Genomic DNA, 1,153,433 nt, shown 5'->3' with positions numbered 1-1,153,433 from the left:
TTCTCGGAGATACGGTGCCATCTTGATACACAAAATCAACAACAAGTCTCATGTCATTAAACAATTTAGAAAGGCTGCTTCTCCGGCTGAATCACGGTATCATTCTTATGAACTAGAAACTCTTGCTGTTGTTTTGTCTATAAAATATTTTCACCATCATCTATGGGGTAGAAATTTTATTGTCTTCACTGATTGAAACTCACTTAAAGCATCAAGAACTAAAAAAAATATATGTCCCAGGGTGCAAAGATGGTGGGCGTATTCACAGTCCTTTACATTTGAGTTACAATATATAGAAGGCAAACGAATGTCTCATGTTAACTTCTTTTCGAGAAATCCGCCTTCAGCAGAATTGACTTGCAAAACTCCAGAAAAACGAGTAAATTTGGCGGAAATATCTGACAATTGGCTTTTGGCCGAACAGCGTCAAGATTCTGAAATAGTTAATATTGTAAATAAATTGAAAGAAATTTCTCTTGCTGTGGACATTGCTAAAACTTACGAATTGAGAGCAGAAATACTGTATCGAAAAATTCAGCAAAATGGTAGAACTCGAACCTTATAAATTGTTCCTCGACCATTTAGATGGTCCGTAATAAATCAAATTCATGAGTCCATCCATGCATTTGGGATGGGAGAAGACTATGGATAAGGCCTATGACTAATACTGTATATTCGGAAGTTTGTTGATAACTGCATTACATGTAAAATGTCAAAGTCTTCTTAAAGTTCAAGTAAGTCTTCATCCAATACCAAAAGAAAATACACCTTGGCACACCATTCACATCGACATAACTAGGAAGTTGATTGGCATTCATTGTGCAGGTGGACGCTTTCACTGAATTTGTTTATTTAACCCACACGCTTAAAATTGATGCTAAAAATTGCATAAATGCTGTCACGTCGGCTATTTGTCTGTTTGGAGTACCAAATCGCATAATAGCGGTCAGGGCAGATGTTTCGCCACCACTGGATTAAGTGAGTTTTGTTCACAACAACAATATAAATTTGGATTTGATTGCGAAAGGGGTTAGTATGGCCAATGGTCAAGTTGATCGCATTATTAGCACCTTAAAGAACTTATTAACGACTAGCAATCGATCTTGGCAAGATGCATTAGGAGAAGTTCAATTAACCTTGAACTGTACGGTTAGTTGAGTGACAACTGCAAGTCCCTTGGAATTGTTTATCGACAAAGTTGCTCGCCCGTTGGGCTTGCTTCCACCCTGCGATATGGTAGAAGAGGTCGACTTGGCAGAAGTAAGAACACGCGCAGGTCAAAATATTTCAGCTGCAGCAACATATAACAAGGAGCAATGTGATAAAAACAAGGCTAAAATTGTTGAATGCAAGGTTGGAGATTTCGTATTGTTAATAAAGGAAGAGAGGCTTCAAACAAAGTTAAGTCCAAATTTTAGGGGGCGGTTTTAAATAACTGAATTGTTTGAGGGGTTTAGATATATGCCCAGGTCTTTGACAAATAATAGAACATATAAATATGCTCATGAAAAAATGCCAAGTGCTCAAATACCAGTTAAATTTGAAAGTTGTAATAAGGATTTAAATAATGTAATTGAAACAGAAACTGTTGAAAGAGACAGTAATAAAATAGTTGAAAGACACTGTTGAAAGAGACAGTAATGAAATAGTTGAAAAGGACACTGTTGAAAGAGACAGTACTGAAATCATGTAAAAATAAACTGTTGAAAGAGACAGTACTGAAATCATGCAAATTAACTCTTGAAAGAGACAGTACAGTTGTTTTTAAGAGTTAATAATAAAATCTGTAAAAATAATGTAAGCACAAGTGCAAAACAATTGTTTAGATCATGGCGTGTTACGCATTGGATAATATTATGAGAAACCTGAATGGTAAATGATAATGTAAAAATGAGCAGTATCAATTGGAAGATGTTATTTGTAATGGAAGTAATAGATTTTGTGACGACCCACCGTCACAAATATGTAAAATTCAACTTTTGCATTAAAGCTTAAAAGAACATTCCAATTACTGGACTTTTATTATTCAAACGAGCGCCCAAAGCCAACAGCACCCGGTCACACTTATTCGACGAAGTTATCGATTGCCGAAAATCATCATTAATAAACCCGATTACTCAAAGCGGGATTATCGTCATCGTCCGATCTGGTCACACTAAGCAGCGCCTATATAACCGGAGACACAGCCCCAGACCAGTCACTTGCGTTCCGTCGATTCTCGAGGAAACATCAACTATGAGGAATACCCGGGTAAGTGTTCTGGTAGATAGTCTTGGTTGTGGTGGTGGATCCGTAAAAGTTCGATTTAAAGTCGGCTCTACAACCTGGTGAAGATCACCGACGCCCGGTGTGGTTTTGGAATCGTGATCGCTGAGCCCGGCAGAAGTCACGTTTCCAACGCCAAGCAGTGCAACATAGGCCCTTCCGTAGCGCCGATCCCGCACACAAAGCAGTGCGATACTCAATGAGCTGCGATATACTCGGCCCTTCCGCAGCGTCGATATCAAGGAGCAGTACCACACTCGGCCCCTCAGCAGCGCCGACGCCAGTCATCAAGCAGTATCACGCTCGATATAATTATAGTTAGAAACGTAGTCTTAATCAATCGTACTATTAAAAACCATTCTCTGTAGCGTTCGATTTGTGCTATTCTTCGGGGAAAGGGAGGTAAACCGATCAAAAGACGAAATACATTTCTGTCTCGAACCCTGGTCACGGCGAGCTATACCGCCTCCCGAAACAGGATCGTTACAATTTAGATGGAAAATTAAAAGTTATATTTGAATAAACTTTGATAAGGCGATAGAAAGGTAACAAAGCATTTTTGGTAAAATTGCACGAAGTCGTGTAATGGTCTGGATGGCCGTGTCGGCGCACTCTAAGAGTGTGTGGATGTTGGTATCTCGGACGAAATCTCGGACGTAAATTTCGACAAAAACTCTTCGCAATTAAATTATTGGCTTATTATGGCCAATAAAAACTCCTATGGGTAAAACGGGGCGGCCATTGATATTTTTTAGTCTAAGTAGAATGAGCCACAACTGTACCCTAAAACTTTTAAAAATTGGAAGTCCGTCAATGTTTAAATCGATGCTCAGTACTTCCGGCAATTGGCGAAACTCTAATTGGTTATTTAACTGTTTCGATAATCCGATATGAAAATAGGAGCCGTCCTCTACTTTACTAATATCGGGTGCTTCGAAACAATTAAATTTATAAAAGGGCTTTATTTTCAAACCGTGAGCGTTTAAAAAAATAAGAGTCCTTCGCGTTGGCTTATGTTTTAAATACAAATTTTTATACCCTTGCAGAGGGTATTATAAATCAGTCAGAAGTTTGCAACGCATTGAAGGAGACATTTCCGACCAAATTAAGTATATGTCGGTGCACACTAAGAGTGTGTGGATGTTGGTATGAGTGTATGGGTATACAGTCTCTTTAAAATTCCAGAAGACTAATTTCATCATTATAGTAATATGGCATCGGCCTCTAAGGGTGCTGTGTTTGGTTGTCTGCGTGTTGTCGCTTAAAAAGTACCGTTTTAGTGGGGAGACAGCGTTGTGTCGCTGTCGCCGAGTGTGGTTCGGTGGTAAGCACAGAAAGATGAAGGGATGACGCTGGTAGTTGCGTTTAAGATTTCGTGCGTGTGAAACCGAAACTCGCTGCGCTATTACAATGTCGGAAAATAATAACAATGCTGCAACATCAGAAGTGGGATCTGGCTCGCTGCCTAATAAATCAGAGGGACCATGGCGAATTTTAATGGAAAAAATAAAAATTTGATCGAGCTTATCAAAGCTGTACAATCATCGACACGACGCATCGGCGTGGTGTTCTACAGTAAATATCATTTTGGCAGAAAATACCGTAAAAGCAAAACAAGCTACTATTTCGCGAGAGTAGGATCCTGGCTTGGCCTCGCCCGAAGGTCCAGCCCGGTGGATTTTTGGCCTACGGCACGCGGAAAGCGACTTACGTGTCCCAATCGCGGAAGTGACCAGTGGGATCACCCGGCGTTCCCACACTCGTGAAACCGTTCGTCTGGCTTGGCCTCGCCCCAAGGTCCAGCCCGTGGAATTTTTAACCCAGGAGCAAGATACGGCGCGACAAACTCCGACATTACTCTCTCTCTCCCGGCGTCCATGAGAACCTTCGGCGTGACCCCCCCCCAAACGACTCATTCACTCGTTGAATGAAACTCTCTAGTCCGGTGTTTCGGTGATTTACAAATTGCTTGTAAAGGACTCCTGGATCTGACTGAGATCTGTACCCCGGCCAGAGAGCATCCTTACAAGGTCATTCGGTGTAAAGTTAAGTGCTTCAAGTGATTTCTTATGTGCCATTGTGCAATTCATTGAGTTGGTGTGAGTGATTGGTGTGTTGTATCTTTTACCTTGCAAGTCGGCATGAAGCAGCCTTCTCGAATGATATAAGCTTCAAAGTAAGTCATGCGAAAGAAGTTATTGTATTCAAGGAGGTGTTGAACAAAATGGCTGGAATCGGGATCACTTTAATCGAATAATGGTTTCAGTGGCTCTGGTCGTGTAAGTAGGGATTCAGTAAGTATGGGATCTAGTTTGACTTTTCCGCTTGCGCAGCACAAGCCGTTTCTCTTTTGAACTTTATAGTCGTTTTATAGTCGTCATTGGTCCAATATCTAAATTTTCATCATGTCTGTAGTTCACAGTGGGATCATATTGGAATGCCAATGATCTTCGTGTCCTCACGCGTTGTCCCAATCGGGCCTTTTGTGTTATTATAATTTATCGTTCTTTGCTTATGTTCTGTGAATACAGTTGTTGCTGGCTTATAAATCTTGTGCAGCTGCCGATGTTTGTACGTCGTCCTCTGGCATTTTGGACTATAGACAGAGTGGTAAATTTGAACCTCAAATGCACGAACAACACTATTTACACAGTTCAATTTACCAAAAGACAAATGCCCACTGTTGAAATTGAATAAAAATTTTCACAATACAAGTGATTGATTTGATGGTTTCCAATTGAAATGTTAGAAAACGAATAACTTATTTTTTTATATTTTTTTCTCACAATTTCACAGTGATCACAAACCGGTTTGTAGTACATGCTATGTATCAGAGATGGCTCTGTATGTAAAAAAAAAATGTTCCCGCTGTTCTGTTGTAATTTGTCCTTAATTTTCTTTGCTATAAATTGCACGGAGACCCTCCAACAAATGGTAAACCGAGGAAAAAGATTCGTGAGTTCTGGAGATATAGCGTCAGAAAAGAAAACCCGACTTATTTTTATATTATAGATTTTTCTTGTTTTTGCCCCTTTTCAAAAAAACAATACTTGATGCTCGTGCTTATGAGCTCTCCCATGCAGAGCTCTTAGAAGTAGTTATATGATAAGATTGATAGGAGAAAGCTGAGTAACTGATCCAAATAATGGAAATATCAAAAAACAAGAAAGGAAGCAAATTTCGGCAAGCCAAAGGTTAGCTATTGCAAAAATTAAAAATACTCTTTAAAACTTTTAAGATTCGACATTTATGCGTAAATGTTTAAAATATTTAAGCTATGATGATTTTCAGCTTTATTACTCCATCTTTCCTACGGCAGCTATCGTTTCCAGATTTGAATAAAATTAGAAGCGTGATTCTGAACTATCAAATTGTTCCTTAGTCAAAAATAATTCTTTTTTATTTATTTTATATTTTGATTGTTTTTATGAGAGACGGACATGGCTAAATCGGCTCTTATTTAGAATATATATTCACTGCGTTGTAATACCCTCTGCAAGGGTATAAAAAGTTAAAGTTGTTTAGTAAAACAAGAACGGAAGCAAGCTTCGGCAAGCCGAAGGTTATATACCCTTGCAGCTAATGCAAAAATTAAATATTCTTGAAGACATTAATATTATGATTTAATAAGCTATGATGATTTGCAGCTCAATTATTTGAGTTTCTATGGCAGCTATATGATATCGTTTTCCGATTTTAATAAAATTAAAAGCGCAATTCTGAACTATTTAAAAACATTGAAGCTATGATGATCAATTATTAGATAGTTATTTTATATATTTTTATTATTTTAATGAGAGCTATATGATATAGTCGTCCGATTTTGATAAAATTTAAACCATAATTCTGCTATATGTCGAAGAACTAAAAAAAAATTAAAAAACAGCAAAGTTATAACCTTCTTTATACCCTTGCAGAGGGTATTATAATTTCAGTCAGAAGTTTACAACGCAGTGAAGGAGACATTTCCGACCCCATAAAGTATATATATTCTTGATCAGCATCACTAGGCGAGTCGATCTAGCCGTTAGAGTTAGAGTTTTTTTAAGCATTGGAATTTCATTCATTAATCTTAATTTCTTTTTATGACGAAATTTTGAAGGAGAATTTACTGTTAGGGCATTGCGTTTTTTCTAATAAGTTGTCATCATCATCGTCATCATCATCGTCATCGTCATTATCATCATCATCATCGTCATCATCATCATCATCATCATCATCATCATCATCATCATCATCATCATCATCATCATCATCATCATCATCATCTTCATCATCATCATCATCATCATCATCATCATCATCATCATCATCATCATCATCATCATCATCATCATCATCATCATCATCATCATCATCATCATCATCATCATCATCATCATCATCATTATCATTATCATCATTATCATTATCATTATCATCATCATCATCATTATCATCATCATCATCATCATCATCATCATCATCATCATCATCATCATCATCATCATCATCATCATCATCATCATCATCATCATCATCATCATCATCATCGTCATCATCATCATCATCATCATCATCATCATTATCACCATCATCATCATCATTAACGACCTTATTATTGTTTGCGTACCACTTCAGTCGACGCATACAGGCAGCGCTAGCTCTCTCTGCTTTACCTTCAAATCCCGGATTCAATTTTTACTAACTAAAAACCCCATTTCATTTCTTTGCAATGGTGGCCCCCTTGACTCTGAAATCATGCATATAAACCCGACCTCTGCCCTAATTAAATCAGTACTCAAGTTATCCTTGTGTATTCAATTACTCTGCATTCTACAAGTGAGCATCGCCGTATCTTTGGCCCTCATATGCATGATTTTCTCCGAGTTAAACCAATTCAAGTGTTGGTTTAGCGTCCTACTGTTCTAGGGGCAACCACAATTATAAATAATAAAAACTCAATAAACCTTCAAACATTTTGGTGACCCCGACCGTTGCATGAATTTCTAGTAAACTTGGCGACTTATTTCTGCACATACTTTTCTAGACAGATTCCCGATCAACTTAGTGATCGGTTCATCTAGATTTCAAGGTGTGAAAATCTTGCTTAATAATTGTGTTATTGTCATTCATTTCGAAGGGTAATTCTCCTCGAATAATTTTCCGAGCATATTCCCGAACAACTTGAAATTATTTCAAGGAGTAACTGATCAACTTGCCGATTTCAGCAAAAGAAAGGAAAATACGTCTCATTTCGAAAACAGAAAACGCCAAATTGAGGAGTATTGGAAAAATTCGACAAAAGAAAATAGTATTATCCTGGAAATGTTCAATGCTACTCCAGTGTCGCATAAATATTTTGAAAACGATTTTTTATCAAGCTATCGAAGAATTCAATACTCAAATTCTTCAATCAATGGAAACTGAAACATCGTCAGAAGTGGTGGAACACATCCAAAAATTGATAAGACACCAAGCGGCGGCTCTGGAATCTATGTCAAAAACTATGTCCAAAAAACAAATTTACCTATAAATCAGTAATTAATTAATTATGGAAACAAATTCAAAGTCACCATTTTGAAATCCACAAGTTTTGCATCGAACCTGAAGAATTATGTTATAGTATCGAGCGATATATCTCCGCTGAAGAAGCAATGTTACAATTTTGTCAACCATCAACTGAAACAGTTTCAGAAACTACCAATTCATCGGTGGCTGCAATCTCTTCAATACAGTTGCCAAAAGTTTCCATTCCAAAATTTGATGGAAGCTATCTAAAATGTCAACAATTTCATGACATAAAAAAGTTCATAGAATCCCAAAGATACAAAATAATGTGGTATTTTAAAACTAATCTCTGTGGGGAAGCAGAAAGGTTAGTTAGGCATTTAGAATTAACAGAAGTAAATTATGACACTGCCTGGACCATGCTTAAAGAACGTTTCAATAATAAGCGAGTCCTTTCCACCGCGATATTTGAAAAATTATTTGATCGCCCTAATGTGACAAATGATTCTCAATCAATAAAAAATTTGCATGACAAGATCAATGAATCATGGCAAGACTTAAGAAATATATCAGCGACAGCGAATTCATTGGCGTGCCTGTTTTGTTAAAAAGGACATAGCATTTACAAATGCGATAGATTCAAGGAAATTTCTCTTGCTGAAAGGCTGGCCTGGGTCCACCGAAGGAAATTGTGCGTCAATTACTTAAAGGCAGACCACATTTCCAAACAATTGCTACAAACACATTGCTACATTAAGGTAACGGAAAGTCCATTACCGAACCAAATACAGCCGCGTCTGCGGCTACAAAAACCAGTTGTGGGAAAAATACACACTGTTAGCAACGGCTAGAGTCATAGTGCAAAGACTAAACAATCAAGAAGGAGATTTTCGCGCATTTTTCGATTCCGGATCACAAATAAATTTAATATCTGAAAGACTCATTAAGCGGTTATTGTTGCAACTACAACCAACAAACCTTCGCATTGAGGGAGTTGGAGGCCAGACGCGAATAAGTAAAGGACGTGTTAGTGTACTAATTAAATCAAAACATAGTGATTCTGAAGTAAGAGTCAATGCGTTAGTTCTTCCTTATATTGTGGCAGATCAGCCTACTGAATAAGTAAAAATAAGTGATTTAAAAATCTCAAAAAATATTCCGCTTGCTGATCCTCATTTCGCAAAACCAGGAAAAATTGATTTACTGCTTGGCGCGGAACATCAGTTCTCTATCATAAGGCCAGAGCAAATTTAGTCGTATCCAGGTCTTCCTCCACAGAACCGAATTTGGTTGGATCATTGCTGGACAAATCAACATGTGCTCAAAAATGCCACAAAAACGCCAAATCGTCGTTGGAAAAATTCTGGAAACTGGACAACCAATAAGGAAATACAGGATACCAGAGGAAAGACATTGCGAGAAACATTTTTTGGAAAATCTTCTACATGCACAAGACGGAAGGTTAATAGTCAGATTACCTTTTTCGGAAGATCCCTCAGCCCTGGATAAGTTTTGCGATATTGCGACAAGGCGTTTAATTTCGTTGAAACGAAGAACCAGCCAAAATATTACAATTTTGTATAACGAATTTATGGCTGAATACGAAAAACTAGGTCATACGAAAAAACAAGTATTGCCTTATCATATACCAAAAGAACATTACTTTATTCCTCACCACTGTGACCTGAAACCGGAAAGTACTACTACACAATTAAGAGTAGTTTTTGATGCTTCCTGTGCAACATCTACACCTTATTCAGGACCAGTTGTTCAAAGTGGTCTGTTTTCTATTCTATTGAGATTCAGAATTCACAAAAATGATTTTACGACTGATATAGAAAAAATGTATCGGCAGGCTTGGATGAATCCAAAGGACCAATTCAATCAAATGATTGTTTGCCGCTACAATCCGTTTGAAGAAATATAATATTGTCGGCTGAAAACTGTGACTTATGGCACAACGTCAGCTCCATTTCTTGCCACAAAATGCTTCGAGCATTTGACCAACAAACATTTGGAAAAATGGCCATTGGGTTCAAATGCAATGAAGAACAACTTATATGTTGATGACTGCCTAACCAGAGCAGACACAATTATAGATACTACAAGCATTCAAGGAGAATTGAACAAAATCTTACTGCCCTGTGGATTTTAGCTAAGAAAATGGTGCTCTAGTTCACACAATCTACTAAAGAATTTTTCACCTGAAGATATTGGTAGCAACATAAATCTTTGCACTGCACTGGAACATACCAGTGTTAAGACGTTGGGAATTATTTGGAGCCCTAAGAATGACAATTTGTGTGGCAAGGCTCAAGAACATAACACTCAAACAATTACCAAAAGAGCTGTAGCCTCAGAGTTGGGTCAAATTTTGAAGCCAATTGGTCGTTTTGCTCCAGTCATAATCAGAGCAAAAATCTTTCTACAAAATCTGTCAGTCCTAAAACTAGATTGGGACACAGAGATTTCTGTTTCCCTAAAGGAAAGGTGGGAGGTCAGACATGACTTGCTATGCTTAAACAAAATGACTATTGCACGACACATTTACGATGGAAAAATACCTCATAAGCAAGAACTACATATATATGTGGATGCCTCTTAAAAAAGCGTTTGGAGCTGTTGCTTATATATAGGAACAGACAAACGACTGTGCACCTATTATTTTTTATTTATTTATTTGTATTTATTATAAAATTTCATCCTAACGCTACAAGTTTGGAACTTATAAGTTAATGCGCTAGTCACTACGAGTTTGCAAATATTTAATTGTTACATTATACTTAAAACGAATTTTCATAAAAACTGACCTAAGTCGCCTTCTATTTTTGCTTTAATTTACGTAATAGTGTTTTCAAGGTGTGTGAATAATTTTATCTTGAATTGCGTGGTACTGCTAATATTTTTAAGATGGTTTGGGAGCTGATTCCATGATCGAATAGCATTAATTAAAAATTGTCTTTCGGATGTCAATGATCTAGGACTTATGCAAGTAAGATTGTTTGCTCTTCTAGAGAATGTAAATTGAAGTTTTTCGAAAAGATACAAATTCTTTTTGGAAAATAATTTTTTGCAGAAAATTTAAGTTCCGCATCTTTATCCATTCATTTAGCGAGATATCGAATACTTTCAGCGAAAATTCGGATACGTGATCTGTATGTGGTTGGTTGAAAATATACCTGGCTATGCAATTTAATAGAACTTTAATTTTGTTCTTACTGGTAGTGTTACAGTTTGAAAAAACTTCTACTCCATAAAATAGCGCTGGAACAATGCAGGTTTTAGCTATTAGTAAACGTATATGGGGGGGCAGGCAATTTGTAGTTACGGATAATGTCCTTATTATGCCAAATGATTTCCCTACAGACTTTGTTATATGATCATTCCAGGTATGTGTTCTGTTGAATGTACAACAGAACTGACGACGATTTTGTACAGTATTAAAGGTATAGGTTATATATGGCAGGATTTTTGGCAGCAGAATTTTTATGAATTTAGGGTTTATGTTGTCAGACCCATTGGCGTCACTCTTAATTCTTAGTATACTTTGTAGGACATCACACTGATTAACACACAAAAACCTAAATCTAATATCACAAACAGTTTCAGATACAAAACGTGGGTTCAGATATTTATTTTCAGTGATTTCAGGTACTGTGCAGCTTAAGAACTTTTTATTAAGTTCATTTACATTTATGTCTTGTTCAAGTCTTGGTTTAACTTTGCATATTCCCAGGTTTTTAATTATTTTCCATGTCTAAGCAGTGGAAGATGCGTTGTTGAATTTATGGGAATAGAAATTTGCCTTGGCGGTGTCAGTAAGTTTGGTCACTTTTTTTCTCAATGACTTGAACACTGCGTAAGCTTGAGGTGTCCTGTACCATCTCCACTTATTGTACGCCCCGTCACCCTGTAATATTGCGTCTTTGATGTTTCTTTGGAACCATGGTTTTTCAGAAAAACGAATAACTTTGCTACGAACAGGTACGACACAGTTATATAAATAACAAATATTGTTTTGTAAAAGGTTAACTTGTTCGTCTACTTCGGAAAGGGAATATATGTCATTTCAATTGCAAAAATTAAAGGTGGGGTCCAAAAGGTCATAGTTGATATTTCTAAAGTCCCTGAAAACTATTGGATGGTCAAGGTATTGTAGGTCAAGTGCGTAAGTCAAGTATATGAGGTCATGTTTTGAGAACGACGGGACAATAAGTTAGTCATATGTAGCTACTTTGTCTGTATTAGACACAAAAAATAAGTCTAAAAGCGAGTTGCAGGTTTTGGTAAAATGCATAGGGGACACAAAGTTAACCAACTTCATCCCCAGCGATTTCATGTCATCTGCAAGGTGGGAATCCCTTAAAATATCGCTTTTAAAATCGCCTGTTATAATGACGTCTGAATAATTAATTGACACGTCAGGAATGATGTTTAAAAATTGTTCATAGTCAATCCGGCAGTTATGTCGGTATATACACCCAATTAGTAGCTTATCAGCATATCTTTGGCATCTAATTTCTATAAATAAGTATTCAATTGCACTACTGGTTGAGTGTTTACATATAAACGTGGAACATAACTTTTTACTAACATATATTGCAACCCCACCCCCATGACTATCACGATCAGAGCGTTGCAAATTATAACCATCACATTCAACTTAAACATCACATAAATTAGGAACAAATTAAGTTTCAGAAACACATATAACATCTACACTCGAATTGATAAAGAGGTATCTAAATTTTTCATTCAATTTTTCATTCAATTTTTCGTGTGAGACTTTGAGCATTTATATGACTCACATTAAGACCAGCTCTCTTCTCTCCGAAAACCCTTAACTTCGCATGGCTATTTGATCGATTTAGATTTATGTTATTGTTGTTGCTGTCACCCATTTTAAATTATTTAATTGTAATATTAGCTGCGCTCGCAGTCTATAAATATTTATGACATAAAGACACACCACATCAAGAAACAAGATAAAATTAATGCGACTGATACTAATCCTAAATAAATATATTAAAACTACTGATAATTTCACAACAATGGTATATAAATATAAGCGCCTCTTAGGTGCGAAATGAATTATCATTTAATGTCCCAGAACTAGCAGCTTCCAGCGCAGCTAATTCATCGGGGGTGCAAATCTCCATTTGAGCCAGTTCGCCCAGGCTTTGCACGCAAATGGCCTCCCCTCCCTCTCTCTCCTTTACGAAGATATCTCCACGGCGAGAGAAAACAGCTGTTAGGCGCTTCAGCCTCTTGAGATGCATCGCCCGCTCGAAAATTTCATATTTTGTTTTGGTCAGCTGTTCGTTTATATATATAAACGCTGGCGAGTCTATGCCGATGAGCTTTAAGCTCAGTTGCGTTTTGTTTTCTTTTCGGTATGCCCCGATCGCACGCAGCAGTGTCGCCTTATCGTGCACGTGTTCCATTTTAATAATTATAATTGGATCCAATACTGTACGGGTCGATTTTCGCGGTCGCATTCGAAAAATCGCACGTACTTTAGGCGGCGGGGTCAGTTTGAGAGAGAAGCACAGTGCGTGAAAAAGTGCTTTCCCCCCCTGGACTTGTGGGACCCCATGCCAACGCAAGTCACAGGCGACTTCAGACGTCGCCTGTGCGTTGCAGGAGGCCACCCACTTTGCCTCCAACTCGTCAACGCGCTGATCCCGGCAGTTTTTAGACAGTTTCGCCTCCAGCTCCTGGACCCGCTGCCTCAGCATCCCCATCTCTGTCACCTCGTTCTCCAATTGAGTGACTCTCAGTGTGAGTTTGTTGCAGTCAGCTGCTATTAACTTAAATTTTTCTTCCAGAGTGCCGGTTATACGTGCCTCGCCATCACGGATCTCCCCTGCAAGACTTTCCTTTAGCTCGGAAAATCTGAGGTCGACCCTTCAGATCGGAGTGAGTTTGCTTTGCTGCGGAAGACATTATTGTGTTGGTGCCGAGAGGGTTGAGTGTTTTGATGTGTTGAGTGTTTTGATGTGCTGAGTGTTTTGTCTCTGTACTCTTGTGTTTTGCTATGCACTGTTTCTTTATTGGATTGTTGTTGCACTTAATTGTGGATTTATTAAGAAGCGATTTACTGCTTAAAACCGATTTATTCCGGGCAACAAGAACTTTAACGTGTTGTACTCTTATTAATGATGCTGCCGTAAGCAGTTTAAGGTGTTTTTCGGTGTTTAGAGCGGAGCTTCACAAAAGTGCGTCTATTTCTCTTTCTATTTCTTCTTCTTTATCGCTAAATAAAAAGCGAACCCTACCTTGACTGGAGCTATGCCCAGCTGCGTTAGGAGCAGAGCTTGGTGAAAAGGTGAAAAAGGATCTAAATTAACAATAAGAATCCATAAAATGTTATTACTGGACAGATTGGACAATCGTGTTATGTTGGATAAAGGCGAAAGCATCGAATTTCCATACATTCTGTGCAAATAGGTTGTCGGAAATCTCAACGCCGCAGATGTATTATCTTGAAGGATACACGCATCTCAATTAAGCGCTCATACATTGTGGTTAAACGGACCACTGTTTCTTCACGGATCTAAAGAGAAATGGCCAGCTCTATTTAAAGCTCCAAAGAATAACACTATTTCTTTGGAACGGAAAATTAACAATTGTAACATTGGCAACATGTTCACTAGGAGAAGAAATATATCGAATTAAACATGGAAACTCGTTTAATCGCGTATAATTGCATACATGTTACGATTTCGTTATCGTAGATAAAAATAGAAAACAATCTGAACTACTGGAGTTTGACGAACTGGAACAAACTAGGCGGATAATTATACGCTGAATACAACAGGCTGGCCGCACAAATGAATTTAATCAACTTCGACGTCATCCCAAACGACCATCACCCAAGGTCGCTTCTCTTCATCTTTATTTTGACGAAAATTCTATCATAAGAGTGGGATCAAGGTTGGGAAATGCCCAAATTTCTCGGGATGCAATGAATCCCTACTTACTACCATATAATGACGAGATCGTCAATGCTGCTTCATAAACTTCACGAAGAAAGTATGCACTGTGGTCAAAATAATTTAAAGGGTATTTCGCGACAACAGTATCACATTATCAAAATCACTCCCATTGTTAGAAACGTTATCATGAAATGCGTTTTGTCCGAAATTTCTTTCTGAAATAATTCAAGAGTAAACTCGAATAAAGAATACATTTTAGAATTAGTTAAGAATTAAACTTCAATAATTGATTTTACAATAAACATTATGAAACGAGATGAAGCTGCTATCGATAAAAGGATTAAAATAGTGACTCATCAAATGGAGGATATAGCTAATGCTCGTCAAGATTCTCTTAAAGCCTTTCAATGGTATATCCATATTGGCCGCAAGTCTTCAAAGAGTTCAGTCAGAAATTACACATATTCTGACAAATGTACATAAAAATGAAATTAGTCCACTGCTCGTTTCTCCCAAGCAGCTTTGACAACATTTGAATAAAATGAAAATTCACAAGGAAAAATGCTTCCTCTCGTCAACGACGATGAACTTTAACTTTATAAGTTGATGAGGGCAGAAGCAAAGGTGGTAAAGGATTATGTAATCTTTAAATTAACACTGCCGTCGGTATCAAAATAGTTATTAGAAATATATAACTTGATTCCAATACCGGTAGTCATCAACAATAAAATGATTTCCCTTGATATTGAATATCCAATTATGGCTGTGAATCAACATCGAGATCAATTCATTACTATGCCGTCAAGTGAATTTGAATTTTGTAACATACTTCATGGCAAAGAGTATATTTCCTCAGATAAGCAATCCATGTTCTCCGTCGACAATCATTGTGAGTTTCAATTGTTTACTAACAAATCCTCGTCATTGTGCCAAACAAAAAGTTCAACGAAATCATTCTCATTGCAAAGATTGAGAACAAAAAATCAATTGATATTTTCAATTAAATGACCGGTGTAGTTATCAGCAGTATGTGATGATCAATTATCAACCATTACAATTGATTATATCGGACTTTTATCCTTGGATCCGCAGTGCATTTTAAGAAATCCTTTTCTGAGTGTTATTGGCCATCAGAAAACCGCTACTGGAACATTGAAATTATCATATGCTCGATTTGGTAGTCTAAATGAATCTTTAACACCGCTTGCTTAAGTTTCACAAACAAATAATTCATTAAAGCTAAGGTATAATGAAATAAATGAGCTCAGCAAAGAATTGATTCCAAGAATAAAAATAAAAATGCCAAACGAGATCGTCGAACTACAACACTCTGCATTCTACGAGTGAGCATCGCTGTGTTTTGGCTCTCATATGCATGATTTTCTCCGAGTTAAACCAATTCAAGTGTTGGTTTAGCGTCCTACTGTTCCAGAGGCAACCACAATTATAAATAATAAAACTCAATAAACCTACAAACAATTATTATTTGGCACATTTTCGATTTCATCTGAGCTTGTTAATACATCGCGAAATTAAGCTTTTTGAGCTTCTAAAAAATTATCATAGTTCCTAAAGACGTTATCAAAATTATCTGATAAGTCGGAAAGAGCTGAAGATTTTTTTGTATTGGTATACTATCAAAATCAATTCCTTATCGTCCCCTCATAGCCTATTTAATTTTTTCCTCAAACGCTATTACATTAAAGTTTTTTGTTTTTCTCAGTCCACTATGGTCCAAAAATTAAATTTTTTTTATAAATAATTTTTTTTGTTAAATAATTTAATGCTGTTTTTTCCCCCCTAATTCCTAATTCCCTAATAGTTAGATAGTATAAAAAAAAATGTTGTAACATTTTCTTCGGAATACCCTTGATGTTTTGTGGGCTTTAAAAGTCAGCTGTTAGAGTGTTATTTTGATTCACCAAAAAAGTGCGGAAAAGATTGACTAACTAAACGCCTTCAAGGTATTAATAAAATGTATTTAACAAATTACTAAAGAATCAATTTCTATTAATGCACTAGCAAGGCCGGCGAACTCCGTTTCGCCACCAGATCTCTGAAAAGGAAAATTTTATTTCACTTCATTTATTACAAAAATGATGTGTTGTTTAGTTGAACTGCTGTAAGTAAATGAAAGTGAATCCGAAGTAAATACTGAATCGAAGCGTAATACGTGTCCACAAAATATCCGATTCATTGAAGTGCTCTTGTTTTGTTTGTTGGTCTGACGTTAACGCAAACAAAGAAGATTGTATCCCAACTCGTTAACACGCAACGTATAACTGCCCTAGTAAAAAACAATGATTTTATAAATTTATCCCGCAAATACTAAGCGACTTGCCTTGCGACTTGTTAATTGTCATTGCGAACGCAAGACGAACTGGAAATTGCAAATCGTTTAAAGTCAAACGGAAGATCAGTCGGAATCATTGGTATTCGAGGAAGACATACATTTTCACCTGCGTACTTTCCATTAATAATGGTTGCCTCAGACAAATTTCGCATCAGTCTGTTTACCGAAAGTCGAGTACCTTTGCAAAGTCGCAGTGGATTTAAATTGCACAATATCATAATAACTGTACCAATTTTGAGTTGCAAGTTATTTTTGGAAATCCTGGCAACTCCAGAGAGTTCAAAAACTCCGTTGGATAATTTACTACATCATCGGGATTTGTTATGAAATCAACGGATTTGTATGTCACTAAATCGCCACCAGTTTTTGATTGATTTGTGAAATTCAGTGCGTGTACATCATTATTCTTTGCACCAAGAACTGCTCTTTGACTTAACCAAGCATAATTCTGATAATTCCCACTAAAGTTTGGGAAAACATTTTTGGTAAGAGCTAATTAAGAGTCCACAAATCGGCGAAAGTCATTGGTATGAGTAATTAATCCAGATGTCGCATCAACTGGGACATTTCCATTTCCAACAGCTAACAATTGTTTGGAAAAAAGTGCAGCACTTATATTTGTAGTTAGCGATAAGTTGTTTACGTTATTTCATAAAGTGATTCCTTCAAGCATTCAAGCAAGCATTCAAATATCTGCAGGAGTTCCACGGGGAATCACTGAAAACTCTGACTGAAATCACTTGCCAATAATATCATCAAGCCGCCAAAGATGTTCTTATTTCGCAGAAGGTTGTAAGGATGCTCTCTGGCCGGGATACAGATCTCAGTCAGATCCAGGAGTCCTTTACAAGAAATTTGTAAATCACCGAAACACCGGACTAGAGAGTTTCATTCATCGAGTGAATGAGTCGTTTGGGAGGGTCACGCCGAAGGTTCTCATAGACGCCGGGAGAGAGAGAGTAATGTCGGAGTTGGTCGCGCCGTATCTTGCTCCTGGGTTAAAAATTCCACGGGCTGGACCTTGGGGCGAGGCCAAGCCAGACGAACGGTTTCACGAGTGTCCTACTCTCGCGAAATAGTATCCTGGCTTGGCCTCGCCCGAAGGTCCAGCCCGGTGGATTTTTGGCCTACGGCACGCGGAAAGCGACTTACGTGTCCCAATCGCGGAAGTGACCAGTGGGATCACCCGGCGTTCCCACAAAATTTACGGTTCGATGGGAGTTCGGATCCGTTGACTCTCATCGCCGCGCTCGAGGAAAAGATGACGACTTACAGGATAAATCCAGAGGAGGTACCCCGCGTTATGTCCGAGATCTTGGAGGGCCCGGCGGCACGGTGGTTTCGCACGAGCCACCTACAGTCGGCCTCATGGGGAACTTTCAGTAGGGAATTCCTCGACTTCTTCCTACCACCTCGATATTTCGAGCGGTTGGAAGATGAGATACGGACCCACGTGCAGCGGAGGGGAGAGCCTTTCAAGACCTACTTGATCGAGCTCAGAACCAAGATGCAGCAAGCCGGTTATCGAGAAGAGGAAAAATTGTACCGGGCATATGAAAACATGGCTCCAGAATACCGACTGTATATTAAACGCAGTGAATTCGCGACTTTGACACAGTTGACCCATATGGCCACAGAATATGAGAGTGTCAAACAACTCGAGACGACTCGACTTGCCAAAAGCAACCATGGACAGGAACCAAGAAGAACCTCAACTTCGCCGATCGCCGAACCCATTCCGGAATCCGGTGAATTCAACGTGGACAGGACACGTGACCCACCAGATGATCGGTCAAGGAACCTCTCGAGTGGACATACGGCGGGCTTGTAATCGCTGTGGAGAGAACGGACATCTCCAAAGGAACTGCCCCAACCCACGTCGGGATTTCTGTTGGGACTGTGGGCGACCAGGAGTTTTAACTATAGAATGTTGCCGTCGAAATGTGTCGGGAAACGGAGAACGCCTCCGCCGGAACCCGGGTGCGGCGGAGACGAACGGAGCAGCAACCCGACCCCAGTAAAACCCCCGTTGAGATTACACGGCAGGCTCATCACAGCAGCGATAGAAGTCGGAGGACAACGTGTGGACGCCACCATTGATACAGGGGCATCGAGGAGTTTCGTCAGTGAAAGTTTTACTCGACTGGCCGCGAGTGCAGACGAGTTACAGGATGTTGTCACTAGAATAGCGTTGCCCAACCGGTCATGTCTGGATGTGACGAAGCTCTTGCGAACCTCGGTTACGTTGGCCGGCACTACGGTGCTCTTACCTATGTTAGTAATGCCCACCATGTTAGATCGTGTAATACTTGGAATGGACTTCCTCAAAGTAGCGGGAACTCAGGTGCGATGTGGTCGAGCTACCCTCGACTTGCAAAATGAAGCCCAAGCGGCAGGAGACCCTCTCTTACAGCCAGTTCTTATAAAGGCGCGGGGCAACCAGGAGAAAACGGTACACCCTGTTGCGGTTGGTGCTCATTTGGGAACTGCCAGGCCAGAAGAAGCAGAGACACCCAGTCCTATTTTACGCGAGCTATGACCCCGAACATCAATGCCGGCGCGCTCATTAGGATGGAGACGGTAGAAAACGACGAACAGCGACAGAGCACACTATTGACTCCGGCGCAACAAAGCTTCATCGATCGGGAACTGGTCTTATTCGAGAAGCTGCATGGGGTGTCTCACGTCGCCGAGCACACTATCGTCATGCGCGACAACAAGCCCGTAAAACAAAGGTATTATCCCCGGAACCCCGCGATGCAACATGTCATCGATGCCCAAGAAGACGAACTGCTCCGTGACGGGGCCATCGAACCCTCCAGAAGCCCGCACAGCGCTCCCATCCTATTGGTCAAGAAGAAAACTGGCGATTGGAGCATGTGTGTAGATTACCATCAGTTAAACGCACACTCAGTGTCCGACGCCTACCCAGTCCCGAGAATCAATCACATTCTGGAGAAATTACGCCACGCCCGATATATCTCCACGTTGGACTTGAAGCACGGCTATTGGCAAATTCCCATGGCTAGGGGTAGTCGCCAATATACAGCGTTCACGGTCCCTGGGAGAGGATTGTATCAATGGAAGGTCATGCCCTTCGGGTTGCATTCTGCCAGTGCCACGTTTCAACGCGCCCTGGATAGTGTAATCGGCGTGGAAATGGAACCGGTCGCCTTCGCTTACCTAGACGATATTATTGTCATAAGCGCGACAGAAGAACAGCACTTTACTCATCTCTCGGAAGTCTTCCGCAGATTGCGGGCGGCGAATTTAAGGATAAATCCAAAGAAGTGTTGCTCCTTCAAACAGAAACTCGTTTACCTCGGCCACGTCATCAGCAGTGACGGAATTCAGACTGATCCCGAGAAGGTGTCTGCGATCAACGGTTTAAAGGCCCCCTCTAACTTAAAGGAACTCCGTCAATGGATCGGGATGGCCTCGTGGTATCGGCGATTTGTCCCTAGCTGACCGCGCTACTAAAGAAAGGACGGAAGTGGACCTGGGGACCAGAACAGCAAGCCGCCTTGGAAGAAATTAAAAGATGCCTGACTACTGCTCCCGTATTAGGCTGTCCGGATTTCGACCTGAAGTTCATTTTGCAAACAGACGCGAGTGACGTCGGCTTGGGCGTAGTTGTATGACAGAGCTCCGAAAGTCAAGAGAAGGTCATCGCATACGCTAGCCGCCGATTAACCCCCGCGGAACAGAACTACACTACCACGGAGAAAGAGTGTCTGGCCATAATCTGGGCAATCAGGAAGATGCGTTGCTACCTGGAAGGGTACCGATTCGAGGTCGTTACTGACCATCTAGCTCTCAAGCGGCTAAATTCTATTGAGAGCCCTTCTGGCCGAATAGCGCGTTGGGCGCTAGAATTGCAGCAATTCCAATTCGACGTACGCTATCGACGAGGTAAATTGAACGTCGTGGCTGACGCACTTTCTCGACAGCCTTGTGAGGTACTGCAAGGTGCTGTCGAACTCGAGGACCACTGCGACTGGATCAAAAAGATGAAAGACCAAATACATGAGGAACCCGAGAAACACGCTCGATATAATTATAGTTAGAAACGTAGTCTTAATCAATCGTACTATTAAAAACCAATCTCTGTAGCGTTCGATTTGTGTTATTCTTCGGGGAAAGGGAGGTAAACCGATCAAAAGACGAAATACATTTCTGTCTCGAACCCTGGTCACGGCGAGCTATACCGCCTCGCGAAACAGGATCGTTACAATTTAGATGAAAAATTAAAAGTTATATTTGAATAAACTTTTATAAGGCGATTGAATGGTAACAAATCATTTTTGGTGAAATTGCACGAAGTCGTGTATTGGTCTGGATGGCCGTGTCGGCGCACTCTAAGAGTGTGTGGATGTTGGTATCTCGGACGAAATCTCGGACGTAAATTTCGACAAAAACTCTTCGCAATTAAATTATTGGCTTATTATGGCCAATAAAAACTCCTATGGGTAAAACGGGGCGGCCATTGATATTATTTAGTTAAGGTAAAATGAGCCATAACTGTACCCTAAAACTTTTAAAAATTGGAAGTCCGTCAATGTTTAAATCGATGCTCAGTACTTCCGGCAATTGGGGAAACTCTAATTGGTTATTTAACTGTTTCGATAATCCGATATGAAAATAGGAGCCGTCCTCTACTTTACTAATATCGGGTGCTTCGAAACAATTAAATTTATAAAAGGGCTTTATTTTCAAACCGTGAGCGTTTAAAAAAATAAGAGTCCTTCGCGTTGGCCTATGTTTTAAATACCAATTTTTATACCCTTGCAGAGGGTATTATAAATCAGTCAGAAGTTTGCAACGCATTGAAGGAGACATTTCCGACCAAATTAAGTATATGTCGGTGCACACTAAGAGTGTGTGGATGTTGGTATGAGTGTATGGGTATACAGTCTCTTTAAATTTCCAGAAGACTAATTTCATCATTATAGTAATATGGCATCAGCCTCTAACGGTGCTGTGTTTGGTTGTCTGCGTGTTGTCGCTTAAAAAGTACCGTTTTAGTGGGGAGACAGCGTTGTGTCGTTGTCGCCGAGTGTGGTTCGGTGGTAAGCACAGAAAGATGAAGGGATGACGCTGGTAGTTGCGTTTAAGATTTCGTGCGTGTGAAACCGAAACTCGCTGCGCTATTACAATGTCGGGAAATAATAACAATGCTGCAACATCAGAAGTGGGATCTGGCTCGCTGCCTAATAAATCAGATGGACCATGGCGAATTTTAATGGAAATGCAAAATAAAAATTTGATCGAGCTTATCAAAGCTGTACAATCATCGACACGACGCATCGGCGTGGTGTTCTACAGTAAATATCATTATGGCAGAAAATACCGTAAAAGGCAGAGCGTTGGTGATGACCTTGAGTGCATCGTTGGAAGGTCGTGCGTCGCAGTGGCTTGCACAAACATGTTATCCTGACATAACTTGGGACGAATTTAAAGAACTTTTCATGCAGCGTTTTGGCAGCGTAGAAACGCCAGCGGCTATGATTCTGTCAATGTTAGCTTATTGTCCGACCGATGAGCGAATGTCTTTCCAATTATGCTAGTCGAATGATGACGTCACTTCTAACGAAATGGCGTGACATGAATTTGGAGGAAATGGCCGTTTCGGTGACGCTTGCCAAGATGGCTCACGTTGATAACAGATTGCATCGCATAAACTTGACTTCAAATATGCGCACCAGTGAATTGCAAGCCGAGCTTAAATCAATTGTACTTACGAATATTGTGAATACAATTTGTATTGTATTGTATTTTGGTGTGTACACATATATATATATATACATATATCGTATATATATATACATATATCGTATATATATATAGATATATCGTATAATTTACCTTGTCTAACTGTTACTTTATTATGTAATAAATTTTAAAGTATTTTGTTATTGCTTTTCTTTCTTAACGCTACTATTAAAAAAGTAAAAAAAAATTTTTTTTATTCCTCATGTATATTGTAATTTTTGCCCAGGTCAATTAAAGAACAACTATAAATTTGGTTTTTATTTTTAGTTTTTTGTTGCAATACCTAATATTTTTGTTTGTTTTAATTTCCAAGTTAATAGTAACACAGTTACCCCCCAACCACAAACTACACAAGGGAATGTCACACTATCGGCGATATATCTACCTCCATGAGAAAGATGGGTTCAATCAGAATTTGAATCCTTGCTGGACAGTTTTGGAAGCAAATTTTGCTGGCGGAGACTATAATGCCAAACATGCATGGTGGGGAAACTCACGAGCATGTAACAGGGGTAAGCAGTTGCAAGAAATCATTGCAAATGGGCATTACCAAGTACTTGCCACAGGTGAACCCACTTTTTATTCGTATAACCCCTCATAACACCGACAAAACTTGGGTTCAAGATGGATAAACACATGGATACACACCAGATGAAAAGAGTGGAGCTATACGAAGTGGTTGAGCCCAAAGGAGAGATGGTTCATCAAGGCGAGACGTTCAACAACTTTCGATACTGAATCGGAATGCTCACTGATAAGACAGAAGATAAGTGTCAAATTAGTTGGTTAAAGAATTAACAATGTAGTTATGTTGAAGGGTATTGGTAGTGGCGGCATAGAGTATGTAGCACATTACAAATACTTAGCAACGTAAAAATTAACCAACACCGTATTGCAGTTTTTTTCATGTTTTGGACAATGAGCATTTGAAGAATTATATTATATCACCAAGAAAATTCGAAATTGTAAGATCAAAAACTGTAAACTATTGTTCAATTGATGAGAAATTTTGTGAATTAAATACCGACCTTGTTGGAGGAGATAGAGATAAATTACAAGATATATTGGAAAAATATTCAAAAGCTTTTATAAATGGAATTCCTTCGACTAGAGTAAGTTCGTGTGAAATGAATATTAAATTAGTAGAGCCAAGAAAACTTGTTCAAAGAAGACCATATCGGCTCAGCCCAAATGAAAGAGAATCGGTACGAGACAAGATTAAGGAATTATTACAACTTAAAATCATAAAGCCAAGTGCTACCCTCACGCCAGACCCATAATGTTGGTTAACAAAAAAGAAGCACTCATCGTTTGTGTGTTGATTACCGTGAATTAAATTCTAACACAGTCGCAGATAGATATCCCTTGCCACTTATATCAGATCAGGTAGCCAGACTTTATGAAGCAAAATATTTTACATGTTTAGACATGGCAAGTGGGTATTATCAAATTCCCATGCACAAAGAATCGGTAGAGTGTACACCATTTTTCACACCGGACGGGCAATATGGATTTTTGGCAATGCCTTTTGTGCTCAGAAACGCACCTTCAGTATTTCAACACAGAGTCATGCAAGCACTTAGAGACCTTGCAAATACGTTTGTTGTCGTTTATATGGATGACGTAATGGTGGGGCTGCAAGAAAAAATGAGGCTTTGGAAAGGTTGCAACTTACTCTTAATTGTCTCCCGGAGTCTGGATTCTCATTCAAAAGAACGTTCTTTTCTCAAGTCAACAGTTCAATATCTGGGATATGAAGTGTGTGCAGGTGAAATCCGCCCGAATTCGCTTAAAGTTACAGCGTTTACTACCTTGCCACCTCCTAAGATAGTCTCTGCTTTACGCCAATTTATTGGATTAGCGTCTTACTTAAGGCAATTTATGCAAGGATTTTCCTGTTTTATGAAACTGTTATATTTTTTGACTTCGGAGAAGAATGATTTTGTTTGGAGAACGGAACATGAAGAAATTAGACAAAAATTTATTTCTATCCTTGCTCAAAAGCCAGTTTTAGTAATTTTTGATCCGAACCATCCGATTGAGTTGCATACTGATGCAAGTTCTCGGGGATACGGTGCCATCTTGATACACAAAATCAACAACAAGTCTCATGTCATTAAACAATTTAGAAAGGCTGCTTCTCCGGCTGAATCACGGTATCATTCTTATGAACTAGAAACTCTTGCTGTTGTTTTGTCTATAAAATATTTTCACCATCATCTATGGGGTAGAAATTTTATTGTCTTCACTGATTGAAACTCACTTAAAGCATCAAGAACTAAAAAAAATATATGTCCCAGGGTGCAAAGATGGTGGGCGTATTCACAGTCCCTTACATTTGAGTTACAATAAAGAAGGCAAACGAATGTCTCATGTTGACTTCTTTTCGAGAAATCCGTCTTCAGCAGAATTGACTTGCAAAACTCTAGAAAAACGAGTAAATTTGGCGGAAATATCTGACAATTGGCTTTTGGCCGAACAGCGTCAAGATTCTGAAATAGTTAATACTGTAAATAAATTGAAAGAAATTTCTCTTGCTGTCGACATTGCTAAAACTTACGAATTGAGTGCAGAAATACTGTATCGAAAAATTCAGCAAAATTGTAGAACTCGAACCTTATAAATTGTCCCTCGACCATTTAGATATTCCGTAATAAATCAAATTCATGTGTCCATCATGCATTTGGGATGGGAGAAGACTATGGATAAGGCCTATGACTATTACTGGTTCGATAATATGTCCAAGTATTTTTGGAAGTTTGTTGATAACTGCATTACATGTAAAATGTCAAAGTCTTCTTAAAGTTCAAGTAAGTCTTCATCCAATACCAAAAGTAAATACACATTGGCACACCATTCACATCGACATAACTAGGAAGTTGATTGGCATTCATTGTGCAGGTGGACGCTTTCACTGAATTTGTTTATTTAACCCACACGCTTAAAATTGATGCTGAAAATTGCATAAATGCTGTCACGTCGGCTATTTGTCTGTTTGGAGTACCAAATCGCATAATAGCGGATCAGGGCAGATGTTTCGCCACCACTGGATGTAGTGAGTTTTGTTCACAACAAAAATATAAATTTGCATTTGGATGCGAAAGGGGTAAGTAGGGCCAATGGTCAAGTTGATCGCATTATTAGCACCTTAAAGAACTTATTAACGACTAGCAATCGATCTTGGCAAGATGCATTAGGAGAAGTTCAATTAACCTTGAACTGTACGGTTAGTTGAGTGACAACTGCAAGTCCCTTGGAATTGTTTATCGACAAAGTTGCTCGCCCGTTGGGCTTGCTTCCACCCTGCGATTGGCAGAAGTCAGAACACGCGCAGGTCAAAATATTTCAGCTGCAGCAACATATAACAAGGAGCAATTTGATAAAAACAAGGCTAAAATTGTTGAATGCAAGGTTGGAGATTTCGTATGGTTAAAAAATGAAGAGAGGCTTCAAACAAAGTTAAGTCCAAATTTTAGGGGGCGGTTTTAAATAACTGAATTGTTAGAGGGGTATAGATATATGCCCAGGTCTTTGACAAATAATAGAACATATAAATATGCTCATGAAAAAATGCCAAATGCTCAAATACCAGTTGAATTTGAAAGTTGGAATAAGGATTTAAATAATGTAATTGAAACAGAAACTGCTGAAAGAGACAGTAATGATATTATGTAAAAATAAACTGATGTGTCTAATTCAACAGTTTACAGTTGTTTTTAAAAGTTAATAATGAAATCATGTAAAAATAAAAAAATAAACTGTTGAAAGATACAGTAATGAAAAAGTTGAATCAGAAACTGTTGAAAGAGACAGTAATGAAATAGTTGAAAGACACTGTTGAAAGAGACAGTAATGAAATAGTTGAAAAGGACACTGTTGAAAGAGACAGTACTGAAATCATTTAAAAATAAACTGTTGAAAGAGACAGTACTGAAATCATGCAAAATTAACTCTTGAAAGAGACAGTACAGTTGTTTTTAAGAGTTAATAATAAAATCTGTGAAAATAATGTAAGCACAAGTGCAAAACAATTGTTTTGATCATGGCGTGTTACGCATTAGATAATATTATGAGAAACCTGAATGGTTAATGATAATGTAAAAATGAGCAGTATCAATTGGAAGATGTTATTTGTAATGGAAGTAATAGATTTTGTGACGACCCACCGTCGCAAATATGTAAAATTCAACTTTTGCATTAAAGCTTAAAAGAACATTCCAATTACTGGACTTTTATTATTCAAACGCGCGCCCAAATCCAACAGCACCCGGTCACACTTATTCGACGAAGTTATCGATTGCCGAAAATCATCGCCCAATAAGCCCGATTACTCAAAGCGGGATTATCATCATCGTCCGATCTGGTCACACTAAGCAGCGCCTATATAAGCGGAGACACAGCCCCAGACCAGTCACTTGCGTTCCGTCGATTCTCGAGGAAACGTCAACTAGGAGGAATACCCGGGTAAGTGTTCTGGCAGATAGTCTTGGTTGTGTTGGTGGATCCGTAAGAGTTCGATTTAAAGTCGGCTCTACGACCTGGTGAGGATAACCGACGCCCGGTGTGGTTTTGGAATCGTGATCGCTGAGCCCGGCAGAAGTCACGTTTCCAACGCCAGGCAGTGCAACATAGGCCCTTCCGTAGCGCCGATCCCGCACACAAAGCAGTGCGATACTCAATGAGCTGCGATATACCCGGCCCTTCCGCAGCGTCGATATCAAGGAGCAGTACCACACTCGGCCCTTCAGCAGCGCCGACGCCACTCATCAAGCAGTATCACGCTCGATATAATTATAGTTAGAAACGTAGTCTTAATCAATCGTACTATTAAAAACCATTCTCTGTAGCTTTCGATTTGTATTATTCTTCGGGGAAAGGGAGGTAAACCGATCAAAAGAGGAAATACATTTCTGTCTCGAACCCTGGTCACGGCGAGCTACACCGCCTCCCGAAGCAGGATCGTTACAATTTAGATGAAAAATTAAAAGTTATATTTGAATAAACTTTTATAAGGCGATTGAATGGTAACAAAGCATTTTTGGTGAAATTGCACGAAGTCGTGTATTGGTCTGGATGGCCGTGTCGGCGCACTCTAAGAGTGTGTGGATGTTGGTATCTCGGACGAAATCTCGGACGTAAATTTCGACAAAAACTCTTCGCAATTAAATTATTGGCTTATTAGACCAATAAAAACTGCTATGGGTAAATCGGGGCGGCTATCGGCTCAGTTTCTACTTGACGGTTCAGGCGCCGGAAGCCGCCAACGCAGTCCCTGGGTCAAACGCCAGGTTCTAGACGAACGCTTCCACCCTACCCTCTCTGCCGCAGGCTTAAGAATCCGAAGTATAGGCTGCTCGCTCGACGCTCGTTTTTCGTCGTCCTGGGGTCCTCATTGTCCTTGTTCTGCCTCCAGGTATCTCGACCAGCTCCGCTCCTTGTTGGCGACTCGGTAAGCTGCCGTTCTGGGACTCTAGCTGTGGACCGCTGTGCTCTCAACGCATACGCCTTTCGAGACACCAGCTGAACAACTGCGCGTCCTTCCGGACTATTCGCAGCAGGACCTTGCACAGTTCCTGCAGGACGATCAGGCATACGCCGGAGTTCGCCAATGCAGTCCTTGTAGGCAGGCTCCCCTCCTTGTTGGCGACTCGGTAAGCTGCCGTTCTGGGACTCTAGCGGTGGAACGCTGTGCTCTCAACGCATACGCCTTTCGAGACACCAGCTGAACAAACGCGCGTCCTTCCGGGCTAGTCGCAGGACCTTGTACAGTTCCTGCAGGACGATCAGGCATACGCCGGAGTTCGTCAATGCAGTCCTTGTAGGCAGGCAGCTAGTTCTAGACAACTTTCCTTCTGAGCCCTCGGTTCCTCGTCGAAGGACTCTATTTGTTCACTTTGTCGGACACGCCGGGTGGGATGGCAAGCTCAAATCGCGACAGAAGTTGTAACAAAGCGCCTGGACTTAGCCGTGTGATGTCGTAGCGGCCCTTCGCCGCTCTCTTGTATTGTTGTCCCTCTCGGACTCTCCTTGTTCTTGTCTGGTGCTCAGTGCACCACTCTCTCTCGCCGCACTACCGTTACTACGGGCGAATTCGCCGCGTAACTGGTAACTGGTCGGCCACTGCTTGCATGCGCTTACTCTGCTTGCTTCTTAACTTGTGGGGAGTTATTCAACTCCGCACAACCTAAAACAACAAATAAAAAAACAATTGTGCTACCAAAATTCAACGCGGATCTTGATGGCGCTGACGCATCGGCGTGGTGTTCTACAGTAAATATCATTTTGGCAGAAAATACCGTAAAAGGCAGAGCTTTGGTGATGGCCTTGAGTGCATCGTTGGAAGGTAGTGCGTCGCAGTGGCTTGCACAGACATGTTATCCTGACATAACTTGGGACGAATTTAAAGAACTTTTCATGTAGCGTTTTGGCAGCGTAGAAACGCCAGCGGCTATGTTTCTGTCAATGTTAGCTAATTGTCCGACCGATGGGCGAATGTCTTTCCAATTATGCTAGTCAAATGATGACGTCACTTCTAACGAAATGGCGTGACATGAATGTGGAGGAAATTGCCGTTTCGGTGACGCTTGCCAAGATGGCTCACGTTGATAACAGATTGCATCGCCCAGAAGTGAATTGCAAGCCGAGCTTAAATCAATTATAATTACGAATATTGTGAATACAATTTGTATTGTATTGTATTTTTGTGTGTACACATATCTTATATATTATATATATATATCGTATAATTTACCTTGTATAACTGTTATTTTATTATGTAATACATTTTAAAGTATTTTGTTGTTGCTTTTCTTTCTTAACGCTACTATTAAAAAAGTAAAAAAAAAAATGTTTATTCCTCATGTATATTGTTATTTTTCCCCAGGTCAATTATAGTAAAACTATAAATTTGGTTTTTATTTTTAGTTTGTTGTTGCAATACCTAATATTTTTGTTTGTTTTAATTTCCAAGTTAATAGTAACATAGTTCCCCACCCCCCCAGCATTCGTGCAGTAAAGACGTGTGTTCGATAATTACTTCTAGTAATCTAGCTCAGGCCTCTTTACCGCTGGAGAGTACATCTTGCACACGAAGTCTATTTTTGGGCACTGCAAAGCGGTGGCTGTTACTGTCGCGAAATCCAACAGCGAGACTTAATACGTGTTATTATCACCCCTCGCTCTGCGCGTTGCGTAAGCGAGAGGTTGTTTACAACTTATCTTACAGACTTTTTGATCGTGAACTGTGAATATCAATTGCTTTATTCGTCAAAATTATAAAGATAAGTGATATAATGGAGAAGTCATCTGCTCACTCGCAGCCTAGCAATAAGAGCGATAAATTTGAAAAGATGAGAGGTATAACTGGTACGCCCGGTCGAACAACGATAATCAGCCCCATGGTGACAATTAGCAGTAACTCCACTACTAGTGTTACTTTCACCATTTCTGACGCTATTCGGGTGGCTGTCAAAACACCGACGTCGCTTAACTGCCAGGCACCTTCAGCTTAAAGAAGACAAGGGTAGTGCTTGAAGGAATTCACTCAAACGTAAATCACATATAGAACAGGGGTTAACTGACAACGGCTTCGAGGTTCTTAACATACTCTATACTGCTCTGCAATAATTTTTAAGGATTCCATAAGTCACAATCCCCTGCCCCACCTCTAGCAACGACAGACAGGTAGCGAGCGTCCAACCACAAACTACACAAGGAAATGTCACACTATCGGCGATATATCTACCTCCACGAGAAAGATGGGTTCAATCAGAATTTGAATCCTTGCTGGCTAGTTTTGGAAGCAAATTTTGCTGGCGGAGACTATAATGCCAAACATGCATGGTGGGGAAACTCTCGAGCATGTAACAGGGGTAAGCAGTTGCAAGAAATCATTGCAAATGGGCATTACCAAGTACTTTCCACGGGTGAACCCACTTTTTACTCGTATAACCCCCTGATAACACCGACAGCGCTTGACTTTTTCATAACCGATACAGTAAACCATAATGTCCTCTGTAAAAAACTACGTAATTTGTTTATGCTTTCTAAAACTTCTGGCAAACTTGTTTCTTCGTACCTACGAAGTCGTCGCCAATCTGTTGCATTGTATAGTGTTTCGTCAATCATGGTGTACCCCCAGGGTCTGTTAATGACCTTCCCAATGCTTTATCTGAATGTAGTGTACACTTGTATGCTGATTATGTCCAAATGTATCTGAGTCGTCCCTTAAACAGAATAAATGAGTATATATATGTTGGTAACAGGGAACTTGCATTAGTGGGCCGAAACAAAACAGTAGGCTTGGGATCAACTTATCAATATCAAAATGTCTTCCCATAAGTAAAAGAAAAATAGTTTTTAATAATTTGCAGCCACTGAGCATAAAAAACTTGAGTACGTTGAAACAGCTGTAAACTTAGGTTTCACATTCAACAGAACTCTTACGTGGAGTGATCATATTACAAAGTCTGTAGGGAAAACATATGGTATAATAAGGACAATATCCGTAACTGTCCACCCATATACGTTTACTAAGTTCTAAAACCTGCATTATTCCAGCGCTATTTTATGAAATAGAAGTTTTTTTCTAACTGTGACACGATCAGTAAAAACTAAATTAAAGTATTATTTAATTGCACAGGTAGGTATATATTCAACCTACCACTTGAAAATCACGTATCCGAATTTTCACAGAAAATATTCGATGTCTCACTAAATTAAGATGCGAATCTTAATTTTTCTGCAAAAATTTCGTTTCCCAAAAGAACTTTCTTATCTTTTCGAAAAACTGCAGCTTACAGCTCTTGAAGAGCAAACAATCTAACTTGCATAAGCCCTAGATCATTGACATCCGAAAGACCATTTAATGCTATTCGATCATGGAATCAACTCCCCAACCATCTTAAAAATATTAGCTGTGCCACGCAATTCAAGATAAAATTATTCACACACCTTAAAAATACTATTACGTAAATTAAAGTAAAAATAGAAGGCGAATTAGGTTAGTTTTTATGAAAAATAGTTTTAAGTATAATGTAACAATTAAATATTTGCAACTCTTAGTGACTAGCGCATTAACTTATAAGTTCCAAACTTGTATCGTTAGAATGAAATTATATAATAAAATACAAATACAAATACAAAATACAAAAAGCTGGAAGAGATACCTGGTCAGCAAAGTAAAATTTTACTATGGTCACTAATAAGAAATAAGTCAATAAGTTTCACTAAAGCAGACCAAAATCACGATTACAACCGACTCCCCCTAAATCACTAAAAAAAATATAAATGTTTTGGTGTTATTGCAAATTTTTTAAGTCTATTCTAATGATATATTTTCATAATTCTAAAATAAAATGTTCTGTTTTTCATTAAACTCTTAAAAATAAAATTACTTCAAATCCACGCACAAGCAGTCATGAGACAACCGGTTTGGGGAAGTGGTAGATTACAGTTCCTGGCGATGCACACACACACTTGTCGAAAAGTTACCAGACTGATAGGATTCCTTAGGATACCACATACACTGACTATGGCATTTATAAACGTACTGTAAAGCCATTCATCTGCAAATACGGCGGATTGCCGAAAAAGAACCTCCATTACCGCATGTAATAGCTACTTACTCCGCTCTGAAAGAAACTGACAGTGCGACACTGTGAAAAATTAGTTTTTTTAGTAAACTATGCCTGGAATAATTCTTATCAGATCTTAAAACCTAATGTACGATCTAAAACAACTAATAATTAACTAAATAATTATACACAAAGGTACAACCCCTTTAATAATCGGTACCGAAGGAACCGCGTTGTCAATAATAATAATAAGCTATAACCCACCATCCTCTAATTTGAGGATATAGATATTGAGGATATAGATCACACTATTAAATTTCCCCTCTAACAGTTTCAGGGTTATTTAACAAAACAGAATTAATAAACACTTAAGCCAGTTAAGTTTGACTCTGACCACTCCAATGGGATCTCTTTCAATTCTTACTTAAAGAGATAACAACGTCTCAGTCAACATCATCGAAGGGTTATCAAGCAAAATAATAACAATACCGGCAGACCTGGAAAATAAAAATTTTTTTGGGACTTAATAAAAATATCAGAAAACCTACAAATTTCCGGAATTTTTTTAAAGGTTCCCATTCAACTAATTTAAAAAAAAAAACCCTTTTGTGCAACCCTATTCAGAAGATAACTTTATCGAATTTTTTAATTAAATGGATTTCAACACAATGAAAATCAATCCAGTCCGAAGAATGTCGTCTCTAATAAAATTAGTACTCAAAATCTGTCCATTAAGGAGAATAGAGCTTTACTAAAGATTTGTAAAAAATATAACTCTACTTTTTATCAGAAGGACCAAAAATTGTCATTTACCAATAGGGTAATAAATAATGTTAAAATCACAGACGACTCTCCAATATACACGAAATCATAAAGAGTACCCGTATATTCACAAGGAAGAAGTCCGAAAACAAGTAGATGATCCCTTAAAGCAGCGTGTTATCCTCTCTGATATTGCTGAGATCCTTGACAAGTTGGGCAAATGCCTATACTTCTCAACTCTCGACCTTGCTAGTGGATTCCATCAAATTCAATATTCCCAAAACAGCCTTCACCGTCGAGGGAGGTCATCACGGGTATGTAACGACGCCGTTTGGACTATAGAATGCCCGGCAAACTTTCAAAGGAACACATTATTGGAAAAACTTATCTAGTTCACCTAGGCGACACAGTTGTAATCTCAACTATAAAACAGTCCAATCTTAAAATCCAATTGAATAAATTCCACTTTCAACAAATAGAAATAGCATTCCTTGGTGACATAGTAACACCAGAAGGAAAAAAAATAAGCCCTGATAGTTCTCAAAACATATTCATAGCTCTCGCTAATTACAATAAAACATTTATAAAAGATCTCGCTAAAAAAAAATATGTGACACCCTTTTTAAAAATGGGTGCCAAAGTTTCACATACAGACAAATTTACTAAATCTTTTGAATATTGCAAACAATTACTTTGCAATGACCCCATTTTGATCCACGGATGCTAGTTACTTGGCTCTTGGTGTGGAATTATCACAAGGTAATATCGGAAGCGATAAACCAATCTGTTTTGCTAGCTAACTATTCAACTATCGAGAAACAACTCTAAGATAGCCAATTCACAATAAGCTAATGAGTTTAAAAGAACCTAATTCTAAACTCGTAGGGTGGAGTCATACGCTCGAGAAATTCTCCAACGCGGGCGAACTATGTCATATTAATCTAGAAACATACGCTTTGTCAACATCTTCCGTTGGAGCCACAGAAGGTAGCTCCTTACATTCGGCAGAGAAGGACTCAAATGCCGACCCATTTATGAAAAGTTTTTATAAAAAAATAACTTACAAACTATTTCTGAAGTAAAGCATTTCATTTAATAGACATTGTACCGCGAAGAAATAAATTACGAAGAGTAATTGCCAGCAATTAACTCATCAGATGTTATTTTCAGTAAAATACAATCAGTCTACAAAAATTCTTATTCAATACCCATCTATATAGAATTACGCGGCACACACGGGTAGTGGAGGATATTTCAGACAAACAAAAAAAAAATAAAAAGCAGGGATTCAAAACATAGAAAAATTAGAGAAACATAAGAACAACTTTCTTTCCTCAACTACTTTGGGCCCCCTGGGACCCCTGGCAGAACCCATGATCATGAATCCTCCCCTGGTTAGCTCCATTTCGTACTCCGTCGATCAGCAACGCCAGCACAACAAGCTGATACCGCTATACGAGCATTGACCAGCAGTGACATACTATTAGCTGATACCGCTACACATGCATTGGATGGATAACCGTGGCGGAAGCAAGCGAAAGTCGTGAAACAAAAGCATTCGGTCTTTTTTTCGATCGCCTTTTCCAAAATGAAAGCGTTCTAATGATTAAAAATAAAACCGCTCCTCAGGAGGAGACCAGGCGCAGCGCTCATAACTCTACTACCGGATGTCATTTTGGAATCAATAAGTCGACCGCCAAGCTAAAGAAACGTTTTTTTTGAATCGGGAAAGCGCCGACGTTGCGGTTTGATGCGCGTGCAGTCCCGAATGAAGGTGCCCCCTTCGAACGACTGGCTATCGACAACCTTGGCCCCCTACATACTACAAAGATCGACAACCGATACATAGCTGTTGTGATGTGCTACTTCAGCAAGTAGCAATAATGCATAGCTCTGCCTAACCAAACCGCGGAAACCGCAGAAACCGTATCCCGAACGCTCGTCCAAGATGTGTTTTGCAGATACGGTGCACCCTCAATCGGACGGATGGGTCAAAAGATTCAGCTACTTGACGAAATTTGAACTATGGGCCTATCGCTCTTATCTAATCTGGAAACTTACCCGGCTAACGCGGAAATCTTGCTCGACAAAGTCTAATCGCGGCCGCCAACATAAACAAGTCTCAAAACGACCTTTTATTGAACCCAGTCGAATTGATGAAGTTTGGCTCTACTCTTTCACACGGCGAATGGGACAAATGCCCAAAGTTGCAGTCCGATTCCACCGTAATCCGGACGGTTCATGTCAACCGCCTGGCCCCGTATAGAAACCAAGAACCAGGAGACTCGAGACTGAGAGGGGGTAAAGTATTGAAAGTCACCAGATCTACGGAAACTCTATCAGTGAGCTTTCGATATTCGGACAAAATGGCAACCTTGTAAAGTAAGCGATAGTTACTATGAGCTAACAGACCCGCTGACAGATCACTTCCCTCCCTCTTAATTCTCTTTCCTCGGTGGGCACACGTCGTAATTCCGACCGCGTGCTGACCCTAGGAAATAAAGGCATAAATAAGTGTTTGCTTGTTGGAGTTGAGGCGGGAAGATTGGCAGTAGTGAGGGCCACCACACCAAACCAAAAAAAATATCCACTCGGCTTTCCATTGCCGGACCGCGCGGCAGATTTTCGTACAATATTATAAGTCATTGGAAAGAGATTGGAGGCTAGATATATATCATACAGTTTATTTTATTGTTCTATTCCCCCGGCAGGACCTAGTTTCGCAGGTATATAGAAGGCTGTGTTAAAACTAATAGAAACCCAACTTTAAAATTGTGTTTAAGAATCATCAACAAAAAATTGGGTGTCATTCGACGAGTATGTTCAATAAAATTTAAACTGTGCTAAAAAAGAATATTTAACAAACCCGGGCTCCAGAACTCCACTTAAAAAATTTTTAGTATGTCACTTTCACCGCCCTTTCTCATTAACTAATAATTTTTCCAAGTCTTTGTATGCAATTCCTATTCTTCTAGCAATACTTTTCGATTGGTTACGATCGAACCATCACAGCAGATTTTCAATTCTGCGGCTATATATAGTAGTCTCCTATGTACAAGCTCTTGGAACGCATCGTCATATATTTTTTAAGAAAAATAAAAGCCATAGCTAGCAGTATGCTTAATATCTTAACTAAAGAACCCAATTGTAAATCATAATTTAATCTGAAATTGTAATAAAAGTAAAATTCACATAACTTGGGCCGTTACAAAAAAGTTAGCTGCAAAATAAAATTTATCGAAAAATAAAGATACTGTAAATACTTTACAATAAACATGTATATTACTTATGTATTTAATATTCCACACATTTAATTTGTTGGCCATTGGCAAAATGTTCAGAAAAACACAAATAATCATAGTGTTTAAGATTTTATGAGCTCTGTGCATGTCATGTTCATCGATTGAGAGCCATCATTTATGATCTGCTACTAAAACCGGACAAAAATTCAGTTGATTCTGTAAAAACGGGGCTACTCAGACAAGCAGGTGCGGACACTGTCATAGATAAGACTAGAATACGAATCTTGGAAAAATAATTGGAAAACCAATAATTCAGAACTCAATTGAAGCGATTGGTGTATAAATTTGACACCACCTAACAGACTTTGACACTCTTCTCTGACATGTTACATACCTTTCATTATATGCAAAATACCTTGTTCACTCTACGAGTTAAAAAAAAAATTAATTTGCAAAAAATACCTTCCTATTAATAACGACAAAAGATGACTTTTTCATGTAAAAATATAAGTAAAGATGCTTTGTTTTCAAAGACTCAAAATTGCCAAGGCGAAATTGCCAATAGTAGCTTTTGAGAAATGTTCGTTAGCTTATACATATTATTTCAACAAGTGATATTTTCATTTAAATGTTTTATAAATATTTGCAATATTATTTTTTTTACTTTTAGAGTAAAGAAGGTGAACATAACTTTATGATGCTGCCTATTGAAGCAACGGAATCAACTGATCCAATTGATGGAACAGAGGAAATTAGGCGACTAAAGCGTGCTTTTAAGCCAAATCAAATATTTAAAGAGGTTTGTATAAAATAGAAAATTCGATTTTAGGATTTTTTTTTTGATTTTTTAACTTAAAAAACGTGAGATCTGGTAAATAATAAATTGTAGTTTTTGTAAAACCTAGTGTCATGGTAATTCACGTGAAAAGGCGAAGAGAATTCTTTGACGCTAAAAAAGGAATGTTAAAAGAGCAGGAGGCTGCAAAAAACAAATTTCAGATTTCTTGTTTTTTATTTCTGAGTTAATATAATTTATCAAGTTTTGTACACAGTAAAAGGCAATATTTAAAGAGTAGAGAGTTTTTTTTGTCAAAACAAATTATTATTTATCCCGTGGCAGCGTTTAATCGGATTCTTTTCACTTGCACTGCGTAAAACCAGGAATCACAGGATTAGCTTAAACAAAAAAATTTACGAATGAACGAAATTAAAGTGCATAATATGCAATTTTTAGTTTTTGTTGCGATTTTAATTTTGTAGGTGCCATTTTCACATACAAAATAAGCCTATTATTGCCTGTAAAAATATTTAAAAATTTATAAAAGCGGTCGTTTACTCGCAAGTATGTATTGTATAAAGGATGTGTGCAAATTTCATTTAGATTTAAGCCTTACCTTTTGATTTACGTGACGCACCGTCTTGAAAAAGTAGTTTTGAGAAAAACGCGATTAAAGTTTTGAAAACAATTGAAAGTATAGTTAGGATTTTTTTTAACGTACAAAGAATCATCTATTTCAGGGCCATAGTCAGCATTTTAGAAGCAGCTTTAGAGTCCAAACAACTTATTTTTTGTTGTCTACGGGCTGTTCGTTTCTCTTAGAGAATTGCTTCGATTTTTGTTCAGCGTGTTATAAACCTGTTCATGCCGCATACTTGTCTTGAGCACGATTTCGAGATAAAAAAAATGGAATATTGATTGACCTATAATGGTTCCCGCATGTCGTGTCGCCGTTGACATCGAAATTGGCGTAGGAGATCCTGACCGCAATTTTAATCGGAAATCATAAAATCAAACGTTATTCCACTGAAGGGGGTTTTTGATACTCGGTACTCTACGATTTTCAAAATATTTCCACATTTCGCATATAAATTAAATTTTTCATTATTTTATAATTTTTGCGTTAGCAATTTTAAAAAATTTTTTTTTTCCTGTCCGTTGAATACCGACAGAAGTTTTTTATGCTCTTTATAAAAAAGCTACGTGAAGAAAATCGGTTAACTACTTTTTTTGCAATCCTCTACGCCAATCTGAAAAACATGGTTATGAGAATACGCAGTTTAAATTTAGCGGTCAAAAAAAAGGAACTAAGGCGCCAACAACTGTCAAGTGCCATATCTTTCATTATTTTTAAGGTCGGCTTTAAAATTTTAACTCAATTGATTTTGATTTGATTTCTTTTGAATTGTCACAAATCAAAACAAAATGAAATAAAAATTATGAATATAAGCAAGTTTTTCGGATATCTTCAATGCTCAGCAGGACATCGAAGCATTTGCCGACTTGGACGACAAGGACGGGGACCTGATGGTGTTCTTTGATGGGTTTGCAAAGACTGACCCAGTTTTTAACAAGAAAGGAAGCAAACTTCGGCAAGCCGAAGTTCATATAATCTTGCAGCTAATTTATAAATTAAATATTCTTGAAAACTTAAAATTTATGATATACTATATGTTTAAAACCATTGAAGCGATGATGAATTGCAGCTCAATTATTTGATAGTTCCTGTGACAGCTATACGATAACGTTTTCCGATTTATAGAATTAAAAGCGTAATTTTAAACTGTCAAAAAGAATTTTTAAAAAAATTACAAAATAGAACAGGTACATTTTTAAACAATTGTAGTTTTTAATATTTTTATTGATATATGATATAGTCGTCCAATTTTGATGAATTTAAACCGTAATTCTGAAATATTTGACCTATAATATATGTCGAAGATCTAAAAAAAATTAAGAAACAGCAATATTATATTTTTTTAAATTTATTTTTTCGATTGTTTCTATGGGAGCTACATGCTATAGTCGTGCGATCCGGCTCGTTCCGACTTATGTACTACCTGCAATAGAAAGACAACTTTGGGAAAGTTTAATGCTGATAGCCTTAAAACTGAGAGACTAGTTTGCGTAGAAACGGACGGACAGACTGACGGACAGACGGACATGGCTAGATCGACTCGCCTAGTGATGCTGATCAAGAATATATATACTTTATAGGGTCGGAAACGTCTCCTTCACTGCGTTGCAAACTTCTGACTGAAATCATAATACCCTCTGCAAGGGTATAAAAACAGCAAAGGTATAATTTTTTTCCTTCATTTTTCCGATTGTTCCTATGGGAGCTATATGTTATTGTTGTCCGATCCGGCTCGTTCCGACTTATATACTACCAGCGATAGAAAGACAACTTTTGGGACATTTTCATGCAGATAGCTTTAAAACTGAGAGACTAGTTTGCGTAGAAACGGACGGACAGACGGACAGACGGACGGACAGACGGACAAGGCTAGATCGACTCTCCTAGTGATGCTGATCAAGAATATAGTCAGTTTATACGTTGGGAAATGTCTCCTTCACTGCTTGGTAAACTTTTGACTAAAATTTAAATTCCCTCTGCAAGGGTATAAAAACAAAATTAACCAGCCAAATCATGTATCTTTCAATGTTTCCTTAAATGTTAGCTTATACGGTAACTGATTGCGCATAGGTCATCAGAACTTTTAGGAATGGTCGATTTGAATTGATCTATAAGCTACTTATTATTATCATTACAAAATAAGATCTATAGAGCAGATTAAAACTCCATTGAATTAGTTTCGGCTGGCGCAAAGAGTAAGGGTGTCCCAATCAAAAAGTGGGCTGGCGATCATGCTGCTCTGCCGTTAGGATCGTCTGAGACTCGTGCCATCGGGCGGGAATTCACAATTGCATTAACTTCTGTGAGGGCGGTCCGGGGCGCTTCCTAAGTATGATCTGCTTCACCGGCGGTTTTAAGCAGCAGCGTTTTGCCGATTTGACTTACTCCAACAAAAGACGCCAAAATCGGACGAAATCAAGTAGAACGGTATAGGAAAGCATTATTTGTTAGATCGAAAACTAATTCTAAGGCGAAGCAAACGAAGATTTACGCATAAGTATTATACTGTATGAGCTCATGACCGCCCCGCAAAAATCCACTCCTGTTAAAAATAATGGGCGTTCACCATGGAGACGATCTGGTTGGAGAATTCCTATGAGTTGGGACACGAAGAGAAGCTTGTAGTAGAAGCTGCAGAAGCATAAACTCTCGTCCGTTGATGAACCACAATTCGTCCCGTTGTAAAGATGACTTCCACTCCTGCGAGCAAATTGAACTGATGTATAAACTCAGCATAGAATTTTGTAAAATGGAAGAACGGAATTACTTACTTTTTCCCCTACTCTGATCACGATCAGGATTGCATTGCCTAGTCGGATTTTGTTATAAAAGGTGTGATGTTTTTTAAAGGTTTTCCTTTCGGAATAATTTGATCTCCTTGCTATTAACCATTTGCTGAATTTTTGCTATGATTGGCCAAAAGGTCTGATTTAGCTTGCTTGCGAGCACGTGTACTATATATTAAACAATTATATTTCTGGCTAAAGCGGTCCGTTAAATTCTCAATAACGTGTTCTAAAATGCTGGGTTCCATGAAAGAGCTAGTTGTCTTGACTAACATTGCATTTTCGCTTGTGTAGGAGTTTTGTCGACACTCATTAACTATGACAGATACATTTTAATGTAAATATTTGATGTGAAAATAAAAATGAATTGTTCCTCGGTAGTACATAATCTTGGGCGTAGTGCACTGAGGTGTAGGCAAATCGAATAATAAATTTTTCCTGATGTGCGAAATAATACATCCGATTCCATGTGAGGCGGAAGTTTGTAAACGGAACTTGTATTCATCAATAGTCGGTTTTCTGCCAAGGTAGAAATTTTCTGAGCAAAATCGACTCTGATAAGCCTTAAAAAAGAAGAACCCCTTGAAAAGTCAAGTACATTTTAACTTCCTGGCAGTAAAGAATGCTCTTTATTTAAATTTTGTCTTGAAAAGGTTCGACGGGTTTTGTTATAATCATATTTTTTTTGGACGTTGATGCACTATGGTCAGTGGCCCTTACGACACCAAGCTATGCTTGTCACTCGCAGTGGGTTAACTCATTAAAACTAATTTCGTTCTAAGAAAGATAAGATTATTGCTTTCGAAATTGGTAAAAAGAAACGTGATATAGTTTGTTTTAAGTTGGAAATAATCATTTTTGTGCTTCAATAGGTGCCAAGTGTCTTATAATTATAATTTTGTCCGTCTAGCTTTAGCATGTTTAGTCCAACTGGCGTACCGTTTATCGTCTCTCTTACTAAACTGCGAAGTTCAAAACCTCCGTGTTAATGCATTTTTACAATGTCACTGCAAACGGCTATGTCTTGTTCTTCTACGTTTTTATTATACCAGTTACTCGTAAAGTCGGGTTTTCCAAAAAGTGGTAGAACAAAACATTTTCAGCTCAAGCTGCTTAAAACAGTTTCAGGATCCTAAAACTTTGATACGTACAAACAAACCAACAAAAGGACAAATGTTTTAATTTCAAAGATGATGTATGAATCTGGTTTATTGAATATCTATTAAATGGTGTATCGGATTGAGATGATTGGGGTGACGTTGGGCGCGTATTTAACGCTAGAATATAGTAATGTCATAAAAGTCCACCGGCTCTAACAGCTCCAATATAAGAAATAAATGTTATCCGAAACCAAATGACTTTCGAAAACTGTTAGTAATTTAAATTATGATTTCCTTTATATTTTTTTTTAATAATGAAAAACAATTTAAAATTAATAATAATAAGTGCAAGAAGTACAAAAAGAAGAAGAAACGCAATGTCTAGTTTTTTGCGACTGCGACTGCTGTTGACTTCCATATGTCGCACTTGCTGCTGCCAGCATCTTATGCTTACGATCGAAAGCAACTGCGACAAAAATCAAAAGCAACCATAAATCGAGCTCATCGATTTTCGCGACTGCGACTGCCGACGACTTCTGGAAGTCGACAATTGCTGCCGCTTCGACTTACGCTCACGATGGAAAGCAACAGCAAAACGGAAAGCAAAAAAACGAAAATCAGCGACTGTTGCTGCTGTTTGATTTTGGTCGCTTTTTCATTTTTGCTTTTGCTTCGACAGCGACTTCTGTTTATTCCGGAAGCAGAAGCAAAAGCAAAATCACACGAAATGAAACTTACTGCAGTTTTTTAAACACTGATTTTCATTACGTTCGCTTACAGTTGTTTATATTAGCTCAATTAAAACTACTGAAGGCAGTAAGGAGCCGTGTGAAAACAAGCCTCACGCGCTTGCTAACAACATCAATCTGGGAACTAGACGAAATACCCGTGTTATTGAACAGACTCAATTCAGTTTGGTAGGGATTTGAGACCGTCAGCGACAAATTTGCCCTTTACGACGAGGAGGAGGGGTATGTTGATCCAGATATCGACAACGAGAGGTACGAGGTTAAGTACTTGGAAGCAATCACATTACTTCTCACGCTAAAGCGCGCTCGTGAAACATCAATGGAGAGCGAGGGTGATAGCAAACAACAGAAGACAATCTGACAATCTGACGTAGTCGCATCTATTGCATCATGGTTGGGAACCGATCTGGATCGTTTTCCACAACAACAACAACAAAAACTCAATACACGTTAGGCTGAGCAAAAAACTCGACAGCAAAAATAGTGCAAAACGAGATGGCAAAAACCCATGTCAAGGCTTTTACTGGTAACTACAAGGAGAGGCCAGCATTCAAGAACATGTTCGATAGCACGAGTTTTTGATTGAACAATGGTCATAGTACCCTAATATTATTACATTGATTTTTCAAGAAAAAAAAAAGTTCAGTACTTATTATACCCTCGCAGAAGGTAGTATAATTACAGTCAGAAGTTTGCATTGAAATGAAGGAGACACCCTAAAAAGTATAAATACTTAATCAGCATCACTAGGAGTGTCGATCCGCCCGTATGTCTGTCCGTCTCTCTGTCAGTACGTCCATCCGTCTGTCCGTCTGTCCGCCCGTTTTGACGCAAACTAGTCTCTTAGTTTTAAAGCTATCTGCATGAAACTTTTCCAAATGTTGTCTTTCTATTGCAGGTAGTATACAAGTCGGAACGAGCCGGATCGGACGACTATAGCATATAGTTCCAATTGGAACAATCGGAAAAATAAATTTTAAAAAATTATAAGTCTATAGATTTCTTAATTTTTTTCTTAGTTCTTTGACATTAGAATTACGGTTTAAATTAACAAATCAGACGACTATAATATAAAGCCCCAACGAGAACAAAAAAAAAAAAAATTGTATGTGCCTTTTATTTTGTATTTTTTTTTAAATTCTTTTTGACTTAATAATTTGACAGTTAAGAACGCTTTTAATTTTATTTAAATCGGAAAACGATCTTATATAGCTGCCTTAGGAACTATCGAATAATTGAGTTTCATAACATCATAGCTTCAAGGTTTTTATACATTTACACAGAGGAAATTCTGACGTTCAGAAATTGAGTATTTGAATTCTCAAATTGAGAATACACTCATATTGAGTACAGATTTTGCCCAAGAACTCACAATAAGGATATTTTTACTAATTTTGAGAAAAAATACTTAAACGTTAAGTAGGCGTTGTATTTTCTGTCAGTGTAGAGCGTCAGGTCTCCATCTGCTGTCCCTACGCTCTCCTGCTCCAACACTCATCCCAAGTCTAAGTTCCGCTCTGGAGCGCTCAAGATAAGCTTATGTTAGTTGCAATTTATAATTGTAAGTAAACACCCGTACGTCGCGCAAAAAACCCAAAATATTCTTAATATTATTATTTTTTATCGGGAATCGGTTCAATCTACTGATTCAGTCAAAAGAAGCCACCATCACCCCAATAACCGTAATTGGGCAATTCCTAGAGACTGAAATAAATAAAGTTATTAATTGATACATATATAATGTATAAGGAAATATTCGCAAGTATTTTCAAGGGGAAACAAATAATCTAAAATTAATTAGCTTAGTTAATCAATGAAGGGAAGGAAGATATATAAAAATGTCTTATATAAAAAACAAATCTTGTAACGTGTCAGAATGATGTGCTAAGTGCTTGTCTGTGAGGAGAGGACAACAACAACATGAACCTGGGGTAGGCTGACGGAAGCTAACATCCTACAACCTCAGGTAGGTTTGGTTCGTCGGAGTGTTCTATTTAAATTGCAATAGATAGAGTAATATAGATAGAGTAAAATCATAGTCGTCCGCTTATTCGTTTATCTTTCATTTGATTTGATTTTGTTAAGCCGTGATGGCTGATCAGCTGGGATGGACTGGCTAGCTAACCTTGCCCCATTAAAAAACCAGGTACGTAACATATATTTTTTAAATAGTCAGCAGAACTAACTCCTGAATTATTTTTACCCTGCTTTGGTACAAAACGATAGAAAAGTTGCCCGAATTGCATAAGGTGAGTCCTAAATGTTATAAATTGCATATTCTTAGCTTAAGAGGGCATGGAGCAGTGAACCACATAAGGTATTTGTTTTGAATATATTTTCGAAACTTTTTAGGTTTTAATTCCATAGTGGCCAAGTTTTTGTGCCCTTAAGCTGCATCAACAAAGTCTTTATTTGTGTTTAATACAGCAATCATTAATTCGTTTATTAATTGCAGCATCTTTTATTTTTTTATAAATCGTTTTAGATAACCGACCAGTCAAAATTTCTTCTCATCTCCGTAGAATCTTTAAATGGGCATTCAAAAGATACTTTAAATGAAAAAAACATACTCTGCAATCTATTTTCTGATGAAATAAACTTACCTGTGAAACAAAAGGCTTGGATATCACTCATTAGGTTAGTAAATAAACAAATTTTGTTTAAGTTTTATATAAATTTAACAAAAAGCTCAACAGCAGCGGCAAAATGTGAGGTCCATTGCTTCATGACTGGATTAATTAATAACCTTGAGGTTATTTAATATATTTTATATATAATATGCGTCAATAAACTGCGATTAAAGCGGCGGAACTAAGCAAAGCATTCCCTCACCAACATAACGAGAATAAATGTCTAGTAAATGAAAAATTAAATAAGAAAAACAAAAATAAAAAAATGCCTTAACGGCTGACATTTTCAAGATGTATCGGCAAGTGAACCTTGCCGAAAGACATCTGAATTTCAACACATCTTGTGCAGGGAGATATCGACCCAATTTCTCAAAACATACCGTCTTAACACTATCACGTATGGGACAGCCCCAGCTCCGTTTTTGACCATCCGTTTAATTTATTTGTTTTGGTATCCCGACGATATCAGACTAAGTCTTTTTAGATTCATCGGGCACTTTGTGATTGTTACATTAAAACTAAAATACTTTGTGACTCGTACAATAAAACTTAAATACTAGAAGTACAATTACATTACATTACGTTACAATAACAATACACATTTTAACATTCACAGATTCATACATTTAATAGGTTTTGGTAACATAAAGAAATGAATTGAATTTGAAACAAAATGAGATTAACATTAAAATAATAAATTAAAATTAAAATAAGAATAAGAATAAATTAATAGTTTATAGGTTCGATTTTAAAATGCGTTTCGTTTCATATACTTTTATATTGTTTGGGAGGTTATTCTAACAGCGAACAGCCTGTATGAAAAGTTGTTTTTCCGTCATCGCCAAATTTAATCTTTTGCAGACAATGTTGTTTGTTCAAGCTGACGAAGCCAGTTGCACATGTTCAATTAAGTACTGCGGCTCTTTTTTAGTCAGGAGTTTATGCAGAAATAAGAGAGTTTTTAACTTAATTCATAACTCAAAGCTTAGTTCAAAAATCTTATTTGAGTAGCATTTTATGTGCTCCCTGCGGTTTAAATTAAAAACATATCGCGCAATTGAGTTGAAGGCAACTTATGCAGGTTTTCGCTACAAGCATCAGGATATTCTGTGGAATACGGTTTCTGGATAAGGATAGCTGCCTGAGCACGCCATATGCTTTTCCTGTGACTTTGTTCACATGGTCATCCCACGTTAAGGTGGAAACAAATTCTATTCCCAGATTTGTGGCTGGCATCAGCCCTATCATTTATTTGTTTAATTTCATTGTTGCTAATTCTAATACACTCACTAATTTGACTTAGGGGACGGCTAACATATAACTGGACATCATCTGCATATAGGTGCACATCACATACAGAAATACATTAAGGGAGATCATTTACATATAACGAGAAAAGCAGTGGACCTAAAAATTAGCCTTGTGGGACTCCTTGTGAGAGAGGCAGAAATGAAGGTTTTGGCGACCCGGAGACTACGGCCTGCACCCTGTTTGTGAGATATGTTCGGATAAGGTTTATTGCACTTGAAGAGAAATTGTACAGTGTGCGATTCTTTGTGCAGAGTATTTCGTGGTTTATCGAGTCAAATGGTTTGCTACAGTCAAGAAGTGTCATCGATTTTTTTAAGGAATGTCTTCGGATATCTTTAAAATGGCAGTTGTACAACTTCTGTGCTTTTTAAAACTTGATTGCTTACAACTTGGAAGATTATTGTTCTCCAGGTTCCTCCAGGTATTAAAAATATTGGTAATATAACAAATTAGTTTTGGGAGCAAAATTTTTATAAATTTGGGGCTAACAATATCTAGACCTTCTGCATTTGATTTTAATTTAAGTATACATTGAAGGACATCACATGGACGTACACACATAAAGCTGAAAATAATATCATTGGATGTTGTTGAGGTTAGGTAAAAATTATGTGTAGGAATGACGGAAGGAACCTCTGAAAATTGAGGGCGTCTACATCAAGGTCCGACTTAGCCATTTTGTTTTCCTATGCCTAGGCTTCTCAAATCCTTCCAAACTTGACCAGGAGTCTCTGCGTTGGCAAATTTATTATTATAAAATCTGCGTTTGTAAGAAGAGATCGAAATTGTGACTAAGTCTCTAAGTTGGTTAAAAAATGCTGTACAGGCTTTCATTTTTATACCTTTTTCAGTGTTTGTAGGCATTATCCCGCAGACGAATTTGTTTTTTAATTTCAAAATTAAACCATGGCTGTACAGCAGGTTTTTGTTCTTAATGGAACACAGTGTTCAAATAATCGTCAAATGTTGGAGTTAAATATTAGAAGTTGTTCCTGTGGCGAAGTCAAGTCATAAATGATTTTTAACGGTTCACTAAGAAAGAAAACATCTAACAAAGAGCTACGGGTACTTGTGAAATGCGTAGGTAGTTGGCAGTTTACCAAGTTTAGGCCAAGAGAGTTAAATTCATTTTGCACACTTTATTCTCTGATCATGTCGCTGTTAGTATCTCCAGCCAGGATTACGTTTTTGTACGCCACAAATATGTCTGATACGGACTCTAAGAGATCAGTATATTCGGTCATTCGATGGGGTCTATAAATACATCAGATTAACATTTTTGACATAAAATTAGGATCTACGACTTCTACAAACAAATATTTCACTGGACCTTCGATCGGGTTTGATTTAATAAGCATCGAAATGTATTTGTTGCTTACAAAAATCGCTACACTACCTGCGTGTTTTAATCTATCGGACCTATGCAACATCACATTAAAAGGGACGTCACTGTAGCCACTTACAAACCAGGTTTCTGAAACAAATACTACATCAACATTTTATCCTACAAATAGTTCCTCAAACTTATCCATTTCTCAGACCAAGCTTTGAGCATTTATGTGGACCATCGTCATACCAACTTTCTGTTTACACAGAATTCTCAGCAGACTGCTCGCTGTTGCATTATTTGTATTGACCTGCATTAATAGTGGGGTATAATGTAAATTTGGAAACGCACATATGAATTGAGAAGGCACAAGCTAGATTTGAACGAAAAGAGATTACCAATAGAAAACCTAAATTACTCTTAAAAACTATAGAAATAAAGAGGTCAGCTGCATAGGAGATGTTATTGACGAAAGCTATTTTGGGCAGCACGAGGGATACAATACCACGGTGCGTAAAAACAGCAGCAAGAGATTTCTGCTTCTTAAAAGCATGGCTTCTTTAAATATAAGGAAATTATCTCTCGTGAGCTGCTCATTAACGTGGAGAGCGGCCAGCGAGTCAAAGCCCAACAAATGTATGGTCAGTGGCTGTTTTGTTGTTCGTCGGAAATCAGCCAGTGCGCGAAGACTTTTTCCCTCCTAGTTTTCAATTTTATCAGAATTTGCTGGTCAACCAGAGAATTTTGCGATTTTCGGACCCTCGGCGCCGGAACGAGGTTTGTCGCAGAGCTTTTAAACAGCGGCCTTAGTTTCCCTCTTTCCACAAAAGGAACGCCATGCATACGCACTGCGCACGCCTCGCTTTCGGCACGCTGTGCGTCAAGCGTTCCTTGCACCGTGCCAATTTGGGATTTTAGGGAGCGCAGTTCCTCAACCTCCTGCTCCAGCTGCAACATGCGAGCGGCCATCTGCTTCATCTCCGTGGTGATAGCCGTTCCAGCAACACCTCAAGCATCCTCTTCTCGACCTCACGGATGGTAGACTGATCAGCTGGGCTTGTTCATCGAAACGGCTATTCATTGCCGCGATAAGCTTTGGTGAGGCAGTGTGATTGGCAGCGTCAGAGGGGCGCCCGCGCTTGGTTCTCTGAGCTACTAAAAATCTATGCTGAATAACACCCTATTGCATCGCAGATGATTTCATGTGCAGCGTATATCGCGTGTCTTGGGGGCAGCTAAAACCGCTCAGTACAAAAGCAACTTATACCGCTAACCGCCGAATCCCTGACTAAAACACAACAGTATTTCGTTAGGAACTGATCTTTATTTGGCGCTCATCGCGTCTTTTATACCCTTTTCCACTTACGTACTAGTTACAGTGTTCTTATGTATATCCAATTCTAGGGGTTAATTCTAGGATTTTATATGTTTACTCTATTTTGGGGACAAGTGTATGTCATAAATGTCAATTCTTTGGGTTATCCCATCCAATTTATGTGGGAAGGGGAAACATACTTCTTAGGTCACCAGTGTTATCTGAAGTGGTGTTGCAACCAGCAACCTAATTATCCATGTTCAAACGTGAACATTCTGCGGGGGCCTTATGCCTTTATTTATGTGAATTTAATGTATTCATTGGTAGCCCGAATTCCATATAAATTTATTTCTTATCATTCTTACAAGTAAGTCTAACATAAATTAAACTTATTACGATTATTGTTATAATTATAACTACTAGACCCCAATGCCCACTAGCAGTATGGATATTAATCATATGTATCATATGTATTATTTATAAGCCTTGATGCCATTGGTTTTTTTTCTTTCTTAATATTAAACGCTACTGTAATCAGTGGTGCTACCGACTCCGTTATATTGTCTTCTGTGATTATTTCGTGCGCAGCTGTTAAAAGGTGTTGTCCATTGCGGGCTAAACATCCGTTGCGCAGTCTCAGTACTTCTTGGGTTTGAATTTGCGCAACCAGACTTCGATGGTTTCCACATGTCCATTCCAACACCGGGTCGTTGAAAACTTTATACAGCTAAGAATTTAAAGTTGACAATTCTACCCTTATGTTCTCGGCACGACTCTCCTGGAATTCACATATTGGGTTCCGACTTTGGCTGATTTCCTGACCCAGTTTCCTCGACAAAGAAAATTCTGATTACTTTGACGAGAGCAGGCGTTTAATTGGGTATTTGTTTTCAAAGCGTAAGAGTCTATGTTAAAGTTGTATATTAACAAGTCAGCCTTTAACTGAGGAACGATTGTTTTGCCATAACTTCCGAATGGTATTGATGCTTCCTTCACGAACAACGGTATTTCTCATCCATAACTATCGGTTGGGCTGTCATTAAATTGTATATTTCTCTTATTTCTGTTCCAGTTCCTGATCCAGGTAGGTGTAGGTCTTTAATTAGTGCAATTTCCTTTTTTATTTGCGATGGTTTTAACAATTAAGGGTTAACCCGACCGTGATTGAGATCAATTAATAAATTTGTAATTGATCCTTGCGTTTTCTCACAGCATTCCAGCAATAGTGTAATTTGAAACAGCATCGTTTGATATGCTAGTGCCATCCGATTGACATATTGATTTTCGTGTACTTCCTTGTTCAACTTCATTATTTCGTCTTCCATCGCTTTAAACTGTTCGTTCATTTCCTCTGATGTTTTTGTTATGATATTTATTGTCGATTCTATTAAGAATGTTTGTTTTATATACATATGTTTTGTATATTTGCTTCAATTTTATTTCTGTCTGTAGCATCCATGGTTCCAAATAATATATGGGTGCTCTTTTCTGCCTTTTTGCTTTAAATTTCAACTAGTTATTTTCTTTAAATTGATTAATTATATTATTAAAATTGCGTACCATTATTTGACAAGCTCTTTTATATATAATTAAAGCCTTGCAATTAACTGCTTTATCTATATGTCTTAACTCGGTATTGTATGGCTCAAAGCTATAATATATAATTAAATTCCATTCCGACGCTGCGATGTCCATAAGTCCAAGATTGTCCAGGTATATCATCGTATTATTTTCCAATGGTTGCATATTTGTTATTACACTATCCGATTTTGCTAATGCTTTTATCCCGGTTAAATATTAACATTAAAAGACAATTTTTTAAAGCTGATGATTTGTTGTCAGGCCTCCTCCTATCTACCTTTTGATCCGTTTCCAATGGACATAGTTTTACATTGGGTCTTTTAATAACTCCACTTTGAGTTTTAACAGAAACGACTCTGACCTTACCATCGACTCCAGGATGAGTTTCAACTATCCTTCCAAGCGGCCATTTATTTGGACTTGTATTTTCATTTTTCAAAATTAATTTTTTCAATTTACCATTTTGGTCGTTTCTGAAGCGTAACAAGATATTCGTCATTCCATTTCTGCCAGAAATGAGTCTCCATTTTTGTTAACAGCTTCCATTTATCAAGAGGTGATACAAATTTTTCCGTTGTATCTTCCGGTATATCAAATGTTTGTCTGCCAATTAAAAAGTGCTTTGGGAATAAAATGCCATTGTATGTATTCATTCGCTAGGGTCGGACTTATACTGTTTCGTTTAATAGCTTCTATGAGGTCCATATTTAATTTTCTTTCTGCACCAAAAAAGTAAGTACCATGATCAGAATATTTATGTCTGCATCGTCCTTTTATTGCTACAAATCGTTTGAGGGCTGCCATAAAATCTTTAGTAGTAAGATCACTTACTGCTTCTAAGTGAATGGTCTTGGTACTCATACATACAAAAACGGCGATGTATCCTCTGCACGATTTTTGTCTTCTTCCTTTGGAAACTCTCATATTAATAGGTCCGGCGCAGTCTACTCCAGAAAGCGTAAACGGTTCTGATGTAGTAACTCTTTGTTCCGGAATCTGCCCCATTAATTGCTGTGCACATTGCTGTCGAAATCTAGTGCACCGTACACATTGATGTACGACAGTTTTAATTGTATTTTTTAAACCCATTATCAATATTTTTTTTAGTGCATCGTGCTTAAATGTGTTTTTTTAATTAAAAGCTTAGCCAAATGTGACTCGCTCATTATAATTGGATGTTTTCGATTAAAATTTAGCTCCGAAAATTGTACTCTGCCTCCGACTCTTAAAATTCCATTGCTATCCATAAATGGGTGTAAGGGTGCTAATTTACACTATAAGTATTTTTCGACTTCTTCGGGAAATTCTTCAAGATGATGTAGCATGAAAATTTTAATTTCTGCTCGTGCCAAATCTTCTACTGATAAATTGTTCGATCCTGACACGATTTATTTTTTACATCGATTTATGAATCTCAGTACATAAGCCATTACTTTAATCAATTTTCCCATATTGCTGAATTTATTTTCCATATCATGCAGAACATTTTCCTGTTTTACCGTGCTCAAATTTTGTAGTACTCTATCCTCTTCTTCCAAGGGCCAGTCTTTCTTTTCTTTACTAAGCGATTTCGGTCCTTTCGACCTAAGTTCTTAGTTTCCAAGCTTGTCCAATTGATTGCCTCTCGTTTGTAAATCAGCAGGATTTTCCTGTGAACCTATGTGTCTCCATGCAGTCATTGGTGCCAGTTGCTTGATTTGTTCTACTTTTGATTTTTATTTCTAAAATTCTTTATACAACTTAACGCAATTGTTGAATCACTCCAAGCATAGACATCAGTTTTCGTCGCTATGGTCGCAGTAACTGAATTCAACAATTTTGCTAGCAGGTGTGCGGTACACAGTTCCAATTTTGGCAGAGTTTTTCGATTTTTTATTGGATTAACTTTTGTTTTGCTTGCAATTATGGTAATTCCACTTGATGTCTTCCCATATACTACTGATGCAAATGCTAGTCCGATGCGTCTGCAAACCGATGTATTTCTTTAGGTTCATTTTCCGATCCTCCAGTCCATCGCGGAATCTTTATGTTTTCTACTGCTATTAATTTTGCATTAAAATTTATCCATTCACCAGCAATTTTTTCATTCAGCACTTCATCCCATCCAACTTCAGATATCCACAGCCTTTGGATAATTAATTTTGCTATGGTTGTCGATGGTGCCAACCATCCCATTGGATCAAAAATTCTTGCTATGTCGATAGAGCTTTATTTTTTGTTAGAATCCTTTCCTCTGTCATATTGGTTTTAAACCCGAAATCCAAATCAATCCCAGTGTCTTCACTGTCTCTTCATTGTTTACGTCAAACATCTTATCCATTGAAGTTTTTAGTAACGATGCTAGAATTTCACGGTGGTTTGCCGCCCATTTTCGTAAATGTAAACCATATCTTCCCAGCTCCTTTGATATTTTATTCTGAATTTTCATACAGCTTTCGATGTCCTTGTAATGGAAAAATCATTCTGAATTATTTCTTTTGTTCTTTCGTCGTTACAATTTTTTCCAATTTCTAATAGAGTTCTCGTTGCTAAAAATGGATTTCATTTGATTTCCTCCTCCACAATATTCGCAAATAGTCTTTATCGTCTTTATGTACCCTTATTTGTCTGTACATTTTTTCAACATCCACTGTTATAACATAGTTCCAATTTCTCCATTTCCAATATAGTCTTCTGAATGTGAATAGCATATCATATCATACCATTGTTGTTTTGACGATGCGTCAAACACCACCTGAAGTTTAGTAGTAAGACTATCCTCTCTTATAACCGGTTGATGGAGAATATAATATTTTCCTACATCATCGACGTCTGCTTCCTCCATGTGTCCTTTCCGTATATAATCATCCATGAATACCGAATATTGTTTTCTTAATTTTGTATCTTTTCCAAACTTCTTTTCTAAATTTATTAATCGTGCCATTGCTTTTTTCCGGGATTCTCCCAACTCTTTGTTTTCCTTCAAGGGCATTTGGACCACAAACGCCCGTCGACATCAATCATCGTCGTTTTTACGTATAATTCCATACATTTCTCATTATCTGTTATGGTTATTGTTTCTGAAACTTCTTCCAATTCCCAAAATTTCTCCAAATTGACTGCCGAGTGATAAAATCCATCCTAGTTTAGTACGTTGATTAATCATAGTTTCTTCAATAATTTGAGATCCTTGGTCCACTAATGCTCGAAGGGTTATCCATGCTATACCCCCATCCTGGACCTCAATCTGCGCTGTGGCCAACAATATTGTTTTTCCCGTTTTTGATATATGAGTTGCTTTAGTTTCTTCTTGCCCATGTCGTGATGGGGCTTACCCCACTTGTTCCACTTGACAGACCTTGTAAAGGGTATGTTTGTGGACCAAGCACTTGAAGCAAACCCGTTCTCGACGACAAAATTCCACTTCTCCGTAATAGCCAGTTGACAAAATTTAATGCAATCTTGTAATTTATGCAATGGATTTTTACAGAATGGGCAGTTGCAACTCATAACCGCAGCCAATACTCTCGGAGTTTCTTGAGTAATGTGTCTGGGCTGGTTTTATGGCTTGCAGATATCAGACTAAGTCTTTTTAGATTCATCGGGCACTTTGTGATTGTTACATTAAAACTTAAATACTTTGTGACTCGTACAATAAAACTTAAATACTAGAAGTACAATTACATTACATTACGTTACAATAACAATACACATTTTAACATTCACAGATTCATACATTTAATAGGTTTTGGTAACATAAAGAAATGAATTGAATTTGAAACAAAATGAGATTAACATTAAAATAATAAATTAAAATTAAAATAAGAATAAGAATAAATTAATAGTTTATAAGTTCGATTTTAAAGTGCGTTTCGTTTCATATACTTTTATATTGTTTGGGAGGTTATTCTAACAGCGAAAAAGTTGTTCTTCCGTCATCGCCAAATTTAATCTTTTGCAGACAATGTTGTTTGTTCAAGCTGACGAAGCCAGTTGCACATGTTCAATTAAGTACTGCGGCTCTTTTTTAGTCAGGAGTTTATGCAGAAATAAGAGAGTTTTTAACTTAATTCATAACTCAAAGCTTAGTTCAAAAATCTTATTTGAGTAGCATTTTATGTGCTCCCTGCGGTTTAAATTAAAAACATATCGCGCAATTGAGTTGAAGGCAACTTATGCAGGTTTTCGCTACAAGCATCAGGATATTCTGTGGAATACGGTTTCTGGATAAGGATAGCTGCCTGAGCACGCCATAAGCTTTTCCTGTGGCTTTGTTCACATGGTCATCCCACGTTAAGGTGGAAACAAATTCTATTCCCAGAATTGTGGCTCGCATCAGCCCTATCATTTATTTGTTTAATTTCATTGTTGCTAATTCTAATACACTCACTAATTTGACTTAGGGGACGGCTAACATATAACTGGACATCATCTGCATATAGGTGCACATCACATACAGAAATACATTAAGGGAGATCATTTACATATAACGAGAAAAGCAGTGGACCTAAAAATTAGCCTTGTGGGACTCCTTGTGAGAGAGGCAGAAATGAAGGTTTTGGCGACCCGGAGACTACGGCCTGCACCCTGTTTGTGAGATATGTTCGGATGAGGTTTATTGCACTTGAAGAGAAATTGTACAGTGTGCGATTCTTTGTGCAGAGTATTTCGTGGTTTATCGAGTCAAATGGTTTGCTACAGTCAAGAAGTGTCATCGATTTTTTTAAGGAATGTCTTCGGATATCTTTAAAATGGCAGTTGTACAACTTCTGTGCTTTTTAAAACTTGATTGCTTACAACTTAGAAGATTATTGTTCTCCAGGTTCCTCCAGGTATTAAAAATATTGGTAATATAACAAATTAGTTTTGGGAGCAAAATTTTTATAAATTTGGGGCTAACAATATCTAGACCTTCTGCATTTGATTTTAATTTAAGTATACATTGAAGGACATCACATGGACGTACACACATAAAGCTGAAAATAATATCATTGGATGTTGTTGAGGTTAGGTAAAAATTATGTGTAGGAATGACGGAAGGAACCTCTGAAAATTGAGGGCGTCTACATCAAGGTCCGACTTAGCCATTTTGTTTTCCTATGCCTAGGCTTCTCAAATCCTTCCAAACTTGACCAGGAGTCTCTGCGTTGGCAAATTTATTATTATAAAATCTGCGTTTGTAAGAAGAGATCGAAATTGTGACTAAGTCTCTAAGTTGGTTAAAAAATGCTGTACAGGCTTTCATTTTTATACCTTTTTCAGTGTTTGTAGGCATTATCCCGCAGACGAATTTGTTTTTTAATTTCAAAATTAAACCATGGCTGTACAGCAGGTTTTTGTTCTTAATGGAACACAGTGTTCAAATAATCGTCAAATGTTGGAGTTAAATATTAGAAGTTGTTCCTGTGGCGAAGTCAAGTCATAAATGATTTTTGACGGTTCACTAAGAAAGAAAACATCTAACAAAGAGCTACGGGTACTTGTGAAATGCGTAGGTAGTTGGCAGTTTACCAAGTTTAGGCCAAGAGAGTTAAATTCATTTTGCACACTTTATTCTCTGATCATGTCGCTGTTAGTATCTCCAGCCAGGATTACGTTTTTGTACGCCACAAATATGTCTGATACGGACTCTAAGAGATCAGTATATTCGGTCATTCGATGGGGTCTATAAATACATCAGATTAACATTTTTGACATAAAATTAGGATCTACGACTTCTACAAACAAATATTTCACTGGACCTTCGATCGGGTTTGATTTAATAAGCATCGAAATGTATTTGTTGCTTACAAAAATCGCTACACTACCTACGTGTTTTAATCTATCGGACCTATGCAACATCACATTAAAAGGGACGTCACTGTAGCCACTTACAAACCAGGTTTCTGAAACAAATACTACATCAACATTTTATCCTACAAATAGTTCCTCAAACTTATCCATTTTTCAGACCAAGCTTTGAGCATTTATGTGGACCATCGTCATACCAACTTTCTGTTTACACAGAATTCTCAGCAGACTGCTCGCTGTTGCATTATTTGTATTGACCTGCATTAATAGTGGGATATAATGTAAATTTGGAAACGCACATATGAATTGAGAAGGCACAAGCTAGATTTGAACGAAAAGAGATTACCAATAGAAAACCTAAATTACTCTTAAAAACTATAGAAATAAAGAGGTCAGCTGCATAGGAGATGTTATTGACGAAAGCTATTTTGGGCAGCACGAGGGATACAATACCACGGTGCGTAAAAACAGCAGCAAGAGATTTCTGCTTCTTAAAAGCATGGCTTCTTTAAATATAAGGAAATTATCTCTCGTGAGCTGCTCATTAACGTAGAGAGCGGCCAGCGAGTCAAAGCCCAACAAATGTATGGTCAGTGGCTGTTTTGTTGTTCGTCGGAAATCAGCCAGTGCGCGAAGACTTTTTCCCTCCTAGTTTTCAATTTTATCAGAATTTGCTGGTCAACCAGAGAATTTTGCGATTTTCGGACCCTAAAAATGTCACGGACTCTCGGCGCCGGAACGAGGTTTGTCGCAGAGCTTTTAAACAGCGGCCTTAGTTTCTCTCTTTCCACAAAAGGAACGCCATGCATACGCACTGCGCACGCCTCGCTTTCGGCACGCTGTGCGTCAAGCGTTCCTTGCACCGTGCCAATTTGGGATTTTAGGGAGCGCAGTTCCTCAACCTCCTGCTCCAGCTGCAACATGCGAGCGGCCATCTGCTTCATCTCCGTGGTGATAGCCGTTCCAGCAACACCTCAAGCATCCTCTTCTCGACCTCACGGATGGTAGACTGATCAGCTGGGCTTGTTCATCGAAACGGCTATTCATTGCCGCGATAAGCATTGGTGAGGCAGTGTGATTGGCTGCGTCAGAGGGGCGCCCGCGCTTGGTTCTCTGAGCTACTAAAAATCACACCCTATTGCATCACAGATGATTTCATGTGCAGCGTATATCGCGTGTCTTGGGGGCAGCTAAAACCGCTCAGTACAAAAGCAACTTATACCGCTAACCGCCGAGTCCCTGACTAAAACACAACAGTATTTCGTTAGGAACTGATCTTTATTTGGCGCTCATCGCGTCTTTTATACCCTTTTCCACTTACGTACTAGTTACAGTATTCTTATGTATATCCAATTCTAGGGGTTAATTCTAGGATTTTATATGTTTACTCTATTTTGGGGACAAGTGTATGTCATAAATGTCAATTCTTTGGGTTATCCCATCCAATTTATGTGGGAAGGGGAAACATACTTCTTAGGTCACCAGTGTTATCTGAAGTGGTGTTGCAACCAGCAACCTAATTATCCATGTTCAAACGTGAACATTCTGCGGGGGCCTTATGCCTTTATTTATGTGAATTTAATGTATTCATTGGTAGCCCGAATTCCATATAAATTTATTTCTTATCATTCTTACAAGTACGTCTAACATAAATTAAACTTATTACGATTATTGTTATAATTATAACTACTAGAGCCCAATGCCCACTAGCAGTATGGATATTAATCATATGTATCATATGTATTATTTATAAGCCTTGATGCCATTGGTTTTTTTTCTTTCTTAATATTAAACGCTACTGTAATCAGTGGTGCTACCGACTCCGTTATATTGTCTTCTGTGATTATTTCGTGCGCAGCTGTTAAAAGGTGTTGTCCATTGCGGGCTAAACATCCGTTGCGCAGTCTCAGTACTTCTTGGGTTTGAATTTGCGCAACCAGACTTCGATGGTTTCCACATGTCCATTCCAACACCGGGTCGTTGAAAACTTTATACAGCTAAGAATTTAAAGTTGACAATTCTACCCTTATGTTTTCGGCACGACTCTCCTGGAATTCACATATTGGGTTCCGACTTTGGCTGATTTCCTGACCCAGTTTCCTCGACAAAGAAAATTCTGATTACTTTGACGAGAGCAGGCGTTTAATTGGGTATTTGTTTTCAAAGCGTAAGAGTCTATGTTAAAGTTGTATATTAACAAGTCAGCCTTTAACTGAGGAACGATTGTTTTGCCATAACTTCCGAATGGTATTGATGCTTCCTTCACGAACAACGGTATTTCTCATCCATAACTATCGGTTGGGCTGTCATTAAATTGTATATTTCTCTTATTTCTGTTCCAGTTCCTGATCCAGGTAGCTGTAGGTCTTTAATTAGTGCAATTTCCTTTTTTATTTGCGATGGTTTTAACAATTAAGGGTTAACCCGACCGTGATTGAGATCAATTAATAAATTTGTAATTGATCCTTGCGTTTTCTCACAGCATTCCAGCAATAGTGTAATTTGAAACAGCATCGTTTGATATGCTAGTGCCATCCGATTGACATATTGATTTTCGTGTACTTCCTTGTTCAACTTCATTATTTCGTCTTCCATCGCTTTAAACTGTTCGTTCATTTCCTCTGATGTTTTTGTTATGGTATTTATTGTCGATTCTATTAAGAATGTTTGTTTTATATACATATGTTGCATATCTTGTTGATTATCGAAAATGTTTTGTATATTTGCTTCAATTAAATTTCTGTCTGTAGCATCCATGGTTCCAAATAATATATGGGTGCTCTTTTCTGCCTTTTTGCTTTAAATTTCAACTAGTTATTTTCTTTAAGTTGATTAATTATATTATTAAAATTGCGTACCATTATTTGACAAGCTCTTTTATATATAATTAAAGCCTTGCAATTAACTGCTTTATCTATCTGTCTTAACTCGGTATTGTATGGCTCAAAGCTATAATATATAATTAAATTCCATTCCGACGCTGCGATGTCCATAAGTCCAAGATTGTCCAGGTATATCATCGTATTATTTTCCAATGGTTGCATATTTGTTATTCCACTATCCGATTTTGCTAATGCTTTTATCCCGGTTAAATATTAACATTAAAAGACTATTTTTTAAAGCTGATGATTTGTTGTCAGGCCTCCTCCTATCTACCTTTTGATTCGTTTCCAATGGACATAGTTTTACATTGAGTCTTTTAATAACTCCACTTTGAGTTTTAACAGAAACGACTCTGACCTTACCATCAACTCCAGGATGAGTTTCAACTATCCTTCCAAGCGGCCATTTAGTTGGACTTGTATTTTCATTTTTCAAAATTAATTTTTTCAATTTACCATTTTGGTCGTTTCTGAAGCGTAACAAGATATTCGTTATTCCGTTTCTGCAAGAAATGAGTCTCCATTTTTGTTAACAGCTTCCATTTAGCAAGAGGTGATACAAATTTTTCCGTTGTATCTTCCGGTATATCAAATGTTGGTCTGCCAATTAAAAAGTGCTTTGGGAATAAAATGCCATTGTATGTATTCATTCGTTAGGGTCGGACTTATACTGTTTCGTTTAATAGCTTCTATGAGGTCCATATTTAATTTTCTTTCTGCACCAAAAAAGTAAGTACCATGATCAGAATATTTATGTCTGCATCGTCCTTTTATTGCTACAAATCGTTTGAGGGCTGCCATAAAATCTTTAGTAGTAAGATCACTTACTGCTTCTAAGTGAATGGTCTTGGTACTCATACATACAAAAACGGCGATGTATCCTCTGCACGATTTTTTGTCTTCTTCCTTTGGAAACTCTCATATTAATAGGTCCGGCGCAGTCTACTCCAGAAAGCGTAAACGGTTCTGATGTAGTAACTCTTTGTTCCGGAATCTGCCCCATTAATTGCTGTGCACATTGCTGTCGAAATCTAGTGCACCGTACACATTGATGTACGACAGTTTTAATTGTATTTTTTAAACCCATTATCAATATTTTTTTAGTGCATCGTGCTTAAATGTGTTTTTTTAATTAAAAGCTTAGCCAAATGTGACTCGCTTATTATAATTGGATGTTTTCGATTAAAATTTAGCTCCGAAAATTGTACTCTGCCTCCGACTCTTAAAATTCCATTGCTATCCATAAATGGGTGTAAGGGTGCTAATTTACACTATAAGTATTTTTCGACTTCTTCGGGAAATTCTTCAAGATGATGTAGCATGAAAATTTTAATTTCTGCTCGTGCCAAATCTTTTACTGATAAATTGTTCGATCCTGACACGATTTATTTTTTACATCGATTTATGAATCTCAGTACATAAGCCATTACTTTAATCAATTTTCCCATATTGCTGAATTTATTTTCCATATCATGCAGAACATTTTCCTGTTTTACCGTGCTCAAATTTTGTAGTACTCTATCCTCTTCTTCCAAGGGCCAGTCTTTCTTTTCTTTACTAAGCGATTTCGGTCCTTTCGACCTAAGTTCTTAGTTTCCAAGCTTGTCCAATTGATTGCCTCTTGTTTGTAAATCAGCAGGATTCTCCTGTGAACCTATGTGTCTCCATGCAGTCATTGGAGCCAGTTGCTTGATTTGTTCTACTTTTGATTTTTATTTCTAAAATTCTTTATACAACTTAACGCAATTGTTGAATCACTCCAAGCATAGACATCAGTTTTCGTCGCTATGGTCGCAGTAACTGAATTCAACAATTTTGCTAGCAGGTGTGCGGTACACAGTTCCAATTTTGGCAGAGTTTTTCGATTTTTTATTGGATTAACTTTTGTTTTGCTTGCAATTATGGTAATTCCACTTGATGTCTTCCCATATACTACTGATGCATATGCTAGTCCGATGCGTCTGCAAACCGATGTATTTCTATAGGTTCATTTTCCGATCCTCCAGTCCATCGCGGAATCTTTATGTTTTCTACTGCTATTAATTTTGCATTAAAATTTATCCATTCACCAGCAATTTTTTCATTCAGCACTTCATCCCATCCAACTTCAGATATCCACAGCATTTGGATAATTAATTTTGCTATGGTTGTCGATGGTGCCAACCATCCCATTGGATCAAAAATTCTTGCTATGTCGATAGAGCTCTATTTTTTGTTATAATCCTTTCCCCTGTCATATTGGTTTTAAACCCGAAAACCAAATCAATCCCAGTGTCTTCACTGTCTCTTCATTGTTTACGTCAAACATCTTATCCATTGAAGTTTTTAGTAACGATGCTAGAATTTCACGGTGGTTTGCCGCCCATTTTCGTAAATGTAAACCATATCTTCCCAGCTCCTTTGATATTTTATTCTGAATTTTCATACAGCTTTCGATGTCCTTGTAATGGAAAAATCATTCTGAATTATTTTTTTTGTTCTTTCGTCGTTACAATTTTTTCCAATTTCTAATAGAGTTCTCGTTGCTAAAAATGGATTTCATTTGATTTCCTCCTCCACAATATTCGCAAATAGTCTTAATCGTCTTTATGTACCCTTATTTGTCTGTACATTTTTTCAACATCCACTGTTATAACATAGTTCCAATTTCTCCATTTCCAATATAGTCTTCTGAATGTGAATATCATATCATATCATACCATTGTTGTTTTGACGATGCGTCAAACACCACCTGAAGTTTAGTAGTAAGACTATCCTCTCTTATAACCGGTTGATGGAGAATATAATATTTTCCTACATCATCGACCTCTGCTTCCTCCATGTGTCCTTTCCGTATACAATCATCCATGAATACCGAATATTGTTTTCTTAATTTTGTATCTTTTCCAAACTTCTTTTCTAAATTTATTAATCGTGCCATTGCTTTTTTCCGGGATTCTCCCAACTCTTTGTTTTCCTTCAAGGGCATTTTGACCACAAAACGCCCGTCGACATCAATCATCGTCGTTTTTACGTATAATTCCATACATTTCTCATTAACTGTTATGGTTATTGTTTCTCAAAAACTTCTTCCAATTCCCAAAATTTCTCCAAATTGACTGCCGAGTGATAAAATCCATCCTAGTTTAGTACGTTGATTAATCATAGTTTCTTCAATAATTTGAGATCCTTGGTCCACTAATGCTCGAAGGGTTATCCATGCTATACCCCCATCCTGGACCTCAATCTGCGCTGTGGCCAACAATATTGTTTTTCCCGTTTTTGATATATGAGTTGCTTTAGTTTCTTCTTGCCCATGTCGTGATGGGGCTTACCCCACTTGTTCCACTTGACAGACCTTGTAAAGGGTATGTTTGTGGACCAAGCTTTTGAAGCAAACCCATTCTCGACGACAAAATTCCACTTCTCCGTAATAGCCAGTTGACAAAATTTAATGCAATCTTGTAATTTATGCAATGGATTTTTACAGAATGGGCAGTTGCAACTCATAACCGCAGCCAATACTCTCGGAGTTTCTTGAGTCATGTGTCTGGGCTGCTTTTATGGCTTGCAGATGTTTCTCCAAAAATTCCAACACATCTTTTAGCGACTGAACCTCTTTTGTTGTTTTCGAAGAATGTTCGAATTGTTCTTGTCCTTGTCGATCAAATTTCCTCAGTAATATTCCAGCGATGAAAACATCGGCGTCATCTAACGCGATACCCATGTCCTTGATGGCATAGGTGCATTTTTGCGCTGTGTTCAGCTTGTTTAAAACACTTCTTTCTGATTCGCTGTTCATCATTGGTAAATCTAGAATTTGATGAAAATTTTTCATAAAGAACTGACTCTGTTCTCGTATTTATTTTTTAAAATAACCAAAGCTATTTTATAATTTTCATCACATATCAGCAGATGCTTTATCAAATATAATGCTTCACTATCCTTCAGTCGCATTAGTTTCATCCTAGGTTTCATCATTTTATCGCTGTCAAACATTTCATTAAACATGTCAAAAAATCCCGACTAAAAAATGCGGGAATCTCCATCTCCCGTTCTTCGAATATATTCTGGTGCATCCAAATTTCTTTATTTCCTTTTCCAACTTTTATTTCTCATACCCCTCTAGAATCGTTGCGGTAATTTGTCCATTTTTTTTTCTTTTAGATTTTCAGAAAGCCGCTCACAATCTTCCTCAATATATATCATATATCATAGTTGTAGTTTCGGGTCTTGGCCCGCAGTTTCCAAAGTTCCATGAAGCGCTTGTCTGGCTTGGTTGTACTCGTGTAAGCGCATTTCCTGATACCCGACCAATTGTTGCATCGAGTATTTCATTGTTTCTTATTAAATTCCGCCAAAATGTTGTTTTTTAGGACTTGTTTTTTTTTAGCATACCCATATTTTGAGAAGAAATCTCCTGTGAACGCTGATGCGTGTGCCAACAGCTCCTGATGCTGACTTTTGAATAGTTTCCATTTACTCTATACTTCAGATAGGAATTTCAAATCGAAAATTTGACTGACATCGTCTTCCCATTTCTTCATCTGGCTACATATGGCTGATTGACTGGGCTCCGGAGCATTAAGCGTTTCTCTTATGTGTACCATTTTACTATTTATTTATAAGTGGATTTATTTCTTAACAATTCTAATTCTTGAACAATTGTTTCTTATATTCCCCTGTTGAGAGGTTGAAAAGCCTATATAATTCTCTAATTTTTCGCCTTTTTTGCTTCTTCTTTCCAGATCTTTTGGATTTTTTCTTCTTCTACTGAGTTGGTCGGGACTTTTTTTGTCGGGCCTTGTACTCCTCGATCGTCAATGGTTGTGGTCCTGCTCCCTTTCTCGCCGCTGCTTCCCAGAAATCCTGTGCCTTTTCCAATACTCGATTAAATTTCTGATGAAACTCTTCCATCTAATGGTGACTCTGCGTGGATTACGCTTCTTACGTGTCCGCTGTCGCCTTGCCGATATGATGATTTTTTTCTTTGCACCAAGTCTCCACTGACGCTATCCTAATAGCCGTGGTCCGACGCTTGATTCGTATTATTTCGTGAACCTTCCACGCCGTTATAGATTTATTTTCAAACCTCCGCTGTCGCTTGCCGATGTGTAAGCCGCGGTCCGTTACTTGATTTCGGTATATTTGTGGACCTCCCACGCCGTTGTAGCTGCGCTGCAGTCACAAGGATCCGCTGTCGCTACAATTTTAGCTGCGGTTCTGCACTTGTTCCTCGTTGAGTGGATTTCCCACGCCGTTGCAGCTCTGTATTCAAGCGTGCGCAGTTGCCTCCTTAAAAGGCCGCTCTCTGTCGCTTGATCCTGATCTTTCTCAGGCCACCGCGTTTTCGTCCAACGCAGCAGTCTTAGGTTGCAATCGTCGATTTATTTATCTTTGTTCCCTAATCTGGCCGTCGTGCACCGTTAAGTGCGCCTTGCGGACTTTTCTACCGTGGATACGGTCAAGTATACCGATCGGCTTGGCAGTCTACATGAGCAAAGAAATCTTATGCTTGAAGGACCATATGCTAGCAGCGTATAGCGCGTGTCTTGGGGGTAGCTAAGACCGCTCCGTTCAACTAGTAACTTATACCGCTAACCTCCGAATCCCTGACTAAAACACAACAGCATTTCATTAGGAACTGATCTTTATTTGGCGCTCATCGTGTCTTTTATTCCGTTTTCTACTTATGTACTAGTTACAGTGTTCTTATGTATAACCAATCCTAGGGGTTAATTCTAGGAGTTTATATGTATACTCTTTTTTGGGGACAAGTGTATGTCATAAATGTCAAATGTCAATTTATTGGGTTATCCCATCCTATTTATGTGGGAAGGGAAACACGCTTCTTAGGTCGCAAGTGTAATCTGAAGAGTTGTTGCACCAGCAACCTAATTATCCATGTTCAAACGTAAACATCAAGCGACTTCTATGTTGACGATATGCTCACAAGAGCCAATAGCTTAGAAAAGTTTAAAATTATTCGGAGACAAGTAATTGAGGTCTAAACATTTGTCCCCACTTATTCAAATCCCAAGGCTTGAGTTGTGTGCAGCGTATCTTGTTGCCAAACTATGGGCTCAAGTTGCACTCCAACTTTGAATTGAAAGCATCAATTTTTGGTCGGATTCTCAAGTCCGGTTATGTGGATTGAAAAGGGATCCATCCACCCTAGCAACGTTCATTGCAAATAGAGTTTCTGACATTCAAGAGATCTTAGAGTTAAAGTTAACACACAAGCGAGCTAGAAGGTATGACTTGTCGATTAATTCGTGTTGGATGCAGGTTGCTTAATGCGCATATTCCTTATGATGCCAAATTCCCAATTTTTCTGACTCAAAATTCACAATTTATTACCCTGTTTCTTCGCAATTTACATCAGACTCATTATCATGGCGGCGCCAAAGTAATGGTGTCACTTTGGACGCAGCAGATTTGACTTATCAATGCTCGTGGCTGCGTCCACTGTTTTCGGTAAAAGCCCAAGCCATTGGGTAAGATAATCGGCAATTTGCCCCTGTTGCTCTCACCATCTCCTAAAAACCAGTGCCACTTACTACCGATTTGGAACATCAGTTAACGCCACCCAGAAGTTCGATCAAGAAAGGGAGCAAACTTTGTCAAGCCCAAGTTAATATACCCTTGCAGCTACTTCAAAAATTAAACATCTTTAAGACAACTTAATTTCAGACCATATGAGTACACATTAAAACCCTTTGAGGCTATGATATTTTCACCCCAATAATTTGATCGTTCCTATGGCAGCTATATGATATCGTTTTCCGATTCTTAAATATTAAACCATTTATCAGGTCTGTTTTCACTCGGAAGTGAATTTGATAACATTTTCGGATTTCCTTTTAACATAGGAAAATTTACCTTCTTTTAGTTTCATTGGTTCCTAAATCAAATCAGGTGTCCGGTTGATGTCCCTTGTTGACAACGGCGTTTGATTTGTCCCAGTTACTGCTTCAGGGCTGATTAAATTAATTATTATCCCTCGTCTAATGGCACTAATGTTATACTAGTTTAACGCATTAAATCGTAATTAACGCACTTTTTAGCCAGCACTGGTGTCAGTGCTTTGAAATTTTCGTAAGTAGTGTTGAAAACCAGAGGTGCCAAAGGCGATCAATAACATCCCAACGAAACACATTTCGCACAACTGAACTTTAAATTAAAAATAATAAGAACAAAAACACTTTGTTTTAATACATATCTTACCATATTGAAACAAACACAAAAAAGCGTGCCAGAGAGATACTAGTTTTTTTTTGCATTATAACAACCCTTGCTGCCACCCCTTAAATTCGTTCGGAAAATAGAAGAGGAGCTGCGGAATTGCTAAAAATGCTGAGGGCTAGAATCAACCCGATTCTGTAAAGCCATAGTTTTCTTAAATTATCAACGAATAAAGAAAATATATCATCCTTCCGACTTATATACTACCTGCAAGAGGAAGTGTTATGGACCTTGGTGGTCCTGCGTGCCCCAGCTGGCTCGATTTTCCAGGGCCGTGGTTCCCCTAACCCTGCCCTCTCACACAACAACATAAAACGTTGGACTCTAATGTCCTTCGTTTCCCAACACTCTATGCTGCACCGTCATTTTTGAATATAAAAATCAATTAACAAACAAACAAAAAAAAAATTACACAAATATTAGTCTTGTACGTACACACCTAGCTGTACGATACAATTTTTTAGTAGTATGTAAAGTTATGGGTGTAACATGAATAATAAATAAGTTAATAGTATGTAAGGTTACAGGTGTAAGCGACGCATGATGGATAATAAATATTAAGTTGAAACCGCATATAAAGCCGTAGTTAAGTTAAGTTCCAAACCCGAGTGGCAACGCCAGCCGATATTTAGTGAGTAATAGAAAATACTAGAAATTAAGAAATATACTAGAAATCCCGAAAACGGGAAAAAGGGAGCGTGGGAAGGATGTCACACACCGATCGAGCGAGCGCTCTCTTGTGCCGGAATGGTAAGACGTGTCTCCCGCAGTAATTAAAAATAATAAAGAGAAGTAAAAGGTTAAATTCCCCGTTCGTGATTCTTTTTATTCGTAGTATCCTAGCTTCCTTCCTCGTAATGCATGTGGCCTGTACGCGGACATCCGTCCCGTCTGGTCTAGTATCCTAACCTCCCTCCCCGTAGTATTTGAGACCTGTAGGCGGACACCCGGCCTGTCTGGTCTAGTATCTTGGTTCCCCACATCGTAGCATTTGAAACCCGACGTGGACACCCGTCCCGTCCGGTCTAGTATCTTAGATTCCCCTCCTCGTAGTGCATGTGGCCTGTACGCGGACATCCGTCCCGTCTGGTCTAGTACCCTAACTCTCCTCCTCGTAGCGCATGCGAACGGCACGTGGACACCCGGCCCGTCTGGTCTAGTACCCTAGCTTTCCTCCTCGTAGCGCATGCGACCGGCACGTGGACACCCGGCCCGTCTGGTCTAGTACCCTAGCTCCCCTCCTCGTAGCGTATGCGACCGGCACGCGGACACCCGGCCCGTCTGGTCTAGTACCCTAGCTTTCCTCCACGTAGTGCATGCGGCCGGCACGCGGACACCCGGCCCGTCCGGTCTAGTACAATAGCTTTTCTCTTCGTAGTGCATGTGATCTGCGAGTGGACATCATTCCCGACGGGTCAATCATACGGCCATCCTTTTCCCTCCAATCCCCCCGCGTCTGACAAATCTAACCCGGCTTGGCCTCGTCCGAAGGTCCAGCCCGGTGGATTTTTGGCATCCGATACGTCGAAAACGACTTGCGCGCGACGTCACCCCCCCGATCCTACACTCGCGAAATACTATCCTGGCTTGGCCTCGCCCGAAGGTCCAGCCCGGTGGATTTTTGGCCTACGGCACGCGGAAAGCGACTTACGTGTCCCAATCGCGGAAGTGACCAGTGGGATCACCCGGCGTTCCCACACTCGTGAAACCGTTCGTCTGACTTGGCTTCGCCCCAAGGTCCAGCCCGTGGAATTTTTAACCCAGGAGCAAGATACGGCGCGACCAACTCCGACATTACTCTCTCTCTCCCGGCGTCCATGAGAACCTTCGGCGTGACCCCCCCAAACGACTCATTCACTCGTTGAATGAAACTCTCTAGTCCGGTGTTTCGGTGATTTACAAATTTCTTGTAAAGGACTCCTGGATCTGACTGAGATCTGTACCCCGGCCAGAGAGCATCCTTATAAGTGACGTCCGAGCAAGGACACCGAGACTAGCTAGAGAATCACCCAAGTGGCTTAAAGACCCACTGAAGAAAAGGAAGGGTAGAGTCACCCGAACCGTTCACATCCGATCTCCGGAAGGATCTAGATGACTTGATAAGGAAGTTAACACGAAACTAAATCGAAGAGGATAACCAACGATGAGTAACCCTAAGGAATCTGACGGTGAGTACGAAGAAGCCGATTTTGTTAAGAATCCAGGTATAGGAGTCCGCTGGATATACGCTCGCCGAAAAGACGAACTCAGCTCTCTCGCCCTGGAGTTTGGTTTTAAAGCCAACGGAACCGTCGAGGAGACCATTCGCCAACCTCGTCAACACAGGGTCGTTCCCACAGAGCGTGTGGGACCGACTGGCTCAGTTGCAGGAGCAATATAGTAGCCGGGCCCCAAGTCCGAACCCTCCAGGCAGGAACGGTGAGACGGGACAGTTCGCAGAATCCCTCACCATTCCCATGACTTCCGGAGCTACATCGATCGGGACTCCAGCCCGCCATCGAGGGATCCACCCAGGATCGACGCACGGCACCTGGATGCCACCGGTAGACGCCCGCTTATCGGCCGATCTACGAGGACAAGACAGACGGAGTAGCACGGCTCCAACTCAACATCTGCTCCCCGAGAAGATGCACAAATGGAATTTACGGTTCGATGGGAGTTCGGATCCGTTGACTCTCATCGCCGCACTCGAGGAAAAGATGACAACTTACAGGATAAATCCAGAGGAGGTACCCCGCGTTATGTCCGAGATCTTGGAGGGCCCGGCGGCACGGTGGTTTCGCACGAGCCACCTACAGTCGGCCTCATGGGGAACTTTCAGTAGGGAATTCCTCGACTTCTTCCTACCACCTCGATATTTCGAGCGGTTGGAAGATGAGATACGGACCCACGTGCAGCGGAGAGGAGGGTCTTTCAAGACCTACTTGATCGAGCTCAAAACCAAGATGCAGCAAGCCGGTTATCGAGAAGAGGAAGAATTGTACCGGGCATATGAAAACATGGCTCCAGAATACCGACTGTATATTAAACGCAGTGAATTCGCGACTTTGACACAGTTGACCCATATGGCCACAGAATATGAGATTGTCAAACAACTCGAGACGACTCGACGCGAGCCAACCATGGACAGGAACCAAGAAGAACCTCAACTTCGCCGATCTCCGAACCCATTCCGGAATCCAGTGAATTCAACGCAAACAGGACACGTGACCCACCAGATGATCGGTCAAGGAACCTCTCGAGTGGACATACGGCGGGCTTGTAATCGCTGTGGAGAGAACGGACATCTCCAAAGGAACTGCCCCAACCCACGTCGGGATTTCTGTTGGGACTTTGGGCGACCAGGAGTTTTAACTATAGAATGTTGCCGTCGAAATGTGTCGGGAAACGGAGAACGCCTCCGCCGGAACCCGGGTGCGGCGGAGACGAACGGAGCAGCAACCCGACCCCAGTAAAACCCCCGTTGAGATTACCCGGCGGGCTCATCACAGCAGCGATAGAAGTCGGAGGACAACGTGTGGACGCCACCATTGATACAGGGGCATCGAGGAGTTCCGTCAGTGAAAGTTTTACTCGACTGGCCGCGAGTGCAGGCGAGTTACAGGATGTTGTCACTAGAATAGCGTTGGCCGACCGGTCATGTCTGGATGTGACGAAGCTCTGGCGAACCTCGGTTACGTTGGCCGGCACTACGGTGCTCTTACATATGTTAGTAATGCTCACCATGTTAGATCGTGTAATACTTGGAATGGACTTCCTCAAAGTAGCGGGAACTCAGGTGCGACGTGGTCGAGCTACCCTCGACTTGCAAAATGAAGCCCAAGCGGCAGGAGACCCTCTCTTACAGCCAGTACTTATAAAGGCGCGGGGCAGCCAGGAGGAAACGGTACACCCTGTTGCGGTTGGTGCCCATTTGGGAACTGCCAGGCCAGAAGAAGCAGAGACACCCAGTCCTATTCCTACGCGAGCTATGACCCCGAACATCAATGCCGGTGCGCCTATTAGGATGGAGACGGTAGAAAACGACGAGCAGCGACAGAGCACACTATTGAGTCCGGCGCAACAAAGCTTCATCGATCGGGAATTGGTCTTATTCGAGAAGCTGCATGGGGTGTCTCACGTCGCCGAGCACACTATAGTCATGCGCGACGACATGCCCGTAAAACAAAGGTATTATCCCCGGAACCCCGCGATGCAACATGTCATCGGTGCCCAAATAGACGAACTGCTCCGTGAGGGGGCCATCGAACCCTCCAGAAGCCCGCACAGCGCTCCCATCGTAGTGGTCAATAAGAAAACTGGCGATTGGCGCATGTGTGTAGATTACCATCAGTTAAACGCACACTCAGTGCCCGACGCCTACCCATTCCCGAGAATCAATCACATTCTGGAGAAATTACGCCACGCCCGATATATCTCCACGTTGGACTTGAAGCACGGCTATTGGCAAATTCCCATGGCTAGGGATAGTCGCCAATATACTGCGTTCACGGTCCCTGGGAGAGGATTGTATCAATGGAAGGTCATGCCCTTCGGGTTGCATTCTGCCAGTGCCACGTTTCAACGCGCCCTGGATAGTGTAATCGGCGTGGAAATGGAACCGGTCGCCTTCGCTTACCTAGACGATATTATTGTCATAAGCGCGACAGAAGAACAGCACTTTACTCATCTCTCGGAAGTCTTCCGCAGATTGCGGGCGGCGAATTTAAGGATAATCCAAAGAAGTGTTGCTCCTTCAAACAGAAACTCGTTTACCTCGGCCACGTCATCAGCAGTGACGGAATTCAGACTGATCCCGAGAAGGTGTCTGCGATCAACGGGTTAAAGGCCCCCTCTAACTTAAAGGAACTCCGTCAATGGATCGGGATGGCCTCGTGGTATCGGCGATTTGTCCCTAGCTTCGCGACTATCGTTCAACCGATGATCGCGCTACTAAAGAAAGGACGGAAGTGGACCTGGGGACCAGAACAGCAAGCCGCCTTGGAAGAAATTAAAAGATGCCTGACTACTGCTCCCGTATTAGGCTGTCCGGATTTCGACCAGAAGTTCATTTTGCAAACAGACGCGAGTGACGTCGGCTTGGGCATAGTTTTATCACAAGGCTCCGAAAGTCAAGAGAAGGTCATCGCATACGCTAGCTGCCGATTAACCCCCGCGGAACAGAATTACACTACCACGGAGAAAGAGTGTCTGGCCATAATCTGGGCAATCAGGAAGATGCGGTGCTACCTGGAAGGGTACCGATTCGAGGTCGTTACTGACCATCTAGCTCTCAAGTGGCTAAATTGCAGCAATTCCAATTCGACGTAAGCTATCGACGAGGTAAATAGAACGTCGTGGCTGACGCACTTTCTCGACAGCCTTGTGAGGTACTGCAAGGTACTGTCGAACTCGAGGACCACTGCGACTGGATCAAAAAGATGAAAGACCAAATACAGGAGGAACCCGAGAAATTCGCTGACTACACGATCGAAAACGACCAGCTCTACAGGAACATGGGCTACCGAGCTGACGATGAGGACTACTTCCCGTGGAAGCTCTGTGTGCCCACTTCCCGTAGAGGCCGCGTCTTACGTGAGTGTCACGATTCCCCGACCGCAGGACACTTGGGAGTCCGAAAAACGATCACGCGTCTGACCCAGAGGTATTTCTGGCCCGGTATGTATCGCGACACGAAACGCCATGTTCGCCATTGTGAATCTTGTCAAAAGTTTAAGACGGAACAAACCAAAGCGGCAGGTAAGATGATAACCCGGGTCGTCAGTGAACCTTTCGACATTCTCTGTGCGGACTTTGTGGGCCCACTGCCCCGGTCGAAACAAGGAAATACTATGCTTCTGGTGTTTCACGACGTATTCTCGAAATGGGTAGAACTGATACCACTCCGGAAAGCCACCGCAGCTCAAGTGCAGAAAGCGTTTCGGGAACGCATACTTGCACGAGTGGGCATTCCCCGGAAGTTCGTATGCGACAATGGAACCCAATTCACAAGCCGGATCCTAAAAGACTATTTCACCAAGCTCGGCGTAGAAATCCAGTACACGGCTCCATATTGTCCACAGGAGAATCCCACAGAAAGGACCAACCGCATTGTGAAGACGCTGATAATAATATGTTGCCAGAGATATCCCTCGCGATCAATAGCAGTATATCGGATTCGACGGGGTATAGCCCCGCGTTCCTAACTACTAGTATCCTAGCTTCCTTCCTCTTAGTGCATGTGGCCTGTACGCAGACATCCGTCCCGTCTGGTCTAGTATCCTAACCTCCATCCCCGTAGTATTTGAGACCTGTACGCGGACACCCGGCCCGTCTGGTCTAGTATCTTGGTTCCTCACATCGTAGCATTTGAGACCCGACGTGGACACCCGTCCCGTCCGGTCTAGTATCTTAGATTCCCCTCCTCGTAGTGCATGTGGCCTGTACGCGGACATCCGTCCCGTCTGGTCTAGTACCCTAACTCTCCTCCTCGTAGCGCATGCGAACGGCACGTGGACACCCGGCCCGTCTGGTCTAGTACCCTAGCTTTCCTCCTCGTATCGCATGCGACCGGCACGTGGATGCCCGGCCCGTCTGGTCTAGTACACTAGCTTTCCTCCTCGTAGCGCATGTGACCGGCACGTGGACACCCGGCCCGTCTGGTCTAGTACCCTAGCTCCCCTCCTCGTAGCGTATGCGACCGGCACTCGGACACCCGGCCCGTCTGGTCTAGTACCCTAGCTTTCCTCCACGTAGTGCATGCGGCCGGCACGCGCACACCCGGCCCGTCCGGTCTAGTACAATAGCTTTTCTCTTCGTAGTGCATGTGATCTGCGCGTGGACATCATTCCCGACGGGTCAATCATACCGCCATCCTTTTCCTCCAATCCCCCCGCGTCTGACAAATCTTCCCCGGCTTGGCCTCGCCCGAAGGTCCAGCCCGGTGGATTTTTGGCATCCGATACGTCGAAAACGACTTGCGCGCGACGTCACCCCCCGATCCTACTCTCGCGAAATAGTATCCTGGCTTGGCCTCGCCCGAAGGTCCAGCCCGGTGGATTTTTGGCCTACGGCACGCGGAAAGCGACTTACGTGTCCCAATCGCGGAAGTGACCAGTGGGATCACCCGGCGTTCCCACACTCGTGAAACCGTTCGTCTGACTTGGCTTCGCCCCAAGGTCTAGCCCGTGGAATTTTTAACCCAGGAGCAAGATACGGCGCGACCAACTCCGATATTACTCTCTCTCTCCCGGCGTCCATGAGAACCTTCGGCGTGACCCCCCCAAACGACTCATTCACTCGTTGAATGAAACTCTCTAGTCCGGTGTTTCGGTGATTTACAAATTTCTTGTAAAGGACTCCTGGATCTGACTGAGATCTGTACCCCGGCCAGAGAGCATCCTTATAAGTGACGTCCGAGCAGGGACACCGAGACTAGCTAGAGAATCACCCAAGTGGCTTAAAGACCCACTGAAGAAAAGGAAGGGTAGAGTCACCCGAACCGTTCACATCCGATCCGAAGGATCTAGAAGACTTGATAAGGAAGTTAACACGAAACTAAATCGAAGAGGATAACCAACGATGAGTAACCCTAAGGAATCTGACGGTGAGTACGAAGAAGCCGATTTTGTTAAGAATCCAGGTATAGGAGTCCGCTGGATATACGCTCGCCGAAAAGACAAACTCAGCTCTCTCGCCCTGGAGTTTGGTTTTAAAGCCAACGGAACCGTCGAGGAGACCAGGAAGGCATTCGCCAACCTCGTCAACACAGGGTCGTTCCCACAGAGCGTGTGGGACCGACTGGCTCAGTTGCAGGAGCAATATAGTAGCCGGGCCTCAAGTCCGAACCCTCCAGGCAGGAACGGTGAGACGGGACAGTTCGCAGAATCCCTCACCATTCCCATGACTTCCGGAGCTACATCGATCGGGACTCCAGCCCGCCATCGAGGGATCCACCCAGGATCGACGCACGGCACCTGGATGCCACCGGTAGACGCCCGCTTATCGGCCGATCTACAAGGACAAGACACACGGAGCAGCACGGCTCCAACTCAACATCTGCTCCCCGAGAAGATGCACAAATGGTTCGATGGGAGTTCGGATCCGTTGACTCTCATCGCCGCACTCGAGGAAAAGATGACGACTTACAGGATAAATCCAGAGGAGGTACCCCGCGTTATGTCCGAGATCTTGGAGGGCCCGGCGGCACGGTGGTTTCGCACGAGCCACCTACAGTCGGCCTCATGGGGAACTTTCAGTAGGGAATTCCTCGACTTCTTCCTATCACCTCGATATTTCGAGCGGTTGGAAGATGAGATACGGACCCACGTGCAGCGGAGAGGAGGGTCTTTCAAGACCTACTTGATCGAGCTCAGAACCAAGATGCAGCAAGCCGGTTATCGAGAAGAGGAAGAATTGTACCGGGCATATGAAAACATGGCTCCAGAATACCGACTGTATATTAAACGCAGTGAATTCGCGACTTTGACACAGTTGACCCATATGGCCACAGAATATGAGATTGTCAAACAACTCGAGACGACTCGACGCGAGCCAACCATGGACAGGAACCAAGAAGAACCTCAACTTCGCCGATCGCCGAACCCATTCCGGAATCCAGTGAATTCAACGCAGACAGGACACGTGACCCACCAGATGATCGGTCAAGGAACCTCTCGAGTGGACATACGGCGGGCTTGTAATCGCTGTGGAGAGAACGGACATCTCCAAAGGAACTGCCCCAACCCACGTCGGGATTTATGTTGGGACTGTCGGCGACCAGGAGTTTTAACTATAGAATGTTGCCGTCGAAATGTGTCGGGAAACGGAGAACGCCTCCGCCGGAACCCGGGTGCGGCGGAGACGAACGGAGCAGCAACCCGACCCCAGTAAAACCCCCGTTGAGATTACACGGCGGGCTCATCACAGCAGCGATAGAAGTCGGAGGACAACGTGTGGCCGCCACCATTGATACAGGGGCATCGAGGAGTTTCGTCAGTGAAAGTTTTACTTGACTGGCCGCGAGTGCAGACGAGTTACAGGATGTTGTCACTAGAATAGCGTTGGCCGACCGGTCATTTCTGGATGTGACGAAGCTCTGGCGAACCTCGGTTACGTTGGCCGGCACTACGGTGCTCTTACCTATGTTAGTAATGCCCACCATGTTAGATCGTGTAATACTTGGAATGGACTTCCTCAAAGTAGCGGGAACTCAGGTGCGATGTGGTCGAGCTACCCTCGACTTGCAAAATGAAGCCCAAGCGGCAGGAGACCCTCTCTTACAGCCAGTACTTATAAAGGCGCGGGGCAGCCAGGAGGAAACGGTACACCCTGTTGCGGTTGGTGCCCATTTGGGAACTGCCAGGCCAGAAGAAGCAGAGACACCCAGTCCTATTCCTACGCGAGCTATGACCCCGAACATCAATGCCGGTGCGCCTATTAGGATGGAGACGGTAGAAAACGACGAGCAGCGACAGAGCACACTATTGAGACCGGCGCAACAAAGCTTCATCGATCGGGAATGGGTCTTATTCGAGAAGCTGCATGGGGTGTCTCACGTCGCCGAGCACACTATAGTCATGCGCGACGACATGCCCGTAAAACAAAGGTATTATCCCCGGAACCCCGCGATGCAACATGTCATCGGTGCCCAAATAGACGAACTGCTCCGTGAGGGGGCCATCGAACCCTCCAGAAGCCCGCACAGCGCTCCCATCGTATTGGTCAAGAAGAAAACTGGCGATTGGCGCATGTGTGTAGATTACCGTCAGTTTAACGCACACTCAGTGCCCGACGCCTACCCAGTCCCGAGAATCAATCACATTCTGGAGAAATTACGCCACACCCGATATATCTCCACGTTGGACTTGAAGCACGGCTATTGGCAAATTCCCATGGCTAGGGATAGTCGCCAATATACTGCGTTCACGGTCCCTGGGAGAGGATTGTATCAATGGAAGGTCATGCCCTTCGGGTTGCATTCTGCCAGTGCCACGTTTCAACGCGCCCTGGATAGTGTAATCGGCGTGGAAATGGAACCCGTCGCCTTCGCTTACCTAGACGATATTATTGTCATAAGCGCGACAGAAGAACAGCACTTTACTCATCTCTCGGAAGTCTTCCGCAGATTGCGGGCGGCGAATTTAAGGATAATCCAAAGAAGTGTTGCTCCTTCAAACAGAAACTCGTTTTCCTCGGCCACGTCATCAGCAGTGACGGAATTCAGACTGATCCCCAGAAGGTGTCTGCGATCAACGGGTTAAAGGCCCCCTCTAACTTAAAGGAACTCCGTCAATGGATCGGGATGGCCTCGTGGTATCGGCGATTTGTCCCTAGCTTCGCGACTATCGTTCAACCGATGATCGCGCTACTAAAGAAAGGACGGAAGTGGACCTGGGGACCAGAACAGCAAGCCGCCTTGGAAGAAATTAAAAGATGCCTGACTACTGCTCCCGTATTAGGCTGTCCGGATTTCGACCAGAAGTTCATTTTGCAAACATACGCGAGTGACGTCGGCTTGGGCGTAGTTTAGCATTTGAGACCCGACGTGGACACCCGTCCCGTCCGGTCTAGTATCTTAGATTCCCCTCCTCGTAGTGCATGTGGCCTGTACGCGGACATCCGTCCCGTCTGGTCTAGTACCCTAACTCTCCTCCTCGTAGCGCATGCGACCGGCACGTGGAGACCCGGCCCGTCTGGTCTAGTACCCTAGCTTTCCTCCTCGTATCGCATGCGACCGGCACGTGGATGCCCGGCCCGTCTGGTCTAGTACACTAGCTTTCCTCCTCGTAGCGCATGTGACCGGCACGTGGACACCCGGCCCGTCTGGTCTAGTACCCTAGCTCCCCTCCTCGTAGCGTATGCGACCGGCACTCGGACACCCGGCCCGTCTGGTCTAGTACCCTAGCTTTCCTCCACGTAGTGCATGCGACCGGCACGCGGACACCCGGCCCGTCTGGTCTAGTACCCTAGCTTTCCTCCACGTAGTGCATGCGGCCGGCACGCGGACACCCGGCCCGTCCGGTCTAGTACAATAGCTTTTCTCTTCGTAGTGCATGTGATCTGCGCGTGGACATCATTCCCGACGGGTCAATCATACCGCCATCCTTTTCCCTCCAATCCCCCCCGCGTCTGACAAATCTTACCCGGCTTGGCCTCGCCCGAAGGTCCAGTCCGGTGGATTTTTGGCATCCGATACGTCGAAAACGACTTGCGCGCGACGTCACCCCCCGATCCTACTCTCGCGAAATAGTATCCTGGCTTGGCCTCGCCCGAAGGTCCAGCCCGGTGGATTTTTGGCCTACGGCACGCGGAAAGCGACTTACGTGTCCCAATCGCGGAAGTGACCAGTGGGATCACCCGGCGTTCCCACACTCGTGAAACCGTTCGTCTGACTTGGCTTCGCCCCAAGGTCCAGCCCATGGAATTTTTAACCCAGGAGCAAGATACGGCGCGACCAACTCCGATATTACTCTCTCTCTCCCGGCGTCCATGAGAACCTTCGGCGTGACCCCCCCAAACGACTCATTCACTCGTTGAATGAAACTCTCTAGTCCGGTGTTTCGGTGATTTACAAATTTCTTGTAAAGGACTCCTGGATCTGACTGAGATCTGTACCCCGGCCAGAGAGCATCCTTATAGTCTTTTTAAACCTACATACATTTGGAAATTCTTTGGGTTCCTCCTGCTGAAGTGGAGGTCACCTGCTCATCCCTCCCGACCATGCAGACTGCCTTGAGCAACATACTTGCAGCTGCCCCATATACATTTGTTTACCTTTATTTATTCCTTTTTACTTTTTTTTGTTGCCCCAATTTGTACCCCTTTAACTATTATTACCCCTTTTAATTATTATTATATTTGTATACGCAAAGAAAAACTGAATTTATATTACTCCGGGCTCAAATCCCCACGCTCACTTGGGCCACTCATGGATTTATCAAAATAAAAAAAAACATACAAATAAACCAAACAATTTGACAATATTTAAATATAAATAATATGGCTATAAGACGTTATTATACGCTTATGTGTAGATGTAAGTATAATGCATATAGATAGTATGTATTCAAATAATAATTGAAGAAGATGTAGATATTAAGGCCTATGTGTAAATAAAAAAAAATAACCAAAAAAAAAATTTACACGTGCACCACAAAAAGAAACTTTACTTTGGCGAGGGGAGCGCGGCAGCCTTAACGCCTTGACCGTGACTTTCGTTATGGGCTCTCCTCTTCTCCTATCGTCTCCCCGAACTTCGGCTCTTGTGTTTCAAATTTGCGGGCACCATAGAAACAACTCAGTATTTTTCAGTATAAAATTACCCCTGCGCCGACATTAGATATGGCTATCGATAGCCCGGCCACAACAGAAGATAATTTTAAGAAAAGCTACATGCACATAGCCTTAAAACTGAGAGATTAGTTTGCGTATAAACGGACGGACAGACAGATAGACGGACGGACAGATGGGCATGGCTAGATCGGTTCTCCTAGTAATGCTGGTCAAGAATGTATTTACTTCCTTCCTTCCTTTACTTCCTTCACTGCGTTTCAAACTTCTGACTGAAATTTTAACACTCTCTGCAAGGGTGAGTATGTTGATATGATTTTCGCACACATAATTATCCGAAAATTCAATATTAAACGCATTTAAAAAAAAAAGAAAGGAAATTCAATTACTAAACTATGTTATATAACTTTACTTCCTGTCACTGGTTGTAACATACATTAAGAACCATCCCAAGCTCGGGTCACAAGCTAGCCCCCACAACGCGTCGGTCTATAGATGAGTAGTTGGGTAGAATCTCATGTAACATTTATAGGCTAGAACTTAAAGACGAAGCTTAAAAAGAACTGCATTGCCTGAACCTAAAGTGTTTAAAATAAAAAATCAACAACAACGTCGAAGCAAAACCAAATCACGCAGACGACAACGAAGCAGTTACAGCAAAATAACATCGAAGCAGCAACAACCGAATCTCACAGACAAAATCGAGTAGTAACATCACAAAAACAACAAAGATATCGAAGAAGCAAATGCCAAATGGGGCAGACGACATCAAAGTATTTCATCTGTAATACGGAAGCTGCAGATAAGTTAACTTAAAATTTTTTTTTTCACAATACATATATTTGTACCTGTACCTATAAATACCATAGGTCAATAGCATATAAATGTTGTACGCAAAAATTATTTAGCTTCTTGAAGCACAGGCAAGTCAATTAACTATAAAATAATAACTTAATAAGATAGCCTCAAAGCTAGATTTGTGGCAAATTATGCATCATTGTTAACATGTGGAGTAGTCGATCATGACTACTTTAACAAAAAGTTTTTTGAAGAGCCTTAAAATTATTTCTGAAACCAAATTAGTAAACAAAACAGAAAGTGACCCAAACAAGTTGGCAGAAGTGTTCGACAAATCCATATAGAAGCTCCATTAAGCCAGCCTTAAAGCATGTTCCTTAGAGCTAATTAAATAGATTTTTTATGGAGTAGAACAAACGCTAAAATAAAGGAGTTCTACAAAAGATATGAAATTAAGATGTCTTTCGACGAAACAATCGAATAATCAGAATTTGACGTCAAAATCATTTTAAACATTCTGGACAACACTTTGAAGTCTTCCTATGTAAACATAGAATATAAAAATGAGGTATTGGTAAAGAAAAGAGTTGATGAATTACAAAAAATACCAGTTCTCACCTTAACTGAAGAAGGAAAAAAGTGGGACTTATTTTCTGAATTATTATTTGAAATCCGCTCTTAATGGCAAGGCAAGGAATATGGTAGCTCACTTGCTGAAAGATTCTGCCAAAAATGTTAATGCCGGGAATTGAAAGATTGGGAGCCAAGCGGTTGGAAATAAGAGTAAAACATTCTCTGATCAGCTGAATCGTTTGATCGCTTTGCCCATTCTAGACAATGATTCATTTAATTAGGACAAAAGTGAAATTAAATGAGGATGTTGATATGATTTTCGCATACATTATTATCCGAAAATTCAACATTAAACGCATTTAAAAAAAAAAACTAAGGAACTAAACGATGTTATAGAGTTTTTAGACCAACCTGTTGGTTCTGGCTCATCACTAAATGATGAAGAGAAAACTTTTAAAAAAGTGGTAAATACCACTGTTAAGGAAAGTTGTCTACTTTGTAAATTAATTCGACACTTTATAACAAATTGATATAAGTTTAGAGGAATGAGTCCGATAGAACGAGGGGAATTTATCCAAAAACAGGGCTTATACAATAGCATTTAAGCATTCTAATTCTGAATATTTATGTTCGATTTACAAAAAAAACACAGTCTATTTCTCGACTGAAAAAAGGGAAAAAGTAAGCATCTGCGTTACTTAAGAACAAGCATTTCCAGCTTTGGCATTGATTGAAATAAAATCTAATAAAGGTGGAAAACCTAAGGGCATTAAGTGATAGTAGATCGCAATGCACCATTATACAGAAGAAGCTGCACAAATATTAAATTTATTTCGTAAACAAATTATCACCGAGGTTAGTGGAGTGTCCTGTTCAGACACTTGTTCTTCAAAGCACAAAGTTAGTTTAAGTATGAAAATGTGCGACAATACCAAAAATCCACAAAATGTTACAGTTATACTTCTTCCAAAACTAATGAAAGCTTTAACGATCAAATAATTAGACGTTGACAAGTCAAAGTGGATGAAATATACGTTGGCGGACCCTCACTTTAATAAACCAAGTAGGGTAAATGTTATTATTATATATTTATAGATTTATATCCCTATATCGTAAAGGATGGAGTAGTTAAAATAGGCGGACTACTAGAACACTGGATTCGGAAGGATTGTATCCAGATGTACAACATCAAAAGGTCAAAATTATATGAGGCTACTACTATGGGAGTAGGGGACATAAAGAGGTTTTGGGAAATGGAAAATGATAATAATGATATTGAGGAAGAAATTAGTGAAAGGCATATTTTAGAGACGACTAAAAAAATTATAAATGGGACATATGTGCTCAAAAAATGAAAAAGAACTGGGAGACTCCAAGGCGTAAGCAATTGCGTGATTTTATAACTAAAAAATAAACATAAAATTTAAAGAAAATTATATAAAATTCATGCACTAATATATTGACATAAGACTTATGATAGAGACCAAAAAAGGAGCAAAATGCTATTTACCCTATCAAGGTGTTGTAAGATATCTAAAAACAACAAAAGACTAAATGACATAATGTGGGTTGGACCAAGAGTCCAAAAAGATGTCTTTAATATCATCGTCAAATGGCGTAAATGGTATTATCGGCGGACATTAAGAAAATGTACCGGCAAATAAATTTGGACGAAGAAGATCAACACTATTTGCAAATTATTTGGAAAGACTCACCAAAAAAAAAACTAAAAGATTTTAGACTAACAACGGTTACTCACGGTACAGCATCGGCATCTTATATAGCCCCAAGACTGGGTGCTGAAATTTTATATCAATTCGAAAATTTGTCAATAAAAGAAATAACTAAATATAATTTTTTAGTGATCCATACAGGAAGCCAAAAAACACATTTAAGATATAACCTTTGAATTAGAGAAGGTAGTCCTAAACCTTAGAATACGGATTTCCAATGTCCCAGAAATAGTTAGATCAATGAAAAGCAAAGAAAAAAATAAAATATTATAGATTTTCAATGGGATCCAATTATAGTAAAACTTAATTTAAATTTTAGTAGTGAACCCTGTACTAAAATTTATATGCGAATAATATTATCGACCCCTTGCTGGAACAATAATTGGAAACTTATTTATGCAAAAGAATAAGGATCATAACATGTTAGATTCAGATGCCAATAAATGTGAATGCTTCAAAGAAAAGTTAACATCTCTTGAAAATATAAAAATGCCAATCCCTTTAACCCTGATCTAAGCTATGGCAGAATGGGTTGGAACAATGTTGCAATACTAATTGGAATTTTGTTGTGAAATTTAGCTGTCCTTAACTCTCTCCTTAAAATTCTATTTGTCGTTAGGTGTATTAAGAAGTAAGGAATAATATTGAATTCTGGTAATATTGATTTAAGTATTGTTTTGGTATTAGTCGGAATTTTTTCTTGAATTTGAATATTTATAATATTTATAATATTTTTGCGTTTATATTGATTATCTCATTCCAAAAGTTTATTACGAACGTGTCCTTTAAATGTTGAAAACTATCTTTTAAAACCTCGTAGCCATTGAAGTCGATGAGCAATAGAATTCCTTCATTTTTTTTTTTTATTGTTCTTTTATGACTGCTGAATTCACATAGCGCTTCCTTGCCCTGAACATTTCGCTTATCTTAAGTCTATTGTTTTGTGTTTGTTACAAATTGTTATGTGATTAAATCTTTTAAAATTATCTGGTAAATCTAGTATTATTTCATTCTGCATAAAAGCTTCATTTGTATCCAAATGAAATATTGATTGATTTTTAATAACAGGTTTTATAATTAAATTCTCATATTTGGTTGGTTCGAATTTAAGAATTTTAACAATATAAATTATAGTTGACACTCACATCGAAAAGTTCAAACATTTCTTTTATTGATAATGAAATATTATTATTTTTTAAATTATTTTTTTTACTTCTGTTAAGGGGCCTTACCAAAGTAACCACCGAAAATAGATGCAATCTTTAGAAAGTTTTTCTAAAGAAATTACTAGATAGAATTTTGTGAAACTTTTTGCACATAATAATGAAACTTTTCATTTTATTTTTATTTTAATTTTTTTTAATAATAAAAAAAAAGTAGCCTCTGCCGAGGCTCCAAAAAAAAGTACTCCAACTGCTGACATTATTCTGGGCGAATGAGTGGCTAAAATCGAAAAATTCAAAAAGATTATGAAAGCTAAATATGTTATGGTTCCCCTACAATCCCTACGATCTTTAAAAATATCAATTGGATTGAAAAATGTATTTTTTAAATTCTGTCAAATGGACAATTTTTAACCAATCCAAAAGTTTGTATGTTATTGTAAGAGAAGGTTTTAATAAGTTGATTAAGTGTTAATTTGAAACCGATCGGTCATCTTGTAGAAGAGTTATGATGTCAGCAGTTTTTAAATATATCGTTTCGAGGTAAACGCGTTTAAAGTTTCAGGTGCAGCGGTACATGCCTGCGAGCGGTCGGTCTTTGGAACGCTGCCATTCCAAAACTATTTTCGGCACGACCTTGCCGACATCACAGGATGTTTTTAAAAATGTAACCTATCAATTAGATAAAAATAAAATAAATTAAAAAAAAGTTAAAATCATAAGACCCCTTCATTCAGATTCGTTTAATAAAATAGTGTTGATAACAATAATTATTGCTCATTGTATGGCGTTTTTTATATTAACTATTTCTTCTTTCGTAAGCCTGACTTGATTTCGCAAACTTGTCGCAATTCATTATTAAAGTGGCCGTCTTTCCGAATTATATTTTCTAACATGTTTGAAATTGTAGGGAAATTAATTATTCTCCCCAGAAGCTGGTAATTATAACAATTTGGTCGTTGCTATTTGTAAAAAGATTACTAAGATTTTGTTCAACCGTTACTAGATTATCGTGATCCGAGCTACCTGCAATGTACTTCCAAGCTGAACCGATATTACATATTTATTGAAAGAAAGTGATTGTTCTTCATAAGTTAGGATATGATAGAGGTAACTATTTCTTAGTTCATTTAAAGTGTGTTTTCTTTTATTGGAGTAGTTTCTATTTGGTCGAGGTAAATTAAATAGATCAGTTTTACGGAAGACGTCTTTAATTTTCCTTTAATCTTGTAAATCGTAATGCTATGGGCGTCGGTATATTTCATAATATCGGTAGTTGCAATGTCAAACGACAACAGTGTTATAAGTAACAACATCCTGTAATGACAAAGGTAAGATATTAAACAAAGCTATTTTTTCAGGGTTTTGGCAGATCTCTCACGAACGTCTTGATAACACCAATCGGAAAACATTTTTTAATGTTGAGAAGGTTACATATTATTTTTTTTATTGTAAATTTCGAACCTATAATTTTTGTATATATTTTCGGAATTAATCACCTTAAATATTACTTTTGTGGACGATTCTTCCTACTTTTGTAATAATGGTCGTATTTCGGTTTTCTTTAACAATTTTTTTTTTGATTAGTGGGGATTGTTTCCTTATCTAGTGTTTTTTTTAACAATCATTTCTTGACCTGGAAAGAATGTTCTAATGGTTTTTCTTTCTTTATTGTGATTTTCTAAGTCGATCATTTGTTTTTGTTTAAGGGCTTCTATATTGTCTTGTCTACTTTTTTCATACTGTTCTGGCCCAGTGGTCACGTTTTTTCCAAAAGATATTTCTAGTGGTGGTTTTTTTTAACTGAATGTATTGTGTATTTATATATTTATAAAGAGCTCTGTTTAGCAATTCCTCAAATAATAATTTTATGCCTAATTATAAATTTGTATGCCTAATTGGTCTTTCATCAAAAAATTTATTTTTGCTAAATTAAAAGATTTTTCGTTACCCATTACAACGAACTTTGGTACTCCACATGAAAATAATATGTCATGTAACGGTTTTTTTAATATCTTTTATTGATTTCGATTTAATTGTTTAGCTTGTGCTAGTTTTATAGTCAGGAGTTCTTACGCCTGTGCACTGCGACCACAATTTTTTTGTAAATGCACATGCTTATGGAGACGTGAGTGCCGCCACATAGCTAAGCTGGCTGGGCACATTTTCCCATACATTAACAATTTTTCGCTTTTTCTTTGCTGTCCAATTAGTTACTAATAAGACCGGGGCATGGCAACAACAATTACGTTTTATTTTTTGTTTTGGATGTCAAGTCAAATGAAATTTGGTTTTGTCTTCTACCCGGCTCTACACTGAATTCTTTACTTGTGTTCGTGATCTTTTTTAAATCTGTTAGTAAATGCACTTCCATAAGGCAGTTTTAAGCACCCTTGTTTTAAAATGTATTTATTGCTGTCATTACGATTTTTTTTTCGGTCGAGAATATGTCAATATGAATTGTGAGTCCAGGGTATTTGGGAATTGGTGTTTCTGTAACTTTTGTGTTAGGTGGGTGCCTATCGCATTTTCCTTCCTTTTTTTCTTTTGCGTTTTTATGTGCTCTGATATGGGCTTCTGAACCTGGTCGTAAAACTGTTTGTCTATGGAAGGTGGGAAACGGTATGGTACGTTTATAATCGGGTGGATTTTCTTTATGGATGATGTTTTTAAATGCATTTATTGGAATTTCGACCCTGGGGAGAGGTTGAAATGCAAATTTGGTTCATGCTGGACAAAATATGAGGTAAATCTTGACTAGTTAAGAGGATGGATGATAATGAATTTACTTTGTTTATTTTAGGAATTCTATTCGTTTCCATCTTTTGAACTCCATACCTCCCTTCCATTTACAGTCATGTGTAAGTGATTCATGATCGATGTTCAAGCATGAACATGTATAAATGTAAGTATATGAGCTGAACATAGCAGCCACTTGGGTCAAACAAAATATATGTAAAATTTCCTCCTGCGAGCGGTCATAGAATGTCTTTGACTTATAGTGATATCAGGGTAATTCTGATCTCCCTTATCGCACTCAAAATTTTTTTTCCAAGAAAGGGATTAACAAGCCTCTCCGTGGGCTATTAGAAATAAGATATCAATTCCATTTACAAGATTTTATGAGCTGTGTGATCGTCACTTTGTCAATCGATATAGAGCCATAATTTCCGATCTGTAACTCAAACCATGCAAGGGAATACTTGTTAGCACTTGTAATCTGTAATCTCTTGAGCCTCCAAATATTATCACTTAAAATGCTGCACAAGGTACTTGTGCGGTGGTCGAAATATAGCTTTCTCGCTCAGGGAAAACAGATACGGTCTCTGCGTAGTCCATAGATATGAATAGAATACGAATCACAACAATGTAACTTGCTAAGAATCTTATAAAACAAAGCAGTTTGACCACCAGTGGTAAGAGAAAAGTTCTCCCCTCCGTGGTAAGGAACAAAAACAACATTTCACAACGTTAAACCAAACTCAAAGTTCAATAGTTACTTCATTAGTTACTTCCAGCATTTGCTGCAAGGATTGGGGAAATCCAGATAAAACCTAACCAGATCATTATACGTACTTAATATAATAACATCAGATATACAAAATTTTAAATTCAAAAGGAACTTCAATTACTAAACATAGTTAGATTATTTTTGTTGGTTTTTCAATGTTTCCTCATCGATTACCATAAATCAAATTAAAACTTAGAAAGGTACTTCAGTTTAACGAAATTAAATTAAATCGTGTCTTCTTTTGTTGAGGTTATTCTTCTTGGTGTAGTCCCAATTGCCTTCTATCAGGAGGTAAAGGTTTCGTGTCTGCCAGCTGGTTCTCTGTAGGAATATACTCAATAGAAATATTATTATTCTCTATTTGCTCTCTGGAAAAATGATACTTGTTATCAATATGTTTTGACCTCTTATGACAAGACGGATTGTTGGCTATGCCTGTTATCCCTGGTTATCTTCAAACAACTTTATTGGCTTATCAAATTTAATATAAATGCTTTCTAAGAGGGACTTAAGCCATAATGCTTCTCTTACAGCTTTAAACAATGCCATGTATTCTGCTTCAGTGGATGAAGCTGCCACAGAATTCTGTCTCTTTGTATTCCAACAAATTAAATTTGAATTAAACATTTTAAAAAGGTAACCAGATGTACTTTTTCTGCCATTTTCATTTCCACCCCAATCTGAGTCGACACAGCCAACAAATATGTGTTCGTAATTTATATTTTTCTTCAAAATTAATTTCAAATCAATGTTTCCTTTAAGATACCTTAAGACCCTTTTTAAACATTGCCATAGCTCTATATTATTTTTATTAGTATACCTACTTAGGATATTCACAGCAGTAGCTATATCAGTACGTGTACAAGGCGTTATTTACATTATGCTACCAATTAAATTTGGACAAGCAGCATCGTATTTGTCGTCTGCATTTAACATTTCATAATCTAGTTTAGACGGAAGCCGAGTATTTACAGACTTGCAGTCTTCCATATTAAACTTATTTAAAACCTTTTTAATATACGCAGATTGGCTTAAAGATATCTGATCTTGGCCAATTTCTATTTTCATTCCAATAAAGTAACGTATTTCACCAAAATCAGTCATTCTAAATTTTGTCATTTGGTATTGCTTAAAATTGTTTAATACTTTTATATCTGATGTTGCTATTACTAAGTCATCCACATATAGTAAGACATAAATATTTTTCTTCATATCGCCTATATCTTGAACATATATGCAACGATCAACGGGTGAATTTTTAAATCTACATTCTTTAAATGCCTGCTCAAAAACTTCAAACCAGCGTCTAGCTGCTTATTTGAGCCTATAAATGGCTTTGTTCAATTTGCATACGTTTTCACGACTAAAAATAATTCCTTGAGGAACTTTCATATATATTCTCCTTCAGCGTACCATTGAGAAAAGCAGTTTTAGCATCAATGTGATGCACTTTAAGATAATTGATTTGCAATCGATAAAATAAAACGGAAACTAGAAATTCTCGCAACAGGATCGAACGTTTCGTCTTAGTCTGTTTGATATTTTTGTGTAAAACCGCGTGCAACTAGTCTTGCTTTATATCTAATTGGATTCCCGTTTCATCATGCTTCAAAGTAAATACCCACTTACAATCTACAATGTTCTTATTTTCAGGCCATTCAACAACAGTCCATGTCTTATTTAATTCATGAGCAGAGACTTCGACCTTAATAGCTTCGACCCATAAAGACTTATTTTCATCAAATGAATAAGGAACCTCATTAAAAATAGTGTGAGCATTCATTATGGTCTATTTTTCAATCTTTCGCTTCTTCTAGGTATATCGTTAGCTTTATTACCAATTTCATTTGTTGAAATTTTTCTAGCCTGCTTTCCTTCCTTACTCTCATTCATTATCGCTATCCTTACTTTCGTTCTGGATCTCTTGTTCAAAACTCTCATTTTGTACATTTTTATTTACGTAATCCTTACTCTCATTCAGGATTTTTAGTTTAAAATGTTCCATACTCTCATTCTGGAAATTTTCATTTACATTGTCCTTACTCTCATTCAGGAAATCTTGTTCAAAATATTCCATACTCTCATTCTGGAAATTTTTATTTACTTTATCCGTACTCTTATTCAGGAAACCTTGTTCAAAATATTCCATGCTCTCATTCTGGAAATTACATTCAACACCTTCCTTACTTTCATTCAGGGGCATACTTTCCCTACTCTCATTCAGGAATTTAATTTTCTTATTATTATCCTCACTATCATTCAGGATTTCACTTTTAGTAGCTCTAAAGTTAACCATATTTTTCTCATCTACAACTACGTCTCTGGCAACCATAAATTTCTCATATTCAATATACCATACCTTTAAGCCATTTAATATAGTTTTAAACGATTTATCGTCAAATTTCCATTTCCTAATCTTGTTATGCACATAAACAGTCGAACCAAATATTTTTAAATATTTCAAAATCGGTTTTGTATTATGCCACATTTCATACGGCGTTGTTTCGTGATCTCCAAGTGCTCTGCTTGGAATCCTATTTATTAAATACGTTGCCGTCAACACCGCTTCACCCCAAAAAGATTTATCTAGTCTGGCACCATTTACCATGGCACGAGCCTTTTCAGTAATTGTTCTGATCATTCGTTCTGAAACTTCATTTAATTGTGGAGTATATGGTACAGTCAAGTGGTAACTTAGTACTACTGTTACTCCAGCCTCTTGTAGCCTTTTGACCGATATCAGGTTTTCTGCAACTTCTCCGCAGTACAGTACGTCCTCCAGCGTTATCTGATATTCATTTTTCAGACGGACGACTCCTCGCTTTGTCGCGAAGATATACTCCCCATGCTTAGCAACGGCAATTTTTTCCAGATCAGCATGGTCCATAAGTAAAGCCTCGTTTATGAGGTGGTCGGTTGCACACGAGTCAAGAATAAAATTCACGTTCACTTTTTAAATATTAACATTTTTATTTACACTTTTCAACATGAACGCGAAGCCTGGCGTGCGCTCGTTTGTTATTCTCTTTCTTATTTTCAGTATTTATTTGTTTATTATAGCCGAAACAATATTTTTTCATGTGTCCTAACTTTCCACAATGATGACATTTTATGTTATTTACTTTTTGATTCATATTATACGGTTTGCGTGTATTATAATTTGTATTATAATTTTTTGTTTCAATTTAGAGCTATTATTGTTTTTATAATTGTTTTTATAGTTATTGTTAAATTTAGTTTTAGCCTCAGCCGGCATAACCTCTCTACTAGTTTCGTTATTAGTGTTTTTAGGTTTTACTTCGTGGTCTAGTAACCGGTTCTTTACAAACGCGAGCGTTATATTTTCCTCTGAAAGTGTCTCTATTGCTGTAGTTACCCCGTCATATGATCTTGGCAATGTGAGCAGCAAATGCGAGATTCTATCCATTACGTCCATTATAGCCCCCGACGCTAAAAGTTCGCCAACTAGTTCATCAAAAATAATAAAGTGGTTCACTAGTGCCATCTCACTCTTGAGTTTAAGCGCCAACAACCGTTTACGCACAGATAACTGCGACGCAATACTTTTTCGTTCATACACGGAATCCAGACTTCTGAGAATTTCGCGTGCTGTGTTGTCGCTCGTTGCGAAATTACCAGATGTATTAAAATAGCATTAGTAATGCGTCTATCATCCCCAATAGACAGCAAGGAGTCATACAAGGCTGTGACCGTGTCGATGAGGGTTCTCAAGACTGTAGCTGAAGGCTGGGGAATTTTTTGCAAATTAAAAAGTGTCGATATGTTGTCAAAAAAAATTAAACAATCATTATCGTACACCCGCTTCAGGCTAGCAAGGGCTTTGGGATAATTTTCCGCAGTGACTTGAAAGGCCCTAACTGTTCCTAAAGCGTCTCCAGCCCAACACGAAATTAAATGATTGAATTTTTCAATATCGTGTAAAGTGTCATCTTTGTCAACGAAAGTTTCGAAAAGGCTTATAAAATTTTTAAATTCGGAGTGTTTTCCGCTAAAAGTTGGGAGAGCAACGCTCGGTAGACGGCATTGAGGCGGGCGATCTGCTGGCGGAGCGGATTTCTCGATATTATTTTGTTTGCACTTATTTAAAATTGAAATCAGCAATGACTTTGTCATTACGGCCCTCTCTTTCAACTCTTCGCGGTATACGTCTCTTGTATCTTTCACTTCTATTTGGTTTTGCAAAAGGGAAGCATTTTCAATGTGCGTCTTTAGAATCTCTAATCGACACTCAGCTCGACCGGATTTACTGATAATTTAGCTTCTTTTAAGTGGCGATACGTTCGGTTAATACTTTTCATGCAAACATCTCGTTGGTGTTTAAGCTCTTCGATATCCTTAGTTGCCATTGCGTTTATTTGTATTTATTTTGTTGGTATCGAAGAGGTGTTAAATATTTATTTTTATTAAATTATTTATTTGTTAAAAAATATAATAAAAAATCAACGAGTAATATACCGATCGCACACGGTGTAAGGGAGCAAAGTGTCGAGAGAATTACAGCGAAAAATCTTTAAATAGGGTTTTTATACTTTTTATGTAAACCCTGCGACAGTATATGCCGCACGCACGCACTGTAGGGGAGCTAACGCTCAAGCTCAAGCGTACCGAAAAAACGAACAAACGTTCAGCCAGACCGAAAATTGACCTGCTGCAGCGATCGAGAACGAAAACGACAAAAGATAACTCGAAATAGCGGCAACGAATATATAAGCCTGACGCCGAAATGCGCGCAAAATTATGAAAAGCGCGGAAAATTGGAAAAGCGCGGGAAAATTCTGAAAAGCGCGGGAAAATGTTCGGACAAACTGCGGCGAAAGTTATTGCCACTAATTTTTGAGAGCTACACTTTTCACAAGTTGCACTTTTTTCCAGCTGTTTTATTTATACCCTAAATTGGTGCTCACTACGACGAAAGTTGGGGGAATTAAGTTCGCACTAATTGGGTCGACGACGAGTATTTTATTTGCTTGTTTATAGGCCAAAGCGATTCACATATAATTCGAAATATATTATGTTTATTGTAGAATTTTGGTTGTTAGTACATGCAAATTTGTATTTCTTGGTTAGAATGCTCACTATCTACCGATTTTTACACGAATGCAAACACAATTGACAAAACGCCACAGACTAACTTTCAACTTTATACCTGAATGACCGACTTGATAATTGCAACTTCCTTCTTAACTTCCATTTGGCGGCAGCAGCAAATTAAGCAATTAAATTTGCCGAAACGTCAGGCGCAACTTCAGGAACGGCAGAAAAATTCCAGCGACGAAATATTGTTCAATTTAGTTTATTGTCCGAACCGACACGAATTAATTGGTTTTGGTTGGTAATGTTTATAGTTTTTCACCGAAAAAAAATTAAAACTCGCAAACTTTACTGCTAATCACGTCGGGGTCACCATGAAAATTTAATACTATTTTGCATTAACGACGCGAAAACTTGTGACTGCAGTACTTCGACGATGTTAAATTGGGAATTTGTGAAAACTATTTCGAAAGCGCGACGAAAAGAAGTGGCTACGAAGACTTTCGATTGATCACTGACTTTTATATTTCACTAATTTCTCTTAGAACCTAACTTATGCTACGGTGGCGAGAGACGGAGCGAATTCGCAAGAGCGAACGGACGAAATCTTTATTGGCTCCCGCTCTCGCCCTACAACTAGTGATTTAAATACAAGCGCTGAGTGCGCAAACAAGTACTGTAAACATGCAGTTTAAAGACGGCGTGCCCAAAAACATATATAGGGTAGTGCCTGTTGGCTGGCAACCAAATATATGAGTATTTCTCAGAACATATAATATTAATATTATATTGTGAATACCTATAATAAATAACATTCATATATATGAAAATATATAATATCAATATTATTGATATATTATATATGAAATGTATGGGAAATATAAAATATTCCTTAAATTTTCTCAAGTATATGGAAAAAAATTCATATGAAGGGAAAGTTTTAGTACTGTAAACATGCAATTTAAGGACGGCGTGCCCAAAAACATATTTAGGGTAGTGCCTGTTGGCTGGCAGCCAAACATATGGGTATTTTTCAGAACATATAATTCTAATATTATATTGTGAATACCTATGATAAATAAAATTCATTTATATGAAAATGTTATAATATATCAATATTATTGATATATTATATATGAAATGTATGGAAAATATAAAATATTCCTTAAATTTCCTCAAGTATATGGAGAAAATTCATATGAAGGGAAAGTTTTAGTACTGTAAACATGCAGTTTAAAGACGGCGTGCCCAAAAACATATATAGGGTAGTGCCTGTTGGCTGGCAACCAAATATATGAGTATTTCTCAGAACATATAATATTAATATTATATTGTGAATACCTATAAAAAATATCATTCATATATATGAAAATGATATAATATATCAATATTATTGATATATTATATATGAAATGTATGGAAAATATAAAATATTCCTTCAATTTCCTCAAGTATATGGAGGAAATTCATATGAAGGTAGAGTTTTAGTACTGTAAACATGCAGTTTAAAGACGGCGTGCCCAAAAAAATATATAGGGTAGTGCCTGTTGGCTGGCAACCAAATATATGGGTATTTCTCAGAACTTGAACATATAATATTAATATTAAATTGTGAATACCTATAATAAATAAAATGCATATATATGAAAATGTTACAATATATCAATATTATTGATATAATATATATCAAATGTATGGAAAATATAAAATAGTCCTTAAATTTCCTCAAGTATATGGAGGAAATTCATATGAAGGAAGAGTTTTAGTACTGTAAACATACAGTTTAAAGACGGCGTGCCCAAAAACATATATAGGGTAGTGCCTGTTGGCTGGCAACCAAATATATGAGTATTTCTCAGAACATATAATATTAATATTATATTGTGAATACCTATAATAAATAACATTCATATATATGAAAATGTTATAATATATCAATAATATTGATATATTATATATGAAATGTATGGAAAATATGAAATATTCCTTAAATATCCTCAAGTATATGGAGAAAATTCATATGAAGGGAAAGTTTTAGTACTGTAAACATGCAGTTTAAAGACGACATGCCCAAAAACATTTATAGGGTAGTGCCTGTTGGCTGGCAACCAAATATATGGGTATTTTTCAGAACATATAATTCTAATATTATATTGTGAACACCTATGATAAATAAAATTCATATATATGAAAATGTTATAATATATCAATATTATTGATGTATTATATATGAAATGTATGGAAAATATAAAATATTCCTTAAATTTCCTCAAGTATATGGAGAAAATTTATATGAAGGGAAAGTTTTAGTACTGTAAACATGCAGTTTAAAGACGGCGTGCCCAAAAACATATATAGGGTAGTGCCTGTTGACTGGCAACCAAATATATGGGTATTTCTCAGAACATATAATATTAATATTATATTGTGAATACCTATAAAAAATATCATTCATATATATGAAAATGATATAATATATCAATATTATTGATATATTATATATGAAATGTATGGAAAATATAAAATATTCCTTCAATTTCCTCAAGTATATGGAGGAAATTCTTATGAAGGTACAGTTTTAGTACTGTAAACATGCAGTTTAAAGACGGCGTGCCTGTTGGCTGGCAACCAAATATATGGGTATTTCTCAGAACATATAATATTAATATTATATTGTGAGTACCTATAATAAATAAAATTCATATATATGAAAATATTATTATTTATCAATATTATTGATATATTATATATGAAATGTATGGAAAATATAAAATATTCCTTCAATTTCCTCAAGTATATGGAGAAAATTCATATGAAGGTAGAGTTTTAGTACTGTAAACATGCAGTTTAAAGACGGCGTGCCCAAAAAAATATATAGGGTAGTGCCTGTTGGCTGGCAACCAAATATATGAGTATGAATACCTATAATAAATAAAATTCATATATTTGAAAATGTTATAATATATCAATATTATTGATATATTATATATCAAATGTATGGAAAATATAAAATATTCCTTCAATTTCCTCAAGTATATGGAGGAAATTTATATGAAGGAAGAGTTTTAGTACTGTAAACATGCAGTTTAAAGACGGCGTGCCCAAAAACATATATAGGGTAGTGCCTGTTGGCTGGCAACCAAATATATGAGTATTTCTCAGAACATATAATATTAATATTATATTGTGAATACCTATAATAAATAACATTCATATATATGAAAATGTTATAATATATCAATATTATTGATATATTATATATGAAATGTATGGAAAATATAAAATATTCCTTAATTTTCCTCAAGTATATGGAGAAAATTCATATCAAGGGAAAGTTTTAGTACTGTAAACATGCAGTTTAAAGACGGCGTGCCCAAAAACATATATAGGGTAGTGCCTGTTGACTGGCAACCAAATATATGAGTATTTCTCAGAACATATAATATTAATATTATATTGTGAATACCTATAAAAAATAACATTCATATATATCAAAATGATATAATATATCAATATTATTGATATATTATATATGAAATGTATGGAAAATATAAAATATTCCTTCAATTTCCTCAAGTATATGGAGGAAATTTATTTGAAGGAAGAGTTTTAGTACTGTAAACATACAGTTTAAAGACGGCGTGCCCAAAAACATATATAGGGTAGTGCCTGTTGGCTGGCAACCAAATATATGAGTATTTCTCAGAACATATAATATTAATATTATATTGTGAATACCTATAATAAATAACATTCATATATATGAAAATGTTATAATATATCAATATTATTGATATATTATATATGAAATGTATGGAAAATATAAAATATTCCTTAATTTTCCTCAAGTATATGGAGAAAATTCATATCAAGGGAAAGTTTTAGTACAGTAAACATTTTTTTTTTTTTTTTTATCAGGATCATGTGATTTATTTAAAATCTGCCCAAGTTGGACAATAATTAAATTTTAGGGATGTTACATTCGCATTTCACAATATATAAATTTTATGTATTAGCAATTAAGCAGGAGGGACCAGATTGCAGATCCTAGTCCAGTACGAGGTCCAGCGGGTGGGTTCTTCGGAGTCTTCTTATAGTTTGGCTGTTGTCCAGGATGTCAATGGCAAGGACATTGGGATGATTGTACAGCCTATTGACGTATTTTTGGCTGAACTTTTTGATTTCCTCAGTGACCCGGGGGACGCCAAGCACCTCGTGAATGGTCTGGTTGTCGTGATACATGTGGGCACGCGAGACCATCCGCAGAGCCTTGTTCTGCAGTCTTTGGATTGACCGGCGGCTTGACATACTGGCAGTACCCCATAGCTGGATGCCGAAAGCCCAGATTGGCTTGATGATTGCTTTGTATACTAGCAGCTTAACATTTACTCTCAGCGTAGATCGCCTCCCAATCAGCCACTGGTACTGTCGCAATCTTTCCTCCGCCTGTTTTCTTTTGCGCAGTATATGGGTGCGCCATGTCAGCCGCCTGTCGAGTGTCATATTTTGGTGTAGGGTCATCGGGGATGGCCTCCCCATTGAGGCTAACAGGTGGGCAGTTCCCGGGTCGTAGCACGAACGTGGTTTGTGTGGATTTCTCGGCGTTCACATTGATGTTCCACCTACTAAGCCAGGGCTCGAGGGCATTTAACTGCCTCTGCAGTATGTTCGAGGCTTCCTGAGGGAGGTCTGCAGTGGCGAGGAAGGCAGTATCGTCCGCGTAGGTGGCGACAATGAGATGATCTTCGACTATGATGAGTAGGTCCGCCGTGAATATCGTGTAAAGCACAGGTCCCAACACGCTACCTTGAGGTACCCCGGCTTGAATGTCTTTAGTTGTCGACCTAGTCTCGCCGCATCTTACGTGAAAAGTCCTGCCCTCAAGGTACGAGCGGACGAAGGCGTAGTGAGAGTGTGGTAGTTTTCTCTTAATTTTCTGCAGCAGCCCAGGGTGCCAGACACGGTCAAAAGCCTGCTTAACATCCAGTAAAACAGCACAGCAGTATTTCTTTTCCTCGAACGCTTCAAGGATGGCTCGAACCAGGCGATGGCACTGTTCCGGTGTTGAGTGGGAACGCCTGAAGCCAAACTGATGATCCGGGATCAGTTCAGCCTCATCCAGAACTGACAACACTCTACGCAAAAATACTCTTTCGAGTATTTTGGAGAGTATCGCCAGCAAACTGATCGGACGAAACGATGCAATGTTTGCTTCAGGCTTACCGGGTTTGTGAATCATGATCACCTCTGCTGTTTTCCATGGGGTTGGAAAATGACCCAATTGGAAGCACCTGTTGAACGTGTTGGCCAGCATTTGGAAGCAAGGAGCTGGAAGGAGCTTGATAGCAAGCGCTTCGATGCCATCAGCGCCAGGCGATTTGTTTGTATTTAGGCCTTTCACCTCCAGTTCAATCTCTTCTGCAGTTACATGGTCCAACGTGGTTCGACTGCTGTCATCATTGATGCTGCCAAGGACACGATCAGTTTCAGCAATGTCAAGCTCACTGCACCTTATAATTGGCGTGAAAGTCGAACGCAGGTGCTCAGCAAATGCCTCGGCTTGATCCAGTTCGGTGCGACACCAATCTCCATTGGCATGTTTAACAGGAGCAGCCCGTCTTGTCGGCCGCTTTATGTGTCGAGTGACTCGCCAGAGATTATGTTGCGGATCGCCAGGTTCAACATTGGCCAGGAATTCCTCAAACGCGCTCTGCTTGAGCCTGAGTAGTTCTTCCTTTAGCTGCTTAGCAGCTCTATTAAAGGCGCTCTTATCCCTCGGGTTTCTGGAAAGAAACCAGACTCTTCTGAGCCGCCTCTTTTCTGCAACCAGTGCAGCAACGTCAGGAGACCAGAGATGCAGGTCCCTAGTGGGTGGTCTGGGTGAGGTGGGAATTCTCGGCGATGCATGTGTAGCAGCGTTGCACATCTGCTGCGTCAGGTCTATAATGGCAGCGTCAATCTGTTCGGTGGTAGTGAGCTCTTGGAGAGGGTCGAGCGAGTAAGCTGCCTGTCAGGCAAGCTTAAACTGTTTGTGCTTGGTTGTGTTGTTGTTGTTGGCTGAATAGTAGTACGAAAAGATAACACGCACAAGCGCTTGCGTGTGTGTGTGTGTATGTATGCCGCTGCTTTTGCACACGGCACACAAAAAGTTCTCGCTGTAGCTTGGTCACGCGATAGCAGTGGCCAATCACAGCGCAGTTTGCTGACAACGTAACGGTAGTTGTAGCGGTTGTTTTAATGTTGTTGACGATTTGTTTTGTTTGCTTTGTTCGCGTTCGCGGCGGTCCGTAGGCACGTCTGTTCTCGACGAGAGTTCGATCGCGACTACTGTACTGTAAACAAGCAGTTTAAAGACGACATGCCCAAAAACATTTATAGGGTAGTGCCTGTTGGTTGGCAACCAAATATATGGGTATTTTTCAGAACATATAATTCTAATATTATATTGTGAATACCTATGATAAATAAAATTCATATATATGAAAATGTTATAATATATCAATATTATTGATATATTATATATGAAATGTATGGAAAATATAAAATATTCCTTAAATTTCCTCAAGTATATGGAGAAAATTCATATGAAGGGAAAGTTTTAGTACTGTAAACATGCAGTTTAAAGACGGCGTGCCCAAAAACATATATAGGGTAGTGCCTGTTGACTGGCAACCAAATATATGGGTATTTCTCAGAACATATAATATTAATATTATATTGTGAATACCTATAATAAATAACATTCATATATATAAAAATGTTATAATGTATCAATATTATTGATATATTATATATGAAATGTATGGAAAATATAAAATATTCCTTAAATTTCCTCAAGTATATGGAGAAAATTCATATGAAGGGAAGTTTTAGTACTGTAAACATGCAGTTTAAAGACGGCGTGCCCAAAAACATATATAGGGTAGTGCCTGTTGACTGGCAACCAAATATATGAGTATTTCTCAGAACATATAATATTAATATTATATTGTGAATACCTATAAAAAATAACATTCATATATATCAAAATGATATAATATATCAATATTATTGATATATTATATATGAAATGTATGGAAAATATAAAATATTCCTTCAATTTCCTCAAGTATATGGAGGAAATTTATTTGAAGGAAGAGTTTTAGTACTGTAAACATACAGTTTAAAGACGGCGTGCCCAAAAACATATATAGGGTAGTGCCTGTTGGCTGGCAACCAAATATATGAGTATTTCTCAGAACATATAATATTAATATTATATTGTGAATACCTATAATAAATAACATTCATATATATGAAAATGTTATAATATATCAATATTATTGATATATTATATATGAAATGTATGGAAAATATAAAATATTCCTTAATTTTCCTCAAGTATATGGAGAAAATTCATATCAAGGGAAAGTTTTAGTACAGTAAACATTTTTTTTTTTTTTTTTTATCAGGATCATGTGATTTATTTAAAATCTGCCCAAGTTGGACAATAATTAAATTTTAGGGATGTTACATTCGCTTTTCACAATTTATAAATTTTATGTATTAGCAATTAAGCAGGAGGGACCAGATTGCAGATCCTAGTCCAGTACGAGGTCCAGCGGGTGGGTTCTTCGGAGTCTTCTTATAGTTTGGCTGTTGTCCAGGATGTCAATGGCAAGGACATTGGGATGATTGTACAGCCTATTGACGTATTTTTGGCTGAACTTTTTGATTTCCTCAGTGACCCGGGGGACGCCAAGCACCTCGTGAATGGTCTGGTTGTCGTGATACATGTGGGCACGCGAGACCATCCGCAGAGCCTTGTTCTGCAGTCTTTGGATTGACCGGCGGCTTGACATACTGGCAGTACCCCATAGCTGGATGCCGTAAGCCCAGATTGGCTTGATGATTGCTTTGTATACTAGCAGCTTAACATTTACTCTCAGCGTAGATCGCCTCCCAATCAGCCACTGGTACTGTCGCAATCTTTCCTCCGCCTGTTTTCTTTTGCGCAGTATATGGGTGCGCCATGTCAGCCGCCTGTCGAGTGTCATATTTTGGTGTAGGGTCATCGGGGATGGCCTCCCCATTGAGGCTAACAGGTGGGCAGTTCCCGGGTCGTAGCACGAACGTGGTTTGTGTGGATTTCTCGGCGTTCACATTGATGTTCCACCTACTAAGCCAGGGCTCGAGGGCATTTAACTGCCTCTGCAGTATGTTCGAGGCTTCCTGAGGGAGGTCTGCAGTGGCGAGGAAGGCAGTATCGTCCGCGTAGGTGGCGACAATGAGATGATCTTCGACTATGATGAGTAGGTCCGCCGTGAATATCGTGTAAAGCACAGGTCCCAACACGCTACCTTGAGGTACCCCGGCTTGAATGTCTTTAGTTGTCGACCTAGTCTCGCCGCATCTTACGTGAAAAGTCCTGCCCTCAAGGTACGAGCGGACGAAGGCGTAGTGAGAGTGTGGTAGTTTTCTCTTAATTTTCTGCAGCAGCCCAGGGTGCCAGACACGGTCAAAAGCCTGCTTAACATCCAGTAAAACAGCACAGCAGTATTTCTTTTCCTCGAACGCTTCAAGGATGGCTCGAACCAGGCGATGGCACTGTTCCGGTGTTGAGTGGGAACGCCTGAAGCCAAACTGATGATCCGGGATCAGTTCAGCCTCATCCAGAACTGACAACACTCTACGCAAAAATACTCTTTCGAGTATTTTGGAGAGTATCGCCAGCAAACTGATCGGACGAAACGATGCAATGTTTGCTTCAGGCTTACCGGGTTTGTGAATCATGATCACCTCTGCTGTTTTCCATGGGGTTGGAAAATGACCCAATTGGAAGCACCTGTTGAACGTGTTGGCCAGCATTTGGAAGCAAGGAGCTGGAAGGAGCTTGATAGCAAGCGCTTCGATGCCATCAGCGCCAGGCGATTTGTTTGTATTTAGGCCTTTCACCTCCAGTTCAATCTCTTCTGCAGTTACATGGTCCAACGTGGTTCGACTGCTGTCATCATTGATGCTGCCAAGGACACGATCAGTTTCAGCAATGTCAAGCTCACTGCACCTTATAATTGGCGTGAAAGTCGAACGCAGGTGCTCAGCAAATGCCTCGGCTTGATCCAGTTCGTTGCGACACCAATCTCCATTGGCATGTTTAACAGGAGCAGCCCGTCTTGTCGGCCGCTTTATGTGTCGAGTGACTCGCCAGAGATTATGTTGCGGATCGCCAGGTTCAACATTGGCCAGGAATTCCTCAAACGCGCTCTGCTTGAGCCTGAGTAGTTCTTCCTTTAGCTGCTTAGCAGCTCTATTAAAGGCGCTCTTATCCCTCGGGTTTCTGGAAAGAAACCAGACTCTTCTGAGCCGCCTCTTTTCTGCAACCAGTGCAGCAACGTCAGGAGACCAGAGATGCAGGTCCCTAGTGGGTGGTCTGGGTGAGGTGGGAATTCTCGGCGATGCATGTGTAGCAGCGTTGCACATCTGCTGCGTCAGGTCTATAATGGCAGCGTCAATCTGTTCGGTGGTAGTGAGCTCTTGGAGAGGGTCGAGCGAGTAAGCTGCCTGTCAGGCAAGCTTAAACTGTTTGTGCTTGGCTGTGTTGTTGTTGTTGGCTGAATAGTAGTACGAAAAGATAACACGCACAAGCGCTTGCGTGTGTGTGTGTGTATGTATGCCGCTGCTTTTGCACACGGCACACAAAAAGTTCTCACTGTAGCTTGGTCACGCGATAGCAGTGGCCAATCACAGCGCAGTTTGCTGACAACGTAACGGTAGTTGTAGCGGTTGTTTTAATGTTGTTGACGATTTGTTTTGTTTGCTTTGTTCGCGTTCGCGGCGGTCCGTAGGCACGTCTGTTCTCGACGAGAGTTCGATCGCGACTACTGTACTGTAAACAAGCAGTTTAAAGACGACATGCCCAAAAACATTTATAGGGTAGTGCCTGTTGGTTGGCAACCAAATATATGGGTATTTTTCAGAACATATAATTCTAATATTATATTGTGAATACCTATGATAAATAAAATTCATATATATGAAAATGTTATAATATATCAATATTATTGATATATTATATATGAAATGTATGGAAAATATAAAATATTCCTTAAATTTCCTCAAGTATATGGAGAAAATTCATATGAAGGGAAAGTTTTAGTACTGTAAACATGCAGTTTAAAGGCGGCGTGCCCAAAAACATATATAGGGTAGTGCCTGTTGACTGGCAACCAAATATATGGGTATTTCTCAGAACATATAATATTAATATTATATTGTGAATACCTATAATAAATAACATTCATATATATAAAAATGTTATAATGTATCAATATTATTGATATATTATATATGAAATGTATGGAAAATATAAAATATTCCTTAAATTTCCTCAAGTATATGGAGAAAATTCATATGAAGGGAAAGTTTTAGTACTGTAAACATGCAGTTTAAAGGCGGCGTGCCCAAAAACATATATAGGGTAGTGCCTGTTGACTGGCAACCAAATATATGGGTATTTCTCAGAACATATAATATTAATATTATATTGTGAATACCTATAATAAATAACATTCATATATATAAAAATGTTATAATGTATCAATATTATTGATATATTATATATGAAATGTATGGAAAATATAAAATATTCCTTCGATTTCCTCAAGTATATGGAGGAAATTCATATGAAGGTAGAGTTTTAGTACTGTAAACATGCAGTTTAAAGACGGCGTGCCCAAAAAAATATATAGGGTAGTGCCTGTTGGTTGGCAACCAAATATATGGGTATTTCTCAGAACTTGAACATATAATATTAATATTATATTGTGAATACCTATAATAAATAAAATTCATATATATGAAAATGTTATAATATATCAATATTATTGATATATTATATATCAAATGTATGGAAAATATAAAATAATCCTTCAATTTCCTCAAGTATATGGAGGAAATTCATATGAAGGAAGAGTTTTAGTACTGTAAACATGCAGCTTAAAGACGGCGTGCCCAAAAACATATATAGGGTAGTGCCTGTTGGCTGGCAACCAAATATATGAGTATTTCTCAGAACATATAATATTAATATTATATTGTGAATACCTATAATAAATAACATTCATATATATGAAAATGTTTCAATATATCAATATTATTGATATATTATATATGAAATGTATGGAAAATATGAAATATTCCTTAAATTTCCTCAAGTATAAGGAGAAAATTCATATGAAGGGAAAGTTTTAGTACTGTAAACATGCAGTTTAAAGACGACATGCCCAAAAACATTTATAGGGTAGTGCCTGTTGGCTGGCAACCAAATATATGGGTATTTTTCAGAACATATAATTCTAGTATTATGTTGTGAATACCTATGATAAATAAAATTCATATATATGAAAATATTATAATATATCAATATTATTGATATATTATATATGAAATGTATGGAAAATATAAAATATTCCTTAAATTTCCTCAAGTATATAAAGAAAATTCATATGAAGGGAAAGTTTTAGTACTGTAAACATGCAGTTTAAAGACGACATGCCCAAAAACATTAATAGGGTAGTTCCTGTTGGTTGGCAACCAAATATATGGGTATTTTTCAGAACATATAATTCTAATATTATATTGTGAATACCTATGATAAATAAAATTCATATATATGAAAATGTTATAATATATCAATATTATTGATATATTTTATATCAAATGTATGAAAAATATAAAATATTCCTTAAATTTCCTCAAGTATATGGAGAAAATTCATATGAAGGGAAAGTTTTAGTACTGTAAACATGCAGTTTAAAGACGGCGTGCCCAAAAACATATATAGGGTAGTGCCTGTTGGCTGGCAACCAAATATATGGGTATTTTTCAGAACATATAATTCTAGTATTATGTTGTGAATACCTATGATAAATAAAATTCATATATATGAAAATGTTATAATATATCAATATTATTGATATATTATATATGAAATGTATGAAAAATATAAAATATTCCTTAAATTTCCTCAAGTATATGGAGAAAATTCATATGAAGGGAAAGTTTTAGTACTGTAAACATGCAGTTTAAAGACGACATGCCCAAAAACATTTATAGGGTAGTTCCTGTTGGCTGGCAACCAAATATATGGGTATTTTTCAGAACATATAATTCTAATATTATATTGTGAATACCTATGATAAATAAAATTCTTATATATGAAAATGTTATAATATATCAATATTATTGATATATTATATATGAAATGTATGGAAAATATAAAATATTCCTTAAATTTCCTCAAGTATATGGAGAAAATTTATATGAAGGGAAAGTTTTAGTACTGTAAACATGCAGTTTAAAGACGGCGTGCCCAAAAACATATATAGGGTAGTGCCTGTTGACTGGCAACCAAATATATGGGTATTTCTCAGAACATATAATATTAATATTATATTGTGAATACCTATAAAAAATATCATTCATATATATGAAAATGTTATAATATATCAATATTATTGATATATTATATATCAAATGTATGAAAAATATAAAATATTCCTTCAATTTCCTCAAGTATATGGAGGAAATTCATATGAAGGAAGAGTTTTAGTACTGTAAACATACAGTTTAAAGACGGCGTGCCCAAAAACATAAATAGGGTAGTGCCTGTTGGCTGGCAACCAAATATATGAGTATTTCTCAGAACATATAATATTAATATTATATTGTGAATACCTATAATAAATAACATTCATATATATGAAAATGTTATAATATATCAATATTATTGATATATTATATATGAAATGTATGGAAAACGTAAAATATTCCTTAAATTTCCTCAAGTATATGGAGAAAATTCATATGAAGGGAAAGTTTTAGAACTGTAAACATGCAGTTTAAAGACGGCGTGCCCAAAAACATATATAGGGTAGTGCCTGTTGGCTGGCAACCAAATATATGGGTATTTCTCAGAACATGAACATATAATATTAATATTATATTGTGAATACCTATAATAAATAAAATTCATATATATGAAAATGTTATAATATATTAATATTATTGATATATTATATATGAAATGTATGGAAAATATAAAATATTCCTTCAATTTCCTCAAGTATATGGAGGAAATTCATATGAAGGGAGAGTTTTAGTGCTGTAAATATGCAGTTTAAAGACGACGTGCCCAAAAACATTTATAGGGTAGTGCCTGTTGGCTGGCAACCAAATATATGGGTATTTCTCATAACATATAATATTAATATTATATTGTGAATACCTATAAAAAATATCATTCATATATATGAAAATGATATAATATATCAATATTATTGATATATTATATATGAAATGTATGGAAAATATAAAATATTCCTTAAATTTCCTCAAGTATATGGAGAAAATTAATATGAAGGGAAAGTTTTAGTACTGTAAACATGCAGTTTAAAGACGACATGCCCAAAAACATTTATAGGGTAGTGCCTGTTGGCTGGCAACCAAATATATGGGTATTTTTCAGAAGAACTCTTCAGCAGACGACTCGGACTCCTCTGGATCACTCGAATCTGGGGAAATTAAGCGCAAACCCGTACGTAAAACTACGCAGCTCGCAGCATCGGTCTTGCTTGAGGGACCAAGCACCAGCAAAGCAGCTAGGGCGGCCCTGGACAGTAACAGGTTTGCAGCACTCTCTTCTGATGATGAGGATGAAGAGGTAGAGGACAACGAGGAGATTACGTCCACAGACGAGGAGTTGAAGATGGTACTGGGCAAGACAAAGAAATCCACCCTCAAAAAGCGAGTCGAAGAGCCCAAGGTCATCAGACCACCCCCGATATTTATACCTGATGTGACTAATTTCAAAGCCCTGACCAAATCAATAGCTACCGTCCTTGGCAATAACGTTGAGGTCACATACAAGGCGACCAGGAACACAATGTCAGAGTCATGACACAAGACAAGGCAAGTTTCTCCGCTCTGAAGGCATTCCTCAACGTGAACAACAAGCGATACCACACATTTCAACCCCGTGATGAACGCGCCTACCGCATCGTTATTAAAGGCCTCCACTACTCCACCGAGCTGGATGATATCAAAGCAGAACTTCACAGCCAAGGGCACAAGGTTAGAGATCTGTACAACCTCACCCAAAAAGTCACTAAGAAACCACTGAACATTTTCTTTGTGAACCTCGAGCCGGCTAAAAACAACAAAGAGGCCTACCAGGTTAAGCGTCTCTGCAGCTCAGTGGTGACCATAGAGCCCCCAATCAAATTCAATGATGTGCCCCAGTGCTATCGCCTCCTACAAAGGCTGCCCTGCATACAAGAAGGCCAAAAGTCTACTAGCTCCTAGGCAGCCAGCCCCTAGGTCCCAACAACCCGCCAAATCTCGTATGGTAGACGCCTCCATCAGCTTTGCCAACGCGGCAAGAAATTGTGTAGCCCCTGAGAAGCCCCAGCAGCAAGCTCCACCCGAAGCCACCCAAGACTCCATGATGGCAGCTATGATGTCACGAATGGAAGGTCTTTTGGAGAAGATGATGGACCGGGTATTCAAGCAAATGACGGAGATGTTTACCTCCATCCTTGCCAAGGTCTGCAAATAGGCCTGCGCATAGCACTTTGGAACGCGAACGGCCTGATAAGTAGCAGGCCAGAGGTGGAACATTTTGTCCACACCAACAATATACTCCTCATATCCGAAACCCACTTTACCAGCAGATCCTACATCCGTCTTCACGGTTACGACGTTGTTCATGCTGACCATCCCAACGGTAGTGCACGCGGCGGAGCGGCTATAATAATAAAATCAGGGATTAAATTCAATGAGCTGGCAACCCTACAAGAAGACTGGGTTCAGTGCGCCAAAATAAACCTCCCCAGCCCTCTTGGAGATCTAACCATTGCTGCAGCATACCTCCCTCCCAGACACAGGGTGTCTGAAGAACACTTCGAACTACTGCTGAGTAGTTTGGGAAATAGATTTTTAATTGGAGGTGACTTTAACGCCAAACACCAATGGTGGGGATGTCGGGTTAATAACCCTAAAGGTAGTGCTCTGCTTCGATGCATTCAACGAAACGGCATAAATTGCCACAGCACTGGTGAGCCCACTTATTGGCCAACTGACACATTGAAGCTTCCGGACATTCTGGATATTGCCCTCTCCAAAGGCTTTGATCGCTCCAAAGTCTCGTGCTCTTTAAACGCGGACCTCTTTTCTGATCACAGTGCAGTCGAACTGCGCCTAAAACTTCCGGCACTTAGGAAAGGTGCGCGGATCAGAATGATCAGAAAGAGTACGTGTCCGGCTGCCTATAAAGCATGGATGACAGAGAACATCGACCCTTTCCAAGAGCTCACTACCACCGAGCAGATTGACGCTGCCATTATAGACCTGAAGCAACAGATGTGCAACGCTGCTACACATGCATCGCCGAGAATTCCCACCACACCCAGACCACCCACTAGGGACCTGCATCTCTGGTCTCCTGACGTTGCTGCACTGGTTGCAGAAAAGAGGCGGCTCAGAAGAGTCTGGTTTCTTTCCAGAAACCCGAGGGATAAGAGCGCCTTTAATAGAGCTGCTAAGCAGCTAAAGGAAGAACTACTCAGGCTCAAGCAGAGCGCGTTTGAGGAATTCCTGGCCAATGTTGAACCTGGCGATCCGCAACATAATCTCTGGCGAGTCACTCGACACATAAAGCGGCCGACAAGACGGGCTGCTCCTGTTAAACGTGCCAATGGAGATTGGTGTCGCACCGAACTGGATCAAGCCGAGGCATTTGCTGAGCACCTGCGTTCGACTTTCACGCCAATTATAAGGTGCAGTGAGCTTGACATTGCTGAAACTGATCGTGTCCTTGGCAGCATCAATGATGACAGCAGTCGAACCACGTTGAACCATGTAACTGCAGAAGAGATTGAACTGGAGGTGAAAGGCCTAAATACAAACAAATCGCCTGGCGCTGATGGCATCGAAGCGCTTGCTATCAAGCTCCTTCCAGCTCCTTGCTTCCAAATGCTGGCCAACACGTTCAACAGGTGCTTCCAATTGGGTCATTTTCCAACCCCATGGAAAACAGCAGAGGTGATCATGATTCACAAACCCGGTAAGCCTGAAGCAAACATTGCATCGTTTCGTCCGATCAGTTTGCTGGCGATACTCTCCAAAATACTCGAAAGAGTATTTTTGCGTAGAGTGTTGTCAGTTCTGGATGAGGCTGAACTGATCCCGGATCATCAGTTTGGCTTCAGGCGTTCCCACTCAACACCGGAACAGTGCCATCGCCTGGTTCGAGCCATCCTTGAAGCGTTCGAGGAAAAGAAAAACTGCTGTGCTGTTTTACTGGATGTTAAGCAGGCTTTTGACCGTGTCTGGCACCCTGGGCTGCTGCAGAAAATTAAGAGAAAACTACCACACTCTCACTACGCCTTCGTCCGCTCGTACCTTGAGGGCAGGACTTTTCACGTAAGATGCGGCGAGACTAGGTCGACAACTAAAGACATTCAAGCCGGGGTACCTCAAGGTAGCGTGTTGGGACCTGTGCTTTACACGATATTCACGGCGGACCTACTCATCATAGTCGAAGATCATCTCATTGTCGCCACCTACGCGGACGATACTGCCTTCCTCGCCACTGCAGACCTCCCTCAGGAAGCCTCGAACATACTGCAGAGGCAGTTAAATGCCCTCGAGCCCTGGCTTAGTAGGTGGAACATCACTGTGAACGCCGAGAAATCCACACAAACCACGTTCGTGCTACGACCCGGGAACTGCCCACCTGTTAGCCTCAATGGGGTGGCCATCCCCGATGACCCTACACCAAAATATGACACTCGACAGGCGGCTGACATGGCGCACCCATATACTGCGCAAAAGAAAACAGGCGGAGGAAAGATTGCGACAGTACCAGTGGCTGATTGGGAGGCGATCTACGCTGAGAGTAAATGTTAAGCTGCTAGTATACAAAGCAATCATCAAGCCAATCTGGACTTACGGCATCCAGCTATGGGGTACTGCCAGTATGTCAAACCGCAGGTCAATCCAAAGACTACAGAACAAGGCTCTGCGGATGGTCTCGCGTGCCCACATGTATCACGACAACCAGACCATTCACGAGGTGCTTGGCGTCCCCCGGGTCACTGAGGAAATCAAAAAGTTCAGCCAAAAATACGTCAATAGGCTGTACAATCATCCCAATGTCCTTGCCATTGACATCCTGGACAACAGCCAAACTATAAGAAGACTCCGAAGAACCCACCCGTTGGACCTCGTACTGGACTAGGATCTGCAATCTAGTTCCTCCCGCTTAATTGCTAATACATAAAATTTATATATTGTGAAAAGCGAATGTAACATCCCTAAAATTTAATTATTGTCCAACTTGGGCAGATTTTAAATAAATCACATGATCCTGATAAAAAAAAAAAAAAAAAAAAACCAAATATATGGGTATTTATCAGAACATCTAAAAGCAATATGTTTTTAGCGCCTCTGCCTTAACTTAACAACTTTCATCTATTTCATCAGGAGTCTCACTATCAATGACTTTTAATATGTATTGTTCAGCAAGAAGTGCTCTTATTCTAAATTTCCAAACTGAATATTTCTCACCGTCAAACGGTTTTATGTTTCGCTTTGATTTGTCCATCATGTACATATATGTATTCACTCGCGTGTTTTAACTGAAAAATTGTTTTTTTTTCTCTTAATTCTCTAAACGAACGTGGACTGGGCCCATAACCTGTTGTAATCCAAGACAAATTACACACTGGTTTTATATTTTAGTTATTAGTTTATGAGCTTTTAATAACACAAACCACATGCACAAGAATCGTGAGAAAAAGGAAAGAGGAAAATTCAAATGTGACCAGATTATAGGTCTTTTTTGTTTTTAATTTAAAACACCATATTTAGTCTTTAAATAAAGCTAAAGGTTGCTATATTACCGAATTTTTTTTTTTAGGTCGTGGTAAGGCGTGCTTTAGGCCGTACACATAATCATAAAAATAAAACTCAGGTGACAGATAAGTCATAACTAAGTTTTTAAGTCCCTATAAACTCTGGAAAGAAATTGTATGTTAGAAATATGAGGTCATGTTTTAAAAATACCGGAACTGAAATTTGGTCATATAAAAGATTCTTGGAGTTGTCTGATAATTCTAAGTTGGGTTCATCGGCCATCTTAAAACTGGTATTGCATACTCAAACTGAAGCGCTCCACATAAAATAAAGCGTAACCTACACACCACACCTAGAATTTCTTGAAATTATCTACTAGTTAAAAAAAAATTAAAGAACATTAGTATAGTTGATATTCGATTATATGTCAAGAAAGGAGTTTTTTTTTTAGCGGCATCAGAGTGGTTGAAGATAGAACTCTGTTGTGGAGCAATATGTTTAAGTTTTTGAAAACTTTCGACGGGTATGGCTTCCCCTACGGTTTGATGTTTAATGTGCACCAGACCTCTAGGGGAAAAGACTGGTGCTAGCCGCCGAAGATTTTTGAGACGCATTGCTTCTTTGAAAATAAAGTAGTTTTGAGGAGTAAGCTGCTCATTGACATAGAACGGCGTAGCAACTTCAAAGCCCAAAAGCTAGAGATTTAGGGGTTGCTCATAAACACGACAATATGCACCAATTCCGAAGATTCTCATTACCTACAAATGGAATACCATGCATTCGTGGATCGCCTGCAACATCGTTATTGGCTTGGATCTGAAGACTGTTTGCCACCTCTCTGGATAAGTTTTCGAACTTGAAGGTCAGCCCTTTTACAACTATCATCTCACATACAAAGTCCAGAACTCGCTGTTTTTGTTCAGCTATAGATGCGGCTAATTCTTCTTGGAGAAACGAATTGATTCGTCTCTCGAATTAAATCATCTGAAAAGCCTGCTCAGCTGCTGATTGATGAGAACTATGAGAGTTGATGATGAAGGGGTGGGTACATCCGATTTGTGGATCTTCCTTTTCAGTTCAGAAATGTTTTTTTTTTTTACATGTCCAACCATATTTATGTTAAGTAGTTAAACGGTTAAAAGTAGCACTGCTTGAACTGTGTTGAACTGAAGTCGAAGGGGTACACCTGCTTGACAACGATTGGTTGCAATCAGGCGCGCTAAGCTCTCATTAACTCCGAAAATGCAACTAGATATTTTCTCTCACCAAACAGTTGCAAAAACAACCACCCAAGCGTTTCCAGGAAATTGGTTTGTTTATTTTATATGGACCTCTATATTTAGGTGAACATTTTTTACAAGTGCCGGTGTAACGTCTACATTTCTTATTGCTACAAATTTTCTGATGCTTGATATTCGGATGTAGCACTGCTTGGTGCGTGGTGCAGGAGCTTCGGAAGGACCAAGTGTTGCACTGCTTGGTGTTTGGTGCCGGCGCTGTTGAAGGGCCGAGTGTTGCTTGGTGCGGGGTGTCTCGTCGTTTGAATACGTCGGGTACGTAGTGTTCTGGGTCGTTGGAGGGAACGACCTACTTGGTTTTTCCGGATATTCCTCCCTGGTGATGTTTAATCGAAGCTCGTCGGAAAGCAAGTGACTAGTCTGGGGCTTTGTCTCCGCTTATATAGGCACCAGTACATGGGACCAGATCGGACGATGACCATAATCCCGATTTAGGTAATCGCGTCATTGGGCGATGAAAATCGGCGATCGATAACTCCGTCGCATAAGTTTGACCGGGTGTGGTTGGCCTTGGGCGAGCGTTTGAATAATTTTTCAAAATAAAATACTAGCATTTGGAATGCTCTTATGTTTAATTTTAATGTCAATGTTTGAATATGGGTTGTATTTAGTTTTATGAGTTGTGACGGTAGGTCGTCACACTCCCCAACCGTTTAGGAGGTCAATGCCTTCGTGGTTGTAACGTTTATGTGGCCGTCTCGCCCGATTCGGACTCGGGTTGCTATGACCCCCGACGTTACTCTTCGCGTCGCTCGGCTACCTGGACACCAAGTGACAAGGCCACAAGGATACGACTTCCGCCAAATTCTCCTCGTGCTGGGCCTACACCGAGTTCCTGTAGAGGTCCGATAGTCTTCTCGGGTTCACCCATGCTGTCTGGGGTCGTTGGTTGTCGGTTAGTTGGTGGCGCTTTGTACCTGTACCTGGTATTTGTCGTGTGAATAGTGTCCCAATGTTTGGGATATTGTTCCGTTGCGAATCTTCAATGTTGTTTTAGGTTCATTCCTCATGTCTTTGGGTTGTCATGGTCGTCGTTGGTTGGATTTGGGGCTGCCTTGGTCGCCTTGGAGCTTGTCATGTGACCGGTGCCGCTCTGTTTGGTACAGGGTTACCAGCTGGACCTGCCACGTTTACGGCTGCGAGAAAAAATTGTTCGCCTCTGCTGCTGGTTCAACATCTGGGCTTAAGTTCGCCGTTCACCGTGTGTTTCATCTTCGCTATCACTAAAGACACGAAGCCTTTCACTTTAAAAGGACCCTGCTAGCTTGGCTGCGAACCCAATAGCTGTTTTTACGAGATCTCTTATCTTGGGCATCCAGTCTTCCTTCCGTAGGTTATATGCCCTTGTTTGGTCTTGTGCTGCCTTTCCCATGTTCCGATGTGCCAACTTGCGTGTTTCTACTACTCGTTGAAGTCGCGCTTCTTTCGTCTTCACCACCATTCCGGATCCGGGTGTGGTTCCGTTGAACAAACTTCCTGGTAGACGTATCTCACGTCCTTATAACAGATACGCGGGGCTATATCCTGTTGACTCCGACATGCTGCTGTTAATCGCCATTGAGAGCTCGGGTAGCACTTCATCCCACCGTGTGTGTTCCGTTCCAGAGAATGGGGCTAATATTGTTTTAATTGTCCTGTTTGCCCTTTCTGCCTGTTTTCCTGGGGAGTATATGGGGCCGTCAGTTGGTGCGCAATTCCCCATTTCTGGAGTTATGCCTTAAATTTATTGCTCGTGAACTTTGCTCCGATGCCCGAGATAAGTTTTTTCGGAGCTCCATACCGTATTAGGAGTTACTCCCGTAGTACCTTTATCACTATTTCTGACGTTGCTTTCCTGACGGCTGCTAGTTCTACCCATTTCGAGAACTTGGCGAACATCACCAATAGCATATTGTTGCCGTAGCTTGATCTGGGTAGAATGCCAACGAAGTCTGTGCAGTGGGTTTCCCAGGGTGCCTTTGTTATTTGTTTCAGCATTTTTCCCGCCGCTTGTTGTGAAGTTTTGTGACGTTGGCATGTTTCGCATCGTCTCACATAACGCTATTAATCCCTGTGCATTCCTTGCCAGTAGTATGACGCCATTATCCGGTGCTTAGTTTTCCTGATCCCTAGATGGCCTGCCGCTGCTTCGCTGTGATTTTCTCTTAGAACTCGATCCCGTTGGTTCTTTGCCAAGCATAATTTCCACGGTTGAATGTCTGCGGCCCATCTCGGTTGTTTATATAGATTTTCTTCCATTATTGAGTAATCTAGCCAAGCTTCCGGATCTCTTTCTATTGTCAGGAGTTTTTGCTTTATCCATTCGTCTTCCTCGATTTCGGATCCGTGATTTCTGTCTTCGTAAGTTTCCAACTGGCGTATGAAATAACGTGTTTGCCGTTTTCATACTAACGGGTTTTTACTGCTCTTAATCCGCAGCTACTGGCGTCCGTCTAAAGTACAAAGATTCTTCCAGAGTCAGGGCAAGTCAGGACCGTTACTTCCGTTAGGACTTTCTTCAAGTTTTCGGTTGCCTCTTCTGTCTCCTCGGTCCATTTAAACATTGTACCCTTCTTAACCGTACCAGGAGGCCACCCCTAGAAAGCCCTACATCGTTGTCTACTTGGCATGTTGATCGGTGTGTATGCCTCTTGCGCTGACTATGTGGCCTAGATATTTTAGCTCTTTCTGGCATTTCTCTGTGTTGATCTTCAGGTTTGCCTTGCGGAGTTGTGTTATCAATTCTTTTAGTTTCTCCAGGTGTTTCGTGCGTACGACGACCATATATCTCTGGTCCGATGACTGAGTCTAGAGCTTTTTGGAAAGTAGCTGATGCTGTGTGTAATCCGCAAGGCATTGCTTTCCACTGAAAACGTCCCGTCCTGGTACGGTAAATGCAGTGTACTGTTTACAACCTTCGTCCATCGGTATCTGCCAGTAGTCACTTTTCAGGTCTAGTGTGCTTATATATTTTGCCTCGCGGAGTTGGTTGTGTATGTGATCCATTAGGGATACCGGGTTCGCGTCTCGCTCAGAGTGCTCGTGCCTAAAGTTTATGCACAGTCTCCATTCTTTTTTTTTTTCACGATTACCACTGGCGAGCTGTACGCGGGGTGCGAGGGTTCTATGAGGTTTTGTGCTATGAGTTCGTCAACTTGTTCATTTATTATTGATTGCATTGCTGGTTTTCGAGGGTGGTATCTCTGTTTCATTGGGCGGTCGTGCTTTATGAAGATTTGCAATGTGACTAACTCCTTTGATTTGGCTCATCATCTGCAACAATTATATTTTTATATATCTAATTTTAACGTTTAATGGTTATCAGTTGTTACCTTTGATTGGTAAAAAAATGTTGTATACATTTAAGTTTCATTTTCTTATTCCGTTTTGTCGTCAACTTCAATGAATGAAACAAAATTTACTTTTTAAATACATTTTTGCACATTGATGTATCGACCCCGTTGGTATTTTATCGAATGTTATTTTTTTCACCTAATTCCGTCTAGTATTTTACTATCGGGTATCGGGTTCTGTCAATTTTCTTTATTCATTACTCATTGGAAATGACATACGTTTGTCTTGCTCGCAATTATGTAGAATCGTATAGTTAAAAAATAAATGAGCAATGAATGAGTTTAACAATGTAGTGTCATAAGCCCATAACGGAAACCAATATTTCTATTTCATATAGTTGTAACATTTATCAACAGCCAAATGACCCAGTTTTTCGTTTTCTATTTAAATTATCTTGCATGCTAATCTGCTAATCCTGAATATACGGACACTTCTGATGGATTTTGCCGTTTTAATCTTTCTAATATTTCTGACTGCTCTGACGGTTCTACAATAATATTTTTGACGGCTCGGACGAATTTTTTTTAGACGGCGCTCTAATATTTCTGACTGTTCTGACGATTCTAATATTTCTGACTGCTCCGACGGTTCTCGAACTACGCTTGGTTTTTCCATTATCCTTTTTACCCTTTTGGTTAAGAGTTCTGTTTGCCTACTCAAAGCATCAACTTGTGGCATGCTTTCAACTGCACGGTGTTCTGTTTTATAATTGTATTTTTCTTGACTTTTTGCCTATTGTTTGTACCAGTAAATGACAGTCCGTAACAATCTTAAAAGGTATATGTTATAAATACACTCTAAGCTATAGCAATTGTCTTCAGTTCAAAACTGAGGTACCTTGATTCAGCAGATGATTCTTTAAATGAATAATAAAAAAAAATAGTGTGCATTTTACCGTCTTTCTGTCTTTACATTAAAATTGCTCCAAAACCGCGAGAGCTAGCATCAGTATGTAACTCGGTTTCACAGCTTGGGCTAAATATAGACAGAACAGGTGGAGTGGATAAAAGACGCCTTAATAAATTTTATCTGGTTTTCATTAATCGGAAATGGTCCTCTTTTTTTAAATAGATCAATATATAAATAAATCGGCGAAAGTATGAAAACATGCACAAAAAGAGTATCCATTACCAATCCATTACCTTTCTCAAAAATAAACCTTTTTAAAATTTATTTCTAATTAACATTTTGCTTATACGGGTATGACACTACATTGTTCGCTTCATTCATTGACGGATTCATTGAAGCCAGACGGATTCATTGAAGAGACAACTATATGGATACTACTTGAGATTTTTTTGGTAATAAGTTCACGGTCACACTGCCTTTTTAACGTTAAATTCAAACTTTATTGTTTTGTTTATTATATAGTTATCCCGCTAATTTCAACGTTTAATGGTTTTCAGTTGTTACCTTCAAATGGTAAAAATTAATTCTTACACATTTAAGCCTCGCTTTTTCATTCCGTTTTGTTTCAGTTGTTACCTAAAAATGGTGAAAATTAATTCGCTTTTACATTTCGTCTTTACTTTTTAGATACAATTTTGCTCATTGAAGTATCGGCCCCGGTGGTATTTCATCGAATGGTATTTATATACCAAAGGCCGGTTCATATTTTTTACTATAGGGTATCGGTCCTGTCAATTTTGTTCATTCATTGCTCATTGAAATTTTCATATGGTGTATTGCTCGCACTTTCGTTAAAAAAGTTAAAACAAAAAATGAGCAATATATGTGGTCAACAATGTAATGTCAAAAGCCCATAACCGTTTTATAAGTTCTTTTAAAATTTTGAAGTGCTCCCCTAGCGTTCTTGTAGCTACTATTAAATCATAAGGAACAATTTTCCAATTTCTAACTAAATCAATTAAACTATTAGATATATATCGTTTAAATTGTGACGGGAAATTTTTTAATTTAAACGGCATGTGTAAAAACTCAAATTACTCTTGAGGCGTTACGAATGATGTATACTTTATATACTGTTCTTCAACACCATCTTGGTGATATCCACTTTTTAAATCAATAACTGAAAAAAAATTTTTCCCACCCTCGTGAAGTCGTTCGCCTGGCCTGGCCTCGCCCCAAGGTTCAGGCCGTGGGATTTTTAACTCCGGAGCGAGATACGGCGCAATCAACTCCTACATTACTCTCTCTCTCCTGGCGTCCATGAGAACTTTCGGCGTGACTCCCCAAACGACTCATTCACTCTTTGAATGAAACTCTCTAGTCCGGTGTTTCGGTGATTTACAAATTTCTTGTAAAGGACTCCTGGATCTAACTGAGATCTGTACCCCGGCCAGAGAGCATTCTTACAACATTCACCAACATATATGAAAATTGATCGAGAAGTCATCGTTGAAAACTCAATTGGATATGCCAACATACATACGATCAAAAAGTTCACCAAAATGGTTCCGCCCAACCTAGAAGTCTTAGAAGCTGAACGTAGGCTCCCAGCCGATCGACGTAACGCATATTTCTCGTTTTTCTCTCCGAAAAGCACCGATGAGTACGACAAATGGGTATCTCCTGCGTCCTTCAGCTTGCAGAACAAGAAATCGACAAAACAAGCACGTCAGCTGGGTCATCATCAACCGTTTTACAAACGGGGAGTTTCGCATTCACAACAACAACTACAACAACAAGCTCGGTTTCACATTGTAGTCCACCTACAATTGCTAGCTTAAGCATATTGGTACCATCATTACAAACTGAAAATAAATCAAACCGCCCTCTGCTGCAAACGGGTATGAATAGGTATGTAAATGTAAAGTGTAAGCTTAGCTTGCAACCAAAAACAAACTAAAACGTTTTTAAACGTGCTTAAAAGTATCAAAGGGCTTCAAGTGTTAGTAAAAAGAATTGAACATAACGTTTTTACTGACGATATCGTTCGTGCTTTGGATTCTGAGAGCTTTTCGGTTAAGGGACCATAAAAATAATAAACAGAAATAAAGTTCCACAGCGTATTGTGCGTTGCACGTGGAGACCTACATGCCACAGCATCCTACATACGAAAAACCCTACCTGCAGACAAAACAATAAGCATAAATACAAACTATGGTATTACCTCATACCTCTTTAATTCACTAGAAGACCGGTTCTTAGCAGCAGGTGACTATAATGCGAAGCACACTCACTGGGGATCTCGCCTTCTAAAACCGAAAGGCATACATCTTCACAGTTCGATTATTCAATAAAGCAATAATCTGGATTTTGTCTCGCCAGGAACACCTACCTTCTAGTCAAGTGACCCAAATAAAAAGCCAGATTTAATTGAATTCACGGTAATTTTATAGATGCCAAAAGTCTATCTAATTTATTCACCTCTTTGGGCGACCTCAGCTATCCAAAAACCCACAGTTCTTAACAACCAATAGAACGAACTGGCTTAAACACAAAAAGTACATCAGCTTACACGTCAACCTAGATCCAATCATCAACAGCACTAAGGACATTGTCATCTATGACAATTAATTAAGAACCTGAAAGCACTGTTTGTAACTGCTGCAAGTAACGCAACACCAAAAAGTTTAACATAAGGTCAAGTAAAAATTAATCCATTATATGTACATGAAATTCAAAGCTTTTTTTATGGTTAGAATTAACCGATTTATTTCAAATAGGAACCATTTTTTTCTTCAATCGATTGCCATTTTGATAATTTCATTTTTGGTAATTTTATGATAACCCTATCATAAAATCCTTCGTCCTTATTTGCAAAAAACTTAGCCAATCGGTTTTCACAATCCTCTCTTGTAGCTAATTTTACACTATCCAAATCGGTAGACATTGATAGGAAAAGGTGGTAGTCACTTGGTGCGAATTTCGGGCTATAAGGTGTATGCAAAATAACCCATCCAAGCTCATGGAACTTCTGGCGAGTCGCTATTGATGTGTGTGGTCAAGCGTTGTCCTGATGGAAAGTAATTCCTTTCCTATAGGCCAGAACGGGGCGCCTCTGGGCAATTGCTTCCTTCAGACGGTCCCATTTTTGACAGTGCAAAACTGAATTAACCATAAGGGAGCAGCTAATAGTGGATAATTCCTTGCCAATCCCACCAAATACACAGCAAAACCTTTCTGGCCGTTAATCCTGGTTTAGCCACCGCCCGGGGCCGGCTCATCCTTCTTCGTCCTCGGCCGTTTTCGTCGCACATTGTCGTAAGTGACCCCTATTTATCACCAGTCACCATCCGCTTCAAAAACGAGTCGGTTTTTTTGCGATTCAGGAGTGCTTCGCATATTGAAAATCGGTCCAAAAGGTTTTTTTATAGCTCATGTGGCACCCATACATCGAGCTTTTTTGTGTATTCATTTCTTGTTAAATGGTTTCAAGCTGTTTTCTGAGCAATGTTTAGCTCCTGGGCAATTGATTTACTGCTTGAATGACGATCAGACTTAACGATTTCCAATATTTTGTCAACATATTTGACGATTGGCCTTCCGCAGCGCGACTCATCTTTAACATAAAAATTCCCAGAACGAAATCGACGAAACCAGAATTGTGCATTGTTGGCAGTAACAGTATTAGGAACATATACTCCATTTACATTTTCAGCTGCCTGGCATGCGTTTTCGCCTTAGTCAAAGAACAATTTTATAATATAGGGAAGCTTAACTTTCTAACGCCACCTACTAAAATTAAATCGGACTCATACAAATAATCAGGACCCAAAGTTTTATTGAGCAAACAGGGAAAAGTGCCGTCCTCGTCGAGACTGGCAAGACAGCAGGTCACCATCTGCACACGAGAAACTAGTAGCTGCCATACGCAAGCTTTCTAAAACACTCAGGCAAGAAGAGATGCAGGCCCATGAAACTTATATTCAAAAATTATCACCTACGAAAACAAAATTCTTGCTCTGGAAAGACCACCGTTTCAGCAGAAAAAGCCAACGCTTTCGCAAAACACGTTTACACGTTTTTAACCCTCTGAAATTATAGAGGCTTTAAAAGAAAACGGGTTTTGCGCCAAAAATGTTATAAACATTATGAACAAAAACAAGAAGCCGCAACCACTTTTCAAGGTCGAGCTGGAGCCAGACAGCAGAACTTTGAAAAAAACGCAGTGCACCCGATCTACAAGTTGCAGTACCTTCTGCACCGTAGGATCACAGTAGAAGAGCGGCACAAACGGAACGGGCCAGTGCAATGCACAAGCTGCCAGCAATACGGACACACTAGGGCTAACTGCACCCTCAGGTCAGTTTGTGTAGCTTGTGGAAACTGCCACGGCTCCGAACCCTGCCCTGCCAACAAGGGAAACTCTCTCACTAAAAAGCGTGTAAGCTGCCAAGGAAACCACACAGCAAACTACAGAGGCTGTCCAGTCTACAAGGAGATGAAAAGTCGGATGCAAAGAGCGACAACGGCACGCCAGAACATTTACATGAAATCACAAACGACACCCGAAGTTTTCTTCGCAAAAGCAGCCAGGTCATCCTTTGGCCCTTCAATTACCATCAACGGCATTTCCTACGCAAGTGCTCTAAGATCACCCACAGCTCACATAGTGCCGAAAACTGATAACATACAGCAGGCCATGGGACACCCACAAAGTAACATGGAAACTATGATGATAACTTTGCAACAAAATATGATGGAATTTATGTCCTTCATAAAAACCACCATGCAAACTGTAACGCAAAACCAAAATATCTTGTTACAAATGCTTGCAGCTCAGCAGTCCAAATAAATAATGCCTAGCTTCCGAATAACTCTGTGGAACGCCAACGGTGTTTCACGGCATATACCTGAAAAACCTCAATTTCTGAACGAAAATCACATCGACGTTATGTTGCTGGCAGAAACGCATCTCACCAGCAAATATAACTTTCAAATACGAGGATACACGTTCTACGGCACCGATCATCCAGATGGTAAAGCACATGGCGGAGCCGGCATATTAATAAGAGACCGTATCAAACACCACTTTTACCAACGGTTTGCAAAAAATTATCTGCAAGCTACATCGCTAAAATTACAGTTGGGCACCAGCAACCTTGCCATTGCCGCTGTCTACTGCCCACCCCGCTTTAGAGTCTCCGAAGACCAATTCATGGACTTCTACAATTCACTTGGAGAACGATTCATAGCAGCAGGTGATTACAACGCCAAGCACACACACTGGGGATCCCGCCTTGTGACCTCCAAAGGAAGGCAACTATATAATGCACTCATCACCAGGCAGTCCTACATACTGGACAACAGATCCTAGAAAACTACCTGATTTAATTGATCTTGCTGTGACAAAAAATATTTCTCGCAATCTAATATCTGCAAAATCGCTTTTGGAGCTATTATCGGACCACTCAACATTGCTAATAACTCTTCTTCAAAGCCCGGACTTAATCGAGCACCCTTGCAGGCTGACGTCGCATCGAACCAACTGGCTGAAGTTCAAAAAGTACGTAAGTTCCTACATCGAACTAACTCCACAGCTTAACTTCAAGGAGGACATCGACTGCTATGTCAATGCACTGGAGTCTGTACTCGTCGCAGCAGCCAAAGTCTCTACACCGCAAGGGAGGGATGGGCACACATACCAACACAAAACTAACCTTGAAGTCGAACAGCTTGTTTTGGAGAAAAGACGTTTGAGGCGTGCTTGGCAAACCAGCAGATCGCCATCCTCAAAACATAGTCTTAGGAAGCTGGTCGCAGACTTACCAGGGCTCTAAGGCACGAAGAAGAAAAAGCACAACGTCAGCACATTGAGAAACTTTCACCCACCAGCACCAAGCATCTCTTGTGGAGGGCCCACCCAAATCTAAGTGCGCCGGCCGAAACAGTAATTTACATAAGAGACTCTTCAGGAAGATGGGCCAGAAGCGAGAATGCCTGTACAAAGCTTGTACATTTGCTTTACACCTTCGAAATGTTTTTCAGTCAAACCCTGCAAATAATAAATTCACACCACCGTCGCCGTCAATTCGAATTGGAACTTAGAAGGCGCCAATTCTGTTTCAACCAAACGAAGTTGCAAAAGTTATCAGCGAGCAATTAAAAGCAAAAAAGGCCCCAGGCGGTGATCTAATAACTCCTAAGATGCTAATTAAACTCCCAAACTGTGCAGTTGAGGTAATTTGTAAACTCTTTAACGGGATTACACGACTTGGCTACTTCCCAAAAAAAAATGGAAAAAGTCGGTAATCATAATGATCCCAAAGCCAGGAAAAGATCACACAATACCAGTCTCATATAGACCGATAAGTTTACTCTCGTGTCTGTCAAAACTCCCATATCTGAAAGAGCACAACATTATTCCGGCGCATTAATTTGGCTTTCGAAAAAGCCATGGAACAATAGAGCAAGTTAACAGATTAACAACAGAAATACGAACTACATTCGAGTTTCGGGAATACTGCAGTGCGGTATTCCTTGACGTTGCGCAGGCTTTCGACCGAGTCTGGCTCGATGGCCTTATGCATAAAACCAGAACGTTACTACCGGAAAACACTCACAGGATACTTGAATCGTACCTTTACAACAGAGCCTTAGCCGTGAGATGCAACACTACAATATCCGACGATTACACGACAGAGGCTGGAGTTCCTCAAGGTAGCGCCCTTGGTCCAACTCTATTTCTCCTTTACACCGCAGATATTCCCAAGAACGAGCGGCTAACTACTTCTACATTCGCAGACGATACCGCGATCTTAAGTCGCTCCAAATGCCCAATTCAGGCAACAGCACAACTAGCTGATCATCTCGTGGTAGTGGAGAGGTGGTTATCAGACTGGTGTATAAAAATAAGTGCTCAAAAGTGTAAACACATAACGTTTACTTTAATAGACATACGTGTCCCCCGCTAACTCGGAATAACACGCCACTTCCACAAGCTGACGATGTAACGTACCTTGGCGTCCACCTTGACAGAAGACTTACATGGCGGAGACATATCGAAGCTAAGAAAATTCATCTAAAACTAAAATCCAATAACCTCCATTGGCTCATAAACGCTCGCTCCTCCCTTTGCCTGGACTTCAAGGTTCTGCTCTACAATTCAACGCTTAAGCCAGTCTGGACTTACGGCTCCCAATTGTGGGAAAACGCGAGCAGCAGTAACATCGACATTATCCAGCGAGCACAATCAAAAACATTCACAAGCTGCTCAAATCGTAAACATATTGATACCACCTACAAATGAAGTCACATATCTTGGAGTTCACCTAGATAGGCGTCTCACTACCGCTCTCCTCTGCGGTTAGAGAACAAAGTTATGCCTTTCAACACTGTTATAAAGCCTGTTTGGAAACATAGCTGTGAGCTATGGGGCAATGCCAGTAACAGCAATATAGAACTGATTCAAAGAGCGCCCTGGTGCATCCGCATCGCAGACATCCACAGAGATACAAACATCCGGTAAGTAAAAGCAGAAATTGCTCAACTACAGGCCAAATACATGTCCAAATTATCAACGCACTCAAACGCGCTCCCTGCGAAACTAGAAATGACTTACCAGCCCGGTAGCTAACGGGGCCACACATCAGTCAAATGGCCCTGGTAATGGGCATCAAGTAAATTTAAAGACTTACGATTTTATAACTTGTTGGTTGTTTCCTATGCGAAAATATTTAACAAATAAATAGAATATAACAAAAAAATTATTTTCAGATTTCAAGCGGCAATTTTTCATCCAGAGAGTTATGAAGACGACCCGAAGCAATCAATATCTTGCACCGTGTTCACTACACCTTCACCGAAAAAGATTGCCTTGCGGCTCTCGTGGCTATACGGATGTTTCGACCGTACGTTGACGTTACTGTGTTGACGGTAGCACTTCTAGCTGCGGTTTCTTCTGGTGGTTCCAACTACGAAAAGAAACTTTCGTCTTTTGCTTGCATTTAATTGTTTGTTTATTATTGATGGGTGTCGTTGATTGTTTTGCCGAAATTGAAATAGTAATAATGAAGTAATTGTCATTTTTGCACGGGTTGATTTAATAGCGCTGGCTCCTTTCTGGCCAATTGGCGGTGGCAGCTTTGACGACTCTGCCCGACGACTCTGCACAGCTCGCTTGTACATTCGTTGGAAGTTCAGAATCAACATAAGGATCAAGAGTCCAGTAATGAGGCACAAAACATTGTAGACTTTGGTTATGTCCTCCTTGTGGTCTACAATTTCGACGTTGTTCACCACGTTTGCCGTGTTGTCGGATGCTTTCGAGGTTGTAGATCCCATGATATATAAGTTATATTTCTATCGGGTTCTAAGTTCAATCACTCGGATAGGTCCTCCGCGATTACTGTTTTTGCCAGTAGAGGACTTAACGCGGTTCCGCGGTCGTTTCTGTCTCGACTCCCTATTCGCAATCATCTTGGACTGTGACTACCCGATTGGCAATCATCTTGGACTCTCTTCTTCGAACCTAAGGTGGGGCTCTTTTATACCGGTGGTATTGCTTCCGGGTCATCTAAGTGTTCCCACTTAGGTACAGCATTTCCCCTTTTTCTGGCTTAATGGCCCACTTCTGGATTCTGCTAGGTTTCATATTAATTGCTGCGTACACCTATTGCCTGCTGTATGTTCTCATGAATTGCTTACTCTGAACAATTCGTTGCTTGTTACTGTATTGGCCAATTTCGGTGTTTCGACACCTGCACTTCACAGTGTCTTTTTTCTCTGGTTATTGTATCTATTTCTTTCTTGATTTATTTCTTACCCCGCTCCCGTAACACGCTCGAGGGTCGTCAATGCTCATTCAGCATGGAATGCATTCGCAAAAAAAACCTACGAGGAGCGATTGTATTTAGGTTGTTATTTCCCTAACGTGTGGCCTCGACCCACACCCTGGGATTTAGGAGTCTCACGCTCTATTGTCTGAGATATCCAGACTATTGTGATCATTAATTCGACTCAGGTGTGTGTCCCAATGCCGCTGGTTTTTGTCCGTAGCTGACCTGAGCATTTGTAACACGGATCAGTTTACTTGTTCTGCTGCATTCGCTTAGTGCGAATAAAAACCCGTTCGAACGTGTCGGATTCCATATTGGGTGATTAATTCGGTAAATGTTGACGACACAAACTTCTCTCGAGGAAGGTTACTACGGCTGTTGCGGTTGCTTTTCCCATTGCCTCTAGCCAGATGAATTTTGTGAAATGGTCCAGACACACAAAAATCACGGTGTTTCCGGGTTTGGTCCGGGGATATGGTCCCATGAAATCAATGTAAAGTCTTTGCCCTGGCCGTTCAGTTATTTGTTGTTTTCCCATTGGCGGTCTGCTGGATTTGTTCGTCGTTTTGCTGACCCTGCAGATTTCACAATTCTTAACAGTTGTTTGTACATCAACTGTCATTGCGGGCCAGTAATATAACTGCCTCAGTCGAGCCAAAGTTTTATGTATTCCGCCGTGACCTGCCACTCGAGAATGGTGTGCCTCATGAACTAGGTCTTGCGGAAGTTCCTCTGGAACCCACAGCTTCCAAGCACGGTCCTCGTTAATTATTTCGCCTGTTCGGAACCCTAACCTCTTATACACGAATCCTTCGGGCGTTTGGGTATCAGGAGTCTTTTCTGCGTGTTTTTCAACAGCTTGAACTAATTCTTTGTATTCTTTTGACTGAAAGCTGCTGATTGTAAGGATGTGGTTCCTTGAAAGCGCATCTGGAACCACATTTTGTGACCCCTTTCGATGTTTGATTTCAAAATCAAAAGCTTGTTATTTCAAACTCCACCTTGCTAGCCTGCCAGATAAATCTTTTTGGCCCATGAGCCACTTTAAACTAGCATAATCTGTTATGACCTTGAATGGCATCCCTTCAACGTATGGGCGGAACTTTCTGATGCTCAATATTGCCGAGAAACATTCAAGTTCAGTGATGCTGTAGTTCCTTTGGGCTTTGTCCAGCTTCAAGGACATGTATGCGATAGGATGCTCGCCACCCTCTTCATCTGTCTGGAACAGCACCCCTACGACTCCGGTCGTCGATGCATCACACTGAATCGTGAAAGGTTTTGAAAAATCTGGTGTTGTTAATACAGGTGCTGATAGGTGCTTTAATGCCTTCTTCATCGAGTTCATATTTCCTGACTCGATCCTTTTTGAGACTTTCATGAAGCGGTGCTGAAGTTTGGGCGTAGTTTTATATAAAACGCCGCTATCACCCTGTCATTCCCAAAAATCTCTGCATCCGCTTATCGGATACTGGCTGTGGGGATTCTTGAATAGCTTTTATTTTTATGGAGCAGTTTTTATGTAACCCCCACCTACTAAATATACCAGGTATTTAGATGGCTGTAGCACAACTTACTTTTCACCACATTCCTCAAGCAAACACTGACCTGCCGCAACATTTCCAAATGTTTTTCAAAAGTTGGAGAACACACCAGTAAAACATCCAGATACACGAAGAAACATTTTCTTAATGCTGCTGGGATAACTTTGCCCATCAGTCTGCACATTCGCTGGGCCGCATTACATGGGTCGAACGGCGTGACGGTAAATGGGTATAAAGGTCATCCTGGCACTGAGAAAGATGTTTTTTCTCTACTTTTAGCTTCCAGAGGTACTTGCCAAAATGCATCTTTCAAGACGGGATGGAAAGGTGTTGACTACCTTTTTAAGGGTGTTTTCCTGTTGCTCGGTGAGTTTATGTGGGGTGTATGCAGTTTCGTGGCGTGCGGGATTCTCCTCTTCTGGAGCTACGGTATCTAATTCCCCCATCTCTTATAGGCATTTCCTCCCAGAATTCTATTCCAAAATAAAAGTGTTGCTGTAGAGCGGCCACTATTAAAAACTCCAATTCTCTTGATTCGCCTTCCCATTCCACTGGCAGAGTGTTCATACCTGTAACTTGAGTTTTTGAGTCTAGTTAACTTCTGCACCTAGTTAACGGAGGCAGCTCCGTTCTTAAAACAGCTCCGATCCTTTGCCAATGCTGCTGGCACTTGCCATGTATCCAATAAGGCTATAATCTCTTCGCCCTCTACTTTTGTCTTGGCAAAAAGGCGGTTGTCATTTTTCAGGCTGTTGATAGACGCAACTAAGTTCCATTTAACTTCCCGTGCAGTCTCCAGGATCTGGTGTAGATGTCGAAGTTTCTTGTTCTTCCGGTTACCCCTGTCTTCTTCCTCTTGTTCCGTATTAAAGATTCGGGCGCGAGCCTCCTCATACTCTGCCTTACACTGATACCATGTCTTATGAGACGATATCTGTGCGGGGGCTCGCGGTCGCCTCTTTTATGGTCTCGGGGTGTCGTTTTTCTCACAGAGTGCGAAGAAGAGTGCGTAGAGTCATATGAGTCGTTTTTACTACAATAGTGACACTGCGTTGCTTGGAACCGGGCTTGGCACCCTGTTCCGTCTACACTTTTACGGTGGCGTTAAAAGTCCCCCGGTTTATTGCACGTGTAGCACCTCCGGGTTCTGTTCCCATTGACTCCGGGAAGGTTTTCTTGTCCAAGCTTTGGCGGAATGGGTTTGCCCTTCACTATTCCAGCACCCTTTGGTGATCGGTTGTTCTGAAAAGCCTCTACTTGGTAGTCATCGGCCTCATATCCTTCTTCCAATTCATTTATGATCGCGTTAATGTGCCGCGGGCGTGACCTCTTGTCCTTCAACCATTATTCGACACGTATTCCTTCCCTCTTAAACTCTGCTAATGTAGATATGCTTGACGCCAATAAAAAGGCTCCCATTTGAGATTTTAGGTTCTCTTTCAATATCTCCACAAGGTTGGATTCTGGAATCTTATTTCTTAGTTTAAACTGCAAATTGTGCATTGTAGAAATATAATCCTCCAAACACTCGTTATATCCCTGTCGTCGTTCCATTAACTCTTTTATGGTGAAAATGACTATTTTCAGATGTCGAAAAGGCTTTGGTCATTTCTCGGGTTAAAGAGTGGCTTCCAAAATAATGGTCGTCGGCTTTGTCTTCGAGCATTTGACAATTTCACTTGCTGGCGGATCCAGTGAGTAGACAGTGAAATTCTTGAAATACCTGTTCATCGGTATACCCATACAGTGCTTTCATGCGATCTACTCGGAAGAAAAAACTTTCTATTGATATCCCTCGGCTGGTCCCATCAAATTTAAGATTCCACTTGTCCAATCTAACGTCACGGTTCTCTGTTGGTCAATGCTCAGGGCCTGACATTTCCCATCCATTGTCACTGTTTCGTCTGCCAGAGCCATTTTGATTATGCTGGTCCAAAGAACTAAGTCCTGGCGGCGATGCTGACCCCGAAATTCCTGTTTCGGTGTTAAGTTGATTTTCATAGCTGCTTGAAGGTGCCGGCCGAGTAGTGCTGTTTTGTGCGGGCGAGTCTCCGGTTGTTTGTGAATAACCTGCTTGTGATTCACTTATTTCTCCTATTTTTGTTTGTAGATTAATTATTTGGGTATTTAATTCCGTAATTTGGGTTGCGACTGTAGCCCTTAACTCGTTGCCTTGCATGATCAGCGCCGACATCATTCGCTTCAGCCTGCTTTTTGACTCCGAATGCCGCGATCGTGCCCTTGTATTAGGTAACACGCTGGATCTTCCTTGTGGCGGCCCTAAGTTGTATTTTTCACCCCCTGCAGCTTCCGACGATTCCTCCATGGTGGAACTGTGGTAATCTGCCAGGCTTCCTAATTTATCTGGCTTGCTGCCAAAGCTGACCGACTGTTGTCTTTCCTGTACCTGTTGATCGCTGGCTGTCACGGTTTGCCTTACTCTCCAGGCCTGTCTTGCGGCTAAAGTTGAAGCCCTTGCAGTCCTAGTAGACGGTATTGTCAACGCTACCTTCTTCCTCTTCCCTGCAATTTACTGACCTATCCTCTTATTTCAAGGTTTTTGGCCGTGCCGAAATAATTAAATATCAATCAATCTTGATAGTGGCACACGTCTGCCACACTTTTCTTGTTAACTCTGAAAAATATACAATTAAAGATATTTGAGGTAAATCTTCAAATTACCAATTTGAATGACGACGATAAAAACACTTTAGCTAACACGCTGCTCAAAAAGATTTGACAACTAAATTTGTGTATTCGTTTACTTTTTATGCTGCTTGATTCTTTTTGCATACAACAGCAGTTTTATCTGACAATTATATTATGAACAATATACAGAAATTTTTAAACGGGGTTCGCTGGCACTGGAAGTTACTTATGGGTCAAGAAACCGTTCGAAATTAAGCCCCCAACAAATTATAAAAAAGGTCCCTAAATAAGTGAATTCTATGATAGGATTAAACTGGTCTCCACCCGAGACACCAGTTCCATTCATGCCCTTCTGACCTCTTCCCAGGACTACAGCCTCCACCAGAGTGCTGATTCCCCGTAGAAGGAACTGTCCGAAACCCCCTCCCTCCCAGTCGTCGGAAAGAGGTAGGCTTGCTCACAGACAGACGAATTGAGCTTTATTCCAGACAGACGAAAGAAATTGCCTCCCTGCTTCCTCTCTCTCTGGACTCGAACCTCTCGAGCGACCTGGTTCATGCCTAGTACAAGCGGATAGCGTCGACCAGAGAGATAGATTCAGTCCTCCCGCCCTTGTATTGGTGGAATCCGTGCGGACTCGAACCTCTCGAGCGACTTGGTTCTTGCCTGGTTCAAATGGATAGCGTCGGCTTGTACGGATCTGGTCTGTTCGCCCCCTCCCCCTCTTGGTCAATCGGTTTCCTCGGGACTCGAACCTCTCGAGCGACCTGGTCCTTGCCTGACTCAAGCGGATAGCGTCGGTCAGAGAAAACCAAAAAAAAAATAAAGTTCGTTTCCTACAAAAGCTAAGTCGGTCTAGCACGTGATTTAATATTATATAAGGACAATAAAACTTAAAAAAAAACGAATTCGATTTTTCTATTAACAAATATTAAAATTAAAACGCATTAAATTTTTCTATTAATAAAACAAAGACAAATGATTTTACAAGATATTTAAAAGAGTAATAAAGTCGCACGGTTATTCTGAGACAAAGTTCTTATTGAGCGGCCTTCTCAATTCTGACTGTCGCTGAAGTTGGGGACTTTATATGTACAAAAAAAATTAAATATGCCACCTAAGAGGAATTTTAAGTGTCGACACAAATTATTTCTGATCTTTGTTCAGCAAAATTGAAAATTATGTCTGGCATGTAATTTTTCAGATATGCCCTACATCCGGTATTCCGATTTTGAAATTGTATCCTTTAATACGTAAAACAAACAAAAAATCTTCAGATGTTAAAAGTCCAAGTTCTAAGGATGCGAAGAGTTCTTCATTGGGCGCCAATTCTGCTACGACGGTGAACTAGTGCCCAGTCCAAAGGACTTGGGCCGAGGGAGTTGCGTCCTGGGTAGGCACACTGGGTGCCGGCTCAGCTCGCCGGACGGGGTGGGTTCTTTGGAAACCACTCCCTCCCCTACATAACAAGAATAATTTTATCGTGCCTTAGGAAAAGGATAGGATGAAAGCTCAGTTCAGTTCAGTTCGTTTTGTCATTTATCGTCGCTGCCCACAAGCTTCTCAAGTAGCTATCTCAAGCGCTTGACCGAATTTTGATCGGCAGCGTGTGGCTGTTTTACCCTGCCCCTTCATACGTTCCGTATGCCGATGGATCGCTGTCGGCCACTGCAATGCGATACCATATTGTCTATGTCGTCAGTAAAAAGTTACGTCATTGTTCTTGACGCGAGTTTTTGTATATGAGCCAGCTCCCCCTGTTATAGACGTTTACCAAGACATTATTGACTTCTGCTTCACATTATAATATATTCAAATGATTTTTATTTAAAAAGGTGCACATTTATTAGACAAATGAAAATGTAAATTTAGGTCCCAAATTAATCAAATTAATTGTGAAATATTCTACGCGGTGTATATAATATTTTATTAAGAATGAAAATAAATGTATGAATAATATTTGGATTTAATTATAAAAATAATAATATGGTATGAGGATTATATATATATATATATAAATGTTTTGAAATTGCACATAGATCTAGGTATATACGCATATGTATATGTCGGAACATCGAGTTCCTCAATGAACTCTGCGGCGTTGCGGGCTTTGCGCTTTCTCGGCTGTGACATTAACCATATCCGCACCTCGATCGAGACTGCCTAATCTATCCATCAGAGCTCCCTTTTATACAGCCCAAATTGGTCAACATCCTCTTGTTCACATACTTTACCAAATACCATATGATCGTCTCTTTTACTCGCACCATGTCACAGCGAGACTGCACATAACGGACCTCCGTTAGGCTCAACGCAACACTAACACACAGAAACTCATATAAAGAAAGGAATGCGAAGGGAGGAATAAAAAGCAACGAGTGGCATTCATAACATAAGCTTTAATTCTAAGTAAAAATGTAATTCCAAGGAAGTCAGCATTTCATGTTAATTCTTATTTAAATAGCGTAATACCACGAAAACAAAACTAAAGATCCGACACGGCCATCCTGATATCCACACGTCCTCGTGTGTTACAAATTTTAAAGAAAATACTAAGAGTAATAAGAAGGTACCGTTCAATCTGAAACGATCATAAAAATAACAAAACGTATTAATACGTCGCTCGTTGTTACTTTTTCAATAGTTACTAGTTAATTAGATTATTCGTTTGCGAAGAGCCTTTACTAGAAATCGATTCCCAAAGATTTTAATTTCATCTACAACAAACACACCACTCAGGTTTCCACCACTAATCAGGCGCCTCACTATAGCCAGGTGAATACATGACCATGTACCTACGGCAACCTAGTGGCTAGAGTTGATCTAAGTGTATGATTGTATAGAATTTTGCATTGAAGTCCATCAATGCCACATCTTAGTTAGAACTGACTCTCGACGTCGCATTCCACGTCGCTTGCTTCATTGGAAGCCACCAATAAGCTATCATCATTTACTATTCTCTCACTGCATACATCTTACTCTCTGTGAATCTCTTCAATAGGCATTTTTCTTAAAGATTCGTGCGCGTATTTATACGTTCGTTTATTAGTTAGTGATTTTAGAACATAGCGGTCGCCTTCAAGTAACTCTGACATTAAGAATGGGCTTTTAAACTTATTATCTAATTTGGTCTGATGCCTCTCTTCGTTTTTAAGCAAAACATAATCTCCAATTTTAAAACTTTTAACTTTACATTAGTTTTTATCAAATCTTTTCTATTCATATTTACCATTATTTTCCATATTTACTCTGGACTTTTTTTTTCTAATAATGCTTAAATCTACCTTATTATTTTCTTCACAGAGGGGCAACATATTAAAAAGTCTCGCTTCTTTTCCAATTAATAGTTCTAGAGGGCTTGCTTTCATAATTTGATTTACAGTACAGTTTATGGCCAAATCTTCTCCCAGTTCTTCATTTTGAATTCTTAAAATAATGGATAAAGTTTCTTCATCATGTTGCTGCTCAGCAAGCAACCGATTTTCCGATATTTCGGCCATTGAAACGCATTTGTTTTCAGGAATGGGATACGATATAGTAGTTACCTTCGGTGGCAACGGATTAAAGAAATCTACCTTGTTTTACGGTGTTGAGATTTTTGGGCATTGCGACACTCAAGCTACGGAAAAATGAACTGTTGCTTGTAATTCAATCGTCCGTTACGTGTTTAATCTCCGTCGTACTGACCACACTTCCCACCTAGTCAACAATATTACTGACAAAGGCTTTAGACCTTGACCTTAAGACCATAATTTATTTTTAAACAAGAAAAGAAGCAAACTTTGCAAGCCGATATTTAAATACCCTTAGGTTAGGTTAGTTTTGAGCAGCTTTCAAATTATTGACACGCTTAGACCTAGATAGTCCATTGTGATACCGTGTGGATTTGTGTCCTCTTTCCTATATTATTGTCTGCTGCTCTTACCGCAGCTGACCTAGCATAGCTCCCATCCCTCACAAAGGCATTCCCTAAGTGGTACAGTCTAGATCTGCAAAGGGCCGGGCAGGAACATAACAGGTGTTCCACCGTTTCCTCCTCCTCCTCGACCCTGCAGCTTTTGCAGAAATCGTTTTGGGGCGCGCCCAGTCTGCTTGCTTGTGTGCCGACCAACCAATGGCCTGTAAGCACTCTTATTAGCATTCCGCACTCGGAAGTTTTCAGAAGTTTTCTTCGCATTAATAATTAGCAATGTCTGGTGAGAGATGCGACAATGCATTACATGTGTCCATGCTAGGCTCGCAAGTTCTTTATATTTGTTTTTAATGTTCAGCTTGCAGGTAGAGATCGGCATACCAATGTTCTCTTTGTCCGGTAGGAGAGGAACGGCTGGCCTGGCCAGCTCATCTGCAATACAATTGCCTGCAATATTTCGGTGACCTGGGACCCAAATTAGGTATATTTTAATCTGCAAAGCCATCTCATGTAGAGATTTGCGGCAGCTTGATATGGTTTGAGAGTTTGTATTGGTCGAGATAATCGACCTGATAGACGCTTGACTATCACTTTTCCATTTACCCATTTCTTTTGACAGTTTGTATCGTTTAAGAGCAACAAAGCCTAATTTATAGCATATACTTCCGTTTGGAAGACACTGCAGTGATCCGGAAGTCTGAAGGATTTCCTGATGTTAAGTTGGTCGGAGTAAATTTCTCCTCCGACTTCATTATTTAATTTGCAGCCGTCAGTGCAGAAGTTGACTGCCACTTTTAGGCCCGGTAGACCTTGCTCCCAGTCTTCTCTGGTTGGGAGTAATGCTTCAAAGGGGGTGTTGCAGTATTCAATTGGTTCGCATAGATCCGTTTTAGATGGGATCGTTGTGTCTTGCTATCCTGGCATGACCATTGCCCTAAGTCCCTCACTTGAACCGCAGCTATCTTGGCCCGCTCTATGTCGGCTAAGTCCAGGCTGGGAAGGTTCAGAATAGCGCCTGGTTGGAGGTGGTGCGAAGGACTCCGCTTTTGCATAAGGATGCCATTCGTTGAACCTTGTTAAGGTTTGCTGTGATTGTCTGTTTCATTAGCGAAGGCCACCATATTGACGCTCCGTAGAGTAGAATAGGCTTGACTATCGCTGTGTGTATCCAGTTCATGATTTGGGGACATGACCCATTTTGTCCCGATGGCTTTTTTGAAGGAATAGAGGGCCATTGTTGCCTTTCTCGTTCTTGGCTATTCAGTCTCCATGTTAGACGCTTATCTAGTACTAACCCCAAGTATCTAGCGTTATCATTAAAAGAGAGAGAGAACAGTTATTTAATGTTGGTGGGTTGAGTTGAGGAACCTTGTATCTGTTTGTGAACGGCACCAGTTCCGTTCTTTAAGGGGTTTACCCCTAGACCTCTTTCTGATGTCCAGTCAAAGAGTATTTTACGTTTGGCGGTCATTAGATCGCATAGTGTCTGAGGGAATTTCCCTGAGAAAATAATGGCCACGTCGTCTGCATACGTACGCCACAACCTTACATCCACCCCCTTCCATGTTACATAGCAGCTTATTCACTGCGATGTTCCATAATAGAGGGGAGAATACACCACCCTGAGGGGTTCCCCTCTTCACGAACCTTGTTTGTGTTGAGGTTCCAAGGGTGGAGGTTACCATTCTGCTCATCAGCGAATTATGGATTAGCTCCACGACTTGAAACTCAACACCCAGGTCAGTGAAGTGTTCGGTTAAGGCTGCAGGGAGAACATTGTTGAAAGCGCCCTTTATGTCCAGGAATGCAACTAGTGCGCATTCCTTGTGGTTGAGTGACTTTTCGATTTGGCTGATTCGGTGGATTCGGTGTTGTGCTGCTGATAATTGTTTTGAGTCCATGACTGACCTGATGTGCAGTCCAATCAGTCGTTCAAAACTCTTAAGTAGAAAGGATGTCAGACTTATAGGCCTGAAATCTTTCGTCGTGCGAGGCTTTGCCCGCTTTGGGTATAAAGACTACCTCTGTCTCCCTCCATGTTGATGGCAGTTGATTGTTTATGTTGTTTCCATTTTAGATCTTCATTTCCGGCTTTCGCCCTGTTGAAAAGAGTTCTACAGCTTTTTGTATCCTCTCGGTTTGCATTTAGGGTAGGTTGATTCGAAGGCCATATTGCAGGCTTCTGTGAAGGTCCCTACTTAGTTATCTAGACTGGGTAGATCACTACTGTCTTTTGGGGGTTCTATTGGAAGAATACCTATCAAGGCTTCTCTATAAGCGCGCCAGTTTATTCGTCAAAGGTTCACGAATTCAGCTGGAGTGGGAGGGTTTAATGATAATGTAGTTTCTATGAATATGTGGTGTAAAAAGGAGTGCTCGCTTGAGACTTCCCAGTTTCTGAATTTTTGAGCCAAAGATCAAACTTGCTTGATGGGCTTCCCCCCTGAGTGTGGTGAGCATTTGCGTCGCAGCCAATTACCAGGCCGATGTTGAGCGCCTCGCTCTCTTCGATCATTTGTCGGACTAGCTCGTCTGGGGGGTCCTCCTTTTCGAAGACCATGTACGTTGAAGTCACCCTTATGGTATCCGCTGGAAGGTCCAGGCTTGCTACGGTGCTGTAATTATGAAGCAGAAATATGCTAAGGTGCCTTTTGGCTAAATTGCAGGTTCGAATTTTACCTCCTCTAGGGTCAAGTAGCAACTTGAATTCCTTAGTGTCTAGTCCAGAGACCTTGCCTCCAACGACCCAAGGTTCCTGTACCAGCACTAGATCTGCCCCACCGTCAGCCAGGCGAGGCAGCAGAGCAGCAGACGCTGCCTTACTGTGGTGGAGGTTCACGTGCAGTAGTCTTAATGACATCTGCAACGTTTCCCTTCACTACCGTGACGTCGGCTTCCTCATCGTCACTGTGGTCGTCGTCTCCAACAGCCGGCTTCGTCTCCTGCATCACTTTGCTGAACGATGCGTCGGTGGAATAGCCGTCCTCCGGCTCTTCGTCCCCGGGACTTAAAAGATAACGACAAGACAATTTGCTGACATAAGCGATGACATGCTGTGATAGTGCTTACATATGTAAAATTTGATCAGCTTATCTGGGTTTCTTTAATTCTGAATTGTCGCAAATCAAATCAAAATGAATTAAAAATCATAGATATTTGCGAGTTTACGGAAACCTTTAATTCTCAGCTAGACATTCATAATATAATCGAGGCATGTCCTTATTTGGACGACTAGGAAGGGAAGTTGATGACGTTGTTTGAAGAATTTGCTAAGAAGACCAACACAATCTTTTCCTGCCAGAGATCCAGCAGTAATAATTTGTGGACCTCTGACAGGGATTTGCTGCGCTTGTTCTTGTTTTCAGTAATTTTTGCGCAAAATTGGTTTTAAATGTAAAAGAAATAAAATATTGCGCCATCCTTGCATACAGAAACCAGCTGTTGTATCGTTTAATATTGGTATTATTTTAACGCTTGGGGCGCATGGATTGTAGTCGCATTTAATTTTCACATTTAATTTAAATGCAGCATTTAGCTTTATGGGATTTCCTGTGTAAATAAATGCGCATTACCTTAAATGCTCATCCCGTCAGACAATCAGATTGGGACAATCTCCCATACCAAGTGGAGAATACCATCAATGTCTATCTGGACGGGTTCAAGCTAAACAACCAAACGGGAGCTTTTTTATAGAATCCAAATATACATGTATAAAAACCAAATTTTCACTCTTGGAAGTTTTTACTGCAAATTGAGTTTAACAAATTTAATTTTCTTTCAGTCTCGGGACAAGTTGGATGTCATCTATATTTGCTGGAGATTACCAATACCTGCTGAAAAATTTGTCGGAATATGTTAAGAAATGCTCCTGAAATTAAAAGAATGTAATCTACTACATTTATGAAAACCACGTAATTAAATTATATTTTTCTGTAAAAATGTTAATTTCTCCAAATTAAAGTGCATAATTATCTATGTTTTGATTAGGAGCAGTGGGTCCGATGTTATTATTGTTTGATTTTTTCTATTTTTTTATTTATATATTTTTAAATTATCAAATATTTTGCAATATAAAACTAGTTAGTTCCCACATCAGTCCGAATTAGTACTGTTTTTATGAATGTGCTCCGTCTCAATCAACGATAGTGCGATCATATATTTGTTAAAATGTGACGAACAATCACAAAAACACAGTACATAGTGCATATAAATACTAGTTAATGAGTTCAAGATCTGTCGTCCCAATATTTAGCGAGAAATAGCTTCTTTCGATAAAAAAAATGAAGCTACATTAAGACTTAACAGCAAATTCTGGATGCACCATAATTGCAGATTGTTTAAGACCGTTCGCAGGAGTACGTGGGAATCAGGAATTGTTAATGCCAAATAGAGTATTACTTCATCGTCGTACATCATGGCGTGGGAAGAGAGAATAACTTGAGGCAAGTTATTCATTAAAATCCCAGCAAAAGGGGTCCCAGATAACTCATTGAGGAACACCAGAAGTCACATGGACAAGGTTTGAGATTGAATTTTTAAATGCTACTTTCTGGATCCGGATCGATAAATATGTTGAAATCCATTTAGTGATCGAAAATCCCAAAAACATACTTTTTTAAAAAGCTATGTATGGTTCACGGAATCAACAGCTTTACTGAAACCTGTGAAAATTACATCAGTTTGAGTGTTTTTTTTTTAAAGCATTCCTGATGTGAGGAGTCTTAAAACACCCCACAAATCCCAATGCAGTTGAGCTGCATAGCAACAGCGAAGGAATGAAAATGTCAGAGAAGGTCAAACTATGAACAACGGACACTGGACCCGGGCAGAGCGGAGACACCGTGAATCAACGGTACCATACTGGACATTGGACCCTCACACGGCAAGAGCAACAAGTTCGAACGATAAATTGGCGGACCTCGGACCTGCACAAAGAGGACGCACCGTGAACTTACGGTGCGGCAGTGGACTTTGGACCGATCACGCTAGCTGGAGAAGGGAAATAACGGGACCATCACAGGCTATAAAAGGGCGGCGCAAGCGCAGCTCAGCTCAGCCCGAAGTAACAGTGCGAGAATCAGCGCAAGTGCCTGTACGCCAAGCAAGTAGCAAGTTAATCAAGTGCCGAATACGAGGATTAAGATCGCAAAGTCGAGAAGCCGAACGACTGTGAGTCTACAAGGCTGAGACTACAACGCTGAGATTCAAGGGGTGGTAGGTCGTGTTTAAATCGTGCTACGGGAGTCCTTGCGTAGAGTCTGCGATAAAGGTGGCTGGGCGAAGAGGTCGAACCTAGATCTACCTGCTAGGCGAAACACCTTGCCGGTCCCGACAGTGAGGTTCGCATAACATCAAGAGTCTCGAAGGAGCCGTCACGAGTCAGATACCGTAACCAGTCGACGAAGAGGAGCGACGCCGCAGAGGACGACGACGAGGAGCAGCAGTAGCGGAAGAGCCGCGAGGCTATATACAAGGAGACGAATAAAAACCTTTACGACCCCAACACAACCTTTGCGTAATCTTTTCGTCAAAGGCAATCACTTAATATAAATTTGGTGGCACGATCTCACAACCTCTCTGAGCTAGTAGAGCTCAGTAGAGGCGATAAAGAAGACCCTGGCAGACGCTTTTGACCGTAAGGCAGAAGAGCCGGACATGGCGGAGATGGTGTCAGATCTGGAGACTACATTTCGGAAGTTGCCGGTCCTAAAATTCAAAAACCCACCGCAAGTGCCGGTGGATTGATATCATGTCAGGATATTCAGAGCATGGCAAGCGACGGGACGCAGCGAGAAGATAGCCGAGAAAGGAGAGAAAGCGTACGACCACATCCGCAGGACTACGCCAAGGTTGTCAAGCAAGTCCGAGAGTGTAACTTTCGATCTGACGGCAACGATAAGAGTTCCTGGAGTTCCTGGAGCAGGTGGAGTGGTCAGCCGTGACCTATGGTCTGGATAAAAGTCCACGAGCAATGCCGGAGCTGCCTCGGACCAGGTCAGGCAGAGGAGGCAGAGATACGAAGAAAAATTTAAAGAATACATGGTGAACATGCAGACGCTAATGCGGCCCCTGGGTATGTCTGCCAAGGAAGTCCTGAACAGGATCAAAACACCGGCTCCACAGCGAGAATAGTCTGCAAGGCACATCAAGCATGACAGTACACGGAAACACCATGAAGGACGACCAGCCGGTAAAACAGCGATACTAAATGCAGGGCGAGATCAACGCCAAAGTAGCTAATTGAAAAGGGCTGCATCGAGCCGTCAAGGAGTCCGTACAGCTCACCAATAGTCATGGTGAGGAAGAAATGGGAAATGGAGGCTGTGCGTGGATTTCAGGCAGATTAACGCCAAGTCCGTGAAGGATGCATACCCAATGCCGATGATCAACTATATACTGGACCAACTGCGGGAAGCTAAATACATAAGCAGCCTCGGCTTTAATGACCGGTACCGGCAGATAAATTTGGAGACAGCCAGCAGGCAGTAAACCGCATTTACAGTGCCAGGGAAAGGCCTGTTCCAATGGAAAGTTATGCTTTTCGGTTTGCTCTCGCCATCAGCAACACTCCTGCGGGCGTTGAAAAAGGTTATAGAACCCGAACTGACGTCGCTCGCCTTTGCGTATCAGTATGATATCATCGTCATCGAACGGACGCTAGAAGAGCACATGCGTAACTTAAAAGAAGTATTTAGAAGACTGCGACCGGCGAACCTGAAAGTAAACGCTGATAAGTGTAAATTCTTTAGGAAGGAACTTTAATACTTTAGGCATCTCATTACAGATCAGGGCATCGGGACGGATCCAGAGAAGATATTAGCGTTGCTAAGACCACTGAAAACTGTCAAATAGCTGCGGCAGTTTGGTCGCCAACCCAATTTTGGCGTGCCCGGATTTTACAAAGCCGTTTGTGCTGCAGTACGACGACAGCGATAAAGGGGCTGGGTGCCATTCTCACTCAAAATTCCGACCTGGGCGAGCTGTTGATCTCCTATTCCAGCCGGACCTTGAACGGGTCGGAGAAAAATGAATGTTTAGGAATTGTGTGGACCATAAGAAAATTAAAGCCGAAAGCCGAAGCCCACTTTTGCCCACCGATTAGTTTTTTTTGCCCACTTCCAGTTTTGAAAATATAAAAAGTTCAAAAATTTTCGAAAACCTTAGAGTTGACTTTTAAAATTTTTTTTATCATAAAAGAATTGTTTGCTCACGTTTAGAATTTTAAAACAAGTAAAAACTTTTAAGTTTTCATCATTTTTTACACAATAAAAAATTATTCGCCGAAGCCATTGCAATTTTTTAAAAAAATAAAAACTGCGCATATTTGCCCATTAGTTTTTTAACAAAAATATTTGCCGACGGCAAAAAAATCATGTTTTAAAGAGGTGGGCAAACGATTGTTTTTTAAATTTTTACATTTTTATTTTTTTCGAAAAACTATTTCGAAAAAACTATTTTTAATGGGTGGTCAAACGACTTTTGTCGGAAAAAGTAAGTTTTAGGAGGTGGGCAAAAGTATTTTGAAGATTTTTTTGAAATTTTGAAATTTTAAGAGGTAGGCAAACATGGGTAGTTTTTATTTTTTCGAAAAAAACCTTTTTTATGCCTTCGCAAATGATTTTTTTTTTGGCTAAAAAATAATGAAAACTTAAAAGTACTATGTTTTCTAAAGTTTTTACTTTTTCAAAATTCTTAAAAGTGGGCAAACGTGGACAAACGACTCTCTTGCGATTTGAAAAGTCAACATATAGGTTTTCGAAAATGTTTGAAAATTTTCGAACTTTCCATATTTTCAAAACTAGTGGTGGGCAAAAGTGGGCAAAAAATAGGCAAATTCCGCTTTTTAAATTTAAAAAATTCGATTTTAGTCGACCCAACTTCTTTGAGCTTAAATTTTTGCATAACTGATAATTGGACTTGATGGTTTTAGCTAAACGTCGAATAGATGGTAACCAAAATTTTTGTCTTATGGAACAGATCATGCTATCTACATTTTGGTGCTTACACTGTTCATGATATTGCACGGTCGTTTCATCGTGGGCACAGCTCAACTTGCATTGTCAATACCTGACCTGACAGACGAAGAACATGGTCAGCAGCCAACTCAGGCGTTAGTTTGAAGATTGCACTGGAATTGGATATCGTTTGACCGGTTTTTAACCGAATTACGTCCTGGTGGAAACAAGCGAATTAAACCGTTTTACATAATATTTATCAGAGCTGCAAGTTTCCTCAGCCGTTAGTACTTTAGTCCTTTTGTAGTCTTCATTTTTAAACAGTCCGATGGCACGGCGAGCCCAACAAATAACTCTTAAACGTTAGTCATTCGAGTAACGGGTGCTGAGTAGTAACAAATATACATATTGGACGTGTTTCATTGTCTTGGTCGTGATCTTGTATATCTTCAGGTTGTATTGGCCACTCTGAGCTGTCTAAATACAAAAAAGACGGTCCTTCAATCCAGACATTTGGTTTCGTTTTAGAGGACATACGTGTGGCAGCATCTGCGGGATTTCAGGTTCCGGGAACCCATTTCCACTGATCAATTTCAGATATTCTATGATCTAAAAATTGCTTATAGCGACGACTATCCGAACGCATCAAGCTTATCACGGTTTTGGAATCCTACCACAAATAAACCTTTTTAGGGTCGACATCACAGTTGTTATGATGGCGTTTTTAAGTCGTAGTCCTAGTTCTGCAGCTTGAAGCTCAAGCCGTGGAATTGATAGCATTTTAATTGGACTAAAATTTGCATTACAATAGAAACAGTCTCCTGGTATTTAATTCTCCAGTACGCAACGGCGACAAAGGCTTCTTTGCTTGCATCTACGAAAACGTGAAGTTGTAGGTGAAGATCGGGATTTGTAAAATAAACGTGAATCTGTGAATTCTTACGTCCTTTGCATTTCGCAGTTGGTCATACCATGCAATCCAAACGTTTTGAAGATTCCCGGGAATTATCTCATCCCACAAGGTATTTATAAAGGTTCAGTTTTTATAACAAAGGGTGTTTCCAAATGGATCAAAGATGGACATCATAATTGAAAGGACTTGTCTCTTTGTTTGAAGTGATTTTGCCTCTGCTTCGTTATTTGGTCCCTTTTTAAATTTAAGGATGTAACTGGTCTGACTTGTGATCCCAATGAAGCCCAAGTATTTATTGCGTATTCGGCTCAAATTTACTTAGTATTTTTGTTGATTTTTCAATATCCGTAGAGTTGTGTATCCTTTTTAACAGGTCCTTTGAATTCGACACTAATCCGCGAAGCTCAAAATTTCCATTTTTATGAATTGTAATAACTTTGTCAATTACGGTGTGTGCTTCACCGTCTGTGTTATAACTGTCTACATAATCGTCGACGTAATGATGTTCTTTTATAGCTTTAACCGCTTTTGGATGTTACTTAAAGGATTCGGCGTTGATATTTTTAACGTATTGTGGTGAACACGGCTGAAGCCAAAATCCTGTCTTTCATAACAGAAACATCTGGTCCAAATAATGTATCACAGATTGATTGTTCTGATCCTCCTTCCTGATGAATACACGGTGAAACATTTCTTTTATCCCTATACTTCTTTTTTACGTTGACCAAGCTTAAACAACGAACAGATGGAAGAGGCATCTGGTCCTTTTGTATGACATGAGTTTAAAGACACTCCATGTTTTGGGCTGCGACGCCAAATACTAGTCTTAGTTTGTTTTTGTTTAAATTGCATACTGCAAAGTGTTGCAGATACCAAGTTTGGCCGTTTGGAATCCGTTTCGACTTCCACTTTTCCTAATTGGCGCGCATATCATTTTTGTTCATATTCTATTATTTTTTCTTTATACCATTTTGGAAGCGATTTATCAGTAATCATTTTATGTTCAATACTTTTTAGTCGGCAAAATGCCATGTCATAACTATCTGGCATGTCAATGTCAGATTTCCATAAAAGTCCAGTTTCATAGCCATCTTTTATTTTTTTGTTGTTGCCTTTATTATATTTTGAGATCTTAGATCAATATCCGATTTGAGCGGTGGTTTTAATTTAACTCCAAACTGGTCAATGTTTATAAAGCTATGTATTATAATTTGTATTTCATTTTCTGTATTTATACATTTTTCAACATGGCATACTACGCCGTTCTGAACGTTTTCGTTTGACCCAAACAATATCCATCCTAGTTTAGTTTTTAAGGCCATAAGCCTTTACTAGATTAATATGTGGCATTCATATAAGCATTTTAGGCATAGCGTTATTACATTTTTCAATCGGCAGATCATTTAATCTTGAAAAATATTTGCTGAATTGCGGCAAACAATATCCATCCTAGTTTAGTTTTATGTGCTAAAAAGTTTTCACTTAAGTTTGTTATTTCCATAGGCCTTACTAGATTAATATGAGTTTTAGGCATAGCTTTATTATTATTTTCAATCGGAAGATCATTTTAGCTTGGAAAATATTTGCGGAATTGCGGCAGGTTTAAATCTTGGTATGGGAGCATTAGTTTTTTAACTGTTCTTACATTTTTTATTTGGTAAGCGCCGTTTTGGGATACAATGGGAAATCCCTACAACTCCAAGTTTATTTGTTGAGACATTTCTGTAGTCGATTTGTTGCCTATCCATTTTAATGTCATATTTCTTCTCGATCCTTTTAGACCCAGCAGGTCGGCTGTATCCTCTTCGATGAGAGATTTAGTCGAACACTCGTCGATTAACGCAATTATTTTGCTTTGTGAGCTTGGACCTGTTACAGTTATGGGAACAAATTTAAACAAGGTTGTTTCTGGCGGTTCTTCTTTCATAATTGTGGTTGTAACTATATTGTCTTACATTTCTGGTGGTCTATTTTCAATGTTTGCGGAGTGTTTCTTAGAATCGTGAAGTAGTCGATTTTGGTACCTCTAAAATGAATCTGTTTTACATTTCCGGCAAAATGAGCAATTTTGCATGGAATGTCCTTGGCAAATACATCCGAAACACAGTCGTTGTTTCTTCACGATATCCTATCTTTCGGGCAAGGTCTTCTCCTTAAAGACACCACATTGACATAGTTTGTGTCCACTATTCCAAATAAAACATTAATGGTGTCGTTTGTTGTTTGTACTGATTTCTTTTTTCCTGTAGACCGTCGGATGCCGTCAATGCTTTTGTGTTGCCTAATTCTATAGAGATATAGCTGGCAATGTTTTGAAGCCATTCCGAAATTGTTTTACTGACGAGTAAACAATACAATTTTCCATGATGTATTTAGCCCTCTCTTCTTTTTTGTTTATCGGTAACTTAGCGAGTAACTCGTCTATTAATGTGGAGTTGTGAGGATGTGGTTCAGCGTTACAATTTTAGAGAAATGCTGTTAAATTGGCTGTCATGACGCTGAAATCAATAATATCAGATATTTTGTTGTATTTAATTGTCGGAAAGGCTCTGACTTTGTCAAGCTGTCTACGAATAAGCACTTCAAGGCGTCCCTAATGGTTACATAATGTTTGCATTATTGTTTCGACGTTATTTGGATAGAAGTGATGCAACAAAATTTTTAGATGGTCCCGAAAATGACGAGAAAGGTTTTCCAAATTGGTATAACCGTGAGCTGCTGAAGTTTCTCTGTAGGCTACTTGAAACATAGGCCTTTGCTCGGCGGTTTCATCAAACGAAGGCAGATCCTGAAGCTTGCGTGGGTAAGGCTGATAATAATGTGGCGATGTTGCGAACGACTGTGCCTGCGATGTAGTTGGAGGCCCTATAAAGTTTGGGACCAAATGAGCAGACCCCAAATGCGATGTAACTGTGGAATACGCGGCTGAATGCATGGAAGGTGGTATATTCGGTCGAGTGGCCTGTGAACAATTAACTGGCAAATGCTGCTGGCTTGGCAAAAACATCTCTGGAAAGGTATATGTAGGAGTGAAGTTTGGCATTAACTTACCTATACATGACATTGGTTGTGTAACCTGAATTTGTTCCTGCTCCCCGTGCTTAAGCTTGGTAGTTGGGCGGCTTAATGATGACTGAAGTTCGCTGTTTTGATTTTGCGATTCTTTGAACTTTAACTCCAATTGTCTCAGCTTGACTTGAAGTTCTTCCTTCATGTTTAAGTTGATAATGGTCTCCACCCGTTGACGACATCTAGTTCTCAAATCATAGACCAGCTGGTGATTTTCTTTCGCTGCAAAAACTGTACTCGTTCTAAGAATGGCGTCGTCTGTATCTCATGCTTGCACTCCTTATAATTTGGCAATATGAAAATTATTGTCCGGCAGGCTTGCACTATGATTGATAATAATTAATGTTGATTTCTGCTGAATTCCGTGGTCGATTGGCCTTTTGACTGCGAAGACCCTGTGTTTGAATGGGTTTTCTTATTTGCTTCAAGTAGCTTAAATTAAAATACCAATTATTTTTTCTTAAGAGAAACTAAGTACCAATCGTGTCGACCAAAAGTGCCAAAGGTACCATACACTGCTCCAATAGTATCCAATAGTATCGATATCAAAGTAATATCGAGCGAAACTTAAGAGATTACATATATCGTTCAAACTTAATAATAATAACAAACATATTTAATATCACAGGCTCTTTCGATTGAAATGTACTTTGGAGTTTTAACCCGTACTCCCTTGCAGACGCAGTTTTCAATTAATGCCAACTCAGGCGTACTGATCCACAATAAAATGTCCGCTAGTGCGTTTTCGTCTTTTATACACCATATAGTCTTTTCCTTTTCATCTTTAGTGAAGACTTTCACACCATTTACGTATTGCAACAAGATACAAACACAGAAGCAAAGAAAATTGCAACTTTTCTTTGGCTTGCTGGACCAAGGGTGACGGAAATTTGCAGCACGCTGTTCCCGAACGACGGTACTGCAAATGGCATGGTGGGCGCCAACGTGACGTCATCAGAGTCATCAACGTCAGCGGCAGTTACAATCCGTTCATTGGATCAAGTAATTTAAGCTTTTGATGACTATAGCATACCATTTAAGAACATCATAATGGAATCATTCAAGTTCAACAACATCATGCAGAGCGACGGACAGCCATTCTTGGAATTTGAGACGAAGGTACGTAAGCAAGTGCAGTTATGCGACTTCAAATGTGAGTGCGGTAAATCATACGAAAAACAAATGCTGTTCGAACGATAAAAAAACTACAGCTTAAAATGCTGGACGCAAAGAATAAGCAGTTGGAGGATATCATCAATGAATGTAAGGCGTTAGAAGCAGCAACTAAAAAAAAACGAGCTACTAAAAGGCAGAAAACAAAACCAAGTCTGTGGAAAACAACTCGTTCAACGCATTGACTCGCCGATGCTACAACTGTGGGGCCCTTTTCAACTATAACCATCCATCGGAATGGCTAAAGGGATACTGTGCCATGTGTCTGGACAAGCTGGACACTTTGCAAAATATTGCAAACAATAGAAGCGCATGGAAACCAACAACAACAAGCAAGTGGAAAATCCAGCGACCAACAGCAACGCTAAGTCATTAGTGGATCACAAGCTAGCCAAGGGAACTACAATAAACTGGTCGGAATCAGGTACAGACAAATCTATCAAAGATAATAAATAAGTAAATCATAATGATTTAAATTTAAGAATAAGTGGGTGTTAAGTTAAGCGAGTTAAATGGACAATAACCTTAGAAATTAATGGAATAAAAATTACCTTTAAAGTAGATCCTGGCGCAAATGTCAATTGTATTCCAATAAATAGAATGAAAGATCTCAAACTTGAAGTTAAACAAGAGAATCTTAAAATTTTTGATTACAACAATGTTAAAGTTAATAATTACGGAATAGCAACACGGATTTAAACTCAAAAACATGTAAGAATATTAAATTTTTAGTGGTAGCAAATAAATGCGAACCTATATTAGGTCTTGAATCTTCAGTTGAATTAAAGCTAATCAAACATTTTGTAAGAGCGATCTAATGAAAGACGTCTACATTTGTTGAGTTATCATTTCAAACTGTCTTTATTTCAATACGTTTCCTAGCAAGTAACATTGGTGTGTTTCGTATTCTATTCTTATCTATGGCCTACGCAGAGACCGCATCTGTTTTGCCCTGAGCGGGAGAGCTATATTTTGACCCCCGCCCAAGTCCTTTGTGTAGTGTGGGAAACATTTCAAGTGATAATATTTAGAGGCTCAAGTGGCCTGCACGTACAGATTACAAATGCAAACAAATGTTCCCTTGGATTTAAAGTAACAGATCGTAATTTATGGCTCTGGCTCCATTGACAAGTGACAGGCACAGAACTCATAAAATCTTATATTTGAAGTCATTATCTTATTTCTAATAACCCACGGAGTAACTTGTTTATCCCTAAACTGTGAAAACATTCTAAAGGAGATCACCACTACCCTGATAGCACTTGTAACTAAAATATTCTGTGACCGCTCACAGGAGGTCAAGTGGCTGCTTCGTTCAGGTTATATGTTCATACTTATATTTAGACGTGTTCATGTTTGACATTCTGCCAAGGGTCAGGAAGAACTTTTGCTTGCATGCGCCTTGATACATTAATTCTTCTTATAATATATAGGATTAAAACTGCCATAATTATTAGTCCTATGATTAAGGCAGCGTGGCCTGACATATGATGAAAATTCAGTCCTTTATTTTCGTAATGATTTTCTTTTATTTCTTTTAATTCGTCCTTTAATTTGTTAATGTCCTCATTATAATTGATGGCCGGTAATGTTAACGGATTCCAAACAATACTTGGAATCTTACTTATGTTATTTACATAAGAAATTGCTATAGGCTCATAATTTTCTGACTTAATACTATGATGAGCTATTAAAATTTTGTCATCAGTTCTTATAGTGCAGCCAGATACTATAGTTAGAATTCCTTCCTCCGGCAGATCAATTAACGCTTGTGGAAAATTATTACATTGTATCCTAGCCTTTGTTGGTTCTGAAACCTTGAATATCCATCTACCTTTCTTTTGTAACACAACCCAGTACTTGGTCCTCAAGAACTAGTGGAATGGTTCGAAGGGAGGCTTAGCTGAGGCCACCAGGCGGGTCGCAGGTTGCGGATAGCGAACGACCTTCTGGGAAGGTTAGTTGCGAATAAGCGTAAGCAAATAAGCAACCCGGACAAACAGCGGGTATACCGATGGAGGTATACCGACAAGACGCTTGTTTGGCCGTCTTAACACCGTAGCCTTACACACCCCCTCCCTCACAACAACCTACCTCTATCCTATCCCCCACATCTCACCTCGGTGCCGGACTAAGGTGTCATTCGACCCGTGCCGATAGTCAGCCTGGCTGGGGGCCCGAGCTAACAAATAGCCCAGTCGCAAACGGAGGGTTCAGGCAAATGGCGACCGTCTGTCCTAAGTACGCCTTACCCGGGTACGGCGGATCTCTGCCCGGGCGGACCACATACTTCTCCGCAACTCGTGGGACCCCATGAAGAAAAATAAAACAATAAAAATCCCGCAGGATATCCCTGCAACCGGTGTCGCAAGACACTTTGAGGAAAGATCCCTCGAAAGCGACAGACCCCAGGCGGCAGCGCACCCGCCTAGGACTACACCAGCAGCCCAGACATTCCCAGCCAGGGAGCGTGGGGTGCCAGCAGGAGCTACCCTGCCAGCACGCCCACCTCTCGCATCTGATAGGCCAACCTCTATCAGACAGCTGAAGAAGCAGGACGCCCTTCCAGCCCTGGGACAGCCCGGAGGACTGGACGACCCCAACAGGCGTGGCCTGCCAGGGTCAAAGGTAAAGTGGTACCTGAGGTACCTCATGCAGGGCATGACACCGGAGGAGGCCTTGAAGAAGGCAAAGGAGCCGAGGGAGCAGCCGGCATTGGGAACAGCACCGGCTTGCAAACGGCTGAACACCAGCCGCACACCACCAACGGACACCCCCAAAAGGTCTAGGCACGGCCCAGGGGCTAGTGAGACGTCCTCACGGGTCCCTAGCACATCAGCAGCAGCGGCAGAAAAGGCAAAGGTGCAGGCCAGGAAGATACCTTCCCAGCCCCACCAAAACCAGAAGCCGACAACCGCTGGAGGAAGACCCTCTAGCTCGGTACCACCGGTCATCGGACCCCGTCCGACTTACGCGGAGGCTGCCAAGAAAGCCACCCTCATCAGGGTGGCTATACTCCCGGAGGTTTTCCCGGCGGCCAGCCTGACCGGGAACTATCCGGGCTCCAGGAGTCGGTCATGGACGAGATGCTCACGTCAGCGTGGAGCGGTCCCGTCGTGTTCAGGGGAATCCACTTCAGGGTGGGTTACCTGATTATCGACTGCCTAGATGAAAGCTCAGCTGATTGGCTCAAGATTGCCGTACCTCAGCTGCGGACGTGGAAGGGAGTACCCCTAGAAACCCGCACGGGAGCAGACATCCCGGCAGCGTACAACGCCACGTTGTTCTGCCCGAGGAGCTCCGACCGGACCAATGAGGAAATATTGGCCTTCATTGGTTTCCAAAACCGGGTCGAGACGGACGCCTGGAAGGTCATCTCCATGAAGAACGACGGAGCTGGTGCACTCCTGGTCGTAGGGATGGACCAGACCGGAAGGGATGAGATAGTGGAGCGTGACCACAAGCTCAACTTCCGGTTTGGCCACGTCACCGTGAGCGGTCTGAAAAAGACCAAGAGAGCTCCGGAAGAGACGCCCAATGACGGCACATGCAAGGCTGTCGAGGATACCCTCGGACCACTGAATGTGGGGCCGAAGTTACAGAGTGGTGAGCAGGATGAACAATCCATCACCAGCATGGACATTGGGGACGACCAAGGGGATGGACACCCTATGTCATCCCAAGAGCTGGCCCAGGAGCTCCTCCTGGACGAAAGCTGCGAAGAAGCCGAGGTTACCGTGATAGACGGTGGTGGAGAGACTTGCTCTCTCTCTTCACCAGACCTCACGGAGCATCAAACCTCGGAGTGATGGCTGCAACAAGCAGCACTCGGCTAGCCCAGGTAAACATCCATCGGGCCAAAGCAGCATCTGCTGTCTTGGCGAGGATGTTCACCTCCCAACACCTCGGGCTAGCCCTTGTACAGGAGCCATGGTGGCACCATGGCATAAAAGGCCTGTACACGAAGGACACTAAGGTAATATGCGATCCAGGAGGATCACCTCCCAGATCATGCATCGTTATAAGGAAAGATATCAATTATAGTATCTTTTCAGAGTTCATGAGCAGAGACTGCGTCGCCGTAACCATCAACGGCACAGAAGCTGCACCGAAGCTAGCAGTGGCCTCCGCCTACTTTGCCGGGGAGGAGGCCTGTCCACCGCCAGGAATACCCGGGCTAGTGGACCACTGCCGGACGAACAAGATCCCCCTCATCATAGGATGTGATGCCAACGCACATCACGTGATCTGGGGTAGCACGGATGTCAACAACAGAGGTGAGCAATTACTAGAATTTATTTTAAACAATAACCTAGAGATCTGTAATGTCGGCACCAGGCCGACATTTGTTACTAGGGTACGAGAAGAGGTGCTAGACATAACTCTAGTAACCAATTCCTTTAAACCCCACATTAAGAACTGGCATGTGTCACCAGAAGAATCAATGTCCGACCACAGGACAATTTTGTTTGAAGTAGCCTTCAAAACAAAAAGATGTAACCCTAAAAGAAACCGCAGAAAAACAAACTGGGACAAATTCAGGTCAACTCTAGAGCACAATCTTTCCAACGAACCGTCAGGATACCCTAGACATCCCTTGGAATTAGACAGAGCGGTAGACAACCTGGGCCACAAGATAGTAAATGCCTTTGAAGACAGTTGTCCTCTAGGCAGACAGAGGCGGGAAACAGACGCACCATGGTGGAATGCTAGTCTTGAACGACTACGAGTAACCACTCGGAAGCTCTTCAACAAAACAAAAACTGATAGAAACTGGGAACTATACAGGCAAAGCCTGACGCTCTACAACAAAGAGATCAGGAAGGCCAAACGGAAAAACTATAGGAACTTCTGTGAGGCAATAAGTAACGTCAACGAGGGCGCGAGACTGCAAAAAGCAATGGCTAAAAGTGCAGCGGATAGTAATTTAGCCCTGAGGAAAGGGAATAACACCTTCACCTCCACGGATCGGGAGAAATTAGAATTGCTATTTGACACGCATTTCCCGGGGAATACTTCCACTATGGGAAACGCAAGGCGTGATCAACATAGAACCCCTAGGACAGTAGCCAGTGACTGGGCAGCAGCCAAATCTATAGTTACGCCCGAGAAACTCAAATGGGCTATTGGAACCTTCCAACCATTTAAATCACCGGGATTAGCATGATCTCTCCAGCTTTCTTACAGCAGGGGCAGGAACTACTCCTAACCCGCCTAAGAAGACTAATGGTGAGCAGCCTAGCCCTTGGGTATATCCCAAGTGCATGGTGCAGCGCTAGGGTGGTCTTCATCCCCAAGATCGGGAAGAAAGACATCACCAGCCCAAAGTCCTTCAGACCTATCAGCTTAACTTCGTTTTGTCTTAAAACGCTGGAAAAACTGGTAGACTACAACATCAGAAGAACAGCTCTCAGAGACTGTCCGCTGCAAAACACACAGCATGCATATAGAGCAGGCCGTTCAACAGACACTGCACTTTATCAACTATGTCGCACCCTAGAAGGGGCAATTGACAGCAAAGAAATAGCTATCTGTGCCTTTCTAGACATAGAAGGAGCCTTCGACAACACATCACATGATGCAGTTCGAGCTGCCCTGTCCAGAAGGAACATAGACACTACTACGAGCAAATGGATTGGCAACCTACTTGAATCCAGGCAAGCAACATGTACACTGGGTTCGGAAAGAGTGACAATTGCTACCAGCAAAGGCTGCCCGCAAGGAGGAGTACTGTCCCCTCTGCTATGGAGTCTGCTAGTAGATGACCTTCTCAGCAAACTTGCTGGAAAAGGAATTCAATGTCAGGGATACGCCGATGACATCGTGATAATCGCCAGAGGCAAATTTGAAGCGACACTCTGCGACATCGTCCAATTCGGACTAAGGACAACGCTGAACTGGTGCAGGGAGGTTGGACTCAACTTAATTCCTGCTAAGACAGTCATCGTTCCTTTCACAAGGAAGTACAAACTACAGAGAATGGGACAAATCTCACTGCTAGGAACTCCTATAGAAACTAGCCGAGAGGTTATATATCTAGGAATCACTTTAGATAGTAAACTGACTTTCGCTTCCCATGTCCAAAAGACATTGGAAAAGTCTTACAGAGCACTCTATACCTGTCGGAAAATTGCTGGGAAATCCTGGGAACCAGGCCTCAGATAATACGATGGCTATACTTAATGATCTGAGACCAATCCTCACTTACGGAGCACTTGCATGGGGCAAACGAGCTAAGCTCATCAGCATGCAAAACCAGCTAGGAAAACTACAAAGACTTGCCTGCGTATGCATGACAGGGGCAATGAGGACCTGTCCTACAACTGCCTTAGAAGTTTTGATGGAGCTAACACCACTCCACTATGTGATTGATATCCAACGCAAAGCTACACTCCTGAGAATAAGCACTGAGGGCACAGGTAAGTGGTTGCATTCTAAATAACAGGGATGCGACTAATCTGTTAGGTGAGGTGCCCCTAATACTCCACCCTAGGGATGAAATGACAACCGAACTAATCTTCGAGCAGAACTTCACAGCACACCTAGGCAATAAGAAAGATTGGACCACACTGTCTGAAGTGCATCCGATGGCTAAACACACCATTGCATGGTACACAGATGGATCCCTGACACAACAAGGCACGGGCCTTGGAGTGGTAGGGCCTCGCATAAAATACCACGAATCCCTTGGCCAATACACCAGCATATTCCAGGCTGAGGTATGTGCCATTGGACGTTGTGCAGAGCTCAACATACAGCGTGGATACAAGGAAAAGGACATATCGATCCTTTCGGACAGCCGAGCAGCAATTACTGCCTTACATAGCAACAAAATCACCTCGAAGCTAGTCCTAGAGGTGCAGAGTAAGCTAAATATACTGGGCAACCGAAACAGGCTGGCCCTCAGATGGATTCCGGGACATAAGGATATATCCGGAAATGAACTTGCCGATAAAATGGCAAAACTAGGAGCCGAACAGCCATGGTAGGCCCAGAGCCCTACTGCGGCATAGGGAGGCACACTATAAAAGAATACCTTAGGAAAGTGGAAGGCGCCATGAGAAAAGAACACTGGAGAAATACCCCAGGCCTAAGGCAAGCCAAAACTCAAATAAATAACTATAACAAGAAGAGGTTCAAGGAACTTATTCAACTGGGGAAAAATTCACTTAGGATCGTTACCGGATTACTAACCGGGCACTGTAGACTGAAAAGTCACCTAGGTAAGATGGGAATAACCAGCAATAGAACTTGCAGATTCTGCGACATAGAGGACGAAACCTCTAGACACATCATTGCAGACTGTCCGGCGTTAGCAAGTATAAGATGTAAAATCTTAGGAACCAGAACTCTTACAGCTGAGCTCCTAGGAACGATCAACCCACTAAAACTCCTCGACTTTATTCGAGGAAGTGGGTTGATATCTGAGCTGTAGGCTCTGAATGGGGGTACAATAGATCTTACAGGTCGCGGTTCACTGGACACCCCGATATTAATAATAATAACACAACCCAGCAAGAACTTTCCTGAGTCATTTTTTTATAAACACATTTAGAATGACTTTTTGGTTTAAAGGGAGTTATCTTACACGTATTGTCACTTACGCTACTCCAAGGCCAGTTACCTTCACATATAACATTATTAGTTTTCCATTTTTGACACTTATTTAAAATAGCTTCTGTCATAAAGTGATAGGAATCAATTTCAAAATTGTAAACTAAATATTTTGAATTTAAATCTGCAATAATTAGATCATTCTCGGTTTTTACTGGCATTGGAATTACCCTAAACAAATGGGAAGGGTGTCGACCAAATAAAGAGATTTTTACATTTAAAATTAATTTATTATCTACAAAAATTCCTTAAGCCGTTAATAACGTGTAAATTTCCTTTATTTCCGTTCCAGTTCTTTTACCTGGTAGTACTAATTTTTCTTTTCGCATTCCTCAATTAAAGAACCTAACTGCTTAGTTACCATAAAGAAATTAATTGACTCTTTATAAACATAATAACTTTCCTTCAAAACCTGTGTTATATTTTCTATTCTCGTATTCATGCTTCTAAAATTGGTGGTGAGTGGTGAGCAGGATGAACAATCCATCACCAGCATGGACATTGGGGACGACCAAGGGGATGGACACCCTATGTCATCCCAAGAGCTGGCCCAGGAGCTCCTCCTGGACGAAAGCTGCGAAGAAAGGTTACCGTGATAGACGGTGGTGGAGAGACTTGCTCTCTCTCTTCACCAGACCTCACGGAGCATCAAACCTCGGAGTGATGGCTGCAACAAGCAGCACTCGGCTAGCCCAGGTAAACATCCATCGGGCCAAAGCAGCATCTGCTGTCTTGGCGAGGATGTTCACCTCCCAACACCTCGGGCTAGCCCTTGTACGGGAGCCATGGTGGCACCATGGCATAAAAGGCCTGTACACGAAGGACACTAAGGTAATATGCGATCCAGGAGGATCACCTCCCAGATCATGCATCGTTATAAGGAAAGATATCAATTATAGTATCTTTTCAGAGTTCATGAGCAGAGACTGCGTCGCCGTAACCATCAACGGCACAGAAGCTGCACCGAAGCTAGCAGTGGCCTCCGCCTACTTTGCCGGGGAGGAGGCCTGTCCACCGCCAGGAATACCCGGGCTAGTGGACCACTGCCGGACGAACAAGATCCCCCTCATCATAGGATGTGATGCCAACGCACATCACGTGATCTGGGGTAGCACGGATGTCAACAACAGAGGTGAGCAATTACTAGAATTTATTTTAAACAATAACCTAGAGATCTGTAATGTCGGCACCAGGCCGACATTTGTTACTAGGGTACGAGAAGAGGTGCTAGACATAACTCTAGTAACCAATTCCTTTAAACACCACATTAAGAACTGGCATGTGTCACCAGAAGAATCAATGTCCGACCACAGGACAATTTTGTTTGAAGTAGCATTCTAAACAAAAAGATGTAACCCTAAAAGAAACCCCAGAAAAACAAACTGGGACAAATTCAGGTCAACTCTAGAGCTCAATCTTTCCAACGAACCGTCAGGATACCCTAGACATCCCTTGGAATTAGACAGAGCGGTAGACAACCTGGGCCACAAGATAGTTAATGAAGACAGTTGTCCTCTAGGCAGACAGAGGCGGGAAACAGACGCACCATGGTGGAATGCTAGTCTTGAACGACTACGAGTAACCACTCGGAAGCTCTTCAACAAAACAAAAACTGATAGAAACTGGGAACTATACAGGCAAAGCCTGACGCTCTACAACAAAGAGATCAGGAAGGCCAAACGGAAAAACTATAGGAACTTCTGTGAGGCAATAAGTAACGTCAACGAGGGCGCGAGACTGCAAAAAGCAATGGCTAAAAGTGCAGCGGATAGTAATTTAGCCCTGAGGAAAGGGAATAACACCTTCACCTCCACGGATCGGGAGAAATTAGAATTGCTATTTGACACGCATTTCCCGGGGAATACTTCCACTATGGGAAACGCAAGGCGTGATCAACATAGAACCCCTAGGACAGTAGCCAGTGACTGGGCAGCAGCCAAATCTATAGTTACGCCCGAGAAACTCAAATGGGCTATTGGAACCTTCCAACCATTTAAATCACCGGGATTAGACATGATCTCTCCAGCTTTCTTACAGCAGGGGCAGGAACTACTCCTAACCCGCCTAAGAAGACTAATGGTGAGCAGCCTAGCCCTTGGGTATATCCCAAGTGCATTGTGCAGCGCTAGGGTGGTCTTCATCCCCAAGATCGGGAAGAAAGACATCACCAGCCCAAAGTCCTTCAGACCTATCAGCTTAACTTCGTTTTGTCTTAAAACGCTGGAAAAACTGGTAGACTACAACATCAGAAGAACAGCTCTCAGAGACTGTCCGCTGCAAAACACACAGCATGCATATAGAGCAGGCCGTTCAACAGACACTGCACTTTATCAACTATGTCGCACCCTAGAAGGGGCAATTGACAGCAAAGAAATAGCTATCTGTGCCTTTCTAGACATAGAAGAAGCCTTCGACAACACATCACATGATGCAGTTCGAGCAGCCCTGTCCAGAAGGAACATAGACACTACTACGAGCAAATGGATTGGCAACCTACTTGAATCCAGGCAAGCAACATGTACACTGGGTTCGGAAAGAGTGACAATTGCTACCAGCAAAGGCTGCCCGCAAGGAGGAGTACTGTCCCCTCTGCTATGGAGTCTGCTAGTGGATGACCTTCTCAGCAAACTTGCTGGAAAAGGAATTCAATGTCAGGGATACGCCGATGACATCGTGATAATCGCCAGAGGCAAATTTGAAGCGACACTCTGCGACATCGTCCAATTCGGACTAAGGACAACGCTGAACTGGTGCAGGGAGGTTGGACTCAACTTAATTCCTGCTAAGACAGTCATCGTTCCTTTCACAAGGAAGTACAAACTACAGAGAATGGGACAAATCTCACTGCTAGGAACTCCTATAGAAACTAGCCGAGAGGTTATATATCTAGGAATCACTTTAAACTGACTTTCGCTTCCCATGTCCAAAAGACATTGGAAAAGTCTTACAGAGCACTCTATACCTGTCGGAAAATTGCTGGGAAATCCTGGGGAACCAGGCCTCAGATAATACGATGGCTATACTTAATGATCTGAGACCAATCCTCACTTACGGAGCACTTGCATGGGGCAAACGAGCTAAGCTCATCAGCATGCAAAACCAGCTAGGAAAACTACAAAGACTTGCCTGCGTATGCATGACAGGGGCAATGAGGACCTGTCCTACAACTGCCTTAGAAGTTTTGATGGAGCTAACACCACTCCACTATGTGATTGATATCCAACGCAAAGCTACACTCCTGAGAATAAGCACTGAGGGCACAGGTAGTGGTTGCATTCTAAATAACAGGGCTGCGACTAATCTGTTAGGTGAGGTGCCCCTAATACTCCACCCTAGGGATGAAATGACAGCCGAACTAATCTTCGAGCAGAACATCACAGCACACCTAGGCAATAAGAAAGATTGGACCACATTGTCTGAAGTGCATCCGATGGCTAAACACACCATTGCATGGTACACAGATGGATCCCTGACACAACAAGGCACGGGCCTTGGAGTGGTAGGGCCTCGCATAAAATACCACGAATCCCTTGGCCAATACACCAGCATATTCCAGGCTGAGGTATGTGCCATTGGACGTTGTGCAGAGCTCAACATACAGCGTGGATACAAGGAAAAGGACATATCGATCCTTTCGGACAGCCGAGCAGCAATTACTGCCTTACATAGCAACAAAATCACCTCGAAGCTAGTCCTAGAGGTGCAGAGTAAGCTAAATATACTGGGCAACCGAAACAGGCTGGCCCTCAGATGGATTCCGGGACATAAGGATATATCCGGAAATGAACTTGCCGATAAAATGGCAAAACTTGGAGCCGAACAGCCATGGTAGGCCCAGAGCCCTACTGCGGCATAGGGAGGCACACTATAAAAGAATACCTTAGGAAAGTGGAAGGCGCCATGAGAAAAGAACACTGGAGAAATACCCCAGGCCTAAGGCAAGCCAAAACTCAAATAAATAACTATAACAAGAAGAGGTTCAAGGAACTTATTCAACTGGGGAAAAATTCACTTAGGATCGTTACCGGATTACTAACCGGGCACTGTAGACTGAAAAGTCACCTAGGTAAGATGGGAATAACCAGCAATAGAACTTGCAGATTCTGCGACATAGAGGACGAAACCTCTAGACACATCATTGCAGACTGTCAGGCGTTAGCAAGTATAAGATGTAAAATCTTAGGAACCAGAACTCTTACAGCTGAGCTCCTAGGAACGATCAACCCACTAAAACTCCTCGACTTTATTCGAGGAAGTGGGTTGATATCTGAGCTGTAGGCTCTGAATGGGGGTACAATAGATCTTACAGGTCGCGGTTCACTGGACACCCCGATATTAATAATAATAACACAACCCAGCAAGAACTTTCCTGAGTCATTTTTTTATAAACACATTTAGAATGACTTTTTGGTTTAAAGGGAGTTATCTTGCACGTATTGTCACTTACGCTACTCCAAGGCCAGTTACCTTCACATATAACATTATTAGTTTTCCATTTTTGACACTTATTTAAAATAGCTTCTGTCATAAAGTGATAGGAATCAATTTCAAAATTGTAAACTAAATATTTTGAATTTAAATCTGCAATAATTAGATCATTCTCGGTTTTTACTGGCATTGGAATTACCCTAAACAAATGGGAAGGGTGTCGACCAAATAAAGGGATTTTTACATTTAAAATTAATTTATTATCTACAAAAATTCCTTAAGCCGTTAATAACGTGTAAATTTCCTTTATTTCCGTTCCAGTTCTTTTACCTGGTAGTACTAATTTTTTTTTTCGCATTCCTCAATTAAAGAACCTAACTGCTTAGTTACCATAAAGAAATTAATTGACTCTTTATAAACATAATAACTTTCCTTCAAAACCTGTGTTATATTTTCTATTCTCGTATTCATGCTTCTAAAATTTGAGTTGACTTAATCCGTTGTTCTTTTAAGGATATTTAATGTCGACTCAACAACAGAAGTTTGCTTTTTTACTAAATCTGACGTATTTTCTTGATTCAATAAGAGGTTTTTCATGTTGCTCTCTAGGTTTTTTCTATCTTCAGCATCCATTACACCAAACAGTATGTGATACAGAGAGCCCATAAACTCAAATGGAGCTCGCTTTAATCTCTTCCTATCTTGGGTCATAAAAAGTTTATTATTTTCTTCCAAATCTGTTATCAAGGACAGTATAGCATTGATCTTCAAATCCATGAAGTTAACCACACACCACTCTCATTTTTTCATTTAAAATCTTTCCCCTTTTTATCATATCAAAATACGGATCCATGTTATAATACACATTTAGATTTCAAGATGATGCTATGACTTCGACGTTCCCCATCGGATCTAAATAAATTGACGTAGTGTTTTTGAATTTTTCAATTGACCACTTTTGTTGCCCTTGTGCAGGTAAACTTGCATTAGACACTTAGCAAACTAACAATAGGAATAACATTATTGCCATTACTCCAAGTTTATGGATTTAAGGGATATTTCGAGTCCCCCTTGTCTGTTTCAAAAGACTAGGTGATTCACTTTATTCGGCCTGAATTCCAGTTAAAGGGCAAACTTTTGTAATCGGTCTTAAAATTGAACCGTCTTGAAGTTTTACTTTCACTATTCTGACTCGATCGTCTTTTCCTTTATGTACCTCTTCTACTCTTCCCAAGGGCCATCTAGCTGGGTGACAATTTTCATCTTTAAATAATACAATTTAACCTTTGTTAATATTTTGCAATCCTATTTTCCATATATTTCTTTGTTGAAGTGTGTTTAAATAGTCATTCTTCCATTTATTCCAAAATTCCCGTTTCATTTTTTGGATCAACTTCCATCTATCCAAATTTCCAAGTTTTTCTACAGAAATGGTTTCAATAGGTCCTATAGTGGGCCTTCCTGTCAGAAAATGACCTGGTGTTAAAACTTCTAAATCGTCAATGTCAGTATTGGCTGTATAAAGGGGTCAAGAATTTAATACAGCTTCAATTTGGCATAAGAGAGTTATCTCTTCATAAGTTAGATTATTATCCCCTATTATTCTTTTAAGGTGATATTTTACCGATTTCACTCCGGCCTCCCATATACCTCCAAAATGAGGTCCTGACGGGGGTATAAAATGCCATTCAATTTGTTCGTTCTCTAACACGGGAATAATTTTAGTATTTTCATTAAGTACTTTCTGTAAATCTTCATTTTTGCACATTTTCCTCTTCTGGAAAAGAATCTCCTCAGCGCAGCTAAAAAGGCATCTGAAGTCAAATCACTAACAACTTCTAAATGGATGGCCTTCGTTGCCATGCAAACAAACACAGCAATATAACCTTTATAGGATTTTTGGCCTCGATTCTTTGAGCATCTTATCTGATATGGGCCAGCATAGTCTACCCCAGTATTTAAAAACGGGTGGGCCATAGTAACTCTATGCTTTGGTAAATTTACCATAATTTGTTCTGCCGTAATTTGTCTCTATCTTGCACATTTGACACACTGCCCTAAGTATTGCTTTAAGCTGTTCCTTAATCCGAATATCCAAAATTTTCTTTGAATATAATTTCGCATCAAATTAATTCCGCCGTGTAATGTTTCTCTATGTGAATCTTTGATAATTAATGAAGTTAAATGACACTTATCTAGCATTATCGTGTGTTTGTTATGAAATTCGGCGCTGGAGTTCTGTAATCTACCTCCTACTCTTAATAGTCCGTCTTTATCCAAAAATGGATTCAATCCTAATATTTTGCTTTTAATTTCAATATCTTTTCTAAGTTTTAAGCAAATTATCTCCGAACTAAACTGAATTTCTTGTTGTGTTTTTATTATAAATACCCTTGCTAACTTTATTTCATTTACTGTCAGATATGCTGGAAATGATTTACTTTTATACCCTTGCAGAGGGTATTATAATTTCAGTCAGAAGTTTGCAACGCAGTGAAGGAGACATTTCCGACCCTATAAAGTATATATATTCTTGATCAGCATCACTAGTAGAGTCGATCTAGCCATGTCCGTCTGTCCGTCCGTCTGTCCGTCTGTCCGTCCGTTTATATGCAAACTAGTCTCTCAGTTTTAAAGCTATCTGCATGAAACTTTCCCAAAAGCTGTCTTTCTATTGCAGGTAGTATATAAGTCGGAACGAGCCGGATCGGACGACTATAGCATATAGCTCCCATAGGAACAATCGGAAAAATAATTGAAAAAAATTATAACTTTGCTGTTTTTTAATTTTTTGTTTAGTTCTTCGACATATAGCAATGGTTAAATATTTCAGAATTATGGTTTAAATTTCATCAAAATCGGACGACTATAGCATATAGCTCCCATAGGAACAATCGGAAAAATAATTGAAAAAAATTATAACTTTGCTGTTTTTTAATTTTTTTGTTTTGTTCTTCGACATAAAGCAATGGTTAAATATTTCAGAATTATGGTTAAAATTTCATCAAAATCGGACGACTATAGCATATAGCTCCCATAGGAACAATCGGAAAAATAATTGAAAAAAATTATAACTTTGCTGTTTTTTAATTTTTTGTTTAGTTCTTCGACATATAGCAATGGTTAAATATTTCAGAATTATGGTTAAAATTTCATCAAAATCGGACGACTATAGCATATAGCTGCCATAGGAACAATCGGAAAAATACTTGAAAAAAAATTATAACTTTGCTGTTTTTTAATTTTTTTTTTAGTTCTTCGACATATAGCAATGGTTAAATATTTCAAAATTATGTTTTAAATTTCATCAAAATCGGACGACTATATCATATAGCTCATATACAAATAATAAAAATATATAAAAGAACAATCAAATAATTAAGCTGCAAATCGTCATAGCTGCAATGTTTTTAAACATATACGCAAGTAAATCATAATTTTAATGTTTTCAAAAATATTTAATTCTTGCGATAGCTGCAAGGGTATATGAACTTCGGCTTGCCGAAGTTTGCTTTCTTTCTTGTTATAGTTAAATTAACTTTGTGCTTTGAAGTACAAGTGTCTGAACAGGACACTCCACTAACCTCGGTGATAGTTTGTTTACGAGATAAATTTAATATTTGTGCAGCTTCTTCTGAAATTATGGTGCATTGCGATCCACTATCAATTAATGCCCTTAGGTTTTCATAGCCCCCTTTATTTGATTTTACTTTAATCAATGCGGTAGCTAGAAATGCTTGTTCCTTAGTAACACAGGTGTTAACTTTATCCCTTTTTTCAGTTGAAACATGGAGCATGGTGTGATGTGGTTTTTTTGCAAATTGAGCATAAGTATTACGAGTTACACTTCTTGAAAACAGAATGCTTAAAACGTCTGTTGCACAAGCGCTGTTTTCTAATAAACTCCCCTCTTTCTATCGGACTCATTCCCCTAAACTTATAACAATTTGTTACAAAGTGTCCAACCATTTTACAAAGTAGACAACTTTCCTTAACAAAGGTATATACCACTTTTTTAAAAACTTTCTTTTCATCATTTAGTGCTGAGCTAAGAGAACTCACGCGTTGCTCTAAAAATCCCATTACATCGCTTAGTAATTGAATTTCCTTGGTTTTTTTTTATATGATATAATTGAAGGGCCTCTCTGTTGAATTTTCGGATGATAATATGTGCGAAAATAACATCAACATCCTCATTTAAATTCGCTTTTGTTCTGCTTAAATGAATTGATTCATTTATTGAATCAATAAACCATTTAATCTGTTTTGCTGAATCGTTGTCTAGAATGGGCAACTCGATCAAACGATTCAGCTGATCTGAGAATATTTTTCTCTTATTTTCATACCGCTTGGTTAATAGTTCTCAATTGGCAGTATAATTTTCAGCAGAACCTGTTAGCAAGTGAGCAACCATACTCCTTGCTTCGCCTTTAAGAGCGGTTTTCAAATAAATAAATTTTAGAGATGAGCTCAGATTATCTCTATTATGAATTATTTCTTTAAATAATTCAGAAAATAGGTCCCACTCTTTTCCTTCTCCAGAAAAGGTGGGAACTTGTATTTTTGGTAATAGGGGAAGGTCATCAACTCTATCCCTTACCGACACCCCATTATTACTTCCTATTGTCACATCGGAAGATTTTATCCTTTCGTCTAGGATTTCTAACACGTTTTTAACGTCAAATTCTAGTTCTTTGACTGTTTCGTCGAAAGATATATTGTTTTCATATCTTTTTAAGAACTCCTTTATTTTATTGCTTGTTCTATTCCATAAAAATTGTATTTTATTAGCTCTTAGTAGGCAGTCTTCACGGCTAGCCCTATTGAGCTCCGTAATGGATTCCTTTAAATACTTGTTTAGTTGTTCGACATTTTGGTCGAAAACCTCTGCCAACTTGTTTGGGTCACTCCCTGCTGCATTTACTGTTTTGGTTTCAGAACCAACTTTTAAATTTGAAAATAATAAAAATAATTTCAATAACTTTACAAATCTCTCCAAACCATTTTTTGTTGAAATAGTCATGATCGACTACTCCACATTTTAATAAGGATCCATGATTCGCAACAAATCTAGCTTTGAGGCTATCTAATTTTGAAATACTTTCGCTTGTTAATTGACCTGCTTCAATTACTCTAATTTCTTTAGTTAAGCTTGCCTGTGCTTCAAGCAGCTTTCTAATGGTTTCGGACAACACTTTTTTTTTGGTATTTAGGACTTTAAATACTTATAATCTACTTCTTATTTGTTCTGTTACAAAAAATATTTTAAAAGTTAACTTATCTGCTGCTTCGATGACTGTTGCTTCGATGTCGTTGTTTTGACTGGGTTGTTGGCGCTTCGATGTCCTTGTTGCTGCTTCGATGTCCTTTTTTGTTGTTACTTGTCGTTGTTTGGCGAAATTTGGCTGTTGCTTCGATGTCTTGGTTGCTGAGACTGGGTTGTTGGTGCGATGTGGTTTATTTGGTTGTTACTTGATGTTGGTTGGCGAAATTTGGCTGTTGCTTCGATGTCTGGGTTGTTGTTGGTTGTTTAATTTATTTATTTTTATTCTAACCACTTAAGGTTCGAGCTATTGAGTTCGTCCTTTTATGTTCCCGAATAACCGAACACCTTTTTATTTTTTTTTTTAACAATTTACCAATGTTCTGGCCTTGGTAACGCCCACGTCGCGTAACACACCCGTGTAATTTTTCAGAATTTTGTGCCTTTTAGTTTTTTAACAAGATTTAAACTTGTGAGTTTTTATGTTTTTATTTTATTTATTTTTATTTTTATTTTTGCAACCTTTAGCTGATCGTGCGCTCGCAACAAATCAAACTTTAAGGTGCTGGTTTAAAAACTCTGAGTCTCTTACCACTGGTGGGGGAAAACTACAGAGTGCCTCGAAGGACCAAAATGTAAGAGCGATCTAATGAAAGACGTCTACATTTGTTGAGTTATCATTTCAAACTGTCTTTATTTCAATACGTTTCTTAGCAAGTAACATTGGTGTGTTTCGTATTCTATTCTTATCTATGGCCTACGCAGAGACCGCATCTGTTTTGCCCTGAGCGGGAGAGCTATATTTTGACCCCCGCCCAAGTCCTTTGTGTAGTGTGGGAAACATTTCAAGTGATAATATTTAGAGGCTCAAGAGGCCTGCACGTACAGATTACAAATGCAAACAAATGTTCCCTTGGATTTAAAGTAACAGATCGTAATTTATGGCTCTGGCTCCATTGACAAGTGACAGGCACAGAACTCATAAAATCTTATATTTGAAGTCATTATCTTATTTCTAATAACCCACGGAGTGACTTGTTTATCCCTAAACTGTGAAAACATTCTAAAGTGCGATAAGTGAGATCACCACTACCCTGATAGCACTTGTAACTAAAATATTCTGTGACCGCTCACAGGAGGTCAAGTGGCTGCTCCGTTCAGCTTATATGTTCATACTTATATTTAGACGTGTTCATGTTTGAACACATTTCAATATTGGCTCATTGTGTAACTTGCCGGCTACTAAAGAAACGTTTGTGGAAAGATTTAAGCAATTGTTTGAGGGACAGGAAAACTGCCGAACAAGCAAACGATCGTTTTGAAAGAAGATGCAAAACCTGTTTTGCACTACAAAAAGAGGTTTCCCCAAAGTCTGACCGCAGCACTAGAGCAAGAACTAATAAATATGATAGAAAACAAAGATATTTCACCAGTAGCACATCCCACTAGCTGGGTAAATAATTTACAAATCGTAGAAAAACTTAATGGAAAGATTAGACTTTGTTTGGGGCCCAAACCACTTATTAACGCGATCAAACGAGAACACTATCTTATTCCTACCATAGATGACTTTATGGTACAACTTTCTGGAAAGGAAGTTTATACCATTCTGGATTTGTCCCAAGGGTTCTGGCAAATGGAGCTAGAAGAAGCAAGTTCTGAATTGACGACCTTTATAACACCTTTTGGGCGATACAAGTTTAATTGAAATTGGAATATTGGGAGAGAATATTTGAAGAGCACAATAAAACATTGTTGAAGATATTAGATCGCGCAAAGTCCAATGGAGTACGTTTTAACCCTGACAAGGTTCAGTACAGAAAACATCAAGTTGAGATTATGGGTCTTATTCTTTCGGAAGGTCAAATCAAGCCGCAACAAAAACATCTAGATGCAATTCGCGGCATAAGAACCCCTGATGACAAAAAAGGAGTTTTAAGAATTGTTGGTCTGTTTAAATATTTAGCTAAACTTATTCCGGTTTTGCCCTCAAGAACAGCAAAGCTTAGAAACCTTACTAGAATAGATACCCCCGAGTGAAATAAAGAAATTCAAAACGAGCTTGACGACTTGCTTAAAATAATATCAAGTGAACCAGTTTAAGCAGTATACGATAGTTCAAAGCCAGTTGTAATTAGAACCGATTCCTCCGAAGATGGACTAGAATGCGTAATTTAAAAGAATGGGCATCCAATTAGTTTTGCATCACGCACGCTTACGAAAAGTGAGCAACAATGGGCCCAAATTGAAAATGAACTGTTCGTTTTTGACTGTGAAAGCTTCCACTACAATGTGTATGGACGAAAATTACAGTCGAATCTCGGCATTAGTCGAAAAGGAATGGCCAACATTTCACAAGCTAGATACATTTTGCCAAGATTTTAGCAGATTCAAGGCAGAATTCCACTATGGAGAGGGACATCCCTTTAGTTCATTCATTTTGATAATACCTACAAAACTGCAGTCACAAATCCTCAAGCTAATTCTTGAACCTCACTTAGGCATTGAAAAAACGCTTTCTCGTGCGCGTAGATAGTATATGCTTGTGAAATATGCGAGAAATTCCGCAGAAATAACCAAAAAGAACCGTTAATAGAAGACGAAATGCCTGAATACCCTTTTCACAAGGCTGGAATAGACATATTTGAATTCGGAGGAAAAAATTTTATTTCTGTTTTTTACGCATATTCTAACTTTCTGCCCGTGAAACAGCTAAAGGGGAAGCCTTAAGAGTATGTAACAGAAGAACTTAAGTGGTGATCGATAGTTATGGTTATCAGTCAAAACTAAAGTGTCATAATAACCCCTTCAACTGATTGATGTTTAATAACTTTGCAAACGAGTCTAATATAATTCTGCAGTTTTTCAGCCCAAGATACCCTAAAAGCAATGGGTTGGCGAAAAAAGGAGTGGCAATTGCAAAGAATATTTTAAAACTCTGCTAGAAATTATCAACATAGAATCCTCGAATATAATGCTAAGCCATTAGCAGGTTTAAGTTGTGCCCAATGTGAGTTGTTCTTTGGTAGAATTTGTAAAACTAAAATACCGATTTAAAAATCTGAACTGTATTGTAATACAATTGATGAGCAATCTATAACCAAGAAAATCCCAGACAAGAAACACACACAAAAACACTATTACAACATGCACTCAAAAATTTTGTGTCCATTTAACAGAGATGATTGAGTCCAATTTAAAAAAACCGCCAATGAGTGGGAACATGGAGTGATATAAAATAGAGTAAATAAACGTTCTTACATAATAAACGATGATTTTAATTACTTCTTTAGAAGACACAGAAAACTAATGAGTAAGAATCAAGGATTATTAAGTAACAATAAAAACTGTGATTATGAAAATGTTCCTGTAAATGATAATAATAATGGAATATATATGTCTAGACCATCACTGTATGAAAGCGAGATTAATGTAAGCTTAACAAAAAATGTTAATGATAATCCTAGTGTTAGTCAAACTGAAATTGAAAATGTAAATCCACCTGAAAATATAGATATAAGTGAATTTGAAAATAGCAATATAAATGAAACTGAATTTGAAAATAGCATTGTAAACTTATCATAGTATGTCTAAAGAGTATGAAACTATAAATATATTTAAGAAAGCAAAAAACATCTCGATCAGGTAGAGTAATTAAATCTCCAAATAAATACGGATGGGACAAAAATTAAAATAAGTTAATTAAAATACCATTTTATTATTATTATTTTTATTATATAATTATGAATATGCTGCCACACTTGAAAAATCAGACGCGCCACGATAAACTAAATAATTAAATCTTTTAATTAAAAGCCAATCAGGCTTATTTCAAGCTATCATAGTTGTCCAATTCTGATGAAATCGCTTGCCCTTCTTACAGCTTATAAACTAAAATTTGAATTCAACTTTGATCGATAGCGCTTGAGCACGTAACCTGCTGGGATTTGACCAACCAAACAGATGCAAACGTAGTTGCCAGATGTTCTTAATGATAGAGTTGCCAGATTCTTACTTTTAACAGATCTGATGTGAACATCAAGTTTTAACAGCATTAATGAATCACTTTTTATAGAATGCCTTTAGATTCAAGGAGTCCAATCAGCTTTACTAAAAGATCTGTTGTTCCGGCCACGAAGGAATTCACGAAGGATTCATATGTTCATTACAATTTATATTAAAAGAATAAAACTTGAAATGCTAGTTGTTCAAGATGATTCCATGTGTGGAAAGGATATATAGGGTAAAGATTTTTTAAATACTAGTGATGCTTGCATTGTCTGGGAGGAAGTTAAGCCTAATAAACGAAACCATTATTATAAGTAAAAATATAAATAATTCAAATGATATGGACAAGTTCGATAGTATTAACAAAACTATTAAAGCTAGAGTTTTGGGACTTGGCATGCAGATTCTAGTAGTTCCTAATATTTCAAACTGGTGCCACGTCCAGTCTAATGCCAAAAAATCGTGAAAGTATGTAATGACACTCTGAGACATGCTAGAAAGTAGATATTGGTTTCTGTGTGTGTGTTTTGGTCATTTCTATCTGTAGACAAAAATCAAGGTATTATTTTAGATGTTATGAAGTCCTCTGCCACCGATTGGCGGCGCCTCTGCTGTCCCTCTACCGGTGTTCTGCGGGTAATCGCTGCAGTAGAGAGACCGAACGAATAAATAGGAGGAATACTTAGTTTGAGGTTTTTTGGCTGAGTATCGGGTATCTAATAGGGAAACTCGACTATACTGTTCTCCCTTGTTTTTTTTTTAATGTTTTGATTGTTTTTATGGGAGCTATGGGAGCATCGCTCAATTAGTTCGCGGCCTGACATATAAGGAGCAGTAGTAAGCAAATAGAGATATTTTTTATCGAAAGTGTCGACTATCATAAGCTCTGTATAAAAATTATACAACTCTGTGACCACGTGCTTTTAAGTTACAAATTTTTAAGTAATACAACCTTTGGGTTTTTCTACAATATGGAAAAAAAGGAGTTTCGTGTCCTGATTAAGCACTGTTTTTTGATAGGAAAAAATACAGTAAAAGCAAAAGCTTGGCTTGATAAACATTACCCAGATTCTTCTCCGGGAAAATCAACCATTAATGATTGGTACAATGAATTTAAACGTGGTCTTGTGGACACCAAAGACGCTGAACGCAGTGGTCGCCCAAAAACAGCAGTTACGCCAGAAAATGTGGCAAAAATCCGAAAAATGGTGTTGGCCGATCGCAAATTGAAATTAAAGGAGATAGCTGATGCCTCAAAGATATCGGAAGGCAGTGTGTTTACGATATTACATGAACATTTGGACATGAGAAAGCTCTGCTCGAAGTGGGTGCCGCGATTGCTAGCACCGGACCAAAAGCAACAACGCATCGATGCTTCCGAGACGTGTTTAAGCATGTTGAAGCGCAATAGGAGTTCATCTTTCTACAAAAATGGCATAGAAAGGTTGGAGAAGCGCTGGACTGAGTGTATAGTCGTAGATGGAAACTATATTGATGAATAAAACAAAATTTACAACAAAAAAATTTTTTTTCATTTTTAGGCCGGGAACTTATTGAGCGGTGCGTCAAATTCGGTTCGTTCCGACTTATGTACTACCTGCAATAGAAAGACAACTTCTGGTAAAGTTTCATGCAGATAGCTTTAAAACTGAGAGACTAGTTTACGTAGAATCGGACGGACAAACGGACGGACAGACGGATATAGCTAGATCCACTTTCCTAGTGATGTTGATTAAGAATACATATACTTTATAGGGTCGGAAATGTCTTTTTCACTGACTTTAACTTCTGACTGAAATTATTCTACCCTCAAGGCTATACAATTCTTTTTATAATCAGTGTTTTCTTTATGGAAGTCTTTGACAAATTACCACTAACACAACGCACTTAAAAGATTATCTTAAAATTTAACTTCCGATCGCGTGCAGGCTCCAAAACGAACTGACTGATTGAATATTATTTTTTTGGGACTTTAAGTACCTCCTTTTTGTATTTAAATTAAAAGCTTAAGGTGAAGCTGTCCTATCCTATTTTGAAATTCCATTATGCTGACCAATGCAATTTGTTTGGGACTTGGAACGCAATAAGGGCAATTAGTTGAGAGATGATGTTTACTTTGAATTTCATTTGTTTATTTTGACTAAGAGCAGACCTCCAAACCTAAGACAAGTCAAAGCCAAAGGCAAAGGCAAAGATTGCTCTGATTGAATTTTGAAAATTGTTTATAAATTCCATAAGTGGACTGGTTTCATGGGTTGGATAACTCTCCCCCTTCTAAAATGGATCGCCCCGATTCATTATGAATTTCGTTTAAACGATCTCTTAGTTAAAAAGGAAAACAATGGTCTTGGTGTGTAATCTTATCTTTTAAAATTTTCTTCTTGATTTGTATTTTCTTTTATTGAAATTTCTTGGCTTGTATTTTCATCATTTAAAATCTCTTCTTGTTTTGTTTGTTTCTTCTAGAACATATTGGGTAATTATGAAAGTTTTAAGAAGGTATGCGTAAAAACATATCGAAAATGAAAAATAAGGGACACGCTAATATATACATAAACCATATTATTATTATTTTTATAATTTAACTCCAAATATTATTCCTGAATTTATGTTCATTCTTAACAGTTTTATTGCACGTTAATTCAAAAGTTATATACACAGCTTAAAATCTATCTCAGTTTAATTAATTTGGCACCTAAATTTACACTTTAATTTGTCAATTTAATGGGCACCTTTTATTAAAAAGAACTTCCAACTTTTTTCATAACATTTAATTGTCAAATAAAACTGCTGCTGTATACACAGACCAGGGCTGAAAGGGCTTCAACATTACCCGCAAGACAGGCCTGGAGAGCAAGGCAAACCGTGACAGATAGATACAGGGACACGGTCGCGGCATTCGAAGTCATAAAAAAGGCTGGAGCGAATGATGTTCATGCAAGGCAACGAGTTAAGAGCTACGGTCGCAACCCAGATCACAGAATTAAATACCCAAATAATTTATCTACAAACAAGAATAGCAGAAATAAGTGAATTACAATTAGGCAATTTCCAACCGCAATGAGAGTCAGCTTAATACCAAAACAGGAGTTCCGGGGTCAGCACCGACGCCGGTACTTAATTCTCTGGACCAGCATAGTCTGAATGACTATGGATACGATTGGATAAGTTGAATCTTAAATTAAATGGGACCAGCAGATGGATGTTAACAGACAGTTTTCTCTTCCGAGTAGATCGCATGAAAACACTGTATGGGTGTACCGATGAACAAGTAATTCGAGAATTTCACTGTCTTCTCACTGGATCCGCCATTAAGTGGAATTGGCAAATGCTCGAAGACAAAGCCGACGACCATTATTTTGGAAGCCACTTTTTAACCCGAGAAATGACCAAAGCCTCTTCGGCATCTAAATACGACTATGTCATCATAAAAGAATTAATGGAACGACGCCAGGGATATAACGAGAGTTTGGAGGATTACATTTCTGCAATGCACAATTTGCAGCTTAAACTAAGAAACAAGAACCCAGAATCCAACCTTGTAGAGATATTGAAGAAAATCTAAATTCTAAATGGGAGCCTTTTTTGTTGGCGTCAAGCATATCTACACTAGCCGAGCTTAAGAGAGAAGGAATACTTGTCGAAAAATGGTTTAAGGACAAGAGGTCGCGCCCACGGCACGTTAAAGCGATCATAAATGATCTACCAAGCAGAGGCTTTTCAAAACAACCGATCAGCGAAGAGTGTTGGAATGGTGAAGCCGGCAAGGGGAAATCCATTCCGTCAAAACTTGGACAAAAAAACCTTCCCGGAGTAAATGGGAGCAGAACCCGGAAGAGAATGCACGTCCCCATTTCACACATACCTTTGCTATACGGGCAATAAACCGACGGAACAGGGTGCCAAGCCCGGTTTCATGAAACACAGTGGTACTATTGTGGTAAAAACGACTCTTATCTCTCCACTCACTCTTCTATTTTACGGAAAGGTATGATAGGAGAGTCGGGGACGACCTGTGAGAAAAACGACCCCCCGAGACAATAAAACAGGCGACCGCGAGTCCCGCACAGATATCGTTTCATAAGACATGGCATCAGCGTAAGACAGAGTACGAGGAGGCTCGCGCCCGTGTCTTTAATACGGAGCAAGACAAAGAAGACGAAAGGGGTAAATGGGAGACCAAAAAACATTAGACCATGGAGTCTGCACGGGAACTTAAAGAAAATTAGTTGCCTGAAAAATGACAACCGCCTTTTTGCCAAGACAAAAGTAGACGACGAAGAGATAATAGCCTTATTGGATACAGGGGCAAGTGCCAACTGCATTGGCAAAGGAGCGGGACTGTATTTACAAAGGAGGCAGAATAAGGTGCAGAACTTAATCAGACAGACCGTACAAACCGCCAGTGGGGAAAAAACTCAAGTTACAGGCATGATCACTCTGCCAGTGTAATGGGAAGCCGAAACAAGAGAATTGGAATTTTTAGAATAGAATTTTGGAAAAGAGTTCTGGGAGTAATTTAAGTTGCTTTTACCGGGGAAACGAATATTAGAGTTTGCGGAATCGGATATGGTAGCGCCAGAAGAAGAGAATCCAGCACGCCACGAAACTGCATACATCCCACACAAGCTTACCAAACGGAAGGCACCCTAAAAAAAAAGTAGTCAACTTGAAAGATGCATTTTGGCAAATAACTCTTGAAGCTAAAAGAAAAGAAAAATACGCTTCCACAGTGCCAGGACTACCTTTATACAAATTTACCTATGTAATGCTGCCAAGCGAATGTGCAGACTGATGGACAATGTTATTCCAGCAATTTGTCTTCGTGTATCTTGATGATTTACTAGTCTATTCTCTAAATTTTGAAGATCATTTTAAATTGTTGCGGCAGGTTAGTGGAAATGCTACAGCCAAAATAAATACCTGGGATATGTAGTAGGTGGTGGTTGAATAAAAACCGATCCATCAAAAATAAAGGCGATTAAAGAATTTCCACGGCCAGTATCCGCTAAGCAGATGCGGAGAATTTTGGGATGGTAGCGGAGTTTAATGTAAAACTACGCACAAACTGCAGCACCGCTTCATGAAAGTCTCAAAAAGGATCAAGTCAGCAAATAAGAGCTCGATGAAGAGGGCAATAAAGCCTTTGAGGCACTGAAGACCAGCCTGATATCAGCACCTGTATTAACAAAACCGGAAAAAAACCTTTCACTATTTAGTGCGATGCATCGACGACCGGAGTCGGAGGGGTGTTGTTCCAGACAGATGAAGAGGGTGGCGAGCATCCTATCGCATACGTGTCCTCAAAGCTGGACAAAGCCCAAAGGAACTACAGCATCACTTAACTTAAATGTTACTCTGCCATATTGGGCATCAGAAAGTTCCGCACATACGTTGAAGGTATGCCATTCATAACAGATCATGCTAATTTAAAGGTGCTAATGGAGCACAAAGATTTATCTGGCAGGCTAGCAAGGAGGAGTTTAAAATTACAGGCCTTTGATTTTGAAATCGAACACCGAAAAGGGTCACAAAATTTGGTTCCAGATGCGCTTTCAAGGGTACATATGGATGAGGTAACATCGGGACTTAGGGATGTGGCAGGAGTGAACATCGACTTGTAATCAGCAGATTTCAGGTCAAAAGAAGACTTTAAATTGATTTCATGGGACCTTATTCCCGGACCAAATCCGGAAACACCGTGATCTTTGTGTGCTTGGACCATTTCACCAAAATCGTCTGGCTAGAGGCAATGCGAAAAGCAACCGTAACAGCCGTGGTAAAGAAAGAAACATATTTCATCAATTTGGAGTGCCAGAATGCATTCAATCTGATAACGGTAAGCACTATGTGTCGTCAATATTTGCCGAATTAATTACCCAATATGGAATCCGACACGTTCGAGCCGGCTTTAATTCGACACAAGCGAATACAGCAAAACGGGTAAACCGATCCGTGCTAAAAATGCTCAGGGAAGCTACTGAAAAAGACCAGTCGAATCGCGTGTACAATACAAGACTGGAACCATGTTATGCAATGTTTGAGACCAACATGGTCACACACGCAAGTGAGGATCCGATCATGAGATGTCTCGGCGGCCTATCAACAACAGATCAAGCTCTATGCTTGGCGGATAAGATGAAACTAGTACGCAGTGTAGTTAAACAAGGATTAGCTCGGACACACGAAAAAACAGAAAGGACGTATAATACACGCAGTAAGAAAACTGAAATTGCAGAGTATCCGAATTGAAGGGTATAATACAATGCTAGGTCCCAATTGGGTACGATGTCTCATACTTGGTTCTATAAGCGCTACCGTCAAACATCGAGGGTGCCTTCATCCGCAACTCGTATCGCAATAAAGCTCATACTTTTTTTCTGTTTGTGAAAAATTACCAACATGGACCAATGCCAAGAAATGTCATATAACATAGTTTTCTATATAAATTAATTGAACAATTTATCAACAGATTAAGAGATTTTGCACTGATATATATATTTATACATATGTACCAAAATTTGAGCTCTCGTCGACGGAAATAAAAAGGAGTGCGTTTCGTTCGACTTACTGTCAAGCGCCCTATTATAATATATAATTATAAGTTCGCAACTTGGATTAAATAAAAAAAATATAATTTTATTTTTATTCAACAGATTGTTACAAGACTTTACTCATTTGTGAAGAACACCGACCTATTAGGTTGAGGTCTCAAACTGAACTTAACTTGCTGATCTGATTCTGTTGACGATCACGCTACGTTCTCGAGCTTTTCTGGATTTGAGTGAGTTGTGAGATTGTTCTGACAAAACTTGCGGTTTCTTTTGAGTGAAACTTTAATTACATTTGGATTCAAGTGTCTTGACTCTTGGATACAAGTGCGCTCTTAAATTTTACGACTTTGGAATGTCTTTGGATTGAAATAGGAGTTTATGTGTTTGCGAGCCGAACTTTGATTCTCTTTGAACGTGTGAACGTGGCAATTGGGGGGAGTTGTTTAGTCTGCAGTTTTGGGTGATAAGCTGGGGATTTTCCGTTGGCCTTCGATTGTGGGCTTTTGTTACAAGGGCGTATAATTCTAGAGTAGTATAGGGTATATTGTGGGTACAGAAAGTAATGGGTATATTCAGAGTGTTATGGGACTGTGTATGTGTTGCTTAAATATATGCAGTTTGATAGGAATATGGACATGTCACTCCCCCAACCTTTGAATTTGGCCTGTCCTCAGAGCGATAACGTAGGGTATAACATAATAATATCTGCTGCAATATTTTCCTCAGTAATATTTACATTTTTATTTGTTGCAATTTGTTCACGTTTAGAATGTTTTACAATAAGTTTCTTAGGAATATTTTTAATTTTGTAAATTGAATAGAATGTTAAATTTATTATAGTGATTACAAATGTGGTTAAACATATTATCTGAAATGTATTGTAATATTTTAGATGTGATTCGACTATTTCTTTTGTATGGATATATGACAATGGTTCGAGTTTTGTGATATTGTTGTTAACATAAATTGATTGTAAATAATCTGCTGTATTGTTGGATATTATAAACTCATCTAACTGTATAGTAAAATTTTTTATTTTAACAATATTATTACCAACGAGCGAAACTTCTGTGCTTATACAATTTTGATTTATAATTGATTTTTGTATATTCCATGTTAACAAAATATTTGGTTCGATGTAATTTATTTGGAAATTTCTATGGGTTCTTAGATATTTGCATTTTGTAGGTTCTTGTTTTAGGATTCCAATTATGCATTTGTCAAAAATAATTTGACCTGTATCTTTACTGAATACTTTATCTTCATAAATGTAATACTTATCGAATGTGTTTTCTGTTAAGATGTTATCAAATTCATCTGGATATGGAACTATTTCATATACAGGAGTTTTCGTTATTCATTAGGAATTTGGGAAATTATCAAGATTTCGTTTTTGTCTGTTTTAAGCCAAGTTGATATTTTTATTTTTAACAACTTTTCAAAATTAACTTGTTTTAAATAATCATGTATTAATAACTTTGGATTTTATATACCTTGCCTAGTAATCTGCATACCTAATTCTATGTCCTCTATGTATTCAGGGAATTGCTGGAGGTTAAAAATCAGAAATGCAGGTTGTTCTTCCTTAGATTCTTCACGTTTATTTATTATGTCAAGTCCGTTCATATTTTAATCATGATTTTGGATGGAATTATCTGATAGATTATTAATTTTTGTTTCGAGTTCCTCTTTATCGTCATGATCTAATGTGCAAACAAATATTTATAAACTGAACCTTCCACGTTTAAAAGACCGCATTTGCTTCGTCTGACTATTCTTAACCCATTTATTTCCCTTGTTTATTTTTCAACTAAATATTGAATTTGGACAATGTGTTGGAATTCTTTGGCTTCGTTCAGTAGGTTGTCGAATCTCGTTTCGGTCTTTGTTAAATTTATACTTAAATGGTGGTATTCAAAATTCGTTGGAATTTCCATTGATCCGGTTTTGAATATCAGATATCCGTTTCTTGCGCTGATCGGACATATTTCAATACTTTGTCCTTGGTTGTTCTTATAAGCGAGATTAATATCAGGGATAATATGGGGATGACTTGGTTATGTTTCGTTTTCTTCGGCTTGTCTGGATTTATCATATTTGCTCTTATTAGTCTTCTTTTCTTTTTAAATTTTGACTTATAATGTGTGATTTTCCTGCCTATATTTGCTTCTTCGAAGTGTTTGTTGTCAAAATGTCTTGTTAAACCTGTTTTCTTGAAGGGCTTGGTAATCTTGGCTTTAACTAATGGGGCTTGTCTATATTTCGTATTAACTTCAAAATCGTGCCTATTTTCATTCAGCCTGTCTATTGTATTGATTTAAATTTGTTCAGTGTTAATATCTGGTGTTCCTGCATATAGTAAAATGTCTGCGGTAGTTCTATTAGTCGTGTTGTGTTTTGTTTTATGATTGTACACATATAGGATTACTTCGAATTACCGTTACCGATATATCTACTCCTTCAGATTTTAACCAGTTTTGCAAGGCTATACACAGAAAAGCTTAATCTTTGTCTGCTTTGGTCGTTAAATACTTTCATTATGGCTCTTTTTGTTTCCTGCCAAACTCTACTTTTCACTTCTATTAATTTAGCTCAATCTATGGTTGTGAAATACTGGCATTTTCCTAATTTGTCCTTTCTAGGTATTTCGTTTAAATTCCGAAATTCTATTACCAACCTTAACTTTTTCTTGCCAGACGCGTCGGTCTGCTTTGGAATGACCCAAATAGGTGAACAGTAAGGAGATTTCGACATACGAATTATACGCTGCTATATCATTTCTTTGATTTGCTTATTTACTTCTTCTACAACGCTCTGGGGGTATTATATGGCTTACGATAAACTGGGTCTTCATGCCGAGTTTGGATTGTGTGTTTAATAGTACTTGTGAAAGTTAAATTCTCAACTTCTCTGTATTCAATGTAACCATATTCAAATAGAACCTTCTTTAAACTTTCAATCTTCTCGCTATTCAGATGTTTGAGCCTTAATTCATTGTTTTCGCGTAAATCATTATTAAACGCTAAGTTTACCGATTGATCTCCTGTAGAAGGTAGATTTAGCCAATCTTGTGTGGTCTTATCCTCTTCCACATCTTCGTCGTTGTATCGGAATTTGTTTGTTTTGGGGCCTAATTTAATTATTTTGTTCTCTTAGTCAATTTTAGCCTTAGCAGCTTCTAGGTAATTTTGACCTAACAGGATATCGTAATTATCGGAAAATTTCTCCCAGGCAGTTTGATGAAAATTTACGTCCATCCTATTTTGGCCACTTTGACTTTCCCTTTGTCTTTTTATTGGGGCACCACTAAACCTATTTGCATTAGCCTGATCGTTCGAATTTTTATGATTATGTGGGTTTTGTAGTCTAGCTTTAACCCGTTCCTAAATGTTTGGTAATTATCGTGGAAGTGTGGGGAATGGGACGTTGTTGACATTGGTTTTGATTATTCTGAGAAATTGTTGCATTAGGTATAGAATTAGAATTAGAATTAGAATTATAGTACGAACTTACATTTTTTTGATTATCATAATATCTTTGATTGTTACCCGGATATCTTCCCCCATTCCTCTGATTTTTATGGTTATTTCTATTTTGTGCGTGTTCTTCTTCGGGGTTTGCAACATAGAATCCTAACTCCATTGCTGCTTGTTTTAATTTAGGAATATTGGTTATGTCTTTTCTTGTTAGTGACATATACATGCGATCGGGAAGTTTTCGATCAATGGTAAAATTAACTGTTCTGTCCTACATTCTTGAATAATTTATTTTGTCTGATGGATCAGATTCTAATTCTAATTTCGAGCACATTCCTGTATTGTTTTTCTAATTCTATTATAAGCTTACTAAGACTTCCTATGAATTGTAGTTCAGCCAGCTTCTTGATGATTGTTTCAAACGGCCTGTGATCTTTAAAGGCGACGGCGAAAGCTGTTTTCATTGTTACTGAGTTATTAGCTCCAGATTGTGTGACGGCTTCTGCCGCTGTATCAACAACCACTCTTCTGATTGCTCCGAAAATAACGTGTTCCTGTCTTGGTTCTTGGGTTGGATAGAGCTATAGTAAATATTCAACCTCATTGATGAGCCCTGAGAGTTTTCCTGGTGTTCCATCGAAGTACTTTAGTTCTTTGATCTGACCCAGTAACTGGTTCAGATGGATTTCTGATAACTGTTGAACTGCCATTTTGTCCTGGATTTGTATTTGGGTTTCTTAGAATGTTTTGTTTCTAACCAAATTGAATTTTTAGATGTCTTATAACCACTTGTAGGTTTTACGACTATTTTCAGAATGCTTTTGTTTCTGACCGAATTGGGATTTTGGATGTCTTAAGACCACTCGTAGGTTTAACGTCACGTAGATTCTTTTGCGGATCTTTTATTTTTTATTCTTTATACTTTATTCAATTCGCTGATCAGGATTACTAGTTGTTTAGTATATCCTTTGTTGATCAGTACCGTATTATAATAGGACTTTTATTTTAAGATCCTACCGACTGCGCCAATTATAAGTTCTCAACTCCGATTAAATAAAAAAAAAAAATAATTTTATTTTTATTCAACTGCTGATCTGATTCTGTTGGCGATCAAGCTACGTTCTCGAGCTTTTCTGGATTTGAGTGACTTAAGAGATTATTCTGACAAAATTTTCGGTTTCTTTTGAGTGAAACTTAATTACCCTATGATTCAAGTGTCTTGACTCTTGGATACAAGTGCGCTCTTAGATTTTACGACTTTGAAATGTATATATATGTCGGGTTATTGTTAGGATTTTCCATATTTAACTGCGCAGATTGTATACGGCGATTACACTTGATCTCTCCACTTCCAATTTGAGACTACCTCAGCTTCTTAGCATACCGAAAATGCTCTCCAGAAAATGCTGCAACGAACATACTTGTATCTCTGTCTCTCGCAGTGGCTCAAGCATACACGTACAACAATCGTAGTGCGCATCTCTCTCTCAAGCCTCTAACCTCACGCAACAGCTCTCTCTCATGTTCGCATGGAACTATCCTGACCATCTGGCGAATAACGGAACAAAGTGTACTAACAAACAACCGTTAGACCTGACCATCTGACGAATAACGGAACAAAGTGTACTAATAAAACAACCGCTAGACCTGAGCATCTAACGAATAACGCAACAAAGCGTACTAACAATCAACCGTTAGAGTGCAGAGACGAGAATTGTTACTTGGTACACGCATTTGATTTAATCTCCTTACACTGACTACCATAATTTAAGAACCGACACGGCCATTCTGACAACTACAGGTCATCGTGTACCGTAATATTAATATTTCAAATATGACTTTTAAATCCGTGATTATAGCTTGTGTTTTCTTTAACTCATTAATTTCAAATATTTTAATTTTAATTCTTAATCTCATTGCAAAATCAAATTCATTTTAATATTTAATTCATTCCATTTGCTTCTCAGCAATTCAAAATTCGACTCTAGTTATCGTCACTATGATTTCCTTTTGATTAAGAGCATAATCCCGTCAAGAGCGCCACACGCCATATCCCATATATCTCAAAAAAACCATATCTATCTCATACATTTCAATTAAATATTGTCATATATCAACCATACATAAACTTTGCACCCGCCAGGTTATTTCCATTCGAATTCTCAAACACATCCGCCATTCACATTCTGATCGAAGTCTATTGCAACTTCATTGCAACCATTCCATAGTCTATATGGACATTTTTTTATAAGTTCTCTTGACCGGCTTCCTCCTGTAGCTATAAGATGAAGCTTAATTCAAAATTCAGAAAATTTCCCACCAGTAAAACATCTTCCCTGATCAGCTATTATACGCTGCGGTATTCCGAACAAAGAAATATATGATTTCATTGCCTGAATACGACTGACAGAATCTAATTTGAAAGTATGAAACAAATAAACAAATTTTGTTAAGGTATCAATTTGTACTATCCTTAATTTGTACTATTCCTTAAGATCATTCTTTCCACTTAATTTTCCAGTAATGTCGATATGCACCGTGTGCCATGTGAATGCGCTTTTGGAATTGGATGTAACTCGGCTGGTATCTTCCCAGATGAATCCCTAACAGTTTTACACGTAATGCAGCTATATACAAACTTCCTTACATATTTATTCATCTTAGCAAACCAATAATATTGGTAATTTTGTCAAGAGTCTTTTTCCATCCCAAATGCCTAATGGACTCGTGCACTTCATTTATTACTGACCATCGAAAGGCATGGGGCACTTCTGGCAAAAAACGGGTTCTTCCATTTCTCTGAACTTTACGAAACAAGACACCTTTTCTCAACTCATAAGTCTGTGCAACATCATCTGTCAACTCTTAAGGGTTAAGTTTGGTAATGATATCAGTAATTTCAGAATCCTGGCGCTGTTCAGCAGAAAGCCAGTCACTTAAGATTTCTGCCAAGCTTACACGCTTTTCAAGGACTAAAGGCTTTTCAACTTCTCTTTATTCAATTTTGAAATCAAACGACTGCAAATACGCCCATTAACGATTAATCTTTGTCCGCAATGATTTAAGAGAATTAAAATCAGTATACACTACAAACGTACGACCAACTAAGTAATGACGGAATTTAAGGGATTCTACCACTGCCAAGGTTTCTTATTCGTCTGAATGGTATCTCTGCAGGGAAAGTAGCATTACTAAAATACTCTATTGCATGAGGACTACCATTGATTCGATGCATTAACATTGCACCATAACCGTAAGAGCTTGCACCTGTGTTACACAGGCCAATCATTGGCGTCCTATAGGATTGGCCAATAGGACGCCAATCCTATAAACTGTCTTACGCTACGAACTGTTTGCGGTGGTGGCAGGTAATCTAACGCAATAATTTTTCGCGAATTAGGCCTTAGCTCTCCAGCTCGTAACTCTTACCCCAAGTATTGAACAGTAGTTATTAAGAATCCACATTTTGCTATGTTAAAAGAGAATCCCACTGCAGTCAATACATCCAATACAATCCTCAATCTTTCCTTACCTAATTCTATGGTAGATGACACAACCATTATATCATCCATATAGACTATTACATAAGAATATGCAAGATTTCCCAATGTGTTTATAATAGCTCGCTGGAAAACAGATGGGCCTTCTTGAGGCCAAATGGCATTGTCAGATACTCATAGTGCCCATCAGGTATAACAAACGCGATATATTCAACAGAATCGGGATGAATGGGTATCTGATGGTATCCACTAGTCATATCCATACAAGTAAAATATTTTGCACCCGCAAGTCTAGCGATCTGGTCGTTGATAAGTGCTATGGGATATCTGTCAGAAACAGTATTGCTGTTCAGTTCACGATAGTCAACGCAAAGTCGATCGGAATAGCTCTTCTTTTTAAGAGTATAGGGCTAGCATAGGGAGAACAACTAGGTCGAATAATGTTACAGTTTAACAATTCTGTTATCCTTTCACGTACAATTTCTTTTTCATTTGGACTCAAGCGATATGGATGCCGCTGCACAGTTTTGTTTGGATTAATTAATCTAATAGTCATTTGGTGCAAGGGATCCCATCAATAAATGCAGCTGAATAGTCTTTAAGTAATTTAATTAAGTTTTCCTTGTCATTAACAATCATTTCAGTATCAACATTAAGTAACAAGGCAGATGGCTCAGATACTTTACAGACGTTCACAGATTTAGACTTAACAAATTCAAATTTATCAGGGGTCAAGATGATTTCGTATCCTTGACTAAGGATTTCCCTACCAATTAAAATATCATTTTTGAGATGCTTATCTGCTTTGACATGAAACAGTATTTCTACAATATTTCCATTAATAATGCATTTAGATAGTTTTTGTGGCTTACTGGAAATGCCAGCGTTGCCAATACCTCGTATCATGATAACATTATTAATAAGTTTACCATATAATTTGTCGGCAGCACTACTTCGAATAAGCGAACATTCTGCTCCAGAGTCAAAACAAATCGGAAAGATCTTACCCTGGTGTGTCAAAACTCCTTTTGGCTCAATCACAAAACATTGATTACATTTCTTCTCAGTAACTGCTCCAGATTTAGTTGCATTGTTTGTGCACCGATTCGCAAGACGCCAAGTTGTCCACACCGGTAACAGGTCACTATTGTCATGAAGATTTGAGAGAGATGCCAGATGGTTATGTTCCGAGTGAATTGGAGTGCCCGCCTGAGACTTGTTGAAATGGGTTATAGTATATCCGTGTGAAAGGATATGTTATGTGAAAACAAAATGTCCATATAGACTATGGAATGGTTGCAATGAAGTTGCAATAGACTTCGATCAGAAAATGTTTGTGAATGGCGGATGTGTTTGAGAATTCGAATGGAAATAACCTGGCGGGTGCAAAGTTTATGTATGGTTGATATATGACAATATATAATTGAAATGTATGAGTTAAAGATATGGTTTTGAGATTAACGCTGGCGTGTGGCGCTCTTGACGGGATTATGCTCTTAATCAAAAGGAAATCATAGTGACGATCACTAGAGTCGAATTTTGAATTGCTGAGAAGCAAATGGAATGAATTAAATATTAAAATGAATTTGATTATGCAATGAGAATAAGAATTGACATTTGTTTATAATGTTGTGTAGAATGTAAAATAATTAAATATTATGAAATAAGTGAAAAATGTTTAGCGTAAGATAATATATAGAATAAATAAATTGTATTTGAAATTGATGAGTTAAAGAAAACACATGCTATAATCACGGATTTAAAATTCATACTTGAAATATTAAGATTACAGTATGACCGTGTCGGTTCTTAAATTTTGGTAGTCAGTGTAAAGAGATTAAATCAAATGCGTGTACCAAGTAACAATTCTCGTGTCTGCACTCTAACGGTTGATTGTTAGTACGCTTTGTTGCGTTATTCGTTAGATGGTCAGGTCTAGCGGTTGTTTTATGAGTACACTTTGTTCCGTTATTCGCCAGATGGTCAGGTCTAACGGTTGTTTGTAAGTACACTTTGTTCCGTTATTCGCCAGATGGTCAGGATAGTTCGATGCGAACATGAGAGAGAAATGTTGCGTGAGGTTAGAGGCTTGAGAGAGAGAGAGCATTTTCGGTATGCTAAGAAGCTGAGGTAGTCTCAAATTGGAAGTGGAGAGATCAAGTGTAATCGCTGTGTACAATCTGCGCAGTTAAATATGGAAAATCCCTACCAATAACCCGACATATATATATGTCGGCGCACACTAAGAGTGTGTGGATGTTGGTATGAGTGTATGGGTATACAGTCTCTAGAAAATTCCAGAAGACTAATTTCATCAGTAAAGTAATATTGTTGTCGCTTAAGAAGTACCGTTTTAGCGTTGTGTCGCTGTCGCCGAGTGTGGTTCGGAGGAAAGCACAGAAAGAAGAAGGGATGACGCCAGTAGTTGCGTTCAGGATTTCGTGCGTGTAAAACCGAAACTCGCTGCGCTATTACAATGTCGGAAAATAATATCAATGCTGCAACATCAGAAGTGGGATCTGGCTCGCTGCCTAATGAATCAGATGGACCATGGCGAATTTTAATGGAAATGCAAAATAAAAAATTTGATCCAGCTTATTAAAGCTGTACAATCATCGACACCTGAAACAACAAATAAAAAAAACAATTGTGCTACCAAAATTTAACGCGGACCTTGATGGCGCTGACGCATCGGCGTGGTGTTCTACAGTGAATATAATTTTGACAGAAAATACCATAAAAGGCAGCGCGTTGGTGATGGCCTTGAGTGCATCGTTGGAAGGTAGTGCGTCGCAGTGGCTTGCACAAACATGTTATCCTGACATAACATGGGACGAATTTGAAGAACTCTTCATGCAGCGTTTTGGCAGTGTAGAAACGCCAGCGGCTATGTTTCTGTCAATGTTAGCTAATTCTCCGGCCGATTGCGAATGTCTCTCTAATTATGCTAGCCGTATGATGACGACACTTCTCACAAAATGGCGAGACATGAATGTGGAGGAAATTGCATTTTCGGTAACGCTTGCCAAGATGGCTCATGTTGATAACAGATTGCAGCGCCTAACCTTTACTTCAAATATGCGCACCAGAAGTGAGTTGCAAACCGAGCTTAAAGCATTCACGTTCAACAAAAGAAAGAAAACTTTGCAAGAGGAAACTTTCAACAATCAAGTGCCATTTTTGTGGAAAATTAGGCCACAAAATGATGGAATGTCGAGCTAAACAGCAGCAAAATCATCCTTAGTCTCACGGAACATTCTGGAACAATAGCGACAGGAGCGCACTTGCTCACCATAAAAAAGTGAACGTAACCTGCTTTAAGTGTGGTGAACTCGGCCATATTTCAACACATTGCAATAAGTTCAAGATGGATAAACACAAGGATACACACCAGATGAAAAGAGTGGAGCTATGCGAAGTGGTTGGGCCCAAAGGAGAGATGGTTCATCAAGGCGAGACGTTCATAACAACTTTCGATTCTGGATCGGAATGCTCATTGATAAAGCAGAAGATAAGTGTCAAATTAGTTGGTAAAAGAATTAACAATGTAGTGATGTTGAAGGGTATTGGTAGTGGTGGCATATGTAGCACATTACAAATACTTAGCAACGTAAAAATTAACCAACACTGTATTGAAGTTTTGTTTCATGTTTTGGACAATGAGTATTTGAAGAATGATATTGTTATTGGTCGAGAAGTACTGTATCCTGGATTTAATGTTATAATATCACCAGGAAAATTTGAAATTGTTAGATCAAAAACTGTAAATTATTGTTCAAATGATGAGAAATTTTGCGATAAATACCGATCTTGTGGGAGAAGATATATTGGAAAAATATTCAAAAGCTTTTATTAATGGAATTCCGTCGTCTAGAGTTAGTTCGGGTGAAATGAATATTAAATTAGTAGACCCAAGAAAAATTATTCAAAGAAGACCATATAGGCTTACCCCAAATGAAAGAGAATTGGTACGAGACAAGATTAAGGAATTATTACAACATAAAATCATAAAACCAAGTTGCTCACCTTACGCCAGTCCCATAATGTTGGTTAACAAAAAAGACGGCACTCATCGTTTGTGTGTTGATTACCGCGAATTAAATTCTAATACAGTCGCAGATAGATATCCCTTGCCACTTATATCAGATCAGATAGCCAGACTTTATGGAGCAAAATATTTTACTTGTTTAGACATGGCAAGTGGGTATTATCAAATTCCCATGCACAAATAATCGGTAGAGTGTACAGCATTTGTCACACCAGACGGGCAATATGAATTTTTGGCAATGCCTTTTGGGCTCAGAAACGCACCTTCAGTATTTCAACGCACAGTCATGCAAGCTCTTGGAGACCTTGCAAATACGTTTGTTGTCGTTTATATGGATGACGAAATGGTGGCTGCTGCAACAAAAAGTGAGGCTTTGGAAAGGTTGCAACTTACTCTTAATTGTCTCACGGAGGCTGGATTCTCATTCAATGTAAAAAAATGTTCTTTTCTCAAGTCAACAGTTCAATATCTGGGGTATGAAGTGGGTACAGGTGAAATCCGCCCGAATTCGCTTAAAGTTAAAGCGTTAACTACCTTGCCACCTCCTAAGACAGTCTCTGCTTTACGCCAATTTATTGGATTAGCGTCTTACTTCAGGCAATTTATGCAAGGATTTTCCTGTTTTATGAAACCGTTATATTTTTTAATTCGGAGAGGAATGATTTTGTTTGGAGATCGGAACATGAGGAAATTAGACAAAAAGTTATTTCTATCCTTACACAAAAGCCAGATTTAGTAATTTTGAATCCGAACCATCCGATCGTGTTGCATACTGATGCAAGTTCTCGGGGATACGGTGCCATCTTGTTACACAAAATCAATAACAAGTCTCATGTCATTGAATATTTTAGTAAGGCTGCTTCTCCGGCTGAATCACGGTATCATTCTTATGAGTTAGAAACTCTTTCTGTTGTTTTGTCTATAAAATATTTTCGCCATTATCTATTAGGTAGAAATTTTGTTGTCTTCACTGATTGTAACTCACTTAAAGCATCAACTAAAAAGGATCTATGTCCCAGGGTACAAAGATGGTGGGCGTATTTACAGTCCTTTACATTTGAGTTACAATATAAAGAAGGCAAACGAATGTCTCATGTTGACTTCTTTTCAAGAAATCCGCCTTCAGCAGAATTGACTTGCAAAACTCTAGAAAAACGAGTAAATTTGGCGGAAATATCTGACAATTGGCTTTTGGCCGAACAGCGTCAAGATTCTGAAATAGTTAATATTGTAAATAAATTGAAAGAAAATTCTCTTGCTGAGGACATTGCAAAAATTTACGAATTGAGAGCAGGAATACTTTCTCGAAAAATTCAGCGAAATGGTAGAACTCGAACCTTATCAATTGTTCCTCGACCATTTAGATGGTCCGTAATAAATCAAATTCATGAGTCCATCATGCATTTGGGATGGGAGAAGACTTTAGATAAGGCCTATGACTATTACTGGTTCGATAATATGTCCAAGTATATTCGGAAGTTTGTTGATAACTGCATTACATGTAAAATGTCAAAGTCTTCTTCGGGTAAAGTTCAAGTAAGTCTTCATCCAATACCAAAAGTAAATACACCTTGGCACACAATTCACATTGACATAACTGGAAAGTTGTGTGGCATGTCTGATCAGAAGGAATATATCATTGTTCAGGTGGACGCTTTCACTAAATTTGTTTATTTAACCCATACGCTTAAAATTGATGCTGAAAATTGCATAAATGCTGTCACGTCCGCTATTTCTCTATTTGGAGTACCAAATCGCATAATAGCGGATCAGGGCAGATGTTTCGCCAGTACTAGATTTAGTGAGTTTTGTTCACAACAAAAAATTTATTTACATTTGATTGCTAATGGTCAAGTTGAATGCATTATGAGCACCTTAAAGAATTTATTAACGGCCGTTGAAACTAGCAATCGATCTTGGCAAGATGCATTAGGAGAAGTTCAATTAGCCTTAAACTGTACGGTTAGTCGAGTGACAAAAGCAAGCCCCTTGGAATTGTTTATCGGCAAAGTTGCTCGCCCGTTGGGGTTGCTTCCACCCTGTGATATGGTAGAAGAGGTCGACTTGGCAGAAGTAAGAACACGCGCAGGTCAAAATATTTTAGCTGCAGCAACATATAACAAGGAGCAATTTGATAAAAACAAGGCTAAAATTGTTGGATGCAAGGATGGAGATTTCGTATTGTTAAAAAATGACAAAAAAAAGGCATCAGACAAGGTTAAGTCCAAAGTTTAGGGGGCCGTTTCAAATAACTGAACTATTAGAGGGGGATAGGTATATTCTCAGATCTTTGACAAATAATAGAAAATATAAATATGCTCATGATGACATAAGAAAAATGCCAAATGCTCAAATACCAGTTGAATTTGAAAGTTGTAATAAGGATTTAAATGTAATTGAAACTGAAACTGTTGAAAGAGACAGTAATAAAAAAGTTGAATCAGAAACTGTTGAAAGAGACAGTAATGTAATAGTTGAAAAAGACACTGTTGAAAGAGACAGTAATGTAGTAGTTGAAAAAGACACTGTTGAAAGAGACAGTACTGAAATAATGTAAAAATAAACTGTTGAAAGAGACAGTACTGAAATAATGTAAAGATAAACTGTTGAAAGAGACAGTACATTTGTTTTTAAGAGTTAATAATAAAATCTGTTATAATAATGTAAGCACAAGTGCAAAACAATTGTTTTGATCATGGCGTGTGGCGCATTAGATAATATTTTGAGAAACCTGACTGGTTAATGATAATGTAAAAATGAGCTGTATCAATAGGAAGATGTTATTTGTAATGAAAATAATAGATTTAGATGAAAAATTAAAAATTATATTTGAATAAACTTTTATAAGGTGTTGAATGGTAACAAAGCATTTTTGGTAAAATTGCACGAGGTCGTGTAATGGTCAGGATGGCCGTGTCGGCGCACACTAAGAGTGTGTGGATGTTGGTATGAGTGTATGGGTATACAGTCTCTAGAAAATTCCAGAAGACTAATTTCATCAGTAAAGTAATATTGCATCGGCCTCTAACGGTGCTTTGTTTGGTTGTATGCGTGTTGTCGCTTAAGAAGTACCGTTTTAGCGTTGTGTCGCTGTCGCCGAGTGTGGTTCGGTGGAAAGCACAGAAAGAAGAAGGGATGACGCCAGTAGTTGCGTTCAGGATTTCGTGCGTGTATAACCGAAACTCGCTGCGCTATTACAATGTCGGAAAATAGTATCAATGCTGCAACATATATATAAATATATTTATATATATATATGTCGGAACATCGAGTTCCTCGATGATTTCTGGGGCGTTGCGAGCCGTGCGCTTTCTCGGCTGTGACATTTCGTGACCTTTCAGTACCGCACCTCGATCGAGACTGCCTAATCTATCCATCAGAGCTCCCTTTTATACAGCCCAAATTGGTCAACATCCTCTTGTTCACATACTTTACCAAATACCATATGGTCGTCTCTTTTACTCGCACCATGTCACAGCGAGACTGCACATAACGGACCTCCGTTAGGCTCAACGCAACACTAACACACAGAAACTCATATAAAGAAAGGAATGCGAAGGGAGGAATAAAAAGCAACGAGTGGCATTCATAACATAAGTTTTAATTCTAAGTAAAAATGTAATTCCAAGGAGGTCAGCATTTCATGTTAATTCTTATTTAAATAGCGTAATACCACGAAAACAAAACTAAAGATCCGACACGGCCATCCTGATATCCACACGTCCTCGTGTGTTACAAATTTTAAAGAAAATACTAAGAGTAATTAGAAGGTACCGTTCAATCTGAAACGATCATAAAAATAACAAAACGTATTAATACGTCGCTCGTTGTTACTTTTTCAATAGTTACTAGTTAATTAGATTATTCGTTTGCGAAGAGCCTTTACTAGAAATCGATTTCCAAAGATTTGAATACCATCTACAACAAACACACCACTGAGGTTTCCACCACTAATTAGGCGCCTCACCATAGCCAGGTGAATACATGACCATGTATGCACCTACGGCAACCTAGTCGCTAGAGTTGATCTAGATGTATGATTGTACAGAATCTCGCATTGAAGTCCATCAATGACACATCTTAGTTAGAATCCTCTAACTGACTCGCGACGTCGCCTTCCACGTCGCTTGCTTCATTGGAATCCACCAATAAGCTATCATCATTTTCTATTCTCTCATTACATACAGATGTATGGGAATCTCTTCAATAGGCATTTTTTCTTTTCTTCGTGCGCGTATTTATACGTTCGTTTATTAGTTAGTGATTTTAGAACATAGCGGTCGCCTTCAAGTAACTCTGACACTAAGAATGGGCCTTTTCACTTATTATCTAATTTGGTCTGATGCCTCTCTTCGTTTTTAAGCAAAACATAATCACCAATTTTAAAACTTTTAAACTTTAAAACTTTTTTTACATTTCTTTTTATCAAATCTTTTCTTTTCATATTTAGCATTATTTTCCATATTTTCTTTGGCTTTATTTCTTACAGTGCTTAAATCTACTTTGTTATTTTCTTCACAGAGGGCTAACATATTAAAAGGTCTCGCTTCTTTTCCAATTAATAGTTCTAGAGGACTTGCTTTCGTAATTCGATTTACAGTACAGTTTATGGCCAATTGTATCTCGCCTAAAGCGTCCTGCCAAGTACGCTGACTACTTTCTACGGCAGTCAGCATACCTTTCAGGGTGCTCATTACTCGTTCTACTTGGCCGTTTGCACGGCTGGCTCCCGTTGCAATTAAATGTAATTGTATTTTTTGCATGTTACAAAAGTCTCCGAAGACTGCTCCGGTAAAACTCCTGCCCTGATCTGCTATGATTCTTGCGGGTATGCCAAACAGAGATATGGACGATTTCACTGCTTCAACACAACTTTCACTGGTAATATTTATGGTATGGTGCAAATAAACAAATTTAGTAAAGGCGTCAATCTGAACTATAATATACTCCTTTTGATCCCTTTTGCCACTTAATTTTCCTGTTATATCTATGTGAATAGTGTGCCATGGAATATCTACTTTCGGTATGGGGTGAAGTTCAATTGGTAAACCACCTGAGGGTGGTTTTGTTAATTTACAGGTGATAAAATTACTTACAAATTTTCGGACATATTTAGACATATTGTCGAACCAGTAGAACTCATACATCTTGTCCCATGTCTTTTCCCACCCTAGATGAACTATTGCCTCATGGACGTGGTTTACTACCGACCACCTAAATGATCTGGGCACTACTGGAAGGCTGTGCGTCCTACCATTTCTTTGAATTATACGGAAAAGTATTTTAGAACGCAATTCATATGTTTTGGCCAAATCTTCTCCCAGTTCTTCATTTTGAATTCTTGAAATAATGGATAAAGTTTCTTCATCTCGTTGCTGCTCAGCCAGCAACCAATTGTCCGATATTTCGGCCAACGAAACACATTTGTTTTCAGGACTGGGATACAATTTAGTAATTACCTTCGATGGCAACGGGTTGCGTGATAAAAAATCTACGTGGGCCATTTTTGCACCAGGTACATATTTTATATCGAAATCAAACATTTGCATATAAGCCCACCACCGTTGTACTCTTGGTGTAAGGCTTATTTTATTTCGCGTAGCTTGCAATCCGTAAATACAACAAAATGCCGGCCGTGTAAATAGTGTCGGAAATGTTTCATAGCGTTAAACACGGCTAGTGTTTCTAACTCGTAAGAGTGGTAACGTGATTCAGTTGCAGATGTTTGTTTACTGAAATATTCAATGACTAGGTTTATTGTCGATTTTATGAAGTAGTATTGCACCGTAACCATCCATGCTCGCGTCAGTGTGCAATTCGAGGGGATATTGGGTGTCAAAAATGAAAAGTACCGGCTTATCAGTTAAAATTTTAATAATTTTTTTTCGCAGTTCCTCATGGTCGCTTTTCCACTCGAATACTTTATTTTTACAGGTAACGGCGTACAATGGATTCATTATTTCAGAAAATTTTGGTACGAACTGTCGAAAGTAGGGCGCCAAACCGTTAAACTGCCTTACTTGTGTAACTGACTGTGGAGGGGGTAGATTGAAAGCATGTACCTTTCGTGGATTGGGTCTAACTTTACCATCTTTGATTTGAAAACCTAAATAATCCACGCTTGTTTTTAAAAAGGAACATTTCGCGATATTAAATGAAAAACCAGCTTGAGATAATAGGCTTAGAATTGTTCTTAATCTTTCAAATGCTTCTTCTTCTGTACTAGAGGTTATTAAGATATCATCCATATAAACTACGACATATGAATATGCCAGCTCACCTAACGCCTTAATTACCGCCCTTTGAAACACAGGTGCCGCATTCTTAAGTCCGAAAGGCATTGTTAAGAACTCAAATTGACCCTCTGGTGTAACGAATGCTGTACGTTCAACTGAGTTTGAATGAATCGGGATCTGGTGATAACCGCTTGCCATATCCAAACACGTAAAATACTTTACCCCCACTAATCTAGCGATCTGATCATTAATAAGAGGCAAGGGAAACTTCTCTGCTACCGTGTTCGAATTTAACTCGCGGTAGTCTACACAGAGTCGGTCAGATCCGTCTTTTTTTTTACCAGAAGCATCGGACTAGCAAATGGAGAAGAGCTAGGACGGATGATATTAGCTTGTAGTAATTCATTTATTCTTTTTCTCACTACTTCTTTTTCCTCGATACTGAGTCTGTATGGCCGCCTTTGGACGGTCTTATTTGGATTAATTAACCGAATATGAAACTCTGTGGTTGTCACTCGACTTTTTGGGAATCCATCTATAAATGCGTCCGAGAATTCATTCTAAATGCGCAACAAGCTTGACTTATTTACACCATCCAAACCAGTATCGATATTTGAAAAATTAAAACTATTAATCAAAGCAGAAAAGGTATTTATAGATACAGTTTTAAACACTTTAAATTTATCGATCGTTATTGATACGCCAAAGCCCTGACTTAGAATTGCGCGGCCAATTATTATACTATAATTAATATAACTATCTTGAACAACATACAGAGTAACTTCAAGCGTGTACTCGCTAATCATGACATTAGATAATATTTGTAACGTACTAGTTACCGTATTATTTCCTATCCCTCTTAAGCTAACAACTGTGCCGAACAGCTGTTGGGATACCGATTCTTTTACGACGGAGCACTTTGCTCCAGAATCAAAAATGGATACGACTCACCGGATGATGTCAAAGTGCTTATTGGTCCTGATACGTTACACAAGTTAATACGCTTTTCTTCTGATTTGCCCTGGATTTGTGATGAAAGACGTCCTGGGCAAGCCGATGCAATATGTCCTGGATTGCCACACCGGTAGCACGTAATGGTTCCCCTGTTAGCGTAGATCGGTCGGCTGGAAATTTTATGGGCTCCGTGTTGGTTTTTTGAGCAGTCGACGATCTTATGACCGATTTTCCCGCAGAAGTGACATTTAAGTGGTGTTGTCAGGCGCGGCTTTTTGGCCACAGGATTCTCCGAAGCAATATAGTTTCCCTTATTGACGATTGCTAATGCCTTCAACTCGTTCTGCAACTCTGCTCGTGTTTTAATGTCGGTCGTAAAGACTGTACGTTGCAATCTAGAGTCTATTTGGGCGGTATGCGCTAGAACAACTGACAAGGCTATTTGTTCTGTCGTCATTGATTTCCACTTGGCAATCAGAGTGGTTAATTGACGGCTTCCATAAAGGGATAAACATTCGCCGGCTTTTGGGCGACCGTTAAAAACGTTGAACACTGTAGCCGCTGTAGTTTCGTTGCCTTCGAATTGTTGCAGAAAGAGTTCTTTGAACTGGTTCCAGGTCATTCCAGAATAACTAATTTGGGATAGCCAATTGGAAGCGCTACCCTCCAGGGATTTACTCAGTGCTATGATCAGTGCGCTTCCATACATAGGTTTTTCTGACACTATCAGATCCACTGTAGAGCACCAAGACGCTGCACTTGCCCCTGCGGTATCGGGGTTGAATTTTGGTAATGTCACTGGATTGTTTTCACTTCTTTGTGGCTCTGCACTTTTTACTGCTCTTATCACTTCCATCACGCTTCGGTGCTGCATTTCTAGAAGTGCACAAACGCGATCATCGGACTCACTTGGGGTGTAGGCGATCCCACTTCTGATGTCGGAACATCGAGTGCCTCGATGATTTCTGGGGCGTTGCGAGCCGTGCTCTTTCTCGGCTGTGACATTTCGTGACCTTTCAGTACCGCACCTCGATCGAGACTGCCTGATCTATCCATCAGAGCTCCCTTTTATACAGCCCAAATTGGTCAACATCCTCTTGTACTTTACCAAATACCATATGGTCGTCTCTTTTACTCGCACCATGTCACAGCGAGACTGCACATAACGGACCTCCATTAGGCTCAACGCAACACTAACACACAGAAACTCATATAAAGAAAGGAATGCGAAGGGAGGAATAAAAAGCAACGAGTGGCATTCATAACATAAGCTTTAATTCTAAGTAAAAATGTAATTCCAAGTAAGTCAGCATTTCATGTTAATTCTTATTTAAATAGCGTAATACCACGAAAACAAAACTAAAGATCCGACATATATATAGTGACATGTCCATATTCCTATAAGACTCTGCATAAGCAACACATACACAGACCCATAACACTCTGAATATACCCATTACTTTACTGCAGACTTAACAACTCCCCCCAATTGTCACGTTCACACGTTCAAAGACAATCAAAGTTCGGCTCGCACACACATAAACTCCTAATTCAATCCAAAGACATTCCAAAGTGGAAGAATCTAAGAGCGCACTTGTATCCAAGAGTCAAGACACTTGAATCATAGGGTAATTAAAGTTTCACTCAAAAGAAACCGAAAATTTTGTCAGAATAATCTCTCAACTCACTCAAATCCAGAAAAGCTCGAGAACGTAGCTTGATCGTCAACAGAATCAGATCAGCAAGTTAAGTTCAGTTTGAGACCTCAACCTAATAGGTCGGTATTCTTCACAAATGAGTAAAGTCTTGTAACAATCAGTTGAATAAAAATAAAATTATTTTTTTTTTTATTTAATCGGAGTTGAGAACTTATAATTGGCGCAGTCGGTAGGATCTTAAAATAAAAGTCCTATTATAATACGGTACTGATCAACAAAGGATATACTAAACAACTAGTAATCCTGATCAGCGAATTGAATAAAGTATAAAGAATAAAAAATAAAAGATCCGCAAAAGAATCTACGTGACGTTAAACCTACGAGTGGTCTTAAGACATCCAAAATCCCAATTCGGTCAGAAACATAAACATTCTGAAAATAGACGTAAAACCTACAAGTGGTTATAAGACATCTAAAAATCCAATTTGGTTAGAAACAAAACATTCTAAGAAACCCAAATACAAATCCAGGACAAAATGGCAGTTCAACAGTTATCATAAATCCATCTGAACCAGTTACTGGGTCAGATCAAAGAACTAAAGTACTTCGATGGAACACCAGGAAAACTCTCAGGGTTCATCAATGAGGTTGCATATTTACTACAACTTTATCCAATCCAAGAACCAAGACAGGCCCACGTTATTTTCGGAGCAATCAGGAGAGTGTTTGTTGATACAGCAGCAGAAGCCGTCACACAATCTGGAGCTAATAACTCAGTAACAATGAAGACAGCTTTCGCCGTCGCCTTTAAAGATCACAGGCCGTTTGAAACAATCATCAAGAAGCTGGCTGAACTAAAATTCATAGGAAGTCTTAGTAAGCTTATAATAGAATTAGAAAAACAATACAGGAATGTGCTCGAAATTAGAATTAGAATCTGATCCATCAGACAAAATAAATTATTCAAGAATGTAGGACAGAACAGTTAATTTTACCATTGATCGAAAACTTCCCGATCGCATGTAAGTGACGTATTACCAAATACTCCAGACATCAAGCCTAACACCCAACCTGTATATCCCGAGATACCCATTACTTCATTTGTCAAACATAACACTCAGCCTGTATATCCCGAGATACCCATTAATTCATTTGTCAAACATAACATTTCAGAGCCTACTATAGGAGTTATTCAAATTAATCAGACATAAACATTTCCCGTTAGACATAAACATTTCCCACGCCTGTTATCAACAGTCCCCTTATTATAAACATTTCACACGCCTTTACCGACGACAGCAGACATAAACAAGAGGTAAACTTTTAAACAAAGGGTCCAGCATGAGAACCCATTCATCAGCATAAAAGCTTTGACCAATCCAAATTTAATAAACAAAAGATGCAGCCTGACAACCCACCCATCAGGCCACTAATTCGACCAATCCAAATCTTCTGATCGAAGTCCACTTTCGCTGCTAGCGTCGCTGTCACCGATAAAAGCTATAGTTATAAGAATAATGCAATTGTAAAGACAGTTCAATTTTGGGAATCTAACTATTAAGACATTACCAATAAAACTCGCGAGTGACTACCTAAAAAGGACTTCAAAAATCACTTCGTGAAAATAAATTTATTTGTATCCGCAAAACGAACTTACTTAAATATTGTGAAAATAGAACAACAACATTAGTCAAATCACGAATGAGGATTTCTAATGTCTAAACTCAGCGATAATAAATCTAATAATCGTGTAAACAAAATTTAAAAAAAAAAAAGAGAGAATTTTAATAAACTGTAAAAATGGAAATGCCATCAACATCAACAGCAGCCGCAGCCACAGCCGCAAAAGCAACACAAATTCTTACAGACGTGGCCATGAACCATTTTCTTCTGCAACTTAAGCAGATAAACAAATTTAATGGAGACCCACTCTACTTGGCTCTCTTCATAAAGGAAGTTGACGAACTAGTGTACCATTATCCGACAACATCAGAAGCCCAACATCAAATTATACAAGCAGCCATCCGAAACCTTCTAATAGGACGAGCTCGAACATTGTTGATGAGAAATATACCACAGGACTGGAAGGAATTAAGGACTTTACTTATCAGCGAATACAACAGCGCAACACCTCCACATCGGATGATTATGGAATTACGTGAGACTAAATATAAAAATAATTTACGTAGATTTGTCGAAGAATTAGAAGAACAAACAAGTAGAATATGTTGTAAACTCAGCTTAGATAACAATCCATCAAACACGGTTTTAGTTTCAAGAACTTTGAATGATACATTAGCTGAAGTGATTCGTGAAAAATTGCCAGTTCAAACATACATTACGTTGAGCAAATTTGACATATCAACTCCTCTCAAATTAAAACAAGCTGCCCAAGCTGTAGGATTGTTTGTAGATAAACCTTTAAATACCCGCTCGTATACATCCCAAAACTCTAATGATGACGACGAATATCAATACTTTAGATCAGCAAGAAACTTTAACCCAAATAATCAGTCAGATAATAGTCAAAGAGAAAAAATCCAAAATAATAACTACCAAAATCGATATAACAACAATCAACAGAGACAGAACAAGTTCGACTCAAATAGGAACTGGGGTAATAATAGCAGTTATAATAATAATTCTTCTGGCAATCAATATTATCCTAGATCTTTTCAAAATAATCAAGTACAAAATGCCCAGACTACTCAAAGTACTAATATTCCCCAAAAACGTGCCCGAACCTCAGACTCAGGTCAACAACGTAGAACTGAGCCAATGGACACAAGTGAAAATTTTCAGACAATAGCCTCGGAAGAAACACCACCGCAATAAAAATTAAAATTGATAACAAACTATGCCTCTGTCTTATTGATACAGGCTCAAGCATAAATTTGATAAACGAAAACTTTTTGAAATATCCAACTAAAAATATTTCGACAAAAGTCCAAACGATAGGAGAATCTGTAACTTTAGAAAAATATATCGAATTTAGCATCCCAAAATTATTTTCATCCAAGCAAACATTTTTTTTAAAAAAACTTTTCAAATCATTATGATATTCTCATAGGAAGAAAAATTCTAAAAGAAACCTCAGCCAAAATTGATTTCATGAGAAATACTATTATTCTAAATAATTACGAATTCCCAATGATAAATATAACAGAGGAACGGAATCAAACTTTTTCAAGTATAACAAACGATGACGAATATATTTATGCCATGCAAACAGACTTAACAAATAATTATTTAAGAGACGATCACTTAAATAATGAAGAAAAAACTGAACTTCATTATTTAATGTCCAAGTATTTTGATATTCAGTATCGCGAAGGTGACAATTTGACTTTCACGAACGAAATCAAACACATAATAAAAACAAAACATGAAGAACCGATTTATAGGAAACCATATAGTTATCCGTATATTTATGACACAGAAGTAGAAAAACAAATTGAGGAAATGATAAATCAAGGTATTATCAGAAAATCAAAATCTCCTTATTGTAGTCCTATTGTAATGGTACCAAAGAAAAAGGATGCATCGGGCATTCCCAAATTTCGTATGGCCATTGATTACAGAGGACTCAATGAAATAACCATAAATGACAAATTTCCTATTCCAAACATGGATGAAATTTTAGATAAATTAGGTAAATGTCAATACTTTACAACATTAGACCTAGCTAAAGGACTCCATCAAATTGAAATGGACCCAGGATCTATACAAAAAACTGCATTTTCCACCAAGAAAGGTCACTATGAGTATACTAGGATGCCATTTGGTCTAAAAAATGCCCCAGCGACATTTCAGCGTTGCATGAATAATATTTTATACGACATAATAGGTACCCATTGTCTTGTCTATTTGGACGATATTGTCATATTTTCAACCTCGTTGCAAGAGCATATCCAATCTCTTAAAAAAGTATTCGAACGTCTTCGCAGATCAAATCTTAAACTGCAATTAGATAAATGTGAGTTTATGAAACGAGAAACTGAATTTTTAGGACATATAATTACAACTGAAGGAATCAAAGCAAATCCAAATAAGATTCAAGCTATTCAAGATTTTAAAATTCCAAACTCTCCGAAACAAATAAAATCATTTTTAGGCCTTTGCGGATTTTATCGCAAATTCATAAAAGATTTCGCAAAAATCGCAAAACCAATGACTCTTTGTTTAAAGAAAGGAGCCAAAATAAATATTAAAGATCCAACTTATAACGAAGCATTTGAAAAATTAAAAACTCTAATAAGTAACGACCCAATTCTCACATATCCAGATTTCGAAAAAAAAGTTTGATTTAACTACAGATGCAAGCAATTATGCATTAGGTGCTGTTTTATCACAAGAAGGTAAGCCTATTTGTTTCGCCAGTAGAACTTTAAATGAACATGAGTTAAATTACGCAGCTATTGAACAAGAATTACTAGCTATAGTATGGGCAACCAAATATTTCCGCCCTTATTTTTTGGAAGAAGTTTTAAAATATGCTCAGACCATAAACCGCTTGTTTGGTTACATAATATAAAAGAACCTAATATGAAGTTACAACGTTGGAAAATTAAACTTAGAGAGTTTGATTATGAAATAAAATACATTAAAGGAAAAGAGAATCACGTAGCAGATGCTTTATCAAGAATTACAAAAAAGGAAACTAAAGATAAAAAATTTGAAGAAGTTTTTCAAAATGATGATGAATTAGAAACTACTGCAGCAACAGTGCATAGTGCACAAGAAGATAATGGCAATTGCATACAGATCACAGAACGACCTATTAACGTTTTTAATCACCAACTAATATTTGAAAAAGGAAATAAAGACACTAACGAACTTACTCACTACTTTAACAAAACTATAAATAAAATAATTTACAGTGACATGACTGACCGTTTAGCAAAAGATATAATTATAAAATTCATATGTGGACACAATTTTGTTATGTTCATTAATAATGACGAAGACTTTGCTATCTTTCAACGAGCCTATATGGATTTAATTAAACCAAACACTGGTACAAAATTAATGAAAACTTCAGTAATACTTCCAAACTTGTCCACATATGCAGACTTCCACGAAAAAATATTAGAAATACACGAAAAGACGATACACCAAGGCATTAAAAAGACGTATGACGATTTTAAAACTAAATACTATTTCCCAGACGCACAAAAACTTATTCAAAACATAATAAATAAATGCGAGGCCTGTAATTTATGCAAAGCAGAGCACAGAAAAGTTGCACTCCCTTTTGAAAAGACTCCTGAAACTCAAAATATTCGTGACAAATATGTTATTGACTATTATTTTATTGACCAACGTAAATTTTTGACATGTATTGACATTCATTCAAAATTCATTTCTATCATAGAAACAAAAACCACAGACTGGATTGAAAGTAAAAAAGCATTACTCAAAATTTTTAATATGATAGGTAAACCGAAAACTATTAAAATGGATCAAGATCCCGGTCTAGTATCCAAATCTTTACAAAACTGGCTACAGAAAGAAAATATCAATATTGAAATCACTAGTAGTAAAAACGGTATAGCTGACATAGAAAGGGTTCATAAAACAATTAACGAAAAACTTAGAATCATAAATACACTCTCAGATGCTGAAGACAAATTAATGAATATAGAAAAGGCAACTTATGTCTATAATCACGAAATAACCCATGATGCCACTGGTAAAACCCCTGCTCAAATCTTTCTTTATGGTATGGAACCGAGTAAAAATATGCAAAAACAAAAAGAACATAAAATAGATAAAATTAATAAAAATCGTGAGGAACATGAAGTAGATCTTAGATATACTAAAGTTGAAAAAGATATGAAACGCAAAGCGAAATTAGTAAACCCATTCAAAAAGACAGGAGCATTAGAACAGAAAGACGAAAAGCATTGGCAAGAAACTAATAGGGGTCATAAAGTAATAAAGCACATAAGTAAATTTAAAAAAGCTAAAGCGCAAAATCTCTCTAATCATTCCAGGGAATCTGACAGTACTGACTCTGATCTTGAAAATGATCTTGATAATGACGTGGACGAATGTAACATTGACAACAGCTCAACAAATTAGTATTACACCTATCACTTCAAATAACGGTTATTTACTTCTGAACACAGGGATTGTAAAAATACCTTTAAGTTACGAACATCATATGATACAGATTAATCAAACAAAAATATTAGAAACATACCAGGACTTTATGAAATACGAAAACAAGTTTAATTACGTACCAGATATTGCCTTAGCACTAAAACAACTAAAACATGAAATCAAGGGAATTATTTCTACACAAAGACAAAAACGAGGATTATTTAATATTGTAGGAACTGCTTATAAATACTTATTTGGAACATTAACAGAAGACGATAAAAAGAGCTAGAAGATAAATTAGAAAATTTACAAGATCAAGTAATTGAAAATAAAGATTTTAATGAAATAGTTACAGTAATAAATAAACAATCCGAAGACATAAAAAGACTTGTGAAAGATGAAGAAGAAATGGATGCATTACACATTTTTAGATATTCATTAAACATTTTCCTTGAGTATATTGAAGATTTACAAATGGGATTACAATTAACAAGAATAGGAATATTCAATCCTAAAATATTGAAACATGAAGAGTTGGATGATATAGACGAAGAAAAACTTTTAGCAATCAAAACTTCAGCTTGGATAAGTAGCCAGACTAAAGACACTTTTATTTTAGTTCATATACCAACTTCATTTAAGGAAACCCAAAAATATAGAATTATAAAATACCCAGATAATATAGGCCGACAAATTGACATAAATGATAATTTTGAATATTTTGTAACTGATAAAAACATTGTTTTTTATTTAGAAAACACACCAAGTTTAGACCAAAAATTTATAATCACTGATCAATGTATCTCTCAAATTCTTACTAATCAACTAGCGAATTGTCAACACACGTTTGTATCAGAAAATGAATCTATAAAATATATTGAACCGAACATCATTATAACTTATAATTTAAGCAAAACACAAATTAAACAAGATTGTGAAATATTCAACAAAACGATACAGGGAAACAACATAATACAATTAAGTCAATGCACTTTAGAAATAAGAAACATAAAATTTACTACTTCAAAGATTATAAACGAATATAAAATTATATTATCTAGCACCAATGTAACATTATATGAACCAATTCCATTGTTAAAAATTAAGAAATCAATTAGCTATCAAGAAAAGCAAGAAACAGTTTACAAGTGTATTGTATTCACAATTTTAATAATTATAGTTTTAACTATCACTACTTACATCATATTTACCTACAGGCGCCTAGCCAACAAAAAAGAAATTTTTGTTAGATTCAACAAGGATGTTGAATGTTCTAAAGGAGGGGCGAGTGACGTATTACCAAATACTCCAGACATCAAGCCTAACACCCAACCTGTATATCCCGAGATACCCATTACTTCATTTGTCAAACATAACACTCAGCCTGTATATCCCGAGATACCCATTAATTCATTTGTCAAACATAACATTTCAGAGCCTACTATAGGAGTTATTCAAATTAATCAGACATAAACATTTCCCGTTAGACATAAACATTTCCCACGCCTGTTATCAACAGTCCCCTTATTATAAACATTTCACACGCCTTTACCGACGACAGCAGACATAAACAAGAGGTAAACTTTTAAACAAAGGGTCCAGCATGAGAACCCATTCATCAGCATAAAAGCTTTGACCAATCCAAATTTAATAAACAAAAGATGCAGCCTGACAACCCACCCATCAGGCCACTAATTCGACCAATCCAAATCTTCTGATCGAAGTCCACTTTCGCTGCTAGCGTCGCTGTCACCGATAAAAGCTATAGTTATAAGAATAATGCAATTGTAAAGACAGTTCAGTTTTGGGAATCTAACTATTAAGACATTACCAATAAAACTCCACTGTATATTAAAATAAAAATCGCTTTTTTTTTAATATATCGCAAAGTGAAAAATCTAATTTGTATATGTCACTAACAAGAAAAGACATAACCAATATTCCTAAATTAAAACAAGCAGCAATGGAGTTAGGATTCTATGTTGCAAACCCCGAAGAAGAACACGCACAAAATAGAAATAACCATAAAAATCAGAGGAATGGGGGAAGATATCCGGGTAACAATCAAAGATATTATGATAATCAAAAAAATGTAAGTTCGTACTATAATTCTAATTCTAATTCTATACCTAATGCAACAATTTCTCAGAATAATCAAAACCAATGTCAACAACGTCCCATTCCCCACACTTCCACGATAATTACCAAACATTTAGGAACGGGTTAAATCAAGCTAGACTACAAAACCCAAATAATCATAAAAATTCGAACGATCAGGCTAATGCAAATAGGTTTAGTGGTGCCCCCAGAGCGTTGATGAAGAAGTAAATAAGCAAATCAAAGAAATGATAGAGCAGCGAATAATGCGAATAATCTTCTTACTGTTCACCTATTTGGGTCGTTCCAAAGAAGACCGACGCGTCTGGCAAAAAAAAGTTTAGGTTGGTTGTAGAGTTTAGGAATTTAAACGAATTCACTATCAATGATAAATTTCCAATTCCTAGAATGGACAAATAAGGAAAATGCCAGTTTTTCACAACCATATTCAACCAATAAAATCCAAATGAACAGCAGATCAATTGCAAAAACCGCATTTTCTACGAACCATAGCCATTACGAGTACACTCGATTGCCATTTAGCCTTAAAAATGCCCTCGCAACTTTTCAAAGATGTATGAACAACCTTTTGGAACATTTAATTGACAAAGATTGTTTAGTTTATTTAGACGGTATAATTAAAAAAATTTTTCACTTCATTGGAGGAACACATCTTATCTCTAAAGAAAGTTTTTGGACAACTTAGGGACGCAAACTTAAAACTACAATTTGATAAATATGAGTTCATGAAAAAAGAAACAGAATTCCTAGGTCAAGTTGTAACTACTAACGGTATCAAGCCCAATCCAAATAAAACCAACGCTATTACAAATTTCCCACTACCAAAGACTCAAAAAGAAATAAAATAATTTTTGGGATTATGTTCATTCTATCGCAAATTCATTACAAACATCGCTACCATAGTTAAACCCATGGCCATTAAATTGAAAAAAGGAGCAACGATAGACACGAAAAAGAAAGATTACAAAGCAGCATTTGAAAGGTTAAAAGTACTTATTACATCAGATCCGATTTTAATCTACCCTGATTTAAGTGAACCTTTTTCCCTAACTACTAACGCTAGTAATATTGCCATCGGTACAGTTTTGTTTCAAAATCATAAGCCCGTTTGTTATGCCAGTAGAACTTTGAACGAACATGAAATAAACTATGCCACTATAGAGAAAGAACTTCTAGCCATAGTTTGGGCAACAAGGCTCAGGTCATACCTATTTGGAAGATCTTTTAAAACACTGAGTGACTATAAACCCCTTGTCTGGCTTAATAATATCAAAGAACCAAACATGAAACTACAAAGATAAATTAAACGAATTTGATTATAAAACTAAGTATCTTCCGGGAAAAGAAAATTATGTAGCAGACGCTCTATCACGTTCCCAAATAGAAGAATTAAAGCTTGGTGAAGTTGCCAACAGTGTATATGCAACTATACATAGCGCTTCTGAAGATAATCTTAATTATAATAATTTCTATAGACAAATAAAATTAGAGAAGGGAGACATCGATGAAACTGAGGTGAGGCAGTATTTTCACAAATTGAAAATCAAAATAACTTACAAGGAAATGACAGATGATTTTGCTAAAAACATCATTAAAGAATATGTATGCACTTAGAAAATCGCAATTTATTTCCATAATGATGAGGATTTCTTAACATTCCAAAGGTCATATGTACAAATAATAAGTCCCAACAATTTAACGAAATTGGTAAAATGCGCACTTATATTAAACGATATTCTAACTTATGCGGAATTCAAAAATATGATATTAATCGAAAAAACTATCAACTGGTAGCCAAAAATTAAAACAAAATATCAAAATATCAAAGTAGTCAAAAACTGCAATCGATGCTTTCATTTCAAACCTCGTCTTATGACGCAATTGATGGGGAGTCTACCAGCAGATCGCTTGCGTGCTAAAAGACCTTTTTTGGTCACAGGAGTCTACTTCTGTGAACCCTTTCTTACGTCATACAAACTGCATGGCAAGCAGCCGTATAAGACATACGCAGTTTTGTATGTTTATGTGTCCGAATTATAGACAAACGCTTTCCTGCTTTGCATTCGCAGATTCAACGCGCGACGTGGTGTACCTCTGCGAATGGTTTGCGATAACGCCACAAACTTTGTCGACACCGCCAAGAAATTGACGAATTGAAAACAAAAGTGCTTAGTTCAGACATTATTAACATAGTTAAGAATTAATACAATTTTATACCCAATTTTTATACACAAGCTCGCGCCTCTTCCTGAATAATTATTTGAAACTTACACATTTCAACGCGGAAAGAATGTTGGAGGAGAACGCCTCTCTCTTATCCCTTGTTATTATTTCTACCACATCGTAAATTGTTTAGTATATGATATCGAGAAATCGGCCAACAATAATATTTATTTTGGCACTGGGCAACTTGATTTTTAAATAATAGTTTTCCATCGGATTGAGCAATAGCTCTTGTTTTGTAGAGGTCACATTTTCAATTAATAATGGGATGTTTGATGTAAAATACTAGTAAATCATTATTGAATACAATTTTAAAAGTTGATATATTCATTATGTCATTATTGGCTCAATTTCTTTCATCTCGAATGCGTGGCCGATGTGCTCTCTTGCTTGAGTAAGCCAAGTTTGATGAATTTAAGCCTTTAATAGATCATCTAGAGAGATCTACATAGATCGTGATTAAAAGCATTGAGTTTACGATACCAGCGCAAACCTGACTTGCGTAGTCCATATAGCGTCTTCTTTATCAAGCAGGAGGGATTTTGGAACATCTTTTCGGTCCTGCTCAATTTATTTTCCATATTCTTATCTGCTGCTAGGGCTGCCAGTAGCCTTATCGACGTCGATCGTACCACGGGAGAAAACAGTTCATGAAAGACCTCTCAGAGGCGTTGTGCGCAGGTCTTAGCTACAAGACGAACCTTCTTCTTTCCAGAAGCTGAACCATCGTCCTTGGCTCGAAATACCATCTTGTTTCCGATTACCTTTCTATCGTTTCAGGATTGTGGGAACCATGATCAGAATTGTAGCCTAAAACGGAGTACATAAACTCAACAAAGAACGAGGTGGATATCGGGATATAAGGAGTTAAAGGGGAGTCGAAGAGATACAGTGAATGCGTGCTAACCTAACAAATCGTGTTGAATTACTGGAGTGTTACAGACGTTAAGAACAGTTCGGTCTAAAGAATACGTTATGCGCTGCTTTAAGCCTACCGGCTTAGTACCCTATAATGAGGATTTCTGACGGCAAGACGAGGAACTGCAAGTCATATTTGACATCCTTGCTGAGAAATCTAGCCACAACTTTTTTAACTGAAGGCCGGTATTTCTTACAAAATGGTCGACGACAATAAGCCACCAGCAATTAAACGCGAAATTTTTGGACAGGCGCATAAAGATGGACATTTTTCTTTAAAGAAGACGAAAACGAATATGGCAAAAGAGTACTACATACCAAATCTCGAAGAGAAGTTACAACGCCAGATAAGGTACTGTTTCTATTTAATCAACTTTATCAAAAGACGTCGTAGCCAGGCTGGAGGCTAAAGGCGCAATTTTCACATCTGACAAGTTTAAACAGTACTGCGAAAGTGAAAATACTACTACTGGACTTCCTAGACCAAACGGGCAAATGAAACGCCATGCTGCTACAATTGGATCCGTCGTGTCCGAGCTATCCCTAGAAAATGTTACAAGTTTGTAAGCAAGGTTCAGCAATCGATCAACTCGACGTACTGCAGAAGTACACATAAAACATCATTTGAGCTGGTTGTAAATGTCAAGAGCATAAGGAAATGATTAAGCAGAAGTTTATCCAAATGTTCCAGGATCAGCAAAACGAGACGCAAAACTGCCAAGCAACAGATAATAGGAATGCAGAAAGAAAATGAGCACACGTATACCCTGAGGGTATGCAGCCAACGGTCACATCAGGGGAACAACATAAGATTCGTTTCCTGCCGGAACTGTGTTCACCGCTGGTAGTCCGAATATTATCTTCACGCGTGGGCGGCTGGAAGCAGGTCCATAGTCTTGTAGTGAATGTGGATGCTGACAAATGGTAGTTGGGCGGACCTGGGTAGGTCCTTAAAGTGCCTCCAGCCAAGTCAGGTGTGTTATGTCAACCGTGCCCATTGACTTTAAGGTTTTAAGGTCGTAAGTAGCCTTAAGTGGCTTTAGTGCAAAGTCACGGTCGACCTATGTGAATCTTCAAGAACTCTCAATCCAGCCGCGCTTGCCTTGTCGAGCAAAGCGGGCAATTATGAAATCAAAAATTATCAAAAAAGCCAAGCTCGAAACTCGCGGGAGGGGTAAAACACAAAAAAAATGCTGATAGCGTCGAGGAAGAGCCTCGGACACCCGGCCAGGGCGCTACGGTTCCAAAGAGATCGGACGGAGTTGCTAGGATCCGCACTCCACACAACAACCATAACAAAGGCGGAACTCAGCCAAGTACCAGCAAGGCTATAAGAAATACCAGCAAGGAAAAGGCCGTAACCCATCAACAGCGGAAGGCGAAGGTCAGTCAAGCGCACTTTATCCAGGGAAAGATAGCTAAGAATGAAGCGGAGGGCAAGACCGGCCAGAAAGGCGCGGAGGACAAGTCACGGTGCCTTGGGAAGATCGCGGCGAACGAGGAGAACTTGAAGACGCGACCGGAGGCCTATCAAACAGAGAACACGAAGAGGGACTGCTCCCACGAAGTCTGTGAGAGCGCGTCAAAGCGAGCGAAGGAGGCCCAAGGAAGAGTGAGGCCTACTTCTTTCGTAAAGAAGGCTCAGTTTTCACGAGTTAAAAAAACAAGCATAGCATTCTACTCGAGTAGGAAAATGTTTGGAAAACATTGGGGTATACACCCATGGATACTAATATGGCTCTACACAGCAGTTGTAAGACCAAATCTGAGATATAAGGCCCTAGTATGGAGACCAGATCTGACTAGGTCTTACAGCGTTACAAAACTGACAAGGATACAAAGATCAGCCTGCGCAGGAGCTACAGGGGCGTTATGTTCAATACTGGACATAATGCCAATAGAACTATTCATAAGGGACTCGGCAGCACAAAGGTTGTCAGACTGAAGGCGAGTAATAGCTGGAAGGACAACCACACATGACACTGCCGAATCTAAGAGGACAATATCTCTCTGGCAAAATGGACTATACGACAACGACGTTAAGATTTGGAAAAGAGTTCACAACGACATTCCCAACAAGAGAAGATTGAAAGAGAGAAAGGTTCACCGTACGAAATGTGGTGTCACTCTACACTCGTTGAAAGCTGGGGGACAGAATAGAATTGCACATCCCGGAATCAGCGACAATTTTTCTGGCACTGTCTGGTACTCTCTTTATTGTAAGCAGCTAAGCGTTCGATACAGCAGTGCCTTAGGAATACTAAAGTAAACCTGAACTGTTTAATTTAAAAACCCAAAATCTGATACTCTAACGAATTTTCCCTTTTTTCAATTTAAATAAAACTAACTAAACTTAATATTATAATTAAACTTAAACAGATTTTATGCTTACGGTAACCCTAAAATGTAGTTAAACAATAGCAACATCTCTCGTTGACTCAAGCTACTTGCAATCCATCCACAATCCATAGTGCTGCAGTTCACTATCTGCCATACTATTTAATTTTTAATCACTTCACACGAACATAATCATTTATATGCCCACGTAACATAATCGACATTGCTATAAGTGCATTCTAGCCCTACTGCCAGGTTTGCCTTACTTACGAAAAATATCTGCTGACCGATTTTTAGCAGATACGGCTGGATCGCCGACCGCTATGGTGGACGCGGTGTGGATTTTTGGCTAAAACAGCCGGAGTGCGTCGCTATTGACCGACCGAAAGTTCTTGTGCGGGCCGCCGACCGCTGAGGGACAGACGCGACCCGCGTAACCGCGCACTGGGTGGAAAGTTTGCGCATGGCCTCCCTTTGTGCCCCCCCTCTGGCTCTTCCGGTTTATCGCTCATACTCGATCGGCAGAAGCCGTTATACTCTCCCATACGGACCTTCACTGTATTTGTCTTCCTCTGCCAGATCAAAGAGGTTAACCCGTTTACCAACACTGGCGCACCGCTAATCATTGTGCGGGCAGGCACATTTCCAAAGAGAATATAATAATCCCATAATCCATAATCCCATATATTTCTTATGCACATGTCCACACGCCTATACACACATACACCCTTAGTACCCCAATCAGCCAATATCTAATTGCAAATGTACCCAAGCCTTAGACTAAACATCCAGAAGGAATCAGCCGATATCTAATTGCAAATGTACCCAAGTCTTAGACTAAACATCCAGAACGAATCAAATTACGTTATCAGCTCGTTCCCACACTTTCGGATCCCAATGGAAAATTACCATACGAGCAAAACCCCAAGATTCTAGACTAAACAATCGGATTGAGTGGCTGGTGCATTATCAATCAACAATCCAAAGGGCAATTAGAAAACTCACTCAATTAACGCCAACTCCACTCATAGAAAGCTCTAAATCTCAAAACCGAGGTATGATCGTCAAAGAAGTTTAAGTTAAGAAGCGAGTTCAGTTTGAGACCTAAAACAATTAGGACGTGTTCTTCCCAAAAATAATATTTGTACCAGTTGATAAATAAAATTAAATAAAGTTTTTTTTATGTAAAACTTATAGTACGAATATTTAATAGGCGCAGCCGGTAGGATTTCAAGTGAAAAAGTTATACGTCGGTTTAAACTGGTCTTAGGGATTATACTACACAGCTAGTATATCCTGACCAGTACGAATAAATCAGAAATCGTTTAAAAACACAAGTGAAATCCGCAAAAGACTCTACGTGCAAATCGTCGCGTAAACCAGCGAAAAATCCAATTCGGTCAATACCACTAAATTTAAAGAGAAATGTTCAAAAATCTCATAAGAACATAAAAATCCAATTCGGTCAATACCACTTAAATAAATAATTTAAAGTGAAATATTGAAACTTTAACAAAACCAGAATGGCAAACCCAATCCAATTATCGGAGATCCATTTTAACCAACTAATTGGTCAAATTAACGAGTTACCCTACTTTGATGGCAGTCCCGCCGACCTAGGTGGCTACATTGGGCATGTCGAATACCTACTACAGCTATATCCAACTCAGGATGCCCGACTAGTTCACATAATTTATGGAGCCATCGAACGGACCATCGTGGACACCGCCAAAGCCGTCATTTCCGAAGAAAAAACTGTGAATTGGTTGTCCACAAAAGCAGCCCTAATCCGAGCATTCAAGGATCACAGACCTTATGAAGACCTCGTAGCTATCATCCATCAGACGACCTACAATGGAAGCATCTGTAAGTTCGTAGACGAACTAAGAAAAAAATCTGCAAATATAATTAATAAGTTAGAATTAGCAGCAGACCCCACAGATAAATCAATTTACGCTGCAGCTTTGAATAAAACTATTAGAAATTGCATAGAAAGGAAACTTCCCGACAGATTATATAATGCTCTATTAAAAAGGGATATTTCCACCATTAATAATTTGAAAGAAACGGCAATGGTGTTAGAACATTGGGATGCGAAGCCTTTTGAAAGCTATAGACCTGTGCGTCATGATAATCGTAGGAATTCCGGAAATTCTCACCAAAATTACTACTATCAAAAATACAACTCCAATTTCTACCCAAGACACAGTAACAATTATACTCATTTTAATTCAAATTCAAATACAAATTCAAATTCAACAAATGCCCAATCTTCGTCAAACCAAAATCGCATTCAACAAGAATTTAAAAATTCTCTAGCCCAAGGTAGAGCCCAAAATTTATTAAAATACCAAGCTTCAACATTAAACCATTCTCCAAATGCTCCGATAAAAAGACAAAGAGAAAGGCAGAGCACACAAAATAGAATGGATGTAAATTTTCAGCAAAGAGCCTCGGAGCCTACCCTTATGTTAGAGTACTCATAAAGGGCAAAATTCTTAAAGCCATGGTTGACACGGGTTCATCCATTAATATAATGAGGGAAAATTTTGAGAACCTCGAAGTCAACGATGAAAATTTAAAAGTTTATACTATAAACGGATCGATGGAATTAAATAAAAGCGTTATGATAAAACCAAGTAAAGTTTGTCCAGTAGAACAGAAATTCTATTTACATAAATTTTCAGACAATTACGATGTTCTAATGGGAAGGGATTATCTTAAAGGTTGTAAAGCTAAGAATAATTTTGAAGATGGAACAGTAACTTTAGGTGAAGATAAATTAACAGTCATGTATGGTGACGATGATAAAAAGGATAAGACCGCAATAAAATGCCTTAATCCTATATCATCAGAAAAGAAAGGGGAAAAGGATAAGACCGCAATAAAATGCATTAATCCTACATCATCAGAAATAAATGATGAAAAAGATATGACCGCCGTAAAACGCCTTAATCTCAAATCACCAAAGAAAGAAAAGATTGAAGAGGATGAGACCGCAGTAAAATGCCTCTATCCACTCTCATCTGAGGATCAACCTTTTACTTTCGCCATTGAAAACGAACTTCGGGAATGCAATAAATTTAGATTAGAGCATTTAAACGAAGAGGAAAAAGAATGATTGAAAAAAGTCTTATTTGAATATAATGACATTCAGTACAAAGAAGGTGAAAATCTGACTTTCACAAGTACGATCAAACATTCTATCCAAACCAAATATGAAGACCCTATTTATAAGAAACCTTATAAGTATCCTCAATCATTCGATGATGAAGTCAATAAACAAATGAACGAAATGATAGAACAGGGAATAATTCGTAAATCGAAATCTCCTTACTGTTCACCCATATGGATGGTTCCTAAGAAAGCTGACGCTTTAGGAAAACCAAAGTTTAAATGAAATAACAATTTATGACAAATTCCCAATAGCCAGAATGGTTGAAATATTATATAAATTGGGAAGATGTCAATATTTCACTACAATTGAATTAGCTAAAGGATTCCATCAAATTCAAATGGACCCTGAATCAATTGCCAAAACAGCATTCTCCACAAAGAATGGTCATTACACGTATGTCATTCAGACTTAAAAACGCGCCCGCCACCTTCCAAAGATGTATGAACAATTTACTAGAAGACTTAATTTATAGAGATTGTTTAGTTTACTTAGATGATATAATAATTTTGTCTACTTCATTGGAAGAACATATTTTATCATAGAGAAAAGTATTTGGAAGACTTCGAGACGCAAATTTAAAATTACAACTTGATAAATGCGAATTTTTGAGAAAAGAAACAGAATTTCTAGGTTATGTATGTTAGTGAGCAAGACAAACGTCGTCTCTCTTTGGCCCGAAACAATGCTTATTTCTCGTTCACGAGTAATACTCTAGAACCGAAAGTGCAAGAAAGTGCAAGTTTACTGACCGCCGAAAACCAGAGAGCTAGTTTTTGCTCTCCCGCCCTGCTTTTCACCGCACAAACAACATGGTGTGAGCAATGCAAAACTCCAACCGAGCTTCTGCCACCTAGTGCAACAACAACAGCAACTACTACGTCAACTACAACGGTCTCTGTCGCCAACAATGCAATAACGACTCCACTCTCTTCTTCTGCAGCGGTTAAAGCAACAACACAACCAAGTGCAAAAATCGGGTCAAACGGCAAAAACAAAGATACGGTAGGAAAAATTACAATTCCGCAAGCGGGTTCGGCCATGCAGACAGGCATGGATCGCTATATTAATATTTCCAAGCGCAAGCTAACCCCCCCGGCAATGACGGCAATATGCCCAAAATAAACCGTACCAACAAAGGCACTGAAAATCTCGGGCCATTAAATGAAAATAGATTTTCCATTCTGGCGGAGCCTGAAACAGAGTACGAAGAATTAGCCCCAAAGAAACTAAAGCCCCCACCTATCTTTATTCGGGAGAAGATCTCTAACGTCCCAGTAAATAAAATAGTTGAGCTTGTCGGGAAGGATAACTTTCATGTTATTCCGCTTATGAAAGGGAACATAAGCGAAACCAAACTTCAAACCAAAACCGAAGATGATTTCCGAGTAGTGTCGAGGTACCTAAACAATGCCAAAATGAATTACTACACGTACCAGCTGAAAAGTTGCAAGGGCTTACAAGTTGTCCTCAAGGGAATAGAACCCGATGTGACCCCCTCTGAAATTATAGAGGCTTTAAAAGAAAACGGTTTTTGCGCCAAAAATGTTATAAACATTATGAACAAAAACAAGAAGCCGCAACCCCTTTTCAAGGTCGAGCTGGAGCCAGACAGCAGAACTTTGAAAAAAAACGCAGTGCACCCGATCTACAAGTTGCAGTACCTTCTGCACCGTAGGATTACAGTAGAAGAGCCGCACAAACGGAACGGGCCAGTGCAATGTACAAACTGCCAGGAATACGGACACACCAGGGTTTACTGCACCATTAGGTCAGTTTGTGTAGCTTGTGGTAACTGCCACGGCTCCGAACCCTGCCCTGCCAACAAGGGAGACTCTCTCACTAGAAAGTGTGCAAACTGCCAAGGAAACCACACAGCAAACTCCAGTCTACAAGGAGATGAAAAGTCGGATGCAAAGAGCGACAACGGCACGCCAGAACATTTACATGAAATCACAAACGACACCCGAAGTTTTCTTCGCAAAAGCAGCCAGGTCATCATTTGGCCCTTCAATTACCACCAACAGCATTTCCTACGCCAGTGCTCTAAGATCAGGCACAGCTCACATAGAGCCGAAAACTGATAACATACAGCAGGCCATGGGACAGCCACAAAGTAACATGGAAACTATGATGATAACTTTGCAACAAAATATGATGGAATTTATGTCCTTCATGAAAACCACCATGCAAACTCTAATGCAAAACCAAAATATCTTGTTACAAATGCTTGCAGCTCAGCAGTCCAAATAAATTATGCCTAGCCTCCGAATAACTCTGTGGAACGCCAATGGTGTTTCACGGCATATACCTGAAATAACTAAATTTCTGAACGAAAATCACATCGACGTTATGTTGCTGGCAGAAACGCATCTCACCAGCAAATATAACTTTCAAATACGAGGATACACGTTCTACGGCACCGATCATCCAGATGGTAAAGCACATGGCGGAGCCGGCATCTTAATAAGAGACCGTATCAAACACCACTTTTACCAACGGTTTGCAAAAAATTATCTGCAAGCTACATCGATAAAATTACAGTTGGGCACCAGCAACCTTGCCATTGCCGCTGTCTACTGCCCACCCCGCTTTACAGTCTCAGAAGACCAATTCATGGACTTCTACAATTCACTTGGAGAGCGATTCATAGCAGCAGGTGATTACAACGCCAAGCACACACACTGGGGATCCCGCCTTGTTACCCCCAAAGGAAGGCAACTATATAATGCACTCATCAAAACATGCAACAAACTGGACTACGTTTCACCAGGCAGTCCTACATACTGGCCAACAGATCCTAGAAAACTACCTGATTTAATTGATTTTGCTGTGACAAAAAATATTTCCCGCAATCTAATATCTGCAAAATCGCTTTTGGATCTATCATCGGACCACTCACCAGTGCTAATAACTCTTCTTCAAAGCCCGGAATTAATCGAGCACCCTTGCAGGCTGACGTCGCATCGAACCAACTGGCTGAAGTTCAAAAAGTACGTAAGTTCCCACATCGAACTAACTCCACAGCTCAACTTCAAGGAGGACATCGACTGCTATGCCAATGCACTGGAGTCTGTACTCGTCGCAGCAGCCAAAGTCTCTACACCGCAAGGGAGGGATGGGCACTCACACCAACACAAAACTAACCTTGAAATCGAACAGCTTGTTTTGGAGAAAAGACGTTTGAGGCGTGCTTGGCAAACCAGCAGATCGCCATCCTCAAAGCATAGTCTTAAGGAAGCTGGTCGCAGACTTACCAGGGCTCTAAGGCACGAAGAAGAAAAAGCACAACGCCAGTACATTGAGAAACTTTCACCCACCAGCACCAAGCATCCCCTGTGGAGGGCCCACCCAAATCTAAATGCGCCGGCCGAAAGAGTAATTCCCGTAAGAGACTCTTCAGGCAGCTGGGCCAGAAGCGACAAAGACAGAGCCTGTACATTTGCTTTACACCTTCGAAATGTTTTTCAGCCAAACCCTGCAAATAATTCATTCACACTACCGTCGCCGCCAATTCGAGGTGGAACTGAGACGGCGCCAATTCTGTTCCAAACAAACGAAGTTGCAAAAGTCATCAGCGAGCGATTAAAAACAAAAAAGGCCCCAGGTAGTGATCTTATAACTCCTAAGATGCTAATTGAACTCCCAAACTGTGCAGTTGAGGTAATTTGACGGGATTACACGACTTGGCTACTTCCCAAAAAAATGGAAAAAGTCGGTAATCATAATGATCCCAAAGCCAGGAAAAGATCACACAATACCTGCCTCATATAGACCGATAAGTTTACTCTCGTGTCTGTCAAAACTGTTCGAAAAATGCCTTTTGACACGCATAATCCCATATCTGGAAGAGCACAACATTATTCCGTCGCATCAATTTGGCTTTCGAGAAAGCCATGGAACAATAGAGCAAGTTAACAGATTAACAACAGAAATACGAACAGCATTCGAGTCTCGGGAATACTGCAGTACGGTATTCCTTGACGTTGCGCAGGCTTTCGACCGAGTCTGGCTCGATGGCCTTATGCATAAAAACACTCACAGGATACTTGAATCGTACCTTTACAACAGAGCCTTCGCCGTGAGATGCAACACTACAATATCCGACGATTACACGATAGAGGCTGGAGTTCCTCAAGGTAGCGCCCTTGGTCCAACTCTATTTCTCCTTTACACCGCAGATATTTCCACGAACGAGCGGCTAACTACTTCTACATTCGCAGACGATACCGCGATCCAAATGCCCAATTCAGGCAACAGCACAACTAGCTGATCATCTCGTTGTAGTGGAGAGGTGGTTATCAGACTGGCGTATAAAAATCAATGCGCAAAAGTGTAAACACATAACGTTTACTCTTAACAGACAAACGTGTCCCCCGCTAACTCTGAATAACACGCCAGTTCCACAAGCTGACGATGTAACGTACCTTGGCGTCCACCTAGACTGGAGACTTACATGGCGGAGACTTATCGAAGCTAAGGAAATTCATCTAAAACTAAAATTCAATAGCCTTCATAGGCTCATAAACGGTCGCTCCCCCCTCTGCCTAGACTTCAAGGTCCTGCTCTACAACTTAACACTTAAGCCAGTCTGGACTTACGGCTCCCAATTGTGGGGAAACGCGAGCCGCAGTAAGATCGATATTATCCAGCGAGCACAATCAAAAATCCTGAGAACTATCACTGGGGCACCTTGGTATGTTCGGAACGACAACATCCACAGAGATCTGGGCATTCTACCCGTAAAAGATGAAATTTCAAAACAAAAGGCGTCCTACCACACCAAGCTAACTTCTCAGCCAAACCAGCTCGGCAGGGGCCTAGCCAGGGTTTCCAACCGGACCCGATTGCAACGAAATGACCTTCCAGCTCAGCAATAGTTATTAGAGCCCTTACATCCCGCGTCAGTCAACTTGACTGTCAGATATAGCTTTTTAATTTAAGATTTTATATACTTATTGTTAGTCTCAATTCAGAGAAGATTCAATAAATAAAATGCATAAGTAAAAAAAAAAAAAAAATGTATGTTAGTCACCACAACAGGCATAAAACCAAATCCCAAAAAGATTAGTGCAATTATAAAATTTCCTATACCAAAAACGCCAAAAGAAATAAAATCATTTTTAGGACTATGTGGATTCTATAGGAAATTTATACCAAACTTTGCAAACGTAGTTAAACCCATGACCATGAAATTGAAAAAAGGTGCCACAATAAACATTAAAGAAAAATCATACATTGATGCATTGAAAAAATAAAAGTTTTAATCACCTCTGACCCCATATTAATTTATCCCAACTTTGATAAAACATTTTTTTTAACTACAGATGCTAGCAACATAGGTATAGGAGCAGTTCTATCACAAAACCATAAACCAATATGTGATGCTAGCCGAACATTAAATGAACATGAAATTAATTATTCAACAATAGAAAAGGAACTTTTAGCAATTGTATGGGCCTTTTGAGATCTTAAGTGATCATAAACCTTTAGTTTGGTTAAACTATATCAAGGAACCAAATATGAAATTGCAAAGATGGAAGATTAAATTAAATGATTTCGATTAGCAGATAAAACATTTCCCAGGACAAGAAAATTATGTTGCCGACGCACTATCAAGGGTTAAAATAGAAGAAAATAAAAGACGTCCCCGAATAAAATTTATTGGGAGAAACTGCAAATAGCATAGATGCAACGGTGCATAGCGCAAATGAAGATAATCAGAATTACATTGCAATCACAGAAAGACCGATCAACTAATATTCTCGACAGATCGAATTTATTACGGGAAATGAAGAAATTAGAGATGTACAACATTATTTTCATAAACTAAAAATCAAAATATCTTACATAAAAATGTCAAACACCTTCGCAAAAGATATCATCAAGGAATATTTGTGCACAAAAAAGAGTGCATTATACTTTCATGATGATTCAGATTTTCTCACATTCCAACAAGCATGTCTAGAAATAATCAATCCAAATCAATCAATGCAAACAAAAGTAGTAAGATGCACCAAAAAATTAGAAGATATCCTTACTTATGCAGAATTCAAAGAAAAAATATTAAAAAGACATAAAGACTTATTACATCCGGGAATTTAGAAAATTGGTTTAGAGACGAATATTATTTCCCTGACTATCACAAATTAATACAAAACATAATTAACGAATGTGAAATCTGTAATATCGCAAAAATAGAACATAGGAACACGAATTTATCTTTCGAACCTACACCAGATATACAAAATATAAGAGAAAAATTTGTCATAGATGTCTATATAGTACGAAATCAACAATTCTTGACCTGTATCCTGTGTTTACTCCAAGTTCGCCACTCTCATAGAAGTCACAAGTAAGAACTGGGTAGAAGCTAAAAGAGCTATAATAAGGGTATTTAATGAAATGGGAAAACCACAAGAAATTAAGGCAGATAAAGATTCAGCATTTATGTGTGTAGCCTTACACAATTGGCCAAATTCAGAAGGAATACAAATTCAAGTAAGTACGAGCAAAAACGGTATATCTGATATAGAAAGGTTCCATAAAACAGTAAACGAAAAATTAAGAATAATAGGAAACCAAACAGACATAGAAAACAGGTATACTAAGTTCGAATTAATTCTTTACATTTACAATCACAAAACTAAACAAAATGCGACGAATAGAATACCAGCTGACATATTCATGTATGCAGGAAGTCCCGAATATAATACACAAGAAAGAAAAACGAAAAAGATTGACGGGCTAAATAAGAAACGACATGATTTTGAAATAGAAACAAGATTTAGACAATCACCATTAGTAAAATCGAAAACTACAAACCCATTAAAAAAAACAGGAAATTTGAGGAAAATAGACGATAAACATTTTGAAGAAACTAATAGAGGTAGAAAGATAACTCATTATAAATCAAAGTTTAAAAAGAAAAAGAAAATTAATAAAAGTAAATACGATAATTCCAGGGAAGCAGAAGGAAACCAAAGAGCACAACTATCTGTTTAAGATCATCACTCTGTCGATAATTTTATTAACTATAACTAAAATGGTAATGGGACAAAACATTGAAATAAATCCGATTAAAGCACAAAATAGATACCTTGTATTCAAAACCGGGTCAATAGATATTCCAACCAATTATGAATATCATTATTTAAGCATAAACATAACCAAAACTGAGCAAATATTTGAAAGTCTTTTAAAATAAGCCAATGAATTTAATGACATTTTACAAATACGTTATTTAGCAGCAAAACTCAAAAACTCAAAACTTTATTTAATTTTATTTATCAACTAGTACAAATTTTATTCTTTATATTATATTAGTATATATATATATAACATAAGGGTAGTATTTTCTGGCTCCGAGGCTGTTTGCTGGAAATTTACATCCATTCTATTTTGTGTGCTCTCTCTTTCTCTTTGTCTTTTTATCGGAGCATTTGGAGAATGGTTTGATGTTGAAGCTTGGTAATTTAATAAATTTTGGGCTCTACCTTGGGCTAGAGAATTTCTAAATTCTTGTTGAATGCGATTTTGGTTTGACGAAGACTGGGCATTTGTTGAATTTGAATTTGTATTTGAATTTGAATTTGAATTGAAATGATTATAATTGTTACTGTGTCTTGGGTAGAAATTGGAGTTGTGTTTTTGATAGTAGTAATTTTGGTGAGAATTTCCGGAATTCCTACGATTATCATGACGCACAGGTCTATAGCTTTCAAAAGGCTTCGCATCGGAATTGACCGAATTGGATTTTTATGTTCTCATGAGATTTTTCAACATTTCACTTTAAATTTAGTGGTATTGACCGAATTGGATTTTTCACTGGTTTAGGCGACGATTTGCACGTAGAGGTTTTTGCGGATTTCACTTGTGTTTTTAAACGATTTCTGATTTATTCGTACTGGTTAGGATATACTAGCTGTGTAGTATAATCCCTAAGACTAGTTTAAACCGACGTATAACTTTTTCACTTGAAATCCTACCGGCTGCGCCAATTAAATATTCGTACTATAAGTTTTACATAAAAAAAAAACTTTTTTTAATTTTATTTATCAACTGGTACAAATATTATTTTTGGGAAGAACACGTCCTAATCGCTTCTTAACTTAAACTTCTTTGACTATCATACCTCGGTTTTGAGATTTAGAGCTTTCTATGAGTGGAGTTGGCGTTAATTGAGTGAGTTTTCTAATTGCCCTTTGGATTGTTGATTGATAATGCACCAGCCACTCAATCCGGTTGTTTAGTCTAGAATCTCGGGGTTTTGCTCGCATGGTAATTTTCCATTGGGATCCGAAAGTGTGGGAACGAACTGATAACGTAATTTGATTCGTTCTGGATGTTTAGTCTAAGGCTTGGGTACATTTGCAATTAGATATCGGCTGATTCGCTCTGGATGTTTAGTCTTAGGCTTGGGTACATTTGCAATTAGATATTGGCTGATTGGGGTACTAAGGGTGTATGTGTGTGTAGGCGTGTGGACATGTGCATAAGAGTTATATGGGATTATGGATATGTCACTCCCCCATTCTTTGAATTTGGCCTGTCCTCAGGTGGAAAGGGTTGGATATAACAATATATTTTCTTCTATCTTAACTGAGTTTGGTAGATCGTTTACAAATTCTGTACTTTTTGGTGTTTCTTCCTTTGGTTTTACTTATTTTACAATTAATTTTCTTGGTATGTTCTTAAACTTGTAGAATAGATACAATAATATGCTTATGATTGTAATTACAAAAGTAGTTGCTGTTATTATTTGAAATACATAATTATATTTTGTATGTGCTTTTATAATTTCTTTTGTTTGGATATACGACAGCGGTTCTAATTTTGTTACATTATTTTTTATATAAATGCTTTGTGTATATCCTAAATTGGTATTCAAAAGTATGAATTCATCGAGCTGTACTGAACAATAAAGAATTTTAATAAAATTATTACCAAATATAGATATTGCTTTATTAATGCGATTTTGATTTAAAAATGTTTTAGGGATATTCGATGTCAATAAAATATTTGGTTCAACATAATTAATTTGGAAATTTTAATGTGTTTTGGTGTATTTACAGCTTGTGGACTCTTGTTTGATTATTCCATTTATACATTCATCGAATACTACTTTTCCTGTTTCTTTATTAAATACTTTTTCTTCATGAAGGTAATAATTATCAAATATATTTTCTGTTAGAATGGTATTATTATCATCTGGATACGGAATTATTTCAAAAATTGGTGCTTTTATGATTTCTGTAGGAAAATTCAAAATTTCATTTGTGTCTGTTTTTAGCCAAGTGGAAGTTTTAATTTTCAACAATTTCTCAGAACACATTCTTGTTAGTCATCATGTTTTAATATTTTTGGATTGGATTAGTCATCATGTTTTAATAATTTTGGATTAAATATACCAAGTCTCGTCAACTGCATTCCCAACTCAATATCCTCTATGTATTCCGTAAAATGTTGTAAACTAAATATTAAAACACTAGCTTGTTGCTCCCTTTCATCATCTTCTTTTAATTTATTTATAAAAACTTCAATGCCATTATTTATTACATCAATAATCATATTTAAATCTGTGATGTATGCTATTTTCTGATAGGTTATTTATTTTCTGCTCTAACTCTTCCTTATCGTCTTGATCTATTGTTCCGAATAAATATTTGTAAGTTGTGCCAATAATATTAAATAATCCTCGTTTGTTACTTTTGACTAGTTTAATTCCATTTATTTCTCTTTATTAAATAACGAATTTGTAAAATGTCATTAAATTCATTTGCTTCTTTTAAAAAACTTTCAAATATTTGCTCAGTTTTGGTTATGTTTATGCTAAAATAATGATATTCAAAATTGGCTGGAAGATCTATTGACCCGGTTTTGCATACAATGTATCTATTTTGTGCTTTAATCGGATTTATTTCAATGTTTTGTCCCATTGCCATTTTAGTTATAGTCAATAAAATTATCGACAGAGTGATAATCTTAAACAGATAGTTGTGCTCTTTGGTTTCCTTCTGCTTCCCTGGAATTATCGTATTTACTTTTATTAATTTTCTTTTTCTTTTTAAACTTTGATTTATAATGAGTTATCTTTCTACCTCTATTAGTTTCTTCAAAATGTTTATCGTGTATTTTCCTCAAATTTCCTGTTTTTTTAAATGGGTTTGTAGTTTTCGATTTTACTAATGGTGATTGTCTAAATCTTGTGTCTATTTCAAAATCATGTCTTTTCTTATTTAGCCTGTCAATCTTTTTCGTTTTTCTTTCTTGTGTACTATATTCGGGACTTCCTGCATACATGAATATGTCAGCTGGTATTCTATTCGTCGCATTTTGTTTAGTTTTGTGATTGTAAATGTAAAGAATTAATTCGAACTTAGTATACCTGTTTTCTATGTCTGTTTGGTTTCCTATTATTCTTAATTTTTCGTTTACTGTTTTATGGAACCTTTCTATATCAGATATACCGTTTTTGCTCGTACTTACTTGAATTTGTATTCCTTCTGAATTTGGCCAATTGTGTAAGGCTACACACATAAATGCTGAATCTTTATCTGCCTTAATTTCTTGTGGTTTTCCCATTTCATTAAATACCCTTATTATAGCTCTTTTAGCTTCTACCCAGTTCTTACTTGTGACTTCTATGAGAGTGGCGAACTTGGAGTAAACACAGGATACAGGACAAGAATTGTTGATTTCGTACTATATAGACATCTATGACAAATTTTTCTCTTATATTTTGTATATCTGGTGTAGGTGCGAAAGATAAATTCGAAAAGATTTCACATTCGTTAATTATGTTTTGTATTAATTTGTGATAGTCAGGGAAATAATATTCGTCTCTAAACCAATTTTCTAAATTCCCGGATGTAATAAGTCTTTATGTCTTTTTAATATTTTTTCTTTGAATTCTGCATAAGTAAGGATATCTTCTAATTTTTTGGTGCATCTTACTACTTTTGTTTGCATTGATTGATTTGGATTGATTATTTCTAGACATGCTTGTTGGAATGTGAGAAAATCTGAATCATCATGAAAGTATAATGCACTCTTTTTTGTGCACAAATATTCCTTGATGATATCTTTTGCGAAGGTGTTTGACATTTTTATGTAAGATATTTTGATTTTTAGTTTATGAAAATAATGTTGTACATCTCTAATTTCTTCATTTCCCTTAATAAATTCGATCTGTCGAGAATATTAGTTGATCGGTCTTTCTGTGATTGCAATGTAATTCTGATTATCTTCATTTGCGCTATGCACCGTTGCATCTATGCTATTTGCAGTTTCTCCCAATAAATTTTATTCGGGGACGTCTTTTATTTTCTTCTATTTTAACCCTTGATAGTGCGTCGGCAACATAATTTTCTTGTCCTGGGAAATGTTTTATCTGCTAATCGAAATCATTTAATTTAATCTTCCATCTTTGCAATTTCATATTTGGTTCCTTGATATAGTTTAACCAAACTAAAGGTTTATGATCACTTAAGATCTCAAAAGGCCCATACAATTGCTAAAAGTTCCTTTTCTATTGTTGAATAATTAATTTCATGTTCATTTAATGTTCGGCTAGCATCACATATTGGTTTATGGTTTTGTGATAGAACTGCTCCTATACCTATGTTGCTAGCATCTGTAGTTAAAAAAAATGTTTTATCAAAGTTGGGATAAATTAATATGGGGTCAGAGGTGATTAAAACTTTTATTTTTTCAATGCATCAATGTATGATTTTTCTTTAATGTTTATTGTGGCACCTTTTTTCAATTTCATGGTCATGGGTTTAACTACGTTTGCAAAGTTTGGTATAAATTTCCTATAGAATCCACATAGTCCTAAAAATGATTTTATTTCTTTTGGCGTTTTTGGTATAGGAAATTTTATAATTGCACTAATCTTTTTGGGATTTGGTTTTATGCCTGTTGTGGAGACTAACATACATTACCTAGAAATTCTGTTTCTTTTCTCAAAAATTCGCATTTATCTAGTTGTAATTTTAAATTTGCGTCTCGAAGTCTTCCAAATACTTTTCTCAATGATAAAATATGTTCTTCCAATGAAGTGGAAAAAATTATTATATCATACTTAGATGACTAAACAATCTCTATAAATTAGGTCTTCTAGTAAATTGTTCATACATCTTTGGAAGGTGGCGGGCGCGTTTTTAAGTCTGAATGGCATACGTGTATATTCGTAATGACAATTCTTTTTGGAGAATGCTGTTTTGGCAATTGATTCAGGGTCCATTTGAATTTGATGGAATCCTTTAGCTAATTCAATTGTAGTGAAATATTGACATCTTCCCAATTTATCTAATATTTCAACCATTCTTGGTATTGGTAATTTGTCTTTAATTGTTATTTCATTTAAACTTCGTCTATTACTACTCTGAACTTTGGTTTCCCTAAAGCGTCAGCTTTCTTAGGAACCACCCATATGGGTGAACAGTAAGGAGATTTCGATTTACGAATTATTCCCTGTTCTATCATTTCGTTTATTTGTTTATTGACTTCATAATCGAATGATTGAGGATACTTATAAGGTTTCTTATAAATAGGGTCTTCATGTTTGGTTTGGATAGAATGTTTGATCGTACTTGTGAAAGTCAGATTTTCACCTTCTTTGTACTGAATGTCATTATATTCAAATAAGACTTTTTTCAAACATTCTTTTCCCTCTTCGTTTAAATGCTCTAATCTAAATTTATTGCATTCCCGAAGTTCGTTTTCAATGGTGAAAGTAAAAGATTGATCCTCAGATGAGGGTGGATTGAGGCATTTTACTGCGGTCTCATCCTCTTCAATCTTTTCTTTCTTTGGTGATTTGAGATTAAGGCGTTTTACGGCGGTCATATCTTTTTCATCATTTATTTCTGATGATGTAGGATTAAGGCATTTTATTGCGGTCTTATCCTTTTCCCCTTTCTTTTCTGATGATATCGTCACCATACATGACTGTTAATTTATCTTCACCTAAAGTTACTGTTCCATCTTCAAAATTATTCTTAGCTTTACAACCTTTAAGATAATCCCTTCCCATTAGAACATCATAATTGTCTGAAAATTTATGTAAATAGAATTTCTGTTCTACTGGACAAACTTTACTTGGTTTTATCATAACGCTTTTATTTAATTCCATCGATCCGTTTATACTATAAACTTTTAAATTTTCATCGTTGACTTCGAGGTTCTCAAAATTTTCCCTCATTATATTAATGGATGAACCCGTGGCTTTAAGAATTTTGCTCTTTATGAGTACTCTAACATAAGGCTAGTATTTTCTGGCTCCGAGGCTTTTTGCTGAAAATTTACATCCATTCTATTTTGTGTGCTCTCTCTTTCTCTTTGTCTTTTTATCGGAACATTTGGAGAATGGTTTGATGTTGAAGCTTGGTAATTTAATAAATTTTGGGCTCTACCTTGGGCTAAAGAATTTTTTTTAATTCTTGTTGAATGCGATTTTGGTTTGACGAAGACTGGGCATTTGTTGAATTTTAATTTGTATTTGAATTTGAATTAAAATGAGTATAATTGTTACTGTGTCTTGGGTAGAAATTGGAGTTGTGTTTCCGGAATTCCTACGATTATCATGACGCACAGGTCTATAGCTTTCAAAAGGCTTCGCATCCCAATGTTCTAACACCATTGCTGTTTCTTTCAAATTATTAATGGTGGAAATATCACTTTTTGATAGAGCATTATATAATCTGTCGGGAAGTTTCCTTTCTATGCAATTTCTAATAGTTTTATTCAAAGCTGCAGCGTAAATTGATTTATCTGTGGGGTCTGCTGCTAATTCTAACTTATTAATTATATTTGCAGATTTTTTTCTTAGTTCGTCTACGAACTTACAGATGCTTCCATTGTAGGTCGTCTGATGGATGATAGCTACGAGGTCTTCATAAGGTCTGTGATCCTTGAATGCTCGGATTAGGGCTGCTTTTATGGACGACCAATTAACAGTTTTTTCTTCGGAAATGACAGCTTTGGCGGTGTCCACGATGGTCCGTTCGATGGCTCCATAAATTATGTAAACTTGTCGGGCATCCTGAGTTGGATATAGCTGTAGTAGGTATTCGACATGCCCAATGTAGCCACCTAGGTCGGCGGGATTGCCATCAAAGTAGGGTAACTCGTTAATTTGACCAATTAGTTGGTTCAAATGGATCTCCGATAATTGGATTGGGTTTGCCATTCTGGTTTTGTTAAAGTTTCAATATTTCACTTTAAATTATTTATTTAAGTGGTATTGACCGAATTGGATTTTTATGTTCTTATGAGATTTTTGAACATTTTTCTTTAAATTTAGTGGTATTGACCGAATTGGATTTTTCGCTGGTTTACGCGACGATTTGCACGTAGAGTCTTTTGCGGATTTCAAATATTATTTTTGGGAAGAACACGTCCTAATTGGTTTAGGTCTCAAACTGAACTCGCTTCTTAACTTAAACTTCTTTGACGATCATACCTCGGTTTTGAGATTTAGAGCTTTCTATGAGTGGAGTTGGCGTTAATTGAGTGAGTTTTCTAATTGCCCTTTGGATTGTTGATTGATAATGCACCAGCCACTCAATCCGATTGTTTAGTCTAGAATCTTGGGGTTTTGCTCGCATGGTAATTTTCCATTGGGATCCGAAAGTGTGGGAACGAGCTGATAACGTAATTTGATTCGTTCTAGATGTTTAGTCTAAGACTTGGGTACATTTGCAATTAGATATCGGCTGATTCGTTCTGGATGTTTAGTCTAAGGCTTGGGTACATTTAATTAGATATTATCAATTATCAATTAGATATTGGCTGATTGGGGTACTAAGGGTGTATGTGTGTGTAGACGTGTGGACATGTGCATAAGAGTTATATGGGATTATGAATATATCACTATATATATACATATATATATATATATATATATATATATATTTATATATATATATTTATATATATATCGCCAGGTGTTAGTCCAGAACTCCGCTGATTCCAAGATTCCAATACAAAAGTTTATAAACTCATTAGTACTGTAAAACGTTATTAGCGATTGATTTTTATCATAGAAAGATCTGCCACCACTTCAATGTGTACTGCTTTTGTGCCAAAACAAACGAATATGGCGAGGTATGTTTTGTATGGGCCCACAAAAATCAATTCCACATCGAGAGAACGATCGCGAAGGGGTAATGCTTTCGATAGGCAAGTTTCCCATGACCTGCTGAAGCAGTTTTGGACTACAGCGCACGCAATGTATGCAGCTTTTACGATCCAGAATTGTAGACGAGTAATAGCTACTAACGCCTTGGGTCCAGCGTGATAATCTTGTATGTGAACACTTCGAACTTAGTTCAGAACAAATATTTCATCTTTTGGTAGTAGGATTGGAAGACGTTCCTCTTGGGACATCTGTGACAACTCGCCAAAATTGTTGACAAGCATCGTTTGTGAGAACTTATCTAGCGAATTTATTAAAAATAGTAGTTGGGGACTCGCCCTTGATTTTTTTTTCCAATATAGTTTTATATTATCCAAGTGTTCGGTGACCATTTGTTTTTCGGTTCTAGTAGATATGAAGGGGCTCGAAACCATGTCGATTTTTGCAGCTCCTGTAATGAACATCCTCTCGACGCTAGGTCAGCCGGTTTGTGGCGAGTTGGAACGAATCTCCAAGTACAGTCCGTGTTGAAAGAGTGGCTGAATTCTGTTTGATCCCGTGTAGCACAACTTGGAAGTCACACCATAGGAATATTTTACGTAAACCTATGAAAATGGTCTTCATCACTGTGACCAGCGTAGCGAGCAGATGTGCTGCGCAAAGCTCACATTTTGGAAGCGACAATTTTTTTGTCGGGGCTACCTTTGACTTGGCTGCCACCTGTCTGCTCCTTGTATAAAGACAACATCCATACGCGCGAATTGACGCGTCGCAAAAACCGTGGAATTGAAATTCTCGATGTTTGGATTGAAGACAGAAGCGGGGAACTGTCATGGACTACGGAGGCGATAACGAAGATACAAATGAATTACATACCTGATGAAGCGCTTGTGGAATAGATTCGTCCCATTGTAATTTTAGTAGCCAAAGTTCATGAACTAATATTTTAGCTGTTAATCTTATTGGTGCCAGTAATCCAAGTGGGTCAAATAACAATGACGCCGTTGATGAAATCGAACGTTTAGTAATAGGTCCAGCGACGTGCTAGAAGCTAGAACGTCTCGATGATGATCCCAGTTGAGCCCCAAAGTGCTTCTTGATGATTCTATGTCCAGGTTCAGTTACCTTATTGCTGGGTGCGATCCAAGCTCTCGATGGTTTGAGTGCCATTTTGCCCGTTTCATTTTCCCAGTTTCTAGAATTTCTGTGACGTCTTCTTGAATTTTCCGGAGTTCAGCAATAGAGTCTGCGCCACAGATGAGATCGCCCACGTAGAGAGATTTTGTAATGCGAGTTGGTCTGCCAGGTGGACCATGCTGCGGATGGCAAAATGAGGCGCTGCGGCGGATATATATATATCGCCAGATGTTAGTCCAGAACTCCGCTGATTCCAATACATTCTTTCGAGGGACGACTCATCCAGCCCGCTTTATACTTACGAGTTGAAGACCGTAACGTATGGAACCGCCGGGGTTCGGTATTGTTTAATTCGCTGCAATCGCTAGGTACCGAATCCCAGATTGCTCAGGCAATGTTAATTTGGATCATTATGGAAAAGGTGGATGGGAGAACTCGACAAAAATACTATGAATCTTGCATGCAAATGGTAGAACGCCATTGCCAATATATGGAGTCGATGACAACGCCCCAAATCGAATGCAACATCGCACCCAAGGTCGCGATTAGGAATCGTCATCAACAGTCGTCACGTCTGGATCATAGCTTCAATTGTTCGACAACTTCTTGCCCAATTTGTGGTAGTACTGAGCACAGGAGCTTCAAGTGTGCGCAATTTCGCTGCATGATGTGTATCCAAAGACATGAAACTGCAAAATGACTATCTTTGGGTTTGAATTGTCTTGATGTTGGCCAAGGCGCACCACACCATGCTGCATTGGGATAACCCCTTCAGCACCACTCATCAACCAACCCTTTCCAGGACACTGACTGACTGCCCCCACTCATGCTCACATAAATCAAGTTACAGATCAAATCTTCCTGGCCAATGCCAACGTACTGGTAAAAGACAGCTGTGGAAACTACACTATTGCTCGCGCACTTCTCGACTCGTGCTCACAAGTAAATTTTATGTCAGAAAACTTTGTCCAAAGCTTCGTTTACCTAGGGAAAATCGCTACATGGACATTCGCAGAACAGAAGAATCTCATACACCGGTCAAGCATCTTGTTCAAACAACAGTGAAGTCTCGCCTTGGAAGCGAAGAAACGGCCATCGATTGTTGCGTTACCCTCACATCGCATACCATCTGGATGCTGATGACGAAACTTTCTGTTAATCGAACGACGCCTCAACCGAGATACAAATCTCACAGCTCAATATACGAATTTTATGGATGAATCATGAATGAATAAACCACATGGAAAACGTCGACGAACCAAACCTGGATCAACCTCACTTGTACATTCGCATCACACCACAAAGTTGATAGTGGTGTTTGATGCCTCAAGTCAAAGCACTTCATTAAAATCCTTGAATGATCTTCTATTAGTAGGGAATTTCAGATTTCATCAGTTCGCGTTAAAAGCAGACGTGGTTAAGATGTAACGCCAGGTGTAAGTCAAGCCAGAACACCGCAAAATCCAATACATCCTTTGGAGTTGAAGACCGCAACGTATGGAACCGCCGCAGCGCCCTATCTTGTCATCCGCAGCATGGTCCACCTGGCTGACCAACTCGCAGATTCGTATCCTACTGGGGCCGGCATTATTAAATCATCATTCAACGTGGACGATCTCATTTGTGGCGCAGACACTATTGCTGAACTGCGGCAAATCCAAGAAGACGTCACAAAAATTTTAAGAAAACAGGGTAAGTGTTACTGGCAAAATGACCATCGTGAGTTTGGATCGGACCCAGCAATAAGTGAACTAAACCTGGACATAAAATCATCAAGTAGCACTTTGGGAGTCAACTGGAATCATCATCGAGACGTTCTAGCTTCTGCATTCAGACCAAAGCACGTGGCTTGACCTATTTCTAGACGTTCGATTTTATCAACGGCTTCACTTGGAGTACTGGTACAGATTATCGTATCAGCTAAAATATTACTTCAGGAAATTTGGCTACTAAAATTACAATGGGACGAGCTTCTAAAAGCGCTTTATCAGGTATGGAATTCATTTTTATTTTCTTTGTCGTCTCTGGAGTCTTGAAAGTTCCCTGATTCTGTCTTCAACCCAATCATTGCGAATTTCCTTTCCACGGTTTTTGCGAAGCGTCAATTATGTTGCCCTTATGCAAGAAGCAGAGATGAGAATGGCAAGATGGCTATACATTTGGTGACAGCCAAGTCAAGGGTAGCCCCGACAAAAATTGTCGGAAATCGGATGGCAGAAATTCAAAATTTCACATTGGACTGTACATGGAGATTCATTCCAACTCGCTGCAATCTGGAAGACCTAGCGGCACGAGGATGCTTATGGGAGGAGCTGCGTTTTTAGTTATTTTTGGAAGCAATTCTCCGGATTAATTTTTACAAACGATGCTTGGCAGTTGCAGCGTGGATGAGAAGATTTGGAAAAGCTCGTAAGAAAACAATTTTATTCGACACGGCATCGCCATCAGCTCAAATAATCCGCGTCCGACTATATGTGTGTGTTTATTAACATACGTGGTTTCGAGCTGGTATAAACTATATGTATATGTATTACAGCATTATCGATTTTAAGTGCTTATATGTGCTACGCACGCAGTGTTGGGACAGGTACCATTTCATTTTAAACTGGTTAAACAGTTTCAAAAACATGAACATAGGTAAGGTAAAATGTATGCAATATTTGCCGTGCAAGCTAAAAAAAAAAAGCAATTTCAACAATTTCAAATATTTCTATTTATTGTTTGATTGTACAAACATTTTACTTAAGACAAATCACGTTGGTTTTTTTCTGAGATACTGAGATCTATTAATCATATTATCATTTTATTATTATTTATTAATCATGAATGTTTCACAAAGCAAACCAAAACATGAAACCTGATAAGTGGTAGTGATTGGCGAAAGAGTCATCAATATATAAAGATTAAGTAAAACTTTAAAAAAACGTGTCAAAAATTATGTTTTTGTAATCTCGTTACCTTCGTATGACTTCTTTTTTTTTATAGGAAAAAACGAAAGTTTGTTTTTGGGTTGTGTGCTGCGTGTAACTTAATTCGCTTTTCAAAAAGAAAGGTGAAAAGTGTGACAGTGTATGCGTCTTGTATGAGTTTCCCAATTTCCGTTCGTCCAACTATCCAACTGTCAGTTGGATGTAGTTAATTAAGTCAGCGCAAGTATAATTTTTGTTATCTCGTAAAACGATATAGTTACTTACCCAGCTACAAGTTTTACCGTATAGAACAATTAAAACCTTATAAAATAATACTAAAATATTTGCTATTTATAAATCAACTTTATTTTTCAACAAATTCATACATTACATATATTTAAATATTTATATTCCTATTTGCTAAAATGTTAACTTTCTATTTCACATTTTTTCACGCTAATGTTTAGTAATAAAGTAAAATATTTTAAAACCTTGTAAGAACTTATAATATCATTTAATTTTTATTATTATGATTTTAAAGATTTTATTGCTTAGGAAAGACATGTCAATTAATAGTTTAAGGAAGAACTCTGATAATACAAATAATCAAAATGTAGTATTTTACAGTCAAAAATAATTTGTATTGATTTGTATTGTATTGTTGTATTGATTTTTCGATTCGACTTTAGAAAAAATATCATAACAGAATGGGGCACATACAAAATTTAACCAAGCTCTTTATTTTGTTATTAGAGCTTAATTTTATTGACCAAAACGTATACATTTAAATTACAATTGAACTTAGCACTACCGTACAATCAGTGGAAATCGTATGTAAACTTGTCATATGGTAGCCTATTTAACAATAGGTCGCCGAAGCTTTTCAAATGCAGAGATTTTATGCTCTCGCTAATTGTGGCAGAGGTATCTAAAACGGTAGAAATTATTGTGTTAACTTTCAATATCATAGTATCATAAACATTTAAATCTTCAAAACACATTTATAAGATAAAAATTTTAAATTGTGTTTAAATTTTAAACTAAACACAGCTGCTCCGTTATTTTAAGTACAAAATTTTGCACTTTTGCTTCTTAACGTTGAAAAAACCGTTTAGGAAACCATCAAACAAACTAAAACAAGATTTATGTTATACAAGCCCCTACCTTACATTATTTAAGCCATTTTATTTTGTTGTTTTGTGCTGTAAGCTTTTACAATGAAATTTGATTAGCAAGCCTAGTGGTTGCACACATTATTTTAAAAACAAATCGAGTTATTTTCTAAAGATTTAGTACTGTTCCTTGTGGACTTAAAATATACAAGGGCAAATCCATGAAAACGTCAACCAAACCCGTTACGATAAAATCCAATTTTTGTTTTTCTTGTAATATCATTTATCCAGCGTGGCCGGCGAAAAAGTTTCGTTTCGGCTATAAACAAAAACGTGATATATTATTTCTATTGAATAGCCCAAACATTGCAGTTTAGCTGCGGAAAATCAATTCATTCGAACTCGCATCTTCTCGAGCAAATCATGTTTAGATCATTTTTTTCCAGTTGCAATCAAAAAATTATTTTAAAAGATGCAATATTATACATGCAACTTTTGGCCCAAGCTAAGCCTTACGTATGGAGAACTTAACACAAACGAACACAATTATTTCTTCAGAAACAATCGTGTATGACAAATTATGCACTCGCGAACAATGACGCCTGAAATTGAGAACTATTATTTTCACGATCACACAAAGCGATTACAGCATACCAGAATTAATTATCGATCGTTGCAGAGCTGTTTGTTTTCGGTAAATAAGAGTTTATTTGCACTTATTGATCAAACCTTGATATATATTATGATCTCAGGTCATTCAACGGAATTCGTGCACTAAGAACATGTACTTGATTTGTGTGAGTAAACCAGTGTTTCAAAGTGTCCACCTCCCTCGTAAGCGGAATAAAACAAGAGAGAATGCTATAACCGGGTCCCCTGACCCCGACCGATATCCGTTTTTCAGCTAACAAATTTAAGAAAAAACCATCGGGTTATAGCTGGCACCATCTGTCGAACTGCAACAACACTACAAGCTAAGAGCGAGCAGGACCCCAGCTGCAGAGCACACACGAACAGTTTCCGTGGAAATTATTTACACAATTCCGCTGCTCTCCGCTGCTTGCGGATGCTCTTCGCTGCCACCGCTGCTTTTCATGTTCGAACTCCGTTTTTAAAATATGCAGTGAAGTCATAGCAAAACAAGGTGAAAATATTTTCTAAAGTAATAGGTCGATTTTCAAAATTTTTTTCTGTCGTCCGAAAGATATTACCAAACCCAAAACCTACATGGTCAGAGTGACAGTAAATACTTTTACCCCGTTCTCTTGCTTTTATAGTTTCGGAGAACTCGACGTTCATACAGACGGACAAGTCTAGATCGACTCGACTTTGATCCTGATCAAGAATATATATACTTTATATGGCCGGAAACGCATTCTTCTACCTTTAATATACTTCTTACACTACGAGTAACTGGTATAAATAGGTTTAATTTAAAAATATATATACTTTTTTTATATTTAGTTTTTGTTTATTGGATCTTCTCTAGTTGCTGAAGCGGCTAACAAAAAGTATTAAATTTTTAACTCAGCAATGTTCCTCCAAGGGATGAAAGTCGTTTGACTGTAATTTGGTATGGCAGCTGAGCCATGGTATGACAGCTCTGTGGATGTTGGCGTTGCGAATACACCAGGAAGTGAGTGATTGGTCTGAACATTTTAGATAGCTCTCGTTGGATGATTTTATGATTGTTTAGATCCGTAAGTTTGGCTTTAAGCAGGAGTTATAAAGTAATATTTCGTATTCAAGTTGAAAAGAAGAGCGGCAGCTTATAAGTCAATGGAAACTTATGGCCCTCTTTTTTAGGCAGGTTTTGTTGGTCGTTTTGCTCGTTGACTTGTATACGCCAGTTAGCTGGCCACTTTTCTTGATGTGGTTTTTTATATGTTCTGTTGCTGTTTCTTAAAATTTTGAGCGGCAGATAATTGCAGTGTCATCACCGTTTGGAGGCATGTAGGAATGTCCGATGTTAAAAAAATGTACAAAATAGATCAAAGTACGCTTCCTTGGGGTACTCGTCAGTGGTAAAGGTTTGGCACATTTTGCGGTGAAGAGTCTGTTTGTAAGACGCGGCTCGAGCTAATTGTGAGTGTTTTGTGGCAGATGGATGTTAATTTAATAAACCAAACCGACAATACAACTAGAAATACGGCGCTGCGATACTCTCTGTGATAAAAGCTGCTCGTATTTCAGAAGTTATGCGGTTTATCTGCTCGTCCGTTCCATGATCTGTCTGTACGAGAAGTGTTTTTTCCATTGGTGGTAAAAGTAATACATTAAGTGTAGAGTCGAAAATTGTAGTAATCCATATATCTGCACAAATATGTAACTCGACTATTATCTTGGGCGGAATTAAGTGATGACCAGGAGCTTTTTTCGGGTTCAGCTGTTATTTAATTTGGAAGGAAGGATCTACGTTTGGAACATTCGAAATAGTGAATAGGCTCGTATGCGGATGAGGCTTAAAGACATTTTGTAAGTGTGGCGCACAGACTATAGCCTTTTTCTTGTTGACAGTTTACGATAAGCTGCCTTTAGTTTGTCTTTAGTGGCTGGAATCCGGTGGGCTTTTCCAATAGGAGCGATAATGAGATATGTATATTTGGGCGTGTGCTTCTTGTGGCCACGACATAGAGTGTTTGGCACAATATTTCTGTGAGTGGTTTTTGTGATTTTTTAATATCAGTTTTACAGGATATTTTTTGTTGGAGCTCAATATGTAAATACTCTATTTTCTTTACTTCAGACAGTTTGTTCTGCTCGAAAATGAACATTGGTACAAACGAATAAATGAATGACTTTACTTATGATTCCAATATTATGAACATTTCATTTACATCGTTGTTCAAATATTTCCCCAAGGCCAGGTAATACTAATTTTGAAGGCCCGGGAAGGTTTTTTCACACCGACTATTATCTTTCGCAAAAGTAAATGATATTTAAAATAAACTTGATTAATACATAAAATTATATATATACGTATATATGAGGATCTGAAGACACAGCGACAGCTCCTTGATCGTTTAAGTTTAATACTGACTTAATTGAATAAACTCATTGGTATTTATAGAAAATTGACTTGAACAAAAGTGTTTAGGCTTACAAAGTAGATGGAAAGAGAAACTGCAATTATAGATATTGTTCGTATTTTAATATAGACACAACGCAATGGTAGAACAGGCTATTGCCCGATATATGAAATCGTGGTGTCAGCTAACCGTATTGCTTCGGCGAACTGCTGATGGTTGACCTACTGCCTGGTTCAAGTTTTAAAATTGTGTTTTGAATGGGTCGTTTAGATTACCTTAAAGGCGTGTTCTAATTTAAAAGCCTGAATTCTGGGCATTTTTCAAGTAAGTTTTTTTTTCGAGAAAATAAAAACAAACCAAATTCGCCGATATACAGGTCGGTGGATTAGGGTATTCAAAAAAGACGGTGCGTCTTGGCTGACATGATATCAAACCTTGCAGAGATCGGAAAATAATCAAACAAATTCATCATTATTAAACACCTTAAAAAATGGCGTCTTTCAACAAAAAATGTTTTTCGAATATTTTAAAAGTACTTAAATCAAAATTTCCTCAAGTCCGAAACAGGCGTGATAGAGAGTTGTATAAAAAAGCCATATACCCACTTTCAAAGAAATCGGTTTAGAAGAACTTGTCATGTCATATCATGTCAACCCCTTCTCAAAAAGTAGTTTCGAGATTAGGAAACAAATTTAATGTCTGGGAGGCCAAGTCACAAGTAGGCTGTGTTTCCGAAAATAATTCGAACTTTGAAAAATCTTTTTAGAATTATATTTTTAAAGGGGTATTCTTTCAAAATATATACATACATAGCTAAGACTTTTAACAATGCTGCACAAAACAATACAATGCAATCGAATACTTTCTGTGTAAGATTGATAAAAATAAGTTTAAGAAAAATTATTTTAAAATCAAAAAAATGTTAACTGTAAAGGAGGTTTTTTTTGATATTATTGATTTGTTTAATAAGCTTGCACAACAAAGACTTTCAAGAATGCTGCACAAAACAAGTTATCCAACTAAACAAATAAATATTTCTCAAAAATTTTTTAGTTAAAATAATGAATTTTTTATTGAGTTAATAATACTAAAAGAACAATAATTTAATTGTTATTTTTATTAAATCACCTATGATGATTATGATGATTTATAAAATATCAATCAAAAGTATTCTAAAAAATGCTATATGATAACGGGAAGATGTCTGAAGCGCGGTGGAAGACGGTGCCACGCAGCTGGTCGAATCCCTCTTTGCGCGGATGGAGGAAGATCCCAGCGTCATCATGCCAACATTCGATGGTACGAATGATGGCTGAACGGGGTTAAAATCATCATGTGTAACGACGATCCCACCTTGAAGTGGCTGACGCGAACGGTCTGCCAGACGAAAGCATTTGTGGGAGGGGGCCACGCTGAAGGTGGTTGACAGGGAGCTAATCTCTTCTAAAACAAAGGCGAGAGTGCTCTTCCCATTCGCGATCCAAGGAGTCCGGGTGCTGCTTTAAAGGCAGAACCCGGACATCTCAACGACAGATTGAAAAGTACTGCACATGGCAAGCCAATGACCCAACAAGGATGGCCAGAGGAGGTAGAGGACCTTCTATATCCCAGGTACGGGAAGATGGCATGGGGCATGGGTAGCGTCTACCTGCGCCTCAACAAGCGCCACCCCGGGGACAAGGACGCCCACACACTGCCGTCAGGTGAGGTGGAGAAGGACCTGGGCCTTGATAGTGTGATAAAGGCTGCCCAGGACCTGAGGTTGGTAGACGCGGATGAGGAGGAGGACGGTGACCTGACATTGATAGTCAACCCGTCGTGTGGAGGTGAGTGAGGTACCCATGGCTCTGAGGGTACTGCAGCTCAATCTACATAAAGTAAAATCGCCTCGTTGGAGCTCTGCATTGCCTTGGAGCAGGGATCCGAATAGCCATGCATCGCCATAAGAAATTCCGTGTCTGGACTAAAGTCCTGTCGTGATGCTAGGGCGAGTAGAAACGTCTTCTGGTAGCTTCCTTCTATATGGCGCACAATAGAACAGCAGAACCCCGGACAAACAGCGGATATACCGATGGAGGTATACCGACAAGACGCTTGTTTGGCCGTCTTAACACCGTAGCCTTACACACCCCCTCCCTCACAACTAACTACCTCCATACTATCCCCCACATCTCACCTCGGTGCCGGACTAAGGTGTCATTCGACCCGTGCCGATAGTCAGCCATAAACTTCTCCGCAACTCGTGGGACCCCATGAAAAAGAACAAAAGCATAAAAATCCCGAAGGATATCCCTGCAACCGGCGTCGCAAGACACTTCGAGGAAAGATCCCTCGAAGGCGACATACCCCAGGCGGCAGCGCACCCGCCTAGGACTTCACCAGCAGCCCAGGCGAGAAAACCTGCACCGCAGTCATTCCCAGCCAGGGAGCGTGGTGTGCCAGCAGGAGCTACCCTGTCAGCACGCCCACCTCTCGCGTCTGAAAGGCCAACCTCTATCAGACAGCTGAAGAAGCAGGACGCTCTTCCAGCCCTGGGACAGCCCGGAGGACTGGACGACCCCAACAGGCGTGGCCTGCCAGGGTCAAAGGTAAAGTGAGTACCTGAGGTATCTCATGCATGACACCGGAGGAGGCCTTGAAGAAGGCAAAGGAGACGAGGGAGCAGCCGGCATTGGGGGCAGCACCGACTGGCAAACGGCTGAACACCAGCCGCACACCAACGGACACTCCCAAGAGGTCTAGGCACGGCACAGGGGCTAGTGAGACGTCCTCACGGGTCCCTGAGCAAGAGGGGCCTAGCACAGCAGCAGCAGCGGCAGAAAAGGCAAAGGTGCAGGCCAGGAAGATACCTTCCCAGCCCCACCAAAACCAGAAGCCGACAACCGCTGGAGGACGACCCTCTAGCTCGGCGTGGAGCTCACGTCAGAGTGGAGCGGTCCGGTCGTGTTCAGGGGAATCCACTTCAGGGTGGGTTACCTGATTATCGACTGCCTGGATGAAGGCTCAGCTGATTGGCTCAAGATTGCCGTCATCTCCAGGAAGAACGACGGAGCTGGTGCACTCCTGGACGTAGGGATGGACCAGACCGGAAGGGACGAGATAGTGGAGCGTGACCACAAGCTCAACTTCCGGTTTGGCCACGTCACCGTGAGCGGTCTGAAAAAGACTAAGAAAGCTCCGGAAGAGACGCCCAATGACGGCATATGTAAGGCTGTCGAGGATACCCTCGAACCACTGAATGTGAAGCCGAAGTTGCAGAGTGGGGAGCAGGATGGACAATCCATCACCAGCATGGACATTGGGGACGACCAAGGGGATGGACACCCTATGTCATCCCAAGAGCTGGCCCAGGAGCTCCTTCTGGACGAAAGCTGCGAAGAAGCCGAGGTTACCGTGATAGACGGTGGTGGAGAGACTTGCTCTCTCTCTTCACCAGACATCACGGAGCACCAAACCTCGGAGTGTTGACTGCAATAAGCAGCACTCGGCTAGCCCAGGTAAACATCCATCGGGCCAAAGCAGCATCTGCTGTCTTGGCGAGGGTGTTCACCTCCCAACACCTCGGGCTAGCCCTTGTACAGGAGCCATGGTGGCACCATGGCATAAAAGGCCTGTACACGAAGGACACTAAGGTAATATGCGATCCAGGAGGATCACCTCTCAGATCATGCATCGTTATAAGGAAAGATATCAATTATAGTATATTTTCAGAGTTCATGAGCAGAGACTGCGTCGCCGTTGCCATCAACGGCACAGAAGCTGCACCGAAGCTAGCAATGGCCTCCGCCTACTTTGCCGGGGAGGAGGCCTGTCCACCGCCAGGAATACCCGGACTAGTGGACCACTGCCGGACGAACAAGATCCCCCTCATCATAGGATGTGATGCCAACGCACGTCACGTGATCTGGGGTAGCACGGATGTCAACAACAGAGGTGAGCAATTACTAGAATTTATTTTAAAAAGATCCTAGAGATCTGTAATGTCGGCGCCAGGTCGACATTTGTTACTAAGGTACGGGAAGAGGTGCTAGACATAACTCTAGTAACCAATTCATTCAAACTCCACATTAAGAACTGGCATGTGTCACCAGAAGAATCTATGTCCGACCACAGGACAATTTTGTTTGAGGTAGCCTTCAACACAAAAAGATGTAACCCTAAAAGAAACCCCAGAAAAACAAACTGGGACAAATTCAGGTCAACTCTAGAGCTCAATCTTTCCAACGAACCGTCAGGATACCCTAGACATCCCTTGGAATTAGATAGAGCGGTAGACAACCTAGACCACAAAATAGTAAATGCCTTTGAAGACAGTTGTCCTCTAGGCAGACAGAAGCGGGAAACAGACGCACCATGGTGGAATGCTAGTCTTGAACGACCACGAGTAACCACTCGGAAGCTCTTCAATAAACCAAAAACTGATAGGAACTGAGAACTATACAGGCAAAGCCTGACGCTCTACAACAAAGAGATCAGGAAAGCCGAACGGAAAAACGATAGGAACTTCTGTGAGGCAATAAGCAACGTCAACGAGGGCGCGAGACTGCACAAAGCAAAGGCTAAAAGTGCAACGGATAGTAATTTAGCCCTGAGGAAAAGGAATAACACCTTCACCTCCAAGGATCGGGAGAAATTAGAATTGCTATTGGACACGCATTTCCCGGGGAGTACTCCCACTACGGGAAACATAAGGCGTGATGAACATAGTACCCCTAGGACAGTAGCCAGTGACTGGGCAGCAGCCAAGTCTATAGATACGCCCGAGAAACTCAAATGGGCTATTGGAACCTTCCAACCATTTAAATCACCGGGATTAGACATGATCTCTCCATCTTTCTTACAGCAGGGGCAGGAACTACTCCTAACCCGCCTAAGAAGGCTAATGATGAGCAGCCTAGCCCTTGGGTTCATCCCAAGTGCATGGTGCAGCGCTACGGTGGTCTTCATCCCCAAGATCGGAAAGAAAGACATCACCAGCCCAAAGTCCTTCAGACCTATCAGCTTAACTTCGTTTTGTCTTAAAACGCTGGAAAAACTGGTAGACTACAATATCAGAAGAACAGCTCTCAGAGACTGTACGCTGCAAAACGCACAGCATGCATACAGAGCAGGCCGTTCAACAGACACTGCACTTTATCAACTATGTCGCACCCTAGAAGGGGCAATTGACAGCAAAGAAATAGCTATCTGTGCCTTTCTAGACATAGAGGGAGCCTTCGACAACACATCACATGATGCAGTTCGAGCTGCCCTGTCCAGAAGGAACATAGACATTACTACGAGCAAATGGATTGGCAACCTACTTGAATCCAGGCAAGCAACATTTACACTGGGTTCGGATAGAGTGACAATTGCAACGAGCAAAGGCTGCCCGCAAGGAGGAGTACTGTCCCCTTTGCTATGTAGTCTGCTAGTAGATGACCTTCTCAGCAAACTTGCTGAAAAAGGAATCCAATGTCAGGGATACGCCGATGACATCGTGATAGTCGCCAGAGGCAAATTTGAAGCGACACTCTGCGACATCGTCCAACTCGGACTAAAGACAACGCTAGACTGGTGCAGGGAGGTTGGACTCAACTTAATTTCTGCCATTCTACCATTTCAGTCATCGTTCCTTTCACAAGGAAGTACAAACTACAGTGAATGAGACAAATCTGCTAGGAACTCCTATAGAAACTAGCCGAGAGGTTAAATATCTAGGAATCACCTTGGATAGTAAGCTGAACTTCGCTTCCCATGTCCAAAAGACATTGGAAAAGTGTTACAGAGCACTCTATACCTGTCGGATTGCTGGGAATTGCTGGGAAATCCTGGGGAACCAGGCCCCAGATAATACGATGGCTATACTTAATGATCGTGAGACCAATCCTCACTAACGGAGCACTTGCATGGGGCAAACGAGCTAAGCTCACCAGCATGCAAAACCAGCTAGGAAAGCTACAAAGAATTGCCTGCGTATTCATGACAGGGGCAATGAGGACCTGTCCTACAACTGCCTTAAAAATTCTGATGGAGCTAACACCACTCCACTGTTTGATTGAAATCCAACGCAAAGCTACACTCCTGAGAATAAGCACTGAGGGCACATGTAGTGGTTGCATTATAATTAAAGGGGTTGCGGCTAATCTGTTAGGTGAGGTGACCCTAATTCGCCACCCTAGGGATGAAATGACAGCCGAACTAATCTTCGAGCAGAACTTCACAGCACACCTAGGCAATAAGAAAGATTGGACCACACTGTCTGAAGTGCACCCGATGGCTAAACACACCATTGCATGGTACACAGATGGATCCCTGACACAACAAGGCACGGGCCTTGGAGTGGTAGGGCCTCGCATAAAATACCACGAATCCCTTGCCCAATACACCAGCATATTCCAGGCTGAGGTATGTGCCATTGGACGCTGTGCAGAGCTCAACATACAGCGTGGATACAAGGAAAAGAACATATCGATCCTTTCGGACAGCCGAGCAGCAATACTCTGCTTTACATAGTAACAAAATCACCTCGAAGCTAGTCCTAGAGGTGAAGAGTAAGCTAAATATACTGGGCAGCCGAAACAGGCTGGCCCTCAGATGGATTCCGGGACATAAGGATATATCTGAAAATGAACTTGCCGATAAAATGGCAAAACTAGGAGCCGAACAGCCCCTGATAGGCCCAGAGCCCTACTGTGGCATAGGGAGGCACACTATAAAAGAATACCTTAGGAAAGTGGAAGGCGCCATGAGCCAAGAACACTGGAGAAATACCCCAGGCCTAAGGCAAGCCAAAACTCAAATAAATAACTACAACAAGAAGAGGTTCAAGGAACTTAATCAACGAGGGAAAAATTCACTTAGGATTGTTACCGGATTACTAACCGGGCACTGTAGACTGAAAAGACACCTAGGTAAGATGGGAATAACCAGCAGTAGAACTTGCAGATTCTGCGACATAGAGGACGAAACCTCTAGACACATCATTGCAGACTGTCCGGCGTTAGCAAGTATAAGATGTAAAATCTTAGGAACCAGAACTCTTACACCTTAGGAGCTCAAGAATCAACCCATTAAAACTCCTCGACTTTATTCGAGGAAGTGGGTTGATATCTGAGCTGTAGGCTCTAAATGGGGGTACAATAGATCTTACAGGTCGCGGTACACTGAACACCCCGATATTAATAATAATAAAAATAATATTAATGTAGATGAACGGGTGAAAAAGGCCACCGCAGCGCTATACGCATCCAAGAATATGCTTAGCAGCACGTGGGGCCTGTCACCTGCTCTATTGCACTGGATTTGCATCTGGGTATTGCGTCTTACTTTGCTGTATAGAGTACTTGTGTGGTGGAAGGCTACAGAAAAGAGGACATACAAAAAGATTATGGAGAAAACTCAGCGGCAATGCGATGCATCACGGGGGCGTTGAGGTCAACCCCCACAAACGCACTCGAAACAATACTCAGAATCGACCTGAGGACGTGGGGACCTGAGGACCAACACATAAAAATATACACCGACGGCTCCAAGATGGAAGGAGGAGTAGGTGTGGGCTTATACTGCTGTAAGCTACCGACCCAATGCAGCATATTCCAGGCAGAAGTTTTTGCAGCGGAGGTGGCTCATAACATAGAACGTCCACTTGACGTGGTCAACTTATTTGTAGACAGCCAAGCAGCGATAAGATTCATGCAGTCGTCCATGATCTGTTCAAAAAATGTACTGGCGAGCATTAAAGCACTAGATACCCTCAGCACTAATAAGGTAGTGCGGATCTACTGGGCTCCCAGTCACCAAGGCATTGATGGTAACGAGACCGCGGACGTACAAGCAATGCACTGAAAAGTGCTGGCAAATGGAAGAGCAGAGGACGTGCCCATCTCCTTAAAAACGCTCCAGAGGCGCTAAGCAAAAGCAAGTGGAGAAGAACCAAAACCTGAAAAATCTCAAAAATCATGTGCAAGGAGCGCAACGAGAAACTTTGTCACGACGTACTGCACCTACCTCGGAATTCTCACGGGTCACTGTCTTACCGCGACGCACGTTGTCGAACTAGGTATCACCAACAATGAAAAATGCTGGAAATGCGATGACGCTGGGACGTCAAAGTCCTTGGAACATATTATATGTAACTGCCCAGCTCTGTTAAGGGCAAGGAGAAGCTACCTGTGCTCCCCGGTACTGACATCGCTGGAAGAAGCCACCCCTTACCATTCGCTAGGTTCATACTGCTGTCTGTATGAAACTTTCCCAAAATCTGTCTTCTTGTTGCAGGAAGTAAAAAAGTCTGAAAAAGCCGGATCAGACGACTATAGCATATAGCTTCCAAAGGAACAACCGCAAAAACAAATGGGCAAATATTATAACTTTGCTGTTTTTTAATTTCTTTTAAGTTCTTCAAGAGTAACTATTTTTTATATTTCATGAAATTCGGTCCCATAGAAACAATCGGAATATTAAAAAAAAATAACTTCTCTGCTTTTGTAATTTTTTAAAACATTCTTTTGAAAATAGTAATTATCTGATAGATCAAATTTACGATTTGAATGTAATTAAAATCGGAAAAAGATATCATACAGCTGCTATACATTCGGCCTTTTCTCCTTGTCGTAAAGAGCGCTGAGCAGCCGATTTTCTCGACCCTGCTTGAGGAAACATGGAGAGTATCCTATTGATTCCGACGTACTCAAGTTCACCGTTAGCATGCTTTCCGCCAATTTCTCGTCCCGATTTCTCTGGTTCTATCCTGGTTTTTACTGTTCGGCTTGCTCTTTATGTCGGATTTTCCTGCGGTGGTGTATATGGCGCTGTGAATTGATGCTTAATGCCCATGTCGCTGAGAAATTTCTTGAATTCTTGGCTGACAAACTTTACTCCTTTGTCCGTCATAACTGGGATCTCGGGGCTGGGATCCTTTGAAAACCTATCTATTAGCACCCAAAGAACCCGTGCTTCGATACTGTTGCCCATGGTTCTTTGGGTATCTGCGTCAGCATTTTCCCAGCTGCCTGCATCTGGTTAGGTTTGTATTTAAGGCATGTCTCGCATTTTCGCGGGCCGCCAGCCTTGCATTTGTTTTCCGACTTTTCACATGTACAGCAGCTCGTAAGTCATGACGGTTTCCCTCAGCTCACATGGGACACAGAGCTTCCATGCTGCTCCATTATCGCTTCCTGGTCTGTGCGGGATATGCTTATATAAAGCGCCTCCCTCTGTGTGTGTCCTCCGGAGTTTCCTTGGCTAGCCTAAAGGCTTCTGGCAGAGGCTGTCTTGACACTGCATCAGCCACCACGTTCAGCTGTCAAAATCGTATTGCTGCAGTTCCAGGGTCCGTCTAGCAATCCTTTCTGAAGGGCTTTTGATGCTGTTTAACCATTTAAGCGCCATGTGGTCAGTTACTACTTTGAAATGGTATTGCCTAATGCTCTCTTCAAGGGCAATCAGCCAGTATCTGTATTGGCTTTTCGAGTGCTCTATGCATTCCATTTGTAGCAGCTCGTCGACTTTTGCATTGACTTCCCATTGCACTTTCTGGTTCTTTTGGTATTACCTTTGCTTGATCGTCTTTCTTGGTGATTCAGTGCTCGGCTATGTTGGATGTTCGCTGCTTAGTTCGAAATTATCCAAGAATTTCTCAATGCCGTTTTTCTCAGTTGAGTGTTGGACCACCTCCACTGACAACTTTTCCTCGAGCCATCCATTGTGCCTTTGCCTTTCGGGGACTATCACCTTATGTTCGGCACACTTTATTTCCGCGCCGACTTCTGTGAGGCTCACGGTCGATCGTTTGCTGTCAAATTCGATCTCTACCTCGAGCATTGTGCTTATCCCGCTGCATCTGCCATCTGCCAACCTAACTTGCCGTCTCGTCTTTAAAAGTCTTTCTTCGCAAAGTATAGTCGCCAGCTCCTCGCTTATAAAGCTTGCTGTTGCTTGGGTGTCGAATATGGCTCTGTATGTTCTTCATCCAATCGATACCTCCGCGAAAATCTGCTACTCTTCTTCGATGAATTCTCCAATTAGTTTGGATAGACTGCGCCCTGCGACCCTGGCTCGCCTCTCTGCGGCTGGGATCGCTGGCAAATTCACGCTCTCTGGCAGCACTCTGAGCTCCTCACACCAACCTTGCCGCATATCCAGCAGATCAATAGGCGCTGGTTCCGGCACCATCGTGCCCAGTGTCCGTCGACAGGCTTCTTGAGGGTTCATAATGTTCCTTTGTGGCCTTGTAGCCCCGCACTGTGTGGTGGTCCATAGGGAGTTCGTTTGCTGCCTCTGCTGAATTACATTGGGTGGCGTGATTGGCTTCCGCCACTGCCTTCTCACCTCCTGATATGCGCTGGTTCTGCCGATTTATGTCGCGAAAACTTGTTCTCTTGAACAAAAGCTTCCCGCCCTTTGTCGGGTTCTTCGTACTCGTGGAAATAAACCACTTTATCGCTTTCCTTGCAGCAGTTGTGGCATTTCTCGGGGAATTGCAGACCATTCTACTTGCTCTAGGAACTCCAGCGACTTTTTGTGCCGTCGAACTTAAAGGACCATTCTCTTTCTCGTTTTGCGACTTTGGCGTAGTCTGGTGCACTGGGTCTTTGCTGTTCTCGTCTTATGCCTTGACTTGAACCCCAAATTCTTCCTGGCTTCCTTATGCTAATCACGCCCATACTTGCTATAAGCTGTTCGGCGTCTGGGTTCAGAAATTGGACGCTTAAACTGGCTTTCCGTAGGTCTCCTCCGGCTCAGTCAAAATTTTTGCCATCTTTTGGTCTTCATGCGTGCTCGGAGAGGGCTTTCCGTATTTCGTCTAACTTGCCTTCCAGGGTGATGCCCAGTTTGGCATCCAAGTCCCGGAAATCCTCTTTCTTGAGGAGATAAATTCATCCTTTTCCCTTTTCTGTGTTATGCTGATTGGATCTTTATTTGGCGGCTTGACCCTCGGCCTGGGGCTGATAATCACAGCTGGGTAACTTTATCACCGTCTTCGCCGGCCCCGTATGAGCTCACTCCTTTCAACGATGCTGCTCCTTGTCATTGATTAACTTGCGCCGGGTTGATTTTGCTTTTTTAGGTTCCGCTCGGGGTGGTTCGGGTCTTGGTTCCTTCTGCTGCCGTTGGCTTGGCGGCTATCAGATCTTAGGGATGCGTTACCGTTCCTAGACAGGCACTGTGCTCTCGGGGTACTCCTTTCGCAACCGCAGCATCCTGTCCCTTGCTCTGTCCTGGCCGGCCGACGTTCGCCGGACACCAGCCGAACGAACGCTTCCAGGCTGGTCGCACCGGGACCAGTACAGTTCTCCCAAGACGATCAGACGTACGCCGGACTTCGCCAATACGATCAATGCAGCAAGGCAGCTAGCTCTAGACAACATCCCTTCCGAGCCCACGGTTGCTTGTCGAATGACTTTTTTTGTGGAACTCTGCCTGACATGCCGGGCAGTACGCGAAGCTTACATCGATACAGAAGTTGTAATAAAGGACCTTGACCTATACGTGTGATGACTTAAGGACCTCAGCTTCCTGTGTCTCGATTCGGAGACTTCTAACTTTAAGTCGCGAACATGGCGACGTAGCAATCTTGCTGTTGACTCCGCACGGCTCCATTTGAGTCTTCACGTTGTTTCACTTGTTACTGGTTCACTTGATAAGTAATACTTGTTGACATTTAAAACAAGAAAAAAAGAATATAAACCGGAACAGTAAAATGAAACCGAGTTTGGGAGTATTAAGCGACGTAAGTGTATTTATTAGAACACTTGATAATATAGGAACTCAGGAACTCGATGACTTATATAGAACTGTGCGAAGACAATTGTCTGTAAAAACTTCCGTATCGATAGGAGGGAGCCGACAGCCAGACAACAAAAAATGTTGCTTAAGATGATTGGGAAGAGCCCTGTTCGATTTGTACTCTGAGCTGAGGGTCAAACTTTTCGAACACAGAACATTTTTGATCGTATTTCAAAGTGAGAATGGAAATGTATCTGCGGCATCTTCGCCCGCAGTTACAATACACTCGGAGCATGTATCATATGCTCCCTTCACCTTAACCCATAGTAGATTAGGTTTGGGAAGCAGCACTGAATTTTTGACGTTGGCCTCGAAGTTGCTCAAACAATTGGAAAATAAAATAAAGTAATTTAAATCTGCGTTTGCCATTGCGGATATAAATTTATGTATGATTCGACTCGGAAATTAATAGTTGCATTTTTTTCTCAATCGGTGAAAATATTAATCTTTGAAGTTTAAGAGCCAAAAAGAATTTGTACTGACATTCGTTTACACTAGAATTTATGGATCAATTTGGAATTAAGGATCCAAACAAAGTTCGTAAGGATATACGACCGCACTGGAATTTGTGGATGAATTTTTACGGAAGCATAATTTAACATTTTTGGAAAAATTTTTCACCGAAAAATTGTACTACGGATCATCAATGTAGTTAATGTCGAGCTGCACAATACCCATATATGGTCAAACTGACGCATGCATGACCATGACGTATGCATGCAGCACATAGTTGTAGAAAATTAATATATATATATAGATATATAAATATAGCTGGGAGTTCGTTATTGAAATAATGAGTTCGGAATATTTTGCTGTGGCTAGGGTATAATTTTGTATTTGATGTATATTTTGTGGAATAGTTCAGGTCAACTGCAACTGTCCGAAAATATGGGCACAAGAAAAATGACAAAATATATGTATATTAGATTCCCTAAAGTCGGATTTTATTGGACTTGAATTTTGACAAAACCATATAGAAAGCTAAACGAAAATCTGGCTTTATGATCTGCAGTAATATATATCACTTACCTGAAGCCACCAAAGGTGCTGGTAGAAAACGAACCAGCTCCGCGAATGGAGTCGCAAATCCGACTCAAAGGACAAAATGCTTGCTTGTTGGGGCTTCTTTAGGCTGAATCAGTAGGATGAAACCGATTCCCACGAAGGAATGCGAAAATATATATGCTCGAGAATTTGGGTGGTATTACTCAACTTGCGTGTATTTATTAGATTTCTTGAGTATAGGAACTGCTTATGCTTAACTTATCAAGCGCTCTCCAGAGCGGAGCGGAGCGGAGACTTGAGGGGAAAGTTGGAGCAGGATAGCGTAGGGACAGCGGATGGCGACCTTTGGAGGAACTGACTCTATACACTGGCAGAAAATACAAACGCATACTTGGCGTAAGCCCTTTAATAATATCAATAGATTTTAAAAGTAAAAAAGGAATGCGAAAATATATATGCTCGAGAATTTGGGTGGTATTACTCAACTTGCGTGTATTTATTAGATTTCTTGAGTATAGGAACTGCTTATGCTTAACTTATCAAGCGCTCTCCAGAGCGGAGCGGAGCGGAGACTTGAGGGGAAAGTTGGAGCAGGATAGCGTAGGGACAGCGGATGGCGACCTTTGGAGGAACTGACTCTATACACTGGCAGAAAATACAAACGCATACTTGGCGTAAGCCCTTTAAAAATATCAATAGATTTTAAAAGTAGACTTCGGCGAACTAATTGTGTCGCTCTTCTTAAATCTTAATTTTAACACTTTAAAACAAATTTATTCAAATTTCAAAAATACAAAGTATTTACTTTAACCAGCTTATTGAAAAGCTGTTATTTTAACAGAATTATTTAGAATTACCTATAGCATATTAAATTTTGTTATTAAAAATATAAATATCAGAAGAGGAGAAATTCAAGCTTAACTGTCGTCAGTTAACTGTCATCCCTTAACTTCACAATGTGCGCTGTTACCAGTAACAGCGATAGTCCATCCGACCCCATACCGACCTCTATCAGAATGAGAATACGACAGTTGTCTTAAAGCGTTCTTTTACGATTAGACAACGAAAGCAAACGCGTGTTAAATAATGCTAAGTCCGATCAAGTTCGAGGTGCAACATCCACATTTTAAATCCTGGATGAAAGCATCCCACTCGTTCGTAAGCCGGAACAGCTGACGTTGACAACCTTCTGACCTGCAGATCTGTAGAAATAATTTCTGCAAATCGCAGTGGTAATATTGTGCAATCGTAACTTAACCCATTTGAAAAACATCCCTTTTTCTTTTAAACATATTTTTTTCTTTTCAAACATAGAAAGAATTTGAATATAATAAGCCCTTTGATTATAACAAACACTGACGTATTATAGTTTTTGTGTAACTATAATTTTAATATTTTCTTATATTAACTTACCAGAGTAAAATAAATATAAGTTTTGAATTTAAACTTGAACTTTAATGGCCACCTGAATTAAATCGGTTTTAGTGCAAATGGGTAAGGACAAACAGCTTTAAAATGTCCTTATGCGTGTAAAGGACCTAGCCAAAGTGCAACAGCACCTTAGCTCTCTATTACAGTTTTATTTTGTTATCTCTTCGGATTGACTGTATAAATTTTTTTAGCCTGAGATGCTGATTTGGGAATAACCAAATCCCTAGCCCCTTCCGAATTTGTAGGCACAGTATACACTCAGTCGGTATCCACCTCAAAGAATAAATGGCGAGCAGCATGGGACCCGCAAACCAACTACAAGAACAAGCAACAAAAAAAAAACAGCAAGAAAAGTCGGGTCTTGTTCACCCAATGTTTCCCTGAACTACCTTTTCAATAAATCCGCTTTTACAGTCATCTTACTCTATGTATCATAATTTAAGAAATGCAACTCCTTATTCAACTTCGAATTACTGTGTATCTGGGAAATCAACCAGATTCAGACCAGTGAATTAATTAAAGGATTACAGAATAAGAAATAAGAAATAGGTTTCATATAAATTCAAGATAAAAAGAAATCGAAATTTTTTATTTTGGAAATCTGAACAGTAACTCTTTCCAGATAACTTGAACAACAAATTCATAATCGTATTTTAAAATGTAAATGCATACGAAATTCGAAAATTGTAATCGATTTAAAAATTCAACACTAACTCATTCTTGGAATCCTTTTTTTTTAAGCCACCACCATCAGCAGTTAAATTGCATTAAAAAATTATACAATTTCTGGCTGTATTATTTTAGCAGCCTTATCTTTTATTTCGTGTAACGAACAAAAAATGTAAATGTAAATAAGAACATACCGATATAAGCCTTAAAATTATACAAGTGAAACCAATTTAGCTAGGGACAAGCCAGAAAAATTAAAATGAAACCCATATCGACATTTAAATAATTAAAACATAACAACAACATTTTTACCGGTACCATTGCCATTATTTTCACTGCCGTTCAATACCGAAAGCTAAATTAAATGGCTCGAGATTGCTACAAGTGTCCGTGCATATGCAATGACTCCAGAGAAGATACAGAATTTATCGAAACTCCTTGCTGGCATCGTTATTATCGGGCATGTTAAATGTTTGGTTTCAGAAAACGAAACAATCCCAAACTTTAGAAAACCGTTATTGCCTTCTCAGCTCACTAATTTTGAATGCGTATCACTAGATTTAAAATCAGAAAAGCAAAATATCATAGCAATCACTTAAATGGGACCCGGAGTTACCTTCAGCAGAACTACTGCCATGACGAACATTGAATAACAGCTCCTCTACTAACCAACATGTAGGCAGTGATCGTCCAAGAGATTATCGTCAGTCAGATCTTGAGTCAACCAGATCGACTATCAAGTTTAATAGCTCACTGAATTTCGAATTTTCCGCCTCACCCAAGAACATTTTTGTCAAAGATTTTATATATCGTGCAAACGTCTCGACCAGCTTTAACCTTCTATTAGCGATGCCGTAGGGCTTCTAAGCAAATTAATTGCTTTTTTTCGAAAATGAAAAAGAAACCAAATGCTGGAATTTGGTTCTTCGGATAATCAATTTATTCATGGGAACCTGTTGATACTTCTTATTCAACAACATTCCCATAAGCCGGAAAACTCCCTCCCGGATAACCTTGTCACTCCGCGGATGGATACCCGAATGCCTGTTTTTTATCGACAGTATTTAGCTTTACTAGATAGTGAGGCAAAAATGGGAGCCCGTGGAAACATAGTAACTACAGACGGAACAGAGCAGTCCACTCTTGGACCGACTATATTCCAAGTCAATTATAGCTCCATTGAAGCAGCAATGGCATTTTTAGTCGTAAGGTTTCAGCGAAAATGGGTCGACCTAAGAAGTAGACAACCCAAGCTAGACTTGTATATCGCGGTAATATCTATATCGATAACTTCAATGCCAGGTGCGTAGAAATCGATGGTATGATTCAATAAGTTGAATCAAGTCATGAATTCATGTTGTGCTGATAGTAAAACTGTAGCGCTTGGTGCAGCTGCAGATGGTCCAATGCCATCTAGATACAAAGTTAAAAAAATCGGTGGCGCCATCTAGATCTCGGTAGGGAGAATTGGTGGCCTGGCAGGGTTAGATCAATCGGGGTAACAGGGAGAAATGTCAGACTTTCCCTGTGTGAGAGAATTTCTCCAATTAGGTGGAGAGATAGGCTGCCGCCTTTATTGGGCATCCAAAGTGATCGGTTGAGTCAAAAGTGGTGTTTGAAATCAAGTAATAAGTGAAAGTGCTCAATAAGCAGAGGCGGCTACCAACAGCCGCACAGGTATCATGGCAAAGGAGCCCAGAAGGGAGATCCCAGCGGGATTCCGGCCAAGTTCAGGTGTGAGTGAGAAGCGAATGAGGTCTTTTAGATTTTCTAAGGGGACTCATCTTGTTGCATAGGTGTTGGCCAAAAGGTGCTGCCCCAAGTCCAAAGACGCAACCCGTGAAATCGGAAGCAGGCACCAGTTTTTTTGCAGTGCGGTGAAGCCACCACAGCGCAAAAGCCACCAGAGATCGCCGCTCCAGAAAGGAGAAGGAGAAGACCACGGACGGACGGCCGGCAGAAACATAAAAGAAATCAGCGGTCAAGTCAGTGTCCGGCGGGAGAGCAAGCGTTTCGCAGAAGTCGTCGGTGGCGTGGAAAGTTTCGTCGTGCTAAGGAAAATGCACATTAATTGCCAATAGTTGATCTTCAGCCCGACTAAAAGAAATTAAGCAGCAAAAAGCTGCAGTAATGTGCAGAAATTATTGAAATTAATTTAGTCTAATTTTTTTTTATTCTAATAATTTTCGGTACGCAAATGGAATGAGTGTAAAGTAAGTGAGAAAAATATGGAATGTGTGGCTATCTTGGTGTTGTTTTTATTGGTAGCTTAAAAAGAAAAATGAATTAGGCTTGTGTTGACATAGAAAAAAAATGGCTACAGAAAAAAGTACGAGCGTTCCTTTAGCGGTATCGGGTGATGTTTAATTAAATAAAGTTTCAAATTCCTCCCAAACAGCAGACTACAGTCGTCGAAAGCGCTTTCATCGATGGATATTTAAAAAAAATTGGTGAGTGATGAGCTCAAGAGACCATTATTAATTTAACATAAATCCCATATTGCCCCTATATGAAGGTTCCTACATTGCGTATAGTTATTCATTCGAAGCAAAACTCTTAGCAATTCGGTTACACAAACAAAAGAAAATAAATCATACGCTACCGTTCGCTAGGGCCTTTGAAAAAAATGTAAACAAAAGCAAAATAACCAAAAGAAATTTTAATTTTAATGCATTTATATGTTTGCGCGAACGCAACTCAGTCGCCGTTTCAAAGAATTCTCTGCTTCTGGTTTTAGTAAGTTTGTCTTTCATGCGAAAATAAGTATTAGGATCATAAAAGGCATCTATAGAATCTGAAGCAAGACCGCCACCCCCTCATTGCCGACAAGCAGCAGTCGGATCAACGCTCGCGTGCGCTCAGTTCCATATATTACCATCTAGCCTGAACTTGGAATTATTCGTGATTCGTTACAAAACCCATTACGTTTTGTCTTGATTGTTGAAAAGTAAACGATAGCAGATTTCTATCCAATCCCATATATAGGTGCATTTCAAAAATCGATTTCAAAGATGCTTTTTGGTATTCATTACAAATCAACGAGTATGGAGGTTACGATAACAAATTCCTATCCAATTCCAAATTAAGATGAGCCGTCTTCCCCAGGTTTCCTGAATTTCAAAATTCGTTTTTAAAGTTGCCTTTTGGTAGATCAATTTAGATGATCAGTTTCGGACAAACCGGAATTTATGCAATTTGGACAACGCTTCATAGTCTAATAACAGTTTTTGTACAAATTTACGTACTGCACTGCCCGGCTAAAGATGGCTCTGAGAATGGAGGCAGCACCGTTGATATCGCTTATAAATTACCCCCAATAAGTAGGCAGTTGTTTTTGTAAATAACGATCGCGTTAAAAAATCTTTTATCAGAGCTATGCACTTATGTTAAGCCAAATCTGTTAGCTTTAGATTGCCATGTAAGCCTTGTCTGGTAACACTCAGAATTGGAGAAGATAATTTGGAAGTACACGCTGAAAAAACATTGACGAGACGGTTTCCTTGACCGTTTACCAAACATTCAACATTAACCCAACCCCAAAAAGCCAACAGCAACTAAAACTATTTCTTGGTAGTTAGCCTTTTATCCTCGTTTTATCAATTGTTTTCTTTGAGAAACCGTCATTTCGTCAAAATGCTTTATTTTGCTTACTCCTTGGATTAATCACTAGATTGTGCAATACTTTAACGAAATCTGTTTAGTTTTTTAATGTTAAAGTATCCAGTCCCAAGATATAGTGGTCACCGCAAAAAGCCGGTGGCAGAGGAAAAGACGAGCACCCCGAGCGAAGCCAGGAACAACGGAATCAACTCAGGTACCCGGAAGGAGACGGGGGACATCAACACAACCCGGAGCACTACAAGGGAAGGAGAGCGAAAGCTGCATTCTGTGCATTCTTGCTGGTGGTCACGTTTTATAATTCTTTGATGGGATGCACACATACATTTGTTTATTTCAAAAAATAAACACTAGAGAACATTGTGGGAGTTCAGGTAGAGTTTCCAAAGCCCCAAAAGACTCTTTCGAGGCTATTAAGGATAACTGCATACCAGTCATGAGAATCTCTTTTTGAGAACATATAAGGTAATACTAATGAAACACTCAGAGTACACCTCCTATGTATGTGCCCAGCGCACAGCCAAAATGGATTTAAACATTTTGGTAACCACACTGTACCCTACCTTGCGGCCATACAGGACATTAAATTAGCTAACCTTACATGATTTTTGCACCATAGTTCGAGAAGATAATTTTTAACGCGAGGCCGGCGTGTTCTTTATACTTAACCTAAGGATAACCTAACTGTGTGGATTGGAGGACCATGAATTAATCGGCAGAAGTTTTTTTTGGCCACTTGGAGGAACCTGTAGCAAGCAAGAAATTTTTCTGCTTACCCGTGTGTTTGGAAATGCGTTTTGCTAAATTCAACGTCAAAATACTTAAGGAGATGTGAGGGCCGGCACATTCGTAAGATTTCTGGGCACATTTTGCTATACCCTTAAAATTTTTCCTTTCTTCTTTTGTTGTCCAATTCGTTATTGATAAGATCGAGGCAAGCCAACAACAACTTCATTATTTTTTTTGTTTAGGATAGCTAAGTCAAATGAAAATTGTTTCTGCCTTTTCGTCAGCTCTACACTTAATTCTTTACGTGTATTCGTGACTTTTTTTAAATGGGTTGGTAAGTACACTGCCATAAGGTAGTTTTGTGAACCCCTGCTTTAAACTAAGTATTCACCCTACAAAACAATCGCACAGTAGATGGCGCACTGCATAGCCGATACTGGAAGCTAAGAGCGTGCAGCACCCCCGCTAACAGTTATTTTGTTTTCTCTCCCTACTGCTGGGATAGAGGGGCAAAGGGGAGGCAGAGCGTCGGCAGAGGATTTCAAAACCATATCTACCGATAGATATGACAGAAACCATATCTCAGAGTGCCCGTACATACTTTCCCGATTTGTGGGCGTTAGAGTGGGCGTGACTCCGCTGTGGCTCCGCTGTGGCTCTAGCTTTTATAGTTTCCGACTCGGCTATTGATACCGATCAAGAATATATATATACATATATGTCGAGAGAATTAATAATAATGGTAGTTAATATAAAATAAAACCAATATAACTGAGAGAAACCTGTCATTTCAAATAAAGAGTTGAGAGAAAGAAGTGTGTCCTTCTGAGACCGTTTAAGGGTTTCAAGGAATTCACCTTAGCCGGGTGGGGCACAATTGTTTTTGCAAATAAAATAAAAAGTTGTAGAGAATAATTTAAAATGACAAGTGACTACAAAATGACAAGAACACGATAGATTTGTGCAGAGTAGTTGAGTTTTTAGAACTCGTGAACCCTCGAACGTGCAACACGTGTAATTGCGATTCGCTGCGCATCTTAATAAGAAAAACACAAGTGAAAATAAAGAAATAAAGTGACGGACAAATCAACTCGCGAAACGACCCCTATCTCCGACATCAGAAGTGGGATCCCCATCGCTACAAGAACATTCTGACTATATGTTGTAGGCGATTTTAAAGACACAAAATCGAAACTTCCAAGAGTTGTTGAAAACTGTGCAAAGAACATCGACTGCAGCCTCACAAAATATTTCGGTGACATTGTCTATGTTAAATACTGATGTGACTGGAGCTTATGCCGCAGCGTGGTGTAAAACTACAGAAAAACTTTCTAAAATTCGCTCTCTTACCCTTAAGAATTTCTGAACTCCCTTTAGGACTAATTACTCCCAAAACCATTGTATCAGCTTACTTCTAAGGTAAATGGGTTTGTTTAGACGGAGAATCACGAACAAATACCTAAAAGAATTATTGATGTGTTGACGAGTGACCCGGTGCTTCCGACCGAATTGCATATGATACAGACGCCAGCGCGGATGGTTTCGGTGCAATGCAGGATTCACAAGATTGACGGCAAATTTAGGGTGATCGACTATTTCAGCAATTGTAAATCGGCTGCAGAATCAAAATATCATTCATAAGAACTCTGGTTATACTTTAATCAAGTATAATACTGTCACACATTTTCGACATTATCTGAATGCTAAAAAGTTCGTCGTCCATACTGACTGGAATTCCTTAAAAGCGAGTCGCGCCAAGGCTGATTTGACACTACTCGTTCACCGATGGTAGAATACAGAAAGGGAACTCAAATGGAACACGTAGACTGCCTATCACGAAATCCTATTCCAGAAGCCTCGAGAACGATAAACAAAGTATTAGAGGTTTGCGTTGACTTGGCAGTGATAATGGATAATTGGCTAATCGCTGAACAGCAGAACGACCTAGGTATAGTTAATATCATGACACAAATAAATGGAGGTGAGATACAAGTTGACACAGCTAAAACTTATGAAATTAGAGCCAGATTGTTGTATGGCAAAATTCAGAGAAGTGGCAAGACTCGTTGCTTCCCAGTGATTCTGAGAGCCTTTAGGTCTTGTGCACGAGGCTATAATGCCTCTTGGATGGCAGAAGACACTACACAAGGACTTTGAACAATATTGGTTTGAAAATATTTTATAACCTGTAAGCTCTCCAAACCCTCAAAAGGCAATCTACAAATGGAACTTCACCCCATTCCCAAGGTAGATATTCCCTTGCATACCGTACATATAGATATGAGTGGAAAGTTGAGCGGCAAAAATGACATAAAGGAATATGTAATAGTACAAATAGACGCATTTACCAAGTATGTTTTCCAAAATAACATCCTGAATTTGGATTCTGAAAATTGTATCAACGGAGTAAAGACAGGTATATCACTTTTTGGGGTTCCTAGTCGTATCGTAGGAAGTAGCTTTGCTAGTGGTCGATTCCATGACTTCTTTTCATCAAATAAAATTCAGCTACATTTAATTGCAACCGGGGCAAGCAGGGCAAAAAACCTTTTAAAAGTAAAAATATTTCGTATACATTTTAGCCTTGCTTTTTCATTTCGTTTTGTCGCCAACTCCCATAAATGAGCAAAATTGTAATTTTCAAATACAATTTTCAAATACAATTCATAGAAATCACTGGTCATTATGGGTCGCCCAAAATGTGATCGAAAACGCTGGTCCTCGTCTGAAAAGAAAATTGGCCGCGGAACTTTCAGAGGAGAATAACAACTTATCTCCCTTACTCATACATGCTGCCACAGTTTCAGCTATAAAATCGAACGAAAAAGACTTGGCTGTTGTTTTAAAAGCAGCTGCGAGTTCTGAGAGCATTGATGAAACAAAAAAGAAGCTTTTTGCGGATGAGCCCAAGTTGAGCTGACAGTGCCCTTGTATTTTTTATGGAAAATGGATTTACAATTAAATAGAAAAATGCACGAATGTGATATGTACCCGGCATATCCGGCCGTAATTAATTTTAAATTAAGATTCAGGCCAAAAGGAATAGAATGTTTTGAAAAAAAAGCAATTGTATCATTGCAAAATCTTATGGATCATACATCATCCCGCATTCTTGAATTGCAAAACGAGGTCTTAGAAACACTTCCCAACGTGGTACATTGCAAGTAATTCTTCAGTTATGGATATGATGGTTCGTACGGTCAGAGTTTATACAAACAGAGTTTCCAGATCCACGATAGTCCTTCAATTGACAATTCACTGTTTGTTACTACAATTGTCCCATTGAAATTGACAAATGAAACGCAACAAATTATTTGACTCAATAAGACTCCGCAATATGTTAGATTTTGCCGCCCATTGAAGATTGAGTTCATTAAGAAAACTACCTCTCTTATATTAAAAGAAAAGACAATTTGGATGCCCAGATTCGCAACATGCAATTATATTTGTATAAATTTAATGAAAAAAATATATATGTCGAGTATATTGGTCACATGGCAGAAATATATGGTAAAGTCTTAAACATATTAACAGGCACCAACTCTTGTCAGTCTTGCCCAATCTGTGGAGCAAAGCCAAAACAATTGCTCAACATTAAAGACATAAACTCGAAGGCACACGCTCTTCGATATGGATTCAGTCCTATACATGCTTGGATCCACTTTTTCGAGTTTGTTTTAAAAATCTCATATAGAATTTATCTTAAGAAGTGGCATGTCAAGGACAGTGATAAGCCTAAACTAAACGAACGAAAAAGACTTTTACAATTAAAAATGATTAAAGAAATTGGCCTAAATGTGGACAAATGGCAGTGGAAACTCCAATGACAGCAACACTGCAACAAGAGCTTTTTCCAATGCATCAATCTTGGTTTTGATTATGATATTTTACAAAGTTTTCATACAATTCTAATAACAATTAACTGCGAATACGAAGTAAACTCGGAAAAGTTTAAAGACTAAAAGTTTTTGTGGCATATCACAAAAAATATCCTTGGTATCCGAGGACGCCCACTATTTACAGAGTCTTATTTCATGGCTTCCAAATAATAGACACTTGTTCAGTTCCTGTAGGATGCCTTGGTGAACAGAGTCCCGAAATAAATTATATAAGAGCGATAGAAGAGGCCACGCTAGAAAATGTAGTCGACTAGACAATATTTCAGACGTTTTAAATAGATCCATAGATAGTTCTGATCCATTGCTGTCCAGTACATATTAAATACAATTAAGTAGAAAACTATACCAGCAGCAGTCATATCTCTACTACAAGCACCACATTTGGAAATTCAATATGAAAATGATGATCAGATTACACACAGAATTCGGTCGACGAAGATTTTGAAGAACTGGACGGACTTGAGGTTCTTGCTTCAGAAGATGAATACTTTGAACTAGAAGAAAATTGAGTAACTTCTATAGTAAGTAACATAACCATACTTATTTAAACATTTTGTAAAATGGATCTTTACTTGAATGAATGACTAGAATGAAGCACTAATAATGGAGATGAATACAAAAATGTGTTCTTAGATAATTGTTTATTTTTTCATTCAATATAAAGAAAATATGAAATAGAAATGTTTAATGGAGTTTTCTTGCATTTCGTCCAGATCTGCTATATGGCAGCTATAAGAAATAGTGCCCCAAATCATTTGAAACTTGGTAGGCCATCTTGGGAGCTTAAAAAATTTATACAAACCAAATTTCAATTCAATAGGTTTAAAATTAGAGTTTATGCCAAAAAAAAAACGGAAAAAAACCATAGTGCTCCGGTGGTATTTCATCGATTGGTATTTTTATACCAAAATTAGGTTCGTCATAGGTTGTCTTGCTCGCACTTTCGTAAAATCGTCCAGTTAAATAAAAAATGAGCAACGAATGAAGCCAACAATGTAATGTCATAAGCCCATAAAGAATGCTTCATAAATATTTGCTGCAAAACATCTACAGTAACAGCTGGCTTAAGAGCAGTGGGGTTTGATAGTGGTCAGTTCAATAACACTGTGGTATAGAGCTTTACAGTTTAAAAATTTCTTAAGATGTAGGCAAAAACAAAAAAAAACATTTAAGGAGCTATACCAGTGTAACGCAAAAAAAGAGAGAATTTTGGGAAAGTATTTAGAAAATGTTTTGCAATTTTGGGTATTTCAAGTATTTCTTTCCAGCGTTCTTACAGTTCCCCATCAATGGGAGTATCCCAGTTGAGACCTTGCAATGTGAGATCCTGTAATAAAATCTTACAACGTATAATGACCGGACTAATGAGACCTAAAAGATCAAATAAACGAGCGACTACGGAGAGCATGAAATCTTCTGATGATTGGATTTGGTCGTCGTGCAATTCCCAGAGATTTAGTAAAATCTTGTGCCTTCAGTTTGATGAAAGCTTCGCTTTCCGATCCTGGAATAATTTTGGAAGAGTTGCTGCTAAACTAAGTATGTTGCAGGCCGGTCTTCGCTTGCAGGCGAACAATGTCATCCTTCTTTAGATGTAGTTCTTCGATTTCGTCTGCTCCCGTTATTTGGTCATCTACATATAGGTCATTGCGAAGTGTTTCTGCAGCCTAGGGGAATTCATTTTCATACAGATCAGTGATATGGTGCAGCCCACGTATAGTCAGGAATGGTGCTGCTGACGTTCCATACGTAATTGTATTTAATTCATATATCTGAATTATTTTGTCTGTGTCAGTTCTCCATAAAATCCTCATCGAAAGAGCCAACTGTGTTGATAAAAATCTGAATTTTATTTGACCTAAAAACTGGGGATCTGCTAGTAAGATGATCGATGGAATGTTCCAGCGGGAACCATTAAGGAGTTGAGCTGGGCAAATTTTTTGACTACCGAAAATGATGATGACCATTCGAAGTCGGTAAGTCGAGATTTCAAAGTGGTGGTGACTACAGAGTTCCACCCTACCCTCTCGGCCGCAGATTTTAGAATTCGACGTATCTGATGCTCGCACGGCGCTCGCTGTTTGCCGCCCAGGGGGTCCTTGTTGTCCTTGCTCTGCCTCCCGATATATGGACTGGCACCGCTCCTTGTTGGCGTAGCGCTCACGATTCGGTAAGCTGCCATTCTGGGACTCTAGTGGTGAACTTTTGTGCTCTCAACGCCTACGCCTTTCGAGCAACACTAGCTGAACAAACACGCGTCATTCCGGGCTAGTCGGACCAGGACCTTCTACAATTCCTGCAGGACGATTAGGCATACCTCGGAGTTCGCCAATGCAGTCCTTGTAGGCAGGCAGCTAGTTCTACACAACTTTCCTTCTGAGCCCACGGTTCCTCGTCGAAAGACTTTATTTGTTCAACTCTGTCGGACGCTGGTCCAAAGTCCACGGTTTTACCGTTCGACCTTTCGCCCTCTGCGCACGGCACAAATATCAAGGTCCGAAGTCCAGTGCCGTCCCGTTACTTCCTTCTGCACACGCTGCTCTCTTTTATTGCTCGTGGGGAGTTACATTCACATTCTCCCCTTACTTCGGGAACGAAAAAGAGACTCGTTGTTCTCTCTGCATTGGTACACACCACATTCTGACATCCTTCTCTCGACGAGTCTTCTCCTTGTATTTGTCCTAGTTCACTTGTAGCTTTACTAGCTCCTTCACGTTGTTTCACTGGTTACTTGATCACTTGATGACTGTTACTTGTTGACTTTGCAGAAATCGACTGATCCAGCTTCCTGCACTCGGCCGGTTTATATAGGCCTCCATTTACCGCTAGTTATCGGCGTCTCCTTGCCTCCTGGTCAAAAGTCCACGGTTTTACCGTTCGACCTTTCGCCCTCTGCGCACGGCACCAATATCAGGGTCCAAAGTTCGGTGCCGTCCCGTTACTTCCTTCTGCCCACGGCCCTTCGCCGCTCTCTTCAATTGCTGTCCCTCTCGGACTCTCCTTGTCCGTGTCTGGTCCTCAGTGCACCACTCTCTTTCTAGGGAGTTATTCAACTCCTCGCATTCTCCCCTTACTTCGGAATGAAAAAGAGACTCGCTGTTCTCTCTGCCTTGGTATACTCCACATCCTTCCCTCGACGTGTCCTCTCCTCGTACTTGTCCTCGTTTACTTGTAGTCTTCCAGTCGACTCGTTCTTCCAGATGGTTCCCACGACGCTCACAGCTCCTTCTTTAGGATGGTTCCAGATGGTTCCACAGCGCCGATCCTCTTTCCAGATTTTGAATCTCCCGCCCCAGATGTTTCCCCATAGACTTTTGAATTCCCGCCCCAGACGTTTCCCCATAGACTTTTGAATTCGCGCCCCAGACGTTTCTCCAAAGACTTTTGAATTCCCGCCCCAGACCTTTCCCCCGTTGACTTTCTCGATTTTCGTGCTTTGTCCTCTCCGTTAGGTGGTCACTATACGCCGTGCCGACTGGTCTCCAGCTGCTGTCGGTGTTATCGATATTCTTCAGTGTGACACTCCGTTGTATGGTCGCTCTCCGCCAAGCCGATCGGTCTTCAATTGCTATCGGTTCCGTGACCTAGCGTGGCGTTGCCACTTGATGTAATCGATGTTCCCCAGTGTGACCCTCCATGTGCCGATATTTCCCGTATTTTCTGCCCACCGACCGACACTATCGTCCAGTGCAAATATGTTTTATGTGTTTTTTTTTATTTTTGTATTTATTGGGTGAACACCCCAATTCCTACGGGTCCGATCCGCACCCGGAATGTGCGGCTGTCCTGCTGCACTAAGACGCACCGCTTCCCCCCTTGCCTGCGAGCTGCGACGACCGCTGGGGCTTCCATTCCTCCGGCCACTCCACCTGGATGACCTCCTTCCAGCGTCTCGCGTACGGCATTGAGGTCTGACGCATAAATGTCAGCCTTGCCTCCGCGACCGGCGTGGAATGCTGCCTCCGCGGGATCGGCCCCGGGTGTGCGACGGCCCCACGGCCCCTTTTCCAGCATGTCCTCGGCGGGAGGGCTCACCTCCTCCACCCTTTCTCGCTGGCCGTGCTCTTGTGCTGCGGACACTATCACCGGAGAGAGATAGGCTGGCGGGCAGCCCTGAGCGCAGCCTCCTGCTGCCTTCGCTCGTACTGGAAGCGGTTCGCCGCGATTACCGCCTCGACTCTCGCTGGTTTCGGGGGGGCCGGGTGGCAGGCATGTCCTCCGACCGTCCTTGCTCTGGTCCGGATCCTGCCATGTCCTTGGCGGCCATCCTAATGCGGACTTCAGCTCTGGTAATGCGAGTGCTCATGTTGACTTTCCTTTTCAAATTGGCTCCTCCGACAGTGACTCGGTTCTCGGTTTGCCATTTCCTTTCTTTGGTCATCGGCAGTTTCCGTTCGTGAACCGTATAGACCCGAACGGCGCTACGGTACACAATCTGGCCTGAAGCTGTCGTCTGGCCGTTCTCTGTCATGTGCATCACCTTATTTCACGCGGCGCATCAACTGATGACTCTGGCTCTATGCCCGACGCAGAATCAGTTTGCCTCTAGGTCTGGGTCACTGTACCTCCCGACTCTATAGTCCGCTCTTTTTGTTGTTGCATGGTCGTGTTGTCCTGCGTTTTATAAAGACTCTGGTGCCTGCCCGACGGTTCGTGTGGGTTCACGAAGTGTTTCTGTGACCTGTGGGCTCTTGGTAGTAGGTCGCCTCCATAACGTGCTCTGACGTGATTATAGTTGTTTGGAGTCCATTGACTTGCTGTTCATTTGCTTCGCGAAAATTTGTTTTCTTGCATGAATGCTTATTGCTCTTTCTCGAGTTCTTCATACTCATCACCCAGGATTCTGATCGTCTATCTTGTACGTTCTTAGGGAAATTCTCAGATCAGGCGTGCAGTTTTCCTTTATCGGCTCGAGTGTTTCCTTTGGAGAATATCCGAGTGGTCACATCATGGTCTGCGTGTCTAACACATAGTCCTTGAATGACTCTCTGAAACCCTGTTTCCTTTGCTTGACCAGATCTGCGAGCTTTGAGAAGAATCCCTTTGGCAGGAAATAAGTTCGGAAACTTTCGTTAAACACTCCCCATGTCCTCCAGTGTTTATTGATTGAAATAAACCACTTTAGGGCGGTGCCTTGCAGCAATTCTAGCATGTTTCAGCGTATGTGTTTGCTGACCATTCTTCTTCTTCCAGAAAATCCAGAGGCTTCTCCGTGCCGTCAAACTTGAAATACCATTCCCTGACTTGCTTTGAGACTTTTGCATAGTCTAGTGCGCTGGGCCTTTGCTGTTCTGGTCTTCTTTCTTGACTTGTGCCCCTGGATCTTCCTGCCTTCTTCATGCTCTCCACGCTCAGGCTAGCTATAAGTTGTCCGGCATCTGGGACTTACAATATGCCAATTGAGCCTGGCTTGTCGTAGATTTCCCCCAGCTCAGCCCAAATTTCCGCCATTCCTGGGTAATTTTGTGTTTTTGTGACATATTTTGAAAGGATTTTCCGCATTTCCTCTGACCTGACCTAATCCCAAGCTTGGCTGCCACTTTTGAGAAATCCTCTTTCTTGAGGAGATATATCCATCCTTTCCCCATTTCTGTTTGATGCTGTATTTTCACTGTCAGGACAATCACGTTGGGCGCCAGATGTAACGAACTGCTTTTCTTTTGTTTCTCCGCCGTCGGCTCCTTCCCACGTTGAACGTCGCGCTGGGTTGTGATCGTTGCGAAGTGGTGTCTCCCTCTCCGATTTGGCTCGCTGTGCCTTCCGTTGCCTTTGGCTCGGCGGAATTACAGGGCATAGGGATACGTCACCGTTCCCAGACTAGGGTGAACAGGCACTGTGCTCTCAAGGCGTACACCCTTCGCAGCCGCAGCCTCCTGTCACTTTCTCTGTCCCGGCCGGTCGCACCGGACTTCGGCTCAGTTTCTACCTGACGGTTTAAGGATACGCCGGAAGCCGCAAACGCAGTCCCTGGGTCAAACGCCAGGTTCTAGACAAACGCTTCCACCCTACCCTCTCTGCCGCAGACTTAAGAACTCGACGTATCTGATGCTCGCACAGCGCTCGTTGTTCGTTGTCCTTGCTCTGCCTCCGGATAAATCGACTGGCTCCGCTCCTTGTTGGCGTAGCGCTCACGATTCGGTAAGCTGGCGTTCTGGAACTCTAGTGGTGGACTGCTGTGCTCTCTCATTTCTCTCAATAACCGGTTCCACTTATTGTGGGCGTGCGCAATCGTCCATGTGGATCTGGTCGGTTACCTCGATGCGGAATAGGGCGTTTGCAACGCTGTACAGAATTCGGCGATAAAGGATAAATTGCTCACCAACCGTGGCTTTGCTTTCTCGGGATCCTGCCGAAGTGTCGGTGTAAATGGCGCAGTCGCGTCCTTCGATAATGAAATGATTAAACTTGACGACCTGGAAAATTGCTAACAGCTCCCGGTCGTCATAGTGTAGCGCTTTTGTGTGTCCGTCATGCGCTTAGAGTAGAAGCTCAGCAACTGCAGTTGCACGTTGTTAACTGCAAATTGCTGGCGTCGACATGGAGGGCAAGGGCGCGTTGGCTATCGGGTGCGCTAACCTTTATGCGCTGGCAAATTCGGATTTACAGTGCCCAAATGCAATTACCGGCGATTGATCGCTTTTCTTGTTGCCAGGGATGAGCGCTTGGAGAATGCCTTGAATAACGGCTGCTTGCGACAGGAAACGGTGGTAATAGTTCAGCATGACAAAAAACCGTCGCAATTCGCATATCTTTGTCGGCTTCGGGAACTCATTGATCGCGTTCACTCGATCGACCGTTGCGGATACGCCGGATGCCGTATTAGAGTGTCTCAGAAATGTATAGTCAGTCTTTTCAAATAGACTCTTGGTCACTTGATTGCATAGATTGGCTTGCCGCAGGCGATTGAAAACGGTGTTGACTCTGCTGAGTTTTACTTGTCAAAGACACACAAATTTCGTCGATATATACTGCCACAAAGTCGAGAAACGTTTGCGACGCATAGCGGAGTCACCAACCGGTATCTGATGACAGGCGCTGACCAGATCGTGACTTGCCGGCGAACACCTGGTTGATGTCGTGGACATGTGTGAGCTCGTATCGGTCTGGAATAGTGATCGCATTACATGGTCGCCATTCGAAATTCTTTTTCTTCACCATAAGTGATGTCGATGCCCGGCTGTTGCTGCTTGGTCGACATATACCCGCTGCAAATACGTCCTTGATGGTAGTTAGATCCTTAGGATTCAGACGGACAACTCAGTTGTTTTTGCACGAGCTTCTCGTTGAAAACAGGAAAATGGGTGAGTAATGGACATGGCAGAGCTTACAGACCATCGATGATTTTGCGTCGCCTTAAGTCGGTGATGAGAAAATCTACGTTGGACACGTTGGTCACTATGAACATCCAGTTGAAACGACATGCGGAGACTTGCGAGTTGCGACTCCAGCAGGGTGAAGAAAATGTCCGAGTGCGCTTTCAAGTGCGCAGGAGCCTTCAACAAATCTCGGCTGAGATGTCTGCTCATGCCTCCCTGCTTCGGCTAAGTTCGACGGGTTGCTAGAGAGCAATAGGCACAAAACTTTGAGGTTGGAATGAACCTTGAGGTTCAGGTGCAACATGCAGGCACCTGCTGCTATTGCAGCTGTAGGAGTCAGCTGCGGCATTTGAAGAGGCGCCTGTAGCGGCGGCGCTTGAATTGCCTGCGGGACGCTTGCTACCTCGAAAAGGCGTCCTCATCATCGCTGTGGCTAACCATGTTTCGAGGTTATGTGTGATAAACGTGGGCGCTTTCCAATCACTGTGATCTCTGCACGATTTTCGCTCTGAAGTTACGTCGTGGTCTCCAATGTGGGATGTTCCGTATCACTGTAATCGTTTGTACTTGGCTACAACGTGTTATTATGATAGTAAGATGTTAAATCTGTCGCGGTTGGTTAAGTTGAGAGGGAACCAGTGACAGGATCTCACGACAAAGCTTTTTACTATTCATTCAGACGGCGCAGGATCAGCTGTTTGGCGTTCACAGACAGACGCTGGCACGTTTCGAAAGAACAACAGATGTAAGAAAAATCCTTGTGGGTACCAGTGGAACATGAAGTCAATAGTTTTCTAATATGGTATTCGTGCTTTTAAAGCACCGGAATTCGCTACAATTTGAAGGGTCATAGCTTCTACAAAAAAAATCGGAGTCTTTCAAGCTTTACATTTTTTAAACCGTTGAAGAATTGTCATAGTCCCAAGACAAACAAACGAAAAGGTTGGTCAATTGACCCCAGCTTGAAAGAATACAACAGGCGATGGACTACTCCGTAGACAAACGGGGTTGAGCTAAAACCGTGCCGAACGGCGTTTATACTCACAAACTCGTTTGCAATCGAAGACGAGTTGGCCCGTGCGCTAGGTCATTGTCTTCTCTGCGGTTCACCAGGCGCCTCTGAGGTTAAGGGGGCCTCTTATATAGTCAGCGGAAAGGAATCCGGTGCAAATAGAGGACCGGTTACAAAGAAGGAAAAGCGTTAAATTCCCTAGATACGCTGATAGTCAACGAAAATACATTCAATACGCTGATACGCTGATAGTCAACGAAAATACATTCAATCGGAAGTACTGGTATACCGTGCGAAGAAATAAGAGTCTGGCAGAAACCAATGACGTAATATCCACTGCGGAGGTGAAGACTACTATAGAAGACCACAGCAACAAAGGCCAGGGAAATCAAACGAACGAAAAAAATCCTTGTCGGCGAACTTGGAGGCGGCACAGTCTGACTGTATCAACAGGTAAAGCAAAGAGCAAGCAGCACCACCGCACAGCAGCTATAGAGCACTAGCACACACACATTGACATGTTTTGCTGGGCAAATTACTTACACAAATTAAGTGAGACCGTGTCATGGTATGTGTGCTCTCCGCTGCCCTACATGAACTCATAATATAGCATATTTTCCATTAAGTGGATTAAATGAACATATGTCCAAATAGAGATATCTGCCATTTAGCACAATAAGTACGTAATTTGTGGGCGTTTAAGTGGGTGTGGCAAAGTATTGAAATAAACTGTAAGTCAAATCCCAAATATCTAGCCTTTAAAATTTCTCAGATCTCGACGTTCATAATGGGTCAAGGTTAAGCAAGGCAAGCAAGCAAGACATTAAAAAAAGTTTGTTAACGAAGCATTTGACACACTAAATCTCAAAGTTCTATACTCAAAGCAAAAGACCTGTACTACCTTTTAACATGTGCAATTAGGTTGATTGACTCTTATCTTAAGCTATCTGCCATATCTCAGAATAAGCACAGGGTGTGGCAAGGTTTTGAAATAAATTTGCGCTGTATAGGCTTATTTAGAATCTGCATGTCAAATCCAAATAGCTTTTAAAGATTCTGAGATCTCAATATTCAAAACGGGTATAAATTCAAGCGGGTAAATTCAAACGCAGCACACAACTAATAAAAATAGATATCTAAATAAATAAGAAAGTGATATCGGCATTGTGAATACTTGGAACATCGATAACTAGGTAAGCACCAGTTTATACAATTTGGCAACTTTGCATATGGTGTATAGGATAATTATTTAACATTCCCTAACGCTAGATCGCTCGAATATGATACTAGTTTCTGGCGGCCATTATTTTCGGCGTCAACATGATCTCTGGTGTTGAAAATCTCAAGTGAAAAGACGCAAAGCTCTTATAGCTGTAAATTAAAAAAAACGCATGTTGGTCGACCTCAACCGAACAACGTGTTGCAGGTCCCGCCATAGCCAGAGATCTCCGATCCATCAAGACCAGAGTGATATTTTGTGTTTTCCATTGTTTGGTAAGTCATTCATGCCTAATGGGAATTTCGAGTCCTAAACAAAGTCTTCCTCGGGCCCAGGCTGTCTCGCAAACACAAAATAACTTGCCAGTGTCCACCCAGCAAATCACGTGCGCTTCTCAACGCGCCAGGAACTTCACGGTCGACTTCGTTTGCTGTTACTCGTGCAGATTCTTGCAAAAACATCAGCAGCTAACGTGTTTCACTAAATTTGTTGAAATTCATGATTATTTTCTTGAATTTATAAATTGGAATCAGAACGTAATCCTTTGTACGATTACTTTTAAAGAAAAATGTCACCCAAAGGGAATTAAACCAAGAATATTGAACAATGATTAATCGTATGATTGACTAAATTAATTAAGGACGCCTTTGGAAGGAACGGGTTCCACAGTAGCACAGTAGTAGTATGGAGCAATGCAAAGGAACCCGCCTACAAAACCATGACGCACCAGTTCTAGCCACGCTATCTTTCCTTATGTTTTTTTCTTTCATTTTAATATTTTTTAATTTTTTTTTAGTTCGGTTTTAATAAAATTACAAGCGTACAGAAAAAAATACTCAGATCCTGATTAGCATCAATATGAGAGTCGATCTGGCCATGTCCGCCTGTCCGTCCGCCTGTCTGTCAGTCCGTCTGTCCGTTTGTCTGTCCGTTTGTCTGTCCGCCTGTCTACCAGTCCGTCTTTTTCTAAGCAAACTAGTTTCTCAGACTTAAAGCTATCTGCATGAAACTTTCCCAAAGATTGTCTTTCCATTGCAGGTAGTACATAAGTAGGAACGAGCCGGATCGGACGACTATAGCATATAGCTCCCAAAGGAACAATCGGAAAAATAAATCAAAAAATTATAACTTTGGTGTTTTTTAATTTATTTTTAGTTCTTAGACATATAGTAATGGTTAATTATTTCAGAAATACGTTTTAAAATTTCATTAAAATCGGACGACTTTATCATATAGCTCCCATAGAAACAATAAAAATATATAAAATATCTATTTAGAATATTTAATTCTTGCAATAGCTGCAAGGGCTTATTTACTTCGGCTTGCCGGCTAGACGGACATGGCTAGATCGACTCTCCTAGTGATGCTGATCAAGAATATATATACTTAATAGGGTCGGAAACGACTCCTTCACTGCGTTGAAAACTTCTGACTGAAATTATAATACCGCCTGCAAGGGTATAAAAAGTGAAAAAGTTAAACGAATATTTTATCTACTAAATTCTCCAATGCTTCACGACAACGTACCGAATTTTATTCGGAGGCCAGGTAATGTGTTTAGAGTTCTGTCAGTGGCGATGCAGCACTGACGAGCGGCTGCGAAATTTCAAAATTTACTTATATATCTTATCATTTTAATCTTACTAATAACCTTATTTTAGTTTCTATAAATAAATAAACTTTTAAAATCTTTGCGTCATATTCTTAGCAGTAACTTTTTGTATATGAGGACGCTCTTAGTTATCTGTCATTATTATTAGTGATTTGTCACGCTGCCAAGGTGTACAGGTTTTTATGTTTCTGTTTTATTTTTAGAACTCTGCTTTATTTATAATGGAAAAAGATTTAACGTTGTTAAAAAACAGTAAATTAGCCTCCTTATTTCACTCTGTTTTGTAGGCAAATCCAGTAAAGACTTTTTAGATACAATTTTGCTCCTAGACGTATTAGCCCCGTATATTTATACCGAAACCTATCCAGTATTATTTGTTTTCGGTTCTATAAATTTCTTAATTATTTGCTTATTGGAATTTTCATATGCACGTCTTCCACGCACATACGTTAAATCGTACAGTCTAAGAAAAAATGGGTGCCATTAATGAGGCGAACAATGTAGTGTCTTAGGCACATCACGAAATTCGATTCCTTTAAATTGTATAATTTAAGAGCATAGCATAAAATGAGCTGCACTTCGGTCGCGTGTAGACGTGTTTTCTTAACGCTCCGGAAAAACAATTAGTCACTCAGTCGAAAACGTTAGGAAAATAGTATAAACACGAGGTTTTGCGATTTGCGATGCTAATTCGCATATCGTAAACTAAAGTTTTAATTAATTAATTAATTAATTAATTAATTATTCCTTACGCACGCACTATCAATAAACAAATGAGTAATAACGTGGATCAACGCACTCAACCACAAAAACAACACCACGAAGCCCGAGCAAGACAAACGTCGTCTCTCCTTGGCCCGTAACAATGCTTATATCTCTTTCACGAATAATACTCTAGAACCGAAAGTGCAAGTTTACTGTCCGTCGAAAACCAGAGAGCTAGTTCTTGCTCACCCGCCCTGCTCTTCACCGCTCAAACACCATGGAGTGAGCAATGCAAAACTCCAACCCAGCTTCTGCCACCTAGTGCAACAATAACAGCAACTACTACGTTAACTACAATGGTCTCTGCCCCCAACAATGCAATAACGACTTCACTCTCTTCTTCTGCAGCGGGTAAAGCAACAACACAGCCAAGTGCAAAAATCGGGTCAAACGGCAAAAACAAAGCCACGGTAGAAGAAATGACAATTCCGCAAGAGGGTTCGGCCATGCAGACAGGCATGGATCGCTATATTAATATTTCCAAGCGCAAGCTAACCCCCCCAAAAAAATCTGACGGCAATATGCCCCAAATAAACCGTACCAACAAAGGCCCTGAAAATCTCGGGCCATTAAATGAAAATAGATTTTACATTCTGGCGGAGCCTGAAACAGAGTATGAGGAATTGGCCCCAAAGAAACTTAAGCCCCCACCTATCTTTATTCGGGAGAAGATCTCCAACGTCCTAGTCAACAAAATAGTTGAGCTTGTCGGGAAGGATAACTTTCATGTTACTCCGCTTATGAAAGGGAATATCAGCGAAATCAAACTTCAAAACAAAAGCGAATATGATTTCCGAGCAGAGTCCAAGCAGAGAATGATGTCAAAAAGAATTACTACACGGACCATCTGAAAAGCTGGAAAGGCTTACAAGTTGTGCATAAGGGAATAGAACCCGGTGTGACCCCCTCCGAAATTATAGAGGCTTTAAAAGAAAATAGTTTTTGCGCAAAAAATTATATAAATATTATAAACAAAAACAAGAAGCCGCAACCACTTTTCAAGGTCGATCTGGAGTCAGTCAGCAGAACTTTGAAAAAAACGCAGTGCACCCGATCTACAAGTTACAGTACCTTCTGCACCGTAGGATCACAGTAGAAGAGCCGCACAAATGGAACGGGCCAGTGCAATGCACAAATTGCCAGGAATACGGACACACCAGGGCTTACTGCACCCTCAGGTCACTTTGTGTAGCTTGTGGAAACTGCCACGGCTCCGAACCTTGCCCTGCCAACAAGGAAGACTCTCTTACTAAAAAGTGTGTAAAATGTCAAGGAAACCACACAGCAAACTACAGAGGCTTTCCAGTCTACAAGAAATTGAGAAGTCGGATGTAACGAGCGACATTGGCACGCCAGAGCATTTACATGAAATCACAAACGACACTGGAAGTTTTCTTCGCAAAAGCAGCCAGGTCATCATTTGGACCTTCAATTACCACCAACGGCATTTCCTACGCCAGTGCTCTAAGATCAGGCACAGCTCACATAGAGCTGAAAATTTATAACATACAGCAGGCCATGGGACAGCCACAAAGTAACATGGAAACTATGATGACAACTTTGCAACAAAATATGATGGTATTTATGTCCTTCATGAAAACCACCATGCAAACTCGAATGCAAAACCAAAATATCTTGTTACAAATGCTTGCAGCTCAGTAGTCCAAAGAAATTATGCCTAGCCCTCGAATAACTCTGTGGAACGCCAAGGGTGTTTCACGGCATATAAGTTAATCGCAGAAATATTTCTTCATTTTTTTCCGAGAAATATTGCAACATTGTCGATGGCAACATTGCAACATTTCAATATAACGGTCAAGAACCCGCAAGTTCAATAACATAAACACACGCATCCGGTTAGTAGCCACAGCGCAATATCAAAATTCTGATTCTGCAAACCTTGCAGTTTCAGCCACTTCATCAGAGCTAGGCCACCGCCGCGGTTTCTTCCGCGACGTCGACGTCGCTGCCCCAACCCACAGCTTAGATCAGGGTATTTTGAAATGAATAAAGTCAGTCTCAAATTGAACTTCAAAGAAATAAATCGTTCAAAAACTTATTTTTGGGTTTTAATTATCCTGGAAATTAACTGGCGCCCGAACAGGGACCAACGCGAATAAAATCGATTAAGTTCCTTTTAGTGCAAATAATTAAAATATTTTTGTGCGACTCCGTTGGCTCAAACATAAAACCTGAAATCAGGGAGACTCCTTTGCAAGTAATTTTTGAAGCTGAAGACGGTAATCGGTCGGTGAAAAACAAGTTTACTGATCCATCGATGGACTACAAGTACTGTCAGGTACGCCCGCAGGACAACCTCTACTTCAGTGTGAATCGCAGGATCCTAAGTAGGAAACAAAAAGGAAGACATCCGGATCACCAGGAGGTGTAGCCACATGTTAAGTTAAGAGAAATAGTGAATAAGTAAAGGCAACAAATCCAAAAGTGAAACCAAAACAAAAGCGTAAAATTTCTACACTAAAAAGAACATTTTAACAAAATCAAAAGTAATATAAAATTTGAAATTTAAAATAATATTTTTTTTTAAGTTAAAATTCTAAGATTCCATTAAATTTAAATTGAATCTAAAAATTTAAAATTAAATTTAATTATTTTGAGTTATTAAAATATTATTCATATAAAATTTTTTTAAATTATATTCATTAAAAAATTTTTTTTTTCAATTAAAGTTATAAAAGTATTTAAGTGATTTAAATTTTATTAAACATTTTTACTATATTATAATTAAAATTCGAATTAAATTTACATCAGTAAATTAGGTAAATGAACATTATCAAAAAAAAAAAAAAATTATTAATTTTTAAACTTAATGTTCATAAGAATTACTCTTAACAATCATTTTTATTGTAATACAGACCCGTGAACAAATTTTCCTATGGACAATCGGCATATATTATATATTATTATATTATACGACCACCCGTCGTTGACATACAACCTCAAGAATTACAGCCAGAACAACTTCAAAATAATAAATTAAATTAAGTAGAACAACACCAAGCTAACTTAGTTCAACAATAAAGGCAAATTCATAGACAGGGATTACATCAGGAACACAGAGAAAATATGGCAGCGCAAGAGTTACAAGTAGCAGTCAGAAACATAATTGATCAGCAATTACCGATCCTTTTACAACAAACTCAAAATACAGGATTCGATTTTGCACAGGTTCCAAACCAGGAAATTTCCTATGAAAATCGGGCTAACCTCGAAGGTTTGGATAGGGTACCAGACATCGTAAAAAGCTTAAGGGAATTTTCTGGCAACCCAACAGAATTCAGCTCTTGGAAAAACGGTGTGGATAGAGTTCTTAAAACATATGAACACACTGTAGGCACATCTAAGTATTTTGGGATTCTACATACCATACGTAATAAAATCTCGGGAAACGCAAACACTGCGTTAGAATCTTATAATACTCCACTTAAATGGAATGCCATTTCTAAATGTTTAACTTTGCATTACGCAGATAAGCGGGATTTGGGCACTCTTGAATACCAAATGGCAACTCTATGCCAGGGTGCTCACCGATCGGTAGAGGAAATTCATCAGTCAGTGTACAAACACCTTTCGCTCATCCTTAATAAGGTTGGATGTATGGACTAGTGATGGAACCAGACCAACTCATGACGAAAATGTATATGGACAAAGCCTTAGACACTTTTGTGCGCGGACTTCGCGGAGATTTATCTCGTCTTCTCGGTATGAAGGAACCAACCGATCTTCCTTCAGCTTTACATCTTTGTCTAAAGTTAGAGAATCAAGCGTTCCGTGCAAACCATGCAGTTAATAGAGGGCAACAATCCGGATTAAGAAACGTGCCTTCCCAAAACATACCACATTTACAACAAACCAGATCACAGCCAAACAAACCACAGTGGTCATTCCCTATTAATAACCAGTATCAAAATCCTTTAGTTCCACCCAGACAAAATAATAATATGTTTAATCAACCACGACCCTAGTTCTACAATAACAATCAAACTCCACCAATCCCACAATATACTGCAGCACGACCTTCAGGAAACTTTCCTCCAGCTCGACCTTTAGCTGTAAAGCCACAACCACGACCAGAACCCATGGACATCGACAGGACTATGCAATCGAAACAAATTAATTATATGAACAAACCCATACGTTTTGAAACTTGTAAAAGACTACCAATGCCTTTAAACGAAGCAGCAAACTAGAAATTTAAATATTCAAGCAGCCCCTGACACTTCTTCAAAAGTGGAAGATGAAACACAATCCCTTGACGAATATAACGAAACCGTAAAATCACAGGACGAACCACAATCTGAATATCCTGAATCTCTAACAGAATATTCTGAATCCATAGACCAAGCCGACCAGGAATACCCATACATTTTTTAGAATAACAAACTCCTCATTGCCATATTTTGAATGCAAACTGAGGAGTGGAGAAATTTTGAAAATATTAATTGATACCGGTTTAAACAATAATTACATCTTGCCAAAATTCGTAAAAAAAAATCCTATAGAAAATAAATTTCCGTTTGACGCCATCTCGGTTGGCGGAAATATTAAAATTACACATCACAAAACATCCAATTTATTTAACGACCCTAATACAATAACTAATTTTTTTTATTACCAACTTTAAAAACATTTGATGCCATTTTGGGAAACGATAGTTTAAAAAATTTAGGAGCAATAATTAAAACAAATACTAAATCTATGCATTAAAAAAATGGAAAAATAATCAATATTAAAGAAAAAAAATTCAAAGCAGTAAATTTAATTATTCCTCGAACAGATCATCTTACTGGGACACAAAAATCAGATCTTAAACAACTTATTCAGAAATATCCAAATCTATTTGCCGAACCACAGTCTTCGACTATCTCTCGTCGCGAGCGGACGTCTCTTATCTCCAAACAGCGGTTCCCGTACGGTCACTGTTTTTATTGGACCCACGTGGTTCTTATCTTTCACACCTTTTCATCGCGTATTTTGCAATAATCTTCTAACCACCGTTTATAAAAAATCAATTAACGTATAAAGTCAAGAAGCCCCAGCATGGGCCCAGGGCCTCCAAACCTGGGCGACAATCGGTTTGCGCCGTTTGCCATCAGCCCACCATCAAAAAAAGAAGAAAACCCCAAAAACTAGACATAGCATTCCCCGAACTTTCACCTACCTCAGTTGACAATCCAAGATATATTACAATCGCCTCCATCAATACCGAAAAGACAATTTCTCAATTCTCATGCTTCGCCGTCCACCGTGCCTTAAAAATGATCTCCAAAAACATTGTGACGATTTCGAACCTCAGAGACAGCAATTTACTCATGCTTGTAAAATCTCAGGCCGATGCTAAAAAGTTTCTAAACACTACCGAGCTAACCGGTATATGCAAAGTACAGTGTAAACTCCATGAGGCCCTCAAATTTGTGAAAGGGACAGTTTATGCCCCGTACCTATGTGACATTCCCGAGAAAGAAATCGTCGATGAACTTAAATCACAAAAAGTTACGGAAGTTTACAAATTTATGAAATCATACGATGGTGTGTCTAAACCCAGCGGAGTCGTCCTAATAACATTCGAACTCTATAACCTCCCATCTAAAATCGAAATTTCCTGGCACTCGGTAAAACTTCGCGAGTACATACCAAACCCCATGAGATGCAAGTCTTGCCAACTCCTCGGTCACACAACCAAAAAATGCGGAAACACCCCGCTCTGCTCCGAATGTGCCCAACCCTCCCATTCCCCAAACAAATGCACAAAAATCTGCTGTGCCAATTGCACTGGTGAGCATTCGGCCTCTTCTCGACAATGCCCCAAGTACCAAGAACAAAGAGAAATACTCAGAATAAAAACAGTCAGAAAATGCACTATGCGTGAAGCCAAAACAATATACAAAACAACGTCACATAATACGGTTAACACCGCCTCTTACTCTTCAGTAACCAAAACATCACATCATCATAGCGAATACGCAAACCAAAACAAAAATGACAAATTTAAAATCGCTTCCACCGAAGAAGCCCCGAAAAAAACCCATTCCCCTTCCCCCATTCTCCATTCCCCTCCCCCCATTCCCCATCCCTCTTCCCCCATTCAACAGTCCCCTCTCCCCGTAACTCCTAATCAGCCAAAGCGACCCGCTCTACTTGCTCATAACAAATATAACCTATCTCCTGCATCATACGAATATTTACAAGAGATCCATGCTGAACACGAAAATAGCAGCCAAGCAACATCTTCAAATCATAAAAAATAAACTTCCCACAATAATAATCTAAATAACCATGATTCTGACGATACTATGAGTGATTCATCGTTTCGTCAATCCAAAACCACCTTAAGCTCCAAACCAAATACCATCAATCCCCTCTTTCCACTTATGTCCGTTACAATAGTACAATGGAACATGAATGGTTACTTTAACAATTATCACGAACTACAACTATTGATAAACGATACAAACCCTGACGTTATTTGCCTTCAGGAAACCCATATAAATGTCAACTTAACGAATATTTCTTATCCCAAGCAATTTACTATATATTTCTATAATATTAGCTCTAATACCTATGCCAAACAAGGTGTTGGCATACTTGTTCGTAAAGGTATTCCCCACAAGCCCATACCAATCAACAGCAATACATGCTCTTTAGGTATTGAAATCCTAGCCCACCCCAATATCTGTATTTTTAATACATATATACCTCCTTCTCAGTTAGTAGTAGCCAACGAAATTCTTAAAATAGTAGATCTTACTACCAAACCAATCCTATATGTGGGAGATTTTAATGCTTGGAGTCCATTGTGGGGGTCATCCTCGCAAAACTCTAGAGGTCTCCAAATAGAAGAAGTCATTTAGAAATCAACTTTAACTATCCTCAATGACGGCTCCGCTACCCATCATTCCACTCACAACTCTTTCACGGCTATTGATCTAACATTAGCATCCGCATCACTGTTCCCCTTTTGTATGTGGTCTTTAAAAGACTCTTTATACGGGAGCGATCATTATCCTGTAAAGACACATATTCAGTTTCAAACTAATCCCAAAAACTTACCACCATCTCCAAAATATAAAATAGATAAAGCCAATTGGGATCTGTATCGCAGCAAATGCAAAGATCACTTTAATTTCCCTGCCTTAAACGACTTAAACCTGTATGCCGCCAAAATAATTAAAGGAATCAAAGCCTCAGCTAATGTAGCAATACCACAAACCAAACCCTCTCTACATCCGCGAAATGTTTCTTGGTGGAGCAAAACTCTGCAAGATCTAAGGCAACACAAGCAATCCCTCTGGCATGCCTACAAACAAACTCAGAGCACCGCTGCCCTGATTTCCTACAGAAAATCTAATGCTCGTTTCAAATACAATTCCAAAAAAGCAAAGCGGGAATCCTTCGAAAGATTTACATCTAATATAAGTCCTCAATCATCTACCAAAAAAACTTGGTCTGACCTAAATCGCTTAATAGGAAATTTCCCAAATAACCTCAGAGCAATTAAATATAACAACGTAGTTCTCCAGCACTCTGGAGATATTAGCGATGCCTTTGCGAACTTTTGGTCGGACTACTCCAAGGACGACAACTTCTCACACCAATACAAGACTCGTAAAGAAGATTTTCTTTCTCAGGAATACACACCCACCAAACTGTCCACCGCCTCCACAGACCTTGGCTCCAATTTCACTCTTAGTGAGCTCGAATATGCCCTTAAGTATGCGAAAGGACAAACACCCGGTATAGACCGAATTTCATATCCAATGCTTAAACAGTTACCCTCCGAAGCCAAATACCGACTATTAGAAATGTTTAACGCAATGCTAGCTAGAGGTACCTACCCTCATGTGTGGAAATCTGCCATCATTATCCCTATCTTAAAACCTAACAAACCAACACACGAATTAACATCCTTTAGACCCATTTCTTTACTCCCTTGCTTAAGCAAAACGCTAGAAAAAATGTTAGCCAAAAGGTTAATGTGGTTAATTACGAAACAGAAACTTATCAGCCCCACCAAACAGCTTTTAAACAACAGCATAGCACTCTTGATTCTCTTCTGCATCTCCACCATTACGTATCGGACGCCCTTTCTACCAAAAATCATGTTACCATTTTGGCAACTGATTTTGAAAGGGCCTTCGATCGCGTGGGGGTGCATACAGTATTGGATCAACTTTCCCGGTGGGGGGTAGGTCAGAAGACCTTCAACTTAGCGAAGGCTTTCATGATCAAACGTACTATCCGAGTAAGAGTTAACAACACTCTATCCAAATTCTATACTCTCCACAATGGCATCCCACAAGAATCGCCACTCTCCGTGGTATTGTTCATGATCGCCTTCCAATCCTTAAATAACATAATATTAAGACATAAGCAAATTAAACTGTAAATTTATGCAGACGATGCCATAATTTTTAGCAAATGTAAGAATACCACTACACTAAATAATAAGTTTAAAGAAATCCTTGAAGAAATCCAAATCTGGGGAAACACCTCCGGTGCGACCCTTGCTGTAAATAAATGTAAACTTTTTCATATTTGTAAAAAACAACGCTGTACATACCCACCATTGTCGTACAATAACATAGATATAGAGCGAGTTCCTTTTCTTAAAATTCTTGGCCTGACAATTGATAAACGACTCACATTGAAACAACACTGTAACGAACTTAGGATCAATCTTATCAATAGACTAAACATTATTAATTTCCTAACATCTAAGCGTTCTTTCATTCATCGGACAACACTTATACAAGCGACTAGAGCTTTGTTGCTGTCCAAAATCGATTATGGCCTCGCCATTTATGGGTGGTGCGCGCCATCGAACTTAAAAAAGTTCTTACCTCCTTATCATGCTGCCGTCAGACGTAGCATTGGCGCATTTCCAACGACCCCAACCAAATGCATCCTAGCCGAAGCAGGACATTAAAACCAGAGTCGCGCAAACTACTTTCAAATTAATACCAAAACTCATGTGCTCATCCAACTCTATTCTGCTGAAGGACTTTGAAGTAGCCTCGAAGCAACGAAGGAAATTTAAAATCCAATCCACGATACGAAGATGTATAACCTTTATCAAGAGACACAACATAGAAACGCCTTATCGCTGGAATAAAGTCATTCCGTCCCCTCCGTGGAAATTACGCGCCACCGCCACAGACACTACACTGCACGATTACCAAAAATCAAGGACATCAATCACAACGTTTAAGCAGCTATTTAAAGAAGTTACCCACAAATACTCCGATAGGAAATGGCTTTATACCGATGGTTCAAAGTCCGACGCCACAACCAGCTTTGCAGTGGTAGACCAACATGGATTAATTGTTTCATGGGGTCAGCTACCTCACCACTTCTCCGTTTTTACTGCGGAAGCAGTAGCTATTATTCAGGCAATTAAACATGCTCTCGAACTTAAGGGAAGATATGTCATCTGCAGTGATAGTCTGTCCACCCTACAAGGAGTCCAAAACTTTTGCAATAACAACAACCTCTTATCAGAAATTCGTCACCTCTGTATCAAAAACAACAGCAAAATTAAACTATTATGGATCCCGGCTCATATAGGAATAGATGGGAAGGAGTTAGCTGACAAAGCTGCAAAACTAGCTGGACGAGCTCCGTGCCACACAATCATCCCTGGAGTACAACAGGACATCTGGAAAAACATTAAAAACATATTACTGAACATCGAACTGGAAGACTGGTCGTCGTTTAACCACTGGTATAAACAGTTTAATCCTGGCAAAAAGGACATCAAGTTTCCTACGTCGATCAACAGAAGGGAATGCGCCATTCTCACTCGGTTAAAAACTGGACACACAAATTTCACGCATAAACACATCCTCGACGGCGAAAGGCGGCTAAACTGCCCTAACTGCGGAGCTGAACTATCAGTCAAACATCTACTTGATACCTGTGCGCACTACCAAAACGTCAGAATAAACCTATTCGGTCTTACCCCGCCCTCAAAACTATTATCAGATCTTACAGCTTCTAACTCCAATCGAATATTATCTTTCCTACGCATATGTAAAATTATACACCAGCTTTAAATGTTAATTCTCAAATACAAACAAAAGTTTAATCAATTATCGAGTCGATGGCCACAGTAGCTAGTTACTCTTTTTTTCCTAAATTAGTTATCATATTATAAATTTAATTTTATGTATAATAGCTAATACTGAATAAAAAAAAAAAAAAAAAAATTTGCCGAACCAAATGAAAAAGTTACCTACGCACAAATACCGAAACACCAGTCTACTCGAAATTCGATCAATATCCAATGGCACTCAAAGACGAAATTGACCGGCAAATTAAAGAACTTTTAGAAGCCAACATAATACGACCCTCTAGATCGCCTTACAATTCACCAGTGTGGATTGTACCAAAAAAATTAGATGCCTCCAATGTTAAGAAATATAGAATGGTAATAGATTACAGAAAATTAAACAGTGTGACAATAGCAGACAGATACCCAATACCAGACATAAATGCAGTTCTTGCACAACTGGGAAATAATAAAATGTTTTCTGTGTTAGATCTCAAAAGTGGGTTCCATCAAATTCTTTTAAAAGAAAGCGATATAGAAAAAACAGCCTTCTCCGTGAATAACGGAAAATTTGAGTTCACAAGACTTCCATTTGGGTTGAAAAACGCACCATCTATTTTTCAGCGTGCCCTAGACGACATTCTTAGGGAACACATAGGAAAAATCTGTTATATTTATATCGATGACATAATTGTCTTCAGTCCAGACGCACAATCTCATTCCAAAAATTTAGATACAATTTTGAAACCCTAAATAATGCTAACATAAAATGCCAATTGGACAAATTCGAGTTTTTCAAAAGTAAAGTCGAATTTTTAGGATTTGTAATTTCAGATAAGGGAATAGAAACCAATCCAACAAAGGTACAGGCCATCGCTAACTACCCCATTCCCAAAAACGTTAAGGAATTAAGATCTTTCCTTGGACTATCAGAGTATTACAGACGATTTATTATGGGCTACGCTGCACTAGCAAAACCACTCACCACATTACCTATGGGCGAGGATGGAAGAATTTCGAAGAAAGCTTCATCCAAGAAATCTATTCACTTCAATAGTGAAGCCATTCAGGACTTCAATAAATTAAAAAGAACCCTAATCTCAGAAGACGTAATATTACAGAATCCAAATTTAAAGAAGGAATTTGTGTTGACAACAGATGCCTCCGATCACGCAATCGGAGCAGTACTTTCACAAAAAGACAGAACTATAGCCTTCATATCTAGAACACTATCTCAAACCGAAGAAAATTACGAAACGGCAAAGAAAGATATGTTAGCCATTTCATGGGCAGTAAAAACACTTAGAGGATATCTCTACGGTGGAACCAAGGTTAAAATCTATACTGACCACGGACCACTTGCACACGATAGTAATTGGAAGGGAGGAATAGCGATCAAGGTAATCATATCTTGTCGAATATAATCAATAACTACTTTATAAAACCGGAAAGGAAAACATAGTGGCCGATGCTTTGTCTAGAATCCCTAAAAGCAACCAAATTAACTCATTAACAGCAACACAACACAGCGCACAGAGCTCTGGTCATAACCTCATCACCAGCGTCGAAGTACCAATAAATGCCTTTAAAAATCAGATATTTATTTATAAAGAAAACCGCCCCGACTACAAATTTACTATTCCGTTCCCTACCTTTCATAGATACGTTATAACTCGACAAAACTTTCAGAATATTGATCTTATTGAAATATTAAAAAAACATTTAAGTCCGTCAATCCTTAATGAAATTTTCACATCAGAAGAAATAATGGGAGAAATACAGCGAATTTATCCAGAACATTTCGGATCCATTAAAATCAGGTTCACACAAAAAGAAGTAGAAGAATTGACAAAAGAAATTAAGCAGGAAGAATTAATATTAGAAACACATAACAGAGCACATAGAAATGCAGAAGAAAACAAAAACCAACTTTCAGAAAAATATTATTTCCCCAAAATGAAACAAAAAATAACGAAATTAGTTAAGCAATGCGGGATATGTAAAAAAGGAAAATAAGATAGGCATCCACCCAACCCAGAAATTAAAGAAACTCCAGTTCCTGAATACCCTGGACACATAATCCATATTGACATCTTCTCAACCGAAAAGAAATTAGTATTGACCGCAATAGATAAATTTTCCAAACTAGCTCAGGCAAAAATTATTAAATCGAAATCTACCGAAGACATTAAGAAACAGTTACACGAAATAATATTCTACTATGGGGTACCCAAATTTGTAGTAATGGATAATGAAAAGGCTTTCAATTCAGCATCTATTACCTTTATGATGAGAGATCAGTTAAATATAAACATTTTTAAAGCTCCTCCCGACAAAAGCTCAGTTCACGGACAGATTGAACGATTTCATTCGACCCTTTCGGAAATAATGAGATGCCTTAAAACCAAATAAATATACAATATCTTTGAAGAATTAGTAGACAGAGCCATTTACGAATACAATTACACAATACATTCAGTATCAAAGAAAAGACCATTATAATTTTTTTTTGGCAGAAATATTAATACCGACCCAGAACAATATGAAAAAAGCAGGCAGGATAACATAGAAATACTTAAACAAAAACAATTGATAGATTGAGAAAACCACAATAAAGAAAGGAAACCTATAAGATCATATCTACCAGGACAAGAAATATTTGTAAAACAAAATACCAGGCTAGGCTCTATATTATCCTCACGTTTTAAAAAAGAAATTGTTAAAGAAAATAGGAATTCATCTATTTTAACAGAAGCAGGAAGAGTAGTTCATAAAAGTAATATTAAAGGTAACTAAGTCCGAAACTCTTTAGGAAATCTATGTCCACGTCAGCCCGAAACTAAAAACTTAAAATAAAAAATAATAATAAATAAGATTACCCATAACAGTAACAGTTGTTGTCTGCTTGGGGTTATCAGTCCGTTCGTGAGGGATTGGCCCATAACCCAACAATACCTTTGTTTAATGAGACATTTTTGTAATTACAGGATGTTGTTTTTAATAACGCTGATACCAATGGCAATCGCGACCACCGAAATAACAAACTATACCGTTGCACATACTATAACAATACATAAAGGTATAGGAAAATTGCAGATATCAACAATAAAATTAATTCACGTCATAAATTTTAAACAGATTGAAACGGAACTACTACAAATAAGAGAACACACAATGAAGAGATTAAAAAATAGTTTACATTATCATACTCTGACCCACGAAATAATTCAATCACTTTCTGCTCTAAGCACACTTACCTTAACAACAAAAAGCCGTCAAGCTAGGTCAATAAATATAATTGGCTCAGCTTGGAAATATATCGCAGGTAACCCAGATCATGAAGATTTAGTTATGATAGAAAGAAACCTCAATAATTTAATTAAATATAACAACGACCAAATTATTATCAATAATCAGCTTCAAGACAGAATAAATAATTTAACAACCACTTCTAATATGCTAGCAAATTCAATTCAAAAAGACAGATTTTTTAATAATGACATTGCGTCAAGCTTGCAAACGCAAGTTAGACTTATAAAAGAAGAAATAGGAAACATTAAATTTGCAATACAATGGTCCAAAATTTACGTAATTAATACTCTTTTATTAAACGAACCTGAGCTTAACGAAATAAATAAAATATCTCAGAAAAATAACATTACCTCGTTTTCAATTGAGGAGACGCTGGAATTTGTTGATGTGTCTGTCTTACATAATAAAAAAGTATAATTTACTTAATAAAAAGATTTTACATTCTGGCGGAGCCTGAAACAGAGTATGAGGAATTAGCCCCAAAGAAACTTAAGCCCCCACCTATCTTTATTCGGGAGAAGATCTCCAACGTCCAATCAACAAAATAGTTGAGCTTGTCGGGAAGGATAACTTTCATGTTACTCCGCTTATGAAAGGGAATATCAGCGAAATCAAACTTCAAAACAAAAGCGAATATGATTTCCGAGCAGAGTCCAAGTACTTAAATGATGTCAAAAAGAATTACTACACGGACCAGCTGAAAAGTTGCAAAGGCTTACAAGTTGTGCATAAGGGAATAGAACCCGGTGTGACCCCCTCCGAAATTATAGAGGCTTTAAAAGAAAATTGTTTTTGCGCAAAAAATGATATAAATATTATAAACAAAAACAAGAAGCCGGAACCACTTTTCAAGGTCGATCTGGAGTCAGTCAGCAGAACTTTGAAAAAAACGCAGTGCACCCGATCTACAAGTTACAGTACCTTCTGCACCGTAGGATCACAGTAGAAGAGCCGCACAAATGGAACGGGCCAGTGCAATGCACAAATTGCCAGGAATACGGACACACCAGGGCTTACTGCACCCTCAGGTCACTTTGTGTAGCTTGTGGAAACTGCCACGGCTCCGAACCTTGCCCTGCCAACAAGGAAGACTCTCTTACTAAAAAGTGTGTAAAATGTCAAGGAAACCACACAGCAAACTACAGAGGCTTTCCAGTCTACAAGAAATTGAGAAGTTGGATGTAACGAGCGACATTGGCACGCCAGAGCATTTACATGAAATCAACAACGACACTGGAAGTTTTCTTCGCAAAAGCAGCCAGGTCATCATTTGGGCCTTCAATTACCACCAACGGCATATCCTACGCCAGTGCTCTAAGATCAGGCACAGCTCACATAGAGCTGAAAATTTATAACATACAGCAGGCCATGGGACAGCCACAAAGTAACATGGAAACTATGATGACAACTTTGCAACAAAATATAATGGTATTTATGTCCTTCATGAAAACCACCATGCAAACTCGAATGCAAAACCAAAATATCTTGTTACAAATGCTTGCAGCTCAGTAGTCCAAAGAAATTATGCCTAGCCCTCGAATAACTCTGTGGAACGCCAAGGGTGTTTCACGGCATATAAGTTAATCGCAGAAATATTTCTTCATTTTTTCCGAGAAATATTGCAACATTGTCGATGGCAACATTGCAACATTTCAATATAACGGTCAGGAACCCGCAAGTTCAATAACATAAACACACGCATCCGGTTAGTAGCCACAGCGCAATATCAAAATTCTGATTCTGCAAACCTTGCAGTTTCAGCCACTTCATCAGAGCTGGGCCACCGCCGCGGTTTCTTCCGCGACGTCGACGTCGCTGCCCCAACCCACAGCTTAGATCAGGGTATTTTGAAATGAATAAAGTCAGTCTCAAATTGAACTTCAAAGAAATAAATCGTTCAAAACTTATTTTTGGGTTTAAATTATCCTGGAAATTAACTGGCGACCGAACAGGGACCAACGCGAGTAAAATAGATTAAGTTCCTTTTAGTGCAAATAATTAAAATATTTTTGTGCGACTCCGTTGGCTCAAACATAAAACCTGAAATCAGGGAGACTCCTTTGCAAGTAATTTTGGAAGCTGAAGACGGTAATCGGTCGGTGAAAAACAAGTTTACTGATCCATCGATGGACTACAAGTACTGTCAGGTACTGTCAGTGTGAATCGCAGAATCCTAAGTAGGAAACAAAAAGGAAGACATCCGGATCACCAGGAGGTGTAGCCACATCATGTTAAGTTAAGTGAAATAGTGAATAAGTAAAGGCAACAAATCCAAAAGTGAAACCAAAACAAAAGCGTAAAATTTCTACACTAAAAAGAACATTTTAACAAAATCAAAAGTAATATAAAATTTGAAATTTAAAATAACATTTTTTTTTAAGTTAAAATTCTAAGATTCCATTAAATTTAAATTGAATCTAAAAATTTAAAATTAAATTTAATTATTTTGAGTTATTAAAATATTATTCATATAAAATTTTTTTAATTAATATTCATTAAAAAATTTTTTTTTCAATTAAAGTTATAAAAGTATTTAAGTGATTTAAATTTTATTAAACATTTTTACTATATTATAATTAAAATTCGAATTAAATTTACATCAGTAAATTAGGTAAATGAAACATTATCAAAAAAAAAAAAAAAAATTATTAATTTTTAAACTTAATGTTCATAAGAATTACTCTTAACAATCATTTTTATTGTAAGACAGACCCATGAACAAATTTTCCTATGGACAATCGGCATATATTATATATTATTATATTATACAACCTCAAGAATTACAGCCAGAACAACTTCAAAATAATAAATTAAATCAAGTAGAACAACACCAAGCTAACTTAGTTCAACAACAAAGGCAAATTCATAGACAGGGATTACATCAGGAACACAGAAAATATATGGCAGCGCAAGAGTTACAAGTAGCAGTCAGAAACATAATTGATCAGCAATTACCGATCCTTTTACAACAAACTCAAAATACAGGATTCGATTTTGCACAGGTTCCAAACCAGGAAATTTCCTATGAAAATCGGGCTAACCTCGAAGGTTTGGAAATGGTACCAGACATCGTAAAAAGCTTAAACGAATTTTCTGGCAACCCAACAGAATTCAGCTCTTGGAAAAAGGGTGTGGATAGAGTTCTTAAAACATATGAACACACTGTAGGCACATCTAAGTATTTTGGGATTCTACATACCATACGTAATAAAATCACGGGAAACGCAGACACTGCGTTAGAATCTTATAATACTCCACTTAACTGGAATGCCATTTCTAAATGTTTAACTTTGCATTACGCAGATAAGCGGGATTTGGGCACTCTTGAATACCAAATGGCAACTCTATGCCAGGGTGCTCACCGGTCGGTAGAGGAAATTCATCAGTCAGTGTACAAACACCTTTCGCTCATCCTTAATAAGGTTGGATGTATGGAACTAGTGATGGAACCAGAGTAACTCATGACGAAAATGTATATGGACAAAGCCTTAGACACTTTTGTGCGCGGACTTCGCGGAGATTTATCTCGTCTTCTCGGTATGAAGGAACCAACCGATCTTCCTTCAGCTTTACATCTTTGTCTAAAGTTAGAGAATCAAGCGTTCCGTGCAAACCATGCAGTTAATAGAGGGCAACAATCCGGATTAAGAAACGTGCCTTCCCAAAACATACCACATTTACAACAAACCAGATCACAGCCAAACAAACCACAGTGGTCATTCCCTATTAATAACCAGTATCAAAATCCTTTAGTTCCACCCAGACAAAATAATAATATGTTTAATCAACCACGACCCTAGTTCTACAATAACAATCAAACTCCACCAATCCCACAATATACTGCAGCACGACCTTCAGGAAACTTTCCTCCAGCTCGACCTTTAGCTGTAAAGCCACAACCACGACCAGAACCCATGGACATCGACAGGACCATGCAATCGAAACAAATTAATTATATGAACAAACCCATACGTTTTGAAACTGGTAAAAGACTACCAATGCCTTTAAACGAAGCAGCAAACTAGAAATTTAAATATTCAAGCAGCCCCTGACACTTCTTCAAAAGTGGAAGATGAAACACAATCCCTTGACGAATATAACGAAACCGTAAAATCACAGGACGAACCACAATCTGAATATCCTGAATCTCTAACAGAATATTCTGAATCCATAGACCAAGCCGACCAGGAATACCCATACATTTTTTAGAATAACAAACTCCTCATTGCCATATTTTGAATGCAAACTGAGGAGTGGAGAAATTTTGAAAACATTAATTGATACCGGTTTAAACAATAATTACATCTTGCCAAAATTCGTAAAAAAAAATCCTATAGAAAATAAATTTCCGTTTGACGCCATCTCGGTTGGCGGAAATATTAAAATTACACATCACAAAACATCCAATTTATTTAACGACCCTAATACAATAACTCATTTTTTTTATTACCAACTTTAAAAACATTTGATGCCACTTTGGGAAACGATAGTTTAAAAAATTTAGGAGCAATAATTAAAACAAATACTAAATCTATGCACTTAAAAAATGGAAAAATAATCAATATTAAAGAAAAAAAATTCAAAGCAGTAACTTTAATTATTCCTCGAACAGATTATCTTACTGGGACACAAAAATCAGATCTTAAACAACTTATTCAGAAATATCCAAATCTATTTGCCGAACCAAATGAAAAATTGACCTACACAACAAACGTGAAAGCTTACATACGCACAAATACCGACACACCAGTCTACTCGAAATTCGATCAATATCCAATGGCACTCAAAGACGAAATTGACCGGCAAATTAAAGAACTTTTAGAAGCCAACATAATACGACCCTCTAGATCGCCTTACAATTCACCAGTGTGGATTGTATCAAAAAAATTAGATGCCTCCAATGTTAAGAAATATAGAATGGTAATAGATTACAGAAAATTAAACAGTGTGACAATAGCAGACAGATACCCAATACCAGACATAAATGCAGTTCTTGCACAACTGGGAAATAATAAAATGTTTTCTGCGTTAGATCTCAAAAGTGGGTTCCATCAAATTCTTTTAAAAGAAAGCGATATAGAAAAAACAGCCTTCTCCGTGAATAACGGAAAATTTGAGTTCACAAGACTTCCATTTGGGTTGAAAAACGCACCATCTATTTTTCAGCGTGCCCTAGACGACATTCTTAGGGAACACATAGGAAAAACCTGTTATATTTATATCGATGACATAATTGTCTTCAGTCCAGACGCACAATCTCATTCCAAAAATTTAGATACAATTTTGAAACCCTAAATAATGCTAACATAAAATGCCAATTGGACAAATTCGAGTTTTTCAAAAGTAAAGTCGAATTTTTAGGATTTGTAATTTCAGATAAGGGAATAGAAACCAATCCAACAAAGGTACAGGCCATCGCTAACTACCCCATTCCCAAAAACGTTAAGGAATTAAGATCTTTCCTTGGACTATCAGAGTATTACAGACGATTTATTATGGGCTACGCTGCACTAGCAAAACCACTCACCACATTACCTATGGGCGAGGATGGCAGAATTTCGAAGAAAGCTTCATCCAAGAAATCTATTCACTTCAATAGTGAAGCCATTCAGGCCTTCAATAAATTAAAAAGAACCCTAATCTCAGAAGACGTAATATTACAGAATCCAAATTTAAAGAAGGAATTTGTGTTGACAACAGATGCCTCCGATCACGCAATCGGAGCAGTACTTTCACAAAAAGACAGAACTATAGCCTTCATATCTAGAACACTATCTCAAACCGAAGAAAATTACGAAACGGCAAAGAAAGATATGTTAGCCATTTCATGGGCAGTAAAAACACTTAGAGGATATCTCTACGGTGGAACCAAGGTTAAAATCTATACTGACCACCGACCACTTGCACACGATAGTAATTGGAAGGGAGGAATAGCGATCAAGGTAATCATATCTTGTCGAATATAATCAATAACTACTTTATAAAACCGGAAAGGAAAACATAGTGGCCGATGCTTTGTCTAGAATCCCTAAAAGCAACCAAATTAACTCATTAACAGCAACACAACACAGCGCACAGAGCTCTGGTCATAACCTCATCACCAGCGTCGAAGTACCAATAAATGCCTTTAAAAATCAGATATTTATTTATAAAGAAAACCGCCCCGACTACAAATTTACTATTCCGTTCCCTACCTTTCATAGATACGTTATAACTCGACAAAACTTTCAGAATATTGATCTTATTGAAATATTAAAAAAACATTTAAGTCCGTCAATCCTTAATGAAATTTTCACATCAGAAGAAATAATGGGAGAAATACAGCGAATTTATCCAGAACATTTCGGATCCATTAAAATCAGGTTCACACAAAAAGAAGTAGAAGAATTGACAAAAGAAATTAAGCAGGAAGAATTAATATTAGAAACACATAACAGAGCACATAGAAATGCAGAAGAAAACAAAAACCAACTTTCAGAAAAATATTATTTCCCCAAAATGAAACAAAAAATAACGAAATTAGTTAAACAATGCGGGATATGTAAAAAAGGAAAATAAGATAGGCATCCACCCAACCCAGAAATTAAAGAAACTCCAGTTCCTGAATACCCTGGACACATAATCCATATTGACATCTTCTCAACCGAAAAGAAATTAGTATTGACCGCAATAGATAAATTTTCCAAACTAGCTCAGGCAAAAATTATAAAATCGAAATCTACCGAAGACATTAAGAAACAGTTACACGAAATAATATTCTACTATGGGGTACCCAAATTTGTAGTAATGGATAATGAAAAGGCTTTCAATTCAGCATCTATTACCTTTATGATGAGAGATCAGTTAAATATAACCATTTTTAAAGCTCCTCCCGACAAAAGCTCAGTTAACGGACAGATTGAACGATTTCATTCAACCCTTTCGGAAATAATGAGATGCCTTAAAACCAAATAAATATACAATATCTTTGAAGAATTAGTAGACAGAGCCATTTACGAATACAATTACACAATACATTCAGTATCAAAGAAAAGACCATTAGAATTTTTTTTTGGCAGAAATATTAATACCGACCCAGAACAATATGAAAAAAGCAGGCAGGATAACATAGAAATACTTAAACAAAAACAATTGATAGATTTAGAAAACCACAATAAAGAAAGGAAACCTATAAGATCATATCTACCAGGACAAGACATATTTGTAAAACAAAATACCAGGCTAGGCTCTATATTATCCTCACGTTTTAAAAAAGAAATTGTTAAAGAAAATAGGAATTCATCTATTTTAACAGAAGCAGGAAGAGTAGTTCATAGAAGTAATATTAAAGGTAACTAAGTCCGAAACTCATTAGGAAATCTATGTCCACGTCAGTCCGAAACTAAAAACTTAAAATAAAAAATAATAATAAATAAGATTACCCATAACAGTAACAGTTGTTGTCTGCTTGGGGTTATCAGTCCGTTCGTGAGGGATTGGCCCATAACCCAACAATACCTTTGTTTAATGAGACATTTTTGTAATTACAGGATGTTGTTTTTAATAACGCTGATACCAATGGCAATCGCGACCACCGAAATAACAAACTATACCGTTGCACATACTATAACAATACATAAAGGTATAGGAAAATTGCAGATATCAACAATAAAATTAATTCACGTCATAAATTTTAAACAGATTGAAACGGAACTACTACAAATAAGAGAACACACAATGAAGAGATTAAAAAATAGTTTACATTATCATACACTGACCCACGAAATAATTCAATCACTTTCTGCTCTAAGCACACTTACCTTAACAACAAAAAGCCGTCAAGCTAGGTCAATAAATATAATTGGCTCAGCTTGGAAATATATCGCAGGTAACCCAGATCATGAAGATTTAGTTATGATAGAAAGAAACCTCAATAATTTAATTAAATATAACAACGACCAAATTATTATCAATAATCAGCTTCAAGACAGAATAAATAATTTAACAACCACTTCTAATATGCTAGCAAATTCAATTCAAAAAGACAGATTTTTTAATAATGACATTGCGTCAAGCTTGCAAACGCAAGTTAGACTTATAAAATAAGAAATAGGAAACATTAAATTTGCAATACAATGGTCCAAAATTTACGTAATTAATACTCTTTTATTAAACGAACCTGAGCTTAACGAAATAAATAAAATATCTCAGAAAAATAAAATTACCTCGTTTTCAATTGAGGAGACGCTGGAATTTGTTGATGTGTCTGTCTTACATAATAAAAAAGTATAATTTACTTAATAAAAAGATTTTACATTCTGGCGGAGCCTGAAACAGAGTATGAGGAATTAGCCCCAAAGAAACTTAAGCCCCCACCTATCTTTATTCGGGAGAAGATCTCCAACGTCCAATCAACAAAATAGTTGAGCTTGTCGGGAAGGATAACTTTCATGTTACTCCTCTTATGAAAGGGAATATCAGCGAAATCAAACTTCAAAACAAAAGCGAATATGATTTCCGAGCAGAGTCCAAGTACTTAAATGATGTCAAAAAGAATTACTACACGGACCAGCTGAAAAGTTGCAAAGGCTTACAAGTTGTGCATAAGGGAATAGAACCCGGTGTGACCCCCTCCGAAATTATAGAGGCTTTAAAAGAAAATTGTTTTTGCGCAAAAAATTATATAAATATTATAAACAAAAACAAGAAGCCGCAACCACTTTTCAAGGTCGATCTGGAGTCAGTCAGCAGAACTTTGAAAAAAACGCAGTGCACCCGATCTACAAGTTACAGTACCTTCTGCACCGTAGGATCACAGTAGAAGAGCCGCACAAATGGAACGGGCCAGTGCAATGCACAAATTGCCAGGAATACGGACACACCAGGGCTTACTGCACCCTCAGGTCACTTTGTGTAGCTTGTGGAAACTGCCACGGCTCCGAACCTTGCCCTGCCAACAAGGAAGACTCTCTTACTAAAAAGTGTGTGAAATGTCAAGGAAACCACACAGCAAACTACAGAGGCTTTCCAGTCTACAAGAAATTGAGAAGTTGGATGTAACGAGCGACATTGGCACGCCAGAGCATTTACATGAAATCACAAACGACACTGGAAGTTTTCTTCGCAAAAGCAGCCAGGTCATCATTTGGGCCTTCAATTACCACCAACGGCATATCCTACGCCAGTGCTCTAAGATCAGGCACAGCTCACATAGAGCTGAAAATTTATAACATACAGCAGGCCATGGGACAGCCACAAAGTAACATGGAAACTATGATGACAACTTTGCAACAAAATATGATGGTATTTATGTCCTTCATGAAAACCACCATGCAAACTCGAATGCAAAACCAAAATATCTTGTTACAAATGCTTGCAGCTCAGTAGTCCAAAGAAATTATGCCTAGCCCTCGAATAACTCTGTGGAACGCCAAGGGTGTTTCACGGCATATAAGTTAATCGCAGAAATATTTCTTCATTTTTTCCGAGAAATATTGCAACATTGTCGATGGCAACATTGCAACATTTCAATATAACGGTCAAGAACCCGCAAGTTCAATAACATAAACACACGCATCCGGTTAGTAGCCACAGCGCAATATCAAAATTCTGATTCTGCAAACCTTGCAGTTTCAGCCACTTCATCAGAGCTAGGCCACCGCCGCGGTTTCTTCCGCGACGTCGACGTCGCTGCCCCAACCCACAGCTTAGATCAGGGTATTTTGAAATGAATAAAGTCAGTCTCAAATTGAACTTCAAAGAAATAAATCGTTCAAAACTTATTTTTGGGTTTATATTATCCTGGAAATTAACTGGCGACCGAACAGGGACCAACGCGAGTAAAATCGATTAAGTTCCTTTTAGTGCAAATAACTAAAATATTTTTGTGCGACTCCGTTGGCTCAAACATAAAACCTGAAATCAGAGAGACTCCTTTGCAAGTAATTTTGCAAGCTGAAGACGGTAATCGGTCGGTGAAAAACAAGTTTACTGATCCATCGATGGACTACAAGTACTGTCAGGTACGCCCGCAGGACAACCTCTACTTGAGTGTGAATCGCAGGATCCTAAGTAGGAAACAGAAAGGAAGACATCCGGATCACCAGGAGGTGTAGCCACATCATGTTAAGTTAAGTGAAATAGTGAATAAGTAAAGGCAACAAATCCAAAAGTGAAACCAAAACAAAAGCGTAAAATTTCTACACTAAAAAGAACATTTTAACAAAATCAAAAGTAATATAAAATTTGAAATTTAAAATAAAATTTTTTTTTTAAGTTAAAAATCTAAGATTCCATTAAATTTAAATTGAATCTAAAAATTTAAAATTAAATTTAATTATTTTGAGTTATTAAAATATTATTCATATAAAATTTTTTTAATTAATATTCATTAAAAAAAATTTTTTTTCAATTAAAGTTATAAAAGTATTTAAGTGATTTAAATTTTATTAAACATTTTTACTATATTGTAATTAAATTTCGAATTAAATTTACATCAGTAAATTAGGTAAATGAAACATTATCAAAAAAAAAAAAAAAATTATTAATTTTTAAACTTAATGTTCATAAGAATTACTCTTAACAATCATTTTTATTGTAAGACAGACCCATGAACAAATTTTCCTATGGACAATCGGCATATATTATATATTATTATATTATACAACCTCAAGAATTACAGCCAGAACAACTTCAAAATAATAAATTAAATCAAGTAGAACAACACCAAGCTAACTTAGTTCAACAACAAAGGCAAATTCATAGACAGGGATTACATCAGGAACACAGAAAAAATATGGCAGCGCAAGAGTTACAAGTAGCAGTCAGAAACATAATTGATCAGCAATTACCGATCCTTTTACAACAAACTCAAAATACAGGATTCGATTTTGCACAGGTTCCAAACCAGGAAATTTCTTATGAAAATCGGGCTAACCTCGAAGGTTTGGATATGGTACCAGACATCGTAAAAAGCTTAAACGAATTTTCTGGCAACCCAACAGAATTCAGCTCTCGGAAAAAGGGCGTGGATAGAGTTCTTAAAACATATGAACACACTGTAGGCACATCTAAGTATTTTGGGATTCTACATACCATACGTAATAAAATCACGGGAAACGCAGACACTGCGTTAGAATCTTATAATACTCCACTTAAATGGAATGCCATTTCTAAATGTTTAACTTTGCATTACGCAGATAAGCGGGATTTGGGCACTCTTGAATACCAAATGGCAACTCTATGCCAGGGTGCTCACCGGTCGGTAGAGGAAATTCATCAGTCAGTGTACAAACACCTTTCGCTCATCCTTAATAAGGTTGGATGTATGGAACTAGTGATGGAACCAGAGTAACTCATGACGAAAATGTATATGGACAAAGCCTTAGACACTTTTGTGCGCGGACTTCGCGGAGATTTATCTCGTCTTCTCGGTATGAAGGAACCAACCGATCTTCCTTCAGCTTTACATCTTTGTCTAAAGTTAGAGAATCAAGCGTTCCGTGCAAACCATGCAGTTAATAGAGGGCAACAATCCGGATTAAGAAACGTGCCTTCCCAAAACATACCACATTTACAACAAACCAGATCACAGCCAAACAAACCACAGTGGTCATTCCCTATTAATAACCAGTATCAAAATCCTTTAGTTCCACCCAGACAAAATAATAATATGTTTAATCAACCACGACCCTAGTTCTACAATAACAATCAAACTCCACCAATCCCACAATATACTGCAGCACGACCTTCAGGAAACTTTCCTCCAGCTCGACCTTTAGCTGTAAAGCCACAACCACGACCAGAACCCATGGACATCGACAGGACCATGCAATCGAAACAAATTAATTATATGAACAAACCCATACGTTTTGAAACTGGTAAAAGACTACCAATGCCTTTAAACGAAGCAGCAAACTAGAAATTTAAATATTCAAGCAGCCCCTGACACTTCTTCAAAAGTGGAAGATGAAACACAATCCCTTGACGAATATAACGAAACCGTAAAATCACAGGACGAACCACAATCTGAATATCCTGAATCTCTAACAGAATATTCTGAATCCATAGACCAAGCCGACCAGGAATACCCATACATTTTTAGAATAACAAACTCCTCATTGCCATATTTTGAATGCAAACTGAGGAGTGGAGAAATTTTGAAAACATTAATTGATACCGGTTTAAACAATAATTACATCTTGCCAAAATTCGTAAAAAAAAATCCTATAGAAAATAAATTTCCGTTTGACGCCATCTCGGTTGGCGGAAATATTAAAATTACACATCACAAAACATCCAATTTATTTAACGACCCTAATACAATAACTAATTTTTTTTTATTACCAACTTTAAAAACATTTGATGCCACTTTGGGAAACGATAGTTTAAAAAATTTAGGAGCAATAATTAAAACAAATACTAAATCTATGCACTTAAAAAATGGAAAAATAATCAATATTAAAGAAAAAAAATTCAAAGCAGTAACTTTAATTATTCCTCGAACAGATTATCTTACTGGGACACAAAAATCAGATCTTAAACAACTTATTCAGAAATATCCAAATCTATTTGCCGAACCAAATGAAAAATTGACCTACACAACAAACGTGAAAGCTTACATACGCACAAATACCGACACACCAGTCTACTCGAAATTCGATCAATATCCAATGGCACTCAAAGACGAAATTGACCGGCAAATTAAAGAACTTTTAGAAGCCAACATAATACGACCCTCTAGATCGCCTTACAATTCACCAGTGTGGATTGTACCAAAAAAATTAGATGCCTCCAATGTTAAGAAATATAGAATGGTAATAGATTACAGAAAATTAAACAGTGTGACAATAGCAGACAGATACCCAATACCAGACATAAATGCAGTTCTTGCACAACTGGGAAATAATAAAATGTTTTCTGTGTTAGATCTCAAAAGTGGGTTCCATCAAATTCTTTTAAAAGAAAGCGATATAGAAAAAACAGCCTTCTCCGTGAATAACGGAAAATTTGAGTTCACAAGACTTCCATTTGGGTTGAAAAACGCACCATCTATTTTTCAGCGTGCCCTAGACGACATTCTTAGGGAACACATAGGAAAAATCTGTTATATTTATATCGATGACATAATTGTCTTCAGTCCAGACGCACAATCTCATTCCAAAAATTTAGATACAATTTTGAAACCCTAAATAATGCTAACATAAAATGCCAATTGGACAAATTCGAGTTTTTCAAAAGTAAAGTCGAATTTTTAGGATTTGTAATTTCAGATAAGGGAATAGAAACCAATCCAACAAAGGTACAGGCCATCGCTAACTACCCCATTCCCAAAAACGTTAAGGAATTAAGATCTTTCCTTGGACTATCAGAGTATTACAGACGATTTATTATGGGCTACGCTGCACTAGCAAAACCACTCACCACATTACCTATGGGCGAGGATGGAAGAATTTCGAAGAAAGCTTCATCGAAGAAATCTATTCACTTCAATAGTGAAGCCATTCAGGCCTTCAATAAATTAAAAAGAACCCTAATCTCAGAAGACGTAATATTACAGAATCCAAATTTAAAGAAGGAATTTGTGTTGACAACAGATGCCTCCGATCACGCAATCGGAGCAGTACTTTCACAAAAAGACAGACCTATAGCCTTCATATCTAGAACACTATCTCAAACCGAAGAAAATTACGAAACGGCAAAGAAAGATATGTTAGCCATTTCATGGGCAGTAAAAACACTTAGAGGATATCTCTACGGTGGAACCAAGGTTAAAATCTATACTGACCACGGACCACTTACACACGATAGTAATTGGAAGGGAGGAATAGCGATCAAGGTAATCATATCTTGTCGAATATAATCAATAACTACTTTATAAAACCGGAAAGGAAAACATAGTGGCCGATGCTTTGTCTAGAATCCCTAAAAGCAACCAAATTAACTTATTAACAGCAACACACGCAGCGCACAGAGCTCTGGTCATAACCTCATCACCAGCGTCGAAGTACCAATAAATGCCTTTAAAAATCAGATATTTATTTATAAAGAAAACCGCCCCGACTACAAATTTACTATTCCATTCCCTACCTTTCATAGACACGTTATAACTCGACAAAACTTTCAGAATATTGATCTTATTGAAATATTAAAAAAACATTTAAGTCCGTCAATCCTTAATGAAATTTTCACATCAGAAGAAATAATGGGAGAAATACAGCGAATTTATCCAGAACATTTCGGATCCATTAAAATCAGGTTCACACAAAATGAAGTAGAAGAATTGACAAAAGAAATTAAGCAGGAAGAATTAATATTAGAAACACATAACAGAGCACATAGAAATGCAGAAGAAAACAAAAACCAACTTGCAGAAAAATATTATTTCCCCAAAATGAAACAAAAAGTAACGAAATTAGTTAAACAATGCGGGATATGTAAAGAAGGAAAATAAGATAGGCATCCACCCAACCCAGAAATTAAAGAAACTCCAGTTCCTGAATACCCTGGACACATAATCCATATTGACATCTTCTCAACCGAAAAGAAATTAGTATTGACCGCAATAGATAAATTTTCCAAACTAGCTCAGGCCAAAATTATAAAATCGAAATCTACCGAAGACATTAAGAAACAGTTACACGAAATAATATTCTACTATGGGGTACCCAAATTTGTAGTAATGGATAATGAAAAGGCTTTCAATTCAGCATCTATTACCTTTATGATGAGAGATCAGTTAAATATAACCATTTTTAAAGCTCCTCCCGACAAAAGCTCAGTTAACGGACAGATTGAACGATTTCATTCGACCCTTTCGGAAATAATGAGATGCCTTAAAACCAAATAAATATACAATATCTTTGAAGAATTAGTAGACAGAGCCATTTACGAATACAATTACACAATACATTCAGTATCAAAGAAAAGACCATTAGAATTTTTTTTTGGCAGAAATATTAATACCGACCCAGAACAATATGAAAAAAGCAGACAGGATAACATAGAAATACTTAAACAAAAACAATTGATAGATTTAGAAAACCACAATAAAGAAAGGAAACCTATAAGATCATATCTACCAGGACAAGACATATTTCTAAAACAAAATACCAGGCTAGGCTCTAAATTATCCTCACGTTTTAAAAAAGAAATTGTTAAAGAAAATAGGAATTCATCTATTTTAACAGAAGCAGGAAGAGTAGTTCATAAAAGTAATATTAAAGGTAACTAAGTCCGAAACTCATTAGGAAATCTATGTCCACGTCAGTCCGAAACTAAAAACTTAAAATAAAAAATAATAATAAATAAGATTACCCATAACAGTTACAGTTGTTGTCTGCTTAGGGTTATCAGTCCGTTCGTGAGGGATAACCCAACAATACCTTTGTTTAATGAGACATTTTTGTAATTACAGGATGTTGTTTTTAATAACGCTGATACCAATGGCAATCGCGACCACCGAAATAACAAACTATACCGTTGCACATACTATAACAATACATAAAGGTATAGGAAAATTGCAGATATCAACAATAAAATTAATTCACGTCATAAATTTTAAACAGATTGAAACGGAACTACTACAAATAAGAGAACACACAATGAAGAGATTAAAAAAATAGTTTACATTATCATACACTGACCCACGAAATAATTCAATCACTTTCTGCTCTAAGCACACTTACCTTAACAACAAAAAGCCGTCAAGCTAGGTCAAGAAATATAATTGGCTCAGCTTGGAAATATATCGCAGGTAACCCAGATCATGAAGATTTAGTTATGATAGAAAGAAACCTCAATAATTTAATTAAATATAACAACGACCAAATTATTATCAATAATCAGCTTCAAGACAGAATAAATAATTTAACAACCACTTCTAATATGCTAGCAAATTCAATTCAAAAAGACAGATTTTTTAATAATGACATTGCGTCAAGCTTGCAAACGCAAGTTAGACTTATAAAATAAGAAATAGGAAACATTAAATTTGCAATACAATGGGCCAAAATTTACGTAATTAATACTCTTTTATTAATCGAACCTGAGCTTAACGAAATAAATAAAATATCTCAGAAAAATAACATTACCTCGTTTTCAATTGAGGAGACGCTGGAATTTGTTGATGTGTCTGTCTTACATAATAAAAAAGTATATTTTACTTAATAAAAATACCCGAACTCGAACCAACTAATTATGAAAATCTTCTTTTAAAGCCTGTTATCAGAAACCAACTTATAATACATTTAGAAACTAATGAACTTTTTGTATCCAACAATGTAATGCTAGGTCTACCCCATGATTGTAAAACTTCAAACTATGTCAAAATTTGAAAAAAAAAGAAAACTGTTATTTTAAGTAATTCAAAATGTATTTCAAAATTAGCTCAGGGAAAGGAATCGCTGTGTGATTATAGTAACTCGGACCACATTGAACCAATGGAGGAAATAGACGATGGCATTCTCCTCTTAAATGACTTCAACGGCAGCCTAATTTCATCAACTCAGAGGAACTTTCATGATTACATTTTTAAACGAAACTATAAATATAAATGGAAAAATTTTACAAACTAAGAAAAAATAATTCTGAAACCCGAAATCCCACGAATTAAAATTACCCCATTGCAAGCACAACGCATACAAATTCTGTTATTAGAAGCATTGGAAGCTCTACATATAAAAAATAGAAAGCACTTACAAACCTTACAGAATGATTCTACAATAAACCGAATAACCACAGTTACATTAATGTAAGGTTTTTATTTATTAAGAAAGTTATAATTTAAAAGTTTGATTATTAATATTAATTAACATAGTAAGTAATCTTTGTGTTTGATTTAACCGTCGTTTCGTCGTCACACGTCGTTCGCTTGAGCACGTCTTTACTCAACTCGATCTCGTCAGCAACTAACGCTCGTCCTCTCGATATGTTGCTCTGCTCGACTCCTCGTCGTCACATTTCGTTGTAGTGATCGTCGTCTGCTCGTCTTCCTGGAACGCTCGTCTCTTAGAACGCTCGTCTTCTTGGAATTCGTCGTTTGATCATCTACTCGTCTTCTTCGTTTTAGTTGCTTCTCTCGTTGTCTAGGGCGTCATGTTATACGAATGCTGGGGTTTTATGTGAGGGATTCGGGGAATAATACAGTCTCACTCCCACATTCGGCCATTCTGATTAAACATTCGCCTCGAATGTTTCGTCTTTGTCTTCGAGGGTGGGCCACGGCTTAAGGTACTCTGCACAGGTTGAAGAAATTTTTGGTCCATCTGAGTTGCCGACTTTTTGGACATCATAGGCATTATTGTGCTTCACTTTGGTTATTTCGTAAGGACCCAAATACTTCGGTTTTAGTTTGAGACCGCCGCCAAACTGCGTTCGTTTTATGGCTATTAGTTCACCAATCTTATAAGTCATTGCCGGTTTACGTCGTAAGTTGTAGGTCTTCTTGTTTTCGGATTGGATTTTCAATATTTGTCTTTTTGTCTTGAGTCGAAGGTCGTTGCGCGTGTTCTGAAACAAGGCTATGGACTCGTTGTTGATAATTTCTTGAAGCTTCTGGTCATCTTTGTTTCTCATTTTGACTCCGATTAGAACCTCAAAAGGAGTGGCGTCGATGCTTCTCGAAAAAGTGGAGTTAATGGCTTGTTGAACTCGATCGACGTGTTTGTACCACTTTGTGGGATCATCCACACTCAGTTTGGATAGAACTGAAATAATGATGGCATTCAGTCTTTCCACTTGTCCGTTAACACGTGGTAGGCCTGTCGTTGATTTCACCACCTTTATGCCTTCGTCTTCGCAATACTGAAGACAGTCTTGCGCGGTAAAAGCTGAGCCTCGGTCCGCTATAATGCAAGCTGGGTTACCAAATATATAACTTTGGCCTCGTAGTTTGGCTATGACTTCGCTGGCAGTGGTTGACTTGGTTGGGTAAAGCCAACAGAATTTCGTAAAGGAGTCGATTACGGCGAGAATGTGCTTGTAATTTTTGCTTGTGGAGTCTAGTGGACCTAAGAAATCAATGTGATAGGTATGCAGCGGGAAATCCTCTTTGTGCAATGGATGTAAGCAGCCCTCCTGTTTGCCACGCTTGCGGTTGGTCAAAATGCACGGAATGCAGCAGTCGATGTACTTCTGAATTTTTTCGTCAATGTTTTCGATGAAATACTCGTTGCAAATCAGCGCCTTCGTTTTTTTAATAGCAAAGTGTCCTCGGTCATGTGCTCTACCAATGATATGCTTCTGCTTGTCCTTGGGAACTACAATTAGTTCTAAGTCGTTGAAAAGTTTGTACAGGACACCGGCCTTCAGAAAATAGTCTTCATATGGTGAGTTGGAGTCTTCTAGGATTTTAATAATCGCTTTTAGGTGTTCATCTTTTTCTTGCGCTTGCTTGAAACCAAGGGCAATGAAGTCGTCAACGATCGTCATTATTGGGTACCTGGAAAGGGCATCAACGTGCTTCATACGTGAACCTGAACGGTGTTCAACTTTGTAGTCGTACTCTTGGAGCAAAAGTACCCAGCGTGCAACCCTAGTGCACAGGCTTTGCTTGTCTAGCGTCTTCGCGAATGCATTACAATCTGTGATTATCTTAAATGGAATGCCAAGGAGATACACTCTGAACTTTGTTATGGCCTCGATAATCGCTAATACCTCTTATTCGTTGCTTGAATATTTTCGCTGAGCATTCGTTGTTTTCCTACTCATGAAGTAGACAGGGTGAAATTGGCCGTCATCTGTTGATTTTTGCAAAAGCACGGCGCCAAATCCATCGATTGATGCATCAGTATGTACCTCGGTGTCATACTTCGGGTTGTAAATTGCCAAAACAGGGGTAGAAGTCAAGTACTTTTTTAAGGATTCAATCGCGTTCTCTTCTTCTGGACCAATTACGAAATTTGCTTTATTTTTAGTCAGATCAGTCAAGGGTTTCGAAATAAGAGCATAATTGTAGATAAACTTTCTAAAGTATCCGGTAAGACCCAGAAAACTCTCTAGCTGCTTGAGGTTCTGTGGAGTCTTGAATTTCGAAACGGCATCGATCTTCTGAGGCGTCGGGGAAATTGTTTTATTCTCGATGATGTGACCTAAAAACTGAATACGGGTCTGCAGGAAATGACATTTCTTTAGGTTGAGTTCTAGCCCATAGTTGCTGCAAGTTCCTATAACTTCTTTGAGGTTCGATACAGCCTCCTTTTCGTCCTTTGCTGGTATAATGATATCGTCAACGTAAGGGAGAGCGATTCCTCTGCGAGTCAGCGTTTGGAAAATCGCATTAATGTGTCTCTGAAACACTCCAGGTGAGTTTGACAAACCAAAAGGCACCTTAAGGAACTGGTACTGCCCGCTTTGGGTCACGAATGAGGTGTACTTCTTGCTGGAATCGGCTACTGGCACATGAAAAAAGCCATTCCTCAAGACAATCGTGCTGAACATCATAGCTTCTTGTAAGCTATCAAGCTGGTCGTCAATCAGTGGCAACGGAAAATGGTTTTTTATTATTACCTTGTTGATACGCCTGAAATCCACACAAAGTCGTTTGGAACCGTCGTTTTTCTTAGCAAGCACTACCGGGCTTGTGAATTCAGAGTCGGACTCTTCGATTACGCCGTTTGAGAGCCACTGCTCGATCTGCTCGTCAATTATTTTCGTTTCAGCGAATGCAAATCTACGCGGACGCGAAAAGATTGGGGTTTCGTCGTTTAAAATGATTTTCATTTCAATGTTTGTTGACTTCGATGGTTTAGGAATGTAATTCGTTATTAGTTCACGCACCTCTTTCTTTGCATACTCACTGGCTGATTGATTAATATCGAGTTCTTCGTTGTCAAGCACTGCTTCGATTTGCATTAAATTGGATTCCAATTCATCTTCGTCAAGATTGTTCAACTTTCGTACACGCAAACCACTTGGACTGAACGAAACTTCTGCTTGCAAGCACAATTCTTCCCCTATTATCAAACGAGTGTCCATACAATCACACGGAACTATGAAGAAGTTCAAGTCATAAACACTGTTGTCAATCGATACTGCTTGCTTACACTGTCCAATCGGCTTGATCTTATTGGCATTGCGATCTTTTACAAATCCAGTTAGATATACACTGCACTCTTTCAACCTTGGCAAGGCTAACTGCTTGTATAAGTCTTCGCGCAAAATTTGAACTTACTGCCCGTATCAAACAGCGCCGCGTAATTCTGATTTTGGATTGAAACTGCTTTGCTCGTCATGTCACTGTGCTCACTTAAAACTCGCGCCTTTTCACTTTGTGGACAATTCTTGGAAATGTGTCCAAATTTGTTGCACTTGAAACATTTTCTTTCTTTTTTTATGTTGCTGCAGCCACCAGAAATATGTCCCTTTTCACCACAGTTGTAGCAAACGACTTCCTTTTTGCCACCTCTTGAACCACTTTTTGCTGCAAAAGCGTTTTTGTCTTTCACACTTCCTTCCAGAACTTTCGATTTTGCACTAATTGTTTGGTAGTCCTTCAATTTGTACTTGAATTCGTTAATGTTTTTAGCACCGTACAGAATTGATTTATTTCAAGAAAGTTCGTCGATACCGTCGATCACGTATTGAATAAGAGCTTCGTCCTCAATATTTCCTCGGGATGCAATATCTTTCATGCGATAAAAGTATTCTTGCGCCTTTTCGTTTGCACGTCGCTTGCTCTCTCCAAGTTGCATATGTATTTGTTTGCTGCTTACTCTCGACCTGAACTCATTTAGCAAAGACTCCTTTAATGCATTCCACGAATTTAATCCCTTTTCGCTCAATATAAACATCTTAGCGACACCTTTAAGTGACTTTTTGGCAAAGATAAGCTTTTGTAGCGCATTCCAACCCATAAGTAAGGCTTGATCTTCAAAGTCGCTTATCCATACCTCAACTGGAATTTCATCACTCTCATCAAAATGTTTAATTGACTCTTCTATGTCACGAAAACTTAGAGCAAATCGCGGCATATCAACTTCCTTGATACGTTGCGATTTCGACTTTTTCTTCCTTTCGCCTGTAGAAGGTATTTCTACACCTGTTGAAAAAACACTTCTAATTTCATCATCATTTTGGCTGTCTTCGTCATTTTCCTTCTCTTCGTCGGTTTCCTCGCTCTCTGAATCGTCCACTTCGTTGAAAAAGAGAAGTTTGCCAAACATCAGATTGCGAAAAATGTGTAGCTGCAAATTTTCTACGTCGTAGTTAATTCCCAAAACCTCGCATATTGATATCAAGTCTTTGTCTTTCAATTTTGCGTGTATGTATACACATTTGGATTTATAAACTGCGTCATTTTCGTCATACTGAAAGCCAGCAAATTCACGTAAACGTTTGCGATTGTTTCTGTCTCCTTCTCCTTCGAATATGAATTTGTGAAGTGCGCAAATGCTTTCTTTCGATGCACTTTTCAGCGTATTGGAAATCAGATCGTTTAGGCAAGCCATAGTTTAGAAAAAAATGTTATTTTCACAGTCGTCTTTAGTTACTTTTCACTTTCACTTTCAGCTTTCCTCGGGTACTTCCCGGCGAGCTCCCAAATGTGGGGTTTTTATTTATTAAGAAAGTTATAATTTAAAAGTTTGATTATTAATATTAATTAACATAGTAAGTAATCTTTGTGTTTGATTTAACCGTCGTTTCGTCGTCACACGTCGTTCGCTTGAGCACGTCTTTACTCAACTCGATCTCGTCAGCAACTAACGCTCGTCCTCTCGATATGTTGCTCTGCTCGTCTCCTCGTCGTCACATCTCGTTATAGTGATCGTCGTCTGCTCGTCTTCCTGGAACGCTCGTCTTCTTGGAACGCTCGTCTTCTTAGAACGCTCGTCTTCTTGGAATTCGTCTTTTGATCATCTACTCGTCTTCTTCGTTTTAGTTGCTTCTCTCGTTGTCTAGGGCGTCATGTTATACGAATGCTGGGGTTTTATGTGAGGGATTCGGGGAATAATACAATCTCACTCCCACATTAATTTGCGCCATTGTTCTTGCTTTGATCGTATTAAAAAACTGTGTACACAGAAAAGAAAAAGAAATCCTACATATCCAAGAACCAGCACCACAAGTTTTAAACAACAAAACTAATATTATATCAATTCCTAAAATAATAATTCCAGAATTTAATAATATTCCCTATTTCTAACACCTCTTGAGGACAAGAAGGTTTTTAAGGAGCGAGAGTTAATCGCAGAAATATTTCTTCATTTTTTCCGAGGAATATTGCAACATTGTCGATGGCAACATTGCAACATTTCAATACAACGGTCAAGAACCCGCAAGTTCAATAACATAAACACACGCATCCGGTTAGTAGACACAGCGCAATATCAAAATTCTGATTCTGCAAACGTCGACGTCGTTTGAAATGAATAAAGTCAGTCTCAAATTGAAATTCAAAGAAATAAAACGTTCAGAACTTATTTTTGGGCTTTAATTATCCTGGAAATTAACTTATACCTGAAATAACTCAATTTCTGAACGAAAACCACATCGACGTTATGTTGCTGGCAGAAACGCATGTCACCAGCAAATATAACTTTCGAATACGGGGATACACGTTCTACGGCACAGATCATTCAGACGGTAAAGCACATGGCGGAACCGGCATCCTAATAAGAGACCGCATCAAACACCACTTTCACCAACGGTTTGCAACAAATAATCTGCAAGCTACATCGATAAAATTTCAGTTGGACAACTGCAACCTTGCCATTGTCGTTGTCTACTGCCCACCCCGCTTTACAGTCTCCGAAGACCAATTCATGGACTTATACAATTCACTTGGAGAGCGATTCATAGCAGCAGGTGATTATAACGCCAAGAACACACACTGCGGATCCCGCCTTGTGACCCCCAAAGGAAGGCAACTATATAATGCACTCATCAAAACATGCAACAAACTGGACTACGTTTCATTAGGCAGTCCTGCATACTGGCCTACAGATCCTAGAAAACTACCTGATTTAATTGATGTTGCTGTGACATTTCTCAATCATCGGACTACTCACCAGTGCTAATAACTCTTCTCAAAAGCCTGGAATTAATCGAGCACCTTTGCAGGCTGACGTCGTAACGTACCAATTGGCTGAAGTTCAAAAAGTACGTAAGTTCCCATATTGAACTAACTCCACAGCTCAACATCAAGGAAAACATCGACTGCTATGCCGATGCACTGGAGTCTGTACTCGTTGCAGCAGCTAAAGTCTCTTCACCGCAAGGGAGGGATGGGGACACACTCCAACACATAACTAACCTTGAAATCGAACAGCTTGTTTTGGAGAAAAGACGTTTGAGGCGTGCTTGGCAAACCATCAGATCGCCATCCTCAAAACATAGTCTTAAGAAAGCTGGTCGCAGACTTACCAGGGCTCTAAGGCACGAAGAAGAAAAAGCACAACGTCAGCACATTGAGAAACTTTCACCCACCAGCACCAAGCATCTCTTGTGGAGGGCCCACCCAAATCTAAGTGCGCCGGCCGAAAAAGTAATTTACATAAGAGACTCTTCAGGAAGATGGGCCAGAAGCGAGAATGCCTGTACAAAGCTTGTACATTTGCTTTACACCTTCGAAATGTTTTTCAGTCAAACCCTGCAAATAATAAATTCACACCACCGTCGCCGTCAATTCGAATTGGAACTTAGAAGGCGCCAATTCTGTTTCAACCAAACGAAGTTGCAAAAGTTATCAGCGAGCAATTAAAAACAAAAAAGGCCCCAGGCGGTGATCTAATAACTCCTAAGATGCTAAATGAACTCCCAAACTGTGCAGTTGAGGTAATTTGTAAACTCTTTAAAGGGATTACACGACTTGGCTACTTCCCAAAGAAATGGAAAAAGTCGGTAATCCTAAGAATCCCAAAGCCAAAAAAAGATCACACAATACAAGCACAATACAGACCGATAGTTTACTCTCGTGACTGTCAAAACCCAATCCCATATCTGAAAGAGCACAGCGTTATTCCGTCACATAAATTTGGCTTTCGAGAAAACCATGGAACAATAGAGCAAGTCAACAGATTAATAACAGAAATACGAACTGCATTAGAGTTTCGGGAATACTGCAGTGCGGTATTCCTTGACGTTGCGCAGACTTTTGACCGAGTCTGGCTCGATAGCCTTACGCATAAAATCAGAACGTTACTGCCGGAAAACACTCACAGGATTCTTGAATCGTACCTTTACAACACGCAACTTCCACAAGCTGACGATGTAACGTACCTTAGCGTCCACCTAGACAGGAGACATATCGAAGCTAAGAAAATTCATCTAAAACTAAAATCCAATAGCCTCCATTGGGTCATAAACGCTCGCTCCCCCCTCTGCCTGGACTTCAAGGTCCTGCTCTACAATTCAACGCTCAAGCCAGCCTGGACTTACGGCTCACAATTGTGGGGAAACGCGAGCAGCATTAACATCGCCATTATCCAGCGAGCACAATCAAAAATCCTGAGAACTATCACTGGGGCACCTTGGTATGTTCGGAACGACAACATCCACAGAGATCTTGGCATTCTACCCGTAAAAGATATCATATCATACTTCTCATCCAAACCAGCTCGCCAGGGGCCTAGCCAGGGTTTCCAACCGGACCCGATTACAAGGAAATGACCTTCCAGCTCAGCAATAGTTATTAGAGCCCTTACATCTCGTGTCAGTCATCTTGACTGTCAGATATAGTTTTTAATTTAAGATTTTATATACATATTGTTAGTCTCAATTCAGAGAACATTCAATAAATAAAATGCATATGTAAACAAAAAAAAATCATACCTCGTTTTGGTTTTCTGTTACTGCGTTACGTTGAGCTGTTCGTGAGACGCTCTTTTACCCACGCTTCGCACGATGAAAGAAAGAAGTGATTCTTTGACAGAGAGACATACTAATCGACCGATTGACTGAAAAAGTCAATGCAAACGGTCTTTTCAGAACCCACGAAACTTCACGTACACACATATATACATGCGTAAAAGACTGGTTGAATCGTCGTTTAAGAGCTTTGCTCCCGGTCCGGAAATTAGCAGAGCAAAAGAGAACGAAAAAAATACTCCTCGCGAGCATAATTTGTATACGAACAATGCAATCGGTTGCTCTCGAACTTTTTGCTCAAAGTCTGAGTGGAGAATACTAATTTTGCGATCGCACGAATCGGTCAACAGTTATTTGCGTGCTATGTTTAAAAGTCGAATGAAAAAGATTAAGGAAGTTACATATATGTTTATAAATTTTAACGTGGACGTCATATGTGCATCAGAAACGTCGTTCTCGTTTGTAGTACTTAATCTGTATGCTGTACTCTGTCTCGCACTGATCGCGAAGGACATGGTTGGGGTGTAGAAATCTTCGTCAGGCGCAATTTTAAAACCAAAGTCATATCCGCATTTTTCTGATACTGTCGGCTTGAAACCATCAATTGATTATTAAGATATAACATAGGACTCGGAAAAAAAACATAATTTTATGTTTAAGAAAAAAATTTGAAATTGTCATTAATGCAAAACGAGTTTGGAAAAACATTTATAATCTAAGTATTGGGAAGCAACCAATTAAAACTAACTTTCAACTGATTGATACTTTAACTATCTAAATAAATAATTTGTGCAATGTCAAAAAGCTTAGGTTTCATTTAATGAACATGCTTTAGGTAATACTGACTGTGCTAACTTCCGTGATAGCAGTTTAAGGTTTTTTTATGTCAGTGAATGTGATGTACTTGAGGCAGTTCCTTGAATCCGGTCGAATGCAGTTGGTCGTAATATATTAATTAGTTCGTAAAGGTAATTTTTCACAGATCTCAGTGTGTCAGCTGCTACTCCATTTCCTGGAAGACAGTCAAACTACTGCCTTAAAACAAACAAAAAGATTAGACCGATATCTGAAATAACATTCTTATCCAAGATCATTGAGAAATGTCAAAGTAAAATAAATAGATTTCTAAACTAGGTTCAGATTCAGGTTTTAAGAAAGGCAAAAGTTAAGATAGGGCTTCGTGAAAGACATTAAGAAAAGTTTGTATGAAAGGCTTCGGACGGACATGCGCACGTGGCTAGTTCTACTCCCCTAGTAAGAGTGACCAAGAAATATATATTCTTAAAAGGTCAAAATTTCTAAATTTCTAAACATTCGATCAGCAAGCGCATAAAAATTAACAACAAAATTCAAAATTATAACCTAAAATTATTATTTTAAAATTATTCTTAAATACTCTGTTTATAACTTAGGCTGTCTCTGGCCTAGGTGGCCGTAGAATGTCCGAAGGACATGCATCGTGCTAAGAACAAGAATATTTCTCGCCACAGCACTGTCAACATCACCGTAGGAGTATGTGAGAGCGGGCCACGCCTATATACTTTCCATATGTGCAATATGGCCATATCACTGGAGAACATCAAAGCCTTTATCCTTCGCCATCAATAATCGTAGATAGCTAAGTCAATGCACAAAAGAAGGGAGGGAAGTCGCTAACAATTCTTGGCATGAGTACCAGGGGTAACCATCCCACATTCCGCAATAAGAACCGTTTGCAGGTTATGGACTTAACCCTAGCAGAGAATAGTGACTCCCCAAAAGTCTTCAATTGGCACTTATCCATCACAGGTTAGCCCACCCTTCAGACACATAGAGCTCTTAGTCCAACTTGATTCCGAACGAAACGAAAAACTTTTTCTGCGTACTACAGGCAAGCAGCTTTGACAGTTTAAGCAACCACTTGCCTTGGCTCTTCTGAAAATTGACTTACATGCCCCGTTCTGCATTAACGAAAAGTTCTCTGCTGAAGAGTACAACCTTTTTAAAAATGCCATGAAAATGCTAAATACTGTTTGTAAGTTTGTAAGTTTTGTGCCTTGAAAACTAAACATACGTCCCTTATCTTTTCTTTTATTTATAATTATTAAATAACATTTGACTATCATCATAGTTTTTAAGTTGCCAAACTTACTTTGCTAAATACATAAAATAAACAAATACAAATAAGAAGGAGCCTTCAATAACGTTGTGATCTAATCAATACAGACTCATTACTTAGCAACAAGCTGAGATGCAGGAGATCATCTTTGCATAATGCCACTGCCTACCATTTGCGAAATTGGTAGAAATATTTGGAAATTATTGGAAATAGTGTTTAATGTCAACCTAAGACAAGAACTAGTCAAAACGGAACTGGCCCTTGTCCAAGCAAAGCCGAACTTACCGGGAAGTTCAAGATACTAGTCCTCATACCCCTAATTATAACTCTTAGCAAGTGACTCCTAAGCGAAATTGTTGACTTTAAGCTCCCCTCGAAAATAAACTCTGAAGTAAAATAAAAATTGCATTAAAGGCGTTTTACGTATGTAAGCTTAAATTTGGAATAGTATGGGGTCTGCAATTGGTTTTTTCAAGGCAATCTTCAGACCGATTCAACCTATTGAGAGAAGGTGCAAGCTAAGTTCTACCTCAACCACTTTCAAAAGATCAGCCAGACTATTCCCAGGCAGCACGGGACTTTTGAAACCTGAAACTTCAAATCTATGGACATCGGCTTGCCGTTCGTTAAGCTATGATTGTTTTATCTTATTATTTCTTCGCGATAAGTTAATATCTTTTAGGAACTTTGCAAGTTTAAGCCAGCATGTGCCGTTGAGTAACAGGATAACTTTTGTGTCTGTATACAGTGGTCTCGAAATGCGTTTGCCGGCTCATTTTTAAACCTACTCCTGTCCGCTTCATCCACGGCTCTAGTAATCTGGAGTTGCATATTCTTGAAAACGTCTAATAGCACCATGTTCATTTGCTATCGATTCTCTGTATGCGATAAGGCTTGTGCTGCTTCGATTTTTTTTCGTCTTTTTTTGAAAACGATCTTCCGGCATTTCTATAACTTACAGATGTAACTAAAGTGCTTTTATATGTATCCCGTAGCGGCACCAGTTTCCGGATGTATTGCGTAGGTCGGTGTGTGACAGTTGGACAAAATTTTTTATGTAGAATCTAAAAAGCTCTTCTGAGACTTCGTGTCGTTCGTATCCCATACCTGTGGTACATAACCCATAGTTGTAAGCGCTGTGCCCGAGAAATTTTGCAGGACTTGTTTTGTTCCAAGTAGCCCTTTCCACGTGCAGTTTAAAACCACTTTTGAGACTACAAGCTTGGTTTGTTTGTGTCTTTCAAAGTTATCATATTTTGTAAGTGTATCTAAATTTTCTAACGGTTTTTAAGCCTCTCCTTTTTAACCATTACTTGCATTTTTCTGCGTTAATTTGTATTCTCCAGTTTTGACAGTACTGCTGCAGGGCGATGATCTGCCATGATGCCCATGTCGAGAATGTCCCTCTGTAGTTCGCTGGATCGGTGGGAACTCCTTTTTGAATTATGTTTTTTCTAGTTTGTGTTGACAACAGTTGCTAGGTATGAGGCGAAATTTTCCTGTGCGCTTTGAAGGAATTGTACGGAAGTCCATTCTTGGTCTTGCCTTGCGCTGCTTCTACTTCTATTGCATTATGCTCTAAGCTAGTATGGCCAGCAGTTCACTGAGCTATGTGTCCACAGTATGGCTAGAGTGGGAACGGCAATGCATCTTGACGGTGACTGTCATAAAAATACACATTTTGTGCGATTGTATTCTTTGAAAAGTATGTAACAGGTAGAAGAAAGCGTTTCCGACCATATAATGTGTATAAAAGTCTACACACGCAGTTCACATGGCACTCTGAGACATGCTAGAAAGTAGGTGTTGGATTCTGTGTTTGTTTTTCGGTCATATCTATCGGTAGACTAGTAGAATTTTCGGATTCGAGCTATTAAATTAGAAGTTATGAATGTTATGAAGTCCTCTGCCTCCGCTCTGCTGCCTTCTGCCGATGTTTAATATACAAGTCATTTGGGAACAACTCCTGAACATGCTGCTGACGTACTTTAGTAAAAAATGGGTTCTACTGTCCTGTCCAAAATAAAAACAGGAAAGGAAACAAACTTTAACAAGCCGAAGCTTATAAGCCATGCATCTTTTGGAAAAAAAATCAATATTTACCCATATATGCATAAAAATTTAGGCTATAATGATATAGGAAAATCTATGATATATTCGTCCGACTTAAAAAAAGGTAACAATAAAATTAAAAACATCAAGTTTTAATTTGTTTTCCTTTTTTTACCGTATATTCCAATGGGTGCTATATGATATTATCGTCCGAACAGTCCGTGGTCAGCTATTTCTTTCAACTACGCCTTCAAATGATTTCCACACAGATTAGTTTTACACTCTCCGCCTCAAACTGATACTGTAAACATCCAAGCCCATATTGTAAACATCAGACCCCCTAAGCTATCCCTAAAGTCCGCTAACGTCAGCACCAATTTCCGGCCGAATTTAAATTTCAAATTGAATTGACAAATTTCATCATACTTTTTTCCGACTCTCTTGAGTCATTCTCTTCATCAGTTTTTTGAGAATAAACTCTTAAGCCGAGGCTTGATTATTGATCTGTGAACTCGAGGAAGGGCAGTCCGTTTTTCAGAATCGAATCGTTTTAAAGTGAAAAAAGAACAAGTGCGGCCAAATACCTGACGAAATCGAAAAAGTTATTGTTGGTCAAAAAATAAGGTGAAGATAATTAATGTTATAATCCCCTTAAGTCTTTAATTTTCAAAATAGTGATCCTAACAAAAAATTTCACTGCTCCACACAATTCAACAAAAAATGTAATAAGCTCATCATAACAACAAAAAAAAAAATATCAACGAAAAAAAAACTATTCAAATCAAAACACCAGGGCAATCCGTCGCCAAATAAAAACATTTCATAAGAAGGAAGACACTTATGACAAAAATTTGAAAACAAAAGAGAAGGGCGACCCCAGACAGGATCATCAATCAAGAGAAGAAAGACTTCGAAAAGGATTGATGGTCCAATAAAGACCATTAAAGAAGACGATTCGTGAGCGATACTATTTTTTTTATTTAATAAAGAAATAGTAAAACAAAGTGGAAGAATTAAATTCAGATTTGGAAAATATTCTCAAAATAAATCCTTGAAGATGACCCTTTTTTAGACAAAAGTCAGGAGTAGGCTTACTTATATTAAAAGAGGAACTTATAAAATTATAAATGAGCTTCCGATATATAAAATAAAACACTATCTATTAAGCGTACTAATACTATCACATGATAATTATATTTGATACGCGATATACATCTTTTGAAATAGAAGGGTTAGACTCAGGTTTATTAAAATATAACGGAAAAGAAGCAAAATTAAATTATGATAACGGAAGAATTTTATACCAACTCTCCTTAACTGAAAAAAACGCCATTCTTTAAATTAAATACAAACTTTCACGGCTACGTGAAAAACACAATGTGATCAAAACCGAGCCTTACAGAATGTTACAGAAAATAAGGAGAGAGAGTATAGTAGAGTATATATATGGTATAAATAGAGAAAGAAGCATTCCAGAAGAGCAGATAAATCACGAGACCGCCAGATCAATACGTGATAGGAGCAGGAGGAACGGGCAAAATGGTGCAGGCCGAGGCACCTCGAAACCCAGCGCCCTTATTCTTGTCAAAACCTCAAGCAAACTTCTGCCTTATTCCAAGAGGTCAGACCTGCGGTGGGCTCCCCTAGACAAGAGCGTATATACAAGACGAGAACGAGAAAGGAAGCCGTCGAGAAATGTAGAGCTGTGCTGCGAAAGATGAAAGTCCCGTAGAAAGCGGGGTGCCTCTAGACAAGGACGTCTTCAAAACTGTGACTAGGAAGGGAAAATCCAAAACGTCCCAAACAGAGAGACGGAACGCACAGAAAGATGGCGAACCCAAGAAGAACGGAGGAAAGCCCAAAGAGCGAATACGATCCAGGCCTGAAACAGTCTTGGTCAAGCCCGCAAGAGGTACTGAGGGAGTTAGGAAAAAATATGAAACCTGACGAGAACGGCATTGCCATATTCTCGGTCTGGAAAACCAAATCAGGAGTATGCTTCTTGAGCTTACAAGAGGAAGCAAGACGGATAAACTCTGTGAGACCATTAAGGGCTGGAGATACGAGATCTAGACGGCCTTACAAGTGGGGAGGACGTCGCTGCTGAAATCAGGGCAATAACAAGCAATAAATCGCTCTGAGTAAATCGAGTAAAACGGTGCGTAGAAGTCAAACGCTGTTTTAGATGCTTTGGGGAAGGCCATCTCCAAAGGGACTGCACTGGACCAGATAGGTAGGACCTGTGCATCAGGTGTGAGAATTCGACCACAAAATGAAAAACTGCGCAAGGACGCCGAAATGCTGCTTGTGTGCATACGAACGTCTCACGGATCTGAATAATTTCCCTCGGACGATTAACTGCGCAGTTAGTGCCCGCAAGACCCGAGTATGAAAATTCTACAAGCTAACCTACACCGATGCGGAACTGCGGACGACCTACTGTCCCAAAAAGTACTTGAACATAATGTGGATCTGGTAATAATCAGTGAACAGTACAGAGCAAAATATGGCATCTGGCTAAAAAATGAAGATAAAACTGCAACCATTTGGATTTCAGCATCAAGCTACATAAGCTGCCAGGGCGAAGGAGCTCAGGATTGTTAGCTGCTACCTGACTCCCAATAATAGCATAGAAGTTTTTAGGAACAAAATCGACGATATTGAAAATATAGTTCGGCAGCTCGAGGGAAAACTCATAGTATTTTGCACACAAGATATTGGACTGGAAAGTCTTAGATATTTTTAACGGAAGTGACCACGAATATATCTCGTATAGCGTCGGAGAAAACAGTTCTCATCAAGGAAAAAATCTAGTTAAAAATAGCCACAGATGGGATGTCAAGCGTATGAATAAGACCATTATTATTATTATTAATATCGGGGTGTCCAGTGTACCGCGACCTATAAGATCTATTGTACCCCCATTCAGAGCCTACAGCTCAGATATCAACCCACTTCCTCGAATAAAGTCGAGGAGTTTTAGTGGGTTGATTCTTACTAGGAGCTCAGGTGTAAGAGTTCTGGTTCCTAAGATTTTACATCTTATGCTTGCTAACGCCGGACAGTCTGCAATGATGTGTCTAGAGGTTTCGTCCTCTATGTCGCAGAATCTGCAAGTTCCACTGCTGGTTATTCCCATCTTACCTAGGTGACTTTTCAGTCTACAGTGCCCGGTTAGTAATCCGGTAACGATCCTAAGTGAGTTTTTCCCCAGTTGAATAAGTTCCTTGAACCTCTTCTTGAATAAGACCATACTAATTCGGGAACTTGACAGAAGACACATAGAAGCTGGAGTGCGTTGTAAACGGCTCCATGTCCGCTATGTGAAAAGCCTGTGACGCCGCTTTGCCAAAAGCGGGAAATCCGCGCAGGCAATGGGCAGAAGTATACTGGTGGACGGAAGAGATTATTACTTGAGAGAAACGAGTCTTCGCTGCAGACGTCATCTCACACGAACAAGAAGGAGAGAAAACTTTGGGACACTGGGGGAGGAGTACAAAAAAGCAAAGAAGAACCTAAACATCGCCATTCGATCCAGCAAACGTGATAAATGGATGTCACTTTGTAACGACGTTAAGGATGATCTGTGGGGCTTGGAAAAGGGGCATATGGATAGTATTGTTAAAACTCTATTCCCCGCTCTTCCGATAAGATCAGCATACAGACCGCTACGGACGGAGGAACCCTTTGAGTTATTTAGCAAGGAGGAACTCACTAAGGCAATAGGCAGCATGAAAAATAGGATAGCACCAGGACCGGACAAATCCCGACTCCAGCTCTTAAGGTTATAGCAGAACGTAGACCAGACATGCGTCTAAGCATGTACAACAAGTGTCTGCAGAATGGAATTTTCCCCGAGCCGTGGAAGATACAGAGCCCACAACTCCCTCAGCTTATCGACGACTCTGCATGATAAATACGTCTGGAAAGTACTGGAAAAGCTGATCGAGCCACGACTAGCTGCGGCTGTCGAAAGAACCGGTGGTCTCTCTCACAGACAGTAGGGCTTGCGGCCAGGTAGGTCCACAATAGGAGCTATACGAGGAGTTGTTGACGCAGCACTGGCCAGCCAAAGTGGCAATCATGCCTCCAGACCTATCGTGCTTCAGGCGACACTGGACGTTAAAAACGCGTTTAATAGTGTCAGATGGCTGGACATGATCGAAGCGCTAAATAGCCGCTTCCTTATACCCGAATATCTAATGCGGATAATACACAGCTATCTACAAAATAGAAAATTAATCTACCAGACAAACGCAGGCGAAAAACAAATAAACATCACCTCGGGGCAGCTCAAGGTTCTACCTTAACCGGAACTGTAGAATATTAGTTACGACGATATCCTTAACACAGAAATGCCTGACGGTGCATTTTTGGTAGGATACGCGGTTGATATAGTCGCAGTGATCACAGCACGCAAGATGGAGCAAGTCCAACGCAAACTTAACCAAGTCATGTTCCGTGTAATCGACAGGATGCACTCTCATGGCTTACAACTGGACACCAGAGGACAAACCAAACTGGCGAACCGTACATCTCAGTATGAGCAGGTGCGCTATTTGCGCATGGGGCCCCACTTCAAAGTAATGCGAACGTTTTTCCGAAGTGGATAAACGACCTGATGAGAAGGGTGTTTCAGTGGGTGCAAGCCCCACATACCACATCTACGACGGTAGTGCAAGATGCGGAAGGAAAAAAAAATTATTATTATTATTCTTTACATGGATACCAAAGATGTTCTTATTTATGAATCATACGCAGATTTATTTCATAAAACTAATTAAAGTTCTTATGGAGATATAAAAAATACTGAAACAGAATTTTTAAACAATCATGACAGCCAGAATTTTCATTGGGAAATATCCCACAATTTAAAAATTATTAATATACTTATCTCACAAATTATACCCAATAGATCAAAAAGAGGTATTAATGAATTTGGCATTATTTGGAAATGGATAGCAGGAACACCATATCATGATGATTTCATAACAGTGAAAAATAAAATCGATGATTTAAAAAAAATAATAATGATCAATTCGTTTTTAATTATAAAATATTTAAAGAAATAAAAACTTTATCTGATGAATTTAAAACAGGCTTAAAAAATTAAGAAGTTCCACTTAGAAAATATCGTCTTCGCTTACTTACTTACTTACTTACAAAATGTACAAGTACAAAATGTATGTACTTAACACTAAAATTCAATTAAGACGTGCCAGAAATTTATAAATACGAACAAAAACATGTAATTATAACAGGCTGATATATATATCTGAAATTCAAATTGATTTGCATCAAGTTCTTATTATAATATACATTATGTACCCTATTATTACCGATCGCTGTGACGTTTTTAATTCAAGATCGATTTCACATAATGATGGAAAATTATTAATTGATTATCACATCGCAAAATGTAGAAATAAGTATTGTGTAATGCCTAATTTTAAGACGGAGAAATTTAATAATTATTGCACATACCAGAAAATTAAATGGAGAAAAATCTTATTTTAACATAACATAACACATATTAGTCAGCTGTACTTATAGACCAAACAGACTACACAAATATTATAGAAGTTTTCTCAAGGGTATGAACAGGGACTTGAACAGTGATATGCTAAGCGATATTTGTCCTCGTGGGAATCTGGAGTTATTGGGTATAAACATGGTCAGTTCTGAGAATCCAACTCTCTACACTGAGAATAATAATAGTTTGCTTGACGTATTTTTCGTAAATTTTTTTTTTTTTAATTTAATTTTTATTTACATCTGTCTAATGACAATAAGTAAATTGTATCTCTAATATTTACATAACAGGAATAGCAGATTTCCAGTGAAACCTGCTATTAATTTAATTTCTCGTTTACTTAAATTTACCTATCAGGGAGATCAAGAATGTGGAATCTTTTAAGTCTTCTGAATGTTAAGCTATTGTCTACTAGACCTAGGGCTAAATTATTTACATGATTGTGAAGTCTGTCTGTATATTTCTTACTATATTTTTTTATCTTCTCTTTTACAGTTGGAATATTTAGATCTTTATGAATATTTGCATTGGTTACATAATATGGAGCGTTAACAATTTGTAGCAAGACTTTTGGTTGGTAACGTTGAAGTATTTCAATATTTGAATTGCTAGCTGTTCCCCAGAGTTGGATAGCGTAGGTCCAAACAGGTTTCAATATGGTTTTGTAGAGAAGAATTTTGTTTTCCAAAGTGGCTCCTGATTTTCTACCTAGTAACCAGAACATTTTCAGTGTTTTCAGTTTGAGTTGTTGTCTTTTCGTTTTTATGTGGTGTTTCCATGTTAGTCTGCGGTCGAGGTGCATGCCAAGATACTTCACACAGGTGTCTTGTGGAATTTCTGAGCCGTTAAGTGTGACATTTGGACAGTTTCCTGGTCTTAGTGCAAAAGTTATTTGGACTTACTTCAGGGAGTTGATTTTAATTTTCCAGCGAAGGAACCAGGCCTCAATCAGAGTGAGCTCACATTGCAAGAGATGAGATGCTTCGTCTCTAGATGAGCTTGTTGCCAGAATGGCTGTATCGTCAGCATATGTTGCAATGGTGCAGTTGTTTGTTACTGGCATATCTGCCGTGTATAGTGTATAAAGGACTGGTCCCAGTACACTCCCTTGAGGAACGCCTGCGATTATGCGAAGTATTGTTGACGTATCATTTCTCTGCTGCACGTAGGAGCATCTCTTAGACAAGTAGGATCTCATTAATAAATAGAATGGAGCAGGCAGCCATTTCTTTATCTTGTAGAGTAATCCATTGTGCCAAACACGATCAAAAGCTTGCTGAACGTCAGGAAATGTTGCAGTACAATATTTTTTATTCTCAAGTGCAGATACAATTTCATTGATAACCCTATGACATTGCTCAGTGGTCCCGTGGTTTTTTCTGAATCCCAATTGATATTCAGGATTAATGGCAAGTTCGTCCAAAATTGGCAACATCCTCTTCAGTAGTATTTTTTCAAATACTTTCGAGAATATTGTCAGCAGAATAATGGGACGGTAAGATGATAGTTCAGTTTCTGTCTTGTTTGGCTTGAGGATCATAATGATTTCTGCACATTTCCATTGACTTGGGAAGTGGTCTAGCCTAAGAATAGCGTTAAATACTAGCGTGAGAAACCGTATGCATTTTGATGGTAGAGTTTTAAGAGTGTTGCCGTCTATCTTATCCGGGCCTGGTGATTTTTAATTTCTGTGACAACTTCGTCAAAATGAATTCTTTTAATAGGCAAGCTCATTTGACAGTGTGACCCAAGAAAGTTTTCTATTTCAGCTTCTGTTATAGGATTGCTAATATCGTTTGGCGGAAACACAGAGTGCATGTGTTGAGCAAATGCCTCAGCTTGTTCATCGTCAGATCTACATCAATTTCCATTGCTTTTGCGGATGATTATGTTTCTTTTTGCAGGTCTCTTTAGATATTTGGTTGCTCTCCACAGGTTATACTCTTTGTTGCTAGAATTAGGGTCTAAGTTTCTCAAATATGCCGCAAGAGATTCATTTCGTAGATTAGACAGTAATTGTTTAAGCTCAGATGCAGCTTTGTTGTATAACCTTTTGTCAGCAGGATAGTGAGTTTCTTGCTAACGTTTTCTCAGATCCCTTTTGAGTTGAATTTTTTCTCGAATTTCAGTAGTAAGGTACAGTTGGCTGGGTTGTTGGTTTCTGTGGGTGTGATTCGTATTTATATAGCTCGCTTTGTGAATTGTGTTTGTGAAAAACTGCACAGCATAGTCTATTTCCTCTCCTGTTTTTAACGAAATGTCTAGGCTTATGGCTTCTTCTAAATAGCTTTTAAAAGCGTAAATGTCTGTGGAAGCAGAGATGACTTTATAGGGCTTGTCTAGTATATGAGCTATTGTGCTATAGGTCGCTATTATCGGAGAGTGATCTGAGTTAAGATCAAAACTTTCCATTAAACGAATGTGTGTTTGTGGGATACCAGAGAATGCTACGAACTCAATCAAGTCTGGGGTTTTTCGAATATCTGTGGGCCAGACCGTTTAGACCGTTTTTGACAAGAATTGCTGCGCCTCCATGGGCTCTATCAGACGGATGATCAGCTCTTATTGTGTCATGTCCAACTACTCTAAAAAAAGATTTACTGGTGAAGTGTGTTTCTGAAACAAACATGATGTCGATTGCATTTGTTTTTAAAAATAAGGATATCTCATTAACATGGTTGGAAAGTCCATTGGCATTCCAGATTCCTAAGTTTAGACTTTTTTGCAAAATTTATTAACCAGTAACATAATCATGTTAAGCAAGTTATTGGTGAGTTCAAATTGTTTTTCTAAAAGGTGTTTGCTGGTTGTTCTTTATCTTTTGGACATAGCTTGCTGGAATGCTTACGAGAGCATTTTACGCACCTATAGGTTTTGGCGCAATAGGATTTTGTGTGTCCGAATTCCTGACAACGGTGGCACTGTTTTATGAGGGGGCTCTATTTTAACAATTGCGTTACCAATATGCTTAACTTCGTAGATATCTTTGTTATTATTGTTGGGCTCAATGTCCAGGAAGAACAGTTTTAGTGGCTCTTTGGTTCCACGGCTTTTAATGTTATTTATGTTCCTAACAGAGTGACCTTTGGACTCAACGTCTCGTTTAATTACATCAATATCCGTTGAGAAGTTCAAATTTTTTATAACTACCCTATATGCTCTTTCATGCTTAAGCTGATATGTGTGAAACTTAACAAAATCACTAGCAAGATTTTTAACGAGGGACCTGTATTCATCAATTGACTTAACCATAACTCTCACTTGACCATCTCTCTGAGATTTATAGAGGAAATTTTCTTTTTTAATTTTCCTTTCGAGGTAGGTCAGCATACTACTTATATCACTAACATCCGATAAGAATATAGGTGGCGGCTTGGCAGGTTCATCAACGTTGTCTTCAGTTATCATTTCCAGGGTTTCATTTTCGTCTGCATCATTACCTTTTTCAATTGGTGAGCGTTCCGCTAAGACAGCGAATTTATTGGAGCTAGTGCTCGCTGCAGGTTTTTTTAATTAGAATCGGAGAAACTTGGTTTTGTCTCTTGAGTGAATTTGGCTTCGGTTTTACTTTCTGCCAGCTCCAAGCCGTGTCGTCTTCATCGTCGTGCATGGTAACAACCACACTTTGTTGATGCTTATCAGCAACCACCGTTATGTTTTTGTTGTGTTTTGTTTTCGCAAATCGCGTATTTGTTTTTGGTAGATTAAGCGTAGCTTCCGCGTAGAATTTAGGCACGTCTTGACTCGGAGAGTGTTTGATCGCGACTGATTTTAACATATAACTTAATTTATTAACTCCGTATACTATTGTAGGCTGTATGGCATTACATAATAGCCGTGTGATATGAAAATCAGGGAACCGCTTTAAAAATAATCGTAGCAGACGGTAGCTTGTGCTGTATCGAATAAGCGTGGGTGATGCGAGTGCTCACGTACCCAAATAGTGCATAAAGTTATAATAAACGAAACAATTCCAGACACATATCTGCTGAACTTAAGGTTTACCCTCCAAGATAAAGCGGGCTCTTTGGATCTGTATAATATAATAGATTTCGGCGGCAAAAGTCTCGCTGTCAAAGACCTTGAGCTATAGCACTTTTTTACTTCTAATTCAATTGACGTCATGCTGATTAATACAACGCAATTTCACAGTGGTTCACATGTTGGTTAATAATAGTTTGCTTGACGTATAGCAGATAGCAGAAAAGTTTTACTATTTGACCAGAAATCTGTTACAACATTTTCGAAGCACGATCTAAAAAGAGACAAGGCTTACTTCAAATGGAAACGATATAAGACTGAACATGTTTACACACTATTTAAAAGCGAAAGGGATACAGTAAATATACTTAATCATAAATCTAAACTGGAATACTTAAAAAGAAGCTTACTGGTGCTTGGTTTTGTTTGTGTCAATCAATGTGAAGTCTTAGAAGCTATCCTACAAATTAAATAAATTAACTTTATAAAAATAATACTGCCAAAAATCATTAAACAATTCTTTCCAGAGACCTGGAAATAAGCTAAAATTATGTCTATACCCAATACCCTATACTCAGGTTTCTGTAAGCATAGAAGCTGCACGACCGCTATCACCAAGCTTGAAGAGGACATACGTAGGGAAACTGATAAAAGTAAAATAACATTTTTAACACTACTGGACTTTATTAAGGCATTTGACACAGTTGACCACAAAATATTAATAATAAAGTTGCCGAAAATATTAAACTTTTCTGTCATATTCATTAAACTTATGTCGTCCTATGTCACAAATTGGAAGCAAGCGGTTATTTTAAAGGAAATTGTATCAAATTTTGAAACAACTAATCGTGGTGTTCCTCAGGGATTGGTATTAGGGCCGTTATTATTTTCCATGTATATTAAAAAACAGCAGTTATAATTTTTTTTCATTTATTTTTCCGATTGTTCCTATGGGAGCTATATGTTAGATTCGTCCGATCCGGCTCTTTAAGACTTATGTACTACCTTCAATGGAAAGACAACTTTTGAGAAAACTTCATGCAGATAGCTTTTAAAACACAGAGACTAGTTTGCGTAGAAACGGACGGACAGACGGTCATTACTAGATCGACTTTCTTTATAGGGTCGGAAATGTGACCTTTACTGCGTTGCAAACTTCTGACTGATATAATTAGGGTATTACCCTCTGTAAGGATATAAAAATAAAAATGTATATGTAATTCAAATTGGAGAAGTTTTTGTAAATGGAAAAAATGCCGTTAAAGATACTCATTTAATTGGGTCGTATTTAATAACTTTTTATGGCACCTCTTAAAAAATAATATATCCTACACTAAAGTAGACAATAAAATATTAGAATACATATCCGCTAAGAAAAATATACTGATTTTTTAGTATCCGAATATATAATGTCAAATGATTTGGAACTCTCATTCGATAATTTTAACATACTAAATCCTTTTATTCGAATCAAACAAACTCAAATACCAGTTACGTTAACATTAATCATATCGACATTTATACATTGAATCCTTTTGGTTATAATCAAATACAGACGAATTTTTAATATTCAAACCACGGTAAATCCATACAGAAATTCAACCAGAAAGTAATTTTTCCGACATCGAAAAAAATAACACTCCCGACAATGAAAATACCCTAGAAGAAAATATATTTGTCAAATTGAGCATCAATTACTTAAAATATACCCATCAGTTCCAATAAATCGGGACGATTCAATTTAGAATCGGTGGAGTTATATGACACATTATTTAGGGGCACTTACCCAATTTATAAACAACTTTAAGCCAACAGCTAGTTTCCAAACAACTCTGACCGACTGCGAGATAAGTTCGTGGTCAGCTATTTCTATAACTACGCCTTCAAACGATTAGTTTCACACTCTCCGCCTTAAACGGATACTGTAAACATCCAAGCTCATATTGCAAACATCAGACCCCCAAAGCTATCCCTAAAGTCCGCTAACATAAGCACCAATTTCCGGATGAATTTCAATTTCAAATTTAATTGACAAATTTCATCAATTTATTACCGGACTCTCTTGAGTCTTTCTCTTAACCAGTTTTTTGAGATAAAACTGTTAAGCCGAGTTTTGATTATTGATCAGTGAACTCAAGAAAGGGCCGTCCGTTTTTCAGAATCGAATCGAGCAGTTTGACTAAGTGACCATTTACCAATTTGGACGACAAGGAAGGGAAGCTGATGGTGTTGTTTGACGGCCTTGCAAAGGAGACCACAAAAGTTTCGAAAGAAGAGCAAATAATTTTTATGCAAAATAGATTTTAATTTCGAAAGAAATCAAAATGGCACCATCCTTGCATATAGAAAAAAGCTGTTATAGTGGTGGCACGTACAAAATATCGTTAAAAATCAGTATTTTCCGGTATTTTTAATTGCTTTTATTTATCGCATTTATTTTAAATGCGGCATTTAGCCTTATGGAATTCCCTGTGTTAATAAATGAGCATTAGGCTAAATGCGTTTTGATGCACCGATAGAATCAGGGTATAAGTAAAATGTAAAAAAAATTAAAATTTTTTTAATAAATTCACGAAGGGGAAAGTTAATTTGCATGTTTGAGGAATGCATTATTTTAAAGGAAATTGTATCAAATTTTAAAACAACTAATCGTGGTGTTCCTCAGGGATTAGTATTAGGGCCGTTATTGTTTTCCATGTATATTAACGGTCTGTCTAATAAATTGTATATGTGTACCGTGCATATGTATGCGGATGATGTTCAGATATATGCTAGTCAAACTTTGAGTTTAGTTAATGAATGTATCAATTTGTCAAATATTTGTTTTTAAAATGTTGATAAGTGGGCTAGAAAGAGTGGCTTGACCTTAAATCCAAAAAAAAATTAAAGTGCTTACTTCTGTACAAGAAAAAAAAATCAAAAGCTAAAAATAGGTGATACAGAGCTTGACTATGTTGAAAAAGCTAATAACCTGGGCATTTGTATCATGGAATGATCATGTAATTGCAGTCACAGGAAAAACTTATGGATTGTTGCGACAATTATATGCACACAAACTTTCTTGCTGATTTCTATCCGAATGTTACTCTCTATAACTTTAGTCATTCCGATTCTTTTTCATGGAGTTTTTGGTATCTGTGATGCAGCAAGTTGATACAAAATTAAAGTGACATTCAATAATATAGCTAGATTTATATACCAATTGGGTAGAGCTGACCATGTTTCTAAAAGCGCAAAAAATATTTTCGAGGTGGAAAATGACAGTTGGATTAACTTAAAAATATTAGTTTTCCCTTATAAAATTACTAATTCTAGACAACCTAATTATCTTTATGACATGATTCGTTTTTCGTCTTCCCAAAGAACAAAAAACCTAATAAGCAGTAAACCAAAACTTGCCAGTATGGAGAAACAATTTATGGTATATGCTATACGATCTTACAACTCATTGCCTCATTATTTAAAAACCATTACTGGCACATAAAAATTTAGAAATAAACCTAAAATAATATAATATTTAAAAGACTTATATATTTAAATTGTAGTTGATATTGATTGAAAAAGTTTTTGTAATATAACTAAAATTGTAATTGTAACAAGAAATTATGTTTATATTAAAACAATAAAATTAAATTAAATCAAATAAGCATTGAAATCAGCGGGTAAATTAATTACACCGTATAAAAGCCTTAACCGGTATTCAGCTATTAAGGCCACCTTTTTTATTTACAATCCACCATTGTCATCTTCTGCTCCGGTAGAACGTCTTTTTAGTTACCCCAGGATGGTGAAAATGAGCTTGTTACCTAGTTAGTTCTAAGGTCTAATGTAAGCAAAAAATGGGTCTCAAAATAATAAATATTTAAAATTGCGTATCGCGCAAATCGTACTTGTAATGCTGGTGGTGTCACTATTTGTAAACAAAAAATGTAATTGTAGTGTTATGAGAGAGAGAGCTGCATGGCTACGGTGGACTCAAAACGATTTATTTTTGCATCCTTATTCTCAAACTCATTGCCGACGAATTTTATAGGTGACAAGAGAAATTAGCAAAAGAATTGGAGCCCGTAAGACACAAATAGCCTTTTGTAAGTGTGTTTCGGTGTATTGCTTTACAGGTAATTGCAAGCTTATTCTATTAATTTGACAAAGGAAAAAAAAACTATATACTTCCAAGGTTCAAATGCTTGTGCTCAAAAGGGCAATTTTTTATAAATGTTTTTATATAATATATGAAAAAATCAATGTTATAAATCAATTAGGGGCGTAAAACAATTATTGGTATGAATTAAACAATTTTAAGAATTTACTAGCAAATAGAACGCATAAGCAATTAATATTTTAAAAAATTAAATAAGAACATCGGCAAATAACTCTCAATAAATTAGACCGCGCTCAATTTATATAAAATCTTAACGCTTTCTTTTCTTGCAAATATTAAACAATTAAGGCAACTGAGCGAACATAATTTTACAAAGCATACAATCAAGAAGACTGGGTTAAGACTTGTACAACAAGCCTATAAAGTTGTTTAAAGGGCATAATGCGGGAAATAAAAGAGTGGTAATTTGAACATAAGAATACACGTCTACAATATCTTCGATGCTTTAAAGGGTGTAAGACTCTCAATTTTAATATTGGTTAGTAAGACAGGCTGTATGGGTCCCAGTTAAGATGACGCAGTAAAAATATTAAAAAATGTTATAAGCCGCTTAAAATATTTTTTGTTGATTAGTACACCAAGATCATTTAGTTTAGTTAGTCGCTCAATAGACAAGTTTTCAAGTAAATACGAAACTAGATGAGCAGCGGTTCGACTTGCGTTTAGAATAATTCAGTAACAACGTGTTGTTAAAGACGACTTTTGAAGTTCGCTTAGGCAAGGACTCTTTAATTCCCTGAAGATGCGTAAACTTCAAAAATGTTCTACGTGGTTTTTCGATGTCGTCATTGATGATTTGATTTTGTTTGTGTTTTTTGAACATAACTTTATATAACTTTGCTGTTTTATAATTTTGTTTTTAGTTCTTCGACATATAGTAATGGTTAAATATTTCAGAATTACGATTTAAATTTCATCGAAATCTTACGACGATATCATATAGCTATAGAAGCAATAATATATGAAAACATTTTCTTTAAAAATAAAACTTTTCTATTTTGTAATTTTTTTTAAATTCTTTTAGACTTTGTAATAATTTGATAGTTAAGAATAACGCTTTTAATTTTATTAAAATCGGAAAAGGTTATTATATAGCTGCCATAGGAATTATCGATTAATTAAGCTGCAAATCATCATAGCTTCAAAGTTTTCAAACATATAAGTAAGTAAGCAAGTAAGTCATAATTTTAATGTTTTCAAGAATATTAAGTTTTTGCAATAGCTGCAAGGGTATATGAACATCGGCTTGCCGAAGTTTGCTTCCTTTTTTGTTTTTATTATTATCGGTATTTGTTTCCATTTTTATATATTTTATAAGCTTATACTGTGACTAGTGCCTTAATAATAAGTAATGCTTAACTTGTAGCACTAGGATGTGCTTGCAAATATATAAATAAGACTCTACAGTTCCTCGTCCGATTTCTTGCATCTTATTGATATGACACTGATTTGACTAGGCAGGTGTAGCGCGCAGCAGTATATAGTAAAGTTCGGTTTTCTTTCAGTGTAGTGGGTTGTATCAAATAAGCTAAGTCATCAACTCGACTCCTAGCATTGCCGTGGTTGTTCTATTGACTCTGGCCATCGTTCCGTATATTTTCTCCCAGGTTTTGTTATAATTATATCAGGTTAGAGGAAGGAAGAGACGGTTCTTGTTGCTTGCAGTTGTTCTTGGTAAGATGTATGATGTTGGTTGCAAATCAAATTTTTTCTTTTTCAATTATTCAACATAATTAGCTGGTAGTGTTAAGTTTTCTTGTTTGTTTTTGTTTTGTTGTTGTATGTTGTTGTTGTTTTTTACTTGTTTGAGTAATTTAATAATTTAATTTACATTTTGATTTTATCGTACAGCACCGCCACTGCCTCTGAGAAGGCGTCCTTGATTATGTCACCTGGTTGGCGATGGTGCTCCAAGAGTTTAGTATGCTCAAGTAGATGACATCCATGGCTTTGCGACACGACTGCGATAGTGAGGCACACTAGAAGATAATGTCCTGCACAGACACACCAGCAATACAAGCTAATAATGTCGTCGCTCTTGAAGATCTTGGTCAAACAGTTCCCCAGACCGATGAATTCAAGCAGGTAAACTTTGCCAGTATTAGCAGCCAAGCACAAAACAAAGCACAGAGAGGTAACACCAGCGGGACCCCCATAACTATGAAAACAACTGGGCAAAACCACGAGCAACCACGAACCCGGGCCATTCTTGCCAAAGCCCTAATTAAGTTACACGGTTAGCCACAGGCTCATGCGTTCTGTTTGTACAATGCACCTTTTATTTTATTACTTTTCATCAACATTATTCTTAAATCGTAAGAGTCGACAAAAGTTTAAATAAAGCAGGCAAATTACGTTTGACGTAAAATTCAAGGTCAAATTTCAAACAATTTATATTATTACTCACAAAAAGGGCGCTGCCTTGAAATATTTTTTGCCCCGTTTCTCATCATAGAGTACTCTTTGGTTAATGTCTTTAGCTTATGTCTGACGAAAGGCAGATTTACGAGCTCTACATAAAAAAATACAAAAAAGGAACATTGTCAGTGTGGGAACCGGCACCGAGATGCTAAGCGAGCGATGACGGCTGCAATTCGTCCTTACTACACCTTCTATCTCTGTTCTCATTATTATTAGAGTTTAGTTTGATTTTGGCACTCGACGCGATCGGAGAGTGAAAATAAAGAACATTTTCAGAATACTTTTTAAGTCCAATTTATTGAAATGTTACATTGGCGACGAGGTAAAACTTATAACAAACGAAGCTTTATGTTTAAAGAAAAACATTAACCATAAAACTAAGCAGTGCAAAAAGGCGTATTTGTAAAAAGTGTAAATTTATCACGTTGTAAATTTATCACGTTCGTCGTTGTCATTCGTTCTTTAGAGCTCGTTCAAGTAAACGGTATGTGCGAGAGATAGAAGAAAGGCAAAAAAATAAGAGAGGAAATCCTAACAATAATTGCATTTAAGGGTATGAGAAGTTCTGATCAGATAAAAGCAAGGAGCTTTTGATAAAAAAAAAAAAAATAAATAACAAAAAGGCTGAAGTAAACTTGCATAAAAAGTACAACAACAAAAAAACAAATTCTGGCAAAAGTCAGCGGCAAAGTGCCGATAAAAATTTGAAATTAAAGTATTAAATGAAACAGTGGTCAGAGGCTGAGTGCGGATTAAAATTTTATATTTTAATAACAAATGAGACATTATCTGACAGTGGTCAGGGGCAGAATGCCGAATAAATTTATGAATAAAAAAAAAAGATGTGGGCGGTCAGATCATAAAGAGGATAGTCCTACATGCCCAGCGTGACAGACTAAATGTAATCGATGTTCCCGACAGGAACTGTTTTAAAACATACATACCCACAGTCGTATGATGGAAAGAACGCGGAGAGTTTCAAACGAAGAAACGTTCGAAAGTACGGTGTGTTAAAGGCGGCAACCACAAGGGAAAGGAAATTAATCGAGAAAACTGTTTTAAAATAAACAGTGACGAGGAATATGAAGAATGGATTAAATGAAGAATATGCGGTGAAGATGTTGGATCTCACCGAAATTTGTTGCGTTTAAAGAAAACGGGGACATTCGACTATGTTTGTATGTGAGGCAGGCCAAACGAGCGATTCTTAGAGAAAATTACTTTTAGCCTTCGTTTGAGTCTTTTATGACTAAGTTGAGAAAGGCTACATTTTTTTCATGATTGGATCTCAAGGACGCGTACTATCAATTGGAGCTAGAGGAATCGAGTCGACTGATGTTTGGCATAAATGCGGCGCTGAAATCTTTTAACGACGACTCGAAGAACTCCTTGAATCGGACAACGTGTTGAAGGGCAAATAAATTGAAGTAGATCCAAAGAAAATAACAGATATTGGTTCGTTCCGTGCTCCCAAGACTAAGGAAGAAACGCGTAGTTTCCTCGGTTTGGTCACATACGTTGGAAAATTCATTGCAGACCTTGCTGATCTAACTGAACCGTAACGTAAGTTGTTGAAGAAGGATCAGAAATTCACCTGGGGACAAATTAAAAAATATGGTTTCTAAGAGATTAAGTCAGCGTTAAATAAGATACCGAGTTCCATGCTTCGACCCTAAAAAAAGACTGGATTGATAGCTGATGTTTGCCCTGTAGCTTTGGGCGCAGTATTGTTAAAATTTAAAGATGATCTCGAAATATTATAGCTTTTAACAGTTTAGGTTACCCAAGACTGTTGCGGTCTGTTAATAGTCGTCAGTATGTAAGCGTTAAGTTTCAAAACTATGTAAGTAGTGCGGGATTGAGCAAATAACAACACCCATCATAGTGGTCACAGGCCAATTGCGAGGTGGAAAACATGATAAAATAGATGAAATGTTACCCAATGTTACCCCTCAAAGGAAATTGCTGACAAAAGAAAAAGAGCAAAAAGAGTGAGAATTAGCGTAGGAGATAAGGTTGTACTTAAAAATATAGTTTTTCCCCACAAATGTTAGTCAGCATAAAAAGGACCCCAAAGAGACAGAATCACCTGATGATACCAACTCGGAGACCCTTTCAGATCCTGGCGTAGATCAAGTTCCTGAGAAGGGTAGATTGTAGCTGGTGAGGAAGAAAGGGATGTGGGACCCGCACCGAGTTGCTAAGCGAGCAATGACGGCTGCAGCACACTCCTTACTACACCTTCTATCACTGTTCTCATTATACCCTTGCAAAGGGTATTATAATTTCAGTCAGAAGTTTGCAACGCAGTGAAGGAGACATCTCCGACCCTATAAAGTATATATATTCTTGATCAGCATCACTAGGAGAGTTTATCTAGCCATGTCCGTCTGTTTTAATGTCTCAGTTTTAAAGCTATCTGCATGAAACTTTCCCAAAAGTTGTATTTCTATTGCAGGTAGTATATAAGTCGGAACGACGGATCGAACAAAAAATGAAAAAAAATTATTATTAAAAAAAAAGATTAAAATAGTTTTAAGTTTAAGTTTAGTTAATAGTTTTCACAAATTCCCAATTTAACATCGTCGAACTACTGCAGTCACAAGTTTTCGCGTCGTTAATACAAAACAGTATTAAATTTTCATGGTGACCCCGACGTGATTAGCGAGTTTTAACTTTTTTTCGGTGAAAAACTATAAGCATTACCAACAACCAAAACCAATTTATTCGTGTCGGTTCGGACAATAAACTAAATTGAACAATATTTCGTCGCTGGAATTTTTCTGCCGTTCCTGAAGTTGCGCCTGACGTTTCGGCAAATTTAATTGCTTAATTTGTTGCTGCCGCCAAATGGAAGTTAAGAAGGAAGTTGCAATTATCAAGTCGGCCATTCAGGTATAGAGTGCCAAAAGTTGAAAGTTAATCTGTGGCGTTTTGTCAATTGTGTTTTGGCCCATCTTTCAACTTTTTGCATTTGTGTAAAATTCGGTAGATAGTGAGCATTCTAACCAAGAAATAAAAAATTTGCATGTACTAACAACCAAAATTCGCCAATAAACATCATATATTTCGAATTATATGTGTATCGCTTTGGCCCATAAACAAGAAAATAAAATACTTGTCGTCGACCCAATTAGTACGAACTTAATTCCCCCAACTTTCGTCGTAGTGAGCACCAATTTAGGGTATAAATAAAACAGCTGGAAAAAAGTGCAAATTGTGAAAAGTGTAGCTCTCAAAAATTAGCGGCAATAACTTTCGCCGCAGTTTTTCCGAACATTTTCCCGCGCTTTTCAGAATTTTCACGCGCTTTTCCAAGTTTTCCGCGCTTTACATAATTTTGCGCGCATTTCGGCGTCAGGCTTATATATTCGTTGCCGCTATTTCGAGTTATCTTTTGTCGTTTTCGTTCTTGATCGCTGCAGCAGTGCAATTTTCGGTCTGGCTGAACGTTTGTTCGTTTTTTCGGTACGCTTGAGCTTGAGCGTTAGCTCCCCTACAGTGCGTGCGTGCGGCATATACTGTCGCAGGGTTTACATAAAAAATATAAAAACCCTTTTTAAAGATTTTTCGCCGTAATTCTCTCGGCACTTAGCTCCCTTACACCGTGTGCGATCGGTATATTACTCGTTGATTTTTTATTATATTTTTTAACAAATAAATAAATTAATAAAAATAAATATTTAACACCTCTTCGATACCAACAAAATAAATACAAATAAACGCAATGGCAACTAAGGAAATCGAAGAGCTTAAACACCAACGAGATGTTTGCATGAAAAGTATGAACCGAACTTATCGCCACTTTAAAGAAGCTAAATTATCAGTTAATCCGGTCGAGCTTGAGTGTCGATTAGAGATTCTAAATACGCATATTGAAAATGTTTCCCTTTTGCAAAACCAAATAGAAGTGAAAGATACAAAAGACGTATACCGCGAAGAGTTGGAAGAGAGGGCCGTAACGACAAAGTCATTGCTGATTTCAATTTTAAATCCGCTCCGCCAGCAAATCGCCCGCCTCAATGCCGTCTACCGAGCGTTGCTCTCCCAACTTTTAGCGGAAAACACTCCGAATTTAAAAATTTGATAAGCCTTTTCGAAACTTTCGTTGACAAAGATGACACTTTACACGATATTGAAAAATTCAATCATTTAATTTCGTGTTTAGCTGGAGACGCTTTATGAACAATTAGGGCCTTTCAAGTCACTGCGGAAAATTATCCCAAAGCCCTTGCTAGCCTGAAGCGGGTGTACGATAATGATTGTCATATTTTTTTTGACAACATATCGACACTTTTTAATTTCCAAAAAATTTCCCAGCCTTCAGCTACAGCCTTGAGAACCCTCATCGACACGGTCACAGCCTTGTATGACTCCTTGCTGTCTCTTGGGGATGATAGACGCATTACTAATGCTATTTTAATACATCTGGTAATGAGCAAGGTCGATGCAGGAACTAAAATAAAATGGGAAGAACAGTTAGATTATACTTCGCTTCCACTTTGGAGCGAATGTGACGTGGCCCTTAACAGGCGATACCAACACATGGTAGCAGAAGAGGCTTCCAAGCCCAAAACTGTTCAGCAGACCCAATCTAACCCTAAGGGGAATGGAAATAGGAGTTTTTCGTTTGTCGCTGCCAGGAACGACTCTTTTCAATGCATGTATTACAACTCAGCTGAACATCAGATTGGAAACTGCGCTTCCTTCGCAGCCCTAACAGTTCAGCAAAGATTCGATTTCGCTAAAAGAGCACCTTATGCATTAAGAAAGGCTCACACTGTCAAAAAATGAAAATCGAACAGATGTAGAGTGTGCAATTCCTCTCATCACACTTTGCTACACATATATGCCCCAAACACAAATCTCGCGTTGCCACCTCCTTCTCAGCCCACGCTCATGCAGGAGTCTCCATCCACGTCGCATGTTTTGCATGCGAATGCATCGTTATTCTTGCAACTGCTGTTGTGAGCGTCCAAACCAAAAGCGGCGAGTTTGTATTAGCTCGAGCGTTGCTCGACTCTGGTTCACAAATAAACTTTGTAACCGATGAGATCGCTCAGAGGCTCAAAATTACAAGAGAGGACGTATGCATGAGCTTGCGAGGCATTGGTGGAACTAATGCCCAAGCCACAAAAAAATACACACGATTGTGAAGTCGCGAGTAGGGAACAGCCAATTGTCGTCCGATTTTTGGATTATGAAAAATATTTCTGGTTATCATCCGGATCAAGCGGTGAACACCAGCGGGTTGAGGGCGCCTGAAAATATTCAGTTCGCAGATCCATTCTTCTTCAAGCCCAAAAAAATAGATATGCTTATCGGCGCTGAAACATTCTTTGAACTTTTATCTATTGGCCAGATAAAGCAGGGGCCTGAGTTCCCCATCTTACAAAAGACAGTTCTCGGCTGGATAGTGTCAGGGAGATGTGCCTCTGAAAAAATGGTACATCTCAGCTGCCAGGAGGAAGCGTTGGAGTCAATTGACACAACCCTGCAGAAATTTTGGTCTGTGGAGGACTTGCCGCCCAAGGCTAAAGTCCATACTCCTGAGCAACAACTCTGTCAACAACACTTTGAGAAAAATACTCAAATATTGTCGTCCGGTAGATTTTCGGATTTTCGTTTGCCGTTTAAATCTGACCCAAATACTCTTGGTTCGTCATACAAAGTTGCGTAACATAGATTTTTGTCGCTAGAAAGGAAATTGTCAAAGGACCCTTCGCTGAAGAAGATGTATATTGAATTCATGGAGGAATATGTTTCACTGGGCCACATGTCCTCCACCAATGACAAAATTCCGAATACTCCGCACTATTTCATTCCGCACCAATGCGTTTTACGGCCACAAAGTACTTCAACTAAGTTGAGAGTAGTTTTCGATGCATCGAGCCGAGCAAAGATGTTGTTGCAGGAACTGTGGCTTCGAAAATTAGATTGGGACGAGTCGCTAACTATGAAGTTGCTCACGTCGTGGGAGACGTTTAAAGCGACGCTTCTGCAGCTGCCTAAAATTAAGGTATCGCGATTCGTCAACACAGATCCACAAGTCCCGATTCAAATACATGGTTTCGCTGACGCTTCCATGCGAGCGTATGGAGCGTGCATCTAAGTTCGGACTCAAAATGCTGAAGGTTTGAAAGTGTCTTTATCCATCCCTCGTCGTTGTCGGTTTTTGTTTCGGACCGGGTTGCAGAAATTCAGGAGTGGTCGGAGAAAGCAATTTGGAGACACGTTCCCACGAAAGTCAACCCAGCAGACATAGTGACCCGAGGATGTGACGTAGAGGAGCTTACAACGTCCATTTGGTTCGGTGGACCTTCGTTCTTGCTAGACTCAGAAAATTATTGGCCTGTAAATAAACATTTCGAACTGCCGGCTGATGTAATGTCGATGGAGCTACGCAAATCGGCAATCGCTCTCGTAGTCAGCCCAGAGCCAGAAAATAGAGTCCTTTTCGTCGCACCTGAAGCTTCTGAGAGTTTTCGTGTGGGTTTTTCGTTTTATTCAAAGGTACAGAAAGGTGTCGAAGGCCTTTGAAAAATGTATTTCGCCAAGAGAACTGGATTTCGCATTTGATAAAATTGTCGAAGTTATCCAATTTCACGAATTCAGGGACGACATAAGTAAAATTCGGAAAATAAACCGGTATCAACGAATATTCAAAAGTTAAGCCCTTTTCTTCAGGAAAATAAATTAGATTGGTGCTCCTCGATATTGCTACGGTTCGGTTATTGAATGCTCCTATCCCGTACAAAGCCAAATTCCCGTTGCTGTCTAAAATCTCACAGTTCGTCAGATCCTATGTGTCATACCTGCACGTTACGAACTGACACGCTGGCCCACGAGCTGTCGTAAGTCGTCTTCGCGAGAAAATCTGGCTAGTTAATGCTCAAGAAGTCTGCCGACGAACAGTTCGGTCGTGCATGCGCTGCTTTCGCTGTAGGCCGCAACTCTTGACGCAAATTATGGTAAACTTGCCAGCAGATAGACTTCGAGCTTTCCGTCCGTTCAATATTTGTGGCGTTGATTTTTGTGGTCCCTTCAGCACAACGTATCGTATCCGTGGTAAGCCACCGTACAAGTCGCATGTGACCGAAGAAGGTGTGGTGCGACAACGACAGCAATTTCGTCGGCGCAGATCGCCACATGAGAGAGTTCCGAGCCCGTCTGGAGGAGCAGGGGCGGTATCGAAACATTCGCATCAAAAAAAGGATGCGAGTTTGCGTTCAAACCGCCCAGAGCACCGCACTTCGGCGGACTATGGGAGGCAGGTGTGAAGTCTGCAAAGCACCTGTTCCTTCGGACGGTAGGCCAAGACCTCTTGACCGCGGAGGAGCTCGGAACTCTGCTCACCAGCGTGGAGGCCGTGCTCAACTTCAGGCCCCTCGGCGCTCTAAGTAGCGACCCGAACGACGGCGAGGCCCTGACCTCCGGGCATCTGCTCATCGGCGGCCCTCTTCTGGCCTTACCATCAGCGGCGCTCCCGGACCAGATCAGCCTGACCTGCTTGCGACGATGGCGAGGTGTCTCGTCTCTCAGGTACAGGTTTTGGCAGCGATGGTCCCGGGAGTACATCTCCAGCCTCCAGCAGCGGTCTAAGTGGCACCAGGGGGAGCCCAACCTCGTCGTGGGAGCGCTCGTCTTCGTCGCAGAAGACAACCTTCCGCCCCAGCAGTGGAGGATTGGCCGAGTGGTAGCTGTGCACGCCGGCAGCGATAGCAAGGTTCGCGTGGCGGACGTCAGGACGCAGGACGGGGAATATCGGCGAGCTGTCCACCGACTGGCCTTGTTGCCCGTTCTGGGCTGAAGGACGTCGTCCCTTTAGAGGGGGCGGTGTTTGCGCACTTGGCGCTGGTATTTAAATCACTAGTTGTAGGGCGTGAGCGGGAGCCAATAAAGATTTCGTCCGTTCGCTCTTGCGAATTCGCTCCGTCTCTCGGCACCGTAGCATAAGTTAGGTTCTAAGAGAAATTATTGAAATAGTCAGTGATCAATCGAACGTCTTCGTAGCCACTCCTTTTCGTCGCGCTTTCGAAATAGTTTTCACAAATTCGCAATTTAACATCGTCGAACTATTGCAGTCACAAGTTTTCGCGTCGTTAATACAAAACAGTATTAAATTTTCAACATAGCTTCAGTGTTTTTAAACATACACGCTAGTAAAGCATTATTTTAACGATTTCAAGACTATTTAGTTATTGAAATAGCTGCAAGGGTATATGAACTTCGGCTTGCCGAAGTAAGCTTTCTTTCTTGTTATTATTAGAGTTTAGTTTGATTTTGGCACTCGACGTGATCGAAAAGTAATCAATCCCGGTTTATTGAAGTGTTACAAACCACGGTCAATTAGGACCAAAAATTCTATAACATTAGTAGAAGCGGAACGATTTTTTACAAATATTTCAGAATTACGGTTTAAATTTCATCAAAATCGGACGACTATATCATATAGCTCCCATAGAAATAATAAAAATATATAAAATAACTATATAATATTTGAGCTGCAAATCATCATAGCTTCAACGTTTTTAGACATATATGCAAGTAAATCATAATATTAATGTTTTAAAAAATAATAATTTTTGCAATAGCTGCAAGGGTATATGAACTTCGGCTTGCCGAAGTTTGCTTCCTCTCTTGTTTTGATTTATTTTTCCAATTGATCCTATGGGAGCTATATGCTATAGTCGTCCGATCCGGCTCGATCCGACTAATATACGACCTGCAATAGGAAGACAACTTTTGGGAAAGTTTCATGCAGATAGCTTTAAAACTGAGAGACTAGTTTGCGTAGAAACGGACGGACAGACGGACATGCAAAAACTGAAGTTCCAACAACATAAATTAATTCTTGAAAAATACGCCGACAAGGCCAGACTGTGTCCCGAACAAGGACATACACTTCGCCCTGAACTATTTGCCAAGGTTTTGGTAGTTGCCTGAGTAAAAGCACATGACCAGCGAGATGGAAAGTCCAGAGGCTGGTCCTTCTACCGAAGCCTGGAAAGACTCTAGATGACCAATCGTCATATGGGCCTATATGCCTTTTAGATGGCTCCGGCAAGGTCCTCGAGTACATCAAGACTGTAGAAGGTCATAGCGGCGGCAGGCGGCATACTTAGACCCAGTTCGGCTTCAGATGCTTCAGGTGCAGATAGCAGAATCGACTTGGCACGCACGGGATGGACGGGATGTGCCAAGGCGTATTGCATGCTAAGGAATGCCTTTAACTCAGCCAGATGGTGCTGCTACTTCCGTGACAGGCTCCTGCACTTTGAAATCAGAATCACCCGCAAAGGTCCGTTCTAGCACCCCTTCTTTGGAACGCCATGTACGACGAAGTCTTTCAGCTGGCGCTGCCAGGCAGGACCGAAGCAATTGGTTTCGCTTATGACATCGCAGTAGTCGTGGTGTAACCGCCTGGACGAGGAGGTTTGCAACTAAACCATCGAGGTCATTCAGACATGGATGGACAGAAAAGGGCTTGAGTTAGCCCCATACAAAATGCAGGCTGTCGACAGCTTGCAGGCAAACAACGCTGAACCTGAATCTTAAAACTATAAGTGGGTCCTTTCTACAATGACCTACGAATTTTTGGATTAAGTAAATATTGGACACAATATGCTGAAGTTAAAAGGTCTTTTTTGGACCTCAAAAAACAATTGTTTGGCTCGAGCCAACGTCCTATTGTTTAAGTTTGACATGTTTTAAGATCGTAGGGAAATATATTTAGATTTCATTATCATTTTGAACTTTTCGATTTTAGACACTTTTTCGACCGGATTTATGTCAGCAGCAGGATTACATACTTTTGTGGACCCTCGGCGCACAGTGCCTAGTTCCGTTATTTCTCAATATTTTGGCAAAACAAATATATTAAAATGAAGTTGAAAGCTTACCTTATTATGTGCAAAAAATTTTAAAACGTTCCAAAAAGTACTTTTTTAAAATAAAAATTTAAAAAATTAGCTATTTTTTCGTGAGTAACAATAGTATAGAAAGACATACAGAATTAAAGGAGCTAAATTTTTATCACGTATTTGGTCACACCTCTTTAATAATAAATATTTTAATCACTGTAGTTTTAAATTTTTATACAATACGTAAATGAAAATATTAATGGTTCAAAAATAAAATAATTAATAAATCATTTTTTAAGTTAATTGACATATAATTCAGTAATTTAATGTTTGAATATTATTAAATTTTGTACCTCATTTATCAATTGACAGAATGTTTAAAACTGATTACGAATACAGGTATATATAGGACTATGAGCTGCCTAGAAAACTGTGCGCATATCTTTAAACACAACAGCCACTTGGGCCTAAGACATTTACATATATAAGATGACCTTCTGCGAGCGATCACATATTGTCTTTGAAGATAAGTGCTGAGACTGTTTTTTTTATTTGGAGGTCTTCGCTAATTTTTGGCTACACTGCCAGTAAAAGACTTTTTATGAAAAGCTTTTTAAGCTTTGGAAGTATTATAGTCAGAAAACCAAAATCGTAGACATATATATTTATAGATATTTCAATAAAAGATGAATCCGACCACGAAAGCTGCGACTCCACTACCGGAAGCAGTTCCGTATATTTGCGGTAGCTGCGAGTTTCAATAACACTAATTTTGTGTGCCGCCTAATAGAGATAGTCTGTTTTTCATACACGATGTGCTTATCGCAATTTTAGCGTGGGCCTTTTTCACATGTATTAATATGAACACTATGCTTCCCAGTCGATAACACCACCACCAGTTTTTTAATGAGCAGAAAGCCCCTTTCAGGCTTTATCGGACCAATGAGCAAGCATAGCAAACAAAGGTCATAAAGCTCATTGCAGAAAGAGCAAAGGATAGCAACAACAATTAACTCCTCTATTAGGCAGGAATAGATAGAGATAGTACTGGATTGGAATGGATGGAAAAAAAATAACAAAACAAAAAAATCAAATCAGGCACAACGGTAAAGGTACTCCTCGATTTTGAACACATAGTGATACAGTTTTACATTAATTGGTATACAAGCTTTGAGATTTTACAAACAACAAATGATTTACCTTTGTCGCGGGAGAACATGATATCCATGTCGATATCTCGATCGTTCAGATCAATAGCTCACTGAACAACAGAAAACGAAAGCAACTCTGGATTATTACCTTTGGGTAAGATGCTTCTGCTCGCCTGGCTGAGACATTGGGCGTGACATTTGGCGACCGTGACGGGACGGGAAACCTGCATAAGTTCGCGTCCAAAGAAAAAAAGAGATAAGCTCCCATTCATCCAATTATTTGTTTCTCGCGTATTGCTGGAAGCTGTGTAGCATCTTCTGAGATCGACGAACTTGGTAAATGATCTTAAAATTTACAAAGCAAACATTAATGTGCGGACGCATCCCACGCTTCATCTCTAACGTAACTTAGACACGTGCAGGTGATCTACCCCTTACCTTCCTGTTATCAACTTTTCACACACTTTGGCGAAACCACAAGTATAGATACACGTTTAAACGTTTGTTACCCTTGCTACATATACACACATACACATATTTTCTCATTTCATTTGCTTGCGCGTGTTTGCACATTTCCAAGTACACCGGTGTACAGGTTGCTACGGGTATTGACTAATATTTATTAATCGAATTTGGTATAAAAGTACAATTAAAGGAAGGCTGTTATTCTTGTTTCGTCGAATATGAAATTTTGGAAATACATGGGAACACCATTATATTAAAAATTCACAATTGACAATGTATCCGCAATTCGAGGATAATTTCTTTCCATTGGGAGTGCTTAGAAAACCAAGAACTCTCTCATGATCCACATTCTTCTATCAAAGGTCGACTTCGAAGAAAAGCAGGACTACGAGAAATAGGCAATGTGGGGTGATTTTTGCAATATTCTCAATCGCAGGCTTCGACATTTTGGAGGCTAGCGAACTGGAGGTGCGAATCCTCTAAGCGCGCAGAAGCCCACACAATCACAAGCTTCGAAAATTTGTTAAGCAGTGCAGACGCTTGAATACACAACCACACATGCGGCCATTATGTCGGCTGGTACAAGGGTATTACCCAGTTATCCATCCAGCACCGATGATCCGCGCTCTACTCGACTTCTGCTCGAAGTGAGTTTCATTAGAGGAAACTGCAAAGCGATTGCAGCTAAATTATATAAATGCCTGGCATCGTAACGTTTCTGGGCAGCAGCTCGTTTATCGTTGGTTGTAGTGGCTGCATCTGCTTTGAACTGTTTCAATTTTGCATCTACTGATCCTGCGTTCGTCATGGTAGGGGAGCTTTTTGACATATAACTTTACATGGTATTGATGCTTCACTGCACACTGGACTAGCAGGCCCGAGTTTTGGCCTAAAGTCCGTTTTTTTTTTTGGGAAAATATTATATGGGGTCCTTTTTAATATACTTTAAGGAAATGTATGCCAACTTTTCACTGAATGGATTCTTTTGCATATTTTTAAAGATTAAATTTCACTCAAAATTGAGTAAAAAATAAAAAAATCTAGTGAAAGGAGATGAAGAATTAGCTGATCGAATTTCTTGGGAAGTCATCGCTGATTGCAACTGCATTTCTGATTTGTGATTTCTGATGTGAGCCTAAGATAAGTTGTCGCTTTTCAGCTGCTGTACCCAGAGTTAGCTTATGAGACTGCTGTGACGTGCAGACAAAACTAGCGCTAGTCCTATCTGAGTCCGGGCATCACTCCCTAGGGAGTGTTCGTGTGGTAAATTTTATCAAAAAAGTTGTTCTATAAAGATTTATAGTCAACTGTGACCTCGAGTTTTCCACTTTGACTTAAGTATACAAAAATACAAGGTCGCTAAAACCAACCACAATTTCATTGAAATTGATTAAAATGTGAAGTAATTTAACTTAGCTGGATTTCTTACTTATTCAAAAAATATCGAAAAAAAAACTTTAAAATATCATTCTTTTTTTCGTAATGGGATAATTTGCTTTAGAATTACTTTAAAATAAGTTATTTGATTAATTAGCTACCAAAATCACCCGCTAATTACGCGCGGTTTTGCCTTAGTTTTAAATATGAGCTTGATTTGAAAGAGGGCCAGTTTTGAATGTTTTATGCAGTCCACTGAAGCCAAATAGTATGCTGCATCTTCACATACTCATAAAATACATACTCAAAACATATAATAATGCGTCATAAGGCATTTTAAATATTTAAAAAATAAATAATTGCTTTTTAAAGTTTTGATGCTGCAGATGCAAAGAAGAAACAAAAAATAAATATAAATTTTTATTGGAACGATTATTTTAGTAATATCGGCAGCTAGAGCGCCAAAAGATAGCATTTTTAAAAGCTGATGAGTCTTAAACCAGTTTATATTTTTTAATGGTTTGAATTTTTTTTGATTTGTTTGTATCTTATTCCTAAATTATGTGTTAAAATTAATTGAATCCGTTTAGCATTTTTTTTCTACAAATAAGATATCCAAAAATTAGAAATATTTTCGGACTTTGGATTTGATTAGCTATATCTATTAAAAATCGTTAAAATTTTATTATTAGTTTGTTGAAAAGATCAATCTTTTAAGAAGGTATTCTTCTTTATTTCAGCTTTCTAGCTGTAATTGGAGTTCCAATTCAAACAAATTTGGCGGTTCAAAGTCGGGGGTCACCAAATGAACAAGTTCAAATAAATTCAGAATGCTGAAATAATTTTTTTGTTGCGTGCCGCAACTTCAAAACCAGTGGCAATAGTCACCGCAATAAGTAAAATACCAATTGGGCTGCCGATAAGTGAAAATGTCAAGAGTTCTTTTCGTACTGAGTTTATTGAGTACAACTTGGGGTTTAGAGACATGTTCATGGGTCAAAAGGTTTTTACTTCGGTTACATGGCTTAGCCTATCAAAACATTATAATATGGTCACAGATGTCTTTGGTAAAGCCTTATCTATTTTATCCTTATCTATTTAACCCTTATCTATTTAACCCATAAATGGTGATACAGCTGCGCTATTGTCTTCTTGACGAAATTGTACAGATGCCCATTAAAAAAAAATAATTAAAAATATCAAAACGGCGTCGACTTGAAAACAAAAAATGTTTTGAACTAATTGTCGACCTTTTCAAATATTTTAAAAATACGTACAATCAAAATTTTCTAGGCAGACACGATAAAGAGCAGTAAAATATCATGAAACCCACCTCAAAAAAAGTAGTTTATAATGACTCGGGCGCCATATTACAAAATCGGCTGTATCTCCAGAAATAGTTCAAATTTTGAAAAATCTTTAAAGGATCATATTTTCAAAACTCTAAACATTCAAAGTATGCAAAAACATTTTTTTTTTAAATTTCTAAAGCAAATTACCAACCTATCTACTATAGATGTGATTTTAAATAGTTTTGTGGGGGCAATGCGCAGTGGTTTCGCCAAGGGGCTATAAATCAATAAACAGGATCATCAAATTAGTGGATTCCATGTACACAATTTGACTTTGCTGGAAATCTAACGGTACTATCCAACAATAGAATTAAAATCATGAATACACTTTAATTTCCGAAGCACAGCAGTTCTTTGCTGAATTATTGCGAAGCAAAAGAGCATTTCAAATTGGTTTGGCTATTGTTCATTTTCATAACTTAAAGTTGTTTTAATGGATTTTGAAGCTACAGGTATTTACTTTATCTAGTGTAATAAATGTGATAAATGTGTTAAGTTTAGCTGCGGAAAGTTGTGGACTTATTTTTTATCGACAATATAAATCCAATTTTTTTCAGGTTAAATTTGCCCAGGAAAGCTTCTGTGTCGTCTGTATGTTGTCTTCGTGATTATCTCAAGTTTTCAGTTATCATATAATTGATTCTAATTTTTATACCCTTGCAGAGGGTATTATAATTTCAGTCAGAATTTTGCAACGCAGTGAAGGAGACGTTTCCGACCCTATAAAGTATATATATTCTTGATCAGAATCACTAGCAGAGTCGATCTAGCCATGTCCGTCTGTCCGTCCGTCTGTCAGTCTGTCCGTCTGTCCGTCTGTCCGTCCGTTTCTACGCAAACTAGTCTCTCAGTTTTAAAGCAATCTGCATGAAACTTTCCTAAAAGTTGTCTTTCTATTGCAGTTATTATTTAAGTCGGAACGAGCCGGATCGCATATAGCTCCCATAGGAACAATCGGAAAAATAAATACAAAAAAATTATAACTTTGCTGTTTTATAATTTTTTTTTAGTTCTTCGACATATAGCAATGGTTAAATATTTAAAATTTAAGGTTTAAATTTTATCAAAATCGGACGACTTTATCATATATCTCCCAGAGAAATAATAAAAATATATAAAATAACTATCGAATAGTTGAGCTGCAAATCATCATAGATTCAATGTTTTTAAACCTATACGCAAGTAAATCATAATTTTAATGTTTTCAAAAATGTTTAATTCTTGCAAAAGCTGCATGGGTATATGAACTTCGGCTTGTCGAAGTTTGCTTTCTTTCTTGTTTAACGTTAAATTCAAACTTCATGGTTATGTTTATTATATTGTGTTTATCCCGCTAATTTTAACTTTTAAAGGTTATAGTTGTTACCTTTTAATAGTAAAAAATATTTCGTACACACTTAAGCCTCGTTTTTTCATTTTGTTTTGTCGCCAACTGCAATAAATGTGCAAAATTGTAATTTTCAAATACAATTTTGCTCATTGATTTATCGGGCCCGGTGGTATTTCATGGAATGGTATTTTTATACCAAAATCAGGTTCATATTTTTTACTATCGGATATCGGTTCTGACAATTCTCCTCATTCATTACTCATTGGAATCGTCATAGGTAGTCTTGCTCGCACTTACGTAAAATCATTAAAACAAAACATGGGCAATGAATGAGGCCAAATATGTAGGGTCATAACCCCATTAGAGGAGCACCACATTTTCTCAAAGGTTTTGGAGAACTCCAATTATAATATGATAAAGGCCATCTAGAATTAAATTAACGAACTTTTAAGCGAGACTCATATGACCGAAAGACTTTTTATTGCGAGTTTGGTGAATGTAAAAGCTTATTAGATTTATTTGGTGATTTTCTGCTAACATTTAAGGAATCACAAACATCCAGCTCGCCATCTTTGTGTTTCGTGTTGCCTTCAATTACGAAAATAATAGAACAATACGAACCAAATGAATTCGATATTTCCTCAATTGCATTGCTAAAGGAAACAGGAAGGAAAATACCAATGATATTTGGCAAAAACAATTTAAGTATTTGGCATTAGGTGGCATTTTTTTTGTATCCTCCAGAAGCACAGTTGCAGGAAAATGATTAGATAGATTTTAAAAACTTTTGCTTATCTAAAATGCAAGATGCTTATTTTCCAGTCAAGGCACATCCAATTCTAAAAGCCCATCGTTAAATACATCAAGTAGCCAAGCATATGTGCCAAAAACGACATTCTTTTTTTCAAAGTTAGTTGTTTCTTCTAACTACTATTTACCCGCAAGCCCGGGTACAGCAATTTCATCAAAGGTATGCACAAGTAAACTCAGTAACACCATGGTGTCGGCACAGTTTTAAAATCCCAGTTTTGTGTCTTTTTTTACCCACTCTATCTTTGCCCAAGTTCTCGGTCTGCGTCAATACATGTAAACATTCCAAAAATGAGCTGCGTTCGAAATAAGCTTGTGCGTCGGGACACCCAAGGCAAACTCCGAAGTAAGTACCCACATGGTTTTTTGAGGCATTTGAAGTTTTAGATAGGGTTACCTTGGGAGATTATAAGAAGTAAATCCGCTATTGTCGAGTGTAGCGACTGTTAGATACCCTAAGTAACGCCTACCAATATCAAAGAAAATTTCGAAATGCGTTTTTTCTTCATTCTCAAACCACAAATGTGGAAAAGTGTACAGTCTAAAAAAATGTTTTCTGTTAATGATGTATTACTCTATAAAAAAATAATTTTGTTAAAAAGTTAAAAATAGGGAAGTTTTTTTTAATTTAATATGAAAACAACTTTCGGGAAAGTTTAATGCAGATAGCTTTAAAACTGAGAAACTAGTTTGCGTAGAAACGGACGGACAGACGGACAGACGAACAGACGGACATGGCTAGATCGGCTCGTTTAGTGAGGGTATAAGGGTATAAAAACAAGAAAGAACACTGTAGTCGAGTTTTCCTACTATTAGATAGCCGTTACTCAGCCAACAAATTTTAAACTGAATATTCACCCTCAAAACGATCGAGGTCTAGGTGGCGCACCACCGCACACTAAAAATGCTTTCTTCTGTCTCTCTACATAAGCGATTACTGCGGCCCTACCTAATTTAGTTGTTCGCCGGCAGAGCGGCAGAAAATGACTTAATAAGAATATATATGCTTTTTAGTCTGCAAATTATTTTATATCTGTCATAGGAACATAAAATAAAAATTTATATTCAATTATTTTAAAATTAGAGCTTTATTAATCTTAAGCATATACTTATAAGTTACAATAAACATTAATATTTTAATATTTCAGAAATACGGGCTTAGTTTGGTTAACATCGGACGACGTTATTTTTTTATGTTCCGCAAGAAAGTGTGAAAATTTTATAGGAAATCAGATATAGCATGGTTGTTTATTTAAAAACACGGAGGTATAGTCATATTATACATATGCATTTATAATTTTAAAATTTAATACAACTAAATTAATACGATATGACTATCAGACAACATGTGTACTTTCTTTCGCTAGCCTAAGAATGCTTCTATTTTGTTTTAATATTTAGGTCTGGCGCATATCCTAGATATAAGCGCAGCACTTTAAGAACAGGTTGTTTCACCCTTTTCTAATTTTGTATATAACTGTTAAATTATGTTATAAATCATATAATTTATACTAAAAAAAAATACCGAAATGATTGGGAAAACTAAAAAACTTTACCATTTCATACATTATGATTTAAAAAAAAATTACCCGAAAAATAAGTATTATGCTTAATAGCTCGACACAGACAAAAAATAAATTTTTTTTATAGCGACAAACCGATTTTAAAAGCATTTTTTTTAATTAAAAACAGCTGAGACAACATTAGGCGAGCCTTTTTCTTACAGAAAATGAATACTGCATATTAGAGGAATGTTTATTTAATATTATTTTGTTACCCGTGATCATTATATGATCTGTGTCCCAAAAATTAAGGTCATAGATAATAATTGTCGGTAAAGTATGTAAGTATGTAAAAAGTTGTATATCGGCCTATTAGAAATTTTTCAAACTTAAATTTAAATTTTTCAAATAATTTAAACTGTTTTATTAGTTTACCTTTAATCAAATTTTTAGATTCAAGTTTAATTTTTCTTGAAAAAAACACTAATTTAAATATGATTTTTTTATGATGATAATACCAATTTAAACCATCACAACATTATCCTTTATTCCATCCAATATAATGATGTTATTGCGGAGGTCTGCAGCGTCCAGCCGATGTTCCAGAAAAGTCCAAATCCTTTTGTTCAATAATTGGAATGCGGTCATCATACAATGTTGGGGCTTGTAAAATGATTCCAGCGGTCCCAACTACAACAGCCAACGTAAATATCCAAAGAAAAAGTCTATCTAACACCATAGCAACGTATTTCCAATCCTCTTTGACCTTTTAAAAACGAAAAAAAAAATATTTTTAAAAACTTTATATAAACAGGTATATTTTTATCGTTGAAAGGTATGTATCAGGTAAAGGGAAGCGTTACTGATTCCATAATCAGGATCAATGGCATGAATATCGAGATCTCGAAAACTATAAAACACTGAGTTTTAAGATTTATCAAGCAGGGTGGCCCAGAAAAGATTTGCGTTTTAAATCGCTATAAAAAAAACAACGAGTATAGAGTATATTTTTCAAATATTTTTTTTTTTTGGATAGCTTTAACATTGCGGCTTATGTATGAAAGCCCACTTCGTTTACATGGCTGACTCGGATGGCTTTGCAGTAGCCCATTCGGTCGAACCAATTTTTAAACACATTTCTACCGAAAAATCGTGTTTTCTGATAAGGCCCATTTCCACCTCGGTGGTTATGTTAATAAGCAAAACTGTCGAATTTTGGGTTCAGAAAATACATACGTCGTCTTGGAGAAGCCAATACATCCACAACGAGTGACTGTATGGTGCGGTATGTGGTCGGGTGGCAACATTGGGCCGTTTTTCTTTGAAAACGAGGAAGCAGCCGTCGTATTCGTTAATGGTGTCCGCTATAGCGGCATGTTGGAAGACTTTTTCTTTACCCGAATGGAATAGGAAGACATAGATGACATATGGTTCCAGCAGGACGGCGCACAAACGATCTTTTGCGCGGTATGTTCGAAAATCGCATAATCTGCCGAAACGGCGATGTGAACTGGCCGCCTCGCAGCTGCGATTTGACCCCGTTGGACTATTTTTGGTGGGGTGCCGTCAAGGATAAGTGTTACGCCAACCACGCAGAGACGATTGACGACCTAAAGCACAAGATTGAAGTCGCCATCAGGGCCATTGAAGGCCATACCATCGAAAATGTGTTTAAAAATTGGGTCGACCGAATGGGCTACATATGAACGACTGGTGTTTCATACATAAACCGCAATGTTGAAGCTATCCAATAAAAAAAAAAATTTGAAAATGTTTCGTGGGCCACCATGTACATATGCAGCGCAAAACTCTGTCACTGTGAGACATTGTAATTGACAGTTATTGATCGTAAATGTTTATTCGGAACCATTGTTTTAGAAGTCATTGGGAAATTGGTGGAGAGATAATGAACTATTATCGTGGGCGGCGGATGTTGCTCGCTCTTAGCTGGTAGTGTTGACCCAGGGCATAAGTGTTTTGGCGTTATTCTGGTAAGTAACGGTGGATACCTGTCGTTTTCTTTATATAATTATAATGGGGTGGTCTAAACTTTTAACCACCAAATAAAACCAAAAACCTCTTATTATCCTTTTTGTGAGAAAAATTAAAAACTCTCAAAACATTGTGAGCCTAAGCACTTCAATCATTATTTTAGAATATCTAAAGAACCAAGTCTCCGTATTCAATGACAAACAAAGGCAACAGTCCCGAGCTATGCCCCCACCTGCGTCTCCAAAACGAAACAAGTGCGAGAGCGATGAACTGTGGCCACTACCCATCCACCAACTTTCTGATTTCGCTGTAGAACGCTGGCGTCTCTGTTGCCAATCGTTTACCTTTGCTGTCACTTGATACCGTCTCCACCGCCAAACTGCAAAAACGACATTGCGGCCCTACTGGCTAAAAGCTACGTAGGTTCGACTCGAAATCATAAATTTGATTTCTCGGTATATTGAAAAAAAAGGTGATTTATACTTAACTGTGTTAACTGTCCGTCGGTGGAATACATTTCCCGCAAATAAAAGAACAACAAAAAAGGAGCAGGTTTCAGGAACCTCAGTAATTTCAAAGGCTCTAAGCTTGATGAATTCGGACTCGCCCGTTCTCAACGTAAGTCTCAAAACAAACTAAAAATCCAACCCTAACTAACTGCTTTTGTAATAAGCGTAAGCAAATAAGCAACCCCGGACAAACAGCGGGTATACCGATGGAGGTATACCGACAAGACGCTTGTTTGGCCGTCTTAACACCGTAGCCTTACACACCCCCTCCCTCACGACTACCTACCTCCATCCTATCCCCCCACATCTCACCTCGGTGCCGGACTAAGGTGTCATTCGACCCGTGCCGATAGTCAGCCTGGCTGGGGGCCCGAGCTAACAAATAGCCCAGTCGCAAACGGAGGGTTCAGGCAAGTGGCGACCGTCTGTCCTAAGTACGCCTTACCCGGGTACAGTGGATCTCTGCCCGGGCGGACTACATACTTCTCCGCAGCTCGTGGGACCCCATGAAAAGAAACAAAGCAATAAAAATCCCGCAGGATATCCCTGCAACCGGTGTCGCAAGACACTTTGAGGAAAGATCCCTCGAAGGCGACAGACCCCAGGCGGCAGCGCACCCGCCTAGGACTACACCAGCAGCCCAGACATTCCCAGCCAGGGAGCGTGGGGTGCCAGCAGGAGCTGCCCTGCCAGCACGCCCACCTCTCGCATCTGATAGGCCAACCTCTATCGGCCAACAGGCGTGGCCTGCCAGGGTCAAAGGTAAAGTGGTACCTGAGGTACCTCATGCAGGGCATGACACCGGAGGAGGCCTTGAAGAAGGCAAAGGAGCCGAGGGAGCAGCCGGCGTTGGGGACAGCACCGGTTGGTAAACGGCTGAACACCAGCCGCACACCACCAACGGACACCCCCAAAAGGTTTAGGCACGGCCCAGGGGCTAGTGAGACGTCCTCACGGGTCCCTGAGCAAGAGGGGCCTAGCACATCAGCAGCAGCGGAAGAAAAGGCAAAAGTGCGGGCCAGGAAGATACCTTCCCAGCCCCATCAAAACCAGAAGCCGACAACCGCTGGAGGAAGACCCTCTAGCTCGGCACCGCCGGTCATCGGACCCCGTCCGACTTACGCGGAGGCTGCCAAGAAAGCCACCCTCATCAGGGTGGCTATACTCCCGGAGGGTTTCCCGGCGGCCAGCCTGACCGCAGAGGAACTATCCGGGCTCCAGGAGTCGGTCATGGACAAGATGCTCACGTCAGCGTGGAGCGGTCCCGTCGTGTTCAGGGGAATCCACTTCAGGGTGGGTTACCTGATTATCGACTGCCTGGATGAAGGCTCAGCTGAGTGGCTCAAGATTGCCGTACCTCAGCTGCGGACGTGGAAGGGAGTACCCCTAGAGACCCGCACGGGAGCAGACATCCCGGCAGCATACAACGCCACGTTGTTCTGCCCGAGGAGCTCCGACCGAACCAATGAGGAAATATTGGCCTTCATTGGTTTCCAAAACCGGGTCGAGACGGACGCCTGGAAGGTCATCTCCAGGAAGAACGACGGAGCTGGTGCACTCCTGGTCGTAGGGATGGACCAGACCGGAAGGGATGAGATAGTGGAGCGTGACCACAAACTCAACTTCCGGTTTGGCCACGTCACCGTGAGCGGTCTGAAAAAGACCAAGTGAGCTCCAGAAGAGACGCCCAATGACGGCACATGCAAGGCTGTCGAGGATACCCTCGAACAACCGAATGTGGAGCCGAAGTCACAGCGTGGTGAACAGGATGAACAAGCCATCACCAGCATGGACATTGGGGACGACCAAGGGGATGGACACCCTATGTCATCCCAAGAGCTGGCCCAGGAGCTCCTCCTGGACGAAAGCTGCGAAGAAGCCGAGGTTACCGTGATAGCCGGTGGTGGAGAGACTTGCTCTCTCTCTTCACCAGACCTCACGGAGCATCAAACCTCGGAGTGATGGCTGCAACAAGCAGCATTCGGCTAGCCCAGGTAAACATCCATCGGGCCAAAGCAGCATCTGCTGTCTTGGCGAGGATGTTCACCTCCCAACACCTCGGGCTAGCCCTTGTACAGGAGCCATGGTGGCACCATGGCATAAAAGGCCTGCACACGAAGGACACTAAGGTAATATGCGATCCAGGAGGATCACCTCCCAGATCATGCATCGTTATAAGGAAAGATATCAATTATAGTATCTTTTCAGAGTTCATGAGCAGAGACTGCGTCGCCGTAACCATCAACGGCACAGAAGCTGCACCGAAACTAGCAGTGGCCTCCGCCTACTTTGCCGGGGAGGAGGCCTGTCCACCGCCAGGAATACCCGGGCTAGTAGACCACTGCCGGACGAACAAGATCCCCCTCATCATAGGATGTGATTCCAACGCACATCCCGTGATCTGGGGTAGCACGGATGTCAACAACAGAGGTGAGCAATTACTAGAATTTATTTTAAACAATAACCTAGAGATCTGTAATGTCGGCGCCAGGCCGACATTTGTTACTAGGGTACGAGAAGAGGTGCTAGACATAACTCTAGTAACCAATTCTTTTAAACCCCACATTAAGAACTGGCATGTGTCACCAGAAGAATCAATGTCAGACCACAGGACAATTTTGTTTGAAGTAGCCTTCAAAACAAAAAGATGTAACCCTAAAAGAAACCCCAGAAAAACAAACTGGGACAAATTCAGGTCAACTCTAGAGCTCAATCTTTCCAACGAACCGTCAGGATACCCTAAACATCCCTTGGAATTAGACAGAGCGGTAGACAACCTGGGCCACAAGATAGAAAATGCCTTTGAAGACAGTTGTCCTCTAGGTAGACAGAGGCGGGAAACAGACGCACCATGGTGGAATGCTAGTCTTGAACGACTACGAGTAACCACTCGGAAGCTTTTCAACAAACCGAAAACTGATAGAAACTGGGAACTATACAGACAAAGCCTGACGCCCTACAACAAAGAGATCAGGAAGGCCAAACGGAAAAACTATAGGAACTTCTGTGAGGCAATAAGTAACGTCAACGAGGGCGCGAGACTGCAAAAAGCAATGGCTAAAAGTGCAGCGGATAGTAATTTAGCCCTGAGGAAAGGGAATAACACCTTCACCTCCACGGATCGGGAGAAATTAGAATTGCTATTTGACACGCATTTCCCGGGGAATACTCCCACTATGGGAAACGCAAGGCGTGATCAACATAGAACCCCTAGGACAGTAGCCAGTGACTGGGCAACAGCCAAATCTATAGTTACGCCCGAGAAACTCAAATGGGCTATTGGAACCTTCCAACCATTTAAATCACCGGGATTAGACATGATCTCTCCAGCTTTCTTACAGCAGGGACAGGAACTACTCCTAACCCGCCTAAGAAGACTAATGGTGAGCAGCCTAGCCCTTGGGTATATCCCAAGTGCATGGTGCAGCGCGAGGGTGGTCTTCATCCCCAAGATCGGGAAGAAAGACATCACCAGCCCAAAGTCCTTCAGACCTATCAGCTTAACTTCGTTTTGTCTTAAAACGCTGGAAAAACTGGTAGACTACAACATCAGAAGAACAGCTCTCAGAGACTGTCCGCTGCAAAACACACAGCATGCATATAGAGCAGGCCGTTCAACAGACACTGCACTTTATCAACTATGTCGCACCCTAGAAGGGGCAATTGACAGCAAAGAAATAGCTATCTCTGCCTTTCTAGACATAGAGGGAGCCTTCGACAACACATCACATGATGCAGTTCGAGCTGCCCTGTCCAGAAGGAACATAGACACTACTACGAGCAAATGGAGTGGCAACCTACTTGAATCCAGGCAAGCAACATGTACACTGGGTTCGGAAAGATTGACAATTGCTACCAGCAAAGGCTGCCCGCAAGGAGGTGTACTGTCCCCTCTGCTATGGAGTCTGCTAGTAGATGACCTTCTCAGCAAACTTGCTGGAAAAGGAATTTAATGTCAGGGATACGCCGATGACATCGTGATAATCGCCAGAGGCAAATTTGAAGCGACACTCTGCGACATCGTCCAACTCGGACTAAGGACAACGCTGGACTGGTGCAGGGAGGTTGGACTCAACTTAAATCCTGCTAAGACAGTCATCGTTCCTTTCACAAGGAAGTACAAACTACAGATAATGAGACAAATCTCACTGCTAGGAACTGCTATAGAAACTAGCCGAGAGGTTAAATATCTAGGAATCACGTTAGATAGTAAACTGACTTTCGCTTCCCATGTCCAAAAGACATTGGAAAAGTGTTACAGAGCACTCTATACCTGTCGGAAAATTGCTGGGAAATCCTGGGGAACCAGGCCTCAGATAATACGATGGCTATACTTAATGATCGTGAGACCAATCCTCACTTACGGAGCACTTGCATGGGGCAAACGAGCTAAGCTCATCAGCATGCAAAACCAGCTAGGAAAACTACAAAGACTTGCCTGCGTATGCATGACAGGGGCAATGAGAACCTGTCCTACAGCTGCCTTAGAAGTTTTGATGGAGCTAACACCACTCCACTATGTGATTGATATCCAACGCAAAGCTACACTCCTGAGAATAAGCACTGAGGGCACAGGTAGTGGTTGCATTCTAAATAACAGGGATGCGACTAATTTATTAGGTGAGGTGCCCCTAATACTCCACCCTAGGGATGAAATGATAGCCGAACTAATCTTCGAGCAGAACTTCACAGCACACCTAGGCAATAAGAAAGATTGGACCACATTGTCTGAAGTGCACCCTATGGCTAAACACACCACAGCATGGTACACAGATGGATCTCTGACACAACAAGGCACGGGCCTTGGAGTGGTAGGGTCTCGCATAAAATACCACGAATCCCTTGGCCAATACACCAGCATATTCCAGGCTGAGGTATGTGCCATTGGACGTTGTGCAGAGCTCAACATACAGCGTGGATACAAGGAAAAGGACATATCGATCCTTTCGGACAGCCGAGCAGCAATTACTGCTTTACATAGCAACAAAATCACCTCGAAGCTAGTCCTAGAGGTGAAGAGTAAGCTAAATATACTGGGCAGCCAAAACAGGCTGGCCCTCAGATGGATTCCGGGACATAAGGATATATCCGGAAATGAACTTGCCGATAAAATGGCAAAACTAGGAGCCGAACAGCCCCTGGTAGGCCCAGAGCCCTACTGTGGCACACTATAAAAGAATACCTTAGGAAAGCGGAAGGCGCCATGAGACAAGAACACTGGAGAAATACCCCAGGTCTAAGGCAAGCCAAAACTCAAATAAATAACTATAACAAGAAGAGGTTGAAGGAACTTATTCAACTGGGGAAAAACTCACTTAGGATCGTTACCGGATTACTAACCGGGCACTGTAGACTGAAAAGTCACCTAGGTAAGATGGGAATAACCAGCAGTGGAACTTGCAGATTCTGCGACATAGAGGACGAAACCTCTAGACACATCATTGCAGACTGTCCGGCGTTAGCAAGCATAAGATGTAAAATCTTAGGAACCAGAACTCTTACACCTGAGCTCCTAGTAAGAATCAACCCACTAAAACTCCTCGACTTTATTCGAGGAAGTGGGTTGATATCTGAGCTGTAGGCTCTGAATGGGGGTACAATAGTAGAGGTGGAGAACTATCGATAGTGAGCGCCATCGATGGTCGACGATATTTTATTTTAAACCATCGATAGTGTCGATAGTGCCATCGATAGTGGCTCGATAGTGGCTCGATAGTGGCTCGATAGTGTAGCCCAACAAAAAAAATTTGATTAAGCAAATATAAAAATATTATGCTTTATTTTAACTAAGTTACGATTTAAAAAAAAAGAATGAAACGAATACAATAAAATATGCTTTATTTCAGCCAAGAGTTGCGATTTAAAAACAAAAGAATGTTAACATTTTTTTCTTTGAGTCGGGTTCGCCTCTCCGATATTATTTGGCCCGCCTTGCTGAATGTTCTTTCAGACTCCACGGACGTAGCCGGAATGCAAAGATATTTGGCGAAAAGGCTCCCAATGGCAGGGAAATCAGTTTGATTCACCTGGAAAAAAGTAATATACTCAATTATATGCAATTTATAACTCGGCACTTGTAAGAAGCGCACTATCGATGGCACCATCGATAGTGGATGGGCCACTATCGAAGGTGTCTGCTGCCATCGATGGTGGCTCGATAGTGCTAAACCATCGATAGTGGCGATAGTGCCATCGATAGTTCTCCACCTCTATACAATAGATCTTATAGGTCGCGGTACACTGGACACCCCGATATTAATAATAATAATAATAACTGCTTTTGTAACTCCAGTTGTAAAAAATACCTACAAGGACAATCTAATCTTGTCTGACAAATTAATAACTCTGTACATGATTTTTATATTTTGTCCGATCAATACATTTTTCCAGAAAATCGCGGAAACAAAAATGAGCTAAACCCCAATCCGACTGCGTAGGACGAGTCTTAGATGCTTACGCAGGTCAAGAAGGAAACACAAAGTACTTTGGAAGTATAAATTCTATAGGCAAAAAAGTAACGGAAAATGGTGATACGGCCTTAGAGTCTTATAACATTATACTCAACTGGAATGCAATATCAAAATGTTTGACATTGCACAATGCCGATAAACGGGTCCTCAGTACTTAAGAATATCAAACGACCATACAAATTAGTTATTATAGGTTTGTTGCAGTAGGTAGGTAGGTAGGTGGCCGGTTGGCCGACGGTCAGCTTTCGTCCACTGAAGAGTTATGACGATTACGCTGGAAGGGTAACTGCCTTCCGTTCACTACTGGCTTAGAGACTCAGTCAGTGTTCAAATAATAAATTGGTTAACGGCGGTTGCCGGAGTTTGTTTTACTAGCGATGTGCTCTTTATTGGATTCCAATCAAAACTAAGCTTAAGGGATTGACTTAAAGCTAACAGAGGCTCGCAGCGGCCACGCAAATATGCAGTGTTAGCCGTCTGCGCACGAGCATCCGGCTCATTGCATGGTCGGCAATTTGGCCGGAGCGAAGTTGTTTACGTAAACTGTGGTCAACAACTTTAGTTCGGCTGGCCACAGTTAACTTACACATCCAAAGGATTCAGCAATTAGTAGAAGAATTAGTCTACAACCACCTTGCATTACTACTAAATAAAACAAAAAACCTCTTAACGAAGTAAAAAAGTCAACATAAAAAAATATCTGAGATCAAATGTTGTGTCGAAAAATAAATTGGCAGCCGCTAAAAAAATACACTTTTTAAATGTTTCCATTCGGACCGCTGCATCCAGGTATTTTGCCTATACAGTCATTTTTTTATTTCAACGTGATGAATGCGATTTAAAAAGTTTATTTATTTAGTCGAATGCTAATTTCGTCACGACTATTTTAAATATAGGCAAAGTACACCAATATTATTACCAAGATTTTTACAAAAAGAAACTTATATCTATAATTCGGGGTTAAGTTTGTTTTAACAAGCTACTGCACAGAGCTCATAAAATCTTATACTTTATGATTATTTGTGTTCATCTGAACACAAGCTGAGTAAATTGAACTAAAACTAAGAATTTTTGGTCTTGGATTTTTTTTGATTACAAATATTTTTAGATTGACTGCAATGTACTTGATTTGTTTTCTCTGTGATTGCATCCGACAGCTGGAAGATGTGCCAGGAGATATGCATCTCTTAATTCCAAAGTGAGTGAGCTCGAAGGCAAACTTGAGGCATACCAAGCAACTCGTCTCATTTCTGAAATTGGATCCGCTTTTCACTTTACATCACTCCCGCCTCTAAAATAGTCAGCATTGTGAATCAAACTATTATTTCCAAAACTCGGACACGTGCGGGAGCAAATAGCGCTGGAGCGACGAACTATAATTTATAGGCAAGAATATTGACAGGAGCTGACTCTTCACCAGCTGACTCTAACGTTCCGTTACGATCAGCTGACCAAGGTTAACTAAGAATTATTTAAGCTAGCTATGCAAATGCAATTCCAAACCACTGCGTGTGGAATCTAAATAAGAACTTTTATCAGTGCATACATCTAAAGGCGGAGAAAATATAAATAATGAATTTCGCCAATGATAGCTATAAAAAAGGAAAGTCAAATTGTAGTATTACTTATATTAGGTATGGGTGTTTGCGTACGAGTTTATTACACATCGTAGTCCATGACGTCAAAGTACCGTAGACTTAGCTGGATCTGAACGTACGTACTGGCTTCCTTGCAAATAAATATCCTCATTTTATTTTTCAACAACCTTCAGCCTACAGAGTTTAGTGAATGGTTAATATTTAAAATGGCGAACGTGGAGTTTAGTGATTGTTCGTTTCATGAAATGGGTGAATCTTTGAGTTCTGAATGGTAATAAACAGTAAATTACGGTAATCTATAATTCAAAACCACATTTTTTTTACACAGTTGCTAAAAGAAGAAAATCTCGATGTGAATTTGGCATTAATGGAAAAGACAGATTTTTATCATAAATAAATATGAATTAATATTTAAAATGACAAGTAATAATGATATCTTTGAGAATACACAAAACCTATCAGGCCATTGGCTGCCATTGCACTGCAGCTGCAGTTCTTTTTCGGCAATAAAATACAAGCGATGTAAAATTACTCGTCAAGTGAACGACATTGGAAGTAGTCGCACCTTTTGTACACTATTTTTCTGTAAATTCTAACTTGAAATCAATAAATACATGTATCCTAATCTTGGACCCGCCTGCTGAAGATTGGGGCTCCGTTGAGACGCAGCTAGTAGCCAACACATTTTTGTTGCCCAAACCTCGGAAGACTTCTGTTGCGCTGGTCGGAAGCATGCTTTGATCCAACCTTTGGACTACGCGGGAGCGCGAACTGTATTATATAATATTATATTATTTGTTGTGTGAAGGAGAGTTACATCATGGCTGAGACTTTCGAGGAATTTATTTCGGAACAAGGCGCATTGACTAGTACTGTGGTCGGTACCAGTAAATCGGAGGTACATATGGAGGCTAGATTAGAAGCTCTGGCTAATATACGTCGGGAATTCCGGGAAAATCATCGAAAATTAGTACGAGCCGATGACGAAATGGTTGGGTCTGAATATTTGGAGGTCGAAGTGAAGGGAAAGTTCCAAGAAGCCTATAACGAAAGCGTGGCGCAAATTCGGACTGACGTAGCGAGTTTAGGGAGCGGATTCTGGCATCAACGGTTATAGATTTGGCGCACCCACAGCGCAATAGAGTGCAACCAGGTTATGTTGCACCAGCACATGTTACGTTTGATGAGGTTAAACTTCTTACGGTAACGCTGCCCATACTCAGCGGGGATTTTGTGGATTGGCCGGCGTTTAAGGAAGTCTTTAAAGCTCGAGTTCATAACTGCCCCAGACTCACAGATCTGCATCGATTTCACTACCTCAGGATTCCCTTTCGCAGAAGGCCGTGAAAGATATTCAACACCCAACTCTGATCGAGTCGAATTATCCTGTAGCTTGGCAAATGTTTATTGTTTCAGCTTTATAGCAGCTATTGCTGCAGAACAGCGAGCCAGTGTCACTAAAGGGATTTTTGTCGTCACGCACAAAATCTCTGGAGAAAGTCGGTGTGGACCTCTCCCAGCAAAGTCAAATCTTGTTCTACATGATGACTAAGAAACTGCCTGCGCAGCTGCGGTTCGATTGGGAAAAATCATTCGAAGAGTTTTCTAAATATATTGATGGGCAATACAGGACAATGATTACTGCAGCCTCTATAGAGAAAACAATGCCGGCTCTAAGGGAAAGAAGGGCTTATCTAGTTCGAGCGAGAAACGAAAAGACGTAAAATCTTCTTGTGTCGCCCGATCGGAGGAGAAATGGACAATTTGTGGGAAAGACGGTCATTTTATGAAGGACTGCAAGTTATAAGAGAACATGTAAGTGACCGCAAGAAGAGACGCTGTTTTGAAGCAGTGTTTGTGCTTCAATTGGTTAAGAAGTAATCATCAGTCCCGACGGTGCAGGGTTAAAAACAATTGTTCGATATGCACAGATCGGCATCATACGTTCATATGGATCGAGTTCGCCAAGAAAACGGGACCACAGGTACATGTTTGCGGAATTACGAAGTGTAATTGCCAACGGCTTTAGCTATAATTCGGTTTGCAAAAGGGTTCCCGCAGCAATTTCGTACATTATTGGACCAAGGGTCGCAAGCGTCATTTGTATGGGGAAACCTGGTTCAAAGGTGGGACTGGCTCGGCAAAAGACACACATAAAGGTTAATGGATTGGCAAATGTTCATATAGCGGAAGCTACTTTCTCCGTGTTATTGAGTTTTGAGTCTACGTATGAGCCACAGTTAAGGTATAAGGTTACTGCGCACGTTTTGCCTAAGGTGAGCAACCGTATGCCGGTTGTCAGTGGACAAATTATCTCATTTTAATCATCTTTCTTTAGCTGATCCAAACTATTTTATGCCCTAAGGTGTGGACATATTGCTGGGAAGCGACATATAGGATGAGTTGATGCTTAACGAGATACACCATGGACCAGCTGGCTCCCCTATCGCCCAAAACACACGACTATGATTCATCATCTACGGGAAAGTCAAGGAATCTGTCACAAACTTCTCGGTAAATACGATTATGGTACAAAAGACTGAAGCCGCTACGAAATTAGGAGGATTTCTTCATCGATTTTGGGAGCTTGAGCAGTACGATGAGGAATCTGGACGAGTGAGGAACAGTGGGGTTCCTCAAGTGCGGCTGCCGTTTCGTCCCGATTTGGACCCTAAACGCGTAATTGGATCATCGAATCAAAGTGCTTTAAAACTATTATGCCATCTGGACAAGCGTTTACGAAACAATCCCCACCTGAAGGAAGTTTATTCAAATACTATCCGCGAGTATTTGGAACTACATCAAATGGAAAAGGTTATGTCACAGTCTTCTGAGATTGAACAGTCCGGCGAGTCGGAGGTAGCAAAACATTTTTATTTGCCTCATCACCCAGTTATCAAGGAGTCATAAACGACTACAAAGGTGCGCGTTGTGCTCGATGGGTCGATGAAAACGAGCAATGAAAGGTCTTTGAATGAAATCTTAGCAATAGGACCAAAATTGCACCTAAAGCTTCCACCAGTACTGCTTAACTGAAGGACATTAAAGGTCGCGTTCCTTGCGGGCGTAGAAAAATGTATAGATGCATCAATATACATAACAGAGATGCCCAATTTTAAAGGATTTTGTGGAAACCGGAAGATAGCGACCAGATTGAGGAGTATGCTTGCATGTTTGGCCCAAGCTGTGCTCCGTTTCTGGCTATAAGGGTTATGCGGCAGTTACCCAAAGATGAGGCACACAATTACCCTTTAAGCTTCAGGTGTATGACGATGACGTTTTATCTGGAGCATACTGTGTATCTGAGGCAAGGAAACTGCAAACTTAATTGATAGGTATTGTGAAAAGTGGGTCCTTTGAGTTACGCAAGTTGGCCAGCAATTGCGCACAGCTTTTGGAGGAAATACCTTTGGAATACCGAGAGACTAAAACTCCATTAAACTTTCAGGGCGATGATACGGTTAGAGCATTAGGATTATCTTGGAAGATATATTGAAGACATATTAAAGATGAGTTTCGATTCCAGATTAATTTTGATCTTCCCACAAAGATACCAACGAAAAGGAGAATCCTTTCCACAAATGCAAGAATATTTGACCCATTGGGATGGCTGAGCCCAGGCACAGTGGTTGGAAGGTGAATGGTTCAAACTCTGTGGAAAACAAAACTTAATTGGGACGATCCCGTACCGATCTTTCTTTAAAGGGAGCGACAAAAATTCATTCAAAATCTGCCAAATTTATCAGGAACACATATACCTACATCACCAGAAGACTGTCGGGAAGCACACCGCAGATACATACATTTTGCGACGCATCAGGAACCGCTTACGGCACGGCAGCGTACTTAAAAATGCGCGTAGGCCAGGATGAGTTTCGTACGGAGTTGGTTTTATCAAAATGCAAGGTCGCATCAACTTAACCACAACTCACGATTCATACAGCAGAATTGTGTGCGGTATTTATTTCTGCAAAAATGTTTAAATATCTTAAATATCACCTGTCGGCTGAATTTTCTGAAACAGTTTTCTGGTCGTATTCCATGATCGTTTTGAACGATAAGCATTATTTTGGAGATATGCAACGGTAATCAATGGCGTCATGTTTTATCTGAGGATAATCCTGCCGTCCTGTTAAGTCGGGTAACCAGTGTTAATTAATTATCATCTTGCCAATTATGGTGGAATGGGCCGCAGCGAATGAAATGGCAAGCAAGTGAGAGTCCTTCTGTATTTATAGATCTCGGAAACGAGTCACAAGTCAGAAGCGAATCGAAGGATGTGCATTGTAACGTTATTTCCGTGGTGGAAGTTTCCAATTTATCTGTGTTGGAGAAGTATTCATAGTATACGAGGCTTGCACGACTGGTAGATGCTCTCACCGTAAGCGAAATTGCTGGAGGTCTTTTGATTGCTGTCCGTATGTGCCAAAAGAAATTTTTTGCAGTCGAATGGAAACTTCTACCCGAAGGTGAGAGATTACCTAAACAAAGTTCACTGCTACCACTCAATCCGTATTTTGACGAATCGAAAAATGTCATTTGGCTAAGGGGGCGCCTGATGGATGCAATGTTGCCAATTCCAAAAAAACAATCATACATTCTTCAGTTTCCGTTTCAGCATACATTCACAAGTTTGATCATACGTTTCAGCCATGTCAGTACTTTACATGGAGGTGCTGCGATAACTTTAAACCACATTCGGAAATATTTTTGGATTCTCAACGGTCGAAACGCAGTACGAAGGGAAATACATAATAGTGTTGTTTGCTACCGATTCCGCCCCAGCCACGCAGGCCAACGAATGAGTGATTTACCAGCGGCAAGAATCCATCCACAAAAGGCTTTTGCTTAAGTTGGGATAGATTACGCTGGACCGTTAAAGATATCACAATCGAAGAGAAGGGGACGAAAATCGGTTAAGTGCTATATCGCTGTTTTCTTATGTCTTGTGACCAAGGCCATCCACCTAGCGACTGTGCCACGAATTTTGTGGGCGCAAATCGAAAGCTGCAATCAGACACTTTGGTGTATAAAATGTACATAAAAAAACGATTCTGGCCAAGCTAACAGTTGGGGGGATGACGTGGCATTTTAACCCACCCTCGGCTCCACACTTTGGGGGATTATGGGAGGCGGGCGTTAAGTCAATGAAACACCACTTGAAAACGACGGTCGGTAATCGTACGCTCACGTTCGAAAAGTTAGCCAGAGTACTAGCCCAAATAGAAGCTTTCTTGAATTCGCTAAACGAGTACTAATCGAGCGTACAACGGAGACCAAAATGGTTGGAAATTAAATTTAACTTGCAAACCGGAGATATGGTACTCATTGAAGATGAACGGTTGCCGTCCAATCTTTGGGCTCTGGGACGGATTACCGAAACTCATAGCGGTCAAAATGGTTTAGTTCGAGTAGTTAAATTCAAGACCCAGGGTGGTTTTGTCAAACGACCAGTAGTTATATCCGCTATTAATACAAGAAAATTGGCTGAACCATGACCTTAACCCTCCACAAAAAGTATTAGATGCACTTTCTTTTTTAGCGCTTAAGTCTCCCACATCGCAGGAATCAAGACTGTGGACCAGAACTTAATGATAGTGAAATACATCATTTGGGAAGAGAATGTTTTTGCTGCTCATTGCTCATGTCATCATCGAAATTGGAAGTATTCCAGTTATAGATATATTTTTCATTGCCCTTTATTCTCTCTTTAATTTGTATTTGCGAGCTTTTGTACGATTGCACTGCAGCTGCAGTTATTTTTCGGCAATCAAATGTAACCGATGAAAAATTACTTGTCAAGCGATCGTCATAAGAAGTAGACGCACCTCCTGTGCACTATTTTTCTGTACATTCTAACCTGAAATTAATAAATACATGTAACTTCATCTTGGATCCGCCTCATCCTAGTCATTTGGGATGTTGGAATACAGGACGCCACGCCGAGAAACTTCCAACGCCGCCACAGGCTGACAATTACTCTGTGCGCCGCATCATAACTTGCTGAAGATTTGGGCTCCGTTGAGATGCAACCAGTAGCCAACACACCTTGTTTGTCATGAAAAACTCGAGAAAGACCAATGTAAACATAAGTTCCACCGCGTGAGTTTGACTAATTGGTTTGGAGACAGAAATGTCGAGTCCAGAAACAGCCGAGCTTGCAGCTAACGCAGCTTAATGACAGCCACCTTCAGACATAAACGACTCAAGTGTATGACGCCTTTACTAGAAGGCGCAGGTTCAAGAAGAGGCTCTGCAAGAGGAAGAGGCAGAGGTAGACTCATGAACCTAAGGTCAGGTGCAGTTGCCAGATCCAAAACTCGTTTGAAACTCCTAGTCATTGCCGAGTTTGTCCAGCTCCATAGATAAAGTCAAAATTCTTAACACATTCAAATCGATGATGGGAACCCAAATCTTGACCTTAATCTTTTAGGCATGAGTACTTGTAAAAACGAAGCTAGCGCGAGATTTCACCTAGCACATACAGACTTGATTAATATTCCCGACCAAATTCCTGACCTAAGGAATACTAGCCTACCTAGATCTTTAACTTCCATTTCACCGAAAAAAGTTGGTCATGTGATTCAAAATTGAAGAGTGAAGTGTTAGATCATTGACAGCCCAAACATTAGGATTTTTATCTCGTTTGCCATCATTTCCACCTACTGCTATGTAGAAATTAAGTGATTGGTTTTGGTAGTTTCATCGTAAGAATGAAGAACACAAGTGGAAACAATTTGCTTAGCATTTAGAGACAAGTATGAAGATTGTGACAACGACGTGGACCTATGAATTCGAATAGCGAATACCTTACCTAAACTGGACTTAGTTAAACTCTCGATCGACAATTCAAAAAGTTCTATTCGACACGAACTACCTAACCTTACTATCGTTTCGATAAAAAGGTTAATGATGGAATTTTATAAAACGCCTTTCGTATATTAAAAAAATATTTTTGAGATTTCTTTAGACCACGAATCTGCAGAAGATCACGAACTAATAGTGTCAGCCATTATGAGTAACAAAATATTCTGTTGGAATTGTAATAAATTGGGACATAGATGCGACGACTGTATAGGGCCCAAAGGTGTCATCTAAATGAAGGCACATCCTCACCCAAACAAGACAAAAGTAGCAATCAACCCTTAGCCTCTCGCCGAGAAGTCTGGACTAACAACGGACTCTGGAACCTCAGGACATTTACCTTTTAAAATAAAATGGTCTATCTATATGAAAGCTAGAAATCGGTTATTAAATAATCTTAGTACTATTATATCGGAACCTAAACCTAAAAGTTCAACTATTCGCCTAAGAAAGTTTTGGAAGGAAATTGTTAGGACTCGACAGACTTTGATTTCTTCCATATATGGAACAGAAGACAATCGACTTTACACCCCGTTGTTTATAGAAGATAGTTGTTACAATGCTTTATTAGATTAAGGAGTCACTTTTAGTTGTATAGGCCTCAAGGCAGCTCGTAACTCGTCACTCAATTTCAATTACGAAAATGATCGGGAAAAGTAAAAACAGCTAGTGGAACGTAGTGCTCAGTAAGAGATATTTTTACGTACTTAATAACGTATCGCAATCTTACGGAAAACATTTTGGGAAATATTAAGCAGAAATATTCTGAAAATTTTCAGCTGCTACTGGGTTTCTGAACTGCTGAAATTTCAGTAGGTTGAATTTGTATGGAACAGCTGACGAACACCTGACCGAGTTTCAGTATATTTCTACCAAATTTTCAGCATTTAGAAGTTTTGGGAATACCCAAATTGATTTCTTAATTATACCAGATTAATAAAATTATTGATGGAAGTACCAAAGTTACACAGTCTTCCTAGTAAATAACAAGAACGGATAGAGCACGTAGTAGAGTTGTTTCCTCCATATGAAAGACAGTGATTAGGACGGACTAATGTGATGTCGCAATCAATTGACATTGTCCGATTTCGCAAGCGCACGAGAAAATTATGTTTGCCGAGGGAGATCTAGCATCTATATTAGAAAATCTATCTAGTGAAGTAAGCTATTGATGATCGTAATCGGTAAAGCAGAACTAGTGGTAAAAAATAAATAATAAATAAAATAAATAATTAATAAGAGTAAAGAAGGTAAAGCTGGTAAAATAGTTCAAATTATTTCAATTCGAGTCTTCCTCATAAAGTCACACATCTTAAGTTCCATTTCAGGTTAATGTAATAACGAACTCTGCCAACGAATCCTGCACCCAAACAAAAAATTTTCATAGAAACTAAAATATTATTACACTAATTTTAATAATTGGGTATCGAAAATTAAAATATTAAAATAAATAATTTGAGGATATCAATTCTAAAATAACGAGTATAAAATTTAAGCTCACTCGAAGGATTTATACCGTGACTCCTAGTTTACTTTTCATTCTCCTTAGTATAAGTTACATACCAAGCAAATGTGTGCAATAACTATGTCAACCTTATCGGATAAATGTGCCTTTACTTTTCTCGTGTGAATTGACTCATTTATTGTGTCAATAAACATTCTTAATTGCTTAACTGATTCAAAATTAAAGATTTGAATCTCAAGAAGACGATTTGATTGATCGGAAAAGAAATATCCTTTTTTTCTCATACCGCTTGGTTAATAGTTCCCAAGCATCCTCATAGTTTTCTGAATATCCCAGCAATAAGTGAAAAACCACATTTCTGATTTCTTCCCCTTAAGTGAGATCTAGGGGTAATTGAATTTTAAGGAAGGACTTAGTTCCTCTTTTAAATGAATGTGTTCATTAAATAACTCATAAAACAGGTCCCAATCCTTGGAGTTGCCAAAGAATGTGGGTACCTGAACTTTAGAAGCGTTGGCAAATCATCCAGCTTATGATGAGTAACTAATACCTTTCTTGATACAATTTTCTTCAATTTTTTCATCATATTCTTAGTCACTGTCGAAACATCAAACACTAATTGATTTTACTCTCCGTCATAATTCCTATCAGGTCGGCTTGTTTAAACCCAACTACTTTTTCCCAAAAAATGAAATTTTTCCAATCTTAATTTTAAACGTTTTAACATAACCCTCTTTTATATTTGTAAATGTCTGTCTCTTTCAAATATCAATCTATTGATAAACTATAACTATAATGCAGCTGAAGTGAGCGGACGCGATTCGCGCGAGCTCCGGAAAAAGTTGAAATAAGTGAATGTTTTAAAAGACAAATGAAAAATATACAAACAAAAAAATATACAAAATAAGCGAAAAGACGCTAAAACAGAACCAAATAATTATTCAACTCAAAAAAAAATTAACGATATGATTAAAATTGATTGTTTCTATGGGATCTAATCTAATGCTATAGTCTTCCAATTTTGATAAAATTTAAACCGTAATTCTGAAATATTTAACCATTACTATATCTCGAATAAATAAAAAAAATTAAATAACAGAAAAGTTATAATTTTTTTTCATTTATTTTCCCGATTGTTCCTATTGGAGCTTTGCTATAGACGTCCTATCCGGCTCGTTCCGACTTATATACTACCTGCAATAGAAAGACAACTTTTGGGAAAGTTTCATGCAGATAGCTTTAAAACTGAGAGACTAGTTTGCGTAGAAACGGAAGGACAGACGTACAGACGTACCCTCTGCAAGGGTATAATAAACCGTGTCCAAAGAGACAACGAATTACGAGATCTAACGACAACAGATTTGCCTAGCTAAAATTTAACCTGAACTGGGTCAAGAGACCCGACCGAAACCTAAGCGCCCATTAATTTGGTCAACAAACTTGTGCTGATCGGGGACGAAAAAATTCATGTTGTTCCGCTTACTAAAGAAAATATTCACGAAACCAAACTTCGTACCAAATCTGAAGAACAATTCCGAGTTGTGTCCAAACACCTTGAACTAGAAAGCAGCAAGGGCTTGCAGGTTGTATTAAAAAGAACCGAGCCCGATGTTACCCCGCATAAAGTTATTGATGCCCTAAAAAAAACGGGTTTTCTGCAAAGAACGTTAGTAACATCATTAAAAAAACAAAAGCCGAAACCACTCTTCAAGGTTGAACTCGAGCCAGACAGTACAAGGAGTTGAAAAACCGCATCCGAAGAGTGAAATCCAGGCGCCATCAAAATTCTCAAAACCTGTACACTTACTCCAAAACGACGCCGGAAGGTTTTTCGGTACGGCTGCAAGATCCTCATTTGGTTAGCTTAATACCCAAAAGGGCTTCTCATACGCCGATGCCCTCCGAACAGGAACGGAAAACCCACTCCAGTCTAATCTAGGAAACCTATAGCAGGTCCCAGGACACTCACAACGCACACGATGGTTACGATGCTACAATGTATGATGGAATGTCATTCATGAAACGACCATGCAAACACTGATTCAAGACCAGAACATGGTGATACAGTTGCTTGCGGCTAAGCAGTCCAAATAATTGATGGCAAATCTGCGGACTTCGACTGCTCTACCGATGCTCTTGAAGATATTCTCGTGTCAGCAGGCACTATTTCAACACCACAAGGGAAGAAAGTGCAACCCAACCATTTCAAAACTAATCTAGAAATTGAACAGCTTGTGCTGGAAAAGAGGCGACTGCGACGTGTTTGGCAAGCCAACAGATCGCCATCCTCAAAACAACGTCTTGAGAAGACCACACGCACACTAAACCGAGCCCTTAAGAAAGACGCTGAAAACGCACAGCTTCGGTACATCGAAAAACTTTCGCCAACCAAAACAAAATATCGTCTGTGGAGGGCTTAATTAAACCTGAGCTCTTCAATCGAAACAGTCACTCCGATAAGAAATTCATCAGCGACTAAGATAGGGCCGAAACTTTTGCTTCATATCTTTGAAAAGTCTTCCAGCCGAACTCAGCCACTGGTATATTTGAATCGAAACTAATTCCATACCAACACTGTTTCAGCCAAAGGAGGTCACGAAAGTCATATGATAGGTGAATTGAAATCGAAAAAGGCCCCGGGCGGTGACTTAATAACCTTTACAATCTCTGAAGGACAATTCATGGATTTTTACAACTTACTTGGAGATCGCTTCATAGCTGCAGGAGACTATAATGCTAAACAAACGCACTGGGGATCACGAATCGTGACTCCCAAAGGAAGGCAACAAATTGGACTATGTTTCCCCTGAAGCCCCCCTGGCCAGCAGACCCAAAAAAGTCCCTGGCTTAATATATTTAGCGGTGAAAAAAAAACATTCCACACAATATAATAAGCGCCAAAGCACTTTCGGACCTTTCATCTGACCATTCACCAGTGTTAATAGCTCTTCTTCAAAGCCCAGAAACCACAAACCACCCTCACAGGCTGACATCGCACAGAAACAACTGGCTTAAATATAAATATGTTAGTATGTAAGTTCCCACATTGAAATAACCCGGAAGCTCAACATCGAGGAAGACATCGACTGCTCCACCGATGCTCTTGAAGATATACTAGTGGCAGCAGCCACTATTTCAACACCACAAGGGAAGGAAAAGTAATATACAAATTGAATAGCTTGTACTGGAACTGGAGGAATTCCCTTTCTAAATCGAGTTCTGAAAAAAGACGCTGAAAATGCACAACGACGGTACACCGTAAAACTTTTGCCAACCAATACAAAATATCCTCTGTGGAAGGCTCACCCAAATCTGAGCTCTGCAATCGAAACAGTCACTCCGATAAGAAATTCATCAGGTAGCTGGGCCCGCAGCGACGAAGATAGAGCCGAGACTTTTGCTTCACATCTCTGAAAAGTCTTCCATCCAAACTCTGCCACTGGTCCATTGGTGTTACCACAATTCAAATCTGAAACTAATTTAATACCAACACTGTTTCAGCCAAAGGAGATCGCGAAAGTCACCGGGGAACTGAAACCGAAAGGGGTTCCGGGCAGTGACCTTTTAACCTCAAAAATGATAATTGAACTTCCAAACTCTGCTATCGAGGTTATTTATACACTCTTCAATGGGATAATACGTCTCGGCTACTATCCTCGAAAATGGAAAAAAATCTACTATCATAATAATACCGAAACCCGGAAAAGACCACACAATTCCGTCGTCCTACAAACCAATTAGTTTATTATCGTGTCTGTCTAAACTGTTGGAAAATGCCTTTTAGCACGCATAATACCATATCTGAAAGCACACAATGTCATCTGGGAACATCAATTTGGCTTCCGTCAAAGCCATGGAACAGTCGAACAAGTTAACAGAATAACATAAGAAATTCGCACAGCATTCGAGCATCGGAAATACTGCAGCGCAATATCAATGTATCTCTAGCTTTCGATCGAGTCTGGCTCGATAGCCTCATGTATAAAATCAAAACAAACTTGCCTACATACACTCATAAGCTACTTGAGTCGTTTCTCTACAACAGTCTTCGCAGAAAGGTGCAAAACAACAACATCTGACGACTACGGTATCGAAGCTGGAGTGCCGCAAGGAAGCGCACTTGGACCTACTCTGTTCGTCCTATATACAGCGTATATTCCTACGAATGAGCAGCTAACAACATCAACGATCGCTGACGACACGGCAATCCTATGTCGCTCTAGGTGCCCAAACCGAGAAACAACATAACTAGCCAATCACCTCATTATAGTAGAGAGGTGGCTTTCTGACTGGCGTATTAAAATAAATTCACAAAAATCCAAACACATTACGTTTACTCTGAACAGGCAAACATGCCCTCCACTGTCATTGAATAGCACGCAGATTCCCCAAGTCAACGAAGTAACGTAACTCGGCGTTCACCTAGACAGACGACTTACCTAGAGAAGACACATCGACTGCAAGAAACTACATTTAAAATTACAAGGGGAATGTCAACGATAATATTTAGTTGTAATGTAATGAAGCCTCAAACTGCAGGTATAAATCTTTTATTGAGCTAGATAGAGTTGAGTTAACTAGAAAAAGTAGTTGGCTCTTTAAGGTTCAGAACAACACAAAGGATCGAGTTCAGTGCATCGACTCAAAATTAAAAAAATAGATTTACCAGAGCAACGAATTTCAACGATTAGAACCGATAGGTGAGATACAAGAAATACCTTGGTTTGGAACCCATTAGGTTCATCAATAATTAATCATACAACAGAGATTAAAAACTTGTTTAACCAATTATATGATTTGAAACACATAAGTTAAAATTACATGAATTAGATTTTCATCATCTTACTAGTCCTACATCGTTATTGTGGGTAATTGGAATCATAATAATTCTAGCTGAATATTTTATAAGAAAAAAAATGTACGAAGGCAATTACGAGCCATAGCCATTCCTAGCGGTATGCTTACGATCTTATTTTATAAATACCATTATGTGATTTATATGAAATTGTAATAAATATAAGGCCGCAGAACTTTGGCCGTTGCAATAAAACAAATCAAAAAATATATATACATACAGTCCACTTTTTAAGTTTGCAATGCTCACAAAATATATCATTTATGTAATTAATATTCCTAACACCTTATGTTGCCGGCCATTGGCAGAATGTTCAAAAGAATCTTAAAGTATACGATTTTATGAGCTCTGGGTATTTCATGTTAATCGATCGAGAGCCATAATTTATGATCTGCTACTTGAGTAACAGAACTGCATCGACGAGGGTACAGTTTTTAGCACTTGTAATCTGTAAGTGCAGACCACTTGAGCTACCAAATATGATTCACTCACTACACCAAGGGTTCCTTTGCGGGAGTCAAAAGAGAACTCTACCGCTTAGGCAAGCAGATGCGGTCTCTGCGTATACCATAGAAAAGAATAGAACAAGAATCTTGGAAATTTTTTTGAAAAAATAACAAAATTTTAATTAATGTTTTTTCATTTATTTTACAAGCAAAACATTTTGGTCTTTAGGCAGCTCTGAAGTTTTCCCCCAAGAGTGGTAAGACTGAGACCTAAGTCTTGCACCTAAAGTATTGCAAAGTAAAAACGCTTGATGCTTAAGGTCGCTAAAAATAATGTACTATTGTTTTCCCTCACCATTGGTAAGAAACAGAGTATACGTTTAAAAAAGCTAAAGGATAAAAAATAATATTTCCCTTTTATTAAAAACAAATAATAAAACAAACAAGAATGGAAACAATCTTCGGCAAGCCGAAGTTCATATACCCTTGCAGCTATTGCAAAAACTAAATTTTCTTGAAAACATTAAAATTATGATTTACTTGCGTATATGTTTAAAAACTTTGAAACTATGATGATTTGCAGCTTCATTAATCGATAATTCCTATGGCAGCTACATAATATCCTTTTCCGATTTGAATAAAATTAAAAGCGTTATTCTAAACTATCAAAATATTACATAGTGTAAAAGAATTTAAAAAAAATTACAAAATAGAAAAGTTTCATTTTTAAACAAAATGTTTTTTATATTATTGTTTCTATGGATTATGATATAGTCGTCCGATTTTGATGAAATTTAAATAGTTATTCGGAAATATTTAAGCACTACTATATGTCGAAGAACTAAAAAAAAATTATAAAACAGCAAAGCTTTATTTTTTTTTTGTATTTATTTATGATATAGTCGTCCGATTTTAATGAAATTTAAACCGTAATTCTGAAGTATTTAACCATTACTATATTCGAAGAACTAACAAAAATTAAGAAACAGCAAAGTTATGGGAGCTATATGCTAATGTTGTCCGATCCGGCTCGTTCCGACTTATATACTACCTGCAATAGAAAGGCAACTTTAAAACTGAGAGACTAGTTTGCGTAGAAACGGACGGACAGGCGGAGAGACTGACAGACGGACATGGCTAGATCGACTGTCCTCGTGATACTGATTAAGAATATATATACTTTATAGGGTCGGAAATGTCTCCTTCACTGCGTTGCAAATTTCTGACTGAAATTATAATACCCTCTGCAAAGGTATAATTATGTTACTTACTATAAATCGTTATCAATACCTGTTCACAGAAGGCCAAATAGATTATAAGAATCTGATGGAATTCCCCAGTTGGGCATATTTTTAATGTTGCATTCATTAGAAAATTATGGTTGATCTCCGGAATATTTTTTCGGATATTTTTCATAAATTCATAAAAGCCTTTGCAAAATGATGAATTTTCGTGTTTAGTGTAGCTAAAATGTTCAAAACAGTTGTATTCATATAAGTCATTGTCACTTCATTACGTCGATGTTGGTTGAAGTTCAATTCAGAATCTTACTGGATTTGTAGGTAATTATTAAGTTGTTATTAAGTTATCAAATTGCGTATTTAAATAATTTGGTTAAACTGACTTAGGGACGGCATTATCAAAGTTTTCTCTAACTTCTGAAATTTGTGAAGAAGTCTGTGACTTTTTTGGTTTGGCACAGTTGTGGTTTACTCTAGAAAGGAGCTTTTAATTTTTGATTTCCGATTTTCTTTTCCCATGGTTATGGTCGACAAATGACTCGAAGAAGAAGCATTCTTCGTCCTTTACATAGACACGTGCCTTACAAGTTCTTAACAAGTATAGGCAAAAGAACCATTAACCAAAACCTTATTCCCAACATAAAGTTGGTGCTATGTGATTGAATGCAGCACTTGTTTGTCTCGCCACTTTCCCGGAATCATTTCGAATTCGCAAAACCTACAATCGTTGTCTGGGGACTCATTAGAGGACTCAGAGGCAGTTTCAGTCCTCTGCATTTTGACGATCAATATTCACAGCAAGGACTTACTGCTTACTTGTCGAAACAAGATCGTCTTTATTCAGCTTAAATCGACTTTGACCGTATTTTCGCAGAAACAGTTATTTTGGCAGTGTTACAATATTTTGAAATGTTGAGTAGTTTGCACATAAATTTAAGCGACATATCTTACACACTGGCTCGAGGCTTCTGTCGTTAACGTTGTAACGACTAAGAGCCTATTTACACAGACGGCTTTGTGGAGGTTTAAAAAAAAATAGTTTTTATTTTTCTTACATTTTTTGGCAGAATAACATTTGGAAAATATTCTTTAAAATTTGCAGACCGATATGTAAAATACTTATTAAGTTATAGTTAAAATAAAAGTGTCCGCCGTAGTGTTAATGGCCGCGCGGTCTTTCATTGTATGTACGACCCACTCAAGAAACCGATCGGTCAACTTGTAGTAGAGTTATGATGCCAGCAGTTTTCAAAAAATTCTTTCGAGATAGAGTTTTAGATGCAGCGTTGAATGCCTGCGACCGGTCGCTACGACCTTGCCTTGATGTGAAATCAAATGCAGTTCTGAAAATACTTTTCCTTTAAACAACACTGATTAACTGGAGATAAAAAATAAAATAGGCATAAAAACAGGTGAAAACCGTTATTTACACATTAAAAAAATATATGATAGCATACAAATTATGTTGAGTTTAATTTTCTGAATCAGGGAGTCCAACTGTACCAGAAAATCAAGGATTGATCTGTGGAAAATTTTGTCCATTCACATTTGTGACCTATCGTACGAAAACTTGCTCCGGCCAAATTTCTGACACAGCGTCTGGCCGGAAGCCCGTGCATTGCCGGAAAGTACTACCCATTGAAGTGGCCGCTAAGAGTTTCATTTATGTTAGCTTTAAGTTTAGTTCAACTGCGAGGGCCCACCCGAGAAGATATCTCGGCATAAAAAGGGCACTGACGAAGCGGGCAACTGGAAAATGTGGCTGGTATTGGACTTTTGCAAATTGATCGAGAGGACAATACCTGATCCCATGCCAAATATCTCTATAATACTAGGGAATTTAGGCAAAGACAAATACTTGACAACGCTCGATTTGAAGTCTGGCTACCACCAGATAACACTGGCAGAGCGTGACCGTGAAAAAACTTCCTTCTCCGTTAATGGAGGAAAGTACGAGTTTCGCCGACTGCCATTCTGATTGAAGAATGCCGCCAGCATCTTTCAAAGAACCATCAACTACATACTGGGGGAGCAGATAGCCAAATTTTGCCACGTCTATGTCGATGATGTCATCGTTTTCTCAGAAGACTAAAACCCCCTCGTACGGCACGTAGATTGGGTTCTTAAGAGCCTGCACGTCGCCAACATGAGGGTGTCCACGCAAAAATCGCGGTTTTTTAAAAAAAAGGGTTAGCTTTTGGGCTTTATTGTAACCATCAACGGTGCCACTACCGACCCAGAAAAAATCAAGGCTATTCAGGAATTCCCCGAACCTAAAAATACATATATTCGAGGTTAGATCGTTCCTAGGCCTGACCAGCTTTTACCGATGCTTTTTTAAAGATTTTGCGTCAATAGCTAGGCCCGTCTCCGACATTCTAAAAGGGGAGCATGGAAGTGTCAGTAGGTACAGATAAAGGACCGAGAGGCTAATTACGATACTAACGAGCGTTTGTTTGGGCACTGGCCAAGTTACGCCATTAATATATGTAGTAAAAGATATTAATATCTATACTGGTCACCAGCCATTGACCTTCGCAGTATTGAAGTCCAATCCGATTGCGAAAATCAAACGGTGGAAAGCTCGCATCGACAAGTCCGGCGCTAAAATGTTTTATAAGCCCGGCAAAAAGATTCTCGTCGCGGATGCCCCCTCCGTGCTCGCGGACACCATTGTCCCCAAAGACGCCATTTATTGCGATTTGCACACGCTAGCGATGACACAAGATGATTTGGTCCGACAGTTCCCAGCCACCTAATTTTGGCACTGCAAAAACAGCGTTAGGGATATTTTGGCAGTCCCGAGAAGTCCTCACCACTGAGCATAGTAGTCCTCACAGATCTTCACAGGAGAATGTTAAGCACGTACTATCGGAATACCACTTCCCGAAAAAGACAAAGTTAGCGAATGAAATCGTCACTAACTATAAGACCTGCGCTAAAGCAAAATATAACAAGCATAGTAAAAAACACAAACTCGGCGAAACGCCAGTCCACAAGTCTATCCATTTGGTCATCGATAAGAGGCGTGGTAGTGGTACGTGGTAGTCACACAATCGAGTCACCCACAGTGCAGGATAGGATAAGGCATGTAGGCTGAGAAGCATGGATAATGCATCCCGACAAAACAGAGTGTTCAATGTCGGCGACAAAGTCCTAGTAAAATCCAACAGGAGACTAGGCAACAAGATTTATTATACCTACCCACTTGGCATACGTTTTTGTCATTATCATGTTTTATTTTTATTATTCTTACTCATTACTCATTTACGCACATTTCCTTTAATTACGCGTATCTTATTTGTTTTGGTGGTGGCTACCCAGGCTTTATAAGACACTACAATAAATCCAAAATTAAAGGTTCACATCCATTCCCCTGCTATTCCTTTTGACCTTAACATGGGCACACGTCACAGACTACTCGCAGGCCAAGTACATTCCCATCATTGGTGGACGAATTTTAGTATGGGAAGAATAAGCATTCGTGAGACACTCAGCGAATCTCTCAGAGTATGGGCGCATGGTGGAAGAAACTGGTGGCACGACTAACATGTTTCCCCAGTCGCATATGCAGAAGCTCTTGGGCGGAGATGTAGTTCATCTGCGTGACCTGCTCGAATCACTGAGCATCCACCACTCGGTACCTAGGGGTTTAGACCTCTTGGGAGCGGCGTTAAAAGTAGTGGCGGGAACGCCTGACGCGGAGGACCTTGAGAAAATTTTAACGAATTTGTTTTGTTTATCAATGCAAACAAAAGACAGATAAATATTAACAACAAAGTAGAAGAACACATTAAAAGTAACTCCGACGCTGTCAATCAAATTCTGAGGTCCGCTAAAGAATCCCAAATTGACTCGGGACACCTAGCAAAATTTATTGTTAGCAATAGCTCTTGCTAAAATCAATATCGTTAGCCCTAGCATTCTAGTGTAGTATGCACATATATCGAGCACCCACTGTACCAAGAGTACTAAAAGGGAACACACTGTAACACTTTGTTGCAGTGTTTACATAATTCAATGTCCCGGTCATAGACCGAAGTCGCCGAAATACGAACCGATCGCTATGCCTTGGCCTGCACACAGAAAGTGCAAGTGTCAGCATAACTGTATCACGAGCGAACATCATGTACATATGTGCGTATACCTCCGCGCTCCAGCCTAAGCGAGCATAGCTATTTATTTAAGAACATATAACCGTCTCTCCGCTGCCTCTGTTGGCAGCGCAGCTACGAGACTCAGAGCTCTTTAGCTTCTAAGTGAATTTGTAAAAGAGAAGAAACTCCTGAGAGCTGGAAGCGGCAACTACAGCCGCTCCAGTTAAATAAACCGAAAATCAATTAAACTAAAAAGTGTTCTTTTTCTTAAATTAAATGGGATTACAAAAAATTAATCAATACATGGCGACCGTGAAATTACTACTTGGAAAAACTTAAATAAAATAATACATGGCGACCGTGACAGCGATTCGAAGAAGACAACGGAGGAACGAGGGACACCTTAATAATTAAAGTGAAAAGTAAAACGGAGGATAAAGGACCGATGAAAAGTAAAAACAACAACCGCAGTGAGTAGGGCGTGATGTGTGCTAAGCGCAGTGGTGTGGTTAAAAGCCAGAAAGGCTAAATTACTGAAGCTACTAAATAGCGGAAGTAAAATTAACTGGAACAACTCGGTAAAATTACACGCCGAAGTTGAAAATATACAAAATCTAATAGTCGAAAGAAAAAGTCAAACCACAACCACCCACACATCCACCTACCCTGCAATCCAAAGTCTAATTAAAATTCAAGAAAAATTACCTCCGCCACAGAAACTAGAGATCCCAACACTAAAGAAAAAGTGCCCAAACGACTGCGAGGGACCACTGTGCTTGCCCCATCGTAGAAGTCCAGCCTGTGCAGCCAGCACCGGCAACGTCTTACCACTCAAGTAAGACCGAGAAAGGTGAACCGACAGCGCTTCCTAGAGCGGATTTTTTTTCACCGTGCACTGCGTTGCACAATATTTTGAATATTGCACTGCGATGCATATTTTTTATAGTATATAAAAATTAATGTAAAAATTGAGCGACATTAAAGTTGCCCAATTACATTGTGGCCTGAAAACCATGCAAAAACTAGGCAGGTTACTATGTAAAAATTCTTGTTCTTATTTTATTTCCCAATTTCATAGGAACAAATAAATATGAGCCAATATAAATGGCAAATTGAAAAGCAACTTAACTACACACTAAACGTAAACCCTTATATACATAATTCTGAAAAAACAGCCAAAATGGTTCTAGTAGATGTAAAAGAAGTGGACTCAACGCTGACGTAATCAATAAAATTGAATCAAAAAATATCGATACTGATTTAACAAACATCCTATTATCAATAATTGTTTTCATTATGAGCGGATTCATTTTGTATAAAGCCTATATGTACCACAACAAGTGCATATCAAAAAGGGGTTGTAAGCAGAAGCGAGACTAGCAATCTGGATAAGATATACAATAATAAGCCGCAAACAATTGTTATACAAATAAGTTAAAAAATAAATATACACATTAAATGCAAATATGTATATGTTGACAGTCACATAATAAAGAAAGAACTCAATGTTATAAAAAAAAATTACCTTATTTTGAATTATTATTAAAAATGAAATAAAAATAATTAAAATTAAAAATGAATACACGATATTGCATTAAAATTACTATCGATAAGGAACCAAATTTTGAGAATAGAGTATTAGCCATAGAAACGGAGCAGAGCCTCTATTAATTTCAAATTTCGAATATGAATATATTAATAGGTACAATATGGATTTTTCTCCATTTATACATTGCACAAATACACAAAAAGTAATAATATTGAGTACCATTCCAGGTGTACAAGTAAGATCAGTCATAAACGATAATGAAATACTTGGAAGAAATCTCTCTAAAATTGGAGCTTCAATTAACTTTTCCTTCAGTATAGTGAACGCATCTAGTTCTTCTTTATTAAAAGCAAACTTATGTCTTTTCTGGTTAAATCGTAAAGTGGCTTTGCAATAATAGAAAAATCTTTAATAAATCTTCTCTAAAAGGAGCATAATCCTATACAGCTTGAGACCTTGCTGTCTTTCGAGGGCACTGGAAAAGACCTAATTGCTTCTAAACCGCTTTTATCCCATCCCTATTGACTGTATATCCCAAGTAATCAATGGATGATTGCAAGAATTCACATTTATCAAGTCTAAGTTTTAATTTGTTTTCAACTATACGTTTCAGAACTTCTTTTAAAATTTCGAAATGCTCATACAAACTCACCGTCGCTATCATAATGTCATCAAGATAGATCACATCTTTTCCCGGTCGTACCATATCGACAAATATCTTGTTAATAAATCTTTGGAATGTTGGTGGTGCATTCGTCAGTCCAAACGGCATTCTTAGAAATTCAAACTGCCCTAGTGGCGTGGTAAAAGACGTATACTTAACAGAATTATCATCCATGAATACATGATGAAATCCGCTTTTCAAATCAAGTTTCGAAAAGAATTTTTTATTCGCTAACCTTTCCAACAAGTCGTCAATTAACGGAATTGGGTAATTATCTTTCAGAGTAACCTTATTAAGGCGACGATAATCGACACATATTCTAAGTTCTCCTGTCTTTTTCTTTACAAGAACAATTGGCGACACAAATTCAGATTCACTTGGTCGTATATACCCACTGGCTAAATTCTCCTCTAATATTTTTTGAACTTCGGACTTTTCTGCGTAAGACTATCTTTGAGGGGTACACCGAAATGGTTTATCACTTTCAATTGTGATCTTCATAGTAAACTTTATTTTAGGTTCCATCGGACGATCAGCGTCTTCATAAAAAGTTTTAAACAAACATTTAAACTTATTTCTATTTTCTTGACTCACCTCCTTTCCTATCGTATATGTCGCTTTGCCATCGCAAATGACATTTATATTAAGCATGTCTCTATCGAATGAATCCACATTATAACTTTCTTCATTCGCAACGATATTGTCTAGTCTAGTGTCAGCTTCGTCATCTATTGACCTCAACATTGATATTCGTTATAATTTCTGAACATTTCGCTACCTCGGGCTTGTTCGATTTCTCTACTCTTTTCACTACATCTACCTGTTTCTCTACATTGAAATCTACTTTGTTTGATAAATCACTTTCGGACTTTTCCACTAAATGTATACCCACTGGCTTAACAGATAATTGGTTAGCATCGTTAACTATTTGTACGAGCTTAAGATTACTTAGATTTAAAAAATCGCGTTCTACTACCATTGAGTACCTTACAGACTCAGTTACAACCAGTAATATGGTCTTACATATTCGTTGCCAGTTTCTTTCGTCTTGTATAATAAACACTCGCTATCCAAGTGTCAAACTTCTCCACAGACATAGCAAGCTTTATTCCTTAGCCAGATGGCCAAGACTGTGGCACTTAAAGCATTTGATGACCCTCTGTTCCGGGGTCGCAGCGTTTGATGAAGACTTTCCTTGCATCCTATCCTCTGGGTTTCTCTACATCTTGAAAGAAAACTACAGCAAGATATGATGCTAGCGATTTGTATAATAATGGAACCATTGACTTAGGTCAATTCTTTCAAAGGCTAGAAAAGCAGGCCGGTATAAACAAAATCAGCCAACTCAAAGTGGCACCGTGGTAAAATATCTTTGAACATGTTTCAATTGATAATTTAAAATATGGGCAATAAAATATTGAAATCATTGAAAGAAGCGCTACTCAACCCGGTGACCTTAAAAACGAATAATAAAGATAAAGAGGCTATATTGTCTATTTTCCATGATGAGGAGGTCAAGGAGGTCATACAGGCATTGGCCATGGTCAAGAGACACTATTACTGGGAAAATATGTCTAAAGTACATAAAGAAATGTCCTAAACGCCAAATGTCTAAAACGACTAAACATACCAAGACCCCATTAACTATAACCGAAACTCCACAAAAAGCTTTTGATAGGGTAATTGTGGATACAATTGGTCCACTACCAAAATCTAAAAACGGAAACGAATACGCAGCTGCGACTTAACTAAATATCTAGTAGCTATACAAATACCAAATAAGAGTGCAAACATTTTAAAAGTATAGATAACATAAAACTCCTTTATAATTTAGAAGACTATGCTAAGGAATCAAAATTCAGATTAGAACAAGCATTCAAAAGAGCTATATTAATGTTAGAATAACATAAGCAAAAGCAAAAAATTAATAACGACAAAAATACTTCAGATTTTGAGTTAAAAACAGGAACATAAACTAGATTTTAACTATACAGGTCCTTATAAGGTAGAACAAATAGGAGATAGAGATAACATAACAATATCAAATAATACAAATAAAAACAAATATTACATAAAAATAGATTAAAAATGTTTATTTTATAATCAATTTAGTTCTTTTATAACAACATCACGTGTGGCCATACATAATATAAGAACAATAACTTTAAAATTGGAAAAAAGAAATTTATTAAAATTACAAACAAAAAAAAAATATTTAATAATATAATTTCTTAAAATTTATAAAATCGTTATTTTCCAAAAGAAAGGAGATGTAGTATGCACTATCAAGAACCCACTGTACCAAGAGTAAAACTTTGTTGCAGTGTTTATATAATTCAAAGTCCCGGTCATAAACCCAAGTGACAGAAATACGAACCGATCGCTTTGCCTTGGCCCGAACACAGTAAGTCAGAATAACTGTACTACGAGCATAATCGACTAAAATAATGGATGACTTCTAGGGCATAGGGCTAGCTTCGTTATAAAAATTATTGTACTTAGCAGTTAGTTGAATTTTGGAAATAAACCGTGACGGTCAAACCTCGCAATTACCAAGTCTTCTCATTCGTACAGTACAGTGTGTCTTAAAATAAATCCTTAAACAGGATTTATATTTAATTGGCACCCAACGCGACGTAAGACCCTCGATCCGTGTTAAATAAAAAAACGCGTCGTAAGACCCTCGACCCGTGTAAAATAAAAAAAACGTGATCGACCCTCGATTCAACGTTAAAATAAAAACATAAAACAAATATTTAAAAAACGCGTTCGATTCGTAAAAAAAAAGAAAAAACAACAATAAATCAACCAAATAAAAACAACCAGGAACGACTAAAAGAGCGAAACTGAATTAAAAAAAGGAAGACACCGGCAGCGGCAACAACATTTAGTTTTATAATTAAATAAAAATCATGTAAGTAGAGTGTTCATTGATATTCCCAATATTTTCAAATTGCAAAATATTTAAAAAATATTAAAAAAGTGATTTTCTAAGAGTCTCAGTCAAAAGTAAATAAGTTCGGAAACCTTTTTTAGAAAAAATTAAATACGAATGAAACAAAATTCTTTGTTCCTTGTGTTAAACTCATATGAGCGTTAGAGAGATAGAAGAATTGTTAGAAAGATTTCAAAAAATAAACACCGCGGAAAGTTCACAACAAAATAGTTCAAGCATGGCATTGACCAGTAAACAATTGAAATCCATTATAGAAGTTGCGAGCGCACTTGCTGCGCAAGAAAAGAGCATTGAGAAAAAATTACAAGATGTTCAGAAGCGATTAGGCGGTGTAAATATCGGCACACCAGAAGTAGAAACGTATAAGGATGCCGAAATCATAATAGGTATCGCTTGCTGCGAAACGTTAGATATTATGAAGTCCCTGCCGGACTTTGAGCGAAAAAATGAGACATACGTCTCTTGGAGGAAAGCGGCGCATACCGCCTATAAAGTATTTGAAAAATATGATGGTAGTTCCAAGCACTACCAAGCCTTAGGAATTCTCCGAAACAAAATAAAAGGCTCAGCCGATATGGTTCTTTCGTCGTTCGACACGCCTTTAAATTTTAAAGCTATAATTAACAGGCTTGACTTTACAATAGAACAGGAGATGTCAACACTCCGTCAAGGAAACATGACACTTCTGCAGTACTAAGACGAAGTAGAGAAAAAACTGACTCTGCTAATAAATAAAACAATTATGACCTACGACAACACGGTAGCTGCCTCACTGAACGAAAAATCCAGAGCGGATGCGCTACGAAAATTTACTTCGGGCACAAGGAAATCGCTTAGCGACGTTCTTTTTTCGGCAAGACCAACCGATCTTCCTTTCGCTTTAGCATTAGACCAAAAAGTAGACGCTAATCATGAGCGATACATGTTCGCAAGTAGTTTTCCACGTAGCACGGAGGAAAAACACCAAAGGGCTGAACAAAGAAGTGCAACGATACACGCTAAGTTTAACCCAAATGGTAAAACCCCCACTTTAATAGAATACCACCAAAACAACCACCCAGACAGAATCCGACACAACCAATGGAAATTGATCCCTCATTATCCCATTTCAGACAACCAACCCAAAACCAACAAAGTGGACCGTTTTCAAGGCAAATTCAAAACACCTACCAAAATATTCAACCAAACGGTAACAATAATCAGGGGCTGACGATTAAAAGGCCCAATAGTAGTAGCGCTAGATATACAGGACCAAAACACCAGAGGATAAACCATGTGGCTGTAGAAAACGACCCACCAAATGATGAATACCCAGCAGTAGCCGAAGAGGACTGCGAGAACATCGACGATGACCTACTAGAATACGATGAAATAAATTTTTTAGGAATAACTCCCTGCTCCCATTCATAGAAAGGGATATCGCAGGGAGGAAAATAAAACTCTTAATTGACACAGGGGCTTCAAAGAATTACATCAAACCTATGAAAGAATTTAAAAAACGTTATTTTCGTAAATAAATCATTCTCTATAAAATCAATGCATGGTCGTAACACAATAAACAAAAAATGTATAATGCACCTTTTAAATATAAATACAAAATTGTTCTTGCTACGTTTGATGGAATAATTGGACTGGACCTACTAAAAAAAACTGACGTCGTACTTGATCTAAGAGAAAAAAAGTTAATAACTAATAGCAGTTCGGAAGAAATTAAATTTTTGAAATGTGCTGATGTTTATTTTACAAAAGTTGAGGATATAGTGGTACCACAGGAAATATTGGAAAAATTTCAGGAAATGTTAGGAAACCGTACGGGTGTATTTGCAGAGCCAAACGAAGCGCTGTCGTACAATACTAACATTATTGGTACTATCCGGACAGAAAATGAAGATCCGATATATTTAAAATTGTACCCATACCCAATGGGCGTGTCCGACTTTGTAAATACAGAAACACAAGCGTTATTACGAGACGGCATAATCCGACCATCTCGGTCTCCATATAACAACCCTGTTTGGGTGGTAGATAAAAAAGGGACCGATGAGCAGGGAAACACAAAAAAACTCCTAGTAATAGACTTCAGAAAGCTTAATTTGAAGACAATAGATGACAAATACCCTATCCCGAACGTAGTTTTTGTCTTGGCAAATTTAGGAAAGGCAAAGTACTTTACCACATTAGATTTAAAGTCTGTTTTACTATTTTCACCAGATACTACTCGCCGAAAAGGACAGAGAAAAAACGGCTTTTTCAGTAGGAAATGGGAAATATGAATTCTGTAGACTACCCTTTGGATTGAAGAATGCACCCAGCATTTTGCAGAGAGCCATTGACGATGTGCTCAGGGAACAAATAGGGAAATCATGCTATGTCTACGTCGACGACGTAATTATTTTTTCAGAAAAAATGCACGAGCATGTGAAATACATAGCATGGGTCTTAGACAAATTATATGAGGCCAACATGAGAGTTTCGCGCGAGAAATCTAATTTTTTTAAAGAAAATGTAGAGTAATTAGGTTTTGTCGTTTCACGGGGAGGCATAAGAACATGCCCTAACAAAGTAGACGCAATCCGTAACTACGAACAACTGACCACACTATCTAATGTCAGGTCATTTCTCGGACTAGCTAGTTACTATAGGTGTTTTATTAAAGACTTTGCATCTATTGCAAGACCTATATGTGACATCCTAAAAGGAGAAAATGGCAAGGTTAGTGCAGGACAATCAAAGAAAATACCTGTTAACTTCGACGAAAATCAACGTCAGGCATTTGAAAAACTTAAGAGTGTTCTCGCGTCTGAAAACGTAACGCTATTATATCCAAATTACAAAAAAGCGTTCGACTTGGCGACAGATGCTTCGTCTTTTGGTTTGGGTGCAGTCTTGTCACAGGACGGAAAACCTATAACCATTATATCACGAACTTTAAAGGACAGGGATCTTAATTTTGCAACCAACGAAAGGGAGTTATTAACAATAGTATGGGCCTTAAAAAGCCTCAGGAATTATCTATACGACGTGAAAAATTTAAACATTTTTACTAAACATCAGCCACTTACTTTCGCCGTCTCAGATCGCAACCCAAACGCAAAAATTAAGCGCTGGAAAGCTTTCATTGACAAGCACAACGCCCAAATTTTTTATAAGCCAGGAAAGGAGAACTACGTCACTGTCCCGAAAGCACATCCACGCGCTAAACGAGGATGCCCAGTCAGATATTGCCACAATACATAGCGAGCTATCACTCACCTGCACTATTGAAAAAACAGACAAACCGGTAAACTGCTTTCGGAACCAGATAATTATAGAAGAAAGCAGAACTGCTTCAGTTAGAACGGTCATTATGTTGGCGAAAAAACTTGACACCTCTTATATTTCTCGGATAGAGAAACACTTATACAGATACACTTATACTTATATGCGATATGGTCAAAAAAGACGTAGTCAATACAATTTTATGCGAACTACCAGTACTGGCATTTATCCAACATAAGTTAAGAGAAACTTTCCCGACAACCACATTCCGTTACACGAACCGTTTGGTGACTGACATCCTAGACAAAAATGAGCAAAAAGAAATTACGGTGTCAGAACATAACAGGGCTCTTAGGGCCGCTCAAGAAACTGTGAAACAGATTTTGCAAGACTATTTTTTTCCCAAAATGACTCATATGGCTAATGAGGTGGTCGCAAATTGTAAAATATGCCAGAAGGCAAAAATATACACCCTCAGAAACAGATTCTCGGAGAAACACCCATTCTCTCGAACGCAGGCGAAATCCTACACATTGACATATTTTCAACAGTCAAAAAATACTTTTTAACTTGCGTAGACAAATTTTCAAAATTTTCAATTGTCCAACCAATTGCTTCCAGAACCATTGCAGACGTGCAAACCGCGATTTTACATTAATTAATTTCTACCGGCGACTGAAAACAATATATTGCGATAATGAGCCCTCTATCCGAAACAATTAGGTCTCTTTTAAGCAACCGGTTTAACGTGCAAATCGTTAATGCACCGCCGCTTCACAGTACATCGAATGGACAAGTGGAAAGGTTCCACAGTACACTAACAGAAATAGCACGGTGTTTAAAAATCGAAAGAGGTATTGAGGAAACGGTTGAATTACTACTCCTCGCGGCTATAGAATACAATAGAACAATTCATTCTGTAACAAATAAACGACCCATCGACATAATTCATTCATCAACCATTAAGCTTAACGCAGAAATTAGAGATAAAGTCTCAAATGCACAGAACATCCAACTACAAAGATTAAAAAAAAAAACTAGACAAGACAGAAATTTTCAAGTAGGAGACAAAGTTCTCGTAAAATAAAATAAGAGGTTGGGAAACAAACTTTCTAATTTGTACACTGAGGAAACCATAGAAGCAGACTTGGGGACCACAGTCTTAATAAAAGGGAGGGTGGTCCAAAAGGCCAATTTTAGGTAATTAAAATAAAGTTTATTTTTCTTTTTTTCTTTTATTTTCAACACGCCAGGATTTGGACGATACTTCTTCTCGCCGTATCAATAACACCCAAAATCACCGATTAATCGGCCTCAAATTACATACCAATCATAGACGGAGACGTGACCATTTGGAAAGACTTCCAGTACCTAAAACATTCGACCAATTTAACAATGTATTCGGAGATAGTAAATGAAACGGAAGAAATGGTAGAACATTTCCCTCGGTCACATATGAGATAGATATTAGACTCGGGTTTATGACACATTACAACCCTCATAGAAACAGTTAATGTTCACCATAGACACGCTAGAACCATCAACTTATTAGGCACCGCATTAAAAATCGTAGCCGATACTCCGGATTTCGATGACTTCGAAAAAATTAAATTCACACAGAAAGAACTCATAGAATCAGAAAATAGGCAGATAAACAATAAAACAAAGACCCAGGAACAAATAAATATCCTAACAAACACAGTAAACATTTTAGTAAAAAACGCAAAAGTAGAACAGATAAATACAGAAAATTTGTATGAAAAATTGCTATCAAGAAACAGAATAATTATTTCCGAACTCGAAGTCTTAATGTTGTCAGTTACACTTGCAGAATTGGAATAATCAACCCCGCAATTTTAGATTCATATGATTTACAAAATTTAATCAATGAACATTCTACATATGTTACTGTTACTGATCTAATAGAAGTCGCTCAAATTTAAGTTTTATTAAATAATAATTTTTTACACTTTATATTAAAATATCCTAAGCCGTATCTAGCTTGTAAGAAGATAATCTTACACCCCGTTGAAAACAACGGCACTATTATTAATTTTGCTGAAGGCAATACTATAGCTGACTGCGGTAACAAAATCATGCCGGAAACTGCAGCACCGCCCTTAAAACAACATTTTGCAGAGAAATGCCCTACACAACCAGCGCACAGCAACTTCACTCAGGAGGCAACGCACACTGCTCGACTCGCACCAGCCACCTTGAACACCTAACAATCATCGATGATGGCATCATCATTCTTAATGACGGAACAGCTACGATCAATGGACAACTGGTAACCGGAACGTTCCTCATTACATTCGAAGACGAGGTAAAAATAAATAACACCGTATACCAAAACTTGAAGAGCTACGTACGGGTCATCTAGAAATACTGCGCTCACCATACTTACACAAATAAAATAGGAAAAACCTACGTTATATTGGCGAAATAGAAAACGGACTGGAAACACGGCCTATAGTATCTGTAGTGGCCACGATCGCCTTCTTGGTCACCTACTTTACTATTTACAAGCTCTACCAAAGATGCCAGCGACGTCAGCGTGACCTTCAAATTATCATTGACAGCTTCAAGAAGTCCGAGGACGTCCTTCATCTAAGTAAGGGAGAAGTTAACACGGTTTCACAGCAACACGGAGGTTCCCAAGCTGATCATGCATAACCGACTAAAATAATGCAAGACCAGCGACACCTACGGATGTTGCACAACGACCTTGCCAAAATCCCAAGCTTCGATCAGGGCAATCAGCGCAATGCACTCCGTTGCAACGGCGGCTACCCAGACCATGCATGGGCAGTCGGGACAGCACTTCTAGGGCATAGGGCTAGCTTTCGTTATAAGAATTATTGTACTTAGCAGTTAGTTGAATTTTGGAAATAAACCGTGACGATCAAACCTCGCAATTACCAAGTCTTCTCATTCGTACAGTACAGTGTGTCTTAAAATAAATCCTTAAACAGGACTTATAATTAATTTAATTTCCGAAAATCAATTAAAATAAAAAGTGTTCTTTTTCTTAAATTAAATGTGATTACAAAAATTAATCAATTTATGGCGCCCGTGAAATTACTACTTGGTTAAACTTACACTACAACTACCAAATAATACACTAGATCATGCTGACCTAGAAAGTGTGTGGATAGCTGATTGCAACGGAGAGATTCACACAGTCAAAAAGAAATTACGGTGTCAGAACATAACAGGGCTCTTAGGGCCGCTCAAGAAACTGTGAAACAGATTTTGCAAGACTATTTTTTTCCCAAAATGACTCATATGGCTAATGAGGTGGTCGCAAATTGTAAAATATGCCAGAAGGCAAAAATATACACCCTCAGAAACAGATTCTCGGAGAAACACCCATTCTCTCGAACGCAGGCGAAATCCTACACATTGACATATTTTCAACAGTCAAAAAATACTTTTTAACTTGCGTAGACAAATTTTCAAAATTTTCAATTGTCCAACCAATTGCTTCCAGAACCATTGCAGACGTGCAAACCGCGATTTTACATTAATTAATTTCTACCGGCGACTGAAAACAATATATTGCGATAATGAGCCCTCTATCCGAAACAATTAGGTCTCTTTTAAGCAACCGGTTTAACGTGCAAATCGTTAATGCACCGCCGCTTCACAGTACATCGAATGGACAAGTGGAAAGGTTCCACAGTACACTAACAGAAATAGCACGGTGTTTAAAAATCGAAAGAGGTATTGAGGAAACGGTTGAATTACTACTCCTCGCGGCTATAGAATACAATAGAACAATTCATTCTGTAACAAATAAACGACCCATCGACATAATTCATTCATCAACCATTAAGCTTAACGCAGAAATTAGAGATAAAGTCTCAAATGCACAGAACATCCAACTACAAAGATTAAAAAAAAAAACTAGACAAGACAGAAATTTTCAAGTAGGAGACAAAGTTCTCGTAAAATAAAATAAGAGGTTGGGAAACAAACTTTCTAATTTGTACACTGAGGAAACCATAGAAGCAGACTTGGGGACCACAGTCTTAATAAAAGGGAGGGTGGTCCAAAAGGCCAATTTTAGGTAATTAAAATAAAGTTTATTTTTCTTTTTTTCTTTTATTTTCAACACGCCAGGATTTGGACGATACTTCTTCTCGCCGTATCAATAACACCCAAAATCACCGATTAATCGGCCTCAAATTACATACCAATCATAGACGGAGACGTGACCATTTGGAAAGACTTCCAGTACCTAAAACATTCGACCAATTTAACAATGTATTCGGAGATAGTAAATGAAACGGAAGAAATGGTAGAACATTTCCCTCGGTCACATATGAGATAGATATTAGACTCGGGTTTATGACACATTACAACCCTCATAGAAACAGTTAATGTTCACCATAGACACGCTAGAACCATCAACTTATTAGGCACCGCATTAAAAATCGTAGCCGATACTCCGGATTTCGATGACTTCGAAAAAATTAAATTCACACAGAAAGAACTCATAGAATCAGAAAATAGGCAGATAAACAATAAAACAAAGACCCAGGAACAAATAAATATCCTAACAAACACAGTAAACATTTTAGTAAAAAACGCAAAAGTAGAACAGATAAATACAGAAAATTTGTATGAAAAATTGCTATCAAGAAACAGAATAATTATTTCCGAACTCGAAGTCTTAATGTTGTCAGTTACACTTGCAGAATTGGAATAATCAACCCCGCAATTTTAGATTCATATGATTTACAAAATTTAATCAATGAACATTCTACATATGTTACTGTTACTGATCTAATAGAAGTCGCTCAAATTTAAGTTTTATTAAATAATAATTTTTTACACTTTATATTAAAATATCCTAAGCCGTATCTAGCTTGTAAGAAGATAATCTTACACCCCGTTGAAAACAACGGCACTATTATTAATTTTGCTGAAGGCAATACTATAGCTGACTGCGGTAACAAAATCATGCCGGAAACTGCAGCACCGCCCTTAAAACAACATTTTGCAGAGAAATGCCCTACACAACCAGCGCACAGCAACTTCACTCAGGAGGCAACGCACACTGCTCGACTCGCACCAGCCACCTTGAACACCTAACAATCATCGATGATGGCATCATCATTCTTAATGACGGAACAGCTACGATCAATGGACAACTGGTAACCGGAACGTTCCTCATTACATTCGAAGACGAGGTAAAAATAAATAACACCGTATACCAAAACTTGAAGAGCTACGTACGGGTCATCTAGAAATACTGCGCTCACCATACTTACACAAATAAAATAGGAAAAACCTACGTTATATTGGCGAAATAGAAAACGGACTGGAAACACGGCCTATAGTATCTGTAGTGGCCACGATCGCCTTCTTGGTCACCTACTTTACTATTTACAAGCTCTACCAAAGATGCCAGCGACGTCAGCGTGACCTTCAAATTATCATTGACAGCTTCAAGAAGTCCGAGGACGTCCTTCATCTAAGTAAGGGAGAAGTTAACACGGTTTCACAGCAACACGGAGGTTCCCAAGCTGATCATGCATAACCGACTAAAATAATGCAAGACCAGCGACACCTACGGATGTTGCACAACGACCTTGCCAAAATCCCAAGCTTCGATCAGGGCAATCAGCGCAATGCACTCCGTTGCAACGGCGGCTACCCAGACCATGCATGGGCAGTCGGGACAGCACTTCTAGGGCATAGGGCTAGCTTTCGTTATAAGAATTATTGTACTTAGCAGTTAGTTGAATTTTGGAAATAAACCGTGACGATCAAACCTCGCAATTACCAAGTCTTCTCATTCGTACAGTACAGTGTGTCTTAAAATAAATCCTTAAACAGGACTTATAATTAATTTGCATATATCTCCGCGCTCCAGCCTAAGTGAGCATAGCTCTATATTTAAGAACATGTAACCGTCTCTCCGCTGCCTCTGTTGCAGCGCAGCTAAGAGACTCAGAGCTCTTTAGCTTCTAAGTAAATTTGTAAATGAGAAGAAACTCCTGAGAGCTGGAAGCGCCAACTACAACCGCTCCAGTTAAATAAACCGAAAATCAATTAAAATAAAAAGTGTTCTTTTTCTTAAATTAAATGTGATTACAAAAATTAATCAATTTATGGCGCCCGTGAAATTACTACTTGGTTAAACTTACACTACAACTACCAAATAATACACTAGATCATGCTGACCTAGAAAGTGTGTGGATAGCTGATTGCAACGGAGAGATTCACACAGTCAAAAACTGCTCCGTGTCACCTGGAGCCACATTTTGCCAACTGGCGCTGAGAAGATCATGCGCCCAGAAACTCCACGCTGGAGGTATTGCGCACTGCGATATCCAACACAGTGATTTGTACCCCGTCACCTACGTGGATGATGGAATCATCATCATAAACGATCGCGCGGCTCGTGTGAGTATGGACAATAGCACTTACATCCACTTACGAGGAACTCACCTCATCACCTTCATTGAGAGTGCCACGGTTAACGAGACCCGGTACGTCAATCACGATACGGCCCAAAAGATGGCACCAGGAGTAACTTCACCGCTTGAGTGAGCGTAACCTGGAGTATATGAAGAAATTCCGGGAGGATATTAATGTCTATCGCTCATAGATAGTCACAATCCAGGAGATTGCCCAAATAGGGTCGCCCAAGGTCGACCTTAATCCTGAGGGGGGAGTAGTCAACTAAGTTAACCGGGCGACGGCAATGACCGATCGTCCGAAAGTTCGCTCCGGACAAATTACTGACACAGCGTCTGGCCGGAAGCCCGTGCGTAGTCGGCAAGCACTACACATTGGAGTGGACGCCATGAGTTTTATTTATGTTAGCTTTAAGTTCAGTTTTGATTTTACATTCTTTAAAGAGCCACTGCTTATATAAACTTAACTCCGACAATCTGTCGTTAAAACCGTATTACTGAAAAACTGTCTGAGTCCCTAGCCCAGCAGGTAAAGAGGGGCAGTCACCTTTCCAACATAAACTTCCTAATTCATCTATGGGAAGTCTTCGGCCAGGCAACCAGCAGCCAGAAGTGGACCTTTCGTCCACCTCCATCGAGTTCTCTTGAACTAAGAGGGACCACCCGAGAAGACAAGAGAAGCTGCCGGTCGCCGACGGGAATTCGCTGTTATTCTGACAATAACAATATTGTTCGCGTGTATAAGCCGAGAAGATTTGTCCAGGCATCTGAATTCTCCAACACAATATACTCATCTTTAAATGAACTTAACTAAAAACCCTCAGGCTTAAATACTTTTGCACAAAATAATGACTACCAATATATCTTTTTGAACATTTGTTTTCTGCATCAATAAGAAGAAATTGCCTACTCCGCACAGTTAAAAAGTTTCTACAGGCGATTATTGGAAGCGGCGTCCTGTCCGTTATGGGGTGTCTTCTACCTTTTACCGCGTTTATCTCAAAAGAGGTTTTTTTGAAAATGCGTACAATTTCGAACGGGTTAAAAACTGTTCAATTAAAAGACTTTATAGTTCGACATCTTGGAAAGCAACTTTTTTCATTGGAGGAAATCCCTGTAAAATCTCAAAATTTGTTGTATTAACCATTATTTATAAGGCCTTAAAGTAATAAATGTCGTTTACTTTTGAGTTTTATTAATTAATTCAAAAAGATCATGAAACAGCAGGATGTTCGCAGTCTTGGCATTCTACGCATACCTAACCTCAGACTAAACATATAAACATATTACAAGCGCATCGTGCTTAACAAATTAACCTTTGACATACCATGCCATGACATACCAAAAGAAACAACTATTTATAAGCACCAAAAATATTAAAAAGTTAATTTATCAAACTTAAATAGTCTACAAAATAAAATGCAGTGTATATCCATTGAGGAACATTTAGGCGATATAAATATTCCTTAATCTTAGAAAATGTACTATACATCTATAGATTTAAAATTATACTTAAAGGGTTTTAAAGACGAAAAAACAGATATTTTAATGGTTTTTTTTGCGGCGACATCTACAATACTTTTTTTAAACTTAGTTATATATTAAAATACAACTTTTAAAGAATGTAAGCAAAAATTGCAAAGAAAAATAATAACAAAACAAGCCGGTGACCGTGAATCTTTGGAGGAATAGAAAAAAAACAGAGAAGTATGTGTTGAAGTGTACATTGTTGAAGTTTACAAGTCATATCGATCTATTTGCACATATCTAAGCGAGAGTATTTTCTTATTTCTCCTTGTTTCTTGTTGATGATTTGTATGTGTTACTCAACAAAATTCGTTTGTCGTGTGCGCACGAAAATTCGGCGTTCTTGCTTGTGTTTTGGTATCCACTCAATTTCAACATTATCATTGGTTATCGGCTCGTGAAACTAAGATGAGTGCGTATCAAACAAAAAAGTTAAGTGATTAGAATTACGATGTGTGGAGTGTTCAGATGCAAAGTTTTCTGCCAAATGGACGTTAAGGCAATGGCATGCATAATTCTTAATGTGAGTGTGTCGCAGTTGAGTTATGTGAAAAATGCAACCTCAACGCTAGCAGCATGGGCCAAGTGGCAGGCAAACATACGTCACTGAAGAACCACTTCGAAAAGTGTTGTCAATAATTAAACAAGTTCGTGGAAATAATTGACAATTTGACCGAAGTGAACGTTGACATACCCGAGGAGTTAAAAGGTTAAACTTTGGGCAGTGGCCCAAAGAATAAACGATAAAAATGAGAAGGACAGCAAGCAAAGCCCATATTATGCTGGATCGGGAATCGAAAAACAAAATGCACATGCCCAAGGAAAACGGTAAATTTAACGGAAAGCGTTTCGTGTGTGGCAAACGCGATCACAAAGCAGCGCACTTTAAAGAAAAAGGAAGAAACGGTAAAGGCAAATTTCAAAACGAAGTGAGAAGAAATGAACGATTATCGTTTTCGGTTTTTGCTGGTGTGAACCAAGAGAACACAACTAAACAAACTTGGTGTCTGGGCAGTGGGGCACCTTCTTAAATATGCTGTGTGAAAAGTGTGTTCGTTTCATTTGTAGAAGACGAAGAAAAAGTTATGTTAGATGCGGATTAAATAACTGAATCGCCTGGCAAAGAAAACATTAAAATAAAAACAAGCGATTGTGAAATAACATTACATGTCGTGTTGCATGTGCCGGAATTGCAATTGAATTTCTGTTCCGTTAGCAGAGCAATTCAGTATGGGCATTCCGTGCATTTTAAAAACAATCGCGCGACAGTAACGGCAAAAGATGGAGCTCTTATTTTAAGGGCGCAACTGCAAAACAATTTATTTTTGTTTAGTGACTTAAACATGAACCAACTGTTTTCAATGCAAAAAAAGGCAGTTGCTCTGGGGTTGTTTCCACGAATTAGAAATAAAACGATAAAAGGTGAAAATTTAATACTATTTTGTACTAACAACGCGAAAACTTTGTGAACGCAGGAGTTCTGGCGATTTTAATTTGCGAAAAATTGTGAAACTATGTCGAAAGCGCGACGAAAAGGAGTGGCTACGATGATGTTCGATGGATCACTAACAATTATATTTCAATAATTTCTCTTAGAACCTTACTTATGCTACGGTGGCGAGAGACGGGGCGAATTCGCAAGAGCGAACAGACGAAAGCTTTATTGGCTCCCGCTCTCGCCCTACAACTAGTGATTTACATACAAGCGCTGAGTGCGCAAACACCGCCCCCTCTGAAGGGACGACGTCCTTCAGCCCAGAACGGGCAACAGGGTCAGTCGGTGAACAGCTCGCCGATATTCGCCGTCCTGCGTCCTGACGTCCGCCACGCGAACCTTGCTATCGGCGCCGGCGTGCACCGCTACCACTCGTCCGATCCTCCACTGCTGGGGCGGAAGATTGTCTTCTGCGACGACGACGAGCGCTCCCACGACGAGGTTGGGCTCCCCCCTGGTGCCACTTGGACCGCTGTTGGAGGCTGGAGATGTACTCCCGGGACCATCGCTGCCAAAACCTGTGCCTGAGAGACGAGACACCTCGCCATCGTCGCAAGCAGGTCAGGCTGATCTGGTCCGGGAGCGCCGCTGATGGTGGGGCCAGAAGAGGGCCGCCGATGAGCAGATGCCCGGGGGTCAGGGCCTCGCCGTCGTTCGGGTCGCTGCTTAGAGCGCCGAGGGGCCTGGAGTTGAGCACGGCCTCCACGCTGGTGAGCAGAGTTCCGAGCTCCTCCGCGGTCAAGAGGTCTTGGCCTACCGTCCGAAGGAACAGGTGCTTTGCAGACTTCACACCTGCCTCCCATAGTCCGCCGAAGTGCGGTGCTCTGGGCGGTATGAACGCAAACTCGCATCCTTTTTTTGATGCGAATGTTTCGATACCGCCCCCTGCTCCTCCAGACGGGCTCGGAACTCTCTCATGTGGCGATCTGCGCCGACGAAATTGGTGGCGTTGTCGCACCACACCTTCTCCGGAATCCCGCGACGACTCACGAACCTTTGAAATGCCAACAAGAACGCATCAGTGGTTAGGTCAGACACTAATTCTAAGTGGACCGCTTTGGACGCAAAACAGACGAACAAGGCCACGTACGACTTGTACGGTGGCTTACCACGGATACGATACGTTGTGCTGAAGGGACCACAAAAATCAACGCCACAAATATTGAACGGGCGGAGAGCTCGAAGTCTATCTGCTGGCAAGTTTCCCATAATTTGCGTCAAAAGTTGCGGCCTACAGCGAAAGCAGCGCATGCACGACCGAACTGTTCGTCGGCAGACTTCTTGAGCATTAACTAGCCAGATTTTCTCGCGCAGACGACCTACGAGAGCTCGTGGGCCAGCGTGACAGTTCGTAACGTGCAGGTATGACACATAGGATCGGACGAACTGTGAGCTTTTAGACAGCAACAACGGGAATTTGGCTTCGTACGGGATAGGAGCATTCAATAACCGACCCCCAACTCGTAGCAATGTCGAGGAGCACCAATCCGATTTATTTTCCTGAAGAAAAGGGTTTAACTTTTGAATATTCGTTGCTACCGGTTTATTCTTCCAAATTTTACTTATGTCGTCCCTGAACTCGTGAAATTGGACAACTTCGACAATTTTATCAAAAGCGAAATCCAGTTCTCTTGGCGAAATACTTTTTTCAAAGGGCTTCGACACCTTTCTGCACCTTTGAATAAAACGAAAAACCCACACGAAAACTCTCAGAAGCTTCAGGTGCGACGAAAAGGACTCTATTTTCTGGCTCTGGGCTGACTACGAGAGCGATTGCCGATTTGCGTAGCTCCATCGACATTACATCAGCCGGCAGTTCGAAATGTTTATTTACAGGCCAATTATTTTCTGAGTCTAGCAAGAACGAAGGCCCACCGAACCAAATGGACGTTGTAAGCTCCTCTACGTCACATCCTCGGGACACTATATCTGCTGGGTTGACTTTCGTGGGAACGTGTCTCCAAATTGCTTTCTCCGACCACTCCTGAATTTCTGCAACCCGGTTCGAAACAAAAACCGACAACGACGAGGGATGGGTTTTAATCCAGTGTAAAGTGATCTCAGAGTCTGTCCACAGGAAAACATTCTCAATGGGAGAATTTAGCAATGGCCTGACACGATTATAGAGATCTGCTAAAAGGTGAGCTGCACACAGCTCATGGCGAGGCAAAGTTTTCGTCTTGAGGGGAGCTACTTTCGATTTGGCGGTCAATAAAGACACTTTCAAACCTTCAACAGTTTGAGTCCGAACGTAGATGCACGCTCCATACGCTCGCATGGAAGCGTCAGCGAAACCATGTATTTGAATCGGGACTTGTGGATCTGTGTTGACGAATCGCGATACCTTAATTTTAGGCAGCTGCAGAAGCGTCGCTTTAAACGTCTCCCACGACGTGAGCAACTGCATCGGTAGCGACTCGTCCCAATCTAATTTTCGAAGCCACAGTTCCTGCAACAACATCTTTGCCTTTGTGACCAAAGGACACAAGAGGCCAAGTGGGTCGAAAAGTCGAGCAGTCACCGACAAAATATTTCGTTTTGTCGCGCGAAGATCCAGGAAAGAGTCCTCCAACCGAAATTGAAAGTTATCTTTAACCGGTAACCAAACCACGCCAAGGGTCTTGGTTACGTCTGAGTCTGCCATAAGTGGCATTACAGCGCTATCAGATGCGGATAACTCTGGGCAGTTTGAAAACCACTTTGCCAATTCAAAGCCTGCCTCTTGCAAGACCTGAGAAACTTCGTCTCGAAGGCTTGCAGGTCCTCAACGCATCCGGCGCCAGTCAACAAATCGTCAACATAAAAATCATTCTGAATAACCTTTGCGGCTTTTGGATTAGTTGCTTGCGCCATCTCTCCTAGCCGCATTAAACACCGAATCGCCAAAAAGGGTGCTGGCGAAGTTCCATATGTAACGGTGTTCAACTTAAAGATTTTCAGGGACTCAGAAGGATCTCGTCTCCATACTATGAGCTGGAAGTTACGATCAGCTTCGTCCACCATCACTTGGCGATACATCTTTTTGACGTCGGCCGCAAGGGCAAACTTATGCAATCTAAACCGAAGCAGAGTCGAGTACAGCTCCTCTTGAATAGTTGGGCCTACCATCAAGATGTCATTCAACGCTACCTGCGTAGAAGTACGGCTCGATGCATCGAAAACTACTCTCAACTTAGTTGAAGTACTTTGTGGCCGTAAAACGCATTGGTGCGGAATGAAATAGTGCGGAGTATTCGGAATTTTGTCATTGGTGGAAGACATGTGGCCCATGTTGGCTGTTCCCTACTCGCGACTTCACAATCGTGTGTATTTTTTTTGTGGCTTGGGCATTAGTTCCACCAATGCCTCGCAAGCTCATGCACATGTCCTCTCTTGTAATTTTGAGCCTCTAAGCGAGCTCGTCGGTTACAAAGTTTAATTGTGAACCAGAGTCGAGCAACGCTCGAGCTAATACAAACTCGCCGCTTTTTGTTTGGACGCTCACAACAGCAGTTGCAAGAATGACTCGATCCGATGCATTCGCATGCAAAACATGCGAAGTGGATGGAGACTCCTGCATGAGCGTGGGCTGAGAAGGAGGTGGCAACGCGAGATTTGTGTTTGGGGCATATATATGTAGCAAAGTGTGATGTGAGGAATTGCACACTCTACATCTGTTCGATTTGCATTTTTTGACAGTGTGACCCTTTCTTAAACAGTTAATGCATAAGGGTGCTCTTTTAGCGAAATCGAATCTTTGCTGAACTGTCAGGGCTGCGAAGGAAGCGCAGTTTCCAATCTGATGTTCAGCTGAGTTGCAATACATGCATTGAACAGAGTCGTTCCTGGCAGCGACAAACGAAAAACTCCTATTTCCATTCTTCATAGGGTTAGATTGGGCCTGCTGAACAGTTTTAGGCTTGGAAGCCCCTTCTGCTACCATGTGTTGGTAACGCCTGTTGAGGGCGCCTCACATTCGCTCCAAAGTGGAAGCGAAGTATAATCTAACTGTTCTTCCCATTTTCTTTTAGTTCCTGCATCGACCTTGCTCCTCATACAAGGCTGTGACCGTGTCGATGAGGGTTCTCAAGGCTGTAGCTGAAGGCTGGGAAATTTTTTGCAAATTAAAAAGTGTCGATATGTTGTCAAAAAAAATATGACAATCATTATCGTACACCCGCTTCAGGCTAGCAAGGGCTTTGGGATAATTTTCCGCAGTGACTTGAAAGGCCCTAATTGTTCATAAAGCGTCTCCAGCTAAACACGAAATTAAATGATTGAATTTTTCAATATCGTGTAAAGTGTCATCTTTGTCAACGAAAGTTTCGAAAAGGCTTATCAAATTTTTAAATTCGGAGTGTTTTTCGCTAAAAGTTGGGAGAGCAACGCTCGGTAGACGGCATTGAGGCGGGCGATTTGCTGGCGGAGCGGATTTCTCGATATTATTTTGTTTGGACTTATTTAAAATTGAAATCAGCAATGACTTTGTCATTACGACCACCTGGTTTGGCAGCCACTGGGGAGTCGGGTGGTCGCTTCGACTCCTTACTTCTTCTGAAGTTATGGTGGGAGATACTTATCTCCGATGTCACGGCCCTTAAGGCACGATAACGAAATTCAATAATCAATTAACGGCTAAGGCCGGAGTTTTATGACAGAGCTAGTGCTCTTTATTTCAAGTCCAAATTAAAACTAAAAACTTAAGATTGAACAAAAGCTCATGCATAGCCGGATGCCCGTGGCAGACCGCTGACCTTGCACATTTTGCAGAAGTCATACGATCGCTGTCATCCACTGAAGGGGAGCCACGGCTAGGAGTGGCACAATGTGCTGGCTCAGCTCTAAGGCCAATAAAGTGGACCCATGATGAGGGAGAAGTGTAATAATAATAATAATAATAAAAGGTGATTAATACTAGAGAATGATAAACATGATAAATGATTAATATTAATAGAGGAATAAGAACTGGCCTGCTCGGCCTAAGCTGGGAGTTGGTTGTTAACTTATATATATTTTCTGCAGCCTCATTGCAGGACTGAACATTTTCCAGTGTTATGTCGTGACCGTTAAAGAGCCGAATAATTTCCCTGTACGTGGAGTAGATAAATGATCCTTACTTGGCCACAACGATCTTGAGTGGATACTCCAGTTTCACACTGTCAGTAAAAAAAATCAAAAATAAATCCACACTTTTTCGTTTTTAAATTTGTTTTAAATGTTTTAATCAAGAACGCGAAACAGTGCTGCGACGTGGCGACTTGAGCTTGTTTATTTTCTTTATTATTTTCATTTACTATTCTTTTATAATGACAACAATTTTCTGTTTTTATGTGGGTTTCCTTATGACAGTGATGACATTTTATATTATGTTTTGGTTTTCCCTTAAATGTTTTTCTTTGGTTTAGTCACTTTATTTTAAAATGTGTTTTTTGTTTTTTTTTAAGTAAGTTTTATAATAAATAATCTTTGGAACATATGATTTTACGACTTTTTTACTTGTGTCTAAGCTGTCAATTTTAATTTTTATTTCGTGTTGAAATGACTTAAAACTGTCATGTCACTCACTAATTGGACTGACAACAATCGTTTTTAGCCAATCAACTGCAACCCCAAACTTCTGCGCTCGTAGATGGCGTCCAAATTCCATAGAATTTGACGCGCCGATATGTCGTTTCCTACTCCGGGCCGAACTAAGGTGTTAGTTGAACCGTGCCGAGAGTCAGCCTGGCTAATAAACTAGCTCAGTCTCAAACGGTGGGTTCAGAGAGATGGCGACCTTACCCGGGCATCGCGGATCTCTGCCCGGGTGGACCTTACCTTTCTCCGCAACTCGTGGGATTCAAATAATGGACACTAACAAAAAAACAATAAACACCACAATGGAGCCGGACACTCCTAAGAAACCCGTCACGCTGGAGTAGGTGGTACTGCAACAGCGACAGGACCTGCGAGCGTTGGCTCCGCCTGTGCTGGCACCAGCTCGGTGGTTATCCCGAAAGGGCCCCATCCCAAATTGGGGGTGACAGGATGAAGGCAGTCGGCCGCCAGCACCTCTGCAAATTCGCTAACCCCTCAACCGCATGGTTCAAGAAGGTGGAATGCTCCCAAATTATGGCCTAGTGCAGAGACGCCACAGCCGAAGAGGCAGCGATCTCTAGAATTGTCTGGATCTGCAGCAAAGAGATCGAAGCTCCAACCAACAAAGTGCCAACAAAGTGGTGGCCAGCGATAATCAGCGTCGGCCAAGAAGGCGACGTCCGTAATACTGTTCAGTATTCCATATTTTCAAATGCACTTCGGATTTCTGATGTTATGCGTTTCACCTTATCGATAGTTCAATTTTTTTCACGAAAGCCGAATTGATGTGCTGGGATACTATTATGTCTTCTGAAGTATGGTGTGATATGGTTAGGAGGCATTCTTCAAAGATTTAGGATAGACACGAAAGTAAACTTATTGGTCTGTATGAGGAGGTGAGCGTGTGGTCGATTCCAGGTTTTGGTAGGAAGCAGCCCAGTCTTGTCGCCGTGTTGAACAGCCGGCATATGGTACCAACAAAGAATAGTGGGAGTTAAATTTTTTGAGTTATTAGATCACAGCCTGGAGATTTTCTCGGTTGTAGCTGCTCTTTTAAAATTTTAATGACTTCGCATGATCGAAATACAATTGATTCGGCCATAGGAAAGTCGTCTTCTGTTTGCGATCATATATTAATCACGTTTGTTGCTGGATTTAAAATGTTGCTTTGCAGATGGCGACCGAAAAGAACGAGTTTGGCGTGGAATTTGAATGAACGTACAACAGGGGCGAGGAGATCGCCACTTTCATAACATTTCCGAAGAAAGGGGGAAATGTGAGGAGTCTTACGACCACAAATTCCGATGCAGGAGAGCTGCATAGCAACAGCGAAGGAGGCGAGAATACCGGAGTAGTCAAGGGCAACAAGGTCAAACGGTAAACAACGGACCTTAAACCCGGGCAAAGCGGAGACACCGTAAATTAACTGTACCACCCTGGACATTGGACCTTCACACGGCAAGGGCTACAAGGTCGAACGGTAAATCGGCGGAATTCAGACCCGCACAAAGAGAACGCACCGTGAACTAACGGCAGTGGACCAAATCACGCGAGCTGGAGGAGAGGAATAACGAGACCATTACAGGCTATAAAACGGCGACGCAAGCGCAGCTCAACACGAGGTAGTAGTGCGAGACCAGTAGGTGCCGAGTCCCAGGATCAAGATCTCAAAGTCGAGACACCGAACGACTGTGAGCCTACAAGGCCGAGACTATAACGGTGAGATCAAACGGCTAGTAGGTCGTGATTAAATCGAGCTCATTGAGTCCTTGCGTGAAGTCTACGATAAAGGTGGCTGGGCGAAGAGATCGAACCTAGTTCTACCTGCTAGGCGAAACACCTTGCCGACACAATCCGGACCAATTTAGGGAGCCTGCGATAAAGTTGGCTGGGCGAAAAGGCAATACCTAATTCTACCTGCTAGCCCGGCCCGACAGTGAGGTTCGCATAACATCCAGAGTCTCGGAGGAGCCGTCACGAGTCAGACACCAGCTAGCAGTCGTCGACGAAGAGCGAAGACATTTACAAGGAGCGACGCGGCAGTGGACAACGACGAGGAGCAGCAGAAGCGGAAGAGCCGCGGGGCTATGTCTAAGAACACGAATAACAACCTTTACGATCCCAAGCCAACCCCTGCGTTATCTTTGGTCAAAGGAAATTACCCAATATAAATTTGGTGAAACGATCCCACAACTTCTCTGAGCTAGCCGCCCGTTTACGTAGCGACCGATATATTCAAGCAAAATCAGGTCTTTACAATGAACCTGTGCCGAAGTAGATATAACTGATTATCAGTCACTTATTGGATCTATAATGTACTTGGCTATCTTAACGCGTCCTGACATCATGCACTCCATAAGCAAGTAAGCACAGCGAAACGCCAATCCATGTCGAGCATGAGTCCGGCGCAAAACACATTTTGCGATGTCTGTCAAGGACGATTGACTTAAAGCTAAATTATCGCAAGACTGGTCAACGATTACATGCGTTTGTCGATGCAGACGTACAAACGTATATAAAATCGTACTATGGGAACTGTGGATCCGCTTTCTCCTGCTCACCAACACTGACGCTGAATAAATTGCTTTGTCCACTGCATCTAGAAAAGCAATCTGCCTGCGTTGGCTACTAGAAGAAATAGCATTTCATCCGTACGCAGAACACATCGAGATTAATGGCGACAACTTAAGCGCACAGCAGATTGCATCAATTGCTGTGCATCACAAAAGGACTAAGCATGTTGACATCAAGTATCATCAAGTTCGAGAGGTTATTGCTAGAGGAGAAGTTTTAATAAAACATGTTCACACCAACGAAAATGTAGCTGACATATTCACATAAAACGTACAGAAAGAACAGCATAATAATTTATTTAAAACGCTTGGTTTAAATGAAAAACTGTAAGGAACAATCTAACTTGAGAAGAAGTGTTGAAACTTACAAGTTATATATTTCTATTTGCACATAGCTAAGCGATAGTATTTTCTTATTGCTCCTTTCTTGCTGTTCCTCTGGTTTTATGATGCTCAACAAAAATCGTTTGTCGTGTGCGCAAATAAATTCGGCCTTCTTACTTGTGTTTAAATACAAAAAAATATAATAATTCCACATACAAATTGCTAAAAAAAATTTTTTTTTTCAAACATTAATTATTTTTAATAAAAGTTTATATAAAAAGTAATTTTTTTAAGTGTATAATTATATACTGAACGAAAAAAAATAAAAGTATTACTTTGTGGATAAATTTTGTATACAGCACAACGGGGCTAAAATATTTTATTCAGTCGGAAAAAGCCTTTAAGAAAGGAAGCTGGTCCAGACCGCAAAGACATGGGCACATTTCATGAATTTCTTTTGACTCAACTAAGGAATCAATCAAAAATTTGTGAAATAATTATTAGGTTGATTTCAAAATGACCGTTGTCCGGCATTTTTCCGAAGACTTCCTTTTTTCTAAAGGGTCCATGGCCAAAGTCGTAAACTTCTTCATTTTTGTCCTGGATCAAAAAAAAAGAATTTTTAATTTTTAGCAACAACAAATCCCAGAAAAATAAATTAACGAAAAAAATTAAGAAAATTTTTTCTGATTTATAAACTATCCGTTAGCTTTTTTCAGCTCTCAATTTTCGTTCACAAAAATCAAACGAAATCGTAAACTTATGCCTTTCCGTTCATTACAATTCCATCGCCTTCTGTCGTTCTCACTTTTCACCCGTTTGTTCACAAAAATCGAACGCCCTTCCGTTCAAAAAATCAATCTGTGCTGATCAGACCTCTTGTTATGATTTGCCTTTGCATGTGTCTCGGTACCACAACTAACACAGCGTCACAGACTAATTTGTGAAGAATGCCACACTTTCAAAATTAGTCATTGTAGGCTTCTTCTTTGTTGAGAATATCAAGTATCGCTCTGAGATGTTCATCTAGCTCCTGCGTTTAAGAATACCCAACGACAAACTTTGGTCAACAATTGTCATGACTGAGTAACGGCTCAGGGCGTCCACGTGTTTCACACGAGTTCCAGATCGATGTTCCACCTCAAAGGCATCCTCTTGTAAAAATAGGACCCAGCGAGGGACTCTTGTGCAAAGATTTTGTTTGTCCAAAGTTTTTGTGAAAGCGTTGCAGTCGGTTGTTATTTTAAAGTGAGTACCTAGCAAGTAAACTTTGAACTCAAGTTCTCAAGTTCGTAACTGGTACATTTTCGTTGAGCTTCAGTGGTTTACTTGCTCATAAATGTATATGCTCAGAACTGGATTTACGGTCAATATCTTCTTCAGATTGTTTACGGACATTTCTTCTTTCGGACCCATAAAAAATTTGGTATTGTTCTTAGTCAGGTCTGTAAGGGGTTAGAAATAATGACATCATGGAATTCCGAAAATAGCCGAAAATGGCTGTGTGCGAGAAGCCCATTCTGCAACAGATTTCGAAATATATGATGTCCTATGTCAGCAACGTTGTAGGTTATGTTTAAAATATTGCAGATCGATGCTAAATCCCGTTCGCTTAGATGTGGCTGCATATAGCTTACTTTCGCCTGATAATTTTCCGAGCTCTCATCAAAATCGAATCCGGAAAAGTTTAGAAGTCTTTGGCGGTTGTTCTGATCTCCCGCTCTTTCAACTACGTATGTGTGCAAAGCAACAATGTCCTTTTAATTGCTGCTGCGCAAATTTTCACTTATGAAATCGTTTAAACGGCTCATGTTTGAGCAAGAAAGTAGATATTACAGCGACGAAATAAAGTTTTAGAAGTTTACACAGATTGTAACACACATGGTTTTTTTTTAACTTTCAGCTTTTCTTTATTCACTTATCCCGGTTGAGCCCTTAAATGTGGAACTTTGGTTTATTATTGTTTATTGTTTGGGTTGATTAGTATTAAATTAGGAATACACTTTAGCAAAATTAAACTTAAATTAGATCTCTCGTCTTGTCGTCCTTGGATCTTGTCTTAGAAACACTCTCGTAAAAGGCTCGAACTCAATTCACCGTCTTCTCGCCATCTGCATAAAGCCAACTCCGGCTTTTTGCTATTCCTGGTCGTTTGTTTTTAATCTTCATTTGTCTTTCGTAATTACTTTTAGATCTCCCATCTTTCGTAGTTCTCGTTCAGCTTAATGGTTGTTGTCTAGGGTAAACGCATGGCATGTGTGCTCCTTGAAATAGACACACCCCACATATGTATATATATTTTCTGCAGCCTCCTTGCAGTATTGAACATTTTCCAGTGTTATGTCGTGACCGTTAAAGAGCCGCATAATTTCCCTGTACGTGGAGTAGATAAATGATCCTTACTTGGCCACAACGATCTTGAGTGGATACTCCAGTTTCACACTGTCAGTAAAAAAAATCAAAAATAAATCCACACTTTTTCGTTTTTAAATTTGTTTTAAATGTTTTAATCAAGAACGCGAAACAGTGCTGCGACGTGGCGACTTGAGCTTGTTTATTTTCTTTATTATTTTCATTTACTATTCTTTTATAATGACAACAATTTTCTGTTTTTATGTGGGTTTCCTTATGACAGTGATGACATTTTATATTATGTTTTGGTTTTCCCTTAAATGTTTTTCTTTGGTTTAGTCACTTTAATTTAAAATGTGTTTTTTGTTTTTTTTAAGTAAGTTTTATAATAAATAATCTTTGGAACATATGATTTTACGACTTTTCTAATTGTGTCTAAGCTGTCAATTTTAATTTTTATTTCGTGTTGAAATGACTTAAAACTGTCATGTCACTCACTAATTGGACTGACAACAATCGTTTTCAGCCAACCAACTGCAACCCCAAACTTCTGCGCTCGTAGATGGCGTCCAAATTCCATAGAATTTGACGCGCCGATATGTCGTTTCCTACTCCGGGCCGAACTAAGGTGTTAGTTGAACCGTGCCGAGAGTCAGCCTGGCTAATAAACTAGCTCAGTCTCAAACGGTGGGTTCAGAGAGATGGCGACCTTACCCGGGCATCGCGGATCTCTGCCCGGGTGGACCTTACCTTTCTCCGCAACTCGTGGGATTCAAATAATGGACACTAACAAAAAAACAATAAACACCACAATGGAGCCGGACACTCCTAAGAAACCCGTCACGCTGGAGTAGGTGGTACTGCAACAGCGACAGGACCTGCGAGCGTTGGCTCCGCCTGTGCTGGCACCAGCTAGGTGGTTATCCCGAAAGGGCCCCATCCCAAATTGGGGGTGACAGGATGAAGGCAGTCGGCCGCCAGCACCTCTGCAAATTCGCTAACCCCTCAGCCGCATGGTTGAAGAAGGTGGAGTGCTCCCAAATTATGGCCTAGTGCAGAGACGCCACAGCCGAAGAGGCAGCGATCTCTAGAATTGTCTGGATCTGCAGCAAAGAGATCGAAGCTCCAACCAACAAAGTGCCAACAAAGTGGTGGCCAGCGATAATCAGCGGTCGGCTGACCTATACAAGAAGGCGACGTCCCCACTAGGCCCCAAGCGATGATCTGACTGCCGTCCTCCATAATAACGCCGAAAGAATCCTCTTCATGTTGTAGAGGTGCAACCCAAACCTCCCCACCCACGACTGGAAGGTCGTAAAGGTGGAGCAGCATGAGGTGCCGGTTAGTCAGGCCATCGTCTTGCCGAACAAGGAATCGGTTTTCCCAATAGAGGCTGCTCACGGGGAACTGAATTTCGGTTTCAGCTCGATCAGAGTGAAGGTCTACCAGGGAGACTCGAGCGCGAAGCAGGTTGCCGACCGGGTAACCCAGCCGAGCAGGTTTGTCTGGAAGAGCTTGAGGCTCCCGGGGACGACTAGTCGGAGGATGGCTTTTCCACCGACGCATCGTTAAGCAGAGTCTTGCAGGCGATGAAGCCGGCTGTAGGAAACGACGACGTCTGTGACGATGAGGGAGCCGACGTCACGGTGGTGAAGGGAAACCTTTCAGATGTCATTAAGACTACTGCAAGTGAACCTCCACCACAGTAAGGTAGCGTCTGCTGCTCTGCTGCTCCGCCTGGATGACAAATGGGCAAACCTAGTGCTGGTACAGGAACCTTGGGTCGTTGGAGGCAAGGTCTCTGTACTAGGCACCAAGGAATTCAAGTTGCTACTTGACTCTAAAAGAGGTAAAATTCGAACCTGCATTTTAGCCAAAAGGCACCTTAGCATATTTCTGCTTCATAATTACAGCAACGGATACAACACCGTTGCAAGCCTGGAACTTCCAGCGGCTAACATAAGGGTAACTTCAACGTACATGGCCTTCGGCTGCGACGCAAATGCTGACCACACTTAGTGGGGAAGCCCTTCAAGCAATAACAGGTTCCTATGCAACAGGGGTAACACCCCCACCTTCATTACAAATAATAGCCAAACGGTCATTGACTTAACTTGGTGTTAGGCAGTCTGCAAGCAAAAGTCAGAAATTGGGAAGTCTCAAGCGAGCACTCCTTTTCAGACCACAGATTCATAGAAACTACTCCTAGGAAAACGATCAGCTTGGCAAACCTTCTGCTCAAACATAGAGGAAACAACCGTTGCAGCTCGGCTTAAGAAGATCCTCTCCAAAACAACCCCCTCCTTGGGATACCTAAAAAAAACCAGATGACTCATGGTCAGACTCTTGTAAGGAGTCCCTACGCCTACTTCTAGACACCCACTTTCCGGGTAGTCATCCGGTAGAACGACTTCCAGAAAATCAGGCTAGTTCACGCATCGGCCTGAAAACGTTTCTTTCTGAACGCAAAAAATTACCAAAACCTGATCATTTCTACCCTGCGCACATCGAAAATGCAAGTCAACTTGCCGTCAACTGGTTTAAGAAAATTTTCCGCACCATACTTAAGGTAGGAACATTGCCATCAACATGGAGGGAAACAAAAGTAGTCTTTATACCCAAAGCGGACAAAGCCTCGTACATGACGTCGAAAAAGTTCAGTCCTATAAGTCTGGCATCCTTTCTACTTAAGAGTTTTGAACGACTGATTGGACTGCACATCAGGTCAGTCATGGACTCAAAACAATTATCAGCAGCACAACATGCATACTCAAAGGGCAAGTCCACCGAATCAGTTATACACGCGGTAGTCAGCCAAATCGAAAAGTCACTCAACCACAAGGAATACGCACTTGTTGCATTCCTGGACATAGAGGACGCTTTCAACAATGTTCTTCCTGCAGCCATAACCGAATCCCTCACCGACCTGGGTGTTGAGGTTCAAGTCGTGGAGCTAATCCATAAATTGCTGATACGCAGAATGGTAACCTCCACTCTAAGAACGTCAACACAAACAAGGTTCGTGATCAGGGGAACCCCTCAGGGTGGTGTACTCTCCCCTCTACTATGGAACATCGCAGTAAATACACAAGGTTCGTGAACAGGGGAATCCCTCAGGGTGGTGTACTCTCCCATCTACTGTGGAACATCGCAGTAAGTATGCTGCTGTGTAACATGGAAGGGGGTGGATGTAAGGTTGTGGTATATGCGGACGATGTAGCCATTATTTTTTTAGGGAAATCCCCTCAGATACTATGCGATCTAATGACCGCTAAGCTTTAAATACTCTCTAACTGGACATCAGAAAGAGGTCTAGGGGTAAACCCCTCGAAAACGGAGCTGGTGCTGTTCACAAACAGATACAAGGCTCCTCAACTAAACCCACCAACATTTAATAACTGTTCTCTCTCTTTCAGTGATAACGCTAGATTCTTGGAGTTAGTACTTAATAAGCATCTGACATGGAAACTGAATAGCCAAGAGAAAACGAGAAAGGCAACAATTGCCCTCTATTCCAGCAAAAAAGCCATCGGAACGATATGGGGCATGTCCCCGAAAATCGTCCACCGGATACACACAGCGATAGTCAAGCCTACGGAGTGTCAATATGGTGGCCTGCGCTAATGGAGCAGACAACCAAAGCAAACCCTAACAAGGTTCAACGAATGGCATCCTTATGCATAAGCGGAGCCCTTCGCACCACCCCCAATGAGGCGCTAAATGCTATTCTGAACCTTCCCAGCCTGGACTTAGCCGGCATGGTGCGGGCCAAGATAACTGCGGTTCGAATGAGGGACTTAGGGCAATAGAAATCCCAAACATATGGATACTCCAGCAAGACTCAACAATCCCACCTAAAACGGATCTATGAGAACCAATTTAATACAGCCACATCCGCTTTGAAGCATTGCTCTTAACCAGAGAAGACTGGGAGCAAGGTCTACCGGGCCTAATAGAGGCTGCAATTTCTACACTGACGGCACCAAATTAAATAATCAAGTCGGAGGAGGTATATACTCCGACCAACTTAACATCAGGAAATCCTTCAGACTTCCGGATCACTGCAGTGTCTTTCAAGCGGAAGTATATGCTATAAATGAAGCACTGATGCTCCTAAACGATGCAATCTGTCAAACTGTAAACAAGCGGCTATCAGGTCGATTATCTCGACCAATACAAACTCTCAAACCATATCAAACTGCCGCAAATCTCTACATGAGATGGCTTTGCAGTTTAAAATATTCCTAATGTGGGTCCCGGGTCACCGAAACTTGCAGGCAATTGTATTGCAGATGAGCTGGCCAGGCTGGCCGTTCCTCTCCTACCAGACAAGGAGAACATTGGTATGCCGATGGCCACCTGCAAGCTGAACATTAAAAACAAATATAAAGAACTTGCGAGCCTAGCATGGACACTACATGTGCATTGTCGCGTCTCTCGCCAGACATGGCCAATTATTTATGCGAAGGGAACTTCTGAACTTCTTAGGCTAAACAGTGCCGAGTGCGGAATGCTAATTCGAGTGCTTAGAGGCCATTGGTTGGTCGGCACACAATGGACCTTTTAGGTCTAAGTGAGTCAATAGTTTGACAGCTTCTCTAACCTAACCTAACCTAACCTATGTAGTTTCCTGCGAAATTTAAAAACGAGTGCCTTAAATATTCAATCATAGGGGTCTTAGTACACCTCTCTGCTTCTCTCCAAATTTCATCCGGCGCACAAGATTATCCTTTAAGATATGTTATGTTAATTTTGACAACAGAATAGGGATATTAAATTAATATATGCGGAAGATACCGGATACACATCTGATCGATTTCAAAATATGCCTCGGGGGCATTGCCCCGACTGTAATCTTTTTGCTGATAACTTATAAAATAATAGCTCGATTTAAAAAATGTTTTTGTGTACCAATAGGTATGATCGAATATGACATACACAGCCTATTAACTTATTTCTTAGAATAAAATGACAGTCTTCGGAAATGCCTCCTTCCTTCGTTACATAGTTCTCATCGAATGCAAAATACCTTTTTACTAACGGGTATAAATAGCAATTCATATGTAAGATACCATAAGGTTTATATTGACCAGAGACATTTGGCATTTGAGTGCACATGTATAATGTGATGTTTTTATATTGAAAATTTTAAAATACCAGAGCTGATAGACTGAGTAAAGAACTTAAACTTACTTTTGTCGAATCTTCTTGCATTTTAGTATGCTCCGCTATAAACCGCACACAAAAACAGCTTTTGTGAATCTTAGGGAGACACTTGGAATGAGAAAATGCTGGATTGTTTAGAAGGGGACTCTTTATCCTTAAAGATCCGGTATCTATATCCGGGACGGCTGCTATTTCGTCTGAGCTACAATGAGTGAGTGGCAACACGGGGCCATGCACTTGACAGCTTCCTCCAAAGGGTCCATTGGCAGTTAGGCTATAATTCAAAAAACAATCTTTATTAAAATTTGTATTACCCAATATACTTACATTTATTGAATTATGCTTATTATTACTCTAATACTTAGATTTAGCTTTTGTAATGTATACATATAGGTTCCCACGGATACTTACCTTGGTCATAACCCACTGTAAAATGTTTGCCTAAATTAGGAAAAAAAGGTAACTCCTAAGGCGAATGTCAAAGCTAGTATTATTATTAATATCGAGTGTTCCATGTTCTAGATTTTAAGCAGCTCTGTCTTTCTGTTTTGAGTGCCCATCGTATGAGGTTGGCTTGCAGCATCTTAAATCTTAATCATCCTATGCGAAGCCTAAGTTTTCTAAACACGTGGAGTTATAAATCAAACAGAAGTTTACCCATCTGTGACTTAAAATCTCTCGCGCGGCCTAACTACTCAATTCAGAAAAAACACTAAGCATATTGACCGTTCAGTTCTGGAAAAGTCCAACCAACTTATCAACAAGCAAGCCTTTCAAGTAAGTCGTACTTACAGGAACCCAGCCAAAATTTTATAGTGACCCACCCTCACCATTTACTTAGGGTTTATAGCTGATTACCAAATCCCCTTTGGTCGAAGAGGCTTCGATCAAGGCCAATCTACCCGGCGTGGTATACGACTATAAATTGTTTCGAGCATTAAATGCGCGACCAGACTCCCGGCCAGACTACTGTTACCCGTGGTGTTTTGATTCGGTGTTTCGGTTCGGAATAAGTAACGTAGCTTAGATAATGGACGTAGATAATGGAACAAACAAAATTAAAATAAATAAATAAATATAAAATAGAAAACCATTTAAAATAAGCAGCAATTAAAGTCATCCCTGTAATGGTCGCCTTGGTTTCCAAAACGTGGTTTCCCTCCCATACTTAAAATTCTGGAAAGAAAAAGATTTTATCTGTAATTTTAAATAAAGTGTTACCAACTTTGGTAGCAGTCACTGTGAATGACAACTATTTATTAATCGGTTGGCATCCCTTTATCGCTCTGAGTGGCGAGATAAGGTTGCGAACGCCAGCTTACTGTCTTTCCGTTTCAAGTCGTGCTTACGACCAGCTAAAATCGCTCTAATAGGAGTCAAGCCCAACGGAAAAAAAAATAAAAAAAAAGACAAGAAATCCCTTCAAAATCCGTAGGCATCCGATCTATTGGATATTTGCCGATGGATATTTGGCACAATAAGCCTATTCGTCGCTTAAATAAACCTCTACGGTAATTATTCCGCAAGTTTAAAAATAAAAAAAAAACCAATTGAGTTCTAACCTACTCTTTCGAACACGACAGGCCCTTCGTACCAATCAGCCGATTAATTCAAATGCGAGCTGTAGTACTCCCAACAGTTTTTGTTAAATATTGCAGAATTACAAATATTACTTGGCGTAAGTTACTCTTTATACATAACCTGCACCTCAGTCGGCTAAATTTGAACTCTTTAGCTAGCGCACCGCAACATCGTTATGACACCCATGGAGCTCTACATTTGCCAAAAGCTCCACTAAAACCAAAAACTCATTTAGACCAGTACATGCACTAAGGCTTGGCAGCAACGTGATAATAACCTGATCACGTGATCACCACCAGTGACCTCCCCTAGCCCATCCTTGTGGTTTGACCAGCGATTGGGACACATTAAGTGCATGCAGAACTCCCACCGAACGGAAAAAGGCGTAGGCAGCAATAAATAGCATCGTTATATAAGAGTCGTGGCAGCATCTTAGAACCAAATAAAACCACCGAGGAGATATACAGCAAAACAACTTAAAGAAAATGCAACAAACAAACTTAAAATAAATTTCAACATAAATAGTTAAAAAAAAGATTAAGAACTTGAAAAAAAAACAGTAAACTCTTAATTATCGCTAAAAGAAAAGCGTAAATTCCATAACAACAAACCAGTAGATGGTGCGCATTTGAAGGAGAACATGCCGCATATTCAGGCTTGGGATTAAAAGTGTTGAAAAACATTTTCAAATCAACATCTCTGGAGCAACATGAAGGCCTTCATCAAGAAACAGGAGTTCATGAGTGTTTATTTAAAACTAGATAAAGCCATTATTTAAAGCTAACGGAAACCAACTAAAATTAAAAAACAAAAAAATCAAAATTAAAAAAAATAAAAAATACGTCATCAAATGAATTAAAGCAATGGCCGTTTCCGAAACCATGTATAAAGATAATGTGAAAACAGAAACGCAATCTACAACCAAAAGCTTTTTAATGTAACTGGTCTAGCTGCCTATATAGCATTTGAATTTGGTTTTCGTTTTGAGATAATACAGACCTTTCTGCTCGTATTTTCATGGGTTTATCTGAAAACAGCCTTTGATTTGCACAATATTCTTTTTCGATTGTCGCGATGAATAAATGTCTCTATTTCAGCTGGTGTTATTGCGGGAATTGAGTTTAATTGTTTTGTTGAAAATATGTTAAAGTAAAGGAAATTATAAAACAAAATAATGATTACTATTGAATATAATAACAATGCTATGTTTTTAGATTAAACTTATCATGAATATAAACGTTCCTACGATGAAGAATGGTTTTAAAAATCAAGTTAAAAGTTAAAAAGTTAAAAGTTAAGAGAGTAGATGAAGATACTGCTTATTAGTCGACCTTTAATGAATAAAATACAATAAGTTTTGATATGAGTTGCTAAGAGTATTAGAGACATGGGGGCGTAAATCAAACAACAAAGAGTCGTTAACATATGGGTTTCTTTTTAGTTAAAAAGAAACATGGTTGGGTGGGTTAAGAAAACTAGTGGACATTAACATCATCGCCACTCCCATGCATTACTTTTTTTTTTTGAAGATCTCACCTATTAAGTAAATTATTTGTCTTGGCCTTCCTATATTCGCCTGTGAGAAGGCTTATTGTTTTTGAAGGCCTCTTTAATATTAAGTGTGTAGTGTTGTGTTTAGGCTTCATCAAGAACCTACCCCACCAGGAATGAGCTACCGTTTAATGGGTCCCGCCGCCGCTGATTGCACCTAAACTACCAAACAACATCACCATGCAACACGCTACAGCCCCCCAAGTAAATGAAGCCAACAAAACAAAAAGTGTAACTTAAAACTGAACATTGAGTAACACAAAATGTATACCTTCGATATCACTAAAAAATTTAGAGAAAATCGGACATAAATATAATAGAAACATAACAAAAAGAAAATCACTTAATCTCAGTAACGAAATAATGCTACCTGCAAACTATATACATGTTAACACTGTTAAGGAGTAATCATAAGTCGATACAGATCTTGGGTGATTATTGGATCACCCTAGTGTTTAGTTGCAAAATCAGCATAAACATCTTTAGGGGCCGTGCCTGGTTCTTGGCGGTGCACGGTATGGTGAGTTATGATGATTTTGCTAGTGTCAGCACTTTGCTGCACGAGCGGTCGGCTTGCCGGCCGCGCATAGCTTACGTAAAGTCATATATGTTTTCAGTTTTAATTTGGACATTTAATAAAGAGCATTGGCTTGAATGTTAAACTCCGGCAGTGGCCGTCAACACTTACTCTATTAATTGAAATTGGTTATCGAGCCTTAAGGGCCGTTAGCAACGGAGTCAGTTACTCCCAACGTAGTATTCGTAAGAAGAGAGAAGAGAGCCATTTGCACCCGCCCGGCACAACCATATGAGCAGCCAGCCACGGTGGCAATTACGTCTTCACCCCTTCCCCCGGACCAGCAACTCTTCACTCTCACGGACAGCGGCGAGGGACAGTGCGAGGCTGCACAAGTAAAATATAATTGGCACCCAACTTTAATACCGAATCCGCGACACAAAAAAATGTAAGTGGGCTGATCAAAATGAATACAGTAAAACTTCAAATACACATACAGGGAAAAATAAATAAAAATCCCTACAAACTATTTACCCAAAATTAAAAAATATACAGTTTGAATAAAGCAATTGTAAAGGTGACTTACAAATAAAGTGAATTAATATCGGCCGTCCCTAAATAAAATCTTCCTTCGGACGCCAAGCACCCAGTTATTAATATAAAATTATAATATACAAAATTAATTTGTCGAATTAAAACATTCGGCCTCCCAATAACGTGTGTTTAGTGTCAACGAATTAGTCGCCTTATGAGTTTTCCAGGCCCATATAGGGAAACTAAACACGAACTTGACAGTGACAGTGAAGAAGAATTAATCCGAGATACCCGGAGATATCAACCAGCACGGGCACAACAAGAAAGTAACGCGGAAACCATGAACGCAACACAAATAGAGGCGTTAATTCAGGCCGCATTAACTAGCCAAGAACAGAGGCCCAGAGCCGAATTCGCGGGTCAGATCAACGAGGTTAACCAACAACTTCAGAGCTTGCGTATAGAAGCGCCAGAGGTAGAATGTTACCAGAGGGTAAAGGTAGTACCGGGAGCACCACAGTGCGATATACCATTACATATAGTGAAGTCGATTCCAGATTTTACTGGCATACAAGATGAGTACGTGGCATGGAGGCAATCCGCCACTGATGCCTACGAATTATTCGAGTCTTATGAGGGCAGTTCCACGCATTACCAAGCGGTTACTATTATTAGAAATAAAATTAAGGGACCAGCACGCGCACTGCTAGTTTATTATAATACAGTGCTTAATTTTAAAGCCATACTAGCTAGATTAGACTGCTCCTACGCAGATAAAACATCTTTGCGCCTATTACGGCAGGGACTTGAGTCGGTCCGTCAGGGCGACCAAACACTTATGCAGTACTACGATGAAGTCGAACAAAAATTGACCCTCGTTACAAACAAAATTGTCATGACTCATGACGACGAAAGGGCTTCATTACTCAATTCAGAAGTTAGGGCTGACGCCCTACACTTATTCATTTCCGGTCTAAAAAAAATCACTAAGGGCTGTTGTATTTCCAGCACAGCCAAAAGACCTGCCAGCAGCACTGGCATTAGCTAGAGAGGCAGAGGCCAGTATCGAGCGAAGTATGTTCGCCGCCACATATGCCAAAGTAGCTGAGCAAAGAAATCAGAATACTGATTTTCACAAGGGCCAGCACCGAGCGCCCGAGAAACAAGGGAAAAATCCTGGTGCCGATCGCGGACCAGAAAAAAATCCACATTTCTTTAAAAAGCCGAACAAGTATTAGAACAGGGTAAGCAAAATCAGTCCCTGGAACCTATGGACATTGATCCATCATCTCCTAAAGTCCGACATCCTACGGGTTTCAAACAGGGAAACAACACTCAATACCAAAATTTGCAGAACCTAAAAAGTCCAAACTCTTCGGAGAAAATGACCGGCCAAAGGCGCCAGCGGGTTAACAACGTTGAGCAAACTGCAAGCGCGGGAGAATCTCAAGATTATGAAAGCGCGGCCACAGCCGCACTAAATGCAATTGACGATGACAGTGACTCATTTGACGGTAACAACCTCGTCAATTTTTTAGAGGAAGGTCCCGCTTACCCTTCATTGAGCGAGGGCTGGCGGGGAAAACTATAAGAATCCTAATAGACACTGGAGCGGCAAAGAGTTATGTAAAGCCTTTAAAGGAGCTGAAGAACATAATGCCTGTCGACTCCCCTTTCACTGTGAGTAATATTAAAGTAATAATAATATTAAAGAAAAATGCTTTATGCGCATATTCGACCTAAAGGCTCAATTTTTTTTTACTCGATAATATCAACACTTTAGATGCCATAATAGGTTTCGACTTGCTAACGCAGGCGGGAGCGGCATTAGATTTACATAACAGTGTAATCAGGTATGGAAACATATCTGAGAAACTTAAATACCACGAATGCGATAACGTGAACTTCACAAATATCGATGACTTAGTAGTCCCAAATTCAGTGAAAGCAGCATTTAAAAAAATGATCCTTAAGAAGAAACAAGTGTTTTCGCACTCTAACGAGGCGCTACCTTTTAACACCTCGATCATCGCCACAATTCGTACAGAAAGGGACTTGATGCAGATGGCAACAAGAAAAAACGGCTGGTGATCGATTTCAGGAAACTGAATGAACGAACCATCGCCGACCGTTACCCTATGCCAAGTATTCCTATGATTTTAGCGAACCTAGGAAAGGCAAAATTTTTTACTACCCTAGACTTAAAATCGGGGTAGATACCAGATTTATCTGGCAGAAAAAGACCGTGAAAAAACTGCTTTCTCGATAAACGGAGGAAAGTATGAATTTTGCCGTCTACCCTTTGGACTGAAAAACGCGGGAAGCATCTTTCAAAGGGCGATCGATGACGTTCTACGTGAACAGATCGGGAAAATTTGTTACGTTTATGTAGACGATGTGATAATTTTCTCCGAAAACGCTACTGACCACGTTATACACATTAACACAGTCCTTAAATGCCTGTGCGAAGCCAACATGAGAGTGGCACCGGAAAAAACCAAATTCTTCAAAGAAAGTGTAGAATTTGTAGGTTTCATTGTTACATCAAACGGAGCCAAAACGGACCCGGAAAAGATAAAAACCATTCAGGAGTACACCGAACCAAAAAATTTATTCAGCCTCAGGTCTTTTCTAGGGTTGGCCAGCTACTACAGAAGTTTTGTCAAGGACTTTGCTACCATAGCCAGACCACTTACCTCCATACTTAAGGGAGAGAATGGCACGGTTAATAAACACATGTCAAAAAAGGTGGCTATCGAATTCGATGAGTCCCAACGCAGAGCGTTCGAGCGCTTGTGAGACATTTTGTCATCAGAAGGTGTGATATTAACATATCCAGATTTCAAACTTCCTTTCGATTTCACCACCGATGCCTCAGCAAGCGGTATCGGCGCGGTACTGTCCCAAAAAGGCAGGCCAATCACAATGATATCTCGTACGTTGAAAGACTGTGAACTCAATTACGCAACCAACGAAAGAGAATTATTGGCAATTGTTTGGGCTAAGGAAAACTACAAAAATACCTATACGGCACAAAAGAGATCAGGATTTTTACGGATCATCAACCTCTTACTTTTGCTGTATCCGAGCGAAATACAAATGCCAAAATTAAACGATGGAAGGCATTCATCGAAGAACAACGCCAAGGTATTCTACAAACCCGGAAAAGAAAATTTTGTGGCCGACGCTTTGTCACGACAAAACATAAATGCTATATAAAACGAACCCCAATCTGACGAAGCCACTATTCATAGTGAACTTTTCTTAACCTACACGGTCGAAACCACCGATAAACCCCTGAACTGCTACAGGAATCAAATAATCCTGGAGGAAGCAGAACAGCCTTTACGGCGACACTTCATAGTGTTCGGGACCAAAAACCGACACATAATCCAATTCAATAACGGGGACTCGCTGTTCGAATTGGTCAAAGAGGTAGTAAACGTAGACGTTGTTAACGCCATTTACTGCGACCTCTCTGCACTACCATGCATCCAACATTCCTTGGTGACCGAATTCCCAGCAACCAAGTTTTGGCATTGCGAAAAATTCGTGAATGACATCACGGATGCAAATGAACAAAAAGAAATAATTATCTGCGAACACAACCGCGCTCACAGGGCAGCCCAGGAAAATGTTAAGCAAGTCCTTCAGGATTACTACTTTCCAAATATGTCCAAACTCGCCAACGAAGTGGTTGTAAACTGCAAAACATGCACCAAGGGGAAGTACAACACCCCAAGAAGCAAGAGCTGGGTATCACACCAACCCCCTCATATGCTGGCGAAATGCTGCATATAGACATATACTCTACGGATAAGAGATTTTTTTTAACCTGCGTAGATAAATTTTCAAAGTTCGCTGTAGTACAGCCATTACTTTCTAGGGTCATAGTCGATGTGCGCAGCCCAATATTACAACTTATAAATTTTTTCCCAAACATTAAAACAATATATTGTGATAATGAGGCATCTTTCAACTCGGAGACAATAACCTCATTATTAAAAAATCAATATAACATTGACATTGTTAATGCACCCCCTCTACACAGCAGCAGGCCTTGCACTCAGCTAATGCCGAACAGAAATTGGCAATAATAAGTAATATTGAAAAGGCGCAACAGGCCAATCTAGATAGATGCAACACTACCAGGCAAAACTGAATTTTTGAGGTAGGAGAAAAAGTATACCTCAAAAATAACAAGAGGTTAGGAAATAAACTTACCGCTCTGTACACAGAAGAGCGTGTACAAGCAGCATGGGAACGTCTGTTCTTATTAGAGGGAGGGTGGTCCACAAGGACAACCTTAGATAAAATACCCCTCAACTCTTCTTACCTTTTTTACCCTATTTTCATATAAACTACAACTTAGCATACTTACTCCAGTTTAAAAACAGTAGATTTAACTTTTCGCTTGTTTACAGGATCGCGGGAATTTTATTGATAACGTTAACTATAGTTAGCGCTAGAGTGACGGATTATTCGCATGCGCAGTATATCCCAATTACGGACGGAATTGCGTTGATATGGGAACAGAGAAACTTGCTTCGACACTCAAGTAATTTGTCCGAATTTTCAAGTATAATAGAAGAAACTACTAGGTTGTCCGATTTATTCCCACAGTCTCATATGAAAAAATTATTAGACGTCGATACCGAACATGTTAGAAGTTTATTGTCTGTTTTAAAAATACACCACAGGATGGCCAGGAGCCTAGACTTCCTAGGCACCGCACTCAAAGTAATTGCGGGCACACCTGATGCGCCCGACTTCGATATGCTAAAAATGTCCGAGGCACGTTTAATTGAGCAAAACAAAATAATATAGTTGACACTTCCCAAAGTACTTTTGGCCAGAAACAGAATACTAATAACTGAGATTCAAAACGTAATGCTTACAGTCACACTTGCAAAAGCTAACATCATCTGTATTTGTTGATCACCCCACAGAAGTCCCCATCATTAGCCTACTAGAGGCGCCTAACATTAGAGTCCTTCAGTCCGATAGTATAATACATGTGCTAATCGCATACCCTAAGATTAAAATTATTTGTAAAAAAGTCATGATCTTCCCTGTATCTCACCAACATACCATGCTGCAATTAACGGAGAACACAGTAGCCGAATGCAAAAGCGACGTCTTAGCAGTCACCGATTGCGTAACAACAACTTACGCGACGTTTTGCAAGCTGGCGACCCATGTTACTTGTGCTCGAGGCCTACACGCGGGGAGTACCGCACTATGCGAGACGCAAGCCAGCCACCTAAGCCCCATCACGTTAATAGATAACGGAGTAATAATAATCAATGAATGCCCAGCTAAAGTCAGCACTGATGACGGTCCTGAAATAGCCACCAACGGCTCACACCTCATAACGTTCGAGCGAGTGGCTTTCATCAATGGCACCAAATACTCGAACCAACGTGAAGCCATAAGAAAAACTCCGGGCATGGCGGCATCCCCGTTACTCAATATCATCGGCCACGATCACACACTAAGCATGCCACTTCTCCAAAGAATTAACAACCAAAACTTGGAGGTCATCCAAGGGCTTAAGGAGGAAGTAAAATCGGCTGGAACTATCGACAACTGGTTCGCAGTCGGCTTGGGAGCCAGTCTTCTCATCAGCTGCTCCTTCCTACTCATCATGATGCTGAGGAGGAGACGAGACGCACGGGAGATCCAACAAGCCGTTGACAAATTCCAGATGACCGAGGACGGTCATATTCCTAAGGGGAGAGTTGTTAACACTGTTAAGGAGTAATCATAAGTCGATACAGATCTTGGGTGATTATTGGATCACCCTAGTGTTTAGTTGCAAAATCAGCATAAACATCTTTAGGGGCCGTGTCTGGTTCTTGGCGGTGCACGGTATGGTAAGTTATGTTGATTTTGCTAGTGTCAGCACTTTGCTGCACGAGCGGTCGGCTTGCCGGCCGCGCATAGCTTACGTAAAGTCATATATGTTTTCAGTTTTAATTTGGACATTTAATAAAGAGCATTAGCTTGAATGTAAAACTCCGGCAGTGGCCGTCAACACTTATTCTATTAATTGAAATTGGTTATCGAGCCTTAAGGGCCGTTAGCAACGGAGTCAGTTACTCCCAACGTAGTCTTCGTAAGAAGAGAGAAGAGAGCCATTGGCAACCGCCCGGGACATTCATATGAGATGCCAGCCACGGTGGCAATTACGTCTTCACCCCTTCCCCCGCACCAGCCACGGTGGCAATTGGATCGCAAGTCTTCACCCTCACGGCCAGCGGCGAGGGACAGTGCGAGGCTGCACAACTTATACATAATTTACACAGTGTGAATACCTTTAAAATTATAATGATTGAAAAAATTGCAATTGTTTAATCAGGGTGCACTAAAATTAGTTGGTATATCCGCAATAAATTTTTTTTCAGTTTTGTTTATATTCTTGATTCTGGTACGGACTTTAAAATTATTTCGACGTAATCGCAATCCACAGCAGCGTAAGCACACACACTTTCCTCTTCTACATGGATGTCGCAAAAACCTAATTAATGTTTGGTCATCGTTTTGGGGACGGTTTCTCAATGTCATGTTAAGGTTCGAGCTCTAAATCTGTCAGAATAAATTGAAAAAAAAATAAAATTTGCATTCAAATTTTAAAAGGGTCTGAAATTTGGACTAGAAAATTGCCACTACTTTAAAGTTTGCAGTTAAATAATCTTGAAATGAAGTTGAGAAAATAAATGATTTTGCAACTTATTGTTACGTCAAAGAAAAGATTTAAGCCCAGGATATTTTTCATTTCAATTTTAGTTTTCAATTAATACAATAGAATCGATAGGCAATTGATTGATAATTAATAGGTAGAACAACTTGCAGATCTGTCGATCACTGACCCAAAAAAAGTTAACGAAAAGGTTCGAATGTGCTTGTTGCCTTTATGAATGTGGGCTAATGGGTGGCGACCATAAAAATCCAATTAAGAATTCTTCAGTCGGTTATCTAATTTAAGAAGTCCAAAATGTTCAATAAAGTGTGAAAGTGAGGCGAGAGAACTTGATGACTATTCACTATTCTTTTTCTCAGCAATGACTGATTACTTCCTATAGATTAGAGCGTTGAACAAGACGCCACAGCAATCAAGTTCCGATATGAAGGTCTGGCACCGTGAGCCCATGACGTCAAATGTAATTGCTCAGCTGTATATACCCATTGCAAAACACTTCAAAATTTTCGACTATGTCTAGTTATGGAGACTTTATTAGGAGCAACTTTCGTTGAGTTTCAAGTGTTGTCTTGTCAGCGATAATTGCGGCAGGCCAATCGGCTACGGAACCACAAAGAAAGGCCGGTCCATCATCTATTAGTTCGGTGGAAAGATCGCTTAGAGAACGAATATCAGCAGGACTTAAAGTTGGATTAAGGAATTCGCTCTCTTCAAGCCGAGAGGATTATATCCTCATGCAAATCTCTTACGCATTTTGCAGATATCAATAGTGATTGCTTCCGGGAGTGATCGAAGAGTCAATAAAAACATCGTTGTGGAGCTATCTTCCTTTATGACACAATGATAAATTAAAAAATATCGACTCAAACCGATATCAGCGGCAGGAACTAAAGCCATGTGCCCCGGATAGGTGTATTTCTCTCAAGAGACGCGCTTGCTGGTAGGACATTCCAAATGGATTTCACAAAAATTTGCCTTACAACCTAACTCTTCCTTGGAAGCATGCATGATTGGCTCATTGCACCTTTCGATTTCCCAAAATAGCCCAAGAAGGTCATCCAGCCGAAACAAATCATTCTCCTTACTAGCACAGGATAATAGACGAGTTGTTACAAGACCAAAATATAGTCTGTCTCCAATTAAGAGATCCACACGTTGTGGAGAATGGAACTAGGCGTCAGCGAGTTGTATAAAGTTGGCTACCGCGCGGTTTTATTACAGGCAACCACTGCAATAATGGTGGCCGAGTACTTGGAGGCATTGTTATTTAAGCTGAGTACCCATCCGTCACAAAACAAGAACGTTAGAGACAAAATCGTGAAGTGCAAGGCAAGGAACGAAGACTCAGGAACGATTTTTTATTAAACTAAACGTCGATTATCAAATTGGCCGTCCGAAAACTCTGACCAGTTTGCATAACCTCCAAAGAATTTTGGTTTCAGTTCGGGCAGGGGAGTTGGAATGTGCCGGCTTGTCACTCCTGGGTGCAAAAATAAGCAGGAGAAATGAGGCATCATCTGCGACACCCCTTTTCCCATCGAATTGATGATTCGAGGGTCACAACGATGTCTTTAAATTTGTTACTTAAATCACTGTCAAGCTCATCGCAGTCCAATATTCTGCTCTAAAAATTTAAGGTAATCGATTTTTTTTTAAATTTTTAATTTTAGACTTTTAAAAAAATGAACTTTTGTGACGTGGCGTCCGAGCCATTATAAATGTTTCCTAAGCTTTGAGCGCGTCTTTCTCGAAACGACTTTTTTTTATGATACTTCAATCTTAATATCTTGTTTATGCTACACTCAATCGAGTCTGCCTCGAACTTGTAAAAATGTTGATGATAAGTTATTTTAAATAATTTGAAAACGTCGAAAAAATTGGTTAAAACATGTTTGTTGTTTTTTTTTTTTTTTTTTTTAATTGGTCAACACGATAACGGAATTCGTTTTATTTTTTTCCGATCTTTGCAAGTGCTTATCATGTCAACCAAAACGCAGAAATTTTTTTTAAAACCCCACTTTTGGACTTTTATTAATTTTTTTTTATTCTTAAAATGTTAATAAAGACCGTATAAAAAAATTGTATATTCAAAATGAATTTTATTTTTTCTTTATCTTACTTGAGAAAAATAAGGAAGCAAACTTCGGCAAGCCGAAGTTCATATACCCTTGCAGCTATTGCAAGTATTAAATACTTTTGAAAACATTAAAATTATGATTTACTTGCGTATGTGTTGAAAAACAATGAAGCTATGATGATTGGCAGCTTAATTATAAGATAGTTATTTGATATATTTATACTATTTCTATGGGAGCTATATTATATAGTCGTCCGATTTTGATGAAATTTAAACCGTAATTCTAAAATATTTAACCATTACTATAAGTCGAAGAACTAAAGACAAAATTAAAAAACAGCAAATTCATAATTTTTTTTTTCCGATTGTTCCTATGGGAGCTATATGATATAGTCGTCCGATTTTGATAAAATTTTAAACGTAATTCTTAAATATTTAACCATTACTATATGTCGAAGAACTAAAAAAAAAATAAAAAACAGCAAAGTTATAGTTTTTATACCCTTGCAGAGGGTATTATAATTTCAGTCAGAAGTTTGCAACGCAGTGAAGGAGACATCTCCGACCCTATAAAGTATATATATTCTTGATCAGCATCACTAGGCGAGTCGATCTAGCCATGTCCGTCTGTCCGTCCGTCTGTCCGTCTGTCCGTCCGTTTATATGCAAACTAGTCTCTCAGTCTTAAAGCTATCTGCATGAAACTTTCCCAAAAGCTGTCTTTCTATTGCAGGTAGTATATAAGTCGGAACGAGCCGGATCGGACGACTATAGCATATAGCTCCCATAGGAACAATCGGAAAAATAAATGAAAAAATATTATAACTTTGCTGTTTTTTAATTTTTTGTTTAGTTCTTCGACATTTAGTAATGGTTAAATATTTCCGATTTACGGTTTAAATTTCATCAAAATCGGACGACTATAGCATATAGCTCCCATAGGAACAATCGGAAAAATAAATGAAAAAAATTATAACTTTGCTGTTTTTTAATTTTTCGTTTAGTTCTTCGACATTTAGTAATGGTTAAATATTTCCGATTTACGTTTTAAATTTCATCAAAATCGGACGACTATAGCATATAGCTCCCATAGGAAAAAAAAATATTACTTTTCTGTTTTTTAATTTTTTGTTTAGTTCTTCGACATTTAGTAATGGTTAAATATTTTCGATTTACGGTTTAAATTTCATCAAAGTCGGACGACTATATCATATAGGTCCCATAGGAACAATCGGAGAAATAAATGAAAAAAAATTATAACTTTTCTGTTTTTTAATTTTTTTTTTAGTTCTTCGACATATGGCAATGTTTAATTATTTCAGAATTATGGTTTAAATTTTATCAAAATCGGACGTCTATATCATATAGCTCCCATAGAACTAATAAAAATATATAAAATAACTATCTAATAATTGAGCTGCAAATCATCATAGCTTCACTGTTTTTCAGTATATACTCAAGTAAATCATAATTTAAATGTTTTCAAAAGTATTTAATTCATGCAATAGCTGCAAGGGTATATGAACTTCGGCTTGCCGAAGTTTGCTTTCTTTCTTGTTTTTTATTTATGTTTTCGATTGTTCTTATGGGAACTATATGCTATAGTCGTCCGATTTCGAAATTTAAGCCGTAATTCTAAAATATTTAAGCATTACTATATGTCAAAGAACTAAAAAAAATATTAAGAAACAGCAAAGTTATACTTTTTATACCCTTGCAGAGGGTATTATAATTTTAGTCAGAAGTTTGCAACGCAGTGAAGGAGACGTCTCCGACCCTATAAAGTATATATATTCTTGATCAGCATCACTAGGCGAGTCGATCTAGCCATGTCCGTCTGTACGTCTGTCCGTCTGTCCGTCCGTTTCTACGCAAACTAGTCTCTTAGTTTTAAAGCTATCTGCATGAAACTTTCCCAAAAGTTTTCTTTCTATTGCAGGTAGTTTATAAGTCAGAACGAGCCGGATCGGACGACTATAGCATAGGAAAAATGCACCCATTTTGTAGCAGCAGTTACGTTTCCATAATTTGCACTGGCCAACATAAAATCAACAGCAATGAGAATTAAGCCCCAGAAATTCGGTACAACGGGAAGATGAGTGCAAAAGGGAAATAAGCAGGTTATGCAATTGCCTATGCGCAAACAGCTGATCTGGTACCGCAATGCAAAATAGACAACCTTTGGTAATAAAACTGTAAGCAATGCTTTGTTTTCTTACAGTTAAATGTTAAACATGTTCTGCCAATGTACGAAGCAATAATTGACTTTCTTAAAAGTTATTTGCACAAAATAATGTTTGTGCACAATATGATGACGAGGTCACCATTGATAAGCTATTAATAATAACAATAAACGAACGTATATTTAAGAAAAAATACGATATATAAAATTTCTTTTCCAATGGGTCCTTTTCTGAGGACGTTATTTCCCGAATTTTAGAAAGTGCTCTTCCTCATCCAGGGAGGAGTATAAAGCCTCCAAGACTTCATCGCCTGTTTTCGACTCGTCGATGTCTGTTATCTCGATCGGAATGGTGTCTTGCATCGCCCTGACCTCCGCTTGACCTGAGAGCGATTCTTGGGCATCCTGAATTGCAGGATTGGAGGGATTTGGCATACTTAGTAAAAGCCCCCCTTTGCTGTCATCTTGATGACATGTACCCTGTCCTTCATTCCCCGGAGGGCGGGTGCGGCCTTGGTAATCTTCAGCACTTCTGAGTAGGTCGCCTTTTCTGAACACTATACCAAGATTGCGTCTCGTAGTGCCCGTTTTTTCCTTCGCTCCTTTGGTTTCCTCCATTGATTCTTAGCCTCCGTCCAGTCCCTTTTGGGGTCCGATGCTTGCGATCTATTGGGTTTCGGTGACTCTTTCCGGTCTAGCTGGCAGCGGCAGTTCGTTGTGGTGCTGCAGCATTCGCTTATCTGCCTGCAGACAAGCTGCTGTAGTTTCTATATGCTGGCCATCATCTCCTTAATAGGCGAGTTGATTGTCCGTTGGGCTGGCTTTTTCTCATTTACCTGGTTGAGCAGGTCATCCAGATTTTTCCCGATCTCGTCAATGTTTTGGAGGTTCCATTTGCTTCTTTTTGCTCCTTCTGCTGTATTGTTGTGTTCAACAGGGCTGCTTTCTTCACGGGCCCTCTTTGGGGTGTCAGTTTCGACGTCGAACTGGCCGTTGGCGCTGGGAACACTGCCTTCTAGAGAAACAGGCTGGGGAGGTGGGGTCCTCCTAATCTTCGACGCTTTGGAAAAAGCTGTCAGCTCGTGGATTTTTGCTTTATATGCATCGTCAGTGATCCAGGTTACTTTCCTACCGGCCACTATCGTGTAGACGCCGACGACGCAGCCGGCCACTGTGGGTCACACGCTACGTGGGTTTTCCGCAATTTGTATACCTATTGCCAGGTTTGGTTCCTGCCGGCCACTATGGTGCATACGTAGCCCATTTAGCCGCCCATTTTCGATCAGACGCATTGTAGATTTTTGAGCAAGTGAATGGTGTGCACGGTTTGGGTCCATGGGTTTCCCCACGGGTATTCCGGTGGTATTTATACCGCTCCTGCTCGGTTCCCATTGCCCCATTTTTGGTGTGCCGCCTTGGCGTTGGGGTTGGCTGATAGTCCGTTCCGTGACCTTTAACATCTATTTTCCCCAGTGCTCACCATGACGTGGTTTTCGTCGGAGTTCCAGGTCCTCCTGCCAAGCTGTTGCAGCGAGAGCACGGAAATGCATGCTATGATCTCTACAGGGGTCATGAAGTGAAACCCGTAGCGAGTAACTTTTGTCAGTAAGCGAGACAGCGCCCCCCTCAGATGGTGACGCAGCGTTGCCGGATCAGTGCCGTCCGTGCGTTTCCAATACTGGTTATCAGCTGTTTGGGCGATCAGCTGACGTGACTGTCAAGTTATTGTAGATGCAACCAAGTTGCAAACAAACACAAGACACAAAGAGAAAGTTCGCGGCAAAAGTTCTCTCACCCATGGCTCCAAGCCAAGCCCGGAGTAGGATCGAAGCCATAAGCGTCCATGGATACCCGGAGTCGCCTTCACCGCGTGAGTCATGCTTGGGGCCTCTTGATGTCCGTCCCATCCTGCCACAGCGCGGGATTTCGGGGGGTATTTGCGGGGGGCACCTACGCGGTGCATCCACTCTTCATCGCACTTCACTCGCCACCCCAGCTTGTATGTGTGTATTTGCGCTGTACCTTTGTACCCTTGCTGTCCACTCCTGTCTTCTTAGTCACTTTCCAGCCAATTGCTTATGACGATTTGCAGATCTTCTCCAGACCAAATTGCGAAATTCAACCAGCTCTCTGCATTTACCGCAATCCAAGTAATTTTTCCAATTGATGTCTACGGCATTTTCGAACGTAAGGCAAATTCTCGGATGAGCCCCCAATTGCAGGGTTCTCTTTTAATAAAGAACGTTGACTTTAATATAATTATTTATAATTACCTTTAATGAAAATTCGACGGATCTGCTTAAGCTTAACGAAATATATGGGTGCTTTTCTTAACTGTTCTCTACGATATTCTGGCAACGAGTGTCTAGAGTAAGCACGCTTGCACTCTTTTGCACCTGTGTATCGATAACTTCTTAATACTATCAAGTACAGAAAGGGTTAGATAAGGAATCATTACTCCTTTACCGCATCTCACATAAATCTGCAATTATAAGTGCAATTGTCATCATAATTAGAAAATAGTTTCGATTTCGTTAAATCGTTAAATTAAGTGAATTATCAAATTTGGCCCAATTTATCAAGAATATCGTCTATTCATGGACGCGATAATTTATTAGCTAATAATTTTGTATTAATTTGACGATAGTCTATTACCTTGGAACTGGCAACTAGGGGCTAATTTATTCATATACAGTTGATTTCAAGTTTAGTTAATGGCAAAACAAATTTTGGCTTATTAAGAGTCTTTGAATTTTACATTTATTTTCCAGTAAAAATAGCATCCTCTATTGCTTGTTTAGTGTAGGGTTCTGCAGTCAATAACCAGATGAACACACATCAGTTAAGTTTAAGTTCTGATGTTTATGGAACTACCCTCGTTTTGAATTCGTTTCTTTGTGGTGAATGTGAATAGAATTGGTAAATCGGATGCTTAATAGCGCTCAGTTAAAACTAAAATAAGCTCGGACCAATGAGTAATTTTGGTTTGCTTGTATACGGATGGCTTCCATAAATAAAACCTGGAAGTTTTGGAAGTTTTGTGGATCACATGTAAACCAGGTTAGAGTCCTAATTCTCAAGTTTATTGCCGGAAACATCGAAGGATTTTAAACAACCTTGAATGGTGCTTTGAAGTTCTGTCAACGCTGCTGCAGGTTCTTGTGCGATAGATTCCATTTTGAATAAGGTTTTAAGTCTGCGATTTGCCTTCATAAGACATCTTTCACTTGAGGGTTAGAGATATTGGCTCCAAGTTAGTTGTAGAATTCTAGAAATCAATGAATTGGCTTTTAGAGACTCAAAAGCGAGGTGGGCCCACTTGAATCTTTATCGATGTAGCATGCAAATAATTTTGCGCAAACCTTTGGTGAAAGTGGTGTTTGATGCGGTCTCTTATTTAGGTGTTACCTCGTGTTTGAAAGTTACATTTGCTTGTAAGGTGTGATTCTGCTAGCAACGCCGTTGAAATTAAGCCGTGATATTCGTAGGCATGGTTTAATTGGACTGCTGAGATGCAAGCATCTGATATATATATAAATATATTATTTTTCATAAGGTTTCATATTGTTGTTTTCATAAATGACATAAAGCACATCATATTTTGTTGCAAAGTGATCATCACAGCTATGTTATTTCTATGTGCCTGTCCGAAGGCCTGGTGGATGCTTTTGGGAGTCCTGTTCTTAGAGCACTGGCATTGGAGATGCCGTTGGTACTGATTTAAGGGCCAAACGAGGATTTCACTACTCTTCCAAAGCGTAAAAGTGGAAGTGTGCCGTTGTTGTACGATGAATTCGACTTTCTGATGAATGACATAAAGTCTATCATACTTTGTTGCAAAGTGAACATCGTAGTTTCGATATTGATCTGGGGCTTTCCTAAGACCTAGTGGATGTTGGCGGGAGTTGTTCCTGTTCTTAGAGCACTGACATGTAAGATGCCGTAGGTAGTGTTTGAAGTTGCCTGTAGCGTGCTGTTATTGCACGATGAATTCGACTTTTTAGCTACTTGTGGACAGGACAGCCTCTTTAGTTTGCAGTGTGGTTTCCTCCACAATTTCCCCTCTATTTTCATTAGAGAGCTTTTTTTATCTGCAGGACAAGGTTTGGAGTCGTGACAGACTCCACAAGCTACATAGACTGTCCTTAGGGTGCAGTAAGACCTGGTGTGGCCATATTCCTGGCTTTTTGTGCATTGCACTGGCCCCCCTACGGTGATTCAATGGCGCAGAAGGTATTGCAACTTGTAGATCGTTTTCGTTTTTCTTTAAAGTTCTGGTGTCTGGCTTCAGCTCGATGTTGAAAAGATGTTGTGACTTTTTATTTATGTTCCTTATGCTTATCACATATTTGGCAAGGAAACCAATGTCCTTCAAATCCTCTGTGATTTTGGAAACGTTTAGATATTTTAAAACGACTTGGAAATCTTCTTTTGTTTTACTTTTAAGTTCAGTTTCGCTTATACTTTCTTTGGCAAGGGAAAGTTATCTTTTCCGACCAGTTCAACTATTTTGTTTTGATTTTCTTGAAGCAAATTCTAGAGGTTCAGATATGTTTGTTTCAGACTTTTCATTTTTTGTTATTCATTGCCTCGGTTAATTCGGTGCCTTTGTTGGTACGGTTTATTTTAGGTTTGTTGCACTGCATTTTTTTAACCCTAGCAGTGGTTATTATAACTTCAGTCAGAAGTTTGCGAAATAGCGAAGGAGACATTTGAATATCTGTCCGTATGTCCGTCCGTCCGTTTCTACGCAAACTAACTTAAAAGCTATCCACATAAAACTTTACCAAATGCTGACTTCATATTGCAGTGAGCCGGTTCGGACGACTATATCATATAGCTCCCATAGGAACAATCTGTGAAAAATGAAAAAAAAATATAACTTTGGGTTTCTTCTTTTTTTTTCGTTAGCTCATCGATATTTATCAAAGCTTTTTTACTTTAGAATTACGGTTTTAATTTGATCCAAATCTGACGACTATATAAAATGCCTGCCCAAAAAAAAAAATAAGAAGAATAAAAAAAAAATATACCCAAATTTTAACATCTCCAGTTTTTATTTTTTAATTCTTTTGGGATTAGTATAGGAACGATCGAATAGTTGAGCTGAACATTATGATAACTTCAATGTTTTTAATCATATACGCATATAATTCGAGAAGCTGGAATATACGTGAGCGAGGGGTTTTTAACGGTTTTATAGTTTTATTCTAATCTCAACCCCAACCCTCTTGTGCGTCTGATCATTGCTTGAGCGCGATGGTGTGAAATTGAGAAAGGGTACGAGAAAGTAAGCACGCATAATCGCAATGCTACCAGTTTTTTGTTTTGTTATACCCTTGCAGAGGGTATTATAATTTCAGTCAGAAGTTTGCAACGCAGTGAAAGAGACATCTCCGACTCTATAAAGTATATATATTCTAGATCAGCATCACTAGGAGAGTCAATCTAGCCATGTCCGTCTGTCCGTCCGTTTCTACGCTAACTAGTCTCTCAGTTTTAAAGCTATCTGCATGAAACTTTCCCAAAAGTTGTCTTCCTATTGCAAGTAGTATATAAGTCGGATCGAGCCGGATCGGACGACTATAGCATATAGGTCCCATAGGAGCAATCGGAAAAATATATAAAAAAAATTATAATATTGCTGTTTTTTAATTTTTTTTTAGTTTTTTGAGATATAGTAATGGCTATCTATTTCAGAATAACGGTTTAAATTTCATTAAAATCGGACGAAAAATACAAAAAAAATTATAACCTTTAAATAAATATTTAAATATTTTAGAATTACAGTTTAAGTTTCATGAAAATCGGACGACTATATCATATAGAAATAAGAAAAATATATAAAATAACTTTAATAATTAAGTAAATCATAATTTTAATGTTTTCAAAAATGTTTAATTCTTGCAATAGCTGCAAGGGTATATGAACTTCGGCTTGCCGAAGTTTGCTTTCTTTCTTGTTATTTTTTTGTTTGTTGGGGGAGCCTATAATATTCGCGGTTTCCTCTGTTTCTGGGTAGTAGTGGAGACTTACTTAAGCGGCGGTCGGGAGCTGGGGTCAGGAGCGTTGGTCATGAGCGGCGGTTAGCTAAGACCCGCCGAACCCATGGTGCATGTCTGGGATAAACCTACAACCTGAACCCTCCTACACTACGTTCACCATCCGGTAACTTGTTATCCATCCTTATATTGATTTGACCTCTGATAACCATTAGACAGGTGTCTGGGGCGGGATTCTATATTCAAATACCAATCGGATTGGTTCTAGGAGTAAAACATACCTGTATGCACCTCCTGTATATGCCAAACTGTTAAGTGGGCATTCTGGACTATAAAGATGACACCACTCAAATTGCAGTTCTTCAAATGTCTCAGTACTGCATACCAATGGATTTAACTGTACAATTCATCGACTCCGAGGACGAGATGGAAGTACCCATACCCAAGACTCAGATGTAATAATTATTGAAAACACAGATCAGGAGCCTCTGGATGCTTCTGACTCCCAGTATTCGGTTGATCTGTTTCTACGAGGTGTGTTTGCACTTGCTACAATGTCAGCCCAAACGGAGCCGAATGGTGCTGACTATGGCTCCTTTGAGTTGAGCGATTTTCCATTGCTAAGGTCCACTCAAGATAGTTTAAACCAACTCATACGGGACGATGAGCCCGTTGATCAATTACAATGTGGTCAAAGATTTCGGTTGGATGAAGCTTTCTCAAACCCCCAAGGCGATGCGTTTTCTCATAATGATCACATCTTTGATCAGATCATCGAGTCCAACCCCTTGAACGAATATTTAAAAATGACGGATGACGAAGAAGATCACAACCTTCTAGAAGTTTTATTTGATCTAGGTTTGTAATTTCTCCATCTTAAAAAAAATATAATAAATAAAAAACCTTTTTCAGAAATGCAGTTGTTAAAATTGTTTTTTTCTTTATTTGATAAATTTCTTGTGTCTGCGAATCCTTTTTAAGACTACATCATGCTTCAACAGGAGATGAGTGTTATAATCAAATCGCAACCAGAATGTTTGTACTTTTGGACAGAAATAACAGAAATAATAGGAGTTAATGTAACGTAATTTTTGTAATTTTAAGATATGATTTTTGAGGCATTTGCGTGTAGTAAACGGGTTTGCAGCTCATTTATTCGATAGTTCCTATTTTTTTTTTTTTAATTATTATTTATTTCATGGGAGCTTTATGTTATAGTCGTCCGATTTTGTTGAAATTTAAAACGTAGTTCTGAAAAATTTTCCCCATCACTATATCTCGAAGAACTAAACGTTTGGGAATATTGTATATAGATAGCTTTAAAACTGAGAGACTAGGTTGCGTAGAAACGGACGGACAGGCGGACATGGCTAAATCGACTCCTAGCATCACAAGAATATATACTTTATAGGGTCGAAAATGTCTTCTTCACTGCGTTGCAAACTGAAATATAATACCCTCTGCATATGTATTATTTATATGCTTTACCTTCTTTTTCCTCTAAAGTGTAGAGTTACAAAAATCGGAACAACTGAAGTTTCAAAAGGAACCTTATATCCATTTAAGTAGTAATTGAGATTTCGTTTGGAGACTTTATATCTACAAAATAATATTAAATATTCTTAAACTGAATATTTCTTTCTTTTCCGTTATAATGCATTCCACGAAGACATCGAGGTCTTTTACAACCTACAGACCTTGGTTTGATTATGTCAGTATAAATAAAAATCAATCCGTTTTTAGGTATCTTAGATTCAGCAGGAACATTTGAATACCTAATTGTTTCAGCATTTACTAAGCTAACAAATTCAGTTTCTTCAACTATATTTCATTCCTTAGTATTTTTTTTTTATAAATTTAAATATTCAAATATATGTGCGTAATGCCTACCTCCAGTATTTCATTCATGTCTTGTGGGATATTTACAATATTTGTAAATGAACATTTAACATTATCAGGAAATACATTCATTGAATCATTACTAAGCAATGTGACAAACAACTCATTTGAATTACATATCTTTAAATTGAAATTTCTGTTATTGATAAGATATCCAATTAATTTTGTTTTTCCCTATTTGCTTAGTTCGAACCGATCTAGACAAATTTTCTCGTTCTGTTAAATATTTTCAATTTTGAAAAGGTAATTAACCCCTTTAATTTTTTTGGCTTTACTCTGAATTTGCGTTGTTGATCACTAAGCTTTGTTTTTAGTACTGCTAGTTTTTTGATATCCCCTTTTAAGTTTCCTTTTTTCGTTTAACGTTCAATAAATTTCGTGTTTTAGTTGATTTAAAATCTTCTTTATCACTCTCGGTAGGTAAGTTTATGAACTCAAATTTTTTTGGAAGTGAACATCAGACTTAAACTTTTGTTGAACTTTTACAAAATTGAGAATTTTGTTTGATTTAAAATCTTTGCCATCACTTGATTTATTACGTTTTTTATTTTGATCTAAACTCAGTTCTTGTCTAATTTAAAGTCATTTATCAAAATCACTTATTTTTTTATTACTTTAAATTTGGTAAAAATATTTTACTTATCAATTAATTTCCTCGTGAGTTGTTTTTTAATTTATGAAAGGTGTGGGGGTTCCATAAAATTAATTTTTTTAAACTATGTTTGTTTTTAATCATTTATATATTTGGTATTTAGTGAAATATCACGGGTATGAGATGATTTATGATATATATTTTAAGTTACTACAACGACTGATAAATTCCGGTGGTGTGATCCTTTCCTAAATAGTTAATATAAATTTTGTTAAAGGAATAAACTCATTAGTTTCGTATCCGAATATTTCAGGAACTCTTTCAAAATATTCAGTATTATTAAAATTTGGCTTAGCACTTTCCTCCCCATAACGTCAAGCAATTCGATCAATTGAAATATTAAAAAGATCCTTTTTCTTGGTAATCAGGTTTTCTAAAAATTTTGTTTTTCCTGATCCAGAGGGCCCGCAAATTTACAATTGTGAATGGATGTACAAATTGTGTGAACATTTTTTTTAGTTTTTTGTATACAATCTTTTTTATGCTTTTCTTGATCGCGTTTCTTGCCGCAGTTCTTCTCGAAATAATTATCAGATGCGCAATAAAAAAATATATAAGCTGCATGTATCCCTATTACGGGGATCATTTACAAAAAAAATTGTTTAAGGAATCTGTAGTTAACGGTCAGGTTGGGTCCAATTATTATTTTCTAATAAATCTTAAGCGTTTGTGTCACAAATACTATCTATTTTATAATTCAAGTTTTCTAAGAATACAAAAAGCTTAAACAAATTATTTAATGAACATCGAAGTGCATTTTTTTCTTATGTATTCTACAATTAGTAAAAAAAATTGGGTAATTCAGTTAAACTAAACTAACTAACTAACAGTTAAGCTAACTAACTTATGTTAGTTGATAAATATTTGGCTAAAAAACTAATATTCGTTTCACCATGAGCAATAACTTTTTGATACTTGTTAAGTGGTGAAAGTGGTGAAATATTTCGCTGATTTGTGTGTGGTTTCCTTAGAGTCTCATTATCCAATTCTTTGATGTTAAACGGCAGTTTAAAATTAATGAAATTAAGAGGACACCTAATTTCTTTAATTTAAAACCGCCGTTCCAGACGGAATGAAAGCTAGTTCCTTAACAAAAACTTGTTTATTGTTTCTGAGTAAATATTGAAAATCTACTATAATGCTTGAATTTCGATCTGCAGTGTTCATGATTGAATGAGTTTTTTTTAATCAACTGAGAGTGAGTTTGCAAGGGCTTTCGCCTTTATATACATGAAAGACTAGAACCAATTTTTAGTTTAAATTAAGTGCTCTAACCCAATGGAAATGTGTCTAACGAAACGAAAAAAAACTTCCCGAAAATCGCAGAACCATTGCGTCATTTACGGATTCGAATATAATGTCGTTCATAACTTAAAGATAAAATGTGGCTTGTCATAAAATTTTCCCCCATGGTTTGGATGCAGCAAAATAACAATAATTTCGTGGGATTTGATAAAGACGCATGGATGCAACTGCTTACATACAAGGAATACTTTTTGATGTTGGATTCAATTATTGAACACCCACGCATGTCTTCAAATAAGTGTACTTTTAGATTTAGGAAATCAGACAAGTAGTACGTTTCTGTTTTTAATCAGTAACAAAATTGAGTTCGATTCGGAGTCCTGGAGATCATTATTAGGTATGGGTATATTTTTTAAAACCTTATTATGTTGAAATTCCATGTTACGACAGCAAGTTAAATATCTTTATCATAATCATATAATTCCTCAGTGTGCATCTTTGGAAAGATTATATATTCAACTATCTGATTAAGATGGTACCTATGAACCCGATGTACAAATAGATTTAACTCGGCAATGTTTTGAAATTTATAAAAATGCTTGCTGAAATAAAAAGAGATGTACAGGTGTATAAGCAATCACTTTAAACTAAGCAATCATTGTGTTCTAATAAAAAACAAGAAAGGAAGCAAACTTTGGCAAGCCAAAGTTCATATACCCTCGCTGCTATTGTTAAAACTAAATATTCTTTAAAACATTAAAATTATGATTTACTTGCGTATATGTTTAAAAACATTGAAGCTCTGATGATTTGCAGCATATTTATTCGATAGTTCCTATGGGGGCTATATGATAGCGTTTTCCGATTTTAATAAAATTAAAAGCATAATTCTGAACTGTCAAATTATTAATAAGTCAAAATAATTTTTTTTTAAATATTACAACATAGAAAAGTTACATTTAAAAATCAAAAATTTTATATATTTTTATTATTTTAATGGGAGCTATATGATATAGTCGTCCGATTTTGATGAAATTTAAACCTTATTTCTGAAATATTTAACCATTACGATATGTAGAAGAACTTAAACGAAAAATTAAAAAACAGCAAAGTTATAAATTTTTTGTATTTTTTTTCTGATTGTTCTTATGGGAGCTATATGATATGTCCGATTTTGATGAAATTTAAAACGTAATTCTGAAATAGTTAACCATTACTATATGTCAAAGAACTAAAAAAAAATTAAGAAACAGCATTTTTCCGATTGTTCCTATGGGAGCTATATGCTATAGTTGTCTGATCCGGCTCGTTCCGACTTATATACTGCAATAGAAAGACAACTTTTGGGAAAGTTTCAGGCAGATAGCTTTAAGACTGAGAGACTAGTTTGCGTAGAAACGGACAGACGGACGGATAGACGGACGGATAGACGGACGGACAGACGGACATGGCTAGATCGACTCTGCAAGTGATACTGATCAAGAATATATGTACTTTATAGGGTCGGAAATGTCTTTTCACTGCGTTGCAAACTTCTGACTGAAATTATAATACCCTCTGCAAGGGTATAAAAAAAGAGCTACGCAGGGCAAACAGCAAAGGCAAAAGCAAACATCGAGATCTTAATTTACGTTAACATTTTAAGTGATTAGAATTTAATTAAATTGCGACATGAGCGAACAAATATGTTGTCTCATTTTTAAAATAAAAATTTGTAAGTTTCTTAAATGTTGTGTTCATGTTCATTTATTTAAATGAAAATTTTCAATTCAATTGTTATAAATTTAGAATCTATCCTTATGTACCTTTGGCTTTTTCTTTTTCGTATCTCTAATTATAATATGGTCATTATCTTCTTCTTTTTCTATTGTATAGGGTCCTAAAAAGGTTTTATCTTATTTATGTCCGGTTTTGTTTTTGAGTAGGACTTAATCTCCTTTTGCTAGATCTACGTTTATTACGTTTTTATCGTACATTTCCTTATTTTTTTTCTTATTTTCTTTTTACATGATTTTAGCTCTTTCATATTCTATTTCTCATATATATAGTTACTCTCCTTAGCATAACCCTCTATGTTATATGTATATAGGGTCTATATTTTCTTTGATATTTAAATGTTTTGGTAAATTTTGTTTTTACCAAAGGTTCATATGGACAATAATTATGTGCCATAGATGGTGTCGTGTTGAAACAGGATAAGAAAAATTGGATCCATACGTCCCAATCAGTTTTATCAACCGATATATATGAACGTATGTATTCATTATAAGTTTTGTGCTGTAGATGTTACATTATTTATTCTTAAATACTTCCACAATTTATTTATTGTAGAATTTTTGTATTCTGTTCCCATCTATTATTGTTAAAGAAGTTTTTATATTTCTTGTCACATTCGATTTATGTAATTTGGACATTTTCGTTAGTTATTGTTAGTTTTATAGCGTATAGACGGATCGGTGTTCGTGCACTTCTTGCCTGGCTCGGTGCAAAGCTCGTCGGATATGGCGTGGGTCTTCCTCCTCATCTATATATCACACCCGTTCTACTACTGAAAGTTTTAAGTGCACTATCTGTACTTTAATGATTGGTCAAAATATTGTAGATATCGGAAGACACAGACGGACTCTAAAGAATATATAATAAGAGCAGAATACCAGCAATGTGGGTGGCTTAGGTGTAGTTTTCCCCCATTCTCTACCCTCCCAATCTTAGTAACAGTAGAGATTGCGAATCTGAGTCACCATGCCGGGCCAAAATAGATAGCGTTTCAACTTTTCAAGCATTTTGGTCATCACTATATGTGGGGCGATACATAACTTGTTCTCTTAATAATGTTGGAACCCAGAGTTTTCAGGATTCTGCGTCTTGAAGTGCATCCCCCAAAGATGGCTCAGTTCACTTATACACCAAACTTATCTACCACTTTTAGGTCGGGTAACCTAGCCTGATTTTCCTTTGTGCGGTTGACTAGCTCAAGATAGTCCTCCGAAACGAATTCCTTAGATAACAAATCAATTACTGGTCCCGAGTCAGTGACTTCGCAAACGTTAGCTTCTTCGCATCTCGACAATGCGTCAGCCAATACGTTCTGCGACCCACTTCGGTGCTTAATCCTAAACGAAAATCTCTGCAATTGAATTGACCACCTTGCTAGGCGTTCTGCTTCATAAGCCACTGCAAGAAAGCATGATCTGTCACTACGCAAAACTCTTGCCCTTCTATATAGGCCGTAAACTTATTTATACCCTTGATAACGACTAGCAACTCAAGTTCAGTAACGGAGTAATTGCGCTGTGCTTTTGACAATTTTTCTGACATATATGCAACTGAAAATTTAACTCCGTCTTCATATTCTTGGGCCAATACACACACGAGACCATAAAGACTTGCATCACAAAGCAAAACAAACTTTCTATTAAAATCTGGGGTTCTCAACACCGGGGATTACGTTAACTTCGACTTAAGTATACTAAACGCCTCTTCTGCCTCGCGATTCCAGCTAAACTCTTTGTTTTTCTAAAGTAACTCAGTCAAAGGAACGGTGATAGAAGCGTAATTGTCTACAAAACGCCTGTACCAGCCAGCAAGCCCAATAAATCTACGGAGCTGCTTGACTGTGGTCGGAATTGGAAACTCGTTAACGGCACTAACTTTACTTGGATCGACTTTAAGCTGTCTGTGCCCTATGATGAACCCTAAATACTTGATCTCGGTCATACAAAAATTTGATTTTGCTATGTTAATCGTTAAATTAGCCTTTCGCAAATACCTAGCGACCTCTTCTAGCAATTTCATGTGTGATTTAAAATCATCAGACAAAATTAACAAATCATCTAAGTATACAAACACCCGAGTGCGAAAATAAGTCTGCCCAAGACTGAACACGCTGCATCATTAGCTGTCTTAACTTGACCTGAACATTTACGCATCCTCGGATGCTGGGATAAATCTTTCGCAGCGTTGCCCCCGATCACTAAACATACAGAAAAAAACGGAAAGCGGGGGGCCCCCCTGCTCACAGCAGCAGGCCCCTGTACTTTGTGTGCGTTCGGGTTTTTTTCTCTCTCATTCTTGTTCTCATTTTTATGCTCGCGCACTCATTGCACGAGTTCAGTCGGTCAGTCGCAGATAGGCGCTTTTTGAAGAAGGCTGCCCTGCGCTTGAATTCGTCTTTGTATGTATGCGTGATCATGCGTTTTCATACACGGGAGCATGTGCATTAAGGCGCATTAAGAATATTTAGTCTTTTGCCACTTTTCGAACTTGGTACCCTAAGAATATGGGCGTATTTACTATTGGGTTATGATAAAAATATGAATATTGTATGTTATAATATATTTTTTTAATATTTCAGCATACATTTTATTTTTGATATTCCTCAAATGGTTTCCTATCTGTCTGACGCCTGTTGTTAATTGATTCCCATATGTATATATATATATATATAATCCTATATATATTCCCATATTCCATCTGTATCTATGTCCCTAAACTTTTCTCTAAATTCTTTGCAAAACTCATTCCAAGTTACCTTTTCAGTGGCCTTGTGGTATTTCCAGTACTACTCGCTAGCCCTGCCTAGGTGCAGGTGGTCGCATAATAACTGATGATCACCATTTTAAATCTGTTGTGCCAAAGCATTAACTCTACAAAAAGTCTTCCGTTTGCAATACATCTTTGGCCCCATCAAATTTGATGTGCCAACTCTGAATAATACTAGGCACTTTCTCCGACTGAACCGAATTGTGGAATCTGCCTGATATCTGACTAAGCTGCTGATTTACCGGACTGATGTTTGTGCTAAAGTTAGGCGAATCCTGCTCCTCCACTGGCTGTGATTGACCAGCTGCGATCCCTGAGTTCTCAGTAATATCGTTGACCCGTCTTCCGCTGGGGAACTGTCCATTATTGACTACTTGCATGTTCGCTAACTGTGTCTGAATAAAAACTGTCAGGTCGTGCATAAGTTTTTCCTGTTGAGTCTGCATTGCCGCTTGCACTGCCCTTCCTATCTCTACCAAACTCTCTGATTTCGAAGAATCCAATATGGAATCGGTATTCGCCGTTCTGTCTAGTTGTTGTCCTGCATTAAGAGATAACTGCGATCTAGTAAGAATGGTTCTGGGTTGCACAGTATTTCTGCCTCTTCGCGAGTTGACTCTACCTCGGCCTCGGACTCGATTCACGATTTGGTTACTACTGCCTTCGCCAGGATCGATTTCAGACGGCGCACTTGCAGCGTTTGATCTTTGCTCTGCGTCTGTCAACTCAGCTAACAAATTATTATTTGATATCGATAACTGTTGCACAGTACATATGTTATTACACGTTGGGCAAGTATTTATTACTTGCAAGTGATCCGTGATGCATTGACGGTGGAATTTATGATTACATGGAAAAACTGATTTCAGGTCCTCCACATTTAATGGTCGAGCACATAAAATGCAAACCGTTGTGTCATTATTTGACGCGACTGCTAAGTTCTCTGTACTGTGATAAAGTTGCATTTTCCACAAAATGTTATATAGTTTTTATGTTTCTTCAAAGTTGGTCTGCTTTCCAACGAGCTGTTTATCAGTTCTCTCGAACATGCTTGGTATTATCTCCTAAAAATACTCTATACTAATATTTGCTTGGTGGATATGGCTTCCGGGATTCGTATTCGCTGCACTGGTCAAGTATCGAAGTTCCTCCGATGACTTGCTACTCCTGAGTACGCGTACTGTGCCCTGACGCCAGGTGATCTAAACAATTTCAACGAAACTAGTTTTCTACGATCGCACACTGGTCCCAAAGTCCAAAATTTGTGCAAGAATCCAATTTTTTTTTTTAAAAGTTGGACAAATTGCGATGGAGTAATATTCAGGGCAATTGAAAATAATAGAGTTTCAATTGAAATTGCATCCCTGCGATCGCTGGCAGCCCTGGAAATCAGCTGATCGTTTACCGCAAACTTTGTCATTGCTTTCTCGTGAAATTAATGCAAAGTTTGAAAGCAAATTGTGTAAAATCTAATATCTCGATTGCAATAATTCAAAATGGATGATAATTGTGCAGGTATGTGAAATATTATGTAATATTGCAATATTTGTTATATGTGTAATTTCTTTATTAATATAACAGAAAAACCATAAGAGAGAAATAGACGCACTTTTGTGAAGCTCCGCTTTAAACACCGAAAACACCTTAAACTCGGCTTAAAAAATTAAAAACTGCTTACGGCAGCATCATTAATAAGAGTACAACACGTTAAAGTTCTTGTTGCCCGGAATAAATCGGTTTTAAGCAGTAAATCGCTTCTTAATAAATCCACAATTAAGTGCAACAACAATCTAATAAAGAAACAGTGCATAGCAAAACACAATAGCACAGAGACAAAACACTCAGCAAATCAAAACACTCAACACATCAAAACACTCAACCCTCTCGGCACCAACACAATAATGTCTTCAGCAGCAAAGCGACTTAGGAAGGAAACTCACTCCGATCTGAAGGGAGCCCGTGACTCCGATGCTCAACTGCTTCACACGATCGACCTCAGATTTTCCGAGCTAAAGGAAAGTCTTGCAGGGGAGATCCGTGATGGCGAGGCACGTATAACCGGCACTCTGGAAGAAAAATTTAAGTTAATAGCAGCTGACTGCAACAAACTCACACTGAGAGTTACTCAATTGGAGAGCGAGGTGAGAGAGATGGGGATGCTGAGGCAGCGGGTCCAGGAGCTGGATGCGAAACTGTCTAAAAACTGCCAGGATCAGCGCGTTGACGAGTTGGAGGCAAGTGGGTGGCCTCCTGCAACGCACAGGCGGCGTCTGAAGTCGCCTGTGACTTGCGTTGGCATGGGGTCCCACAAGTCCAGGGGGAAAATGTGAAAGCACTTTTTCACGCACTGTGCTTCTCGCTCAAACTGACCCCGCCGCCTAAAGTACGTACGATTTTTCGATCGCGACCGCGAAAATCGACCCGTACAGTAGTGGATCCAATTATAATTATTAAAATGGAATTCATAAAAATTCTGCTGCCAAAAATCCTGCCATACATAACCTATACCTTTAATACTGTACTGACAAAATCTACTTATCCGGATTAATCGAAAACGGCAAAAATAATTCCGATTCCTAAATCAAATAATGAGTACAGACCCATCTCCATTTTACCATACCTATCAAAGGTATTTGAGAATCTCATGGCTGATCAAATTAATAAATTTATGTCCGACAATGCAATGCTTACTAATAATCAGTCTGGTTTTAGGAAAAACAGAAGCTGTACCTCAGTTATTATAAAAATTGCAGACGACATAAGGGAACAAATAGACGAAAACAATGTTACACTCTTAGTTTTACTAGACTATATTAAGGCCTTCGATACAGTAAGCCATAATGTCCTTTGTGCAAAACTACGTAATATGTTTATGTTTTCTAAAACTTCTGTCAAACTTGTGTCTTCGTACCTACAAAATCGTCGTCAATCTGTTGTACTGTCTAGCGTTTCGTCCTCATATGAAAATGTTAATCGTGGTGTACCCCAAGGGTCTGTGCTTGGTCCCTTATTGTTTACCTTATATGTTAATGACCTTCCCAATGCGTTATCTGAATGTAATGTACACTTGTATGCTGATGATGTCCAAATGTATGTGAGTCGTCCTTTAAACAGAATAAATGAATGTATATATGTTTGTAACAGAGAACTTGAACGTGTAAATGAGTGGGCCGGCAACAATGGACTTGGGATCAACCCATCAAAATCAAAATGTCTTGTCATAAGTAAAAGAAAGATAATTTTTAACAATTTGCAGCCACTGAGTATGAATAGCACGCCACTTGAGTACGTTGATACAGCTGTAAACTTAGGTTTTACATTCAACAGAACTCTTACCTGGAATGATCATATTAAAAAGTCTGTAGGGAAAACATATGGCATAATAAGGACATTATACGTAACTAAAAATTGCCTGCCCACCCATATACGTTTACTAATAGCTAAAACCTGCATTGTTCCAGCGCTATTTTATGGAGTAGAAGTTTTTTCAAACTGTGACACTACCAGTAAGAACAAAATTAAAGTTCTATTTAATTACATAGCCAGGTATATATTCAACCAACCACATACAGATCACGTATCCAATCACGTTTTCGCTGAAAATATTCGATATCTCGCTAAATGAATGGATAAAGATGCGGAACTTAATTTTTCTGCAAAAATTTATTTTCCAAAAAGAACCTTTGTATCTTTTCGAAAAACTTCAATTTACATCCTCTAGAAGAGCAAACAATCTTACTTGCATAAGACCCAGATCATTTTGACATCCGAAAGACAATTTTTAATTAATGCTATTCGATCATGGAATCAGCTCCCAAACCATCTTAAAAATATTAGCAGTACCACGCAATTCAAGATAAAATTATTCACACACCTTAAAAACACTATTACGTAAATTAAAGTAAAAATAGAATGCGACTTAGGTTAGTTTTTATGAAAATTAGTTTTAAGTAGTTTTAAGTATAATGTAACAATTAAATATTTGCAAACTCGTAGTGACTAGCGCATTAACTTATAAGTTCCAAACTTGTAGCGTTAGGATGAAATTTTATAATAAATACAAATACAAATACAAATGTGTTTTTGTGATGTTATGTGTTTTAGCAATTCTAACCTAACTTTTGTCGTGTTCCGTGGAATAAAGGTATATAGTATTTAATCGTATTTAAGAAACTATTGATACAGATGTTATCTTTAACATATATATTTTTTGATTACACTAATTTTTTTTGCCCGTTTTTGCCCGATTCCATGAAATATTGTTTTTTGACAGACAACATCAATTTGAGCTATGCTGAAATGGTAGAGGTTTGGCTGGCAAATGGTCATATTATAAAACATTAAAGGAACATATAAAGAACTCAATAAACAAGAAAATAGCAAACTTTGTTGCTGCATTAAAAACTCGGTTAAACAATTGTAACCGGGATGTTTCAAGACTTAAGAAGAAGCATGAAAATTGGCTCGCACTACGTTTCAAAATCAAATTATTACCATCTGATTTTATGGAAGAGGCCCCCAAAAATGCAGGACGCCCACGACTAAACTATGATGCAGGAAGTTGCCGATTAAAGCAAAGATTAGCTGCCGATCTTTCATCTAAAAATAATAACGACGTTAATCTTCTTGCTCATGCAGCAAACTTGGCTGCAAAAAAGGCGCGATTGACCGTTGAGGAAGTATCTTCCAAAGCAGAGCCTGTACCTTTCACTCCAGAAGAAGCCTTAGACTTTTTAATTGAAAACGGCTTTACAAAAAAACAGTATATGAGCATAAGGCTGCAAAGTAAATGCAGGAATTGCGAAATTTATCCGAGCTACAAAAAAATTATCGCTGCAAAAGATAAGTGCAGGCCTAAAGGAATAAATATTACGGAGTCTGTCGCTTCTGTTTCACTACAAAACATGCTTAATCACACTGTCGAACGTATATTACAATTACAAAAAGACATATTTGACGTTTATCCAAATATTTGACTATTTGACAAATGACTATTCTTTTGATTTAGATGTACAAAACGATTAATTTAATAAATATATGTGATAAAAAAAATAAATAAAATTAGCCGAAAACTTTTCTCATTTTCTATTTTAGTTATTTTTTCATTTAAAATATTTATTTTCTGATAAGAAACTAAAATCTAAGCCATGTAAAACTGAAAGCAATATCAATTGACAAACGGACGTATGAGTAATTTTGTTGTTTATAAGGGGAGAAAAGGAAGGCGTGGCCCGATCGCAAACAATTTTTGCACAGGCTTTTTATATCCAACAACCATTAACTGCACCAAGTTTCAAGCGTATATCTCCATTTTTCTAATTACTGCACAAATTTTGGACTTTGGGACCAGTGTGGATCGGTTCGCCTTGGTCGATAATACCATAATGATTTGATTTTCAATCGCAGTTCCAAAGTACGAATTTCTGAATTCGCTTCCCTCTAATATCGAATCAATACTTTAGTCTACCGGATTAATTTCTGACTTAATTATTAACCCTGTGAATAAAATCGTTCCGGTCACCTCAATCCGTAAGGACTCGAATTGCAGTCGCTATTCCAGGCAACGAATTTATAAATCAGTTATGGCTAACCTCAAATACAAAATAGGTTTCTGCGTATTTTCATATTTAAAAGATTTCAAATTGTTAAAACAAAAGCTAATTGGATTGATGGCTAGTACCTCCTAAGGATCCTGCACATAACTTGCGATTTCGGCTCCTAGGACTTGTATACTACCTGAGTGTTTAATTTCTCAAAACGGTAATCGGTTTCTAGACCCACGTTGGGCGCCATTTTCTGTAGTATCCCAGAGGTAGGTGTTCACTAGATATTGTTAGTTTTCTAGCGTATAGACGGATCGGTGTTCGTGCACTTCTTGCATTGCTCGGTGTAAAGCTCATCGGATATGGCGTGGGTCTTCCTCCTCATCTATATATCACACCCGTTCTACTACGAAAAGTTTTAAGTGCACTATCTGTACATTAATGATTGGTCAAAATATTGTAGATATCGGACGACACAGACGGACCCTAAAGAATATATAATAAGAGAAGAATACCAGCAATGTGGGTGGCTTACGTGTAGTTTGCCCCCATTCTCTACCCTCCCAACCTTAGTAACAGTAGAAATTGCTTGCTGTTACCCCTTGGTAATCGCTTTATTGTAGATTAAATCATATTCGAGGAGGTTGACAACAGCATCGCTGTACTGGGAGCGGACCGTATTTATACAAATTATTTGCTCATATTAAACGGTAACAAAATCCAGGATAATTTACAAAAATTCTTCATATTCATTCTTTGTTCTATTTTCTTTTTAGTTTCCGAACTTACATTCTAATAATTCATGTTCTTCTTTTTTCAATTTAAACTTCTTAAATATATTTTGTTCAGACATGTTCCAATAATTCATGATTTTACTTGATAAACTTAATGAAGCTCTTGGTTATGCCCTTTCTTAACATATCCCGGTTAAATCAAATTATTTTTATTTAATAGCTACGGCTGTCGTTAATAAAAATATACGCACATATTTTCCGCTGCCGATTCGTTGGGCGCATCGAAAATGCAGGTGCTGTTTATTACTTCTCAAAGAGCGTGGTTATTAGTTGTGGCATCTGGCATTCACTTAATTTATATGCTAAATAAAAAGAAACAGCTAATAAGAACAATGTCTGATTCTCAAAAAAAAAAGAAAAGGTTCAAACTAAATCAAAACAATAGGACTTCTCTTATGGGCGATCGGTATCGCCGACGTCTGTCAGTGTAGGCGCTGTTTTTGCAAGTATGTGGGCTTGCATCGGTTGTACTCCGTAGCGGACTACATGCTGCTAGAAGTGGCAATCCCTCTTCACAGGTTTGCTGCGCCGATCTCCTTTGGGCCTGTTTATTTCCGCCCAGAAATTGTATAATCCGCAGGTACTCCCGAAAGCTGTTGTGCGAGTCTTCTGATGTTCTAGGTTAGGGCTCCACGCGTCGGTATGCGTTTTTCCAAGTTCCGGCCAGGTATAACTTGTGCACCGCTCAAAGTTCCGTATGCGGCGTTTACGAAGATTCGGTTGCAAGCTCCCAAACCTGCAGTAACCTTAGCTGGGCTCTGCTGGTATGGGTGTTATGTTGTTGTGTTATTTCACGTGTTGGTATATGTGGGCTTCAGCAACGTACAGATTTCCCAGTTTCGCAGCAAAATATCGGCCGGCCAGTCACGGGGATGTACAAATATGTATTTTGTTATAAAGATGTAAGCGCAACAGCACCCGCGACGAGCGCGTGTGCTTTATGGCCGGCCTCCGATGTACGTGCTCTACATACATAGACACATTGTGAGGTTACACTCGCACATTTCAATTAACACAAATAATTACCTTTGCAGTTTGAACGACTCTATTGTTTTAACAATAGGCTCTTTTCTTCTTGTGCGCGTGGTCTACGTCCTCTCTGGCTTTTGGGGTACAGTTTATGCACGTGTCGATATTGCAAGTTGAAATTAATTCTGCTGACCAAATACTTGTGATGGCTTATGGTTCCCAAAATCAAGTGAGCGAGCATCTCTTAGCGTTGTTTCAGGCAGCGCGAATTGGAAACTTCTAGATCCACAATAAACGGGACTTTTCCCAAACTCGCTAATTTTTCCTTCTTTGCCTTTCGCACGCCGATAGAGAGCGAGAGAGAGAGAGAGAGAGAGATCTAAGTAGGTGTGTGTGTGTGTGTGTGCAACGCGACTCAGCAGACATAACCGATTGGAAGTCTTCTCTACATTCCTGCCCGGGCCTATCCGATTTGACATACGGGATACGTTTTGTTTATTGCTATTACTGCTAGAGTCCTATCTCGAAGAAGTATTAACTGAAAAAGGTCGGGCATTCTTCTTTTAGGACCTTATATCTTTTAAGTGGTATACCCCCAGTTTGCCATCTTCGGAGGCTAATTCGTAGTATATATGACTAATTTTCTTCCACACTTTATTATGATAAACTTCTTCGCTGCGTTTGTCTGTGCAAAGCTACGAGCGTATACAGTATCGCCTACTTTAAAATGAACTGAACGGCTACGCAAGTCATACACTTTAGCGTTAGCGACGTGAGCTTCCCTTACTTTTTCCTGTGCCTGCCTCCGAGTCAATTGCATCAGATCAGACGTTTTTAAAGCTGTATCGTCTCTAATCAAATTCAATTTCCTTAGAAGTTCATAGTCCTTGCCGTTCATCACCATATTCTGTCCGAAACACAAAAAGTACGGCGAAAATCCTATGCTACGATGCGTGCTTGCCCTCAAGGTCGCGCTAATCTCATCTATGTTTCTGTCCCAATTGGTATGATCTGTTCCGATGTAAGCCCTGATAGTCGCCAAGACCGATCGGTTCACTCGCTCGCTCGCGTTAGCTTGTGGGGAGTGTATGGCCGTACACGCAGGTGCAACACCGAATCGGGTTAAAAAAGCTTTATAGTAGCCGTTGTCTGTCAATATGTATTCCGGAACTCCGAAAGTGAAAAATACGTATTTTTCCAGGAAATCACATATTCTATCAGAGGTGAATTTTCGTAGTGGGTGTAAGAAATTAAATTTCTTGTAATGTTTGACTATTATTAATAGGCCGATATTGCCGCTCTTAGAACTAGGGTATGGGCCTAACAGGTCCATATACAGTTTTTGGAACGGTCGTTCTGAAGTAGTTGGATTACCCATTGGAGGTCTAAGAATTTGATTGTGACTCTTGGTGGACTTGCAAATGGAGCAGTTAGCTACATAGTCTCGAATCTGAGTCACCATGCCGGGCCAAAATACATTTTGTTGTATTATCAGATTGTTCTTCAATATATCTGTGGGCGCTTGGCAATAGCCGTACTGCGACAAAGTTGCCGCTTTATGTATATTGTGTTGGCATAACAACAAGGTGTTGAAGCCTTGCTTATGCTTAGGCAGCGTAAGTGTTACTGCCCAAGATGTACCGAATATCATTCATATACATGTACACATGCTACATCTTCCTTGTAATACAAGGATGAAATTTGCAAGGTTAACTTAAGGAATTCGTCTTTCTCGATGCTAATATGTAACCTGCAAAGTGTGCACGTATCTGTTTTCAACCAAGATCTCTTATACCGATACATGTCAAGATATTTTTTGTGCATCAGCATTGTGCCTCACTTGTGCATGAACCTGATCCGTGTTATCCATCCGTTTTGTGTCCTCCTCGGGAGCTCGGATTTGATCGGTGTGACGCTTTGTAATTCTGTGGTTGTGAGCGAGGTTGCATAAGTAAGTTCAAAATCCTATACATTTGTCTATTGTTGCCCGTGACCAAGATGCTTTATTTGGATTGGTGTAGTCTCGAATGTATACCTTCTGTCCCTGAGTAAATGATTCTAAACGCTTCCCTTTGTAGCTTTTTATGCTCTTTTCTTGTTGTTTCAATATTCTTGAGCTGACTGTAGGTGGACTCATGAGGTCAAATCTAATCTTTAGACTCCTACCAAAGAAAAGCTTTACCGGGGTTTCTCCTGTTGTACAATTAGGTGTATTCCGGTAGTCTTCCAAGAATCTGTTTGTGATGGTTCCTAAACTTCCGTGACCATCCCATCCTCGTCGCCAATATGTTTTATTCAAAGTGTGCACGTGTCTGTTTACAACTAAGATTTCTAGTATCGATAATACATGCAAATATATCGGTATGAGCTTATCATACGATACATACTAAAATTTTGCTATGTAACAATATCATTAATATTTATTTATCTTGCTCTTCCATTCCACCTAGATCTGATACTTCTTTCTATTTAATACACCTTTCTTTAGTATCGTCTTCTACTGTCGATGAGGACCACCTTATTATGATGCGCGATTTTATACCTAACATGTTTTGACTTTCTTCAGTGAATTACAATCCCCTTTTTTCCGAAAGTCAGCACAATTTTATCGACGAATATGTCTCTGGGCCAGATAAACTTTGTTAAGAACCATATGGACAGATTTCTTGATTTAATCTTTGTTAATAACGACACTCTCGTAAATGTATTCAGAAGCTCTCACTTTTCTCTGTCTGAAGACCACTACCATCCATTTCAGAAATTCAGACTAAGTCCGCAATGCCAACTTTATTGGTTTAAGCCAGCATCTGAGTGCTATTCATTGGTCCTCATTAAAATCATGTAATGATCTAGAGGCTCTAGTGTAATTCCTTAATTTGACATTGCATTCGTCGATTAATATTTTCGTTCCTCAAGTATCGGTATGTGACACATCCACACCCCCATGGTTCAAAAGGCACTTTTCATACCTCAAAAATACCTCAAAGAATATATTTCAAATTATGTCACGAATTGGTTCTGTTTTTAACTGATTCTGAACACTGTTATGATTGCTACATCGCTTAATGTACAGAAAGCTTTCGTAATGATCCGAAATATTTCTACCCCTTTGTAAATTCTAAAAGAAAATGAAATGCGCATCCCTCCACTATGTATTTACACAACCGAACTTAATCATTATCTTTAAACATTTCTAATCGTTTTGCAAACCTTTTCAGTCAACCTACTCTTTACAATCCTCTGACTTATCCACTCCTTATCCGTATCCTTATGTCCTTTTCTGCGGGTCCTGATATCATTCCAGGCTGTCTTGGCCAATAACTTTTCTATTCAACATATCTTTATTATCTTCAAAGTATAAGTTCCCAAAAATAAGGAATGAATTGATATTAATCCAATTCATAAAAAAGGGCCAAGGTCCGTTGTCGAAAACTATCTAAAACTTTCTGCTAGACCTAAGCTTTTGGCACAGTTGGTCACTTGTCAACTTCACATATTTGTGCCTCCATAATTTCTTCCACAGCATGGCTTTGTTAAACATAGAAATCTTCTTGAATTTCCTTCTCTCATCTACCGTCGTTTCCTAAATAAATGCCTAGCTAATGTTGACTTCCGAAAGGCATTTGATTCAGTAGACCACAGCCTTCTCCTTCATAAACTATCTCTTCTTGGTTTTCCACCTAATTTACTTAACTGGATTTCGGCCTATCTTTCAAACAGATCTCAACGCGTACTTTTCAATAATCAACTTTCTTCTGTCGTAAATGTTTTTTTTGGTGTCCCCCCATTAGTGATCTTCAAAAAATAGTGTCATTTGCCTCTACTTTTATGTATGCGGTCATTCTCTGACCAAATGTCATACAATCTGACATAGATTAAATACAATTATGGTGCTCCAACAATTTGTTACATCTTGAGCACGCTAACATACACTATTACCATCTTAAAAACTCTACTTTAGAACGTATTACGCCTAGGTCTCCTATTTAACAGTCAGTTTTGTTTCAAAATTCATATTTCTGTCACCATTGGTCAAGCTAAGAGTGTTTTGGTTTTCTTAAAACGTTGGCCCATTGAGTTTGACGACTCGTAATCAACAAAAACTCTGCACCTTTAAATGGTTCGCCCTATTTTGGAATATTTGTTTATGGAGCCCTCAATATATTAATCAACACACATTAATCGAATCAGGTCCAAAGGAATTTTTTATTATTTGCACCTCGACAGCTGAATTGGGAGCCGGTGAGGAGTTTGCCACCTTATTCTTCAAGGTTAAAATTAATTGATTTACAGTCTTAAAATTTTGCAGTGGAGTAATATTTTTGCATACGCCTCCTTCTCAGCTAAATTGACATCGCTCTTACCTAAAGATTTACTCGTACTTTTCGCACTATTCACTTGCCATTTTTCGGGTGCTTTGTTCAAATTATAATGGAGTGTATCCTGTAATTTCTTTGGAAAATTGTATTGATCGGTTATCACCAAACACTAGTCATGTAATATTTAGTCATTTAGTGTCTTTCTTATCTGTTTAGAGTTAACAATGCTCTAGTAACATTAATTTATAAAACTAATTAAAAATAATAACAATTTAACTATATAACTAAGATTTTTTATATCTAAGCATTCGTGGTCTTAAGGTGGGACGAAATATTAGGAACAGATTTTTCAAAACATATAAATAGATAAACAAAGTTTTAGTTCACAAAACTCGAAAAGTTCGTGAAGTGCATAATTTGACCTGCAAATTGGCAGACGAGGAGGCGAAATGCACGAGTATATCTATATATATATATATATCTTGCCAAGAAGAAAAGGAGAGAACACCATACCGTTAAGTAGTTTGTGCATAACATTAAAGTGTGTTCGTCAATTAGGCTTAATCTTGCTAAGTAGGGCGGTAATTGCCTATGCCGCAGTGAAAATATTAAAAATTGTTTTTGAACTGATTCTATTAAATTCTGTTCGTGATTATATGGAGGGCTTCAAACGCATGAGCAATATTCAAGATCTAAGCGAACTAAGCTAACATACAGTGCTTTAGTTGTATAAGGATCATCAAACTCTTTATCCCATCTTTTATAAAAAGCTAGGACTCCATGCGCTTTATTAATGACTGAAATATGGCTATTAAAACATCATTAATGATCAAATAGTACACCAAGATCATTTACTTTAGTTAGTTGCACCAAAGACGAGTTTTCAAGAAAATACGAAATAGGATGGACAGAAGTTCGAAAGAATGACCTGGACTTGCCTTTAGAATGATTAAATAATAACAGGTTGTTCGAGAACCACGCTTGAAATTGGTTTAGATCTGACTGAAGGCAGAGATGCGAGCTCAAATCAGAAAATGACAAGCAAATTTTAACATCGTCAGCGTACATAAAAGTTGTGCAATAGGAGAGAACCTGGGGGAGGTCATTAATAAACAAGACTAATAATAATAGTCGTAGGTGACTGCCTATCGAAAGATACGACGAAATTCTGTTGCATAAGTAACATAAGGAGGAAAACCAAGTATAAAAAGAAATAATGTATAATGTATAATGTATCTACTGAAGTCATTGAATATATTGGCGACTTTGAAGAAAATTCTAGAAGATTAGTAGAGCGGACCGATTTTTTACAAAGTCATGCTGTGATTGAGAAGTTAAACAGCTACAATTATATTGGAGTTCGACCTAGATCCTTTTTTTATGAAGAGGGATTAAAAAAGATTCCTTTCAACAAATTGGAAAGTAAGATTTGGAGAGCAAAAAATTTTGAGTCAACACTCGTTAGGTAAATGCAACAACGGCACTGCGTCGTAAAAGTTTTCTTAAAAATCGGTTTATGTTAACTTCGACTAGAGGCAGTTTTTCGAAAAAATCCAGCTTTGATAAATTTTAAACTAATCATTTTCTCGTGAATTATGCAAATTAGCTTGACAATAATGGCAGGATCAACAATAGAATGTAAACAATTTTTTTCCTTTAATGCGACCAATACCCAAGATAATAGTGTGTTCAAAATGAGGTGACTGGCGATGTTGAAATTTTCATGAATTTAAAGCTCAGAACAAGACAAATCCATTACAAGAGGGAGTTCTCGTTCAACAAGCTTCATTTGTGAATGATATAGTGCGGCCCGTGTCGAGCAATACAATGACGTATTTTGAAACAGTTTTATCCAGATGTCTCTAAATTTAAGAGAGTATTCTATCGGATAGGCGAATCTCCTGTTGATACTGATCAAAACTTTTTAAACCAGACAACCTATATTTTTATCTTATATTATAAGCGCGGTTCAATGCGTTATCTATCAATGTTATATATACATACACACACGAGCGCATTAAGTGCAGCTTAGTTCATATGTATATGTAAGATATGGACCAACTGCATTGTCTTAGTCAGTACTTTTCCATTCATCTCAAAACGGTTAAACATTAACGAACTAATTTAGACTAGTATTCAATGACTCTGCCTATTCTTGTATTTCTCTGTAAACCTACAATCAGTCACATTTTTTCTCCCAACGTGAGTAACGATTTTGCATTCGGGACATTTCAATTAAATTAGTATTTGTCAATTATGATCTATAGATTTCTACGTCGTATAGAACCGTCTCCTAACTTCGATCGCCATGCGGAGTGTGATTCAACAGCGCGGCTTTTGCAAAAGCCAAATTACATACGCGCATAATCATGCCCTTGAATTCGTGGAAGATATTCAGTCAATCTCGACACTTGGGAAAACCCCGAGCACGACCTTGATGTACACGAAGAGAAACATTACTCAACTTATGCAATCCTAGGTAATTATCTTGAGAAATTAAAGACGGAGGCCGTTGATAACATTGTACTTCAACACGATCAAACCCTGAACGATTCTCATAGAAGCCGCATGGAGTTTCAATTCGAGCGAATCTGGAAACATTTTTCTGATAGGATTTTGGTATCGATCGGAACAAATTCGAGTCTTACTGACTGCCAGAAATTTCATTATCAAAAATCCTATCTATCTGGTGATGCGCTCGCGTTAATCAAACATGTTCCCGTTACTAGTAAAAATTACAGTGAAGCCTGGGAGAACTTTCAAAAAAGATACTACAAACAATCATAATTATCATAATTATACCAACGTTTCTGAATAGTTATATAACGCTACCAAGTGCCACACCCAGTAACATTAGTACCGTGCAGAAATTGGCTGACGTCGCAGACGAAGCAATTTGTGGGTTGCCAGCCATTCAATGTTAGCAACGAGATCCCTGGTTAATTTTTTTATTATTATCCAAACTGGATGCCGAAACTCGTGTATCATGGCTGTCCATCAACAAATTCCTGAAATTTCTGAAGTCACATTGCGACACCTTAGAGGCCTGCCAACTAGTTCGCGCGCCACAAGCTCGACGATCAGCTGCCACACACCACGCTGACGCTCATCCGGGACGAGACAAACACAATTCCACATCGTGCCAGCAGAATCATCCAATTCCGCGCATTGGACATTGCAAATCGCCGAGAATTCTGGAGGACCAAAATGGTTTGCTTTAATTACCTTAGCGCCTCACATATGGTCGGCAATTGTACCTCAAACATCACACATTAGTCCACGGCTCGCCTCAGCAAGTTCAAAATAAAATCAACGTTAAATCAACAAGCGTTAACGTACTTCCCACAACCTACGGAGCTGCGCCTTCACTCAATACTTAACCACTCAACATCGCCTTCAAGAAGACCCACCATCGGGAAGCGCTCCTCCTATAGAAAACAACTACACTCATCATACCCTGGAAAATATTCTGGTTGCCGGTTCGCTAACCCAACCATCCTCGCAGACGTAATCGACGCCTGGGAAAACACCACAACATGCAGGTTGCTACTAGACACGGGATCCATCATTACTTTGGCATCGGAATCATTTGTCCAGCGAATAGCCGTGAGTCGAACGCATGGATTTCAATTCTTGGCCTCGCAGCTAACAACGCGGGTCTTACTCGTGGAGGAACACATTTTAAGCTGCGCTCTCGACATTTGGATCAGGACATCGAACTGCCCTCTTTCTTATTGGCATCATTGTTGTCATCGCTCCCAGCGCAAGCGATTGGTCTCTAGCGTGGAAACAAATCTCGGCTCTTCCACTAGCGGATCCCAAATTCTGCACCCCAGGAGATATAGATGTCCTCGTTGGATCAGATCGACTTTGATCTCTATACACCGCAGAATGAAAAAAGTTTGGTAAGGGCTACCCTATAGCACTTGATACAATGTTTGGTTGGATAATTGCTTAATCTTACAATGCATGCAACGACCATTCCAACGTAATCACATGGAATAGCTGTCATTAGCTCAAATCAGTGAAAGCCCTATCACCTACGTGAACCTGCCGCATCACGCCGTTATCAAGATAAAATCCTTAAAAGTTAGTTCTGGAATTTCGCGTAGCGAAGAGAAAAGAAGAAATTACTGCGAGCCCATTAGTAATCTTTGGGTTTTGACCGTCACTGGAATAGCGCCCTCTCCATTTTTGGCTGTGCGAGTTCTAAAGCAGTTAGCCGACGATCACCGCCATGAGTACCCAGCAGCGTTTTCCCACGACGGCTATGTTGACGATTTTAAGTTCAGCCCAGATCCGACAAAGCGAGAATTGTTATCGCATCTTTCCTTGCAGCGCCCACCACAGTTATAATCAAACTCATTTTAAGAAAGGTAAACGGCTTTTACGCACTGGGACGACCCGATTCTTGAATTCCTAAACTCACATTGGAGAGCATTAGTTGAGGATTTTCCAATGCTAACACACTGTCAAGTATCTGTATACATTGTTGCACAATCCAATCCACAAATCCAATTGCACGGATTCGCCGACGTGTCCATGCACGCTTATGGGGCGGTCGTCTACAGTCGTTTTGCAATTGCGAACACGAGTGTCACTCATAAAAACAGTAACGATTCCACGCCTTGAATGCATCGCTTCTCTTCTTCTTACGTGACTGCTGGACGGGTTCAAAGATAGTGTCCACTAGCTGTCTGCACCACCACGACACTGGAACACATGCGTCTGCAACAGAACGGTTGAGATCCTGAACGAGTACCCACTAAACTGCTAGAGCCATGTCCGTTCCGAGTATAATACTGCTGACTGCGCGTTTCGAGGTCTTTACCCATCCAAGCTTATCGAGCATGAACTTTGGTGGAAGGGCCCATCTTGGCTGGCTAAGCCATAATACGAATGGCCGCCGTCGACTAGCACACGCGTTTCCACACATTCGGGCATCAACACCGAGGAACGTGCACTTTCGTGATGAAAGTATGTACAAATTACTCATCAGAAGGCCTGCTTCTGAGTACGTTAGTTCAAGGGAGTTGCTGGCAGCACATTGTCAAATTTTTTATTTAGGCGTTGATACATTATGGTCAGTACAAACAAGTGGCCCTTAGGCCACTAAGCAATGCTTTTTATGCGCGGACCCCAGGGGGTTGTTCAAAAGAATATCGCGAGAGGTGAAAGAAGACGGACAAGAAAAGGAACGGACCTACAAGTTCAAAACGACACATACGAAACAAAATACTACACACTAATTTCGTGCTTAGTAAGACAAGATTAGTAAAAAGTCGGTGGTGGAAATGATGTGATAGAATTTGTTATAGTCATTACATAGTACTCTAAAAGGCTCATGCATATCACAGTTTGATCGACAATGGCTTAAGATAAGAGGATTATTGTTCCTAGTAGGTCTATTAAACACAGACAAATGTAGGCGACCCAGTAACTCGCGACTCTCCACTTCTCCGTGAATAAGTTTACAAATAAAAGGAATACCAAGCATCTTTCTACGATAAGATTAAGTTGGTAAACTAATTAGAAGAAGTCTACTCGGATAAGATGGTAAAATAAGGTTTACATCCCAATAAAGGCTGTTTGCGCACTCAGCGCTTGTATTTAAATCACTAGTTGTAGGGCGAGAGAGGGAGCCAATAAAGCTTTCGTCTGTTCGGTCTTGCGAATTCGCCCCGTCTCTCGCCACCGTAGCATAAGTTAGGTTCTAAGAGAAATTATTGAAATATAATTGTTAGTGATCCATCGAACGTCATCGTAGCCACTCCTTTTCGTCGCGCTTTCGACATAGTTTTCACAAGTTTCGCAATTAAAATCGTCTCGAACTACTGCGTTCACAAGTTTTCTCGTTATTAATACAAAATAGTATTAAATTTTCATGGTGACCCCGACGTGATCAGCAGTAGAGTTCGCGAGTTTTAATTTTTTTTTCGGTGAAAAACTAAAAACAATACCAACAAAAACCAATTTATTCGTGTCGGTTCGGCCAATAAATTAAATTTAATAATTTCATCGCTGGAAATTTTCTGCCGTTCTTGAAGTTTCGCCTGACGTTTCGGCAAATTTAATTGCTCAATTTGCTGCTGCCGCCAAATGGAAGTCAAAAAGGAAGTTGCAATTATCAAGTCGACCATCCAGGTATAGAGTGCCAAAAGTTGAAAGTTAATCTTTGGCGTTTTGTCAATTGTGTTTTGGCCCATCTTTCAACTTTTTGCATTCGTGTAAAAATCGGTAGATAGGGAGCATTCTAACCAAGAAATAAAAATTTGCATGTACTAACAACCAAGATTCTACAATAAACATAATATATTTCGAATTATATGTGAATCGCTTTGGCCAAAAATAAAATACTCGTCGTCGACCCAATTAGTGCGAACTTAATTCCCCCAACTTTCGTCGTAGTGAGCACCAATTTAGGGTATAAATAAAAATAGCTGGAAAAAAGTGCAAATTGTGAAAAGTGTAGCTCTCAGAAAATTAGCGGCAATAACTTTCACCGCAGTTTGTCCGAACATTTCCCGCGCTTTTCAGAATTTTCCCGCGCTTTTCCAATTTTTCCACGCTTTTCATAATTTTGCGCGCATTTTGGCGTCAGGCTTATATATTCGTTGCCCTTAGTTATCAGTCAGTGTATCATTCTCCGTTAGCATTTCCATAGGAAGAGCCGCTAGCCGCGTACACATACACACGCACACCGACACCGCTGCCGCTATTTCGAGTTCTCTTTTGTCGTTTTCGTTCTCGATCGCTGCAGCAGTGCAATTTTCGGTCTGCCTAAACGTTTGTTCGTTTTTTCGGTACGCTCGAGCTTGAGCGGTAGCTCCCCTACAGTGCGTGCGTGCGGCATATACTGTCGCAGGGTTTATATAAAAAATATAAAAACCCTATTTAGATTTTTCGCTATAATTCTCTCGGCACTTAGCTCCCTTACACCGTGTGCGATCGGTATATTACTCGTTGATTTTTTATTATATTATTTAACAAATAAATAATTTAATAAAAATAAATATTTAACACCTCTTCGATACCAACCAAATAAATACAAATAAACGCAATGGCAACTAAGGATATCGAAGAGCTTAAACACCAACGAGATGTTTGCATGAAAAGTATTAACCGAACTTATCGCCACTTAAAAGAAGCTAAATTATCTATAAATCCGGTCGAGCTTGAGTGTCGATTAGAGATTCAAAATACGCACATTGAAAATGCTTCACTTTTGCAAAACCAAATAGAAGTGAAAGATACAAAAGATGTATACCGCGAAGAGTTGGAAGAGAGGGCCGTAATGACAAAGTCATTGCTGATTTCAATTTTAAATAAGTGCAAAACAAATAATATCGAGAAATTCACTCCGCCAGCAAATCGCCCGTCTCAATGCCGTCTACCGAGCGTTGCTCTCCCAACTTTAAGCGGAAAACACTCCGAAATTAAAAATTTTATAAGATTTTTCTAAACTTTCGTTGACAAAGATGACACTTTACACGGTATTGAAAAATTCAATCATTTAATTTAGCTGGAGACGCTTTAGGAACAGTTAGGGCCCTTCAAGTCACTTCGGAAAATTATCCCAAAGCCCTTGCTAGCCTGAAGCGGGTGTACGATAATGATTGTCTTATTTTTTTGACAACATATCGACACTTTTTAATTTGCAAAAAATTTCCCAGCCTTCAGCTACAGCCTTGAGAACCCTCATCGACACGGTCACAGCCTTGTATGACTCCTTGCTGTCTATTGGGGATGATAGACGCATTACTAATGCCATTTTAATAATAAGGCTTCCAAGCCTAAAACTGTTCCGCAGGCCCAATCTAACCCTAAGAAGAATGGAAATAGGAGTTTTTCGTTTGTTGCTGCCAGGAACGACTCTGTTCAATGCATGTATTGCAACTCAGCTGAACATCAGATTGGAAACTGCGCTTCCTTCGCAGCCCTGACAGTTCAGCAAAGATTCGATTTCGCTAAAAGAGCACCCTTATGCATTAACTGCTTAAGAAAGGGTCACACTGTCAAAAAATGCAAATCGAACAGATGTAGAGTGTGCAATTCCTCACATCACACTTTGCTACACATATATGCCCCAAACACAAATCTCGCGTTGCCACCTCCTTCTCAGCCCACGCTCATGTAGGAGTCTCCATCCACGTCGCATGTTTTGCATGCGAATGCATCGGATCGAGTCATTCTTGCAACTGCTGTTGTGAGCGTCCAAACAAAAAGCGGCGAGTTTGTATTAGCTCGAGCGTTGCTCGACTCTGGTTCACAATTAAACTTTGTAACCGACGAGCTCGCTCAGAGGCTCAAAATTACAAGAGAGGACGTGTGCATGAGCTTGCGAGGCATTGGTGGAACTAATGCCCAAGCCACAAATAAAATACACACGATTGTGAAGTCGCGAGTAGAGAACAGCCAATTGTCGTCCGACTTTTGGATTATGAAAAATATTTCTGGTTATCAATCCGGATCAAGCAATGAACACCAGCGGGTGGAGGGTGCCTGAAAATATTCAGTTGGCAGATCCATTCTTCTTCAAGCCCCAAAAAATAGATATGCTCTCTCGCCACCGTAGCATAAGTTAGGTTCTAAGAGAAATTATTGAAATATAATTGTTAGTGATCCATCGAACGTCATCGTAGCCACTCCTTTTCGTCGCGCTTTCGACATAGTTTTCACAAGTTTCGCAATTAAAATCGTCTCGAACTACTGCGTTCACAAGTTTTCTCGTTATTAATACAAAATAGTATTAAATTTTCATGGTGACCCCGACGTGATCAGCAGTAGAGTTCGCGAGTTTTAATTTTTTTTTCGGTGAAAAACTATAAACAATACCAACAAAAACCAATTTATTCGTGTCGGTTCGGCCAATAAATTAAATTTAATAATTTCATCGCTGGAAGTTTTCTGCCGTTCTTGAAGTTTCGCCTGACGTTTCGGCAAATTTAATTGCTCAATTTGCTGCTGCCGCCAAATGGAAGTCAAAAAGGAAGTTGCAATTATCAAGTCGACCATCCAGGTATAGAGTGCCAAAAGTTGAAAGTTAATCTTTGGCGTTTTGTCAATTGTGTTTTGGCCCATCTTTCAACTTTTTGCATTCGTGTAAAAATCGGTAGATAGGGAGCATTCTAACAAATAATATCGAGAAATTCACTCCGCCAGCAAATCGCCCGTCTCAATGCCGTCTACCGAGCGTTGCTCTCCCAACTTTAAGCGGAAAACACTCCGAAATTAAAAATTTTATAAGATTTTTCTAAACTTTCGTTGACAAAGATGACACTTTACACGGTATTGAAAAATTCAATCATTTAATTTAGCTGGAGACGCTTTAGGAACAGTTAGGGCCCTTCAAGTCACTGCGGAAAATTATCCCAAAGCCCTTGCTAGCCTGAAGCGGGTGTACGATAATGATTGTCTTATTTTTTTGACAACATATCGACACTTTTTAATTTGCAAAAAATTTCCCAGCCTTCAGCTACAGCCTTGAGAACCCTCATCGACACGGTCACAGCCTTGTATGACTCCTTGCTGTCTATTGGGGATGATAGACGCATTACTAATGCCATTTTAATAATAAGGCTTCCAAGCCTAAAACTGTTCCGCAGGCCCAATCTAACCCTAAGAAGAATGGAAATAGGAGTTTTTCGTTTGTTGCTGCCAGGAACGACTCTGTTCAATGCATGTATTGCAACTCAGCTGAACATCAGATTGGAAACTGCGCTTCCTTCGCAGCCCTGACAGTTCAGCAAAGATTCGATTTCGCTAAAAGAGCACCCTTATGCATTAACTGCTTAAGAAAGGGTCACACTGTCAAAAAATGCAAATCGAACAGATGTAGAGTGTGCAATTCCTCACATCACACTTTGCTACACATATATGCCCCAAACACAAATCTCGCGTTGCCACCTCCTTCTCAGCCCACGCTCATGTAGGAGTCTCCATCCACGTCGCATGTTTTGCATGCGAATGCATCGGATCGAGTCATTCTTGCAACTGCTGTTGTGAGCGTCCAAACAAAAAGCGGCGAGTTTGTATTAGCTCGAGCGTTGCTCGACTCTGGTTCACAATTAAACTTTGTAACCGACGAGCTCGCTCAGAGGCTCAAAATTACAAGAGAGGACGTGTGCATGAGCTTGCGAGGCATTGGTGGAACTAATGCCCAAGCCACAAATAAAATACACACGATTGTGAAGTCGCGAGTAGAGAACAGCCAATTGTCGTCCGACTTTTGGATTATGAAAAATATTTCTGGTTATCAATCCGGATCAAGCAATGAACACCAGCGGGTGGAGGGTGCCTGAAAATATTCAGTTGGCAGATCCATTCTTCTTCAAGCCCCAAAAAATAGATATGCTCTCTCGCCACCGTAGCATAAGTTAGGTTCTAAGAGAAATTATTGAAATATAATTGTTAGTGATCCATCGAACGTCATCGTAGCCACTCCATTTCGTCGCGCTTTCGACATAGTTTTCACAAGTTTCGCAATTAAAATCGTCTCGAACTACTGCGTTCACAAGTTTTTGCGTAATTAATACAAAATAGTATTAAATTTTCAAAGGCCTCGTAGATAGATCCTATCCAGTCAACATGTACACTACATTGGGGACTCCAAACTGGCGATCAATACTCCAAAATTGGACGAACAAATGAAACGAACAAAGGTTTTGTGATATAAGGATCATCAAATTCCTTAGAAAACCTTTTTAAAAATCCAAGCATTCCCCTGGCCTTATTCACCATATAAGGTCAGAAAATTTAAGTTTTGGGTCCAAAAGAACACCAAGGTCATCAATATGTCTTATTCTAGTCTACTCACAACCGTCTAACGTATACGTGGCATAATGTGGGTTGACCCGATAAAATGTCATTACTCTGCATTCAGTGCTATTTAAATACAATAGATTTACAGAACATCATGTTTGAAAAGCATCAAGGTCCGTTTGTAAATCTGAACAGAGGTAAATATCGCTATTTTGCAGACATAACTAAACTAAATAGTGTAAAAAGAAGCGGGCCCAGGATTATTTCAGAGACGGAGCTTTTAAAGAGGACTCGTTGTGTCCTACCACTTAGATAATACAAAATCCATTTTAGAAGATCATTTGAAAACCCTAATAGGTCTAACTTCCGTACAAGAAGAGAGGTATTTGCAGAATCAAACGCTTTACTAAAGTCAGTGTTAACAGTGTTATTTCTGAAGCCATTTATAACGAAAAACGTTAGTTCCAAGAGGTTTGTTGTCGTATTCCTACGTTTTATAAACCCGTGTTGGCACGGGGATATAATCGACCTACAGATATGTTGCAAGTGGGGTGTAACAATGATTTTTAAAAGCTTGGGGACAGCGGACAACTTGGAAATACCTATATAATTGCTTGTATTTGATTTATTTCCCTTTTCATGAAAGGGAATATCAAATGAGTCCTTTTAATTAGTTGGGAAGTCAGAGGTTTCTGGGGTTAGGGTAATCAATTTATGCAGTAATCTACACAGGGTCTCTGCGCAGTATCTAGGCACACAGCCTGGAACACGTCAGGACCCGGTGAGTGAACTGACTTTACCCTTTGCAGATCAACGAGATCGGAGTTTTCACTTAAATTCAAAAAAATTAAGTAAGACATTGTCATGGCATATGAATAAGATTGATGTTTGGAAAAACTGTGCAGAGATCGGCAATTGCCTGATCAGTAATTGCCGTAAGAGAGACGGATTTACGCTTAGTGTTAACAAAATTATAAAACTGTTTTGGATCTTAAGAAAACTGGATCCTATAACGAGTTAAGTAGCCAATATAACACTAGACGTTAAGCTCGGTAAAATTTGACCGAGCACTTAAATATCTGGAAAAGGCGGCTTGCGTACCACACGCCTTATATTTATTAAAAAGTCTGGACTTAACATTTTTTAGACGTAACAACTCATTATTAAACCATGGTTTATTGAAGCTAGATGGATAGCGTAACGGAGCACACTTTTGGAAGAAGGAGTTAATGCATTATAAAAGATAATAATGGCCTCAGCCATGTTAGTGCATGAATAAAATTCGGACCAGTCCAAGAAGGATATACAAGTATTCAAGCGACCAAAGTTTGTGTTACGAAAGCAGTGGTTTCGTTTAACAGTCTTTCCAAATATTTCCTTTAACTCTGTCCCTGCATCAATAGTCAGCTCTAGTGCTGGGTGATAGGGATCTTCAGGCTGCGTTAGTGGCAACGCTCTAAAACACAAACGCCTTCTGGCCTTGACACAAAACACAATTCCTGTAAACGTCCTAAAGAATTATGTAAGAATTATGTTAGAAGTAAAATATTTGTTTTTTCATCCGGGGACCAAGTCACATTAGGTATGTTAAAATCACCTAAAACTATTAACTTATCTCTGTAGGGCAGTTTATTGCAAATGTAATGTGTAACGGAAAGGTGATTCGCATAAATTGGAAACTCAGATGATGGCGGTATATATGAGCAGGTAATATAAATAAATCTACCGGGGAATGATAATTTTATACCCAGAAATTCGATGTCATTCATTTCATTAAAAGTAAGTAATTCGAACGTGAGGCACAAATATAAACGCCAGCTCCATGCAAAATCGCAGCAGATTTGATTTTCTCCATTTCTGAATGATGAGAAAATATTGCGAGTTGGTAAACGAATTGAGAATTCGTCTGCTAAGTGGAGAACGAGAACTTTAATGTCGACACAGTTCCATTATTCGCGTATCATATATTAACATTATAAAACGATAGTAAATTTTTTTTCTAATAAGTCTTATTCAAGTCCGATTCAAGTCCTTAATAGTATGAAATGGCTGTTATAAAAAGCAACAATTCTATATACTTTCCTCTGCGATGAATCTTCCTTCTGCTGACTGGAATTATATCCTGAAGACACAAGTCGATCAATATTTGTTGCAGAGTAATAAGGATAAAAGCAGGCGTGGGTGTCCTTTAAAAGTAATTTACTGGAAAAAACATTAAAAACAAATTTATGTAGATTTGCTATGTGTACTTTAATAAATACCCTTAAAGTATTTTAGCAAATTGACCATTTATTTAATTTTACGATAATAACAAATAACTAGCCTAGGAACTACTAGAATCTGCATACCAAGTCCGAAATCTTTAGCTTTTATAGTTTCCGAGATCTCGATGTTCATACAGACGGACAAACAGACGGACATGGCTAGATTGACTCGGCTATTGATCCTGATCAATAATACATATGCTCTATATTGTCAGGCACGCTTTTTTCTACCTGTTATATACTTTTCAACGAATACAATAGACCCCTTTACTCTACGAGTAACGGGTATAATGACGGCTATGTTGCCAATCTACTAGAACGTCTTTTTTTAGAACCCTAACGGGCTAACACATATCTCAACAAGAATACTTCGGCTTGCCGAAGTTTTTATACCCATGCAGCTATTGAAAAAATTAAATATGCGTAGATGTTTGAAAATATTGAAGCAATGATTATTTTCATCTCAATTTTTCTAGTGTTCCTATGGCAGCTACATAATATCGTGTTCCGATTTGAATCAAATTAAAAGCTTAAGTCTGAACGATCAAGTTATTACAATGTTCAAAATAATTTTTAAAATAATTCATAATTAAAGAAGTTAAATTTTAATTTATATTTTTTTTAGTGCTGCGATAATTGTGCACCTATGACAATAAGATGAAGTCGTTTGGTTTTAATGAAAACAAACCGTAATTCTGAAGTATTTACAGTTACTATATCTCGCACAACTTAAAAAATAAATAAAAAATAGTAGATAGAGGTTTTAAGTGCGAAAAAACGCATATTTGAATCATTTTTTTTGCGGCGACATTTAAAATTTTTTTTATTTAATTTAATTACATATTATTATAGAACTTGTAAAGAATGTAAGATATAATTTCAAATAAAAATTAGGAAAAATAAGCCGGTGACCTTGAGTTTTGGAGACGACTTGAAAATAGTTGGTTTGCGGTGAACTTCATAGCTCATGACTTAGTATCAGGACCAAAAAATATATGCATTTTAAAGATGTTGAATTTTTTCGAGGTAATCACGGGGAGTTTTTTTTTTGTTTTTCTATTTTTTTGAGCACTATAAACAAGGCGATTTTTCCTAAAAAAATCGCGGGTGACTTGTTTTTAAAAAAATATAAAAAAAAGAGGTTATGTAATTTAAAAAAAAAAAATCGGTTCAGTAGATTTTGAGTTCTGGTGTTCACGAACTTCAAGCAAGAACAATCTGGTAGCACGGCCAGTCGTTTAAAACGCTTAAACTTCGATAGTTTTACTCGGGTTGACTCGAAATTTGTTCAGAATACATACAATTTATACGTCGGATCTTCCAAACTCAGTTGCACGCGTCACACTCCTAGCCACCTATGCAGATGACTCTGCATTTCTTGCAGTTGGTAGTACCCCATCGTCTGCCTCCCGACGTGTCCAGACGTTCTTAGATAAATTCGAGAGTTGGACTTCTCGGTGGAACATTGCCCTGAACGTCGACAAAACGCAGCACGCCAAATTCGAGAGTTGGACTTCTCGGTCGAACATTGCCCTGAACGTCGACAAAACGCAGCACGCCAAATTTCCTCTCCGCCCTGGCCGTTCGCGTAGCCTCTACCTTGATGGAAATAGGCTTAAGCATGAAGACAAGGTGACCAAATCTGGTGTAACATTGGACCGTCACCTTTGTTGGAAAGGTCAATTTGACCGAGGGTGTGGCTCAGCTAGATCGAAACTGGACAGAATGGACTGGCTTTTTCGACCAAGTAGCGGTCTAACCCTTCAGGCTAAGTTGCGACTCTTCAAGGCCATTGTCCTCCCGACGTTGTATAGGGGAATAACTTGGTGGGGCACAGCCTGTGATCTTTTAAAAGGGTAAAGATAAAGGAGGATACTGGGTGTAAAAGGGCACCATTATGTCGAAAATCGTTTGTTGTTTCAGGACATGGGAGTGCCGACGGTTACGGAGACAATTTGTAGCATTTCAAAGCGATACAGAGATCGCTTGCTGGATCACACGAACTGTCTGGCTAGACGTCTTGCTACACCATTGGGTCCACGACGTCTCCGCAGACGGCACCCAGCGGACCTGTGGTAGACACGGCGCCTCTTATAACAACACAAGAATACTGACAAGCTTTTAACTGCCCAGCACTTAATACCCGAATATTTGGGATCTTTGAACACTCATAAGCATACACGAAAACAAGGACCATCCTTGTATGGCGTGTAAAATAAAATAATTGCCAAAAAAAAGTACAACATATTGTTGACTCAGAAATATAATAAAAAAAAAATGAAAAAAAGGTTTAAAAACCCAACCCTCACTTAATTCAAAACCGGTAAAAAGATAATAAACAGGTTTAAGGGGCTCCCTCCTTTAAAAGATCACTCGAATGGGAAGATTAATAGAAACAGAAGTCGTTTCACCTTAAGCAGAGCATAAGATAAACATGATTGTTTTTGTTATTCAAATTTAGATTAGGAAATAATGCCTTCAAACCTGAAAGCTGACATTTTAAGTTAGTCGTTGGCGAACGGCAAAAACATAGACTGCTTTGTCAACAACCAAAATACATAAAACACTAATTCCAGAGATAGTTAAGAATTTTGTACTATCTATTAAACGAATTTTTATACTTAACAGTAAAAAGTCCGGATAGTTTTAAATAATTTTCCTTAAATATGTTGTCTGTCTAAGCTGAATTAAACGCATGAGGGCAAGTGTGTGTTTTACCTTTTTATTGGCATTTTTGTTGCTCAGGCAAATCAAATAATAACAAATAAAAAAGTTAAAAAAAGATATCCCGGTCCCGACAAAGGATTCGAACTCGTGGCCAATCGTCTTAGCCGCCAATCGTCTTAGCCGCTAGGCTACCAGTAAGCAGCCAATTTAAAGGCTGCTTTATATTTTTTGGGCTACTCGTTCTTGATCTCAAAGGCGATTTTGCCTTTAAACACCTAATGACTGGCATCGTTCACTTCGCCTTTACCGTACTTTTCCTGTTCCTTTCGTAAGTCAAAGGCTGCTTTTTCTATTATATATTTCTCCGTGGAACTCAAGAGCAAATTCCTTTAAGAACTAAAAAAATTCCTTCTTAAATAAATAAATAAATTCTTTCTTTTCAATATTCAACTGCAAATGTTAGCAGTGTATATCGCGAGTCTTGGGGGCAGCTAAAACCGCTCCGTTCAACTAGCAACTTATATCGCTAACCGCCGAATCCCTGACTAAAACACAACAGTATTTTGTTAGGAGCTGATCTTTATTTGGCGCTCATCGCGTCTTTAATACGCATTTCCACTTATGTATAAGTTACAGTGTAACTTATGTATAAGTTACAGTGTTCTTATGTATAACCAATTCTAGGGGTTAATTCTAGGAGTTTAAATGTATATGTAGGAGATAGGGGGTTTAGTTCGTCTGCCATTATGGAAAAATATGTTTCAGCGCAGCGAGTCGCAATGGTTTCTCTGCACGAGCGTCTATTCCGTTTCGCAGGCTTTCTTGAACTGCCTTCCTCTCGCTCATTATTCTCTACCTCTCATTGCGCCACGCTCAGTAGGGATTTCGCTCTCCTTCCCCACCGCGCTCTCATTCAAAAGCTTCTCTCTTCCTTATTTCTTTTTAACTTCGTTTATTCAATACACTCAGAGACTTACAAATAATATTTCTACATTATATTTCAAATTAATCTCCGACACGGCCTTCCTGACCTTAACACGACCTCGTGTTACTTAGTTTAACTTAAGATTGGCATTAAACTTCATTTTTCATTAATTTCTAGTACATCACTTGACTTCTTTTCTTATGATACTTAACTCAAATGTCAACACAAATTTTCTTACACTTCTCGTGTCTTCAAATGTTAGTTTGTCGGGATAACCTTTCACAATTTCTCTTAGAGTACAAGCTCTCTTCCGCACAAACTCAACAATTTGGATATCAACTTTACATTCCATCAGACATTAGCTTAGCAGGATAACCTTTTACATGACATCAAGAGTACAAGCTCTCTTCCGCTCAAGCTCAATCGTCTGGCTACCAATTCTCAGATCATCAAATGTTAGTTTAGCAGGCTATTCACATTACAATTAGAGTACACCGCTCTCTTCTGCATAAACTCAACCATTTGGATACCAATTTTCTTATACCACACTCTGACCATAACCAAAACTTAAACTTAGTCTTTGTATGTGATTCTACTTGTGCCTCTCTTAGGTCTTATTGATTTTGTCCTTCTCGCCATCGTCAAACTCTTCAATCAACTCAATAGCCTCCCGCTCATCAGGTAGACTGCGTACACTATCATGTGGATACTTATACATCCGCTTTGTAGTTAATGACTTCAACAAATATCGATCACCATCAAGTAATTCTACAATAACAAATGGACCTTTAAATTTTGGATCTAATTTAGTTTGGTGTCGCTCTTCACTTTTTAATAAAACATGATCGCCAACCTTATGTTTTACAACTCGGGCATGCTTCTTATCAACTCTTTCTTTCTCGTACATTGCATTCTTATCAATATTGTTTTTAGCATTTTCTCTAGCTTTCTCGAGATCTATTCGCATGTCTTCATTGATGGTCAACATTCCCATTGGCCTCGCCTCTTTCCCTATCAACAATTCCAAAGCACTATGTTTAGTCACTCGGTTTGTAGTGCAATTTATTGCTAATTGAATTTCGCCTAACGCCTCCTGCCACGAACGCTCGCTAGTCTCCACCGCCGTTAACATGCCTTTGAGAACACTCATCACCCGCTCTACCTGCCCATTTGCTCTGCTTGCACCTGTCGCTATCACATGTAAATCTATTTTATTCGTGGAACAAAACTTACGAAACTCGCTACTTGTGAAGAATCTTCCCTGATCAGCTATAATCCTGCTGGGAACACCAAATATCGATATCGCGGACTTCACAGACTGTATGCAGCTTACAGTATCTAAATTCCATGTATGGTACAAGTAGACAAACTTTGTGAATGCGTCGATTTGAACAATGATATATTCCTTCTCGTCCTTTTTTCCACTTAATTTACCAGTTATGTCGATATGTAAAGTATGCCACGGTATCTCGACTTTGGGTATGGGGTGCAATTCTAATTGTGTTTTACCTGACGCTGACTTCGACAATTTACACGTCACGCAATTTTCAACAAACTTTCGAACATATTTCGACATGTTCTCAAACCAGTATTGCTCGTAGACCTTATCTAGAGTTTTTTGCCAGCCTAAATGCATTATAGCTTCGTGAATGTAATTAATAACAGACCATCTGAACGCCCTCGGAACAACGGGCAAACATCGAGTCTTGCCATTTCTTTGAATATTGCGATGCAACAAACTTTTTCTAATTTCGTAGGTGTTTGCTAGCTCTTTCTGCATTTCGTCACTATTCAATTCGGTCATAATTCTGGATATATTTTGATCACGCTGCTGTTCAGATACAAGCCAGTTGTGAGTGATAGTTGCCAAGTCAACTCGTACTTCCACAACTTTGCTTGCATTTGCCTGTGCAACAACTTCGACGGGATTTCTTGATAAGCAATCAACATGAGCCATTTGGCTCCCCTTTCTGTACTCTACCTGAAATTCGAAGGGCTGCATGAATGACCACCATCGATGCACCCGCGGGGTTAATGCTGCTTTTTCACGACTCGCTCTGATGGAATTACAATCTGTGTAAACGGTGAATTCTCTACCGCTTAGGTAATGCCGGAAGTGTTTGATAGCATTATACACCGCCAATGTTTCGAGCTCGTATGAGTGGTATTTGGATTCTGCCAACGTGGTGCATTTACTGTAGTATTCGACTACTCTACGCTTGCCATCCACCTTGTGTATTAACATAGCGCCATACCCATTAGCGCTTGCATCCGTGTGCAATTCGACTGGAAACTTGGGATCGAATATAATCAACACAGGGTCACTAGTTAGCACCTTAATGATTTTTTGACGAATTTCTTCATGCTGCTCTTTCCATTCGAATGCATTTGACTTTGAAGTTAATTGATATAGCGGCTTCATTACTTCTGAAAATCTAGGTACGAATTGCCTGAAATAGGATGATAATCCTATGAACTGTCTAATCTGTGTGACTGAAGCTGGTTTAGGTAGTTGAGTTAGTGCTTGAATTTTTCGAGGGTTGGGTTTTAGCTCACCGTCCCTAATTAGAAAACCTAAGTATTCTATCTCTGTGTGCAGAAACTGACATTTCTTTACATTGAAAGAAAACCCCGACTTTGATAACACGCTCAACACTGCCTCTAACCTTTCGAATGCTTCATCTGTGGAATTTGATACAATTAGAACATCATCGATATAGACTACTGCATATGTATTGACTAAATCCCCCAAGGCTCGAACTATGGCGCGCTGAAAGACCGATGAGGCGTTCTTCAGTCCAAACGGCATTGCTAGAAATTCGTATTGACCCTCCGGAGTCACGAATGCAATTCTTTCAACGGAATCGGGGTGAATAGGCACCTGGTAAAAGCCACTGGCCATGTCTAAGCTAGAAAAATATTTTCCACCTCGCAGGCGATCAATCTGGTCTGCGATTAATGGTAAGGGGTACCTATCTGACACAGTGTTAGCGTTTAATTCACGATAATCGATGCATAGTCTGTCACTCCCGTCTTTCTTTTTGACTAGTAACATTGGGCTAGCGAACGGAGAACTGCTAGGTCGTATTACATTTGCTTCTAACATTTGCTGAATTTTGTCTCTAACTATCTGCTTCTCGTTTTCGCTAAGGCGATACGGTCGCCTTTGTACCGTTTTGTTTCTATCCAACAAACGGATTTCCAATGAACCCGTAGTTACACGCCTACTTGGGATACCATCTATGAAGAACATGGAATATTTGGTCAATATGTCGTTTAGCTTTGACTTATCACTATCAATTAAATCTATATTAACATTATTTTTATAGTCAATCTTATTTAATGTGTTATCGTCAATTACCGATAATACCGTTTGAGTTCTATAAATATCAAATTTATTACTTTCTAACATTACTCCAAAGCCAAGTTGAAAAATGTCTTGTCCAATTATCATATCATATTTGAGACACTTATTATCTACTACGTGGAACAACAATTCGAAATTAAATTCTGAAATTTGTACGGTAGACAGAATTTGCATAGTGCTCTTGACAATATTGTCGCCAATGCCTCTTAAAACTACCAAGTTATGACATCTTTTGCCGCCTAGCTTCTCGCCTGTTGTTTCTTTCACCAACGAGCATTCGGAACCCGAATCAAAGAAAAATGGAAACCGCTCACCGAATTGTATTGCAGTTCCGTTAGGCTGATGAATCGCGCACATGTCTACTCTTCTCTCGCTGCTTTTACTCGCTGCTGCTGGTCTCATCGTGCACACTGATGCGATGTGTCCAACGTTGCCGCACTTAAAACATGTCACATGTCTCTCTCTCATCATCGTTGATCTGCCGTTGCTATGGCCTGCTCTTGTCTCGTTCCTCTCTTCTGCTTTCCTCCTGCGACACTCTATTGCTTTGTGCCCCAGCTTTCCACAGCTATGGCATCTAATCGGCGTTTGCATTTTAAACCTCTTCTTCTCGGGGCCCATGTCCATTCCAGAGAATTCTGAATTTCTGGCGAACGAATGCGCTTTGAGTTGTTGTTGTAACTCCGCTCTTGTCTTTATGTTTGTTGTAAACACTAATCGCTGCAGTCTGGAATCAATTTGCGACGAATGTGCCAGAACCAACGATATAGCAATTTCTTCGTGTGTCATCGCTTTCCACTTGGTTAATAAAGATGTAACCATTCGGCTGGAGTATACTGATAGGCATTCGTTGGGGCTTGGGCGTCCCTTCAGCATGTTTAGCAATAATGCCGCCGGCGTCTCGTTGCCTTCATAGCGCTCCATGAACAATTCCTTGAATTCCGCCCAACTCATTTCGGCGAAGCATATTTGTGATAGCCACTGCGATGCACTACCGAGCAACGACTTGCTGAGCGTCATTACCAAAGATGCACCTTCTTGCGGATGTTCACATAGAATCATGCTAGCCGTTTTGCACCATGCTGCTGCGTCGGCGTCAGCAGCTTCGGGGTTGAACGTTGGTAGCACTGCCGAGACAGGGCGCGTGCTAGGCGCCGGCGTGGATTGTGCTGCTTTCAAAAGTTCCGTAATCACTCTATTTTGCGATTCCAGAAGCGTGCGCCAGCTGTTCTCCGAATTGTCTTGTAGGGGTGGTGATCCCACTTCTGATGTAGGAGATAGGGGGTTTAGTTCGTCTGCCATTATGGAAAAATATGTTTCAGCGCAGCGAGTCGCAATGGTTTCTCTGCACGAGCGTCTATTCCGTTTCGCAGGCTTTCTTGAACTGCCTTCCTCTCGCTCATTATTCTCTACCTCTCATTGCGCCACGCTCAGTAGGGATTTCGCTCTCCTTCCCCACCGCGCTCTCATTCAAAAGCTTCTCTCTTCCTTATTTCTTTTTAACTTCGTTTATTCAATACACTCAGAGACTTACAAATAATATTTCTACATTATATTTCAAATTAATCTCCGACATATACACAATTTCGAGGACAAGTGTATGTCATAAAGGTCAAATTTCAATTCTTTGGTTTATCCCATCCTATTAATGTGGGAAGGGTTCTTAGGTCACAAGTGTAATCTGAAATGATATTGCACCAGCAACCTAATTATCTATGTTCAAAAGTGAACAGCAAATTTTTCTGGAATCAATAAATTGGCCGAATCAAAGGCGAGGTTTCATAATTTTAGGAATTTAATTCTTTGACTGTATGTGCGATTGACCATAGATTTTCTGAGCTCAAGAAACATCTTTCGGATGAGATTCTAGATGGCGAGACACGTATTACCGGCAACCTAGACGAGAAGTTTAAGTTGATTTCAGCTGAATTCAATAAACTTTGTCAGCGGGTAACCCAACTGGAGAACGAGGTGTGAGAGTTGGACATGTTGAAGAAGCGGGTTTTAGAGCTGGAGTCCAAATTGGATGACGACCACCACAATCAGCGTCTTCAGGATTTGGAAGCGAAATTGGTGGCCTCCTGCAACGCACAGGCCGAGTCCGAAGTAGCCTGTAATTTGCGTTGGCATGGTCTATCGTATGTCCAGGGAAGAATCTATTTCACGCACTGTACTTATCCCTTAATCTGACCGTGCCGCCAATTTTGCGATCTATACTTCGGGTACGACACCGAATGCCGTTCCAATCAATTGGTGATCTAATTGTTTGCGCACTCAGCGCTTGTATGTAAATCACTAGTTGTAGGGCGAGAGCGGGAGCCAATAAAGCTTTCGTCTGTTTTCCCGCTCTTTTCAGAATTTTCCCGCGCTTTTCCAATTTTTCCGCGCTTTTCATAATTTTGCGCGCATTTTGGCGTCAGACTTATATATTCGTTGCCCTTAGTTATCGGTCAGTGTATCATTCTCCGTTAGCATCTGCATAGGAAGAGCCGCTAGCCGCGTACACATACACACGCACACCGACACCGCTGCCGCTATTTCGAGTTATCTTTTGTCGTTTTCGTTCTCGATCGCTGCAGCAGTGCAATTTTCGGTCTGCCTAAACGTTTGTTCGTTTTTTCGGTACGCTTGAGCTTGAGCGGTAGCTCCCCTACAGTGCGTGCGTGCGGCATATACTGTCGTAGGGTTTATATAAAAAATATAAAAACCCTATTTAGATTTTTCGCTGTAATTCTCTCGGCACTTAGCTCCCTTACACCGTGTGCGATCGGTATAGTACTCGTTGATTTTTTATTTTATTATTTAACAAAAAAAAAAAAATAATTTAATAAAAATAAATATTTAACACCTCTTCGATACCAACCAAATAAATACAAATAAACGCAATGGCAGCTAAGGATATCGAAGAGCTTAAACATCAACGAGATGTCTGCATGAAAAGTATTAACCGAACTTATCGCCACTTAAAAGAAGCTAAATTATCTATAAATCCGGTCGAGCTTGAGTGTCGATTAGAGATTCTAAATACGCACATTGAAAATGCTTCCCTTTTGCAAAACCAAATAGAAGTGAAAGATACAAAAGATGTATACCGCGAAGAGTTGGAAGAGAGGGCCGTAATGACAAAGTCATGTAGCCTTCAGCTACAGCCTTGAGAACCCTTATCGACACGGTCACAGCCTTGTATGACTCATTGCTGTCTATTGGGGATGATAGACGCATTACTAATGCCATTTTAATACATCTGATAATGAGCAAGGTCGATGCAGGAACTAAAAGAAAATGGGAAGAACAGTTAGATTATACTTCGCTTCCACTTTGGAGCGAATGTGAGGCGGCCCTCAACAGGCGTTACCAACACATGGTAGCAGAAGAGGCTTCCAAGCCTAAAACTGTTCAGCAGGCCCAATCTAACCCTATGAAGAATGGAAATAGGAGTTTTTCGTTTGTCGCTGCCAGGAACGACTATGTTCAATGCATGTATTGCAACTCAGCTGAACATCAGATTGGAAACTGCGCTTCCTTCGCAGCCCTGACAGTTCAGTAAAGATTCGATTTCGCTAAAAGAGCACCCTTATGCATTAACTGTTTAAGAAAGGGTCACACTGTCAAAAAATGCAAATCGAACAGATGTAGAGTGTGCAATTCCTCACATCACACTTTGCTATATATATATGCCCCAAACACAAATCTCGCGTTGCCACCTCCTTCTCAGCCCACGCTCATGCAGGAGTCTCCATCCACTTCGCATGTTTTGCATGCGAATGCATCGGATCGAGTCATTCTTGCAACTGCTGTTGTGAGCGTCCAAACAAAAAGCGGGGAGTTTGTATTAGCTCGAGCGTTGCTCGACTCTGGTTCACAATTAAACTTTGTAACCGACGAGCTCGCTCAGCGGCTCAAAATTACAAGAGAGGACGTGTGCATGAGCTTGCGAGGCATTGGTAAAACTAATGCCCAAGCCACAAAAAAAATACACACGATTGTGAAGTCGCGAGTAGGGAACAGCCAATTGTCGTCCAATTTTTGGATTATGAAAAATATTTCTGGTTATCATCCGGATCAAGCGGTGAACACCAGCGGGTGGAGGGTGCCTGAAAATATTCAGTTGGCAAATCCATTCTTCTTCAAGCCCCAAAAAATAGATATACTTATCGGCGCTGAAACATTCTTTGAACTTTTATCGATTGGCCAGATAAAGCAGGGCCCTGAATTCCCCATCCTACAAAAGACAGTTCTCGGCTGGATAGTGTCAGGCAGATGTGCCTCTGAAAATAATAAAAACGCTGAAAAAATGGTACATCTCAGCTGCCAGGAGGAAGCGTTAGAGTCAATTGACACAACCCTGCAGAAATTTTGGTCTGTGGAGGACTTGCCGCCCAAGGCTAAAGTCCATACTCCTGAGCAACAACTCTGTCAACAACACTTTGAGAAAAATACTCAAAGATTGTCGTCCGGTAGATTTTCGGTTCGTTTGCGTTTAAATCTGACCCAAATACTCTTGGTTCGTCATACGAAGTTGCGAAACGTAGATTTTTGTCGCTAGAAAGGAAATTGCCTAAGGACCCTTCGCTGAAGAAGATGTATATTGAATTCATGGAGGAATATGTTTCACTGGGCCACATGTCTTCCACCAATGACAAAATTCCGAATACTCCGCACTATTTCATTCCGCTCCAATGCGTTTTACGGCCACAAAGTACTTCAACTAAGTTGAGAGTAGTTTTCGATGCATCGAGCCGTACTTCTACGCAGGTAGCGTTGAATGACATCTTGATGGTAGGCCCAACTATTCAAGAGGAGCTGTACTCGACTCTGCTTCGGTTTAGATTGCATAAGTTTGCCCTTGCGGCCGACGTCAAAAAGATGTATCGCCAAGTGATGGTGGACGAAGCTGATCGTAACTTCCAGCTCATAGTATGGAGACGAGATCCTTCTGAGTCCCTGAAAATCTTTAACTTGAACACCGTTACATATGGAACTTCGCCAGCACCCTTTTTGGCGATTCGGTGTTTAATGCGGCTAGGAGAGATGGCGCAAGCAACTCAATCAAAAGCCGCAAAGGTTATTCAGAATGATTTTTATGTTGACGATTTGTTGACTGGCGCCGGATGCGTTGAGGACCTGCAAAGCCTTCGAGACGAAGTTTCTCAGGTCTTGCAAGAGGCAGGCTTTGAATTGGCAAAGTGGTTTTCAAACTGCCCAGAGTTATCCGCATCTGATAGCGCTGTAATGCCACTTATGGCAGACTCAGACGTAACCAAGACCCTTGGCGTGGTTTGGTTACCGGTTAAAGATAACTTTCAATTTCGGTTGGATGACTCTTTCCTGGATCTTCGCGCGACAAAACGAAATATTTTGTCGGTGACTGCTCGACTTTTCGACCCACTTGGCCTCTTGTGTCCTTTGGTCACAAAGGCAAAGATGTTGTTGCAGGAACTGTGGCTTCGAAAATTAGATTGGGACGATTCGCTACCGATGTAGTTGCTCACGTCGTGGGAGACGTTTAAAGCGACGCTTCTGCAGCTGCCTAAAATTAAGGTATCGCGATTCGTCAACACAGATCCACAAGTCCCGATTCAAATGCATGGTTTCGCTGACGCTTCCATGCGAGCGTATGGAGCGTGCATCTACGTTCGGACTCAAACTGCTGAAGGTTTGAAAGTGTCTTTATTGACCGCCAAATCGAAAGTAGCTCCCCTCAAGACGAAAACTTTGCCTCGCCTTGAGCTGTGTGCAGCTCACCTTTTAGCAGATCTCTATAATTGTGTCAGGCCATTGCTAAATTCTCCCATTGAGAATGTTTTCCTGTGGACAGACTCCGAGATCACTTTACACTGGATTAAAACCCATCCCTCGTCGTTGTCGGTTTTTGTTTCGAACCGGGTTGCAGAAATTCAGGAGTGGTCGGAGAAAGCAATTTGGAGACACGTTCCCACGAAAGTCAACCCAGCAGATATAGTGTCCCGAGGATGTGACGTAGAGGAGCTTACAACGTCCATTTGGTTCGGTGGGCCTTCGTTCTTGCTAGACTCAGAAAATAATTGGCCTGTAAATAAACATTTCGAACTGCCGGCTGATGTAATGTCGATGGAGCTACGCAAATCGGCAATAGCTCTCGTAGTCAGCCCAGAGCCAAATTATGTGCTTCAGAAAATAGAGTCCTTTTCGTCGCACCTGAAGCTTCTGAGAGTTTTCGTGTGGGTTTTTCGTTTTATTCAAAGGTGCAGAAAGGTGTCGAAGCCCTTTGAAAAAGTATTTCGCCAAGAGAACTGGATTTCGCTTTTGATAAAATTGTCGAAGTTGTCCAATTTCACGAGTTCAGGGACGACATAAGTAAAATTCGGAAGAATAAACCGGTAGCAACGAATATTCAAAAGTTAAACCCTTTTCTTCAGGAAAATAAATCGGATTGGTGCTCCTCGACATTGCTACGAGTTGGGGGTCGGTTATTGAATGCTCCTATCCCGTCCGAAGCCAAATTTCCGTTGTTGCTGTCTAAAAGCTCACAGTTCGTCAGATCCTATGTGTCATACCTGCACGTTACGAACTGTCACGCTGGCCCACGAGCTCTCGTAGGTCGTCTGCGCGAGAAAATCTGGCTAGTTAATGCTCAAGAAGTCTGCCGACGAACAGTTCGGTCGTGCATGCGCTGCTTTCGCTGTAAGCCGCAACTTTTGACGCAAATTATGGGAAACTTGCCAGCAGATAGACTTCGAGCTCTCCGCCCGTTCAATATTTGTGGCGTTGATATTTGTGGTCCATTCAGCACAACGTATCGTATCCGTGGTAAGCCACCGTACAAGTCGTACGTGGCCTTGTTCGTCTGTTTTGCGTCCAAAGCGGTCCACTTAGAATTAGTGTCTGACCTAACCACTGATGCGTTCTTGTTGGCATTTCAAAGGTTCGTGAGTCGTCGCGGGATTCCGGAGAAGGTGTGGTGCGACAACGCCACCAATTTCGTCGGCGCAGATCGCCACATGAGAGAGTTCCGAGCCCGTCTGGAGGAGCAGGGGGGCGGTATCGAAACATTCGCATCAAAAAAAGGATGCGAGTTTGCGTTCATACCGCCCAGAGCACCGCACTTCGGCGGACTATGGGAGGCAGGTGTGAAGTCTGCAAAGCACCTGTTCCTTCGGACGGTAGGCCAAGACCTCTTGACCGCGGAGGAGCTCGGAACTCTGCTCACCAGCGTGGAGGCCGTGCTCAACTCCAGGCCCCTCGGCGCTCTAAGCAGCGACCCGAACGACGGCGAGGCCCTGACCCCCGGGCATCTGCTCATCGGCGGCCCTCTTCTGGCCCCACCATCAGCGGCGCTCCCGGACCAGATCAGCCTGACCTGCTTGCGACGATGGCGAGGTGTCTCGTCTCTCAGGCACAGGTTTTGGCAGCGATGGTCCCGGGAGTACATCTCCAGCCTCCAACAGCGGTCCAAGTGGCACCAGGGGGAGCCCAACCTCGTCGTGGGAGCGCTCGTCGTCGTCGCAGAAGACAATCTTCCGCCCCAGCAGTGGAGGATCGGACGAGTGGTAGCGGTGCACGCCGGCGCCGATAGCAAGGTTCGCGTGGCGGACGTCAGGACGCAGGACGGCGAATATCGGCGAGCTGTTCACCGACTGGCCCTGTTGCCCGTTCTGGGCTGAAGGACGTCGTCCCTTCAGAGGGGGCGGTGTTTGCGCACTCAGCGCTTGTATGTAAATCACTAGTTTTAGGGCGAGAGCGGGAGCCAATAAAGCTTTCGTCTGTTCGCTCTTGCGAATTCGCCCCGTCTCTCGCCACCGTAGCATAAGTTAGGTTCTAAGAGAAATTATTGAAATATAATTGTTAGTGATCCATCGAACATCATCGTAGCCACTCCTTTTCGTCGCGCTTTCGACATAGTTTCACAATTTTTCGCAAATTAAAATCGCCAGAACTACTGCGTTAATACAAAATAGTATTACATTTTCACCAATTGTTATTATACCATTGTATTACATGAACAAGACCAGACATATGCGTGCGATTAGGGCTTACCAGTGAAAAAATAAAACGCAACTGAACTTAAAGCTCATTGGCCTAGAATCGCTCGCGTTTACATACATTAACTAACAGCTGAAAAAATACGAGATATTTAAACGTGCAATGCATCTCAAAAGGCAAAAGCTCTTATCAGCTGTGTTCTCACAGTGTGGTAAGATATTTGTAAAGGAGAAAGAGGATGCGGAACCGATATGTGTGTAGATCTTGGATCAACTAGCTCAAGGAGATGATTAACGAAGATGAAATACATAATACGATAATACATTTCGCTCTTAAAATATATCTGTTTATCTATTCAAAAAATTGTGTTTGAATGTAAGAAATATTAATACCTAGGATAAGAATCGGTCGCTTTAATAGTTTTTATTTAAATTTAAAATACATGCGCAGCAAATTTCAAAAAATATTAATTCAATATGGGATATTACATGGATTTAAACCGGTCAAATATTTATGCGCTATTTCGAGTACTTGCAAAGCAGAAAAATGCTCTAAAAATTTGCCATATAAACGCACAAAAGCCCCACTCGTAAAATGTAAGAATTTAAATATATTATAGTTGTCAAATCGGGCGTATTATATGTATATTTGAAACCTGGTTTGCCCTGATTTGTGTGGTGTGCTTGTAGAAACTGATGGTAATTTGTTGAGCTCTGATTGTGATAGTCATGGAGGAGGGGTTTGAATACATGTAAGCAAAAGACTTAAATCCAAGTTTGTTTGTAAACATGCAATCGGTAATGCAGTAGAACATATATTTGTAAAAATCAAATATAATTGTAATGCTACAAAAGTTGCTGATGGCGTACTTTTATCGACCCAATTTTCGCGCAAATTATGGAAATATTCTAGATGTCATTCTCGAAATTTCTCTAACGTATGAAGATGTTATTGTAATAGGAGCTTTTAAAACTGACCTAACTCGAGAGTCCCACCTAACGAAAACATGAATACGCTTGGAATGAGCGTGGTTATTTATCTTTACCCCACACATTTTACCAAAACTCGATGTTCTCTATTAGATGATGTCCTCACGATGACCATACAATAGTTATTGGGGATTATAAACAAATAAAATAAGACCTTTGAAGTATAACGTTTGATCAATGCAATTGGGACAACATATATGTCCTTTCAGCAGTTGATGAACAAGTAAACCAACTCCAAGACATCATTCGCTTTTTATATAACGCTTGCTGTTCAGAAGAACTTAAACAATCATAAAGTATAAGATTTCAAGAGCTCTGGGAATGTCATGTTGTTCGATCTAGAGCCATATTTTACGATCTGTTACATAAAAGAAGACAAGGGTGCAGTTCTTAGCACTTGTAATCTGCAAATGCAGTCCACTTGAGCTACCAAATATAACCTAACACACTGCACCAAGGGCTCCCGTGGGGAAGCCAAAAGAAAGCTCTCCCGCTCAGACATGCAGATGCGGTCTCTGCGGAGGCCAATAATAAGACTAGAATAAAAACCTTTAAAACAATATTTGGAACTATAAAACAGTTAAATTCAGATCTCAAAGTAGAAGGTTAATTCATTTAGTTGGCATTCCTATCATTTTGGTCCTTCGACGACTCTGCCGTTTTCCCCCATCAGTGCTAAGAGACTCAAAGCTAAGGCCAGAGCATTAAGTATTGCAAAATAAAAACGCTTGCTTAAGGCCGAGTGGTAAAAAACTGAGTATAAATTAAAATAAAAGCAAAAAGATAAAAAAGAATCTTTTCTGTTCCTAAAAATAGCATTAAAAACAAAAAAATAATACAAAATTTGTTTGTGAAACTATGGTCGAGAAATCGACAAGTTTAAAATAAAAATAAATGTTGCCATCGAGCAATTATATTTTTCGTGGTGTTTGTGGGGCCAGTCATAAAATTAAAATCAATAACGGTTTCGATTTGGTTAGCATCACGGTCAACAACAATGTAAACAAAACTAATCTTTTTCAAACTTGCTTTTGTATGTATTTATGCATGTGCTGATAAATAGAGATAAAATTTCGGTCTCATCTGCACACGCTCAGTATGTTCTTCACTTGTTATCGAGTTGCATAGACGTCTGTGCAAAATAAACGCTCCTTAGTTCGAACAAATTCTAGTGTTTTTCTTTTTTGTTTTAACAGCGTTCTGACACCGCATAGTTTTCGTTAAATAATTGCTAAAAAGGTGGCATAAATTAATACCTCCTCAGAACATTGGTGACCCCGACGTATTCGTGAACTTATGTAAAAAGTTAAGCAATTGTCTAATATCATTTTATTAATTCTTATCGCCTTTTGGCACGCGTTGGTGATACACCACACGCACACTTATACATACACACACAAGTCTTTTTGAAACCGCATTACCCGGTATTCGCAGTAAGCATTGACTGTAATGCAGATCAAAGCTTTTACCTAACAGCTTTAATTATACTTATACTCTACATATAACTTTAATAAAGTCTAAAATTCCAGAAATAATACGTATCATCTGAGCTCGCGCAAAAGGCTAAAGACAACGAAGATTTTTATCGGGCTCATCTGAGCTCGCGCAAAAGGCTAAAGACAACGAAGATTTTTATCGGGCATAGGAGAAATCCGTGTCACGCCAGCTTGCGGGATTAAATTCAGTTTTGAGTGAGAAGCAGTTAGGCCAACTTTGACGTCAGCGAGTTGCAGGTTCGGCTAGTTTTAGTCGAGCGAATGCAAACTGACTTCGATGGCGCTCAATTTAATCTCGAAAGGCTCGTGATTGAGGAGCTGGAATCCTATGCGCGTATCAACTTTATGGCAGGCTATTGTGAAACCAAGGTCAAAATCTGCAGCCATCTCAATAGTGGTAGGCTCAAAACACTGGCAAATTCAACTTGGCTACTAAGGCATCTGCGCAGAAGATTTCTGACGGCATTCTAAGCCATATATTCGCTTCAAAGCTGGGGAAATGGAAAGAAGGGTTTCCCGCCAAGGAGTTTTCAAAATGGGTTAAACTTTCTTGGATCTTAGATGTCGCATGTGCATAAAGTTAGCAGTACAACTTTCAAAATCTAAACTTTTTTTTTTACTATAATTTGCCGTAAATTATCCGTAAATTATTCGTGAAAGAAAAAAATTTGCCGCTCAATTTTTTTAAAAGTTATCCAATGTTCTGCTAACTTGATATCAAGTTAAAGTTTAATTTTGATATCAAGTTAGCAGTACACAAAATTAAACTTTAACTTTTCGAAAAATTTCTTTTGCAGGAATTTGCCGTTAATTATCCGTAAATTATTCGTGAAAGAATAAAATTTGCCGCTCGTGTTTTACTATTTTTTTTTTTAAACATTTGCCGTTAATTATCCGTAAATTATTAAAAAAATAGTAAAACACGAGCGGCAAATTTTATTCTTTCACGAATAATTTACGGATAATTAACGGCAAATTCCTGCAAAAGAAATTTTTCGAAAAGTTAAAGTTTAGTTTTGTGTACTGTTAACTTGATATCAAGTTAGTAGAACACAGGGTTTGTTTTAAAAAAAAATAGTAAAACACGAGCGGCAAATTTTATTCTTTCACGAATAATTTACGGATAATTAACGGCAAATTCCTGCAAAAGAAATTTTTCGAAAAGTTAAAGTTTAATTTTGTGGATAACTTTTAAAAAAATTGAGCGGCAAATTTTTTTCTTTCACGAATAAATTTCGGGTAATTAACGGCAAATTATGGTAAAAAAAAAAGTTTAGATTTTGAAAGTTGTACTGCTAACTTTATGCACATAGATGTCGCACTTGGAAAGTGCTATGGTAAGCCAAACACATAGTAAGCTGGTGGAAAAGTGGTGGAAAACCAGCAAATTTAATCGTAGTACCCTTATTGATTCACTATCAACATTAACAACCTGTATCTTATGCGAATCCAAGGAACATTGCACTCCCTGCGCAGCCTGTTCCTGATATTCCATCTCAAAGCTCGCCACTGCCATACACTACGTTAAAAGTCGTTATGCCGTACTCGTGCTATGTCGGGCACTACTCGATTCGGCCTCTCAAATTAACTTCGTAAGATCAACTTCAAAACCCATCGCTCAGCTATTTTTGTTTCCGAAATTGGTGAATCCTTACCAACATCGGAAACGTCTGTTTATATTTTCACACAATCCAGCAACGCAAAGCGCAACGCAACGCTCTCAGCTGCTGTTACCGACTCAATCACCGATTATGACCCACATTTCGACCTTAATGCATAAAAATGGAAAACATCTTAATAGTCGCTTTTTTATAAGTCAGCGCATTGGCTTGCTAATTGGTGCAAGTATATTCTTTAATCTAATTTTTATGGGACAAATTCAGTTAGGAAACAACCAACCCACTCTGCAGAAAACAAAACTTAGCTGGATCGTCTCAGGGTGTTTACCAATAGGAAAGTTTACGCGCTAGTCCCTAGTTTTCATCGTACAGGACCCCAGCTCTCATTCAAAGTCAGTGTCGATTTCTGATATACTTAAGAGATTTTGAGAAATCAATAACATAGTTGCGGCGATTCCACAATAACCATGTCATAGAAGGAAGCTATCTGCGTGCAGCTATTTCCGCTGGACTATAGTCGGCTTGAATCTGACCAATATTCGCTGCTGCTACCTGCTAAAGCAAGTTTCGATGATCTCTCGAAGCCAAATTAGCCAGAAATTTTGTTCTGAAGTCTCAATACAGCGCCTTCGTAAAGGAGTACCTCGACCTTGGCCACATGTCTCTAGCATCTAATACCGCATCACCTCATCAGTTTTATTTGTCGCACCCCTGCGCGCAAAAATTGGAAAGCACAACTACTAGGCTGCGAGTTGTTTAGTGTTTAATGATGTTTAATGGTTTAACGAAGTCCACTTCAGGGTATTCTTTGAATGATTTGTTGTACACAGTTCCTGTGTTCAACCAAATCTTCACTACCTTGCTTGGATTTCGGTTTTTCAAGGTTGCAGGACAATTGCGGGGACATTGTTAAGATGTACCGTTGCGTTCGAGTTACGCATCCCCACCTAGCCTACCGTCTTTTTGGCAATTCGTGATAATGAAGAAACAGAATTTCCAATAGCAGCCAAGATCATACGTCGATGATTTAATTTATGGTGGAGACACTATTGAGGAGGTTGTTGAAATTCGTCAACAAGTCAAGAAACTACTGGACAGGAGATGTTACGTCGGTATATTAGTGCCCAGTCCACAGGACTTGGGCCGAGGGAGTTGCGTCCTGAGTAGGCACGCTGGTTGCCGGCTAAGCTCGCCAGATGGGGTGGGTTCTTTGGAAACCACTCCCTCCCCTACATAACGAGAATAAATTTATCGTGCCTTAGGAAAAATATAGAGATCGTTCAGTTCGTTTTGTCATTTGTCGTCGCTGCCCACAAGCTTCTCAAGTAGCTAGTTCGAGCGCTTGGCCGAATTTCGATCGGCAGCGTGTGGCTGTTTTACCCTGCCCCTTCATACGTCCCGTATGCCGATGGATCGCCGCCGGCCACTGCAATGCGATCCCCTATTGTCAATGTTGTCAGTCGAAAGTTATGTCATTGTTCTTAACCCGAGTTTTTCCATTTGCGCCAGCTCCCCCTTTTAAACGTTTACCAAGACATTATTGAGTTCTGCTTCATATTACAATTTATTAAAAAGGTTTTTATTTAAAAAGGTGCACATTTAATTGACAAATATAAGAGTAAATTGGGGTGCCAAATTAATTAAATTGAGAAATATTCTGTATATAGTGTATGTAATATTTGTATTAACGTATAAAAATGAAACATTAAGAATGAATATATATATTTAAGAATAATATTTTTTGGGCTAATTTATAAAAATGATAATATGAATCTTACAGGACGTTTAATGTATGAAGACTATATATATGTATATCTAAATGTTTAAATTGCACAAAGATCTAGGTATATACGCATATGTGTAAATATATATATATAAAAAGTTTGCTTGACAGTAAGTCAAACACAACTCACTTACCCCTTTTTATTTCCATCGACGAGAGCTCTCATTGTGGTATTCTGGGTTTGGAAAATTAATTATACACATATGCATAAATATATTTATATTAGTGTAATTCTCTTAGCATTATTAATAAGGTGTTGGATTAATTTATATATAAAAAAATTATGTTAATTGTCATTTCTTGGGCAATTGCGCGATGTTGGTCTTATTTCACAAACAGAAAAAAAGTTATTCGCCTTACGGCGCTACGAATTGCAAGTAAGAGAAGAGTGAAAACGGCACTCGCGACGGTTGACGGTAGCACTTCTAGCTGAGGTTTCTTCTGTTGATTCCAATTACAAATCAAAACTTTGGTCTTTTGCTTGTATTTAATTGCTGGTTTATCATGAATGGGTATTGTTTATTGTTTTTGTCGAATATTGAAATAATAATAATAATGATGTGGTTTTTATCTTTGCACGGGCTGATATATTAGTGCTGGCTCCTTTCTGGCCAATTGGCGGCGACAGCCATGATTTTCTCCAGCTCGTGTCCGTGGTCCCGACGTCTCTGTACAGATCGCTTGTAGATCCGGAGGAAGCTCAGAATCAACATAAAGATCAAGAGTCCAGTAATGAGGCACAAAACATTGTAGACTTTGGTTATGTCCTCCTTGTGGTCTACAATTTCAACGTTGTTTACCACGTTTGCCGTGTTGTCGGATGCTTTCGAGGTTGTAGATCCCATGATAGATAAGTTATATTTCTATCGGGTTCTAAATTCGATCACTCGGATAGGTCCTTCGCGTTTACTGTTTTCGCCGGTAGTGGACCTAACGCGGTTCCGCGGTCATTTCTTGTCTGATTCGCACTTATCTTGGACTCCGACTGCTCGATTCGCAATGATCTTTTTTACTCTCCTTTTGAACCTGAGGTGGGGCTCTTTTATACCGGTGGTTTTGCTTCCGGGTCATCTAAGTGTTCCCACTTAGGTACAGAATTTCCCCTTTTTCGGGCTTACTGTCCCACTTCTGGGTTCTGCTAGGTTTCATATTAATTGCTGCATACACCTATTGTCAGTTGCATTTTCGTATGAATTGCTTACTCTGACCAATTCGTTGCTGGTTACTGTATTGACCAACTTCGGTGTTTCGCCACCTGCAGTTCACAGTGTCTTCTGTCTCTGGTTACGGTATCTATTTCTTTCTGGTTTTATTTCTTACCCCGCTCCCGTAACACGCTCGAGGGTCGTCGATGCTGATTCAGCATGGAATGCACTCGCAAAAAAAAACTACGAGGAGCGATTGTAATTAGTCCGTTATTGCCCTAACGTGTGGCCTCGACCCATACCCTGGGATTTAGGAGTTTCATGCTCTACCGACTGAGATATCCGGGCTATTATTATCATTAATTTTCAACCAAAAGAATAGAAAAAAAAGAAGTCAGGTGGAATATACATATATATTTTTATTTGTTTCCATTTATTTTATATTTATATATATATATATTTTTTTTTTTTTTTTTTTTTTTACTCTGATAAACGCCGTCTTGCCGGGGTCGGCTCGTCGTCGTCTTCCTCCTCATCGTCGTCTTCCGCCACGGTGTAGATACGGTATTCGGGAGGCAGACTTTGCCTCCTCTGCCGCCGGCGAATTGCAAATCGGCTTTCTCGCCGGATCCGCTCGTTCTTTGCGTATATGTATTCGAATGTTGCTTCGAAGTGCGGAGTCTCGAGCCGTGCCTGGCGGTAGTCCTCCTCCCATATCCGCAGGTCCCGCTGTGTTGCGTCCCTCAACCGAATTAGTTCGTTGAGACGGTTGTAATCGGCGTTTATCCTTGCCGTGGTCTTCTCAATTTCCCACTGCGTTACTCGTAGTGTATCTTCTAGGTCCGTATCAAGCCAGGCGAGTCTTTCCCGCTCGTCCACCGCTATGTCTCTGCGGTCCCGAGCGTCAGCTTCTGAGGGGGGGGGTCTTCCCTCGGCCTCGCACCTTTCCAGATGCCTCTTCACGGCCTCCCTCGTGTTCTCAATGTCTTTCGTGAGGTCCATAGTTATTTATATAGTAAGAAATACTGGCTGCTCCGGAAAAATAACGATCCTCCTTTTCTGTGTAGTACAATTGCACTGATTGCTGTTGGTTTTCAACCAGTTTCAAGCAGCGAAAAGGTCTTTGGCATGGTATACTCCAATACTTTTTCCAGCTAAATTCCCTAATTAGTACAGCGACCCTCCCTTGCGTCCAAGTATGAGACACCGTACCCGATTGGGCCCTAGCTTTGCATTATACCCTTCCATTCGGTTACTCTGCTTGTAGTTTTTTCGGTATACCACCTGACCTACTGCAAATTCAATTTCCTTACTGCGTGTATTGTACGTTCTTTCAGCTTTTTCGTGTGCCCGGGCTAACCCTTGCTTAACTACACTGCGTATGAGTTCCATCTTATCCGCCAAGCATAGAGCTTGATCTGTTGCTGATAGGCCGCCGATACGTCTCATGATCGGATACGCACTGGCGTGTGTGACCATGTTGGTCCCAAACATTGCATAATATGGTTCCAGTCCCAAAGCTTCGTGATAGCCACTTCGTAGTGTACACGCGATTCGACTCAGGTGTGTGTCCCAATGCCGCTGGTCTTTGTCCGTAGCTGACCTGAGCATTTGTAGCACGGATCGGTTTACTCGTTCTGCTGCATTTGCTTGTGGCGAATAGAAGCCCGTTCGAACGTGTCGGATTCCATATTGGCTGACTAACTCGGCAAATGTTGACGACACAAATTGCTTACCGTTATCGGAGTGAATATATTCTGGCACTCCGAATTGATGAAAAATGTTTCTTTCAAGGAAGGTTGCTACGGCTGTTGCGGTTGCTTTTCGCATTGCCTCTAGCCAGACGAATTTGGTGAAATGGTCCAGACACACAAAGATCACGGTGTTTCCGGATTTGGTACGGGGATATGGTCCCATGAAATCAATGTAAAGTCTTTGTCCTGGCCGCTCAGTTATTCGTTGTTTTCCCATCAGCGGTCGGCTGGATTTGTTCGTTGCTGACTCTGCAAATTTCACAATTCTTAACAGTTCTTTGTACATCAACCGTCATTGCGGGCCAGTAATATAACTGCCTTAGTCGAGCTAAAGTTTTGTGTATGCCGCCATGTCCTGCCATTTGAGAATGGTGGGCCTGATGAACAAGGTCCTGCCGAAGTTCCTCTGGAACCCACAGCTTCCAAGCACGGTCCTCATTAATTATTTCGCCTGTTCGGAATCCTACCCTCTTATAAACGTATCCTTCGGACGTTTGGGTATCCGGAGTCTTTTCTGCGTGTTTTTCAACAGCTTGAGCCAATTCTTTGTATTCTTTCGACTGGAACGCTGCTGATTGTAGGTCTATGTTAATCTCTGCCGCATCCCTAAGTCCCGCTGTTACTTCATCCATATGTACCCTTGAAAGCGCATCTGGGACCACATTTTGTGACCCTTTCCGATGTTCGATTTCAAAATCAAAGGCCTGTAGTTTCAAACTCCACCTTGCTAGTCTGCCTGATAAATCTTTCTGGCCCATGAGCCACTTTAGACTAGCATGATCTGTTATGACCTTGAAAGGCATTCCTTCAACGTATGGGCGGAACTTTCTGATGCTTAATATTGCCGCTAAACATTCAAGTTCAGTGATGCTGTAGTTCCTTTGGGCTTTGTCCAGTTTCGAGGACATGTACGCGATAGGATGCTCGCCACCCTCTTCATCTGTCTGGAACAACACCCCTCCGACTCCGGTCGTCGATGCATCGCACTGAATCGTGAAAGGTTTTGAAAAATCCGGTGTTGTTAACACAGGTGCTGATACCAGGCTGGTCTTCAGTGCCTCAAAGGCTTTAATACCCTCTTCCTCGAGCTCATATTTCCTGACTCGGTCCTTTTTGAGGCTTTCATGAAGCGGTGCTGCCGTTTGAGCGTAGTTTTGTATAAAACGCCGGTACCACCCTGTCATTCCCAAAAATCTCCGCATCTGTTTAGCGGATATTGGCTGTGGGAATTCTTGAATAGCCTTTATCTTTGCTGGATCGGTTTTTATGCACCCCCCACCTACTACATACCCCAGGTATTTAGCTTGGCTGTAACAGAACTTACTTTTTGCCACATTAATTGTTAATTTTGCTCTCCTCAGGCAATCACTGACCTGTCGCAACATTTCCAAATGTTCTTCAAAAGTTGGAGAACAGACCAGTAAATCATCCAGGTATACGAAAACGAATTCTCTTAATGCTGCTGGAATTACTTTGTCCATCAGTCTGCACATGCGCTGGGCAGCATTACACAGACCGAACGGCATGACGGTAAATTGGTATAAAGGTCGTCCTGGCACTGTGAAAGCTGTTTTTTCTCTACTTTTTGCTTCCAGCGGTATTTGCCAAAATGCATCTTTTAGGTCGATAGCAGATATAAAGAACGTTTCTTGTAGACGACTTAGTAGCCCCTCTATGTGTGGTAACGGGTATGCGTCCTTTACAGTCCGGGCATTAACTTTGCGGGCGTCTAGGCAAAGGCGATTTTTGGGGCCCTTTTGTACTAGGGTCACAGGGGAACTCCAACTACTGTTACTTTCCTCTATTACCCCTAATTTTATCATTCGGTCGAGTTCGGCAAATACCAGTTTCTGTTTTGCTGGTGAGATGGGATAATGCCTCTGCTTGATAGGTAAATTCTCCTGGGTAACCTCTATGGCATGTTCTTCTGACTCGGTTTTCCCTAAGCCCATCTCCGTACAGGATGGGAAGGTGTTGACTACTTTTTTAAGGGTGCTTTCCTGTTGTTCGGTAAGTTTGTGTGGGGTGTATGCAGTTTCGGGGCGTTCGGGATTCTCTTCTTCGGGCACAACTGTATCTAACTCCGCAACCTCTAATAGGCGTTTCCCCGGCAAAGGCAACTTAAATTCCTCCCAAAATTCTATTCCGAAATAAAAGTGTTGCTGTAGGGCGGGCACTATTAAAAATTCCAATTCTTTTGTTTCGCCTTCCCATTCTACCGGCAGAGTGATCATGCCTGTAACTTGAGTTTTCCCCCCACTGGCCGTTTGCACGTTTTGTCTGGTTAATCTTTGCATCTTATGCTGCCTCCGTTGTAAAAACAGCTCCGCTCCTTTGCCAATGCAGTTGGCACTTGCCCCTGTATCCAATAAGGCTACAATTTCTTCGCCGTCTACTTTTGTCTTGGCAAAAAGACGGTTGTCATTTTTCAGGCTGATGATAGACGCAACTAATTTTCTTTTAAGTTCCCGTGCAGTCTCCAGGGTCTGGTGCAGGTGTCGAAGTTTCTTATTGTTCCGGTTACTCCTTTCGTCTTCTTCCTCTTGTGCCGTATTAAAGATACGGGCGCGAGCCTCCTCGTACTCTGCCTTACGCTGATACCATGTCTTATGAGACGATATCTGTGCGGGGCTTGAGGTCGCCTCTTTTATTGTCTCGGGGTGTCGTTTTTCTGACCGGTCTTCCCCGGCTCTCCGACCAGACTTTTCCGTAAAAAGAAGAGTGAGTAGAGTGATAAGAGTCGTTTTTACCACAATAATGACACTGCGTTGCATGGAACCGGGCTTGGCACCCTGTTCCGTCTACACTTTTACGGTGGCGATAAAAGTCCGCCGGCTTATTGCACGTGTAGCAAAGGTATGTATGAAACGGGGACGTGCATTCCCCTCCGGGTTCCGTTCCCATTGACTCCAAGGTTTTCTTGTCCAAGTTTTGACGAAATGGATTTCCTCTTGCTGGCTTTACCATTCCAGCTCCCTTCGGTGGCCGGTTGTTCTGAAAAGCCTCCACCTGGTAGTCATCGGCTTCATATCCTTCTTCCGATTCATTTATGATTTCGTTAACGTGCCGCGGGCGCGACCTCTTGTCCTTCAACCATTTTTCGACCCGTATTCCTTCCCTCTTAAACTCGGCTAATGTCGATATGCTTGACGCCAACAAAAAGGCTCCCATCTGTGAATTAAGGTTCTCCTTCAATATCTCCACCAGGTTGGATTCTGGAATCTTATTTCTTAGTTTAAACTGCAGATTGTGCATCGCAGAAATATAATCCTCCAAACTCTCGTTATATCCCTGCCGTCGTTCCATTAACTCTTTTATGGTGACATAGTCGTTCTCCGATGTCGAAAAGGCTCTGGTCATCGCTCGGGTTAACGAGTGGTACCCAAAATAATGGTCGTCCGCTTTGTCTTCAAGCATTTGCCAATACCATTTGCTGGCGGAGCCAGTGAGTAAACAGTGAAATTCTCGGAATACCTGTTCATCTGTATACCCATACAGTGCTTTCATGCGATCTACTCGGAAGAGGAAACTTTCTATTGACATCCCTCGGCTGGTCCCATCAAATTTAAGATTCCACTTGTCCAATCTAACGTTCTGGTTCTCTGTTGGTCGGTGCTCAGCTCCCGATATCTCCCATGCACTGTTGTAGTTTCGTCTGCCAGAGTCATTCTGATTATGTTGGTCCATGGAATTAAGTTCTGGCGGCGGTGCTGACCCCGAAACTCCTGTTTCGGTGTTAAGTTGACGCTCACCGCGGCTCGACGGTGCCGGCCGAGAAGTGCTGCTTTGTGCAGGCGTGTCTCCGGTTGTTTGTGAATTACCTGATTGTGATTCACTCATTTCTGCCACTTTTGTTTGCAGATTAATTATCTGGGTGTTTAATTCCGTAATCTGGGTTGCGACTGTAGCCCTTAACTCGTTGCCTTGCATGATCAACGCAGACATCATTCGCTCCAGCCTGCTTTCTGACTCCGACTGTCGTGACCGTGCTCCTGTATTGGGTAGCACGCTGGACCTTCCTTGTGGCGGTCCTAAGTAGTAGTTTTCACCCCCTACAGCTCCTGTCGACTCCTCCATGGTGGAACTGTGGTAATCTGCCAGGCTTCCTAAATTATCTAGCTTGCTGCCAAAGCTGACCGACTGTTCCTGGGCCTGTTGATCGCTAGTTGTCACGGTTTGTCTGGCTCTCCAGGCCTGTCTTGCGGCTAAGGTTGAAGCCCTTGCAGTCCTAGTAGGCGGTATTGTCAACGTTACCTTTTTCCTCTTCCCTGCCATTTACTGACCTATCTTCTTATTTCAAGGTTTTGGCTCGTGCCGAAGTAATTAAATAATAAGTAAACAATAACCAACCTTGATAGTGGCACACGCCTGCCACACTTTTTTTTTTGTTAAATCAGAAAAATATAAAAATTAAAAATAATTGAGGTAAATCTTCAAATTACCAACTTGAATGACGACGACAAAGACACTTGAGCCAAGACGCGACTCAAAAAAAAAAAAAACTGGACAAATGTGTTTTCGTTCACCTTTTTACGCTGTTTGATTGTTTTTGCATACAACAGCAGTTTTATTTGACAATTGTATTATGAAGAGAATACAGAAATTTTTAAATCGGGTTCACTGGCATTGGAAGTTGTTTATGGGTCAAGAAACCGTCCGAAATTAAGCCCCCAAGAAGTTATTAAAAAGGTCCCTAAATAAGTGAATTTTATGATAGGATTCAACTGGTCTCCACCGGAGACACCAGTTCCATTCATGTCCTTCTGACCTCTTCCCAGGACTACAGCCTCCACCGGAGTGCTGATTCCCCGTAGAAGGAACTGTCCGAAACCCCCTCCCTCCCAGTCGTCGGAAACAGGTAGACTCGCTCACAGACAGACGACTAGAGCTTTAGACGAAAGAAATTGCCTCCCTTGGTTTCTCTCTCTCTGGACTCGAACCTCTCGAGCGACCTGGTTCATGCCTAGTACAAGCGGATAGCGTCGGCCAGAGAGATAGATTCCGTCCTCCCGCCCTTGTATTGTTGGAATCCGTACAGACTCGAACCTCTCGAGCGACCTGGTTCTTGCCTGGTTCAAACGGATAGCGTCGGTTCGTACGGATTTGGTCTGTTCGCCCCCTCCCCCCTCTTGGTCAATCGGTTTCCTCTGGACTCGAACCTCTCGAGCGACCGGGTCCTTGCCTGATTCAAGCGGATAGCGTCGGCCAGAGAAAACCAAAAAAAAAAAATTTAAGTTTGTTCCCTAAAAATGCTATGTCGGTCTTGCACGTGATTTGATAATATTATATAAGGACTATAAAATTTTCAGTTACAACGCATTAAATTTTTCTATTAATAAAACAAAGACAAATGATTTTACTGGATATTAAAAAGAGTCACAAAGTCGCACGGCTATTCTGAGACAAAGTTCCGATTGAGAGGCCTTCTCAATTCAGACTGTCGCTGAAGTTGGGGACTTTATATGTACAAAAAAAACAATTGAATTAACTATACCTGCGGAGAGGAATTTTAGGTGTCGACACAAACTATTTTTAATCTTTGTTCGAAAAAATTGAAAATTATGTATAGCATGTAATTTTTCAGATATGCCCTACATCCGGTATTCCGATTTTTGAAATCGTAACCTTTTAATACGTAAAACAAAAAAATCTTCAGATGTTAAAAGTCCTAGCTCTAAGGATGCGAAGAATCCTTCGTTGGGCGCCAATTCTGTTACGTCGGTATATTAGTGCCCAGTCCACAGGACTTGGGCCGAGGGAGTTGCGTCCTGAGTAGGCACGCTGGTTGCCGGCTAAGCTCGCCAGATGGGGTGGGTTCTTTGGAAACCACTCCCTCCCCTACATAACGAGAATAAATTTATCGTGCCTTAGGAAAAATATAGAGATCGCTCAGTTCGTTTTGTCATTTGTCGTCGCTGCCCACAAGCTTCTCAAGTAGCTAGTTCGAGCGCTTGACCGAATTTCGATCGGCAGCGTGTGGCTGTTTTACCCTGCCCCTTCATACGTCCCGTATGCCGATGGATCGCCGCCGGCCACTGCAATGCGATCCCCTATTGTCAATGTTGTCAGTCGAAAGTTATGTCATTGTTCTTAACCCGAGTTTTTCCATTTGCGCCAGCTCCCCCTTTTTTAAACGTTTACCAAGACATTATTGAGTTCTGCTTCATATTACAATTTATTAAAAAGGTTTTTATTTAAAAAGGTGCACATTTAATTGACAAATATAAGAGTAAATTGGGGTGCCAAATTAATTAAATTGAGAAATATTCTGTATATAGTGTATGTAATATTTGTATTAACGTATAAAAATGAAACATTAAGAATGAATATATATATTTAAGAATAATATTTTTGGGCTAATTTATAAAAATGATAATATGAATCTTACAGGACGTTTAATGTATGAAGACTATATATATGTATATCTAAATGTTTAAATTGCACAAAGATCTAGGTATATACGCATATGTGTAAATATATATATATAAAAAGTTTGCTTGACAGTAAGTCAAACACAACTCACTTACCCCTTTTTATTTCCATCGACGAGAGCTCTCATTGTGGTATTCTGGGTTTGGAAAATTAATTATACACATATGCATAAATATATTTATATTAGTGTAATTCTCTTAGCATTATTAATAAGGTGTTGGATTAATTTATATATAAAAAAATTATGTTAATTGTCATTTCTTGGGCAATTGCGCGATGTTGGTCTTATTTCACAAACAGAAAAAAAGTTATTCGCCTTACGGCGCTACGAATTGCAAGTAAGAGAAGAGTGAAAACGGCACTCGCGACGGTTGACGGTAGCACTTCTAGCTGAGGTTTCTTCTGTTGATTCCAATTACAAATCAAAACTTTGGTCTTTTGCTTGTATTTAATTGCTGGTTTATCATGAATGGGTATTGTTTATTGTTTTTGTCGAATATTGAAATAATAATAATAATGATGTGGTTTTTATCTTTGCACGGGCTGATATATTAGTGCTGGCTCCTTTCTGGCCAATTGGCGGCGACAGCCATGATTTTCTCCAGCTCGTGTCCGTGGTCCCGACGTCTCTGTACAGATCGCTTGTAGATCCGGAGGAAGCTCAGAATCAACATAAAGATCAAGAGTCCAGTAATGAGGCACAAAACATTGTAGACTTTGGTTATGTCCTCCTTGTGGTCTACAATTTCAACGTTGTTTACCACGTTTGCCGTGTTGTCGGATGCTTTCGAGGTTGTAGATCCCATGATAGATAAGTTATATTTCTATCGGGTTCTAAATTCGATCACTCGGATAGGTCCTTCGCGTTTACTGTTTTCGCCGGTAGTGGACCTAACGCGGTTCCGCGGTCATTTCTTGTCTGATTCGCACTTATCTTGGACTCCGACTGCTCGATTCGCAATGATCTTTTTTACTCTCCTTTTGAACCTGAGGTGGGGCTCTTTTATACCGGTGGTTTTGCTTCCGGGTCATCTAAGTGTTCCCACTTAGGTACAGAATTTCCCCTTTTTCGGGCTTACTGTCCCACTTCTGGGTTCTGCTAGGTTTCATATTAATTGCTGCATACACCTATTGTCAGTTGCATTTTCGTATGAATTGCTTACTCTGACCAATTCGTTGCTGGTTACTGTATTGACCAACTTCGGTGTTTCGCCACCTGCAGTTCACAGTGTCTTCTGTCTCTGGTTACGGTATCTATTTCTTTCTGGTTTTATTTCTTACCCCGCTCCCGTAACAGAGACATTACCCAATTCGCAAATGGTGTTCCAAAGAGCGTGCAGCTCTGAAAGGAGGGGATGAGTCAGATCGAGAAAAGACTTCAAAGTTTCACCACGGAACTAATGTCACAAGAACCTTACGTTTAGCTTGGCATACCCTGTCGGATAACTTGCTATTCAGCTTCTCAAGTGAATGGACTGATAAGACCGCGACCAAGCGCAAAATTCTGTCGTAAGGATCTAAGATCCTCTTGGATTGATAGCCCACATCATCAAAAAGCTAAAGATTCTTATGCAGACCCTATAGAAAGATGAGCTTGGCTGGGATGAGTCCCTGCTACAATCTTTGCACTCCTCTTGGTTGGAACTCATGTCACAGATCGCAACCGTTGCTTGCTTGAAGTTTCCTCGGTTTGTTTTACCGCAAAGCTAATCCTGCGAGATACATGCATTTTGTGATGCAAGCATACTCCTTGTCAAGGAGTAGGCTCGTCGAATCTACTTCGCTCGAAGTCAAGAGTTGCGCCCTTAAAGACAATGACGATTCCCAAGCTAGAGTTATCCGTTATGACGGCTCGTCCAAAACTAGTCGCAGGGTATCAGTTTCGGCTAGCCTTTCGACAATTGTCGAAAGGAATTCGCCTGCCACGGGGAGTGGCACAAATCTAAGTACGATTTTATCCTGGTCGGCGGCGAGGCAGTGCTCAAAGTTGTACCAAAATCTCACAAAGTAGGTACCTTCTAACATGTATCTAGATAAGCATGAAAGCTACAAGGGTACCTAAAAGTAAAACTGCACCTTCAAATCATTTCCCAAATCGAAAAAAAAAATTAATCCGGCGACTGACAACTACCATCTATCGTCAGCTCGCTATTCGTCAAAGCCATGTCCCAGAATCTTTATAAATTTTCTGTGCGGTGAACCTGGCTAGACTTAGTCGACTCTAGCTTTAGGACTTCCTTACACAGCAAATATTAAAAGCTACTCTGCGCTCGGATCCGTCAGTTCTGAAGCCCACAAACACACACTATGCAATTCAGTCCATAATCAAAGAGGAATACAAACGCAGGCAAATTAAAGAAAACGACTAAAATCACTGTGGCAAACAATGCGCTGACTAAAAGTAGATTCTTGATTTTATGTAACCTAAACGAGAACAGTGATCCCGCTCAAGCACCTAAGCACAAACGACAAAAGCCTCCACCTATTTATGTACGTCACTGCTTCGCAATAAACGAAGGCTTCGGCGAGAGTGGCAAGCCCATAGATCACCTTCGTCGAAGGAGCGCTTAAAAACGCAAAGCCCTAGAAGACGAGATAAATCGAGCTCAAGTGTCCTATTTGGAGAAACTCACTCCTAAATCAAGCATAAATATATATGAATTAACTTTACATACACAGAAAAGAGATTGGGCACGAAGACAAGAGAGGGAAAATACATCTGCCGTCCATCTATAAAACTTCTTCAAACCACTTCCAGCAACAAATAGCATTGTGCTTACAATAATAAACAATCCTGAAACTACTCTCCCTTTCATATTCCAATCAGAAAAAGAAACAAGAGTCATAAAGTCTTAAGAGACCAAAAAAGCGCCTGGCCTATATTTCATCTCCCCGAAAATGATTAAAGAATTGCCGAGCGGTGCACGGAACCACTGAACAGGTGAACCAGATAACCTCTGAGATACGAAGTGCACTTAAACGGCGACAGTACTGCTCCGCTGTTTTTCTGGATGTCGCCCAGGCTTTCGACCGCGTTTGGTTGGTCGGCCTCATACATAAAATTAAAAAAAATACTTTCACAGAACACCAAATGGCGTCATATCTACAGGAAAAAAGTTTTGCAGTATGATGCAAAGATTTTCTCTCTGAATATCATATAATTGAAGCTGGAATACACCAAGGTAGAGTGTTTGGACTGACACTGTAGATCATTTACACAGCAGATCTACCGACAACGACATTTGTTGATGATACTGCCATTCTAAGACGATCTAAGTGCCCTGGAACAGCAACTGAAAACTCATCAGTACATCTCTTGCTTTTGGAAATACGGCTAGTCGATTGGTGCAGTCATATACACGAGCAAATGTGCAATCATTTCACTTTAACCCTAAACAGACAATCGAATTTAAATTGAAGTTTCTAGTTGTCGGTCGAGAGCGGGAGCCCCGTACCCACCGTCGTTCGTCCCGTCATTCGCTCCGTCTCAAGCCACCTTAGCATAACATAGGTTCTAAGAGAAATTGTTGGAATATTAAACTAGTGATCTATTGAACTCCTTCGAAGCCACTCCTTATCGTCGTTGATCTTCCGAAATTTTCGCTTAAAAAATTCTCTCAATTCTCTGTAAACACAAATTTCGCGTTTGTTCTTCATACAAATCCGTATCGAATTTTCATGGTGACCCCGACGTGAATGCAGAAGTGTTCACGATTTTTTTACCATATTTATTTTGGTGGAAAATTAACATTTACCACACACTAACACATTCGCGTCGGCTCATCAATAAGTGCTTAATATTCAACGTTGGAATTTTTCTGCTGGCATTTTGTTTCTGTTTCTACACACGATTGTGAAGTCGCGAGTAATATTTGTAAAATATTTGTGAACACCAGCGGGAGGAATGCTCCCAAAAATGTTCAGTTGGCAGATCCATTCTTCTTCAATACCCAAAAAATAGATATGCTTATCGGCGAATCATTGAACTTTTATCTATTGGCCAGATAAAACAGGGGCCTGAAATCCCCATCTTACAAATGACAGTTCCCGGCTGGATAGTGTCAGGCAGATGTGTCTCTGAAAATAAAGTAAAGGCTGAAAAAATGGTAGTCAATGGAGTCAATCGACACAAACCTGCCTTAGTTTTGGTCTGTGTAGGACTTGTCGCCCAAGGCTTCTTGTAGCTAAGAAGACCTTTATATAATTTAAAGGATAATTTTATGAATACATTTTTATTTACTAGAATATATGTCCAAGATGTAGAAAACGCTGAAGACAGATCATTTATAATAACAGAAACGCATTGTCGAGCACACAGAGGCTTGATGAAAATTATAAACAAATTAATCGGCTATATTATTGGCCTAACTTATATCAAAAACTAAAGGAATTAGTTAAGAATTGCAAAATCTGCAATCAGAACGAATATAACTTACATCCAGTGCAAATTCCTATCGGTCAAGCACTTATTCCGGATAGAGAAGGTGAAAGTTAGCATGTTGACATTTATTACGCCCAAAATCTAATATTCATAACGAACCAAGTTTTTCTTCATCCCAATTTAAATCTTTTGCACAAGAATCGGAATATCTTTATTTTATGCAGATTCTCGACATAGTACTTCCAACGAATAAATTGACTAATCTTAAATTCCAGATAATGAATTCAATAATGTACTTATTATTGCTGGTAGCTACAACCAAATCCGAAATTATGGATTACACAAACCATGATTTCTTTCTTTACAAAGGATTCCAAAGAAGTCCTCATTTATGAATCATACGCGGATTTATTTCATATAACTAATTTAAGTTATTAAAAAGATATTATTACTCTTGAAACAGAATTTTTAAAGTCATAACGTTAAAAATTCACAATGGGAAATACTCCAGGATTTAAAAATTATTAAAATACTTATTTCTCAAATAATACCTACTAGATCAAAAAGAGGCATTAATGAATTAGGCATAATTTTTAAATGGATAGCAGGAACACCAGATCATGATGATTTCATAACAGTTCAAAATAAAATTGATGATTTGATAAAAAACAATAACGATCAATTCATTATTAATCCCAAAATATTTAAAGAAATAAAAACTCTATCTGATAACTTTAATACCGCCTTTAAAGATCAAGAAATTCCACTCAGAAAACATCGTCTCGTTTTCTGACTTACGATCTTATGAATTTAATGGACACAATTACATTAGCAAAAACAGATGTTTTCAACACAAAAATTCTAAGCAATGAACAAAAACCTGTTATTATTTCTGATCTATTGGATATATCTGAATTTAAAATCGTTTTGCACCAAGATCTTATTATTATATATATATATTATATATATATATAATTATCGTCCGTTGTGAAGTTTACAGCTCCAGATCCATTTCTCATAGTGATGGAAAATTGTTAATCAATAATCATGTCGCAAAATGTAAACATAAGTTTTATGTAATGACTAATTTTAAGACGGAATTATTTAGCAACTATTGCACATTAAGCCCAGAAGATTCTTGTTTTACCAGATTACTAAATGGAGAAAAATCTTTATGTGATACAATATGAGAAAAAAAATAAAAATGTAGATGTAATCCAAGAAGGAACCATTTTTATAAACGGAGAAAATACAGTTAATGACACTCATTTAGATGAGTCATATTTAATAACCTTTAATGGCACCACTAAAATAATAATAAATACTACACTAATGTATACAATAAGATATTGGAATACATCACTGCTCGAAAATATACTGACTTCTTAATTTCCGAATATATTATATCAAAATGATTCGGAACTCTCATTCGATAATATTAACGTATTAAATCCTTTTATTCAAATCAAACAAACTCAAATAACAATTACATTAATATTGATCATAATCGTATTTTTATATTTAATTACCAAATTCACATTGAAACACAACCAGAAACTAATATCCCCGACAATGAAAATACGGTAGAGGAAAATATCATTGTCAAATTGGCTAATCAGCTATATTCATTATACCCATCGGTTCCAATGAATCGGGACAATCCAATTTAGAATGGAGGGAGATATATGACACATTACTTAGGGGCCCTTGCCCAATTTATAAACAACTTTGAGCCAAGAGCTTTTTCCATTCTTTAAACAAAGCCTCCAATCGATTCCCACCCAGATCAGTTTCACACTCTCCGCTTCCAACGGTTTCTGTAAACATCCAAGCCGATATTGTAAACACCAGAGCCCCAAAAAGGGACCCCCAAGTCCGCTAACGTAAACATCGATTTCCGGCAGAATTTCAATTCTGCAAAATTTCAATTTTAAATTTAATTGACAAATTTCATCATCCTATTTTCCGACTCTCTTGGATGACTCTCTTAATCAGATTTTTGAGATAAATCTCTTAAGCCGAGGTTTGATTATTGATTATTGAAACAAAGTCGGGCAGTCCGTTTTTGAATCTGAATTGACCGTTTGTCAAACAGAATATCGTGAGCAGTGTAAATTAAGTTCGGTATTAATAACAATTGTGTCAACTAGTGAATAAGAAATTAAAAATAAAAAAATAAATTTTTTTTTAAATTCACTAAGTGATTATTTCATTTGCATAAGTTTACCCTTGCGGATGACGTCATGCGTTGTTTAATGCGGCAATGATTTTTACGTTCACGATTTGTTGACTGGCGCCGGATGATTTGAGGATCTGCTAGGCCTTTGAGGCGAAGATTCTCAGGTTGTGCAAGAGACAGGTTTCAAATTGGCAAAGTGATTTTCAAACTGCCCTGAGTTAACAGCATCTGATAGAACTGTAATGCCACTTACGGCAAACTTAGGCGTAACTAAGACCCTTGGCGTGGTTTGGTTACCGGTTAAAGATTACTTTCGATTTCGGTTGGATAAGTCGGGGACTGTTCGACTTTTCGACCCCCTTGGCCTCTTGCGTCCTTCTGTGGCTTCGATCAGGTCCCGATTCAAATTAGACCACTAAGAATTAGAGTCTGACATAACCACTGATGCGTTCTTGTTGGCCTTTCAAAGGTTCGTGAGTCGTCGCGGGATTCCGGAGAAGGTGTGGTGCGACATCGCTACCAAGTTCGTCGCCGCAGATCGATACATGAGGTAGTTCCGAGCCCGTCTAGAGGAGCAGGGAGCGCTTGTTGTCGTCGACAAAGACAACCTTTTGCCCCAGCAGTGGAGGATAGTTGTAGGGCGAGAGCGGGAGCCAATAAAGCTTTCGTTCCTTCGCTCTTGGGAACTCGCCCCATCTCTCCCCACCTTAACATAAAGTAGGTTCTAAGAGAAAATGTTGGAATAACAAAGTAGTGATCTTTTAAACTCCTTCGAGGAGTTTAGTGATCTTTCGCAATTTTCGCTGAATAAATTCTCTCAACTCTCTGCAAACACAAATTTCGCATTCGTTCTTAATACACTATCATTAAATAACATATAAATTCTAAATGAACTGAAGAATAATACTTTGAATTCCACCTAAAAAACGCCACTAAACTGGAGTACAAAGTACTTTTGTACAATGCAGTCCTTAAACCAATTCGTACATATGGCCTCAAACTAATAACTTAGAAATATTTCAAATATCTCCATCAAAGATATTGAGAGCTTTAAATGGGGACCCGGGAACATGCGGAATGATTATACTCACAAAGATGAAAAATTATCCGTTAAAGACGAATTCGATAAGGTGAAAGCTAAGAAAAAACGTTAAGCATCAGGCCCATCCTAATAAGCTTGCGCCTTCCTCAATTAGGAACACTTGCCAGACACGACTCCGTCGAAGAGACCTCCCCACCCACCAACAATAGCTGGCCGTATTTTAATAAATTTAGTTTTAAATAACATAAAAAGGTCTTAGAAAAGGAACATAATAAGCTTGATTTGAAAATTTCGATAGATATCACCGAAGCACCGACACAGAGTGCAAGGCCTAATGTTGCGTAAGTATTGCCAGAATCAGCATTTTAAATCCCAAATTTATAGCTTTTATAGTTTCGGATTTCCGGTATTACAATGCGAGTAACGAGTAAACAAATGTCGTCAAACATTTTTCGTATTCTTAGCTATAACGCGGAACCCTTAGCAAATGGAACGTAAGTTTGTATAGGACTTTTAATAAGGAAACCCAAATATAATAGTACAATAGGTTCGTGGACATTTCAAAAAGTTCGATTTTGTGTTTTTGTATATTTTCTATGAGGTACTTTTCCCTTAAAGCGTTCCCAAACAGTGAAGGATGAATTGGGCAATGTGATTATGCTGGATTGATTTTGCTGGGCCCATTAAAAACATTAATTTGTGTTTGTTCTTTAGAAGAACATAAATAAACATAAAGTGTAAGATTTTATGAGCTGTGTGAATGTCAGGTTAATTGGTCCAGAGCCCTAATCTATGATCTGCTACTCAAACCCGACAAGGGTGCAGTTTTCAGCACTTGTAATCTGTAAGTGGCTAATTGAGCTGCCAAATATAATCGCATAAGATGTGTCTCGCACACTGCACAAAGTACTCTTGTGCTGGAGTCAAAAGATAACTATACTAAGATAAAACTAAAGGCAATATCAGATGAATATTTGTTGTTTATTTGATTTGATAAGACTTGTAGAGTAGTATCAGTATCTAGTACACTTTATTTAATGTCGTGGGAAATGAGCTAAGGGGACTTATAAGGAATGGGATGAACTCCGACCCCGTACGGCGAGCTGAGCGCAGGGCGCAGCAAGGTGCACGAACCCCAATTTCCGAAAAGGGTTAAGAAATATATAGAAGCCAAAATTTTGATAATTACGTCATGGTTTGGGTTGGCACATCTCACGCATAACGCTGTATTTCTTTATCCTTACACAAAATTATTTTCCGAACGATTACACACTCTTTCTTATATGGAGTTAAGCGAGTAATTCGATCCCTGGAATTTCAAAGCAAATCTACTTATTGGTCTGATCTACTAGGTGGAGATTATTCGTTTTCTTTTTCATTGTCACAGAAGGAGTGCAAGTTTTATTTATTAAACCTTAATTTTTGTTTAGGATTCTAGGTCAGGTTGCACCTTTGTTGATAGCAGTGGATAGGTCAACCACAATAAAAGAACGTTTTATCATAGTACCATTAAAATAGTGACCTAGGAGCAGCCTTGATTATTTGAAATTTCATTGTCATAGTAATGGTTAAAAAATTTAAAAACAGCTAAGTTATAATTTTTTTTTTTTCATTTTTTTTTCCAATTGTTCCTATGGGAGCTATCGTAATTCTGAAATAATTAACCCTTACTATATGTCGAAGAACTAAAAAAAAAAATTAAAAACAGTAAAGTTAAAATTTCTTTTATTTATTTTTCCGATTGTTCTTATGGAAGCTATATGCTATAGTCGACCGATCCGGCTCGTTTCGACTTATATAATACCTGCAATAGAAAGAAAACTTTCATGCAGATAGCTTTAAAACTGGATAGGTCAACCACAATAAAAGAACGTTTTATCATAGTATCATTTAAATAGTGAACTAGGAGCAGCCTTGATTATTTGGAATTTCATTGTCATAGAGATATTTTTAAACACTGACCAGTTGTCAGCATTGTTCACACAAACTGTACAATAGCCATATTCTTAAATAATACAGTACACAGGAAGTAGTAAGCTTACATTGGTATTCTTCCGTTAGGTAGGGGAAAACTTATGACGATATATTTTTTTCAACTCCTAAAACAATCACACTATAATTATGCTTGCTTAGTACAGCCCAGAACACGTAAATGCTAGTGAAATAAAGAAATAGTTAACAATAACGTTGTAGCCAAAACTTCTTGTGATCATGAATATCATGAGAATTGCTTAAAAGAGAGTTTAAAGACCTCACCAAACTTTCACACATGTAAATTGGCGTGCACTTATCAAACAGTTACAAACTTAGCTGAAGAACTCTTAGCAGCTCATATACACCATCGATACCCTTTAGGAGTAGGGGATAGCGAATCCTTTTAGGGGGCTATACCTCCAGAAACTCGCGAGCTCGAGGACAAGGAAGACCCAGGAGGGGATACGAACTAGATCCGTGTGGCGTAACCGTGAAACTTTTAATGATAGTAATATTTATGAGACCAAATAATTTATTATTGAATACAGCGCAAAATGTTAATTATGTCAGTCAGCCGTCCAAACTCAACTAAAATTTTTATTTGACCAATTAACTGCTTATATAGCAAAATCGCTGCCGACTCATTTAGCTTCACTTCAAGTTAATGCAGGGTCATCTCAAAGTAATAAGGCTCTGGAATCAGTAATGGTTCAAACATTGCTCCAGAAAAAAGTGGGAAACATAATCTTAATCTGGCGTGTCAGATTTGATAGCACAAGAGATCATTTATCGGCTAGTGAATTTATATATCAAATTAAATCCTTAAAAGTTCAGAATAATTTTGCATCTATATGCAACCACCTTCATTTGTTTATTATTGGTTCTGGCATTTTTAACGGAAAAATCCTAACATAGATTGGAAAACGTTTTGTTTCGTGTTTGGAGACAAATATGACAAGTCGGATAGTGACGTCGATATATGGAGAAAAATTTCAAAGTCACGAGAAAGGGAAAATGAGCCTTTTGACCTTTAACAGGTAGCTATAGAAGACTAGGCAAACAGGCTAAAACACACTACTACAGAAACGGAATTAATACATCTTCTGATAGATAACTCTTAAACTTATCTTATAAATGAATGGTGACTTGACGACCTGAATGAAGAAGAGCATAAGCATGAGCATTTAAGGGTGTCCCACTAAAATCTCCAATGAACTATCGACGAAATAAATGCGAGGTAATCCACGATGAAATTAAAGAATTGGAAGGCGCTATAGCCAACTTAATTTGCAACAAGATGGTTTGTTGGAATTGCAATAACTGCCTAGCACCACGTAAAATATATTTCCTTGGCTGAGGAGCTAAGGATACCCTTAAGCCGCACTGTAAGAAATGTAAACCTCAGGAAAACCGAAAGTGGGATGCGCAGACTTCCACCACTAATCATACAACATATAGACTGGTCATTTGATGCAACGATTTTGAACACAAAAAAACGGAAGGCGGGAGGCCCCCCGTGCTCACAGCAGCAGGCCCCTGCACTTCGTGTGCGTTCGGGTTTTTTGCTCTCTCATTCTTATTCTCATTTTTATGCTCGCGCGCTCATTGCACGAGTTCAGTCGCAGAGAGGCGCTTTTTGAAGAAGGCTGCCCTGCGCTTGAGTTCGTCTTTGTATGTATGCGTGACCATGCATTCTCATACACGGGAGCATGTGTGTCTATGGTGTTTTGTCTTTTGCCACTTTTCGAACTTGGTACCCTAAGAATATGGGCGTATTTACTATTGGGTTATGATAAAAATATGAATATTATATGTTATCATATATTTTTTTAATATATTCAAATCAGTGATAGCAGAAAAATGTCTTACATATATATATGTATTCGAATTTATAGAAATCAGTCCACTCAGATGGGAACAGGGCATATCGCAGTCATGTCACTTAAAACACCGACTGCTCTTCAGTGGTCGAGAAAACTTCAAACTAAATCAGCTCTTATCGATGTTTTGCGAGCGGTTGGTGCCTGTATACCCTACCGACGATGGCTTTTAAGGGGAGTGGGCTTTTAGGGCACGTGTTTTAAATCTTGTGTTTAGTGATCTTGGGTGATTTATTTTTTAATGATTCGCAGTTGTCTTTAAACAAGTAATAAATAATAAAATTTTTTTTATATTTTTGTAAAGTTAAATGGAACAAATATAAAAATCCGCATTTTTTTAATGATAATAATTTTAGATTTTAATTGTACCAATATCTTGGATTATTATCCAAGCTTTAGAGTTAAAGAACAAGCCCAAACGTTCCACATTTAGATTAAAAACTTCTGAAAACAAGAAAGAGCAAGCCGAAGTTCATATACCCTTGCAGCTATTGCAAGTATTAAATACTTTTGAAAACATTAAAATTATGATTTACTTGCGTATATGTTGAAAAACATTGAAGCTATGATAATTTGCAGCTCAATTATTAGATAGTTATTTTATATATTTCTAATATTTCTATTGAAGCTATGTGATATAGTCGTCCGATTTTGATGAAATTTTAAACCGTAGTTCTAAAATAATTACCCAATACTATATGTCGAAGAACTAAGAAAAAAATTTAAAAACAGCTAAGTTATCATATTTTTTTTTCATTTTTTTTCCGATTGTTCCTATGGGAGCTATCGTAATTCTGAAATAATTAACCATGACTATATGTCGAGGAACTAAAAAAAAATGAAAAACAGTAAAGTTATAATTTTTTTTATTTTCTAAGAGCTCCTCCACCGAAGTGCAGGCTACTCTCGAAACTATTTAACTTTTGGACAAAACATGATTATAAATGGGAAAGACTACGAACTATTAAAGAATTTGAATTTACTAAGTGTTTAGTGCATTAAAAATAATAAAATCCAAATTTTTTAGTTTATCTCAATCGCCAAAACAGAAAAGCCACACAATGACACTAGCAGCGGAAATTGTAGCAGAAAAGTGACTTAGATAAAACTAGTTTTGTTATTTTTCTTAAAATCAGAATTTCTAGAAACTGAAATGTTGGTGTGCGTCGGCGAAGCACAGTATGCGCAATCCTACCTAACCAAAGTTTTGGTGACATTGGAAACGAACAGCTTAATTAATTATAGTCGAGGAAACACGAGAAAGCATGCAGGAAACAAAACTTTACCTTATTGACTTATTTTAAATACTCTGTAAAACATCTACATTTAATTAATAAGCGTGTATTTTCTAAAACATTGAAGCTATGATGATTTTCAGCTCAATTTTTCGATCGTTTCTATGGTAGCTATATGATATCATTTTCTGACTTAAATAAAATTAAAAGCGTAATTCTGAACTATCAAACTATTACTGTGTGCAAAAGAATTTAAAAAAAAAATTTGAAAATTTTGCATTTTAAGTTTTTGTATTTCTTTTTTTTATGTTTCGATTGTTCTTATAGAAGTTACTTGATATATTGTCCAATTTTAATGATATTTATAACGTAATTCTGGAATATTTAACAATTATAATATATCGAAGACTTTTTTTCATTTGTTTTTTCGAATGTTCCTATATAGGAGCTATATGCTATAGTCGTCCGATCCAGCTCGATCCGACTTACCTGCGACAGGAAGACAACTTTTGGTATAGTTATATATAGCTAGCGTTCAAACTGCGAGACTAGTTTGCGTAGAAACGGACGGACAGACGGACGGACAGACGGACGGACAGTGATGCTAATGCAAGTGATGCTAATCAAGAATATACAGTGACGAACACATGTGGATACATGTTTGTCACTTCTGACTTCAAACTGCTGTAAAAATCACAAGAATTTATTAATCGCTTTAATTCGTTTTTTCCAACATTCTTTATTGATATATTCAATAAATAATTTCATATAAAAGGACGTTATGTTTAAATAATATGTTGCTTATATATAGTTTTTAATTATTTAAAAAATTCAATTTATCCACTTTTGCCCGTTTTGGCTTTTCTATGTTTTTCATAAAAATTATAATATTTGGTCCAAAGACCCTTAGCTTTTATAACCAATATAATGCGTTTGTGCATACTCTCGACTAAGTTCTGCAACATTTCTTTTGGAATACAATTCCATTCCGCTTGTATCCCGAACCAAAGTTCACCCAACCTTTTTGGTGCACTGTCATACTTTGCCAGCCGTTTTTTTTAGCAAAGCCCATAAATTGGGCCGTGTGCTTGGGTTCTCCATCTTATTGAAATGTTATTTCTTCAGTGGGGTAGCCACATTTTTCAATAAATTTGGAAGGATGGCCTCCAAAATACTAAGATAGTTCAGTAAGTCTGACATCTTCGGTAAAGCAGAAGAAACCAGCTCTGTCCGACAAAAATGTGGCGGCACTTGTGAAATTCTGTAAAGATCACAAGCCCTGGACGGTAGAGGACTGGAAACGGGTAACATGGTCAGACGAGACCAAAATAAACAGTTTTCAGTCCGTTGGTAACAATATTACTTTTCTGATGTTATGCGCAAACTATTGCTAAGGGGAGCGCCCTTAAAATTATAACTTTGCTGTTTTGTTTCTATTATTTTTGTGTAGTTCTTCGATATTTCAATAGTTCGACTCGATCTAGCCATTTCCTCTGTCTGTCCGTCTCTATGAGCTATCGGAAACTATAAAAGCAGAGACTTGGGACTTGGCATACAGATTCTAGTAGATCTTACTCAGCGCAAGCTTATCAAAACGGAGCCACGCCCCCTCCAAAGCCCACAAAACGTGAAAGTATATACTGTCACCCTGAATATACAGAAAAATCAGAATGTAAGCAATACAAAAATAAACAAGAAAGGAAGCAAACTTCGGCAAACCGAAGTTCATATACCCTTGCAGCTATTGCAATAATTAAAAAATCTTTGAAACATTAAAATTATGATTTAATTGCGTTTATGTTTAAAAACATTGAAGCTATGGCTCCATGCAGCTTTATTATTCGATATAATAAAATTAAAAGCGTATTTTTGAACTGTCAAATTATTTATAATTCAACAAGAATTACAAAAAAAAATATACAAAATAGAAAAGTTACATTTAAAAAATATATATATAAATATATATTTATCGTTTCCATGGGAGCTATATGATATAGGTCCGATTTTAATGAAATTCAAACCGTAATTCTGAAATATTTAACCTTTACTACATGTCGAAGAATTAATAAAATTAAAGAACAGTAAAGTTATAATTTTTTTATATTTATTTTTCCGATTGTTCCTATATGAGCTATATGATATAGTCGTCCGATTTTGATGAAATTTAAACCGTAGTTCTGAAATAAATATCCATTACCTTACGTCGAAAACCTAAAGAAATATTTAAAAACAACAAAGTTATAATTATTTTTTATTTATTTTTCCGATTGTTCCTATGGGAGCTATATGCTATAGTCCTCCGATCCGGCTCGTTCCGACTTATATACTACCTGCAATAGAAAGACAACTTTTGGGAATGTTTCATGCAGATAGCTTTAAAACTGAGAGACTAGTTTGCGTTGAAACGGACGGACAGACGGACGGACCATTCCATAGCTTTGGGGGACTTAACTTTCTTAGCAACATTATTGGTGTACCAATTTTAAGCGAAGAACGTGCAAAGTCAATCCTACGGGATTCTGCATGTTAAGAAATTCAGTATGATAATGCACAGTATCTTCTGCCTCAGTAACAATGTCAACTGATTTGTATGTAATTTCCTTACCATTTAATGATTTTGGAAGATGATTATATATTGAAGCAGCTCTGTCATTTCTTGACGCTAATATTGCCCCTTCTGAAAGCCAGTCCAATGAGTTGTGAACGATATTTGAAATATCTGGGAAAATGTTTGATGTAAGTTCTTCCAAAGTGTTAACAACTGTACCTAAACTTGATGAAATTATTATTTTTCCATCAACATTTGGATAATCTCCATCTCCTATTTAAAGTAAGGTTTGGACAAAAACACCAGCCGTTTTATCACCTATGTAGTAAGTGCACACGCATATTTTTCGTAAGAGTCAAATTTTGAATTTAAGACCACAAAATGGACGATTTTATGCAAGATTTTATTTCATCGGCCCTCGTACCACTGGGTACAACTGGGAGCATTTGTCGAAAATCTCCAGCCATTAGAACAGTTATACCTCCCATTAATAAGTCACCTTGTCTAACTTTTGACATTAGCAAATTTAAAAGAATCGTTTTCCCTGTGCCTCCATCCAAGAAATTCATTGGACCGTTTTCGGATCTAACACTTTCGAAAATCGTTTTAAAACAGTCTTTTTGTTCTGGAGTAAGAGAATGGCTTACTTGAACTTCATTAAGAATTCTATCAAACTAACGTCTTGAATTCGCCAATATCAGAAATATCCATAATTGCTGGACTTACGATGTTTAATTTTGTTAGGGTTAAGCCCATTAAAATGTTTTCTAGATCCGTGATTACAATTATGTTTTTTGCTAGAATAATGTCCAAAAGGTGGGTTTCTTTATCTGTTTCGAATTTATGGATTTGATTCATTGAATTTGTGAGTTCATTTAGACGTTTCTGAAATTTGATATCTAATTCTGTTTGTCCTTTATCTGTTCTCATTAATTTTTCTTGATTGAATTTTATTTGCTCCCAATCGTTAAAGTCGGGTGTGCCGGCAATAACTTTTAGTGTTGTCCCGATTAAGTTAATACTCCTAGCGGCCCTATGGTGGATTTTTAAGGTAGTCACCAAATTGCGAATATTTTAAAAATCCGTCATTATGACTGGTGTCCTGTGATCGTCTGTAAATGTCTTCGTTATTGTTTCCGTCTGGTCGGCGTAGTCTTCATAAGTCGTCACGTTCGTTGAGTGCTGTAGGTATCCGTAGGACTCCAAGATGACAATTTCGTTGTCTTCTATCGGGATGTAGTCTCCGTTCGTGTAGTCATTAAGTTTTACTGTCGCGTCCGTCTTGACATCCGTAAGTACAAAAACTAAGATGAATTTTCCTAACCTAGAAAAATATAAAAATAATAAAAAAAGGGGTTCAGTAATCTCGCGAAGATGGTTAGCATAGATTGTCCTTGTGGACCACCCTCCCCTCAATTTGGACCGTGGTCCCCAGGTCTGCTTCAATGATTTTTTCCGAACATAGTGGCGAGGGCTTGTTTCCTATGTGTTTGTTTGCCTTTAAGAAAACTTTTTCACCAGCTTGATAGCCCTTTTGGGTCCTATCTTTGTTTACCTGGTCAAAGAATTTTTCTTGAGCCTGTTGGATTCTCTTTCTAATTCTGCTTTCGAAATCCGCGGGTTTTGAGTGAACAATCTTTATGGGTTTTTTGTTGGTTACCGAGTGGATAGAATTGTTGTATTTTTTGGTTGCCAAAAGAATTAGTTCGGTCGTATCGCTTAAGTTGCCCTCTATTTTCAAGCATCTGGCTATTTCCGCCAGGGGGCTATGAAACCTTTCTACTTGACCGTTGGAGGTGCTATGTAGAGGCGGGGCGTTGGCGATGGTGATATTGAAATGATTCATGAGAATTGATTTAATTGTTTCGGAGTTGAACGATTTCGTTATCACAATAAATTGTTTTGATTTTTGGGAAGAAATTTATTATGTGTAATAATGGGGATTTTGCGTCCACTATGGCTCTCGATGCGATAGTCTGCACCGTGGCGAATTTTGAAAATTTATCGATGCATGTTAGAAAGAGGGTTCCATCTATTAAAAAATGTCGATATGAAAATTTCCGCCACAAAAGAATTATCGGTGTTCCTGCTTAGATGTATTGCGTTTGTATTTTGCCATTGAACAGGTCTTGCAATTCAAGGTTGTTTCTGTTGCTAACCGATGCATTTTAGAGAAAAAAAAAGTCCATCAAGATTTGCTTTGATTTTCTTGTGCTGCTCGGTGAGCCCTGTTTTGTTCTGCTATGGCAATTTCCTTTTGCTCGGTTTGAATGACGTGCTGGGGAACAATTCAACTAGTCGGTGTTGAATAAATGCCAAGATCGGTAGGAAACAATATATTGCGTTTACCACCTCAGCATTGACTTAATCTTGTAAAGTGTTAGGCAGATTATTTCGGTTAGAAATTTTTATTACATGTCGCACTTTGCTTTTCAAAAAGATGAGTGTGTCAACAGAGGAGCTGTTTCCTTTCTCAATTACTATTTGATTCCGGAAACAGTTTACTGGGTTGTCCGTCGTGTCCATGGTGTATGACAGTGACTGTTCGCTGTGTATGGTTGCTACATCTGATTCTATTTCGTCAGCGCGTCTGCCACAAGGTTTTCTTTGCCAGGTTTATAAACTAATTTTGCGCCATGATCGTCGATAATCCCCTTCCAGCGTTTTAGTTTCACGTTAGGGTTTTTGTCCGAGGCGGCAAAGGTAAGTGACTGATGGTCGGTAAATATCTGCAAGCCTTTTACTCCGTACAAGTATGACAATTCTGGAGGTTTTTCAGTGCCCAAACTATAGCGAGGAACTCTCGCTCGTTGGTTGCATAATTTTTTTCGTTGTCCCGCAGGGCACGTGATAACATAGTGATGGGGCCATCTTGCGATAGTACCGCTCCAAATCGAGAGCCTGATTGTCGGTCGTCAAATCAACTGGTTTTTTGAAATCCGGGTAGCAAAGCAGAACGTCTTCTGATGCCATGATCTCTCTCAGCCTGTCAAACGTTTCTCTCTCTTCCTTGGTCATATCTATGTCAAATTTTCTCGACTGATATTTGCTAGTTTTACCATTTTCTCCCTTTAGGATATTCGTTAAGGGTCTTGCGATAGCCGCGAAGTTTTTATAATAGCTTGCTAGTCCCAGGAAAGATTTGAGTTCGTATAGCGTTTTAGGCGGGCGGAATTGTTTTATTGCGTTGACCTTCTCATGTGGAGTTCGTAGCCCTGTTTGAGACTCTATGAATCCCAAGTATTAGACGCTTTTTTAAAGAACTTTGACTTCTCTTGGGACACTCTCATGTCCGCCTCTAAGAGTTTTGCTAAGGTCCAATCCACGTTCCTAACATGGTCTCTTTTCTTTTGGAAAATATTATAACATCATCGACACACACAGAGCATATCTTCGAAATTCCTTCTCGAAGGGCATGGTCGATGGCCCTCTAGAAAATGCTCAGGGCATTCTTAAGTCCAAATGGTAATCTACAGAATTTGTAATTGCCGTTGTTTATTGAAAAGGCTGTCTTTTTTCAATATTTTTCTGCCAGCTCTATCCGATGAAAACCTGTCGTAAAAATTTCGACTCGCCCATACTCGATAGTATTGTCGAGATGGTAGGGATAGACTATCTGTCGTCTACGGTTTTTTGGTTTAGTTTCCTAAAGTCGATAACCAATCGCTTCTTTTTAACCCCATTATGGTCAATTCCTTTTTTATCCACAACCCAGGTAGGGTTATATTTTGGTGACTTGGATGGCCTTATTACGCCGTCCGCAAGAAGTTGTTTAGCCTCTGCATTGACGAATTTGGTTACACCCATGGGTTGCTGGTATGACTTAGAGTATACTGGTTCCCCATCCGTTTTAATCGTTGCCAATGTGCTTATGTTGAAAGGTAACGCTCGTCCGGATCGGCGAAGGATTTATGATTTTTTACAGTCATTTTATCGAAGGTCGCTTTAATTGCCAGAGGAACGTCCTCGTCATCGATTTTTATGAAGTTAACGTTCTGCGCTTTAGCAAACTGGATCTTTTCATTTCCTTTGCTATTGTAAAATCGAGCTTCGCCTTCAGTTGTTTAATTAAGTCGAATCCGATAATGCTGTTAAAGTCTTTAAGGTCGTTAGGAATGAAAAAGGGTTTTTTACGTTGAACACTGAAACTAGACATTTTTTATCTATTTTAGTAAAGCCATGGATAGACTTTACTGTGAAGGGTTTATTCGCTGACACGATGCCTTTCAGTAATGTAATTTTTAGAGGTGCCTGTGTCGAGTAACAGTTTTATTTCTCTTCCTGCTACCGTACGTGAAATGTAAGGAAGCAGGGATTTTATTCTAAGAAATGGCAGGAGTCTTCTGCAGCTAGCTCGTCCTCTATCTCCGTGGTGCTTGCTTGCGCAACTTATTCATACTCCTAATCGTCAGTTTTTTCTTCCAGCATGAAGTTTATTTTTTGTTGAAATCGTATCGACCACCTTTGTCACGCCGTGGGCTGCGGAAAAACGGCTATTTTTAGATTTTACCGTGTCTAAGAGTTCGCTTCATTCTTTCCCCGGTTCTATTTCTATTTCCAGGAAAGTCTAAATTTTCGGAGTTTTTTTATACCCTTGCAGAGGGTATTATAATTTCAGTCAGAAGTTTGCAACGCAGTGAAGGAGACATCTCCGACCCTATAAAGTATATATATTCTTGATCAGCATCACTCGACGAGTCGATCTAGCCATGTCCGTCTGTCCGTCCGTCTGTCCGTCCGTTTATATGCAAACTAGTCTCTCAGTTTAAAAGCTATCTGCATGAAACTTTCCCAAAAGTTGTCTTTCTATTGCAGGTAGTATATAAGTCGGAACGAGCCGGATCGGACGACTATAGCATATAGCTCCCATAGGAACAATCGAAAAAAAAAAAAAAAAAATTATAACTTAGAGAGAAATAATACAAATATATAAAATAACTGTATAATAATTGAGCTGAAAATCATCAAAGCTTCAATGTTTTTAGACAAATACGCAAGTAAATCATAATTTTAATGTTTTAAAATATATTTAATTTTTGCAATAGCTGCAAGGGTATATGAACCTTGGCTTGCCGAAGTTTGCTGTCTTTCTTGTTTAATTTTTTTTTTGTTCTTCAACATATAGTAATGGTAAAATATTTTAGAATTACGGTTTAAATTTCATCAAAATCGGACGACTATATCATATAGCTCCCATAGGAACAATCGTATAGCTGCCATAGGAATTATCGAATAATTAAGCTGCAAATCATCATAGCTTCAATGTTTTTAAACATACACGCAAGTAAATCATAATTTAAACGTTTTAAAGAGTATTTAGTTTTTGAAATAGCTGCAAGGGTATATGAACTTCGGCTTGCCGAAGTTTGCTTCCTTTCTTGTTTTAAAGGCTTTTGAAGCGCGCAGGCTATGGCAGCTTCCATGCTCGCAATTTGTTCAGCCTTCATTTCTTCTGTGTTCTGAGTTTGCTCGTTTTTAAATTCAAGAACACTGTCTCGGATGTGTGGTACCCTGCTGGTCGATGGGTGACAATCTATTTTGGATTGATTCTTTTCTAATTTCTGCCTTTTTACTCTTTTCTTCAAAAGTTTTTTGTATTCTTCAAGAACTTCTTCGTCTGATGAGACATTGTCGCTATTCCTATATATGAGTCAGTATATAAAAAAAATCGTGGGTGTCACAAAATTCAATCGAGAGCTTGTTAAAAAATTGTTAAGCACCTATTACTTTTTGCAACAAAATTTAAATATCAAAATGAACGTTTTATTAGTCAACAAAAAATTTTTTTTTAATTTTTTGTGACGGAAATTAGGCATCAAAAAATAAAATTTTGTATTATTAAAAATTCTCAAAAAAATATAATTGGTTTATTTAATTTTGCACAATTTAGCATAGGAAAATTTGAAATTTATTTGATTTATTTATTTGAAATATTTTGAAATATTTTTGAAATATTTGCATTAGCGAACACTTAGGACAAAAAGCCTACACACATGTTCTTCTATTTATTTCGTCTTCGCGTTCTATGTTTTGCCGAAGGCTTTTTCCGTCACTGGTACTGCCGCTGCCGCTGCTGTTGTCGCTGCTACCGCCGTTATCGCTGCCGCTGCTGTTGTCTTCTAAGGGAGGAATTTTTTTTCAATTCCCGTTGCAGATTTTGGGTTTCTTCCACTTGTTAAGAGACATTTTTTCGATTTTGGGTTTCTACCACTGGGTTAAAAAGAATTTTTTTTCCCAGTTTTACTGCACATTGTAAAAGTTTTAGGAAAATTTATGGTTTAATTTTTATATTTTTCTAGTGCCAGTTCTCACCCACATTTTGAATTATTTTTTCACTTGCACTTTATCGCGTGAGTCGTTGATTTTAATTTTACTTTGACTTGCAATTTCTTGCACTTGGATCGCGTGAGTGTCGTTGAGTTGGGCGACAATTATAAAACTCGTATTTTATATTTGTATTTATTTCCATACGCCCGTAAGGGCATAGGTATTTTTATGCAGAGTTAATTCTCCGGAGTAAACTAAAGAACCTATCCAACTGCAGCTTGAGGCCTTTGCCTGGCTGCAGCGTTGTCGCCAAGGTGTCGGGTCAGCGTTTTGTCCCGGCCCGTGGCGATCACACGCTCCGCGAGTGCTCTGGTCTGACTCCGGCCACTTCAACCGGAACGCGCGGTCAGCGGTTTCCTCGTTGCGCGTGCAGGTTACCGGATATGGTCTGCAACTCTGCAGTTTCTTCTCTTGGGAACTGCCTGTGCTAACTTATATGCTACAACCCCTCACAGGAGTTCAAGTGCTTATCAAGTGTTGAAAGGGCACATATATTTTGGCTTACAGATTGGTATTTTTAGGTTAAGGTAAACAATGTGATCTCAAATTTCATGTTCATGTGTGAACACATACCCAATCAATTATAACCTGGACCAACTGCGGGAAACTCAATGCATTAGCAGTCTCGACTTAAATAACGGGTACTGGCAGATACCGTTGGAGGCAGCCAGCAGGCAGTATGCCGCATTTACAAAGCCAGGGAAAGGCCTGTTGCACTCGGCATCACCAACATTACTGCGGGCGTTGGATCAGGACCCGAAATGATGGCGCACTCCTTTGCGTCATCGAACGGATGCTAGAAGGGAACATGCGTAACCTAAAAGAAGTATTTAGAAGACTGAGAGCGGCGATCCTGAAAGTAAACGCTGATAAGTGTTTTGGAACAAGCCGAATGTAGCTGGATAAGGGTCATGAGGAGCAAGATAGCCAAGAACACTCAAAAATTTTACTCGCTATAACTTTCCTTTCCAGTAATTGGAAGTCATTGGTGGAGTAACAATAAATCTATAAATATTGATGAAAATTCCTCCATCCCACTAGCTTAAAAAAATAATGTCAGTGAGTTCCTACCGTTTGCCACTTTCCGCTAAGTAGTTTACTTTGTTTTTGGCCATAATTGAAATGCCAATGCCGTGAAGTGTGAAGTGCTTCCAGTGCGCAGCATTCAGAAGCTCCCCTTCGTCATTTGGGGTGGGTATATTGTGATTGTGACTAGGTGGGAAAACGTGCTCTTGACTTACAAGGTCTTTACCTAAAGTCATCAATCAATCAAATGAATGACAGAATTGAATATTCACATATATTTTTTTATCATTGATCGAAGATATATGTGTTTTATAAGTATATTTTATTATGTTTCGATAGCATCTGAATGTGTCTCTATCTTTAAAACTGAATAAATGTACGGGGGTATCAAGAAAATATCTAATCATACTCGTTCATTTCAAATTGTTTTAATATAGATGATAATATACATAAATATATTATTACTATTACTATGAAATTACCATTAAGAAATCGGTTTTTTTAATTATAATGCAATTCTTACCTTGTTTCAAAGTTGTACGTAGGTCTCTTAATGAATAAAAATGAAGGCAAAAAGTCAATAAATACGCGTTTAACCCAGGGTGCCATCCTATGAGTTTGAGGGGATCGAAAATGGACATTCAAAACAACAACCGTCACGCATATGCTTTAAAATAATGTAAAATGTCACATATGAACATAACGGTAAATGATTCAAAATTACCTTATAGAGACAAGTATCATAGCAAATATTAGATATTTCCCAAGTAAAGGTACAACTAATGACGTGGGAGGAATGATTTCAACCACCAAAAGAAAAAACACGTGTAAACTAATCAGGATGGAAATAGATAGTGTAACCTGAAATTGAAAAAATATATTTAATATTATTCTAGTATCAATAAAATGTATATTTGGTATACCTTTTCTCCACTATCCGATGGTAGGTAAAATGTCAATACAGTTAAAAATGAAATACCCATACATGGTATTATTATATTAACTGTATAAAACAGCGTTTTTCTCCTCATTGTAATGTTAAATGTTATGTCCAAATAAGGTTCATCGCAACATGTATAAAACTTTTCATTCCTGTAAAATATAATCAATGTAAAATTCAATCAGAAGTAAAGCTAAAGTCGAGTGCTCCGACTTACAGAGGCAGATCTTTAATTAGCTAATTGGCGCATCAGACAGCAATATCTAACATCATTAAAAAAACAATAAAGGAAAGCTACTTCGGCATGCCAAAGCTATTGCAAAAATTAAATATTTTATTGTGACGTTCAGACCAAGGGCCAGAACGTGGGTCTCATCAGAATCCTCCGACCCCGAGGAGAATCTGAAAATCCTAACGAGGTTCAAGCTTAAAAAAAAATAAAACAGACGGAAAAGAACTAGAAAAATACGATGGACGCCGTCTATCTGCTTAATTCCAAATGGAGCAGAACTCAATTAATTATGAGTTCAATAAAAATCTACCTAGCACGCACAAGTTAGTGACCGACAATTTGGCGGCCCGAGTTTCGTATGATGACGACGAAATGAAACCAGAGGAGGAGCTTAGCGACGCAGGCAATGTGTCAACCTACAGACCCCTTGTGGAATCCTTTAAATACATATACACCCAAGCCGACAAGCTACTAGACTTTGACGAGGAGACGGATGCCAACCAGCTGACCTTCTAGTGCGCCTTGAGACCAGCGTAATAGACGTAATCCTTACTCAAGAACAATGGACTGTAGGTAAAAAATCTGTGAAATAAAAACCCCCAAAGATAATACTTTTAAGAATAGCGGTAGGGACAAGCTCAGAACCTCCATTTTTATTAATCTTCTTCAACAGATAAAAGAGGGTGATCTTACTACGGTCAGAGTTAAGCTAACACATATACCACATCATTTCATATTTCTACCCCAAAAGTAGAAATACAAATTCAAATCAGTGGTAGCAGTAAAATTCGAATTTATAGAAATCAGTTCACTCAGATGGGAACAGGGTATATCGCAGTCGTGTCACTTAAAACATCGACTGCTCTTCAGTGGTTGAGAAAACTTCAAACTAAATCAGCTCTTGTCGATGTTTTGCGAGCAGTTGGTGCCTGCATACCCTACCGACGATTACTTTTAAGGGGAGCGGGCTTTTAGGACACTTGTTGTAAATGTTGTGTTTAGTGATCTTGGATGATTTATTTTTTAATGATTCGCAGTGTAATTTTAATTGTCTTTTCTCTATCGTGTCTGCCTCGGGACTTGATTATAATTTTGACTACAAGTATGTAACGAATCACAAATAATTTAGATTTCAGGCGAGAAGGTGATATATGATACTTAGCGCACGCGAGCCTTGGCCCGGCTGCTGCTTGTCGGCAATGAGGGGGTGGTGGTCTTGCAGCATATTCCATAGATACTTTTATGATCCTAATACTTATGTTCGCGTGAAAGACAAGCCTACTAAAACCGGAAGTAGAGAACTCATACTAAAATAGGGGAGAGGGACATCGGTTTCTTTTAGCCCAAATAAAGTCTTAGTTCACCTCCGATGACTGAGGAGGTCTTCTGCCGCCCTAGCTTCATATTTATTATAACTAAGACGAAATAGTACTCTTAAAAATACACATTAAAATCGGGGGTGAATAAATAAATAAAAATTTGAAATATTTGACATGCAATGACATATATAACAGTAAATATAAATAAAAATTCAAAATATATCAATGATATCAAAGTGCGATAAATATAACTAACAGAAAATCATGACACAATAAAATTCAACTTTGACAAATTAGTTGCTTAAGGCAGAGTATTTGAAGGACGTAGTGCATGAGGATAGGAAGACTTTAAAACGGCGATTGGGTTGCGTTCGCACAAACATATAAATGCATTAGAATTCCTTTGGTTCTTCTGCTTTTATTTACATTTTTCAAAGGGCCCTAGCGAACGGTAGCGTATGATTTATTTTTGTTCTTTTGTTTTGTGACAGAATTACTAAGAGATTTGCTTCAAATGATTAAATATAAGCAACGTAGGAACATTCACAAAGGAGTAATATTGGGATTTACATTGGGTTAATACTGCTCTCTTGAGCTCATCACTAACCAATTTCCTTTAAGCATCCATCGATGAAAGCGCTTTCGGCGACGGTAGTCTGATATTTGGGAGGAACTTAATTATTTAAACATTTACCGATACCGCTAAAGGAACGCTCGTCCTTATTTTTTTTCTTTTTTAACTTTTTATTTTTTTGTTACTATAAGCCTAATTCGTTATTCAAAGCTACCAAAAAATAACTCCAAAATCGCCACACATTCCTTATCTTCACTCACTCACTAGATCACTCACTCCATTTGTATACCGCTTCTCACTCACACCTGGACCTGGCCGTAATCCCACTGGGATCTTCCTTTTGGGCTCCTTTGCCGTGATACCTGTTGCTGTTGTTGGTGGTTGCCTCGCCTGATCGAGCACTTTTCCTTCTGACTTTATCTTAATCACCTCTTCTTGACTCAACTAATCACTTTAGATGCCAAACTAGGAATGGCGGCTAATGACGCCGGCTAATGAGGCGGCAACCTATCTCTCCACCTAATTGGAACAATTCTCTCACTCTAGAAAACTCTGACAATTCGCCCTGTTACCCAGATTCATCTAACCCGAGATCTAGATGGTGCCACCGATTCTTACGTTGCATCTAGATGGCGTTGGACCATCTGCAGCTGCACCAAGCGCTACAAATACCCCCCCGCTAAAGATCTGTCTTGGTGGTCACACTTCCAAGACAGATAAACCAAAGCAGAGGGCAGCTCGACTACTGCTTCATATCCCTTACATGATACCGGCCAACATACTTCCCTTGCAGGTCCGCTAGATCGTAATGATTGGCCAACTCTCCTTTTAGCTCTGACCTTTAAGTAATCTGGAGCTAACTTGGCATTGTATCCTGCCACGAAATTACTCTGGCGCGAGTTCTTTTCATTTAGCTTCCTCATTACATCGCAGGCCTTGCTACGAATTATATCCTCGAATCCTTTCGGGTAAACACCGCTGACCTATCTTCCAACATTTGCAAATTCCTCACTAGTTTAAAAGTCGAACCTGAAGATATATAACGCTGTCCGAAAACCATATAGTAGCGAAGTGCCAATACTTGAATGGACAGCCGACCGCAATGCACAACAAATGCTGCTAAACTGCTCATCCCAATCTTTCTGAGATCACCACATCCGCTTTGAGTTTCATCACTGCTTTAAAAAACACAAACTTCGTGAAATGATCCAGGACTATAAAAATCCCTATATGCCCACTCCTAGAACGGGGATATGGTCCGAGAAAGTCAACAAATAGCCTCTGAAAGAATCGCTGGGATTCCGGAGAAGTACCCATTAGCGGTCGCTGCATACAATTTGGCGCTTTTGTCACTTTGCAAGTATCGCAAGCCTGAATATATCTCTTTACATCGTTTACTAATCCTGGCCAGAAATAATACCGTCGCACTCTTTCTAATGTTTTATGAATGACTCCATGGGAAGCCAGTGGATCATCATGAGCCTTTTTCAGCACCTCTGGTACTAATTTGGGCGGAATCCAAAGTTTCCAATTAAACAAATCGTGTTTACTTACCGTACAGCTTTTTTGGGCGGAATTTAATTTTTTTGAAACAAATGCTATCGGATATTCCCCTTCATCGGGTTTTTGCACCTGTCTTGCTTGCATCGCAGTGTATAAAAAATGGTCTACTAAAATCTGGGCTATGCAAAACTGGGGCCGAACACAACATTTCCTTCAGCTGCTCGAAAGCTCTTTCTCCATTCTCTGACATAACAAATTTTATTCTCGGCTTTAAGAGATCAGTAAGAGCGGCTGTGACGGAGGAAAAATTTTTGATGAATTTTCTGTACCACCCAGCCATTCCAAGAAAACGTCGCAGAGCGACTGCGGCAGAGGAAAAACTTTCATGGCTGATATTTTCTCTGGGTCAGTACGCATAACGCTTTTACCAACAATATGGCCCAAATATTGAACGCTTCGCACGCAGAACGTGCTTTTTTCGCTTTAGGGTCAAACCAGCTGTTTTGACAAAGCTTGCTACCAAACTCAGAACTCTCATATGGGTCTCAAAACTGTCAGATACAATAAGCAGGTCGTCCAAGTACACGAAAACCTCGTTCCTTAGACTGGCTGTAATTACCTTGTCCATTATTCTGGTCATTGTCTGAGAAGCGTTCGTGAGACCAAAAGGCATGACCTTATATCGATAAAGGGGCTTCCCCGGAATGCTGAAAGTAGTTTTATCTCGCTATGCCTTATCAAGGAGGATCTGCCAGTATGCATCTTTAAGGTCGAGACTGGATAACCATCGCTTTGGGAAGCCGGTTCAAAATGCCATCTATTTGCGGGAGCGGATATGCATCCTTTTTGGTAACTGCGTTGACTTTACGGCTGTCTAAGCAGAGACGAATTTTTTTAGGCTTCTGTACCAAAACCACCGGCGATGAACAGGCACTATCTGACTCCTCTATCACCCCCAAGCTCAGCATCCGATCTACCTCTTCGTATAGCAGTTTTTCAATTACCGGCTTTGCGTCTCCAATATCAATCGTGTGAGAAGGCTGGTTTTGCCTAAACCAGAAATAGCGAATGATGGAAACAGCGCCACTACAGACTTGAGTATTTCCCATTGGCTAGTTGTAAGAGTATGCGACTCCGGAGCTTTTTCCGCTATATTCATACTGGCCGGCAAAAGATCGAAAGCCTGCCAAAAATATATTCCTAAGTAAGGATCCTGACTGAGGCTTGGAATTATATGCAGTTTTAAATCCTTAGTGATTTTCTTATAATGTACCGGAATTTTTAAACGGCCTATTATTTCTTGTCTCTTTCCATCCGCTGTACTCCTGTATCAAGAAGCCCTAATACCACTCGATCTAGCACCCGTACCTCAGCATAAGGTCGTTTATCGCATCTCTTGTAACGAATGGCGTTAATGGTTTTAGCCGCACTCCAAAACTCTCTAATTCTGTTTTAATTTCTTGATCTTTTTTTCGGACAGGTAGGTTTCGGACTTGGCAAACGCTGATTTGATTTAAATAATTGGGGCCAAAATGTAAGCGGACTGTTATTTTTTTCGGACAAATTTGGTAGGTCTGTTGAACATAGCTTTTCTACTGGTTCGTCTATGGATTCGTCGACTTCTGGGGCTGTTAACACAACGGCTGACGAGGCTGTGTGTTCATCCTGGCGTTTATTTTTGCATTTTATGCAGGAAGGTTTATATGAATTTGGCCGACAACACCCAAAACAAAAGATTTTGCGTTTTCCCTCGCAGTCGTAGTACCTATGGCCCTCTTGGCGGCAGTTCAAGCAAATTAGAGCCGTGTTACCTATTTCACCGTCGACTTCGACGTCTGAAAATTCGGTAGCATCATCCGATTGGGAACCGTCTTTTGGTAGCTATAATTTCGCTTTTAGTTCTCTAAAAACCTTTTTCTACGCCGACAAATTTCGCTTTCTACTGTGCTGACTCTGACATAATAGCTCATGACGAATTTCTGGTCTTAAATTCATACTCAAGGTATCTACATTATCGCGTTCTGGCATTGGATACTCTAAATTGGTCATAAGCTGAACGAAACCGTCGTTAAATATATCGAAATCTTCTTTATCTTTTTGTTTCCTATCTCTGATCGCTTCTCTAATATCCACATTGCTGCTCGTGTCCCGGAATTGCTTCCGTAAAGCGCAGCAGAGTCCATTCCAGTTGACCACTTTGACCGATTTATAAAACCTCCAATTGAAATCCCTGACCTTTCCCCTAACAAGATACTCGCGTTACCACACAAATAGTTCGAATCTGTGAGTGTCTGTACTCTGTATATAAAATTGGCTATACTCTATGCTGCCACTAAACCTTAGCTTCCAACTGTTAACAATTTGGCAAACTTTATCTGACCTTTGGGCAAGCTCGTTGACTTCGGTCCTCGTTGTTGCTAGGCCTGAACCGTGTACCGCTTGTTGGGCTTCCAACCTGAAAGTTTACCGACTCTGATAACCGCCTCTCATTTATTGCGGGAGGGACGTTGGGTGGTGGCGGCATATGAGCCGCTAAGTTGACTTGAATCAGCTGGGCCATCTTTTCTGATAACTGTGTAAGCAGCTCATTTTGCATGGCTGTGACTTGATGTTCCTATAGCGTGCTGAGATATAGCTAAGTGCTCCGCTACTTCTAAGCTTGATAACCCTGGACCCGCAGGCGTGTTTTCCGTTTAAGCTGTCTGGTATCGTGAGGAGTCTCTTTGCAGATTCGACAAGCATTTATGGCCACATTTAATTTGCAGCAAACAAAAAAAATATCATATCATTTTGCCGACAGACATAGCTTATTCCCCTGTGTATAAGTTCTGGCCTTGAACTGATCCAAAATTTGGCAATATAAAAGAAACCAAAGAAAACAAAGACAGCAAAAAAATCACGCTAAACAACTACAAACTGCGCTGCTGCGCGGGTGGTCCGCCGTGGTCAGTTACCGCTCTTAAGAGATAAGCGACGACTGATGTCCAAGCGACTTCTGCCTGCGCTCTTCTTTGCTAAGAATAAAGCATTTCACTTTTGCCATCATCTGTGGCTTGCAACTTCCATGTGAAAGGTTGTTACAATAAATCCTATGCAGATGCTTGATAAAAGATTATGATTTAGCTCACAAAGACTTAACCCTTTACTACAATAAATCATACGTGGTCAGACAAATCATTACTAAAATGATTGTTAGCCTGCTTATCCTAAGCGTACTGATATGCCGTACTTTGGGGTCTACCCTGGAAAATAGTGTATAGGAAAGCTAATGCTCCACTGCTGCTTCCGTTAAACGTGGCCTACTGACCTACTACTGATAATTAGGTTAGTCGTTCTTCCAAATCGTCAAATCGGAAGTGCAGCGGAACTGAGAGAATTTTTGTTTTGAAAGTGAACGCCAGCAGCTGTGTTACTATCCAACACTCTGGTTTAGCACACTGCCGAGTTGCTGACACCCTAGATAGAGAAAAGAAATGATGTATGAGTTTGTGAGCACATTTTAAATGTGGCCGAAACGTTGGGCGCCAAAGAATTATTAATAATTATTAACTGAATTATTTATAACTGCAACGAATCACGAATAATTCCGAGTTCAGGCAAGATGGTAATATATGGATCTGAGCGCACCCGAGCCTTGGTCCGGCTGCTGCTTGTCGGCAATGAGGAGGTGGAGGTCTTGCAGCAGATTCCATAGATGCTTTTATGATCCTAATACTTATGTTCGCGTGAAAGACAAGCCTACTTAAACCGGAAGTAGAGAACTCTTACTAAAATCGGGGAGAGGGACATCGGTTTCTTTTAGCCCAAATAAAGTCTCAGTTCACATCCGATTACTGAGGAGGCCATCATACCCCTTTAATTTTCTTAATTGTTGATGACCCCTTTTTAGGCCTACATAGGCTTCATGCTAGTTACGGCAAAAAAATAGGTGCATAAAACATAAAAATATATATTAAAACTAAGACGAAATAATACTCTTAAAAATACACATTAAAATCGGGGGTGAATAAATAAATAAATATTGGAATTGCGAGGACGCTTAAGGCGCCTCACATCTTCCCCACTTGAAACCCAGTATCTAAGCCATTGAAGGCATTACTATGTTCCAGCCATTGAAGGCATTATTATATTCTAGCCATTGAAGGTCTCATTATATGTTAAGTTTTCAAATATAGATTAAAGCCTAAAACCTAAGTTATCCTAGTTTCAAATATAAGCGCGCGAGGTTGCCAGTGTTGATCAGCAAGATTGGTCAGCTGATCAGTCGGGTCGAATGCCGACAGTATCGATAAGTTAAGCCCAAAGCGTGCTGTAAAGAGTCATGGGGGTCAGGTGGATTTCCTACCGGCGAAAGGCCGATCTCCAAGCTCTACTCAAGGAGTTCGGTTTGAACACCCACGGCCAGGTGGACGAACTGCATCGTTTATCGGAGGGTCAAACCACAGCCCTGCGCTCCGGGAACGCTTCACCGCATTGGAAACCATCTACCCGGAGGCTCCTACACCAAATGTAGTGACCAACCATTCCACCTTACCGATGCCCGGCGCAGGGGGCACCCTTCTCTTCGGACCGTCGCGAGAACATCGTCACACGAGCCCAGGACGCGGAGTCCAAGGCACCATCCCCGCGGCCAGATCGCCACCTCAGCATATGTCAGCAGCCGCGTTCGCCGAAAAGCTTCGGGGATGGCGCGTCCTTGCGATGGACAAGCCGACCCCCTGCACTTCATGGAACGAGTCGAGGAAGGCGCTACAGCATACAGCGCACGGAACAGTGACATCCCACGGGCCATCGCTCGCTTGCTATCGGACCGCGCCGATGCACGCCGTGCCCTGGGAAATTTTCAAGCGGGAGTTCTTGGAGTTTTTCCTCTCTTCACGGTATTATCAGCGCCTGGAGGATGCGATCTGGGCCCGCCACCAGCAAGGCGGCGAGCCTTTCAAGTTCTATGTGGTAGAACTACGCCTGATGATGCAACGGGCGAACTACTCGTACGACCAGGAGCTCAAAAGGATCTACGAGAACTTGCTGCCGGAGTATCAACGACATGAATTCTCCTCGCTGGAAGGGTTGACGCAACTAGCCACCGCTTTCGAAATTGCTCGGGACCGAGACCAAATAAGGCAAGCAGCACTAGTTCCACCCGCCAGTGGTAGATATACTACGAGGAGCAGCCCTCCGCCCGGCCCTCGCCGACGTGAGCCCGTACGACCAGCGACGACGCCTTTCGGCACACCGAATCCAGCTAAATATATCAAGTCGAATGATCTCCCAGGAGGCGGAAACACCCGTCGACGTGGCCCGAGCCTGTAGTCGCTGCGGAGAGGTGGGACACTTCGTCCGGGAACCCATCAGAACCCACCAGTCCTATACTGCTGGAACTGCGGGCAACGTGGTGCCCGTACCATTGACTGCTGCCGCCAGGCGGGTAACAGCCGGGGTCCTCGCACACACAGGGAGCAGGCGGCGACCCACCCAGCGCTTCCTCATCATTAAATCCACCGCCCCGCTTGACGGGAGGCCGAATCGTTGCCACGGTTTCCATCGAGGTTCAACTCTTCTCGGCAACAATCGACAGGGTGGCCTCCAGAAGCTTTGTCAGCGAAGCAGTCGCCAACCGACTCGATTTGGGTCGAAACATCAAAGAAGTTCGCACCCAAATATCCCTGTCGTACCGATCCGCGAAGGAAGTCAACAAGGCGCCTAGACCAACAACATGTCCGCATGACCCTCCTGGTCCTGCCAACGAGGTGATCCTCGGGATTGACTTCCTCTGCGGCATCCGGGCCACCCTTATCTGCGGTCAAGTGTGCCTAGCTGTGCTAGCTGGCCCCGCCTGCCACACGAAGAGCCGAACCAGGCCCAGCCACCCGTGCGGCGACCACAGCGGCGATCGCCCACCTTTCGGACCCACTGGTTCCTACCCAGCGGACAGCAAGGACCAACGAGGAGGTCACAACGGGTCCCATATCCTTCCCGGCCCCAGTTCCATCGGAGCACTCGCCGATGTCACCATCCAGGAAGGCAAGTACAGCCTCCAGCTACTACCGGATGCCGCCGTGGCCAAGAAAAGGAACCCGTTTCGGAAGTATGTCGCGGGTCCCCCGACAATCCGGTTACGCCACAATCTTCCCCGGGAAGCCCGCAGGGAATCGGGAAGTACCAGCTACCCGCCCAACCGATACAGAAGACGCTCAGAGGCGCAATCCGTTCCGGAAGCCTTGCCCTCTCGGACACCTGGCCACAGTCGCGGAATCCTCGCCGGGATCGGGGAAGAACCTTTTGACGCAGTAACTCTCCGGTCCCTTCAAGAGGAGCTTAGTCACTTCAACCATCTGCAAGGAACAACGGATAATGCCGAGCACACCATCACCCTTCGGGAAGATAAACCGCTGAAAAAGCGGTATTATCCCAAGAACCCGGCCATGCAGCGTATCATCAACGAGCAGGTGGACGAACTGCTGCAGGACGGACGAACCGAACCCTCTCGAAGTCCGCACAGCGCACCGCTGGTGCTGGTCCGAAACAAGACAGGGGACATGCGGATGTGCGTTGACTATCGTCAACTCATCGCACACTACATACCCGACGCGTACCCGCTTCCGCGCATCAACCATATCCTGGAACGTCTACGGAACGCCCGGTTCATCTCCACGTTGGACCTTAAAAACGGGTATTGGCAGATTTCCATGGCGGAAGCCAGTCGAGAATGCACCGCATGCACTGTCCCCGGACGTGGACTCTTCCACTGGAAAGCCATGCCGTTTGGAATTCACTCCGCCCCAGGGACTTTTCAACGAGCCCTGGACAGCGTCATCGGGCCTGATATGGAGCCCCACGCCTTCGCTTATTTAGACGACATCGTCGTCATCGGGGCAACGTGAGAAGCCTCCGGCGCCTTCGAGAAGCGAATCTACGCTTAAATCGGGGTAAGTGCAAGTTCTGATCAGCGAGGAAGGCATCAGGACAGACCCCGACAAAATAGTCCGGTGGGCATTGGAACTCCAACAGTGCCAGTTCGACGTACTTTACCGGAAGGGTAGATACAACGTGGTCGCCGACGCCCTCTCTCAGCAACCCCTTGGAAGACTGCAGTTACTCGCGGAACTTAAGTGCCACTGCAAATGGGTACGAAAGATGAAGGAGCAGGTCCAAAGACGTCCCGAGAAATTTCCGGACTACTCCCTGGATAATGGACAGCTCTATAGACACATAGGGAATCCCACAGGCGTCAGGGTAGGCAACCCTTGGAAGCTGTGCGTACCCCGAGAACAGCGTTAACGCGTACTAAGAGAATGCCACGACCATCCCTCCGCCGGGCACCTGGGCACCTGGGACGCTCAGGAGGATCGCCCAGCGTTACTTCTGGCCTGGACTTCATCGGGACGTGGTACGGTAGCCGTCTGACATACCAACAGTACAAGGTTAGTCAGCGTAAACCAGCCGGCAAGATGCTCACTCAACAACCTACGGAGCCGTTCGCGCTCGTCGGAGCCGACTTTGTTGGACCCCTTCCCCGGACCCGGCGGGGAAACACCATGCTCCTGGTTTTCATCGATATATTCTCCAAGTGGGTAGAACTCATCCCATTGAAGAAGGCCACTGCCGCCCAACTGGAGTTCGAATTCCGAGAAAGAATCCTCTCCCGCTTTGGAGCCCCAGGAGGTTGATTTGCGACAACGGCACGCAATTCACCAGCCGAAGCTTCCGGGCGTTCTGCCGGAACAACGGTATTCAACTGGACTACCCCGTTTCGTACTACCCCAATAAAATCCGACGGAGCGCGCCAACCGTACTATCAAGACAATGATAGCACAATATGTGAATCAGGGTCATCGGACATGGGACCAGCTACTGCCCGAGATCTCCCTCGCCATCAACACCACCATCTTAGATAGCACGGGGTTTAGTCCTATTAGGCTATTCCGGCCTACCTAGTACAAGGTTGGGCGCCTAGGTTGGCAGGTGCCCTCTTCGATGCGATGCGCATCCGACTTACTAGGCAAGCTAGGTAACGTATTACTAGGCTAACTATTTGGGCACCTTTCAGAGACAACCACATTCAACAGATGGACACCCCGGATGGCCGTCTGCCCCCCGCTCTAGTCACATCCATCCAGGCCCAGGATCGCCGGCGCGTGCGATATCTTCGCCCCATAGACGGCGTTAAATTTCGCGTCAACGTGAACGCTCGGGGAGTGCGAAGGTTAGGGAGAATAAAAGAATGAATAAAAGGAAGATAAATTTGTGAAATTAAAACCCCAAGTGCTGGTAATAAAATTTAGTGAACTTCGCGGAGTGCTTTTTGGGGTTGGCCAGGCTGCCGTATTGCTTTTCCGAGGTTTGTTCTCTCTACGCAACGCGGACACCAAAGCTACCCACGTGCTTCTCCAGGTCGGGCACGTTTTCGTGTTGCGTTTCCGAGGTTTGTTTTCTCTACGGAATACGAACGCTTACCAGACCGGAGAAAAGTGCGGGAAACTACCGCCGACCTTTTCTACTCACGTCCAGGTTAGGGACAGGCTAATAAAATTTAGTGAATTTTGCGGAGGGGCTTTTCGGGTCAGTGATGCTTCTGAGTTGTGTTTCCGAGGTTTGTTTTCCCTACGCAACAAAAAATCTGTTGCCTGCCTTCGCCGATTTTACGGGTTGCGCTTGGCTTCGCCGATTAATATTGTTGCTTCTTGGGACTTGGGGCGACACCTTTTGGCCAACTCATATGCAATAAAATGAGCCCTCTTAGAAAATCTAACAGACCTCATTCGCTTCTCACTCACCCCTGGACCTGACCATAGTCCCACTGGGATCTTCCTTTTGGGCTCCTTTGCCGTGATACCTGTTGCTGCTGTTGGTGGATAATAGGAGAAATTCTCTCACTCTGGGAAAGTCTGACAATTCGCCCTGCTACCCCGAATAATCTAACCCTGCCAGGCCACCGATTCTTCTCAGCGAGCTATAGATGGTGCCACCGATTCTTACGTTGAATCTAAATGGCGTTGGACCATCTGCAGCTGCACCAAGCGCTACAAGTATTTTTAAAATATTCGAAGAGGTCAAATAAGTTGGTTAAAAAAAATTTTTGTTTTCAAGTTGACGTCCCACTCCACAGGCCTAAATCTCGCCGAATATTGGGTTTTTTTAATATTTTTTTTGTATAATTAAAAATTGTTAATAAAAACCATAGAAAAAATTGTATGTTAAAAATGTTTTTCATTTCTTTCTTATCTAAGAAAAAAATACTCAAAATTCAGGCTTGTAGACTAGAAGGGGGTAGAAGTCTTTAAGGTTCTAAAACAAAACAGTTTATCATTTTCGCAGTTGTCTCTGATACTAAGAAACGGACATTTTTGTTACTTTACTTGTTATTTCCTTAAGTTTTCTTTGTTTTATACACAAATAAGGCCAAAGAACCGCTTTTTTATACACTCTAGAGCTCGGTAAGGGTTACCGCCACTTCAGAGCTATCAACTAATTTATTTACCTTACTGCTGGCACTTCGAGAATATCCCATTCAACAGACATGTAAAATTCCGACAGGTCCACACCAACGTCGACCACGTTGCTGCCCTGCTGTTCATCCATGTGCCTCAAGTCAACCTTAAAGAAGAATAAAAATAGTATGCATCATTTTGAATCAGGTACGTAATGTTTAAAATTTGTATTCAAAATGCAAGTGCGTGTTTAACAAGTTAAAACAAAATCTAAAAATTAGAAAATTATTTACTATATAACCGATTTCAGGCCTCGCATATACGAGAATTCAAATAACATACAATAACTACTTTACAGATTTAAGCCAAATTCCACTAATTTCTATTTAAAAGTTAAAAAATATAAGTGTTTGAGTACAAAATGTGAGTTAAGATAAAAATAATACGTAAACAAATTTTATAAGGGTCTCGTCAATTTATTACGGAATGAGAAAGATACAAAAACATTTAACTGTGCTTTCAAAAAACCAATATTATTTATATTTTAAATGAAAAAATCATGTTTTTGCTCCACGCCGGACAAAAATCTTAAATGCCTTTTTGTAAAGTCTATTTTAACAGGTACATCGAAACTATAAAAGTGATTTTCGAACTTGGCTTAAACTTTCTTCATTGAAAAAACATCTAGCCCATTGTTCTTTAATTTAAAAAGCTTTTTTAGCAAACAAAAGAAACAGCACTTCGGACTTCAAATGGTTTACAAATTTAAATCAAAAAATCCCCCCGAGATCAAACCTTGTTTTGCCATTCAAAAAATTTTTTTACGGTACCATTTTGTTTTAAGTGTAAATAACGTTTTTCTCCTGTTTTCATGCAAATTTTAATTTTATCTTCAACTTTTATCTACAAGGTATAGCTCGACAAAGTTTGAATAAATTGCAAAAACTGAAGTTCCAACAACATAAATGAATTTTTGCAAAATAAGCCGACAAGGCCAGACTGTGTCCCGAACAAGGACATACACTCCACCCTGAACTATTCGCCAGGGTTTTGGTAGTTGCCTGAGTAAAGGCACATGACCAGCGAGATGGAAAGTCCAGAGGCTGGTCCTTCTACCGAAGCCTGGAAAGTCTCTAGATGACCCATCGTCATATGGGCCTATATGCCTTTTAGATGGCTCCGGCAAGGTCCTCGAGTACATCAAGACTGTAGAAGGTCATAGCGGCGGCAGGCGGCATACTTAGACCCAGTTCGGCTTCAGATGCTTCAGGTGCAGATAGCAGAATCGACTTGGCACGCACGGGATGGACGGGATGTGCCAAGGCGTATTGCATGATAGCAACGCTGGACATAAGGAATGCCTTTAACTCAGCCAGATGGTGCTGCTACTTCAGTGACAGGCTCCTGCACTTTGAAATCAGAATCACCCGCAAAGGTCCGTTCTAGCACCCCTTCTTTGGAACGCCATGTACGACGAAGTCTTTCAACTGGCGCTGCCAGCCAGGACCGAAGCAATTGGTTTCGCTTATGACATCGCAGTAGTCGTGGTGTAAATTAGCACCGCCTGGACGAGGAGGTGTGCGACTAAACCATTGACGTCATTCAGACATGGATGGACAGAAAAGGGCTTGAGTTAGCCCCATACAAAATGCAGGCTGTCGACAGCTTGCAGGCAAACAACGCTGAACCTGAATCTTAAAACTATAAGTGGGTCCTTTCTACAATGACCTACGAATTTTTGGATTAAGTAAATATTGGACACAATATGCTGAAGTTAAAAGGTCTTTTTTGGACCTCAAAAAACAATTGTTTGGCTCGAGCCAACGTCCTATTGTTTAAGTTTGACATGTTTTATCATTATCATTTTGAACTTTTCGATTTTAGACACTCTTTCGACCGGATTTATGTCAGCAGCAGGATTACATATTTTTGTGGACCCTCGGCGCACAGTGCCTAGTTCCGTTATTTCTCAATATTTTGGCAAAACAAAAATATTAAAATGAAGTTGAAAGCTTACCTTATTATGTGCAAAAATTTTTAAAACCTTCCAAAAAGTACTTTCTTTAAATAAAAATTTAAAAAATTAGTTTTTTTTTCGTGAGTAACAATAGTATAGAAAGACATACAGAATTAAAGGAATTAAATTTTTATCACGTATTTGGTCACACCTCTTTAATAATAAATATTTTAATCACTATAGTTTTAAATTTTTATACAATACGTAAATGAAAATATTAATGGTTCAAAAATAAAATAATTAATAAATCATTTTTTAAGTTAATTGACATATAATTCTGTAATTTAATGTTTGAATATTATTAAATTTTGTACCTCATTTATCAATTGACAGAATGTTTAAAACTGATTACGAATACAGGTATATGTAGGACTATGAGCTACCTAGAAAACTGTGCGCATATCTTTAAACACACCAGCCACTTGGGCCTAACACATTTACATATATAAGATGACCTTCTGCGAGCGCTCACATATTGTCTTTGAAGATAAGTGCTAAGACTGTTTTCCCACTTAAATGATAAACAAACCACTCCATTGGTCTAGCGATAGTTGTTGGATAATGAAGACGTCTTTTACTGCCAGTAAAAGACTTTTTATGAAAAGCTTTTTAAGCTTTGGAAGTATTATAGTCAGAGAACCAAAATCGTAGACATATATATTTATAGATATTTCAATAAAAGATGAATCCGACCACGATAGCTGCGACTCCACTGCCGGAAGCAGTTCCGTATATTTGCGGTAGCTGCGATTTTCAATAACACTAATTTTGTGTGCCGCCTAATAGAGATAGTCTGTTTTTCATACACGATGTGCTTATCGCAATTTTAGCGTGGGCCTTTTTCGCATGTATTAATATGAACACTATGCTTCCCAGTCGATAACACCACCACCAGTTTTATAATGAACAGAAAGCCCCTTTCAGGCTTTATCGGACCAATGAGCAAGCATAGCAAACAAAGGTCATAAAGCTCATTGCAGAAAGAGCAAAGGATAGCAACAACAATTAACTCCTCTATTAGGCAGGAATAGATAGAGATAGTACTGGATTGGAATGGATGGAAAAAAAAGTAACAACCAAAAAATCAAATCAGGCACAACGGTAAAGGTACTCCTCGATTTTGAACACATAGTGATACAGTTTTACATTAATTGGTATACAAGCTTTGAGATTTTACAAACAACAAATGATTTACCTTTGTCGCGGGAGAACATGATATCCATGTCGATATCTCGATCGTTCAGATCAATAGCTCACTGAACAACAGAAAACGAAAGCAACTCTGGATTATTACCTTTGGGTAAGATGCTTCTGCTCGCCTGGCTGAGACATTGGGCGTGACATTTGGCGACCGTGACGGGACGGGAAACCTGCATAAGTTCGCGTCCAAAGAAAAAAAGAGATAAGCTCCCATTCATCCAATTATTTGTTTCTCGCGTATTGCTGGAAGCTGTGTAGCATCTTCTGAGATCGACGAACTTGGTAAATGATCTTAAAATTTACAAAGCAAACATTAATGTGCGGACGCATCCCATGCTACATCTCTAACGTAACTTAGACACGTGCAGGTGATCTACCCCTTACCTTCCTGTTATCAACTTTTCACACACTTTGGCGAAACCACAAGTATAGATACAAGTTTAAACGTTTGTTACCCTTGCTACATATACACACATACACATATTTTCTCATTTCTTTTGCTTGCGCGTGTTTGCACATTTCCAAGTACACCGGTGTACAGGTTGCTACGGGTATTGACTAATATTTATTAATCGAATTTGGTATAAAAGTACAATTAAAGGAAGGCTGTTATTCTTGTTTCGTCGAATATGAAATTTTGGAAATACATGGGAACACCATTATATTAAAAATTCACAATTGACAATGTATCCGCAATTCGAGGATAATTTCTTTCCATTGGGAGTGCTTAGAAAACCAAGAACTCTCTCATGATCCACATTCTTCTATCAAAGGTCGACTTCGAAGAAAAGCAGGACTACGAGAAATAGGCAATGTGGGGTGATTTTTGCAATATTCTCAATCGCAGGCTTCGACATTTTGGAGGCTAGCGAACTGGAGGTGCGAATCCTCTAAGCGCGCAGAAGCCCACACAATCACAAGCTTCGAAAATTTGTTAAGCAGTGCAGACGCTTGAATACACAACCACACATGCGGCCATTATGTCGGCTGGTACAAGGGTATTACCCAGTTATCCATCCAGCACCGATGATCCGCGCTCTACTCGACTTCTGCTCGAAGTGAGTTTCATTAGAGGAAACTGCAAAGCGATTGCAGCTAAATTATATAAATGCCTGGCATCGTAACGTTTCTGGGCAGCAGCTCGTTTATCGTTGGTTGTAGTGGCTGCATCTGCTTTGAACTGTTTCAATTTTGCATCTACTGATCCTGCGTTCGTCATGGTAGGGGAGCTTTTTGACATATAACTTTACATGGTATTGATGCTTCACTGCACACTGGACTAGCAGGCCCGAGTTTTGGCCTAAAGTCCGTTTTTTTTTTTTGGGAAAATATTATATGGGGTCCTTTTTAATATACTTTAAGGAAATGTATGCCAACTTTTCACTGAATGGATTCTTTTGCATATTTTTAAAGATTAAATTTCACTCAAAATTGAGTAAAAAATAAAAAAATCTAGTGAAAGGAGATGAAGAATTAGCTGATCGAATTTCTTGGGAAGTCATCGCTGATTGCAACTGCATTTCTGATTTGTGATTTCTGATGTGAGCCTAAGATAAGTTGTCGCTTTTCAGCTGCTGTACCCAGAGTTAGCTTATGAGACTGCTGTGACGTGCAGACAAAACTAGCGCTAGTCCTATCTGAGTCCGGGCATCACTCCCTAGGGAGTGTTCGTGTGGTAAATTTTATCAAAAAAGTTGTTCTATAAAGATTTATAGTCAACTGTGACCTCGAGTTTTCCACTTTGACTTAAGTATACAAAAATACAAGGTCGCTAAAACCAACAACAATTTCATTGAAATTGATTAAAATGTGAAGTAATTAAACTTAGCTAGATTTCTTACTTATTCAAAAAATATCGAAAAAAAAATTTTAAAATATCATTCTTTTTTTCGTAATGGGATAATTTGCTTTAGAATTACTTTAAAATAAGTTATTTGATTAATTTGCTACCAAAATCACCCGCTAATTACGCGCGGTTTTGCCTTAGTTTTAAATATGAGCTTGATTTGAAAGAGGGCCAGTTTTGAATGTTTTATGCAGTCCACTGAAGCCCAATAGTATGCTGCATCTTCACATACTCATAAAATACATACTCAAAACATATAATAATGTGTCATAAGGCATTTTAAATATTTAAAAAATAAATAATTGCTTTTTAAAGTTTTGATGCTGCAGATGCAAAGAAGAAACAAAAAATAAATATAAATTTTTATTGGAACGATTATTTTAGTAATATCGGCAGCTAGAGCGCCAAAAGATAGCATTTTTAAAAGCTGATGAGTCTTAAACCAGTTTATATTTTTTAATGGTTTGAATTTTTTTTGATTTGTTTGTATCTTATTCCTAAATTATGTGTTAAAATTAATTGAATCCGTTTAGCATTTTTTTTCTAGAAATAAGATATCCAAAAATTAGAAATATTTTCGGACTTTGGATTTGATTAGCTATATCTATTAAAAATCGTTAAAATTTTATTATTAGTTTGTTGAAAAGATCAATCTTTTAAGAAGGTATTCTTCTTTATTTCAGCTTTCTAGCTGTAAATGGAGTTCCAATTCAAACAAATTTGGCGGTTCAAAGTCGGGGGTCACCAAATGAACAAATTCAAATAAATTCAGAATGCTGAAATAATTTTTTTGTTGCGTGCCGCAACTTCAAAACCAGTGGCAATAGTCACCGAAATAAGTAAAATACCAATTGGGCTGCCGATAAGTGAAAATGTCAAGAGTTCTTTTCGTACTGATTTTATTGAGTACAACTTGGGGTTTAGAGACATGTTCATGGGTCAAAAGGTTTTTACTTCGGTCTAATCTTGACTACAATCAGTTACATGGCTTAGCCTATCAAAACAATATAATATGGTCACAGATGTCTTAGGTAAAGCCTTATCTATTTATAATGACTCGGGCGCCACATCACAAAATCGGCTGTATCTCCAGAAATAGTTCAAATTTTGAAAAATTTTTAAAAGATCATATTTTCAAAACTCTAAACATTCAAAGTAGGCAAAAACATTTTTTTTTAATTTCTAAAGCAGAATACCAACCTATCTACTATAGATGAGATTTTAAATAGGATTGTGGGGGCAATGAGCAGTGGTTCCGCCAAGGGGCCATAAATCAATAAACACGATCATCAAATTAGTCGATTCCATGTACACAATTTGACTTTGCTGGAAATCTAACGGTACCTTCCAACAACAGAATTAAAATCATGAATACACTTTAATTTCCGAAGCACAGCGGTTCTTTGCTGAATTATTGCGAAGCAAAAGAGCATTTTAAATTGGTTTGGCTATTGTTCAAGTTCATAACTTAAAGTTGTTTTAATGGATTTTGAAGCTACAGGTATTTACTTTATCTAGTGTAATAAATGTGATAAATGTGTTAAGTTTAGCTGCGGAAAGTTGTGGACTTATTTGTTATCGACAATATACTAACATGACTTCAAATTTTTTTCAGGTTAAATTTGCCCAGGAAAGCTTCTGTGTCGTCTGTATGTTGTCTTCGTGATTATCTACAGTTTTCAGTTATCATATAATTGATTCTTATTTTTATACCCTTGCAGAGGGTATTATAATTTCAGTCAGAATTTTGCAATGCTGTGAAGGAGACGTTTCCGACCCTATAAAGCATATATATTCTTGATCAGTATCACTAGGAGAGTCGATCTAGCCATGTCCGTCTGTCCGTCCGTCTGTCCGTTCGTCTGTTAGTCTGTCCGTCTGTCCGTTCGTTTCTACGCAAACTAGTCTCTCAGTTTTAAAGCAATCTGCATGAAACTTTCCCAAAAGTTGTCTTTTATTGCAGATAGTATATAAGTCGGAACGAACCGGATCGGACAACTATAGCATATAGCTCCCATTGGAACAATCGGAAAAATTAATACAAAAAGATTATAACTTTGCTGTTTTATAATTTATTTTTACTTCTTCGACATATAGTATTGGTTAAATATTTCAGAATTACGGTTTAAATTTCATCAAAATCGGACAACTTTATCAAATAGCTCCCATAGAAATAATAATATACAAAAACATTTTTTTTTAAATGAAACTTTTTTATGTTGTAATTTTTTTTTATTCTTTTAGACTTCGTAATAATTTTATAGTTTAAATTAACGTTTTTAATTTTATTGACATCGGAAAACGATATTATATAGATGCCATATAAACTATCGATTATTTAATCTGAAAATTATCATAGCTTCAAAGTTTTTAAACATATGTAGGGTTCGGGGTAATAACAATTAACAAAAACGTAGCCCGCATGTCAATTCGGATAAGCCCAGGCAGGAATGTAGAGAAGACGTCGCTCACTTGATTTTGGGAACCATAAGCAACCACCAGTATTTGGTCAGCAGTATTAATTTCAACTTTCAATATCGGCACGTGCATAAACTGTACCCCAAAAGCCAGAGAGGATGTAGACCACGCGCTCTTACAAGAAGAACAGAGCCTATTGTTAAAACAAAGTCGTTCAAACTGCAAGGGTAATTATTTGTGCTAATTGAAATGTGCGAGTGAACCTCACAATGTGTCTATGTATGTATGTAGAGCACGTTCATCGGAGGCCGGTCAGAAAGCACACGCGCTCGTCGCGGGCGCTTTTGCGCTTACATCTTTATAACGAATTACATATTTGTACATCACCGTGCCTGGCCGGCCGATATTTTGCTACGAAACTGGGAAATCTGTGCGTTGCTGCAGCCCACACACACCAACAAGTGACAACATAACCCCCATACCAGCAGAGCCCAGCTAAGGCTGCTGCAGGTTTGGGCGCTTGCAACCGCATCTTCGTAAACGCCGCATACGGAACTACGAGCGGAGCACAAGTGATACCTGGCCGAAACTTGGAGAAACGCTTACCGACACGTGGAGCCCTAACCTAGAAGGTAACAGACTTGTGCAACAGCCTTTCGGAAGTACCTGCGGATCATACCATTTCTGGGTGAAAATAACAGGCCTAAAGGAGGCCGGCGCAGCAAACCATCAAAGAGGGATTGCCACTACTAGCAGCATGTAGTCCGCTGCAGAGTACAACCGATGCAAGCACGCATACTCGCAAAAACAGCGCCTACACTGACAGACGTCGGCGATACCGATCGCCAATTAGAGAAGTCTTGTTGTTTTGATTTAGCTTGAAATTTTATATTTTTTGTTGTTGAAAATTAGTCATTTTTCTTATTAGCTGTTTCTTTTTATTTAGCATATAAATTAAGTGAATGCCAGATGCCACTACTAATAATCCCGTTTAAATTAAGATAACCACGCTCTTTGAGAAGTCCTAAAAATCACCTGCATCTTCGATGGGCCCAGCGAATCGGCAGCGGAAAATATGTGCGTAAGTTTTTATTAACGACAACAGTAGCTATACATATATATATCTAAGAATAATTTGATTTAACCGGGATGTGTTAAGAAAGGGCATAACCAAGAGCTTCATTAAATTTATCAAGTAAAATCATGAATTATTAGAATATGTTTGAACAAAATATATTTAAGAAGCTTAGATCGAAAAGAAGAAGAACATGAATTATTAGAATGTAAGTTCAGAAACTGAAAGGAAACAAAGGAACAAAGAATGAGTATGAAGAATTTATGTAAATTATCTTGGATTTTGTTACCGTTTAATATGAGCGAATAATTTGTAGAAATACGGTCAGTTGCTAGTACAGCGATGCTGTTGTCAACCTTCTCGAATATGATTTATCTACAATAAAGCGTTTGCCAAGGGGTAACAGCAAGCAATTTCTACTGTTACTAAAGTTGGGAGGGTAGATTATGGGGGCAAACTACACCTAAGCCACCCACATTGCTGGTATTCTTCTCTTATTATATATTCTTTCGGGTCCGTCTGTGTCGTCCGATATCTACAATATTTTGACCGATCATTAAAGTACAGATAGTGCACTTAAAACTTTTCGTAGTATAACGGGTGTGATATATATATGATGAGGATGACCCACGCCATCCGACGAGCTTTGCACCGAGCCATACAAGAAGTGCACGAACACCGATCCGTCTATACGCTTGAAAACTACCAATATCTAGTGAACACCTACCTCTGGGATACTACACATATACGCAAGTAAATCATAATTTTAATGTTTTTAGGAATATTTAGTTTTTGAAATAGCTGCAAGGGTATATGAACTTCGGCTTGCCGAAGTTTGCTTCCTTTCTTGTTACTTTTTTGGTTTTATCAAAGGCATTTCAGAACATAAAAAAAATTTGAGAAACTAAAATTTTTTATATATTTTTTTTTTTTGTTTTGGTTGTCGTCCGATCCTTAGAAAGTCGCAACCATCTAACATGTAAACACCAAAGCTATGGCAATTCCGAAAGTTCATTTTCGTGGTAGAAATAGGTTATAACCGGCCGATCCTTATGCATTTTGTAGATCGGGTCAATTGACAAAAAATACAATCCATAAAACGACCCATTCCTCTTACTTAAAAAACGCAAAATTTATGGCATTTTCGATCGTTCATTCATATGGAAAGTATATGATATTGTCGTCCGATTTCTCCAATTTGTTTTAGTGTATAGTTATAATATTTTTCTAGATTTTTTCGTTTCATAACGATATCACATCTATAAGTAGTAATGTCCGCGGCTCCATACAAGCGGATCCACTGTGCAATGGGTGCTTCGATTCTTTTAAGACCTGAGTATATAAAACTTAATTTGTTAACCTTTTTAGCCAAATTTGATTTAATTGTGTAAACCAGTTGCCAAGGCCTTTTATAAAACCATGTAAGCCCAGGTAAGCATAGAAATATGTAAATAATTTGAAGATATGTTATTTTGTAGATTCACAAGGCACAAGATTACAGATAACAAGATAAGTAGTTGTAAGAATCTTATTTTTCCTTTATAAGCTAGAACTTATAAGTCAACATATGTTAACGTATTTCATTTAGATTATTCTAACATTTTAGTTCTTCGAAAAAAGAGACTCAGAGTTTTTTAATCAACACCTTAGAATCTGATTTGTGGCGAGCGCACGACCAGATAAAGCCTGCAATAATAACTAATAAAAGTATAATAAAATAACAAAGAGACTGACAACATTTTACAAGCTAAAATCTTGTCAACAAAAAATAAGCCAAACTGGCATGAATTCAGTATAGTACCATATAAAAAATCATACAAACAAGTTTTCCGAATCTTGATAATTGATTCGGAAAACTCGTTGAAGCTCAGGCAGGTCTGACGAAAGAAATTAAGGCAGGTCGTAAAAAAAAGCGGCCGTTCGAAAAAAGTCTCTGCCGTTGACAGCAGAACTTTTTGATTATTAGAAGAAGAAATAAAAAATAAGTGTCTCAGTTAAGACTATACTAGGTATTGGACGAAGGAAAAAAAATAAGTGAAAGTTTTATTGTTGACAGATATTAAAAAAAAAATGCTTATGTAGTTAAAAATTTGTAAAGTTTATTTTTTAATTGCTGTAACTGATAAAAATTGTTCGTTCAAGACTTTGTAAATTATGTCTCGAAGACCTGAGCAAAATTTAATTAAGATTGGTAGAGTAGTTCGCGAGAAATCTTGACAACCGACACAGAAACAGCTTTAAAAGTTTTAAGTGACAATAAAAGACATTTCAAAGCTGTATCTCCAAAACTATCACTCGGACCAACTTGAAAATTCAAAACAGTATTCTAGAGATATTATAGAGTTTTATAAAACAATAAAAACCAAAATAAAATGATAAAAAAAGTTATTTCTAAGGCCAAGGTATTAAACAGAAGTTGGTCCGAAAAAGTTGGCAGAGGTGATTCACAAAAATGTCATATATTCAAAGATTATTGAGAGAAAACCAATCAGGAATTCAGTAAGCTTATATATATAAGCTTATATATATAGTTCCACAAAAGATATGAGAATAACATATCTTTCGACGAAACTGTCGAAGAATTAGAATATAATGTTAAAAACATTTTAAACATCCTAGACGAAAGGATGTAAGCACAGAAAATAATAATGGAGCATTGGTAAAGAAAGTTTGATGACCTGTACCAAAAGTACATGTTCCCAACTTACTGGAGAAGAAAAAGCACAACTCTTAACTTTAATTATTTAAAAACCTTCGAGAGCCAAAGGCGAAGGAAAGAGTATGGTCGCTCACTGGCGAAATTATAATGCCGCTTGGAAACTATTATCCAAGCGGTATGACAACAAGTAAAAAAAAATCTCTCCTCAGCTGAATCGTTTGATCGAACTACTTAAATTAAGCATTTAGTGTTATCGACACTTGCAAAAATGTTTGACTCTTAGGCTGGTTGTCTCAAGTGTCATTAATAGGAAAATTATTTATGCAAAAGCTATGTTTGACAGAGCAAGAATGGGGTCAGAACTTGTCAGATTCTGACACCAATAAAATAAAATAAAAGGAAATGCTTTGAGTGATAATCTGCCAAGTGGGCCACCTAAAAGGTCGAAAGTCCTTTTTTTTTGGGTTTGGGGTTCACATCAACAACAAAAAATAAATAATTTTTTTTTTAGTTTTGTTATCCAGATAACATTGTTGACAGTGTCAAACACCTTTCTGTGGTCCAGAAAGGTCCAGTTGACAATATCTGTTATCCCAATCATATCTCTGAACCCTGATTGTTCCTGACAAGGTGGGGTTGGGTTAGGTAAGGTTAGAGCAGCTATCAAATTATTGACACACTTAGACCTAGAAGGTCCATTGTGATACCGCGTGGATCTGTGTCCCCTTTCCTATATTATTGTGTACTGCCCTTACTGCAGCTGACTTATGAATTATTATTTTATTTCTGACAAAGTAATGAAATAATTTCTAAAGTCGGTTGAATTTGCATAGCCATGAGGTTCTCGAAAATCTTAGCTAGGAAATGAAGGATGGATATACGTCTGTATTCGTTTTAGGATTTTGGGAGGGGAAGAATTTTAGCTTTTTTCCAAAATTTTGGGATTGAGGATGTCATAAAAATTGTATTAACTCGAGCTTAAGCCATCTATTCCTTCAGCATTAGATTTATCTCTTAAAATACACTTCAATACAACACATTGGCTAACACACTAAACTAAACTAAAACTAAAACTGTTAGCACTGTTATGTTCCGCAAACGAATTTTGTTCTTCATATCTTGACTGAACCAAGGATTCCGTCTATGTTTAGATATCCTTTTTTGACAGAAACACATTAACTGGTGTAGTGTGCATACATACAGAGTACACACTGTACCATCGGCAACAATGTCAGCCAAATCTGTAGGACTAGCACTTTTTAAATGCAAACGTAGTTCGACCACAAACGCCATCAGCGACTGATAAGTTGCGCCAGCTTATTTCCACAGTTTGGCAACAGTAACAATTTCATCCATATATGCACATAACTTTCTTCTCTCTCTCTCTCTCTCTCTGAGCACCGCTCTCAGGGATAAACTAAAGCTAACACATAAGGGTGTTGCGTCGCTGCCGTCTTGACCGACAGCGCCGACTGCGCAGTATAGAATGTATAGGCCACTCACTCGAGAGACGACTGCCAGCCCAAAAAAATATAAATAAATAAAATCCTGACCTGCGTTGTGAACTATTTAAAATGCACGGACCATGACAGGATCAAGTGTAAAAAAGTCTAATTTAAAAGGCATATAGTGAAAAAAATAATTAAAATATATCAACCCAAAATATATCAACGAAACTCAAAAAAAAAAGGATTTCTCCCCTACCACAAAACAATCACATAGCAAAGTGCACATAATGAAATTATACTAGTAACAAAAAAACACAAGAAGGAAATCAAACTTCGGCAAGACCATACCCTTTCAGAAATTGCAAAAATTAAACATTCTTGAAAACTTTAAAATTATGATTTACTTGCGTATATGATTAAAAACGTTAAAGCTATGATGATTTGCAGCCATAGTTTCTATGTCAACCTTGATGATATCGTTATCCAATTTTAATAAAATTAAAAGCGTAATTCTGAACTCTCATATCCTTAATTAGTCAAAAAGAATTACAAAATAAAAAAGTTTAATTTAAAAAAAAAATGTTAATAATTTTATTGTTTTTATGTTATAGTCGTCCGATTTTGATGAAAATTACACCGTTATTCTGAAATATTTAAAATATAAAAAATAAAAAACATCAAGGTTATAATTTGTATCATATATTTTTTGCGATTGTTCCTATGGGAGCTATATGCTATAGTCGTTCGATCCGGCTCGTTCCGACTTATATACTACCTTCAATAGGAAGACAACTTTTGGGAAAGTTTCATGCAGATAGCTTTAAAACTGAGAGACTAGTTTTCGTAGAAACGGACGGACAGACGGACATGGCTAGATTGACTCTCCTAGTGATGCTTATATATATATATACTTTATAGGGTCGTGTTACGTCGGTGTATTAGTGCCCAGTCCATAGGACTTGGGCCGAGGGAGTTGCGTCCTGAGTAGGCACGCTGGTTGCCGGCTAAGCTCGCCAGATAGGGTGGGTTCTTTGGAAACCACTCCCTCCCCTACATAACGAGAATAAATTTATCGTGCCTTAGGAAAAATATAGAGATCGTTCAGTTCGTTTTGTCATTTGTCGTCGCTGCCCACAAGCTTCTCAAGTAGCTAGTTCGAGGGCTTGACCGAATTTCGATCGGCAGCGTGTGGCTGTTTTACCCTGCCCCTTCATACGTCCCGTATGCCGATGGATCGCCGCCGGCCACTGCAATGCGATCCCCTAGTGTCAATGTTGTCAGTCGAAAGTTATGTTATTGTTCTTAACCCGAGTTTTTCCATTTGCGCCAGCTCCCCCTTTTATAAACGTTTACCAAGACATTATTGAGTTCTGCTTCATATTACAATTTATTAAAAAAGATTTTTATTTAAAAAGGTGCACATTTAATTGACAAATATAAGAGTAAATTGGGGTGCCAAATTAATTGAATTGAGAAATATTCGGTATATAGTGTATGTAATATTTGTATTAACGTATAAAAAGAAACATTAAGCATGAATATATATATTTAAGAATAATATTTTGGGCTAATTTATAAAAATGATAATATGAATCTTACAGGACATTTAATGTATGAAGACTATATATATGTATATCTAAATGTTTAAATTGCACAAAGATCTAGGTATATACGCATATGTGTAAATATATATATATAAAAAGTTTGCTTGACAGTAAGTCAAACACAACTCACTTACCCCTTTTTATTTCCATCGACGAGAGCTCTCATTGTGGTATTCTGGGTTTGGAAAATTAATTATACACATATGCATAAATATATTTATATTAGTGCAATTCTCTTAGCATTATTAATAAGGTGTTGGATTAATTTATATAAAAAAAATTATGTTAATTGTCATTTCTTGGGCAATTGCGCGATGTTGGTCTTATTTCACGAACAGAGAAAAAAGTTATTCGCTTTATGGCGCTACGAATTGCGAGTAAGAGAAGAGTGAAAAACGGCACTCGCGACGGTTGACGGTAACACTTCTAGCTGAGGTTTCTTCTGTTGGTTCCAATTACAAATCAAAACTTTGGTCTTTTTCTTGTATTTAATTGCTGGTCCATTATGGATGGGTATTGTTTATTGTTTTGTCGAAAATTGAAATAATAATAATAATGATGTAGTTTTTATCTTTGCACGGGCTGATATATTAGTGCTGGCTCCTTTCTGGCCAATTGGCGGCGACAGCCATGATTTTCTCCAGCTCGTGTCCGTGGTCCCGACGTCTCTGTACAGATCGCTTGTAGATCCGGAGGAAGCTCAGAATCAACATAAAGATCAAGAGTCCAGTAATGAGGCACAAAACATTGTAGACTTTGGTTATGTCCTCCTTGTGGTCTACAATTTCAACGTTGTTCACCACGTTTGCCGTGTTGTCGGATGCTTTCGAGGTTGTAGATCCCATGATATATAAGTTATATTTCTATCGGGTTCTAAATTCGATCACTCGGATAGGTCCTCCGCGATTACTGTTTTTGCCAGTAGTGGACCTAACGCGGTTCCGCGGTCATTTCTTGTCTGATTCGCACTTATCTTGGACTCCGACTGCTCGATTCGCAATGATCTTTTTTACTCTGCCTTTGAACCTGAGGTGGGGCTCTTTTATACCGGTGGTTTTGCTTCCGGGTCATCTAAGTGTTCCCACTTAGGTACAGAATTTCCCCTTTTTCGGGCTTACTGTCCCACTTCTGGGTTCTGCTAGGTTTCATATTAATTGCTGCATACACCTATTGTCAGTTGCATTTTCGTATGAATTGCTTACTCTGACCAATTCGTTGCTGGTTACTGTATTGACCAACTTCGGTGTTTCGCCACCTGCAGTTCACAGTGTCTTCTGTCTCTGGTTACGGTATCTATTTCTTTCTGGTTTTATTTCTTACCCCGCTCCCGTAACACGCTCGAGGGTCGTCGATGCTGATTCAGCATGGAATGCACTCGCAAAAAAAAACTACGAGGAGCGATTGTAATTAGTCCGTTATTGCCCTAACGTGTGGCCTCGACCCATACCCTGGGATTTAGGAGTTTCATGCTCTTCCGACTGAGATATCCGGGCTATTATTATCATTAATTTTCAACCAAAAGAATAGAAAAAAAAGAAGTCAGGTGGAATATACATATATATTTTTATTTGTTTCCATTTATTTTATATTTATATATTTATTTATTTATTTTTTTTTTCTTTTCTTTTTACTCTGATAAACGCCGTCTTGCCGGGGTCGGCTCGTCGTCGTCTTCCTCCTCATCGTCGTCTTCCGCCACGGTGTAGATACGGTATTCGGGAGGCAGACTTTGCCTCCTCTGCCGCCGGCGAATTGCAAATCGGCTTTCTCGCCGGATCCGCTCGTTCTTTGCGTATATGTATTCGAACGTTGCTTCGAAGTGCGGAGTCTCGAGCCGTGCCTGGCGGTAGTCCTCCTCCCATATCCGCAGGTCCCGCTGTGTTGCGTCCCTCAACCGAATTAGTTCGTTGAGACGGTTGTAATCGGCGTTTATCCTTGCCGTGGTCTTCTCAATTTCCCACTGCGTTACTCGTAGTGTATCTTCTAGGTCCGTATCAAGCCAGGCGAGTCTTTCCCGCTCGTCCACCGCTATGTCTCTGCGGTCCCGAGCGTCAGCTTCTGAGGGGAGGGGTCTTCCCTCGGCCTCGCACCTTTCCAGATGCCTCTTCACGGCCTCCCTCGTGTTCTCAATGTCTTTCGTGAGGTCCATAGTTATTTATATAGTAAGAAATACTGGCTGCTCCGGAAAAATAACGATCCTCCTTTGCTGTGTAGTACAATTGCACTGATTGCTGTTGGTTTTCAACCAGTTTCAAGCAGCGAAAAGGTCTTTGGCATGGTATACTCCAATACTTTTTCCAGCTAAATTCCCTAATTCGTACAGCGACCCTCCCTTGCGTCCAAGTATGAGACACCGTACCCGATTGGGCCCTAGCTTTGCATTATACCCTTCCCTTCGGTTACTCTGCTTGTAGTTTTTTCGGTATACCACCTGACCTACTGCAAATTCAATTTCCTTACTGCGTGTATTGTACGTTCTTTCAGCTTTTTCGTGTGCCCGGGCTAACCCTTGCTTAACTACACTGCGTATGAATTCCATCTTATCCGCCAAGCATAGAGCTTGATCTGTTGCTGATAGGCCGCCGATACGTCTCATGATCGGATACGCACTTGCGTGTGTGACCATGTTGGTCCCAAACATTGCATAATATGGTTCCAGTCCCAAAGCTTCGTGATAGCCACTTCGTAGTGTACACGCGATTCGACTCAGGTGTGTGTCCCAATGCCGCTGGTCTTTGTCCGTAGCTGACCTGAGCATTTGTAGCACGGATCGGTTTACTCGTTCTGCTGCATTTGCTTGTGGCGAATAGAAGCCCGTTCGAACGTGTCGGATTCCATATTGGCTGACTAACTCGGCAAATGTTGACGACACAAATTGCTTACCGTTATCGGAGTGAATATATTCTGGCACTCCGAATTGATGAAAAATGTTTCTTTCAAGGAAGGTTACTACGGCTGTTGCGGTTGCTTTTCGCATTGCCTCTAGCCAGACGAATTTGGTGAAATGGTCCAGACACACAAAGATCACGGTGTTTCCGGATTTGGTACGGGGATATGGTCCCATGAAATCAATGTAAAGTCCTTGTCCTGGCCGCTCGGTTATTCGTTGTTTTCCCATCGGCGGTCGGCTGGATTTGTTCGTTGTTTTGCTGACTCTGCAAATTTCACAATTCTTAACAGTTCTTTGTACATCAACCGTCATTGCGGGCCAGTAATATAACTGCCTTAGTCGAGCTAAAGTTTTGTGTATGCCGCCATGTCCTGCCATTTGAGAATGGTGGGCCTGATGAACTAGGTCCTGCCGAAGTTCCTCTGGAACCCACAGTTTCCAAGCACGGTCCTCATTAATTATTTCGCCTGTTCGGAATCCTACCCGCTTATAAACGTATCCTTCGGACGTTTGGGTATCCGGAGTCTTTTCTGCGTGTTTTTCAACAGCTTGAGCCAATTCCTTGTATTCTTTCGACTGGAACGCTGCTGATTGTAGGTCTATGTTAATCTCTGCCGCATCCCTAAGTCCCGCTGTTACTTCATCCATATGTACCCTTGAAAGCGCATCTGGGACCACATTTTGTGACCCTTTCCGATGTTCGATTTCAAAATCAAAGGCCTGTAGTTTCAAACTCCACCTTGCTAGTCTGCCTGATAAATCTTTCTGGCCCATGAGCCACTTTAGACTAGCATGATCTGTTATGACCTTGAAAGGCATTCCTTCAACGTATGGGCGGAACTTTCTGATGCTCAATATTGCCGCTAGACATTCAAGTTCAGTGATGCTGTAGTTCCTTTGGGCTTTGTCCAGTTTCGAGGACATGTACGCGATAGGATGCTCGCCACCCTCTTCATCTGTCTGGAACAACACCCCTCCGACTCCGGTCGTCGATGCATCGCACTGAATCGTGAAAGGTTTTGAAAAATCCGGTGTTGTTAACACAGGTGCTGATACCAGGCTGGTCTTCAGTGCCTCAAAGGCTTTAATACCCTCTTCCTCGAGCTCATATTTCCTGACTCGGTCCTTTTTGAGGCTTTCATGAAGCGGTGCTGCCGTTTGAGCGTAGTTTTGTATAAAACGCCGGTACCACCCTGTCATTCCCAAAAATCTCCGCATCTGTTTAGCGGATATTGGCTGTGGGAATTCTTGAATAGCCTTTATCTTTGCTGGATCGGTTTTTATGCACCCCCCACCTACTACATACCCCAGGTATTTAGCTTGGCTGTAACAGAACTTACTTTTTGCCACATTGATTGTTAATTTTGCTCTCCTCAGGCAATCACTGACCTGTCGCAACATTTCCAAATGTTCTTCAAAAGTTGGAGAACAGACCAGTAAATCATCCAGGTATACGAAAACGAATTCTCTTAATGCTGCTGGAATTACTTTGTCCATCAGTCTGCACATGCGCTGGGCAGCATTACACAGACCGAACGGCATGACGGTAAATTGGTATAAAGGTCGTCCTGGCACTGTGAAAGCTGTTTTTTCTCTACTTTTTGCTTCCAGCGGTATTTGCCAAAATGCATCTTTTAGGTCGATAGCAGATATAAAGAACGTTTCTTGTAGACGACTTAGTAGCCCCTCTATGTGTGGTAACGGGTATGCGTCCTTTACAGTCCGGGCATTAACTTTGCGGGCGTCTAGGCAAAGGCGATTTTTGGGGCCCTTTTGTACTAGGGTCACAGGGGAACTCCAACTACTGTTACTTTCCTCTATTACCCCTAATTATATCATTCGGTCGAGTACCAGTTTCTGTTTTGCTGGTGAGATGGGATAATGCCTCTGCTTGATAGGTAAATTCTCCTGGGTAACCTCTATGACATGTTCTTCTGCTCGGTTTTCCCTAAGCCCATCTCCGTACAGGATGGGAAGGTGTTGACTACCTTTTTTAAGGGTGCTTTCCTGTTGTTCGGTAAGTTTGTGTGGGGTGTATGCAGTTTCGGGGCGTTCGGGATTCTCTTCTTCGGGCACTACTGTATCTAACTCCGCAACCTCTAATAGGCGTTTCCCCGGCAAAGGCAACTTAAATTCCTCCCAAAATTCTATTCCGAAATAAAAGTGTTGTTGTAGGGCGGGCACTATTAAAAATTCCAATTCTTTTGTTTCGCCTTCCCATTCTACCGGCAGAGTGATCATGCCTGTAACTTGAGTTTTCCCCCCACTGGCCGTTTGTACGTTTTGTCTGGTTAATCTTTGCATCTTATGCTGCCTCCGTTGTAAAAACAGCTCCGCTCCTTTGCCAATGCAGTTGGCACTTGCCCCTGTATCCAATAAGGCTACAATTTCTTCGCCGTCTACTTTTGTCTTGGCAAAAAGACGGTTGTCATTTTTCAGGCTGATGATAGACGCAACTAATTTTCTTTTAAGTTCCCGTGCCGTCTCCAGGGTCTGGTGCAGGTGTCGAAGTTTCTTATTGTTCCGGTTACTCCTTTCGTCTTCTTCCTCTTGTGCCGTATTAAAGATACGGGCGCGAGCCTCCTCGTACTCTGCCTTACGCTGATACCATGTCTTATGAGACGATATCTGTGCGGGGCTTGAGGTCGCCTCTTTTATTGTCTCGGGGTGTCGTTTTTCTGACCGGTCTTCCCCGGCTCTCCGATCAGACTTTTCCGTAAAAAAGAAGAGTGAGTAGAGTGATAAGAGTCGTTTTTACCACAATAATGACACTGCGTTGCATGGAACCGGGCTTGGCACCCTGTTCCGTCTACACTTTTACGGTGGCGATAAAAGTCCGCCGGCTTATTGCACGTGTAGCAAAGGTATGTATGAAACGGGGACGTGCATTCCCCTCCGGGTTCCGTTTCCATTGACTCCAAGGTTTTCTTGTCCAAGTTTTGACGAAATGGATTTCCTCTTGCTGGTTTTACCATTCCAGCTCCCTTCGGTGGCCGGTTGTTCTGAAAAGCCTCCACCTGGTAGTCATCGGCTTCATATCCTTCTTCCGATTCATTTATGATTTCGTTAACGTGCCGCGGGCGCGACCTCTTGTCCTTCAACCATTTTTCGACCCGTATTCCTTCCCTCTTAAACTCGGCTAATGTCGATATGCTTGACGCCAACAAAAAGGCTCCCATCTGTGAATTAAGGTTCTCCTTCAATATCTCCACCAGGTTGGATTCTGGAATCTTATTTCTTAGTTTAAACTGCAGATTGTGCATCGCAGAAATATAATCCTCCAAACTCTCGTTATATCCCTGCCGTCGTTCCATTAACTCTTTTATGGTGACATAGTCGTTCTCCGATGTCGAAAAGGCTCTGGTCATCGCTCGGGTTAACGAGTGGTACCCAAAATAATGGTCGTCCGCTTTGTCTTCAAGCATTTGCCAATACCATTTACTGGCGGAGCCAGTGAGTAAACAGTGAAATTCTCGGAATACCTGTTCATCTGTATACCCATACAGTGCTTTCATGCGATCTACTCGGAAGAGGAAACTTTCTATTGACATCCCTCGGCTGGTCCCATCAAATTTAAGATTCCACTTGTCCAATCTAACGTTCTGGTTCTCTGTTGGTCGGTGCTCAGCTCCCGATATCTCCCATGCACTGTTGCAGTTTCGTCTGCCAGAGTCATTCTGATTATGTTGGTCCATGGAATTAAGTTCTGGCGGCGGTGCTGACCCCGAAACTCCTGTTTCGGCGTTAAGTTGACGCTCACCGCGGCTCGACGGTGCCGGCCGAGAAGTGCTGCTTTGTGCAGGCGTGTCTCCGGTTGTTTGTGAATTACCTGATTGTGATTCACTCATTTCTGCCACTTTTGTTTGCAGATTAATTATCTGGGTGTTTAATTCCGTAATCTGGGTTGCGACTGTAGCCCTTAACTCGTTGCCTTGCATGATCAACGCAGACATCATTCGCTCCAGCCTGCTTTCTGATTCCGACTGTCGTGACCGTGCTCCTGTATTGGGTAGCACGCTGGACCTTCCTTGTGGCGGTCCTAAGTAGTAGTTTTCACCCCCTACAGCTCCTGTCGACTCCTCCATGGTGGAACTGTGGTAATCTGCCAGGCTTCCTAAATTATCTAGCTTGCTGCCAAAGCTGACCGACTGTTCCTGTGCCTGTTGATCGCTAGTTGTCACGGTTTGTCTGGCTCTCCAGGCCTGTCTTGCGGCTAAGGTTGAAGCCCTTGCAGTCCTAGTAGGCGGTATTGTCAACGTTACCTTTTTCCTCTTCCCTGCCATTTACTGACCTATCTTCTTATTTCAAGGTTTTGGCTCGTGCCGAAGTAATTAAATAATAAGTAAACAATAACCAACCTTGATAGTGGCACACGCCTGCCACACTTTTTTTTGTTAAATCAGAAAAATATAAAAATTAAAAATAATTGAGGTAAATCTTCAAATTACCAACTTGAATGACGACGACAAAGACACTTGAGCCAAGACGCGACTCAAAAAAACTGGACAAATGTGTTTTCGTTCACTTTTTTTAACGCTGCTTGATTGTTTTTGCATACAACAGCAGTTTTATTTGACAATTGTATTATGAAGAGAATACAGAAATTTTTAAATCGGGTTCACTGGCATTGGAAGTTGTTTATGGGTCAAGAAACCGTCCGAAATTAAGCCCCCAAGAAGTTATTAAAAAGGTCCCTAAATAAGTGAATTTTATGATAGGATTCAACTGGTCTCCACCGGAGACACCAGTTCCATTCATGTCCTTCTGACCTCTTCCCAGGACTACAGCCTCCACCGGAGTGCTGATTCCCCGTAGAAGGAACTGTCCGAAACCCCCTCCCTCCCAGTCGTCGGAAACAGGTAGACTCGCTCACAGACAGACGACTAGAGCTTTATTTGAGACAGACGAAAGAAATTGCCTCCCTGTTTCCTCTCTCTCTGGACTCGAACCTCTCGAGCGACCTGGTTCATGCCTAGTACAAGCGGATAGCGTCGGCCAGAGAGATAGATTCCGTCCTCCCGCCCTTGTATTGTTGGAATCCGTACAGACTCGAACCTCTCGAGCGACCTGGTTCTTGCCTGGTTCAAACGGATAGCGTCGGTTTGTACGGATTTGGTCTGTTCGCCCCCTCCCCTCTCTTGGTCAATCGGTTTCCTCTGGACTCGAACCTCTCGAGCGACCGGGTCCTTGCCTGATTCAAGCGGATAGCGTCGGCCAGAGAAAACCCAAAAAAAATTTAAGTTTGTTCCCTAAAAATGCTATGTCGGTCTTGCACGTGATTTGATAATATTATATAAGGACTATAAAATTTTCAGTTACAACGCATTAAATTTTTCTATTAATAAAACAAAGACAAATGATTTTACTGGATATTAAAAAGAGTCACAAAGTCGCACGGCTATTCTGAGACAAAGTTCCGATTGAGAGGCCTTCTCAATTCGGAATGTCGCTGAAGTTGGGGACTTTATATGTACAAAAAAACAATTAAATTAACTATACCTGCGGAGAGGAATTTTAGGTGTCGACACAAACTATTTTTGATCTTTGTTCGGAAAAATTGAACATTATGTATAGCATGTAATTTTTCAGATATGCCCTACATCCGGTATTCCGATTTTTGAAATCGTAACCTTTTAATACGTAAAACAAAAAAAAATCTTCAGATGTTAAAAGTCCTAGCTCTAAGGATGCGAAGAAGCCTTCGTTGGGCGCCAATTCTGTTACGTCGGTGTATTAGTGCCCAGTCCATAGGACTTGGGCCGAGGGAGTTGCGTCCTGAGTAGGCACGCTGGTTGCCGGCTAAGCTCGCCAGATGGGGTGGGTTCTTTGGAAACCGCTCCCTCCCCTACATAACGAGAATAAATTTATCGTGCCTTAGGAAAAATATAGAGATCGTTCAGTTCGTTTTGTCATTTGTCGTCGCTGCCCACAAGCTTCTCAAGTAGCTAGTTCGAGGGCTTGACCGAATTTCGATCGGCAGCGTGTGGCTGTTTTACCCTGCCCCTTCATACGTCCCGTATGCCGATGGATCGCCGCCGGCCACTGCAATGCGATCCCCTAGTGTCAATGTTGTCAGTCGAAAGTTATGTTATTGTTCTTAACCCGAGTTTTTCCATTTGCGCCAGCTCCCCCTTTTATAAACGTTTACCAAGACATTATTGAGTTCTGCTTCATATTACAATTTATTAAAAAAGATTTTTATTTAAAAAGGTGCACATTTAATTGACAAATATAAGAGTAAATTGGGGTGCCAAATTAATTGAATTGAGAAATATTCGGTATATAGTGTATGTAATATTTGTATTAACGTATAAAAAGAAACATTAAGCATGAATATATATATTTAAGAATAATATTTTGGGCTAATTTATAAAAATGATAATATGAATCTTACAGGACGTTTAATGTATGAAGACTATATATATGTATATCTAAATGTTTAAATTGCACAAAGATCTAGGTATATACGCATATGTGTAAATATATATATATAAAAAGTTTGCTTGACAGTAAGTCAAACACAACTCACTTACCCCTTTTTATTTCCATCGACGAGAGCTCTCATTGTGGTATTCTGGGTTTGGAAAATTAATTATACACATATGCATAAATATATTTATATTAGTGCAATTCTCTTAGCATTATTAATAAGGTGTTGGATTAATTTATATAAAAAAAATTATGTTAATTGTCATTTCTTGGGCAATTGCGCGATGTTGGTCTTATTTCACGAACAGAGAAAAAAGTTATTCGCTTTATGGCGCTACGAATTGCGAGTAAGAGAAGAGTGAAAAACGGCACTCGCGACGGTTGACGGTAACACTTCTAGCTGAGGTTTCTTCTGTTGGTTCCAATTACAAATCAAAACTTTGGTCTTTTTCTTGTATTTAATTGCTGGTCCATTATGGATGGGTATTGTTTATTGTTTTGTCGAAAATTGAAATAATAATAATAATGATGTAGTTTTTATCTTTGCACGGGCTGATATATTAGTGCTGGCTCCTTTCTGGCCAATTGGCGGCGACAGCCATGATTTTCTCCAGCTCGTGTCCGTGGTCCCGACGTCTCTGTACAGATCGCTTGTAGATCCGGAGGAAGCTCAGAATCAACATAAAGATCAAGAGTCTAGTAATGAGGCACAAAACATTGTAGACTTTGGTTATGTCCTCCTTGTGGTCTACAATTTCAACGTTGTTCACCACGTTTGCCGTGTTGTCGGATGCTTTCGAGGTTGTAGATCCCATGATATATAAGTTATATTTCTATCGGGTTCTAAATTCGATCACTCGGATAGGTCCTCCGCGATTACTGTTTTTGCCAGTAGTGGACCTAACGCGGTTCCGCGGTCATTTCTTGTCTGATTCGCACTTATCTTGGACTCCGACTGCTCGATTCGCAATGATCTTTTTTACTCTGCCTTTGAACCTGAGGTGGGGCTCTTTTATACCGGTGGTTTTGCTTCCGGGTCATCTAAGTGTTCCCACTTAGGTACAGAATTTCCCCTTTTTCGGGCTTACTGTCCCACTTCTGGGTTCTGCTAGGTTTCATATTAATTGCTGCATACACCTATTGTCAGTTGCATTTTCGTATGAATTGCTTACTCTGACCAATTCGTTGCTGGTTACTGTATTGACCAACTTCGGTGTTTCGCCACCTGCAGTTCACAGTGTCTTCTGTCTCTGGTTACGGTATCTATTTCTTTCTGGTTTTATTTCTTACCCCGCTCCCGTAACAGTCGGAGATGTCTGCTTCACTGCGTTGCAAACTTCTGACTGAAATTATAATACCCTCCGCCAGGGAAATGCCGGCCTGACCGACAGCGCCCACTGCGCAGCATAGGACTAAGCTAAAACTAAGAATATATAGGCATCTCACTCGAGAGAAGACCGCAACTTTATTAAGTTTAAAAATTAAAGATTATTTGAAAAATCTCGACCAGCGCGTTGTGAACTATTGAAAATACACGGAACCTTTATTGCCATCTTAATACTGGGAATCCACATCCAAAAAACTATAAATAGGTGACCAAATCTTCATAAGTTATATTCCTTAAATCATTATGGTTTGTTTTGGCTGGCTCAAGGTCTGGGTATTTATATTGCCTATTTTTCTTTGTTGAAAAAACACTTTCTTCTCATTTCTTCAATATATTTCAAACCCCTTCGGGGTTCGTAACTGTAAGCATTAACTTTAATATTCACTTAATGGATACACAACCACCGTTTTTTCCACTGCGGAGTTATAAACTAATTTCTAAATTTATTTTGGTCAAGTAAATGTCTGTACATGTATGCCACCCTTTCTGTGTCTGTTTAGGGTTTTCGGGACTGAAAAGAACGCCCAGATAATGACACGTCTTCATTTGCTGAGTTATAATTTCAAACTGTTTTTATTTCATAAAGTTTCTTTGCAAGTAACATTGTTTACCCTGAGCGGGAGAACTATATTTTGACTGTCGCACGAGTCCTTTGTGCAGTGTGGGAAACGTTAAGTGGTAGGTAAGTAGAGGCTCAAGTGACCTGCACTTATGATTACAAGTGCTAACAACACATAAGGCATGGTTTAGGTAACAGATCGTAAATTATGGCTCGAGAACGATTGACATGTACAGAGCTCATAAAATCTTATAATCGGTATTATTATTTTTTTTTTTTATAATATCCCACGGAGTGACTTGCTTTTCCCTAATTTGGGAAAACATTCTGCGGTGCGATAAGAGAGATCAGTACTACCCTAATATAACTTATAGGCAAAGACGTTCTATGACCGCTCGCAGGAAGTCATTTAACATGGTATGTGTGAATAAATTTTATTTGACTCAAGTGGCTGCTATGTTGAGCTCATATACTTAAATTTATACGTGCGCATGTTTGAACAGGAACCAACTTTTTCCATCTGGAATAAAATTTTTTTTTATCAAAAGATTTGAGGTCGCCACGCCGTCGTTTTTCTGATCTTCAAAAAATCTCATTCTTCCATCTCATCATCACTCTCATCGTCGGTAGAGACATTCCAATTAAAATTAACAATCCTCTCAAGGTCTTCTTTTAGCAGGCCCTTTACTTTTGATTCCATATCTACAGATGTATGTACAAATTTCTTACAACTTTTATATACTCGATTGCCTAATGTTGCATACAAGCAACATTTAATTTTGCAAATAACTCACCTGGTTATTGTGTAAAATTTATCAAATTAAACTTTTACACAATAAATATAAATCATTTATGTACACTTTTTGATTTGTACTTTTTCATTTTGTACAATTATTTTTAATGTAAAATCCCAAATTGAATGCGTCCGCAAATTACACAACAATCTTCTTAATGAAGCACGTGTAATCTGTTCAATGCAAATTTCCTAAATGATCTTCAAATGCACTTTTTTTATCTAACTTGTAAAGCTTATATTAGTGCAGCGTTATGACTAAGAATGAGAATAAAAACAAAAGGCGCGCTTACATCTAGACCCCAAACATAAGAAGTTGCCCACAGGCAACGTTGGTCCCGTTTTTTTTTCTGAGTGTGTTTTAAAGTATAGTCTAGTGTGCGTGGTAGTATTGTCTATGTGGAGCATTTCGAGAGTAAGCCGCTTGTTGTAATTGTTTTCTTGTGGTTATATGCTTACCCACGCAAAGTCTGGCGCATGTCTTGTGTCCGCACAGTGGGCAGCAAGAGCCGTTTTTTGTATTGAACTATTCGTTTTATGTCTGATTTTTGTCCTGGTAGTCTCGTCTTTAGTTTTGACATGTCGTGCCAATATATACAATCTAACACGGTTTCACAGCAACACGGAAGCTCCCAAGCTGATCATGCATAACCGACTAAAATAATGCAAGACCAGCGACACCTACGGATGTTCCCAAGCTTCGGTCCTCGCAATCAACGCAATGCACTCTGATGCAGCGGCGGCTACCCAGACCATGCATGGGCAGCCGGGTCAGCACTTCTAGGGCATAGGGCTAGCTTTCGTTATAAGAATTATTGTACTTAGCAGTTAGTTGAATTTTGGAAATAAACCGTGACGGTCAAACCTCGCAATTACCAAGTCTTCTCATTCGTACAGTATAGTGCGTCTTAAAATAAATCCTTAAACAGGACTTATAATTAATTTACATACTTTGTTACACTTTCCGTAACCATCCCCAGCGCATGGGATTAATAAATAAATTACATTGTTTTTGTCAAGTATCGGTATTTTAGTTTCAGTGTTGCTGAAAAATTGTTTATTTTTCGATTTTGTTCTGTGAGCTATTGTAATTAAACAAAGCATTATGAGCCGAGGCTAAGCATGATTACACGCTTTTAAATCGTGCTACGATTCACAGAAGTATTGGACTTACGTTTCTTAATCGCCTCTTAATATCCTTCCTTTTACGCTTTATTCCTTATACGCTTTAATATTGAATTTATAAATTTTTGACCAGCTCTTACTGTAGTTCCAATATATAAATTTAATCATGTCAGCTTGGTTGCCGTAAGTGATTGCCTCACATATATGGATTGTTTCCTTATAATTGAATGCTTGCATTGAGACTAATTATAATTATCATGACTTTCTTGTAGCGCTTAAGAATTCTCTTGACAGATTTGTTTTAACCAAGGTACGGGGTCCCTACAAGTTTCCATGGTACTAAGGATTTAAGGAATACGCTTAATAAAAAGATTTATTTTTAATTTCTCCTTGTCAAGACGTGTTTTTGTTTACATTGAGAAAGATTTATGCTGTGCTAAAACTTATTTATTTAAAAACTTTAATTACCGCTTGTGCTGCCAGTATTTATCTGTATCTACTGGATTACCCCACCTAATATACCTTTTATGAAACTTATTCTTTATTTTTTTATTTTTTTTGATGTTTATAGTGTACCATGTAAGCATAAAGGGACCCCGTACTCTAATTTTTTGTTGTTAACTCTAGTGCTAATATTGCCAACGTTGAGCCTGCTTCAAGCTGGGAAAGCCAACTAGTTTTAATAACATTCCAGAAATTTTGTAACATTGGGTTTTTAATATATCTGATGAGGGTATTTCTGAAGCCATATCTCACTTTGATTATTCCACAAAGTCTGACATTGTTAAAGTGTCTTCACTCCTTTCATTAAAATTGCTATTCTACTCTATTTCAACCTCTTAAAATTCTCTTTTCTTTATTACCATCTCAGGGTATGTTTATATCTAGATGGAAAATTGCTAAAATTCTACCGGTACATAAAAGCGGAAGCAAATCCGAGGTTTCCAATAACAGCTCTATTGCTAAAATATGCAATGCAAAGCTGTTCGAGAGAATTATAGTTAAAAAAATTATTCTTCCTTCCCTAATCAGCATGGGTTCATGCCTGGTCGTTCTACGACCCCAGACTTAGCTATTTTCTACAAACATTGCATACAAGCTTTTGAGCTCCATTCGCAGGTGGGCACAGGTAGATTTTGCTTAGGCCTTTGAGAAGGTTTGTCTCTCTGCTTTACTTGCAAAGCTTTCCAGGCCTGGTATGCACTCTACATTTTGTAAGGGGATCTCATCATACCTGGTAAATGGAACCAATCATGTGAAAGTCAGTGGGTTTGCTTCTTACTCCTTTAAAACACCTTCCGGCCTTCCCAAGGTAGTTATCTTGTCCCATTTTTTCTTATTTTCAATAATTGTTACTGCATTCAATCTACAGAATATCTTCTTTATGCGGATGACCTTAAAATATACATGTAGGTGAATTTTAAACGACAGTTATTTGCTACAGTCTGACTTGAACAAAATCAGTTTATGGTGTAGTCAGAAAAATTGCTTCTTAATTTAAATAAATGTTATGTTGTTCGCTATAGCAAGCGTATCTTTACAATTCTTTCATACATTATTGACAATCATCTCTACGCTGAGTGAGACCATGGATCTGGTGGTCCCTTTTGGTAGTAAATTTCTGTTTATTCTTCCAAAGGCGTATGCAATGTTTGAAATTGTCAAGCGAAATACCGTGCTATTAACAGTCCCATACTCGAAACTTTCTGTGTATTCAACATTTGTGCGTTCCATCTTTTATTTGGAATCCTACAGGCACTATTAATATTAAATGATATTTTAAATGGTTGAACTAACAGGCCATCCCTGGTAAATTCAATCAATTTTAATGTCCCAGCCAGAAGTCTCCGTGCTTTGGTCTCTTTAATGAGAGTGCTGCTAGGACCAATTCTGCGCTGAATGAGCCACATTTAAGGCCTTTACGGTTGTTTAACTCCATGCCAGCGAGCATTCCCTTTTTTTGGGAATCCGAGAAGGCAACCGCTTAGGGAGTATTTTATTTTCAATTCTTAGTTTTAAATTATGTTTTTAACTTGAAGCCAGATAATGATTTAACCCATTGGTGGAATGAACAAACAATTAAATTGTACTTTTTAGATCAAATTTGCTCATTGATGTATCGACCCCGGTGGTATTTCATCGAATGGTATTTTTATACCCATGCAGAGGGTATTATAGTTTCAGTCAGAAGTTTGCAACGCTGTGAAGGAGACATCTCCGTCCTTATAAAGTATATATATATATCAGCATCACTAGGAGAGTCAATCTAGCCATGTCCGTATGTCCGTCTGTCCGTCGGTCAGTCCGTCTGTTCGTCCGTTTTTACGCAAACTAGTCTATCAGTTTTAAATCTATCTGCATGAAACTTTCTCAAAAGTTGTCTTTCTATTGCAGGTAGTCGGAACGTGCCGGATCGAATGCTATAGTCATTCGATATAGCTCCCATAGGAACAATCGCAAAACAAATACAAAAAAAAATTATAACTTTGCTGTTTTTAAATTTTTCTTTTAGTTCTTCGACACATAGTAATGATTAAATATTTCAGAATTACGGTTTAAATTTCATCACAATCGGACGACTATAACATAAAACTCCGATGGGAACACAAAATAAAAAATAGATTTACAAAAAATGTAACTTTTTTATTTTGTAACTTTTTTTTAGAAATTCTTTTTGACTAATAAATAATTTGACAGTTCAGAACTACGCTTATGATTTAATTTAAATCGGAAAACGATATCATATAGCTGCCATAGGAACTATCGATTAATTGAGCTGCAAATCATCACAAATTCTATGTTTTTAAACATATACGCAAGTAAATAATAATTTTTATGTTTTCAAGAAAATTTACTTTTTGCAATAGCGGCAAGCGGATATAAACTTCAATTTGCCGAATCTGATATCAGAAGTTTTTCGAGTTAAAGGTGAGATCGTCACTTTAATTTTACCTCGTCAAGAGGTGCTTTTGTTTGATATCAAAAGTATTTGTTTTGAAACTACAGTCTTAATAATTCTACACCACAAGCAAAAAAATTTTTAACCAACCATCTACAAATTGAACAGCTTGTACTGGAAAAGAAGAGTCTGCGACGTGCTTGGCAAGCCAATAGATCACAATCCTCAAAACAACGTCTTGAGAAAGCCACTCGCACTCTAAACCGATCCCTAAAGAAGGACGCTGAAATGCACAACTACGGTACATCGAAAAACTTTCGCCAACCACTACAAAAAACCGTCTCTCGGATACGAAATTCATCAGGTACATAGCTGGGCTCGCATTGGCGAAGCTAGAACCGAAACTTTTGCTTCACATCTCCGAAGAGTCTTCCAGCCAAACACTACAACTGGTCTTTTTCGTCTACCACAAATTGAATCTGAAAATAATTCCTTACCATCTCAGTTTCAGCCAAATAAGATCGCGAAAATCATCGGGAAACTGAAACCGGCTCCGGAGTAAGGTGCAACACAACAAAATCTGACGACTACATTATCGAAGCTGGAGTCCCGGGCTCTGTTCGTCCTATATACATCGGGTATTCCTACGAACGAGCAGCTAACATCATCTACATTCGCTGACGACACTGCAATCCTAAGTCGCTCTTCGTGCCCAATCCAAGAAACATCACAACCAGCCAATTACCTCATCATAGTAGAGAGGTAACTATCTGACTGGCGTTATAAAATAAATGAACAAAAATGTAAACACGTTGCAGATTCCCCAAGTCAACGAAGTAATGTATCTCGGCGTTCACCTCGATAGAAACTACATCTAAACTAAAAGTCAGCAGCTTTACTGGATCTTAAACGCCCGATCGCCCCTGCGTCTAGACAACAAGCTCCTGCTGAACAACTCCACTCTTAAGCCTATGTGGACATATGGTTTCCAGCTTTGGCGGAACGCGAGCAGCTGCAACATAGACTTCATTCAGCGCACACAATCAAAAATCCTGAGATCTATCACTGGGGCACAATGGAGCCCGCCTACAACGCAACGACCTCCCAACCGTGCAATAATTTTAAGGGCCCCATCACTCGGTGTTATACGACTGTTAGTTTATTACCATTAGATTTGATACACTGATTAATAGTATTCGAAAGGAAAAAGTTTAATTAATAAATAGCGAAGCATAAAAAGAAACTAAATTTTATACCCTTGCAGAGGGTATTATAATTTCAGTCAGAAGTTTGGAACGCAGTGAAGGAGACATCTCCGACCCTATAAAGTACATATATTCTTGATCACCTATCACTAGGCGAGCCGAACTAGCCATGTCCGTTTGTCCGTCCGTCTGTCCGTCCGTTTCTACACAAACTAGTCTCTCAGTTTTAAAGCTATCTGCATGAAACTTTCCCAAAATTTGTCTTTCTATTGCAGGTTGTATATAAGTCGGAACGAGCCGGATCGGACGACTATATCATATAGCTCCCATAGGAACAATTGGAAAAAATACAAAAAAATTATAACTTTGCTGTTTTTAAATTGTTCTATTAGTTCTTCGACATATAGTAATGGTTAAATATTTCAGAATTACGTTTTAAATTTCATTAAAATCGGACGACTATATCATATAGCTCCCATAGGAACAATCAGAAAAAAAAATACAAAAAAAAATTATAACTTTGCTGTTTTTTAATTGTTCTATTAGTTCTTCGACTTATAGTAATGGTTAAATATTTCAGAATTACGTTTTAAATTTCATTAAAATCGGACGACTATATCATATAGCTCCCATAGAAATAATAAAAATATATAAAATAACTATCTAATAATTGAGCTGTAAATCATCATTGCTTCAATGCTTTTAGACATATACGCAAGTAAATCATAATTTTAATATTTTTAAAAATATTTAATTCTTGCAAAAGCTGCGAGGGTATATGAACTTCGACTTGCCGAAGTTTTCTTCCTTTCTTGTTTATTATCAACTTGGCTTTGCATAGATTTCTGATCATTCAAGTAAGCATAAAACCCTAAATAAAAAGAGCTGAACTACTCCCATTTTTAAGGATAAATGTCTTATACATCAAAAGTTTCGTAATCTCAAAAGCTCAAAAAGAAATCCATACATGCGTTTTCAAAAAAAACATCGCTAAAGTGTGAACACAAAAACATATTTTTGGCTATAGTTCCATAATTATATTACTTGAAGGAAATATATTAATGTAACGTAAATAGCGCTTGAAAATACATTTTTAACGATATATAGTTCATAACCAAATCTTTAGTCTAGCCTTTGATCAGTTTTCCCGCTTAGCTAGCGGGTTTTCCAAAAAGTGGTAGACCAAAAGCTTTTCAGCGTGAGCTGCTTAATACAGAAAAATTCAGGACATCGCTTTGTTGCGTAAATACAAACCAACAAAAGGAAAAAAGTTTTCAATTCAAAATTGCCGTTTAATACTTGAATGTCTTTTGAACAGATTTTTAGATTGAAATGATTGAGGTGTTGTTGGGCGCGTATTTAAGGTCAGAATACAACCATATTTCCATCGAAGTGTATCCAACTACTTTTTAACGACCCGACTGACATGTGGTCGAAAGAACGGCGTTCGAGGCGTCGCTTTAGTTTGTATGGTACCAATTTTATTAGCTTTACGGATCATTCTTAATGTTCCTAAACGATAGGTAATAGTTGGTTGAGTGACTCCAAGTGATTCTGCAAGTGATGAGTTGTGATTGAGCAATGTTTCCAATCCCTCGTCCTCAAATTTTGGTGGTGCTCCGGGTCGTTTTTCATCGTATAATCGAAATATTTGAACCGTGCAAACCACTTCTGACCCGGTCGTTCAGCTAAAGCATGCTCACCATAAACTTCAGCTTACATACGGTGGCTTTCATCAGCCTTTTGCTTCATATTATAGTAATGAAGTAAAACTTCCCTCAAAAAAAACAATATTTGGAACAAAAGTTGACATTTTTGGAGTATACAGAAACAATGTTGTTAAATTGAAGCGTAGTAATGACAATTCAAAAAGCCAGTGTTGCCAGATCAAATACCGGCCAACTAAACAAGTAGCGACGTCAGTATTCGAAACTGCAAGAACTTATTTATACACCTTATATAACTCAGCAGTTTTTCAATTGATTTGAATATATTTAGAAATATATATATTGTATATTGTAATGATTTGTTGTTTAAGAATTAAGGTACCTATTTTATTAAGAAAATATATTGTTGAACGTTGATGGGCTATAAACAGTACAAACAAGTGGGCCAACGGCCAAGGAAAACACAAATACCATAATATAGATACATTTATAGCATTTATATATCTTAAAATTTTAGTTTTTAAGACAGGGATAGAGGTTGAAATACCAATTTGAATATATTATAATAATTGTTGTTTGTTTTAGCGACCTTGTATTTTTGTATACATAAATCAAAGTGAAAATCTCGAGGTCATAGTTTGTTATAAATCTTTATAACACAATTTATTTTTATAGCTATCATTATAGCTCGAGCACTCACTAGGGAGTGATCCCCGGACTCAGATAAGACTAGCGCTAGTTTCGACTGCACGTCACCGCAGCCAACATACGACCAGTGTTGGACGTGTAATTCCCCTTTTTGATATTATTTTTGGTTTTCGCGACCTTGTATACAAATACAAATACAAAACAAAAGCGACAAAAACCAAAATCATCCAACAGTCGAACGCATTTACTTAACCGACTGCGATTTCTGAAAGTCAACGCGTTTTGATTCCAGTTTAAACCACGAAGGGCGAAAAGAATAAATTTTTTGAATGCGATCGATGTGTACTTAATATTGGGGACTCCAAACGGGTGTGCAATATTCTAAATTAGGACACACCAGGGAAGTAAATAATTATTTAGTCGCTTAAAAAACCCAAGAACACTTATAGCTTTGTAAACAGTAGACTTTATGTGACAGTAGAATTTTAATTTTTTGTCAAGAAGAACTCCTAAATCGTTGACCGAATATATACGGTCCGGTGATTATGTCAATATTATGAGGAGAATAGCTTATAAATGAAGGCGTACCCCTATTAAAGTCATTGCGTTACATTAAAGGCAAATAGGTAAGATTGACACCATCTCTGAAGGCAATCAATATTAGACTGCAAACCAAAACCCGATTGCAAATTATTATAGGACAAACAAAATTAAACAACATCAGCATACATTAGTACTCGAGAATGTGTTATGACAGAAAGAAGATCATTGATGAATAAAGTAAATGGCAATAGGCCATATGTTAAGTTTAACCCAGATGCAGCTACTGTCCTACATGTAGGACACCCGCGTCACGTCCGAAAATCCTAACCCACGCATGCCAACGCAGTAGACAAAAGTTATTTTTCGTTCAGTAAATAGTGCGCAATGATGTGATAGAGCATTCATTCGGATTGTTGCATTTAAATAGTGTGTTTCCCCGCGTTGAATATTGTGAAATTCCGAAAATGCAAAATCAGGTGGTACGCTTCGAAAGGTAAGCAAATTCAATAGCCATAAAGAGCAAAAAACAATTCGTGTTTGTTTTTTAATTAAAGTTGAATGTGTCTTTTTCCAAAATAATATATTTATAATTATGATTTTTGTAAATTGTGGATAATTCAAGCGGGTGTAACTAGGTGTCCTACATATAGGACAGCAGTAACTAACCTATCTACGATGTTTATTTTTTAAGAGGTTCAACGCTATTGGTAGAGGTGGAGAACTATCGATAGTGAGCGCCATCGATGGTCGACGATATTTTATTTTAAACCATCGATAGTGTCGATAGTGCCATCGATAGTGGCTCGATAGTGGCTCGATAGTGTAGCCCAACAAAAAAAATTTGATTAAGCAAATATAAAAATATTATGCTTTATTTTAACTAAGTTACGATTTAAAAAAAAAGAATGAAACGAATACAATAAAATATGCTTTATTTCAGCCAAGAGTTGCGATTTAAAAACAAAAGAATGTTAACATTTTTTTCTTTGAGTCGGGTTCGCCTCTCCGATATTATTTGGCCCGCCTTGCTGAATGTTCTTTCAGACTCCACGGACGTAGCCGGAATGCAAAGATATTTGGCGAAAAGGCTCCCAATGGCAGGGAAATCAGTTTGATTCACCTGGAAAAAAGTAATATACTCAATTATATGCAATTTATAACTCGGCACTTGTAAGAAGCGCACTATCGATGGCACCATCGATAGTGGATGGGCCACTATCGAAGGTGTCTGCTGCCATCGATGGTGGCTCGATAGTGCTAAACCATCGATAGTGGCGATAGTGCCATCGATAGTTCTCCACCTCTAGCTATTGGCCCTTCAAAACAGTTGGCATTTACATCGGCAACGAGGAGGTAGTCTCAACCAGCTAGGTTTCAGGCCAGTCATAGCCACAATGCTTCCGCAACAAAACAAAAAAAGTGTAAACTTTTAAAAAAGCCGTCCGGGACCTCTACAGGTACCTGATGATCGTATTGATCATCTTGTCATAGTTCAAGATCGGCAAACAAGATGTGCCGAATGTCATCAAAAAACCACTACACGATGCAAAAAATGCGATGTGGGACTACACACCAAGTGCTTTGTTGATTTTCACACTAAAGTGTAAATTTTTATTATCATACCCTATGTACCCAGTGTCCTACATATAGGACGCCTTCAAAAGTCAACAATTTAATAAATTTTTTTGTTTTTGAGTTTAAGGATGTTTTTCTTACTTCATTTTAAGCTAAATAGACCAAAAATTAAAATTATTTTTCCGCTGAGAGAGATATGGGTTTATCTGGGTTAATTTCACCGTGTAGTCTAAACAGAATATTTCCTTGTAAAACTTCATTATTTTTAAGTTATATTGTATGAAGTATCGATATCATATCGATACAAATTTGTTGAATATTTGCGATATTACTATTGGAAAGAAAACTAAGGAAAAAAGACAACGTTTTTAAGCGAGCTCAGAAAGGCAATTCTAATTCACAATGATTCGGAGGCAGTATTTAAGCTAAATAAACATAAATTTGATGAGCCTAGCATCCAGCTATCTGGCTGTGGTTGGGCTGCTCAAAAAACTCTGGAGCCTCCGACCACGGTTCCGCGCGCTCCGACTGCTGTCTCAGCGCGGCTCCGGGCACGAGGTCTGCCGCGCAAGTTTCGGGGGTGGCGCCGCGTCCCGCGACGTTACCGGCAGTGATGGCCACTCCCACGGCCCCTTCTCCAGAACCTCCTGGGCCTCGCGCTCCTCCTCGGGCGTCGCCTTCAGCTCCTCTCGATCGGCCGTCTCCGCGACAACTTGGCTTTCGGATCGCGCGGGTTCAAAGCGGTGGGCGCTTCCAATCGATACCCTCGATTGCCTCCCGCATCCGGGCCTCCTCCGCTGCCCGGGCCCGAGGCGGGCCACGTCCATGTGACCGTCTGCTGAACTCGCGTCCTCCTGCCCACTCTCATCAGAGGAGCGGGCCTACATCCTCCTCCTCGGACGGCAACTCCACGTCCGAGATTTTACTGGTGGACTCGCTGACCGGTGACGGGGATCGCGACAAGGGGGACGTCAGAAGCTGGAGGACGGAATCGGAGTCCCGTCTCCACTTCGCCACTGGCTGTTCCCTGGCGCGCTCCTCCTTCACCTCGTGCTTCACTTGTTGCTGGGTGCGACTGCTACGTGCGCTCATGTTGATGATCTTTTTGGAAAGACCTGACTCGTGCAGCGCCGTCGCTGACGAAACCTCGGTTCTTCCGCGTATCCTCGGTTCCGTTATTCGCGGAGACGTGTACCGGTATCGGGACTCGCTCTCCGCTCTGTGCCTGTGTAATGTTTCAAAGTAACGGTGCCCTCCGTGTACACGCCTCCTTAGCAACCCGTGCATGTGTGCGTTTAGCCGGTAACGGTGCCTACGGCTTTTTAAACCCTCCCTGTCCCGCTCTCGCGCTCCTGTTGTGTGTGCCTGTGTGTGTGTACCGTGTATCGTCCTCCCCCTTTCTTCGGTTAGAGTACAGTGCTCCTCCGATACGTCGGATTTGTTGCTTTGTGTGTTTTTTTTTTTTGCTCGTGTGTTCGTCCGCAGGTTGCAAATAACCGGAGAGTTGAAAATAATTATTTTAAACGGACCCTCGTATCTGGGGGTTTCGCCGCGAATCCTTCTGCCGCCTTGGATAGATGGTGCTTCTTGGCCCATACCGTGTCTCCGATCTGTGGTTTCCAAGGGCGCCTCCGGAGATTGTAGTGGCGCGCCTGATCCTGCGCCACCTTCTCCATGTTCCGTCTGACCAGCTCGAAGATTTTATTTAATTTTTTCGCATTTTCCGACGGAGTCTGGGCTTCCCTTCCTGTGCCGGTGGTTTCTTCATCAAAGAACGCGCTCGGTAACCTGGGCTCTCTACCCTGCGTGACGAATGCCATTGAATACCCTGTGGACTCGGCTACACTAGTGTTCATGGCCAGCTGCAATTCTGGCCATTTCTCATTCCACGTTCTCTGGTTTTGTCCGGCAAACTGGGCGATCATTGTTTTTACAGTTCTATTGGCCCTCTCCGTGAGATTTTCTTGTGGTGTGTACGGGGCTGTGAACTGGTGCCGCACTCCGAACTCTGTCAAGAACCGCTTGAACACCCTGCTCGTGAATTGCACCCCGTTATCGGTGATCAAGACCTTCGGCACGCCGTACCTTGAGACAATCCTTTCCCGGATTGCCTTTTCCAGTGTCTCTGTGGTAGCCCTACGCCTCGGCACTATTTCCGTCCACTTCGAGAACCAATCTACGAGCATCGAGTTCCCGTGTTTCGACCGAGGAAGCGGCCCAACGAAATCGGCGCAATCTGTGGTCCAGGACTCCTCTGGGATCTGTGTGAGCATTTTTCCGGCTGCCTGGAGCTGACTGGGCTTGTACCTGAGCTCTCACAGTTCCGCACGTGCTTCCTAATGTCGCGGTGCATGCCCGGCCAATAATACCTCGCTCTTCCGGCTGCCCATGTGTCCGGCCGTCGGCATATCGTGGTTCTCGGCCATGACTCGCTGCCTTGACCCGATTGGTACGCATAGCTTACATGCGACCACATCCTCGTTGCCTGCTCTGTGAGGAATGTGCCGGTACAGCCGGTCGTCCTCCACTAAATAGTCCGGATATTTTTGGGGATTCTGTGCTATCTTGCCCCTTATGTCCCTTATCCAGCTACATTCGGCTTGTTTTGCTGGCTGACCAGGTGACTTCGTTTTCAACCTTCGGCAGGTTTCAGGTAAGGGCTGCCGCGACAGTGCATCCGCCACAATATTAAGCTGGCCTTTCCTGTTTGTGATTTCGAAGTCGTATTGCTGGAGCTCCAGTTCCCACCGTGCGATTCTTCCGGTTGGGCTCTCGATGCTATTCAACCACTTCAGGGCCATCTGATCTGTTATCACTTTGAAGTGGTATTCCTCCAGGAATGGCTTTAATTTCCTTATGGCCCACACGATTGCTTAACATTCCTTTTCAGTGGCCGAGAAATTCTTTTCCGACCCGTTAAGGTCCGGCTGGAATAGGAGATAACCCGCTCGCCCTGGTCGGAATTCTGAGTGAGTATGGCACCCAGCCCATAATCGCTGGCATCGGTCTGCAGCACAAACGGTTTTGTGAAATACGGGCATGCCAAAATTGGGTCGGCGACCAGCCTCGCCTTGACAGCTTCAAAGGCCTGCTGGCGGTCGTCGGTCCATTCCCATTTGACACACTTTCGAAGAAGGGCGTTCAGCGATGCACTAGCTTGGCAAAATCTGGCACAAAACGCCTGTACCACGACACCACTCCCAAATACTGCCACAGTTCCTTGGCAGTTGCCGGTGGGTTTAGCAATGCTATCGCTTATACCTTTTCCGGATCTGTCCAGATGCCTTGGTCTGAATGCCCTAAGTATCGAAGTTCCTTCATGGAAAATTTACAGTTATCAGCGTTTACTTTTAGGTTCGCCGCTCGCAGTTTTCTGAATACTTTCTTTAGGCTCCGCATGTGCGCTTCTTGCGTCCGTCCGATGACGATTATATCATCCTGATACGCAAAAGCGTGCGGCATCATTTCGGGTCCAATTACCTGGTCCAACGCCCGCTGGAGTGTTGCTGATGCCGAGTGTAAACCAAAAGACATAACTTTCCATTGAAACAGGCCATTCCCTGGCACTGTGAATGCGGTGTACTGCCTGCTAGTTGCCTCTAACGGTATCTGCCAGTACCCGTCCTTTAAGTCGAGACTGCTGATATATTTCGCTTCTCGGAGTTGGTCCAGGATGAAGTTGATCATCGGCATTGGATATGCGTCCTTTATGGAGTTTGCGTTAATCTGCCTGAAATCCACACACAGCCACCATTTCCCGGTCTTTTTCCTCACCATGACTATTGGTGAGCTGTACGGACTCCTTGACGGTTCGATGCAGCCCTTTTCAAGTAGCTCGTCTACTTTGGCGTTGATCTCGCCCTGCATTTTTGGATTCTTCGGAAAGTACCTCTGTTTAACCGACTGATCGTCCTTCATGGTGATCCACTGTACTGCCACGTTTGACGTGTCTTGCAGATTGCCCAGGCTCTCAAACTCGGTCTTTAAAAACTGATCCACATCCTTTTCCGAAAATCCCTTCGCGGCTTCCACGAATGCTACCGACAGTTTTTCCTCCAGCCAGCCTCGGTGTCTGTCCCTCGCCGGTATCATTACTCTGTGACCTGCGCATTTCACCTCGGCTCCAATTTTGGTGAGGAAGTTCCATCCTAGCACCAGTGCGACGATCAATCAAGGGAGGATCAGCAGCTCCATTGACACTTTTCTTGTGCCTAGTCCGATTTGAATTTCTAGCTGCGATTTTATGTCTCAGCATCTACCGTCCGCCATCCGTACTTGCCTCTTTGTGGGTCCAACTTTTCCTGCCGCCTGCAGCCTGTTCGTCAGCTCTTCGCTGATGAAGCTCGCTGTGGCGCCGGTGTCTACCGTGGCCTTAACATTTGCGTCACCTATGAGCACTGTGGCGGACAGTTGCATTTCTTCCGCCTTCAGGTCCCCCATTATTTTAGAGTGGCAGCTCCTTACGATCCCTGGCCGCCCCTCGGAGGCTGGGATCGTTGCGCGTTTCCCGAACGGCACTCCACCGTTCGGACGCCTATCTTTCCGCATCGCCAGCAGAACGTGAGTCGCCGGTTCCGGCACTCCTTCGTCCAATGGTCCGCGTCCCCGCATCTGCGGCAAGCGTTGGCCGGATTCTGGATAAATGCACTTCGATCGGCTGGTGGTCCGTGTTCCTGCGACGTATGCCTCCGTGGCGCCTCCGTGTCCTCCTGGCATCGCCTACACACCGCACCCTGCTCTGCCCTTGGCCTTGGCACTGGGCGGTTCTGTGTCCTCTGGGAGTGGTTTTCCATTTCAAACTTCTCCCGTTGTTCCTCCAGCTCCTCGAACTCGTCTGCCAGCGCCATCAGGGTGTCCAGGTGCCCACACTCGTACGGCCGGATAATTATTCGCAGGGCCTGCGTGCTGTTCTCCTTTATCCTGTTCAGAACTTCTTTGGCAGACATACCCAGGGGCCGCATCATCGTCTGCATGTCCACCATGCAATCCTTAAATATTTCCCCGTATGTCTTCCTCCGCCGCGTGACCTGGTCCTCTAGCTTCTCCACGTAGCCTCGAGGGATGAAATAGTCTTGGAAGCTGAATATGAAGTCTCCCCAGTTGTCCGACTGCCGGTTGTTGGCTATGAACCACTTTCAGCAGCTCCGGCATTGGGATCTGGTTTATATCCAGACCATATTTCACGGCTGACCTCTCCACCTGCTCCAAGAACTCTAGTGGCTTATCGTTGCCGTCATACCGAAAGTTTCACTCTCGGACTTGCTTGGCCACCTTGGCGTAGACCTGCGGATAGGGCCGTACGCTTTCTTTCCTCTCGCAGCTGCCTGCCGTCGCTTGCCATGCTCTGAATATCCAGGCTTGCTATAAGACCTTCGGCATCTGCGATTGTTAGTTTAAATTTTGGGACCGGCAGCTTCCGGAATTTGACCTCCAGACCTGCCACTAACTCTGCCACGACCGGGTCTTCTGCTATGCGGACAAACATCTCTGCCAGGGTCTTCCTCATCGCCTCTACCGAGCCCTCTAGTTCTATTCCCAGAACACTGCTCACCTCGGCGAAGTCCTCCTTCCTGAGATTATAAATCCAGGACTTTCCTATATTTGATATTTGTTCTCTATGTCAGGGCAATCACTCATGGGCGCCAGATGTAACGACCTGATTTCTTATGTATTCTCGCTCGCTACGTTAACGGGCGGCTAACTCAGAGAGTGTATGGGTTCGTTCCACCATATTTATATTGGGTGATTGCCTTTGACCAATGAATAACGCAAGAGTTGTGTTGGGATCGTAACGGTTTTTATTCATTTCCTTATACAAGCCTCGCGGCTCATCAGCTGCTGCTGCTCGTCGTCGTCGTCCTTTGCGGCGTCGCTCCTCGTCGTCATCTGCTTGCTGGTATCTGACTCGTGACGGCTCCTTCGAGACTCTGGATATTATGCGAACCTCACTGTCGGGACCGGCAAGGTGTTTTGCCTAGCAGGAAGAACGAGGTTCTGCCTTTTCGCCTAGCCACCTTTATCGCAGGCTTCCTAAGTTGGTCCAGATTGTGTCGGCAAGGTGTATCGCCTAGCAGGTAGAACTAGGTTCGACCCCTTCGCCCAGCCACCTTTATCGCAGACTCCACGCAAGGACTTCCTGAGCTCGATTTAACCACGACCTAGCACCCGTTGGATCTCAGCGTTGAAGCCTCAGCCTTGTAGACTCTCAGTCGTTCGGCGTCTCGACTTTGCGATCTTGATCCTGGTACTCGGCTCTTGATTAACTTGCTACTGGTCTCGCGTACACGCACTCGCTCTTATTCTCTCACTATTACTTCTTGGTGTGCTGCGCTTGCGCCGCCTTTTATAGCCTGTGATGGTCCGGTTATTTCCCTTTTCCAGCTCGCGTGATCGGGTCCAAGGTCCACTGCCGCACCGTAAGTTCACTGTGCGTCCTCTTTGTGCGGGTCCGAAGTTCGCCAATTTACCGTTCGACCCTGTTGCCTTTGCCGTGTGAGGGTCCAATGTCCAGCGTGGTACCGTTAATTCACGGTGTCTCCGCTTTGCCCGGGTCCAAGGTCCGTTGTTTACCGTTTGACCTTGTTGCCCTTGACTCCTCCGACATTCTCGCCTCCTTCGCTGCTGCTATGCAGCTCTCCTGCATCGGAATTTGTGGGGAGTCTTAAGACTTCTCACAGTGTCTTTGTTTCATAAATATTTGTAGACTGGGAGCGCAGCTAATATTTCAGTTAAATAATTTAAGTTCGGTGACAGCAATAACATAAACTTAAATCCAAATCGATCAAATAGCCATGCGATGTTAAGGGTTCTCGGAAAGAAGAGAGCTGGTCTTAGTGTGTGCCATATAAATGCTCAAAGCCTCACACGAAAAATTGAAGAATTTAGATACCTCTTCATCAATTCGAGGGTAGTGTTATATGTGTTTCTGAAACTTGGTTTGCTTCTAATTTATGTTATGTTTTAGTTGAATATGATGGCTATAATTTGCATCGCTTTGATCGTGATAGTCATGGGAGGTGGTGTTGCAATATATGTGAGTAAAAAGTTAAGTTCCAGTTTTGTATGTAAACACTCAACCAGTGGTGCAATTGAATACTTATTTTTAGAAATAAGATGCCAAAGATATGCTGATAAGCTACTTATTGGGTGTATATACCGACCTAACTGCCGGATTGACTATGAACAATTAAATATCCTTCCTGACGTGTCATTAAATTAACAGGCGATTTTAATAGCGATATTTTAAGGGAATCCCACCTACGTGTCCCCTACGCATTTTACCAAAACCCGCAACTCGCTTTAAGATTTATTTTTTGTGTCTGATACAGACAAAGAATCTACATATGACCAACTTATTGTCTCATCGTTTTCAAATCATGACCTCATATTCTTGACTTACGCACTTGACCTACAATACCTTGACCATCCAATAGTTTTTAGGGACTTTAGAAATATTAACTATGACCTTTTGGACTCCACCTTTAATTTGTGCAATTGGAATAACATATATTCCCTTTCCGAAGTAAGCGAACAAGTTTACCTTTTACAAAACAACATTTGTTATTTATATAACTGTCTCGTGCCATGGTTTCAAAGAACCATCAAAGTCGCAATATTACAGCGTGACGGGGCGTACAATAAGTGGAGAAGGTACAGGACACCTCAAGCTTACGCGGTGTTCAAGTCATTGCGAAAAAAGTGACCAAACTTACTGATACCGCCAAGATAAATTTCTATTCTTATAAATTCAACAACGCATCTTCCACTGCTCGGAGATGGAAAATAATTAAAAACCTGGGAATATGCACAGTTAAACCAAAACTTGAACAAGACATAATTGTAAATGAACTTAATAATAATTAATTCTTAAACTACACAGTAGCTAAAGTCACTGAAAATATATATCTGAACCCACGATTTGTACCTGAAACTTTCTGAAGCCAGTGTGATGTCCTTCAAAGTATACTAAGAATTAAGAGTGACGCCTCTGGGTCTGACAACATAAACCGTAAATTTATAAAAATTCTGCTTCCAAAAATCCTGCCATATATAACCTACACCTTTAATACTGTACTGACAAAATCTACTTATCCGGATTAATCGAAAACGGCAAAAATAATTCCGATTCCTGAATCAAATAATGAGTACAGACCCGACTCCATTTTACCATACCTTTTGAGAAACTCATGGCTGATCAAATCAATAAATTTATGTCCGACAATGCAATGCTTAATTATAATCAGTCTGGTTGTAGGAAAAACAGAAGCTGTACCTCAGCTATTTTAAAAATTGCCGACGACAAAAGGGAACAAATAGTCGAAAACAATGTTACACTCTTAGTTTTACTGGATTATAGTAAGGCCTTCGATACTGTAAACCATAATGTCCTTTGTGCAAAACTACGTAATATGTTTATGTTTTCTAAAACTTCTGTCAAACTTGTGTCTTTGTACCTACAAAATCGTCGTCAATCTGTTGTACTGTCTAGCGTTTCGTCTTCATATGAAAATATTAATCGTGGTGTACCCCAAGGGTCTGTGCTTGGCCCCTTATTGTTTACCTTGTATGTTAATGACCTTCCCAATGCGAATGAATTGTATGCTGATGACGCCCAAATGTATGTGGGTCGTTCTTTAAACGGAATAAATGAATGTATAGATGTTTGTAACAGAGAACTTAAACGTGTAAATGAGTGGGCCGGCAACAATTGATTTGGGATCAACCCATCAAAATCAAAATGACTTGATAAAAATGGAATGATCATATTACAAAGTCTGTAAGGAAGACATATGGCATAATGAGGACATTATCCGTAACTAAAAATTGCGTTTACTAATAGCTAAAACCTGCATTGTTCCAGCGCTATTTTATGGAGTAGAAGTTTTTTCAAACTGTGACACTACCAGTAAGAACAAAATTAAAGTTCTATTTAATTGCATAGCCATTGCATATATTCATCCTACCACATAGAAATCAAGTATCCGAATTTTCACTGAAAATATTTTATGTCTCCCTAAATGAATGGATGAAGATGCGAATCTTAATTTTTCTGAAAAAATTATTTACAAAAAAGAACCTTCGTATCTTTTCGAAGAACCGCAGTTTACATCCTCTAGAAGAGCAAAAAATCTATTTTGCATAAGACCTAGATCACTGACATCCGAAAGACAATTTTTAATTAATGCTATTCGATAATGGTATTTCAGTCAGAAGTTTGCAACGCAGTGAAGGAAACATTTCCGAATCTATAAAATATATATTCTTGATCAGCATCACTAGCAGAGTCGATCTAGCCATGTCCGTCTGTCCGTCCGTTTCTACGCAAACTAGTCCTTCAGTTTTGAAGCTATCTGCTATCTATTGCAGGTAGTACATAAGTCGGAACCAGCCGGATCGGACGACTATAGCATATAGCTCCATAGGAACAATTGGAAAAAGAAATAAAAACAAGAAAGGAAGCAAACTTCGGCAAGCCGAAGTTTATGTACCCTTTCAGCTATTGCAAAAATTAAATATTTATTAAAACATTAAAATTATGATTAACTTGCGTATATGTCTAAAAACATTGAAGCTATGATGATTTGCAGCTCAATTATTATATAGTTATTTTATATATTTTTATTATTTCTCGACCGATTTTGATGAAATTTAAACCGTAATTCTGAAATATTTAACCATTACTATATGTCGAAGAACTAATAGAACAATTTAAAGCGTAATTCTGAATTGTCAAATGATTAATAAGTCGAAAAGAAATTTAAAAAAAAGTTACATTTAAATAAATTGTTTTTTTTATATGTTTCTATTGTTTCTATGGGAGCTATACGAATTTGATGAATTTTAAATCGTAATTCGAAAATATTTAACCATTACTACATGTCGAAGAACTAAAAAAAAAATTGAAAAACAGCAAAGTTATATTTTTTTTTCATTTATTTTCCGATTGTTCCTATGCGAGCTAAATGCTATAGTCGTCCAACCCGGCTCGTTACTACCCGCAACAGAAAGACAACTTTTGGGAAAGTTTCATGCATATAGCTTTAAAACTGAGAGACTAGTTTGCGTAGAAACGGACGGACAGACGGACGGACACACGGATCGACTCTTGATGCTGATCAAGAATGCATATACTTTATAGGGTCGGAAATGTCTCCTTCACTGCGTTGCAAACTCTGACTTATAATACCCTCTGAAAGGGTATAAAAATCATTTTCTTTCTAAAATAAAAATCGAGAGATCGAGCTGTTATTCTTTAAAATAAATCAAAATATAAGCTTTATTTTACATTTTTTTTTTTAAATCAATAATAATAGTTTGTGCTGTTTTTGGGTAGCTTACGAAAAAATTTATTTATTTTCTCGTTTACCGCAAAAGATAATATTAGTAGTTCAACATGATTTGGCCTTGATTAAAAAAATTTTACTTTATTAACTCAAAGATAAATCAGAAACTGTTTTCGTGCAAAAAAATACAATTTGTTTAGGCCCAACAAGCTATATAATTCCAACTACAAACTTTAAACTTTGTAAACCATATTATTGCCCATGTATTTCATTAACTTATTACAATGACATCGCGCTCTTTTTGTATTGATAACGATTATTGTCGATATAATCGAACAAAGCAAGAAAATAAAAAACGATCTTTTGGATTCTAAGCGACACGACGACCAGAACTAATTTTTTAGCGCTCGTACGAAGTAATCTACGTGGCATGATCAGCGGAAAGATTGACGCCCAAACGCGAATGGATTAGGTTCAGATTACGGCAGGAGCGAGTTCGAGTTTGAAAACCCTAGAGGAGGATATTTGGTTGTTCCTCGTAGGATCGTGAAATTGAATAACCTGTAGGAGAAGATCACTTAACGCACATTATTTGGTGTGTTTTTATTCACGTGCACTTGTGGTTGTGGTAGTAGTGAATTAACGGCTGATCTCTTGAACGAAATTCTTCTTCAGTTATCTTTGGTCCCAGTTTTTGCGATATGGGTACAAGAAAGGTTCCCAAGAACTTGGGCTTGAGAACACTCGAAGGAGCTAAGGACCATCGCTTGAAAGAAATCGAAACTATGTAATAAAAACCGGTCTCTCTGTCTGCGGCTGAAAGCCCAACTAAGTTTTATTGATGCGAATACTTATCAGATCTGCAATTACAAAACCAAATTGAACAGCAAAACAACGATGCTTGCGAGTTCGGATTTCGAGGACCGGTGGATGATAATAAGGCAAAGTTATCCCTACTGAACTCACCCGGAGTGTCACCGCAAACAATGCTGCCCGAGGTACGATAGCCAGAATTTTCCGGGAACTTCATAGAAAGGACCTTTACATTGTTAATTGAATGAGACTGTTGATATGGATGACTTGACAAAATTCCTTCACCTATAATCTCGTCTAAGCTCTATTGAATACGTAGAACTTTTGTGCAGCCTGAAATAAAAAAGCCCTTCAACTACATTAAGAGTTAGCATTGTAGTGCAACTAATTCGTCACACACTAGGACAAGCGAGTCCTTGGGAAAATGGGTGTTACCGAGTTTCCCTTTTGGTAGAGGATGTCACAGTTTCTAATTAAAAGAGGCATAAGCCTAGCTGGTAAAGAGTCAGGAAACAATCGTTTTCCAGTAGAGATCAAGTTTGACGGCCTTTGTAGCACATTCCGACAGTAAGATTATTTAAGCGCTTGCCCACAATTTAGGTCCCTCACTGCAAAGATGTGATGTAGTTAAACAATATAACTTTTGCCTGCTGTGTTTCAATAAACGCCACCGCACAAGGGACTGCCATTCGTTAAAATGTACGGTTTATCACAAACCTTATCACGGCCAGCTTCATAGAAAAATCGATAGACCAGCAATTCCTATGTATGCGCAGGGTATTGCAATTCATAGTTCGCTCTTAGTTAAACTTCGGCAAACTTTTTAGTTACAGCCATGGTACCTGTTAAAAAACGAATGCAAAATATCGACCCACTAAATGCGTTTTGGATTCAGGTTTCACTTTATGACTTCGAGAATAGTTGGAGACTTTGAGTTGATGATCAACCCCAGGGAATATGCTCTAAGCTGAGAAGGAAATGCAAGGACAAATTATTGGCAGAGTATAGACTACTTTCAAGTCCCGAGTGACGATTCGCTTTTTTGATCATGTTGGAAGGAACTTCTAAGGCGGGTAGAATTTAGTGACCCAATAAGGTAGACTCATTTGAATTAACAGATTGGAATAATTTTGTATGTTCTTAATTTGTTATTGGACTAAACATTTAAAATTGAGTGTATATCGATGCACCACACTAAGCTACAACAAATTAAAACACAAACACATGGAGTGATTTTGTTTAAAAACAAATGAAACTATCGTTCCTATGGCATCTTTATGATAATCATAAAGCCATTACTGTCAGACACACAGAAGGACCAACACGGAATTCGTCTCGTAACGGCGGCCGAAAGCAGGTCCATACTCGAGCGTCGACTGCGGCTGCTGACGGATGGTAGTCAGGCGGACCTCGGTAGATCTTTTAAATGCCTCCCCTCAATTCAGGTGTGTTATGAAACCCGTGCCCACTGACTTCAAGGTTTGCAGCTGAGAGGTTACTCCAGCTGTGTAATAACTTTAACAACAGTTGTAATAACAAAAGACTAAGCTTCAGACCTCGCGGGGGAGGTGAAACCCTAAAATAATTTATGAGATCGTCGAGGAAGAGCCGCGGGCACCCAGCCAGGGCGCTAAGGCTCCGATGAGATCGGAGGGAATTGCTAGGACCAGCACCCCACACAACAGCCATAACAATAGCGGAAGTCAGCCATTTACCATCAAAAACGCAAGAAATATAGGCAAGGAGAAGGCGGTATCCCTTTAACAGCGGAAGGCGAATGTTAAAAAAGCCAAGACAAGACTCGGAGATTGCGTCGTTCAAGGAGTACTTGAAAACGCGAGCCCCTAAACAGAGCACAAGAAGAAAGACCGCTCAGGGTCTCAGTATTAGGCTTGTCCACGAAGATTACGAGGAGACCACGAGCCCGCATCTGGTTGTCTATGGAGGTAGAGATGGAGCCAGCCTTTCCATTTCCTGATTAACTAACGCTGCCTGCCGCACCTGGAAAAAACGGATTGCACCATCCGGTACAGCTTAAGGAAGGCCAAGCTAAAGGTTTTTCCGGCTAAGCCGGACGAGGCTGCTGGACGACATAGTCATCTACGACAAAACCCGGACAGAACACCCAACAATTTAGCAAGCCTGGCAGCTTTTCTCAGTGAGAAGGGCAAAGACATTGGCATCATAAAAGAACCATGGTCTCGAGACGATCAAGTCTGTGGTCTAACATGGCAAGGATACGCACTATTTTATATAAACTCGACAAATAGGACAAAATCATGTATAGTTATAAGGAATTACTATAACGCATTTCTATGTTCCAACACTCGTACTCCGGATCTAGCAGTCGCAAGACTCGTAGTGACGGATGGGACAGCGATTGCTGTAGCATCAGTTTACATGGCCCATGATGGTCCGGCTCCATCTGAGCCTGTTATCAGGTTGATGCAATGGGCTAAAGAAACCGACGCAAATGCGGGGCACACATTGTGGGGAAGCTCGGAATCCGACAAAAGGGGTGAGTAGCTTTTTGATAACATTATATGCCGTAACATCACCATCGGTAGCAAAGGTGACTCCCCCACTTTTGTATTCCCAAGCACTAGCCATTTTCAGGGATGGGAAGAGGTGTTAGTCCTAACACTACCGGCGGAATTTAGCAAATTTAAGGTCAATCATAGGTGTATCTTCCTGTGAAATAGGGATTCTTATTAGTCAATCAGTCAAGATTGTCCATTCGAAAATCAGAAACAAAAGGACAAAGGTAAAGTCCTTTTTGACAGCTCTGGACAAGGAGGTAGAGGACCTCACCAACATTATGAACAATGCATACAGGTAGACGTGCGACGTTTCATACTCTAGGAAAGAACTCACCATGGTGGGCTAAAGAATTATGTACTTTCAGGAAGAAAGCACGAAAAAGGTATAACAGCAACTATGCAACCAAGAAATGGCGGGCATATAAAGAAGGAATCGAACTGGAGCTATTTAAATATCTATGAGTGATAATACACCCGAAGCTCTCATGAAAACAGAACACCACGAAACGGGCTAAAAAAGCAAGCATAGCATTTTACACGTGAATCAAAATGTTTGGAAAAGACTGGGGTACACACCAAGAATAATACTATGGTCATAGTATGGTGGACAGCTCTGACGATTAATTGCTGGTAGGATAACCACACAGAACACTGCCGAATCCTCCTCATGGACAACATGACAACGAAGTTAAGATTTGGAAAAGGGTTCACGAAGACATTCCCAGCAGGAGAAAGAGTGACGAGACGGAATGAGGTATCACTCTAGACCGACGGCTCAAAGATGGACAGTGAAGTAGGGGCTTGAATTTTCGCCGGAAGTTGGGGGATAGAATCGAATTTCCACCTCACAGAATCAGCGACAGTTTTTCAGGCTTAGGTACTCGCTTTATTGGAAACAGCCAAACTTGCGAAACAGCAGTGCTTTGGAATACCAAAGAAGGGATGCACTCGGACAACCAAGTGGCTATCAAATCTCACACAACGGTAAGTACTAACTCGGTCTCTTTTCCTGGTCCTGGCTCAACCACGTTGATTTCCCTTGACTTGAAGGTAGTTACGCCAATAGTTACTGTTGAATTACGGTATTGTTTTATGATAAAGCCTTGCAGTTGTAGAAGTTTTTCATCTAGCGAGACTGGTCCATTCAGTCGTTTAGCAGAATGGTGCCTGGCAGTATTTCTTCGAAATCAGGTATGTGTTGAATGTTGATCATCTTACATTCTGGTCTTCGAAGGTTCAAAGAGCGTTTACTCAATTATTATTGCTTAAATCTAACAAATTTCTGAATTACAAATTGACTAAGCATTATAGAATTCCCAAGGTTTAATTAATGGTTTCAGACCAGCTGACTTCAATGGGCGGACAGGATGACCTACGGCAAGGAATTTTTAGAATTCTTTTTACCTCCACGGTACCTCCAACGGTTAGACGGCAGGAAAAGGGGGCGAGACCAGCAGGACGGAGAGACTTTTGAGGTCTTCGTGCTGGATCTTCGTGCACTCATGAGGCACGTGGGTTACACCAAATAACAGGAGCTCAACCGACTCTACGAGAACGCTGCACCGGAGTACCAAATGTACATACGTCGCCACGAATTCAAAACTATCGGAGAACTGACCCAGATTGCCACAGAATTTGAAACCGTTAAACAACGTAGCCTAAGCCGGGATAATTCCCGCAGAACTCCAAACGCAACCATTCGCGCCGCACCTCAAACATCGCGGGATCACTTTTGGAATACTCAGGCCCCTCCCAATCGGTCGGGAAACGCAAACGTGGAGCTAAGACCCCGACAATCGGCAGTGCCCATATCGAATCGGATTATCACACCATCAGATTGTGATCGACAAGGAATACGCCGGGAAACGGACCGAGTCCTCGCGTCGTGCGGAATACGACGGGGGCCAGCGAGGCAGGGAACACCCTGTAATCGCACCCATCAGAGTAGAAGACGGAAAGATAGTGGCTACGGTAAGAATTGGAGGGCAGGCCAGCCTGGCCACGATTGACACCGGGGCGTCCGGCAGTTTCGTTAGTCAAAAGTTTGCAGATGCAGTCGTCGAGCCACATATATTTAAAGAAATTCGAATCCAGATAAGTCTTGCCGATAATTTGATGATGGAAGTATCAAAGTTATTCATAGCCCGGGTCATGCTAGTACAGGACCTCCTCATCCATGCTGGAGCCTTGGATTTAAGAATTAGACTTCCTTTTTAGTATCGGCACGACACTGCGCAGCGGAGCGGTGATGCTGCGACTTTCTTTAAGATCCAACCCGGTTGAGCTGCGAAGCATGGGCTGCAATAAGGAAAGACCGGTAACAATACCCCTCGAGAGCAACTACACCGGACAGATTACAAACCAGAGACACGCTGGCCCTGATCCCACGCTATCACCAGAACCAGGACACGACGATGAACCAGGAAAGTCTGTCACACGCTAGGAACATGCAGAACAAGCGTGGGGACCATAGCTCAACATAGAATCACCAACCCGTGTAAACATAGATACAACGATGAACCCACGCGCGGATCGGACTTTCTTAGCGTTAGCCTAAGAAATTCGAGGGAATGACAGGCGTGGGGACCATAGCTCAACATAGAATCACCAAGCCGTATAAACATAGATACAGCGATGAACCAGGAAAGCCTGTCACACGCCAGGAACATGCAGAACAAGCACCCACGCGCGGATCGGACTTTCAGATCGCGACGCTGTCAAGCCGCCACTTTGACAGACCACTTTCGATACTTGAAGGGGTGGCAACCTAGAAAGAATCGATGACGGGGAACGATCGGTAACGTTCGATCTCTTGGTTCCCTGTCAGCGACAGGGGGCAGACGTGTGCTCCGGAATTAAAAAGTAAAAATCACGTGGCTCGGACAGACGCAGGGTACAGCCTGCATGGTTAGCCATTTAAGAACTCGGTGCAGCAGCAGGGAAACAAGCCAGGTCAAGTGAGAATAAAGTGAATCCTTATGTTTTAACCTCTGAAACCCCATTGCATCTCCAAATTACGTAGTTTCCTAGAAAATAACCTTAACCCTTCCTTGCCAGTATTAAGTATCCCTCAGGCGTGGCTACGACCATTCCTGGGTAACCATAGAACGTTGGCGTGCCCTTGTTGGACATATCCCCGATCATTACCAGTAGTAATTGATCCCCGATCCTTGCAAGTATTTAGTATCCCTCAGGCGTTGCTACGACCATTCCTGGGTAACCCAGAGAACGTTGCCGTGCCCCTGTTGGACATATCCCCGATATTTACCCGTAGTTATTGATTCACTGCAGGCGTGGCTACGGCAATACCTGGTCCACCCAGAGAAGCTGGCGTGCCCCCGCGGGATCATAATCCTACTCTTCGCCCTCCACCGCATGCATAGTTTTCGAGTAGACCCGTTTCGCACAGTCACGTGGGACCACCCCCTCTTAAAACTGGAATACAATTGATCCAAAACCCGCGCTCGCGTATTCCTTTCGCAAACAAGTCCCCCTGTAAATTAAAAATTTCTTGTAAGGATCTCTGGCACGACTAAGGCTCATCCCGGCCAGAGAAACATCGTTACAACTTGAAGCATCAGTTTTTTTTCGAAATCTGGATAGGCAAGGTTTGCCTCCCTGAGGACGAAAGTATTTTTAAGTTTCTCGATTGCTTTAATCGCGTCGTTGCTCAAGTTATTAGCTTATCTGCTTGACTTGGTCTTAGAGACACGGCCTTCTTCATCTTTTAGAAGAATGGTAAGGGGTTTTGCTATTTTCGCATAATCTTTTATGAACCGCCTATAATAACCGATTTTTTTTTTTTAAGTTTTCCTTTTTTATTAAATCTTCTCTAGAAGAGACATACAATTAGTATTCAAATCTTAACCTATACTGTATTATAATTGTTAATTGGTTAATGGCCCTAAGTTGGGCGGTCGTTGCGCTGTAACCGAGAGCGGTTACTGAACCGCCTGAGCTGCCTGGCTAGTTGGTTTGGATGTATTGATAGTCTAGCTTCGTACTTCGAGACTTTACTATCAATTTCTTCTTTAACGGGTTTTATATCCAGGTCCCTGTGGATATTTACGTTGCGAATATACCAAGGGGCCCCAGTTATTGTTCGCAGTATCTTCGACTGTATTCGTTGGATGATTTCTATGTTGCTACTGCTTGCGTTTCTCCAGAGTTCACAGACCCGTTCATCCAGGTTGGCTTTAAACAAGAATTGTAAATAACTACTTTGAGTACCAGTGGCAGCGGTGAGCGGGAATTGATGAGCCAGGGGAAACTGTAAACGTAATATGTTTGCATTTTTGTTCGTTGACTTGTATGCGCCAATCTGCTAGCCATTTTTCTACGGCCCCCAGGTGGTTTTTTAAATACGCTGTTGCTGTTTTGGGACATTTTGAACGACTTGTTATAGCTGTGTCATCAGCAAAGGTGGATAGAGTTGTCTGACTGCTTGTGGGAATGTCAGCCGTGTATAGGACATACAAGATCGGTCCGAGCACACTTCCTTGGGGTACTCCAGCTTCGATTTAGTGGTTGGCGGAGAAGAAATGTTTGCATCGGACAGTAAATACTCTGTCTTTAAGGTAAGATTCAAGTAATTTGTGGGTGTTTTGTGGTTTGTGATTTTATGAACCAGACCGTCAATTCAAACGCGGTCGAAGGCTTGAGATACGTCTAGGAATAAGGCACTGCAGTATTCTCTGCATTCAAACGCTGTGCGTATTTCAGCTGTTATGCGAATTACCTGTTCGGTAGTTCCGTGCTTTTCCCTGAAGCCGAACTGATGTAGGGGGATCGCTCTGTCGTATTGGAGGTGCGTTCTGAGGTGGCACAAAAGCAGTTTTTTAAATAGCTTTGATAGGCACGGAAGGAGGCTAATGGGCCTGTAGGACGAAGGTTGGGATTTGTTTTTGCCTGGTATTGGTATCATTGTAATAACAGACTGGGAAAGTGTGGGAAAATAGCCCCATTTAAGAATTGAGTTGAATATGGTGGTTATGCTTTTGACTGCGCATAGAGGCAATTCAATTATCATTTTAGGCGAAATTAAATCATGGCCAGGGGTTTTTTTTTGGATTCATCTGTTCTTCAATAACTTTTATGATTGTGCTTGTTTCAAGTATTATTGTGGAGGAAGGCTCCGCTGGTGAGATGTTTGGTAAAGTGAATTGGTTTGTCGGCAGATGAGGTTGGCAGACATTTTTTAAGGAAGAGGCGAATATGTTGGTCTTTTCCTCGTCACTACGGGCCCACCCACCTGTTGGTGATCGAATTGGAAAATTGGGTTCTATTGGTATTTGAATGTTTGGGTGCGCTCTCCAGAGTATAAATTTGTTGCTGGTGGGCGAAAGTTGCGCTATATAGGCACGTTGAGTCTGAATCTTTTCAGTTAGTATAGCTTTAGACAACTTCCGACAAGCTTCTTTAAACTTTTGTTTAGTGGCTGGGGAGCGGTGTGCCTGCCAGTCTCGGCGAAGTCGCCGCTATTCTTGAAGGAGCGACTGGATTTGTGTAGTTGTACGTGTAGCTTTTGGGGGGGATGAGGATTAAAGTTTGGGTGTAGAGTGTTTGGCAGCAGAGGACATTACATCCGTTATATGTTTAAGTGAGTCTTCAATATCAGCTTCACAGGAGATTTTAGGTTCGATTTCAAAATGTGAGCTTATATATTGTTTATACTTTAGCCAGTTTGTTGTATTGCATGTCAGAAATTGTGGTTGTTCTAAAAACTGTGGATGTTCAGATAGACAGAGTATAACAGGCGAGTGATCAGAAGACAGTTCCGCCAGTGTTTCAACATGTGTCAGCCTAGACGGCACTCTCCTATTTACAGCAAAATCGATAATGTCTGGTTTTTTGTTCGGATCTGCTGGCCGGTATGTGGGAGTACCTGTTGAAACAAAAACTAGCTTATTACCGGGTCTGATAATAGCGTTGTATAATTGGCGTCGTTTGGGGTTAAGACGAGAGCCCAAGTAGTGGTGTTTCGCATTATAGTCACCGGCAGCTATAAAACAGTTACCCAATGCGTTGTAAAAGCCTAAAAATTCATTCTCTGAAATATTAAATCGTGGGGGACAATACACAGTCGATAGGGTGACTGGACCGCTGGTTATGTTGATTCGTAGGGATGTGGCCTGTATGTGGTTGTAGGCAAACGCCTCCAGATGCCTAATGCACTGTTTGATAAGGTTTCCGGAAGAAGATGTAGCCAGTGAGATAAAAATGGTTTTTATTGGTTAGGTGCGTTTCTGAGAGGAGCTTGATATCGATGTCCTGGGTGTTTAAGAACTGTAGAAGTTCAAGTCTGTGCTGCGAAGCACCGTTAGCGTTCCAAAAGCATATTCTTAAGGGATCCATATAAGTTGACTTTCGTTTGATTAGAAGTTCCATAAGGTTGTTATGGTTTCGCATTAGTTCCTGGAGGCTACCTTGCATTGAAAGCATGATGTTCGTGAGTGTAGCTAAAGTAGCTTCGATGCTGTTTTGTATTTGTGGAGTGTAAGTCTGGTTTTGTTGGCTATAAGGTTGAGTTGGTCTTTGAGCGTTTTGCTCTGGAAGCGGAGTATATTTCGGTTTAGGTATAGGCAGGTGGGGCTGTAATGCCTTTAATAACCTGTCATGCATAAAAAGGAACGGAGATCTTTTAATGTTTTTGGAACTTGAAATTTTGTAATAGCTTTTATTTTATCTATGTTTGTCTTACTCCGTTTTCTGATATTGTGTACCCCAAAAAATCTACATCGTTCGTAAAAATGGCATTTCTCTATTTGGACCTTCATATTTGCGTTTTTTAGCGTTGAAAATTCTTTTTCCAGATTTTGTCCGTGCTCTTCTTTGTTTTTGCTAGACTTTTATGTCATCTTCGTATACATAGCAAATTTTCCCTATGTATAAACGGCTTATTCTAAAAAAAAATTCTGACATGTCTATGTATTCTAGTTGTTCGGTATCGCTTTGCCACTTCTTGGAGTTCGTTGACGTTATTTTCTTCTACCAACTGATAATATTCTTGCTCTGAAATTAATGTGACTTCCTCTTTGCTGCGCGGTACTTTCTTTCTCTGGTTGAATATGGAGCTGTATTGACATCTTGTTATTATTTGGGACACAAGCGGCGCGGAGAGGTCTTTTCTTTTTATAATCGTTATTTGCCGGTTTGTTCATATAATTAATATAACGCGATCGAACTGACTGCTCGACGTCCATAGTTTTGGGTTGTGGTCGTGGCGAAGGTTTCGGTGTGCTATAGGGTGCTACTGCACCGGCTTGATTTGTAAAAGGTTGACAATAAGATTTGAATTGATTAGCTTGAGTAACTGGGACTTTTCTAGTCGCAGGTACTAAATGTATTTGGTTTGGATTATGGTAGAGATGCGGATGGAAGTTTTGTTTGACGGCTACCATTTGATATGGTTGTTGGGGTTTGGGTGGTATCATGGGTGCCCTCCCTAAATACGGAGTTTTTGGTGACTGATAATTCCTAGTATTTTGCAGACTGCATAAATGTAGAGCGTGTTTTAGGTCATGTGGTTCCTTAATGGTCAGTAATTGTGACAGGTTTCCATTAAGGCCTCTGACAAAAGTGTCCAAGGCTTTTTTCCTGTACATGGCTGACAGAGATAAAAGAGTTTCTTGTGAGGCATCTAAGCTAAAGTGTGAACTTTATTGAGGGCATTGCACTGCCGTTTGCTGTGCTATCTATGCATACTCTTTTCTGTCTAGGAATTAATACTATTTTGGGTGTCAACTTATTTATTCTTGATTAGAATCAATAGCGGAATCGATCTAGCCATATCCATCTGTCTGCCCGTCTGTATGAACATCGAGATCTCGGAAACTATAAAAGCTTGAGACTTGGCATGCCGATTCTAGTAGTTCATACGCAGCGTAAGTATATTTTAAAACGGAGCCACACCCACTCAAACGCCCACAAATCGAAAGTATGTTCTTGCTCTCTAAGACATTTTAGACCCTAGGTGCTGGACTCTGTGTGTCTGAGTGCTGATCTTGATCAGCATAACTAGGAGAGTCGATATCCTTCCGTTTCTACGCAAACTAGTCTCTCAGTTTTAAAGCTTTCTGCACGAAACTTTCCCAAAAGTTGTAGGTAGAACATAAATCGAAGAGGAGCCGGGTCGGACGACTATAGCATATAGCTCACATAGGAACAATCGAAAAAAAGAAATAAAAACATATAATAAGTTTGCTGTTTTTTAAATTTTTTATTTTTGTTCTTATGGTTATATTTTAGAAATACGGTTGAAATTTCATAAAAATCGAACGACTTTAACATAAAGCTCCCCTGGGAAAAATAAAAATATTAAAAAAAAATTATAGAAATATGTAACTTTTCTATTTTGTAATTTTCTTTTTTAATTGTTTTTGACTTAATAATAATTTGGCAGTTCAGAATTACGCTTTAAATATTATTAAAATAGGAAACGATATGATATACTTTTCATAGGAACTACCGAATAATTGAGCTACAAATCATCATAGCTTCAATGTTTTTAAACATATACGCAAGTAAATAGCTGCAAAGGTATATGAATTTCGGCTTGCCAAAGTTTTAAGAAAAGCAAGTAGTTTTAATTGATTAGTCATGGAGTTGAGTTCAACCGCCAAAACGATCGCTGCACTGTCTTCGATTTTCGCCATCGAAGAATACTCGAAAACCATGGTAAGCGACAACGGTCCTCAGCTTACAGCTGACGCCTTCGAAGACTTCTGCAAAATGCACGGTATAAAGCATATTACCACAGCACTATTTTATCCAGCATCCAACGGATTAGCAGAGCGATTTGTACAGACGTTTAAATTCGCAGTGAAGAAGAACCTCAAAGACGGTATACTACTTAGAGTAACTGTAACAAAATATCTTATATCTTTCTTCTTACAGGGTCACTCCAAACGCCCAAGGTAAAACTCCTGCCGAGTTAATCCACGGTCGACCAGTCCGCACCGTGCTTAGTCAGCTTTTCGAGCAGCCTGTCGAAGATAAACAGACAATCACCAAGTACATCTCTAATCAAATGGTATACGCTCGAAACGATTGAAGGGGAGAAAAGTGGATTGAAGGCACTATCGACCGTCCAGTTGGAAAAATGCTGTTCATTGTTCGCACGTCAAATGGTTTCATCAAGCGCCATTTCAACCAGCTGAAACCGAAGTTGTCAGCAAACAACTCAATCAAGAGACCTCCAGAGTTTTGGTGGATTCCTGAACTGCCAAAGACATCTTTCAATCAAGAAATACAGCAACAAGAGCGACCGCCAGCTCCGCCAGTTGTTCAGCAACCTGATCCTGTTCTTGTTTCTCCTCCTCCTGAACGCGCAGCAGAGCCTACCCAGCAGGCAAGGCAGAAGCAATTTAAAGTCAGTCTGTACCAAGCACTCACCGAGAACGCTTCTAACCAAACACAACATTATTGGCGACGAGGATAAAAAGAAGAATTTCAGCCACAAGAATTATCGTTTTTGTGTAAGTCGTAAAGCAGCCACATGAATACAACATTCTTGTGTAAACCGTGTTATAAGCCGCAAAACACAGTGTCGCGTTTTCGTTGATTTTCATCAAGATGCCGGCAGATCAGAACATAATCCAGACAATGCTTGCTCAACAGCAAGAATTTACAGCAGCTCTTATTGAACAACAACGAACATGGATGCAAGCAATCCAAGAAAAAAACGCTTCTCCAGTTGCTAGTGATTCAAGCCACGCGGGTGAATTATCTATGTGTCCTCCATTCCACAAATTCGACAAAGACAATCAAAACTGGGAGTCATATCTGCAACAATTATCGCAGCACTTCAACGCATAGTGCAGAACAAAAACAAAAAGCCTATTTCCATTCATGGTGTGGTGTTAACATATTCGAACTATTAAAAAATCTATTCGGGAGTAACAACTTGAACACGTATACATACAAGCAGCTCACAGACAAGCTAACGGAGCATTTCACCACAAAACGCCATATTGTAGAAGCTTGCTACGAGTTTTTCAAACGAGGGATGAAGCATTCACAAACACATAGAGAGTGGGTAGCCGACTTGCCCAGGATCGCTCGTGAATGCCAATTTGTGTGCAACGCAAACGGTTGTTTATTAAATTATGTAGATGAGATGATACGAGATCAGATCATAGTACATACTCCGTATGATGCAGTCCGGGCATCTACTCTTCAAAAGTCACAGCCAACTCTTGAAGATGTACTCATAGTTGCAAAAACCTATGAGACAACAAAAAAAACCGTTGCAACGCTAAAAGAGAACGTTTACAAACAGGATCCAATCAATGCGATCCACACATACACAAAAAAACCAGCAAGCAGTGGAAACGATGCCAGATCGTTTAAAGGTGATCTTAAATCTTGCTCTGGTTGTGGTCAAACTTATCAGAGAGAAAAATGTAAGTTCAGAACCGCCGAATGTCACAAGTGCGGTAGGAAAGGTCACATAGCAGTTGTCTGTATGTCAAGTCAAATGTCAAATGGCCGGGTCAAGTAAATAGCCGGGAAGTAAAGTTCAATAAGAACGAAGCAAACGAAGTCGAAGTGATCGAAGCAGTTTAAATTGTCGCAGGTCAAGTAAAATGTCAACAAAACAGAAAAGTTATTGATCTCGAAATATGAAACCAAGTTATCTCATTTCAAATGAATTCCGGAGCAACAGCATCCGTGATAAACTTCAATACATACGCCTTGTTGCAGAAGCCGAAATTGGATAAGTGTTCCCGAGTTTTACATGCGTTTGGACATACTCTAATACCAATACTAGGGGAGCTGCACACTTTCGCAAAGTGCGGAGAGAAAGAGAAACAAGTGGTCATAATCGTGGCAAATATAGAAAGTTTGACTAATCTCTTCGGCATGGATTAATTTAACGTTTTCGGATTTGATATCATGCAAGTAAGTGACCTCTGCAACAAGTACAGCGAAGTGTTTGAACCAGCCATGGGTGTCATTAAGACATTAAAGACTAAAGCATATTTTTAAAATCTTCAGCGACACCAAAGTTTTATAAATGCCGCCAAATTCCGTTCGCTCAAATGGACAAATTTAAAGCCGAAGCAAACAGACTCACACAAGCCGGAATTTGGAAATCAGTTAAATTCAGCAATTGGGCATCCCCAATCGTGTTCGCTCCTAAGCCAGGTGGCGATATTCGTATTTGTGGCGATTTTAAAAAGGCAGTCGACGCACAAATCGACGTCGAACAGTATCCGTTACCAACAATAGACGCTCTATTTCACATCATTCGTCATGGTAAGCAGTTCAGCAAGATAGACCTCAAGGATGCCTATCTCCAGATGGAATTAGATGAGGCTTCGAAGGAAATCGTGGTGGTAAACACACCACTGGGCCTTTTTAATATCAGCGTCTTCCTTACGGGATTTCAAGCCCACTAGCCATTTTCCAAAGATACCTCGAGCAACTTCTAAAAGGAATAGAAGATTTTGGCAACTATTTAGATGACACCTACAAGCGAGGAACATCTGAACCGAATCGACCGAGTTCTCAACGCTCTTCAATAGAACGGCATCAGATGCAAGAGGCAAAAATGCTTGTTTTTCAAGGACGAAAAAGAATATTTATTGCAAAGAATCAGCGCAAACGGCATTCTCCCAGACAGCATAGGCTTGGAGGCTGTAAAACTGTTGTGTCCGCCTTCTAACTTACAACAATTGGAAGCATTCATGGGTAAAGTTAATTATTATTGTAATTTTATTCCGAACTATTTCCAGTTGGCTGCTCCATTGAATCAACTTCGCAGAAAAGACGTAGCCTTCTTTTTTGGTCCACAACAGCAGTAGGCTTTTACAGCTCTTAAGTCCTACATCATTAACGCAACGCAGCTAGCTCACTTTGATGAAAAATTACCGCTAGTGCTCGCTACAGATGCCTCATTCTTTGGCATCGGGGTAGTCCTTTCGCATCTTCAGCCAGATGGCGGAGAGAAACCCATTGTTTTCGCATCTAAAACTCTCTACAAGCATTAGGTTAAATACAGCCAAATCGAAAAGGAAGGAATTTCCATAATATTTGAAGTAAAGCGTTTTCACCAATTCCTTTATGGCAGAAAGTTTATCCTAATCACAGACCACAAGCCGCTTGTTAACATTTTTAATCCAGGCAAGCATCTCCCGTTGATGACGTCAAACAGACTACAACGTTGGGCTATTATTCTCATGGCCTACAATTTCGACATCCAGTATCGATCTACATCTGCTCATGGTAATGCAGATGCTCTTTCACGCCTTCCAGTAGGTACAGATCCAGATGACGACAAAGAAGAGGAAGCTTGCCACAATGTAGTCGATAAATCACCACCGATAAATTCCGAGCAAATTTGCAACCACATGGAGTACGTATCTGTAGGATGGCCAGAAAAACTCCAGCCAGGCAACGAAGCCCTATTGCCTTACTTTAACCGGAAGTTTGCTCTTACAATTAACAAACAATTGCTTTGCCTACACACAGACGCAAATCGTATTATAATTCCAGCCAGTCTACGTGCCCATATCCTAAAACTCTTACATGAAGGCCATTGGGGCATTATTCGAATGAAGCAGTTGGCAAGACAACATGTTTGGTGGCCTACCATAGACGATGACGTCAAAAGCCTTGCTCAGTCTTGTAGCATCTGCAAGTGCAACAATCCTGCACCACCAAGAGAGTACCAAAGTTGGCCAGCAGCAACAACAGCATGGGAGCGAATTCATATCGACTTCGCCGGTCCAATCTTCGACGCTATGTGGCTCATATGCGTAGACGCGAACTCACAGTTCCCATTTGTCATCCAAATGTCGTCTACAACAACCGCCAACACGATCGCTGCACTGTCTTCGATTTTCGACATCGAAAGATTCTCGAAAACCATGGTTAGCGACAACGGTCCTCAGCTTACAGCTGACGCCTTCGAAGACTTCTGCAAAATGCACGGTATAAAGCATATTACCACAGCACCATTTTATCCAGCATCCAACGGATTAGCAGCGACTTGTACAGACGTTTAAATTCGCAGTTAAGAAGAACCTCAAAGACGGTATAATACTTAGAGTAACTGTAACAAAATATCTTATATCTTTCTTCTTACAGGGTCACTCCAAACGCCCAAGGTAAAACTCTTGTCGAGTTAATCCACGTTCGACCAGTCCGCACCGAGCTTAGTCAGCTTTTCGAGCAGCCTGTCGAAGATAAACAGACAATCACCAAGTACATCTCTAATCAAATGGTATACGCTCGAAACTATTGAAGGGGAGAAAAGTGGATTGAAGGCACTATCGACCGTCCAGTTGGAAAAATGCTGTTCATTGTTCGCACGTCAAATGGTTTCATCAAGCGCCATTTCAACCAGCTGAAATCGAAGTTGTCAGCAAACAACTCAATCAAGAGACCTCCAGAGTTTTGGTGGATTCCTGAACTGCCAAAGACATCTTTCAATCAAGAAATACAGCAACAAGAGCGACCGCCAACTCCGCCAGTTGTTCAGCAACCTGATCCTGTTCTTGTTTCTCGTCCTCCTGAACGCGCAGCAGAGCCTACCCAGCAGGCAAGGCAGAAGCAATCTACACGACGTCTTTCAGGCATAACAGTACGCCAAAGCAGCCGTGTTCGCCAGGAAGTCGATCGTTTTAAGCCAAAGAACTTCAGAAAATCTAAGCATAAAAATAGTTCCTAATTAAAGGAGGAGATGTGTTATGTATAAGCAAAATGTATTCTCGCTACCTCGCACATCCAAAACTAATCTGTATTCCTTCGTTTTATAAGCGCACACACAGACGTTACTCTTGTTCATTCTCTCGTTGATCTCTGAATAAAGTCAGTCTGTACCAAGCACTCCCCGAGAAGGCTTCTGACCAAACACAACAGATTCATTTCAAATTGCAGAGCCAAATCATTACCTTTAACCAAATATGTTACCGTTGACGAGCTCAGCTTCGGAACTGATCTGTTTCTAATGACCATACAACAGGTTCACATAGCTGTGGAGTATGAGGTTCTTCCATGGCAAACCTAGTCCTCCGAAGAGCAAGCTGATTTTTCTGAGGCCAATACTTAACTCCAAGGGTTTACTTCGCGTTGGCGAGCTTGGACTACTATATTGTTACCCCAGGATCATTCGGTCACCTGGGCGATAATCGTCTATTATCATGAGAAATACTTCAACGCAGGACCTCAGGCGTTGCTCGCTGCCTTACGGTAAAGGTATTGGCCAATTGGAGGCCGAAAGTTCGGGCTAGCGTCATCAACAAATGCGTCAGATGCTTTCGGATGAAGCCTTTGGCTTGGGAACACGTGATGGGTAGCCTGCCAGCAGATCGAGTTCAGCCTAACCCAGCATTTCACACCCCAGGAGTGGTGTCAGAGACACGGAACGAAGCAACCCACAAGTGCTTCATCGCCGTCTTTGTCTGCTTTTCGACGAAGGCTGCGCACTTGGAAGTCGTCCAGGATCTCACAACGGAATCTTTGAGAAGATTCATTAGCCTTACAGGCAGTCCACGTACTATTTGTAGTAATAATGCGACAAACTTTGTTGGCGCTAAACGAGAGCTTGCGGAACTGAAGGAGCTATTTTGGAGCGAACCGCACACGGCTTCGATAACTTCCTCCTGTTTAGCGAATGGGATTGACTGGAAGTTCATACTCCCGTGTGCCCCACATTTCGGTGCCCTATGGCTGTAAAATCGGCCAAATTTCACTACCTACCGAGTTGTCGGTACAGCCATCTTAGCCCTTCATGAATTGAGATCTCTTGCATATGAAATTTCTGCCATTTTTAACTCCCGTCCACTTTGTCCAATTTAAGAAAACGCTGAAAATTTTGAGGTACCAACGCGAGCGCATTTCCTAAAAGGTTCCAGCTACACAAGGTTTCCTGAGCCTGACGTCACTCATCTTCGCGAAGGCCGGTTAAGCAGTTGGCAAAGAGTAACACAGATGCAGCAGCACTTCTGGAAAAGATGGAGCAGAGAGTATTTGTCCCTGTTGCAAGAACAAAGCAAATGGAGGATCAAAACATCCAACATTCAAATCAGTCATGTTGTATTGCTTCAGGAGGATAACCTTCCACCGATGAAATGGCAACTTGGGTGTATCCATGAAGTTGTACCCGGAAAAGACGGCGTCTTCAGAGTAGCTGTGGCTGTCACTAAACTTTGCGCTTTGCCCATCGAGTCCCATTTGGTTGGAACCGTGCCTCTTCCAACGGAGGGAATATGTTTAGAGCAGAGGGCCAGCACCTAGTCAAATGCTATAGGTGTGCGCTGCACACGCAGGGCTTTTATACAGCTTTACATGATTGTTGTTCTTCGCCTTTCTTATCTCGCTACAATTGTCGCGTTATCTATTCAGCTAAGCTACAGCGAAAGCATGTACAAAATTTGCAGTCAAGCTTTCGGCAAGCCAGTAATACAGAATCGCTGCAACTCCGAGCACAGCTAATAAAATCGAGAAATAATTTCAATTGAATCTATCGTGCGTTTAATTTCTATTTCTAAACTAAAGGGTGGCATTTTGGTTGTATTTCCCATATATAATATATATATAACATTGCGAAAGTGCGTCAAAAAAAGAACGTAAATATTCTTCCAAGCTATTAAATAATTACTATAGCTAGAACAGAAACTATGCGTGATTTTTAGGTATTGAATATAGAAGTTAAAGTTAAACGTCAGGATCAAACCACGCAGCGAATTCTTGAATCCAAAATCACAGAAAAACTCGATATAATGCCACATAGTCTAACTTTAATATCAAAGTGGGGCTGTGATGGATCATCCAATCAAAGCTCTTACAAGCAAAGGATTGGTAAACTTATTGGTGAGCATATTTCTGATTCCCATATGTTTATGGTTTCCACTGTTCCACTGTACAATATTGCGGACGTGTATGTTCAAATTAGATAAAAAAAACTTCTAAACTAAGAATAAAAAGGAAGGTTGATTTAAACACTCAAATTTATGAATTAAGTCTGTCCGAGGTATACGTCCATAACAAGGCATCTTTCATCACGAATCTATCCCGAATGCTCAGAATTACGAATATGGTATTTCTCCAACACATGTCAGAATTCGATTCATGGAATTCGTTTTAAAGCTTGCTTTCCCTTTGCCTAAAACTTAATTCATGGAAACGGATGCCAAAATAAAAATTCAGGAAAATTTTCGAAAGGAATTGGGGTTGTTGATTGACCACCCAAACAAGGTTTTGGAAATTCCAACGTTGGCAACATTTCCAGGATATTTTTTGAACATGTTGAAATAACTTCTCGCATTACTGGAACAGATAATGAAATCAGGCTGCTAGCTTCCTCGGATCGAAAAATCCATTCCGGATCTAAAATTGGAGTATTCGTCAGAAATGGTTACCTTCTTCGACAATATTGGAAATTGTTTCGATAAAAAATACCATGCATTTGTATTTTGTATAATGGTATTAATTTATATAAAGCCAAAAAATAATACAAATTTTATTATGGAGTTCAAAGTAACAAAGTTATTACGCAAAATCTCTCCTGAGTTTCGTAATGGCCGTCTTCGTTAAATCAGTTAGGCAGTATGGGTCTGTATGAGAAATAATCAATATCTCAAAATGCGTACAATTGTAGCAATGATTTAATTTTAGTATTTGGCGTTAGAAAGATAAGCTTTCGTACTATAAAAGCTTTTTAGAAAAGTTTTGTGATCGATAACACAAACACTTTGAGAGCTCGATAAATATGGAGACCGCCAAAGAAAAAATTCGCAATATATTACAGTTTTTCTTGGACTGAAAAGCTGAAAATGTAACTGGCGTATATGGCCCTAATACTGTAACTGCCAACCCTTTACAATTCTGGTTTCGTCGATTTCGTTTTGGGAATTTTGATGTTAAAGATGAGACACGATGTGGAAGGTCAATCGTCAAAAATGCCGACAAAATAATGGAAATCGTTGAGTCTGACCGTCATTCAAGCAGTATATCAATTTCCCAGGAGCTAAATATTTCTCAAAAAACAGTTTGGAACCATTTATCAAAGCCTGAATACACAAAAAAGCTTGATGTATGGGTCCCACCTAAGCTATTACAAAAAAAATCCTTTTGGACCGAATTTCGATCTGCGAATGGCTGTTGATTCGCAACAAAACCGACCTGTTTTTGAAGCGGATGGTGACTAGTTATGAAAAATGGGTCACTTACGACAACATGAAGTGAAAACGGTCGTGGTCAAAGAAGGATGAGCCGGCCCATGTGGTGGCTAAGCCAGGATTGACGACCAGAAAGGTTTTGCTGTGTGTTTGGTGGGATTGGCAAGGAATTATCTACTATGAGCTACACTATGGCCAAACACTTAATTCGGTTTTGTACTGTCTGAAGAAAGCAATTGCCCAGAAGGGCCGCGCTTTGACCAATATGAAAGGAATTGTTTTCTACAGGACAACGCTAGACCACACACATCATTAGCGACTCGCCAGAAGCTTATAGCACGGACATCGCACCAAGAGACTTTTGCTATCAATGTTGAACGATTTGGATAGTGTAAAATTAGGTACAAGAGAGGATTGTGAAAACCGATTGGCTCAGTATTGCAAACTTGTCTTAAACCGAGCGTCAGAGTATAACTTACCAATCAATTGGAGCAAATGTCCGTTTCTTAAGAGTAAGGTTGACTTTTTAAGTTAATGTAACCTCGAGAGAGGAACTAAAAAACTATCCGAAGGTAAGATACAAACATTAAAAAACTTATCGATTCCACAAGACAGGAAAAGTCTTTAGCGATTCCTTGAACTAGCCTCCTATTTCCGGCGGTTTATTGCAGATTACGCTTTGAAGGCTAAGCCACTTTCTGACTTGCTTCGTAAGGATATCCTTTTTTAATTCGTCTATGAACAAATGGCAGCGTTCGAACAATTAAAGGTAGTATTGATATCTGCACCGGTGTTACGCTAATACAATCAAGAACTTACGGAAATACACATAAACACTTTTATGTACGGTTATGGAGGAGTTCTTCTGGAAAAAGATCCTGATGATCAACAATAGCAGCCTTTTCAGTACTTAAGCCGGAATACGAAGCCAGCTGAAGAGAAATATCACTCTTTCGAGCCAACACCTCAAGGCTATAGTCGTAGGTCTAAAAAAATGGCGTGTTTTTTTACTTGCAGTAAAGTTTAAAATCATTACTGATTACAATTCTTTTGCTTTAACGATGAAAAAGCGTGGTGAAATCGCTTTGAGAGTTTCACGTTGGATAATGTTTGTCCAAGACTATAACTATATCATCGAACATGGGAGTGGTAGCATGATATGATATGTAGATGCCTTAAGTCGAGTTTCAAGTCCTATGCTGGAACGCACACTGCACCATAAGCTGCAGGAAACGCATTCTCAAGATCCATGGGTTCGAGCAGTGTTGGCAGCGCTGGAAAACAACACATATGGTGATATTGTAGAATAATCCCATCAAGGAATTCATCGTGGTGCCAGTTCTGAAGGAAAGTGTAATTATCAGAATGGACCATAGCAAGAACATATCTCGGTAGGAACGAATTAAGTGGCTGTTGAGAGTACGTTTTACAATTTATCGAAAAAACTAGTAGAAGTGGTAAGAATTTGTGTTGAGTGCATTATTTCTGAAAGTAAGGCAGATAAAAAGGAAGGTTTGTTGACACCCATAAACAGAGAAACATATCATATTGACCATGTTGAACCAATAGAGCAGACCAGCAAGAACTAAAATTACATTCTCGTGGTAGTCGATGGTTTTCAAAATTCGTCTCGCTCCTTCCAACGAAGAAGACAACGTCTGAAGCAATAATAGCCTTTCTCTCCAAGCGGCAGTGCTCGGAAAATATGACGGGCAGTTTTTGTTGCAAACATATTAAACCAATATTGTGACGAAAACGGAATACAGCATCTAATAATAACAATAGGATTTCCCCAAGGAAACGGACAAGTGGAACGAATTCACAAGATCGTTAATGGTGGCCATGTTTTGTTAAGAAAAGCCTTGTAGCTGGAACAAACATCTTGAAGCTCTGCAGTAAGTACTAAGCAGCACTCCACCAAGAAGCACAAAATTTTCACCGTTTAAGCTGTTGACAAGCGTTGAGATGAGACTTAACAAAATAACCGCGCTGAACACGTTTTTAAAAAATACCGCTACTGTGCGTACACAAGCACAGGAGAACATTGCTAAGAATCAGCAGGAGAATCGTTAGACCTTCAACAAAGGACTTAAGAAGGAATTGGACTAAAAAGTAAGTGTGCTAGTAGCTAAAAAGCGCACTTAATATATAACCGGCTTGAAATTGAAGCCAAAGTAGTTCGGTCCGTATCTTAATCAGCAAAAGAACCGCCATTCGAGCCGAATGACAAATCAGGATGACCGATTGTGGGAAATGGAAATAGGACAACAGCAATTAATCGAACGAATCATCGGCGATCCTACATATATATTCTTAATTGAAGTTTTTTTTTAAAACTAGTCTGTCGAAAACTTCTTTTGAAATACATAAATGCTCTTTGAAATCTGAGGTTGCGATCATTATATCGTCTGGATAAATAAATACTTTGGGATCTCTTATAATGTCGCTTAAAACCTTATTAAAACATCTTCGAAACGTAGTCATTGACATTTTCAGACCACAAGGCATTCTGACAAATTCGAATTGTCCTAAAGGCGTAGTAAACGAATTGTATTTAATTAAATCTTTGCTCAAATATACATACATATACATAACCATATACATACTTCAATTAGCAAATTTAAATATCGAGAAGAATGGAATTGAAAAATTGTATTTGTTAAGTCTTCTGTAATCAACACATTTTCTCCTGTTTTCTTTTTGAACTCAGACTTAAATAGCTTGCAGTTTAATTTTTGTCATCGCATGAAAGTCTTCTGGGATTATATAGCTTAACGATTTTTTTATTTTACTAAGATACGCATTTCACATTTTACCTTTGGTTCTATTCGACGTTTTAGGCGCACATAATTGTTTTCAAACAAGATTTTAAACGATTCATTAGTTTTATAATTAAGTTTTTCACCTTTTTTTTGTTCTTAACTTTCGATTTTGTGGTCCATAATTTTTTTCTATCACGCTTAAATCCTGCAGTAATAAAACCTAGTTTTTCTGGTGCAGATGGACTCCCTTTTTTCCAAAATTACTGTCAAAACTTGTTGTATGGTGCAATTTTTTTTAAAGTGTAAATGACGTTTTTCACCTTTTTTACACAAATTTTATTTTTTATCTGCAGTTCTGTTACAGTTTATATAAATTGCTGGAACTGAAGTTCCGACAACATAAATTAATTTTAAGCAAGAAAGAAAGCAAACTTCGGCAAGCCGAAGTTCATATACCCTTGCAGCTATTGCAAGCATTAAATACTTTTGAAAACATTAAAATTGCGTATATGTTGAAAAACATTGAACCTATGATGACTTGCAGCTCAATTATTAGATAGTTATTTTGTATATTTTTACTATTTCTATGGGAGCTATGTGATATAGTCGTCCGATTTTGATGAAATTTAAACCTTAATTCTGAAATAATTAACCAATACTATATCTTCAAGAACTAAAAAAAAAATTAAAAAACATTAAAGTTATAATTTTTTTCTATTTATTTTTCCGATTGTTCCTATGGGTATATAAAGCAGGAAAAAGTGCTAATGCTTAAAAGTATATAAAGTATATAAAATCTTAAATTAAAATCTATAAATGGCAAACAAGATGTCTGACGCGAGATGTAAGGGCTCTAAAAACTATTGCTGAGGTCATTTCGTTGTAATCGGGTCCGGTTGGAAACTTTGGCTAGGCCCCTGGCGAGCTGGTTTGGATGAGAAGTTAGTTTGGTGTAGTAAGACGCTTTTTGTTTTGATATTTCATCTTTTACGGGTAGAATGCCAAGATCTCTGTGGATGTTGTCGTTCCGAACATACCAAGGTGCCCCAATGATAGTTCTCAGGATTTTTGATTGTGCTCGCTGGAGAATGTCGATGTTACTGCTGCTCGCGTTTCCCCACAATTGGGTGCCGTAAGTCCAGACTGGCTTAAGTGTTAAGTTGTAGAGCAGGACCTTGAAGTCTAGGCAGAGGGGGGAGCGAGCGTTTATGAGCCAATGGAGGCTATCGGATTTTAGTTTTAGATGAATTTTCTTAGCTTCGATATGTCTCCGCCATGTAAGTCTCCTGTCTAGGTGGACGCCAAGGTACGTTACATCGTCAGCTTGTGGAAGTGGCGTGTTATTCAGAGTTAACGGTGGACACGTTTGTCTGTTAAGAGTAAACGTTATGTGTTTACACTTTTGCCCATTTATATTTATACGCCAGTCTGATAACCACCTCTCCCCTACCACGAGATGATCAGCTGGTAGTACTGTTGCCTGAATTGGGCATTTGGACCGATTTAGGATCGCGGTATCGTCTGCGAATATAGAAGTAGTTAGCCGCTCGTTCGTGGGAATATCTCAGTAAAGGAGAAATAGAGTTGGACCAAGGGTGCTACTTTGAGGAACTCCAGTCTCTATCGTGTAATCGTCGGATGTTTTAGTGTTGTTTCTTACGACGAAGGCTCTGTTGTAAAGGTACGATTTAAGTATTCTCTGAGTGTTTTCCGACAGTAACGTTCTGATTTTATGCATAAGGCCATCGAGCCAGACTCGGTCGAAAGCCTGGGCAACGCCAAGGAATACCGCACTGCAGTATTCCCGAAGCTCGAATGAAGTTCGTATTTCTATTGTTAATCTATTGACTTGCTCTATTGTTCCATGGTTTTCTCGAAAGCCAAATTGATGTGCCGGAATAACGTTGTGCTCTTTCAGATGTGGGATTATGCGCGTCAGAATGCATTTTTCGAGCAGTTTTGACAGATACGAGAGTAAACTTATCGGTCTGTATGAAGCTGGTATTGTGTGATCTTTTCCTGGATTTGGAATCATTATGATTACCGACTTTTTCCATTTTTTTGGGAAGAAGCAAAGTCGTGTAATCCCGTTAAAGAGTTTACAAATTACCTCAACTGCACAGTTTGGGAGTTCAATTAGCATCTTAGGAGTTATTAGATCACCGCCTGGGGCCTTTTTTGTTTTTAATTGCTCGCTGATGACTTTTGCAACTTCGTTTGGTTGAAACAGAATTGGCGCCGTCTCAGTTCCAATTCGATTGACGGCGACGGTAGTGTGAATGAATTATTTGCTGGGCTTGGCTGAGAAACATTTCGAAGGTGTAAAGCAAATGTACAAGCTCTGTCTTTGTCGCTTCTGACCGAGCTGCCTGAAGAGTCTCTCATGGGAATTACTGTTTTGGGTGGGCCCTCCACAAGGGATGCTTGGTGCTGGTGGGTAAAAGTTTCTCAATGAACTGGCGTTGTGCATTTTCTTCTTCGAGCCTTAGAGTCCTGGTAAGTCTGCGACCAGATTCCTTATGGCTATGTTTTGAGGATGCTGATCTGATGGTTTACCAAGCACGCCTCAAACGTCTTTTCTCCAAAACAAGCTGTTCGAATTCAAGGTTGGTTTTGTGTTGGTGTGTGTGCCCACCCCTCCCTTGCGGTGTAGAGACTTTGGCTGCTGCCACGAGTACGGACTCAAGTGCATCGGCTTAGCAGTCGCTGTCCGCCTTGATGTTGAGCTCTGAATGTGGGAGCTTACGTACTTTTTGAACTTCAGCATTTGGTTCTATGCGACGTCAGTAGTTTTCTAGGCCAGTATGTAGGACTGCCTGGTGAAACGTAGTCCAGTTTGTAGCATGTTTTGATGAGTGCATTATATAGTTGCCTTCCTTGCTTTCACAAGGCGGGATCCCCAGTGTGTGTTCTTGGCGTTGTAATCACCTGCTGCTATGAATCGTTCTCCAAGCAGAAGTCCATGAAGCGGGGTGGGCAGTAGACAGCGGCAATGGCAAGGTTGCCGTTGCCCAATTCTAATTTTATCGATGTAGCTTGCACCGTTGGTGAAAGTGGTGTTTGATACGGTCTCTTATTAAGATGCCGGCTCCGCCATGTGCTTAACCATCTGGATGATCGGTGCCGTAGAAATTGTATCCTCGTATTTGAAAGTTATATTTGCTGGTGAGATGCGTTTCTGCCAGCAACATAACGTCGATGTGATTTTCGTTCAGAAATTGAGGTTTTTCAGGTATATGGCGTGAAACACCGTTGGCGTTCCACAGAGTTATTCGGAAGCTAGGCATTATTTATTTGGACTGCTGAGCTGCAAGCATTTGTAGCAAGATATTTTGGTTTTGCAATAGAGTTTACATGGTGGTTTTCATGAAGGACATAAATACCATCATATTTTGTTGCAAAGTTCATCATAGTTTCCAATTTACTTTGTGGCTGTCCCATGGCCTGCTGTATGTTCAGCTCTATGTGAGCTGTGCCTGATCTTAAAGCACTGGCGTAGGAAATGCCGTTGGTGGTAATTGAAGTCCCAAATGATGACCTGGCTGCTTTTGCGAAGAAAACTTCCGGTGTCGTTTGCGATTTTATGTAAGTATTCTGGCGTTCTGTTCCTTGTAGACTGGACACTGTCCAGTGGACAGCCTCTGTTGTTTGCTGTGTGGTTTCCTTTTACACACTTTTTAGTGAGAGAGACTTCCTTGTTGGCAGGACAGGGTTCGGAGCCGTGGCAGTTTCCACAAGCTACACAAACTGACCTGAGGGTGCAGTAAGCCCTGGTGTATCCGTATTCCTGGCAATTTGTGCATTGCACTGGCCCGTTCCGTTTGTGCGACTCTTCCACTGTGATCCTACGGTGCAGAAGGTACTGCAACTCGTAGATCGGGTGCACTGCGTATTTTTTCAAAGTTCTGCTGACTGGCTCCAGATCGACCTTGAAAAGTGGTTGTGGCTTCTTGGTTTTGTTTATAATATTTATAACATTTTTTTGCGCAAAAACCGTTTTCTTTTAAAGCCTCTATAATTTCGGAGGGGGTCACACCGGGTTCTATTCCCTTGAGCACAACTTGTAAGCCTATGCAACTTTTCAGCTGGTACGTGTAGTAATTCTTTTTGACATCGTTTAAGTACTTCGACACTGCTCGGAAATCATCATCGGTTTTGGTTTGAAGTTTGGTTTCGCTTACATTACCTATCATAAGCGGAATAACATGAAAGTTATCTTTTCCGACAAGCTCAAATTTAAAATTAAGTTTACAATCAATCTCACGTTTTCTACAAAATCTCTTTTATCCACAGTGGCACACCTCTTAAACCAATTAGGGTTTTTGGCCCCGTGATCATCATATCAATGATCTTTTTAAAAGAAGTTTGTAATTTTCACATGCTACAGAGCGATGGAAGCACTCGGGCGCTCGATTTAGACGATAATCTGCCAGAGTTTCTCGCCGAGCGTTGGCAACGATACATCGAGGAACTTCGTGCATCAAATCCATGTGCCCCTTTGGTTTGGTTCCGAATGAAGCAAGGTGGTCTCATTACAATTGCATTTGTTTTGCGAAGGATCATCTTCCGCATATGCAGCATGTGCATACCTAAGAGCTCTGGACAGCTCCGGAACAGCTCACACGAACCAAGTCGCAGTACGCAGTAGGGTTACACCAGCCAAACCTCTCTCTCACCATACCTAGAGTGGAACTGTCAGAAGCAGTTTTGTCCATACAACTGGCATTTTCAGAAGAACACAAATAATCATAAAGTATTAGATTTTATGAGCTCTGGGTATGTCATGTTAATCGATCTAGAGCCATAATTTACGATCTGTTACTCAAAACAAGATATGGATGCCGTTCTTAGCACTTGTAATCTGTAAGTGCAGGCCACTTGAAATGCCTTGTATTATGCACCTCCTGTGCGGTGGACAAAAGATAAGTCTCCCGCTCAGGGAAACAGATGTGGTCTCTGCCTAGGCCATAGAATAAGAATCTTGGAAATAATATTCAAAACAATAAAACGGTTTAAATTCAGAACTCAATGTATAAGGTTTTATCATTAAGTTGGCATAGCCTAACATTTTGGTCCTTCGACAAATCTGCAGATTCCCCCTATCAGTGGTAAGAGACTCAGGGCTAAGGCCAGCACTTTAAGTATTGAAAAGTAAAAAAACTTGCTAAAGGTTGCTTAAAATAATTGATTCTTCTTTACCTTTCTTCTTTCTTTTCTTTTCAGTGGTAAGAAACTGATTATAAATTTAAAAAATGGAATAGGATAAAAAAGAATCTATTCTGTTTTTTAAAACGCAAACGGTGTTTGACAAATCGACAACTTGTAAACAAAAATCAATTTCGCCATCGTGCAATTATATTTTTTGTAGCTTTTTCAAGGCCAGAAACATGGAAAAAGTGCTTTCAAAAAACTAGCGTATTCGAGACTAAAACATCAAAAAAGTTATTGAAAGTAAAAAATTTAAAAAAATCGAAAAATAAACTCAACTACAAAACCAATAAAAGAGTAAAAGAAAATACATAAATGGAATTTAAAAAAAAATTCAACTCTTTCAAACTCAATAAAAATGCCCAAATAATAAATCTATAAAAAGAACTCTGAGCTAAAAATCAACGAAAGTCATCGCCATCGGAAAATCATCAGGACGTATCCAAAGCGTCATCTTCGGCAATAACCTACAACAGGACAGTAACACGAGCGGCAATAAACAACAACAGCATCAACAAAGTACAACAGGAAAAAACTACTGCAGAAACAACAAAAACATCAGCTAAAATCAAGCAGACTTAGTGGAACCGATTGTACACAAGTTCCAAAAGTAATCAGCTAACTAGATAGAGCTAACGATCAGTTAGACAAATATTAAAAGAGACTTTTGAAAACATTAAATTGGGTAATATTTCTACGTTTGAAATTAGGATTGAGAAAATAGAGTTTTATTGCGAAAAAGAATTTGGGCTTAAATAAAACGACCAGACTGATGTCACTGATAGGAATTATGAAGAAGAGTTGAACACAAGAGTTTGACATTTTGACAGTGAAAAAAAATATAAGGAAATTTTGCCAAGTATGGTGGGCGTCACAAATCACAAAATTGATGATTTGCCAACGCTCCCTTAAATTCAGGTACCCACATTCTTCGAAGATTCCAAAAATTGGGATCTGTTTTACGAATTATTTTATGAACTCATTCATTTAAGAGAGGATCTATGTCCTTCCTTAAAATTTAATTACCTTAAGATCTCACTTAAGGAAGAAACCAGTAATGTGGTTTTTCACTTATTGCTGGGATCTGAAAAAAATTATGAGGCCTCTTGGGAACTGTTGACCAAGCGGCATGAAAATAAAAGGACAATTTTTTCTGATCACTTGAATCGCCTTCTTCAGCTTCAAGTTAAAGATGTTAATGTATGGCAACTGAGAATTTTTATTGATACAATAAATGAGTCAATTAACATGATAAAATTAATTGCCCGATGAAATATAAAGAAATCCAAGCGTTATCTGACGTTTTTGAATTCATAGAGCAACGATTAAGTTCGTTAAGTTAAGCCAGTTGAAAAACTGTTTAGTAACAATATGAAAGAATTGTCCCATGTGTAAAAGTACGGGACTTTTTTTTCTCAGAGTCAAAAATTCAAATCCTTAAATCCATAAAAAAGAATGGAAAAAAAGTAAAATAGGCACATTTAAATGCCTAAAACGCTCATTTAATAAAAAAAAATGTTAAAACGTTATTTTATGTTCTGTTTGAAAGAGAAATCATCGCAGCATGATTCACATAAACTATAATTCAAACCAAAATATTAGAAAAGGTTAAAACACCTATGACGTCAGAACACTACAGCACGCGTTCAAGTTAAATCCTCAATCGGAGGTCTTGAAAATTTTAAAGCTTTGATTGACAATGGTTCTCAGAACACCTTATCAAAATAACCAATGGCTCCTCTGCGCATTGACTGTAGAGTGGCAACGGCGTTTCACGGCACAAACTTGAGCTAGCCGATTTATGAATGACAATTAAATCGAATGTAACTCGCAGATACCCACCTTACCAACAAATACAATTTCCAAATCCGAGGGAATATGTTTTACAATTACGATTACAAATCATCCTGATGGAAAGGCCCATGGAGACACTAGAATCCTGATTAGGCACCACTTCTACAACACGTTTGCAAGCCACATCTATCCAGTTGGGTTTCCACAATTTAGCTCTAGCAGCGGTATGCTGTCCTCCTCGATTCAAGATATCCGAAGCCCAATTTATGCAATTACTTCGATCGCCATTTGCCAAGCAATATTTAAAAGAAGCTTCACGTCGAATCACCAAGACACGACTACAAGAAGAAGACAGATCCCAACAGCGCTATATACAGCAACTATCTCCTTACAGCTCAAAAAAGCCCACTCAACACTGAGCCCTCCAACAGTAACGGTAACGCCAATAAAAACCCCTGCAGGTTGCTGGGCCAGAAGCGACAAGGACAGAGTCGACACTTTTAAAATGTGTTCCAGCTAAATCCAGCAACAAACGTACATAATATAAGCTCGCAAGCAGAAGACGACTTTCCTACTGCGAGGTCATAAAAATTATAAAAGAGCAGCTACAACCGAGAAAATGTCCAGGCTGCGATCTAATAACTCCAAAAATGCTTTCTGAACTCCCACTATGCGCTGTTGGTACCATATGTCGTCTGTTCACCGCGATGACCAGACTGGGCTGCTTCCAAAAAAGAGGAAAATCAATCATCATAATGATACCAAAACCTGGAAAAGACCACACATTCACCTCCTCAGACAGACCAATAAGTTTATTTTCGTGTCTTTGAAACTCCTTCTAACCCGTAGCATACCATACTTCAGAAGACATAATAGCATCCCTGCTCATCAATTAGGCTTTCGGCATGGAACTAATCAACCGCATAACAGAAGAAATTCGAAGTATATTTGAGAATAGGGAAAACTGTACTGCGGTATTTTTGGACGTCTCTCAAGCATTCGACAGAGTATGGCTTGACGGTCTAATGCATAAAATCAAAATAATGGGCTCTAATAACACACATAAGCACAGGATACTCGTTGTGAGATTCAATATTTCCATGTCAGCTGAACATAACATCTGAGTTGAAATTCCTCAAAGCGTTCTCGGCCAACTTTATACCTACTCTACGCTTCTGATATCCCAACGAGCAGACAACTGACTATTTCTACATTCGCCGCCGACACTGCGATCCTCAGTTGATCTAGATGTCCACAACAAGCGCCAGCACAACTTGCGACCCATCTAGATGCAGTAGAAAAATAGCTTTTAAACTGGAGTATAAAAGTAAATGCACAAAAATGTAAACACGTAACTTTTACCTTAAATAGACGAAATTGCGACAACCTTACACTAAACAACACCGTGCTTCCTCAGTCAGATGAAGTAACGTATCTTGGCTTACACCCCGACAGACGGCGTACCTGGCGCACGCGTATTGAAGCTAAACGTACTAAGGCTGAAGGCAAACAGTCTGCATTGGCTTATAAACTCCAGCTCCCTCCTCAGTTTGGATTACAAGATTCATTCAGATGGGCGATACATTGCGTCAATTCAATTTAAAAATGATGTCACCTTAGAAGATTTAAAGAAACAAGCGATGACTCGTTTCATGATTCTGGAGAACAAAATAAAAATAAATGAAAAACTTAGGCTAGACTATTTTAAATTCATGAAAGAATTTATGGTCGAAGTGCAGAACGAAGGTAAGTATTTCACACCGCACCAGGCTGTAATTAGAGATTTGAGCCTGACGACCAAAATAAGATTCGTTTTTGACGCTTCAGCAAATGGAGGCAATGGGAATATGCAGTAACTGCGGATGTTGCATAAAAAGGGCTGATGCCAGAGAACAACTTTTAAGAAGGATGATGCAAAATTCTTTTGAAGTTAAGATACATATCAATAGTGACCAAAATATTACGGAGAAGTTCTCCAAAAGAAAAAATAAAAACTATAAATTGACAGCTGTCACTGCATTTGGACCATATTTAGCTACCAGAGTTCTTGTAGGTATGCTGATAAATGTAAAAACAAAAATCTAAGTGACCTAATGACTGGGGAGGATTCTGTAGAAGATGCGAACAATTTAATTAAACTTATTTCACAAGAACTACAAAAAGTAGGATTTAATTTAAAGAAATTTATTTCCAACAATTATAAAGTAATACAAACTGTTGAGGACACAGGAGATAACAAAGTGCTTGCTATTAAGGAAAACGTAAGCCTTAAGATTCTGGGGCTTCAATAGGAACCTATTTAAATTTAAAGTAAATTGCGGGGAGTTCAAAAATTTCCCGCGCATTCCACATCGAAGCTCTTTGTTGCTGTTTTTCCACTGTCAATTGTTTTCCTCTCTTGCTTTCCCAAACCAGCAAACGATAGAAGCTAATCAGCTGATAGTGTTGAGTAACGCCGAACAGAGCCCAGCTGCTCGCGGCCAGGCTGCCATTGAACCAGTGCTGCCATCTGGAAGTACTTGCAGTGCTGTCGATTTGTCTCGCAGCTCCGAGCTTCTGTCAGCGCTTCTGTTGATTTAAATAAACCCCTCCCGCCAAGGCGTATTAGTTTAGACATACGTCGGTAGGCAACTAGAGAAAAAAGCAAGGGAAATAAAGGCGCACTGGGGCGGTGAAACCCCCATCGGGCGCCGGAAGGATATTTCTCGGCCACCAGGGGATCTATAACGTTCGTATTACCAATTAAGGAGTCCAAGGCAAGGTTAGCGGGAAGAACCGCAACAACGAGGCCTTCCGATGAACGCCACGGCGGAAATCGGCTGCCTCCACGCGTTCTACAAGCGACCCAAGGTTGGTCGAACGTCCCCACCATAAGCGCCGGCGGTTCTGGCGGGGGACACGTTCCCATTTGAGCGGGTTGGCGAAAGAGAGATGCCAAAAAAGAGCAGGCAGGGACCAGGGCCAAGTGGCTAGGAAGGCAAACCTACCAGGGCCAGAGACAACAAAGCCATACGTGCTGGAAAACAGGGTGCGACAGAGAATGTCCGGGCAGACGGCCCAGCGCAATGCGGATAAGCCTATCAGGAGAGTGCGCTCTGGCGCCCTTGTTATAGCTGGGGTAGAAGGCCACTCCTACAGCGAAATCCTGAGCATGGTAACGAGGAGAGACGAAAACAAGCTGAAGTGAGTCCAACAGAATGTGCGCAGAATAAAACGCACGGCGAAGGGAGAGCTGCTTCTGGAACTAGACGGGTCCGCAAGGAGCGACACGCAGTCCATCAAGGAAGACATTGGCCGAGTCCTTGGTGACCATGCTCGCGTACGGGCAATTGTGGAGGAAATCCACTTGGAAATATGCGTTCTAGATGACCTGTCCACCAAGGAGGAGATAGCAGCATCAGTTTCTGTGTTAACAGGCCACTAAGTGTATGCTTTACGGGTCAAAGCGCTTCGCTCAGCCTATGCGGGTACAAAAGTGGCCGTTCTCGGACTGGTGCCACAAGTAGCAGCAAATCTTCTCACAGAGGGAAAAGTAGAGGTGGACTGGTCCACTGTTATAAGTGTCTGGTGTTCGGGCATATAGCGGCCCGGTGCAAGAGCGGAGTAGTTTGCAGCGACTGTTGTCTAAAGTGCGGCAAACCGGGGCATAAGGAAGCAAGCTGCTCGGAAGAAGCAAACTGCTTTCTATGCGTTAGCGCTAGGAATATACCGGTTAACCACATAGCGGGTAGCAGGAGATTGAGGTCCTTATATCGTAAAATGTTTCAATAATCGTGGACTAAAAACCTATAAGGGCGTATTTGTTTGTATGGCCACCAAAGCCATACATTTAGAAATGGTAAGTGATTTAACCATGATTGGCATTTTATCTCCCCGGCAGGACCTCACTTCAGAGGCATTTGAGAAGCTGGAGTTGAATCCATGAAATACCATCTGAAAAGGGTAATCGGGGCAGATAGGCTGAGATACGAAGAGATGTCAACACTTTTATATCAAGTTGTATAACTCAGAAAATGAAATGGAACAACATGAAGTCTTAACACCAGGGCATTTCTAAATTGGTAGACCATCGTTAGAGGTAGTTGAACCAATTCAAAATGAAAGTTTTAGGAATTTAGACAGGTGGAAACTAATCCAAAAAATTAAAAGACATTTATGGGATAAGTGAGCCACAAATGGAAGAGGGAAAGTCCAAATATAGAAGAAAGACAAATTGTCCAATTAAAAGATGAATAAACGCATCCAGCCAAATGGCGAATAAGGAAAGTGGAAAAGGACCACAAAGCCAAAGATGAAAAGGTCAGAGTCGTAGAATATAAAATACAAGATGGATTTATAACTAGGCCCATCAGAAAAATTTGAACTTTAGATTAGAATTAAATCTTTTAATGAAATTGAATCTGACCCCGAAGAAACAAAGCCAAAGAGACAAACAAGGAGTACATCGGAAATATCGAAACTCGCTTTTATAATGGCTATGTTATTATTAATGTTATGTTAATTTTGTAACGTATCAGCTAAAGTTGATCAGCCAAAGTATGCGATAGAGAAAATAAAGAAGACTTCGGCTATATATCTAAACCCAATGGGTGACATAGAGATTGTAGCCTCCTTTTGGAATTTAATAATATTTTGTAATATGGACGCATATTTCGAAATGCTTCAAAAAGGTAAAGATTTAATACCAAAAATCAGAGTAATTTGCGAAAAGCTTATAGTTTTGAGAAGCAGGGTCTTTTAGTTCTCAATAACACAGATCTCAGACTTACAAGAAAATAACAAACTTTTTATGGCTCAGGGTAGATCAAGAAATAAACGAGCTCCGTGAGGATTTATGGAATAGCTTTATTACATTTTATGGACATTATAAAAATGGAGAACAGTAGGAAACAAACCTCCTTAGTCGACTGTACGACTAACATTTTTAAGAGAACGGCTGATGAAGTTAATTCAAACTTTAAAGGAACGAATAAAAGAATTGAGAATATGACGGCAGTATTTCAAGAATCTTATTATGTGTATAAGGAGTCTATCAACTCATTTATGATAACAAAACAATTAAGTAACACTATAAATGAATGCGAAAAGATTCGATCAGGTGAAATTTCCAAAATAAAAGACAGTTTGTCTTGGAATTTAGTTCTGTCAGGGAAAAGAACAGGTACAGAATTAAAAGAGGTTTATACTTTTCTAACGGCTAGAGGCATCTTTGAGGATAAAAACTCATAATCAATGCGAAAATACCTTTGTTTGGTAGGCATGCCTCAGTGCTCTATTGAATTATCCCAGTACCGGTTAAATTAGTTGAGTGGATGATTACAGTGCCAGTAGATTCTCAGTACTTAGCCTACAAGATATATGCTTATCATTTAATGATAATCAAATAATGATAATGGTAATCAACTCTTAATACGTGTCAAAGGTGGCTATCAAACATAAAAGTTTCTGAAGGAAGCTGGCCTTCGAAGAGTGCCAACAATAACAGTTGTGAGCTTGCGCCTTTTAAGCGAAGTGGAGCTTCAAACTGTAGATATATATCAATTGCTGAGAATAAGTCATAGGTGAGATAAAAGAAATACCTAAAGTTATTTGTACAAAAATAAATAATAAAATATTAAAAAAAAAATTATTTAAAAACACATAAGTTAAGATTAGATGAATTTGGTTTTCAGGATCTAACTCATCATACATCCTTAATGTTGGCAATTGTTATTATAATAATTTTAACTGTATATTTTCTAAACAATTAAATACTATTGTAACACATAAATTAATATGAAATTGTACCAAGAATGAATGAGTGCTGCTAGGTCAGAAAAAGAATGGAAACAAAATATGACATCTGACAACTATTCTATCTTACCTTTATAAAAAGGATAAAAAAATTTACGGATAATCGACTTATTTTTCTTTGATTTTCAACGTATGTGAATATAACTTTTTTTTACGATTTCAAGAAAAAATTGAAATTTTATAACGAGAACTGATGCTAGTTTCGGCAAACCGAATTTTTAATAAGGGATGGACCCGAAATGATAAAAACTTTTATTATTAGCAATTACGAATGTACGAAAGCAACTATCAAATTTTTCAAGAACGTTACTCTGTTCAATACGACAAATATGTGGCTGCTGTAGAATATAGTCAACCGACTTTGATCCAAACTCAAAATAAAAAAAAACATAATTAAAAGCAAAAACCAGCGATTTATAACCTAGTTAAGCAAAACAGCGTTTTTTTACATTTTAACCTTTTCCTAACCAGCTATAGAATATATGTACTTTCGATCGCTCAAGCTCTTAAACATTATCTGCGTACACATATAAATATAAGATTTCGAAAGTTTAAGATCCGTAGCTTTTAATTTGAGCTCGCAAACGGTATAAAAACAAACGGTCACACATGCATGACTATATCAACACTTCTTGTATGGTATGGTAGAATATATAAATTAACAGGATCGCTTATCAACCTGGAAGTTGCCAGGCTGCGCAGGTAAAGTAGTAAAGACCTGATTTCTAGTATATCTCGCTCGCTACGTTAACGGGCGGCTAGCTCAGAGAGGTTGTGGGATCGTTCCACCAAACTTATATTGGTTGATTGCCTTTGACCAAAGAATAGCGCAAGAGTTGTGTTGGGATCATAAAGGTTTTTATTTGTCTCCTTATATATAGCCTCGCGGCTCTCCCGCTACTGCTGCTCCTCGACATTGTCCTCTGCGGCGTCGCTCCTCGTCGTCGACTGCTTGCTGGTATCTGACTCCTAACGGTTCTTTTTAGACTCTGGATGCAGCTAGAACTAGGTTCTGCCTCCTTGCCCTGCCACCTTTATCGTAGGCTTCCTAGGCTTGGTCTGGATTGTGTCGGCAAGGTGTATCGCCTAGCAGGTAGAACAAGGTTCGACCCCTTCGCCCAGCCACCTTTATCGCAGACTCCACGCAAGGACTCCTTGAGCTCGATTTAACCACAACCTAGCACCCGTTGGATCTCAGCGTTGTAGTCCCAGTCTTGTAAACTCACAGTCGTTCGGCGTCTCGACTTTGCGATCTTGATCCTGGTACTCGACACTTGATTAACTTGCTACTGTTCTCGCGTACACGCACTCGCTTTGATTTTCGCACAATTACTTCGGGTTGAGCTGCGACTGCACCGCCCGTTTGTAGCCTTGATGGTCCCGTTATTCCTCTTCTCCAGCTTGCGTGATCGGGTCCAAGGTCCAGTGCCGCACCGTTAGCTCACGGTGCGTCCTCTTTGTTCGTGTCCAAAGTTTGCCAATTCACCGTTCGACCTTGTTGCCCTTGCCGTGTGAGGGTCCAGCGTGGTACTGTTAATTCACGGCGTCTCTGCTTACCCCGGGTTCAAGGTTCGTTTTTTACATTTAGACCTTGTTGCCCTTGACTCCTCCGGCATTCTCGCCTCCTTCGCTTTTGCTATGCAGCTATCCTACATCGGGATTTGTGGGGAGTTTTAAGACTCTTCACATTTCACCCTTTCTTTTCTATGAAAGTGGTGATTTCCAGGCCCCTGTTTGTCGTTTATTCAAATTTTCCGCCAAACTCGTTCTCCTCGTGATCCTCAGACAGTTCCCCAAAAAACTTTAACTTTTCCAAAAACTGTATTTCGTTCCCCAAACAGTTAACCGTGCGGCATCACCATTCCGACACCAGTCGCCTGGCGACTCTACGGAACACGGCTCGATCGCGTTTATTGATAGTGAATCCAGCATTGCCATCGCAGTTGCCGTTTTCGTTGTCTTAAGTTGCCAGGGATGCCTCGGTGTGACCGTTTCTTGAAATATCCAGTATTTTCTTGTACCCAACGATCGCAACTATCGATCGACCGACTATCGTCCAGGCGCCCCCGTCCCAAATATTCTCAATGGCCTCGTTGTTTTGCGGAAATGGTAAGTAAATTTGGCATTTTGCTCGACCCTCGCCCTGCGCCTGCGGCAGCCTCGTTTTTCTGCGGGATGGTTATTTTTTGTTTTGCCCACTTTAATGGGCCCTGAAAACCCGCACCCGGCCCCTACTACCTTAATACGGAAGCGCGCTCCGCCGGCCAACATGAGCTTGGCCCAGCGGTCCTTTCGGTTCCTCCATCGGTGCCGGCGCGCTTCCTCTGGAATCTCCGCCCACGGTTCCACGCCCTCCGGCGTGACTCGCGTCTCCGGACTCGAGGACTGCCACGCGAGCTCCTGGGCCTCGCGCTCCTCCTCGCGCGTTTCCATGCGACCGGCCGTGTGACGTGTACCGGTAACGGGACTCGCTTTCCGCGTACTTGCCTCCTACGCTATCTGTGCAAGTTATTATTTTAAACGGCCCTTCTTATCTGGGGGCCAGTTTCGCTGTGAATCCTTCTGCTGCCTTGGATAGATGGTGCTCCTTGGCCCATCCCGTGTCTCCTATCTACGGTCTCCAAGGCGCCTACGGAGATTGTAGTGGCGCGCCTGATCCTGCGCGTTCTCCATGTTCCGTCTGACCAGATCGAAGATTTCGTTTAGTTTATTTCGCGTTGTCCGACGAACTGGGCACCCATTGTTTTCACCGTTCTATTGGCCCTATCCGTAGGATTTTCTTGTGGCGTGTACGGGGCTGTGAACTGGTGCCGCACACACAACTCTGCCAAGAAGCGCTTGAACGCCCTGCTTGAGAATTGGACCCCGTTATCAGTGATCAAGACCTTCGGCACGCCGTACCTTGAGATGATCCTTTCCCGGATTGCCTTTTCTAGCGTCTCGGCGGTAGTCCTACGCATCGGCACTATTTCCGTCCACTTCGAGAAGCGATCTACGAGCACTAGTAGCATCGAGTTCCCGTGCTTCGACCGAGGAACCGGCCCAACGAAATCGGCGCATACTGTGGCCCAGGGCTCCTCTGGGATCTGTGTGAGCATTTTTCCGGCTGCCTGGAGCTGACTGGGCTTGTACCTGAGGCAGCTCTCACAGTTCCGCACGTGCTTCCTAATGTCGCGGTGCATGCCCGGCCAATAATACCTCGCTCTTCCGGCTGCCCATGTGTCCGGCCGCCGGCGTATCGTGGTTCTCAACCATGACTCGCTGCCTTGACCCGATTGGTACGCATAGCTTCCATGTGATCACATCCTCGTTGCCCGCTCTGTGAGGAATGTGCCGGTACAGCCGGTCGGCTTCCACTAAGTAGTCCGGATATTTCTGGGGGTTCTGAACTATTTTGCCCCTCATGTCCCTTATCCAGCTACATTCGGCATTGCATTGCAGATTTTCCAGGCTCAGCAACTCGGTCTTTAAAAACTGGTCCGCATCCTTTTCCGAAAATCCCTTCGGGGCTTCCAAGACTGCTACTGACAGTTATTCCTCCAGCCAGATTCGGTGTCTGTCCCTCGCCGCTATCACAACGCTGTGACCTGCACATTTCACCTGGGCTCCGACTTTGGTGAGGAAGTTCTATCCTAGCACCAGTGCGTCGATCAATCCTGGTAAGATCAGCGGCTCCATTGACACTGTTCTTGTGCCAAGTCCGATTTGAATTTCTAACTGCAATTTTATGTCTCCGCATCTACCACCCGCCATCCGTACTTGCCTCTTTATGGGTTCAATCTTTCCTGTCGCCTGCATCCTGTCCGCCAGCTCTTTGCTGATCAAGCTCGCTGTGGCGTCGGTGTCCACCGTGCCTTTAATATTTGCGTCACCTATGAGCACTGTGGCGGACAGTCCCAATTCTCCCGCCTTCAGGTCGCCCATTACTTTCGAGAGGCAGCACCCTACGATTCCTGGCCGCCCCGTATGTCTGCCTCCGCTGCCTGACCTGGTCCGCTAGCTTCTGCATACACCTTCGAGGGAGGAAATAGCCTTGGAAGTCCTCCTTCCTGAGATTATAAATTCAAGAATTTCCCATATTGGATATTTTGTTTTCTTGATCAGGGCAATCACTCATGGGCGCCAGATATAACAACCTGATTTCTTAAATATCTCGCGGCTAGCTCAGAGAGGTTGTGAGATCGTTCCACCAAATTTATATTGGGTGATTACCTTTGACCAAAGAAAAACGCAAGAGTTTTTTTGGGATCGTAAATATTTTAATTTTTCTCCTTATATTAAGTCTCGCGGCTCTCCCACTACTCTTGCTCCACGTCGTTGTCCTCTGCGGAGTCGCTCTTCGTCGCTGTCTTCTGCGGCATCGCTCCTCGTCGTCGACTGCTTGCTGGTCTCGCGTACACGCACTCGCTTTGATACTCACACTATTACTTCGGGCTGAGTTGCGATTGCACCGCCCTTTTGTAGCCCTTGATGGTCCCGTTATTCCTCTTCTCCAGCTTGCGTGATCGGGTCCAAGGTTCACTGCCACACCGTTAGTTCACGGTGCGTCCTCTTTGTGCGGGTCCAAAGTCCGCCAATTTACCGTTCGACCTTGTTGCCCTAGCCGTGTAAGGGTCCAATGTCCAGCGTGGCACCGTTAATTCACGGTGACTTCGATAATTTCGAAATCTTTTAGTTGGCGCCCGCCGTGCTCGTAAGACCCTTGATGCACTAACAGTCAAAACACCAGGAACTCACCAACGTACTTGTAAGACTTTCGAGGCGTAAAACCAGCAACAGAATTTAACTTGCTAAATTAAAACAAAAACATGTTAGTGAAATATTCATTGATCAATTTTTCCCAACAATTTCTATGTAAACGTTTTGAGCAAAACCGGATAAATTTAATAAAAAGTGATTTCTTAAGAATTATTTATTGAGGAAGCTAATATAGACGAGTTCATAAAAAAACTCTCAGATTAAAAAGTATAATTATTTTTTATGTAGCAAAAGTTAAGGAATCTCAAAAGCTAAAAACGTAAAAAGTTAAATAAAAATCGGGTGTCAATTTTCAATTTATACCAATTATGTTAAGGCATCGTAATCAGCATTTGACCATTCCTTTTCAATGACATATAACACTTAACTTTAGCTTTACCCTTTATCCCGCTAAATAAGCTATTTTCTCAAAAAGTCGAAGAACAAAATTTTATTTGTAACAACCTGCCCAACACAAAAACAAATATTTCAGAACTCTAAAACAAATCCGTAAAAATTTTTAAAATTATAAACAGTCACGGAAATATTTTCATTTGCAGATATACCAAAAAAAGTATTTTTTGAATAACTTTTGGACGGAGCTGCGGATCCAAGCAAATTGTATATCATGTCGGATGATATATATATTCAAAAAAATTTAGACTGTGCTAAAGTCTTGGTATTCAATGCCTATTCATTTAGCGATACCTTTCGATTGCTATATTACTCCTTACTATCAAACCGTCACAGCTGATTTTCAATTCTAGAGACATATGGAATAGGTTATGTTGTCAATTCATCACGTTTTAGATCACAAATTCAAAACAATCAGTGGCAAATGCAAGACCAAAACATTAAATACTAAGTTTACAACAGTCAGGGGCAGGCGAATAAAAGGACAAACATTATGTAGCATGCAAAGTTGATAGTATGCATGGACCTGAAGAAAAGTTAATTAAGAGAGCAGTGAGGCGCGCATTTGTTCCAGCTTATCAGTTCGGTGGTGGGGGTGGGAAAAAATCAAAGATGCGAACTTCATACACATTTTTATAGAAGTATATCGCGTGCTGTTATAGGGAAAAGAAGAAATTAAGTCAAAAAGAATTGCAAGATTACAGGCTAAAAGTAGATAAGGAATGACACTAAAATTTAAGGACAGTAGACGAACGAGGACTCTTTAAAGTGAACAAAGCAATTTTAACTCTAACAAGGGTATAAAAATCGCGGTTAGTTTGTTATTAAAAAATATTAAAAAAAACTCTTCGTGATTACCTGCCAATATATGTGGAGAATGTGTAGATTTTGAGTTTTGATGACTTAAAAAAAAGACGTTTGAAACGCTGTGTCTCCGGTAGTTTTACTCGGATTGACTTGAAATTTGTACAGAATATTCTTAACATGTAGTTGATTCATTAACAAAAAAAGTTAAGGAACAACGGGCATATTAATGGAAAATACACTGCTGTAGAGAAGGAAGTGGTTAAATAAAATATAAATGAGCATGCAAAATGTAGAAATGTTTTATAAGAAATACAGCTATAGGATTTATATTCTGCAGCATCCAAGGCAACGACATAAACAATCATTTTTTATTTTATTGATTATTAGACTATTATAAAAAAAAAAAAACTAACCAAAGGTTATTCCAATTGCAAACTGCCTGTATGAAAAAGTGTTTTTCCGTCATCGCCAATTTTAATCTTTTGCAGACAATGTTGTTTGTTCTAGTAGACGAGCCAGTTGCACATGTTCAATTAAGTACTGCGACTCTTTTTTAGTCAGGAGTTTATGCAGAAATGAGACGGTTTTTTTTTTTTTTTTTTTTTTTTGGGTCACTTGTTATGTGCTCCCTGCGATTTAAATTAAAAACATATTGCGCAATCGAGTTGAAGGCAACTTTTAGTTTTCTCATGCTTATGGCGTCACAGGAACCAAATACTTTAATTCCGTAAAACAACGTTGGAATAATGCAGGTTTTCGCTACAAGCATCCTGATATTCTGTGGTATAAGGTTTCTGGATAAGGAAAGCTGCCTTAGCATGCCATATGCTTTTCGTGTGGCTTCACATGGTCGCATGGTCATCCCACGATAAGGTGGAATTAAATTCTATTCCCAGATTTGTGGCTCGTTTAACAAATTTTATCTCAACATTTTTTACCTCAATCTTTGGAAGACAGCTAAAGTCAGTTGATTTTTTATGAATTAGAATGCACTTTGATTTGGTTGGATTGAGTCTTAACTCGTTCGCATCAACCCAATCATTTATTTGTTTAATTTCATTGTTGCTAATTGTAATACACTTACTAATTTGACTTAGGGGACGGCTAACATATAACTGGACATCATCTGCATATAGGTGCACATCACAAACAGAAATACATTTAGGGAGATCATTTACATATAACGAGAAAAGCAGTGGAACTAAAACTGAGCCTTGTGGGACTCCTTGTGTGAAAGGCAGAAATGAAGATTTTTGCGACTCGGAGACGACGGCCTGCACCCTGTTTGTGAGATATGTTCGGATGAGGTTTATTGTACTTGAAGAGAAATTGTACAGTGTGCGAATCTTTGTGCAGAGTATTTCGTGTTTTACCGAGTCAAATGTTTTGCTAAAGTCAAGAAGTGTTAGGAGGGTTATTTAGCTGTCATCGATTTTTTGGCGAATGTCTTCGGATATCTTTAAAATGGCAGTTGTACAACTTATGTGCATTTTAAACCCTGATTGCTTTCAACTTAGAAGATTATTGTTCTCCAGGTGAGTTTGCATCTGCAGGGCAACTAATTGCTCAAAAGACTTTGCAAGGAAAGGCAAGATGGAAATTGGTCTAAATTCATTTTTTGATTTCGGGACGTGCAAAAATTTACCAATTTTCCAGCAATCAGGAAACATTGACGTGGTAAAAACTGTATTAAAAATATGGGTAATATAACAAATTAGTTTTTGGAGCAACATTTTTATAAATTTGGTCTAACATTATCTAGACCTTCTGCATTTGATTTTACTTTAAGCATACATTCAAGGACATCACATGGACGTTCACATATAAAGCTAAAAATAATATCACAGGATGTTTTTGAGTTCAGGTACAAATTATGTGTAGGAATGACGAAAGGAACCTCTGAAAATTTCTTATTAAGGGCGTCTACATCAAGGTCCGATGTAGGCATTATCCCGCAGGCGAATTTGTTTTTTAATTTCCAAATTAAACCATGGCTGTACGGCAGGTTTTTGTGTTTTTGTTCTTAATGGAACACAGTCTTCAAGTAGCCGTCGAATGTTGAAGTTAAATAATAGAAGTTGATCCTATGGCGAAGTCAAATCATAAATATTGTCAAATTCAGTTAGTAGGTTGTTGAGATTGATTGATTTATAGTCCCTATATTTAAAAAATCATGTTGTATTGTCAGAAATAAAATCATATTTCATAAATATCAAGTCATGTTTAGAGAACGCTGGCACACACAACTGGTCATAGAGAAGGATTTTTGACGGTTCACTAACAAAGAAAACATGTAACAAAGAGCTACAGGTACTTGTGAAATGCGTAGGTAGTTGGCAGTTTACCAAGCTTAGGTCAAGAGAGTTAAAATCATTTTGTACACTTTGTTCTCTGATCATATTGCTGTTAAGATCTCCAGCCAGGATTACGTTTTCGTACGCCACAGATATGTCTGATACGGACTCTAAGAGATCAGTATATTCGGTCATTCGATGGGGTCTATAAATACAACAGATTAACATTTTTGACTTGAAATTAGGATCTACGACTTCTACAAACAAATATTCAACTCTACCTTCGATCGGGTTTGATTTAATAAGCTTCGAAGTGTATTTGTTGCTTACAAAAATCGCCACACCACCTGCGTGTTTTAATCTGACGGACCTATGCAACACGTAGCCATCACATTCAAAATGGGCCGTCACTGTAGCCACTTATAAACCATGTTTCTGAAACACACACTATATCAACATTTGATCCTACAAAAAGTTCCCTAAACTCATCCATTTTTCTGACCAAGCTTTGAGCATTTTCTGGTTAAACAGAATTCTCAGCGGACTGCTCGCTGTTGCAATATTTGTATTTACCTGCATTAATGGTGGGGTATAAGGTAAATTGGGAAATGCGCATATGAATTGAGAAGGCACAAGCTAGATTTGAACGAAAAAAAATTACCACTAGAAAATCTAAATTACTCTTAAAAACTATAAAAATAAAGAGATCAGCTGCATAAGAGATGTTATTTACGAAAGCTATGAGGGGTAACTTCGGCAACCAGTGCGCTGGATCCGGAGAGGGCGAGAGCAGAATCAGCAGTCGTGATTGCTGAGAGCTCATCATGTTGCTGGATAATGTAAATGTCCTCCATCTCACTACACTTCACGTGCACAATCCTACGGCGCGTAAAAACAGCAGCAAGAGATTTCTTCTTCTTCAAACGCATGGTTTCTTTATATATAAAGAAATTATCTCTCGTGAGCTGCTCATTAACACAGAGAGCGGTAGGCGAGTCAAAGCCGAACAGGTGTATGCTCAGTTGCTGTTTTGTTGTTCGTCGGAAATCAGCCAGTGCACGAAGAAATGAAACTTTTTCCCTCGTAGTTTCTAATTTTATCAGAATTGGCGGCTCAACCAGTGAATTTTGCGATTTTTGGACCCTAAAAATGTCGCGGACTCTCGGAGCCGGAACAAGGTTTGTCGCGCAGCAGAGCTTGTTAAACAGCGGCCTTAGTTTCTCTCCTTCCACAAAAGGAACGCCATGCATACGCACAGCGCACGCCTCGCTGGGCACACTATACTTTGCACCGTGCCAATTTGGGATTTTAGGGAGCGCAGCTTCTCAACCTCCTGCTCCAGCTGGAACATGAGATCGGCCATCTGCTTCATCTCCGTGGTGACACCCAAGAGCCGTTCCTGCAGCACCTCAGGCATCCTCTCCTCGACCTTACGGATGGTAGACTTGATCAGCTGGGCTTGTTCATCAAAACGGTTATTCATTGCGGCGATAAGCATTGTTGAGCCAGTGTCATAGATAGCGTCAGAGGGGCGCCCGCGCTTAGAGCCAGAGGTTTCTTTCAAACGTTTTCTTTCTGGCAAAACCATATTTTGTTTTGTTTTTATTCTTCGTTGAGTTGGTGTTGTGTTGGTGACGAGACTTTTTCGATTGAGTGTTTGATGCGTTCAGTGTTTTCTCTCTGTGCTCTTGTATTATGTTATGCACTGTTTCTTAAATGATTTCTTGTTGCACCTAAAATTGTGGATTTATTAGGAAGCGATTTTTGTAGCTTAGAACCGATTTATTCCGGGCAAAATTAATATTTATGTGTTGTACTCTTATTTATGCTGCTGTAGTAAGCAGTTTTTAGTTTTTTTAAACCGTGTTTAAGGTATTTTCGGTGTGTCTATTCGATTCGATAACGACCGGTGCCCATGTTTATAGTTAATTTTTCTTTTCACTGATTTTACTTTTTGATTTAGCACATTTCACACTTTATTGCAGATATTTGCTTTTTCTTTGCCTCGAAATAAGATCAAAAACAAAAACAAACATTAAGCAACGCATCTTAAGAGTCGATTGCTGCATCTTAAGATAATATGCCTATTTTCAATTTTCACATTTGAATAAATGAAACTAGCGTTTATTACAAGGCAATGATTGTTTTAATATCCTTCATGGTGCCAATCTAGCATGGAAAAAAAAATTAATTTGGACGTGTCTATATCGGTAAAAATTGTATTACCCTTTTTGGATCTGACACCAAAATTAATCGAGCATTTGATGCCTATATTCTTTTCCAATACACAGCCTTATTAATTCATATTTTTGTTAGGCAGACTGATGCAATGAACAGTTTAAAGTTGAAAATACCTCGCAATGGCCTTCACCAGAACACTCCTGTATCGCTTGATGGTTAAATTGGAAAAGAATGAGGGCGGAATATGGTGGGTAAAGCTAGCCTAGATCCGCAGGCTTTAATCAAGTTTACTAACGTTTTAAACCTTTCCAATATCGAGTGAGACTCTACCCCTTCCCGATACAACACTTTTAACTACAACACTTCTGAAATATACTAAGTTCAAAAGCTTTTTATAATAGATCTTGGGATATTTTCTTTAACGATTGGACTTAGATTGTATTAATATATGCAAAATAAACACGTATTTAATGAGCTACTGCTTAGTGTAAAGAAAATCAGTTTTCACTACTACTCTCAAGGTTGCTTCTTCGGCACAGTGTATAATCATGAGCTGTTCGGACACAGGCGCATCAATTAGCAGTGCAAGGTATACGACCCTTAACTTAGAGAATCAACAAATGAGCACCAGAAATTTCCCCACCCAACCAAGAGGACTACGAAAACCAAACAGAAAAATAAGTAGAAGACTTGGTCGACGACCTTGCGTAATACGATTAAGACAAATTTTAAGACATAATTCCGTGTTCCCTTTTATAAAAAGAAAACTAAATTAAACCATTAAAGAAGAGTTTAAAAATATTATTTCTGTACAAAAACCATTTCATTTAATGTCAACCCCAGGATATAATTCTACAAATAGAAAGTCCATGGTGCATCTCTTTAGTAGAGAAATTAAATTGTTCTTATTATGAAACCTCACAGCCTTTGACAGAATAATCGGACATTCTTTTTTGACCTAAAAAACAAAAATCTAATAACTAAAGACATCAAATTTTGTAAATGTTTAAACATGAATTTTACAAAAGCCCAGTTTGGGTTGTAAATGAGAATGGGACTGATGAGCAGGGCATTCGTTTTTGCGATTTATTAGAGACTGATGATTCACGCAAGCAGAACAAAAATTTGAAGAAGCAAATTAACGCACTGCTACTTTGGCGTAGAGTACAAAGAGGAATAAGAAATATAGTGGTGCATATGCAAATATTTTCAAAACCCCTTCATACCGCGGTATATTGAATTTAATAAAAACTTTGTACTTAATGCAATTCACGTAATTTTAAGGTTTGTTTTTATTATTTCGAATATGCTTATTTTTATACCCATGCAGAGGGTATTATTATTCACAAGTTTGCACATCAGTGAAGGAGACATCTCCTACCCTATAAAGTATATATATTCTTGATCAGCATCACTAGGAGAGTTGATCTAGACTTGTCCGTCTGTCCGTCCGTCCTTCCGTACGTTTCTACGCAAACTTGTCTCTCAATTTTTAAGCTATCTGCTTGAAACTTTTAAAAACAAGAAAGGAAGCAAACTTCGGCAAGCCGAAGTTTATATACCCCTGCAGCTATTTCAAAAACTAAATACTCTTTAAAACGTTTAAATTATGATTTACTTGCGTGTATGTTTAAAAACATTGAAGCTATGATGATTTGCAGCTTAATTATTCGATAATTCCTATGGCAGCTATACGATTGTTCCTATGGGAGCTATATGCTATAGTCGTACGATTTTGATGAAATTTAAACCGTAATGCTGAAATATTTAACCATTACTATATCTCAAAGATCTAAAAAAATGAAAAAAATCAAAATTTTTTTTGTTTATTTTTTCGATTGTTCCTATGGGATCTATATTATATAGTCCGATTTTGATGAAACTTAAATCGTAATTCTGAAGTATTTAACCATTACTATATGTCCAAGAAATAATAGAAAAAATAAAAAACAGCAAAGTTATAATTTTTTTTGTTTATTTTTTCGATTGTTCCTATGGGAGCTATATTATTTAGTCGTCCGATCCGGCTCGTTCCGACTTATATACTACCTGCAATAGAAAGACAACTTTTGGGAAAGCTTCATGCAGATAGCTTTAAAACTGAGAGACTAGTTTGCGTAGAAACGGACGGACAGACGGACGGACGGACGGACAGACGGACATGGCTAGATCGACTCTACTAGTGATGCCGATCAAGAATATATATACTTTATAGGGTCGGAAGCTTCTCCTTCACTGCGTTGCAAACTTCTGACTGAAATTATAGTACCCTCTGCAAGGGTATAAAAAAAACCTTCATGTTGCAAGTAGTACATAAGTCGGAACGAGTCCGATCGGACGACTATAGCATATAGCTCCCATAGGAACAAACGAAAAAATAAACAAAAAAAATGTGCTATTTTTTAATTTTTTTTTAGTTTTTCGACATATAGTAATGGTTAAATATTTCAGAATTACGGTTTAAATTTCATCAAATCGGACGACTATATTATATAGCTTCCATAGAAATAATACAAATATATAAAATAACTATCTAATAATTGAGCTGCAAATCATCATTGCTTCAATGCTTTTAAACATATACGCAAGTAAATCATAATTTTAATGTTTTCAAAAATATTTAATTCTTGCAATAGCTGCAAGGGTATATGAACTTCAACTTGCCGCAGTTTTCTTCCTTTCTTGTTATTTTTCCAGTTCTTCGAAATGTAGTAATGGTTAAATATTTCAAAATTACGGTTTAAATTTCATGAAGGTCGGACGACTAAATATATAGCTTCAAGGGTATATAATCCGTGCTACTGAGTGCTTTAATGCTCTGTTTTTCGACTCCCACGAAAACGCTGCTCCAGCCATAAAGAACGTCCAACAGGCATACCAATTCGAGCATAGTGCTGCTTCTTTTTAGGTTACGAAGGACTCGTTTAGCAGCCACCTTTTATTCCCTATGCGGGTCACTGCACCTCTATGCCAACTTTGCCACGGAGTGGACAATGTCAGGTCTTGTAGTCATTGCTAGTTACAGTAGTGGTTCAATAAGTGATTGATACTGCTTCTGGTTGGCCCGTGGGCAGTCTTCCAAGGTACGCTGGCTCTGATAACCTCCAAAGGTGTTGCATTCGGCTTACAGTCCACCATGCCATATTCTCGGAGCAGCCTTCGATATACTGCTTATGGCCAATTACCACGCTACCCGTCTCTCCTTTCCGCTCGATCTCCATGCCGTAAAAATTGTTCAGCTTCCCACCACCTTCTTCACCGATTTGGATACGCTGTGTCCACGAATTCTTTAGGCTGCCGCATGTAAACTACATCTTGTAGGGTGCTGTTGAGATACGCATAAACATTATTTTCGACAGCCAGTGCCAATCACTAATCGGATGGAAGAATATCGAGCCACTGTGGAAAATGTTTTTTTGTAGTTCATGCCGTACTACTGTCCACAGCCTTTTGCGACTAAATGAGCATTGAAGCATTCCACATTCACCTTTAACCGCAAACATCCATTTGACTTCATGTCTTGGTGGACTGTAGTTGAGAATACTACCTTCCATTCTTCAACATGTTTAAAGCTCGAAGTCTCAGTGACAGCACTCGGTATTTAGATGCTGGCAACACTAATAGCGTTTAGCGTATCGTATTCCTTACGTGGTCGTCCTGCCCTATACGTACGAACTAACTTAGGCCTACCTGGGCCTCGCTGAACTCTGTCGACGCTCTTAACCAACTCGTCTTCAGCATCACCGGCTTCTGACTGTTCGTCCCTTGCTTGATCTTCGTCGTTCCCATCTTGGTCACCATTTTTCTCCTCACTCAAAACGCTTGCGTTCTCTGCCAACTCTACGGTGGATACATCCTCGCTTTATATTATATCGTGCACAAGGAACACAGCGACCCTGGCTTCCTTGATAGTTTGCGTATCAGGATTGAAGAGCTTATGCACTTTGGCAGTTTCTGAATAACTAACCAGAATATGCTATATACCTTTCTGAAAAAATGTTATTTTTATTGTCTTTTCTAGAACAATAGCTTTCACTATCGTCCGATTGGCGCGCTCAGCAACGCCGTTCTGCTGTGTAGTATGGGGAACGGTGAGCTGCCTCTTAATCCCATGACTTACCAAGAAGTTTTCGAATGCGCCGTTAATGTGCTTTCTACTATTATCGCTTCGTATAGCTTTAATTGCTGTCTAGTTTGCTTCTCAGCTTACACATAACTTAGTAGGTAGTTTTCGATGACGACACTGATTTTACCCAAATGCACTGCGATACTGCCTGACTCTGACATCTACAGCAACTGTTTAAATAACTGTGTTCTACGCGGCGGTCCAGAAGGCAGGTGAACACTAGACAGCTTTTTCAAAGCTTCCCTTGAAGATTTGCAGTGCAATTTATCTGCGACGGCTTAATACACAAGAAAATACTTAAACGTAACTTAAACTTACTTTGGAGCAGAGCCAAAAGAAGAATAAGATAAACAGTGTAAATGTTTTCAACAATACAAAACGTTAGGGAATAGACTTTAGAAAACTTAATTTAAAAATATATGACAATAAATTATTTCGCACTTGCGTGAAAAAATTCTCCCAATTTTCGATTGGCCCACCCATATGTTTCCAAAACAGAAATTTATGTGAATTTCTATAGGCGACCAAAAGCCATATTTTGGGACAACAAGCCAGGTTTTAGGTCCAAGACAATCAAATCACTTTTAAATAACCAAATAACAAGTGAAAACAGTTTTGGGAACCACAGTCTTCATAAAAAGTTGGGTGGTTCCTTAATACAATTTGTTTATTTTTCAACTCTTTGAGATTCGCACAATACTTCTTCTTGCTTTACCGATATCGGCTTGCACAACAGACTGCACTAGCTCTAACTACGTATAAATTATGAAATCTAAAAGGACTTCCAATACTAAAAAAACTTTAGAAACACTCTAAGCACTTTTAGAAATAATAGTGAAATAAATAAAAGAAATGAGAAACCATTTCTCCCAGGCACATATGAATCTGCTTATGGACTCAGGTGTAGGACACTTGAGGACTGTCATAGCAACAATAAAAATTCCCCGTAGTCACCGCATTTAAAGAGAAGCTCTTTATAATCGGAAAACTGGCTGGACAGTTTTGTCTGCAGCCTCTCTCTCTCTCTCGCTCTTGTATTACGATTCAATGATTATTAAGCTGCCTTGAAAGCTGGTCACGATTTTCACATTTACCTCAAATTGATTACTAATGCACAAATTTAACCATTGTTTTTCATTAAATAAACAATTGGAGAAGATCATAAGCCATCAATTGTCTTGATTCTTATTTACTCTGAATAAGAGAAGTTCCACTGAGCAGGTTCATGCCCATTTATGAAACTATCCAGGGAGTTTCACAACATTTTTGGTGGCCAATAGCCAGGAACGGTGCTTGTAACGGACTATTCAACAGGTGTGCACAGAATGAGGACCACAAAGAAGACGACAACTGCCAAACTAAGGGTCTCCTTCCAGCTGCATGTCAAAATTGAAGCAAAGAAGATCACAAAAATTAAAGCTTAGAGGTGAGTGTTTGTTGAGTGTATTTGTTATTGGCAATCTAAGCGAGTACATCTACAACCTTAAACATCGTGGTCGTCAAGACGGAAAAAACACCTGCAATGGCAAATGAATCAGCAATCGATGACTTAGCTGTAGTATAACAAGATATCATGCGACGGTACGATATCTTCAGCGGGACTTTAAGAGCGAAAGCGCAGAGCGTATAACACACCCCTATTTTCAGTTACGTTTGCGGCAGTTAGAAACTCCGAAAAAAATTAATAACAATCATTCACAACTTGTCCTGCAAAATTGCCCCAGAGAGCATTCTTACGTTTCTTATAATGTTGCACTTCAGCGCTATAGGAATCCACGACTACAGCTTATGTATCAAATGAATTAACTGTATCACTGTCGAATTATCGAAAAAGGCTGCAGATCTAAAGCATATGCACAACGTTACAAAGATACGCGTTGACCCAACTCAATATCCCGATCTGTAACGTAGATCATTGGATAAACCATAGACAACATAGTCTGTTACCCTTTTCTCAATACACTGCGAACACAACTTTGTCACCGGTGAACTCTTCCCCCGTTTCGACCACACTTCTCACTTCAGTGTTTAACCACTTCTGCAGCGCCAGTCGCGTCGGTAGTGACACTGACAAAGACAGTATTTTATGCAGAAATTGACACGGCATTAATTCTCAATTCCCTCACAACTCATCTACACAAGCAGACAGAAACCTTGCAAAAATTTCATCATTTATAAAATCTGGAACTTGCAGATCCCAGCTTTTTACAATCACATCGAATTGACCTAATGCTAGGTGTAGATGTGAGACCACAATTTATCCTTCCTGAAAAACGCAAAGGATCAACCCATCGCTCAACGCACTCATCTTATCTAAAACACAGAAGCGACTGCGCCCTCTTTGACGATATCTTGGCCCGACCGTACAACCCTGGCAGGCGTCATTCTAAACTGGCGCACAAATCAGTTTGCTGCTGACATTCGACGGATGTACAGATGTATCGATATGCATCCTGAAGATGCTCAGCTCTAACGTATTTTATGGCGCGACGATTAAGACCAGATTTCTGAGTACTATCTAAAGACGGTTAAATTTGTGACGGCATCAGTCAGAAAATGAACGCGAAAGATAACCGCTTGCCAAAAATGTCCTCAAGAATGAGATATACGTCGACGATGTACAAAGTGGCTATTCAACAATTGACGGAGCACTACAAATTTCTAACCAGTGGTTTGCTGCTCTTCACTCAGTCGGAGTGGAGCTAAGAAAATGGTCTGCAAATAACACATCATTTTGCTAGGAATCCCGACCCTCTCATTTATCCAATAGGACACTTTTGGACTTCAACCATCAGAAGCCTATCAAGACGTTAGGGCTATATTGGCACCCTCATCGCGATTCCAACGGCTTTAAAATAAAAATTGAAATTTACTAAACGTTCGGTTTCTTCCACAGTGGCCCGTCTCTACAACCGCTTAGGTTTCATCGCTCCGATTGTCACCACAGCCAAGGCCATCTTGAAGGACTTGGGGAAAGTCACATCAGTGGGACGTGACCATAACAGTACCCCTTTTTAACCGTTGGAGTCAATTCATCACAACTTTACCCGACTCAATGTCAAATACCACGATGGTACAATCTGTACAAATTCATGCTTTCTGCGATGGTTTGTCCACAGCCTATGCGGCCCATACGAGCAGAACATTGTGATGGCAACTTCGACACTCATTTGATTGAACACCTACGAAGCCGGTGACCATAACTCGCGTGGAGCTTTCAGGTGCGGTACTCTGGCTAATTGAATTTCATCGCAACTGCTCATCAACTATTCTCCAACTGCCACATTCTTTTTGTCTGATACCCGTCACGTTGGCAGACAGTCGTCTCCAATCGAGATAGTCAGATTCTCGACGACAGGGCAACATTACAATGGAGACATGTACCCCAGCTACCAATCCAGCGGATTGTGCCACTCGAGGACTTACCACTCAAGATATAGCAATGGGCCGCCATGGCTCAAACAGGAAAGCAAAAAATGGCCAACAAAATTATTAACAATCAACGTTATTAATATGACCACTGTCGAAGTAAGGTCAATAATGCGGAAGTACACCACGCAAGTTCAGGAAACTTCAAAAAATTTTTTTTCTCCGATTCAAATCCTACCACAACGTTCTTACAGTTACAGCGTACATGTTCAGATGTTTTCACAACACGCAACGGAAACCTGAGCTACGACGAGCTGGACCTCTAATGGTATTGGAATTGAGAAATGTTTTAACAGCGATCGCCTGGATTGTGGAAAGGGGGATTCAAAGCTCTGAGATATGTCTAATGATCCGTAAAATAGAATTAGTTCCAGAGCTCCGAATTCGCGGTAAACTCCGGAACGCCGCCCACCTCTCAATCGCCCTAAGTCAAGTAAACATCTGATGCCCAATTTAACGTTGCACAGAGTTAGTTATTAATTTAACAATTGGAGAAGTTCATAAAACATCAACCGTCTTTATTCTTATTTACTATGAATAAGGAATAGTCCCCTGAGCTTATCCTCTTATGCTCAACTATAAAACTATCGAGGAAGTTTCACAGGACAGGCAAATAATATAAAGAGGTATTTTAATTTTAAGAGGTCCAAGTTAAAGCATTAAGAAAGACCTGGCAGACCATAGCAGAACAATCTATGCAATGTTCGCATCATCGAAATTTCAAGCTGCCATGGCTTGACAACCTATTCTAAACGGCTACAGAAGATTAGAAAGAACGGAAACTACGAGACTAAACTTGCCTATCGAAAGGTCAATGCAGCGTATAATTCATTATGCAGAGTAAAACAAGCGGACTGAAGGTATCTGGAGATGGAAATTCGCAAAATAATTCGCAAGCGGACTATAAGCATCTGGAGATTGGGATTCTCAAAATAAGTGACAGCAAAGGGGTTTGGCAAATAACCAAAAAATTCAATCATCCCATTGATGGGTAATATAGGCAACCGCAGTTTAATTTAGTCAATTAAAGTAACGCAGAACGTAGTGTGAGGAGTTGAATAACTCCCCACAAGTTAAGAAGCAAGCAGAGTAAGCGCATGCAATCAGTGGCCTACCAGTTACCAGTGACGCGGCGAATTTGCCCGTAGTAACGGTTATGCGGCGAAAGAGAGTGGTGCACTGAGGACCAGACACGGACAAGGAGAGTCCGAGAGGGACAGCAATAGAAGAGAGCGGCGAAGGGCCGTGGGCAGAAGGAAGTAACGGGACGGCACCGGACTTTGGACCCTGATATTGGTGCCGTGCGCAGAGGGCGAAAGGTCGAACGGTAAAACCGTGGACTTTTGACCAGGAGGCAAGGAGACGCCGATAACTAGCGGTAAATGGAGGCCTATATAAACCGGCCGAGTGCAGGAAGCTGGATCAGTCGATTTCTGCAAAGTCAACAAGTAACAGTCATCAAGTGATCCAGTAACCAGTGCAGCAACATGAAGGAGCATGTTAAGCCGTGCGGAGTCATCAAGGAAACAAGATCGCTACGTCGAGACGTTCAGGACTTAGAGCTAAAATCTCCGAATTGAGACACAGGTAGAAGAGGTCCTTACGGCATCACACGGCTAAGTCCAGGCGCTTTGTCAAAACTTCGGTCGCGATTTGAGCTTGGCATCCCACCCGGCGTGTACGACAAAGTGAACAAATAGAGTCCTTCGACGAAGAACCGTGGGCTCAAAAGGAAAGTTGTCTAGAACTAGCTGCCTGCCTACAAGGACTGCATTGGCGAACTCCGGTGTATGCCTGATCGTCCTGCAGGAACTGTACAAGGTCCTGGTGCGACTAGCCCGGAAGGACGCGCATTTGTTCAGCTAGTGTCTTGAAAGGCGTATGCGTTGAGAGCACAGCGGTCCACCGCTAGAGTCCCAGAACGGCAGCTTACCGAGCCGCCAACAAGGAGGGGAGCCTGCCTACAAGGACTGCATTGGCGAACTCCGGCGTATGCCTGATCGTCCTGCAGGAACTGTACAAGGTCCTGCTGCGAATAGCCCGGAAGGACGCGCGGTTGTTCAGTTGGTGTCTCGAAAGGCGTAAGCGTTGAGAGCACAGCGGTCCACCGCTAGAGTCCCAGAACGACAGCTTACCGTGCGAGCAGCATATACTTCGAAGTCTTAAGCCTGCGGCAGAGAGGGTAGGGTTGAAGCGTTCGTCTAGAACCTGGCGTTTGACCCAGGAACTGCGTTGGCGGCTTCCGGCGTACGCCTGAACCGTCAGGTTGAAACTGAGCCGACGTCCGGTGCGAACGGCCGGGACAGAGCAAGGGACAGGAGGCCGCGGCTGCGAAAGGCGTACGCCTTGAGAGCGTGCGTTTTCACTGATCAACAGGGCGGTCACGTATATATAAATTTGGTGGGACGAACACTTACATCTTCTGAGCTAGCCGCACGACATTCGTAGCGAGCGGATAAACAAAGAAAATCAGTTCGTTACATCTGGGGCCCAACGAGATTGTCCTGACAGTGAAAATACAGCAGTAAACAGAAATGGGGAAAAATTGGATCAATCTCCTCAAGAAAGAGGATTTCCCAAAGGTGGCAGCCAAGCTTGGGATCATCCTGGAGGGCAAGTCGGACGACATGCGAATAGCCCTTTCAGAGTATGTTACGAAGACACAAAACGACCCAAGAATGGCGGAAATTTGGGCTGAGCTGGAGGAATTGTACGACAAACCAGGCTCAAGCGACAAGTTGCAAGTCCCAGACGCCGAACAGCTCATAGCTAGCCTGGGCGTGGAGAGCATGAAGGAGGTAGGAAGATCCAGGGGCCCAAGCCAAGAAAGAAGAACAGAACAGCAAAGGCCTAGCGCACCAGACTATGCAAAAGTCGCAAAGCAAGTCAGGGAATGGTCGTTCAAGTTGGACGGCACGGAGAAACCACTGGAGTTTCTGGAACAAGTGGAATGGTCAGCAAACAGATACCTTAACCTCTTTACCCGAGCCATGCCTGAATTGCTGCAAGGCAAGGCCCTAAAGTGGTTTATATCAAACAATAAACACTGGAGGACATGGGGAGAGTTCAGCGACAGTTTTCAAACGTATTTCCTGCCAAGGGGTTTCTTATCAAAGCTCGCAGAACAGGTCAAACAAAGGAAACAGGGCTTCAGAGAGTCGTTCAAGGACTATATAGTTGACATGCACACCATGATGAGACCACTCGGCTACTCCTCAAAGGAAACACTCGAGCAGATAAAGGAAAACTGCACGCCTGACCTGAGGATTTCCCTGAGGACGTATAAAATAGACGATCTAGAGTCTCTAATGGTGCTGGCTGACGAGTATGAAGAACTCGAGAAAGAGCGAGAAGCATTTATTCAAGAAAACAAATTCTCGCGAAGCAAAGCAACAGCACCACAACAAGTAGAAGGTGCGAAGAAGAAGGCGGACACCAAGCACCCATCGACGGTCCAAGCCAATGGACTCCAAACACCTACAACCACCAGAGCACGTTATGGAGGCCACCCAATACCAATCAGAGACCACCCAGCGCAGCACCAAGAGCCCACAGGTCACAGACACACATCGTGAACCCACACGAAGCATGTAGACGGTGTCGCGGTCACGGACATTGGACAAGAGGATGCCAAAACCAGCGGCTGCTTTTCTGCTGGACTTGCGGCAAGGTGGGGGTTAGGAGTGTAGAGTGCTGCCAGAGATCGGGAAACGACCCGCGATCCCAGCCGCAGAGAGGCGAGCAGGGGTCGCAAAGTGTTGTCTCTCCAAACTAACTGGCAAATTAATCGAAGAAGAGCAGCATTTATCCGCAGCGGTACAGATTGGCAGAACCTCACACAAGGCCACAATCGACATCGGAGCAACCGGAGCTAGCTGCTTATGGAAAGATTACAAGGACGAGAAGGCAAGTTAGGTTGGCAGATGGCAGGTGCAGCGGGATAAACACGCAGCTTGAGGTGGAGATCGAATTCGGCAATAAGCGATTGCCCATGAGCCTGCTGATCCTACCAGGAGTGCTAGACTCGCTGGTGCTAGGACGGATTTTCCTCACAGGAGTCGGCGCCGAAATAAGTTGTGCCGGACATACAGTGGTGATCCGAGAAAGAAGAAGGCACAACGGGTGGTTAGAGGAAAAATTGTCCGTGGCAGTGGAGCAAACCACCTCTGAGGAATGCGACGTTGAAAAATTCTTAGAGCAGGAGCTCGCGGAATTTCGAACAATGAGTGGAACATCCAACATAGCCGAGCACCGAATCACCATGAAGTACGACAAACCAATCAAACAGAGAGAAGGGATGCATAGAACACTCGAGAGGTCCGTACAGCTCCCCGATAGTCATGGTGGAAAAAAAACAGGTCAGTGGAGGCTTTGTGTCGACTTTAGACAGATCAATGCCAAATCCATCAAAGATGCTTATCCGATGCCAAGCATAAATTACATATTGGACCAGCTGAGGGAGGCGAAATACATAAGCAGTCTGGATTTAAAAGATGGATACTGGCAAATTCCTCTGGAGGAAAGTAGCAGGCCATTCACGGCATTCACAGTGCCAGGAAAGGGGCTGTTCCAGTGGAAAGTAATGCCGTTTGGCTTACACTCCCCCTCGGCGACTTTCCAGAGAGCACTGAACCAGGTTATTGAACCGGAGATGTCACCACACGCTTTTGCATACCAAGACGACATCATCGTGATTGGACGCACACTGGAAGAACACAGAAGGAACCTGAGAGAAGTTTTCCGACGCCTTAAACAGGCTAACCTCAGGATAAATCCCGAAAAATGTCATTTCTTCAGAAGCGAACTGCTTTACCTAGGACACCGCGTTACGAACCAAGGAATCGGCACTGATCCCGAAAAAGTAGCAGCCATAGCCGAGTTGGAACCACCCACAACGATCCGGGAACTGCGCCAATACTTGGGCGTAGCATCGTCGTACAGGCGATTCGTGCCTGACTTTGCGCGAATAGTGAAACCATTAAATGACCTATTGCGGAAGGGCACGAAATGGACATGGACTGCAGAGCACCAGCAAGCATTCGAGGAGGTGAAGGCAAGGCTAGTGGCCGATCCTGTGCTGGCATGCCCAGATTTCGATTAACCATTCGTACTGCAGACGCAAGCGATTATGGTATAGGGGCAGTTCTGACGCAGGAAACTGAAATCGGCGAAAAGGTCATTTCATACTCAAGCCGGACCCTCAATGGCGCGGAAAAGAACTATTCAACCATCGAAAAGGAATGCCTGGCAATTGTGTGGGCAATCCGGAAACCCAAACCATACTTGGAAGGATACCACTTCAAAGTGGTGACTGACCATATGGCGCTTAAATGGTTGAACAGCATCGAAAGTCCCTCAGGAAGAATAGCGAGGTGGGCCCTGGAGCTGCAGCAGTATGATTTTGAAATATCGTACAGGAAGGGGCAGCTTACCGTGGTCGCTGATGCTCTGTCAAGACAGCCTCTACCAGAAGCCTTTAGGCTAGCCAAGAAACTCCGGAGGACACGCAGGGAACATGCAGCTGGATCAAGGATATGTGTGAGAAGATTTACACACAGCCACAGAAGTTTCCGGACTACATCATGGAGGGAGGCACGTATACAGGCATATCCAGCACAGAGCAGGCAGCGAGGACATGGCAGCATGGAAGCTCTGAGTCCCACGATGGCTGAGGGAAACAGTCCTGAAGGAGAAAAACGACTCATCAGCCGCTGGACACGTGGGAATTCGGAAAACGATTGCAAGGCTGGCAGCTCGATATTACTGGCCAGGAATGCATAGGGACGCCCGAGCACACGTACGGAAACGCAAGACATGCCTCAAATACAAGCCTAACCAGATGCAGGCAACTGGAAAAATGCTGACGCAAATACCCGAAGAACCATGGGCAACTGTATGTGCAGACTTTGTCGGACCATTGCCCAGGTCGAAGCATGGCAACCAGATGCTGCTAGTGCTGATAGATAGGTTTTCAAAGTGAACAGAATTGGTGCCACTGCGAGCAGCAATGACAGAAACACTTCAAAAGGTGTTCCGAGAAAGAGTCATCGCTAGGTTCGGGGTCCCGAAGGTGGTGGACAATGGAGTTCAGTTTGCCAGCCGCGCATTCAAAAAATTCCTCAGCGAAATGGGCATTAGGCAACAATTCACAGCACAATATACACCGCAGGAGAATCCGACGGAAAGAGCAATCCGAACAGTTAAAACCATGATAGCGCAGTTTTCGGGACAGAACCAGAGGAATTGGGACGAGAAGTGGCCGGAGATTATGCTAGCGGTAAACTCAAGTACGTCGGAGTCAACAGGGTACTCCCCGTGTTTCCTCATGCAGGCTCGAGAGCCTCGACTGCCCAGCGCCCTGAACGACAGGGAAACCATCGGCACAGGAAAGCAGACGGAAACGCCTGAAGATAAGGCCAACAAGATAAAGGAGATCTTCGAAATTGTGCGCCGGAACATGGAGAAAGGTGCTCAGAACCAAGCCACGCATTACAATCTACGAAGGAGGCAATGGAATCCAACAATAGGGGACACGGTCTGGACGAAAGATCACCATTTTTCAAAGGCAGCCGAGGGTTTCGCGGCAAAGCTAGCGCCGAGATATGACGGTCCGTACACGGTAATAGACTTCGTCTCACCACTCATTTGTAGAATCCGCCACAAGGATACACAAAAAGAACGAACCGTCCACTTCAGTGATCTTAAGCAACAAACACAAGAACTCGGTACAGACAAGCAATGACAACACGGGCATTCAACGACAAAAAGTGCGGACTATAGCGTCGGCCATAAGCCAGAGTTTATATAGACCGCAGGATAGCACGAGCATGCAACGACAAAAAGGACAGACTATAGCGTCGGGCATATGCCAGAGTCTATATAGACCGCAGGAACACACGAGCATTCAACAACAAAAAGAGCGGACTATATCGTCGGGCACAAGTACCAGAGTCTATATAGAACGCAGGAAATAAGGAGGCACAGTGACCCAGACAACGAGGCAAACAGATTCTGCGTCGGGCATGAAGCCAGAGTCATCCGTTAATACGCCGCGGAGAATAAGGTGATGCGCAGGACAAGAAACCGAAAAGACCGCAGGCCAACAACAACCCGTAGCGTCGGCAGACTCTGTACGAATCGAGGAAGACCATGACCAGATCTTTGTTTCCCGAAGAAAGAGGGGATACGGTACAGCTCGAGAGCTTTACCGTAGCATGCAAAGCCGGAATTACACGAAAATAACGCGCATACACATAAACGGCCGCAGTTAAATTAATTGGCATTCCAAGCCAGAAAAACACAAAATGACGCGCACACACATAAACGGCCACAATTAAAAAAAAAATAAGGAAACTACACACATGAAATGCACTACGGATGATCCGGCAATCTGAAATGAGAGACTTACATGAAAAACCGGGGTCGCAGGGAAACAAACCACTTGCCAACTAAATGCAGAATGACGCAAGAGAGTGATGAACCTAGCAGGGTCATTGACCCCGGCCCCAAGGGCAGGAGAAGTCAACTCGGCAATCCTGGGCCAAGCTTTGGGGGAAAAGAAAATAAGTAAACATGAAATAGATAGGAAATTGCGCTTACAATAGCATTGTGCGAGGTCACTATAAACAAGGGATGGCCGACTGGCGCTGAACGATAGTGTCGATCGAAGGGCACAAAATACTGTGGAACATCGATAACACCGGGTGGCAGCGCCACTTTGGGTCACGGAACCGATAACAACTGGAGACCAATCGGTTTAGCGGAGAGTGACCATACAACGGAGAGGCACACTGGAGAATATCGATAACATCGATAACAACTGGAGACCGATCGGCACGACATAGAGTGACCATCCGACAGAGAGGACAAATCGAGGAGATCGAGAAAGTCATCGGGGGAAACGTCTGGGGCGGGAATTCAAAAGTCTACGGGGAAAACGTCTGGGGCGGGAATTCAAAAGTCTACGGGGGAAACGTCTGGGCGGGAATTTAAAGTCTACGGGGGAAACGTCTGGGGCGGGAGTTTCAAAATCTGGAAGGAGGATCGGCGCTGTGGAACTCAAGAAGGAGCTGTGAGTGTCGTGGGAACCATCTGGAAGAGCGAGTCGACTGGAAGACTACAAGTAAACGAGGACAAGTACGAGGAGAGGACACGTCAAGGAAAGGATGTGGAGTATACCAAGGCAGAGAGAACAGCGAGTCTCTTTTTCATTCCGAAGTAAGGGGAGAATGCGAGGAGTTGAATAACTCCCTACAAGTTAAGAAGCAAGCAGAGTAAGCGCATGCAAGCAGTGGCCTACCAGTTACCAGTGACGAGGCGAATTCGCCCGTAGTAACGGTTATGCGGAAAGAGAGTGGTGCACTGAGGACCAGACACGGACAAGGAGAGTCCGAGAGGGACAGCAATTGAAGAGAGCGGCGAAGGGCCGTGGGCAGAAGGAAGTAACGGGACGGCACCGGACTTTGGACCCTGATATTGGTGCCGTGCGCAGAGGGCGAAAGGTCGAACGGTAAAACCGTGGACTTTGGACCAGGAGGCAAGGAGAAGCCGATAACTAGCGGTAAATGGAGGCCTATATAAATCGGCCGAGCGCAGGAAGCTGGATCAGTCGATTCTACAAAGTCAACAAGTAACAGTCATCAAGTGAACCAGTAACCAGTGAAACAACGTGAAGGAGCAAGTAAAGCCGTGCGGAGTCATCAAGGAAACAAGATCGCTACGTCGAGACGTTCGGGACTTTAAGCTAAAGTCTCCGAATTGAGACACAGGTAGAAGAGGTCCTTACGGCATCACACGGCTAAGTCCAGGCGCTTTGTCACAACTTCTGTCGCGATTTGAGCTTGGCATCCCACCCGGCGTGTCCGACAAATTGAACAAATAGAGTCCTTCGACGAAAAACCCTGGGCTCAGAAGGAAAGTTGTCTAGAACTAGCTGCCTGCCTATAAGGACTGCATTGGCGAACTCCGGCGTATGCCTGATCGTCCTGCAGGAACTGTACAAGGTCCTGGTGCGACTAGCCTGGAAGGACGACTTACCAGCCGCTGGACACGTGGGAAGTCGGAAAACGATTGCAAGGCTGGCGGCTCGATATTACTGGCCAGGAATGCATAGAGACGCCCGAGCACACGTACGGAAACGCGAGACATGCCACAAATACAAGCCTAACCAGATGCAGGCAGCTGGAAAAATGCTGACGCAAATACCCGAAGAACCATGGGCAACTGTATGTGCAGACTTTGTCGGACCATTGCCCAGGTCGAAGCATGGCAACCAGATGCTGCTAGTGCTGATAGATAGGTTTTCAAAGTGGACAGAATTGGTGCCACTGCGAGCAGCAACGACAATCAAAACAGTAAAAAGGTCTTCCGAGAAAGAGTCATCGCTAGGTTCGGAGTCCCGAAGGTAGTGGACAATGGAGTTCAGTTTGCCAGCTGCGCATTCAAAAAATTCCTCAGCGAAATGGGCATTAGGCAACAATTCACAGCACCATATACACCGCAGGAGAATCCGACGGAAAGAGCAAACCGAACAGTTAAAACCATGATATCGTAGTTTTCGGGACAGAACCAGAGGAATTGAGACGAGAAGTGGCCGGAGATTATGCTAGCGGTAAACTCAAGTACGTCGGAGTCAACAGGGTACTCCCCATGTTTCCTCATGGGCCCAGCGCCCTGAACGACAGGGAAACCATCGGCACAGGAAAGCAGACGGAAACGCCTGAAGATAAGGCCAATAAGATGAAGGAGATCTTCGAAATTGTGCGCCGGAACATGGAGAAAGCTGCTCAGGACCAAGCCACGCATTACAATCTACGAAGGAGGCAATGGAATCCAACAATAGGGGACACGGTCTGGACGAAAGATTACCATTTTTCAAAGGCAGCCGAGGGTTTCGCGGCAAAGCTAGCGCCGAGATATGACGGTCCGTACACGGTAATAGACTTCGTCTCACCACTCATTTGTAGAATCCGCCACAAGGATACACAAAAAGAACGAACCGTCCACTTCAGTGATCTTAAGCAACAAACACAAGAACTCGGTACAGACAAGCAATGACAACACGGGCATTCAACGACAAAAAGTGCGGACTATAGCGTCGGCCATAAGCCAGAGTCTATATAGACCGCAGGATAGCACGAGCATGCAACGACAAAAAGGACAGACTATAGCGTCGGGCATATGCCAGAGTCTATATAGACCGCAGGAACACACGAGCATTCAACAACAAAAAGAGCGAACTATATCGTCGGGCACAAGTACCAGAGTCTATATAGAACGCAGGAAATAAGGAGGCACAGTGACCCAGACAACGAGGCAAACAGATTCTGCGTCGGGCATGAAGCCAGAGTCATCCGTTAATACGCCGCGGAGAATAAGGTGATGCGCAGGACAAGAAACCGAAAAGACCGCAGGCCAACAACAACCCGTAGCGTCGGCAGACTCTGTACGAATCGAGGAAGACCATGACCAGATCTTTGTTTCCCGAAGAAAGAGGGGAGACGGTACAGCTCGAGAGCTTTACCGTAGCATGCAAAGCCGGAATTACACGAAAATAACGCGCACACACATAAACGGCCGCAGTTAAATTAATTGGCATTCCAAGCCAGAAAAACACAAAATGACGCGCACACACATAAACGGCCACAATTAAAAAAAAATAAGGAAACTACACACATGAAATGCACTACGGATGATCCGGCAATCTGAAATGAGAGACTTACATGAAAAACCGGGGTCGCAGGGAAACAAACCACTTGCCAACTAAATGCAGAATGACGCAAGAGAGTGATGAACCTAGCAGGGTCATTGACCCCGGCCCCAAGGGCAGGAGAGGTCAACTCGGCAATCCTGGGCCAAGCTTTGGGGGAAAAGAAAATAAGTAAACATGAAATAGATAGGAAATTGCGCTTACAATAGCATTGTGCGAGGTCACTATAAACAAGGGATGGCCGACTGGCGCTGAACGATAGTGTCGATCGAAGGGCACAAAATACTGTGGAACATCGATAACACCGGGTGGCAGCGCCACGTTGGGTCACGGAACCGATAACAACTGGAGACCAATCGGTTTAGCGGAGAGTGACCATACAACGGAGAGGCACACTGGAGAACATCGATAACATCGATAACAACTGGAGACCGATCGGCACGACGTAGAGTGACCATCCGACAGAGAGGACAAATCGAGGAGATCGAGAAAGTCATCGGGGGAAACGTCTGGGGCGGGAATTCAAAAGTCTACGGGGAAAACGTCTGGGGCGGGAATTCAAAAGTCTACGGGGGAAACGTCTGGGCGGGAATTTAAAGTCTACGGGGGAAACGTCTGGGGCGGGAGTTTCAAAATCTGGAAGGAGGATCGGCGCTGTGGAACTCAAGAAGGAGCTGTGAGTGTCGTGGGAACCATCTGGAAGAGCGAGTCGACTGGAAGACTACAAGTAAACGAGGACAAGTACGAGGAGAGGACACGTCGAGGGAAGGATGTGGAGTATACCAAGGCAGAGAGAACAGCGAGTCTCTTTTTCATCCCCGAAGTAAGGTTGAATAACTCCCCAAAAGTTAAGAAGCAAGCAGAGTAAGCGCATGCAAGCAGTGGCTTCCCAGTTACCAGTGAAGCGGCGAATTCGCCCCTAGTAGTGCATTGGCGAACTCCGGCTTATGCCTGATCGTCCTGCAGGAACTGTACAAGGTCCTGGTGCGACTAGCCCGAAAGGACGCGCGTTTTTTCAGCTGGTGTCTTGAAAGGCGCATGCGTTGAGAATTCCCAGAACGGCAGCTTACCGAGTCGCCAACAAGGAGGGGAGCCTGCCCACAAGGACTGCATTGGCGAACTCCGGCGTATGCCTGATCGTCCTGCAGGAACTGTACAAGGTCCTGCTGCGAATAGCCCGGAAGGACGCGCGGTTGTTCAACTGGTGTCTCGAAAAGCGTATGCGGCAGCTTACCGAGTCGCCAACAAGGAGCGGAGCCGGTCGAGATACCTGGAGGCAGAACAAGGGCAGCAAGGACCCCAGGACGACGAACAATGAGCGTCGTGCGAGCAGCATATACTTCGAATTCTTAAGCCTGCGGCAGAGAAGCGTTGAAGCGTTGAAGCGTTCATCTAGAACCTGGCGTTTGACCCAGGGACTGCGTTAGCGGCTTCCGGCGTACGCCTGAACCGTCAGGTTGAAACTGAGCCGACGTCCGGTGCGAACGGCCGGGATAGAGCAAGGGACAGGAGGCCGCGGCTGCGAAAGGCGTACGCCTTGAGAGCACAGTGCCTGTTCACCCTAGTCTGGGAACGGTGACGCATCCCTTATCCCTGTGACCCCGCCGAGCCAAGGGCAGCAGAAGACATCGCAAGCGAAACCGGCGAGGGAGACACCACTTCCAGCGAGAGGCACCGCTTCGCAGCCAGCACGATCCAGAGAGACGTTCGACGTGGGAAGCAGACGACGGCAGAACATAGTTCTACATTATCAATACACCACCCCGGCCGAGGGTCAAGTCGGCGAATAAAAGATCACTGTGTACTCCCAATCTTTCTGTGCGTTTTCACTGATCAACATGGCGGTCACGTATATATAAATTTGGTGGGACGAGCACTTACATCTTCTGAGCTACGCACGACATTCATAGCGAGCGGATAAACAAAGAAAATCAGTTCGTTAAAGTAGATCTATTATTTAAAAATAAATGAGCTCGGCAAATCGATTCAAGTTAGCGAAGTTCAAGATGCTATCCGGAGTTCCGGCCAAGTTTTTTTTTTAAATTTTAACTGATATTCCTGTTATGACGATTATCACATTTATTAGATCATTTGGCACCAGAGAAATTCAAGCGGACATTATCTTCCCGATGTTTTAGAAAAAAGACCTAAGCGCTGCTGCTTACTACAGAGGTATATCCTTACTCAACAGAATCCAAAAAGTCAATACTGTTAGAGGGAATCTCAGATTCTGAGCAAATACTTAGCGGGTGCTAGATAAGGTTACTCGATAGTAGATAGCATTTTCAAACTCATATCTACAGCAAAAGAATATAATTGATTTGAAAGCAGCTTTCGACACGATCGACGGAGGGCACTAGGAAGTAATACCAACAAAAATGAAGTTATACAAAATCTCTATTTCGAGAACCGCACAACCGTATGGGATGAAAAAAGTCTCTTTTAAAGGCTTGTGACAAGCATGGGTGTCAAGCAAGGACGCTTAGCTCGATGCAAAAAATGATAAACTACATCCTTATCTTTCGCACCAACTGTAATCTCCAAAACGACCACGAGAAGTCAATATAATGAGCATCAAGGATCGCCGCGGTCGCTTGGCTAATAATATAAGTTTGACTCTAATTGAGGTGGCGAAGGAGTACAAATATCTTGGAACTGTTTTATCACCAAGCATGAGCTTTAAGAAACACTTGCAACAAAAGCTCAAGGACACCAAAGTTGCACTTAATAGCTTGGAGCTCATTTTAAGCAAAGAAAGAAGTCAAGAGCAGTATTAAGTATAATTCCGCTGAAGTCTGAGAAATCGACGACAATTTTTACAAAATGGCTATTTGGGCTCCATTTGAATTCGACAAATAATGCAATTAGACTGAAAATAGAACCAGCCCCCCTTTTCCTGAGCACCCTGAACCAACACTTCAATTACTTCAGAAAAGTGAACCCACATGCTACACAGCAAAACGCAGTGCCTTCAAGATTGGTGCAGTCTAGCAAGAAGCGTTAACCTGCCGCTTTCCTGGGATGATCAGTCCAGCCAACAGAACATATAAGAGGGGTCGTGTACAGAGAGTCGTGTACACAACAGTCTCTGCTCAGCTTTCGTTGCGAGCAGACGCGTTTTTCATTTCGTTATGACCCCATTTATGTGCTCTGAGTGCAATGTTGCCGTTACGCATGCGCAACTTCGTGGTTTTGAGGCGGTTCGATGTTCATCGCTTTGTCATCGCACATTCCACACTTCTTGTGTTAATTTGCCTGAAGAGGCAATAAAATTGCTAACTATTATGCCAAATCTGTTATGGCAATGTGATAGCTGTGTAGTGAGCAATGATTCGCACACAAAAACAGACGAAATCATTGAAGAACTTCGTGAACTTAAAAGCCTATACTTGCACTTAAATACAAAGTTTCAAATCGCTTTTCCTGAACCTGTGGATGCCCCAGCTAATGTTAACACCAACAAGCGGAAGAAGGAAAAAGTTGCCAATAAACCTCCAGCTTCATCTACTTCCCATCATACCAATACCGTTGTGTCAGACCATAACCCTCCCAATGAGGGCTTTACGGTTGTCTCCAAGAAAAATAAAAAGAATCGTAACAACAAGAAGCATATTATTGGTTCGGCGCTCGCTTGTGATCAACTTGCAGTATTGCCCAGCAAAAGATTTTTGCATATTGGCAAATTCGCTGTAAACACAAAACCAGAGGCGTTGTGCAAGTTTGTTTCTGACAAGTTAAAAGTAAATTCTGATACCATATCATGCTATTCACTAACAAAAAAAGATGTAGATCTCAGCACCCTGAAGTTCATTAACTTTAAGCTTGAAGTCCCGGAGCAGTATTATCAGACTGTCTTCAGCGGTGATTTCTGGCCACAATCAGTTAAGGTGAGCCGATTCATCCACAGGGAGAGACAGCACTTGGAGTCGACCGTGGTGGACACATTGGGTGGTGAACCATTGCGAACATCTACCCCTGCCAAGCTTCAATCAAAAAACCCTCAGTAATCGACGTCACTGGCTCTGACGTCATTATTGGTTCACTTTTGTGCATCATTTATAACTGCAGTTCTCAACCTCTTCACCAACAACAAATGCTTAAGCTGGCGCTTTGGCCGCTCGTCCTCTACATCGTTTCGAATCAAGGCCCACAGCCGCAGCTGTTCTCGCATCAACAACAATACGGCGCTCTCTTTGGAGTTTCGCTCTCTCATCATCATGCAGCTTCTTACGCTCAGTCGCTCTTGACGGCTGTTTTTTCTGATGTACCCAATGCATTCTTTATGCAGCTCCTTACTGGAAAAGAGTCCGCTGCTATATAGCGCTCTCTTTCGCGTTGCGCTCCCTTCACCTCCCGCTGCATCGGCGCTTCGGCTCACTTCTTCATGGTTGCCAACGGGGGATTTTAAAATCTTACATTTTAACGGACGCTTGCTCTCTCCGCAAGTTTCTCTTCTGCTGTCTCTCTTTGATGAGGCGCTTTCTGCATTGCGCTCCCAAGGGCACTCATCGACTCTGGAAGTATCTGCAAGTTGTTCTTCTACGATTGGACGAATGGATTGCAACTATAACCTTCGCAATGATAATCTTCCACTACCAATACGTATCCGGACTGGAATATTGCGTACGGCTCTGAATGGCTTTTTTGGGCTTGCGAGGAAAAGGCCGCATGTGGATTTTTCGATACCATTTCATGACTTCCGTTATGAAACTATGGCAACAGTTTCTGAGAATTCATCAGTCAAAAGAATAGGAACTAATTGCCTTAAAATTTATTTTCAAAACATATCTGGAATGAGAACTAAAACTCAGTCTGTCTTCATGAGCACTTCCAACAGTGATTACGACATAATAATATTGGTTGAAACCTGGCTCAACCTAAACTTCAACTCCAATTAGTTCTTCGATACTAATTTATTCAATGTCTATCGCAAGGATAGAGACTTCAGCAGAATGAAGTGCGAGAGAGGTGGAGGCGTCATTGTGGCTGTCCGTCGTACCTTCTCCTGCTGCGCAGCTGTACTTTCATACGAGGACTCACTACTGGACCAGTTGGCTGTTGAAGTATCTGGATTGTCTGGGAAGACTGTAATAGTTGCTTCTTATATTCCCCCTGGAAGTGACTTTACGCTTTATCAGGCGCATATGAATAACATTGCCTGCCTACATGCCAACATAGATGACACTGTTGGTCTTGTTGTGACAGGAGATTTTAACTTGGGATCAGTTGTATGGTCATGCGATCCCCAATCCCTTGCTATGGTGCCTGGCAATGTACACCAGCCACATGAAATTATTGTTATCGATGATTGTTATAGTATGGGCCTCACCCAGATAAATTACATCTTTAATGATTTGCATAGGCTACTAGATTTAATATTCATCAATTCTATTGTTCATTCCTCGGTAAACCTTGCTGAATTTAGTATTTCTAGTTGTGATGTTCATCTTAAGCCCTTATGCTTTAATATTGAATTTTATAATTTCTTACCAGTTGTTAACTTTATTCCTATGTATAATTTTAATCATGCCAGCTCGGTTGCCGTAAGTGATTGCCTCATGTCTATGGATTGGGTTTCCTTGCTATCAAATGCTTGCATTGAGACCAATTACAATAACTTTCTTGTCGCTTTAAAAAACATTCTTGACAGCACGTGTTCAATCAAGGTACGGGGTTCCATAGGCTTCCTTGGTATACAAAAGGTCTCCAGAAATATAAAAATCTAAGAAATAAGTTCTATAAACGGTTCATTAGATGGGGTAATCCATTAGACCGTGATAGATATAGACAGCATAAGCGGGAATTTGAGTTTCTTAATAAATTTCTTTATAATCAATACATTTCCGACATTGAAAATAGCTTAAAGTCAAATCCAAATGTGTTCTGGCGTTTTATTAATTCAAAGAAATCTTACTCTTCCATACCGTCAACTGTGTCATATATCAATACTACAGCTAATTCTGGGACAACTATTGCAAACTTAATTGCTTCCTTTTTTTCGGCCAATTTTGAGCCTGCTTGTGACTGGAATGACCAGCAAATTCTAAATAACATTCCGGAAATGTGTAATATTGGTTCCCTTGAAATTAATGATGATGACATTTCTGAAGCTATTTCACAATTTGACGACTCCATTAAGCCTGACATTGATGGAGTTTCTTCATTTTTTCTTAAAAAATTTTATCACAGTCTTCTTCTACCCCTTAAGATAATCTTCTCGTCTTCGCTACTTCAGGGCAAATTTATTTCTAGATGGAAAATTGCCAAAATTTTGCCGGTATATAAAGGCGGAAGCAAGTCTGAGGTTTCTAATTACAGGCCGATTGCTAAAATAAGCAATATTGCCAAGCTATTCGAGAGAATTGTAGTTAAAAAATTATCCTTTCTGATACGTACTTATATTGACGAATTTAGCTATTTTCGCTAAACATTGCATACAAGCCTTTGAGTTACATTCCCAAGTGGACACAGTTTATACTGATTTCGCCAAGGCTTTTGATAAGGTTTCTCACTCTGCCTTGCAAGCAAAACTTTCTAAGCTTGGTATTCACGGCTCTTTTCTAAATTGGATCTCTTCTTATTTGGCAAACCGATCCTACCATGTTGAGGTCAGCGGGTTTGTTTCTAACCTCTTTGAAGCAACCTCTGGTCTTCCTCAAGGCAGTTCTCTGGGTCCTTTGCTTTTCATTATTTTCATTAATGATATTTGTTTCTGCATTAAATCTGCCAAGTATCTTCTTTATGCGGATGACCTTAAAATATACATGCGAGTGAATTCCTTAAATGACAGCTATTTGCTACAATCGGACTTGAACAAAATCAGTTTATGGTGTATTCAGAACTATTTACCTCTCAACCTAAATAAATGTTATGTTGTTCGCTATAGTAAATGTATCTTAAATATCCTTTCTACTTATGTTATCAATAACCATTCACTCTCTGCTCTTACGGAGATTATGGATCTTGGGGTCCTTTTCGACAGTAAATTTTTGTTTATTAACCATATGAACCATGTTCTGCCAAAAGAAACACCATACTTTTTAAGGACCCGTACTCACGACTGACAGTGTTCTCAGCTTTTGTGCGTTCAAGAGTGGAATATGCTTCCTTTATTTGGAACCCGTCAAGTGCTGTCCATATCAATAGAATTGAGAGGCTGCAGAAAAAGTACCTAAAATTTGCACTTCAGCCGTTAAACTTTTCGGAACCTTTGCCAGCTTACTCGAGCCAATGTTGCCTTCTGCATACCTGCAGTCTAGAAGATCGCCGTTCGATAGCGAGCTTGCTCTTTATTAATGATGTCATAATTGGTAATATAGATAGACTTTAATATTAAGCTCAATTAAATTCAATATCCCTGCCAGGAGTCTCCGTACCTTCATCCCATTTTTTGAAAGTGCTGCGAGGACTAACTATGCGCGTAACGAGCCAATTTTAAGAACTTTAAGACTTTTTAACTCTTTGCCACTAAGAATTCGATTGGTTTGGGGATCCAAGAAGGATGTGCTTAGGCAATTACTTAGGGAATACTTTTTAATTAATACTTAATTAATACTTAGTTTTAAGTTAAGTAAGGTAATAGCCAGATAAGGATATATCTATTGGCGAATAAATAAATAAACACAACAGAACGCTGGATCACAATTTAGGTACAAACAAATATTTTAGCGATGATATTAAGATCTTCACAGCAAGCGTTGAGGCAGTAAGACTGAGCTACTGGGCACATAAACTTGGCCAAATAGAATTCTAATTGCGCTTACAATTTTTCAAATAGGAATTTCAAACAAATAATTTACTTCCCATGGATTTTGTGTTTTTAATGAAAAAAAACGGGTATTTAGCTTACATACATTAATTAACACATTGTAACACATTTGTTGTAATAGGAAAATACTAGGAGAGTTAAAAAGAAACCTCCTTGGAAATTTAACCTTTTTTTTTATTTTTTTATTTAATACACTTGTTTCAGCGATTTTGCATCTTTTTTATCACGCTTGAAGAGTAATTTGCAATGATCTCCTCGTGCGAGTTGATTTTTTTCATTTATGATTCATATTTTGAGGTTCGGGAAGAGATAATAGCCCGTGGAACCAAATTGGGTGAATACGGGGGATGGGAGACCTAAATCATTGACTAGTAATGCTTTTGATGCTCTTGTATGTTGTCGCTTTATCTTGCAAAAAATTTTTCTCTAGTTTCTTAAAGTGGATCCAGGCTTCAACAACAGTTACAAGTCTGCACGAAAAGTCCGCCGGATTCCGCATCTGCATTGACAAACACCCTTTCAAAAGCTGTCAAAGTTATATGTAAGGACTACCGCTCTAAGCATTTACTATAAAGCGCGATAGCATTGCACTTAGCGGCCAAGAAGGTTACTTTTCACCCAACCTAGAAGTATTAGTTGATATACTTACTTAACATTTTCAAGATTTTTAAAAAAAATGTAAGCGCTTCTTATAATCGAAAAACATTTAAAAAACTGACAGCGTTATTTGTATACTATTAGTGTGAAAAGGTATATTGCACTCGTTGAAAAGAATGTAATAGGTATAAGAAAGCGTTTCCGACCGATAAAAGTATATATATTTTTGATCAGAATCAATAGCGGAAACAAAAAACCTCAGCGATTTCTACTTCAATTTACGAAAAGCGTGATATAAACCATGTACATGGTAGGACATATAGCTAGACCATTTTGAAATGAATTTAAAAAATGGGTTAATATTTTTAAATTTATTTTAATGATGTTGCCTCAAAATTGCGTTACATTCTTATTTATATGGCTGCCCCGGGGGGGCATGCAGAAGACCATTTAATCGACCAACATTTTCAGCACATTTTCCTCAATGGCAACTTAAGTCTCGTCGTCAATTGTCTCTTAATGGTTGGCAAAGCATTTATCCTTCTTTACTTTTCAATTACACGTTATAAGGAATTGTTCTTGAGTATAGAGGTTATAAAAAAGAGTTTAAAAAGTTGCTAAAATTGAAGGTTGCATCTAAAAATACATAAAAATACACAAAATTATACTTAGAGAAGTCTCTACTAACATATAAAATGCTAAAAACTAAAAACTAGACTACCACAGCATAAATCGGACTTCAAAGATAGACACCATACAAACGCAAAAACAGCACTCAAGTTCCACTGTGCCAAGAATAATCACTCTCCGAACTTTGAAGAGGCGAGTATCTTAACACAAGAACAACACTATGCCAAACGATTCACCATAGAAATGCTACATATCATAAAAATACCTTCAGACATACGGATGAACAACAAAACGGACACTGACAATTGCGCTCATTTATATAGACATTTACTAGGGAAAGAAAAAGAAAAATTAGTTAACAACTCCTTTCATCGGACGCAGACGTGTAATTTAATGTGTGTCAAACATAAATTGTTTTCTGTTTTGTTAAGAATATTAAAATCGTTATTATTATTTTATAGTTGCCCTGAAGACGGTTGCCGAGAGCATCCGAAATATATTGACAAATAACCAAAATTAAAAAAAAAAAATTGTGTTATTTTATTCAACTTTTGACCTCGAGCCGGATATCAATTAATATATTTTGGAAATGTCGCCAAAAACCAACTAGATTATGCATAATTTTGTAAAAGGTGATATTGACTCCAAAGAGTTAATAAGCCGTTTAACTTTTTATGAGCCGCGGATAATGACTACTACTCCAAGGATTTATTATAGAGTCCCTTATGAAACTGAATCTATATAATGAGTCGATCCTCATTCGAAATAACACTGCACTAATAGTAAAAAAAATAACCAAACGAATTAAGGGGAAGAAATAGCAATACGATATTTTTAATTGGCCAAAGGGGTGGTCTTAGATGTAGACACCCATGTTCATTACCCTCCCAACATCCACAGACCCCAAACGTTACTATGTATTTATTATTTCATTATGCGCACAGGCCATCAGAAATTCGAAAAATTTAAAATTTCATTTCCAAAAAACACATTTTTACTAGTACACACAATTTTTCATAGTTTAATTCGATTTTATTTTTAAATTGTGTTTTAGATTCCTTAACATATATTCCTAACATACAAAAATTTCAAAACAAGTCTTGCTTAACTTTTTTCTCATCCTCATTAAATTCATTGTACTATGGTTTTGTTTCCGAAATTACACAGTAGATCTGTATCTTATTGCTTATTTAATATGTGTGGCTGTGCATGTGCATTTTATTGTGGAGTTACTGTTTTCTTTTAATTCTGTTAATCATTTGGTGGGTTACAATTCATTTTAATACCTGTTTTTTTTTAATTCAAGTTAATTGCACGTCTTACAAAAAAAACAAACTTCGTTTAATTGCAGCTAAATAAAAATCTCTATTTTGGCTTTTATTTACTTTAGTGTAGACGTTTTAAAGCTTTTATTTACAGCAATAACTTTACTAGTGCGCTATTTGCACTTCAAAAAAAAAAACATGTAGAAGGAAATTGTAAAAATAATGATTAAAAAATCGGTGCAAGCCACTGATAAGCTTACATTAACGTGTACGTCTTCTTTACACTGCGCAAAACAATATTAAGATTGGGTACGCACTTGACGACTATTGTTTTTTTATCTTTTGCTGTTGTTTGTTTACGACTCACCCATTGCCCCTCGAAGAAGGCCTTTCGATGATGCTGGATTTGGTTGATTAGGGGTTTAGGAGAGAAATATAATTCGAAAATTTAATTTACATGTTTTAAACTATTTAGTTATTATTTTACTCATTTAACTTTTCATAAATTTATGGTCGTTCTGTAATTGTAATTAATCGATTTTGTTCTTAGTTTTTTTTTGTTTCTAACTTTGTTGACAGTTATTCATTTAGTTATTATTCTTACCCACAGAAGCAAATTCTTTTTTTCCAGTGTGTCACTTTTGGGCAATTTTTCTATTATTCCCCTACTTGCACGCACACACCACTTTGCTAATACGAATTAGTCTTATAGTTTTAATCAAGACTTTTTATTCGTGTTTTGGGTTAGCCAATATTTTTAAACAGCTGTTGATTTCGGCAGCAATTTTCCTAACCGCTACTGTGCTAGTGGCGCTTCTTCTGACGTGAATATTTTCACAGTGTGGAAATGGACCTTATATGGAAGGCTAATGGGGCATTTTTTTCTCGTGGGTCGGAGTTTTTTTAGTGTTTTTTTGCGTCTGTTCTATTGTGATGCGCTCAACAGGGCTTTTTTCTCGCCGTGTATTCGCAGACCAGAGACAGTAAGGCGAAAGCTGAAAATGTGCAAATTGTAATTGCAATTTGAGGAAGCTGTTATTTTTCGAAAATATTTACCTTGCAGGCACGCAAAACCTATTGTGGGTTTTCATTTGTAATTTCTTTGCATGTATTGTTTAGGATGCAATAATCACTTAAAGAATAAGGTTGGAAGCATAAATGACTTTAACTCTGTATTTTATATTTGTCCTTCCTAGAATCGGGGAAGCTTTTGACTGATCAGCGAGACAAGGTTTCAGAGAAGAGAGTTTGAAGGCCGATGCAGGGAACCCGACGAACCCTTCTCCGAGTTCGTTTTCGGTATTTACCACCTGGTGAATGGTATCTGTCACTTGGAAGGGCTGCCAGAAAGTACTCGATACTACCTATTGCTATTACTCTAGGACGCGCAATTATTGGATTTTTAAAGATAATATAACGAGTCTACGAGGCACGATTCGCTGGAATTAGCTTCGCAGATACTTGACATTATATGTACCTATTTCTTTGCCTTGTAAATTCTCTAACAGATAATATGCTGTACCTACTTTCTTTTTTTCTCGACTTACCTGGAAAATTGAGAACCTAATTTTTTTATTGAAATTCTTGGAGAAATTGCTCAAGTAAGTTTCGCTTAAAAACCTCTTGGCCTTCCTTATACGAGACCGGACGTGAGCGCAGACAGTTTAACTTATCCATAGGATTTAAAAGTGGGGATTCCTCTAAGAGGGATAACTTTTTTTAGCAATATATAATCATTTCCGTGATTCACCATATTAAAGACAGACATTGCTTTGTAAGGCGAAAATTCAATGGCTTTATGCATCGAAGAAAGCAGCGCGGATGATATACTTGTAAGTTTTTAATTCCATTCGGTCTGATCGTCGCGGATCGAATGACGGCCAGCAATGAGCGAGTAACCCTCTTCGCAGCATTACTCTGAGGAGAATATAATGCTGTTAAGGTATGCTGAATCCCGAACTTTGTCAAAAACGCTTCAAACTCATTAGAATTGAATTGAGATCCATTGTCACTTTTAACTTCTGCACCAACTTCTGCAAAAATTTGCTGTCCTAGAAAGTCAGTGACTGCCGAAGCTGTAAATTTCTTTAGCGGACATAACTAATGGTATCAATTAAAGTGATTAAGTACAACAAGACCTTTCTTGCTTCGTGGGTAAGAAGCTAATATGTCAATATACAACACAATCATGTGCTTGACAAATTGCAACTGCTCTCTAGGCCTCCGGCACCCACAGCTTTCAACAATCCGAGTCCTGGATAGCAATTCCGGAGGGATGCTCGATGCGATTGTAAACGTATTTCTTCTATACGTTAGTCCGGGAATTTTTCTGTATTCGCCTCAACTACCTCCTTAACCTGGATGTAATCAGGATCAAGAAATGCTGCTGAATCCAAATAAGTTTCTGGGCCTATTCATTCGACACTTTTAATCTCCGGTTCACAAATCCTAGATAAAGCATCTGGAACTATATGATCTTTTCCATTACGGTTAGAAATTGTGAATTTGAATGCTTGCAACTGGAATATCCAACATGCCAAGCTCCCTGATACATTCTGCTGATATAATTTGGCATCCTCCGTGAGCTCGATTTTTCAGGTCCGATTTCGAAATTAAATTTGCTTTTGGAATACGAGCAAAGGTGCCTGCGATGCTTTGCCATGGGTATGCATCTTTCTTTGTAGCATCATAAAGTTTTCGGGCGCCCAGACATTAGCGAACTTTATTTGGTTTAACTACAATGCAAGAGCTCCAAGCACTCTGCGACGGCTTGATCACTCCTAGCTTAAGCATACGGTCAATTTCCGAGTACAGTAGCTTTTCTACAGCAGGACTCACCGGATAGTATCGCTGTTTTCTGGCTTACTATCACCAATGTTAATACCATGCTTAATTAACAGAATGCGACCTAAGCCTTGCTTTTCAAAATTTGGAAACCATTCTGAACAGCCTCAAGTTACTGTCTTTCCTGAATAGATAACGGGGATTGATCTTCCTCTGTGTCTAGTTCTATGTCCTCAGTCAAGATAGAGCTGATGATTCCTGGCGCTAATTCAAAAGTACGCCAGAAATCTAAACCTAGTATTAATGTCTGAGCTATTGAAGGAATTATGTATAGTTCAATAAATTTTTCCTTATACTGATATTTAAGTTATACACTCAGTAATCCCCGAACCTGGTGCAACTTGGCATCTCCTGTTCGGATCTGCGACAAATATTCTTAAAATTTGAATACTTAGAAAAATGCATAAGCGCTAAAAAAGATCAGAGACATCTTCTATTTGCTCCAGTGTCAAGCAAGCCAAGTTCTGAGAATTCCAAAACGGTTACGCCAGCATAACTACGACGGTCTCTATTGTTTTGAAAATCAACAGAAGCATTTTTCTCTTTTTCTCTTTTCGGAAAATTCTATCTTGTACTAAATTGTAGTTTCTTAATCTCTCGTGATAGGGCTTAAAAGGTAATTTTACTTCAGTTTTTGGTTCTTGATCTAATTTCTTTTCTAAGATTGTAACCTTTCCCCAACCTATACTAAAGTTATCTTCTACTTTTGGGACACTTTTCTTGGATTGGATGTCCCCCTGCCAGCTTTCCACCTTTCGCTTAAAGTTTTGGCACAACAGAGGAGCTGTGCGAGTAATAGCTCTGAAACTTCATTATCTTCCCCGGTTTCATTAGATTCTTCGTCATCCATGGCGTATACTCGATATTGAGCCGGCATTGCTTGTAGCGGTCGTGCACGACCTACTTCTAATGTTCCCGCTTGTGAACTAAATGGCGTAACCCAGATGAGATAGATAAGATCTTTTCAAATAAAAGTTTCTCTTTGATGCCTATAACCAAATTTACTGATAGTCTATCCATGAGCTTACAAACACTTTCGTAAAACGTATCGAATGACTCTCCCTGCTTTTGTTAAAGTGATATTATTCTCTGAACGCAGCATCAAATTTAATCCAAGTAAAAGTTCGAAATCTTTTATGATATCTCCAGAACCAACGGCTTTACCTATTAAGAGGTAAAGAATATTCCGATTGATAATTTTTACGTCTCCATTGAAATGTTCTATAGTTAAAATTGTCACTCTATTCAGGAATTCTTCAACTTATAACCCCTTGATTTTTCCATTGAATCTAACACCCCATTTTTGTAAAATATCTGCAACTTTATGTGCCTCCTTTAAATTCGTACTCCTAGCTGAGCTATAACTTGGTTTGGTTTTATTTGTGCGGGTTGAGCTGCAAGGCTTACAGATCTTGACATGGATGATAAAACTCGAGTTACAGTGTCGCGAACGATTGATTCTATGTCTCCTATAGGTACAGAAGCTACCGCAGGGGGATTATTTTGTCTTCGTTGCCTGGGGGACGACCTCTTCTAGCTGGCGCGTTTGTGATTTGATTTGCGTGCGACCTTGCTCCTTGATTCTTAGGAGTACGTGAGCGAGTACAAGGACGAGCTCCTGTTGCAATAACTCTCTTATGTTTATTTGTAGTCCAAGTCTTAGCGTTGGGTGAATGTTTACCAACGACTATATTCCACTCCTTTAATTGAACTGCAACTATAAACCTGTACGCGCGTTTCCAAACAACTCTTATGGAGAACGTGATTACATGAAGTGATAACACTCGGTTGTGTGTTTACAATAATTTCACTGCAAATTATGCAGATATTCTCTGCAGAGTCCATAGGCTGCTAAGCCTAGTTCACCTCAAAACTATGCTCTTGTGGCATTTTATTCAAGTAAAATTTGTTTCTGATGGCTTTTCCTTGGTGACATAAATTTCTGGCTTGTCTACAAATATCGGTACTTTATATTTTGGCTATTCTAACTACAAATGATTGTATTATATGACATCCATTTTCTAATTATATTAATCGGAATTTCAAGGATAAAAAAACACCCTTGCATTTTAATTTACTTCAGTAGAGTACTTAAGAAGAAAATTATCAAATATTGATCACAAACAAAATCATTGCTAAATAAATTTTTATACCCTTGCAGAGGGTATTATAATTTCAGTCAGAAGTTTGCAACGCAGTGAAGGAGGCGTTTCCGACCCTATAAAGTATATATATTCTTGATCTGCTGATCACTACGAGAGTCGATTTAGCCATGTCCGTCTGTCCGTTTGTCCGTCCGTCTGTCCGTCAGTTTCTACGCAGACTAGTCTCTCAGTTTTAAGGCCATCTGCTTGAAACTTTCTCAAAAGTTGTCTTTCTATTGCAGGTAGTATATAAGTCGGAAAGAGCCGGATCTCCATAGAAACAGTCGCAAAAATAAATTTAAAAAAATTATAACTGTGCCGTTTTTTAAATTTTTTTAGTTCTTCAACATATAGTAATGGTTGAATATTTCAGAATGACGGCTTAAATTTCATAAAAATCGGACGACAATTACATAAAGCTCCCATGAAAACAATAAAAATATTTTAAAAAAATTTAACTTTTTCATTTTGTAATTTATTTTAGAATTTATTTTAAATTAATTAGTAATTCGACAGTTCAGAATTACGCTTTTAATTTTTTTTGATTCGGCAAATTGTATCATATAGCTGCCATAGGAACTATCAAGTAAATGAGCTGCAAATCATCATAGCTTCAATGTTTTTAAGCATATACGCAAGTCGATCGTAATTTTAATGCTTTCAAGAATATTTAATTTTTTTAAAAAACTGTGTACGTTGGCTTGCCGAATTTTGCTTCCCTTCTTGTTTTAAAATTGTTTTCAGATTCCTTAACATATATTGCTTACATAAAACAATTTTAAAACCAATCTTGCTTAACTTTATTTCTTTTGGGGTACTCATTTAATTTCATCGTACTATGGTTTTGTTTCCGAATTAAATAGTAGATTTGTATCTCATTACTTACTCTATTTAATATATGTGGCTGTGCATGTGCATTTTATTGGGGAGTTACTGTTTTATTTTAACATTGTTACCTGTTTTTACTTTACTTTAATTTAATTGCATGTCTTACAAAAAAGCCAACTTTGTTTAATTGCAGCTAAAGAAAAATCTCTATTTTGGCTTATATTTACTTTAAAGTAGACGTTTTCAAGCTTTTATTTACAGCATTAACTTAACTATTGCAATATTTGCACTAAAAAAAAACATAAAAAAGGAAATTGGTTGATTAGGGGCTTACGAGAGAAATATAATTCGCTAATTTAATTTACATGTATTAAATTATTTAGCTATTATTTAACCTATTTAACTTTTCATAAATTTTGTGTCGTTCTGTAACTGCAATTAATCGATTTTGTTCTTAGTTTGTTTTGTTAGTATTCTTTCCCACAGGCTGCTTGTTTGTTTTGTTTTAAGATTCTATTTTTCCCCTGCTCGCACGCTCACATCACTTTTCTAATACGATTTAGTCTAAAAGTCTTGATCAAAACTATTTATTTGTGTTTTGGGTTAACCAATACTTTAACAAGGCGTAGCTTTTTCTGTTGTATTAATTTAATTAATGTTAGTTTGTTATATTTGAAGTTTAAAAAAATATAGAAAACACTTTCTTTTAACTGTGTTTAGGTTTTAATTTGGTGATCTTTTTAGACAGAATTTGTTCACTAATTGTTTACTAAGATTTTACTGCCGTTAATTTCAGCGGAATTTTCGCACAAATTTTCCTTACCGCTTCTGTGTCCCTTCTTCTGACGTGAAAATTTCCAACGCCCTTTTACAGCGTGGAAATTGTATAGACATTTTATGGAGGGCTAATGGGGCTTTTATTCTCGTAGGTCGGAGTTTTTGGGGTGTTTCTTCTGCGTCGTTATAAGGACTTGTTCTTGGGTATAGAGCTCGACAATGTTTAAAAAGTTGCATCCTTAAAATACATATAAAACAGGAGCCTCTTTACCCGTGCCTAATATTTATTTTATTCTTAAAAGCTTGCCTACCAAATAAAATGTCTTGGTGAGCATAGATGATACGATTATTATTGCAAGTATAAGGAATGGCATCTAAGTTATTTAGTGGTGAAAATCGCATCGAAATTGTGTGTGCACTCCCAAAAATACCTTTATTCAAGTTATGTTCTCATGGTATCATAAATTAGTATCTAAAACTATTTATACAGATATACTTAGAGAAGTCTCTACTAACATATTTTAAGGAAAGGATCTCTAGAAGCTAAGAGTGGGCAGCACGCCCACCCCCCCGCTAACAGTTTTGTATTTCTCTCTCTCTACCCCTTTCTCTCTCTCCCATCTGCTAGCAGCGGAACAGCGCTAAGCAGCGGCAGAAAGACGGCAAAGAACTTCATAAGCCCCATAACTCATTAAACAATAGCTCGATTTTGGAAATTTTTTGAGCCTACCGATAGACATAACCGAAACACACACACAAAAACCCAAACCTTTAAACATGTCTCAGAGTGACAGTACAAACTATCACGATTTTTGGACGCAGAGTGGGCGTAACTCCGTTTTGAAATAAACTTGCACTGCTTAGGAACTATCAGAATCTGCATGTTAAGTCCCAAATTTCTCTTTTATAGTTTCCGAGATCTCGACGTTCAAACTGACGGATGGACCAGACGGACAGACAGGCGGACATCGCTAGATCGACTCGGCTATTAAACCTGACCAAGAATATATATAATTTATATGGTCGGAAACGCTTCCTTCTTACAGTTACATACTTTTCAACGAATGCAAAATACCCTTTTACTCAACGAGTAACGGGTACATTTTTAAATTCGGTTCACTACAAGCGGCTGGTCACTTGAAATTCGGGGACCATGTTATGCGTGGGGCCTCCAAAAGAGCCAAAAGAGACATATACCTACTGCGACGAATCCTGAACATGGTACATCAGCGAACCTCCATGTTAACATCACAAACTTATTTAATAGGAGAATAGTGTTCGTTGTTGAAGAATTCTCAAAATGTCAAGATCAAAATAAAAGAAAATTGAGTGAACGCTTTGGAAATGTATGTTTTGTTATTATGAAAAATTTACATTTTTTGCTTTCATAAGTATTTACGGTACAAGTGTTATCTAAAAAATGAAAACATCATGCATTATCCCGAAAAAATAAATTTTAAACATTTTGAACTATTATTTACCAATTCAAATATATTGTTTTTTTGGACAATGTTATACTAACTGTTTAGATAGTAGCATGCACATTCTCTTTAACAATTGATAAGCAGCAACGAAAATGTTTAAGTTTAAATGAACTTACGATTACTCAAGTGAAAGCCATACCAAGTAGAACAAAATACCTAAGTATGTTAACATATTTTGTCATTCCTTATAATTTTTACTAGATAAATATTTAATGCGACTAAATAATTTAGCTTCTAAAATTGGCTGGTAAATTAAAAAACAAAAAATGTAAACGTTTAAAGTAAATTAAAGTTGAGTAGCACTTTAAAACCATCATAGGTCCAACTTCCTAATTTTAAGATGCAGGTCTGTACGTCATATGGAAAATATTCAACATCGATTGAACAAGAAGATTTATAGACGGCAGGTGGTTGCCAAATCACCAATCCATTATTATAGACTATTGCTTTTGTCATAAGTGTCACTTCATAATGACCATCAGCACTGAAAAATATATATTTTAACATTTCTCCTGTTACCATATTTGACAAGCCAAGCAGACTCTTCTGCATAATATTCCATAAGTTACTAATTTTATTTAATTAACACAATTTTGTATACCTATTTTAAAACTTATTTAATATGTAACTTATCTTACTCGAAAAAGTATTTAACTATTTAAAATTAATAGATTATCAATTAAATCTCACATACTTATAGATGTATATGTGTGCGTTCTTACATTGCACGACATTAAAAAAATTCAGTATAGTAGTATATAGTATATAGTATATAGTATATAGTATATAGTATATAGTATATAGTATATAGTATATAGTATATAGTATATAGTATATAGTATATAGTATATAGTATATAGTATATAGTATATAGTATATAGTATATAGTATATAGTATATAGTATATAGTATATAGTATATAGTATATAGTATATAGTATATAGTATATAGTATATAGTATATAGTATATAGTATATAGTATATAGTATATAGTATATAGTATATAGTATATAGTATATAGTATATAGTATATAGTATATAGTATATAGTATATAGTATATAGTATATAGTATATAGTATATAGTATATAGTATATAGTATATAGTATATAGTATATAGTATATAGTATATAGTATATAGTATATAGTATATAGTATATAGTATATAGTATATAGTATATAGTATATAGTATATAGTATATAGTAGATAGTAGATAGTATATAGTATATAGTATATAGTATATAGTATATAGTATATAGTATATAGTATATAGTATATAGTATATAGTAGATAGTATATAGTATATAGTATATAGTATATAGTATATAGTATATAGTATATAGTATATAGTATATAGTATATAGTATATAGTATATAGTATATAAACTTGGCTGACACTGAAGATTTCCAACTCCAAACAACATTATCATTTACACTCATAGAACTGATCGCGTTTGTCGTAGAGGATATGTGGTACCTATTGCTGTTAACTCCAGTTTTAATTCGAAGATAGTTCAGACTGATTACCCCCATAAAATGGAATTTGTTAGTGTACAATTTTTTTTACATGTTCTCATATCCTCCCTGGGTCTGACATTTTAATTTATGAATATCATTTCACTGCTATGAAATCTGTTCTATCTCTACTTTCTGACAGGGATCATGTGATTGTTTTGGGAGTTTTTATTCTCCCAGATATATCTTGGTCATCTTTTATTGACTCAATTGTTTGCACGCTTTTGTCAGATTATGATTTTGTTGATGGACTTTTAGACCAATCATTACAACAAATTAGCCTTATCCGTATCTCTTTAAATAGGCATTTAGGTATTGTTTTTGTTTTGGATCCGTCTGAGGGCGTTGTATATATAATTGATCCTCTAGTTGTCCCAGAGGACCGATACCATCCCACAATGGAATTAACAATTTCCCTGCCCTGCCCTGATACCTATTCCCATTTAGTTTGTGAAACTAAAACGGAATTTTTCCGTAAATGTGACTTTAACAAGATAAACTATTTGATTTCCGAACACAACTGGACAATCTTATACAATTGCATGGATATGGGAAGTTTTAAACACGTTTTTATTGAATGCGTTCCTGACAGTCTTCCTCCAAGACATAAAAGACTTAAAAACGAAAACTTACAAAAGTACAAAAGGACGTGCAAGCCATCCAATTTTTCGAAATATGTAGTTCCCCAATTGGATTTTAATGTTCTTAACAGTCAATGCAATTCAATGTATTTGAACCGGTGTAAACCCGAATTTTCAAACAATCCGAAGAAATTTTATAACTTTGTAAATGTCAAGCGAAAAAACGCCGCCTTGCCTTCACTATAATGATTAAACTCAATTGAGGCTTCTACTGAATCTGAAATTGCTGATTTGTTTGCCAAGGTCTTCCAAACTACCTGTAATGCGGATTTTTGTCTAAATTCAGTTTAGCCTTACAATTTAAACATTAAGTAATTACAGAAAGTTCTGTTCTAAAGGATTTAGAGACCACAACACCGACATGCTCTCCAAGGCTTTCCTGGGCGCCTGCATAAGTTTTGTGCCTCAACCATCCGTAAACCGATTCTTAAACTGTTTCAACTGCCTTGAGGTAGACAGGTTTTTTTAGGTAGGTTTTTCCAACTATCTTTTATTATTCCACCCCATATAAAGGGAGTATACGACTTTACTTTCAAAACTATAGAGGTATTTCTAAATTGTGTGCAATACTTAAAGCATTTGAGCTCATTATTACTTCTCATTTGCAACATTGGTGTTCCTCACTAATACCACCTTATTAACCTGGTTTTGTCTACTACCACGAATTTGTTTGAATTGACATTTATTATAGTTAAAGAACTTAAAAATAAAATGGAGACTGATGTTATATATACAGATTTTAGTAAGGCTTTTGATTCTGCAAACCATTCTCCAGATCAGCTCGGGTTTTCGAATAATCTTTTAACTTGGTTTTCTAGTTATTTGATTGAAGAACTCGGAGGGTTATTTTAAAAAACGCAATTTTCAATAAGAATAACGTAACATCTGGAGTGCCTCAGGGTAGTCATTTAGACCCACTGCTATTTAATTTTTTCATCAACCTTCCTTCTGTCATAACACATTCCCGAGTATTAAAAAATGCTGATCATGTTTAACTTTGTTTGTCCTACAGTCGGTTTACAGCCTGATATTGTTTGTTTTTAGAGATGGTGTCAAACTAACCTCTTAAATCAGAATTGCCTTAAATGTAACGTAATGACTTTTTCTAGGGGTACGGCTTATTATAAGCTATTATCTTCATAATATGCCACTGGGCCGAATATATTCGGTCAATGATTTAGGAGTCTTCTTGACCCAAAATAAAAATTCGACTGTCACATAAAGTCCACTGTTAACAAGGCTATGAGAGTTCTTGGATTCAAAAGAATTTGACGAACCTTATACAACTAGATTATTATTTACATCCCTCGCCCGTCCTAATTTTAGAATATTGCGTTTGGAGTCCCGAATATCAAGTACACAATGATTGTACTGAGTCGGTACAAAAAACTTGTTATTTTCTCCCTTCGTGGTTTGAACTGGAATCAAAACGTAAGGTTGCCTTCATACTCTAGTAGATTATTATTGCTATTTACCTACTCTTGTAAATCGTAGAATCATGATTGGAACTATTATTATGCACAATCTTGTGAAAGGTGATATGGACTCTATAGAGTTAATAAGCCGCTTAACTTTTTATGAGCCGCGGATAATGACTACTACTACAAGGTTTTATAATAGAATCCATTATGAAACTGAATCTATATAATGAGTCGATCCTCATTCGAAACCAAACTGCACTAATAGTCAAAATAAAAATAAGCAAATGAATTAAGGGGAAGAAAAAGCAATACTATATTTTTAGTTGGCAAAAGGGGTGGTGTTAGATGTTGATTGCCATGTTCATTACCCTCCCAACCATAGTCTGCTATTTAATTAAATGTTTCCGCAGACCACAAACGTAACTATGTATTTTTAATTTAATTATGCTCCCAGGCCTTTTAAAATTTCATTGTTAAAAAACACTTGTTTACTAATACACAAAATTATTCAATTCGTTTTTATTTTTAAATTGTTTTTAGATTTCTTAATATATATTCCTGACATAAAAAAATTTCAAAACGAGTCTAGCTTATCATTTCTGTTTATCATTTGGTGGGTCAAAATTCATTTAATACCTTTTTTTCTTTACTTTAATTTAATTGTCTTACAAAAAAAAAACAACTTTGTTTAATTGCAGTTAAATGAATGTCTATATTTTGGCTTTTATTTACTTTAGTGTAGACGTTTTAAAGATTTTATATACAGCATTTACTTAACTAGTGCGATATTTGCACCCCAAAAAACAAGTAAAAGAAATTAAAAAAAAATATATATTTAAAAGATCGATGCAAGCCACTGATAAGCTAACATTACGTGTACATCTTCTTTACACTGCGCAAAACAAAGTTAAGACGACTTTTGTTTATATCTTTTGTTGTTGTTCGTTTACGACTCACCCATTGCTCCTTGACGAAGGCCTTATTGATGTTGCTGGATTTGGTTGATAATTCGAAAATTAAATTTACATGTTTTAAATTATTTAGATAATATTTTACTCTTTTAACTTTTCATACATTTTTGGTCGTTCTGTAATTGCAATTAATCGATTTTGTTCTTAGTTTGTTTGGTTTTTAACTTTGTTGACATTTATTCATTGAGTTGGATTTCTTTCTCATAGAAGCAAATTCAGTTTTTTTTCCAGTGTGCCATTTCTGCGCTTTTTGTTTGTTTTGCTTTAAGATTATATTTTTCCCCTGCTCGCACGAACCCACCACTTTGCTAATACGATTTAGTCTAATAGTCTTGATCAAGACTATTTTTTCGTGTTTTGTGTTAACCAATATTTATACCCTTACAGAGGGTATTATAATTTCAGTCAGAAGTTTGCAACGCAGTGAAGGAGACTAGCAGAGTCGATCTAGCCATGCCCGTCTGTCCGTCCGTCTGATCGTCTGTCCGTCTGTTTCTACGCAAACTTGTCTCTCAGTTTTAAAGCTATCTGCATGAAACTTTCCCAAAAGTTGTCTTTCTATGGCAGGTACGGACGGACTATCGAACGACTTAAGCATATAGCTCCCATAGGAACAATCGGAAAAGTAAATGAAAAAAATTATAACTTTTCTTTTTGAATTTTTTTTTAGTTCTTAGACGTATAGTAATGGTTAATTATTTCAGAATCACAGTATAAATTTCATCAAACTCGGACGACTTTATCATATAGCTCCCATTGAAACAATCAGAAAAATAAATAAAAACAAGAAAGGAAGCAAACTTTGGCAAGCCGAAGTTCATATACCCTTGCAGCTATTGTAAAAATTTAATATTCTTGAAAACATTTAAATTATTAATTACTTTCTTTGATGTTTAAAAACAGTAAAGCTATGATGATTTGCAGCTCAGTTATTCGACAGTTTCTATGGCTGCTATATGATATCGTTTTCCGATTTTAATAAAATTAAAACCGTAATTCTGAACTGTTTAATTATTAATAAATCAAAAAGAATTTCTAAAAAATATTACAAAATAAAAAAGTTAATTTTTTTTTTATATTTTTTTATACCTTTCAGAGGGTATAATAATTTCCTTTCTTGTTTTTTTTTTTATATTTTTATTGTTTCTATGGGAGCTTTTGTTATAGTCGTCCGATTTTGATGAAATTTATATACTTATACTTATTATTGATTTATTTTTCCGATTCTTCCTATGGGAGCTATATGCTATATTCGTCTGATCCGGCTCGATTCGACTTATACACTACCTGCAATAGAAAGACAACTTTTGGGAAAGTTTGATGCAGATAGCTTTAAAACTGAGAGACTAGTTTTCGTAGAAACGGACGGACAGACGGACAGACGGACATGGCTAGATCGACTCTCCTAGTGTTGCTGATCAAGAAAATATATACTTTATAGGTTCGGAAATGTGTCCTTCACTGCGTTGCAAACTTCTGACTGAAATTTTAAAACCCTCTGCACGGGTATAAATAGAATAATGTGGCAACATCGGCTGAAGACGCAATGACTCCTTACTTTTTCAACAAAATCGTGAACGTTTTGAGTGCCAAAAAATAAAGACAAAAATATTAACATTGCAACTAAATTTATTCGGAGTACGTTGTAAGGGTGTGGACAACTGAAACTAAACTTTGACACAAGTGTAGTTGGTCTGCATTCCCGAAAATACAACAAAGACGATCCTTTGCGATTAACACGTAAATTTACAGGTACAACAAAAGGTTAATAAAGCTTATGCTGATATGTGAAGAAAATTATAAAATAGCTTTGGACATGTTAAAAAATAGGTATGAGAACAAACGTCAATTGTTTATGAAAATTTTTTATCAATTTCTTGATTTGGTATAATGAACAGCGAATCAAAAAGAAGTGTTCTAAGCATGCTGGGCACAGCACAAAAATGCTCTCATGCCATCATGGGTATCGCATAAGATGACACCGATGCATTCATTGCTGGAATCTTACTGAAGAAATTTGATTCTCAAGGACAAAAACCATATAAACCATCGAAAACAACAAAAGAGGTTCAGACGCTTAAATATGTGTTTAAATTTTTGGAGAGACATCTATTAGCCACAAAAGCAGTAAGGCAGCCCAAACACATAATTCGAGAAACTCCGAAAGTATTGGCTGACCGTATTGGCAAAAATTGCTTTAAATTTAGTCAACTTGTTGTTACGGAGAAAAAGAATTTGGTTCGTCGATGAAGGCTTTGTTTCACGTGATTGGGCCACAAATATACACTTTACAAGGACTGTCGAGTCAAACAAGGGTGTTCGCAGTGTGGTACGAGTTGTTACATGGGAAAGAAACCAAGCAAAGCGGGAAAAACAACTTTGTTGGCCACAGCTCACTTTGAGGTCCAAGATGCAAGTTGAGCATGGATATCCCTCCGAGCATTAGTGGACCAAGGATCTTAAATTATTGTCGTTTTTGAAGAGGCAGTTCAAGTGTTAAGACTATTCAAAAAGAAAAAGCGTCTATCCAGCTAAGAATTCGTCCTGGATTTCCCAGCAATGATCGATTTGAGACTGGATTGAATCAGGAATAAACCATTATTGGTAAACGTACTAATCTAGGATCGATTTTTTAAGTTTATTGTTAAATACTAGGTTGTGAGCGCATTCACTCGGCAGTCAATTTGGAGAAATTTTGGAAGTCGGAAGAAGTTCCAGAAAAAACAACACTGATAGATAATGAGAAATGAATGGAATTATACGAAATAACGAGGAAGATTGATGTCGACGGGCGTTTTGTGGTCAAAATGCTCTCAGTGGAGAATCCCGAAAAAAAAACAATGGCGCGACTAATAAATTTGGAAAAGAAGTTTTGAAAAGATAAAAATTAAGGCAACAACAATCATAACTCATGGATTATTATAAACGACAAGGACACAGCACAGTTCGATGATGAAAATATTATATTCCCCATCAACCTGTTATGAGAGATGATAGTTTTGCTTCTAAACTTCGGGTTGGGTTTGACTCATTGTCCAAATGGAAAAAGACTAAACGATATTCAATTGACTGGACCATACATTCAGAAGACTATACTAAAAATAATTATAAAATTTAGAAATTGGGTGTTTATTTAACTGAACTCAAACGACTTAGTTCAGATAAGTTTTTTGTAAGTTGGGTTTTAGGCTTACCCATTTTTATTCCCATTCAAATGAGGTCAAAAGCTGACGAATAATTTTCATTTCAAAACTATCTTGAACTTTATTTTTGAAAAGCTTTAAAGAGAGCCGTAACTAACCCGAATATTCTTGTGGTCAATATGGTCAAAAATGGTATTTTTTGTTTAGCCAATATAAACATAACACATATATATATTATAATTTTTAGGTTTTCAAGAATATTTAATTTTTCCAATAGATGCAAGGGTATACAAACTTTGCTTCCTTTTTTGTTCTGTATGCAGTTTGAAAAACTGTGTAAAAACATTGTTTCATTCACCATTCGATCGCTTTCTACCAATGCAGAGAAAAAGCTCGCTCTATGGAAGATCTGCTGGCAGGGGTACCTTACATTTTTCAGCTGGCTTTAAATAGTAATGGAAATCTGATTTTGGTTTCACAATCTTAGGACATTAAAATCAGTCGGTTAGCTTGATAACACAGCCAATGTACTCTTGCACCTTCCTCTACACTGCATCTCCAGTGGTGACTTGAAATGATTCTTCAACCCAATCAGATAATTTTGCGTTGATATTGGCTGGCCTTTTTTTTAATTTTGAATGTGTGGCATTAAACCAGGTCCAAAATTGGCTCCCAATTCTATGAAAAAATCGCACAGATTATGGCAGATAGGGTCTGTCATAATTTGAAATGGCCTGCAATTTCCAACTGTCCATTCTGTGACTATTTTAATGATGCCTTGTGGTAAATTATCAGGATAGACTATTTTTGCGAAACGTTCGTTTTTAGGTTTAATCAAAAAACAGGCTACTTGTGCATGGCTCTAGTTGGAAGTATCTTATAACAGCTAATATTAAATAAATTTACAGACAAAAAGGGTACATAGAGACGATCAAAATTAAGTTAAAAACGGTAACTTATGGAACCGCATCTGCTCCATTTTTAGCAATAAGAACTGGATTAGAATTTAGAAAAATATGTAACCACGAAAAGTGATATATACATGGATGACTCAATGTCAGGTGTTAAAGACATAGAAAACTGTCTGAAAATTCATAAAATATCAACAGAGCTGGGAATATATGGTTTACATTTACGGAAATGGGCGGAAAACCAGCGTGAATTTCTAGCATCATAACCAAAAACTTCTATGAAGAAAGTGCTTAAAGTAAACAACGAAGAGACAGAGAAAATTATAACAAAAAAAAGATTTCTATCGACCTCAGCAAGAATTTGTGATCCAATGGGTTTGTTGGCACCATCAACAATCATAGGAAAATTATTTATCCAAAAGCTGTGGATATCTGAAGTTGGATGGGATGAGATGAGAAGAAGTGCTGGATGAAAAAGTTGCTGGTGAATAGTTAAATTTTAATGCAAAATTTAAAGTAATAGAGAACATTAGGATTCCACGATGGACTGGAGGATCGAAAAATGAACCTTTAGAAATACATGGGTTTGCAGACGCATCTGAGCTATGCATCAGTAGCATATGGGAGGTCATCAAGTGTCGGAGGCAGGCTACACTTTTCGGAGCAAAATTTTAATCAATTGCCGGCAAGCCTAACTTTAAACTTTGATTTATTTGCGTATATGTTTAAAAACATTGAAGCTTAATGATTTTCAGCTCAATTTCAATAGTTCCTATTTCAGCTTTATGATAACGTTTTCTGAGAATAATAAAATTAGAAGCGGAATTCTATATTAATAAACCATTTTTTTGTCCAAAAGAATTGTTTGATTGTTCCCATGGATGCTATATGTTATAGTCGGCAGATTTTAAGATTTAAGATTTTACTTAAAACCATAAGTATTAAATTACCATTACTATATTTCGAAAAAAAAATAAACAAAAAATTAAAAAGCAGCAAAGTTATAATTTTTTTTTTCATTTTTTTCCGATTTTTCCTATGGGTGCTATATGCAATAGTTTTCTGATCCGGCTAGTTTCGACTTCTGTTCTACCTGCAATAGGAAGACAACTTTTGGGAAAGCTTCATGCAAATATCTTAAGAACTCAGATTCTACTTTGTGTAGAAACGGACGGGAAGACAGACATGGCTAGATCAACTCTTCTACTGATGCTGATCAAGAATATATATACCTTAGAGAGTCGGAGATGTGTCCTTTATTACGTTGCAAAATTTTGACTGAAATTACAATACCCTCTTCAAGGGAATAAAAACATTCAATTATAATAAACAAGTCACATCTGTCCTAGCTTTTAAAAAAACATTTAATAACGACGCATGGAGGAAATTGGATAATAGAAGCACGGGTCAGAAGAAAGTTCTGGATAATGGGTTTAAAAAATACATTTAAAACCGTCGTGCATTATTGTGTAAGCTGCACCAGATTTCCACAGCAATGTGCACAGCAATTAACGGTGCGGATTCCGGAACAAAGAGTTAATACATCACATTCGGCTCGAATGATGGTTCTTCTGATGATTGAGATTAAGTATTCCATTTTTTCATGTATTCAGCAACAGTGAAAGTTTCCGGGGTCCTTCATGGTCACAAACTTTTTCAGCGTCATATCTTCCATGAGCTAGAGTCCTGACTATTCTGTATGGGCCAAAGAACTTGGGCTTCAATTTCAAGCCGGTGCCACATTGCGTGCGCTTTATAGCTACTAGCTTATTTACTCAATTTATTCAATTCCTTCTTACGTCCTTTGTTGAAGGGCTTGCGGTTCTCCTGCTGAAGCTTAGCAATGTTCTCCTGTGCTTGTGTACGCACGGTCTCTTTTTCTTGATTCAAGATGTTTGTACCAGCTACAAGGCTTTTCTTGACAAAGCTTGGCCAACATTAACGATCTTGTGAATTGGTTTCATTTGTCCGTTTCCTCGGAGAAGTCCTGTTGTTATCATTAAATGCTGTATTCCGTTTCCGTTTTTGCATAAATATGTTTGCAACAAAAGCTGCCCCACTTATTTTGCGAACACTGCCGCTTGACGAGAAAGGCGATCTATTACTCCTTCAGACGTTGTGTTTTTCGTTGGAAGGAGCGAGCCGCATTTTGAAAACCCATTGACTACCACGATAATGTAATTGTAGTTCTTGCTGGTCTGCTCTATTGGTCCAACTATGGTCTATATGATAAGGTTCCAAAGGCTTACCATCTCTGTTTATGGTTGTCAAGAAACCTTCCTTTTTGCCGGCCTTGCTTTCAGAAATAACGAATTCAACACAACTTTTTACCAATCCTACTACTTTTCTCGATAAGTTGGGTATGTAAAACGTCCACTCAAATTCCTCTTGAGTCCTTCCTACCGAGAAATGTCCTTGCTTATGGGTCCTTCTAATAATTTTATCCTCCATTAGAACCGACACTACGATCAATTCATTGACAGGATCCTTGTACAATATGCCGTGTTAGACATAGAAATCAACATATGTGCTGTTTTCCAGCGCTACAATCACTGCTCGAACCCATGCTTCTTGAGACTGTGTTTCCTGCAGCTTATGGTGCAGTGTGTCTTCCAGCATAAGACATGAAACACGACTTAAAGCATCTACATGCCTCATCTTGCTGCCACTCTTATGTTCGATGACATAGTCATAGTCTTGGCGAAACAATGCCCAACGTGAAACTCTCAAAGGGATTTCGCCGAGCTTTTTCATCGGCTAAGCAAAAGCATTGCACAAGTAAATATACACTACATTTTTTTAGAGCTTCGATAATAGCCGACACCTCAAGGTCGTAAAAGTGATATTTTTCTTCAGCTGGCTTCGTCTTCTGGCTGTAGTACTGACGTACGCCATTGTGCTGTTGAGCAAGTGCACAGAGTAGTAAAACATGTCCTGGATGCTCTGAAGGATCGTAAATGCTGCTCATATGTCTTTCTTGATGTTCGACAGGCCCTTGACAAGGTTTGGCACTAAGGTCTCTTTTACAAACTAATGCCGCTTTTGGCTGAGGGATTATGGAAGCTAATCGTGTCGTTCTTGGATAAAGGGAGTTTGCTGTCGACTTCGTATCTGTTCAAATCGGTACAGAGATCGCTTGCTAGATCACACGAACCGTCTGCCGTCTTGCTACACCATTGAATCGACGACGTCTCCGCAGACGGGACCCAGCGGACCTGTGGGCTATTGGCGGTGATAGACTCGGTTGCCTTCTATAACATCACAAGAATACTGACAAGATTTTACCTGCCCTGCTCTTAATACCCGAATATTTGGAATCTTTGAACACTCCTAAGCATACACAAAAACGAGGTCCATGCTGGTGTAGCGTGTAAAATAAATAATGGCCAAAACTAAATTTACAATTATTTTATAAGCCACGGAGTGAGTCGAGGTACATCATTAACAACATACCTCTAAAAGGTTTACTTTATAACAGTAAAATTGAGTCTTCAAGCATTCACTCCTTATTGGATGAACAGCATACGCTGATCGATCGCATCCAAAGCATTATAAGGAATATTAAAAAAGATTCCGGGAGCAGGAAGAGTAAGCCTGCCTATTATATGGAACGCTTGACTAATCTGGAAGGTCTGTGGTTTAGTTGGGCCTCTAGGGATGATAAGATCTAAAGTACCCTCAAAGGAGAAACAAATTCACCACAGGTATTTAACAAAAAATAATAATATCAAAATATGTTCTCCACAAATTTATCAGCATTACCAATAGAAACCGAATCCATTACATCTACGGATGAGGATTTGGAAATTGATTCCATGTTCCATGAGAAAAGGGTGCACGTTGATAGTTTGGAGCGCATATTGAATAAGGTGACTTCAACTGTCACACGCCAAAAAAGTTCATTCGATCATATCAGAATATCGGAGGGAATTAAAAAGATCCCTGTCCAAATTCATATAAAACTCAAAAACCCTAAGGAATTTGGATATGATGATACCGATATTTAATTTCAAATGTAGACGTAGGCGTAGACAGAAAGCAGAAAGCTGAAGCCAGTACTCCTACAACCGCAGCATTACCTCTTCCAAAGGTATCAATTCCTAAATTTGATGGAAATTACTTACAATGGCAACAGTTTCATGACTTATTTAAGAAAGTGATTCATGAATCATCATTACCCACTATACAAAAAATGTGGTATTTAAAAACGAACCTTACGGGAGAGGACAATAAAAAAAACGTTTCAGTAACAAAAGAGACTTTTCTTCAAGTCTACAGGCGATGGTAATACTGATCAGCCAACAAATCCAATATCAACATAAAGTTGGAAAATTCCAAATAATATAACATTCTTATTGGAGCTGAGCACTAGTTTAATATAACGCATTCGGAAAATTTATGTTTTAAAAAGGGACTGCCAAGATTACCAAATACAGGACTCAAGATATATTGTACAACTACCTTTTTTGGAGCATAAATCAGCGCTGGGGGAGAGTAGTGACATTGCCACACGACGGTTCTAATCAATAGAGAAACGTTTGCAGAAAGATTAAGCAATTACACAAGGATACATTGAGTTCATAAAGGAATATGAGTTACTTGGACATATAAAAGATTATGTCAATACAATTACTCTTTCCTGACTGGAGTTAAAAGCAGCAGTGCTAGGTGCACAATTAACATCCAACAAGCTACTGGGCAAATTCGAAAACAGTGCTATCATGGATAAATAGCACTACTACTAAGAAGGATAAATTTGTAGCTACTAAGAATATGACGATTTGCGAACATCTCAGACTACTCTGCAAAAGGAATGGCGCCTATACCATCAGTGCAGTATGCCGCGGATGTAGTTTCAAGACGAATATGTGGTTCAAAATTTGCTAGACACAGCCTTTGGTTTTTTGGCCCATTATGTCTATCCATCTTCAAAGTGGCCAGCGCCATTTATTGCTACAAAATTAGAGCGCATCTCCAAAGCGGCATTTACTATCATTTAAAGATGATGTGTTACTTTACCGCATAAATCATAGGAATTCCTTTCCCAAACTACTAAGGATAGGTGCATATGGTTTGCGGGTGAAAGAAAGACCAGGAGTCAAGGGTGCAAACATACAGTTAGAAGAGATGGAACGAGCTAAAATAAAATTATTCGCATTATCCAGGAAATGACATCACAGCTTGTTTTACTTATGAGGAGTTCGAAACTGATATAGTTGAGATTGAAGCAATATTGAACTCTCGACTTTTACTTCCAATGTCCACTGATCCAAACGACTTGACAGCGAATATGCTCAGCAACCACAGACGTTGGGATAACGATGGCAAGTAATGGTCAACTGACTAACTTCAACAACAACAAGAAAGGAAGCAAACTTCGGCGAGGCGAAGTTTATATACCCTTGCAGCTATTGCAAAAACTAAATATTCTTAAAAACATTAAGTTATGATTTACTTGCGTACATGTTTAAAAACATTGAAACTTTGATGATTTGCAGCTCAATTATTCGGTAGTTCCTATGTCAGCTATATGATATCGTTTTCCGATTTTAATAAAATTAAAAGTGTAATTTTGAACTGTCAAATTAATAATAAGATAAAAAGAATTAAAAAAAAATTTCAAAATAGAAAAATTACATTAAAAAAAATGTTTATATTTTTATTGTTTCCATGGGAGCTATATGAAATAGTTGTCAGATTTTAAAGAAATTTAAACTGTAATTCTGAAATATTACTCTATGTCGAAAAACTTATAAAAAAATTAAACAGGAAACAAAGCAAACTTCGGCAAGCCGAAGTTCATATACCCTTGCAGCTATTGCAAGAATTAAATACTTTTGAATCATTAAAATTATAATTTGCATGCGTATTTTTTGAAAAACTTTGAAGCTATGATGATTTGATTATAATGCCCTCTGCAAGTTCTTCGACATATAGTAATGGTTAAATATTTCAGAATTACGGTTTAAATTTCATCAACATCGGACGACTATAACATAAAGCTCCCATAAAAACAATAAAAATATAAAAAAAACAAGAAAGAAAGCAAACTTCGGCAAGCCGAAGTTCATATACCCTTGCAGCTATTGCAAGAATTAAACATTTTTGAAAACATTAAAATTTTGATTTACTTGCGTATATGTTAAAAAACATTGAAGCTATGATGATTTGCAGCTCAATTATTTGATAGTTATTTTTTATATTTTTATTATTTCTATGGGAGCTATATGATATTGACGTCCGATTTTGATAAAATTTAAACCATAATTCTGAAATACTTAACCATTGCTACATGTCGAAGAACTAAACAAAAAATTTAAAAACAGAAAAGTTATAGTTTTTTTTTCCATTTATTTTTCCGATTGTTCCTATGGGAGCTATATGCTATAGTCGTCCGATTTTGATGAAATTTCAAACGTAAATCGAAAATATTTAACCATTACTAAATATCAAAGAACTAAACAAAAAATTAAAAAACAGCAAAGTTATAATATTTTTTCATTTAATTTTCTGATTGTTCCTATGGGAGCTATATGCTATAGTCGTCCGATTTTGATGAAATTTAAATCGTAAATCGGAAATATTTAACCATTACTAAATGTCGAAGAACTAAACAATAAATTAAAAAATAGAAAAGTTATAATTTTGTTTCATTTTTTTTTCCGATTGTAGCTATATGCTATAGTCGTCCGATCCGGCTCGTTCCGACTTATATACTACCTGCAATAGAAAGACAACTTTTGGGAAAGTTTCATGCAGATAGCTTTAAAACTGAAAAACTAGTTTGCGTAGAAACGGACGGACAGACGGACAGAAGGACGGACAGACGGACAGACGGACATGGCTTGATCGACTCGCCTAGTGATGCTGATCAAGAATATATATACTTTATAGGGGCGGAAATGTCTCCTTCACTGCGTTGCAAACTTCTGACTGAAATTATAATACCCTCAGCAAGGGTATAAAAATGGAGACGATCGTCAGCGAACACTAAGGAAGGAACGTGGGTTCTAATAAAATAAGACAACACACCTGTACCACAGTGGCCAACGGAACGAATAGTCAAGGTATCCCTCGAAAAGTCAAAACAGCTAAAGAAGTCGTCAAACGGGATATTCAGCTCTAGCTCCATTATTCGAAGAGGAAGAACCGATTGTTAAGGAGAACACACCAAAAAGAAAAAAAACTTCAGGGCTGTCGTCATTGGCAATAACATTGATAGTAATCCTTCTTGTGTTACCAATTACTGTCGCTCAGTCAATCAATGTAACAAAATTTGTTTCAAGGCCAGGAATATTTTTTTTTTAATTCGAAAAGCTCAGTTTACCACAACGGAGTGGTCGTTTTTGTTTATTACATTTTATATGATATGAAAACATTTTCAATGGGAATTGCTAAAATTGGTCGTTTATGTATAAAATTTCCATAACAAGAAGCAAGAAGCATCTACACGAAAAGTCTTCATTTTGTTTGGAATGTAAACCAGTAATTAATGGATATTTGCAACAAACGTATCTCTAAAGATTTCTGCTGTTTGCTTAGATGGAATATCTAACATAAAACCAGAAGGATCCGGATATTTAACTGCTAGTCCTGAATGCACAATTCGAAATATATAGATGACAATAACGACCGACATTCTACAGAAACTACACTGCAAACACCATATGCTCGATTTGGAGATGACGATTGAACTGACAATTTGCCGACAAATTCCAATACGACGCTTGTAATCGATACTGAGAAACTACATTTGAATGAGCTTCTTCAAAGAAAATCAGATCTTTGTCCACAAGAAAGTTTTAAGCTACCCCACAATCTATCTAACAATGCGCATAATCAAATTGTCATTTATTTGGATTGATTTTTCTAATGATCATTAGCTTTATTCCTCTGGTCAAAAGATGGCATAAATCCACGCATCCTCTACCACTTCAACAAGGACCTAGTACACCTGCGAGTGCGTCCACGTACATTAACGACTGTTGACCACGTATGCTTGTGTCCACATGTGTCAATTCACACCATCCACAGCAGATATACAGGAATAGTTTTACCTAAGACATCTGTGTTCATATTATACTATTTTAATAGGCTAAACCATGTAACTGATCATTGTAATATAGAGTAGACCTAAGTAAATACCTTTTGACCCAAGAAAATGTATATAAACCCTATACCTTGGGGTTTTATACATTTTCTTCATTTCAATAAAATGAATAAGAAAATAACTCTTAAGGAGTTCACTTCTCCGCAGGGACGACTATTGCCATTGGTTTTGTATTTGCGAAACGCAACAAAAAAATATTTCAGCATTCTGAATTTATTTAAATTCGTACAGTATAAGTAGATTATAATATAACAAAACAAAATCTTCTAAACAAAATAAAATGGTGTGGCGATCGCACTTTCTACGTAAATAATTTTTTATACCAAATTTTGTTACGAAAATGGTAAAGCATTTTACTATCATTAATAAATATACTTTTTAAGATTTCAGCTTTTTGTCTGCACTGGAATTTTGTATTGCAGCGAGTCGATTAAGAAAATCCTAACAATAAAAATTAATGACAATTGGAAAAAAAAACAATTTCCCAAAATATAAAATGTTTGACAATTTTTAAAAAATATAAAAAAAAATGTACATTTTGAACCAAACCCGAAACCCGGAATAAAGCGTAACTACTGTTCATAGTTCGGTTGGTCTTAACAAAATTTGAACCACTTTTATTCGGAGTAATCCAACTAATAATAATAATATTCAAAATCATAAAAAAGTACGCGGCTTGCATAATAATTGCCCTTAAAAAGCAAAAACCCAGATACATAAAAATGTATCCGGATATGAATTGTGCAATATGTTTTTGATTATTTTGTTCTATACTTTAAGTGTAATTAAAAATATTTGTATTTAAACAATACAAAAAGTGTATGTTAGAAAAGTAATTGCATAAAACCATTTTATTAAAAAACCTATATATTAAAGCAAAGTCAGTTTATCGAGCATAAGTCCCTTTGTTATTCCATGACTCTCAGACGTACCACATAACAAAAATAGTCAACAAAAAAAGACTGTATTACACAAATGATAAAAAATAAACTTTTTAAAAGAAGTATACAAAAATTAGCTCAGGTTTTTTGAGACCTACCTTAAACCCATCATAAGTCCAACTGCCAAATTTTAGAACACAGGTTTGTTCATCAAATGGGAAATATTCTACATCTATCTCACAGGATGATTTGTATATAGCTGGTGGCTTCCATTCAACTAATCCTTCAGAGTAAATTGTGGCTTTTGTAGCAAGAGTCACTTCGAAGTTACCATCAGCACTACATGATATTTTTCAATATCGGTACAAATTATCATTACTTTTAATACTTGAAACAATTTATTATTTAAAAAATTGGATAGTACTTAAATATTTGGTTTATAGTAATACGTACAAATAATCAATGCATTTTTTTTTGTTAATATAAGGACCTTATAGCTAGTGAAAAATAATTTAAGGCATGTATTGCTTACGATTTGTAAAGTTATAAGTAAATAGATAGCTTTTACATTTTACATAAAGTCATCCGATTTTGATAAAGCTCAAAGTGTTGATTAAAAAATGTAATAAAATCTTATATAAGACATAAAGAGCGAATATAAAGATGGTTTTAAATATCAAGTTGGAAAACGTTTCAGAAATAGACAGACTGATGCTGTTCACTAATATTAATAGAGTCTCCATTTCCGCGTTACCAGTTTTTATTCAAAATTTTAATATCCTTTGCAATATAGTTTTCAAATACCTACCAAATGAAAAAATTAAATTACAACATTTTGTTAAGTGCTAATGTTTTGACGTACATTCTCTGTTTCAATAAAAAATGAATTCCGTGCAGTGGTTTTGGTTTTGTGTTATGTTATGGCGACGGAAGCAAGAAGGAGTCTGCATCGTAGTTGAGCTAACCAGCTTAGAAGTTAATCTACAACCTACTTTAAGATGGCCCAAATGTTCGTCTTGCCTTGCTGGTGAACTTAACTAGAATTCTCGGTAAGGCCTCGTTGTTTCCATAATATGTTTTAGGAAGTAAGATTTTAGGAAGGGACGGATAAGATGTGCGGCATAGGTCGTTGCAAAGGACTGAAATAAGGCCAGGGTATGTAGCATTTTTGGTATGGCTCAGATCGATGGCGGGAAGAGAACAGAGCGCTTATAAGTTTCTTAGTTTTTACCAAAAACTGGTATAAATCAATCTGTTCTTCTATCTCGCGACAGTCGTTGACCGTCTTGGAAATTTTATAGCGGTTTGACTTTCAAAGTATACTCTATACAAAACACACCATCTCCATTTGGGCATTTTTGATTTTAAATGTACGCCATCGAAAAATACGAAAAGTATTCTCCGCTTCAAGAATAGTTCAGTCGCGTTTTGAAGCATAATTGGTTTCACTATAAAGAAAATGTCGTTCTTTATTCCAAGTACATATCGTTCTCGGATTCAAAATGAATTTGGTTTTCATTTCTAGATAAAATCCTTTCAATTTCGAGAATACAGCGATATTATTTCCAAGAATGTTTTCTTTTTGAATTTAATTATAAGTCGGTTCCATACCTTTGCTGTTTCTAATTGGATTTTTTTTTTATTTTTTACAGTTATGGTTAAATATTTCAAAACTATGTGTTAATATTCATTAAAGTCGGTCGACTATATTATATAGCTCCTATGAGAACAATGAAAATATTAAAAAAAAAACTTATAAAATATAAATGTAATTTCTCTATTTTTATACCCTTGCTGAGGGTATTATAATTTCAGTCAGAAGTTTGCAACGCAGTGAAGAAGACATCTCCGACCATATAAAGTATATATATTCTTGATCAGCATCTCTGAGTTTTATAGCTATCTGCATGAAACTTTCCCAAAAGTTGTCTTTCTATTGCAGGTAGTATATAAGTCGGAATGAGCCGGATCGGACGACTATAGCATATAGCTCCCATAGGAACAATCGAATAAATAAATAAAAAAAGATTATAACTTTGCTGTTTTTAAATTTTTCAATTAGTTCTACGACATGTAGTAATGGTTAAATACTTCAGAATTACGGTTTAAATTTCATCAAAATCAGACGACTATAGCATATAGCTCCCATAGGAACAATTGGAAAAAAATACAAAAAAAACAAGAAAGAAAGCAAACTTCGGCAAGCCGAAGTTCATATACCCTTGCAGCTATTGCATGAATTAAATACTTTTGAAAACATTTAAATTATGATTTACTTGAGTATATACTGAAAAACAGTGAAGCTATGATGATTTGCAGCTCAATTATTAGATAGTTATTTTATATATTTTTATTAGTTCTATGGGAGCTATTTGATATAGACGTCCGATTTTGATAAAATTTAAACCATAATTCTGAAATAATTAAACATTGCCATATGTCGAAGAACTAAACAAAAAATTAAAAAACAGAAAAGTTATAATTTTTTTCATTTATTTCTCCGATTGTTCCTATGGGACCTATATGATATAGTCGTCCGACTTTGATGAAATTTAAACCGTAAATCGAAAATATTTAACCATTACTAAATGTCGAAGAACTAAACAAAAAATTAAAAAACAGAAAAGTAATAATTTTTTTCATTTATATTTCCGATTGTTCCTATGGGAGCTATATGCTATAGTCGTCCGATTTTGATGAAATTTAAAACGTAAATCGGAAATATTTAACCATTACTAAATGTCGAAGAACTAAACGAAAAATTAAAAAACAGCAAAGTTATAATTTTTTTTCATTTATTTTTCCGATTGTTCCTATGGGAGCTATATGCTATAGTCGTCCGATTTTGATGAAATTTAAACCGTAAATCGGAAATATTTAACCATTACTAAATGTCGAAGAACTAAACAAAAAATTAAAAAACAGCAAAGTTATAATTTTTTTTCATTTATTTTTCCGATTGTTCCTATGGGAGCTATATGCTATAGACGTCCGATCCGGCTCGTTCCGACTTATATACTACCTGCAATAGAAAGACAGCTTTTGGGAAAGTTTCATGCAGATAGCTTTAAAACTGAGAGAGTTGTTTGCATATAAACGGACGGACAGACGGACGGACAGACGGACATGGCTAGATCGACTCGCCTAGTGATGCTGATCAAGAATATATATACTTTATAGGGTCGGAGATGTCTCCTTCACTGCGTTGCAAACTTCTGACTGAAATTATAATACCCTCTGCAAGGGTATAATTATAACTTTGCTGTTTTTCATTTTTTTTTAGTTCTTCGACATAAGATAACAGTTAACTATTTCAAAATGACGGTTTAAATTTCATCAAAATCGAAGGACTATATCATATAGCTCGCATAGGAACAATCAGAAAAAAATACAAAAAAAAATATAACTTTGCTGTTTAAAATTTTTCCATTAGTTCTTCGACTTATAGTAATGGTTAAATATTTCAAAATTACCGTTTAAATTTCATCAAAATCGGACGACTATATCATATAGCTCCCATAGAAATAATAAAAACATGTAAAATAACTATCTTATAATTGAGCTGCAAATCATCATTACTTACTTGCTTGTTTACTTTGAACTCCAGCTATTAAGCCATTAACAAACATCTAAATGTCTCATACAAAATACAGAAAAATAAAAACAATTTTCGAGATTTTTTAACAAGGTAACCATTTCTAGCGAAGACTAAAATTTTAGATCTGGAATGGATTTTACATGCCTTTGTGCTAAAATTTTTGGATAAGAGAAAGCTAGTAGCAGGCAAACCAAATCTTCGATTTGTTTCTTTCGAGAAAATTTGCATGTGTTCGCGTATCTATAAGGTCAAGTAAAAAGTAATCCAAAATTTGAACAATATATGACTTTAGTGATCTGTATCTCGCGTTGTGTAAGTCCGATTTAATTTTAGTATGTGGCGTTAGAAAGTTGAGCTTTCATTCTATAAAAGCTTCTGAGAAACTTTTAGTGATCGATAAGACAAAAGTTTTGAGAGCTCGATAAATGTGGAGACCGGCGAAGAAAAAATTCTATATATTTTAACATTTTTCTTTAAAAAAGGCGAAAGCAAAATAAATAAAAAAAAACCCTTTGAACCGAATTTCGATCTTCGAATCGCTGCTGAATCGCATCAAAACCGAATCGTTTTTGAAGCGGATGGTGACTGGTTATGAATAGTGGGTCACTTACGACAACGTGAGGCGAAAACGGTCGTAGTCGAGGAAGGGTGAGCCTTCCCAGGCGGTAGCTAAGCCGGGATTGACGGCCAGAAAGGTTTTGCTGTTTGATGGGATTGGCAAGGAATTATCTACTATAAGCTGCTACACTATGGCCAAACACTTAATTCGGTTTTTGTACTGTCAACAATTGGACCGTCTGAAGGAAGCAATTGCCCAGAACCGCCGCGCTTTAGCCAATAGGAAAGGAATTGTTTTACATCAGGACAACGCTAGACCACACACATCAACTTCTCCTGGATGTGTTGTCGTTGGTATTGCCAAAACTTTGGAAATTCCTTTCGAAAATCTTCCTGAATTTTTTTTTTTTGGCATCCGTATCCATCAATTGATTTTCTGGCAAAGGGGAAGCAAGCTTTAAGAAGAATTCCATGAATCGTATTCGGGCATATAATGGATAAATATTATATTCGTAAAAATGAGCATTCTGAATAGAACCGTTAGAATATGAGAAGCTTTTCTGTGTACGCTGACGTGTTGGTCAAAAGTTCTGCAGAGTTCGACTATAATCTTAATGCTTTTAAGAGCTTTGACCGGGTGATCCATCCCATCCCCACTTTGCGAATAAAGTTTAACTATAAGGCAATAAATCCAGTTCTTCTGTTATTTTGGATTCAAGAATTCGGCGCGCGGTATGATCCATTAAATCAATGTTTTGCTTTGTTTCTTGAAAATCAGGCATGGTTTCTTTTTTATTTTTTGTAATTTTTGAAAAAGCTTGGGAGAATATATACGTTTTTTGTTTTTAGTATTTTTTGCAATATTTTATATTTATCTTTTGACTATCCCAAGTACAGAAACAGAGCCAAGACCTCTTCGACAGTATATTCAATAATTGCACTTGCCGGTGGAGTCGGATTGTAACGGTTGACACTTTATTTCCCTGAATCCTTTTACTGTCTTCGTTGCATGCTGGAACTCGCATTAAATCAGTCTAGGCTCACCCTAAAAACTCTTGGAGATACAACGAGAGAGAATTGGCAACTAGAGCACGATTCTCTTTGCGGATATTAGCTGCATTTTTTGAATTCCCCTTTGTGTCTCGAACTTCAAAAAGCTCATGTATTTTTTAGTCTTAGAAATTACTCTCAACAAGCCAATGGAGTGAAAACATATCTTTAGTAGGGCTCAACAATATCAGGAATTAAAGTGAATTTTAATGTTTTGATCAGATCTCTGGTTGGTTTTCATATTTGGTTGGACGAGTCGACGCATTTCCCCCGATCATAAAGCCCTCTGCCGCTACGAATGGCAATTCACAGTCGCTGCATCACAAGTCTTTGACGCAGTCCTTGGCTCCATTTTGGTACGCAGCCTCCTGTGATGCCTTCTGTGAGAAATTTGTGATCGATTCGATGGCGAGTTTCGTTGAAGTGAAGGTTGGTGGTTTAGCCTAAATACGGAGTGCATTTTTATAATATTCGTGTGTATTAAAGGTTAAGCAAAATGGCAGAGCTGCTTATAGCAGAGCAGGTGCCGTTTTTGGAGGCAGTAAAATCAATGCCAAAAAATTTGAATTTACTCCACGCTCTGCAGCGCCATGAGACCAGATTAGACTCCCTTCAAACTATGCATGTAGAATAACGCGAATATCATCGTGGATTAATTAAAACAATCAACAATGATTAAATCAAGGGATTATGTTGGCAAAAATATAACGAAACTGTTTGAGGATTTGTTGGCTGCCGTCAAGACCAAACTGCAAGGTCAAAATTTTAAATTCGACAAGGATGGGTGGTGAGGAGAGTTTAAATATCACAGCTCCAGTTGACGATGTCAAGCTGCGAAAAAAAAGCAAACAAAGTACCGGGTCAGTTAAGGTTGGATTTTGAACGATCAATATCATCTACCCAAAATGTATCTACTTTTGAGGAGTTATGTGGCTGTCTCAGTTAAATCCTATTAACTATAGAACGGAAAGGGCTATATCACTCGGGTACGTCTGGTTCAGGTGGAGATCGTGGTACAACAACATAACCCGTGGTGCAGAGTCCTGTTTGGTGTGCGGTAAAGAAGATCATCCCATCCGAGAGTGCAAGGAGTTTCTGGACATGAGTGTACCGGATCGCAAGTTAACAATATTTAAGCACCGGCTGGAAGAATTATGGAGTGCTATTCCCAACAGAAGAAGGTTGTGTGGATTCTGCCGTTTCGCGTTATGCAACAACTGTCCCTAAATGAAGCGGAAAATATTCCGTTGGTTAAGGATGTAGTGCGAACGCAAATGTATGTAGATGTTATTTTGTCAGTTGCAAATGTAGAAATGTTACATCGGGGTACTTTTGAACTACGTAAGTGGGCAAGTAAGATACCCATCAAGCACAGTGAAAAAAATGGATTGCTGCAGTTTCAGTCGGAGGAGGCCATACGTACGCTTGGTCTATATTGGAGCCCGTCAGAGGATGAGTTCCGATTTCAAGTGAATTTCGAAATTCAGACCAGTAGACCTACAAAACGAATAAAGCTATCGACCATTGCGCGACTGTTTAACACAATGTGGTGGTTAAGGTCATTACCTTCAGTGTCAACATATATATATATATATTATATCAACAATGGATCATCGACTCGGGGTGGACAACTGCATATATTTTGTGATGCTTTAGAAAGCGCTTAAGCGGTGGCACATTTGCGGGCTCAAACAGGATAATTGATATATTCGAAAACTTTGGTTTCGTCCATTAAGCCTTAACTTACAATACCCATAGCGAAGCGATGTGGTGCTGTAGTAGCCATACAAAATTGTAAGTATTTGAAACACCATCTTAATTTTAAGATTAATTTTAATGAAACTATTTTTCGGTCAGTTTTGATGATAACACTCAGATGGATACAAAGAGGATCGTCGAATGGAATCTTTTTGTATCAAATAAGTAAGATCGTAGACGTTTCAGAAGCACAACAATGGAGACACGTTGCATCAAAAGACAACCCGGCGGATCTTCTAAGACGCAGACTTGATGTGGAAAAATTATCAACATGTGATTTGTGGTGGCATGGGCCACGATGGTTGCTTCGGTCTGATGCTGAGTGGCCAAAAGTGGGAACTGATCATCAATCAACGACGATAGTTAGTGATGAGACGAAAGGTGTAAAAAGCTGCACAATTTCCACTGGGACGACGACAGAAATGTCCTATTGGGAGCGATATTTTGAGTATACGCACGTCTTATGTATTGTGCCATGTGTATTACGAACGAGAAACGAATTGGATTTCAACTGAGGAGCTATGTACATGCTGCTCTCGTATGCATTACAAGGATGGTTCAGCTAGAATTCTTCCCTGCAGACTGGAAGACCATAGGCAAACAAGTTAACAGAAACAGCGAGCTTTTAAACTTGAATCCTTATTTTGTTGTTCACCCTAAAAACTCTTGGAGACACAACGAAAGAAAATTGGGAACTAGAGCATGGTACTCTTTGCGGATGCACATTTTTTCTAGAATATTAGCTGTACTTTTTTGAATTGCCTTTTGTGTCTCGAACTTCAAAAAGCTTATGTATTTTTAATTTTAGAAACTCTCTCAATGAAAACATATCTTTAGTAGGGCTCAACAAAATCAGGAATTAAAGTGAATTTTAATGTTTTGATCAGATCTCTGGTTGGTTTTCATATTTGGTTGGACGAGTCGACGCATTTCCCCCGAACATAAAGCATACATTTTTTAGTCTTAGAAATCACTCTCAGCAAGCCAATCGAGTGAAAAACATATCTTATGTAAAGCTCAACAAAATTAGGAATTAAAGTGAATTAAAACGAATAAAAACAATTTTTTTGATTTTTTTGTGAATTTGGAAAATTGGGAAATTGCTGGTCGTCGTAATGCATTTTTAGACGTAGTTGGTTGCTCGATTTCTTTGAAGCCACGATTCGTATTTTTTTGTAAATTTTTCTCTATTCCGTTTTTGGTCAGTCCACTTCGCTTTAAAGGATTTATAAAGACGAATGTTCTTTAATTATTATACTTAAATCATGTATAAGAATTGAAACAGCTAACACAACCGACTTGTCATCACAGCCTCAAAATACTTCAAACAAATCACAATAAGGCAACTCCATTTTATGTTATCTCTCAATTTTCACTGCAATTTTCACTACACTTTACTTACCTGAAGTCAACTCCATGACTAAATAATTAAAATCTGACAAAGTGTAATTGTAATTTAAAATACAATATAAAAAATGTATCCACCTGCAGCTTCCATGTGGTCCAGTGCATTAAAGAGCAGATCAAGAGAGCAAAATATATAGGTTCAACACTGGCATGTGGAAAGCTTGTGAGACATTTTGATACGGATATATCTCGTAAACAGAGAGATTAAAAACTTATAATTTATGATGATTTTCACATCAATTGTTTGATCGTGTATGTCAACTATAAGATATCGTTCGATTTGAATTAAATGATATGCGTAAAGTCTGAACTATTAAAACATTACTATGTCCTAAAGAATTAAAAAAAATTAAAAATTTGAGAAGTGTTTTTTCCATTTATTATTCGTTAATATTCCAATTGTTTTCATAAGACCTATATAAAAACACCTCTGTCGAGGTAAAATTAACGTGACGATCGCACGATATACTTTAAAAACTTCTGATATTTATTTACCAACATAAACATTTTTTTTTGATCAACTAGTTTTTTAATCGGCACTAAGCTGCACAATAAAATCAGCCGATTGCAAAACTAATTAAATAATATTAAAGTCTTTTATTTTAGTAAAATAAATAATATCGTTACAAAATTTTGATCCAAGACATTTTTGATCGTCAGGTTAATTTAACCTTATCAAGCGGTGATTTAGTTTGATATCGGAGTTTTTTGTTTGAAGGTAGAGTCTTGTTACTGCAAAGCTCCAAACCCTAGTTACAATGAAAGGAACCTCAAAACCACGACCAGGAGTCGGTCCTTGGCTGAAAAACTTGGCTATGCAAAAAGACATAGCGCACATTTCTGACAATGCATGCAAATTAAACAGCACTGCCTCATTTAAAATGATCGCTGCAGGTGTCAATAATAAAATGTTTGGCCTCTAGTCGGCAAGCAGTATCAAAGCAAGCTGTTGTACAAGTGAATTGGATCATTAAATATTTAGATATTTAGATATTTCTCATTTCTGATTACGCAGAAATACTTAGCACAAACAAAAAATTGTATAGCTAATAAAAAAAATTGTTGTTGTTAAATGCTTTCCGTATAACTCTTTAAATTTTCAATTTGATGACTATTTTCAAAATGTTCCAATGTTAACTAAATTTATTTTAATTAATATATATCTGTCAGAATTAATTGTTAATTAATGTTATTTGTTTATACCCTTTTAAGAATGAAATTTAACGGCTTTTTTTAATCGCTTTAATAAATTAAAAAAAAAATTTTAATAAAACGAAAGTGCATCTGAAGTGAGCGGACGTGTTTCGCGCGAGCTTCGGTAAAGTTAAAGAAAGTGAATGTTTTAAAAACTAATAAAAAAATATACAAACAAATGTAACGACACTGTTTTGGGAGGCGGTATAGCTCCAGGCCAGGGTTCGAGACAGAAATTTATTTCCCCTTTTGATCGGTTTAGTTGGGCGATGATTATCGTCAATCGATAACTTCGTCGAATAAATGTGACCGGTTGCTGTTGGCTTTGGGCACGCGTTTGAATAATAAAAGGCCAGTGTTTGGAATGTTCTTTTTTAAGTTTTAATGAGGAAGTTGAATTATATATATATTTGTGACGGTGGGTCGTCACACAAAAAAAAACTAGTGTATTACAAATTAAGCGAAAAGACGCTAAAAGAGAAATAAATAGTTATTCAACTCAAAAAAAGCAATGATATTATTAAAACAAGTACATAATTATTCTATAATAGTGCCACGCTAAAAAAGCTCAATGAGCGACGAACCAAATAAAGAGCGTCGAAGCTCCGCGATCCGAAGAGACGAGTACTTCTCGTATATATAAAAAAAAAGTGTACTAAGGGTAAGTCGGCCCTGCTGACGGTCGATAGCCAAAGAGCACGGTCTTGCTCCCCCTCTCTACTTACTCTTACACTTTCATCTATGGCGTGGAGTTCTCAGTGTAAAACCCCACCACAATCAGACTCGATCAATAGCGCACCAACATATGCATCGGTAAAACATCTGCAAATGCACTAAAAGAAATAGCAACAACTACAGCAACGGCAGCAAAATTAACAACAGAGACGGAAACGGCGCTAAATACAACGTCAACAAAAACTCTGACAAAACCGAAACAATATTCAACCATCGGGCCTGGCCATATAATCCGGAATAGATCACTACAGAGCACCGGGGTTGGTACCAAACCAAAAACAAACCGTGTCCAAAGAGACAACGAATTACCAGGAAAATCCGATTTGCCCTCCTAGCTAAAACTTCACCAGAGCTGGGTCAAAAGACCCAACCGAATCTTAAGCCCTCACCAATTTACATTAGGGAGAAAAGCTCGAACGCCAACAACATTTTTATACTGGTCGGGGACGAAAATTTTCATGTCGTCCCGCTCACTAAAGGGAACATTCACGAAACCAAGCTCCAGACCCAGTACATTTCCGAGTTCTGTCCAAATACCTTAAAAAGCAGCAAGGGCTTGCAGGTTGTATTAAAAGGAATTAAGCCCGATATAACCCCCAATGAAGTCATCGATGCCCTCAAAGAAAACGTTTTTTCTGCAAAGAACAAAAGCCGAAACCACTCGTCAAGGTAAAACTCGAGCCAGACAGCAGAGTCTTGAAGAAATATGAAGTGCATCCTATCTATTACCTGCAATACCTATTGCACCGAAGAATTACGGTGGAAGAGCCACATAAAAGGAACGGCCCAGAGCAACGCAAAAACTTTCAGTAATATGGACACACCACGACATACTGCACACTCCGATCAGTCTGTGTAGTTTGTGGAGAGTTTGACAATTCCGCAAACTGCCCTGCCAACAGGGAAGACCCTTAAAACAACACCCTCAAATGAAGAAATGTGGAAAATGCGGAGGAAATCACACGGCTAACTACAGGGGCTGTGTCTACAAGGAGTTGAAAAACCGTATGCGACGAGAGACAATTACGTGCCACCAAATCCTCAAAACGTGTACACTTACTCAAAAACGACGCCGGAGGTTTTTTTCGGCCCGGCTGCAAAATCCTCATTTGGTCAGCTTAATACCCAGAAGGGCTTCTCATACGCCGATGCCCTTTGATCAGGAACGGAAAACCCACTCCAGTCTAGTCTAGGAAACCTTCACCAGGTCCCAGGACAGTCACAAAGCACACAGGAATCAATAATGGTTACCATGCAACAAAGTATGATGGAATTTATGTCCTTCATGAAAACGACCATGCAAACACTGGTTCAAAACCAGAACATGGTATTACAGTTGCTTGCAGTTAAGCAGTCCAAATAATTGATGGCAAACTAACGAATAACCATGTGGAACCCCAATGGTGTTTCCCTGCACAAACTTGTACTAACACAGTTCCTGAATGTAAATCATATCGGCATTATGCTACTAGTAGAGACGCACCTCACAAGCAAATACAACTTCCCAATAAGAGGCCACACCTTCTACCGCACAGATCAATCAGATGGTAAAGCCCACGGCGGAACCGGCATCCTAACTAGAGAACGCATAAAGCACCATTTTCACCAAAGGTTTGCAACAAACTCCTTGCAGGCTACGTCTATCAAAGTGCAGCCAGGTAACGGAAACCTTTCTATAGCCGCCGTATACTGCCCGCCTCGCTTTACAATCTCTGAATGACAATTCAAGGACTTTTACAACTTACTTGGAGATCGCTTCATAGTTGCAGGGGACTTAAATGCAAAACATACGCACTGGGGATCACGACTCGTGACTCCCAAAAGAATCAAATTGTATAATGAAATCATCAAACTGAGCAACAAATTGGGCTGTGTTTCCCCTGGTAGCCCCACATACTGCCAGCAGACCCTAGAAAAGTCCCTGACTTTAAAGATTTTGCGGTGACAAAAAACATTTCACTTAATATAATAAGCGCCAAAGCGCTTTCGGACCCTTCATCTAACCATTTGCCATCTGAACACCAAAAGGGAAAGACGTGCAAGTCAACCATTTTAAGACAAATCTACAAATTGAACAGCTTGTACTGGAAAAGACGCGACTGCGACGTGCTTGGCAAACCAACAGATCGCCATCAAAACAACGTCTTAAGGAAGCCACACGCACACTAAACCGAGCCCTGAAGAGAGACGCTGAAAACGCACAACTACGGTACATCGAAAAACTTTCGGCAGCCAATACAAAATATCCTCTGTGGAGAGCCCACCTCAGCTCTCCAATCGAAACAGTCACTCCGATAAGGAATTTATCAGGTAGCTGGGCCCGCAGCGACGAAGATATAGTCGAAGCTTTTGCTTCACATCACCGAAAAGTCTTCCAGCCGAACTCAGCCACTGGTCCATTTGTGTAACCACAACACAACACTGTTTCAGCGAAAAGGAGATCGCGAAAGTTATCGGGGAACTGAAACCGAAAATTGCCCCGGGCGGTAACCTTATAACCCCAAAAATGATAATTGAAGTCTAAACTAGGCTATGAAGGTTAATGGTAAACTCTTCAATGGAATAATACGTCTCGGCTTCTATCCAAGAAAATGAAAAAAATCTAATATTATAATGATACCGAAACCCGTAAAAGACCACACAATTCCGTCGACCGACAGACCAATTAGTTTATTATCGTGTCTGTCTAAACTGTTGGAAAATGCCTCTTAACACGCATAATACCAGATCTTGAAGCACACAAAGTCATCCCGGAACATCAATTTGGCTTCCGTCAAAGCCATGGAACAGTCGAACAAGTTAACAGAATAACATAAGAAATTCGCACAGCCTTCGAGCATCGGAAATACTGCAGCGCAATACTCTTCAATGTATGCTTTCGATCGAGTCTGGCTCGGTAACCACATGTATAAAATCAAAACAAACGTGCTTACATACATTTTTTGAGTCGTATCTCTACAACACAGTCTTCACAGTAAGGTGCAACACAACAACATCTGACGACTATATTATCGAAGCTGGAGTCCCGCAAGGAAGCGCACTTGGACGTACTCTGTTCCTCCTATATACAGCGGATATTCTTACCTACGAGCACCTAACAACATCTACATCTCTACGTAGCCAATCACCTCATCTTAGTAGAGAGGTGGCTAAAATTTAAACACATTACTCTCAACAGGAAAACATGCCCTGAACAGTACGCAGATTCCCCAAGTCAATGAAGTAACGTATTTCGACGTTCACCTAGACAGACGACTAACCTGGAGAAGACACATCGAATGCAAGAAATTAAATTTAAACTAAAAGCCAGCAGCTTTCAGTGGATCTTAAACTTTCGATCGCCCCTGCGTCTGGACTACGTCTGGCTTCCAGCTATGGGGGAACGCGAGCAGCAGTAATATAGACATCACAAGCAAAAATCCCGAGAACCATCACTGGGACACCAACGGGGACCTCGGCATTCTTGCAGTAAAAGATGAAATAGACAAACAAAAAGCGACCTACAATGAAAAACTCTCTGTCCACCCAAATCATCTCGCAAGAAGCTTGACTCGGGTTTCCAGCAAAACCCGACTACAACGCAACGACCTCCCAACCCAGTAATAATTTTCAGGACCCGATAACTCAGTCACACGACTGTTAGTTAGGTTATTACCATAAGATTTGATAGATTTATTGTTATTATCCGAAAGGAAAAGATTCAATAAGTAAATAGCAAAGCAACTAAAAAAAGAAAGTTTAAATTAAATCTCCTAGTGATGCTGATCAAAAATATATACTTTATAGGGTAGGAAATATCTCCTTCACTGCGTTGCAAACTTTTGACTGAAACCCTGATACCCTCTACAAGGGTATAAAAAGGGATTTCGATCAGTAGTTAACTATCGCTAAATATATAAAAGACTATTTATTGGAAAATATTCATTGCCAAGAATTAAAGATATTTTAGATAAGCTCGGCAGAGCAAAATATTTCGTAAGTTTAAATAGAAGCTCAAGGTATATAGGTATTTTAACTTTTAACGAGCAACAGTTCACATACAGCTCATAGACTTCATCTCTGGGGGTATTTAATCCTCTTAAAAATTTATCCCTGTTTGAAATGCACATTTTCAAAAACTTAAAAAAAAAAATTGGATTTTTTCAAAAATCACAATTTTAAATTACATCCCAAGAAATGATAATTTTGGACGCAATAAATAATATTTTTGATAAAAACGTTCTTCTGCCTATAAAAAGTATGAACGCACTATAAGTGATTCAGTTTTAACAGACCCAGGTAGTGCCAGAAGCTTTAAGTATTTTGCATTTACTGCAGATGGTTTATATAACATTTCTCTTACTCTTCTAATTAATCTAATTAATGTTAGGGTGTCAAAAAAGTCCTGCAGTATTTTTATTGAATTTTCAATTATTCATAAAATTGATTACAGTCATGCGATTAAGGTCAAATATGCGCCGTTTTGTTCGATGAGAAGTTTCCAACGAGATGCCAACCTTATAACAGAAGCTCGCTTTCCTATTGCCAAGCACTCGAAGAGGCAATTTTGATACGCCTTTTATTGGCGTGCTTCCGGCCATTGTCAGGTATGAGGTCCGGGCTATACGGTGGATGCAAAAGAACCTCCCATCCAAGCTCTCGGATCTTCTGACGCGCCACCAAAGATGTGGTTGACCTGGCGTTGTCCGGATAGAAAATAAATCGGCCTGTGTTGATCAAAGATGGCCTCTACTGAATTTGTGTTGCCTACAAGCAGCACCGCATAGTGTATGATTCCCTGCCAATCCCACCAAAAATCACACAGCAAAACCTACCTGGCCGTCAATCTGGGCTTGGCCACCGTCTGGGCCGCTTCACCGCGCTTCGACCACGACCGTAAGCGCTTTTCGTTATCGTAAGTGACCCACTTTTTGCAAGTCAGCAGTGATTTGCATGCGTCGATTCGGTAAAAGATGTTTTTCGGCGTCAATTCGAGTGGCACATTTATATCAAGCTTCAATGCGAATCTTCATCATCTCTCGACCAATTTTGTCGTAATTTTCGACGAAAGGCCTTTCGGAGCGTGGCGCATTTACGACCACCAGTACACAACAATGAAAACATTGAAACCATCGTTGTGTTTTCGTAATCTCAAAAGCTTTAAGAACTCGAAAATAAAAAAATCTATACTAGCGTTTTCAAAAAAATTGCAAAGATGTGAACACAAAAACCTAATTTGGGCTATAGTCCCGAAATTACTTTTCTTGACAAGAAGACAAGAACACGCAGTAGCTCTTAAAAATACCTTTTCAACGATGTATAGGAGGTGTCTTTTAGTCGTTTGGAAGTTGTAGACGTGTAAAATCCAGCTTTTTTTAGCCTAGTGGGTTTTCCAAAAAAGTGGTAGACCAACAGTTTTTCAGATCGAGCTGCTTAATACAGAAAAATTTGTTTCAGAACTCTAAAACATCGATTTGATACGCAAAAATAAACCTACAGAATACCTTTTGAACTGAGTATCGATCCTTCACAGTTATAATCGTCCGATTTTATTTTAAATTGAACCGTTATTCTGAAATAATTAACTATTGCTATATATCGAACTAAAAAAAAAATATTAGAAAAAAGTTAATCTCTAATTTTTTTGTCATTTTTTGTCCCAATTGTTCCTTTGGGTATATATCGGACTTATATAATACCTGCAATAGAAAGACAACTTTTGGAAAAGTTAAATACAGATAGCTTTGAAACTGAGAGACTAGTTTGCGTAGAAACGGACAGACGGACGGACAGTCGAACAAACGGACATGGCTAGATCAAATCTCCTAATAATGCTGTTCAAGACTGTAACTACTTTATGTGGTCCCTTCACAGCGTTGCAAACTCTTGACTGAAATTATGATCCCCACTGCAAGGGTATAAAAAGTAAGTTGTAGTCTAATCAATTAATTAGCATGAAAAAAGGTTATGCCATTGAAACAAATTTTCATTAGATTGTCAAAAAGTAAGAGTACAAAACCAAAATTTCATTCGATATCTCAAAAGTAAATACAATGAAAAAATATTTCACTAGAATTCAAAAAAATAATGCTTATTAAAAAACTTTGAATTAGTTTCCAAAAAATTAATGCTACTGAAAAAATATTTTATCTGATTTGTCAAAAACAATGAAAAACAAGATAGAAAGCAAACTTCGGCAAGCCGAAGTTCATATACCCTTGCAGCTATTGCAAGAATTTAACATTTTTGAAAACATTAAAATTATGAATTACTTGCATATAAGTTTAAAAACATTGAAGATATGATGATTAGCAGCTCAATTATTTAATAGTTATTTTATATTTTTTTATTATTTCTATGGGAGCTATATGATATAGACGTCCGATTTTGATAAAATCTAAACCATAATTCTGAAATATTTAACCATTGCTATATGTCGAAGAACTGAACAATAAATTAAAAAACAGAAAAGTTATAATTTTTTTATTTATTTTTCCGATTGTTCCTATGGGAGCTATATGCTATAGTCGTCCGATTTTAATGAAATTTAAACCGTAAATCGGAAATAGTTTACCATTACTAAATGCCGAAGAACTAAACAAAAAATTGAAAAACAGCAAAGTTATAACTTTTTTTCATTTATTTTTGCGATTGTTCCTATGGGAGCTATATGCTATAGTCGTCCGATCCGGCTTGTTCCGACTTATATACTACCTGCAATAGAAAGACAACTTTTGGGAAGGTTTCATGCAGATAGCTTTAAAACTGAGAGACTAGTTTGCATATAAACGGACGGACAGACTGACAGACGGACAGACGGCCGGACAGACGGACGGACAGACGGACGGACAGACGGACATGTCTAGATCGACTCTCCTAGTGATGCTGATCAAAAATATATACTTTATAGGGTAGGAAATATCTCCTTCACTGCGTTGCAAACTTTTGACTGAAACCCTGATACCCTCTACAAGGGTATAAAAAGGGATTTCGATTAGTAGTTATGCTATTGAAACAAATTTTTATTAGATTGTCAAAAAGTAAGAGTACAAAACCAAAATTTCATTCGATATCTCAAAAGTAAATACAATGAAAAAATATTTCACTAGAATTCAAAAAAATAATGCTTATTAAAAAACTTTGAATTAGTTTCCAAAAAATTAATGCTACTGAAAAAATATTTTATCTGATTTGTCAAAAACAATGAAAAAATATTTCATTAGATTTCTGAAAAGTAATTGTGTGCGCTTTGTACTGAAGCCAATAATTTGTAAGGCGAAAATGATTCTTCAACCCAATTATGGATCGAATCACTATTGAATTGCAAATTAATACAAGAAACGAAGCAAATTTTTTTTTTTTAATTTCAAAATAGAAAAATTACATTTAAAAAAAAAAATGTTTTATATATTTTTATTGTTTCCATGGGAGCTATATGATATAGTCGTCCGATTTTGATGAAATTTAAACCGTAATTCTAAAATATTTTACCATTACTATATGTTGAAGAACAAAAAAAAAATTAAACAAGAAAGACAGCAAACTTCGGCAAGCCAAGGTTCATATACCCTTGCAGCTATTGCAAAAATTAAATATTCTTGAAAACATTAATATTATGATTTACTTGCGTATATGTTTAAAAACATTGAAGCTATGATGATTTGAAGATTAATTATTCGATAGTTACTATGGCAGCTATAATTTGTTCGATTTTAATAAAATTAAAAACGTCTAAACTGTGGAATAATTAAAAAGTCAATAAGAATTTCTAAAAAAAATTACAAAATAAAAAAGTTAAATTAAAAAAAATTATTTTTTTATTTTTATTGTTCCTATGGGAGTTTTATGCCCGAGTTTGATGAAATTTAAACCATAACTCTGAAATATTTAACTATTCCTTTATGTCGAGAACTAAAAAAACAAGAAAGAAAGCAAACTTCGGCAAGCCGAAGTTCATATACCCTTGCAGATATTGCAAGAATTTAACATTTTTGAAAACATTAAAATTATTATTTACTGCGTATATGTTTAAAAACATTGAAGCTATGATGATTAGCAGCTCAATTATTTGATAGTTATTTTATATATTTTTATTATTTCTATGGGAGCTATATGATATAGACGTCCGATTTTAATAAAATCTGAACCATAATTCTGAAATATTTAACCATTGCTATATGTCGAAGAACTGAACAAAAAACTAAAAAACAGAAAAGTTATAATTTTTTTCATTTATTTTTCCGATTGTTCCTATGGGAGCTATATGCTATAGTCGTCCGATTTTGATATAATTTAAACCGTAAATCGGAAATATTTAACCATTACTAAATGTCGAAGGGCTAAACAAAAAATTAAAAAACAGAAAAGTTATAATTTTTTTCATTTATTTTTCCGATTGTTCCTATGGGAGCTATATGCTATAGTCGACCGATCCGGCTCGTTCCGACTTATATACTACCTGCAATAGAAAGACAACTTTTGGGAAAGTTTCATGCAGATAGCTTTAAAACTGAGAGACTAGTTTGCATATAAACGGACGGACAGACGGACAGACGGACAGACTGACAGACTGACAGACGGACAGACGGACAGACGGACGGACAGACGGACATGGCTAGATCGACTCTACTAGTGATGCTGATCAAGAATATATATACTTTATAGGGTCGGAGATGTCTCCTTCACTGCGTTGCAAACTTCTGACTGAAATTATAATACCCTCTGCAAGGGTATAAATATTAAACATGAAAGATAGCAAACTTCGGCAAGCCAAGGTTCATATACCCTTGCAGCTTTTGCAAAAATTAAATATTCTTGAAAACATTAAAATTATGATTTACTTGCGTGTATGTTTACAAACATTGAAGCTAAGATGATTTGCAGCTTAATTATTCGATAGTTCCTATGGCAGCTATACGATTGTTCCTATGGGAGCTATATGCTATAGTCGTAGGATTTTGATGAAATTTAAACCGTAATTCTGAAATATTTAACCATTACTATATCTCGAAGAACTAAATGCAATAGAAAAACAACTTTTGAGAAAGTTTCATGCAGATAGCTTTAAAACTGAGAGACTAGTTTGCCTAGAAACGGACGGACAGACGGACAGAATCGACTCTCCTAGTGATGCTGATCAAGAATATATATACTTTATAGGGTCGGAGATGTCTCCTTCAATGCGTTGCAAACTTCTGACTGAAATTATAACACCCTCTGAAAGAGTATAAAAACAGCAAAGTTATAATTTTTTTAAATTTATTTTCCGATTGTTTCGACTTATGTAATACCTGCAATAGAACGACAACTTTTGGGAAAGTTTCATGCAGATAGCTTTAAATCTGAGGAATGGTTAGTGTAGAAAAAGGCAGACAGACGGACGGACGGACAGACGGACATGTCTAGATCGACTCTCCTAGTGATGCTGATCAAAAATATATACTTTATAGGGTAGGAAATATCTCCTTTACTGCGTTGCAAACTTTTGACTGAAACCCTGATACCTTCTACAAGGGTATAAAAAGGGATATCGATCAGTAGGTAACTATCGCTAAATATATAAAAGACTATTTATTGGAAAATATTCATTGCTAAGAATTAAAGATATTTTAGATAAGCTCGGCAGAGCAAAATATTTCGTAAATTTAAATAGAAGCTCAAGGTATATAGGTATTTTAACTTTTAACGAGCAACCGTTCACATACAGCTCATAGGCTTCACGCATCTCTGGGGGTATTTAATCCTCTCAAAAATTTATCCCTGTTTGAAATGCACATTTTCAAAAATTTTAAAAAAAATTGGATTTTTTCAAAAATCACAATTTTAAATTACATCTCAAGAAATGATAATTTTGGACACAAATAAATAAATAACATTTTTGATAAAAGCGTTCTTCTGCCTATAAAAAATATGAACGCACTATAAGTGATTCAGTTTTAACAGACCCAGGTAGTGCCAGAAGCTTTAAGTATTTTGCATTTACTGCAGATGGTTTATATAACATTTCTCTTACTCTTCTAGAAAAAATTAATGTTAGGGTGTCAAAAAAGTCCTGCGGTATTTTTATTGAATTTTCAATTATCCATAAAATTGATTACAGTCATGCGATTAAAGTCAAATATGCGCCGTTTTGTTCGATAAGAAGTTTCCAACGAGATGCCAACCTTATAACAGAAGCTCGCTTTCCTATTGCCAAGCACTCGAAGAGGCAATTTTGACACGCCTTTTATTGGCGTGCTTCCGGCCATTGTCAGGTATGAGGTCCGGGCTATACGGTGGATGCAAAAGAACCTCCCATCCGAGCTCTCGGATCTTCTGACGCGCCACCAAAGATGTGGTTGGCCTGGCGTTGTCCGGATAGAAAATAAATCGGCCTGTGTTGATCAAAGATGGCCTCTACTGAATTTGTGTTGCCTACAAGCAGCACCTCATAGTGTATGATTCCCTGCCAATCCCACCAAAAAACACACAGCAAAACCTACCTGACCGTCAATCTGGGCTTGGCCACCGTCTGGGCCGCTTCACCGCACTTCGACCACGACCGTAAGCGCTTTTCGTTATCGTAAGTGACCCACTTTTTGCAAGTCAGCAGTGATTTGCATGTGTCGATTCGGTAAAAGATGTTTTTCGGCGTCAATTCGAGTGGCACATTTATATCAAGCTTCAATGCGAATCTTCACCGTCTTTCGACCAATTTTGTCGTAATTTTCGACGAAAGGCCTTGCGGAGCATGGCGCATTTACGACCACCGGTACACAACAATGAAAACATTGAAACCATCGTTGTGTCGTCGAAATGGAAACTGTCCATAAACTGCACAAAATTTATTTATTTATTTATTGAGATGGAATTGTGCCTTTATCATAGTATTTTATTTTGCTCCATGTTTGCGACGCTTTAGCTTTGTCACTCCTTTTCAACAAGCTATAGCATGACCCGATGTGAGGAATACAACTATATCCTTATATTTTATGAGTTGTCAAAAGACGTTTTTAAGGACTTAAAGGAATAATAAAGGAAAAATCATTTGTTGGGCCTAGTAGGTCGCTGACTCCGTTTTGCCACCGCCCCAACCTAATCTTATCAGAATTATTTACAGCAAAACGTGAAAATTAATTTATTTTTTTTATGAACCTATTGAGTTGGGGCAGAAAAATTTTAGTTATAATTGTTGTAAGAATCACGAAAAACGGTTGTGTATAATAATGAAACACAAAATTAATTAAGTCAAATAACAAAACAGCTATGTCGAGGGCACGACCATAAAATACCCCGTACTCAGTAAAATCATCATTAAGCTTTTAAATCTAAGCCATAAAAATAATCACAGCTTTTTATTCAAAGAGAAAATATTATCAAAATATTATCAAATCTGAACTGAACATGTTATCAAAATAGTTGAAGTGCAGGAAAAGTTTTTATACACTTGCAGAGGGTATTATAATTTCAGTTAGAAGTTTGCAATGCTGTGAAGAAGACATATCCGACCCTATATATATATATATATATATATATATATCTATATATATATATATACTTGATCAGCATCACTAGGAGGGTTGATCTAGCCATGTCCGTCTGTCCGTCCGTCTGTCCGTCCGTCTGTCCGTCCGTTTCTACGCAAACTAGTCTCTCAGTTTTAAAGCTATCTGCATGAAACTTTCCCAGAAGTTGTTTTTCTATTCTAAGTCGGAGCAAGACGGATCGGACGACTATAGCTTAACGTTTCCGTAGGAACAATCAAAAAAAAAATTTTTTAAATGGACATTGCTTTTTTTTATTTATTTTTTAGTTACTCGAGATATGGTTATGTGAAGCATAGCATGTTTTGGAATTATGGTTTTAATTTCATTAAAACGGATGACTTTATATATATATTAAATATATATATATATAGATCCCAACGAAACAACGAAACAGAATATTAAAAATATTAAATTTAAAAAAAACTCACTTCTCTATTTTTCAATTATTTTTAAAAATTCTTTTGGACATAGTTAAAATTTGATAGATCAGATTTACGCTTTTAATTTTCTTTAAATCGGAAAACGAAATCGTATAGCTGCCATAGGTACGGTCGAATAATTGAGCTAAAAGTCAATATAGCTTCAATATTCAAAATTTTAATATTTTCAAGAATTTTGCAATAGCTGCAAGAGTATATAAACCTCGGCTCGCCGAAGTTTTCTTCTTTTCTTGTTAGTGATTAAAACGATAGATACTCAAAAAATAATAGCTTTAGAAAAAAAATTGTTACTTTAAACAAAAAATTAAAAAAAAATAAACGACACAGCTTTTTCAACACAGTAACAAATTCGACTCATGGATAAAATATGTGACCAATAAAAATATGTAAAAATATTGGTTGAGCACCCTTCTAATTTAAAACCATTTTGACTACTCTTTATAATGATTCCACCAATTTGTAAATTTTAGTTAAAATTTTGTATTTTAAAACGTTGTTTCGTAATCATGACTTCAAAGCGTACATCGCTTGCGAATGCAGACTGTTCTAGCGGCTCAAGATAAGCCAAGTGTGCATTAAATCAGATTTGATTTCTTACTTTGGCTAAAAAAGAAACTTTAAATTTAAACTATATATTTAATTATTTTAATGGTCATACACTTTAATATAAGTTAAATGTAGTACTTTGTTGTAAAAAGCTGATGTCCTTTTTATAATTTTCCGATAATAATAAAAATAAACATTAAATACTTTTTAAGTAAACAAAAATAAAAATTATTTTCAAACATAAAAGTATAATTATCCTGCCCTTAAGTTATTTTGATAACCGGTTCAGTTTAGAGAGAATAGCCTGTTTAAGTTTTGAATTGTGTTTGTTTGAAACAAGCTATGAACCACTGTTATTCGAGCGTTCACTCGCCACAATATAATTAGCTTAAACAAAATGTAATCAATATCGCTGTAGATGTCTTGCATTGTTAATTTGGAAACTATTTCAAAACTGAGAACTTTTGAAGCAGAGGCAACGGTAGTTTCATTATAAAGGGCTTAAATTCAAGCTCAATAAAAGCTGATTTAATATATATAATTTTAAAATACGAAATAAATAAATGTTTTTATTTACTGTTATTTTTAATTCTTGTGAATAAAAGCATCTGAATTAAGAAAAAAATGGACGTTCGAAAAACAGGTAGCGTAATTGGCAAAAGCATTGTACTGTACGAGTATTGGGTAAAATATAAAAAAAAGTATTTACTTGTCTAAAATAAAAAAAACACTTTAATTATACAATAAATCTAGTTTAAATCGGGAATAAAAGCAGACATAAACTAGTATTAATATTAACTTAACTAAACTGCCTTACAGAGCTTAACCACCTTAAAGGGTAATAAAATATATCGGGTATAAAATCAGATATAAACAAATTTTAATAATAACTTATCTTAGCTACAATACAGAGCAGGACAAGATAATGCTTAAAATTTGTAATAAAACTTTGATATACTCACTTATTATAAAGAACAATATCCGGTCTCCATATATGATCGGAAGGAACGTGCAACATGTGAACTCCACCGTATTCTTTCGGTTCCCATCGAAGTTTGTAATCGTACCAGGACTGTAAATAATTAAAGTAGCTCAATATACTTAGTTGTTGTTATTATTTTTAGTTCTCTATAGTTGTAGTTAGACGAAATTGTGGCGGACATGTAGGAGCAAGGTTAATTGATTTGATTGACTTTTGTTATTATATTTTCTCAGTATTCAACTCTAAGCTTAAGTATTTTTGTGGTTAATATAAATTTACTGTGATTTACATAAATTAAGTCTCTTGTTTCATGGCCAAAATTTGTGGCACAAGAACCGAGATGTATCTATTTCGACTCTTTCCCATCATTTGCAACTATCCATTTTTTTTCATTTAGCTTAAAGTTTATATATGTGAAAGGATAGTTGAGTAGGGGAGATCAAAGAAGGTGTAAAAAAGGTGACGCTGCCGCGGACCCTCCGATCCGGCTCGTTCCGACTTATATACTACCTGCAATAGAAAGACAACTTTTGGGAAGTTTCATGCAGATAGCTTAAAAACTGAGAGACTAGTTTGCGTAGAAACGGACGGACAGACGGACATGGCTTGATCGACTCGCCTAGCGATGCTGATCGGAGATGTCTCCTTCACTACGTTGCACACTTCTGACTGAAATTATAATACCCTCTGCAAGGGTATAAAAACCAACAAGTGGGAACGCTAAAGTCGAATTTCCCGACTCTAAGATATAAAATAAATATTTCCAAAGAAAGAAAATGGGTTAAAGCTGGCGCCGTCTGCCGATTTACAAGCAAAAGGCGAGCAGACGAAGTGAAGTGAAATAGCGCGGGGGCACAGCGTAGGTGCTGTAACATAAATAGAAGTTACCCATCGAGGCCCCTCAAGCAGGGACCCGGGACAGGGTGAGAGTGCTCTCATAAAATTTTCTCGTCCATAGTCTCATAGTTTCTTCACTTTTTCACTTTACTGCCCCCGTAGTCATTCTTGTCATGCCAGCTGATCAGCTGTGCGCAAGTGTTGGTAAACGAGTGAATCGGTAATGAGTGCTACCGCTAGGAGGTCCCCTACAGAGGGCGCTACCTACTACACACTGACGGAAGCTTCTTACAATGGGCTTCGCTGAACTAAAGGACACAGCTCATATGGGAAACGTTTCAGCCGATATCGGCTCTTGGAAGAACATCATTGAGAGTTACCAGCGCAGGTATGATAAAGCGCGAAGTGGGGACGGAGATTAAAGTCAACGTGCTCGTGTTGGCGACCTATCCACAAAAGGTATAGAAACGAGACGCGCTTATTATTAGCCCGACGGCGTAGTTGTTGTACAGCAAGGTCGTGTGCCTTGTAACGTGCAACCAAGATCTAAGACTTTAAGAGGTGAAAGAGAAATTGGAGACGATAAGAAGAACCGCCAAAGAACCTCTTCTACTGTAACTGCGAGGACATGTGCAGATGGGGACCGCTCGGCTCACGAAGAATTTGGGAAGTGTTTTGGGCGATGGGGCAACGACTAAGCCTCAGGCGTTGTTCTCAATCTGGGACCTCGAACAGCTGGTCACCCAGGATAAATTGACGGAGGCACTAGCTTCCCATTAGCTTATAGGAAGCCGCCATTCTGGAGAGGATCGGAGAGATCAAGGTCGGGTGGTCACGGTGCCGAATCAGCGATATTGATTCCCACCAAAACACTTTGAGTCGGGGAACATCGCCAGTAGGTGTTTCAGCTCCGTAGACAGACAGCATAGATTGCTTTAGATGCGGAGTAGAAGGCCACCGAATAGAAGACGGTCAGAACAAGGCCAAATGTTTTCAGTGCACCAGCTATGGGGCTTAAGAATGCAAACCCAGAGACCGGCAGCCACAACATAGGTGCAAATCGAAAAAAAAGGCATGCGAGTGATTTAGCTCAACCTGAATCACTGCGCGGCAGCACATGACCGGCTCTCGCAAATGGTGCGGGAGAACGGAGCTGACATCGCGGTTCTTGGCAAATGTGGCGGGTCAACAGGGCTAAGTTTCAAACAACGATCTGGAGGCGTTTCCATTCTTTCGCTGTTAAGGGGCTTGCCGCCATAATTGGTCGGCACCAGCGTTCTTTTCCCTTTGAACCATCCACCGAAGAATTCGATTCCGCAACATTGCGAGGAAAATAATTAGTAGGAGAAAAATAGAAATAACCTTAAAAAAGAAAATAAAAAGAAGTGAGAGGGAACAGAGCCAAAGCTAATGAAAAAAGATATGAAATACCACGTCATTATTAAGAATTAAACCAATTTATATATTTATATTGTCTATTATGTATTATCTTATATTTTATAATTTTATCATTTATCCTATTTTTTAAATATGCCTATTAAGGAATTATGGAGTGTTCCCAAACAGCATTGGTCTATTGTCTTTCTTAGTTAATAAATACATTTTTATAATGTTTTAAATCTTAGTGTTTGTCCTCGGCGGACAATGCCTTGAATAACCAATGCCGCGCAAAGGGGCTGTTCCGGGAGTAAAGGGAAGTGAGAACGGCCAATAGAAGGGTGGGCAAAGCGAGCCTGAAGAGAGGTGGAGATGCGGTAGCAGATCGAGTGAAGTGCCTGGCCTCCCTTGGCCATCTGCAATAGACCAAAGTGTAGGAGTGTGCTCTTAGTAGTTTTTGCTTGTCGCAGCACGCAAATTGAATTTAATAATAATTAATTTTCTGAGCAAGAACAAAACCCCCAATTGCTGACGAATCAGAACCGAGGTAGACATTACGTGCGCTCAGTAGTAAGGCCCAACATCAGGACGCAAAACAAATTTATAAATACTCGTTACCCCGGGCCAGACTGTGTTCTGAACAGGGCGCCAGGATTTTTGGCAGCTGCCTTAGTAAATGCGTTTTCCCAGCGAGATGGCGCGTTCAGATGCTGGTCCTACTACCAAAGTCTGGGAAGCCTCTAAATGACTTCTCGACAATAGGCCAATATGTCTTTTAGATGGCGCCGACAAGGTCCTCAAGTACATCGTCAGCTCAAGATTTGTTATGGGAGCGGGGTAAGAAATAAATCAAGAAAGAAATAGATGCAATAGCCAGAGACAGAATACACTGTGAAGTGCAGATGGCTAAACACCGAAATTGGCCAATACAGTAACCAGCAACGAATTGGTCAGAGTAAGCCATTCATTACCCCGGGCCAGACTGTGTTCTGAACAGGGCGCCAGGATTTTTGGCAGCTGCCTTAGTAAATGCGTTTTCCCAGCGAGATGGCGCGTTCAGATGCTGGTCCTACTACCAAAGTCTGGGAAGCCTCTAGATGTCCTCTCGACAATAGGCCAATATGTCTTTTAGATGGCGCCGACAAGGTCCTCAAGTACATCGTCAGCTCAAGATTTGTTATGGGAGCGGGGTAAGAAATAAAACAAGAAAGAAATAGATACAATAGCCAGAGACAGAATACACTGTGAAGTGCAGGTGGCTAAACACCGAAATTGGCCAATACAGTAACCAGCAACGAATTGGTCAGAGTAAGCAATTCATGAGAACATACAGCAAACAATAGTGTACGTAGCAATTAATATGAAACCTAGCAGAATCCAGAAGTGGGCCTTTAAGCCAGAAAAAGGGGAAATGCTGTACCTAAGTGGGAACACTTAGATTACCCGGAAGCAATACCACCGGTATAAAAGAGCCCCACCTTAGGTTCGAAGGGGACAGTCCAAGATGATTGCGAATCGGGTAGTCATAGTCCAAAATAATTGAGAATCGGGAGTCGAGACAGAAACGACCGCGGAACCGCGTTAAGTCCTCTACTGGCAAAAACAGGAATCGCGGATGACCTATCCGAGTGATCGAACTTAGAACCTGATAGAAATATAACTTATATATCATGGGATCTACAACCTCGAAAGCATCCGACAACACGGCAAACGTTCACCGCACAACGTCGAAATTGTAGACCACAAGGAGGACATAACCAAAGTCTACAATGTTTTGTGCCTCATTACTGGACTCTTGATTCTTATGTTGATTCCGAACTAACTACGGATGTACAAGCGATCTGTGCAGAGTCGTCGGGACCACGGACACGAGCTCGAGAAAATCATAGCTGCCACCGTCAATTGGCCAGAAAGGAGCCAGCACTAACAAATCAACCCGTGCAAAAATGACAATTACTTCATTATTACTATTTTAATTTCGGCAAAACAACCAACGACACCCATCAATAATAAACAAACAACTAAATGCAAGCAAAAGACCAAAGTTTCTATTTGTAATTGGAACCACCAGAAGAAGCCGCAGCTAGAAGTGCCACTCTTCTCTTCCTCGCAATTCGTATCGCAATAAAGAGAATAACATTTTTTCTTCTGTTTGTGAAATAAGACCAACATCGCGAAATTGCCCAAGAAATGACAATTAACATACATAATTTTTTTTATATAAACTAATCCAACCATTTAGTAATAATGTTAAGTGAATTTTCTTTAATATAAATATATTTATGCATATGTGTATAATTAATTTCCCAAACCCAGAATACCACAATGAGAGCTCTCGTCGATGGAAATAAAAAGGGGTATTAGTGAAGAACACCGACCGATTACTTTGAGGTCTCAAACTGAACTTAACTTGCTGATCTGATTTTGTTGATGATCAAGCCTCGGTCTCGAGCTTTTCGGGATTTGAGTGAGTTGTGAAATTGTTCTGAGAACTTTCAGTTTCTTTTGAGTGAAACTTTAATTACTCTTGGATTCAAGTGTCTTGGCTCTTGGATACAAGAGTGCTCTTAGATTTTACGACTTTGAAATGTCTTTGGATTGAAATAGGAGTTTATGTGTTTTTGAAATAGGAGTTTATGTGTCTGCGAGCCGAACTTTGATTATCTTTGAACGTGTGAACGTGACAATTGGGGTTAGTTGTTTAGTCTACATTTTTAGGTGATAGCATGTTTGGGGACTTTCCGTTGGCCTTTGATTTTGGGCTCTTGTTACAAGGGTGAATAATTCTAGGGTAGTGTAGGGTATATTGTAGATACATAAAGTAATGGGTATATTCAGAGTGTTATGGGACTGTGTATGTGTTGCTTAAATATATGCAGAGTCTCATAGGAATATGGACATGTCACTCCCCCAACCTTTGAATTTGGTCTGTCCTCAGGGAGTTTTCCTCAGTAGTTTTTACATTCTTATTTTCTATGATTGGTTGTTCTTCACGTTTAGAATATTTTACAATAAGTTTCTTAGGAATATTTTTAAATTTGTAAATTAAATATAATGTTAAACATATTATCTGAAATGTATTGTAATATTTTATATGTGATTCGACTATTTCTTTAGTTGGGATATATGACAATGGTTCGATTTTTGTGATATTGTTGTTAACATAAATTGATTGTGTATAATCTGCTATATTGTTGGATATTATGAACTCATCTAACTGTATAGTACAATTTTTTATTTTAACAATATTATTATCAACGATCGAAACTTCTGTGCTTATACAATTTCGATTTATAGTTGATTTTTGTATATTCTATGTTAACAAAATATTTGGTTCGATGTAATTTATTTGGAAATTTTTATGAGTTTTTACATATTTGCATTTTGTCGGTTCTTGTTTTAGGATTCCAATTATGCATTTGTCGAAAATAATTTGACCTGTGTTTTCATTGAATACTTTATCTTCATAAATGTAATATTTATCAAATGTGTTTTCTGTTAAGATATTATCAAATTCATCTGGATATGGAGTTTTCGTTATTTCATTAGGAATTTGGGAAATTATCAGGATTTCGTTCGTGTCTGTTTTGAGCCAAGTTGATGTTTTTACTTTTAACAACTTTTCTGAATTAACCTGTTTTAAATAATCGTGTTTTAATAATTTTGGGTTAAATATACCTAACCTAGTTAGTTGCATTCCTAATTCTATGTCCTCTATGTATTCTGTGAATTGCTGGAGATTAAAAATCAGAACTGCAGATTGTTCTTGCTTATTTTTAGATTCTTCAAGTTTGTTTATTAGGTCAAGTCCGTTATTAACAACGTCAATAATCATATTTAAATCATGATTTTGGATGGAATTATCTGCTAGATCATTAATTTTAATTTCGAGTTCTTCCTTATCGTCTTCATCTAGTATGCCAAACAAATATTTATAGACTGAACCTACCACGTTTAAAAGCCCGCGTTTACTTCTTCTGACTATTCTTAACCCATTCATTTCTCTTTTTAATTTTTCAACTAAATATTGGATTTGGACAATGTGTTGGAATTCTTTGGCTTCGTCCAGTAAGTTGTCGAATGTTATTTCGGTCTTTGTTAAATGTATACTTAAATGGTGGTATTCAAAATTCGTTGGGATTTCCATTGATCCGGTTTTAAATATCAGATATCCGTTTTTTTGCGTTTATTGGACTTATTTCGATACTTTGTGCCTTGGTTATACTTATAAGCGAGATTAATATCAGGGATAATATAGGGATGACTTGGTTATGTTTCATCTTCCTCGGTTTGTCTGGAATTATCATATTTGCTCTCATTAATCTTCTTTTGTTTTTTGAATTTTGACTTATAATGTGTGATTTTTCTGCCTCTATTTGTTTCTTCAAAGTGTTTGTTGTCAACCTGTCTTAATAAACCTGTTTTCTTGAAAGGATTGGTAATCTTAGTTTTAACTAATTGTGCCTGTCTATATTTCGTATTAACTTCAAAATCATGTCTATTTTCATTTAGCCTGACTATTTTCTTAATTTTATTTTGTTGAGTGTTAATATCTGGTGTTCCTGCGTATAAGAAAATATCTGCGGGAGTTCTATTAGTTGTGTTGTGTTTTGTTTTATGATTGTACACGTATAAGATTACTTCGAATTTTGTACACCGGTCCTATATATTGTTTTCGTTACTAATGATTCTTAATTTTTCATTTACTGTCTTATGAAACCTTTCTATATCAGATACACCATTTTTGCTGGTTGTTACTGATATATCTACTCCTTCAGATTTTAACCAGTTTTGCAAAGCTATACACATAAAAGCTGAGTCTTTGTCTGCTTTGATCTTTTGAGGCTTTCCCATATTGTTAAATACCTTCATTATGGCTCTTTTTGCTTCTAGCCAATCTCTACTTTTCACTTCAATTAAAGTAGCGAATTTCGAATAAATGTCGATACAAGATAAAAATTGTTGGTTACCGATCATATAGAAATCAATTACATATCTTTCTCTTGCGTTAAGTATTTCTGGAGTTATTTCAAATGATAGTTTTGTACTTCTGTGTTCTGTTGTTGCAATGTTGCAGATTTCACATTCATTAATTATATTTTGTATTAACTTTTGGCTATCTGGATAGTAATGTTCTTCTTTAAACCAGTTGATAGTTTTTTCGATTCCTGGGTGTAGAAGTTCTTTATGCATTTTTAATATTATATTTTTGAATTCGGCATAATAATAAATTAATAATAATAAATAAATTGCGCTTTTCTTAGTGCATACATATTCTTTAATGATGTTTTTAGCAAAGTCATCTGTCATTTCTTTGTAAGTTATTTTGATTTTTAGTTTTTGAAAATAATGTTTTACCTCAGTTTCATCGCTATCTCCTTTCTCTAATTCTATTTGTCTACAGAAATAATTGAATGGTCGTTCGGTGATGGATATATAATTAAGATTATCTTCAGAAGCGCTATGTATAGTTGCATCTACACTATTGGCAACTTCGCCAAGCAATAGTTCTTCTATTTTTGTACGCGATAATGCATCTGCTACATAATTTTCTTTTCCGGGAAGATACTTAATCTTATAATCAAATTCGTTTAATTTAATTTTCCATCTTTGGAGTTTCATATTAATAATATGTAATATTATAATATGTAATATTATAATAATATTATTAAGCCAGACAAGGGGTTTCTGATCACTAAGTATTTCAAAAGATCTCCCAAATAAGTATGATCTGAAATGTTTTGTCACCCAAACTATAGCTAGAAGTTCTTTCTCTATAGTAGCATAGTTTATTTCATGCTCATTCGATGTCCTACTAGCATAACAGACGGGTTTATGATTTTGAGATAAGACTGCACCGATGGCAATATTACTAGCATCAGTAGTTAAGGAAAAAGTTTTACTAAAATCAGGGTAGATTAAAATCGGATCTTATGTAATAAGTACTTTTAACTTTTCAAATGCTGCTATGTAATCTTTATCTTCTGTGTCTATTGTTGCTCCTTTTTTTAATTTAATGGTCATGGGTCATGTTAGCGAAGTTTGGAATGAACTTGCGATAGAATCCACATAATCCCAAAAATGATTTAATTTGTTTTGGAGTCTTTGGTAGTGGGAAATTTTTGATAGCATTAGTTTTATTTGGATTGGGTTTGATACCATTAATAGTTACAACATGACCTAGGAATTCTGTTTCTTTTTTCATGAGTTCACATTTATCCAATTGTAATTTTAAGTTTGCATCCCTGAGTTTTCCAAAAACTTTCTTTAGAGATAAGATGTGTTCTTCCAATGAAGTGGAAAAAATTATTATATCGTCTAAATAAACTAAACAATCTTTGTAGATTAAATCTTCCAAAAGGTTGTTCATACATCTTTGAAAAGTTGCGGGGGCATTCTTAAGACCGAATGGCATTCGAGTGTACTCGTAATGACCATGTTTCGTAGAAAATGCAGTTTTTGCGATTGATTTGCTGTCCATTTGGATTTGATGAAATCCTTTAGCTAAATCTATGGTTGTGAAATATTGGCATTTTCCTAATTTGTCAAGGATTTCGTCCATTCTAGGAATTGGAAATTTATCATTGATAGTGATTTCATTTAAATTCCTATAATCTCCAACCAACCTAAATTTTTTCTTGCCAGACGCGTCTGTCTTTTTTGGGACGACCCAAATAGGTGAACAGTAAGGAGACTTACGAATTATTCCCTGCTCTATCATTTCCTTGATTTGTCTATTTACTTCTTCGTCAACGCTCTGGGGGTATTTATATGGTTTACGATAAACTGGATCTTCATGCTGAGTTTGGATTGTATGTTTAATTGTACTTGTGAAAGTCAAATTTTCACCTTCTCTGTACTGAATGTCGCCATATTCAAATATAACTTTCTTTAAACTTTCAATCTCCTCGCTATTCAGATGTTCGAGTCTAAATTCATTGTTTTCGCGTAAATCATTGTGAATCGCGAAGTTTACCGATTGATCTTCTGTAGAAGGTAGATTAAGGCACTCCGGTGCGGTCTTATCTTCTTCCATGTCTTCGTCGTTGTATCGGAAATTATATGTTTTTGGGCCTAGTTAAATTTTTTTGTTTTCATAATCAATTTTTGCTTTAGCAGCTTCTAGGTAATTTCGACCTAACAGGATATCATAATTATCAGAGAATTTGTGTAAATAAAATTTCTGTTCTGATGGACATGTTACGCTTGGTTTTACTATGATACTTTTATGTATTTTTACCGGACCTCTAATAGTAAACACTTTTAAATCTTCTTTCGTCTCTTATAATTTAGCAAAATTTTTATTCATTATGTTGATTGATGATCCTGTGTCTATCATTCCCTTATAAAATATTATTGTGAAAAGCAATTTTTACATATGGATTGTGTCTTCGGTCTCCGAGGCAGTTTGATGAAAATTTACATCCATCCTATTTTGGCCACTTTGACTTCCCCTTTGTCTTTTTACTGGGGCACCACTAAATCTATTTGTACTAGCCTGATCATTTGAATTTTAATGGTTATTCGGATTTTTTAATCTGGCTTGATTCAAACTGTTTCTAAATGTTTGGTAATTACCTTGCAAATGTGGGGGAATGGGATGTTGTTGATATTGATTTTGGTTATTCTGGGAAGTTGTTGCATTAGAATTAGAATTTAAATTTGAATTGTAATACGAACTTAAATTTCTTTGATTATCGTAATATCTTTGATTATTACTCTGATATTTTCCTTTGTTCCTATGATTTTTATGGTTATTTTTATTTTGTGCATATTCCTCTTCTGGATTTGCATCATAAAATCTTAATTTCATAGAAGCTTGTTTTAATTTTGGAATACTGGTTATATCTTTTCTTGCTAATGACATATACATGCGATCGGGAAGTTTTCGATCAATGGTAATATGAACTGTTCTATCCAACATTCTTGTATAATTTATTTTATCTGATGGATCAGATTCTAATTCTAATTTATCGAACACATTCCTATATTGTTTTTCTAATTCGCTTATAAACTTACTAAAACTCCCTTTAAATTGTGTTTCCGCCAGCTTCTTGATGATTGTTTCGTAAGGCATATGATCTTTGAAGGCGGTGATTAAAGCTGTCTTCATTGTTACCCAGTTGTTGGCTCCAGATTGTGCGACGGTTTCTGCTGCTGTGTCGACTATCACTCTTCGGATGGTTCCAAAAATGACGTGTGCCTGTCTTGGTTCTTGGGTGGGGTACAATTGTAACAAATATTCGACTTCGTTGATGAATCCTGAAAGTTTTCCTGGTGTTCCATCGAAGTATTGTAGCTCCTTGATCTGACCCAGTAACTGGTTCAGATGGATCTCTGATAACTGTTGGACTGCCATCTTGTCTTGAGTTTTTTATTTGGGCTTCTTAAAATGTTTATATCTGACCGAATTGGATTTTTTGATATTTTATGACTACTCGTAGGTTTTTACGTCACGTAATTTTATTTTCAGAATGTTTTTATTTCTGACTGAATTGGATTTTTTTTAGATGTCTTATGAACACTCGTAGGTTTTATGTCACGTAGATTTTATTTTCAGAATGTTTTTTATTTCTGACCGAATTGGATTTTTTTTAGATGTCTTATGACCACTCGTAGGTTTTACGTCACGTAGATTCTTTTGCGGATCTTTTTAAGTGCACTTTATTCAATTCGCTGATCAAGATAACTAGTTGTGTAGTATATCTTTTTGTTGATCAGTACCGTATTTAAAAGGACTTTATTTTTAGGTCCTACCGGTTGCGCCAATTAAATGTTTGCAACTCCGATTAAATAAAAAAATATAATTTTATTTTATTCAACTTGTGGTTTACAGAGTTTTAAACTTATTAGTGTAGGGTATATTGTAGATACATAAAGTAATGGGTATATTTAGAGTGTTATGGGACTGTGTATGTGTTGCTTAAATATATGCAGAGTCTCATAGGAATATGGACATGTAACTATATATATATTTACAGATATGCGTATAAATCAAAATCTATGTGCAACTTAAACATTTAAATATATCGAATCCTCATACATTAAATTTAAAGTCCTGTAAGATCCATATTATTATTTTTATAGATTATCTCAAAATATTATTCTTAAAAATTTATTCATTCCCAAACAGTTTTATTATACGTTAATACAAATATTATATACACCGCGTAGAATATTTCCCAATTTAATTAATTAGGCACCCTAATTTACTCTCATATTTGTCAATTAAATGCGCACCTTTTAAATGAAAAATCATTTCAATAAATTATAACATGAAGCAGAACTCAATAATGTCTTGGTAAACGTTTATAAAAGGAGGAGCTGGCGCAAATGGAAAAACTCGAGTCAAGAACAATGACGTAACTTTCGACTGACGACATTGACACCAGGGGATCGCATTGCAGTGCCCGGCGGCGATCCATCGGCATACGGGAGGTATGAAGGGGCAGGGCAACACGCACGAACTAGCTACTTGAGAAGCTTATGGGCAGCAAAGACAAATGAGAAAACGAACTGAACGATCTCTATCATTTCCTAAGGCACGATAAATTTATTCTCGTTATGTATCCGGCGAGCTGAGCCGGCACCCAGCGTGCTTACCCAAGACGCAACTCTCTCGGCCCAAGTCCTTTGGACTGGGGACTAATACACCGACGTAACAGATTGAAGAGTGCCAATGCTGCTGTGAGGTGATGCAGATAGCAGAATCGGTTATGACATTCCTGCTTTACCCCCATGCTACCTTAACATACTCCCTTATAGATTAACACAAAAAAAACTCGTCACCCCTCGCTATAGCGACCTTTTTTATGCTGACAAGCGGCAGAGCACCTACGAACAGTTTAAACCCGTTTTCGGCACACACACGTTGCCAAGTTTCCACATGCGAGCTATATATTTTTATATATCATCCGTTTTTCCGATATAAATTGACGTCCTAACAAAACATAATTGCCAATAAATTCTAAAATACTAGATCGATTTTCAAAATTAATGTGTCTACCGATAGATTTGTCCGAAACACACACACACAAAGCCTAACTAAGAACGTTACGTTTGAAAAAAAAATTAGTTTGTTTGTTTTCAAATAAACTTTCGCAGCTTAAGAATTACTACAAACTTCATGTCAAATCCCAAATCACTGGCATTTATGTTTTCTGAGACCACAACGTTCATACGGACGGACAGACAGACGGACTTGGCTATTGATCCTAACCAAGTATATATGTACACTCACTCTCAAAACTTTGGGTACACTTCAAAAATAAGCGAAAAATAATTTTAGAAGGCATATCTTCGAATGCAGGATTTTTACTAAATTAAACTTTTTTGGCACTTCATAAACCTACCTTTTTTCTAACTTCTGGAAAAATATTATGTCTTAAAACTAAAAAAGAAACAAAATAAAACGAAAATGGACCAACCAAAATGTGCGTACAAATAACTTTTTGTGCAATCACCGTCAGCTTAGTCGGCCACTTTATTACGTATTTACTTTATTGGAAGATTTTAATGCAATTAAAGCAAGTTCTGCATTTTTGGCATCAAAGAAAAGAAATTGGCGTGGACCAAGTCGGTTACAGCCCTTGAAAAACACGGCGGGGGGTTTGGGGGTCCAAGACAGCAAATGACTTTGGCAACTTAGCTTTCCTTGACTCCATAATGGATCAGCAAGGACTGTAGTTAACAGCACCAGATGTGCAGAAAATAAATCCATCTAGTTTATAGATGATTTGGATTCGTGAATTTCTAGCGATGCTCGGTACTAAACTTTTCTCTTCTCTTCTTCTCTGTTATTCACACGTCGTTCTGTATCCTTCCTCCCTTGATAACACGTGAGAAATTTGGCGGATATCCCTTTTCGGAGTTTATTCATTTATTCACATACTTAATTTATGTATCAGCACCACTGTAGTCCCAAGCAACGGACTTATGAGGTCCAAATTACTTAAACATTTTCAATTTTCCACTGAGTTTCATAGCATATTAACGATAAGTTATTAACGCGTTATTTTTCCTTAACATTATAGATTTTCAACAATAGACATACGTTCAAGTCTATCCGATTAATCGACAGACATTCATATCCCCAAAAATATAAATATACGGTTTTCATTTACTTACGAATAATTCCATTGACGCATTGGCCCATCCAAGATGTAGTAGCAACCTACTTTATGTAAAGGTATCAAGAGAATTGATTTTTACAGCGGGCAGAACGTGTGTGGTTTGTACGGCTGGGGCTTGTAACATGAATATATAGTATAAACGAATTCAAAATAAACATATGATAAACTTATATGATCAAGAACCTAAACTATGAAAATTATCACAAAAATCTAAGCCAACTTGACTTTTTCGTCACATTTCCAAATTTTACAACATCATTCAGCAATCCTTAGTCCAGATACTGCTCGATGTAAAGATCTTGCTTAGACAGCTCGTCAGCGAGCCGTGCCACGCGTGGTACGTGCTGGTGAGTTTATGAAGCTGCAGTCAGATGACTGGCCTCATTACCTACCAAAAGAATGGGTGATCCTTAGTCATTGTGGTCGCACGTAGAGTGCTGTGAGTAGCGGTGTCAGCGCAGTGCTTAGAAATTCCGCGCTTGGCTCGCTATCTAGTTTGGAGTCAGCGCAGTGTACAGTTTTGTAGACGGTATTATTCTCGGCCGCATGTGGCGTGCTGTGTTCAGGAGACGTAGTTGTAGGAGTCTCAGGCCATATCGATTTGCTGGAAGGATTGATTTGCATACAAGAATATTACGCTGCCTCACAATGCAGATCCTGGCCGGCTTAAATCAACACCCCATTGACATTCTTGGCCTGCTGCAACAAAACAGCACTATCACCTACTGACCTGCCTGCTTTATACACATTTACCTTCTGCAGTTTTTAAACAAAGGGAAGCACTGGAACTTAATGTTGGCTGACTCGCCGGTTCAAATACTTAACAAAGGTTACACGTGGCGTTCATACATTCATTCACTTTAAAACTGCAATCGCAGCGTATACGTTTGTATTCTTTTACGATTTGCAATGAAATGAAGATTCTGGCACGCTCTGCACCTGCACTTAACGAGGTTGCCAAACTTCGAAAAACGGAATATTTTCAGGTTTTTATTTTCGCTCCTGTCCTTACGTGCCTTCGATGCCGCGCAAGAGAGAACGCACTGTGCGACTCCGTCAATAAGAGTGAACGATACAACAGCCGACGCTCATCTCCCTGTGTAATGCAACGTTGCCAATCTTCAATGAAATTTTCATAAAGTTTTGGATTCTTTTCTGCCTTCTGCCACTCTTTTGGTAAACGCGCGAGAAAAGAAGGAAAAGCATCGTATGATCACGCTTGTGATATGCCCTACATTAAGTTTTGGGAGATAAATTTAGCTAAATTCATATAAATTTCTGGCCCCCACATCTACCGTTAACTCAGCCAGAGTAACGTCTCTCCGAAGGGTGAATTACTTCTCAAAAATTTCACGTTCTGATTTCCTGACTTCGTTCTCTAACTCATAATATGTCGGGCTGATCTTCGTTGATGCCTTTATGAACACAGGGGATAACTTGATATTGAAGTTTTTTCGGCATTGCTTTGAGCAAAACTGTGAGCAATACGGTGTCTCTAACTCTCAGATGTACCTATCAGCTACGCAGATTATATAACCCAGCATTTGCTGCATGAGATTCCGAGATTTTATTTTTAGTCAGTTGGCGCGGTTTTTGCAACTCAGAAAACTTTCCATTGGCCATTACACTCTGCTCAAAAGAAAGAAAATACGGTGAAAGTTCTGTACTCCTATGAAGACTCGAGCTCAATGAGGCGCTTATTCCGTAGATTTTTAATTTCCAATTCGTATGGTCAGCGCCTACGTAAGCTCTTATTGCTGTTAAAATAGGTCTCTTTTCTCGCTCACTCACGGTAACCTGTGGCAAATAGACAGCTGTACAAACTTGTTTTACACCAAATCGAGTATGAAATGCTGTAAAATATCCTGATTTAAACTATGAGGCTTTATCTGTTAGTATGGATTCTGGCGCTCCGAAGGAAAAAACTGCGTGCTTTTCCATATATCTGTACATACTTGTTTTACACCAAATCGAGTATGAAATGCTGTAAAATATCCTGATTCAAACTGTGAGGCATTATCTGTCAGTATGGATTCTGGCGCTCCGAAAGAAATAAAATGCGTGCTTTTCCATATATTTACAAATTCTCTATAAAGTGAATATTCGGGACGGTGGTAAGAAATGAAACTTTATACTGAGGTCAAGAACTACCAGTTGACCTATATATTTTTTTCTTTCTTTGACCTGCGATATGGACCAAGAAGATGCATATAGATCTTTTGAAATGGTCGATCAGAAGTTAAAGGCCTGCCCATGGGTGGTATAAGAACTCGCTTTGGGCTCTTTGTTGCAAACGGAACACTCTGACACATAATAGCGTATTTGCGTTACCATACCTGCCCAGAATAGATACCGTCTGATCTTATCGATCATCTTATTCATGCCGATATGTGCAGCGTTGGGTGCGCTTTGTGCTTGAGCTAAAACTTTGCCAACAAGGTTAATGGGAACTCAGAGCTTCCATGACTACTTATCTTGCAACAAATTTCCTTTGGCTGGTTCGGTCCTTTTATACGCGAAAGCGTCTCACGACCCTTTGCTAATTTTGAATTTGCTTCCTCAACTCCTTATACTGTTCTGATTTAAACTCATTTAAAGCCAGGTCAATCAATTATCTCCGAAACTAATTCTACATCCCGACGCGACAATGCGATGCTTAATCGTAAATGAGATCCCTGCAGACGAATTGACCATCTCGCTCAGGTCTTTCTCTTTTATCAGCCATTGCAGTGCGGAATGATCAGTAATTACACAATCGATGTATGCTATGAATTTGCTAATTCCCTTGATGACTGCTAGGCACTTTAATTAATCAAGTAACAATTTTACTTCGGGTTCGTTAGCTTTTCGACATAAACGCTTTTCGACACCCTCTTCGATTTCTTGAGTTAAAATACAACCTAGACAAACTCGTATCGCAAAGTAATATAAATGGCTTTTCGAAATTCGATGTTCTAAAACTGGTGATGAAATAAAATTGGATTTTAGCTGGGTGAATGCCTCATCTGTTTCTTGAGTCCAAGCACGATCTTTGTTTTTCTTCAGCAGGTCTGTTAAAGGAACGGATATCGTGGCATATTTATCCAAAAAACGGTATTGGAAAGTGTTCAATCACGCTTACCTGGGTAAACTTTTAGTTGCCCATGTCCTATAATAAAACCTAGGTACTTGATTTCATTCATACAGAACTTCGACTTGGCTATGTTGTTCGTAAGATTTGCCTTGCTAAGGTACAACGCGACATTTTCGTTCATTATGAGACTCGAAATTATCCGATAAAATCAAAAAGTATATAAACACTCTAGTACGCAACTTCGCGGGTATAACTACATTCATTAGCGTGCACAAAGTTTGCGCTGCATTACAAAGACCAGAACGCATCACCTTGTACTGGTACAGCCTGCTCGGCAAATGGTATTTGCCAGAATGCATGTTTCATATTAAAACCAGTGATGAAGCGTGTAGGAGTATGAGTCAGTGGATAAGCATCTTTGGTATCGCGTCAGCTACATAGATACAATGTTCTATTAAAAGAGTTCGACCAAGTTCATCATTTTCTTAAGAAGTTAACTTGGCTAAAACTGCATCTAATTTTTGTTTTTAGTTTGAGGTCTGGGATTATAAAAACTTTACCGGTTTGGTTAACTCGCGATAGCTGATTTCACATTCATAAAAATTGCGGAGATCAGCTTCAATGGGCTTCCTTGAACCGTCTTCCAGAAACTGCGCATCCGACTGGTTGAACGTCTGGTTTTCTTAAGAAGATTTCAAAAGCTTACGTCTAACGTAATACTTTGTCAGTATTAAACTTTGTTTATGAGATAGATATGAGCTTAATACTTTATATGGTTCGATCTGGGTACCACTGTCGGAATTTATTGCCTCAGAAGCGTGTCGTGGTTTTTTTGTAATTTGTAATTTTGGCATTTGTATGTGAAAATTTAATACTAGTTTATATTAACGAACGCGAAACTTGTGTGATTGCTGTAGGATTTGGATAATTTATTTGCGATAATAACTTATGTAAAACTTGCGCGAAAATTCGACGACGCAAGGGAGTGGTTTCGATGAAGTTTAAATGATAACTAAATTTAATATTCCAATAAATTCTCTTAGAACCTAACTTATGCTAAGGTGGCGAGGGACGGGGCGAATTCGCAAGAGCGAACAGATGAAAGCTTTATTGGCTCCCGCACTCGCCCTACAACTAGTGACTTCAATTTAAACAAACGCGCCGAGTGCACAAACACCGCCCCCTCTGAAAGGACGACGTCCTTCAGCACAGAACGGGCAACAGGGCCAGTCGGTGGACTGCGTCCTGACGTCCGCCACGCGAACCTTGCTTTCGGCGCCGGCGTGCACCGCTACCACTCGCCCTATCCTCCACTGCTGGGGCGGTAGGTTGTCTTCTGGACGACGACGAGCGCTCCCACCACGATGTTGGGCTCCCCCTGGTGCCACTTGGACCGCTGCTGGAGGCTGGAGATGTACTCCCGGGACCAACGCTGCCAAAACCTTTGCCTGAGAGACGAGACCCCTCGCACCACACCTTCTCCTGAATCCCGCGACGACTTACGAACCTTTGAAATGCCAACAAGAACGAAGATCTGACGAACTGTGAGCTTTTAGATAGCAACAACGGGAGTTTGGCTTCGTACGGGATAGGAGCATTCAATAACCGACCCCCAACTCGTAGCAACCTCGAGAAGCAGCAATCTTATGTATTTTCCTGAAGGAAAGGGTTTCGATTTTGAATACTCGTTGCTACCGGTTTATTTTTTCCGAATTGTACTTATGTCGTCCCTGAATTCGTGAAATTGGATTGGTTTGAAGGGCTTCGACGCCTTTCTGAACCTTTGAATAAAACGGAAAACCCACACGAACACTCTCAGAAGCTTCAGGTGCGACGAGAGGACTCTATTTTCTGAAGCACATAATTTGGCTCTGGGCTGACTACGAGAGCGATTGCCGATTTGCGTAGCTCCATCGACATTACATCAGCCGGCAGTTCAAAATGTTTATTTACAGGCCAATTATTTTCTGAGTCTAGCAAGAACGAAGGCCCACCGAACCAAATGGACGTTGTAAGTCCTCTACGTCACATCCTCGGGTCACTATGTCTGCTGGGTTGACTTTCGTGGGAACGTGTCTCCAAATTGCTTTCTCCGACCACTCCTAAATTTCTGCAACCCGGTCCGAAACAAAAACCGACAACGACGAGGGATGGATAAAGACACTTTCAAACCTTCAGCAGTTTGAATCTGAACGTAGATGCACGCTCCATACGCTCGCCTGGAAGCGACAGCGAAACCATGTATTTGAATCAGAACTTGTGGATCTGTGTTGACGAATCGCGATACCTTAATTTTCGGCAGCTGCAGAAGCGTCGCTTTAAACGTCTCCTACGATGTAAGTAACTGCGTCGGTAGCGACTCGTCCCAATCTAATTTTCGAAGCCACAGTTCCTGCAACAACATCTTTACCTTTGTGACCAAAGGACACAAGCGGCCAAGTAGATCGAAAAGTCGAGCAGTCACCGACAAAATATTTCGCTTTATCGCGCGAAGATCCAGGAAAGAGTCATCCAACCAAAATTGAATGTAATCTTTAACCGGTAACCAAACCAAGCCAAGGGTTTTAGTTTCGTCTGAGTCTGCCATAAGTGGCATTACAGCGCTATCAGATGCGGATAACTCTGGGCAGTTTGAAAACCACTTTGCCAATTCAAAGCCTGCCTCTTGCAAGACCTGAGAAACTTAGTCTCGAAGGCTTTGCAGGTCCTCAACGCATCCAGCGCCAGTCAACAAATCGTCAACATAAAAATCATTCTGAATAACCTTTGCGGCTTTTGGATGAGTTGCTTGCGCCATCTCTCCTAGCCGCATTAAACACCGAATCGCCAAAAAGGGTGCTGGCGAAGTTCCATATGTAACGGTGTTCAAGTTAAAGATTTTCAGGGACTCAGAAGGATCTCGTCTCCGTACTATGGGCTGGAAGTTACGATCAGCTTCGTCCACCATCACTTGGCGATACATCTTTTTGACGTCGGCCGCAAGGGCAAACTTATGCAATCTAAACCGAAGCAGAGTCGAGTACAGCTCCTCTTGAATAGTTGGGCCTACCATCAAGATGTCATTCAACGCTACCTGCGTAGAAGTACGGCTCGATGCATCGAAAACTACTCTCAACTTAGTTGAAGTACTTTGTGGCCGTAAAACGCATTGGTGCGGAATGAAATAGTGCGGAGTATTCGGAATTTTGTCATTGGTGGAGGACATGTGAATTCCATGAATTCAACATACATCTTCTTCAGCGAAATGTCCTTTGACACTTTCCTTTCTAGCGACAAAAATCTACGTTTCGCAACTTCGTATGACGAACCAAGAGTATTTGGGTCAGATTTAAACGGCAATCGAACCGAAAATCTACCGGACGACAATCTTTGAGTATTTTTTGCTCAAAGTGTTGTTGACAGAGTTGTTGCTCGGGAGTATGGGCTTTAGCCTTGGGCGGCAAGTCCTCCATAGACCAAAATTTCTGCAGGGTTGTGTCAATTGACTCCAATGCTTCCTCCAGGCAGCTGAGATGTACCATTTTTTCAGCGTTTTCATTATTTTCAGATGCACATCTCCCTGACACTATCCAGCCGAGAACTGTCTTTTGTAAGATGGGGAATTCAGGCCCCTGCTTTATCTGTCCTTTATCGGTCCTTTTATACGCGAAAGCGTCTCACGACCCTTTGCTAATTTTGAATTTGCTTCCTCAACTCCTTATACTGTTCTGATTTAAACTCATTTAAAGCCAGGTCAATCAATTATCTCCGAAACTAATTCTACATCCCGACGCGACAATGCGATGCTTAATCGTAAATGAGATCCCTGCAGACGAATTGACCATCTCGCTCAGGTCTTTCTCTTTTATCAGCCATTGCAGTGCGGAATGATCAGTAATTACACAATCGATGTATGCTATGAATTTGCTAATTCCCTTGATGACTGCTAGGCACTTTAATTAATCAAGTAACAATTTTACTTCGGGTTCGTTAGCTTTTCGACATAAACGCTTTTCGACACCCTCTTCGATTTCTTGAGTTAAAATACAACCTAGACAAACTCGTATCGCAAAGTAATATAAATGGCTTTTCGAAATTCGATGTTCTAAAACTGGTGATGAAATAAAATTGGATTTTAGCTGGGTGAATGCCTCATCTGTTTCTTGAGTCCAAGCACGATCTTTGTTTTTCTTCAGCAGGTCTGTTAAAGGAACGGATATCGTGGCATATTTATCCAAAAAACGGTATTGGAAAGTGTTCAATCACGCTTACCTGGGTAAACTTTTAGTTGGCCATGTCCTATAATAAAACCTAGGTACTTGATTTCATTCATACAGAACTTCGACTTGGCTATGTTGTTCGTAAGATTTGCCTTGCTAAGGTACAACGCGACATTTTCGTTCATTATGAGACTCGAAATTATCCGATAAAATCAAAAAGTATATAAACACTCTAGTACGCAACTTCGCGGGTATAACTACATTCATTAGCGTGCACAAAGTTTGCGCTGCATTACAAAGACCAGAACGCATCACCTTGTACTGGTACAGCCTGCTCGGCAAATGGTATTTGCCAGAATGCATGTTTCATATTAAAACCAGTGATGAAGCGTGTAGGAGTATGAGTCAGTGGATAAGCATCTTTGGTATCGCGTCAGCTACATCGATACAATGTTCTATTAAAAGAGTTCGACCAAGTTCATCATTTTCTTAAGAAGTTAACTTGGCTAAAACTGCATCTAATTTTTGTTTTTAGTTTGAGGTCTGGGATTATAAAAACTTTACCGGTTTGGTTAACTCGCGATAGCTGATTTCACATTCATAAAAATTGCGGAGATCAGCTTCAATGGGCTTCCTTGAACCGTCTTCCAGAAACTGCGCATCCGACTGGTTGAACGTCTGGTTTTCTTAAGAAGATTTCAAAAGCTTACGTCTAACGTAATACTTTGTCAGTATTAAACTTTGTTTATGAGATAGATATGAGCTTAATACTTTATATGGTTCGATCTGGGTACCACTGTCGGAATTTATTGCCTCAGAAGCGTGTCGTGGTTTTTGACCGCATCCATCGAATAGTTTTTCGAAGGGTTGTAATTTTGGCATTTGTATGTGAAAATTTAATACTAGTTTATATTAATGAACGCGAAACTTGTGTGATTGCTGTAGGATTTGGATAATTTATTTGCGATAATAACTTATGTAAAACTTGCGCGAAAATTCGACGACGCAAGGGAGTGGTTTCGATGAAGTTTAAATGATAACTAAATTTAATATTCCAATAAATTCTCTTAGAACCTAACTTATGCTAAGGTGGCGAGGGACGGGGCGAATTCGCAAGAGCGAACAGATGAAAGCTTTATTGGCTCCCGCACTCGCCCTACAACTAGTGACTTCAATTTAAACAAACGCGCCGAGTGCACAAACACCGCCCCCTCTGAAAGGACGACGTCCTTCAGCACAGAACGGGCAACAGGGCCAGTCGGTGGACTGCGTCCTGACGTCCGCCACGCGAACCTTGCTTTCGGCGCCGGCGTGCACCGCTACCACTCGTCCTATCCTCCACTGCTGGGGCGGTAGGTTGTCTTCTGGACGACGACGAGCGCTCCCACGACGATGTTGGGCTCCCCCTGGTGCCACTTGGACCGCTGCTGGAGGCTGGAGATGTACTCCCGGGACCAACGCTGCCAAAACCTTTGCCTGAGAGACGAGACCCCTCGCACCACACCTTCTCCTGAATCCCGCGACGACTCACGAACCTTTGAAATGCCAACAAGAACGAAGATCTGACGAACTGTGAGCTTTTAGATAGCAACAACGGGAGTTTGGCTTCGTACGGGATAGGAGCATTCAATAACCGACCCCCAACTCGTAGCAACCTCGAGAAGCAGCAATCTTATGTATTTTCCTGAAGGAAAGGGTTTCGATTTTGAATACTCGTTGCTACCGGTTTATTTTTTCCGAATTGTACTTATGTCGTCCCTGAATTCGTGAAATTGGATTGGTTTGAAGGGCTTCGACGCCTTTCTGAACCTTTGAATAAAACGGAAAACCCACACGAACACTCTCAGAAGCTTCAGGTGCGACGAGAGGACTCTATTTTCTGAAGCACATAATTTGGCTCTGGGCTGACTACGAGAGCGATTGCCGATTTGCGTAGCTCCATCGACATTACATCAGCCGGCAGTTCAAAATGTTTATTTACAGGCCAATTATTTTCTGAGTCTAGCAAGAACGAAGGCCCACCGAACCAAATGGACGTTGTAAGTCCTCTACGTCACATCCTCGGGTCACTATGTCTGCTGGGTTGACTTTCGTGGGAACGTGTCTCCAAATTGCTTTCTCCGACCACTCCTGAATTTCTGCAACCCGGTCCGAAACAAAAACCGACAACGACGAGGGATGGATAAAGACACTTTCAAACCTTCAGCAGTTTGAATCTGAACGTAGATGCACGCTCCATACGCTCGCCTGGAAGCGACAGCGAAACCATGTATTTGAATCAGAACTTGTGGATCTGTGTTGACGAATCGCGATACCTTAATTTTCGGCAGCTGCAGGAAGCGTCGCTTTAAACGTCTCCTACGATGTAAGTAACTGCGTCGGTAGCGACTCGTCCCAATCTAATTTTCGAAGCCACAGTTCCTGCAACAACATCTTTACCTTTGTGACCAAAGGACACAAGCGGCCAAGTAGATCGAAAAGTCGAGCAGTCACCGACAAAATATTTCGCTTTATCGCGCGAAGATCCAGGAAAGAGTCATCCAACCAAAATTGAATGTAATCTTTAACCGGTAACCAAACCAAGCCAAGGGTTTTAGTTTCGTCTGAGTCTGCCATAAGTGGCATTACAGCGCTATCAGATGCGGATAACTCTGGGCAGTTTGAAAACCACTTTGCCAATTCAAAGCCTGCCTCTTGCAAGACCTGAGAAACTTCGTCTCGAAGGCTTTGCAGGTCCTCAACGCATCCGGCGCCAGTCAACAAATCGTCAACATAAAAATCATTCTGAATAACCTTTGCGGCTTTTGGATGAGTTGCTTGCGCCATCTCTCCTAGCCGCATTAAACACCGAATCGCCAAAAAGGGTGCTGGCGAAGTTCCATATGTAACGGTGTTCAAGTTAAAGATTTTCAGGGACTCAGAAGGATCTCGTCTCCGTACTATGGGCTGGAAGTTACGATCAGCTTCGTCCACCATCACTTGGCGATACATCTTTTTGACGTCGGCCGCAAGGGCAAACTTATGCAATCTAAACCGAAGCAGAGTCGAGTACAGCTCCTCTTGAATAGTTGGGCCTACCATCAAGATGTCATTCAACGCTACCTGCGTAGAAGTACGGCTCGATGCATCGAAAACTACTCTCAACTTAGTTGAAGTACTTTGTGGCCGTAAAACGCATTGGTGCGGAATGAAATAGTGCGGAGTATTCGGAATTTTGTCATTGGTGGAGGACATGTGAATTCCATGAATTCAACATACATCTTCTTCAGCGAAGGGTCCTTTGACACTTTCCTTTCTAGCGACAAAAATCTACGTTTCGCAACTTCGTATGACGAACCAAGAGTATTTGGGTCAGATTTAAACGGCAATCGAACCGAAAATCTACCGGACGACAATCTTTGAGTATTTTTTGCTCAAAGTGTTGTTGACAGAGTTGTTGCTCGGGAGTATGGGCTTTAGCCTTGGGCGGCAAGTCCTCCATAGACCAAAATTTCTGCAGGGTTGTGTCAATTGACTCCAATGCTTCCTCCAGGCAGCTGAGATGTACCATTTTTTCAGCGTTTTCATTATTTTCAGATGCACATCTCCCTGACACTATCCAGCCGAGAACTGTCTTTTGTAAGATGGGGAATTCAGGCCCCTGCTTTATCTGTCCTTTATCGGTCCTTTTATACGCGAAAGCGTCTCACGACCCTTTGCTAATTTTGAATTTGATCCTCAACTCCTTATACTGTTCTGATTTAAACTCATTTAAAGCCAGGTCAATAAATTATCTCCGAAACTAATTCTACATCCCGACGCGACAATGCGATGCTTAAACGTAAATGAGATCCCTGCAGACGAATTGACCATCTCGCTCAGGTCTTTCTCTTTTATCAGCCATTGCAGTGCGGAATGATCAGTAATTACACAATCGATGTATGCTATGAATTTGCTAATTCCCTTGATGACTGCTAGGCACTTTAATTAATCAAGTAACAATTTTACTTCGGGTTCGTTAGCTTTTCGACATTAACGCTTTTCGACACCCTCTTCGATTTCTTGAGTTAAAATACAACCTAGGCAAACTCGTATCGCAAAGTAATATAAATGGCTTTTCGAAATTCGATGTTCTAAAACTGGTGATGAAATAAAATTGGATTTTAGCTGGGTGAATGCCTCATCTGTTTCTTGAGTCCAAGCACGATCTTTGTTTTTCTTCAGCAGGTCTGTTAAAGGAACGGATATCGTGGCATATTTATCAAAAAACGGTATTGGAAAGTGTTCAATCACGCTTACCTGGGTAAACTTTTAGTTGGCCATGTCCTATAATAAAACCTAGGTACTTGATTTTATTCATACAGAACTTCGACTTGGCTATGTTGTTCGTAAGATTTGCCTTGCTAAGGTACAACGCGACATTTTCGTTCATTATGAGACTCGAAATTATCCGATAAAATCAAAAAGTATATAAACACTCTAGTACGCAACTTCGCGGGTATAACTACATTCATTAGCGTGCACAAAGTTTGCGCTGCATTACAAAGACCAGAACGCATCACCTTGTACTGGTACAGCCTGCTCGGCAAATGGTATTTGCCAGAATGCATGTTTCATATTAAAACCAGTGATGAAGCGTGTAGGAGTATGAGTCAGTGGATAAGCATCTTTGGTATCGCGTCAGCTACATCGATACAATGTTCTATTAAAAGAGTTCGACCAAGTTCATCATTTTCTTAAGAAGTTAACTTGGCTAAAACTGCATCTAATTTTTGTTTTTAGTTTGAGGTCTGGGATTATAAAAACTTTACCGGTTTGGTTAACTCGCGATAGCTGATTTCACATTCATAAAAATTGCGGAGATCAGCTTCAATGGGCTTCCTTGAACCGTCTTCCAGAAACTGCGCATCCGACTGGTTGAACGTCTGGTTTTCTTAAGAAGATTTCAAAAGCTTACGTCTAACGTAATACTTTGTCAGTATTAAACTTTGTTTATGAGATAGATATGAGCTTAATACTTTATATGGTTCGATCTGGGTACCACTGTCGGAATTTATTGCCTCAGAAGCGTGTCGTGGTTTTTGACCGCATCCATCGAATAGTTTTTCGAAGGGTTGTAATTTTGGCATTTGTATGTGAAAATTTATACTAGTTTATATTAATGAATGCGAAACTTGTGTGATTGCTGTAGGATTTGGATAATTTATGTGCGATAATAACTTATGTAAAACTTGCGCGAAAATTCGACGACGCAAGGGAGTGGTTTCGATGAAGTTTAAATGATAACTAAATTTAATATTCCAATAAATTCTCTTAGAACCTAACTTATGCTAAGGTGGCGAGGGACGGGGCGAATTCGCAAGAGCGAACAGATGAAAGCTTTATTGGCTCCCGCACTCGCCCTACAACTAGTGACTTCAATTTAAACAAACGCGCCGAGTGCACAAACACCGCCCCCTCTGAAAGGACGACGTCCTTCAGCACAGAACGGGCAACAGGGCCAGTCGGTGGACTGCGTCCTGACGTCCGCCACGCGAACCTTGCTTTCGGCGCCGGCGTGCATCGCTACCACTCGTCCTATCCTCCACTGCTGGGGCGGTAGGTTGTCTTCTGGACGACGACGAGCGCTCCCACGACGATGTTGGGCTCGCCCTGGTGCCACTTGGACCGCTGCTGGAGGCTGGAGATGTACTCCCGGGACCAACGCTGCCAAAACCTTTGCCTGAGAGACGAGACCCCTCGCACCACACCTTCTCCTGAATCCCGCGACGACTCACGAACCTTTGAAATGCCAACAAGAACGAAGATCTGACGAACTGTGAGCTTTTAGATAGCAACAACGGGAGTTTGGCTTCGTACGGGATAGGAGCATTCAATAACCGACCCCCAACTCGTAGCAACCTCGAGAAGCAGCAATCTTATGTATTTTCCTGAAGGAAAGGGTTTCGATTTTGAATACTCGTTGCTACCGGTTTATTTTTTCCGAATTGTACTTATGTCGTCCCTGAATTCGTGAAATTGGATTGGTTTGAAGGGCTTCGACGCCTTTCTGAACCTTTGAATAAAACGGAAAACCCACACGAACACTCTCAGAAGCTTCAGGTGCGACGAGAGGACTCTATTTTCTGAAGCACATAATTTGGCTCTGGGCTGACTACGAGAGCGATTGCCGATTTGCGTAGCTCCATCGACATTACATCAGCCGGCAGTTCAAAATGTTTATTTACAGGCCAATTATTTTCTGAGTCTAGCAAGAACGAAGGCCCACCGAACCAAATGGACGTTGTAAGTCCTCTACGTCACATCCTCGGGTCACTATGTCTGCTGGGTTGACTTTCGTGGGAACGTGTCTCCAAATTGCTTTCTCCGACCACTCCTGAATTTCTGCAACCCGGTCCGAAACAAAAACCGACAACGACGAGGGATGGATAAAGACACTTTCAAACCTTCAGCAGTTTGAATCTGAACGTAGATGCACGCTCCATACGCTCGCCTGGAAGCGACAGTGAAACCATGTATTTGAATCAGAACTTGTGGATCTGTGTTGACGAATCGCGATACCTTAATTTTCGGCAGCTGCAGAAGCGTCGCTTTAAACGTCTCCTACGATGTAAGTAACTGCGTCGGTAGCGACTCGTCCCAATCTAATTTTCGAAGCCACAGTTCCTGCAACAACATCTTTACCTTTGTGACCAAAGGACACAAGCGGCCAAGTAGATCGAAAAGTCGAGCAGTCACCGACAAAATATTTCGCTTTATCGCGCGAAGATCCAGGAAAGAGTCATCCAACCAAAATTGAATGTAATCTTTAACCGGTAACCAAACCAAGCCAAGGGTTTTAGTTTCGTCTGAGTCTGCCATAAGTGGCATTACAGCGCTATCAGATGCGGATAACTCTGGGCAGTTTGAAAACCACTTTGCCAATTCAAAGCCTGCCTCTTGCAAGACCTGAGAAACTTCGTCTCGAAGGCTTTGCAGGTCCTCAACGCATCCGGCGCCAGTCAACAAATCGTCAACATAAAAATCATTCTGAATAACCTTTGCGGCTTTTGGATGAGTTGCTTGCGCCATCTCTCCTAGCCGCATTAAACACCGAATCGCCAAAAGGGTGCTGGCGAAGTTCCATATGTAACGGTGTTCAAGTTAAAGATTTTCAGGGACTCAGAAGGATCTCGTCTCCGTACTATGGGCTGGAAGTTACGATCAGCTTCGTCCACCATCACTTGGCGATACATCTTTTTTGACGTCGGCCGCAAGGGCAAACTTATGCAATCTAAACCGAAGCAGAGTCGAGTACAGCTCCTCTTGAATAGTTGGGCCTACCATCAAGATGTCATTCAACGCTACCTGCGTAGAAGTACGGCTCGATGCATCGAAAACTACTCTCAACTTAGTTGAAGTACTTTGTGGCCGTAAAACGCATTGGTGCGGAATGAAATAGTGCGGAGTATTCGGAATTTTGTCATTGGTGGAGGACATGTGAATTCCATGAATTCAACATACATCTTCTTCAGCGAAGGGTCCTTTGACACTTTCCTTTCTAGCGACAAAAATCTACGTTTCGCAACTTCGTATGACGAACCAAGAGTATTTGGGTCAGATTTAAACGGCAATCGAACCGAAAATCTACCGGACGACAATCTTTGAGTATTTTTTGCTCAAAGTGTTGTTGACAGAGTTGTTGCTCGGGAGTATGGGCTTTAGCCTTGGGCGGCAAGTCCTCCATAGATCAAAATTTCTGCAGGGTTGTGTCAATTGACTCCAATGCTTCCTCCAGGCAGCTGAGATGTACCATTTTTTCAGCGTTTTCATTATTTTCAGATGCACATCTCCCTGACACTATCCAGCCGAGAACTGTCTTTTGTAAGATGGGGAATTCAGGCCCCTGCTTTATCTGGCCAATACATAAAAGTTCAAAGAAATATTTTTCATAATCCAAAAAATCGAACGACAATTGGCTGTTCCCTACTCGCGACTTCACAATCGTGAGTATTTTTTTTGGGCTTGGGCATTAGTTCCACCAATGCCTCGCAAGCTCATGCACACGTCTTCTCATCGGTTACAAAGTTTAATTGTGAACCAGAGTCGAGCAACGCTCGAGCTAATACAAACTCGCCGCTTTTGGTTTGGACGCTCACAACAGCAGTTGCAAGAATGACTCGATCCGAAGCATTCGCATGCAAAACATGCGACGTGGATGGAAACTCCTGCATGAGCGTGGGCTGAGAAGGAGGTGGCAACGCGAGATTTGTGTTTGGGGAATATATATGTGGCAAAGTGTGATGTGAGGAATTGCACACTCTACATCTGTTCGATTTGCATTTTTTGACCGTGTGACCCTTAAGCAGTTAATGCATAAGGGTGCTCTTTTTGGCGAAATCGAATCTTTGCTGAACTGTTAGGGCTGCGAAGGAAGGGCAGTTTCCAATCTGATGTTCAGTGAGTTGCAATACATGCATTGAACAGAGTCGTTCCTGGCAGCGACAAACAAAAACTCCTATCTCCATTCTTCTTAGGGTTAGATTGGGTCTGCTGAACAGTTTTGGGCTTGGAAGCCTCTTCTGCTACCATGTGTTGGTATCGCCTGTTAAGGGCCGCCTCACATTCGCTCCAAAGTGGAAGCGAAGTATAATCTAACTGTTCTTCCCATTTTCTTTTAGTTCCTGCATCGACCTTGCTCATTACCAGATGTATTAAAATAGCATTAGTAATGCGTCTATCATCCCCAATAGACAGCAAGGAGTCATACAAGGCTGTGACCGTGTCGATGAGGGTTCTCAAGGCTGTAGCTGAAGGCTGGGGAATTTTTTGCAAATTGAAAAGTCTAAAAAAAAATAAGACAATCATTATCGTACACCCGCTTCAGGCTAGCAAGGGCTTTGGGATAATTTTCCGCAGTGACTTGAAAGGCCCTAACTGTTCCTAAAGCGTCCCCAGCTAAACACGAAATTAAATGATTGAATCTTTGTCAACGAAAGTTTCGAAAAGGCTTACAAAATTTTTAAATTCGAAGTGTTTTCCGCTAAAAGTTTGGAGAGCAACGCTCGGTAGACGGCATTGAGGCGGGCGATTTGCTGGCGGAGCGGATTTCTCGATATTATTTTGTTTGCACTTGTTTAAAATTGAATTCACGGTATACATCTTTTGTATCTTTCACTTCTATTTGGTTTTGCAAAAGTGAAGCATTTTCAATGTGCGTATTAAGAATCTCTAATCGACACTCAAGCTCGACCGGATTTACTGATAATTTAGCTTATTTTAAGTGGCGATAAGTTCGGTTAATACTTTTCATGCAAACATCTCGTTAGTGTTTAAGCTCTTCGATATCCTTAGTTGCCGTTGCGTTTATTTGTATTTATTTGGTTGGTATCGAAGAGGTGTTAAATATTTATTTTTATTAAATTATTTATTTGTTAAATAATATAATAAAAAATCAACGATCGCACATGGTGAAAAGGAGATAAGTGCCGAGAGAATTACAGCGAAAAATATCTAAATAGGGTTTTTATATTTTTTATATAAACCCTGCGATAGTATATGCCGCACGCACGCACTGTAGGGGAGCTAACGCTCAAGCTCAAGCGTACCGAAAAAACGAACAAACGTTTAGGCAGACCGAAAATTGCACCGCTGCAGCGATCGAGAACGAAAACGACAAAAGATAACTCGAAATAGCGGCAGCGGAGTCGGTGTGCGTGTGTATATGTACGCGGCTAGCGGCACTTCCTAGGCAAATGCTAACGGAGAATGATACACTGACCGATAACTAAGGGCAACGAATATATAAGCCTGATGCCGAAAGGCGCGCAAAAATTATCAAAATTGTAAAAAGCGCGGGAAAATGTTCAGACAAACTGCGACGAAATCTTTTGCCGCTTATTTTGAGAACTACACTTTTCACAAATTGCACTTTTTTCCAGCTGTTTTATTTATACCCTAAATTGGTGCTCACTACGACGAAAGTTGGGGGAATTAAGTTCGCACTAATTGGGTCGACGACGAGTATTTTATTTGCTTGTTTATGGGCCAAAGCGATTCACATATAATTCGAAATATATTATGTTTATTGCAGAATTTTGGTTGTTAGTACATGCAAATTTTTATTTCTTGGTTAGAATGCTCACGAATGCAAAAAGTTGAAAGATGGGCCAAAACACAATTGACAAAACGCCACAGATTAACTTTCAATTTTTGGCACTCTATACCTGGATGGCCGACTTGATAATTGCAACTTCCTTTTTAACTTCCATTTGGCGGCAGCAGCAAATTAAGCAATTAAATTTGCCGAAACGTCAGGTGCAACTTCAAGGAACGGCAGAAAATTTCCAGCGACGAAATATTGTTGAATTAAATTTATTTGCCGAACCGACACGAATAAATTCGTTTTTGTTGGTAATGTTTATAGTTTTTCACCGAAAAAAAATTAAAACTCGCGAACTCTACTGCTAATCACGTCGGGGTCACCATGAAAATTTAATACTGTTTTGTATTAACGACGCGAAAACTTGTGACTGCAGTAGTTCGACGATGTTAAATTGCGAATTGGTGAAAACTAATTCGAAAACACGACGAAAAGGAGTGGCTACGATGACTTTCGATTGATTGCTGACTATTATATTTCAATAATTTCTCTTAGAACATAACTTATGCTACGGTGGCGAGAGACGGGGCGAATTCGCTCCTGCTCTCGCCCTACAACTAGTGATTTAAATACCAGCGCCAAGTGCGCAAACAATCATTTAAAGATGATGTGTTACCTTACCGCATAAATCATAGGAATTCCTTTCCCAAACTACTAAGGATACTTGCATATGGTTTGCGGGTGAAAGAAAGGCCAGGAGTCAAGGAGCCAGGAGTCAAGGAGTCTAACATACAGTTAGAACAGATGGAACGAGCTAAAATAAAATTATTCGAATTATCCAGGAAATGACATCACAGTTTGTCTTACTTATAAGGAGTTAGAAACTGATATAGTCGAGATTGAAGCAATATTGAAGTCTCGACCTTTAGTTCCAACGTCGACTGATCCAAGCGACTTGACAGCGAACATGCTCAGCAACCACAGACGTTGGGGTAACGATGGCAATCAATGGTTAACTGACTACCTTCAACAACAGCAGAAGAAACAAAATGAAGACGATCGTCAGCGAACACTAAGGAAGGAAGGTGGGTTCTAATAAAAGAAGACAACACACCAGTACTACAGTGGCCAAAGGGGCGAATAGTCAAGGTATTCCACGGGAAAAACAACTTTGTCAGAAAAGTGGAAGACACAACAGCTAAAGAAGTCGTCAAACGGGATATTCAGCCCTAGCTCCATTATTCGCAGAAAAAGAACCGATGTGTAAGCCTCCACTTTAAGAGAATTCTGAGGACAAGATTGCTAAGGAGATCACACAAAAAAGAAAAAAACTTCAGGGCATTTAAAAGAAAAAATTATACGAAAACATTTCAGTTGGAATTGCTAAAATTGGTCATGTATGTAAACAATTTCCACAACAAGAAGTATGTACAAGTATGTACCATCACTTCAATTAAAATTGATTGAAGACTATACCTCCAACACAGAAAGTAGCAAGAGCTTATTTAATAAACTCCGATGATATATACCACTATTAACAACTGAAATAATAAATGTATTAACAGATATTCGCTAATGCCGATTATTCCAATGCTGATATCACCACGGCAACTAGAGGATGAATTGGCATATACGAGGTGTGTTCAAAAAGTAAGGTGACTTTTTAAATTTCGCGGGCAACATATTTTCGATTATCGATTTTTTTGTTTTATTATGTTGGTACACTCTTCACTAACATCTGTACCAAGTTTCAAGTGAATCCCCTTTTTTGTATGGTTGTGAGAGACGTGAAGGTTACAAGTTGTTTTGCGTGTTCTTGGCTCACCTGGGCTCTTCCATTGGGAGGATTGGGCTTTGGTTTCGATATCACAACCATGTACCCATGATTCGTCACCAGCTATGACCCTTTTGAGTAAGTTTGGTTCGTAAGTGACGTCATTCAACAGCACTTGAGCGATGCTCTTGCGACGGTTCTTTTGGTCAAAATTCTGCAATTTTGGAACAAACTTCGCTGACACACGTCTCATGACCAAAACGTTTAAAAAAATTTCATGGCACGAGCCAAGCGATATACCGACATCTTCAGCAACTTTTCCAATAGTGATTCGACGATTTTCCAACACAATTTTCTTCACTGCTTGAACGTTATCATCAGTTGTTGACGTGCTTGGGCGTACAGCGCGAAGTTCGTCATTGGCAACTTCCCGGCCATCTTGGAATAATTTGTACCATTTGTAAACATTTTTTTTACTCAGGACATTTTCACCGTATGCCACTGTTAACATTTCAAGTGTTTCGGAACACTTAACTTTATTTTGTACGCAAAATTTGATGCAAATTCTTTGATCAATATTTTTCGATTGCAAAAAATCGCCGAACACTTAAAACAACTTGTAACCTTCACGCCTCTCATAACCAAACAAAAAAGGGGATTCACTTGAAACTTGGTACAGATGTTAGGGAAGAGTGTACCAACCTAACAAAACAAAAAAATCTATAATCGAAAATATGCTGCCCGCGAAATTAGAAAAGTCACCTTGCTACTTGAACACACCTCGTATACATAATCACTTAAAACCAGGACAGATGCTTCATGGTTCGCCAGATAACATTCTTATGGCACACCAGCTGATAAAGGGTGATGAAGCGATTTACGTCATTTTTTAAAGTAAATTTTCCCTTAATATCACAAGTTCTGCATATCGACAAATTGACTCAAATTCCATTTTTGAGTAAAGATGAAATCCGTTCGATTGAAATAAAATCACCTGACCTTGCAATCAACAGTCATCGTGATGAATTTGGTAGAAGTGTCTAAATCAGATTTAAAGTTCTGTCAAGAGAGAGCAAAACCGGATTTTATTTGTTGCAAGAAGCAAGCAAGTGTTTCATCAGAAATTAGCTGTGAGTTAAAATTATTTCATAATAAAACGGATGTAACGAGCAAAACAATAAGTTTGGAATGTATGCCAAGAATCTATGGATATTTGCAACAAACGGATCTCTTTTGCTTTCTGCTTTTTGCTGAGATGGAACACCTAACATAGAACTACAAGGAGCCGGATATTTAATTGCAAGTCCTGGATGCTAAATTCGATTTCAATAACAACACGAGATTCAACAGATACTACACTTCTGGCATCATATGCTCAGTATCGCAAGTTCTTTTTGGCAAACTCCCATTACCCCACTAAAAATGTGAAAAATGCTTACGGAGCGTTACTACAAACATGAATCGGTCGTTAAAGGAATATTAAGCTCACTATCAAAGAGGAAAACAAACGCACCCAAATTAGACAAAACGACTGAAATCACTGTGCCAAACGAAGCGCTGACCAAAAAAAGATTCTTGTTTCTAAGTTACCCAACCTATACCGATCAATCACCTAACAAACCAAATTGTCGTAAATAAATTCTATGTCCCGTCTATAAAAAGGGGTAATATAAATGAGATAAAAATACAAGTAAATGACGAACAAGATACTGCACCGTAGAATCACCGTTGAGGAATCCCACAAACGCAATGGACCCGTTCAATTGCCAAGAATATGGACATACGAAAACCTTTTGCACTCTGCGAAGTCTGAGTTGCCTGTGGGGATGCACATACATCTAGCAACTGTGGGGAAAACCACACCGCAAACTGTCTATAAAGATTTAAAAAATCGCCTAAGTCAACAAATAACTGCAGCTCGAGACCGTAAATACCATCAACCTCGACCCCGTTAAGTTACACTTCATCAAACCACTGTAGGAATAATGCAGCAACAGACATCGAAGGCCTTGCGCATCAGACTCACCTAACGAACAAAAACAGTTTCCACTTTAATGGCTATACATTTGTAAGGGATTCCATCAAAATAAAATAACTTTCTACATTGAGTTCTGAATTAAATCCTATTTTTCCAAACACCGTTTCCAAGATTCTTATTCTAGTCTCATCTATGGCCTAAGTGGAGACTGCATCTGTTTGCCTGAGCGGAAGAGTTATCTTTTGCAATTTTTCTTTAAGTTTAAAGGAGTTGGTTCTTTATTTTTTGTTTGACTTTTAATAACTTTTTCGATGCTTCAGCCTCTGATTTGTTGGCGGAGCGGATTTCTTGATATTATTTTGTTTGCATTTATTTAAAATCGAAATAAGCAATGGCTTTGTCAATACGGTCTTCTCTTCCAACTCTTCGCGGTATACATCTTTAAAATACTTCACTTCTATTTGGTTTTGAAAAAGTGAAGCATTTTCAATGTGCATATTTAGAATCTCTAATCGACACTCAAGCTCAACCGGATTCACAGATAATTTAGCTTCATTTAAGTAGCGATACGTTCGGCCAATACTTTTCATGTAAACATCTTGTTGGTGTTTAAGCTCTTCCATAACCTTGGTTGCCATTTGTATTTATTTTGTTGGTATCGAAGAGGTGTTAAATATGTATTTTTATTAATATGATTTATTTGTTGAATACGCTGTGTAGGGGAGCTAAGTGCCGAGAGAAGTACAGCAAAAAATTTGGAAATAGGGTTTTTATATTTTTTATATAAACCCTGCGACAGTATATGCCGCACGCTCGCACTGTAGGGGAGCTAAAAAAGCTAAAAAAAATCGAACAAACGTTTAAGCAGGCCGAAAATTGCACTGCGGCAGTGATCTAGAACGAAATCGACCAAAGATAACTCGAAATAGCGGCAGCGGTATCGGTGTGCGTGAGTATGTGTACGCGGCTAGCAGATCTTCCTAGGCAAATGTTAACGGAGAATGATACACTGACCGATAACTAAGGGCAACGAATATTTAAGCCTGATGCCGAAAGACGCGCAAAAATTATCAAAATTGTAAAAAGCGCGGGAAAATGTTCAAACAAACTGCGACGAAATCTTTTGCCGCTTATTTTGAGAACTACACTTTTCACAAGTTGCACTTTTTTCCAGCTGTTTTATTTATACCCTAAATTGGTGCTCTCTACGACGAAAGTTTGGGGAATTAAGTTTTGTACTGATTGGGCCCACGACGAGTATTTTATTTGCGTGTTCATTGGCCAAAACGATTCACATATAATTCGAAATATTTTATGTTTTTGCAGAATTTTGGTTGTTAGTACATGCAAATTTTTATTTCTTGGTTAGAATGCTCACTATCTACCGATGTTTACTCGAATGCCATGAAAGATGGGCCAAAACACAATTAACAAAACGCCACAGATTAACTTTAAACTTTTAGCACTCTATACCTGGTTGGCCGACTCGATAATTGCAACTTCCTTTTTTACATCCATGTTCCAACGGCAGCAGCAAATTAAACAATTAAAATTGCAGCGGCGGAAGAAACGTCTTGGGCAACAACCAATTTGTATTTGTATTTATTATAAAATTTCATCCTAACGCTACAAGTTTGGAACTTATAAGTTAATGCGCTAGTCACTACGAGTTTGCAAATATCTAATTGTTACATTATACTTAAAACTAATTTTCATAAAAACTAACCTAAGTCGCCTTCTATTTTTACTTTAGTTTACGTAATACTGTTTTTAAGGTGTGTGAATAATTTTATCTTGAATTGCGTGGCACTGCTAATATTTTTAAGATGGTTTGGGAGCTGATTCCAAGATCGAATAGCATTAATTAAAAATTGTCTTTCGGATGTCAATGATCTAGGTCTTATGCAAGTAAGGTTGTTTGCTCTTCTAGAGGATGTAAATTGAAGTTTTTCGAAAAGATACAAAGGTTCTTTTTGGAAAATAATTTTTTGCAGAAAAATTAAGTTCCGCATCTTTATCCATTCATTTAGCGAGATATCGAATATTTTCAGCGAAAATTCGGATACGTGATCTGTACGTGGTTGGTTGAATATATACCTGGCTATGCAATTAAATAGAACTTTAATTCTGTTCTTACTGGTAGTGTCACAGTTTGAAAAAACTTCTACTCCATAAAATAGCGCTGGAACAATGCAGGTTTTAGCTATTAGTAAACGTATATGGGTGGGCAGGCAATTTTTAGTTACGGATAATGTCCTTATTATGCCATATGTTTCCCTACAGACTTTTTAATATGATCATTCCAGGTAAGAGTTCTGTTGAATGTAAAACCTAAGTTTACAGCTGTATCAACGTACTCAAGTGGCGTGCTATTCATACTCAGTGGCTGCAAATTGTTAAAAATCATCTTTCTTTTACTTATGACAAGACATTTTGATTTTGATGGGTTGATCCCAAGTCCATTGTTGCCGGCCCACTCATTTACACGTTCAAGTTCTCTGTTACAAACATCTATACATTCATTTATTCTGTTTAAAGGACGACTCACATACATTTGGACATCATCAGCATACAAGTGTACATTACATTCAGATAACGCATTGGGAAGGTCATTAACATATAAGGTAAACAATAAGGGACCAAGCACAGACCCTTGGGGTACACCACGATTAACATTTTCGTATGAGGACGAAACGCTAGACAGTACAACAGATTGACGACGATTTTGCAGGTACGAGGACACAAGTTTGACAGAACTTTTAGAAAACATAAACATATTACGTAGTTTGGCACAAAGGACGTTATGGTTTACTGTATCGAAGCCCTTACTATAGTCCAGTAAAACTAAGAGTGTAACATTGTTTTCGTCTATTTGTTCCCTTATGTCGTCTGCAATTTTTATAATAACTGAGGTACAGCTTCTGTTTTTCCTAAAACCAGACTGATTATTAGTAAGCATTGCATTGTCGGACATAAATTTATTAATTTGATCAGCCATGAGATTCTCAAATACCTTTGATAGGTATGGTAAAATGGAGATGGGTCTGTACTTATTATTTGATTTAGGAATCGGAATTATTTTTGCCGCTTTCCAACAGTCCGGATAAGTAGATTTTGTCAGTACAGTATTAAAGGTATAGGTTATGTATGGCAGGATTTTTTGCAGCAGAATTTTTATGAATTTAGGGTTTATGTTGTCAGACCCAGTGGCGTCACTCTTAATTCTTAGTATACTTTGTAGGACATCACACTGATTAACACACAAAAACCTAAATCTAATATCACAGACAGTTTCGGATACAAATCGTGGGTTCAGATATTTATTTTCAGTGATTTCAGGTACTTTGCAGCTTAAGAACTTTTTATTAAGTTCATTTACATTAATGTCTTGTTCAAGTCTTGGTTTAACTTTGCATATTCCCAGCTTTTTAATTATTTTCCATGTCTGAGCAGTGGAAGATGCCTTGTTGAATTTATGGGAATAGAAATTTGCCTTGGTAGTGTCAGTAAGTTTGGTCACTTTTTTTCTCAATGACTTGAACACTGCGTAAGCTTGAGGTGTCCTGTACCTTCTCCACTTATTGAACGCCCCGTCACGCTGTAATATTGCGTCTTTCATGTTTCTTTGGAACCATGGTTTTTCAGAAAAACGAATAACTTTGCTACGAACAGGTACGACACAGTTATATAAATAACAAATATTGTTTTGTAAAAGGTTAACTTGTTCGTCTACTTCGGAAAGGGAATATATGGCATTCCAATTGCACAAATTAAAGGTGGAGTCCAAAAGGTCATAGTTGATATATCCAAAGTCCCTAAAAACTATTGAATGGTCAAGGTATTGTAGGTCAAGTGCGTAAGTCAAGTATATGAGGTCATGTTTTGAGAACGATGGGACAATAAGTTGGTCATATGTGGCTACTTTGTCTGTATTAGACACAAAAAATAAGTCTAAAAGCGAGTTGCGGGTTTTGGTAAAATGCGTAGGGGACACAAAGTTAACCAACTTCATCCCCAGCGATTTCATGTCCTCTGCAAGGTGGGAATCCCTTAAAATATCGCTATTAAAATCGCCTGTTATAATGACGTCTGAATAATTAATTGACACGTCAGGAATAATGTTTAAAAATTGTTCATAGTCAATACGGCAGTTAGGTCGGTATACACACCCAATTAGTAGCTTATCAGCATATTTTTGGCATCTAATTTCTATAAATAAGTATTCAATTGCACTACTGGTTGAGTGTTTACATATAAACGTGGAACATAACTTTTTACTAACATATATTGCAACCCCACCCCCATGACTATCACGGTCAGAGCGATGCAAATTATAACCATCACATTCAACTAAAACATCACATAAATTAGGAACAAACCAAGTTTCAGAAACACATATAACATCTACACTCGAATTGATAAAGAGGTATCTAAATTCTTCAATTTTTCGTGTGAGGCTTTGAGCATTTATATGACACACATTAAGACCAGCTCTCTTCTCTCCGAGAACCCTTAACATCGCATGGCTATTTGATCGATTTGGATTTATGTTTATGTTATTATTGTTGCTGTCACCCATTTTAAATTATTTAATTGTAATATTAGCTGCGCTCGCAGTCTATAAATATTTATGACATAAAGACACACCACACCAAGAAACAAAATAAAATTAATGCGACTGATACTAATCCTAAATAAATATAATAAAACTACTGATAATTTCACAGAAATGGTATATAAATATAAGCGCCTCTTAGGTGCGAAAAGAATTATAGCGGACGATAGCTTTATTGGCTCCCGCTCTCGCCCTACAACTAGTGACTTCAATTTAAATAAACGCGCCAAGTGCGCAAACAGTATGTGTTCTAAGCCAAATATTCTTAACAAAAAAAAATTAGAACTTCGAGGCAATCGTCAAAACGATGTCCAAGCTGATCACAATTCCAATTACTTATCGCTTCTATACCAGCCGATTCGCTGTCGCCAAGATATTGTTCTATCTGAGAGACAAACGAGCGTTGCTGAAGATTACTCTTAACTGGTTGAGCAAATACTTGATTGCAAATCTGCTCGTGAGTCCTGATTTCTTCTCCAAGACTAGCTTGTGTATGGCTACGATGGCTATGCCGCATAAGAAGTTTAACTAATTATTCTTTTGAGATGGGATTTCTCAAGCGAGCAAAAAGTTTTTCCACTTGGAATTGGCATTCCTCAAAAGGTTCTTTGTCTGCTTGACGCCTGATATTTACAAATGTCCATATCAGTATCTTTCTCTTTAAACTTTTTACGGAACTCTCTGCAAAATTCTACCCAATTAAATTGATGATACGTTCGGTGAATTCTCGAGTTCCATTGACTAGCCTTGCCGACGAAAAATAAAAGTAAATAATCGCTCAGTTGACGATCTCCATTTAAATTTTGTCGAAATAATGCTTGTACTCGACAAAGAAATTCCTCAGCCTGTAAACCGTCCTTGGATCCATCAAACTTGATGTGCCATCTTTCAATAATATTCGGCACCTTATCTGGCTGTAACGAAGAAAGGGATCTATCGACACGCTGAGTATTAACACTAATATCCTGATACAGGGTTCCAGCAGAATAAGATTCCACTGGTTATCTTTGATTTTCGGTCATCCTCCTACTCGGAGTTTCGGCTGGTTCCTTTTTGACCTAAGTGTCATTCCTACACGTGGTGCTGTACCTCTCTGATGTCCTGAATTCCTACTTCTTCTACCGTCTGCTCTGCCATTAACTTCTCCTATCTTTTTATCAACAGCTGACAATTTTGCTAACAGGGTAAAAGATAGAGATTTCTGTGGCGTTTCTTTGGCCCGTGTTTGTTTTACATAAATTAACTCATAATTATTTCTTGATCAATTGAAAAATTTAATCAATAATATCAAAATACTTGTGTATTCTACTCAGGTCAGGTCAGCGCAGAGTACAGTTTTGTAGACGGTATTATTCTCGGCCACACATATGTGCCGACATGATTTTGATGATCACTACGTAGCACGTGGCGTGCTGTGTTCAGGAGTCGTATCCGTTCGACGAGCTAGTTGTAGGAGTCTCAGGCCATTTCTTCTTTTGGAGTCTTTATTGAAGAAGGGATATATAAGACGCACGTGGCATGCGGTGTTCCGGTGCCGTGAACGATTAATGTGCACAAAAGAGTTTTATGTTGCCTCACAATGCAGATCCTCTATTTGTCCGCCGACCAGTAATAGTCTCTGGACGGCTTTTACCAACACGCCTTTTAATTTCTTGGCCTGCTGCTTATCTGCCTATTTTATTCACATTTACCTTCTGCACTTTTTAAACAAAGGGTAGGCACTGGAACTTAATGTTGGTTGACTCTTAGGTTACACGTGGCGTGCATTCATTCATTCACTTTAAAACTGCAATCGCAGCGTAGATGTGTGTATTCTTTTACGATTTGAGGTGAAATGAACGAAGATTCTGGCACGCTCTGATATTTGCACTAAACGAAAAAACGTATTCTTTTCAGGTTTTAATTCTCGCTCTTGTCCTTACGCGGTTTCGATTCCGCGCGACAGTGAACGCACTATGCGACTCCGTCAGTAAGAGTGAACGATGCGACTAGCTGACGATCGTCTGCCTGTGTAACGCAACATTGCCAAACTTCAATGGAATTTTCCTTAAGTTTTTGCTTTTTTTCTGCCTTGCGCACTTTCGATAAACGCACAAGAAATTTCAGCTGAGGACCTCAAAAAAATTGTGAATTCAATGCCAAGGAATTTGGCACAAGTCTTTTAAAAAAACGGTTATCAAACAAGCTACTAATGCTGAAATACAACTTATTGCTTAAAAATTCTTGTTGTACTTTTGAGGGTCATGTTTTGTTTCATTTGCTTATTTTATTTTTTATTTTATTTAATTTTTAATATCCTAACGCTACAAATTCACACTTATATTTGTTGCATTACTCACAATAGATTTTAATCGTTCCAATGGCAGCTATAGGATAACTTTGTCAGATTTAAAAAAAAAATTAAAAGCGAAATTCTATATAAATTAACAATTACTGTGTCCAATATTTTAAAAAATATTTTAAAAAAATATATAAATTGGTTGCATTTAAAAAAAAAAATTTTTTATTAATATTTAAATTGTTCCAATGGGAGCTTTATATTATTGTCGGGCGATTTTAATTAAATTAAGCCAGTAGTTCTTAAGTTTTTAACCACCATTATTTCTCGAAGAACTAAAAAAAAATTATAAAGCTGCAAAGTCAGAGCCGATCCGGCTCGTACCGACTTATACAACACCTGCAATGGGAAAACCACTTTTGGGACAGTTTCATGCAGATAGCTTCAAAACTGAGAGACTAGTTTGCTTAGAACCGGACAGACGGACGGACGGAAAGATGGAAAGATGGGAAGGCGGACATAGCTATATCGACTCTCCTAGTGATTCTGATCCAGAATATATATCTTATATAAGGTCGAAAATGTATCCTTCACTGCGATGCAAACTTTTTATTTCGCTGTCTCATTGCGCCGAATGCAGTTCCGAAGTTACCGCAACTCAGCTGCGTAGCTTTGATGCCATCCGTTCCTCTTAGGATTGTCGCCGCTTATTCCAATCTGCTTGTAGTGATTTGCAACCATAAGCTATCAAGTTGCTTACTTTCTTGCCTTTTCGCATTTGGCAATGTAATAATTGCGTGGTGGTTCATGATACACACTCTAAGAGTTACTGAGCTGGAAAAGCTTTACCTCAAACAGAAAACCAAGTTTGAGAGTGCTGTGGCACCTGTTGGTTCTGAAACGTCAACACCAATTCACGGAAAAATTGACTTAGATTCCAGCCGCTCCATTTCAAAGCGAGACAAATGCTAATCGCCTAGCTCTGGACGCTGAGTTACCAGCTGCGGTTAGAAGAAAAAAGAAGAATATTCGGAAAAACAACAATAAGAAGCATATTCTTGAAAATTAACATTGTGAGGAATTCGAAGCTCTGCCCAGCAATACTGCATGCATTCGCCTGATTTTGATCTTTCTCACAATATCTGTATGGGAACGGCACCCTCTCTCAGGGTCCCGCTCGGTGATGCTCTCCCATGTTTCACCGCTCTCCTAATGCAGCAACGGTACCATTGGCTTGAAATTTCGTTTTCACTGTTGTACATTCTATGTTACAATATGTTTTCTGGACACATTCCCCTTATTTTGGGTTTTCCCAAAATATGGGGATGGTAACGAAACACTCCCTCAATGTCCCGCTTGGGGATGCACTCCCTTTGCTGCTTGTGGGGAGCCATCTTATCACCAAATGGATCGAACTTAACTGCATGCAGTGTTCTCTTAAAAGCAGCGCTCTCTTCTGGCTCAACAGCAGCATTAATGCTCTTTCATTGTGAGAACTCTTCATTTTCTTCAGAAACTTTGAACATTGATCGACAGCCTGTACGTATTCAACATTGTTTAAAGTTCTTACCAATAATATCGAAGACCTGATGACGACAACAGCAAAGCGTTTTGTCACCTCTGCCCAGGCTGCCTGGCCGAACAGGTATGCGTACTAAATCTCTGTTTTTTCCGGGAAACCACTCAGTGTGTATATAATGTCATTACATTAGTTAAAACCTTAACTTGGATTTCTTTGACAATGAATTTTTTGATCCCAATCTAGACAGTATTTCGCAAGGACTGGGTTGCTGTTATAAGGGAATGTACTAGAGGTGGCCACGACAACTGCGCTCGCTTGTCTGCTTGTGTTGTTTGGAGTCTCGATATCGTTCAGATTTTTTTGCAACGCTGCGATATTATCCAAGAGTTCCAGCATTTGAAAAGGTAAAATTTGTCGTCGTACAAGAACTCCAGCTGTTCAATCGATGATTATTATTTAACATTTATTACTAATTAACATTTTATCCCAGCGCTACAAGCATATACCTATTAATAACGCAATGAATTATTTTAAGGCATTTTTAGGTTTTTTTCCTTTTTTACCTTTGCAGAGGGTATTATAATTTCAGTCAGAAGTTTGCAACGCAGTGAAGGAGTAAGCCAAGAATTAGTCCCTGGCTTTTTGGCATTAAATTTCAATGGCACAAACTTCTCAAAAAGGTACTAAGTGTAACTATTCAAAACATTTTATTGACAATCAGCACCCCAGTCAAAAACATTTAATTTAAGTTCCAGAGTTTCTATAGTCCCTTTGTTTTAAAGAATGAGTTGTATAGTCTAAATTAAGTTCATTTGTAAGAAAGATGAGGTCATGTTTTGAGAAAGCTGGTTTCTTGTTTGGGACATTTAGTAGGTCAAGCAGGGTTTCGAAAATTTTGCTGAAATGAGACTCAAAATCATTCAGCAGATTAATTTCCTTTAAGAGGTTACTATCGAACTTTCCAGCCAGGATAATGTCAAAACAGAAAGCTGATGATTCGAACCGGAATCAAGGTCGAATTCGTATTGAATTTTACTGTTCGGTCGACACATACAGTCAATCAATGTTTTCTTATTACTTTTGAAAGATTTTTACTCTAGTAAAAATTCTATTAGACTTTCATTTGAATGTTTAGACTTTATCTTGCATTTCAGTTTCTAAATGACGTAGATCGCGACACCACCAGCATGACAAGCACGATAAACATCATAACCATCACACATAATTGACGTGATACACATGGGACATTAGACTGAATAAAAATTGACCTAAACTCATCAAATTTTCTTAATAAGCTTTTTACATTTCTATGAGCAAATTTTAAACCATTTCGTAAGTTGCTAATTTCTTTTATCAGGCTACCAGTTATGGAACCACCTGTTTCACTCAAAATTTTAATATTGAAGGCTTATTAGGAGTACAAGCTTAATTTTTAAATAACAGTCAAAGAACAGAAAAAAGTAGTTATCAAAACAATTAAGATATCTTAACTAGAGATTCTAAGAGAGTGAATTCAAAGTAATCTTCAGATGAGGAGTTTTCTCGACCACCGAAACGTTTTTAAGCAGAGGAGCAACTCATGTAGTTAGTTTCGAAACCAGTCTGGAAAGTTTGAGTCCGTTAGGTTTTTTCGAAAGTGGAAGCTGGAGCAGGTCCGATAAACATTTATGATACCCTTTTTTTTAAATATACGTTACTTACCTGCTCAACCCAAAGATTTGTGGTCATTATTTGATTTTTTAGATTCTATAAAGAAAAATATGAAATATTATTATTATAATTATTATTAACAACAATATCATCATATTCATTTTATTCTATGTGCAAAGTGTACACAATTTTTTCTTTTCTTAGCAAGTAGAACACAAGTCGGAACGGGCCGGATCGAACGATTGTATCATACAGTTCCCATAAAAACAGTCGGAAAACAAAACAAAATCGTGCAATTTTCTATAGAAAAATGTTAAATAATATATTCATTACTTTAGGTGTTTTAACCAGACAACAAATAATAAGACATTTTAATTTCACTTTTAGACTTCACTTTTTATTTCAATTATGCGCACTCACTGTCAGAAACCCACCAACTTCAGGGGAGAGAATCAGCGGGGAACAAATGATCATGGAACTTGGAATCGAACTATTTATCGATACCAGTTCCGATTTAACATTACACAATTCTGTTTATTACATAAACATTTAACAGTGTGACTTTTGTTATTTTGAGCACGCCTCCTTAAAGTTACATTGCTTTCCAAAACAAGCGTGCGCATTACCTATTCTTATTTTCTTTTTATGTTCTTTTCATTCTTCTGGGGATAATTATTAGATCCTGCATTTACTGCAATGGAATGGGGAAACCCAGTAAAACACATGCAGATCATTACACATTAGATTCATATTCATCGTAGATGCTATACAAGAATATGTTTTCCATATTATTTTAGTTCAATTTCATTAACTATTCAATTCAATTTTAACACTCGCTTAAGACATTGCCATAACTCTTTCTTATTGATATTTGTATATCGACTTAAAATGCTTATTGATGTACTCAAATCAGGACGTGCACACAACATGATGTACAATAAACAGCCTATTAAATTTCTACATGGTGCATCACAAGACTGTTCAGCTTGCAAAGCCTCGTAGTTTAGTTTGCTTGGAAAAGGTGTGCTAACAGGATTACAGTTTATCATATTAATTTTTTTTAAACATTGTTAATATATACTGATTAACTAAGATGTAACTCCCAATCTATTCTGACAACTTTTATACCTATAAAATGTCAAATTTAAATTAAGTCAGTCATTTTAAATTTATTTTTCAGGTATGATTTAAAATTAGACATTGTATCAGGATTCTTAGTGGCGATTACTACATCATCTACGTATAATAAAATATATTTGTTTTGAGATATATCCCTTTTATTAAGAATATATATGCAACGATCAACACTAAAATTTTCAAATCCGACTTCATTTAATACGTTTTCAAATATGTATGTATCTCAAACCAGCACCTTGCTACCTGTTTGAGACCATAAATGGCTTTGTTAAGTTTACAAACTTTGTTCCCTTCTATACGGGTTAAGCCTTTTGGAATCATCATGTAAATTTCATCTTTTAGTATTCCATTCAAAAAAGCAGGTTTGACACGCCTATATTATGGACCAATAAGTCATATTGATTTGAAAGTGCTAATAAAAACGTGCAACTGATGCAAACGTCTCATTGTAGTCTGTCATGTATTCTTGAGTAAACCCTTTCGCCACAAGCCTGGCTTTGTATTAAATAAATTGCCACACTCTTCATGTTTAATATTAAGTACCCATTTACAATCTACTATATTTTTGTCTTAAGGCTTTTGAACAATACACCAAGTATTATTTTCAAAATGAGAGTCAAGTTCATTTTGTATGGCTTTTTCCCATAAATTTCTGTCATCACGAAATTTAATTTCTTCAAAAGAATTAGGAATATCATTTTTACAGATTTGAGTATTCATAAGACATTTTTCCAAAAATCTATATGATAATTTCGGCTTACCCTTCACTTTTCAATACGTCTAATTTCAATTACTTTATCACCAGCTTCAATAACTGGATCGGCACTTTCTTGATTTGTGGAATTTTTAATATCTTGTTCCTCCTCTGAAATATCAGATTCATTATTTTCCTCTCATACAAAAACTCACTCTTCTTTTTCTGTATCTTCAGAAACAGTATTTTTAATCATTTTAAATCCCAGAGTCTTTTTCATGTACAGTTCTTTACTCAAGCATATTCACTTCATCCACCACAACATCCCTTGCTGTCATAAACTTCCTCTACACTGCTTTCCACGATTTATAACCATTTGGTTCGAATTCAACAAGTATTGTTTTGATTGATTTCGCATCAAACTTACGCTTTCGAACTTTATTAAGTGCATACACTGTTGAACCAAATATTTTTAAATATTTCAAAACTGGCCTTTTATTATGACACATTTCATACGGTGTTTTCTTTACATTTTGCTACGCTCTACTTGGGGATCTGTTAATTAAATACGTTGCTGTTAAAACAGCTTCACCCCAAAAAGTTTTATTCAGTTTAGAACTGTTGATCATTGAGCAGCTTTCTCCGTGATTGTTATAATTATCCGTTCTGACACACCATTCAGTTGTGGAGTGTGAGGAACCGTTAAATGATAGCTTATGCCTTTTTGAAGCAAAATTCACACAAAAAAAATATGTTACACATTAATGTGTGTATTGATCAACAAAGGCAACGTAATAATTCTTTTTATCAATTGGTGCTGGTGTAATTGGACCACACACATCGGAATGGACTACAAAGAGTGCCCTCTGGATATTCTCTTTATTTTTTAAATTCTGCAAATTTTAAATTAGATTGTTTGCCATTTATGCAAGCTTCACATAAATCTTTATTTACCTCGACTTGATTTAAAATTTAAGCATCTTCAAACAATCCATTTCGTTTAATTTCTAAAAATTGCCCTCCACTAATATGGCCTAACCTCTCATTCTACAATCGATAATTTACACTACTTGATACTACTATTTAATTGAAATTTTATTACTGGTGCTTATACTCACACATTCCTTCGAATACTAAGTTACCATTCTTTGTAACCCTTATGCTATTTGCCTCATCATGGATGCGAAACCTCGTTCTAACTGAGCTGTTGTTGCTATCTGGCCCTGTTTTTCTTTTTCTTTTTAATTTTCTATTTGACCAAGTTTTACACAGTGAAAACATTTTGGCCTTTGTTTAAAATTGGTCTTAAATTGTTTCTTTCCCTTTTTGTGTACAAATTTATTTTTATTGCTATTTATTTTTAATAGCCTGTAAAACTTTAGCACATGAATCTTTGCTTGCACTTTCAACTTATTTTCCTAATCAAGCAGTCGTGTTTTTACAAAAGCTAGAGTTAAATTATCTATTGCTGTTATTACACCATCATAACTTGATGTAAGAGTTAGAAGCAAATGGGAAACTTGCTCCATTTCTTCTAGCTTGGCCCCTGAAGCAGTAAGTTGAGTTACAATATTATCAAAGAAACGAAAGTGATTTAGCAAAGAAGTTAAGTAGTTGCTTTCGTAATGAAAGTTGAGTTGCTAAACTTTTCCTCTCATAAATAGAATCCAGCTTTTAAAATATTCTTTGCACTATTTTATGCTTTTAGCACTTCTATTACAATGCTTTTAGCACTTCTTTCTGCTTTTCTTATTTCATCTGTCACTTCTTTTATATATTTATCCATCACCATTAACAAATCACTCTCTTCCAATAAGCTCCTTACTCTAAACTTCCAAATTGAATATTTATTTCCATCAAATGGAATAATATTTTTTTTATTTTAACTAAAGCACTAAGCACCAACCACACAAATAAAGTACCACGTATTCCTTAATATGTATTGTGAATTGTGAAGCTGAGCTTATTACAAAGAACATTAGGCTCTTACATAAAATTGGTGGAAAATAAAAACAGAAACCGAACTTACAGAAAAACATTACAACGCTGTTGTCCATTAGATTATAACACCAGAGTTTTCTTTAAGAATGGCACCAATAGGTGATTAAATTTAGCACGAATTGGGGGATTCAAAAAACGAAAGCATGAAGCTGATTGGACCTCGTGATAGAGATGTCTTCATGCGGTCTGATTCATGAAGAAGACGTATCTCGTGAAGGATGGGGCAGTAACCTATAACATGTTCTATGTTTTCCTGTTCCCTCAAGTTGCCAGTGTCTCTGGCCGTAACATTCGAAAAGTGGCTTAAAAGAAGGATTTCTCCTCTGGCCATGAATATGGTTCGAATTTTCTGGACCAAGATCGCGTCGATTCTAGATTCCTATGCGTAAGACGAGCCGCACTTCTTGCCGATTCCTCTTTGAACTGTGTTCAGTATAATTCCTCCAGATTTACGTGTACACTTTTAAAGCATTGTAGCCAATGTGAGCTGTCACCCAACTGAGCTCTTACTTTATGGTTTTCTGGCAGGGTTACCCATTCTTTCGCCCATTGTGTTTGATCTTGCAAAATATCAGCTGTAAAAATGGGAAGCAACGACAAGACGTTTTCTCGTTTGAGCATTCTGTTGGGCGTATCTCTAGGTAGGCGAAATATCTTTTTTAAAAAAATGTCCTGAGATATTTTCAACTTTTTCAAAAGAGTAAACTCCCTAAACCTGCGCGCCATAGCACAGGATTGTCCGCATAGCTGCACTAAAAAGATTGTATTTGCTACTGATTGGAACGTCTTTTCACCCAACAGAGTTTTTCATGTAGAATTTATAGCCAATTTTGAGTCTGTGAGCTTCTTCTGCACGTGGTAATTGAACAGGCCGTTTCGGAATATCCACACTACTAAATACTTGCATGCTTTGATAGTCTCTAGCTCGTTTGACAAACGGATGGTTTCATCTGACTTTGTTGCAAGTAGTCGGTCGGTTATTGAATGCGCCGTTGAACTATGTACAATCCACTTATTAGGCAAAGGGCAAAAGACCCAAAAGATATTATATAGGACATAATGAAATGAAACTAATTACGGCGCAAATATGTTAAAAATGTAGTTTTTAAGACATAAATAGAGGTTAAAATACCAATTAGATTAAATAGATTATTATAATTAATAAAAGAACACGAAAGGGTTCTGCAGGGCAAAAATTGAGGCACATTTTGGCAAGTTAAGACTGGTCTAAAATGCATATTAAAAGTTAAGCGGCTTACCAATTCTATTGAGTCAATATCACCTTTGTCAAGATTGTGCACAAAAATAGTTCTCAGCATGATTCTACGATTTACAAGAGTAGGTAAAGTAAGTAAATAAATTGTAATTTACTAGAGTAAGAAGGAAACCTTAAGTTTTGATCCCAGTTTAAACCACGAAGGGCGAAAAGAAGAACATTATTTTTGTACGGACTCGTTGACCAAATATATTCGGTCTAGTGGCATTACATTTAAGGCAGTTCAGATTTAAGATGTTAGATTAACACCATCTCTGTTCGCTGGTTTGAATCTCACGTGTGACTGTCTAAAGCATTGCCATATGCAACAGCTTGAGAGAGCGAGAGAATTCGCAAACGCCTTAGGGAATGAATGAGACCCGCAACAGTCGAAGATTAAATACAATTTATGAATGAGACCCGCAACACCTATATTGATGGCTCTGCTTGTATGATGCATGCTCTTATGTGCAATTTGGAAGAACACAAGAATTCGTTAATGACTATTCGATCGCCGATTCGAACACAGCCGTCAAACCCGCAAAACCTTTGTTTCTCTGAGCGTTAAGGAAAGCCATACTCAACAAAGACGTGCTTCGCACGCTCACCAGAAGTTTAAGCAGTACTAAATTCAAGTTCGATCATTGGTGAAAGCTCAAACACCAACGATGGTGTTTGATGGCTTTAACTCCTGAGCATCTCTAGTATTCTTGCATACAGCGCTGGCACCTGGCTTCGGCGATTTAGAAACGCTTAAGTATTCGAAATTTGTGTTCCATTTTGTTCCCGTTTCAGGTATACACACGGATCAGCTACTAGAGGTTTATTTCTTTCAGTTGGGTGACGAGCTTCTTGTGCCAATGTCGACCACTTTGTTTAAAACCTTACAAAGCCTTAAAACTTGCGTAAGTATTCAGACCAATAGTTCTGATTCTCTTTTACAGAGAGTATGAATTAGAATTCAGGTGGAACGCTTATAACTATAAAGTTCTTGACCAAGTAAGAACTGCTTCAGCTTAGACACGTATTGAGCTTATTCAAGCTACCAAAGAAAATATATCCTTGAAATCAATTCCCTCTCGTTGAGTAAGCCCTTTAGCAGCTAATCATTCTCATTCTCACTCATTTTGTTTCGACAACGTTCAACTACGACTTGTACTCATTTATTACGCCTTCTTCCATTCGATGGCGTCTCTGAGAACTAAGAATACTGTTAATTCGTTTGAATTTGAATTTTACTATTCATCGACAGTCCTGTGCTCAGAATGAGATGAGTCGGTATTTGCTGGAAGTATTTGATTGTAAATTAGGTCTGCATGGTTTGCCTGGTTTTTGTTTTAAAGGTCTTCATGAACCTCGTCCTGAGCTCAGAATCAGATGAGTCGGTATTTGCTGGAAGTATTTGATTGTAAATTGTTTTATAGGTCTTCCTGGACCTCATATTATATGTGTTTTCCTTTCAGGATCTACAGGGAGCTGATTTCAATATTATCTGAAATTTATTATATGTTGGTTAACAGGGTCAGGTTGTGTTTCGATAATGATTTGTTTTTCAACAAATTCTGCGAAAATACTTTGCTTTCCGAATATATTAGCAAACACGATTTCGGTTTTTACGTTCGTCAAAACCGTTCTGTTGGGGAGTATATTCCACTATGTGCTCGTGCCTAACTCCTTCAGCTGCAAGATAAATTTTAAGCTCATCATTCTACTTAGTCTTTAAAGTCTAATAACTTTTGCAACATTTTCGATTTGCTCACACCTCCATGACTGTTTACATGCATGGGGCCGCTGAAAACTAATTTACCTCCTAAGGCACTTAGTTCTGTCATTTAAAGAAACAACATTAAAACCATGGTCATATATCTCGTAAGCTCATTATTTACCAGTCTTCTGCGATAACCAAATCTTAACAATTTTTTTTCTGCGTGCAAATGTAAGATATTTCTTCAGAGTTATAGGCAAATAGTGCTCATTGGGTCGACTCACTTCTATTTATGTGGCCTGCCTCATCTAACAATTGGACTTTAAGAACTTTTGCCCTTGAACAAAAAAATGACGTGCACGATGACCAGTGTTGTATTTATTTTTGTTTTTAAATTAGTATGATACCACTAAATTCAATTTGTATTTTTTTCGTCAAATTGATAATAAAAAATATCATTAATTTACTGCAACTTGAAGATAACGTTATTCCACCGCTCATGAAAAAATATAATAATGTACAAAATACGTAACTTAGATACCTTACCTAAAATATTATTTTTACAAAGTTTATTAAAAAAAAGTTTTTTTTTTAACTTTTTGGAACAGTCAACTGCTTAGCCCAAGAATTCGTGGCAATATTTGATATCAGAAAGTGTTTTTTGTATTTAAAGAATATATACGACTTATCCTGGGCATAATGTCCGGGATGAGTCGATGTGTGCAGCGGCCTTCGGTAGAGTTGTCCCTGTTCTGCCACCTGTCGATGCTCCTTTCACTAGCTCATCCAGTGGAATCTGGCCAGGCATGATAAGAGCCGCTCCGTCAGGCACTGCCCTAAAAGCGCAGGATACTGAGTGCGCACAGACGGTAAGTGGCTTCCACTCCTCGCATACAAGACTTGGAGTGTCCACAGTATTAGTACCCTCGTACTAAATTAGCCGAGCAAAATGTTCAGCAGGTGGTCTGGGATGTTAAAAAGGTCCAGTGCCTCTAGAGTCCGATTCCAGTTGGCCGAGTTTAAGGCATTGCGTATGTTTATTTCAAAACGAAGCCACGCATACTTTAACGCAAAAATGCTAGACCGCAGGTATTGGTTTCTGTGTTTGTGTTTCGGTCATTTCTATCGGTACACTCAAACTTTTCAAAATCGAGCTATTATTTAAGAATTTATAAGGTTATGATGTCCTATGCCGTCCCTCTGCCGCTGCTCAGCCGCTGTTTGGTCGCTGTTCTGCCGGTTATCGCTGCAGTAGAGAGTCAGAACGAAATATCTGTTAGGGGGGGATGGGGGTGCTGCACGCATTTAACTTCTAGTGTATGTGGTGCAGTTCGACAGATGGCGAGACCTAAACTTCGATTGTTTTGAAGGGGAAATACTTAGTTTCAAGTTTGTTGGCTGAGTAACGGGTATCTTATAGTCGGGAAGTTCCACTATAACGTTGTCACTTGTTTTTTTTTTTTGTATATCTTTATTAACTTAAAGCTTTATTAACAAATCAAAAACAATAATAGAACCCTGGAGAGGAGAGGTTATGGAGGAGCCCTGACTCGTCTCGCCCTGATGGCCATTGACGCCGGCCTCTGAAACCCTTGAAAAAACCATCAGAGCGCCTGCTTTAGCGATGCGTCCATCTAAGATGAGAGCCCCATAGCCTTGTCGATGTGGCGATCCAGCTCAGTGCAGTTTTAATGCAGGAACCGCGTCGTTTAAGCCCGCGATCGGGAGCACCTCGGGCAAAAGCCTTGTGTATGGTCGCATATATTAGTTTGCCAAGTCGATCCGCTTTTGCTAGGCATAAAATATGGGTAACAAGAACAACAAAAAAGTCAAATGTTCCGTTGCCTTGTTTGCGACGCTTGGTACTTTTGTTTTTTCGTGGTAAAAGCCAAAGTGTTAGCTCTACAGTTTTTGATATAATTAACAATCAGGATATATCTTTATGGTCTAAAAGCAAGTTCTCATTTTTATGGATAGTAATTTGAATGGTCATGTTAATTGGCAGTGATGACGATGTAAGTGATATTAAAAACTTAGAATAGTTGCGATCCAGTTTAGGCATTGTCGCTCTGGAGACCATCCGCTTGCTAAATAGGCTTTATATTTGCTTATTAATCGATTTGATATTGAGGTATAACCCTTTTAGGCACACGCAAAAGATGCTGAGAAGGGTTTTCGGGAGCTTAGAAAGTGGTCGTAACAAATTTTAGATCATTCATATCGTCGCTCACAAGCTGGATTAGAGACGCCTGAAAAATGGGAAGAATTGTCTACCACTTAGTTATCTACCTGGTTTGCTATGGAGCCGTTCTTGAAGAAGAGGTGCAGGGTGATGAAAGACTTGAATCAAACACCAGGTGGGAAAAAACGGGCATTGATCTACACACAATGGCAATGGTATTGGCGCATTGGAGGCCAAAAGTTCGTGGCTAGCGTGGCCACCAGATGCGTCAGACGTTTTAAGATAATTCGTTTGCCAGCAGATCGAGTTCACCCTAATCCAGCATTTCCCACCAGTGAACTATTGTGGAACATTCTTTTTCAAGACAGAGACCCGGAACAAGGCACCCCTCAAGTACTACATCGCTGTCTTTATCTGCTTTTTGACGAAGCCTGCTCACTTGGAAGTTGTCCAGGCAGTCCGTGTACTATTTGGAGGAATAATGCGACAAACCTTGTCAGTCTGTCCGTCTGTCCTGCTTTTTCAATGCAAACTAGTCTCTCAGTTTTAAAGCTATTTCCAAAGCAATTAAAAATGCTAAGCGCGATCACTTAAAAAATAAATTTGAAAACTCTGCCTCCCCTAAACAAATAACCTTGGATCAGGGAAATGTAAAAAAACGAATGACCACTACGTTGATGTTGAGGTACTTTGACGAGCATTTTCACAACTTAAAGTACCTGAGGCTAGATGCAATTATTACCTCACATATCAACCCTACTGTGATAATAGCTTAAGCTTTGTGTGTGTCAATGAATGTGGTGTCTTAGAGTGTATCTTTAAAACAAAATCTTGTGCTAAAGGTTTAAACAATATTAGTCCGTAATTTCTTAAAATTCTGTTGCCACTTCTTCTTCCACATATAACAAAAATTTTAAACACATCCATTACAACGTCAGTTTTTCTTCAATTTGGAAGAAAGCTAAAGTTATTCCAATTATTAAACCTAATAACGATTACAGGTCCATTTCCATTCTACCCTTCCTAGACAAAGTTCTCAAAAATCTAATGTCCTTACAAATTCAGACTTTTCTTAAACGCAACTCGGTGTTTCGCCAAAGCAGGCTGGTTTTAGAAAAAAGGAGCTGTATACGTGCTATAACAGACATCGTTAAAGACATTCGCTGCCAACTGGACAATAATTGTGCAACATTCTTAACTGTCCTTCAATATAGCAACTCGGTGAACCACTACATTCTTAGTAATAAGCTAAATATATGCTGTGCATTTTATTTCTTCATATCTTATTGGCAGACAACAAGCAGTGGTATTTGGGAGTTGTGGGGCCCAGAATTTATAGGAAAATAAATTTCAATAGATTTAGCGAAATATATTTCAAATTCAAATTCGTATATTTCTCAAGCCACAAGTAGTGTATATCGCTGACATGATCGAATAGCGCTCTCTCTTTCTCAGAACAGTAGCTTGCGTAGGCAGAGAATAAGCGAAAGAAGTTTAGGAAAATTCCATTGAAGTTTGGCAACGTTGCGTTAAGCAGGCAGACGAGCGTCAGCTAGTCGCATTGTTCTCTCGTGTTGACGGAGTCGCATAGCGCGATCACTCTAGCGCGTCAGCGAAAGCGCGTAGGAGGCAAACACGAGAACAAAAACCTGGAAGGATTCCGTTCCTTGCTTAGTGCAGACAGCAGCGCACGCCAGAATTTTCGTTCACTTCATTTCAAATCGTAAAACAGTAAACACGTCTACGCTGCGAGCGCAGTTTTGAAAGTGAAAACAAATTTTAACGCCACGTGTAACGTGTGAAAAGTGTTGCATACCGGCGAGACAGCCAATATTAAGTTATAGTGCTATACGTTGATTGAAAAACTACAGAAGGTAATTGTGAATAAGATAGGCAGGTCAGTAAGTGATAGTGATATTTTGTTGCAGCAGGCCAATATCGTCGCGTTAGTAAAAACCGGCCAGGAAGTACCGAGCTTGCTACAATCGCGCTCGATTACTGGTCGGCGAACAACTTGAGGATCAGCATTGTGAGGCAGCGTTAAATTCTTGTGTCCACATCGCTCGTTTACGTCACCGGAACACCGCACGCCACGTGCGGCTTGATCATATACATCTTTTGCTCATAAAAGACGCCCAAAAGGAGACTGAGCCAGCAAATATATATGGCCTGAAAGCTTCTGCAACTAGCCCGCCGAACGGATACGACTCCTGACCGCAGTACGCCACGTGCTGCGTAGCGATTATCAACATAATATCGGCACATATGTGTGGCGGACAAAAAAACCCGTCTACAAAACTATACACTGCGCTGAGACCGCTACGCACAACATGCCACCTGCGGCCACGATGATCTTGGATCACTCCAACCTCATGGAAGGCGTTGAGGCAGTCATCTGACTGCAGCTTCATGACCTCACCAGCACGCGCCACGCGCGGCATGAATAAAGTGTAACTGACGAAACCCACGATTTAGCAAGTTGCCCAAGGAGGATCTTTTCTTCGAGCAGTCTCCGGACTAAGGATTGCTGGAAGATGTTGTTAATTCAAAAATGTGACGAACAGACGAGTTTTTCTTTTGTAAATATAGTTTAGATTGTTAGTAACTCTTGTATTTTAGGTTTTTGATCATAGGCGTAATAAACGGAATCCATTTATACGAGATAATTATGTTATAAACCCCAGCCGAGCAAATCACACACATGTTCAGACCACTGTAAAACCGATTTCCCTGATAACTTTACATAATGTAGGTTGCTGCAGCATCTTCGATGGGCCCAACGAAACTATATTAAAGATGTGGTATTTAAAAACGAACCATACGGGAGAGGCCAAATGCTTGATTAAAGATTTATGTAACAGCATGGAACATGTTGAAAGAGCGTTTCACTAACAAAAGAGTTTTATGTAACACACTTCTACAAAATTTGTTAGACAGAGCACCAATATCTGATGATGAAAAAAAGAATAAAAGCACTGACCGACTTGACCATGTTTCAAACCACTTGACCACTTGTATAGATTATATGACTCTTATTTCTTCCCATAACATTGTAACTTCTCAGCAACAATTTTATCTCTTCAATAAGCTCATCCCCGCAATATCCTCAAGGGCTCATAATTTTATACCCCCAAGAATAAAATCACTTAAAAACTGTTAGGTGCGCAACTCAGTTTAAATGTAATACTAAGAAATATTTAAAATAAATCAAAATATATTTAAAATCAAAAGTATCAAAAACAAAATTATTAAATTAAACAAATAAACAGAATTAAAATTAGTTCCAACTTGTTAATATTAACAAAAAATAATAATTTTAATATCAATTTTGTTAGAATAAGATAGATCTTAAGTCATTAAACAAAATTTTAATATTTTCAAAGTAGTCAAGTGCAATAAATATAAGCTTATCCTTGTGGTACTTAGATAGTAAATAAATAAATACGGAACTCTGGCTAATCTGGAGGGCCTGTGGATTAATTTCGCCATTAGGGATGATAAGATCCAAAGTGCCCTCGAAGGAGAAACAAATTGACCACAGGTGTTTTACAAATAATTATTTCATTGAAATGAGGAACTTGGTGGGTGAATATCAAGATATATTCTCCACAAATTTATCAGCATTACAAATAGAAACCAAATCCATTACATCTACGAATGAGAATTTGGGAATTGAATCCATGTTCCGTCAGCAAAGGGTACTCATTGATAGTTTAGAGCGCATTATGAATAAGGTGACGGTTGAAACACGACAAAATTTTCAGCCGATCTTATCAGAATATTGGATATTTATGTCCAAATTCATAAAAAACTCAAAAACCATTAGGAACTTGGATAAGAAGATTCCTGATATTAAATTGCTGAAGATGCCATCACAACATTTCAAATATAGACCTACGCGTAGACAGAAAGCAAGTAGTTGAATTCAGTAATCCTACAACCGCAGCATTTCTTCTGCCAAAGGTATCAATTCCTAAATTTGATGGAAATTATCTACAATGGCAATAGTTTCATGACTTATTTAAGAAAATGATTCATGAATCGTCATTAACCACTTTACAATAAATGTGGTATTTATAAACGAACCTTACGGGAGAGGCCAAAAAAAAAACGTCTCAGTAACAAAAGAGACTTTTCTTCAAAACTAGAAGCGATGGTATTGCCTTATACTGATCATTTCTGATCAGCCAACAAATGCACAATCAACATAAAATTGGAAAATTCCAAATAATATAACATTCTTCTTGGAGCTGAGCTCTAGGTTAATATAACGCAATCGGAAAATTGATGTTTTAAAAAGGGACTGCCAGGATTACAAAATACCAAACTTGGTTAGATTGTAGACGGAAAGATTTCGGATCACAATGAACTTTATCAGTGTGTGCAGTCCTCACGAAAAGAATGAAGGTGGATGAGTAGCTTGTTAAGTTCTGGGAACCTGACAATTTTCAACCAAATAAAAAATGTTATTCGCCTGTTGAAAAACAATGTGAATACCACTTTCTTGAGAACATCCAGCGCGCACAGGACTCAAGATATATTGTACAACTTCATTTTTTTGGAGCATACATCAGCGCTGGGGGAGAGTCGTGACATTGCCACACAACGGTTCTTATCAATAAAGAAACGGTTGCAGAAAGATCAAGCAATTACACAAGGATACATTGAGTTCATAAAGGAATATGAGTTACTTGGACATATAAAAGATTATGTCAATACAATTACTCTTTCCTGACTGGAATTAAAAGCAGCAGTGCTAGATGCACAATTAACATCCAACAAGCTACTGAGCAAATTCGAACATAGTGCTATCATGGATAAATACTAAGAAAAATAAATTTGTGGCTACTAAGAATATGACGATTTGCGAACATCTAAAACTTCTCTGCAAAAGAAATGGCGCCATGTACCATCAGAGCAGAATGCCACGGATGTAGTTTCAAGACGAATATGTGGTTCAAAATTTGCTAGACACAGCCTTTGCTTTTTTGGCCCATTATTTCTATCCATCTTCAAACTGGCCAGCGCCATTTATTGCTACAAAATCATAGCGCATCTCCAAAGCGGCATTTATTATCATTGAAAATTTAATACTGTTTTGTATTAACGACGCGAAAACTTGTGACTGCAGTAGTTCGACGATGTTAAATTGCGAATTTGTGAAAACTATTTCGAAAACACGACGAAAAGGAGTGGCTACAACTAGTGATTTAAATACCAGCGCCAAGTGCGCAAACACCGCCCCCTCTGAAGGGTCGACGTCCTTCAGCCCAGAACGGGCAACAGGGCCAGTCGGTGGACAGCTCGCCGATATTCCCCGTCCTGCGTCCTGACGTCCGCCACGCGAACCTTGCTATCGCTGCCGGCGTACACAGCTACCACTCGGCCAATCCTCCACTGCTGGGGCGGAAGGTTGTCTTCTGCGACGACGACGATCGCTCCCACGACGAGGTTGGGCTCCCCCTGGTGCCCCTTGGACCGCTGCTGGAGGCTGGAGATGTACTCCCGGGACCATCGCTGCCAAAAACCTGTGCCTGAGAGACGAGACACCTCGCCATCGTCGCAAGCAGGTCAGGCTGATCTGGTCCGGAAGCGCCGCTGATGGTAAGGCCAGAAGAGGGCCGCCGATGAGCAGATGCCCGGGGGTCAGGGCCTCGCCGTCGTTCGGGTCGCTGCTTAGAGCGCCGAGGGGCCTGGAGTTGAGCACGGCCTCCACGCTGGTGAGGAGAGTTTCGAGCTCCTCCGCGGTCAAGTGGTTTTGGCCTACCGTCCGAAGGAACAGGTGCTTTGCAGACTTCACACCTGCCTCCCATAGTCCGCCGATGTGCGGTGCTCTGGGCGGTATAAACTCAAACTCGCATCCTTTTTTTGATGCGAATGTTTCGATACCGCCCCCCTGCTCATCCAGACGGGCTCGGAACTCTCTCATGTGGCGATCTGCGCTGACGAAATTGGTGGCGTTGTCGCACCACACCTTCTCCGGAATCCCGCGACGATTCACGAACCTTTGAAATGCCAATAAGAACGCATCAGTGGTTAGGTCAGACACTAATTCTAAGTGGACCGTTTTGGACGCAAAACAGACGAACAAGGCCACGTACGACTTGTACGGTGGCTTACCACGGATACGATACGTTGTGCTGAAGGACCACAAAAATCAACGCCACAAATATTGAACGGGCGGAGAGCTCGAAGTCTATTTGCTGGCAAGTTTCCCATAATTTGCGTCAAGAGTTGCGGCTTACAGCGAAAGCAGCACATGCACGACCGAACTGTTCGTCGGCAGACTTCTTGAGCATTAACTAGCCAGATTTTCTAGCGCAGACGACTTACGAGAGCTCGTGGGCCAGCGTGACAGTTCGTAACGTGCAGGTCTGACACATAGGATCTGACGAACTGTGAGCAGCAACAACGGAAATTTGGCTTCGTACGGGATAGGAGCATTCAATAACCGACCCCCAACTCGTAGCAATGTCGAGGAGCACCAATGTAATTTATTTTTCTGAAGAAAAGGGTTTAACTTTTGAATATTCGTTGCTACCGGTTTATTTTTCCGAATTTTACTTATGAAGTCCCTGAATTCGTGAAATTGGATAACTTCGACAATTTTATCAAAAGCGAAATCCAGTTCTCTTGGCGAAATACTTTCAAAAGGCTTCGACCCTTTCTGCACCTTTGAATAAAACGAAAAACCCACACGAAAACTCTCAGAAGCTTCAGGTGCGACGAAAAGGACTCTATTTTCTGAAGCACATAATTTGGCTCTGGGCCGACTACCAAAACTATTGCCGATTTGCGTAGCTCCATCGACATTACATCAGCTGGCAGTTCGAAATGTTTATTTAGAGGCCAATTATTTTCTAAGTCTAGCAAGAACGAAGGCCCACCGAACCAAATGGACGTTGTAAGCTCCTCAACGTCACATCCTAGGGACACTATGTCTGCTGGGTTTACTTTCGTGGGAACGTGTCTCCAAATTGCTTTCTGCGACCACTCCTAAATTTCTGCAACCCGGTTCGAAACAAAAACCGACAGCGACGAGGGATGGGTTTTAATCCAGTGTAAAGTGATCAATGAGTCTGTCCACAGGAAAACATTCTCAATGGGAGAATTTAGCAATGGCCTGACACGATTATAGAGATCTGCTAAAAGGTGAGCTGCACACAGCTCAAGGCGAGGCAAAGTTTTCGTCTTGAGGGGAGCTACTTTCGATTTGGCGGTCAATACGCTCGCATGGAGCGACAGCGAAACCATGTATTTGAATCGGGACTTGTGGATCTGTGTTGACGAATCGCGATACCTTAATTTTAGGCATGCTACGACATGAGCAACTGCATCGGTAGCGACTCGTCCCAATCTAATTTTCGAAGCCACAGTTCCTGCAACAACATCTTGACCTTTGTGACCAAAGGACACAAGCGGCCAAGTGGATCGAAAAGTCGAGCAGTCACCGACAAAATATTTCGCTTTATCGCGCGAAGATCCAGGAAAGAGTCATCCAACCAAAATTGAATGTAATCTTTAACCGGTAACCAAACCAAGCCAAGGGTTTTAGTTTCGTCTGAGTCTACCATAAGTGGATTTACAGCGCTATCAGATAAATTTTGGCAGTTTGAAAACCACTTTGGCAATATAAAACCTGCCTCTTGCAAGACCTGAGAACCTTTGTCTCGAAGACTTTTCAGGTCAACATAAAAATCATTCTGAATAGTCTTTGCGGCTTTTGGATGAGTTGCTTGCGCCATCTCTCCTAGCCGCATTAAACACCGAATCGCCAAAAAGGGTGCTGGCGAAGTTCCATATGTAACGGTGTTCAACTTAAAGATTTTCAGGGACTCAGAAGGATCTCGTCTCCGTACTATGAGCTGGAAGTTACGATCAGCTTCGTCCACCATCACTTGGCGATACATCTTTTTGACGTCGGCCGCAAGGGCAAACTTATGTAATCTAAACCGAAGCAGAGTCGAGTACAGCTCCTCTTGAATAGTTGGGCCTACCATCAAGATGTCATTCAACGCTACCTGCGTAGAAGTACGGCTCGATGCATCGAAAACTACTCTCAACTTAGTTGAAGTACTTTGTGGCCGTAAAACGCATTGGTGCGGAATGAAATAGTGCGGAGTATTCGGAATTTTGTCATTGGTGGAGGACATGTGAATTCCATGAATTCAACATACATCTTCTTCAGCGAAGGGTCCTTTGACACTTTCCTTTCTAGCGACAGAAATCTACGTTTCGCAACTTCGTATGACGAACCAAGAGTATTTGGGTCAGATTTAAACGGCAATCGAACCGAAAATCTACCGGACGACAATCTTTGAGTATTTTTTGCTCAAAGTGTTGTTGACAGAGTTGTTGCTCGGGAGTATGGGCTTTAGCCTTGGGCGGCAAGTCCTCCATAGACCAAAATTTCTGCAGGGTTGTGTCAATTGACTTCAATGCTTCCTCCAGGCAGCTGAGATGTACCATTTTTTCAGCGTTTTCATTATTTTCAGATGCACATCTCCCTGACACTATCCAGCCGAGAACTGTCTTTTGTAAGATGGGGAATTCAGGCCCCTGCTTTATCTGGCCAATACATAAAAGTTCAAAGAAATATTTTTCATAATCCAAAAATCGAACGACAATTGGCTGTTCCCTACTCGCGACTTCACAATCGTGAGTATTTTTTTTGTGGCTTGGGCATTAGTTCCACCAATGCCTCGCAAGCTCATGCACACGTCTTCTCATCGGTTACAAAGTTTAATTGTGAACCAGAGTCGAGCAACGCTCGAGCTAATACAAACTCGCCGCTTTTGGTTTGGACGCTCACAACAGCAGTTGCAAGAATGACTCGATCCGAAGCATTCGCATGCAAAACATGCGACGTAGATGGAAACTTCTGCATGAGCGTGGGCTGAGAAGGAGGTGGCAACGCGAGATTTGTGTTTGGGGAATATATATGTGGCAAAGTGTGATGTGAGGAATTGCACACTCTACATCTGTTCGATTTGCATTTTTTGACCGTGTGACCCTTAAGCAGTTAATGCATAAGGGTGCTCTTTTTGGCGAAATCGAATCTTTGCTGAACTGTTAGGGCTGCGAAGGAAGCGCAGTTTCCAATCTGATGTTCAGTGAGTTGCAATACATGCATTGAACAGAGTCGTTCCTGGCAGCGACAAACAAAAACTCCTATCTCCATTCTTCTTAGGGTTAGATTGGGTCTGCTGAACAGTTTTGGGCTTGGAAGCCTCTTCTGCTACCATGTGTTGGTATCGCCTGTTAAGGGCCGCCTCACATTCGCTCCAAAGTGGAAGCGAAGTATAATCTAACTGTTCTTCCCATTTTCTTTTAGTTCCTGCATCGACCTTGCTCATTACCAGATGTATTAAAATAGCATTAGTAATGCGTCTATCATCCCCAATAGACAGCAAGGAGTCATACAAGGCTGTGACAGTGTCGATGAGGGTTCTCAAGGCTGTAGCTGAAGGCTGGGGAATTTTTTGCAAATTGAAAAGTGTCGATATGTTGTCTAAAAAAAAATAAGACAATCATTATCGTACACCCGCTTCAGGCTAGCAAGGGCTTTGGGATAATTTTCCGCAGTGACTTGAAAGGCCCTAACTGTTCCTAAAGCGTCCCCAGCTAAACACGAAATTAAATGATTGAATCTTTGTCAACGAAAGTTTCGAAAAGGCTTACAAAATTTTTAAATTCGAAGTGTTTTCCGCTAAAAGTTTGGAGAGCAACGCTCGGTAGACGGCATTGAGGCGGGCGATTTGCTGGCGGAGCGGATTTCTCGATATTATTTTGTTTGCACTTGTTTAAAATTGTATACATCTTTTGTATCTTTCACTTCTATTTGGTTTTGCAAAAGTGAAGCATTTTCAATGTGCGTATTAAGAATCTCTAATCGACACTCAAGCTCGACCGGATTTACTGATAATTTAGCTTATTTTAAGTGGCGATAAGTTCGGTTAATACTTTTCATGCAAACATCTCGTTAGTGTTTAAGCTCTTCGATATCCTTAGTTGCCATTGCGTTTATTTGTATTTATTTGGTTGGTATCGAAGAGGTGTTAAATATTTATTTTTATTAAACTATTTATTTGTTAAATAATATAATAAAAAATCAACGATCGCACATGGTGTAAGGGAGATAAGTGCCGAGAGAATTACAGCGAAAAATATCTAAATAGGGTTTTTATATTTTTTATATAAACCCTGCGATAGTATATGCCGCACGCACGCACTGTAGGGGAGCTAACGCTCAAGCTCAAGCGTACCGAAAAAACGAACAAACGTTTAGGCAGACCGAAAATTGCACCGCTGCAGCAATCTTGAACGAAAACGACAAAAGATAACTCGAAATAGCGGCAGCGGAGTCGGTGTGCGTGTGTATATGTACGCGGCTAGCGGCACTTCCTAGGCAAATGCTAACGGATAATGATACACTGACCGATAACTAAGGGCAACGAATATATAAGCCTGATGCCGAAAGGCGCGCAAAAATTATCAAAATTGTAAAAAGCGCGGGAAAATGTTCAGACAAACTGCGACGAAATCTTTTGCCGCTTATTTTGAGAACTACACTTTTCACAAATTGCACTTTTTTCCAGCTGTTTTATTTATACCCTAAATTGGTGCTCACTACGACGAAAGTTGGGGGAATTAAGTTCGCACTAATTGGGTCGACGACGAGTATTTTATTTGCTTGTTTATGGGCCAAAGCGATTCACATATAATTCGAAATATATTATGTTTATTGCAGAATTTTGGTTGTTAGTACATGCAAATTTTTATTTCTTGGTTAGAATGCTCACGAATGCAAAAAGTTGAAAGATGGGCCAAAACACAATTGACAAAACGCCACAGATTAACTTTCAATTTTTGGCACTCTATACCTGGATAGCCGACTTGATAATTGCAACTTCCTTTTTAACTTCCATTTGGCGGCAGCAGCAAATTAAGCAATTAAATTTGCCGAAACGTCAGGTGCAACTTCAAGGAACGGCAGAAAATTTCCAGCGACGAAATATTGTTGAATTAAATTTATTTGCCGAACCGACACGAATAAATTCGTTTTTGTTGGTAATGTTTATAGTTTTTCACCGAAAAAAAATTAAAACTCGCGAACTCTACTGCTAATCACGTCGGGGTCACCATGAAAATTTAATACTGTTTTGTATTAACGACGCGAAAACTTGTGACTGCAGTAGTTCGACGATGTTAAATTGCGAATTTGTGAAAACTAATTCGAAAACACGACGAAAAGGAGTGGCTACGATGACGTTCGATTGTTTGCTGACTATTATATTTCAATAATTTCTCTTAGAACATAACTTATGCTACGGTGGCGAGAGACGGGGCGAATTCGCTCCTGCTCTCGCCCTACAACTAGTGATTTAAATACCAGCGCCAAGTGCGCAAACAATCATTTAAAGATGATGTGTTACCTTACCGCATAAATCATAGGAATTCCTTTCCCAAACTACTAAGGATACTTGCATATGGTTTGCGGGTGAAAGAAAGGCCAGGAGTCAAGGAGCCAGGAGTCAAGGAGTCTAACATACAGTTAGAACAGATGGCACGAGCTAAAATAAAATTATTCGAATTATCCAGGAAATGACATCACAGTTTGTGTTACTTATAAGGAGTTAGAAACTGATATAGTCGAGATTGAAGCAATATTGAAGTCTCGACCTTTAGTTCCAACGTCGACTGATCCAAGCGACTTGACAGCGAACATGCTCAGCAACCACAGACGTTGGGGTAACGATGGCAATCAATGGTTAACTGACTACCTTCAACAACAGCAGAAGAAACAAAATGAAGACGATCGTCAGCGAACACTACGGAAGGAAGGTGGGTTCTAATAAAAGAAGACAACACACCAGTACTACAGTGGCCAAAGGGGCTAATAGTCAAGGTATTCCACGGAAAAAACAACTTTGTCAGAAAAGTGGAAGACACAACAGCTAAAGAAGTCGTCAAACGGGATATTCAGCCCTAGCTCCATTATTCGCAGAAAAAGAACCGATGTGTAAGCCTCCACTTTAAGAGAATTCTGAGGACAAGATTGCTAAGGAGATCACACAAAAAAAAAAAAAACTTCAGGGCATTTAAAAGAAAAAATTATACGAAAACATTTCAGTTGGAATTGCTAAAATTGGTCATGTATGTAAACAATTTCCACAACAAGAAGTATGTACAAGTATGTACCATCAATTCAATTAAAATTGATTGAAGACTATACCTCCAACACAGAAAGTAGCAAGAGCTTATTTAATAAACTCCGATGATATATACCACTATTAACAACTGAAATATTAAATGTATTAACAGATATTCGCTAATGCCGATTATTCCAATGCTGATATCACCACGGCAACTAGAGGATGAATTGGCATATACGAGGTGTGTTCAAAAAGTAAGGTGACTTTTTAAATTTCGCGGGCAACATATTTTCAATTATCGATTTTTTTGTTTTATTATGTTGGTACACTCTTCACTAACATCTGTACCAAGTTTCAAGTGAATCCCCTTTTTTGTATGGTTGTGAGAGACGTGAAGGTTACAAGTTGTTTTGCGTGTTCTTGGCTCACCTGGGCTCTTCCATTGGGAGGATTGGGCTTTGGTTTCGATATCACAACCATGTACCCATGATTCGTCACCAGCTATGACCCTTTTGAGTAAGTTTGGTTCGTAAGTGACGTCATTCAACAGCACTTGAGCGATGCTCTTGCGACGGTTCTTTTGGTCAAAATTCTGCAATTTCGGAACAAACTTCGCTGACACACGTCTCATGACCAAAACGTTTAAAAAAATTTCATGGCACGAGCCAAGCGATATACCGACATCTTCAGCAACTTTTCCAATAGTGATTCGACGATTTTCCAACACAATTTTCTTCACTGCTTGAACGTTATCATCAGTTGTTGACGTGCTTGGGCGTACAGCGCGAAGTTCGTCATTGGCAACTTCCCGGCCATCTTGGAATAATTTGTACCATTTGTAAACATTTTTTTTACTCAGAACATTTTCACCGTATGCCACTGTTAACATTTCAAGTGATTCGGAACACTTAACTTTATTTTGTACGCAAAATTTGATGCAAATTCTTTGATCAATATTTTTCGATTGCAAAAAATCGCCGAACACTTAGAACAACTTGTAACCTTCACGCCTCTCATAACCAAACAAAAAAGGGGATTCACTTGAAACTTGGTACAGATGTTAGGGAAGAGTGTACCAACCTAACAAAACAAAAAAATCTATAATCGAAAATATGCTGCCCGCGAAATTAGAAAAGTCACCTTGCTACTAGAACACACCTCGTATACATAATCACTTAAAACCAGGACAGATGCTTCATGGTTCGCCAGATAACATTCTTATGGCACACCAGCTGATAAAAGGTGATGAAGCGATTTACGTCATTTTTTAAAGTACATTTTCCCTTAATATCACAAGTTCTGCATATCGACAAATTGACTCAAATTCCATTTTTGAGTAAAGATGAAATCCGTTCGATTGAAATAAAATCACCTGACCTTGCAATCAACAGTCATCGCGATGAATTTGGTAGAAGTGTCTAAATCAGATTTAAAGTTCTGTCAAGAGAGAGCAAAACCGGATTTTATTTGTTGCAAGAAGCAAGCAAGTGTTTCATCAGAAATTAGCTGTGAGTTAAAATTATTTCATAATAAAACGGATGTAACGAGCAAAACAATAAGTTTGGAATGTATGCCAAGAATCTATGGATATTTGCAACAAACGGATCTCTTTTGCTTTCTGCTTTTTGCTGAGATGGAACACCTAACATAGAACTACAAGGAGCCGGATATTTAATTGCAAGTCCTGGATGCAAAATTCGATTTCAATAACAACACGAGATTCAACAGATACTACACTTCTGGCATCATATGCTCAGTATCGCAAGTTCTTTTTGGCAAACTCCCATTACCCCACTAAAAATGTGAAAAATGCTTACGGAGCGTTACTACAAACATGAATCGGTCGTTAAAGGAATATTAAGCTCACTATCAAAGAGGAAAACAAACGCACCCAAATTAGACAAAACGACTGAAATCACTGTGCCAAACGAAGCGCTGACCAAAAAAAGATTCTTGTTTCTAAGTTACCCAACCTATACCAATCAATCACCTAACAAACCAAATTGTCGTAAATAAATTCTATGTCCCGTCTATAAAAAGGGGTAACATAAATGAGATAAAAATACAAGTAAATGACGAACAAGATACTGCACCGTAGAATCACCGTTGAGGAACCCCACAAACGCAATGGACCCGTTCAATTGCCAAGAATATGGACATACGAAAACCTTTTGCACTCTGCGAAGTCTGAGTTGCCTGTGGGGATGCACATACATCTAGCAACTGTGGGGAAAACCACACCGCAAACTGTCTATAAAGATTTAAAAAATCGCCTAAGTCAACAAATAACTGCAGCTCGAAACCGTAAATACCATCAACCTCGACCCCGTTAAGTTACACTTCATCAAACCACTGTAGGAATAATGCAGCAACAGACATCGAAGGCCTTGCGCATCAGACTCACCTAACGAACAAAAACAGTTTCCACTTTAATGGCTATACATTTGTAAGGGATTCCATCAAAATAAAATAACTTTCTACATTGAGTTCTGAATTAAATCCTATTTTTCCAAACACCGTTTCCAAGATTCTTATTCTAGTCTCATCTATGGCCTAAGTGGAGACTGCATCTGTTTGCCTGAGCGGGAGAGTTATCTTTTGCAATTTTTCTTTAAGTTTAAAGGAGTTGGTTCTTTATTTTTTGTTTGACTTTTAATAACTTTTTCGATGCTTCAGCCTCTGATTTGTTGGCGGAGCGGATTTCTTGATATTATTATGTTTGCATTTATTTAAAATCGAAATAAGCAATGGCTTTGTCAATACGGTCTTCTCTTCCAACTCTTCGCGGTATACATCTTTAAAATACTTCACTTCTATTTGGTTTTGAAAAAGTGAAGCATTTTCAATGTGCATATTTAGAATCTCTAATCGACACTCAAGCTCAACCGGATTCACAGATAATTTAGCTTCATTTAAGTAGCGATACGTTCGGCCAATACTTTTCATGTAAACATCTTGTTGGTGTTTAAGCTCTTCGATAACCTTGGTTGCCATTTGTATTTATTTTGTTGGTATCGAAGAGGTGTTAAATATGTATTTTTATTAATATGATTTATTTGTTGAATACGCTGTGTAGGGGAGCTAAGTGCCGAGAGAAGTACAGCAAAAAATTTGGAAATAGGGTTTTTATATTTTTTATATAAACCCTGCGAGAGTATATGCCGCACGCTCGCACTGTAGGGGAGCTAAAAAGGCTAAAAAAAAAATCGAACAAACGTTTAAGCAGGCCGAAAATTGCACTGCGGCAGTGATCTAGAACGAAATCGACCAAAGATAACTCGAAATAGCGGCAGCGGTATCGGTGTGCGTGAGTATGTGTACGCGGCTAGCAGATCTTCCTAGGCAAATGTTAACGGAGAATGATACACTGACCGATAACTAAGGGCAACGAATATTCAAGCCTGATGCCGAAAGACGCGCAAAAATTATAAAAATTGTAAAAAGCGCGGGAAAATGTTCAAACAAACTGCGACGAAATCTTTTGCCGCTTATTTTGAGAACTACACTTTTCACAAGTTGCACTTTTTTCCAGCTGTTTTATTTATACCCTAAATTGGTGCTCACTTCGACGAAAGTTGGGGGAATTAAGTTCCCACTATTTGGGTCGACGACGAGTATTTTATTTGCGTGTTCATGGGCCAAAACGATTCACATATAATTCGAAATATATTATGTTTATTGCAGAATTTTGGTTGTTAGTACATGCAAATTTTTATTTCTTGGTTAGAATGCTCACTATCTACTGATTTTTACACGAACGCAAAAAGTTGAAGGATGGTCCAAAGCACAAAACAAACACAACGCCACAACTTTCTAGATTTAGCACTCTATACCTGGTTGGCCGACTCGACAATTGAAACTTCCTTTTTTAATCCATGTTCCAATGGCAGCAGCAAATTAAACTTTTAAAGTTGCAGAGGCGGAAGAAACGTCTTGGGCAACAACCAAAGGAACAGAAAATTTCCAGCGACGAAATTTACTTTGGAATATTACTTGTTCATTTTTTAGACGAACCGACACGAATAATTTGCTTTTGTGTGTTTGTCGGTAATGGTTATAGTTGTTCACCGAAAAAAAATTGGTAAACAAATCGCGAACTCTACTGCGATCACGTCGGGGTCACCATGAAATTTAATCGTAGTTTGTATTAACGAACGCGAAAGTTGTGTAACTGCAGTAGAATTCGAGATAATTTATTTGCGATAACTTGTGTAAAACTTGTGCGAAAATGCGACGACGAAAAAGAGTTGTTTTGATGAAGTTCAAATGATCACTAAATTTTATATTCCAAAAAATTCTCTTAGAATCTAAACTAAAAATATTATTGCTCGATTGCGAAATTTATTTTTATTTTTAAAAAAATACATATTTTTTTAAGCTTTAAATTATATTTAAACAAGAAAGAAAGCAAATTTCGGCAAGCCGATGTTCATATGCCCTTGCTGCTAATGCAAGAATTAAACATTTTTTAAAACATTAAAATTATGATTTACTTGCGTATATGATTAAAACCATTGAAGCTATGATGATTTGCAACTCAATTATTAGATAGTTATTTTATATATTTTTATTATTTCTATGGGAACTATATGATATAGTCATCCGATTTTGATGAAATTAAAACCGTAATTCTAAAATATTTTTATGTCTAAAATTATGTCGAAGAACTAAAGACAATATTAAAAAATAGCAAAGTCATAATTTTTTTGTATTTTTTTTCCGATTGTTCCAATGGGAGCGATATGATATCGTCCGATCTTGATGAAATTTAATATTTCGAAGAACCAAAAAAATAATTTAAAAAACAGCAAAGTTATAATTTTTTTAATTTATTTTTCCGATTGTTCCTATGGCAGCTATTTCGATCCGGCTCGTTCCGTCGTTTTGGTTTTTCACCATATTAAATTTCATCAAAATCGGACGAGTATATCATATATAGCTGTAGCTCCCATGGAAAAAATAAAACTATATACATTTTTTTTTTTAAATGTAACTTTTATATTTGGTAATTTTTTTTTCAATTCTCTTTGACTTATTAATAATTTGACAGTTTAGAATTGCGCTTTAAATTTTATTAAAATCGGAAAACGATATCATATAGCTGCCATAGGAACTATCGAATAATTAAGCTGCGAATCATTATATCTTCAATATTTTTATACATATACGCAAGTACATCGTAATTTTAATGTTTTCATGAATATTTAGTTTTTGCAATAGCTGCAAGGATATATGAACTTCGGCTTTCCGAAGTTTGCTTCCTTTCTTGTTTTAAACATAACTTACTTCATCAAGAGCAAAATTCGGGTTCATGTTGCTTAATTATTAAAGTACACTAAGATCTTAAATCTAGTTAACGTTCTTTGTTTTGAACTTCTCTATTTGTATGACATTATATTAATGGCAGGTTACTAAGAAATGGAGAAACAAATTTTGCTTTACTTTGACGTTTGTCTTATGGGGCTATATTATGTATCTAATTCTCATTTAAAAGTAGTGTATCTATTAGTATATATATATTTATATTTGGGTATTCGTATTCAAATGGATTTCTTATTCAAAAGCAACGGGTTTTACGGCGGTTACGGTAAATTAACAAGAGTATGAAAAGGAGTGTGCAGACTCACAATAATGATATATATAGAATTATATATTAGTTGAATGTTGACGGCTATGCTGTACTTATGAACGAGCCAACGATGTCCTTAGACCTGATGACTGTTGAAGTGTTGCTGTAGAGCTTTTTAAATGTGGATACGGACACATAAAATGTAATGTCAAGAATGCTCACCAAGTTTATAGGTTTATAAGTAAGGGTTCCTAACAATGTGAAAAACATGATGAAAAACAATGTGAAACAAATCTAAACTACTCGTCGATATCATTACGCACGAGTTATGGTAAGGAGTTCTCCGCCGGAGAGGGGGGTATCAAGTCTCGATTTGCGATGAGTGGTAGTTGCTTTGTTATAATTCTTAGTGACCAAGTGGTAAGAAAAGTTTAACCTTTGTAGTTGAGTTTCAATTCTAGACTGACTGCATATATTGTTCAGTGGTGGCCAACTATCCGCCGCTGCCGAATGTGTACATAAATTCTTATATACTAATACATAAATGCTTATACACTAATACAAAATGAAATAAAAAGTGTTTATCCCGAAACTGTTGAAGTGACTGCTCGTGTTGTATTTCCTGTGGTGAGGGTTCGGGGTATCCTATTGCCGTGTCATAACTCAGCGGGGCAACGGTTCAAGTTTGTCGTTGCCCGTCTCGGAATATGTTTATAGAATGGAAATAGACGTGAGAGAGAAATAGACGCACTTTTGTGAAGCTCCGCTTTAAACACCGAAAAACACCTTTAACTCGGCTTAAAAAAATTAAAAACATCTTACGGCAGCAGCATAAATAAGAGCATAACACATTAAAGTTCTTGTTTCCCGGAATAAGTCGGTTTTAAGCAGTAAATCTTTTCTTAATAAATCTACAATTTTAAGTGCAACAACAAACCATTAAAGAAACAGTGCATAGAAAAACACAAGAGCACAGAGACAAAACACTCAACACATCAAAACACTCAACCCTCGCGTCACTAAACAAAAATATGTCTTCAGCAGCAAAGCGACTTAGGAAGGAAACTCACTCCGATCTGAAGGGAGCCCGTGACTCCGATGTTCAACTGCTTCACACGATCGACCTCAGATTTTCCGAGCTAAAGGAAAGTCTTGCAGGGGAGATCCGTGATGGCGAGGCACGTATAACCGGCACACTGGAAGAAAAATTTAAGTTAATAGCAGCTGACTGCAGCAGACTTTCACTGAGAGTCACTCAATTGGAGAGCGAGGTGAGAGAGATGGGGATGCTGAGGCAGCGGGTCCAGGAGCTGGAGGCGAAACTGTCCAAAAACTGCCAGGATCAGCGCGTTGACGAGTTGGAGGCAAAGTGGGTGGCCTCCTGCAACGCACAGGCGGCGTCTGAAGCCGCCTGTGACTTGCGCTGGCATGGGGTCCCACAAGTCCAGGGGGAAAATGTGAAAGCACTTTTTCATAAACTGTGCTTCTCGTTCAAACTGACCCCGCCGCCTAAAGTACGTTCGTTTTTTCGAATGCGACCGCGAAAATCGACCCGCAACGTAGTGGATCTAATTATAATTATTAAAATGGAACACGTGCACGATAAGGGCATACCGAAAAGAACACAAAACGCAACTGAGCCTAAAGCTCATCGGCCTAGACTCGCCAGCGTTTATATATATAAACGAACAGCTGACCAAAACAAAATATGAAATCTTAAGCGGGCGATGCATCTCAAGAGGCTGAAGCGCCTAACAGCTGTTTTCTCTCGCCGTTGAGATATCTTCGTAAAGGAGAGAGAGGAAGGGGAGGCCATTTGCGTGCAAAGCCTGGGCGAACTGGCTCAAGTGTAGATTTGCACACCCGATGAATTAGATGCGCTGGAAGCTGCTAGCTCTGGAACATTAATTGATAATTCATTTCGCACCTAAGAGGCGCTTATATTTATATTCTATTGTTGTGAAATTATCAGTAGTTTTACAAATTTCTATTCCCATAAATTCAACAACAATCTTCCACTACTCAGACATGGAAAATAATTAAAAACCTTGAAATATGCAATGTTAAACCAAGACTTGAACAAGACATGAATGTAAATGAACTTAATAAAAAGTTCTTAGGCTGCACAGTACATGAAATCACTGAAAATAAATACTGAACCCACGATTTGTACCTGAAACTGTCTGTGATATTAGATTTAGGTTTTTGTGTGTTAATCAGTGTGATGACCTTCAAAGTATACTAAGAATTAAGAGTGACGCCACTGGGTCTGACAACATAAACCCTAAATTCATAAAAATTCTGCTGCCAAAAATCCTGCCATACATAACCTATACCTTTAATACTGTACTGGACAAAATCTACTTATCCGGACTGTTGAAAAGCGGAAAAAATAATTCCGATTCCTAAATCAAATAATAAGTACAGACCCATCTCAATTTTACCATACCTATCAAAGGTAGCTTACTAATAATCTGTCTGGTTTTAGGAAAAACAGAAGCTGTACCTCAGCTATTTTAAAAATTGCAGACGACATAAGGGAACAAATAGACGAAAACAATGTTACACTCTTAGTTTTACTGGACTATAGTAAGGCCTTCGATACAGTAAACCATAATGTCCTTTGTGCCAAACTACGTAATATGTTTATGTTTTCTAAAAGTTCTGTCAAACTTGTGTCCTCGTACCTGCAAAATCGTCGTCAATCTGTTGTACTGTCTAGCGTTTCGTCCTCATACGAAAATGTTAATCGTGGTGTACCCCAAGGGACTGTGCTTGGTCCCTTATTGTTTACCTTATATGTAAAAGACCTTACCAATGCGTTATCTGAATGTAATGTACACTTGTATGCTGATGATGTCCAAATGTATGTGAGTCGTCCTTGAAACAGAATAAATGAATGTATAGATATTTATAACAGAGAACTTGAACGTGTAAATGAGTGGGCCAAACAATGGACTTGGGATCAACCCATCAAAATCAAAATGTCTTGTCATAAGTTAAAGGATGATAATTTTTAACAATGGATTCAACTCCCAAACCATCTTAAAAATATTAGCAGTGCCACGCAATTCAAGAAAAAATTATTCACACACCTTAAAAACACTATTACGTATATTAAAGTAAAAATAGAAGCCGACTTAGGTAAGTTTTTATGAAAATTAGTTTTAAGTATAATGTAACAATTAAATATTTGCAACTCTTAGTGACTAGCGCATTAACTTAAAAGTTCCAAACTTGTAGCGTTAGAATGAAATTTTATAACAAATACAAATACAAATACATATTTGATGAACGTAAGTTTGGGTGTGTGTGGCCGCTCGGTCAGCGTACCATTTCTAGGGTAGCTCTGGGAGGTTTGGCCGGCGGCTCGTTGCCTACCGACTGGTCGGTAGCTCCTCCCCTCCTGGATTGAAGTGATGGCCAAAGTGATGGTGTGGACGACACGAAAACTGGCTCTGGTAAGGTGGTGAAGACAACCTTCTTTCTTCTTCTTCTATTGCTCAAAAATTTGGAGTTGTAAAATATTTCCACTGAATGATGGAATTGGAAGCATTGATGGACCTTAAGTTGTGTTGGTGTAAGTTGATATCCTCAATATATTCGGTGAAGTTCGTGCCACTTCCATGTCGTAAGGATTTTGATTAAGTTTATCGGCAATGGAATAATATGTGTGAATTGATACATTTCTTGCTTAAATATAGGTATTTTAATTCTAAAGTTGATCTTAATTCCGATCATGAAAATGTCTAATTCTAACATGTCGATGATGTGTTCGTTAGCTAAATTTTGCAATTCTGTGCTATTTATTACTTGCTTGATTACAATTAGTTCCTGTTCTGAAACAATGAAATTTGGTACAATGTTTAATTTCGCCAGTAAAATACTTTCTTCTATGTTGCTTAAATGATTAAACAAAACATCGATATTCATATTTATACGTGATATGTACTGAAGTATGTGTAAGTTATTATGTTCTGAATTTACTGTTTTTAAAATAGTATCTTTGTAATAGTTTAGATAATGATTAATTATCTGTTGTTCCTTGTTAATATGCTCGGTTATGTTATCGAATACATTCTTAACGTCATTATTAAATACCTTTTGCCTGTTAGTATTTGCAGTTAGTTCCCTTTGGTTTTCCGTAATAGTCTTTAAGCTATTATCGATTCTATTTCCGTCCGTGTCATCTAAGTTACCAGTAACTATTTTTACGACTCTACCTAGTCCATTTATTAGTCCTCGTCATTGCCTCTTTTTGGGAACTAACCTATCTACTCTATTTTTTAATTGTTGAAGTTTAGTAACTAACGACGCCATCGATAAAATCTTGCAGGTTTATTATATGTGATAGGTATTTGTGGGATTGAACGACCTTTGGTAGTTCCAAGCTTATTTTTAGTAACGGAGTGTCTTTTCCCAATTGTTAGATCTTTAAGTCCTGGGCTGCGACGAACGCGAATCTGTAATATCAATAGGAATTTGGTTTGTTATAATTCTTTTTTTGATCTTAGACTTGTGTAATTTTTGATTTCTCGATGATATTAGTGTAGTTTTATTATCTTTGAGCACCTTATGTTGAGAAAAACGGGGGGTGAGTTTATTTCTTCTATTTTCCTTACGGAATATAATTTCAAAATTCTTCCCAGAAAACTCGGCGTCTTGGTCAAAAATCAGTTTTGTTGGCACCCCCACAAAACAAAAATAATGCCTCAATGACTTGATCACGTTTATACAACTCCTAGCCGGAATTGTATAAGCACTAGCGAATTTAGAAAATTTGTCGATTAATGTAAGGATTGTTTGACGGGACAATTGTGACCGACTGGTAGGTAGGCCAGAGACTTAATTTCATAAACTTTCACATTCTTGGGCGAGGATTCAAGATCGATAAAAGGTAACTTAGACCTGTAATCATTATCCTTGTCGGGAGGGTTATATAAATTAGGTCAAGTAAAAAGAAATCCATTATTTGAACAATATATGACTTTAGTGATCTGTATCTCGCATTGTGTAATTCTGATTTAATTTTAGTAGGTGGCGTTAGAAAGTTGAGCTTTCGTACTATAAAAGCTTCTTAGAAACGTTTTGTGACCGATAACACAAACGCTTTGAGAGCTCGATAAATTTAGAGATGGGCAAAAAAAAATTTGCTATATTTTAAAATTTTTCTTTGACAAAGGCGAAATCAAAATAAATAAAAAAAAACTTTTTGGACCGAATTTTGATCTGCGAATAGCTTTGAATCGCATCAAAACCGAAACGTTTTGGAAGAGGATGATGACTGGTGATGAAAACAGTCGTGGTCGAAGAAGGATGACGACGTTTTTTAGTCAAAAACTGCTCAGTAGTCATCTCACGGCGAAGGTCAAAAAACTTTTCAGCAATCAGTCCAAACGTAGAGTCAGTCGAGACATTGTTTCCATTGCCTACAGTGACGGAAACCTCACTGCTCTTTCTTACGCTCTTAACAGATTTAATTCCCTGAAGTAGTAACACTATAGTGGCCAGATGTGCTATCGCAACGTATACTATTATTGACATTTACAAATCCAGAAGGAGGAGCAACATTTTTATTATCCTTCACAGTATCCGTCGAAGTTTCACAAGGATTAGTTTCAAGACCCCGCTCCAAGTCAAATCTCGGCGACCTAGACTTTCACAAAAATTTGTGTACAATTTTATTAGAAAAAATGAAGAGAGCTACAATTAAAGCTACGAACTCGCTGATATTAAAGACGAGACCGTCTGATAACCTATTTTTTAATTGAAATAGGCATGACAGCAGCACCGGGTATTTAGAAACAAAAGTTGAAAGAATATGAACGATACCCTTGCAGAGGGTATTATAACTTCAGTCAGATTTTTGCAACGCAGTGAAGGAGAAATTTCCGACCCTGTAAAGTATATATATTTTTGAATGGCATCGATATAGTGCATAAGTCGAAACGAATAGGATCGGACGACTATATTATATACATAGGTCCAATATTAACAATCTGGAAAAAATGAAAAAAAATATTATAACTTTGCTGTTTTTTAATTTTATTTTTTGGCTCAATAAAATTAAGATCAAGAAAAATAAAGCTAAGATTCATAAATCACGCTTTGAGTATGGATTATCTCCATTACACTACTATATTCGTTGTTTTGAAAATGGCAGTTGAAATAGCAGGTATTGATGGAGACATTAAAGTCTTGTGTTCAACATTGCTCCAGTGATTGGCATCATTAAACCAGTTTATATCCGTGATCTACAATGTCACACTAAGTGCTCCAATCCTTTCATTCTTACGGAGTAGCGGTAGTTTCTCTGTGTTGGCTGTTGGCTGCGGATTAACGGAGCCCAAATCTTCAGTTAATTAAAAAGCGGTGTACAGAATGTCCACCTCAGGCGGCGTTGGAAGCTTCTTGGAGTGGCTTTACGTATCCCAGTGTTCCAAATAAAGGGTGAAATGGTTCCAAAGCATATATAACTAAATTTCCGAACCATAAGTTTAACTTAAAAAAAAAAACTTAATTTATTTTAAACACTGACTGTCCTAAGACAAGTCTCAAACTGAACTCGCTTCTTAACTTAAACTTCTTTGACGATCATACCTCGGTTTTGGGCTTTAGAGCTTTCTATGAGTGGAGTTGGCTTTAATTGAGTGAGTTTTCTAATTGCCCTTTGGATTGTTGATTGATAATGCACCAGCTGCTCAATCCGATTGTTTAGTCTAGAATCTTGTTGATTCGTTCGCATGGTAATTTTCCATTGAGGGTGTGAAAGTGTGGAAACGAACTGATAACGTAATTTGATTAGTTCTGGATGTTTAGTCTAAGGCTTGGATACATTTGCAATAAGATATTGGCTGATTCGTTCTGGACGTTTATTCTAAAGCTTGGATACATTTGCAATTAGATATTGGCCGATTGGGGTACTAAGGGTGTATGTGTATGCACAAGAGTTATGTGGGATTATGGATATGTCACTATATATTTAATATTTAAGGTTATTTACTCAAAGATAAGGCACAGATCGAAAATTTGTGTGGGGTGCCGTCAAAGTCAAGTTCTATGCCAACCATTTTGAGACGATTGACGTCCTAAAGCACGGGATTGAAGTAGCCATTGAAGCCATTGAGACCCATACTACCGAAAGTGTACTGAAAAATTGGGTGTATCGAATTACCTACTGCATGGTCTCCCGAGGCAGCCATATTCATAGAGTGTTCTTCCACAAATAAATAAAAATGTTAAACTCGTATATGACAAAAAAAAAAATGTTTGAAAAATATTTAGCGGTTATTTCATTGTCATTTCAAACAAGAAAGAAAGCAAGCTTTGGCAAGCCGAAGTTCATACACTCTTGCAGCTATTGCAAGAATTAAATATTTTTGAAAACATTACAATTATTATTTACTTGCGTATACGTTTAAAACCATTGAAACTATGATGATTTGCAGCTCAATTATTTGATAGTTATTTTATATATTTTTATTATTTCTATGGGAGCTATATGATATAGTCGTCCGATTTTGTTGAAATTTAAACCGTAATTCTAAAATATTTAATTACTATATGTCGAAGAACTAAAAAAAATATTAAAAAACAGCAAAGTTATAATTTTTTTTAATTTATTTTTTTTCGAGAGAGCTATATGCCATAGTCGTCCGATTTGGCTCGTTCCGACTTATATACTACCTGCAATAGAAAGACAACTTTTGGGAAAGTTTCATTCAGATAGCTTTAAAACTGAGAGACTAGTTTGCGTAAAAACGGACGGACAGACTGACAGACTGACGGACAGACGGACGGACAGACGGACATGGCTAGATCGACTCGCCTAGAGATGCTTATCAAGAATATATATACTTTATATGTCTCCTTCACTGCGTTGCAAACTTCTGACTGAAATTATAATACCCTCTGCAAGGGTATAAAAAGCAAGCGCTAGATGGGTTACCCTGTACTTAAGAATTATGGTCATTAATTTGCTAAGATCGGAAAACAATTTATATAATTCAGTATTTTTAAACATATTCGCATAGACATAGAGGGTTGTTTTAAAACATGTGTAACTTTTGCAATAGATGCAAGAGTAATATTACGGCTAAAGAGTTCTAAAAATTCTAAATTCTAATAGGGTGGCACCCGTATAGGTCACAATTCCTAAATCATATTTTGTAATAACAATAATTAATAAGCCCTAGCTTAAACTTACCACATCTATAAGCTGCGAAAGCTTTAATTTAATGCAAACTTTAAGAACATCAGTGGTATTAACAACAGGCCGAACTAATTTGTTATAGTTGCTCAAGAGGTCATCATATAACCTTTTTGCATCGGGGTTTCCAGCTACTGCTCCATGTACCATAAGAGCAGAAAGTATCCAAGCTCTGAGTGTTTCGCCCGAAGATGGCTTCCTTATAAATAATCTCAATACTTCGATTATGAACTTCATAGTAACTTTAATGTACGCCTTCAATGAGAAAATGTTTGTTGAATGATGGAAAAGTGTGATATTTATTTGAAGTGTCCTGCAAACAAAAAAAGACAGAAATAGTAGCAGCATTATACACCTTAATTTAAAATAACAATTGATGAAAAACATAATGGTAATTTAGTAAGAAACCTAAGTCCCAAACTGCATTCGTTTTGCAGAGGTTGGAAGCGCCGAGTCGATAGTTCTGAAAATACCAGAAATCTCCGTAATGCCAGCGGCGTCGTAATTTTGCTGAACAAGTCAGTCGTGTAAGCGGAACGCGGACTCTCGAAAATTTTAAACATGTGGTTTATCATATACTGTGTGTGTGATAAGGTGTACGTAATTTTTTTTTTCAAGATCGATCCAGCGGACCCGAAAGCTTACAAACTGCATATAAAAACCTTGTTTGACGAATATCCAACTGACCACAGTGTTTTAAACAAAGGATGCAGCGGTTGCAAAATGTATTTGAATACGTCGAATTATGATCGTTGTTGTTGTCTGTCATTGTACTAGCGCAACGTGTTTCGGCCTTGCACACACTCCAAGTTCTGGTACGCAACTGCCTGCGCCTAATTCTCTACCTACTGTGTCTACCACGTATGCCGAATCACGCTCGGCGACAGCGACACAACGCTGTCGCCTCGCTATAACGGTACTTCTTAAAGCGACAACATGTAGGCAACCACACACTCACAGCACAAGAGGCTGATGCAATATTATTATTCTGGTGAAATACCCGAAAATATGTATTCGCACACACACACATATATTCACAACCACGCAGTTTCAATGCGCCGACACGGCCATCATGATCCTAACACGACCTCGTGTATAAAATAACAACATTAGAATTTTCTTTCTTTCTTTTAATTATTAAACTGAACATTAAATAGTTTCATAACAAAATCCAATTTTCTTATCTTAATTCATATTAACAGTTTCACAAAACAGTAATGAGTTCCATAACCATAATTTTTTTTATCAATTCAATTCAATTTTTCTTTCTTTCTTTTCGTTTCTTTGTTTTTCTTCTTCTTTTATATTATCCATTCCTCTTCATTATTCACTCTTATAGTCGCATAATCAAATACCCCACACGCCATGATCAAAACAAACAATATGTTTTGCACTTGTGCTTGCATTATATTTTATGGACTCAGTACTCTGCCATTTTCGTTGGCCAGCAGTACAACTTTGTCACCCTTCTTGGTGTACTTCACTTTCTTCTTCAATACTATCAATATTTGCATTTTCACTCTCTTCTTCAATACTCTCAGTATTTTCATTTTCACTCTCTTCTGTAGCGGTTACGTTACTTTCATCTAAATTATTATAATCATCGTACACATTAAGCTCTTCGGCCACTTGCCCCTCTGGTAATTTTCTTAAATCCTCATGTGCATATTTATAATTTCTTTTATTAGTTAAAGACTTTAAAATGTAACTGTCGCCTTCTAGATCTTTTACTACTTCAAAAGGCCCCTTAAATTTTGGACTTAGCTTGGTCTGGTGTCTTTCTTCGGTTTTAAGTAACACAAAATCTCCAACTTTGTGCTTTGTTATTTTTGCCTTATTTCTATCAAATCGTTCTTTATCATAAGCTGCACTGGCTAATACATTCTTTGCAGCTTGCGCTCACACGTTTGGCAGATCAATAACATTTTCTATATCACTAGGTGGAAGTAATCCTAATGGCCGTGCTACCTTTCCCAATAACATTTCTAAAGGTCTTGCTTTCGTAGTGCGGTTGGTTGTACAATTGATTGCCAACTGCACCTCTCCCAGCCAAGACTGTGTTCCAGTTTCAACCGCCGTTAACATATTCTTCAACGTGCTCATGGTTCGCTCCACTTGACCATTAGCTCGACTTGCACCAGTGGCTAAGAAGACTATGACTATGATAGACATATTTGCCACTTAATTTTCCTGTGATATCGATGTGGATAGTGTGCCAAGGAATAGTGACTTTTGATATTGAATGCAACTCAGCCTGTATTTTTCCGGAAGAGGATTTTGACATTTTGCAAGTGATGCAGTTGTCGACAAATTTTTTTTACGTATTTTGACATATTGTCAAACCAGTAGAAATCGTAAGTTTTATCCAATGTCTTTTCGAAACCTAAATGCATAATGGACTCATGAACTTGATTTATGACAGACCATCTGAAAGCTCGTGGCACCACTGGTAAACAACGTGTTCTCCCATTCCTTTGAATTTTTCGATGAAGAACTTCTGCCCTTAATTCATAGGTTTTCGCAATATCTTCAGGCAGAGAAAAGTTTTTAAAAAGTTTAACAATTTCGATTATGTCCAAATCTCGACGTTGTTCAGCAATAAGCCAGTTGCTTGAAATTTCAGCTAAATTTGCGGTTGTAGTAGACTTTTGTGAAAGGGGATTTCTCGATAAAAAGTCAACGTGTGCCATTCTTTTCCCTTCTCTATACTGAATATCGAATGTGAATGACTGCAAAAAAGCCCACCAACGCTGTGCTCTGGGGGTTAAATCTCGCCTTAAGCGAGTTGCAGTCAGTATAAACTACAAAGTTCCTACCCAGCAAATAATGTCGAAAATGCTTGATGGCGTTCACGACAGCTAAGGTTTCCAACTCGTACGAGTGATATCTTGATTCTGCCGATGAAGTAGTTGTGCTATAGTATTCTATTACCTGGGGTTTGATATTAATTTTATGTAATAAAATTGCACCGTAGCCACAGCAACTGGCGTCTGTGTGCAATTCGATTGGTTAATTAGGATCAAAAATAACAAGTACTGGTTTGTCGGTAAGAGTAGCAATGACCTTTTTCCGTATCTGTTCATGCTCTGTTTTCCAAATAAATTAGTTTTTCTCTGCAGTTAAGAAATATAACGGTTTCATTAATTGTGAAAATCCCTTAATAAACTGTCGGAAATATGATGCTAGCCCAATGAATTGTCTAAGTAAAGTGACTGACTGTGGAGGCGGAAGAGCAGTCAACGCTACAACTTTCTGTGGGTTTGGACGAATTTCACCCGCACTTATATTGTAACCCAAATATTGAACCGATGTTTTCAGGAATCAACACTTTGTAAGATTGAATGAGAACCCAGCCTTTGTCAAAACATCTAGAACGATCTGTAATCTTTCTAGCGCCTCGCATTTTGTTGAGGCGGCTGTCATGATATCATCCATATAGACGATGACAAAGAAATTTGCTAGATCCCCAAGCGCCTGTATTACTAATCGTTGAAAAACAGAAGGTCCGTTTTTGAGCCCAAATGGCATAGATAGGAACTCATATTGACCATCCGGAGTCACAAACGCCGTGTACTCGAAAGAATCTGAATGTAAAGGAATTTGGTAATATCCGCTGGTCATTTCTAGAGTAAAGTAATTAACTCCTCCAAGCCTATTGATTTGATCTTGTATAAGTGGTAAAGGGTATTTATCAGCGACCGTATTTGAATTCAGCTCTCTAAAGTCAACACAAAGTCTGTCCGTACAATTTTTTCTTCACTAATAATATAGGTCTTGCATAAGGCGAGCAGCTTGGCCTAATTATATTGCATTTTAGAAGTTCATTAATTTTGTCCCTAACCAAATCTCGCTCGCATGGACTTAAACGATATGGCCTTTTTTGTACGGTTTTTGTTGGATCAATCAATCTAATTTTCATTTCGCCAATTCTGACTTTAGTACTTGGAATACCAGTTATAAACGGATTTGTGTATTTTGCCAACAGTGAATGTAGTTTTATTTTATCCTGTCCCTCAAGCTCAGTATTAATATCGGCTTGCTCATTGCCGGTACATAAATTAACTACTTTGAACTTTGAGATTTTAAATTGGTTTGATGAAATGACAATATCAAGACCCTGATTTAATATCTCACGGCCAATTACAATGTCATTTTGCATATCATCATCGCCTATTACATGAAACAAAATTTCAATACAATAATCGTCAATTTTTACATTGCTTAATATTTGAACAGTACTACATATTCCATTGCTGCCGATACCTTTTAACATAACAATATTATTGTATCTTTTACCAGAAAATTTGATACTTAGCTTTTCTTTTCTCAACGAGCATTCCGATCCCGAATCGAAGGTGATTTCAAAAATTTGGCCTCTATGGTTCAGGCATCCCTTTGGTACTGCAACGCTGCACTGCTCCACTCGCTTTTCCCGGTTGAATGCCTTGTTCATATCAGCTTCCTTCTTTGTACATTGGGTAGATATGTGACCCAATTCTCCGCACTTGTAGCAAGTTACATTTGATTTTCCACGGTGATGAACATCATGCCTGCCATGTTGGGTTTTATCAGTCGCGAATGGATTCTGTTGTTTCCTGAATCTGCATTCAAACATTTTATGGCTCACTTTTCCGCAGAAACGGCACTCTATCGGTGATTGTTTTTGCCGTTTAGAATAAGTTTCAGACTGATGCTTCATAGCGCCGCTTTTCCTTTTAATAAAAGTGAACGCTTTTAATTCGGACTGTAGATCGCCTCTGGTTCGAACATTTGATGTGAAACTTAAACGCAACAATCGGTGATCGAAGCTTGCCAGCAGCGCATGGGTCACAGACACAGCAATCTCTTCGCTATCCATTTGGCGCCATTTCGTCGTTAGTTCGGTAACCATGCGACTTGCATGAACGGCCAGACTCTCGCCATCAGTCGGTCGATTTGATAGCATATTAAGAAACCTAGCGGCTGGTGTTTCTATAGTATCCAAGCGTTGTATAAACAATTCTTTAAGCTCGGACCAAGTGATTTCAGCATAGCACACTTTCGAAAGCCATTGCGAAGCACTTCCTTCTAAAGCTGAACTCAGAGCCATAACCAACGCACTGCTTCTCAATGTGTTTTCTTGTAAAATTATTTCAACAGTTGTGCACCACGATGATGCGTTGGCGCCTGGTTTGTCTGGGTTGAATTTGGGTAGTTGCACAGTTTTGTTCTGCCCTGCTTCAGGTACAGTTGTTTTTTTTTATGGCTCTCACTAGTTCAATTAAGTTTTTATTTTGCAATTCCATCAGGGTACGCCATGGTCCATCTAGTGTTGAAGGCTGGTGGCCAGATCCCACTTCTGATGTCGAGTTATGATCGTTGTTGTTGTCTGTCATTGTACTAGCGCAACGTGTTTGGGTCTTTCACACACTCCAAGTTCTGGTACGCAACTGCCTGCGCCTAATTCTCTACCTACTGTGTCTACCACGTATGCCGAATCACGCTCGGCGACAGCGACACAACGCTGTCGCCTCGCTATAACGGTACTTCTTAAAGCGACAACATGCAGGCAACGGTTGCCTGACAACGGTTGCCTGGCAACCACACACTCACAGCACAAGAGACTGATGCAATATTATTATTCTGGTGAAATACCCGAAAATGTGTATTCGCACACACACACACATATATTCACAACCACGCAGAATTTTGTTGGTGACACGCAGAGGACGGGTTTTTCCGCGCTCTCCAATCAGATTCGAATTTCCACCGTCGTAAAGATCAAAAATAGCTAAAAGTGTGAATTGTTTAGTGCGGGTCACCTCAGGTTGCAGGTACGTACCACAGACGCAACATGAAGGTTCTATCCAGCCAACTAACCACACTGCTACGCTTGCAACCGACTGCCAAGCTTGGTGCACAGAAGGGGGGATCCTCTCTCTTCCGCACCCACACAACAACGCTCCACTCCAGAGCGCCTCATATTTTGGCGTTTTTCTCTCAGTTTCCACAAGCCGCACACGCGCGTTTTTCCCGGCACAACCAAACAACAGCGATCAGCTGATTGCAGTGTTGGACAGCACCGAGCTTAACAGTGAGCTTAACATTAAGCTTTCCCGATTGAGCTTTACAGCGGCTGCTATCCGATATCGGTTACCCGGGATATTTAAAATAAAAAATTAAATACAAAATAAACCCAATTTTACCACCTTCGCCACTGCCTCCAGGGGTGGATGACCAAACAGCCAAGGTACCGGCCAATTCCCAACCCCACCGCGATAGCGGCGCCAGCTCAAACGGGGCCCTGGGGACCGAGTCGGAGCGGTATACCTCCCATCAGGCTTCAGCCGGGGGAAATCCTGGTTCACCGAGGGACCTCCAACTGGTGCAGGCGATGGATAAGGTGAAAGGGTCCGGACATGACGCGGCCCAGGCCCTTGCAGTTGCCAGGGCGGAGGAAGAGCTGCTAAGGAAGTTCCAGATGATGAAACTGAAGGTGCCGCGGTCTCCTACGGGGATAGAGCAGAATTCCGAGGCTCACCCATTGTCAGCGCCCCCTAAAGTAGCTGGACCAATCTTCAACGATGTGGACGATCAAACCACGCCGAAGAGAAGTCGGGAAGCAACCAGCCCTGAAGAGGCCATCGATGGAGCCCAGAAGAAGCAGCGGGTCCAGAAAAGCGCCACAGCCCTCAGCGATGAGCTGGGTAAGATGCTCGACGAAATGATCGCGAAATTTACTGACACGAAGAGTAACAACAAGAAGATTGTCCTACATGTCACCCAGGCCACGATCGACTCACTGCAGGCTATGACAAAGCTGCAAAGCGAGATTAGTGCGACGCTGGACGAAACTCACGCCAGGGCTCCGACCGCCTGCGCAGCCCAGCAGACAACGCCATCGATGGTTGGCCCAGGACAAGAAGCCGCTAGCACAGAGAGGGTGCATACTGGCACAGGGAACCAGACGAGAAACCCTGGCTGGCAGCAGGTTAGGCGCAAAACCAAGAAGCCCCGCGTGACTGGCGAGAATATCAGGGAAAGCGAAGACCACGCGAGACTCACCATGAATCGGAAGAACCAGCGCCCTGACGCTATCCTGATCAAATGCAGCGAAGGATCGTACGCAGAAATGCTCAAATTGGTTTAAACCGAGCCTACCCTACAGGGGTTTAAGGATGGGGTGCAAGGCATACGCAGGACAGCCAATGGGAGCCTGCTACTCAAGATGCAGAAACCCTCAGACCCAGCCACGCAGCAACTGCATACAGACATGAAGTCCGTCTTCGGCGGCAAAGCCGAAGTGGCTATACTGGAGGACTCGGTACAGGTGGAAATTCGCGACCTGAACGAGATGACCACCTGCGAGGAGGTACTACAGGCAGTCTACGCTGAGGAGGAATGCGATATCTCGGCGGGTGCTGCACCTAGGATGCGAAAGGCCTATGGCGGAACCCAAACGGCGACGGTTCACCTCAGACAAGAGCATGCACAGCGGATCCTCGACAAGGGGAAAATCCTGGTAGGATGGGTAATCGGCCGCATAAGGCAGAAAATGAGTCCAGGCGATGCCACAAATGCATGGGTATAGGCCATATGTCTGCTAGATGCGTCAGAGGTAACAGCCAAAAACACGCAGGAATCCTGCTTCAGATGTGGCAAGGATGGCCACAAATACAGAACTTGTACTCAGGGCAAACCGAAATGTATAATTTGCACGAACGAGGAATAACTGGAGGAGAGGCCGAACACTCGACCCTCAGTAGGTTGTGTCCTGAGTACCGGAAAGCTCTGAACTGTATACAGCATGGTTAAGGTTCTACAGATTAACCTAAACCACTGCAGAGCGGCGCAGGACCTACTAACCCAGACGGCAAACGAACAACAGGCTGATGTGGCAATAATCAGCGAGCCCTATAAGGCCAAACACGAAGGCGTATAGCAACATAGTGTGGAGCAGCGATTTGGAGCTGCGGGCAGCCTTCTGGACCTATCGCAAAGGGCATCCAGAGCGGGATACACCAGAGCGATGTTCAGAGGCCTAAAAATCTACAGCTGTTACATTGCCCCGAGCGTACGCATTAGCGAATTCAGAGTAATAATGCAGGAGATCGCTGACGACGCACGCGGCAGGTCACCAATCCTCATCGCAGGTGATTTCAACGCATGGTCCACAACATGGGGCAGCGCTAGTATGACACAGCGGGGAACCATCCTCCTTGAGGCGTTGGCTTCGTTAAATGATTGCCTACTCAACGAAGGGAACAGGCCAACCTTTAGAAAGTCAGGCCGGGAATCGATTATCGATTTGACCTTCGCCAGCCCAGAACTGGCACGTAACTGCGCATGGAGGGTGTCAGACATCTACACTCACAGCGACCACGCGCTGATCATCACCCAGACAAGACGCAGATTGGCCTCCCCTAGCAGTCGCCAACGTCCTACAAAGCCCATACCCTTAACACAGTGGCCCTCCTAGCACACATGGAAGGCGTCTGCGTTACAGGAGACGCTAACACCTGCGCAAAGAACTTAGCCGATAGAGTTAAGGCGGTGTGTGATGCCTCCATGGGAAAAGCCATGAAGGGTGATAATGGGCGTAGACCAGTTCTTTGGTGGAACGAGGAGATAGACGGTGCAAGGAGAGACTGCCTAGCGGCCCGACGCAGGAGTCAGGGAAGCAGAGGACGCGGAAACCAAGAGCTGAGCGAAGCAACCTATAGGGCCAAGAGAAAGGTGCTGAAAAATGCGATCAAAGCCAGCAAGGCCAGATGCTTCCAGGAGCTGTGCGAAGCTGCGGATGCAGAACCATTCGGCTCAGCATACAGGATGGTCATGGGCAAGCTCAACAGGCACCCGACCCCTACTGACCACTTGCAGCTTGGCAACATAGCGGCTACTTTGTTCCCCACACAGCCGCCGTTTACCTGGCAAGCCACAGGATTAGGCGATATCGTACTCACCAGCGAAGCCGAAGTACTGGCAGCATTAAGGAAAACCAAGGCTGAAAAAGCCCCTGGTCCGGATGGAATTCCCAATGCTGCACTGCACACAATAGTGGCAGCTTACCCGGGTATATTCACGGAAATGTACAACAAGTGTCTCATCCAACGAACCTTCCCCACAGGATGGAAGCGGCAGAGATTAGTGCTCATCCCAAAACCGGGCAAGATGAACGATGACGCATCGTCATACAGGCCCCTTTGCATGCTAGATACAATGGGTAAGATGCTCAAATATGCACCCGCCTCGAAAAGGAGCTCGACGATCTTGGAGCTTTCTCGGACCACCAGTTTGGTTTCCGGAAGGAAAAAAGCACCATTGACGCGATCCGAGCGGTCATCCAACTGGCTGCTAAGGCAATTGAAGGAGAATGGTGAATAGGCGGCTCAAAAGAGTACTGCCTCGTATGCACTCTGGATGTCAAGAATGCATTTAACTCTGCCAACTGGAACCGTGTCCTGCGAGCGCTTCGTCTAATGGGAATTTCTGACTACCTTACCGACCTCGTAGCGGACTACTTCAAGGACAGAGTGCTCACATACTCTTCAGACGTCGGAGAGCATGAGTACCAGGTGACAGGAGGATTACCTCAAGGCTCAGTCCTGGGCCCGATTCTGTGGAACGCCATGTACGACGGAATCCTAAGGCAGGCACTACCCAAAGGATGCACCGTAGTGGGCTTTGCGGACGACATAACAGTAGTACTGGTAATAGTAGCTAAAACCCTCGAAGAGGCCACGGTAAGGTGCAGCCTCTCCATAGACACCCTTATGAGCTGGCTCGCAGACAACGGGCTATCGCTTGCCGAGCACAAAACGGAGGAAGTGCTCAGGAAGATTGTTGAGAAGGCAACAATTCGAGTCGGATCAACCTTAATAGCATCAAGCGACTCAATCAAGTACCTTGGGGTAATGATCGATCACAGATTATCGTTCAAGACCCACCTAGCTTATGCAGCAGCCAAAGCGTCCAGATCGACTGCATCCATCTCAAGGATGATGGGCAACACCCGAGGACCAAAGCAGCACAGCAGAAGGATAATAGCCACAGTGGTGACCTCGACCATCCTGTACGCCGCGCCCATATGGGCCATATGGGCGCACTGCGCATCACAAGCAGCTTCTGCACGGTATCAGGGGAAGCCGCGCTAGTGATAGCCGGTACAATACCGATCGACCTCCTGGCGGCAGAACGAAGGACAGGAAGTACAGGAAGTAGGATCCGGCGCAGCAGCACGATAGAGGCTTGGCAAAGGAGGTGGAACAGTGCAAGCACAGTGGACGCACAGGTTAATCCCCAGTCTAATCCCTTAGCTGCAGAGAAGACACGGGCAGGTAGATTTCTACCTCACACAGATGATCTCCGGGCACGGATGCTATAAAGAATACCTGTACAGGTTCAAGCACGAGCCGAACCCCTGCTGTGACCACTGCGGCACCGCCAGCATCGAAGACGCGGAGCACGCATTCTTCATCTGCCCCCTATACGCGAGGAACCGAGCCGAAGCTGAATTAAGAACCGAGCGTTTCCTGACAGTGGATAACGTTATTAATTGCATGCTGGAAAACCAGAGGAATTGGGATGCGGTAGCTAATCTGGCCGCTGGCACCCTGAAGGACTTAAGGCGTCGGGAACAGAGTCGACGCAACTAGCAATAAGGATGAGCGGCAACCTGACCGCCATCCGTCCCGCGAAGTATAGCTTTGCGGCGGGAACGGAACTTTTCTACTAGTTCTTCTTCTATCTTTTGTATTTCTTCTGTATATATTTAAGCTTTTCTTAATACAAAAAAAAAAAAAAAAAAACAACCTCGCAGTTTCAATGCGCCGACTCGGCCATCCTGACCCTAACACGACCTCGTGTAGAAAATAACAACATTAGAATTTACTTTCTTTCTTTTAATTATTAAACTGAACATTAAATAGTTTCATAACAAAATCCAATTTTCTTATCTTAATTCATAACAAATTATCATATTAACAGTTTCACAAAACAGTATTGAGTTCCATAACCATAATTTTTTTTTATCAATTCAATTCAATTTTTCTTTCTTTCTTTTCGTTTCTTTGTTTTTCTTCTTCTTTTATATTATCCATTCCTCTTCATTATTCACTCTTATAGTCGCATAATCAAAAACCCCACACGCCATGATCAAAACAAACAATATGTTTTGCACTTGTGCTTGCCATTTTCGTTGGCCAGCAGTACAACTTTGTCACCCTTCTTGGTGTACTTCACTTTCTTCTTCAATACTATCAATATTTGCATTTTCAATTTCTTCTTTAATACTCTCAGTATTTTTATTTTCACTCTCTTCTGTAGCGGTTACGATACTTTCGTCTAAATTATTATAATCATCGTACACATTTAGCTCTTCGGGCACTTGCCCCTCTGGTAATTTTCTTAAATCCTCATGTGCATATTTATAATTTCTTTTATTAGTTAAAGACTTTAAAATGTACCTGTCACCTTCTAGATCTTTTACTACTTCAAAAGGCCCCTTAAATTTTGGACTTAGCTTGGTCTGGTGTCTTTCTTCGCTTTTAAGTAACACAAAATCTCCAACTTTGTGCTTTGTTACTTTTGCCTTATTTCTATCAAATCGTTCTTTATCATAAGCTGCACTGGCTAATACATTCTTTGCAGCTTGCGCTCACACGTTTGGCAGATCAATAACATTTTCTATATCACTAGGTGGAAGTAATCCTAATAGCCGTGCTACCTTTCCCAATAACATTTCTAAAGGTCTTGCGGTTGGGTACAATTGATTGCCAACTGCACCTCTCCCAACACATCCTGCCAAGACTGTGTTCCAGTTTCAACCGCCGTTAACATATTCTTCAACGTGCTCATGGTTCGCTCCACTTGACCATTAGCTCGACTTGCACCAGTGGCTATCAAATGCAAGTTTATTTTTTGACTGAATTTTGCGCCTGTACAACACCTTCCCTGGTAAGCTATTATTCGGTTTGGTACTCCAAACAATGAAACGGCAGATTGAACGGCCTTTATACAACTCTCACTGTCTAATTTAAGACTATGACTAAGATAGACATATTTGGTAAACGCGTCTATCTGAACAATAACACTCCTTCTGGTCACTCTTGCCACTTCATTTTCCTGTGATATCGATGTGGATAGTGTGCCAAGGAATAGTGATATTGAATGCAACTCAGCCTGTATTTTTCCTGAAGTGGATTTTGACATTTTGCAAGTGATGCAGTTGTCGACAAATTTTTTTACGTATTTTGACAAACCAGTAGAAATCGTAAGTTTTATCCAATGTCTTTTCGAAACCTAAATGCATAATGGACTCATGAACTTGATTTATGACAGACCATCTGAAAGCTCGTGGCACCACTGGTAAACAACGTGTTCTCCCATTCCTTTGTATTTTTCGATGAAGAACTTCTGCCCTTAATTCATAGGTTTTCGCAATATCTTCAGGCAGAGAAAAGTTTTTAAAAAAGTTTAACAATTTCGATTATGTCCAAATCTCGACGTTGTTCAGCAATAAGCCAGTTGCTTGAAATTTCAGCTAAATTTGCGGTTGTAGTAGACTTTTGTGAAAGGGGATTTCTCGATAAAAAGTCAACGTGTGCCATTCTTTTCCCTTCTCTATACTGAATATCGAATGTGAATGACTGCAAAAAAGCCCACCAACGCTGTGATCTGGGGGTTAAATCTCGCCTTAAGCGAGTTGCAGTCAGTATAAACTACAAAGTTCCTGCCCAGCAAATAATGTCGAAAATGCTTAATGGCGTTCACGACAGCTAAGGTTTCCAACTCGTACGAGTGATATCCTGATTCTGCCGATGAAGTAGTTGTGCTATAGTATTCTATTACCTGGGGTTTGATATTAATTTTATGTAATAAAATTGCACCGTAGCCACAGCAACTGGCGTCTGTGTGCAATTCGATTGGATAATTAGGATCAAAAATAACAAGGACTGGTTTGTCGGTAAGAGTGGCAATGACCTTTTTCCGTATCTTTTCATGCTCTGGTTTCCAAATAAATTAGTTTTTCTCTGCAGTTAAGAAATATAACGGTTTCATTAATTGTGAAAATCCCTTAATAAACTGTCGGAAATATGATGCTAGCCCAATGAATTGTCTAAGTAAAGTGACTGACTGTGGAGGCGGAAGAGCAGTCAACGCTACAACTTTCTGTGGGTTTGGACGAATTTCACCCGCACTTATATTGTAACCCAAATATTGAACCGATGTTTTCAGGAATCAACACTTTGTAAGATTGAATGAGAACCCAGCCTTTGTCAAAACATCTAGAACGATCTGTAATCTTTCTAGCGCCTCGCATTTTGTTGAGGCGGCTGTCATGATATCATCCATATAGACGATGACAAAGGAATTTGCTAAATCCCCAAGCGCCTGTATTACTAATCGTTGAAAAACAGAAGGTTCGTTTTTGAGCCAAAATGGCATAGATAGGAACTCATATTGACCATCCGGAGTCACAAACGCCGTGTACTCGAAAGAATCTGAATGTAAAAGAATTTGGTAATATCTGCTGGCCATTTCTAGAGTAAAGTAATTAACTCCTCCAAGCCTATTGATTTGATCTTGTATAAGTGGTAAAGGGTATTTATCAGCGACCGTATTTGAATTCAGCTCTCTAAAGTCAACACAAAGTCTGTCCGTACAATTTTTTCTTCACTAATAATATAGGTCTTGCATAAGGCGAGCAGCTTGGCCTAATTATATTGCATTTTAGAAGTTCATTAATTTTGTCCCTAACCAAATCTCGCTACTCTAACTACTTTGAACTTTGAGATTTTAAATTGGTTTGATGAAATGACAATATCAAGACCCTGATTTAATATCTCACGGCCAATTACAATGTCATTTTGCATATCATCATCGCCTATTACATGAAACAAAATTTCAATACAATAATCGTCAATTTTTACATTGCTTAATATTTGAACAGTACTACATATTCCATTGCTGCCGATACCTTTTAACATAAAAATATTATTGAATCTTTTACCAGAAAATTTGATACTTAGTGTTAAGGATAGTAAATAAATACAACCTTTTTGTTTGAGTTCTGTATTGAAACTGTTTTATTTTATTTAAAACTTGTTGACAAGAAACTTATGTGAAAATCTTATTCTAATCTTAGCTATGGTCTACGCAGAGACCTAATCTTTTAGTCTGGGCGGGGGAGTTATTTATTTTGCCCCCCGCACAAGAACTCTCGGTATTAGATAGCCCAAGTGGCCTGCTGCTACAGATTACAAGTGCATTTGAAAAACTGAACCCTTGTCGGGTCCCAGATCGTAAATTATGGCTCTTGATCGAATTACACAGTTCTACATGACATGTGCAGAGCTCATTAAATCTTTGACACAATATTTATCAGTGTTCGTCTGAACATTCTGGCAAGGGCCGGCAAACTGTGGTGTATGTGTTGTAATTACATAATTGATTCAATTGCAATATAACATTAGTGGACTGTATTTATTCGATTTTATTTTGCATTATAAATTTAACACCTTGCACGGCTTGAAATGACTTATGTTTTAGGATTACAAAAATTGAATCTTTAATTTATTTATTTTTAATCAAAACATTCTTTAACATAATTTATTTATAACATAATTTGATTAAATATTAATTATACCGTTTGGTATGGCAATGGCTTGTAATTGCCTTCGTACATTTATTTTTCTTATAAAATATACAGTTAATACAAATATTATAATAATTGCCAAAATTAAAGAAGCATGTCCAGTTACATGATGGAAGTCTAATTCTTTTAATTCTAACTTGTGAGTCTTTAGATATTGTATTTCTTGTGTTAATCGAATGATTTCATCAGTATGATTTATTAAGGGCAAATCGAGCTGGTTCCAAACTATCTTCGGTACATCATTAACCTCTCCAATATAAGACACAGAAAATGTTCCCTGATCTTCGAGCTGAATACTGTGTTGGGCAACTAATATTTTGTCATCAGTTCGAGCAGTACAATCTGACCTTAGCGTTAATATTCCTTGCTCAGGTAAATCCACTATTTCTATTTTCGAGTTGCTGCACTGAATTCTAGCCTTAGAATGGTTCTGAACCTTAAAAAGCCAACTGCTCTTCCTTTCTAACTCGACCCAATATGATTTACTCTCAATCACTGATTTATATTTGCAATCTGATTGCTTATTTGGTTTGAGAGGCTTAAGCTCACAACTATTATCGTTAGCACTTCTCCAAGACCAACTTCCTTCACAAACCCTTTTATTAGATTGCCATCTTTGACACTTATTAATGGTTGGTTCTGTCATGAGGTGATAAGCATCTATTTCAAAATTGTAAACTAAGTACTGAGAATCGACATGTACTGTAATCATACGTTCATCTAGCCTAACTGGTACTGGGATAATTTTATAAAGCACCGAAGCATGTCTTCCAAACAAAGGTATTTTTGCATTGATAGTTAATTTTTTATCTACAAATAACCCCCTAGCCGTGAATAAAGTATAAACCTCTTTTAATTCTGTACCTGTTCTTTTTCCAGGCAGAACTAAATTCTCTGACAAACTGTATTTTATTTGGAAAATCTCACTTTTCAACTGACTAGGTTTTAATATATTGGTGTTAAGTCGACCATGATTGATGTCAATTGACAGGCTTATGCCTCCGGATTGAATCTTTTCGCATTCATCTAGAATGCTACTTCATTGTTTTGTTATCATGAAGAAGTTGATGGACTCCTTGTACACATAATAAGATTCTTGCAATACCGCCGTCATGTTCTCAATTCTTTTATTCATTCCTTTAAAGTTTAAATTAACTTCTTCAGTAGTTCTTTTCAAAATATTAGTCGTAGAATCAACTAAGGAAGTTTGTTTCCTACTTAACTCATTAAGATTATGTTGATTGCTTAATAAGTTTTTCATATTGTCCTCCATTTGTATCCTGTCGTCTTCATCCATCATCCCAAATAAAATGTGATAAAGCGATCCCATAAATCCAAACGGAGCTCGTTTATTTCTTGATTTCCCCTGAGCCATAAAAAGTTTATTATTTTCTTCTAAGTCTGAGGTCTGCCTTTCTGTGTTATTGAGAACTAAAACACACTGATCCTCAAAACTAAGAAGCCTCTCGCAAATTACTCTCATTTTTGGGATTAAATCTTTACCTTTTTTAAGCATCTCGAAATAAGTGTCCATATTATAAAATATAATTAAATTCCAAGAGGAGGCTACAATCTCTACGTCACCCATTGGATCTAGATATATAGCCGAAGTTTTGTTTATTTTCTCAATTGCATATTTTGGCTGATCAACTTTAGCTGAAGCGTAAGAGAATTAACACAATATACATAATAACAAAGCCATTAAAAAAGAAAGTTTCGATATTGTCGATGTACCTCTTGTTCGTCTTTCAGGTTTTGTTTCTTCAGGGTCAGATTCAACTTTGTCCACAGACTTAATTCCTTCTAAAGGACAAATTTTAGTGATTGGTCTAGTTACAAATCCATCTTTTATTTTTATTTCTACCACTCTGACCTTTTCATCTTTGCCCTTGTGGATCCTTTCTACTTTGCCTATTGGCCATCTGGCTGGATGAGTATTCTCATCTTTTAATAACACAATTTGTCCCTCTTCTTTATTAGGATTGTCTCTCTTCCACTTGTGCAGAGTATGTAAATACTCCTCTTTCCACTTAACCCAGAAATCTCTTTTAATTTTCTGGATTAGTTTCCACCTGTCTAAATTCCCAATTTTCTCATTTTCAATTGGTTCAACTATTTCTAGCGGTGGTCTACCAATCAAGAAATGTCCTGGTGTTAGGACTTCATCTTGATCAATTTTATTTTCATAGGTACACAATGGTCTTGAATTTAAGCATGCTTCTATGTGACATAAAAGTGTTGACATTTCTTCGTATGTCAGACTATTTTCCCCGATTACCCGTTTCAGATGGTATTTCATGGATTTAACTCCAGCTTCCCAAATACCTCCGAAGTGAGGTCCTGCCGGCGGGATAAAATGCCAATCAATTCTATCTTTTTCGAGCTGCGCGGCAATCATTGTATTTTCCTTGATTGCTTTAACTAAATCTTGATCTAATTTTCTTGAGGCTCCTACGAAATTAGTTCCGTTATCCGAATAAATTTTAGCACATTTACCTCTTCTAGCAATAAATCTTCTTAGTGCTGCTAGAAATGCTTCCGAGGTTAAATCACTTACCAGTTCTAGATGTATGGCTTTGGTGGCCATACAAACAAATACGGCAATGTATCCCTTATACGTCTTTAGTCCACGATTCTTGGAACATTTAACGAAATAAGGACCTGCGTAATCTATTCCAGTATTAAAAAATGGGTACGACATCGTAACTCTGTATCTAGGCAGGTTGCCCATTATTTGTTGAGCTGTATTTTGTTTGTATCTTGCACACTTGACACATTCTTTTAAATATTTTTTTAATGAATTTTTTAACCCAAAAATCCAATACTTTCTTTGGATACAATTTCGCATTAGGTTTATTCCTCCATGCAAAGTTTCATTATGAGCATTTTTTATCAACAAGTTAGTTAAATGGCATTTGTCCAAGATTATTGGGTGTTTAACTTTAAATTCTGCACCGGAGTTTTCTAGTCTTCCTCCCACTCGCAGAATACCATCATTATCTAAAAACGGATTTAACGACAATATCCTATTATTTGTCTTAATTTCCTTATTTGTTTTTAAGCACTTTATTTCTTGGCTGAATTGATATTCTTGTTGCTTTCTTATAACAATCTTTTCAGCTAGTTTTAACTCTTTTACAGATAGGAAGGAAGGATAGGATTCCTTTTTTATCTTGATTTGAATGAATCTATTTATGTATACTATTACTCGTATAATCTTTTCAATACTGGAAAAACTCTCCAGTAAATTATAAATAGGATTATCGGTTTTATTGGTTAAAATTGAATTTATCAAGACAATTTCTCCTGTGGATTCCTGGTGAGGCCATTGCTCCTGTGGCTCCGATAACCATTTCGGACCTTTCCTCCAAAGATCACTGTTAACTAATTGGCTAGAACTAATTCCCCTTGATGCTGAATCTGCAGGATTTTCTTCAGACTTCACATGATTCCATTTGGTATTCTTTAGTTTACGAATGTCATCTGTTCTTCGTCTAATAAACTTGACTTTGCTATCTCCATTGTTTATCCATGCTAAAGTGATAGTGGAATCACTCCAAGCGTAGATTTCCACTGTATTATCAATGGATTCATGCACATAACTCTAGTTTGGGAATAGTTTTTCTATTTTTAATTGGATTGACCTTACTTTTGCTAGCTATTATATTCACAGAATTTCCTACCTTAGCATATACTACGGCTGCATATGCCTTTTCGGAAGCGTCCGCAAATCCATGAAGTTGTATCCCCAAACAATTCTTGGAACTTATCCATCTTGGGATTCGAATCTTTTCTAAAGATAATAAACTTTCTTTATAATTTTCCCAATAATCTTTGTCTTCCTTGGATAACTCCTGATCCCACTCACTTTTATTTATCCATAATTTTTGAATAAAAAGCTTTCCTAAAACAGTGACAGGAGCCAGCCATCCTAGAGGATCATAAATTTTTGATAATGTCGATAACACTACCCTTTTGTTAGTCTTTTTTGATTCCCCGCAATTTACTTTCAATTAAAAATAAATCTTTTTGGGGTTCCCATTGAAGCCCAAGAGTTTTAACGCTTTCATTTTCCGTAATAGCAAGCACTTTGTTATCACCTGTGTTCTCAACAGTTTGAGTTACTTTAAAATTGTTGGAAACCCATTTCCTTAAATTAAACCCTACCTTTTGTAGTTCCTTGGAGATTAGTTTAATTAAATTGTTGGCATCTTCCACAGAATCAGCCCCAGTCATTAGGTCATCCATATAGAAATCATTCCTAATTATTTCACTCAAATATTTATTTTTACATTTATCAGCAATATCTACCAGAACTCTGGTAGCTAAATATGGTGCGGATGCAGTACCATATGTGACTGTTGTCAATTTATAATTTTTTATTTTTTCATCTGAAGAGTTTCTCCATAAAATGTACTGGTATTGCTGATCCTCATCATCAATCTTTATTTGACGATACATTTTTTCAACATCCGCGGATACCACATATTCCCATTTTCTCCATTTAACGATAATGTCAAAAATATCCTTTTGAACTCGTGGACCAACCCACATTATATCGTTCAAACTTTTGTTATTAGTAGTTTTTGCTGAAGCGTCAAAAACTACTCTTAATTTGGTCGTCAAGCTCGAATCTCTGATCACGGCTTGGTGCGGTAAGAAATATTTACCTTCATTCTGCACTTCGACCATATGTCCTAAATTCATATATTCATTAATGAAATTAGTTTCTCGTTTCTTTTTAATTTTTTCGCCAGATTCATGAAACGAGCCCTCGCTTGTTTCTTTGAATCCCCTAAGGTGACATCATCTTTAAATGGAATTGACACAATGTATCGCCCATCTGAATCTATCTTTGTAGTTTTTATGAAATTATTTTCACATATTTCAGATTCGATATCATTTTTATCTTCATCCTTTACTTCCCAATACCGATCCATATCTTTTAATTCTTTGGTGGTTGCTACAATTGTCTTCTGTTCCTTTGATTTTTTACATCCAGAGATAGTCCACCCGAAATCGGTTTTTTGGCCGAGGAAGCCATTTATTTTGAGCACTCCACTCTGTAGAATGTCAGTATATAGATCTGCTCCAATAATTAGATCTACACGTCCCGGCTTATTAAAGTCGGGGTCGGCCAAATTATATTTTTCCCATTTTGTTTTGTCAACATTAACTTTGTGGGCTGGGAGAGCCCTCATAAGTTTTGGGAGTACTAATGCTTCAACTTTTAAAATTTTTTGGGAAGCATTACATTTAATTGAAAGATGAATTTTGTGCTTCGAGATGCACTTTCCTGTGGAGGATACTCCACTGATCTCTGTTTGAGATCGAATTTTTTGTAATTTTAGAATCTGCACAGATTCTTCAGAAATTATGGTGCTTTGAGAACCACTGTCAATCAAAGCACTGAAATTTTCAAACCCTCCATTCGAGGATTTAATTTGAACGCGTGCTGTAGCAAGCAACGCCTGTTCGGATGTCCTGCAAGTGTTAACATTTTCTAATTTTTGGGTAACGTTATAATGTATATGTAGCATGCTGTGGTGATTTTTCTTGCAAATAGAACATGAAATGTCGCTTTGACATTTTTTATTAAATGAGTGTTTCAGACATTTGAAACACAAATGGGCATTTTTTACTTTTTCCATCCTTTCTGATGGATTCAAAGCCTTAAATTTCTGACACTGGAATATAAAATGTCCCGAAATTTTACATATGGGACAATTATTAGTAGCTAATTCTCTTATATTGCTACTATATATTTTTTTTACAGGCTTTTCATCGTGAATTGAGCTTATCGAACTTAGCCGTTGCTCTAAAAATTCAATGACGTCCGATAACGCTTGAATCTCTTTAGTTTTTTTAACATGGCTCTCATATAGTTGAAGAGCTTCTTTGTTAAACTTCCTAATTATTATGTGTGCAAACATAATATCCACTTCATCAGAAAGTTGTGCCTTCAATTTTATCATATGTATTGACTCGTTAATCGTGTCAATAAATATTTTTAGTTGCCTAACTGAATCAACATTTGAAGATCCAGAAGGCGGTTTAATTGATCGGAAAAAATTTTCCTTTTATTTTCGTACCGCTTGGTTAATAACTCCCTAGCGACCTCATAATTCTCCCCAGATATCAACAATAAATGAGAATCCACATTTCTGGCTTCTCCCTTAAGTGAGATCTTAAGGTAACTGAACTTAAAAGAAGGCCTTAGATCCTCTCTTAAATGAATGAGTTCATTAAACAACTCATAAAACAGGTCCCAGTCTTTGGAATCTCCATAGAACGTGGGTACCTGAATTTTAGGTAACGTTGGCAAATCATCAATTTTATGATTTCCAACGTTAACCTTTCCGGGCACAATTTGTTCGATTTTTTTTTTCATTGTGTTGGTTATTGACGAGATGTCGAACTCTAACTCGTTCAACTCCTCGTCATAACCCCTATCAGTGACATCTACTTGGTCGACTTGTTTAAGACCTACTATTTTTGTCCAATAAAATTCTAATTTCTGGACTCTAATCTCAAAAGTTGAAACATTGTCTAGCTTAATATCTTCAAAAGTTTCTTTTAAGTATTCCCGTACCTGTACTATTGCCCTATCTAATTTATTGACAACTTTAGAACTACTGGCCTCTAAGTCAACTTCGTCAGCTTTGTTTAAAACCCTATTTATCCTATCTTTTATGTTTGAGATATCTATCATCATTTTCTCATAATGATTCTTCTTGAAGTAGTCATGATCGACTACTCCAATTTGAACCAAAACCGAATGATTTTGAACACATTCGGACCTTAATTCCTCATACTGTTTCAAATATTCAAATGATAGACTAGGTAGCTCTTTAAGGGTATGAATTTGTTTTGTAATTTCTACTTGCCTTTTTATTAAGGCAATAGTTTCAGCGGACAACATGGTTTTGACTTTAGTTTTGGATATGTATATATATAAAAATAAATTGCTGTTCGTTAAAACTCAAGAGCGTCTAAACGGATTTATCTTTTCTTAATATTAAAATGTTCGTAGCTTATAAAATTAAATTTTAAGATTAACTTAGCTGGTGTCTTTGTTGTCGTCACTGCCGTTGTCGCCGTTGTAGTTGTTTGTTGTTGCTGATGCGCTTGTTGTTGCTGATGGTCGTTGTTGCTGCTGCTGCCGTTGTCCTTGTCTCTGTTGCCGCTCTTGTTGTTGATCCTGCTGGCCTTCCTTCAGTTGTCGTCTCTTTGAGGGTCTTCGTTGTTTTTAAAGATGATTTAAGGTATTTTTTTTTTTTTTTTAATCTTTTTATTAATTTATTTTTGAACAGTTAAGATTGGGTTTTTTTTTTTTAATATTTGTTTTTTGTCACTGATAGTTTAAAATATATATATATATATATATATATATATATATATATATATACTTTTTTCACTTTTTCGATGTGTGGCCTCGAATACGCCTGATTTTAATTAATCACTTTTTTTTTTGTAAGGCCCCAAAACGCCTCAAAATAAAATTGTTCGAAGACAATTTATTGTATTTTTTTTTTTAACTTGTCGATTTCTCGACCACAATTTCACAAAAATTTTTTTTTTTATTTTTTTATTATTTTTGAAAATTGTTTTAAACAATAAGGACTCTTATTTGTCCTTTTGCTTTTAAAATTTATACTCTGTTTCTTACCATAAAGGGGAAAACAAGAGTCAATTAAGGTGCTGGCTTTCCTCTAAGTCTCTTACCACTGGTGGGGGAAAACTGTAGAGTTGCTCGTGGGACCAAAATGTTAAGGATAGTAAATAAATACAACCTTTTTGTTTGAGTTCTGTATTGAAACTGTTTCATTTTATTTAAAACTTCTTGACAAGAAACTTATGTGAAAATCTTATTCTAATCTTAGCTATGGTCTACGCAGAGACCTAATCTTTTAGTCTGGGCGGGGGAGTTATTTATTTTGCCCCCCGCACAAGAACTCTCGGTATTAGATAGCCCAAGTGGCCTGCTGTTACAGATTACAAGTGCATTTGAAAAACTGAACCCTTGTCGGGTCCCAGATCGTAAATTATGGCTCTTGATCGAATTACACAGTTCTACATGACATGTGCAGAGCTCATTAAATCTTTGACACAATATTTATCAGTGTTCGTCTGAACACTTAGCTTTTCTTTTCTCAACGAGCGTTCCGATCCCGAATCGAAGGTGATTTCAAAAATTTGGCCTCTATGGTTCAGGCATCCCTTTGGTACTGCAACGCTGCACTGTTCCACTCGCTTTTCCCGGTTGAATGCCTTGTTCATATCAGCTTCCTTCTTTGTACATTGGGTAGATATGTGACCCAATTCTCCGCACTTGTAGCAAGTTACATTTGATTTTCCACGGTGATGAACATCATGCCTGCCATGTTGGGTTTTATCAGTCGCGAATGGATTCTGTTGTTTCCTGAATCTGCATTCAAACATTTTATGGCCCACTTTTCCGCAGAAACGGCCAGACTCTCGCCATCAGTCGGTCGATTTGATAGCATATTAAGAAACCTAGCGGCTGGTGTTTCTATAGTGTCCAAGCGTTGTATAAACAATTCTTTAAGCTCGGGCCAAGTAATTTCAGCATAGCACACTTGCGAAAGCCATTGCGAAGCACTTCCTTCTAAAGCTGAACTCAGAGCCATAACCAACGCACTGCTTCTCAATGTGTTTTCTTGTAAAATTATTTCAACAGTTGTGCACCACGATGATGCGTTGGCGCCTGGTTTGTCTGGGTTGAATTTGGGTAGTTGCACAGTTTTGTTCTGCCCTGCTTCAGGTACAGTTGTTTTTATGGCTCTCACTAGTTCAATTAAGTTTTTATTTTGCAATTCCATCAGGGTACGCCATGGTCCATCTAGTGTTGAAGGCTGGTGGCCAGATCCCACTTCTGATGTCGAGTTATGATCGTTGTTGTTGTCTGTCATTGTACTAGCGCAACGTGTTTGGGTCTTTCACACACTCCAAGTTCTGGTACGCAACTGCCTGCGCCTAATTCTCTACCTACTGTGTCTACCACGTATGCCAAATCACGCTCGGCGACAGCGACACAACGCTGTCGCCTCGCTATAACGGTACTTCTTAAAGCGACAACATGCAGGCAACGGTTGCCTGACAACGGTTGCCTGGCAACCACACACTCACAGCACAAGAGGCTGATGCAATATTATTATTCTGGTGAAATACCCGAAAATGTGTATTCGCACACACACACACATATATTCACAACCACGCAGTTTCAATGCGCCGACAAATATTTAAAATGATTTACTCAAAGATAAAGCACAAAGGGTGCGTCTACTTCTTGTGCCTGTGGCTCGCAGTCTTATTTATTTTACATTGGCTTACTTTCCATTACCGATGATGCTGCAGGCAAATAGTATATAAGCAAAAAGTGGTGTTTTTCTCGTGAATACGTATTGAGAGAGATTAAGGGACATAAAAGATTGTCTATAACTGTGCAGGCCAAACATTATCCCCAAGCATGATATATTTGAATATCACTAAATGACGGTCCATAGCCTTAGGTCCAAAGATGTGAAAGCCTAAAACGCTGGAAAAAGAAAGTGAAACTTAAACTTGTTGTGAAAGGATACTGTCATCATTCAGCAAATTTTCTTGGATAGGTAGCGGACACAACTTAACCACCTGGTGGCTTATGTATAACAACTCGAACTAAACCATCTGACTAATAATTAAAAGATTGGACGGCCACCGTTCATCTTCTCTCGGTGATGCTTAGTTTTCCAATTATTCTTTTGGCAGAGCGAGTAAAGAATCCAAACTTCGGATGTGACCTGGAGCTAATACCATCAGATCATCCAGCTTATTGCTTAGAGGACATAATGGGCTTAAATTGTTTTTGATGTACCACCGTGGCTGTCCCTTTTAAGTGGTGTTTCAATTCACTTAACACCCGCTTCACATAGTCCCCCAAACGTGGAGCGGAGGGAGGTAACCCTGCCCTCATCTGTCAGCCTACAAGAATTGTTTTTTCTTTGTACATCTTATACGCAGCTTCCTTTTTGCGCCAACGAAATAAGCTTTATTTTGAAAAATTGATTATATAATTAGGCGTCAAGGTTTTGTTCATCGCTAGCCACTATTTTTCGCCGTCTTTCTGAAAAATTTCGAATTCCGCGTCGAAATAAAACGCAGATACTGAAAAATAAAGCTTAGTAAAGACACCCTTCCTTGCGTAATCATGTCGATTTACTGCCTCTGTTCAAAGTTCAAAGAGGATACAAATTTATATTATTTAAATAAAAATTTTAAAAGCCTGCAAACAGTTTTCGATATTAGTGAGCTTTTTGATGGCATAAAAAAAACAAAAATTGAAAATGGTATCATAGGTATCAATAGAAAAGGGAATTTCTTCCTTAAAATTCGTATTATCACTATGGACGACAATACATGAAGTGACGATGCGCACTAAGAGCGTGTGCTTAAGAGACTACTGTATATAGCCACAGAATTGAAAATCTATTGATTGTCCGATCGTAACGAGTAATACAGAACTCGAAAGTTATTGCTAATTAAAAATGGGTTGCATACCAAAATTTAAGGAAAATTAGTTGGTTCAGCAGAAAGTGCGGTGAAAGTGATATACTAAAAAATTTCGAAGGTAGATTTCTTGAGCGCGGGCTGTCAAAATATTTTATTTTTTTTTTTAGCAATGTTTAACTTGGTCCTCAAGAACTAGTGGGATGGTTCGAAGGGAGGCTTAGCTGAGGCCACCAGGCGGGTCGCAGGTTGCGGATAGCGAACGACCTTCTGGGAAGGTTAGTTGGGAGTAAGCGCAGCGCGTATACCGATGGAGGTATACCGACAAGACGCTTGTTTGGCCATCTTAACACCGTAGCATTACACACCCCCAGCCTCACAATTACCTACCTCCATCCTATCCCCCCACATCTCACCTCGGTGCCGGACTAAGGTGTCATTCGACCCGTGCCGATAGTCAGCCTGACTGGGGACCCGAGCTAACTAATAGCCAAGTCGCAAACGGAGGGTTCAGGCAAGTGGCGACCGTCTGTCCTAACTACGCCTTACACGGGTACGGCGGATCTCTGCCCGGGCGGACTATATACTTCACCGCAACTCGTGGGACCCCATGAAGAAGATAAAGAATATAAAAATCCCGCAGGATATCCCTACAACCGGTGTCGCAAGACACTTCGAGGACAGATCCCTCGACGGCGACAGACCCCAGGCGGCAGCGCACCCGCCTAGGACTTCACCAGCAGCCCAGGCGACAAGACCTGCGCCGCAGTCATTCCCAGCCAGAGATCGTGGTGTGCACGCAGGAGCTACCCTGCCAGCACGCCCACCTCTGGCGTCTGATAAGCCAAAATCTATCAGACAGCTGAAGAAGCAGGACGCTCTTTTAGCCCTAGAACAGCCCGGAGGACTGAACGACCCCAACAGACGTGGCCTGCCAAGGTCGAAGGTAAAGTGGTACCATAGGTATCTCATGCAGGGCATGACACCGGAGGAGGCCTTGAAGAAGGCAACGGAGCCGAGGGAGCAGCCGGCATTGGGGGCAGCACCGATTGGCAAACGGCTGAACACCAGCCGCACACCACCAACACCTCGGGCTAGCCCTTGTACAGGAGCCATGGTGGCACCATGGCATAAAAGGCCTGCACACGAAGGACACTAAGGTAATATGCGATCCAGGAGGATCACCTCCCAGATCATGCATCGTTATAAGGAAAGATATCAATTATAGTATCTTTTCAGAGTTCATGAGCAGAGACTGCAATGCCGTAGCCATCAACGGCACAGAAGCTGCACCGAAGCTAGCAGTGGCCTCCGCCTACTTCGCCGAGGAGGAGGCTTGTCCACCGCCAGGAATACCCGGGCTAGTGGACCACTGCCGGACGAACAAGATCCCCCTCATCATAGGATGTGATGCCAACGCACATCACGTGATCTGGGGTAGCACGGATGTCAACAACAGAGGTGAGCAATTACTTGAATTTATTTTAAACAATAACCTAGGGATCTGTAATGTCGGCGCCAGGCCGACATTTATTACTAGGGTACGGGAAGAGGTGCTAGACATAACTCTAGTAACCAATTCAAACCCCACATTAAGAACTGGCATGTGTCACCTGAAGAATCTATGTCCGACCACAGGACAATTCTACACAAAAAGATGTAACCCTAAAAGAAACCCCAGAAAAACAAACTGGGACAAATTCAGGTCAACTCTAGAGCTCAATCTATCCAACGAACCGTCAGGATACCCTAGACTTCCCTTGGAATTAGATAGATCGGTAGACAACCTAGGCCACAAGATAGTAAATGCCTTTGAAGACAGTTGTCCTCTAGGTAGACAGAGGCGGGAAACAGACGCACCATGGTGGAATGCTAGTCTTGAACGACTACGAGTAACCACTCGGAAGCTCTTCAACAAACCAAAAACTGATAGGAACTAAGAACTATACAGGCAAAGCCTGACGCTCTACAACAAAGAGATCAGGAAGGCCAAACGGAAAAACTATAGGAACTTCTGTGAGGCAATAAGTAACGTCAACGAGGGCGCGAGACTGCACAAAGAAATGGCTAAACGTGCAACAGATAGTAATTTAGTCCTGAGGAAAGGGAATAACACCTTCACTTCCACGGATCGGGAGAAATTATAATTGCTATTTGACACGCATTTCCCGAGGAGTACTCCCACTACGGGAAACATAATGCGTGATCAACATAGAACCCCTAGGACAGTAGGTAGTGACTAGGCAGCAGCCGAGTCTATAGATACGCCCGAGAAACTCAAATGGACTATTGGAACCTTCCAACCATTTAAATCACCAGGATTAGATATGATCTCTCCAGCTCTCTTACAGCAGGGGCAGGAACTACTCCTTACCCGCCTAAGAAGACTAATGGTGAGCAGCCTAACCCTTGGATACATTCCGAGTGTATCGTGCAGCGCTAGGGTGATCTTCATCCCCAAGATCGGGAAGAAAGATATCACCAGCCCAAAGTCCTTTAGACCTATCAACTTAACTTCGGTTTGTCTTAAAACGTTGGAAAAACTGGTAGACTACAATATCAGAAGAACAGCTCTCAGAGACTGTCCGCTGCACAGCATGCATACAGAGCAGGCCGTTCAACAGACCCTGTACTTTATCAACTATGTCGCACCCTAGAAGGGGCATTGACAGCAAAGAAATTGTTATCTGTGCCTATCTAGAAATAGAGGGAGCCTTCGACAACACATCACATGATGCGGTTCGGGCTGCCCTATCCAGAAGGAACATAGATGTTACTACGAGCAAATGGATTGGCAACCTACTTGAATCCAGGCAAGCAACATGTACACTGGGTTCGGATAGCGTGACAATTGTAACCAGCAGAGGCTGCCCGCAAGGAGGATTTCTCTACCATTTGCTATGGAGTCTGCTAGTGGATGAGCTTCTCAGCAAACTTGCTGAAAAAGGAATCCAATGTCAGGGATACGCTGATGACATCGTGATAATCACCAGGGGCAAATTTGAAGCGACACTCTGCAACATCGTCCAACTCGGACTAAAGACAACGCTAGATTGGTGCAGGGAGGTTGGACTCAACTTAAATCCTGCTAAGACAGTCATCGTTCCCGTCACAAGGAAGTACAAACTACAGAGAATGAGACATATCTCACTGCTAGGAACTCCTATAGAAACTAGCCGAGAGGTCAAATATCTAGGAATCACCTTAAATAGTAAGCTGAACTTCGCTTACCATGTCCAAAAGACATTGAAAAAGTGTTACAGAGCACTCTATACCTGTCGGAAAATTGCTGGGAAGTCCTGGGAAACAAGGCCTCAGATAATACGATGGCTATACTTAATGATTGTGAGACCAATCCTCACTTACGGAACACTTGCATGGGCTAAACGAGCTAAGCTCACCAGCATGCAAAACCAGCTAGGAAAGTTGCAAAGACTTGCCTGCGTATGCATGACAGGGGCAATGAGGACCTGTCCTACAACTACCTTAGAAATTCTGATGGAGCTAACACCACCTGTGTAATTGAAATTCAACGCAAAGCTACACTCCTGTTAATAAGCACTGAGGGCGCAGGTAGTGGTTGCATTCTAAATAACAGGGATGCGACTAATCTGTTAGGTGAGGTGCCCCTAATACTCCACCCTAGGGATGAAATGACAGCCGAATTAATCTTCGAGCAGAACTTCACAGTACACCCTATGCACCCCATGGCTAAACACACCACAGCATGGTACACAGATGGGTCCCTGACACAACAAGGCACGGGCCTTGGAGTGGTAGGGCCTCGCATAAAATACCACGAATCCCTTGGCCAATATACCAGCATATTCCAGGCTGAGGTATGTGCCATTGAACGTTGTGCATAGCTCAATATTCAGCGTGAATACAAGGAAAAGGACATATCGATCCTTTCGGACAGCCGAGCAGCAATTACTGCTTTACATCGTAACAAAATCAACTCGAAGCTAGGGGTAAAGAGTAAGCTAAATATATTGGGCAGCCGAAACAAGCTGGCCCTCAGATGGATTCCGGGACATAAGGATATATCCGGAAATGAACTTGCCGATAAAATGGCAAAACTAGGAGCCGAACAGCCCGTGATAGGACCAGAGCCCTACTGTGGCATAGGGAGGCACACTATAAAGGAATACCTTAGGAAAGAGGAAGGCGCAATGAGGCAAGAACACTGGAGGAATACCCCAGGACTAAGGAAAGCCAAAACTCAAATAAATAACGACAACAAGAAGAGGTTCAACTAGGGAAAAATTCACTTAGGGTCGTTACCGGATTACGAACCGGGCACTGTAGACTGAAAGTCACCTAGGTAAGATGGGAATAACCAGAAGTAGAACTTGCAGATTCTGCGACATAGAGGACGAAACATCTAAACACATCATCGCAGAATGTCCGGCATTAGCAAGTATAAGATGTAAAATCTTAGGAACCAGAACTCTTACACCTGAGTTCCTAGGAAGAATAAACCCACTAAAACTCCTGGACTTTATTCGAGGAAGTGAGCTGTAGGCTCTGATTGGGGGTACAATAGATCTTACAGGTCGCGGTAAACTAAACACCCCTATACTAATAATAATAATAAGCAATGTTTAAATTTTGGTGAAAATTCTTGTCGACACCAAATCTGCTTGGATCCGACGCTCCGTTCAAAATTTATTAAAAAATACTTTTTTTGGATATCCCCAAATGAATATTTTTTCGTGTCTGTTTGTCAGTTTGAAAAAATAGCCAAACTGCGCACGACTATGTGATATATGTTATCAATATTGTCAAATGCTATTTACAACAAAGAGATCAGGAAGGCCAAACGGAAAAACTATAGGAACTTCTGCGAGGCAATAAGTAACGTCAACGAGGGCGCGAGACTGCACAAAGAAATGGCTAAACGTGCAACAGATAGTAATTTAGTCCTGAGGAAAGGGAATAACACCTTCACCTCCACGGATCGGGAGAAATTATAATTGCTATTTGACACGCATTTCCCGAGGAGTACTCCCACTACGGGAAACATAATGCGTGATCAACATAGAACCCCTAGGACAGTAGGTAGTGACTAGGCAGCAGCCGAGTCTATAGATACGCCCGAGAAACTCAAATGGACTATTAGAACCTTCCAACCATTTAAATCACCGGGATTAGATATGATCTCTCCAGCTCTCTTACAGCAGGGGCAGGAACTACTCCTAACCCGCCTAAGAAGACTAATGGTGAGCAGCCTAACCCTTGGATACATCCCGAGTGTATCGTGCAGCGCTAGGGTGGTCTTCATCCCCAAGATCGGGAAGAAAGATATCACCAGCCCAAAGTCCTTTAGACCTATCAACTTAACTTCGGTTTGTCTTAAAACGTTGGAAAAACTGGTAGACTACAATATCAGAAGAACAGCTCTCAGAGACTGTCCGCTGCACAGCATGCATACAGAGCAGGCCGTTCAACAGACCCTGTACTTTATCAACTATGTCGCACCCTAGAAGGGGCATTAACAGCAAAGAAATTGTTATCTGTGCCTATCTAGAAATAGAGGGAGCCTTCGACAACACATCACATGATGCGGTTCGGGCTGCCCTATCCAGAAGGAACATAGATGTTACTACGAGCAAATGGATTGGCAACCTACTTGAATCCAGGCAAGCAACATGTACACTGGGTTCGGATAGCGTGACAATTGCAACCAGCAGAGGCTGCCCGCAAGGAAGATTACTCTACCATTTGCTATGGAGTCTGCTAGTGGATGAGCTTCTCAGCAAACTTACTGAAAAAGGAATCCAATGTCAGGGATACGCTGATGACATCGTGATAATCACCAGGGGCAAATTTGAAGCGACACTCTGCGACATCGTCCAACTCGGACTAAAGACAACGCTAGATTGGTGCAGGGAGGTTGGACTCAACTTAAATCCTGCTAAGACAGTCATCGTTCCCGTCACAAGGAAGTACAAACTACAGAGAATGAGACATATCTCACTGCTAGGAACTCCTATAGAAACTAGCCGAGAGGTCAAATATCTAGGAATCACCTTAAATAGTAAGCTGAACTTCGCTTACCATGTCCAAAAGACATTGAAAAAGTGTTACAGAGCACTCTATACCTGTCGGAAAATTGCTGGGAAGTCCTGGGAAACAAGGCCTCAGATAATACGATGGCTATACTTAATGATTGTGAGACCAATCCTCACTTACGGAACACTTGCATGGGCTAAACGAGCTAGGCTCACCAGCATGCAAAACCAGCTAGGAAAGTTGCAAAGACTTGCCTGCGTATGCATGACAGGGGCAATGAGGACCTGTCCTACAACTACCTTAGAAATTCTGATGGAGCTAACACCACCTGTGTAATTGAAATTCAACGCAAAGCTACACTCCTGTTAATAAGCACTGAGGGCGCAGGTAGTGGTTGCATTCTAAATAACAGGGATGCGACTAATCTGTTAGGTGAGGTGCCCCTAATACTCCACCCTAGGGATGAAATGACAGCCGAATTAATCTTCGAGCAGAACTTCACAGTACACCTAGGCAATAAGAAAGATTGGACCACATTGTCTGAAGTGCACCCTATGGCTAAACACACCACAGCATGGTACACAGATGGATCCCTGACACAACAAGGCACGGGCCTTGGAGTGGTAGGGCCTCGCATAAAATACCACGAATCCCTTGGCCAATATACCAGCATATTCCAGGCTGAGGTATGTGCCATTGAACGTTGTGCATAGCTCAATATTCAGCGTGGATACAAGGAAAAGGACATATCGATCATTTCGGACAGCCGAGCAGCAATTACTGCTTTACATAGTAACAAAATCACCTCGAAGCTAGAGGTAAAGAGTAAGCTAAATATATTGGGCAGCCGAAACAAGCTGGCCCTCAGATGGATTCCGGGACATAAGGATATATCCGGAAATGAACTTGCCGATAAAATGGCAAAACTAGGAGCCGAACAGCCCGTGATAGGACCAGAGCCCTACTGTGGCATAGGGAGGCACACTATAAAGGAATACCTTAGGAAAGAGGAAGGCGCAATGAGGCAAGAACACTGGAGGAATACCCCAGGACTAAGGAAAGCCAAAACTCAAATAAATAACGACAACAAGAAGAGGTTCAACTAGGGAAAAATTCACTTAGGGTCGTTACCGGATTACGAACCGGGCACTGTAGACTGAAAAGTCACCTAAGTAAGATGGGAATAACCAGAAGTAGAACTTGCAGATTCTGCGACATAGAGGACGAAACATCTAAACACATCATCGCAGAATGTCCGGCACTAGCAAGTATAAGATGTAAAATCTTAGGAACCAGAACTCTTACACCTGAGTTCCTAGGAAGAATAAACCCACTAAAACTCCTGGACTTTATTCGAGGAAGTGAGCTGTAGGCTCTGATTGGGGGTACAATAGATCTTACAGGTCGCGGTAAACTAAACACCCCTATACTAATAATAATAATAAGCAATGTTTAAATTTTGGTGAAAATTCTTGTCGACACCAAATCTGCTTGGATCCGACGCTCCGTTCAAAATTTATTAAAAAATACTTTTTTTGGATATCCCCAAATGAATATTTTTTCGTGTCTGTTTGTCAGTTTGAAATAATGTTAAGGACTTGTAGAATTCAGGAATAATTATGTTTGTGTTGGGCAGGTCGTTTTTGAAAAACTAGCTTATTTAGCGGGAAGTCGCTTAAAATAGCTAAACTGCGCACGACTATGTGATATATGTCATCAATATTGTCAAATGCTATTTACAATGCCAAAATATTGTTGCCCTAAATAAAATAGTTACAAAATTATTACATATTTTTCTTTTTTTTTTAACTTTTTGCAAATAAATAAAAATTGTTAGAGCCGATTTATGTTTAACTTTTGTAGCCCTTGAGACTCCTCAACTTTTAGTACACAACAAATTTTTATGCATGAATCTTTTGGAAAGTTATTAAGCAACAAAAACTGCAACTTTTTATAGCTTAGATCAGTTAACGCTGCAAGTATTCACTCCTAAAAGAATGTACCATCAATTTAAAGAGAAAAATTTTATAAAAAAATTGGTTTCAGGCTAAAGGAAGAAAATGTTCACTAAATATTTGTAAAATAAGTTTTATTTTTAAAAAATTAATGTAAAACTACTAGATAAAAAAGTGAGCAAGATGTAAGCAAATATCTTAAAAACAACGAAGTTGTGACAAGTTGAATGTTCTTTTGGGAGCAGGACACATTACCGAACCTGTCAGCATCACTAGGAAAGTCGATCTAGCCATGTGCGTCGGTTTGTCCACTCGTTTTTACGCAAATCAGCCTATAAGTTTTAAGGCTATTAGTTGTAGTTAAAACGACCCGGTTCGGACGACTACATCATACAGCTCCAATTAGAACAATCGGAAATATGAAAAAATTATTACTTCGCTATTAATTGTTTCAGAACAACGTTCATATTTTATAAAAATCGGACGATATCTTATAGCTGCTTGTAAGACATAGAAGCATAAAAATCGGAATTTTGTTGTTTAAAAATATACTTAATTGTTGGAATAGCTACAAGGTTATATAAACTTCCGCTTGCAGACGTTTGCTTCCTTTCTTGTTTAATTTTTTTTAGTTCTTCAACATATAATAATGGTAAAATATTTTAGAATTACGGTTTAAATTTCATCAAAATCGGACGATTATATCATATAGTTCCCATAGAAATAATTAAAATATATAAATAACTATATAATAATTGAGCTACAAATCATCAAAGTTTCAATTATTTTAAACATATACGCAAGTAAATCATAATTTAATGTTTTTAAGAATATTTAGTTTTTGCAATAGCTGCAAGGGTATATGAACTTCGGCTTGCCGAAGTTTGCTTTCTTTCTTGTTTAAATGCAATTTAAAGCTAAAAAAATATGTATTTTTTAAAAAATAAAAATAAATTTCGCAATTGAGCAATAATATTTTAAGTTAGGTTCTAAGAGAAATTATTGGAATATAAAATTTAGTGATCATTTGAACTTCATCGAAACCACTCCTTTTCGTCGTCACATTTTCGCACAAGTTATTGCAAATAAATTATCTCGAATTCTACTGCAGTTACACAAGTTTCGCGTCGGCCAACCAGGTATAGAGTGCTAAGTCTAGAAAGTTCAGGCGTTTTGTTTATTGTGCTTTGGACCATCCTTCAACTTTTTGCGTTCGTGTAAAAATCGGTAGATAGTGAGCATTCTAACCAAGAAATAAAAATTTGCATGTACTAACAATCAAAATTCTGCAATAAACATAATATATTTCGAATTATATGTGAATCGCTTTGGCCAATGAACACGCAAATAAAATACTCGTCGTCGACCCAAATAGTGGGAACTTAATTCCCCCAACTTTCGTCGAAGTGAGCACCAATTTAGGGTATAAATAAAACAGCTGGAAAAAAGTGCAACTTGTGAAAAGTGTAGTTCTCAAAATAAGCGGCAAAAGATTTCGTCGCAGTTTGTTTGAACATTTTCCCGCGCTTTTTACAATTTTGATAATTTTTGCGCGCCTTTCGGCATCAGGCTTATATATTCGTTGCCCTGAGTTATCGGTCAGTGTATCATTCTCCGTTAGCATTTGCCTAGGAAGATCTGCTAGCCGCGTACACATACTCACGCACACCGATACCGCTGCCGCTATTTCGAGTTATCTTTGGTCGATTTCGTTCTAGATCACTGCCGCAGTGCAATTTTTGGCCTGCTTAAGCGTTTGTTCGATTTTTTTTTAGCTCCCCTACAGTGCGAGCGTGCGGCATATACTGTCGCAGGGCTTATATAAAAAATATAAAAACCCTATTTCCATATTTTTTGCTGTACTTCTCTCGGCACTTAGCTCCCCTACACAGCGTATTCAACAAATAAATCATATTAATAAAAATACATATTTAACACCTCTTCGATACCAACAAAATAAATACAAATGGCAACCAAGGTTATCGAAGAGCTTAAACACCAACAAGATGTTTACATGAAAAGTATTGGCCGAACGTATCGCTACTTAAATGAAGCTAAATTATCTGTGAATCCGGTTGAGCTTGAGTGTCGAGAGAGAGAGATTCTAAATATGCACATTGAAAATGCTTCACTTTTTCAAAACCAAATAGAAGTGAAGTATTTAAAAGATGTATACCGCGAAGAGTTGGAAGAGAAGACCGTATTGACAAAGCCATTGCTTATTTCGGTTTTAAATAAATGCAAACAAAATAATATCAAGAAATCCGCTCCGCCAACAAATCAGAGGCTGAAGCATCGAAAAAGTTATTAAAAGTCAAACAAAAAATAAAGAACCAACTCCTTTAAACCTAAAGAAAAATTGCAAAAGATAACTCTCCCGCTCAGGCAAACAGATGCAGTCTCCACTTAGGCCATAGATGAGACTAGAATAAGAATCTTGGAAACGGTATTTGGAAAAATAGGATTTAATTCAGAACTCAATGTAGAAAGTTATTTTATTTTGTTGGCATCCCTAACAAATGTATAGCCATTAAAGTGGAAACTGTTTTTGTTCGTTAGGTGAGTCTGATGCGCAAGGCCTTCGATGTCTGTTGCTGCATTATTCCTACAGTGGTTTGATGAAGTGTAACTTAACGGGGTCGTGGTTGATGGTATTTACGGTTTCGAGCTGCAGTTATTTGTTGACTTAGGTGATTTTTTAAATCTTTATAGACAGTTTGCGGTGTGGTTTTCCCCACAGTTGCTAGCTGTATGTGCATCCCCACAGGCAACGCAGACTTCGCAGAGTGCAAAAGGTTTTCGTATGTCCATATTCCTGGCAATTGAACGGGTCCATTGCGTTTGTGGGGTTCCTCAACGGTGATTCTACGGTGCAGTATCTTGTTCGTCATTTACTTGTATTTTTATCTCATTTATGTTACCCCTTTTTATAGACGGGACATAGAATTTTTTTTTTTTACGACAATTTGGTTTGTTAGGTGATTGATCGGTATAGGTTGGGTAACTTAGAAACAAGAATCTTTTTTTGGTCAGCGCTTCGTTTGGCACAGTGATTTCAGTCGTTTTGTCTAATTTGGGTGCGTTTGTTTTCCTCTTTGATAGTGAGCTTAATATTCCTTTAAGTTTAGCATAGCGACCGATTCATGTTTGTAGTAACGTTCCGTAAGCATTTTTCACATTTTTAGTGGGGTAATGGGAGTTTGCCAAAAAGAACTTGCGATACTGAGCATATGATGCCAGAAGTGTAGTATCTGTTGAATCTCGTGTTGTTATTGAAATCGAATTTTGCATCCAGGACTTGCAATTAAATATCCGGCTCCTTGTAGTTCTATGTTAGGTGTTCCATCTCAGCAAAAAGCAGAAAGCAAAAGAGATCCGTTTGTTGCAAATATCCATAGATTCTTGGCATACATTCCAAACTTATTCTTTTGCTCGTTACATCCGTTTTATTATGAAATAATTTTAACTCACAGCTAATTTCTGATGAAACACTTGCTTGCTTCTTGCAACAAATAAAATCCGGTTTTGCTCTCTCTTGACAGAACTTTAAATCTGATTTAGACACTTCTACCAAATTCATCACGATGACTGTTGATTGCAAGGTCAGGTGATTTTATTTCAATCGAACGGATTTCATCTTTACTCAAAAATGGAATTTGAGTCAATTTGTCGATATGCAGAACTTGTGATATTAAGGGAAAATTTACTTTAAAAAATGACGTAAATCGCTTCATCACCCTTTATCAGCTGGTGTGCCATAAGAATGTTATCTGGCGAACCATGAAGCATCTGTCCTGGTTTTAAGTGATTATGTATACGAGGTGTGTTCAAGTAGCAAGGTGACTTTTCTAATTTCGCGGGCAGCATATTTTCGATTATAGATTTTTTTGTTTTGTTAGGTTGGTACACTCTTCCCTAACATCTGTACCAAGTTTCAAGTGAATCCCCTATTTTGTTTGGTTATGAGAGGCGTGAAGGTTACAAGTTGTTTTAAGTGTTCGGCGATTTTTTGCAATCGAAAAATATTGATCAAAGAATTTGCATCAAATTTTGCGTACAAAATAAAGTTAAGTGTTCCGAAACACTTGAAATGTTAACAGTGGCATACGGTGAAAATGTTCTGAGTAAAAAAAATGTTTACAAATGGTACAAATTATTCCAAGATGGCCGGGAAGTTGCCAATGACGAACTTTGCGCTGTACGCCCAAGCACGTCAACAACTGATGATAACGTTTAAGCAGTGAAGAAAATTGTGTTGGAAAATCGTCGAATCACTATTGGAAAAGTTGCTGAAGATGTCGGTATATCGCTTGGCTCGTGCCATGAAATTTTTTTAAACGTTTTGGTCATGAGACGTGTGTCAGCGAAGTTTGTTCCGAAATTGCAGAATTTTGACCAAAAGAATGTTGAATGACGTCACTTACGAACCAAACTTACTCAAAAGGGTCATACTTGGTGACGAATCATGGGTACATGGTTGTGATATCGAAACCAAAGCCCAATCCTCCCAATGGAAGAGCCCAGGTGAGCCAAGAACACGCAAAACAACTTGTAACCTTCACGTCTCTCACAACCATACAAAAAAGGGGATTCACTTGAAACTTGGTACAGATGTTAGTGAAGAGTGTACCAACATAATAAGACAAAAAAGTCGATAATCGAAAATATGTTGCCCGCGAAATTTAAAAAGTCACCTTACTTTTTGAACACACCTCGTCTATGCCAATTCATCCGCTAGTTGCCGTAGTGATATCAGCATTGGAATAATCGGCATTAGCGAATATCTGTTAATACATTTATTATTTCAGTTGTTAATAGTGGTATATACCATCGGAGTTTATTAAATAAGCTCTTGCTACTTTCTGTGTCGGATCAATCAATTTTAATTGAAGTGATGGTACATACTTGTACATGCTTCTTGTTGTGGAAATTGTTTACATACATGACCAATTTTAGCAATTCCAATTGAAATGTTTTCGTATAATTTTTTCTTTAAAATGTTATAAACAATAGCCCTGAAGTTTTTTTCTTTTTTGTGTGATCTCCTTAGCAATCTTGTCCTCAGAATTCTCTTAAAGTGGATGCTTACACATCGGTTCTTTTTCTGCGAATAATGGAGCTAGGGCTGAATATCCCGTTTGACGACTTCTTTAGCTGTTGTGTCCTCCACTTTTCTGACAAAGTTGTTTTTTCCGTGGAATACCTTGACTATTCGCCCCGTTGGCCACTATAGTACTGGTGTGTTGTCTTCTTTTATTAGAACCCACCTTCCTTCCTTAGTGTTCGCTGACGATCGTCTTCATTTTTGTTTCTTCTGCTGTTGTTGAAGGTAGTCAGTTAATCATTGATTGCCATCGTTACCCCAACGTCTGTGGTTGCTGACCATGTTCGCTGTTAAGTCGCTTGGATCAGTCGACGTTGGAACTAAAGGTCGAGACTTCAATATTGCTTCAATCTCGACTATATCAGTTTCTAACTCCTTATAAGTAACACAAACTGTGATGTCATTTCCTGGATAATTCGAATAATTTTATTTTAGCTCGTTCCATCTGTTCTAACTGTATGTTAGACTCCTTGACTCCTGGCTCCTTGACTCCTGGCCTTTCTTTCACCCGCAAACCATATGCAAGTATCCTTAGTAGTTTGGGAAAGGAATTCCTATGATTTATGCGGTAAGGTAACACATCATCTTTAAATGATTGTTTGCGCACTTGGCGCTGGTATTTAAATCACTAGTTGTAGGGCGAGAGCAGGAGCGAATTCGCCCCGTCTCTCGCCACCGTAGCATAAGTTATGTTCTAAGAGAAATTATTAAAATATAATAGTCAGCGATCAATCGAACGTCATCGTAGCCACTCCTTTTCGTCGTGTTTTCGAATTAGTTTTCACCAATTCGCAATTTAACATCGTCGAACGCAGTCACAAGTTTTCGCGTCGTTAATACAAAACAGTATTAAATTTTCATGGTGACCCCGACGTGATTAGCAGTAGAGTTCGCGAGTTTTAATTTTTTTTCGGTGAAAAACTATAAACATTACCAACAAAAACGAATTTATTCGTGTCGGTTCGGCAAATAAATTTCATTCAACAATATTTTGTCGCTGGAAATTTTCTGCCGTTCCTTGAAGTTGCACCTGAGGTTATGGCAAATTTAATTGCTTAATTTGCTGCTGCCGCCAAATGGAAGTTAAAAAGGAAGTTGCAATTATCAAGTCGGCCATCCAGGTATAGAGTGCCAAAAATTGAAAGTTAATCTGTGGCGTTTTGTCAATTGTGTTTTGGCCCATCTTTCAACTTTTTGTATTCGTGAGCATTCTAACCAAGAAATAAAAATTTGCATGTACTAACAACCAAAATTCTGCAATAAACATAATATATTTCGAATTATATGTGAATCGCTTTGGCCCATAAACAAGCAAATAAAATACTCGTCGTCGACCCAATTAGTGCGAACTTAATTCCCCCAACTTTCGTCGTAGTGAGCACCAATTTAGGGTATAAATAAAACAGCTGGAAAAAAGTGCATCTTGTGAAAAGTGTAGTTCTCAAAATAAGCGGCAAAAGATTTCGTCGCAGTTTGTCTGAACATTTTCCCGCGCTTTTTACAATTTTGATAATTTTTGCGCGCCTTTCGGCATCAGGCTTATATATTCGTTGCCCTTAGTTATCGGTCAGTGTATCATTCTCCGTTAGCATTTGCATAGAAAGAGCCGCTAGCCGCGTACATATACACACGCACACCGACTCCGCTGCCGCTATTTCGAGTTATCTTTTGTCGATTTCGTTCTCGATCGCTGCAGCGGTGCAATTTTCGGTCTGCCTAAACGTTTGTTCGTTTTTTCGGTACGCTTGAACTTGTGCGTTAGCTCCCCTACAGTGCGTGCGTGCGGCATATACTGTCGCAGGGTTTATATAAAAAATATAAAAAACCTATTTAGATATTTTTCGCTGTAATTCTCTCGGCACTTATCTCCCTTACACCATGTGCGATCGTTGATTTTTTATTATATTATTTAACAAATAAATAATTTAATAAAAATAAATATTTAACACCTCTTCGATACCAACCAAATAAATACGAATGAACGCAATGGCAACTAAGGATATCGAAGAGCTTAAACACCAACGAGATGTTTGCATGAAAAGTATTAACCGACAACAAAGACACCAGCTAAGTTAATCTTAAAATTTATTTTTATAAGTTACGAGCATTTTAATATTAAGAAAAGATAAATCCGTTCAGACGCTCTCAAGTTTTAGCAAAACTAACGAACAGCAATTTATTTGTATATATATACATATACAAAACTAAAGCCAAAACCATGTTGTCCGCTGAAACTATTGCCTTAAAAAGGCAAGTAGAAATTACAAAACTAATTCATACCCTTAGAGAGCTACCTAGTCTATCATTCGAATATTTGAAACAGTATGAGGAATTAAGGTCCGAATGTGTTCAAAATCATTCGGTTTTGGTTCAAATTGGAGTAGTCGATCATGACTACTTCAAGAAGAACCATTATGAGAAAATGATGATAGATTTCTCAAATATAAAAGATAGGATAAATAGGGCTTTAATCAAAGCTGACGAAGTTGACTTAGAGGCCAGTAGTTCTAAAGTTGTCAATAAATTAGATAGGGCAATAGTACAGGTACGAGAATACTTAAAGGAAACTTTTGAAGACATTAAGCTAGATAATGTTTCAACTTTTGAGATTAGAGTCCAGAAATTAGAATTTTATTGGACAAAAATAGTAGGTCTAAAACAAGTCGACCAAGTAGATGTCACTGATAGGGGTTATGACGAGGAGTTGAACGAGTTAGAGTTCGACATCTCGTCAATAAACAACACAATGAAAAAAAAAATCGAACAAATTGTGCCCGGAAAGGTTAACGTTGGAAATCATAAAATTGATGATTTGCCAACGTTACCTAAAATTCAGGTACCCACGTTCTATGGAGATTCCAAAGACTGGGACCTGTTTTATGAGTTGTTTAATGAACTCATTCATTTAAGAGAGGATCTAAGTCCTTCTTTTAAGTTCAGTTACCTTAAGATCTCACTTAAGGGAGAAGCCAGAAATGTGGTTTCTCACTTATTGTTGGGATCTGGGGAGAATTATGAGGCCGCTTGGGAGTTATTAACCAAGCGGTACGAAAATAAAAGGAAAATTTTTTCCGATCAATTAAACCGCCTTCTGGATCTTCAAATCGTAAATGTTGATTCAGTTAGGCAACTAAAAATATTTATTGACACGATTAACGAGTCAATACAAGTTAAGAACTAAGCACATAAGATATACTCTTTTATGTCATATATTGCTATTCATACATAATCATAAATAATTTGGTTGCAACAAATACTTAAGCATTCTGTTTGCCCTCAGCAACAAAGTTATATTATTGTAAGCAATGCTGACTCGCTACCAAGAGTTCTGCGCGCAGCCACTGTAAATGGACACCGTGTTGCTTGCGCAAGAATGCTGAGTCGGCACGCCGACTCGAGCGAATGGCGTGATGCATTGACTTCGTAGGGCTGACTTAAGTTTGAATATTTCTGTAGCCTTCAGTCTAAATCTAGATCGCAACTCAATAAGTCGATAAATGATTAAAGCTCCGGCATTGCCGTGAAACAAAAATACAAACATTAAAATTGTGTTATCATTCAAAGTTGACCACGTCCAAGACGGGCAACTGGGAAGGTTTCCCGCAACGTAATCATCAGTGTTCCAATAACCAATTATTGAACACATCAACACCTCATCGAAGGAAGGAAGTCATCACGTCCACGGATCGGAAGACTTAATTTACATATGATAAAATTGAAGGCACAACTTTCTGATGAAGTGGATATTATGTTTGCACACATAATAATTAGGAAGTTTAACAAAGAAGCTCTTCAACTATATGAGAGCCATGTTAAAAAAACTAAAGAGATTCAAGCGTTATCGGACGTCATTGAATTTTTAGAGCAACGGCTAAGTTCGATCAAGCTCAATTCAGGATGAAAAGCCTGTAAAGAAAATGTATAGTAGCATTATAAAAGAATTAGCTACTAATAATTGTCCCATATGTAAAATTTCGGGACATTTTATATTCCAGTGTCAGAAATTTAAGGCTTTAAATCCATCAGAAAGGATGGAAAAAGTAAAAAATGCCCATTTGTGTTTCAAATGTCTGAAACACTCATTTAATAAAAAATGTCAAAGCGACATTTCATGTTCTATTTGCAAGAAAAATCACCACAGCATGGTACATATAAATTATAACGTTAACCAAAAATTAGAAAAGGTTAGCACTTGCAGGACATCCAAACAGGCGTTGCTTGCTACAGCACGCGTTCAAATAAAGATTCTAAAATTACAAAAAATTCGATCTCAAACAGAGATCAGTGGAGTATCCTCCACAGGAAAGTGCATCTCGAAGCACAAAATTCATCTTTCAATTAAATGTAAAAATTTTAAAAGTTGAAGCATTAGTACTCCCAAAACTTATGAGGGCTCTCCCAGCCCATAAAGTTAATGTTGACAAAACGAAATGGGAAAAATATAATTTGGCCGACGTGTAGATCTAATTATTGGAGCAGATCTATATACTGACATTCTACAGAGTGGAGTGCTCAAAATAAATGGCTTCCTCGGCCAAAAAACCGATTTCGGGTGGACTATCTCTGGATGTAAAAAATCAAAGGGACAGAAGACAATTGTAGCAACCACCATAGAATTAAAAGATATGGATCGGTATTGGGAAGTAAAGGATGAAGATAAAAATGATATCGAATCTGAAATATGTGAAAATAATTTCACAAAAACTACAAAGATAGATTCAGATAGGCGATACATTGTGTCAATTCCATTTAAAGATGATGTCACCTTAGGGGATTCAAAGAAACAAGCGATAGCTCGTTTCATGAATCTGGCGAAAAAATTAAAAAGAAACGAGAAACTAATTTCATTAATGAATATATGAATTTAGGACATATGGTCGAAGTGCAGAATGAAGGTAAATATTTCTTACCGCACCAAGCCGTGATCAGAGATTCGAGCTTGACGACCAAATTAAGAATAGTTTTTGACGCTTCTGCAAAAACTACTAATAACAAAAGTTTGAACGATATAATGTGGGTTGGTCCACGAGTTCAAAAGGATATCTTTGACATTATCGTTAAATGGAGAAAATGGGAATATGTGGTATCCGCGGATGTTGAAAAAATGTATCGTCAAATAAAGATTGATGGTGAGGATCAGCAATACCAATACATTTTATGGAGAAACTCACCAGATGAAAAAATAAAAAATTATAAATTGACAACAGTCACATATGGTACTGCATCCGCACCATATTTAGCTACCAGAGTTCTGGTAGATATTGCTGATAAATGTAAAAATATTTATTCGGATAACGGAACTAATTTCGTAGGAGCCTCAAGAAAATTAGATCAAGATTTAGTTAAAGCAATCAAGGAAAATACAATGATTGCCGCGCAGCTCGAAAAAGATGGAATTGATTGGCATTTTATCCCCCCGGCAGGACCTCACTTCGGAGGTAAGCTGGAGTTAAATCCATGAAATACCATCTGAAACGGGTAATCGGGGAAAATAGTTTGACATACGAAGAAATGTCAACACTTTTGTGTCAGATAGAAGCATGCTTAAATTCAAGACCATTGTATACCTATGAAAATAAAATTGATCAAGATGAAGTCCTAACACCAGGTCATTTCTTGATTGGTAGACCACCGCTAGAAATAGTTGAACCAATTGAAAATGAGAGAATTGGGAATTTAGACAGGTGGAAACTAATCCAGAAAATTAAAAGAGATTTCTGGGTTAAGTGGAAAGAGGAGTATTTACATACTCTGCACAAGTGGAAGAGAGACAATCCTAATAAAGAAGAGGGACAAATTGTGTTATTAAAAGATGAGAATACTCATCCAGCCAGATGGCCAATAGGCAAAGTAGAAAGGATCCACAAGGGCAAAGATGAAAAGGTCAGAGTGCTAGAAATAAAAATAAAAGATGGATTTGTAACTAGACCAATCACTAAAATTTGTCCTTTAGAAGGAATTAAGTCTGTGGACAAAGTTGAATCTGACCCTGAAGAAACAAATCCTAAAAGACGAACAAGTGGTACATCGACAATATCGAAACTTTCTTTTATAATGGCTTTGTTATTATGTATATTGTGTCAATTCTCTTACGCTTCAGCTAAAGTTGATCAGCCAAAATATACAATTGAGAAAATAAACAAAACTTCGGCTATATATCTAGATCCAATGGGTGACGTAGAGATTGTAGCCTCCTCTTGGAATTTAATTATATTTTATAATATGGACGCTTATTTCGAGATGATTAAAAAAGGTAAAGATTTAATCCCAAAAATGAGAGTAATTTGCGAAAGGCTTCTTAGTTTTGAGGATCAGTGTCTTTTAGTTCTCAATAACACAGAAAGGCAGATCTCAGACTTAGAAGAAAATAATAAACTTTTTATGGCTCAGGGGAAATCAAGAAATAAACGAGCTCCGTTTGGATTTATGGGATCGCTTTATCACATTTTATTTGGGATGATGGATGAAGACGACAGGATACAAATGGAGGACAATATGAAAAACTTTTTAAGCAATCAACATAGTCTTAATGAGTTAAGTAGTTTAGTTGATTCTACGACTAATATTTTGAAAAGAACGACTGAAGAAGTTAATTTAAACTTTAAAGGAATGAATAAAAGAATTGAGAACATGACGGCGGTATTGCAAGAATCTTATTATGTGTACAAGGAGTCCATCAACTTCTTCATGATAACAAAACAATGAAGTAGCATTCTAGATGAATGCGAAAAGATTCAATCCGGAGGCATAAGCCTGTCAATTGACATCAATCATGGTCGACTTAACACCAATATATTAAAACCTAGTCAGTTGAAAAGTGAGATTTTCCAAATAAAATACAGTTTGTCAGAGAATTTAGTTCTGCCTGGAAAAAGAACAGGTACAGAATTAAAAGAGGTTTATACTTTATTCACGGCTAGGGGGTTATTTGTAGATAAAAAATTAACTATCAATGCAAAAATACCTTTGTTTGGAAGACATGCTTCGGTGCTTTATAAAATTATCCCAGTACCAGTTAGGCTAGATGAACGTATGATTACAGTACATGTCGATTCTCAGTACTTAGTTTACAATTTTGAAATAGATGCTTATCACCTCATGACAGAACCAACCATTAATAAGTGTCAAAGATGGCAATCTAATAAAAGGGTTTGTGAAGGAAGTTGGTCTTGGAGAAGTGCTAACGATAATAGTTGTGAGCTTAAGCCTCTCAAACCAAATAAGCAATCAGATTGCAAATATAAATCAGTGATTGAGAGTAAATCATATTGGGTCGAGTTAGAAAGGAAGAGCAGTTGGCTTTTTAAGGTTCAGAACCATTCTAAGGCTAGAATTCAGTGCAGCAACTCGAAAATAGAAATAGTGGATTTACCTCAGCAAGGAATATTAACGCTAAGGTCAGATTGTACTGCTCGAACTGATGACAAAATATTAGTTGCCCAACACAGTATTCAGCTAGAAGATCAGGGAACATTTTCTGTGTCTTATATTGGAGAGGTTAATGATGTACCGAAGATAGTTTGGAACCAGCTCGATTTGCCCTTAATAAATCATACTGACGAAATCAATCAATTAACACAAGAAATACAATATAAAGACTCACAAGTTAGAATTAAAGGAATTAGACTTCCATCATGTAACTGGACATGCTTCTTTAATTTTAGCAATTATTATAATACTTGTATTAACTGTATATTTTATAAGAAAAATAAATGTACGAAGGCAATTACAAGCCATTGCAATACCAAATGGTACAATTAATATTTAATCAATTTATGTTATAAATAAATTATATTAAAGAATGTTTTGATTAAAAATAAATAAATTAAAGATTCAAATTTTGTAATCCTAAAACATAAGTCATTTCAAGCCGTGCAAGGTGTTAAATTTATAATGCAAAATAAAATATATCGAATAAATACAGTCCACTAATTTTATATTGCAATTGAATCAATTATGTAATTACAACACATACACCACAGTTTGCCGGCCCTTGCCAGAATGTTCAGACGAACACTGATAAATATTATATCTAAGATTTAATGAGTTCTGCACATGTCATGTAGAACTGTGTAATTCGATCAAGAGCCATAATTTACGATCTGGGACCCGACAAGGGTTCAGTTTTTCAAAAACACTTGTAATCTGTAACAGCAGGCCACTTGAGCTATCTAATACCGAGAGTTCTTGTGCGGGGGGCAAAATAAATAACTTCCCCGCCCAGACTAAAAAGATTAGGTCTCTGCGTAGACCATAGCTAAGATTAGAATAAGATTTTCACATAAGTTTCTTGTCAAGAAGTTTTAAATAAAATGAAACAGTTTCAATACAAAAACTCAAACAAAAAGGTTGTATTTAATTACTATCCTTAACACTAAGTATCAAATTTTCTGGTAAAAGATTCAATAATATTTTTATGTTAAAAGGTATCGGCAGCAATGGAATATGTAGTACTGTTCAAATATTAAGCAATGTAAAAATTGACGATTATTGTATTGTATTCAGGCTAGCAAGGGCTTGGGGATAATTTTCCGCAGTGACTTTAGAGGCCCAAGTTGTTCCTAAAGCGATTCCAGATTAACAAGAATTTAAATGATTGAATTTTTCAATATCGTGTAAAGTTTCGTCTTGGTCAACGAAAGTTTCAAAAAGGCTTATAGAATTTTAAAATTCGGATTATTTTCCGCTAATTGTTGGAAAAGCGACGCTCAGCAGGCGGCATTGAGGCGGCGATATGCCGGCGGACCGGTTTTTTTTATATTATTTTGTTTGCATTTATTTAAAATCGAAATCAGCAATGGCTTTGTCAATACGGCCTTCTCTTCCAACTCTTCTCGGTATACATCTTTTGTATCTTTTACTTCTATTTGGTTTTGAAAAAATGAAGCATTTTCAATGTGTGTATTAAGAATCTCTAATCAACACTCAAGCTCAATCGGAATCACTGATAATTTATGATCTTTTATAAGTTCATGCAAATAACTCGTTGGTGTTTAAGCTCTTCGATATCCTTGGCTGCCATTGTGTTTATTTGTATTTATTTTTGATGGTATCGAAGAGACGTTAAATATTTATTTTTATTAATATTATTTGTTTGTTAAATAATCTAAAAAAAAAAAAAACAACGAGTAATAAACCGAACGAAAGTGCCGAGAAAAGTTCAGTAAAATGAAACTAAATAGGGTTTTTTATATAAACCCTGCGACAGTGATATGCCGTACGAACGCACTGTAGGGTTGCTAACGTTAAAGATCAAGCGTACCGGAAAAACGGACAAACGTTTAAGCGGACCGAAAATTGCACTGCTGCAGCGATCGAGAACGAAAACGACCAAAGATAACTGAATATAGCGGCAGCGGTGTCGGTGTGTGTGTCTGTGACCGCGGGTAGCGGCTCTAATCCTATGCAAATGCTAACGGAGAATGATACACTGACCGATAACTAAGAGCAATGAATATATAAGTTTGATGGCGAAAGACGCGCGAAAATTATGAAAAGCGCGCGAAAATTGTAAGAAACGAAGGAAAATTCTGAAATTCTGCATCATATATCTGGACATACTTCTTTATTTATTTACTACTTTATTTTATATATGCAATAAGTAAATGTAAATGGTCAATTTTAAGCCATCACATTTGGAGGACGTTTACAAATGGCTTAGGTATTTAAGCGTAAGTGTAAGTAAATGTTTGTATTTATTAACTTTTGTACTATATATGTCAAATTTTAAAATTTTAGAGCGTGAACGCGTATAAATATAAGTACATATGTGAGTTAATCGTAGCAGCCACTAGAGTCAATACACAATTATTTATATACAGATCACATGTAACAGAATGTCTTTGACAATAAGTGCTATCAAGGTATTTGTGATCTCCCTTATTTTTTAAGAATGTTTTCCCAAGTTAAGAATGAACAAGCCACGCCGTGGGTTATAAGAAATAGGACAATGATCCCAACTATAAGATTATACTCTGTGCATGTCATTTTATCGATCTACAGCCATAATTTATGAAAACAGAGAGAAATTAGATAATAATCCCAACTATAAGCTTATGAGAGCTCTGTGAATGTGACTTTGTTAATCGATTTACAGCCATAATTTACGATCTGTTCCTCAAATCATGCTTTATTGCGAATAAACAACTGGTCTTTGTTTGGATTTTTCAAATAAAATCCTCCCTCTTTTGTTTACCGGCTTTTTGTGTTCTTGTTTTCGGTCGTTAGTTGTGATAGTTTCCCACGATAGTATGTCGATAAGACACATTTCAAGTTAATATCAAGTAAACATCGAGTTAACGTCGATGAAAATCAAATTTTTTTGAAATTATTCACTTTGACGCACTTTTTCCCCATCTCTATCTGCCTAAGATACAAAAAACAGTAAAACAACGGTTCACTCCATAGACCTGAAATTCAATCAATTTGTTTCACTCAAAACAAATAAAACTACAAATAAATAATATTCACTACTAGTTGAAACAGGTACAGACATATCTTTAATAATTAAAAAGCAATTTTTAAAAGGTCATCAAAAGCTGAAACCAATGGAAAGGCAAATTTTTTGTAAACTTCGATGCCAGCGATCATGGCATAAGTGCGGTATTCTGATACTGGAGTGGAAACCCTATTGGCATTTATGCCAAATCACAATGGAACTACAGCAAACGCCTCTTAGTAGTTTTAGCAATCGAAAAATTTGGTTTTATCTGAAATGTTTTCTCCGCGTAAAAGTACGACAACGAAAGACAGTTCATTTTCGCTTAACTTTCTGTTTGATCGTGAATAACGTAGAAAATTTGGGAAAAAAAATACCTCCATACTTTAAATACTTCATAAATTATTTTAGAAAATACATTGTTGTATACAATTGGGAATCAAAATGAAATATATAAATTAACTTAATTTTTACATGTTAATTGAAATTGACATCAAGACTTGTATATGAATTTTCAAATAATCAAAATTAAAAAAATCCTCGGAGTGAATACAACACCCTGGTGAGCATGACAAAACGAGCCGAAATATATTTTTTGTTATTTGGAACCAGCTAGAAACAACAAAATTTTATGTGATACCCAAATAATTGATTACCATGTGCTTCTGTTCCAAAACTTAGGCATTTTAAAATTTCTTGCTTACCTTTGCCAATGTGAGACGGACTGTGGCTTTAACCATAGACCAATGGCTCTGTAGACCGCAGTCCCATGTAAAAGCGTACCCTTAAACCTGCATTGCCCCGGCTCAAAACGTTTGGCTTACTTTCTGAAGTATCCTTAATTGAGCTCTAGACAGTCTTGACTGACGCCAAAATGTACTGCGCCCACAAAGCCAGTCAAATCTTGAACTGTCAACAAAATCTCGTTAATTGAACAACCTGTTTATGACAGGCGACTCATAAATTATGTTAACAGAAAGGGGCTGCTTCAACACAAGAGGGTTTATTTTATTCTAAGACACGATTTGTAACTTTCCAAATCAACACATCGAATTCCTGCTTCCACATACGTACCGTCTGGCTAGACGTGTCTCCGCAGACGATAGCTGGCGGACCTAAGATATCTAGACCGTGATAGGCACAGGCGACTCCTATGGATTGACTACCTATGAACTCATGACTACCAACTATGAACTGCCTCAGAAAGGGTGCACCAAAAGCCGAATTTTTCGGACCTTTGTTAGATTCCTTAATAACGTGCCTTTCATAAAGCCATACTGTGTGGAGGACATTATAGAGCGCCAGTGGTAGCTAAGCGCCTATAAGCTGTTAGAAAAACTTGGGAATCGCACTAAGCTTTGCAAGCTCGCGATAGTTTTGAATGCCAGATTTGATGCCTGTTATGCAGAGGAATGAAAAAATATTCCTTCCATACTTCAGGTAAAAATAACTATTAAAGGAGATCTGAAATAGTTTGCACAGTGGCTTATGCAACGCACTAGCACAGCTAGGCTAAAGATCTTGACCAGAAGAGAATTTCTTGATTGCTAGAAGATTTTGAAAAAATCCACGCTGATAAAGAGCATATAGATAAAGTTAGAGAGAGGAAAAGAGTAAGAAAAAGACGACGTATTTCAATGCCTGTACTTATCTGATAACAACATCCTGATACGGCCAGTTGCTACTTAGAAACCTTTCCCAAACATCAGCTACCTACTACCAGCATAGAAGCTTCGGCCAAAGGAATAATAATATTATTATTATATTATATTAATATATTAATCTTCCTCTGATTAATTTTATTTTGTTTTATTTTTCTTTAAAGAAATATAAAAGAGTAAAAAGGTGTATTAAGAGGGTCCTAATTAAACTGCCAATCAGAACTTAACGTACATACCACACCGTATCATCTGTCTATCTACCCTACGGCCACAATGGGCCTCTACCAAGCAAGACAATTCAAAAACCCGTCTTCGCAACCTTGACAAAAAAAACTCGTCCTAGAACGGGACGCTAATGCACACTACGCCTAATAGGGAAGTGCAAAGACAAACGGGTGTGTTTGATAACCTCCTGCAGTCAAATCTTCATATATGACCCGACCTTTATCCCCAGGAGAAGAAGGAAAGTTGCCCTAATAGGCGGGGATGACCATCCCTAATCCGACCAGCGATACATAAACATACTTTATGCCCAAGCCTTGAAGAAATAACTAATCTATGGAAAACTGGGGGCGCTACACCAAAATTCTAGCAACTAGGCTGGAGTCCCTACCTGCATTTATTCCAAACACCCGGGAAAAACTAGAGAAGACAGTCAACATTCTCACTGATAACTGCGGGGAACCCTTGAAAAAATCCAGAATGGCCAAACGGAAAGAGTGGGCCCGCTCTTGCAGTAGCATAGAGTCAACCAGAGGGGCTGTTCGATTTACGAAGATTCTATCTAAATTTCCTACCACTGTAGGATACCTTAGTCAGACAAGTGGACAGCAAACAGCCCTAAGCATAATTATGCCGCGGTTGAAAATTATTTTCTATAACTGTCTACTTTTGCAACTCATACCCAAGAGGTGAATTCAAGTAAAAGTCATCTTCACCCCAAAGGTTAGGAAACAGTCACATGCATCTGCAAAAGATTTCAGACCGATAAACCTCTCCTCGTTTCTACCAAAAACTTTGAAAAGACTTATAGACACCCACATCAGAGCATCAAGGAGGAGTCCTCTCCCCGCTACTATTAGTCATAGTAGTTAAACAACTACTACTCCCAGAAGGAGTCGGCTTTATGGTAGTCGAATATGCGGACGACACATTTACATATAAAAGGTAAATTGCCTGAAACACTCAGCTACCTGATGGAAACCCCCCTGTCAACACTTACCGGGTGGGCGCAGGGGTGTTGATTAGCCATCAACCCAAATAAAACGGTACTGGTACTACTGTACTGGTATACATGATCTTACCTCACCCATTCTACACCATACTCGTTTAACCTTTAGCGAAAAATACCTCGGCCTAAAACTGGACAGGAAATTTCTCTGGACATAAAACATAGCGGACCGTACACGACAAGCGGCCATAGTCGTGTTCGCTTACAAGAAAGCAATTTGACGTAAGTGGGGGCTATCCCCTTCTACTGTGCACTGGCTATAGTAAGATCAATCCTTCTGTATGAGATCATCGTTTGGTGGCACTCCCTGGATAAGAAAAGTAATATAGTCAAACTACATCAAATTCAAAGACGCGCTGAACTCTGCGTTTGTGGTGCCCTTAACACGACCCTCACTGATGCCCTAGATATCATTTTAAGCCTTGAGCCTCTGGATCTGCTTGCTTGACATTCGAAATGTCAAAGTCAAAATTATCGATAGTTCAAAAAGCAAATGCTAGATGGGTCACCCTGTAATATTGGGGTATTTTTACAACATTTTAATGAAAATCTACTGATATCAAACAAAAACACGAGATAAAAATGTCGTGACGATCGCACCTTCAACGTACAAAATATCTAATATCAGCATCGGCCTTGAGCTGGCCATGAGTCAGCAAACCAATTAAAACCATTTGAAGAAGCTTGGGTTCACAAAGAAGCTCGATGTACAAACTGCCTGTTGTGGGGACTGCATGTAAATACTGAGAAGTCGAAAGTTCTAATTTTTAAAAAGCACTGGCGACGGCTAGCACAATTCGAAAAATGAAGAGCTTTAAATTTTGAAGTCCTATAAATATTTGGGAGTCTGGATTAATCACAACCGGCGATTTAGACCCCATTTACAGGAGAAACTCAGAGACGCAAAACTTGCCATAAATTGCACATGGAAATCGCTGTTGGGTAAAAAATACGTTCCAATGAGTAGCAAGTACAAGCTTTTCAGTACAGTAATGCGGTCAATCCTTTGTTAAGGTGCGCAGGTCTGGGGCATCTCCCCTTATGAAGAAGTCGAAAGCCTGTTAAGATTTTTCCTAAACAAGATTTTTCGCCTGCCAAGACTTACCCCGAAAGGGATGCTATACCTCGAAACTGGCCAGTCGCCGCTGCATATTTTTACAGCTGATATGCACTTCAGGTATATTCAAAAGGTTGTAAGTATGCCCGAACTAGACTGCCATATATTCTAGCCAATTATGTGCTGCAGGATCGAAAGCAATGGGTCGTAGAATGGAATACGCTGTCGGAGACCCATGGTGAGAGACTTCAGCTGGATGACCTTTTACAGTGGCCGCAATGGTCGGAAAGAATATTCTTAAAAATGGTCAAACCTACAGGACTCAGTTCAAATCGGAATAAGGAGCAGTGCGACTCGTCTGTCTCATAGATATCTTGAATATGATCTGGGCGCTTGTAATTACTTTACCAACGCTTTCTCTGTAAAGAATATCCGCTCAATTTTCATGGCCAGAGAAGAAAATCTACCATTATGCTTTATACCAAACGTGACAACCAGCGACACTGTGTGCTCGATCTGCAACAAAAAGAGCAGGAAACATTGTGCACTTTATAGGACTCTGTCCCATTTTGCGAGAGATCCGATTGCTGCATTTTGGGAACGCGCAGCTGCAACCGCAGGATGTGTACACCGCACTGGATGGGCACTGTTGGTCGACTCTTTTCAACTACATCAGCCAGGCACTCAAATATCGTAGCAACATTTTGATTGAAAAGTTTTAAATATTTATAGTAACGGCGCTGAACTAGGTTTGAACTGTATGGTGGTGTCAGGTGTATTACACTGATCAGTACACAGTTACATTGATAATTCTTGTGTGGGCTAAATTTTTTTTTTTTTTTAGCTGGAACTGAGCAGTAGTGGAGAAACTGAAGAAATTGTGTGTGTAAGTATGTTTATGGAACGAAATTGCGAAGATTAGAAACATTTAAATATGGCGGTTCTGTCAAAAGAGGAACACAAAACTAAACAACAATGTATGAATGGCACTAATATAATATAATAATGGAACTTAAACCTCATTGTTTAAGCCACCAACGATTATACTTTATGTTCTAAATCAACTGTGTTGATTAATATAAGTAAGTATTAGAAAAATTTAAATATGGCGGTTCTGTCAAAAGAGGAACACAAAACTAAACAACAATGTATGAATGGCACTAATATAATATAATAATGGAACTTAAACCTCATTGTTTAAGCCACCAACGATTATACTTTATGTTCTAAATATTGATTCGGTCAGGCAAATAAAATATTTTATTGATACAATAAATGAAGGGAATATGCATCTTGTACTTTCGCAGTTTCAAATTCATTAGTTTTTATTCCATATCACAACACAAGAGGGTTTATTTTATTCTAAGACACGATTTGTAACTTTCCAAATCAACACATCGAATTCCTGCTTCCACATACGTACCGTCTGGCTAGACGTGTCTCCGCAGACGATAGCTGGCGGACCTAAGATATCTCGACCGTGATAGGCACAGGCGACTCCTATGGATTGACTACCTATGAACTCATGACTACCAACTATGAACTGCCTCAGAAAGGGTGCACCAAAAGCCGAATTTTTCGGACCTTTGTTAGATTCCTTAATAACGTGCCTTTCATAAAGCCATACTGTGTGGAGGACATTATAGAGCGCCAGTGGTAGCTAAGCGCCTATAAGCTGTTAGAAAAACTTGGGAATCGCACTAAGCTTTGCAAGCTCGCGATAGTTTTGAATGCCAGATTTGATGCCCTTTTATGCAGAGGAATGAAAAAATATTCCTTCCATACTTCAGGTAAAAATAACTATTAAAGGAGATCTGAAATAGTTTGCACAGTGGCTTATGCAACGCACTAGCACAGCTAGGCTAAAGATCTTGACCAGAAGAGAATTTCTTGATTGCTAGAAGATTTTGAAAAAATCCACGCTGATAAAGAGCATATAGATAAAGTTAGAGAGAGGAAAAGAGTAAGAATAAGACGACGTATTTCAATGCCTGTACTTATCTGATAACAACATCCTGATACGGCCAGTTGCTACTTAGAAACCTTTCCCAAACATCAGCTACCTACTACCAGCATAGAAGCTTCGGCCAAAGGAATAATAATATTATTATTATATTATATTAATATATTAATCTTCCTCTGATTAATTTTATTTTGTTTTATTTTTCTTTAAAGAAATATAAAAGAGTAAAAAGGTGTATTAAGAGGGTCCTAATTAAACTGCCAATCAGAACTTAACGTACATACCACACCGTATCATCTGTCTATCTACCCTACGGCCACAATGGGCCTCTACCAAGCAAGACAATTCAAAAACCCGTCTTCGCAACCTTGACAAAAAAACTCGTCCTAGAAGGGGACGCTAATGCACACTACGCCTAATAGGGCAGTGCAAAGACAAACGGGTGTGTTTGATAACCTCCTGCAGTCAAATCTTCATATATGACCCGACCTTTATCCCCAGGAGAAGAAGGAAAGTTGCCCTAATAGGCGGGGATGACCATCCCTTATCCGACCAGCGATACATAAACATACTATATGCCCAAGCCTTGAAGAAATAACTAATCTATGGAAAACTGGGGGCGCTACACCAAAATTCTAGCAACTAGGCTGGAGTCCCTACCTGCATTTATTCCAAACACCCGGGAAAAACTAGAGAAGACAGTCAACATTCTCACTGATAACTGCGGGGAACCCTTGAAAAAATCCAGAATGGCCAAACGGAAAGAGTGGGCCCGCTCTTGCAGTAGCATAGAGTCAACCAGAGGGGCTGTTCGATTTACGAAGATTCTATCTAAATTTCCTACCACTGTAGGATACCTTAGTCAGACAAGTGGACAGCAAACAGCCCTAAGCATAATTATGCCGCGGTTGAAAATTATTTTCTATAACTGTCTACTTTTGCAACTCATACCCAAGAGGTGAATTCAAGTAAAAGTCATCTTCACCCCAAAGGTTAGGAAACAGTCACATGCATCTGCAAAAGATTTCAGACCGATAAACCTCTCCGCGTTTCTACCAAAAACTTTGAAAAGACTTATAGACACCCACATCAGAGCATCAAGGAGGAGTCCTCTCCCCGCTACTATTAGTCATAGTAGTCAAACAACTACTACTCCCAGAAGGAGTCGGCTTTATGGTAGTCGAATATGCGGACGACACATTTACATATAAAAGGTAAATTGCCTGAAACACTCACCTACCTGATGGAAACCCCCCTGTCAACACTTACCGGGTGGGCGCAGGGGTGTTGATTAGCCATCAACCCAAATAAAACGGTACTGGTACTACTGTACTGGTATACATGATCTTACCTCACCCATTCTACACCATACTCGTTTAACCTTTAGCGAAAAATACCTCGGCCTAAAACTGGACAGGAAATTTCTCTGGACATAAAACATAGCGGACCGTACACGAAAAGCGGCCATAGTCGTGTTCGCTTACAAGAAAGCAATTTGACGTAAGTGGGGGCTATCCCCTTCTACTGTGCACTGGCTATAGTAAGATCAATCCTCCTGTATGAGATCATCGTTTGGTGGCACTCCCTGGATAAGAAAAGTAATATAGTCAAACTACATCAAATTCAAAGACGCGCTGAACTCTGCGTTTGTGGTGCCCTTAACACGACCCTCACTGATGCCCTAGATATAATTTTAAGCCTTGAGCCTCTGGATCTGCTTGCTTGACATTCGAAATGTCAAAGTCAAAATTATCGATAGTTCAAAAAGCAAATGCTTGATGGGTCACACTGTAATATTGGGGTATTTTTACAACATTTTAATGAAAATCTACTGATATCAAACAAAAACACTGTTACGTCGGTGTATTAGTGCCCAGTCCACAGGACTTGGGCCGAGGGAGTTGCGTCCTGAGTAGGCACGCTGGTTGCCGGCTAAGCTCGCCAGATGGGGTGGGTTCTTTGGAAACCACTCCCTCCCCTACATAACGAGAATAAATTTATCGTGCCTTAGGAAAAATATAGAGATCGTTCAGTTCGTTTTGTCATTTGTCGTCGCTGCCCACAAGCTTCTCAAGTAGCTAGTTCGAGCGCTTGACCGAATTTCGATCGGCAGCGTGTGGCTGTTTTACCCTGCCCCTTCATACGTCCCGTATGCCGATGGATCGCCGCCGGCCACTGCAATGCGATCCCCTAGTGTCAATGTTGTCAGTCGAAAGTTATGTCATTGTTCTTAACCCGAGTTTTTCCATTTGCGCCAGCTCCCCCTTTTATAAACGTTTACCAAGACATTATTGAGTTCTGCTTCATATTACAATTTATTAAAAAAGATTTTTATTTAAAAAGGTGCACATTTAATTGACAAATATAAGAGTAAATTGGGGTGCCAAATTAATTAAATTGAGAAATATTCTGTATATAGTGTATGTAATATTTGTATTAACGTATAAAAATGAAACATTAAGCATGAATATATATATTTAAGAATAATATTTTTGGGCTAATTTATAAAAATGATAATATGAATCTTACAGGACGTTAAATCTAATGTATGAAGGCTATATATATGTATATCTAAATGTTTAAATTGCACAAAGATCTAGGTATATACGCATATGTGTAAATATATATATATATAAAAAGTTTGCTTGACAGTAAGTCAAACACAACTCACTTACCCCTTTTTATTTCCATCGACGAGAGCTCTCATTGTGGTATTCTGGGTTTGGAAAATTAATTATACACATATGCATAAATATATTTATATTAGTGCAATTCTCTTAGCATTATTAATAAGGTGTTGGATTAATTTATATAAAAAAAATTATGTTAATTGTCATTTCTTGGGCAATTGCGCGATGTTGGTCTCATTTCACAAACAGAGAAAAAAATTATTCGCTTTACGGCGCTACGAATTGCGGGTAAGAGAAGAGTGAAAACGGCACTCGCGACGGTTGACGGTAGCACTTCTAGCTGAGGTCTTCTCTGGTGGTTCCAATTACAAATCAAAACTTTGGTCTTTTGCTTGTATTTAATTGCTGGCTTATTATGAATGGGGATTGTTTATTGTTTTTGTCGAATATTGAAATAATATTAATAATGATGTGGTTTTTATCTTTGCACGGGCTGATATATTAGTGCTGGCTCCTTTCTGGCCAATTGGCGGCGACAGCCATGATTTTCTCCAGCTCGTGTCCGTGGTCCCGACGTCTCTGTACAGATCGCTTGTAGATCCGGAGGAAGCTCAGAATCAACATAAAGATCAAGAGTCCAGTAATGAGGCACAAAACATTGTAGACTTTGGTTATGTCCTCCTTGTGGTCTACAATTTCAACGTTGTTCACCACGTTTGCCGTGTTGTCGGATGCTTTCGAGGTTGTAGATCCCATGATATATAAGTTATATTTCTATCGGGTTCTAAATTCGATCACTCGGATAGGTCCTTCGCGTTTACTGTTTTTGCCAGTAGTGGACCTAACGCGGTTCCGCGGTCATTTCTTGTTTGATTCGCACTTATCTTGGACTCCGACTGCTCGATTCGCAATGATCTTTTTTACTCTGCTTTTGAACCTGAGGTGGGGCTCTTTTATACCGGTGGTTTTTGCTTCCGGGTCATCTAAGTGTTCCCACTTAGGTACAGAATTTCCCCTTTTCGGGCTTACTGTCCCACTTCTGGGTTCTGCTAGGTTTCATATTAATTGCTGCATACACCTATTGTCAGTTGCATTTTCGTATGAATTGCTTACTCTGACCAATTCGTTGCTGGTTACTGTATTGACCAACTTCGGTGTTTCGCCACCTGCAGTTCACAGTGTCTTCTGTCTCTGGTTACGGTATCTATTTCTTTCTGGTTTTATTTCTTACCCCGCTCCCGTAACACGCTCGAGGGTCGTCGATGCTGATTCAGCATGGAATGCACTCGCAAAAAAAACTACGAGGAGCGATTATAATGAGTCCGTTATTGCCCTAACGTGTGGCCTCGACCCATACCCTGGGATTTAGGAGTTTCATGCTCTACCGACTGAGATATCCGGGCATTAACTTTGCGGGCGTCTAGGCAAAGGCGATTTTTGGGGCCCTTTTGTACTAGGGTCACAGGGGAACTCCAACTACTGTTACTTTCCTCTATTACCCCTAATTTTATCATTCGGTCGAGTTCGGCAACTACCAGTTTCTGTTTTGCTGGTGAGATGGGATAATGCCTCTGCTTGATAGGTAAATTCTCCTGGGTAACCTCTATGACATGTTCTTCTAACTCGGTTTTCCCTAAGCCCATCTCCGTACAGGATGGGAAGGTGTTGACTACCTTTTTTAAGGGTGCTTTCCTGTTGTTCGGTAAGTTTGTGTGGGGTGTATGCAGTTTCGGGGCGTTCGGGATTCTCTTCTTCGGGCACTACTGTATCTAACTCCGCAACCTCTAATAGGCGTTTCCCCGGCAAAGGCAACTTAAATTCCTCCCAAAATTCTATTCCGAAATAAAAGTGTTGTTGTAGGGCGGGCACTATTAAAAATTCCAATTCTTTTGTTTCGCCTTCCCATTCTACCGGCAGAGTGATCATGCCTGTAACTTGAGTTTTCCCCCCACTGGCCGTTTGCACGTTTTGTCTGGTTAATCTTTGCATCTTATGCTGCCTCCGTTGTAAAAACAGCTCCGCTCCTTTGCCAATGCAGTTGGCACTTGCCCCTGTATCCAATAAGGCTACAATTTCTTCGCCGTCTACTTTTGTCTTGGCAAAAAGACGGTTGTCATTTTTCAGGCTGATGATAGACGCAACTAATTTTCTTTTAAGTTCCCGTGCAGTCTCCAGGGTCTGGTGCAGGTGTCGAAGTTTCTTTTTGTTCCGGTTACTCCTTTCGTCTTCTTTCTCTTGTGCCGTATTAAAGATACGGGCGCGAACCTCCTCGTACTCTGCCTTACGCTGATACCATGTCTTATGAGACGATATCTGTGCGGGGCTTGAGGTCGCCTCTTTTACTGTCTCGGGGTGTCGTTTTTCTGACCGGTCTTCCCCGGCTCTCCGATCAGACTTTTCCGTAAAAAAGAAGAGTGAGTAGAGTGATAAGAGTCGTTTTTACCACAATAATGACACTGCGTTGCATGGAACCGGGCTTGGCACCCTGTTCCGTCTACACTTTTACGGTGGCGATAAAAGACCGCCGGCTTATTGCACGTGTAGCAAAGGTATGTATGAAACGGGGACGTGCATTCCCCTCCGGGTTCCGTTCCCATTGACTCCAAGGTTTTCTTGTCCAAGTTTTGACGAAATGGATTTCCTCTTGCTGGCTTTACCATTCCAGCTCCCTTCGGTGGTCGGTTGCTCTGAAAAGCCTCCACCTGGTAGTCATCGGCTTCATATCCTTCTTCCGATTCATTTATGATTTCGTTAACCGTCCGCGGGCGCGACCTCTTGTCCTTCAACCATTTTTCGACCCGTATTCCTTCCCTCTTAAACTCGGCTAATGTCGATATGCTTGACGCCAACAAAAAGGCTCCCATCTGCGAATTAAGGTTCTCCTTCAATATCTCCACCAGGTTGGATTCTGGAATCTTATTTCTTAGTTTAAACTGCAGATTGTGCATCGCAGAAATATAATCCTCCAAACTCTCGTTATATCCCTGCCGTCGTTCCATTAACTCTTTTATGGTGACATAGTCGTTCTCCGATGTCGAAAAGGCTCTGGTCATCGCTCGGGTTAACGAGTGGTACCCAAAATAATGGTCGTCCGCTTTGTCTTCAAGCATTTGCCAATACCATTTACTGGCGGAGCCAGTGAGTAAACAGTGAAATTCTCGGAATACCTGTTCATCTGTATACCCATACAGTGCTTTCATGCGATCTACTCGGAAGAGGAAACTTTCTATTGACATCCCTCGGCTGGTCCCATCAAATTTAAGATTCCACTTGTCCAATCTAACGTTCTGGTTCTCTGTTGGTCGGAGCTCAGCTCCCGATATCTCCCATGCACTGTTGTAGTTTCGTCTGCCAGAGTCATTCTGATTATGTTGGTCCATGGAATTAAGTTCTGGCGGCGGTGCTGACCCCGAAACTCCTGTGTTAAGTTGACGCTCACCGCGGCTCGACGGTGCCGGCCGAGAAGTGCTGCTTTGTGCAGGCGTGTCTCCGGTTGTTTGTGAATTACCTGATTGTGATTCACTCATTTCTGCCACTTTTGTTTGCAGATTAATTATCTGGGTGTTTAATTCCGTAATCTGGGTTGCGACTGTAGCCCTTAACTCGTTGCCTTGCATGATCAACGCAGACATCATTCGCTCCAGCCTGCTTTCTGATTCCGACTGTCGTGACCGTGCTCCTGTATTAGGTAGCACGCTGGACCTTCCTTGTGGCGGTCCTAAGTAGTAGTTTTCACCCCCTACAGCTCCTGTCGACTCCTCCATGGTGGAACTGTGGTAATCTGCCAGGCTTCCTAAATTATCTAGCTTGCTGCCAAAGCTGACCGACTGTTCCTGTGCCTGTTGATCGCTAGTTGTCACGGTTTGTCTGGCTCTCCAGGCCTGTCTTGCGGCTAAGGTTGAAGCCCTTGCAGTCCTAGTAGGCGGTATTGTCAACGTTACCTTTTTCCTCTTCCCTGCCATTTACTGACCTATCTTCTTATTTCAAGGTTTTGGCTCGTGCCGAAGTAATTAAATAATAAATAAACAATAACCAACCTTGATAGTGGCACACGCCTGCCACACTTTTTTTTTTTTTTTTGTTAAATCAGAAAAATATAAAAATTAAAAATAATTGAGGTAAATCTTCAAATTACCAACTTGAATGACGACGACAAAGACACTTGAGCCAAGACGCGACTCAAAAAAAAACTGGACAAATGTGTTTTCGTTCACTTTTTTACGCTGCTTGATTGTTTTTGCATACAACAGCAGTTTTATTTGACAATTGTATTATGAAGAGAATACAGAAATTTTTAAATCGGGTTCGCTGGCATTGGAAGTTGTTTATGGGTCAAGAAACCGTCCGAAATTAAGCCCCCAAGAAGTTATTAAAAGGTCCCTAAATAAGTGAATTTTATGATAGGATTCAACTGGTCTCCACCGGAGACACCAGTTCCATTCATGTCCTTCTGACCTCTTCCCAGGACTACAGCCTCCACCGGAGTGCTGATTCCTCGTAGAAGGAACTGTCCGAAACCCCCTCCCTCCCAGTCGTCGGAAACAGGTAGACTCGCTCACAGACAGACGACTAGAGCTTCATTTGAGACAGACGAAAGAAATTGCCTCCCTGTTTCCTCTCTCTCTGGACTCGAACCTCTCGAGCGACCTGGTTCATGCCTAGTACAAGCGGATAGCGTCGGCCAGAGAGATAGATTCCGTCCTCCCGCCCTTGTATTGTTGGAATCCGTACAGACTCGAACCTCTCGAGCGACCTGGTTCTTGCCTGGTTCAAACGGATAGCGTCGGTTTGTACGGATTTGGTCTGTTCGCCCCCCCCCCTCTTGGTCAATCGGTTTCCTCTGGACTCGAACCTCTCGAGCGACCGGGTCCTTGCCTGATTCAAGCGGATAGCGTCGGCCAGAGAAAACCCAAAAAATTTAAGTTTGTTCCCTAAAAATGCTATGTCGGTCTTGCACGTGATTTGATAATATTATATAAGGACTATAAAATTTTCAGTTACAACGCATTAAATTTTTCTATTAATAAAACAAAGACAAATGATTTTACTGGATATTAAAAAGAGTCACAAAGTCGCACGGCTATTCTGAGACAAAGTTCCGATTGAGAGGCCTTCTCAATTCAGACTGTCGCTGAAGTTGGGGACTTTATATGTACAAAAAAAAAACAATTAAATTAACTATACCTGCGGAGAGGAATTTTAGGTGTCGACACAAACTATTTTTGATCTTTGTTCGGAAAAATTGAAAATTATGTTTAGCATGTAATTTTTCAGATATGCCCTACATCCGGTATTCCGATTTTTGAAATCGTAACCTTTAAATACGTAAAACAAAAAATCTTCAGATGTTAAAAGTCCTAGCTCTAAGGATGCGAAGAATCCTCCGTTGGGCGCCAATTCTGTTACGTCGGTGTATTAGTGCCCAGTCCACAGGACTTGGGCCGAGGGAGTTGCGTCCTGAGTAGGCACGCTGGTTGCCGGCTAAGCTCGCCAGATGGGGTGGGTTCTTTGGAAACCACTCCCTCCCCCTACATAACGAGAATAAATTTATCGTGCCTTAGGAAAAATATAGAGATCGTTCAGTTCGTTTTGTCATTTGTCGTCGCTGCCCACAAGCTTCTCAAGTAGCTAGTTCGAGCGCTTGACCGAATTTCGATCGGCAGCGTGTGGCTGTTTTACCCTGCCCCTTCATACGTCCCGTATGCCGATGGATCGCCGCCGGCCACTGCAATGCGATCCCCTAGTGTCAATGTTGTCAGTCGAAAGTTATGTCATTGTTCTTAACCCGAGTTTTTCCATTTGCGCCAGCTCCCCCTTTTATAAACGTTTACCAAGACATTATTGAGTTCTGCTTCATATTACAATTTATTAAAAAAGATTTTTATTTAAAAAGGTGCACATTTAATTGACAAATATAAGAGTAAATTGGGGTGCCAAATTAATTAAATTGAGAAATATTCTGTATATAGTGTATGTAATATTTGTATTAACATATAAAAATGAAACATTAAGCATGAATATATATATTTAAGAATAATATTTTTGGGCTAATTTATAAAAATGATAATATGAATCTTACAGGACGTTAAATCTAATGTATGAAGGCTATATATATGTATATCTAAATGTTTTAATTGCACAAAGATCTAGGTATATACGCATATGTGTAAATATATATATATATAAAAAGTTTGCTTGACAGTAAGTCAAACACAACTCACTTACCCCTTTTTATTTCCATCGACGAGAGCTCTCATTGTGGTATTCTGGGTTTGGAAAATTAATTATACACATATGCATAAATATATTTATATTAGTGCAATTCTCTTAGCATTATTAATAAGGTGTTGGATTAATGTATATAAAAAAAATTATGTTAATTGTCATTTCTTGGGCAATTGCGCGATGTTGGTCTCATTTCACAAACAGAGAAAAAAGTTATTCGCTTTACGGCGCTACGAATTTCGGGTAAGAGAAGAGTGAAAACGGCACTCGCGACGGTTGACGGTAGCACTTCTAGCTGAGGTCTTCTCTGGTGGTTCCAATTACAAATCAAAACTTTGGTCTTTTGCTTGTATTTAATTGCTGGCTTATTATGAATGGGGATTGTTTATTGTTTTTGTCGAATATTGAAATAATATTAATAATGATGTGGTTTTTATCTTTGCACGGGCTGATATATTAGTGCTGGCTCCTTTCTGGCCAATTGGCGGCGACAGCCATGATTTTCTCCAGCTCGTGTCCGTGGTCCCGACGTCTCTGTACAGATCGCTTGTAGATCCGGAGGAAGCTCAGAATCAACATAAAGATCAAGAGTCCAGTAATGAGGCACAAAACATTGTAGACTTTGGTTATGTCCTCCTTGTGGTCTACAATTTCAACGTTGTTCACCACGTTTGCCGTGTTGTCGGATGCTTTCGAGGTTGTAGATCCCATGATATATAAGTTATATTTCTATCGGGTTCTAAATTCGATCACTCGGATAGGTCCTTCGCGTTTACTGTTTTTGCCAGTAGTGGACCTAACGCGGTTCCGCGGTCATTTCTTGTTTGATTCGCACTTATCTTGGACTCCGACTGCTCGATTCGCAATGATCTTTTTTACTCTGCTTTTGAACCTGAGGTGGGGCTCTTTTATACCGGTGGTTTTTGCTTCCGGGTCATCTAAGTGTTCCCACTTAGGTACAGAATTTCCCCTTTTCGGGCTTACTGTCCCACTTCTGGGTTCTGCTAGGTTTCATATTAATTGCTGCATACACCTATTGTCAGTTGCATTTTCGTATGAATTGCTTACTCTGACCAATTCGTTGCTGGTTACTGTATTGACCAACTTCGGTGTTTCGCCACCTGCAGTTCACAGTGTCTTCTGTCTCTGGTTACGGTATCTATTTCTTTCTGGTTTTATTTCTTACCCCGCTCCCGTAACACACGAGATAAAAAAGTCGTGACGAGCGCACCTTCAACGTACAAAATATCTAATATCAGCATCGGCCTTGAGCTGGCCATGAGTCAGCAAACCAATTAAAACCATTTGAAGAAGCTTGGGTTCACAAAGAAGCTCGATGTACAAACTGCCTGTTGTGGGGACTGCATGTAAATACTGAGAAGTCGAAAGTTCTAATTTTTAAAAAGCACTGGCGACGGCTAGCACAATTCGAAAAATGAAGAGCTTTAAATTTTGAAGTCCTATAAATATTTGGGAGTCTGGATTAATCACAACCGGCGATTTAGACCCCATTTACAGGAGAAACTCAGAGACGCAAAACTTGCCATAAATTGCACATGGAAATCGCTGTTGGGTAAAAAATACGTTCCAATGAGTAGCAAGTACAAGCTCTTCAGTACAGTAATGCGGTCAATCCTTTGTTAAGGTGCGCAGGTCTGGGGCATCTCCCCTTATGAAGAAGTCGAAAGCCTGTTAAGATTTTTCCTAAACAAGATTTTTCGCCTGCCAAGACTTACCCCGAAAGGGATGCTATACCTCGAAACTGGCCAGTCGCCGCTGCATATTTTTACAGCTGATATGCACTTCAGGTATATTCAAAAGGTTGTAAGTATGCCCGAACTAGACTGCCATATATTCTAGCCAATTATGTGCTGCAGGATCGAAAGCAATGGGTCGTAGAATGGAATACGCTGTCGGAGACCCATGGTGAGAGACTTCAGCTGGATGACCTTTTACAGTGGCCGCAATGGTCGGAAAGAATATTCTTAAAAATGGTCAAACCTACAGGACTCAGTTCAAATCGGAATAAGGAGCAGTGCGACTCGTCTGTCTCATAGATATCTTGAATATGATCTGGGCGCTTGTAATTACTTTACCAACGCTTTCTCTGTAAAGAATATCCGCTCAATTTTCATGGCCAGAGAAGAAAATCTACCATTATGCTTTATACCAAACGTGACAACCAGCGACACTGTGTGCTCGATCTGCAACAAAAAAGAGCAGGAAACATTGTGCACTTTATAGGACTCTGTCCCATTTTGCGAGAGATCCGATTGCTGCATTTTGGGAACGCGCAGCTGCAACCGCAGGATGTGTACACCGCACTGGATGGGCACTGTTGGTCGACTCTTTTCAACTACATCAGCCAGGCACTCAAATATCGTAGCAACATTTTGATTGAAAAGTTTTAAATATTTATAGTAACGGCGCTGAACTAGGTTTGAACTGTATGGTGGTGTCAGGTGTATTACACTGATCAGTACACAGTTACACTGATAATTCTTGTGTGGGCTAAATTTTTTTTTTTTAGCTGGAACTGAGCAGTAGTGGAGAAACTGAAGAAATTGTATGTGTAAGTATGTTTATGGAACGAAATTGCGAAGATTAGAAACATTTAAATATGGCGGTTCTGTCAAAAGAGGAACACAAAACTAAACAACAATGTATGAATGGCACTAATATAATATAATAATGGAACTTAAACCTCATTGTTTAAGCCACCAACGATTATACTTTATGTTCTAAATATTGATTCGGTCAGGCAAATAAAATATTTTATTGATACAATAAATGAAGGGAATATGCATCTTGTACTTTCGCAGTTTCAAATTCATTAGTTTTTATTCCATATGTTTCTAGGAGTGCACTGCAAAAAGGATTTTATCAAAATAGTATTTTTTCGAATGTTCCTACTAGCCGTATGGAAGCTCTTTCAATCAAGTTATATTCCGAAATTTACATTTAAACGCATTTTTACGAAAGTGCTGTTTCTTAGCTACCGAGTAAGACTTTTTATAGAAGACCTAGTTCGATTTTAAAACATTTTTCTTCAAAGTGTTCATATTTTTTTGTTCGGTTTTTATAACCCCTAGAAGTTCAAAAAATGACGTAAATAATTTAATTTTTTACTTATTGTTTCATAATTTTTGCTGAATGAAAAATATAAAAAACTTCTTTCGGAAAACATAGTCTATGTAAGAAAAAAAATTACAAGTTAAAATATGTAGGTCAGACACTAATTCTAAGTGGAACGCTTTGGACGCAAAACAGACGAACAAGGCCACGTACGACTTGTAAGGTGGCTTACCACGGATACGATACGTTGTGCTGAAGGGACCACAAAAATCAACGCCACAAATATTGAACGGGCGGAGAACCCGAAGTCTATCTGCTGGCAAGTTCCCCATAATTTGCGTCAAGAGTTGCGGATTGCAGCAAAAGCAACGCCTGCATGACCGAACTGTTCGTCGGCAGACTTCTTGAGCATTAACTAGCCATATTTTCTCGCGCAGACGACTTACGAAAACATTCTCAATGGGATAATTTAGCAATGGACTCACACGATTATAGAGATCTGCTTAGAGGTGAGTTACTTTCGATTTGGCGGTCAATAAAGACACTTTCAAACCTTCATCAGTTTGAGTACGAACGAGGATGCACGCTTCTTACGTTCGCATGGGAGCGTCAGCGAAACCACGTAGTTGAATCGTGCCTTTTGGGACGGTGTGGACAAATCGCGATACCTTAATTTTCGGCAGCATCAGAAGCGTCGCTTTAAACGTCTCCCACGATGTAAGCAACTGCATCGGTAGCGACTCGTCCCAATCTAATTTTCGGAGCCACAGTTCCACAACATCTTTGCATTTGTGGGCAAAGAACACAAGAGGTCATCCAACCAAAATTGAATGTAATCTTAAACCGGTAACCAAACCAAGCCAAGGGTCTTGGTAACGTCTGAGTCTGCCATAAGTGGCATTACAGCGCTATCAGATGCGGAAAACTCTGGACAGTTTGAAAACCACTTTGCCAATTCAAAGCCTGCCTCTTGCAAGACGTGAGAAACTTCGTCTCGAAGGCTTTACAGGTCCTCAACGCATCCGGCGCCAGTCAACAAATCGTCAACATAAAAATCATTCTGAATAACCTTTGCGGCTTTTGGAAGAGTTGCTTGCGCGATCTCTCCTAGCCGCATTAAACACCGATCGCCAAAAAGGGTGCTGGCGAAGTTCCATATGTAACGGTGTTCAACTTAAAGATTTTCAGGGACTCAGAAGGATCTCGTCTCCATACTATGAGCTGGAAGTTACCACCATCCACCATCACTTGGCGATACATCTTTTCGACGTCGGCCGCAAGGGCAAACTTATGCAATCTAAACCGAAGCAGAGTAAAGTACAGCTCCCCTTGAATAGTTGGACCTACCATCAAGATGTCATTCAACGCTACCTGCGTAGAAGTACGGCTCGATGCATCGAAAACTTAGTAGAAGTACTTTTTGGCCTTAGAACGCATTGGTGCGAAATGAAATAGAGCGGAGTATTCGGAATTTTGACATTGGTGGAGGACATGTGACCCATTAAAACATATTCCTCCATGAATTCAAGATATATCTTCTTGAGGACCCTTCCTTTGACAATTTTACAAATCTACTTTTCGGAACTTCGTATGATGAACGAAGAGTATATAGGTTAGACTTGAACGGCTAACGAACCGAAAATCTACTGGACGACAATCTTTGAGTATTATTCTCAAAGTGTTATTGACAGAGTTGTTGCTCAGGAGTATGGACTTTAGTCTTGGGCGGCAAGTCCTCCACAGACCCAAATTTCTGCATGGTTATGTCAATTGACTCCAACGCTTCCTAATGGCAACTGAGATGTACCATTTCTTCAACCTTTACTTTATCTCCATGACACTATCCATCCGAGAACTGTCTTTTGTAAGATATGAAGTTCAGGCACCTTCTTTATCTGGCCAATAGATAAAAGTTTAAAGAACGTATCTGCGCCAATAACCATATCTATTTTTTGGGGCTTGAGACACCCTCCACCCGCTGGTGTTTTCCGATTGATCCGGATGATAACCAGAAATATTTTTAAGAATCGAAAAATCGGCCGACAACTGGCTGTTTCCTACTCGCGACTTCACATTCGTGTGTATTTCTTTGTGGCTTGGGCATTAGTCCCACCAATGCCCTGCAAGCTCTGCACACGTATTCTCTTGTAATTTTGAGACTCTGAGCGAGCTCATCGGTCACAAAGATTATTTGTGACCCAGAGTCGAGCAACGCTCGAGCTAATACAAACTCGCCACTTTTGGTTTGAACGCTCACAGCAGCAGTTGCAAGAATGACTCGATCCGATGCATTCGCATGCAAAACATGCGACGTGGATGGAGACTCCTGCATGAGCGTGGGAAGAGAAGAGGGTGGCAACGCGAGATTTGTGTTTGGGGAATATATGTGTAGCAACGTGTGATGTGAGGAATTACACACTCTACATCTGTCCGATTTGCATTTTTTGACCGTGTGACCCTCTCTTAAGCAGTTAATGCATAAGGGTGCTCTTTTAGCGAAATCGAATCTTTGCGAAACTGTTAGTGCTGCAAAGAAAGAGCATTTCCCAATCTGATGTTCAGCTGAGTTGCAATTCACGCATTGAACAGGGTCGTTCCTGGCAGCGATAAGCAAAAACTCCTATCTCCATTATTCTTAGGGTTAGATTGGGTCTGCTGAACCGTTTTGGGCTTGGAAGCCTCTTCCGCTACCATGTGTTAGTATCGCCTGTTGTTCAGACGAACACTGAAAAATATTATGTCTAAGATTTAATGAGCTCTGCACATGTCATGTAGAACTGTGTAATTCGATCAAGAGCCATAATTTACGATCTGGAACCCGACAAGGGTTCAGTTTTTCAAATACACTTGTAATCTGTAACAGCAGGCCACTTGAGCTATCTAATACCGAGAGTTCTTGTGCGGGGGGCAAAATAAATAACTCCCACGCCCAGACTAAAAAGATTAGGTCTCTGCATAGACCATAGCTAAGATTAGAATAAGATTTTCACATAAGTTTCTTGTCAAGAAGTTTTAAATAAAATGAAACAGTTTCAATACAGAACTCAAACAAAAAGGTTGTATTTATTTACTATCCTTAACATTTTGGTCCTACGAGCAACTCTACAGTTTTCCCCCACCAGTGGTAAGAGACTTAGAGGAAAGCCAGCACCTTAATTGACTCTTGTTTTCCCCTTTATGGTAAGAAACAGAGTAAAATTTAAAAGCAAAAGGACAAATAAGAGTCCTTATTGTTTAAAGCAATTTTCAAAAATAATAAAAAAATAAAAATTTTTTGTGAAATTGTGGTCGAGAAATCGACAAGTTAAATTAAAAAAAAAAATATAATAAATTGTCTTCGAACAATTTTATTTTGAGGCGTTTTCGTGGCCTTACAAAAAAAAAAAAAAGTGATTAATTAAAATCAGGCGTATTCGAGGCCACACATCGAAAAAGTGCAAAAAAAAAGTATATATACAAGTATATATATATTTAAACTATCAGTGACAAAAAACAAATATTAAAAAATAAACCCAAAATAAATAAATAAATAGATTTAAAAAAAAAAAAAACTTAAATCATCTTTAAAAACAACAACGAAGACCCTCAAAGAGGCGACAACTGAAGGAAGGCCAGCAGGATCAACAACAGGAGCGGCAACAGAGACAAGGACAACGGCAGCAGCAGCAACAACGACCATCAGCAACAACAGCCGCAACAACAAGCGCATCAGCAACAACAGCATCAGCTAAAACAACTACAACGGCGACAACGGCAGTGACGACAACAAAGACACCAGCTAAGTTAATCTTAAAATTTATTTTTATAAGTTACGAGCATTTTAATATTAAGAAAAGATAAATCCGTTCAGAAGCTCTCGAGTTTTAGCAAAACTAACGAACAGCAATTTATTTTTATATATATACATATACAAAACTAAAGCCAAAACCATGTTGTCCGCTGAAACTATTGCCTTAATAAAAAGGCAAGTAGAAATTACAAAACTAATTCATACCCTTAGAGAGCTACCTAGTCTATCATTCGAATATTTGAAACAGTATGAGGAATTAAGGTCCGAATGTGTTCAAAATCATTCGGTTTTGGTTCAAATTGGTGTAGTCGATCATGACTACTTCAAGAAGAACCATTATGAGAAAATGATGATAGATCTCTCAAATATAAAAGATAGGATAAATAGGGTTTTAAACAAACCTGACGAAGATGACTTAGAGGCCAGTAGTTGAATCGTGCCTTTTGGGACGGTGTGGACAAATCGCGATACCTTAATTTTCGGCAGCATCAGAAGCGTCGCTTTAAACGTCTCCCACGATGTAAGCAACTGCATCGGTAGCGACTCGTCCCAATCTAATTTTCGGAGCCACAGTTCCACAACATCTTTGCATTTGTGGGCAAAGGACACAAGAGGCCAAGTGGGTCAAAAAGACGAGCAGTCACCGACAAAATAATTCGTTTTGTCGCGCGAAGATCCAGAAAAGAGTCATCCAACCAAAATTGAATGTAATCTTAAACCGGTAACCAAACCAAGCCAAGGGTCTTGGTAACGTCTGAGTCTGCCATAAGTGGCATTACAGCGCTATCAGATGCGGAAAACTCTGGGCAGTTTGAAAACCACTTTGCCAATTCAAAGCCTACCTCTTGCAAGACCTGAGAAACTTCGTCTCGAAGGCTTTGCAGGTCCTCAACGCATCCGGCGCCAGTCAACAAATCGTCAACATAAAAATCATTCTGAATAACCTTTGCGGCTTTTGGAAGAGTTGCTTGCGCGATCTCTCCTAGCCGCATTAAACACCGATCGCCAAAAAGGGTGCTGGCGAAGTTCCATATGTAACGGTGTTCAACTTAAAGATTTTCAGGGACTCAGAAGGATCTCGTCTCCATACTATGAGCTGGAAGTTACCACCATCCACCATCACTTGGCGATACATCTTTTTGACGTCGGCCGCAAGGGCAAACTTATGCAATCTAAACCGAAGCAGAGTAAAGTACAGCTCCTCTTGAATAGTTGGACCTACCATCAAGACGTCATTCAACGCTACCTGCGTAGAATTACGGCTCGATGCATCGAAAACTTAGTAGAAGTACTTTTTGGCCTTAGAACGCATTTGGTGCGAAATGAAATAGAGCGGAGTATTCGGAATTTTGACATTGGTGGAGGACATGTGACCCATTAAAACATATTCCTCCATGAATTCAAGATATATCTTCTTGAGGACCCTTCCTTTGACAATTTTACAAATCTACTGTTCGGAACTTCGTATGATGAACGAAGAGTATATAGGTTAGACTTGAACGGCTAACGAACCGAAAATCTACTGGACGACAATCTTTGAGTATTATTCTCAAAGTGTCAACTCTGTCAACGAGTTGTTGCTCAGGAGTATGGACTTTAGTCTTGGGCGGCAAGTCCTCCACAGACCCAAATTTCTGCATGGTTATGTCAATTGACTCCAACGCTTCCTAATGGCAACTGAGATGTACCATTTCTTCAACCTTTACTTTATCTCCATGACACTATCCATCCGAGAACTGTCCTTTGTAAGATATGAAGTTCAGGCACCTTCTTTATCTGGCCAATAGATAAAAGTTTAAAGAACGTATCTGCGCCAATAACCATATCTATTTTTTGGGGCTTGAGACACCCTCCACCCGCTGGTGTTTACCAATTGATCCGGATGATAACCAGAAATATTTTTAAGAATCGAAAAATCGGCCGACAACTGGCTGTTTCCTACTCGCGACTTCACATTCGTGTGTATTTCTTTGTGGCTTGGGCATTAGTCCCACCAATGCCCTGCAAGCTCTGCACACGTATTCTCTTGTAATTTTGAGACTCTGAGCGAGCTCATCGGTCACAAAGATTATTTGTGACCCAGAGTCGAGCAACGCTCGAGCTAATACAAACTCGCCACTTTTGGTTTGAACGCTCACAGCAGCAGTTGCAAGAATGACTCGATCCGATGCATTCGCATGCAAAACATGCGACGTGGATGGAGACTCCTGCATGAGCGTGGGAAGAGAAGAGGGTGGCAACGCGAGATTTGTGTTTGGGGAATATATGTGTAGCAACGTGTGATGTGAGGAATTACACACTCTACATCTGTCCGATTTGCATTTTTTGACCGTGTGACCCTCTCTTAAGCAGTTAATGCATAAGGGTGCTCTTTTAGCGAAATCGAATCTTTGCGAAACTGTTAGTGCTGCAAAGAAAGAGCATTTCCCAATCTGATGTTCAGCTGAGTTGCAATTCACGCATTGAACAGGGTCGTTCCTTGCAGCGATAAGCAAAAACTCCTATCTCCATTATTCTTAGGGTTAGATTGGGTCTGCTGAACCGTTTTGGGCTTGAAAGCCTCTTCCGCTACCATGTGTTAGTATCGCCTGTTGTTCAGACGAACACTGATAAATATTATGTCTAAGATTTAATGAGCTCTGCACATGTCATGTAGAACTGTGTAATTCGATCAAGAGCCATAATTTACGATCTGGGACCCGACAAGGGTTCAGTTTTTCAAATACACTTGTAATCTGTAACAGCAGGCCACTTGAGCTATCTAATACCGAGAGTTCTTGTGCGGGGGGCAAAATAAATAACTCCCCCGCCCAGACTAAAAAGATTAGGTCTCTGCGTAGACCATAGCTAAGATTAGAATAAGATTTTCATATAAGTTTCTTGTCAAGAAGTTTTAAATAAAATGAAACAGTTTCAATACAGAACTCAAACAAAAAGGTTGTATTTATTTACTATCCTTAACATTTTGGTCCTACGAGCAACTCTACAGTTTTCCCCCACCAGTGGTAAGAGACTTAGAGGAAAGCCAGCACCTTAATTGACTCTTGTTTTCCCCTTTATGGTAAGAAATTTAAAAGCAAAAGGACAAATAAGAGTCCTTATTGTTTAAAGCAATTTTCAAAAATAATAAAAAAATAAAAATTTTTTGTGAAATTGTGGTCGAGAAATCGACAAGTTAAATTAAAAAAAAATATAATAAATTGTCTTCGAACAATTTTATTTTGAGGCGTTTTCGTGGCCTTACAAAAAAAAAAAAAAGTGATTAATTAAAATCAGGCGTATTCGAGGCCACACATCGAAAAAGTGCAAAAAAAAGTATATATACAAGTATATATATATTTAAACTATCAGTGACAAAAAACAAATATTAAAAAATAAACCCAAAATAAATAAATAAATAGATTTAAAAAAAAAAAACTTAAATCATCTTTAAAAACAACAACGAAGACCCTCAAAGAGGCGACAACTGATGGAAGGCCAGCAGGATCAACAACAGGAGCGGCAACAGAGACAAGGACAACGGCAGCAGCAGCAACAACGACCATCAGCAACAACAGCCGCAACAACAGCCGCAACAACAAGCGCATCAGCAACAACAGCATCAGCTGAAACAACTACAACGGCAGTGACGACAACAAAGACACCAGCTAAGTTAATCTTAAAATTTATTTTTATAAGTTACGAGCATTTTAATATTAAGAAAAGATAAATCCGTTCAGACGCTCTCGAGTTTTAGCAAAACTAACGAACAGCAATTTATTTTTATATATATACATATACAAAACTAAAGCCAAAACCATGTTGTCCGCTGAAACTATTGCCTTAATAAAAAGGCAAGTAGAAATTACAAAACTAATTCATACCCTTAGAGAGCTACCTAGTCTATCATTCGAATATTTGAAACAGTATGAGGAATTAAGGTCCGAATGTGTTCAAAATCATTCGGTTTTGGTTCAAATTGGAGTAGTCGATCATGACTACTTCAAGAAGAACCATTATGAGAAAATGATGATAGATCTCTCAAATATAAAAGATAGGATAAATAGGGTTTTAAACAAACCTGACGAAGATGACTTAGAGGCCAGTAGTTGAACCGTGCCTTTTGGGACGGTGTGGACAAATCGCGATACCTTAATTTTCGGCAGCATCAGAAGCGTCGCTTTAAACGTCTCCCACGATGTAAGCAACTGCATCGGTAGCGACTCGTCCCAATCTAATTTTCGGAGCCACAGTTCCACAACATCTTTGCATTTGTGGGCAAAAGACACAAGAGGCCAAGTGGGTCAAAAAGACGAGCAGTCACCGACAAAATAATTCGTTTTGTCGCGCGAAGATCCAGAAAAGAGTCATCCAACCAAAATTGAATGTAATCTTAAACCGGTAACCAAACCAAGCCAAGGGTCTTGGTAACGTCTGAGTCTGCCATAAGTGGCATTACAGCGCTATCAGATGCGGAAAACTCTGGGCAGTTTGAAAACCACTTTGCCAATTCAAAGCCTGCCTCTTGCAAGACCTGAGAAACTTCGTCTCGAAGGCTTTGCAGGTCCTCAACGCATCCGGCGCCAGTCAACAAATCGTCAACATAAAAATCATTCTGAATAACCTTTGCGGCTTTTGGAAGAGTTGCTTGCGCGATCTCTCCTAGCCGCATTAAACACCGATCGCCAAAAAGGGTGCTGGCGAAGTTCCATATGTAACGGTGTTCAACTTAAAGATTTTCAGGGACTCAAAAGGATCTCGTCTCCATACTATGAGCTGGAAGTTACCACCATCCACCATCACTTGGCGATACATCTTTTTGACGTCGGCCGCAAGGGCAAACTTATGCAATCTAAACCGAAGCAGAGTAAAGTACAGCTCCTCTTGAATAGTTGGACCTACCATCAAGATGTCATTCAACGCTACCTGCGTAGAAGTACGGCTCGATGCATCGAAAACTTAGTAGAAGTACTTTTTGGCCTTAGAACGCATTGGTGCGAAATGAAATAGAGCGGAGTATTCGGAATTTTGACATTGGTGGAGGACATGTGACCCATTAAAACATATTCCTCCATGAATTCAAGATATATCTTCTTGAGGACCCTTCCTTTGACAATTTTACAAATCTACTTTTCGGAACTTCGTATGATGAACGAAGAGTATATAGGTTAGACTTGAACGGCTAACGAACCGAAAATCTACTGGACGACAATCTTTGAGTATTATTCTCAAAGTGTTATTGACAGAGTTGTTGCTCAGGAGTATGGACTTTAGTCTTGGGCGGCAAGTCCTCCACAGACCCAAATTTCTGCATGGTTATGTCAATTGACTCCAACGCTTCCTAATGGCAACTGAGATGTACCATTTCTTCAACCTTTACTTTATCTCCATGACACTATCCATCCGAGAACTGTCTTTTGTAAGATATGAAGTTCAGGCACCTTCTTTATCTGGCCAATAGATAAAAGTTTAAAGAACGTATCTGCGCCAATAACCATATCTATTTTTTGGGGCTTGAGACACCCTCCACCCGCTGGTGTTTTCCGATTGATCCGGATGATAACCAGAAATATTTTTAAGAATCGAAAAATCGGCCGACAACTGGCTGTTTCCTACTCGCGACTTCACATTCGTGTGTATTTCTTTGTGGCTTGGGCATTAGTCCCACCAATGCCCTGCAAGCTCTGCACACGTATTCTCTTGTAATTTTGAGACTCTGAGCGAGCTCATCGGTCACAAAGATTATTTGTGACCCAGAGTCGAGCAACGCTCGAGCTAATACAAACTCGCCACTTTTGGTTTGAACGCTCACAGCAGCAGTTGCAAGAATGACTCGATCCGATGCATTCGCATGCAAAACATGCGACGTGGATGGAGACTCCTGCATGAGCGTGGGAAGAGAAGAGGGTGGCAACGCGAGATTTGTGTTTGGGGAATATATGTGTAGCAACGTGTGATGTGAGGAATTACACACTCTACATCTGTCCGATTTGCATTTTTTGACCGTGTGACCCTCTCTTAAGCAGTTAATGCATAAGGGTGCTCTTTTAGCGAAATCGAATCTTTGCGAAACTGTTAGTGCTGCAAAGAAAGAGCATTTCCCAATCTGATGTTCAGCTGAGTTGCAATTCACGCATTGAACATGGTCGTTCCTGGCAGCGATAAGCAAAAACTCCTATCTCCATTATTCTTAGGGTTAGATTGGGTCTGCTGAACCGTTTTGGGCTTGGAAGCCTCTTCCGCTACCATATGTTAGTATCGCCTGTTGTTCAGACGAACACTGATAAATATTATGTCTAAGATTTAATGAGCTCTGCACATGTCATGTAGAACTGTGTAATTCGATTAAGAGCCATAATTTACGATCTGGGACCCGACAAGGGTTCGGTTTTTCAAATACACTTGTAATCTGTAACAGCAGGCCACTTGAGCTATCTAATACCGAGAGTTCTTGTGCGGGGGGCAAAATAAATAACTCCCCCGCCCAGACTAAAAAGATTAGGTCTCTGCGTAGACCATAGCTAAGATTAGAATAAGATTTTCACATAAGTTTCTTGTCAAGAAGTTTTAAATAAAATGAAACAGTTTCAATACAGAACTCAAACAAAAAGGTTGTATTTATTTACTATCCTTAACATTTTGGTCCTACGAGCAACTCTACAGTTTTCCCCCACCAGTGGTAAGAGACTTAGAGGAAAGCCAGCACCTTAATTGACTCTTGTTTTCCCCTTTATGGTAAGAAATTTAAAAGCAAAAGGACAAATAAGAGTCCTTATTGTTTAAAGCAATTTTCAAAAATAATAAAAAAATAAAAATTTTTTGTGAAATTGTGGTCGAGAAATCGACAAGTTAAATTAAAAAAAAAAATATAATAAATTGTCTTCGAACAATTTTATTTTGAGGCGTTTTCGTGGCCTTACAAAAAAAAAAAAAGTGATTAATTAAAATCAGGCGTATTCGAGGCCACACATCGAAAAAGTGCAAAAAAAAGTATATATACAAGTATATATATATTTAAACTATCAGTGACAAAAAACAAATATTAAAAATAAATAAAAAGATTAAAAAAAAAAAAGAACTTAAATCATCTTTAAAAACAACAACGAAGACCCTCAAAGAGACGACAACTGAAGGAAGGCCAGCAGGATCAACAACAGGAGCGGCAACAGAGACAAGGACAACGGCAGCAGCAGCAACAACGACCATCAGCAACAACAGCCGCAACAACAAGCGCATCAGCAACAACAGCATCAGCTAAAACAACTACAACGGCGACAACGGCAGTGACGACAACAAAGACACCAGCTAAGTTAATCTTAAAATTTATTTTTATAAGTTACGAGCATTTTAATATTAAGAAAAGATAAATCCGTTCAGAAGCTCTCGAGTTTTAGCAAAACTAACGAACAGCAATTTATTTTTATATATATACATATACAAAACTAAAGTCAAACCCATGTTGTCCGCTGAAACTATTGCCTTAATAAAAAGGCAAGTAGAAAATACAAAACTAATTCATACCTTTAGAGAGCTACCTATCATTCGAATATTTGAAACAGTATGAGGAATTAAGGTCCGAATGTGTTTAAAATCATTCGGTTTTGGTTCAAATTGGAGTAGTCGATCATGACTACTTCAAGAAGAACCATTATGAGAAAATGATGATAGATCTCTCAAATATAAAAGATAGGATAAATAGGGTTTTAAACATACCTGACGAAGTTGACTTAGAGGCCAGTAGTTCTAAAGTTGTCAATAAATTAGATAGGGCAATAGTACAGGTATGAGAATACTTAAAAGAAACTTTTGAAGACATTAAGCTAGATAATGTTTCAACTTTTGAGATTAGAGACCAGAAATTAGAATTTTATTGGACAAAAATAGTAGGTCTAAAACAAGTCGACCAAGTAGATGTCACTGATAGGGGTTATGACGAGGAGTTGAACGAGTTAGAGTTCGACATCTCGTCAATAACCAACACAATGAAAAAAAAATCGAACAAATTGTGCCCGGAAAGGTTAACGTTGGAAATCATAAAATTGATGATTTGCCAATGTTACCTGAAATTCAGGTACCCACGTTCTATGGAGATTCCAAAGGCTGGGACCTGTTTTATGAGTTGTTTACTGAACTCATTCATTTAAGAGAGGATCTAAGTCCTTCTTTTAAGTTCAGTTACCTTAAGAGCTCACTTAAGGGAGAAGCCAGAATTGTGGTTTCTCATTTATTGTTGATATCTGGGGAGAATTATGAGGCCGCTAGGGAGTTATTAACCAAGCGGTACGAAAATAAAAGGAAAATTTTTTCCGATCAATTAAACCGCATTCTGGATCTTCAAATCGTAAATGTTGATTCAGTTAGGCAACTAAAAATATTTATTGACACGATTAACGAGTCAATACATATGATAAAATTGAAGGCACAACTTTCTGATGAAGTGGATATTATGTTTGCACACATAATAATTAGAAAGTTTAACAAAGAAGCTCTTCAACTATATGAGAGCCATGTTAAAAAAACTAAAGAGATTCAAGCGTTATCGGACGTCATTGAATTTTTAGAGCAACGGCTAAGTTCGATAAGCTCAGGATAAGGATGAAAAGCCTGTAAAGAAAATGTTTAGTAGCATTATAAAAGAATGTAGCTAATAATTGTCCCATATGTAAAATTTCGGGACATTTTATATTCCAGTGTCAGAAATTTAAGGCTTAAAATCCATCAGAAAGTTTGGAAAAAGTAAAAAATGCCCATTTGTGTTTTAAATGTCTGAAACACTCATTTAATAAAAAATTTCAAAGCGACATTTCATGTTCTATTTGCAAGAAAAATCACCACAGCATGCTACATATAAATTATAACGTTAACCAAAAATTAGAAAAGGTTAACACTTGCAGGACATCCAAACAGGCGTTGCTTGCTGCAGCACGCGTTCAAATAAAGATTCTAAAATTACAAAAAATTCGATCTCAAACAGAGATCAGTGGAGTATCCTCCACAGGAAAGTGCATCTCGAAGCACAAAATTCATCTTTCAATTAAATGTAATGCTTCCAAAAAAATTTTAAAAGTTGAAGCATTAGTACTCCCAAAACTTATGAGGACTCTCCCAGCCCATAAAGTTAATGTTGACACAACGAAATGGGAAAAATATAATTTGGCCGACCCCGACTTTAATAAGCCGGGGCGTGTATATCTAATTATAGGAGCTCTGATATTCTACAGAGTGGAGTGGTCAAAATAAATGGCCTCCTCGGTCAAAAAACCGATTTCGGGTGGATTATCTCTGGATGTAAAAAATCAAAGGGAGAGAAGACAATTGTAGCAACCACCATAGAATTAAAAAATATGGATCGGTATTGGGAAGTAGAGGATGAAGATAAAAATGATATCGAATCTGAGATATGTGAAAATAATTTCACAAAAACTACAAAGATAGGTTCAGATAGGCGATACATTGTGTCAATTCCATTTAAAAATGATGTCACCTTAGGGGACTCAAAGAAAAAAGCGATAGCTCGTTTCATGAATCTGGCGAAAAAATTAAAAAGAAACGAGAAACTAATTTCATTAATGAATATGTGAATTTAGGACATATGGTCGAAGTGCAGAATGAAGGTAAATATTTCTTACCGCACCAAGCCGTGATCAGAGATTCAAGCTTGACGACCAAATTAAGAGTAGTTTTTGACGCTTCTGCAAAAACTACTAATAACAAAAGTTTGAACGATATAATGTGGGTTGGTCCACGAGTTCAAAAGGATATCTTTGACATTATCGTTAAATGGAGAAAATGGGAATATGTGGTATCCGCGGATGTTGAAAAAATGTATCGTCAAATAAAGATTGATGATGAGGATCAGCAATACCAGTACATTTTATGGAGAAACTCTCCAGATGAAAAAATAAAAAATTATAAATTGACAACAGTCACATATGGTACTGCATCCGCACCATATTTAGCTACCAGAGTTCTGGTAGATATTGCTGATAAATGTAAAAATATTTATTCGGATAACGGAACTAATTTCGTAGGAGCCTCAAGAAAATTAGATCAAGATTTAGTTAAAGCAATCAAGGAAAATACAATGATTGCCGCGCAGCTCGAAAAAGATGGAATTGATTGGCATTTTATCCCCCCGGCAGGACTTCACTTCGGAGGTAAGCAGGAATTAAATCCATGAAATACCATCTGAAACGGGTAATCGGGGAAAATAGTCTGACATACGAAGAAATGTCAACACTTTTATGTCAGATAGAAGCATGCTTAAATTCAAGACCATTGTATACCTATGAAAATAAAATTGATCAAGATGAAGTCCTAACACCAGGACGTTTCTTGATTGGTAGACCACCGCTAGAAATAGTTGAACCAATTGAAAATGAGAGAATTGGGAATTTAGACAGGTGGAAACTAATCCAGAAAATTAAAAGAGATTTCTGGGTTAAGTGGAAAGAGGAGTATTTACATACTCTGCACAAGTGGAAGAGAGACAGTCCTAATATAGAAGAGGGACAAATTGTGTTATTAAAAGATGAGAATACTCATCCAGCCAGATGGCCAATAGGCAAAGTAAAAAGGATCCACAAGGGCAAAGATGAAAAGGTCAGAGTGGTAGAAATAAAAATAAAAGATGGATTTGTAACTAGACCAATCACTAAAATTTGTCCTTTAGAAGGAATTAAGTCTGTGGACAAAGTTGAATCAGACCCTGAAGAAACAAATCCTAAAAGACGAACAAGTGGTACATCGACAATATCTTAACTTTCTTTTATAATGGCTTTGTTATTATGTATATTGTGTCAATTCTCTTACGCTTCAGGTAAAGTTGATCAGCCAAAATATACAATTGAGAAAATAAACAAAACTTCGGCTATATATCTAGATCCAATGGGTGACGTAGAGATTGTAGCCTCCTCTTGGAATTTAATTATATTTTATAATATGGACGCTTATTTCGAGATGATTAAAAAAGGTAAAGATTTAATCCCAAAAATGAGAGTAATTTGCGAAAGGCTTCTTAGTTTTGAGGATCAGTGTCTTTTAGTTCTCAATAACACAGAAAGGCAGATCTCAGACTTAGAAGAAAATAATAAACTTTTTATGGCTCAGGGGAAATCAACAAATAAACGAGCTCCGTTTGGATTTATGGGATCGCTTTATCACATTTTATTTGGGATAATGGATGAAGACGACAGGATACAAATGGAGGACAATATGAAAAACTTATTAAGCAATCAACATAGTCTTAATGAGTTAAGTAGGAATCAAACTTCCTTAGTTGATTCTACGACTAATATTTTGAAAAGAACGACTGAAGAAGTTAATTTAAACTTTAAAGGATTGAATAAAAGAATTGAGAACATGACGGCGGTATTGCAGGAATCTTATTATGTGTACAAGGAGTCCATCAACTTCTTCATGATAACAAAACAATTAAGTAACATTATAGATGAATGCGAAAAGATTCAATCCGGAGGCATAAGCCTGTCAATTGACATCAATCATGGTCGACTTAACACCAATATATTAAAACCTAGTCAGTTGAAAAGTGAGATTTTCCAAATAAAATACAGTTTGTCAGAGAATTTAGTTCTGCCTGGAAAAAGAACAGGTACAGAATTAAAAGAGGTTTATACTTTATTCACGGCTAGGGGGTTATTTGTAGATAAAAAATTAACTATCAATGCAAAAATACCTTTGTTTGGAAGACATGCTTCGGTGCTTTATAAAATTATCCCAGTACCAGTTAGGCTAGATGAACGTATGATTACAGTACATGTCGATTCTCAGTACTTAGTTTACAATTTTGAAATAGATGCTTATCACCTCATGACAGAACCAACCATTAATAAGTGTCAAAGATGGCAATCTAATAAAAGGGTTTGTGAAGGAAGTTGGCCTTGGAGTAGTGCTAACGATAACAGTTGTGAGCTTAAGCCTCTCAAACCAAATAAGCAATCAGATTGCAAATATAAATCAGTGATTGAGAGTAAATCATATTGGGTCGAGTTAGAAAGGAAGAGCAGCTGGCTTTTTAAGGTTCAGAACCATTCTAAGGCTAGAATTCAGTGCAGCAACTCGAAAATAGAAATAGTGGATTTACCTGAGCAAGGAATATTAACGCTAAGGTCAGATTGTACTGCTCGAACTGATGACAAAATATTAGTTGCCCAACACAGTATTCAGCTAGAAGATCAGGGAACATTTTCTGTGTCTTATATTGGAGAGGTTAATGATGTACCGAAGATAGTTTGGAACCAGCTCGATTTGCCCTTAATAAATCATACTGACGAAATCAATCAATTAACACAAGAAATACAATATAAAGACTCACAAGTTAGAATTAAAGGAATTAGACTTCCATCATGTAACTGGACATGCTTCTTTAATTTTAGCAATTATTATAATACTTGTATTAACTGTATATTTTATAAGAAAAATAAATGTACGAAGGCAATTACAAGCCATTGCAATACCAAATGGTACAATTAATATTTAATCAATTTATGTTATAAATAAATTATATTAAAGAATGTTTTGATTAAAAATAAATAAATTAAAGATTCAAATTTTGTAATCCTAAAACATAAGTCATTTCAAGCCGTGCAAGGTGTTAAATTTATAATGCAAAATAAAATATATCGAATAAATACAGTCCACTAATTTTATATTGCAATTGAATCAATTATGTAATTACAACACATACACCACAGTTTGCCGGCCCTTGCCAGAATGTTCAGACGAACACTGATAAATATTATGTCTAAGATTTAATGAGCTCTGCACATGTCATGTAGAACTGTGTAATTCGATCAAGAGCCATAATTTACGATCTGGGACCCGACAAGGGTTCAGTTTTTCAAATACACTTGTAATCTGTAACAGCAGGCCACTTGAGCTATCTAATACCGAGAGTTCTTGTGCGGGGGGCAAAATAAATAACTCCCCCGCCCAGTCTAAAAAGATTAGGTCTCTGCGTAGACCATAGCTAAGATTAGAATAAGATTTTCACATAAGTTTCTTGTCAAGAAGTTTTAAATAAAATGAAACAGTTTCAATACAAAAACTCAAACAAAAAGGTTGTATGTATTTACTATCCTTAACACCTGTTGAGGGCCGGCTCACATTCGCTCCAAAGTGGAAGCAAAGTATAATCCAACTTTTCTTCCAGTTTTCTTTTAGTTCCTGCATCGACCTTGCTCTATACCAGATGGATTAAAATAGCATTAGTAATGCGTCTATTATCCCCAATAGACAGCAAGGAGTCATACAAGGCTGTGACCGTGTCGATGAGGGTTCTCAAGGCTTTGGCTGAAGGCTGGTGAATTTTTTGCAAAATAAAAAGTGTCGATATGTTGTCAAAAAATTAAGACAATCATTATCGTACACCCGCTTCAGGCTAGCAAGGGCTTGGGGATAATTTTCCGCAGTGACTTTAGAGGCCCAAGTTGTTCCTAAAGCGATTCCAGATTAACAAGAATTTAAATGATTGAATTTTTCAATAGCGTGTAAAGTTTCGTCTTGGTCAACGAAAGTTTCAAAAAGGCTTATAGAATTTTAAAATTCGGATTATTTTCCGCTAATTGTTGGAAAAGCGACGCTCAGCAGGCGGCATTGAGGCGGCGATTTGCCGGCGGACCGGTTTTTTTTTATATTATTTTGTTTGCATTTATTTAAAATCGAAATCAGCAATGGCTTTGTCAATACGGCCTTCTCTTCCAACTCTTCTCGGTATACATCTTTTGTATCTTTTACTTCTATTTGGTTTTGAAAAAATGAAGCATTTTCAATGTGTGTATTAAGAATCTCTAATCAACACTCAAGCTCAATCGGAATCACTGATAATTTATGATCTTTTATAAGTTCATGCAAATAACTCGTTGGTGTTTAAGCTCTTCGATATCCTTCGTTGCCATTGTGTTTATTTGTATTTATTTTTGATGGTATCGAAGAGGCGTTAAATATTTATTTTTATTAATATTATTTGTTTGTTAAATAATCTAAAAAAAACAACGAGTAATAAACCGAACGCACGCAGTGTAGGGGAGCTAGTGCCGAGAAAAGTTCAGTAAAATAAAACTAAATAGGGTTTTTTATATAAACCCTGCGACAGTGATATGCCGTACGCACGCACTGTAGGGGAGCTAACGTTAAAGATCAAGCGTACCGGAAAAACGGACAAACGTTTAAGCGGACCGAAAATTGCACTGCTGCAGCGATCGAGAACGAAAACGACCAAAGATAACTGAATATAGCGGCAGCGGTGTCGGTCTGTGTGTCTGTGACCGCGGGTAGCGGCTCTAATCCTATGCAAATGCTAACGGAGAATGATACACTGACCGATAACTAAGAGCAATGAATATATAAGTTTGATGGCGAAAGGCGCGCGAAAATTATGAAAAGCGCGCGAAAATTGTAAGAAACGAAGGAAAATTCTGAAATTCTGCATCATATATCTGGACATACTTCTTTATTTATTTACTACTTTATTTTATATATGCAATAAGTAAATGTAAATGGTCAATTTTAAGCCATCACATTTGGAGGACGTTTACAAATGGCTTAGGTATTTAAGCGTAAGTGTAAGTAAATGTTTGTATTTATTAACTTTTGTACTATATATGTCAAATTTTAAAATTTTAGAGCGTGAACGCGTATACATATAAGAACATATGTGAGATAAACACAGCAGCCACTAGAGTCAATACACAATTATTTATATACAGATCACATGTAACAGAATGTCTTTGACAATAAGTGCTATCAAGGTATTTGTGATCTCCCTTATTTTTTAAGAATGTTTTCCCAAGTTAAGAATGAACAAGCCACGCCGTGGGTTATAAGAAATAGGACAATGATCCCAACTATAAGATTATACTCTGTGCATGTCATTTTATCGATCTACAGCCATAATTTATGAAAACAGAGAGTAATTAGATAATAATCCCAACTATAAGCTTATGAGAGCTCTGTGAATGTGACTTTGTCAATCGATTTACAGCCATAATTTACGATCTGTTCCTCAAATCATGCTTTATTGCGAATAAACAACTGGTCTTTTTTTGGATTTTTCAAATAAAATCCTCCCTCTTTTGTTTACCGGCTTTTTGTGTTCTTGTTTTCGGTTGTTAGTTGTGATAGTTTCCCACGATAGTATGTCGATAAGACACATTTCAAGTTAATATCAAGTAAACATCGAGTTAACGTCGGTGAAAATCAAATTTTTTTGAAATTATTCACTTTGACGCACTTTTTCCCCATCTCTATCTGCCTAAGATACAAAAAACAGTAAAACAACGGTTCACTCCATAGACCTGAAATTCAATCAATTTGTTTCACTCAAAACAAATAAAACTACAAATAAATTATATTCACTACTAGTTGAAACAGGTGCAGACATATCTTTAATACTTGAAAAAGCCATTTTTAAAAGGTCATCAAAAGCTGAACATTTTTTGTAAACTTCGATGCCAGCGATCATGGCATAAGTGCGGTATTCTGATATTGGAGTGGAAACCCTATTGGCATTTATGCCAAATCACAATGGAACTACAGCAAACGCCTCTTAGTAGTTTTAGCAATCGAAAAATTTGGTTTTATGAAATGTTTTCTCCGCGTAAAAGTACGACAACGACAGACAGTTCATTTTCGCTTAACTTTCTGTTTGATCGTGAATAACGTAGAAAATTTGGGAAAAAAAATTCCGACATTTCCAAGAAATCCGTTTCGAAATACCAATGGTCTGCGTGGGGGTGCCTACCACACTACACTGGCATAAATACAATTTTCCAGCACAAAAAATGATTTGAAGTGATTTCCCATAACGTTATAATTTAATTATTTGCTAATTCAAAAGATGTTCAATACGTGTTGTGTTGGTTTGACTGAATAAAATTGCAGACGCGTTAGCAAGTCTGACCTTACAAAAATACCTCCATACTTTAAATACTTCATAAATTATCTTAGAAAATACATTGTTGTATACAATTGGGAATCAAAATGAAATATATAAATTAAATTAATTTTTACATGTTGATTGAAATTGACATCAAGACTTGTATATGAATTTTCAAATAATCAAAATTAAAAAAATCCTCGGAGTGAATACAACACCCTGGTGAGCATGACAAAACGAGCCGAAATATATTTTTTGTTATTTGGAACCAGCTAGAAACAACAAAATTTTATGTGATACCCAAATAATTGATTACCATGTGCTTCTGTTCCAAAACTTAGGCATTTTAAAATTTCTTGCTTACCTTTGCCAATGTGAGACGGACTGTGGCTTTAACCATAGACCAATGGCTCTGTAGACCGCAGTCCCATGAAATCTTGAACTGTCAACAAAATCTCGTTAATTGAACAACCTGTTTATGACAGGCGACTCATAAATTATGTTAACAGAAAGGGGCTGCTTCAACACAAGAGGGTTTATTTTTATTCTAAGACACGATTTGTAACTTTCCAAATCAATACATCGAATTCCTGCTTCCACATACGTACCGTCTGGCTAGACGTGTCTCCGCAGACGATAGCTGGCGGACCTATGAGATCTAGACCGTGATAGGCACAGGCGACTCCTATGGATTGACTACCTATGAACTCATGACTACCAACTATGAACTGTCTCAGAAAGGGTGCACCAAAAGCCGAATTTTTCGGACCCTTGTTAGATTCCTTAATAACGTGCCTTTCATAAAGCCATACTGTGTGGAGGACATTGTAGAGCGCCAGTGGTAGCTAAGCGCCTATAAGCTGTTAGAAAAACTTGGGAATCGCACTAAGCTTTGCAAGCCCGCGATAGTTTTGAATGCCAGATTTGATGCCCTTTTATGCAGAGGAATGAAAAAATATTCCTTCCATACTTCAGGTAAAAATAACTATTAAAGGAGATCTGAAATAGTTTGCACAGTGGCTTATGCAACGCACTAGCACAGCTAGGCTAAAGATCTTGACCAGAAGAGAATTTCTTGATTGCTATTTTTCTTAAAAGAAATATAAAAGAGTAAAAAGGTGTATTAAGAGGGTCCTAATTAAACTGCCAATCAGAACTTAACGTACATACCACACCGTATCATCTGTATATCTACCCTACGGCCACAATGGGCCTCTACCAAGCAAGACAATTCAAAAACCCGTCTTCGCAACCTTGACAAAAAAAACTCGTCCTAGAAGGGGACGCTAATGCACACTACGCCTAATAGGGAAGTGCGAAGACAAACAAAACGGGTGTGTTTGATAACCTCCTGCAGTCAAATCTTCATATATGACCCGACCTTTATCCCCAGGAGAAGAAGGAAAGTTGCCCTAATAGGCGGGGATGACCATCCCTTATCCGACCAGCGATACATAAACATACTTTATGCCCAAGCCCTGAAGAAATAACTAATCTATGGAAAACTAACTGGGGGCGCTACACCAAAGCATAACAACACTAACACTAGCTGGAGCGAGTACTACAAACAATTAGTTTATCCAAAAATGAAATCAGAATGGCCAAACGGAAAGAGTGGGCCCGCTCTTGCAGTAGCATAGAGTCAACCAGAGAGGCTGTTCGATTTACGAAGATTCTATCAAAATTTCCTACAACTGTAGGATACCTTAGTCAGACAAGTGGACAGCAAACAGCCCTAAGCATAATTATGCCGCGGTTGAAAATTATTTTCTATAACTGTCTACTTTTGCAACTCATACCCAAGAGGTGAATTCAAGTAAAAGTCATCTTCACCCCAAAGGTTAGGAAACCGTCACATGCATCTGCAAAAGATTTCAAACCGATAAGTCTCTCCTCGTTTCTACCAAAAACTTTGAAAAGACTTATAGACACCCACATCAGAGCATCAAGGAGGAGTCTTCTCCCCGCTACTATTAGTCATAGTAGTCAAACAACTACTACTCCCAGAAGGAGGCGGCTTTATGGTAGTCGAATATGCGGACGATTATGATTAGCCATCAACACAACTAAAACGGTACTGGTACTACTGTACTGGTATACATGATCTTACCTCACCCATTCTACACCATACTCGTTTAACCTTTAGCGAAAAATACCTCGGCCTAAAACTGGACAGGAAATTTCTCTGGACATAAAACATAGCAGACCGTACACGACAAGCGGCCATAGTCGTGTTTGCTTACAAGAAAGCGATTTGACGTAAGTGGGGGCTTTCCCCTTCTACTGTGCACTGGCTATAGTAAGATCAATCCTTCTGTATGAGATCATCGTTTGGTGGCACTCCCTGGATAAGAAGAGTAATATAGTCAAACTACATCAAATTCAAAGACGCGCTGAACTCTGCGTTTGTGGTGCCCTTAACACGACCCTCACTGATGCCCTAGATATCATTTTAAGCCTTGAGCCTCTGGATCTGCTTGCTTGACATTCGAAATGTCAAAGTCAAAATTATCGATAGTTCAAAAAGCAAATGCTAGATGGGTCACCCTGTAATATTGGGGTATTTTTACAACATTTTAATGAAAATCTACTGATATCAAACAAAAACACGAGGTAAAAAAGTCGTGACCATCGCACCTTCAACGTTTAAAATATCTTATATCAAATTTTGTGACGAAAAATGAACAAGCATTCGACTAAATAATTACGCTAAAAAAAGGTTGCAAAATACCTGGATAATGCGGTCCGAATGTGACCATTACAAATTTGAAATTAGTAAGTCGAATGCTTATGTACATCGAGCTTCTTTGTGAATCCAAGTTTCTTCAATTGGTTTAAATGATTTTATGACTCAGCTCTTGGCCAATGCTACGGCTGCACTATACCGGTTGCAATTTTCGACAGCAGGCCTTCCGGAGCAAACGAAGCCAGAATGAAACCATCGTTGTGCGGCTGAAATGGAAACTGTTACGGAAACTGTTGGGGGCTTAAGAGTTTTCTCTTTATTTTGCTACATGTTTGAGACGCTATAACGCGTGAAAAGACCTTTCCATGAACTTGAAGGAGGAAAAGGAAACAACAACGAATGTTTGGCAATGTTTGTGTCAGCAATAAGAAAGGGCCACCTAGAGAGCTACCACTTCAAAAGAGTGAAAACAGACTGAAAGTGGACGAGAGATATGTGGGAAAGGGTTACCCGAAATCCGCGAAAATTCTCGGACTACATCATGGGGGGATCACAAGGCTACCTGATCACGAGTGCTGCCTGAAGTATAAGCCGAGACAGCTACAAGCAGCAGGTAAAATGCTCACACAGATTTCGGACGAACCATGGGCCACGGCATGCGCGGATTTCATCGGCCCATTGACTAAGTCAAAACACAGTAACCATCGTTGTTGGTGTTAATCGACCGATTTTTTATGTGGACCGGGATTGTACCGATGAGAAGGAAACGACAGAGACACTGCAGAAAGCGATTCGAGAGAAAATAATTTAAAGATACGAGTATCGAAAGTTATTATTACCGATAACGAAGTGCAATTCACAATTAAAACCTTCAAAAAGTTTCTGAAGGGGCTCGGTGTCCGACATCAGTTCACGGCCCCATATACACCACAAGTGAACCCCACAGAGAGGGCGAAGAGCAAGGTAAAAACAATACTCGCCCAGCTTGCAGGGGAAGATCAGAGAGCGTGGGACGAAATATGGCCAGAACTGCAACTCGCGGTGAACACAATTGTAGCAAAATCCACGGGATATTCCCCAGCATTTACCACGCAAGGGAGAGTCCTGCGCCTACCACAGGCACTATACGATGAGTAATCGGTGGGAACAGGATGAGAAACACAGTCACCGTCAGAAAACGCAGAGAAGCTGAAGGAAATCTTTGAGCTAGTTCGAAGAAATATGGAAATGGCAGCACAGAACCAAGCGCGGTACTACAACCTCCGAAGAATGCCTTGGAAACCAGAAGTCGGAATAACAGTTTGGACCAAGGTACATAATTTGTCGAAGGCCGTAGGAGGGTTCGCAGCAAAACTCGCGCCGAGATACGTCGGGCCTTTTATAGAGCTAAGTTTCATATCGCCGGTAATATGTAAGCTCAGACACGACAAGACACACTAGGAGAAAACGGCACACATAAGCGAGCTGAAATCCCAACAGACGAATGAATCCAACGAGGGTGTACGGGAACGGCCACCGCAATAGAAAGTATGATAACAAAAAAAAACTCCGCTGGTGTCCCAATCGCCATCGCCCACGACTAGCGAGGAGGAGTCAGCAGAATAAATCACGGAAATCACGAGTGTGTCGAGCGACGGGGTCTCCTGTCAATTTGTTCGCCAGCAGGCCACCGAACGGCAGTGGGATAGGCGGTTGATGGAGGCGGAAAAGGGTAGGCCAGTCTGAGGACCACGGACTCGCCTCAGCCATGGCAGTCGTCAGTAAAGTCACCACTTCCGACCGCCGACCCCCGGATACACGTGCAAAGGCGGACGAAAACCCGCGGGAGTGGCCGGCGCCGACGACCCCGAAGGTCTGCCCAGAGGCCCTCACTGCAACGCCAGCAGCCCTGGCCAGGCGACAGCTCATGGAAGGACGTGCCGAGGGACGAGTGGCCGAAGAAGGTAGCCCACCCAAGTCCAGCGGCGGCGACACAGGATCGAAAATGGTGGTCGGCGTTAAGTACCGCATACGGGCGGTGGGACAGCGCGCGTGGGTCCGTATGGACGCATAAAGCTGGTCACAAATGTCACAATAAAAAAAAAAAGAAAAAAAACAGCACAGATTCAAGTCCGGCATCCATTGTGTGCGCGTGGTCAGTAAACTCGGCCCACTGCACGTGGAGCCAAATGCCACGGAATAAAGGAGGAGGGGTGGGGTCGGCAGAAAAATAAAAAAATAGAGAAGATGGTCAGATAAATAAGTCGATCTCTAATAAGTAAACAAGTCGAGTTTTTCTTTTGCTCCCCGAAAATTTATTTAAAGTCGAAATTAATTCGCATATTATAAAACCACTTTTATTTAAAAACATAGTTTATGCAGTTAAAAATATAAATTTTTTTAAACTTAACTGAAAAGCTTATTTTAAGCTTAAAGAGCTTAGAGTGAAAAAACACAAACTTTGAGCGCAACCACAAACACACAAACAAAATAACACCGAAACCGCTTGACAAAAAGCACTGAAATACTCTACAGTGAAAGCCCTCAAGCGTCAAAAAGTAGGCGGAGAGGAGAAACACGAGACACAAAACACTTTTTCCCTCTTGTTATTATTATTTAATATTAATTACCCTTTTCTGTTCGTTGAAAATATTTTTAAAAATCTAAAAACTGAGCTAGCGCCCCTAATAAGCCTTAAATAGCAAAATGTCGGGTGAAACTGGTGGTTCCATAACTGGTAGCTTGCTAAAAGTAATTAGCAATTTCAAAAGTGGTTTATAAGTTGCTCATATTGATGCACAAAGCTTATTAAGAAGGAGCCGAAGTTCATATACCCTTGCAGCTATTGCAAAAATTAACTATTCTTGAAAACATTAAAATTATGATTGACTTGCGTAAATGTTTAAAAACATTGAAGATATGATGATTTGCAGCTAAATTATTTCATAATTCATATGGCAGCTATATGACATATATATCGGTTTCCGATTTTAATAATTCTTGACCTATTCCTCATAAGTGACTCAAACAAGATTTTTCTTTACGACCAGGTTTTCAGTACCAGATTTCTCAATACATGACCTTATATATTATTTAATTATGACCTTAATTTACACTATACAACTCATTAAATTTAAATATATGGACTATAAAAATATTGACTGTCGATCTCTGGAACTAGAATTAAATGAATGTGATTGATCTGCTATTTATCGTAATAACTATTAATGTTTTGAATAGTAACATAAAGTACCTATTTGAGAAGGAACCCTTGGTTTAATCATGTAATTAAAAACCTTATTTATCAGCGCGACACCGCTTACTTTAAATGAAGCGATACCGTACTGACGATTTTCGTAAACAACTTCAGATGGCTAGAGAAGCGGTAACCAAGAAGATAAGGTCAGCTGAAAGGGATGAAATGGAATGAGTTGATTAGCTTAGGAATAGGTAAAACTACCCAAAATCTGATCAAACTGTCAATGTTGAAGAACTTAAAAAGTTTTCATCCATTGATGTACCTGAGGCTTTTTGTAACATGTACCTTGTAACGACTTGATTTCTTGAATATCTCGCTCGCTACGCAAACGGGCGGCTAGCTCAGAGAGGTTGTGGGATCGTTCCACCAAATGTATATTGGGTGATTGTGTTTGACCAAAGAATAACGCAAGAGTTGTCTGGGGATCGTAAAGGTTTTTATTTGTTCTTTTATATATACCCTTTCGGCTCCTCCGTTACAGCTGCTCCTCGTCGTCGACTGCTTGCTGGTATCTGACTCCGACGCTCCGCCGAGACTCCGGATGTTATGCGAACCTCACTGTCGGGGCCGGCAAAGTTTTTCGCCTAGCAGGTAGAACTAGGTTCTGCCTCTTCGCCCAGCCACCTTTATCGCAAGCTTCCCAAGCTTGGTCTGGATTGGCCTAGCAGGTATAACTAGGTTCGACCTCTTCGCCCAGCGAAGTCTGGGTTGGCCTAGCAGGTAGAACTAGGTTCGACCTCTTCGCCCAGCCACCTTTATCGCAGACTCCACGCAAGGACTCCCTGATCTCGATTTAACCACGACCTAGCACCCGTTGGATCTCAGCGTTGGAGTCTCAGCCTTGTAGACTCACAGTCGTTCGGTACTCGGCACTTGATTAGCTTGCTACTGGTCTCGCGTACACGCACTCGCTTTGATTCTCGCACTATTACATCGGGCTGAGCTGCACTTGCGCCGCCCTTTTTTTTATAGCCAAGGTCCAAGGTCCACTGCCGCACCGTTAGTTCACGATGCATCCTCTTTGTGCAGGTCGGAAGTCCGCCAATTCACGGTTCGACCTTGTTGCCCTTGCCGTAAGAGGGTCCAATGTCCAGCCTGGTACCGTTAATTCACGGTGTCTCCGCTGGCCGGGGTCCAAGGTCCTTTTTTTACAGTTTAACCTTGTTGCCATTGAATCCTCCGGCCTTCTCGACTCCTCACAACCTGAATTCTAGAACACACTGTGATAATAGTTGTGATCAATGTGATGTTCTTGCTTGTATTCCCATACCAAAGGCCAACAATGATTATAGACAAATTTCCATACTAACTTTTCTTTCCAAAGTTATTGAAAACCTTATGTCTATACAGATTCAATGCTTCCTAGAAAGCAATTCCTTACTGCACAATAAACGGTCAGGGTTTCGTAAAAGAAGAATTTGTATCACGGCCATAACTGACATTGTAGAGGATATTCGCCAGCAAATCGACGAAAATTATGTTTCTCTTCTGACTCTTCTTGATCATAGCAAGGCCTTCGATTCTGTGACTTACAACATTCTTAGTACTAAGCTAAGAAATCCTTTCAATTTTTCGAGCACTGCAGTCTGGTTGATTAGTTATTATTTGTCAAACAGACTTCAAGCCGTATTTGCAGGAAATAATATTTCCAATTTTAAGCATGTGAATTCCACAAGGATCCGTACTAGGCCCTCTGTTGTTCGCAATCTATGTACACAATTTACCAAGTTTACTGTCTGAATGGGAAGTGCATTTATACGCTGATGACGTACAAATGTATGTTAATAAACTACAGCTAAAGAAATAAGTTGTGTGTCTGTAGAAGCAATAGAATGTTATCTGTAATTGAGAAATGGGTAAATGAAAATGGCTTGGGGATAAACCCAAAAAAATCTAAATGACCACCGGCAAAAGACACGTTGTTACTTCAACTCTACAGAATTTATTTATAAGCAATACACTTACTGAATACGTAGAAACCGCAATAAATTTGGGAATTACATTCAGTAATTCACATTGTCTTGGAGCAAGCACATAGGAACAGCAACCGGGCCAACATATGGCGTGCTACGCAAACAATACATACACGATACAATACATATATGTACGATACAAAATTTTTCCTTCCAGTAGATACAAAACTGCTAATCGCCAAAGCCATCTTCGTTTCTACGCTGTTGAAATATTTGGTCATTGCGACTCGCGAGACATGAGCAAAATAACATTAGCATTTAACAAACTTGTTCGTTATGTGTTTAATATAAATAGATTTGATCATGTATCACACCTGACTAATAAAATTCTTGACCTAAATTTGAACTCATGGATTAAATATAAATTAATAAATTTCTTCTATAAAATTGTAATCAGCCACGAACCAATGTATCTAAGCAGCAAGCTCATTCCTGCTATATCTCAACGAACTAATGACTATATATGCAGTCGATCTCTCTGCTCGGAGAGGCAGATCTGCGTCAATGCAATCCGATTATGGAACAGTCTACCACACGAACTTAAAACAATTAGGAGCGCAACTCTATTTAAAAATAAAGTTAAATAAATTTACAAGAAAAATAAACATATACATTAAACTATTATAAAATTCTTAAAAATAAGATAGTTTATAGGTCAATACTGTTTATATTTAATTTCCCATAGTATAATTAGCAGTGCCTTAACAATAAGCACATGCTTATATATATATAGATAAAATATTGAATAAAATTAAATTCAAATTATTCAGAATGGTTTTGTCAGAGGAAAAACTGGTGTTAAGCGGGGGCGATCGTCTGACGCCAAACACGACATTGCCTCACCAATGTTAATTGCGGCTATGATTAGCCGGTTTGATGAGCAAACTCAGCTTATCAAATCCACTATCAACGAGGTCGAAAAGCGAATGCTTGGTATGTCAACTAAGTATACACCTGCTGGGCTTTGATTCACCAACCGCTCTTCATGTAAATGAGCAGTTCTAACGTGATGATTTCGTTATCTTTGAAAAGGCACAAATCTATTGCTTTATTGTTTTCGCGTCATGGGATTGTGCACATGAAGTGTAGTGGGAGGGATGACGTTTACATCATCCAGCAGCTTGATGAGCTTTCAGCGTTGCGGCTGCTGAGTTTCCTCTCTCACTCTCTGGCTCTGGCGTCCCGCTCGGCGAAGGTACCCCTCATACTGCAGATAATAGTTTTCGCATTTCTATTATGATATTGCCATCGTATTAGTTGTAGTTAGGAGTAATTTACTTATTTTATTTATGGACTTTCCTCTTTTAAGATTTTATCTGATAGGAGCCTTGTGCTTTTTGTGTGTCTTATTAATGTGCCTATAATTGCATTGTTTTTGGTAGTTATACACATTAATATCAGTTATGTCCAATTTGACTAGTTATACAATGGTTCGAGTTTTAAGCACACAAAAGAATGGTTTTGCAATTTGTCAATCGAAAACATGGTTCGTTTCGACCTCAAGTAGTAAATTATACGAATGTTCCGTGTATAATCTTTATAGCTCAGATTGTGTCGGGCATGCAGGAGGAGTGATAATATATGTCAATTCAAAAAATAAATGCACTGTAGTTAGCAAAGAAATCCATCATATGATCCTACTGAGTATATTTTTCTTGAATTAATAATTGTTAGAAATAGTAATAGAAGGATATAAATCAATTTGAGTAGTAATATGATCCCACAGGACCAGGTATTGCCGTAGCCACGTCTGCAGCGGTACTAACTACGAGCAAGGAAACGGGCTATAAATCCAACTAGGGCACGCCAACGTTCTCTGGATTAACCAGGAATGGTCGTAGCCACGCCTGAGGGATATTAACTACTGGCAAGTATCGGGGATCAATAACTACGGGCAAAGATCGGTGATATGTCCAAAAGGGGCATGCCAACGCTCTCTGGATTAACCAGGATTTGTCGTAGCCACGCCTGTGGGATACTAACTACTGGTTCAGGTAGGATTAAGGTTATTTTCTATAGTATAGTAAATACGCAATTAAGAAATTCACTGGGGCTTAGCAGATTATATATGCACATATATATGCATATTCATATGTATATTCATTTATTTATTTATTTATTTATTCGCCAATGGATAAGTCCTTATCTGGCTAACAGCTAACTTAACTTAAATCTAAGTATTAATTAAAAAATATTCCCTAAGTAATTGCCTAAGCACATCCTTCTTGGATCCCCAAACCAATCGAATACTTATTGGCAAAGAGTTAAAAAGTCTTAAAGTTCTTAAGATTGGCTCATTACGCGTATAGTTAGTCCTCGCAGCACTTTCAAAAAATGGGATGATGGTACGGAGACTCCTGGCAGGGATATTGAATTTAATTGAGCTTAATATTAATGGACTATCTATATTATCAATTATAACATCATTAATAGAGAGCAAGCTCGCTATCAAACGGCGGTCTTCTAGACTGCAGGTATGCAGTAGGCAACATTGGCTAGAGTAAGCTGGCAAAGGTTCCGAAAAGCTTAACGGCTGATGTGCAAATTGTAGGTACTTTTTCTGCAGCCTCTCAATTCTATTGATATGATCAACACTTGACGGGTTCCAAATAAAGGAAGCATATTCCACTCTTGAACGCACAAATGCTGAGAACACTGTCAGTCGTGAGTATAGGTCCTTAAAAAATATGGTGTTTCTTTTGACAAATCCGAACATTGCATATGCCTTCGGCAGTACATGGTTCATATGGTTAATAAACAAAAATTTACTGTCGAAGAGAACCCCAAGATCCATAATCTCAGTAAGTGCAGAGAGTGAATGGTTATTGATAACTACATCGAACAACATAATATTTATTTCGGTTGAGAGGTAAATAGTTCTGAATACACCATAAACTGATTTTGTTCAAGTCCGATTATAGCAAATAACCGTCATTTAAGGAATTCACTGGCATGTATATTTTAAGGTCATCCGCATAAAGAAGATACTTGGCAGATTCAATGCAGAAACAAATATCATTAATGAACATAATGAAAAGCAAAGGACCAAGAGAACTGCCTTGAGGAAAACCAGAGGTTGCTTCAGAGAGGTTAGAAACAAACCCGCTGACTTCAACATGATAGGATCGGTTTGCCAAATAAGAATAGATCCAATTTAGAAAAGAGCCGTGAATATCAAGCTTAAAGTTTAAGTTTGTGTCCGAGCCACGTGATTTTATCAAATTTCGGAGCACACTTCTGCTCCCTGTCGGTGACCGGGAACCAGGAGAGCAAACGATCGCGATCGCTGCCCGTCATCGTTCCTATCTAGGTTGCTACCCTTTTAAGTATTGAGTACTCACTACGGCTATCAATAGTGGTCTGTCAACGTGGCGGATTGACAGAGTCGCGATCTGGCAAGGTCTTGCGATCTGGCGACGTTGGTCAAGGCGCGGAGTAAATGGCAACGCTTAAGCTTAGATTTAAATCTTATTAACGTAATTTATTTCACAGATACCCTTAGAACTAGTATAACACAAATACTCCATGGATGTTTCTCTTATATTAATAACGAAGAATAATATATAATATAAATGTAGGCAATAAAGAAAAGAGTGAAAGGAAAAATTTGTGCCTCGTGGAACGATGCGTCACATCCCCTTCCTACTTCGGGGGGTCGAAAAGGATCCGAATGGGGCCGTTTGTTCGACTGGTGACCCTGTAGATTCACCCGGAGCGTGGAAGTCGGTACCGCTGTCTGGACCTGGCCGACAGCGCTCGTCCAGCTTTGATCCGTGCTATGCACCAGTGGAGCAGCTGATCCGTCTCCATCTGACATCCATACTCGGAAATCAAGGCGTCTATTGCTTCGTCGGAGATCCCCAGCTCCAGTTCTTGATGCCGCCCACTGTCTGCTGCTGTTGGGATTGGGTACGTTTCCTCCTGCGGCTGCGTCGAAGTATGGCGACGTTGTCTTCGTCGGAGTCTCTTTATTGGGACGACCAGTCCATGGACTTTCCACTGGCCTTGTCTGACGATCCCGTGTGATCCAGATGACGCACGGCACAGGTGCTTTCTGCTCGCAGCATCCTGATGGTGTCGTGGATGGCCGGTGCTTCAGCGTGAAACGCGAAGCTGAAAGATGCCTGGGGGTCCTTTGGTGCGGGCGCCAGGTCCAGGGCGGCGTCAGGAGCGGAGTGTGCGCGCTCTGACTGACGCGCCATGCCGATGGTTGAGTGCCCAGTGAACGGCGCATCGCTGACAGTGGCGCTCAGTAGGGTCGACAAGTCGGGTCGGGTCTGGGCCCATCAGAGCGAGGTTAGTTTTCGGCGAGATTGGAAGTTCTACGGTTGGATCATCCGTTGGTCGAAAGGGCATCTGTATCCATCCGTCCAGTGGCTGTGTCGGATTGCGTATCTTCCGATGTTTTCGAAATAGCTACGCCTCCGTAGCCGGCTCCGTCGTACTTCGGCGTTTCGCGTCCGCCACCCAGAACGAATGCTTCCGGGCATAGCGTGTGTCATCACAGTAACGTAGCGAAACGCCCCGTAGTCGGTTCCGTCGTCGCATCCACCGCTGGCCTGCTAGTCGTCGTACTGTGGCCTGTCACCGCCGTCGCTGTCATCCGAAACATATTCCTCCGGGGATGGGGAAACTGCCTCATCGTGGTGAGGAGGGCTGGCATTCGCGCGTTTGTTAGCTGCGTCCGACTCACTGGATGAACTGGCACGAGATGGCTTTGTCTGGGTACATTGTGAGTATCCGGTCCCGCAGCGCAGGCGCGGATCTCGGGGTTTAGGTGACGGAGCTCGTGGTGGAGTGGTCTCACTGTCGCTGTCGCTGAAAAGGTCAAAAATCTCTTGGTCCATAGTAGCTTCCTGCAGAATATTTATAATTAGGGTGTATCTAGCTTAGGATATGAATATATGTAAGATGTATAAGCAAATTAATCTTAAAGTCGGTTAGTAGCTAGCAACTCTCCTAACGGTGATTCAAGTCTTAAAAGCTAACAATTGTTGTATACATAGTTTGGTGGTTTATTCCTTTAGTCACCCCTCGTTAATACTTGACGTCGTCTTGTCGTCTCCTTCGGCTGGTACGTTAAGCCATGGGTTTCTTGCGTCTTCGGGCTCATCGACTTCGGATTCGCCGTTTCCTGTAGAGGATGGAGAATGGAAAGCTTTTAAATCTGCGATATTTGCTAACCGCCCCTTTCGTTTGCCGGGGAAGCGTAACCGAACGATATTGGAAAAAGTGAAGGCCACGACTTTATAACCATCAACTTTATAACCATCAAACTTTGACGCTAATTTAGCCGCGAATCCCTCGGAAGCCTTTGAAAGGTGGTGTTGTCGCACCAAATCAAAAGATCCTAGGGCTGGACGCCACTCCCTGGGGCGGAGATTGTACTGACGACCCTGATCTTTGCTGGCTCTCTTTATGTTCCCCTGGACGATGCTGTAGATTTCTCGTAAGTGGTCGGCTTTCTGTGTGGCCGTCTGTGGCACGGTTCCCGTTTCTGGGGTGATTTGATCGTACCAAGCTTTGGGTAGCCGCGGCTCTCTGCTTTGTAATAGGAATGCCTGGCTATATCCCGACGAGTCGGAGATACGGCGAGATCATCGTCTTGATCGTGCGGTTCGTCCTTTGGGTGGGGTTGTCGCGAGGACAGTAGGGTGCTCTACACTAGAGTTCTACGCCTATACCTAATAGAAAAGTTCGAAACGCTTTGCTGGTAAACTGAGTGCCATTTCGCACACCATTTTCTTCGGCGCTCGAAGTGACCTAGTACTCGCTGGAGAAAGGCTCAAAACTGGGAGGCACCTGCTCCAGCCAATGCTGTTGATGTTCCTGTTCCAGAGCCTACTTCACCAATTCTTCCTGAGTCCTCCGGTGTTGCATAAGGGAGCTCCGTTCTCCGTTCGCAGCCTGTGTAGTGGAGTATAGAACCACATATCGTATGTTTAGTTGCGCCACCTAGCGGGCGGTATCGGCTGTAAAGGGCAACCTTAAGAGGGGAAGATTAATCGTCAATAGGTAGGACTGCATTAGCGTTAACGTTTTTAGCGATAGCCCAGCTCTAATCCCGGTTGTAACCCATCTTGTAATATCCGCCCTCGAAAACCTCATGATTTCTTCTTAATCTGAGTCTCGACCTGAGCGGTTGTATAGCTGGCAAAAGAATAGCGACAATACAACTTAAAGTAAAGAGGCTGTGGCCGATCAAGACTTTCGCAGCTCGCCACTGCACAAATTTTTGCACGGCATACGGTATTACAGTGGCAGTGAACCAATTCTTGGCCAGATTCTGGCCAAAACGGTTAGTTACCACACCCTCACGGGTAAGTCATAACCTATAACCGGTGCAAGTGAACATGCCCTCATTCAGGCGTTTTATTTGTCATAGGGGACGGCGTTCTTACATGCCCTTTCGTCACCGAGTACCTCCGGCGATCATATCGTCAGTCATTTCTGCCCCAAAAAGGAAGTTCAGTTCGTCCACGTCTTCGGCTAAACCCCGGAGCAGCGAGGAAAAGGAAACGTCATCAGGGACTCAACATAACCAGCGCCAGCAGCATGCCGCAATAAGTTTTCAGTGCATTTTTTTTTGTATCATACGTCTGTCGACTTAATTAAATTGCATACCAACAAGTGTTTATAAACCCGTCTGTGCTCTCATAATCTGCAGCTATGGCCTACAGTTATTAAATCCCAGTATTTCCCATAGTGAAGTGTCTAAAACTAAGTCAGAATAGTGCCCAAAGGTAGACGCAAAGCAAAATGCGTATATAAATGTAAACGCAAACTAAATGCAAATATAAAAGTAAACAAAGAAATGCATGTATACAAGTGATCGCAAAGCTGAGTACATACAAAAGTAAACGCAAACCTTAATGTAAACACAAACGTAAAAGCAAACCCAGATTTTTACACAGATAAAATGAAGTAAATTTGAAGTTGCCAAATAAAAACATATAACCGGTTGAAGACATAAAAATCGTATAAGATAAGGCTAAGTTCTACTAATTAAAATCAATAAAAAAATATAAATAAGTTAAAATGTTAAAAGAAATGTGAATAGAAAAAGAGCAGTAGGTGTGCATAAGAAGAGAACAAGAAGTTCGAAAGCTTTTATCGTTAGTTATAAATAGATTAAAAAAGATGCGAATATAGGTGGAGAGGAGGAACATGTAAAATTCTAGAGATGTGTATGTAAGTTTCGGACCAGTTAAAAAGTTACTAATTTTCAGCAATACCACCAACATATGGAAGCGCTTTCATCAGTGGGATTTCTCAGGTGAGCCAAGTTTGACAATTTAATACCCTTCGGCAAATTTAACGGTCTTGAGAGTTATCCGAAATTTTATTACGCAATTAATTGATCAAGTAAAAATTTATCGCTATACAAAAAAAAACCCTTGAAATATAAAAGCAACCAAATACTAAATAAATTGTCTGAATGATAACGATAATATTTCTTATTAAACAAACAAAAAGAAAACAGTGAAGTAGAAAAGTAAATCTGTTATTTTCGATTTAAATATATGTTAATACCCTTTTGTTACTGAAATGAAAATAAAAAAAAAATTAAAATTTAAAGTTTTATTAAGAATCATGCATGCTAGTTTTAAACAATACCTGTATACACAAAAATATTTTAATTTAAATGAAGTTAATATCTTTCCCTCTTATATTTAGTGAATAAACACTTATTATAATGTCTGAGTAAACAATCATCTTTTTAACTCCATGCTAACCCGAGAGCCGTCGTAGAATCAGTTATTATAAGGGGCCTAATGCAGTATGGTATTGGAAGAGCATTGGCCATGGTAGGGTGGGCTGACAACACCCCCATTTACATCTAGGGGCGTGTAGTGTGAGAAGTGCTATCTCTGTCTGTCTGTCTGTCTGTCTGTTTGATATGCTATCTCTTTTCCGGCCGATATTGGCTCGTTGCCTGTTTGCACGCAATACATATTAATTGTTAAAGATATTTAAGAGCACCCGTAAGCTGCAGCCTCCCAAGAACACCACGACATTCGCTGACGAGCTAGAGCCGGATTTAAACGCGTGCAGGGCTAACAGTTTGCAATACCATCTGCTCAACGTTGTTCGTTACACCTGTTGGGTAAGCTAAGTAGAGTTTTCTCTAATAGCCACTCTTTAGATGTCGATGTTATTGCTTTGACTGAAATCTGGCTCCAAGAACAATAAGTATTTATGAATAAACTTGTCATTTATAGATTAGATCACTTACTCGAGGCGGAGGCGTTCTAATTACCGTTTTAAATTCCTTTCCATCTGAGCTAGTCTCTTAAGATAATAGTCATAGCATCGAGTATATTGCAGTCAAAATTTTATTTAAAAAGTCAAACTATTTATTACCTGCTCATATATTTCCCCTAACTCTGATTCTGCAGTCTACAATCATTATCTCCCGGGCATTTCTGCAGTTTCAGTGCTGAATCCAACATTTTATTTACTGAAAACCAATCATCGATGGTTTGACTGAACTATCTCTGGATCAGATCAACCACTTTACAAATTATAGAGACTGTATTTTCGACCTAATATTTGTCAGTGATGTTTCTCTAACAAATGTTGTAAGAACCACTCCATTTTCTACACCTGAAGATAGGTATGCATTAGCGACGATATCGATGTTTTAAGCCCGACTCAAACTGCCTCGCCACTCGCTAAGTTTTTTCGGAAAACCGATTCTCAAGTTGAATTTTCCAATTATGCCACCGCCCGTTCTGACCGTTCTGCAAACAATCAGTATTATGCGGAATACCTTGCTCAGTGAAGGAACAATATAAAAAACAACCCTAAAGAATTTGATTCGTTCGTTAACACTAAAAGAAAATCGAACCTCTTTCCTTCTACTTTTTATTTACATAATCAAAATGAATCCACCTGATATAAAAATCTCTAATTCTATTCTGTAATTTCCTACAGTTCATCTACACCAGATCCTTATCACTTATCTCACGCTAACAATATTAAAATACCCCCATTTGAAGTTTGTGATGTTCTGCAAGTTCTGTTGACAATTGACCTATCTTTCACTGCAGGCCCCGATATAATCCCAAGCTGCATTCTTAAGCGCTGCATACTAGTTCGTTCGTTAACACTTAAAGAAAATCAAACCTTTTTTTTCTACTTTTTATTTACATAATCAAAATGAATCCTCCTGATATAAAAACCTCTAATTTATTTGTAACTTTTTTTCAATCTACATATTCTGTAATTTCCTACAGTTCATTTCCGTATCACTTATCTCACGCTAATAATATTAACATAGCCCCTTTTGAAGTTTGTGATGTTCTGCAAGGTCTGTTGACAATTGACCTATCTTTCACTGCAGACCCCGATAAAATACCAAGCTGCATACTTAAGCGCTGCGCAGATGCTCTCTGTATCCCAATCACATTTCTTTCGAATCTTTCTTTCCAATTATCTCTTTTTCCAATTTTTTGGAAGGAATCCTCTTCATAAAAAAGGATCCATGTCGAACATTGAAAATTATCTATCAGCTATCCCCAAGTATATGTGTAGCTGTTTAATTTCTCCATCACAGCACGGTTTTGTAAAAATCGGTCCGCTTCTACTAATCTTCTAGAATTTTCGACTTTAATTAATAGTGGTATCTTTTCAAAATCGCCAAACTGATTTTATATTCACTGTACTCAGTAAGGCGTTTGAATCACACGCTACTTCTTCAGAATCTTTCCATACTTGGGTTTCCTCCTTACTTATGCGATTGGATTTCGTCGTATCTTTCGAATAGATACCAAAGAGTTTTAATTAAAAACAAATTGTCCAATACGGTGCTATTTACTTCTGGAGTCCCGCGAAGCAGTCACCTACGGATATTATTATTATCTCCCCCAGGTTCTCTTCTATTGCACAACTTTTATGTACGCTGACGATTTCAAATTTTTATTGTTGTTTTCTGAATTGAGCACGCTTCTTTGCCTTCAGTCAAATCTAAAGTAATTTCAGGAGTGGGTCTCGAACAACCTGTTATTATTTAATTATTCTAAATGCAAGTCTATGTCATTCTTTCAAACGTCTGTCCATCCTATTTCGTAATTTCTTGGAAACTCGTCTTTGGAGCAACTAAATAAAGTAAATGATCTTAATTTACTATTTGATCACAATTTGTGTTTTAATAGCCATATTTCAATCATTGTTAATACAGCGCATGGAGTCCTAGCTTTTATTAAAAGATGGGCTAAAGAGTTTGATGATCCTTATACAACTAAAGTACAGTATGTTAGCTAAGTTCGCCCAATTCTTGAATATTGCTCATGCGATTGGAGCCTCAATATAACTGACAGAATCCTAACTGGGACCCGCATAGGCAATTACCGCCTTACTTATCAAGATTAAACCTTTTTAACGAACACACTTTAAAGCACCGAAGAATTTGCAGTAGCGTAATCTTTAATCACAAACTACTTACTCTCCATTTCTTCTTAGCAAGATAGATTTTGCAGTACCCTCTAGATATACTCGTGCATTTTGCCCGCTTCGTCTGCCAATCGAATTATGCATTTCACGAAGCTTTTCGAGATTTGTGTACTAGCTATAACTTTATTTATCTATTAACATGTTTTGAAAAATCTGTTTCAAATTTTTTGAAAAAGTGCAGCTGAAGTGAGTGGACGTGTTTCGCGCGAGATACGGTAAAAGTTGATGAAAGTGAATGTTTTTAAAGACAAATGAGAAATATACAAAAAAATATATACAAAATAAGCGAAAAGACGCTAAAACAGAACTAAATAGTTATTCAACTTAAAAAAAATCAATGATATGATTAAAACAAGTGCATAATTATTTATAATAGTGCCACGCTAAAAAATGACCGACAACCCGATTAAAAAAGCGTCAAAGCTCAGCGATCCGAAGAGACGGGTACTTCTCGTATATATCAACTCGCGATAGCGAAGTGCAAAAAACGTCTACCAAGGGTATCTCGGCCATACTGACGGTCGATAGCCAAAGAAAACCGTCTTGCTCTCCCTCTCTTCTTACTCTTACACCTTCTTCTACGGCGTGAAGTTATCAGTGTAAAACCACCCAACCATCAGAATCGACCACTGGATCACCAACAATTTGCAGCGGTAAAACGTCTGCAATTGTACCAAAAGAAATAGCAACTACTAAGCAACGGCAGCAAAATAACAACAGAGACAGAAACGTCTTTTATCGCGAAACCGACTGCAAAGTCGTTGACCGCAGCGCCAAATACAACGGCAACAAAAACTCTGACAGCTAATCAAAACCAAAACAATATTTAACAATCGCGCCTGGCCATACAATCCGGTACATCCAAATAATTCGTAAGCTTAGCCTGCAGAACACCGTGGTTGGTAACAAACCAAAAATAAACCGCGTCAAAAGAGACAACGAAGTACCTGGAAGATCAATTGACAACAGATAAGCCCTCCTAGTTGAAATTCAAGTCAAGAGACCCAACCAAAACCTAAGCCCCCACCAATTTACATTAGGGAGAAAATCTTGAACGCCCTGGTCAACAAAATTGTTGCGCTGGCCGGGGACAGAAATTTGTATGTTGTTCTATGTTGTTGTTTTCATGCTTACTAAAGGAAATATTCACAGAACCAACTTCGATATTACGAAACATTTCCGAGTTGTGCCCAAATACCTTGAGGAAGCAGAGAAAAACTTCTACACGTACCAACTAAAAAGCAGCAAGGGCTTGCAATTGTATTAACAGGAACCGAGCCTTATGTAACCCTTAATGAAGTTATCGATGTCCTTAAAGAAAACGGTTTTTCTGAAAAGAACGTTAGTTACATCATTAACAAGAACAGTTAACAATACCTATTGCACCGAAGAATTACGGTGGAAGACTTATAGACACACCAGGAAAGACTGCACACTCCGATCAGTCTGTGTAGTTTGTGCAGACTTTCACAATTCCGCAAACTGCCCTGCAAACAAGGAAGACCCACAAAAGAAGAAATGTGGAAGCTGCAGAGGAAATGTGTGGTCTACAAGGAGTTGGAAATCCGCACGCGACGAGTGACAACCACCACATCAAAATTATCAAAACTTGTACACTTACTCAAAAAGGACGCCGCAAGTTTTTTCAAAATGGCTGCAAGATCCTCATTTGGTCAGCTAAATACCCAGAAGGGCTTCTCATACGCCTTCGATCAGGAACGGAAAACCCACTCCAGTCTAATCTAGGAAACCTTCAGCAGGTCCCAGGACAGTCACAAAGCACACTGGAATCAATGATAGTTACCATGCAATTTATGTCCCCCATGAAAACGACCATGCAAACACTGCTTCAAAACCAGAACATGGTGTTACAGTTGCTTACAGCAACAAATAATTGTTGGCAAACGCCAATGTCGTTTCCCTGCAAAAACTTGAAATAACACAGTTCCTGAATGTAAATCATATTGACAGTATGCCACTGGTATAAACGCACCTTCTACCGCACAGATCATACAGATGGTAAAGCCCACGGCGGAACCGGCATCCTAACTAGAGAACGCATCAGGCACTTTAAAGCCTAGAAACCACAGACCATTCCCACAGGCTGATGCGCACAGAAACAACTGGCTAAAATATAAAAAGTATATAAGCTCTCACATTGAACTAACCCCGCAGCTCAACATCGAAGCAGACATCAACTGTTCTACCGATGCTCGATTTTTTTTTGTAAAACAATGTAACAATTAATACCTAAGATCTCTTGAAGTCCAACTTGCGCTCTTGTATTAGAAAAAGCTTTCGCTCACTCGCACTCGCGAGAACCACTATTGTAACTTTAAAACTCATTTAATGGCTCTAGAAGAGCTTGAATAAATTTGAGTGGAGCACGCTCAATTTGAAAACGACACCCTCCACAAGTTTTATTCTCGTCTATCAAAATTGTTATCGGAAAATAAATTGCCGTATCGGCATTCGTGATTTGCACGAACAATATTGAAGATATACTTGTGGCAGCAGCCATTATTTCAACACCAAAAGGGATGGTACAAACCAACTATTTCAAAACAAATCTACAAATTGAACAGCTTGTACTGGAAAAGTGGCGACTGCCACGTGCTTGGCAATCCCACACATCGCCATTCTCAAAACAACGTCTTAAGGAAGTGGTGTTTGTAAAGGACTGCTGTATCCGACTAAAAAATGTACCCCGACCAGAGAGCATCCCTACAAGTGGCGCTCGGGCAAGGACTCCGAGCCTAGCTAGAGATTTACCGAAGTGGCCTATTTGCGGAGTCCCTCCCCTATCGCCTGGATGCCGCCGGCAGACGCCCACTTGTCCGTTGGGCTACAAGGACAGACGCACGGAGTGACACGACACCCACCCAAGATTGGTTCCCCGAGAATATGCATAAGTAGAATTTACGGTTCGATGGTAGTTCAAATCCGTTGACTCTCATCGCTGCGCACAAGGAGAAGATGATGACGTATAGGATAAATCCGGAAGAGATCCCCCGGGACTGTTTTCTGCAGAATTCCTGGATTTCTTCCTACCCCCTCGATACTTCCAATGATTAGAAAATGAGATCCAAACACACGTGCAAAGAAAAAGAAAACATTTCAAAAGATGCAGCAAGCCGATTACTGGAAGAAAAAAAATTATACCGAGCATTCGAAAACATGGCTCCGGAGTATCGGCTGTACATTAAACGCAGTGAATTCACGACGCTGAAGCAGCTGGGGAGTATGAGAGTGTCAAACAAGTTGAGTCGACTCTTTAAGGAACCACAGCGGAAACGGACAGGATCCATGAGGGATCTCAACTTCGACGATCGCCGAACCCCTCCGGAGGAAGGAATTTCAAGAGTGGACGTACATCGGGCCTGCGGTCGTTGCGGTGAAAACGGGCATTTCCGACGGGATTGCCGCAACCCACGCCTTGACTTCTGTTGGAATTGTGGCCAAGTAAGAGTGTTAGCCTCGTTGGCCTCGGGAAACGGAGGACGTCTCCGCTGGAATCCTCAACAAACCCCCCGTTAAGGGTACACGGTGGGCTCATCACAGCAGCGATATAAGTCGGAGGAAGATGGGTGGACGCCGCCATCGATACAGGGGCATCGAGGAGTTTTGCCAGCGAAAGTTTTACACGCATGGCTGCCCGCGAAGGCGAATTACGGGATGTTGTCACTAGAATAGCGTTGGCCGATAGGTCATGTCTGGACGTAATGAAGCTCTGGCGAACACCGGTCACGTTGTCTGGTATTACGGTACTCTTACCTTGGTGATGCCAACCATGCTGGATTGAGTAATACTTGGGACGGACTTCCTTAAAGCAGCGGGGACGCATGTGCGATGTGGGCGAGCCACACTCGACTTGAAATCCGAACATCGAGGGGTAGGAAACCCTATGTTACAGCGGTACTTAAACCACCGAGGGACGATCAGGAAGAAACATTACACTCCGCTGAGGTTAAAGTCCAATTGTGGACTGCCAGGCAAGGAGGAGCAGAGATACTCAGCCCTATGTCTGCGCGGGCTATATCCCTGAAAACCGACACCGCTCCGGTTGGGTTGTCCGGATTTCGACCAAAAGTTTGTTTTGCAAACTGACGCGAGCGAGGTCGGATTGGGCGCGATTTTATCTCAGGACATCGAAGGCTAAGATCATCATCGCATACGCTAATCGCCGACTAGCCCCCGCGGAACACAATTACGCGACGACAGAGAAGGAGTGTCTGGCCATCAGGAAGATGTGGTGCTACCAGGAGAGATACCGGTTCGAAGACGTTACCGCTCATTAAGCTCTCAAGTGGCTTAATTCTATTGAGAGAAGAAAAGCGCGCTGGGCTTTGGAATTACAACAATTCCTATTCGACCTGCGCTTTCGACGAGGGAAGTTGAATATCTTGAAGAATGAGCTTTCGCGACTGCCCTCTGGGGTAGTTCAAGGCATGACCGAGCTCGGAGACCACTGTGAATGGATCAGAAACATGAAGCACCAGATACACGACGCCCCCCCCGCATGGATCCGGTTTAATTTCAGGAAGATTCGGTGTTACTTGGAGGGATAACGGGTCGAAGTCACCTAGAAGGCGTTTACGCCACAGTTTGGTTATTTCTAAATTTATAGTTTAAGAGACAGACAATGGAGTATAATGAAAATTAAGTTGAAAATATCATATATGTCGCAGTTCTCAGAAGTATTTGAATTCGATGAATGCTATTTGGTGCTCAGATTTGGTTGTCGCTTAGTATATGCAGCTGGTTCCTGGTAAGACATTGGTTTCTGGATGGATTCTAGGATATCCTTTCTGATGAGTTGGACTCCCTTCGGTACTTGAAGCGGTGGTTAGTTTGAATTTGGCTCTTGGCGCGATCGGGACTTAATCGAAATGGTAGATCATGAAAATACTCCTTCTCCGTTATCAGAAGTGGGATCGGCCTTGCCACAGGACAATGAAAGTATTATAGCTGCATTAGAAGCTCAAAATCGTGCATTGTTGGAACTTGTGAAATCAATGAACACACCGCGAGTGCCATTAACGGAAGTTAAACCGAATTTCATATCATTGCCGAACTTGACCCTGATAGTGAGGGTACGGTTGCATTAATATTTGCTGAAAACATTCTACAAAGCAGTGCTCTTGTCATGGCACTCTGCAAAGCTATGCAAGAATGTGCTTCTCAGTGGTTGGCGCAAATTTGATTCAGCGGCATGACCTGGCCGCAATTCCAGGAATTGTTTGTGCAACGATTTGTTGGTATCGAGACCCCGGCAGCGACGTTGATGAACATTTTTAATGGGCGGCCAAACCCAGGAGAGAATTTACCCGAATACAGAAGTCGCCTGGTGACGTCGCTCATGTCCAAATTCAAGTCAATTGAATAGGAAGAGCTCATCGTATCCATCGTTTTGACGCATCTTTCAAACTTGGATGCTCGCCTTTTAAAGTCAATGCTTACGGGCGCTGCTAAAACCTGCAACGATCTGCAGCAACAATTAAAGGCGTATGCGTATTTAAAACGCAACGAATCCTTTGGAAATGAAGTCGAAAGGAAAAAAGTGAAGCTGCCATCTCTAGTGAAATGTCATCACTGTGGGCGTCTTGGCCATAAGATGGCGGATTGTCAAAAAAGGCGAACGGACGAGAGACACCGGACCACCTCAACTCCAGGACAACAACAACGCGCATTCAACAACAGGACCTGCTTCAAATGTGGGGAGTTTGGGCACAATGCTTCGGAATGCCCACGGAATCGCCATAATCTCAAGGAAGTCGAGGTTAACAAAAGATTCAACTTGGTGGTCATAGAACCAAAGGGAATTTTAAAACAATTTGGTGAGTCAATTTCATTTTGTTTGGTTCAGGCGCTAAATGTTCTCTTGTAAAGGAAAGTGTAGCAGCGAAATTACAAGGAAAGCGTTAGTCTAACACAGTGGTTTTAAGGGGCATCGGAAACGAACCGGTGATGAGCACAGTACAGATAATTTGTAATGTTAATATAAACGAACATTTTCTTGAAATATTGTTCCACGTTATTATGGATACTTTTCTGAATTTTAATAATCGTATTGGAATAGATATTTTAAGTCAAGGCTTCGAAATTGTAATTGAAGCAAGTAAATTTGTTATTTTTAAGCATAAAATGGTACAAGCACTGTCGGATGAATCAGATCTGGAAAACCGTTTTCATTTTAATAAAGATTTAAGTGAGTTTGAAAAGTTAAATTAAGCCAAATATTAAGAAAATATCCCAAACATTTATAGTGGGCATTCCACACACACGGCCCATTGATCCACATATGACTGTTCAGCGTCGCCCATATAGACTAAGTGAAGAAGAAAAGGCTAATGCTAGGGAAATGATTAACGAATTATTGTCCGCAAAAGTTTTACGCCCTAGTTTTTCCCCTTTTGCTAGTCTGATGATGCTGGTCAAGAAGAAGAACGGTTCAGATCGTTTATGCGTAGACTACAGGGAAAAAACACAAATACAATGGCAGATAAATACCCGTTACCACTTATATGAGGGGAGCTAGTTTCTTTTCGAGCTTTGACATGGCTAGTGGCTTTTATCAAATCCCAGTTCACCCGGACTCGGTCGAACGTACGGCATTTGTAACGCCCGAGGAGCAGTATGAATTTCTCGCCATGCCATTTGGGTTAAAAAACGCTCCATCGGTGTTTCAACGTGCAATAATTAATGCTTTGGGACCATTAGCCCATACCTATGTTATTGTTTACATTGACGACGTTTTGATAGTTGTGTAGTAAGCACACATATTTTATACCCACTGTACCAAGAGTACTTAAAGGGTACACACTGTAACACTTTGTTGCAGTGTTTAATCAAACATGCCCCGGTCATAAACCCAAATGTCCGAAATATGAACCGATCGCTATCCCTTGGACTACACACCGAAAGTCTAGACGGCATAATTGCAACACGAACGGACCTCACGCTCTCGCTTAAGAGAGCATAGCCCATATACTTAAGCATATACATAGCCGTCTCTCTGCCGCCGTCTGTGGGCAGCGCAGCGACGAGATTTAGCCTTACTTAGAATTAAAAAAAAAAAACATTTAAACGTTGGAGGAGCGGCTTGATGTTTTAATGTGAGATCTGGAAGGTTCTATGTTGGTGAAGGAACAACCAACTCTAAGGGACTAACTTCAATACAACTTTTTTCAAATAACTATGACATCCCACATAATTTCTATTTAGTAACAACAGATTTTTCAATTCCATGTGATGGAATAATTGGCATCGACTTCATGAAAAAATATAATTGTCAAATAGACTTTAAACAAGAAAACGATTGGCTTATACTAAGGCACAACAATCTTGAACACCCAATAAACATTCCAATAAATCATACACTTCAATCAATCCGAAGTTGTCCAAAAAAATGCTATAAATGCAGCAACCAAGTATGTATTTATAACAAACCAAGAAATCCAAAAAGGGACTATTTATTGGAAACTCCATTGCAGATTCAAAAAATACATTTGTCCGAATATTAAATACTACAAATAAAAACGAAATTATCAATTTAAAGGAACTAAAAATTAAACCATTAGATGACTACGAAATAGTAAAAACCGAATCAACATCAACAAAGAATTTTTACAAACAAAATATTATATTGAAAGATGATGAACCAGTTTATATTAAAAACTGCAGAATTCCTCACAGTCAAAAAGAAGATGTATATAAACAAGTCGATGAATTAATCAAAGATAAAATCATAGAACCTTCAGTTTCAGAATATAACAGTCCATTATTAATTGCACCCAAAAAGTCACTACCCAATTCAACCGATAAAAGATGGCTTTTGACTACCGCCAAGTCAATAAGAAAATCTTATCCGATAAATTCCCATTACCAAGAACAGACGACATTCTCGATCAACTAGGCAGAGCAAAATACTTCTCATGTTTAGACTTAATGTCAGGATGTCATCAAATAGAACTCGAAGAAAACTTTCGGGATATAACGTAATTTTCCACGAGCAATGGCTCTGTAGTATGCTCATATATTGGGTACACACTGTACCGCTTATATCACTATAACATTGTAGCATTTGTTTATGTCCGAATATTCCCAGCACTTCAAGTGCAAAGCAATTCGACCCACACAACAATGTTATGCACATCCTAAATGCTGAGTCGGCATGTCTGCATGCGCGGCCGACCATTCGGTTACCATGTGAGCATAACACTCTCCCTCTCATGCGCGGCCGCTGCTTGCGCCGCCTAAATACACTTACGTATACATTAACATATATATTGCGATACATAAGCGTTGGCCGCGGCGCTGCTCGTGCAGCTATATGAATTGTAAGCCAAGCCAACAATAGTCTTAAGTGAGCATTCTAAAAATGAGTCCCGATCTAAACGGACGGAATAATAAAGCCCAATATAAATTATAACATTACAGTGCACTCTTTTCTTGTGTTTATAAATATACATACAACCAACATTACATGGCGACCGTGACATGTGCGCGAGAAGGAAGTGAGACTGGTTAATTTTTGTCTCTGTGCGCTGTGTAATTTTCGTTATTTTGGCCCCATAATGCGTAAATCGGCGAATTTGGCTAATTGAGCCAGTGCTTAACAAGTGTGGCCGTCCAATGTGGACGATGCAAGCCGATCCCTAATCCTCGGCTGTCCAAAGTTAGGCTCTTCAGAGCCGCCCTCGAAAATCGTAAATCGAAATCTCCAGCCAGATAAAAAATAAAAACAGTAATTAGTCTGTGCGATGACCAGCACCGGCGCCGCCTGAGTCCAAAAGGCCCGGACAACAGAAACAATAAAACAAAACCAAAAAAAAAAAAAAAAAAAAAAAAATATGCATTAATCAGCCTGTGAGATGACCAGCACCGGCGCCGCCTGAGCCCAAAAGGCCTGGACTACAAAAAAAAAAAAAAAAACCCCAACAACAAATAACAAAATCAACAAAAAAAAAAGAGGGAAATTGACCAGAACATGTGTGGAAGGAATGGCAAATCCTTCTGCACCAACGATGGAAACTGAAGTGTGGTAGGCATACCGCCGACTACACCAACGAAGGAAGCATATGAGTGCGGAAGGCAGCCCGCCCTCTGCACCGTCGTGGGAGGCACCTGCTCCTGCTGAGCAAAGGGACGCACCAACTTTACAAGAGGCCCTCGAATTGTGTCCCAACGATGGACCTCGCCCCCTCACAATAGCTGAGTACAGGGCACGACAGGAGTCCAGCGAACCCATCCACAAAAGAAAAAGGAGTGGAAAAAGGGTAAAACTCCTGCAACAGCGACGATTATTGAAGGATTACAAGAAGATAGCAACAACCCCGCAGGAAAAGGAAACGCATGACCTAAACATCAAAGAACTGGACAGAATACTTTGTAACCGAGCAAAGTAACGCAACAAGGGCTGCATTTATGCCAATGCCTAAGTTGCCTTTAATTATAAACTTCTAAACCCGAGCCGATGCGCGAAAGCGCTGCTCGAAAAACACTAACCACTGATAGGCTATATACTAACAACATATAACTGATATTGATTTATATAGAGCAAATTATTGTAAATCAGTTATATGAATATTAACACAATTTTTTTTCTTCCAATTTTCAATATTAAAAAAAAAAATTTATGCGATTATGCCACAAGATTTAATCAACCAGATTTCAATAACTAAATTCCTACATTTTTTTTCATGACATTTTTTTTTTTTTTTCTCTCTGCGTGCTCCTCAGACTTTAAAAGCTAGACAGAAATATTTACGTATATTCACATAAAATCCTTTCACATGAATGAATAACAATAGAATAGATAAATTCTCTCATATTAATTATAATAATACCAATATATTGGAAGTGAATGTACCCAAAATGGGAATCGTAGACGTTAAGTCAGTGGACTCCACTGCTAACGTTATTAATAAAGTAGAATCAAACAATATTGACCTATATTGGGTACATTTACTCTTAATAATAATCATTGTCATCTTGAGTGCAAGTGTTATTACCAAAATATACAAATTGCACAATAAATGTTTAAAGAAGAAATATTTAAGTAAAGCACACGATCTAGATAAGATATAAAAAAAAAAAAAGAGAGAAGAAAATTTTCCTTTTCAAAAGATTAGAGTGCTCAATTTAATACCCTTATATATATAAAAAAAAAATTTTTTAATTATTTTGCTAAAATTATGGCATTTAACACGATAGAATTGGATAGATGTCTTGAGGAAATAACTACTAAAGATCCAGAATTTAGAATGCGTGCATTAAATATTCTCCATTGCCATAAAAACTTCATTAAAATCACTGAGTTCGAATATATTTATATGGAAAGGTACAATTTGGAGTTTAGCCTTTTGTTTGCTTACAATAAAAAAACAAAGGGTTTAATCCTAAATACTTTGCCATACGTCTCAGTAAAAGAGATCGTGGATTACCATTCTATACTAGGTGAAACCACGGTCCTCATGGTAAAATTACATAGATAATATTGCCATGGAATGGAACGATTTGTATGTGAAATTGAACAAAATAAAAACAGAGTTCGATAAATCTTACAAATCCCTTAATCAAAACAGACCGATTCAAGGGAGCACAATAAAAAACACGCAGAAATACTAGTAAATTGTTTTAACGAGGCGCGCATATTAATACATAGGCAACGGGGAAAATTAAATGACGACCACTGGTCAAGGGTATCAAGATTTTTGCAAAGGCTCAGAGAAAACCTAATATTGATAAAAGAAAAATTCAATTTGGATATCTCTGTACCTACCATTCTTAATACCGCAATAACAGTTGAAACCGATGAAGAATCAACATTGGAAGAGTCAACTGGTTTAGATCAAACGGAGCAAGAAAATTTTAACGCGGAAATTAAGGAAGAAGATTTAAATAATCTTACTATACCAGCCGTTTTATTATCAAACGCAGATAATAAAACAGATTCAGAATCAGACTCAAGCGCAAACATAACTAAGAAGAATAATCTCGAAATGGCGCAAACTAATATTGACTTCATTAACACTGCATCAAAGCTTATACCAGTTTTCGATGGTAAAGCAGAAAACTTAACCAGTTTCATTGATGCCTTGCATATTATAGAGTCAATAAAAGGCGAACACGAAAGTCTAGCCGTCTCTATAATAAAGACAAAACTAAAAGGCGTAGCAAGAAATCTAATTGGAAACGAAACAACGGTAGGTGAGGTAATTGCCAAGTTAAAAAGCAACGTCAAAGGCGAAACTGTAGAGGTATTGTCAGCAAAGCTAATGAACCTACAGCAACGAAATAAAACTGCTAATCAATATACATCAGAAATTGAGCAGATGACGAAGGCTCTAGAAAGTGCATACATAACAGACGGCTTAACATTAGAACTAGCCAGAAGTTATTCCACACAGCATGCAGTAAAGGCAATGACTAAAAACTGCACAATTGATAAGGTAAAACTTATCATGCAAGCCGGCAACTTCAACACAATGAACGAAGCAGTTTCCAAATTCGTAAACAGTTGCACAGAAGCAACTGGACAACCAAATTCGGTCCTCTACTACAACAATTATACACAGCGCGGCGGAAACCGCGGACGTGGAAGTTATAGAGGAAATTTTCGTGGTCGTGGTAACAATTATGGTTACTACAACAATATCAACCAAAACAATGGTCGCGGCAACTACAGAGGAAACTCAAGGGGTCGTGGCAACTCGAACGGAGGCTACAATAACAACAATACAGGCAATGTAAGAGTAGCCAATGAAACCTCGGGAAACTCCGAAACCCCTTTAAATGTTCAACAGTAGAAAAAGTAACGGTCCATACTATTAATCTCAGTCAGAATATATTCGTCTCATTCACCCATGTGACTACTGGAAAAGAACTTGTCTTTTTGGTAGACACAGGTGCCGAAATCTCTATAGTAAAAGAAAATTCAGATATATTTCAAAACGTACAAAATAATAAAATAATAGACATACGGGGAATAAGCCAGGAAATTACAAAATCCAAAGGCTTAACATCAATTGAAATACAGACTACCAAGTACATAATTCCACACGATTTTCATATCGTAGACTTACACTTAGCCGTCCCTTGTGATGGCATTTTAGGAATTGATTTTATTAAAAAATACAACTGTCAATTAGATTTTCAGCCATCTGAAGATTGGCTTATAATAAGACCAAACAATTTAAAATTTCCAATTTATGTTCCAATAGAATACAGTTCTGGCAATAACTCAATTCTTCTGCCAGCAAGATCACAAGTCATTAGAAAAATAAAATTAAATTCAAAAGAAGACAGTGTATTAATTCCAACTCAAGAAATTGAGCAAGGAATTTATATAGCAAGTACAATAGCTACAACACAAAATGCCTTCATAAGACTACTGAATACAACAAGCAAAGATAAAGTGGTCAGTGCAAACAATTTAATTTTAATTTTAATTTTAATTTTAATTTTAATTTTAATTTTAATTTTAATTTTAATTTTAATTTTAATTTTAATTTTAATTTTAATTTTAATTTTAATTTTAATTTTAATTTTAATTTTAATTTTAATTTTAATTTTAATTTTAATTTTAATTTTAATTTTAATTTTAATTTTAATTTTAATTTTAATTTTAATTTTAATTTTAATTTTAATTTTAATTTTAATTTTAATTTTAATTTTAATTTTAATTTTAATTTTAATTTTAATTTTAATTTTAATTTTAATTTTAATTTTAATTTTAATTTTAATTTTAATTTTAATTTTAATTTTAATTTTAATTTTAATTTTAATTTTAATTTTAATTTTAATTTTAATTTTAATTTTAATTTTAATTTTAATTTTAATTTTAATTTTAATTTTAATTTTAATTTTAATTTTAATTTTAATTTTAATTTTAATTTTAATTTTAATTTTAATTTTAATTTTAATTTTAATTTTAATTTTAATTTTAATTTTAATTTTAATTTTAATTTTAATTTTAATTTTAATTTTAATTTTAATTTTAATTTTAATTTTAATTTTAATTTTAATTTTAATTTTAATTTTAATTTTAATTTTAATTTTAATTTTAATTTTAATTTTAATTTTAATTTTAATTTTAATTTTAATTTTAATTTTAATTTTAATTTTAATTTTAATTTTAATTTTAATTTTAATTTTAATTTTAATTTTAATTTTAATTTTAATTTTAATTTTAATTTTAATTTTAATTTTAATTTTAATTTTAATTTTAATTTTAATTTTAATTTTAATTTTAATTTTAATTTTAATTTTAATTTTAATTTTAATTTTAATTTTAATTTTAATTTTAATTTTAATTTTAATTTTAATTTTAATTTTAATTTTAATTTTAATTTTAATTTTAATTTTAATTTTAATTTTAATTTTAATTTTAATTTTAATTTTAATTTTAATTTTAATTTTAATTTTAATTTTAATTTTAATTCGAATCACTATTGAACTATGAAGTAGTTGAAGGAAACAAAGAAAATAGAGAAAAGTCTGTATTATCCCAATTGTCAGAAAACTTTCCCCCACAATTCAAATCCCAACTCACAAACTTATGTAAAAAATATAATGACATATTCGGATTAGAATCCGAACCAATTAGCACAAATAATTTCTACAAACAAAAACTGAGATTGAAAGATGATGAACCCGTTTACATAAAAAACTATAGAAGCCCACATGGTCAGGTGAACGAAATTCAAAAGCAAGTCGGAAAACTAATCACCGACGGGATAGTCGAACCATCAGTATCGGAATACAATAGCCCATTATTACTTGTCCCTAAAAAATCAGCTCCAGGTTCCGAAGAAAGAAAGTGGCGATTAGTAATTGACTATCGTCAGATTAATAAAAAATTATTGTCCGATAAATTTCCACTCCCTAGAATTGATGATATTTTAGACCAACTAGGTCGAGCAAAATACTTTTCATGTCTTGATTTAATGTCAGGATTTCATCAAATAGAACTTGAAAAAAGCTCAAGGGACATAACTTCTTTTTCAACGAGTAATGGCTCGTATCGATTCACACGATTATCTTTTGGCTTAAAAATAGCGCCAAATTCATTTCAGAGAATGATGACTATTGCATTCTCTGGACTTGAACCTTCACAAGCATTCCTTTATATGGATGACTTAATAGTTATAGGTTGTTCCGAAAAACATATGCTTAAAAACTTAACAGACGTTTTTGAGAAATGTAGGAAATACAACCTAAAGTTACATCCACAAAAATGTTCATTCTTTATGCATGAGGTGACTTTTCTAGGTCATAAGTGCACAGATAAAGGAATACTTCCAGATGACAAGAAATATGACGTCATACTGAATTATCCAGTCCCACACGATGCAGACAGCGCAAGACGTTTTGTAGCATTCTGCAATTACTACAGAAGATTCATAAAAAATTTCGCCGATTATTCACGGCACATAACACGATTATGTAAAAAGAATGTTCCTTTTGAATGGACATCTGAATGCCAAAACGCATTCGAATATTTAAAAACAAAACTTATGGAACCTACTTTGCTACAATATCCAGATTTTAGTAAAGAATTTTGTATAATTACTGATGCAAGTAAGCAAGCATGTGGAGCGGTTTTAACTCAAAACCATAACGGACTCCAACTCCCCATTGCATATGCATCAAGAGCTTTTACCAAGGGAGAAAGTAATAAGTGTACTACCGAGCAGGAACTAGCTGCAATACATTGGGCAATATTACATTTTCGACCATACACTTATGGCAAACATTTCATTATCAAAACCGATCACAGACCGTTAACATACTTGTTCTCAATGACTAACCCAAGTTCCAAACTGACACGTATGAGGCTAGAATTAGAAGAATATAACTTCACAGTTGAATATTTAAAGGGAAAAGACAATTACGTAGCTGATGCGTTATCAAGAATAACCATCAAAGAACTACAAAGTATAACCGGAAATATACATAAAGTCACTACAAGAAATCAAAGTAGACAGAAATCCTGCGCAGGAGAAAAAGAAATAGACTTGCCTAGGCAATCTATAGAAAAAGCTTCAAAGCCCAACGTATACGGAGTCATAAACAATGACGAAGTACGTAAAGTAGTGACCTTGCATGTAAAAAATATGCTATGTTTATTAAAACATGGAAAAAAAGTTACTGCAAGATATGATGTTAGCGATTTATATACCAATGGAGCCTTTGACTTAGGTCAGTTTTTCCAAAGGCTTGAGAAGCAAGCCGGTATACATCAAATCAGCCAACTCAAAGTGGCACCGTGGGAAAATATCTTTGAATACGTTTCAATAGATAATTTTAAGGAAATGGGCAATAAAACATTAAAATCATTGAGAGTAGCGCTACTCAACCCGGTGACCCTAATAAATTCTGAAAAAGAAAAAGAAGCAATTATGTCTACATACCATGATGAACCAATTCAAGGAGGTCATACTGGCATTTCTAAAACCTTGGCCAAGGTCAAAAGACATTACTTTTGGAAAGGAATGACTCGATATATTACAGAGTACGTACGAAAATGTCTAAAATGTCAAAAAGCGAAAATAATCACGCATACGAAGACCCCATTAACAATTACGGAAACACCGCAAACAGCTTTTGACAGGGTAATCGTGGACACGATCGGTCCACTACCTAAGTCTGAACAAGGGAATGAATACGCAGTTACTTTAATCTGCGATTTAACAAAATACCTTGTAGCAATACCAATTCAAAATAAAAGTGCAAAAACAATAGCAAAAGCTATATTCGAAGATTTTATTCTGAAGTACGGTCCAATCAAGACGTTCATTACGGACATGGGAACGGAATATAAAAATTCAATAATTGAAGATTTATGTAAAAATTTAAATATCAAAAACATAAATTCTACTGCACACCATCACCAGACTGTCGGAACAGTGGAGCGAAGCCACAGAACACTTAACGAGTTCATACGCTCATACATCTCAGTTGATAAAACAGATTGGGATGTATGGCTACAATACTTCGTATACTGCTTTAACACAACACCCTCTATGGCACATAATTATTGTCCATATGAACTAGTTTTTGGGAAAACTCCAAACTTATCAAAACTTTTCAATAGCATAGATAGAATAGAACCATTATATAATATAGAAGATTATGCTAAGGAATCTAAATTTAGATTAGAACAGGCATATAAAAGAGCCAGAATAATGCTAGAAACTAATAAGCAAAAACAAAAAGATAGATACGACAAAAATAGTTTAGACTTTGAATTAAAAATAGGAGACCAGGTTTTATTAAAAAATGAAACTGGCCATAAGCTAGACTTTAAATATTCAGGACCATATATAGTAAAGAAGATAGAATCCAATAATAATATAACTATTTTAAATGCGAAAAATAAAACACAGACAGTTCATAAAGATAGATTAAAAATTTTTATAGAATAGATTTTGTAGGATGGCCATTCATAAGAAGAAAAAAAAAAAAGAAGGAAATAAAATAACAAAAATTTTCTTTTACCTTACTATAATGAAAATATAGGAATACAAATATACAATACATTTTATAATAAATAATAAGAAATAGTCGCATAAATTTTCAAAGTTTCAACTTCACTAAGTTTTTCAATATTTACTATATTAAACAAAAAAAAAAAAAAAAAAATAATAATAATAATAACAAAACAAAAAAAGAATTTTATTAATTTGCTAATTTTTATAAACATATATATATATACCTAACACAATAACTAACAAAATAACTCCATAGATTACGTTATTTTTCAAAAGGAGGGAGATGTAGTATGCTCATATATTGGGTACACACTGTACCGCTTATATCACTATAACATTGTAGCATTTGTTTATGTCCGAATATTCCCAGCACTTCAAGTGCAAAGCAATTCGACCCACACAACAATGTTATGCACATCCTAAATGCTGAGTCGGCATGTCTGCATGCGCGGCCGACCATTCGGTTACCATGTGAGCATAACACTCTCCCTCTCATGCGCGGCCGCTGCTTGCGCCGCCTAAATACACTTACGTATACATTAACATATATATTGCGATACATAAGCGTTGGCCGCGGCGCTGCTCGTGCAGCTATATGAATTGTAAGCCAAGCCAACAATAGTCTTAAGTGAGCATTCTAAAAATGAGTCCCGATCTAAACGGACGGAATAATAAAGCCCAATATAAATTATAACATTACAGTGCACTCTTTTCTTGTGTTTATAAATATACATACAACCAACATTACAGCTCCTATCGGTTCACGCGATTACCTTGTGGCTTAAAAATAGCACCAAATCCTTTCCAAACAATTGCATTTTCAGGTATCGAACCTTCACAGGCTTTCCTTTATATGGATGACCTAATTGTAATCGGTTGTTCAGAAAAGCATATGATTAAAAACCTCACCAACGTTTTTGATTTATGCAGGAAACACAACCTTAAATTGCACCCAGAAAAGTGCAAATTTTTCAGACACGAAGTGACCTTCCTCGGGCAGACCAAGACCAGACAAGAAATATGATAGAAAAATACCCAGTTCAAACGGACGCAGATAGCGCTAGAAGTTTTGTTGCATTCTGCAATTATTACAGAAGATTCATTAAACATTTTTCCGATTTTTCGCGACATTATACAAAAGGAATGTAAAATTCGAGTGGACAGATCAATGTCAAAAAGCCTTCGAGTACCTAAAAATACAACTGATAAAACCAACATTATTACAGTATCCCGACTTTATTAAAGAATTTTGCATAACAAAGGATGCAAGTAAGCAAGCATGCGGAGCCGTTCTAACACAAGAACATAATGGAACGCATCACGTTCATTCACAAAAGGAGAAAGTAATAAAAACCCGACAGAACAAGAATTAGCAGCTATACAATGGGCAATTAAACACTTTAGATCATATATATACGGAAAACACTTCACAGTAAAAACAGAGCACAAACCACTAACATATCTATTTTCAATGACTAACCCAAGTTCAAAATTAACCAGAATGAGACTTGACTAAGAGGAATACGATTAAACAGAAAAATTCCTGCGCAGGAACAGAACAAGAAAAGATAGATTTGCCTAGGCAAACTCCAAATGAAGCTTCCCAGCCCAACGTATACGAAATCATTGTAAATGATGAGGTACGAAAAGTAGTGACCTTGCGATTAACGAATTCAATAATGGGCAATAAAATATTACACTCTTTAAGAGTAGTGCTACTCAAGCCGGTGACCCTATTATCAAATAATGATAAAGAGAAAGAAGCAATACTGTTTACATTCCATGACGATTCAATACACGGAGGTCATACAGGCATAGCTAGAACATTAGCAAAAATAAAAAGGTATTATTATTGGAAAAACATGACCAGAGATATTTCAAAGTATATAAGAAAATGACCCCATTGACTATCACTGAAACGCTACAAATGGCTTTCGACAGGGTAATTGAGGATACGATCAGTCCACTACCCAAATCTGAGCAAGGAAATGAATATAATCTAATATATTCTAATCCTCGATTTTAACAAATATTTTGTAGCAATACCAATACCGAATAAAAGTGCAAATACAGTAGCAAAAGCTATGTTTAAAGATTTAATTTTGAATTACAGTCCAATGAAGACGTTCATTACGGACATGGGAACAGAATATAAAAATTCAATAACAAAAGAATTATGCAAAAATTTGAATATCAAAAACATAACTTCTACCGCACATCATCATCAGACTGTAGGTACCGTAGAGCGAAGCCACAGAACATTTAATGAGTTCATCCGATCATACATCTCAGTTGACAAAACAGATTGGGACGTGTGGCTCAAATACTTCGTATATTGTTTTAATACAACCCCCTCTATGGCACATGAATTTTGCCCATATGAGTTAGTTTTTGGTAAAACTTCAAATTTACCTACATATTTTAATAGTATAGATAAGATAAAACCCCTATATAATATAGAAGACTATGCTAAAGAATATAAGTTTAGACTAGAACAAGCGTTTAAGAAAGCAAGATTAATGTTATAAGTTCATAACCAAAAACAAAAAATTAGCTATGACAAAAATACTTTAGATTTTGATTTAAAAATAGGAAATCAGGTCTTATTGAAAAATGATACAGGGCATAAGCTAGACTTTAAATATACTGGACCCTATAAGGTTGAAAGCATCGAAGAGAATTATATCATAGTAATTTCAAATAATATAAATAAAAACCAAACAGTTCATAAGGATAAGTTAAAGAATTTTCACTCATAATTTTCAACTAAATAATTAGCAATGGTCTGATTAACCAAATAAGTTCTTATAATATATAAAAACAAAACCAATACCAATTCTTTCAGATTCCATTTTATAACAAAAAAAAAAATATATATATATATACAGTTATATAGTAATATAAAAAAACAAAAAAACAAAAATAAAACAAATAAAAAAAAACCAACAACAAATACTAAATAATTAAAACATTTTAAAATTTTCCAAAATGCTTTATTTTAAACAATTAAACATATTGACTAGAAAATTACTTCATTTTATTACGTTATTTTTCAAAAGAAGGGAGATGTAGTAATACCCACTGTACCAAGAGTTTCTCAAAGGGTACACACTGTAACACATTGTTGCAGTGTTTACGTAATCAAACATGCTCCGCTCATAAACCTAAGTGTCCGAAATATGAACCGATCGCTATGCCCTGGACAACACACCGTAAGTGATAGCGTCGGCATAATTGCAACACGAACGGACCTCATGTGCATATACCTCGTTGGAGCAGCACTATTGCTGCTTCGCTTAATGAAGAATTAAATAAATATTTCAAAGACTTGATGTTTTAATGTGACATCTGGAAGGTTCTATTCAGTTGCAGAAACGAAAGATCAGGCAATGTAAATATTAGATGAAGTCCTTAAAATTTTAATGGAAACCGGTTTCTCATTTAACATAAACAAGTGTACATTCCTCACACAGAAAATAAAATACCTAGGGTATGATGTTAGTGGGGGGGGAATACGACCAAATGGTCGCAAAAGAAAAGCACTTGTGGAACTACCACCTCCTCAGACGGTACCTCAGTTAAGGCAGAACTAAGACAGAAAATAATAGAAATTTTGACTAGTTCTCCAGTATTGACCATCTTCGATCCCAAACACCCTGTCGAGTTGCACACAGATGCAAGTATGGTAGGTTATGGTGTCATTTTGATGCACCGAATAGATAAAAAGCCGTATGTAATCGAGTTCAAATACCATTCATACGAGTTAGAAACTCTTGTAGGGGTGAACGCTATTAAACATACAGGGACTCGAATTTGTGATTTTTACGGACTGCAATGCATTGAGGGCGAGTCGTTCTAAGACAACATTGACACCGAGGGTACACCGGTGGTGGGGTTACTAGCAAGCTTTTCAGTTTCGCATTGAGTATAGGAAAGGGGATAGAATAGCTCATGCTGATTTTCTGACTCGGAATTCTCTACCCTTCGAAAAAGATTTCCAATTAGGAAAGGTAGTCGAGAAGCGCATAAATTTAACCGAGGTCTCCGACAACTGGCTACTCGCCGAACAACAGCGAGATCCAGAAGTTTCTGAAATAATCGAAAAGCTACGTAACGACGAATTAGAGGAAGATTTACTAAAAACTTATGAGTTGAAAAAAGGTATGCTTCGTCGAAAAATCCAACGCAACGAAAGAACACGTTGTCTACCCGTAATACCCAGAGCTTACAGATGCGCTGTAATAAACCACGTACACGAAACTGTGCTGCACTTGTGTTGGGAGAAGACATTAGATAAAGTTTATGCGCACTATTGGTTTGCCCACATGTCAAAATATGTTAGGCGTTTCGTAGAAAATTGCATTACATGCAAAGTATCCAAAGGCTCTTAAGGTAAAGTGCAGGCAGAACTCCACCCGATTCCGAAATCAGATATACCTTTTGCCAGTTCCGGATTTCACGAGTTTTGCTCTTCCCAGAAAATTAAACTTCATTTGATTGCCATCGGCGCCAGCCGAGCTATCGGGCAAGTCGAACGCGTAAGAGTACGCTTAAAAGTATGCTTAGAGCGGTCGAAACAGGCCAACGCTCCTGGCAAGATGCGCTATTAGAAGTCCAGTTAGCTATTATTAGAACGATTAACCGCGTCACCAAAGTAAGTCCTTTGGAATTAATGATCGGCAGGGAAGGAAGGTCATTCGGTTTGTTGCCTATTACAGAAGAAGAGGAGGTAATAGATAGGGACAAAATTAGAGCGCAAGCCAAAAAAAAACCTTGATCGGACATCCCATTACGATAAAAAGAGATTTGATAAAAACAAAGCAAAGATTGTAAAGCACCAGGTTGGTGACTATGTTTTGATTAAAAATGAATTGAGAAATCAAACGAAGCTAGATCCAAAATTTAAGGGGCCATTTGAAATTATTGATGTTTTGGAGGGAGATAGATATAAACTAAAGTCGTTAACTAGTAAACGGCAGTAAAAATATGGACACGAACATTTACGGTCTTTACCGAATACACAAATACTTGCAGAAATAGATGAAGAATTTGATCGTACCATTGATGAAAATAATTAGCCCCGAAGAGGCAAGATTTTTAGAAAGATAAGTTATATGTGTATACGGCTGCACCATGATCCTATGGGGATGCTTCATTTTTTCCCGAGAAATATTGCAACATTGTCGATGGCAACATTTCAATACAACGGTCAAGAACCCGCAAGTTCAATAACATAAACACACGCATCCGGTTAGTAGCCACAGCTCAATATCAAAATTCTGATTCTGCAAACCTTGCAGTTTCAGCCACTTCATCAGAGCTAGGCCACCGCCGCGGTCTCTTCCGCGACGTCAACGTCGCTGCCCCAACCGACAACTTAGATCAGGGTATTTTGAAATGAATAAAGTCAGTCTCAAATTGAACTTCAAAGAAATAAAATAAAAATATTTTTGGGTTTTAATTATCCTGGAAATTAACTGGAGGCCGAACAGGGACCAACGCGAGTAAAATCGATTAAGTTCCTTTTAGTGCATATAATTAAAATATATTTGTGCGACTCCGTTGGCCCAAATATAAAACCTGAAATCAGAGAGACTCCTTGGCAATTAATTTTGCAAGCTGAAGACGGAAATCGGTCGGTGAAAAACAAGATTACTGATCCATCGGTGGACTACAAGTACTATCAGGTACGCCCGCAGGACAACCTCTACTTGAGTGTGAATTGCAGGATCCTAAGTAGGAAACAAAAAGGAAGACATACGGATCACCAGGAGGTGTAGCCACATCATGTTAAGTTAAGTGAAATAGTGAATAAGTAAAGGCAAAAAATCCAAAAGTGAAATCAAAACAAAAGCGTATAATTTCTACACTAAAAAGAAAATTTTAACAAAATCAAAAGTAAATTTTTTTAAAGCTAAAATTCTAAAATTCCATTAAATTTAAATTGAATCTAAAAATTTAAAATTAAATTCAATTATTTTGAGTTATTAAAATATTATTCATATACATTTTTTAATTAATATTCATTTAAAGAAAATTTATTTTTATTTTACATTAAAAAATTTTCTATGGCCAATCGGCATAACCTTATACGACCACCCGTCATTGACATACAACCTCAAGAATTACAGCCAGAACAACTTAAAAATAATCAATTAAATCAGGTAGAACAACACCAAGCTTAACTTAGTTCAACAACAAAGGCAAATTCATAGACAGGGATTACATCAGGAACACAGAGAAAATATGGCAGCGCAAGACTTACAAGTAGCAGTCAGAAACATAATTGATCAGCAATTACCGATCCTTTTACAACAAACTCAAAACACAGGATTCGATTTTGCACAGGTTCCAAACCAGGAAATTTCCTATGAAAATCGGGCTGACCTCGAAGGTTTGAATAGGGCACCAGACATCGTAAAAAGCTTAAGGGAATTTTCTGGCAACCCAACAGAATTCAGCTCTTGGAAAAAGGGTGTGGATAGAGTTCTTAAAACATATGAACACACTGTAGGCACATCTAAGTATTTTGGGATTCTACATACCATACGTAATAAAATCTCGGGAAACGCAGACACTGCGTTAGAATCTTATAATACTCCACTTAACTGGAATGCCATTTCTAAATGTTTAACTTTGCATTACGCAGATAAGCGGGATTTGGGCACTCTTGAATACCAAATGGCAACTCTATGCCAGGGTGCTCACCAGTCGGTAGAGGAATTTCATCAGTCAGTCTACAAACACCTTTCGCTTATCCTTAATAAGGTTGGATGTATGGAATTAGGAATGGAAGCAGAACAACTCATGACGAAAATGTATTGAGACAAAGCCTTAGACACTTTTGTGTGCGGACTTCGCGGAGATTTATCTCGTCTCCACGGTATGAAGGAACCAACCGATCTTCCACCAGCTTTACATCTTTGTCTAAAGTTAGAGAATCAAGCGTTCCGTGCAAACCATGCAGTTAATAGAGGGCAAAAATCCGGATTTAGAAACGTGCCTTCCCAAAACATACCACATTTACAACCAACCAGATCAAAGCCAAACAGGTGTTTCCCAATTAATAACCAGTATCAAAATCCTTTAGTTCCACCCAGACAAAATAATAATCAACCACGACCCCAGTAATACAATAACAATCAAACTCCACCAGTCCCACAATTTACTGCAGCACGACCTTCAGGAAACTTTCCTCCAGCTCGACCTTTAGCTGTAAAGCCACAGCCACGACCAGAACCCATGGAAATCGACAGGGCCATGCAATCGAAACATATTAATTATATGAACAAACCCATACGTTTTGAAACTGGTAAAAGACTACCAATGCCTCTAAACGAAGCAGCAAAAAAAACTAGAAATTTAAATATTTAAGCAGCCCCTGACACTTCTTCAAAAGTGGAATATGAAACACAATCCCTTGACGAATATAACGAAACCGTAAACTCCCAGGACGAATCACAATCTGAATATCCTAAATCTCTAACAGAATATTGCCATATTTTGAATGCAAACTGAGGAGTGGAGAAATATTAATTGATACCGGTTCAAACAATAATTACATTTTGCCAAAATTCGTAAAAAATCCTATAGAAAATAAATTTCCGTTTGACGCCATCTCGGTTGGCGGAAATATTAAAATTACACATCACAAAACATCCAATTTATTTAACGACCCTAATACAATAATTAAATTTTTTTTATTACCAACTTTAAAAACATTTGATGCCATTTTGGGAAACGATAGTTTAAAAAATTTAGGAGCAATAATTAACACAAATACCAAATCTATGCACTTAAAAAATGGAAAAATAATCAATATTAAAGAAAAAAATCAAAGCAGTAAATTGAATTATTCCTCGGACAGATCATCTTACTGGGACACAAAAATCAAATCTTAAACAACTTATTCAGAAATATCCAAATCTATTTCCCGAACCAAATGAAAAATTGACCTACACAACAAACGTGAAAGCTGAGATACCCACAAATACCGACACACCAGTCTACTCGAAATTTTATCAATATCCAATGGCACTCAAAGACGAAATTGACCGACAAATAAAAGAACTTTTAGAAGCCAACATAATACCACCCTCTAGATCGCCTAACAATTCACCAGTGTGGATTGTACCAAAAAAATTAGATGCCTCCAATGTTAAGAAATATAGAATGATAATAGATTACAGAAAATTAAACAGTGTGAGAATAGCAGACAGATACCCAATACCAGACATAAATGCAGTTCTTGCACAACTGGGAAATAATAAAATGTTTTCTGTGTTAGTTCTCAAAAGTTCCATCTAATTCTTTTAAAAGAAAGCGATACAGAAAAAACAGCCTTCTCCGTGAATAACGGAAAATTTGAGTTCACAAGACTTCCATTTGGGTTGAAAAACGTACCATCTATTTTTCAGCGTGCCCTAGACGATATTCTTAGGGAACACATAGGGAAAATCTGTTATATTTATATCGATGACATAATTATCTTCAGTCCAGACGCACAATCTCATTCCAAAAATTTAGATACAATAAATAATGCTAACATAAAATGCCAATTGGACAAATGCGAGTTTTTTAAAAGTAAAGTCGAATTAATTTCAGATAAGGGAATAGAAACCAATCCAACAACGGTACAGGCCATCGCTAACTACCCCATTCCCAAAAACGTTTAGGAATTAAGATCTTTCCTTGGACTATCAGGGTATTACAGACGATTTATTATGGGCTACGCTGCACTAGCAAAACCACTCACCACATTACCTATGGGCGAGGATGGGAGAATTTCGAAGAAAGCTTCATCGAAGAAATCTATTCACTTCAATAGTGAAGCCATTCAGGCCTTCAATAAATTAAAAAGAACCCTAATCTCAGAAGACGTAATATTACAGAATCCAAATTTAAAGAAGGAATTTGTGTTGACAACAGATGCCTCCGATCACGCAATCGGAGCAGTACTTTCACAAAAAGACAGACCTATAGCCTTCATAATTAGAACACTATCTCAAACCGAAGAAAACTACGAAACGGTAAAGAAAGATATGTTAGCCATTTCATGGGCAGTAAAAACACTTAGAGGATATCTCTACGGTGGAACCAAGGTTAAAATCTATACTGACCACGAACCACTTACACACGATTGTAATTGGAAGGGAGGGATAGCGATCAAGAGATGGAAATCATATCTTGACGAATATAATAAAAGAACTACTTTATAAACCCGGAAAGGAAAACATAGTGGCCGATGCTTTGTCTAGGATCCCTAAAAGCAACCAAATTAACTCATTAACAGCAACACAACACAGCGCACAGAGCTCTGGTCATAACCTCATCCCCAGCGTCGAAGTACCAATAAATGCCTTTTAAAATCAGATATTTATTTATAAAGAAATATAAATTTACTATTCCGTTCCCCACCTTTCATAGACATGTTATAACTCGACCAAACTTTCAGAATATTGATCTTATTGAAATATTAAAAAAACATTTAAATCCGTCAATCCTTAATGGAATGTTCACATCAGAAGAGATAATGGGAGAAATACAGCGAATGTTTTCCAGAACAGTTCGGATCCATTATAATCAGGTTCACACAAAATAAAGTAGAAGATTTGACAGAAGAAATGAAGCAGGAAGAATTAATATTAGAAACACATAACAGAGCACATAGAAATGCAGAAGAAAACAAAAACCAACTTGCAGAAAAATATTATTTCCCCAAAATGAAACAAAAAATAACGACATTAGTTAAACAATGCAGGATATGTAAAGAAGGAAAATAAGATAGGCATCCACCCAACCCAGAAATTAAAGAAACTCCAATTCCTGAATACCCTGGACACATAATCCATATTGACATCTTCTCAACCGAAAAGAAATTAGTATTGACCGCAATAGATAAATTTTCCAAACTAGCTCAGGCAAAAATTATAAAATCGAAATCTACCGAAGACATTAAGAAACAGTTACCCAAAATAATATTCTACTATGGGGTACCCAAATTTGTAGTAATGGATAATGAAAAGGCTTTCAATTCAGCATCTATTACCTTTATGATGAGAGATCCAGTTAAATATAACCATTTTTAAAGCTCCTCCCTACAAAAGTTCAGTTAACGGACAGATTGAACGATTTCATTCGACCCTTTCGGAAATAATAATATGCCTTAAAACCAAAAAAATATACAATAACTTTGAAGAATTGTTAGACAGAGCCATTTACGAATACAATTATACAATACATTCAGTAACAAAGAAAAGACCATTAGAATTTTTTTTGGCAGAGATATTAATACCGACCCAGAACAATATGAAAAAAGCAGGAAGGATAACATAGAAAAACTTAAACAAAAACAATTGGTAGATTTAGAAAACCACAATAAAGAAAGGAAACCTATAAGACATATCTACCAGGATAAGAAATATTTGCAAAACAAAATACCAGACTAGACTCTAAATTATCCCCACGTTTTAAAAAAGAAATTGTTAAAGAAAATAGGAATACAACTATTTTAACAGAAGCAGGAAGAGTAGTTCATAAAAGTAATATTAAAGGTAACTAAGTCCGAAACTCCTTAGGAAATCTATGTCCACGTCATAATAATAATAAATAAGATTACCCATAACCCAACAATAACGCTGATACCAATGGCAATCGTGACCACCGAAATAACAAACTATACCGATGCACATACCATAACAATACATAGGGATATAGGAAAATTACAGATATCAACAATAAAATTAATTCACGTCATAAATTTAAAACAGATTGAAACGGAACTACTACAAATAAGAGAACACACAATGAACAGATTAAAAGATAGTTTACATTATCATACTCTGACCCACGAAATAATTCAATCACTTTCTGCTCTAAGCACACTTACCTTGACAACAAAAATCCGTCAAGCAAGGTCAATAAATATAATTGGCTCAGCTTGGAAATATATCGCAGGTAACCCAGATCATGAAGATTTAGTTATGAAAGAAAGTAACCTCAATAATTTACTTAAAAATAACAACGACCAAATTATTATCAATAATCAGCTTCAAGACAGAATAAATAATTTAACAACCACTTCTAATATGCTAGCAAATTCAATTCAAAAAGACAGATTTTTTAATTATGACATTGCGTCAAGCTTGCAAACGCAAGTTAGACTTATAAAAGAAGAAATAGAAACATTAAATTTGCAATACAATGGGTCAAAACTAACGTAATTAATACTCTTTTATTAAACGAACCTGAGCTTAACGAAATAAATAAAATATCTCAGAAAAATAACATTACCTCGTTTTCAATTGAGGAGACGCTGGAATTTGTTGATGTGTCTGTCTTACACAATAAAACAACTATAATTTACTTAATAAAAATACCTGAACTCGAACCAACTAATTATGAAAATCTTCATTTAAAGCCTGTTATCAGAAACCAACTAATACTACATTTAGAAACTAATGAATTTTTTTGTATCCAACAATGTAATGCTAGGTCTACCCCATGATTGTAAAACTTCAAACTATGTCAAAATTTGTAAAAAAAAGAAAAATTGTTATTTTAAGTAATTCAAAATGTATTTCAAAATTAGCTCAGGGAAAGGAATCGCTGTGTGATTATAGTAACTCGGACCGCATTGAACAAATAGAGGAAATAGACGATGGCATACTACTCTTAAATGACTTCAACGGCAGCCTAAATTCAAACAATATTTCACATCAACTCAGAGGAACTTTCATGATTACATTTTTAAACGAAACTATAAATGGAAAAAAATTTACAAACAAAGAAAAAATAATTATGAATCCCGAAATTCCACGAATTCAAATTACGCCATTGCAACCACAACGCACACAAATTCTGTCATTAGAAGCATTGGAAGCTCTTCATATAAAAAATAGAAAGCATTTACAAACCTTACAGAATGATTCTAAAATAAACCGAATAACCACAGTTACATTGTTTTTCGCCATTGTTCTTGCTTTGATCGTATTAAAAAACTGTGTCCACAGAAAAGAAAAAGTAATCATACATATCCAAGAACCAGCACCACAAGTTTTAAACAACAAAACTAATATTATATCAATTCCTTAAAGAATAATTCCAGAATTTAATAATATTCCCTATTTCTAACAGCTCTTGAGGACAAGAAGGTTTTTAAGGAGGGAGACTTAATCACAGAAATATTTCTTCATTTTTTACGAGAAATATTGCAACATTGTCGATGGCAACATTGCAACATTTCAATACAACGGTCAAGAACCCACAAGTTCAATAACATAAACACACGCATCCGGTTAGTAGCCACAGCGCAATATCAAAATTCTGATTCTGCAAACCTTGCAGTTTCAGCCACTTCATCAGAACTAGGCCATCGCCGCGGTCTCTTCCGCGCCGTCGACGTCGCTGCCCCAACCCACAGCTTAGATCAGGGTATTTTGAAATGAATAAAGTCAGTCTCAAATTGAACTTCAAAGAAATAAAACGTTCAAAACTTATTTTTGGGTTTTAATTATCCTGGAAATTAACTTTTACGGCTGCACCTGGATCCTATGGGGATGCTTGGCGGGAAAGTATGTGTAAATCCTATCAGGATGCTTGGCGAGAACAATTGTGTGAGACTGCCCCATGATCCTGCGTGGATACGTGGCAGGAATCAGGAGGACGAGTTGGTGTCCGATTGGAAATAAAGAGAAATTGTGAAAATGAATGTTGTTGAAATATAACAAGAAACGCTGTTATTGGTTGTATGTTTATAAAATAATTTAATGATTTAGATTGGAAGCTGATGTCAATAAATAATTGAAAGGAATAGTGCTTTGTTGTAAAGCCTATTGTGCAGGAAGTGCAAGAAGTCAAGAAGGCCGTGTCGAAGTTCTCAGAAGTATTTGAATTCGATGAACGCTAAATTTATTTGACGCTCAGTTATGGTTGTCGCTTAGTATACGCAGCTGGTTCCTGGTAAGACATTGGTTCCAGGTAAAACATGGTTTCTAGGAATTCCTTTTCGATGAGAGAGTGAGATCTCTCCTGCTCTACTCGTAGCGCGACGGCATTGCCAGATCTCTTATAGAGTGGCGTAGTCGTCGAGTGAGGCCCGGTCGCCCAAGAGAGAGAGAGAGAGAGAGAACCGGAGAGCAAGAAGTGCAAGAATATGAACTCTGGTATTTGAAGCGATGGTTAGTTTGAATTTGGCTCTTGGCGCGGTCGGGACTTGCTGCGCAATCGGAATGGCAGATCATGAAAATACTTCTTCTCCGTTATATATAATATTAAGTTATAGTTAAGTTCAGAACCCGAGTGGCAACGCCAGCTGATATTTAGCCTATACGCAGAATATACTAGACAGCGAAATAAAAGGATGAAGGAAATTAAATCCCTTGCCTGTGGTTTTTATTTGTTTTTTATTTGCCAAAAAAATTAAAAAAAAAAGAGAATTAATTACTGGAAGCGTGATTAGCATAAGACATATATCACTTGTCGGTTGACTTACTAGTTTAAAAGAAATAGCCGTACAAGTTTTGAAATTTTTAGCGATTTTCCGCTAAACAAGCTAAGTTCTTAAAATGTTCATTTTCAGATATACCAAGAATGCTTTGAACGGGGCATCGGATCTAAGCAAATTGAGTTTCTTTCGACGAGTGTTTTCAAAAAAATTTAAACTGCTAAACAAGTGGAATATTTTACCAACCCGGTCTCAAAAACTCCACTTAAAGAAAATTTTTTAATTTTCACCAATACTTAATATTTTAGCGATACCAATTACTCCTTACGATCGGACCACCACAGCACATTTTCAATTCTGCGGCTATATATATTAGTCCCATGCACACTCTCTTGGTGCGCATCGTCACTACATGTACTGCCGTCCATAGTGATTAAAGAGGAATTTATTAAAAAATGTAAGTTTTAGCTTATGCCACCAATATAAATAATATAAGGTGATCTTAACTACAAGTCCTGTTGCCACACTGAGTAACGCTGCAGACGCATACGCGTCCATAATAGCATGCAAAATGGAAGCACAATTTAAATAATGATTCAAAGACAAGAAGAGTATTGACGCAAAATCCAAATAAACAGTCCACATTCACAAGCTTTGCAATTTTCACGCCATGTTTAGCCGGCCGGAGTCATCCCATCTCCTCTACAAAAACAACTTACTCTAGCATTTCGTACGCTTGTGAAGAATTAAACATGGTAAATCTTATCAAAAATAATACCAGATTTATATTTCCCATTAAATAACCAATCTCTATTAAAGCCTTTTTAGTCAAACTCGACCGCCGTTATTGGCGGAAAGGACGTGCCAGAAAATTGGTAAGTAAACAAATTCCGTTACTGGCTGAACAACAAATTCTGGCAAGGAGTGTCAAAGCACATGTATTGAGACGACTAACTGAACTTAAAACTGTTTCAGATTGCAACGACCAGCCACGCAGGACGTAAGTCATGGAAAAGTACTGGATGCTCGCGGCGAAGTGAGTGCGAGGACACCACGGATAGGAACTTCGTTCAGCGCAGTAGTCGGCACTGGCACTGGCAATTCCGGAAACGACGGACGGGTAGTAGTGTAGCGAAATGACATCAGTAGCCCCAAGGACGGCCCAGCTGTTACTTGGCCCGGGGAGGGTTCTACATTGCCGAAACGGTCGGGGCTGCCGCTGATCGTGGCTGCCGCTTGTCGTGGCACCTGCTGGTCGGCGCAGATGACTTGCTCCGCGTGAACGTGTGTCGGGTTTAGCCGATCTTCTTTGGCAGTGACAATCTCCAATGTTATATCGGGGTCACTGTATAACGCAAATAAAAATATCCAGGGACCCTCCTAAAAGGGTCCCCGGTGGCCCTAAGGAAACAAAATCCACTTTAGATTTAGTTGCTATTAAAGATACACACCTAAAAAATGTAAAACAAGAAAGGAAGCAAACTTCGGCAAGCCGAAGTTCATATACCCTTGCAGCTATTGCAAGAATTAAATATTTTTGAATATATTAAAATTATTACTTGCGTATATGTCTAAAAACATTGAAGAATTAATGATTTGCAGCTCAATTATTAGATAGTTATTTTATATATTTTTATTATATCTATGGGAGCTATATGATATAGTCTTCCGATTTTGATGAAATTTAAAACGAAATTCTGAAATATTTAACCATTACTATATACTATTTTGATAAGCGAAAATTCAAAAGTAAAAAAACCCAAATCAGCTGTTCGTGCCACTGAAGTGTCAAAGCTAAATGGATTCAGGCACATTTAAAAAGTCCACTAATGCGGCAATAGAATAAGGCTATAATTGGCAGGAGCGTGTTCTTAAAACACCAACACAATTAAAGCATCACACACAAACAACGCATACATTAAAAATCGTGGGTCCACATCGAAAATCCACGCTGAAAATTTTGCTACTATCCACCATCCGTGAAACGTAATAGTAGCTAAAGCTGAATTTGGGTGGGTCCTTAACTCTATCAAAACGGCAAAACCTTTCGTATCATCTTTCAAAGTAAATGGTGGATGTGGTGCTATGGAGGCTCGGCCATTAGCATGCATCGCACACTAGGCCATCACACAGTGGTTCGGCTTGCATGGAGCCGCGGCCATTAATAATTCTAGTTGTTATATCGTTATGAAATTTTTAGAAAGTTTCAAGAAAAAAACTATAAAAGCATCATACAAAAAATTGACATACACCACGACTATATCATATATCCCATAGCAACGGTCGGTTTCAGTTTTAATGACTTTGTTATTTTCGGTTTAAAACTTTTTAATTTTATAAATATTAATAAGCTTTAAATAATTTTTTATTCTTTCCCGAATAATTTCCGGATAATTAACTGTAAATTATGGATAAAAATAGGGTTTAAATTTTAAAAGTTATACTGCTAACTTAATGCGCATCCATTACTAGAATCATAAAAAAAATATTGATAAAGCTCCAATAAAATTTTTCCGACAGCTGTGAAAGTTTTATTCTTTATATGTACCTAGTTTACTTTCCGACGAAAAAAATGCAGAACAAATCAGCACGTAACCATTAGTTTTGTAAAATTTAAATCAGTTTTTATTTAAATTTAACAGTTTAAGTTAAGTCAAAATTTTATAACAACTATCTTGACATATTAACTAATTTTTAATTTTTATTTCATAGCCTTTAAAACATTTAAGAGTGTCTAAAAACTTTCCGTTAGATCCTACATGAACAATTCAAATAAAAACATACTCATAATTTTATAAGCACAATCTGTACAGACCTTTCAGCATCCAATGCTATCGGTAATAATATTTGTAGTATACAATGTGGATACAATGGTTTTATATTTAGTTATAGATTTTCACAAAATAATAACTGGTCGATTACGCCTTGAAAAAGGTGTTGCTAAAACGCCTTTTAAATGTTTGCCATCTCAATTACTTTAAAGTAGGCCACACATTTTCACATTATAACGACACAATGCACAATAAAACAATATCCCGACATTTTTTATTATCAAATTTATAATATATATAAAAATTTGACGATACACTTCGATTACAAATCTGTGTTACATCATTAAAGGTAAAATATTGTTACCGAAGCCGCGATGTGCTTATCAAACCAATGAATTGTCTTTTGAAACTGGACGAAGAAATATCTTGGAATCCTCCCCATTCTGTTCCATCCCTGCACATGGAAAGAAGAGACTGGAATATACATTTCCTCCCCCAAATATTTAGTACATACTGTTGTATTTTGTGAATAGTTCAAATCATTTTAAAATATCATAAAGTATTAATCTAGTTCAATTTAAACATGTGATTAAAATTGTTGTAAATCTAATATGTACATATATACATATGATGTAAACAAAGAGAAAATGGTGCTTTTTCTGTGTTTGGCCGCTTAGATATGGCGGTATATTCACTTGCAGCCTAAAGAAAAAAATTATCAATATAAACTATTAAACTATTAAACTGAAATGCATTAGGTTAATTACTTTTTTAGTAATGTTTGGTCTTCAAAACTTTTACATTTATCTAGAGAATGATTTTTATATGGTTGAGGTAAAACTAAGCGCATGCGCTCTAACAAAAATTATAAACTAGAACTGTGAGAATCTATGTAACTTTAAAAAAAATCGTAATTTAATTTCAATCTAAATTAGTATACCCATGCAACGACATTTCAGACCAACAAAGTATCATATATATTCTTGATTAATATTAGAGATGGGCATGGGCTGTGTATTTTTTCGTGTCACATCTTGCCACGAGGGCGGCCCGCTGCTTGCGTTAAAAAATATGTTTTGTTCATGAGCGAGAGTGTTCGTTCACCTCAGAATTTTTCAGGAAAAAACACAACACCAGAAGTTATTATCGTTAGAATCTTACGAAATGAGAAACCTTTTCGAAGCAAACCATAAAACTTTCGAGTTTCCGCTCATTCTTTCGATCGTTTCTATTATTGTCCGAATTGATTCAAATGAAAACAGTAATTTTAAAATAGCATAAATTGAAAAACAGTTGTAATTTTAATAAAGTTAAATGATATAGTCGCCCGATTCGGCTCGTTCCGACTTATATACTACCTGCAAAAAAAGCAAGTTTCATGCAGATACATACATAACTTAAAAACTGGGGAACTAGTTTTCGTAGAAACGGGCGGACAGAAAATCGGATATATAATCTCCTCATCAAGAATATATATACATTGTCTTTTTTACTCGTTGCTAACTTTTAACTAATATTGTATTACCTCCTGCATGTTTTAAATAAAATGTTATCTTAAAGTGAAAGCGTAAATTGTATTCGTTAAAAGTATGTTGCAGGTTTTATTACTCGTTTCCGAGCTTATATAGTTTACTTTAATAAATATAATATACATACATACATACATATGGGCAATTCCAGGGTTTCGGACGCGACATCCTGACAACTTTAACATTTATTAAAACTCAGACACAGAAACAACTATATGGATACTGCTTGAGATTTTTTTGCCAATAAGTTCACGGTCACACTGCCTTTTAATCGTTAAATTCAATCTTTATGGTTTTGTGTTTTCAAGTGTTACCTTTAAATGGTAAAAAAATAGTTCGTTTACATTTAGGTCTCGCTTTATTTTCCGTTTTGTCGTCAACTCCAATGAGTGAGCAAAATCATAATTAAATCATAATAAACATATTAAAACTTGAATAAAATTAACTTGTATTGTATGTTATTGTTTTATTAAGTAGAACAAAGTTTTGGGTTTGACTTTTGTTCTCTTTCTCCAAAGTATCGGGTAATGCTTTCAATACAGTGGAAGCTTCTCTACCGGCGCCCGAAAATGTTATGAATCGCTCAAATGTGTATTTCCACAGGGATCCATTCACCTCCCACCATCCGTTGAAGGGATTGTCCATAAGGTTGTGCCGCTCCAAAAACTTCCCAGTTAGTCCGCCGTTAAAACTTAACGGACTTTGATGGACTAATTTATGCGATAGTTAACCGATGTTTCTGCGGTGCAAACCTTTGTCCACTCAGTCCATTCCTGAAAAACCGTTGGGATTTTTGAAAAAAGTGAAACTCAGGTTTCCACAGAGCACATCCACCCTCCAAATTTAGCTGATCTTAACAGCTGAAGCTCATCAAAACATAAACAAAGATGGTAGACCCGATGACTCTTTTATGTTTTTACGAACCACAGCTGTTTAGATCAGCTGAAATCGGAAGGGCATTATGCCCACATTTTTAACAAATGTGAAACTCCGCTTTCGACAGAGCACATCCACCTTCCGAGTTCACCTGATCTGAACAGCTGTGGCTCGGCAAAACGTAAACAAAGTCAACAGGGCAACCATCATTGCATATGTTTTCTTGAGCCGTTTTGATCAGCTGAAATCGGAAGGTGATTATGCTCTGTTGAAATCGGAGTTTCACCCATTTAAAAATCTTAACGGGTTTTCAGGGATGGACTGAATTGGAACAGGACTGCACCGCAAGAACATCGTCAAAGTCCGGCAAAACCTTATGGGCCATTCATACAACGGAGAAGGTTCTGTGGTTCTCCAGTCCACTGACTCGATTTTAACAAAACTTATAACAAATGATCATGCTGAAAAGTACAATTAAGGAATGTAGTTGTTAAATTGAAAAACTTCCTTTTTAAACTTGTGCCTTTTTTATATTTAGCATCAAAGCATTGCCAGTTGTCATAAATAAGTGTTGGAAGTCGTAACATGCTCTTATCCATGTATAGTCACTATTAAGTTATTTGGGAGGAATTCTTTATAACCTGCCCGAGGCATATATGTAATTTATTTAATTTTTGAGACATCCCTCGTTTTGATTAACTTCAACATCTGCGAAAGAAGTAGTAATTAACTAAAGTTAGCGTTAAAAATTTTCCTAATTCATAAAAACAATTTATTTCTGAGATATCTATTTGATTCACGGACTTGTAATTAATGTATAAATAGGTCAAAAATTGGCCCTTCTAATGAGAATACGTGCATGTTGGCAAACCTACTATGCACGACGTATTAATAAAAATAGATGTTAGCGTCGAGAATGGTGCGCTTTAAAGGGTTAATATCTCGGATGTTGAAGTTCTCAGCAGGCGTGGCTAGTGTTTCCACGTGGAAAAACGGCACGTTTGAAAACACTTAAATTAAAGGGTTTGAAAAGCCTTTAATAAATCGCCCTTTCTAATGAGAATACGTGCATGTTGGCACAACCTTTATTAAATAAACCAAAAGTTAGCGTCGAAAATTTTTTTATTTGGTTAATGTCAAGGGTGGAATTTCGCATTGTTATTCGTGACTTGGTACCCAGTGGTTCTGATCTAAACACCTTCTTTTTTTTAACTTTTGTTACGCAATATTCTCAAAAACTAAACGAAACGTTCTTCAGAATATCACCAATCTGCCTTTGTACCGTACTTATTGGCACAACCTCAACAAGGGGAGCCCTTTGTAACTTAATTTTGCCCACCCGTTTTGAATGAAAAATGTCAGAGGTTGACACTCTGTTAGGCGATTATTTCTGTCGGTTTTATTGATGAAACTTTCTGAAAAGAAGCTTGAATTAACGCTCAATAGTGTGGTTTAGCGTGCATATTGGCACAACCTCTGTGTAGGGAGCAGTTGGCCAAATTGTGGAGATTTTTCATATACATAATTTAAATACTTGCAGACTTCTAATATTTTTAAATTACATATATATCGTTAGATATTTCATTTATTTATATTTTTGCACCTACAATTTTATAATAACGTGCCTAAGTAACGAGATATATAAAAAAAAAACACCCTTGTGTTCCAATTTCCATTGTTCCCCAATCGTTCCTAGCTCACCGACGCTATGTTGACGCACATATTTTTAAATACAATTTTTCTCATTAATGTATCGGTCCCGGTAGTATTTTATCGAATGGTATTTTTCCCCAATTCCGTTTAGTATTTTTACTATCGGGTTTTGGGTGCTATCAACGTTTGTCTTGCTCGCAATTACGTAAATTTTAAAAAAAAAGAGCAATGAATGAGGCCAACAATGTAGTGTCATAAGCCGATTATGATAGCTCATATTCATCTCTACCAATGGTAAAAAAATACATGAATTTCAGACATAAAAACACAAAGAACTGCGAATTGTTATGGAGTTTTTGCGCATTTTTTTTCTGTATACTTAGAAAAATGTTCAGAAGTTTTTATTTTTTAAGGAATAAATTTGGGTTGCGACATATTGCTATTAAACAAAAAATTGAAATAAAAAATTTTCCCGAAATGATTCAGAGATATATTTTGTTTTGTTAAAATTCATCCTGTAAAGTTTGGCGACAATATTTCAACAATAAGCCAGTTATTATAAGTTATCAGACAGATAATATCTGAACTTCTCTACGGCAGTTAGTTTCTGGAATTTGGTAAGAGTGGTTAAGTAAATGCATAATGCATACTAGCCAAAATATTGAACATCTTTCTTCAATGAATAAGTCAGTGTTTTTTAAAACAATAATAGATTCTAAAGTAGTACAAATTTCGCTGTGGTTCGGACCTTAAACCATTGAATTCTCACTGCGTCTGACGACAAACCCATGATTTCAGGCCAATTTTAATTTCCATTAGTTTCATAATATTAAGAATGGGATAAAAGCCTTCATTAAAAATACAGACTGTAAAATAATTTGCAATTCCAATTGTTTGGTATCCAGAATTTATATGGCTGGATCGACTTGTTAGTGACTTGTTGTTATTTTGAGTTTCGCAACGCAAACAACGTTTTAATAAAGAATCCTCCGACAAGCTCTCATAAATAGGCTTCAAAACATGTAAAACCTTATCAGTTAGAGGTGAATCCTCGTAGGAAAAGTCATCCAGAGTTCCTTCAGCCGCTGCTTTCTGCCACTTGCACCTCATGTCATGTTAATTGATCTTAAAAACAAGACATGTCTGTAAGTGTAGGCCACTTGAAATGCCTAATATTAACGCTTAAGATTTGTCCCACATGCTCAGGCAAACAGATGCAGTATCTGCTTAGGCCATAGTTAAAACTAGAATAAGAATCTTGGAAACTATATTTGAAAAAGTAAAACATTTTAAATTTAGATCTCAATGAAGAAGCGTATTTCATTTAGTTGTCATCCCAAACATTTTGGTCTTTGGGCAACTCTGCAGTATTCCCCCACCAGTGGTAAGAGACTCAGTGCTAAGACCAGCATCTTAAATATTAAAAAGTAAATGCGCTTGCTAAAGGTAGCTAAAAACAATTGACTCTTGTTTTCCCCCACCAGTGGTAAGAAACAGAGTATAAATTTAAAAAAAAAAAAGCAAAAGGATAAAAAAGAATCTTTTCTGTATTTTAAAACTCAAAAAATAATACATTTTTTGTAAAACGGTAGACGAGAAATCAACAAGTTTTAAATAAAAACAAATTTTGCCATCGGTCAATTATATTTTCTGTGGCAATTTCAAGGCCAGAAACATAGAAAAAGTGCTTTCAAAAAATTAGCGTATTTGAATTTGAATGGACGCAAACTTCGGCAAGCCGAAGTTCGTAAATATTCTTGAAAACTTTAAAATTATTATTTGCTTGCGTATATGTTTAAAAACATTGAAGCTATGATGATTTGCAGCTCAATTATTCGATAGTTCTTATGACAGCTATAATTTAATACAACTGAAAGTGTTGTTGCATTTTCAGTTGAAGCCGTCTGGAAAATACTAAAACGAACCGATACGTCAGCAGGTCCCGCTATCGATAAGATTCGGTGGTGACACCGACTATTGATAGCGGGAGAGGATCTAGCTATTTAAATTTAGCCCGGTTCGCTCGTTAACTGGGTTAAATAGCCTTCAATACGTTCGCTGACCCATCTTGAGAGAGCGGGAGGGAAAATGGCGAACGACTTTGGTGTAGGTCAGGGTTTTGCTTTAGTTGCTGCAATAAGTCGCAGTAGAACAGTCGTGGAAAAATAAGTTCATAAGTGCATTATTAGTGTTTAGATAAATTAAAGTGAGTGGTTATTTATTTGCTATAAACTTATAAATAACAGTGTTTTTTTTAAAAAAATTAAAGCCACCGGGGACCCTATCTAAAGGGCCCCGGAAATTTAAGGGATTCGGGAATACTCACCTGGCGGACCTAACCTGGTCGTGAGGACCACGTCGGCCACCAGCGTCAGCAGCTCCAGCAACTGCCTCCGAGACGGCCACATACGGAGATTCCCTCGGTGAGTTCGTTCCGGGAACGAATGCCCGCGCTGACCACTTGGTCATCTCCAAGTCCACCGACGCACTGCCTCCGGCCCCTCTTACGCAGATGCTGCGCTATCCTCCGGAGTCCGCACGGAGGGACTCGCGCCTATTTTCGCCGCTAGCGATTCTTCTCTTCTGGCTGCAGCTTCAACCACATCCGACGTTGAACTCTGCAATTAATAAGTTTAGTAATTAAGTTTGTGATATCATACAGTTAAGATTGTCAAGTACTCACTGTGAAATCTAATCTTAAATTAGAAGCTTAATTCCGAACCCTAGCCGCGCGTCCAACTACGTCTAAATTGGGTCCCGAAATTTAATGAGTTGTGGGATTTATTTAGCGTACTTACCTTTTCAGCACGTCCCTTCTTTTCCCTTGGAGCTCCTCAGGATTAGGCGACCCGGTTGGCAAACGCCTCCAATTTAGTGCCGTGCGGCGATTTTTGCCTGACACTTGTAGTATTAAGCGTCTAAAAATTTCACTTCGGTTGTTGTCACTTTGACCGCTTTTCATCTGGGCGACGGTCTGAGATCGGCCTTGAGTGTTTCTAACGAAAAGAGTAGATTATTAGTAGGCATCAATAATGAATGTATTTATTTATTAATCTTGCCCAAAATTAAATGTGAACAAGCTACCGAGATGTTTGTGTTTACCTTGGGCGGGGAGATGAGCCGATCCTAATCCACCAGGAATAGACTCCGGTCTGCCGGAGATGGGGCGTGCCTCCTACATCCTTTTTGGGGCACCCAAGGTTGGGTGGGTGCGTTGTGGCAAGGACATCGAAGCCACCAATTTCGTCCAATTGTCAAAGTTTTGATGTAAATCTAACTTTGTTTTGTTTTGATTTGTGGAGCAGCAGCTCGGAGAAGGAGTTGGCGATTACGTCCACGCGATGCAGCAGTTAGCGGCCCGTCTGAAAAGGCCACTGCAGAGCGACAGCTGGTAAAGATTATTAAAAAGGGCTTGAGGGAGAGCATCGCAAGGTTTGTCTACGCGATGGATGTGCTCACGGTGGATGAACTGCGGGAAGAGTGCTGCGAGGTGGAGCGCAGTTTTGGACGACGTGGACGGACCACGTACACACAGCCGATGCGGTATACTCTGACGGAGAAGGCCAAGGTTAGCGAGGCGATTGGCCCAGATCCTGGTGAGGATCCTCCGTGGCACGAGGTGGACGAAGTGCGGGCGAAACTTTAGAATCCGCTCCGAGCCGGCTGCTGGAATTGCGGAGCCGTGGATCACGGGTTCCGTGACTGCGCAGCAGCCGAACGCAGACTTTTCTGCTCCGTGTCTCCCAAATGTCCGGATTGTGCGGAAAACGGTCGGCTGGGCGATCCGAGGGCGGAGAGGATGCGTCCAGACAGGAGTTCCGCAGAGAAGAAGAGTTGGTAGAGTTAAATAAATGTTTACCTTCTAAGAATAGCAATAAGTCTAATTTACAATACTTACCTTATGCGGAGAGGATGCGTCGGTACCTAGATATCAGGAACAGGATCTTCTCAGAGCACCAGTTAGGCGGGATGCGTATGGTGTCTCGCAAGGTGCAGAAGGCCAGGGACCGATTTCGCAAACGTCGGAACTGCCGACGCGAAGCAGTGGCCGTCATGAAGCGGAGTTTATCGCGAGATCCCAGACCGTTCGCCGCAGTCCGAGTCCTGACCAAGCAACTGACGGGGTTGTTGGACACTGGAGCGAGTGTTAGTCTGCTTGGTAAAGGTGGCAGAGAGCTGGTCGAGGCATTGGATGTGCCCGTCCAGAAGTACTTATCCGCAGTCCGTACGGCCTCCGGAGAGGATCGGTCAATTATAGGAAGGGTTAAGTTACCGGTGGAATACCGAGGTCGGACAGAGTACATTCTCTTCTACTTGTGTCCTTACCTGGAGCAGCCAGCTTATTTTGGAGTGGACTTTTGGCAAGCATTCGGACTGGCCCCAGCAATTATAGGCCACATCGATCCCGAAGGCGTGAAGAAGGCCGAAGAATTACACGCCAGGGAGATGGAGCACTACGCTGAGGTCGAGAATGACGATGAGGAGAAAACCGATCCCGAGTCCTGGACGCTTTCCAAAGCCGAGGAACAAGAGCTGGAGGAGATCAAGCAGCAGTTCTTGACCTTCGAGAGGAATGGATTGGGTACTACCTGTCTGGAGAAGCACACTATTGAACTGATGGACGGAGCCAAAGTGTTCAAGGATCGACCCTATCCGATGTATCCCGCGAAGCAGAAGGTGGTCGAGGACGAGGTCGACAAGATGCTAGCGCTCGGAGTCATCGAGGAGAGCAAAAACCCCTGGAGCAACCGCACCACCGTAGTAACAAGATCTGGAAAACACCGGTTCTGCTTAGACGCACGTAAGCTTAATGAGGTGACCATCAAGGATGCTTACCCGTTGCCCAGCATTGACGGCATCCTGTCCAGAATCGACCAAACGTACTACATTTCCAGCGTGGATTTGAAGTTGGCAGATTGAGTTGGACACGAGCAGCAAGGAATACACAGCCTTTACGGTTCCTGGTCGGCCTCTTTACCAGTTCCGTGTGATGCCTTTCGGACTCTGTTACGCATCACAGAGACTGGTGAGACTCATGGACCGAGTAATTCCAGCTGAAATCCGCTCGAATGTGTTCGTCTACTTGGATGACCTGCTAATACTAGCGCCTGACATGAGAACGTACTTGAAGTATCTTCGCCGAGTCGCTGAATGCCTGAAAGAAGCAGGGTTAACCATTGGTCTGAGCAAGTCGAAGTTTTGCTTCAAGTCTTTGACCTACCTCGGCTTCATAGTGGGTGGAGGACGTCTGCGGATGGATCCAGGGCGTGTAGCAGCTATTAGGCGGATGCCTGAGCCAAGGACCATGAAGGAAGTGAGAGCCTTTCTTGGAACCGCGGGTTGGTACCGTCGGTTCATAAAGAACTTCGCGACGTTGGCAGCCCTGCTCACGAAATCCTTGAAGAAGACGGGGAATAAGAAGTTTTCCTTGAGTCCAGAAGCACAGCTGGCAGTAGAGTCCTTGAAGATGTCCCTTACTACTGTGCCAGTGCTGGTACATGCGGACTTCAAGCGCCACTTGTTCATCCAGTGCGATGCATCCCAGATCGGAGTCGGTGCAGTGTTGTTCCAGCGGGATGAAGACGACCAGGAGCAACCCATAGCGTTCTTCTCGGCCAAGATGAATTGTCACCAAGTCCATTACACCGTCACCGAAAAAGAATGCCTCGCAGCCCTGCTGGCCATTCGAAAGTTCCGTCCGTATGTGGAAGGAATGCCGTTCACGTGCATCACGGCTCATGCCAGCTTGAAGTGGCTCATGTCCATGAAAGACCTTTCGGGTCGGCTGGCTCGGTGGTCATTGCAACTCCAGGGATATGACTTCAACACCGAACACAGGAAAGGAAGCGAGAACGTCGTGGCAGATACCCTTTGGCGTTGTGTTGAAGAGCTAACGGTGGACCCGTCAGAGTTGCTCGGCTTCGAGACCACTGAGTTTGCTGGAGAAGAGTACACGGAGTTGTTACAAGAAGTGGAAAAAAACTTGGCCAACCTACCGGACTTGAGGATAGTGGACGGTTTCATCTTCAAGAGAGTCTCTTCGGCAAATCTGGATGACGAGGTGGAAGGCTTCGAATGGAAGTTGTGGATTCCCCAGAGTCTGACATACAGCATAATTGAGCGTGCACATTCGGGTCAACGGCAGCTCATGGCGGAATGGGAAAAACTCTGGAAAACCTACGGCGGCAGTTTTACTGGCCTGGCATGGCACTGCAAGTACGGGAGTCCATACGCAGGTGTGAAATGTGCAAGGAGACGAAGTCCCCGAATTTCCGGATGCAAGTTGGTATCGGTGAGAGAGTCCAGACTGAGCAGCCATTTCAGAAGCTGTACATCGATTTCCTGGGGAAGTATCCGAGGTCGAAGAAGGGACAGGCCTACATCTTCATTGTGGTGGATCACTTCTCCAAATACACATTTCTGAAAGCCATGCAAGAGGCATCGGCCTCAAATGTAGTGGAGTTCCTCATTCATGAGGTTTTCTACAAGTTTGGGGTTCCAGAAATTGTGCATTCGGACAACGGCCGCCAGTTTACGTCCAAGATCTTCGAGGAGGCGATGGAAAGCTTTGGCATCACGCACATCAAAACGCCAGTGCACTCTCCGCAAAGCAACACAGCGGAAAGGGTAAACCAAAGCGTTTTGGCGGCGATCCGAAGCTACTTAGAAGAAGACCATCGAGAATGGGACGCGTATCTTCCGGAGATGGAGGTGGCCCTCCGCAACGCGGTCCATTCAACAACTGGAGAAACTCCGTTCTTCACAGTATTCGGACGACACATGTTCCTGAACGGAGCCAGCTACAAGTTGGCAAGGAAGTTGAAGTCGCTGTGTGATCATGAAATGTCTGGGATGAGAACAGCTGATAAACTCCAACTGATCCATGACAAGGTGCAGAAGAACATCGAGTGTGCATACGATCGGAGTCGTCTGCGGTACGACAAAAGGGCTCGTACTTTCCTTGCGAAGCCAGGTCAGGAAGTGTATCGCCGCAACTTTGCCCCCAGCGATTTCAAAAAGGCCTTCAATGCAAAGTTTGCTCGGAAGTTCCTGAAAGCTCGGGTGGTCAAGACAGTCGGCAATAATGCGTACGAGCTTGAAGATCTTCAAGGACGACCGATCGGAGTGTACCATGCCAAGGACATTAAGTTGTGATCTGGAAAGAGGAATAACAAAGTACACGGGCTCAGAATCGGCATGTGTCTACTTCCCGTAAAGCGTGGGCCCCGGAATTGCATCTTGGTATCGAGGTCGGTTGAATCCGAATAGTCCAAATACAAATGCTCCCAAGTATTCCTGCGCTTGTCTAAAACTTTGTGTTAGCGTCTCTCGGAATTCAGGGTGGTGTTGCATTTTCAGTTGAAGCCGTCTGGAAAATACTAAAACGAACCGATACGTCAGCAGGTTCCGCTATCGATAAGATTCGGTGGTGACACCGACTATTGATAGCGGGAGAGGATCTAGCTCTTTAAATTTAGCCCGGTTCGCTCGTTAACTGGGTTAAATAGCCTTGAATACGTTCGCTGACCCATCTTGAGAGAGCGGGAGGGAAAATGGCGAACGACTTTGGTGTAGGTCAGGGATTTGCTTTAGTTGCTGCAATAAGTCGCAGTAGAACAGTCGTGGAAAAATAAGTTCATAAGTGCATTATTAGTGTTTAGATAAATTAAAGTGAGTGGGTGTTTATTTGCAATAAACTTATAAATAACAGTGTTTTTTTTTAAATATTAAAGCCACCGGGGACCCTATCTAAAGGGCCCCGGAAATTTAAGGGATTCGGGAATACTCACCTGGCTGACCTAACCTGGTCGTGAGGACCACGTCGGCCACCAGCGTCAGCAGCTCCAGCAACTGCCTCCGAGACGGCCACATACGGAGATTCCCTCTGTGAGTTTGTTCCGGGAACGAATGCCCGCGCTGACCACTTGGTCATCTCCAAGTCCACCGACGCACTGGAGCAATTGGCTCCGTGCGGACTCGCGCCTGTTTTCGCCGCTAGCGATTCTTCTCTTCTGGCTGCAGCTTCAACCACATCCGACGTTGAACTCTGCAATAAATAAGTTTAGTAATTAATTTTGTGATATCATACAGTCATGATTGTCAAGTACTCACTGTGAAATCTAATCTAAAATCAGAGGCTTAATTCCGAACCCTAGCCGCGCGTCCAACTACGTCTAAATTGGGTCCCGAAATTTAATGACTTGTGGGATTTATTTAGCGTACTTACCTTTTCAGCACGTCCCTTCTTTTCCCTTGGAGCTCCTCAGGATTAGGCGACCCGGTTGGCAAACGCCTCCAATTTAGTGCCGTGCGGCGATTTTTGCCTGACACTTGTAGTATTAAGCGTCTAAAAATTTCACTTCGGTTGTTGTCACTTTGACCGCTTTTCATCTGGGCGACGGCCTGAGATCGGCCTAGAGTGTTTCTAACGAAAAGAGTAGATTATTAGTAGGCATCAATAATGAATGTATTTATTTATTAATCTTGCCCAAAATTAAATGTGAACAAGCTACCGAGATGTTTGTGTTTATCTTGGGCGGGGAGATGAGCCGATCCTAATCCACCAGGAATAGACTCCGGTCTGCCGGAGATGGGGCGTGCCTCCTACATCCTTTTTGGGGCACCCAAGGTTGGGTGGGTGCGTTGTGGCAAGGACATCGAAGCCACCAATTTCGTCCAATTGTCAAAGTTTTGATGTAAATATAACTTTGTTTTGTTTTGATTTGTGGAGCAGCAGCTCGGAGAAGGAGTTGGCGATTACGTCTACGCGATGCAGCAGTTAGCGGCCCGTCTGAAAAGGCCACTGCAGAGCGACAGCTGGTAAAGATTATTAAAAAGGGCTTGAGGGAGAGCATCGCAAGGTTTGTCTACGCGATGGATGTGCTCACGGTGGATGAACTGGGGGAAGAGTGCTGCGAGGTGGAGCGCAGTTTTAGACGACGTGGACGGACCACGTACACACAGCCGATGCGGTATCCTCTGGCGGAGAAGGCCAAGGTTAGCGAGGCGATTGGCCCAGATCCTGGTGAGGATCCCCCGTGGCACGAGGTGGACGAAGTGCGGGCGAAACTTTAGAATCCGCTCCGAGCCGGCTGCTGGAATTGCGGAGCCGTGGATCACGGGTTCCGTGACTGCGCAGCAGCCGAACGCAGACTTTTCTGCTCCGATGTGGGAAGCCAGACACCGTGTCTCCCAAATGTCCGGATTGTGCGGAAAACGGTCGGCTGGGCGATCCGAGGGCGGAGAGGATGCGTCCAGACAGGAGTTCCGCAGAGAAGAAGAGTTGGTAGAGTTAAATAAATGTTTACCTTCTAAGAATAGCAATAAGTCTAATTTACAATACTTACCTTATGCGGAGAGGATGCGTCGGTACCTAGATATCAGGAACAGGATCTTCTCAGAGCACCAGTTAGGCGGGATGCGTATGGTGTCTCGCAAGGTGCAGAAGGCCAGGGACCGATTTCGCAAACGTCGGAACTGCCGACGCGAAGCAGTGGCCGTCGTGAAGCGGAGTTTATCGCGAGATCCCAGACCGTTCGCCGCAGTCCGAGTCCTGACCAAGCAACTGACGGGGTTGTTGGACACTGGAGCGAGTGTTAGTCTGCTTGGTAAAGGTGGCAGAGAGCTGGTCGAGGCATTGGATGTGCCCGTCCAGAAGTACTTATCCGCAGTCCGTACGGCCTCTGGAGAGGATCGGTCAATTATAGGAAGGGTTAAGTTACCGGTGGAATACCGAGGTCGGACAGAGTACATTCTCTTCTACTTGTGTCCTTACCTGGAGCAGCCAGCTTATTTTGGAGTGGACTTTTGGCAAGCATTCGGACTGGCCCCAGCAATTATAGGCCACATCAATCCCGAAGGCGTGAAGAAGGCCGAAGAATTACACGCCAGGGAGATGGAGCACTACGCTGAGGTCGAGAATGACGATGAGGAGAAAACCGATCCCGAGTCCTGGACGCTTTCCAAAGCCGAGGAACAAGAGCTGGAGGAGATCAAGCAGCAGTTCTTGACCTTCGAGAGGAATGGATTGGGTACTACCTGTCTGGAGAAGCACACTATTGAACTGATGGACGGAGCCAAAGTGTTCAAGGATCGACCCTATCCGATGTATCCCGCGAAGCAGAAGGTGGTCGAGGACGAGGTCGACAAGATGCTAGCGCTCGGAGTCATCGAGGAGAGCAAAAACCCCTGGAGCAACCGCACCACCGTAGTAACAAGATCTGGAAAACACCGGTTCTGCTTAGACGCACGTAAGCTTAATGAGGTGACCATCAAGGATGCTTACCCGTTGCCCAGCATTGACGGCATCCTGTCCAGAATCGACCAAACGTACTACATTTCCAGCGTGGATTTGAAGTTGGCAGATTGAGTTGGACACGAGCAGCAAGGAATACACAGCCTTTACGGTTCCTGGTCGGCCTCTTTACCAGTTCCGTGTGATGCCTTTCGGACTCTGTTACGCATCACAGAGACTGGTGAGACTCATGGACCGAGTAATTCCAGCTGAAATCCGCTCGAATGTGTTCGTCTACTTGGATGACCTGCTAATACTAGCGCCTGACATGAGAACGTACTTGAAGTATCTTCGCCGAGTCGCTGAATGCCTGAAAGAAGCAGGGTTAACCATTGGTCTGAGCAAGTCGAAGTTTTGCTTCAAGTCTTTGACCTACCTCGGCTTCATAGTGGGTGGAGGACGTCTGCGGATGGATCCAGGGCGTGTAGCAGCTATTAGGCGGATGCCTGAGCCAAGGACCATGAAGGAAATGAGAGCCTTTCTTGGAACCGCGGGTTGGTACCGTCGGTTCATAAAGAACTTCGCGACGTTGGCAGCCCTGCTCACGAAATCCTTGAAGAAGACGGGGAATAAGAAGTTTTCCTTGAGTCCAGAAGATGTCCCTTACTACTGTGCCAGTGCTGGTACCTGCGGACTTCAAGCGCCACTTGTTCATCCAGTGCGATGCATCCCAGATCGGAGTCGGTGCAGTGTTGTTCCAGCGGGATGAAGACGACCAGGAGCAACCCATAGCGTTCTTCTCGGCCAAGATGAATTGTCACCAAGTCCATTACACCGTCACCGAAAAAGAATGCCTCGCAGCCCTGCTGGCCATTCGAAAGTTCCGTCCGTATGTGGAAGTAATGCCGTTCACGTGCATCACGGCTCATGCCAGCTTGAAGTGGCTCATGTCCATGAAAGACCTTTCGGGTCGGCTGGCTCGGTGGTCATTGCAACTCCAGGGATATGACTTCAACACCGAACAGAGGAAAGGAAGCGAGAACGTCGTGGCAGATACCCTTTGGCGTTGTGTTGAAGAGCTAACGGTGGACCCGTCAGAGTTGCTCGGCTTCGAGACCAATGAGTTTGCTGGAGAAGAGTACACGGAGTTGTTACAAGAAGTGGAAAAAAAACTTGGCCAACCTACCGGACTTGAGGATAGTGGACGGTCTCATCTTCAAGAGAGTCTCTTCGGCAAATCTGGATGACGAGGTGGCCTTCCACCTTCGAATGGAAGTTGTGGATTCCCCAGAGTCTGACATACAGCATAATTGAGCGTGCACATTCGGGTCAACGGCAGCTCATGTCGGAATGGGAAAAACTCTGGAAAACCTACGGCGGCAGTTTTACTGGCCTGGCATGGCACTGCAAGTCCGGGAGTCCATACGCAGGTGTGAAATGTGCAAGGAGACGAAGTCCCCGAATTTCCGGATGCAAGTTGGTATCGGTGAGAGAGTCCAGACTGAGCAGCCATTTCAGAAGCTGTACATCGATTTCCTGGGGAAGTATCCGAGGTCGAAGAAGGGACAGGCCTACATCTTCATTGTGGTGGATCACTTCTCCAAATACACATTTCTGAAAGCCATGCAAGAGGCATCGGCCTCAAATGTAGTGGAGTTCCTCATTCATGAGGTTTTCTACAAGTTTGGGGTTCCAGAAATTGTGCATTCGGACAACGGCCGCCAGTTTACGTCCAAGATCTTCGAGGAGGCGATGGAAAGCTTTGGCATCACGCACATCAAAACGCCAGTGCACTCTCCGCAAAGCAACACAGCGGAAAGGGTAAACCAAAGCGTTTTGGCGGCGATCCGAAGCTACTTAGAAGAAGACCATCGAGAATGGGACGCGTATCTTCCGGAGATGGAGGTGGCCCTCCGCAACGCGGTCCATTCAACAACTGGAGAAACTCCGTTCTTCACCGTATTCGGACGACACATGTTCCTGAACGGAGCCAGCTACAAGTTGGCAAGGAAGTTGAAGTCGCTGTGTGATCACGAAATGTCTGGGATGAGAACAGCTGATAAACTCCAACTGATCCATGACAAGGTGCAGAAGAACATCGAGTGTGCATACGATCGGAGTCGTCTGCGGTACGACAAAAGGGCTCGTACTTTCCTTGCGAAGCCAGGTCAGGAAGTGTATCGCCGCAACTTTGCCCCCAGCGATTTCAAAAAGGCCTTCAATGCAAAGTTTGCTCGGAAGTTCCTGAAAGCTCGGGTGGTCAAGACAGTCGGCAATAATGCGTACGAGCTTGAAGATCTTCAAGGACGACCGATCGGAGTGTACCATGCCAAGGACATTAAGATGTGATCTGGAAAGAGGAATAACAAAGTACACGGGCTCAGAATCGGCATGTGTCTACTTCCCGTAAAGCGTGGGCCCCGGAATTGCATCTTGGTATCGAGGTTGGTTGAATCCGAATAGTCCAAATACAAATGCTCCCAAGTATTCCTGCGCTTGTCTAAAACTTTGTGTTAGCGTCTCTCGGAATTCAGGGTGGTGTTGCATTTTCAGTTGAAGCCGTCTGGAAAATACTAAAACGAACCGATACGTCAGCAGGTTCCGCTATCGATAAGATTCGGTGGTGACACCGACTATTGGTAGCGGGAGAGGATCTAGCTCTTTAAATTTAGCCCGGTTCGCTCGTTAACTGGGTTAAATAGCCTTGAATACGTTCGCTGACCCATCTTGAGAGAGCGGGAGGGAAAATGGCGAACGACTTTGGTGTAGGTCAGGGTTTTGCTTTAGTTGCTGCAATAAGTCGCAGTAGAACAGTCGTGGAAAAATAAGTTCATAAGTGCATTATTAGTGTTTAGATAAATTAAAGTGAGTGGTTATTTATTTGCAATAAACTTATAAATAACAGTGTTTTTTTTTAAATATTAAAGCCACCGGGGACCCTATCTAAAGGGCCCCGGAAATTTAAGGGATTCGGGAATACTCACCTGGCGGACCTAACCTGGTCGTGAGGACCACGTCGGCCACCAGCGTCAGCAGCTCCAGCAACTGCCTCCGAGACGGCCACATACGGAGATTCCCTCGGTGAGTTCGTTCCGGGAACGAATGCCCGCGCTGAGCACTTGGTCATCTCCAAGTCCACCGACGCACTGGAGCAATTGGCTCCGTGCGGACTCGCGCCTGTTTTCGCCGCTAGCGATTCTTCTCTTCTGGCTGCAGCTTCAACCACATCCGACGTTGAACTCTGCAATAAATAAGTTTAGTAATTAATTTTGTGATATCATACAGTCATGATTGTCAAGTACTCACTGTGAAATCTAATCTAAAATCAGAGGCTTAATTCCGAACCCTAGCCGCGCGTCCAACTACGTCTAAATTGGGTCCCGAAATTTAATGACTTGTGGGATTTATTTAGCGTACTTACCTTTTCAGCACGTCCCTTCTTTTCCCTTGGAGCTCCTCAGGATTAGGCGACCCGGTTGGCAAACGCCTCCAATTTAGTGCCGTGCAGCGATTTTTGCCTGACACTTGTAGTATTAAGCGTCTAAAAATTTCACTTCGGTTGTTGTCACTTTGACCGCTTTTCATCTGGGCGACGGTCTGAGATCGGCCTTGAGTGTTTCTAACGAAAAGAGTAGATTATTAGTAGGCATCAATAATGAATGTATTTATTTTTTAATCTTGCCCAAAATTAAATGTGAACAAGCTACCGAGATGTTTGTGTTTACCTTGGGCGGGGAGATGAGCCGATCTTAATCCACCAGGAATAGACTCCGGTCTGCCGGAGATGGGGCGTGCCACCTACATCCTTTTTGGGGCACCCAAGGTTGGGTGGGTGCGTTGTGGCAAGGACATCGAAGCCACCAATTTCGTCCAATTGTCAAAGTTTTGATGTAAATATAACTTTGTTTTGTTTTGATTTGTGGAAGAGATGGTAAATCGTCAACTTAGTGACGTGAGACGTCCGATGAGTCGGAATCGATTGTTCGGACTGCAGGGCATAGGGGGTACTCCGCCCTGGGACTCCGTGGCTATGATGATGAATTTTTAAACAGTAATTCTATAAGATTTTACCATTACTATATGTCGACAAACTTACTAAAAATTAAGAAACAGCAAAGTTATAATTTTTTTTTTATTATTTTTTCCGATTGTTCCTATTGGAGTTATATGCTATAGTCGCCCGATACGGCTCGTTCTGACTTATGTACTAGCTGCAATAGAACAACTTTCGGGAAAGTTTCATGCAGATAGCTTTTAAACTGAGAGACTAGTTAGCGTCGAAACGGACGGAAAGACGGACAGAGTGATAGACTGACAAACGGACAGACGGACATGGCTGGATCGACTCTCCTAGTGATGCTGATCACTGCGTTGCAAACTTCTGACTGAAATTACAATATCCTCCATAAATCGAAATTTAAAAAAAAAACCCACTTTTTTAAACTGAATAAAACGTGCCCAAATAATAAATCTATAAAAGAAGCTACAAGAGCGGCAATAAACAACAAAATACAACAGGAAAAAACTACTGCAGCAACAACAGGAACATCAGATTAGATATTACAAATGCCATTAAGTCCCTTGAGGATCTACCGTGTATGTCATTAGAGCGGCAGTATGATGAGTTGAGAGCGAAAGTGTAAGTAATCATTCGGCATTAGTGAAAAATGGAGTGATCGATCATAACTACTTGAGGAAATCAAATTACGAGCAGATGATGTTGTGCTTCACAAATATCAAGAAGAGGATAGATAGAATTTTGAGCAAAGCTGACGAATCTGACTTAGTGGAACCGAGTTGTAGCAAACAAGTTCCAAAAGTAGTCAGATAGAGCTAACGATCAATTAGATAAATATATAAAAGAAACTTTTGAAGATATTAATTAGGGTAATATTTCTACATTTGAAATTAGGACTAAAAAAATATAATTTTATTGGGAAGCTGACTTAGTGGAGCCGAGTTGTTGCAAACAAGTTCCAAAAGTAGTCAGATAGAGCTAACGATCAATTAGATAAATATATAAAAGAAACTTTTGAAGATATTAATTTGGGTAATATTTCTACATTTGAAATTAGGATTAAGAAAATATAATTTTATTGGGAAAAGGTAATTGGGCTTAAAAACGTCGACCAGATTGATGTCACTGATAGGAATTATGAAGAAGAGTTGAACGATTTAGAGTAAGACATTTTACAGTGACACAAAATATGAAGAAATATCTCGAGGAAATTGTGCCATGTTAGGTACACAAAATTAATGATTTGCCAACGCTCCCTTAAATTCAGGTACCCACATTATTTGGAGATTCAAAAGATAGTATTCTGTTTCACGAGTTATTTAATGAACTCATTCATTTAAGAGAGGACCTATGTCCTTCCTAAAACTTTAATTACCTTAAGATCTCACTTAAGGGAGAAGCCAGAAATGTGGGTTCTCACTTATTCCTGGGATCTGAGGCCTCTTGGGAACTGTTGAAAAATAAAAGGACTATTTTGACTGATAAATTGAATCGCCTGAATTAGACAATTCACATGATAAAATTGATTGCCCGATGAAAAATAAAGAAATTCAAGCGTTATCCGACGTCTTTGAATTCATAGAGCAACGATTAAGTTCGATAAGTTCAGTTCAGGATGAAAAATGTTAAGTAACAATATGAAAGAATTGTATACTAATATTTGTGTAAAAGTAAGGGATTTTTTTTTCAGTGTCAAAAATTAAAATCCTTAAATCCATCAAAAAGAATGGAAAAAAGTAAAATAGGCACATTTAATTGCCTAAAACGCTCATTTAATAAAAAAATGTTAAAACGTTATTTTATGTTCTGTTTGCAAGAGAAATCATTGCAGCGTGATTCACATAAACTATAATTCGAACCAAAAATTAGAAAACACGCCCTGCTTGCTACAGCACGCGTTCAAGTTAAATCCTCAAACGGAGGTTTTGAAAATTTTAAAGCTTTAATTGACAATGGTTTGAGAACACCTTATCAATGGCTGCTCTGCGCATTGACTGAGGATGGGCAACGTTGTTTCACGGCACAAACTTGAGCTAGTCGATTTATGAATGACAATTAAATCGAATATAACTCGCAGAAACCCACCTTACCAACAAATACAATTTCCAAATCCGAGGGTATATGTTTTACAATACAAATCATCCTGATGGAAAGGCCAATGGAGACACTTGAATCCTGATAAAGCACCACTTCTACAACACGTTTGCAAGCCACATCTATCCATATACAGTTGGGTTGCCACAATTTAGCTCTAGCAGCGGTATGCTGTCCTCCTCGATTCAAGATATCCGAAGCCCAAACTATGCAATTACTTCGATCGCCATTTGCAAAGCAACATTTAAAAGAAGCTTCACGTAGACTCACCAAGGCGTTACTACAAGAAGAAGACAGTTCCCAACTGCGCTATATAGAGCAACTATCTCTTTACAGCTCAAAAAACCCCACTCAACACTGAGCCCTCCAACAGTAACGGTAACGCCAATAAGAACCCCTGCAGGTTGCTCGACCCGAAGTGACAAAGACAGTACCGAAGTCGACCATGAGAAGTCATAAAAATTATAAAGGAGCAGCTACAACCGAGATAATCTCCAAGCTGCGATCTAATAACTAATAACGCGATGACAAGACTGGGCTGCTTTCCAATGATACTAAAACCTAGAAAAGACCACACGCTCACCTCCTCATACAGACAAATAAGTTTACTTTCGTGTCTATCAAAGCTCATTGGAAAATGCCTTCTAACCCGTATCATACCATGCAAGTTAACCAACCCGTGAAACCGGGCCGCTTATGGAATTAATAAACAATTTTTCCAAAATTCAATTTAAACAATCTTCGCCTATGCCTTTGCATTTGCCTTTGTCTTTGCCCATGCCTTTGGCTTTGGGGTCCGCTCTTGATTTCCCTACCAAATAAACAAACAAATCCTAAAGTAAACATAAGTTTCCACTCGAAGCCCAATCAATTGCGTTATAAGTTCAAACTATTGCGATCCAAGCCCAAACAAATTGCATCGGTCAGCATATTTGAATTTCACAATAGGATGCCATGATTTCATCCTAAGCTTATATTCTAAACAAAAGGAAAAGTTCGAGAAGCTCAAAGAAAAGCTTCTGGTCGAGGTTCATTGGATAAGATTTTAGAATTAAGCGGGGAGTCCATCTTTGATCAAGAAACAGTTCGGAAGTAAGAAATTCGATTGTGAAAAATTAAGTGTATTGTACTTGTGAAATTAAATAAAAAGGTTTAACACCAAGTTACAAAAAATAAAAATATATTTTTTTAACAATATTACTAGTGAAAAATTTAATTGTCGCCCAACGTGGGGCGGTGATAAAAAAAGTTCTAAAAAAAATTATTAATTATAACAAGTTAATATAAAAAAGGAACTTACGCCGCAAAAACCCAACCATTTTTAAGTGGAAAAATTAAAACATCCACAAAAAACCAACGACACCCAACATTGTGAAAGTGATCGTGATAAAAAAATTTAAATGGAAATCAATTAATGCAATAATCCATTTAAATAGCTGGTAGTAAAGATGGACCGAAAAAATTAATTCACAGTACAAGAACACACAACAAAAAACAAATAAATAAAGAACAATAAATCAAAAATAACAAATACTAAACAAAAACACAATTAATAAGAAAGTTAAACAAAAACACAAATATATCAACTGGAAGAATAAAATCAGAAATATTTCATTTAAACAAAGAAGGAAGGAAGGAAGGGCTGAAGGGCATTCCCTCGCCAAAATTCAACACGACTACAACGAAAATAACAAAGAAGGAAGGAAGCTGAAGGGCATTCCCTCGCCATCATCAAAGAAGATAAGCTTAATAATTAAAATATCGTAAGAAATATGAACAATTATATTTAAGTAAAAATTCAATTTGAAAGATATATTATATAATACATCCTGGAAAATACAGAAGATTTGTTGAATCTATTTAATAAATTAGAAATGACCGATAAGCCAAGCACAAGTAAAATGGCGAATCAAGAATTAGAAAAGCAAGCCTTTTTGACCAAAGAATTAATAAAACAGATTGTTTCAACAGAGGTAAATTCTTTAAAAAACGAAATAGAAACACTGAAAGCAGAACTTCAAACGAATGTCAATAAAGTAGAAGATTATAAAATTGAAGAAGTTGACAATTTAATAAAATGTGAAGAATCCTATGAAATCATTAAATCAGTTCCAGAATTTAAGGGGGAACTTGAAAATTATGTGAGTTGGAGGGAAGCAGCAGAAAACGCTATGAGTCAGTATATTCGAAAAAGTAAGCGATATTTCGCAGCACTATCAATATTAAGGAACAAGATAACAGGAATGCTCTAACCATCCATAATGGGTTTACAATAATAAAATATTACCATTTAATAACGATATTTAACACAAGACAAGTATTTTATGAAATAGAAGGGTTAGAGTCCGACTTACTTATAGGTTTTAACCTTTTAAAAAAAATAGGAGCGGTAATTGATATACAAAAAGGGACCATCAATTATAACGGCAAAAAAGAAAAATTACTTTACGATGAGGATAATGCTTTAAACCAATTATCGCTAACAAATGAAAAAATTATCCTTCCATTAAAAGAATATAGTATAAAAAAATACTTTGAAGAGCAAAGTGGAAATAAAACAGATTCACAAATGGTGGAAAAAAGTTTATTTAGCTTGGGATCACAGAATCCTGAGCAAGCCGACGTAGAATTGTCCGTCAACAAAAAATCAGATAGTTTGGGATCTAGAAATCCTGAACACGCCGACGTAGAATTATCCGTCAACAAAAAATCAAATAGTTTGGGATCTAGAAATCCTGAACACGCCGACGTAGAATTATCCGTCAACAAAAAATCAAATAGTTTGGGATCTAGAAATCCTGAACACGCCGACGTAGAAAAATCCGTCAACAAAAAATTATATAGTTTTGGAAAAAAAATTCCTGAACACACCGACGAAGAATTTTCCGTCAACAAAAAGTTAAAACGTTTGGGAACACAAAACCTTCAACGTGCCGACGTCGAACTATCCGTCAATAAAAAAGTAACAACTTTGAGATCAAAGGATTCCGAAAGAAATAAAATAAATAATATTAAAATGTTAAATTCAAATCAAGTAGAATATTTGGAGAAAAGAATAATTGACATAATTGAAGAGGAAACTCTAAAATAAACCTACAAATTCCTTTTAGAACTGATATTCGGGGCGAAATAAATACAAATAACGACAGGGCCATTTATAGTAAACAATATCCCTATGCTTTATCAGTTTCAGATTTCGTTAATAATGAAATCAATAGAATGATAAATGAAAATATTATAAGGCCGAGTAGAAGTCCTTACAATTCACCAGTACTGGTGGTACCCAAAAAGGGTCAAAATGAAGACGGTAGCCCTAAACACAGACTTGTAATAGACTACAAAAAATTATATGAGAACACAATACCGGTTAGAAACCCGATGAAAGACCCATCTGTTATATTAGCCACCTTAGGAAAGGCAACATATTTTTCCACAATTGATTTGGAATCAGGATTCCATCAAATTCTTATGAAAGACTCAGATATTGAAAAAACATCTTTTTCTATAACAACGGAAAATTTGAATTTTTACGCATGCCTTTCGGGTTAACCAATGCGCCCAGAATTTTCCAGAGAGCAATGGATGATATTCTCAGAGAACAAGTAGGAAAAACATGCCACGTCTACATGGACGATATTATAATTTTTTCAAACACAATCGAGCGACATTTCTCAGATTTAACTCAAATAATAGGCATTTTACAAAGAGCAAATATGAAAATTTCTCTCGAAAAATCGAAATTCTTTAAATTAGAAACCTCTTTTCTTGGTTACATTGTTTCTTTTAATGTAATCAAAACAGATCCTGAAAAAATTTCCACAATCTCAAGGTATCCGTTACCACAAAATTTTAGAGAACTTCGATGTTTTCTAGGCTTAACTGGCTATTACCGTAAATTTGTCCGTAATTATGCAAAAATTGCAAAACCACTTACAAAATATTTAGGAGGGGAAAATGGAAATGTTTCTAAAAGAATATCTACAAAAGTTTTAATACAATTGGACGATTCAGCTATACAAGCTTTTAACGAACTAAAAGAGAATCTAATAGCACAAGTTGAACTAGTTCAACCAGATTATAGTAAAAAATTCACTTTGACAACAGACGCATCAGACGTAGCTATTGGGGCGGTATTATCACAGGATAACAAACCAATTACTTTCATTTCTAAGACACTTAATAAAACCGAGCAACTTTATGCCACAAACAAAAAAGAACTGCTAGCAATAGTATGGGCCTTAAAAAATTTAAGAAATTATTTGTACGGAGTAGTTGGTATAGAAATCCAAACGGACCATCAATCTTTGTCTTTCACGATTTCGGACAAAAATCCCAACGTAGAAATGAAAAGATGGTATTCTTTCATAGAAAGCTTTACCAAAAAATAAAATATAAACCCGGTACAACAAATGTTGTAGCCGATGCATTATCTCGAATACAAATAAATAACATTACAAACAGTGATGTAGAACAAACAGAACAGTCAGACTCAGATCAAAACACACAGCATTCTGCTGACAGTAGTTTTGAAAATGTAATACAAGAGACCCGTAAACCGTTAAATCAGTTTAAGCAACAACTGTTATTAACAACGGGAAGGTTTACAATACATGAGTCACTGGAAGTTTTTGGCAGGACACGACACATAATTGAATACGATACACCAGAAAATTTAATAACTATATTAAAAGAGTATATTCCACCAAACATTACGGTAGGAATTCATTGTACATTAGAGGACTTATATCACATTCAATTACCCTTAAAAAATAATTTCACTAACCCATTTCTTTTTATGAGAATCTTTCTTCAAGACATAGAAAACGATGAAGATAAAGCCATAATTATAGAAGAAACACACAGTCGAGCTCATAGGGGTCTAGATGAAAATTATAAACAAATCAGTAGGTTATATTATTGGCCAAACTTATTTAAAAAATTGAAAGAATATATAAAAAATTGTGTGATTTGTAATGAAAATAAATATAACAGGCACCCAATTAAAATTCCAATCGGGGAAGCCCCTATTCCAACTAAAGAAGGAGAAAATTTACATATAGATATATTCTACGCGCAAAACTTAACATTTATTACTTGTATAGACGCGTATTCAAAATACCTTGTTGTAAAAGAAATTCAAAATAAGTTAAACATTGAAATTAAGGAAGAACTACTTCAACAATTTCCCCAAGCAAAAGTAATTATGACCGATAACGAACCTAGTTTTACCTCGGCCCAATTTAAATCATTTGCACAAAGGTGTGGAATTACTTTGCATTACGCAGACCCAAGACACAGTACTTCAAACGGACAAGTAGAAAGAGCACACTCGACATTAACAGAAATCGCTCGCTGCATAAAAGAGGAGTTTAATTTAACTAATTTTTCCGAAATAGTTATTAGAGCCGCTCAAATATATAATCAGAGCATTCATTCCACTACAAACGAAAAACCATTTGATATCCTATATAATAAAATTGATCATGATAATATTCCCATTATCTTGAAGAATACACAATCTAGAATGTTAGAAACACATAATGAGAACAGAAAAGAAAAAGATTATCATGTAGGACAAGTTGTTTATGAAAAGAAACGAACGGGAACGAAACAAATAAAAAGATATAAAAAAACCAGTTGTAAAGGAAAATTTGCCTAACAAAATAATAATCAACAATAGAAATAGGATTATTCATAAAGATAATATTAAATTCTAATATAAACAAAAATATTTTATTTTCAGAAAAATGTTTTTTCAGTACTTATACTCAACCTATTACTTTTAACAAGTTCTAAAATAATTGACTATACAAGTCACGAATATTTATTATTTAAAGACAATAAAGACGTATTGACGTACGTATGAATCACGCAGATTTATTTCACATAACTAATTTAAGTATTCATGAAGAAATAATTAACACGGAAACCAGATCTTTGACCAAAACATCAAAAACAGACATAGAATGGGAAATTTCAATGGACTTGGAACTCATTAAATTAACTTTGTCAGAAATAATGCCAAAATGTGTTGCATTTTCAGTTGAAGCCGTCTGGAAAATACTGAAACGAACCGATACGTCAGCAGGTCCCGCTATCGATAAGATTTGGTGGTGACAACGACTATTAATAGCGGGAGAGGATCTAGCTATTTAAATTTAGCCCGGTTCGCTCGTTAACTGGGTTAGATGGCCTTGAATACGTTCGCTGACCCATCTTGAGAGAGCGGGAGGGAACATGGCGAGCGACTTTGGTGTAGGTCAGGGTTTTGCTTTAGTTGCTGCAAGAAGTAGTAGGAGAACGGTCAGAAAAAAACGCAAAATTTAAGTTCGTGATTAGTGTTTGAATAACTCAAAGTGAGTGTTTATTTATTAGTCCGGAACTTGTAAATTACAGTGTTTTTTTTATATTGAAGCCGCCGGGGACCTTAACTAAAGGGCCCCGGAAATTTTAAACATTTGGGAAGTGAAATCTCACCAGGCGGACCTAACCTGGTCGTCGACCACCTGCCGCCGCAGCATTAGCCTCAGCAGCATCAGCAGCAGCAACATCAGCCGCAGCAGCATAAGCCGCAGCAGCATCAGCAGCAGCAACATCAGCCGCAGCAGCATTAGCCGCAGCAGCATTAGCCGCAGCAGCAGCGATCAGTAGCAGCAACAGCAGCCTCAAGCGCCAGCAGCTACAGCGACAGCCGCCAAGACGGCCAGATACGGAGATTCCCTCGGTGAGTCCGTTCCGGGAACGAATGCCCGCGCTGGCCACGTGATCATCTCCAAGTCCACCGACGCACTGCCTCCGGCTACGCTGCGCTATCCTCCGGACCAACTGGCTCCGTGCGGACTCGCGCTGGTTTTCGCCGTCAGCGTTTTTTTCTGCTGCAGTTTCAACACATCCGACGTTGAACTCTGCAATAAATTAGTTTTAGTTATTGTTTTGTGATATCATATAGTCAAGATTGTAAAGTACTTACTGTGAAATCTAATCTAGATTTAGAGGCTCAAGCCCGAACCCTAGCCCGCGTCCAACTACATTTAAATTGGGTCGCGAAATTTAATGACTTGTGGGATTTGTTTAGCGTACTTACCTTATTAGCACGTCCCTTCTTTTCCCTTGGAGCTCCTCAGGATTAGGCGACCCGGCTGGCAAACGCCTCCAAATTTGGTGCCGTGCGGCGACTTTGCCTGACACTTGGAACTTTAAGCGTCTAAAAATTTCCCTTTCGGTTGTTTCCGCTTTGACCGCTTCTCATCTGGGCGACGCTCTGAGATCGGCCTTAAAGTTTCTAACGAAAAGAATAGATTATCAGTAGGAATCAATAATGAATGTATTTACTTATTAATCTCACCAAGAATTAAATGTGAACAAGCTACCGAGATGGTTGTGTGAATTACCTTGGGCGGGGAGATGAGCCGATCCTAATCCACCAGGAATAGACTCCGGTCTGCCGGAGATGGGGTGTGCCTCCCACATCTCTCTTGGGGCACCCAAGGTTGGGTGGGTGCGTCGTGGCAAGGACATCGAAGCCACCAATTTCGTCGAATTGTCTTAGTTGCTTAATGTAAATATAATTTTTGTTTTGTTTTGATTTGTGCTAGGGATGGTAAATCGACGTGAGACGTCCGATGAGTCGGAATCGATTGTTCGGACTGCTGGGCATAGGGGGTACTCCGCCCTGGGACTCCGTGGCTAGCCGGCGCTGCCCTCCGGGAAAGATGCAGTTCCGTAACAATATGGCGCCCAAATTTAACAAATAAAATATGTGATAGCCGAGTCGACGGCGTCTCGCATAGTTATTATCTCCAACCAGCCCACGAACGGTGGCTTGCATGACACACATGCAATTGCACCGGGATGCGGACTGGTGGAGAAAAGTTGTTTAAATTTTGTAGGAAGAAAGGGAGGCGTGTCCACTAGAAGTAGGACAATTGCTCCCGAGGCACAGTTCACAGGGATTAGCTGTGATTTGGCGGTGACATCCTCTTCGAAGAAAATCGAAGGATTCGCATCCCAGGTCGTCCGTGCAATAAACACGAAAGGTTAAACCAAAAACGGTGATAAGACTGTGATATAGGTATTAGGGACATATTTTTTTTTGTTAACGTAATTTTAATGAATGTCTTGTTTTGGGGTTACAGTGTAGTTGTTTGTTTTGTGCAGATCCTTGGGTTTTCTGGGTATTTGCGTTTTCAGATCATATCGGTTTAAAACTTAAATGTGGGTCGTGACCCGTGACGTCGTCACGCGCTGCTCGGCCACCGCGACTTGAATGAAAAACGCAAAGTCCAAAAGGAAATCCTATGCGATCCTGCAAACAGCCGAAGTCCTTAACTGGCGACTTTCAGCACAGCTGAAAGTTAGTCCAGTTGACGAGCGGTTTGTTTAGTGAGAATTCGGACGAAATTGTAGACGCAAGACGACTGGCGCGGAGTCTACCGGCTGGGGATCGGCTCCATCTCCCCTTATTGAGGCTGGGAAAAAAAAAAAATAAAAAATAGAGAAAGAAATTTAGTCGAGGGACTTGTTTTTTTGATAAGAGCTAATATTTGGTGTGAATTTGTTTAGCCTTAGGTATTTGTGGGTCTTTAATATATTTTCTTAATTATTTCTTATCTATTCATGGTTTATTGTTTCTATTTATTTATTATTATTATTTATTGGCCTGGTAATATAAGTATTCGTATTATTTAGTTGCATATTATTTAGTGGTGCTTATTGATTGTTTATTATTAGTTGCTAGCATTCAGTATAATTTATTTATTTATACATAATTTGGGCTTTTGGTGGCCACGTTGAATTCGGGGTTTCAGAAGTCGTGTTAGGGGTTATCAAAATTCAAGATGTCAAAGCGACAAGGCAGCAAGCATGATCACCTGCTTCGGTCGAAAGGTTTTCCAGGCGAGGACGACGAAAAGATGTGGTCCACGGATGTGGAGGGCGTTACCGAGGCTGGCTTGCCGCGCATATCGGAAGGGTTGCCCAGGACTCCGCTTGCCCGTTTGCGCCAGGGACTGCAACAAGAGCAAAAAGGACCACCTAAGGCAGCAGCAGATCCTGGAGGGAATTGGTTCCGCAGCGGATGAGTTATTGCAGCTGGACGATAAGGACGCAAGACTCCACGATCCCTTTGTGGATTCCGCGGCAAGGTCGGCCGTTAATGTGGCTTTGGCACAGGCGGCGGAGACCCATCGGAAGGCCCAAGAAGGCGGGATCAATCAGGCACTGAGGGACGAGATCCGAAGTGGCTTCCTGGAGATGATGAAGCTGATGAACGAGGTGTTAAGGCCTGCTGCTCAGCGGCCTCAGCTTCCCCCTGGAGAGCATGCCGGATGAGCGAAGGCGTCCGGATTCAAGGATCAACGCGGGAATCCCTGGTCAAACCCCGCAAGGTGCGGTGCCGAAGAGCACACAGGTCGCCGGCAGGGACGGTTCCAGGCTACCTCCGCCGAGGGTGCCACCCAAACCGACGAGGAGGCCGCTGGATTTCCAGGAGTTGGAAAGTAGCAGTCCCGGGTATCCTCCGGATCATTTCAGGTCGCGCCGAGACGATGGCCCGGCCCGCAGCTGGTGCATTGAGGACCGCAGGGCCTCAGAGTTCCGGGAGGAGCCGCGTCTGTATGCCAATGTGGGGCCGACAGCCGCCAACCAGCAATGGCGAATTGAGCGGTGGGGCGTATCCTTCGACGGGGAGGATGAGCGAAACTCGGTGGAAGATTTTCTCTTCCGGTTGGAGTTCCTGCAGCGGCAGTGCCAATGTCCGTGGCAAGAGGTGCTCCGAAACTTCCACCTGCTGCTCACTGGGCGGGCTCGGGAGTGGTACTGGGTGCACGTGCGTCACTGCAGGGTGGACAGGTGGTCCCAGCTTCGAGCCTCGCTGATGGATAGGTTCCGATGCCATCAGACGGAGCACGATCGGATGCACCAACTTCTGCAGAGGGAGCAGCAGCTCGGAGAAGGAGTTGGCGAAGATTATTAAAAAGGGATTGAGGGAGAGCATCGCAAGGTTTGTCTACGCGATGGATGTGCTCACGGTGGATGAGCTGCGGGAAGAGTGCTGCGAGGTGGAGCGCAGTTTTGGACGACGTGGACGGACCACGTACACGCAGCCGATGCGGTATCCTCTGGCGGAAAAGGCCAAGGTTAGCGAGGCGATTGGCCCAGATCCTGGTGAGGATCCTCCGTGGCAAGAGGTGGACGAAGTGCGGGCGAAGCCTAAAAATCCGTTCCGAGCCGGCTGCTGGAATTGCGGAGCCGTGGATCACGGGTTCCGTGACTGCGCAGCAACAGAACGCAGACTGTTCTGCTACCGATGTGGGAAGCCCGACACCGTGTCTCCCAAATGTCCGGATTGTGCGGAAAACGGTCGGCTGGGCGATCCGAGGGCGGAGAGGATGCGTCCAGACAGGAGTTCCGCAGAGAAGAAGAGCTGGTAGGGTTAGATAAATGTTTACCTTCTAAAAATAGTAATAAGTTTGCATTACGATACTTACCTTATGCGGAGAGGATGCGCCGGTATCTAGAGACCAGGAACAGGATCTTCTCAGAGCACCAGTTAGGCGGGATGCGTGTGGTGTCTCGAAAGGTGCAAAAGGCCAGGGAGCGATTTCGCAAACGTCGGAACTGCCGACGCGAAGCAGTGGCCGCCGTGAGGCGCAGTTTATCGCGAGATCCCAGACCGTTCGCCGCAGTCCGAGTTCTGACCAAGCAGCTGACGGGGTTGTTGGACACTGGAGCGAGTGTGAGTCTGCTTGGAAAAGGTGGCAGAGAGCTGGTCGAGGCCTTGGATGTGCCCGTCCAGAAGTACTTATCCGCAGTCCGTACGGCCTCTGGAGAGGATCGGTCAATTATAGGACGAGTCAAGTTACCGGTGGAATACCGAGGACGGACAGAGCACATTCTCTTCTACTTGTGTCCTTACCTGGAGCAGCCAGCTTATTTTGGAGTTGATTTTTGGCAAGCATTCGGACTGGCCCCAGCGATTATAGGCCACATCAATTCGGAAGGCGTGAAGAAGGCCGAAGAATTACACGCCAGGGAGATGGAACACTACGCGGAAGTCAAGGATGACGATGAGGAGAAACCCGATCCCGAGTCCTGGACGCTTTCCAAGGCCGAGGAACAAGAGCTGGAGGAGATCAAGCAGCAGTTCTTAACTTTCGAGAGGGATGGCTTAGGTACCACCAGTCTGGAGAAACACACTATTGAGCTGATGGACGGAGCCAAAGTGTTCAAGGATCGACCCTATCCGATGTCTCCCGCGAAGCAGAAGGTGGTCGAGGACGAGGTCGACAAGATGCTAGCGCTCGGAGTCATCGAGGAGAGCAAAAGCCCCTGGAGTAACCGCACCACCGTAGTATCAAGATCTGGAAAACACCGGTTCTGCTTAGACGCACGTAAGCTTAATGATGTGACCATCAAAGATGCTTACCCGTTGCCCAGCATAGACGGCATCCTGTCCAGAATTGAGCAAACATACTACATTTCCAGCGTGGATTTGAAGTTCGCTTTTTGGCAGATTGAGTTGGACACGAGCAGCAAGGAATACACAGCCTTTACGGTTCCTGGTCGGCCTCTTTACCAGTTCCGCGTGATGCCTTTCGGACTCTGCAACGCATCACAGAGGCTGGTGAGACTCATGGACCGAGTAATTCCCGCTGAAATCCGCTCAAATGTGTTCGTCTACTTGGATGATCTGCTAATACTAGCGCCCGACATAAGAACGCACTTGAAGTATCTTCGCCGAGTCGCTAAATGCCTGAAGGAAGCAGGGTTAACCATTGGGCTGAGCAAGTCGAAGTTTTGCTTCAAGTCTTTGACCTACCTCGGCTTCATAGTGGGTGGAGGACGTCTGCGGATGGATCCAGGGCGTGTAGCAGCTATTAGGCGGATGCCTGAGCCAAGGACCATGAAGGAAGTGAGAGCCTTTCTTGGGACCGCTGGTTGGTACCGTCGGTTCATAAAGAACTTCGCAACTTTGGCTGCCCCGCTCACGGAATCCTTGAAGAAGACGGGAAATAAGAAGTTTTCCTTGAGTCCAGAAGCACAGCTGGCAGTAGAGTCCCTGAAGATGGCCCTAACTACTGCGCCAGTGCTGGTACATGCGGACTTCAAGCGGCACTTTTTCATCCAGTGCGATGCATCCCAGATCGGAGTCGGTGCAGTGTTGTTCCAGCGGGATGAAGACGGCCAGGAACAACCAATAGCGTTCTTCTCGGCCAAGATGAATCGTCACCAAGTCCATTACACCGTCACTGAAAAGGAATGCCTCGCAGCCCTGCTGGCCATTCGAAAGTTCCGGCCGTATGTGGAAGGAATGCCGTTCACGTGCATCACCGATCATGCCAGCCTGAAGTGGCTCATGTCCATGAAAGATCTTTCGGGTCGGCTGGCTCGGTGGTCATTGCAACTCCAGGGATATGACTTCAACATCGAACACAGGAAAGGAAGCGAGAACGTTGTGGCAGATACCCTTTCGCGTTGTGTTGAAGAGCTAACGGTGGACCCGTCAGAGTTGCTCGGCTTCGAGACCACTGAGTTTGCTGGAGAAGAGTACACGGAGTTGTTACAAGAGGTGGGAAAAAACTTGGCCAACCTACCAGACTTGAAGATAGTAGATGGTCTCATCTTCAAGAGAGTCTTTTCGGCAAATCTGGATGACGAGGTGGCCTTCCACCTTCGAATGGAAGTTGTGGATTCCCCAGAGTCTGACCCACAGCATAATTGAGCGTGCACATTCGGATCCAACGGCAGCTCATGGCGGAATGGGAAAAACTCTGGAAAACCTACGGCGGCAGTTTTACTGGCCTGGCATGGCACTGCAAGTCCGGGAGTTCATACGCAGGTGTGAAGTGTGCAAGGAGACGAAATCCCCGAATTTCCGGATGCAAGTTGGTATCGGTGAGAGAGTCCAGACTGAGCAGCCATTCCAGAAGCTGTACATCGATTTCCTGGGGAAGTATCCGAGGTCGAAGAAGGGACAGGCCTACATCTTCATTGTGGTGGATCACTTCTCCAAATACACATTTCTGAAAGCCATGCAAGAGGCATCGGCCTCCAATGTAGTGGAGTTCCTCATTCACGAGGTGTTCTACAAGTTTGGGGTTCCAGAAATTGTGCATTCGGACAACGGCCGCCAGTTTACGTCCAAGATCTTCGAGGAGGCGATGGAGAGCTTTGGCATCACGCACGTCAAAACGCCAGTCCACTCTCCGCAAAGCAACGCAGCGGAAAGGGTGAACCAAAGCGTGTTGGCGGCGATCCGAAGTTACTTAGAAGAAGACCATCGAGAATGGGACGCGTATCTTCCGGAGATTGAGGTGGCCCTCCGCAACGCGGTCCATTCAGCAACTGGAGAAGCTCCGTTCTTCACCGTATTCGGACGACACATGTTCCTGAACGGAGCCAGCTACAAGTTGGCAAGGAAGTTGAAGTCGCTGTGTGATCACGAAATGTCTGGGATGAGAACAGCTGATAAACTCCAAGTGATTCATGACAAGGTGCAGAAGAACCTCGAAGATCCATACGATCGGAGTCGCCTGCGGTACGACAAAAGGGCTCGTACTTTCCTTGCGAAGCCAGGTCAGAAAGTGTATCGCCGCAACTTTGTCCCCAGCGATTTCAAAAAGGCCTTCAATGCAAAGTTTGCTCGGAAGTTCCCAAAAGCTCGGGTGGTCAAGACAGTCGGCAATAATGCGTACGAGCTTGAAGATCTTCAAGGACGACCGACCGGAGTGTACCATGCCAAGGACATTAGGTTGTGATCTGGAAAGAGGAATAACAAAGTACACGAGCTCAGAATCGGCATGTGTCTACTTCCCGTAAAGCGTGGGCCCCGCGTTGGACACCGTTGGAACTGCATCTTGGTATCGAGACCGGCTGAATCCGAATAGTCCAAATCCAAATGCTCCCAAGTATTCCCGCGCTTGTCTAAAACTCTGTGTTAGCGTCTCTCGGAATCCAGGGTGGTGTTGCATTTTCAGTTGAAGCCGTCTGGAAAATACTGAAACGAACCGATACGTCAGCAGGTCCCGCTATCGATAAGATTTGGTGGTGACACCGACTATTAATAGCGGGAGAGGATCTAGCTATTTAAATTTAGCCCGGTTCGCTCGTTAACTGGGTTAGATGGCCTTGAATACGTTCGCTGACCCATCTTGAGAGAGCGGGAGGGAACATGGCGAGAGACTTTGGTGTAGGTCAGGGTTTTGCTTTAGTTGCTGCAAGAAGTAGTAGGAGAACGGTCAGAAAAAAACCCAAAATTTAAGTTCGTGATTAGTGTTTGAATAACTCAAAGTGAGTGTTTATTTATTAGTCCGGAACTTGTAAATTACAGTGTTTTTTTTTATATTGAAGCCGCCGGGGACCCTAACTAAAGGGCCCCGGAAATTTTAAACATTTGGGAAGTGAAATCTCACCAGGCGGACCTAACCTGGTCGTCGACCACCTGCCGCCGCAGCATTAGCCTCAGCAGCATCAGCAGCAGCAACATCAGCCGCAGCAGCATAAGCCGCAGCAGCATCAGCAGCAGCAACATCAGCCGCAACAGCATTAGCCGCAGCAGCATTAGCCGCAGCAGCAGCGATCAGTAGCAGCAACAGCAGCCTCAAGCGCCAGCAGCTACAGCGACAGCCGCCAAGACGGCCAGATACGGAGATTCCCTCGGTGAGTCCGTTCCGGGAACGAATGCCCGCGCTGGCCACGTGGTCATCTCCAAGTCCACCGACGCACTGCCTCCGGCTACGCTGCGCTATCCTCCGGACCAACTGGCTCCGTGCGGACTCGCGCTGGTTTTCGCCGTCAGCGTTTTTTTCTGCTGCAGTTTCAACACATCCGACGTTGAACTCTGCAATAAATTAGTTTTAGTTATTGTTTTGTGATATCATATAGTCAAGATTGTAAAGTACTTACTGTGAAATCTAATCTAGATTTAGAGGCTCAAGCCCGAACCCTAGCCCGCGTCCAACTACATTTAAATTGGGTCGCGAAATTTAATGACTTGTGGGATTTGTTTAGCGTACTTACCTTATTAGCACGTCCCTTCTTTTCCCTTGGAGCTCCTCAGGATTAGGCGACCCGGCTGGCAAACGCCTCCAAATTTGGTGCCGTGCGGCGACTTTGCCTGACACTTGGAACTTTAAGCGTCTAAAAATTTCCCTTTCGGTTGTTTCCGCTTTGACCGCTTCTCATCTGGGCGACGCTCTGAGATCGGCCTTAAAGTTTCTAACGAAAAGAATAGATTATCAGTAGGAATCAATAATGAATGTATTTACTTATTAATCTCACCAAGAATTAAATGTGAACAAGCTACCGAGATGGTTGTGTGAATTACCTTGGGCGGGGAGATGAGCCGATCCTAATCCACCAGGAATAGACTCCGGTCTGCCGGAGATGGGGTGTGCCTCCCACATCTCTCTTGGGGCACCCAAGGTTGGGTGGGTGCGTCGTGGCAAGGACATCGAAGCCACCAATTTCGTCGAATTGTCTTAGTTGCTTAATGTAAATATAATTTTGTTTTGTTTTGATTTGTGCTAGGGATGGTAAATCGACGTGAGACGTCCGATGAGTCGGAATCGATTGTTCGGACTGCAGGGCATAGGGGGTACTCCGCCCTGGGACTCCGTGGCTAGCCGGCGCTGCCCTCCGGGAAAGATGCAGTTCCGTAACAAAAGACAAAAAAGAGGAATTAATGAAATAGGAACTTTATGGAAATGGATAGCAGGTACTCCTTGATCATGATGATTTCATAACGGTTTAGAACAAAATAGACAGCCTAATTGAAAACAACAACAAGCAATTCACAATAAATTCAAAATTATTTAATGAAGTAAAATATCTTACTGAAAGTTTAAAAAATGTAGTTTTCAACGAGGAAACAATTTTACGAAAACATCGTTTGCGGTTACTCACATTTGACTTACAAAATTTATTAGATACTATTATCTTAGCAAAAGCAAAAATTTTTAAAACAAAAATTTTAAACGAGAAATTAAAGAAATTTACAATCATGAAAAACAATCTGTAGTATTTCTGACCTAATGGACACATCAACTTTTAAAATTTTATTTAATAATGATTTACTTGTAGTTTATATAAAATATCCCATGGTTATCGGTAAATGTGACCTTTACAAAACAAGAGCTATTGCAAAATCCGATGGAAAATTATTAATAAATAATGAAGTTGCCAATTGCAAAAACAAATATTACCTAATGACTAATTTTAAGAAAGAAATGTTTAACAACTATTGTAAATTAAGTTTTGAAACTAATTGTTTTATTAAATTATTAAACGGCGAAAAAGCCAATTGCTCTAAAATAAGAGAAATTAATAATAAAATAGATATCTTACAGGATGGTGCCATTTTAATAACAGGAACAAATATAGTAGACAACACTCAATTATAAGGTTCCTATTTAATTTTGTTCAATGACTCAATTATCATTAATAACAGCACCTACATTAACAGCGAAAACAAAATATTAAACTATATAGCTCAGCATAAATTCATAAATTATGACATTTCCGAATATATTGCTTCAAATAATTCGGAGCAACTCTTGACAATATAAACATTATCAATCCATTTGTAAAAATTAATAATACCAAAATATCAGTTTCCTTTATATTATTAATTTTTATTATTATATTTTTAATATTATTACTTTACATAATATATAGAAATTTTGTAACCAAAAGTCAACGGCCAGAACTAGAAATCAGTACAAACCAAGAAAAAGTTTTAAAAAAAGAAAATACAAACCAAGATGAAATTTTAATAAAAGAAAACACAAGCCACGAAGAAACTTTTAAAGAAAAAGATACAAACTAAGACCAATGTTTTTTTTCAAAACTAAGAGAACGCTTAAAAGAAATCCATAATGACTCGGGGCGATCCATTTTAGAGGGGGGAGAGTTAACCAACCCGTGAAACCGGGCCGCTTATGGAATTAATAAACAATTTTTTCAAAATTCAATTTAAACAATCTTCGCCTATGCCTTTGCATTTGCCTTTGTCTTTGCCCACGCCTTTGGCTTTGGGGTCCGCTCTTGATTTCCCTACCAAATAAACAAACAAATCCTAAAGTAAACATAAGTTTCCACTCGAAGCCCAATCAATTGCGTTATAAGTTCAAACTATTGCGATCCAAGCCCAAACAAATTGCATCGGTCAGCATATTTGAATTTCACAATAGGATGCCATGATTTCATCCTAAGCTTATATTCTAAACAAAAGGAAAAGTTCGAGAAGCTCAAAGAAAAGCTTCTGGTCGAGGTTCATTGGATAAGATTTTAGAATTAAGCGGGGAGTCCATCTTTGATCAAGAAACAGTTCGGAAGTAAGAAATTCGATTGTGAAAAATTAAGTGTATTGTACTTGTGAAATTAAATAGAAAGGTTTAACACCAAGTTACAAAAAATAAAAATATATTTTTTTAACAATATTACTAGTGAAAATTTAATTTGCACATCAATTCTGCATGGAACTATTGAACACGAAGTGCATTTGAATATGACAGAGTATGGCTTGACGGCCTAATGCATAAAATCAAAATAATGCTTCTAATAACACACATAAACTCTCGAAGTGATATCTTTAAAACAGGATATTCGTTGTGAGATGAAAAACTTCCATGTCAGTTGAACATAACATCTAAGCTGGAGTTCCTCAAGACAGCGTTCTCGGGCTAACTTTATACCTACTCTACACTGCTGATATACCTACGAGGTAGACTATGTCTACATTCGCCGACGACACTGCGATCCTCAGCCGATCTAAATGTCCACAACAAGCACCAGCGCAACTTGCGACCCATCTAGATGCTGTAGAGAAATGGCTCTCAGACTTGCGTATAAAAGTAAATAAACAAAAATGTAAACACGTAACCTTTACCTTATATAGACGAAATTGCGCAAACCGTACAAAAAACAACACCGTGCTTTTTCACTCAGATGAAGTAATGTATCTTGCCGTACATCTCGACAGACGCCTTACCTGGCGCACGCATATCGAAGCTAAACGAACTCACCTAAGGCTGGACTTATGGCTCCCCATTGTGGAGGAGCGCCAGCAACAGCAACGTATAAATTGTGCAGAGAGCCCGAACAAAGATCCTGAGATCTATCACCGGGCACCGTGGTACGTTCGGAGTGGAAATATTGAAAGAGACTTCAATATACTCCCCGTTCAAGTTGTAATAGCGCAACACATGGAAAACTACTACACAAAGCTGTCAACCCATCCAAACCACCTCGCTAGGGCACTAACGTTGGTATGTAGCCGTTTCCGCCTTCGTCGTAACGACCTCCTATACAGCTAAAAAAAAAAGGGCAATCTACCTAAATACAGAGTTACGATGTCGTAAAATCCTATAAACCATTGCCGTATTCGTTTGAATGGCCAAGCGCAGCTTAAAAAAATAGAATTGATAGGTATCGTATCCGCCCGGTAGGACCTCAATTGAATCTGACCCCGAAGGAACAAAACATCGAAATTCGCTTTTATGTTGTGTCAATTTTCTAACGTATCAGCTAAAATTTATCAGCCAAAGTATGCGATAGAAAAAATAAATAAGACTTCGGCTATACATCTAACCCAATGGGTGACGTAGAAACTTTAGCCTCCTGAGCTACCAAAAGTAAACCTATCCAAGACAAGACCTCACTTCGTAGGTATTTGGGAAGCTGGAGTTAAATTCATAAAATACCATCTGAAATTGGTAATCGGGGAAAATAGTCAGACATACGAAGAGATGTCAACACTTTTATGTCAAATAGAAGCGTACTTAAATTCAAGACCGTTGTATAACTCAGAAAATGAAATGAAACAAGATGAAGTCTTAACACCAGGGCATTTCTTAATTGATAAACCACCGTTAGAGATTGTTGAACAAATTGAAAATGAAAGAATTGGGAATAAAGACAGGTGGGTTAACTGGAAAGAGGAGTATTTGCATACTCTACAACACAGGCAATAATGGAAAAGGGAAAGTCCAAATATAGAAGAAGGACAAATTGTCCTTTTAAAAGATAAAAATACACATCAAACCAGATGGCCAATAGGGAAAGTGGAAAAGGTGAACAAACGCAAAGATAAAATTCAAAGTGACAGAATTTAAAATACAAGATGGAATTGTAACTAGACTTATTAGCAAAATTTGTCCTTTAGACGGAATTTAGTCATTTGACAAAATTGAGTCTGACCCTGAAGAAACAAAACCAAAGAGGCAGACAATTCGCTCTTAAATTAGCTATGTTATGATTTATGTTGTGTAAATTTTCTAAAGCTGATCAACCAAAGTATGCGATAGAAAAAATAAATAAGACTTCGGCTATATACCTAGACCCAATGGGTGACGTAGAATTGTAGCCTCCTCTTGGAATTTAATAAAATTTGATAATATGGACGCGTATTTCTAAATGCTTCAAAAGAATAATTTGTGAAAGGCTTCATAGTTTTGAGGATCAGTGTCTTTTAGTTCTCAATAACACACAAAGGCAGATCTCTGATTTAGAAGAAAATAACAAACTTCTTATGGCTCATGGTATATCAAGAAATAATCGAGCTCCGTCTGGATTTTATTTGGGATAATGGATGAAGACAACAGGATACAAATGGAGGACAATATGAAGAGCTTATTAAGCACTCAGCATAGCTTTAACGACTTAAGTAGGAAACAATCCTCCTTAGTAGATTCTACGACTTACATTTTGAAGAGAACGACTGATGAAGTAAACTGAAACTTTAAAGGAATGAATCAATGAGAATATGACGTCTGTATTGCAAAAATTTTATTATGTGTGCAAGGAGTCTATCAACTTCTTTATGGTAACAAAACAATTTAATAACATTAAAAAGTAATGCGAAAAGTTTCAATCCGACGTTATAGGCCTATTAATAGATATCAATAATTGTAAGCTTAATAATAACATATTAAGACCTAGTCAGTTAAAAAGTGACATTTCTAAAATAAGAGACAGTTTGTCTCTTGCGAAAATACCTTTGTTTGGAAGACATGCCTCAGTGCTTTATAGAATTATCCCAGTACCGGTTAATTTGGATTGAACGCATGATTACAGTGCAAGTAGATTCTCAGTACTTAGTCTACAATTTTGAGATAGATGTTTATCATTTAATAGCGGAATCAACCCTTAATAAGTGTCAAAGGTGGCAATCAAACATAAGAGTTTGTGAAGGAAGTTGGTCTTTGAGGAGTGCCAACGATAACAGTAGTGAGCTTACGTCTCTTAAGCCAAACCTCAAACTGCAGGTATAAATCACAGTATTCAACCAAAACATCAAGGGACACTATCCTTGTCATATATAGGTGAGATAAAAGAAATACCAAATTGTTTGGAACCCGTTAGTTACACCAATAATTAATCAAACAACAGAGACTAAAAACTTATTAAATGAAATTAATTATTTGAAAAAACATAAGTTAAAATTACATGAATTAGATTTTCATCTTCTCACTTATCATACATTGTTAATGTTAGCAATTGTAATTATTATAATTTTAGCTGTATATTTTATAAGAAAAATAAAAAAAAACAATTTAAGGCCATAGCCAAACCAAGAGGTGTGCTTAATATCTAAACTTACAAATACTATTGTATAACTGGAATTATATTAAATTGTAAAAAAAAGACACCAAACTTTGGCCGTTGCAATGGTGTTTCCTTAAACATGTTTTTCTGAGCTGTTCCAGATTTTTAAACATATTTTTCATACTTTTTTCCCAATCACAATTCACATGCTGTGCCCAAACCTGTCACTATATTATGTAAAATATTTCCATAAGGTCCAAGTAGTATTTGCTTTTTTTTTACACATGGGCGTAGTCTCTGAGCCTTTAAGAGGGTTCAAACCCTTGTCATATATTAATTTAGCCTTAAGTGGGAAAAATACCTCCCTAATATGAATACGGTTAAGACAAAAATAAGAGAAAACCCTTTTTTGAATTTAAAGAAAACTATTTGCTTTTTAACACTTAGCACCTATTTAGTATCGTCGAATTATATATAAATATTTAATTAAGAAAAAGAGTCAGTCGTTCAAATAATTATTTGAAACAAAATTCTTCAGGTTTTCAGATTTTTCCGTATTTGTTCCTCTTGTGCTGGGTCATTCGTATACATTGTTATTTAGTTTGTGTGAAACTAGAAGTCAAAAACTGGACGGTGTACCCCAATAAATTTTTTTTTTCAATGGAATTTTAAGCTTATTGACTTTTACAACGAGGTAACAATAAAATACGCAAAAATAAAATCAAACGACAGAAATTTTTTATTCTTTTGAAAATTTTCATTTTAATGATGGTCAAGGCCATTTTGAGTCTCGACAAGATCTATGAAGAGTCTTAGAGACAAATCTCAGTAGCCTAGTAATGGAATTACTTAATCCAAATAAAGATTTTTCCAAATATACAGATCAAACAATTAAAAGAGAATTAACGCATAGTCTTAGTGGGTTAGATAAATTAACAGACATTTTTCGGACACTTTTCAGGAAACAAAAGTGAGTATTCATAATCAAGGAAAATCTAAGAATATCAACTCTATGCTCTTAACCAAGGTAATAGTACTATAGACGAATATTATCAGGGAGTTTATCAACAACTATCACTTATTCTGAACCAAATTGGCAGCTTAGATGCCTCACAAAAAACTATAAAACCTCCGCCACGACCACACCGAAACCGGTACCTATGGACGTCGATCAGTCAGTTCGATCGCGTCATATAAATTATATGAACAAACCAGCATATAGCTATTATGCAGGGAAAAGACCTCTCAGCACCGCTAGTGTCCCAGATAATAACAAGATGCCTAGACAGTTACATATTCAACCAGAGACAGAAAGTACCGCGCAGCAAAATTCAGATAAACCTACATCAAGTTCAGAACAAGAGTATTATCAGTTGGTAGAATAAAATAACGTAAATGAACTTCAAGAATAATATGTAAGGTACCGAACAACAAAAATACATGGATATGTCAGAACTTTATTTTAGAATAAATCGTTCCTCACTACCTTACTTTAAAGTATCCACGGGGAACGGAAAAATTCTAAAATTCTTAATCGACACGAGCTCTAATCAAAATTATATTCAAAATCAATTAGTACCAAATTCAAAGCCAAATAAAAACACTTTTTTAGTTAGTTCAGTCAGTAACACTAAAATAACACAACACGACATACTTAAGCTCGCTAATAATTAATATTACTAGACACACTGATAACCTTCCATGGTATTTTTAATGACACAATGAAAAGCCTAGGAGCAATAATAGATGTAAAAAATGACATATTTATTCTCGGAAATAAACGCAAAATTAAAATTCATCAATTTGCGACACAAGCAGTAAATACAATTGGACCGCAAAGACAGCCATATGACCAAGTCACAGAAATCAATAATAATACTTTTCCTACAAAGTCACAAAACCCTCTTTGCAAATACCGATACGAAGTTAGCATACTCAACTAAAGTAGAAGGTGAGATCAGAACTTCATCAGATTCCCCAGTTTACGGAAAACATTACCTATACCCAATATTATGGTATTATAAGACCCAGTCTGGTTAGTTCAGAAAAAGTCCGGTCAGTCCGAAGAAAAAAACTACAGATTAGTAATTGATTATGGGAAACTTAATGAAGTTACTATCTCAGATCGATTCCCATTCCCAAAATTGGAGAAATTATTGCACAGCTTGGGGACAACAAGTATTTTTCGGTATAAGATCTTAAGAGTGGTTTTCACCAAATACTGTAAGGATGCTCTCTGGCCGGGGTACAGATCTCAGTCAGATCCAGGAGTCTTTTACAAGACATTTGTAAATCACCGAAACACCGGACTAGAGAGTTTTATTCAACGAGTGAATGAGTCGTTTGGGGGTCACGCCGAAGGTTCTCAAGGACGCCGGGAGAGAGAGAGTAATGTCGGAGTTGATCGCGCCGTATCTTACTCCTGGGTTAAAAATCCCATGGACTGGACCTTGGGGCGAGTCTAAGCCAGGCGAACGGTTTCACGAGGGTGGGAACGCCGGGTGATCCCACCGGTCACTTCCGCGATTGGGACACGCAAGTCGTTTTCCGCGTGCCGGAGGCCAAAAATCCACCGGGCTGGACCTTCGGGCGAGGCCAAGCCAGGATACTATTTCGCGAGAGTAGGATCGGTGGGTGGCGTCACGCGCAAGTCGTTTTCGACGTATCGGCTGCCAAAAATCCACCGGGCTGGACCTTCGGGCGAGGCCAAGCCGGGTAGAATTTGTCGGACGCGGGGGGGATTGGAGGAAAAAGGATGGCGGTATGATTGACCAGTCGGGAATGATGTCCACGCGCAGATCACATGCACTACGAGGAGAAAAGCTATGGTACTAGACCAGACGGGCCGGGTGTCCGCGTGCCGGTCGCATGTGCTACGAGGAGGAAAGCTAGGGTACTAGACCAGACGAGCCGGGTGTCCGCGTGCCGGTCGCATGCGCTACGAGGAGGAAAGCTAGGAAAGCGGTTGGTCCTTTCTGTGGGATTCTCCTGTGGACAATATGGAGCCGTGTACTGGATTTCTATGTCGAGCTTGGTGAAATAGTCGTTTAGGACCCGGCTTGTGAATTGGGTTCCATTGTCGCATACGAGCTTCCGGGGAATGCCCACTCGTGCAAGTATGCGTTCCCGAAACGCTTTCTGCACTTGAGCTGCGGTGGCTTTCCGGAGTGGTATCAGTTCTACCCATTTCGAGAATACGTCGTGAAACACCAGAAGCATAGTATTTCCTTGTTTCGACCGAGGCAGTGGGCCCACAAAGTCCGTACAGAGAATGTCGAAAGGTTCACTGACAACCCGGGTTACCATCTTACCTGCCCCTTTGGTTTGTTCCGTCTTAAACTTTTGACAAGATTCACAATGGCGAACATGGCGTTTCGCGTCGCGATACATACCGGGCCAGAAATACCTCTGGGTCAGACGCGTGATCGTTTTTCGGACTCCCAAGTGTCCTGCGGTCGGGGAATCGTGACACTCACGTAAGACGTGGCCTCTACGGGAAGTGGGCACACAGAGCTTCCACGGGAAGTAGTCCTCATCGTCAGCTCGGTAGCCCATGTTCCTGTAGAGCTGGTCGTTTTCGATCATGTAATCGGCGAACTTCTCGGGTTCCTCCTGTATTTGGTCTTTCATCCTTTTGATCCAGTTGCAGTGGTCTTCGAGTTCGACAGCACCTTGCAGTACCTCACAAGGCTGTCGAGAAAGTGCGTCGGCCACGACGTTCAATTTACCTCGTCGATAGCGTACGTCGAATTGGAATTGCTGCAATTCTAACGCCCAACGCGCTATTCGGCCGGAAGGGCTCTCAATAGAATTTAGCCACTTGAGAGCTAGATGGTCAGTAACGACCTCGAATCGGTACCCTTCCAGGTAGCACCGCATCTTCCGGATTGCCCAGATTATGGCCAGACACTCTTTCTCCGTGGTAGTGTAGTTCTGTTCCGCGGGGGTTAGTCGGCGGCTAGCGTATGCGATGACCCTCTCTTGACTTTCGGAGCCCTGTGATAAAACTACGCCCAAGCCGACGTCACTCGCGTATGTTTGCAAAATGAACTTCTGGTCGAAATCCGGACAGCCTAATACGGGAGCAGTAGTCAGGCATCTTTTAATTTCTTCCAAGGCGGCTTGCTGTTCTGGTCCCCAGGTCCACTTCCGTCCTTTCTTTAGTAGCGCGATCATCGGTTGAACGATAGTCGCGAAGCTAGGGACATATCGCCGATACCACGAGGCCATCCCGATTCATTGGCGGAGTTCCTTTAAGTTGGAGGGGGCCTTCAACCCGTTGATCGCAGACACCTTCTCGGGATCAGTCTGAATTCCGTCACTGCTGATGACGTGGCCGAGATAAACGAGTTTCTGTTTGAAGAAGCAACACTTCTTTGGATTTATTCTTAAATTCGCCGCCCGCAATCTGCGGAAAACTTCCGAGAGATGAGTAAAGTGCTGTTCTTCTGTCGCGCTTATGATAATAATATCGTCTAGGTAAGCGAAGGGGATCGGTTCCATTTCCACGCCGATTACACTATCCAGAGCGCGTTGAAACGTGGCGCTGGCAGAATGCAACCCGAAAGGGCATGACCTTCATTTTATACAATCCTCTCCCAGGGACCGTGAACGCTGTATATTGGCGACTATCCCTAGCCATGGGAATTTGCCAATAGCCGTGCTTCAAGTCCAACGTGGAGATATATCGGGCGTGGCGTAATTTCTCCAGAATGTGATTGCTTCTCGGGACTGGGCAGGAGTCGGGCACTGAGTGTGCGTTTAACTGACGGTAGTCAACACACATGCGCCAATCACCAGTCTTCTTCTTGACCAATACGATGGGAGCACTGTGCGGGCTTCCAGAATGTGATTGCTTCTCGGGACTGGGTAGGCGTCGGGCACTGAGTGTGCGTTTAACTGACGGTAGTCTACACACATGCGCCAATCGCCAGTCTTCTTCTTGACCAATACGATGGGAGCACTGTGCGGGCTTCTGGAAGGTTCGATGGCCCCGTCACGGAGCAGTTCGTCTACTTGGGCATCGATGACGTGTTGCATCGCGGGGTTCCGGGGATAATACCTTTGTTTTACGTGCTTGTCGTCGCGCAAGACGATAGTGTGCTCGGCGACGTGAGACACCCCATGCAGCTTCTCGAATAAGACCAGTTCCCGATCGATGAAGCTTTGTTGTGCCGGACTCAATAGTGTGCTCTGTCGCTGTTCGTCGTTTTCTACCTTCTCCATCCTAATGGGCGCGCCGGCATTGATGTTCGGGGTCATAGCTCGCGTAGGAATAGGACTGGGTGTCTCTGCTTCTTCTGGCCTGGCAGTTCCCAAATGGGCACCAACCGCAACAGGGTGTACCGTTTCCTCCTGGCTGCCCCGCGCCTTTATAAGTACTGGCTGTAAGAGAGGGTCTCCTGCCGCTTGGGCTTCATTTTGCAAGTCGAGGGTAGCTCGACCACATCGCACCTGAGTTCCCGCTACTTTGAGGAAGTCCATTCCAAGTATTACACGATCTAACATGGTGGGCATTACTAACATAGGTAAGAGCACCGTAGTGCCGGCCAACGTAACCGAGGTTCGCCAGAGCTTCGTCACTTCCAGACATGACCGGTCGGCCAACGCTATTCTAGTGACAACATCCTGTAACTCGTCTGCACTCGCGGCCAGTCGAGTGAAACTTTCACTGACGAAACTCCTCGATGCCCCTGTATCAATGGTGGCGTCCACACGTTGTCCTCCGACTTCTATCGCTGCTGTGATGAGTCCGCCGTGTAATCTCAACGGGGGTTTTACTATGGTCGGGTTGCTGCTCCGTTCATCTCCGCCGCACCCGGGTTCCGGCGGAGGCGTTCTCCGTTTCCCGACACATTTCGACGGCAACATTCTATAGTTAAAACTCCTGGTCGCCCACAGTCCCAACAGAAATCCCGACGTGGGTTGGGGCAGTTCCTTTGGAGATGTCCGTTCTCTCCACAGCGATTACAAGCCCGCCGTATGTCCACTCGAGAGGTTCCTTGACCGATCATCTGGTGGGTCACGTGTCCTGTCTGCGTTGAATTCACCGGATTCCGGAATGGGTTCGGCGATCGGCGAAGTTGAGGTTTTTCTTGGTTCCTGTTCATGGTTGCTTTTGGCTCGCGTCGAGTCGTCTCGAGTTGTTTGACACTCTCATATTCTGTGGCCATATGGGTCACATGACCCAAAGTCGCGAATTCACTGCGTTTAATATACAGTCGGTATTCTGGAGCCATGTTTTCATATGCCCGGTACAATTCTTCCTCTTCTCGATAACCGGCTTGCTGCATCTTGGTTCTGAGCTCGATCAAGTAGGTCTTGAAAGGCTCTCCTCTCCGCTGCACGTGAATCCGTATCTCATCTTCCAACCGCTCGAAATATCGAGGTGGTAGGAAGAAGTCGAGGAATTCCCTCCTGAAAGTTCCCCATGAGGCCGACTGTAGGTGGCTCGTGCGAAACCAAGATCTCGGACATAACGCGGGGTACCTCCTCTGGATTTATCCTGTAAGTCATCATCTTTTCCTCGAGTGCGGCGATGAGAGTCAACGGATCCGAACTCCCATCGAACCGTAAATTCCATTTGTGCATCTTCTCGGGGAGCAGATGTTGAGTTGGAGCCGTGCTGCTCCGTCTGTCTTGTCCTTGTAGATCGGCCGATAAGCGGGCGTCTACCGGTGGCATCCAGGTGCCGTGCGTCGATCCTGGGTGGAGCCCTCGATGGCGGGCTGGAGTCCCGATCGATGTAGCTCCGGAAGTCATGGGAATGGTGAGGGATTCTGCGAACTGTCCCGTCTCACCGCTCCTGCCTGGAGGGTTTGGACTTGGGGCCCGGCTACTATATTGCTCCTGCAACTGAGCCAGTCGGTCCCACACGCTCTGTGGGAACGACCCTGTTTTGACGAGGTTGGCGAATGCCTTCCTGGTCTCCTCGACGGTTCCGTTGGCTTTAAAACCAAACTCCAGGGCGAGAGAGCTGAGTTCGTCTTTTCGGCGAGCGTATATCCAGCGGACTCCTATACCTGGATTCTTAACAAAATCGGCTTCTTCGAACTCGCCGTCAGATTCCTTAGGGTTACTCATCGTTGGTTATCCTCTTCGATTTAGTTTGGTGTTAACTTCCTTCTCAAGTCTTCTAGATCCTTCCGGAAATCGGATGTGAACGGTTCGGGTGACTCTACCCTTCTTTTTCTTCAGTGGGTCTTTAAGCCACTTGGGTGATTCTCTAGCTAGTCTCGGTGTCTCTGCTCGGGCGCCACTTGTAAGGATGCTCTCTGGCCGGGGTACAGATCTCAGTCAGATCCAGGAGTCCTTTACAAGAAATTTGTAAATCACCGAAACACCGTACTAGAGAGTTTCATTCAACGAGTGAATGAGTCGTTTGGGGGGTCACGCCGAAGGTTCTCATGGACGCCTTGAGAGAGAGAGTAATATCGGAGTTGATCGCGCCGTATCTTACTCCTGGACCTTGGGGCGAGGCTAAGCCAGGCGAACGGTTTCACGAGGGTGGGAAAGCCGGGTAATCCCACCGGTCACTTCCGCGATTGGGACACGTAAGTCGTTTTCCGCGTGCCGGAGGCCAAAAATCCACCGGGCTGGACCTTCGGGCGAGGCCAAGCCAGGATACTATTTCGCGAGAGTAGGATCGGTGGGTGGCGTCACGCGCAAGTCGTTTTCGACGTATCGGATGCCAACGGACGGGCCGGGTGTCCGCGTGCCGGTCGCATGCGCTACGAGGAAGGAAACTAGGGTACTAGACCGGACGGGCCGGTTTTCCGCGTACAGGCCTCAAATACTACGGGGAGGGAGGCTAGGATACTAGACTAGACGGGACGGATGTCCGCGTACAAGCCACATGCACTACGAGGAGGGGAATCTAAGATACTAGACCGGACGGGACGGGTGTCCACGTGCGGGTCTCAAATACTACGATGTGGGGGGCCAAGATACTAGACCAGACGGGCCGGGTGTCCGCGTACAGGTCTGAAATACTACTAAGAGGGAAGCTAAGATACTAGACCAGACGGGCCGGGTGTCCGCGTACAGGCCTCAAATACTACTAAGAGGGAAGCTAAGATACTAGACCAGACGGGCCGGGCGTCCTCGTACAGGTCTCAAATACTACGGGGAGGGAGGCTAGGATACTAGACCGGACGGGATGTCCGCGTACAGGCCACATGCACTACGAGGAAGGAAGCTAGGATACTACGAATAAAAAGAATCACAAACGGGGGATTTAACCTTTTACTTCTTCTCTTAATTTTTTTTTTTTCTAGATTACTTTTATTTATCTACTATCCTCCTACGAGTCTGCTACACCGTCTTTACTTAACGGAGAGGAATTTTATGAACACTAACCTCAAAACACTGCTCAGCTCACTTGTTATCTGGCCGCGTGCCGTCGCGCGGTCGAGACGTCACTCGGATTAAACGGAAAATCGCTGCGGGGGACACGTCCGCCCCGTCTTAATATTCCAACACCAGAGACCCTTATTCATTTGTCACGTGCCGTCGCGCGGTCGAGGCGTTACTCGGATTACACGGAAAATTACTGCGGGAGACACGTCCGCCCCGTCTTACCATTCCGACACAAGAGAGCGCTCGATCGGTGTGTGACCACCTTCCCCACACTCCCTTTTTCACGCTTTCGGGATTTCTAGTATATTTCTTAATTTCCAGTATTTTCTATTACTCACTAAATATCGGCTGGCGTTGCCACTCGGGCTTAGAACTTAACTTAACTACGGCTTAATATGCGGTTTCAACTTAATATTTGTTATCCATTATGCATCGCGTACACCTGTAACCTTACATACTATTAACTTAATATTTATTATTCATGATAAGACGCTTACACCTATAACTTTACATACTACTAAAAATTGTATCGTACACCTACGTTACAATACAATTGAACCACAGACATAGGAAAAACAGCATTCGCGGTTTGGAAAATTCCCACTCCATTTTTCAAAGATCATTTGATGACATATTGAGAGAATACATAGCGAAAATTTGTTATGTGTACGTTGATGATATTATCGTCTTTGGCAAAAACGAAGTGGAGCAGGGCGAAAATTTGGAAAGAGTATTTTCAACGCTACAAAACGCAAATATGAGGGCCCAAATAGAGAAATGACAATATTTCAAAAAAGAAGAAGACTTCTTGGGGTACACAATATGAGAAAAAATTAAAAGATCTCCGTTCCTATTTGGGCATGATAGGTTATTATAGGCTCCAATTAACGTATTTTTCGGAGAACTAAAGACATCCTCTTGTATGTTGTCATTGCTGGTTACTTGATCGTTTGGTTCTTGATTGCCTGAACTTAATTCTGGCAAATGCAGCGAGACTTCAATGTCTTTGTTGCTCATAATTCACTCTTAAGGATCAAGCACGTGCCTATCTCACGCCACGCTACAAACCAGAAGAATAAAAAAAGAGAGACGAGACCTAGCAACGCATACGAAGCCACACTCGGCCTCAGCTCGCAAACTGAGTCCCCATTCTACCAAAACTAGTATCTAGTATATCTAGTATACACAACCCATGGTCATACCTGTCGAGATGCTGCACTACATACTCTCCCACTTATTTAAAAACCAATTATTTCTACTGACTGCCGATACAGATTCCTATAGTTTCGAAATACCATTCCCAACATCCCACAGAAACATAATTAAACAAAAATCTTACACAGAAGAAAAACTAGTAGACAATTACCCTTTATATTTTAAGCTTATAAACGGAATCATTACATCCGATGAGGTAATGGGATAAATTCAAAACATTTACCCTACCTATTTTAAATCATCAAAAGGTAAGGTTTACTCAAAATGAAATAAACGACGCCTCTTTAGAGTCCCAACAAAACGAAATAATTACCCTCGAACATAAACGAGCCCATAGAGATACAAAAAAGAACAAATTACAATTTTTGAAGAATTTTTTTTCCACAAGTTACAAAGAAAATTCAAGCTTGTCAAACTTGTAAAGAATCAAAATACAAGAGACACCCTATTCCTAATTACCCAGGAGAAATAGTTCACATAGATATTTATATAACCGGAAATTGACAAGTTTTCAAAATATGTTCAAGTACAAATTTTAGAGTCAAGAGCATCTGAAGATATTAAATGTCCGTTAAGGGAAATGTTAATTGCTTTCGGTATGCCGAAATGGATGATAATGGACAACGAACGATCATTTGGCTCAGCAGCAATAAAGTTTATGTTAGAAGATGAACTCATAATATAGGAACAATCACTGCTCCGTACGCATCGACAAGTAACGGAAAAATATAAAGGTTTCATTCAACCCTATCCGATATCATGCGATGTCTCAAAAAAGACAAGGGGAACATATCATTTGAGGATTTAATCCTTAAAGCAGTTTTGGAATATAATAAATTCTGTAACAAAAGAAAGACCCATTGACATAATTTTTCAGAAGCACAATCTCCAGTTCAGCAGAAGACATAGAAAAACCAGAAAGGAAGCAAACTTCGGTAAGCCGAAGTTTATATATCCTTGCAGCTATTGCAAAAACTAAATGTTCTTGAAAACATTAAACATAATATACGCAATTACATGGGCCAAATCTAACGCAATAAATTCATTTTTACTTACGAACACAAAAACGAAAATAGTGGATGAAATTTTTAAAAAAGAAAATAACTTATTTTTTAATATAGAAGAATTTTTGGATTTTGCTCAAATCAAGGTAGCCACAAATGGTAACGACCATATTTATAATGTAATGTAATGTAAGAGACAATTATTTGCAATAAATAAACCTTGTGAGTCCTGTAATGATAGAACAATTTGTAATTCAGAAAATTTTTTATATTTAAACAATGATACTTGCATAAACGCTCTCTGAAACTATCGAGAACCAGATTGTAAGATGATCAGCAATCAACATATACCGGACTTCGAAGAAATACTACCAGGCATCATTCTGCTGAACAACTTCAATGGACCAGTCTTGCTAGATGAAAAACTTCTACAACTGCAATACCATAATTCGACGGTAACATTTGGCAAAAAAAATCTTCAATTCAAGGGAAATCAATGTAGTCAAACCAGACAAAACCACACAGAAGCGCTGGGAAAATTAAGAAGCAAGGTAACCATAGAATCTTCCGAAAGCTACGGACCCGCCATCATCCTACTACTACTTATAGTAGGATCGATCACGGAACTCCTAAGAAGGCGTAGATCAATGGAAAGGGCACCAGCTTCCGTGCCAGAAACGCAAGAAAAGCCCACGCATTCCGGACATGTACTCCACTACGTTGCGACCCAGAACAGTCCCGTTTAAGGAGGGAAGGGTTAACACCCAAAATAATACAATTTCCCAGACAGAAGAAAAACGTAAGCATTGATTGCACAACAAACAGAAAAGCAATGCCCTCAATAATAAAGTATCCCAGACAGAAGAAAAGAAAAAGCATTGATTGCACAAAAAACAGCAATCTTTATCAAGCTTTTAACTTGTATAAACAATGAAAATTTAATACTATTTTGTATTACCAAACGCGAAACTTGTGACAGCAGTAGATAATTTATTTGCGATAACTTGTGGAAAACTTGTGCGAAAATGCGACGACGAAAGGGAGTGGTTACGACGAAGTTTAAGTGATCACTACATTTAATATTCCAATAATTTCTCTTAGAACCTAACTTATGCTAAGGTGGCGAGAGACGGGGCAAATTCGCAAGAGCGAACGGACGCAAGGCTACCACTCGGTCTATCCTCAACAGCTGGGGCGGAAATTTGTCCTCGGCGACGACGATGAGCGCTCCCACGACGATGTTGGGCTCCCCCCGGTGGCACTTGGGCCGCTGCTGGAGGCTAGAGATGTACTCCCGTGGCGTTGTCGCACCACACCTTCTCCTGAATCCCGCGACGACTCGCGAGCCTTTGAAAAGCCAACAAGAACGTATCAGTGGTTAGGTAAGAAACTAATTCTAAGTGGACCGCTTTGGACGCAAAACAGACGAACAAGGCCACGTACGACTTGTACGGTGGCTTACCACGGATACGATACGTTGTGTTGAAGGGACCACAAAAATCAACGCCACAAATAATGAACGGGCGGAGAGCCCGAAGTCTATCTGCTGGCAAGTTCCCCATAATTTGCGTTAAGAATTGCGGCTTGCAGCGAAAGCAGCGCATGCACGACCGAACTGTTTGTAGGCAGACTTCTTGAGCATTAACTAGCCATATTTTCTCGCGCAGACGACTTACGAGAGCTCGTGGGCCAGCGTGACAATTCGTAACTTGCAGGTATGACACATTGGATCGACGAACTGTGAGTTTTTAGACAGCAACAACGGAATTTGACTTCGTACGGGATAGAAGCATACAATAAGCGACCCCCAACTCGTAGCAATGTTGAGGAACACCAATCTAATTTATTTTCCTGAAGAAAAGGGTTTAAATTTTGAATATTCGTTGCTACCGGTTTATTTTTTCCGAATTTGACTTATGTCGTCCCTAAATTCGTGGAATTGGATAACTTCGACAATTTTCTCAGAAGCGAAATCCAGTTCTCTTGGCGAAATACTTTTTTCATCGGGCTTCGACACCTTTCTGCACCTTTGAATAAACCGGAAAACCCACACGAACACCCTCAGAAGCTTCAGGTGCGCGAAAAGGACTCTATTTTCTGAAGCAAATAATTTGGCTCTGGGCTGACTACGAAAGCTATTGCCGATTTGAGTAGCTCCATCGACATTACATTAGCCGGCAGTTCAAAATGTTTATTTACAGGCCAATCATTTTCTGAGTCTAGCAAGAACGAAAGCTCACCGTACCAAATGGACGTTGTAAGCTCCTCTACGTCACACCCTCGGGATACTATTTCTGCTGGGTTGACTTTCGTGTGAACGTGTTTCCAAATTGCTTTCTCCGACCACTCCTGAATTTCTGCAACCCGGTCCGAAACAAAAACCGACAACGACGTGGGATGGGTTTTAATCCAGTGTAAAGTGATCTCGGAGTCTGTCCACAGGAAAACATTCTCAATGGGAGAATTTAGTAATGGCCTGACACGATTATAGAGATCTGCTACTAGGTGAGCTGCCCACAGTTCAAGGCGAGGCAAAGTTTTCGTCTTGAGGGGAGCTACTTTCGATTTGGCGGTCAATAAAGACACTTTCAAGCCTTCAGCAGTTTGAGTACGAACGACGATGCACGCTTCATAAGCTCGTATGGAAGCGTCAGCGAAACCTTGTATTTGAATCGGGACTTGTGGATCTGTGTTGACGAATCGCGATACCTTTGTTTTCGGCAGCTGCAGAAGCGTCGCTTTAAACGTCTCCCACGATGTAAGCAACTGCATCGGACACAAGAGGCCAAGTGGGTCGAAAAGTCGAGCAGTGACCGACAAAATATTTCGCTTTGTCGCGCGAAGATCCAGGAAAGAGTCATCCAACCGAAATTGAAATCTTTAACCGGTAACCAAACCACGCCAAGGGTCTTAGTTACGTCTGAGTCTGCCACAAGTGGCATTACAGCGCTATCAGATGCGGATAGCTCTGGGCAGTTTGAAAACCACTTTGCCAATTCAAAGCCTGCCTCTTGCAAGACCTGAGAAATTGCGTCTCGAAGGCTTTGCAGGTCCTCAACGCATCCGGCGCCAGTCAACAAATCGTCAACATAAAAATCATTCTGAATAACCTTTGCGGCTTTTGGAAGAGTTGCTTGCGCGATGTCTCCTAGCCGCATTAAACACCGATCGCCAAAAAGGGTGCTGGCGAAGTTCCATGCAACGGTGTTTAACTTAAAGATTTTCAGGGACTCAGAAGGATCTCGTCTCCCTACTATGAGCTGGAAGTTTCGGTCAGCTTCGTCCACCATCACTTGGCGACACATCATTTTGACGTCGGCCGCAAGGGCAAACTTATGCATTCTAAACCCAAGCTCCTCTTAGATAGTTGGGCTTACCATCAAGATGTCATTCAACGCTACCTGCGTGGAAGTACGGTTCGATGCATCGAAAACTACTCTCAACTTAGTTGAAGTACGCATTGGTGCGGAATGAAATAGTGCGGAGTATTCGGAAATTTGTCATTGGTGGAGGACTTGTGGCCCACTGAAACATTTTCCTCCATGATTTCAAGATACATCTTCTTCAGTGAAGGGTCATTTGACAATTTCCTTTCTAGCGAAAAAATCTACGTTTCGCAACTTCGTATGATGAACCAAGAGTATTCGGGTCAGATTTGAACGGCAAACGAACAGAAAATCTACCGGACGACAATCTTTGAGTATTTTTCTCAGAGTGTTGTTGACAGAGTTGTTGCTCAGGAGTATGGACTTTAGCCTTGGGTGGCAAGTCCCACACAGACCAAAATTTCTGCAGGGTTGTGTCAATTGACTCCAACGCTTCCTCCTGGCAGCTGAGATGTACCATTTTTTCATCGTTTTTATTATTTTCAGAGGCACATCTCTCTGACACTATCCAGCCGATAACTGTCTTTTGTAAGATGGGGAATTCAGGCCCCTGCTTTATCTGGCCAATAGATAACAGTTCAAAGAACGTATCAGCGCCGATATGCATATCTATTTTTAGTGGCTTGAAGAAGAATGGATCTGCCAACTGAATATTTTCAGGCACCCTCCACCCGCTGGTGTTCACCGCTTGATCCAGATGATAATCCAAAAATCGGACGACAACTGGCTGTTCACTACTCGCGACTTCACAATTGTGTGTATTTTTTTTGTGGCTTGGGCATTAGTTCCACCAATGCCTCGCAAGCTCATGCACACGTCCTCTCTTGTAATTTTGAGCCTCCGAGCGAGCTCATCGGTTACAAAGTTTATTTGTGAACCAGAGTCGAGCAACGCTCGAGCTAATACAAACTCGCCGCATTTGGTTTGGACGCTCACAACAGCAGTTGCAAAAATGACTCGATCCGATGCATTCGCATGCAAAACATGCGACGTGGATGGAGACTCCTACATGAGCGTGGGCTGAGAAGGGGGTGGCAACGCGAGATTTGTGTTTGGGGAATATATGTGTAGCATCTGTTCGATTTGCATTTTTTGACCGTGTGACCCATTCTTAAGCAGTTAATGCATAAGGGTGTTCTTTTAGCGAAATCGAATTTTTGCTGAACTGTTTGGGCTGCGAAGGAGGCGCAGTTTCCAATCTGATGTTCAACTGAGTTGCAATACATGCATTGAACAGAGTCGTTCCTGGCAGCGACAAACGAAAAGCTCCTATTTCCATTCTTTTTAGGGTTAGATTGAGTCTGCTGAACAGTTTTGGGCTTGGAAGCCTCTTCCGCTACCATGTGTTGGTATCGCCTGTTGAGGGCCGCCTCACATTCGCTCCAAAGTGGAAGCGAAGTAAAATCTAACTGTTCTTCCCATTTTCTTTTAGTTTCTGTTAGTTAGTTAGTTTATTAAAATAGCATTAGTAATGCGTCTATCATCCCCAATAGACAGCAAGGAGTCATACAAGGCTGTGACCGTGTCGATGAGGGTTCTCAAGGTTGTAGCTGAAGACTGGGAAATTTTTTATAAAATAAAAAGTGTCGATATGTTGTCAAAAAATAAGACAATCGTACAGGTTTCAGGATAGCAAAGGCTTTGGGCTTCCTAAAGCGTCTCCAGATTAACAAGAATTAAAAATGATTGTATTTTTCAATATCGTGTAAAGTGTCCTCTTGGTTAACGAAAGTTTCAAAAAGGCTTATAAAATTTTTAAATTCGGAGTGTTTTTCGCTAAACGTTGGAAGGCGACTCTCGGCAGTCGGCATTGAGGCGGGCGAATTCCCGGCGGACCGGTTTTTTTGATATTATTTTGTTTGCATTTATTTAAAATCAAAATCAGCAATGGCTTTGTTAATACGGCCTTCCCTTCCAACTCTTCGCATTTTAAATGTGCGTATTAAGAATCTCTGATCGACACTCAAGTTCAATCGGATTCACAGATAATTTAGCTTCTTTTAAATGGCGATACGTTCGGTTAATACTTTTCATGCAAACATCTCGTTGGTGTTTATGCTCTTCGATATCCTTTGTTGCCATTGCGTTTATTTGTATTTATTTTTGTTGGTATTGAAGAGGTGTTAAACATTTATTTTTTATTAATATTATTTATTTGTTAAATAATCTAATAAAACAAACGAACGGGTAATATACCGATCGCACGCAGTGTAGGGGAGCTAAGTGCCGAGAGAGTACAGCGAAAAATATCTAAATAAGGTTTTTATATTTTTTATATAAACCCTGCGACAGTCATACGCCGCACGTACGCACTGTAGGGGAGCTAACGCTCAAGCTCAAGCGTACCGAAAAAAACGAACAAACGTTTAAGTAGACCGAAAATTGCACTGCAGCAGCAGCAAATTAAACAATCAAAGTTGCAGCGGCGGAAGAAACGTCTTGGGCAACAACGAACGGCAGAAAATTTCCAACGGCGAAATTTATTTCGGAATTAAATTTTTTGGCCGAACCGACACGAATAAATTGCTTTTGTGTTGTTGATCATTTTTATAGTTTTTCACCGAAAAAAAAAGATGTAAACAAATCGCGAACTCTACTGCGATCACGTCGGGGTCACCATGAAAATTTAATTTTCCTTTAACATAATCAAAGCTCCCTTGATTACTAGCAAATTTTCTATGGAAATTACTATTTGGGGAGAAATAAAACAGCTGACTGCCGCTACTGCTCTTAAGAAATGCCTATGATTTGCTTAAGGTTTCCAGTTAAACCTCTGTCCAACATTTGGCCCGCTGCTGTTCTAATCTTTGTGCATTATTGGTGCTCACATTTTTTGTCTAAAATCAGTCAAAAATCGTTTGTAGCCAAAACTAACAAATTCTACTTTTTTTAAAGGCAGTGATGGAAATTGACCAACAAAAATGTTAATAAACTCGTGTGGAAATCAGCTGAGTTGCCCGAAATATTTCAAAAATATTTGGTTTTGGCAGACAACGAATTGAGAAGACAACAACTATTGGACATTAAACGCAATAACCAAAATTGAGGATGCAATGCTAACATTTTTTATTAGACCCGACTTCGGGCGTCCCTGGATTGACCATGTGGCTTTCATTCGTTTCCTGCCAACCGGGTCTTACATTTTGTATTTTAAATTTTGTGCGTGAATCAGCTGCTTGGCACCAATGTTGCAAACTTTTCACAAGTAGTGCTCGGGACCAAAGTTGCCAAAGGCGATGAAAAGGGTCCCAACACAACACGCTTTGAACAATAAGTACATTAAATTAAAGGGTAATAAGAACAAAAACACTTTTAAACTAAACTTAGATAATTACACTTCTAATCATATGTATAAAGATAAACAGAAAAAAGGGTTGCCAAAAATAAGTCCTAAGAAAATAATTTTTTTTCCGTACCATGAGAACCCTTGCTTTGTTTCCATCAAATTCATTCGGATACTAGAACAAGGGCCGCGGATTTGCAAAACTCCAGAAGGTTGGAATCGTAGCGATTCTGAGGTGTCATCACAAAATAATTTTAAATTTTTTACTATTTACCAAATCTGTTAAGCAACATTGTTCTTTAAGAATCAAATAATAAGGTAAAAATTGCATTTGCAGCTTAAGTTATCGCAAATTATTTTAAAAGAACTAATTTCTGTTTTTATGGATCTGAATTCGTCAGCCAAATGCTTGGCGAAAAGTTTCCGTGAGTTTTTTGCGGAAGTGAACAGATAATTAACAGAAGGAACTTAGATTCCGTGCAAATCTTTCGGAAATGAAATTTGGAACAATTCTGGGAAATTCGAATCCGTGTGAATTTTTCGGAAGCGAAAACTGGAACATGGCTGATAATTAATACTAAGTTCTTATCTGACGGTTTAGGCGTACGCCGGAAGCCGCCAAAGTAGTCCTTGAGACAAACGCTAGGTTCAAGACGAACGTTTCTACCCTATCCTTTTTGCCGCAGACTTGAAGACTTGCAGTTATCGATGTCCTCGCTTTGCTCACTGGTACGATGTCCTGGCTCTGCTCCTTGCTTTCTCCTGCAGGGTGTTTGGCTCTGGAATTTCGGTCAGCTGCCGTTCGGGGACTCTAGCAGTGAACTGCTGTGCTCTCGACGCATACGCCTTTCGAGACACCAGCCGATCTAACGCACGTCCTTCCGGGCTAGTCGCACTAGGACCTGTACAATTCACGCAGGACAATCAGGCGTACGCCGGACTTCGCCTATACGATTATTGTAGCAAGGCGGCTAGTTCTAGACAGCTTCCCTTCCGAGCCCACGGTTTCTTGTCGAAGGACTCTTTTTGTGTAACTCTGCTTGACACGCCGAGCCCAAATCGAGACAGAAGTTGGGACAAAGCGCCGTGACTTAACCGTGAGATGACTTAAGGACCTCAGCTACCTGAGTCTCAATTCGGAGACTTCTCTAACTCTAAGTCCCGAACGTTTCGTCGTAGCAACCATGCTCCGCACGACTCCACTTGGTTGTTAATGTTGTTTCATTAATTACTGGTTACTGCTTCCTGCGCTCGGCTTGTATATATAAGCCTCTGTTTACCGCTAGTTATCGGCGTATACTTGCCTCCAGGTCCAAAGTCCACGGTTTTACCGTTCAACCTTTCGCTCTCTGCACACAGCACCACAGTAGGGTCCGAAGTCCGGTGCTGTCCCGTTACTTCCTTTTGAACACGGCACTTCGACGCTCTCTCTGCTGTTGCCGTCTCTCTCGGACTCTTCCTGTCCCTCTCTGTGCACACGGCACCACACTCTTTACCGCACTACCGTTACTTTGGGCGAACTTACCGCGTATCTGGCTCCCGGTAGGACTCTGCTTGTGTGACTGCCTGTACTGCTCGCTTTTATTTGTGGGAAGTTATTCAACTCCTCACAAGTTCCATTGGATATGATTTCTTACTAGGTTAATTCTACCATGTAACGTCTCTTTATGAGCGTTTTTAATCAATTATCCAGATATGTGGCATTGATCTTATTTGATTAGGTTCTTGACATCAAATCGCATTTTTGAATTCAGTGCCACACACTCCTAGAATTCCATTTTTATCTAAAAATGGATTTAGGCCTAAAATTTTACTTTTTGACTCATTTCTTTACCGCTTTGTTAACAAGAAATTTCTACCACAAATTGATATTATGTTGTTTTAATTTGTTGTTAATTAGTATTCTAGCTGTTTTTTATTTATTTACTGGTAAAAAATGTTGTTATGAAGCCTTTTTAACTTTTATAATTTTAAAACATAAGCTACAATATTTTCTAGTTTTTGAAAGCTTGAAATTTGTTAGGTGTTTAGATATACTGTTTTCTGTGTTTGTGACAATGGTACTTACTATTATGTCGTCAACTATCTGTAGCTTGAGAGAAACTTTCTTTATGTTCTGAAAGCAATTTTGGCCCATTCTAAAAACCAACAAACATTTCGAAATTTTGCACAAATGTTTGGGAGACTAAAGAAGAAGAAAACCACATAATAAAAAAATCTAATTAGATGGTTATTTAATTTATTTAACACAAATTCTACGTGGTAACACGGTGCCACTTATTTTTACGAGTAATTTCCTATTTTTAATAGTTTTACTTGATTTTAATAGAAATACTAAAATTTTTTTTTTCTACTTTTTGGTTTTTAGTTAGTCATATTTCTCCTATCATTTTTTGTATATAACATTTTACGGCGCCTAATGCCCTATTTCCACACAATCCATCAGATGGAAACGGTTGGAATTTTCAACAAATGTGAAACTCCGATTCCCACAGAGCCCATCCACTTTCCGATTTCAGCTGATCTGAAAGTCAAAACAAAGTCAACAGGTCAAACTTCTTTGTTTATGATTTTATGAGCCACAGCTATTCAGATCAGCTGAAATCGGATGGTGGATGTGCTTTGGGGAAATCAAAGTCTACTTTTTTCAAAAATTTCAACTGTTTTTCAGTGATGGACTGCTTGGAACAGGGCTGCACCGCAAAAACATCGGCCAACTATCTCTTAAATTGGTCCGTCAAAGTCCGTCAAATTTTAACGGCGGACTAATTAGGAAGTTTTTGGAACGGCAAAACCTCTGGCAGACTGACTTCGTGGACCTTATTGTGAAAGGTATTTGCGTTTTGTATAACAAAACCATTGACCTTAAAGGCAAATCCAACGTCGATTTTGAGAGATCACATTTCCAGTACAACACGGAAAATATAAAACAGCCCGAACCATTTTATCGGGTCATGTAGTTCAAGATGACTTTTGCAACTTTGTGTGCACACACAGATAAAACTATAGTAAATAAACAATGTGATCGCAAAAATTAATGTTATTGTTAGACACACGTATGTAATAATAAATATTAATATACGTACTTGGTGTTTTCAAGGCAGTTTTAACTATTTGCCAATTTCTTTCAGTGCTCAAAACAAAGTGAAATTCTACCAAAAATGACTGCAAAATGAAAAATTCATTGGATGTGGTATTATTTTCGCTACCTAATTTTGATTTGAGCACTCGGTAGAAGAAGAAGTTCACAGTAGACGGTGGCAGTGTACATTTGAGTTTCACCTTTTCACCGTCTTCTCATTGCTCCCGCAAAAAATACTGTAATTATTAACTTAAACTGTAAGTCATTTAGTAATGTGACTAATATATACTAATTATACTGGGTGATACGGCATAAGATTAGAACAGCAGAAGTTGACGGCGGAATATTGTATTACATTTTGGGACGGCAAGTTTATACGCACCGTCATTGACGTTAGACGGTAAGCGGTAGACGGAGCCTAGTGTAATTGTCTATTACACCAAGAAAATTTGAGAACGAAAAAACCAAAAGCAATCTGCTCTTTTTCAATATTTTCAGTCCTCACTTTATCAAGAAGAAACGTTCTTGAAAAGGAGGAGAAATTGTTCTTGTTGTTCTCGATTTCGCTCGATCTTGAACTCGAGAACAAAAAATCTTGGACTCTTGAAATTAGTCTAAAACGTAAAAAAATTGAAAGAGATAAATATTTGGAGAGAAGATCTCTCTCAAATTGTTCGGAAAGTTAGCGTGGTATACTTTGGGTCGTCGTTTCCCTTTACAATTTTCCACCACGGCGCGAGTTAAAGTTTTGTCTTTGTGATTGATTGAGCGTTAAGAATTGGAACCATGGAACTCACAGAAGATGACCGGTTGTTCGACCTAATGGTCGAATTTAAGTTGTTGAAGGCCCAGTGATAGTTACACAGTAAGTTTCGAATGTTTTAATTTACTATTTAACACATGCTTAAGTACAACGAAGGATTAAACACGAGTTGTAAAATAGGAATTTACCGCCAGTGACGCTGCTGCAGTCCATGTATGTACATATGTGTTTTTTTTTGTCCTTTGTTTCTTATTTTCTTACGACTTGTAAATGCTCGCTTTTTGGTTTTGAGAACCAATAGGTTCTTGAGTCCAATCATAGGCGCTCTCGTTTTCAAGAGTTAAACCATTATTGATTTTGAGAAGACTTATTCTGAAATCGAGTATGTTCAGTCTTAAAAAAGCAGTCTTGATCTAAGTAAATGTCTTCTTGATTTCGGGAAATCCATTCTTGACGCACTATTGAGCACGGAAATACTGAAATCGAGACAGTTGAGAACAGTTTTTTTCTCGGTGTACGTTGATGCACATGTATGTTATAATAAATATTTGTATAACTTCATGGTGTTTTTAGTGCAATTTTAAATTCTTGAAAATTTCTTTCAGCTCTCACTCTATTGTGGTAATCCTTGTTTGACTGATCCCAACGTATTGAGCGTATGCAAGCTGCAGTATTTAAGTCTTCCACGTCAATATCAATTTTTTATTATCTTTTTTCATCCAACGAAACGGGAACGCCTGAAGAAACTGCAAGAAGTAACGAGATAAGATATCTAGGCCACATAGTCAGCGCAAGAGGCATACATACCGATCAGGAAAAAATAGCCTCTACATCCTCAACATGCCAAGCCGACAGATAACGAAGCCGGTTCACAGTTTTCTTGAGGTGGCCTCATGGTATAAAAGGTTCGTCCCTTACTTCACGGAACTGGCGCAACAGCTGTACACCTTAGTCAAGAAGGGTTCGAACTTTAAAAGAAACAAGGAGACAGAAGAGGCCGCTAAAAACTTGAAGAACGGTATAACAGAAGCACCTGTTCCAGCTTGCCCTGGCTTTGAAAAGACCTTTGTACTCCAGACGGGACGCAGTAAGCAGCAGCACAGCTCGGCCATATCGCAACGCCGACACCACAGCGCCGAAGCCGTCTATACATCAGATATAGAGAAAGGCTTCTCCGAGACGCTATTGTAACTAAGCTTTTACGAACCTTAGAAAATATAAGCAAACTTAAAAGCTCTCTTTCTCTAGCTGTGTCATAATTGTAGAAGAACCCTGGACACTGCAAGCTATACCGCCTCAAGAAACAGGGTCTAGTAGCACCCGAGCAAATAAAAGACAAATAGACAGTAACCTTGTTTAGAAACACCAGAGATCGTTTACTCCCTTCCTCAACACAACACAAGATAAACACCATGGCGGACCAGTTAAATCGAGGCTGGGAAAGCAACACAAATAAAACCAAACTGGAACTTTCAAGCCAGAAACACTGAGCGAGTACATGCTTAGGCAGATATCGGAGTTCACAAAGAACGGCAACCACAAAGAGGGACACACGCGGTTGGATGACACAGCTGTTATCGCAAGGCATATGTTGGTGTGCTCTGTGGAAATCGGAGTTCTACACTTTTCAAACATTAATTTATTAATTAAATAATTTATTAATTTAATTTTAATTTTCTAGAAATAATTCACAAGCTTTTCCCTACCAACAGAAATTTAAATATGTTTGTATTATTATATGATTAAGAGCTCGATCCACTGTTAATCGATATTCTGACTCTTTTATTTTACAATTTTTTTTTCTTGATGACACTTCCTTAAAGCCTGACTTGTCCTTTTCATTACAAGTCTGCATATCCGTATTTTTTTTATTTAAATATCTGGATTATATTTGACACATTGAAGAAACTATTACTTTTGCGTTCGTTTTCCACGGTTTCACTATCGCCGCTAAGTTACCGATGATAGCTTGACGCACATAAATTTGAGTTTGTGCTACAAAAAAAAATCAAACAGCAGGCTGGAGCCTCTCTAAACAAATCAAATTACTACCTTCAACCACATGTTGAATTGTATTAATTTGGATTGTGTTTAACAAGTTTATTTAACAATAGTATATTAAAAAAGCCGCTGTGAGTAAACCAATATCATTCTTGGTCAAATATTTAAACTATATATGATGTTTTTATTATATATTAGGATCAAAACATGGATCAACTTATAACATCTATGCTTAAAGAACGTAAAAGTCGTGTTCTTGGATTGCGTTTACTCATATGTTACCTTAAGAAAAGCTACATTAAGCTAGGAGGAAACGAACATATTTGGGTGTCATTAATATTTCAATCATGTAATTTGTCAGAGTTACGTATGTATGGTGATCTTATATTTTCAGCAATGGGTAAGTTTAATTTTTGTAGCCTATCTTTTAAGTAATAAGTATAAAATTTGTTGCCACCACAGTCGTATCCAAAGAGCATATGGGAGTAATTTGTGGAGAGAGGCAGTTTTTAAAAATCCTATGTCACTGGCTGTTCCACTAGCATTGGGCCAGTGCCTTTGGCTCGGCTTCATCGATAATCCACTGAATATAATTTTTAGTTTCATTGTCCGAGTCTAGATTAAAACTGACTTGAATCAAGGATCTTCACAAAGGGCCTGCTATGTTGGTTTTCCCTGGCTTATATATTCAACATTTAACTGGGATGACTTATCACCCATCGCCTAATACAACTAATAAACTCATAACCGCGAAATTTTTAGGCTATGATACGGCTAAAATGCTAAAATACTTCAAATTGGCTTTAGTTCGTAGGTACAAACCTATGCTGTTGATAAGGACGGTATTATTCCTTGGGACAATGAAAGAGTTTATTATCGATCTACCAAATATGAAAGATATTAAAGGAGTAGTCCTGTAGTCCTGGAGAATGTGGTGGAGAGAAAGGTACAAGAAATGTTTTATTTTCGCATCTGTGTTAATATAGTTGTACAAACATACTTAAGGCGGTCTTCTGGTCATCAATCAATCAATCAATTTCAAAATCCCAGCGATTTTTCAAAGTTCCTCAAATTTTAACGGCGGACTAACTGGAAAGTTTTTGGAAATGCAAATCCTTATGGACTATCCCTTTCGGATGGTGGAAAGTGGATGGATCTCTGTGGAAATACGCTAAAAAGAGCCGATTTTGTGACGTCCGAGCCAATAGAGTCGTTTCCTAATCTTTAAACGCGTTTTTTGAAAACGTCAAACAAATTAGATAAAAATTTAGTCGCGCCATTTTGTCTTATATAAATATGTCTTATATATATATATGTATATTTTATAGGGTCGGAGATGTCTCCTTCACTGCGTTGCAAACTTCTGACTGAAATTATAATACTCTCTGCAAGGGTATAATAAATAAAAGAACTATACCTGCTGTTTCTTAATGTTTTTTTTCTTCGATATATAGTAATGGTTTATTATATCAGAATTACGGTTTAAATTTCATTAAAATCAGACGACTATATCAAATAGCTCCAATGGAAACAATAAAACTATATAAAAATATATTTTTGAAATGTAACTATTCTATTTTGTAATTTTTTTAATATTCTTTTTGACTTATTATTAATTTGACAGTTTAGACTTCCGCTTTTAATTGTATTAAAATCGGAAAACGATATAATTTTGGTGCCATAGCAACTATCGAATAATTAAGCTGTAAATCATCATAGCTTCAATGTTTTTAAACAGTAACGCAAGTAAATCATAATTTTAATGTTATCAAGAATATTAAGTTCTTGCATAGCTGCAAGGGTATATGAACTTCGGCTTGCCGAAGTTTGCTTCCGTTCTTGTTTTTATCTATTTTTCACATAGTAATAATTAGTTAGTTCAGAATTAGGCTTTAAACTTTATTTATCGGACAAATATACCGTAAAGCTTCCTTAGCAACGTAAATAATTGATCTAAAAATCATCATAGCTTTAATGTTTTTAAACAAATACGCAAATAATTCAATTAAATAATATAAAACTTATTCCTTGAGTCTTATTTTTTGGATTGAAAATTAAACTCGAACTCGATTTTGTTGAATATTTAACCGATTGTCGAAAAAGGGGAATAGAAATAGTGGACTAATGACAAAATTTTTAGATTTATTTTTAATTGGTACAAAAATAAAAAAAAAAAAACACAAATTATTGTTAAAAATTAACTCCAGTTCTTCCATATTACAAAAATAAGTTTTTACAAAGAGTCAGTGGAAAGATTTTATATCATAACCGTAGGGACCAATTTGAGAGCAATTTTTTTATTTTTGTACAAATTGGAAAAAATTAGGGATTAAAACCAAATCAAATATCGGTTTAGGTTACACTCACAGTTTCAACCAATATGTCTATTTCGATTTCGGTTTTAGCAAATATCTTTTGATTCGGCTACAGTTACGGTACAAAATATTGGTAACCAGTATTGTACTGAAGTAAATAAAACAACGTTTTTTATTTCAAACATAAGGTTTAATATGTTTATAAAAACATACATACAAATGTAGTAGCTAAACGCAAATAATTTTATAAGCACTGCTTATCACAAATTAATATATATGTATGTATATATATAATATTTTATTTTTAAAAATTTCTTTTTATTTTTGGTAAGTGTCGGTTCCAAGAAGAGTGTGTAAAATTTTTAGAAACTTGAAAATTATTTTCATGTACATGTACTTCGTATTTTTGGAAAACTATGTATATTATTATTACCGGCACTTGCACTTCTTTTTAAATGTATTGGTGCTGTATGTATGGTTATTGTATGTTGAACTTTAACACATATGCAATGAAGATCAACATCAACAAGAAATAAAGTCAAATAAAGTAAAATAAGTTCTAAACTTATACATGTACACAAACTTTGGCGCCAAAAATTGTCGCATTCAATATACATACAAAAATACATAGTACCCACATGCATAATAAACGGAATTTCAAACATATGTTTCTCTTCCTTGCGTGATATACTAAAATTCTTAGAAGTTATACGACTTTTATTAAAAATATAAAATTTTTTGGAACCGGTACAATTGTTTTGGTTTTGGTTACGGTTAATCCGGTTGCTATTTATTCTGGTTTTTGTTTCAGTTAGGCAAAAACAAGTTATTGCGGTTTGGGTTTGGTTACGACTTTTATTTGGTTATACCGGTTAAAACTAACGGTTAGGAAACCGGTTACCCAGAAAAAAAAATCTTAATAGACGTATTTCCATTCCGGTTTTTCGACAATCGGTTATACAAATTAATTATAAGTTCTGTTTAAGAATTTATTTTAAGATGCACTGTACTGTACGAATGAGAAGACTTTGTAATTGCGAGGTTTGACCGTCACGGTTTATTTCCAAAATTCAACTAACTGCTAAGTACATTAATTATTATAACGAAAGCTAGCCCTATGCCCTAGAACAGCTGACCCGGCTGCCCATGCATGGTGCTGCGTAGCCGCCGTTGCATCAGAGTGCATTGCGTTGATTGCGAGGACCGAAGCTTGGGATTTTGGCGACGTCGTTGTGGAACATCCGTAGGTGTCGCTGGCCTTGCATTATTTTATTCGATCAGCTTGGGAACTTGTTGCTGTGAAACCGTGTTAACTTACATATGTTCAAAACAAATCGAATTCGAGTTTTATTTTCAATCGAAAAAAACTCAAGGGATAAGTTTTATTTATTTAAATAAATAAAATAAAAAACTTTCAAGTCAAGCTTTATTTGTCAAGCTGTAAATAAAACTCATAAAATAATTATTAATTGTAGAGCTGAAAAAAAAAATAAAAAAATAACTGTTATTTGTTTTATATTTTTATAAAATGTAAAAAAGACTGCCATTTTGGGCGTAAAAAGTAGAAATTAAAAATATAATCGTTAAAAATACATTTGTTTAATTAAAACTTAAAATTTGTACGGTTTCTGGTAAAAACCAAGTGGTCCGCAAGTTTGAAACCGCTCAATTTTGTAACGAGTTAGTGAAAATAAAAGAGAAAGATTTTGCTATATTACAGAATAAATCTAAAAACATCGAATCGGTTAGACAAACAAATCTTCCAAAAATCATGGACATGGGCACCTGAGACTATCAATAAACTATTTTAAATTCTCTAATACTACTGGTTTTAACTGAGTGTAAACACTCATAGTAATAATCTCAGCTTTTTAAAAACATAAATTAACTCAATATATTTTATCGTATTTTTCAGCACTTTTAATAGAGAGAATCCAGAAAGATGCTAATTTATCAAAAGCTTTTGCGGCCTCTCATTTATTTAAAGTTTTTGAATGTTTATCTCTCAAAGAAATATTCAAAAACGAACGGTGCACTATTGCTCTTTTACATACAATTAAACGCTGTCTAAAATACTACCCAAAATCAACAAAACCTGGTACTTCATCTATTGAAGAGTTGTTAATAACATTAATAGACAGCAATAATGTTGATGTTGTTCATCAAACTGGCCAGTGTTGGCTTTTGTTACAGAATATACATGGTAACTCCAGAAATGAAAAAACTAATAAAATTGTATGGAAAGATTTCCAATTATCTTTACTAAACAACCTTCAATATATCATAAGCTCGACAATACTTGCTTCTGAGGAAACAATTATCAGCCCTTATAAAGCAGAAAGCTTTGCGCTTTTTACTTTTAAGAACGTTAAAGATCCGTTTGAAAGGGCAACACAAACTTTTCAACGGATTTTTAATCTTATTGAATATTTTAAAATTGCATTAAGGTATGAAAAAAACTGTATTTTATTTTCTGTCACTAAATCATAATTTTTTTTTTTAGCAAACCATTTCCAATAAGAAAGTATATTTGCACAGAGCAAATATTGGGTTTTATACAGAATGGACTGAACATACGTGTTAACCAAATAAATCTTTTAAGAATTGATCGTGCATGTTTCGGATCTTTTTTAGAGGAAATGCACATTAAACTTATGGAACTTTTGGAAATTCTCATAAACGTGTAAGTTATTGCTACATATAATATTATTTAATATATGTCGGAACATCGAGTTCCTCAATGATTTCTTGGGCGTTGCGAGCCGTGCGCTTTCTCGGCTGTGACATTTCGTAACCTTTCAGTACCGCACCTCGATCGAGACTGCCTGATCTATCAATCAGAGCTCCCTTTTATACAGCCCAAATTGGTCAACATCCTCTTGTTCACATACTTTACCAAATACCATATGGCCGACTCTTTTACTCGCACCATGTCACAGCGAGACTGCACATAACGGACCTCCGTTAGGCTCAACGCAACACTAACACACAGAAACTCATATAAAGAAAGGAATGCGAAGGGAGGAATAAAAAACAACGAGTGGCATTCAGAACATAAGCTTTAATTCTAAGTAAAAATGTAATTCCAAGTAAGTCAGCATTTCATGTTAATTCTTATTTTAATAGCGTAATACCACGAAAACAAAACTAAAGATCCGACACGGCCATCCTGATATCCACACGTCCTCGTGTGTTACAAATTTTAAAGAAAATACTAAGAGTAATTAGAAGGTACCGTTCAATCTGAAACGATCATAAAAATAATAAAACGTATTAATACGTCGCTCGTTGTTATTTTTTCCAATAGTTACTAGTTAATTAGATTATTCGTTTGCGAAGAGCCTTTACTAGAAATCGATTCCCAAAGATTTGAATACCATCTACAACAAACACACCACTCAGGTTTCCACCACTAATTAGACGCCTCACCATAGCCAAGTGAATACATGTATGTACTACGGCAACCTAGTGGCTAGAGTTGATCTAGGTGTATGATTGTACAGAATCTCGCATTGAAATCCATCAATGCCACATCTTAGTTAGAATCCTCTATCTGATTCTCGACGTCGCCTTCCACGTCGCTTGCTTCATTGGAATCCACCAATAAGCTATCATCATTTTCTATTCTCTCATCACATACATCTAACTCTCTGGGAATCTTTTCAATAGGCATTTTTCTTAAAGCTTCGTGCGCGTATTTATACGTTCGTTTATTAGTTAGTTAATTTAGGACATAGCGGTCGCCTTCAAGTAACTCTGACACTAAGAATGGGCCTTTAAACTTATTATCTAATTTGGTCTGATGCCTCTCTTCGTTTTTAAGCAAAACATAATCACCAATTTTAAAACTTTTTACTTTACATTTTTTTTTATCAAATCTTTTCTTTTCATATTTGGCATTATTTTCCATATTTTCTTTGGCTTTTTTTCTTACAGTGCTTAAATCTACTTTGTTATTTTCTTCACAGAGGGGTAACATATTAAAAGGTCTCGCTTCTTTTCCAATTAATAGTTCTAGAGGGCTTGCTTTCGTAATTCGATTTACAGTACAGTTTATGGCCAATTGGATCTCGCCTAAAGCGTCCTGCCAAGTACGCTGACTACTTTCTACGGCAGTCAGCATACCTTTCAGGGTGCTCATTACTCGTTCTACTTGGCCGTTTGCACGGCTGGCTCCCGTTGCAATTAAATGTAATTGTATTTTTTGCATGTTACAAAAGTCTCCGAAGACTGCTCCGGTAAAACTCCTTCCCTGATCTGCTATGATTCTTGCTGGTATGCCAAACATAGATATGGACGATTTTACTACTTCAACACAACTTTCACTGGTAATATTTATGGTATGGTGCAAATAAACAAATTTAGTAAAGGCGTCTGAACTATAATATACTCGTTTTGATCCCTTTTGCCACTTAATTTTCCTGTTATATCTATGTGAATAGTGTGCCATGGAATATCTACTTTCGGTATAGGGTGAAGTTCAATTGGTAATTTACCTGAGGGTGGTTTTGTTAATTTACAGGTGATACAATTACTTACAAATTTTCGGACATATTTAGACATATTGTCGAACCAGTAGAACTCATACATCTTGTCCAATGTCTTTTCCCACCCTAGATGAACTATTGCCTCATGGACGTGGTTTACTACCGACCACCTAAATGATCTGGGCACTACTGGAAGGCTGCGCGTCCTACCATTTCTTTGAATTATGCGGAAAAGTATTTTAGAACGCAATTCATATGTTTTGGCCAAATCTTCTCCCAGTTCTTCATTTTGAATTCTTGAAATAATGGATAAAGTTTCTTCATCTCGTTGCTGCTCAGCCAGCAACCAATTGTCCGATATTTCGGCCAACGAAACACATTTGTTTTCAGGACTGGGATACAATTTAGTAGTTACCTTCGGTGGCAACGGGTTGCGTAATAAAAAATCTACGTGGGCCATTTTTGCACCAGGTACATATTTTATATCGAAATCAAACATTTGCATATAGGCCCACCACCGTTGTACTCTTTGTGTAAGGCTTATTTTATTTCGCGTAGCTTGCAGAGAATTACAATCCGTAGATACAACAAAATGCCGGCCGTGTAAATAGTGTCGGAAATGTTTCATAGCGTTAAACACGGCTAGTGTTTCTAACTCGTAAGAGTGGTAACGTGATTCAGTTGCAGATGTTTGTTTACTGAAATATTCAATGACCCTAGGTTTATTGTCGATTTTATGAAGTAGTATTGCACCGTAGCCATCCATGCTCGCGTCAGTGTGCAGTTCGAGGGGATATTGGAGGTCAAAAATTAAAAGCACCGACTTATCAGTTAAAATTTTTATAATTTTTTTTCTCACTTCCTCATGGTCGCTTTTCCACTCGAATACTTTATTTTTACAGGTAACGGCGTACAATGGCTTCATTATTTCAGAAAATTTTGGGACGAACTGTCGAAAGTAGGACGCCAAAGCGATAAACTGCCTTACTTGTGTAACTGACTGCGGACGGGGTAGATTGACCAAAGCATGTACCTTTCGTGGATTGGGTCTAACTTCGCCATCTTTGATTTGAAAACCTAATTAACCCACGCTTGTTTTTAAAAAGGAACATTTCGCGATATTAAATGAAAAACCAGCTTGAGATAATAAGCTTAGAACTGTTCTTAATCTTTCAAATGCTTCTTCTTCTTCTGTACTAGAGGTTATTAAGATATCATCCATATAAACTATGACATATGAATATGCCAGCTCACCTAACGCCTTAATTACCGCCCTTTGAAACACAGGTGCCGCATTCTTAAGTCCGAAAGGCATTGTTAAGAACTCAAATTGACCCTCTGGTGTAACGAATGCTGTACGTTCAACTGAGTTTGGATGAATCGGAATCTGGTGGTAACCGCTTGCCATATCCAAACACGTAAAATACTTTACCCCACCTAATCTAGCGATCTGATCATTAATAAGAGGCAAGGGAAACTTTTCTGCCACTGTGTTCGATTTAACTCGCGGTAGTCTACACAGAGTCGGTCAGATCTGTCTTTCTTTTTTACCAGAAGCATCGGACTAGCAAATGGAGAAGAGCTAGGACGAATGATATTAGCTTGTAGTAATTCATTTATTCTTTTTCTCACTACTTCTTTTTCCTCGATACTGAGTCTGTATGGCCGCCTTTGGACGGTCTTATTTGGATTAATTAATCGAATATGAAACTCTGTGGTTGTCACTCGACTTTTGGGGAATCCATCTATAAATGCGTCCGAGAATTCATTCAAAATGCACAATAAGCTTGCCATATTTACACCATCCAAACCAGTATTGATATTTGAAAAATTAAAACTATTAATCAAAGCAGAACAGGTTTTTGTAGATACAGTTTCAAACAGTTTAAATTTATCGATCGTTATTGATACGCCAAAGCCTTGACTTAGAATTTCGCGGCCAATTATTATACTATAATTAATATAACTATCTTGAACAACATACAGACTAACTTCAAGCGTGTACTCGCTAATAATGACATTAGATAATATTTGTAACGTACTAGTTACCGTATTATTTCCTATCCCTCTTAAGCAAACAACATTATTGGTTCGTGTGCCGGACAGGTGTTGGGATACCGATTCTTTTACGAGGGAGCACTCTGCTCCAGAATCAAAGCAAAATGGATACGACTCACCGGATGATGTCAAAGTGCTTATTGGTCCTGATACGTTACACAAGTTAATACGCTTTTCTTCTGATTTGTCCTGGATTTGTGATGATAGACGTCCTGGGCAAGCCGATGCAATATGTCCTGGATTCCCACACCGGTAGCACGTAATGGTTCCCCTGTTAGCGTCGATCGGTCGGCTGGAAATTGTATGGGCTCCGTGTTGGTTTTTTGAGCTGTTTTTCCTCGCGTGGCAGTCGATGATCTTATGACCGATTTTCCCGCAGAAGTGACATTTAAGTGGTGTTGTCAGGCGCGGCTTTTGGCCACAGGATTCTCCGAAGCAATATAGTTTCCCTTATTGACGAATGTGAATGCCTTCAACTCGTTCTGCAACTCTGCTCGTGTTTTAATGTCGGTCGTAAAGACTGTACGTTGCAATCTAGAGTCTATTTGGGCGATATGCGCTAGAACAACTGACAAGGCTATTTGTTCTGTCATCATTGATTTCCACTTGGCCATCAGAGTGGTTAATTGACGGCTTCCATAAAGGGATAAACATTCGCCGGCTTTTGGGTGACCGTTAAAAACGTTGAACACTGTAGCCGCTGTAGTTTCGTTGCCTTCGAATTGTTGCAGAAAGAGTTCTTTGAACTGGTTAAAGGTCATTCCAGAATAACTAATTTGGGATAGCCAATTGGAAGCGCTACCCTCCAGGGATTTACTCAGTGCTATGATCAGTGCGCTTCCATACATAGGTTTTTCTGACACTATCAGGTGTAGAGCACCAAGACGCTGCACTTGCCCCTGCGGTATCGGCGTTGAACTTTGATAATGTCACTGGATTGTTTTCACTTCTTTGTGGCTCTGCACTTTTCACTGCTCTTATCACTTCCATCATGCTTCGGTGCTGCATTTCTAGAAGTGCACAAACGCGATCATCGGACTCAACTTGGGGTGTAGGCGATCCCACTTCTGATGTCGGAACATTATATCTCCAAAACCATTAAATCCTGTAGTAGGCGGTGAAAAAGTAAAGTAAACAAAAAGGTTAAAAAAGGTAGCATAAGTTATGGGGAAGCTAGAATAATGCTTAATTTTACGTTTTTCTACAACCAATCTTAATTGCCAGAGCGTATGCAAAATACCATATTTCATTCTTCAAATATCTTTTTCGTAGATTTTGCCTTACCAGATACTTAAAAACTGTACCATTTACCTAAGTACTTATTTTCGCAAGTACCTTGCACCTTATATAGATCAAATACTTATTTTCGCGAATACCTTGTAGCTTACTTCAAACAAATTATAAACTTTCCCAACTGAATTTGTATACCCTTGCAGAGGCTATTATAATGTTGGTCAGAGGTTTCACAGTGAACGAGACGTTTCCGAGCCTATAAAGTATATATATTTACGATCAGGATCAATAGGGGAGTAGATATAGCCATGTCCGTTTGTTCGTCTGTCTGTCTGTTTCAATACCGTTTGCGGGCTCAGTTTAAAAGCAAGTTCTTAAAGTTCTTAAACATCTGTAAGCAGATTAAGTTAGAAAAGCACCGATTGGACGTCTATATCCTATAGCTCCCATAGAAACAGTTAAGTGTTGAAGATATTTCGCGCAGTGTAGAAGCTTTTGACATGTATCGTTTCAAATCGTATTTTTTTATGAATACCTTGATCATGGTAAAAGCGCGTGCCGATCGGACGTCTATATCCTATAGCTCCATTAGGAACAATAGGGTGAAATCGGTTCAAATTTGATGTTCAGATGACATGAATCTTTCCGAATCGAATCGATCGTGCCGATCGGACGTCTATATCCTTAAGCTCCCATCGGAACAATGAGGTGAAATCGGTCCAATTTTTTCAAGTCTTATTTATTTACGTGTACCTTAACCTGTTCAAAAAGTTTTAAATGTCCGATTTGCTTCCCTTATTATGAAGTGGAATGATAAAAGATTCCTTCCAAACTTCAGGGAAATACGAATATAGGAGGGATATCGGTTCATTTTTTTATAACACAGCTCGGACAAGATCAGGGCATCATCATCCTCACTAATTAGGGGCGTGATAATACAGTTGGAGTGAGGAAGAGGGTGTGGGTAGGATGAAGTGTTATTGTAACTAAAAAACGAGTATGTGGACTGGAAAAATTTTGCAAATAAGATTACAATGTCGGAGTCACTAGAGGCGGATGTCGTATCAAGGTGAAGGCAATATGAAAATTGTTGCGATTTTCGTTTCGAATTAACAAATGCGTAGCACTGCTTGGGGTTGTCTTGGAATCATCGTTTGAATCCACAAAAGACCAATCGATTTCCGATAAATAACTATTAATTTCTGCGAATTTAGCTCTTCGGAAACAGCGAAATGGTGCTGGTTCGATTTTGGGACATGACTGTAATGGAGGTGATGCTTCTAAAGCAACCTCAAGTGTAGGATGGTAGGCGTCTTCAGGATTGGAAAGGGCTAATTCGAGTTACGTAAACATTGGCGAACTCCGAGACAAAAATAAGGTCTAAAACTTTTCTGGAGCAGTTCAAGACTGACTTAAGTTGTGCTAATGAAAGATCAATAAGACCGTGAACAAACTTATAGGCCGTGGTGGGAACGAAAGCAGTTGATGGCATCCAAGATATGGCAGGGAGGTTAAAGTCACCCATAACAATAAGATGATCGTTATAGCCGAGGGTTGAATGAATACTCTGTATTTGAGCCAAATTCTGAAGGTAGAGACTAACCCAGAACAAGGAGGAATATACGAGCATGATATAAAAACGAAATAATCGTCAAGCTTAATCCAAACTGCAACAAACTCTAATATGCTGTCCGTACCAATTATCGGAATGCGTTCAGAGACAAGATAAGACTTGACGGCAATAACAACACCACCGTCAAGACGCATTGAGCGGTCACATCTACAGTGGCGAGTACATGTGGATACATGTTTGTCAATTCTGACTTCAAACTGCTGGAAAAATCGTAAAAACGTATAAATCGCTTTCATTCTTTTTTTCCAACATTCTTTATTAATATCTTCAATATATAAAAGGAACTTATGTTTAAATAATATGTTGGTTAAATTTATTTTATTGTTATTTAAAAAAAAGTCAATATATCCACTTTTGTGCGTTGTGGTTTTTTTATGTTGTTCATTACAATTTTAATATTTGGTCCAAAAACCCTTAGCTTTTATAACCAATTTAATGCGTTTGGGCATACTCTCGACTAAGTTCTGCAACATTTCTTTTGGAATACTATTCCATTCCGCTTGTATCCTGTCCCAAACTACATTAAATCTTTTGGTGCACTATCATACTTTGCCAGCCGTTTTCTTAGAATAAGATCTTTAGTTACTTAGCCAGTTCTTCACGATTTTCGCCGTATGCTTGGGGTCTCCATCTTGTTGAAATGCTATTTCTTCAGTGGGTAGACACATTTTTCAAATAAAATTTGGAAGGATGGCCTCCAAAATACTAAGATAGTTCAGTAAGTCTGACATCTTCGGTAAAGCAGAAGAAACCAGCTCTGTCCGACAAAAATGTGGCGGCATCAAACATTTGCATATAGGCCCACCACCGTTGTACTCTTGGTGTAAGGCTTATTTTATTTCGCGTAGCTTGCAGAGAATTACAATCCGTAAATACAACAAAATGCCGGCCGTGTAAATAGTGTCGGAAATGTTTCATAGCGTTAAACACGGCTAGTGTTTCTAACTCGTAAGAGTGGTAACGTGATTCAGTTGCAGATGTTTGTTTACTGAAATATTTAACGACCCTAGGTTTATTGTCGATTTTATGAAGTAGTATTGCACCGTAGCCATCCATGCTCTCGTCAGTGTGCAATTCGAGGGGATATTGGGGGCCAAAAATGAAAAGCACCGGTTTATCAGTTAAAATTTTGATAATTTTTTTTCGCACTTCCTCATGGTCGCTTTTCCACTCGAATACTTTATTTTTACAAGTAACGGCGTACAATGGCTTCATTATTTCAGAAAATTTTGGGACGAACTGTCGAAAGTAGGACGCCAAACTGATAAACTGCCTTACTTGTGTAACTGACTGTGAAGGGGGTAGATTGAGCAAAGCATGTACCTTTCGTGGATTGGGTCTAACTTCGCCATCTTTGATTTGAAAACCTAAATAATCCACGCTTGTTTTTAAAAAGGAACATTTCGCGATATTAAATGAAAAACCAGCTTGAGATAATAGGCTTAGAACTGATCTTAATCTTAATTTGTAACGTACTAGTTACCGTATTATTTCCTATCCCTCTTAAGCTAACAACATTATGGTTCGTGTGCCGGACAGCTGTTGGGATACCGATTCTTTTACGAGGGAGCACTCTGCTCCAGAATTAAAGCAAAATGGATACGACTCACCGGACGATGTCAAAGTGCTTATTGGTCCTGATACGTTACACAAGTTAATACGCTTTTCTTCTGATTTGCCCTGGATTTGTGATGATAGACGTCCTGGGCAAGCCGATGCAATGTGTCCTGGATTGCCACACCGGTAGCACGTAATGGTTCCCCTGTTAGCGTCGATCGGTCGGCTGGAAATTGTATGGGCTCCGTGTTGGTTTTTTGAGCTGTTTTTCCTCGCGTGGCAGTCGATGATCTTATGACCGATTTTCCCGCAGAAGTGACATTTAAGTGGTGTTGTCAGGCGCGGCTTTTGGCCACAGGATTCTCCGAAGCAATATAGTTTCCCTTATTGACGAATGCGAATGCCTTCAACTCGTTCTGCAACTCTGCTCGTGTTTTAATGTCGGTCGTAAAGACTGTACGTTGCAATCTAGAGTCTATTTGGGCGATATGCGCTAGAACAACTGACAAGGCTATTTGTTCTGTCGTCATTGATTTCCACTTGGCCATCAGAGTGGTTAATTGACGGCTTCCATAAAGGGATAAACATTCGCCGGCTTTTGGGTGACCGTTAAAAACGTTGAACACTGTAGCCGCTGTAGTTTCGTTGCCTTCGAATTGTTGCAGAAAGAGTTCTTTGAACTGGTTCCAGGTCATTCCAGAATAACTAATTTGGGATAGCCAATTGGAAGCGCTACCCTCCAGGGATTTACTCAGTGCTATGATCAGTGCGCTTCCATACATAGGTTTTTCTGACACTATCAGGTGTAGAGCACCAAGACGCTGCACTTGCCCCTGCGGTATCGGCGTTGAACTTTGGTAATGTCACTGGATTGTTTTCACTTCTTTGTGGCTCTGCACTTTTCACTGCTCTTATCACTTCCATCATGCTTCGGTGCTGCATTTCTAGAAGTGCACAAACGCGATCATCGGACTCAACTTGGGGTGTAGGCGATCCCACTTCTGATGTCGGAACATTATATCTCCAAAACCATTAAATCCTGTAGTAGGCGGTGAAAAAGTAAAGTAAACAAAAAGGTTAAAAAAGGTAACATAAGTTATGGGGAAGCTAGAATAATGCTTAATTTTACGTTTTTCTACAACCAATCTTAATTGCCAGAGCGTATGCAAAATACCATATTTCATTCTTCAAATATCTTTTTCGTAGATTTTGCCTTACCAGATACTTAAAAACTGTACCATTTACCTAAGTACTTATTTTCGCAAGTACCTTGCACCTTATATAGATCAAATACTTATTTTCGCGAATACCTTGTAGCTTACCTCAAAAAAATTATAAACTTTCCCAACTGAATTTTTATACCCTTGCAGAGGCTATTATAATGTTGGTCAGAGGTTTCACAGTGAACGAGACGTACACTGTAGCCGCTGTAGTTTCGTTGCCTTCGAATTGTTGCAGAAAGAGTTCTTTGAACTGGTTCCAGGTCATTCCAGAATAACTAATTTGGGATAGCCAATTGGAAGCGCTACCCTCCAGGGATTTACTCAGTGCTATGATCAGTGCGCTTCCATACATAGGTTTTTCTGACACTATCAGGTGTAGAGCACCAAGACGCTGCACTTGCCCCTGCGGTATCGGCGTTGAACTTTGGTAATGTCACTGGATTGTTTTCACTTCTTTGTGGCTCTGCACTTTTCACTGCTCTTATCACTTCCATCATGCTTCGGTGCTGCATTTCTAGAAGTGCACAAACGCGATCATCGGACTCAACTTGGGGTGTAGGCGATCCCACTTCTGATGTCGGAACATTATATCTCCAAAACCATTAAATCCTGTTGTAGGCGGTGAAAAAGTAAAGTAAACAAAAAGGTTAAAAAAGGTAACATAAGTTATGGGGAAGCTAGAATAATGCTTAATTTTACGTTTTTCTACAACCAATCTTAATTGCCAGAGCGTATGCAAAATACCATATTTCATTCTTCAAATATCTTTTTCGTAGATTTTGCCTTACCAGATACTTAAAAACTGTACCATTTACCTAAGTACTTATTTTCGCAAGTACCTTGCACCTTATATAGATCAAATACTTATTTTCGCGAATACCTTGTAGCTTACCTCAAAAAAATTATAAACTTTCCCAACTGAATTTTTATACCCTTGCAGAGGCTTTTATAATGTTGGTCAGAGGTTTCACAGTGAACGAGACGTTTCCGAGCCTATAAAGTATATATATTTACGATCAGGATCAATAGGGGAGTAGATATAGCCATGTCCGTTTGTTCGTCTGTCTGTCTGTTTCAATACCGTTTGCGGGCTCAGTTTAAAAGCAAGTTCTTAAAGTTCTTAAACATCTGTAAGCAGATTAAGTTAGAAAAGCACCGATTGGACGTCTATATCCTATAGCTCCCATAGAAACAGTTAAGAGTTGAAGATATTTCGCGCAGTGTAGAAGCTTTTGACATGTATCGTTCTAAATCGTATTTTTTTATGAATACCTTGATCATGGTAAAAGCGCGTGCCGATCGGACGTCTATATCCTATAGCTCCATTAGGAACAATAGGGTGAAATCGGTTCAAATTTGATGTTCAGATGACATGAATCTTTCCGAATCGAATCGATCGTGCCCATCGGACGTCTATATCCTTAAGCTCCCATCGGAACAATGAGGTGAAATCGGTCCAATTTTTTCAAGTCTTATTTATTTACGTGTACCTTAACCTGTTCAAAAAGTTTTAAATGTCCGATTTGCTTCCCTTATTATGAAGTGGAATGATAAAAGATTCCTTCCAAACTTCAGGGAAATACGAATATAGGAGGGATATCGGTTCATTTTTTTATAACACAGCTCGGACAAGATCAGGGCATCATCATCCTCACTAATTAGGGGCGTGATAATACAGTTGGAGTGAGGAAGAGGGTGTGGGTAGGATGAAGTGTTATTGTAACTAAAAAACGAGTATGTGGACTGGAAAAATTTTGCAAATAAGATTACAATGTCGGAGTCACTAGAGGCGGATGTCGTATCAAGGTGAAGGCAATATGAAAATTGTTGCGATTTTCGTTTCGAATTAACAAATGCGTAGCACTGCTTGGGGTTGTCTTGGAATCATCGTTTGAATCCACAAAAGACCAATCGATTTCCGATAAATACCTATTAATTTCTGCGAATTTAGCTCTTCGGAAACAGCGAAATGGTGCTGGTTCGATTTTGGGACATGACTGTAATGGAGGTGATGCTTCTAAAGCAACCTCAAGTGTAGGATGGTAGGCGTCTTCAGGATTGGAGAGGGCTAATTCGAGTTACGTAAGCATTGGCGAACTCCGAGACAAAAATAAGGTCTAAAACTTTTCTGGAGCAGTTCAAGACTGACTTAAGTTGTGCTAATGAAAGATCAATAAGACCGTGAACAAACTTATAGGCCGTGGTGGGAACGAAAGCAGTTGATGGCATCCAAGATATGGCAGGGAGGTTAAAGTCACCCATAACAATAAGATGATCGTTATAGCCGAGGGTTGAATGAATACTCTGTATTTGAGCCAAATTCTGAAGGTAGAGACTAACCCAGAACAAGGAGGAATATACGAGCATGATATAAAAACGAAATAATCGTCAAGCTTAATCCAAACTGCAACAAACTCTAATATGCTGTCCGTACCAATTATCGGAATGCGTTCAGAGACAAGATAAGACTTGACGGCAATAACAACACCACCGTCAAGACGCATTGAGCGGTCACATCTACAGTGGCGAGTACATGTGGATACATGTTTGTCAATTCTGACTTCAAACTGCTGGAAAAATCGTAAAAACGTATAAATCGCTTTCATTCTTTTTTTCCAACATTCTTTATTAATATCTTCAATATATAAAAGGAACTTATGTTTAAATAATATGTTGGTTAAATTTATTTTATTGTTATTTAAAAAAAAGTCAATATATCCACTTTTGTGCGTTGTGGTTTTTTTATGTTGTTCATTACAATTTTAATATTTGGTCCAAAAACCCTTAGCTTTTATAACCAATTTAATGCGTTTGTTCATACTCTCGACTAAGTTCTGCAACATTTCTTTTGGAATACTATTCCATTCCGCTTGTATCCTGTCCCAAACTACATTAAATCTTTTGGTGCACTATCATACTTTGCCAGCCGTTTTCTTAGAATAAGATCTTTAGTTACTTAGCCAGTTCTTCACGATTTTAGCCGTATGCTTGGGGTCTCCATCTTGTTGAAATGCTATTTCTTCAGTGGGTAGACACATTTTTCAAATAAAATTTGGAAGGATGGCCTCCAAAATACTAAGATAGTTCAGTAAGTCTGACATCTTCGGTAAAGCAGAAGAAACCAGCTCTGTCCGACAAAAATGTGGCGGCATCAAACATTTGCATATAGGCCCACCACCGTTGTACTCTTGGTGTAAGGCTTATTTTATTTCGCGTAGCTTGCAGAGAATTACAATCCGTAAATACAACAAAATGCCGGCCGTGTAAATAGTGTCGGAAATGTTTCATAGCGTTAAACACGGCTAGTGTTTCTAACTCGTAAGAGTGGTAACGTGATTCAGTTGCAGATGTTTGTTTACTGAAATATTTAACGACCCTAGGTTTATTGTCGATTTTATGAAGTAGTATTGCACCGTAGCCATCCATGCTCTCGTCAGTGTGCAATTCGAGGGGATATTGGGGGCCAAAAATGAAAAGCACCGGTTTATCAGTTAAAATTTTGATAATTTTTTTTCGCACTTCCTCATGGTCGCTTTTCCACTCGAATACTTTATTTTTACAAGTAACGGCGTACAATGGCTTCATTATTTCAGAAAATTTTGGGACGAACTGTCGAAAGTAGGACGCCAAACTGATAAACTGCCTTACTTGTGTAACTGACTGTGAAGGGGGTAGATTGAGCAAAGCATGTACCTTTCGTGGATTGGGTCTAACTTCGCCATCTTTGATTTGAAAACCTAAATAATCCACGCTTGTTTTTAAAAAGGAACATTTCGCGATATTAAATGAAAAACCAGCTTGAGATAATAGGCTTAGAACTGATCTTAATCTTAATTTGTAACGTACTAGTTACCGTATTATTTCCTATCCCTCTTAAGCTAACAACATTATGGTTCGTGTGCCGGACAGCTGTTGGGATACCGATTCTTTTACGAGGGAGCACTCTGCTCCAGAATTAAAGCAAAATGGATACGACTCACCGGACGATGTCAAAGTGCTTATTGGTCCTGATACGTTACACAAGTTAATACGCTTTTCTTCTGATTTGCCCTGGATTTGTGATGATAGACGTCCTGGGCAAGCCGATGCAATGTGTCCTGGATTGCCACACCGGTAGCACGTAATGGTTCCCCTGTTAGCGTCGATCGGTCGGCTGGAAATTGTATGGGCTCCGTGTTGGTTTTTTGAGCTGTTTTTCCTCGCGTGGCAGTCGATGATCTTATGACCGATTTTCCCGCAGAAGTGACATTTAAGTGGTGTTGTCAGGCGCGGCTTTTGGCCACAGGATTCTCCGAAGCAATATAGTTTCCCTTATTGACGAATGCGAATGCCTTCAACTCGTTCTGCAACTCTGCTCGTGTTTTAATGTCGGTCGTAAAGACTGTACGTTGCAATCTAGAGTCTATTTGGGCGATATGCGCTAGAACAACTGACAAGGCTATTTGTTCTGTCGTCATTGATTTCCACTTGGCCATCAGAGTGGTTAATTGACGGCTTCCATAAAGGGATAAACATTCGCCGGCTTTTGGGTGACCGTTAAAAACGTTGAACACTGTAGCCGCTGTAGTTTCGTTGCCTTCGAATTGTTGCAGAAAGAGTTCTTTGAACTGGTTCCAGGTCATTCCAGAATAACTAATTTGGGATAGCCAATTGGAAGCGCTACCCTCCAGGGATTTACTCAGTGCTATGATCAGTGCGCTTCCATACATAGGTTTTTCTGACACTATCAGGTGTAGAGCACCAAGACGCTGCACTTGCCCCTGCGGTATCGGCGTTGAACTTTGGTAATGTCACTGGATTGTTTTCACTTCTTTGTGGCTCTGCACTTTTCACTGCTCTTATCACTTCCATCATGCTTCGGTGCTGCATTTCTAGAAGTGCACAAACGCGATCATCGGACTCAACTTGGGGTGTAGGCGATCCCACTTCTGATGTCGGAACATTATATCTCCAAAACCATTAAATCCTGTAGTAGGCGGTGAAAAAGTAAAGTAAACAAAAAGGTTAAAAAAGGTAACATAAGTTATGGGGAAGCTAGAATAATGCTTAATTTTACGTTTTTCTACAACCAATCTTAATTGCCAGAGCGTATGCAAAATACCATATTTCATTCTTCAAATATCTTTTTCGTAGATTTTGCCTTACCAGATACTTAAAAACTGTACCATTTACCTAAGTACTTATTTTCGCAAGTACCTTGCACCTTATATAGATCAAATACTTATTTTCGCGAATACCTTGTAGCTTACCTCAAAAAAATTATAAACTTTCCCAACTGAATTTTTATACCCTTGCAGAGGCTATTATAATGTTGGTCAGAGGTTTCACAGTGAACGAGACGTACACTGTAGCCGCTGTAGTTTCGTTGCCTTCGAATTGTTGCAGAAAGAGTTCTTTGAACTGGTTCCAGGTCATTCCAGAATAACTAATTTGGGATAGCCAATTGGAAGCGCTACCCTCCAGGGATTTACTCAGTGCTATGATCAGTGCGCTTCCATACATAGGTTTTTCTGACACTATCAGGTGTAGAGCACCAAGACGCTGCACTTGCCCCTGCGGTATCGGCGTTGAACTTTGGTAATGTCACTGGATTGTTTTCACTTCTTTGTGGCTCTGCACTTTTCACTGCTCTTATCACTTCCATCATGCTTCGGTGCTGCATTTCTAGAAGTGCACAAACGCGATCATCGGACTCAACTTGGGGTGTAGGCGATCCCACTTCTGATGTCGGAACATTATATCTCCAAAACCATTAAATCCTGTTGTAGGCGGTGAAAAAGTAAAGTAAACAAAAAGGTTAAAAAAGGTAACATAAGTTATGGGGAAGCTAGAATAATGCTTAATTTTACGTTTTTCTACAACCAATCTTAATTGCCAGAGCGTATGCAAAATACCATATTTCATTCTTCAAATATCTTTTTCGTAGATTTTGCCTTACCAGATACTTAAAAACTGTACCATTTACCTAAGTACTTATTTTCGCAAGTACCTTGCACCTTATATAGATCAAATACTTATTTTCGCGAATACCTTGTAGCTTACCTCAAAAAAATTATAAACTTTCCCAACTGAATTTTTATACCCTTGCAGAGGCTTTTATAATGTTGGTCAGAGGTTTCACAGTGAACGAGACGTTTCCGAGCCTATAAAGTATATATATTTACGATCAGGATCAATAGGGGAGTAGATATAGCCATGTCCGTTTGTTCGTCTGTCTGTCTGTTTCAATACCGTTTGCGGGCTCAGTTTAAAAGCAAGTTCTTAAAGTTCTTAAACATCTGTAAGCAGATTAAGTTAGAAAAGCACCGATTGGACGTCTATATCCTATAGCTCCCATAGAAACAGTTAAGAGTTGAAGATATTTCGCGCAGTGTAGAAGCTTTTGACATGTATCGTTCTAAATCGTATTTTTTTATGAATACCTTGATCATGGTAAAAGCGCGTGCCGATCGGACGTCTATATCCTATAGCTCCATTAGGAACAATAGGGTGAAATCGGTTCAAATTTGATGTTCAGATGACATGAATCTTTCCGAATCGAATCGATCGTGCCCATCGGACGTCTATATCCTTAAGCTCCCATCGGAACAATGAGGTGAAATCGGTCCAATTTTTTCAAGTCTTATTTATTTACGTGTACCTTAACCTGTTCAAAAAGTTTTAAATGTCCGATTTGCTTCCCTTATTATGAAGTGGAATGATAAAAGATTCCTTCCAAACTTCAGGGAAATACGAATATAGGAGGGATATCGGTTCATTTTTTTATAACACAGCTCGGACAAGATCAGGGCATCATCATCCTCACTAATTAGGGGCGTGATAATACAGTTGGAGTGAGGAAGAGGGTGTGGGTAGGATGAAGTGTTATTGTAACTAAAAAACGAGTATGTGGACTGGAAAAATTTTGCAAATAAGATTACAATGTCGGAGTCACTAGAGGCGGATGTCGTATCAAGGTGAAGGCAATATGAAAATTGTTGCGATTTTCGTTTCGAATTAACAAATGCGTAGCACTGCTTGGGGTTGTCTTGGAATCATCGTTTGAATCCACAAAAGACCAATCGATTTCCGATAAATACCTATTAATTTCTGCGAATTTAGCTCTTCGGAAACAGCGAAATGGTGCTGGTTCGATTTTGGGACATGACTGTAATGGAGGTGATGCTTCTAAAGCAACCTCAAGTGTAGGATGGTAGGCGTCTTCAGGATTGGAGAGGGCTAATTCGAGTTACGTAAGCATTGGCGAACTCCGAGACAAAAATAAGGTCTAAAACTTTTCTGGAGCAGTTCAAGACTGACTTAAGTTGTGCTAATGAAAGATCAATAAGACCGTGAACAAACTTATAGGCCGTGGTGGGAACGAAAGCAGTTGATGGCATCCAAGATATGGCAGGGAGGTTAAAGTCACCCATAACAATAAGATGATCGTTATAGCCGAGGGTTGAATGAATACTCTGTATTTGAGCCAAATTCTGAAGGTAGAGACTAACCCAGAACAAGGAGGAATATACGAGCATGATATAAAAACGAAATAATCGTCAAGCTTAATCCAAACTGCAACAAACTCTAATATGCTGTCCGTACCAATTATCGGAATGCGTTCAGAGACAAGATAAGACTTGACGGCAATAACAACACCACCGTCAAGACGCATTGAGCGGTCACATCTACAGTGGCGAGTACATGTGGATACATGTTTGTCAATTCTGACTTCAAACTGCTGGAAAAATCGTAAAAACGTATAAATCGCTTTCATTCTTTTTTTCCAACATTCTTTATTAATATCTTCAATATATAAAAGGAACTTATGTTTAAATAATATGTTGGTTAAATTTATTTTATTGTTATTTAAAAAAAAGTCAATATATCCACTTTTGTGCGTTGTGGTTTTTTTATGTTGTTCATTACAATTTTAATATTTGGTCCAAAAACCCTTAGCTTTTATAACCAATTTAATGCGTTTGTTCATACTCTCGACTAAGTTCTGCAACATTTCTTTTGGAATACTATTCCATTCCGCTTGTATCCTGTCCCAAACTACATTAAATCTTTTGGTGCACTATCATACTTTGCCAGCCGTTTTCTTAGAATAAGATCTTTAGTTACTTAGCCAGTTCTTCACGATTTTAGCCGTATGCTTGGGGTCTCCATCTTGTTGAAATGCTATTTCTTCAGTGGGTAGACACATTTTTCAAATAAAATTTGGAAGGATGGCCTCCAAAATACTAAGATAGTTCAGTAAGTCTGACATCTTCGGTAAAGCAGAAGAAACCAGCTCTGTCCGGCATCAAACATTTGCATATAGGCCCACCACCGTTGTACTCTTGGTGTAAGGCTTATTTTATTTCGCGTAGCTTGCAGAGAATTACAATCCGTAAATACAACAAAATGCCGGCCGTGTAAATAGTGTCGGAAATGTTTCATAGCGTTAAACACGGCTAGTGTTTCTAACTCGTAAGAGTGGTAACGTGATTCAGTTGCAGATGTTTGTTTACTGAAATATTTAACGACCCTAGGTTTATTGTCGATTTTATGAAGTAGTATTGCACCGTAGCCATCCATGCTCTCGTCAGTGTGCAATTCGAGGGGATATTGGGGGTCAAAAATGAAAAGCACCGGTTTATCAGTTAAAATTTTGATAATTTTTTTTCGCACTTCCTCATGGTCGCTTTTCCACTCGAATACTTTATTTTTACAAGTAACGGCGTACAATGGCTTCATTATTTCAGAAAATTTTGGGACGAACTGTCGAAAGTAGGACGCCAAACTGATAAACTGCCTTACTTGTGTAACTGACTGTGAAGGGGGTAGATTGAGCAAAGCATGTACCTTTCGTGGATTGGGTCTAACTTCGCCATCTTTGATTTGAAAACCTAAATAATCCACGCTTGTTTTTAAAAAGGAACATTTCGCGATATTAAATGAAAAACCAGCTTGAGATAATAGGCTTAGAACTGATCTTAATCTTAATTTGTAACGTACTAGTTACCGTATTATTTCCTATCCCTCTTAAGCTAACAACATTATGGTTCGTGTGCCGGACAGCTGTTGGGATACCGATTCTTTTACGAGGGAGCACTCTGCTCCAGAATCAAAGCAAAATGGATACGACTCACCGGACGATGTCAAAGTGCTTATTGGTCCTGATACGTTACACAAGTTAATACGCTTTTCTTCTGATTTGCCCTGGATTTGTGATGATAGACGTCCTGGGCAAGCCGATGCAATGTGTCCTGGATTGCCACACCGGTAGCACGTAATGGTTCCCCTGTTAGCGTCGATCGGTCGGCTGGAAATTGTATGGGCTCCGTGTTGGTTTTTTGAGCTGTTTTTCCTCGCGTGGCAGTCGATGATCTTATGACCGATTTTCCCGCAGAAGTGACATTTAAGTGGTGTTGTCAGGCGCGGCTTTTGGCCACAGGATTCTCCGAAGCAATATAGTTTCCCTTATTGACGAATGCGAATGCCTTCAACTCGTTCTGCAACTCTGCTCGTGTTTTAATGTCGGTCGTAAAGACTGTACGTTGCAATCTAGAGTCTATTTGGGCGATATGCGCTAGAACAACTGACAAGGCTATTTGTTCTGTCGTCATTGATTTCCACTTGGCCATCAGAGTGGTTAATTGACGGCTTCCATAAAGGGATAAACATTCGCCGGCTTTTGGGTGACCGTTAAAAACGTTGAACACTGTAGCCGCTGTAGTTTCGTTGCCTTCGAATTGTTGCAGAAAGAGTTCTTTGAACTGGTTCCAGGTCATTCCAGAATAACTAATTTGGGATAGCCAATTGGAAGCGCTACCCTCCAGGGATTTACTCAGTGCTATGATCAGTGCGCTTCCATACATAGGTTTTTCTGACACTATCAGGTGTAGAGCACCAAGACGCTGCACTTGCCCCTGCGGTATCGGCGTTGAACTTTGGTAATGTCACTGGATTGTTTTCACTTCTTTGTGGCTCTGCACTTTTCACTGCTCTTATCACTTCCATCATGCTTCGGTGCTGCATTTCTAGAAGTGCACAAACGCGATCATCGGACTCAACTTGGGGTGTAGGCGATCCCACTTCTGATGTCGGAACATTATATCTCCAAAACCATTAATTCCTGTAGTAGGCGGTGAAAAAGTAAAGTAAACAAAAAGGTTAAAAAAGGTAACATAAGTTATGTGGAAGCTAGAATAATGCTTAATTTTACGTTTTTCTACAACCAATCTTAATTGCCAGAGCGTATGCAAAATACCATATTTCATTCTTCAAATATCTTTTTCGTAGATTTTGCCTTACCAGATACTTAAAAACTGTACCATTTACCTAAGTACTTATTTTCGCAAGTACCTTGCACCTTATATAGATCAAATACTTATTTTCGCGAATACCTTGTAGCTTACTTCAAACAAATTATAAACTTTCCCAACTGAATTTGTATACCCTTGCAGAGGCTATTATAATGTTGGTCAGAGGTTTCACAGTGAACGAGACGTTTCCGAGCCTATAAAGTATATATATTTACGATCAGGATCAATAGGGGAGTAGATATAGCCATGTCCGTTTGTTCGTCTGTCTGTCTGTTTCAATACCGTTTGCGGGCTCAGTTTAAAAGCAAGTTCTTAAAGTTCTTAAACATCTGTAAGCAGATTAAGTTAGAAAAGCACCGATTGGACGTCTATATCCTATAGCTCCCATAGAAACAGTTAAGTGTTGAAGATATTTCGCGCAGTGTAGAAGCTTTTGACATGTATCGTTTCAAATCGTATTTTTTATGAATACCTTGATCATGGTAAAAGCGCGTGCCGATCGGACGTCTATATCCTATAGCTCCATTAGGAACAATAGGGTGAAATCGGTTCAAATTTGATGTTCAGATGACATGAATCTTTCCGAATCGAATCGATCGTGCCGATCGGACGTCTATATCCTTAAGCTCCCATCGGAACAATGAGGTGAAATCGGTCCAATTTTTTCAAGTCTTATTTATTTACGTGTACCTTAACCTGTTCAAAAAGTTTTAAATGTCCGATTTGCTTCCCTTATTATGAAGTGGAATGATAAAAGATTCCTTCCAAACTTCAGGGAAATACGAATATAGGAGGGATATCGGTTCATTTTTTTATAACACAGCTCGGACAAGATCAGGGCATCATCATCCTCACTAATTAGGGGCGTGATAATACAGTTGGAGTGAGGAAGAGGGTGTGGGTAGGATGAAGTGTTATTGTAACTAAAAAACGAGTATGTGGCCTGGAAAAATTTTGCAAATAAGATTACAATGTCGGAGTCACTTGAGGCGGATGTCGTATCAAGGTGAAGGCAATATGAAAATTGTTGCGATTTTCGTTTCGAATTAACAAATGCGTAGCACTGCTTGGGGTTGTCTTGGAATCATCGTTTGAATCCACAAAAGACCAATCGATTTCCGATAAATACCTATTAATTTCTGCGAATTTAGCTCTTCGGAAACAGCGAAATGGTGAAGATATTTCGCGCAGTGTAGAAGCTTTTGACATGTATCGTTCCAAATCGTATTTTTTTATGAATACCTTGATCATGGTAAAAGCGCGTGCCGATCGGACGTCTATATCCTATAGCTCCATTAGGAACAATAGGGTGAAATCGGTTCAAATTTGATGTTCAGATGACATGAATCTTTCCGAATCGAATCGATCGTGCCGATCGGACGTCTATATCCTTAAGCTCCCATCGGAACAATGAGGTGAAATCGGTCCAATTTTTTCAAGTCTTATTTATTTACGTGTACCTTAACCTGTTCAAAAAGTTTTAAATGTCCGATTTGCTTCCCTTATTATGAAGTGGAATGATAAAAGATTCCTTCCAAACTTCAGGGAAATACGAATATAGGAGGGATATTCGGTTCATTTTTTTATAACACAGCTCGGACAAGATCAGGGCATCATCATCCTCACTAATTAGGGGCGTGATAATACAGTTGGAGTGAGGAAGAGGGTGTGGGTAGGATGAAGTGTTATTGTAACTAAAAAACGAGTATGTGGACTGGAAAAATTTTGCAAATAAGATTACAATGTCGGAGTCACTAGAGGCGGATGTCGTATCAAGGTGAAGGCAATATGAAAATTGTTGCGATTTTCGTTTCGAATTAACAAATGCGTAGCACTGCTTGGGGTTGTCTTGGAATCATCGTTTGAATCCACAAAGACCAATCGATTTCCGATAAATAACTATTAATTTCTGCGAATTTAGCTCTTCGGAAACAGCGAAATGGTGCTGGTTCGATTTTGGGACATGACTGTAATGGAGGTGATGCTTCTAAAGCAACCTCAAGTGTAGGATGGTAGGCGTCTTCAGGATTGGAAAGGGCTAATTCGAGTTACGTAAACATTGGCGAACTCCGAGACAAAAATAAGGTCTAAAACTTTTCTGGAGCAGTTCAAGACTGACTTAAGTTGTCCTAATGAAAGATCAATAAGACCGTGAACAAACTTATAGGCCGTGGTGGGAACGAAAGCAGTTGATGGCATCCAAGATATGGCAGGGAGGTTAAAGTCACCCATAACAATAAGATGATCGTTATAGCCGAGGGTTGAATGAATACTCTGTATTTGAGCCAAATTCTGAAGGTAGAGACTAACCCAGAACAAGGAGGAATATACGAGCATGATATAAAAACGAAATAATCGTCAAGCTTAATCCAAACTGCAACAAACTCTAATATGCTGTCCGTACCAATTATCGGAATGCGTTCAGAGACAAGATAAGACTTGACGGCAATAACAACACCACCGTCAAGACGCATTGAGCGGTCACATCTACAGTGGCGAGTACATGTGGATACATGTTTGTCAATTCTGACTTCAAACTGCTGGAAAAATCGTAAAAACGTATAAATCGCTTTCATTCTTTTTTTCCAACATTCTTTATTAATATCTTCAATATATAAAAGGAACTTATGTTTAAATAATATGTTGGTTAAATTTATTTTATTCTTTGTGGCTCTGCACTTTTCACTGCTCTTATCACTTCCATCATGCTTCGGTGCTGCATTTCTAGAAGTGCACAAACGCGATCATCGGACTCAACTTGGGGTGTAGGCGATCCCACTTCTGATGTCGGAACATCGAGTTCCTCAATGATTTCTGGGGCGTTGCGAGCCGTGCGCTTTCTCGGCTGTGACATTTCGTAACCTTTCAGTACCGCACCTCGATCGAGACTGCCTGATCTATCAATCAGAGCTCCCTTTTATACAGCCCAAATTGGTCAACATCCTCTTGTTCACATACTTTACCAAATACCATATGGCCGTCTCTTTTACTCGCACCATGTCACAGCGAGACTGCACATAACGGACCTCTGTTAGGCTCAACGCAACACTAACACACAGAAACTCATATAAAGAAAGGAATGCGAAGGGAGGAATAAAAAACAACGAGTGGCATTCAGAACATAAGCTTTAATTCTAAGTAAAAATGTAATTCCAAGTAAGTCAGCATTTCATGTTAATTCTTATTTTAATAGCGTAATACCACGAAAACAAAACTAAAGATCCGACATATACGTCTATTTGTAGGCCTTACTTGATTATATCCAGCCTTACCAGATACTTAAAAACTGTACCATTTACCTAAGTACTTATTTTCACAAGTACCTTGCACCTTATATAGATCAAATACTTATTTTCGCGAATACCTTGTAGCTTACCTCAAAAAAATTATAAACTTTCCCAACTGAACTTGTATACCCTTGCAGAGTCTATTATAATGTTGGTCAGAGGTTTCACAGTGAACGAGACGTTTCCGAGCCTATAAAGTATATATATTTACGATCAGGATCAATAGGGGAGTAGATATAGCCATGTCCGTTTGTTCGTCTGTCTGTCTGTTTCAATACCGTTTGCGGGTTCAGTTTAAAAGCAAGTTCTTAAAGTTCTTAAACATCTGTAAGCAGATTAAGTTAGAAAAGCACCGATTGGACGTCTATATCCTATAGCTCCCATAGAAACAGTTAAGAGTTGAAGATATTTCGCGCAGTGTAGAAGCTTTTGATATGTATCGTTCCAAATCGTATTTTTTTATGAATACCTTGATCATGGTAAAAGCGCGTGCCGATCGGACGTCTATATCCTATAGCTCCATTAGGAACAACAGGGTGAAATCGGTTCAAATTTGATGTTCAGATGACATGAATCTTTCCGAATCGAATCGATCGTGCCGATCGGACGTCTATATCCTTAAGCTCCCATCGGAACAATGAGGTGAAATCGGTCCAATTTTTTCAAGTCTTATTTATTTACGTGTACCTTAACCTGTTCAAAAAGTTTTAAATGTCCGATTTGCTTCCCTTATTATGAAGTGGAATGATAAAAGATTCCTTCCAAACTTCAGGGAAATACGAATATAGGAGGGATATCGGTTCATTTTTTTATAACACAGCTCGGACAAGATCAGGGCATCATCATCCTCACTAATTAGGGGCGTGATAATACAGTTGGAGTGAGGAAGAGGGTGTGGGTAGGATGAAGTGTTATTGTAACTAAAAAACGAGTATGTGGACTGGAAAAATTTTGCAAATAAGATTACAATGTCGGAGTCACTAGAGGCGGATGTCGTATCAAGGTGAAGGCAATATGAAAATTGTTGCGATTTTCGTTTCGAATTAACAAATGCGTAGCACTGCTTGGGGTTGTCTTGGAATCATCGTTTGAATCCACAAAAGACCAATCGATTTCCGATAAATAACTATTAATTTCTGCGAATTTAGCTCTTCGGAAACAGCGAAATGGTGCTGGTTCGATTTTGGGACATGACTGTAATGGAGGTGATGCTTCTAAAGCAACCTCAAGTGTAGGATGGTAGGCGTCTTCAGGATTGGAGAGGGCTAATTCGAGTTACGTAAGCATTGGCGAACTCCGAGACAAAAATAAGGTCTAAAACTTTTCTGGAGCAGTTCAAGACTGACTTAAGTTGTCCTAATGAAAGATCAATAAGACCGTGAACAAACTTATAGGCCGTGGTGGGAACGAAAGCAGTTGATGGCATCCAAGATATGGCAGGGAGGTTAAAGTCACCCATAACAATAAGATGATCGTTATAGCCGAGGGTTGAATGAATACTCTGTATTTGAGCCAAATTCTGAAGGTAGAGACTAACCCAGAACAAGGAGGAATATACGAGCATGATATAAACACGAAATAATCGTCAAGCTTAATCCAAACTGCAACAAACTCTAATATGCTGTCCGTACCAATTATCGGAATGCGTTCAGAGACAAGATAAGACTTGACGGCAATAACAACACCACCGTCAAGACGCATTGAGCGGTCACATCTACAGTGGCGAGTACATGTGGATACATGTTTGTCAATTCTGACTTCAAACTGCTGGAAAAATCGTAAAAACGTATAAATCGCTTTCATTCTTTTTTTCCAACATTCTTTATTAATATCTTCAATATATAAAAGGAACTTATGTTTAAATAATATGTTGGTTAAATTTATTTTATTGTTATTTAAAAAAAGTCAATATATCCACTTTTGTGCGTTGTGGTTTTTTTATGTTGTTCATTACAATTTTAATATTTGGTCCAAAAACCCTTAGCTTTTATAACCAATTTAATGCGTTTGTTCATACTCTCGACTAAGTTCTGCAACATTTCTTTTGGAATACTATTCCATTCCGCTTGTATCCTGTCCCAAACTACATTAAATCTTTTGGTGCACTATCATACTTTGCCAGCCGTTTTCTTAGAATAAGATCTTTAGTTACTTAGCCAGTTCTTCACGATTTTAGCCGTATGCTTGGGGTCTCCATCTTGTTGAAATGCTATTTCTTCAGTGGGTAGACACATTTTTCAAATAAAATTTGGAAGGATGGCCTCCAAAATACTAAGATAGTTCAGTAAGTCTGACATCTTCGGTAAAGCAGAAGAAACCAGCTCTGTCCGGCATCAAACATTTGCATATAGGCCCACCACCGTTGTACTCTTGGTGTAAGGCTTATTTTATTTCGCGTAGCTTGCAGAGAATTACAATCCGTAAATACAACAAAATGCCGGCCGTGTAAATAGTGTCGGAAATGTTTCATAGCGTTAAACACGGCTAGTGTTTCTAACTCGTAAGAGTGGTAACGTGATTCAGTTGCAGATGTTTGTTTACTGAAATATTTAACGACCCTAGGTTTATTGTCGATTTTATGAAGTAGTATTGCACCGTAGCCATCCATGCTCTCGTTAGTGTGCAATTCGAGGGGATATTGGGGGTCAAAAATGAAAAGCACCGGTTTATCAGTTAAAATTTTGATAATTTTTTTTCGCACTTCCTCATGGTCGCTTTTCCACTCGAATACTTTATTTTTACAAGTAACGGCGTACAATGGCTTCATTATTTCAGAAAATTTTGGGACGAACTGTCGAAAGTAGGACGCCAAACTGATAAACTGCCTTACTTGTGTAACTGACTGTGAAGGGGGTAGATTGAGCAAAGCATGAACCTTTCGTGGATTGGGTCTAACTTCGCCATCTTTGATTTGAAAACCTAAATAATCCACGCTTGTTTTTAAAAAGGAACATTTCGCGATATTAAATGAAAAACCAGCTTGAGATAATAGGCTTAGAACTGATCTTAATCTTAATTTATAACGTACTAGTTACCGTATTATTTCCTATCCCTCTTAAGCTAACAACATTATGGTTCGTGTGCCGGACAGCTGTTGGGATACCGATTCTTTTACGAGGGAGCACTCTGCTCCAGAATCAAAGCAAAATGGATACGACTCACCGGACGATGTCAAAGTGCTTATTGGTCCTGATACGTTACACAAGTTAATACGCTTTTCTTCTGATTTGCCCTGGATTTGTGATGATAGACGTCCTGGGCAAGCCGATGCAATGTGTCCTGGATTGCCACACCGGTAGCACGTAATGGTTCCCCTGTTAGCGTCGATCGGTCGGCTGGAAATTGTATGGGCTCCGTGTTGGTTTTTTGAGCTGTTTTTCCTCGCGTGGCAGTCGATGATCTTATGACCGATTTTCCCGCAGAAGTGACATTTAAGTGGTGTTGTCAGGCGCGGCTTTTGGCCACAGGATTCTCCGAAGCAATATAGTTTCCCTTATTGACGAATGTGAATGCCTTCAACTCGTTCTGCAACTCTGCTCGTGTTTTAATGTCGGTCGTAAAGACTGTACGTTGCAATCTAGAGTCTATTTGGGCGATATGCGCTAGAACAACTGACAAGGCTATTTGTTCTGTCGTCATTGATTTCCACTTGGCCATCAGAGTGGTTAATTGACGGCTTCCATAAAGGGATAAACATTCGCCGGCTTTTGGGTGACCGTTAAAAACGTTGAACACTGTAGCCGCTGTAGTTTCGTTGCCTTCGAATTGTTGCAGAAAGAGTTCTTTGAACTGGTTAAAGGTCATTCCAGAATAACTAATTTGGGATAGCCAATTGGAAGCGCTACCCTCCAGGGATTTACTCAGTGCTATGATCAGTGCGCTTCCATACATAGGTTTTTCTGACACTATCAGGTGTAGAGCACCAAGACGCTGCACTTGCCCCTGCGGTATCGGCGTTGAACTTTGGTAATGTCACTGGATTGTTTTCACTTCTTTGTGGCTCTGCACTTTTCACTGCTCTTATCACTTCCATCATGCTTCGGTGCTGCATTTCTAGAAGTGCACAAACGCGATCATCGGACTCAACTTGGGGTGTAGGCGATCCCACTTCTGATGTCGGAACATTATATCTCCAAAACCATTAAATCCTGTAGTAGGCGGTGAAAAAGTAAAGTAAACAAAAAGGTTAAAAAAGGTAGCATAAGTTATGGGGAAGCTAGAATAATGCTTAATTTTACGTTTTTCTACAACCAATCTTAATTGCCAGAGCGTATGCAAAATACCATATTTCATTCTTCAAATATCTTTTTCGTAGATTTTGCCTTACCAGATACTTAAAAACTGTACCATTTACCTAAGTACTTATTTTCGCAAGTACCTTGCACCTTATATAGATCAAATACTTATTTTCGCGAATACCTTGTAGCTTACCTCAAAAAATTATAAACTTTCCCAACTGAATTTGTATACCCTTGCAGAGGCTATTATAATGTTGGTCAGAGGTTTCACAGTGAACGAGACGTTTCCGAGCCTATAAAGTATATATATTTACGATCAGGATCAATAGGGGAGTAGATATAGCCATGTCCGTTTGTTCGTCTGTCTGTCTGTTTCAATACCGTTTGCGGGCTCAGTTTAAAAGCAAGTTCTTAAAGTTCTTAAACATCTGTAAGCAGATTAAGTTAGAAAAGCACCGATTGGACGTCTATATCCTATAGCTCCCATAGAAACAGTTAAGAGTTGAAGATATTTCGCGCAGTGTAGAAGCTTTTGACATGTATCGTTCCAAATCGTATTTTTTTATGAATACCTTGATCATGGTAAAAGCGCGTGCCGATCGGACGTCTATATCCTATAGCTCCATTAGGAACAATAGGGTGAAATCGGTTCAAATTTGATGTTCAGATGACATGAATCTTTCCGAATCGAATCGATCGTGCCGATCGGACGTCTATATCCTTAAGCTCCCATCGGAACAATGAGGTGAAATCGGTCCAATTTTTTCAAGTCTTATTTATTTACGTGTACCTTAACCTGTTCAAAAAGTTTTAAATGTCCGATTTGCTTCCCTTATTATGAAGTGGAATGATAAAAGATTCCTTCCAAACTTCAGGGAAATACGAATATAGGAGGGATATCGGTTCATTTTTTTTATAACACAGCTCGGACAAGATCAGGGCATCATCATCCTCACTAATTAGGGGCGTGATAATACAGTTGGAGTGAGGAAGAGGGTGTGGGTAGGATGAAGTGTTATTGTAACTAAAAAACGAGTATGTGGACTGGAAAAATTTTGCAAATAAGATTACAATGTCGGAGTCACTAGAGGCGGATGTCGTATCAAGGTGAAGGCAATATGAAAATTGTTGCGATTTTCGTTTCGAATTAACAAATGCGTAGCACTGCTTGGGGTTGTCTTGGAATCATCGTTTGAATCCACAAAAGACCAATCGATTTCCGATAAATACCTATTAATTTCTGCGAATTTAGCTCTTCGGAAACAGCGAAATGGTGAAGATATTTCGCGCAGTGTAGAAGCTTTTGACATGTATCGTTCCAAATCGTATTTTTTATGAATACCTTGATCATGGTAAAAGCGCGTGCCGATCGGACGTCTATATCCTATAGCTCCATTAGGAACAATAGGGTGAAATCGGTTCAAATTTGATGTTCAGATGACATGAATCTTTCCGAATCGAATCGATCGTGCCGATCGGACGTCTATATCCTTAAGCTCCCATCGGAACAATGAGGTGAAATCGGTCCAATTTTTTCAAGTCTTATTTATTTACGTGTACCTTAACCTGTTCAAAAAGTTTTAAATGTCCGATTTGCTTCCCTTATTATGAAGTGGAATGATAAAAGATTCCTTCCAAACTTCAGGGAAATACGAATATAGGAGGGATATCGGTTCATTTTTTTATAACACAGCTCGGACAAGATCAGGGCATCATCATCCTCACTAATTAGGGGCGTGATAATACAGTTGGAGTGAGGAAGAGGGTGTGGGTAGGATGAAGTGTTATTGTAACTAAAAAACGAGTATGTGGACTGGAAAAATTTTGCAAATAAGATTACAATGTCGGAGTCACTAGAGGCGGATGTCGTATCAAGGTGAAGGCAATATGAAAATTGTTGCGATTTTCGTTTCGAATTAACAAATGCGTAGCACTGCTTGGGGTTGTCTTGGAATCATCGTTTGAATCCACAAAAGACCAATCGATTTCCGATAAATAACTATTAATTTCTGCGAATTTAGCTCTTCGGAAACAGCGAAATGGTGCTGGTTCGATTTTGGGACATGACTGTAATGGAGGTGATGCTTCTAAAGCAACCTCAAGTGTAGGATGGTAGGCGTCTTCAGGATTGGAGAGGGCTAATTCGAGTTACGTAAGCATTGGCGAACTCCGAGACAAAAATAAGGTCTAAAACTTTTCTGGAGCAGTTCAAGACTGACTTAAGTTGTCCTAATGAAAGATCAATAAGACCGTGAACAAACTTATAGGCCGTGGTGGGAACGAAAGCAGTTGATGGCATCCAAGATATGGCAGGGAGGTTAAAGTCACCCATAACAATAAGATGATCGTTATAGCCGAGGGTTGAATGAATACTCTGTATTTGAGCCAAATTCTGAAGGTAGAGACTAACCCAGAACAAGGAGGAATATACGAGCATGATATAAAAACGAAATAATCGTCAAGCTTAATCCAAACTGCAACAAACTCTAATATGCTGTCCGTACCAATTATCGGAATGCGTTCAGAGACAAGATAAGACTTGACGGCAATAACAACACCACCGTCAAGACGCATTGAGCGGTCACATCTACAGTGGCGAGTACATGTGGATACATGTTTGTCAATTCTGACTTCAAACTGCTGGAAAAATCGTAAAAACGTATAAATCGCTTTCATTCTTTTTTTCCAACATTCTTTATTAATATCTTCAATATATAAAAGGAACTTATGTTTAAATAATATGTTGGTTAAATTTATTTTATTGTTATTTAAAAAAAAGTCAATATATCCACTTTTGTGCGTTGTGGTTTTTTTATGTTGTTCATTACAATTTTAATATTTGGTCCAAAAACCCTTAGCTTTTATAACCAATTTAATGCGTTTGGGCATACTCTCGACTAAGTTCTGCAACATTTCTTTTGGAATACTATTCCATTCCGCTTGTATCCTGTCCCAAACTACATTAAATCTTTTGGTGCACTATCATACTTTGCCAGCCGTTTTCTTAGAATAAGATCTTTAGTTACTTAGCCAGTTCTTCACGATTTTAGCCGTATGCTTGGGGTCTCCATCTTGTTGAAATGCTATTTCTTCAGTGGGTAGACACATTTTTCAAATAAAATTTGGAAGGATGGCCTCCAAAATACTAAGATAGTTCAGTAAGTCTGACATCTTCGGTAAAGCAGAAGAAACCAGCTCTGTCCGACAAAAATGTGGCGGCACTTGTGAAATTCTGTAAAGATCACAAGCCCTGGACGGTAGAGGACTGGAAACGGGTAACATGGTCAGACGAGACCAAAATAAACAGTTTTCAGTCCGTTGGTAACAATATTACTTTTCTGATGTTATGCGCAAACTATTGCTAAGGGGAGCGCCCTTTTATTGGCTAACGGTTGAATATTATCTTTGTCTGGTTTGTGGTTAATTTTATACCCTTGGCGAGGATACTATAATTTCAGTCAAAAGTTTGCAACGCAGTGAAGGAGACATTTCCAATACCATAAAGTATATATACTCATGATCAGCATCATCGATCTGTCTGCCTGTCCGACCGTCTGTTTCAGCGCAAACTAGTCTCATGTAATCGTAGGTAGAATATAAAACGCGGTTCGTTCCGTTTCGCACGACTATAGCATACAGCTCCCATAGGATCAATCGGGAAAAGCAATGAAAAAAATTATAACTTTGCTGTTTTGTTTCTATTATTTTTGTGTAGTTCTTCGATATTTCAATAGTTCGACTCGATCTAGCCATTTCCTCTGTCTGTCCGTCTCTATGAGCTATCGGAAACTATAAAAGCAGAGACTTGGGACTTGGCATACAGATTCTAGTAGATCTTACTTAGCGCAAGCTTATCAAAACGGAGCCACGCCCCCTCCAAAGCCCACAAAACGTGAAAGTATATACTGTCACCCTGAGACATGTTAGACCGTAGGTGTTACACTCTGTGTGTGTTTCGGTCATATCTATCGGTTGGGTTAAAGGATGTGACCCCACTCTGCCGCGCCTCGGCCGCTGCTCTGCCGGTAATCGCTGCAGTAGAGAGACAAACCGAAAGAACTGTTAGCGGGAGGTAAGAGTGCTGACCACGCTTGTAGTGTTGGCTAAGCAGTTCGAAAGATGGCGCCACCTAAACATCGATTGTTTTGTTTGAACTTAGCATGAAGTTTGTTGGCCGAGAAACGGCCGTGGCCATAAATACTTCTAGAGGGGCTATCGATTTGAAACTTGTACTAAAAATCTAGAAAAATGTTATAAATATATAAAACAAGAATTGGCCAGATCATACCTTTATATCCTATAGCTTTCAAAGGAATATATAAAAATAGTATAAGTTTTATATTCCCGAGTTAAGGATTTAATATTAGTAAAAAAGGACAACTATATCAAATAGCTTTCATTGATACGACACAAAACCAAAAAGTGCTTCGCTTCTCCAAGAAATGCTGAAAGAAAAATGAGGTAAGGTTGCGTTTTGCGATGGCTCAAGTCCATCTGCAGGTTTCTGCAGTGGAAGTAAATATTTTTATATTCTTAAAAAAATAATAAATAACGGGGTGTCATATGGGGGCAACCGGCGGAAATTTGCGTGTATAAGCTGGGAGATTTCAGTAAAAATCTGGATACTATAGATTATAGCTGCCATAGCTATGGTGTCGTTTTTGCCAACCAATCAGAATAATTTCTTAAAATGGATAATTGGGTACGCTTGCACTTTTGTCAAAATTTCGCAAGCTCCTTGCAAACGTAATCGAGATACTCTTCCTGATCAAACTGATATCCCAGATGATAAGCATGTTTAATAATGACATCTTTTACATCTTTTTTCTTTATTAGAATCTGCTTCCCGTTAGTCCGTCTCTCTGTCTGTTTAAATACCGTTTGCGAGCTCAGTTTAAAAGCAAGCGATATGAAACTTACACAGTCGTCTTTAAACATGTGTACGCAGATTAAGTTTGAAAAGCCCCGATTGGACGTCTATATCCTATAGCTCCCATAGAAAACAATCGGATATAACTTGCAAGAATTGAAGGTAATTCGCACAGTGTAAAAGCTGTTGACATGCATCGTTCCAAATCGTATTTTTTTATGAATACCTTGTTCAATATAAAAGCGGGTGCTGATCGGACGGCTATATCCTATAGCTCCAATAGGAACAATATGGTGAACTTGGCTAAAATTTATTGACATGAATCTTTCCAAATCTAATTTTTATGCATACCTTAATCAGGGTAAAAGCGCTTGCCGTTCGGACGTCTATATCTTATAGCTTCCATAGAAATAATTGTTAAGAGCTGTGAAAATATTTGTTTATTTAATTTATTACATTAAAGTTAGCAAATATCTACCAACGTAAACATAGTACCCGACTCACATCAAGGGGGAGGGGGCAAGGACAGGTGAGTTAGGAGGTTTGTTACAATTAAATTAACAGAGCTTTCAGAATTATCATTTTGTTGTATTGCGAACATAAAACGCCTAATGGATCATGTACCTCGAAATTCGTCTTACAAATATCGAGGGCAATAAGTCGGAAGTGATGAGTAGACCTAACAGGGATGGTGAAGCGTATTTGACCCGGTAGGTAGCTTGAATGTACATGTCCAGTTATTAATTTGTGAAGGAACATGACACCATGGCAGGTCCGACGATCCTTGGGGGAGGGTAGGTTCAGTAGACTCAGTGTGTTTAAACCACGTAAAGCAAAAAAGGAACTGTTCTGTACCGATTCTATAAGGTCCTGATAATTGATATATTGAGGAGAACAAACACACGAGCAGTATTCAACAATTGGACGAACCAAGAAAATGTATAAGTGTTTCGTGGTATAGGGGTCCTCAAATTTCTTAGACCAACGTTTAACAAAGGCAAAAACTCCTTTGGCTATACTAACTATAATGCCAATGTGATCAGAGAAGTTTAGGTTGGTTGAGTAGCACTCCAATTTCTGTTACGATATTTATGCGTTCAAGATCATTCAACCCAATAGAACATGATGTGAGAAGAAGCCTCTACCGATAAAGGGACATAAAGTTACATTTCGAGTTGTTTAAAAACAGCAAATTCTGGATGAACAAAGAATGCAGATTGTTCAAATCGGCTTGCAAAAGTTCATGGGAATTGGGGTTCGATAACGGCAAACAAAGTTTTACGCCGTCAGCATACATCATAACATGAGAAGAGAGAACTACTTGAGACAAGTCATTTATGAAAATTCCAAACATTAGGGGTCCTAGGGTGCTCCCTTGCGGAACACCCGAGGTCACGTGAACAAAGTTTGAAAATGTGCTTTTTAAAGCTACTCTCTGAGTCCGGTTTGACAGGTATGTTGAAATCCACTTTGTCAACGGGATCGGGAATCCTAAGAGTATTAGTTTTTTCAATGGTTCACGGAATCGAAAGCCTTTCTGAAGTCCGTAAAAATAACATCAGTTTGATAGTTATTTTCAAAAGGTCATTTGGAATTCCCCCGATCTCGTCTATGTTTCGGAGGTTCGATTTGCTTATTTTTGCTCCTTTAGTTGTGTTGCTGTGCTTACCACACCACTGCTTTCTTCTCTGGCCCTTTTTGGCGTGTATATCGATATAATTCAAAATCTATATGTTTCAAAGATGCTTAATTTTTGCAATAGCTGCAAGTGTATAAAAACTACGGCTTGCCGAAGTTTGCTTCCTTTCTTGTTTTTAATAAAACAAAGACCAACTAAGATTTACTAATAGTTTTCTGGTACATAGTAAGTTGTAAAAATAGTTGACATAGGCATTTTCATTACTAATATGGAGTTAGTTATCAAATAAATCTGAAAAGCACAAAAGGAAAGGGTAGGTCAAAATAATAAGCTCATCAATTCTACAAAACGATAAACTCAAAACGCTTAAAATAATGCACGCTAATTTCTTTGTAGTGGTAATTTATAATGATAACCCAGTATAGTCACCTATTCATATATATGAAATGAATATGACCAACGCAACGCCGTGCCAAGAAATTCAGCCCCAAGCTGTTGCGCATTCGCCTCCGTGCTTAACGGTCTTTGTGTACCGGGCGTCGAATTCTTTGCCTTTTGGGCGTTTAACATATCGCCTTATTAATAAGAAGCGATCAAAAACGGCCATCCATCACAAATTTATGCTTTGCATTGAAAAAATGGGACTTCCACTTTTTTTTACCCTTTGCAAGGGTACAAAGATTTTCAGCATTTAAATATTGTTCGGCATGGTACAGTCTAATTAAATTCTTATAATTTCAAATTTTTTCTTTTTTGAATTCCTTTCGCTAATCGCTCTATTTATTAAGTTCGATTTTATACTCGTTCGCTGAAGGCACGCTCGCAGATCGCCTGCCTATTATTCTCGTTTACTTTCGCTAGTTAAAAGGCACAGACAACACGGTCTGCCTGCCCAACTAAGCAATCTCAAACATAAGCTTTGTAAATAAGGCCATGGTGCAATTCAGAATAAACTAAGTGCATAAATATTTGAAAATGTGTGCGGTTTTATTCTATTTGGGCACCACCAAAGCTTAGCGTTACTGAAAAAGCTCACTGTCCCAATATCTACAAAATTTCTTAAAACCAAATTTTGTGACGAACAGAAAACTAAGTACTTTTTGCAAGCCAAAGTTGTTATATTTTTGCCGCTTTATTAAAAAACGACTATTATTTTATAAGAAAGCTGTGTATATTTTACGCTGATTTTTTTGATATTTTCTGTGTCAGGTTTATGATATCTTTGTCCGATTTAAATGAAATTAAAACCGTTATTCTAAAAAGGCAAACCATCACTATATATCGAAGTCGTTATTATTCATGTTGTCATTTATTTCCCCGGATGTTCCTATGGGTGCTACATTACCTGAAAAAAAAAACAAAAAATTTGGTAGTTTTATATAGATAGCTTTAAAACTGAGAGACTAGCTTGCACAGAAACGGAAAAACGCACGCAGAGCCTGAATAGCTAGATCGAATTTCTAGTGTTGCTGATCTTCTTCACTGCATTGCAAAGTCTTGTCTGAAATTAAATACCCTCTGCAAGGGTATAAAAATTATAAAAAAATAAAGATTTTAAAATCAAAACAATTTTATACCACAGTTGATAACCAGGGTAAATGTTCATACATTTTTATATATTTTAACATTCAATCAGTAGCAATAAGTCAAGTTGTTACAAAAGTAACTTTCATTTATTTATACTATTTATATTTTTTCATGTTTTCTTAAAGATGTCGTACACACCTTAGGATGGACTTTCGGATCATCTTGAATATTTTAATGGATGCTCTTGAAAGGACAAAATCAGGAGCATATCCAAACCAAGTTAAGTAAGTAAAATGTTGATCCTTACATATATCAAAGAAAAACTGCTCTTGACGAGCTAAGAATAATCACTAACCATACAACATATAGACTGGTCATTTCATACAAGGCAATTGGACACAAAAAAACGGATCGCGGGAGGTCCCCCGTGCTCACAGCAGCAGGTCCCTGCACTTCGTGTGCGTTCGGGTTTTTTGCTCTCTCATTCTTATTCTCATTTTTATGCTCACACTCATTGCACGAGTTCAATCGTTCAGTCGCAGAGAGGCGCTTTTTGAAGAAGGCTGCCCTGCGTTTGAATTCGTCTTTGTATGTATGCGTGATCATGCATTCTCATACACGGGAGCATGTGTGCGTTTATTTCATTTCGGCGCATCAAGAATATCTTGTTTTTTGCCACTTTTCTATTGGGTTATGATAAAAATATGAATATTATATGTTATAATATATTTATTTAATATTTCAGCATATATTTTATTTTTGTTTACGAATTCAATTCAGTGGTAGCAGTAAAATGTTTTACATATATGTATACATTCGAATTTATAGAAATCAGTCCACTGAGATGGTAACAGGGCATATCGCAGTCGTGTCACTTGAAACACCGACTGCTCTTCACTGGTTGAGAAAACTTCAAACTAAATCAGTTCTTTTCGATGTTTTGCGAGCGGTTGGTGCCTGCATACCCTAGCGACGATTGCTTTTAAGGGGAGCGGGCTTTTAGGATACTTGTTTTATATGTTATGTTTAGTGATCTTTGATTGATTTATTTTTTAATGATTCGCAGTGTTATTTTAATTGTTTAAAATTCGTTATAATCCAAGATATTGGTACAATTAAAATCAAAAATTATTATCATTAAAAAAAATTATTATCATTAAAAAAATGTGGATTTCTATATTTGTTCCATTAACCTTTTCAAAAATATAAAAAGTATTTTATTATTTATTACTTGTTTACCTCGTTTAGCCACCTTGCTATCTCGAAATGTCGCGGTCTTATTCTGACCATATTCCGCTTTTGATATATCTCTGCGTTGCTGCCATACGGTCGTTACCAAAAAGCCTGCTTTTACCTCGTGGTTCGGATATGAAAAGTTTCGGTGACCGACTTTCTGCCCTGAAATCCGGGGCATTCGTCTGTTACTACCGTGAGTTCTTAGTTGTCCAGATCCACAAAGCTGCCCCTCCTGCTAGAAGTGTTCCTATTCCTCCACCATCTTTGTCTACTTTGAAGCCAGAAATTGCTGCCTTGGCCAGAAAAGGTCATGCACTTCGCCGCGTCTGGATGAGGACGAGACATACCATCGACATGGCAAGGTGAAAGGCTGCTGTGTCAGAACTTAAAAAAGTCCTCCGTTTGGCCAAGTCTGAATTCTTTATGGACAAGCTCAGTTCCATTGACCTTAACCAGAATGTCGGGTTTGCGCTGTGGAAATGCACGCGCAACCTAAAAAGACAACCGTTTCAGATACTCTTACTTAATCGCAAAGACGGCACTTGGGCCCACAGCGATTTCGAGATTGCTGAAGTATTTGCAGATGATTTGGAAAATCGCTTTACTCCATATGACTTTGCAACAAGCCAAAAAGTCCAAACTACTATCTCTAGATAAGGACACTTTTTTTCAAGATGTTTGAGCGGAGCATACTTGCTAGGCTCTTAGCTATAGCTGCGGTTGAGGTTTCGTAGTCACCATTGTGCTGTTCAAGCAAGTGCACAGAGTAATAAATCATGTACTGGGTGCTTTGGAAGATCGCAAATACTGCTCAGCTGTTTTTCTTGATGTTCGACCGGCCTTTGACAGGGTTTGGCACGAAGGTCTCCCTTACAAACTAATGCCACTTTTGCCACAGGGATAAAGGAAGCTAATCGTGTCATTCTTGGATAAAAAGGAGTTTGCTATCGAAATCCGTAGACATAGTTCTGGACTACGCCTTGGGCTGGTCCTCTATACAGTTTATCCGTCGGACCTTCCAAGCCCAGTTGCACGCGGTACACTCCTGGCCATCCGTGCAGACGACACTGTATTTATTGCAGTTGGTAGTACCCCATTGTCTTCCTCTCGGCGTGTCCAGACATTCTTAAATAAATTTGAGTGTTGGGCTTCTCGGTGGAACATTGCACGGAACGTCGACAAAACGCAGCACGCCACGTTTGCTCTCCGCCCTGGCCATTTTCGTAGCCTCTACCTTGATGGGAATGGGCTTAAGCATGAAGACAAGGTGACCTACCTTGGTGTAACATTGGACCATCGCCTTTGTTGGAAAGGACAAATTGACTGCGTGTGGCTCAGCAAGATCAAAACTGGACAGAACGACTTCTTCGACCAGGTAGCGTTTTAGCCCTCCAGGCTAAGTTCCGACTCTTCAAGGCCATTGTGCTCCCGACGTTGAATTTGGGAATAACTTAGTGGGGCACAGCCTGCGATTCATCTCTTAAATGGGTACAAACGTGCATATCAAAGGCGCTTAGGAGGGTGTGAAATGGCACGGGAGTGCCGACGGCTACGAAGACAATTTTTAGGCGGCTTGCTACACCATTGGGTCGACGACGTCTCCGGAAACGGCACCCAGCGGGCCTATGGATTATTGGCTGTGTATTGGCGCCTCTTATAACCACACAAGAATACTGACAAGCTTTTACTTGCCCTGCACTTAATACCCGAATATTTGGGATCTTTGAACAAGGAACAATAATTGCAATAAAAAAAAAATATAACTCGGTCTATCGGGCACTCTTAAGGCACGAAATTCTCTGCAATCCTCCAACTTATGGGTGCCAGTGCACTTTCTACATAAAAGTGTAGAACTGGTGTCGTTATGAACCATATGACGGACCCTTGGATTCCTTGCTCGTTGTCTGTCGTCGTTGCTTCAATTTATTGTCATCACTGTGCTCGCGCAGGTTGCTACTCTGATTTTTTTTGTAATTTATTTATTTATTATTTATTTTGCACTCCACACAAGGATGGTCTTTGTTTTCGTGTATGCTTAGGAGTTTTCAATGATACCAAACATTCGGGTATTAAGTTCAAAAACTGCGATATCTTCGCTCTGAAGTCCTGCGCTCTGTCTTGCCCAATCCAGTTTAATGTCGAACGGAAACTTTTCCAAACGATTTCGTAAAAGCAACGGGTCATTCAGATAGGTGGAAAGTACTATCGCGTTTGGACCGACAACGCTAGTCGTACCAGACTTTCCATGCTGTTTAGTTTAACCGCCGGTTCCATACGTAGCTTTGATTTCAGGGTATTATTTATAGCTTCTAGTCGACCTTATAACATTTGCAATGACTCGATTGCTTGCTTTACTGTGGCAGGCATCATTAGTTTTCCTAGTAGAGCTTCCAAAACTGCACCTCTAAAGCATTTCTGCAACCTCGAAAGTTTTATTTGGTCGCTGAATCCACACCTTTCTGTAGACTGTGAAGTTCATAATGAACATTTTCCATTCTTCTGGATTTCCAGAAAAGCAAGGCAAGTTCTTACTGAAGACTTGTCTTGTTGCTATTCGCGATGCGTTTAAGCATCCTTCCTTCGGTGCAGGCACGACGTTTTTTGAATTCATATGCGTGCCAGAATCCCAAGTGCACATATAAGTAGGAACATTTTAAGAATAAATTCTATATATTTTTGAAATCGTAACTGGTCCAAAATCGTAACTGGTCGAAAAAGGCATTGCACCAGCTGTTGGCGTCGGGTAGGGCAAGTTCGGCAGTGTTCCTGCATATATACGGTTGCGATTTGCTTCCATTAATCGCGTCATTCCTCCGTTATAGAAATTAGACCTCATTAAGGTTGAACTAAAACGAGCACCCTTATTGCAGCCAATCCGGACACCTCTCAGTGAGTATTGATTTCCCCATTCCATTCTGCTTCCTTGTGCTGTTACCTGCTGACCTGCGGATGCTACGATTGGCAGGTTAGTTGCGGTTGATGTAACCGCCGTCATCACGCCATTATAAGTATCACGAACGCGAGTCAAATTCAATCGTCCTCATTGTGCTGCAGAACTCGTTACAGATATTAAGCCTGGAATGTTTTCACTGTCCAACACTCGCTGACTGCCTTCTAGCCACGCGGATCTAAGATGTGAGGTTATACACGAAACGTTAAGCCGTGCAAATTCGAACCTTTTTGTGTCATAATAATCTCTGTGGCACGCGCCTATCCCTCTCCGGATCAAGCTGGTTAAAGGTTCTATTTGCTGCGTAGAAGCTTTTCAAAAAGTTTTTTAAAATATTACCTCGCCGGACAACGACTCCGTGGTCGCGGGGGCTTGTACGACTTTTAAGTATGTTTTAAGTCCCAATCCAAAGTCCGTTTCTCTTGTTTAACTGTTTGTGATCTTAATTGGTTTATACACTGATCGACATTTATACTTGTATTTGGTCATGACGTTGCCTCAGTTTCGTTTTGAAGTTTTATTCATTTTAAACAGAAAAGTATTTATATATTGTACATAATTCATTTAGTTACAGTGTATTAAGCTATAAATGTAACAATTTTTCATTTTTAACATCGACTTAGATTTTTTATTTAATTAAAACTAAAAACTAAGTACATTCATAGGTGGCATAAGTATTTTGACAAAAATCCAAAAAGTGGCAAAAAACCGATTTCGGAATTTCAAAAAAGTAGTTAGATGTATTAAAAACGGATATATTGAACTAGTATTTGTCAAAGTTTCACAGCATTTGGTTACAAATTGCAATTTTTACAAGGAATTTAAATAGAAAATATTGCTTGAAACTCAGATAAATGTACCTTGCCTTAAATACAAATAAATTTTTATTTCTATGTGATACAAAACTATTTATTATTTTACAACTAATAATGTTACGGAAATCAAAAATAATAGTTTTTTTTCTTCAAAAAAGTCGAAAAATATTTTTTTATTATTTTCAATACAAAGTTATACGATTTTCAATGTTTGCGACACTTCCAAATAGGCGTTCCCCTTCGTTCCCCTAGATATCAATATGTGAATTACTCGGAATTATTCCTTGAAATGTGCTGTTTTTGAAAAAGTTGCGCCTTTTTGCGCGTTTTTTGTTTTAAGAAAGAAATAAATAAAAAACCTAGCGCGCTTCCACATTTTTTGCAAGCTTGCGTATACACATTTGTGCAGGAATTTACATGCGCTGCGGCGTGCTGAATGCTTTCTGCAAGCAAACCAACTGGTGACGGTGCACCGTCAACTACAAACGATGGCAATACAGCCAGCAGAGCTTTTGCAAATCCAAAATTGTTTGCTGAAATCTTATGCCTAGATTCACAACTAGTTTGTAACATACAAACTATTCTAATAGCACTGTCAACAAAAAGTCCTCCTGACTCCGATAAATTTGATCAATTTTCTACTGCTACTGCAAAAATTTATATTAAATATTATGATTGGTACCCTATGTCAGCAACACTTCACAAAATTTGTATGCACGGCTCTGAAATAATAAGTGCAAGTTTGCTTCCTATAGGTATGCTTGGGGAGGAAGCATCAGAGGACGGAAATAAAGATTATAAAAATTATAGACAATTTTTGAGTAGTAAACATAGCCGCATAACAACTTTAGAAGATGTTTTTAATCGAGACTTCTGATCCGAAAATATCCTCTATAAACCTTTCTTCGCGTCTCAAACGCACAAGGTTTTTGTCATTACCTAAAGAGGTAATTGACTTATTATTAGAGGCTGCAACTGAAAGTAATTCAAAACAACTCTCATCCGTTCACAGGACGCCAAATTGAAGCGGACTTGGTGATGTACCTTTTCGCGATCTCCAAACGCTTGCGTATTGTTCTCTCACTTATGGAAGTGGATGCTGTCTCATTCCCCTCCAAGGATACAGCCTTTGGTGTTTTTAGAGAGTCCTTCTTAAAGCACAGACGATAAGACGGTCGGCATCAGCTCCTGTCTTTCGATTTCGGCCTTTACGGCGAACATTGATCACATCGTTACATTTTTGATATTTATTGATTGGATAATAAATGGTCTGACGAGACAAATTATATTCCTTAGCGATGTTTATTACGAAAAATCGAGATATATTTGATCAAAAATTCTGATCTTATTTTGGTGCTCAGCTCAGATTTTTTAACGATTTTAAATATTAAAAAATCGACTTTATGCAATATTAACGACAACTTGTAATAATATTCTTGAACAACACTTTCAGCTTGCAACTAAATCACGCAATGACAAAATATATATGCCGCTGCAAAAATCGTTGCTTGCTGGCATTCTTATCATCAGAACGAATGAACAAAAGACAATTGACGAAATATTTTGCATATTTACAGTTATTTATTTCATCATTACTTTCGGTTCTAATAATGCACCGGTACTTAGTTCAAGAGTCTAATTGTCAAATGGATACTACGACAAAATATATATGCCGACCAGTGTATTTTGGCAGTATATATTTTAGTAGCGTAGAAATAGATTCTTAATGGAACAAACTGAATAGAACAATAAAGAAAAACTTAACTTATACGACTCTCCGGTCTAATTTGCGGCTCCCATGCGCTTTTTCTCTCTTCCACCATTCGCTATTGACAGCCAGCCATCAACAGTTCTGGTATACTGCCGACTTTTAAATGGTTTAAACTGACTCGCCCTATAAGAATTAGGTAAATTTATTCAAAAAAAATTGTTTAGCTTGTTTCAAAACAACGACAAATAGTACTTTAAAAGTAATAGTAAAAAAAAAATTGCTGTTCAACTATTGCTGTAACTTCTTCTGTATCTTCTTCTATGCACACTTTTTATACCCTTGCAAAGGATATTATAATTTCAGTCAGAAGTTTACAGAAGACATTGAGGAGAAGTGAAGGAGACGTTTCCGACCCTATGAAGTATATTTATTTATGATCAGCATCACTAGCCATGTCCGTCAGTCTTTTAAGCTATCTGCATAAAACTTTCCTAAAATTACTACATGTAGCATATAAGTTGGAACGAGCCGGATCCTATGGGAACAACTGGAAAAAAATGAAACAAATAATAATTTTGCTGTTTTTAAATTTTTGCATTAAAATCTAACTACTTAATCATTTAGCTCCCATGCACTGTGGGCCAGGATTGGAAAAAAGTGGCAAAAATTAATAACTCCCAAATTATCAATAGATTTAAAACTTTTAGTATGTTATCTTATGTTCTTGGGGTCACTGATTCCGAATCTGAAATTGGATTTTCAAAATTTAAAATGGCGGACTCAAAATGGCAGACTGAATATGATGACTTTTCTAAAAACTGATTAATTCTCATTGAAACTTGTTATTAAATTACTTCTAATCATTATTTTTAATTTTTTTATATCAATTTATATATTTTTAAAAAGAATTTGTGATAATTTTGTTTTATAATTATATATTACGCTTAGGATTAGCTGCTTTTGCTCTCAGGATGTGCCACGAGAAGGGTCCTAAACCTATTTAACATCCCGTTTTTTTTTTGTTTTTGTTTTTGTTTTTTTTTTTTAAATATTTTTTTTTTAATTTTTAAAAATTTTCTTGTATGTTTTTATTTTCATCATTTTCTGAGAGCTCAATTTCATTCAGTTCATTGAGTATATTGGACATATTATGTTTATCCTCATCATAGAAATTTTCTTCTCCTTTTTCAAATGAAGATTTAATTTCAGTTGCAGCCTTTTATAATAAGTCAATTACCTTTTTAGTGAATGACAATAATCTTGTGCGTTTGAGACGCGAAGAAAGGTTTATAGAGGATATTTTCGGATCAGTGTCCATAGCTCGATTAAAAACATCTTCTAAAGTTGTTATGCGGCTATGTTTTTTACTCAAAAATTGTCTATAATTTATATAATCTTTATTTCGAGCCTCTGATGCTCATAATATTAAATATACATTTTTGCAGTAGCAGTAGCAAATTGATCAAATTTATCGGAGTCAAGAGGACTTTTTGTTGACAGTGCTATTAGAATAGTTTGTAAGTTACAAACTAGTTGTGAATCTAGGCCTAAGATTTCAGCAAACAATTTTGGATTTGCAAAAGCTCTGCGGGCTGTACTGCCATCGTTTGTAGTTCCAGAGCCACCAGGTTTCGGTTTATCTACTCTCTGTCCCAATTCTTTCCAAAGTCTAGCTTGAATAAGTTTTTTTCGTTCTCGAAAGGAATCTCTCTGCAATTCAGTTCTCATTTGCCAAACTTTCACGTCAAGTCTGTAGGAAATATGCAAACATAATTCGAAAATTCTGATCCAAGCGTGAAGTGGGCTGAGTCCGTATTGAAGTGAATTTATATTTGGCAAAAAAATGCCTTTTTGCTTATTTGAAATATTATTAAATGTCTTTGAAGTTGCCTGGAAAATTGGACATATTTGCATAGATTTTGTATCAGTTTTAGTATTTAATACTTTGTCATCTATCAATGTTAAAAAAAGCAATAATGAACAAAAATATTATGGTTTTCGTAGAGCGGAACTTTACGAACTGTAAGATTATCTATTTTAATTTGGATATAATCCTTTTCTTTCAGAATAAGATCTCGAGTTTCTTTTACAAATTGATAATGCAATGCTATTGGGCGACAAAATCTTACAGATTGTGGTGATTCGTTGTTCCACAATATAATATTATTTACAGTCATCAATCTCAAAGGCACAAGAGTAGTAGCGAATAAATTCTGATCATCTATTTGCTCATTTGTTGGTAAACTTTGATACGATTGTTTATAAGCAGAATGGCCGGAACTTCCATCAAAGCCCCATGAACACATTAAAAGAACTTCAATATCTGTCATCTGGTTGTTATCCATATAAACAGTTATAGACTCATGTTGGATTTCAATAATTCTTGAGCTTCAATTGAAGCTCAGCTTTGGCAAAGTTTTCCTTAACTAAAATTGTTTCTTTTGGTGGCCTGCATGCAGATTTAGCTTCTCTTACATTATTATATGGAGGCCAAATGTCTGCTCCAGAATCTTTTGAGTCTAAACGCATTTTTACATACAATTCCTTAGACATAGAACCATCCAAAATAAATGCTAAGGCTTCTTCCACAGATTTTTTATTTAATTGCTTTATGTGGGGACTCTAATAGTTTTCGAATTTTTTTAGGCTGTTCAGGTGTTTTTAATATTTTCTTAAGAATGACATTTAAGTCTATTTGCTTAGAACGGTTTGCCGCATACCTACAAGCCATCAATAGTTTTTCTGCATTATGGTTGTGTTCTGCACTCAAATTTGCAATTTCGTATCTCTTAGAACGATTCTGTCTAGAACTGAATTCTATTTTTGGACGACCAGGGCTCGCATGACTTACATTACTTTTTTCAAGTAATCCGAATCCTTCGGTTCGAATATTAAAAACAGAATTTATCCAGTCTTCGTTTTTTAATAAAAAGCGATCGTGTTTTCTATTGGCTTTATCCAACTTTCTTGGTATTTTGATATTAAAGTTCTTAAAGACACTCTTAAGCGGTTCATTGCTTCTTGAGATGAGCTATTTGGATCAAAATGTAACTTTTTTCAAATTTACTCAAAGACTGGTTCGATATCATTTTTCGAATCATTCAATTTTTGCAAAATTTCTCCTTTTGTGAAGGTCTTCATGCTTACAACGGATTTAAAAAGTTCGATTTCACCACACCGTCACCAGTTGGTTTGCTTGCAGAAAGCATTCAGCACGCCTCAGCGCATGTAAATTCCTGCACAAATGTGTATACGCAAGCTTGCAAAAAATGTGGAAGCGCGCTAGGTTTTTTATTTATTTCTTTCTTAAAACAAAAAACGCGCAAAAAGGAGCAACTTTTTCAAAAACAGCACATTTCAAGGAATAATTCCGAGTAATTCACTTATTGATATCTAGGGGAACGAACGGGAACGCCTATTTGGAAGTGTCGCAAACATTGAAAATCGTATAACTTTGTATTGAAAATAATAAAAAAATATTTTTTTGACTTTTTTGAAGAAAAAAAACTATTATTTTTGATTTCCGTAACATTATTAGTTGTAAGAAAATAATAAATAGTTTTGTATCACATAGAAATAAAAATTTATTTGTATTTAAGGCAAGGTACATTTATCTGAGTTTCAAGCAATATTTTCTATTTAAATTCCTTGTAAAAATTGCAATTTGTAACCAAATGCTGTGAAACTTTGACAAATACTAGTTCAATATATCCGGTTTTAATACATCTAACTACTTTTTTGAAATTCCGAAATCGGTTTTTTGCCACTTTTTGGATTTTCTGGCCCACTGTGCCATGGTAACAATCGAAATATTAAAAACAAATAAATGAAAACAAGAAAGGAAGTAAACTTCGGCGGGCCGAAGTTTATAGAGCCATGCAGCTGTTGCTAAATTTAAAAGATTCTTTAAGCATATGAATTCAAAAACGTATACCCTTGCAGAGGGTATCACAATTTCTGTCACAAATTTGCACGCAGTGAAGGAGACATCTTCGTCCCTAAAAAGTTAAGATTAAAAATTTCAGAACTACGGTTCAAATTTCAACAACATTTGACGACTTTATCAAATAGCTCCCATAGGAATAATCAAAATATAAAAGAACATATTTAAAATTTTTTTAAACTTTTTTTTTATTTATTTCTTTTTTTTTATTATTATTTTTTTTTAATTATTTTGGACATAGTTATAATTTGATAGTTTAGAATTACGCTTTAAACTTTATTTAAAGTCTGATAATATTAAGTCTGATAATCATCATAGCTTTAAGGTATTTAAACATTTACGTAAATAAATCAAAATTTAAATGTTTTCAAGAACATTTCATTTTTGTATCAGCTGCAAGGGTATATGAGCTTTGGCTTGCCGAAGCTTGCTTCCTTTCTTGTTTCAATTGATAAGAATATACTTTGATAAAAAGTAACGGTTTATTATTTCAAATTTACAGTTTTAGTTCTATTAAAATTGGACAAGCATGTTTTATACCTGGTATACGGACGATCAAATAATTAAAAATATTGTAGCTTACAATAATATTTATTTTTTGGAAAAGCTGTAAGGGTATATAAACTTCCGCTTGCCGATGCTTGTTTCCTTTCTTGTCTTAGTTTTATAAGTAAGGTCAAGATTTGATTAAAATAAAAACGAAAAAGATCGACAAGCAGACAGACGGAGCTACAGTCAGTGTTAGGAAGCTTAAATATTCTCAGCAAAAAAATAAATAAAAGGAACTTTAATATCTCGTGTTTATCTATCGTGCTCTTTTAAAAACCCGTCGAGCCAATAGATTTCACTACCTCTGAAAACGTTAAAAAACTAAATGGTTTTAAGTATTTAAAGCTTTATATAATAAAATGGTTATAAGCAGATACCGAAAATATTCATTAGTTATTATTTTTTAAACAAAAACTCATGGTCACGGCAAGCTCCTAGAAGTAATTCAGCTATACCAGTGTAATACTAAAGCCTCAAAGATTTTGTATTTAAAACTTGAAGAATAATAGTCAATTTTTTGAGTTTTATATAAATTTCAATAACGATTATTTGTTGAGTTTTATTTTTAGCTCTTCAGATAATGATTATTCTGGGAGTTTTACTTTCATGTTGACAAATAACGCTTGACTTGTAATGTTTATTTATCTAAATATTGTAGGAGGCACAATTACGTGTTGTTGATTCAGTAGTCGCAGCAAAAGTGAGTTTATTCTTTTCCAAGTTAATTATGCTTAGGCTTTTCAACAAGCGTGGAACTTAAACCTATCGTATTTGCACAAGAGTAAAAGAAACATATATAATATTGGGTGTACAAGTAGAAAACCGCCGTTTTCCACTGGGTGGCGCCACCTTTGGAAATCGGTGAGGGAATTCCGATCAGAAGCATCACATGGCAAGCTTAAGTATCGGTCAACAACTGCAATTCATCTCGCTCGTCTATTCTCATTGTCCATTTTTTTGTTGGTGCGCGAAGATGTCGAAATTTGAACCGAATAAGCGTCATTTGCGGGAGATTTTGCTTTTCGCGTTTCATTCGAAAAATTCTTCTGCTGAAGCGCGTCGAATGATACAATGTATCGAATGTAGCAACATATAGTGAGTCGTGTATCAGTGAAAGAACGTGCCGAGAATGGTTCGTGAAGTTCTAAAATGGTGATTATGACGTGGAAGACAAGGATCGGCCGGGTCCCGTGAAAAAGTTTGAAGATGCAGCTTTGGAGACTCTGTTGGATGAAGATTCTTGTCAGACACAACAAGAATCCATCACAGGAGCTCTCTATTTTGAATAATCTGTATGTAGTTATTTTTACGCAATAAAGCCTCAAACTATGAAAAAAAAACGGCGGTTTTCTACTTGTACACCTAATAGGATCCTTAGTACTTAAGCGTAGGTGTGTATGTATATATAAAACTCGATTTTTTTTTTAAAATGTAACCGGTTGTCGAAAAAGGGGAACGGCAATAGATTAAGTGAACTACGGAAAACATTTTGTTATTTTTTTAGGTTTGTACAATTAAAAAACACTGCTTAAACAAACACTGTTTAAAACTCTCCATATTTGTGTAATTACACAAAATAGATTTTTCCAAAGAGTCAGTGGAAAGATTACATATCATATTACTGGGTACCAACTTGAGAGCCGAAAGAAAATCTCCACGCTTACTTAAAGCCACCAAAGCTGCTGGTGGAAAACACAGCCCCTCCGCGAATGGAATCGAAAATTCGGTTCGATTGGACCAACTGTTAGGGTAGGGGTGGCTTCTATTGCACAGTGGATCCGCTTGTATGGAAGAGCGGCCAAAAATACTAATAATGGTCATAACGTGCTGAAATTTATAACAATAATTTAGCAAATTTGTCTAAACATATAGCAACAAAAATCGGACTTATCGATCGGCTATATCCTATAGCTCCCATAGGAACAATCGATACCGAATTATAAAAACATATTTCTTTAATCTAATTTATTACGATTTTGGTATGGAAGATATTTTTCGTAGTTATACATATTCTTAAAAAACTAAAATAAAAATCAACAAACAAAATATAAATGAAACAAAAATTATAAAGCATCGTCAAGTAATTCGTAGACAGATGTAAGCAAACTCGACCTATCTTTTTTAGGAAGTTGTCTCTGTCCTGTTAAAAATGGATCTGAACGCAATAATAAATAGTTCATGACATCTGTGTTTGTTAAAGTACGAGATACTTTCCGACTGTGTTGAAGTCTACATTTTTTTAGTTCCTTGTTATTGGACTCTGCTGCTTCCTCTGAAAGCTCTCCTATCGACACTAATGCATACTCTATTACAGCTAAACCATGAATTAAGACCTTATGGACGGTAGCCGGTAAATACTACCATGGATATTGTTTTGCAGAGGTTCTCAATTTTATTGGATATTTCGCTCAACTCTGGAATAATGTAGCCGTTGTTTTCAATATCCGCTTGCACATCGGAAATCAATTTCCTCATTTTTTCGGCGTTGGTTCCATTACCTGTGCACCACATATTAAAAATATGCAGACGTGGAAAAACACATTTTTGCGATGCACCTATCAAAATCCAAAATCAAAATTTTAAAAAATAATTTACAAATTAATATTTTTGCAAAAACACAAACCACTAAAGACGAAGACAAAGCAACAGCGCAAAAGCGCAACAGCACAATAAGCAAAGACTCACCTTTAACTGCTTTAGTAATATTAGTAGAAAACACACATCGGCAAATTTCGGCAGCTAATTTTAAAATATTTAGTAACCTAAAATAAGACGATCACAAAAACATACAAACCAAGTTCTGGGTTTTCTTGGAACATAACTAAAAGTCTAACTAAACATAAAATATACTTTAAAAAAATACACAAAAAAGGGTTATTCGATGAAATTAGTTTTACGAAAAAACTTTTTCAGGAAAGTTAATTATTAATATCTCAATTTAAAGTAAATACCTTCAATTTCATAATTCATGTTAAATTATTCAAATCGGAGCACTGCAGCGTACGTCTGATCACTTTAAAGGGCGAATTGAAAGAGAGAAATAACTTCCAAAGCGCAGCTGCGTTGCCAAAATGAACACGTGTTCACGATTGCAAATCTATTTTTAGAAAGTACCGTTAGATTTCTAGTAAAATCCGGTATGCCAAAGAGAAGTTTGGACTTTTAAGAGACAATTTTGATACATTTTGCTTAAAAAATATGTCATAAAATTTTTTGATTTTTGGCCTCTGACGGAACCACTGTGTATTGGCTAGAATAGTAAATATTAACCGATTTCCACGTATGAATGAGAATAAAACAATAACTGTAACTTGTGGATGTTTCGCGACGTGCCATTGTTTATTTAATCACTGGATGCAATAGAACAAACCGGGTAATCTGTACTTGCAGGGCACGCTATAGGATCCGGCTCTCACTCGTCGGCTGTGGGGGGGTGAAGGTCTTGCGCCTACAGATTCGCAGACGAACATTTTATTATTATTTTTGCTAAAACTAGAATTGAGCGGGCTAGAGACAAGAGAGAAATAAATAACTGAAACCGGAAGAGAAATATAATTTAATGTACAATCTAGCTAATCAGTGGGCAAATGCTAATGGTCTAGCCTTAAACCGCAAAAAGTCTAAATGCATGATGATTTATAAGAAGAAAATTAAAACAGAGAATTTACAACCTGTTCGAATTGAACACACGACACTTCCCTATGTCGACAACGCAACTGAAACGACCACATAAAAAAAGCAGTAGGGATAACGGACGTTAAGACAACTTAATTTTAGCCAGCAGTTCTTTCTCCTGAAATATGACTATTAGACGCAAAAATCTATCTGACTCCATCTCTAATGCATGGCATAGAAGTTTTTGGTAGTTGCGTGCTACTAGCTTTAAAAAAATTAGTGTAGCATTTAATAACATTGCACGATATGTATTTAAGTTGAGACTCCGTGAATACACAAATAAAATTTATAATTTGGATTTTAAATCTGTAATAAACTGATGAACTCTGGCAATTCTCCACACAATTATCCACACTAGGGAACCGTCGTACCTGTTTTCTGAGTTGAGTTTTGGTGCATCTCAAAGACCTAATCTAATTGTAAACCGGACCAAGTTGTCCAATTCTGCAAATCACTTCTTTGTAAATTCTGCTCGTCTCTGGAATCAACTCCCGCACCCCATAAATTCAATTAAAAGCACCTAAAAATTAAAAAATTAGTCTAACCCCCGCACACTTTACCACTAACTTTATCTAACTTAACTCAATTTTAACGCAAATTTAAATCTACATATGTTAATTTTATATTAAAAGAAAGTGTAATTTGGAGTAAGACAAGAAGGGAAGCCAACTTTGGCAAGCCGAAGTTCATATACCCTTGCAGCATTAAAATTATGATATACTTGCGTATTTAAGAACATTGAAGCGGTGATGATTTGCAGCTCAATTATTCGTTAGTTCCTATGGCAGCTATATAATATCGTTTTCCAAATTTAATAAAAAGCAAAATTCTGAACTGTTGAATTATTAATAACTCAAAAAGAATTTTTAAAAAAATTTCAAAAATAGAATAGTTACATTTTTTTTAAATAAAATTTTTTTTTTATATTTTCATTGCTCCCATGGTAGCTTTATGTTATAGTCGTCCGATTTTGATGAAATTTAAACCGTAATTCTAAAATATTTAACCATTACTATATGTCGAAGAACTAAAGAAAAAAATTAAAAAGCAACAAACTTATAATATTTTTTTATTTATTTTTTCCGATTGTTCCTATGGGAGCTATACGCTATAATCGTCCGATCCGGCTCGTTCCGAATTCTATGCTACGTGCAATAGAAAGACAACTTTTGGGAAAGTTTCATGCAGATAGTTTTAAAACTGAGAGACTAGTTTGCGTAGAAACGGACGGACAAGGGTATAAGTATTTTGTATCCGAATCATAACACCACGAGACTAGCACATTAAACTAAGAGTTTAATTACTCGTAGTGCTAGGATGCAAAATAAATAATTCCATAAAAATAAAAACAATCAATTTATAGATTTCTGCTGAGCTGCAAAATTCGTTGTTGAATTTGAATATAATATAGTTATTGTTCCTGTAAGATACACATGTTTGAGAGCATGGTTTATAGGTTTTGTTTTTATAATAACAGCAAATATATTTGTATTAATGTGTAGAAATTCTTAAAACTTTATACTAGTTTGTATTTAAAAGAAGGCGAACTGGTGATCTGGTTGTCGCAAAAAAAATGTACATCGAAATACAAAAAAAATTCTAGTTCCAACTTATACAGGCCTGTTCCAGTTTTCACTCGGAAGTAAATTCGTTAAAATTGGCGGATTTCACTTTAACATAATCAAAGTTCCCTTGCCTGCTAGGAAAAATACTATTTGTGAGAAATAAAACAGCAGACTGCCGCTACTGCTCTTATCAAAAGCCTATGATTTGATCAACATTTGGCCCGCTGCTGTTTCTACTTTTTGTGCATTATTGGTGCACTCATTTGATATCTAAAATCAGTCAAAAACTCATTGGTAGCCAAAAATATAATATTCTACTTATTATAATGGCAGTGATGGAAACTGACCAACAAAAGTGTTCAACAACTCGTGTGCATCAGCTGCTTGACAACAGTGTTGCAAACTTTTCACAAGTAGTCTTCGGCACCAAAGTTACCAAAGATGATTAAAAGTTTCCAACACAACACGCTTTGCACAATAAGTACATTAATTAAGGGGTAATAAGAAAAGAAACACTTTTAAACTAAACTTAGACAATTTACACATCTAACCATATAAAAACAAACCGAAAAGCGCTTGCTTAAAATCAGTCCTAAGAAAATTTTTATTTTCTTTTCCTACCATAACAACCCTTGCTTTGTTTCTATCATATTCGTTTGGAAACTAGAACAGGTGCGCCGGATTTGCTAAACTTCAGTAGGTTAGAAACCAAGTGATTCTGAGGTGCATCACAAAATAATTTTTAAAAAGTCAAATATGTTACTATTTACCAAATCTGTTATGCAACAACGTTCTTAAAACATCAACGAATACGGTAAAAATATCATTTGCCCTTTAAGTTATCGCAAAGAATTGTTTGGAAACTAGAACAGGTGCGGTGGATTTGTCAAACTCCAGTAGGTGAAACCAAGTGATTCTGAGGTGCATCACAAAATAATTTTTAAAAAGTCAAATATGTTACTATTTACCAAATCTGTTATGCAACAACGTTCTTAAAACATCAACGAATACGGTAAAAATATCATTTGCCCTTTAAGTTATCGCAAAGAATTTTAAAAGAATTAATTTCTGTTCTTGTGGATCTAAATCCGTCAGCCCAATGTTTGGCGAAAATTTTTTGAGTTTTTTGCGGAAGTTAACAGAGAATTAACAGAGGGAACTTAGATTCCGTGCAAATTTTTCGGAAGTGAAAATTGGAACAGGTCTGGGAAATTTGAATCCGTGTGAATCTTTCGGAAGTGAAAACTGGAACATGTCTGAAAATCTCTTTTAGAACCTTTAGCTTTATTGTCCTGTTCCCAGACTTAGATTTTGTTGGGAAAGGGTGATTGGGAACTAAAAAGGGATCGGTCTCACCACTTATGATCTCTTAAAGTGGTGTGAGGCAGCGAAAAGTAATTCGGGAGAGGAGGGAAAGCGTACGGCCACATCCGCAGTCGTTCTGGTTTTAATTAAAATGTGTGGGTAAAGTTTTAAGATTGTCGATTTAAAATTTAAATGTTCGTGAATACGGATCTTTAAAATGGTCTATAAGAATGTCAGTTAAAGTTTGTGGTTCTGCTAACCCGGCAGGAAGTTAAAAAATCTAATTTGTCACATCTTTTTCGATCAAATTTTTTTTGGAATTTTTATTATCCTTTTTAAAATTATATGAAAATAATATTTAAATGTTTACAAAAAGTATATATAAGCTAAAAAATAACTCAAATTCTAATATGTTTTAGCCGTTTGCGACCAATTGTGTATAAAGTAATATCATTATGGTGCTCTACTCTACAAGAAGGAAGTCACTGTGAAATTATTTCGGAGACCCTTGTTAAGGAAATATTTGATGACCTAGTTCCGCGACAGCCAACTTCATTAACATGTGTAAATATATTTTTTGTGAAATATTTAATATTTAATTTAAAATGTTTTCCAAAAACAAATTTAGCAAGGCAATTCAAATTTAAAACAAAATTGTTCGGCTATAAACATATTTTCGATGTTGGAGATGTCGTTCGATGATGAAGATAATTATAAGCTTTGTCAGCAAGCCCATTTTTGCCTGCAAAAACTGTTATCATCGTCTGGTCCCTTGCTAAAACCATCTCTTCTAAAGGAAAGTATAGTTATACATAATAGAAATTCAAAAACATTATATGCTTTATATTACAGGACGTCCACAATACCTTATTGGAAATTTTTATTCAAATAAATTTAGAACCGCTGAAAACGCCATATTCTCGTAACATCTGCAATATTCGTTTGGAAGTTTACAAAACTTTCGTATCTTTATTAAAATCACGGAATTATGGTTGCCCTGTGCCTTCTGAAATAATAATCACACTTTTAGACCAATCGCTTTTATACGAAAATAGTAGTACACTTCGCCCACAATACAACTTGAAACTGCTGGAATTAATGATTCATCCGCAGAAAGCCGATATTCAGCTTACAAAATTTTTTGAAAATTTAAAGATCATAACTTCCCCCTATACAAAAATGTCTGATTCTGAAAATTCAAAATGTAAATCACTCAAAGAAAGAGATCAATTAAACATTCAGTTGGATAAAAAAAGCTATCAAAAAAGAAAAGAACAAGTTTTTGAACAAACTGGCAATGAATCCAATAATATTAGGAAGGATAATTTCAGTGAAACCAAAGGCGCAAAACAAATAAAAGTCGACCTACAGGATCAATTTAATACTAAGATCGATAATAACTCATTAAATATACAAAAATCCTTTGAAAAAATGATTACAAATCGTTTCGAAATAATTGCAGAGAATAATTATATCGAATTATCTCCGCTAGACGACTCAGTACAAAATATCAAGGAGACATCAAAAGAATCTTTGCACATTTTGGGAAACAACAGCTTAGAGAGTTTTGAAAAAAGTGCGCCAGGAATGTTCAAGCACAATGATATTTATGCTGACTTACCATCTTCTTATTGCTGTGTTGAAAAATGTGAAGGTCAATTGCCTGTGGATTTAGTAAAATTAGATGATGATAAAATGATAGCGGACTTGGAAGCAAAATTCGTTGATGAACTTAAATAAAATATAGTTATTCGTTTATAGTTTTGTTTTTATAATAACAATAAATATATTTTTTTATAATATGTAAAAATTATTTAAACTTTATACTAGTTTGTATTAAAAAAAACGCGAACAGGTGATATGGTAATTGTCTACTTGCGAAAAGGGAGAAAACTATTGTCGAAAAAAGAAATTTACATCTAAATACAACTGATTCTAGTTCCCACATATAATCTCTTTTAGAACCTAGCTTTATTGTGCTACTCCCATACTCCCACACATAGATTTTCTTCGGAAAGGGTGACGGAACTAGAAAGGGAGCTTATGATCTCTCAAAGAAGGTTGAGGCAGCGAGATGTAAGCCGGGAGAGGAGGGAAAGCGTTCGGCCACATCCGCAGGACTATGCTTAAGTTGCCAAGCAAGTCCGAGAGAGGAACTTTCGGTATGGCGGCACGACAAGCCATTGGAGTTCCTGGAACAGGTAGAGTGTGCAGCCGACCTATGGTATCGATATAAACCAGATGACGGAGCTGCTGCAGGGCATAGTCCCAAAGTGGTTCATATCCAAGAATCGACAGTTGGACAACTGGGGACACTTCATATACAGATTCCAAGGAAGCAAACCTACGGGGAAGAGGTCAAAGACTACATGGTGGACATGCAGACTCTGATGCGGCCCCTGGGTATGTCTGCCAGGGAAGCGTGGACAAGATCAAGAAGAACAGCACACACGCCCTTTGAATGTTTACTCGGCCGTATGAGTGTCGTCCCCTGGACACCATGGTGGCGCTGGCTGATAAGTTCAAGTAGCACGAACAGCAAACGGAGAAGTTCGAGATGGAGAACAATCCCAGAGTGCAGTGTGCAGGCGGTGTCAGGAGGACACAGACGCGCCACAGGCATACGCCGCAAGGGCATGGAACATCCTGCTGGCGCTTCAGCAAAATACGAGTCAGGACTGTGCAGTGGTTTTCGGGAACCGTGCAACGATATCAGTCTCTGATCTCAGTTACCGCAGCGCAACCCTTTGCAAGCAGGTCCTGGAGTTCAAGGTTCAGAATTGTATGTCTAGCCAGTGTGTAATGGAAGGGCAGAACCCATTAACGTCCTATTGCTTTCTTGCAGGCGAACACAGCTATGGCTGCTTAACGAGTGCGATCGACTTTGTTTTCAGAGAACTTTCCTGTCCAGGTATTTGACTTTATCGCTGAAGTATAGGCTAGTACGGTGTAGTCTGGGTGAGGAGAATTCAGGTACCTTATACTGAATAGTACCAGTTCTGTTTTACTTGGGTTGACCCCTAGTCAACACCCCCTTGCATGGTTGTATGTATATTAGACTTTATTTTATAAACACAGGAAAGAGTGCACTGTAATGTTATATATATTGGGCTTTATTATTCCGTCCGTTTAGATCGGGACTCATTTTTAGAATGCTCACTTAAGAATAATGTTGGCTTGGTTTACAATTCATATAGCTGCACGAGCATATACATGTTAATGTATACGTAAGTGTATTTGGGCGGCGCAAGCAGCGGCCGCGCATGAGAGAGAGAGTGTTATGCTCACATGGTAACCGAATGGTCGGCCGCGCATGCAGACATGCCGACTCAGCATTTAGGATGTGCATAACATTGTTGTGTGGGTCGAATTGCTTTGCACTTGAAGTGCTGGGAATATTCGGACATAAACAAATGCTACAATGTTACAGTGATATAAGCGGTACAGTGTGTACCCTATATATGAGCATACTACACCTCCCTCCTTTTGAAAAATAACGTAATCTATGGAGTTATATTGTTAATTATTGTGTTAAGTATATATATGTATGTTTATAAAAATTAGCAAATTAGTAAAAAAATTTTTTTTTATTATTATTATAATATTTTTTTTTGGTAATATAGTAACTATTGGAAAACTTAGTGAAGTTGAAACTTTGAAAATTTATGCGATTATTTCTTATTATTTATTGTTATAATAAATTTTTTTTTGTATTTGTATTAATGTATAATTATGTGCCATAGAAGTTGTTGTGTTAAAGCAGTATACGAAGTATTGTAGCCATACATCCCAATCTGTTTTATCAACTGAGATGTATGAGCGTATGAATGTGTTATGTTATATGTTATGAGGCTTCGCTCCACTGTTCCGACAGTCTGGTGATGGTGTGCAGTAGAATTTATGTTTTTGATATTTAAATTTTTACATAAATCTTCAATTATTGAATTTTTATATTCCGTTCCCATGTCCGTAATGAACGTCTTCATTGGACCGTTCTTCAGAATAAAATCTTCGAATATAGCTTTTGCTATTGTTTTTGCACTTTTATTTTGAATTGGTATTGCTACAAGGTATTTTGTTAAATCGCAGATTAAAGTAACTGCGTATTCATTCCCTTGTTCAGACTTAGGTAGTGGACCGATCGTGTCCACGATTACCCTGTCGAAAGCTGTTTGTGGTGTTTCCGTAATGGTTAATGGGGTCTTCGTATGCGTGATTATTTTCGCTTTTTGACATTTTAGACATTTTCGTACGTACTCTGTAATATATCGAGTCATTCCTTTCCAAAAGTAATGTCTTTTGACCTTGGCCAAGGTTTTAGAAATGCCAGTATGATTCTTTTTCTTTTTCAGAATTTATTAGGGTCACCGGGTTGAGTAGCGCTACTCTCAATGATTTTAAGGATTTATTGCCCATTTCCTTGAAAGTATCTATTGAAACGCATTCAAAGATATTTTCCCACGGTGACACTTTGAGTTGGCTGATTTGATGTATACCGGCTTGCTTCTCAAGCCTTTGGAAAAACTGACCTAAGTCAAGGACTCCATTGGTATATAAATCGCTAACATCATATCCTGCAGTAATTTTTTCCCATGTTTAAATAAACATAGCATATTTTTTACGTGCAAGGTCACTACTTTACGTACTTCGTCATTGTTTATGACTCCGCATACGTTGGGTTTTGAAGCTTTTTCTATAGATTGCCTAGGCAAGTCTATTTCTTTTTCTCCTGCGCTGGATTTCTGTCTACTTTGATATCTTGTAGTGACTTTATGTATATTTCCGGTTATATTTTGTAGTTCTTTGATGGTTATTCTTGATAACGCATCAGCTACGTAATTGTCTTTTCCCTTTAAATATTCAACTGTGAAGTTATATTCTTCTAATTCTAGCCTCATACGTGTCAGTTTGGAACTTGGGTTAGTCATTGAGATTTCATTTCATTTTGATAATGAAATGTTTGCCATAAATGTATGGTCGAAAATGTAATATTGCCCAATGTATTGCAGCTAGTTCCTGCTCGGTAGTAAACTTATTACTTTCTCCCTTGGTAAAAGCTCTTGATGCATATGCAATGGGGAGTTGGAGTCCGTTATGGTTTTGAGTTAAAGCCGCTCCACATGCTTGCTTACTTGCATCAGTAATTATACAAAATTCTTTACTAAAACCTGGATATTGTAGCAAAGTAGGTTCCATAAGTTTTGTTTTTAAATATTCGAATGCGTTTTGGCATTCAGCTGTCCATTCAAAAGGAACATTCTTTTTACATAATCTTGTTATGTGCCGTGAATAATCGACGAAATTTTTTATGAATCTTCTGTAGTAATTGCAGAACGCTACAAAACGTCTTGCGCTGTCTGCATCGTGTGGGACTTGATAATTCAGTATGACGTCATATTTCTTGTCATCTGGAAGTATTCCTTTATCTGTGCACTTATGACCTAGAAAAGACACCTCATGCTTAAAGAATGAACATTTTTGTGGATGTAACTTTAGGTTGTATTTCCTACATTTCTCAAAAACGTCTGTTAAGTTTTTAAGCATATGTTTTTCGGATCAACCTATAACTATTAAGTCATCCATATAAAGGAATGCTTGTGAAGGTTCAAGTCCAGAGAATGCAATAGTCATCATTCTCTGAAATGAATTTGGCGCTATCTTTAATCCAAAAGGTAATCGTGCGAATCGATACGAGCCATTGCTCGTTGAAAAGGTTGTTATATCCCTTGAGCTTTTTTCAAGTTCTATTTGGTGAAATCCTGACATTAAATCAAGACATGAAAAGTATTTTGCTCGACCTAGTTGGTCTAAAATATCATCAATTCTAGGGAGTGGAAATTTATCGGACAGTAATTTTTTATTAATCTGACGATAGTCAATTACTATGTGACGCTCAGGAGCGCACAAAGTAGATATAATAACATAAGCTATAGATAGTCGTTAAGTAGGCAAGGAGCCGAAATAGTTATAAGTTCAATACCAAAAGGCAAGAAGCCGAAATAATTATAAGTTCAAAGGCAAGAAGCCGAAACAAATTTAAGTTGAATGAAAATATTCAAATTTAAATATCCGGGCGGGCGCGCCAAACAAAGGAAACGGTCACACTGACCAATAGCCACCACAAGCCACACGCGGTATGGCCATGGCTATAAGATTATGAAACTACAGTCACACTGGCGAGGGCCGGGAGGATATAAAAAGGGCGCCGGGGCCCAGACAGAACACTCTGCGACCGACGGCGATCGGAGAAGGTAAGGCTTACCCTTTGGCGTGAGCTAACTTCTCTGGGAGTTAACTGCGGAGTCTTTTTCGGGATAGGGTCTAGTACCCCGTCCACCCAATACATTGTAGTTAGTTGTTTCCCCTCCCTTCCCCTTCTTCCCAACACCCTAAGGACCGGCCGTCATCAGTGATAACCGACCTTTGGGATCCCACACCCCAAGACCGACCGACATTAGTGACACCCGATCTTCTGGGGACTCCACCACTCGGTCCTCCGAGGCGCTCCTCGGCCGTCTGCCGAACCGATCCCACCTGGTTTTCACCCGGGTTGCGTCGGTCCGCAACGCGCCCTGACCACCACTCGGTTCTCCGAGGCGCTCCTCGGCCGTCTGCCGAACCGATCCCACCTGGTTCTCACCCGGGTTGCGTCGGTCCGCAACGCGCCCTGCCCACCACTCGGTTCTCCGAGGCCCTCCGGCCCTGCGTGCCCGGAACGAGGACCGATCAGATCGGTAAGGTCGACCCTGCGTGGTCGCCACCCTTCTCATTCCCTGGTAGACCCAAGCGGCCTCCACCCTCTTCTCGAAACTGGTAGCCCCAGCGACTCCACCCTCTTCTCGGAACTGGTAGACCCAAGCGGCCTCCAAACTGTCTTATCTTCCTAGACATAAGCATAGCCAAGAGGGACGTGGCTCTTTCTTTCTCATCCACAGGGTACACGCCGCCACCGCCGCCGACGCCGCCACCACCGGGACGACGACGCCCAACGACGACGCTGAACGACGACACGAAAGGCCCCGGCAACCTACGGGCGGACGAACCCCTGCAGCACGAACTGTATATATATATATATATATATATATCTATGTAACAAATAATTCTTAATAAACGCATACCGATTCGATTTCACTGAACCCGCTTCCGTGTCATACTCTGGGAACCGGGTCGGCCTCTTACAGCAACCACTCCTGACATAAATAAATGTTGGAACGAGCCCCTGGACACCGTTGAACTACCTCAGCAAAGCAGGATCGTTACATGGCGCCCGAACAGGTTAAAGTGGTTGCAAAGAGAAAGACATCGGTACAGAGTTATGTCGACGTGGGTGTACCTAGCAACTAAGGCGGATCTGATCAAGTACGCAAGAGAGTTCGGATTAGACACAACAGGAAAAGTGGAGGAGTTAAGACAGATACTGTCAGCATTCGCAAAGAACCCAAACCACACGGAGACGCTCATGCAAAGACTAGGAGTACTAGCAGAGAAGCACAAGAAGGAAAAAGGAGCAACGGATCAGAACAGCACACCAGCGGAAGAACTCAACACGATGGCAAACCAGATCGACATACGGGTCAAACAAACCAACACCCCACCACGGCGGGAATCGGAAACTCCAGACATACCGGACAGAGTAAGGAGTTGGGGGATCCGCTACCAAGGAGCAACCAATGCCTTGGAATTCATCAGCAAGATGGAGGAATGGGCCAAAGGCTACGGCATACACAAGGATGCCCTGATCCAGATGATGCCATTCATCCTAGAAGGAGTAGCAGTGGACTGGTGGAACACCACACCGAGCCAGATAAGGACATGGGAGGACCCCAGGGAGGAACTGTTAGAATATTTTTTGCCACCAAGATATCAGGAACAGTTGGAAACACAAATCACTCAACTACGGCAGCGAGAAACAGAACCAACAATGGAATACGCAATGAACCTGAGGAAACTAATGAGATTTACAGAGTATTCAGAAGAGACAAAGTTGGACCGGATATACAGAAACTGCAGAAGTAAAATAAAGCTCTACACGAGACGGTCGGGATTTAAAACACTGACAGAATTCCTGAGGTTGGCAGAAGAAGTGGAAGAAATAGAAACTATGGAAGGAACCAATAGACCAACAACAACAGGAAACCAGAACTTTACGTCGGAAATCTGCATAAGATGCGGAGGAACAGGGCACGCCGCAAGAACCTGCACAAACCCCCCAAGACTGTTTTGCTGGGTATGCGGCAGAAATGGAACAAGAACAACGGAATGTTGCCGAGCTGGAACGGGAAACGCCAGAGACCTGAGCAGGTAACGCTGGTAGCTCAGGACCAAAAACAAATACCAGCAACAGAGGAACAATTAAGTTGTGACGGATTCCAAATATTTGCCACGGTGAAAATCGGACCAGTAAAAGCAAAAGGAACAGTGGACACAGGAGCGTCACGGAGTGTGATCAGCAAGAGAAGATACAACGAATTGAGAAAATATGGAAAATGGAGGAAGGAAAGGACAGAAATAACATTAGCGAACGGATCAAAGCAAAGATCGGATGGAGACTTTACTACCAACATACAGTTCGCAGGAGAAGAATTCGAGTTGGATTTCCTCATCTTAAACCAGGTGACAGGAGGAATATTATTAGGAATAGACTTTCTGGCCAAAACACGCACAAGAATACAATGCGGCAATCTGGAATTAGATATCACCGAGGCAGAGACAACACAAGGCGAAATAGAACCCGAGCAGAGCACAGACGATACGGAACCGACGGAGGAGGAAATCAGCAAATTTCTGGAACAACAAAGGCAAGTATTCGAGGGAATGAAGGGAACCAGTAATATCACGACACATAAAATTTACATGAAGGACGACAGACCGGTGAAACAACGATACTACCCACGGAACCCGAAACAACAAGCGATAATAAATGAACAAGTGGACGAATTGCTAGCACTAGGGTTGATTGAACCATCACACAGTCCATACAGTGCGCCAGTAGTATTGGTAAAAAAGAAGAACAACGAGTGGAGAATGTGTGTGGACTATCGGCTGTTGAACGAAAGAACAGAAAAAGACGCCTACCCGGTACCAAGGATGGACTTTATATTAAACCAGCTAAGAGAAGCAAAGTTCATAAGCACGCTAGACCTGAAATCGGGGTATTGGCAGATACCAATGGAAGGTCTCAGTCGACAATACACAGCGTTCACAGTACCGGGACGAGGCTTGTTCCAGTGGAAGGTCATGCCGTTCGGACTCACGACAGCACCAGCCACATTCCAGAGAGCTCTAGACACGGTCATAGGCCCAGAGATGGAGCCATTCGCGTTCGCATACTTGGACGATATCGTGGTAATCGGAAGAAACAAAAAAGAACACTTGGAGAAATTAAGAGAGGTTTTCAGAAGGTTGCCAGCGGCAAACCTAAAGATAAATGCAGAAAACTGTCATTTCTTCCAAACCGAGCTAAAATTCTTGGGACACATTGTAACCGACAGAGGCATCAGGACGGACCCGGAGAAAGTGGCAGTCATTCGAGAATTACCAGCCCCAAAAGGCACTAAGGAAGTACACAGCTTTTTAGGGATGGCATCATGGTACAGGAAATTCATCCCAGGGTTCACGGAGAAAGCAAGCGCCCTACAAGAACTGGTAAAGAAAGGAAAAAAATTCGAATGGCGGACAGAACATCAAGAGGCGTTCGAGAAGATTAAAGAAAGTTTAACAATGGCACCAGTACTAGCATGCCCAGACTTCACCAAACAATTCAAACTACAAACGGACGCAAGCGAGCTGGGGATAGGAGCAGTATTAACCCAGGAAGACGCCGAGGGGGAACATGTCATCTCATACGCAAGCCGAAAGCTGAGCAAGGAAGAGCAAAACTATAGCGCCACAGAAAAAGAGTGCCTGGCAATCTACTGGAGCATCAATAAATACAAAATGTATCTGGAAGGATACCGATTTGTAGTGGTGACGGATCACCTAGCGTTGAAATGGCTAAACTCCATAGAAAGCCCTTCAGGGAGGGTAGCCAGATGGGCGCTCGGACTACAACCGTTCCAATTCGAGATTAGATACCGAAAGGGAAAATTGAACGCAGTAGCAGACGCATTGTCCAGGGCCCCACCAGTAGAAATAAAGTCCGCGAACTGTCAGGGCGACTGGTTGAAGGAGGCATACGAGGAGGCGCAGAAAGACCCGAGCATCACAGAATTCAGAATAGAAGGAGAAAGACTACAAACGATGCGGGAGAGAAAGGGACAGACAACCATGGAAGCTGTGCATTTCACAAAGCGAGATTCAAACGGTGCTTAAAGAAAACCACTGCAACACAACAGCGGGGCACATGGGGATATTAAAAACACAGAGGAAGATTATGCAACGATATTTTTGGCCCGGAATGCGGAAGGACATTGTCAAATTCGTAAAGGCATGCGAGAGCTGCCAGCGATACAAATTGTCTCAACAAAAAACCGCAGGGAAAATGCTGACAAGAATAACCGAAGCACCATGGGAAACCGTATGTGTCGACTTCGTCGGACCTCTACCACGCACGAAGCATGGAAACACCACACTAATAGTGATAGTGGATAGATTCTCTAAATGGACTGAACTCGCGGCAATAAGGAGCGCAACGGCAGAGGCATTCCTGAAAATATTTCGTGAACGGATAATCGCCAGAGTGGGTGCGCCAAAAACACTGATATCAGACAATGGGGTCCAGTTTACGGGAGGAAAAACTAAGGCCCCCATGGAACAGTGGGGCATACAGCAACAATTCACGGCGCCATATACGCCACAACAGAACCCAACAGAAAGAACAAACCGAACCATAAAAACCATGATATCACAAATGGCAGGGGAGGAACAAACTAGGTGGGACGAGAATCTGCCGGAGCTAGTGCTAGCATACAACAGCAGCACATCCGAATCAACGGGATTCAGCCCAGCCCAAATACTGTATGGGAGAGAACTTCGACTGCCGGGAGCACTGTTCGACAAGGTCACCAAAGGGTCAGGATTAGCGACAGAAACAGTAGCAGCAAGGTGGAAGAGACTACAAGGCATCAGAAGCGAAGCGATCGAGAACATGGAAGGAGCAGCAGAGATACAAAAACACCATTACGACCTACGTAAAAGAGAGTGGAAGCCAAGTGTGGGACAGCTCGTCTGGTGCAAAACACACTACCTATCCAACGCAGCGGAAAAATTCAACGCTAAATTAGCACCGAAATATGACGGGCCGTGGGTAGTAGACAAATTTTGTTCACCGGTGATAGTTATATTAAAAAATTGTAAATCGAAGAAAACAAAACGCGCATACATCGGAGATGTAAAAATGTATATTGACACTAACCATGAAGTAACCAACCAGGATAAGAAAGAAACAAAAAGTAACTCAAACGATGTATTATTAATTTCAGAAAACAACAAAATGAACAAATTCGACGCTACAAAGAAGAAGTTCCGGGAGAGCAGCACACGGCTGCAGCAAGAAAGGCGAACGGCGAGGTTGATACCGGCGAGACCAGCAGGGGCGGGCATACGGGTCAGGACAGCACCGACTCGCCTCAGACCACCAATGTGCAGGCTAGCTCTGGCACAAAGAGAAGGGCAGTCACGACCAGAGGGGCGACAGACAGCCCAACCGCCAGCAAGAACGGCCGTGGCGACCAATAGAGGCGGACAGACCCGGATCGCCCATGTTCCTCGCAGCTCTCTGGAGGCAGTGACCGACGGAAGTGTCCAGGAAGAACGGGCAAGGACACCGTCGCCAGACCGGGACATCCTGGAGCTACACCCGATGGACACGGATACACAGGCAGAGGAAGTAACACCAAGTCAGGAGACAGAGGCACGCCCAGACGCACAGGCGCCACGAGTGGAGTATTTCACAAACGATATGGGGTGGATCGTACCCAGAGATGCGACGATGTCAGCCAGGGCGGTCAATGAAATCAAAGAGAGATGGAACAGGAGGAGAAAGGGGAAACAGCAGAGTATCCTAGTGAAGGACGACCAGAAGACGTGGAAGGCCATCTTTGGAAGGGGAAGCCGCATCACGATAAGACACTTCGTGCCTTCGCAAGAGGGGGGGAGGTGTGACGCTCAGGAGCGCACAAAGTAGATATAATAACATAAGCTATAGATAGTCGTTAAGTAGGCAAGGAGCCGAAATAGTTATAAGTTCAATACCAAAAGGTAAGAAGCCGAAATAATTATAAGTTCAAAGGCAAGAAGCCGAAATAAATTTAAGTTGAATGAAAATATTCAAATTTAAATATCCGGGCGGGCGCGCCAAACAAAAGAAACGTTCACACTGACCAATAGCCACCACAAGCCACACGCGGTATGGCCATGGCTATAAGATTATGAAACTACAGTCACACTGGCGAAGGTCGGGAGGATATAAAAATGGCGCCGGGGCCCAGACAGAACACTCTGCGGCCGACGGCGATCGGAGAAGGTAAGGCTTACCCTTTGGCGTGAGCTAACTTCTCTGGGAGTTAACTGCGGAGTCTTTTTCGGGATAGGGTCTAGTACCCCGTCCACCCAATACATTGTAGTTAGTTGTTTCCCCTCCCTTCCCCTTCTTCCCAACACCCTAAGGACCGGCCGTCATCAGTGATAACCGACCTTTGGGATCCCACACCCCAAGACCGACCGTCATTAGTGACACCCGATCTTCTGGGGACTCCAACACTCGGTCCTCCGAGGCGCTCCTCGGCCGTCTGCCGAACCGATCCCACCTGGTTTTCACCCGGGTTGCGTCGGTCCGCAACGCGCCCTGACCACCACTCGGTTCTCCGAGGCGCTCCTCGGCCGTCTGCCGAACCGATCCCACCTGGTTCTCACCCGGGTTGCGTCGGTCCGCAACGCGCCCTGCCCACCACTCGGTTCTCCGAGGCCCTCCGGCCCTGCGTGCCCGGAACGAGGACCGATCAGATCGGTAAGGTCGACCCTGCGTGGTCGCCACCCTTCTCATTCCCTGGTAGACCCAAGCGGCCTCCACCCTCTTCTCGAAACTGGTAGCCCCAGCGACTCCACCCTCTTCTCGGAACTGGTAGACCCAAGCGGCCTCCAAACTGTCTTATCTTCCTAGACATAAGCATAGCCAAGAGGGACGTGGCTCTTTCTTTCTCATCCACAGGGTACACGCCGCCACCGCCGCCGACGCCGCCACCGCCGCCGACGCCGCCACCGCCGCCGACGCCGCCACCGCCGCCGACGCCGCCACCACCGGGACGACGACGCCCAACGACGACGCTGAACGACGACACGAAAGGCTCCGGCAACCTACGGGCGGACGAGCCCCTGCAGCACGAACTGTATATATATATATATCTATGTAACAAATAATTCTTAATAAACGCATACCGATTCGATTTCACTGAACCCGCTTCCGTGTCATACTCTGGGAACCGGGTCGGCCTCTTACAGCAACCACTCCTGACATAAATAAATGTTGGAAAGAGCCCCTGGACACCGTTGAACTACCTCAGCAAAGCAGGATCGTTACAACTAATCGCCACTTTTTTTCTTCGGAACCTGGAGCTGATTTTTTAGGGACAAGCAATAATGGGCTACTGCATTCCGATACTGAAGGTTCGACTATCCCGTCGGTGATTAATTTTCCGACTTGTTTTTGAATTTCGTTCACCTGACCATGTGGGCTTCTATAATTTTTTATGTAAACGGGTTCATCATCTTTCAATCTCAGTTTTTGTTTGTAGTAATTGTTTGTGCTAATTGGTTCGGATTCTAATCCGAAAAGGTCATATTTTTTACATAAATTTGTGAGTTGGAATTTGAATCGTGGGGGCAAATTTTCTGACAATTGGGATAATACCGACTTTTCTCTATTTTCTTTGTTTCCTTCGACTACATCATAGTTCAACAGTGATTCATATGCTAAATTATCCGCACTGACCACTTTATCTTCGTTTGTTGTATTCAGTAGTTTTATGAAGGCATTTTGTGTTGTAGCTATTGTACTTGCTATATAAATTCCGTGCTCAATTTCTTGAGTTGGAATTAATACACTGTTTTCTTTTGAATTTAATTTTATTTTTCTAATGACTTGTAATCTTGCTGGCAGAAGAATTGAGTTATTGCCAGAACTGTATTCTTTGGAACATAAATTGGAAATTTTAAATTGTTTGGTCTTATTATAAGCCAATCTTCAGATGGCTGAAAGTCTAATTGACAGTTGTATTTTTTTTTTTTTTTTTTTTATATTCTGACAGATTAATAGTATGGAGGGTTACTTTCTCTACTGTTGAACATTTAAAGAGGGTTCGGAGTTTCCCGACGTGTCATTGGCTACTCTTACATTGCTTGTATTGTTGTTATTGTAGCCTCCGCTTGAGTTGCCACGGCCCCTTGAGTTTCCTCTGTGGTTGCCGCGACCATTGTTTTGGTTGGTATTGTTGTAGTAACCATAATTGTTACCACGACCACGAAAATTACCTCTATAACTTCCACGTCCGCGGTTTCCGCCGCGCTGTGTATAGTTGTTGTAGTAGAGGACCGAATTTGGTTGTCCAGTTGCTTCTGTGCAACTGTTTACGAATTTTGAAATTACGTCGTTCATTGTGTTGAAGTTGCCGACTTGCATGATAAGTTTTACCTTATCAATCGTGCAGTTTTTAGTCATTGCTTTTACTGCATGCTGTGTGGAATAACTTCTTGCTAGTTCTAGTGTTAAGCCGTCTGCTCAGTTTCTGATGTGTATTGATTAGCAGTTTTATTTCGTTGCTGTAGATTCATTAGCTTTGCTGACAATACCTCTACAGTTTCGCCTTTGACGTTACTTTTTAACTTGGCAATTACTTCACCTACCGTTGTTTCGTTTCCAATTAGATTTCTTTATTAGTTTTGTCTTTATTATAGAGACAGTTAGGCTTTCGTGTTCGCCTTTTATTGACTCTATAATATGCAATGCATCAATGAAACTGGTTAAGTTTTCTGCTTTACCATCGAAAACTGGTATAAGCTTTGATGCAGTGTTAATGAAGTCGATATTTGTTTGAGCCATTTCGAAGTTAGTTCTTAGTTATGTTTGCGCTTGAGTCTGAGTCTGTTTTATTATCTGATTTTGATAATAAAACGGCTGGGATAGTAAGATTATTTAAATCTTCTTCCTTAATTTCCGCGTTAAAATTTTCTTGCTCCGTTTTATCTACACCAGTTGACTCTTCCAATGTTGATTCTTCATCGGTTTCAACTGTTATTGCGGTATTAAGAATGGTGGGTACAGAGATATTTAAATTGAATTTTTCTTTTATAAATATTAGGTTTTCTCTGAGCCTTTGCAAAAATGTTGATACCCTTGACCAATGGTCGTCATTTAATTTTCCTCGTTGCGCATGTATTAATATGCGCGCCCCGTTAAAACTATTTACTACTATTTCTGCGTGTTTTTTTATTGTGCTCCCTTGAATTGGTCTGTTTTTATTTTGTTCAATTTCGCATACAAATCGTTCCATTACCATAAGGATCGTGGTTTCACCGAGTATAGAATGGTAATCCACGATCTCTTTTACTGAGACGTATGGCAAAGTATTTAGGATTAAACCCTTTATTTTTTTTATTGTAAGCAAACCAAAGGTTAAATTCCAAATTGTACTTTTCCATATAGTTATATTCGAATTCAGTGATTGTAATGAAGTTTTTATGGCAATGGAGAATGTTTAATGCACGCATTCTAAATTCTGGATCTTTAATAATTATTTCCTCAAGACAGCTATCCAATTCTATCGCGTTAAATGCCATAATTTAAACAAAAAATAATTTAAAATTTTATTTAATAGGGGGTATTAAATTGAATACTCTAATCTTTTGAAAAAAATTTTTTTTATATCTTATCTAGATCGTGTGCTCTACTTAAATACTTCTTCTTTAAACATTTATTGTGCAATTTGTGTATTTTGGTAACAAAATTTGCGCTCAAGATGACAATGATTATTATTAAGAGTATATGTACCCAATATAGGTCAATATTGTTTGGTTCTACTTTATTAATAACGTTAGCAGTGGAGTCCACTGACTTAACGTCTACGATTCCCATTTTGGGTAGATATACTTCTAGGTATTATTATAAGTACTATGATATTCGTCAGAGAATTTATCTATTCTATTGTTCATTCATATGAAGAGATTTTATATGGATATACGTAAATATTCCTTTCTAGCTTTTAAAGTCTGAGGAGCACTCAGCAAAATAACGTCATCAAACAAAAATGTAGGAATTTAGTTATTCAAAACTGATTGATTAAATTATTGTCTTCTATCATAATCGCATAAATTCATTTTATTAAAATTGAAAATTGGAAGAAAAAAAATTTTTTGTGTTAATATTCATATAACTGATTTACAATATTTTGCTCTATATAAACCAATATCAGTTATATGTTGTTAGTATATAGCCTAACAGTGGTTAGTATTTTTCGAGCAGCGCTTTCGCGCATCGGCTCGGGCTTAGAAGTTTATAATTAAAGACAACTTAGGCATTGGCATAAATGCAGCCCTTGTTGCGTTACTTTGCTCGTTTACAAAGTATTTTGTCCAGTTCTTTAATATTTTGTGCGTTTGCTTCTTTTTCCTCCTTCAGTAATCGTCTCTGTTGCAGGAGTTTTACCCTTTTTCCACTTCTTTATCTTTTGTGGATGGGTTTGCTGGACTCCTGTCGTGGCCTGTACTCAGCTATTGTGAGGGGGCGAGGTCCATCGTTGGGACACAATTCTAGGGCCTCTTGTAGGGTTGGTGCGTCCCTTTGCTCAACAGGAGCACGACGGTGCAGAGGGCGGACTGCCTTCCGCACTCATATGCTTCCCTTGTTGGTGTAGCCGGCGGTCTGCCTACCACACTTCAGTTTCCATCGTTGGTGCAGAAGGATTTGCCATTCCTTCCACACATGTCCTGGTCAATTTCCTTTATTTTTTCTTCCTTCCTTTTTTTTTGTGTTGATTTTGTTTTATTTTTTCTGTAGTCCGGGTCTTTTGGGCTCAGGCGGCGCCGGTGCTGGTCATCGCAGAGGCTAATTACTGTTGATTTTTTTTTTTTTGCTGGAGATTTCGATTGACGATTTTCGAATGCGGCTCTGGAGAACCTAATTTCGGACAGACGAGGATTAGGGATCGGCTTGCATCGCCCACATTGGACGGCCACACTTGTTAAGCACTGGCCCTAATTAGCCAAACTCGCCGATTTACGCATTTTGGGGCCAAAAAACGCGAAAATTAAACAGCGCGCAGTGACAACAATTAAACCGTTTCACTTTCTACTCGCGCACATGTCACGGTCGCCATGTAAAGTTGGTTGTATGTATATTAGACTTTATTTTATAAACACAAGAAAAGAGTGCACTGTAATGTTATTATATATATTGGGCTTTATTATTCCGTCCGTTTAGATCGGGACTCATTTTTAGAATGCTCACTTAAGAATAATGTTGGCTTGGTTTACAATTCATATAGCTGCACGAGCAGCGCCGCGGCCAACGCTTATGTATCTGAATATACACGTTAATGTATACGTAAGTGTATTTGGGCGGCGCAAGCAGCGGCCGCGCATGAGAGAGAGAGTGTTATGCTCACATGGTAACCGAATGGTCGGCCGCGCATGCAGACATGCCGACTCAGCATTTAGGATGTGCATAACATTGTTGTGTGGGTCGAATTGCTTTGCACTTGAAGTGCTGGGAATATTCGGACATAAACAAATGCTACAATGTTACAGTGATATAAGCGGTACAGTGTGTACCCTATATGTGATCATACTATAGTTGTTTCCATGAGGTTGCAGAATGTTTTAGGGTATTCACTTTGAATTAGAATACGTCGTCCGCATATGCGACGACGAAAGTTCCCGCTTTCTAGAAGTTATAGTAGTTGGTTGACTACTATGACCCAGAGTAGAGAGTCTTGACGAGTCTTGTAGCAAGGCCGATCCCATAGTAGAGGTCACCACTCTGCTGGAAAGCAATGATGCTTCTCACCCGGGTTGGTTCAACTTCAAGACTATGTCTAGAAAGGCCGCCAAGGTGTATTTCTAATGTTGGAATCCATTTTTAATCTTGGAGACCAGTGTATGAAGTGCGGATTCAGTCGATTAGCCCTTTCGGTAGGCATGTTGAGTAAACTTGAAGGGCTTGAACGTGCTTATAGCCCATTTGATGCGCTCTGCGTTTGATAGTTCTAGGATAACTTGGTCATCGAGAGGGTTCGAGTAACTTAATGTTTTTGCTTCTCTGGGGGTTAAGGATGTTGCTTCTAGGGGTTAGAAGGAAAGTGAGTGTCTAGAAGCAGCTTTGGAGTTTCTGGCTTGTAGGTTTTTTGAGGTATCCTATAGAAGTAGGGGACTTACATAGAATCTTCCTAAGCTGACCTACCTCGGTGGCAGACTGCAGAAACGGGCGTATTCTTTCCGTCGGACCGTTCTGATTTATTTTTTATATAAGCTGAGTTTTAAGAAGTACTGTTCCCAGCTGATGTCAGTGTAAATAAATTTAGCCCTGTTAAATTGGGGTCTACATTCCTGTTTGAGTTGCGTAAGGGTGGTGGACCGCCACGGAGGTTTCTGGGTAGATTTGACCTTCCTACTGGGGCAGGATTTTTTCAAGGCTTCACCGCAGGTGTCTGTAAGGACGTCGACTTTCTTCTCTAATTCTTCCCGGGTGTTGTGAGCGAAAGAAGGGAGGTTGTCGAGGTTGGTGGCTAGGGTTTTTGTGCAGTAACGCCAGTTAATTTTTCTAAGATTAGTTATATTTGTACGGTTTGGACATACTACGTCTATTGTAAAATCTATGTAACGGTGGTCAGAGAAGGTGTGGTCATCCCCAACACTCCAGTTCCCGATTTGGTCAATCAGGGCTTCGGGGGATAGTTTGATTGTCAGAGGTAATCAAAATGTAACCCACCCCTTTCGTTTGTGTTTGTTCTTCCTCATCGTGTGTGGTGTGCGTTTGCGTCCCCCCACCTCCTAGGACGAGTTCCTTTGCTGAGGTGGCTAGGTAAAAGATGCGATGGTGTGTCTTATATGTATCTAGTCAGTCTGTTGTGAGGAAGAAGATAGGCATTAAGGTGTGACTTAAGAAGGATGCAGGTTCTAGGTATTTCCCTACCACTGTTGTAGAATAAGCTATATTGGGGGTTTTAAGTCCACAGTTGGTTGGCCATCTCGTTAAAAGATCTGCAGCACCAAGAGATAATTACAGAGGTGGAGTTAAAGAAGTCAAGGGCTTTTAGTGTTGCTTGACTGCCTGAGAAAAGGTATATATCTTTGTTGTGGTGTAATGTTGGATTCAGAAGGGTTATAGCGAAGGGTTATATGTCACGCCGAAGGTTCTCATGGACGCCGGGAGAGAGAGAGTAATGTCGGAGTTAGTTGCGCCGTATCTTGCTCCTGGGTTAAAAATTCCACGGGCTGGACCTTTGGGCGAGGCCAAGCCAGACGAACGGTTTCACGAGTGTGGGAACGCCGGGTGATCCCAATGGTCACATCCGCGATTGGGACACGTAAGTCGCTTTCCGCGTGCCGTAGGCCAAAAATCCACCGGGCTGGACCTTCGGGCGAGGCCAAGCCGGGTAAGATTTGTCAGACGCGAGGGGATTGGAGGGAAAAGGATGGCGGTATGATTGACCAGTCGGGAATGATGTCCACGCGCAGATCACATGTACTACGAAGAGAAAAGCTAGAAAAGCTGTACTAGACCGGACGGGCCGGGTGTCCTCGTGCCGGCCGCATGCGCTACGAGGAGGAGAGTTAGGGTACTAGACTAGACGGGACGGATGTCCGCGTACAGGCCACATGCACTACGAGCAGGGGAATCTAGGATACTAGACCGGACGGGACGGGTGTCCACGTCGGGTCTCAAATGCTACGATGTAGGGAACCAAGATACTAGACCAGACGGGCCGGGTGTCTGCGTACGGGTCTCAAGTACTACGGGGAGGGAGGTTAGGATACTAGACCAGACGGGACGGATGTCCGCGTACAGGCCATATGCACTACGAGAAGGGAAGCTAGGATACTACGAATAAAAAAAATCATGAACGGGGAATTTAACCTTTTACTTTTCTTTATTATTTTTCTAGGTTATTTTTATTTATCTACTATCCTCCTACGAGCCCGCTACACCGTCTTTACTCAACGGAGAGGAATTTTATGTACACTAACCTCAAAACACTAATCAGCCCACTTGTTCACTGATCGCGTGCCTTCGCGCGGTCGAGGCGTCACTCGGATTATCCGGAAAAATCGCTGCGGGAGACACGTCCGCTCCGTTTTACTATTCCGGCACTAGAGAGACCCTTATTCATTTGTCACGTGCCGTCGCGCGTCGAGGCGTTACTCGGATTACACGGAAAATTACTGCGGGAGACACGTCCGCCCCGTCTTACCATTCCGACACAAGAGAGAGCTCGCTCGATCGGTGTGTGACCACCTTCCCCATGCTCCCTTTTTCCCGCTTTCGGGATTTCTAGTATATTTCTTAATTTCTAGTATTTTCTATAACTCTCTAAATATCGGCTGGCGTTGCCACTCGGGTTTGGAACTTAACTTAACTACGGCTTAATATGCGGTTTCAACTTAATATTTATTATCCATTATGCGTCGCTTACACCTGTAACCTTACATACTATTAACTTATTTATAATTCATGATAAGACGCTTACACCTATAACTTTACATACTACTAAAAATTGTATCGTACACCTAGGTGTGTACGTTACACCTATCTTAATCTTAATCTTAGCTTAATTCTTTTTCAATCTTGGAGACCAGTGTATGGAGTGCGGTTTCAGTCGATTTGCCCTTTCGGTATGCATGTTGTGCGTTTAAGAAAGGGTTCGGGTTGACTGTGGCTCTGATATGGGTGCCTATCAGCCTTCTTAGGGTTTTAAGTAGGAATGAGTAAAGATTTATTGGTCTAAAGTCTTTAGCGGATGTGTGTGACGGTTACCCAGCTTTTGGGATGAAGATGACTTTAACTTTGAGTCACCTTTAAGGTATATTTTGTAGAGGTTGGCAGTTTTAGAAGTTTACTGATACCCAATGCATAATAATATGAAGGGTTTTTCCGTTTGGCTATCCTAATTTTTTTTTTCAATAAGGGTCTCGTAGGATAAGGTGATATCCAGAACTTCCCTTGTAGTCATAGTGGTGAAGGTCGGGTCAATACCTTTATTGCTGATAAATTATTTTGATTGAAAGATGTAATCAAAAAGTAACTCAGCCTTTTCGTTTGTGTTTGTACTTCCCCATTGTTTGTGGTGTGCATTTAGGAATGGACCTAGGACGAGTTCCCTTGTTGAGGAAGCGTGGAATATGGTGTTTTGTATGGGACCACTGTGGCTATGGGCTATCTCCTCTGGAACGTCCGAAAGTATGCTCTGGGTGTCGGCTCGAGTCTGCAGACATTTGAAGTTCTACGCACTGTTTGTTGAGTAGGAGCACGTCGCTCATTGTATTCTTCCCGCTCATTTCAGTTTTTACCACTTTCCATCCATCAGTGCGAAACTTCGGCTTGAAGCGGGTAAAAATCTTCCTCGGGGTCGGAGGGTTCAGCCGGGATCCACGCCCTGGCCTTTGGGTGGGTCAAAATGCCAGCTGCATCGCTAACATCCAGATTGGCTTCGGGGTAGACGTCGCAAACCATGGCGATCGCAGCTTTATACAGGGCAGCCGATCGTTCGTCTTCGCTGGCGATAAGACACATTATTTTTTCTTTCTGAGATATATTAATCATATGTCATATTGGATTCTGTTTCTGAGATACTGAGATTGTTTTTTTAACATAACAAGTGTTTCAAACATTTCGTTTCCAAGCCAGTTTCTTTTCGAGGTAAGAATTTGACCCCCACAGCTAAATATGCGTTTAACTTGAGCCAAACTTGGCAGTACAGAACTCATCTTTAAAAATCATGTAGGATTCTTTTTTATTTTTGTAAAGAGGTTTTTTACAATTTACAATTTTCAAATTCTTTTTCCTCCCTTGACTTAAGAACTGAAGTGAAGTGTAAAATTCTTTGGAATCATTGGACAAAACACTATCGCTTACAAATTGTTCTTCTCATTCTTTACTTTCTTCAACTAGCCACTCCTTAAATGTTATTAAATTTCTTTTCTCCAAAATTGGATTCCATTTTAATTTAAATTTTGGAATTGTCATAGTCGACAAAACAAAAAGGTTTGGCCTAATCGGAGGTCAAATAAATGGAAACCGCTTGTAAATTCTAAATTAGCTAACTGTTTCAATTTGTGTATAATCCCAAATAACGTAGGTACAAATATCCCCAGTAACAACGATTCTCATCCTGCAAAAGATCGATTGGTTTTGCAAAGATATCGGTAAAAGAATTCATTTCCTTCAAAAATTCTATTTACAAGAGGTTTTAATTTTAAACATTGAAAAATGTAGATTTGATTTTGGAAAAAGGTATTTTTTTCATTTTACTCTCTTTGAAAGTTCTCTTAGGTCGAAAAGAGAGAATCATGCAAGACGGGCAAAAATCCAATAAGAGAGAAAGAGAAGGACCCGCTTACCTGCTTACACGTCTTTCGCATTGCTTGTTTTTGGAGTATTTGACTTTAAGGTGAGAAGACATCGGTAGTGCGTTTTACAAGTGGAGTGCAAGGAAATGTGAGTAGTGTTTTTTAAACTGTATAAATTAGTGAAATAGTAGTGGATGATAAGTTATGATTTTAAATAATAAGCTAAACAAGTTATTGTTTCAGTATTTAAAATTTTATAATTCTTTTAAGTTGTGTGTGTGAGTGTCTATGCTGGCCAGCAAAAATGTAACTGTATGTGTGTGTCTATCCCAGACACACAGGTTTCCGAAATGTTTGGAACGCAGTGGGCCTTTTGGCATATACACACACATATTCGGTAACTTATGCATTATTTTGGTCGGCTGGCATAGACACTCACACACTATAAATATTTAAGGTTTCAAGTTTAAAATCGACTAATTCCATTTTACTTTAGTATCAGGAACCGCAATATGTTTAGAAGGAAGTAACGGGACGGCATCGGACTTCGGACCCTGATATTGGTGCCGTGCGCAGAGGGCGAAAGGTCGAACTGTCAAACCGTGGAACCGAGAGCCCACAGGTCACAGACGCACGTCCTGAACCCACATGAAGCCTGCAGATGGTGTGGGGATCATTGACATTGGGAACGAGGATGCCCAAACCAGAGCTACTTTTCTGCTGGATTTGCGGCAAAGTGGGGTTAGAAGCGTAGAATGCTACCAGAGATCGGGAAATGGCTAGCGATCCCAGCCGCAGAGAGGTGAGCAGGGGTCGCAAGGTGTTGTTTCTCCAAACAAACTGGCAAATTAATCGAAGAAGAGCAGCAGTTATCCGCAGCGGTAACGATTGGCGGAACCTCACACAAATCCACAATCGACACCGGAGCAACAGCGAGCTTTATAAGCAAGGAGCTGGCAAATACTGGCTGCTGAAGGAAAGATTACAAGGACGAGAAGGCAAGTTAGGTTGGCAGATGGCAGGTGCAGCGGGATAAACACACAGCTCGAGGTAGAGATCGAGTTCGGCAATAGCGATTGCCCATGAGCCTGCTGATCCTACCAGGAGTGGTAGACTTGCTGGTGCTAGGATGGAATTTTCTCACAGGAGTCGGCGCCAATATAAAGTGTGCTGGACATACAGTGGTGATCCCAGAAAGGAGCAGCAGTTATCCGCAGCGATAACGATTGGCGGAACCTCACACAAAGCCACAATCGACACCGGAGCAACAGCGAGCTTTATAAGCGAGGAGCTGGCGGATATACTGGCTGCTGAGGGAAAGATTACAAGGACGAGAAGGCAAGTTGGGTTGGCAGATGGTAGGAGTCGGCGCCGATATAAAGTGTGCTGGACTTAAAGTGGTGATCCCAGAAAGGAGAAGGCACAAAGGATGGCTCAAGGAAAAAATTTCTGTGGCAAATCACCTCTGAGAAATGCGATGTTGAAAAATTCCTAGAGCAGGAGCTCGCAGAGCAGCAATACTCTACGTACTCTGTACTTACGATTCTATGATTTGTGTGAACATTGACAAGGTTGCTCTTCTTGTCTAGGGTGTTCCACCAAACGATGATCCGGTATAGAAGGATTGCTATTGCTATAGTGTGTAATGTAAGGGCAGAACCCATTAACGTCCTATTGCTTTCTTGCAGGCGAACACAGCTATGCTTTACGAGTACGATCGACTTTGTTTTCTGTCCAGAGAAGTTTCCTTCCCAGGTATTTGGCTTTTTCGCTGAAGGCTAGTACGGTGTAGTCTGGGTGAGGTGAATTCAGGTACCTTATACTTTCTGGTGAATAGTACCAGTTCTGTTTTACTTAGTCCTAGTCCACACCCCCTTGCAAAGTGTTGACAGGGCTGTTTCCATAAGGTTGCAGGTTTCGACCAGGTTGCTCTTCTTGTGTAGGGAGTTCCACCAAACGATGATCCCGTACAGTAGGATGTGTCTTACTATTGCTGTGAATAGCCAGCGTACAATAGAAGGGAAGAACCCACACTTACGTCCACTTAGTTCAGGTACTATATACTTTCTGGTGAATAGAACGAGTTCTGTGTTGCTTGGATTGACCCCTAGTCCACACCCCTCTGCCCACCTAAGAGTGTTGACAGGGCTGTTTCCATCAGGTTGCAGAGTGTTTCTGGGTATTTGCCTTGAATTAGAATTAGTACGTCGTCCGTTATGCGACCATCTTGAAGCCCCTTCTTTCTAGAAGTTGTAGTAGTTTGTTGACTACTATGACCCAGAGTAGAGGGGAGAGGACTCCTTCTTGAAGAGTTCATCTGCTGACGAGTCTTGTAGCGAGAGCCGATCTTATAGAAGAGATCACCAGTCTGCTGGTGAGCATTGAGTGAAAAATTCTCATCAGGGTTGGTACCACTTCAAGACTAGTCAGTGCTCTGATGATTATTTCTGGGGTGACGTTGTCGAAAGCCCCCTTTATGTCTATATAGACCGCAAAGGTGTATTCCTTATCTTAATCTTAATCTTAGCTTAATTCTTTTTCAATCTTGGAGACCAGTGTATAGAGTGCGGTTTCAGTCGATTTGCTCTGTCAGTATGCATGTTGTGCGTTTAAGAATGGGTTCGGGTTAACTGTGGCTCTGATATGGGTGTCTATCAGCCTTCCTAGGGTTTTAAGTAAGAATGAGTAAAGATTTATTCGTCTGAAGTCTTAAGCGGATGTGTGTGACGGTTTCCCAGCCTTTGGGATGAAGATGACTTTAACTTCGAGTCACCTTTAAGGTATATTTTGTAGAAGTTGAAAGTTTTAGTTAACTGTTAACTGTTAGCCAATGCATAATAGCATGGTTTTTCCGTTTGGCTATTCTAATTTCTTTTTTGTGTTTATGAGTGTATTCAAGGCTTCGCCGAAGGTGTCTATGAGGAAGTCGACTATCTTCTTTAGTTCTTCCCGGGTTTTGGGAGTGAAAGGAGGGAATGTCTCTAGGTTAGTGGCTGAGGTCTTTGTGTAGTAACCCCAGTTAGTTTTCCTAAGATTGTTTATATTCGTAGGGTTTGGACATACTATGTCTATGGTGAATTCTAAGTAACGGTGGTCGGAGAAGAAGTGGTCACCCCAACCCTCTAGTCCCCGATTTGGTCCAGAACTTCCCTTGTAGTCATAGTGATGAAGGTCGGGTCATTACCTTTATTGCTGATAAATAATTTTGATTGAAAGAGGTAATCAAAAAGTAACTCACCCTTTTCGTTTGTGTTTGTACTTCCCCATTGTTTGTGGTCTGCATTTGCGTCCATTCCTAGGACGAGTTCTTTTGTTGAGGAAGCATGGAATATGGTGTTTTGTATGGAACCACTGTGGCTATGGGCTATCTCCTCTGGAACGCCGACAGTATGCTCTGGGTGTCGGCTCAAGTCTGCAGACATTTGAAGTTCTATGCACTGTTTGTTGAGTAGGAGAACGTCGCTCATTGTATTCTTCTCGCTCTTTTCAGTTTTTACCACTTTCCATTCATCTGTGCGTAACTTCGGCTTGAAGCGGGTAAAAATCTTCCTCGGGGTCGTAGGGTTCAGCCGGAATCCAAGCCCTGGCCTTTGGGTGGGTCAAAATGCCAGCTGCATCGCTAACATCCAGATTGGCTTCGGGGTAGACGTTGCCAACCATGGCGATCGCAGCCTTATACAATTCGTTTTCCTCCCTTGACTTAAGAACTGAAGTGAAGTGTAAAACTCTTCGGAATCATTGGTTAAAACACTATCGCTTACAAATTGTTCCTCTCCCTCTTTACTTTCTTCAACTAGTCACTCGTTAAATGTTATTAAATTTCTTTTCTCCAAAATTGAATTCCATTTTAATTTAAATTTTGGAATTGTCATGGTTTTGGCCTAATCGGAGGTCAAATAAATGAAAACCGCTTGTAAATTCTAAATTAGCTAACTGTTCCAATTAGTGTGTAATCCCAATTAACGTAGGTACAAATATCCCCAGTAACAACGATTCTCATCCTGCAAAAGATCGATTGCTTTTGTAAAGATATCGGTAAAAGAATTCATTTCCTTCAAAAATTCTATTTACAAAAGATTTTCATTTTTACCATTAAAAAATGTAGATTTGATTTTAGAAAATGCTATTTTTTCCATTTTACTCTCTTTGAAAGTTCTCTTAAGTCCAAAGAGTGAGAATCATGCAAGACGGGGGCAAAAATCCAATAAGATAGAAAGAGAAGGACCCGCTTCCTTTCGCATTGCTTGTTTTTCGGGTATTTGACTTTAAGGTGATAAGACATCGGTAGTGCGTTTTACAAGTGGAGTGCAAGAAAATGTGAGTAGTGTTTTTTAAACTGTATAAATTAGTGAAATAGTAGTGGATGATAAGTTATGATTGTAACTAACAAGTTAAACAAGTTTTTGTTTTAGTATTTAAAATTTCATTATTCTTTTAAGTTGTGTAAGTGTCTATGCTGGCCAGCAAAAATGTGACAGTATGTGTGTGTCTATCCCAGACACACAGGTTTTCGAAATGTTTGGAACGCAGTGGGGCTTTTGGCATATACACACACATGTTCAGTCACTTATGCATTATTTTGGCCGGCTGGCATAGACACTCACACACTATAAATATTTAAGGTTTCAAGTTTAAAATCGACTCATTCCATTTTACTTTAGTATCAGGAACCGCAATATGTTTAGAAGGAAGTAACGGGACGGCACCGGACTTTGGACCCTGATATTGGCGCCGTGCGCAGAGGGCGAAAGGTCGAACGGTAAAACCGTGGAACCGAGAGCCCAGAGGTCACAGACGCACGTCCTGAACCCGCACGAAGCCTGCAGAGGGTGTGGAGATCAAGGACATTGGGAACGAGGATGCCGAAACCAGCGGCTACTTTTCTGCTGGATTTGCGGCAAGGTGGGGCTAGAAGCGTTGAGCGCTACCAGAGATCGGGAAATGGCAAGCGATCCCAGCCGCAGAGAGGCGAGCAGGGGTCGCAAGGTTTTGTTTCTCCAAACAAACTGGCAATTTAATCGAAGAAGAGCAGTAGTTATCCGCAGCGGTAACGATTGTCGGAACCTCACACAAAGCCACAATCGACACCGGAGCAACAGCGAGCTTTATAAGCGAGGAGCTGGCGGATATACTGGCTGCTGATGGAAAGATTACAAGGACGAGAAGGCAAGTTGGGTTGGCAGATGGCAGGTGCAGCGGGATAAACACACAGCTCGAGGTAGAGATCCAGTTCGGCAATAGCGATTGCCCATGAGCCTGCTGATCCTACCAGGAGTGGTAGACTCGCTGGTGCTAGGATGGAATTTTCTCACAGGAGTCGGCGCCAATATAAAGTGTGCTGGACATACAGTGGTGATCCCAGATAGGAGCAGCAGTTATCCGCAGAGGTAACGATTGGCGGAACCTCACACAAAGCCACAATCGACACCGGAACAACAGCGAGCTTTATAATAGAGGAGCTGGCGGATATACTGGCTGCTGAAGGAAAGATTACAAGGACGAGAAGGCAAGTTGGTTTGGCAGATGGCAGGTGCAGCGGGATAAACACACAGCTCGAGGAAGAGATCGAGTTCGGCAATAAGCGATTGCCCATGAGCCTGCTGATTCTACCTGGAGTGTTAGACTCGCTGGTGCTAGGATAGAATTTTCTCACAGGAGTCGGCGCCGATATAAAGTGTGCTGGACAAACAGTGGTGATCCCAGAAAGAAGCAGCAGTTATCCGCAGCGGTAACGATTGGCGAAACCTCACACAAAGCCACAATCGACACCGGAGCAACAGCGAGCTCTATAAGCGAGAAGCTGGCGGCTATACTGGCTGCTGAAGGAAAGATTACAAGGACGAGAAGGCAAGTTGGGTTGGCAGATGGTAGGAGTCGGCGCCGATATAAAGTGTGCTAGACTTAAAGTGGTGATCCCAGAAAGGAGAAGGCACAAAGGATGGCTCGAGCAAAAATTTTCTGTGGCAAATCACCTCTGAGAAATGCGATGTTGAAAAATTCCTAGAGCAGGAGCTCGCAGAGCAGCAATACTCTAGGGAGTAAGTGTACTTACGATTCTATGATTTGTGTGAACCTTGACAAGGTTGCTCTTCTTGTCTAGGGTGTTCCACCAAACGATGATCCGGTATAGAAGGATTGCTATTGCTATGTCTAGCCAGTGTGTAATGGAGGGGCAGAACCCATTAACGTCCTATTGCTTTCTTGCAGGCGAACACAGCTATGCTTTACGAGTACGATCGACATTTTTTTCTGTCCAGAGAAGTTTCCTTTTTGCTGAAGGCTAGTACGGTTTAGTCTGGGTGAGGTGAATTCAGGTACCTTATACTTTCTGATGAATAGTACCAGTTGTGTTTTACTTGGGTTGACCCCTAGTCCACACGCCCTTGCAGAGTGTTGACAGGGCTGTTTCCAAGAGGTTGCAGAGTATTTTAGGGTATTCACTTTGAATTAGAATACGTCGTCCGCATATGCGACTAACTTAACTTAACTTCCCTCTTTCTGGAAGTTATAGTAGTTGGTTGACTACTATTATCCAGAGTAGAGAGCCTTGACGAGTCTTGTAGCAAGGGCCGATCCCATAGAAGAGGTCACCACTCTGCTGGAAAGCATTGATGATTCTCACACGGGTTGGTTCAACTTCAATACTAGCCAGTGCTCGGGTGATTGCTTCTAGGATGATGTTGTTGAAAGCCCCTTCTATGGGACCAAGGTGTATTTCTTATGTTGGAATCAATCTTGGAGACCAGTGTATGGAGTGCGGATTCAGTCGATTAGCCCTTTCGGTAGGCATGTTGAGAAAACTTGAAAGGCTTGAACGTGCTTATAGCCCATTTGATGCGCTCTGCGCTTGATAGTTCCAGGATAACTTGGTCGTCGAAAGGGTCCGAGTTACTTAAGGTTTTTGCTTCTTGGGGGTTAAGGATGTTGCTTCTTGGGGGTTAGAAGGAAAGTGAGTGTCTAGAAGCAGCTTTGGAGTTTCTGGCTTGTTGGTTTTTTGAGAAATCCTATGGAAGTAGGGGACTTACAAATTATCTTCCTAAGCTGACCTGCCTCGGTGGAAGACTGCAGAAACGGGCCTATTTATTCCGTCTGGCCGTTCTGATTTTTTTTATATAAGCTGAGTTTTAAGAAGTACTCTTCCCAGCTGATGTCAGTGCTAACAAATTTAGCCCTGTTGAATTGGGGTCTACATTCCTGTTTGAGTTGCGTAAGCGTGGTGGACCGCCACGGAGGTTTCTGGGTAGATTTGACCTTCCTACTGGGGCAGGATTTTTTCAGGGCTTCACCGCAGGGGTCTGTAAGGACGTCAACTTTTTTCTCTAGTTCTTCCCGGGTGTTGGGAGCGAAAGAAGGGAGGTCGTCGAGGTTGGTGGCTAGGGTTTTTGTGCAGTAACGCCAGCTAGTTTTTCTAAGATTAGTTATATTTATACCTATGTCTATTGTAAAATCTATGTAACGGTGGTCAGAGAAGGAGTGGTCATCCCCAAACCTCCAGTTCCCGATTTGGTCAATCAGGGCTTCGGAGGATTGGTTGATGTCCTGAAAATTGATTGTCAGAGGCATTCATTTTGTGTGGTGTGCGTTTGCGTCTCCCCACCTCCTAGGACGAGTTCCTTTGTTGAGGTGGCTAGGTAAAAAGATGCGATGGTGTGTCTTATATGTATCTACTCAGTCTGTTGTGAGGAAGAAGATAGGCATTAAGGTGTGACTTAAGAAGGATGCAGGTTCTGGGTATTTCCTTACCACTGTTGTAGAATAAGCTATATTTGGGGGCTTTAAGTCCACAGTTGGTTGGCCATCTCATTAAAACATCTGCGGCACCCAGAGATAATTACAGAGGTGGAGTTAAAGAAGTCAAGGGCTTTCATTGTGCTTGACTGCCTGAGAAAAGGTAATAACTTTGCTGTGGTGTAGTGTTGGATTCAGAAGGGTTATAGCCTCTTGTGTTGCAAAGACCTCTGCTTGGAATATACTGTAGTGGTCTGGCAGCCGAAAGGAGTTTTTGATGTCCAGCTTAGGGGAGTAGACTCCGCCCCCTGCTTGCTTATTAAATTTTAAAACTTCCGTATAGATGTTGATAGCATTCTCCACCCGATGTGGGAGGTTTGCCCAATCTATACGTAATGGGATGAAAACTTTGTATAGTTTCGTGAAGTCTAAAAAGGGGGCAGCGCAGGACTTTAAAAATAGGCTCAGGGGTTAAAGGCTCAGAATTGCATCTAGGGCGACGGTGGGGGTTGTACGGAGCGCGCCACTGATGCAAAGTTCAGGGCTTCTTTGAATTTTGTGTACCTCGACCAGGTTGCTCTTCTTGTGTAGGGAGTTCCACCAAACGATGATCCCGTACAGTAGGATTGGTCTTACTATTGCTGTGAATAGCCAGCGTACAATAGAAGGGGAGGACCCACACTTACGTCCTATTGCTTTCTTGCAGGCGAACAGAGCTTTACGAGTGCGGTCAACTATGTTCTCTGTCCTGAGAAGTTTTCTGTCCAGTATTACGCCAAGGTATTTGGCTTTTTCGCTAAGGGCTAGGCGAGTATGACGTAGTTTGGGTGGGGTGAGTTCAGGTACTTTATACTTTCTGGTGAATGGAACCAGTTCTGTGTTGCTTGGATTGACCCCTAGTCCACACCCCTCTGCCCACCTAAGAGTGTTGACAGGGCTGTTTCCATCAGGTTGCAGAGTGTTTCTGGGTATTTGCCTTGAATTAGAATTACTACGTCGTCCGTTATGCGACCATCTTGAAGCCCCCTCTTTCTAGAAGTTGTAGTTGTTGGTTGACTACTATGACCCAGAGTAGAGGGTAGAGGACTCCTTCTTGAAGAATTCATTTGCTGACGAGTCTTGCGAGAGCCGATCTTATAGAAGAGATCACCAGTCTGCTGGTGAGCATTGAGTGAAAAATTCTCACCAGGGTTGGTACCACTTCAAGACTAGTCAGTGCTCTGATGATTGCTTCTGGGGTGACGTTGTCGAAAGCCCCCTTTATGTCTATATAGGTCGCAAAGGTGTATTCCTTATCTTAATCTTAATCTTAGCTTAATTCTTTTTCAATCTTGGAGACCAGTGTATGGAGTGCGGTTTCAGTCGATTTGCCCTTTCAGTATGCATGTTGTGCGCTTAAGAATGGGTTCGGGTTAACTTTGGCTCTGATATGGTTGTCTATCAGCCTTCCTAGGGTTTTAAGTAGGAATAAGTAAAGATTTATTCGTCTGAAGTCCTTAGCGGATGTGTGTGACGGTTTCCCAGCCTTTGGGATGAAGATGACTTTAACTTCGAGTCACCTTTAAGGTATATTTTGTAGAAGATGACAGTTTTAGTTAACTATTAACTGTTAGCCAATGCATAATAACATGGTTTTTCCGTTTGGCTATTCTAATTTCTTTTTTGGTTTATGAGTGTATTCAAGGCTTCGCCGCAGGTGTCTGTGAGGAAGTCGACTATCTTCTTTAGTTCTTCCCGGGTTTTGGGAGTGAAAGGAGGGAATGTCTCTAGGTTAGTGGCTGAGGTCTTTGTGTAGTAACCCCAGTTAGTTTTCCTAAGATTGTTTATATTCATAGGGTTTGGACATACTATGTCAATGGTGAATTCTAAGTAACGGTGGTCGGAGAAGAAGTGGTCACCCCAACCCTCTAGTCCCCGATTTGGTCCAGAACTTCCCTTGTAGTCATAGTGATGAAGGTCGGGTCATTACGTTTATTGCTGATAAATAATTTTGATTGAAAGAGGTAATCAAAAAGTAACTCACCCTTTTCGTTTGTGTTTGTACTTCCCCATTGTTTGTGGTGTGCGTCCATTTGCGTCCATTCCTAGGACGAGTTCTTTTGTTGAGGAAGCATGGAATATGGTGTTTTTTATGGAACCACTGTGGCTATGGGCTATCTCCTCTGGAACGTTCGACAGTATGCTCTGGGTGTCGGCTCAAGTCTGCAGACATTTGAAGTTCTATGCACTGTTTGTTGAGTAGGAGCACGTCGCTCATTGTATTCTTCTCGCTCTTTTCAGTTTTTACCACTTTCCATCCATCTGTGCGTAACTTCGGCTTGAAGCGGGTAAAAATCTTCCTCGGGGACGGAGGGTTCAGCCGGAATCCACGCCCTGGCCTTTGGGCGGGTCGAAATTTCAGCTACATCGCTAACATCCAGATTGGCTTCGGGGTAAACTTCGCCAACCATGGCGATCGCAGCCTTATACAATTTACAATTTTCAAAATCTTTTTCCTCCCTTGACTTAAGAACTGAAGTGAAGTGTAAAATTCTTCGGAATCATTGGTCAAAACACTATCGCTTACAAATTGTTCTTCTCCTTCTTTACTTTCTTCAACTAGTCACTCGTTAAATGTTATACAATTTCTTTTCTCCAAAATTGAATTCCATTTTAATTTTAATTTTGGAATTGTCATGGTTTTGGCCTAATCGGAGGTCAAATAAATGAAAACCGCTTGTAAATTCTAAATTAGCTAACTGTTCCAATTTGTGTGTAATCCCAAATAACGTAGGTACAAATATCCCCAGTAACAACGATTCTCATCCTGCAAAAGATCGATTGCTTTTGTAAAGATATCGGTAAAAGAATTCATTTCCTTCAAAAATTCTATTTACAAAAGATTTTCATTTTTACCATTAAAAAATGTAGATTTGATTTTAGAAAATGCTATTTTTTCAATTTTACTCTCTTTGAAAGTTCTCTTAAGTCCAAAGAGAGAGAATCATGCAAGACGGGGGCAAAAATCCAATAAGATAGAAAGAGAAGGACCCGCTTTCTTTCGCATTGCTTGTTTTTCGGGTATTTGACTTTAAGGTGATAAGACATCGGTAGTGCGTTTTACAAGTGGAGTGCAAGAAAATGTGAGTAGTGTTTTTTAAACTGTATAAATTAGTGAAATAGTAGTGGATGATAAGTTATGATTGTAACTAACAAGTTAAACAAGTTTTTGTTTTAGTATTTAAAATTTCATTATTCTTTTAAGTTGTGTAAGTGTCTATGCTGGCCAGCAAAAATGTGACAGTATGTGTGTGTCTATCCCAGACACACAGGTTTCCGAAATGTTTGGAACGCAGTGGGGCTTTTGGCATATACACACACATATTCGGTCACTTATGCATTATTTTGGCCGGCTGGCATAGACACTCACACACTATAAATATTTAAGGTTTCAAGTTTAAAATCGACTCATTCCATTTTACTTTAGTATCAGGAACCGCAATATGTTTAGAAGGAAGTAACGGGACGGCACCGGACTTCGGACCCTGATATTGGTGCCGTGCGCAGAGGACGAAAGGTCGAACGGTAAAACCGTGGAACCGAGAGCCCACAGGTCACAGACGCACGTCCTGAACCCGCACGAAGCCTGCAGAGGGTGTGGAGATCAAGGACATTGGGAACGAGGATGCCGAAACCAGCGGCTTCTTTTCTGCTGGATTTGCAGCAAGGTGGGGTTAGAAGCGTAGAGCGCTACCAGAGATTGGGAAATGGCTAGCGATCCCAGACGCAGAGAGGCGATCAGGGGTCGCAAGGTGTTGTTTCTCCAAACAAACTGGCAATTTAATCGAAGAAGAGCAGCAGTTATCCGCAGCGGTAACGATTGGCGGAACCTCACACAAAGCCACAATCGACACCGGAGCAACAGCGAGCTTTATAAGCGAGGAGCTGGCGGATATACTGACTGCTGAAGGAAAGATTACAAGGACGAGAAGGCAAGTTGGGTTGGCAGATGGTAGGAGTCGGCGCCGGTATAAAGTATGCTGGACTTAAAGTGGTGATCCCAAAAAGGAGAAGGCACAAAGGATGGCTCGAGGAAAAATTTTCTGTGGCAAATCACCTCTGAGAAATGCGATGTTGAAAAATTCCTAGAGCAGGAGGTCGCAGAGCAGCAATACTCTAGGGAGGAAGTGTACTTATGATTTGTGTGAACCTTGACAAGGTTGCTCTTCTTGTCTAGGGTGTTCCACCAAACGATGATCCGGTATAGAAGGATTGCTATTGCTATGTCTAGCCAGTGTGTAATGGAAGGGCAGAACCCATTAACGTCCTATTGCTTTCTTGCAGGCGAACACAGCTATGCTTTACGAGTACGATCGACTTTGTTTTCTGTCCAGAGAAGTTTCCTTCCCAGGTATTTGGCTTTTTCGCTGAAGGCTAGTACGGTGTAGTCTGGGTGATGTGAATTCAGGTACCTTATACTTTCTGGTGAATAGTACCAGTTCTGTTTTACTTGGGTTGACCCCTAGTCCACACCCACTTGCAGAGTGTTGACAGGGCTGTTTCCATGAGATTGCAGAGTATTTTAGGGTATTCACTTTAAATTAGAATACATCGTCCGCATATGCGACTATCTTAAAGCTCCCTCTTTCTAGAAGTTATAGTAGTTGGTTGACTACTATAATCCAGAGTAGAGAGCCTTGACGAGTCTTGTAGCAAGGGCCGATCCCATAGAAGAGGTCACCGCTCTGCTGGAAAGCATTGATGATTCTCACCCGGGTTGGTTCAACTTCAAGACTAGTCAGTGCTCGGATGATTGCTTCTAGGGTGATGTTGTTGAAAGCCCCTTCTATGGGGCCAAGGTGTATTTCTTATGTTGGAATCAATCTTGGAGACCAGTGTATGGAGTGCGGATTCAGTCGATTAGCCCTTTCGGTAGGCATGTTGAGAAAACTTGAAGGGCTTGACGGTGCTAATAGCCCATTTGATGCGCTCTGCGCTTGATAGTTCCAGGATAACTTGGTCGTCGAAAGGGTCCGAGTTACTTAAGGTTTTTGCTTCTTGGGGGTTAAGGATGTTGCTTCTTGGGGGTTAGAAGGAAAGTGAGTGTCTAGAAGCAGCTTTGGAGTTTCTGGCTTGTTGGTTTTTTGAGAAATCCTATGGAAGTAGGGGACTAACAAATTATCTTCCTAAGCTGACCTGCCTCGGTGGCAGACTGCAGAAACTGGCCTATTCTTTCCGTCTGGCCGTTCTGATTTTTTTTATATAAGCTGAGTTTTAAGAAGTACTCTTCCCAGCAGATGTCAGTGTAAACAAATTTAGCCCTGTTGAATTGGGGTCTACATTCCTGTTTGAGTTGCGTAAGGGTGGTGGACCGCCACGGAGGTTTCTGGGTAGATTTGAGTTTCCTACTGGAAAGGCTTCACCGCAGGTGTCTGTAAGGACGTAGACTTTCTTCTCTACGGGATCGAAAGAAGGGAGGTTGTCGAGGTTGGTGGCTAGGGTTTTTGTGCAGTAACGCCAGCTAGTTTTTCTAAGATTAGCTATATTTATACTACGTCTATTGCAAAATCTATGTAACGGTGGTCAGAGAAGGAGTGGTCATCCCCAAACCTCCAGTTCCCGATTTGGTCAATCAGGGCTTCGGAGGATTGGTTGATGTCCTGAAGATTGATTATCAGAGGCATTCAAAATGTGTCTTATATGTATCTAGTCAGTCTGTTGTGAGGTCACCGTCGGTAAGCTGTGGAAGAAGATAGGCATTATGGTTTGACTTAAGAAGGATGCAGGTTCTGGGTATTTCCTTACCACTGTTGTAGAATAAGCTATATTCGGGGGTTTTAAGTTCACAGTTGGTTGGCCATCTCGTTAAAAGATCTGCGGCACCCAGAGATAATTACAGAGGTGGAGTTAAAGAAGTCAAGGGCTTTTAGTGCTGCTTGACTGCCTGAGAAAAGGTAATATCTTTGTTGTGGTGAAGTGTTGGATTCATAGCGTCTTGTGTTGCTAAGACCACGGTTTGGAATATACTGCAGTGGTCTGGCAGTCGAAAGGAGTTTTTGATGTCCAGCTTAGGGGAGTAGACTCCGCCACCTGCTTGCTTATTAAATTTTGAAACGTCCGTATAGATGTTGATAGCATTCTCCACCCGATGTGGGAGGTTTGCCCAATCTGTATGGGATGGGATGAAAACTTTGTATAGTTTCGTGAAGTCTAAAGGGGGCAGCGCAGGACTTTAAAAATAGGCCCAGGGGTTCAAGGCTCAGAATTGGTGGGGGTTCTGTGGAGCGCGCCACTGATGCAAAGTTCAGGGCTTCTTTGAATTTTGTGTACCTCGACCAGGTTGCTCTTCTTGTGTAGGGAGTTCCACCAAACGATGATCCCGTACAGTTGGATTGGTCTTACTATTGCTGTGAATAGCCAGTGTACAATAGAAGGGGAGGACCCACACTTACGTCCTATTGCTTTCTTGCAAGCGAACAGAGCTTTACGAGTGCGGTCAACTATGTTCTCTGTCCTGAGAAGTTTTCTGTCCAGTATTACGCCGAGGTATTTGGCTTTTTCGCTAAAGGCTAGGCGAGTATGACGTAGTTTGGGTGGGGTGAGTTCAGGTACTTTATACTTTCTGGTGAATGGAACCAGTTCTGTGTTGCTTGGATTGACCCCTAGTCCACACCCCTCTGCCCACCTAAGAGTGTTGACAGGGCTGTTTCCATGAGGTTGCAGAGTGTTTCTGGGTATTTGCCTTGAATTAGAATTACTACGTCGTCCGTTATGCGACCATCTTGAAGCCCCCCCTTTTTAGAAGTTGTAGTAGTTGGTTGACTACTATGACCCAGAGTCGAGGGGAGAGGACTCCTTCTTGAAGAGTTCATCTGCTGACGAGTCTTGCGAGAGCCGATCTTATAGAAGAGATCACCACTCTACTGGTGAGCATTGAGTGAAAAATTCTCACCAGGGTTGGTATCACTTCAAGATTAGTCAGTGCTCTGATGATTGCTTCTGGGATGACGTTGTCGAAAGCCCCCTTTATGTCTATATAGGCCGCAAAGGTGTTTTCCTTATCTTAATCTTAATCTTAGCTTAATTCTTTTTCAATCTTGGAGACCAGTGTATGGAGTGCGGTTTCAGTCGATTTGCCCTTTCAGTATGCATGTTGTGCATTTAAGAATGGGTTCGGGTTAACTGTAGCTCTGTTATGGGTGTCTATCAGCCTTCCTAGGGTTTTAAGTAGGAATGAGTAAAGATTTAAAGATTTCTTTAGTTCTTCCCGGGTTTTGGGAGTGAAAGAAGGGAATGTCTCTAGGTTAGTTGCTGAGGTCTTTGTGTAGTTACCCCAGTTAGTTTTCCTAAGATTGTTTATATTCATAGGGTTTGGACATACTATGTCTATGGTGAATTCTAAGTAACGGTGGTCAGAGAAGAAGTGGTCACCCCAACCCTCTAGTCCCCGATTTGGTTCAGAACTTCCCTTTTAGTCATAGTGATTAAGGTCAGGTCATTACCTTTATTGCTGATAAATAATTTTGATTGAAAGAGGTAATCAAAAAGTAACTCACCCTTTTCGTTTGTGTTTGTACTTCCCCATTTTTTGTGCTGTGCATTTGCGTCCATTCCTAGGACGAGTTCTTTTGTTGAGGAAGCATGGAATATGGTGTTTTGTATGGAACCACTGTGGCTCTGGCCTATCTCCTCTGGAACGTCCGACAGTCTGCTCTGGGTGTCGGCTCAAGTCTGCAGACATTTGAAGTTCTATGCACTGTTTGTTCAGTAGAAGCGCGACGCTCATTGTATTCTTCTCGCTCTTTTCAGTTTTTACCACTTTCCATCCATCTGTGCGTAACTTCGGCTTGAAGCGGGTAAAAATCTTCCTCGGGGTCGGAGCGTTCAGCCGGAATCAACGCCCTGGCCTTTGGGCTGGTCAAAATTTCAGCTACATCGCTAACATCGAGATTGGCTTCGGGGTAAACTTCGCCAACCATGGCGATCGCAGCCTTATACAATTTACAATTTTCAAAATCTTTTTCCCTCCTTGACTTAAGAACTGAAGTGAAGTGTAAAACTCTTCGGAATCATTGGTCAAAACACTATCGCTTACAAATTGTTCTTCTCCTTCTTCACTTTCTTCAACTAGTCACTCGTTAAATGTTAAATTTCTTTTCTCCAAAATTGAACTCCATTTTAATTTAAATTTTGGAATTGTCATGGTCGACAAATCAAAAGGTTTTGGCCTAATCGGAGGTCAAATAAATGAAAACCGCTTGTAAATTCTAAATTAGCTAACTGTTCCAATTTGTGTGTAATCCCAATTAACATAGGTACAAATATCCCCAGTAACAACGATTTTCATCCTGCAAAAGATCGATTGCTTTTGTAAAGATATCGGTAAGAATTAATTTCCTTCAAAAATTCTATTTACAAAAGATTTTCATTTTTACCAATATAAAATGTAGATTTGATTTTGGAAAATGGTATTTTTTCCATCGAGATTTTAACATCGAGATTGGCTTCGGGGTAAACTTCGCCAACCATGGCGATCGCAGCCTTATACAATTTACAATTTTCAAAATCTTTTTCCCTCCTTGACTTAAGAACTGAAGTGAAGTGTAAAACTCTTCGGAATCATTGGTCAAAACACTATCGCTTACAAATTGTTCTTCTCCTTCTTTACTTTCTTCAACTAGTCACTCCTTAAATATTAAATTTCTTTTCTCCAAAATTGAACTCCATTTTAATTTAAGTTTTGGAATTGTCATGGTCGACAAATCAAAAGGTTTTGGCCTAATCGGAGGTCAAATAAATGAAAACCGCTTGTAAATTCTAAATTAGCTAACTGTTCCAATTTGTGTGTAATCCCAATTAACATAGGTACAAATATCCCCAGTAACAACGATTTTCATCCTGCAAAAGATCGATTGCTTTTGTGAAGATATCGGTAAGAATTAATTTCCTTCAAAAATTCTATTTACAAAAGATTTTCATTTTTACCATTATAAAATGTAGATTTGATTTTGGAAAATGGTATTTTTTCCATTTTACTCTTTTTGAAAGTTCTCTTGAGTCGAAAGAGAGAGAATCATGCAAGACGGGGGCAAAAATCCAATTGCAAGACGGGGGCAAAAAATCTTTCGCATTGCTTGTTTTTCGGGTATTTGACTTTAAGGTGAGAAGACATCGGTAGTGCGTTTTACAAGTGGAGTGCAAGAAAATGTGAGTAGTGTTTTTTAAACTGTATAAATTAGTGAAATAGTAGTGGATGATAAGTTATGATTGTAACTAACAAGTTAAAGAAGTTACTGTTTTAGTATTTAAAATTTCATAGTACTTTTAAGTTGTGTAAGTGTCTATGCTGGCCAGCAAAAATGTAACTGTATGTGTGTGTGTCTATCCCAGACACACAGGTTTCCGAAATGTTTAGAACGCAGTGGGGCTTTTGGCATATACACACACATATTCGGTCACTTATGCATTATTTTGGCCGGCTGGCATAGACACTCACACACTATAAATATTTAAGGTTTCAAGTTTAAAATCGACTAATTCCATTTTACTTTAGTATCACAAACCGCAATATGTTTCAGAAGGAAGTAACGGGACGGCACCGGACTTCGGACCCTGATATTGGTGCCGTGCGCAGAGGGCGAAAGGTCGAACGGTAAAACCGTGGAACCGAGAGCCCACAGGTCACAGACGCACGTCCTGAACCCGCACGAAGCCTGCGGGCAGAGTTCAGCGATTCTTTGATTTTAGTGTACCTTGACAAGGTTGCTCTCCTTGTCTAGGGAGTTCCACCAAACGATGTTCCGGTATAGAAGGATTGCTATTGCTATGTCTAGCCAGTGTGTAATGGAAGGGCAGAACCCATTAACGTCCTATTGCTTTCTTGCAGGCGAACACAGCTATGCTTTTCGAGTACGATCGACTTTGTTTTCTGTCCAGAGAAGTTTCTTTTTTCACTGAAGGCTAGTACGGTGTAGTCTGTGTGAGGTGAATTCGGGTACCTTATACTTTCTGGTGAATAGTACCAGTTCTGTTTTACTTGGGTTGACCCCTAGTCCACAGCCCTCTGCCCACTTGCAGAGTGTTGACAGGGCTGTTTCCATGAGGTTACAGAGTGTATCTGGGTATTTGCCTTGAATTAGAATTACTACGTCGTCCGTTATGCGACCATCTTGAAGCCCCCCCTTTTTAGAAGTTGTAGTAGTTGGTTGACTTCTATGACCCAGAGTCGAGGGGAGAGGACTCCTTCTTGAAGAGTTCATCTGCTGACGAGTCTTGTAGCGAGAGCCGATCTTATAGAAGAGATCACCTGTCTGCTGGTGAGCATTGAGTGAAAAATTCTCACCAGGGTTGGTATCACTTCAAGACTAGTCAGTGCTCTGATGATTGCTTCTGGGATGACGTTGTCGAAAGCCCCCTTTATGTCTATATAGGCCGCAAAGGTGTTTTCCTTATCTTAATCTTAATCTTAGCTTAATTCTTTTTCAATCTTGGAGACCAGTGTATGGAGTGCGGTTTCAGTCGATTTGCCCTTTCAGTATGCATGTTGTGCATTTAAGAATGGGTTCGGGTTAACTGTAGCTCTGATATGGGTGTCTATCAGCCTTCCTAGGGTTTTAAGTAGGAATGAGTAAAGATTTAAAGATTTCTTTAGTTCTTCCCGGGTTTTGGGAGTGAAAGGAAGGAATGTCTCTAGGTTAGTTGCTGAGGTCTTTGTGTAGTTACCCCAGTTAGTTTTCCTAAGATTGTTTATATTCATAGGGTTTGGACATACTATGTCTATGGTGAATTCTAAGTAACGGTGGTCAGAGAAGAAGTGGTCACCCCAACCCTCTAGTCCCCGATTTGGTCCAGAACTTCCCTTTTAGTCATAGTGATTAAGGTCAGGTCATTACCTTTATTGCTGATAAATAATTTTGATTGAAAGAGGTAATCAAAAAGTAACTCACCCTTTTCGTTTGTGTTTGTACTTCCCCATTTTTTGTGCTGTGCATTTGCGTCCATTCCTAGGACGAGTTCTTTTGTTGAGGAAGCATGGAATATGGTGTTTTGTATGGAACCACTGTGGCTCTGGCCTATCTCCTCTGGAACGTCCGACAGTCTGCTCTGGGTGTCGGCTCAAGTCTGCAGACATTTGAAGTTTTATGCACTGTTTGTTCAGTAGAAGCGCGTCGCTCATTGTATTCTTCTCGCTCTTTTCAGTTTTTACCACTTTCCATCCATCTGTGCGTAACTTCGGCTTGAAGCGGGTAAAAATCTTCCTCGGGGTCGGAGCGTTCAGTCGGAATCAACGCCCTAGCCTTTGGGCTGGTCAAAATTTCAGCTACATCGCTAACATCGAGATTGGCTTCGGGGTAAACTTCGCCAACCATGGCGATCGCAGCCTTATACAATTTACAATTTTCAAAATCTTTTTCCCTCCTTGACTTAAGAACTGAAGTGAAGTGTAAAACTCTTCGGAATCATTGGTCAAAACACTATCGCTTACAAATTGTTCTTCTCCTTCTTTACTTTCTTCAACTAGTCACTCCTTAAATGTTAAATTTCTTTTCTTCAAAATTGAACTCCATTTTAATTTAAATTTTGGAATTGTCATGGTCGACAAATCAAAAGGTTTTGGCCTAATCGGAGGTCAAATAAATAAAAACCGCTTGTAAATTCTAAATTAGCTAACTGTTCCAATTTGTGTGTAATTCCAATTAACATAGGTACAAATATCCCCAGTAACAACGATTTTCATCCTGCAAAAGATCGATTGCTTTTGTGAAGATATCGGTAAGAATTAATTTCCTTCAAAAATTCTATTTACAAAAGATTTTCATTTTTACCATTAAAAAATGTAGATTTGATTTTAGAAAATGCTATTTTTTCAATTTTACTCTCTTTGAAAGTTCTCTTAAGTCCAAAGAGAGAGAATCATGCAAGACGGGGGCAAAAATCCAATAAGATAGAAAGAGAAGGACCCGCTTTCTTTCGCATTGCTTGTTTTTCGGGTATTTGACTTTAAGGTGATAAGACATCGGTAGTGCGTTTTACAAGTGGAGTACAAGAAAATATGAGTAGTGTTTTTTAAACTGTATAAATTAGTGAAATAGTAGTGGATGATAAGTTATGATTGTAACTAACAAGTTAAACAAGTTTTTGTTTTAGTATTTAAAATTTCATTATTCTTTTAAGTTGTGTAAGTGTCTATGCTGGCCAGCAAAAATGTGACAGTATGTGTGTGTCTATCCCAGACACACAGGTTTCCGAAATGTTTGGAACGCAGTGGGGCTTTTGGCATATACACACACATATTCGGTCACTTATGCATTATTTTGGCCGGCTGGCATAGACACTCACACACTATAAATATTTAAGGTTTCAAGTTTAAAATCGACTCATTCCATTTTACTTTAGTATCAGGAACCGCAATATGTTTAGAAGAAAGTAACGGGACGGCACCGGACTTCGGACCCTGATATTGGCGCCGTGCGCAGAGGGCGAAAGGTCGAACGGTAAAACCGTGGAACCGAGAGCCCAGAGGTCACAGACGCACGTCCTGAACCCGCACGAAGCCTGCAGAGGGTGTGGAGATCAAGGACATTGGGAACGAGGATGCCGAAACCAGCGGCTACTTTTCTGCTGGATTTGCGGCAAGGTGGGGCTAGAAGCGTAGAGCGCTACCAGAGATCGGGAAATGGCAAGCGATCCCAGCCGCAGAGAGGCGAGCAGGGGTCGCAAGGTTTTGTTTCTCCAAACAAACTGGCAATTTAATCGAAGAAGAGCAGTAGTTATCCGCAGCGGTAACGATTGTCGGAACCTCACACAAAGCCACAATCGACACCGGAGCAACAGCGAGCTTTATAAGCGAGGAGCTGGCGGATATACTGGCTGCTGAAGGAAAGATTACAAGGACGAGAAGGCAAGTTGGTTTGGCAGATGGCAGGTGCAGCGGGATAAACACACAGCTCGAGGAAGAGATCGAGTTCGGCAATAAGCGATTGCCCATGAGCCTGCTGATTCTACCAGGAGTGTTAGACTCGCTGGTGCTAGGATGGAATTTTCTCACAGGAGTCGGCGCCGATATAAAGTGTGCTGGACAAACAGTGGTGATCCCAGAAAGAAGCCGCAGTTATCCGCAGCGGTAACGATTGGCGAAACCTCACACAAAGCCACAATCGACACCGGAGCAACAGCGAGCTCTATAAGCGAGAAGCTGGCGGATATACTGGCTGCTGAAGGAAAGATTACAAGGACGAGAAGGCAAGTTGGGTTGGCAGATGGTAGGAGTCGGCGCCGATATAAAGTGTGCTAGACTTAAAGTGGTGATCCCAGAAAGGAGAAGGCACAAAGGATGGCTCGAGCAAAAATTTTCTGTGGCAAATCACCTCTGAGAAATGCGATGTTGAAAAATTCCTAGAGCAGGAGCTCGCAGAGCAGCAATACTCTAGGGAGTAAGTGTACTTACGATTCTATGATTTGTGTGAACCTTGACAAGGTTGCTCTTCTTGTCTAGGGTGTTCCACCAAACGATGATCCGGTATAGAAGGATTGCTATTGCTATGTCTAGCCAGTGTGTAATGGAAGGGCAGAACCCATTAACGTCCTATTGCTTTCTTGCAGGCGAACACAGCTATGCTTTACGAGTACGATCGACATTGTTTTCTGTCCAGAGAAGTTTCCTTTTTCGCTGAAGGCTAGTACGGTTTAGTCTGGGTGAGGTGAATTCAGGTACCTTATACTTTCTGATGAATAGTACCAGTTGTGTTTTACTTGGGTTGACCCCTAGTCCACACGCCCTTGCAGAGTGTTGACAGGGCTGTTTCCAAGAGGTTGCAGAGTATTTTAGGGTATTCACTTTGAATTAGAATACGTCGTCCGCATATGCGACTAACTTAAAGCTCCCTCTTTCTGGAAGTTATAGTAGTTGGTTGACTACTATTATCCAGAGTAGAGAGCCTTGACGAGTCTTGTAGCAAGGGCCGATCCCATAGAAGAGGTCACCACTCTGCTGGAAAGCATTGATGATTCTCACACGGGTTGGTTCAACTTCAATACTAGCCAGTGCTCGGGTGATTGCTTCTAGGATGATGTTGTTGAAAGCCCCTTCTATGGGACCAAGGTGGATTTCTTATGTTGGAATCAATCTTGGAGACCAGTGTATGGAGTGCGGATTCAGTCGATTAGCCCTTTCGGTAGGCATGTTGAGAAAACTTAAAAGGCTTGAACGTGCTTATAGCCCATTTGATGCGCTCTGCGCTTGATAGTTCCAGGATAACTTGGTCGTCGAAAGGGTCCGAGTTACTTAAGGTTTTTGCTTCTTGGGGGTTAGGGATGTTGCTTCTTGGGGGTTAGAAGGAAAGTGAGTGTCTAGAAGCAGCTTTGGAGTTTCTGGCTTGTTGGTTTTTTGAGAAATCCTATGGAAGTAGGGGACTTACATATAATCTTCCTAAGCTGACCTGCCTCGGTGGAAGACTGCAGAAACGGGCCTATTTATACCGTCTGGCCGTTCTGATTTTTTTTATATAAGCTGAGTTTTAAGAAGTACTCTTCCCAGCTGATGTCAGTGCTAACAAATTTAGCCCTGTTGAATTGGGGTCTACATTCCTGTTTGAGTTGCGTAAGGGTGGTGGACCGCCACGGAGGTTTCTGGGTAGATTTGACCTTCCTACTGGGGCAGGATTTTTTCAGGGCTTCACCGCAGGGGTCTGTAAGGACGTCAACTTTTTTCTCTAGTTCTTCCCGGGTGTTGGGAGCGAAAGAAGGGAGGTCGTCGAGGTTGGTGGCTAGGGTTTTTGTGCAGTAACGCCAGCTAGTTTTTCTAAGATTAGTTATATTTATACCTATGTCTATTGTAAAATCTATGTAACGGTGGTCAGAGAAGGAGTGGTCATCCCCAAACCTCCAGTTCCCGATTTGGTCAATCAGGGCTTCGGAGGATTGGTTGATGTCCTGAAAATTGATTGTCAGAGGCATTCATTTTGTGTGGTGTGCGTTTGCGTCTCCCCACCTCCTAGGACGAGTTCCTTTGTTGAGGTGGCTAGATAAAAAGATGCGATGGTGTGTCTTATATGTATCTACTCAGTCTGTTGTGAGGAAGAAGATAGGCATTAAGGTGTGACTTAAGAAGGATGCAGGTTCTGGGTATTTCCTTACCACTGTTGTAGAATAAGCTATATTTGGGGGCTTTAAGTCCACAGTTGGTTGGCCATCTCATTAAAACATCTGCGGCACCCAGAGATAATTACAGAGGTGGAGTTAAAGAAGTCAAGGGCTTTCAGTGCTGCTTGACTGCCTGAGAAAAGGTAATATCTTTGCTGTGGTGTAGTGTTGGATTCAGAAGGGTTATAGCCTCTTGTGTTGCAAAGACCTCTGCTTGGAATATACTGTAGTGGTCTGGCAGCCGAAAGGATTTTTTGATGTCCAGCTTAGGGGAGTAGACTCCGCCCCCTGCTTGCTTATTAAATTTTTAAAACTTCCGTATAGATGTTGATAGCATTCTCCACCCGATGTGGGAGGTTTGCCCAATCTATACGTGATGGGATGAAAACTTTGTATAGTTTCGTGAAGTCTAAAAAGGGGGCAGCGCAGGACTTTAAAAATAGGCTCAGGGGTTAAAGGCTCAGAATAGCATCTAGGGCGACGGTGGGGGTTGTACGGAGCGCGCCACTGATGCAAAGTTCAGGGCTTCTTTGAATTTTGTGTACCTCGACCAGGTTGCTCTTCTTGTGTAGGGAGTTCCACCAAACGATGATCCCGTACAGTAGGATTGGTGTTACTATTGCTGTGAATAGCCAGCGTACAATAGAAGGGGAGAACCCATACTTACGTCCTATTGCTTTCTTGCAAGCGAACAGAGCTATGGCCGCTTTACGAGTGCGGTCAACTATGTTCTCTGTCCTGAGAAGTTTTCTGTCCAGTATTACGCCGAGGTATTTGGCTTTTTCGCTAAAGGCTAGGCGAGTATGATGTAGTTTGGGTGGGGTGAGTTCAGGTACTTTATAGAACGAGTTCTGTGTTGCTTGGATTGACCCCTAGTCCACACTCCTCTGCCCACCTAAGAGTGTTGACAGGGCTGTTTCCATCAGGTTGCAGAGTGTTTCTGGGTATTTGCCTTGAATTAGAATTACTACGCCGTCCGTTATGCGACCATCTTGAAGCCCTTCTTTCTAGAAGTTGTAGTAGTTGGTTGACTACTATGACCCAGAGTAGAGGGGAGAGGACTCCTTCTTGAAGAGTTCATCTGCTGACGAGTCTTGTAGCGAGAGCCGATCTTATAGAAGAGATCACCAGTCTGCTGGTGAGCATTGAGTGAAAAATTCTCATCAGGGTTGGTACCACTTCAAGACTAGTCCGTGCTCTGATGATTGCTTCTGGGGTGACGTTGTCGAAAGCCCCCCTTATATCTATATAGACCGCAAAGGTGTATTCCTTATCTTAATCTTAATCTTAGCTTAATTCTTTTTCAATCTTGGAGAACAGTGTATAGAGTGCGGTTTCAGTCGATTTGCTCTGTCAGTATGCATGTTGTGCGTTTAAGAATGGGTTCGGGTTAACTGTGGCTCTGATATGGGTGTCTATCAGCCTTCCTAGGGTTTTAAGTAGGAATGAGTAAAGATTTATTGGTCTAAAGTCTTTAGCGGATGTGTGTGACGGTTTCCCAGCTTTTGGGATGAAGATGACTTTAACTTCGAGTCACCTTTAAGGTATATTTTGTAGAAGTTGGCAGTTTTAGTTAACTGTTAACTGTTAGCCAATGCATAATAACATGGTTTTTCCGTTTAGCTATTCTAATTTCTTTTTTGGTTTATGGGTGTATTCAAGGCTTCGCCGCAGGTGTCTGTGAGGAAGTCGACTATCTTCTTTAGTTCTTCCCGGGTTTTGGGAGTGAAAGGAGGGAATGTCTCTAGGTTAGTGGCTGAGGTCTTTGTGTAGTAACCCCAGTTAGTTTTCCTAAGATTGTTTATATTCATAGGGTTTGGACATACTATGTCTATGGTGAATCCTAAGTAACGGTGGTCGGAGAAGAAGTGGTCACCCCAACCCTCTAGTCCCCGATTTGGTGAATAAGGGTCTCAGAGGTTAGGGTGAAATCCAGAACTTCCCTTTTAGTCATAGTGATGAAGGTCGGGTCATTACCTTTATTGCTGATAAATAAATTTGATTGAAAGAGGTAATCAAAAAGTAACTCTCCCTTTTCGTTTGTGTTTGCACTTCCCCATTGTTTGTGGTGTGCATTTGCGTCCATTCCTAGGACGAGTTCTTTTGTTGAGGAAGCATGGAATATGATGTTTTGTATGGGACCACTGTGGCTATGGGCTATCTCCTCTGGAACGTCCGACAGTATGCTCTGGGTGTCGGCTCAAGTCTGCAGACATGCACTATACAGTGTTTGTTGAGTAGGAGCACGTCGCTCATTGTATTCTTCTCGCTCTTTTCAGTTTTTACCACTTTCCATCCATCTGTGCCTAACTTCGGCTTGAAGCGGGTAAAAATCTTCCTCGGGCGGGTCGAAATGTCAGCTGCATCGCTAACATCCAGATTGAATTCGGGGTAGATGTCGCCAACCATGGCGATCGCAGCCTTATACAGGGCTGCCGATCGTTCGTCTTCGTAGGCGATAAAACACATTGGTTTTTTTTTTCTGAGATACATTAATCATATGTCATATTGGATTCTTTTTCTGAGATACTGAGATTTATTAATTGATGTACTTTATTTTTTAACATAACAAGGGTTTCAAACATTACGTTTCCAAGCCGTTTCCTTTCAGGATAAGAATTTGACCCCCACAGCTAAATATGCGTTCAACTGGAGCCAAACTCGGCAGTACAGAATTAATCTTTAAAAATCATGAAGGATTCTTCTATATTTTTGAAATGAGGTTTTTACAATTTACAATTTTCAAAATCTTTTTCCTCCCTTGACTTAAGAACTGAAGTGAAGTGTAAAACTCTTCGGAATCATTGGTCAAAACACTATCCCTTACAAATTGTTCTTCTCCTTCTTTCAACTAGCCACTCCTTAAATGTTATTAAATTTTTTTTCTCCAAAATTGGATTCCATTTTAATTTAAATTTTGGAATTGTCATGGTCGACAAAACAAAAGGTTTGGTCTAATCGGAGGTCAAATAAATGAAAACCGCTTGTAAATTCTAAATTAGCTAACTGTTCCAGTTCGTGTGTAATCCCAATTAGGTACAAATATCCCCAGTAACAACGATTCTCATCCTGCAAAAGATCGATTGCTTTTGCAAAGATATCGGTAAAAGAATTCATTTCCTTAAAAAATTCTATTTACAAGAGATTTTCATTTTTTCCATTGAAAAATGTAGATTTGATTTTGGAAAATGGTATTTTTTCCATTTTACTCTCTTTGAAAGTTCTCTTAAGTCCAAAAGAGAGAATCATGCTAGACGGGGGCAAAAATACAATAAGATAGTAAGAGAAGGACCCGCTTACCTGCTTACACGTCTTTCGCATTGCTTGTTTTTGGGGTATTTGACTTTAAGGTGAGAAGACATCGGTAGTGCGTTTAACAAGTGTAGTGCAAAAAAATGTGAGTAGTGTTTTTTTATCTGTATAAATTAGTGAAATAGTAGTGGATGATAAGTTATGATTGTAACTAACAAGCTAAACAAGTTATTGTTTTAGTATTTAAAATTTCATAATTCTTTTAAGTTGTGTGAGTGTCTTTGCTGGCCAGCAAAAATGTAACTGTATGTGTGTGTGTCTATCTCAGACACACAGGTTTCCGAAATATTTGGAACGCAGTGGGGCTTTTGGCTTATACAGACACATATTCGGTCACTTATGCACTATGCCGGCTGTCATAGACACTCACACACTATAAATATTTAAGGTTTCAAGTTTAAAATCGACTAATTCCATTTTACTTTAGTATCAGGAACCGCAATATGTTTCAGAAGGAAGTAACGGGAGGACACCGGACTTCGCACCCTGATATTGGTGCCGTGCGCAGAGGGCGAAAGGTCGAACGGTAAAACCGTGGAACCGAGAGCCCACAGGTCAGAGACGCACGTCCTGAACTCACACGAAGCCTGCAGACGGTGTGGGGATCAAGGACATTAGGAACGAGGATGCTGAAATCAGCGGCTACTTTTCTGCTGGATTTGCGGCAAGGTGGGGTTAGAAGCGTAGAGTGCTGCCAGAGATCGGGAAATGGCTAGGGATCCCAGCCGCAGAGAGGCGAGCAGGGGTCGCAAGGTGTTGTCTCTCCAAACAAACAGGCAAATTAATCAAAGAAGAGCAGCAGCTATCCGCAGCGGTAACGATTGGCGGAACCTCACACAAAGCCACAATCGACACCGGAGCAACAGCGAGCTTTATAAGCGAGGAGCTGGCGGATATACTGGCTGCTGAAGGAAAGATTACAAGGACGAGAAGGCAAGTTGGGTTGGCAGATGGCATGTGCAGCGGGATAAACCACAGCTCGAGGTACATATATAAAGGTACCGATATAAAGTGTGCTGGACATAGAGTGGTGATCCCAGAAATGAGAAAGCACAACGGATGGCTTGAGGAAAAATTGTCTGCGGCATATCACCTCTGAGAAATGCGATGTTGAAAAATTCCTAGAGCAGGAGCTCGCAGAATTTCGAAGAATGAGTGGAACATCCAATATCCAACAAGCCAATAATACCCAAAAAATCCAAAGGTCTCAGGGGAAATCAATGCGAAAGTCGAGGAGTTGCTAGGGAAGGGATGCATAGAACACTTGAGAAGTCCGTACAGCTCCCCCATTGTCATGGTGAAAAAGAAGACAGGTCAGTGGAGGCTTTGTGTCGACTTTATATAGATCAGTGATAACCGTTTAATGATCTATTGCGGAAAGGCACGAAATGGACATAGACTACAGATCACCAGCAGGCATTCGAGAAGGTAAAGGTAAGGCTAGTGGCCGATCCTGTGCTGGCATGCCCAGATTTCGCTAAACCATTCGTACTGCAGACAGACGCAAGCGATTATGGTATGGTCATTTCGTATTCAAGCCGGACCCCGAATGGCACGGAAAAGAACTATTCAACCAGCGGAAAAGAATGCCTGGCAATCGTGTGGGCGGTCCGAAAGCTCGAACCATCCTTGGAAGGATACCACTACAAAGTGGTGTCTGACCATATGGCGCTTAAATGGTTGAACAGCATCGAAAGTCTTTCAGGAAGGATAGCGTGGTGGCCCTGGAGCTGCAGTAGTATGATTTTGAAATATTGTACAGGAATGGGCAGCCTAACGTTGTCGCTGATGCACTGTCGAGACAACCTCTGCCAGTAGCCCTTAGGCTAGCCAAGGAAACTCCGGAGGACACACAGGGAGCATGCAGCTGGGTCAAATATATGTATGAGAAAATCACACACAGCCACAGAAGTTTCCGGACTACCTCATGGAGGGAGGTATAGGAGGTATATAGGAATATCCCATACAGAGCAGGCCGCCGGAAAACGATTGTAAGGCTGGCAGCTCGATATTACTGGCCAGGAATGCATAGGGACACCCGAAGAGTCATGGGCAACAGTATGCGCAGACTTTGTCGGACCATTGCCAAGATCGAAGCATTGTAACCAGATGATGCAGTGCTGATAGATTGATTTTCAAAGTGGACAGAATCGGTGCCACTGCGAACAGCAACGGCAGAAACACTTCAAAGGACGTTCAGAGAAAGAATCGGTGGTAATAACGGACAATGAAATACAGTTTGCCAGCCGAGAATTCAAGAAATTCCTCAGCGAAATGGGCATTAAGCAACAATTCACAGCGCCATATACACCGCAGGAGAATCAGACAGAAAGAGCAAACCTAGCTGTCAAAACCATGATAGCTCAGTTTGCAGGACAGAAGCAGAGGAATTGGGACGAGAAGTGGCCTGAGATTATGCTTCCGGTAAACGACGTACTTGACGTCGAAATCAACAGGTTACTCCCCGTGTTTTTTCACGCAGGCTCGAGAGCCTTGGCTGCCCAGCGCCATGTACGACAGGGGAAACCATCGGCACAGGAAAGCAGACGGAAAAGCCTGCAGATAAGGCCAATAAGATGAAGGAGATCCTCGAAATTGTGCGCCGGAACATGGAGAAAGCTGCTCAGGACCAAGCCAGGCATTACAATTTACGAAGGAGGCAGTGGAATCCAACAATAGGTGAATTCTGGGCGAGGGAGCACCATCTGTCGAAAGCAACCGAGCAACCGCCGAGATATGACCAGTCATTTGTAGAATCCGCCACAAGGAAACACAAAAGGAACGAACCGTCCAAGTCAGTGAGCTTAAACAACAAACACAAGAACTCGGTACAGACATGCAAGGACAACACGGGCAGACAGCGAGCTGGATAAGACGAGCATGCAACGACAAAAATAGCGGACTATAGCGTCGGGCAGGTACCAGAGTCTTTATAGAACGCAGGACAACACGAGCATGCAACAACAAAAAAAAGCGGTCTATAAAGTCGGGCATATACCAGATTCTTTATAGTACGCAGGACACACGGATGCACAGTGCAGACAACGAGGCAAACGGTTTCTGCGTCGGGCATGAAGCCAGAGTCATCCGTTGATACGCCGCGTAGATTAAGGTGATCTACAGGACAAGAAACCGAAAAGACCGCAGGCCAACAACAATCTTTGTTTTCCCGAGGAAAGAGGAGTGACGGTACAGCTCGAGAGCTTTACCGTAGCATGCCAAGCCGGGAAAACATGAAAATGACGGGCACACACATAAGCGGCCACAACCACAAAAAAACACACACGCATAAAATGCACTACAGCAGAGCCGTCAATCTGAAATGAGAAATATACATGAAAACTGGGTTGGCAGGGAAACAAACCACTTGCCAACTAAATACAGAACGCCGCAAGAGAGTGATGAACCTAACAGGGTCATTGACCTCGGCCCCAAGGGCAGGAAAGGTCAACTCTGCAATCCTTGGCCAAGCTTTGAAGGAAAGAGGCAATATATGATATGAAATTGCTCTTACCATATCATTGTGCGAAGTCACCATAAGTAAGGGATGGGGGCGCTTCAATTTATAGCGGCCGATTGGCACTGTACGATAGTGTCGATCGGTGGGCAGAAATGAAAATATTGGCATACGGAGAATCACACTGGGGAACATCGATTACATCGGGTGGCAACGCCACGCTAGGTCACGAGACCGATCGGCTTGGCGGAGAGTGGCCATACAACGGAGAGTCACACTGGTGAATATCGATAACACCAATAGCACCTGGAGACCGATCAGCACGGCGTAGGGTGACCATCCAACGAAGAGGACAAAGCACGGGAATTCAAAAGTCTATGGGGAAAAGTCTAAGGCGAGAATTCAAAAGTTTATGGGGAAACGTTTGGGGCGGGAGATTCAAAATCTGGAAGGAGGATCGGCGCTGTGGGTCTCAAGAAGGAGCTGTGAACGTCATGGGAATCATCTCGAAGAACGAGTGTACTAGAAGGCTACAAGTAAACGACGACAAGTACGAGGAGAAGACACGTCGAGGGAAGGATGTCAGACTGTGGAGTATACCAAGGCAGAGAGAACAGCAAGTCTCTTTTTCGTTCTCGAAGTAAGGGAAGAATGTAAGGAGTTGAATAATTCCCCACAAGTTAGAAAACAAGCAGAGTAAGCGCATGCAAACAGTGGCCTACCAGTTTCCAGTTACGCGGTGGTGCCCTGAGCACCAGACAAGGATAGGAAGAGTCGAACGGTAAAACAGTGGACTTTGGACCAGGAGGCAAGGAGACGCCGATAACTAGCGGTAAACAGAGGCCTATAACGCAGGAAACTGGATAAGTCGTTTTCTACTAGTCAACAAGTATCAGTCATCAAGTGAACCAGTAATCAGTGAAACAACGTGAAGAACCAAGTAGAGCCGTGCGGAGACATCAAGGAATCAAGATCGCTACGTCGAGACGTTCGGGACTTAGAGCTAAAGTCTTCCAATTGAGACACAGGTAGCTGAGGTCCTTACTCCTGTCACGATTTGAGCTTGGCATCCCACCCGGCGTGTCCGACAGAGTTGAACAAATAGAGTCCTTCGGCAAGGAACCGTGGGTTCAGAAGGAAAGTTGTCTAGAAGCGGCTGCCTGCCTACAAGGACTGCATTGGCGAACTCCGTCGTATGCTTGATCGTCCTGCAGAAATTTTACAAGGTCCTGGGCGACTAGCCCGGAAGAAAGCGCGTTTGTTCAGCTAGTGTCTCGAAAGGCGTATGTGTTGAGAGCACAGCAGTTCGCCGCTAGAGTCCCAGAACGGCAGCTTACCGAATCGTGAGCGCTGCGCCAACAAGAAGCGGACCCAGTCGATATATCCGAAGGCACAGCAAGGACAACAAGGACCCCCAGGTCGATGAACAACGAGCGCCGTGCGAGCATCAGATACGTCGAATTCTAAAGTCTGCGGCAGAGAGGGTAGGGTGGAAACGTTCGTTTTGAACCTGACGTTTGACCCAGGGACTGCGATGGTGGCTTCCTGCGTACGCTTGAACCGTCAGGTAGAAACTGAGCCGACGTCCGGTGCGAACGGCCGGGACAGAGCAAGGGACAGGAGGCTGCGGCTGCGAAAGGCATACGCCTTGATCGCGAGCAAAGCCGGCGAAGGAGACATCACTTCTCAGCAATCACAACCCAGCGAGACGTTCAACGTGGGAAGGAGCCAACGGCGGGAGTATTTCCACATTGTCAATGCAAAACCCCGGCCGAGGGTCAAGTTGGCGAATAAAAGATCCTTGTATATTCCCAATCTTTCTGTGCGTCTACACTGATCAATACGGCGGTCACGTTTATATAAATTTGGAGGGACGAACACTTACATCTTCTGAGCTAGTCGCACGACAATCGTAGCGAGCAGATAAACCAAGAAAATCAGTTCAATACAATTTATAATATTACGAAGTTGTCGTTTTACACAAAAAATACGAAAATGTAATAAGGCAACGCATTAAAATTCGCGGGAAAGTACACACACACAGAAACTTACTTACCTTCGAACATTTATAAAAAGCATCTTTGTGCTATTATTTAGGTGGGTGGACAGGTTGCTTGTATTGCCGCGTCTCTTAATTTCCTTCACGCATTGTGTGAGTTTTGCAGAATATGGCTTAAAGTCGGTGTAATAATTATTTGTTGAACTCATTTTAATATTACGTGTACTCACGTTTGACTTGCCAGCGTAAGAGTGGCCGGCTTTGAAATATCAAAAAATCATCTAAAAACAAGAAACGAAGCAAACTTCGGTAAGCCGAAGTTCATATACACTTGCAGCTTTCTCAAAAATTAAATATTCTTGAAAACATTAAAATTATGATTTACTTGCGTTTATGTTTAAAAGCATTGAAGCTATGACGATTTGCTATAAAATTTTAATAGGTCAATTTTTAAGTATTTTTATTGTTTCTGTGGGAACTATATAATATAGTCGTCCGATTTTGATGAAATTTAAACCGTAATTCTGAAATATTTAACCATTACTATTTGTCGAAAAACTAAAATAAAAATTAAGAAACAGCAAAGTTATAGTTTTGTTTCATTTTTTTCCGACTGTTCCTATGGGAGCTATATGCATAGTCGTCCGATCAGGCTCGTTCCGACTTATGTACTACCTGCAAAGACAACTTTTGGGAAAGTTTTATGCAGATAGCTTTAAAACTGAGAGACTAGTTTGCGTAGCAACGGACGGACAGACGGACGGACAGACGGACATGGCTAGATCGACTCTCCTAGTGATGCTGATCCAGAATATATATACTTTATAGGTTCGGAGATGTCTCCCTCCTTCACTGCGTTGCAAACTTCTGACTGAAATTATAATACACTCTGCAAGGGTATAAATATTGAATATGAGTTTACTCAACTCTTTAATACTCAGCAGGATTTCCATAATGCGACCGAGGCATTTGCCAACATGGAGAACAAGGAAGAGAAGGTGATGGTGTTGCTTGACGGATTTGCAATGGAGACCACCACAGTACCTAAAAGGGGCAAGGATCCCCGTATATGTGGGAGTTATTTTATTTTACAAAACAGAAAAGTTACATTAAAAAAAAATAGTTTTTTATATTTATTGTTTCTTTGGGAGCTATATGAAAAAATCCGATTTTGATGAAATTTAAACCGTAATTCTGAAATATTTAACCATTACTATATGTTGAAGAACTAAAAAAAATTAAAAAACAGCAAAGTTATAATTTTTTTATTTTTTGCCCGATTCTTCTTATGGGAGCTATATGCTTTAGTCTTTCGATCCGACTTATGTGTTATATGCAATAAAAAGACAAGTTTTGGAAAAGTTTCATGTAGATAGCTTTAAATCTGAGAGATTAGTGTGCGTAGAAACGGACGGACAGACGGACGCACAGACGGACAGAAGGACGCACAGACGGACAGAAGGACAGACGGACATGGCTGGATCGACTCTCCTAGTGATGCTGATAACGAATATATAAGTGACGTATTACCAAATACTCTAGACATAAAGCCTAACACCCAGCCTGTATATCCTGAGATACCCATTACTTCATTTGTCAAACATAACAATAACACCTAGCCAGTATATCCCGATATAACATTTCCCATTAGACATAAACATTTCCCATTAGACATAAACATTTCCCACGTCTGTTATCAACAGTCCCCTTACTATAAACATTTCACACAGCTTTACCGACGACAGAATACATAAACAAATTATAAACTTTTAAGCAAAGAGTCCAGCTTGATAACCCATTCATCAGCATAAAAGCTTTGACCAATCCAAATTTGATAAACAAAAAATGGGTTGTCATTCATCAGGCCACCATTTCAACCAATTGAAGCCATAGTTATAAGAATAATGCAATTGTAAAATCAGTTCAACTTTACCAATAAAACTCCACTGTATATTAAAATAAAAATCGTTTTTTTAATATATTTCAAATTGAAAAATCTATTTTATATACTTTATAGGGTAGAAAATATGTTCTTCATTGCGTTGCAAACTTCTGACTGAAATTATAGTACCATCTGCAAAGGCATATAAACTAATATTCGCTATTTTGGCTCAAAAAATATCACGATAATATTTTTCGTTTAGTAACCACGCAGACCCATAGTGGCCTCTACTCGACTAGCGCAAGGGCTGTGTTGGTGTTGTGTTGCTCCTCGTCTTTATCCTCTGCGTCGTTGCTCCTCGACGCTGTTCTCTGCGGCGTTGCTCTTGACGAAGCTCACCTCACTTAAGGTGTAGCGCCCAACAGGTAGAACTATGTTCTGCCTCTTTGCCCAGTAACCTTTTTCGCAGATTCCATGCAAGGACTTCTTGACCTCGATTTAATCAGCCTCCGTTGGATCTCAGCGTTGTAGCCTTGGCCTTGTAGACTAATCGTCGTTCGGCGTCTCGACTTTGCCATCTAGATTCTGGCATTCGGCACTTGATTAACTTGCTACTGGTCTCCCGCACTATGAGTCCTCTTTGTGCGTGTCCGAAGTTCGTCTTTTTACCGTTCGACCTTATTGGCCTTGCCTTATGATGGTCCAATGTCCAGCTCGGTACCGTTACTTCACGGTGTCTCTGCTTTGCTCGGGTCCAAGGCCCGTTGTTTACAGTTTGACCTGCCCTTGACTTCTCTGGCATTCTAGCCTCCTTCGCGTTTGCTATGCAGTTCTCCTGCACCGAAATTTGTGGGGAGTTTTAAGACACCTCACAGTTGTTAAATAAGTAAGCATATTTATATTTTCAGTCAGAAGTTTGCAACGCAGTGAAAGAGACATCTCCAACCCTATAACGTATATATATTCTTGATCAGCACCACTAGGAGAGCCATGTCCGTCTGCCTGTCTGTCCGTCCGTTCGTTTCTATGCAAATTAGTCTCTCAGTTTTAAAGCTATCTGCATGAAACTTTCCCAAAAGTTGTCTTTATTTTGCAGGTATTATATAAGTCGGAACGAGCCGGATCGGACGACTAAAGCATATAGCTCCCATAGGAACAATCGGAAAACATGAAAAAAATTATAACTTAGCTGTTTTTGATTTTTTTTTATAGTGATGGCATTTCTATTGTAATGGCATTTCTATAGTAATGGCATTTTGACATAGGTATAGTAATGACTAAATATTTCAGAATTACGGTTTAAATTTCAATTAAATCGGACGACTTTATCGTATAGCTCCCATGGAAACAATAAAAATATATAAAAATTTTTATTAATGTAACTTTGATATTTTTTATTTTTTATTTTTTTAAATTATTTTTGAACTTATTATTAATTTGACAGTTCAGAATTACGCTTTTAATTTTATTTATATCGGAAAACGATATCATTTAGCTGCCATAGCAATTATCAAATAATTAAGCTGCAAATCATCATAGCTTCAATGTTTTTAAACATAAACGCAAGTAAATCATAATTTTAATGTTTTCAAGAAAATTTAGTTTTTGCAATAGCTGTAAGGGCTTATGAACTTCGGCTTGCCGAAGTTTGCTTTCTTTCTTGTTTTATATTACTTTAATACTATTAATTACTATTTTTTTAAAGTATTTCTGTGTACACCGAAATTGTAAATATCGAACTATTGTTAACAGTGAACTGCTTTAATGGTTAATACAGTTCCTCAACAGTTTACCGATTTCGGTCATCGATAGCTTATTTTCCTAGAAATCGATCATTCTTCAACTCTTCCATACATATTATAAGGATAGGTTTAACCTCTTGACGAGGTAAGAACCTAACCTCAAAAATTTCTTATATCAAATTTTGTGACGATTATTATTATTAAATTTACCAAAAAAATAACTGTAATTTATTTAATTAGTGTCGTAATCGGCGCAAAGCTGCGCAATATAATCAAGCCCTGTTACTAAGCAATTCAAATCAGTGTGTTGAATTATAAACGAATTAAATAACTTAAAGTTAAATTTTTGGTAAAATAAATAATAATCGTCAGAAAATGTAATATTAAAGCTTTAGATCAGAAAGACTAGCTTGCGTTGAAACGGACGGACGGACGGACGGACGGATGGACGGACGGACGGACGGACGGACGGACGGACGGACGGATGGACGGACGGATGGACGGACGGAGGGACGGACGGAAGGAAAGACGGACAGACGGACGGATGGACGGACGGACGGACGAACGGACGGATGGACGGACGGACGGACGAACGGACGGATGGACGGACGGAGGGACGGACGGAGGGACGGATGGACGGACGGAGGGACGGACAGACGGACATGACTAGATCGACTCTCCTAGTGATGCTGATCAAGAATATATGTACTTTATAAGGGTCGAAATTGTCTCCTTCACTTCGTTGCCAACTCCTGAGACATATGTACACTTTTATGAGTCCGTCAGTGAGAATCGAACCCGGGTACCTCGCGCGAACCGACTTCATACTGCTTCATGAACGCGTGCAAAGACGACAGGGCAAAACGAAACACTATTTGAACCAGAATATATTTTGTTTCTAAAGTTCGTTAAGTCGCAACCGTGAAAGTTCATGTTGCAGATATTCAAAATATTCGACATCAATTAAGTTTTCATAAAAAGTAGTATTTTGTTTGTCCACATTGATGTTTTTGTCGGCATTGGGATTTGATCTTTCGTAGCTTAGAATTCTGATTATACGCTCTAACCCTAGGCCACGGTTTCATTCGCAATAAAAGCAAGCAAAAACAAGAATCAGAACACTCAATTCAACAATTATATTATTTGGGGAATATTTATATTTTTTAGTTAATAATTATAATTAATTAGGTTTTAGAAATTTTACTTTATGGAAGTGAAACACATTCTAACAAACATATTTGGTTGCCAAAAAACCTCAGACCTTTTCGAAGGTGCCGACTGGAAATGACGCTACAGTGCCAGTGCGATATCAAGTGGCGTTCTTTTTTCCAATACCCAAGTCATACATGGTGAACTGTGGTCGTGGTACTTTTTAATTTTAACTAGGTTTTGGAGCTTGCAGACTTAGGACGGAAGTTTTAAACAAAAACTTCTCATATAAAGCAAAAATATCTCTTGGCGAGGTATGAATAATAATCACATATTTAACTCAAAAAATATCTTATATCAAATTTTGTGACGATTATTATTTATTTAACCAAAATCTTTCCAAAAACAAAAACCTTTTTTTATTGCAGATAAGTTCGCTGTTTTTCATTAAATTTGACTTTAAATTTAACTCTATAATATAGTAACTATTTATTATAAATATTAAATATTGTATTTTACTATCTGTGGATAACGGACCAGAATTGGATAATGATATAATATAGCTGCGATTGATCTAAAAATAAATCTAAAAGTCGGCATAGCTTTGTTGTTTTTTAACAAATGCGCATAGAAAACAAAATAAAAAGTTGTATGGAAAATTTCATTTTTGTAATGGCTTCAAGGGTATATATACATCGAATTTCCAAAGTTTTCTTTCTTTCTTGTTGTATTTTATTTTGTATTTTTTTTAGTTTTTCAAACAATGAGACTTAATTGTTTAAGCGCACTTGTTTATTTAAAAATATAGTTACGAGACGAACTTAATATCTTATTGCTCATTTATTATATGCAATAAATTAGTAAGAGGAATTAACACATTTTAAATTGGTATATACACCATCCATAAAAACATGGTCTTTGGTTTGCTCGCGGTTTAATTGACTTCTTACCAATGCTAACAAAAAGTTTATTTGTACTACATATGAGTTTATATGTATGTAGATATATGTAAAAAAAGTAAACAACCAGATTTATTGGCTGTTGACTGCTCAATGCTAATGGTGGTTCTCATTAGTACATTTCAGGCAACTGAAATAACGAAGTGTGAATTCTGGGCGGAGCCCTAATCGTGTTAAGGCATACGTATTTTTAAAGTCAAACATTTAAAGTTGTAGTCGGTCTTAAAAACAAGATGAATCGGCCGCTCGGAGACGGAAAATTGTGCTTAAGTTTTATTCAAGTTGATTCTAATAATGTTTGCACTGATGTAAACAAATTAGTTAATAGCAGTTTTAAATTTTCAATTGATAAAAATGAGAAAAATACTAAAATTGAAAACACTGGACGATTAGGACTTTTTAGTATTGACAACATATTGAGTAACTCAGATTCTTATTCAAAATTAAATTGTCGAACTAAGGATAATACTACTACCTTTATACAGCCGGCAAGTAAGATCAATTTTTTTTTACTGAAAAATCTTACAAAATTGTTAAAGATATATAAGTTAAAAAAAAACAAGAAACGAAAGAAAACAATCAAGTTTTGTTTTTCTCTAAAACATTGTCAATTGAATTTAAGTGCAAAATAGATAAGAAACAATAAAATAGGCAAGCCTCGGCCGAGGCTATTTCAAAATTTAAGTATTCTATAAATCAAATATATTTCGTTTTTAATGCGTTTATCCGTTTACGTTTTCGATCGTTCCTGTGGCAACTTTATTATATCATTGTTCAAACTTAATAAATTATATTCATCTAAATTAAAAAACAACGACTTTTATACACTCAAAATAAAGTTTACCATTAAAAATATATCCAGAAAAAATTTTTAGTTTCCAGAAAATGTTTTTCAACTCAAGGTTGTTTTATTTTTTGCAAATTTTACCATTCAACAAAATCACTCTAAAAACATGAAAGGAAGCAAACTTCGGCAAGCCGAAGTTCATATACCCTTGCAGCTATTGCAAAAATTAAATATTCTTGAAAACATTAAAATTATGAAAGTTAACTTTTTTTAAAATTTTATTTATTTTATTTGTGGGAGCTATATGATATAGTCGTCCGATTTTAATGAAATTTAAACCGTTATTGTAAAATATTACTATATGTCGAAGAGCTAAAAAAAAAACTTAAAAAGCAGCAAACCTATACAGCCCTGCTCCTGTTTTCACTTCAGAAAGATTCACACAGATTCGAATTTCTCAGACCTCAATTTTCACATCCAAATGATTTGCACGGAATTTAGATCCCTCTGTAAATTCTCTGTTAACTTCCGCAAAAATCACAAGGAAACTTTTCGGCAACCATTTGGCTGACGGATTCAGATCCGCAAGAACAGAAATTAATTATTTTAAAATACTTTGCGATAACTTAAGTGCAAATGAAATTTGTAACTTATTCTTTGATGTTTTAAGAACATTGTCGCATAACAGATTTGGTTAATAGTAACATATTTGACTTTTTAAAAATTATTTTGTGATGGCACCTCAGAATTGCTTCGATTCTAATCTACCGGAGTTTTGCAAATCCGCCGCAACTGTTCTAGTTTCCGAACGAATTTGATAAATAATAACATTTTATCTTAATTTACGGTTGGGTAATTGGGTTTCCAACAGTTGTTGGAAATAGTAATTTCCCTAGGAAATTTGCAATGATAACGAATTCATTTCCGAGTGAAAACTGATAACTTTTTTTTATTTATTATGCTATATACTATAGTCGTCCGATCGTTCCGACTAGAAAGAGAACTTTTGGGAATGTTTCATGCAGATAGCTTTAAAACTGAGAGACTAGAGTGCGTAGAAACGGACGGACAGACATAGATAGATTGACTCTCCTAGTGATCCTGATCAAGAATATTTATAAGGTCGGAAATGTCTTTTTTACTGCGTTGCAAGCTTCTGACTGAAATTATAATACCCTTTGCAAGGGTATTACTAGAAAATTTTTTCTAAATAATAGGAATGCTTATAAAAACATCCTTTAATATAGGAAGTACTTCTCTGCCCTAGCAAAAAAATATAATTGTTTTCTATAATATAAAAATGTTTTTTAAAATATAGAAATGTCTTCTAAAATACAAAAATATTTCCTAAGTATGGAAGTGTTTTCTGAAACATAGAAATCAATTTCTAAAAATTTCATACCCTGACCCTAACATATTACTAACCCTAAATTATAGAAATTTTCTAATAATTTGAAATATTCGGATTCTTGTTATTACTTCTAAGCTACGGAAGTTCAAATCACACTGCCTACACTAACATTTTTTTTAAAATTTATTTTAATGTATAATTTTTTGTTTAAAATCAAAATACATTTTTTTGTCATGTGCAATAAAATAACAATCTTAGAAAATTGGTCTCGAAAATTTTGACTGTCTGTACCATAAGTTTCACGGTTCCGACTGACCACGGTTTAAACAGTCTTTCGTGTTGCCTTGCGTTTTTTACACGCGTCGTATAGTTCTCGCGCGGGAGGCACGGGTTCGATTCTCACCGAGTGACCAATACAAATTGTAAGTTTCTTCTCGGGTAGATTGATTAGAATTTACTATTATAACTTAATTATATCATGTTTATCCCACATATCCCTTCCCCAGCTTTTCTGTTGAAATTTTCAATACAAACAAAATTTTCAATTCAAACAAAACAGTTCAAATTGAAACCTTCAATTCAAATTTCAAATTAGTTGAAATTGAAATTCTCAATTCAAACAAAGCAGTTGACATATAAATTTTCAATTCAAACAAAACAGTTAAAATTTAAATTGCCAATTCAAACAAACCATACATTACGTCTTAAGCAAAAAATGCTGTCAACAATACAATGCTAAAAAATGTATATTTTCAAAAATAAATAAACTCTATTTCTTTAAAAATAATATTTATATTTTGTTTATCTCCAGAACTGAAGATATGAAATATAATTGGCATGAAAACAGGTGAAAAACGTAATTTACACTTTAAAAAAAAATGGTACTATACAAAAGATGTTGAGTACCATTTTTTTAATCTGCACAGGAAAATCAAGTTTGATCTCTGGAGGATTTCATCGATTTAAATTTGTAAGCCAGTGTTATTATATATAATTAAAAATTTTCTAAAAAAGTTAAAACAAGTAAAAAGAAAATATATATAGAAAATATATAAAGTCAGTGTTATTATATATAATTAAAAATGTCCCCTAAAAAAGTTAAAACAAGTAAAAAGAAAATATATACAGAATAAATAGTGCCTTTAAAAGCAGGAGTCGAGAACTCAAGCCGTTCTCGCCCAGAACCCAACCAACATACGCCATTCGCCACTAACCACTTGCATTCTATGCGCACAATGCACTACTTTGTTTTGTTCCTCGTTTTCAACACCATTAAAACCAAAAGGCATTTAAAAAATTGAAAGCCTATTTAATTTCTTGAAATAGATTAAATTAGAACTCAGTGACACGAGAACGTATAAAGCGGATATATGTTACGTGTGAGTTTGTTTTGTGTTCGGCTTTACAAAAAAGCCGCCGCAAAGAGACAAATTTGTGTTCCTCGATACTAATCTGAGTAACAGACTGTAGATCGATTGACAAAGTGACATGAGCATAGCTTATAAAATCTTATTCCTGGGATTATAATCTTATTTCTAATAACCAACGGAGTGGCTTGCTATCCCAACTTGGGAAAGCAAGCTACCGTGATAGCACCTATTTTGTATATATTAATTGCTTTTAGACTAATTTATATTTTTGTTTAGGGTTATTTATTACTCCCAAGCCTGTTTAGGCAAAGGGTTAGATATATTTATAAATGTTTTCCTTAACACAGCTATGGCTTCGGAGTACTAAACGTAGACTAAGTTAAGGTTCTGATCCGGCCACAGCTTGAGGGCTTTGCCTGCTAGCAGCGCTGTCACCAAAATGCAAGGTCAGCATTTGGTATCCGGCGATCATTCGCTGGGCGATGGGGCGATGGCACCCGAATTGTGGATTCGGCAGTTTCCTTGCTGCGCGTGTTGGCCACCGGATATGACCTGCAACTCGACAAATTCCGCTCATGGGAACTGGTCGTGTTAACTCTTCCCTCTTTTAAGTGGTTGCCGTCCCGGTGACCTGCTGCTTCTACGCCGCCATTGGATCCTGGGTTGCCTTGTTCTCTGGTCCTGAGAGCGTGGTATCCTAGCCAAATGGTAGAGCACAATAGGAAGGAGGCAAGTATGTCGAAGGAATAGCTAAGGAAGAAACCCGCGGTAAATTTTTCTCTAAGGGTCCAAATGTGGTGGAGATTTCTCAGGCTCAGCTCGTAAAGAAAGGGGAGGCTGAGTCGGTTCTGATGAGCGGTGATGTTTACCAGGGTCATGGCTGAGACTGCAGGCTTTTTCCTCGAAGTTCCAAGTTGGTTTATGTACCAGGAGCCGTTTATTGATACCCTGCTAGAGTAGGTTACAAGGTATGAACCAGATATTTCTTGTTTTATACCGAGGTCGTCGATGATGGGTGTCGTTGATGATGAGGGTACCGTGATCCACTACAGTAACTGGGCTCAAGTGACCTGGTAGGGTGGAGCATTATCAGTCACCCAGGCCACCATCTGTTGTGCGCATGCCTTGAAGTTTCTCGCAGAAGGTAGTGCCTACTGTAGCTTTAAAGCCCCCGATGTTTACAATTCGTGCTGCGCAATCGGCGACTAGTTCTCCATTCTCGAAGCCTAGGATCCTGTTGTGGTGCTGAACCGGGTAAACTGTTATCTTTTTACAAACTAGCTTAGAGTAGGGAAATTTAATGAGAAAGTGGATTATTTCTGAATTTTGCTTATGTCTAGCATACTTCTAATATTTCTACTAAGCTTATGTTAGTAGGCTGTTTGTCTTTGAATTCGCCTATGTCGCTGCTATCCAGGATAGCCGATATTTTCTAAGTCTGTGATAACAATTCTGTTTTTTGCTAAAATGATTTCTAAAAGGTGGGTCTCTTTATCTCTGTCTACTTTCTGATTTTGATTCATATAATTGGTAAGTGCATTTAAACGTTCTTGAAATTTAATATTTAGCTCAGATAGTCCTTCGGCGTTAAATTGATTTCTAAAAGGTGGGTCTCTTCATCTCTGTCTACTTTCTGAATTTGATTCATAGAATTGGGAAGTGCATTTAAATGTTCTTGAAATTTAATATGTAGCTCAGATTGTCCTTCTTCGGCGTTTCTTAATTGTTTCTGTTTAAACTTTATTTGCTCCCAATCATTAAAGTCGGGAGTTCCTGCAATGACTTTAAGTGTTGTTCCAATCAAGTTAATGCTCCTAGTATCCCTGCGGTGGATTTTAAGGATAGCAAATAATTTACGAATGTGTCCTAAGTCCGTGGTTACTACCTGAGTCCTGTGATCGTTCGTAAAGGTCTCTGTCATTGCTTCTGTCTGGTCCGCATAGTCCTCGATGTCAAGTTCGTTGAGTGCCGTAGGTAAATGTAACTATTCCAAATTAATATGTCACCGTCCACTATGGGGATGTAGTCTGCGTTCGTATAGTTGTTAAGTTTGACTGTCGCGTTCGTCATGGCAGCCGTTAGCGTATGTAGTAAAAAGTATTTCTTAAACCTAAAAAAAAATGTAAGGGCAATTTTAAAATTTAATGATAATCTTTATCGTCCTTATAGACCACCCTCCCTTTAATGAGAACCGTGGTCCCCAGGTCTTCTTCAATGGTTTCTTCTGAGCACGAAGGTGAGAGTTTATTTCCTAGACGTTTATTTGCCTTTAGGAACACCTTGTCCCCCACGTGATAATTTTTATGGGTTCTGTCCTTGTTAACATAGTCAAGAGACTTATTCTGTGCCTGTTGAATTTTTTTTGAATTTCTTTCTCAACTTCCGTGGGTGTCGAATGTATCAATTCTATTGGTTTCCTGTTTGTTACTGTGTGAATAGTTTTATTTTATCTGTTGGTTGCCAGTAAAAGGATTTCGGTTGTGTCGTTCAATTTATTTTCCAATTTCAGGCACCTAGCTATTTCTGCGAGAGTGCTATGGAATCTTTCTACCTGATCATTTGAAGTGCTGTGTAGGAGGGGTGCATTTGAGATGCAAATATTAAAATTATTAAGTAGAATTGATTTTATCGTTTCGGAGTTAAGTGACCTCTCGTTGTCACAGTAAATAGTTTTTGTGTTCAGAAAAAAAATTATTACATATAATATTAGAGCTTTTACATCAACGATGGCTCTTGTGGTTTTTTTTGTACTATAGCGAATTTGGAAAATTTGTCGATGCATGTGAAAAAAGTTTTCCGTCTGTTGAAAATATGTCGATATGAAGAATTTTTCCTGCGTAAGAGGGTATTGGTGTTTGGCCGCCCGTCTGTTTGGTGGAGTGGCGGCTGTACTTGGCAATGGAATAGATTCTACAATTTAAAGTAACCTCTGATGCTAGCCTGAGCATTTTTTGAAAAAATAGTCCCGTAAAATTTGTTTTACATTTTCCTGAGCAGCACGGTGGGCTCTATTTTGCTCAGTTATTATGATTTCCTTTTGTTCGGTTTTATTTGTTATGTCCTTCATAAAGCTTTTTGAGTACTTAAATGTTGTGCCTGGGAATAACTCGATTATCCGATGCTGAATACAAGCTAGGACTGGTAGGAAGCAATGTATCGCATTTACTACTTCTGGATTTATTACATCTTGAATTGTATTGATCAGGCTATTGCGATCCGAGAACTTTATTATGTGTCTCATTTTGGTTTTGAATAAAATAAGGTTGTCTATAGACGAACTGTTTCCTTCTTCAATTATAATTTGATTTCAGAAGCAGTTGACCGGGTTTTCGGTCGTGTCAATGGTGTAAGAAAGCGATTGCTCGCTATGTATTGCAGCCGCGTCCGATTCTGGAGTGTCTTGTAAGATGTTGGCGAGACAATGCGTCTGCTACAAGGTTTTCCTTGTCTGGCTTGTAAATTACTTTAGCTCCGTGATCACCGATAATACCTTTCCAGCGTTTTAGATTCGCATTGGGATTTTTATCCGACACAGCGAATGTTATCAGTGTGATCAGTATAAATGCGTAAGTCTTTTACTCCGTATAAGTAGTTGCGGAGGTTTTTTAGACCGAGACCGAGACCTGAAGCGCCCGTTGTTAAATCAAACGGCTTCGTAAAGTCAGGGTATGGCAGTAGGACATCTTCTGATGCTAAAATTTCTCTTAACTTATGAAATGCCTCCCTCTGCTGTTAAGTCATTTCGATATCAATTTTCCTTCATTGATACTTGCTTACTTTTCCATTTTCCCCTTTTAGTATTCCTGTAAGAGGTCCTGCTATTGATGCAAAACCTTTAATAAAGCATCTATAATAACTCACTAACCCCAAAAAAGACCTCAGGTGAGGTTCGTAAGCACCCTTCTTATACTATAAATTCCAAATATTGAAGGTTTTTTTAAAAAACTGTGACTTAAGAGATTCTCAAGAACCCACTGAATATCAATAACATGGTCCTCTTTTGTCTGAGAAAAAATTATTACATCATCAACATACAAATAGCATGTTTTTGAAATTTTTTCCGTAATACATCTTCAATAGCCCTTTGAAAAATGCTCGGAGCATTTTTTAGGCAGAACGGCAATCTACAAAATTCATACTTACCGTTATTTATTGAAAAGGCTGTTTTTTCCTATCCCTTTCCGCCAGTTATATCTGGTGGAAGCCCGACTTAAGCTCAAGTGTTGTAAAAAATTTAGATTTGCCCATATTTGACAATATGGTAGAAATCGCGGGAATAGGATATCTATCGTCCACTGTTTTCTGATTTCATTTCCTGAAATCAATAACTAATCTTTTCTTTTTTAACCCATTTTGGTCGGTGCCCTTTTTGTCCACGATCCAAGTTGCATTGTTGTAGGATGATCTAGATGGCCTTACGATGCCGTCCGCTAGAAGTTGTTTAACCTCTGCGTTCACAAATTCTGTAACGCCAATGGGGTGCGGGTACGACTTGGAGTACACCGGTTCCCCATCTGTTTTTATTGTGGCAATAGTGTTTATGTTAAAAGGTAGAGCTTCCTCTGGGTCAGCGAAGGCTTTGGAATTTTTTTAATCGTATTGTCAAAAACGGGTTTTATTGCATGTGGGACACTTTCATCATCAATGTTGATGAAATTAACCTTTTTCTGATTTGGTGAATTAAAGCTTTCTGTTTTCTGTTCAAGTTTCGCATTTACCTATTTAACTGAATCCCTTAAGAGCAATTAAGAAAAAGAAATGAGACTTAACTTGAAAAATTGAAATTAACGGTTTTTTTGTAATTTGTGTGTGGCCATGACTTAACACTAAACATGGTTTCTACTTCCGCGACGCCTTTCAACATCGGGATGGGTGCAATGTAATTTTTTGAAGTTTCGGTTTCGGTTTAACTTCCCGCCCTGCTAGCCTTCGTGTAATGTACGGGAGCAGGGATTTTATTCTAAAAAATTGCTAGTATCATCTGCATCTAAGTCATCTTCAATGTCCATAGCACACGCTTGGGCGACGAAGTCGTATTCTTCCCCCGTGAGTTTTTCCTCCGGCAGGTAGTTAATTTTCTGATGGCTCCTTGTTGACTGCCCTTTTCGCCAATTTGTGGATTGTTTGAATTGCGAGAGAGTATCAACCTCCATCGGCTCCGGTGAGGGCCTGGCCTGACTATTTCGTAAAAAAGGGCTTCGGCTTTGTTTAAAAGCGCAAGTTTCTTTATTACTCCAGTTTTGATTTTTTATGAAGTGGGGGTTTTTTTTATTGCCCCCGTATTATGATTTTGTTTATGATTAGAGGAATTTGACTGGTGTGAGGAATTTTTCCACGAAGGTGGTCGATAAGTATGTGTTTTTTATTCAGCAAGTCGGGCGAAACTGGCCACAAATATGCTTCTATCGTTACTTGATTCTGTCTCTTGGGCTAGGGCTAATGCTGTTGGTAAATCTCGCGGTTGCGCTGGGAAAACAGCTTCATTTAATGATTTTTTCAAGCCGGAAATGAACGCATGAAGCGCATCTTCCCTAAATTAATACCAACGCTGAGGCTGCATCATGTGTCAATACTATTTTATTTATAAGAAGTGTTAATTTTTTTGCACCTTATCATAGTATTTAAGAAGTGGTAGATCCCCTTGCCTTGACAAGCTCAGTTCTTGCTGAATCACATGTGTTGGAGTTTTGTCCGCGAATGTGATATCGAGACGTGCCAAGATGGCGTGAAAGTTTAGCACTGTATTAAACGAAGCTATCAGGCCACTGCCTGATAATGCCGACTGCTGCCATTATAAGGCTCAAATACCTTACAGGCCGCAATGGCTGTCTGTCTCCAGGATATGTACGACTCCTGTTTCCCATCAATCTCGGGAACTGACTTAATAATGTCTAGAGGCTCATTGCAATCTGCCCCTGGTGTGATAGGGATTCCTTAAAAGTCTCGATTTTAGGGGCTTTCACTTTTAGCCTGTCCAACTCCCCTATGATGGTTCCTAATTTCTCATCGAACAGCCTTTGTTGTCATTCTAAGGCCGCGTTTATAGCTGCATCCATGTTCGCGATTTGTTCGGCCTGCATTTCTCGCGTATGGGTTTCTATCCGTTCGGGACTTTCGAGAACACTTTTTTTTAATACAATTTGACTTCTACTGGTTGATAAGGTGCAGGTCTCGTCTTGGTTGTTTCTCTTTATTTACTTTGGTTGTTATTAACCGCTTATATTCTTCTAATATTTCATCCCCCGACGAGCTAGGGTCGTCGTTTCTGTACATGAGTTAGAGCTTTCTTTTATTTTCCAAAAAAACCCGTTTAATACTTTCGGGTATAAAATCGAAAAAAACATTAAAATAAATTAAATTGTACTCACAGACCATTTATTCATATTATATATTTTTTATGTTTTCTACTGAGAATTTTGCGAATAATAGAAACAGCCTACTTACATTTTTTGTTAGTGCAGCTTGTGTATTCCGATCCCTCGTGCGGGGCGAGGGGTAAAAAGTGCGCTGGCAACGACTGCTGACGGCGACTGCAACTGCGAACTGCGACCTCGAGGACTGCTGATTTCTCGTGCGGGCGAGGAACAATTTTTGAAAATTTGATGGCTCAATTTTTTGTCTAACATTTTTTCACTCTTTTTTATTAACTGCCTACCTTTGGTTGGGGTCCGACCTCACGGGTATTAGTTTAATAAAACTTCGCGCGTTTTTTTTCGATTAAACTTCGGTTTTTTTTTATTTAATTAACTCCTTTATTATTTTCTTTTTTAGTGAGTTCCTTTTTTCAAGTTTGGGCGCCAATTACTTTTATACCGTTTTATATTTTTGTTTAAGGTTATTTATTACTCCCAAGCCTGTTTAGGCAAAGGGTTAGATAAATTTATAAATGTTTTCCTTAACACAGCTATGGCTGCGAATTACTAAACATAGACTAACTAACAAGGTTCTGATCCGGCCACAGCTTGAGGCCTTTGCCTGCTAGCAGCGCTGTCACCAAAATGCAAGGTCAGCATTTGGTATCCGACGATCATTCGCTGAGCGCATGTTCCCTGTTCTGCCGCTTAACTTTTATAACTTAACTTTTATAATTGTGTTTGGCTCATGTGGCGGCTGTGCTTAGTTCATATACTTATATTAATACGTGTTTATGTTTGAACACACATCCTTAAACAATAACACCTTAAGAACTGCACAAAACTTGGCGTTTTGGCGATTGGAAATTAATAAATATTTTACGATTATGCGAAGTAGCCAAGCAAAATAGGGACAAACTTTAAATACATAGTGCAAGAAGTTGTCTTGGGCTAGAAGATGTTGTATAAAAACAAGCATGTTGTATTTAGCGGACATCTTCCTAGACAAAAAGGGTATTTGAAATTTAGGTAGCCAGAAGTAGTTTTTGGTCTTCTCTGGATCGCTGACCCTTGTTCAGACTCAGCCGCTTCTTTATATAGTGATCTAGGGTTAGAAATGGTGAAAATGTGAATTCCACTATTCCTATTCAAATGCCGTTTCATTCATAAACTCTTCCCATAATTGCACCCACTACTTTTGTCCTCAATTTAGGTGCAAAGTCTGGCATTTTCGTGGTCGTACAAAATAACCTATGGTGTCGGTTATCACATTGCAGAGCAATGAAGCCGGTTGACTTGGGAATGATTTAAGTTCAGTTTAGGTAAAATGATTGAACCAGGACAAATAGTGAAATGCAGTGCTATGGAGTGGGGAGGTATTGCAGGTCACTTCAGTCATAGAGCGGTGGTACTATTATTGAATTTAACTTTGAGGGTGGACCTAGGCATAAACTTTTTTTTTATTATGTTTAGCCTACGTATCACATATTTTCAACACAATGGACGACGAACACGAAAGTGTGCAAAGTAAGAGCGAGAGTTGTCTTTGACCACAGCAAACAAATTGAGAAAGAGACAACGAAGACAATTCTAAGCAACAACCTGGTGATAAGCGAAGACGTTACGTTATAGAATGCATACCGTACCTGAATTTGTGTTGGTAATCCAAGTTACAAGAATTTCCAAAGGGAGATCAGCTGCTTTAGCCGAATAATAACTGTTCGTTTATGAGATCTTCACAGGTAATCAAAACAGGCCAAATGTATAAGCCTCGTGCGGTATATGCAGAGCAGATGAACAAAAGAAGCCCCCGGAACGACGTAAAGTGTTTCAACTTCAACAGCATATAGTGTCGCAAGCCCAGGCTTCAAGATAGACCTTGAATTGAGCCATATACATATACATATACATATACAGGAAGTTTCAACCCCAAATTAAATATGTAAGCTGTTTGTCAAATAACAACATCAGCTCCCCTTCCTTGTCGTTCAAGTTGGCAAATGCTCCGATAGCGTTATGGATGTCCTGCAATAAAGATTTCCGTAGACTTGCTCAAATTCATGATTTTAAAATAATTTCGTTTTGATTTGCGACAATTCAAAAGTAAACAAACCCAGATATGCTGTTCGTGACAATCACATGTCGGCATTAGATAAATGCTAATGCGACACATTTAAAAAGTTCACTAATGCGGCAATGGAATCAAGCTATTACTGAACAATCTATTTCAATAATTTTCTTTTTAAAACGTTCTTTAAATTGTGCATTCTTTACTTTCTCGTCAAATCTTTCATCTCTGACAGTTTCTTTATTTTCTTCATCTCTAACTGTTTCACTAATTTCTTTATCTCTAACTGTTTAACTTATTTCTCCATCTCTTTCTGTTTCACCTAAGGTCTCACTTTCATTCTTATCTAATTTTTCTTCAACTGTTTCCTTTTCCTTAACATGTTCATTAATTTGGACAAAATCAAAATTTTCCAATTTCTCCATCTTTACCATTATCCGAGCGTTTAGATCAATATTTAAATTACATGTGAAAATTTAATACTATTTTGTATTAACGAACGCCAAACTTTTGTGATTGCAGTAGGATTCGGCTGATTTATTTGCGATATTAACTTGTGTAAAAGCTAACGAAAATGCGACGACGAAAGGGAGTGGTTTCGATGGATTTAACTCCATCACTAAATTTAAATAATTTCTCTTAGAATCTAACTTATGCTAAGGTGGCGAGAGACGGGGCGAATTCGCATGAGCGAACGGACAAAAGTTTTATTGGCTCCCGCTCTCGTCCTACACTTGAGACTTCAATTTAAATAAAAGCGTCAAGTGCGCAAACACCGCTTCCTCTGAAGGGACGACGTCCTTCCGCCCAGAACGGGCAAAAGGGGCAGGCGGTGGACTGCTTACCGATTCTCCCCCTCCTGCGAGCTGACTTCCGCACCGCGAACCTTGCTATCGGCGCAGGCGTGCACCGCTACCATACGGCCTATCCTCCGCTGCTGGGGCGGAAGGTTGTCTTCGGCGATGACGACGAGTGCTCCCTCGACCAAGTTGGGCCCCCCCAGGTTCCACTTGGACCGCTGCTGGAGGCTGGGTATGTACTCCAGGGACCATCGCTGCCAAACCCTGTACCTGAGAGACGAGACACCTCGCCATCGTCACAAGCAGGTCAGGCTGATCTGGTCCGGGAGCGCCGCTGATGCTGGGGCCATAAGAGGGCCGCCGATGAGCATATGACGGAGGGCTTCGCCGTCGTTTGGGTCGCTGCTTAGATCTCCGAGGGACCTGGAGTTCAGCACGGCCTCCACGCTGGTGAGGAGAGTTCCGAGCTCCTCCGCGGTCAAGAGGTCTTGGCCTACCTTCCGAAGGAACAGGTGCTTCGCAGACTTCACACCTGCCTCCCATAGTCCGCCGAAGTGCGGTGTTCTGGGCGGTATGAACGCAAACTAGCATCCTTTATTTTATGCGAATGCTTCGATTCCGCCCCCCTGCTCCTCCAGACGGAATCGGAACTCCCTCATGTGCCGACGAAGTTGGTGGCGTTGTCGCACGACACCTTCGCCGGAATCCCGGACACGTTGTTCTGAAGGGACCACAAAATCAACGCCACAAATATTAAACAGACGGAGAGCTCGAAATCTATCTGCTGGCAAGTTCACCATAATTTGCGTCAAGAGTTGCAGCTTGCAGCGAAAGCAACGCAGGCACGACCGAACTGTTCGTCGGCAGACTTCTTGAGCATTAACCAGCCATATTTTCTCGCGTAGACGACTTACGAGAGCTCGTGGGCCAGCGTGACAATTCGTAACGTGCAGGTATGACACATATGATGTGACGAACTGTGAGCTTTTAGACAACAACAACGAAAATTTGACTTCGTACGTACTTGATCGTAGCAATGTCAAGGAACACCAATCTAATTTATTTTCCTGAAGAAAAGGGTTTAGCTTTTGAATATTCGTTGCTACCGGTTTATTTTTCTGAATTTTACTTATGTCGTCCCTAAATTCGTGAACTTTTTTCAAAGGGCTTCGACACCCCTCTGCACCTTTAATAAAACGGAAAACCCACATGATCACTCTCAGAAGCTTAAGGTGCGACGAAAAGGACCCTATTTTCTGAAGCAAATAATTTGGCTCTGGGCTGACTACGAGAGCTTGTGCCGATTTGCGTAGCTGCATCGACACTACATCAGCAGGGAGTTCGAAATGTCTATTTACAGGCCAATTATTCTCTGAGTCTAGCAAAAACGAAGGCCAACCGAACCAAATCGACGTTGTAAGCTCCTCTACGTCACATCCTCGGGACACTATGTCTGCTGGGTTGACTTTCGTGGGAACGTAACTCCAAATTTCTTTGTCCGACACGCCTGAATTTCTGCAACCCGGTTCGAAACAAAAACCGACAACGACGAGGGATGGGTTTTGATCCAGTGGAAAGAGATCTCGGACTTTGTCCACCGGAAAACATTCTCAATGGGACAATTTAGCAATGGCCAGCTTCATTTCTAACCAAATTAGGTAAAAATCTGCGAAATATAGATATTTTTGCTGAAGCCTTTGTGTTGCTATGCAAAACATTTACAAGAAATCTAATAATTTTCCATTTATTCCCATAATGAACCAAAAAAAATTCATTATAATCGTTATAAATTGAAATGTTAATTTTGTAGCTATAAGATGAACATCTGAAATTATTAACCAATTCCCGTGCATTTGAAATCAAATTTTTGAAACTTATCTTGAGAAAATCTTGACCGCCATAACCATATTACGTCCATTGTCTGTACTTACGCGGTATAATTACAGCTTTTCAATGTCAAATTGCTCAAACACAGGCTACATTTTCACGCGTTTTATATTTGTTGTTATTCTTATCCTAGCGCTACAAGACAAGCCTTATACGCCAATGCACTTGTCACTCCACTCAGCGACTTTCACAGCGAGGAAATTGGTATTTACTATTATTATCCTAAATAAGTGAGAACAATTGTATTATATTTGCTTATAAAATTTGAATTGTTAGGATTATATATTTTTTTCTATTTTAGTGGTCTTTCATATATCGAAAGATTTTGTTCGTAAAAGTATGTGTGCTTGTGGTATTCTGAAATGTGTTTGGAAGACTGTTCTATATATAAAAGCCGATACGAAGAATTGACGTTCAGGAACTAGAGTATTTTTGCATTGTAAACGTAATCACTAAATTAGCCAATACTCTACATTCAATCAATTTCTTGTGGATAATGACACACTTCACATTTGTTTAATACATACTACAGTCTGACTTCTGCCATAAAAATAGGATTGCATTAATTGCAACTTGGTGCTAAAATATTAAAATTTACCAAGTCAAACGCTTTTGAAAAGTCAAGTAATGACAGAAAAGTTAATTTGCTTTCATCCGTGGGTTCGAATATCCTCGACGAAATCGATTAGTGCAGTTCCACAGCTTCTGTTCCTAAGCCTAGATTGTCTTGAACTTAGAGGATTGTTATTATTTAGAAATTTGGAAATTTTATTTGACATTAGCCGCTCAAAGACTTTTGACAAATATGTTAAATGGAAATTGGGCTGTAATCACCTTTTGATTTGGCTATTGGAATTATTTTAGCCATGTTCCATGGACTTGGAATTGCTGATTTTGTAAAGTTAGTTTTAAATGTATAAGTTATAATGTCAAGAAGTCGAGGGAGAAATTTTTATAAAAATGTTGGAATTAATCCGTCTTGGCCAAAGGTCTGAGTAACAAATATTTTTGTTTGGTCTATAAATGCATCCGAATTAAAGTTTTGGTCGCTGACAGTTGCTTGGTTAGCTTTATAAAAGTAAATTAAATTTCATGTATCATGATTTTTAACTAGTTGGTTAAATATGTATATATCACATAGATATGACATAAGCTATGATGTGACGCATATATAATTTCAGAAATGTACATCAAATTTATCAATTTTGTATAACCTTACAGAGGGTATTATAATTTCAGTCAGAAGTTCGATCTGGCCATGTCCGTCTAGTCTCTCAGTTTTAAAGCTATCTGCATGAAACTTTCCCAAAAGTTGTCTTCTGTTGCAGGTAGTACAAAAGTCAGAACGAGCCGGATTGGACGACTATAGCATATAGCTTCCATGGGAATAATCGAAAAAACAAATGGAAATATTATAACAAACTGCACCTTACCTTAAATCACAAAATAAAAGTCACTGACAGGTTCAAAAGTCATTGATAAATGACTTTTATTTTAAAAGTCTTTGATAACAGTTATTCTCAGTCGGGTAGAATAAAAGTTTTTTGAGAAATAAAATAAAAGTTTTTTAACAAAATATATAAAACGACTTTTAAATAAAAAAACCCTCAGTCTAAATAACGTATGTTTAAAGATTACTTTTGAAGCACGTTATCACAAATGAAGTGAACTTCAATAGCTCGTGGTGGTTAATTTCCGTTTCATAAATCTGTGTTCACACGGAGAAAGACTTGATTTACAAAGGTGCTGTCAATGTGGAGTCATAATATATTCTAAGATGTTTGGAATAGCCGAGAACTTATATAAATAACAAATATTGTTTTGTAAAAGGTTAACTTGTTCGTCTACTTCGGAAAGGGAATATATGTCATTCCAATTGCACAAATTAAAGGTGGAGTCCAAAAGGTCATAGTTGATATTTCTAAAGTCCCTAAAAACTATTGGATGGTCAAGGTATTGTAGGTCAAGTGCGTAAGTCAAGTATATGAGGTCATGTTTTGAGAACGACGGGACAATAAGTTGGTCATATATAGCTACTTTGTCTGTATTAGACACAAAAAATAAGTCTAAAAGCGAGTTGCGGGTTTTGGTAAAATGCGTAGGGGACACAAAGTTAACCCCCAGCGATTTCATGTCCTCTGCAAGGTGGGAATCCCTTAAAATATCGCTATTAAAATCGCCTGTTATAATGACGTCTAAATAATTAATTGACACGTCAGGAATGATGTTTAAAAATTGTTCATAGTCAATCCGGCAGTTAGGTCGGTATATACACCCAATTAGTAGCATATCAGCATATCTTTGGCATCTAATTTCTATAAATAAGTATTCAATTGCACTACTGGTTGAGTGTTTACATATAAACGTGGAACATAACTTTTTACTAACATATATTGCAACCCCACCCCCATGACTATCACGATCAGAGCGATGCAAATTATAACCATCACATTCAACTAAAACATCACATAAATTAGGAACAAACCAAGTTTCAGAAACACATATAACATCTACACTCGAATTGATAAAGAGGTATCTAAATTCTTCAATTTTTCGTGTGAAGCTTTGAGCATTTATATGACACACATTAAGACCAGCTCTCTTCTCTCCGAGAACCCTTAACATCGCATGGCTACTTGATCGATTTAGATTTATGTTTATGTTATTGTTGTTGCTGTCACCCATTTTAAATTATTTAATTGTAATATTAGCTGCGCTCGCAGTCTATAAATATTTATGACATAAAGACACACCACACCAAGAAACAAAATAAAATTAATGCGACTGATACTAATCCTAAATAAATATAATAAAACTACTGATAATTTCACAACAATGGTATATAAATAGAAGCGCCTCTTAGGTGCGAAATGAATTATCATTTAATGTCCCAGAACTAGCAGCTTCCAGCGCAGCTAATTCATTGGGGGTGCAAATCTCCAGTTCGCCCAGGCTTTGTTCGCAAATGGCCTCCCCTCCCTCTCTCTCCTTTACGAAGATATCTCCACGGCGAGAGAAAACAGCTGAAAAAACGGACAATTTTTATTCATGTTATATATTAAATAGAACGACCACAGTACCAGGAAATGGGAACTGAAACTTCTAAGCGAGCAATTAAAGGAACCGTAAGAGCGAATACACTGCACGCTTAGAACTTTCGAGAGAGATAGAGAGAGCAGAAGTTGAAGAGAGCTGGAGATCAAGAGAGCGGGAGTAAAATGCACTAAACCCATGCAAACCCAACACCAAAAACAAAACTACAGCGTGGAGGGACACAACGCAAAGGAAACTCCGCATAATCACAAAAACAGAAAATACGCTTAAAAGTTTTGCTAGTTTATAATTAAACGGATAATTTTTACTTGCGAAGCGAACAGAACATTATAATTTGAAATTAAGAGAAAAAACAGATTAACATAAATTTTTTAAGTCTCACCGTGGGCTTATTACTAAAACAAAAATCTCGAGCGCACGAAAACCTTTCTCGATCTTAAATGGCTGGTAATCTCCGCAACTGATTTCCAATATAAGTCGCCTCAATGAAATCGCCTCACTCGCAAAAGACAAAGCTATTTTCTGTGCCTTAGTACTGCTGGTAGCCTGTTAAAGATTTTTTAAAGGTTTTGTCGCCTCTTTTTATTTCCATCGACGAGAGCTCCCATTGTGGTATTCTGGGTTTGGAAAGTTAATTATACACATCTGCCTAGTAATACATATATCAGTGCAAATTCACCTAACATTATTGATAAATTGTTAAATTAATTTACATAAAATAAAGAAAGGAAGCAATATTCTTGAAAACATTAAAATTATGATTGACTTGCGTGTATGTTAACATTGAAGCCATTTGAAGCTTATTTGAAAGTTCCTATGGCAGCTATATGATATCGTTTTCCGATTTTAATAAAACTAAAAGCGTTATTCTGAACTGTCAAATTATTAATTAATCGAAAAGAATTTCTAAAAAAAATTACAAAATATAAAGTTAAATTTAAAAAAAAAAATGTTGATGAAAATTAAACCGTAATTCTGAAACATTTAACCATTACTATATCTCGAAGAACTAATGAAAAAAATTAAGAAACAGCAAAGTTAAATTTTTTTTTATTTATTTTTCGATTTTTCCTATGGGACCTATTTGTATAGGCGACCGATTTTGATAAAATTTAAACCGTAATTCTGAAATATTCAACGATAGCTATGATTTTTTCCAGTTCGGGTCCGTGGTCCCGACGAATCTGCTTGTACATCCGTAGGAAATTCAGAAGCAATATAAGGATAAAGAGTCCAGCAATGAGGCACAAAACATTGTAGACTTTAGTGATGTCCTTACGTTGTTTACCACGTTGGCCTTATTGTCGGATGCCTTCGAGGTTGTAGACCCAATGATATATAAATAGTGGGTTTCTATCAAGTTCCAAATTAGAACACTCGGATAGGTCTCCCGCGGTTACTGTTTTCGCCGGTAGTGGACCTAATGCGGATCCGGGGTCGTTTCTGTTTCGACTCCCGATTCTCAATTATCTTGCCCGATCATAAGGTGGCGGGGGACTTTTTATACCGACGGTATTGCGGATCATTTAAGTGTTCCCATTAAGGTAAAGCATTTTCCCGTTTTCTGGCTTAATGGCCCACTTCTGGATTCTGCTAAGATTCGTATTATTTGCTGCTCACACCCATTGCCTGCTGTATTTTCTTGTGAGTTGATTACTCTGACCAATTCGTTGCTGGGCAGACGGACAGACGGACGGACAGACGGACATGGCTAGATCGACTCTTCTAGTGATGCTGATCAGGAATATATATACTGTAACGACCCTGTTTTGGGAGGGCGGTATAGCTCGCCGTGGCCAGGGCTCGAGACAGAAATTTATTTCCTCTTTTGATCGGTTTTCCCAAATAATAACACAAATCGAACGCTACAGACTACGTTTTCTAACTATAATTATATCGAGCGTGATACTGTTTGCTACGTGGTGTCGGCGCTGCTGAAGAGCCGAATGTGGTACTGCTTGATGATATCGACGCTGCGGAAGGGCCGAGTGTGGTTCTGCTTGGTGATATCGGCGCTGCGGAAGGGCCGAGTGTGGTTCTGCTTGGTGATATCGGCGCTGCGGAAGGGCCGAGTATATCGCAGCTTGTTGAGTATCGCACTGCTTTATGTGCGGGATCGGCGCTACGGAAGGGCCGTATGTTGCACTGCTTGCTGCTGGCACCACGCAATCGTTCGAGGAACTGCTTGCCGTGTGTTGTTGACGTCGTGCGGTCGCTGGGTACACTGCTTGGTGTCGATGATGCGCTGTGGTCAGGTGTACTGCTTGGTGTCGATGATGCGCTGTGGCCAGGTGTACTGTTCGGCGTCGGCGTTTCGTCGGTCGAGTACGTCGGGTTCGTAGAGTTCTGGGTCGTTTTTAGAGGAACGAACTACTTGGATTTTCTAGTGGGATGTGGGAATGTAGGGCATCGTTAGTTTCGAGCTGCCGGGCATCGTTAGTTTCGAGCTGCCGTTTTATTCCGTATCGTTTCCGGGTCGGAAACGTGACTTCTGGGAGGAACTCACTGAGATGGGCCGGAGTTACGAAAACCGTGCCGGGCTCAGCGATCTCGACCGGACCTAGGTGCGTATTCCTAAACCACACCGGGCGTCGGTGATCCTCACCAGGTCGTAGAGCCGAATTTCAAACCGAACTCTTACGGATCCACTACCAAGACAAACTACCAGAACACTTACCCGGGTATTCCTCCTGCTGGTTGTTTTCCCGAGAGTCGTCGGAACGCAAGTGACTGGTCTGGGGCTGTGTCTTCGCTTATATAGGAGCTGCTTAGTGTGACCAGATCGGACGATGATGATAATCCCGCTTTGGGTGATCGGCTTTATTTGGCGATGATTATCGGCAATCGATAACTTCGTCGAATAAATGTGAGCGGGGCTGTTGGCTTTGGGCGCGCGTTTGAATAATAAAAGGCCAGTACTTGGAATGTTCTTTTTAAGCTTTAATGTGAAAGTTGAATTTTATATTTGTGACGGTGGGTCGTCACATTCCCCCCCGTTTAGGAGGCCGTGGCTCCCGTGGTCGTCACGCTGACGTTGCCACTTCGTTTTCTACCACAGGTTTCAGTTCGTTGATGTATGCTCTGTGTGTTTTTCCAGTCGCCGTATGTCTTATTGTCGCTATCACTGTTGAAACGAAACCCGTCACTTTGAATGGGCCCTCGTATTTCGGTGCTAACTTTGCTGCAAACCCATAGCTGCCTTTGACAATGGGTGTTGTCGTTCCCATACGAGATCTCCTACTTTGGGTCTCCAGTCTCTTTTCCGTAGGTTGTATGATTTGGCTTGGTCTTGTGCTGCTTTTCCCATGTTCCGATGTGCTAGTTTGCTCGTTTCTATCATGCGTTGTAACCTTGCCTCTATCGTTTCCTTTGCCATTCCGGATCCAGGTGTGGTTTCGTTATACAGGTTCCCGGATAGTCGTATTTCCCGTCCGTATAGTAGGTACGCCGGGCTGTATCCTCTTGATTCTTACCTGCTGCTATTAATGGCCATTGCTATTTCGGGTAGCCAGTCATCCCACCGTGTGTGTTCGGTTCCGGAGAATTGAGCTATCATAGTTTTTACTGTCCTATTTGCCCTCTCGGCTGGGTTCTCTTGCGGGGTGTATGGCGCTGTTAATTGGTGGACTATTCCCCATTTCTGTAGCTGTGCCTTAAACTTATTACTGGTAAACTGTACCCCGTTGTCCGAGATGAGTTTTTTCGGTGGACCATATCGTGTGAGGAGATGTTCCCGTAAGACTTTTAATACAATTTCTGTTGTTGCTTTTCTGACGGCTGCTAGCTCCACCCACTTGGAGAACTTGTCGAACATCACTAGAAGCATGTTATTGCCATGACTAGACTTTGGTAGTGGACCAACGAAGTCTTGTACCGTTAGCATGTTTCACAGCGACGTACGTACTGTTGTATGTCTCTGTGCATCCCTTGCCAATGGTACGATTGCCATTACCCGATGCTTCGTTTTCCTAACTCCTAGGTAGCCTGCTGTATCTTCGCTGTGGTTTTCTCGTAGCACCCGTTCTCTTTGGTTCTTTGCCACGCATAGCTTCCATGGTTGTGTATCCTCGTCTGTGGTCCATGACGGTAGATGTCTGTATAGTTCTCCTTCTATTAGTGCGTAATCTGGCCATGTTTCTGGTTCTTTTTCTATTGCAAGGAGTTTCTGTTTTATCCACTCGTCCTCCTCTACTTCGGCTCCGTGTATTTCTTCCTCGAGCATTCGGGACAATGCGTCTGCCACGACGTTAAGCTTGCCTTTGCGATAGCGTACCTCGAATAAGTATGGCTGCATTGCCAATGCCCATCTGGCAATCCGTCCTGAAGGGCTCTCGATCGAGTTAAGCAATTTAAGTGCTTGGTGGTCCGTGATAACGACGAAGTGGTACCCTTCCAGGTACATCCTTATTTTCTGATTGCCCCAGTGTATTGCCAGACACTCTTTTTCGGTGGCCGAGTAGTTTTGCTCTGTTTTTGTCAGCTTCCGACTGGCATATGAAATAACGTGTTCTCCGATTTCGTACTCTTTGGTCAGTACTGCTCCTAGTCCGTAATTACTGGCGTCAGTCTGAAGTACAAAGGTTTTTTCAAAGTCCGGACAAGCCAGGACCGGTGCTTCGGTTAGGGCTTTCTTTAGGTTTTTGGTCGCCTCTTCTGTCTCCTCGGTCCATTTGAACTTTGTCCCCTTCTTGACTAGGTTGTACAGTGGTTGCGCTAGTTCAGTGAAGTTCGGGACGAATCTTCTGTACCAGGAGGCCACCCCTAGGAAGCTGTGTACTTGCTTCGTTGTCTTTGGGCTTGGCATGTTGAGGATCGCGGCTATCTTTTCCGGGTCGGTGTGTATACCTCTTGCGCTAATTACGTGTCCTAGGTATTTCAGTTCCTCCTTAAAGAAGTGGCATTTCTCTGTGTTGATTTTTAGATTTGCCTTGCGGAGTCGCCTCTTTACCTCCTGTAGCTTCTCCAGGTGTTCCCGTTTCGTGCGTCCGATTACCACTATGTCATTCAGGTATGCGAACGCGAATGATTCCATCTCCGGTCCGATGACTGAGTCTAGCGCTCTTTGGAACGTCGCTGGTGCTGTGTGTAATCCGAAGGGCATTGCTTTCCACTGAAACAGTCCGCGTCCTGGTACCGTAAAGGCAGTGTACTGTTTACTGTCTTCAGTTGCCTATAGTCTATGCAAAGTCTCCATTCATTCTTTTTCTTCTCCACGATTACCACTGGCGAACTGTAGGCGGAGTGCGAGGGTTCTCTGAGGTTCTGTGTTATAAGTTCGTCGACTTGTTTGTTTATTATTGACTGCATTGCTGGGTTTCGAGGGTAGTACCTATGTTTAATTGGGCGGTCGTGCTTCATGAATATTTTGTGGCTTGCAATGTGACATACTCCTTTGATTTGGCTCATCATCTCTAACTCCCTTTTGAGGGTCTCTTGGATCTGTGCGTCTGTTAAATCCCCTGTTTCTAGTGATCCGATGCCGTGTCTCTTGTGTTTCTTGCTTTTGCATTGGTTCCTTTTCTTCGTTTTAATTTTCGCTGTGATGCCTCCGCATTCTAGTGTAGCGTTGCATTGTTCCAAGAAGTCTATTCCCAACAGTAGGTCTCCGATGACTTCGTCGGGGACTAATAGTGTTGTTGTGTTTGTTTGTGTCCCGAGTTGTATTGGTACCTCTAGTGCCTCTGTGACCGTTCTGTTTGTTCCGTCTGCAAGTCTTATGGCTTCAATTTTCCCATGTCTGGCTATTCTACTGGCTAGTTCTTGGCCGATAAAACTCCGTGTGGCTCCTGTGTCAATTGCACCGCGAATTCTAGGTGTCCCACTGCTTTGCACCGCGAGCATCTATTGCTCATGTCCCAAGATCTTGTGACGCCTCTGTTAAGTATTGGTTGTGTTTCTTGGGGTCTCCATTGGTTTCTTGGTGGTCTCCAGTAACTTCCTGGTGGTTGGTGTCCCAAGCGTGTTTCGGGTGTGTGTTGCGTTGTCTGCTGTGCTGTCTGCCCATGTGGTTGGAGTGCTTCGAATTCCTCGGCTAGTCGGAGGTATTCCGCTAGGGTTTGGCTTTCTCCACGTTTGGCATATCGCTTGAACTCCACTTGACTGTTTCGGTACACCCACTCCAGTTTTTTCTCTTCTGTGAGCGTAGTGAATCGCATGATTTTCCTGAGTTCTAGCGCATATTCCTTCGCTGGCTCGTTCTCGCCCTGGTGTCTATGTGTGATGCTTTCCATATCTTTCTCCCCATGATCCGCTGGCCTGTAATACTCTAGGAATTCTTTCCGGAAGGTGCCCATGACGGCATCGGGTTTGGGTGGGTGTGCCACCAATCCAAGGCACAGCCTCTGAGAAGTATTACCATTGCTCCTGCTGCATGATCTAGATCTATGCCGTATGCCTCTGCTAATTCCTCTGTTCTACTAATGAACTCTTCCGGGTTCCGTCGTATTCTTTTCCCCAGCTTCGTATTACTCCCTACATGGCCACTTTATTTCCTTCTGTCCTTGCGGGCTTAGGTTCAGGTTTTCCTTCGACAAACTCCGTCGGTTTCGGCACTTGCAGATATTTATGTTTTTCCTCGATGTGTTCCTCTGTGTCGGTTGTCCCGCTAATGCCTTTTTGTTGGTTTCCCGTTCCGTAAGGTGCTGGTGATGGGCTTCTTGCGTGTTTCTGAGCCAGTTCCAAGAGGCGTTTGATAGTTTCCTCGCCGTGGTTGCCGTTTATTATAAAATCTGGCATTTCTCTTCGCATGTCCTCGCACAGTGTTTCTGGTTTGACCTCGAATTCTATTAGATAGGCTTCCAGTTGGGCTTTATTGGCATTGTTTATCCAGCCTCGAGTTAACTTCTCTGCCATTGTATTATATCGTGTTGTGTTGAGGAAGAGGGTAAACGATCTTTGGTGTTTCTATTTGAGGATACTGTCTTTTTGTGTTCAATTTGCTCGGGCGCCACTGTAACGACCCTGTTTTGGGAGGCGGTATAGCTCGCCGTGGCCAGGGTTCGAGACAGAAATTTCCTCTTATGATCGATTTACCTCCCTTTCCCCAAATAATAACACAAATCGAACGCTACAGAGTATGGTTATATTTTAATCGTACCATTGATTAAGACTACGTTTTCCAACTATAATTATATCGAGCGTGATACTGCTTGCTACGTGGTGTCGGCGCTGCTGAAGGGCCGAATGTGGTCTGCTTGGTCATATCGGCGCTGCGGAAGGGCCGAGTGTGGGTCTGCTTGGTGATATCGGCGCTGCGGAAGGGCCGAGTACATCGCAGCTTGTTGAGTATCGCACTGCTTTATGTGCGGGATCGGCGCTACGGAAGGGCCGTATGTTGCACTGCTTGCTGCTGGCACCACGCAATCGTTCGAGGAACTGCTTGGCGGTGCCGATGTGTGGTGGCTGAGTGTACCGTGTGTTGTTGACGTCGTGCGGTCGCTGTGGCCAGGTGTACTGTTCGGCGTCGGCGTTTCGTCGGTCGAGTACGTCGGGTTCGTAGTGTTCTGGGTCGTTTTTAGAGGAACGAACTACTTGGATTTTCAAGTGGGATGTGGGAATGTAGGGCATCGTTAGTTTCGAGCTGCCGGGCATCGTTAGTTTCGAGCTGCCGTTTTATTCCGTATCGTTTCCGGGTCGGAAACGTGACTTCTGGGAGGAACTCACTGAGATGGGCCGGAGTTACGAAAACCGTGCCGGGCTCAGCGATCTCGACCGGGCCTAGGTGCGTATTCCTAAACCACACCGGGCGTCGGTGATCCTCACCAGGTCGTAGAGCCGAATTTCAAACCGAACTCTTACGGATCCACTACCAAGACAAACTACCAGAACACTTACCCGGGTATTCCTCCTGCTGGTTGTTTTCCCGAGAGTCGTCGGAACGCAAGTGACTGGTCTGGGGCTGTGTTTCCGCGTATATAGGCGCTGCTTAGTGTGACCAGATCGGACGATGATTATAATCCCGCTTTGGGTGATCGGGTATATTGGGCGATGATTATCGGCAATCGATAACTTCGTCGAATAAATGTGACCGGGGCTGTTGGCTTTGGGCGCGCGTTTGAATAATAAAAGGCCAGTACTTGGAATGTTCTTTTTAAGCTTTAATTTGAAGGTTGAATTTTATATTTGTGACGGTGGGTTGTCACAATACTTTATAGGGTCGGACATGTCTCCTTCACTGCGTTGCAAACTTCTGACTGAAATTATAATACCCTCTGCATGGGTATAAAAATTATGGTTTATGACATTTCTTGGAATTGGTCAATGTTGGTCACATTAGAGCGATACGAATTGCGGGGAAGAGAAGAGTGAAAACAGTGATGTTTGACGACGGCGCTTATAGCAGTGGTTTCCTCTGGTGGTTCCAACTACATATAAACTTTTTGGTGTTTTGCTTGCATTTATTTGTTCATTTATTATTGTTGGGTGTTTTTGGTTGTTCAAACGAGTCTTATATTGACGAAATTAAAATAAATAAATATTTAGTATTAGTAAGTTGTGCACGGGTTGATATTTTAGCGCTGGCTCCCTTCTGGCCAATTGGTAATAATAGCTATGATTTTTTCCAGTTCGGGTCCGTGGTTCCGACGAATCTGCTTGTACATCCGGAGGAAATTCAGAAGCAATATATGGATAAAGAGTCCAGCAATGAGGCACAAAACATTGTAGACTTTAGTGATGTCCTCCTTGTGATCTATAATTTCGACGTTGTTTACCACGTTGGCCTTATTGTCGGATGCCTTCGAGGTTGTAAACCCAATGATATATAAATAGTGGGTTTCTATCAAGTTCCAAATTAGAACACTCGAATAGGTCCCCCGCGGTTACTGTTTTCGCCGGTAGTGGACCTAACCTAACCTAACCTAACCGGAACCGCTTCCGCGGTCGTTTCTGTTTCGACTCCCGATTCTGAATTATCTTGCCCGATCATAAGGTGGCGGGGGACCTTTTATACCGACGGTATTGCTTCCGGATCATCTAAGTGTTCCTATTAAGGTACAGCATTTTCCCGTTTTCTGGCTTAATGTCCCACTTCTGGATTCTGCTAAGATTCGTATTATTTGCTGCTCACACCCATTGCCTGCTGTATTTTCTTGTGAGTTGATTACTCTGACCAATTCGTTGCTGGTTACTGTATTGGCAAATTTCGGTGTTTCGCCACCTGCACTGTCTTGGGTCTCTGCTTATTTTCACTTTTTTTTTATTTCTTACCCCGCCTTAGCCAGCTCCCCTAACACATATGCAACATTTCGTGGTCGTCACAATCAAACGTTGAGATTAATTTATCTTTAAACTTATAAGATCATTCTTGTCTTGACAAGCTAAGATCAGTCCACATATACGAGAACAAGCGATAGATAGGCTCCAGACATGGCTCGTTTCAACATGAAGCGAAACCAATGCTACAAAGAACTTCATCCAACTTGTGATCAACTCTTTGTCCGATTGTTATGATCCATAAATAGCCATTTTAAATAAAACCACGTCGACTGTAAAAACCCATACCAGGAAATCCGCATGCTAGATTTGTGTGTGTGTGTTAATTCGCTGATCAAGTAAGCAGTGCTGACATCCGTTTGATGCAAGTTCAGTTTTAACTGTGCAGCTAGGGCAAGAATAAAACGTTTGCTTTCCATCCAACATGCGAAAAATTCTCATAATAACTAATTTCATACTGCTGTGAGCAAACCTTAGCTATTTGTTCCTTGTACCACTGCACTTGCGCGTTGGTATCCCTCTTCACAGTACAAAGCCATTTGTAGCCAATAGCGCGATAGTGGGAACATCTACGATCTAACCAGTTGTATTGGTCATCAGAGCCTCGTACCTCGAACTTAAAATTAAAATACGTCCGACTCCGTTAGTTCTTGTTATTCCATACCTGACAAAATAAATGACAAAAATTTTAGATGTCTTCCAAAAACTAAAGATTTAAGGGGGCTATGTTACGTTAAGTTTTTTTTCCGCGATTCTTCATAGAAAATCCAATCCCTTTAGGAGTGTAATTTTAACTTGTGCGCAAGTGGTTCCGCTTTACTAACCGCTCCTATTTTAAAGTTCAGAGAATCATTGACTGCGGTTCCTACCGCGGATATGTCCGAATCCCATTCCCCCCGTGGCCGAAAATCAGGCTGACTCCTCCAATACCCATAAAACTTTCTATTATCAATAAACTATATTATAATGGCCATTATGTATTTAACATCTTTGTCCAGCCTGGGATCTGGAACAGTTTTTCTGTTTCTCTGCTCTCGAGCCTCCGTCCAAGTATGTTATTGTGAACTCCACACTGGCACGAGCCTCGCAAATCCTGGGCAATGCTTAGTGCAAACAGCAGCGTCGGTTGTATGGTTTCCGGTCAGTTCTCCAACCTCATTTCAGTCCTGGATGGAGAAGCGAATGGCCTACCCGTTAACCTAACAAGGACCATAATATTTTCGAAAGTTATGGGGTTCCCAATTCTGATCCTGCAGGTCTCTGAACCTTGAACCTGAAAACTTTTAATTTGTGTAAATTATGACGCTAACTGTTACGGAATTATATTTAAATTCGTCTGTCTTCTGTTTTTGCCGCCCGTAAGCTTCACGGGTAGCTGTCTTGATCGCTTAAACGAAGTACAATCGGAAGCGTGTGGCTGTAACGAAAATTTGAAATCTACTGGCAAGGCCGCGAGGGAAGTATTTTTAAAGTTATTTTTATTTCATTTACCTAAAGAACAGTGTGTCAACTCAGGTTGCAGCCGCCATTACTTTTTGCTTTTCAACCAACATTGTGAGTACTAAAATATAAAGCCATAAATGGAAAAATTCAATTGGATTTATTCGGAGTTGTGAGGGTGTGGACAACTGGTCTGCATTACCGTACATTCAACAATGGGTCAATGGATCCGGATTAACACGTAGATTAACAGGTACAACAACATTAATGGTTCTTCGAAGGACTACTGTACGAGACATTGGAAATATTTTCCTTTTTCATCACGAACATTTACACAGGAGATGTGCACTCTTTTGATCACGAATTTCACCATAAGTCAAAAACCTAGAACTTGAAGGCGACGCCTGTCGCGGCGACACACATACACAACTATGAGTGTATCTTCGGACTTCGAAATCGGCATAGGTCAAGGTCATAGGTCAAGCAAGGAAGAAATTGACAATATGGATGAAGACATCGACTGCGAAGACAAAGCCAGTGGATTTGAAGATCGAAAGCATTCGGAAATAACCGTAGTGCCAGCATCCACGCCATATCCACTTGCCTAAAATCTTCAAGCTCTTAAAGCATCGTCTGAAAGAGAACTCCATCAACAAACAACTTAGTAACAGGTTCTTCAAGCCGGATGGAGTATTTAAGGGTCCGACAAGAAATCCAAAAACAACTAGCTGCACTGGACTGCTAGTCCAACTCGAGAAAGATGACGATGACCAGCAAGGGGACGGAAAGGACGAAAAACAGAATAACCAACAAGTCAACGAAGCGCATTCGCGTACACGTACACGTGAGTAAATTGCTCGTCATTCAAAAAGGTTAGATTTTACGAATGACGATGACAATAATAATCATGATGAAAACATTTATATCTCGACAGACAATATCACAAGATCTGCCTTATTTCTCTGGAGATCCTCTTAACTGGTCAATATGTTATTCTGAGCTTATTAACAGCTAGAAAATTTGTAACTTTCCCGACTATAAAATATGTAGACTAAGAAAATCTTCAACTGACAGAGCAAAAGAATGTATCTAATCTCTTTAATAGTTACCACAAAATGTAAATGCCATAATCAATTCCTTGAAATACCGATTTGGAGACTAGAAAGGAATCGAGCCCGATGTAACCCTTAATGAAGTTATCGATGCCCTCAAAGAAAACAGTTATTCTGTAAAGAACGATAGTAACCTCATTACAAAAAAAAAAAAACCGCAAGCACTCTTTAAGGTAGAGCTGGAGCCAGATAGCAAACTCTTGAAGAAAAATGAAGTGGATCCTATCTATAACCTGCAATACCTATTGCACCGAAGAATTACGGTAAAATAGCCACTTAAAAGGAACGGCCTATGGACACACCAGGACATATCGTACCCTCCGATCAGTCTGTGTAGTTTGTGGAAGCTTTCACAATTCCGCAAACTGCCCTGCCATCAAGGAAGACCTCCAAAAGAAGAACGTGGAAACTGCCGAGGAAATCACACGGCTAACTACCGGGGCTGTGTGGTCTACAAGGAGTTGCAAAACCAAATGCGACGAGTGACAACCACGCGCCATCAAAATCCTCAAAACATGTACACTTACTCAAAAACGATGCCGGAAGTTTTACAATACCCAGCTTAGTTCAGCTTAATACCCAGAAGGGCTTATCATACGCCTTTGATCAGGAACGGAAAACCCACTCCAGTCTATTCTAGGAAATCTTCAGCATGTCCCAGGACAGACACAAAGCACACAGGAATCAATGATGGTTACCATACAATAAAGTATAAGGGATTTTATGTCCTTCATAAAAACGACCAGACCAACACTGGTTCAAAACCAGAACAGGGTGTTACAGTTTAGCTGCAAGCAAATAATGGCAAATTTACGAATAACTATGTCGAACGCCAATGGCGTTTCCCGACACAAACTTGAAATAACACAGTTCCTGAATGTAAATCATATCGATATTATGCTACTGGTAGAGACGCACCGCACAAGCAAATACAACTTCTAAATAAGAGGCTTCTGACATCGCACAGAACCAACTGGTTAAAATATAAAAAGTATGTAAGTTCCCACGTTGAATTAACCCCGCAGCTTAACATCGAAGCGGGCATCGACTGCTCTACCGATGCTATTGAAGATATACTCGTATACGCTGTAGTCACTAATTCAACACCACAAGGGAAGGAAGTGCAAGCCAACCTTTTCAAAACTAACCTATAAATTGAACAGCTTGTACTGGAAAAGGGGCGAATTCGTCGTGCTTGGCAAACCAACAGATCGCCATCCTCAAAACAACGTCTTAAGGTTGCCACAACGCCCATCGAAAAACTTTCGCCATCCAATACAAAATATCCTCTGCGGTGCCTAATTCTACCTACAAGCCACATCTATATATATTCAAGTAAATATTGGCAACCAACTTAACCTAGCTGCTGTATACCACCCACAAGCTTTTAGAGTCTAACGTCTTCGACAGAAAATTTGCTGTTTGGTGCAACACTGCTATAACCGACGATATCACTATTGGTGCTGAAGTTCAAGGTAGCGTGCTTATATGTCCTCTACACAGCAGACATCCCGACAAGCACACGACTAACAACATCTACGTGTGCTGATGATTCAGTTATTCTTGGCCGCTCAAATGGCTGATGCAAGCAACTGCGCAGCAAGCTCTTCATCTGGTCGATGTTGAGAAATGGTTATCAGATGGCGCCTGGTACACTGAAGCCCAAAAAATCACAACTAAAGCTAAAAACCAGCAGCCTTCATTGGCTTATTAACGCTCGGTCTCCCCTTAGCCTTGACTATAAAGTCTTTCTATATAAATCGGTACTAAAACCTATATGGATGTACGACTCCCAGTTATGGGGGAATGCCAGCAATAGTAATATTGACATGGTCTAACGGGCTCAGTCGAAGATCTTGAAAAAAATCACCGGGGCACCGTGGTACGTTTGCAAGAAAAACATTCATCGTGACTTAAAAATTGTACCAGTCAAAGAAGTTATCGCAGAACAGAAGGAAAAGTACTTTACCAAGCTTTTTTTGCACTCTAACCGCCTGGCGAGAGGTCTAACAAAATCGAGCAACCAATCATCTTCGTCGCAATGACTTACCCAGCGACCGACTTGAGGGACGAGCAACCAGAATGCAGTCTTAGCTGTTAGTTAAATTTTTGTGAGACAAGATTCGTAAACGTGTTGTTAGTCTCAAAATCATGAGAAAATTCAGTATTAAAGCAAAGTTTAAATAAAAAAAAAATCTGAATTTGGCAATTATTGTAAGAAAGCTAATAATTACCTTTCGACTTGTCAACAATTTAAGGAGTTAGATTTTGATCTACGACGGCAGCACGTTACAAAATATCGGATTTGTATTTTTGTAATATAGGCAATTACACTCATTTACATAATGAACTTTTACACAAACATTGAGGGTAGTGAGAAATCTGAGATGGAAAGTAAAAAAATAATATCTGCTTCGCATCTGGCAAGAATAAGAAACATAAAGTTCCCTCAACCCGCACATTAGCGTAGGCTGAACAAAAAGAGTCTACTGCAAAATCGGAGTACACTACACGCATAGAAATGCCTTAGGCAGTTTAAAAGAAATTCAACTAATACGTTGATTGCATAGGTCTTTACGAGAATGTGGAAGAATATGTTGATCCGGAGATCAAAAACGAGATCTACGAAACCAAATTTCTAAGGGAAAGGTGCTTTAAGGTGCTTTACAACCGAGTACATCTGCAGGCATAGGAGGTGGAAGCAACGTGCTTCATCCAAACAGCGACGTCATCCTAAACTTGATGCGCCGAGCGTCAAGCAACAAATCATGGTGTATCAAACATCCAGCTCCAAATTCACATTCGATAAACGGGTTGACAACACAGAACGAATTGCCTAAAATTCAAATCAAATTGTTCTCTGGCAACTACACTTTGTGGCCATCCTTACAAGATCAAAATTCAGAACAAGCAGCATTTGTCCAACACACAGAAGTGTCATCACTAGAAAACACTTCTTGTAGATGAGGCTGCCAACTAATTGCGACACCCGGCTATTTCTGATATGGCTTATAGCTCTGCCTAGGATCGCCCCAGGAAAAGGTGCAATTGTCCTCGACACATTGTAAATTCTTTTTTGGAGCTACTTATGAACTTGCCAACTACCACTGCAATAGATGCATTAGTCTTAAGGTCAATGTGTCTGACAGAACAAACAAAATTTTTCGCAGGCTGGATGCAGTTTATCAAAGAGATGCTGGACCATCTAGCTTACTCGGCGCAGGTGGATTCAGCGCAGTATTGACTCGGATTCACCCACTCTTGTGGAGTTCTTTAAGTTTCTAGACCAAACTGCTGGATAATCTATCTAACTCGGCGCAGATGGATTCAGCGCAGTATGGTCTCGGATTCACCCCTTCTTGAGGAGTTCTTTAAGTTTCTAAATTCCCGCTGCAAGGAACTAGAGCTCAGTAAACGGGAGCTTGCCACTGATGGCAAGACAGCAATGCATGGCGAAAAGCCCAGAAATATCACACAATCTATGGTTGCAGTTTAAGGGAGTAGCAGTTTGTGGGCATGTCTGGCGTACAAAGCAATCTTTCGTGAAGGAGAAATCAGTATGCTATAACTGCTTGAGACGTGGACATGGGGTCAGCAAGTGCAAGTCAACATACAATTGTAAGCAGCGCGAAGGTCATCATCACTCCCTTCTCCATATACAGGGGATTCAATAGGCTTTTGGGACAATTGCCCAAATAGAACAAGGGGCGGGCAAACCAGTGGCTGTAAGTGCGCTAGGCACTGCAAAATTCACACAACAAAAAGGAGTCAAGCAAAGCATACTGCCATGGTGTATGTTCAAAACGCAAAGGGAGACAAGGTAACATGCCTTTTCTTATTGGACACGGGCTCCAAGCTTTAGGATTGGCACGATCCTCATCTCACATCTTGGTTACGGGAATCACATCAGTGAAGGCAGACACCACAAGGGGATGCAGCAAACTCCATATCAGGTCACGTATTTCGGATCATAATTTGGTTATCTACGCTCACGTGCTAGGAAGAATTATTTCTTCGCTAGAAAGGCATCACCGTTCAAGGATCTGCAGCTGACAGATGAACACGTTGGGTCCGTGTTTACTGGAAGGAAGCTGTACAACAACAAGGGCGATCTTATCGCAATTTCATCGGTTTTTGGTTGGGCTATAATTTTTAATTTTTTTTAAATTTTATTCAATTGTTAAGGCAATGGTCATTACACTATGAAAAAAATAAATATAAACATAATTGACTTAGACTAACACCTGTAAACTAACTTATTTGAACGAATTTTATAATATTTTAATATAAAGGTTTATTTTCTAATATTTATTATTTGTAAATTTTTTTTACTTTAGTTTTAAATAGAGTTGCGTTCCTAACTGTTTTAAGTGCGTGTGGTAGACTGATCCATAATCGGATTGCATTGACGTAGAACTGCCTCTCCGAGCAGAGACATCGACTGCGAGGGCATATATAGTAATTTGGTTCGTTGCGATATAGCAGGAATGAGCATGCTGCTTAGATATATTGGTTCGTGGCTGGTCACAATTTTATAGAATTAATTTATTGATTTATATTTAATCTATGAGTTTTAATTTAGGTCAAGAATTTTATTAGTCAGCTGTGATACAACATAACATAAGTTCAATGCTAATGTTATTTTGCTCATATCTCGCGAGTCGCAATGATCAAATATTTCAACACCGAAGAATAGTGTGGGGACGAGGATCTTTTGCGATTAGCAGCTTTATATCTACTGGCAGGAATAATTTTGTATCGGAAAGTTTACGTATTACGTCATATGTTCGCCGGTTGCTGTTCCTATGTGCTTGCCCCAAGACAATGTGTTACTAAATGCCCATCCAAGCAACGCTATTGAATCAACTACAACAATGGTCATTGACACCTCGTTTTAGAAATTTTGGGAAGACGTTCAAAACAGCACCAAATTGGAAGGATAAACATGTCGAGAAGCACATTCTCACCACTCACAATCGCAACGAAAACGGAAAGAATATCGTGGAACTTCCATTCTCCAGCGCAAACCTTGATTTCGAGATTCTCTCAAGGAACGCTCAAAAATGTTAAATCTGTGAAGCGACGCTTACAGCAGAATGAGCAGCTGCGTACACAGTACGAAAACTTTATGCGGGAACACATCAATCTCGGACACATAAGAGAAGTGCCGCCAGACAAAATTGCTACTAGAAACCAATTTTATCTGCCACACCACTCGGCTTTGGGTTGAAAATTGCAAGTTCTTTTTGACAGATCTTTTCGCGACCAATGATCAAGCTTTAAAGGATATCCTTTTCACAGGCCCCAGTATCCAGCACGATCTATTTACTGAGTCCCTTCGGTTTATAATGTACAAATTCGCATCTCAGCGGACATTGTAAAAATGTCAAATATGGGTCAGCGAAGGCATAGAAACTTCCAGAAAACTGCCTACCCAAATGATCAAATCAAGCATTTTTAACTATGCAGTGTCACTTACGGAATTTCATGTGTCCCATTTCTGGTCATTCGCGTGCTAGAACAACTGGCTGTCGATTATCAACAAAAATATCCAAAGGATTTTTACGTTGATCACCTTTTTACTGGTTCGAATAATGAGGCTGAGCTACCACGAAACCGCAACGAGTTGATTGAGCTGATGTCTTGTTCTAATCATGAGCTCGTTAAATGGGTGTCCAATATTCCCTGCATACAAACGAATGACACCGAGGGCTCTACTCAGTCGTGGCCAGTCAAAGTTCTTGGGTTTTACTGGCATCATAGAAAGACATGTTTATTTATAATGTGAGCCTAGCTGCAAATCCCAACTGTACATAGAAACAAGTCTTGTACGTGTCAAGGATATTTGATCTTCTTCAACTGTTGGCATCCATCGTGATATAATATATAATCTTGTTTCAAAGGCGCTGACTTCTCAACCTTGATTGGGGTGTTTATTTGCGGAGCAAGCTAGCTTTTCCTCGCTTTGTTGGCAACACTGAACTCCACGGATGTTCCGAGGCATTAACAAAGGCCTACGCTGCTGTGGTCTACAGCAGGTTGGATGGCTCGGTGTCTATAGTGGCTGCACAAACCTGCGTGGCTCCACAAACAGATTACCGTTTTTGCCCGGTCGGAATCATCAACCGTGCATCCAGGGGTCTGATGGCTGCCGATCTTATTGATTTTCATGTGTGGTGGAATTGATCTGCATGGCTACGAGACCAAAAACAATCGTCGGTAAAGTTGAACAACTCACAAGTTGGCTTATATATTTCTGACAAACGCATTAAAGGATAAGTCAAAAGCACCTATTTGGCTACAATTGCTGATGCAAGTGCTTAGCATCCACTTGATGAACTCGTCGAACTCGTCTTGGCTAAAGCTCGTTTACCTTTTTGGCTATGTTATACGATTTGTCCAGGGCGCACTAAATCCACCTCGCAGCGAGGCCTTTTGGTCTCTGACATTTAATCAAGACGGAAAAGATTTTCTGTTTGAGACATGCGCAAACCTGCTTCCAAGAGCTACTCGCAAAGAAACTCCTAAGGAACCGCTCGCAACTGATCAAACTAGCGCCAATGATTGACGAACACATTTTGCAGAGGGTTGACGTCATCACACATCTCATCAGCAAATGGCGGTTTTTCCCAGCGTGTCTATAACTCAAGCACTTCCATTTGTTGACACTGTTTGTTATTATGCAGGACTAACTTTCCTAAAGGACACCCAAGTACGCAAGCCGCGGACAAGCAAGGGGTATATATGCCTCTTTGTTTACTTGGTAACCTCGGCCATATACTTGGGCATTTAAGTAACCTCCTCCTATGTACCAAGGTTTATAGATAAAGTGGCATCAGGAGAACCTGACTTATCTGCAACAGCGTTTAAAATAGGCCACGTCAACACCCAAAAATTCGATTGATGATTTTGTAGTGGTTTAGGAGCCCAATACACCACCGGTAGCATGGCATACCCCACGGGTTATTGAAACCTAGCTTGAAGTATGTATTACCTCGTTCAAAAACTGTGTTCCAGGGCGGGCCGGGATGTACTTGAACGCTTGCAGCTACACTTTTATTAAATCACCTTATAATTTTTGGCGTATAACACCTCGCTATCCTTATATTTTGAGAAGACGTTTTCTCTTATTTTAGTTCACATGTATTCTTTTTATCGAAATGGCAACGCCGCAACTATAGCGTCTTTATTGAAATTCAATTCAGTACCAATAAGACGTCGCAACTTGCAATAATACAAAAATACAGTCCTTCAACCCACTTGTCTTATTCCTGATTAACTATCATTGGTCCAAACCAGTCTATAGAGGCAATTGCTTTATTAGACGAAGCGTCAACCGTTTGAATTCTAAATTAAAATCAGACGATCTTGGTTTGGATGGTCCTACTCCACCATTGAGAATGCAATGGACAAACAACAAGATCTATGATCAAAATAATTCAAAAAAAATTTGTATCTGCATTCAGGGAAAAGGTTGCCCGTCAAAATCTTTTACACTAAGAAAAGTTAAAACAGTTTCAGATTTAATTTTACCAGTTTAATTTGTTATATTAAACGAGCTAGTCAAAACATGGACATTTTTATAATTTTTAACTTACTGTTCGTACAACAACGCACACCCAAAACTCCAAATTGGATGGGAGAATTGGTCACTTATCATTACACGAAAACTGGAATACGATTCGTTCGACGGTACAGTATTAAGCAAGGCATATTAAGTAAGGCATATCAGGGACTGTGAAAGCAATAGTAACGACAAAGACCCTTTAAATTTGTTACAAGTTCATGTCAAATCGTATCGGAATTTGGAAAACGCTCTTACGAATACAAAAGACACTCCCACTTCTGAGGACGACAGAATATGTATGAAAATCATCGAGACCACATTAAAAAGAAAACGAATTATATGGAATGCGGATTGTTTTGGAAAGAATAATAAATTTAGCTGCCAGAAAGTTACACTAACGTATTTAACAGATTAAACAGAATTATAAAGAAAAATTGACAAGGAGATAACGTATGGACACAAATACCAATCAATGATCGACTCATACTTTACCAAATTAAATCCCAGTGAGATAGCAAAGGAAACACCATTGACTTACCACATTTCGAAGTAATTAGTTCCAACAAGCCAGAAAAATTAATTAACTTTCGTGATCATAATGTAGTTCTTGTTGGGGATATAAGAAAAATGTTTTTACAGATCGAAATACGAGAACAAGATCGACATGCTCAAAAAATTCTATGGCGAAAAATTAAGCGAGATAGTAAGCAAGATGATTTTGAAATCCAGGTTCTCTTTTTCGTTGCTAAGCCTAGCATTACTCAGCAAACCAGAAACCGAAATGCAGGACAATTTAAAGTTTAATAAATCTCATTCAGACATTCTGAACCTCATCAAACGCCCTACAAAACAGGAAGTCCCTAAGATCACAATGTCAATATTTCATCAACTAAATTTTCTATCAAATTTGTTAATAGGTCAGAAAATTATATCACAAGCAGTTTGGGATAGTGGAGTTGGTTGGGATGACCCGATGACGGATGACAAGTGCCTACTTGCAATAAGGTGAAATGGTCATTAGTAATGGCTTAATCCAAAGTTTCTCCCATGAAGACGATGTCAATTCCCAGATTGGAATTACTTAGAGCCAGACTAAGTAAGGTGGTTAAAGATTTCTTGAACATACAAATCAATAGTACGTTCATGTGGAGTGATTCCGAAATAGTCCTTTACTTTAAAGTAAGCGCTTTAAGATGTTTGTTGCGCAACGATTGAGAGAACTTCAAGAATTGCCAAATATAGAAGACTAGAGACATGTTCCTACAATATTAAATGTAGCCGACCAGGCAACAAAAGTTACGAAATAAGGTTGGCAAATTGGGATGTGGAAAATATATCAAAATATCTATATTGATATATTTTGAATAAAAATATATTAAATTAAATGTTAGCCGGCTCGAGGTCAGGATGTTGAAAAATTAACACAATTTTTTTAATTTTGATTATTTGTCAATATATTTCGGATGCTCTTCCGCAACCGTCTTTACGAAAACTATAAAATAATAACAACGATTTTAATATTCTTAACAAACAGAAAACAAATTACATTTGACATACATTTAATTTAATAAAAATAAATATTTATATCTTGGTATTTTATTCACATCATATAACAAATATCGCTGCTTTTTTTTAGATATATTTTTTATATTTATTTATGGAATTCCTGTCTTGACATAGAAATTTATTTTTAAAATCTTTCAAAGAAAGTGACAAGCCGGTCAACTTCTGAGAAATGGTTACCAGAGTTGCTAAGGCGTTTCTGATTTACTAACGCCGTTAAAGGATGCGACGGAAAAAACAAACGGGTAAAGTTACGTTTCCGTGAGCATGGTAATTCCCCTAATATCACTCTTGTTAGATACAATTCGCAACTTAAAAGTAGAACCGGCGTAAGGAGTTTTAACTAAAGCAGCTGTACTGAAATAATCTGAAAAACGTGTTTAGTCATAGCAAGACAACAAAACACTAGTCAAGGCATCTATGTTGGTTCCCCGTTTTAAGAAACTGTACCTCTCGCCTCTCACAGCTTATGAAGCGGTCAAGGAAATTTCTTTGGAAATTTCTCAAAACAGCTCTGAAGAAGAAGTACTTAAAACTGTCATCAATAACTTCATTTTGAACAACTTTTAGTAACTCTTTTTACCTTAATCTGAAACGCAAAATATAATAATATACCTTTATTTCTAACAAAAACAAGAAAGGAAGCAAACTTCGACAAGCCGAAACTTATATACCCTTGCAGCTTTTTCAAAAATTAAATATTCTTATAAACATTAAAATTCTGATTTACTTGCGTATTTGTTTAAATTGAACCTATGATGATTTGCAGCTCAGGTATTCGATAGATCCTATGGCAGCTATATGGTATCGATTTTAATAAAATTAAAAGCTTAATTCTGAACTGTCAAATTATTAATACGTCAAAAATAATCAAAACAAAAATTACAAAATAGAAGTTACATTTTTGAAACATTTATTTTTTTTAATTTTTATTGTTCTAATGGGAGTTTTATGTTATAGTCGTCCGATTTTGATGATTTTAAAAATATTTAACTATAACTATATGTCGAGGAACTAAAAAAAATTAAAAACAGCAAACAGTTATAATTTTGTTCATTTATTTTTCCGATTGTTCCTATGGGAGCTATATGCTATAGTCGTCCGATCCGGCTCGTTCCAACTTATGTACTACCTGCAATAGGAAGAGATTTTTTTTGGAAATAATATATGAATTTATAATACTCTCTGCAAGGGTATAAACAATGAAACTAAATTACACTATAATGTATTTAATACAGGAGTCACGGTTCGTTGCGAATATATACGGACTACCGTAACATAAGATTCCTTGAGTCGCATAACCGATCAATTGCAATGCCACCAATTATGGAAGACCAAGATAATCAAGAGCTAAATATGTTTTTAGGCCTACCATTTACTCCGTGGGATAGCGATCATTTATCATTGCCAAAACAATGCCAGGGCTGTCAAAATTGGCAATGGGATACCTCATTACGCCAAGTAGCTCGGTGCCATCACAGAGGCTGGCCTCGGCTATAAAATGCGTTGTTTGTGACACGCGAAGCGGCATGACAGACCTAAATGTCATACAGAGAGTATTTTTAAAATCATTAAAAATTTAGTTTTGGTGTAAGAAACTGATATCCATTTAAAGAACTAATTTAAAGTCTAATATTCGGTATGACAAAAAGTGATTTTCTTGGCTTAAATGTTCATCCTTTTGTATCAAGCATCTTCAGAATGGCCTAAAGGTAAATTCAACGAAGAATGCCAAAAAATAGATCCAGAGTCGGAAAGTAAATATGTACAAATTAAATTATCGCTTAGTGAATTTAAAAATATATATATATTTTTTATTGTTATTTCTTATACACTAGTTTATTAGTACCGAACTTAATTTTCACTGCTCGCGATATTTAAGTTGTCGACCGATGAATTCGGATTCAAAAACGGACTGACTGACTTTGGTTCAATAATCCATTATCAAACCTCGGCTTTAGAGATTTATCTCAAAAATCTGATTAAGAGAATCAGTGTCGGAAAATAGGACGATGAAAATTGTCAATTAAATTTGAAATTGAATTTTTGCAGAATTGAAATTCTGCCGGAAATCGATGCTTACGTTAGCGGACTTGGGGCTCCCTTTTTGGGGCTCTGCTGTTTACAATATCGGCTTGGATGTTTACAGAATCCGTTTGAAGCGGAGAGTGTGAAACTGATCTGGGTGGAAATCGATTGGAGGCTTTGTTTAAAGAATGGAAAAAAGCTCTTTGCTCAAAGTTGTTTATAAATTTGGCAAGGGCCCCTAAGTAATGTGTCATATAACTCCCCCCATTCTAAATTAGTTCGTCCCGATTCATTGGAACTGATGGGTATAATGAATGTAGCTGATTAGTCAATTCGACAATGATATTTTCCTCTACAGTATTTGCATTGCCGGGGATATTAGTTTCTGGTAGTATTTCAATGTGAATTTTCCGTGGTTTGAATACTAAGAATTTTCTGTATTTAATTAAAAACATGGTAATTAAATATAAAAATGCGATTATGATCAATATTAATGTAATTAGTATTTGAGTTTGTTTAGTTTGAATAAAATGATTTAATACGTTAATAATATCGAATGAGAGTTCCGAATCATTTGATATAATATATTCGGAAATTAAGAAGTCAGTATATTTTCGTGAAGTGATGTATTCCAATATCTTATTGTCTACATCAGTGTAGTATTTATTATTAATTTTAGTGGTGACATTAAAGGTTATTTAATATGACCCATCTAAATGATTTTCATTACCTGTATTATCTCCGCTTCTAAAATTGTCTCCTTCTTGGATTACATCTACATTTTTATTTTTATACCCTTGCAGAGGGTATTATAATTTCAGTCAGAAGTTTGCAACGCAGTGAAGGAGACATTTCAGACCCTATAAAGTATATATATTATTGATCAGCATCACTAGGAGAGTCGATCTAGCCATGTCCGTCTGTCCGTCCGTTTCTACGCAAACTAGTGTCTCAGTTTTGAAGCTATCTGCATGAAACTTTCCCAAAAGTTGTCTTTCTATTGCAGGTAGTATATAAGTCGGAACGAGCCGGATTGGACGACTATAGCATAAAGCCCCCATAGGAACAATCGGAAAAATAAATGAAAAAAAATTATAACTTTGCTGTTTTTTAATTTTTTGTTTAGTTCTTCGACATTTAGTAATGGTTAAATATTTCCGAATTACGATTTAAATTTCATTAAAATCGGACGACTATAGCATATAGCTCCCATAGGAACAATCGGAAAAATAAATGAAAAAAAATTATAACTTTGCTGTTTTATAATTTTTTGTTTAGTTATTCGATATTTAGTAATGGTTAAATATTTTCGATTTACGGTTTAAATTTCATCAAAATCGGACGTCTATATCATATAGCTCCCATAGAAATAATAAAAATATATAAAATAACTAACAAATAATTGAGCTGAAAATCATCATAGCTTCAATGTTTTTAAACATATACGCAAGTAAATCAAAATATTAATGTTTTCAAAAATGTTTAATTCTTGCAATAGCTGCAAGGGTATATGAACTTCGGCTTGCCGAAGTTTGCTTTCTTTCTTGTTTTCTCTTATTTTATTACATAAATATTTTTCTCCATTTAGTAACCTGGTAAAACAAGAATCTTCTGGGCTTAATGTGCAATAGTTGTTAAATAACTCCATCTTAAAATTAGACATTACATAAAACTTTTTTTTTTACATTTTGCGGCATGATTATTGACTAACAATTTTCCATCACTGTGGATCTTGAGTTGTAAACTTCATAACGATCGATAATTATAAGGTATTTAATATATATAATAATAAGATCTTGATGCAAAGCAAGTTTACATTCAATAGATCAGTAATAATAACAGGTTTTTGTTTATGTTGATAAATTTCCTGTATGTTATCATTGTTTAGAATTTTTGTGTTGAAAACATCTGTTTTTGCTAATGTAATTGTGTCCATTAAATTCATAAGATCGTAAGTCAGCAAACGAAGACAGTGTTTTCTGAGTGGAATTTCTTGATCTCTAAAGGCGGTTTTAAAGTTGTTAGATAGAGTTTTTATTTCTTTAAATATTTTGGAACTAATAACGAATTGATCGTTATTGTTTTTTATCAAATCATCAGTTTTATATTGAACTGTTATAAAATCATCATGATCTGGTGTTCCTGATATCCATTTCCAAATTGTGCCAAATTCATTAATGCCTCTTATTGATCTAGGGGGTATTATTTGAGAAATAAGTATTTTAATAATTTTTAAATCGTGGTGTATTTCCCATTGAGAATTCTGAACGTCACGACTGTTTAAAAATTCTGTTTCAAGAGTAATAATATCTTTATAAAAACTTAAATTTGTTATATGAAATAAATCCGCGTATGATTCATAAATGAGGACTTCTTTGGTATCCTTGTAAAGAAAGAAATCATGGTTTGTGTAATCGATAATTTCGGATTTGGTCGTAGATACCAGCAATAATAAGTACATTATTGAATTCATTATCTGGAATTTAAGATAAGTCAATTTGTTTAAAATTTAATATTATCATTATGAATCGTACGGTTTCTTTTATTAATAATAACTTTATTATGATGATTTTCCTTAACTACCTGTTTTTTGTATCTAGAGTTTAGCTTATTTCTTTCCCCGTGTTTCTTTTCTTAAATTTCTTCTCTTACGTTTTCTTTTATTTTGTGTCTTTATTATGAAAATGTGACATTTTACCCTGTGCTTGCTTTAACAGTTGAGGAGTTTTATCTTGTTTGATTTTATTAAATAATAATATAATACGGTCGTTGATTGGTTATAGAGTGAATTGATAAGTTGTATTTTTGTGCTGCTCTTATTACTATTTCGGAATAATCAACTAAGTTAAGTTCATCTTGCAACGTGCAATTTCTGTTAAAGAAGAGTGTGTCCTTTCAATTTGTTCGTTGGAAGTACTATGTCGAGGATCTGCATAAAATAAAGATATCCCGTTTCTTTGTGCAAAGGATTTAAAAATTGGGATGAATAAAAACTTGGTTCGTTATCTATCATCAAGGTTTTGGCTAATGGGAATTGTTTCAGAATCTCTGAAACTTTGTTTTCTATATTTATTTATTTTGGATTTCTTTTACAACTAAAAATGTTCAATATGAGTCTATAAAAGTGATGAATATAAGATTTTGGGCGTAATAAATGTCAATATGCCAACTTTCATATTCTCTATCCGGAATAGGTGCTTGACCGATAGGAATTTGCACTGGATGTTAGTTATATTCGTTCTGATTGCAGATTTTGCAATTCTTAACTAATTCCTTTAGTTTTTGATATAAGTTAGGCCAATTATATAGCCGGTTAATTTGTTTATAATTTTCATCAAGCCCTCTGTGTGCTCGATAATGCGTTTCTGTTATTATAAACGATCTGTCTTCAGCGTTTTCTACATCTTGGACATATATTCTAGTAAATAGAAATGTATTTATAAAATTATCCTTTAAATTATATAAAGGTCTTCTTAGCTACAATGAATTCCGATTGTTATATTAGGTGGAATGTATTTCTTTAAGATAGTTGTTAAATTTTCCGGTGTGTCACACTCCGAACACATTAATCGACTCATGTATTGTATACCTTCCCGTTGCTATTAGCAATTATTGCTTAAACTGGTTTAAGGGTTTTCGGGTTTCTTGAATAACATTCTCAAAACTAATTTCTGCTGAATGCTGAGTGTTTTGATCTGAGACCGACTCGATACTTTCTGATAATTTATTAATTGTATCCTAGATAATGCATCTGCAACAACATTTGTTGCTCCTGGCTTGTAAATAATTTTTGATGAATAACTTTCAATGAAAGAATACCATCTTTTCATTTCGATACTAGGGTTCTTTCGAGAAATTGATAATGAAAGAGGTTGATGATCTGTGTAAATTTCAATGTTGTTAACTCCATATAAATAATTTCGTAAATTTTTAAAAACCCAAACTATATCTAAAAGTTCCATCTATTACTAGCATATAATTGTTCAGTTTTTTTGATACTTTTTGATATAAAAGTAATTGGTTTTCCTTCCTGAGAAAGAACCGCACCAATAGCCAAATCTGACGCATCGGTTGTTAAAGTAAATTTTTTATTATAATCGGGTTGAACTTATTCTACTTGTGCGATTAAATTATTTTTGAGCTCGTTGAAAGCTCTTACAGCTGCCTCATCCAACTGTATAGAAGTTTTACGGAATGCCTTTTTTATAATTTGCCATTATGGCCTTCTAAATATTTTGTTAACGGTTTAGCAATTTTGGCGTAATTTTGAACAAATTTTCTGTAGTATCCTGTAAGGCCTAGGAAGCTTCTAAGCTCTCGAATATTTTTAGGGATTGGATATTTTACGATTGTGGAAATTTTTTCGGGATCGGTTTTGATCACATTGTGAGAAACAACCTAACCGAGAAAGTTTGTTTTCAATTTGAAGAACTTTTTTCAATCGAAATTTTCATATTTGCGTTCAGCAAAATTTTAATTATAACAATTAAATCTTTATAATGCTGTTCAATGGTTTTTGAGAAAATAATAATGTCATCCATATAGACATGACACGTTTTTTCAACTTGTTCTCTCAAAATATCATCCATCGCTCTATGGAATATTCTGATACCAAATCAATTGTGGAAAAGTACTTAGCTCTCCCGAAGTTTGTGAAAATTACGGAAGAATTCTGCATTGGATATGGTGTTTTTGTTAAGTTTCTTAAAATCTAGACTATACTAGTCTGAGTTTTGGAGTTCCATCTTCGTTAAAACCCTTTTTTTGGTAGGACTAAAACCGGGAAATTATAAGGGCTTCTTTTTTATTTTTTCGAATGTTCCTATGGGAGCTTTATGCTATAGTCGTCAGATCCTGCTCGTTCCGACTTATATACTACCTGCAATAGAAAGACAACTTTTGGGAAAGTTTCATGCAGATAGCTTCAAAACTGAGAGACTAGTTTGCGTAGAAACGGACGGACAGACGGACAGATGGACAGACGGACATGGCTAGATCGACTCGCCTAGTGATTCTGATCAAGAATATATATACCTTATAGGGTCGGAGATGTCTCCTTCACTGCGTTGCAAACTTCTGACTGAAATTATAATACCCTCTGCAAGGGTATAAAAATTATAACTTTGGTGTTTTTTAATTTTTTTTTTAGTTCTTCGATATATAGTAATGGTTAAATATTTCAGAATTACGGTTTAAATTTCATCAAAATCGGACGACTATAGCATATAGCTCCCATAGGAACAATCGTATAGCTGCCATAGGAACTATCGAATAATTAAGATGCAAATCATCATAGCTTCAATGTTGTTAAGCATACACGTAAGTAAATCATAATTTTAACGTTTTCAAGAATATTTAGTTTTTGAAATAGCATCAAGGGTATATGAACTTCGGCTTGCCGAAGTTTGATTCCTTTCTTGTTTTTATTTAAATTTTTTGATGTAACTTCATATATATATAAAACTATAATTAAACAGCACACTAATTGTTCTTCTTAGTTTCCTTGGATATGGGATGTCTTCTTTTTGCCTGATTATCCTGTTTGGGATCTTCGTATAGCGAGGGATGGCCCTCAGCTCTTCCTTCAATTTGTTTCTCGGCTCTTTCTTTTTTTGTTGAGTTTATATTTGATTTTTAATTAATTTTTTATTTATCCGTTTAATTTTTTTAATATCTGTTTTTTTTCTTTTTAATATTTGTTTTTGAGAGTAATAGTTTTTTGTTACGGTCACTGATTAAAGGATTGTTGTAAACAAAGGGGGATTATTGCATTTGTTATTTTCCTCCTTTAGCTATTTTCACGATGTAAACACTTTTAATTATGTCATCGGTTGGGGTTTTGAGTGGCGCAAATCATTGCTCGCCATATTCAAGTTGTCGACCGATCAATTCGGATAATACTATCCAATAATTCATAATCAAACCTCGGCTTAAGAGATCTATCTCAAAAATCTGATTAACAGAATCATCCAAGAGAGTCGGAAAATAGGACGATGAAATTTGTCAATTAAATTTAAAATTGAATTTGAAATTTTGCAGAATTGAAATTCTGCCGGAAATCGTTAGCAAACTTGGGGCTCCCTTTTTGAAGCGGAAAAAAGCACTTGGCTCAAAGTTGTTTTTAAATTGGACAAGGGCCCCTAAGTAATGTGTCATATAACTTACATGTCATCACGAATTTGACTAAGTCTACAATACTACCAGATGTGTTTAAATTTTCTACTTTGAACCGTTTTATATGCACCACAGCATGGATTTTTATACCCTTGCAGAGGGTATTATAATTTCATTCAGAAGGTTGCAACGCAGTGAAGAAGACAATTTAAAAGTATAAAGTATATACATATATTCTTGATCAGCATCTTTAGGAGAGTCGGTCTAGCCAAGCCCGTCATACCGTCTGTCCGTCCGTCCGTCTGTCTGTCCATAGGAACAATGGAAAAAACGAAAAAAAAAATAACTTTGCTGTTATTACATTTTTTTTTGTTTATTATTTAAAAAAAAACAGTTTAAATATGATCAAAATTGGACGACTATATTATATAGCTCTCATAGGAACAATCGGATTAAAAAAGCAAGAAAGAAATAAAACTTAGGCAAGCCGAAGTTCATATACCCTTGCAGCTGTTGCAAGAATTAAATATTTTTGAAAACATTAAAATTATGATTTACTTGCGTATACGTTTAAAACATTGAAGCTATGATGATTTGCAGCTCAATTATTAGATAGTGATTTTATATATTGTAACGAACTGATCTCTTTGTTATCTGCTCGCTACGAATGTCGTGCGGCTAGCTCAGAAGATGTAAGTGTTCGTCCCACCAAATTTTTATATACGTGACCGCCCTGTTACTCAGTGAAAACGCACAAAAAGATTGGAAGTAGACAGTGATCTTTTATTCGCCTACTTGACCCTCGGCCTGGGTGGTGTATTGATAATGTAGAACTATGTTCTGCCGTCGTCTACTTCCCACGTTGAACGTCTCTGCTGCCTTTGGCTCGGAGGGATTACAGGGATTAGGGATGCGTCACCGTTCCCAGACTAGGGTGAACAGGCACTGTGCTCTCAAGGCGTACGCCTTTCGCAGCCGCAGCCTCCTGTCCCTTGCCCTGTCCCAGTCGGTCGCACCGGACGTCGGCTCAGTTTCTACCTGCCGGTTCAGGGGTATGCCGGAAGCCGGCAAAGCAGTCCCTGGGTCAAACGCCAGGTTCTAAGCGAACGCTTCCACCCTACTCTCTCTGTCGCAGGCTTACGAATTCGAGGTATATGCTGCTCACACGACGCTCGTTGTTCGTCGTCCTGGGGTCCTCGTTGTCCTTGTTCTGCCTCCAGGTATTTCGACCGGCTCCGCTTCTTGTCGGCGACTCGGTAAGCTGCCGGTCTGGGACTCTAGCGGTGGACCGCTGTGCTCTCAACGCATACGCCTTTCGAGACACCAACTGAACAAACGCGCGTCCTTCCGGGTTAGTCGCACCAGGACCTTGTACAGTTCCTGCAGGTTTATCAGGCATACGCCGGAGTTCGCCAATGCAGTTTTTGTAGGCAGGCAGCTAGTTCTAGACAACTTTCCTTCTGAGCCCACGGTTCTTCGTCGACGGACTTTATTTGTTCATTTTGTCGGACACGCCGGGTGGGATGCCAAGCTCAAATCGCGACAGAAGTTACTTGTTCACTTGATGACTGTTACTTGTTGACTTTGTAGAATCGACTGATCCAGCTTCCTGCGCTCGGCCGGTTTATATAGGCCTCCATTTACCGCTAGTTATCGGCGTCTCCTTGCCTCCTGGTCCAAAGTTCACGGTTTTACCGTTCGACCTTTCGCCCTCTGCGCACGGCACCAATATCAGGGTACAAAGTCCGTTGCCGTCCCGTTACTTCCTTCAGCACGCGGCCCTTCGCCGCTCTCTTCTATTGCTGTCCCTCTCGGACTGTCCCTGTCCTTGTCTGGTGCTGAGTGCACCACTCTCTCTCGCCGCACTACCGTTACTACGGGCGAATTCTCCGCGTAACTGGTAACTGGTAGGCCACTGCTTGCCTGCGCTTGCTCTGCTTGCTTTCTAACTTGTGGGGAGTTATTTAACTCCTCACAATATTTTTATTATTTCTATGGGAGCTATATGATATAGTCGTCCGATTTTGATGAAATTTAAAACGTAATTCTGAAATATTTAAACATTACTATATGTCCAAGAACTAAAAAAATAAATTAAAAATCAGTAAAGTTATAATTTTTTTTTCAATTGTTCCTATGGGAGCTATATGCTATAGTCGTCCGATCCGGGTCGTTCCAACTTGTATACTACCTTCAATAGGTAGCTATCATGCAGATAGCTTTAAAACTGAGGGACTAGTTTGGGTAGAAACGGACGGACAGGCGGACGGACAGGCGGACGGACAGACGGACATGGCTAGATCAACTCTCCTAGTGATGCTGATCAAGAATATATATACTTTATAGGGTCGGAGATATCTCCTTCACTGCGTTGCAAACTTTTGACTGAAATTATAATATCCTCTGCAAGGGTATAAAAATAAATGAAAATAAATAGTAATTTTTTCAATTCTTATTTTTGTAATTCTTTTATACATATAATTAGTTTAACAATTCAGAGTTTCGCTTTTAATTTTATTCAAATCGGGAATCAATATTATATAGCTGCCATAGAAACCATCGAATAATTAGCTTCAATGGGTTTTAATGGGTACTCATATATTTCAAAATTAAGAACTTTTTATTTTTGCAATAGCTGCAAGTGTATATAAACTACGTCTTTCCGAAGTGTGCTTTTTTCTTTTTAATTTAATTTTTATTTATTTTGGACAGTGTAATGGTTTTATAGTTCAGAATTACGATTTTTACTAAAATGGGTTTAGGGTCGATAACTGAGATAAAAAACATTATACCTTCATATAAATCGACATTTAGATGTCTTAAATAATATTTTATTTTTGGAATAGCTTAAAGGGTATATAAGCATCGACTTGCCGAAGTTTGCTTCCTTTCTTGTTTGCTATCTGCAAATGTAGAAAAAATACATTTCAGCACGACACACGGTGAAAATCGAGTAATGGTAGTAGGAAGAGTACACTAGTCGGCATAATTATTTTGACGAAAAACTAATGGTTCAAATTTGTATGTAACCCTTTAATGGTTTAATATAACTCAATGATTTTTTTTCGGTTTTACTTAGTGCTAATACAAACTTAAAAATAATGAATTCAACATTTTGTCATATGAACTTAAAAAAATATAAGTTAATGTAATTTTCATGTGGTGGCATAAGTATTTTGACAAGTACCTTTTAATATGAATAACAAAGTTTAAACTTAACAAGAAAGAAAGCAAACTTCGGCAAGCCGAGGTCATATACCCTTGCAGCTATTGCATGAATTAAATACTTTTGAAAACATTCAAATTATGATTTTCTTGAGTATATGCTGAAATACATTGAAGCTATGATGATTTGCAGCTCAATTATTAGATAGTTATTTTATATATTTTTATTATTTCTATGGGAGCTAGACGATTTTGATGAAATTTAAAACGTAATTCTAAAATATTTAACCATTACTATATGTCGAAGAACTAAACAAAAAATTAAAAAACAGCAAAGTTATAATTTTGTTGTATTTTTTTCCGATTGTTCCTATGGGAGCTATATGATATAGTCGTCCGATTTTGATGAAATTTAAAATGTAATTCTAAAATATTTAACCATTACTATATGTCGAAGAACTAAACAAAAAATTAAAAAACAGTAATGTTATAATTTTTTTTGTATTTCTTTTCCGATTGTTCCTATGGGAGCTATATGATATATTCGTCCGATTTTGATGAAATTTAAAACGTAATTCTAAAATATTTAACCATTACTATATGTCGAAGAACTAAACAAAAAATTAAAAAACAGTAAAGTTATAATTTTTTTTGTATTTCTTTTCCGATTGTTCCTATGGGAGCTATATGATATAGTCGTCCGATTTTGATGAAATTTAAACCGTAATTCTGAAATATTTAACCATTACTGCATGCCAAAGAACTAAAAAAAAAATTAAGAAACAGCAAAGTTATAATTTTTTTTTATTTATTTTTTCGATTGTTCCTATGGGAGCTATATGATATAGTCTTCCGATCTGGCTCGTTCCGACTTATATACTACCTTAAACAGAAAGACAACTTTTGGGAAAGTTTCATGCAGATAGCTTTAAAACTGAGAGACTAGTTTGCGTAGAAACGGACGGACAGACGGACATAGCTAGGTCGACTCGCCTAGTGATGCTGATCAAGAATACATATACTTTATAGGGTCGGAGATGTCTCCTTCATTGCGTTGCAAACTTCTGACTGAAATTATAATACCCTCTGCAAGGGTATAAAAAAACCAAAGGAAAAAAAAATATTTAGTAAAATATATTATTTCCTTTGGTTTCAACAACTTTTTGCAAGCGTCGCGGTACTGAATCGACCAAATTTTGGATAACCTCTAGAGATATCTCTTCCCAAAGGGAAGTGACCTCAGAAATAGTCTCCTCTCTGGTTTTATTCAACGGCACTGTTCTTTTACGTTTTATAAAAGACCAGACGTTTTCAATTATATTTATGTTGGTAACACCAACATCCTTCAAAAATGTTGTAATCATCTTGGCTTTGTGGCATGGGGCGACATCCTGTTGCAAAATGAAGGTGTGTCCAATAAGCCTGTCTTCGGAACTAAACGCGTTATCATTTAGAACCCGCAAATACTGGCCTTGGTTCATCGAGCCAGTGACAGGATCGAGGTCACCCAGTCCATTATACGCCACACATCCCCAGAACATCACAGAGCCTCTACCATGGCTTACTTTTTGGCAAACGGGCCGCCGTTTCTGCCTTTGTACCATTGGTAATCTTACAAAAATTTTATTTTTGATGAATTATACTCAAAGGAGCTTTCATCTGTCCATAGAACGCTTCTCCAGAACTCCTTTGGCTTATAAAGAAGTTCCTTTGGAAAAGACAGTCTTTTAAGCTTGTTTTTTCTGTTATATATGGTACGTCCTTGGCTTTATAAGTCTTGAAATCGCATTCTTTTATTCGTCGACGGACTGCGCGCTCACTAATTGGTGTCTTAGCTGTAATATTAAATTGATATGCTGCGGATTGGGGCTTTTAAAAAATATTCTTTTTAAATTCCCGTACAAAAACTCGGTGTTCACTGAGATCTGTTTTGCGCTTAGTACCCGATCTTCTTAAATTACGCACGTCATTATGCTTTTTAAACTTTTTAATTTGGTAGTGCTCAGTTTGACGCGACACATTGGCTGCTATTCCAGCGTTAAGCTTTGCTACTATTGAAGATCTGGTAACCAAACTTGGCTCAGCCATTTTATCCATGTTATTCACTAATTTTTAATAACTTTCTGTTTTAATAACAATGTTTAATATTACTCAAAGTTAAACACAGAAGTTCGTTGATTCTCGCGTGCTTAAAAGTGTGAAAATATTTTCATAAAGATGATGTCAAAATACTTGTGCCACGCATAAAACCGTTGTCTGCATGCATTCTTATCAGTAGAAAGTGAATGCAAAAGGTAAAAGAAATAATATTTGGCATGCAGATAGCTGAAAATATATTCTTTGTGTTGCGCCTTATTTTCGCACCGTTATTTGACTATTTCAAGCAACGCTAAGTTCAATAGTCAAAAAAGAGTTGCGTCAAAATAATTATGCCGACTTGTGTAATATACCCAAGAGAATGGCCACTTCTTTTTGCCGATGGAAAAGTTTAAATAGATAAAATAAAACCCAAATAGGGCAATTTATAAACCGAAGACAAGATATTGTATTCATCTAGTGAACGGTGATTTTAAACCGAACCTGAAAGGGAAAGCTACCGTGGAAATTTAGAGTAGTTATGGGGTCCGCACGCTTCAAACTGTTACGCAGAGAAACTTTGTCTTCGCGTATTCTGCCTTCCACGAGACAAAATTCCAAAGGGCTGAACTTTCGGGCGGGACGCAGTCTTGTTTCTTGTAGCTTAGAAAAATTAGTTAACTAATAAGAGGGGACGCGTACAGAGGGTACAGAGTTTGTCTACGAACCAAAAATTCCATGGACTTAACCTTCAGGTGAGGCCGTAGTCGGAATCTTCATGGGTTAATATTGAACTTTGTTGATTTAGGATGGGTATATCCGTTCGTCTACCCTACTGGGACTTATTGGGGGTCTGGCGACCATCTCGTTCAAGTCCCGGAGAAACAGGAAGCCGCAGTGTCAATGTGACTGCGTTCTTCTCTCCCTCTCTTCCCTCCTCCAAGATCGTTTAGTATAATTTGGCTTTCTAGTGTTTTACGTAGCCACCCCGTGGTTCGGAACCCAACTTATGTGAATCTAGTTTCGTTTTAATCTTAAAAATATCTTTAATAACGGACTCTGTGTGGCATAACTTAAAATAACATTAAGATTATCCAGGAAGAAAAGTATGACGGCCTATCGATTAGATTGTGTCGTTACACCCCTCCCCCTCTTGCCAGCCGAGTGCTGATGAAGATTTAACCGTCGTCCACGCCATCTTCGCTTTCGGTCTCGTATTCCGCGAAATACACGCTTCCACAGATACGTTTAGGGTTCGGTTTAACGGTCTCGTCAGGCGTGGGGATCGAAGCCTGGGTGCTACGTGACGATGTAGGAGCCATCATATTTGGGGGCCAACTTGGCAGCGAAGCCTTTGACTGCCTTCGAAAGAGGGTGTTGCCGTCGCCATACCTAAGTTTGTGCCTCCACTCCCAGCGTCGCTTGCTCTTAGGACGCCTGTTGCAGGTTAGTCCGGACAATTTCAAAGATTCCCCTTGATTGACACGCTTTGCCTTTGGGATCCTTATTTTCCACCGCCGATCCGGGGGTAACATTGTCATACAGCATGGCGGGTAGTCAGGTTCTTGTCCTTGGGTTAGGAAGGCAGGGCTTCATCCTATAGAGTCTGATACACTAGAATTAATGGTGAGTGCTATCTCTGGTAATAGCTTATCCCAGAATTACTGTCTGGTTATCAGCTTTTTATACCCTTGCAGAGGGTATTATAATTTCAGTCAGAATTTTGCAACGCAGTGAAGGAGACATCTCCGACCCTATAAAGTATATATATTCTTGATCAGCATCACTAGTAGAGTCGATCTAGCCATGTCCGTCTGTCCGTCTGTCCGTCCGTTTATATGCAAACTGGTCTCTCAGTTTTAAAGCTATCTGTATGAAACTTTCCCAAAAGTTGTCTTTCTATTGCAGGTAGTATATAAGTCGGAACGAGCCGGATCGGACGACTATAGCATATAGCTCCCATAGGAACAATCGGAAAAATAAATTTAAAAAATTATAACTTTGCTGTTTTTTAATTTTTTGTTTAGTTCTTCGACATTTTGTAATGGTTAAATATTTCCGATTTACGGTTTAAATTATATCAAAATCGGACTACTATAGCATATAGCTCCCATAGGAACAATCGGAAAAATAAATGAAAAAAATTATAACTTTTCTGTTTTTTAATTTTTTGTTTAGTCCTTCGACATTTAGTAATGGTTAAATATTTTCGATTTACGGTTTAAATTATATCAAAATCGGACGACTATAGCATATAGCTCCCATAGGAACAATCGGAAAAATAAAGGAAAAAAATGATAACTTTTCTGTTTTTTAATTTTTTGTTCAGTTCTTCGACATATAGCAATGGTTAAATATTTCAGAATTATGGTTTAGATTTTATCAAAATCGGACGTCTATATCATATAGCTCCCATAGAAATAATAAAAATATATAAAGTAACTATCAAATAATTGAGCTGCTAATCATCATAGCTTCAATATTTTAAAACATATACGCAGTAAATCATAATTTTAATGTTTTCAAAAATGTTAAATTCTTGCAATAGCTGCAAGGGTATATGAACTTCGGCTTGCCGAAGTTTGCTTTCTTTCTTGTTAAGATAGTTTTTTGTATGTAATAGTAATTAAACCTATGAATAAATTAATTTTACCCAGTCTATAAACAAGTTTTCAATTTTAACTTTCAACAACTTTGGAAAAAAAGTTTCAACTTCCAATCGCTTTGGTCAAGAAAAACGAATCCTACTTTAAATAAACCCCTGTCGGGTCGACGTTCAAAAAGTCTCTTTTGGATTGAAGCCGCCATCGGTTGATCTATAAAGTAAAATTTAAAAATTTTATTAAAGAATTAAGTAAATAATGGTTTAACAGCAATAAATGAATATAAAAAAAAATATTTTTTCCATCAACAAGCAACAATTCAATTAATTAATAATCTACCTTATTAAGAATATTATGTTGTATATTTTTAGGCGAATCTAAAGATGTTGAAGCGTTCCACTCGATTCAGCAAATTCAAATTAAGAAGATATTATACGAAAATATTGCTTTAAAAAACGGAAGCTGCCCTCAATTACCATTGACAAATGATATGAATAATGGGTCCTCTTCTGATTGCCAATCGAAAAATGTTCTTCCAGCTCATATTACTAATCCGATAAAATTTCAAGGTATTATATTTAAATTAATTAATATGTCTCTAATTAAAATTCAACTAAATATTTACCCTTTGCTTAAAGGAAATCAATTTAAATATCAGCTTACTGACAGAAAGCCTCGCCAAGCCTATAATGCCTCTCAGTTGGATCGTCTCGAAAAAGAATTCATTATAGACAAATATCTTAGCGTTAGTAAACGTGTTGAACTTTCGAGATCTCTTCTTTTGACGGAAGTTCAAATAAAAACATGGTTTCAAAATCGCCGGACAAAATGGAAAAAACAGATGGCATCTCGGTTAAAAATAGCGCAAAGACAAGGATTATGGATTCCAACTCTACCAACAGCACCGATTTTTCCATATACAATATATGAAAACATTGAAGCACAATTAAGCATTATGAAACCCTAAATAAAGTAATTAACAGACATAACGGTTTTCAAAAATTCAATTTGTTCAATTTCTTGGATTAAACGAACCAACTACAAATATCGC

The 1,153,433-nt window shown here is 39.4% G+C and overlaps 5 protein-coding genes and 9 long non-coding RNA genes across 32 annotated transcripts; 11 read left to right on the top strand and 3 right to left on the bottom strand.

The window, feature by feature from the left end:
- Window positions 1–43,909: 43,909 nt before the first annotated feature.
- Window positions 43,910–45,312, top strand: LOC121467105. Of its 3 annotated transcripts, XR_005977224.1 has the most exons (4): window positions 44,479–44,593; window positions 44,674–44,696; window positions 44,933–45,084; window positions 45,144–45,312. It is a non-coding gene; the product is annotated as an uncharacterized LOC121467105 (long non-coding RNA). The 3 variants fall into 3 exon arrangements; XR_005977225.1 differs by lacking the exons at window positions 44,479–44,593; window positions 44,674–44,696 and adding an exon at window positions 43,910–44,008 and having other exon boundaries at window positions 44,970–45,084; XR_005977223.1 differs by lacking the exons at window positions 44,479–44,593; window positions 44,674–44,696 and adding an exon at window positions 43,910–44,008.
- A 183,968-nt stretch (window positions 45,313–229,280) lies between these two features.
- Window positions 229,281–917,783, bottom strand: LOC108150545 (acetylcholine receptor subunit alpha-like). Of its 9 annotated transcripts, none has more exons than XR_005977287.1 (13): window positions 917,506–917,783; window positions 778,614–778,929; window positions 743,761–743,805; window positions 699,195–699,304; window positions 675,601–675,781; window positions 528,561–528,676; window positions 515,435–515,603; window positions 515,236–515,372; window positions 515,035–515,178; window positions 461,599–461,718; window positions 407,673–407,919; window positions 344,776–345,023; window positions 229,281–229,739 (listed from the first exon to the last, which is right to left on the bottom strand). XR_005977287.1 is itself a non-coding variant. In XM_041708513.1 (13 exons), exons 3-13 carry the CDS (start codon window positions 778,851–778,853, stop codon window positions 344,826–344,828), a joined length of 1,707 nt encoding a protein of 568 aa, XP_041564447.1. In that variant the 5' UTR covers window positions 778,854–778,929; window positions 915,886–916,543; window positions 916,609–917,116; the 3' UTR covers window positions 344,696–344,825. The 9 variants fall into 9 exon arrangements, 6 of the variants coding, with proteins under 6 accessions (XP_041564447.1, XP_041564443.1, XP_041564446.1 ...); XM_041708513.1 differs by lacking the exons at window positions 229,281–229,739; window positions 917,506–917,783 and adding exons at window positions 915,886–916,543; window positions 916,609–917,116 and having other exon boundaries at window positions 344,696–345,023; XM_041708509.1 differs by lacking the exon at window positions 229,281–229,739 and having other exon boundaries at window positions 344,696–345,023; window positions 917,506–917,782.
- On the top strand, window positions 558,806–560,122 carry LOC108134982. 2 transcript variants are annotated; one of them, XR_001773869.1, is made up of 4 exons: window positions 558,806–558,888; window positions 559,028–559,223; window positions 559,365–559,621; window positions 559,678–560,122. It is a non-coding gene; the product is annotated as an uncharacterized LOC108134982 (long non-coding RNA). The 2 variants fall into 2 exon arrangements; XR_005977291.1 differs by having other exon boundaries at window positions 558,823–559,223.
- Window positions 732,563–733,774, top strand: LOC121467143. Its single transcript, XR_005977293.1, has 2 exons — window positions 732,563–732,796; window positions 732,849–733,774. It is a non-coding gene; the product is annotated as an uncharacterized LOC121467143 (long non-coding RNA).
- LOC121467142 lies at window positions 766,187–767,324 on the top strand. The gene is made up of 2 exons (XR_005977292.1): window positions 766,187–766,346; window positions 766,399–767,324. It is a non-coding gene; the product is annotated as an uncharacterized LOC121467142 (long non-coding RNA).
- LOC108134581 lies at window positions 911,843–914,532 on the top strand. 3 transcript variants are annotated; one of them, XR_001773822.1, is made up of 5 exons: window positions 911,843–912,907; window positions 913,379–913,527; window positions 913,584–913,825; window positions 913,890–913,945; window positions 914,046–914,532. It is a non-coding gene; the product is annotated as an uncharacterized LOC108134581 (long non-coding RNA). The 3 variants fall into 3 exon arrangements; XR_001773821.2 differs by having other exon boundaries at window positions 911,843–913,527; window positions 913,749–913,825; XR_001773820.2 differs by having other exon boundaries at window positions 911,843–913,527.
- A 2,284-nt stretch (window positions 917,784–920,067) lies between the features above and the next one.
- LOC108134582 lies at window positions 920,068–922,986 on the top strand. Of its 2 annotated transcripts, none has more exons than XR_001773823.1 (2): window positions 920,068–920,193; window positions 922,169–922,986. It is a non-coding gene; the product is annotated as an uncharacterized LOC108134582 (long non-coding RNA). The 2 variants fall into 2 exon arrangements; XR_001773824.2 differs by having other exon boundaries at window positions 920,068–922,105.
- On the bottom strand, window positions 922,833–924,203 carry LOC121467131. 2 transcript variants are annotated; one of them, XM_041708437.1, is made up of 2 exons: window positions 923,002–924,203; window positions 922,833–922,895 (listed from the first exon to the last, which is right to left on the bottom strand). In XM_041708437.1, exon 1 carries the CDS (start codon window positions 924,201–924,203, stop codon window positions 923,799–923,801), a length of 405 nt encoding a protein of 134 aa, XP_041564371.1. In that variant the 3' UTR covers window positions 922,833–922,895; window positions 923,002–923,798. The 2 variants fall into 2 exon arrangements, with proteins under 2 accessions (XP_041564371.1, XP_041564370.1); XM_041708436.1 differs by having other exon boundaries at window positions 922,858–922,884.
- A 3,218-nt stretch (window positions 924,204–927,421) lies between these two features.
- Window positions 927,422–928,415, top strand: LOC121467132. The gene is made up of 2 exons (XR_005977279.1): window positions 927,422–927,570; window positions 927,633–928,415. It is a non-coding gene; the product is annotated as an uncharacterized LOC121467132 (long non-coding RNA).
- Window positions 928,416–950,800: 22,385 nt separating this feature from the next.
- LOC108141590 lies at window positions 950,801–952,413 on the bottom strand. 3 transcript variants are annotated; one of them, XR_005977278.1, is made up of 4 exons: window positions 951,571–952,404; window positions 951,264–951,461; window positions 951,150–951,204; window positions 950,801–951,084 (listed from the first exon to the last, which is right to left on the bottom strand). It is a non-coding gene; the product is annotated as an uncharacterized LOC108141590 (long non-coding RNA). The 3 variants fall into 3 exon arrangements; XR_001774240.2 differs by having other exon boundaries at window positions 951,150–951,461; window positions 951,525–952,413; XR_001774241.2 differs by having other exon boundaries at window positions 951,150–951,461.
- A 25,678-nt stretch (window positions 952,414–978,091) lies between these two features.
- On the top strand, window positions 978,092–979,424 carry LOC108141591. The gene is made up of 2 exons (XM_017265039.2): window positions 978,092–979,067; window positions 979,129–979,424. Exons 1-2 carry the CDS (start codon window positions 978,721–978,723, stop codon window positions 979,238–979,240), a joined length of 459 nt encoding a protein of 152 aa, XP_017120528.1. The 5' UTR covers window positions 978,092–978,720; the 3' UTR covers window positions 979,241–979,424.
- Window positions 979,425–979,900: 476 nt separating this feature from the next.
- On the top strand, window positions 979,901–1,039,994 carry LOC108141592. 2 transcript variants are annotated; one of them, XM_041708481.1, is made up of 8 exons: window positions 979,901–980,012; window positions 980,080–980,281; window positions 984,112–984,643; window positions 984,700–984,879; window positions 1,020,426–1,020,524; window positions 1,038,409–1,038,553; window positions 1,038,618–1,038,785; window positions 1,038,842–1,039,994. In XM_041708481.1, exons 2-8 carry the CDS (start codon window positions 980,089–980,091, stop codon window positions 1,039,727–1,039,729), a joined length of 2,205 nt encoding a protein of 734 aa, XP_041564415.1. In that variant the 5' UTR covers window positions 979,901–980,012; window positions 980,080–980,088; the 3' UTR covers window positions 1,039,730–1,039,994. The 2 variants fall into 2 exon arrangements, with proteins under 2 accessions (XP_041564415.1, XP_041564416.1); XM_041708482.1 differs by lacking the exons at window positions 984,112–984,643; window positions 984,700–984,879.
- Window positions 1,039,995–1,046,155: 6,161 nt separating this feature from the next.
- LOC121467076 lies at window positions 1,046,156–1,051,188 on the top strand. Its single transcript, XM_041708080.1, has 2 exons — window positions 1,046,156–1,046,787; window positions 1,049,410–1,051,188. Exons 1-2 carry the CDS (start codon window positions 1,046,156–1,046,158, stop codon window positions 1,049,663–1,049,665), a joined length of 888 nt encoding a protein of 295 aa, XP_041564014.1. The 3' UTR covers window positions 1,049,666–1,051,188.
- Window positions 1,051,189–1,097,971: 46,783 nt separating this feature from the next.
- Window positions 1,097,972–1,153,136, top strand: LOC108137821. Its single transcript, XR_001774063.2, has 3 exons — window positions 1,097,972–1,098,323; window positions 1,152,754–1,152,951; window positions 1,153,021–1,153,136. It is a non-coding gene; the product is annotated as an uncharacterized LOC108137821 (long non-coding RNA).
- Window positions 1,153,137–1,153,433: the final 297 nt, after the last annotated feature.

This window comes from Drosophila elegans, unplaced genomic scaffold (genome assembly GCF_018152505.1).
Source record: "Drosophila elegans isolate 14027-0461.03 unplaced genomic scaffold, ASM1815250v1 contig_208, whole genome shotgun sequence".
Classification (NCBI taxonomy): Eukaryota; Metazoa; Arthropoda; class Insecta; order Diptera; family Drosophilidae; genus Drosophila; species Drosophila elegans.
The sequence above is the reverse complement of the archived record's forward strand: the minus strand, read 5'-3'. Positions and strand labels throughout refer to the sequence as shown.

Excerpts from the sequence above, each read along its gene's own strand:
- LOC108150545 (XM_041708509.1), bottom strand. The coding sequence starts at position 917,555 with ATGTTAAAGTTGTCAGGATGTCGCGTCCGAAACCCTGGAATTGCCCAT. Across the intron at positions 675,782-699,194 it reads GATATTGTTCTTTATAATAA|TGCTGATGGTAACTTCGAAG; the intron begins GTGAGTATATCA and ends AATATCATGTAG. Across the intron at positions 345,024-407,672 it reads TGCAAGAAGATTCGACAAAA|GTCAAAGAGGATTGGAAATA; the intron begins GTAAGTTTAAGT and ends CGTTTTTAAAAG.
- LOC121467131 (XM_041708437.1), bottom strand. The coding sequence starts at position 924,203 with ATGTACTCTGTCCGACCTCGGTATTCCACCGGTAACTTAACCCTTCCT.
- LOC108141591 (XM_017265039.2), top strand. The coding sequence starts at position 978,721 with ATGCCAAGCCGACAGATAACGAAGCCGGTTCACAGTTTTCTTGAGGTG. Across the intron at positions 979,068-979,128 it reads GGCTTCTCCGAGACGCTATT|CTGTGTCATAATTGTAGAAG; the intron begins GTAACTAAGCTT and ends CTCTTTCTCTAG.
- LOC108141592 (XM_041708481.1), top strand. The coding sequence starts at position 980,089 with ATGGATCAACTTATAACATCTATGCTTAAAGAACGTAAAAGTCGTGTT. Across the intron at positions 984,880-1,020,425 it reads TTGGAAATTCTCATAAACGT|ATGTCGTACACACCTTAGGA; the intron begins GTAAGTTATTGC and ends GTTTTCTTAAAG. Across the intron at positions 1,020,525-1,038,408 it reads GCATATCCAAACCAAGTTAA|CCGTTTGCGACCAATTGTGT; the intron begins GTAAGTAAAATG and ends AATATGTTTTAG.
- LOC121467076 (XM_041708080.1), top strand. The coding sequence starts at position 1,046,156 with ATGCGGAGGAACAGGGCACGCCGCAAGAACCTGCACAAACCCCCCAAG. Across the intron at positions 1,046,788-1,049,409 it reads AAATTTCTGGAACAACAAAG|AAAACAACAAAATGAACAAA; the intron begins GCAAGTATTCGA and ends TATTAATTTCAG.